We start from the raw sequence: 1003157 nt of genomic DNA, 5'->3' as shown, positions 1-1003157 counted from the left end.
TTCTGCAGCACAAATCATAATTTCTATGGCAAAATGAACCCCCTCATTTTGTTCCTTTGCAAATTAAATGTTTTAAGTGTTACCACTTTATTCCAATCAAGATGGCTTCAGGTGTGCCATACTTTTGTCATAAGTAAGACTGTTAGCGCTCTAGTTGTTCTTTAGAACACTCTGGGACAATCTGTCATTGGGCTAAACTTGGGCTACATCTGGGTGATATTTGTGCTACATTTGGGCTCTTTTGTCTCTGGTGGCCATCTTGGGAGACTTATTTGTTATGAAGTTTCCTAATTTCCTCCAGTATCCTCAGTAGGAAATACTTTCAGTTTTTTACTTTGATTCCATCAAGAAGGCATTCAGATGTGTCACACATTTGCCATAAATTCAGAATGTTAGCACTCTAGTTGCTCATTAGATCAATGTAGTAAAGCTACTGCTCACCAGGGAAGTCTGCTGCTGGTATTGAAAGTGTACGTTTCAGTCTGCATGTCAGAATTTTTTAATGAAATAGAAGAGAATTTGAGAAGTCACTCAAAATGTGCCCTCATTTTTATTCTGTAGCTCTAATCATACTTTCTATGGCAAAATGAACCCCCTCATTTTGTTCCTTTTGAAATTAAATGTTTTAAGAGTTACCACTTTATTCCAGTCAAGATGGCTTCAGGTGTGCAATACGTTTGTCATAAGTAGGACTGTTATTGCTCTAGCTGTTCTTTAGAACACTCTGGGAAGCTGCAGTAGAACACAAAGGAATCAACTGATAGTCTCTGCCCTTGTTGGATGTACATGTTTTACTGAGAATGTCAGACTTCCTTCTCACATGACTGAGAAAGATAATGTGAATTTACAGAAAATATGCTCTCAGTTTAGCTTATAGATCACCTTCCAAACCTCTGAGGGAAAAGCATGAGAAAATAGTTTTCTCTCAAACATGATTCATGATATCTCAGCAGAAGGCTTTTTCACATGGTAAAATCACCTTAGAACACACCACAATTCCTAAAATGAGTATGGTGACATCAACAAATGATTTATAATGTAACTAAAGTCTTAAAACCTTCTATTAACTGCAATGCTTTTTAATGAGGTGCTATCAAGTATATTGGTCCCAAGATGGCTGCCAACACTTCTTGGATGAAGTGCTGACAGCCAATCAGATCTCACGATGAGATGTGCGATTAGGCTCCGCCCAGATATATATATGTGATTTTACTTTTGATTTTCTCAGGAGCTACTGAACGGATTTACACCATTTAACCAAAAGGCACGACTCTGAACCAAGGCTACCTTTTTGTCAAATTTGGTGTAATTCCGTTCAGCAGTTCGGGCTGTAGCTGCGATTAAAGGTTCCTATGGAAAATTGCATGGGGAAAACATGTTTTGGGACCTTCCTTTTTTCTCGGCCCCCGCTTGAAGAATCACCCCGAGACTTTCAGGATAGGAGCGGACCGGAGCGCCCCACCAGTTTTGAAAATTTCGCGAAGATCCGGCGCCAAAGTTATTACAAACAGAATGTTGCGGATTTCCTATGGATAATAGGTCCTAACTATAACTACCTACTGGCGACCGCCAGTAGGTTATATATATATATATACATATAAATAAATATATATATATATATATATATATATATATATATATATATATGTCACTCCTATCGAGATCGTAGCCCGTTGAGGGGTGGCACGGTGCCGGTGGAGTACGCTGGTGATTCAATGATGCGGTAAGAAACGGAGTCCCAATGGTGCACTCAGAACACTTTGCAAAATTCACCAACGATCATTCAAAGGGGTTTATTAATGTCATAAACCCGACGTGACGCGTTTCACCCTCAAGGGGCTTGTTCACACACCGTTCTGCCCACCAGCCCAGGTTTAGATGCATTTCCGGTTTCTCCCCATAAGCATCAACATAGGACTGAGGGGTCCGTTTTGGGCGCCATTTTGCAATTTTACAAATTACATGGTTTAAATACAATGCATTCAGAAAAGCGTGTTTGTTGATGCAAAACAGCAAATATCCGGGCCCCATTGCCTGTGTGGCAAGTACTTTCAATTGTGACATAGTGTGCTAAGTTTTCAGTCATGGTACCTCACTAAGTGTCGCTTGCGTTGTCTGGTAGCGCATGCGGTGAATTCTGGGATTTGTGGTGCGTAGAGGCTATTCTACCCTGAATAGTGGGGATAAGTTTGCAAGTTTTTTTTATGATATATGCGTATGATCTAGTGTCATGAAGACTCATGGTAACGGAAAAGGTGCTCAGTTCCAGACCCAGTCATAATTCCTGGTGTCACCGTTGCGGTCCTTGCGTCCTTGTCTTTGAATATGGCCTGCTTTTTAGTGATGGCACTTAGCTAGGTGCCGGTCCCGTTACTTGGTAGAGCATGTGGTGTATTCTGGGATTTGGAGTGCGTGAGGGTTGTACTACCCTGATTAGTATGTCCATACGATTAGTTGTGGCACATGCGTTTGAGTGAATCATGGTGACCCGATTGCATGGGAAAGGTGTACAGTTCCAGGCCCAAACATGTTTCCCGGTGCCATAGTTGCGTTTCTTATATCCCTGCCTCTGGTTGTATCATGACAGCGCATGTAACGCCCTCCCAGGTTCTGTCAACTAATGTGGAAGGTAGAATCTATCAACTGTTGTTGATGTTAAAATGTTTGACCCTGGTTAGTGGGTTAATGCATATATGACTGTTCTGTTGTGACTGTGTTGTGTCATGTCTGCCTGGTGGCGGATGGAATACCGTAATGACTTGTTGCCCGGAATGCGTTTCATGTGTTGTAGTCAAAGATTCGGACTAGACAGTCCCTGTGTTCACCTGGTGCTAACCCGTTTGACCCCTTCCGATGGGAGGAACTAATATATTTCCTGGTCGTTATACCTTCCATCAGATATCTTGTGATGCTAGAGCGTCTATGTTCATGTTCACCTGTTTTGGTGGTGCACTCCTTTCTCCCAAACAAACAAAATATACAAAATGTGATGAATCATTCGGTATTCAAAATAGATAAAAATTGGGTGAGATCTTATCTGTTCCCTGGGATACAGCCGAAGAAAAGGGTAGGGATCCTTGTGTCACGAGCCTGAGACATAGTCCCTTCCTTTCCTCCAGTGAAGATAAAAACAAACGATTTTGTGTATAAGTACAGAACAGCTCGATGCCAGCACAGAATCTGCACTTATATGATTACAGTTGCTGAGACACATTTCAACACATAACTGTAGAATACCTTAGACACACATTACAACCATATTGCAAATAACATCTCTCATATGGGTAATTATTTCTCCACGGACTAATCGTTCTGTAAGTGTATGGCCATCTCCTCATCAAGGTTATGGCCATCTCTGTTAGTGATGGCCCTCATGTGCTCGAGGACTCTTTTCTTTGCCATATGTGTTGTGCTTTCTACATACCTTAGTTTGCAGGGGCATTCCAGTACATAGATGAAGTAGGTACTGCTACATGTGAGGAATTGTGTTATACTAACCATTTTACTGGTGCTACTGTTCCAAAATTCCTTCTGCATGCAGCTATTCCCACAGGCCTTCTAGTGGCCACACGGAAAAATCCCTGAAGATCTATGCGTCTTGTGTCAGTATTGTTGGAAAGATCACTATGCACTAATAGGTCTTTTAGATTGCGTCCCCTCCTGTAGCTTATCTTCGGTTGTGTAGGTACAGAGTTCCCTATGATTGGGTCACCTCTGAGTAAATTCCAGTTATGGGTAACCGTCTTGCGGATTTGGTCAGAGTGCCCATTGAAGGTCAAGATCATGCGGGTGTCTGAGTTATCCAAGTCGTCAGTACTGATTGTGTTGGGTGGGTTTCCTAGGACCGTGTCTCTATTGACTATTTTTACCCTCTCGCAAGCTTTTCTGAGATCCCACGTGGGGTACCCTCTTTCCTTGAATCGCTGTAACATGGTGGTTTATTCCTTTAAGTAGCCTGCCTCTGTGCTGCAATTCCTTTTGGCTCTGAGCAATTCCCCATAGGGGATGCTCCATTTCAGTGTGCTTGGGTGGCTACTCAAGGCATGCAGCAAAGTGTTGCCTGCTGTAATTTTACTACACAGAGTTGTGGTCACCTTGTTGTTCACTATCTCCACATTCGTGTCTAGGTACTCCACCTTTTGTTTACTGATGGTACATGTAAAAGTCAGATTATTGGGGTTGTGGTTGTTTGCTGCCTTTCCAGACAACAAACAGATCGTCGATGTAGCGTAGCCAGAGTTTGACCCTGGCAAACTCATTCTGCAACCTAGCCCCCTTCCTGATGTCCTCTTCCCAGGCTCCCATAAAGAGATTAGCAAAGGTTGGCGCAAAGCTAGTGCCCATCGCAGTACCGAGGGACTGCTTGAAAATCTCCCCATTGAACATAAAAAAGTTGTTAGTTAGACAGTGCCTAATAATGTCTAGTATCATTTGTGTGTGGTCTAAGTGTCTTATGTGTCTGCGTTTAAGGAACCTGGGGCATGCCTCTATACCCTGGTCGTGGTTGATCACTGTATAGAGCGAGTTCACGTCCATTGTTTCTAGAAGAAGGTCTGATTCCCATTCCAGGTCATGTATTTTGCCCAAAAAATCCTTAGTGGCTTTTACGTATGAGGGCAAGGTGACTACAAATTCCCTCAAAAAGTAATCAGCGTAGCGTGACAGGCTGTCCAACACACAACTTCTAGATGAAATAATGGGTCTACCCGGGTGATTGTCTCTATTTCTGTGTATCTTGGGGAGTAGATACATTACTGGGAGAATAGGATAATTATTTTTAAGATAGCAGTATTCCTTCCACTTGATCAGCCCCTTGTCTTTCCATTCACCCAATCTCTCCCATATGTTCGTAATGCTGTTGTTGTATTCTAGCCTGTTTGATTTTGTGTATGTGTTGGTGTCACTCAATTAGAGTACCGCCTCTGCTACATACATTTCTCTGGATAAAATGACAATGTTACTCTCTTTGCCCATGGGCCTGATTACAATACTGTCATCATTGGCTAGTTCTTGTATGGCTTTTTTCTGGGAGAAGGTTAAGTTATGTTTAAATTCTTTCATTTTCTTTGACCAGTTTTTCTGCCTGAATTCCAGAAACTCATTTCCCACCTGTTCCTGGAAAGTATCTATGTTGTCATGGCTCATAGTTGGTAAAAAGGTTGACTTGGATTTAAAACCAAAACAAGCAGCCGTGTCATATCTAATTTCCATTTTCTCTAAAATGAGATGAGTGTCTCTGCTTGTGCTCATACCGTCAGGGTCATTTTGTAGTTCATGTAGTGCCACTAACGTCTCAATGTCGCCTATGGTTAGATCATCATTGGGCCCTGGTCTCTCTCCGTGAGGAGTGCCCCTACTTCTTGCTGGTTTCAACTTATGCCACTTTCTTAGTTTCAATTTCCTACAGAATTTGAAAACATCGATTTTGTTGTCAACATAGTTCATGTGGGTCGCTGGGCAGAACGAGAGCCCTAAACAGAGGGTTCTTTTATTTTGGTTACCGATTTGTTTTGTGGATAAAGCGACAATGGTTTGGTTTACCGTGCTGTCATCCATTATTGTGTCTTCTTGGAGCGTGTTTGTTTTCTCCCCACTTGCTCTGAGCCGTTCTCTTTTCTTTCTCCTCTGTTGGACCCTCTTCCGCCTCTTCCTCTTGTTCCCTTTGCTCTTCCTCTTCCTCTCCTCGTTGAGCTATCCTCCCTCTGGCTCACATTGGGAGTTGCTTTTGATGTTTGCAGGCTCCGTCTCATGAGCCGGTATTCGTCTAAAAAAGTCTTAGGGCGGGTTATGCCATCGCCTTCCGACGTTCAGCTCTCAGATGTATGTGTCTGTTCAGATCCTTCTGTGTTAGTGTCACTGGAGTACTCTGCCTCCTCCTCCTGCACGATTTGTGCTGTTACCTTTATCGAAGAGCTGTTTTTGTCCTTCTCATAGAGGTGGTCATATTTCCTGCTATGAGTCAGGATCCTACCTGACTCGTAGTCGCCACAGTCTCGGTGGAGTTTGTGTTTCTTCCTAGCTTTTATGTCCTCTTCCACCATTCTTAGTCGTTTCTTCATTTCCTCCAAGAACTTCGTTATTAGTTCCTGTTCAGGGTGAGAATTGAGATCTTCTTTGATGCGTCCAATTTCTTTCTTGATGTTGTCCCTGTCGGACCAAGCATATTTGACTAAGATCTTTAACATATTGCTAGAGCTGTTGGCAGAATTTGCATACCACTCCTCTAACATGTGTGGATCCGGCGAGTCATAAGAGGGAGTTATGTCAATCCTTAGGCCACGGGGCACCATCTCTTTGTCTAAATAGTATTGAAGGGATGTAGCTTCCCACCACGGTGTCATCTCTTGTTTGTGCAGTTTCTCGCATTTCTTAAGTTTATCCATGATAGTAGATTTAGTACGTGTTGTGCCGGTGGGTACGGTACGTCCTACCCCCAGTGCTCTGGCAAACAACGTTTGTGCTGCTTCTCTGAGTTCACCCTCGTCATCCATGTTTATGAAGATCTGGTGATCCCAGTGACAGTCCCTTGGCTTTGGTGATGCTTGTTCCCCTTGCCTTAGTGCAGGGTTCCCCTTGCCACAATTTTTCGAGAATGCCCCTCTTGGTTGCGATCTTCCCCAATGGATTATGAAAAGGGTTTGAGTTTATGGGCGATCTCTAACAAATGTTGTTTTCAAAAGCACGCGTTTGTGCGTGTGCATTCAAATTCCGTTACAGACGTGTGAAGGGGGGGCAACGAGATGGGGGTATGCCTCCCTCCACCTGCTCTCGGTGTTCCTACCAGCGCGGTATATCCCGAGCCCAGGATAGCGTAAGGCGGGGTAATGCGGAATTCAACTTGTATTCAGTTACTGACAGGTCTGTATGCACTCCAATTGCGCGTTTGGGTAAATCAGTCTGTTAGCTTCCCTGAAGTGTGGGGGGGGGCACCCACAACAAAACGGGGTATGCGTCCCACCTTCTCCACCCTCCGCCGACCCTGTATCCATACCTCCACGGTGCATCCAAATCCTGGGATAGCATGAGGCTGGGTCCTCTGGATGGGTGCAGGACGGGTGTGGGATATTCCTTCGTTTAGGCCTCAGCTTCTCTCGATTGCGGCCGGCCGTCGATCTCCTTATTTTTTATCCAGACAAAGAACACTCCTACGGAGATCGTAGCCTGTTGAGGGGTGGCACGGTGCCGGTGGAGTATGCCGGTAATTCAATGATGCGGTAAGAACGGAGTCCCAATCGTGCACTCGGAACACTTTGAAAAATCACCAAGGATCATTCAAAGGGGTTTATTAATGTCATAAACCTGACGTGATGCGTTTCACCCTCAAGGGGCTTGTTCACACACCTTTCTGCCCACCGGCCCAAGTTTACATGCGTTTCCGGTTTCTCCCCAGAAGCATCAACATTGGGCTGAGGGGTCCGTTTTGGGCGCCATTTTGCAATTTTACAAATTACATAGTTTAAAGACAATGCATTCAGAAAAGCATGTTTGTTGATATGAAACAGCAAATATCTGGGTCCCATTGCCTGTGTGCCAAGTACTTTCAATTGTGACATAGTGTGCTAAGTTTTGAGTGATGGTACTTCACCAAGTGCCGCTTGCGTTGTCTAGTAGCGCATGCGGTGAATTCTGGGATTTGTGGTACGTAGAGGCTATGCTACCCTGAATAGTGGGGATAGTAAGTTCGCAAGTTTCGTTATGGTATATGCGTATGATCTAGAGTCATGAGGACTCATGGTAATTGAAAAGGTGCTCAGTTCCAGACCCAGTCATGATTCCAGGTGTCACCGTTTCAGTCCTTGCGTCCTTGCCTTTGAATATTGCATGCTTTTTAGTGATGGCACTTAGCTAGGTGCCGGTCCTGTTACTTGGCAGAGCATGTGGTGTATTCTGGGATTTGTAGTGCGTGGGGGTTGTACTACCCTGATTAGTGGGGATTAGTGTGTCCGTACGATTCGTTGTGGCACATGCAGTTGAGCTAGTGTCGCGGTGACCTGATTGAATGGCAAAGGTGTACAGTTCCAGGCCCAAACATGTTTCCGGGTGCCACAGTTGCTTTTCTTATGTCACTGCCTCTGGTTGTATCATGACAGCGCATGTAATGCCCTCCCAGGTTCCGTCATGTCCTCATGACACTAGATCATACGCATATACCATAGCAAAACTTGCAAACTTACTATCCCCACTATTCAGGGTAGCATAGCCTCTACGTACCACAAATTCCAGAATTCACCACATGCGCTACCAGACAACGCGAGCGAAACTTAGTGAAGTACCATCACTGAAAACTTAGCACACTATGTCACAATTGAAAGTACTTGGCGCAATGGGACCCGGATATTTGCTGTTTTGTATCAACAAACACGCTTTTCTGAATGCATTGTATTTAAACTATGTAATTTGTAAAATTGCAAATAGGCGCCCAAAACGGACCCCTCAGTCCTATGTTGATGCTTATGGGGAGAAACCGGAAATGCATGTAAACCTGAGAAGGTGGGCAGAACGGTGTGTGAACAAGCCCCTTGAGGATAAAACACGTCACGTCGGGTTGATGACATTAATAAACCCCTTTGAATGATCCTTGGCGGTTGGTGATTTTTGCAAAGTGTTCCAAGTGCACGATTGGGATTCCGATATATATATCCCATCCATGTCACCCAGAAAGATTAAAGGAGCCGGACCAGATATACGTGATCAAAAATAAACGGACCAATAAAAAATTAAAGCAAATTTTAGTTTACAGACCTCAATTCCATCAACGGAGAATATAGGGCAAGAATTGCTCTCGGCTTTTTAAAAAGTAACACAAAAAGGTGTAATCTTAAAATACTCTCTTACCGTGAGTGCTCCTTTTTGTATGACACCGCTGCCAACATTTTGCAGGAGGCATAGCCGGGGTTTGTGTTGACTTGTTGCTATTCCCGCTGGACACTTTCAAAACGCGACTACAGAGCCCACAAGGAGTTTCCCACGCAGGGGGCTTCCGTGGGATTTATGCCGGTGTCCCGTCGACCGCCATTGGATCCTTCCCTAATGCTGCAGCCTTTTTTGTTACCTATGAATATGGAAAGGTCTTGCTCAGTTCCGGTTCATCGTCTTACTTGTCCCCAGTAACGCACATGGCAGCTGCCTCTCTTGGAGAAGTGGTTGCATGTCTCATAAGGGTCCCTTCCGAAGTTATTAAGCAGAGGGCACAGGTGTGTCCGTCATCTACAACTTATCAGAAGCTTGTCGACACATTGCGCCAAGAGGGTTTTCGAGGACTCTATCGTGGTTACAAAAGCACAGTTTTAAGAGAGGACCTTGCTTTCACTCAGGCTCATCCAGAACTCTTTCCCGCAGCGGACCTTGGCGCGGACAGCACGGATTTCCACTAAACTACACGGGGCTTTTAATTGTGACTTTATTTAATTTGCGGGACTGCGAGGACCAGAGTGCTTTCTTTCCTGCTGATCACTTGCACCTGGCTCCTCTTCCCGCCTCTCACTCCGGCCAGTACTTCACGCCTCGCGGCCCCCGCTTCGCGGGAGCCGCTCGCAGGCGCAGGACCTTGCTTTCACTCAGGCTCATCCAGAACTCTTTCCCGCAGCGGACCTTGGCGCGGACAGCACGGATTTCCACTAAACTACACGGGGCTTTTAATTGTGACTTTATTTAATTTGCGGGACTGCGAGGACCAGAGTGCTTTCTTTCCTGCTGATCACTCGCACCTGGCTCCTCTTCCCGCCTCTCACTCCGGCCAGTACTTCACGCCTCGCGGCCCCCGCTTCGCGGGGGCTGCTCGCAGGCGCAGGACCTTGCTTTCACTCAGGCTCATCCAGAACTCTTTCCCGCAGCGGACCTTGGCGCGGACAGCACGGATTTCCACTAAACTACACGGGGCTTTTAATTGTGACTTTATTTAATTTGCGGGACTGCGAGGACCAGAGTGCTTTCTTTCCTGCTGATCACTCGCACCTGGCTCCTCTTCCCGCCTCTCACTCCGGCCAGTACTTCACGCCTCGCGGCCCCCGCTTCGCGGGAGCCGCTCGCAGGCGCAGGACCTTGCTTTCACTCAGGCTCATCCAGAACTCTTTCCCGCAGCGGACCTTGGCGCGGACAGCACGGATTTCCACTAAACTACACGGGGCTTTTAATTGTGACTTTATTTAATTTGCGGGACTGCGAGGACCAGAGTGCTTTCTTTCCTGCTGATCACTCGCACCTGGCTCCTCTTCCCGCCTCTCACTCCGGCCAGTACTTCACGCCTCGCGGACCCCGCTTCGCGGGTGCCGCTCGCAGGCGCAGGACCTTGCTTTCACTCAGGCTCATCCAGAACTCTTTCCCGCAGCGGACCTTGGCGCGGACAGCACGGATTTCCACTAAACTACACGGGGCTTTTAATTGTGACTTTATTTAATTTGCGGGACTGCGAGGACCAGAGTGCTTTCTTTCCTGCTGATCACTCGCACCTGGCTCCTCTTCCCGCCCCTTACTCCGGCCCATTTAACCCTCGCCTGTTCTCGCGTTAGCGGGACACGTGCGGGGCATAGTCCGGGGCGAAGCCCGGGCCAAGGGCGGGCCCGTTCTAGCCCGTTACAGACCGGGTAAGACCGGACCGGGCCATATCTCTTTCATTTGCCTGAGCGTTCCGGCTACCCATTGGTTGTCTCGTACTGCTGTAACTACTATCTCCAGTGACCATAGCTTAAAATGGCAGCAAGGGAAACACGTAGTAAATGTCTTGTAAGCAGTGGATCTGTATCAGGGACTTTAGATGCTTTTTTAATACGAGCCAATTCTCTATTAAATAATGAGATAACGGTTCTTGAAAAGCGCCTCTCTATAGGCATTGAAAATGCCAAAAGATCCTCATTGGGTCATATCGCCCAGGCAAGGACGCCTGACAATGTTTCTCTGCCCGGTAAACAGACACTATCTATTGTTATTCCTGCTACTCCTGTTTTTAACTCCCATATTGATAATGAGTGTCCTCACAGAACGATTAATGCTAGGATATCGCCCGTGAAAAGCCCCAATCCCAATCCCACTACTAAAAACAGTTTGGTTGGTAGGAAGCGTTCTAGAGCTGCTAGGGAGGGAGCCATTCCTAAGAAGAATAAAGGCCCCCCAATAAAGAGAAATAAGTTGCACAAGTCATCAGTTCTTCCCCCTCGCACTGATACAGTTCATGAGAGCACTACAAACTTTAGCGCGTCTCCCGTCGCTATAAGTAGATCTGTATCTACTATGACTACTTGTCCAGATCAGGTGGCCTCCCTTCATTCCTTAGCTACCCCTACTTCTAATACTAATATGGGCATAAATACTGAACCCTCTTACAAAGATGTAAAGGCTTTATTAAAATCTTTGCTTGATCCTCTTTGTTCTAAACTGGACCAATTGGAGGATAGAATAGCTAATTTGACAAGGGTAATTGAGTCTTACTCCAACCCCTCCATTGTTCCATCTTCTTCTGAAAGGGGGCGGGGTAATGTCGCTGCATTACAGAGTACAAGCGCTTCAATTTCACAATTACCTATACATACTCCCGCACCCTCGACACTGCCAGCCCAGGTTCCCACACTCCCCATTAGTAGCTTTATCCCTCCCTCCTCTACGGTGACAAACATAAACTCTCTAGGAAGGGTAGAGCCAGATTTGCACCAGACCATTATCACTAATGCTCCCATTGCTGGAGTATATCTTCCTCCAAATCTCCCCCCAGAGGCTGCCCCGCTTGTTGTAGTTCTAACGGGAGTCCCTAAACTTACCGAAGGAACCATCGAATCCTTCTCATCGCTCAAGAACAAAGTGGTGAGTTGGCTTACAAACCATAGACCCCTCCCCCCAAATTTTTCGGGTGAGATTTTGATGGTTCGTAGGGTCCACTGGGTGGGCAATACTAAGAAAGGTCTTACTGGAGATTGTGTGATTATAACCCTGAGGGATAAGGGTGCTGTTTCTTTCATCCTTAACTCTCCCCACGTGGGGTCTGAATCTTTAATAAAGCCCCTCCCACTAGCTTTTTTCTATCCCCCTCCCAGAAGACACCAGGAACATGATTATGATCAAGGGTGGACACGTGTGGGTCGCAATGGATTTTGTAGTGGGCATAGTACTAGATATGAACCACAGGGCTCTTCCCTATATCTGGGGGATTACAATCGATTTAGATGTCTTAGCGAGGTTGATTGACTGGTCCTAAATACATGTTCGATCAGTGGGTCGATCCACGCTGAACCATCTACCCAAGGAGAACCAGACAGGGGAGTTACTAAAATTACATCTATGGTGCCACCAAGCCTGACTTTATACTCAAATCCGGATGAGGACTTTAAAATTTTACCACAGACTGTGTCTCTCGTGAACTCCCCTACTGTCCCCTACACCGGGGATAATGTCTTTGCCTTATGTACTAATCCTCCCTCTATAGCTGATTCCCCAAACCTAAGTATAGATGCCCCTACCATAGGAGAGCCTAAAACTGATGTTAACCTTATCTCTTGGAATGTAGCGGGCCTAAAGAACAAACAGATATGCAATGAGTGGGGTAATTTTATGGACACCTTTGATATCTGTTTGTTACAAGAGACATGGGCCACGGAAAACTACCAACGAGAGGGGTTTGCCTCTTTTGGCATTCTGGCTTTATCTAGTGGCAGGGGGAGACCTTCTGGAGGTCTTAGCACATGGGTTGCAATTCACCTGGGTGCTAAAGCCAGGCAACTTCAAACAGGATCTGATGACACTTTATGTGTTCTACTGGACCTGCCTGAGAACAGGCATTTGGTTCTCCTAAATGTCTATTCTAGACCCTCCCCAGGAGGAGGCGAATCTAAGGTCATTACAGCTTTGAATGATTTTATTCTGACTTTAGATCCAGATTATTCTGTGATAGTAGGCGGCGACTTTAACTGTCAGTTTGAGCCACTTAGTCTCTCAGCTCAAAATGACCCTGTGGCGGAAGACACACATTTAAATATCCCTGACCCTATGATCCCTACGGTCAGAGCTTGGACCCCATTAGTACTCCAAATTCTTTCTCTTACCCTCTCTTTATCATTGAGGGCCTGTAATGGCCGATTTAAATCCGACCAGCCTGGACATACTACTTTTAACAGAGCTGGGCATTTGTCGATCTTGGATTATATCCTGATCGACACAAAATCATGGAATAACGTCCTAGATTTCAGAGTGGTCGTTCGTGATGATAGTGACCACAATGCCCTTACCCTGAAATTAAAATCAGACCATTGGGGATTTTCAACGTATGCCAGTGGGGTGTTCCCTCCTTTGCAATCTTTAACTCTCCATAATAATAAACGAAGAGTCAAATGGTCCAACATTCTCATGCGTCCTGAGAAACTGGCAGAAACTTATAGATTGGCACTTCCCTGCCTTAATGAAATGGCTGGCGTTGTGCTAGACTGCTCTTCCGCGGAAAGTTTATCCAGCCCCGTTATTATCCACACTCAGTTATCAATGAAAATTCTTGACGTTTTTTCTCGTTCAGAGGCTCCTAAGGCACCTGTGCCCAACAAGCAATCTTGGTTTACAGGTGAATGTAGGAAACTAAAAACTGAGTTGATTGTGGCAATAAAAGCAAAGGATAAACTTAGAACTAAATCACTCCGTGCCCTTTATAAACAACAGACCAACAGGGCAAGGAAGTCTTGGGAAGACGATATGTGGGAGGAGCTAAGAGTATCTTTACAGAATAAGGATTTTAAGACTTTCTGGGCCATTGTTAGCAATGGAAAGAAAGATTCTGACGCCATCACTGGTTCTAATATTGCCCCTGCAGTGTGGGAAGGGCACTTTGGTGGCCTATACTCTATAGCGGATCTTAATTTACTTTCCCCAGTTGACTCTTCCCCTAATACAGCTTGTCGTGCTGCAGTTATCCCACGAATTAAAATTAAGGAGGTTGAAAATGCCATCTCTATGCTCATACCTAACAAAGCGCCGGGCCTGGACAAAATCCCAGGCGATCTTTTTAGGTCTGAACCTACGGTTTGGGCTCCTTACTTATGTGTCCTTTTTAACTCCATCTTGTATGGTGCAGAGCCACCAGTAACCTGGCGTGGCGCGGAGATAGTGCCTATTCACAAAAAAGGCTGTCCTCTACAGCCCTCAAATTATCGCCCGATAAGTCTAATTGATACGACCCAAAAACTATTCGGGCGCATAATTTTGAATAGATTGCAGGCCTGGGAAGAAGAAAATAACGTTTTAAGCACTTTGCAGGCCGGCTTTAGGAAGGGTACTTCAACCCTTGACCAGATATTTCGTCTTCAGGTTATATTCTGGAAGACTGTGAGAGTAGAGGGTGGCAGCCTCAACCTCATTTTTGTTGACCTAAGGTCAGCATTTGATCTGGTTCCGAGAGAAAAGCTCTGGGCCGTTCTGCAAATGCTCAACATTCCCCCCTATCTCTTGGATGTTTTGAAGAACTTACACAAGGCCAATTTCGCCCAGGTTAGATGTGGGAAGTATGGCGAACTCTCTGACCGCTTCCCTGTTAGCCGAGGAGTTCGACAAGGATGCGTGTTAGCTCCTACGTTGTTTTGCCTATACATCAATGGACTCATAAAACACCTTTTAGCCCTCAAAGATATTGATGTTCCTAGGCTTGCCTCGGGCAAGGTTCCTGCCCTAATGTTCGCTGACGACACCCTGCTGTTGTCACGCACTCCCATGGGAATCCAGCGAATTTTAGATGGCTTTGTTGACTTCTGTGGTGACAGGGGCCTTGAGATCAACCTAGCCAAAACGAAATTTATGATTCTCAACCCTCCTAAAAGTACTCGCCCCAGCCCAGTTCTGAATGGTATCCCCCTTGAAAGGGTGAAAACGTTCACTTACTTGGGGATTACACTCCAAGAAGATCTTGGCTGGGGAGGCCAGGTGGTCAATTCTACACTCAAGTTGACCCAAACCACAGGAGGTATGGCTAGATTGTTTAGTGGCACGGTTTTTAAACCAGCGGCTCCAGTGGTAGAAATCTTTAAAACTCAAGCCCGACCTGCCTCTACCTATGGAGCAGAACAATGGGGCCATTCCAAAATAGATAGTCTAACGAGGGTCGAAAACTCCTTTATCAGGAAACTATTAAGTTTACCCCCTAGTACCCCGCTGGTCCCAATTAGACTAGATCTGGGACTGCTTCCTATTGAAGAAGTGGCGGCGGCCCGGCCTGTCCACTATTGGAAGAGACTATGGTCTAATCCAGACCTGGAAATTTTTAGAGATGAATTTCTGGATCTCTGGCCTACACTTAAACACATGAAGATTCCTTGGTTAACCCACGTTAGGGAAACTTGTTTCAAGATTGGTCGCCAGGAACTCTGGGATACCCCAGAAGGTTCCTGCCTATCTGTTTCTAAAACCAATCTTGCTGAAGAACTAAGATACTTTCATCTAACACGCCTGCACATGGATCCTAATATAGGCAGGCTGACTGAACAGTTTCTTCAGATTAAACCAAACTATGGGAGGGAGTTATTTTTGGATCTGATTTTCCCTCCTGTAGCCAGGAAATTATATGTTCAATTTAGAATGGGTACCCTACCACTCAGGTCCTTTACTTCTAGATGGGACATTAACAATAGTATTTCATGCCCTGCATGTGGCTACAAACTGGAGGATGAAATTCATATGTTCTTTGTTTGTCCAGCGTACCTTACCCATAGGAAACGTTGGGTAAAATCGATTTGTAGGAACCTTGGTTTTAGAGACTGTGTTAATGCCCTGCGAGTCTTAAAATACGACACCCATCCCCCAATTGTGTTCGCAGTTTCACGTTTTCTTAATGCTGTATGGTTTCAGCGCAGGAAACTTTCCACCAACTCTTAATAATGTGAAAATTTTAATCTGATTATTTTACTCTGTCCTGGTGGTTAAAATGTGATCTGCTTTTGCTTTTTACATATAAATTGTTGTATTGTATTCTTGCTTTTATGGCCCTTGTGGCCGAAATAAAGTTTTTTTGACTTGACTTGACTTAAAATACATGTATCCTGCTAATAGTTATATTTTAATTTGCCTGTGCAAATCGGACCACGCTGCGACTAATGACCTACTAGTGAGGGGTGCACACACTCGTGCACGGAGAACTAGGGTTACAAACTGGCATGGGCACAAATTCAGGACAATGAGTGTAAAATTCATGACAAAGGGTCAAAATTCAGGACAAAAGGTCAAAATTCAGGACAAACATTTGAGACAAAAGGTACGTTTTACAGACACCCCTAAAAGGAGGTTGTGCAATAGTTTATAAGTAAGTAACTAGGCAACCAACATAAGTAAAAGTCAAAATAAGTTTAGATTAGGTCGAGACAATCGTGCACTTCACAGTTTTTCAGTATGCGCGCAGCTTTGGGCAACTGTGCAGGTCTTTTTGTGGTATTTCATATGATCATAATCTATTTATATGGTTACTGCACTGGGTTGTCCAGTCTGATATTTTGTTTACAGTTCATGGTCCTGAGCAGGCACCTTTGGTGAGAGAAGTGGTCATGTAGACCTACTCGGATGGACTTTGTTACTAGCATCTCATATTTGAGTGTCATTGTGAGATGTCTGGGAAATGTGGATTGCGCGTCTGCCGTAAACCATTTGCTGTTTCCTGCACAAACATGCGTCTTATTCAAATTCTGTTATCGCATATTTACTAAAAATACAGCAGGCAGCAACAGTAGGCAGATGTCACACACAACTTCCCGCTGGCCAGACTAAGATGTGTGCAGTCAAGCACAAGTGTCAGCCCCCATTGAATGTGCAGGACGGAATACACAAGATTTATGCAACTCCTCCATTGAACCAGATGTTGCCATTTCCTAGTGTACAATCGTGTGTGCATTTGCTGCATGTGGGTAATGTGTGGCATGTCTAAAGAAAGGTCAGCAACCACTTACTGTATCCCCGACCAACACTTTCGAGATATCACTCTTACAAAATAAATGTATAGTGTACTCTACACATGCAGCACAAACGTGACACCCATCGGTTTCCAATTTCAAACACTTAATCTCTTTGTATTGCACCCATAATAACAACGAAACATTCACAAGCTCCTTCATTGCACAAGACGTCAGAGACAAAATGCTGAGTGACTTTGTGATGCACACTGAGGCCAGGCCTGCTCCACAGAGGTCCCTTCCAAGGAGAGATGAACTGGAGATGGGCCTCATCTGGGAGGGGTGTCAGTGGAATACATCAAATGATCATAAAAGCCCCCCCTCCTGACTCAGGAAATAGCACCGGGGCGCCATCATTAAAAGGCCATTTGCTATGTGCTGTTGCTTTGTCTTTCTTTTTAAATTTGGGAGGGAATACCTGGGGTAGGTGCAACTATTTTTCAGGTGTGCAAAATGCAGTACATTTTAGGAAGGTTGAATCTCTGATATTTCATTTTGCAATGCCGAGTGCTAAGACCGTGTTTATCACACAAGGACTGAACGAACACTCAAGCATCATAGGATGCCAATGCTGGGTCATGTTTACTAGTTATGTCTACACACCTCCATGGAATTCATTGGCGGCAGTGAAATAAGTCCCAATTCAGAGCCTCCACGCAATTTAGTGCACTCTCTGGGCTACCACCCTGCATGTCCAAGTGAGGCACAGACAAGCAGAGTGGCTTTCAGAAGTAGAGAATGAGCTCTGAAGTGGCCATACAGCAACACGTTCAGCACCACGGTAAACACATAGCAAACAGACAAACATTTCCACAGTCCATTTTGTAGAAGTATGTGATTGTGCGTTGTGAGGGAATGTAAACATTCATCTGTTTACAAGTCAGGGTTGGGCCCTCTGCCTTGTGAAGCAGATGCTGAGCCGGGCAGCTGACCTCTGGGCCGGCCGCAGGACCATTACAGTGCCACTGGCCTCGGGAGGTAAGGCCCGTCCATTTGTGGAGCTAGCAGTGCCTCAGTTTGTCCGCACAAGCTTATACTAGGCGCAAATATGTACACCCAAACATGTGCAGACACACATAATATTGGTCAGAAACGCACAAAAGCCAAGTCCATTACACCCACAATCTCTCTGTCACACACATAGTCGATCTCCACACTCATGCACACATCACACAATTACAGCCACATTAGTATTTTTATATGACAATGTTTATGTCAGAGTCACACTCTCACCATCTGTGTGTTTGTATACATGTGTGTCTTAATTTATTTGGAAGCATATATACCCGATATATGCACTCCACATGCAAGCATGTCTATAGCACGTATGAATGCAGATGAATATCCCACTGTTTCTACATATTTGTAACTACAAAAGAGAGAGACAGGGAGAGGGGGATTCGGACTAAGGGAGAAAGACAGGCAGCCAAGGAGATCGATGGATAGACAGATATACAGACAAAGACATAGAATAATGGATGTATGGATACAAGGACTGATACAGAGTAGATGTAAGGAAGAATGGATCAATATGCATTTATTCACTTAAAAAACACAAAGGTACAGGGATGTTATAGTTAGGATATAACATTAAACATTAAAATAAGTTAGAAATTCATGGATAAAAACAAAGGTTACAGGGACGTTATAGTTAGGAAATAGAATAAAGAAAACCTTAGAAATTCACTGGAAAAAAAAACAAAGGTTACAGGGACGTTATAGTTCAGCTCAGATTTCACTCACAGAAAACCATTGAACTTCAGCAGTTGTACTTACCTGAGCTTACTATAACTTATGCCTCACAAAGCACTGCTTATGACCTCGCATATTTCATCACTTATGACATGGTCAGTGGCATCACTGATGACATCACCCACAGAACCACTCACACACCCATACATTGATGTGATCAATGATTTCGCTCTGCATGTCACGAGTGATGTAATAAATGAGGTCATAAGCCTGGCATTGCGGCAGCATAAGTAAGGGTTAGCAAAGGTAACTATAACTGCTGAATTTCAATGGTTTTGTATGACTGAAATCTGAGTCAAACTATAAAGTCCCTGTAACCTTAGGTAATTTTAGTGTGTATGTATGTATATATATATATATATATATCCGCTTCCCTTGCACCAGTGTCTCTTGCACCAGTGTCTCGCACTCACGAACGGGTGCTGAAAGGCGGGGGGTGCTCCCGCCAAATATTAGCGCTCCAAGTCTCCTCGCTTCCAGAAAAGACACAGCACTCTCGGGGGGGAGTCAGTAGGTTTATTGCGACTCAAACCAGACGCGTTTCGGCTACGCCTTCCTCAATGGTTACAGGCGCGTCAGTGAACCGCCATATTTTATATCACATCACCACATTAGCTATGTAACAACATCAACAAGGGACTCGTGTGTCCCAGTAAATCACCAGCGCCATATTGTAGTGGTGAGTCCTTCGTATGCCATTATATATCATAGTTACATATTTGCACAACATTCTAGCAGATACATATTCTGACACATTGTATAGAGAAAAAGTATATCACGCCCTGAATGGGCTACCTGTTGCATGTGTACAAGAATATTTAAATGGCAATCTTAGTCTAATACTAAGAGTCGGCGCCTGTTTAAACCCCTTTGATGTACTTAGGGAGATGTACAAGGAAAATTGTGGGTTAGCATTTGCGCACCACTCCATCATGGCGCCGACTCTTGGTATTAGACTAAGATTGCCATTTAAATATTCTTGTACACATGCAACAGGTAGCCCATTCAGGGCGTGCTATACTTTTTCTCTATACAATGTGTCAGAATATGTATCTGCTAGAATGTTGTGCAAATATGTAACTATGATATATAATGGCATACGAAGGACTCACCACTGCAATATGGCGCTGGTGATTTACTGGGACACACGAGTCCCTTGTTGATGTTGTTACATAGCTAATGTGGTGATGTGATATAAAATATGGCGGTTCACTGACGCGCCTGTAACCATTGAGGAAGGCGTAGCCGAAACGCGTCTGGTTTGAGTCGCAATAAACCTACTGACTCCCCCCCGAGAGTGCTGTGTCTTTTCTGGAAGCGAGGAGACTTGGAGCGCTAATATATATATATATATATATATATATATATATATATATATATATATATATTATCTACTGGCGGTCGCCAGTAGATAGTTATAGTTACAACCTAGTTTCCATAGGAAATCTCAAAATTCTATTTAGAATAACTTTGGCGCCGGTTGACGAATCCTCACGAAATGTTCAAAACAAATGGGGCGCTCCGTTCAGCTCCTACCCTGAAAGTCTCGGGGTGATTCGTCAAGCGGGGGCCGAGAAAAAGGGGGGTCCCAAAACGCGTTTTCCCCATGCATTTTTCCATAGGACCTTTAGTCGCAGCTACAGCCCAAACGGCCGAACAGAATTACGTGAAATTTGGCAGAGAGGTAGCCATAAGGTCAAGGAAGTGCCTTTTGCAGGTCTGGTGTAAATCTGTTCAGTATTTCCTGTGAAAATAGCATTTAAAAGCATATCAATATCTATACGCGCGCACAGTGCACGCACTGTGCGCGCACCCTACCGTGCGCGAGCGCAATTCTGATTGGTTGTTAGATGTCGGTAAACATTCGAATCGGTCGAAACCAAGAAGTGTCGGATGCCATTTTGTCTCTCGCAGTCTGAGGGGGTGAAAAACAAAGGTGGAGAATGTGAAAAGGGGGCAGAGTGGACAGTTCCTGACCCCCTAGCCTTGGTCAGGGGGTCACAGAAGGACCCCCAAGGGAGAAAAAAACATATATTTTTTTTTTAAAATCGCGAAGCGCACCGTGCGCCCACAGCGCGCGCACGGTGCACGCACGGTGAAAAACCTGGAAAAAAATAAAAGAAATACATAACTTGGCATTTAAAAAAACGTACAAATTCACTGAAAAAACCATAGGTTTCACACATGTTATAGTTAGCTGGACATTTCACTCGTAAAAGACCAATGAAATTCCCCCGTTATAGTTAGTGCAGGCAACTATAACTCACGCGCCCGCAATCCTCTGCTGATGACGTCAGATATTACATCACTGTATTTAGACACTTATTTACCCATGTCTTCTTCCATTAATCTTTAGCTATACATATATTACAAATATTTATTTTTCATAAAGACACATATGTCATCAGTGATGTAATATCTGACGTCATCAGCAGAGGATTGCGGTCGCATGAGTTATAGTTGCCTGCACTAACTATAACGGGGGAATTTCATTGGTTTTTTACGAGTGAAATGTCCAGCTAACTAGAACATATGTGAAAACTATGGTTTTTTAAGTGAATATATATATATATATATGATATTTTGTCTCCATAAGCAGTCATCATCTTCTCTGCTGAAAAAAACGGAGCGCAGACCACAGGATTGGTGTCACTGCTAAGATTTATTCAGCCACAGTTACACCACCAGCATGACGCGTTTCGATCCCACAAGGACCTTGATCACATGACGCGCTCACACATTCTGAGTTACCTTTAAATAGCATTTTTTTATCTTTTTCTTAAAGTGACATGCAAGCGAGCTTTGTTGGGTCATAGACATGAAATCAATACACAATAGGATATATATAAAAACAAATAAAGTTATATACGTTCATTAGATAATAAGTCTGTTTTCCTAAAAATCAGTTATGTTTAAAAATCTCATTGTAATAAATAAGATTAAAAACAATAAATATCGCTGATTTTCTAAAATAAGAAAGGAAACGACAAAAGACAACGTCCAGGTATAAATACCTAAGGCAGGTTTGTATCTAAATAAAAAACCATAATATTAGTGCTTCAGCAAATCTGCTAAGATGTATTCGACTGTGATTGCCAACAAACACTCCGCTGATTGCATGTGAAATAGTGCAAGTGCAAACATGAATAAAGTGCTAAGTGCTTAAACCTTTACCATAATTTGATTCTAAAATGTGTGTACCTAAAACCCAATGTGTAAATAAATAGATAAAATATGTGGTGCGGCTTTGGGAAGTACAGTGTAAGAACATAATATTCTATAGTATACTGTTCTCTTCCCTTTGTTCCCTTCAGTTTGGTTGGGAAAGACATCGAATTGCCCTGTAATAGTGTTTGTGTTGATGTTTTTCAGACGTATTGTGACGAATGGGAAATGTGGCAGAAAGTTATAGACAAGTATATAAGTCTTCTGTTTGATTGAGGCCATTCGGATACTTAGTATCTAAATTCAAAATATATCTGGTCTCAAGTTGTCTAAGGGCTCTGACACGGTCACCTCCTCTCTTTTTGTATGGTATGCTGTCTATTATAAAATATTTCAAAAGAGTGGGATCTGACTTGTGTTGGTCTTCAAAATGTCTTGCAACCGGATACGTCTGATCGAGATTCTTGATCGCTCTTATGTGCTGAAGCACCCTCTTGTGTCCCTGAAGGATAGTGCTTCCTACATATCTGAGTCCACAGGGGCACTCCAGCACATAGATGGCATGATCCATTTTGCAAGTTAGGTGCTTGGTTATCGGGATTTCTTCGTTTTTGAATGGTGTTTTGAATGCAATAGTGTTAATGCCCTGTTTGCATGCTTTACAACTTTTGCATCGGTAGAATCCCTTTCGTTGACTAAGCCAAGTACCCTGGGTTACACTCTCTAAATCATTTTTGACCAAAGAATCGCGCATGGATGGAGCTCTGCTAAATGTGATAGCAGCCTTCTTAGGGAGTAAATGACCAATAATTGGATCTACCAATATTATTGGCCAGTTTCTGTTAACTAGATTCTTCAGGAATCTTCCCTGTTTGCTAAAACTGAAGATGAATCTGAATGTGTCTTCCATCTGTTTTGGTTTATCTTTGATTTTGAGAAGGGTTGCTCTGTCTAGATCATTGCTTTTTTAAATAGCAGTTTCAATACATTTTAGAGAGTATCCTCTGGCTAGATATCTGTTTTTGCTGGCTGTCTGAGCTTGTTTGAGATCTTTAGGGTTGCTACATATGCGTTTAAGGCGCAGCATCTCTCCAAAAGGTATACTCTGTATAAGATGCTTCGGGTGTGCGCTGCTGGCGTGTAGTATTGAATTGCCAGCCGTTGGCTTTCTATGTAGTGTAGTGTGAATCTGACCTTCCTTTATGTAGATCTGCACATCCAGGAAATTGACCGATAATGAACTAATGTCTGCTGTGAAGTGGAGATTTAAGTGATTCTGATTCAAGTTTTGTACGAACAGTTCTGCATCGCTAATGTTGCCTCTCTAGATTACAAACAGATCGTCAATGTATCGGACCCATTTGACAACATTGTTTGTTAGTTGTACATTGTATTCTCTTGTGAGGACCATTTCCTCCCACCAGCCCATGTGCATACATGCATAGCTGGGGGAGAAACTGGCCCCCATCGCGACACCGCGTTGCTGTTGATACAAAGAGTTTTCAAATAGGAACACATTATTAGTGAGGCAAAATTCGACCATGTTGACTAACATATTGTTATGCTGTTCGAATGCTATACCCCTATGTTCCAGATAATGTTTCAGAGCCCGCAGTCCATTTTGATGGTTAATCGAGGAATATAGAGATGTCACATCAAGTGTCATTAGTAAGTATTCTTTGTGCCAAACAATGTCTTGTATTTTTGAAAGAAAATCACTTGTATCCCGAATATATGAGGGCAGGTTTTGCACATGAGTTTGGAGAAAGAAGTCCACATATCTTGAGGTTTTTTCCAGGAGGCTGTTGCGGGCTGATATAATTGGTCTGCCTGGAGGTTTCAAGGGATCTTTGTGCACTTTTGGTATAAAGTACATTACCGAGGTCACTGGATTGTCATTCCGCATGTATTTATACTCATCTTGAGTTAATAGCCCTGCATTTTTCCAGGCTATGAGCTTCATTCCGAAGGTATTGTACATGTTTTTTTTTTTAGTGTTTGATAGTCACATCGTGTGTAACACTCTCGGTCCCTTAGTTGCGACATGGCCTCCTCAATGTAATCCTTTCTATTCCATAATATAATGTTGCCACCCTTGTCTGAATTTCGGATAATTATCTCCTTACTTTTGCTGAGTTTACTCATTTGTTGTTGGTATTGCAGTATCCTGGTGTCACCCTTTGTACTTGTTTTGTTGTTCACAGTATAGTTTAATTATATATATATAATAGCAACTCTTTCCAGCACTTCCTTTCGGCGAACATGGAAAACAACGACCACCAGGGAAACTTGCAAATGACAGGAAGATTTATTTCTCACTCCTCACATGACGTGTTTCGGGCATCAAGTGCCCTTGATCACATAGTGAGATAGCGGTACGTCATTAAAGTTATATACACTCATTTTTTTCACTCTTTTTTTGCTGTTACACCACGTGATAACAAACAGTGAAGAAACACTTGTGATATGGGGCTCTTTTTTACGCATGGTTAAAAACTGAATACATGTCTCTGTATATTTGTTCAAATACAATGCCCAGCTTGTCTTGCATATACGTTTCTCCAGCAATTTACGCATAGTTATATTGCTCTGTACACATTGAACAACATGAATTTATGAATTGCGCACTGAATGCCATTAATAAGGCGATAACGTCGAATCCCCAAATTAATTCCCAGAATGAGTCATACATGTCTTAACCCCTTCGCCGCGGCACTAATTTTGCCGCGGCGCTTGGGGGGTTTGGGGGCAGCGCGGCGCCGCCATGCTCGTGACGGAACCACTCCGTCATGAGCCACGGGCGCGCTGTGCTCATGACGGAGTGGTTCCGTCACGACTCCGCCCACTCGCGCTAATCGCCCGCACAGGCGGGGATTCAGCGCCGCGTGGGCGGAGCGCCCGCCAACGGCCGCAGCATGATGGAACCACTCCGTCATGAGCACACGGCGCCCGTGGCTCATGACGGAGTGGTTCCGTCATGAGCAGGGAAGGGGTTAATATATGCTCCATATAAGGGAAAATGTGCAAATTCCAGCATAAGTGCAAAGCATTGTGCAAAATACGCCACTAACATGTGCAAATTACGCAATGTAAACAAATAATAACCTTGAATCTCCAAGGACATCAATCGTCTAACAAACGCCTGATGTATAATGTACAAAATATGCTGATATATATGCGCGTATATATGCGCCACTTCCCGCTTAAATGCGGAATTCCTGTGCAAAACAATGCAAATTGTGTGCAATTTATTGCAAGATATAGCAAAATGTAACTGAATGGGCATGAATAAAATGTAAAATACAAATCACATGTATTAAAAGCCATTGTTTATGTAATCTATAGTAATTCAATTTGAAAATGTATGTATGAATATCCAAAGCCACCCATGACACAAGTTCTTTACATAGATAATTCTATTCTGTATTTGTCATTAACTATAAAGTGCCTAGTGCAGAAATGCATATGACCCCTCCAAAAAGTGCATCAAATTCATAATATTTATAAAGTGATTAAAACATTTTTTTTATAAAGTGATTAAAATTTGGGGCAAGCTGGACAGGTGTTGTAATATTAATTGTATTGGTTACAGCGGTCATTGTTATGGTAGAATATTGACCCTATGCCTCTGATAGGCCTATATATGGTAGTATATCTTTGTACATATCACACATAAAACATCTCCTTACTGTCTTAGTTCAATCATGTATTGTTACAGATGTAAAGGCCTTACATTCTATAAAAAGGTGAGCATGTCTTCTGTGTTGTTGAGGCCATTCGGGAATCTACTATCCAGTTCTAAAATATATTTAGTTTCCCGCTGTCTAAGTGCTCTTTCTCTATTGCCTCCTCTCCGTGGAGCTGGAACTGAGTCGATAACAAAATAGGATAGGCAGTTAATGTCTTTGTTGTGGACTTCTTTAAAATGGCGTGCAACAGGATATGCCGGATCGCTGTTAATAATAGCCCGAAGATGTTGCAAAATCCTCACGTGCACCTGGAGCTTGGTACTTCCCACATACCTAAGGCCACAGGTGCACTTGAGCACATATATTGCTCAATCAGTGCTGCAGTTGTAGTTGCCTCTGATGTCCAACTCATTCTTTCTGAATGGAGTACTGTATTTAGTGGTGTTTATTCCAAATTTACAAGCACGACAGGTTGTGCATTTGTAAAAACCTTTTCTAGGTTTCAACCATACTTCTCTATGTTCTAGCTCTGGAAAATTTCTTGAGAGTTGCCCTCCCATCGATTGAGCTTTCCTGAATGTAAGCAAAGGTTTCTCTGGCAGTCTACTACTAAGAATATTATCAGTCAGGATGATAGGCCAGTTCTTATTAATTATGGCTCTGATTTTCTTTTCTTGACGACTGTATGTTGTAATAAGTCTAGGTGGGTCTTCTGATGTGTTTTCTAACCCCTCCTCTTCTGTCTCCTGCACTAGGAGCGATGCCCTGGTTCTCTTGCTGGCTGTCAATACTGCATCTGTTAATGTCTTATTAGTGTAGCCTCTTTTCCTTAACCTGGACAGGGCCTCATCCTGGCAACTCTCAAAATCTTCTGATGTGCTGCAGATGCGTTTTAATCTTAAAATTTCCCCATAAGGGATGCTGCTAATGAGATGTTTGGGGTGTGCACTGGTTGCGTGAAGTGTTGCATTGCCTGCTGTGGGCTTTCTAAAAGCCGTAGTGGCTAACTCGTTATTATTCACATAAATGCAAACATCTAAAAATTCTATTTTAGTTTGGCTAATACATGATGTAAAATGTAAATTAAAACCATTAACATTGATAGTTTCAATAAAATCTTATGCACTTTTAGTGTCTCCATTCCAAACAATAAAAACATCATCAATAAAACGTAACCAATGCACGATTCTATTCTCAAAAATTTCTTTGTATTGGATTCTGAGGACCTGCTCCTCCCAATAGCCCACATGTAAACATGCGTAGCTAGGCGAGAAGCAGGCCCCCATCGCAACACCCTGTATTTGCCTATATATGTCCTTGCCAAATAGGAAATAGTTATTTTCCAAACACCATGTAATCAAAGATATCAACATCTTATTATGCATGAAATATTCACACGGTCTAGAGTTTAGAAAATGCTTAATTGCATTAATTCCACATGAGTGTTCAATACTGGTGTATAATGATTCTATATCCAGAGTCACAAGGATCATATTACTTGACCATACGATGTTTTTCAATTTATTCAAGAAGTCCCCAGTGTCTTTTACAAATGAAGGTAATGTTCTTACTAGATCTTGTAAATAAAAATCCACATACTGCCCCCACCTGTTCGGTCATGCTTTTGATCGCTGAAATGATGGGGCGCCCGGGAATCGGAGATGTTTTTTTGTGGATTTTTGTTAATAGATAAAGAAAGGGAAGAACTGGATGTTCATTCAACATAAAAGGATATTCATCTGTCGATATTAGCCCCTCTTGTTTCCATTTTTTTAACTCTTTCTTTAGGGCTTCCTTTGCTTTATTGTAAGCCGTCATTGTCGTTTTCTCATAACAGTCCATATTATTGAGTTGTCGCATGGCTTCCTGTACGTACTGTTCCCTAGGCCAGAGAACAATATTCCCTCCTTTGTCTGATTACTTCACAATAATCTCCATGTCGTTACTGAGTTTTTTCATAAAAGGAATTGTACCTGATTAAAGTTAAATTTACTTTTTTTGTACTTAACCTGACGGTGAATTTTTTTTATTTCTTCGACAACACATTCATGGAAAATGTCCACAGCACACAATTACAGCCACATTAGTATTTTTATATGACAATGTTTATGTCAGATTCACACTCTCACCATCTGTGTGTTTGTATACATGTGTGTCTTAATTTATTTGGAAGCATATATACCCGATATATGCACTCCACATGCAAGCATGTCTATAGCACGTATGAATGCAGATGAATATCCCGCCGTTTCTACATATTTTTAACTACAAAAGAGAGAGACAGGGAGAGGGGGATTCGGACTAAGGGAGAAAGACAGGCAGCCAAGGAGATCGATGGATAGACAGATCTACAAAGACAAAGACATAGAATAATGGATGTATGGATACAAGGACTGATACAGAGTAGATGTAAGGAAGAATGGATCAATATGCATTTATTCACTTATAGTTAGGATATAACATTAGTTAGGATATAACATTAAACATTAAAATAAGTTAGAAATTCATGGATAAAAACAAAGGTTACAGGGACGTTATAGTTAGGAAATAGAATAAAGAAAACCTTAGAAATTCACTGGAAAAAAAAACAAAGGTTACAGGGACGTTATAGTTCAGCTCAGATTTCACTCATAGAAAACCATTGAACTTCAGCAGTTGTACTTACCTGAGCTTACTATAACTTATGCCTCACAAAGCACTGCTTATGACCTCGCATATTACATCACTTATGACATGGTCAGTGGCATCACTGATAACATCACCCAAAGAACCACTCACACACCCATACATTGATGTCATCAATGATTTCGCTCAGCATTTCACGAGTGATGTAATAAATGAGGTCATAAGCCTGGCATTGCAGCAGCATAAGTAATGGTTAGCAAAGGTAACTATAACTGCTGAATTTCAATGGTTTTGTATGACTGAAATCTGAGTCAAACTATAAAGTCCCTGTAACCTTAGGTAATTTTAGTGTGTATGTATGTATATATATATCTATCTATATATATATATATATATATTAAAAAAACTCCACAAGTGGATGGGAACACCCATTGCCTCCAAACCAAAGGGCGCGTCGAAGTAATGACCTCCCAAACACGGTCATAAAATAACTCGCCAAACTTTCTCAACTTTCACTAGTGAACAAGCCTGCAGAACAGGCAAAACGCGTCTAGCATTTTCGGCTGGCATTAAATAATTTTATGCACAGACACGGCGTTGATTGCTTCCTTTGAGAAAGTTTGGCGATATATATATATATATATATACACACACACACACACACATACATATATATATACACATTTATTTCAAATTGCATCCACTCGCAGTCACAGGGATACAACAGTACACCCGAGGCCAAAATCGGCCTCAGAAGGGGGGCTTCACGGTCGCCCTCCCTTTAAAAAAGGCCCCCGCCTTTTGATTTTTAAAAAAAATTATTAAAGGCCAGGCCCCGGGGAATGCGGTCCCTGGGGCCAAATTCGGCCCAGGAGACGGGCTGTGCGGCCCCCGCCCTTTTTATTATAAAAAAACAAGGCCCAAGGTAGTCCAGGGAAGTGGGAGCCACACGGCCCCCTTCCTAAAAAATAGCAAATTATTTTTTTTTAAAAGCCGGCAACTCGCTATAGCCCCACCTTTTTTCTTCACCACTCTACAAACACGCCTCCTGGCGTGCTGCTGGGTGGAGGATGAAGTTCCCTTGGCTGCTGAGGGCTCTTAGGGGCCTACAAGACCTCCTTTTACCTCCAGTAAGCCCCACACAGTGGGATTGCTGAGAGGTGTCCTGAGGCCACACCCCCTTTCTCCACCACTCAGTAAACAAACCTTTCGGTGCACTGCTGGTGGGGGGATGATGTCCCCTTGACCCCCTTGGGCCTCAGGACTAAAGTGGACTTCAATCCTCAAGCAGCAGTGCGCCAGGAGGCGTGTTTACAGAGTGGTGGAAAAAGGGGGCGTGGCTTCTGATGACCTCTCACCAATCCAGCTGTGGGGGTCTTACTGGAGGTAACAAGAGGGCTAGTTGGCCCCCAAGGACCCTCAGGAGCAAAGGGGACTTTACCCCCAACTAGTAGGGCACCAGGAGGCGCGTTTGCAGAGTGGTGTAAAAACTGGGCGAGGCCTCCAACAACCTCACAGCAATCCCACTGTGTGGGGCTTACTGGAGATAATAGAAGGGGTAGTTGGCCCCCAAGAACCCTTAATAGACAAGGGGACTTCATCCCCTTACTAGTAGTGTGCCAAGAGGCACATTTGCACAGTGGTAGAGAAAGGGGGCATGGCCTCTGACAACTTCTCAGCAATCCTGCTGTGTGGGACTTACTGGTGGTAACAGGAGGGGTAGTTGGCCCCCAAGGACGTCCTTGGGGTACAACTACCTGTCCTGTTACCTCCAGTAAGTCTCACACAGTGGTATTGCTAAGAGGTGTTTGGAGGCCCGCCCCCTTACTCCACCACTCTGCAAGCATGACTACCAGTTTAAAAACCATGGAAATTCACTGAAAAAAACAAAGGTAACAGAGACATTATAGTTGGGCTGACATTTCAGTCATACAAAACCAGATAAATACAGCAGTTATAATTAGCTGAGCTAAGTATAACTTGCCCCCGCAATGCACTGCTTATGACCTCACATATTACATCATTCATGACATGGTCAGTGACATCACTGATGACATCTCAAATGACATCACTGATGACATCATCCACATAATTATTAGCGCACCCCCTCACACCCCCATAGAACCTTTTATACACCCACTCCCACATAACCATTCACAAACCCATTCACAGACCCATACCAGTACTTACATACCCACTCATTAATTCATAGATCTACACAATAATCCACCCACTCACTGTAACGCACAAGACTCCCACTAACCTGAAAATAGGTCTGCTTCCACGGGAACAAAGAGAATTCCCTCAAACTCCTTAAAAACAGTTCCCAATGAGAGAGTTAATTCTCATTAAAAGCACTGCTCAGGGGGAGATAAGGAGACGAGAACCACCTCCGAACGCTTCTGTCTTCTCTTAGGGGACAGTAAGTTACTCCAAGAACCAAACGTTAGAACTGCAGAAAAACCATAACTATCTCCCAAGGACCTTGTAGGATATGTCTAGAGTTACAGCACTCTAATCCAATGTGTAATAAATGGTTTCTTTTTCATCCAGTAAAGTAGGCCAGGAGGGGAGCGAGGTGGAGTAACTATTCAATAGGGCTGAGACAGCCACAAAGTAAAAAACAACAGAAAGGCAAAAGTTGGTGTCTCTTTAAATGGAAGCAATGGGCAGGAGGCGCTACTGCGGGGAGAACAGAGGATGAGAGATCTGGGCAATGATGCAGGGAGTCTGGAAGTACAGGTGGGGGTTTTGGCTGAATTAAGGCTGACAAAGTCAATAACAGCGTGAAGGGCAACAGAAGACACCGTCCTTCTTGGTTTCCACACGAGCACACAAAAGAGAAAACCGCGCATCTCTGGAAGTCATCTTGGACGTAGGAAACAATGTTGCAATGCAACCACGTCTCTGGAAAACCGTCTTGGGCGGGGAAACAATGTTGCAAGTGTAACTGCGAGGACAGGCGGCTACATTGTATCCCGTTGCCCCCGTTAGACGGAAGACCAATGCAGAGGGAGGAAACTTTAGACAGGGCTCAAGGAAGTCCAGGCAGTCAGTAGAGTCAGACTAAGCAGTCGTCATTCAGTAAGTTAAAGGGTTAGGGTGGCAACGCTGATATGTAACTAAGCGCGAAACCAGGAATGGATACAAAAAAGGGGGTGAGGACAAGTTCAAGGAACAGGAAGCCAAGAAGAGGGTTTCGCCACTGAAGCAGAGTTTAATTCAATAAGGGAGTGTATGCAAATGCCTTCCCTTCTATCCCAGAGAAACGTAAGGGCGTCTCTATAAAGAGAGCTGTTCTTTATACTTGACATGCACTATAGCCCTATAGTGTGCCATAGTATGGAACATGAGGCTTTATCCCCGACACTCACCCATACAGCCACTCATACACCCATTCACTCACTAATACAGCCACTGACATATCCACTTGTACACCCATACAGCAATTCACACACTGGGCCAGTCACCGATAGAGCAACTCACACACCTACTCACTCACTCATAGAGTCAATCACACAGCCAGTTACTAACCCATACAGTTACACACACATACCCACTTATTTACTCATACAGATACTAATGTACTCATTCACCTATACAGTCACTGACACAAGCACACACTCACCCATACAGCCACTCTCACATTCACTCACACACCCCTACAGTCAATCATATACCCCATCACTCACCTATGCTGTCTTTCACATACCCAGTTGCTCACCCATATGCCACTGACAAATCCACACAGCCACACACACACACTCACTAACCCATATAACCACTGACTCACCTACTCACATTTCTATACAGGCAGTCACACACCCCTTACCCACCCACTCAAACAGTCACACACCCATACAGGTACTGAGATAACTAATCAACCACCCATACAGCCACTCACATACCCAATTACACACCCATACAGCCACTTGGACTCCACTGACAGACTGATACAGACATTCAGACAACTTAGTCAGTGACCCATACATTCACTGAGACACCTACTCACTCACTTATACAGTAAATCATCAATACAGGCACTCATACACCCAGTGATTTATCAATCCACCTTGGTATATATATTTAACACTCAAGCATTTTAAAAACATTCACAGACACTTGATGATGTCATCAGTGATGTCGTCAGTGAAGTCATGTCATGTGTGATGTAATATATGAGGTCATAAGCAGTGCATTGCGGGGGCACAAGTTATAGTTAGCTCAGCTAAATATAACTGCTGAATTTCTCTGGTTTTGTATGAGTCAAATGTCAGACTAACTATAATGTCCTTGTAACCTTTGTTTTTTTCAGTGAATTTTTCAGTGTTTTTAAAATTATAATTCCTAACTATAACTTCCCTGTAACCTATGTTTTTTTTCAGTGAATCTATATATGTCTTACTTATTCCTACTACCCTTCCTGGAGTATAGGTCATGAACTACTACTCTCAGTCCTGGGCTTTTCTTCCAATCAGACACCAGGTGTAACCCATCCCCTTGCAGTCAGCCTCAAGGCTTTGGCGCCAGGTGTTTCTTTGTTTGCCAGCGGATTTGGTGGATATTCCTCAGACAGGTGTTGATAAAGGTCGGGACTTTGTTGGTGGTGGTCCCTGATGTGGCTGCCACTTTTTCGGTCTTCTCTTGCGTCTGCAGATGGGTATGGGAGAGTAGGGCCAAGTCGTCTGCAAAGTCCAGGTCGTCAAGCTGCATCCAAGGTGCCCACTGCATCCCATTTCTTTTCCTTCCTGTGTTAGTCTTCATGATCCAGTCTATGGCCAGCAAGAAGAGAAAAGGCAAGAGCAAACAACCCTGGGTGACTCCGGTCCTCTCTTCAAAGGCTTCCGTGAGTTGTCCCCATACAAATTCCTGATGATTTTTACAAGTTTTTCTGGCACACTGTAATGGCGGAGACATCTCCAAAGGGTCTCCCTGTCCACACTTTTGAATGCCTTCTCATAGTCAATGAAATTGTTGGGGGGTAGTCCCATTCCATCAATTGCTCAATGATGATGCGCAGTGTTGCAATCTGGTCTGTGCAGGATCCATCTATGCAGAAGCCAGCATGCTAGCCTCATAACGTAGTATCGACTTGTTCCTTCATTTTAGCTCAGGATGACTTTGTTGAACACTTTGCCTGGGGTTAATGGAAGAGTTATCCCTCTAGTTTGCACAGTTACTCAGGTCACCTTTCTTGAAGATCTTGATCAGATATCCCTCCTTTCAGTCTAATGGCACCTTTTCCTCTTCCCAGATCCTTCCGAACATGGGTAAGCATATGTAATGATGTTTCAATGCCTGCCTTCAGTGCCTCTGCAGGAATGTTGTCAGGTCCTACTGCCTTCCAATTTCTCAGGTGTTTGATGGCTTGCCGCATTTATTCTTTGGTTGGTCTGCTGCAGTTGATTGGCAAGTCCTTGTCAGCTCGCTGTATGTCTGGTGGAGACTGCTGCACGGGCTTCATGATATTTTCCACAAAAAAAGAATGTATTTCAGCTCCTTCCTGAAAGGTTTTGAGGTGATCCATCAAGCGGGGGCCAGGAAAGAAGTGGGTTCCCAAAACTGAACATCCCCATGCATTTTCCATTGACTTCCTTAGGAAGTGCTACTGCAAAAATTGTTGAATGGAATTACAGCAAATTTGGCAGGAAACTAGATCTTGGCCCACAGAATATGCGTTTTGGGATTTGGTGTAAATCCCTTAAGTAGTTTATGTGTATCTGAACGGTTGGGTTTGAGGGACTCTCAAACTCAGTTTAAAATAATAAATTCTTCTAATTGGCCATGGCTTCCTAATCCTGAGAAAAATGTGTTGGGCAGCCATTACAGGACTCGGGCACTTAGTCTCCTTTCCTGAAGTTTAAAAAAAAAAGAATATAAGATGGCATGGTAGGGATAACCTGCCCAGCTAAGACCTGTGGGAGACCCCCCCCCCTAACCAGGTAAACAGAAAACAAAGTAGTGGTTTTTGCCATGATCCAGCTGCTGCAATTTGTTTTATCTATATGGGGAAGAGGGCGAGATTAAGGCCCCCCTCCGTGAGCCCATTTTGGGCCCTGGGGACTTCATCCCCTGGGGACCAATGTATTAATTAAGGGGAGGGGTGGGCCAAAGGGGCCAAAATCCAGATGAAAAGGGAGGGTGACTGTGCGTCTCCCCACCCGAAGTCTTAAAAAAGCTTGGGGATTCCATTCCCCAGAGCCATTACTTAAATTAAAAGGGAGGGTAGCTGTGCGTTCCCCCTCTCTGAGCCTCTAATAGAGCCCTACAGTGGGCAGGGAAGCATCTGTTTGCTCCCTTCTGGTGGGAGCTTTTTCAAATCTCCCATCAAACGGAAGCAAACACTAAGTCTGTGCCCTGCCGCTGGGAGATTTAAAGATGCTCCTGCCAGCTGGGAGAAGACTTGTGTTCAGTGTCCCTGCCCGCATTGATGAAAACAGGGAAACATAACCAATATTGCTTCGCCCCGGAGGGAGCAAGCATATATAGCTACTCTGGCAGGAGCAATGCAGGCTTCCTTACCATGTGGGGAGCCGGCTGGGGTTAAGGGGGCCTGGGGCTCGCAACCTCCTGCTGCGGATAGCCAAAGGCGTGTGCGATGAGGGGTTGGGTTTATGCATGGTAATAAAATATTACTTTATGCTAAAAAAAAACCATGAAATTTACTGAAAAAACCAAAGGTTAAAGTAGCGTCATAGTTCGGTGAATATCTGTGACCACATGAATGTTTTGAACCTAAAAAAAGCCCACAGAGTAATAGTTAAGATATTGCATCACTCATGACATGTTCCATGACCTCATTTATGACATCACTCCTGACATGTCAAATGACATCATTGATGATATCACTGATGACATCATCCAAGCTTCTGTTGTACACATTGCTCTATAGACATGCATGGCATTAGAGCTGTGAATTTAAGCTTAAAATAGCTCTGAATAATATAGAATATCATTAACCCTTTCCGTGGGTCGGGCTCCCGGCCGTTCTAGCACCCACCCATATGGGAAGCGCTGGCGCTCCCCTTGTGAGCCGCCCTTCAGGCTGCCCCCCTCCACGTCATCTAATGACATCAGCGCGCACCGCACGCTGACGTCATTAGATGCAACCGGTTGCGCTGGAAGCCATTTGCTTCCAGCGCGTCCAAGGAGATGAGTGAGTTTCTCCTTGGGGAGGGTGGGGGGATTTAAAAAAGAGGCATAGGGTTTTCCTTTCTTCCGATGTCTCTTTTCAGCATTCCTGCTGCACGATCACTCATGGGGCGCGATCGTGCAGCAGGAATACCCACTAGACTCCAGGGATTTATTTTTTAATAGCTTGTGTTCCGGGGAGCGGCCCTTTGGGCATGGGTCACTTCCCTTTGGGGAGCAATTTGTTTGCTCGTTTCTGCGGCAGATCTGTCCCAAAAAAATCATTAATTTACTTGTGTACCCACTAGGCCACCAGGGATTTAAAAAAGAAAATGTTGGGGGGGGCGGCCCCTTAGGCAAGTGTCGCTCCCCTTTAGAGAGCATTTATTTTGGCAGTTTCTGCCCCACTTGGGGGCAGTTCGACCTTATACTTTTAGGCCCACCTGCCCTCAAGGGGGAGCAGAATCCATTAGACACCAGGGATTGTTTTAGTGTTGTTAGGTAACGGCCCCTTGGACAAGGGTCGCTCCTCTTTATGGGGTGATTATTGTGGCCATTTCTGCCCTCTTTGGGGGCAGATCAACCATATGTTTTTAGGGCCATCTATCCCCAAGGGGGGCAGAAGCCACTAGACAAAAGGGTTTTTTAAATGTTGGTGTTGGTGAGTGGCCCCTTGTGCAAGGGTCACTCCCCTTTTACGGGGGCGAATAGTTTGGCTGTTTCTCCCCCCCTTGGGGGCAGATCGGCCTTATGTTTTAGGCCCACCTACCCCCCAACTTGGCTGGTGGATTGTGTGTGTTCTGGTGCATATGTGATTATAATGTTTTATTTCTCCTTTTTATTCTAGTGCAAAGCTTTTGATTCTTCTTTGTGGTTTCCGCAGTGGTTGATCTGCAGTTTTGCGTAGTTTATTTGGTACAAAAAACATTTTTGTTGTGTTTACTCCAAATGAGTATTATTGTCATGCATTAATGAATTTTTTGTAAGTGGTGTCATAATAGCAGCATATTTAGTTATTGTTTTGAGCGTGAAATTCTTTGCGATGTGTATTGTGTTGTCTTATGAGTAATTTTCTTTTCCTTTTTAGTGGGATATGGTTGGTCCTTGCTGTGTCTGCGCAGAGTAGTTGGTGGTGAGTCTAGCTGCTTCTGGCAAGTGAGTGGTATAGTTTTGGAATATATAGGTCTTTGTGATAAAGCCACATTTTGCTTATTACTTATTTTACAAATTGTTTGTTGTTGTTGACCTGTTTGACAAGTTACCTTTATTAGTAAGGCTTATGGCTAGCTGCAGAATTACTGCTCAGCAGGTGGTTGGTATGCTTTTTGAATCTTCCTCTGACCATGATTATGAGACTGACAGTACGTCTGAGGGAGAAGAGGGAGTGTAAGATTCTGGAAGTGAGTTTTCTGTCCACAAGGAATCATCTGATGATGAAGCTACTCTCAGTGTGGATAAAGTTACTCTCAGTGAGGATGAAGTGCCTGTTTTAAAGGAGAACACTAATGTGTTGATGGTGCAGCAAGAGGCATCTGGATTGCAGCCAGGGGCTACAAAGCCTCCCATTGTAAGTGCTGGACTATGGGTTGATCCAAACATGGTGCAGCCGGAGTTGCCTGCCTTTAGTGGTGATGCAGGGTGTAGAGTGAATTGTGAAATTGTTTTGCGTATACAGTTTTTTCAGTTGTTTAAGGAAGATGTATTTTTGGCTGAGATTGTTGAGCAGACTTATTTGTACACTGAATAGTATTTGAGGGACAAAAGTTCCTGACCTATGCCCCGCTGTAGAGCTACCCGGTGGACTCCCACAAATCTGGATGAGATGAAGTTTATGGGTTTGACTTTTTTGATGGGCTTGATAAGGAAGCTGTCACTGGCTTCATATTGGTCTACCAGTCCATTGATGGCAAAAGCCGTATTTCCTGCAATTATGAGTTGTGATCGGTATTTACTTTTGTTAAGGATGCTGTATTTTGTTGACACTGCTTTTGCGTTGCCACAAGATCACCCTGACTGTGACCAGCTTTTTCAGATTCAGCCTGTTTTTGATCACTTTGTAGATCGATTTCCAGAGATCTATACTCCAGGGAAAGAAATATCTGTTGATGAGTTTTTGGTCCTATTCAAGGGCTGTTTTGTTTTTAGGCAGTACATTCCTAGCAAGTGGGCCCGTTGTAGAATTAAGATGTATTTGTTGTCTGAGAGTAGGACAGGATATGTCTATAATACCCGGGTATACACTGGTAGGGATTTCACTATTGACCCCCCTGGTTGTCCGTCCACTTTAGGAGTTTCAGAGAAAATTGTGTGTGAACTTGCTAGAGGACTGTTTAACAAAGGTCACCAATTGTTCAAAGTTTATACTCTTGCTTTTGGCACAATCTGCTCTAACCGTAAAGTTTACCCAAAAGAGCTTGCTTGCAATAAGCTTCAGAAGGGACAGTGCAGTGCCTTGCGTAGTGATTAACTGCAAGCTGTGACATTTGTGGACAGGAGTGATGTGTACATGTTGACTACCATCCATGATGACAGTAGTTCACCTGTGACTGTTTGGGGTCAGGCTGCTGTAGTGAGCAAACCTGTGTGCATTGTAGACTACTAGAAACTGATTGTTGGGGTCGATAGAGTAGATCAGAGGCGGGAACCTAACACTGCTGTTCATAAGGCTTACTTCTGATGGATACATCTGCCAGTGGATTCCTCACCTTGTGAATATCCCCTGCGCCAGCATTCCACGGAACTTTTCTTCCCCAGCATTCCACGTCGACGTGGGCGACGTCACAAAACATCGGCTCCGCACGCGACTCCGTACGACGTCATCGGAGCCATAAGAAGCCCACGTCGGCGTGATGACGTCAGTTCCCTTTTTTCCGCGCCGTCGACGCGCAACGGTTTTTTCCCAGTGCTCTCTAGATACTTTGTAATCTAGTGGTGTATTCTTGTTAAAATCGGAATGTCTTCGACGAGGAAGTCGGGCTTTAAGCCCTGTAGGGAGTGCGGAGGCCTGATGTCCATGACGGATCCGCATCAGAATTGTTTATGGTGTCTCTCTTCTGATCATGATGTGGATGAGTGCGGGTGCTGTAGGAGCATGAATCCTAAAGCACTGAAGGAGAGGAAGACCAAACTCTTCATGAAGAAGATCGGTGAGGAGAAGAGAGGGAGGAAAAAGGAGAAGTCCAGGCGGGAGTCTTCGACTTCGAGGTCGTCGAAGTCGAAGAAGCACCATAAGAAGAGGAAGCATTCTTCTCGGCGTCGGTCCTCGAAGTCTAAGAGGTCGAGGTCGGCTTCGCCTCGTCGACGTCAGAGCAAGATCTTGTCTCCTTCGCCTTCTCCGGATAAGTCTTCGAAGTCTCCCTCTCCGAAGCGGACTCCGGCTCGTTCCCCGACGCCGTCTCCGGCGCCGTCCAAGGCTTCGACTCCTGGTCGGGTGGAATCTGATGTGGAGCAGGAGCAGGAAGAGTCTGTCCCGGTGCCTGATGACTCCGTGGTTCCGGTGGAGGATTCGGAGGAGCCGACGCCGGTGGCTCCACAGGAGGATACAGGGGCAGTTCCTTATCCCCAATTCCCGGCTCCAGGTACGGATCCTTCGGGATTTCTGAATGCCATGTATGGCATTTTTCAGAGAGCATCCTTCCCATCCGGAGCACCAGCAGGTCCCGTGGGTCCGATGGCGTTTTCTCTAGGAGTGCCGCAGCAATACGCTCAGGCTCCTTTTCTGCCTTTTATGCCGATGGCGCCTTCTTGGCAGTTTCCGGCGCCGGTTGGGAATCCGGCTCGACCTCGGATGGATGGTCAATCTTCGGAGCCTTCTTTGACGCCGAGGCCGACTCCATCGACGCCGCATCCGGCGCCGCCGACTCCACCTGTAGCGCCTCCGACGCCGATGCCTTTGGCTCCACCGACGCCGCGTACGACGTCGACGACGCCGGCTCCCCGGAATCGATCGAGGCGGGAGGCCCAAAGGGTTTTGGAGGAGGAAAGATTTCGGGCTGAGGTGGAAGAAGGTGAAGTGGACTCTTCTTCGGATGAGTTTGGAGGTATAGAGGTAGCAAGTGGTTTGGATACCACCCCGGAGTGGGAGCATGCTTCTGCAAGGTCTTCTCCACCACAGGAATTGGCGCCCTACCATGTTGTGATCAAGAAGGCCGCGGAGTTGTTAGATCTGCAGCTGCCCTCTGTGGAATACAAGTCCAATCTGCTCACAGAGGTGTTGCACTCCCCGACGTCGGCTTCTGAGCCTTTGCTACCTTTCAATGAGGCTCTCTTGGAACCAGTATTGGAGGTGTGGAAGAAGCCTCTGTCAGCTCCAGCAGTTTGCAGGCAGGTGGCAAGGAGATACAGGGTTGCGCCAGGAGACCCGGATTTTTTTATCCACGCATCCTTCTCCGGAGAGCCTAGTGGTGCAGGCTTCATGTTCTAAACATGCCTCGGGTGCTTTCCCCCAATCTCCTGCTGATAGGGAGTCGAAGAAAGTTGATCAGGCGGCCAAAAAGTCTTTCTCCTCAGGAAGTATGGCATTGAAGTCATCAAATGCTACGTGCTTGCTGGGGCGTTATGTTCATGCCCTGATGGACTCTATAAAAACTCTGGCCCCTAAGTTACCTGAGGGGGATAAGTCGTCCTTCATGGAGGTTGTGGCGGACACTCAGGCAGCTGCCAGGCAGGTGATCCAGTCTGGGCTGGATACGGCGGACTCTGTGGCGAGAATTATGGGGTCGTCCATTGCCGCGAGGAGACAAGCATGGCTCCGTTCCTCAGGGTTTTCTGCGGATGTCCAGGCCACGCTGGTGGATCTGCCCTTTGATGGACAAAAGTTGTTTGGGGAGAAGGCAGATTCTGCTCTTCAACGTTTTAAGGACAGTAGGTTAACGGCGAAGTCCTTGGGTCTGCAGGTTCCTGTGAGAGGTTCAACTTTCCGTAAGGCTAGGGGATTCGGAAGGTCATCCTTTCGCTCCTTTCGACAGCCACAACAACAGCAGCAACAACAGCAGCAGAATCCCCTCTATCGCTCCTATAGAGGGAAGCAAAGGGGTCGGAGAGGTTCTGGTCGTAACCCCTCTTCTTCCTCCTCCTCCTCTGCTCCAAATGAGGCTTCAGGGAAGCAGCCCTAGATCCCCCATCCCGGATCATGTAAGACCTGTGGGGGGTCGGGTGTCCTACTTTCTACGGGGTTGGAAATCTGTTACAACCGACCTTTGGGTTTTGAACCTCGTAGAGACTGGGTACGCCCTTCCCTTTCGGGAGTTTCCTCCCCCTTACCCTCCTTGCCAAGGTTATTGCTCGGAGGACCACCTGCTTCTCCTGCAGAAAGAAGTTCAAGCTTTGTTTCAGAAGGGCGCAATAGAGGTGGTTCCGGAGCAGGAAAGGGGTCAGGGATGCTACTCCCGGTATTTCCTGATCCCCAAGAAGGACGGCAGATTGCGTCCGATTCTGGACCTCAGAATCTTGAATTTTTACCTGAAACAGGAGAAGTTCAAGATGCTGACCCTTGCGCAGGTTCTTCAAGCGTTGCAGCAAGGAGACTGGATGGTGTCGCTCGACTTGCAGGACGCGTACTTCCATGTCCCAATCCTGAAGTCGCACAGGAAGTATCTCCGTTTTACGGTTGGGTCGCAACATTATCAGTTTGCGGTCCTCCCGTTTGGTCTTACTACTGCACCTCGAGTCTTCACAAAGGTGATGGCAGTGGTGGCTGCTCATCTCAGGAGGTCGGGGATTCCGGTTTTCCCCTACCTGGACGACTGGCTTCTGAAGGCAGAGTCCCCAGGGATGGTGCAGCGTCATCTGCAGGTGACAACTCAGCTGTTATTCGACTTGGGTTTTTCGATCAATGTGCCCAAGTCTCACCTGGTGCCCTCTCAACGCAACCTGTTTATAGGGGCAGTACTGGACACTACTGTGTGTCGAGCATTCCCTCCTCCTCAAAGGATTCTCGACATTCAGGAGATGGTCCCTTTATTCCACAGTGGAGCGGTTGTTCCAGTTCTGAAGGTCCTTCGCCTGCTCGGTCTGTTCGCTTCCTGCATTCTGTTGGTCAACCATGCACGCTGGCACATGAGGGCGCTCCAGTGGTGCCTCCGCAAGCAGTGGTATCAGCACAACGGGGATCTCGGGGAGTCGATCAAGATCTCCGGAGAAGCTGCAGCGGATCTGTCTTGGTGGAGCGTGGAGGGCAATCTGTCCCAAGGAAAGCCTTTCCATCTACCTCCATCGGTGGCCACAGTGATAACGGATGCCTCCACCCTAGGGTGGGGTGCTCATCTGGGGGATCTGGAGATCAAGGGTCTTTGGTCTCCAGAGGAGAGGTTGTTTCATATCAACCTTCTGGAGTTGCGGGCGATTCGTTTGGCACTCAAGGCCTTTCTCCCTTCCCTTCGCGGTCAGTCAGTTCAAGTCCTGACGGACAACACGACCGCGATGTGGTATATAAGCAAACAGGGAGGAGTAGGGTCTCTTTGTCTCTGCAGAGAGGCCCTGCGTCTGTGGTCCTGGGCTCAGGACCATCAGATTTGTCTGATGGCAAATCATCTGGCCGGGGTGCTGAACGTGCGTGCGGACAGTCTCAGTCGGCAGTTCTCCGCCGACCACGAGTGGAGGCTCCATCCGGAGGTGGTTCGTCACGTCTTTCGGACATGGGGGACTCCTCGGGTGGACCTGTTTGCCACCCGAGAGAACGCGCACTGCCCGTCATTCTGCAGTCTCCAGTTTCCGATGCAGGGGGCGTTGGGGGACGCGTTTCAGTTGAGTTGGGGTTCACGACTCCTTTACGCGTTTCCTCCCATACCCTTGATTCCTCGGGTTCTGAGGAAAATTCGCCAAGACCGGGCCCAAGTCATTTTGGTCGCCCCGGACTGGCCAAGAAGGGTGTGGTACACAGATCTTCTCCACCTCTCCTCGTGCCCTCCGCTCCGTCTCCCTCTGAGGGCAGACCTCCTCTCGCAGTCGGAGGGGCAGGTTCTACACCCCCACCTCCAGAGCTTACACCTTCATGCCTGGAGATTGAACGGGGCAACCTGAGTTCCTTCTCTCTCCCACCTGATGTGGTGGACGTTATTTTATCGGCCAGGCGACACTCCACCAAGTCCATATACTCCTACAGGTGGTCTAAGTTTGTAAAGTGGTGTGGGGAGAGGTCCATTGACCCTTTAAAGGCTCATCTTTCTGATGTGCTTCAGTTTGCTCTTTCCTTGGCTCAGCAGGGCTGTGCTGTGGCCACGGTCAAGGGCTACCTTTCGGCCTTATCGGCATTTCTGTGCCTTCCAGATCAGCCTTCGTTATTTAAATCTCCGGTTGTTCTGAGGTTCATCAAGGGCCTTACAAACATGTTTCCTCCTACTCCATTTGTAATGCCTCAGTGGGACCTTAATCTTGTCTTAACCTTTTTAATGGGGTCCCCATTTGAGCCTCTTCATAATTGTCCTTTGAGGCTGTTGTCCTTTAAGGTGGTTTTTCTTGTCGCCATAACCTCGGCAAGGAGGGTAAGTGAGCTTCAAGCTCTTAGTTCCAAACCTCCTTTTCTTACCTTACATGCTGAAAGGATGGTTCTCAGGACCAGGGCTGCTTTCCTGCCAAAAGTTGTTACTCCTTTCCATTTGGGGCAGTCTATTACCCTCCCTGTTTTTTATCCACCCCCTCATCCTTCCAAAGAAGAAGAAAGACTCCATCGCCTTGACCCGAAGAGGGCTATGAGTTTTTATTTGGACAGGACCAAGGACTTTCGTGTTGATGACCAGCTTTTTATTGGCTACGTTGGTCGTTCTAAAGGTAAAGCGGTGCACAAGCGCACGTTGTCAAGATGGATAGTACTGACCATCAAGATCTGCTACGCCCTGGCTGGTAAGACTCCTCCTGAGGGTATTCGTGCTCACTCTACTAGAGCTAAGTCTTCATCATCTGCTCTGGCCCGGGGTGTTCCTGTGGCAGATATTTGTAAGGCCGCGACTTGGGCCTCCCTCCATACTTTCGCAAAGCATTATTGCTTGGACTCTGAGATGAGGAGGGAGGGCCACTTCGCGCGCTCTGTCTTGCAAGACTTTCTGGTATAGAAAGGTGGACACCCTCCTCCGGGAGTGGGGACTGCTGTGGGAATCTATTCACAAGGTGAGGAATCCACTGGCAGATGTATCCATCAGAAGAACAAGTTACTTACCTTCGGTAACGCTTTTTCTGGTGGATACAGTATCTGCCTGTGGATTCCTCACCAACCCACCCGCCTCCCCGTTGTCCACCTTTTGTATACCATGAAATAGGTCTTGTTTGAAATGCTTATATTTTCTCTTGTACATTTGTAGGTAATGCTTGTTCGATTAGCATTCCTTTGTTTTGTATGCTATGTATATGTATTGGTTTTTCTATATACTGTGTATACTTGGAATTGTCGTTGGTTCACCTGTTCGCCTCGAAGGCACGGAAAAAATGGGTGGAACTGACGTCATCACGCCGACGTGGGCTTCTTATGGCTCCGATGACGTCGTACGGAGTCGCGTGCGGAGCCGATGTTTTGTGACGTCGCCCACGTCGACGTGGAATGCTGGGGAAGAAAAGTTCCGTGGAATGCTGGCGCAGGGGATATTCACAAGGTGAGGAATCCACAGGCAGATACTGTATCCACCAGAAAAAGCGTTACCGAAGGTAAGTAACTTGTTCATTTGGTATAAGAAGTTGACCATCCATCTTTTCAATTTAGCAACTTTTAATGCTTTTGTGTGTTCAAGGAGTGTTCTCCAGCGTCAAAGATGACTTTTGTTCAGTTTCAGGAGTCTGTGATAAGCAGCCTTGTTGTAGTGCAACAGGCAAGTATTTCTAGAGTTGGCGTGGTGGAAGATGTGGTTAGATTGAAAATAGCACTAACCAGTAGATAATCTACTGGAATACAAAAAATAGGTGAGTGCAATAGGCCTCATTTTAGTCATTGTTTAGATGAAGTACACCGTTAAACAATAGTCAGGGAAACCATAAATTAGACAGTATAGCCCTGAAGATGGCCCCAGACCCGAAAGGGCTCATGGTGTGGGCCGAAATCTACACAGAGGCGTGCAGAAGTAGGGGGAGGTAGTGAACCGCCTGGGGAACGAACGGCTCACCCGCTGAGAAGCCACCCCTCCCTTCCCGCCTGAGCCAAGAAGTGGAGCCCGGAGGACTCGGTGAGAAAAGTGCAGCCCCCTCCTAGAGGAATCGCACCCGAAGAGCCTCAGCGGTGTACATGCAGAGTGGCGCTCCTGCGTTTCCCAAGGAAAGAAGCCCGGCGCTAGGAGCAGAAGCCCTGGAGAGGTCGCACAGTACACAGTAGCGGTACCATTTGAACCTACATCCAGCCAGTGGCCTCGGGAGAGCATGGTGATGTAGCCTTGCGGGCCTGGCGACTGCTGGAAGGATCCGGCAGCAGTAAGAACCGTACCTGAAACAGGCAGGCAGGGCCGGACTGGCCGTAGCGGGCACCGGGCAATCCCCCGGTGCGCCGCAAGGGTGGGGGCTGGTTTTGGGCCCCTAGGGGTCGCTTTTGTTACAAGGCCGTTTTTGCAGCATAGCTGCAAAATCGGCCCTGTAACAAAATCGGCCAAAAACCGGGCCAGGCAAAGAGCTCGGCGGCCACCCCCCCAAAGGGGGGGTGGCGGCAGAGCACTTTGCCAGGGCCGGTTTTGGTTCCCAGTCCGGCCCTGCAGGCAGGTGACAAGGAGGGGCCCCACCAGCAGGGAAGCGACAGGGACCAACAATTGGGAGTGACCCGGGGCATTGAGTAACCCATCTGGCCGAAATATACACAGCAGCGTACGCAAGTAGGCAGAGGAGCGCACCTCCAGGGGAAGAAGAACGGCAGCCCCTCCCTTCCCGATCAAGCCCAAAAGCAGAGCCTGGAGGACTATGTGAGAAAAGAGCGGTCCCATGTAGAGAGAATAGAGAGACACGGAGACGGCCTCGCACTGCTGGAGGAATCGCGCCCAAAGGGCCTCAGCGGCACACATGCGGAGCAGCGCTCCTGCGTTTCCCAAGGAAAAAAGCCAGAGCTAGGATAAGAGGCACTGGGGAGGTCGCACAGTACACGGTAGCGGTACTGTTTGAGCCTGCTTCCAGTCAGTGGACTTGGCAGAACGTGGTGGTGTGGCCTTGAGGTCTGGCGACCAGTGGGAAGGCCAGGCAGCAGAAAGAACCAAACCTGAAACAGGCAAGTGACAGGGGGGGCCCTGCCAGCAGGGAAACCACAGGGTCCAACCATCGGGAATGACTCAGGGGAGCACGCTTCACAATAAATAAAACCAAAATGCCCCTCCCCCAGCAAGAGCGCACCCTAAGACCAGACTCTCAGGTAAAGGAACCACCAGAGTGAAAGACGTCGGCGTTACGCGTGTCAGGAATCAGCATACAAGCCTTCCACTCTGCTGGAGAGAAACCTGACAGGCCGTGTGGGGAAAGCCCCATAGCCAGGCGGCAGGGACTACCCCCGAACATCAGTGGACTGCACAAAACCCACCTAATCAAGTGACATGATGGGGGAAGGGACCAAGAGGGGCGCATCAAACTAAACTTGACAAATTTACAACATATAAGAACCAGGTGGCGGAGGGGACGGCGCCATTACAACCTGCAGCTGCCGCTCAGCCCCAATCAGAGACTTGTAGCCCTTCACGTAGGGATATCATGGAGGCGATCATGGCTGTGCGCACATCCCTGAAGCACAGAAAGGACACCATCACAACGGAGGTCTCACTGCTTAGGGCAGACCTTGGTAGGTAGGTAGAAAAATAAGTTTATTTAGACAGTTGTCCATAAAACATTCTAAAAACTCAATTGACAAAATCATTAAAAGGGCCCCCTCCTAACTACCCAGAACCCCCTACCAACTACATTTCAGCATTAAAAGTTTGTTCAACAGACCATAAAAACCGAGCAATTCCAACTGCCACATCTAAATAGCACATTTCTGACAATAGCTCCTCAGCTTTCCTCCTATGGAGAACATCATATTTAAAAAACAAAGGTCTTAAAAATGTAATTTGATTTGCCACATAAAAGACTCAGTCCATAAGTATATGCAGAAGGGAGCATTTAACTTTCAGGGGACAGGGGCACAGACCACTATTATTCTGCACCCTGGTGCTGTGTGGGCGGGATGAATAGATTTGATTGCATCCCACCCTAACCCTTAATATTTCATTTCTCAATCCTGGGTCTGGTCACTGCAATAAATAAGGGAAAACAGTGTCCTGGCCCAGTGTAGAGATTGAAAAGCTGATGGATGGGTTCTTGCCTAGGTACAATAGGTCAACTGATTCAGACACCAGAGCAACAGATTCTCTCAATCCATGCTTGCCTGGCAAGGGGACCCAAGATGTAATTGTACCATTATCTGAATGGAGGTTCCTGAGGGCCATTAGTCTGGTTCTTATGGCCTTAGCCCACATTGGATCTCTTCCCAGCACAATTTGGAGACCTTAACCACCTTGTCATCCTCCACAAGTGTGTTAAAGTATCTTTGAGCCCAAGTAGAAGCCGCCAGGTTCCAGGAGACCAGATTGCACTCTCTCCTTATGGCCTGAACCATGGCGCCTTGGGGGAGTAAGAGCCTTTTAAGCACTACCGCTTCATGAAAAATAAAAATAAAAGCCCACCCGCCGGTAAGAGAGCACCCTAAGACCAGACTCTCAAGGAAAGGAACCACCAGAGTGATAGACGTCAATGTTATGCCAAGTCTGGAACGACCTGTGTGTCAGGAATCACCATGCAGGCCTTCCACTCTGCTGGAGAGAAACCTATCAGACTGCATGGGGAAAGTCCAACGGTCAGGCGGCAGGGACTACTCCCGAACATCAGTGGACGGCACAAAAACCCACCTAACCAAGTGACATGAAGGGGGAAGGCACCAAGAGGGGCGCATCAAACTAAACTTGACAAATTGACAACACATAAGAACCAGGTGGCGGAGGGGACGTCACCATCGCAGCCTGCAGCTGCCGCCCAGCAACAACCAGAGACTGGTGACCCCTCAATTAGGGATATCATGGAGGCAATCATGGCTGTGTGCACATCCCTGAAGCACAGAATGGACACTATCACAACAGAGGTCTCACTGCTTAGGGCAGACCTTGGTAGGATGAGGGACAAAGTCACCAATGTAGAGACCGCCATGACGGTGCTCCAGGGAGACTCCAAGGCCACGCAGAAACAAGTAAAAAAACTACAAACCATTTGTCACGTCCTGGAAGTGAAACTAGATGACTATGAGGGATGGTCACGGCTGAACAATGTACGAATTATACGTGTGCCGGAGCGCACAGAGGGGCCGGCAACAGACCTCTTCGTGGAAGAGCTCATAACTCAACATCTCCAACCGCGAGCCTATCACAATTCTTCTCGGTGGAGAGGGCGCACCAGGTCCCCGATGGCAAGCCCAGGCCTGTGGCCACACCAAGACCAATTCTGGCCCACCTGTCTAACATCTGTGACTGAGATGTATTCTGCAGATAGAGAGGAGTGCACCACCGGTGTGCTACGATAACAGCAACATCACTTTTTTCCTCTACTTCACCACCAAGGTGCAAAGGCAAAGAAGATCGTTCCGAGAGATAAAACAGGAACTATGTACTGGGGTAGTGAAGCACTCCATGATCTTTCCAGAAAAACTGAGAATAGAGGCCGAAGGGAAGGTGTGGTTCTTTGAAATGCCGGGGGTGGCTTGGGAATGGATAGAAGGATGGAGGGGGGGCAGCCTCAGGAGCCAGCGTGATGGGCAACAACAAAGACCGTTACCACCAGGTAATCAAAGCCACAGGGAACCAAACAGGGAAGTCCCGGAGAGGAAGACCTACATGAATGACTGGTTTAGACTCATGAACGCCATCTGAAACATCAGAAAACAGACTAGTCACTGGTGGGCCCCACAGTACGGTACGAAGAAAGGCCAGATATCACACAAAGGGACAGAATATAAAACAAACCATTACGCAAGATGTTGAGACAATCTGATTCCCCAACGGAAAAGGGGGAGGGTCAGCATATGTGGGGGAATGGCCCCGGTCCCCCCCCCATGACTCAGACTGCAATAAGGCAACAGGCACTCTGCATAGTTGGGGACTCACATAATTTCAGACCAGGATTGAAGGGCACCAGGAGGGGGGGTAATTTGTATTGTAAGTTTGATTGTTATCAGTTTCAAAACAGGGAGGGAGCTGGAGTGAAAGGGAAGAACCGGTATTCCCTACTACCCAGAAAGAGAAACCAGAGATCAACAGAGGGGTGAAAAGTGTAGATCATACCATGCCTCAGATAGTACTTGAGACAAAAAGAAATACACTACAAACAAAACCGAATGTACGCTCACACTCACAACTGAGGGGAGGGAGCTGCAGGAGAGCCACAGCAGACACGATGCATAATGATACAGGCCCAGGACTGAAGCTTCTCTCCTGAAATGTAAACAGTCTGTGAGACAGGCTAAAGAGAGGAATGATACTTCAATATGTTAAGCATCACTTCCCAGATGTTATTTTGCTTCATGAGACACACTTGATCGGCAATTCCTGCAAGGCCTTGTATCTGTGGGGGTATAATTTCATAGTGCATGCCGGCTTCACTACGGAATTTCGAGGGGTGGGGATATTACAATGGAAAACCTTTCCCTTTGCTATAAATGGTACTTGGGTGGATACACAAGGCAAATACGCAGTAGAATCTGGAACATGGAATGGGAAGACAATAGCCATGATGACAATATATGTTGCCCCCACCCTGCACTCACAAGCCTTCCAAGACATAGATGACATACTTTTAGACCTTCCTGATGGGGAACTGTTGATTGGGGGGACTTGAAAGCTATCACGACAAATGTACAGACACCCACCACGAAATTTACCACGCACAACCTCATGATTTTCCGACTTTTTGGCGGCTATGGGGTTGGTGGACATTGGGCAAACCCATAACCCAACAACACAACACTTCATGTTCCACTCTGGAGCTCACAACAGTCTCTCCAGAATAGATTATTTAATCACCTTGTCAGACCTACTGATACACTTCCGGGAGGTGCACCATCTGGCAAGGGGAGTAGCAGAACACTAGCTGCTTAGGGCAGTTCATTCAGAGGGTGTACCATGTTAAGGAGGGAGGGGGGCGATCAGCCCATGGTGGCTTAGGATCCCCCGGGTCAAAAACCAGCTGCTCCAGGCAACAAAAATGTATTTTGAAGAGAATGTGTGATCGGTTCAGTCAACACAGACCCTGTGTGAAGCATACAAACCAGTGATAAGAGGGCAACCCATATCCCTGGTTGCAGGACATAGAAAGGAAAAGAGAGCGGCTATTGAGACTCTCGAACATGAGCTTCAAAAGCTAGAAGCAGCCCTACTAAGCAGTAACCCGGAAGAAGCCAAGCATACCCTTAATCTTAAAAAAGAGTATAGGGAATTGGTAACTGACGCAGCGAAGGCCCATATATGGCAACCCAACATAAACTGTACAAAGTGGGTGACAAGGCAGGGAAACTACTCGCCTGGCTCGATAGGCGGGAGCAAGCCAATAGGATGGTAGCTTCCATAACCACGGAAGTGGGAGAAATGCTCAGGGATCCACAGCAAATAGCAGACACATTTGCGACCTATTACTGTGAAGTCTACTCACCTTCGAGAACGTTGACGAGAGACGAGGCCAGAGAACTGCTGGCAGACATTCCCCTCCCCACCCTCAGCTCAGAGGACCTAGCACAAACAGAGGACGAAATAACAGATGAAGAGGTAGCCCAAGCGATACGGGGCATACAATCGGGGAAAAGCAATGGGGCCAAACGGCCTGCCTATTGAGCTCTACAAGCTAACGGCCAAAACGGTGGCCCCTCATCTCAAGAATATGTACCTAGAAAATCGATAGGGAAAAGGGTAGGGGTACTACCGGAAGACACACAACTCGCCTCCACAGTGGTGATCCACAAGGAGGGAAAACCAAGGGACAGTTGCGCGTCCTATTTCACTGATCAATGCTGAAGCCAAAATCTTAGCTAAGCTGCTCGCCATGCGTTTAATTTGAATTTCTCCACATCTGATACACTCAGACCAATCCAGCTTTATGCTTGAGCGAAATACAGCGCTTAACCTCCAGAGGCTTCACTAGGTATTGGGGAGAGTAGACATGCTAAGAGAGGATGCAATTGTCATGTCATTGGATGCACGTATGGCCTACGACACAGTGGAGTGGCATTACATGTTCGCAGTGCTAGAAAGGATCGGATTCAGCCCCAATTTCCTGGGGTAGCTTAGACTCCTCTATACTAACCCTATGGCACAGGTAGTAGTAAACACTAGACCATACTGCAAATGCCCCCTACGACACAGACCTGTCCCCTGTCACCATTAATCTATACTTTAAAACTAGAACCACTAGCTACATGGATCTGATGGGATCCCTAAATACGAGGTTTACGGTAGACCAACAGTTGGGAGGATAGAATATCCCTATACACAGATGACGTGTTTCTCTATCTAGCGTGCCCCAAAACCTCAATCAATAGAATATTAAACATATTTACCAATTTCGGTAAATACTTGGGATATAATATCAATTGGTCAAAATCCACAATATATATATTATGCGGAGCGTGCCCCACACTACCCATGGACTGTACAGCGGCGGTGGTAACAGAAGGCTTCTGCTATCAGAGTTTGTATAACTACTGATCCTGCTCTCTTATACCAACGTAACCTTTCTCCCCCGCTGTTGCTTTTGCAAGGGGACAAACGTCACTGGAGAACCTTGCCACTCTCTGTATTAGAGAGCCGCCCTCTTTAAGATGATGGCTCTCCCTCGATTCCTATATATAATGCAAAATACACCATACACAGTCCTGTGCAAGTACTTCCAGACAATAGAAAGTGAACAAAATGCTGCTATGGGACTGGAAGCCTCCTAGAATAGCATACCAAAAGCTGGTCCACAGGTGGTACGACGCAGGAATAGCTCTGCCCCATATACGTAAATACTTTTGGGCGGCACAACTGTTAGCCATTAACCAGTGTTTACATTGACCGCCAGATGAGCCGGCCTCTAAATGGACAAATACGTATTAGGTAAAAGGGGCTATACTAAAGCGCTTTACACCTCTCCCAGACATCTCTCCCTCACGGGCCCAACAAAGACCACAAGCAAATTGTGACACGCTGTTCAGAAATGGATGGGACAACAAAATAACGAAGAACACCCCACTGAGGGTTGCCGAAAAGCTGGGCACCATGAGTAGATTCCACGGTTTTGATAAATGGGACCTAATAGGCATATCCCGCGTAAGCGACCTGTGGGTGGAGGGAGGGAGTGCGACCATTTGCAACACTCCAGCAAGAGTGTGAGCTGTCAGACGAAGAGACATTCCGTTACCTTCAAATAAAACAAACCTTATAAGCAGTAATCCCTAAGGGAACGGCACTCTCAGAGTCCTTCCCACTAAAGGACAGAATTCTGACAGACTTCATGAACTGTAAGGCGGTATTCCTGACATACCAGAAGTTGGCGTATAACTCCCCTGACCCCCTCCTCGGGCTCCGGGAACAGTGGCAAGTTGATGTAGGTGACCTGGATAACGAGGACTGGCAGGAGGCCCTGTCGTCCCCGAGAGCAGTTGCCATATCAAGTAAACTCCGATTACTACAACTGAAAATACGCCACAGAGTTTATTACTCCTGTTGCAGCTTAGCGAAAATGGGTAGGAAAGCTGATCCCACACGCTGAAGGGGGTGTGGTCAAGATTAACATATTATCATATACTATGGGCCTGCCCTCTTATACAGCAGTATTGGACAGCCATACTTCGCAGCCTGAGCAGGGTCACAGGAGTAGAGATGCCCTGCCCTGCAATGGTGCCTCCTGAATATATGGAACAACACGGACCTTGGTGTCAAAGTGCAAATCTGGGTTGCGCTGGCACTGACAATCGCTAAGCGCAATATAGTACAGAAATGGGGGATTCCTGATACACCGAGACTGCAAGATTGGATGGAGGACCTAGATTGGTGTATGGCAGTGGAAAAAACTGTATGAAAGCAGGGGTTGTCCAGAGAAGTGGGAACATGTCTGGGGCAAATGGAGCACTTACTGTGGAGACCTGTGCAGGAACTCGAGGGGGGGGGGTGGGGGGGGTTGCAGAGACGCACTGATCGAAGAGGTGGATCTCCCGGAGAGTATGATTAATATGTTGTTGAGTAAAACAAGAAAATGGTACTGTGGTGCTAGCAACTGTGATTGTATATTATGTGTTTGATAAGACGCAATGGAATTGTGTAAATTACACTATTATTATTATTACTGGCATTTGTAGAGCGCACAGCTACCTCCAACGGTGTCCCGGCGCTAGCAACAGAGCACGAAGAAAAAAACGAAAAAAAAAAACGCAGAGGTGCTAAGAGGGTCTAGGTCCGGTCAAACAGCCATGTTTTCAAGTCAAGATCAATAAACAGATTCTTTAAAAAAAAAAAAACATTGCACGAGGTTACACCTATATTACGCATCATTACATAATGTCCACATTCTTAGAGTTGACCCCTTACTGCGTCCAGCTGTCTGATAGAACAAATATTCTGCCCCAGCCTCACCCATTGATATTGCCCTTCTAACTTGCATTGCACCCCAATCCAAACTTGTGATAATGTATCTGCTCTTTTATGTGGATAAGCCACCCCTTATGCCCCCCCTCACAGCTCTTAACACCATGAGTGCCCCCCCCACTTCCCAAGGAAGAATAGCCCACCATACCCCCTACCATCCCCAGGTAATTTGGATGCCTCTTGCTGCACCCAATCACGCTCCCGGAGGAGAGAAACCTCCTTCATCCCCCGCTACTTGGATCAACTCTCAAACAGATACCCAAAATTAGAACTGAAGGAGAAAGCAAAATGCAAAAAAGATTAAGAACAACTTAATGCTGCCCTTCAACCCTGAAATCTTTTCAATAGACTCTGTGCCTCTTCTAGAGAAGAGCATAGATAGAATTGGCTTTTAAACAACCCGTTTAGTTTTGACTGCTGTACTAGCGAAGCCTGGGCCCCCACTGGCTTTGTCCCACCAGGCCTATAAAGTCTCTATGTGCGTCTGTGGCGTACATATCTGAGGACGCACTGACCTGAGCTTTATCCGCTAACATGAATGGCATCTTTTGAATCGCCGTGGTAAGAATCCGTTATTTTATAAGGTAGTTTGCAAAGTTCACAATAACAGTACGAGGAAACGTTTAATTTGTGAGCCGCTGGGCAACGATCCGATGGGCCCTTATGATGGCGAGATTGCAACATGTTATGATGACTGCCCATGCTCTCCGCCCCTTCCGGTATTCCTATGAAGCACAGGCTAGATCTCCCTGCATAATTTTCAATTTTGTCGATTCTATTTTGCAAATCACACAACTTTTTTTTACCTATTGCTCATCTGCCTGTCCCAAATAGGAGAATGATCATCTAGATCGGACACCCTTTGCTCAATCTCTTGCAAACATGCTGAAATTTGACACACAACTTCCTCTATTTTATGCAGTCTTTGATGGAGTGCAGAGCTTTCTTTCATTTGGGTGCTCCTCAGCTCAAGGATTTCAAGCAAAATTGTCTCTTAAAGGGACAAAGACTGATTCATTCCCTGGACCCTCGTGCCTCCAAGACTCGCAGCCACTCCAAAGTTGCCAACAGTGAAAGGAGGATGTTGCTTACTTACTTCTTTTACAAGCTGCACGCTCAGACCAATTTGCAGGTTTGAGAACTGCTCTCCAAGTGATTGATAGGTCATTTGATTTAGACCATCACAAGGTTGTTGGAAAATGGCCCTCTCTGAAGGGTTACCCCAAACATTTTGCCTTCCTCTTTTTCCTGAAATCATTTTGTTGGCTTTAGGACTCGGAGCACTTTACCAATGCTGATCAGTGCTAAAGAGCATGTGTTCTCTTCACTAAAGATGGTGTAGTTAGTTTACAGCTGTTTGGCATCTTTAATTTACTTTTAAGTTCCTTGTAAAGTGGTATACCATATACCCCGGGCCTGTAAATTAAATTCTACTAGTGGGCCTGCAGCCCAGACGTGGGTCCCGGGTTCACTGTGCCACGGGATTCAAGCTGGCCCGGCTGATAAGGGGTGATGCCCCGAAACCGATTCCAGGATGCTTGTTTCCGGTCCAGGGAGGACCTGGTTTGGAAGTTAGGGCTGGACTGTTCCCATGAGGAACAGGGTCAAGACTGATTTGCATAAGGCTGGGTCTAACCTGGGGTGGCATGGTGAGCAAAAGAGCGATGGATTTAACCCAAATCTCGACTTGGCTTGAATGTTTGATTTGCTCTGCATTCCATCCGTCATCTGTTTCTTTTGCTTTTTCTCCTCAAGTGCACCAGATATGCCCAGACGTGGGTCACAGGCTCACTGTGACACTGAATTTAAGCTAGCCTGGCTGATGAGGGGTGATGCCCAGAAACCAGTCCCAATATGCTTGTTTCCTGTCCAGGGAGGACCTGGCTTGGCAGATCGGGCTGGACTGTTCCTAGGAGGCACAGCGTCAAGACTGATTTGCATATGGCTGGGTCTAAACTGGGGTGGCATAGTGAGCAAAAGAACAATGGATTTAACCCAGCTCTCTTAACTGGGGGTGAATGTTTGATTGCTCTGCATTCCACCTATCATCTGTGTGTCTATTACTAGTGGGCCTCCAGCACGGATGGTGCCACCCACAAAAGTAAGCTTTCAAACCAGTCTCAAGCCTGTCATTGCAAGGCCTGGTTGTGCAGTTTACTGCCACATCAACTTGGCATTTGAAACCACTTACCAAGCCTTAAACTCTCCTTTTATTGCACATAAGTCACCACTAAGGTAGGCCCTAAGGGCAGGGTGCTGTAAAGGTACTGGTAAGTTTTGCATGAGATAGTAGTGACAAAAGGCTACGTTTGTTTTTCACTACTGCAGCCCTGCCAAGTATCACGCATCAGGCGTTAGACTAATGCATTTCAGTGTGGTGGTCCGCATTACCGCACTGAAATGCGAAGTCATGCATATTAAGTGCCTGTGACTGTCAAATGCTGCTGCCGGAGTGCTGGCTGCTAATTATTTTACTAGCATTAAGTTGACTGGTACAGGCAAGCAGCCCGCGCTGCGCGCTGTTAGACTTCTTGGGGGCTGGTTGAGCTGCTTAATGCTACAAAGTAGCACAGGATTCCATCACCGGCTCAGCAGCAAATATTTCACTGACGTGGTGACGTCAAGTACTAGTCGTGCCTGCCAATGGTTATTACCATGACATTGAGGAGTCCGTGTGAGTTTTGTTAATCACAATTTATAGGGCGAGTGGGTAGTTACTCTCCAATGGCGCGAGCGGGCGGCAGTTGCGGAATTTAGAGTAATGTCTGCTGCCTGTTCAACTCGCAGCGCCGCATTAATGAATACAGCGGCGTGACCGACCAAATCCGATCAAGCTGGGCCCACTGCGGCAGACAAGTAACACCCGGACTCACACTACGGCACAAGAGTGGTGCCGGAGCCAGGAAGCGGTGCGCCACACCCTGCACAGCACTTCGTCCCACCGGCGTTCCTTCAACTATAGAAGCCTCAGGTAGGAGTGCCAAAGTTACTCGAGGCGAGATGCAGCCTATCGGATCACCCGCAGCGCAGTACCCTCACGAGAATCAGCACTGCGCCACCTTGCATGTTCATGTTGCTTTTCACCAACTAGCACCGCTCCACAGGTGTCGTGTCACTGACACTTTTCTGTGACGGCTACTACTAGATTTTTGGCTTCAAATGTCAAGAGCCTCCTACTTGAGCCAGGTGAGTTGGCATCGTTGAAACACCAGGTATTTCTACGTCATTGGATTCCATAGGTCACTGAAGCCAAGTGAATCAATCTCCACTGTGAGCATGCTTAGTGCAACAAAGGTAACCCGATCCCCCAAATCTGATTTAGATTCTTTAATTGCAACAGACTCTCTTTCTGTTCACTTTCTCTACTTTTATTCCCATGACCATTCTTAATTTATTGAACCCTGATTCACCAAATGAATGGACGCATAGCTGCCAAGGTTTCAGATTGCTATGTGTGACGTTTTCATAATTTCAGTGTAATTATGTCAGCCACTGCAGGCGTTTGCTGCAGTTTTAAGATCTTATTTTTTGCTCGCAAGAAAGTGTCACTCATAGTCGTTGAAATGTCACTCATAATTACACTGACATTATGAAAATGTCACACATAGCAATCTGAAACCTTGGCAGCTATGCTACTGTGACTACTACTACTCTCATATGCTAACATTGAGAATTTCTTAAAACATTTTTAAGCAGTATTTCCTGATTAGACAGGAGAAGCTGTATCATGTGTCTTATCTTTGGAATGATAATGATAAATCCTCTTTACTGGTAAAGATGGATTTAACATTACTGTTTTAGAAATGCCACTTTCAGAAAGCAGACATTTCTCTACTCTGTGTGCCTTGCAGCCTGTCTCCAATACACCTTTGGGGTAGGTTACAGTTACACGTTGTGCATTCCCTCTATAAATTCACAAACACAGGAAGGGATGGTGTGACAGAATTTATTTGCATTCTGAAAGCTCTTAATGGGCAGGAAGAGAGAGGGAGAGCTTGGACTTACATCTGAACAGACAGTGCACCGTTCCGCACACAAAGGGCTCATTACCCTGTACTGCTAGTCTGGAGCCAAGGCTTGGATTAAAGAGGGAACTGTGCACTTTAGGGGCCTGCTTCAAAGTCACCCCCACTTCAAAGGCACAACTGGGTATAAGTACCGGGCTTCTGACCTTACCAGTACAGTATTGGACATGTGAAGAATTCTGCCAGGAGAAAAGACTGCTGTGCTACAAGGATTGCCACTCTGTGACTGCTGCTCTGGAAGAACTGCTTTTTTTCTTTGCTTTGCTGTGCTTCCCTGCTGATCTCTGCCCTGCTGAGGACAAGGGCTGGACCCATCTCGCTTGCCCCCTGTTCTGAAGTCTCAGTGCCATCAAAAACTTGCTTTAACCCTGCAACAGCACCTAAACTCTGCCATCTGTGAGTCCTGCCCTGCCAAGTGGTGCCAATCTAGTCTTGGCCCTTGAAATAGGATTTCTGCTATACAGAATCCTCAAAATAGACGTAGTGATGACATAGCGCCAATCGGAACCTATGCACTGCCCTTTGACGCCAATGCTGGACCTGATCGACAACAGCTTCAACAGACTTCGTGGCTTGACGATAATGGACAGCGCAGATGACGACGCAGTGCCTGCGTTGTTAAGGGTTCGTCGAAGACTTCATCGTCTGCGTGGATCGGGACCGATGCATCGAGTCTTCGACATCAACGCTTCCATCCTAGGTACTTTTTTTAGCAGGACCTTCAGCATTCCATTGCGTTTGGTCTGAACATTGGAATTATGCCGGTCCAGCACGACCTCAAGTGATCCCCAAGTGCTATTGCTTCTATCCTAAGCACTACTTTTTGATTTATTCTTTAAAATTTCATAACTCCGGTTCTACCTATTGTATATTTGTTGTTTTGGTCTTGTTTTACTCATAAAAGTATAATCTTTGTTTCTAAACCTTTGTGGAGTATTTTTTTTTTCTTTCATTGTGTTACTATGTGACTGTGTGTGCGTCGCACAAATACTTTACACATTGCCTCTTTAGATGGGCCGGACTGCTCTGTGCCAAGCTACCAGAGGGTGTGCACAGGTTATCTTTTAGTGTGTATCTAGCTTACCCCGATTAGAATTGTGGTCCCTACTTCAACAGGGTGCATACCTCTACCAACCAGAAGCCCAATGTCTAACATAGGTCCATCCCTCTTCAGTTCTCAATAGTCTCTTCCTTATGCAGGTGTTTTTAAGTGGAGGTGAAGTTTTAGTATGAAAATTTTTTATGACTTGTATAGCGCACTGTAATTTGCAATTTAGCATACTGTCGCTGTACTCGGTGCAGAGGGTTATAGCCTGGGAAAGACAATGAGTTAGATGAGGGAGAGACTTAGTGCATCGGGGCTGAGAAAGAGCCAGGTTTTGAGGTAAGTTTTTAATTTTGCTTTGGCGACGATGAACCCGAGAGATGGGGAGTAGGTTGCAGGCTTTCTACCCCAGCATCATGATGGATTTTCCCTCCCGAGATTTGAGACTGTAGGATGGAGGCCTTAGAAGGCTGGCATCGGAGGATCTCAAGGTTCTTTGTGTCTTATGGTGGCAGAACTGGGCAGAAATATATTTAGGATTAGAGTTGTTGAATGCTCTAAAGACTAGTAGTAGGATCTTAAAAAGGATCCTTTTGTGGAAGGGTAACCAATGCAAATTCTTCAGGGCAGTGGAGGCCGAGTTCTGTTTGTGGAGCTGTAGCAACGGTCTTGGTTGGACTATCTGGAGCTTGTGTAAAATGTATTTGGAGCAACCAGCATTGAGGCCGTTGCAATAATCGAGTCTGGAAGTGATAAAGGCAAATGCAACAGATTTTTTGGAGGCAAGGGGAAGAAAATGAAATACTTTTTGTAGGGATCTCACTAAATTGAAACACATGCTTGCCACTGCTACAACTTCTGGGTAGAATGATAGAGCAGTATCAAATTTTACCCCCAGATGTTTTGTTTCTTTTACGGTGGCCAGGAGCGGATGGGGGGGAACGTAGTTAGGCCACCATTGTGAGGAGGAGATTTAACTGAATTTCCTGAACAGTAGAATTTCAATTAGGTTGGTATTGCATTTGAGGTGGTTGTTTTGCATCCAGTAGATGATATCGGAGAAGCAATTTTGAAAATGCTGTTTCAAGGTTGATGATTTTTTGTCCAGGTAGAGAATTTGCTGTGTGTCATCAGCAGAGGAGATGGTCTCGGATCCATATCATGTGAGCAGTGAGATGATAGGAGCCATATAGATATTAAAAAGGGGAGAACTGAGGGAGGATCCCTGTGGCACTCCCATAGAGACTCACCTTTCAGTATTGAAGAATTGTCCCAGTGTGGCTTTTTGTCTCCTATACGTCAAATGATTTAATCCAAGATAAAATCTTATGCGAGATCCCTATATCTTCAATTCAGAGGATGTGGTGAGGATGGTGTCGAACATTGCGGAGATATAGAACAGTATCAATACTACATTGTTCCCTGCATCTAAAGTAATTTTTCTGGCTTCAGAGACCTCAAGTAGAGTTGACGCGATGAAATGCTTGGGCCTTAACCTGGACTGAAAGAGGTGAAGTGCGTTCGAATTTTCAAGGAAAGTGATAAGTTGATGATTTACTAGTTTCTCAAGCACTTTTGTTAAAACTGGAAGAAGGGAGATTGGCCTGAGGTTTATGAGGGTAATATTGTCTGCTAGGGGTACTGGGTTGACTGGGTCTATGGCTGCATGTAATATGGAAGGCAGGTCAGGGTCATGTGGGGAGCCAGATTTACAAGAAAGGATGGCCTAGCACAGTTGATTAAAGGAGATTTCCTGAAACATTGTCAACCTGACCTAAGAAGCTGCTGGGAAGGGGTTTGAATGATAGGTTGGATGTGGAGGAAGTAGTGAATCCCTGTTGTATGGCATGGATCCTGTCCTCAAAGAAGGCAGTAATCTGGTAACATAGGGCTTGAGAAGGGGGAATGTCTCGTGAGAGGGTTTTGGTTGTAAGAAGATTTTATGTTCTGGGGTCGTATCGGGCCTCCTCAATTTGTGTGTTAAAGTAGGATTTTTTTTTCTCCTTTTTTAGCTTGTAGCATGATATCTGTGCCTCTCTGAATTGGGACAGGTCATATGAATTGTAGGCCTGAGCCACTTGCGTTCTAACTGTTTGCAGTTAAGTTTTTGTTTTGCTAGGGCAGAGGACAACCAGGGCGCGGAATGTTTTGGCTGGTGCGAGTTAGAATGGAGAGGGGGTGCAAGTTTTTTGGCTGTGCATGTGGACCCTTGGCTGGTATCAGAGTGCACTACTGCTTCCTCCTTACCCAATTGTGTGTTCCCTCAGGACAGATGCAGCATGACTCAACTCGACACAGGACCTCACATTGCAGCTCCTGATTGGTGGCCTCACCAGAACCAAATCAGGGTGACACATCTCGATGCAGGACTTATCACAGCACTTTGCAGCTCCTGACCGGCGGCATCATCGGAACTGATGCAATGCAACCTGGTGCAGCACCATGCAGCTCCTGGTCTGCGCCCCCATCGGAAGCGATGCAACTAGATGTAGCAAGGCGCAGGACCTCGCATCTCAGTCCAAGTACCACCAGGTACACTGTTTAGCGAGCCGAACTTGGTCCAAATAACCCCAGTCAGTGCTTTGCACTATTTAACACTATTTTCACATAAGACTTTGAAACTGCATATTTCCAGTTCTACTAATTGGATTTTTGCCATTCTGATATTTTTTTTCATTAAAATTTGCTTTATTTTTCTACATTGGTGTGGTATTTTTCTTGTCTTGTGCTTTCGCTTTAATACTGTTTGAGAGCTGCCTAAAAACTTTACACATTGCCTCTAACATAAACCTGATTGCTATTGTGGCAAGCGACCGGAGGGTTAAGCACGGGATAATTTAGTAACAATTTAGTGACTTTTTGTGCTTCACCCTGATGAGGATTGTGGTTGTTGCTTTAGAAGGGTTTCGCTCCCTTCAACCAATAACCCAATTGCTCACACTTGGTTTCCTCATTTCAAGTTTAAGTCAACTGGACTGCAAATCGTTAGGGCTTGAGCTCATATTCTCTCCTCGAGTCAGCATCCATGCAGGTTTCATTCAACTGTGCCATTTGCCTTTTCTCTATGTCATGGCATGGCATCACATTTCCCCTCCAGGTAGTCCAGCAACTCATTCTTTAGGACATATGTTTAAATCAAGATACCGCAAGACCCTATATCATTGGACAGTGATGTGCATGCACCCTAACCAGCCACACCCAATGGAACACCATGGGTTTAGGTGAAAGAGGATTGATTTCAAGATCAAAGATGGGTGATACAGGTTCCAGGGATAATCATCGAACAACTTCAGGGCTCTCTCAGCCCAGTCATGGGTTCACATGCTTAAAATTCCCAGGGAAGATGCAAAGGGTTTGACAACTGCTGTTTCAGCTGATCCTTAATGGATGGGTTAATAGAATCAGACCAGCCCACTAATGAGTGCATGAACGTTCGAATTTCATCATTCACCAGTTGTCATAGAGAATAGATACGTTCCAACTCAATGCCTCTATAATCTGTCCACACTTGCCATATCTTGAAGTATTTCTGGGGACCCCCGTGTCTTGTACATTGTCATCACCAAGACCATACAGTGATCCATCCCTTTCTTCCATACCTCAAGGGATTGGGGAGGCCACAGCCTTCCATTCTCGTGCTACATCCCGTTTCGCAAGAGTCAGTCCCAGAAACAGTGGTGACCGCTTGTATCTATTACCAGCTAGAGTGTCAGGGATATAAGAACAAGACCCTGCCCAGTCGCCCTGCACCAGAACCGGTCCATTGCAGGGCAACCCCATGTTGTATGGAAAAACATTCTGTCCGCTGCGCCACAGTGGAGGCAGGTCAGAGGGGCAATCACCCACATCCGCCAAAGACGATGGCATATGAAATAAACCCTGTGGAGGTACTTTAGCTGGATGAGCCTAAGTTTGGCTGCAATGGCTGACTCTCGAGGTGCCCCAAGAGCCTCAGTTCAATCCTTGTATTCCAGTACCCATACATCACCCTTCCACACACCCCTGAGAGCAAAGAAGGTATCTGGGCCATTGGATTTAAGTGTCTGATAGATCTTCGCAATCTCATGGTCTCTCGGAATGAGTTTACGTTCTAAGGCTTAATTCAGAGAGATCGGACAGGGCCGAAATGTACGGGGTCAGCGCATGATGGAGTTGAAGACAGTAATGGAACTGACTACAATGGAGCTGATACTCCACCGGAAGGGTCTGAAAGGACCTAAGAACCGTTCCACTCATGACATCACCCAGGGCAGAGATCCCTCTTCCGAAAGATTGCCAGTGCAACCACCTGCACCAGCAGGTGGCCTCGCCAGAGCGGTGTCCACACAGCCAGTCACCCCCACCATCCCATCTGACGAAGAGAATGTCTCCACTAATTCAGAACCACCCTTATCGCTGGAGGAAGACAACCGACACTTCCACAGACATATTAATAGGAAACTAGAGGGGTTTCCCCATCACTCCCTTCTTGGATGCAAAGGTGGGGTAGCCCAGGAAGTCGTACCACCAGTCATTGATGATCAGCAAATGCGATGTGCAGTGATATGATTCAATATCTGCTGCAGCAATACCCCCACAGAAGGTTGATTGAAAGCATTCACTGAGGGAAGTACAGGGGTTTAACCGTGCCAAGGAAAGCCAATAGGAATGGAATTCATTTTCCGGAACCATAGCCATGGAATGTCATATGGAAAATTCTACAGCGGATATAGAAACTGCGCAACACTACCATTTTAAAAATGGCCGACCTACCTGTCTGGGACAGAGGCAAAACCAACCAGACCCTAACATCCTCTCCCAAGTGAGTCAGAACAGGATCCAAGTTACGTGACCACACCAGTGTCACATCAGGAGACACAAAGACGCCCAGGTACTTGAACCGACTGGGGCAATCCGTAGTCCCGGCTCCCAATCAGTCTTGTGAGCAGCTACCTGTCGGGAACACTGTAGATTTCGACGTATTCATATTTAAGCTCGAGGTCTCACCAAAAATATGCATGAATTGCAGGATGTGGGGCCCGAGGTCTCAGGGACAATTAGGAAGAAGAGAACATAGTCAGCATATAATTCTATTCTATCAAAGAGTCCCTCCCCCACTCAAAGCTGTGCACCAGAGCATCCATCTTCACCAACACCGCTAAAGGTTCCATAGTAAGAGCAAACAGTAGGGGAGATGGGGGAACAGCCCTGCTTCGTCCCCCATTCTATTAAAAAAGAATCCAATTTGGCACTGACCCCTTGCACCTTCACTGTCAAGTCAGTATATAGCAGCCTGAGACAGGATATAAATGTGGGGCCGAAGTTCAAGAGATGTAGATGTAGAAACAAGTATTCCCAACTCACAGAGTGAAATGCCTTGTCATTATCAGTGTCAAGAATTCCTGTCATGCGAGGGGAGGAAAACGGTAACCAGCGAAAACGGACTACATCTCCCAGGATGCTTAGCGGTTGAGAGGTTATGTAAACAGGAGAGCTGTTACATAACTCAAGGAAAACACGCCCTTATGTAAACAGCAGAGCTGTTACATAACTCAAGGAAAACACGCCCTTATGTAAACAGGAGAGCTGTTACATAACTCGAGGAAAACACGCCCTTATGTAAACAGGAGAGCTGTTACATAACTCAAGGAAAACACACCCTTATGTAAACAGGAGAGCTGTTACATAACTCAAGGAAAACACGCCCTTATGTAAACAGGAGAGCTGTTACATAACTCAAGGAAAACACGCCCTTATGTAAACAGGAGAGCTGTTACATAACTCAAGGAAAACACGCCCTATAAAGGGAGGAACCGGGAGGTACAACGCTGTCGGATATTGTGTTTACACCGAAGTACCTGCTTAGTGAAGAGCAGTGTTCCGGAGTGGTGCTCCAGTAAGGCAAGAACGGAGGTAGGTCGAGTCGTTACTCCCTGGGCCGTGTCTTGCCCCATCGTCACCTGTGAAGGACCCGGAAGCTCTACCGGATAACCATTGAGCTTCGCTTTTTGACTCGGCTGAGTCAAAGCGCAGTGGCGCTTTTGCTGGTTGGAGTCGTAACTCCCAGCCCGACCAGAGATACAGGGACTGCCAGCTGTAACGCACACCAGGAGGTGTTTGCCGCGTTACAGACTTGGAAGTCCACGGGATCGATCGAGCGGCTGCTCTCGGTTCAGTCTTCTTTGCTTGTGATTGGGGTATCGGTGACGCATCACCAGGAGGTGACTCCGCGTCCCGGTGCAGTCTGAGGAAGAGGTTGAGCGGCTGCTCCCTTCAGGTAGAGACCCCGGCTGGGTGTTTCCCTGACTCCTCGATTCTCCCCAACACTCTTCGTGCCCCTCACAGCCTACCGATTGGCATTGTCGGCCATTTCATTTCTGCCCTCTGTTGGCATACGCCGGGATCGGCGTATATGCAGAGGACGGTTAGGACCATCCGTGCTGTGGGCTGGTAACGTACTTAGCCTGGAGGATTCCAGTGACTATAACCTTTGTTTATTCCTTGTATTTTTGCCTTCATTAAAATAACTAAACCTTCACAAGTGGTTGCGTTCTCATTATCGTGTCTGTTAAACGATCCTGAGACGTTCAGGGCGTTACAAAATATCCGACCTTAATAACACTAACTGTCTCCCGGTCGATAACAGACATGGCAACACTTGATGATGTGCTGGCTGCTTTAGCGACCGTGCAAATTGAATTGGCTGCCTCCAGGCAAGAAACAGCCGATGTAAAAGCCAGACTGGATGCTATCCAATGGGACCCGCTCACGCCCAGCACCTCCCTCACGAACCAGACCCCTGCGGTAGTAGTGGAAATGCCGGTAGCCGTCCCCTTGGCAACACCAGAGAGGTACAGTGGGGATCCTAACACAGTGCAGGTATTCCTCACACAAGTGGCGCTACATTTATCGTGCAAACCAAGGGCGTTCCCCACGAGTCAGGCTCGTGTGGCTTTCCTTATATCCTATTTGGCTGGAAACGCGGCACAATGGGCCGTACCTCTGGTGAGCAGGGACGACCCCATCTTATGTGATTGGGGTGCTTTTCGCGAGGAATTCCTGAAGGTCTTCGACAGAAGGGCTGACTCGTACACGGCGGACCGTGAAATGCTTGAGTTGAGACAGGGATCCAACGACCTGGTGCAGTATCTCAACGCGTTCCGAAGGCTGGTTGCGGAAACCAAGTGGCCTGTTGCTAAACAGACGGCGCTCTTCCATCACGGGCTGTGCGATGAGCTCAAGGACGCCGTGGCTCATATTGACCCACAACCCAAGACATGTGAGGGCCTTATCAACCTGGTATTACGGCTGGAACATAGGCTAAGTGAAAGAAAGGGGGATCATGGGAGAAAAGGAAAATCCCTTCCATCCTATGTGACAGTGGGAAGTCCTGAAACTGCCACCGCATCCAAGGGAGAACCCATGGACATCGGCGCAATACGAGCGAGCCTCACAGCCACGGAGAAAGAGTCACGCCGTAAACAAGGATTGTGCCTATATTGTGGCAAAAAAGGCCACTACGTACGTGAATGCCCTGCCAAACCGAAGACGTCACGTTATCGGGCCAACCGGTCGGTAACAGCCGTGGTGGACGTACCGGCGGAAAACTAGAGGACTCCCAGACCAAAGAAGGGGCATCTCGGAGTCACTCATCCATCCCTTCACTTTCCAACTCGGTCACTAAGGGACAACGACACCTGTTTCTCACGGTGCACGTGGGAGTGCATGACCAGTGGATACCAGTTGTGGCCATGGTGGATTCAGGGGCCACTGGCATGTTTATGGACCACAACGAGGCATGCAGGCTAGGGCTAGTGCTTCTTCCCAAAGCTGTACCCGAAGACGTCTATGCTGTAGACGTAAGGCGATTGGTGACGGGGCCCATCGGGCAGCACACGGGGGTCCTTCCGATGAGATGTGGGAGGAACCATTTGGAACAAATCGATTTTAACATCATCCGAGCGCCCCAATATGGCGTCATATTGGGATTGCCGTGGCTACAGAAACACAACCCCTCTGTGGATTGGCCAACACATCGCATCGAACTGACGTCACCGTATTGCATCCTGCATTGTGGAATAAGAACGGAATCCCTTGACGCAGATGAGAACGGGAGTCAGACGGTGGCTACCGCGGCAGAAAAAGATGTGGCTCTCCCCCAGGCTTATCACAGTTTTGAGGATGTATTTGATGAGGTGAAGGCGGAAGTGCTACCACCACATAGACAGTTTGACTGCCAGATCGACCTGGTGCCAGGGGCCAGCGTTCCCAGCGGCAGGCTGTATGCCCTGACGGAGCCTGAAAACGTGCATCTCCGGGGGTACCTGGATAAACTCCTCAAGCTAGGATTCATCCGCCCGTCCAAGTCTCCGGCCGCCTCGCCACTCTTCTTCATCCCGAAGGCTAATGGGGAGCTGAGAGCCTGTGTGGACTTTAGGGCATTGAATGCGATAACCGTAAAGAATCGGTACCCCTTGCCTCTCATCAGTGTACTTCTGGAACAGGTCAAGAAAGCTCGTATCTACACCAAGTTGGATTTGAAAGGGGCATACCATCTGGTGCGCATGAGGGACGGAGACGAGTGGAAGACCGCCTTTAAGACCAGGTTCGGCCTTTTTGAGTACCTCGTCATGCCGTTCGGTCTGTGCAACGCCCCGGCAGCCTTTCAGTACTTTTTGAATGAGGTATTCAGAGAGGAGTTGGATATCTACGTGGTCGTATATATCGACGACATCCTCATCTATTCGTCCAGTGAGGAGGAGCACGTACACCACGTCAAAGCTGTGCTCCAAAAGCTGAGGGAAAACATGCTGTTTTGTAAACTCAGCAAGTGTGACTTCCACGTCACATCCGTGGAATTCCTCGGAGTGATGCTGAGTCCAGAGGGACAGGAGATGGCAGAACGAAAGATCAAGGCGGTGAAAGAATGGCCGGTGCCCCAAAGCGTGAAGGACGTCCAAAGTTTCATTGGCTTCGCCAACTTTTACAGGCGGTTTATAGATGGATTTTCAGGATTGGTGGCCCCAATCACACAGCTACTGAGGAAGTCCAAGGAGTTTGTCTGGTCCCCTGAAGCGAACACAGCCTTTGAGGCCCTGAAAAGCGCCTTTGGTAAGGCGCCGGTGTTGGCTCACCCCGATCCGGATCTCCCCTACGTGGTGGAAGCGGACGCATCGGATGTGGCGCTGGGGGCTATCTTGTCCCAACGCAACCACGACACAGGGGTGCTTCATCCCGTTGCGTACATGTCCCGCAAACTCAACGACGCCGAACGCAACTACCATATTGCGGAGAAGGAGCTTCTCGCAATCAAGGACGCCTTCACCGAATGGAGGCATTGGTTGATGGGGGCAAGACATGTGGTATCGGTGTACACGGACCATCGGAACCTACAGTTCATGACGGCCACAAGACACCTTTCTCCCAGACAGCTGCGGTGGATGATCTTCTTTGCGGGGTTCAACTTCCGCATCACATATCGGCCGGGGACGGAAAACCGGAAGGCGGACGCCCTGTCCCGTCAATCTGCAGTTAAGGAACCATTGCCTGCGACCGAGCATTCCATCATTTCCCCGAGGATGGTATTGGGGGTTATCCAACCGGATACTTTCCTGAGGGGAATAAAGAGAGGGATCAGGTCATTCGCATGGCGGAGGTGGCTCCTCAGTCACAGAGAATGGCAGCTGAAGGACGGGATACCCCTGAAGGGCAGGTGCCTATTGATACCCACGCCTAGGCTAAGGAAACAAGCATTCATCTGGTGCCATGACTCTCCATGCGCAGGTCATTTGGGCTTTGAAAAAACGGTGGCTAGCATGGGACGGCATTTCTGGTGGCCAACCATGAGAGTGGACGTCAGGAGGTGGGGACAGGAGTGTCCTACGTGTGCTACCATGAAGGCCGACCATGGCCGAACCCAAGGGCTCTTACATCCACTTCCGACCCCGGATAGACCATGGGATAGCATATCACTGGACTTCGTGGTGGGCCTACCGGTAGACCAGGGGATGACGGCAATACTGGTGGTGGTGGATTACTTGACGAAAATGGGGCACTTCATCCCCTGCAAGAGAGTCCCTACGGCCGGGGAATTGGCGTCACTACTCCTAAAGAATGTGGTACGACTGCATGGATTACCTGGGGTGATCGTGTCGGACCGGGGGTCGCAGTTTACAGCGCAATTCTGGAAGACTTGGTGCACTGCGCTGCATGTTAAGACCGCCCTGTCCACCAGCTACCACCCTCAAACGGACGGCCAAACCGAGCGCCTGAACCAAACGCTCAAACAGTATCTGCGATGTTTTGTGGACCAGGGCAGGGAAGAATGGGTCGACTTGCTATGGGTCGCAGAGATAGCCTATAACAACGCCACTCACAGCTCCACACAGTCATCTCCGTTCTATAGCAACTATGGCCAACATCCCAGGTTCTTGCCATTTCTACATCCGTTCAGAGAGGACAGGATTCCCGCCACAGCGGACAGGGTGGCACACATAAAAGACACGTTGATGCGCTCAAGGGCTGTCCTAATAGAGGCCAAGAGAAGATACAAGGCTGCGGCAGACAGGAAGAGAAGGCCCAGGCCACTGTACCGCACTGGAGACTACGTCTGGATATCCACAAGAAACATGAGGTTTCGAAAGAACAGTGTGTTCCATCCCAAGTACATGGGCCCCTATCGAATTACCAAGTGTATGGGTCCCGTGAACGTGAAGGTGTGCTTGCCCCAGTCATTGCGGATACACCCTGTCTTTCATGTATCATTGCTCAAACCAGCACCCTCCAAGCCGTCTGGGACACCTAGGCCGGTATGCGTGGAGTCGGAGGTGGAGTATGAAGTGTCGGGCATACGGGCGTCCAAATGGCGCAGGGGGAAGCTGTGGTACCTGGTTGCGTGGAAAGGCTATGGCCCGGAGGAGCAGTCATGGGAACCGGCTGAAGGGGTTCATGCTCCGCGCTTGGTCTCCTTGTTCCATCGGCGTTTTCCTGCCAGCGCTGGACCCGTGGGGAGCCGCTGAGAGGGAGGATGTACTGTCAAGAATTCCTGTCATGCGAGGGGAGGAAAACGGTAACCAGCGAAAACGGACTACATCTCCCAGGATGCTTAGCGGTTGAGAGGTTATGTAAACAGGAGAGCTGTTACATAACTCAAGGAAAACACGCCCTTATGTAAACAGGAGAGCTGTTACATAACTCAAGGAAAACACGCCCTTATGTAAACAGGAGAGCTGTTACATAACTCAAGGAAAACACACCCTTATGTAAACAGGAGAGCTGTTACATAACTCAAGGAAAACACGCCCTTATGTAAACAGGAGAGCTGTTACATAACTCAAGGAAAACACGCCCTATAAAGGGAGGAACCGGGAGGTACAACGCTGTCGGATATTGTGTTTACGCCGACGTACCTGCTTAGTGAAGAGCAGTGTTCCGGAGTGGTGCTCCAGTAAGGCAAGAACGGAGGTAGGTCGAGTCGTTACTCCCTGGGCCGTGTCTTGCCCCATCGTCACCTGTGAAGGACCCGGAAGCTCTACCGGATAACCATTGAGCTTCGCTTTTTGACTCGGCTGAGTCAAAGCGCAGTGGCGCTTTTGCTGGTTGGAGTCGTAACTCCCAGCCCGACCAGAGATACAGGGACTGCCAGCTGTAACGCACACCAGGAGGTGTTTGCCGCGTTACAGACTTGGAAGTCCACGGGATCGATCGAGCGGCTGCTCTCGGTTCAGTCTTCTTTGCTTGTGATTGGGGTATCGGTGACGCATCACCAGGAGGTGACTCCGCGTCCCGGTGCAGTCTGAGGAAGAGGTTGAGCGGCTGCTCCCTTCAGGTAGAGACCCCGGCTGGGTGTTTCCCTGACTCCTCGATTCTCCCCAACACTCTTCGTGCCCCTCACAGCCTACCGATTGGCATTGTCGGCCATTTCATTTCTGCCCTCTGTTGGCATACGCCGGGATCGGCGTATATGCAGAGGACGGTTAGGACCATCCGTGCTGTGGGCTGGTAACGTACTTAGCCTGGAGGATTCCAGTGACTATAACCTTTGTTTATTCCTTGTATTATTTTTGCCTTCATTAAAATAACTAAACCTTCACAAGTGGTTGCGTTCTCATTATCGTGTCTGTTAAACGATCCTGAGACGTTCAGGGCGTTACAATCAGCAAGGAGAACTGCTACCGGTCCCTCAAATCTATCGGTTAGCGCCAGGGAGTTGTATAAATGCTGAATGTTATGGCGGGTAGCATGAAGCCAGCCTGACCCGGATGAACCAGGTCAGGGATTAATCGGCAGAGCCTATTCGCTAAAATCTTTATCTCCAAATTTAAAAGGGAAAATGGGCAACATGAGGAGTGTTCATCCACCGGTTGGCCAGGCTTGGGGAACACCACAATCTCCACATGTCACCAACCGGGCAGAAGAACAGCACCAGTAGCCGCAGAAGAACGGCACCAGTAGCCGAACAATGAATCACCCCCAGCATGTGTTCCTGCAGTTTAGGCATGTAGGCCTTGAATAATTCAATGAGGAACCCATTAGGTCCTGGGGCTATCCCGGTTCTGCAGCCGCACAAGGGCAGACGCAAGCTATCTTGTAACTTGGGTTATCTTGTCTTATAAAGAGGAGATATGAGGGAAGAGATTGCTCCCATGGAAATGAAAACCACACCCTTGTGTGTAGATTTGCATAATTCATATGCATGAAGAATGTACAATTGACTTTTAGAAGTTATGTCTGTTCTGGTGCCCCCATCATGTATGCAAAAAGACCAGTATATGAAAACAGAGTAGTATATGTACTGCTCGAGAGAAGAAGGCAAAATAAAAAAGGCTGTCAAAAATAAACGTTACTGAAAAGGCAAAATAAAGGATCACTAGAAAGTTAAAAAAAAATATTACTCAACCTTAATTTGTTTTGGATTGTAGTTTTTAGAGGTGATTTTTTAAATTTTTTTAAAGAGATTTACTTGTAAGTATGCATTGGATTTTTCTGGAAAATAGTACAGTTCGAGAACTCTAACCAATGAAATGCATTTATATTGTTACTTTTTGAAGAAGTTTACAATTTTTGATTTTAAGCATGTAATGATGTTGACAACCCTACCTTAATAAAAATCCATCTGACTGGAGTCTTGCTGTGTTTGTTTATAGCTAGGAATCCTTTTGTTATTAGACTGGCTACATGATTTGTTTTGCCAACAGTTTATTATACTCACAAAAAAGCTACTAGTCAACTTATCAGCATTTTTTAAAACAATTAGATGATGCATGAGTTTTACGGTTTGTGATTATCTGAGGTCTTAACACGTGATTGGAAAGCAGCCAACAGAAAAAAATCTAGCTTCTAATTGAGTCACATGATCAGTAATTTGATATTTGTAGGTAGGGAAAAGTTACCTTAAGCAATCAGTGATTACTGTATGTGGGTTGTTTCGGGGTTTTTAACCTCGTTCGTGAGCATGACGTTGAATTAAATTCAATTTCCTGCTGGAGCTGTGAAGATGCCGTACCTGAGGTGTGGAACGCAGGAGATCCCTGAGACTTCTAGGCAGAATAGCATGCTGCAGAGCGTAACCTGGCGATGGATGTGGGTTGCACAGAATAAAAGATAAAGTTGTTTAGATTTTGTGGTACGAGTCAGAGAATAGAGATTCTTAAATTGGAGGATATATCCAATCATTACCATCCTACTGTAATTATTTTACAAGTTGGAGAAAATGATCCTAGTACATATTCCAGGATCATGCTTTTGTTTTGTAATAAAGGAAGATCCTGCATCTTTACATGCCATGCATTCTGTTGGAAATGACCATATTTTGTGATACTCCTCCAGATGTTTGCTTTCTTTTGCTGAATTAGTTTTGTTGGCGTTAGGACTCTGCACACTAAATATCAGCTAACCAGTAGTAAAGTGCTTGCGCTCTCCTCTTAAATCTGGAAAATCTGGCATATGCCTAATTTGCACATTTAATTTAGTTATGGGTCACTATCATATGGTACTATATGTAACTAGATACTGTAAATTAAATGCTACCCACTAACGTTGCATAGTAAAACCTGTCTCCAGGTGCGCCACTGCAGTCTGAGTTAGCACATTTAAACTGCTATTTCGACCCAGCAAAACACACCTTTAGCCCGGCCTAAAAGTTCCTCAATAATGTTTACAAGTCGCCCTAAAGTAGGTTAAATCTCAGAGACTGCAAGTTTCTTACCAATTACGTTTCTAAAAATACGGTATTGGTCTTTCAACAAAAGAATTGATAGTGGGCAAGATACTAAAATAATTTGCCATCTGCACTGCTAATACTCTTAAAATCATAAGGGTGCATGGCATTTAAAAAGTAGGGCATGTACGTTTAATGTTTTACTCAACTAATGGCCCCCAAAAATGTCATTTTGCAGAACAGGACGGCATTCAATTTCATACTGATTGCAAAGGGTGGTGTCAGTCATAGTGACTGAAAATCGTGCATATTGCTAATATTCAAAATACATTTGGGCACCGGGACATGAATAAACTGAAAAATATCCATGTATTTTTAATTGTATTGCTCTTTATTTCCTATCCCATGTCTATAAATCCACAAAAAAACTGTTTTACAGGAGGTAAGGGAACATCCCCTGTTATCCGAATAACACTTGCTGGCGAGGATAATGAAGATGATGTGCAGGATCGACAAGATGGTGAAGGACATGAAGAATTTGATCAACATTGTACACAGATGTGTTTTGGTTGGGCTGTGGATAGCATACAAGCTTTGAGGTAAAAGTAATGGCCATGTTCTCTTGATAATACTGAGCTGGATAACCAGATATTTCCTTCCCATAGCAGAGGAGAGGAACACTTGCCACGCAAGAGCATGATTATCAAAAACTGCTGTACTTGCAAAAGTATGACTATATTTTGATACTTGTGGAGGGCATTAGCTTTTTTGCTAACATGAGCCTATTCATGCATGTACCTAATTGTTAGACTATAGAAACTTATAAACATATGACTGGCTACAGAAACTCCTGAAAATGGGAATAAACAAACATGTGGGCTACCTTTTCTCGGGCAGCGAGGCTCCTTAGTTGATGCTGGAGACCCTCTGCTCCATTTTCCTGCGATTCACAGCTTTTAATAAAAGCATTAAGGCTCAACTGAACAATGAGGGTTTCTTTAACTATGTAACATTAGACTCATCTCAAACATATTAGCTTGGTCCTTTCCCATACAATTTTAATCTGAAGCACAGAATGTTCATAGAATACAGGAGCATTTATTGTATTAATGGCACTTGTGCATTACAGACAAATATCATTAAACACCTAAATTACTATATATCCTAAAGATTTACAATATCACTACAAATGCATTTCCGTGGATCAGGCCGCATAATAATGCTAGCGAGTACATTTAATATCCAGCCACAATGCCCCATAAGGTACTCTGAGATTCGAATGAAGACTCAATAGTGCAAATCCGGAGGATTCTGGGAGGCAACACCCCCCCCCCCCCCTTTCAAACAGATGTCTCTAGTTCACAATCTGCATTTTCTCTAGAACTAAGCCTGAAGTGTTTCACATGGCCCGGTTGAGCACTGACAATTTCCAGTTCTTTTTCAGGGGATCCATGAAACAGCGATAGAACAAGGTAAGAAACATATCAGATAGGATGATGACAAGGCAGGAACTGCTCAGCACAGCTTTCAAAGTTTATCATCTGAAAAGAAAACAGAAGAATTAGTTTGCTGTATTTCATATTTATTATTGACACATAATGGGGTAGATAACGTAACATTTCACTTGTGCAGTGTTGCAAAGAACTGTCTATCGACTGATCGAAGCCAAAGAGGTAAAAGCCGTTTTTTAACCTGGTTGGTTGCTGCAAACATTTTAGAGGCATTTTTAGGTCTCGCCTGACCCAGCGCATGCGCTGGTCTGTTGAGATTTTTTGTGAAGGCTCAAAAAAGTGCTACCACTGTAGCCTAGAGCTACAGTGCATGTGCGCGGGCGCCTCACTTTCGCGAACGCACGGCCGCTTTAATGTTTGATCGCGATCACTTTCACAGTTTTACTTCTATGTAGTAATGGTGGCACCCGTGCACCGCCATTACTACAGAGCAGTAATAAACAGAAACAAGCATTGGCATAGCCAATAGGTCCCGCTTTTGGGACCTTTTAAGTATTTAGTTATGCAACTGTTGCATGGCTAAACACTTATAAGGTCCCAAAAGCGAGACCTATTGGCTATGCCAATGCTTGTTATTTCTGTAACAGATACCTTCATTTTCAAAATATATAAAAAAATATATATATCGGATCAGAGGTCATGTTTACTAATATTGGACTTCCAAATTAGTGCTCCAGATAATCAAAGCTCCAGGTTTTGATTATCTGGGCCATTTTACTGTCCGATAGTCTGGCAATATCTGTACTCATCAACGACGGTCCTCCATCCTACAGGAGTTTAATCTATTTATTTGTTAGATCTGGTACATAACAATCCATTGACAGAACATATAGTAAAATCTCATTTTGACAACGATACAAGAGTAAAACACAATTGCACAATAAAATCATTATCACATTAACTAATTCATCTATTAATTAATATAAATTTCATGTAATAGATAATCGCAACACAATCTAACATTTTCATTTCAATTTTTCAAATCTCAAATATCAGGCAGTGAGCAAAAAGTTCGAGATTCTGAAAAGCATGCAAGGTCTGGAGTCGGACATATAGATTTTTAATGTGTCCTGGTATATGCCTCGCAAAAAACTAAAAAGTGTGCCACGGTCTCATCAAATTGCTTACACACCTTGCATAGCTTACTATTTGATTTAGCAGTCGACCAATAACTAATAAAAGATCCTATCGGGCAAATACCTAACCAACATTTCTAAACAAAAAGGGTTCTGGCTGAGGACGGGTACATATAGTTCATAAAGTCTTACAATTTATAATCCCATTTCATAGTTAAAAACCCACTGGCCAATCTACATGTAATGGACGATAGGTGCATTCTTTCAAGAGTACAATGGCAGAATCTCTCCTTCACCATTCCTTACGCACTTGTGGAAAGAGGGGTATATCAGCATGTTCCTTCTGTATCTCTAGCAGGGTATTTTACACATTTGAACTCTTCCAATTGTATGCTGGAGACTCTGCCTAAATACTTCCAATTCCCTAGTTGTCCAAATTCTAAGACAATTTTGCACACTCTCCTATGGATTGACTCGGTAAATTACTGAAGCATCTTGTGAATTTAGATATCAAAGCTGGTCTACGTTTTAATACTACTACTACTACTAATAATAATAATGTGCTTTGGAGTAATTGTTGTGACCATGCATACGAGTCAGAGCCCGACTCCCTTTTTAATTTTTTTTATTTTGCACAGTGCTTATAAATAAATACAAACCTTTGGATTTCACCAACATAATAATTGTGCATTTTCCCCCTTTACCTCATCCCACCCACCCCCGGGGGCTGGTGAGAGCCTCTAGCTTTACATTTCCAACAGTCCTATATAATCTCTTGACAATTCATTCCTCTTCAGTGGGTAGGGAAGAGAATGACACTTGCACCTAACACAACCGCAATCTGATAAACTATTCTTATATGCCAGGATCAATCCAGTTGTATCTTGAACCTATTCAAGATTCATATGCTTTGCATCGATTGCAAGTCTAAAGGGAGGTCATTCTACTACTGTATCTCCAGGGCGTGTATCAGTCTTCCACCAAGTTCTTTCTTTTTAAATTTGCGTGCCTGGCACTGGCACCTCAGATACTATTCCGGCACAAAAGGCTTTAGCCTTAGCGTACAGGGACTGGAGTCTGCTTGGTGAGTAATTCTGTACATTATGACCATGGATTAATACCTCATCCAATGGGAAGTCAAATTTATTAAAGCTGTCTCTGTGTTCCGGGATGCTCGAATAACAAGAGACCAACAATAATCCAGCCGTCCTCCAGTAATTTCCTGTGTGAAAGTAATACTGCTATTTTCTGACAGCTAAGGACATAGTTTGTTCAGGAGAGATGAAAATGAGTTACTTACCTTTAGCTATGGTTCTCCAGTATTCGTATCTTTCATAGATTCACATGCTTGAATCATCCCCGTCGTTGTAGTGGGAGTCCCACGGCATACATATAAAAGCAGTAGATAAAACTACTATAGGCTACCATGCAATGAAGAGTCACTGCAATAGACTATCCATTTTCTTTTGTAAAAGAGAACCAAACATAAGCAGCAGCCTCTAGAACAATCCCAAGAGAGGCTAGGCTCCTCAGATTTCCAAGCACAAGTGTGAAACAATAAATCTTGAGGAATAAGGGAAGCCTCGCCGTGGAACAGGGTGGGTCGCATGTGAATCTATGAAAGATATCAATACTGGAGAACCATAGTTACAGGTAAGTAACTCATTTTCATCTCCAGTATTGGATCTTTCATAGATTCACATGCTTGAATCAGAGTAGCTAGCAGTTTCATAAACATGCATGTATAGAAATAATGTAATATATACTTGTCAAACCTTCGAGGATGGTGGGTAATAATATACATGCGAATACAGAAGCATAAATAAGATATTACACAGTAAGATATATATACATACATATATTCAGACGCTCTATTTGTATTGCATACTCCTTCTGGCAGACAAACGGATACAAACCACATAATAGGTGCAAAAATGTAATATATATATATATATATATATATATATATATATATGAGCTTGCTTCGCTCACACGCTTCTTCCAAGAGAAACAAGAACGAACGTGGACCTCGTTGTATAATTCAAGATTTCTTTATTTCTCCTTGTCCGCCATTACGCGTTTCAGCCGTCAAAAGCGGCCTTGATCACATGACAATGTTCAGACATTTTTTCCATTATTTAAAGTGCTAGTGCTTACAAAACCAACCTATCACACATGTAGAAATTGATAAACAATGAAGAAAGACTGAACTAACATCCTATAAATGAGGATCCACTTATGTAGTTCATGTACTATAGACTTAGTTGCAAGAATGCAATTAAAAAAACAATATTGGTAAAATACCTCCTTAGTACATTTCATACATGCCCATGAAGGCTATTATAACAATTAGAAAAACTTTGATGGTATTTATATTTTCCCTCTGTTAACTGTTTGAATGCAGAACGGTAAATATCCCACATGGGACTATTCTCAATCAATATAATGTTTATCAAATCACTGTTTGAATACAGATAAATAAATAACCTTCATGAAAATATTTTCAGTCGTTATGTTACATGCGTGATTGTGAAAAAGAATAATTGAGTGAATAATTAAAATCTACTTGCCATTTATCTATATAAACTACTTCTTGAGTGCCACCTCGGTTGCAATTTAATGACTATTGTCTGTATTAAGGGCGTCTATGTTAAATACACTAGAAAATGCATTGATAAATAATCATTGCATAAAATTCCCATATTTACAAATTGTAAATTCATTAATGCAAACATGAGGCACTCAGTAATTTGAAAAAGGTGCAGAAAGTGCTAATTGGTTCACAAGAGCCAATAAAAATCTAAAACAAGAGGGATTGATATTTTTACAAACATGCCAAATAGAGATGCTAGTAGGGGAGTCAGGCTGATTGGGCTAATATTTTTGCTGAATCATTTGATGACCTTGATCTATAAACCATCAGAACAAACAATAGACATAAAATATTAAAACCATATGTCTAAAATGTAAGTCTAAAAAGTTTTAAATACAATAAATATTGGGATAAGAGCAATAAGATATCCTATAAATAGACAGGGCCAAACGTACATAGCAAATAATTCACAGATTCCTTATTTCAGACATAATTCATTTTTCTAGTGTGGTTGGCAATTACAAGTAGGTGTAGAGGTCTTCAGTTGCATTTAATCCTCTTGGGTGCTTACAGTCAAATTCTAATATATAGTGAGTTTCTAGCCGCCTAAGCTTCGCTTCTCTGTCCCCTCCCCTTTTGGTGACCGGGATAGCCTCTATGACAAAATATTTTAAATGATTCGGATCACTGTCATGAAAGGTTTGGAAGTGCCTTGCGACTGGATAGTTCTGATCTTTGTTAATGATCGCTCGTATGTGCTGCAATATTCTCTTGTGTGCAGCTAGTCTTGTGCTCCCTATATACTTCAGATGGCAACTGCATTCCAAAACATATACTGCAAATTCCGTTTTGCACGTAAGATGTTGCTTAATCTCCCGGATCTTAGGTGAGAATGCTGTAGTATATGTTTTTGCGTTGTTACCAAATTTGCAGGCCTTGCAACTAGAACATTTGAAAAAGCCTTTTCTAGCAGTGAGCCACATATCCTTGCGACTCACATCTTGACTGTTGTTCGTTAATTTGTTACCCAAACTTTTTGTTTTCCTATAAGTGATGGAGGGATTAGTAAGCATGTTACCTCCTATCACCGGGTCATCTTGTATGAAATGCCAATTCCGCCTAATAATGTTTCTGATCTGCCTTTCCTGTTTAGAGTATGACAGAATCAATCTAACCGGTTGGGCGGAAGTGTTGACCGTTTGCTCAGGACGATTGGCCCTGTAAATTAAAAGTTCCTCTCTTGCCTTGGAACGTGACCTTCTGATGGCTGCGTCAACCACTCCTACATTATATCCTCTAGCTAGGAACCTAATACGGCTCTCCTGCTGTTTGATTTTCATTTCTTCCTCACTGCTGCATATTCTCCGAATGCGTAGCATTTCCCCGTACGGAATGCTTTTAATTAGGTGGGGAGGGTGAGCACTTGATGCATGGAGGATAGTGTTCCCTGCAGTGGGCTTTCGAAATAATGTAGTGGTTAAACTGCTATTTTCGACTGTTATCTGTACATCTAAGAAGGACACTGTTTGTTTACTGATGGTATGAGTAAATTTTAAATTAATATCATTATTATTGATCTGATCAATGAATTCAACAGCTTCCCTCTCAGTTCCTCTCCAGACAATAAACAAATCATCACTAAATCTGTACCAACAGATAACATTGTTGTTATAGGTGTAGTCATATTGTCGCATGAGGACCAGCTCTTCCCACCAGCCCATGAAAATACAGGCATAGCTGGGAGAAAAACTGGCCCCCATGGCTACACCCTGCGTTTGTTGGTACATTTGTCCATTAAAAAGGAAAAGGTTGTTGTCAAGACTGAATAATAACATGTCCAAAATCATTTTCGTGTGTTGAGCATACACGATGGATCTACTACTGAGAAAATACTCTACTGCTCTCAAGCCATCCTTATTACGTATACATGTGTATAGTGAGCACACATCCAAGGTTATCAACAGGTAATCTGTGCTCCATTCTAGATTGTTAATTTTGTTTAAAAAATCACACGTATCCTGAATATATGATTTTAAGTTCCTCATATATGGCTGCAGAAAGTAGTCTATGTATTTAGATAGATTCTCCAGTGGTCCATCGCAAGCAGCAATGATAGGTCTGCCAGGGGGTTTGTTCATGTTTTTATGTACTTTAGGTATAAAGTATATACATGGGATCGTAGGGTGTTCTCTTTTGAGGAATTATTATATATATATATATATATATATATATATATATATATATATATATATATATATATATATATATATATATATATATATATATATATATATATATATATATATATATATATATATATATATATATAAAAATACCCTTTCAGGCATAGAGTGACAAAGAAATTATGCAAAAAAGAAGCAGAGAACTCTGGGTAGTTCTCATGTTTAGGTGGAAAGCTATGCCTGAAAGGGTATTTTTTTTTACTTATACTGGGTTCTCCCTTGTGTCTGGACAAAGCTATACCTCTCTGAAGACCTCTAATTAGAGCGAAACACTGTCAGGGGTTGCTTTTACTCATTTCAGGTTGGCTTAGTTGGTATTTTACCAATTCAAAGCTGTAATACTGTGCCTGGAGTGGTAAATGGCTTTTGTCATTTTACAGTTCGGCAAGAACAGCACTGTGCTAGTTCTATGCTTAAAGACTTTGCTGTAGAAATGGCAAAAGACTTTGTCCATTTCTATCTCGGCGTGGATAGCACTGTGCTAATCCTATGCTTAAAGACTTTGATAGAAAAGCAGACATTCGAGGTGAACAGATCTAGAGTGTCGCTTGTGTTGAGAGTGCTCTATACAGGAGCTGCTTTCCACCTAAACTTGAGAACAACCCAGAGTTCTCTGCTTCTTTTTTGCATAATTTATTCGTCACTCTATGCCTGAAAGTGTGTGTGTGTGTGTGTGTATATTTATTTATTTCTGACATTTGTTAAGCGCAAACGAATACCCGTAGGCGTCTCGGCGCTAGACCTTAGCAGCTGTCTTTCCCCGAGGTAAGGGAAGCACGGGAGATCATGGGCACTATCACTGGTTAAACAGCCAGGTTTTCAGTTTCTTCCGAAACTGTAGAAATGAAGGGCAGGTTCTAATATGTTGAGTGTTCCATATCTTCGGGGCCGCGACTAAGAAACGGCGGTCACCCCAGGACACTGTTTTGGAGCGCGGAACCACTAGTTGGTTAAGAGTTGTAGATCGAAGCTGTCTAGCCGGCCTGTAAGGTATAAGTCGGTCCTTGAGGGGGCGTGGTCCTTGATCATGAAGTGCCTTGTAGACTATACAAAGTGATTTGAATTTAATCCTGTTTTGGATAGTCAACCAGTGGTATGTCCTTATAGTGTCAGCTATGGGTGCAAACTTAGGTGTTCTGGACAGCAGACGTGCTGCTGCATTTTGTATTGTCTGCAATTTTTTTGTTACCCTGGCTTGGGCATTTAGAAAAAGTGAGTTGCAATAATCTAATGATGAGAGTACTAGAGAACTGACCAGTGTTTTAGCGGCAGTGTCTGGTAAAAAAGGAATAATTTTCCTTATCATTCTGAGTTTATGATGGGCTGTGGCTGCTACTTTGTTTGCGTGTGCCATGAAATTAAGGTGATCGTCAAAAATTACTCCCAGATTCCTGACCTTAGGGGTCGGGTTGGGGGGAGTACCAAAGGCTGGTGGCCACCAGGATACAGGCCAGATTGGGGAAAGAGATCCAAAGATGACCACCTCCGTTTTATCGGAGTTCAGTTTCAGACAGTTATCTGTCATCCACTCTCCGATTGCCACCATTCCATTTTTAAAGCGCTCTGCCACCTCCGGTCCGTCGCCTTTGATGGCCAACACCAGTTGCGTGTCATCAGCATATGAGGTTAGGCTCATCCCATATGCTTTGATCACACATGCAAGGTCCGACACATAGATATTAAATAGTGTCGGACTGAGGGAGGAGCCTTGAGGAACCCCACACAGAAGTGACCGCTTGGCCGATTGATATGGCCCCAGTGTAACCACTTGCGTTCTATCGGCCAAGAAGGAGGAAAGCAAGTCTCTCGCAGTGTGGTGAATGCCCATCCTTCCGACACGGTCCACCAAGATCTTATGGTCGACTGTGTCGAAAGCTGCCGAGAGGTCTAACAATACAAGTAATGCTGTCCCTCCCTGGTCACGGACCATTCTGATGTCGTCTGCTGCCTTGATGAGGGCGGTTTCCGTTCCGTGATACTTTCGGAAGCCAAACTGTGTGTCATCCAGTAGCTGATGTTTCTCTATGTACTCTGATAGCTGCTGGTTCATGGCTTTCTCCGCCACCTTAGCTAGGAAAGGGAGGCTTGCTATAGGTCTATAATTCTTTAATTCCTCCTTATCTAAGTTAGATTTCTTCAGCAGTTTTTTAAGGAATCTGGGTAAATCCCAGAACTCAAGATTGTGTTACAGACAAGAGTGATGACCGGAGCAGTTATATCCATCACCTTGGGAAGGACTGAGGAAGGACAGGGGTCCAGAGCCGATCCGGTTTTAATAGACATGATAATGGTTTTTATTTGATCAGTGATGAAAGGCTGAAAACTGGACAGGGTGTTTCCTGAGGTGGTTTGAGAGGTATAGGCTCTGGTGGTGTTAGTTATTGAGGTAAAAGCTTGGTATATGTCGTTGACTTTGGAATAAAAGAATTCAGACAACGCGTCGCAAAATGATTGTGACGGAGACGGATTTAAATCTGGTACATTGCCAGATAAGGTTTTAGTAATGTCGTATAGTTGCCTACCAGAGTTTTTAGCTTTTTCGATTTTTTTCCGAAAAGAAAGTTTTTTTGGCAGCAGTAATCATAGTTTTGTAAATGGTCAGTGATTCTTTATATTTAATCTTGCTTTCAGTGTCGTAGTTTCTACGCCAGTGCCTTTCCCTATTCCTACTCAGTTGTTTTTGAGTTCTTAATTCCTCTGTGTACCACAGGGCGGTTGGTGTACTAGAATTTAGTAGGTACTAGGTGATTCGTGGCAACACCTAATCCATTCGTGGAGTTGACGGGTAGCGGTATTGGGTTCATAAGATAGCTCTGGGCATGTTTTGTCCAGTAGTATTTTTAGTCCAAAGCACTCCTTCGCCTACGCCTTGGAAAGCGCCTGTGTGTCAACGGAAAGGAGCACGGACCACAATTCGGTGCATACGATAGTTGGTTTATTCACTCAAGGTATGCCAGCCATGACGCGTTTCGACTCCGTGGAGCCTTGATCACATGACCATACATATATATATAGCGACAGCAGGAGTAGCTCCATGAACCAGTGCTGGTGTGATCAATGCGGAACAATGAGGATGAGTTGGCATGATTCCCATATTATTTTCATCAGCACTCTGGGGATTAGGGGGCATGGGGGAAAAGTGTAAGCGAAGATTACTGACCATCTTATCGAAAACGCATTCCCCCATGACCCTATCTGTGGTTACCTGCTGGCAAAGAACCGGCATTTCTGTTTACCTTGAGACGCAAATAGGCCCAGGTTGGGTATTCCCCATTTCTGGAAGATGTGATCCAGAATCAGTTGGTTTAGTTCCCACTCATGATTTGATCGATTTAAACCACTCAAGGTGTCTGCTAGGTTGTTCTTTATTCCTGGGAGATGCTCCGCTTTAATAGTTATTTGATGTTGTATTGTCCCTTCCCATATCCTTTGAGCTTCCCAGGATAGGATTGGCGATCTTGTTCCTCCCTGCTTGTTTAGATAATGCATGCAGGTGGTATTGTCCGTGGGTTTGAGGACTGAGGATGCTCTTATCCTTGGGAGGAATGATTGGAGGGCTGGAAAAATCACCCGTAGTTCCATTGATATGCATCTTAGAGAGATAGAGAGTTTCCATTTGCCGCTTATTTGGAGGTCTTGCAGATAAGCTGTACAGCCTTCCAAAGATGCATCTATGGTCAGAATAATCTCTGGAAGAGGAGAAAGGAATGACAGTCCCAGAGAGAGATTGCCACCAAAGAAGTGCATCCTTCAGGACTGTAGTTTTCCGAATTATGGAATTACGGAAGACATCACTCCGAGAAAGGATTTGAGGAGACAAACAGAAGCAAACCTTTGTTTTTTAGAGATCGTGAGCCAGAGTTTGAATGGCGCTCCGTCTCTCTGTTGATAAGAATGCCTGGTTTTTTAGGGTGTCCAGTGTTGCTCCTAGAAAGGTTAACCAATGAGAAGGAACTAGAATGGATTTTTGAAGATTGTCAGCCGTACAGAGTGGAAGAGATGTAGGCAGAAAGCAATGTCTTGTGGAGCTTGACACAGAGAAGGAGCTTTTACCAACCAATGGTCGAGGTATGGGAAGATCTGTAGGCCTTTCAATCTTAGGTATGCTGCCATGGGAGCTAGGCACTTGGTGAAAATCCGAGGAGCTGAATGAAGGCCTAAGGGAAGTACCTTGAATTAATAATGCGAGCCTGCCACAGAGAAATGTAGAAACTTTTGATGTTTCGGGTGGATAGGGGTATGGAAGTATGTGTCTTCCAAATCTAGGCTTGCTAAAACATCTGAATGGTTCAGAAGCTGCAATATATCCTGAAGAGTAACCATGGGAAAGGATTTCTTCAGTAGGTATTTGTTGAGTTTTCTGAGGTCCAGAATGGGACACCATTCCCCCAACAACTTCTTTTTTCATCAGGAAAAAGCAAGAGTAGAAACTTTTTCCTCTCTGAGAGGTGGAACACATTCTATTGCTCCTTTTTGAAGCATTAGTAAAGCCTCCTTCCTTAGCAATTGAAGATGGGGTGGTATCGATTTCTGGTACGGATGCTGAGGTGGCGTTGTGGTAAACTCTAGGGTATGACCATACTTTATTATATCTAGGACCCATTTGTCTGATGTTATTTTCTGCCATTGATGTAGGCAATGAGAAAGGGGAATTTTCTCCAGTGAAAAGACAAGGGAAGAACAGCAGGCGGCGAGGCATTGTCACTGCTTCTGGCCAGAATCCCTGTGTTGAACTTGTTGCTTTCATCTAGGTTGTCTGGAATAGGCAGCCTGTGGTGGCGCACAGTATTGCTGTGGTTGTGAATCTTTGGCCGATGTTATCCAAGCGCCTCCCTTCTCTGTCAGGCGGAGCAGTAATGGGCGCTAGAGGGTTCCTCGATCTCCGTTGAGTGGCCTGCGAGATAATGGAGCCAGGCTTAGGATGTCCTACTAGACAAGCTGGAGCATCAACTGGAGCTTTATACTTCTAGTTGATCATCGTTAAGACAGGGATAACTGTGGCAGGTGTCCTCATTATTGTTACACCTTCTTCCCAGATGTGACCTACAATGGGTATAGATCTAAAAGATTTCCTGGATAGATCTTTGAAATCATAGAGAAAGCAGTCTGATTGCTTGACTGTAAAAGACAGTTGGAAACATGACGCTGCTCTTTCTATTAAGGCGTGTAAACCGCCGATATTCTCTGGCGGAGACTACAAATTGCAGAGAAGGATACGCAGGCGTCGATATGATGTAGTCCTTCCATTCATCTCCGGTTTGCCCATCTTTTTGAGGTTGATTTCCCCAATTTCTCCTTCATCAGAAGTATGCTGATGATATTGCAGCAAAACAATATCTCCCGTAGGGGAGAGCGCAGACAAAGGTACAGAGGTACGTGGTGGAGTATGCGGCAGGTGGTGGTAGCAGTGGAGGAACAGCCACTGACGGAAAGCGTGTGTGATAGTCATGTAATAAATCTGGATGGCCTTGTAACAAAGTAACTGGAAAGCGGACCATAGGTTCATTAACTGGTTCCTCAAACTGAATCTTTGCAGGAGGAGGGTGATATTCTTGTTGGTAGTATACCTCATATTCGTCATCTTCCTCTTGATATTTTACATGCAATTGAGAAGGACTTCCATCGTCAGACTCCTCTAAAAAGGTTGAAGGTGGTAAAGGAGAAACTAAGGCTGGATTTAGCAATAATTGCCTTGCCTACGGTGTCATCGATGAGAACGTCGTCGATGGGTACATAGGTGTAAGCTGTAAGGTGGATGGACGCTTACGACCGGGCGTGGGATAAAGCGTTGTCCGTTTTGTCGAGGGTAGCGGAGTGTGTGTCATCGACGAGGACATGACAGGAGCGGATGAAGTCGTCGTCAGCACGATATTGTCGTCGACGCGGTCCTAGATGAGGTCGTCAACAGAGCCACGGTCGTCGACAAGGACACCGACAAAAAGGTTGTAGTCATCAGAGTCACTGTCGACGGTGAAGCCATTTTTTCGACGAGGAGGTAGGAGAAACTTCTCTAGAAGGTGATTTTTGCGTCGGTGGTGATCCAGAAGTAAACGCCGTCAGTGACAAGTTTTTTAGAGACTGAAATGTTCATTAAGTGAATAGAAAAGTGTTTTTCCTTCTTGTGGCTTTTTTCCTCAGTAGGAAATAGAAGCTTTCCTTTTTGTGAGGTGCCTGCATCTTCCTGACGAGACCTTTTTGAAGTCTTTTTTCTTGGAAATCTCAGGAGATTCAAGAGGTCCATTTCTCCTTTTGGGTGTTTCCTTAGAAGCCTGTGAGGTAGAGCTCTCCTCATCCTCAGAGACGACGTCAGATTTAGAATTAAGTTTCTGAAGCCAAATCAATAATCTACCCTCTCTATCATTGAGAGTTTTTGTAGAGAAGGTTCTACAGATTTTACAGTCTTTTACCTTATGTTGAGGGCAAAGGCAGTAGATGCAGCTCTTGTGTGGATTCTCAGCATGCAGCCTCTTCTTACTGCATGATCCACACGACCTGAAGAGACCTTTCTTTGAAGATTCTGACATACTGACTAGAAATCTGGATAAACAAGAGAAAACTGAGCAGAGCTCAGGGAGACTCCCTTTCACACGATGTGCGGTAGAAAATCTGAGGAACCTAGCCTCTCTTGGGATTGTTCTAGAGGGGGTCCGTCGCCTGATTGGCTGCTGCTTAAGTTTGGTTCTTTTTTTTGGAGCGGACGGACATTTTCACTGCTGTGCCTTTTGAGCTCATTGGCAGTAGGCCAGTTTAAATGAAGTAAAGAGGAACCCAGCTTCACTTCATCCAGTTCTGTATCTCCCAAACGATACTGTCCAGATCTTAATATCACTGTTATAATCACTACTCAAGGGTAATACTATGCATATTTCCTGCATGTATATGGAAACATGACACCCACAATGACAACAGGTTAAGTAATGGCTTTCTATGTATGTTGAGAAGTATGGGGAACAGGGATAGCCATGAAGAACTCAACAACAGGACTGAGCAGCTGACAGACATCCTATCTCTCTCACCACCTGAAAAAGCCAGAAACAGGTCCGGACTGGGATCCAAAACCAGTTTTGGCAAATTTTGCAGGCCAAGCCCACATGCTGCACATAGTGAGCGAGCCTGGCAACTGAGAACGGCGGGTGGTGAGGCTGGGAGTTCTCACCCCAAGAAAGTTTGGAAAGATACTGCATAAATAATCCGTTTTGAAAACACATTTTTCATTATAAAATCTTGTATCTTGTCCAATCATTGAATAGGTAGATAGAAGAAGATTTGAGGCAGCTGTATGGCTGCCACGTTTTAAAATCATTTGTTCTGCAAAGCGCAGAAGGGCTGCAGGCAAGAAATGCGGCCGGCACAGCTCCCAGCAACAAAACTAGCAATCACACATCACACCTGCCAGTCACCAGCAAAATTCCTGGGGGCAGTATGGCCAGTCCAGGCTTGATTAGAAAGGTAAACCTCAAACCATTTGAGAGACACTGATTTAAACCTCACTACCATCTAGAGTTGGTGTAAAAACGTACTTGCGAGGTCAATGATTTTGAAAGCAGCAGAGAGGTCGGGGAGCATTCAAAGTAGAGGTGAACGATATATGATACTCCGCCGGCAGAATTGGTGGAATGTTGTCCACTCTGCGTTCCCCTTGTAATGGGGAAACTCGGCCAAATTCTGCCAATCGCCATGTGGTGGAGTTTTTTCTCACCCCCCAGTAAGTTGGTGTGCATGAGAGATTTGGCATCACCTAGTGTGTTTTTCAGTCACTTGTAGTGCACCCGGTGAGATTTTGCCAAAGTAGGCGGTCACGACCATTTGCGCTCAGAAAGATGCACTCTAGTAGAAAATCTACTTGAGCATTAACAACATCAACTAGAGAAGCTGTGCCCTCTGGTGCGCAGAGGTGCTGTGTGTGCTGTTTTTTCAGCAAGGAATGAACTCCCGGCTCTAAATAACAGAGTGAGCAGTGCAACATGCAGATTACCACCCATTCGCAGAATCTCTCAGTTTTTTTGAAACTCAGTGGAATTCCGCGGAGTGAAACTCCGCAAGTTAAGCCAGGCCTAATTAAAAGCGCAGCCCACCACACTTTGACTATTTTGTTCACTGTAAAGACTATTTCTTCCATACTTTCCTGCAGCAGAAATCCTTTCTTAAGACTTTACAGTGACACTATGAGGTGAAGTCAGGGGAGTCCTTCGCTGTGCAGGCAAAACACATCAGATAAAAAAAAAAATCTGTTTAAAATCATATAAGATTAGTTAATAAAAAAAAGGTTCAATGAAGAGCAGGTGCTGTAACAGAAAGGAAAGGAAGCTGCATATTCAACATGCATTACAGGCATGATGACAAAGTAAACAAGCACTGGCAAAGCCAATAGGTCTCACCTTTGAGAACCACTGGTGGTATCAATGATTCTAGTGACGCCGTGCAGCACAGTTAAAGAGCAAACCAAATAAACTATGCTTGCAACATACACACACTTCACTCAAAATGTGTCTGTTTTTTTCGTTTTTATATACTGATGCAAGTTGGATTGCTTAAAAAGAAAACACTATTTAAAAAAAAAAAGGAAGTGCCAAAGCGTTTTTTGTGGGTTTTAAAGTGGGTGGATGGAAGCTAGGAGAGTGGGGGTGACAGCAACATGGAGTAAGCACAACACAGCCGGGTGTGGGTAGACGCGCATGGGTAAGAGCAACATGGAAAGCAGAACTTCACAAGGGAGACAGCTGGAATACACATGCACTCTCATGCAATGCTTAACCAAAAAGTGAAAAGGAGTGTCTGAAAAGTAAATAGTGTGGGGACACAAGTAACAAGGGAGGGACAAACTCAAGAGCAAGGAAAGCCCACACAATTAGTCTTCGAAGTAGGACTGTTTGCGTTTGTAGAATGCTTTATTAAAAAGCATGCCACATAATGCGATGATCATCCGTTTTCTTATTCTCACTCCTACAGCAATTTAAATGTACAAGGCAATCAAATATGAAGTTTATACAAATGTGAATCTGCCCAGTGAGCACTCACCCTAGGGTTCACAGCAACATCCTACTCAACGTTCACATAAGCCCTTCTGGTTTTCATCTGCTGCATTTTGTTTCTCTATTTATGGGGAAAATAAAGGCGGCTGCACCTCCCATTGTGTCAGGATCTGTGATGCTCCCTGAAGACGGGCGAGTAGCCCGAAATGCATAGGAGCTACAAAGATGTAATGATAAAAATTCAGGAAGCTTCATAAATGAATTGAAATGAAGAGAATTTCAATGAAGTGAGAACGGAAGTAGAAATAAAGAAATGCGTGAAAAATCAATTTTCTGTTGTGAAACTTTCTTAAGTCCTGATATCAGGAGTGCCCATGGGGGTGCAACCAACTTTGGAAGCACAATTAAGCACTCTTTACTGAGACGTCTCAAGGACGGAAGACGCCACCCAGGGAGCACCCAAAAAATTCAAAGAGTCGTACACAAAAATACAAAAACCACAGAGGTAGTGCTCAAGCTACAATTTCATTAATTTCGTTTTTAACATTGAGAGTTCAAAATGCTATAAAATGTCGTATCAAGAGGATGGAAAGAGACAAGAAAAGGACCTTTATATAGTGCCTTAAAGTATACAGTCAAATTGACAAATGGAATCTCTCTTAGTGCATTGGTTGCAAGGTTTAGAACGGTTGGTGGTGGTTACCAGAATGTATACAGTGTCCTCTACTTCTAATTGCCGGCTGACATGATAAAAGTTTTAAGTGCCCATTCTTGAAGGCAGGAAACCTGGTAGTTGTGTTATAAGAACAACCATAAGAATAAGTCTCGTCCATGGCCATGGCCGAGCACTAATTAGTGACTTTTCTGAACAAACCCTGCTCTTGTTTATGTCTTGGAGCACTCATGAATGGAGTGTTCTGTTCGGACCTTATATATTGCTGGCGTATGTGGTACCAAAATGCAAGCTGGGTTCCGTATTGTTAGCTTGGGAAATATCAGGTCTTTAATTCATTTCTACAACTTCAGATGAAGCATTCTACAGAGACTACAGAGGAATAATAAAACCCCATAGCTGTAAACACTGTTAAGCCACCAGTACCACTGTATATGGAGTCTACCCAGAAAGGGGGGCAACCAGGAGTAACAGCGGGCCAGCCCCTGGAGGCACTGTTAATCCATCAGTAACATACTATAAGTAGTCAAACCATGAGGGATAGGGGGTATACGTTGGAGGCACTGTAAGCCACAAGTACCTATTTAGGAACATACCAAAAATACACCTGCTTATTTTCATGCACCCTGCTAGAATCAGCCTAGAGGTTGAGAACTGCACTTGGAGAATGTGTGCAGAGGGGGTGAACTGGGGAGGAGAGGGGGGTGAGATGGGGAGTGGGGTGGGTGGGAGTGAGGGATGGATGCTAACAGTGCTCTGGGTGGGGATAGAGATTTGGCCCTGTTCATCATTTCAGGGCCAGACAGGATAAGACACTCTCAACCTGGTTGCCCTTTACTTCGAACACAGACTGGCCACCTTTAAAAGGGAAGTTAAGTAACCAGAGGATAAGGAGAGCGGGGGCATAAGTAAAAAAATCAGGAGGAGGAAGAGGGGGATCCCGGACTACAATGGAGAAAGGGTGATAGCATTATACTGGATCAGGTACCAAGAACTGCTGAAAGCAAATAAAAGGACAAATAGACTCTCGTAGATTTACTAATGGAGGACGTTTATTTGCAATAAACACCTGAATGGTTGAGAGCAGCATTTCTGTAACACCAATACTGATTATATTCCTAAACTGCAAAAGAGAGGGGAGTTATGAATGTGGGAATTTGCCTATGATGACTTAAGCTTTAAATTACTTCTAAAGAATGGAATGCTCCGATCATATAACCTGGCATAATATCAAATCCAAGGTTCAATTGGGGGAGAGGCCCTGCCTGGGCTCCGACAAATTAGCCCACAAAAGGAATGATGAAACATCATAGAACGTTTAGAAAAAAGAATACCGACAATAAATCAACCTCTACAGGATACTTCTAGGATCAGGATTCGTTAATCGCCCCTTATCAAAATAGCACTGGTTGTCTACTGTGTATTTAAATGACATGAGAAATGTAGGCATAACATGATAATAATGGGATCTGCCTTTCTTGTGGTGCAGTGTTTTCTGAAAGTGGATTGTGTAAGGACGAACAGAACTTCATCCGATCTGCACAGATAACCGAGGATTGTAGCTTAATTACCACCTCTACAAGATGATACAAAGAATACTTAAGGTTAAAAAACTTTACTAGGAATAAAACAAAACAAATTATATTGGTTAACAGGAAATTTCTATTATCTGAACTTACCAACAGAGTGGTTGTCGTCTTCTAGTTGATTTTCCACTTGACAACTCTCCTCAGATGTGCTGCTCCTGTCACTAGAGCCGGTGCCTTTGTTGCCTTCATCCTCATCGGAATCTTCCTTCAGCGGAACCAACGGACAACTTTCTTTCTTTGGTGAAACTCTCAGAAGCTCGGAAAGGCCAGCTGATAGAGGAACTGCTTTATCTTGGATTTGGAGAATTGACTCGAATGCATTCGGGCTTTGTGTAGTATTTTCAATATTACTGCACAGCTTCGACTTCTGAGAAAGAGCTCCTTTGTCTTCGATTTTCTCATTAATTTGTGGCGTTTGGGTTGTAACAATAGGATGATAAGGGAACAAAATGCGTTCTCTAGTAAAGGGAGTCTGCACGGGGCCAAACATAAATGTAGACTTTGCGGTGCTAAACATAGGAGTGAAGGAAGCGCCTGGAGGCGGAGGGCTTTTAGATATATTATTAGACAGTGGGAACAAGGAATTACTTTCCAAACCAGCAGCAAGTTCTGAATGTACTGGAAGCGATTTTTCATCATTTGAGAGTGCCACGCTGTTTAAACGTTCTGTTTCTTTTCCCTCTTCTCGCGTACTTGATTGGGAAACATTTGATGAAAGTAGTAAAGTGACAGGCACGTTGACAGAATTATCCTTACTGGTGTATCCAAATGAAAAGCCTGCTGTATATTTAGGGTCCGTAGCACAACTGCTTGAGTGAAATGAAGATGTGTTCTTTCCAGGTGTCGATGGAGCCGATTTCTTTTTAACATCCGCATCCATCTCTGCAACACCTTTCAATAAAGTCGAGGCCTTAGAATTTGGAGGTTTTGATTCTGGTATATGTCCTTTAAGAGAGCTAAAGTTAAATCCTCCATCTGTATTTTCAAGTAGGCTTTTCTTCTCACATCTCATTTTAAACTTTTCACTCTCTCGAAGATGACGGAGAGGCTGGGCTACAGTGAAGGAAAATGAAGGATTTCCTGGCTTGTTAGCACTAAATGGTAAACTATCTTTAGAATCACCAAAGCTAAATAAAAAATTGGCCTTTGCAACTGCAGGTATGGTCTTTGCATTATCCAGGTCAGATAAGGCTACAGACGCTGCAGTGGGCGAGGAGGCTGAACCACTTAACAGCCTACCGCAAAGTTCTGGCACAATACTTTCATTATGATGGGTTGTACTTTTATCCCCACGTGCGTAAGGGTGAACAGATACATTCATGGGTGCTTCTTTTGTATTAGATTGGTGATCTCCATTTTCAGTCAGTGAAACATCAATTGAATTAGAAGTGAACATAAAAGGAGCATCTCTGTTTGGCATCTGAATAGATAATTTGTCAGAAGATGCTTGATCAGGTGAATCTGCAATGCATTTAGCTTCTTTTACACCAAAAATAAACCCATTTTCCAAAGGAGGGTCCTGTGAACTATCTTGATGGGAGGCAAATAGCTCATCAACTTTCTGATTTGTTTGAATAATGTTAGTACTTATTTTTGAGACACTGGTAAGGCTCGAACTTAGATGACAGCTATTATTGAAACACCGCTCCCTAGTAAGTTTTGGTCTTCCTTTCCTGCGCTCTCTTGCGATTACTAGATTAGGCATTTTATCAAAAATACCAGGATTTGACATTAGTTCTCTTTTACTCTCTGGCACAGAATCAACAGTTACATCATGTGTCACTTGACGATGGCTATCATAGTATTTGAGACGCAGCTCCTGTAATTAACAGAAAAAGAAAACATTTAAAAAACCACTGACAGTGGATGATGTGTTTTGTCAACATAAATTGTCTCATTTGCAGATGCATGCACTTCACCAGGCAACAGTCAGTGACCAGGTCTACAAACAACTTTTTTGGTACAAAAGGTTTTTTCCATGTCCTTTTTCCCCGACACACAAATGACAAATTCACCAAGGAGTATGTATTTCTTTAGCGTGAACCTCGACAAAAGGTAGTGTTGGAGTCTTCATGTGTAGTGTCTACTCACAAGCAGATAGGGTTTTGGGGCCCGAGTCTGAGTTTGACGGTGCGGGAGGGATAGGGGGGCACATCATGCGCCCCCCTGCATGAATCCCCATGGACCGGAGGCAGCAGGGGGCCCTGTAGGGCTCCCATAGTTTTCTCACCACCACAGTTTTCATGGTAGGCGCACTGCTGCCCCACCTCGGGTTTGGCAGTCCATGGACTGCCAAACTCTGAATCATCCCCTTGGTCTCATTCTTCAGGACAAAACAAGGAAGTGCGACAGCCCTTGGTGGTTGGGAATTCACAAGAATAAATCGATAAACTCCTGCAGGCCGATGAACACATCCAGAGGGGTACACAGCTAAAGGATGAACAGCTGGTTGATTGATGATCCTTGAATAAGAACTCCTTCCGGGCTCGGAGGAATTAATAGATTTATTCTTGTGAATTCCCAAACACTAAGGGCTGTCGCACTTCCTACTTTTGTCTTGAAGAAGACCCTACTTAATGTATCTACAAACACATATATATATATATATATATATATACACACACATATATATGTACATATATATACGTATATATACACACACACATATATATATACACACACACATATATATACATATACACACACATATATATACATATACACACACATATATATATATACACATATATACACACACACACACACATATATATATTATCTACTGGCGGTCGCCAGTAGATAGTTATAGTTAGGACCGTGTTTCCATAGGAAATCCGCAACATTCTATTTGGAATAACTTTGGCGCCGGTCGACGAATCCTCGCGAAATTTTCAAAACTAATGGGGCGCTACGCTCTGCTCCTACCCTGAAAGTCTCGGGGGGATTCGTCAAGCGGGGGCTGAGAAAAAAGGGGGGTCAACGAGTTTTCCCCATGCATTTTCCCATAGGACCTTTAGTCCGAGCTACAGCCCGAACTGCTGAACAGAATTACTTGAAATTTGGCAGAGAGGTAGTCCTCAGGTCAAGGATGTGCCTTTTGTAGGTCTGGTGTAAATCTGTTCAGTAGGTCCTGAGAAAATAGCATTTAAATCAATATATATATCTGTAAGCGCGCTCCGTGCGCTTACCGTAAGCTTACCGTACGCATACGGTGTCGTGCGCGAGCTCAATTCTGATTGGTGGTTACATGACTGTAAACATTCAAATCGGTCGAAATCAGGAAGTGTCGGCAGCCATTTTCTGTCTCTCGCACTGAGAAACAAAGGTGGGGAACGTGAAAAGGGGGCAACGAAGAGAGTTGCAGACCCCCTAGTGTTTGTCAGGGGGTCCAAGAAGGACCCAAAAGTACGAAAAATACATTTAATAATTTAAAAAAAAAATCGCGGAGTGCGCGTACGGTAAGCTTCCCTTACGCGCACGGGAAAAAAAAATAAAAAATAAAGAAGTAACAATCACATTTATTAAATAAATTAAAGGACCCACAAGGGAGAAAAAAACAAATGTTACTTTGTAAAAAAAAGGCGATGCGCGCACGGCATGGACTGCGCAACGTGAAATTTTTAAAACTAATGGGGTGCTCCGCTCAGCTCCTACCCTGAAAGTCTCGGGGTGATTCGTCAAGCGAGGGCTGAGAAAAAAGGAGGGTCCCAAAATGCGTTTTCCCCATGCATTTTCCCATAGGACCTTTAGTCGAAGGTACAGCCCGAACGGCTGAACAGAATTACTTGAAATTTGGCAAAGAGGTAGTCCTCAGGTCAGGCATGTGCCTTTTGCTTAAATGGTGTAAATCCATTCAGTAGTTCCTGAGAAAATCAAAAGTAAAATAACATATATCTGGGCTGAGCCTAACCACACATCTCATCGCGAGATCTGATTGGCTGTCAGCACTTCATCCAAGAAGTGTTGGCAGCCATCTTGGGGCCAATATACATGATAGCACCTCATTAAAAAGCATTACAGTTAATAGAAGGTTTTAAGACTTTAGTTACATTATAAATCATTTGTTGTTTTTTTTGTTAAACTTTTTATTAGAAACCGTTGATACACAATAAAATACAGACAAGGGCCTACAACCACCAGGGCCGGCCGCTATAGAGCCCGAGGGCCCGCAGTGCCCGCAGTGCAACGCCACACATTCAAATGATCCAGAGGCAAAGCTCCCGGCAGTTCGTGAGCACATGTAACAGGCCGTGGCCATAGGCCAGGAGCATTCGGAATAAACAGTTTCATTTTTTATTAAATATAAAACACACTCAAGGCAATGAGAGTCTGAAATAGCAGCGTGCTCTTCCCAGGAGGGGGAATAACGTACAGTGTCCAAAGCAGGTCTTGTCTGGAAGCGGTAGAGGGGGGCAACGGGAGAACAAAGCATGGAGCACATCTCACACCATCCCGCGGAATGCGTGGCTAGGGGGACAAAGCAATATCGATCTCTAATGGCAGAGGCGGGGTGCAGATACGTCCTCGATATAAATTCCATGGACCCCATACCTTAGCCCACTTCCCTGGCTTGCCTCTCGCCACATACACCGTCTTTTCCCTAAACATGCACCAGTCCATATTCTCCTTCCATACCTCGATCGTGGGCGGGCTCGGGGAGCCCCACAGCTGTGCAATGTTACGCTTAGCCACCATGTACCCCAAGGTCACCCACTGCGTCTGTGCCGCATTACAATCATTCGGTTCCCAGACATTCAACAAGCACCTCCTAGCCTCTGGCAACAGAGCAACGTGCGTGACCTCCTCCATTACGGTGTGGATACCGTTCCAAAATCGCACAACCTCCGAACATTCCCATAAGATATGGAGAAAGGTACCCGACAGGCCACATCCACGCTTACACTGTCCATCCATCGAGTAACCCATACGCAGCAAACCGGGCCCCGTGACATACACTCTATGAAGGATCTTCAGCTGTACGAATCGTAAGCGGGCCGGGATCGCCACCTTTTTCGGGGAGGCCACCGCCGATACCCAGTCCTCGTCGTCCAATTCCAAGCCATCGCCTGTCCAAGCGTCCCGCAGACGGAGCAGCAAGTCCGCGCGATCATTAATGAGTTTCTTATAAATCAGAGAAATAGTGCTGTCGGGCACGTAGCCATCCAACACTCTATCCTCCAGTGGGGAGTACTCGGGGATAGCAGCAACGTCTGGAAAAACCGAACACAGTGCATGGTAGACTTGAGCATACCAGAAGTACTCTCTATCGTTTAATTTATATTCAGTTTTAAGCATTTCAAACGTTTTGAAAGACCCCTTCGCCCAAAGATCACCCACCTTACATATACCAATCATATCCCATTTCTCAAAGCCTTTCGATCTCCACAAACAGCCCAACCGCTCAGAGGCATACAACGGCATCGCCCGAGTCAAGTGATCCCTCCACCCCATCGCAGCATTCGCCGCGTGCCACACACGTACCGCAACCTGCGTGGGTCCTGTCAACCGCGTGCCCGGAGTCACCGAGTACAGCGCCCTATTATAGTCCCCACCCGGGAGCAGAAATTTATCCATCTCGAAGGCCGGATTCAAGGCAGGACCGTATATCCCGTGGTTCACCGCCGCCAACTGAGACGCCCAATAGTTTCGTTTAATATCGGGGAGGGCGACCCCCCCATCGTACCAAGGGAGCGTCAACTTGGCGAGAGCAATCCGCGGCCGCCCGTCCCAAAACAGTTGGCGCTGAAGACCCTCCACCTCCCGGAAATAACGGGCTGGCACGACATCTAGAGTATTTTGCAAAGCGTACAAGAAGCGAGGTAGTGACATCATTTTAAACAATGCCGCCCGTCCAAGTGGCGAGAGCGGAAGCCGTCGCCACCTCGCGACGTCGGCCTTCAATCGCTGGAGGGGAGGGAGAAGGTTTCGCTCATAGCGGACCGCGGGATCCAGTGAGATAAAGATTCCCAAATATTTGAACCCCAGGGTAGCAATCTGGATAGGGCAATCCCGTGGCAGGAGGGGGGCCTCACCCGAGAGGACGTAAACACACGACTTGGCCCAGTTGATGACCAGGCCGGAGTTGCGACCAAAGGAATTCAGTACGTCCACCAATACAATCAGCAACTGTCGGGGAGAGGTGAGATACAGAAGGATGTCATCCGCGTAAAGGGAGACACGGTCTTCAAACTCCGGCGTCCATCTAATGTCTCGCAACGACGGCTCCCAACGCAACCAGGCGGCGAGAGGCTCCAAAGAAAGTGCAAAGAGAAGGGGTGATAATGGACATCCCTGCCGCGTACCTCTCCCCAGTGCGAAGGGAGCCGACACCCTACCATTCACCACCACCTGAGCCAGAGGGTCCGCATATAGTAATTTTACCCAACCAATAAATTCAGGGCCGAACCCAAATTTCGCCAACACGGCCCAAATATATGGCCACTCCAAAGTGTCGAACGCCATAGTAGCATCTAAAGATGCCAAGATGGCCGGCTCCCGTATAAATTCCGCTCTAGCCAGCACGCCGTGCAACCGCCTCAAATTTAGAGCGGTGTTCCGATGAGGTATGAAACCGGACTGATCCTGATGAATCAAGTCGCCCACGACCCGAGCCAGTCGATTAGCCAATACCTTAGCCAGAATTTTGGGTTCTGCGTTCAGTAGCGAAATGGGCCTATAAGAGGCGCAGCGATCTCGCGGCTTCCCCTCTTTGTGTATCACAACTATGTTGGCGAGGCGTTGGTCAGGGGGGAGGAAGCCCGTCGCACGTGCCGCGAAAAACATGTCCCGAAGATGCGGCGCTATCTTATCGGGACGCAACTTATATAGTTCGATGGGAAGACCATTAGGACCCACCGCCTTACCCGATGCGATCGAGCGAGTGGCCAGAGCGATCTCATCTGACGACAACTTCGCCTCCATCAATACTGCATCAGCCTCCGATAGGGTTGGCAATGCAATGTCTCTAAGCAACAGATGAGAATCCTCCTCCGAACGCACAGATACCGGAGAGTATACCCCACGGAAATGAGCCGCGAAGCAGTCAACGATCTCCACCGGGTCAGTCACACGCACTCCATCCATTCTCTCCACAACAGGCACCACCCTGCTCGCTCTCTCCTTCTTATCCAACCAAGCAATCAACTTTCCGGCCTTGTCCCCCACATCATACAGTCGTCCTTGCTGCTCTCTACTCATCCCTTTGGCGGCTTCCGTGACTAGCGCTCTATAATCTGACTGTTTGAGGCTGAGAACATGCACTTTCTCATCAGTAACTCCCCGCTCCAAGTCCTCCTCCATTTCAGCTATTTCAGTTTCCAGGCGAACCACCTCCGCTCTCTCACACCTCTTAGCATGGGAGATAAGGGACAGGGCCTGCCCCCTGATCACCACTTTATAAGCCTCCCATAGGGAGACGGCCGACGGCCGACGGCACCGACCCCACATTATCATTGAAGTAGTGATCAGTGGACTTGACCAGCTCCGCGCGGATCTTAGGGTTACGTAGATACCAGGGGCTAATGGGTGCCACTCTCCCCTCTGCCCCAGGGACAACCTTCAGTTGCAACCATATAGGGGAATGATCAGAAATACCTTGGGCTAAATGACGCACCTCCCCAATCATCCCAGCCTGGATCGCTGGCATAAGCATGTGATCAAGTCTCGAGAGACTCCCATGGGCCCCCGAGTGAAAGGTATACTGCGCCTGACCCGGGTGCATCAATCTCCAGCAATTTACAAGTCCCAAAGTGTCCAAAAAGCCACCCAACCAGGCCTGAGCCCTAGGGAGATCCCTGGGGGGGTGACGGTCCTCCAACCCGGAGACAACGGCATTAAAGTCACCCCTCAACACCAAAACCCCCCCAGGGAGTCCCAGGACCAAACGCCCCAAATCAGCAAATGTAGCCGTCTGCAACCCCGGAGGCACATACACAGCGACGAGCGAGATAGTCCTACCCTCCCATCTCCCCACCAGTGCCACATAGTGCCCCCTATCATCGTGAAGCATGTCGGGCGAAATCCGCTTCAAGAACTGCAACACCACCCCGCGCTTGATCCTGTCCCCAAGTCCATTCACATTCCACGAAAGGATTCTCAATCCCCTACCCCCATCCCGTGCATGATACCCACATCCCGGAAAGCACAACCCGGATAAGTCAGCAGAGAACTTCACATTGCCTTGCGAAACAAACAAACAATCCCCAACAACCCCCCTCCCCCACAATCCCCAAACCACAACTCCCCCCTCCCTGCACCCCTGCTTGAGCCCAAACAGCCCCCCCAACTCGCAGTGTGCCTGTCGCCCTAACACATACCACAAAAAGAACCCCAGAAGGAGGAAAGGACCCCAATAAGCTCCCCACAACCCCCGGGCATTTGGAGGGCATATTGTGCCAATTTAGGGTCCAGTTGAGCCAAGGTACAAAACGTCACCAGTTCAGTCCATCACCAGGAACCAAGTTCTAATCCTGCTCCACCAAATCCCGTCCGCTCTCCGCCATCCGACTGTCTCGATCCTGTCCCCGAGGCAGGGCATCCAACCAGTCTCCAACCGCCTCCGGCCGGTCGAAAAAGTGGGAACGACCCTTGAACTCAACCCGCAGCTTTGCCGGGAATAACATCGCATATTTCAGCTCCATGTCCCTCAAGCGCCGTTTGACACCCAAAAAACCCAGCCGTTGTTTCTGGACCGCTTGCGTGAAGTCCGGGTAAAAGCTGACATTGGAGTTCTCAAACTTCAGCGGCCCGGCAACCCTCGACGCCTGAAGGATAGCATCCCTATCCCGAAAGTTAAAGAGTCGGGCGATTATAGGCCGCGGGGGAGCACCCACCTTGGGCGCACCACCCGGAATCCTGTGGGCCCGCTCCACCGCAAAGAACTTGCTCAGTCCCTTAGGCGCGAGACGATTGGTCACCAGGTCCTCAACAAAGAGATCCGCAGCAGATTCCTCCGATCTTTCCGGCACTCCAATGATACGAACATTGTTCCGTCTAGCCCTGCTTTCAGAGTCCTCAAGTCGACGGTCCGTCAGATCACTGGCTAGCCGCAACCTACGGACCTCCGTCTGCAGGGCGGCCACGTCCACAGTTAGACTCGACGCCGCTTGACTCAAGGAGTCGACCCGCTCGTTAGTTTTGGACAGGTTTGCCCTGACCAAATTCACATCGATCAGGACCGCGTCCAGTTTATGAGCCAGGGTATCAAACTGCTAACCCACAGCGGTCTTCATCTCCTCAATGGCGCCCATGACGTCAAGCAGGGTCAACTCTGACGATGGGCCGGAGACCTCCTTAGACCTTTCAGGCGATTTATGCGAGCCACCAGGGGATCCCTTTGCCTGCGCATATCGATCCATGTTATTGACCTGGGTATAGGCACCCCTCCGGGTTGACTTGGGTTTAGACTTGTCTCCGTCTAGTCTCGCCGCCATCGTCCGGAGGCCACCAAGGCCGGCACCCGTCCGCACCAGGAAAAAAGGGGGACCAGGTAGCTAATTCAATTGAGCACAGCCGTCGCCGACAGTCAGCCCATGTAGAATCCGAGAGTCAGGCCAGACACTTCGCCGTCCGCGCCCCTTTGAAACACCAGAGTCTCTCGGCCGATATCAGAGAGCAAGCTTGAAAACGAAAGTGAAAGTGCAGGGTCCGTGGCAGGGCAAGCCCAGCCAGCCGCTGTTGTTCACTTCGTACCCGGGCACTTCACCAGCTCGAGATCGGGACCAAGGCAAGAGCAGGCCGCAAACTTCGGAGTGCAACCATTCCGGGTCCCGCGTCCGATCTGAATTCGGAAAACGGGTGACACCTCAGCGCAAGTTCATCTGCAAAAGCCCGTCAAATAAACCAGGATTAAGTCAGGATAGACGTGGGAGGTTGCGGAGGCCCTCGGGAGCCGTAAGCCTACGCGGCCATCTTGGTTGCGCGCTAGGCTCCTCCCCGATAAATCATTTGTTGATAGTACTATACTCATTTTAGGAATTGTGGTGTGTTCTAAGGTGATTTTACCATGTGAAAAAGCCTTCTGCTGTGATATCATGTGTGAGAGAAACCTATTTTCTCATGCTTTTCCCACAGAGGTTTGGAAGGTGATCTATAAGCTGAGAGCATATTTTCTGTAAATTCACATTATCTTTCTCAGTCATGTGAGAATGAAGTCTGACATTCTCAGTAAAACATGTACATCCAACAAGGGCAGAGACTGTCAGTTGATTCCTTTGTGTTCTACTGCAGCTTCCCAGAGTGTTCTAAAGAACAACTAGAGCGCTAACAGTCCTACTTATGACAAACGTATGGCACACCTGAAGCCATCTTGGCTGGAATAAAGTGGTAATTCTTAAAACATTTAATTCAAAAAGGAACACAATGAGGGGGTTCATTTTGCCATAGAAAGTATGATTAGTGCTGCAGAAAGAAAATTTAGGGCACATTTTGAGTGACTTCTCAAATCCTCTTCTATTTCATTTAAAAATTCTGACATGCAGACTGAAACATGCACTTTCAATACCAGCAGCAGACTTCCCTGGTGAGCAGTAGCTTTACTACAGTGATCTAATGAGCAACTAGAGTGCTAACATTCAGAATTTATGGCAAATGTGTGACACATCTGAATGCCTTCTTGATGGAACCAAAATAAAAAACTGAAAGTATTCCCACTGAGGAGACTGCAGTAAATGAGGAAATTAGGAAACTTCATAACAAATCAATCTCCCAAGATGGCCACCAGAGACAAAAGGGCCCAAATGTAGCCCAAATATCACCCAGCTGTAGCCCAAGTATAGCCTAGTGACAGAATGTCCCAGAGTGTTCTTAAGAACAACTAGAGCGCTTACTGTCTTACTTATGACAAAGGTATGGCACACCTGAAGCCATCTTGATTGGAATAAAGTGGTAACACTTAATACATTTAATTTAAAAAGGAACACAATGAGGGGGTTCATTTTGCCATAGAAATTATGATTAGTGCTGAAGAAAGAAAGATTAGGGCACATTTTGAGTGACTTCTCAAATCCTCTTCTATGTCATTAAAAAATTCTGATATGCAGACTGAAACATGCACTTTTAATACCAGCAGCAGACTTCCGTGGTGATCAGTAGCTTTACTACAGTGATCTAATGAGCAACTAGAGTGCTAACATTCAGAATTTATGGCAAATGTGTGACATATCTGAATACCTTCTTGATGCAATCAAAGTAAAAAACTGAAAGAATTTCCTACTGAGGAGACTGCAGTAAATGAGGAAATTAGGAAACTTCATAACAAATAAATCTCCCAAGATGGCCACCAGACACAAAAGAGCCTAAATGCTGCACAAATATCACCCAGATGTAGCCCAATGACAGAAGTGTGCAAAACACTTATTTTTTGTGTATTTACAGTTTTATATAGTGCAGACTTGTCAGGTATTGGAATGCTTTACATGAGCATTGGTTACATCACACAAGATCAAATTCATTTTGGTTGTAGACATGGGGAGATTAAGTGATTTGACCACAATCACAGAATGTTGAGCTGAAGCAGAAACTCCAACCTGGTTCCCCAGTTGCAAAGTCTGCAGCTCTGGAAGTAACACCACCTCCTCTCGCCAAGGTGCAACATTTAATCAAGTGGTCAACTGGATAAAAAAACAAAGATTACAAATAATTTAAAAGTTCTTTGTCGCTATTTGAAAACTCAGAAAATATGTCCGCATTTTAGTTTTTTAGAGCACTAACCATAATTTTGATGCAAATAAGACCCTCTCATATATGTAATTTCTAAAAGAAATACTCTAGGTATTACAGTTTTGATTACATCAAGACGACGTCAGGCGTTCCACACTTTTGTAATAAATATAGAATGTTAGCAATCTAGTTGTTCATTGGGATACTGTTGAGAGGCAGAGGCCAGGGGCACGGACTCTGAAAATTGAAGGCAGGTAGGAAAGTGCAGAGGCAACAATTTGACCACACTGGGCAGGCAGGAAGGGCAGTGGCAGCACAACAGACTATGGAGGGCAGTGGAAAGGGGGGCAGGGGCAACAAACCAACAATACAGGACTGGCAAGAGAGGCTGTGGCAATATAATAGACCATTGTGGGCAGAAGGAAGAGGCAGTGGTAGTACAACCATACATGCCAACAGACCCGTTTCAGCCAGGAAACGTCCAATGTTTTTAAGCTCAAATGGGCTTTATTTGATCTGTCTCCTGTCTACAATCTCCTCTTTTTCAATGTAACTCAAAGGGGAAAATCAATACCCCAGTTTTTTTTCAAAATCTCACTCTTACCAAGTTCAAAATGTTCGCAAGTATGGTACATTGAATCATGGTAGACAGGAGGAATTGGGGTAGGGACATGGACTTGGATAACAGAGGACAGGAGGGACATGGAGAGGTCCACCAAACTGACCCTACAGGGCAGGCATCAGGGTTTGCAGCAGCACAATACGCCACACAGTGCATGCGGGACGGGAGTGCAGCACAACAATCCATAGAAAGCAATAGGGTGGGGACAGGACCATGCACAAGGACAACAGAGAACAGATGGGAAAGAGGCAATGGTAGCTAGCTGACCATAATGGACAGACAGGAGAGAAAGCTGCAGCATAACAGACCATAAAGGGCAGGAGGGACGGATCAGGGGCATTACAATGGAACAGACAAGCCAGGAGGGAGGGAATAGGGGGTCTGCACATGGAAACAGAGGGCTGGGGGCAAGGTGGCAGGGCAGGAGCAGCAAGATGACCATGGAGGTCAGGCAGGATGGGCACTAGAAACAAGACACACCATGGAGAGCAACAATGAGACTATGGTGGCATACACACAGACCATGGAGGGAAGGTGGGAGGGGGTCAGGGGCAGCTAGCTGACCACACAGGGAAGGTGGGAGGGGCCATGGCAGCACAGAAGACCATGCATGGCAAGCGGGAGGGTTAGTGACAGCACAATGGCTATGATGGGCAAGAAGGAGGGTGCAGGGGCATGCACAAAGGACCATGGAGGATAGAAGGGAGGGTCAGGACCTGGGCACAGACAAGAGAGTTCAGGGGAAGGGGCCTCACAACAGACCACGCAGGGCAGGCAGGAGGAGCAGTTGCAGCACAACAGATCAGGGAGGGCAGAAGGGTGTGGCAGTAAAATGGACCATGGAGGACAGGAGGAAGGGGATAGGGGCATGGCATGTGGACAGGCAGGGTGGAGGTGGCACGGACAGGTTACAGTCATCTGACAATGCTAGGCAGGTGGGAGGGGAGTGGCAGCTCAACAGAACACTCAGAGTAGATAGGAGTGGCAGGTCCATGGAACATAGTGGGCAAACAGGATGGAGCAGGGGCATGCACAAAGACATCGGAGGGCAGGAGGAAGGAGAATAGGGGCAGCAAGCTAAGCACAGAGGCTAAGCAGGAGGTCAATGATGGGCCATAGAATTGGGCAATGGAGGGCAGGAGGAGTGGACTGGTACATCATGCTAAATGGAGGGCAGTGGCAGCACATCAGACCATGCATGGCAGGAGGGAGGAGGATAGTCCATGGATTCAGACAACAGAGGATAGGGAGGAGGTGGATGGGGCAGCAAGCTAACTGTTCAGAGAAGGTGGGTATTAGGAACGTTATTGTTTTTAAAATGTGTGTCTGTGTGAACTACTTAAAATATGAACAAGTATGCAGCATAATCTCACTTTTATTCAGGAAGAAGAGGACGTTTGTGACTGTGACTTCGGGCTCACTTGGCTGAAACACCCCCTGACCCTCCACCCCCATCGCAAAATGTAATGCCCGTGAAAAGGGTAGGTGGACGTAGTGTTATATAGAACATAGTCCTGAGAGCACGATTGAAAATGAAAACTAGATGTAGTATATGGTATAAATTATGCATAAAAAAGTGTGATATAAGATGAACCGGGGCGTGAAATATAATATGCAATACATTGTGCGCAATGACAGATTCATTGGAGAGTGCGAGATAGCACAGGCACTAGCGCGTGCTATGCGATATGAGCCTTGGAGTGTAATATGCACAGGGCAGTGTTGTGTAACATAACTAGTCTCTAAAGTTGTAATATAAAATATGTGCTGGGGAGTGTAACGTTGCATATGCACTGTGACAATGATATGGATCCCAGATTGTAATATGTATGGCATAGCGCTGTGCGTTATAACATACACATCGAGGAAGGCACGTTAGATGGGGCAATATAAACCGTGCGAAGGCAAGTGTGGCATGACATATTCACGGGGTGGTGTTACAGTGCACATGGGCTAGAGAGTGTCATAGCATACGCACTAGCTGGTGGAATACAACACAGAGGTGTGAGGCAATCGGCGGGCACTGGTGGGTGTAACACAGCATTGGGCTCAGCCAGGAGCACGCTGTGACTCTCAAGTGAGGTTCGTCTCCTTTCCAGAGAGTAAAATAAAAAGTATTACACATCCGGCGGTGGATGTGTTTTTTATTAACCGTGAGGGGGGTTTCTTGCATAGTTTGGTCGAATCCCCTTTGAATGGCTTGGTGTGCGTGTATATTAAATGTGCCCGTCAATAGCTACCCATGTTTGTATAAATAAACGACAAGGGTGTCTACTTGGAGAGTACCCACCGGCGGGGGCGCCGGGATTAGGCTCGGTAGGGCGTCAGACACGTCAGAGTTTCACTAGCGGTGTAAATACATTCCATGTGGATTTATTCTATGCATAGTCGCCTTTTAATGAATATCACGCAAATCGTCATGGTGATAGGTACATACGGTTAGTCCAGCATGTCCTAGGTGTTTCTATAAATATATATATTTTTAAAATAATAAAAAACAAAGGCCGGCCCCAGGAGATGGGGTCCCCGGAGCCATAAGTGGCCTGAGGAGGGGGCAACACAGCCCCCTCCTAAAGAATTTAAATTAAAAAAAGGCCATGACCCGGGGGTTGGGGTCCCCGGGGCCGATTAAGGCCTCGGGAGGGCCAAATTAATTTTTTTAAACAAAATAAATTAGGGTGCAGGCCCTGGGGGATGGGGTCCCCAGGGTCAGTAAATTAGAAAAAGAAGGGGGGCCACACAGCCCTCCTTCTTAAAAAAATAAAATAAATAAAAGACCGGCATCGCGCTGGAGGCCACACCCCCTCCTTGCAGCACTCTGCAAACGCGCCCCCTGGCCAGTTGTAAGTTGGGGAATTAATTACCCTTCAATACTGAGGGCCAACTAGCCCAACAGGTATCTCCAGTGTGCGCCAAGGAGCTGCGTTGCAGACAGGTGTTCTGAGGCCACGCCCCTTTTTACACCTCTATGCAACACAGCTCTGTGGCGCTTACTGGAGGTACCTAGTGGGATAGTTTGACCCTAGGGACCCTTAGGCTTCAAGGGGACTTAATCTCTCAACTTAGAACGGCCACAGGGCGAGTTTACACAGTGGTTAAGGGAGGGGACGGGGCCTGAGGTGACGTGTGCAAACACGCCCTGTGGCGCGTTTTAAGTTGGGTAATAATTCCCTTTCAATCCTGAGGGACCCTGGGGGCCAACTAGCTCACCAGGTGCTTCCAGTAAGTACCACTGCTCTGCGTTGCAGAGAGGTGGTGCAGGCCGTGCCCATTTTTACACCTCTCTGCAATGGCGCTTACTGGACGTACCTAGTGGGCAATTTTGCCCCTAGGGATCCTCAGGATTTAAGGGGACTTAATCTCCCAACTTAAAAAACGGCCACAGGGCATGTTTACACAGTGGGGAAGTGAGGGGACGGGGCGAGAGGTGACGTGTGCAAACAAACCCTATGGCGCGTTTTAAGTTGGAGAAATAATTACCCTTCAATCCTGAGGGCCCCTGGGGGCTAACTAGCCCACCAGGTGCTTCCAGTAAGCGCCACTGAGCTGCGTTGCAGAGAGGTGGTCCAGGCCGTGCATCTTTTTACACCTCTCTACAACGCAGCTCTGTGGCGCATATTGGAGGTACCTAGTGGGCTAGTTGACCCTAGGGACCCTCAGGATTCAAATGAACTTAATCTCCCAACTGAAAATGGCCACAGGGCGTGTTTACACAGTGGTGAAGGGAGGGGACGGGGCCTGAGTTAACTTGTGCAAACAAGCCCTGTGGCGCGTTTTAAGTTGAGGAAATAATTCCCCTTCAATCCTGAGGGACCCTGAGGGCCAACTAGCCCACCAGGTGCTTCCAGTAAGCACCACTCCGCTGCGTTGCAGAGAGGTGGTCTAGGCCGTGCCCCTTTTTACATCTCTCTGCAACGCAGCTCTGTGGAGCTTACTGGAGGTACCTAGTGGTCTAGTTGGACCCTAGGGACTCTCAGGATTCAAGGGGACTTAATCTCCCAACTTAAAACGGCCACAGGGCGGGTTTACACAGTGAGGAAGTGAGGGGACGGGGCTTGAGGTGACGTGCGCAAACACGCCCTGTGGCGCGTTTTAAGAGGTAGTTTTAATCCCCTGCCCTATTATATACTAGGGGCTTACAGAGGAGGTCATGCTGATCACAGGGGGACCCCAACGCATAGTGTTCCCTAGTGTATGTAGGTGTTTTCACTGTATTCGGAGTGTCTTTTAACATAGCACTGGCTCTAGGACTGGTTAGTCAGACTCGGTTACCACCAGTATCCGTCTGAAAAAGTTGAGGGTACAGGATGATTTTGCAACAAGGCTTCTTTCTGCTCTTCTGTTTGTTCTTTCTGCACGTTATCCTTCTTCCTGCACTTTTCTTCGTCTTTGAGGACTTCTGTTGCTTCTTTCTGCATTTCTTTTTTTTCTTTCTGTGCGTTTTTTCTTCTTTCTTCACATGTCCTATCTCTGTAGGTATAGTTAGAAATTAGCATTTAAAAAACCTTTGAAATTCACTGAAAAAACCATAGGTTTCAGGCACGTTATAGTTAGGAATTAGCATTTAAAAAACCTCAGAAATTCACTGAAAAAACCATAGGTTTCAGTGGTGTTATAGTTAGCTGGACTTTTCACTCGTACAAAACCATTGAAATTCCCCCGTTATAGTTAGTTCAGCTAACTATAACTCGCGCGCCCGCAATGCACTGCTGATGACGTCACATATTACATCAGTCATGACATGGTCAGTGACATCACTCATGACATCACTGATGACATCTCAAATGACATCACTGATGACATCATCCTTGTGATAGAGTGGCAGACCTCCTCTTCCCCTAATATAACCTTTGATACACACATTCAAAAATAGAAACTACAATGTTCAAAACAATGGACATACCAAAACTAGTTACAACAACCTATTCAGTAATTCTAAGATCCACATACACATCCACTCATTCACCAACAGTCCTATACAGTCACTCATACATGTACTCACTCATCATATGTACTCACACACCTATACATCCTGTTACACAACACCATTCATCCATAGAGTTACTCACACACATAGTCACTCATGCTAATAAAGAATCAAACATCCATTTACTTGCATATACAGTTATACACACACCACCACACTTACTTCTACAGAAACTTACACATACTTAGTCTTTTAAACAATCACTTATAGAAACACATACTTATTCATACAGGAACTCTTTCAATCTCTCACTCTCACATATACTCACTTATATACACCAATAGTCACATATACTAGTTTAAAACATATGTAGTTACTCATAAAGACACTATTGAGACAGTCTATCACTCATTAACACACCCATGCACACACTCATCCACCCATACAGTCCTGCACACATGCTGTCTTCAACACATACAAACAGTGAGTCACTCATTCATGCACCTATGCACTACGTAATACCCCCCACCGAACCATACAGACACTCATACTGATACTCAAAAAACCAACTAATAACCTATATAGACACTCATGTAGCTACTCACCAACCCATGCAGCCACTTATACACAAAGTGAGAGACTGATACAGATATTTACACATTTAAACATTACTCACTAAGCCATGTATTCAATAAGATACACTTAATCAGTCAGTTATACAATCAATTTTTCAAAAACAAATCATCCATTTAGACACTTATATACCCATTTATTCTTCAATCGACCTTGAGATATACATATATAAAACATATGTAATTTTCAGAAAAACACACATTCACTGGATGATGTCATCAGTGATGTCATGAGTGATGTTACTGACCATGTCATGAGTGATGTAATATGTGGCGTCATCAGCAGTGCATTGCGGGCGCGCGAGTTATAGTTAGCTGAACCAACTACAACGGGGTAATTTCAATGGTTTGTACGAGTGAAAAGTCCAGCTAGCTATAACGCCCCTGAAACCTATGGTTTTTTCAGTGAATTTCTAAGGTTTTTTAAATGCTAATTCCTAACTATAACGTGCCTGAAACCTATGGTTTTTTCAGTGAATATATATATATATATATATATATATATATATATATATATATATATATATATATATATACATATATATATATATATATATATACATATACACACACACATATATCTACACACACAGGGTCGAAACGTCGACGTACAAACATCTCGTGTCCTGGCTCACTACAGCAATTAATTTAAGAAATAGGACTAGCTAGAGAGAAAGACCTGAAAAGGACGGAGAATTTATATTATTGTCTTGCTTATTGTTTGAATTTGAAAGGTCACCCATTTGCACTATATGTCACCACAGTCACCCATTGAATTGTCTGTGTTTTTGTTGTGTTTTCATTGCCAGATAGCCCCCATTGTCATGATCTTTTTGAATGAAACTGTTTACACACTTGATGAGGAAAATAGAAAAAACAAAACAAATAATTTAATAAATATAACTTTTTGATAAAAACTTACTGAGGTGTGGTGCATTTATCAAAGTTCACTATTGATTGTGAATGAAATAATCAGGTTCTGAACCAGTACCCCGTAGTACTTACCCAACAGAACCACTTGTAGCTTTATAACCATTAATCCAGGTTCCAAGGGATACAGGGTGATCCCATTGATCTTAATGGCCAAATGCCTATATGGCAGGGTATGTGGTATTTAAAAAGTAGGACATGCATATTTTATGTCCTGGCAGTGAAAAAAACCTCAAAATTCATTTCATCACTGTGGCAAGGCTGGGTCTCCCACAAGAAAGCACCAAGCTGCCTTATAGCACCACATAATGCACAATTTCAGTTTGGGAGTAGCTAGAAAAATGATCCCAAGACTCATTTTAATAGGAATTTTAAATCCAACATAATGGTCAAGTCGGATTTTATATTACTGTTTTGAAAATTACACTTTTAGAAAGTTGTCATTTTTCTGCCTAAGACCAATGTGTCTTTCTGTCAGTATTCACTGTCACCCAGGAGCTGAATATATCCGTTATTTGATGTCAAGATGTCATCCAAAGGGAGAAGTGTTGACCTTCTCCTGACAGCATGGCCATCTGGGCTGTGCTCTGGAAACTTCAAATGATGCTTACCGTGTCAAAGGCAGATGAAGGTCACACCTGTGCCTGCCCCTCTATTGTTCTGATAGGCAGCCAGGCACCAATCCAAGTAGGAGAGGGGCAGTTCCCAGACCTGGTTTGGAGTGATCACAAGAGAGTGTTAGCCACACCTCTGTGTGGGCACAGGGGGATAATGTTCAGCTATCCTGATTTTAGGTAGAGGGGCACTGTTTACAGCAAAACACAAAAGGAGTGCTGCAAAAGTGGGTAATGTCATCCCTGGGAATTTTTACCTCATTGGTAAGGGGATGGCCAGGAGTTTTTCCCACCCCGCATGCTGGTACTGGGCATACATGCGGCATCCCTAGCACACACTTACCTGGAAGACGAAAGAAAGACTGCAATTGCTATTGTGACCTGTGAGGAAAACCTTAAGGGCTGGACCTGTTCCCACTTGTACCCAGAATTAAGAAGTGGACTCCAAGGGTCAGTTGGCGGACCTCCTGTTAAGCTACAGGAAAGTAAAAGCTGCAACAAGCATCCTTTCCTCAGGAGCCCAGCTGACCAGTTTTAATTTGACCTGTCCTGGACCCTGCTGGTGGCTTCAACTGGAGTGAGTTATGACCTATAAGTGGTGGCCCTAAGGGCCTGTTGCCTTTGGATAAGTGTAAGAGTGCACTCCAACTGCCTAACCCTAAAAGCTGGGACTTAGAAACTTTTCAGGGATTTTTGCCTGGAGAATGGACAGAAGATCAGGAACAACCTGCAAAGGTGATCCGCTGAGGGTGCATCGCTTTGGGCCTGACTTTGTCGCAGTTCCCGCTACATTCTTTTCTGCAACAGCAAATCTGATTGAACAGGTCCTACACTGTGTGGCATGTGATGATGTAAAACCCTCTCCAGCTACAGCCTTGCCACGCTGAAGGAATCTTACATTCCAGAAAAGAGACTAAGCCCGAAGCCAGAAATCTGCCCTAGCTCAAATGTCGACCAACCGATTGACTTAGAATGGCTTCCTGAGCACAACCTCCAGACTTTTCCTGTATGGAGTTTTTCCGGCCTTCATCAATGGCTTCACCGAAACCTTGTCTTTCACCAATCCATCGTAGACAACCTTGTCTTCAGATACTACCTGCTCCTTTGCCCTACGGAGTATCTACCTTTCTCAGAAAAATCTATGTCAGGAGGTAACGCTTTGACTAGAACCAATCCGGGTCTCGTATCTGACCTGTGTTCCATCAAGTCGGCCTTAAACCGTACCTTCATCCCCGTCTTGAGCAACCAGTTGCCCGTGGTTGGTGTTTGGCACTTTTTGGAGCAAAAATATAATTCAAACGTACAAAAAATGATATTTCTGGTTCACCTTATTGGATGTTTGTCGCTTTGCTGTCATTTTGTTAAGTTACATTTTTATAAACTTTACGGAATTTTTATTGTGTTGTGTTATCACCTTTTTAATTGTTTTGGCACATCTAAATGATTTACACATTTTCTTATGCTAAGCTTGTCTGCTCTGTGCGATAGCTACCACGGTTTGAGCTCAGGTTTCAATGACTGAAACCTTGATTGGACCGAACAAGAATAGTTGCATTATTATTTGTGGTGGACTACCTCCCACCCCAACTATAAATCCACTTTCTCACACCCAGGCAGAAGTAATGAGTGAATACTAAAACACTAATAACTTTGGAGGAGGTGGATTAATCAAGTACTGGGCATACTTCTTTATAGAAAACAGAAAAGATGTGGTGGTTCTGGGAAAGTAAAATATACAAGATGCCAAATGCAAAACGGTGAAAAGATTCAGCATTTCAAAATTCCAGGGGCTAGGTTTCAAAAAGAAAAATGATCACATATGTGTAACCTAACACTCAAATTCTCATGATATATAGAAAAATGTGTAATCAAGTTGTAAAGATATTCAACAGGTTTTAGAAACCGTTCCTGTTACAGCATGAACAAGTTAGTCATGGAAAGAAACCCATCTGGTCAACGTTTATAAGTTGCAGACTAAATAGTAGTATGCAATAGTAAAGCCAGTAAGACTGACACAGGTGCAATGCTCATATTTGCAAAAATATTTTACTATAAGCATATGCCACTAAAAGAAAAGGGAAAAAAGAAAACATGCTGCCACCTAAATATAACTGCCAGATGTTTGCATAGGCAAAAAAAAGTTTAAAAAAAGAAAAAAATACGCCTCTGCATATAATTTTAAGAGAAGAGTATGCCTTTCTTGAAGGCAGGTGCACTTATAACAGACACGCAAACCATTTGTAGGTTTAATGCACATCACAGGAAAAGGTGATCCTTATTGATGCAAACGAAACGTAATACTGGCTTTGCATTGCTGTAAATTTACCCAGAGCGACGGCTAAAATAAACATTAAAACGCTGTGTAAAGTGTAAAGAAAAATAAATTGTTGGCAACAGCACTGGCACTAGCCTGCACATTTTTAGAAGGATCAGGAAAAATGCTAGTAGTAACAATGGTAGGAGTGGGCTGACTCATTGCAGCATGCTGTATGCCATGGTGGGCGAAAGTAAAACATGAATGACTGGTGAACAGGCAAATAGATTAAGTGGGTCGCTTAAAAAAAAAATCACCAATTATTTATATGTGACTGTATTTTTATTAGCTTTTTAAATATTTTTAGAAGAGGCTGGCAATACAGTTAAAGCTGCTTTTATAACCGGGCTTGACAGAGCAGAATGCCAACAGGGAGTTCACAGGAAAAGGCCACGATTACAGAGCAATGGCATGACAGAAAACCCAGAACATGCATGCATCTATCTAAAGACAAGTGACAGAAAATATACACATAAGAAATTGACTTTATCAGTAGAGAAATAACCCGTGGTGCATGAGTGACCTTTCTCTTCCACTATCTAGTGACATCTTGCTATGCGCTCCGTATGAAGCTAGACTGACTAAGAATGTAAGTCTTAATTTTCAATGAACAGCCTTCTTGGTGGTACAGTTTACTGATGCCCGACTATACCAGGCTTTTGCCTTCACATACTTGCAGTTTTTATTTATTTAGGGCATAGAGAATCATAGCAAGGCCAACCTGTAGAGAAGTACAGGCATTGACATTATCTTGATGTTAATCAGGAGATTATTTCAAGTTGTGGATAACACCTTATCCAGCTTCTTCTCCCCCACGAAACTGTCCTCATTTCGAACACTAACATTATCAGAAACTCCGGATCCCATCACAAGAAAGCTGCCCAGCTGCATGAAATTATGCTCATGTTTGGAAATCCCACACCAAGATACCACCCAACCCTAAGGAGTCGCATTCTCCTGAGGAACCTCTGAAAGATAATGTGGTATCCCAGCAACATCTACATCTGGTTGCCATCTCCATTGGATTCTGGAGTGTGGAATCCAGGGGACAGAGAGCAGGCAGTTGATGCTGATGAAGAAGGACCTTTGGGGTTGTTGTACCATGCGATTAAACCTATTTAACCTACTCTATGTGGCTCTTGTGAACTTAAAAGTGGCTACGAGGATGGGATGTACCCCAAGAGTGCTGCTGGGACAAGAAGTGCTATTGGATTATAAAGGAGCTCAACAACCCCTTGGTCGTGTGTGCTGTTCGATGTTTTCTTTGAACTATTGCAAGCAGGATTTCTCCGCTGGCCGCAAAGTGCTCTTGCCTGTTTCAGTTTCATTTTTGGGAGGTAGGAGCGCTTTTGTGTGCCTGTGGCTTCACTATTTGCTTTCAAATCTGGTCTACGAGACTCGTGTCAGTTTCAATGCCCGCTATTGGTGCCTATCTTGTTGCGGAACAGTGGCATCCAGCATGTGGTTCTGCTCTGGAATTGCCTGTGTGGCTTGTGCCAATGATGCCGTGACTTCAGCATTCTATCGTCGGACTGCAAGTGACGAAGGAAGCCATGGTTTTTGACGCGTCCTGACGTGCTGCGTGGTGGCGGTGGGACCGCAGTGTGACATCAATGCGGCACGACATCCATTTCTGGCACGTCCAGCAGTTGCCTAGAGATGCTCTGCTGAGGAGACGCGTCAGAAGCAGAGAGGACGGGGAACGGTCTAACACATCCGAGTGTTGCCTGGAGACACGTTGAAGGAGCAGCACGTCGGCAGTGCAGGGAAGCACTGTGTAAGTGCCAGTCGGATGTTGGCAGACCCGTTGTAGTGGCTGACGAGTGCACTACAAATTCCGCATAAGTAAGAGAAGCTACTCTGTATATTGCATGAGTAAGTTGTCAAAGCTGTTGGGGGACAGTCCACAGCGAGATCTACAGTTGATAAAGCACCTGATTTGCGGTGAAGGCTGGAAAAGTTTTGCTGTCTACAGAGTCTACGGTGACTATTTTATTTATTTTAACTTATTGTGTTGACAAGCGATACATTTGTAGGAAGTGACTATTACATAGTTATCTGCATGTTAGATTTGAGTAGTCTGGGGGTATTCATCACACGCATATTTTCTGTTTAAGATATTGCAATATTCTCTTATTTAACATATCAGAAGGTAATAATGGATACCACATCAGTTTGAGCCCCGCCCAAATTTCTACAAAATTCCGGTATTCTATCCATGATACGGAAGGATTGGCGGGAATCACTTGCGACTCATCTGGAAGCGATAGGAGGAGAACATTTTGTGACGTCTCGGAAACTGGCATTATTAAAACATAATTTAGGTGTAGAAGGTTGTAAGGTTTTGAAAACTTTACCCAAACCTATGCTTACCAATTGACATGAAGGTGAGGGTGAAGAAAAGGGGTCAGGTTCAGAAAAAGCAGTAATTTATGAGTAAATCGAGGCTTTAAAAGATAGCTATGGGAAAAATACTGGCATAGTACTGGAAACACAGATTTGTTTCTAGAGCGCATATGCTGGCGGAACAGTGGAGCAATATGTGGCTGTATTAAGAACGTTAGCCGCCACGTGCAAGTTCAGAGACTTACATGAAGAGATAATTAGGGATCATTTCATAAACAGGACCAACAACTGCAAAATTCAAGAGATGTTGTTAGAGTTAAAAAGACCCATCCTTGCAGAACACCATTGATATGGCCAGAAGGGTGGAAAACACTTCTCGATATGTCAAAGAACTCAACAGTGAACAAGGAAAGGAGAAATGTGATGCCAGTATTATTAACACCATTCGCAAAACCAAGAGTGTGGGTGAAACTGCTAAGGATCAGGTTCGACCTAAACCTTCTACTGAAAAGGGATCATCCAGTAATAGCAGACGTATGTGTTTCAGGTGAGATATACCTCCGAAGCAGTAAGGTACCCAGTCTGCAAGAAGCTGGGCCATTTTTCCAGAATGTGTAGGTCTGGGAACAGTGAGGGTTGGAAACGATCCGTGAACCTAGTAAGGGCAAATGATGGAGAATCCTCCGGAGGAATATGACAATGGTGTGGAAACATTAGTAATTTGGGAAACTGAGGTAAACCATGTCTGAAGGGTATCATCCACCCAAATGCATTTTATCCATGAACCAAGGCAAAGTATCATTGTGGGCAGACTCATGTTCTCCATACACCATAATCGTCAAAAATGTGCGGGAGAGGACGGGCAGGTGCATCCTGTCGCCACAGGACATTGAACCTGTAGGGTACTGTGGTGATAAACTACCATTGTTTGGTTACTTTGTGTGCCCCATTTTGTACAATGGCAGAAGCACACAAGGGAAGGTATATGTTGTAGAAAAAGGCAGAGCTCTACTTGGCTGGAGAGAGCAAAGGAGTTTAGGCATAATACTTGATTCCAATCACCCAGACCAAGTATTATTAACACAAGACTCCGAGAGGTCTAAGTGGCACATGAAGTAACCGTAATTGTTAAGTACGAAGCTGGGATGCTTAAATAAATTCGAGCACCGAATTGTGTTGAAGGCAGAATGTAAACCTGTCGTTCACAAAGTCAAGTATGTGCCATTTGCCTTGCGAGCACAGCTCAGGAAGGAATTCGCCAGATTATTTGAAGCCAAAGTAATTGAACCTATTGAGGCGTCAGTTGTTGAGTCCAATGGTTTTGGCATGCAAGTCAAATGGCAAATTGCGCATGTTTGTGGCCTTGAGGAACTTAAACCGCAACATCTGGGTTAATCTCTACCCCTTACCACACATAAATGAAATGGTAGCCAGTGTTAAAAATGCCAAGGTTGTTTCGTCGATGGACCGTTCCAATGCGTACCACCAGGTGAGATTACATCCTGAATTCAGGCATCTGACTTCATTTATAATGCCTGTTCCTACAAATGCCCTATGGATTAGCTTCCGCGGTCTTTCAAAGGCTCATGAGCAGTGTTTTGAAGGGAGTTGATAACATGATGGTGTTCCAAGATGATATATTAGTTTGAGGTGACAATATGAACAACTATGAATGTGTGTTGAATAATGTTTTGAAGAAACTGCAGGATGCAGGATTAGGGAGTGCTGAAAAGTACAAATTTGGTGTGAGACAAATTGATTATTTGGGGCACACACTATCTGGGGACGGTGTTAAGCCCAAAAAACATTTGCTTGAGGCCATCGAGAGTGCTCCGGCACCTTCGGACAAGGAACAATTACGTTCCTTCCTAGGCCTAGCTGAATATTATTTGAAGTTTGTTCAGCATTTTGCAACCAAGGTACATGATTTGAGACTCCTAATGAAAAAGGGCACACCGTTTCTGTGGAATGAGGAATGTCAGTTGACTTTTGATAGCATAAAAGCAGACATTAAGGTGGTAGCTCTCAAACCATATGATCCTCACAACAAATCAATTGTAGTAGTGGATGCCAGTGCGTATAGTTTGGTTGCAGTACTCATGCAGAGGAAAGATGGAACGGGTAGTAGCTTTAGCTTCTCAAGGGGGAAGAAGCAACTTAGTCTTCGAAAAAGAGGGGTTAGCTTGTTGGTGGGGTGTCAACTATTTTAAGACATGCATATGGGGAAAAAAATTTGAGCCGAGAAGCGAACATAGACCTTTAACCCCTTCCACGCGCGGCAAATTCCGCCGCGATGCGAAGGGGGGGGGGGGGGGGGGGGGGCTGGGCGTGGCGCTCAGGTACCCAGGACGGCTCCCGGCCGTCATAAATGTCCTTCTGTAGTATCCGCAGGTCCTGGAGTATAATGAAGAGTTGGTGTCTGAGGTCCAGTAGTCCTACCGGATTCCTGCTTTGAAGTGGGAGAAGCTTTTAGAGGTTTCTCTTTGAAGTGCACAGTTTCCTGCCACCCCTGGTTTCAGACTAACTATAGAGAGTATGCAATCCTTTGTGTGGAAGCAGGACATAGCCTATTCAGGTGTAAGTGAGGTTGTGCCCAACTCCGCCCTCCTATTCTGCCAGTGATGGCCCATCCAGACGCATCTAAGCTCTTTATTGCATGTGACTGTCTAGTAGAAATACATGAAGTCTAAGTGTCAACCACACCCAGTCATATGACCCAGAGACCGGCTGCAAGAACTAAGTGGCTAAGGCAAGAAACTGTTTATCTTTTCCCATTTGGAAGTTCTAGATTATTACATTTATTAAGGTAATTCCGATGTTATCCTATGGGAGAAGCAGGCCTTGCACTAGTGTAAAAGGGGAAACATAAAGCTTAAAATTACATATCCTACTTCTTCAATATGTTGCACCTTGCCCTGTGGGCCTACCCTAAGAGTGTTTTATATGTTTTGAAAAGGAAGATTTGGGCCTTGCAAAATTTTATTTTGCCAGGTCGAAATGGCAGTGTAAAACTGCACACGCAGGCTACATATTTAAAGGGCTACTAAAGTGTGTAGAACAAGAAGTGCTGCAGGCTCATTAGTAGCATTTAATTTGCAGACTCTGGCTTCATGTAGTACCACTTTACTAGGGACTTATAAGTAAATTAAGCATGTCAATTGGGGATAAGCAAGGCAAACAAACTTGGCTGTCTGCACCTCATGTGAGTATCCAGAAAATCAGCATGACTCAGAGGAAACGTAGAGCACCAGAAAGAAGAGCCAGACCAAAATTTTCCAAGCAGGGGAGATGAAAAATCGAGAAGTGTTTCAGGCTGAAGACAGTGATACTAGGACCCGCAAGACACGGGTTACCACTTTCTGTTAGGTGGGAGGGTGAGGAAGGAAATGTTACTTGTACTTCCAGTTCTGCAACACAGGAATCCTCAAAGATTATTACTGTTAACACGGGGGAAACATTGAACACTTCTGTTCCATATAACTACCACTTGGTTGGGAAATATTTCTCTTTCTGAAATCTGTAAGGCTGCTACATTGAAATCAGACCTCAAATTCGCTAAACAATTCTGACTGAATGAGGACACTAAAGCTGATACCACAGTTGGTCAGGCAGTTTTAAAGACTCTCTTTGGCTAAGACTTTAAAATGTTCAGTCTGTTCTCTGTCTTACAGCTCTATCGGAAAATACAATTATTATTTGTAAAGAGACATAAGCCTGTTATTATCTATGTTTATGTCCATCAGTGACGATCTTATGATGCAGAAAGAAATATTCCTTTCTTGTAATTCCAGTTCTGCGTCGTAGGAATCCTCACTTAAGTCCTAAACAACCCAATAGCCCCCTAAAATAGTGATTTTCTTTAATAACTGAGATCGTATTTTACCATTCAAAAATAACTCCGTCTGAGGCAACGGCCAGTACTGTACACGCTGTGGTAAGGAATTTGCTGAGCCATTAAACTAGCAGTGTTCTCTTTTGGATCTAGTGCATTTTTAACTTAGAAGGCATTCTGGTTTTTCTACTGTAATACGGTGTTGCATATGTTTATACCGTTGGGAGCTAATATTGTTAATGTTAATGCTGCAATATAGCCGTTTTTGCTGTTTCCTAAATTGCCTATTGCAGTGGGAAAAAAAGAAAAGCTTTCCTGCTTACCTCTATGGAGATGACATATAAATGACATTCTTTGAAATGTCTACTTCAGATGAAGATTTTCCTACTATACAATGAAAAAGAAGTATTCTGGGGTCCCTGTACGTTGGTGGGAATATTCTATTTTTATGGCACTTATATTTGCCAGTGCTGGTCATAAAATACATTTTTGAAAATGAAAGACTGGATTTTCAAATCGGATTTGTTTTAGGTTATATGTTGTCATGTTAGGGGAAAAGACTCTTCCCTGTGTTCAAAGCAAATGTAACTCCCTAACAGACTCCGAGAACTACAAACCTTGGGGAGAGGATGTAGCCTTACGGCTAGAGTGGTCGACCTCGAAGCTGGTGAACCGGGTTAGAGTCTCGGCAACGACGCTCAAGAGCCTGTGATTATTTAATCTCCCCGTGCCTAACTAAAATCAATTGTGCCCGTCTGTAACAAAACTGGTGCTCATGTAAAGAGCTCCGATACCCGATTCGGGTGTAGTTCGCGCTATATAAAACTCTATAAAAAAAATTAAAAAAAACCTTGATTGGCCTTTTAAATTATTTTATTTTTTGCAGATGCCATCCACATTATGCAGGAACATTTAAGCCACAATTGATTACTTACACTGTTAGAGGGAATGTCTAGCCAGAGTAACATAACCACATGCTAAGAATTACCAAAAGGACATGGCAGCTTCTGCTTACTTGCATACACATGTACGGAAGAACAGCCTGGTTATTAGGATAGTTCCAAGCCAGTCAGGCTTTACACATTAGTGTATAACTTAGGGCAGTGGTTCTTAACCTTCTGACTTCTGTGAACCCCCACCTATTCATTTCTGAAACCCTGGGTCCCCACTGAATCATTATTGGACTTTAGGGACACCCACTGATTCATTATTGGAAGCATGGGGCACCAGCTTACCATTTTCGAGGATTTAAACCATAAAAACATAAAATAATACAGAAACAAGCATTTATCAAACAAATACAGAAACAAGTAAGTATTTAATTTACTTCACAAACCAATATAAACAAATTAAAATGGGAAGGTTGGAGGTTTTCTAAATTCAATTGCGGAAACTCGTTGTCCATTCTACATTCTGTTTGAAGCACTTAAGCTGCTCCCACAAATCAATCTGAGAACCCAAACTCAATTTTCTGCTTCCCATTTCAAATACCTTCACATACACACACAGAATGTTTAAAAATTCTCAATTTTACATGCCGCTTCTGTGTTTATATGCACCTTAATCTGTTAATATTTTGTAATTTTCTAAGCAGTGTCCCCGGACCACAAGTTAAGAACCCCTACCTAAGGGCAAACCACACCCATAGAACACAAATCAATTGTACTCAACAGGAGAATGTTGTCCTAGTTGTCATACTCAACGAAAGGCCCAAAACACAGGGTAAAAATATCATTATAATGTTACTCATAGCAACACTGGGAGCTGCCATAAAAGCTAGAATACCCAAAGTGAGCTTTGCATGTCAGATAGGTGCAACGGGCCACAACGCAGAAGAGTTCAGATATCCAATAAGAGTATGACCGGATATTGAGGAAACAAACGTTTCTTTAAAACCAACAGGCAATCCCACATACTACACACGCCAAACCACCAATGAACATCTCAGTATTCTAGCTAGATAGCAAAGTGCAGTCAGCAGTGGGCATGAACTTAAGCTACTCATCTGTTTGTAGAGAAGCTGAGGAAGTGTTTGAGAATAAGGAGTTCAAAACCAGATACATTCAAGTACATTTTTAAGGAGACTCCACTTCACACACTGCAGACATACATGGATTACTTCTAGCAGTACAGAGCAGTACTTTTAGTTTCCAAATCAACTGGTTCTGGCTCTGCAGTCTGTGTACAAGGATCCAATGTAGATTTGAGACATTGGAAATCCAATGATTACAAAGGCTCACAGAAGAAAACAATAAAAGCTATGCAGCTTACGGTATGGCTAGCTGACTTTAAAAGTTAGCATTTATTTACAGATGTACAGCACATACTAGCACACCAGTGAGTGAATCCAATAGCAATTATACTACTGCTCAAGCATTGAAATCTACAGTAATTAACAGCTTGATAATGGAGGGAAAGGACTGAATGTTCTGGTTATGTGTTTTTACCACGACCACATAAAGCAACCACAGTGCTTACATGGGCAAAAACTAATAAGCTCTCATATGAAAATCTCTGGACTTTAGAAACAAGTTCACTATTGTTGAAACAAGAAAAATCAGCTCATCTCTGCAGCTGATTAGTATACATCATGCAATACAAAGATCAACACGACTTACTGAACTGCTACAATAACCCTATCCACCAGAAATCACTTGGGCACTAAGCACTAGGCACTATTTCAGATGTTACTAATAAGAAAGGTATGGTAAAGCATTTACTGTCGGCACTCACGGGGTTCCTGAAAGCCTTTAACAGCACCCTAGGATCAGTGTGAAGAGCTCTTAGATGTTTTACGACCACAAATGTTTCTTGATTGACTTACAGTTTTTTGGAGGGTGGGTGATCCAGATTCTAGTGCTGTTACTTTGAAAATTACTGTCAAAGCAAATACAGCAATTTGGTGATGCCTAGTCGACAGAAGAATGAATGTATGACCCAAAATAACTATTTTATGGTTCCAATCCAGATCTAGCAATGTGTATGAACTATATTCCAGGCTAATATATCAATATGAGACAGATTAACTACATCACAGCATTGGCTATACAGATTGAGAGATTGTGAAGGCAACCATTCTCCAAAACAGTAAAAACGTGTGCGTAAAAGTTTCTATGAAGCGGTACCACCAAGAAAAAGTGACTGGTCACTATCACCGGGTAATTTTTTTCGACAAGAGTGCCTATTCACATGAACTAATATTTTTGAAACTAACTTACTGTGGCATTATGCCCATTTACTTTATTTTCCACTTACACTATACAGATTAGTCAACAATAATACATTAATTTTGTAAAGTTTAATTTAGCATACTGAGTGGAGGCAATAAATTATCAGGTGGCAATTTCACACAAGACATGGGTGCTGTGCTATTTTCTATATATTTAATATTGCAAGCATCCATTACAGGAATTACTCCATGTTCTAAGCCATGCCTGTGCACTTGATGCTACTGAATAAACTGTTGACTTAGCATAAATGTGCATGCCTGAATCTGAGGCCGGTATAAACGCAAAGTTTTCGTTTCATTCTGTGCAAACTAGAGGAGTGTGTGTGTATGTGAAATCAGATGTTCACACTGCTTAAGCTTGAAGGGGATCTTCTGTGCAATATTCATGGCGGCTGCGAGAGGCTTCTGCAGACTGACTGCACAGTTCTGTGCTGCGAAATTCAATTGTAACAAAGGACTGTTGCTTCTGCACTTCTTAACGTTTTCGATAGGAAACTGTTTTCAGCTTTGTGTTGCAAACATAGGCTCCCATCACATTAGACCCCACCTGCTCCAAGACCTGAGGGTATAAAAATCCTTTGCAACTGGGGCGGGGTACAGAGAAAGACCGCCTGCTGGAATAATGCTGTCAAACTAGAACTGATTTGAATGTCTAGTGGCTTACAGGTAGGTTAGACGCATTACATGGCTTGGGAAAGATATAGATGAAAATTAAACGACGACGCAACATTTAAAGGAATTCTTTAACAAAAAGTTTGGAATAACTTGTATCCACTCATACTATTTTTAATCACCGAGGTATTGGTCATTATGATAGTAATTCCTGCACCTAATTGTCATTGGTGGTTTAGAGATGTAGAACCGCAATGATCTCATGTCCACTCTAGGCCGTATCTTTCTGTTCAATGAAATTACGTGCATCAATAAAGACACAATGAATCAGTATAACATCATAAAATAGACACATTGCATATAAATAGGACCAAACACATCTGCAAACAATGAAAATCCAACAATTGTCGGCTACGGTATCCACTGGCAAGTTCCATGGCTTCGGCTGTAAGGAGGGCAACTCCACTTCCCAGAAAGAATATAGGGATAGGACTAAAGACTATCACCATACACTTTCTTTTTCTTAATTTCTTTATGGTACAATCTCTGCTGAATCTGTTCTAAAATACTCAATTGGGGCACCTCATATGTAAAGGTAGGAAACAAAGGAAACCATATAGCCTTGTAAACCAATTGCAAAGTTAGAAAGTGTAAAACGGCCCAGGCGAAAAACCGGAGCCATTTGCTACTACAGGGTAAAACTTTTTTTCTGTCTTGGGAAGAAAGTCTGTCATTTGAGGAAAGCTCTATGAGGTCAGAGGACACCACGACTGAAGTGTCCAACCTCAGCAGATATGTGCAAGGGTGTTAAGTTATATCTTGCTTTAACAGGAAAATCCCCAGAGATGAAAATGAAAACAACGGCCTTCCGAGACAGCTGAGATCCTAAACAAGTTGAGCCACCAACCAATTTCAGAGCATTCCCAGCTTTGAAATTTGTGAACAGTCTTAATGCATGAGGGTTTGTAGAGAAAGCCAAAATCAAACTGCGTCTTCAAGTAGATCCCAAATTAATCAAAAAGGAACGTAGGATGTTACCCTCCAGGAGACAGAATTCATTTTACATTCTCGTCATATAAACAATAATTTAACCCCATCTCCCCAAGAACTGGAAAATTGGAGTCAACATAAACTGAACAAACTAATACTCCAGGATTCCCTTCCATTACTCCGCCTCCAATTCTTGATGCAAGGGTGACTCAATCATTGATCTCATCATCCATTGTTATTGAACTTGTGTATGTCTCTCAGCAGCCTAGCTTGAGAGTGTGGCAAACCATGACGATGTATTTTTGCTTCCATAATTAAAAACGATATGGCTCCAACCTTTCTGAAACTCATACCAATCAAGTCAGAATGTTCCTGGTTCTCTAACCATCCACTCCCATCCCCAACTGGCAGTCTGAAGTAGCCTTGTTAGGAACTTCTTCAATACTTGCCGCCAGGCTAAATGCTCAGGATTCAAGCTGGATGCACAATATTCATTTCAGAACCAGAAGCCTATACTCAAACTTGGCATACAACCAGCAATAACGTAACAATGAAAAACAAGTTGGCACAGTTTCAAATATGTTTTTTCGTTACTTAAAATACTGAAACTTAGTTTTCCATTTCTTAACTTTTAACGCTAAGTTACAGAAGCCAACAAGTACCAATAAAATGACCTATGAAGTGTTTCTCTTCCTACAACCATGCTATCTAACAATCTGTTCACTGTGCGATATTCAAATTCTACAAGTAACAAAGTTCATTTTTGTTTATGCATACCCTAGATGAAGAGCAAGAAATAAAGTACCGAAGTTACCCTCATCTGACCCAGTTACTCCAAAATTGTAGGCTTTTTCCCATAATGAACCTGAAAGTATACTTGCTCCCAGGTGACTCAAACCTTGAATCCGGTTGTGTGACTTCAGACCGATGGCAGAGTTCTCAGTGGACAACAGACTAGGAGTATTAGAGACACATGGAGGCACAGCTATCCTATTCTTACATTCTGGTGTTTCCCATTCTCAACCTGTGGTTAGAGTCAAAAGAAATTGAGAATGAGTAAGGGAGGTGATAAGTAGCACTGGGCACTACAAACCTAAGCAGTGAGATTTTAAATAACTTATTCAATACATTTCACATCAAAAATCTCTAAAACACTTTGTTGGCAGGACCGAGCGAGCAAGTGAAATGCCCCTTTTGGCGAACTTGGCTGTCTAGGCAGTAGTCCTTCATGAACATTTGGAGGGATGCCAAAGTAGTTCCCTGGCAAATGTCCAAGACTAACTTTGCATGCCAATGCAGTGGTAGCACCCTTGGCTCTGGTGGAAGGAGCCCTTAACCCATCAGGATGGTGCTTCTTAGCCAGTACCTAGCAGATGTTTATGCAGAGCATGATCCAGTGAGAGATGGTCCTTTTCTGCATGGCTTTCCCTTCACTGCTCCCACAAGCCCCACAAAGAGGTGATCATCCACTCTGCTCTCTGGTAAGTTCGATGTAAAGCTAAGCTCTCTTTTACGGTCTAAGAGATGAAGTCTCTCCTTCCCCTTAGAAGGGTGAGGCAAAGCATAAAACACCAGTAAGGTGATTGCTTGACTGATATGAAACTGCATCATGACTTTGGAAAGAAAGAATGCCCTAGTCTGCAGAAACAATTTGCCAGGGAAGGTGGTATACAGCGTGTTGACACAAAGAGCTTGGAGCTCACTTAACCACCATGTTGATGTTATTGCAATGATGAAAACTGTCTTGGGGGTGAGAAGTTGCCAAGGACAGCTGTGTAAAAGCTCAAATGAACTACACATCAACCATGTGAGGATCAGGGTAAGATCCCACTGCGGCATAACAAAAGAAGAAACAAATGTTGGAGTCTTTTCAAAAAGCACATCACAACAGGGGATTTAAATAAAGAGGGCTGGTCTGGCAACCCTAAAAAGGCCTTAATAGCCAAAAGATACCCTTCGACTGTGCCCAGAGCAACACCTTGCAAGGGAAGGAACAAACAAAAAAACATCAGACAACCTGGCCTAGAGGGGGGGTCTAGCTGTTGTGTACAGCACCAGACAACAAATTTGTCCCAACAACAGGATTATACAGTTTTGTCCAGGGTCACCTGGCCACCAAGATGACATCAACCACCTTTGGAGGTAGTTCAAAGGTGTTTTGCTGTCATCACTCAATCACTAAGCATGAAGGTGGAGAATGCGAGAGAGCTGGTGAAAGCCTCTACCTGCTGATGCAACAGAAGATCTTCTCAGAGATGCAGTCTGACTGGAGGACAGACACTCATACCCAGGAGTTCTGTATACCATACTGTCTTGTGCCAAATCTAGGGTGACTAGGATGACTTGGGCCTGGGCATTCCTGATCTTCTTCAAAACTAGGGGCAGGAGCAGTATCGACAGGAAGGCATACAGGAGTCCCAATGTAGGCAGTCCGAGTTTCGAGAGAGATGCCTTGTAAACTCCAACATGCAGAACTGCAGATATTGCACGTTTTCAGCAGTGGCAAATAAAGGGAACCAAGGTTCTCTCCACAAGTGAAAAAGACATTGCACTGCTTCTGTGTGTAACTGCCACTTGTGATCTGCTAGACATCAACAACAGAGTTTTCACACTCTGACATTCAAAGATCCCGCCAGGTGGTTCACCACCAGGAAGATTCCTCGATGGTACAGCCATTTTCAGAGGCGCAGAGCCTCTCTGCTAAACCTAGGCCACCCTATCCGTTGCAATCTCACATGGTGGTGGTGTTCTGTAAGCACCTGCATCCAACGTCGCTTAATGGAAGGCAGAAAACCTTAAACACCAAGAGGATGGCCCTCAGCTCTAAAAAGCAGATGTGGGGCCGGGCATCCACCAGAGACCTCTGATCTCCACGTCTCCCATGTGGCAGCCCAAACCTAGAAGTGATTTTTCAGTCACCACCGTCAGCTCCGGGCAGGATAGAGAGCGGGGTCTTCCACTGACCCAATCGCAGTCTCCTCCAAGATCTGGACATGGTCAGAGAGATCCCCTCGATGTTTGGGTCACTGAGATTTTAGCTCCAACTGCAGTGTGTCGGGCCTCCAGCGTCATGTGCAATAGTCTGGAATAGGCTATAATAGAGTTGAGGGCCTTCTGCGATCGGGCCGATAGTTTCACTTTTCACATAGCCCAGGACTAAACTTTAGATACAGTCCCTTGAGGGAAAAGCGTTTTTGCAGATTGCAAGGAATCGGTGTTGGGGGCAGAACCCTTACGAAGCGTTTAACAGTGCTCCGTGTCTTCCAGCCAATGCTTGGCTTAAACGTACCTGATACGCGACCACGCCCTACCCGCCTGGCAGGCGGCTTCTGTTTAGGATTTCCCTCGACTGCAGCACTCATTCCCGGAACAGGAGGAGGGCTTTCCTCTGGGAGCCGCTGCTTCGTTGCATTTCCTTTCCTTTCCCTTTTTCTCTGGAGACCTGTTTTTCTGTGTATAGCGGAAACCGGCTGTAAATCCCACCTGTGCTTCACTCTTCACACAACCCGCAGTCATCCTTATGAGGGTGCTTTCGTGACACTTCAAAGACGGATGTCTTGGAAATCTTGTTTTCTTCACGGAGGAAGCATTTCCTAGCACTGGAGCGCTTTTCATTTTCAACAAAGGTCAGTGCCCTGACGAACCTGTTTTGCTTCTTGCCTTGATCACATTTTGTTTGCAGACTTCCTCAAACTTGACACTCAGATTATCAGAACGGGACTTTGTGTAGATTTATGAAAGAGTATTCGTTCTTCCTCTTTATACCCCATTGGGAGTGACTTGAATTCCTAGGTGTGCCTTCACCCTTTTATGTCTGGAGGAATTTATGGTGAGTGATACTCCCACCCCCTTCACTTCCCAATATACGATGGTATCTTAATAAAGGGAGGCGAGGGCACTTTATCATAGCAGTCTGGTCTATACTAATAGTTTGTTTCACTTATTTATTTCAGTTGGGGAATTCTGAAGAGCCTCTGCCTGGTTGTGATGGAGTGTGTTTACCATATTTCTGGGTCGGTGTGGTCCTTTATTCTTCACCCTGTCTACCGGAAGAGAGTCACCTGTGAAAGTGATAAAAGTAGCCCTCATAGGAGCCCTAAATTCGGAGAGAGTGGGGGACTACTCTTCGCTTCCCTGGATTCGGGCAATTGAGGTTAGTGGTTATTCTGTGAGTGACACACAGCCTGCATATGCCACCAGGCTTGCTTGACCAGCAGGTGGCCACCATTCCCCGCAGCCTCAGAGCCAACCTCACTGAAATCCAGGACGGAGGCTAAAAGATCAGGATCATAGCCTGAATGTCCTGGACTCTCCTTTCTTGGGAAAAGGCAAAAACACAGGCAGTATCCTGAATGGCTCTGCTAAAAATGGGTTTGAGAAGTAGTCAGGAGTGACTTCGGCACATTGACTGCGAACCCCAAGGATGTCAGGAGGGTTGTCGTAGTCTGTAGGTAGGTGATGATTGCCAGTGGAATGCCTGCCTTTAGTAGCAGATCATCGAGGTTGGGGAAGACTGGTCACTGGGTCACCTCACCTCCGAAGATGTGTTGCCACCATCGCCTTCCCTTTCATGAACACCAGAGGGGCAATAGTTAGACCAGTGGAGAGAACAGAGAAATAAAAAAGTTCCTGTACCACCATGAGAAGCAGATAGCACATTGAACCCGCAGGACAGGAATGTGAAAATAAGTTTGCAGGTCCAGCACTACCATGCAGCCTCTAGGGTCTAAGGCATAGAGTACCTGGGCTGAGTAGGCTTTCGGAATTTGTCCTTCTGAAAGATGATGTTGAGAGGGTGCAGATCTAAAAAGCGACTAAGGCCTCCATCCTACTTTAACACTAGGAAGTGTAACGTTCACAACTCACTTCCGACGAGGGCACCCTCTCAATAGGCCCTTTGACTAAAAAAGGCTGCCACTTCCTGCTGTAAGATGGACAGCTGATCCTCTGTTAGGGTGGTGGAAGGTGCGGAGAAACGACCAAGAACGGAAGGGCATACTCCTTCTGTATGATTTGCAGATCCCACCTCTCTGTTCTTATGATAAAAATCAATGAATTCTGGCTCCACCCAGGTGGCTGTGGGCCACTAAAGGCATGATGAAAGGTGTTTGGCAGGAGGGATTGCAGGGGTAGTGGTGGTAGACTGACTGACATGCTATCTATGACCACAGGATTGGTGGGTGCGACAGTCTCGGCCACAAAATAGCTGGGAAGCCTCTGAGCCTGAAATGGTTTTATTTGTAGAGTGCATAGCTACGCCCCTAGCAGAGCCACAGAAGGGTGAAAAAGGCTGGTGCAGGAGGGGGGAGACAAGCCCAGAGAGCATGCAGTGGCCCTGTTTACTTTGAAACGGTCTAGTCTTGAGTCTGCTTTGTCCCCAAAAAGGCCTGTCCCATCAAAGTGCATGTCCATAAGGGATGACTGTACATCGCCGGAGAAACCTGTGGATCTCAACCAGGCGAGGTGACAGATAAGAGAACCAAGGGAAAATGGCTTGACCAATGCAATTTGTGGTGTCCAGAACACAATGGACAGTAAACTTCACAGCATAGGCTTGTGTCAGTCCAAGACAAAGGTCTTCCTGGACCCAGGGAAGAACTTGAACTACAGAGTCCTAGAGAAATTGTGAATATCGCCCTAAAAGGCAGCTGGCATTGGCCTACCCGGAAGCGAAAACAATATCCACTTCCCAAGGGTCTCTACCCTCTTAAGGAAAGGCATTCCTTTTCCACCGGCAGTTTTCTCTTGCCGGTGGAAGCTTGTACCACTAGGCTCTCGGGAGAAGGGTGCAGAGTCAGTAAACGGGGGTCATCAGGGACAGGAATATGGTGCCATGCAATCTGATGATTCACTGAGGGACCAGAGCAAAGCTTGGTTCAGGCCCTAAAAGAGTACTTGTGTGTTCCTCATTAATGGGTAACAAGGCCTCCTTATTGGTCTGCCCAGGGTGGAGAACTTCAGTTAGCTCTTTAGTTTTGACCTCTATGGTGGGGGAGCTGGAGGTTGAGAACCTAGGTCACCCTACACATAACCACTGCAAAGGAGGTACTTTCCTTAGTGGCAGGCTATGGTGTGGAGATTAGGCCAGTATCAAGATAGGTGTCTCGGCCAATGGCATCCTGGAGGTCCTCATACCAGTTGTAGCTATGGTTGTCTCCCCTATCACTGTCCTTGTCAGAGTCTCTTCCGCATAGGGAATGCAGCAAATTAGGTTTATATTGCAAAACTGGGATGCTGGGAGCCTTAGGTAGAGCGGGCAAAGGCTATAGCGCATTGGATATCAAGCACGTTCTCAGTCTAGGTTGCTGCCAACTTAGTTGGAGAGCACAATGGGTAGTGGTTCCTCCTCCGTCATCGATGTGGTCAGCATCAGCATCGATGTTCCAGGGACTCGAATAGAATGTGGAGGCAGAGTCAGCAAAGGCACTGCAGGGGGCCCATTCGTAGGCTCAGAGGGTCCAGCTGGCACAGAAGGCGAACCCACCGGTGGTATTCCAGATGATGGGCTGTTTGACTCTGTGGAGCCCAGAGGTGAACTAGAGAGAGTTAGAAGGGAACTAAAGAGTCTGAGCATGCCCTTGCGGAACTCTTGGATCTACCTTGGTGCTGCAGATGGCCCCATAAACTTAAGTTGGTCAGGAAAAGTTGTGGGATTGGCTCAGACATTGACAGACTTCAGTAGTGAGATCAAGAGGCAAGATAATGGCCTTATGCCTTCGCAGGAGTATAAGAATCAAAGGAAGGAGCAGAGTCATACTTGGATTTCTTATGCTTTTTCTGCCACTTACTCGAAGATTTGGATCTTGAAACATCAACTTCGGGACTGACTCCTGGACCAGGAAGGAGATTGAGGCCATCCTTTGGACTTAGACTAATCCTGACGTGGGGTCTTCCAATACTTCGCGAGATAAAGTTTCACCCCATGGTCCAGAATGATCTTTTGATTCATTGATGTGCAGTCACTGCAATCCTCAGAGTCAACCCCAAGTACCACAGTCAAACCTGATGGTTATCTGTCACAGAGATTTGTTTGTGACAGTCCCTATAAGGTTTAAATCTTGTTGTCTTAGGAGGTGAAATTTTCTTACACACTGGTGTATTTAGAATCTTTGGAGTACAAGAGTCTAGAAGAGAAGAGCGTCATCTCTGGATCTGCATCTGGTGATGTTCAAAGAAAGGAACGGACGTCAGTGTTTGGGAGTGGTGCCTATATTGGCTTTGGTAATGCCAACAAGGAAAAACCCCACTGTCTAACAACTATACTCAAAAGTGCTGAATAGTCCCTGGTCTATATACACACACACTGCAAGAACACAAAACTCCACATGAGCAGGACACAGGGATAAGAAATCATTTACATTAAATTTATCATTTTAAATCCCCAAAAACATGAATGTATACAAATTGCCTAGGCGCAACTAACTAACCCTGGGCGGACAACTACGCTAGCGAAGTTTGCGTAGTTTGTGCTACGCGAATTGCACGTAGCATAGTGCAAAATCGCGTAGCGTAGCTGGCATTTTTTGCTCGCACGCGGTCCTCAACGTCAAGTTGGCAACCGCGAGCGAGCAAAAGGACATCCCGACGAGACTTTTTCCTCGTTCGCGATCAGCAACATCAAGTTAAATAAATAAACCTCCCGGCGAGATTCTCAACGCGGGGAGGTCAGGTTTCTCATTGCGAGTGGTCACGTATGCTCGTGATGAGAAACTACCAGTCCGCGTTGAGAAAGCTGCCGCTTGAGTAAAAATCTACTCGAGCGGCAGAAAACGACCGCTTGCACTGTGCAAGATGCCGTTTGCAATGATTTCACAGTGCGAACAAGCATCCAGCACTGTGCAATCATCGCGAACAGTGTACTACGCAGTTCGCATATTGCTACGCGTATTGCGAAGTGCACTTCGCGTAGCGCTCCTACGCGAACTACGCCCAGGGTTACAACTAACACAAAACTACATATTCATTCAAACAAACCAATGCATATTCTATCATGCACACGTATCCTACAAAAACATAAGAATCCAACAAACTTTCAAAAAGAACATTCAGGTAGTGGTCCCCCACAAGTATATAGTTGATAGGATAGTATTTTCAACACAGTGTCACTTCATAATACAAGATTAATACAAGATTGTTCTTTCATTAACATGAGTTAAACTCGGGGGGGGGGGGGGGGGGGAGAAGCAAAAGAAAACAAGGACTCCAGCACCGACGCGCGATTCGGTGTATGACCCTGATGATGGGTCTCACCTTCTTCAGGGCATAGTAACTTGAGAAGACCATGGAGGAGCACCTGGACTGCGCAGTGCAAGGATCCTGTCCAACTCGGAGCGACTACTGGTAGGAATCCAGACAGAGGCCTGGGGGGGCTTATCCTGACTTGGAATGAGGACAGAACCCAGATCCCAACATCATCACATAAGGGTTTGACAGGATGGAGGGCGGTAAACAGCCGGGGGTCGATGCGGTGGTGGACCAGAGTCTGGGCTGGTGCCCACCCGGGGGCTGGATAAGTAACTCAAAAACTTCTATTAAAATGTTTCACGATACGGAGAGTCAAGAGAAGTGCGCCATGCGCGTTGGTCGTGTCTTTCTAGGTCCAAGAATCCGGGACTGAAAGAAAAAGGAAGCGTTTCCTTAGGCAAATTGGCTTTGTACATCATTTACAGAGAAGAACGCGCCAGTGTGGAGCCTAACAGCGCCACCTACTGCAATGCAAAGGTACTGCACCGAATATTACCGGATCTAGTCTGACGCCTGTGGAAATATTCAAAGAGGAATCTGTGGTTAAAAGTCTCTAGCAGAAAAGCTTTTTCTGGTACAAGTGCCAGTACCTCAATTGACAGTACCTCCAAAGCAATGGCTAAGGTTGCATGACCATGTGTCACCTTTTGATTGGTACTCCACTCTCCCTGTAACATTGTCAGGAGGAGGCCTAGAAGACGGATCCGCAGAGTAATCATCAGTCTCGAAAGGGACAACAGAAGTGACAAGGATCAGTAAGTCAACCATCTGTAACTCAATCGGGTCCTCAATCCTCTGGCACTACACTGGCAGAGATGGGGACTGCATTGGGACTTGCGAAAGTGGGACTGCAGAACTTTCTCTAATCTTAATGCTCAGAGCATCCAGAAAGGAGTGTGAGCAGATTATTGAGGATAGCAAAGATGCAAATTCTGCCACCAGATCCACAGGAGAGTGACAGTGGTTAGGCATCTCATCCAGAGGCTTCTGGTATAGAGGTTCTGACTGACTTATCTATCATCAAATCCTCAACTCCCAGGGAGGGAAGAGTCCCCTGAGGATTGCGCCCTGGGAAGACAGCCCGCTGATACCATGACACGCGAGAGATACCAGGCATGACAAACAAGAGGCAAAAGTGTCACCAGTGAAGATTTGCTCCAGAAGGAAGTTGACTTGAACTCTAGAAAACAGGGTCACACAAGTCTTGGTACAGTATGCCTCTGGTATCGTGGGACCTCCCAACAGGGCAGGCTTTCAAGGGATATAGAATGGCATGGCCTTTTCCATATAATTATTCTACAGGCTCTTGTGCTATGGAAAGCCAGAGTACCAGGAGATCCCTGCTTTTGGTGCTTATTTTTTCACCTGGCTACAATTTGGTGGATGGGTGGTGGTCCAGTTTTCAATACACACCTGCATAGTTTGTGCGCCACATTCTACCATGGAAGAGCAGCTGCTACCAACCACATAATCTTTCAAGGCTTCACTACTTTGGCTTAAAGCCATGCACATTGTGAGCACTAGACCCAAATGAGACACTGGATCTCATTATTAATCACACGGGGAGTATGGTAGAGAGCAACTACAAAGGGACTTTAACTCAGCTCCACGGTGCAAGCTTCAGGAGTCACTAGGAGAGACTTAAGCACTAGAAACACTCCAAGGAAAGAAAATGGACTTAATCTCTCAGTACGAGAGACAGGCAGCACTTCGTCAGAAGGAGAGATTGGCTAGACTCTTCAATGCAACTATGACTTAGTTCCACCATACCAGCACAAGGAGCTCGCTGAACTCAATAGTGCACTGAAGTCTCCGAAGCAGGGGTTTACACCACCAAAAATTCCCTTCTTCAACCATTTGCGAAGTCCCTGGTTGCCATGACCTCAATGAAGGAGAGGTAAATTCCTGGTGGGGATACAATCTTATTGTACCAGCACTGAGGGTGCTTGGTACCATACTCAGTCGATGAGACTACCCCCACCTCCTGATTTTTCTTCCTGGTGATGAAATCCAATGTCTCACCTGGAAACACACAATAAGCATGGCTTAAAATCTAAATAACTGTCTTAGGAGGAGGTACAAACTCTACATTTTCCCAAACCTTTCATGGGATGACTCTTGTCATCGATATGAAGTGTTTTACAGCTTTGCTGCATCTCCTGAAAACTTTGAAAATTATTTCAGACCATCTATACAGCTTTCTGAAGTCAAGAGGAGGGTAGCTGGAGGAGAACACGGCAAATCATCCCACTCAGCCGGATGAAGTGTCCAGTCCAGAAGGAATCAACTATCTATTCAAAACAGGGAACGCTTATTCTTAATGAATGGAGAGGCAGTCCCTTTGCATGACACTTTCATGAGAGATTGAGAACCCTTGGTACTGGATGATGGTCTATACCTACTTGGATTATGAAGCTGTTCAATGTAGGTCTCAAATCTGTCAAGGTGGATGCACCAGTTGGAGAGATGGTTGGTTGCAGCACCAAGGACTCCCCTTCAACTTATATTTTTGTCACGTTATGACTATTTGTAGAAAGCACATCTCACCCAAGAGTATCCAGCATTGAGCTGGCTGAGTCTATCGTTCAAGTAAAGAGCCATGCCTCATGAGGCATTCAGTGACTTTGGCGAACGCTTTGATATGAAGGGGGGAGGTTGTTCTAGGGCTTTTATGGGAACTATAAGAATGTGTGACCGCAGGCTCTACAGATGTGGGAAATGAAAGCAAGTAGGAGATGGACCAATCATAGCTTTCTTGTTGCGGTGTGGAAATTGACGCTGTTGAGCTAAACGAGGCCTAGGCTGTGTATGTGTGGGTGAGGCGCTTGAAGAGACCACATGTGTGGATGGGCAGCCAGTGGAGCTGTTTGAGGTGTGGGGAAGTAGATAGAGTGAGTTTGGCCACTGTTTTCTGTATGCCCTAAAGCCTACTGGTCAGTTGGGTGCCTTGGTGTGTGTGTGTGTTGATTGGCAGCCATTTGAAGATTTTCTGAGGCTCTTTACGATGTAGATGCAGGAGGAGGCAACCACTTTCTCTTGGATGGTCTTCAAGAGTTGGTTGTTCACCGCTATGTCCAAGACCTTTGCTTGATTGGTAAGGCATGGAGTTGGTCCAAGGTCTGCTGGTCATCAGGAGTTCTATAATGCAGTGTTTCTGTCAAAGAGTACCACTTCTGTTTTGAGTTTGACAGTTGGTCTTCATCCAGGTGATGAGTTCGAACATCCATGAGTGAGTTGGTCTAGGTGATCTCGTTGTCATTGGTATAGGAAATGATGTTGATCTGTGTAGGCGTTGAACAGTGTGGGGCTAAGGATGATCTTTGAGCACACTGCAGAGGAGTTTGTCGTCGGCAGAGGTGTAGGATGCCCGACTGTGTGTGTCCGATGATGGAGCAGATCCAGCAGATGGGTCAATGCATGCCAGCCTGGCGGAGGCATGAAAGGAGGGTGGGGTGGGAGGCAGTGTCAAAGGCGGCAGATTGCTCGAGTAGGATGCGAGTTGGGGTGTCTCCTCTATCCAGGATCAGTCAGCTATAGTTTGTGGCAGCACCAAGGGTGATCTTGGTGCTGTGGTTGGGTCATCAGATTAGGTTATGTTGAGGAGGTTGCTGTTCACCTAGCTGGTCAGTCATTCGTTGATGACTTTATCCAACACTTTGGCAGGGTAGGGCAACAAGTAGATTAGTCAGTATTTGGCGGAAGGTTTCTTCAGGAGAGGGAGTATGGTGGCATGTTTCCAGGCACATGTGTAGGTAACTGTGCTGATGGAATTTATGAGTATCATGATCATGGATGCACAGCTGGAAGACCAGTCCTTTGGTGAAGATTAAGAGTGGGCAGAGATTCAGAGTGAACTGCTTGTATAGTCGCTGCAGTTTCTGCCATGGTGATGATGCACCAGGAGGGTATGACGGTGTCCAAGGAGTTTGTCTCATCAAGTAGGAGGACTGCAATGATGGATGTGTCTGGCTGGGGGTTAAAACTCTTGTAGATGTTGCTGATCTTTAGGGTAAAATTGTGGGAGAGCTAGGTGCAGATGTCCTGAGATGGGGTGATGCTGTGGAGCTGGTAGTGGATGGGGTGAAATTCTTTAAGACTGCAAGGATTTCTTTTGCGTTGCTTGTGCTGTTTTCAATGTATTTGGTCAGTGCGGATGGCATGGTTGATCAGATTTGCTGGTGGTTGAATTTGGCGGCTGACTTGTAGATGCATTTGTCTGTTTTGTCATGGGTCTGTCTCCAGTTGGAGTTGCTTGCAGTGGCATTTAAGAGTTTGAGTTCTTCCGTAATCCAGCCTGCTTGAGGCCTGGCTCTGGTGGCCGTTTTGAGTAAGATTAGGATGTCAGCATAGGAGATGTTGAAGTTGTTGATGAATTGTGCGAAGTCGTCATGGTGTAGTGGTCAGCAGACTTGGACATCTGCGTTCCCGGTTTCTTTCTTCAGGGAGTTTTGCGAGGTGCTGTTATACGCCAGTGGAAGATGAACAGGTTGAAGATAATGATTGCGTCATCGTTCCAGATGACGTAGACTGGACTTGTTTACCAAGATGTTGTTTAAGTTGGTGAAGATGACCGACACCAGGCAGTCCTAACTAACGTTCAAAAAACGCAAACCCTTCAGGGGCCCCACCTCCATGGAAAACACTCAGCAGGACACAGGATCAGCGGGGCTGCCCCACCAGAACAGGATATCAGAGACATGTTCAAAGACTTTAAACAATCTCTCACCGCCATCAACAACAAAATTGACTCCCTTGCTGATAGATTCTGGAGGTGATGCTCGTCCAGCCACCCAGCCACCACCTGCTGGGTTACGTTGGGCTCCAAGCGGTCCCCCTGGGGATGATTCCTAATTCCTTCATGATCATAAGTTACTTTGGTGGGCAGGGTGGGGTACTGGGAGAAATTATTCTGCCGGATTGGACAGATGGAGTGGTTGGGCTCCAGTTGGGGGATGTTTGCATTTGAAGGTTTCACGAGTGTTCCTCTCCTTTTCTCCATCCCCGACCAGCCTAGGACTTTCCCGCTAACTTGCATGCAGCACTCCTGACAGGGGGGAAAAAAAACAGACACTGACTTGAAATGCATTAAATGGAATGTCCGAGGTCTGAATAACAGGCACAAAGTTAGATTGGTCGCCGTGCATCTGGACCGCCATGGGGCAGAAATATGCTTTCTGCAAGAACTCCACCTCACAGAACACACGTGTGAGCGCCTCTAGGCAGGGTGGGTTGGGTTGGCGAAAAGCACGTACATGTCATTCAAATTATGCACGAGGAGTAGCCATACTCTAACCCGGAAGGGACTGCACTGGCGCACGCCAACGGTAATGTGCGATACACTGGGACAATATGTGATTATTGCGGGCCTAATAGGAGGACACCCGTTAAATCTCAATCTCAATCTATGGGCCTAACTCTGACAATCCAGAATTTTTTCACAGATATTTGGAGATTAGCGGACACCCTCAGCGCGATAATATGGGGTGGTGACTATAACGTCGTACTTGATCCTGCAAGGATAGATCGACTAACTCAGGCCGGCCTCACCCCAGAGTGGCCACCCTATTACAGTCCATCATGGCGGACTTTGGCCTGGTGGACGTCTGACGTAGCAGGAACCCTGTCGCTACGCAGGGCAACTGGGTGTCTTCTGCTGGGCCCTCCTGGTCGTGTATCGACTGTTGGCTGACCTCACGGGATGTGGCTGCCTGGATGGTGGAGGTGGTGCACCTACCCCGCACTCTATCTGATCACTCCCCAGTGCTGCTCACACTGGATTTGTCAGAGTACCCGACGAGGGCGTTCAGCTGGAGGCTTCTGTCTGTTGCCTTGCGAGACCAGGTGTTCAGGGAATCCATTAGACGTTGATTCCCCCTGGACTCTGTGGGAAGCATTTAAAACTGTCATACGGGGAGAGTGTATTGCCAAGCAGGCCGGCGTGCTGCGTTCAATGTGTTGAGACATTCAACGGCAAGAAAGCGAAATTTATGCCCTGGAACTCGAGTTTTTCACCACCAAAAGTGAGGCTTCATGGAGTCAAATCAGGGGGAAAAATTAGCAAGTTCGAACAGTTTGCCACTCGTGAAACGCATCCCCTCAGCAAAGACATTAGAGCCCAAAGGTATGGGGAGGGAGATCGAGCAGGTAGGGCACTGGCGGGCCTCCTTAGGAAGTCGTGGACGAGCGACTATATCACGGAGCAGCATACACCGAGGGATACGCTGGTGTCGAGACAGGCAGCTGCCCAGACTGAAATGTCTCCTTCTATACATCCTTATGCAGCACTCAACAGAGGACATCCCTCCTGAACTCAAGAAATTCTTTAACTCCGTACAGTTGCTGTGGTTGGAGGGCGGACACAGAGCTTATCTGGATGAGCCGTTCTCGGCGGAGGAGGTGGTAAGGACCATCCAGGCAGTGGCAGGCAACAAAACCCCAGGCCAGACCTGGATGGTCTATTAGCTGCCTTTTATAAGGAATATGCGACAATATTAGCCCCACACTTAATGAATATGTACGAGGTATCCATGGAGCACGGGGTGGTTCCCCCCCTCGCTAAGAGAGGCCCTCATCATCAAAATTCTGAAGCCTGATAAGGACCCTCAGAGATGCAACTCATACCGCCCGCTCTCCATGATCAACCTTGATAGTAAGATACTTGCTAAGCTCATCGTTGCCTCTAGTGTTGAGAGCAGATCAAAGCGGCTTTATGCCGGGCAGATCCACCGCACACAATTTGTTTACACTGTTCGTCACCATGCAGCAGGTGGACCAGATGATGCAATCCATGGCGGTTTTCCTCAATGCAACCAAAGTATTTGATTTGCTCGAATGGCCATACATATTCGCACTTTTCGCCCGAATTGGGCTAAGTGTTAGCTCATCGCAGACTGGCATTCACTCCGCAGGTGATACTTATCTCTGTACATGGACGATGTCACTCTTTATATAAAACGTCTGGAGGAGAACTGGGCCCCCCTGATCAAGAATTTTTTCAAATTTGGTGGACTCTATGGTATCCTTATAAATTGGGCCAAATCTGTGATTTTACCGCTAATGCAGGCGACAAAGCAATTCCAAGCTAAGTTTCCATTGCAGTGGGCTGATGGCCCGGTGTGCTATTTGGGTATCTGGGTGAGTCGCAATATTGACGAACTGTGGAGGTCCAACTATGGTCGAATAATGGACTGGCTCAAGAATCGGGTTGGAAGCTTGATCAGACTTCCATTGTTGTTGACGGTGCAGGTGGCCATCGTAAAACTAGTAGTCTTGCATGCCGGTTTCAGGCGCAAACTGCGCTCCAACATGGTATCATTGGCTTGGGCTGGGAGACAGCCCAGGTTTTCCTGGGAAACCAGGATGCTCCCCTTCAAGCAGGGTGGGCTGGCCGCACCAGACTTCGACCTCTATTATTACTGCACCCAGGCGCAGTACAGCTTTCAGTGGGTGTCCCCGACGCAGTTCATGGTGCACACAGCTCCCGAACAGGATCAGGCAACACCGCACCCGTTACACACAGTCCTATACAGGGCGCAGCCCCGGCTGCGTTCGGAGCTTGATACTGGGGGATGCACTCTGTGGACATGGCACGTGTTGCACCGCAGGGCGGGGCTGGGGACACAGTATGCCCCCTCGATCCCTCTGCTCAAACATCCCACATTGTTCTTTCTATTGGAGGCTGGCCCGTGCAACCGACTGCGGAGGCTTGGATCACAACAATGGGCAACGCATTCCCTGCAGGGACCTTTATAGATCACCATCAGGTGCAGGAGGGAGAGGAACTGACGGTCTTAAAGAAAATTACTTATATCCAATTGCGAGCGGCATTGCACGATTACACTGCCTGTTTCCTAGCTGTGCCACCAACGTTCCATGTGATCGAGCATTTCCTGAAAAATCCTTCACCACGAAAACGGATTACATGACTATATTGCAACATGCAGCGTACAGTGCCCATCTGCACCCAAGGTCCCATAGGAAATGGGAAGCCTCGCCTGGCATGTCAATTACGCCGAAGCAATGGACCTTCTGTTGCACGCAGGCAAGAGCCCTGTCACCCAACTACTGGCTACTCCTCATTCATTTTAAATTCTTGCATAGATTTTATAGAACACCTGAATGGCTCTGTAGAATCGACCTGGCTGATGAAGCATGCTGCAAGCACTGTCGGTCCCCTGACGCCACCTTCCTTCGCCTAGCCTAGGGCTGGCGTAATATTTACCCATATTGGGAAACTATTTTTGAGGCTATTAAAGTGATGCTTGATACACACATAGATCATTCCCCCCTTGATTGCATTACTGGGTTATGTGAGAGACCTGCTGGCGGGTTGCAGGAAACTGGCGGCCATGCTCCTGTTGCTTGCAAAGTGGCATATTGCGATGTACTGGAGCAAAAAGCTGGCTCCCGCATAGGGAGGAATAGATCAAGGATGCTGCGTTCTGCCACAAACACCTATCAGCGTATTGGAAAATTGTGCCAGCCTACACCCGGCCCAGAAATATAAAGGAACCACTGCTAGTGTACATGCACTCACACACAGCTGATTGAGACCCCTCACAACCCTTTCTTTGGTTCTGTTCTCCTCCGTTTTCCAGTTGGGCTTTGTTGAATATTGTCCTTGAAGCTCCTGAAACTGGCCATGTGGATACTGAATTGCATTATGAACTCTGTTGACCATGGGGACTACCAGTCTTAGACTGTAATCCATAGTATCTATCGTTAAATGCAATTCCTTGAAGACTATCTGGTGGCTGGCGACAATTTTTTTTTTTGCATGCATAATACGTTAACCTAACCGGATGTATTCATGAAAATGTTAATAAAAAATCTTTTTTTTTTAAAGTGGGAAGGCTGCAGGAAGGGAAAGGGTGCAAAAGCAGATCAGGAGGCAAAAGTGGAGATAAAAATGGGCAGACCAAGAGAGAGAGAGAGAGGAAAAAAAGCAGGTAAAGAGGCAGACGAGAGCTAAGAGGAAAGACACATTGCATTGTTTAACCTCCTATAGGGGGCTGCACTGGTATGGGGAAAAAATGAAATATATATATCAGTATATATGTTTTTCATTTATATTTTTTATTATTCTCCGGGGTCCCCGCACATGGGCGGGAATATTCAGTGCTTATGACTATTGATGAGGATCCCCTGGAAGAGAAGTGCTTACTTTGCTTAATCTTGAAGAATGGCTTGATATTGAATACCTTGGGAGTGAGTAAACCAAAAAGAAGGCACATGCCTCCAATTTGATGTCAATACTGATCTGAAAGTCTACATCTAATGATCTCTCAGTGTCCACCACCTCCTGACAGGGTCTATTCTGAAGGGAAAGTAGCTACAACGTTGGAAGAAATCCCTAGAGTATGGGAATGCTCTGCCAAGAATATGTGTAGAGAATCACACCATGCCTTATTTACTTTGTAGGCGGTTGTTTTCAAGATAGTTTCAGAAGCCTCCTTCCCATGGACTTGGAACACACCATAAATGATGTTTAATATGTTAGTAGCAACAAATCCCTCAAAAGAAAAACAATGTAAACTACTGTAGCTCAGAACCTTGAGATTGAAAGAAGTACACTTTCACTTTGCAAAACAGACTAATTTAAGGACCAGAATTTTCACTGATTTTCTCAGAGTGAATATTTTGGGGGACTGTCCAATTCACTTACAATTACAAATGTTTATAAAGTAAAGTTCTGAGGATCCCTTTCAACCTGTGTAATTCTAGGTGTGTGGCTTGACAGCTGAGCGATATAGCGGCTCCTTCCTGAGCTCCAGGACTCCCTCCACATTTACTGACTGAATTGAGCTGTGATATTTCTCTGCAAGTGCAGTATGGAGCGAGCGCTTCAGGACGCAGTGAAGTCCGATATACTGGAGGATCAATGCACTCGTCTCCAGTGTGGAAGCATTCAAGATGGTGACCTGCAGCTCACAGAGAACATGGGACCAGGTACCAGAACCCTTCCATCTCATCTGAGCGATACTTTACCACTGGGAAATATCCTGTCCACACGATTATTGCCAGCACTATCCCCCCTTCTTTACTACATCAGCCAGTTTTGGGTGCAGCCGCTGTGACTACGGGCCGCAGCTGAAAGGGTGCACTGCCATTCACAATAACGTGGGTTTTGCCCGATGCCGTCCTATTTTGGTACTCATTATGGTAGCACTGCCCCCCCCCCCCTCCCTTTTACCTCGGTTAGTCTGGCATTGGACGCTATCTCTATAACATCTCAGGCCACTGTCATCTATGTTACATGACCACAGACGACTTATGATTTCCACAGACGATGCCTCTCGGAAAGGTCAGGAATCATCTCAAAGCCTTGTAAGTTGTTATGGGGGTATGCTTACTATTTTACTCACTGGCTGTCAGCACTGCTCCTTCTGCACCCAATAGCCATATCCACATTTAGTGATTGTGGCGACTCAGCTATTTACCATTTCCACATAATTGCACGGTCTACGTTTGGCACTCAAGTAGCTATCCTGGATCAGCTACACCTATGGTTTCCACTAGTCCACTCCCGGATACTATTTACCCTTTTGCACAATATTCTATACAGGTGTCCATAATTTGTGCCCATAGTAACTTGGGGTGCGTTGGTATTTAGGACGATTCAATATAGGTTTATGAATCCTGTTCACCTGCTGGCGCTCTGTGCTGCACTGCTAATTACCGGTCTGTCAGGTTTTTCCCACTTTCCATATAAAGTGCTCCTTTAAGGTGGTGTAGCAATGGCTGATTCTTAACCTAGCAAAGAAAGAGAATCGAAAGCCCTAAAAATATCCAAGTCGAACCTCCGGTGTCAGATTCACCTGTAAAAGGAAAATCTGAAGATGCCTCGAATTTAGAAACTATCTTGAAAAAACGTAACTCAGTACATGACATTGCCCAAAGTACCAAAACAAACCTGGATCTTTTACAGATGGGAGCAGTTGCAATCCGAAAAGACCTTAAAGACTTAAGAATTAGATTAACTAATGCTGAGGGAAGGATCAACACATTAGAGCAAGCATGTCAAACTCGCGGCCCACAACGAATATCCTTGCGGCCCAGCCAATGTAACGGTATGTAACAAATGTTTTAATAAAAAGTTTGTAGCTTAATTTTTACAATTTCCAATTACTGTAAAATCTCGAGTATGATGTGCTAAAAAAAGGGGGTGCGCATTATACACAAGCTGAAATATCTTTTTCATTTTGTGCCGGAGGAGAAGTGGGAGGAGGAGCGGGTGATCGCTGGCCTCTGTGCCACTGAGGGGAGCGGGAGGTAGGAGGAGGACAGAGTTGATGCAATGAGGAGTGGGAGATTTCTGGTGTTGTAACTGAGGGGAGCAGGGGCGGGACTTGCCTGGCTGCCTTAGGGAGGAGGCGGGAGCATGAACTTGAATCAGAGGAGGCGGGAGAGTGGAAGATTGCCTTCTAGTGGCCAATGGGAGCCTGAACTTGAATATTAGAGGAGGCGGGAGAGCGGAAGCTTGCCTGCCAACGGCCAATGAGAGCCTGAACGTGAATATCAGAGGTGGCAGAAGAGCAGAAGCTTGCCTGTCAACGGACAGCAGGTAAGAGAAGCGGCACAATAGGAGCCGCCTATGTGGGACCTACCAGATAAAATATATTCAAGAAAGAGAAATTAAGTGGGGGGGGGAATAAAGAGGGGAGGAGAGAAGAAAGAGTGGGAGTGATTAATGCATTATACATAATAATTAATAACAACCCACAATGTTCGCCAATGACCGATTACTATAGTTGTGTTGCATCTAAGTTGTGACCTTACGTGCAGACACACAATTCCCCCCACTAAAACTATCAACAAATATTTTAGCAGACGATAATAATACCTACCACGCCATTAGTCTAGTACGGACTTGCTAGGTGCGCATTACAGGAAATATTTCGCTTTCGGAAAACAAGAATAGGTTTATTTACGTTACGCTTATTAATTTGTGCAGTTCTTGTGTCTGGTAAGTTAATGCTCAAGAAAAAAGATAGATTTTCAATAAAATGTTTTATTATTTTGTGTTAACGGTTACTCATTTATTTCAGCCCTTTGTATTCAGTATGTCTTTATAGAAACCAAGTGGTAGTAACTCTAAACAAAAAATTGCTGACAAATTTCTAAGAAAAGTGGGAATTGGAGTATTTTTGCTGTGAAGTAAAAGACAAATAATCTGCTTGAAATGTAATAATGCTATTGGTGTACAAAAGTAATACAACATGAAACGTCACTATAAACAACTTAAATCAAAATATGATAATTATGAAGGATTAATGAGACAAGAGAAGTTGAAAGAGCTCAAGTTGAGACTGAAAAAACAACAGTTCATGTTTACTAAAGTATCACAAGAAAGTGAAGCGGAGGTGCATGCAAGCTACGTCTTGTCGGAGTTGATAGCTGAACACCTTTTACCGTAGGCGATTTAATCAAGGAATATCTAATTAAAGCTGCAGAAATTGTTTGCCCTGGAAGTGTGAAGGTTTTTCAAGTAATCTCTGTCTCGAAATACAGTTGCGGAAAGAGTTACTGATCTGGCCGGCAATTTAAGTGATCAGATCAAAGCAAAATCATCTAGTTTCGAAGATTTTTCCATTGCCTGTGACAAGAGTACAGACACTGGGGGTGTAGTTCAATTAGCTCTTTTTCTTCGTGATTGCGACACGGATTTCCAACTTTTTGAGGAATTACAGGAATTGGTACAGATGCGCGGTACCACTATAGGACAAGATATATTTCATTGGGTTTATGAACTTCTGCAAAAATACAATTTACCTCTGGCAAAATTAACTTCTGTAGCTATAGGGAGAGCTCCTTCAATGACCGGAAAAAACAACAATTTTGTGGCATTACTGCGAAAAAACACAATGTGAAATTTATACGATTGCATTATACATCAAGAAGTATTATGCACGACGTTAATGAACATGGAAAATGTGTTGACATCCATCAAAAAAATTATCAATTTCATATGATCGCGAGACTTAAATCAGCGACAGTTCTCTGCTTTCTTAAGTGAATTAGAAAGCGAATATTACGGTTTGCCCTACTATACCGAGGTACATTGGCTATCCTGCTCCAAGGTCCTTAAACAATTCTGGGACTTGAAAGAAGAAATGTGTCAGTTTTTAATAACTACAAATCAAGACAACAAGTTGTTTTCTGATCCAGTATGGTTACAAGATTTATCCTTCATGGTTGATATAACAAAACACTTATACGATTTAAATTTAAAACTGCAAGAAAAAGATCAGATCATTACGAACTTGTGAGACCAAGTTAAAGCATTCAAATGTAAGCTAGTTCTTCGAGAAAAGCTGTTGAAAAATGAAGATATAATGCACTTTCCGACATGCAACATGAAAAAATCAAGTTTAGGTGAAACTGCATCGTATCAAAAATACGCAGAGAAGTTTTTAACAAACAAAGTTTGCAGATTTTAATCGTTGTAAGACAAGTTTTCTTTAATTTTCTCAATACATATAGAATCAGTACCTAATCATATGCAAATGGAGGTAATTGAGATCCAGTGCGATTCAGATTTGAATGCAAAATTCAGTGAATGCCTGAATTTTACAAATATTTGCCAGTCAGGTTTGAAAATACTCGAAAATTTTGCATATGAAATTATTTCCATGTTTGGAAGTACAGATCGGTGTGAGCAGTTATTTACACTTATGAAAGGAAATAAGTCTCCTGTCAGATCCAGAATTACTGACATTCACCTTGGATCAGTTTTGAAAATAATCACTGCGAACAAGATTTCCCCCGAAGAAGGAAGGATAGTAGCAGAGAAGAGATGCCAAGTCTCAGGAAGAAAACATTCATTTTATTGTTGTTCTTGTTAATTTTTATACTGTATTTTTCTAAATAAACGTACGTTTCAATGAAAATCAAGTTTTAGTTTTTTTGCAGCCCACAAACTTAAACCTTGTTTATTTTGTACGTGTTGGCCTTTGAGTTTGACATGCTTGCTCTAGATTCTTAACTACGCAAGAACCATACAAGCGTTATGAAAACACATGCCTCAAAACATGTAGGCTCTAAAGAAATTCCTAAACAAAAACTAAAATAAAGGAACCAGTGAGGGAAAATCGTCACAATTAGTGGTGAGTTCAGAGAACACAGTCCTGGACAAAGCAGGCGCATCGTTGAAGCCAAACATACCATTTGAATATCTTTTGACTCATCGATAGGTAGAGGAGAAAACTAAGATTTTATTACATGGCCAGTAAATTTTTTATTAACATGTTAACAGGAATCAAAATTCTGGAAAAACAGCCCAGTTGACCAAAAGTAGAATAAATAGATTACCGGTGGAAGCATACAAGTAATGCCAACTACAATCCAGTAAGCTAAGTGGAGGAGACTATGCATCCTGTTCTCAAAACCTAAAAAAAAATATGAACTAGACGCAGGGATCCAGAATTCTTTTTTGCTGTCTGTTCATTCCACCATTTGTCTGGATTATCACTGAAGGGCAGTCAAAAGACGGGCCTTGCTTGATATAGGGAATTTAAAAGGTGATGGTTTTTACCTTTCATCATAAGAAAAGTAAGCTAGTAGGGATACAGCAGCACCTCTTTAGTAAAAGTAAATATAAATGAATAGACGATTCTTACCTCATGACTCACTGCTGGATATCTGTGCATTTCTGATATAGACATATGACGAACCGAAATTGTATGGATGCAACCTTTTTCCACAGATATATCCTGTCCTGGTACAGGCTGGAAAAGTGCATTAATTAAGTAAAAAATCTGCAGTTTTTACATCGAAATACTGAAATAAGAAGCAACAAATATGGACCGCCAGAGCCAACCAAATAACCCATCCAATATATATTGAGGCTAGAAAGCCAGCCTTGTATTGCACTTAAACCAAATAGCAAGAGAAAAATGCTGAGCTCCATAATAGCTAAACAATCAAAGTAACTTACACAAAACTTCTCAGAGACATCAATGTTTTCTTTCCAGCGTTTGGTAGAGGTTTTGAATGTGAACTTTTTATTGGAATCTTGTTTCTTGGAAAATGGATCTAAAATACAAATGCAACAAAAACGAGCTATGAATCTCAAATGACTGGAATTGATCAGTATCAATGACATACACAATATTCTTGCATCTATAAACGTTTGTCTTAAATGACAAACTTCTAAAATGACCTGCTCAATATAGAATGGCAACACTGTTGAAGCGTGAGCCAGAAAACTGGCAATAAACCCAAGCTCGTAAGAACGTTTTTCTTACAGGACTTCAAAGATATTTTAGGATGGACTCTGATGCATGACACTGGAGTTTAATCCATCACGTCTTTAGGGCCCTATACTTCGGTTCATTTTAGTGGATATCAACGTCATCTTAATTGCTGATGTGGATGATTCAGAGAACCTTGTGTGGGACTAGTTGGTAGATGTGTAAGATAGCTTTGCTTTCCAGGTACTTTCTCTGAAGTTTAACAACGGCACATGATGTAAGGCACTTATTAAGAAATAGATGTTTTCCCACTTCTAGTAAGGAACACGATTAGGAAAAAATGCAATCCAAAGATATGTAGGTTCTCATAATTGGTGTATTGCAGAGTTCATGTATTAAGTAAACCAGGATGTAAACTGGTTGTGATAAGTGTTGATAATATGATTTGAAGTTCAACAATCACTTACAACAGGATGTTGATGCTGTGACCTTTGGAATGGACCTGTTGCGGAAAAAAATGTAAATGTCTAAGCAGCAATCCATGCTGTTGACGATTCCATTTGCAAATGCATTGAAGGGCTATCAATCCGGTTGATTAGGTCACTTAGGACTATAGCTCTTTTTATGGGAGTGTCAAATAAAAGTTGATATGACAGAAGAGGACTGATTAGCAGCACATTTGACTAGTAAGCCTTCACAAAAGGTACAGCCAAAGTCTTGCTTTTCTCTGCAGGAGACTAGAGTGTGATGATCAAGCATCACTTGTAGGAAGCTGACTCTGTATATACTATACCAAAGTGAGGAATAGTGTGCATAGAGTCCAGTGGAACCCCAAGGGTAGGCAGAGGCAAAGTTAAATAGAACCTTACTCTCTATTTGTGGTAGTGTGGTCGAGCAGTAAGGCAGTATCAGAGGACAGTGTTAAGCATTTGTTGTACACACTCAGTCAGCAAACGAATTCACACACCCAAAGACTGAACTTCAGACCAATTGTGTTTGTATAAAAATATTCTTTTAGTTATTTTATTCTCTAGAACCAAGCAAGCCTGGCACAGGTAAGCAATACATACTTTGCAGTAGTAATACAGTTTGTAAACAGTTTGAATTACAATAATAAATGTACTTTAATTTGATCACAGTATTGTTTCAGAGAAATGTAATGATTTGTAAATAGGACTTGAATGGGATTTTCAGTAAAATACCAGGTAAGTTACTTTTTGGATTACTTTTCTTACTCAGAATAGTATACCTGGCTACTACTCTGGGACCTTTCCTGCAAACAGGTAAGTAAAATAGTTTTTCTTAAACAGTGTAATTTTAATGAATTTCTTTAGGTTTTCAAACTCCACACTTATAAACCTTTCCACGAAAAACAGTCAATGTTATCCTATGGAGGAAAATAGTGTTTACAGGTAAGTTACTTTTGGGATTACTTTTCTTACACAGTGTAGTATACCTGGATACTAGACTAGGACATCTCCTGCAAACAGGTAAGTAAAATCCTTTTTGTTATTCGGTATAATTTTAAACTCCACACTTAGAAACTTTTCACAGAAAAACAGTCAATGTTATCCTATGGAGGAAAATATGGTTATCAGTTTTTAGGTAAGTATTTGGTAGTGGGAGTTGAGGTTCTGAGGGTAGATTCAGGGGTCCTCCAGGGTCAGTGATGCACTTTTGTTACACCCTCAGCTGCACTAGGGCGGCTGGGTGCAGTGTGTTGACGCCCAATGTTATCCAATGGTGGATAGGGGGCCTCCGGTTGGTGGCTGCTGACTAGCAGGCCACTTGGCTGTGGGTGCAAAGCTCCTGGACTTTAGCTCAGGACAAATGGGGAAAAAAGCCAGCACAAAAGGTGCACCCTCAGCGGCGCTGGGCCGGCCGGGTGCAGAGTGCTGTTTTGGCGTTGGGTACCCTGTTGTTTTCAATAGTGATTTTCGGTTTTGGTTTTCAGCTGCAGGCTCGGTCCAGGAAGACTTACGGGAGGAACCAACAGCTGGGCAGGTAAGTTGGAGGGCTCGGGGACGTAGGTGCACCTCGGGTTCTTTACTCCAGGGCGCAGGGCGGCTGGATGCAGGGGTGTCTTTTGAGGTCGGATTTCACCTTACCGGGCCACTTGCAGTTGGGTGGAGGGTTTCCGTGCAAAAGCTACAGGCGACGTCAGGGAGTCCTGGAGGGGTCAACCTATTGTGGACTCGCACTCTGGAGCGCTGGGAGACCTCGCTGGGATTGGTGGGCCACTCGAACACGGCCTGTAGGCGACGGGTTGCAGTGGTAGTTCCAGGAGTCGGTTTCAATGACCTCAGCAGGCTCAGAGTCTGTTTTCTGAGTTTCTTTTGAACAGGGCTGCTGTTCACAGGAGATCCGGTCTTTGTTGAAGGCAGTCAGTTCTCCCAGGGGTTCTGGAGGTCGCTGGCTGCAGGACAAGATGATTTTTTGCGCAGGATCTCTGGAAACTGCAGACGGGTTGGGGCCAAGTCAGTTGTTCTTCTGCTGGGCGTCTTCTTTCGTCCTTTTTCTTCTTAGGTTGCGGGAATCTGCTTTCTTGGTTCAGGGCTGCCTCCTAAATACTGTAATTAGGGAGCGTTTTTAGGGGTCTCGAGGTCAGTAGCCAGTGGGCTACCGACCTTAGGGTGACTACACACTGGGTGTGCTCACCCCACGTGGGGGAGTGAGCACAATCCCTAATCCTGATTGGGGAGTGCCCGCCATCTGCATGATGGTGAGCACTAAAGAGAGGGCTTCACCATGCCTCCCCCACCTGAGGGGTGAAGTTGGCAGAGGTGGGCACACCTTCTGGACTGGCTAGTTTTTCCCGCCTGTCTTCCCGCCAAAAAGGAGGGGAGACAGGAAGGGGGCCTGCTCGTGATAGCAGGAGAGGCTGGGGGTCGCATTACAAAGTCTGCCAGGCCTTTGAAGCTCCTCTGCCACAGATGGGTCTCCCTGGCCTGGGGGGAGGTGTGAACACCTCCGCCCAGGAAAGACTTTGTTTCTGGGCTCAGGAAGTGAAGGCTCCCACCCTAAGGGCCCAGAAACATGGCTCGAGGTGGAAGGCTGGAAACCAGTCAGGGAACCCACCAGAGGCTGGTCATTTTTCAGGGGGCAACTATAAGATGCCCTCTGTGTGCTTTTTTCATTAAATCTCACACTGGCATCAGTGTGGGTTTATTGTGCTGAGAAGTTTGATACCAAACTTCTCAGTTTTCAGTGTAGCCATTATGGTGCTGTGGAGTTCGTAATGTCAAACTCCCAGCACCATATACTCTTAATGGCAGCACTGCACTTACAATGTCTAAGAATGGACTTAGACACTGTAGGGGTACAGGGCTCATGCACCTGTACCCTCACCACTGGTATAGTGCACCCAGCTAGAGGGGTGACTGATCTATGCCAGGGCTGCGGGTTGTAGGCATGGTACACGGGGATGTCTGGCCTCTAAGGGTGGCACAATAAGTTTTGCAGCCCTTAGAGGTCTTCCCTGGTCACAGTGCCCTGGGTACCTGTGGTACTACTGACCAGGTGCTGACCTGTGGCCAGAGATGCCAATTGAGTTAGTTTTGGGGAAAGAACATAGGCCCTGGGGACCTAATTGTCAGGGGCCCAGGGCACATCAAGTAAACGTACATCAGTAGTCTGGCAAAAAAAGTGGGGGGGAGGGGGGTACTGCAACAGAAACGCACTTTCCTACATCACTATGTCTAGTCAAGGTGCAATAAATAAGTAGGAGGATTGTCCAAGATAAATGGAGAGAAGTGGTAGATTAAACATGTCTCGGTGATTGCTTAAAAGTGAGTGAAATTGTCTGCAAGGGGGTCATATTTTTTGTTGCATCCTTTAAGCAAGAACTTACAGTTAATAGTGATCCAGCAAGGGGATTGGCTAACTGGAGTAGTCTGATATAGTTGCCATTTAGTTCTGCCTGTAAGGTCAATCTGCACTCACTGAAGGTCGTCATTTTATTCAGTCACAAAGGTCTCCATGTTTGGCTGGTGCAGATGAGTTTGGACATAAATCCTTTGATGGCACTGAAATGGTAACGGTAACTTGAATAGTTGTGATAACGCGTGGATTAGGATATTGACGGATGTGTCCTCGCTCAGCTCCACCCAAGGGCTCATTAGGGTGACAAACGAAATGGGAAACTGTTCCTGGAACCTGCATAAAGGCCTTTAATACATTTTAAGCAAGTGGTGAGAGAAATGGAATTTCACAAGGGAGCTGACTGCACCGTACTCCTAACTGAGGAGTGCAGCAGTGAAGGCGGCTTCAGTACCCAGACGGAGTAGCAGTCCATCCTGGAGAGGGCACAATTTTAGCGGAGGATTGAACACACAAATATCAAACAGAACCTGCAGCACCTTTAGCAGGGTTGCTCTCAGCCTGCAGAGGCTATTTCCATCAGGCTGGAGCCTTGCCACGATATTGCTACAGGAGCACCGTGGGCGTGGGGGCAAGGAGAGACCCAGTTACGACCCAGTCTTGAAACAATTCTAAGAGGGGCCCCAACAGTGGAGCTCTGTCTTTCTCCTGTAAGCTGCTCCGTTTGGAGGTTGCTGTACCTACAAAAAAGGGTAAATTCTTTGGCATGAAGCATTTGAGTGCTGCTCATTACAAAACTTTTTACACAGATCAATTCCAAACACGTTAATGGAGGTGTGGTACTAAGTGGGGACTTCAATACCTCACTCTACCCTACGACTGGCTACTCTGAAAACACGACACACTGCCAACTGAAACCTCTACTGCTTGTAGGGTTGCAGGATATTGGTTCACAAGCATGTAGTGGACCCAAAACAGCGAGGAGATGGATTTTACATTCTACTCAAACAGCCATAAGACTTGCACTTTGGATCTGAGGAATAAAAATCTGCCTTACGTTACATTTAAGTCCACACTTAATAAAGTTGCAAAACTGCACTCGATTTTGCTGGACATAAGTATTTTGTGCCAGAGGTCACGCGCCTGGACTGTCCTTAACAACTACAAGATTCTCAAACCAGCAGCATACTATAGCCTTATAGCCCACTGTAGCAGGCTATACCGACTATTAAAGGCCCGCTGCAGCGTTAAAGGCCCAAGCCGAATGCGAGGAACTTTAACAAGGTAGCGTGAATTTAATAGCCGGTATAGCCCTGCTACAAAGGGCTATAAGGCTATTAGAACATTCTGCCACTAGAGGGCTGAATGTTCTAACAAATTAAACAAAGGCTTCAGGGAGCGAGAGGGGATTAAAATACACTCAAGCTCTCTGAAGCCTTCGTTCACAGCCACAAAGAAGCATTGGAATGTTGGAGCTCCGGGCTTATACCAGCCATTATAAGCCCAGAGCTACTCCATTATTTTCAATGGAGCTTGCAACGTTCCAATATAGCCTTAGAGCCTGCTGTAGCGGGCTATACCAGCAATTAAAGGCGCGATACATCGAAGGCGAGAGACTTTAACAAGGCAGCGGGACTCTAATAGCCGGTATAGCCCAGCTATGAAGGGCATTAAGGCTATTAGAACATTCTGCCACTAGAGGGCAGAATGTTCTAACAAATAAAAGAAAAGCTTCAGGGAGCGCGAGGGGATTGAAATCCCCTCAGGCTCCCTGAAGCCTTTGTTCACAGCCAGAGCTGTGTACAAAGAAGCATTGGAATGTTGAAGCTCCGGGCTTATACCAGCCATTATAAGCCCGGAGCACCCCATTGTTTTCAACGGAGCTTCCAACATTCCAATGTTCTAATTAGATTTAACATTTACGGTCCACCTAAAAAACACAGCTAATGGCACTGCGTTTTGGTAAATATCCTTCACTGGCAGACGCCCCAAAGTGGAAAAATAAGGAAGTAAAAAGTTGCCGTCTATATGGAAGTCATACAGAAGACCTCGTCCACTTAATATGCATTTGTAAGAAACCAGCCTGCACGAGATACCTTACTAAGAAAAGCTTTACGAACATGTCAGGAGGCTATAATTTAAGGGCTTGATCCATCTGACCCCCAGATGAACTGTAAATTCGTTAAGTTCCTGCGCATACATGATCAGGCAACAAAGTCAATAAAATGAGAGGGTCCACTCATAGAAAGCTTAATGTTAGTATTAACTGATCCTTTGTTTGACGGCGACATCACAAGAGGTCTGGCGCACCTGCCCACAGATACTACTACTTTTACTCATATTGACTTATTGCTGGTACCGAAGTAACTTCTGTCATCTGTCAATTGTCGGATCATAATAGCAAGCCATGTAGAAAAAGTAGAGTACAGGCATTATTTAATCGAATTTAAGAGTATATTTATGGTTTAACAGTGATTATAACCCGTGAGACACTTTTTGATGTAATTGACTGTTTAACGATTTTAAATCTTGTTGATTCTCAGCTGCTATAAACAGTGAGGAAAATTGTAATGGTTTTAATTAACTAAACAATAATATTTTACATAAGCCATCCTACAATACGTTCCTACCTTCTCACTAAGAGTTTCTTGCAACATAGTCTGATCTTCGTCAACAGATAAAGAGGTATTGTCAGACCGTGCTCCTGTAACGTTGAAGCTGGATAACAAAGGCCCCATATGTATGCATCAGATAATGGAAAAGTAATGCAATGACCGTCAGACATTCAATAGTCAACGGCAATGTAAAGGAAACATTTCACAGAGATTGTGACTTACTAGATCTCATGGGACGCTCAGTGACTGCGGAAGGAATACAAACCCTGAGCTGGAATCTACTTCCTTGGCAACCAGGGATGGTTTTACTGTGAATACCATCCCTCCACTCACCAATTAAAGCCACACTAGGACCCAATAAATGTATTCAAAATACATAAATATATAACAAACATATATGTAAATATTCATTTAAAAATAAACAATTGAAAAACATTTATAGTTACAAATTAAAACCGAAAACCCACTGATATTTACAAATTTTGATCAGCTCTACAGACCAAAAGTCACACAACGGCCATGCAAACAAGTTATACACCAAATGCATTGCTTATGAATTCACAATATTTATGTCTATAAATAACACCACCTAGTAGCAGGTCAATAAACACCACCAGATACTCAGACCAATAAATACTACATTCACACTGGTCTCACTGATAGTGTTAGTGTGTATGTAATAAAACCTGAAATATCATTTATGGAATCTGCACCTGCATTTGTTACATAAAGGGGGATGCACACTTAATTGTAAACGGGGTGCGTTATCCTCATCGTTCGTCTGACTATGCTGCACCTCACCTGAGGTAACATTCACAACCTTCACAATATTCTATCTGTGACAGCCACCCGCTCTGACAGCATTCCTACCACTATCGGTTCACCAAATTTGCTTTCACCCTTCCTTACCACGCTTCATTTACTAACACCTACTACATCACCTTCAGCAAACAGTTCGTTCTTGACCTTATTCCTCTCATCATAACACAGTTTTGTTGAATCTGGGTATCTAAACATTTTCTCTGACAAGTGAATCAAGAGCCAAGACAGATACATCCTGTTTAGCCCTCCTAGACACCCAGTAAAACTTGAATTCAGTGGCTGGTTTTCTGCCTCTCAATAATTCAAAATGTGACACATTGGTAGACGAGTGGGTGTGGTCCTGTAAAGGCTGAGCATAACCCACAGCATTTAAAACGAAACGGCTATGCAGTAAAGCGCAATTAATGCATTCTCCCAAAACCCTGTTCAAGCATTCGACAAGACCACTGGTCTAAGGATGATACGACTAGCTTTTTAGATGTCCTATACTAGTTGTTTTAAGAGTCTTCAACTTCAGTGGACACACGCTGAATCGTATTGTCTGAACCAAGAGTCTGCAGAATCCGTCTCTAATTAATACATCCTTTAAAAATTCGATTTCTGCCTTGGAATTTTGTTCACCACCAAATCTCATCAGGAAACTCTACCCCTTTGAGAATGTTGATAAAAACGGTTTTAAGGAGTAGGCAGTGGTCCTATAGTTTGCATAACTTTTCGTTATTTATTTATTATTTTAACATGTCCTGTATTCCTTTTGGGAAAGCGGTCTGCATTTAAAACAAGATTGCTTGATTTCAAAGCAATAATAGGCATGACGGTCTCCTGACCCCAGAAGGCAACTGTGGCTGTGACTCTAGCCAATCAGAATAGGTCGCAATTTGCGACCTGCCTCACACATATTAATGAAGTAAGCTGAATTGCGAGCTATTATGGTTCGGAGTGTTGTGAACCGATCATAAGACCTTTCCATTCGCAAAAGGTTGATGCGCAATCTACAAATACTTTTTGCAAATGGAAAAGTCACACATCAGGCCCTTTATCCCACAGTTTAATGGCCAGTTCAAAAGACATTTTTCTGCCCATTTTATTTGAATAGAACATTGATAGTGCATAGTCTGCAATGATCTAGACAATTCTCGCCTGCAGAATATATAGAAGAGACTTTGGTGTGGGCAAGTTGGATTTTAGCTGCAAGTAATTGTTATGGAGTTACACTTCCTGCGCCAACTACAAGTCGCAAGTGTTATGTCCTGTAGGTAAACTTCACAGCCATACTCAAAGCAGAGGATTGTCATCGTTGTTTCTGTGTGACTGATAGGTGAAAAGGTTAATAAGAACTCATTTTAATTTGGACATTTAAAAGTTGGACAAAGGAACAGCTATAGGTAGTTTGTACTATGCTTACTTACAGAAGGGCAATAGTAGTAATAGGAATGCAAGGGCGCATGACGTCTAGGAGCCTCTAAAATCACCATGCTCACAAATATCCATGTGAAGCAGTCAACTGTTGTTGTCATGCTTTAACTCTCTCTGGGAGAAATGTGGCAACTAGCAGAGAAGAATCAAACCGAGAATTAAATTGTTAAACTGGAGGTTTCAGCCCATTTAAACTAGATTTCTTATCATACAATCCCTGGGGTAGGGTGAACGGTAAACGATCTCTAGGTGTGGAGGGCAGCTACTGTAGAAAGCACATGAGTATACACCCTAAAATATAGGTTAGGCTGAATGAGAAGCGTCTGTATTGGAAACTGTTTATGGGAAAATGAAGGTGCTGTTAATGCAACTTATTGATGAGGATATGAAAGTAAGTACCGTGGAAGCTGACAGATGCTAGCCAGGTCTTCTGGGGGCAACACGTCCATAATCAGAGTGAAAGTTATTATGTGAAATCTGCCCAGGAGAAGAACAAATTCAGATAACAGGTCTAGGATAGGCCTATTACTCTTGGTCGTTTTGGGGCTAATAAAGTACCTGGAGCAAACCCCTGATCCTTCTCCTAATCTGCAACCAATCTGAAAGCTCCTATAAGCAGAAGCTTTTAAGTCTACATTAGTAGTCTTAGAAGGACCTCCACAATTTTCGAAGGAATCGTGCTGAACTCAAGAGGTGTCAAAGAGACTTTCCAAAAGGAGAAACATCAACCTCCCACTGTAGAAGAATGCTCCTTTGATCAATGGGAGGACAGAGGTGAATTCCTCTAAGAAACTTGTAAAGGTGTTTTTACTTTTATTTTGGACTGTGTTTTTTCATGGCATATTTGAGGTTTTAATGCTTGTACGTTAATGTCTCATGTGCAGAAAACTATAATGTAATTGTAACAAAGTTTTTCAGTGCATATTTGTGTTTTTTATGATTCGAGGCCTCATTAACCTTCTTTTGGCATTTATTTTATTGCTGCTAATTGTAGCAAGGGTTGGCTGCATGGCCTGGTTATCCGCCAACGGTAAGTCGAGCCAACACACAGCATCCCAGATCAGTACCGTGGTCTGAAGACCAACATAGTTTTCTACAAATCAGAGCTAACCACAGAAGCACATATAGAACACTAACTACAAAAGACATTGCCTGGTCGGACTTTTTTTTGAGGTACAAATAATGCACTTAAACTATTTTGAAAGCAAGCTCTTTGTCAGTAGTACACAGATCTAAGTCCCAAAGACATGAATCAGGAAATTTGCTTCCACCAAAGTGATGCCGTACCTGATCCAAAACCATGTATTTTATTTTTTCATACCCAAGTTCATCACCAACATACATACAAGGCTACTAACTCCTAGTCATGTATATGTTTTTAGGTACAACATATGGGTTCAAATACTTCCAAAGTGCATATTTGAAAAAACAATCTGGTGGAAGGAAAAAGTGACCTATGATTTCAGAAGCCGGGCAAGGTTAACCATAGTAAATTATGCCACATAATGCAAGATCAAACATAATAAATTATGCCGCAGACTATTTTCCTGTGCACTTGGAAGAAGATCTTGTCTGCATGGACATCTCCTGTAGGTTTGCTCTCATAGGTGATGCAAATCTGTGAACCACCAATGTTGCATTCTCTCCAGAACTATGACCTTCCAAGTTATAAATAACTTGAGGTTTATGATCACATTTTAGAGGCAGTAAATAAATGGAAAGGCGCGACAAAAATGTCTAACCAGCTTATAAAATTAACATTACTCTTCAATCCTTTATTCTTAGTGCTACAGCAAATTATTCTAATAGGATGAACTCAAAGAAGGAAAAATTTTGTTCAAGGACTTTGTCACAACAGATACATTCAATGGGTGATCGTTCTACACACAACTGGAACATGTATGGCTGGGAGCAAAGCCATGAGCAAATACTTTAATCTTGCGAATTTGTTCAGACAGAAAATCATTTTTTTCTTTCTGGAGCAACACTTGATTCCTTCTTTGGACTTGTTTGAAGTACTTCAGGGCAACATCTGACACATTATGTTCTAGCATGTTGATATACTGAACGGCTTCAACAATTCTCTGGCTCAAAGCTCGACTACTACATTCACTCAGACCTCCCAGATACACAGATCAACCGCCTACAGAGAATAAAAAATGCTGCAGTTAGACTCCCATCTGGTCTGTGCGAAGGGTGATCATGTTACTCTGCTGGCAGCTTGTCAAAGACTAAATCTGTTTGAAGGTAGGTTGAACAAGTTGCCCCCACAATATCTGGCCAAATGGATCTATGTAGGCAACCTGCTAAACATTAGAAGCCAGGATAAAATACTGATCTGCTCCCCTTTAGGTTTGAAGGAGGTAAAGCCTACATAGTTCAATAGCAGACTCTGGATCTGTGCACCTGAGGTATTCAGCTAATTTCATCCCATTTAAAAGGATACTCAAAACACACCTCTTCACACCTCTTGTAAAGTAATACTCTAAGACATGTGCCATAGTTCACATGTAACTCCAGGTCTCAAACTGTGGTATCTTTCATATATCCAACTGCTTGAATAGTTCCATGTCATCCGACTGGGAATCTTTAGTAACACTAAATAACAGTAAACAGTACTAAGACTGCAATAAAATTCAACAAAAGTGCCTATTAAGTAGCACATCCACCACATTTGAAATCACCCAAACTTCAGCCAATGGGGTGAAAGTGATGAGCTTTCCTACTCCCCCTAGCAGCACCATAGCTCAAATTTGAGGCGTACACATGATGGAAGAGAGTCTCTCAACAGGGAGGTAGGGATGCACGTAAGTATTCGAAAGATACCAGTGCCGCAAAACTGAAGTTTCTAATTTCTTCTCCAACACTGGATCTTTTACATATTCACATGCTTAAATCAGATTAGCAGGCAGTATATGAGAACATTAGGGATAAAGCAACAAGCGGGTTGCTCCTGCGAACCCACAAATTGGGGAAATTAGACAAAAATATGACTCTGTAACCTGCAATGTAAAAGATGAGTAATGATCACAACCATGCATGCTATTATTTTCGACTATATGAAAAAAGAGCTAAATTCTATATTTTTTGTGTTTTTAAATTGTTGCTTGTAACGTTGTTTGCATGGAAATATTGGTTTCCTTGTTAGGTTTGAGAGACTTGGAAATGTGCAAAAAATGTAGCGTTGTTTTGAAATCCTTAAACAAAAAAACAAAAAAAGGCAATAAAATGTTTACATTAAAACAAATAAATAAAGCAAGAAGCAGACTCGCCTTTACTGGAACAGGTTGTGGAGGAATATTGAAATCTAGTTGAAAAAAACCAACCATTTGTGCCAAGGTTTTCTCCTGTAACTTTTTCAAACTATGGCAGATTTTTTAAAGCAATATAGTGTTACATCCACTGGACCCTTCTGGTTGCGAGGACTTGTAGGTTCACCAACAACCCGAGGTACTCAAAGCCAATAAAGGAGCCGCACCTTGCAATAGTTTTTCATTCTGTACTAGGTATACAGCAATTAATTTGGTAAAATATAAAGAGTGAAAAATAGGTATCAAGGAAATCTATGTATTTCCAAAATTGGAACAAAATATGAAGTTTAGAAGCAGTGGTTATTTGCACATCTCTGAATTTGTGGGTACCCTTATTAGCATGTGAATTAGTGGGCATTTTTCAAAACGACTTTTTTTACACACTGTCTTACATTTGGAAGGCAGAAATGCATAGAGAGACAACTGGTAATAACACTTGTTCTACTATTCTGGGTTCCCCCAAGTCTCCGGATAGAAATGGTTCCTCCCTTATGTGGGTAGGCCAAGTGCCTGTGATAGGAAATGGCCCAAAATGCAACGTGGACACATCATATTTTTCCACTGAAAACAAACCCTTTTTTTTGCAATTTGCCTAGCTGTGGATTCTGGGTCTTAGCTCAGCGGGCACCTTGGGAAACCTAAAACCTAACAATCCTGTACATTTTTTTAAAACTAGACACCCAGGGAAATCTAGAATTGGGTGACCTGTGTGGCTCTCATCAGGTGCTGTTACCCAGAATCCCTTGCAAACCTCTAACTTTGTATTAAAAAAAACATTTTCTTCACATTTCTGTGATGGAAAATTCTGGAATCTGCAGGGAGCCACACACTTCCACCCACCCAGCATTTCCCTATGTCTGCAGATAAAAGTGGTACCTTACTTGTGTGGAGAGACCCAGTGCACGCGACAGGAAATGGCCCAAAATGTACCGTGGAGGCTTCAAAATGTTCAGTCACAAAGCGACATGGATTTTCGAGGCAGTCACCTGCGTTTTTGGGTGCGGGCTCGGCGGCCATCTATGGAAACCTACCAAACCCAGACAGTTCTGAAAACTAGACACCCAGGGAAGTCTAAGGAGGAGTGGCTTGTGTAGATCCCCCAATGTTTTCTTACCCAGAATCCCCTGCAAACCTCTAATTTGGCTTAAAAAAAACAAAAAACATTTTCCTCACATTTCTGCGTACAGCCATTCTTGGCCAGTTTCAACAAGTATGAAAGAATCATATGGGGCGCCATGAAGACAGGATGGAAGCCTTTGCCTTTACAGCATACACAGAAATTCTTCCGCTTTGTGTTGTAAATCTCTGTGGTTGCTAGTACACGTGCCTGCACCAGTATATTTTCTGCAGTCTGCTGGAATGTCCAAACGGTTGAACTCCAGGAGATCAGGTACCAGGACGTCAAGCAGAGTGATTTGATATTGTGATTGACCATATTTATGTTGTGTCTGTGCAGCACCTTCAGCAATATTGCTGGAAATGCAGACCGCCTGTGCAGGTTGCTGTACCAGTAATAGCATGACAACTCGGGGCAATGAGAATCAGTGAACAGTGATCTCCCTTCACCTTCCTCAGAGCTCTGAGGATCAATGGAAACGGAGAAAAAGCGTATACAAAGATATTTGACCATTCATTGAAAATGTATTGTTCTCAGTTCCTGGTTGTCAGAACATGGCGGTGTAGTACAGTCATTTCTAGGCAAGCATAGATGAAACAGGTCCAGTGTGGGCTAATCCCATCTGTGGAAGATGTAATCCACTTGGACTTGGTGGAGCTTCCATTTGTGGGAGCGTGAGAGAGCACAACAGAGTGCACTATCGGATAACTGGCATCCTGAAAGGTGTTCCACTGTGATGTCTACTTGGCTAGAGCCCATGTCCAGGGCGACTGTTCTTTTTCCGAAGTAAAAAATCAGTCATGTTCTCTATTTTGATGAGGACTGCTTGTCTGCTAGCCTCGGGAGGAACAATTGTAGACCTAACCTTATAGCTCGGGAGTCCAAGATGTGAAACATTATCTGTGCCCTACCAGAGGTCTCTAGTTGTTAATTCCTGAATATGGATTCCCAGCCCTTTATTGATGCAACCGTAGTCAGCACTATTCTGTCTGACAAAGCTGAATAGGAGGCCATCGTTTAGGTTTGCTGGATACCTCTTGCATTGCAGCACCTGCTTGAGCCTTCTTTTCATCTGGTCTCATCCCAGGATCATTTCTTGCGACATGGGTCTCATTCTGAGTGTACAAAAGAGCATCAATCCTCCACAGGCAGACACCCAGCCCAGTAGAGATTTGTACATTCTGACCATAACTGTTTCCCAAGAGCAAAAGTGTTTGCCATGGCTTGTAGTTTTAATGAGTTTTCTGATGAAGGAGTGGCTTTTCTTAGTTGCATGTCCGAGACTGCTGCAGAAGAACTGGATTCTTGTTTACCCCTTAGCTGCTGAGGCTCCCCATTACTCCCCCTCCCTATGGCTGAGCCACCTTTTTGGGCACTTTGTGCTTAAGTCTTCATAACGTTTTTTACCCCCACAAAAGGTATCGAGGAAAAATCTGTGTCTCTTTACCTTCATCTCAGGGAAGTCTGGATTCCACTGTCGGAAATATAGGAATCAGAATATAGCAACCGTAGCCCGAGGAAGGTGTTTTTTGCCACCCTGAGAGAGTGGCCTGAGATTTGCCAGGCCCGCTTGGTTTACAGATTTGCCCATTGGAAAGAGTCTCTGCATAACGGAGATTGGGAAATTCTGGAGCTTTCCGCACCAGGGAATAAAAGCAAGGTTTTTGGGGACACAGTCAAAAAAGCAGACTCGGGCATGCCCCGAAAGCCCTCTTCTCTAGGGCAACATCTTAGGGTCCGATTGGGTCTCGCATTTTACCGCAGTATACAACAACGAGGTGACTGCTGACTTGGGTAACTCTTTACAGAATAGAACATTGCATTCATTGCCCCGCCTTTCTCTGCCAGAAGTAGAGTTAGCAATAAGGCAGAGTTTGAGTCGGAAAGCCCCAGGCCTAGACAAAGTTCCGATCGACCTCATTAAGTGCAATACTGAACTATGGGGTCATTTGATCACCAACATTTTCAATTATTCTTTAAATACAAATATCCCCTGCTCATGGACTCAGTCCAACATTGTGCTCATATGTAAAAAGGGAGATCGCATGTCGACTAAATGTTAAAGGCCCATCTCACTTATTGATAGTACTGTTACAATGATAGAAAGAGGGATTATATAACCGCCTTGATGTAAGGGCTCAAGAACAATATTTCCCCTTCCAATTTGGACTCCGTCCTGGTCTGGGTACAGTGGAGCAATAGTTTAAATATAATGGTGCGCAGTTCCTAAGAGAGGTAGTGGTGGTCAGGTCTGTGGCATAGCCTCAAATTAGAGGAGTGAGGGTGTGTGGGCGGTGATAAGTAGTGTAGTGAAGTAGTCAAGGTGATTTTAAAATAGGTTTAGAGAAGCTCTGTCTACTAAACTTTATTGATGCGGCTCACTAACCTAAGTAAAAACAGTGTAGCTCATCTCGGAAATAACAGTCCTATAGAGCATGCGTGCTAAAAATCTTGGCCAACATGTTTCTTGCCTCTTCCAGCCCTAAGGGGTCTATCAGCAATTCGTCAGGACCGAATTAGGTGAATTTTAGGTGGGGGTTAGATTGTTAACCCAATCAACAAATTGAGAGACCCTCTCCTGGTCTCCCTTCCAGAAAATTAAAATGTCATCGATATATCAGTTCTTGCGTATCAGATGCAACTGTAGTAGCCTAAGTGACTTTGCTACCCAATCTAACATTCTAGCAGAACACCTGGCCAGACATGATTACCCAACAAGGAATATAAGGACAGCACAAAAAAATAGCGCGCAATAACAAAAAAGATCAAAAACGTTGTTAAGCACTGGAAAATCCTAGAAATGGGTGATCTGCCATTCGTCTCATTTCACAGGATTAAATGATGACATCCCATGGGTGGAGCTGAATAGGTAAAAGCACATAATAACATAAGGACACCAAGGTTCAAGAAAAGATAACCATTATGTGGGTCCTCTGAACCAATAATGACCCCTTAGCTGGGCTATCATAATACACCATTAATACCTTTAAGTATAGAAACCTTAAACCACCTCATACAATATATCAGTCATTTACCCTATACAGCCTCATATGGGCCAATAATGCCACTGATAAAACTACCTCCTCGTGCACAATGCACACTTGTGCCGGCACACTAGCCTTCCCAATTTACACCACTAATTCTAGGCGAACTCACAATAGCCACTTAGAATGCCATAAGACATAGAATATGGGGCACGCAGTATACACCGAGCAAGCAGGCATCGCCCCCGACTGGGCATCCCCCTTTGCAAGTCATTCGTTGTTGTCTATGGGACACTCCGGCACCCCGACCTACCCAAGACGACCGCCAAAGTTGCCGTTCCTGTCTTTTCTTACATTTCACACAGGAAACATGTATAACTATCCTACCTCTGGCACGTCTCAGTAAGGGAGACAGATGAAGGTGAAGGGCTACTCGCCATGCCACTTTCACGGAGTACAAGATGCTGAGAACATATTCGAGCCATATGGGTAAGCGACCGTTTTTATTACAATCTGCTCCTGTTTGTCCCCCTTCCCACGCAGGTCGTGAATGAGCGACTTGCTCTGAAATCATTCCAGTCAGCTTTAAACCTACTAAGTATTGGGTGAGTGCTCCATACGTAATCAGAAAGAAAGGAATGTTTTGACAATGCAATTATAACACTACTATTGTGAGCTGAGACCACTCAATTCAGTTTCAGATATCAGGCAAAGATAAAGGAAATGTTTGTTTATTTAGTGCAACCAGCTCAGAGCCTGCCCTAACGGTCATACATAGAGATTGCCCACACAATACGGGCTATACTCATGCAGTTGGTATCAGGCCCTGGCACACATACAGACAGTATGTACATATAAGTAGTTAATAACTTATGACAAGGTAAACAAGTATGACAAATATAGGTGGATTTAACGTTTTCTTGCTGTCGCTCCAGCCAACACGTGTTTCATCGATCAGGAACACGACCCGCGACTTCCTCAGGGCTTTATATGTTCAGGAAGATTGAGCCTTCTGGCCGGGTGTAATTCCGTCCAGGCCTTAATGGCTGGGAAATGTTTTAGAAGAGTCACAGCTTCGGAGTCCTTATCGGCTCCAACACACACGAGTACGTGTTGTATCTTGAGTCCTAGTAAAATGGCGTATTTTGCCAGCCAGTGACACACTGTGTGTAGCAGCGACGTTATAGCATCCGACCTCGGGGCCTCAGAAAGGCCTTTCTTGGGGTGGGTACACCCCCTATTATGCCACCCTCCAGTGGGAGGGGACATATGCCTCACTCTGGTTGGCTGGGTCCCTCCATCTGCAAGATGGCGGGGACTGGGAGTTGTGCTTCACCTCGCCTCCCCCACCTGAGGGGTGGGGTTGGTAAAGATGGGCACACTTCCCTTCCTCACTTGGTTTTCCAGCCTATTCTCCCACCCAAAGTGGGGGTCAGAACCTGTGGGGGCCAGCTGCTGGAAGCAGCAAAGGCCTGGGGTAGCTCACAATGGGAGAAAGCCTTTGAAGATTTCCCTTTGTGGACCCTGCCCATCCTGGGTTAGGAGGCTTGGCACCTCATCCCAGGATGTGCATTGGTTCAGACCCCCAAGAGCAGCAGGCTCTCGACCCAGGGGTCCAGAAATGTCTGGTGGTGGCAGCTGGCGGGCATCCACTCAGCCTGGACACCAGTGTAAGGCCATTTTTCAGGGGGCCCTGTGAGAGCATTTTTCATTAAATCACACACTGGCATCAGTGTGGGTTTAATGTGCTGAGAAGTTTGATACCAAACTTCCCAGTTTTCAGTAAAGCCATTATGGGGCTGTGGAGTTCGTAATAACAAACTCCCAGCACCATATACTCTTAATGGCATTACTGCACTTACAATGTTTAAGAATTGGCTAAGACACTGCAAGGGTATAGGGCTCATGCACCTGTACCCTCACCACTGGTATAGTGCACCCAGCTAGAGGGATGACTGATCTATGCTAGGGCAGTGGGTTGTAGGCATGGCACACAGGGATGTGTGCCATGTCGACTCTTCACTTTGTTCTGTACCAAACACGCAGCCTGCAATGGTAGTGTGTGTGTGTAAAGGTACAGGGCCTCTAAGGGTGGCACAATAAGTGCTGCGGCCCTTAGAGGCCTTCTTCCCTGGCCACAGTGCCCTTGGTACCTGTGGTACCATTTACAAGGGACTGACCTGTGGCCAAAGAATGCCAATTGGGTTTTGTTTCAATGCAGTTTTAGGGAAAGAACGAAGGCCCTGGGTACCTGTGTGGCAGGAACCTAGGGTACACTCAGTCAAAGTACATCAGCAGTTTAGCAAAAAGTGGGGGCAACCATTACACAAAGAGGGCACTTTTTTACACTACCGAGTTGAGGGAGTCACAAGAAAAACTACAATGACTCTTATCCTTCTTTTATTAATGAAAAAAGATAATTTACTTTTTCCCCAAAAAATTCAGCACTTTGACATTTCTCTATAATGGAGTTTCATCAGCCTGATTTCGTGAGAATGACTTTCATCACTATGAAAATTTGTCAAAATCACAGAATTCCCTCTCCGCGATAGACAGATGTCCAGAGACTGCATCAGAGCAGTGGGCGCAGATCCAGGATTGACAAACTGACTGCCCTCAACTTCACACTAGATGTGTCCAAGGAGAAGCTTCAGCTGAGGACTAAGGAAAGATCGGAGTATCCATCTAACAAGTGGCTTAGCTTGGCTTAGCTTGCTTTATGCTCAATTTCATTACCACTTTACATCGTGACCTTAGCCTCCTTACTCCCACCATCGTGGGCAATATCCCTGCTCTACTCAAGCAGACTTGAATCCAATTGGTCAAAGCTCAGTGTGCAGTTGCTTTCCTACTGTCTAGGCTCATCAGGGCATTGATACGCATTCCCCAAACACTCACAAATGATGGCTTAGATCCCTATTCCCCAGGTCAAACCCAATGTTACATGCCGGTGTGGAGGCTTCACCAGTCATTAATATACAGGAGGAGATGAAACACTAAGTCCCTAGAAAAGTTAAGTTGCTCAAGGCAGCAGAAAGGTTGCTATGCAGATATCATCACATGCACCGCCTTCACTTTGCAGTTCCCCAGTGTGTATGCATGACCTCCATCTTTAGGCAGGGTTATGTTATGTATCTGTCAACACGCTGTCCGTCTGAGTTACTATACACAAGCTAGTCCTTTGCAAAGCAGGCACTCGGATCATTAGTGTTCAGTGATTTAGGGGAGCACAGCATTCAACATTTCAATATTTTGACGTCTTCATTCTGTTTTATGGACTATTCAACGCTTTGTTGCACGTTACCTCTGAAGTGATCCTCTGTTGTTAGCTTTAATGAGGAGATAGCATCTAGAGCAGGCTTTATATCAATTTCACTAGGTTTGAATTGTTGCGCTGCAACAGGAGTAGAGGACACATGGAGCAACTCAATCTTGGTATTCATCCTAAAAAAAAAAAAAAACATACTAATGATACAATACAATCTCAATGCTAATATAAAAGAAATATTCTCAAAGTAGATTTGTTTCATGCCACATTAGCATGTTCAGTATGACTAGAATGGCTGAGGAATCAATCTGCGTAAAAGAACATACATTGGGATTAAATATTATTTTTAGAATGTCATACTGTTTACCCAGTCTGGGGGCATAATGGAAGGCAGTCGTCTTTGCCCCACTTAGCTCAGATGAGGATTATCTTGGGGTGGCATAATGAAACATACCACATTGGTCAGAGCTCTGCATATATTTTCAATTTACTTGGCTGCTTAAGTTTAGATCACAGCTTTTCTGGATGAATTTGGGCTAACCGAGGATGATCAGCTGGATTATCTTTTAAATACTCTAAGCTGCACTACCGAGGGCTCACATTTCAGACCTCAGAACAAGAGCACCAGAGATCTATACATTACCAGATATAAGATCCTCGTAGGGCACTACACAAAGGTACATCACAGAGCGCAACAGAACACCTACTGCCATACGGAGATAGAATTCCAAAACAAAACAAGGTAAAATACACCTAGTAGCAGGAGTATGTGTTCCACCCACTCTAAAAAATGTAAATGGAGTGGAGACAACTGTGCCTCAAAATGTTACAACTAATAACATCATGGTTCCATTTTAAGTGTAACACCCTGTCTGGCACGAAGGCAGACAGCTCTCTTTATGCTGCACAAAACTACGAATGCTGAAAAATAGAGATTTAGGTAATACATGAGCATACTCACACATATCGGGCAAGAATTGCAATTTGGAAAAAAACACAGTCCACTTCTTGAGCTCTGTCCTAAGACTTTGGAACTGGAACTAAAAAACATATTGATAGGTTGCTCCCGACCCGGCGGTGGCGATGCTGGGCTATTCCAAAAAACTACCGAGGACAGCGCGCAGGCTGGTGGACTTAGGCCTTCTGATGGCAAAACGCAGAGTGGCAATGTGCTGGTTGAGGGGACCCTTGCCTACAGTGACACAGTGGGCACATGATGTCGTTTATTGTTGCACACAATCAGAAAACTCCAGCGAACTACTCCCACCACGGAGCAGACCAAAGAACTTCTGGGGGCTATACACTACATACCTGAAAGGCAAAGGAGAGGGCCCAACTGTAGAGACAACTACAGGAGCAGAAGTAGGAGCTAATAACCCAGTACAATAGAGGACAGAGCTACTTTACGATCTAGGATGCACACTACACACAGGTACAACTACTGAACTCCGACTAATAGATGAGGCTGGCAAATAGGGTGGAACTTAGTGGCCATAGGCGACGACCGATGGGAAGGAAGAGAGACGGATGGGTACCCGGACAAGAGTCTCATTGTCTTGTTTATACGCAAGGAGTAGGAGTCTTGATAGCGGCAGGTTGGGCTGACACCTCGTTGTTTGTTTGATATAAAAATGTGAGATCCGTCTAGGATTACTGTAGCGCAGCAGACACACACTGTATACCATCAAGAATTGCAACTCTTAAGAACAACGCTGCCCGGCCTCCGGGATGTGGGCTATGAAGCTGTGTGATGTGCCTTATGTGTATACGCCACCGGCCACAGGGTTGTAGGCGAACTGCTGTGTATGTCAGTGGCACCTTGCACAATAAATCTTTGTTAAAAAACAAAACAAAAAAAAACATATGGATAGTGCGAAAAACATACCAACTGTAACGCTGCATTTGTCATTTACATGATCATGCCCTTGTAAGCCTAGGTAAGTAAAATTTGCACTGAAGAACATGGGCGCAACGTATGTTGAAAAAGAAAAACAACAGAGGCGGCCAATCCCTATATCACAACAGACCATACAATGGATGACTTGAAATGGGCAGTGACTGAAAGTTCGATAACATCACAAGGAATCCAGAACAAGTATTACTGGAAAGAGCAACACTGGATCTATTGACTACGTACACATTTAGAAGGTATGAACAATGATATCCCATGGATTTCCTCGAATACATACGGGAGGTGACCCTGAGACACGTTCTACCTCCTTTGGGGGAGACTACCCTTATCCTCACACATGGTACCAGAGTACTTGCTCATGTCGAAGTTCAATCGAGGACGTACTTCTAACTTCTGAAAAATAAGTTCACAGAGTACAACTCCAAAGCAAGTAACAGTATGTGAAAAAATACCTTCCTGGAGAGTTGAATTACTTAGCTTTGTATCCTTAACTGCGTGAGATACATTCTACACAGCAGGGTTGGAGTTTGTTTTTAAAACAAAATCTTGCTCTGTGAATTTCAACACAAGAGTGGCAGCTTTAAGGGGAAGCCATGTAAGGGCTAAATGTGGGCCAGTGATTGCAGGTGGGGCCCACTGGGGCTCATTTTTGGGGATCATCACTTCCTTCCTTCATCAATATTTGGCCCAGAGCAAGAGAGAGAGAAAAAAACGGAGGAGGAAGAGAAAGATGGAAAAATAGCATCAAAGGAAGAAACCAAATATGAAAAAGATCCTGCATGACTGAAATAAAGAGTCAGCGAGTGTACGGTGGTGGAAGAAATAGTCATGGGGTGAATGAAGGCTATCTAGCCGTATGTTTCGGCAACTCCGTCATTAGTCAGCGCCGGCTGAGGGCTTCCGAGAAAAACTTTAGGTACTAGCTGTAATTTTACAAATTGGTAATCAAGCCAAATCCTGCCCCCCCCCCCCAAGCAACCTTTTTTCAGATGACACTGGACAGACAAATGATATGCAGCTCGAAATAAAACAGCCTTTCAAATGCCCTCTCTGCATTAGAAACTTCTGCATAAAATATCAGAAAAAGGAGCTCCATACCCAAGAAGTTTCAAAATATTTACAGCGTGTAGACGCTCCTCTTCTGGGGAGGACTACCTTCCCCATGGCTGAACACACTCATCGCCCATGCCTGGCTGATTCCAAGTAGGATGGTCCACTTAGGCACCGATTTGTTTGCCTAGACTTCAAGTGGCACATCTATTGTTTGAAAAATGACAGCTGTGCAATGTTTCCAACATTAAAATGTGCTTTTTGAGAATCAGATTTACTGAGTCCCTGCTGTACCTCAATAACTGACAAACATACCTTCTACTCAGCAGCTGGATGGAATTTGCATTCAAAGCGGTTGTTCCAGGACTTACAAGATTTAAGGAGCGTCAGACCATGTGGTATCCCAGTTACCTGTGTCTAGGTAACAGAATGCCCCAGATTTTGGAACGCGGGGATTGGAAGAGAGTGACAGTTGATGGATATACCGATGGCAAGTAGTTACCACCAGCTTGCTCTCAAATAAAAGGCTTACCGCACCTGTCATCTGCAAAGTTACTACAAATTGGCGACTAGGGTGGGATTGTTAGATGTCATGTCCGATGTAAAGTATTTGCCAGGGGAAAGAAAAAAAGTGGCAGATTATCGGAGTCATTCTCCTTTGCCTTTCTTAGTGGACACCAAATATGTTTGGGAGGATTTCAGTGTAGCTGTAATCACGAATAGCAGAGATGCCATAATGAAGGAAGAATGGAAGGTAGAATATGCGGAGGATGAAATGCTATGTAGAGTGAAAAATGCAGTTGGTTGGGCAAACAAGAAAGATTTGCAGGAGGAATGCAGAGGTTTGAGGGAGATCAAGCATGAGCTATCTCTTAGTGAGGAGGGTGATGTTTTTAGAGGAGACAGAACAGTACCCCGAAGTGTGTTAAGACCGTCATTAGGAGACAGGAGTATCCCGAACATCCATGGGAAGATCGGAGTATAGATATTTTGGGTCCCATTCTACATGGTTGGGGGAGTGCAAGTATGTCATTGTTGCAATTAATCATTACTCCAAATGGTCAAAGATTGAAGTAGCCGGAACTGCTGACACCAAAACCATATTTGCCTTTGTGGAAAAACTGTCTTTAGGACAGGGCATTCCAAAGTCCACATTGAGTGATAATGGACCACAGTTTATCTTAGAGTAATATGAAAGTTTCTTGAGTAGGAATGGTATCCTTGGGAAGAGAACCCGACTGTACTATCCAGCTGACAATGGCGTGGTGGAGCGCTTCAATAGGGTGGTGATGGGGAGTGTTTAAGCATCTATTATGCTGGTGAGGATTGGGTGAAGGAGTTTTACAACACCATTTGGGCTTTCAGGATAACACCCTCTGGAACAGGATACAGAGAGAGGAGGGAGACCTTTTACTAAGCACATTGTGGCTTGGAGTAATATGAGAATTTGCAGTAAGTGGACCCCTGCAGTTGTGAAATCCAATTTGAATAGGACGCAAAAACTGTACAAAATGTATTACGACAAGAAACATGGCATGAAAGATGTATATCTGGCACCTGGTGAGTGGGTGAGTGAAAATGGGCTACAAGATTAAAAAAGGAAATATCAGGTTTTCGGGCCCTCTACAAGTGGAGGAAGTCTATGCAAAATCTGTCCGCTTGAGTGACAAGAAAGTGTGGCATTTTAGAAGGATGGCAGATGCAATCGTATTCTTGATTGACAAGTTGCTGCGGAAGACAACATTCCTCCATTCATTGATTGGATGTGGGAGGAGGTGACAAATGCAAAGAGGGAGGTAATAGCTTCCGCGTTGGGGTAAGAGAGCGGAAGTTGTGGAGGTGAAGCCTATGATTCTGTGTACGAGTTTGTGGTCCGGAGTAATGGTGCAAATGCGACACACGTGGGTAGCCCTGTAGAATTACCCAAGAAATGTGATCATTTCGTAATGAAAATTTGAGGAGGGGGGGGGGGGGAGGGTGGTTTGCATGCTTATGATATTCCAATGGGTCATTTGCTTGCTTATGGCATTTCAATGTGTATTTTATGGTTATAGGACTTTATCCGGTATACCTTGTTATTGAACCTTGGGGTTACGTCTTTGAGGATAGCTTAAAGGGATGTGTTTGTTCCCAATCCTCAACCAAGCAATAAGGTGCTTCCTATTTTGTTATTATTTAGTGCTAAGCTATGTAGAGCATACTTTGTGTTATGTTGTAAGCTTTGTCGGTTGTGTAAAGAAAGGAGATGTGGTATCCTGGTTACCTGTGTCTAGGTAACTGGATGACACAGATTCTGGACGTGGGGTTGTAAGGGAGCGGGGAGCGACAGTTGACAGGGATACTGGTGGCAAGTGGTTGCCACCAACTTGCTCCAATAAGTAAAAGACTTACCTCACTTATGTCGCCTGCGTGGTTCCTACAGGCCGCACCCTCCTCCAAACAAACCCCTCTGTCTCTCCAGATTCTACAGCATTTTCTTTATTCAAGGCATCACTCCAATGGTTATTAACATGATGTTGCATCAACATGTGAAGCATGCACCCATCTCAAGATATTACTGCAACCCAGTCAACCACAGTCTGCAATCGGAATTAAAAAAGTGAAATCTGCCAGTATCGCTGTCATAAACCTCCTGACTGCCTATCAAATATTATTCATGGATGGCTTCCATTATATTTGGTAAAGGGCTCACTTTTCCCCGTGATCGGCACGACTCCAAAGCACCCCTTCCAGAACTCAGAACCTGGAATGGTTTTTTCAAAGAGATGCACCGCTTCTCAAGTACTGACAATTTCGCTCCAATAATGGAATTCATATTGTTGAATTTGTATTGGTTTTCCTTTGTCACAGGCAATATAAACTATTTTTGCGGTGCCAACAATAAAGTACAGTTTTCATTAGTAGTACTCTCCTGCCACCGTGTGGTAGTAGTCCACGTGCCTCCGGTATTAGTATCATCTGAATGAGCAAATAAATGTCTGTTCGGTCAACGGACGGCTGGCTGCAAAAAGGGCTAGCAACAAGCGTACCCTATGGACACCAGAACTTACCAGCTTCGTTGGTACTACAAAGAACACTTTGTGGAACAACGCCTACTGCTTCCTTTTAACAAGAACGACTGTGTTAGAACATAGGGTTTATGGAAACTGGGGTTCGTGGCTCAAGCCCGCTACAATTCAGTTACCTCTTTAAAATGCCATTTCCTGCAATAAAACAATTACGAGAAATGAATATTTTTTTTTACAATTTTACCGCGCAAAACTGACGCGGTGTCATTAAGGGCAACGCAATCATGTAACCAGCAAAGTAGGGAAAAAAAACAGTACTTTAAATGGACAGCTACTTAGTACCATGGACATCGATTCACCAAAGTGCCAGGGGTAGCGGAAGTAACACCACGCATACGTTAACGTCAGTGAGATAACAGGAAATAATGTCACATGACCTTGACCCATAGAAGGTTCACAATTTATATACGACAGCAGTTACTCACAGAAATAACTGTCTAGTTTAGATACCACCTGCATTTTAATTAGAATACCGACATGATATGCCAAGTAAATAAACAGTGAGCATTTGTTTTCATTCGATGGATATAGAACGCCACTAATCATAGAACAACACTAGAGGCCAAAATTACTTATACCACAAACGGCCATAATGCAATGGCTCGAGTAGTGTACACCAAAAAGACAATATGTACTGATATATCACAGGAAAACGCTTTAAATGAGATAAACGTAGTTGATATGTTCACCCATACCGACCTATATGGCCCATATATTGAATGTGAACTGTGCTATAGGCTCACAGAATATCCCTTATCTGTGTTAACCGGTTTCGAGTTATGGTGATCACTTTAACTGGGCTGGCGCTGTTGATCAGCACGAAGGTGAAGGATCTGTTCAAAAAGATAATTTTTAATGTATTCATAATAATAAACAAGCGTTTGCAATGCAATAGCTCTCGCATTACTTAAAGTTTGAGCTATTGGCGTTGCTAATAATAATGCAGCGCCAATAGCTCACACTTTTAGTAATGCGAAACCTATTGCATTGCAAATGCTTGTTACTAGTCCTAAGAAGTTCAAGGTTCGATGCAAAAAGTATTACATCTCGGGCTATTAATGCATTATCTTAATAACTATCTTCGCCATTGATCAAACATACTTTTTCACTCTGCCTGCGCTGTTTATCTGCGCTCTACTCAAGTACTGAAACATCATAATCCAGGAAGGAAAGGGAGGTCCCTTCACACCTTGTCCACATTAGTTCCTGGCTATATATTTCTTTCAGAGAATCTTAATCACATTGTTTCGTGATGGCCGAATTCCCCAGCTTCTATTCTCCTTAATTTGAACTGAAACATGGTCTAGCGAAGCACTGAGTGGAAATCGCCACTGAGGCATGGCCTCCTAGAGCACATACAGCACCAGCACTGAGGCCCGGCCTACTACAACACCAGCACTGAGGCCCGGCCTCCTACAGCACCGAGGCACGCCCTGCTACAACGGCAGAACAAGGACAGTCACAACAGCGGCTCTAACACATGTCCTTCACAATACTTCATGCAGTTTTTAGTATATTTATAACATGTTATGTAACTAAATCCTACCCTGCAGAAATAGTCCCTATTGACAACAGGTCTCGCATTACAGAACGTTTGAGCTATTGGTGTTGCATTATTATTTGCAACGCCAATAGCTCACACTTTCAGTAATTCGAGACCTATTGCATTGCAAATGCTTGTTTTAGGATAATGATCGCTTTCAGTCAGTGCGTCCAAGCCTCTTCTGGTGTCCACTGTCCTCTACATTTCCTTGATTGGAGTAGTCAAATGTAGGCACGAAGCCTCGAAAACCAGTTTGCCCAATTAGTTGCGCTGCTGTTCTGTGGCCCAACGAGGAAGCACATTATAATTTTCTTGCCAACAAAAAAAAAAAAAACAGTACTAGACTATTAAGTCTTTTTCTTGAGAAGAACCACCCCCCTAACAGCCTAAGGTGGACAATCATAGAATCTAACCCACACTGTTTAGACAAGAACAGCGGTGGGTGTTTTGATTAAAGAGCAACAGAGGGGGCCTGAACGATGACATACCATGGGCAGAACTGATGTCCTAAATTATATGACTGATTATGGGACAACAGCAGTAAATAGCATTACCATAGCTGTCCTCCAATTATTGTACTCACCTCATGGCCAGTTCTGTACAATCCATTACTAGCCTTTACATTATAAGATTCCAAATTGGAAGGCTTCACTATTCTTATTATTCAGTATCACTACATTACATAGGTTGGGACCCCCACACTCATTGGCTCAAATTAACAAGTGTGATTGCGATAATATGGGCAGGATACATGATGGACACCATTACAACCCAAGCGCGATACCAACATCACTTTGTAATTATGAAATTGGTGTGTAAAACGGTGTTCTTGTCCCGCACTTTTTGAATAAACTCCTAAGCCCTCAGGACTATCTGGATGCTGGCCCACAGGTTTGCCATCAGTTTAATGGCGATCTTCCATTTCAGTAAGGAGCGCTCTAACACAAACACCACCTCGGGCTGTTTACCCACGATTGATTTATCACTATTTTAACACCACCATTTGAGCCCCCAAATGTAAGAGATGAATCCATGGCTGTAGGTATTTACAGCCTTTACGAACATATACAACCACTATAAACGAAGGGGATGCTTCACCACCATGATGGCACTTTCTTCTTACATTCTGAGGTGGTCTATGTCAATATCACCAGTAAGACCCCTCTCCAACATGGCCAACACTATCACGCTACCATGACGCCACGACGTCCTGTCACGTCATGTAACACGCCCACACCCACTCCCCAGAAGCTTACACGCTATAACTAGGCGTGCCGGCTTATCGAGTATCACTGGCGACTTCTGATGGCAGGGTAGGTTACGGGCTGCGAGTGTGAAGGCTGAATGTAGGTTTATCCTGGCTGCTCTCCATCGTGGACACAGGTACGTGAGTTAGAAGCATGCACTCAAGAGCTAACGCAATCTTTCATTTCCCCTACCGCACCTACAGAAATCCCTCTTCACGGCTACAGGGTCTGCTGGCGAGAGCCAACCGTCAACTAGAGGGGTCGGCGGATAAGACCTTTTTGACATTCGAGTCTGCAAAAATAGCGGCTTATCAGCCGGACACGTTTTTAAGGACTCACTCGATAGATACAAGAGTTTCACTGTAGTTGTTATTGCTAATGGACTGCCACGAGCACATAGGCACAAAATCCTGGGTAATTCACTTTTGACACATGCATGTAAAAACAAGTCACCCAAGATGTTGTCAGCAGTAGGTGACACTCTGCCTGTGGGAATTTTATTTGCACCGGCCGCAAATGTGTGTCGTCTTCGGTCATGCATACTATTGCTTAAGCATGACTACTAAGGCGTGCTATACTGAGCAAGCCACATAATAATATATATAGGTATGTGAAATACCATATAGGCACTCTACCTTGAGCGAGTATGCAATTGTTTGATATGTTTTTACAATTCTCTTGTCTTGTTTTTTGTGTGTCTCCTCTCTGTTTCTCCAACAGGTTGGGATTAAGGAACACTAGTAAGACGTTCCTCATAGCACCAAAAACGCATTACACCTCAGTGTAGGTATGGTGGGACCAGTGCTTAATTTGAGCCGGATCTTTCCGGTGCTGAGCACCGGCACTTAATTGGTTTCTGGCGCTCGGCACCGGCACCTAATTGCCAACACCACACTTAGGGTAGTCTGCCACAAGGTGGCGCTGCTCGTGTAATTTAGAGGGGAGCATTATAAGAGCTGTTTAGGGAACAAAATACATTAAAAAAAAATCACTAATACCTGCCTCCCCAGACATTCCTTTAGCTTTGAGGACCTGGAATAACCTGAACTGACGCATTTACATGCGAGAGAGATGGTTAGTACGTGTTTTGGCAGCGATGATCGGGGCAATGGATGGTCCAAGCTACAGTGGCCTCCTGGTCAGAGCCCTGGCACTTAATATTTTACAATGTAAGCTCTGGGTGGGACTATAGGGTGCTTTTCCCTGATTTTTCCTTCCACTTCACGGTCCTGACGAAGCGCACTACGATTCACTATGAACCCACAGAATGCGCTAAACATGTTGACCAAATCGCACTTTCTACTCACTTTCACGGATTGAGAGCAGCAGGAATATACACTGTCCCTCCTCTACATTTGCTTTAAGGAGAGCCTCCTTTCCGGTGTCCTTTAAACTTATCTTCCGGACTCTTTATTAAAAATTGTTTTTGGGTACCGTGAAGATAATTTTATTCACTTAGATAGGCCCACACACCCACATGCACAACTGAGGCACCTCCTTCAAAAGAACTCCGACAAAGAGCCCTCTCGCGGGGCCCATGGGGGACAGCAGCGCCACCCCCACGAGGAGCTAAGCCCGATGATGAAGCAAGACACTTGCAAGGGTGTGTGAGGGCACGAATTCCAAAAGGAGGAATACCTCAATCCTCATTCAGACCCAACCTAGTCTATTTCCAGAGACCACATCAACACCACTGACCAACCAGAATAGTTTGACTATCACCTTCTTATAGGAACAGCTACCTCTCAGTGAGTTGAACTTTGTCAGCAGACCCCATACCTCAAGGCCTAGATGAAAGGTTTACATCTCAGGATAAGCACAGCTCTTCTCTCTGGAAGGGTCTTTCTTCAAGTGCCTGAACAACATGCTTAGTGTGCAATATTAAAGCATACAATTTTCAGTAGTGCAGCTGTGTGTCATGTTATGTCTAGGTGTGAGGGACTAACCAGAACAGAATAACAAGGGGCATTGTTTATCGACCTTGTACATCGTGTGCAGACTAAACCTCAGAGCGCAGCAGAAAACACGAAGAGCAGACAGTTCTCATTGAAAAAGTCACAAATAAAGTCTAGCAAAATAAACACATAGTGTTGTGCGCAAAAGCAGCCTAATGGCAGCGAAGCTCATGCTAACTTAGCACTGTCGACAATCAGCCCACCATCTATGTACACCCTCCCCCTGGTAAGTCCATAGTACATAAGCATAGGACATAGGACGAAAACAGAGTTCATTAGTGCGAGCAGAGTTCAAAAAAAGTACCTTCATTCGTAAAAATTAAAAAAGGCCATAATAAAGGGAAAAAAACATTTAGGAAGAACATTTGTTTTTAGAAATACATCAGAAATGTAATAACTTGCGGTGGTGTGGTGCATGAGCGAGGTTAATCCATCAGAGTGTATGAGCAAAAGAATGCAACACCCTCCAAAAGGACGTCATTGGTAGAAGGGATGCCATCCAAATCAGTAAGCTGAATGATCAAGCGTGCTTCTCACAGTCGGGGGCCTCAATGAGCATCGTTGGATAACTTGTGTAATATTAGATGTAACTTTGAAGTAGGACATTCTGTGTAGCCTCACAGATATCCCATTGAGCCAAGACTACTAGTGCAGCTGCACCTGCCATAAGGCCCATCCCAGAACAGTCCTGCTCATGGGCCACTAAGGGACTCATTAACTGGTCGAAATCCGGGTCTGAACATGACATATTGGAGAGGCATAAATCCAACGTCCATGTGAATGGACATCGTAAGCATGAAAATACTGGTTGCACGCAAGTGAAGTTTGCAAAGCGGAAAGACAACCCATAAGAGACACAAAGTAGCCAGTGGCAATGTACCGAACCATCCATGCATACGGTCACGGAGCAATTGCAGCCGGCCCGGGCTGTGCAGCACTACAAGAGGAGCAGCCATTGCGCAGCAGACACAGTAGAAGAAGGATTCCAGCAGCTAATGCCAGTATTAAAGGGAATCCTCCAAAGTCGCTGGAAAACAAAGAAAGAATGAATGCAAGTATTACACCAAATATCGTTTGAAAAGAAGTCACAAGGCCAGAGCCGACCGCTTTAAAAAACATATGTGCATGGCCTCGAGTATTAGACGCATTAAAAATGCGGTGTATAAGCTCCCCAAAATGTAGTGGGAGGTTGGTGTTCAAAGCGTTTGCCACCTGCAGGGTGAAGGTCGCGCACGCGGAAGTAAGGGGGACTTCTTGTTGGAATAAAAGCGCTTTTAGTCGGCTCAACTTATTGAAATCTGTTTTCAAAGTTGGTATGGAAGGCCAAATTGAGCTATCGAGCCTCCCACACGGGGGAGGAAAACACACCTTTTTACAGCAAATAACAAGCTGTGAAACCGTTGCAATGTACGGTATTCCGGCAAGCAAAGCGCAGCATTCCTGGTTATTTAAAATAAGATAACTACCGTTAGTAAGCAAAGTAAATGTGGGAGTTATTGGGGGACCTGGATTACCTTTTAAAATACAAGCAATGTTCGGAGCCGACACATTACAAGCCCAGTGCAATTTTATGTTTTTACAAATAAGGGATTGAACTACTGCAGAATCACAGTCCTCCCCTGCAAGGTATACCTCCTTGTCTTCCGGTAAACAATTTATGCAGAAAAGCGCTACCCGGGGGTTCAAAGCGGCCTAGCGGGTAATGTTTCATACAAGAGCTGAATTGAAACAAAAGAAAGATATAACTCCATGAATTAGCCAAACAGCAGAGTCAGTCTCCACCACAGAGAAAGGCAGAGGGTTATTTTTAATATATGTAGGAGAGTGTAGATGGCATCTTTCATGGACATAAACTGCTGTTTGTCTGTTAAATTGAATGGCAAAAACTAAGCAGACGCATTTAAAAAATCCCATGGTACCTTTCTCATTTTCAGAGTTTGCAATGTCATGCGAATTGCATCACAGAACGCAATTGATTTTGACCATAATAACAAAGACAGATCTTCTTGTACAATATCAATAACAGAAGTAACAATATTATCCAATATGTAAATGCGGGAAGACAGTGTTGAATACTATTGTCAACAAGAGCAAGAACCTTTTCTAAGTTTGCTTGGTCAATTTCCCGCAGTCGGGACGCTGCTTAGATCTGTGTAAGTTTCCATATTTCATTGTAAGCTGCATAAATGACTCTCTTTGTTCTCGGAACCCTAGGTCCCAAGACAAAGTCTGCCAAATTTATGTTATTGCACAACAACGATAAGTGTTGTTTAAGGGACGATAGTGTAGAGTGCTGCAACCACTGTTGACATAACTTTCCAACCGAATAGGTTGTTACCGAATGTGTATTTGGGTCAGGTCTGTCTTGCATATAACCTGAAGTGGTGTTATAAAAAAGGAGTTGGCAGGCATTCAAATTCTTCTGTCAAACTAACCAACCTAAAGGATCAATTTCAGATACATTAAACATGTTATTTTGGAATAAAGCTTGTAAGGCGTCAATGGTATAATATGTGTATAAGCGCCAAGTCTTATATTCACCTAAAGAGAGAATGGCAGGGGCGTTTAACTTCTTGGCAGTGGCTAAACCAAAGCAAGTTGTTTGGTACACTGTATCATTCAAAAACACAATTTGTGCTGGGATTAGGCAGGCACAATGCAAGGCTTCCTGCCATTTCCTAGAATCCCAGATAGATTTCAATTCAATGGAGGCCTTCTAGTGATCATGACCCCTGACTGACAGATCATGTCTGAAAGAATTTGAATAAATTAATTTTATATGAGTCAACATGACTTTGGGAGTTGAAGGAACATTTAATTTAAAATAATAGGACCCAGGGCCGCAACGTCTAGACCATCAAGGTCTGGCACAAACATCTTGATGCCAAAGAGCATCTCGTATGGGGTCCGCCCACCCAGAGGTCTTCTAGGGAGATTATTAAGTGCATGTTGGACTCCATACAAATGGGCTAGTCAGTTCCTGCCAGTACCTAAGACCCTAGCTGTCAAAGATTGCTTTAAGTCACGGTTCATTCGCTCCACAACTGAATTGCCCTCAGGCCTGTATGGAGACGAAAACTGCACCAGCACCCCCAAAGACTTCATCCCACACTTGTACACCTCAGAGGCGAACGCTGGACCTTGGTCTGAATGACAGGTGCCACAGGAAAAGATCCCTATGAAGACACGCAAATCTCTGATGACATTTTGAGCGTCAGCACTGCGTTGTGGCCAAACCCAAAGGAATCTAGTGCACTAATTAACTGCAACTAAAATGTATTTATATGCAGTATCTGAAGAAAATGGACTGCAGCGATCAAGATAGACACAACCAAAAGGCCTATTAGAAATGCATAGCTGTGTTTGTGGTGGGCATGTCATCGTAGAAGGCTTAATTTGCTGACAGATGTCACAAGAAAGTACATAATTACGAGTCTGATTATATAAACCACGCCACCAGTAACGTCGCTGCAAGATAGAAACTGTCACAGACACGCCCGCATGGGCCAAGGCAAAGCCTTCGTGTGCGGCTTTTATCGAAGAGTATCTACGGTCCGCGTTTGGAATCAGCCGATCACCAACGTCCGGTATTCTTGCAAAGGGAACTTGTTCAGGAGTTAACTGATTAGAATACTTCGAAGGGAAACCCAGTGGGTTATAAGTGCCCTCCGTATAGCAGCTATTGCTGCCAAGACCTCATTATCAATCTTAGTTTTGGACCTTGTAACCGCTGCTATGGAACACGTGGCTACTACAGATTTGGCTGCTTCATCAGCCAAAGAATTCCCAAGAGCATGTGCTCCCACACGCTGATGGCCAAGAGTATGTATAACGTGTGTGAGGGGCAGACGTCGTTTAAGATCTGCCACTCGAACCCAAAGCGTTTTATGCTTAATTGCGCTGCTTTTAGAATCTCGATAATCATTTTGAGACCAAAAGAATAAGTTGTCATTGAACGACTGAACACAGTAAAAAGAATCACACACAATGAGCGTAGACACATTCAGATCTGCAAACTCGAGAGCGAGAACTAGAGCGAGCAGCTCGGCTAATTGGGCGGAACAGTCTCCAAGCGCCTGTGTATGTACTAGATTAGACTGTACTCTTCATTCACCATTGTGCCAGCCACATTGGCGCATGCCGCTGAATAAGCATGTTTAGAACCGGTGGCCGGTTGCGCCGAGCCATTTGTGTAAATAATGCATGAGTAAAGACAGAGGAGGTGGATGAACGTGTTCATACTGCAAGAACTCCTGTGTCTGAAGAGAGAGTAGCCCATTGTATCCAACGGGGATGTAATGCTTTACAGTTTGGTACACTCGCCTTTGTCACTGCTTCTAAGACATGGTAAGGAGTAACCACCAGAATGCGTTTCCCCTGCGCCAGTGCGCGTTCCTTCAGGACTGCCATCTGTACAGCTGTTAAAACTTTTTCAACAGTGGAAAACCGCATTTCGGCTGAAGTGTACAGATGTGATTTGTATGCAATAGGAACGGTGGCGCCTTCATTGTGCGTCAAGTACGTGAAACCCACTGCGCCCGGCATCATTCGAATCACCAGGTTTGTGTGGGTATCACGTGTCAACAGGTACTTAGCTTCAAGTAGATCAGACTACAAAGATTGCACAATAACAGAATGTTCCAGAAGCCAGCTGGCCTTTGAAAATGTAGTTTGTAGCAAAGCATAAAGAGGCTTGATACACTGGGCATAATCGGGAATGTAAGTATGACCGAAATTTAAAAATCCCAGCACAGACTGAAGTTTTTTCAGAGTGGTACGAGACTGCAAACTTACGCATTTCTTCAGAATGCGGGGCCCCTAAGCCCCCACCTTCATTATTGAGCTCAAAGCCCAAAAAGAGCACCGCATAACAAGCGATGTGAGATTTAGCAAAGTTGAATTTGTAACCGTACTCTGAAAACATAAGAATGATGCGGTCGACACGGCATATATGCAGCAATAGCTCGTTGTCTGTCAGATAAATATCATCAACGTACGAGTATGCATCCGGGTCAATGCTGTCCAATAGAGAGACAACACGTGCTGCGAAAACCCCGGGGCTATTCTTATACCCCATCCGTAAACGGCAACATTTTTTGTTGTTTTCCACCGGCTGTGAATGCGGTCCATTGACTGCATTCAGGGGACAGGTTATGGCTAAAAAAGCCATTTAAAATTTCAATTGTCGTTTTATATTTTTTAGGAACAAGACTGTCTACAAGAGCAGAACTATGGGTATTCTCTACCGCAAAAGTAGGACTATGAGAATTCAAATGCCGGTAATTTAACACTATGCGATAAGACCCATCAGGTTTGGATACAGTAAAATGATTATTCATCTGTGACACAAACGTCTCAATCACTCCTTGATACTCCAACTCATTTAGAACATCAGGAACAGGACCTTTAGCTTCCCGCCAGATGGGATACTGGGGTTGAGCTTGCCGCATAGACCGGAAGGGAATCTCATGAGATGGAGAATCTTTATCCCAGCCTACTTGATTTTTTTTTGTAAACATATTTTATTAATTTATAATACATCCATCAGTATTATCATTAGACAGAATCATTGCCCATACATCAATGAGTGACTTCGCATCTTTTACATGTATTATGATATAGTCTTGGGAACAACTTCTCTTTTGATGTCTCCGCCTCCCACAACGTACCTGCGACCATCCACCTGGACAGCAGTTCTAGGATAGTCATGATCTATATCGCTACCTGGAGGATCAATTCCATAAGCATCTCTGCTAGGCCGCGCTCTGATCTATCTCAGCAGTTAACGGGTTAACAAAACACCCCCTCCCCTCCCCTCTAATTTCACCCACCCCCCTCCCACCGTCAGATATGTCGCTCCATCCGTCATCTCTCAGTGTTAAGAGTGAGTCACACTTGTTGGACAACTGGTATCTCAGTGCTAGGGGGCAAAAGGGGGGAGCCACCACGTGGTGCCCGCTGCCCTTCGGCCGAGCCGCCCGCTCAAGAAGGGCAATGCTGCATTTCGTATGCTCAAGTCTCCTCACGCAGGGGATCAGTCATTGTCGTCTGTCGGGTTCTTGAGTAAGTCTACCATCGCCACCCATGCACTAGCTACGGTCAACATTTTGTCATTATTGGCTCTCTGGGCCATTTGCATTCTAAAAATCCCCTCACAGTCAGCCCACTTTATGAATTCTCGTAGCCATCGTGTAGCGTTAGGGGCTGTGGCCGCCTTCCAATGGCTGGTAATTTCTCTCTTAGCAAGGACTAGCCCCAAGTCTATGAATTTACTGGTAACTTTATTACGGGCAGTGTGGGGGAACCAGTGTATTAGACAAAATCCCGGGGTCTGATCGATGTCTCTATCCGTTATTTCACCTAGTTTAGTCGTTACCTCCCCCAAAACCCGTTCAATAATGGACACTCCCAGAACATGTGTAAAAATGTAGCATTCTCTAGTTTACAACGCAGGCAGGCAGTTCGGCACCTAAAAATGTGTTGATTTTGTGTGGGGTGAGATACGCCCTGTGGAAGACATACAACTGTATTAGCTGAAATCTCGAGTTTCTAGAGCATTTCCACGCCTGTTCCATCAGCGCCTCCCACGGCTTCTCCTCTATAGGGATCCCAAGGTCCGCTTCCAATTTAATGTGTACCCCTCTCCAAAGTGGACCTGAGCTCCTGAGTAATTCGCCTATATAGGCAGGTTACCGCTTTGATTGTCCCTGCCGCATATACTACATATTGACAGGGGAGAGAGGTCGGCGGTTCTGCAATCCCCTTCTTCCAGTGCTTACAGATGGCTGCCGTCAATGCAGCATGTAAGAGAAAGTTATGACGGGGCAGTTCATACCTCTCTAAAAGGTCCTGGAAGGGTAATCCCAGCCCACTTGATTACGGTACACTGCCAGCGCATTGGCCAAAGCCCACTCAGCTGCAAAAGCCTCTGCATGCGCCTTGGAGAAATAACGCGAAAAAAATCGGAAGTATCATGTGCTCACCTCTTGCTGCGGCTAGAACAAATGGTGGGTGCCAATCCGCCTCCGCCAACAAAATTTTGTAAGAGGAGGTCAGATTCTCCCCAAAAATACCTGTGATTACACGCTCAATATCACCTTCAATTTGAAAAACTACATTATACAGTCTATCGGGGGGGGGGGCAGCCGCCTTTAATGCAAAGAAAGTATCAGTTGCTGTTGCCTCCAGACAAGGACGCAGTGCCTCCCGCACTATGGTAGCTTCCGCTGCGCTGTCGAGCAGAGTCACCGCTGAAGTCCAATCCAGTAACCGTGTTCTCACCGTCTGAGGCCTATCACGCTGTTAAAGCGTCGACTTTTTTCTCTTGAAAAGGAGGTCGAAAACAAGGTAGATCCACTTGTTTTCCTTGAACGTCAAACTGACGAGGCTGCTCACATCCCTGTGGCGCAGGATAACTCTTGCCACGATCCGGGCGATCCCCACCACTGACTTGAGAGCCACATGTGTACTGTAAAGAACGAGGAGAACGCTGATCAGGGACTTGATATCTACCAGGAGTCTTAATTTTCGCACGGTCGCACAAGTCATAAGTACACTCAGAAGTGTCAGGTGTCGGTGAACCAGCACACAAACCTTGCTTCTGTTGTTGCTGCCCCTGTTTTTTATTTTTCCAGTTCTTTTTAGGAAAGACTGGATGCCCCTCTTTATCCGACTGAGCTTTTTGTTGTGTCTGAGATTGAGTTTGCGTTTCAGTACAAGGCTTTACTCCCAAACTTTTGCGGTCTATGGTCTTATAATCCTTTGCAATAATTGTTGGTAATTCGCGTGGTTTGTCTGCCGCAGTTTGCCACTTGAAAGCTTACCGAATAGCCCTTGACATTGGTAAGGATCCTATCAGCAACCACTTCGAACACCCCCACCAGTCTCATCACCAGCCCCACAGCTGCTTCGGCTCCGTGTTCATCTTGCACATGTTTAATCACGGAGGGGAATACAGTCATGGAGGGAGTGCCGGAGCACTTGAAATATACCGCTGTGAACACCTTACCCCAGGTGTTAAAATCAGCCAACTCAGGATGTAAGTCTTTAGGCAAACTAATAGTCAAAATTGTGGGTTTCTCCACAGGAGAGGTATTTGGAAAGACAGCCTCAATTTGTCAAAATTTTTCTGAAAGCCAATAAGGCAATTTATCCTTATTCGTGGGTCGCTTGCCCATTACCGGATTAACCATAACGGGACTGATAGTCACACCACCCGGCCCGCTGGTTGCGCTGCAGCGCCAGGTGATATCATCTGGACGCTGCGCGTCACGTACTGTATAACAGCTCTATGCATGCGTATCAAAGACGTATGCAATACGCGAAGGTCTGCAATTTGAAATAAATAACGTGGGTGTGGGATGTACCCAGCCAAAATGAACCAAGTGGCCCCCTCAATTGGTAAAGGACCTAAACGGACCAGTGATACTGGGTGAGGAAAGGCGCCATTAAACCAAATCTGGTGTTGCCAAGCTGTAAGCGGAACTTCAAGAGCCCTATAAGGCTGATAATTATGAGGAAGGGCTGAAACACACCATCCATCCCATCCACCATGGGAAAAGTGACCCAAGAATAAAAGACCTCGAAGTGGTAGGCCGGGTTCGCCTCCAGCGCGAATATGAGCTCCGCACCCTCATTAGGCACTCCATACCGTACCAGATATGTCTGGAGGGCTGCACGGCTGTGAGGCGGAATATCAACCGCCATCACGGAAAGCAAAGAATAACAACCTAAAAGCGGCAGCGCAATAAAGGGTTAAAAAGAAGGAGAAAAACCTTTTTTTAAACTTCAAGCTTGAATGAACCTAACCCACAGCTGTCTCCGGAACCAGAAGTGAGGTTATTGTGGACAAGCACTACTAAAGCGTCTCGCAGATAAGAACTAGTCCAAACATTGGGCGCCATGTTGCAGGGATTCTGCACATATACAGAACTATGCACAGGAAACCAGGATCTCGGTAGATAGTGGTGTACCAACCGATCACCACAGTACCCAAAGTCCCCAAAACCGACGAGCAATAGTGTCTCATTCGTTCTCCGACTAACAGCGAAGCTACCAATGATTAGACAACCAGAACATGCACTCCTGACTCTCTCAGGAATCGCGGGAGCAAGACAACTCTTTCGCTCACTCACTCATACTTGTCCACAATAAGAGTAATCAGAGTCACGGTATAGTTTAAAATGTTTATTTTAAGTAACGTGCTCTATGGTACAGTACACGTGCTATTACTAGCAGCAAAATGCATGAACACAATATAGTTAGCATTTTCACAAATCCATATAATACAAACGGGGATATCATTTTATAAAGACAGTGGAAAAGGGCTACCGTGCCTAACCACCCTCCCCATTATAAGAAGCCGTTTAGTATACAAAGGAAGACCTTTGGGCTTGATCAGCTGACCCCATACCTCATGGCCTAGATGAAAGGTTTACATCTCAGGACAAGCACAGCTCTTCTCTCTCGGAGGGTCTCTCTCCAAGTACCTGAACAACATACGTGCAATATTGAAGCATCTGATTTTCAGTAGTGCCCTCTGTGTCATGGTATGTCTAGCTGCGAGGGACTAACCAGAACAGAACAAGGGGCATCGTTTATTGACCTTGTACATCGTGTGCAGACTAAACCTCAGAGCGCAGCAGAGAACGCGAAGAGCAGGCAGTTCTCATGTGAAAAGAGCACAATTAAAGTCTTGCAAAATAAACACATGTAGTGTTGTGCGCAAAAGCAGCCAAATGGCGAAGCTCATGTTAACTTAGCACTGTCGACAATTAGTCCACCATCCATACTACAGTGTCCTGAAAAGAAAAATAACAGGATTGGACCAATATTCTTTGACACGCAATATTATTTGTGTATTGAATGTTACAAATGTCATAATACCTACTTCATGTGTTTAATATTTTCGTTTCCATCGATATCCCTTTGCCAAAGGGGCTTTAAATCAATGACCACGGAGTTTCAGCACCTTGTTAGCCCCTTTACTTCGGTTCATAGATTTGTATGCTTTCACTTTCAATCGCTGCATGTAATTAAAGCACGTTGTGGACAAACTCATTAAAGAAAAAAGTGCTTACCATGTATGAACCGAAATAAAGGGGCCAATAGCCATGGGAGGATACAAATGACAAATGGCTGTACTAAGGAGGGACTAACAAGCCTCATAACGAATCAGAAGACAGTATTTTCAAAGGACAAACACACTGGCCACTGAAAAATAAGGGTGGGGAGTGGGTAGAGCTTCCCTCTGTACTGAACTACCCCAGATCTATGCAGAACAGCGCTTGCGCACTGGCTCACGCTCGACCTTGAAAATATACGTTGTTTAACATGCCTTTTATTTCATTTTTTAAATTTCAAAATAACGAGGATTGCTTTGCCAAATTTATTTTATAGAAAGTGATCCCAGTCTGAGCAGAAGAAAAGAACCGGCACTCATCAAGCAGACGGTGTATCTTTCGGTTTTGGGACTGCCTGTGCAGACTTGGAGGTCAGGGGTCCCAAAGGCAGTGCCAGGGGTCAGAGGCGAAAGCACGGTGACCAGGAAGACCGTCACCCAGGCCCTCGTCACCAGCCGACTGGACTACGGCAACGCCCTCTACGCCGGGACCACCGCCAAGCTCCAGAAGAGACTCCAGCGGATCCAAAACGCCTCAGCCAGACTCATCCTCGACATCCCACGATCCAGCCACATCTCCGGACATCTGAGAGACCTTCACTGGCTCCCCATCAACAAGAGAATCACCTTCCGCCTCCTCACCCACGCACACAAAGCCCTACACGACCAAGGCCCGAGCTACCTCAACAACCGAGTCAACTTCTACGCTCCCAAACGCCACCTCCGATCAGCCAACCACGCCCTCGCCGCCGTCCCCCGCATCCGCAGAGCAACTACAGGAGGAAGGTCCTTCTCCTACCTGGCCGCCAAGACCTGGAACTCCCTCCCGTCCGACCTGCGCCTGACCCAAGACCACCTCTCCTTCAGGAAGAAGCTGAAGACCTGGCTGTTCGAGCAGTAGCGGCACCCCCCCCCCCCCCCCAGCGCCTTGAGACCCTACGGGTATGTAGCGCGCTTTACAAGTGTCACTGATTGATTGATTGATTGATTTAAGTACCTGGACTTCTTTAATCAGCATGAGAAACTACTGGCAATTCTCAACAGCGCACAGGCACTCTGAGATAGAGAGTGGTTGCAGTTCCTTATTTCAAGTACTGCCAGGAGTCCACCAAAAAAAGGTGAAAGAGCAATCTGTCCTGAACACACACTAGAGACTGTTCCCTACACAGATGCAAAAGGAAGGACCCGCCGGGTCAATTCCATGAAATCCTCTTAGCGTTGCAGCCTAGTGCTTAGCCTCAATAAGCAGCCAGTGGAATTCTATTCTTCCATGTGAAACACAGTGCCACTGATGAAGGCCATAGTCCTGTTGTATTGCTGCGTTTGGAATGCCTGTTAATTACACAATTGTGCATCATGCAAGCCACCGAATGCGGGTTTTCTGCAGTCCAGTTTAGGTTTAACTAGGACTCTAACCGCCGTTACGCTGTTGCAGTCATGAAATGTCAGCACAAAGTTCGGTGACAGGTGTTATAGTTTTATCAGGATTCCGTGATCAAGTCGTCAAAGCGTACTGATTTCTGGTAATCCTCTCAGATAAAGCCACAAGTAGTACTCTTTTGAGCAGGTGCCACACTGAGGCTGGGATTTTACGGCTGCTCACACATTCATAAACTTTTCTGAAGAGGCTGCAACATGTGTGCCTGTATAGAGCATAGCTACTCAGGATGTGGCTTGGCTGCACTAAATAACAATCTACGATTTATCGGCTACTTCTCAATATGTAGAAAGCTTGGGACTTTCAGGACCTTGACGTAGAATATCGCCTAAGCAAATTCACTCACTCATCCACTAATACATTCCCATCAGCAAGTTAAGCACCTGCTCCAAAGACCTGTCTCTAACCTGCAGGTAACTCATACCTAGACTGTACATGTTCTGGGAGCGATGAAAGCTTGTACTAGTCCACCCTGCTGATTCTGTTCTGCAGGGAATGGAAGATTGCACTTATTACCTTCTGTGAGAGAGGGAAGCTTGCTTTGCTACTACCATACTCTAACAATTCTGTGAGGAAGTCAAACATGCACTCCTGCTGCCTGATGTTTGTGTGTTCTGTGATGGGGAAAGTGTACATTGCTACTTCCCCACTTATATTTGTCCTCTGAAGGAAATACACATGCACTATTTCAGCTCAAGGTGTACCTGTTCTACGAAGAAGGGTTGTTTTCACTGTTGAACAAAGGTGTTTCCACTGCTCATGAAGAAAAAAAGATGCATAGAATGCACTTGCATAACAAGACCTATGAACAGGGACCTTCCAACAGTATTTCATGTGAGAGGCCTGTCGTCCTGAGAAAGATCCTGTCCCAATCTTTTTTGCTTCTGACCTTCTTTCCCACAGAATATCATGGGAGCTGCCTTGTAACCACTTACAAGTGTAACTTACAATTGAGAAGAGATAGAGGTTTGGGGTCCTTGAACTCACAATTTAAAAATACATCTTTTAGTGAAGTTGGTTTTTAAATTGTATGTTTGAAAATGCCACTTTTAGAAAGTGGGCATTTTCTTGCTTTACCATTCTGCGCCTCTGCCCGCCTGTGGAATCCACATTTGAGGGAAGGCGACAGTTGGGCTTTTGGTGCATTTACTCTAGACAGTCACACAAAGGGAGCGGAGGTGTGCCCTGTATATCCTGATGGCCATCACCAGGCTGATGGATCTTCCACAGCTGGAGTGGTGGGAGGAGTTGTCACTGACACCTAAATAGGGCAGTTATGAGAGACAAGGGATCCCGAAGGTAATACACTAGGGACCTTGGGCGTTAACTTATTACAAAAAACAGTGGACCCTAGTAGTTGGAGGATTAAGAGAAGGATAGACACAAACTAAATAGTATTTATGTCCTTTGTCCAGCCGGACAGGAATTTATTTGGCGATGCACAAAATCAGAAAGTAATGTCAAGGGGGCACAGCCCGTGACCTACAGTGAACAAGACAAAACAACAAATATAGGCAACAGCGAGCAAATCGGTCTGTATACTTATAATCAGTGAACAGACTGAATTATAATTTGAGTGACCATTGTACATAGCATTCACAAGCATAGTACATATGATCCTATTGTGTCGACGACGTTTCGATGCCGAAAAACAAAATAAATGGCATCATCTTCAGGACAAATATATAAATCATGTTTTTCTTGGAATTATAAACAATTTGCCTTTCATGAGTGGTGCCGGTTGCAGAATCGCAGGACGCGGCATCTCTGGCGGGTATCGCTCACCCCCAGAGATGCCGCGTCTTGCGATTCTGCAGCCGGAACCAGTCATGAAAGGCAAATTATTCATATGTACTGAATATGCCTGTTTACATTTGATTTTGACACATCCCAAGTACTTTTTGATAAAAGTGACACATCCATAGTTTCCTGTGGCATGAACTATTTTGAACCTTTTAAAATGATATCTTTGCTTATCTATGTTGGATTTGTGTAGTTTTGGTCTTGTTTTATTCAGATAAATATTGGTTGTTTTGTAGGTCTCGCTGAGCCAGCGCATGCGCTGCTCTACGCGACATTTAGTGTGTGGGTTTTCAAAGTGCTACCCACAGGCTTTTGCTGGCCTCAAGCTTGCGTTCACGAGCCACCAGCTTTCAGCGCCGGAGGCGCCATCTGGAGGGCGATCACTTCCGCCGCTTTTACTAGCCCCTCCCTCCCATTGCACACCACTCGCCAGCCTTAATCTAGTATGCGGGTAGGACCGGCATTAGAATGTGAGCCTTCTTCCCCTCGAAGCATCCACTGTCTTCCTTCACCATTTCAAGTTGGCGCTGCCGATAGTGGGGAAAGTACGTAGGATGTTTCTTGCACGGCGCTATTAAGGGCCGCATGTGCAGTCCGGAGTCTGCTCTGACAAGGGGGAGCCCTCCTGCTCCCCTGCTGGATAACTTCCGGGAATCCCCTCGGAACCGCTGGACTTGTTGGAATCATCTGCGCCGGTGGTAAGGAGTCTGGCTGTGTCCTTTTTGAGCTATTTTTTGCCCTAATTCACCTCCCGGGACCAAAACTATTTCTTGTTTTTATTGTAAGAAGGAATATGCTACTTACCAGTATGCATCTGTTCTTGGCATGTAGAGCTGCAGAGTCACACACTGAGGATAAGATCGCCATCTGGTGTTGGGCTCGGATGATTGCAGGTTGTTGTTGTCTTCGGAAGAAGCCTTTGGTCACAAGGTTGGTGACTCCTCCCATGGGCTTTTTCTGCTGGAGCGGAAAAAAGTTCATCCGAACCCAATGGCGGAAAAAACCAATCTGACGATGGAGTGGATGCCCATGCGCACTGTTGTCCAGGGGAGGAGTCACCAACCTCGTGACCAAAGGCTTCTTCCGAAGACAACAACAACCTGCAATCATCCGAGCCCAACACCAGATGGCGATCTTATCCTCAGTGTGTGATCTGCAGCTCATATGCCTCGAACAAACTGTTCCCTTTACTTTTCGTGGAAAGCCAGTCCCGCCCGGGACGGCTTATTCCAACAGCTGAAATGTTTCCGCCGAAGTGCAAGTCAGTGAGTTTCCTGGGCTGTAAAAAAAAAAAACGCGGGAGGGGCAGACAGCTAAACAAGCCTTCCTTGCATGGTACCTGCTTGCCTGAAAGAAATGTAAATGAGCACAACTAATTAATCTGCAAATGCAAAGGGTGCTTGGGAGACGGCATTGGCTTTAATTAACAATCACTTTAAGCTTCTTGATGCAACAGATTTATTATTTTTGAGTGGTACTGCAAGGGAGTTGCTATCTGAGGTGCGTGCTTTTAATTAAGAATTACAAAAAACTACACTACTTACAGTCTGAGTATTACTAACATGAATGTATTGGAAGTTTTTTTGTTAAACATCTTTGTACATTTTGTAGTGGTCTAGCTTTTATAACGTGTAATGCAAGTTTAAAATAACGACCTTCATATTCAGTGCTTTCTGTGACAGACTTACTGTGTAGCAATAAACATGCGCGAGTCTCTATTGTCCACTGCTCTAACCAGACTGTAGTTATTTAGCTGTCAGATTACACACACACAGACTACTGCAGTGCATTAACTAATAGAGGTGTCATACTGTGATTATTATATGTAGTCACTTGAAAGTAAAAACCCCAAATATTATTTTTAACACCCTGCCCCCCCCATGATCCTGCCCCATTGCGCGAAGCCTCAGTTCCTTTTTTTTTTTTTATGCACTTTGACCCCTGGGTACAAGGAGGCCCACTCAAGAGCTGCGGGGCTCACAATCTAAAGGGTAACAGATGTTACAATCCCTCAATTCAATGGCAGTCAACCTATCTTGAAATGTAAAGGCTGGGTTGACCTTGGTCGGATTTGAACCGTCGCTTGGATATCGGGTGCATGTGATTAACACACTGAGCTGCCTTGTCACCTTACAATGACCTCTTTGTGTAGTTTGTCTTTACTGAATTCCAATACATGAACTGATGTTTATAAACACATGACTGGCTCAAGGTCTCTCAACCACTTGCAGCTATGGCTGCTTCACGCTATCCAGATATATTGTTTTGGGGGTGAGGGGTATTAAGGCTTTAATTAGTTGCTAGGATTGCCTCGGGTTAAAGTGGCTGCTCCCAACCCACAATTTAGAAGTGAGAGGTGCTAGTCACAAACCACAATCTTCGTGTACCTGCACTAAAAGCAGTCCTGACACTCCCCACTAGGCTCCAGCTGTGGGTTTCAGGTAAAGCACGGCTCGGTGGCCCCCACAACGCATTCGGTCAATGTGGTCCATCTGTGCATAGTTAAAGAACTCACGCAGAGCGAAACATGCCTAGGGATAAGAAAATGAAATGAGTAGAAATTGTTATTTGTTTTCTCTCCCTGAAAGAACAGCATCTGGGGCAGGGGTTTACAAACCACCTCCCTTTATATTTAAAGTACAGTGTGGAGTAGCAGGGAGCCTTCCAGCAGTCATAGGGGCAAGTGAGAAATACTAATACTGCTTCATGCATTCAGCTTCGTTGACCACCATGTTTCAGCCATGGACCGCTCTGCAATAAATGATGCATGGTTGGTATTAGTGTTTTAACTGCTGGGATGACAATTCTGGCTTGCAACGCTTAAAGCCTGCCACTGGAACTTTGTGCCGGTTCATGTGGAGTCAAGTAAAAGTTAAAGGCACGTGTACCCACAAAGGGGATGGATGGACATCTACTATTGACTAGCAGCCTGGGTAGAACCCAAACCAGCATTGGCATAGCCAATAGGTCTCGCTTTTGGGACCTTATAAGTATTTATTTAGTTATGCAGCACAATATCCTTGGTGCAACAACATCAACTGTTGCATGGCTAAACACTTATAAGGTCCCAAAGGCGAGACCTATTGACTATGCCAATGCTTGTCTGAACTGGTGTGGTGTCCTTTTATAGTGTTTTCACTGTCTTACTGTGAGTGTGTATGCACAAATGCTTTACATATTGCTTCTGAGATCAGCCTGACTGGTCGTGCCAAGCTACCGAGGGAGTGAGCAGGGGTTATCACGGGTGTGTAACTCCCTTACCCTAACTAGAATAAGGGTACCTACTTGGACAGGGTGCAAGCCACTGCCAACTAGAAACACCCCGTTTCTACCAAGAGCCTACCCTAGTGGTGAATAAAGATTAAGGTTTAGGCATGGCAAAATGTTTATTTTTGTCAGGTCGAATTGGCTGCTTAAAAACTGCACACATAGCAGCAATGGCAAGCAGGATGCATGTTTTAAAGGGTTACTTATGTGGGCGTCCCAATATGTGCCGCAGGTGCACTAGTAACATTTAATCTACAGGACATGGGTACTTGGTGTACCACTTTACTAGGGACTTACAAGTAAATTAAATATGCCAATTGGATGCAATTCAATGTTGCCATGTGTAGAAGTGAGAGCACAAGCGGGTTAGCACTGATTAGCAGAGTGTACAGAGTCCTAAAGACAACAAAACAGATTCAGAAAACAGGAGGATGAAGGTAAATAAAATTGAGAGTGACCCTGCAGAGAGGGCAATGTCTAATGACCACAGCAAGCACTGCTCATAAAGGGGATCTTTCAGCTAGCACGTAGGTTTCAACTGGCTGAAACGGAGCCGATAAGGAGACTTCTTGAGGTGGAAGACTGAAAGAGAGCATTAATAACTGCCGTTTGACATTTATTAGTGGATTGGATTGTAAAGTTAGTGTAATATGAATGCAAATAAAAACATTACTTACCTTTTGTAATGCTCTTTCTGGTAGATACTCTTATCTAATCACAGATTAATTGCTTTGTAAATATTCCCCCGCCACCACATTAGAGTAAGAAACTCAAAAGCAGTACTCCTGCACGCTGGTAGGTGGAGTTGTGCAGCTATGTTGTTGTGGTCTGAAAGTGACAAGTGGGCCACATATAAGCTCTACCCAGGCGCATGAACCTCAGTTGCTTTTGAAAGCTGGTCCGCCCTCTCAGACACAAAGCCAATCAGCAAATTGGCTTGGCCAGTGTGCAGAACTCTAGTTTGGGACCTTTTTATGTGGAAAAGAGTCCATTGCACAAAATGTGGAGGTGGCAGGATGGTAAGGAATCTGCAAATAAATAGAGTATGCACCAGAAAGAGCATTACTGAAGGTAAGTGACTTGTTCTTCTGATCAATACCTTCTAACTGCAGATTCCTCACCTTGTGAGTAGATCCCAAACCAGAACCTCCTCAGGTGGTGTGTGTGTGTGGAATGACTCAGGCCAAAAAAGGGTAAAATGCCACCCCCACAGACCTGTGCATCGATGCCCACGTAGCAGCCAGACAGATATCCTCGGACAGGACCCCACCTGCCAACACAATAGCAGCAGCCTTAGCTCGAATGGAATAAGGCAGTAATCCTTATAGGTGTGCTTCTTTTGCTGAAAGCATTATAGATTTTAATGCAAAGTACAATCCATCTCATAATAACTGGGGGCTCTATTTGGATCCAAATGATGCAGTCTCTCCTCTCGATGGATGCGGCGGGGCAAAATGCTGGAAGGACAATAGCCATTCTGACATGAAAAGCTGTTACCACCATAGGCAGGAATGCTGTTCGTGTCCACGAAACCAGTTTGTCAGGAACAAATGAAGAATAAGGCGTAAGGAGTGCAAGAGCCTGAAGCTCACTTACATGCCGAGCCAATAATATGGCAATTAAAACAACAGTTTTTAATGTTAACAGAGGCAGAGGACAACTGTGCATTGGCTCAAAAGGGGTAAACGTTAGGAAGGTAATAACTAAATTTCCTCCCATTGCTAGAAAATGACCTGCACTACCTCCGGTTGTGAATGTTATTAATTATCTGCTGCGCAATGGTAACTGAGTTTGTTAAATAGGTTATTTAAAGATACTGTCAGCTGGGTCATGATTAGAGAAAGTCCCTAGCGAGGCAGCCACTTTCCAGAGGTGCAGTCTCTCCTGGCACAGGACACAAGACCACAACCGGCCCTGCTTGTTGCTGTCCCACATGGAGATGGTGTTATCGGCGAGAACATGCATCAGCCTCCCTTTGATGGTTAGTAGGAAGGCCTTCAATGCCAGAGGGATCTTACGCAACTAACAAATTGATGTGTAGACAGGTTTCCGCAGGAGACCAGACTATTCTGATCTCCACCTACCTCAGCTGGCCTCCCCAGCCCAGAAATGATGCATCTGTCAACACCGTCAACTCTGGGTGGGGTAAGCAGAGGAGTCTGCTACTGGCCCAATCCCGGTCTACCAGCCACTCCTGCAGATCTTTTGTAGTCTCCTAAAAATATGGATAGTTCTGACAGGTTTCCCTGGTACTGTTCTCACTGACACTTCCGATCCCACTGCAGAGCATGCATGTGCCATGTTCTGTGCTTGACGAGCAGGATGCAAGAGGCCAATAATCCCAGTCGCCTCAATCCTCAAAGCTATCCTCACTAAGATCCAGGTCAGAGAGTGAAACATCAGGATCACCAACTGAATGTTCCTGGACTCTCTACTTCGGGTGATGGCACGAAACTGCACCGTATTTAGGATGGCTCCGATTAACAGGAGCATCTGTGAAGGAGTCAGGTGTGGCTTCGGCATGTGGATATGAATCCCATCGATGTTAGGAAGTTTACCGCTGTCTGGAGGTGGCCTTCAAATGCCTGGGGTGAGCCGGCTTTCAACAGCCAGTCATCAAGATAGTAGAGGACTGCCTCACCTGACCTCCGAAAGTGCACCGCCATCACTTTTTGGGATGGAAGGTGAAACAGGGAAGAAAGTAATAGGAGGGTTTATACTCGTTGAACAATTTGGAGGACCCATGTCTCGTCACCTTTGGGGGAAATGTTGGATCCTGTCTTCTAAAGTGGGTGGGTGTCAAAAAGGACACACTAAAGGGGTTTTGCAATTGTTATTGCTAGAGTGGTGGGGGAATGAACTGCACATTATTCTGGATGACCTGAGCTTCGTCTCAGGGAACTTGGGCCTTGGCCATGAAAGGGCTCAGGTATTTGTTGTGTCCGTGGCAGGGTTTGGTGCTTGTGATATTGAAAACCTTTTGCGTATCCCAAAGTGGGCAGAAATGTTGAGGAAAGTGCCTGGTGGGGGCAGACAAACCTAAGGAACCTTCTGTGGTGCAACTTTCTTTAAATCATTTCCGAGCAGAGTTGGCTTTCTCACTAAAGAGGCGAGAGCCAAAAAATGGCAGGTCTATTAAAGACGACTAGACATCCCCTGAGAATCCCGTAGATCTCATCCAGGTGTGGTGCCAAAGCAGCACCTTGTGTCAATTGATTGACCCAAGCAATCGGTTGTAACACATTTTGATGCATCCCAGCTGTCCTCGATCAGTTGGGCTAAAGACACATCATCTGGAGCTTCCAGAAGGATTTGGCCCAACATTTCTCACAAAGCATGGGTGAAGGCAGCGGACGTTGTTAGAATATAGGGCAGGGCTGGTACAGGAGAATGTGCGCTTACCAAAGGTCTCCAATGCATTTAGATGCATGGTCAGGTGGGGCCATAGGGAAGGCCTTGGGTCTTATTCTGCTTAACAACGCCTGTACCAACAAATTCTTTGGCATTGGGTGCCGAGTCAGAAAGGCACGGTCACCCGGCTTTGGTCTATGATGACCAGCTACCTGCCTATTGAATGGGGCAGAGAGCATGATGTGCCCAAGAGGGTATCTGTAAAGGCTTCATTAAATGCCAGAAGTTCAGTAAGCCTGGCCAGGCTAGAGGACCTCTAGGAGGATGTTGATCTTCACTTCCATGACAGGGAGCTGAATTTCAAGGACCTCCACAGCCCTTCGCATGACAACAGCAAAAGAAGCACTCTCCTGTGTGACAGAACCAAGGGGAGAGATAAGTCGAGTGCCTAGGAGGTGTCTAGACCATTGGCATCCTGTGGTTCTTCATATCAATTGTCCGCATCAAACTGGGTGAAAAATTAATCTCCATCATAGTTTTCATTACTCTGTGAATCCGAACCAAAGAGCTAGTATAATGCATGAACTTTGCTGTGTGGTAGAATCGGAAAGGTTGGTTATTAGCAGTGCTGATGTTCATAAATTTGATGCCTATGCTTATAATAACGTTACAACAAACAAATGATGGACGGAATGCTGACAATGCATACATTCTCCCCCAGTCAAGAGATCTGGGTTAAATCCATCGTTCTTTTGCCCACTACACCACCCCAGTTCAGACATGGCCATATGCAAATCAGTCTTGACCCTGTGCCACCTAGATCTCTTGACTGGGGGAGAATGTCTGCATTGTCAGCATTCCGTCCATCATTTGTTTGTTGTAACGCTTTTCGCCCTAAGTGGGATGGGTATTCCCAGACGTGGGACCCGTGCTTACAACGCCACTGGAGTCAAGCTATCCTGGCTGATGACGGCTGATAGCCAGAAACCGGTCCTAGGATGCTTGATTCCGGTCCAGGGAAGACATGGCTTGGCAGTTCGGGCTGGACTGTTCCCATGAGGCACAGGGTCAAGACTGATTTGCATATGGCCATGTCTAAACTGGGGTGGTGTAGTGGGCAAAAGAACGATGGATTTAACCCAGATCTCTTGACTGGGGGAGAATGTCTGCATTGTCAGCATTCCGTCCATCATTTGTTTGTTGTAACGCTTTTCGCCCTAAGTGGGATGGGTATTCCCAGACGTGGGACCCGTGCTTACTACGCCACTGGAGTCAAGCTATCCTGGCTGATGACGGCTGATAGCCAGAAACCGGTCCTAGGATGCTTAATTCCGGTCCAGGGAAGACATGGCTTGGCAGTTCGGGCTGGACTGTTCCCATGAGGCACAGGGTCAAGACTGATTTGCATATGGCCATGTCTAAACTGGGGTGGTGTAGTGGGCAAAAGAACGATGGATTTAACCCAGATCTCTTGACTGGGGGAGAATGTCTGCATTGTCAGCATTCCGTCCATCATTTGTTTGTTGTAACGCTTTTCGCCCTAAGTGGGATGGGTATTCCCAGACGTGGGACCCGTGCTTACTACGCCACTGGAGTCAAGCTATCCTGGCTGATGACGGCTGATAGCCAGAAACCGGTCCTAGGATGCTTGATTCCGGTCCAGGGAAGACATGGCTTGGCAGTTCGGGCTGGACTGTTCCCATGAGGCACAGGGTCAAGACTGATTTGCATATGGCCATGTCTAAACTGGGGTGGTGTAGTGGGCAAAAGAACGATGGATTTAACCCAGATCTCTTGACTGGGGGAGAATGTCTGCATTGTCAGCATTCCGTCCATCATTTGTTTGTTGTATGCTTATAATAATACACTCGCAAACATGACCAAAGTCGCATCACTATTATCAAATTCATCTATCATGAACTCACCATCAACCCTGACTCAGAAATACATGATCAGGCAGGCTCTGCAAACTAGGCCTGCGGTAACTGATTGGCAGGTTACAGGTGGGGTTTCACGTAGCCGGCAGACAAATGCGCGAACAGGAAACTCAGGCCCATCCCTCAGATAAGCGCAGCGACACCACAATGGTCCAGGGAAATTAGCCCCAATAAAGTGAACATGGCAAGAGGGTTGCACGCATACCTCAACACCATAAAGTTAGATGCCACATAAAGTTAGGAACACAGCCAATCAGGACACAGCACACACAGTTCATGCAGTGAACACGCGCCCCTCAGGCTGGACATCTGGACACACAACCCACTGATCCACATTGTGTCCATGTAACGCCAAGACAGACCTACATTTGTTTTCAAGAATGCTTTTTTTTTACTTTTATTTATGACTCCACAGACAAGGCTCAAATTCTTTTACCAAACAAGGATCACCAGATCTACTTTTATTGTACCCAAGAACTGTATAAAAGCCTGCACAAATTGATTGTACTGTGAGTCAGTCCTCAGACCAGTCTCTCTGGGTTGTACTCCCGGCCAAAGTATTTAAGTAAACCAACTGTTCTTGTTTTGCCAACCTCATCTTGCCTTTCTTTTTTCATGATAAATTCATAGTTGAGAAATAGCAGTGCTCTGGGGGGGGGGGATCCGAACGCGGCCTCACTTTAGGTAGAGACAAGGCCAGTTCAAAGTCAGAAACCACTATGGGTGGTGGATCAGCACGGGCATTGATGTCAAGGGAACCAGTGCAAGGAGTGGTGCAGGAACCAAAGTCGGCAGTGAAGCTGGTGCAGAACCCAAAGGAAGTTCAAGGGACACACACAGAACCAAAGGTGAACCCGCTGATGGAACTATGACTGGAGGCTTCTGCGGATCCTTGGGGTCCGAAGTTACAGCAAAGGAGGGAGAAAGGATGAGAAATATGCACAGCATAGCATTCCTAAAGGCCTCATTCTTTTGTGATGTTGCATCAGGACCAGATTCGGTAATGGATCATTAGGATTTAGACAGCGAGACTAAGTGGTACATTGATGTCCTAGTGTCCTCACTGGTGTTGAAAAGTGGCGGGAAGGGGCAGATTGCTTCTGGGAATTCATGCACTTTTTCTTTGACATACCCAAATAATTTGAACACAATGAGTATCTGCTACAGGAAAGGGACATTCATTTTCGAGTGGTCACAGTGCTGGGTTTTCTGATGTTTGGTGATGTTGAGTTTCTCTTTGCGGTCCCATAGAGTCTTCGGGTTCATCTGGGGCAGTGGTCACAGACCCTAGAGTCAGATTTTAGCCCAGGTACCGCAGGCGTATCTCATGAAGATCAATCACAGAGATGTGTTTGCAACAGTCCCTACAAGGTTTAAAACCCCATGGTTTTGAGAGGTGACACATTTCTCTTACACACCAATAAAAAGAAAGTTTTTGGTGGGGCGCTAGGTGGCGCACTTGCGGAATGGCTGCCACTGAGTGAGGCTTCCGCAGTTCGGCTTCAAGATTTGTCATTTATCCTGTCAAATTGAGCCACATCCTTACAAAATCAGAACCATCTGCCAGCGGAACTTCTGGGGCATCGATTGCGGTGCTCGTCTTGTTGGGAGGCATTCGTTTGAGGTCACTGGACGAGCCTGCGGCGGCGGCCGCCCCTGAGCGGTTGGGCGCTGCGCGAGGACGGCGGCGGACAAGCCTACTCTGCATCGGGGCTCACCGCGTGGGGACAAGGCCGCAACAGAATAGACCCGCGTTCATCGCCCGGGCTGCTGGAGGAACGCGCCCCGGTGTTCATCAGCGGCGGGGCTGCGCTTGACGTCCGGCGGGGCATGCCCAGTTGTGCTGCGAGGTGGAGGAGAAGTCGCAGGCAAGTGGAGCTGGCCGGCCATAGAAGGAGGCGCCATTACTGCGAGCAGCTGGCGGCGCCCGTGGGCGCGGAGCGACGGGGGGACGACCGTGCCTGCATCCCTGCTGGAGGTGAGATTGGCGCTGAGATAGCGGCGGGATAGCTGCCCTAAAGTGTGCTCCCTGGACGCGGACTCTTTGATACGTGCCGCCGGCGCTGATAATCCTCGCCCTCGGGGGCTGGCACCACGCAGCGCCATAGAGTCTCCTACCTGGAGAGGAGTATACCCTTCGGGACCAGCAGGGAGGTACCGGTGCCTGCCGCGCGCTCTTCTTGGGCCGCCGGGTGGCGGCACCGGGCGGCGGAAGTGTTGGCGCTCTGTCTGCTCGGCGCTACGAATGAGCCTCCTGTCTTAGGGCGAACGCTGCACCTGTGGCTTGGGGGCGACCCGCGGGTCCATGGGTAGCAGTGGGTTCTGCCTGTAGTGCTTCTTTGAGGCCTGCTTGCCCTGCAATATCCTTGCTTTCTTGGCCTGATACCTGGAAGACGCTGAGGTTACGGTTGGCATACAGACATATGTGGAGTTGCGGACATTCATCCTGATTTTGTGGCCTGTATATGCTGTGAACAACAGCTTGGTGAACTTCCTCGTTTGGTTTTGATCCGTTGGAACCTGCCGCATACCGCTGCATGCTGCTGCCTTGCTTCTGGTTGGAGCATAGCCTTGAGTCTGGGGGGTCCGAAAGGCGGGAACGGTAGCACAGTCTCCGAGTGTGGTTGTTCACTCCCCAGTTCGTTCATACTTCCACGCTGTTACCTGGGGGGTCGCGTCAGTGGCGGCTCACGTTAGCGATGGGGAAGACCGATGCGAAGCAACCACGTATAAATTTTGAGGCCAAGAAAGCTATGCGTTCCCAGGCGACTGACATGAACACGGGTGCGGAACCAGATGTGTCAGGAGGCGATGCTGGCTGTAGTGGGGAAATGAAAGCCCTTATGTTGGAGGTTCGGCAGGGCCTGACGACACTGGCGGACACAATGGACTCAATGAACTCTCGCATAGACAGTATGGTACATAAACTCGATCAGCACGGGGAGCGCATTACAGAAGCGGAGCGTAGAATATCGGACACCGAAGACACAACAGCGCAGCTTCAAAGTAGTGTTGCTCAAATGGATAAATTACTCAAAGTAATTGCTGCAAAAAACGAGGAGTTGGAAGCGAGGAGTCGCAGAAACAACATCCGCGTGCTTGGCATTCCGGAGAGTGCCAACACGGGAAGGATGGAGTCTTACATTGAGAAATTGCTGTTGGACACTATTGGGTCTGATGTGCTCTCCCCACACTTCATTGTGGAACGCGCGCACCGGGCGCTTGGTCCCCGACCGCCTCCTGGGGCTGCGGTGCAGCCTATTATAGTCCATATTCTCAATTATAGGGACAGGGATACTGTTCTGCGGATTGCCCGCGAAAAGAAAACAATGCACTACGATGGCACTCAATTTACAATCTACCCAGATTTCACAGCACTGGTACAGGAGGACAGACGGCGATTTCTTCCGGTAAAGCAAAAACTGCGCCAAGCCAAAATAGAGTACGCCTTACTATACCCTGCGAGGCTGCGCATTACACATCAAGGAAAGCAGCTGCTGTTTACCAAACCCCAACAGGCCGAGGAGTTTCTGAAGAGCATTCGGAAATGGGGGGCTGGTGGTGGAGCTCCGGAAGGCCTTGATGCAGTGGACTAACTGGTGACTGGTTTACGGTTACTTAGGTTTGCTGCCTGTGCCAGGTTCTCATTGGGTCACGGGAGAAAATGGAGAAGTTGGTGAAGTATGCTGAGTAGTTGGGTATTGGTGACCCAGCGTAGTTTCATTCTTACTGTTTTTCAGGTTTAAGATGTCGGCTCAACGGTTCATTTATGCCGAACACCCCACTGACTCGGTAGGAGACGGGTACCCTTGTCTCGTTGCCTCGGAGTCGGTGAGGATTAGTGGAGTCACCTAAGCGGTTCCCCCACAAGGGGGATCCCCCCCGATTGTTGGTGCTACATAGCACTGGTTGTTACGTGTGGGGTACTGAGGGTGGGAGGGATATATTCCTTGGCATGATTGGGATGTCACAGTGGGTGGTGGGTGGGGGGGGGATGTTGGGGAGTTCTGTTTCTATGTGAGGTATGTTTTCACCATGTTTGCAGATTTGGAGATACACAGACGTGACGTATTCGCTGCTTTCCCGCTGACAATGAGATGTCGCGACACAGTCTTTAAGGACGGGTCCGCCACCTCCTAGCATCAGATTCATCACTTGGAATGTGCGGGGGTTGGGGGACCCACATAAGTGTAGACCTATCATCTCCTACCTCGATCGTCACCACATCCAGGTGGCCATGCTACAAGAAACCAAAACAGGAACCCTCTAAGGCCGACAGTGTTTGCTAGCAAATGGGCAGACCATAGAATATTTGCTTCTTATTCCTCCTATGCACGAGGGACCGCCATATTGATAAAAAAACACACCCCTTTCACGCTTATGGGCTCGGCCTTGGACCCTCAGGGACGCTACGTGTTGGTGTGGGGTCGGCTGGGGCTGGCGTCAGTTGTCATGGTATCCTGTTATGGTCCCAACATTGATGCACCGGAATTCTTCTCAGTACTCTGGGGCAAGATCATGACCTTGGGTCCTGCACAGGTAATTTGGGGGGGTGATTTTAACGTGGCCCTTCAGCCACCTCTTGATAGGTCGAATCCTGCCCCCCATCACTACACCAAAGCACAAGCAGCTCTGCTGGAGATCCTACAAGAGGGCGGTCTGGTTGATGCCTGGCGCCTTCATCACGCAGGGGTTCTGGAGGGGACACATAGCAATACTCACGCGGGTTCCTGGGCGCGATTGGACTATTTCTTGCTCTCCAGAGATCTTGCCCCTTCCATTATAGCAGTTACTCATCTTGCGAAAACCTTTTCTGATCACTCACCTGTCCAAATGGAGGTTAACGTGCCTGGCTACGACATGCCCAGGTGGCATTGGCGTTTACAACCCACAGCTCTTTTGGATGCTTGTTTTCATAGGGAATTTGGAGAGGAGATACATGATTTTTTTAGTAGAAATAAACATTCGGTTGACTCCATAGAGATCTTATGTCACCATTCGAGGATTTTGTCTCTCGAAAAGTTTTGGGGTCCTAAAAGATCTCCGCAATACCCTACAGAAGTTGGAACGTGAGCTTAAGATGTTAGAGAGGGAGATGGTAGGGGAGAGGGGTGCGCAAGCTCAGCTGCAGTTCAAGGAGAAGCTATCTGATTATGCATCCACAGCGGCGCGGGAGGCCAATTTTAGGGTAAAATATTGGAGGGCGAGACGATATGGAGAAGGGGAGCGTCCGGGTGGATCACTGGCAGAGTTGATTAGGAAACCTAGAGGGTCGCAAAAAGTCCTTGAAATCGTTGATTCGGAGGGGGTAACCCATGTCGACAATGCAGGAATTTTAGCATGTTTTACTACGCACTATTCGGCCTTATATGCCTCACAACGTCGGGGCGAGATAAAGCTGGATAGTTTTCTGGGGGATGTTGCGCTGGGGTGGCTTGAGGATCATCACAGGGAGTTCCTTAGCGCCACCTTTGAGCTTGACGAGATTAGAGAGGCAATTATGCAACAGAAATCCGGCAAGGCCCCTGGACTGGATGGGCTGCCAGCCGAATTTTACAAAGCGTACATTGACATCATGGCCCCAGTTTTGAAAGATGTCTACGTAGAATCTATGGAGGGAGGCAAGCTCCCTCCGTCTATGAGGACAGCTCTGATTTCTTCCCTGCTTAAACCCGGCAAGGCTCCTACCTCCTGCGACTCCTATAGACCTTTATCTCTATTGAACTGCGACAATAAAATTCTTGCTAAGGTCCTTGCAAATCGGCTCCTGCTCCTAATAGATAAACTGGTGCTGCCTGATCAATCTGGCTTTGTACCGGGAAGGGATACATCGCATAATCTCCGCACATTGTTCTCCATACTTCAAAATGTGTCTCCGGAACTGCCCTTGGCCACGGTATTCCTTGATGCCACAAAGGCATTCGATTCCATAGAATGGGATTATCTCCTTGCAATCCTCGGCCGGATGGGCTTCCCCTTGGTCTTCATTTCCTGGATCAGACTGCTATATAATTACCCCACTGCTCAGGTGCTCATAAATGGCTATACTTCAGATGACATTCCCATATCAAGAGGCACTCGGCAGGACTGCCCGCTATCGCCTCTATTATTCGCCCTTGCGATAGAGCCACTAGCCTGTAAGCTACGGCAACACCATCGAGAACGTGCTCTGCGCTGTAACCTGAGGCATGTTCTAATATCGCTGTATGCCGATGACATGACGTTATACGTCAGGGATCCGCAGACTAATCTTAATCCCCTCTTACGTGAATTTATAGTGTTTGGACACTTGTCAGGTGTCCATATTAATTGGGCAAAGTCGTTGATTTTCCCACTCACGCCTGCTGTGGATCGGTTTGTGCCGGATTTTTCTCTGGAATGGTGTGAGGAGGACCTCCGCTATCTGGGGATTCGCATTGGGAGTACTCGAGATGAGATTGTATGCCTTAACTATGGCACAGCAATGGAACGCTTAGCGTGCAATGTCACGCGTTGGATAGCACTGCCGTTGTCCATGGCTGGCCGTGCTTCGTTGATTAAAATGGTGATCCTCCCACAATTTTTGTACCTCTTTTTAAATATTCCCTACTCCCCAGGGCGCCACTTTTTTGCCTCTCTAAGGACTGAATTGCTGAGATTGTTTTGGGGGGGCAAACAGCCTCGGCTGAAATGGGCTGTGCTCACATTGTCTTACGCGCAGGGGGGTTTGACCTGCCAGATTTTGAACTCTACTATACATGTGCACAGGCAAAGCACGCACGCTATTGGATGCACAACTCCAGCTTTATGCCCCAGGTTGCGACGGAGGACTGGTTGGCGGACTCGATTCCGCTGAATGGGGCGGTCCATGCACTTCTGCCTCCCAGAAACAGTCCTCTCACCACTGTCACGGGTACGGTCACGGCCTGGTCCAACATAGGGAGGCGTCTTGGTGCTGCAATGTTATATTCTCCGCTGATGCCTCTCTCGTATCATCCAGGAATGCCATTATTGAAGGAGAAGGGGTTTCGTAGATTGTGCTTGAAACTTCAAATTAGCACATGGGGGACCTTTTCTTCCATGGTAGATTTCGTTCAGCCGATCAGTTTTTCCAGCAGGCAACCCCCACTCCCCTAGATATTTTCCTGTATTTGCGATTGCAACAGCGGCTGAAGTGTATCCTCCCGGAATTTCCCAAGGAGCCGGACCCGTTGGTCCCCTTCCAACGTCTATTGACGGCGGACGGCCCGGGGCACATGGTCTCCATGCTATATCACACGGTACGCGCTCTTCAACCAGAGCCGACACATGCGGCAATGCACCATTGGTCCACAGACTTGGGTTTTGACCTGACTCCTGAGCAGTGGAGGTACTGTTGTGGTCAGGTTGCACGAATTTTCGCCAGTTGTCGACTGCGCATTATTCATTTTCGGTACATTCACCGAATCTATTGTACTCCCGCAAAATTATACAGACTCCAGCTGAGGGATGACGACAGCTGCGACCGCTGTGGTAGTCCGGGGGCCGGTTTTTTACACTTGGCATGGGAGTGCCCCAGGGTCTCAGAATATTGGTCAGCGGTCTTTGAAGCGCTTACGCAGATGACGGCGGTTGCGGTTGAATGTAGCCCACTTCTGGCACTTTTGGGTTATACTGAGCAAATCCCACAGGCGAGCCGCCGTTATGTTCAGCTTTACAACAAACAAATGATGGACGGAATGGTGACAATGCAGACATTCTCCCCCAGTCAAGAGATCTGGGTTAAATCCATCGTTCTTTTGCCCACCACGCCACCCCAGTTTAGACATGGCCATAAGCAAATCAGTCTTGACCCTGTGCCTCATGGGAACAGTCCAGCCCGAACTGCCAAGCCATGTCTTCCCTGGACCAGAATCAAGCATCCTAGGACCGGTTTCTGGCTATCAGCCGTCATCAGCCAGGATAGCTTGACTCCAGTGGCGTAGTGAGCACGGGTCCCACGTCTGGGAATACCCATCCCACTTAGGGCGAAAAGCGTTACAACAAACAAATGGACGGAATGGTGACAATGCAGACATTCTCCCCCAGTCAAGAGATCTGGGTTAAATCCATCGTTCTTTTGCCCACTACGCCACCCCAGTTTAGACATGGCCATATGCAAATCAGTCTTGACCCTGTGCCTCATGGGAACAGTCCAGCCCGAACTGCCAAGCCATGTCTTCCCTGGACCAGAATCAAGCATCCTAGGACCGGTTTCTGGCTATCAGCCGTCATCAGCCAGGATAGCTTGACTCCAGTGGCGTAGTGAGCACGGGTCCCACGTCTGGGAATACCCATCCCACTTAGGGCGAAAAGCGTTACAACAAACAAATGATGGACAGAATGGTGACAATGCAGACATTCCTAGGTCCTAGGATGCTTGATTCCGGTCCAGGGAAGACATGGCTTGGCAGTTCGGGCTGGACAGTTCCCATGAGGCACAGGGTCAAGACTGATTTGCATATGGCCATGTCTAAACTGGGGTGGTGTAGTGGGTAAAAGAACGATGGATTTAACCCAGATCTCTTGACTGGGGGAGAATGTCTGCATTGTCAGCATTCCGTCCATCAATTGTTTGTTGTAACGTTATGTTCAGCTGGCACTGCTCCTGGCAAAGCGGAGGGTAGCGTGCAGATGGGGAAGGGGGCGGGCCCCCAAATTTAAAGAATGGCTCGAGGACCTGATCTACATTCAGGATCAACACTCCATTTATGCCGAAACGTTGCCCAGAAATTCGAGACCCAAGGATATATGGGGACCACTTAAGCAGTATCTCTTACTACATGCCCCAGGAGGCTCCTCATAGGTTCCACTAGTCGGCCTGGAGAATCAATGGCGGCACTTTTGGTATGGAACACTTTAGCCTACTCCACCATGGGGGAATATAGCTCATTGCTTAACGCAGTGGGTGCAGCCGTGAGGCACAGGAAGGTAGCATGGACTGCTGAATTACGAATTCCTGGGCTGGACGTGGCCTTTAGCAGGACACGCAGGGGGTGGTATGTATTAGACTGTGTATCTCAGCAATATATGTTGATGTAATGTGTGTCATATATGCAGATCCTGCGATGACTGCTAAACCTAAGAAGACCAAAAAGGCAAATAAATCCTACTTACAGAACTCAAAATATGACCTTTTTAAAGGATTCAAGCAATTCTGTCCATAGAACTCTACGGATGCAGTGATTTTATATAGAGTACCTTAGATGCGCAAAATATCCACAAGGAAAAACAGCAGCAGAGAAGGGAACACAGCGATGTGTCAATTCCTGAGACCTTGGGGAGTCGATGCGTCAGATTTGCGGCGCACAGTAGAAGTGTTGCATCAAATCTGGACTGTAAGAGGAAGCGATGCATCAAAATCCAAGAAGTTTCTAGTCTGCGGGGGATGCGGTGGAAAACTTGCCACACAGGTGTGATGTGTGGAAATCCAGATGCGGTGGAGGTCGATGCGGCAGAGGCAAACAGGCACTGTATCGATTTCTTTAACATCGGTCCTACGATGCATCCATTCTTTCAATCGCACAGCAGGACCTGCTTCTGAGTCAGTGTGGGGATTTTGGATTTCGGAAACATGGTGCACTGAACTGGGGCTGTGGCTGTATCTTCGGCCGTGGGTAAGTGCTGAGTTGATTTCCTTGGGCACATGGCGGCGGTGCGTGGAAATATCTCCCGCATGGAGGTGCTGTGTTAGAGAGACAGGTGCTGGAAGGGAGAATCGTCAATTTTGAAGTCTTTTACAGCTTTTTGCAGCAGGAACTACCTCCAAGGGCCCAGAACTAGAATACACACCAATTGGCAGGTCAGAATTCCAACAGTGGAGTTAAGAAATGCTGCAGGTGAAGTCTTTGATGGCTCTGAGACTTGACAGGGGGCAAGCACATACAAGCCCTTTGAGAAACTTCACAAGCAGGATACACGGCAAGGTCCAGTCTTTTTCCTCTCCAAAGCAAAAGCAGCAACTGCAGGTCAACCCAGCAACGCAACACACAGTAAAGGGGCAGTACTCCTCCTTACAGCTCTTCAGCATCCGATAAAAGATTCATTTAGTACATCCATAACTGAAGAGTCAATGAGGAATTTGATTAAACCTTTTAATGGCAAAGGTGGAAACATAATTTCACTTCTTAATTTGGCAGTTAATTTCCATTACAATAAGTGAGCATCCTAGTTTGAGTCTAAAGTACTTTAAGACTGTGAGCACAATAATAATGGAAGGGACAAACTCAAAAGGTATAAACACCTATATTTTAGAGTTGTAATGGTGAAAACCCTGACAAACTGAACAGTTTTCCAGGCAATGGCTTCGATAAAGAGAATAGAGGCAATGATTGTGTAGATCTTGGGTATGGAAGCAAATAGAAGCCATTAGCAGCTGTTCCCTCTGCTTGAGTAGGATGTCTAAGGAAATCTATTATTACCAGTTTCTCTTAAGATCAAAATTAACCATCAGCGTTTGTGAGATAGACAAATCATTGGTCAGACAATTCTTAATGTAAAAAATTCCGTAAAATACATCTTCCATGTTCTTTCCTCCACTGAAGGCCATCGCCCCGGCAGGGAACGAAATGCAGGAGCATGCAGAACAATTGAAGGCTCTCAAGGAGAAATACAGAAGTTAGTGAGAAGAGTCGAAGAAAACCTAACAGCAGTTATCGTTGAAGTGATTTGGCACAGGAGATGGAGCCTTAAGCTATAGGGATGGTGAATATCAAAACTACAGACCTAGGACACTGACATTCAGTAATGAACACCACAGCATGACACCCTTCCCATAAGTGGTGTATACATAAAAGAGCCTACACTACAACAATGCCATCCTGCTCGATCCAGGCTCTCCGATGGATTAGGTGGAAGGAGGTGCTGACCTCAGGACACTGCTATGATGTTGTGCTTGGCTTAGACATAAAATGGGGCCTGAAAGATTTCCGCACCGGGGACCTTATAGCCATATTTAGAGTGGGAGATCATATTAGATCATTCACTTAGTTAATGGAAGCTTGTAATACACACAAATCGCAGTTTTATCATTACCTGCAGCTAATACACACCGTAGAACAGCATTGAGATCCTCAGCCCGACTTCAGCCCTCGGGAATCTGAAATCACAATCTTGGTTCGGATATTAGTGGCAAACACCCCAGCACCTCTTATACACCTATGTGACAGGTGTCGGCAGGATGTGGTTCCCTTAGAGGTTGCAGATTCGGCAAAAGGAAAGATGGCCCCCAGAGTCTTGAATCATAATACTTTATTCGGTTGAATAACCCATAAAAGTGCAAAGCAAACACACAGTTCATAAGTTATAAAAAAGATCAAAGAGATCAAATCCATAAAATGCTAATGAACAACATCTACAATACATTAATAAGAGTAGGTAAAAAACATTAAAATCATAAGATAAAGAGGAAAGAAGAGCGGCCATCGGCAAGAAGACCTAATCAAAGTTAATTTACAATCCCCAACTGATCAGGAGGATGCTGCTACCCCAGCACTCTGGCTCCAACACTCGAGCTCCAGTGCAAGTATTTGGCCACAGCACAAACAATAGATTCTTTGGTGTCCACGCAAAACACCCTAAGTGTAGTTGTGCACTGCCTGACCCCCAAGAATCTAAAGATCAGGGGAAGCCAGGCCTTTCTTAATCTGGCATACACAGGGCAGAAGAAAAAGAAGTGGGATAGAGTCTCCTCCGCACAACAGCACACTATGCAAATAGTGCTTTCAACACTTTTTGGTTTCCAAAAGGTCTGGAACGGTAGAGTGCCATGGCAGAGTTTAATATACAGGAGTCTAGCAGCCTGGAGCGGGATAAAATCTTGGAAGCGTTCAAACTGCCAATGTGGTTTAAAATCGAAAAATTCTGTAGTAAGAGACAGCACAAAAGACAGCACAAAATCTTTAGTGCATCAAAAGAAGTAGCAAGAGCTCAGGTGTACTTGAGCCTACGCCAGAACAAAAGAGGGTATAGCTGTTCCCTGGAAAAATGGAATGAATACCCATGTCCCATCTTAGTGGGAGCAGGGGTGTGCTTTTCGAGAGGGACAGCAGGCATCTTAAGAAGTTGTTCTCTGCTACACTTAGCTATGCCAGACCAGATATACCCCATAGTTGAGGCCTGTAAAGGGCACTACCTGCAGGCTTGGCCCTCTAAACCTTTAAAGCTGGTGAAATAGGTCGGGTCTTTGAGATGCAAAACAACCTCAAGATGCCAGATGCATGGTGACCTAAGTTTAAACTGCTTTTCTTGACTTAGGGGAGCCATCATAGACTGGGTTAACCTTATCCCAAGGTAGTCAAATTAGGAAACCCCATCAGGATTATTTCCCTCAAGGGGAAATGGAGCCCCTAAACTACCTGTGTGGATTAATATTCATAAATTTAGTTTCTGTGTGATTATCAACCAACGGTTCTCACCAAAAGAAGTAAACCGATCAACCAGGGTCTGCCGGGTGTTTTAGAAATCGGTAAGGTATCACCTGCAAATAAAAACAGGGATATTTTTGTGCCTGCAACCCTTGGGGCATCGTTGCTGTACACATCCAGATAAACTACCACATCGTTAAGGTATAAGGTAAACAAGATAGGGGCTAATACACGTCCTTGCTGTAGGCCTTTATAGACTCCAATACTAGGGCTCGAAAAATCCACTTGCTATGGCGAGCAAAATTTAATCAGAGAGACCTATTTATAGGGTTTACTATCCCTTTCTGGCAAGCTGACAACAGGTGTTCTGCTAGCTCACAAAGTGAATGAGCAATATATCTTGTTATCTTGTCACATTTGCACAGCTTTCAGAGACAGAGGTCAAAAGTCAGTTAGTCTTCCTACGTTTACTTTTGTTTCTGTGACTGAAGTTAGAGGAGTTTGTAATGTGAACTGTGTGACAATCGCATTAAGACCAGTTTACGGGCCAAGTACATTATAGTTAGGTCAAGTAGATTATTAAAGTTACTAGACCTGCAGGTCTGGTAACATGTTTCTAATTTTTCAAGTCCTGAATATGTTCCGCCAGCTCCCCCTGAGGCACTCAGCCAACCTGGGCACAAGTGTCCTGGTAAACTCAGCAGATCACGAGAGACTTTGTCTTCAATGTTTCCCATAATTTTTTGCAGGGGACTAAGTCAAATGAAGGCTTCATGTCCACAAACACTAAATAAAGATGTAACTTCTTTAGGATGACTGCCTTGAAAATTAGATGCGTTATGTTTATTTATCAAGTGATCAAGTCAGTCTAAGACCTGCCTGCAGACGACCTTCTGGGTCACATTAATAAGGCTTATTGGCCTATAATTAAGGGGGAGGTCCTGGAGCCCATTTTAAAGACAAGGACTATTTCACCTGCCTTCCAGCTAGCGGGAATTTCAGCCCCCTCCAAAATTGCATTGGACAACTTGTTGGTATAGCTGGCCCACTTGTCTAAATCCAGCAGCTTTAGCAAGGGCAATGTAACTGATAGTATCTTTGGTTTCTGTTACATCAAATGTTAGACAGAGGAAAGAGTCATTGACCTTCTTTAATAACGGTGAGCTTACCGCCTCCTCATGTGTCAAGGAAGAACCATACAAGTCAGACAAATGCTTAAACCAGGAGTCTGAGTTAATGGTACTTGCTAAATAGGACTTCCCACATTCGCCCACTGTGGCTACAATCCCCCAGAACTATCATTCCTTGCCTAACTGCCTCAAATTAGTCTTCCTATTTGGGTTTCCCAACTCCTTCCTGCCGTTACCTGGACCTGCTTATACATTTTCTTATTTTGTCTGATTTCATTTGTGTTGCCACCTTCAATGGCAAGGCGTAGTTAATGTTAATCAGTTTTATAATGCGCAACAGCTGCCTCAGCTAAGAGGCGTCCCAGCGCTATGCAACGGCAGAGCAAAAAGAAAAAACGATCAAGGCCTACGAAGAAGGAAACAGGAAGGTCTTAATTGCTTTCCTGAACTGGAAATAGTTAGTAAGCCCCCGAATGTGAGCCGGCAGAGCGTTCCACCGAAGGGCTGCTCTGTGCCGGAAGGAGCGTCCGCCAGCGAGGGCTTTCCTTACCCGGGGCACCATTACTAAGCATTGTCCCAAAGAGCGAAGAGGTCGTCTAGGGATATAAGGTGAAAGGAGATCAGCCAAAATGTAAGGAGATGCCAACTTCAGAATTTTAAAGGCAAAACAAAGTGCCTTAACCTCAATGCGCCTGGCCACCGGCAGCCAATGAAGGCGACGAATGGCACAAGTCACTGGGCATGTTCTATGCAAGCCCAGGAGAGATCTAACAGCCGCATTCTGGACTCTCTGAAGCTTCTGTACTTCAGATTTGTTTACTCCTAAATACAACGAGCAGGCGTAATCTAGTCTTGACAAAAATCAAGGCCTGAATGATAGTCTGCCTGGTAGAGGCATCAAAAAAGGCCAGAATGGGTTTAAGCCCGTGAAGAAGACCAAAGCAAGTGCCAGCCACCTTCCTTGTCTGGACCGAAAAATTGAGTGAGCTGTCCATCCAAACCCCCAAGTTCTTTACTACCGGCTTTGGGGTAGGTGCCGCGCCCAGACTAGCAGGCCACCACAGGTCACTCAAGTGCTCATGGCTCCCCCCCACCAACAACACCTCAGACGTATCAGAGTTCAGTTGTAAACAGTTGGCGGTCATCCACTCGGCGACAGCAGAGAGGTCGCCCTGAAATTTCCTGGCGTCCTGCTCGTGGTCACTCGAGAGGGCCACCACCAGCTGAGGGTCGTCAGCATAGGAAACCATGGTCAGCCCCCTGCTCCTGGCGACTTCCGCCAGAGGTTGAACATAAAGATTAAAGAGCAGGGGGTTCAATGACTAGCCCTGTGGGACCCCCTGACCAATAGGAAAAATGCCAGAGGCAAAAGGGGGGGCGGCTACCTGAAAAGTCCTACCAGCCAAGAAGCAGGACAGCCATCTAAGAGCTGGCCCAGAGACCCCAGCCTCAGAGAGGCGTTTCAGCAAGATGACATGAGATACAGTATCGAATGCGGCACTAAGATGCAAAAGGATCAGTGCCGACGTCTGCCCTGCATCTAAGGCCGCTCAAAGGTGTTCAGTGACGGCCAAAAGTGCTGACTCTGTACTATGGCCGGGTAGTAAGTTTTCAGCCTGTCTACAACCCTTACTATACCATGACTTGCCAGTTTTACGTGAGATTGGTCCCCAATATGGCTTACCACGAAAGCATTGGGCTATAGACTAGAAAAGATTTACGTGTACGGATGAAATTGCAGAGTTCTATTTTGCTGTGACCATGGTATATCTAGACTCCGCAGGGCATATAGGAGGGCTTTATCCATAGTAGTGATGTGCTCTAGATCCAATTCCACCGTAGGCCATTTTAGTCTATGCAATGGAGACAAGCAAATTAAAAGTGAGACGAACACCATTCGAGTAGTTAAATGGTTTAGACAGTATGCAGTGCATAGCATTATGATCGCTATCTGTTCTAGGAACCACCCTCATGTCAAATGTCAATTAAGAAACGCTACAAACAATGCGCGATTAGTATATAGTCAATCCTACTGAATTTCCCTTGCTGATTAAAAGTGGCAAGTTCTTGCAAATCAGATTTTGTGCACCCTGAGGATGCCCTTAGTCTAAGCAAAAGTGTAAATGAGAGGAGTTGGTAAGCAGCCTCAATCCACTGCTTAACGGGTTCAATATCTATTGTGGGGACCCCCCATTCCTCATCCTCGACACTAGTCATTGAGTGTCCTTTGTTGTTAAGTGACTCAAAGGTTGTATTAAAGTCACCCGCAGCAAATCGAGTACCATGTTTATCAAAGCTCTCCCTATGGGCCAAAAAAGCTTTCAGTGTGGGTGATTCTGCTCCCCCCCTCATTCCACAATTGTAAACGTTATAAAAAGGTAAAAAGTATGATTATCTGTCCCTGTGCAGTTATGCTTTGGATGTCGGGAGAGGAAACATCAAGTAAACAGAGTTGACCATTGAGCATAGTACACGCCCAAAGCCAAAGCCTCTAGAGGGGTGCCCTTCCTTACTATAGCTCGCTGGAACAACACACTGACACAACCTGCTCTAAAGACAGGATCTAGGGACCAATTTTCTTGAAGCAGGCAAATTTCAAACTGGTCTTTAAACAAGCCCCTATTGGATTCATCTAGTTGGGTCTTAACACCGCCACATTCCAGGACAGAATATTTATATTATCCGAAACCCTTAGATGAGTTCCAGCTATCACAGCGAACAATGTTAAAGGTAGGTCAATATTGGTGAAGGCCACCCTAGTGTGGCACATTCAAAGGTGGTGTAACAGTACCACGGGATTCCTCTCTAATCGCCAGATGATGCGGACTGCTACTACTAAGTTCATCCACTATTGACAGACCCAGGTAATCGGGAAGGGCTGGAGGTCAGGAGGTAAGTTGGGACTTTAGGGGGCTGGAGTGATAAGTTTGTAGTTAATTTGAGAACCAGATGGAGGGTGTTTGTGCAATTCCAGCCCCACAAGCCCATCTACCATCTGGCTGCGTTTAAAACAGAGCTTGATGTAATCAAACACACCCTCATTTGCTGATGGTGCATGCAACCTTTTGGCATATAGAATGTCTGTACAGATTAAAGAATGACACTGGCGTACAGTTCTTTTACATAATGTGTACATATATTTATTAGTGTGTCCATATCTCCTCCAGCCCCCTAGCTCAATTTCGGAACTTTAGTCATAAAGATCCTGCTTGATCTCCCCGTCTGGCTCTCTGGCCCTCTCCCTCCATTAATATTAGCTCTAAGACCCGATGGGAAAAAGACTAACCACAGAGCACTGCGTATGGGACAGGTCTCCCAAGGTCCTTGCTCAGAGCCACAGTCTTGCTAGAGGAGGGGAGGGTTGTTCTGTGCTGACTTTTAGGGAGAGATGGATTTGGGGCCAAGGAGTTCACTCCTATTCTTCTGGGCACCTAAAGGTGCCCCCTTTTATCACTGCTACATTTACGTCTGTTTTGGATATCAATTAGGGTCGTATAAACTCTAGCGGCTACATTAGGCGAACTCTTATGAGGCTGGGCCCTCCCCACATCTTCCCAACCTCATCAGACAGGGCAGCAATCTGTTGTTTTAACACATATACCTCTTTCTGCAGGTGTCTAATCAACTCAGCCATGTCAAGAATATTCAGACCCTGCACCAGAAGCCATAGTGCTGCAGGATGCCTTGACAAGATCCACCATTACTTGCTCAGTGTTTCCCCATTTCCCCTGAGCAAAACACGGGTGGCGATCAGCAAGAACAGCATACTTATTAGCACATACAAGGGAAGGCTCTACAATCAAAGGCCCAGGCCCCGTACAATTACAGTCAGCGAAAATGGTGTTCATAGACTCAGACAATGTCTCAGACATTGTAATCTCTTTTTCAGCTGGGCCCTTGTTAGTAGCAACCGATTTATCCCTCCTTTTGTTTGTAAATATAGGTCTAATTCCCCCCGACAATGCCTTCAAGCGTTGTATTAGGTTGGGAGTCAGCCTCCAAGTCATTAGTGGCCTTCTTACAGCTCTTCTTTTGTTTCCTAGGGAGGGTGTCGGTGGCTTTGCGCTTGCCCATTTGTAAAGGATGCAAACACATGGAGATGATGGACGGAGCGCTGAAGCTTTTCAGACACTCACCCCTAGTCACAGATCTGGGTTGAATCCATCATCGTTCTTTAGCTCACTTTGCCACCTAAGTTCAGACCCAGATATATGCAAATAATTCTTGACCCTGAGCCTCATGGGAACAGTCCTGCCCGAACAGCCAAGTCTTCCCTGAACCGGAAACAAGCATCCTGGGACCGGTTTCAAGGTAACACCACTCATCAGCAAGGCTAGTTTGAATCCAGTGGAAAAGTGAGCAAGGGACCCACGTCTGGGCATACCCTTCCAATTTAGGGCGAACAAAGCAAACACAAGGAGATGATGGACGGAGCGCTGAAGCTTTTCAGACACTCACCAGGTCACAGATGTGGGTTGAATCCATCATGTTCTTTAGCTCACTTTGCCACCTCAGTTCAGACCCAGATATATGCAAATAATTCTTGACCCTGTGCCTCATGGGAACAGTCCAGCCCGAACTGCTAAGCCAGGTCTTCCCTGAACCGGAATCAAGCATCCTGGGACCGGTTTTGGGGTAACACCCGTTATCAGCCACGCTAGCTTAAATCCAATGGCAAAGTGAGCAAGGGACCAACGTCTGGATCCTGGCTGATGCATTTGTCACCCCGGAGTGGGACGCCTATGCCCAGAGGTGGTCCTGTGCTCTCCATGCTACTGGAGTCAAGCTATCCTGGCTAATGAGGGGTGAAACTCCGAAACCGATCCTAGGATGCTTGGTTGCAGTCCAGGGAAGACCTGGCTTGGCAGTTCGTGCTGGACTGTTCCCATGAGGCACAGGGTCAAGACTGATTTGCATATGGCTGGGTTCAAACTGGAATGGCATGGGGAGCAAAAAAACGATGGATTTGGGCCAAGATCTTTGTACTGAGGTGAATGTATGACATTGTTCTGCATTCTGTCTATCAATTGTTCTTTTTGCATTTGTAAAGGAGGAGCACAAATTAGCAGCGATTAGCCATTAAATAGGACGTTTGCACGTTCATGCTTCAATGCAGGGCAGCCAGCGAGCTGGCAAAGGACAGAATGGTAAGGGCTACCACCACCACCCCAGATAATCCAGGAGCAGTGACCAGCAAAGAAACATCAGAGCTGAACTAGGTGCCCGACGACAAATGAAATCCGGATCAGCAGCAGCAATGTGAGCAATGCGTGCCCCCAGGAGATAAATGAAGGAGGTGGAGTTGCCGAGTAGGTCATGCAGTATGCCGTGGTAAGGTGAAGCAGAACCTTCTTACAGTGCAACAACCAGGTACAACGCAGAGCCAAAGGGGCTCACCCCTGAGCAACGGCAAAGGCACCCTTCCGTGATGAACAATATTGAAGCCAAAGGTTTTTTCCACTGCAGGAGTGGCATCCTCCCGAGATGAAGAATGCTGGAGCAAAAGATATTTACCCCTAAAGCAGAGCAACAGCAATAGCAAGGAGCGATCCTCTTTAATTAAAATACCTACCCCAGAAATACCATAGTCCAACTAGCCAAAGGAGAATGCAGGTTGGAATGAGTCCCTACTGCCTATAGAGGGGCACCTTCTTTCACAGTTTGGGAGTGCCCGGTCATACAATAATGCTTGCCCCTGGTTCATGTCACACTTGCCCAGACTATAAGTAGACCATTCATACCGGACCTCAAAATGGCCCTATTGTGAATGATGGTGGAGTGAGGGCCACAGGGAGGCAGAAGGGTACTGGTGGTGATGATATTAATTACAAGGAGACATTGCTGGCTAATGGCACCGTTTAGGAGGTAATGGGCACAGAATATGGATTACTGTGCCAAGGCATCAAGGGCTACCTCCAGAAATATTACAAGGTGTGGGAAATATAGTGGGATTACCATCAGGGTTCGGATCATGTATAGTCGAACAGTGGCCATCACAGATGACATTCAAGTTAATGCTGGACACTGGCTATAACCGGTTTATCTGTACCCGCTGCACAGTGTTTTCTACTGGTACAAAAGCAATAAGAGGTTTTGGAAAAAAAGGCTTAATTCAGGAAGAAAAGAACTGAAGAGAAGCCAAATCATGATTGAGTATGCACTCTTTTAAGAACTGTAAAACCATACAGCAAAGGCAAATATCCCTGGACTTTGACCTGCATAATATCATTTACAGGGATTTTATCCAAGATGTCTGCCACCAAAGCAGAAGTCACTTGCTCTGTAAAACCGTTTCACAACTCTTTATGAGATAAAATACATGTTTGCCAGAAAATGGATGGGTACTGTTCCAGGCATGGAAAAGAGGCAAGCGCAACAAAGCAGTTCATGACCCGACCACTAGGCAGAAAACAATATGGGAGTGAGTTGCCAGTGATAATAGCTTTATAAGAACCGCAGAGTGGAATAGGTGAAAAAACCAACATTCTTTCAAAGCAATGGCATCTTTTCAATAAGGAACAGGCTTACATCAGAAAGGTTCTCAACCAGGGATTTTGAAAATGAAGAACAAAACAACAAAGTACTGTAAACAAAAAATTAAACCTCATGACTATTCTGGCAGTAAAAAATAAAACAATTGTGCAAAAACAACCATAAAAACGTGCAAGGAATGGGAACAACGTTCTGTATTTGAATTTCTTAATGAGCAGACAGTAAACATTTTACAAATGCTTCAGCAACATATTACCTATGTATACACATATCTTGAAAAGATGTTGAGAAACCTTTGAGATAAAATATCTGTACCTTTTATTCAAGTCACATGCCACCTGCAATTACAAACACAAAAAATACCATTAGTCAAAATATGGGCAAAAAAAAGGAAATTAAAACATTCACCTCTATTTCCAAACAAAATTAAGTATTGGCATGCGCATATATAAAATAAATATTTTAATCCTTAAAATGGTTCCAAACATCGGAGGGCCATTGTCATTTAGATAACAGAACAATGGTTCTTAACTAGTGGTCCATGGACCCCTGTAGGTACGCCAAACCTAGTTAAGGATCCCGTCTGCTAAGAAAGATAAATAATTAGCTGAATAAGAGAATAAGAGAGTGTGTACACACACACACACACACACACAACTTCCCACCCCCAGCAATTTGAAAATTTAAAGACGCTCTGTAAATGTGAAGGACTTTGAAATTGGAGGCTAAAAATGAAGTGGATATCTTTAACTTAATTCTAGGGAGCAGAGCAAGAAGAGCAAACAAAAGTATAAAAGACTGGTGACTCAATTGAAGCACTAGTGTACACAACAAGAGGATGCATTAAGAGGACAAACGATAAAGTGACTATGCTAGAGTCTAACATATTGCTTTATGTTTTAGAAATAAAAATCACATTTTGAAAAGCTCCAACCTTCCAATACAATTTCGATTTCTGTATATGTTTTGTCTGCAAATAAATACAAATATTTCAAAATGTAAGTATTTGTTTGATGTGCACTTGTGTCTAGTTTTGTGCATGTGTTGAGGCTCAAATTGTAGAAATTGCACAGAACGAACCTTTTAGGCATTTTATACTGAAGATGTCAAGGTCTTTGAAAAATAAAAAAGTGTCGGAGAAACCTATTTTAATTATCAGAAACAAGGCCAGGTGGACTTACGAAGGAGCTGATTACTTATGAACTGTCTGAGATGCTGTTCCTTAAACCTGGTAAGGACATCAGTTGCACTCTGAATTATTTTATTTCCTAGAGTAGTGGCTAGAGCAATTTAGACTCCACCCTTACACATCACAGAAATGCAATTATATATGTGTATTTGACATTATATTCACTGTGTGCCTTAACTTTATTAACGTGCGTGAAGAATTTAAACTCTTTACTGAAATATATTCACTGTATAACTAGAGATTTATATGTTTGCACTAACGCACAGTTAATAATGAAATTATGTATTCTTATTCACATTCTCACTTCAAGCTATACATGCATAAACATGTATTCTTTCATTCAAGTTTTGCATTTACTTCTAAAGTTGTACATGCACATGTATAACCATGTATTCTAAGTGCACATTAAACGCTTAACTAAAGTTAGTCTAACTGAAGGCCTCAGTCTAAATTTATTTTGCTTTGCCAACGTGTTCTCTCTTTTCCTTGCTGGTTCATTATCATGATTTACGTTAGCTAGAGAAAGGCTTATTGTCGGTGTTAGACTGATGATAGAGAGGCTTGAAGAGAAATTTGGCAGTGAACGTCAAGCAACACCGATCAAAAGAGGCCTTCTGTTCATCATGTACCAGGATGGAAAGATGTTCAAGGCTGAGAAATGCAGTTTCAGTTTGATACGATATGAACCTAAAGCCATGTTGCAGATGCACTCAAGTAGTGTTCCAATTGGTCTCTGGTGGTGTGCGGAAGATAAGAATATTTCTCAATCTACTGTTACTTTTATTTGATGTTCTTATAGTTAGAGTTAGGAGAGATTCCCTTTAGACTTTTGGCCAGAAGTAAGTAGCTTTTTTGAGCTTGCAAACGTTCTGATTCACAGAATCGGGCTGTTTGTGACGGCAAACAAGCCTTTTTGAATGTACAGAACCCAATTTTGAAACTTGGTAACATATTACCGAATTACAAACCGACTAAAAGTGGTATATGTGAATGGTTTGCAATCGAAATGCGGTTGAAAAACATTTGCTTTTTACAGTATACTTAAAGTAGGTGGTTTCCCATTTGCAAACGTGAAGGGTTCCCCAAGGGACACCCTCCCCTTTGTGAATGGTTGTAAAAACGTACCACTGCCTACTCTTATAAAAAATAAACAAAAGGTTTTTATTCTTTTTGAAATGCATCCTGTTTTCCTTTAAGAAAAACGGGCTGCATTTAAAAAAAAAAACAAAAAAAAAAACATGGCTTTATCGAAAAGCAATCACAGACATGGTGGTCTGCAGACCCCGGCAGGCCATGATACCTGTGATTTTAGCGATTCCCAATGGGTCGCATATTGCAACCTACCTCATGAATATTAATGAGGTAGGTCTATTTACGACCCACTGGGAATCGCAAGCAGAGAAAAACACACTGTAGTACATCGCTGTTTGCGATTACCTAAAAGCAAATCGCAAACATTCGCTATTAGGCAATTGCAAATTCAAAAGTATGTACATCTGGCCCTGTGAGAGGTACAGACCTATACGCTTGCCCTATTCTTACTTGTGTGAAGCTTGATACTATACACTAATTTCCTTTTTCTCTGGACTTCTACTGGAGTTTGATCATGCGGACATCTTTCTTTATGCCTCGGATTTATTGACCCTTGATTGATGACCCTATATTTGATCTAGGTTCAGAAGAGAGAAGGTCAGTTGCTTTATGGAAAACCGGTTTGCTTTAATTTGTGTTGATACACTTGTGGTTATCGCAATTCGATATGTCATTCTATTGCGCCTTAACCTACTGAGATATTTCAGCTTACCTATGGTCTTGCTGCATTTACTGAACTTATGCTTGGTTTGCATATATACTGGATTGAATGGTAATCCGAAATAAAACCTTTAAATATATTCAGCGATTCTTGGTCCATATTTTGAAGTTACATTGGCTTCACAAGTATAAAAGTATTTTTGATGTTTTCTCCCACTCAATGCTGCACGTCAACTATCAAAGGTCCATAAGACCAATGAGGAAAACTCTTTGACAAATTGACTAAGATTTGGGTGCAAGGTCCAGCACGCCATCAAGATGGCAGCTTGTCAGAAGGTTAGCTACTGAAGCAAAGGGAGTTAGCGTATTCAATTGCAGACGTGCCCAAACCCATCCTAGCCTTTACCAAGTCCTGATTCGGAGATCAGTGGAGTTACAGCAGTTCGGAAAAGAGTTGTACTACAGGAGGAGTGAGGATTATAGGGTTGCACGCTTTAATTGCTGTATTTTGTTGAGATTATGTGATGAGAGCAGAAGATGTTTTAGTTGTGGCATAGATGTGAATGTGCTTACTGTTGAGCAGTTGTTATCGGGCTGGAAGTAGCCAAATATCCCGGTATAGATATAAAGTGTAGAATATACTGTATTGTAATTTGTATGCTAAGTTTTGTGGTGCTAGTCGTGAGGTACCAACGGCTGCACAATTGGGATAGGGACATACACCTTTGTGTGAGTGTAAGATGTGGTTGGTGTAGTGGAACCTATTTGCGTAAAGGAGAAGCTGCACTGATCTGGGTGATTCTAGCTGGTGGAGATTTCACTTGAGTGTGTATCTGAGTAGGTCGGAAAGTGTAGCTCTGGGCCATTTTCTGTGTAATTTGATTTCTTTAGTGGAGCAGACAAAAGTTGTGTGTTGAAATCGCTTAGCGTTTTTGTTTGCCTAGGGTTGAGAAAAGAGTGCCATCATGAAAATGGTAAGGGAGGGTTTGCCGCTGCAAGAAGTGAGAAATATATCATAGTGTGCTGCACTGAGATTGGACAGTTGGCGTTTGTGCCGCGCTGTTACTAGTTGATAAGTTACTTAGTGTCACGCTGCTATTGGTTGTTGAAGCCGAAAGGGAATTAGGAGTAAAGATATTATTTCCTAGTGTGAAACTACATTTCTGCTTGAGATTGTTGATATTATTGCTGGATAATTATATTTTTCAAGGCTATACGAGATCTGATATGGGGATAGGTAAGAGTCCCAGTTAGAGAAGAAGAAGCTCTGTGGAAAGGCACATTATGTCATTATACGGCCATAATTGTGGGGCTCCACACGTACACTTGGCAGAGTCAATGGCTTAAGATCACTGAAAAAGAAGGTGCTTAGATGCTTACACACTATGGCACATTCAATTTGAGAATTATTGAAAATCTGTGAAGGGTATTGTATGAAATGAAACAACTGCTTAGACCTGCACAGTACGAGGTCTTAATGCTTAGGAGCATGTAGCCTACGTCAAGGAGAAACAGAAGTAGAAGGGTTGAGTCAGAAAGGCAGTGCGTACTTGTGCCGAAGCTAGATGAGATGCAGAACAACAAAAATGGATAACTAACATGATTGAAGGAGATAAGTTATATCCTGCAAGAAAGGAACCTCAGAAAGACAAAAAGAAGGAGGAGGATAAAGTACAGAGTGCAGAGGGAACAGGCGAAGATAGTGATTCTAGTGATGACTATCTAGATGTGTTATTGTGAACTCGTCCACTTCCTTATAATGTCACCCAGTCTGAAGGAATGAGTGGTGTTGTTACCAATGGAAGCTCAGAGGGAGCCACTACCCCAGCGAATGCAAGTCAGAGCTTTATGGGAGAGACTTCAGGGATTTGTGTTCATATTAACTCAACTGTTTCTAGTACCCCGTATGCAATAATTATTCGGTTTACTTACTATTGGTCCAGCAGTTTCTTTAAATAAACCTGAATCGTCGGGGACCACAACACATGCTTTGACTGTTCCTACTGAAGTAAATACGTCAACTACTGTTCCTGCTGCTCCCGGACATAAAGATACCTTTAAATTATGTGCTTATCTCGTCACAATTGCTCGTGCTTCAAAGACAGAGGTAAAATGTCAGGCTATGTCTTCTGAGAAAGTGCTGCTTATGTTTCTTAACATGGGATTGGTGTTTACTTTCCTTGCTCCGACTGCAAAGTGAGAGGAGTTTTTAAAGTGAATTACGTGACCATTTTATAGAGTATAGGGAGTGTGAAAGGAAAGGCTATAGGATGTCTGTTTTGCAACACAAATGTAAATAGTTGTAAATTAACTGTGTGCATTCAGTGGTCAGGAAAGCAAAAATGAGGCAAAGTACATTGTTTCCAGCACACTTTAGAATTTCAAAACAGTGGTTTTATAGGATCACAACCAATCAAGACTTTACTTGGAGATGCAAAAAGTTGAATATTCACAGAAACTCGATTTCCACACATTATCATTTGGGTGCTATATAGTTACTAGTAAAACTGTATGTCTGTGCAAATATATTGACCATTTCAATGTAAAACGTGCTGTGTGTACATGACAATGCGCTGCCACACGATGCTTTGGTTACATTAAAAAAATTGCTTGCTTAATATCCATTAAAGGTAGGTGGGTCGAAAAAGTTTATCATTCTGAAAACGTGAGTTGCGATTCTAAAATGTTTGGAAGCAAACTGTGCTAGACAAAGGGCAGGTAGAATTAAGACAAAAGAACTACTTTAAGAAAAGATTAGTAATAGTACTGACAAACAAGTGTAGGGATGTATTATAACATATAGCAATGGAATACATATCCACCGCTTGCTATTTACATTTCATTGGCCTCAGGTGTGCCCTCATAGTAGAGTTCATTTCAAACAATGCACGCTGGGACATGTAGTAAAATTCCGCGTCTTTTCCCTCCAGTGGGTTCAGTTCCTGCTTGTGAATTCGGGACAATTTTCATAGCCCTCCAGTGGGCTCCTGGCTAGAACTCTGCATATTTAATTGATCAACCTGCTGCGCCACTTCAAAGAGGATCTGTACAACTCTTGTGGTCCTTTAGTTGATTTCCAGGCGGTGCGATCCCTCCATGGCCGGAGCCGCCGTGATAACGTGTTTCCACAAAGGTGTTCAGAGATGAGGCCGCACTCTGCTCGCAGGTAAGTTAAACAAACTTTATTCTGAAACCATGCAGCTTCCCATCCCGATATTCAGTCCCTTGGACTTACGCATTTCAAAGCATTCTCGCTTCTCGTCAGAGGCCCATGCCAGGAAAACAGCAGTTTGTTGCAGCCACATCTCCCCGCTTGCTATTTAAATTTAATTGGCCTCAGGTGTGCGCTCATAGTAGAGTTCATTTCAAACAATGCACACTGGGGCATGTAGTAAAATTTCACACACACTCACACACACGCATATAGTCTCAATAAACATTGGGAGATGCTCTTAATTCAGACATTGTGAAATGTCTCCCAAACAACCCCACTATCACATATGCTGAAGCACACACTCAGAATGATTTTTAGCCCTAGTGACAACATGAGATATACAGGACGGACTGCTATGTCTTCATATTAAACTTCGCTATCTGAGGTAATAATAGGTTTGTATAAGAGTGTTAACTGTGTATGTTGTAAAAATGTGGCAAGGCAATATAGAATATGTTACTGATGGCAAGAGGAAAAAGGTACAAGATCAAATCGTTCATGAACTGCAACACTATGAATTGTGTTTATATGATTATATATGCTTCTGACAAACAGGAAACTTAAAGAACATTAGAGACAACACACAAGAGTATTGAAAAACTAAAGATTCTAAATATCTATTGCATTGCACTTTAAAAAAAAAAAACTCCACAACAAATATGGAGAAAATAAAATGTATAGGAATTGAACCTGAGTTTTCTAATAGACGAAGTGCCAATGTTGCGCGGTCAATAGGAGCCAGGGAAAGGTACTGGATCAATACATTAAAACTGTACAGTTGGGTCTAAATATAAGGGGAGATTTGAATACCCTACTATCATTATCTTCATATCATTTTATTTCGATCCACTTCCTCCACCTTCCAGAACTTTTGATTCTATGTCAGAAATGTAGTTTTAGTTATGAGGTCTAGTAAGCTTTGTATCTACTCGTTTGGTTTTCCAATGAGACTCACTCACATGAGATTTTAAACTACATAACAGAGGCACCACAGTCTCTATTTGAGTGAATTTATTATGGAGTCATATCTTAGGGAAAATAACCAGTATAGCAGGGAAAATATGCCCCTTGTTTGACTAACTACACTGATGGATAGTTAGCTCAAACACATGGCCCCTTGCATGGCACTTGACTTAGGAAAAGAATTGGTGTTTTGGTTGACCACATGAAACCTTATACGACAACTACTGAGGTCAGTATTACTCATAAACACTTATTTCTTCACATTAAGCCACAATGTTTTCTTGTCTCTACTCTTTAAAGCTCAATGAAAGCAGTATATAATATCTGTAACTATTCGAATCATTCTGCTTAGTTGCCAATTCAATATGATTATTAGGGACCACTGAGTATCATACCTTATAATGTCATGTCTCATGAATAGGTTGAAGAAGATTCGATCCCTAATGGGGAGAGATCTTTATTGCTGGGTTATATATTTATATTGTAATTCTTGTCTCTATTATTTTACGTTCCATTGATAGTAACACAAAAGATCCATAACCACTGCATCGTTTGTGATAAGAAGTCAGTTCCATAGGATTATGGCAGACTACAGAGTGGTGTAACTTAATAATGTCAGCTCACATAAATAGGTTCAAGCGGGTTCGATATCCAGTTTGGAGACATCCAGATTGTAGATTTATATATCTATATATGAATTTTTACCCTCTTTATATTTTTACTCATTTTTGATTTTACTTCCTGTCCGTCCTATTGATTTTAACTGTTTCCTTTACATACACTGCTTCACCCACCGAATTAGAACAGGTACCCCATTTCAAACACTCGATCAGTATAGTACCAGAAGCCATTTTCTTGAACTTGCTAGGTCGGACCGCGTGACGTGATTAGGCTGGATATTCAAAAACGAAATAAAGGCTAACATAATAGCGAGCCATATGATATAACTTGCTGTCACATGTGGATACTTAGTTCACTTATTTGTTGATTTTAAGAGTTGATTTTAAGAATATGTTGACATTTTAGGACTTTTAAAAAATTTCTTATAAAGATTTTTTTCTCATATATTTTATTCTTATATTTAGAAAATAGTTTGTGTCAAAGTAATGAGGTTACTCTTGCTCATTAGTTTACCAGGTACCATTAACGATTTATCTTGAACACTCATGCTAATAGTTATTTCTTTTTGGGGAAATTTGTAATATAATACTCGGTGAGAACTAGAATTTGTATTTATATCAACTCTTTAGGTCGCTATAACTTCTACACCGGAATTAAACACTTATTATCCCTTATGGTACAATTCGCTATTTTGCACTACCACCCAGGAAAGGTTTGGGTCTTAACATTATAAGACAAGATATGAAATATCAAAGATTTCATTTATTTGCTTATAATTCATAGGCATCAGACAATATTATCACTATTTTGGAATAACTCTGCTAATACATGTTGGGAAAGTGTTCAAGAATGTATTACTAGGTGAGAACCTGCTAATCGGGTTCACTTTAGGAATGTGCTGATTTATCTCCTGAATCATAAGTAGATGGGCTTGAGAAATTTTATAATTTTACTCCCACTAGACAGAAGCCTTGATTTTCTGCTACTGTGCAGGAGGACACTAGAAACCATAAAACACCTATTTTGATAAGTTTACCTGAAATGTAAGATCCCTGAGGGTGGGTCTAATATAAGATGACTGGGGCAAGGTTTCTCTACATCCTTTAGCCTTTCTAATAATGGTTCAGAGAAATGTAGAAAGAACAGATGTAGGATTAGGAGAACTGTCTTAAATTTGAGGTGTATCAATTCCAGGTTCGACTCATGCGACTATCTTAAGGAACTCTGAATCTTGAATTTGTATTTACCATTTAGCTCAATTACTAGGACTACAGCCATGAACATTGAGACTGTGGGTGCAAGACTTATATAGTTCAGTTCAACTGGTATGTCTAAATATGTACTAAATTTAAGGAAGATCAGAGTTATTCAATATTAGAGCTCAGCATATGAGGAAATACCATCAATGCTTACTATATATTGTGCATGAACATGCCCAACTCACAAATTACAGTATTTAGGACAACTCACAAATTACAGTATTAAGGACCACAATTAAGCTCTCATGTATGAATATAGAAAATCTGAATGAATATTACTTTATTTTTGAATGTATAAATTGTCACATCATTGTAAAAATTTAGATTAGTTAAGGTTTAAAAAATGTTTAGACCAGGTGTTTGTGTTTTCAACAGCCCTAAAGAAGCAATTAAATTGTGAAACATGTTGGTTGTTACAGGCTGTTTTGGGTAACCTGGATTGTGATTATATCTAACCCAATACCAACTACTGGAATTATGGAAGCGGTTATATTTGATGTAAAACAAGTTAACTGTTATGAAATGTGAGACCTTTACTTGGAACTCTGACATCCGTTCGAGAAAATTAAAATATATTTTTTTGACAAGAATGAATGAACTTTTTGTCTCTCTTTAAATTATTTTTGGATCGTTGTATGTGCACATTAAAATACACTATTGAGGTAGCCAGTGTTCTGAGAGCAATAGCACCGGATGTGATTCATGGTACCCACTATTATTAAGTTTAAATAATTATATAAACACTTTCATTTTCCAGTAGGCTTTCTTTCTGATGTTACGCCCCCCACAAACGTGGGATGCATATATGCTTGTCGATTTGTACAGTGCTTCATTGCCAACTGTGTATTTGGCTTGAATTAAAAATCACTATTAAAAGAAACTGAAAAATATGATGAACCATCTCTTGATCAGCAATCTGGTATCACTATGTGTAAATCTTATCGCCATGGCTGAATGTTTGATTAGTAGGATTAATATAATCACCACGTAAGATAAACATCCTGTGTGTTGCCCAGTTGCTGAACGTTGTCAAAACTACACCATGTTATGGTAAACATAAGGATTATTCTTTTAATGCAAGGGATATAATTCAACATAATAGGTTATTAGAACTTGCTTTGGTATTTAACTATAGCCCTATTATTTAAATTTTGTGTAACATTGATTTATTTCATAAGAACGGCGAAACCTGGATCCCTTAAGAAAAACTAGGAAGTACTGCAAGGCATTTTTAAGCAGAAAAAAACCTTTCACCTTAAGGAAGGATTGAGGATCACATTCATCAACAATCTTCTCGCACTCCAGAAGGAGGTTCGCCACAGTTTTCTTGTCTACAGTCTTCATTTCTTTCCAGAGTTGATGTTCTTTCATTTTCCTACTTCTTTGATGTGAAATATATTCCAGCAATTGCTTTCTTTTCAGATCCAGGATTTTGCTAATCTCATCAAACTTTGATGTAATGATTTCAGTCTCATTCTGCAAGACTGCCTAAAAAATAAAATGCCATGTCAATTTCAGCAAAATACCTCCTTACATAATATACATCAAGGTATGAAATCTATCAAAAAGATAAATATTATAACAGCATTAACTCGCAGTGGACAACTTCATCCCTATACCTTAAAACAAAATTGCTGCATCCAAAAAGAATTTAATTTCAATGTTGAAATTTTCTGTACTGATGCTTACAAAGTAGGGATTCTTAGAAAGAATAACTTACTCAGAATAAACACCATTGCTACGAGGTGAAGCTTTAGTCAAACTATTTTATACATTTTCATGCCCCATTAATGGTACTTTGGTAAGAGTTTACGTAACATGCCAACATGTCTTTGTCACATACGCAACCTCCCCTATGTGCCCAATCTATCATTAATTTCAATTTACGTGTTTGGCACAAGAGGTCTCCCTAACCTTGGTGGTTCGTAAATGTAATTATTTGCAAAACAATGTGGTGTGCATGGAAGTTGTGTGCTACATGCATAATATCTGCCATGAGAATTTTATAGCATGAGAAGGACAGTGCCTACACAATGATTTAGGTGTGCCCACCCTCATTCATCTACATAGCAACCACTGTAGTTTACTCATCAGACACTTTGTAGATGCCTAGCTCAGGTATGGAACTCCTACACATTACATGACCCCTTCTGCTTGCCTCAGATGAAGCTCTATCCAAAGCTGGGCAGTGTTTTGCATTAGTACATTTACTGTTGTGCATTGAAGACTACCTCCTCAGAAACCGCTGGCAGAACATCAGCCAACCTATCCCATAAAGAATGGGCTTCTATGGCAGGACACGGAGGCGAGGATTAGGCTTTACTTCTTTCGCTTTTATTACAGTAATCAAGCTCTAGCAGCCATTTCATAAGGCTAATATGTCAATAGAAACTCCATTTCCTATAAAACATAGGGAAGAAAAAACAATAACAAGTCCATCAATCAGGCTCCAGCCCACCGTATATAGTCCCTTGAAGCCTCTCTAGCCAGATCTTTCTTCGCTGCTCTAGCACCACGTTAGTGAAGTGATTTTCCCGTTTTGTAATTTGAGTTGTTTCTGGTGTTTTCAGGCACCGCAGGAGCTTGAGGCTCGTATGCAGTCATCTATTTGCTTTAATTACGGTGTGTGTTGTTAGAAGCTGTCGCGGCCCAGGTAGGTGCAGCCTGATTATTATGATGACGTGGGCACGTTACAGGGGAATCATTAATAAGGCACTACACTCTCGTTCACTGGTGTGAACCGGAAGGTCACGAGCGACCCTGGCCCCTTTATTTATGCTCTCTGGCCACTCCTGTCCAGTGAGTGATACATTGTGTGTGGGTCCTTCCGGGCCCGGGATATACTGAAATAAACTAGACCGCTACATCCCATCCCAAATCAGTTCTTTTTCCCCTTAGTTTTAGAACCACGTCACCATGCAAACTCAGCCAGCTTGTGATTCGGTCGAGGGTTCGGCCTGAGGTTAGAATGATGGTGGTTATTACTCGACACTCTGGTAGGGCTGGCTGTCTCTTCCTCACTGATCATCACATGAGGGTTGCACTCCACCTCAGGTGCAGATGGAACTTGCCCTTGAGGAGAGTCATCGGTGAGATCGGGTTCTGTGTATCCAAATGTAGTGTCAGGGCCTGATAACTGCTTGGGACCCGGTTGTTCGACACTTGGCCCGGGTACTTTCTTAAACAAGGAGATGTTTCTGGTTATCACTTCTCCGTTCCGCTAAACAGTCACAGCTGTCCCTTGGACTGCTCGCACAGTCCACAGCCCTACCTCATATGGGGTGCGGAACTTTCCTCCACTCCTACGATTCCGTATTAGGACCGTGCATCCTGGCATCAATGCTCATGCTTTTGCCCGCCTTCGGTAACTTGCTTTGTCATTGTTCGTTGTTCTCCGAGTTTGGGTGTTTGAGGGGTTGTATGGCTCGGGCTCCCAGTTATCAGCCACTGGAAAGTTCTCTCGTCTGGGCCCTGCCAGCATCAGCGACCATGGAGACCTCTGTATTGTGCAGGGAGGCGTACTGCGGTGTTCCCGTAGAAACTTCTGCAGCTCGACTTCGGGGTCAGTGTGCTCAGCTTCTGTTATGCGTTGAATCTTATTAATGGTCCGCATAAAACGCTCGACTTCTCCATTGGCTTGTGGCCACTGCGGTGTGATGCGGTGATGTCTTATCCCCAACCGGGAGAGATATTCTTTGAATTCATTGCCTTGAAAAGGAGGTTCGTTGTCGGTCTTGATCACATGCAGTAGACCAAATAATGCAAAGATTTTTGTCAATACTGGTTCCAGACGGTTGAATGCTGTGGATGGTAAGATTTCAACACATGGATATTTTGTGTAGCTGTCGACTAGCACAGCTGTGACCCTCCCGTCAGGGAAACTACCGAAGTCAAGGCTCACCCATGGCCAGGGTGCTGGGGCAGGACCCTCGCATTTGAGGCCAATTAAATTTAAATAGCAAGCGGGGAGATGTGGCTGCAACGAACTGCTGTTTTCCTGGCATGGGCCTCTGACGAGAAGCGAGAATGCTTTGAAATGCGGAGCTGGTGCTTCTGCGCTTCCCGTGAGTTGGCATGCTCTGCAGTTCCTGACAACAATATCTACGGCTTCCTCGAGTCCCGGGAACCACAGCTTCCCTCTCATCCGGGATTTCATTCTTCCTGTACCCTCATGACCTTCATGCGCTAGAATAGTTGTGCGTTCTTGTAAGCCTTGAGGGATGACGATGCGCGATCCCCTCAGCAAGATGCCGCATTCAGCGATGCTGAACTCATCCCGGATTCTCCATATCTACCCCAGTCGGGACCGGTCTGTTTCGTTCCAGCCTTGGACGTCTTGGAGGAAACCATCCCAAGATCCTTTCTGTATTGCGTCCATCACCCTTTTAATGACCATGTGGGACTTGATTTCATTTCTTGAGATTGCTTGTGGGCATGACCATTGGGAGATCATGTTGACAAACTCCTCTGTTTTCCGCTCCTGATCAGAATCCACCTCTGCCGGCTGTGCTGGATGACGCGACAAGAAGTCAGCCTGTTTCTTGGCTCTGGGTCGGTATACCAGCTCCAATTAATAGTGTTGGAGTTGTATCGCCCACCGCTCGATTCTGGGTGGGGGATGAGGCGCTGTCCCTTTGAAGAGCGGTGGTTGATGGTCCGTCACTACTCTAAACGGATGGCCGCTGACATACGAGTGAAAATGGTTACAAGCCCACTTTATGGCAAGCGCTTCCCGTTTTATCTGAGAGTAGCGAGCCTCAGTCCCGGTTAGTGCTTTGCTAGCAAATGCTAATGGCACCCAGGTCCCTGGTTCCGTCTCTTGAGTTAACACAGCTCCTAGCCCCACTGGACTGGCATCCACTATCAATTCCGTCATATCAAAATACGCCATGGTCGTGATGGCTAGCAGTGCCGACTTTACTTTCGGGAATGCCTCTTCTTCCACTCGAGTGCATCGCCAAGCAGAGTCTTTTTTCGTCAAATTACGTAGTGGTTCTGCAACCGTGGCAAGGTTCGGGATGAACCTCCCACAGTATGTCGCCATCCCCATTAAGCTTCTGACTTCTGAGGCCGTGGTGGGTGCTGGGGCGAGCTGAATCGCCTGCGATTTCTTGGGGTCCACCTTCACTCCGTCTTGACTGAAGACATAACCAAAGAATTCAATAGACCTTTTGAAAAATTGGCATTTCTCTTTGTGGAGGGTCACTCCATGCTCCGCTAGACGTTTCAAGGTTTGCTCTGAGCCGACGATGGTGATCCTCAAGGGTTGCTGAGTGAATAAAAATGTCATCACGGACATTGATGACGCCTTGCAATCCCAACAGGACTTCCTTCACTGCGTTCTGGAATATCTCAGCTGCTGAGGATATCCCGAAGTTTAGTCTTTTATACCTCCGTAGGCCCAGGTGTGTTGAAAACGTAGTGATGTACCTGCTTTCTATGTCTAATTTCAGCTGGTGGTATCCTGCGTTTAAGTCCAGCTTAGAAAACCACTGTGACCCGTTAAGGTCCGCTAGTATATTGTCGACCGTCGGCGTCAGATGCCGCTCTCTTTTAATCGCTTGATTGGGCATCCTCATGTCAATGCATATTCTGATCTTCCCTGGTTGTCGGGGCTTCTCGACGATAACCATGGGAGACACCCACGGGGTCGGACCCGTTACCTTTTCTATGACACCTTGCTGCTCGAGCTTCATCAGCTCCTGTTCTATCAATGGCCTCAGATGGAAAGGTATCCTTCGATGTCGTAGAGTGACAGGTTTCACCGCAGTGTCAATATGTAACTTTATGGGTGGTCTTTTTATGTTCCCTAGCCCTTCGAACAGCTGTGGGAATAACTCCAGGATATCTTCGGTTTGAAGGCTTTTTACTGCGTTGGCGCACGTGACTTGACATAGGTCTTCAGCAGTGACTCCCAAGTAGTATGTCCGCTTCCCTGTCAATGATATGGAATGTTGTGGTGACTTACTGGTCGTCTGATTGGACCGGTATAGACATCTTGCCTCTCAGGGGAAGTGGGGTCTGGCTTCTGTACATGAGAAATATTCACTTTGGATGGCGATAGTGCCGGCTTCGGTTTTAACGTTTGATAGTGTTGGTATCCCATAACATTCACAGATGCTCCCGTATCAATAAGGGCTGTGACAGGTGTCCCGGCTATCTTAATGGCACATGTTGGTTGCGGGCGACGTTTTCGCTTGAGGTCATTTACGAATGACACGAAGTGGCATTCTTCCTCGCCCTCTGATGACGAGTCTTCCAGGTAGTGTCGACGGTGTGTTGCTGGAATTGTTGTTTTTGTATTTGCGGGTTCATCCAGTGACAGTTGGTTCACTTGTCTGTATGGTGGTTTACGTCCTGAGGTCCCTCTGTGCCTAGCGCCTCCTTGGCACACACTCGCGAAGTGGTTGGGAATGCCGCATTTCGTGCATGTTTTTCCTTTGCCAGGCAGTTGTCTTGTGGGTGTTCTTCCTTCCCACAATATCCGCATTGTGTTTGTCGCGAATTCCGTTCTCTGCGAGTTGTCGTACGAACAGCATCTACTCGCTCAGTCTTGATGGTCACTGCTTGTTCAGTTGTTGAGTTAAGGGCGGCTTCCATCGCAGATGCCGGGACATCTGAAAGCTCGTGTGATCGAGCTAGGATTAGTATACCTTCAAGAGATATGCGAGGTTGTCGAAGGATGAGGAAAGTTTTATTCCGGCATCCTTGGATGAGTTGCGCTCTCACTTCTTTCACCTGGTCATCCTCAGTGCACGTGCTGGCTAACTCTCGGAGGCGAGCGTGAAATGTGTCCATTGATTCTCCCTCTCTCTGTCGAGCTTGTTGTAGTTTAAAACACTCGTAATCTGGGTTGAGCTGGGGGTCAAAATGAGCATTCAATGCCCTGACCGCTGCGTCGTAATCCGTCTGTGGCCCTGTATTCGGTAGATGTGCAAACAGCTTGTATATTTTGTCTCCCGCAAAAAGCAATAGGAGTGACCTCTTTACTGCCCCATCGGTTTCTCTGGTGGCTATAAAGTAGTTGTCGAGGCGTCCTATTCACACCTTCCATCTGGGTGACGCCGTTGCGGGGTCAATTAATTCACTGAATGGAGGAAGTGCACTGACTTGCGAATGCAAATGAGTTGGTGGGGCTACAGGGGCAACTGGCTGTTGAGGTGGCCCTGCTGCTGCTTGGTCAAACATGGCTGGTACTTATTCTGCTTTCGTTTCTGTTACCCCTAGTATTTCTCTTTGTGTAGTTGCAGTACAGTTCTAGAGGTTACTGCCAGTATCTGGTTAGGTTATGTTATTTTAATTTATTCAGTGCACAGCTACTCGGAAGTGTCCCAGCGCTAACAACAGAAAGGCGGCCTAAAAACACAGAAGTCCATTAAAACAGCAGAGTCTTCAGGGACTTCCTAAACAGACGAGGCTCACAGATAGCCCCCAAAGTCAGAGGAAGTGAATTCCAGGCAAGGCAGGCTCTACGGGCAAACGAGTTCCCCCCCAACCGTTGATGCTTAAATTTGGGGACCTGCATCAACAGCAAAGAGGACGACCTCAACTGTCTCCTAGGCATGTAAAAAGGAGAATCTGTCCTGCAAATACAAGGGGCCTAAACCATAAAGGGCCTGCTGCATGATAGACAGCATTTTGAATTTGAGTCGTGATTCCACGGGAAGCCAATGAAGTGACCGAAGCTGTGCCCGAGCGCTATGCCTGGGGGACAGCCCCCCTAGAAGTCTGGCAGCCGAATTTTGGACCACCTGCAATTTCTTTACAAGGTAGCCCGGGCTGCCAACCAGGAGGGCATTCGCGTAATCCAGGCGGGAGAGAACCAGTGCACGCACCACCGTCTCTCTGTCCCTGTATGGCAGCAAGGGAAAAAAACTTCTTCAGACTCCTCAGCAGCCCAAAACATGTGCCAGCTAGTTTTTTTACATGTGATGCAAAGTTCAAGTTCTCGTCGAACCAGACGCCGAGATCTTTTACGGCCCCATTAATCACTAGGGGACATGGAAAGCCCGAGGGCCAGAGTCTTGCTCTAAACTCAGAAGAGAAAGAGCCGAACAACAGGACCTCCGACTTTGCCTCATTGCATTTCAGCTGTGCATTAGCCAACCACTGAAAGACAGAGGACAAACACTGATGAGGTCTAGCCACCGAGTAGTCTTCCTTGTTGCAAGTGAACAGCAGCTGGGTATTATCAGCATAGGCCATCATTTTAGCCCCCAGAGACTCCGCCAGAAAAATCAGCGGAGTCACATAGATGTTAAATAACAGAGGGCTAAGTGACGACCCTTGTGGTACCCCCGTGGTAACCCTCAAGGGGACCGAGGCGCACTGAGGGAGCCAAACCTGCTGCATCCTTCCCTCCAAAAAGGAGCGGATCCAAAGCAGTGCTCTCCCAGATACACCAATATCCGAAAGGCGGTCAAGGAGCATGGCATGGGATACCGTGTCGAACGCCGCCAAGAGATCAAGCAGTATCAGTGCAGCTCTCCCGCCGGCATCCAGACACTCCCGAATCGACTCCGAAACCTCCCACAGAGCAGATTCGGTATTGTAGGAGGCACGGAATCCAGATTGCGCCGGATGGAGCACACCTGCTCCCTCGACGAAATTAGTCAGTTGGGACGTGACCGCCTTCTCGCAAACTTTTGCCAAACTAGGTAGAAGCGAGATGGGGCGGTAGTTTTCTGGGAGCAAAGGATCAAGGGATGGCTTTTTAAGAAGAGGCAAAATTAAAGCATGTTTCCATGCCGTGGGCACATGCGCTTCCCTTAATGAATGATTAACCAGGAAATTAACCTCTGAGTTGATGGTATCAGCCACATCCGAAAGTAGTATAGCAGCGCACGGGTCGTTAGGCGAGCCAGACTTGAGGGCTTTAAGAATTCTAAGGGAGCCAATCAAGTCAATGGGACAAAACTCAGAGAAGCTGGGAATCGGAGAGGCCCTGGGCAGGAAAGGAGCCCGCTCAGGACTACCAGACCTCCTCAAGGGCTGAAATGTCTCCTGAATGCTAATAATTTTATCCCTAAAAAAAGATGCCAGGGTATTACACCAGGCTGCCGAGACAGGGGCTACTGCCACCTGAGAACTAGGGGCTAGGAAACTCTGCACTATGGCAAAGATCTCTTTAGAGTTGTTATTAGCGCGTTCAATACGGGCTGCATAATACAGACCCTTGGCCTCCCCTATCTCTCTGTAGTAAAGTTTTTGTTTAGATCTAAGAATCTCTTTATCATGGTGCTGATATCCACCAGATCGCCAGGTCCTCTCCGCAACTTTGCAGACGTGCTTAAGACTCTGCAACGTGGGAGTGAACCATGGCTTAGAAGGTGTATCTCTTCTCAGCCTTGGCAGCCCTACTGCCGACACCGAAGCCACTGAACCAGTAATCCAATCAGCAAATTGGGTAATATTTACCTCCAAGCCTGTGCCTGGTGCTACTGTTAGCCTTCTTGGGGGTTATTGCTGACGCTCAACTGGCTTGAAATGTGTTAGTCACTGATTTGCTGCCATTTGCTGCACTGCATGCCCTTGCTCTTATGTTGAATTAGTCTGCTGCTGGCTGTTCAGCCTTCTGCCATTTGCATTGCCTAATGCTTGTTGATTCTGATGTCGTGCCTGATCACACCCACAGCACTAGGGATGCGCTCATGCCTTTCCCGTTGTGCCTTCTCACATACAGCGCTAGCAGTGCGCTCATGTTTGTCCCTTTTGTTTATCTTTTCCCTCGCCGGGTCTGCAGGGGCTAATGCGCATGCGCGCGCCTTCCTCAATGCAACGTGCTTGACCGGCCGTGTCCGGGAGCATTAAGCGCGTCTTCTCCTTACACAAACGGGCGCTGGGGTCTCCGCTTGCGCTTCGATGATAGCGCTGTTAGCAACGCGGGCGATCCAGTTACCTTTGCGCTTTTCGGCCCTTGCAGCAGCAGGGCTTCTTCCCGTGATGGCGGGCGCGTCTCCTCTTCGGGCCACAGCGTGCTCAAACTCCGTCAGCAGGGCGATTTCACCGCTTGTGGATTTCAGAGTTCCCACCCTCGTCGCCAGTGTCGCGGCCAAGGTAGGTGCTGCCTGATTATTATGATGACGTGGGCACGTTACAGGGGAATCATGAATAAGGCACTACACTCTCGTTCACTGGTGTGAGCTGGAAGGTCACGAGTGACCTCGGCCCCTTTATTTATGCTCTGTGGCCACGCCTGGCCAGAGTGATACATTGTGTGTGGGTCCTTCCGGGAAAGGGATATACTGAAATAAACTAGACCGCTACAGAAGCAACGGGAACTCCCAGCGCTACTAAACGGCTCCTTTGTTGTGGCTCTCGGCGCTGTCTTCCGACCGGCAGGGCACCCGCGCCTCTCGGGGCGTGCACAGTGCGCGCCTCAACCCCCCGGCAGCCGGAGCCGGTCAGGCACGTCAGTTTCGTTTGATCTGACAGCGCGAGTGCTCCAGATGCGGTTACTGACACGGGGGAAACTCTGGCATTGAACACTCAATGCGCGGTGCCTCTTTTTAGAAGTTTCGCGAGTCGGGTGCCACAATTAGCGGAGCCCTACTTGTGTAGAGAGTTTTGTGATGATTTACATAGTCCTGAATGCGAGCCAGCGTCTGAAGGGACAACACCCTAAAGGGTAAGATTATGTCAGTTTTTCTGGGACACCCCAGGAGCTATTAACCCCTCAGTTTACAAGGGGGCAGTACAGATATTTGATTATTAGTATAAACTGGTACTTACCTGTAAAATCCCCCTTTGTTGGTGAGCTTTATTGTTCACTGGTGGTTATGGAGTCTATGGACTACGATGAGTATGGGGATTACTTGGAGGAGGAAGAGGTTACTTACCTCCCCATCGACAACCAGTCTGTGAGGTAAAAGACGCTTCCATCCTCAAGGCTGTGTCGCAGGTGGTAGCCCCCCTGGAGAAGAGATGGCGGCACTCCAGGCGCATGCCAGCCACCCCTCAAACAGAGGGATGATGTTAATGGGCCAAACTGTTCAATAAAAACACCTTCTCTGCATATGCTTCCATTCACTATGACTCCCTTTCAGGAGGAGTGGTTGGAAATGCATTTGTGTTAGTACACCTCAAAGAAGCCTTTACCCCAAGGCATTCCAGGGTTGGATGTTGCAACAAAAGGTCTGAATCTCCAGCAGCTGGCCGATGTCGTCTTGCAAACTGCCTATTAGTTGATGGGCAAGATCCTTATTTTGCCCATATGCCCAGTAAAACATCCATTAATCTCCTCAAAGGGCAACAATGTCACCAGTTCAAAACCTCTGTCAATAATGTTGTTTTTACCTTTTGAGCAGGTAGTACAATATTTAAGACCTCTGCCGCCCTCCGTATCACTGCAGAGAAGAAGCAGTCTCTTTAATGGCCACTGTAGGGTTAGATAATGTAAATCCAATAGCAGGTGCAAGTGCCACAATGTATTTGAACCATGCTTTGAAGTCATATGTTTTTATTCTGGCTCTTCGATTACCCGACAACGAGGAAGCCAGGTCGAAAGAACCACCTCTAGTAAAAGAGCAAGTCTCTGCTCTCAACCGGGACCATCACACCGCAGCTTATGATCTAGAACGGGTCTACAACTTCCTGAACTCCTCGATCACTAACATTGTCTCACGGTCATGAATGGCTTTCTTATTCATCTTGCCACATGATGAACACAACTTGCACTGAGCCTGCACTAAGACACCAAATAAATACATTGTGTGGACTTGTAACCGAAATCTGTTGGTCACATGTCATACACAGCTTAAACCCTGAAAGTTTAGGTAATATGTTGCAAAAAAAACACACACAATTTTTATAGAAAATTGTCAACTATTGAATGACAGTTGAAGCTCTGGATTGGTTGGCTCAGAAAAAAACTTAACTGATAGCAGCACACACAGGTGGTCTATTTGCACTGGTTTTGATGTCATACCTGCAAGGACCAGCACAGCATGACACAATGCCATGGCACACAACGCCACCTGTCAGCACCTGGAGGGAACGGTTATGTAAAAGACTTCAAAAGATTCTGGATCCAATATTAGTGTTCAAAAACAACTGCATGGCCCCAAACTGCTGAGCCTTTCACTGGATTACCTTCTTACAGTATGTAGAGACGTGAATGGCAGTCTTGATGTGAGCTGTGGCTGTCCTCACACACAACTAAAGAAGATCCACAAACAGGTTTCAGTAAGAATTACCTTGGCTCACCTTTGGTAGCTTGGCATAAGGAGCAAAATAGTCACCAAAGAAAGCATGCTAGGTGGTGTGTGCAAAACCATACAGACAATACAGTTAAAGAAGTAAAGACATTAAAAACCACTAACCAACTTTATCAAGGTGTGACAGGCTGCTTTTGCTAGAGGTCATTTTAAACACTGAGGCTACCAGCTACACTTCTTCACTCTGAAGTTTTATTTAAGCTTCAAAAATGCACTACACTACTTTGTGGTATCAGCAAGTGTGGCAACTTACCTCCCTGTATGTGGTTTCCTGAGAGACATTTCCTACCACTACCAGAAACTAGAATGAAGACCCACTATGTTAGCAGTTCTCTTACATAAATAACTCTGCCCCTCCTGAAAGAATGCACTATAGGCATAGGCAAAAAGGTTGCTCAAAATGTCTGACCAAATCTTGCATTGCTCTTGGAGGCAGCCTCCAGGTAATAGTAGTTCAAAGTGAACGTGAGGTAGCCAACACGGTCTCCAAGCATGGTTCTGTGATATTAACACACGTACAGAATGCAAACAATGCTTCCAGAGCACTGGTAAAATGTGCCCCAACACTTGACTGATAGTGAGCATAATAATGGATAATACATTATGCTATTAATTTGCCAAGGTTGGCATTAGCAGCCCTTGTATTGGTATCATTGCCTCCAATAGTTATAGATAGTTGCTGTATAGAATGAAGGCCATTAGTTGTTAAGTCAAAAGTTCATGGCGAGCCTAACGTCATCGATCAGAAATGCCCGCAAGGAAGACAACTATGTTGGGAGAACTAAATCTTCATTGAGGAGAAACTCTACCAGTATTTGCATGTAGTAGTAGGAGAAGGTCATGAGGAACTTTAAAAGGCAAAAGATTATAAAGGGCTTGCACCTTAATGATGCTCTCAGCTTGCCATCAGAAAAGAAGCTTTCCAAGAAAGAAGTTCTGGACCACCAGGACAACAGCCCAAAAAGATATATGCATAAATATCGCCAAGTCCAGGTTTAGGTCCCGAAAGACAATAGGAAAACTGGCCTAAAGAACTACTGCAGCAGGCTCCACTGCATGCCTTTGTTGGTTTCAATGAGTATGCAAATGGAAACTCAGGCTGTGTTGGTTTGTTCCATTGGCTGTCAATTAGGTTTTGCAGGTACCCATCTGCACCGGTCTCAGCAAAAATTACATTGTCCACTGAAGAGATAAACAAACCAGTTTTTTTTGATTGGGGCCAGAGGCAGAAATTCAGACATTTGCTTGTGCATAAGGATATGGTAGAGGATTTCCTGCAAGTGGTTAGTACCGCCAAGATCTAAAAGGAAAGACCTACATGAACAAGCTACATACCTTTGGTAATGCCTTATCTGGTAGAGACTTTATCTAGACACAGATTTCTTACCTTAGAATATTACCCATGCGTCAGACTGGATCTGGAATATCTTGAGCAGTACCTCTGTGCACCGGTAGGTAGTGTTGATCTGCCAAGTGTTTGCATCGCCCACACTGAAAGTGACGTGCAAGGTGCATACACAGGCACCACCCCAGGGCGATGACATGAGTTTATTTTTGTGACATTTCCGCACCCGAAGTACAGGGACACATCAGAAGGCTGATTGACCAGTGTGCAGATACTAAGGGCCTACAGGAACCTTTCTTGGTAGTTGTTTTGCTCCCCATGCAATTTGAGTTTAAACCCAGAAATATTCAAATCAGTCTTGACCCTGCTCCCCATGGGCTGGACTGTTTCCATCAAGACTGATTTGCACATGGCTGGGTTTAAACTGGAATGGCATGGAGGCAAAATAAATAAATAGATTGATTTAGGCCCAGATCTCTGTACTGGGGGAGGGTTGGGGGGCGGGGGGGGGGGGATAGTTGACACTGTTCAATATTCGGTCCATCAGTTGTTCTTTTTGCATTTGTCACCCCAAGTGGGACAGGTATACCCAGACGTAGGTCCTGTGCTCTCCATGCCACTAGATTCAAGCTAGCCTGGCTGATATGGGGTGAAACCCTGAAACGGGTCCCAGGATGTGTTTCCAGTCCAGGGAGGACCTGGCCTGGCAGTTCGGGCTGGACTGTTCCCATGGGGGGCAGGCTCAAGACTGATTTGCATATGGCTGGGTTCAAACTGGAATGGCATAGGGAGCAATCAAACAATATATTTAGGCCCAGATCTCTGTACTGGGGTGAATGTTTGACATTGTTTAGCATTCTGATCATCAATTATTAATTTTTTCTAAAAGTGGCATTTTTAGATTTGCAATTTAAAATCGGACTTCTTCATAACTTTGGATTTTAAATTGTGATTCCAGAAACACCAAACTTGAATCATTATATCTTTCCATTTGGAAATTATTGTTATAAAATAGAATAAGGTAATCCCAATGGCATCCTATGGAAGATATAAGCATTGCAGTAGTGTCAAAGAGTTGTGCACACCAGTCATGTGAGAGAAAACAAAGGGAGAGATTACTCACATGGGGCCCAGACTGTCACCCATTGAGGGGAGAGCTGACAATTTCTATGGTGCCTCCAACAATTTAGATATTTATCTACATTTTGGCAGTGCAGAATTGCCCCATGCGAGTCCCTTTGTTTTTACTCATGATTGGTTTGCACAACTGTTAAAATGTAAAATCTGATTCTCTCATTTTTTGATTAAGCTATGCCTCGTCCATTTTTCACCACTGCCCTACTTCCAGCCCAACTCTTTCCTTGACACTGCATCTGTATAAACATGAGTAAAGAATCTAGTTTGGGGCACTGTAGGCTGTGTATACATGCAGAGTCAGCGCAAAAGAACAGCTGGTGTCTGCTTGAGGGTTTTCAGACAATGGTAAAGCCTCAAGTAAAGTTTACCCAGATAGCATATCTTGTTGTGCAGCTTCAGGACACGACGATTGCACAAGGCACCAAGGCTGTCGATTCTTATCGGTACCTCATTTGTGTGTTTTTCCCAAAGCTCTATTTACCTCTGGGCGTCCCTTGTGTGTGATCTCTTGCTATAAAAACCCATGTAACCATTGTTCGGGGTGCTTCCTCCTTGAGTATCTTTATGGTGCTTGTCGGACGAGGCCCCATTCATGAATGCTAATGAATGACCTATAGTTTGTACTTCACTCCAGTGTCGATTCCTCCTTACTTGTTAAGAACCCGTGGGCAAAGAGGTGACCCTGCACCAGTGGGTTATCAATAATCTGCTTCCACAAATTGGCGGCCAGACATGGGGCCCCATCAAGGGCTTGCAGACGGACTGGGGAATGAGATCATGTCGGTAAGATGAACTTCGCTGAGAGGCGCCCCACCTGAGGAGACTGGTGTTTCTCGTGGTCCAAGGTGATTTTTCAGCTCTCCGACTCTGATCTTCCTGGCGGCTGCTGGCCTTGACTGGAGCCCTCAGACGGTCATTGTTTTTTGTGATCTGAGAGGATCGACAGGTGGGAGTTGACAACTACACATAAGGTAGACCTGTATTGAACCGGTTCATTTGGTTAGAATTTGTTTGGTATTTGCTTGGAATTTATTTTGAATTTGCTTGGCATTTGTTTGGTATCCGTTCGGAATATGCTTGGAATTTGTTTTGGAATCTGTTTTGGAACTTGCTATTGGTTTTTGACGAACATTTTTCCTTACAGTTAATGTGAGAATACTTTTTATTTCTCTCTGTTTATAAGTTTTTTATATCTTATATAACATGCCTGTATTTAGTACGCTTTGGAAGTTTTGTTGCTGCTGCTGCGATATGCAGAGCATTTTGGAAGCAAGTCAGCCGGCACCACCAGAAGGTATGCCGAATTTTGAGCCGACTAGACTACGGAAACACCCTCTACGCCGGAACCACAGCCAAGCTTCAGAAAAGACTCCAACGTATCCAGAACGCCTCCGCCCGACTCATCCTGGACGTCCCCCGACGCAGCCACATCTCGAGCCACCTGAGAGACCTACACTGGCTCCCCGTCAACAAGAGGATCACGTTCAGACTCCTCACCCACGCACACAAATCCCTCCACGACCTGGGCCCAGAGTACCTCAACGACCGCCTGACCTTCTACACGCCCACCCGCCAGCTACGATCCGCGCACCTCGCCCTCGCCGCCGTACCTCGCATCCAGAGAGCCACCACTGGAGGAAGATCCTTCTCCTACCTGGCGGCCAAGACATGGAACTCCCTGCCCATCCACCTGCGGCTGACCCAGGACCACCTCGCCTTCAGGAAACAGCTCAAGACCTGGCTGTTCGAACAGTAGCAGACCCCCTCCCCCAAGCGCCTTGAGACCCTCCCGGGTGAGTAGCGCGCGATACAAATTTCATGATTGATTGATTGATTGAGACGTACATCAAATATGGTATTTGTCCCATCATGTATAATGCATTGTGGAACAAATATACAAAAGGGGATCCCCAGTTGCATGGGCCATTAGAGGGAACAATGGTCCCTTACAAACTCGAGTATTTAGAGAAACGATTATTTTTCAAGAAAGTTAGACCAGTTATGTTTGACAGTTTGCGTATGTGGAGGAAGGAAGTAAAGGAGCGGCAGCTCAAGGCAGAGAAGGTACAAAGGCACCAGGAAAGGAAAACAGAGTATCAGAAGTATAAGGAATTGAAGGATAAGGAAGTTCAGGAGAAAAAGGAATGTTTAGATCGAGAGCACAGATTGCTAATATCTAAGGAATATATAGTCAGACCGACAGTCGAAGCTCAAATCCATCAAGAAGATGTGGATTCAGATATTGATGGAATATTGCTTGAACAACCCCCACTCCCATATGTACCTTTAACACCTCTTCCCCCTGGACCACCAAATGTCGTTCCCCCTGTACCTTCGGCTCCACCTCCTTTGCCCGCGGTTGTCCAGCTCCCTATTTTCCAACCAGTACCAGTACATCCCTTAACCCCCATCCCAGGCCACTGCGCCTCCATCTCAGGCCACTGCACCCGAAATGACTGATGATCCCGTACTTTCTGTATCTGTCTTGACCCCTCAAATTCTTCATTCTACTGTATCTCTATCACGTCAGGATTCGATAAGGTTGATGGTATTAAATTGGTTGAGTGATCTAGAAATAGAGGTAGGAAAAACAATAGATCAGATAGAGAATTTTTCTGATGGCGAGCTTCTTTGTCTCATAAATAAGCTTTCTCATCAACTTATGGTCCAATGGGAGATGACTACAGGACAGAATGGTCCTGATGATGTTCGAGCTATAAAATAGACAGTGTCAGATAGGAGCCTTCCCTGTAAGTAGAATTAACACTGTCATAGCAACGATAATTGGATATCGTAATTAACTTTCTTCCTCTCCTCGAATAAGACCTATAAGGGAAGCCGCGCCTCAGTTCATTCCTGGAAGAGGGAATGCAGATAATGATGACCTAGAGCCCATTTTTTGTACAATTGGATATATACGTCCTGGAAAAGGACAGATATACTCACTTTAAAAGTCTCTTTACCAGACATACGGAAAAACCCTTGGGGATTTTAGGATGATGTACAGGCAGCCATTGATTCCTGTGTCATGACCTTAGCTGATATTGATATGTTTTTTGGTATGATCCTGCCACCGGATATGTGGCGACTTATTCGGAAGCAGGATCATGCTGTTGACTTAGGTGGAGATTGGACAGCCATCAGAGCAGCCGACCGGGATAGGAAACCTGGTCAGAAACCTAGTCAGCTTATACTGGATCTTCCTGGTAACATACTTACTTACATAAAAACGATGGATCTGGCCAGGAAAATAGATTAGGCATTTCTCACTGCTTGTAAACATAAACAGGGAGAGGCAGTCCCTGATTTCTTTTCTCGCTTTGAGGAAGTGTTCCATGATTTTAGTGGGCAAGATACATCTACACCTACGGGTGCACATTTATTTGTAGATCGATTGGTGGGAAATTTACTTCCCAAGATATCTGTTCACTTAAAGAATTCTGAGAGTACATGGGCTTCAGTAACCCCGAAAGCTATATCAGATATGGCTCAGTATTATCAGAATCAGGTGACCACTGAGCAAGAAAGGAAAGAAGGAAAACTAAAAGAATTGAAAACTAAGGTAATGATGGTCCAGGTCTATGGACCCCGAGGTCGTAGTCAAACCTATGGTCAGAATTTCAGACAAACACCTCCAGTAGGGCCACCGCGTAGACAAACTCCACTAAGACTGGATCAAAGTGCTTATTGTAAGGAGAAAGGACATTGGCTTTCCAAATGTCCTGTTTTAGCTGCTGGTGGGAGAGGAAGGGGACAGGTGAATGGTAGCCGGGGGACTTCAGCTCCCCGACAGCAGCCACAGCAGGTTCAAGCTCCAGAGTGAAATAGGTCAGGAAATTATTTTGATCAATGAAATAAATCAATATTCTATGGAGGATTGGGAATCAGAGAAAGCTGTGGGAACACATTTTGCCTAGGTCAGCGTAGAACAAGGAGGACCAGTTGAGATACCTGTAGACCAGTCAGGACCCTATATAACAGCCACCATACTTGGGCAGGATCAGAAATTTTTAGTGGATACAGGGGCAATACGTAGTGCGATATCACAGAAACTGGTCCCTGGGACACCCTTGTCTGGCCAAGTGATTACATCGAAAGGATTTGATGGAACACCAACTCCTAGCCCTGTGTCCCAAAAATTGCCTTTGCATGTTGGAAATTTTGTTGCTTCAGCCCCCTTTTTACTTCCCCCCCCCACACGCTCCAGATAATTTGATGGGACTTGATCTTTTGAAATATTTCCATGCTACTATACATTGTTTCCCATCTGGAGTACGTGTCATTTTTGGCAAAAAGACATTGCCTAAACAATATCATTTTTCATTTATGTTCGGATCTTGATTCTGTCCCTTCATGTGTTTGGGCTACTGCTGACACAGATGTGGGAAGAATGGACATTTTCCCAGTACACATACAGGTTCGGGAGGATGCTTCCTTACCAAAGGCCCCGCAATGTAAGATGAGGATGTGCTGATATCTATCATTGATGACATGATACGCACAGTAGTTGTTGAGGAAGTTTCCTCTAATGTATGCAATAGCCCCATTCTCCCCATCCTAAAACGGGGCGATGGAACCGGGGAAAAGATTTATTGATTCGCGATTGATTTAAGAGAAGTCAACAAAATAGTGATTCCTCAAGATCCTGTTGTCTCTGATATTATGACCTTGTTGACATTAATCCCACCTACAGTCACTGTATTTTCTGTTATTGACCTACCTAAAAAATGCCTTTTTCTCTATTCCTATGCATGAGAATAGTAGATATTTATTCGGATTCTCAATACAGGGTCGCTCATTTAGATTTTGTAGGGCTCCACAAGGCTACACAGAAAGTCCCAGAATTTACAGTCAGGCACTTAAACGGCAGTTGAATGAACTTCTTTTGCCACCAGGAGTTACACTTGTGCAATATGTCGATGACATTTTGCTAGCGGCAGACACAGTTGAGCATTGTAAAGAGGCCACTCTCTCCCTATTTCATCATCTTGCTGTCAAGGGACATAACGTCTCTAAGAATAAGCCGCAATATTGTCAGTTTGAGGTCACTTATTTGGGTCATCTCTTGTCTAACTAAGGCCGCACTCTGACTAAAGACAGGATTCAAACTATCCTAAAAATTCCTATTCCAAGTACTCAAAAAGAAGTCAGGGCACTTACTGGTATTACTTCCTACTGTAGACATTGGATCCCCAACTTCTCACTTACCATCAAACCTTTTTTGTCCCTTGTTACTAAAGACACTCCCTCTCCTCTACCATGGACATCTGAATATCAGGAAGCAGATCAGCAGCTTTGTGCATCCCTTTGTGCTGCTCCCGTGTTAGGCACTCCAGACTATGTTAAGCCTTTCATATTATATGTATACGAGAGAGAAGGATGTGCATTGTCAGTTTTAACACAACCGTATGGTAGTAAACATAGTCCATGTGCTTATTTTTCGGCTGTATTAGACCCAATGGCCAGAGGACTTCCAGGCTGTCTTAGAGCGGTTGCTGCCACCGCCATCTCTATACAACAATCTGAGGGGAGGAGGAGGAGCCTAGCGCGCAACCAAGATGGCCGCGTAGGTGCGAGGCTCCCGAGGACCTCCGCGACCTCCTGCATAAATCCTGACCATATCCTGTCCTAGACGAGGGGACTGTGTTCGTGAGACCGAGCTGAGGTGCCACCCGTTTTCCGTTTCCAAATCGGACCTCGGACACCGGCGGGAGCATCGATTGAGGTTTGCGGCCTTCTCCACGCCGGCCCCCCGGATTGGAGTTGTGGGGCGATCCGGAGACAAAGTGAACAACAGCGGCGGGCGAGACTGGGCGATTCGCGTACCCCGCACTTTCACTTTCGCGCCCTCCTTGCTGCCAAGCGAGGTAGGGTCGCGAGGCGGCGTGCGGTGGTGTGGCTTCATCGGGGTGCCCTGCCGGCCCGCCAGCTGTGATCCGCCCTTCGGAGCCGTGGTCGCCCTCCCCCGAAGCCCGTGAACTGGTTTGTCAGCCCCTTTCAAGGAGATTGGCACGATTTGGGGACTGGAGCCATGTCCACGAAACAAGATGGCGACCGGGCAAAGGTGAAATCGACCCGCCGTGGCGCAGCCCCCCAGTCTAACAGCATGGATCGCTACACCCTCCAGAAGGGCTCTCCAGAGGCGCCGCGTAGGTCCCCTGTTGGCCCGACTGATGCTCCTGCTCTGCCCGCGGATCTGACCCTCCGGGACGTCATGGGCGCCATCGCCGAGATGAAGGCCTCAGTTGACCAGCGCTTTGACACTCTGGCGCAAAAGATTGACTCGGTCCTCGTGGATGTGGGCCTGGTGAGGGCCGATCTGTCCAAGACGAATGACCGGGTCGACTCTTTGGCCCACACCCCCTCGGGCCTCACAACGGACGTGGCGGCCCTCCAAAAGGAGGTGCGCCGACTGGGCCAGGCGAGCGCCCTGATGGATTGTCGACTGGAAGATTCCGAGGGTCGGGCCCGGAGGAACAATGTCCGCATTGTCGGGGTGCCGGAGGGACGTGAGGAGGAGGCGGCGGATCTGTTTGTGGAGGACCTGATCCTCACCCGTCTCCAGCCCCGGGGGCTGAGTAAACTCTTCGCAGTGGAACGTGCCCACAGGGTCCCCGGAGGGAGACCTAAGATCGGAGCCCCTCCGAGGCCTCTCATTGCCCGGATCTTCAACTTTCGGGACAGAGACGCTATCCTGCAGACTTCTAGGCAACAAGGACTGGTCAGACTCGACAATATGGACGTAAACTTCTATCCTGATTTTACTCCGGCGGTCCAGAAGCAGAGACTGAGTTTTCTCGGAGTCAAACGTCGCCTACGGGACCTGAACCTCAAGTATGCAATGCTTTTTCCAGCGAAGTTGAGGGTAGAGGTGGATGGCCGCACGCACTTTTTTGATCGTCCCGAGGCGGCCGGGGACTGGTTGGACACTTTGCCCGGGGATCGGGGCTGGGGGGGTGGGGGGGGCGCGGTTGGTGGGGAGGGCTTGCCGGATCAGGACTGAGGGACTAATAGTAGGCCTTGCTCTGGACAACATTATTGTCATCATTGACTGATTGTGTAAGTTCCCCTCCCGTGGAGGTCGTACGGGGTCTCTTGGGGGCTTTCCCTCCTCCTCTGGGGGACTAGTTAGTGTTTTCATCTATGGGGCGACAGGCACACTGCACTTTGGGGGGGCTGTTCGGGCTCATGCAGGGGTGCAGGGAGGGGGGAGTTCTGTTGGGACGGGTGGGTTGGGGTGGGGTGTTGTTCGTTTTTACCGCAAGGCAAACCCTTTACTGTATTGGTGTTTTTGAGGTGCTCTCGGGGGGACGAATGATGGCTTCTGTATGTGATGGGGGGTAGGGACTTGACTTTGTTGTCTTGGAACGTTAATGGACTGGGGGATAGGATTAAGCGAGGTGTGGTCCTGCAGTATCTGAAACGAATTTTGCCAGATGTGGTCTTTCTGCAGGAGACACACCTTATTGGTAATTCCTTTTGTGCCATGAATCGGCGTGGCTATCGTTTGGTGGCCCACTCGGGCTTCACGTCTGGCTCGCGGGGGGTGGGCATCATGGTTAAGAACTCGCTCCCGCTGGAAATAGATGAGGTGCGCCATGATGAGAGGGGACGCTACACTGCCTTGGTGGGGAGAATGGAGGGCAAAGTGGTTGTCTTTGTTTCAGTGTATGTCCCACCGGGGCTACAGTCTACCACTTTTGCGGACCTGGGGCGCCTCCTCCTTGACCTTCCGGGGGGGCTTCTGGTGGTTGGGGGGGATTTCAATGCGGTGGTTTCTGGGACTATGGATCGTCACCCCCCTAGGGACCTCCCCCGGGCGCAGGCGTGGCTGTCCGGCCTCTTAGATACATTGGGATTGGTGGACTGCTGGCGCTTAAAACATCCCACGCAGCTGCAATACACCTTCCATTCGGGTGCCCATGGTAGCCTCTCGCGGCTTGATCATATCCTTGTCCCTGCGGCCTATGCTGGGAGGGTGGGAGAGGTGCGCCATCTGGCGCGGGGTATTTCAGATCACTCCCCGCTCCTGTTGCACTTGGGTGTCCTCCCGAGGGGGGAGGGCAGGGTAGCTCCAATCAATGCCTGGTACCTGCGCGACCCCACTATTCGTGCTGACCTGATTAAATCCTTGCAGCGGTATTTTGAGGAGAATGTGGGGTCTGTCCCTTCGGCCATCTCCCTTTGGGAGGCCTTCAAGACAGTTATTAGGGGGGAGGCCCTCTCCTTCATATCCCATGCCCGGAGGCGCGAGCAGGAGGAGGTGACCCGAGTGGAGGCCGAAATTACTGAACTAGAGGGTGATTTGGGGAGTGGGGTGACGGAGGCTGCACTGCATGTTCTACACCTTAAGCAAGCGGCCTATAGGGCCCTCGTCACGGAGGCAGCCAGGGGCCTCAGTAGAGAGCAACAGGGGCGACTGTATGATGTGGGTGATAAGGCTGGTAAATTGATTGCGTGGTTGGATAAAAAGGAGAGAGCTAGTCGTGTGGTTCCGCTGATTGAGAGGATGGATGGTGTACGTGTCACCGAGCCAGAAGACATTGTCTCTTGCTTCGCGGATTATTTCCGCGAGGTGTATTCCCCGGTCTCTCCCTGCTCGGAGGCGGATTCCCATGCCCTGCTTCGAGATATCGCGCTGCCCTCCCTTTCGGTGGAGGACAGGGAGTCGTTGGATGCTGCTCCTACCTCGGACGAAATTGCCCTCGCTATACGCTCGGTCGCATCCGGCAAGGCCATGGGCCCGAACGGCATCCCTATCGAGTTGTATAAGCTGCGACCGGACGTACTGGCACCCCACCTCCGCGCGATGTTCCTGGCGGCCCACTCGCGGGGCTCCCTCCCGCCGGACCAACGTCTGGCTACAATCGTGGTGATCCACAAGGAGGGGAAACCCCGAGACCGGGTTACCTCCTATCGGCCTATCTCGCTATTGAATGCGGAGCCCAAAATCCTTGCCAAGGTGCTCGCCAACCGGCTGGTCGGCGTAGTGGGCGATTTGGTCCACCAAGACCAGTCTGGCTTTATCCCCCATCGCAACACGGCCCTCAATCTGCGGCGCTTGCACGGGGTGCTCGCGCGTGTTCCGTTTGTGCGGGAGCCGGCCATCTTGGCGTCCTTAGACGCCACCATGGCGTTTGACACGCTCGAATGGCCATACATTTGGGCGATGCTGGCGAAATTTGGATTTGGACCGGGATTCATCAGCTGGGTCAAATTATTGTACTCGGGCCCGTTAGCACAGGTGGTGGTGAATGGGCGAGTCTCGGCCCCGTTCGCGCTGGGACGGGGCACGCGACAGGGTTGCCCCTTGTCGCCGCTCCTGTTTGCGTTGGCCTTGGAACCCCTGGCGGAGTGGCTGCGGTGGCACCCTTCCATCCGTGGTCTCCGTTGGACCCCCGAGTATGAGGACCGCGTGTCCCTCTACGCTGACGATATCCTTTTGTACCTAGCCTCCCCGCGCAAATCACTGATTGTCCTGGTTGATGTCCTGCGCTCCTTTGGCCGTAACTCAGGCCTTGTCATCAACTGGGCTAAATCATGTGTCTATGTGCTTTCTGGGGAGGCTCCCGTCCTCCCGCGGGGATGTCCGATCCAGATTGCCTCGCAGGGGTTTCGGTACCTGGGTGTGTATGTTACGCTGGACCCGGAGGCCCGCTACGAGCGAAACTTGCTTCCCCCCCTCCAGCGCCTGAAGGAGGACGTCGCGCGCTGGCGGCGCCTGCCGCTTTCGCCGCTCGGCCGGGCGGCATTGTTTAAGATGATGTCGTTGCAGCGCTTCCTGTACGCTCTCCAGAACACTATGGACCTAGTCCCGGCGCGCTACTTCCGTGAGGTGGAGAGTCTACAGCGCCGCCTGTTCTGGGACGGGAGGCCGCGTATAGCCCTGGCGAAGTTGACGCTCCCGTGGTATGACGGGGGGATTGCCCTCCCGGACATTAAGCGGTATTACTGGGCCTCCCAGCTAGCTGCAATTAATCACGGCCTCTATGGGCCCGCCTTGAACCCGGCATTTGAAATGGACAAGATGCTCCTGCCCGGTGGCGACTACAATCGAGCGCTCTACTCTGGCGCGCCGGATCCCCGCTTGACGGGGCCCACGCGTGTCATGGTGCGGGTGTGGCACGCAGCTATGGGGTGGAAGGACCGTTTGACCCGGGCGTCGCCGTTGTATGCGCCTCAGCGGTTGGGCTCCCTGTGGACCTCGAAGGGCTTCGAGAAGTGGGACACGATTGGCATCAGTAAAGTGGGGGACCTCTGGACGAGAGGGGGATTTAAAACATTCGAGACGCTGCAGACGGAGTATCAGCTGCAGGGCAGTGAATACTTTCGGTACTTGCAGGTCCGTCATGCGCTGGGCTCCGTCTTCCCAGACGTCGCCTCCATCCCGGAATCTTCCCACCTGGAGGATAGAGTGCTGGATGGCCACGTTCCGGATAGCACGATTTCCCTCATTTACAAAAAATTGATTAATGACCGCTCGGGCCTGCTGACCGGCCTCCGTGAGGCTTGGGTTGCCGACGGGCTGGAGTTGGACGACGAAGACTGGATTTCCGCGGTGGCCTCTCCGAAGTAGGTGGCCATACCGGCTCGCCTTCGCTTCGTCCAGCTTAAGATACTCCACCGGGTTTACATGACGGGGCCAAGGCTTCTGCGTATGGGTTATGCCGAGGATGGGTTGTGTAAGCGTGGGTGTGGTGCTTTGGCGACTTTTTTGCATATTTTGTGGGAATGCCCGGAGGTGGAGCGATTCTGGCGTGGTGTGCATGAGGTCCTGCGTCTGGTTACGCATGTCGCGCTGTTGCCTGAAGCGAGGAGATGCTTGCTGAATGTGTGGGAACCAACTGATTACTCGGTTCCGCAGACGCGATGGGTGACTCTGGGATATATGATTGCTAAGCGTGACATCGCTCAACTGTGGGGATCCCAGCGGCCCCCGGCGGTGTCGGCCTGGAAAGAACATATGGATTGGTGCATGTTCCGAGAAAAGGTGGTGTATGTGGCGAGGGGCAAGCCTGGGGCGTGGGTGAAAATATGGGGCCCCTGGAACGCCTACCGCGGGGGTATTTGCGAGCCACCACTGCTGCCTGCTGCCTCACCGGCTCCGTCCCCCTAGTTGACCCCCTCCCCCAGCCCCGGGCATAGAGTTCCCCCAGTCCTGGACTTGTTTCCCTTCCCCCTCTTTAGACTCCTGTGTATGGTCGGGGTCCCTCACTTGAGGAGCACGTGTGGTTACCTTCGATTGCGGGTTGCCTTGCGGGTGTGGTTTTTCTATGTTGTTATGTTTGTATAAAATGAAACCGTATTGTGGGCTTAGAGTCATGTGGCCCACGTTGTTGATGCCTCCTGATTTACTTCTCTGCAACGCCAAGTGTCCTTTTGTAAGTTTGTCAGGTGCTCCTGCTACTCTAGCGGCCGGCCGGAAGGTTGTAGGCCCATACTTGTATATACTTGAGATTGCAATAAACGGTTTCAAAAAAAAAAAAAAAAAAACAATCTGAGGGGATAGTGTTGAGAAACAAGCTTATGGTTATGGTACCCCATTCCGCAGATGCACTCCTGAACCAGACTAAGACACGACACTTGACTAGAGATAGACGCACAAGATACAAACTTACGCTTTTGGCATCTCATAGTACACTCAAGAGATGTTTGATAATGAACCCAGCTACATTGTTACCTTTGCCAGCTGAACAAACTCATGACTTGCACGACTGTATTTTCCTAACAGACGAACAAACTAAGGGAAGAATAGATCTTAAAGATACACCTTTGTTAGATCCTGAGGGGGAATTATGGGTGGATGGTTCTTGCTTGAAATGACCTGATGGTACCACCTCTGCATCCATAACCACATTACAAACTGTGGTAGAAAGAGCCAGTATTCCACACAACTCTTTGACAATTCTTTACCCATCTATGTTCAGATGTCATCATTGTAAGGTCCTGATGAAATCCCTTACTGGGCGTGGGGTCAAAACACCGTGGACATATTTAAACCGCCTACTTTATAGCCTTCACAAACGTGGCAGAAGACTAGGAATAATAAGTATGCATTGGAAAATAGCAGTTTTCTTAGATTTTGAAACCTCAATACAAGTTATAAATTGCCAATCTGGTGATATAGGTTCTAAGTAACACAAACATATTATTTGCACAAATAATATTGTCCTGTGTATTGCATTCTGTGTGATTGGTCTTCTTTTTCAGCATCACTATACCAATGGTAACTGCTATTGCGCGTCAATAATATTAAGTATCCTGTACATTGTCGACATGAACCGCTGTCTCTTTGGTGCAGGCCAAAAAGTAGCATTTAAATTACAAGCCCTGGGAATACGTAGTACCACTTAACTAGGGACTTATAAGTAAATCAAATATGCCATTTGGGTAAGAGTAAATATTGTCATGTTTGGAGTAAAGAGCATATGCATTGGTTAGCAGTGGCAAAGTGTTCAGAGTCCTACGGCCAACATAAATGAGGATAGTGGGTCATTTTCTAACACAACCCCCTCCAGCATAAAGACAGGGTAGACTAATCAATACCTTGAAGGACTCCCTGCTTTCGGCGATAGAAAGTGGACAATGGCCCACTACTGCAGGTGCACTTGTCAGTTCTATGCCTCTCTGAACTCGGTTGGATCCCTCTCTCTATAGTCTCTTGAGCCACTGAACTGACCCATGGGGAATTCTTCTCACCTGTGGCACCAATCTGTGGAGCACATATCCTTATCTGTGTCACAGATGCATCCCAGTAGGCAGACAGAACCACCATAACCAACAAAGAGTTGTGCCCCATTCCACCCATTGGGTTTGACTTCTGTCCCCAAATGGAGGATAACTCTGTCCATAAGGACAGTAACCAACAGAGGCCACTGACAGCTATACGTGTCAGGAGACAGGCCCCAGACCATCCACTGCTAGGTGGAAGCTCTAACTGGGAGTATTTGGTATACCTCTCTTCCTGCCTTGGGGCTGCCAAGGAGTTCCTTATGGGCTCCTGAGGTTTCTCTGATCAATGAGGTGTCTGAGTGTGGGGGTTGGGGAAGGCAGTACCCCCAGGTGCATTGCACCCTACTTACACTCTACCTCCCACCAGTTCACGGGTGGTATCCTGAAACTGGTCCATCAACACATGGTCTGTACACTGAGGCTGAACAAGGAACAGAGGGGAGTCCTCTCTCATCCGTCCCCTCCATCTGGGCTCCTGCACCTCCGATTGGGAGTGGTACCCCCATAAAACTGAACTGTCAGGGTGCCCTTGGCAGCCACCCTCTCAGTTTTCCTGACACCAGGGTCAACTTATTACCCAGAACGCAGTCTATGGGCATCTGAGAACTAACTATGATCCTCCTCTGGATCACCTCCCCACCCCATTCCAGGGATACCAGGGCCATAGAAAGGAAGAAGTCCTGCCCATGGGCCAGTGTTACTCTATACACTTGGCCGGTGTGCAGCTCTGGTGTAAGTAGCCTTTCCACTAGCATGGTCTGGCTAGCCCCATTGCCCCTCAGAGCAGTGAATATGACTCCATTTACTTTCACCTGGTGGAAGGGACGACTTTCACCCTCAGGGATCAGCAGCTCACCCTCTGAGTTTATCTCTCAACTACGGGAGATTCTGGCATGGTCTATGGGCCGCTTAACCCTAAGGTCATATTGGCCGCCCCTGTTGATGTCCCACCAGTAGGTGGTTTCTTTGGACAGGGGTCCCTTGCTTGTGTCCTAACTGGATTACTCAAAGCAGCAGGGTTGGAAATGGGGCGCCCTGGACCACCGTTGCCAGACCCACCCCCCGTTTCTCAGATGGGGCATGGGAACCCTTTCTTCCTTCTTTACTCTGGGACTTGTCTGGATTATCTTTAACTCTGACACTCTGCTTGGGGGGGAACCTGTACCACCCTTCTTGAGGTCACTCCCAGGTGACACAGCCTCCTCAGCAAGCTTCCTGTGGTCAGTCAGCTTAATATCAACTAGGTGCTGGCATAACTCTGTGAAACTAATTCTGAGGACGTGCTCTCATGATTAAATTAAACCTAACAATCATTAATTTTGCAGCCCAACCATTCAGTGCCTTGCTGGAGTAGTCCACAAAATCTACCCAGAACTGGTTGGAGAGCTTCTGGCTGTCCCCGATTCTTTGGCAATACATTTAAGGGGTCAGCCAAAATGTGGTACGTAAAATGGGGGGAGTGCTGCAGATGAAAGCCTCTGGGTTTTTCCCTGCAAATGGGATCAATGAATAGGCTGCGGTGCTAAATTCACCATCTTCCCAACTTTCAAGAAAAGCAGACTTTTGGCAGAAAACCAAACGTTTCTACACAGTTTTGGTGTTTTAGTGGGACATAGTCTATTTCTCATACTAATTGTGCTTTCACCCTCCTTCCCGTTAGCGGTAGAAATGGGTGTGAAACCAATAAGGGATCCCAGAAATCTATACGTTTCTGTAAAGTAGACATTTTCAATTAAGCAAGAGGTCATTTGTGTAGATCCTTCAAGGTTTTCCTATAGAAAGTAACAGTTGAAATATAAAAATATTGAAATTGATTTAAAAAAAAAAACAAAAAAAAAAAAAAACCAGCCAAGTCTGCCGATGTTTTCACCTGTAACTTCTAAGTATGGCATATCTTTTAAAACAATATACCGTTATGTCCGCTGGACCCTTCTGGCTGCGAGGATATATAGGACTTGTAGGTTCACCAAGAACCCAAGGTGCCTACAGCCAATAAATGAGCTGTGTCTTGCAATGGTTTTTCATTTTGCACCAGGTTTACAGAAATTCATTTGATAAAATATAAAGAATGAAAAATAGGTATCAAGGAAAGCTATTTATTTCCAAAATAAGAACAACATAGAAGCAGTGGTTATTTGCACTTTTCCGCATTTGTGGGTACTCATAATAGCATGTGAATTTGAGGGCATTTTTCAAAATTACGTCTTTTTTACACACGGTCTTACATTTGAAAGGCAGAAATGCATAGAAAGTCAATTGGTAACAACCCCTCTACTATTCTGTGTTACTCTAAGTCTCAAAATAAAAATGGTACCTCACTTGTGTGGGTAAGCCAGGTGCCTGCGACAGGAAATGGTCCAAAACATACTGTGGACACTTCAAGATTATCGACAGAAAAAGACCTGGTTTTGCGAGAGAGTCACCTGTGTTTTTGGTCTTGGGCTCAGAGGCCAGCGGTGTTTGATCAGCCAATGGATCTCTCTTAGTGACTAATTTTATACAATGAGAAAAGTGAGAGGGACTCAGAATGCACTTTTGACAGGACTGTGCTTTGAAGGGCAGGGTTGAGTTCAACTGCATGTGTGGTCTTCATTTGATGATTTAGATGGCCAAACGTGATAAAATGGAATAATTACAAGTAGTTCAAATTAAATCAAACATTGCCACCTTACATTCTAGTTTATAAATGCGTACACAAGCAGGAGACTCTCTTGCTGGTGCGTATAACTTAAAAGTTAAGTGCTCCAGGAGAAAACAAACCAAACGCCATCAAAGAATCACTTACTTCAATATCATTTGGATCTTCTGATATTTCATTTGATAGTTTCTCTCCAACTTCTCTTAGTTTTTTCAGAATACTAAAAAAACTGAGCTAGAGGGTAAAGAAAACAGGACAATCTTAAACAGATATCACAAAAAGGAGACATTTATGATTCATTAAGGGTTTGGTCTCTTCAATGTATAGAACAAATGGTAAAACGAACATATTAAACAAGAGGCATGCAATATTCAGGGGTAAAGCATCAACATACCACCAATGTGCCATTTTAGAGCATTTAGCATTAGCTGGCACATGGCAAACATTTAATGATTGGTGAAGCAATAAACAATAAAAACAAATCAAAGAGATGGTATGAGGAAGTAGTGTATCGTAGTGTTGCACTATCCTTTAAACAAGTACAAAGAAGTGTAAGAAGCTATCAAGGGGATTATGGTTTGTTTAATCAAGGTTCTGTCCTTTGAGAAATGACTTGGACTGTGCACAATGTAATGATCTAATGTAGTTCTTATTCCTTTTGACTTCTGTGTACTACTACTAGATGCTGTGGACACCAGCTTAACCAATTTTTATGATTTTAACCTCAACAAAAAAAAAGAAAAACACTACAGAAAAAGTATACGTTATAAAAGTCACAACTTAATACTTTTTTTTAATAAACAAACAAAAGAGTATACATAAAAATCAAAATATTAATGGAGGCTTGGAGCTTTCCAAAATGTGGTTTTATTTCTAAAAGACAAAGCAAAATGATAGACACTAGCATATGTCTTTTTTGCTCCTGATGTGTCTTCACTTTGTCACACTTGTGCTTTAATTGAGACCACCAATCATCCATTACTAATATTTTTTGTTCAGATACCACTACTAGGAATAAAGCTGAGGATATCAACTTAAAGTTTAGTCTCCAGTTTCAAATTCCTTCACTTATACAGATGGTTTTAAAACTTTCAATTTGACATTTTTCTTTTCTAGGTGTACATACTTTAATCTGCTAAAATCATTTAATTTTCTAAACAGTCGCGAACCATCTGAGTAGGCGTTGTGGACTTCTAGAAGTCTGTGGACCATATGTTATGAACCACTAATCTAATGCATCATTATCTGTCATACAAATTATATACTGCAGGAACTCTTTCAGACTTCAGACGTCCTAGGGCTTTCAGAGATTACTGAGATCAAGTTATAACAAGACCAGCCTTTTTACATCAGATATACTCAGAATTGTCCTACTGTTGGTTTCAAAACTGAACACCAAGTACATACCAAGTACACCCCATTAGCGCCTGATCCTTGGGTAGCAAGGTAGAGAATGCCCATGGCATACTCCAGGAGGTAGTATGAGGTACTAACTCAGAAGCCAGGTAAGCACATGGGGCCAGATATATCAAAAGGTTTTACCCATTCTGTGTCTATGGGAAAAGGTGTTTGTACATATGGCTCATGATACCAATTAATATATAATTGTTCAAGGAACTTTTTACTTACTTGCACCCGTGTCAGGCATGGAAATCTACTTGCCTTGATATTTCTCTGATCGATAGCTAAAACTAATCATCTCAACAAATTAAGTGTAAAGGTTGTACCTATCATCTTGGACAAGGGTTGACATAAAACTGTCAGAAATTAGGTTACTGTTTTAGGGGGGGTGAAACCCTACTCAAGCAACAATCACAATCCTTGTCAGAGTGAAGTCACAAGCAAACCCCAAATTAACCACCTGTGCTCAACCTTCTGGTAGTTTGGCACAGATCAGTCAGGCTTAACTTAGATGCAATGTGTAAAGAATGTATGCAGTACATCAAACAGTAATGAGGTGCTAACACAACACATAAAAGAATCCCACAGCAAACTGGAAAAAGAGTAAATATCAAGACCAAAATGTCAAAAATCCAATCAGGAGAGGCATAGATATGCTAGTTTAAAGATTTCAGTGAAAATAGCACCACATAGCGCCAGCTGTGGTTATCCAGCCCTGCTGGGCGGGATCAAAGCACAAGCTCAGCCCCACTGTGATGCAGCGCCGGCCAGCTACCGGGACCCACTTAGGCCCGCTGAACACAGTACCTTAATTGTGGTTGCAAAGAGATGCGAATTCCCGCGTGGAGGATGCTGGCCTAGAAGAGTCGATGAGAGGTCCGGGCAAGGAGAGGCGCTGCACAGTGGAGATTCTGGGAAGCTGCGTTAGGCGAGGCTCTGTCCTTGCAGGAAGAAGCGTACCGCAGTGGTCGTTCCGATGGGCTGCAAAGGTGATGTGAAGTCCTTACATCAAGAAAGTCCACGCAGCAGAGGCGCTACCTTGGTTCCGAGGACAATGCACCAGGCAGCAGAGGTGATGCGTTCGTTCTGTGGGAGATGAGCCGCACCACACAGGAAATGTGTTGGTTCTACTAAATCACAGATGGGCTGGCAGAGCACCTTCAGGCCCACTTCCAAGGGTCGAGGACTGGGGTGCCACCGCTTGGGAGGATAGGACTCACAGATGGAAGAGTGCTGGGTTCAAGGTTGATGGAAGCCCGTTTTGTCCCTGAGGCTTCTGATCAGGGGTCAAGCCAACTAGCCCTTGGAATCGCTATGGGGTCCTGAGTTTAGAGATGCAGGTCCAGTCCTGATCACCTAGGCAAGAGAGCAGCAGCAAGGAGGCAGTCCAGCAGAGTGGCAGTCCTTTCAGCAGCACAGCAGTCCTTTTTCCTGGTAAAACCCATAGGTCCAGAGGTGCACTGAAGAGCTGGGTCTAAGGATCCAATATTTTATCTGGTGCCCACTTTGAAGTGGGAGAAGCTTCTAGAGGTTTCAAGCCCCCCTGCGCCTCTCCCCCTGAGATGTCAGGCAGCCCCTTCCTCCCTGCCCTAGCCCCAGCTTGTCTGGGGTCACAAAAGACCAATGTCAAACCCTTTGTGAGAGTACCCATGCAGGGACTGTATGATGTGCAAGTGTGGTAGGTAAATCACAAATGGAGGGCCAGATGAGATTTAGAGAGCAGCAGGTTCAACTTCCCAATATGATACTATGTAACACAATAGAACACCTGGGTCTAGACAAAAAACAGAATAACCTAGCTGAGATGGAATATTACTTTTAAGGGCGATTTCCCTCACCCACAATAGGTGGCATGCTTAATCATCGGGAACCTCTGCGCACCGTGATACTTAGTCACGGTGCAGGGAACAGCCCCTTCACTGAGAGGAGCACAGTGAAGAGCATGGGTAGTTTGGTAAGCAGAGCATACAAAGAAAAAGTGTGTTATTTGAAACTGGCACCAGGGTACACAAACATCTTAGTCCATGCGTATTGACCTGACCAAATGCACTCATACCGGCCAATTGCATTGCTCAATACTGACGTAAAGATTTTTGCCTCCATCTTGGTCTCATGCCTGCACACAATACGGCCAATCCTCAGAGCCCCTTAACAGTCTGGATTTGTTAGAGATTGCCACATGAGGGAGTTTACCCTTATGGAACCAGCAGATAGAATATGCACACCACTGGTCCTTCTCTCTAGATGGATAAGGCCTTCGACAGGGTAAATTGTCCTTATATTTCTAAAGTGCTCGACAGGACCCCATTGGGGGCCTAGGATGAAGCAAATGATCGCAGTCAACTACCAACAACTGTTGACAAGGTTCAAGGTTCACGAATAATATCCCCCCCCTCCATCACAAAGGCACCCGACAGGGATGCCCACTCTCTCCGTTAATTTTCTCACTCATGATGGAGCCTTTCATCCAGTAAGTAGAACAAAATCTGGGTATAATGAGACTTACAGTGCGAGCACATCAGCATAAACTGACCTTATATGCCAACAATGTCCTCGGCTTTCTAACTGAAGCAAAAACTTCCCTCCCAGCATTGAAACAGGAACTAATCCTTTTTGCGGCGGGCTCTTGCTTCCCCCCACCTACTCCAAAATCTTCTGGCCTGGCTGTCCCATCAATATTCACAGCCTCAAGCACACTTCTTTATAACATCAGCTTTGCCAGCTCAAAGGGGTCCATAAAAAAACCTTGGCATATACCTACCCACCGCCTGGACAAATCTATTTCAATGCAATATCCTGCCTGTTCTGCAAATAAAAATAAAAACTGTATTGCCCAAGTGGGTTTGGCATGGGGCAAAAGTAACAGCTTCCTGCTTCAAAAAGTCCTCAATGGCGGACTCCCCCGTTCCAAAAAGCGTGACCCATGTATGTCACTGCTGGATCCGCCACAGCAGCGGGGCCTCTTTGCGGCCGGGCCGGCCACAACTAAATCCAACAATCAAGGTTTGCCCATGTTTTCAGAACCGGCAGCACTCACTAAAGAAAGATCGATGTTTTACGAACTGCAAGTACCAGCGGCACTTGCTTGCCGACGCCCACTGGGGCGGGACTTACTTTGTGATGCGGACATTTAAAACAACGCAGCTGCCGGGTACTGATTAAGGATGCCTGTGAACAAGAACGATTCACGTTTGAAACGCGTCAGGCTTGTATATTTGCGTATGAGGTGCATCAGAGACTTTCCTGCAATCCTCAATAAAGAAGGAGAATGTGTGTGGCCTTTTCACATGGGGAAAACTTTGCTTGTTGGATGGATATGGATATAGACATATACATACATATATGTCTCAACACGAAGAGTCACCGCCGCCGCACCACACGTCCCGGGTGCTTAACTCCAGCGGTGGTGAGCCACTATGTACAAGCCCACAATGGCTTCACTCCAAGGCGCCATTGACGAGAGCACACACACAAATTCTTGTCAAAGTGCTTTTAATGTGCAAGCCTCCTGCACTGACAGAAGCGTTTCGGCACTACGTCTTTTTCTATGACATTTCAGTGTGTGCCCAATGGCGTCTTGGAGTGAAAAAACCATAGGTTTCACACACGTTATAGTTAGGAATTAGCATTTAAAAAACCTTGCAAATTCACTGAAAAAACCATAGATTTCACACATGTTCTAGTTAGCGGAAATTTTACTGATAAAAAACCAATGAAATTCCCCCGTTATAGTTAGTGCAGGCAACTATAACTCACGCGACCGCAATCCTCTGCTGATGCTAATACTGTATTTAGACACTTATTTGCCCATGTCTTCTTCCATACATTTTTAGCTACACATATATTACAAATATTTTTTTTTCATAAAGACACATATGTCATCAGCAGAAGATTGCGGTCGCGTGAGTTATAGTTGCCTGCACTAACTATAACGGGGGAATTTCATTGGTTTTTTATCAGTAAAATTTCCGCTAACTATAACATGTGTGAAACCTATGGTTTTTTCAGTGAATTTGTACGGTTTTTTAAATGCTAAGTTACTTTACGCCATTCGTGGCGTGCGCGCCCACTTAACGCAGTTCGTTCCGTGCGCGCACGGTGCGCTTTGCGCACCGTGCACGCACAGTGAGCACGCGGTGCGCTTTGCGCACCGCGCGCCCACTTTACGCAGTTAGTGCCGTGCACGCACGGTGGGCACGCGGACGTTACGCTAGATGGGCCATGTACGCACGATGCGCTTCGCATGGAGGACATATGATGCACTTCGTTTTGAAAGGTAATATTTTAATTTTTCGTATATGTTATAAGCCATGCGCAAATGGTGCCCTTCGGGCACCATTTGCACACGGGGTGGAGAGAGTGTGGATAATTTTTTACGCGTAATAACTTTGGCGCCGGTAGACAAATCCTCGCGAAATTTTCAAAACTAATGGGGCGCTCCGCTCAGCTCCTACCCTGAAAGTTTCGGGGTGATTCGTCAAGCGGGGGCCGAGAAAAAAGGGGGGTCCCAAAACGCATTTTCCCCATGCATTTTTCCATAGGGACTTTAGTCGCAGCTACAGCCCGAACGGCTGCACAGAATTATGTGAAATTTGGCAGAGAGGTAGCCATAAGGTCCATGAAGTGCCTTTTGCAGGTTTGGTGTAAATCTGTTCAGTATTTCCTGAGAAATTAGCATTTAAATCAATATATATATCTGTACGCGCGCAGCGTGCGCGCACTGAGCAAGTCCTGTGCGCGCACCCTGCCGTGCGCGAGCGCACTTCTGATTGGTTGTTAGATGTCAGTAAACATTCGAATCGGTGGAAATCAGGAAGCGGCGGCCGCCATTTTGTCTCTCGCATAAAGAGGGGGTGATAAACAAAGGGGGAGAACGTGAAAAGGGGGCAGAGTGGGGAGATATTGACCCACTAGGCATTGTAAGGGGGTCACAGTAGGACCTTGTAGGGCAAAAAAATAGATTTATATTTTGAAAAAAAATATCGCCGCGCGCACCCAAAAAAATTTTAAAAACAAAAAAATAATAAAAATTCGCAATTAAGTGAAAAGATATAAGGTGGCTCTAAAAAGAGCCCTTGTGTTTATTGTGTGTTTTTTGGTACCTACAAGTAAGTACCGATGCAGAGTCTAAAGTTCAAGAGGAAGACTCTGTTGCCTTCATCAGTGAAGTGTACACCATCTCCTCTATAAATGTCTTGCATGTTGTAACGCAAGTTGTTGTGGTATATAGAACCCATACCATAGTCTCTGAGGAAAGCAGAAATAGATTTGTTGACGTGCTTCCTTGCTTTGTCAATCTGCGGACACAATTGGTTGGACCAGTTCCACTTTTGCCTTTGGCATATGTTAGAATATACAAAGGCAGTTTGTGGAAAAAGCGACATCAATTGCACAAAGGTGTCCTTAATAAGCATTTCCAGACCTACCCCAGTTAAAGTGCCTAGGTCATTTCCACCACAGTGCACAACTATAAGGTTAGGCTGTGGGAGATGTAGAAAGGTTTTCACCAAAGGCATTAATTGGTGCCACTTTAACCCTCTCTGACCAAGCCATTTAATGTCTACATTTGGCAAAGCAAGGTCTCTCACCATACCTCTTTTTTCTGCAAATTTTTCACTCCAGAAGACATAGCTGTGACCTACAATCCACACTGTGAACATCTTCCAAGGAGATCTGGATGCACTCAGGAGGTGTTTTTCAGTAGAAAGGCAAAAAGAAATGAAAGACAGTTGAAAAATGGAGGCACACATAGTTTTTTTTATAAAAAGAACTCATTGGCTGTTTCAAACCATTCTACACTAAAAACTAGGCTGTATGTTGCTCTGTCACGAGTAAAAACATTATCTGGTTTATTTATGATAGACTTTGATGACTCAAAAGTTAGTGCTGATACAAACTGTGTAAAGGAGTATAATAGATTAAGAAGAACCTATGCTCCTCATTCAGGACAGTATCCTGTGATTGAAAAACATGTTGTTTCTCGGAAAAGGAGATTTGAAAATATCTGTAATGTGGATGAACAGACCAAAAAAAAAAAAGGACAGTGATGTGACAGCAAGGAAAAAGAAAAAGGACAGTGTTGAAGAGGTTGTTGGTTGCCATTTTGAAAATAGCTCTGGTGTCAACTGCTATGCAAATGTAGTGCTGAATGTTGTATTTTATCTTGAAAAGTTGCTAGAACAGATAATAGTAAATCATGGAAAAAGATTGTGTTCTCTGCTGAGTCTCCTTTATGAGAAGCCGAGTACTGATAAAACTGAAATAGAAAGTGCTACTGATGTTAGAAATCTTTTAGATGTATGTTGTGGTTCTACACAGTTTAAAGAAAATGTCCAGCAAGATGCACAGGAATTCTTAATATATATTTTGAGTGTACTTGAAGATGAAGGAGTAGAAGTAGAAAACTTATTTGGTGTCTCTTACAAATGGGAACATTGCTGTGAAAACTGTATGAACACATGTAGTAGTAATGTTGATTCAGAAAGGTTCATATTTTTACCATTACCACAAAGTAAATCAGTGACTTTTAGTAAATTAGTTAAAGATGCCAATCACAACATGGAATGTTCTGAATGTAAATCTGACATGTTTTCAACGTTATTTTTACAGAAATATGGTCAGTATGTAATTTTAATGATGCAACGTTGTAGAGCTGATGGTTCAAAATTGGATACTTTAATAAAGAAGTTTACATGACAACAATTATCAATTTCTGGAAAAACTTTTGTTACAGTTGCAATAATTTTTCATGAAGGACCTACTGTAACTTCTGGACATTACACAGTTTATCTTAAAAAATAAAAAAAGAAATTATGTTTCCTTGCAAAATACAAAAAAATTATTTTTTACAAATAAGTTATTTTTTTTTAAAAATAAGTGAAAAATATTTGTATTTCTCAATTCTCCCTTTTCATGCTTCCATTCCTTCACCTCTTTTTGTACATTAAATTTTTTTTTTTTCTTAAATTTTTTTCAAAAACATCCTTGGGTGCGCGCAGGGTGCGCGCACCCCCCCAAAAAAAAAAAAAAAAAAAAAAAAAATCCCCCCCAAAATTTTGGGGGTTTAGTTTTTAAGTGGCTCTTAAAAGAGCCCTTGAGTTAATGGAGGGAAACAGGAAGAAAAAAAAGAAAAAACATCTATGGCCTACTGCACTCATGCGCATCAAATTTTCTCTGAATGAGATCAAGACTGGTCTCACCCACAGAAATAAGTCGAGCGCAAACAGTGCAGCGTGTGGACAACCTCGCAAAACAAGGTGGTCCAAAAAGAGGTGTGGAAGAAGGCAAAGGCACCACTGCAGAAGAAGTGCTCGCCTGAGCTGCTGAAGATGTGCTCGGCTGAGCTGCTGCAGATGTCGTCGGTTGAGCAGGTGGAGGGTTTGCTTCAGAAGCTCGACGAAAAGTCACTGGATGCATTTTGTCAACATGCCTCAACATAGTGTGAATGCTAAAAGAATACTTCTTGTTAGGATTCCCACGTGACAAGACTTTTTGACAAAGTACACAAGTAACTTTAGGTGCATTTACCTTTTTTTGTCCCTCTGGAAAAGTGAAAAACTGCCATATAAAGCTGTCTTTCTGCTTCCTGTTCCTCTGCCTCTCAAGAGTGTCCTGGTCACTGTCTGAAGATGGTTGCTGTTCAGCCATTGTCTCTCAACAACAGAATAGCTCCTTCTCCAAAGGAATCAGAACTAATAATGAGGGGAGTAGGTGTGGTTTGGGAAGAATCTGGAACTGAAAGTACTTCAAACCAATCAAAAGTGATGATTCATGATCACATGACTTGCCATGAGGGGATTGGGTGTGGTGTTGAAACAATCAGAAACTGAAAGTAATGATAACCAATTAGAAGTGTTGTTTTATTAAGCATATAACCCGAGGTGCGCGCACTGCGCAAGCTCCGAGCGCGCATCTTGTGATTACGCATGCGCGAACGCGTAGGACTGCATGTGCATACGTCATATGCGCGTACGTAACGCGCATACGTTGAACACGCGTATACGCGAACGTTAATGCGCGTAATTTAAGCGTATGCGGAAGTGAACCGCGTGGAGCGCGTACGACGCACGCATGCGTACGTACGTACGCATACGTATAACGTATGTATGCGTACGTAAATAACGTACGACGGTATTCCTAAAAAACGTACGAAAACGTACTAGGTGCGCGCTCAGAGCGCGCACCCCAAGAATTTATATAAAAAAAAAAAAAAGTGGAGAAAAATTAATTGCAAAAATAAAATAAACTGTTCAACTTTATCCTAATTGAAAGTTAAAAAAAAAGAGCAAAAACAAATAAAAGGATACAGATAATATATAAATGAATACATAGGAATTTTATTATAATAAAAAAAATAAAAAATTTAATTTAATAATTCAAAAATTAGCATTTAAAAAAACGTACAAATTCACTGAAAAAAACAAAGGTTTCACACACGTTATAGTTAGGAATTAGCATTTAAAAAACCTTGCAAATTCACTGAAAAAACCATAGGTTTCACACACGTTATAGTTAGCTGGACATTTCTCTCATACAAAACCAATGAAATTCCCCCATTATAGTTAGTTCAGCTAACTATAACTCGCGCGCCCGCAATGCACTGCTGATGACGTCACATATTACATCACTCATGACATGGTCAGTGACATCACTCATGACATCACTGATGACATCTCAAATGACATCACTCATGACATCACTGATGACATCATCCTTGTGATAGAGTGGCAGACCTCCTCTCACCCTAATATAACCTTTGATACACACATTCAAAAATAGAGACTAAAATTTTCAAAACAATTGACATACCAATACCAGTTACAACAACCTCTTCAGTAATTCTAAGATCCACATACACATCCACTCATTCACCAACAGTCCTATACAGTCACTCATACATGTACTCACTCATCATATGTACTCATACACCTATACATCCTGTTACACAATGCCACTCATCCATAGTTACTCACACACATAGTCACTCATGCTAATAAAGAATCAAACATACATTTACTTGCATATACAGTTATACACACACCACCACACTTACTTCTATGGAAACTTACACATACTTAGTCTTTTAAACAATCACTTATAGAAACACATACTTATTCATACAGGAACTCTTTCAATCTCTCACTCTCACATATACTCACTTATATACAACAATAGTCACATATACTATTTTAAAACATATGTAGTTACTCATAAAGACACTATTGAGACAGTCATTCACTCACTAACACACCCATACACACACTCATCCACCCATACAGTCCTGCACACATGCTGTCTTCAACACATACAAACAGTGAGTCACTCATTCATGCACCTAAGCACTACGTAATACCCCCCACCGAACCATGCAGACACTCAGACTGATACTCAAATAAACAACTAATAATGGTAATGGTAAAGGTATTTCTAAAGCGATAACATTCATCCCAAAGGATATCATGGCGCTAAGATTGAACAATATACAGCGAGCGTTTTAGTGAGTGTTAGGGAACAACATGGTTTTAAGTTTCTTTCTGAAGATGAGGTAATAACCTATATAGACACCCATGTAGCTACTCAGCAACCCATGCAGCCACTTATACACAAAGTGAGAGACTGATACAGATATTTACATATTTAAACATTACTCACTAAGCCATGTATTCACTATGATACACTTAATCTGTCAGTTACACAATCAATTTTTCAAAAACAAATCATCCATTTAGACACTTATATACCCATTTATTCTTCCATCGACCTTGAGATATACATATATAAAACATATTTAATTTTCAGAAAAACACACATTCACTGGATGATGTCATCAGTGATGTCATCAGTGATGTCATTTGAGATGTCATGAGTGATGTCATGAGTGATGTCACTGACCATGTCATGAGTGATGTAATATGTGACGTCATCAGCAGTGCATTGCGGGCGCGCGAGTTATAGTTAGCTGAACTAACTATAACGGGGGAATTTCATTGGTTTTGTATGAGAGAAATGTCCAGCTAACTATAACGTGTGTGAAACCTATGGTTTTTTCAGTGAATATATATATATATATATATATATATATATATATATATATATATATATATATATATATATATATATATATATATATATATATCGCTCCTGATGCACCGATCAGGCAAAGCACTCTGCGGGCGGGTGCCTCGTTGCGGTGGTGCCCCGCAAAAATATAAATGCTCCAAAAACCCTTTCCACTACGGTAAAGATACCAGCACTCGCGGGGTTTTTTAAGTTACAGCGGTGATTTTATTTTCGTTTCGGATGAACTCCTTCGTCAGTGTTTCACGACTGGCACTGGGAGACGCCATCTTTTTAACGTCATACTTCATTGACATGGAAACAAACGAGAGATCACAATACACCTTTCATGGGCGCCATCTTACAATGTAGTACATAATGGTTGCTACTGGAGCATTCAATGCAAATACCGATCGTTGTAATTATTCACATGAATACAGGCAATTCATTACAGAAACCAATCATAATATTAGTTTACATTACTGCCATATTACGAATTTTCGCCGTGAATCGGCAACGGTTGCGGTGGACCTTTTCTGTTTTGAAAAGGCTCATACCTTCATACATGCAACTTTCATTACTAGTGCTGCTAGCTCATATGTATTAAACGCTTGATATTTATTTACTTTATATATTCATTATAAAGAGGCGCAATAAATCATTGTTACAGAAAAAAAACATTATGTGGTATGATCTTGCCGTGGATCGGCTACAGGCAACCTTTCTCGGGTTGCCACAATTCCCTCTAACTTCCATGACACCGTATATCGACATCTATTTCAAAGGACAAATTACAGAAAAAGAATACTGGATAAAAAAATATATATATTCATTCTCATTCTCCTAAAAATCCTGCCATTGCAGGGACTGGCATTTATATCTAACCTATTGGCCTCAGGAGCTTCTGTTTCTGTGCTATCTAGTTCCCTAGATGCACTGTCAGCTCCTTCCCGCTGTTCAACCCACTCGGGGTTTTAGTCTGAAGGTCAATGATATAGCGCGATTCCAATCTTCTTAACTTTAATACTCTATCTCCCCCTCTGCTCTGAGTCGGGACACAGTCAACGCTAAAGAATTGTAAAAGGTCTCTATCACTTTTGTGTTTGATTGCAAAATGCCGTGCCACCGGATAATTAAAATCTTTTTTTGCTATGGCACGCATGTGTTCTAAGATTCTGACCTTCACGCAATGTATAGTGCTCCCTATATATCTAGGCCCACATGGGCACTTCAGGCAATATACAGCATGTGTTGTTTGGCAAGTCATGAATTTATTTATTCTTTTATCACCCTTGAGCCCTTTTATCTCATAGGTTAGCACCCTTTTGCTGAAGGCGCAGGCTTTATACCTCCCACATGGGTAAAAACCTCTCATTTCATTCAGAGTTCCTTGTCTAGGTGAAATCATCTCTAAGTGGCTATGTACTAGATTGTCCTTCAGAGATCGTGCTTTCTTTAAGGTAATCATTGGAGCTGTTGGAATATCAGCACCAATGATAGCATCTGTTTTCAGCATGTGCCAATTTTTTCTCATAATCTTTCTCAAGAGTATCAGCATCATCTGAGAAAGTAGTGACTAGTCTAAATTTTCCTTCATCCGCATCTTGTTTACTCTTTTGTTTTAGCAGTTCTTCTCTAGGTAAAAGCTCTACTTTTTTCAAAGTGTTCTCTAAGAGACCTTTACCATACCCTCTTAGTATAAAACGGTCAAAGCTCTCTTTTACTGCTTGGTCGAAATCACACTGCCTTGAACAGTTTTGTTTCAACCTGAGAAACTCCCCATAGGGTATGCTGTTTTTTAATTTTTGGGGATGGCTGCTAGACGCATGTAGCGTACTGTTGCCTGCCGTAGGCTTTCTGAACAGGGCTGTTGTTAATTTTCCATCTCGTACTTCCACTCTCAGGTCCAGATAGCTGACTGCCACTGGGCTAATCTCACCAGAAAATTGTAAACTGACTTCATTTATATTTAAGTGAGCTATGAATTCTTATGCCTTCTTTACAGGACCCTTCCAGATTATGAAAAGATCATCGATATATCGATGCCATAGTACCCCATCCGTTATCCAGTTCTCATTGGCTATGGACCAGGCCACCTGCTCCTCCCACCAGCCAACGAATAAATTCGCATAGCTGGGGGCGAAGAAGGTGCCCATCGCGGTCCCGGATATTTGCTTATAAAGATCTTCCTGGAAGAGAAAAATGTTATTAAATAAACAAAATTCGATCAACTCCAATAGCATATCATTATGTGATGCAAATCTCAATTGTCTTTTCTGTAGGAAGTATTTAACTGCACTCAGTCCCTGTGAGTGATTGATGCAAGTATAAAGACTTGTTATGTCTAGTACAATCATGCTATATGATGAATGCCACTCTATGTCATCAATAGGGTTAATAAAATCAGTTGTATCCTTGACATAAGATTTTAACTCTAACACCATTTTAAACAGAAAACAGTCAATGAATCTAGAGAGATTTTCAGTCAAACTCCCCAAGGAAGAGACTATCGGCCTTCCTGGTGGTCTCAATTTGTCTTTATGCACTTTGGGCAAGTGATAAACAGTTGGTAGGATAGGGTTTGTTATTCTCAAAAATAAATATTCATCCAAATCCTATCATGGATTTGTCATGCCATTTCTTTATTAGGGTATGCATTTGGTGAATGCTGTTCTGATATTCATTTTTGGTTGTTAATTCATAGCAGTTCTAATTGGCCAACTGTCGTAAAGCTTCCTCAACATAATAATTTCGCGACATTAGGACAATATTGCCCCCTTTGTCTGAAGGTTTAACAATTATCGATGTTTCATCTTCCAGATTCTTTATCGCCATTCTTTGTGCTTTTGTTAAGTTGTTTCTGCCTTTGGAAAATTTTGGGTTTCCTCTAAGCTTTATCAGGTCTTTAATGACCGCTTCTGAGAAAGTATCTATTGCGTCAGATGGCATTTGTGGAAGAAACTGTGAAGGTGGTTTAAACTTGCTGCTTGGTGCTTCTTGTTCTATACCCTGATGCCATCAAAGTTAAGAAGGACATCAAATCCTACTCCACTGAACGCACGTATCCTTACTTAACTAAAGATTTCTATATTAACAGATACTACAATAATCAACGTAACAACCGTCCATGGGGCAGATTCAATAGAGGGAATACTCTAGTTGGATTCTCTGATACTTCTGTAGACTCATCAGACAGTTCGGATCCGGGTGAAGGGACCAGTAGTGCCAACAGAGCACCTGGCAATTCACAACCTTCAGCCTCTTCTTTTTTAGGACGTGGCCCCCACGAGCCACCGAAAAGAGGGGGGTTGAAGCGTGCCCACTGGCAAAATCCACCAGGAGAACGACAAACCCGACGCAATTACTACCGTTGGTGGACTGTCCCCCAGACTTGTACAAAGACAACTCCTCTAGCCAGACACAACCCAACCTCCTACTTCCTATATTCAATCTCACCAAACATCAATTGAATGATTCTGAACTATCCATACTCAGTAAGGGCCTTTCATTTGTACCCACCACCAGGACCAACTTTCTCGACCCACAGACCGAAGTGCTTAGGTTCTTCCACAAGCTAAGATTACATAGCTATTTTTTGTTAAATCCTCTCTTACCCAAAACACCCAACACCCCCTTGAGACCTCCTTCTAAATTCTCTCCATCGGCCAGTATGGTACCATCAGAAATTTCCACCTTTGAAAAGCTGGTATTGAATGACCTTTCCCAACTGGCTACAGAACACCACTTCATCCCTTACAACATTTCAATGGCAGAAAAAACAGCACTTCAAACTCTCAAGTCCAATGACATGATGGTTATTAAACCTGCCGACAAAGGCGGAGGAATAGTATTACAGGAAACCACTGCCTATAGAAATGAAATACTGAGGCAACTAGGGAATACGGACCATTACTGCATACTCCCTACCAACCCCACCAATGAACTCAAACAAATTATACAGCAAACAACTAGATCAGGTCTGGAACAAGGCTTTCTATCCAAACTCGAATATGATTTTCTAAATGCAAAGGCTCCACGTATACCAGTTATCTACACTCTACCAAAGATCCACAAGGACACTCTTAATCCGCCTGGACGCCCCATCGTCTCAGGCTGTGGTTCCATTCTAGAGCCACTCGGTCTGTATGTAGACTACTTTATAAGAGATTTTGTGCCTTCTACCCCCTACTATGTTAGGGACAGTATGCAGATGATTACCCTAGTAGAAAATCACACTTTTAACCACTCAACTGACACACTTTGCACTCTTGATGTTGAATCACTTTACACAAACATCCCCCAGCGAGACGCATTACTCATCATTGAGGCAACCTTAGACACCCGCATTAGACCACACGCAGTCCCGACCGTGTTTATCCTGCAACTCCTCGAGATCTGCCTGACCAGGAATTTCTTTCTATTTGACGGTCATTACTACCAACAAACCAAGGGTACATCCATGGGAGCAGTTTTTGCACCGAATCCGGCTATTCTATACATGAATGCCCTTGAGATAAATCATATATTGGTCCCACAGAACCCTTTCCATTCTGCAATGTCACTTTGGAAGCGTTACATAGATGACATCTTTCTGATCTGGCACAATACCCAAACCATGCTCGAAAACTTCCTTCATTGGCTTAACAATAATTGTGGCGGTCTCAAATTCACACTTACACAAAACAAAATATCCATACCATTCCTTGACCTGAATATAACACATAAAGATGGACATCTGATTACTAGCCTTTTCAGGAAACCAACTGAGCGAAATACTCTGTTGAAGTATAGCAGCAATCATCCCAGGGCCTTAAGAGACTCTCTTCCCTATTCACAATACCTACGTATCAGACATAATTGCACCCTCAAGGAGGACTATTTTAGGGAAGCCAAAACACTGAGTAACAAACTGACCTCCAGAGGCTATCCTAAAAAACTGATCCGTAGTGCCCTCAAGAGAGCATGGTACTGCCCTAGGGAAGTTCTCTTGGAACCCAAATCCAAGAAACCAGAGAACCGCATAGTATGCGTTACAACTTTCTCCCTCTCCTCTAACAGATTACGCAAAAGTATTCTCAAACACTGGAATGTGGTAAATGCAGGAATACTCAACCTTGAGAGACATCTTTTTGCTTTTAAGAAAAGCAAGAATATCAAAGACCACTTAGTTAGAGCAGCACTCCCTAGTACCACGAACACTGGTACACTCCATGACCATTGGTCCTTACCTTCTGTGGTTGGTTATAACAGATGTGGCAACTGCTCTGTTTGCGGGTTCACTACTGACTGTAAAGAGTTTACTTTTGGGAACATACGTAAACTTCACAATCATTTCAGTAACTGTAATACCTGTAATGTCATTTATGCCATTTTGTGTCCCTGTGAAATGATTTACATAGGTCAGACAACGCAAAAAATCCGGATCAGAATCTGCCAACACAGAAGCAGATTGAGATGTAAAACCCCTAATGCACCCCTGGTTGAACATTTTGAAGCCGCTGGCCACACTGAGGACGATATTCGTTGGACAGTGGTTTCCGTTGTGAAAATCCTACCAAGAGGCGCAGATATATCCCACTTACTGAACAAAGAGGAATTAAAATGGATTCTAAAAACTGGAAGTATACACGGAGGGTTGAACCGCCTCGAGGATTGGACCTCCTTGCTATGAACTTTTTGTTTCCCTCTTGCGGTACTGACCAGAAATCTAGGAGTAAAATACAGAGGGCCTGTTCTCACCTGGAGGAGTGTAACTCCTAACTATGAACTTGCCGAACTCTTTAATTCCCAGTTTTATGAACTACAATGACAATGTTGCGCACAATCTATGTATATTATCTCAACACGCGTGTTTTCTTATTGTATTTCTATTTCTTTGTATTTTTTTACTTTTTCTTCTATTCTCCTATCAATCGGTTGTCTTTACCCCCGCTTCCCTCACTCACCCAATATGGCGCCCAGACATACCCTCTCTCTTCCCTTGAGCTATACTGCACTCGCCGAGATCACCTGACCGGCCATGTGACTGTCCACATGACCACTCACACTCACAATACGCCGCTAGTTCACACCCACTCTACAGCCCATCCGGCATTGACCGAGCGCGCTGTCTTCCGGATTGCCACGGAATTCGTCTCCTTCATTGTATCGAGGTAAGAATAGTCATTATATTCCCGCTATCCCCGTCACATTTCCACTTTTCGGTCCCTCCCCTCATTTTTACCATTTCCCTCGCCAGATATCCTACTACCGTGTCGCCCACTCTGGACATTCCCCTTCCAAATGTAAGCTCACAATTTTCTAGGTAGAGCTCCCGCCTTTGCCTTTTTTGCCGCTCCACTCAAAATCCTTAATTTAGGATTTCCCTCCTTAGGCATGAACCTTCAAACGCGTCCTTCTGAATTTTTGTTACGGTTATCGGACCAAAACGCGGTGCCTATTTCGTTTCACCACTTGGCCACACGAGGTAAATCTCTTTGCTCTTCCATTTATTTCACCGTAATTACATAACTTCCCGCCTTCATTACAACCATTGGCAACACGAGGATATTCTCTTCGCTCTCCTAGTAATTTCACCGTATTCACGTCGCCTCCATTCGCGGCATTGTTTTTAAGACCACACGGGATTCTTCCGTTGCACATAACTCTCCGGCACGCATTCTCTGTTAATACGTTTTACCTGGAAGGCATTATCACTTCCCCCTATCTTAGATTTCACTATGTTTTCATTATCCTTCCTAGTTTTCACCACCTCTCTCATGTCTCTCACTACTATTTCTCTGATTGCTTCATGACTGCAATATTAAACAACTAAAGAATTCATATATAGGGTTGCCCCAGATCTGACATCAATGTTTTATGCTGCAAATGCATTTCACCTTCTAAACGTAATAATTATTATGTTGTCATTTTCTTTCCCCTTTCCCATCCTTTTTTTTTTCCCTTTCCTTACATGTTTACGTTGGTTGTCGTACTCATTTATGTTATTTCAGGCATTCTAATATGGGCAATTTAACTGATTAGTCCTGATGATGATCCTAAATCCCCCAGATAAGGATCGAAACGTCGTCGACTATGTTGCCCACCTTACACATTTAACAATTTTTGTGTATAAAACATTGTGAAGGTGGCAAGATTTGTATTAAGATGTTTCACTACTCATTATTTTCTTAAAACAGAAACATCACTGTAATTGCCTGAATGTTTTTCACAAATGTTATGTCTTCTTGATATGCAAGTCTCAGGATACAGGCTTGTGTCCCACCAAGACTCTACTTACATTTTTCTGATCATTGCTAAAGTATTTTTACTTATTAAAGTTGCCATGTCCGGCTGGACATTGGCTATAATATAGTACCAATCTTGTCTAGGGAACTAGATAGCACAGAAGCTCCTGAGGCCAATAGGTTAGATATAAATGTCAGTCCCTGCAATGGCAGGATTTTTAGGAGAATGAATATATATATTTTTTATCCAGTTTTCTTTTTCTGTAATTTGTCCTTTGAAATAGATGTCGATATACGGTGTCAAGGAAGTTAGAGGGAATTGTGGCAACCCGAGAAAGGTTGCCTGTAGCCGATCCACGGCAAGATCATAGCAAATAATGTTTTTTTTGCTGTAACAATGATTTATTGCGCCTCTTTATGATGAATATATAAAGTAAATAAATATCAAGCGTTTAATACACATGAGCTAGCAGCACTAGTAATGAAAGTTGCATGTATGAAGGTATGAGCCTTTTCAAAACAGAGGTCAACCGCAACCGTTGCCGATTCACGGCGAAAATTCATAATATGGCAGTAATATAAACTAATATTATGATTGGTTTCTGTAATGAATTGCGTGTATTCATGTGAATAATTACAGCGATCGGTATTTACATTGAATGCTGCATTAGCAACCATTATATACTACATTGTAAGATGGTGCCCATGAAAGGTGTATTGTGATCCCTCGTTTGTTTCCATGTCAATGAAGTAGGACGTTAAAAAGATGGCGTCTCCCAGCGCCATAGCAATGCAAAAAAGGTACAGAGTTCCTCTAACAAAGACAAGAAAGAGAAGGGGGAGAAACAATGTATTGTCATGTGTCAAGGGAATCACGTGGGCCTGGCTGTCAGTGGAGCAGGTCGAAACAAAAGGGGGGGGGGGGGGGGGAGTCCCTTGTTGGAACTAGGGCTCTCACACACCCAGCAAGCTAGGTGTCATGCTTCATCATATGAGCCTGCCCCTCGTCAGGTCGGCGCTGCAATACCTGACGGGCACCCAATATTGGGGCTCTTTGGCAGGGATCTTTTGTTCCTGCCAATGGGTGCAGTGGGGGTAAGGGGCCCTAGCGTGTGTAGATGTGAGTGATAAGTGTGTGAATATATAATAGGTACTGTTAGTCCAAAAGCAAAATTTTATTATGATGGTAAACAGCCTAAGTAAAAATTAATTGAGGTGGGTATTGGAACTAGAGGTTACAAACCTAGTTGTACATGCCCTACTCTCAAAGAGATCTACATGTTTCGTGCCATGGTAGCCATAAAGGTCAGGGCACCTCCCAGCGCCAGTCGTGAAACACTGACGAAGGAGGTCATCCGAAACGCGTCTGATACGAAAATAAAATCACCGCTGTAACTTAAAAAACCCTGCGAGTGCTGGCATCCTTACCGTAGTGGAAAGGGTTTTTGGAGTATATTGACAAAAGTGTATGGACATTGAACTTTGGTGGGTTTCACAGGAGCACTGAATGTATTTTAAAACATGAGCCTATGTTATTTTTGAAGAAAGAAATATGACATAATGAACAATGTTTATTTTGTTTCTTTAGCAATGATGAAGTTACTTCCTTTCATAGTTTCTGATCAATATAAAATCAGTACAAAAATTAGTTTGCAAAGTATACTAACCCTTAGGGTTCAAGCACATTGTAGCAACCTTGGTCAATAAATATCTGTCCACTAGGGCTTCATTCTACAACCAAACATGTAATACAAATGACTGTCGTAACTATGATGCAAATAGTAGAATATTCTGCACAGATATTTAACTCTGGTGGGTGTATGGTTGTGCACTGAATTTAATTTAATTCAAATGTGAGCGTGTGTTATTTGTGCGGAACATTGAGTAATGAAAGATTTTCATTCTTATTTTGTTTTGGAATGAACTCTGGTTTTCCCCCTCATATATTTGTTGGTATAACAGTATGAATAGTTTGGGTTCTGTTGTCAGTTTCCATTATGACGTAGCAGGCATGTATAAAAGTACCTAAATGGCGGCGCAACATATGTGTGTTCAAGGCTGTCTGTTGTGGCAGCCGAAACACATAAGCATTCAGAATACGTTGTTTGTTGGATTGCAAAGATCACATGTAACTAGGACACATTACTGCATTTTCAAAATACTAACGTGTAAAATGATTTCATATCAAATACTAATATTGTTTCAAATGGTTTACATTAGTACATATATGAAGTTTATTGTCCAACGGTTTCAGGACATTTGCACTAAATATGGCTAAGCAGCATCAGTTTTCTTTTTGCATTTGGTGCACAGTTTCACATATGCAATTGATGAAATCCAGAATTAAACCTTTCAATATCACATGTAAAATTATCTAGATTAAGTTAGATTTCAATAATTCTTTACACACATTACTACTTCAATGAGGATGATCAGAAATTTCAGATCATGTGAGTAGATCACTAACTTTCTAATACACATTGAAATAACATGCCAAACCTGGTTAATAAAATATGAACCTATGTCATTCAAATGAATATGATTTCACCTATTCTACTATTATCTGCATATTCTTAAAATGCAGTAACTAAGTTCTCTTATATTTATTTCTCATGCTTATTGATTTCACCTATTCTACTATTATCTGCATATTCTTAAAATGCAGTAACTAAGTTCTCTTATATTTATTTCTCATGCTTATTTAACGTGTGGTTATTGCACATTTATTCATAGGTTACTCAAAACGTCTCATAATCGGTTTATCTGTCAAGCAAGGATTCCAAAAGCTTTTCAAATGCATCACAGTGATATCCTCTAATCAAAAGTGTATAATGTCTGTGACACTGGTCTTGCAGTACTCTGCAAGACAATTAAAAATGTCCTACCTATCGTAACGGAAAGTTTCAATTCTATTAAGGACTCTGAGCCGAGGATTATGCTATTCTTTCCTCACTTTATTGAAAAGCAGCCATTTGAAGTCACCAAAACAAAACTACTATTCCCATGAACCATAGGGAATAGGAAAGAACAATAGAGTGTCCCAGAACAGAGTGTCCATGGTTGCACCAATCACAGGTCCCCAATGTGTAGATAGTCCTTTGTCTCTGCTCAGCCCTCATTTTTCGTCGCTCGGTCAGCCACCGAATACCTCAAGACTCTTGTTTGCTGGAATCGCCTGGAAGGAGTAAGAGCATAGGGTCAGCGACAGAAATGGCTAAGGATTATTCCTGCGGAAGGAAGCATTTCAACATGTAACCAACTGTTCAAGGCAGTAGATACAAACTGACTTTACTTACTCCAGACGAGGGAGGGAGTATAGCAAGGAACTTGTACCCTGGGTGGGATAATCCTCGCCTCCGAGTCCTTAATAGAATTGAAACTTTCCGTTACGATAGCTAGGAAATGTTTCATTCTATGTCAGGACCGGAGGCGAGGATTATGCTTGTTTAAAGCTTACTCACCACCAAGTGAGCCATGTCAATAACCAGTTTGAAATAAAACTGTTTAAAAGTAGAGTCTGAAGACCAATCTGCAGCATTCAGAATGTCATCCAGACAAGCTCCCAGGGTAAATGCTTTAGAGGCCATTGCCCCTCTCACAGAATGCGCTCCAAACGCACGCAGGTCGATACCAGCCTCCTGCATGACCCATCGCACCCACAGCGCAATCGTGGGTGACGACACAGCCTTATGGGGTTTCTTGAAAGAAATGAGCAATTGCCTCTCTCCCGGAGGCCGGAACTCCTCAGACATCTCCTCATAAGCCTTGAGGCAAGCCACTACGCACAACTTTGGTAAGTCCGGAAATGCCGGATATGATATAGACCTGGTGCCGCACTTAGTGCGTCTACGGATGGTAAAGGTAACTCCGGTAGGGGAAAAGATTCTACTCTAGACATCCAGGGCTCTGACATCCGAGACTCGCCTGCAAGAGATCAAACACAGCAACATAGCCAACTTGGCAGACAGCTCTTTGCGAGATAGAAACCTATTCGCCTGCCAAGACAACAGCAAATTCAGTACCCTATTAACATCCCATAACTGGGAATAACGCGGTTCAGGGGGCAAAGACAGACGGATGCCACGGAGCAGATGACAGACCAAGGGGTGTTCACCCACCGGAGAGCCATCCACCATGGAATGCCCAGCCGAAATAGCGGAGCGAAAGGTATTAACTGTCCGATAGGCCAACCCCTCTTCCGCCAGGGAGGCCAAGAAATTTAGAATGGAGATCACATCCGCTGCCACGGGAGCGACACTCCGTCGCAAACACCAACGACACCACCGGCCCCAGGAGGAGCGGTATCTTTTGGTGGTGCTGTCAGCCCAGGCTCTAGCCATGAACGTCGCAGCCGGTTTCGAAAGGCCCTCGACCGACCATCGTCCCCTGTAATCCGCCAGGCCATGAAAGTCGGAGACCCCTGTTCGATCAGAGGGTGACAATTCCCTTGTGGATCGAGGAGGAGAGACGGAAACAGGCGGAGTGGGATTGGAGAATCACAAGAAAGTTCCAGAAGAACCGGAAACCAAACTTGCGATCTCCAAATCGGCGAGATAAGCACCACGTCCGCTTTCTGATGCCGCACCTGCGCCGTCTCGTGATCATGGCGAACGGGGGAAAGGCATAACCTGCTTCCTCCCCCCAATTCTGCAGGAATGCATCTGTCTTCTCCGCTAGTGGATCCGGGCGCCAGCTGCAGAAACGCGGAAGCTGGTGATCTAGGCGCGAGGCAAAAAGGTCCACCGAGAAGGGCCCCCAGAGGTTCTGGAGAGTTAGGAACACCGTCGGATGAAGCTTCCAGAGACTCCCGTCGTGGAAGTGACGCGACAGGAAATCCGCCTCTAGGTTGTCGTGGCCCGGGAGATATTCCGCTGTGACGGAGACCTGGCAATCCAGACAGAACTGCCAGAAGGTTGCCGCTAGATCTGACAGGGCTTTTGAACGTGCGCCTCCTAGGTGATTTGATGTACCGGACCGCTGACACATTGTCCATGCAGAGGACGACACAGGAGCGAATGGAGTCCTTGGTCCAGCACTGGATCGCGAACGATCCCGCCAAAAGCAAGCAGTTGATGTGTAATTTCTGTTCCGACTGAGACCACACACCTCCTGTGGCGAACTCGCCGCACCTCGCACCCCAGCCGGATCTGCCCGCGTCGGATTCTATAATCACATCTGGATCGGAACCAAAAATGGCTCGTACATTCCACGCCTCCATGTGCGAGAGCCACCATTGAAGCTCCTCTCTGGCATCTTCTGACAGAGTCAGTGTGTGAGAATAAGGAAGGCCTTTGCGCAGATGCGTCGCCTTGAGACGCTGAAGGGCCCTGTAATGTACAGGACCCGGAAAGATCACCTGAATGGAGGTAGACAGAAGCCCGATGATGCGAGCAAGTTGTCTGAGGGAGATCCGAGACGGGGATAGAGACCGTCGAATCTCGTGATGAATCTTCGTCATCTTTCGCGAAGGAAGACTCAGAGTGGCTGCCACAGAATCGATCGTGAAGCCGAGAAATAGAACGGTCTGCGACGGAACCAGGGTCGACTTGGCCTCGTTTATGACAAAGCCGAGGCTCTGCAGGAGGTCGACTGCTGTCTGCAGGTGCCGCGAGAGCGTTCGAGGGTCCGATGCCATCAACAAAATGTCGTCCAGGTAGACGATGAGCCGAATCCCTGACGTCCGCAACCGTTCGACAACAGGGCGAAGAACCTTGGTAAAGCACCAAAGAGCGGAGGATAGTCCGAAAGGCAGAGTGGTGAACTCGTACACCTCGCCCCCCCATAGGAACTGCAGGAACCGACGATGAAGCGGGAAAACCGGGATCATGAGGTAGGTGTCCTTGAGGTCGAGGCGTGCCATCCAATCGTTGGGTCGGAACACATCGCGCAACAGATGGATGCCCTCCATCTTGAAGTGGTGATAAACTAACCACTCGTTAAAGTCGCTCAAATTTATTACCGGCCGCTTTCCCCCGTCCGGTTTGTCCACCAAGAAAAGGTTGCTGACAAACCCGCGAGGATGAAGAGAAGTCCGGGCTATAGCCTCCTTGTCTAGGTGAGAACGCACCTCCTGGTCGACCAACGCCGAGTCATCGGCGGAGAAGAAAAGCGGTCGGGGAAGTACCGCCTGCGTGGGAGACCCGAGGAACTCTATACGAAAACCCTGCACTATCTGCAGGACCCACGCGTCCCCGGTGATGGAACTCCAAGTCTGGAAAAAGCGCGCCAGCCGGCCCCCCACTTTTAGAAGGGAAGAAGGGAGAACACTCACCGGAAGAACTGGAGACGCCACCTCCTCTGCCTCTTTTGCCACGGGTGGGATAGAAGTTGCCAAAGCGGGCCTGGTCTTGATACTGCCCGCTAGCGGAGCCTTGCCCCCTGCTCTGGTTGGGCCGGCCGGACGAGCGGCCCATTCCTCGTCCGGCCCCTCGGAAAACCTGAGGGCAAAACACCTTCCTAATAGAGGACTGCGCCCGGTCTAGGGAGGTAAAGGTGTTAACAAACCTCCCTAGCTCCTTAATGAAAGGTTTGCCAAAAAGGCCACCCTGCGCCACAGCTCCAGCCTCGGAATCGGCCAAGTCCCCCAACTTCGGGTCTACCTTGAGTAATAGGGACCTACGCCGTTCCGTGGATATAGCGCAATTCGCATTACCCAGGAACACAATCACCCGCTGGGCCCAGGAGGAGAGATGGTCTGGAGAAATGAGGGATCCTGAAGCCTTGGCTTCCTCTGCCATATCTAAGATTTTAGTGGCCGGGCCCACAGCATCCAGGAGTTTATCCTGGCAAGCCCGCCAGGACCTATCAATACCCTTTTTAGGGTCTTTGATAAATTTCTGGAGGAAGGTGGCCATCCGAGGGTCAATGTCAGGAGTTGCAGCCACCTTCCCCTCCAGCGAGGGACGAGGACACTCCGCCCGCAAACAATTCCGAGTCGCCGGTTCAAGCGGGCGGCGAATACGACCAGCCACGTACTGAGCGACCTTCTCCGAGGGGGCCCAATCGGAGGAGCGAGGATGAAGAACGTCGTCGGGATCCAGCATATCCGCACAGAGGTTTTGTGCACCCAAAGAAGGATCCGGGCGCGAAGGGCCCGCAGCGTCCTCGTCATCCCCCTGAGTGTCCTCATCCCCGCCGGGAGCCTGGGGTGAAGCCGGAGCAGATGGGAGAGCAGGGGAAACCAACTGAGGGGCAGTACTTGCAAGAAAAGCCTGCTTAAGGCGGTCAAACGCATCACTGTCTACGCCAGCTGGCTTGGTGCGCTTCGCCGGGGGCTGAGGATCCGCTGGAAGATCATTAGAAGAGGGGGTAGGTAATCCCTGGGAAGCTTTGGCTAGGCGGTCGCAGGCCTGATCAATTTTAAGCACCACACGCTGTTCAAGCGGAGTTATAGCCTGCTCCACCGCTTTGAGGATGGACGCGTCAACCGCGTCATAAAAGTCATTGTTCCATTGAAGGGCTGCCAGGGGTTCCTGCTCCCACTGTTCATCCTCGAAGCCATACTCATGGTACTCCATAATGCCAAGTCAGGGAGATGAGTAAGTAAGAAACTGAGGGAGTATACCTCACAACTATGGGGGGCTGGGTGACAGCCAAATGAAAAGGGCGACAGTGTAAGCGCAGAGGCGCAGCCCTAGGACCCCAACAGCCCTGGTGCCTAAGAATTAAAAGGGCAGCCTGCAGTAAACGGGTCCTTAGCAGTTTCTACTGCAATACTGACCCCATCAACGGAGCGTTATTGGCCTAATGATACAGACCCCCACTAGGGCAGAACAATTTAAACACTGCCTAATGGCAGGCACCAACCTGAAAACCAGGCGTTTTGGGGGCGTTATATAATTAGTGCACAAAAAACGTTCTGCCAAGGAAAGGGAGAAATCCCTTAAACGGGCCGACCCAGGTCAGGGGTGTCGCTGCAGGCAGGGAAGACGAGGCTGACGCGGAGGCAGGGCTCCTGGTTCCGACACGATACCAGGAATGCGCGGAATCCGGAGCACGCAAGCCGCGTCAAGCGCGCGACCCAGGCGCCCTCTAGCGAGGCATCGCCGTCACCGCGGGTCGCCGGCACAGAAATCCCAGCCACTAGGGAGCTCCGAGGCTCCCACGGCCACACGCGAAGCGCAGAGTAGCGGCGGACTCACAGCAAGGTCAAAACCAGAAACAGCTTCTGCACACCGGTGAAGTACGCGGCTATTGCGCCTAAAGCGAGCACGCGCGCCGCCCAACACAGCCGTGATGGAAACGGCTCACAGCGCCCAACAGCACAATACAAATATCAGCGCGGTCAACAAGCCCTGCAACAAAGCCAATATAAAGCACGTAAATAAGCAAATTAGCCGAAAGTTAACAAGGAAATAAGCAAACCATGAAATATTAAAGTGTTGAACCCCTTCGGTGCTCATGACGGAACGGTTCCGTCATGAGCCACGGTTGAGCTGTGCTCATGACGGAACCGTTCCGTCATGACCACGCCCGCGCAAGATTCCGTCAGCACAGCGGCGGAATCTGCGCAGCATGGAAGGGGTTAAACACAAACTACAAAGAGAAATAAATATGGGACTTATCTTGGCTGCAAGCAGCGAAGAAAGAGGAGGGCTGAGCAGAGACAAAGGACTATCTACACATTGGGGACCTGTGATTGGTGCAACTATGGACACACTGTTCTGGGACACTCTATTGTTCTTTCCTATTCCCTATGGTTCATGGGAATAGTAGTTTTGTTTTGGTGACTACAAATGGCTGCTATTCAATAAAGTGAGGAAAGAATAGCATAATCCTCGCCTCCGGTCCTGACATAGAATCATGATATCCCTGCAAGACCACAAAACCAAGACGTTTTTAACATTAAAAACACACTGAGGATACTCATATTCTGAGCCATTTACAAAGCCTAAAGCCTCAAAATTATAAAACAATTACTGTATCATATGAAGCAAAACATTTGAAATGTATACAATGGCCTCGATGTACACCTTGACACCTGAACAGGACCTACAAACATCTTTGCGTTGCAACAAACCCTTGTCATGGGCAATGGCAATATCGCAATAGTACAGCGAGAGCACAAAACCGAAGGGGAAAAACAAGTTATTACCAACAACAACAAAAAAAACACTTACAGGATCCTCAACATGTGACCTATGTTGAAAACCTCTGTCTTTAACGTTAATAAAAAAATCGTTTTTTAATAGTAAACTCAACTTTCTTTTTATTTTACAGCGATCTCCCAGTACTACAGCACGACCTGAAACAAGACATACATACACAGTACATCAGAGTTCCCACAGTAACTTGTCACTGGCTACAGTAGTTCCAAGGTAGTCCTGCAATAGTACTGCCTTACCACATAAAGTATACATATATATAAAAATTGCATGCAATAGTATTGTAAATAGGTTGAAAATATAAAATGTAAAATTAACAATATAGTTAACTTGCAACATTATGCTAAACTTCATGTTAAAAAAAACTTTGAAATGTACTGAAAATAACGAAATGTTAAAGTTGCATTATAGTTAGATAAAATATCACTCATTTTGCGTTGTTTTAAACTAAAAAAAACACTGAAATTCAGAAGCTGCATTCAACTGAGCAAATTATAACTTGCGCTCCTGCCATACACTGCATATGACTTAACATATTACATCACTCATTACATGCACAATGACATGACTGATGACATAAACCATTGAATGCATAAGTTTGCTATTGACATCTGATAGTGAAAGATATTTAGTGAGCTACATCTAGAGCATGTTATACACATACACAACGGCTAATGAGTTGAAATGGAAGTTTTTGGAACAATCTCTAGGCCGGCACGTCCTCTGAGATGTAGTAGAGATGACTTAAGTGAATATTCCTAATGCCCGACCCTGAATCCAAAGTGGAGAATTCTTCTCAGTATCAGATAACTGAGGCAATGTCTCTTCATGCCTCGGCCTGAATCAGAAGTGGCCCTCTGCCTTATTTGGCAGATTTAACGTACCTACAATCATGGCCCTCAGCAGAGTCAGAGAGACAAACCTAGCTTTCTGCACCTACACCTCGAGGATCTCCTGGGTATTTTGCGATGAGATGATGTATGTGGAAGAACAGAGAGCATATACTCTAAACCACATGAGCAGACTCTGAAGTGTTTCCAGAACCCACTACCGACAACATACACTCCTAATATTACTGGGGCAAGCGATTAGCTCTGCCATGTCGACCAGCAAAAAGTGTGAATTCCCAAGAGCATTAGGGCCAGATGTACAACCCACCAATTTGCGACTCGCAAATTGGGACGTATAAGTGTCTCAGACACTGTTAGCGATTCCTGATGGGGTCGCAAATTGAATGCCTCATGAATATTAAAGAGGCTGTCGCAATTTGCGACCCCATTAGGAATGGCTAGCACTCCCAGGGATGGGACTGCTTTTAAAAAAAGAAGCCTTATTTTATCTAATGCAGCCCGTTTTCTTTAATGGTAAACGGGATGCATTTAAAAAAGAAAAATGAAACTTTTCAGTTTCATTCATTTTTTAATGGGCAGGCAGTGGTCCCTGGGACACTGCCTGCTATTAAAAATATTTTCTCACATACAAAGGGGGGGGGGGGGGTCCCCTGGGGACCCCTTTCCGTTTGCGAGATGTTTACCACCTACTTGAAGTAGGTGGCAAACTGCGAGTGTTTTGTGGCCACAAATGCAGTCGCAAAACAATTATACATGGCATGGTGACTCACTATTAGGAAGGGACGACCCTTCCTAATAGCAGGAGTTGCAAATACTAATTTGCGAGTCAATGACTCGCAAATACTAATTTGCGAGTCAGTGACTCGCAAAATAGCATTTGTACATGCCATTACCCTTTTTTGCGGTCGCAAAATTGCGGCCTCAAAAAAGGGTTACACATCTGGCCCCATATAAGCTATTGATTACACCAAGCAGGAGGCCAAAGCTCCACATATGGTCAGTTCTGCTCACCAATAAGTGTCTCGCAGTCCTAACCATACTGTGCATGCTGCCTAGCCTCCCGACAGTCCACCAAGCCTATGTTCTTAGTGGAACTCGGACTAAAAATCGGTGTCATAGGGGACAGAAAAGAGGAGGAAGATCCCCTTAAATTGGATAGGACACTAAGCAAGCAAAGGAAGAAAATTAAATCTAGATAAATGAATTTATATAGGGGGTCTTACCTGGAAGACACAGATATACACATTCTTTATGTAAGACACGACTAAATGTAGAGACAAAAGAGGTGCAGGTTTATTTTTGAATGACAAAATAAGAATAATCATCTTTTGAAAGGTGCCAGAGTATGCATACCTGAAAGGTAAGTTTTAAACGCAAGTATAAACTTTCTCTAACCCTGCTGGGATCTTGGATTTTTTGCTCAGGAAATTTCTGTTTATCCTGCTTAGTCTAACAATGTTTTGCTCACTTAGGGGCATATCAGCAAGGCGAGACGATAGAATTATCGGCACTTTAGCATCCGTTTTCGGACAAAAAGCAGCGATAATTTTATCGCCCTATCAGCATGGACACGCTAACGCGTGAATCCATGCCTTAGCGCCTGTTTCCAGAACGCCCAGCTTTGCATCTCTAATGAGATGCAAAGTCGGCGTTCCTCCCCAAAATAACTGGAGAAATGTCAATAAGCTACATTTCTCCAATTATCAAGCTTCAGTCTAACAAGCAGAGCGATAAGAAAAGTAGCGCTAACCGTGGTTATCGCTACTTTCCTTACGCCTGCTTTTCTTCTGATTTAGCCATGTAATCCAATGGGAGGTGGATTACATGGCTAAATCCACCTTGCCCTATCAGCAAGGTATGGCCGGTCGCAGTGCGATTATCGCTGGATTTCCAGCGATAACCGCAATGTTTCCTACCCAACGCATGGATTTCTATTGCTTTGGAGATTAGCGTTGCTGATAGTACGCTATCTCCGCAATAGAATCCAGCGATAGCCGGCGATAATCATCCTAGCGCTTAGCGATAATTATCGCCTCGCCGATATGCCCCTAAAATCTTGTCCACCTTGCTTAGACCAATACCGTGAGATCTAATTTCCACAAAGCATGTGCAGACATCTTATCAAAGGTAACTGAGCACAATTTAGGCTATCAGACACATCATAACATAGTATTTATGATTGTAAAAATCATTAAACAGAATTGAAATTGCAATCTGCCATGTCGTCTACAATTGATCACAAACAGTCTCCATCTAGATGTTGTTTTAAGGACCTTTTACACTCATGGGTTATGCCACAACTTACCTTTTCCTCCTGGTAGGTGATGTCCATGAGATTGATGCTGTGGAATGGCCCTTGGTGGTGTTCAGACACACATTGGCCACATACTCCCTTGTGGCACATGCGGCAATACAGCAGCAGCTGCCTCCCTGAATGCAGCAAGCAAGGCCCAGCACCCACTACCAAGTCCTCTTTTTCCTTGCATGGGGCTGACCGCAGAAGCTTCACCACCTCTGCCAGAGTGGTATTGGCAGGTAGGCGAGCGGCACCACCTGGGACAGAGCTTACTTTGCGACAGAGTGGGCAGCAAAGTTGCTGTGGAAGTGATGGGGGTGAGTAGGTACACCCCTGAACACAACGCCTGCAGAAATTGTGTGAACACAAAGGCAGTGTCACTGGCTCATCAAAAAGTCCAAGGCACACAGCACAAGTAAGGCTTGCCTCCATCATGGGCTGCTGGCACGCATGAAAAGAAGAGGTGGAGTACAATGTAGGGTCTTGAGGCCTACAAAATTAAAAAGGCGTGCGCTCACAGTGAGGAGACAGAGGCCTACACCTCTTAAAACTACACCGACAAAGGACAGTTGGAGATCTAGGAAAACAGAGAAGAGATCAGAATAACTACACCGGATGAGAGCAAATTAAACCACCTAACGGTAAAAGAAGCAGAGGTCTACCACTAAAATGTGGAAGCCGAAGTAGCAGATTGGATTTATTTTATGGCAGTAAGGTAAGCAGCACCATGACTCAGCTAACACAGAGGAACAAAGAGGTAGATGCACCAAGATAAACTGATTCAACGATTATGCCACCAAAGGGGTATATTTCAGGCGGGATAGGGTTGGACGGCGTGGGTTATACTCCTGGAGTCCAAGTACAATACATGACCGCAGGAGTTGAGCTATACCACTAAGAGAGATGCGTATCCGCTTAGCAGGGGTACTGGTTAACAATGGGGCTGGATATCAGTGTTCCCGACCAGCAGTGTTAGGTACAAAGCTATCGCCAAAGGTGGATAATCGAACCACTAGACAAACAAGGTCTATGCCACGAACTTTTTGCTGACAGACGCAGGTTGGTGTCCGGGAGTCATGCCCGAGTTGAATGTATGTAGGGTTTTCTTGATAAAGGGTGATGGGCTACAATTCTGTTAAACTAGTTCTTTGGCAGCAGCTGCAAATCCGTAGAGAAGAGTAAAGATGCAGAGATTAAAGTAGAGATAAACACATGGTTGAGGAAGGGCCCTCGAGATCGGTGGCGTTAAATCCGTAGAGAAGAGTAAAGATGCAGGGATTAAAGTAGAGATAAACACATGGTTGAGGAAGGGCCCTCGAGATCGGTGGCGTTAAATCCGTAGAGAAGAGTAAAGATGCAGAGATTAAAGTAGAGATAAACACATGGTTGAGGAAGGGCCCTCGAGATCGGTGGCGTTCGAGCCGGGTGAAATCACTACAGGGAGTGGGGGGGTGGGGATGGAAATGCGTGCGCGTGAACTCTGCACCACCGACTTCTCGAATAGACGTTACCAACAGGCGCTAAACAAAAGCCGTTGTTTTTCTCTCTCCCTCTTGCTGTCCTGCGTGGAGAAAAAACGCGGCAATCTTCGTCATCAGCAGCTGAAGCACAGGGCAGAGAGCACCGGCCGGTGAGACGCCTCCCCCTGCGGAAGTGCCGACCTACTGCCTGCACCCGCCTCACCAAAAACAAAACTTTTCTCTGAGCAAGTTAATCCCCGAGAGACGTCACTGACAGTTTTCAGCTCATGTGCTTTCAGATTCGTTTCCTGATTCCCTCCGCAGGCAAGTGCGGGCGGGGCGGGAATCTGTGGCGTTTTATGATATGGCGGACAGGTAGAGAAGACGGTGACCTACGGAAATTAACAATATTTTTTCGAAGGCAGGAGGAAAATAGAATACAGAAAGTTCAGTCCTTCTATTGATATTTGTGGGCACACGTGACCAGGGGCGTAGCTTGGTCAGTACGATTGGGTGTGTGTGAGTTTCTAAACAATCACACTGGCATATAATGTTAAAATACAATATATGCCAAGCAGGACGCTTAGTTAGAGGGGCGTAAGTGGCAGCAGAAAGGGAGAGGCATGCTGATTGGTTTGAGTACTAAATGAGAAGAGCACAACATTTTGTAAAATAACCATTTTTGGGGTACTTTCTAAACGGAGATGAGATGCAGTTTGTGTTTTGTCAAAGTGGGCATGCAAAAACCAAAGGAAATGATGGATGGAGTGTTGAACATTGCAAGCACTCATCCCCAGTCAACTGATCTGGGTTTAATCCATCACCTCTTTAGCCCACTCTGCCACCCCAGTTCAGACATGGCCATATGCAAATCAGTCTGACCCTGTGCCTCATGGAACAGTCCAGCCCGAACTGCCAAGCCATGTCTTCCCTGGACCGGAAACAAGCTTCCTAAGACCGGTTTCTGGCATTTCAGACGTCTTCAGCCAGGCTTGCTTGAATTCAGTGGCAAAGTGAGCAAGGGACTCACGTCTGAGCATACCCTGCCAACTTATGGCGAACAAAGTAAAAACCAAAGGAAATGATGGACGGAGTGTTGAACATTGCAAGCACTCACCCCCAGGCATGCAAACATTCTAGGTGAAATCCCACAGACACTTCACAATATTGTATTGTATTGTAATTGCATTTATATATGGTTTACTACCCCTGATGAGGCGTCGAAACGCTTGCTTCGGCGAGTAGTATGCTACTCTGGAACCCATAAAGAATTATTGGTGAATTAGTATTGTGAAATATGAAAGTTATTTGAGTGGCGGATATGTTAGTCATATGTTTTGATGGATAAGGATAGTGGAGTGATAGAAGAGGGGAAAAAGGTTTGCATTTATATAGCGCTTGTTACCCTTGATGGGGTGTTGAAGCATTTTTTTGGCGAGTAGCACGCTACTTCAGAATCCATAAAGGATTAGTGGTGATTTAGTAAAGTGAAATGTGAAAGTAATTTGTGTGCCATACCCAACTGAAAGCACATGTATGGAACTGTTCATCAGAAAATACATTTATTAGTGGAGAATAACACCCCAAACCTCCTCCCCAAGCTACTCCCCTGCACGTGATGGGAGTATCTCATTTATCTGTGGGCAAGGTGAATTTATGCATAGACACTGCTGGCCGATGACAAGGCACTTAAAGTGGGTTGGGACTTGAGGAGAAACAACCGAAATTGGCCCACTTCTAAGATGCCTACTTTGACTGCTAATGTGAATTAGTGTGGCATGCTTCATTTATAAAAGAACAAAAACGGGTCTTGGCTCCAATCAGTAAGGCTGAGCCTCAAATACAACAGAACAACAAATTGCCAGTACTGATGTTATATCAAATATTCAGTTTAATGGTGCACAGAAATAAAATCTATTACACCCTTATACATGTTTAGATTATTTTAACCTTATTTAAACATTCTTTTGTTTTTTTTGAAATTCATAGAAAATATATTGAAAATACTTCAACACTTCATAAAGCAATAATAATAATAAAAAACATTCATAATCCATCCAATCAAATCAACCGTAATGCAAACTAACCACACTCACTTAAACATTCTTGAGCACTACTAGCATACCTGATTCACAACATTTACACCCACACTACATAACAACCATACAAAAAAATCTCAACCTGGCAAAAAAAAAACTGTACAATCAATTAGGAAAGCCAGGGGTAACACCCAAACAACAAAGGATTTTGGACAACAAGTCTTTCAAGTGCACTAATACGTCACATCAACAATGCTTTAAATCTACAACCAATTAACAGTGCACGAAAGCCATCACTATTTTAACCAAGTTTGTTTGGTATAACAAACGCAAGGTCGACGCGTTTCGAACCATCTCCTATAGGGGTTCTCCTCAGGACCAAAAATAGCTGCAACAATAAAAAGAAAGAAACCAAATCTTAATCGCTATGTACAAAAACTCATCCACCTTAAATCACATACAATGCACCACCAGTATCCATCTATTTACCTCTTATATCATATGACTGATTCCAATATTCAATGGGAAAGATATCTGTAAGATAATCAGAAGAAAGACAGAAAAATGAAAAAAATAGTCAAAGAATAATAAAGTGATTCAATATCCTTGTTTCTAAACTGTCCAGAAATGGTCAACCACTTACACTGTTTGAAGGTACTCAGCAATTAAATTGCATGTGGTAGGTAACAAAATGGGCTTCATGAAGGAACTGTAAAGAAAAACATGCCTCCATTACTGCTTTGCAGTATTTCATAATTTAACAAAAAACGCTGAATGGCGGACTCGAAAAAATACCTTTGGTGTAGCTTAACATCCCGTCAATATATCACGGCCCTCCATCAAGGGAAACACTATGGTGCCGATCACGATCCGGTAAAAACCGGGTACGAACCGTCGGACGGAGCATATTCTCCGTCCGACGCGTACCCGGTCGAAAATATATACAAACATGGAATTACGATTCGCACGGAAATCCCATTTCCGTACGAATCGTACAAAACCCCGACCAACGAAAATACACATACAAATGTGATACGGGAAAGCGCCGACGTGACGTCGGGACGCACGCAGCCTGCCATTCACGAACCAGGAATTACGATTCGCACCGACGTCATCCCGCACGGTGAATATTTTCCAGCAGCCAAAAACTGCCGGGAAATCAGGACGACGCGAACAAGGAGTACCTGCACACGACGGACAGACATGGACCCGAACCTACGTGTCATCCCGGCCCTCATAGCAGTCGACCTCCTCTACAGGTTACGACGCAGACGCCGCAGAAGGTCAGAACAACAAAGGGAGGGGGGAAAGGGGGGGGGTGAAGGACTGGGCTATTCTAAGGCCCAGCGGTGTCAGGGGACAACCCCTGAAACCTTCGTGGGTTACCTGTTCCGGCGTACAAAACACAGAGACACGGGACACTTCCTGCGACGTCAAAGATCAGCATTTATTTACTGCAGGGATACAGAAATCGCAAGAAGTACACAACGTGTAGGTTCTGAGAGACTGCTTCAAATTGCACAAGTGGATCGCTCCTTTTATACACATTTTCATCATTGAACAGCATGGCGAACAAAAGGTTACAACTCAGTTCCCACAGTAAACTTCAGAAAGGTCGCATTCATGTTTTCAGAAACCCGAAACATAATTACAGCAGCATTGCCGGTTCCTAAGTGTAAAAGCACATTATCCCCACATTAGGCACATCCCATTCTGACCGTAACGAATTAGAGGAAGGGACAGAAACAGATGCAAAGGAAAAAACAAGGATGCACAACAGTTTGGAAAACAGTGTAGAAAGCAATATAGGAAACTTGATTGCAGGATCAAAGGACTCGTGCCTAATGTATGCACGACTGAAACAATAAACTAGCACGGCAAGATGAGCCTCGAGCGGAGCCATCTGCCCTTGCCGTGTCATCCCCCTCATCATAAAAGACACCTTCAAAGGAACATGTGTCCTCCACGAAAGCTTGGGAATCCCAGGGTCACGAAGCGGACAGTGTCCGTTCGCTGGCTACTTGAGGGCAAGAGACAAAATGGACGCGGTATCTAAAATGGAACCCAAGGGTTCAGATGGACATGCCCAGGAATGAGACGAACCATACATAGTAGCGTAGCGAAAACGCGTACACCCACTAAACTCGTCATTTGCGGTTCGTAGATACCAACTCGTCCATATTCAAACATACCCAAAATGTCAGTCCGATTCCCACGGAACCTCAGACGCTCCTTTTGCCCTCATGTAGGCAAGCACTAGTCGAGATCAGAATCGATTTCGATATTCATCAAATCGTTCAGTTGCTGCTGGAACATCATTCTATTCATCAACGTCTCTTTGGTAACTGATGGCTGTCTTATACACGTTGTAGCACAGAGGCCACATAAGGCCGGACCACACTGCACGCAAAGACAACACGTGAACAGAAACGTTACAACAACCCCTACAATCATCAGAATCTTCCAACCCCAGGTTGATATCAGGCCCCAAAACCATCCTAGAAGCATCCAATTACCCTCGTCCACGTGTATGGACTCGGAGATCTTATGCAACTTCGAGATGGCTTGGTAAACGGTTGGAGCGTTGTCAGGAATGAAAATGCAACAGCTCGAATGAATCACTTTGCACACACCACCTCCGTCTGCAAGAACAACGTCTAGAACCATACGGTTCTGCAACGTCATAAGTCTATCCGCCTGAAGTTCCGCTGTTAAATTACCAAGAGCACTCGCAGTTATGTTAGCAGTCAATTCTACCACACGGGTCAACTGTCTCAGGTTCCTACTATTAACCATAGGTCCCCAAAACGGCAAGAAACCCTTAAAGAAATCTCCTGCTTCTTGACCCGCAGTGTCCTCTTCGCTAAAAACGCCTCTCACAACTCTAGTTTTGTGATAGTCTGAGGCAACCGTAAAAGTCGGCAAAAGATTCGCAATATAACAGGTTCCCGAGAAGTCACGGGGCAACCATGTATATGCACGCTCATAACATACGAAATAGGTACCCTTGGCAGTCAGGAAAACAGGGGAAGAGAGCATCGGTAGAACGTACGTGTCAGTACAAGCACTCTCCCCAAGCTGGGCTCTCGGATTTCGACCAAGACCTTTCAAGCAGAAATTACCGAGGTGGGGTACGATCCATATTGGAGACGAGCTCTTGAGCTGTCTATCACCCACTGACATACTATACTCAGCCTCACTCAGATCTTTATATGCTTGTACCTCTTCATCTGGAATAAGCAATGCATCAAAAATATCTCTATCTAGATCAGCAATCGCTATCGCCAAAGGCTTGTGGTACGGACCAGGACCAACATTCGCAGAACGTGGCTCTCGACTGGGGTAGGAATCTAGTGCACTACGGAACATAGTTTGGAATGCTCGAGCTGACCCCTGGGAACTGTAAGGAAGAACCAAGTATGGAATACCTCTATCCATGGTATGTGGCATTAACCCACACACCCAACAGTTGGTAGTATTCATCACCAACTGATGCTGATGTAGGAGTTGAACGAAGGAGTTATTCATGAATTCTGCACGCCTAACCTGTTCATGTTGGGGCAGAGGATGAAAGGAATGTGGAGAAACAGTAGTAATGGAACCTAGTTTAGGAGAAAAAGTAGGTGAAATGGAAGGCAATAACGACTGTATTCCAAAATACACTCCGCTCACCAATAGCATAGAAACAGTCAAAAACAGTAGAAATACCTGAAACAAAAAACATTTCGTTCGTACAATCTTATGCAATTCTGATCTTTGCGCCAACATCCTTTCTACTTCCAACAGCTTAGAGAACGCCATCCTCTAAAAACCGTCCGTGACGTCCTTGACGCACTTCATTCTGAGTAGCGATTATCAATTCCCAGGAGTTCCCAGGAATCGACAAAAGGTAACTGACCTAGTATCAGGAACCTGCTAAACAGAAGGAAGTACCCGCACGGCCCTACGGTTAACCCGGATGATAGGTTTTCTCAAACAAACATTCAACTTAATAAAAATCTCTTAGCTGTAAAAAGTACACATAAAAAGAAATTCAAAAATCAGCAAAGGATGCAATTGTTCTTAATGTTCGTGGCAACAGTAAAGGAAAATATAGAAACATTTTATTAGTCTTTGTCATGTGAACGAAGAAAATATCGACTTCTTCCAGGTCGAGTCTGCTCTTCAAATAATTGTTCAGCTTGTGAAACAGTGTTCAGTCGATCAGATGACAATTCAGACCTTGAGTTCTCCAAAACTGATGACTCATCAGATGTGTCTGACTGCAATGAATTGTCTACTACAGGTTGAGCATCGCTAAACGGCACGTAACATAGAGGGGTCTCGGTTTCCGCTGTCGCAATACCAGTTCTCACCCAATTATCTGCTGGTGAAGGGATCGGAACCTTTTTGGTATGGGTGGCATGCACCCAGTTCTTTCTGCCTTCCAACCGAACTGCAGTCCTTGTAGCTAGCAACACTTGAAAGGGACCCACAAATCTTGGCTCCAGATTGCGTTTTCTGCCAAAATTGCGGGTAACAACCCAGTCACCCGGTTGGAGCCGATGTCCAGGACCCTCTGTCTGTGCCGGTAAAGCTTCAAAGACCTGTTGATGAATTAACCTCAGTTTAGCAGTCAGATCATGAAGATAATCAATTAACATTGGATACTCAAGGCTATCAAAGGCCTTAGGCCTTGGGACTCCCCAAATGTTCACAGGGCGGCCGAACACAATCTCATATGGGCTAAGCCCTACTCGAGAGTGCACAGTCGCCCTGGTTGACAAGAGAGCCAGAGGCAAAACATCAGGCCATGACAAACCAGTCGTAGCTTGTATCTTTGCAAGTTTCAGTTTCAGAGTACCATTGTACCCTTCAACCAAACCCGCTGCCTGAGGATGATTGGCGCTATGGAATTTCTGTCGAATTCCAAGGCCCTTACACACACTCTGCATCACACTTCCCACAAACTCACTTCCGTTATCTGACCACACAATCCGTGGCATTCCATACCGAGGAAAGTATTCCTTCAGTAGGACTTTCGCTGTGGACAGGGCAGTATTATCTTTAAGAGGATAAGCCTCTATCCATCTGGAGAACGCACAAACCACAACTAAAACGTACTTCAGATTATTGCATCTCTCCATATGGATAAAGTCCAGCTGATAACCTCAAAGGGACATGTAGGAGGGGCAAAATGGCCAGGTGGAGTGGGGGTGCCCTTGCCAGGATTATACATCAAACACACCATACAATTCTTAACCACCCTCTCAGCACATTTAGTGATACCATCATTCTTCCATACAGGAGACAATAACTTACATATACCTTTCGCGCTAATATGTGACAAGCCGTGAGCCATAGTCACAACGGCTAGCACATATGCATCCGGTAACATCCACCTCTGACATTCCATGGGTGTCTAACTTTCCCGTACTTTCTTTCCACTTGGTCTTTTCAGTTTCAGTGGCCTCATTCTGAATTGCTTTCACGCTCTCAACAGTGTCTTCACACATACCAGTCTCCATAGGCCACCTCACTGAACTCGTAACATACATTCGGGACGCAAGATTCTTAGCCGTTTCCTTAGCAATCTCATCCGCAAATGCATTACCACGACCAACATCATCCGTAACCTTTTGATGCGCACTACATTTAATGATCGCCACCTGTTTAGGCAATGTAAGTGCATCCAAAAGATCATTCACAAGCTGTCCGTGTTGGATCTTCATACCATGCGATGTCATAAATCCTCTCTCTCTCCACAATCGGCCAAAGCTATGTGCAACACCACACGCGTATTGACTGTCAGTCAACACATTCACTCGCTTTCCTCTAGACAGAACACACGCTCTCGTCAACGCAATCAACTCTGCCGCTTGCGCTGAATTCTGACTCAATCTCGCAGTTTCCACAACCGTGCTCAATGTCACTACAGCATACGCAGTCGTCACATCACCATTCGGCAACTTAAAACATGAACCATCAACATACAAAGTGCCATCGGGGTCTATCAATGGAGTGTTTTTCAGGTCCACACGACCCTTCGTTTCTTCTTCAGTTCGTAAATAACAATCATGTGGTGGTACATCATTTGATTCCACATTAGTCGGCAACAATGTCGCCGGATTCAGCACATTACAACGCTTGATCTGTATATGACTTGCCAAAAGTGTTAACTCGTAACCGGACAACCTTGCACTCGTCAGATGTTGAGTTTTTGTACGATTCAGGAGAGTGTCAACTGCATGCGGAACCATCACTGTGAGCATATTATCCATAACCAGACCTGCGGATTGTCGAATAGACACCGCAGCTGCCGCTGTCGCTCTCAAGCAACTCGGCAACGCTCTAGCTACCGGGTCTAAGGTCGAGGAAAAATATGCGCATGGACGCTGCTTACCACCAAATTGTTGCGTCAAAACACTCAACGCACAACCTTCTCTCTCGTGAACGTATAGTGTAAATGGCTTACTGTAATCAGGAGTACCTAACACAGGATCCGAACACAACGCATCACGCAGTTCAGAAAAACTTTTCTGACATTCTTCCGTCCATGGCAAAGGAGTCGAAACATCCTTGCACGTGAGAGCTATCAATGGCTTCGCTAACAGTGAAAAGTTCGGGATCCACTGTCTGCAGTATGACGTGATACCTAGAAAGGCACGCACATCTCTCTTGAGTTGTTGGCACAGTCATTCGAGCGATCGCTGCAATTCTTTCTGGGGTCAACCTTCTTCCCTCCTTTGACAATAAGTGATCTAGATAGGTTACTTCTTGACAACAATATTGCAATTTAGAAGGTGACACCTTGTGATGTAAGTCACATAGATGCTGTAACAGTGATACTGTAGCAGTTTTGCAAATCTGTTCAGTGTCAGCAGCTACCAACAGATCATCAACGTACTGAATCAAGGCCGCACCAGCCGGTAACACAAACGCATCAAGTTGGCTCTTAAGCGCTTGGCTATAGATCGATGGACTCTCACAGTAGCCCTGAGGTGCGCGTTTAAACCTGAAACTGCGACCACCTAAGGAGAAACCGAATAGATCTCTGCTTTCCTCAGCAATCGGAATGCTAAAGAAAGCATTCTTCAGATCGATTACCGAGAACCACGATGCAGAAGCTGGAATCAGAGTCAGCAAAGCTGTAATGTCAGGCACCACGGGAAACTGTGGAATCACAATTTTATTCACCTCTCTTAAATCAATAACAAAACGATACACAGGAGGCTTGGATGGATCAGTTCGTTTCAAAATAGGTAACACAGGACTATTACACACGTTACCCCGAGTTTCTTCGATGACATCTTTATCGATCAAATCGTAAATGATCGCTAATAGTGCTCGTTCTCCATCAAGAGAGATACGATACTGAGGAATGCGTGGTAAGCGCACATTTGATATCAATTGAACGACATAGGGTGGTATATCCAACAGGCCCACGTCGTTGGGACCTGTCGCCCACAAAGACTTAGGAAGAGAACTCAATTCCGGTGGGAGCTTATCAGTCGACAAATACATAGGAGAGATCACTTTCTGACCCAACGTAAGCTCCACTCCCGCAGGAGAACAGTACAAAGTCGCATATAACCGTTTCAACAAATCCAGGCCCAAAAGATTCTCACCACAACCAGTAGTCAAAAGCAAAGGAGCTTCTAACTCACGAGACCCAATTGTAAGGGGCAACGGGCTAGAAACTGGATTGCTAACGGGGGCGCCAGAGAATCCAACGGAAACATTCGTTAAGCCAGACAAAGGCGCGCCAGGGAGTTTCGAATGCATGATGGAGCTTTTCGCTGCACCAGTATCCAACAGAAAAGGTTCAACTACACCCAATGTGGCAACTGCGACGTAAGGCCCTCTCTGATCAACCGGAACCGATACCACTCCCTTTCTTTGTCTATGGCTGTCCTAATAATTACCGTCAGCAGCAACATCATGCTCGACATAATAGTCGTCCACATGATACTGTGCAGATCTACCAGACGATAAATCGCGCCGATCAAAGCAATTTTGCGAGTCTGCTGAAGTGGAAAAACGCTCATTCTGATTCTGAGTAACACCACGACCTCTACCACGTGATGCTTGTTGAGGACCACTACGACCTCCTCGAGCTGAAACACCATTGTTTCGGTCACGCAAAACTGGACAATTAAACTTCAGATGGCCCTCACCCCTACAATACGCGCATTGATTATACCCCAGCATAGTTCGTGGTGTAGAGGAGTCAGTACGCGGCTGCGACCTAGAAAACTGCGACTTTAATCGATTTTGCTGTTGCGAGTCATTTTGAATCGAGCGCGGGGGATACGCTTGCTGCAATAAGACCTTGGTTTTAAGATCCTTCGTTTTCTTATCTGCACGTTCGCTTTCTTCTTTCTCTCTATTTCCGTAGTATTGGGCCGTAGCTAATATTTGAGCAGTGGTAGAAACAGCCCACGAACTTTCAGAGTTCTTCAATTTGTTGCTTAGTTCAGGCAACAGATTCGATACAAATTTATCAACAAACAGTCGCTGACCTCCCTCAGTGCTCATATCCTGACCACTGTGATCGATGAATGCCTCCTCAAATCTCGTAAAGAAATCGGAGACACTCTCGTCCTTCTTTTGTTTGCACGCGGACAGTTTGTCCCAGTTAACTCTTATTGCTGGCATAAGCGTCTTCATAAGTGTAATTATCCTCTGGGGCAGATTCTCAATGAGCTGTTCAGGTTTAGCCCCACCAACTTGCCGTGCGTCAGCCGCCGCAAGAGCAGCCCAATCACCGCCTAACTCAGCTACGTGATTCTCTTGGCGGATTTTCGCACAAATCGGTTGAGGTACTACATTACCGAACAACATGTCGATATCGGCAAGGTTCATAATAGTAGCATCCACTAATTGGGATAACTCCTTATAATAACCTGCCGGATTTTTACCGGGGTCAGGCAAAGTTTGCTTCACCTGCAAAACTTCCGATCGCTTCCAGGGGAGGTGTATCCAAACACTCTGAAAGTGTGGTAGAATAGCAGGGACAGCAGCAGGATCACCTGGCATCCACACTGGGGGAACTTCCCGCATAGGGTACTGACCAGATTGTGCCATCCGCTCCTCAGTTTCATCCTCAAACAATGCTCGAGGTGATACCGTAGATCAAAAAGATAACAGACGCTCTAAAGCACGTCGAACATGAGAAACCCACAATCATACCACTCGAAAATTGATTCTGAAGTTCAGTGATCTTGGGCGGTACATTATCTACTGCTTCATTATCCCACTCTTCTCTCAAAGATTTACACATTTCCTCGTACACAAATCTTTGTGTGGGCTCATTAAACTGAGAAAACGTCTCGAAAACTATACGCGAAGTGTACTTCGCAGGATGACTAATCCATTTACGCGCCAGTTTCACTAACGACTCACGTTCTCTACCATCAGGAATTTGACTGCGCCTCTGAGAGACATCAGAAAGATCAGACCCAAGTATCGGCCCAAAAAGTGGAGAATAGAGATTAGCGACAGCATTAAATATACGACTACGAACAGAAGGGGAAGAAGAAGGGAGTACAGGAGCAACAACATTAGGGGTAACCGTAGAAATAGTAGAAGTAGTCGAGATAGCAGGAGTAGTAGTAACAATAGGCTGAAGAGGTACAGGCGAAGGAGCAATAGGGAAAAGAGCGGGTAGCGGAGGATGAAAAATTTGCGGCACAAGGGGATTCGGAAGAACAGGAGGAACGACAGGCTGTCCAGCAGCCGCCAACACAACAGGTTGGGGAGCAGGAGGAATCACAGGACCCACAGTATCTGGTGCATAGGGAGGTGGTGATTTCAATAGATAAGACAATAAGGGATCCTCGACCGCTTCTTCTCCCGTCTTATCAGGACTAAACGGTAAAACCGGATAACATTTATCCACCGCCATATGATGCAATCTAGCAGAAACTTCCTGCTCCTTCTCATCCTTGTCTCACTGATACTGTTCTGCATTTCGCATTACCGCAATAACACCTTCTCTCTTATTTTTCTTAGACTGTTTAATTTCTTTCTGCCTGGCCTCTTTACGCCATAACCGAAAGGAATCAAACATGGCCGGCCTAGCCTTCTTTTTAAACAATTTAGTTTCAAGATTATCCAATATTGCAGTTTCGAAACTACCATGTGGTGGCCAACTAAGAACACCATAATTTTTACTATAACGAATCCAATATTCATTATATATGATAGGACCTACTCCGTGGCGACTATAGAGCTCATAAATTGGAGTTCCAACTGGAGGTATCGGACATGAATCCTCCAGTCGGGAATCCGTGCTGCAACATTTAAGGAAACCAAACAAAGTACTACGGCCAGGCATCGTGCACACTAACCGAGTTTACAAACTTCAAGGGCTATCGAATTACGATGTCCTCGCAAAAATGCAAGACCCTCGGTTTTTGGCAATTGCAATTGTCAAATAAAACCCAACAACTAAGAACCAACAACTAAGAACCACAAATGCAATGGAACCATGCAAACAACCAAGTCTACTCTGGGAGCGACCCACAAATACTTAACTGAAAGAGCAATGGCGTCACCAGGAAGGCCCGTCTATCGTCTCGCCGTACAAAGGACTACGCCAGGCGCCAAAACAGGTCGACAGTCAGGGCATCAGTCCGTCGCAGCCGTCAGGAGGCGGGAATCTTCGCGGGAAAAGTCTTCGGGCCACTTATTTCGACAACTGGATCGATGAAGCGGGGTGCACCTTCCCTCGGAGATTTCACATGAAGTTCCTCACGATCGTCGGGCTTTGGACCGGTACCGCTGATGTGGCCCGACGTTGGGCGCCAACTGAAGGACTGGGCTATTCTAAGGCCCAGCGGTGCCAGGGGACAACACCTGAAACCTTCGTGGGTTACCTGTTCCTGCGTGCAAAACACAGAGACACGGGACACTTCCTGCGACGTCAAAGATAAGCATTTATTTACTGCAGGGATACAGAAATTGCAAGAAGTACACAACGTGTAGGTTCTGAGAGACTGCTTCAAATTGCACAAGTGGATCGCTCCTTTTATACACATTTTCATCATTGAACAGCATGGCGAACAAAAGGTTACAACTCAGTTCCCACAGTAAACTTCAGAAAGGTCGCATTCATGTTTTCAGAAACCCGAAACATAATTACAGCAGCATTGCCGGTTCCCAACTGTAAAAGCACATTATCCCCACATTAGGCACATTCCATTCTGACCGTAACGAATTAGAGGAAGGGACAGAAACAGATGCAAAGGAAAAAACAAGGATGCACAACAGTTTGGAAAACAGTGTAGAAAGCAATATAGGAAACTTGATTGCAGGATCAAAGGACTCGTGCCTAATGTATGCACGACTGAAACAATAAACTAGCACGGCAAGATGAGCCTCGAGCGGAGCCATCTGCCCTTGCCGTGTCATCCCCCTCATCATAAAAGACACCTTCAAAGGAACATGTGTCTTCCACGAAAGCTTGGGAATCCCAGGGTCACGAAGCGGACAGTGTCCGTTCGCTGGCTACTTGAGGGCAAGAGACAAAATGGACGCCGTATCTAAAATGGAACCCAAGGGTTCAGATGGACATGCCCAGGAATGAGACGAACCATACATAGTAGCGTAGCGAAAACGCGTACACCCACTAAACTCGTCATTTGCGGTTCGTAGATACCAAACTCGTCCATATTCGAACATACCCAAAATGTCAGTCCGATTCCCACGGAACCTCAGGGGCAGGACCAGGGGCAGGCCACAAAACCCCCACCAAAGTCACACAGCACACATGCTCTGGACATACCTGACCCCCAGGCCCTGGTCACTATGAGGGGGTGGGGGCGTGTCCAGCAAAGCCAGCGTCCGCCACAACGGAAGTGCTTGACGACGCGAACCGGCAACACAACAATACAGGTACGTCCCGTACCCACGCCTTAAGAGCGTGGGTACGAGTCGTACCACGCCCACACCTACGTCATCCCGACAATGGCGGGACGGCTGTACCCACGTGGCAAAGGCCTGGGTACGGCCCGCACAAGCATCACATAGTGTGGGGACGGATATGTACGGACCGTACCCCCACCCCCCTATGCATGGAGCGTACCCCCAACCCCAACAGTGCAAGTACGACGCGTACCCTCACCCGCGTACGTATGGAGCGTACCCCCACCCCAACAGTGTAAGTACGACCCGTACCCACACCCGCGTACGTATGGAGTGTACCCCCACCCCAACAGTATAAGTACGACCCGTACCCTCACCCGCGTACGTATGGAGCGTACCCCCACCCCAACAGTGTAAGTACGACCCGTACCTTCACCCGCGTACGTATGGAGCGTACCCCCACCCCAACAGTGTAAGTACGACCCGTACCCTCACCCGCGTACGTATGGAGCGTACCCCCACCCCAGCAGTGTAAGTACGACCCGTACCCAAACCCGCGTACGTATGGAGCGTACCCCCACCCCAACAGTGTAAGTACGACCCGTACCCTCACCCGCGTACGTATGGAGCGTACCCCCACCCCAACAGTGTAAGTACGACCGGTACCCTCACCCGCGTACGTATGGAGCGTACCCCCACCCCAACAGTGTAAGTACGGACCGTACCCCCACCCCAACAGTGTAAGTACGACCCGTACCCTCACCCGCATACGTATGGAGCGTACCCCCACCCCAACAGTGTAAGTACGACCCGTACCCACACCCGCGTACGTATGGAGCATACCCCCACCCCAACAGTGTAAGTACGACCCGTACCCTCACCCGCGTACGTATGGAGCGTACCCCCACCCCAACAGTCTAAGTACGACCCGTACCCTCACCTGTGTACGTATGGAGCGTACCCCCACCCCAACAGTGTAAGTATGACCCGTACCCACACCCACGTACGTATGGAGCGTACCCCCACCCCAACAGTGTAAGTACGACCCGTACCCTCACCCGCGTACGTATGGAGCGTACCCCCACCCCAACAGTGTAAGTACGACCCGTACCTTCACCCGCGTACGTATGGAGTGTACCCCCACCCCAAAAGTGTAAGTACGACCCGTACCCTCACCCGCGTACATATGGAGCGTACCCCCACCCCAAAAGTGTAAGTACGACCCGTACCCTCACCCGCGTACATATGGAGCGTACCCCCAGCCCAACAGTGTATGTACGGACCGTACCCCCACCCCAACAGTGTAAGTACGACCCGTACCCTCACCGGCGTACGTATGGAGCGTACCCCCACCCCAACCGTGTATGTACGGACCGTACCCCCACCTCGTATGCATGTAGCGAACCCACACCTGTGTATGTTCTAAGCGTACATATCCTGAAATAGGAGGGGTGTGTGCAGAGTCCTCCCAGCAGTGCCCAGACGCAGGAGGGGTGGGTGCAGAGTCCTCCCAGCAGTGCCCAGACGCAGGAGGGGTGGGTGCAGAGTCCTCCCAGCAGTGCCCAGACGCAGGAGGGGTGGGTGTAGAGTCCTCCCAGCAGTGCCCAGACACAGGAGGGGTGGGTGTAGAGTCCTCCCAGCAGTGCCTAGACACAGGAGGGGTGGGTGCCTAACACTCCCAGCAGTGCCCAGAGACAGGAGGGGTGGGTGCAGAGTCCTCCCAGCAGTGCCCAGACGCAGGAGGGGTGGGTGCAGAGTCCTCCCAGCAGTGCCCAGACGCAGGAGGGGTGGGTGTAGAGTCCTCCCAGCAGTGCCCAGACGCAGGAGGGGTGGGTGTAGAGTCCTCCCAGCAGTGCCCAGACACAGGAGGGATGGTGCCTAACACTCCCAGCAGTGCCCAGAGACAGGAGGGGTGGGTGCAGAGTCCTCCCAGCAGTGCCCAGACGCAGGAGGGGTGGGTGCAGAGTCCTCCCAGCAGTGCCCAGACGCAGGAGGAGTGGGTGCAGAGTCCTCCCAGCAGTGCCCAGACGCAGGAGGGGTGGGTGTAGAGTCCTCCCAGCAGTACCCAGACGCAGGAGGGGTGGGTGTAGAGTGCTCCCAGCAGTGCCCAGACACAGGAGGGGTGGGTGCCTAACACTCCCAGCAGTGCCCAGAGACAGGAGGGGTGGGTGCAGAGTCCTCCCAGCAGTGCCCAGACGCAAGAGGGGTGGGTGCAGAGTCCTCCCAGCAGTGCCCAGATGCAGGAGGGGTGGGTGTAGAGTCCTCCCAGCAGTGCCCAGACGCAGGAGGGGTGGATGTAGAGTCCTCCCAGCAGTGCCCAGACGCAGGAGGGGTGGGTGTAAAGTCCTCCCAGCAGTGCCCAGACACAGGAGGGGTGGGTGCCTAACACTCCCAGCAGTGCCCAGAGACAGGAGGGGTGGGTGCAGAGTCCTCCCAGCAGTGCCCAGACGCAGGAGGGGTGGGTGCAGAGTCCTCCCAGCAGTGCCCATACGCAGGAGGGGTGGGTGTAGAGTCCTCCCAGCAGTGCCCAGACGCAGGAGGGGTGGGTGTAGAGTCCTCCCAGCAGTGCCCAGACACAGGAGGGGTGGGTGCCTAACACTCCCAGCAGTGCCCAGAGACAGGAGGGGTGGGTGCAGAGTCCTCCCAGCAGTGCCCAGACACAGGAGGGGTGGGTGCCTAACACTCCCAGCAGTGCCCAGAGACAGGAGGGGTGGGTGCCTAACACTCACAGCAGTGCCCCTGCAAAGAAAAGGGTGGAGTACCCACAGATCCAATGCCCACAAATGTCAGTCAGGTGCACAAAGATCCTGCAGTACATGTAGCACATGTGTGCGAGGCTGGAAGTATACATATGCATAGCGCCTAAAAGAATACATGTACACATGAAGTCATGGCAACAGTCTACATACACAAGTACAGTGACCACCAAGGACGCCAGGAATGATGCAGGTGGAGACATCGCTCAGCATGCATGGCCAAAGTCTAACGAGTCCGTCACACACCCAGCCAATGTAGACACAGCTCAGCACCACATATTGGAAAGACCCTGCAGGGAAGAAGTCAGGTTACACAGAGGAAGGAACACATCTTGGGACGATGTCACCATGCAGTAACTGCTTACATGAACAAAGTTATGTAGCCAACAGCTTGTGATGGCACACAGATACCAGGATCCACCCTATGACCAGCACAAGACGACAATTCCCACACACCCAACACATAATCACCACCCAAAATAATGGGGCAGGTCGACCAACAGCAATACCAGACAGACAGTACTGTACTAAGGAAAAATAAATTGCTTTAATCAGCATCCAAAACATATGTTTGTCCCTTGAAAGTTCTTAAAAGTACAATGCCCATAGGGCAAACCAAAGTTCGAATCCAGGTGGGGGACACAGTGGGACGCGTGTCCCCTAGCTTGCCTGCACAGTTAGACTCCTTCGTCTTCCAGAGCGGGGAGGGCATCATGTGGGGGGGAAGGACCAGGCACCGCAGGGACATGAGGGCGAAGGGTAGGCATCGTGGGTGCAGGGATGGAGGACTCCACCACAGGGGGTGGGTCAGGGCCAAAGGCGGAGGCCAGGATGGCGCTGCACACCTTTGCAAGGTCCTCCAGCGACTCCCCTGCACCCGAAGGAACCACAGGCCCCAAGGAGGGGGGGGGCGGAGGGATGGGTCGCAGCGCCACGGGGGAGGGTGTGGACAGGGGGGGGGGACTCAACCACCCTGACCGGGGCCTCCCTTGACCGCTTGCGGGGTGGTGTCACAGTGGGGCTCAGGGACAGAGCGGCCATGAAGGAGTCTTTGCCGGATATGTGGCCAGGAGAGCTGAGGGGAGGGGACTTGGAGGGAGTAGATTTGGTGGAATGCGGACTCCCACTCTGGCTGCGTGACTTACGTTTGCCCCCCGACCCAGTGGGTGTGCCTACTCCACCCTGTGTGTGCATGCCAGGAGGTGTGCGTATGACCTTCCCCGCTGGTGTGGTGCCTGTGTCTGTTGTGGTGGGTGCATGCTGACGTCTGGGTGTACGTGGGACAGGCATGGGAGTGGGAAGTGTGGATGGGTCAGGGGTAGGGGGTTGGACGTAGCGCTGCAGGAGACCCACTGCTGCAGTCAGTGTCGAGTCAATGGACCTCAGCAAGTTGCGTTGGTCAGCCTGCGATGAAAAAATGCCCTCCAAGTATGCCTCCATGTTGTTCAGCACTTGGCTGTGGCCATGGAGGACATTAAGCATCGCAGCCTGACCAACCTGCAACTGCCGCTGGATGTCCACTGACTCGGCATTGGCGGCAGCAGTGGAGACAGGGGCAGGGGGTGCGGTGCCTGGCAGGAAGGAGACATGTGGTGACCGGGCATGCTGGGAAGGGACACGAGCAAGTGGGAGGCGGCTGATGGCAATGGAGGGGGCGGGCTGAGATGTTGTGCCGCTGTCAGCTGCTGGTGCAGCCTCTGCCCACTCGGAGAGATCATCCTCGGACCCGTCAGCTTCATATTCTGTCGCGCCAGTGGACAGGTCCTCGGCCTCACTCTCCTCCGCCTCAGTTCCACTCAATGTGCCAGCCACGATGTCAACGCTGGCACTGGTGCTCGGTCCCTCCGCTCCGTCTGTGCTCATGTCTCCCTCCGTGTCCCCCGACGATGCTGTGGGCAAGGTGAAGAGACAGCAATTAATCATACACCTGTATTCATATGTCACATGAGTCCAATCTACATAGGTTACAGTGCATAGCCTGAAAAGAAAGATCAGTAACATCTACAAAACAAGGTACACATGTAGGGCATGCAACACACAGTTGGTTGACCCACCATGCCACTGAAAAACCATGGAGAGCATGACACAATAGCAAATGACATGAAATGGAGTTTGACAGAGGAGCCAGGCCCTGGGGACAATCCAGCACTGCATCTGCACCACACAGCGTTGCCGAAAATAGGGATGAGCAGGGACCATATCCATGAATTTGAGGCACATGCAGCATAGGTAATACTGAAAACATGCCCACCATGACTGGCTCACTGCACCTTGAGTGTATGTCCAGACAAACATCACACACTGGCCAGACCTAGCAAGGAGATTTCAGGTTTTGACATGTAGGCTTTGCCCGCACCAACCACCCCCTACATGAGGCAATTTGTTGAGACACAGGAAGCGCTTACATCTCTTAGTCTGGGTGAAATACACAGGGGCTGCATAAATGCAAGATTGGACGCCAAATACCCAAGGTGCGCCTGGGTACCCATAGTGGTACGGTCCGTACCACTATGGGTACACATACGCGAGAACACCCATAGTGAAAGTGAGCGTACGCACGCGTATACGGTCCGTACCACTATAAGTACGCATACGCGAGAACACCCATAGTGAAAGTGAGCGTACGCACGCGTGTACGGTCCGTATCACTATGGGAGTTATCGCGTATGTGTACTCATAGTGGTACGGACCGTACATGCGTGCGTACGCTCACTTTCACTATGGGTACGCATACGCAAGCACACCCATAGTGGTACGGACCGTACACACGCCTGTACGCTCACTATCACTATGGGTGTTCTCGCGTATGCGTACTCATAGTGGTACGGACCGTACACGCGTGCGTACGCTCACTATCACTATGGGTGTTCTCGCGTATGCGTACTCATAGTGGTACGGACCGTACACGCGTGTGTACGCTCACTTTCACTATGGGTACGCATACGCAAGCACACCCGTAGTGGTACGGACCGTACACATGCCTGTACGCTCACTATCACTATGGGTGTTCTCGCGTATGCGTACTCATAGTGGTACGGACCGTACACGCGAGCGTACGCTCACTTTCACTATGGGTACGCATACGCAAGCACACCCATAGTGGTACGGACCGTACACACGCCTGTACGCTCACTATCACTATGGGTACACATACGGCAGCACTCCCATAGTGATAGGGAACGTACACAGGCCCTCTGAGCGAAAGTACGGTGCCTTTCACACATCACAGTGGTGACAGGCAGCAAACAGGAAGGAATAGGGCTGACATACTTGTCCATGGATGGACATCAAGGCATTGTCTGGGCAGTACTACATGTGTGGGGCACAGGTGTGAAAGGCTGTGATGTGGCACATTACTCCTGAGTCGAGAAGGCACCAGATGTATGATGAGATGTGTACAGATGTTATGTGTGACGGTGCAATGTGTGCCAGGCATGCCCTTAACTCCTTTGACATGTGTGCATGTCGTACTGCACACTTGGGATAAGCGTCACTGGCATGGCACAGTCAACAACACACGCAAGTGTCCCCTGATGCCTGTTACAGGGGTTACGACACCAGACATGTGACTACCCACGGTGCACGATGTGACTATGTCATGTATGTGTGGGGGGTTCCCATTAGCTTGATGTTGGAGCTCCCTCAAAAGCATCAGCTGTTGCAGCAACCAACATGTGTCTGTGTGTAGATGGACATGCACACTGTTCCGCACACCAGGCCCCATGTGGTATCGGATGTGAGGTGCGTATGTATGCATGGGACACGGAGTAGCGTAACAAGGACATGTCTGCATCCTCTCAATGAATGTGTGGTGAGTCATTACATGTACACCTTATTGGCAAGGTGTGTGGGCTGTCCTAGTGTAATGTCATGTGACCTGTGGCTCTAGTGTTCCGCTACCAGTCTCTGCAATCGACATCCTACTTCTGCTGATGTGTTGATGTATGTCACTCCTGTGTTGCGTCTGGCTGTTCACTTACACTGGGACACAGCTAATCCCATGCCATGGCATGTGGAGGTTCACAATCTTCGTGTGTAGCTGGGTCTTGGTAGGAGTGTCACCTGGCAGCCATACGTGTCAAGGGCATGTGGCACATACCTGACTCCGTATGTCGCATATGTGTATTGACAGATTGACATGTGCTCAGCACCAAAAAATTGTTGTTGTAGTGCACTCACTCTTCCTTGTCACTTCCAAATTACTGCAGAGCGCCGCCTCTTCCCCGAGCAATTCCGGACTTGGCTGACATGCGGGAGAATGACTGTATCCAGTGCTATCGCTTCCCCCAACCGTTGATTCTGGAGTTGACGGCGAGGCTGGCACCACACCTGCAACCGCTGCACAGGTATCCTACGGCACTGACACCCAAGCTGAAGGTAATGGCAGTCCTACATTTTCTTGCCACGGGTACCTTTCAAAATACCATAGCTCATGTTGGTGGCATGTCCCAGAGCATGTTCTGCCGTGTGCTGCATGATTTCTTAGAGGCCATGTTGCTTCACCTGGATGAGTTCATCCATTTGCCAACCCCTGAAATGTTGATTGGGGTCAAGCGTGGATTCTATGCCCTGGGAGGGATGCCCCATGTCATTGGGTTCATAGATGGGACACATGTGGCTTTGGTACCACCACAGGCACAGGAGGTAGCGTACAGGAATCGCAAGCACTACCACTCCATCAATGCCCTTGTGGTGTGTCTGTCCAACATGGTGATTTCACATGTCTGTGCTCGTTTTCCAGGATCAGCACACGATGCCTACATCATGAGGCGTAGCAGGGTGCCTGAAATGATGACGCAGCTGCGCAACGAACGAGCATGTGTTGTTGGTGGGTACACTCTGTCTGACCTGTATTTTGCGTAGACTTCCAGCACGACCGCTTCTCCTGTCCTACTTATGTCCATGTGCTTTCCATGTAGGGGACGCTGGCTATCCCAACATGCCATGGCTGATCACACCTCTCCGCAACCCCATCACGCCGGCCCAGCTCCGCTACAACACCGCCCATGGCCGGACAAGGCGAGTGATAGAGAGGACATTTGGCCTCCTGAAGAGCCGATTCAGATGCCTCCACAAGACCGGCGGCGCCCTCCCATATGCCCCGGCGAAGGTCTGCAAAATCTTCATGGTGTGCTGCATGCTGCACAACATGGCAGTTGAGAAAGCTGTGCCACTCATCCTGGATCAAGATGATCAGGACCATCCACCCGTGGAGGACCAAGGTCTTGGCAATGGGGCTAGTGATGTGGAGGATGTGGTTCCGCAAGAGGACATCCGGACTTGGCTCAAACGCGACTTCTTTGCTTAGTGGTGAGTACCAGTGTCTGTGTGTGCACGCATTGGTCCCCGTGTGGCATGTGTTGCGATGTGTGTGTCCATCTGCATGTATGGCACATGAGTCAGAGGTGTGTGTGGATGTGTCACTGGAGTGATGGTGCCAGTGATGAGTGTATTTCCCCAGTCATAATTGTGACCTAGCATGTTGTCATCCTTACATGTGTCGAGTACATGCACATGCAAGTGGCTGTGCTTTTTGTGGCTGACTTCTTGTGTGTCTCTCATCCCCAGGTACTTGCGCATGCCGTCTGCTGGTTGCATTGTTGTGGCACTGCTATTCCTCATGGACACGTCATCGTGTGCTGACTCAGCGTTACACGCACGGACAAGGTTGGAAGTCTCCTTAGGGTAAGGGATGCATCAGGGGTGTATTGGGTGTGGCAGTTGTTTACGATGTGTGCACACTGCCCCTGTCGATGTTTGGTTCCTCTGCTGACATGTCGCATCACCATGGGACACATGACATGCAGCTGGGTACACCTGAATAGATGGTCAGACTTGTTGACAGTCATCAGTGATGGGATTGTGGATTGTGATGATGGCATAAATGTGTGTTACACTGCCCTCGGACACATACGGTTTGCATTGGCTTGACATGGTGTGGGACTTCCACATCAGCGGATCAATGGTGTAAGGCAGTCTCTCCGTGAGCAGCAGGGGGTGTTTGGCTGTTAGCCGACACTTGTGTGCCAGTTCCATGGTTATCACGCATTTGTGCTGCAGAAGGGGGGTTCCAGTGTTGGACCCACATGTTACTCCACATGACCCGTTCATGTGTACTCCGAGTTGCCTCTGCAATCCCGAATACATGACTAATAAAGGTGTCCCTATGCCTCAAAGGTGCTTCTTCTCAGTCAATGCTGGTGTGTTGCCACGGTGCATCCGGCATGTCTGGCATGGTTTTCCTTGATTGTGGCTATGTGTCTATGTGTAGAGTAGCAAGATGCAAGCTGTTTGTGTGGGATTAGACTGTGTATTGTGCATGATGTCCATGACTGTGTGGGTATTGTGACATGTGCCATCCCCATGCATCCAACGTTGGCCAGGCCACCATTACACAGCTGCGACCTCAAAACACTCCACTCCGAAGTTTTTTCGGAATCCTCAGCCACCTTTTAGACACTACCCTATGACGTGATCTGTGCACAGCCCCTGCCGGTATTTAAGCAGCTGTACACGATCAGATTGTTCGTTGCTCGCTTCACAGAAAGCGGCGGACCAGCAGCGGAGAAGCGTCTACATTTTCCTGCATTTTGGATTGAGACGAAGGACTGAAAGGAATAGAAAACTTCTTTCCGGTAAGCGTCTAGAAAATAGGAGGAAGGGCCAAAACCACAGTTTCCTCGTCCCCGTAATTAGTTCTGGAGCGTTAACTCAAATTGTTTTGTTTCGCTCGTCAGATACTGTGGCAGAATCCAATCCTTTTTCCTCATCAACCTTGGAACATTGAGGATAGTCACACGCTAAGCCGGAACAGCGAGATGCCTTCCCTAAACTGAAAAAGGTGATTAACTACATCTTTGAGTTTCTCGCATATCACACTGGGCTATGATCAGAAAAGACCTTGACCCCGTAATAAGTTCTGGAGCGTTAACTCAAATTGTTTTGTTTCGCTCGTCAGACACTGTGGCAGAATCCATTTCCCTTTTTCCTCACCAACCTTGGAACGTTGAGGATAGTTGCACGCTAAGCCGGAACAGCGAAGTGCCTTCCCTAAACTGAAGTAGGTGATTAATTACATCTTTGAGTTTCTCGCTTATCACACGGGGCTATGATTAGAAAAGACCTTCACTAGCCTGTTTGTTTTCGTTGGTATTTCAGACTCATTGACTTTTATTCATCGGCTCTGAAGTGCGAACAGAGAACACCTACGAACTGCTGATTTCAGGTAGATTAAGTCCCACGGACATGGCCTATGTCTCCCTTAATAAACATAATTAATCTAACAAACTATGTTTTATGACTGAAATGCTAATTTTTCTCGATCTACACTCTTCCTTAGATCTCGCATTCCTATAAGTGGACAAGTTCCACTGTATTGCTATATTTGTCCACCGCAAGGAGTACTGAGGTTGTGTCATTAAACTCAAGGAGAGATATATATTCTTATCTTCCCGACTGATCCCTTGGTGAGCGTGCTTCTCATCTCCTTTCGCTGTAACCATTAGTTTCATGCAGAAGTAGTACCCCTATCTTTTGTAACCCTTATGTTCTGTAACTGTACTCGAAACCCACCCATCCTCTGGTTATAACTATCTCCCAAACTGTTTCTTGGGATACACCACCATGGTGAATATTCGTAGTTAATCTCTTATCTATTGTTTCTACCCAAATGCTTTTTACCAGATTTTGTGCAACGGTATCTAGTTAAAGTAATACATCTAGGAATCTCTTTGATTGTCAGTGTGAGAAAACTATCCGTTGTTGTGTCTTTCTTTACAGTCTTTCTCGTATTTTGGTTATTTTGTTACATGTTTTTTCTATCATGTGTGCAACGTCCAGAATATAATTAGTGTATCCAATGCTCAACTACTCATGTATCTAGACCAGTGTTCAGTTTAGATGAATTTTGTTATTTGTAACTTTACGAAAAATCGGTATTATCAAATGTATATGTTTAGAATAAGCAGCTTTTTGGTTCACTAATTTTTATTTATCACTTGGTAGGTCCCATGGAACTTATATTTGAATAATTTCTCGCCCTGAAGAAGGTGTTGCCCCGGGGAAAGGGGGTGTTACACCAAAACGCGCGTCGGCGTATTGAACTGGACTGTTCATCACACAGATTTATTAAGACCTTACAATACCACAAGAACACATTTTCTTGTTATTCCATTCTGTTTACCATATGTTATTCTTTATTGTATCCATCTGTGTATGCCTTACACTTAAGAAGACTCGCCTACCACTTTTGGGCCTGTATTTTGTTCATCTTTTAGCTTTTAGGGTGTATGTGTCATTTGTTACATTGTATGAATGTTTCCTAGTATGAATGAGTATGTGTGAATAATTTTATATCACAGATTGGTCCATGGGTACCAATGTATTGTAGGACTAATAGGTCCTTGGTTTTGTTGAAGTGTTGGTGTAATGTATAAATTCTACGTATTCATTAAGTAAGTCTTTTTCAATTAAGGTCAAAATTAAAACATGGATTAATACCCTATTTCAATGTGTTTTGTAATCTCTACACGGTCTAGATAGAGTGGTTTTTTCTGTCTTAAAAAATGACTTAGATGCATTTATAAAATAACTATAGGTACAGCAGATATTTTTGTATTTACAGGCCACCATTCTCTGCATCCACCTGACTCAAGCTTGCAGGACATGGTTCTGCCACCTGGCCACACATACCTGGATGCCCCCCAGGACACTCCACATGATCCCTGACCTCTGCGCATGGCTGTCGCTGTACTCAAAATGTCTGTCGGAACGGTTGTGCGGCCACCCCCTCAGCTGGTTGGGCCCATCACGGGTGTGTATGGTGCTCCATGTCTGTCTTGCCTAATACAATGTGACCCATGTGTGTCCTGTGCCAGACTCAGGCCCCAGGGTGTGGATGGTTGAAGTCAAATGAGAACTCAGGCATGGTTAGACTTTACAAGACACATGTAAGGTAATAATGCAAAATGTAGGCATCTTCTCTTTATGGTGTAACTCTTTATTTTGGTTGGGGTACGGGGGGGGTATGACATGAGGGGCTTTCCGGGTGTGTGGAATCCAAAGTTCACTAGGGGAGTTGGTGTCCTTGCCATTTGAAATCCTCAGAGTCCATGCCACAGTCTTTGTCAACATTGGTCAGACAGTGACCAGCAAGTCCATGTGGCAGAGAATGTCTTTAGCTGCTGTGCTGCTGTTGGTCCAGTGGGCCAGGTGCCAGGCCAGGTGTCCTGGGAGATGGTGCTGTTGCGCTGACCCTCACGGTCTTTTCCGTGGACGACCCGCCCTCCTGCGGGGACCCTCAGAAGCAGGCCGTGACGATGTTTGGGATGCTCCGTCGGATGTCTCCTCCTCCTCCTCCTGATCCCTCCCTGTGGGTGGTGATGTTCTACGCCTGATGGCACAGGGAGGGTTGCCCATGTTGTCGGCTATCCGACGGAGTGTACTGTGAATTCCCCTGAACACCGTCACGAGCTCAGCCTGTCTGTCCTCCATCCGCCCTTGGTGTCGCAGTAGACAGGCATGTTGCTCCGCATGTTGCTGGGCCTGCTGGGTCTTGATCTCCTCGAGGATGGATACAACCTGGGCCATGCCCGTGGTGTCCTGCCGGTATGTGTCCAGGATGTTTCTGACATGGGAATATACCGGTTCCGCAGCCAACTGGTCAGGCTCGCGCCTCCGCCGTCCTCCACTCCCACCACCCCTGCCCACTTGCGCCTGGCCTGCCCTTGTGGGCACATCGGGTCTCCGGGACCCCTGAGGGGTGGCATTGGCGTTGTCGCCTGCCTCCTCCTGGGTGCCCGGTACACCGTGTCCCTCCTGGCCAGCCTGGCTGCATTGTGGTGGTGGGGCAGGGATCCTGGGTGTCTCCTGGGATGTGGCAGGAGTGGGGGTGGTGGTTGGCCCAGTTGTAACTGACGCAGGTGCTGCAGGTGGTTGGACACCAGAGGGGCCAGGTTGGTCGGGGTCGAGTTCGTCCACAGAGTGGTGAGAGTCGTCGCTGCCGGTGGGTCTGTCATCCCGCCGAGCCGGGTCCTGTGAGTCTTCCCCCCCCAGTGTTGGGGGGTGATCCACGACGTTGACCTGTGTGTGAGAGAGACAATGTTAATTTTGTTCCATGCAACATCCATGTTTCATTGGTTTCTAAGTTGGCACATTTCCTCTGGGAATTTGGATATGTCTTGCATTCCACTCACAGTGCACTTGTGCATGGGTATGTCCCTTGGCCACAGCTTTTGCGACTTTACCTATGTGTGGCACAGTCTTACTTGCTGCGTCAATTGTGACTGCAGTCAGCAGTGGAGTGAGCAGGTGTGGCGAGCCATGCATTGGCGCCTTCCGTGTTGCACTGTACGTGGGCACATGGAGTTGTTCCACACACTTAGATAATGCAGGTAGCTGGCGTTGTGCTCGTGCACAGGTTGAGACATGGCCCAGTGTTTTGCCATGGAGAAGAGGGGGGATTCAGGCACTGGCCACCCTTGTCTACATGCACGCAGTCCACCTGCTGACGAGCAGACATTCCCACACCCCACAAGGCTGAATTGGTCTCCCTGTGTGTCCCTTTCTCACTCCCTCTCTGTCCCCCTCTCCCTCCCTCTGTGTGTCAGCCTCCTCCCTCTGTCCGTCTCCCTGTGTCTCCCTCCCTCTCTCTCCCCCTCTCCTTCCCTCTGTGTGTCACCCTCAGTCACCTCAGCCCAGCTTCCTAGGCACACACTTTTTGCTGATCTTTTACTGGCCCTTGGCTTGGTCATGTGAGTTTGTTTCTGATCTGCAGGCACCCATTGGGTGTAGTGTCTGTGTCTGCGCTGCTGCTGTGGTGGTGTGTGCTGCCACTCTTTCACAGTGTTGGCTGTTCATTAGCTGCTGTCATGTGCAAAAACGTGCCGTCACCCCCATGTGTTAATGCAAGGCGTCCGCCATTTGCTGGCAAGTCTTTCCTGTGTGGGGACACACTGTTTGTCTGTCTGTGACCTAGGCCATATGGGCAGGGGGCATTGTTGTCTGCTTCTGAGTTGCACTATGTGATTTTTGTGGCCCACACTCCCGCCATCCGGCTTACCGTGTCTTGTGTTGATGTTTTCTGTGGCCTGTGACTTTGCATTGTCCAGCTGGGTGCAAGGTGCATGGTGGCGCCAGTGGCATGTGCATGTTCATGGAGTGTGGTTGAGTCATGCGATAGCTTGGGGTGGTTGCGTGCCAGTTTGTGAGTTTGGTTGTGGATGACGTTCCCCCCATGTGAGGTGAGTTGTTTGTGTACTCACCCGGGTCTCGGAATCCGTCTAATCCGTCCACTGACACCACCGGCAGTATGGCCATAACCCTCTCCTCCCAGGGATGGTAGTGTACGGTTCTGCGGGGCGGCCTTCCTCCAGTGACGTTGGCCTGGTTGTGGTCGTCGGTCATTTTGGCTCGGACCCTCCTCCGCAGATCGTACCACCTGACTTGGCATTCATGCCTGGTCCTTCTGGTGGCCGCAACAGCATTCACAGCATCAACAATCCTCTGCCACATGGCTGTTTTTTTGGTCATGCAGGTCTGTCTGACCAATGTTCCAAAGAGGTGTGGCTCAACTCTGAGGATTTTGTCGACAAGGACCTCCAACTCGCGGCTAGTGAACTTTGGATTCTTGTTAGTGGGCATGGTGAGGGGTGTGGGTGTGAATGGTGGGGGGGGGTGGGGATGGTTGTGGGTGTGTGGGTGTGGGTGTGGGTGTGGTTGTGCAGGTGTGTGTGTGAATGTGATGAGGGGGTGTTTGTGAAGGTGGTTGTGTGAAGGTGTGCAAGTGTAAGGTGTAGTAATGGTTCTAGTATGGTGCTGTAGGTTGTCTGTGGGGTCTGGCAGCAGTGAGTCTGTTGCAAAGGCTCATGGTTTGTGTGTGTGGGCCCTTTTTATTGGTCCATTGGTGGGTGTGGCTGTGTTTGAAGTTTGGGTGGATGTGTTATAAGGAGTGGTTGTGTTTTGGGCCTCTGTTAGGGATTTTGGCAGTTGCAGGTCAGTGAATGTGTTGTTTTTGTGCTTGTTGGACATGTTTTGTGGCTTTGTGCCATTCGAATGGTGTATTCTTGTGTTGTTTTGCTTTGTCCTGGTTGTGTACGTGCGTTTTTAGCGTGTGTACGGTGTGTACTTCGTGAATTTTGTTGTACAGTGCTGTCCTTGTGTCTGGCTTGGTACGACTCGTACATGCGCGATGTTGTGTGAAGGTGCTGGTGTTGGGGCCTGGGGTGCGCTCCGTACTTAGAATGTTGGGGTGGGGGTACGCTCCATGCATACGCGGGTGGGGGTACGTGTCGCACATGCACGGTTGGGGTGGGGGTACGGTCCGTACATACACGGTTGGGGTGGGGGTACGCTCCATGCATACGCGGGTGAGGGTACGGGTCGTACATACACTGTTGGGGTGGGGGTACGCTCCATACGTACGCGGGTGAGGGTACGTGTCGTACATACACGGTTGGGGTGGGGGTACGGTCCGTACATACACGGTTGGGGTGGGGGTACGCTCCATGCATACGCGGGTGGGGGTACGGGTCGTACATACACGGTTGGGGTGGGGGTACGGGTCGTACATACACTGTTGGGGTGGGGGTACGCTCCATGCATACGCGGGTGAGGGTACGGGTCGTACATACACTGTTGGGGTGGGGGTACGCTCCATACGTACGCGGGTGTGGTACGGGTCGTACATACACGGTTGGGGTGGGGGTACTGTCCGTACATACACTGTTGGGGTGGGGGTACACTCCATGCATACGCGGGTGGGGGTACGGGTCATACATACACAGTTGGGGTGGGGGTACGGTCCGTACATACACGGTTGGGGAGGGGGTACACTCCATGCATACGCGGGTGAGGGTACGAGTCGTACATACACTGTTGGGGTGGGGGTACGCTCCATGCATACGCGGGTGGGGGTATGGGTCGAACATACACTGTCCATGCATACGCGGGCGAGGGTACGGGTCGTACATACACGGTTGGGGGTGGGGGTGCGCTCCATACGTACGCGGGTGAGGGTACGGGTCGTACATACTCGGTTGGGGTGGGGGTACGCTCCATGCATACGCGGGTGAGGGTACGGGTCGTACATTCACGGTTGGGGTGGGGGTACGCTCCATACATTCACGGGTGGGGGTACGTCTCGTACATACACGGGTGTACATACACGGGTGGGGATTGGACTCGTACATAGGAGGGCTGGGGGGAGTGTTGGGCGCGTATGCGGGCACATGTCTCCATGGTTGCTATCGGAGTTCGGTGCGGACGGTGTTTTTTCCATACGGTTGTAACATCGGACGCACGGGATGGATCGTAATTCCGCGGTCGGACTTCACTTTTCACATTTGTACGGTAAATCGTCCGAGGATGTGTCGGACACATTTTCCGACCCGAGGACGTGTGGGGAATAATTCCCAATGCGATTCGTATGGACTTTTTCCCATGCAAATCGTAATTGGCAGTTTGTACGGCACATGTACGATCCGTACGGTAAAAAGACCGGATACGAGTCGTACGGGGAATTTTTTTACAGGATCGTAATCGGCACCTCTGTGTTACATTTTTCATGAGCTGTGAATCTACAAAAAAGGTCGTGTATGAGCGTATTTTTGAAAAAGCAGTCAAATTAGGATGTATAATACAGGCCACGTATTTGGAGTGTGCCCCTGTAGAAGGACAATAATCCTTCAACAACAATGGTTTTAAAAAAGCTAGAACACTGCTTACCTAATCAGCAGTAGTCTTTGCTCTCCGGTTTTGCTTCCGCGTTACGCTCGTGTCGCATGCCTAACACCGATCTCATACGCTATGTGCAGAACTCGATGGTTGAATGATAAATCCCACCACCTCATGGGAGAATTTGCAAGTCATCATGGGAATTGTAGTGTCAGCATTAGAGCGACCGTTTAGGCATCTAATATACCACAGCTAGATCGTGGACCGATCTATTGAAACCCACACCTCAGCCTTATATTAACACCTTTGTACCCCAAACAAAAAAGATTATTACAAATAATCAGATTATAGACCTTATAAACCCTGACCTTTAATGAACCCTCAAAAGGAGTGCTCACAATTTATATAATTCAGAAAATTCATTGAGCTCATTAGTTGTAGTATTAAATTTGACAATCAACATTGCCTCTCGCTGAATTAGTTTTTGATCCAGGTGGCCACCCCTTGGAGCAGAAACTACCTTAGAGATCCCAGTCCATTTGAGATCTCTTTCAGTATGTCCCTTTTCTTTCCAATGGTTGACCAGAGGTGAAGTTTCCACATTTTTTTCGAATCCTAGATTTCTGTTGAGTGATTCTCTGATGGACATCTTGGTTAGTCTTGCCCACGTAAAGTTTTGAACATGGGCAAAGTATACCATAAACGATAAATTTAGATTTACAGTTAGTAAAAGTGTCGTGTTTCCAATGGATACCATTATGGGAGAAAAGCGCTCCCTCGATTGTCTGCTCACAACAGGAGCATGAACCACATTTGTGATGTTCACTGACCGGAGCCAAACCCACATAGTCTCTAAGTGTTGGTTGAATCACTTTAGGCAACATGGCTCGAACAACATGATTAGCAATGCTTTTGTCTTTCTTAAAAGCGAAAAGAGGTCCGTTAGGGAAGGATTGATCCATATTTTTGATCAAATGCCAATTTTTATGAACTACTTTTTTAAAAATGTTTGAATTGGGGCAAAATGTGGAGACACATACCATCTTGTCAATTGGTGTTTGTTGTTTCTTTTGTAAAAGTGATTCCCGTGGTGTCCACCACGCCCTCCTCATGGCATTCTTTAACAGTTTTTCTTAGGATAGCCTCGATCGACCAGTTTGTCACACAAATTGCTGGCGTGTAGGAAATACTCATCATTAAAGTGACAATTCCGACGGATTCTTAAAAATTGCCCAAAAGGTAAATTTAGCTTCAAGCTCCTAGGATGATTGCTTGTATAATGGAGGGCCTTGTTCCTGTCTGATGGTTTTTTGAATAAGGTTGTGACAAGCTCCCCATCCGAAGGATACACTTCTACGTCCAAGAAAGTCATTCTTTGGCTTGAATGATTAAGACTAAACTTAATGTCCTCTGTTCTTGCATTAAGCCAATTGTGAAATTCGATGAGTTGTTCTTGTGTACTTGACCAAACCAAAAAGACATCGTCAATATAACGCATCCAGTTCGAAATGAACTGTTGGAAAGGATTATTGTTATAGACAAATCTTTCTTCAAACATTGCCATAAAAAGTACAGCTAGCTCTGGGGCAAAAGGACAGCCCATTGCGACTCCTTTGATTTGGTAAAAGAAGTCGTTGCCAAACATAAAAAAAATCTTTTTAAGTGCAAAACTGGCCAGCTGCACAATGAAATCTGTAGGGACCCTTACTGGTTTAGGTCTTGTTTCCAAAAAATGGGTCAATACTGCTATACCATCATCCTGTGGGATCTGTGTATACAAAGATACAACATCAAGTGTCACCATGATGTTTTTATTTATTTCAAAGTTAATGGAAGAAAACCTATTAATAAAGGCTATTTTATCTTGAAGATGAGCTGGAACATCATCCAAAAATGGTTTTAGAAAAAAGTCCACATATGTTGAAATAGGTTCAATCAGGGAGTCGCAACCTGAGACTATGGTCCTCCCAGGTGGGTTTGTCTCATTTTTATGAACCTTTGTGAGGACATAGAACACAGGTACTCGTGGATGTTTGTTTTGCAAAAATTGGTAATCTTTAGGGCCTAAAAATCCTGAATCGCACCCAGCCTTTAAGATTCAATATATTTTCTATGAATTTCAAAAAAACAAAAGAATGTTTAAATAAGGTTAAAATAATCTAAACATGTATAAGGGTGTCATAGATTTTATTTCTGTGCACCATTAAACTGAATATTTGATATAACATCAGTACTGGCAATTTGTTGTTCTGTTGTATTTGAGGCTCAGCCTTACTGATTGGAGCCAAGACCCATTTTTGTTCTTTGATATTTTTGCAGGGAACCACCTGCGAGGTCTTCTATTGGGTAATAGAAAGTTGACAGTAAGTTTGGTGAATAGGTTGTTAGACGGGATCTCTTAGGAACCGTCGTTCTTTTTGAAAAACGTTCTCTTCTTTTTTCTTCTTTCTAAGTTTTTTTATTTGATTATTTTTGCACAAGGATTTGTTGTTTTGAACAATGACTCAGAGAGATACCTTCGCTTACAGCGAAGAACACATTCAAAGGTTAATAAATGCACCTCCAGTGATTGCCTCTGCCTCTTTAAGTGCTTCGGCAAAAACTCAAAATGAATCTGATAAACTCATCCGTTTAAGGAAGAAACAAATCCGTACTGATCTTCATGGCCACTTCCTTTTAGAGCATCTTAAAGCTGGCACAATCCCAGGAGATCTTCAAATACGTAACATTCCTGTCATCTTTATTGACGACCCTGTATATAAGAAAGGCTACAGTTGTATTGAAACGAAATGCAGTAGGGACCTAATGGTCCTGACTGTAGAAACCGCCCATAGAATATCACAACAGCAATTGGAGGAAATAGCTTAACTCGAGACAGAGATAAAAAATAATCAATTAATATCTAATTCAAAAACTTTATTGGAAAAAGTTGAAAAAGAAATATTGGAATTTAAGGATTTTACTGTAAACCAAAAAGGAAACCAGTTTGAAAAGGATAAAAATATTTTTTTCATTGGACAACTTATATCCTTTTTTACAGATTGATTTCTATACACAGGCAGATTCCTGCAGGTATCTCCCTGAATTCCAGGGAAGATCTAGGAACAAATTCATCACATTTTCGGATACATCATCATCTTCAGGAGGTGAAACTGATAGCAACGAAGGTCCTCCTATTACTAATAGAAGAGGCAATAATTCTCAACAACAGCCCACACCTTTTTAGGTAGGGGCCAACAGAGACAACAACAATCTGTTCCTTTTTTAGGGAGAGGACAACAGAGGCAAAGAGGACGAAATCGGTTCACCAATGAGCCATGGGAAATGATGACGCGGAGACAGTACTACAAAAACTAAAGCCGTCTCCTATTTTTAATCTGTCAGAACATTCTCTTACCCAAGCCGAAAAAAGTATTCTGGAAAAAGGGTTGACATTTGTCCCTTCAAGACCAACTGATATTATCAAACTAAAGACAGAGGCAATTGAATTCTGCCGTAAAATCCGTTTAAGAACTTTCTTTTCTGAAGATATGAATTTCAACAACTCAGAAGTAACAGGACTTCGAAAAAAATCTTTGTTTTGTCCTCCTTCAAATAAAATACCAAAAGAAGTTTTGACTTTTGAAAGAGTGGTGTTATCTGCTATCTCTGATATGGAGAAAAAGTATGTAAAATACAATACTTCGAAAGAGCAAAAGGAAGCTATCCTATCTTTGAAAAATTATACAACAATTGTGGTCAAACAAGCAGACAAGGGTGGCTCTTTGGTAGTCTGGGGCACCACCAATTATACGCAGGAAGTGATGAGACAATTGGACGACACAGAATGTTACAAAAAGATCGCTCGCAATCCAACAGCTGAGCTTCAGGGCCAACTATTCGAAATCTTAAAGGCTGGGTGCAATTCAGGACTTTTAGGCCCAAAAGAATACCAATTTTTGCATAACAAACATCCATGAGTACCTGTGTTCTATGTCTTCCCAAAGGTTCATGAAAATGAGACAAATCCACCTGGGAGGCCCATAGTTTCAGGTTGCGACTCCCCAATTGAACCTATTTCAAAATATGTGGACTTTTTTCTAAAAGAAAAGAACCACAGTTACACCCAGGGTCTGGCCTGGGAAGGGAACTAGAGGCGTTAGGGCACTAGAGAACGGTCAGCCTCCAACCAAAGCTATGAACCACAGAAAGGACCGTCCCTAGTTGTGTCTAAGAGATGCCCAATTTAGTGGGGGCAAATCACAAAAATTGACGGACTGGCATCACACACCACCAGGTGTCATGCTTGATCATCTGCCAGTCCTCGCCCTCTAAAAACCGCATTTGATAGAGGGCGGGCATACACCTGGAGACAGGGATGCACTTCTAAACTAAGTGGGGGCCCAAACAAAAAAAGGAGTGAGTGAATTTAAAAACCATCCTAGTATACCTGAACAATTTTTATTCCATGGGGTTACTATGTGGGATTAAAATATATAAGTGCGGTGAGTGGGGACCTTGTCATCCCGTCGCCGCTGTGAATCAGTGATTGTTAATAGGGGGTCAACATGTTTCTGCCTGTATTGTCCACTTGGGTACGTGGCATTCGTCAGGACCTTAAATATTGGGCTCCAATCTTACCACTGGGGGCGTAGGCCTATAGCCAGCTGCCACCTGTTTAGAGAAACCCTATTGGAAAAACCTATTTGCCCCATGGGAGGGGTAGGGGGGAAATCCTTGTAGCCACATTAGTTCAAGGCGTACTCCCCGCTAGAAAACCTAGTGCTGCATGCGTCCAGCCTCCTCCCCGGTGACCCCACTTAGTTTAGAAGTGCATCCATGTCTCCAGGTGTATGCCCGCCCTCTATCAAATGCGGTTTTTAGAGGGCGAGGACTGGCAGATGATGAAGCATGACACCTGGTGGTGTGTGATTCCAGTCCGTCAATTTTTGTGACTTTTTTCTAAAACCATTTTTGGATGATGTTCCAGCTCATCTTCAAGACACAACAGCCTTTATTAATAGGCTTTCTTCCATTAACTTTGAAATAAATAATGACATCATGGTGACACTTGATGTTGTATCTTTGTATACACAGATCCCACAGGATAATGGTATAGCAGTATTGACCCATTTTTTGGAAACAAGACCTAAACCAGTAAGGGTCCCTACAGATTTCATTGTGCAGCTGGCCAGTTTTGCGCTTAAAAATATTTTTTTCATGTTTGGCAACGACTTCTTTTACCAAATCAAAGGAGTCGCAACGGGCTGTCCTTTTGCCCCAGAGCTAGCCGTACTTTTTATGGCAATGTTTGAAGAAAGATTTGTCTATAACAATAATCCTTGCCAACAGTTCATTTCGAACTGGATGCGTTATATTGACGATGTCTTTTTGGTTTGGTCAGGTACACAAGAACAACTCATCGAATTTCACAATTGGATTAATGCAAGAACAGAGGACATTAAGTTTAGTCTTAATCATTCAAGCCCGAGAATGACTTTCTTGGACGTAGAAGTGTATCCTTTGGATGGGGAGCTTGTCACAACCTTATTCAAAAAACCATCAGACAAGAACAAGGCCCTCCATTATACAAGCAATCATCCTCGAAGCTTGAGGCAAAATTTAACTTTTGGGCAATTTTTAAGAATCCGTCGGAATTGTCACTTTAAAGATGAGTATTTCCTACACGCCAGCAATTTGTGTGACAAACTGGTCGATCGAGGCTATCCTAAGAAACGGTTAAAACAGAATGCCACGAGGAGGGCGTGGTGGACACCACGGGAATCACTTTTACAAAAGAAACAACAAACACCAATTGACAAGATGATATGTGTCTCCACATTTTGCCCCAATTCAAACATTTTTTTAAAAGTAGTTCATCAAAATTGGCATTTGATCAAAAATTCGGATCAATCCTTTGCTAACGGACCTCTTTTCGCTTTTAAGAAAGATAAAAGCGTTGCTAATCATGTGGTTCAAGCCATGTTGCCTACAGTGATTCAACCAACACTTAGAGACTATGTGGGTTTGGCTCTGGTCAGTGGACATCACAAATGTGGTTCATGCTCCTGTTGTGAGCAGACAATCGAGGGAGCGCTTTTCTCCCATAATGGTATCCATTGGAAACACAACACTTTTACTAACTGTAAATCTAAATTTGTCGTTTATGGTATACTTTGCCCAAGTTCAAAACTTTATGTGGGCAAGACTAACCAAGAAGTCCATCAGAGCATCACTCAACATAAATCTAGGATTCGAAAAAATGTGGAAACTTCACCTCTGGTCAACCATTGGAAAGAAAAGGGACATTCCGAAAGAGATCTCAAATGGACTGTGATCTCTAAGGTAGTTTCTGATCCAAGGGGTGGCCACCTGGATCAAAAACTAATTCAGCGAGAGGCAATGTTGATTGTCAAATTTAATACTACAACTAATGAGCTCAATGAATTTTCTGAATTATATAAATTGTGAGCACTCCTTTTGAGGGTTCATTAAAGGTCAGGATTTATAAGGTCTAGAATCTGATTATTTTTAATAATATTTTTAATAATATTTTTTGTTTGGGGTACAAAGGTGTTAATATAAGGCTGAAGTGTGGGTTTCAATAGATCGGTCCACGATCTAGATTATATAAATTGTGAGCACTCCTTTTGAGGGTTCATTAAAGGTCAGGATTTATAAGGTCTAGAATCTGATTATTTTTAATAATATTTTTAATAATATTTTTTGTTTGGGGTACAAAGGTGTTAATATAAGGCTGAAGTGTGGGTTTCAATAGATCGATCCACGATCTAGCTGTGGTATATTAGATGCCTAAACGGTCGCTATAATGCTGACACTACAATTCCCATAATGACTTGCAAATTCTCCCATGAGGCGGTGGGATTTATCATTCAACCATCGAGTTCTGCCCATAGCGTATGAGATCGGTGTTAAGCGTGCGATGCGAGCGCAACGCGGAAGCAAAACCGGAGAGCAAAGACTGCTGCTGATTAGGTAAGCAGTGTTTCTAGCTTTTTTAAAACCATTGTTGTTGAAGGATTATTGTCCTTCTACAGGGGCACGCTCCAAATACGCGGCCCGTATTATACATCCTAATTTGACTGCTTTTTCAAAAATACTCTCATACACGACCTTTTTTGTAGATTCACAGCTCCTGAAAAACGTAACACAGAGTGTTTCCCTTGATGGAGGGCCGTGAGATATTGACGGGATGTTAAGCTACAACAAAGGTATTTTTTCGAGTCAGCCATTCAGCGTTTTTTGTTAAATTATGAAATACAGCAAAGCAGTAATGGAGGCATGTTTTTCTTTACAGTTCCTTCATGAAGCCCATTTTGTTACCTACCACATGCAATTTAATTGCTGAGTACCTTCAAACAGTGTAAGTGGTTGACCATTTCTGCACAGTTTAGAAACAAGGACATTGAATCACTTTATTATTCTTTGGCTATTTTTTTAATTTTTCTGTCTTTCTTCTGATTATCTTACAGATATCTTTCCCATTGAATATTGGAATCAGTCATATGATATAAGAGGTAAATAGACGGATACTGGTGGTGCATTGTATGTGATTTAAGGTGGATGAGATTTTGTACATAGCGATTAAGATTTGGTTTCTTTCTTTTTATTGTTGCAGCTATTTTTGGTCCTGAGGAGAACCCCTAAAGGAGAGGGTTCGAAACGCGTCGACCTTCCGTTTGTTATACCAAACAAACTTGGTTGAAATAGTGATGGCTTTCGTGCACTGTTAATTGGTTATAGATTTAAAGCATTGTTGATGTGACGTATTAGTGCACTTGAAAGATTTGTTGTCTAAAATCCTTTGTTGTTTGGATGTTACCCCTGGCTTTCCTAATTGATTGTACAATTATTTTTTTGCCAGGTTGAGATTTTTGTGTATGGTTGTTATGTAGTGTGGGTGTAAATGTTGTGAATCAGGTATGCTAGTAGTGCTCAAGAATGTTTAAGTGAGTGTGGTTAGTTTGCATTACGGATGATTTGATTGGATGGATTATGAAAGTTTTTTATTATTATTGCTTTATGAAGTGTTGAAGTATTTTCAATATATTTTCTATGAATTTCACACAAAAAATAATAAAATAAAGTTAAAATAATCTAAACATGTATAAGGGTGTCATAGTTTTATTTCTGTGCACAATCAATCTGAATATTTGATATAACATCAGTACTGGCAATTTGTTGTTCTTTTGTTTCATTTATAAAAGGACATTGGAAACAAACATGCCCAAGAACGTGTTATTTACAGCAACTGTACTCCTAAACGCTCATTCACCCATTTATTACTACAGTGTGTGGACACTTTACCACTAGTAAGGGCCAATGATTAGGGCTGTGTGAGTCCCAAAGGAGAGTGGGTGGGGGGGGGGGGGGGGGGGGGGTTCCAAGGTAAAAATAGAAAATGTTTGCAAGACAGTATTCTAAGTCAAAACTATGATAGTTTTTTCCAAATTTAGAAGTCGTTACAGAAAGCAAAGAGAGAGTTTAAATCTGCACTAATTATGCATAAAAATAAGCCAATTGCAAGAGGTCAAATAAAGAACAGTTCAACATAGGGAAATGCTCAGTATGGAAGCAAGCAAAAGCTCAAATAGGTGCTCTAAGTATAAATCAAATAACAGACAGTCATAGAGTATGTCTTAGTTGAAGCAAACAAAATATCTGGCAATCAGAAATATTCTGTGCACAGAATTAAGTAACAGCCCAACATGGAGACTGCTAGGTATGAAAGCAAAGGAAGGTTTAAGTGTAAAGTCTGTTATGGAGTCTGCTTACAATAGAAATGAGCAAAAGCCACTCAACTAAATACAATATCAGTAATATGATCAATGTCAAGTCTGTCTCTTAAGAAAAGGCTCTCGCAAACATCCCAGAAAGATAACTTGTTACAGGTTTTTTAGACAGTGGAAGTCACGCTCATGACATGTGAAATGAAGTAATAATGACAACAACCAATAGATTTTCATAAGCACATGATACATTAGCAGCAGCACTGTTAGAAACACCTTCAGAATGTTTACTTAATGCTAACCCTTAACCTAAAAATAAGAGGATGATACTACATATTTGTTTGTATTCAATAAAATGAGCCCTTCAGAGTCATCCACAGGAACATGAATAGTCCTTGATTTTTTTGCAATAGTGAGAACAGACAGGGCACAACTTCCTCCAAAGCTTTGAAAGAAATTACACTTCATTTAAGCACAACACCAAAAAACAGATCTTTTGTTTGTTGCTATTTTCTGTTAATGAAAAGAACACCATCAGGCATTTTAAACATGAAGAATAAAACAGCATTTATTTTCCTAATTCCAAATGTGTGTGTCAGTACATGCAGTATGAGGCCCAGTTATGCCTACTCTCAGCCTGGTTATGCTAACTTAAACATACATAAATAAGCATTAGTTTTTTACTATTACATCTGCTCTAACAAGTACAAAGGCCACAATCACGTTTTATTACAGCAGTACAGCAAGACTGGCTAGAGAAAAGCACTTTTTACTGCCTCACAGATTTGCATGTACCAATTATTTTACACAGGGAAATAACTCTCCTGATATGAAACCTCCTCAATATGATTTTGCCTTGCTGCAGAAATGTAACCCCTTGCATCCACTTTTGGTTATGTGCCTTTTATTAATATAAATACACATGAAAAAAGTGCCAATGCATAAGCTATATATGCAGAAGCACCGAGAAAGGAAGTGAAGTTTTAAAACATCTACTTGCTCAAGGGACAAAATCATTCAGTAATCTGCTTGTTCTGTAAAGATATCGATTTGCCTCGCCTACTCCTTAAATTAATTAGGTCAGCACAGAAAAAACCTGTGCGGCAATAAGTGCAACATACTGTGCACTATATTTCAAATCCAAGAAAAATTATGCAGTGGATGATGATGATGCATCCTCATATACAAATGTGGTGCTTTGTCTGCTTTGAAACGAAGTGCGCAGCTGTATCATTGTGCACTGTACCCACTCATCAGCCAATTTACTTATGATAGCTTTACATGTGTACAGAAATAATGCCCAGAGGCAGAGTGCAGACTAGTAATTGTTGTTGCATTGCTCTACATATGTCGTGAAGTGTCATTGGTTCAGGCTGTGGACTATGAACCATCATTGGGCAAGCTGGTTCTGGCTTGCTTGCAAAAATGATCACATTTGATGTTCTGGCAAGGAAGTTTGTAAATGGTGATAACTCCACTTTTCGACAGAGTTGCTGATCTGTTAACAGGACTGTAAAATATTTTGCCAGATATGCTTTTGTTTATTAGAGCAGTATACACACTTACTATTAGGGTTGCTACATCTTTACCGAGGCTGCTACATTACGTCTGAGCAGAGCAGTCCTATTTTATTTGCACAATTCCAGAATCTCCAAGTATGACTACTATACTTTCAAAGGGATAGCAATTATAATTGCTTTTAGTCTCAGAAAAGAGGCCAATGTTTGCATGGAAACCAAATCCCTCCTTTTACAGTCCCAGTTAGGTATGATATGCTTATATTATGTGTACACAAAGCAGCATCTGCACATTCTTCTCTCACCAAAGGGTCATGTACGGCACATGTAGCAGCAGTACAAGTTTCTTCCATATGCAGAACAGGTAGAAATGGCAGCTGCTTTGTAAGTGTCATTGGCATGAAGAGATACAGCACAACCGTACCTCACTCAGAATCAAAGATTGTTAGCACAGTAGCAGCTGTGAAACCTTCACTCATACACACAGGAGACAAGCACACTTTATTCAGAGAGATCAGGTATCAGTAGGATAGCAGCACACAGCAAAGGAAAGAGACTGGGATTATTGACACATAGGGCTAGAGAAACACTGCAGATCCTGTCCATTCATTGTCCGGGTCACACCCAGCATGGGCATCTCAGCTCACTAACAGCTGAGCTCCAAACCCTATCCAGGCCTTGAGTAGTCAGTAACAGCTGAGCTCCAAACCCTATCCAGGCCTTGAGTAGTCAGTAACAGCTGAGCTTCAAATCCTTTCCAGGACTTGAGTAGTCCACGCTCTCTGCCCGAATGAAGTTAGTTGAAATCTCATAATAGTTTAGCAGCTAAATAGAAACCCAAAAGTGCACCCACTTAGCTTTTATTTTGCCATTTGGGCCTCAGACATACTCCTTGCTGCATCCTCACCTGCAGTGGTATACTGAAGGGCAGGGATAAGTCTGGGGGTGAGCGGGAAATAGTTCACTATAAAATAAGTGCATTGTTATTTAGGAACAGGTTGGGGTGAGTCTTAATAGCTGCCAGGCGTGGTCTAGGAGGGAGCCATTTGCCTGAGTATTGCTCAAAACACATCAGCAACCAGGGCACATTTCTGACCAGAGGACAAGACTGGGTTAGGGGTCCCGACTTCTCCAGTAATCAAGAGGGCAGAGAGTAACCATTTCAATCAGTGAGTTCCATGTTGTGCATATATTTCTGTTCCAGAGGCGTGAAATCTCTGGGCAGCTCTGCAGATTTGAAGGGAATTTCTGAAATGACTGGTGAAATGTGACCACTTCCACCCATTTCACCTCCCCCATATGTGCCACTGTTGTGCTCTCTAATCAGGTAAGAAGAAACTCCTCCATTCTGAAAGATTCACCATTTGGTATAGAGTTTAAGCTCCTTGCGCAAAATGTAATTAAAGATATATTGTGCTATTGTGAACATGTTTTTGCGATTAAAATATATAATTTCAAGATGTTTTCACAATATTTGGAGGGCAACCTTATTTCCTTGTTCACATTGAACTTTCCAATTCGAATAGCATGTATCTGTAATCACTCTTTTGTTTTCAATTACTTCCCATATTTCGTTTTTCAGTTAATTTCCAGACGTTGCTGTCTTTTTTCATAAACTTCTTTTTATTAAGTATCCAATTCCATCACACTTATAACAGGCCCACCCAACGCGTTTCATCCCTTATAGGGACTTCATCAGGGCCTTATCAGATTTCTTTTGTTAAATACATGTAATCAATACTTTTCACTTATTTAAATACACTCTGGTTCTTATTTTTAAGTTACATTTTCTAAATTAAATTTCAGGGACGAAATGGCTTGGCAGTTCGGGCTGGACTGTTCCCATGAGGCACAAGGTCAAGACTGATTTGCATATGGCTGTGTCTGAACTGGGGTGACGAAGTGAGCTAAAGAACGATGATGGATTCAACCTAGATCTGTGACTGGCGGTGAGAGTCTGAAAAGTTTCAGCACTCCGTCCATCATCTCCTTGTGTTTGCTTCGTTCGCCCTAAGTTGGCAGGGTTTGCCCAGACGTGGGTCCTGTTAGAATTGAAACGTCTTATTGCCATATTACTCGAATTTCACCTGATATTATGTTAGCATTATATAGCTAATTCATTATATATGCATACTGTATGTATACGTATTTAGTAAATGCAGATGTTATGTTTGTTAGGTTGACATCTGTGCCACCATTTTACCTCTCGAAGACGCCATTTTCTATTATAATCGCAACTGTTACTTGATCACTTACCTTCTCCCACCTGTTTAGTGGGGAGTATAATCCAGACGACCTTGGGCAGTATATAGCTTGTGCCAGGCTGCGGAATTGAAACTTATGTTCTGTACCCTCATTGTCTTACAACAACTACCAGTGTTTTTCCATAGTAAGCGGGTCTTTGTGGGCTCCGCAACATACATAATGTTACTTCATGCTTGTTAGAGGCACTCGCTCGTCAGCCATCATAGGAGACTGGTCAGATTGGACTCCACTGCAGTGTAATTTGTGAATAAACTAGTTTGCTGGTATTCTCTGCTGTGTCATCGACTTTTCATTATTGGAAGGCTAGAGCAGGTCGAGAGTGACCCGGGTTGCCCTATTTGGGTCACTTCCTTCAGTTGGCGCCCGAACAGGGACTCCACCAGGTGGCCCATCCCACCCGTAGTCGGGCTGTGGGGTTGGGGTTGCGTCAGGTCGGATGGGAGGATCAGGGATCCCCATATGATAGAGCTTGGTACTCACGGCTGCCTGTCTAATCGGGCGGCTCCTCGTCTAGTGGTCATCTTGGCTGGGATCCTGAAAAGGCAAAACCCTGGGGTCTGACCATTGGGTCTGAAGAGACTGCAGTGGAGAATAACCTTGTTTGACCTGTGTGCACCAGGTGAGTTCATCTTGATTTTTGGTAAAAAGCGGTGTCATCTTGATTAACTTGGTGGGTCTGCGGACCCTTGTGATACAAAGTGTTTTTTAACGTTCTGCCAGGCTACTTGTTGAATTTGGTTTATTCTTGAAAAGGCCTGAGGCCAGAGCCAATCTTGTCTTGGTGCAGTCTGAGGACTGACTTGTCTTGGCTCAGTCTGAGGACTGCTTTTGAGAGCTCTTTTGTGTGTGTTTTTATTGCGTGGCTGTGAGCGTTGTTTGAGTGAATAGGTGAATGTGTCTGATGCTAGGATGCCTTGTTGGAGTAAAGTGTGGTGTTTGGGGTGCCGCTACTGTTCTGCTGAGCATCGGCTGGAGGAAAGGCGCCCTGCGCCTCCAGAAGGCACTCTGAGTTTTGAGTTGTAGGTGAAGCACGGTATTGGCCCTAATATGTTTCGTACGTTATGGCACAAGTACACAAGGGACAATACTGAGCTTCAGTGGCCATTTGATGGCACCTTTGACGAACAATATTTGCTATTTCTGCTCATGTTTCTCCTCCTTCTCTTACTCCTACCACACAGCCGTTGTTGACGCTGTCCCCTAAGTCTGTATCTCTTGTGTCTTTCCCCAGACATTTCAGCCACAGTGTTGTGTAGTGTTGGGACACCAGTGCGAGGGTCGGATGGAGGAAATTGAGCGGCAGCATGGGAGTGAATGCAACGGGTATTGATCCGATCTAATGTGGGTGAAGAGGAGAAAAGGATGGTTGCAAATCAGGCAGCACAGTGGGCTCGAAGTCTGATTTATAGTGTGGCGGATATATGGAGCGTGATGAAAGATTTTGATCCGTTTGTACAACAACACGCTCTCCAGCATATGTCGGCTACATTGATAGGTTTGTGGAAACAGTGTATTGGAGGCACAGCTCCTCAAATTATTTATGACATTCGAGCTCGTGTATATTCAGCTTGTATGACTCCTGCAGAAGTTCTTAGTAACGTCAGGACACTACTTGGTTATCGCAAAAGATTACATCACCGTACTCCAACTAGTGTATCCCAATTTCCGATGAGGGAGGTGCATCCTAAGGAGATGTGGTTCAACAATGGGTGGCAGCTCATTTTCAGGAACATTGGGTCTGTACCCCGTGGAGGAGAAGTGAGGTGCTAGCTCTTAAGAGTCAGTTACCGGATCATAGGAAAAACCCTACAGCATATTATATTGAGTTAACAGAGGCCGCCTCCTCATCAGTTATGACCCTAGCAGATATTGGGCTGTTGGTGCCGGTTGATATATGGAGGCAGGTCCATACACAGGACCACAGGGTGGAATTGGGTGGCTCATGGGATGAGATTAAGGCATGGGAAAAGGAGCAAAAGCACGGTGAAAAACCTAGGGCTGAGATTCTGGCCTTGCCAAGTCGTATCATCACTTATATGCATTCTCTTATCCCACCCAGACGAGTAGATTGGGACAAGCTAACGGCATGTCGTCAAAAGAAAGAAGAGAGTGTGTCTGATGTGTTTTACTTGGTTTGATGGGGTGTTCTTGGTTTTCAGTGGACATGATTTGTCAGTCGAAGGTGGTGTTCATTTGTATGTTAACAGGTTTGTTACAAATTTGCTTCCAGAGATTGCCTCCCGGTTGCAAGCTTCAGAGAGCACTTGGACTACGTCCTCCCCTTCAGTGATATTGAGTATGGCTCAATACTATGAGCATCGAGAAAATGAGGAAAAGGACAAGGTGGAAAAGAAGAGTAAGGATTTGAAAACGAGGGTGTTGCTACAGCAGGTTGCAAGAGGGTCCGGAAGGGAACGGGGCACTGGTCCGGCTCAGAGGTCACAGGGTTCCGGTAGAGGCGGTGCACCCCTAGGGCCGAATCAGTGTGTGTATTGCAAAAAGGAGCGACATTGGCCAAGCAATTGTCCAAATTTGTTACAGAAACTTGCAGTCCCTAGGGGGCGGGGTGTGGGTGGAAGGGGCCGTTATGAGGTTGGTCTGAATGAGGCTCAAGTAGGTACATCCTTGGGGGGTCGTTCTGATCAGAACTATTTTGATTGCCCCGGGGAAGGCAGTACGTTCATGATGATTATGATATGGATGAAGCTGCAGGGATGTCCTATGGTTAGGACAGCCGGGGACAGGGAAAGGGACCAGTCCTGTAGCGTGGTCCTTAGGTTATGGTAGATTTGCATTGTTCGGCACAGACATTTTTGGTGGATACAGGTGCAATGAATCCTCTGTTTCTCATTCACTGGTCCCTGGGGCAGCCCTGTCTGGCCGCAATACTGTTTTGGTAGGTTTTGCAGGTGCACCAGTTGTGAGCCCTATTTCCAAACTTCTTGCTTAGACTGTTGGTCCTTTCACTGTGGACTACCCCTTTTTATTTACGGCGAATTGTGGGGAAAATGTATTAGGATTGGATTTGTCGAAAAGGTTACATGCTACTATTTATTGTTCTCCGGATGGTGTTTACATGACTCTTGAACCTAATGTGGTTGGTGCAAAATAGCGTTTTGCAAAGGATGTGCCGCTTCCTGTTGGATTTGAGGATGTCCCGTCCTCATTGTGGGCCACAGGGGATATCGATGTGTGGTTGTTCCAGATACCACCAGTTTCTATAAAGGTCAAAGATAACGCTGTGCTCCCTCATATTCCCCAGTATAAAATATCCCAAGCATGGGAGAAGGCTTTGATGCAGATTATACAGGACCTGATTAAATCGGAGGTGGTTGAGGAGACAATAGCGAATGTATGCAATAGCCCCATTCTCCCTATTCTTAAAAAGGCACATTTGGATTCCCCTGATGCACATCCTGATGTTTATCACTTTGTGATTGATCTCAGGGAAATTAATAAGATAGTAGTTCCTCAGTTCCCGGTGGTACCAGATATTATTGCCCTCTTGACGATGATTCCTTCCTCTGCTAAATTCTTTTCTGTGATTGATTTGAAAAATGCTTTCTTTAGTATTCCTATCCATCCAGACAGTAGGTATCTGTTTGGATTCGCTCTGGCTGGTAGAAGCTTCCAATTCTGTTGAGCTCCTCAGGGGTATACAGAAAGTTCCAGTATAGATAGCCAAGCTTTAAAAGGTCAATTGGACTCTCTCTCTCTTCCCGCAGGTAATGTATGATTGCAGTATGTGGATGATATTCTGATAGCCTCTGATACCGAAGAGGGTTGTCGGGATGCCACAGTAAAATTGTTGAAGCATTTGATGAATAAAACACATAAAGTGTGCCTTTCCAGATTCCAATATTGTCAACAGCAGGTCACCTATTTAGGTCACCTGCTGTCGTAGGAGGGTCGGAGGCTAACACCTGAACGAGTTGATGCCATTGTTAAGATGCCTGTCCCTGTGACTCTGAGGAATGTGCGTGCTTTCATAGGCATCCCCTCGTATTGTCGACATTGGATACCCACTTATTCTTTATTAATACAGCCTTTGCTTCACCTAACAACTAAAGTCGTGCATGAACCTTTGCCCTGGACGCATGAATTTCAGCATGCATTTGAGCAATTAAAAGTTGCGCTTTGCTCTGTACCTGTGCTTGGTACGCCTGATTATAAGAAGCCTTTCGTGTTGTACGTACACGAAACGGCTGGCTGTGCGCTTTTGGTGTTAACACAAGCTTTTGGAGGTAAGCAGAGGCCGTGTGCTTATTTTTCTGCTACGCTTGACCCTGTTGCCAAAGCCCTCCTGAGTTGTTTAAGAGCTGCTGTAGCGGTCTCTATACGACAGTCGGCAGGGCTCATTCTTAATCATGATCTCACAGTAATGGTGCCCCATGCTGTGGATCTGCTTTTGAACAAGACAAAGACGCAGCACCTTACCAGTGCTTGTTTGACCGGTTACGAATTGACTCTCTTTGCACCTCCTATTACTAGCAAAAGATCTGCCATTCTTAAGCCAGCCACGTTACTACCCCTCCCTTCCGAAAATGAGGACACAGATGTCTATGATTGTCTATTCCGGATGGAAGAAGAGACGAAGGGATGGGTAGACTTGACTGATGTTCCCTTATCTGATCCACAAGGGGAACTATATGTCGATGGTTCTTGTTTCAAATTGCCAGATGGCACCACTACAGCGGCGTATGCTATTACCATGTTGCGCATTGTAGTTGAGACATTACGGATTCCCTACCAATCTGCGCAAGCTGCGAAGTTGATAGCCCTTTTGCGAGCATGTCAATTGAGTGAAGGACTGACTTTATACCGACAGCCAGTATTCCTTCGGGTGGCCCATAATTTTGGATGTCTCTAGGCAGAGAGAGGATTCTTGACCTCACATGGTACAAAGATTCAAAACGGTCCGCTAATAGAAAGGCTCTTGACAGCCTTGACCCTTCCCGAATGATTTGCAATAGTGAAGTGTGGTGCCCATAAAGCAATCACTGATGATGTGGGGAGGGGAAATGCTTTTGCAGATCAGATAGCAAAAGAGACAGCCAGGTCAAAAATGTTTGTGGCAGAACCTGCTAGATGGGTACCAGATGTTACCATGTTTGAAAATTTGTTAGAGAGCGATAGGGAGTGAGGGAACAATTGAGGAGTTGGCAGTGTGGCAGGAAAGTACAGGGCGTTTATACGATGAAGGGTGTTGGACTGATAAATCCAAGAAGCAGAGATGGAAATTGCCTGATGCATATGTATTTCCTGTAGTTACAATGGCACATGGTCCAGCTCATATTAGCGCTAAGGGAATCTGTAGGTTGATGGATCCTGTGTGGCAAAATGATAATATCCCAAAGATTGCTGCACACCTAGTGAAACACTGTATGATTTGTATGAAGCACAGTCCTGGAAAAGGTACCCCTACACCTTCTGGTAACTTTGCGCCACCTTCGCTCCCTTTCGAGGTACTCCAGATGGATTAAATCGAGATGCCACAAGTTAATAATTTGAAATATGTGCTAGTGGTTGTTTGTGCATTTAGCAAATGGATTGAGGCTTACCGAACGAAAGATAACACAGCCAAGGCGACGGCGAAGGCTCTTATTAAGGAGATCTTCCTGCTGTGGTTTGCCCCGTTTGGTTTGGAGTGACAATGGAAGTTACTATAACGCAAAAGTGATCCAGTTGGTGTGCGATGGTCTGCACATCAAGCAAAAATTCCATGCAGCAAATCATCCTCAGTCAGCAGGCTCAGTTGAGAAGTACAATGGTACTCTCAGGCTAGGATTGGCTAAGATTAAGGAAAGTACTGGGTTGCAATGGCCAGATGCATTACCCCTTGCTCTATTGTCCACCAGAATGACAGCCGATTCCAGAACTGGATTATCGCCGTATGATGGGGTCTTTGGCCGTCCCGCAAATGTGTGGAGCTTCCCTAGACTGAAAAAGTTTTCTGAAATTGATTATCCTCTGTTAGTCGATTATTTATATGATCTCACTAAAAGTTTACGTTCTATTCATCAACAGATGCATGAAGCTTTGCCTCAAGCACCAGAGGGGCCCGGGTATACCATACAGCCTGGTGACTACATCCTTGTGAGGATAGTTTGGAACCCAGATGGAAAGGAACATATCTGGTCCTTATCACAACAAGGATGGCAGTGAGTGTGGACGGCCAAATGAATTGGATCCATACCTCTCACTGCCGGCAAGTGCAGCTCCCCCTTCCCTATGATCGGTGGGTTAAAGAGGGGATAGGGGACTACGAAATGGAGAAGGTTCCACGTTTTGTTCCCTTTTCCGACGCCCAGCTGACTAGGGCGCAGACGGAAACGGAGGAAGAGAGCAAGGCAGTTCAGAAAGCGGCAGTTCCTCCAGAAATTAGGGCTGCCCAGGCTACTTCCTCATCTAATCCACAGGAGCCTAAGTCTCAGTCTCCCAACACCCCCTGAATTTCAGATTTTTCTCTGTGATGAGACAATGCCTAGAGTAGAAAGGTATAATTTGTGTCCTTGATGGAAGAATAGTGCACCAAAAGAGAAGTGAGTGTAGCAGGGATGGACTTTGTGGATAAGATTAGTGAAAATGCCCCTTGTTTCTGCTTTTTCCCATTAGACTAGGGATCAGAAGGGTGGTACACTGTCTGTGACGCAGGACAGGATAAGTTGAGGGTATGTTCCAAGAAGGGAGAGCACCCTATCCTGAGAACAGTAAACATTTGCTGAGGGGCTGCAACAGTGTGGCTCCACTGCGAAAGTGCTCAATAGCACGACCGAGGATTGAACAATAGAAGCCTGCCAGGGAGGCTTGTAACGGACCCTGATCTTCTGAACGTTTTTTAATACTTATTTTTTTTTTTTGTGTGTCCTTTCCATCGTTGGTTCCATTACATGCCGTCTCTTTCCCTGGTGATTCTGTTTATAAATCCATAGTGAACATGTATCTGTTTGGTCGTCTCATTGTAAAAGATGAACAGCCTTTTGTTGCCCTGCGACCGGGGCAGTTCAGTTTCGATTGGTTGCTCAAAAAGAAGGTGCTCTGTATTGTTTTCATATTACTGCTCTTTCTGGAGGAAGCTGGGATGTTTTGGGTCCTGGAGTGTTCTGGTGATAGCCCATCATGTGTATTATATCAGATTGTCTCTTCAGATCATAGTAAAAGAGCTATGCAAAGTACTGTTTTCCTTAATACGACAGGAAGTTTTTTTGAGATAACACAGCTTGTTATCCCACTGATTCTGTTGCAGGATTATGGACTGCTTACCCATTATCGTTGGTGAATTATACATACGTCCGTCCTCCCCATTTTGTAGTGGCAAAAGGCGAATTTGGTATGGGATATCCAGGCCCTTGTCTGTATTATAGAAAACCCAGAGGGACAGGTTACCCAGGTTCCATGCCTGAAATGTATTGTGATAATTTGTATATTGATAAAAGAAATGTCACTCTGACAGGTTGGCATTATCAAGATCTGACAGGTATTTATCCTGCGTGTTGCCCAATAATCAATAGTACTGATTCTTATTTGTATATGAATTTTTCTGGATCGATAGCGTACAAAAATATATTGCGTTTAGGAAGAAAGGATGACCCTCGTATGAAGGGCAGAAACACTAGATATGCTCCATTGGATTATCAGGGTCCACTTTATGCACACCCAGGTTTCTATTTTCAATCAAATGGTACCCATTCTAATATGTACAACGGCACAGAGGATGTAGCCATGGGAATGGTGTTACCTCTTGGGGTACCTTGCAAGTACAGTAAGCCAAATACAAGATGGGTAAAAAGAACGTTGACCAAGGAATTTTGTGAAGGGGTTACCGATTTGGAAGTCAACAATTACAGTAATGGTATTACTTTTGGATATATTCTTTCCTCTATTATCACATTTGGTGGCACTGCCATGGATAGGGGTGAACGAGCTAGAGAGAATTTTGAGTGCAAACTGCAGATTCTGTCTAATTTTACGGTGGCAGCTTTACATGATATCACCACCCAGTTAGAAAGTATGCACATATACTTTGAGCAGACGAGATATGCGGTTGATTTTATTGTAGCCAAGAGTGGTGGTGCATGCACGATAATAGGAGAGCAGTGTGGTCGGTATCACTAATATGGAAAAGAATATTACACAACATATTTTAGACATTTTGGAAAATGTTCGAGGGGTGGAGAGCGGCAATTAGAGCTGGTCTTTATTTGGTTGGTGGGTTTGGAGTCTAGAAAAGGTGATATATTTCATTAACTTTTTAATTTGTTGCTGTGTTTTGATTCAGTGTCTTTCCTTATGCTTCTCATACTGTACTACTTATCTCTCTCCCAAAAGGATTTAAGTTCATGATACAAATGCAACTATAACGCTTCAAAAGGAGCTTGATATTATCATGCAATTGGACGAAGTGTTTTTTGGTTCAACTACTTCTCTTGCAGGTTCTGTTCCTGATGTCACTTGTACTGCTAATGTTTAGTGTCATTTTCTTCTTTACGTTGGCTATGCATATATACATATTCGTACCTGACATATGATTGTCTGTATGATTGTATCTTTCTTTACTGTTAGAATTGTAAAGACCCTTAACCTGATAGCAAGAATAAAGGTGTCCGTATTAGCTTATAATGCTAAAAGGAGGGTCTGTTAGAATTGAAACATATTATTGCCATATTACTTGTATTTAACCTGATATTATGTAAGCATTATATAGCTAATTCATTATACATGCATTCTGTATGTATAAGCAATGAGTAAATGCAGATGTTACGTTTGTTAGGTTGACATCTGTGCCACCATTTTACCTCTCGAAGACACCATTTTCTATTGTAATCAAAGCTGGTACTTAATCATTTATGATAAATGCTCCTTGGTAAGTTTTGTTTCTTCTTAGCTGAATCTTGCTCATTAATGCTAATCCATTGTGCTTTGCACGCGTGGGTTCGGATCCCATCCTCGTCGCCAAAAAGATGTAGTAATGTAGTCCAGACAGGTTGAGGTATTTCAAGAGGATTTATTGTTAGATGTTAAGTATTCTGGAATAAGCCCCACCAGGAGCAGCCAGCAGGCAGCTCAGCCCCATCATAACTGTGGCTTATCTTCAACCAGCACCCAACATTCCGTAGTACATCATAGTGCAGAAGCATTCCACTAGAAGGGCATTGAGTGGGTAAAAGCAAACATATAAATATGCAATAGATAGAATACAACAATGCCTTTTCTGTTACATACAGGCTTTCTCCCACCTTTCTAGTAGGGAGGATAAGCCAGACGACCTTGAGCATTAGATAGCTTGTGCCAGGCTGCGGAATTGAAACTTAGGTTCTGTACCCCCATTGTATGACAACAGTGTGAGACGGAGCCGAGCAGCCACCTTGCGGAGCCTAGTATAACGCTGGAACCGGAGACGGATCACCAAGAGTAAATATCCTTCGGCCATTTTTCTCTGCAGGTCGAGGAACCTCCCCTCCCCCGTGACAACCAATGGAATGAAACGCTTTTGAAGAAGTGGGCGGAGTCCGTAGAAGAAAGAGAGATCCCGGAAGACGCCAAGGTGTGCGTGTTCGTGGAAGCAGAACAGAGCAGAGCACCCTTGGAGGACGAGAAGCAGACGGGCTGAAGGCAGAGCAAGGACGAGAAGCAGACAGGCTGAAGGCAGAGCAAGGACGAGAAGCAGACGGACTGAAGGCAGAGCGAGGACGAGAAGCAGACGGGCTGACGGCAGAGCGAGGATGAGAAGCAGACGAGGATCCCCTGAGATGTGTGGAGACAGCCGGCGTTGAACCGGAAGAGTGGTCGGAGGATTGGTGGTCACCCCCGAAGAACGCTGTAAGGCCGCCGTAGCTCAGGAGAGCTGCGGTCCTTCGGTGTGTAACTCGGGACAAGGGACACTAAACTAAGTGAAGGGAGTGGGTGGTGACTCCAAGGGATTCCAGGGGCACGGGTAGAAGGGGTGAAAATCACTTGTACCTTTTTCTCACTTCCCCTCACACCCTGCTCATGGCCTTCGTTAACCACTGTGTACGGCATCATAAGCAATGTAACCACGATTACAAGAGAGGCACCCCTCATTCATGTGATTCTCCTGAGAATCGGGGATATAAAGTAAACTAAAGAAAACCGGCGGATTGACAGGCCGGATTAACCCCTGAGTTTGTTCTTTCCTTTTTTTTCGTATTATTATTTTTGTTTTCACGTTCTTTTCCTATCACGGTTTGATCGAGAGTTAACGGAGGTACATAACGGAATACCCTTCTAAACCTCCCCTCTATTTTCCCAAGCCCTAGCTGCTTTATCACGGTGATGGCACGGTTCACACTTTGAATAACCGTTTGCCTAATAGGACCACAGCATTAACTGCCTCTTGTTTCTTTTTGCTTACTCGGGGAGGTGCCATCATCCCGGGGAGAAGAAGACAATCCTCAACCCACAATACTCTGAACCAAGACAACACAGTTTTTCTCTTCCATACCCTTCATCCCGTTCAGTTATCGTTTCTACTGTGATTGACTTTAATAAATGTCACCATCATTCAACAGCCAATAAGACCTCCTTGCTTTATTTTCCCTCTTACAAACAGCTACCAGTGTTTTTCCATAGTAGGCGGGTCTTTGTGGGCGCCGCAACATACATAATCAGACCCCCCAGGATATAGCGGCATGGATTAGCAAATTTAGCGGCACAAATATGGAAATTTAGCGGCACAAATATGAAAATTTAGCGGCAATTTTGCGGCATTTTAGTTTGCAGTTTTTCCTACAACAAACACAGATATCTTCGTTTTTTGAAGTATTCAACAAGCTGAAGCTATGTATATTTGGTCTATTTACAATGTAGACACTTTGTTTGGCTTCAAAGCTACATATAAGTGTTTTAAAAAAAAATTATGCCCCCAGGCCCCGCCGCGTGCCCTGTGTGCGGCGGGCCCAAAAAGAATGCCCCCCTGGGCCCGCCGCACACTGGGCACGCGGCGGGCGCACAACCATTTAAAGAAAAACAAAATGCCAGTGTGCGGCGAGCCCCCAAAACATAATGCCCCCGGGGCCACCCGCTCGCTAAACAGTCGGCAGGCCCCCCACAACACAGCTTCCTTACCTGGGCTGACGGTGAGGTGAGCAGCAGCTGCAGTCCTTATGACGGGAACAGCACAGCAGGGCCAGCAGGGCAGGTGAGGAATGTAAATATACACCACCTCGCCTGCCCTGGCGAGAGCTCTGGAGATCTGGAGGTCTGGAGATATCGCGGGGGGGGGCAAGGCAATCTCTGGGGGGGAGTGAGATATCTCCAATTGGATTGGGAGGGCACTTTTGTAAAAATTGCGCTTTTTTTTACAAAAGTGCTGATTTTGCGGACACTTTAGTAAAAATCGCGGCATTTTTGCAAAAGTGCTGATTACGCCCCTGTATGTCACCCTTGCTGCTCCACTGGTACTGTTTCCTCAGATCCCTTAAAAACAATGGCAAAATGCAATTGGGAAGGCGTCTGAGGCCAGTGTGAGCACCTTCAAAACTGCTGCTGTGCTTGCAAGCTACGCCCTCCCGCCTCTCCCTCGCACCAATGAAAGCTGAGAGTTCTCATGTTTCCGAGCGTGCCGCACATCACTACTCCAGAAGCACTGCCACGCTGAGCACACAAGAAAGCAATGGCATTATCTGTTAAATGAACTTCAATAGACCGAAACCCGAGCCAGTTAGACAGCTTATACGGTCTGTCTAAATATAAACTGGAAAGCGACAAATAAACCCATTTCGCCGGTTTCTGACACGTACTTGGCCGAGACACCTTCCACGCTTGGAAACATCAATTACTCATCTAATTGAACACCCTAACTTAGGCAATCTCGGGGGAGAGTGAGATATTGCCAATTGGATTGGGAGGGCACTTTTGTAAAAATCGCGCTTTTTTTTACAAAAGTGCCGATTTCGCGGGCACTTTTGTAAAAATCGTGGCATTTTTGCAAAAGTGCCGATTTCGCGGTTTGCCGCGAAATCGCGAAATCGCGATATCCTGGAGGGTCTGCATAATATAACTTTATGCTTGTTAGAGGCTGTCCCTCGTCAGCCATCATAGGAGGCTGGTCAGATTGGACTCCACTGCAGTGTAATTTACGAATAAGCTAGTCTGCTTTTATTCACTACTGCGTCATCGATTCTTCATTATTGGAAGGCTAGAGAAGGTCAAGAGTGACCCGGGTGGCCCTATTTGGGTCACTTCCTTCAGTCCCTTGCTCACTTTGCCACTGGATTCAGACTAGACTGGCTGATGAGGGCTGTTAGCCTGAAACCGGTCCTAGGATTCTTGTCTCTGGTCCAGGGAAGACATGGCTTGGCAGTTCAGGCTGGACTGTTCCCATGAGGCACATGGTCAAGTCTGATTTGCATATGGCTGTGTCTGAACTGCGGTGCTGAAGTGAGTTAAAGAATGATGATGGGTTCAATCCAGATCTGTGACTGGGGGTGAGTGTCTGAAAAGTTTCAGCACTCCATCCATCATCTCCATGTGTTTGCTTTGTTCACCATAGGTAGGCAGGGTATGCCCAGACATGGGTCCCTTGCTCACTTTGCCACTGGATTCAAGCTAGCCTGGCTGATGAGGGCTGTTAGCCCGAAACCAGTCCCAGGATGCTTGTTTCGGGTCCAGGGAAGACATGGCTTGGCAGTGTGGGCTGGACTGTTCCCATGAGGCACAGGGTCAAGATTGATTTGCATATGCTGTGTCTGAACTGGGGTGGCGAAGTGAGCTAAAGAATGATGATGGATTCAACCCAGGTGTGTGTCTGAAAGGTTTCAGCACTCCGTCCATCATCTCCTTGTGTTTGCTGTGAGCCTGGTACTTACACCTATGCCAGCAGCATATGCATGAACTTAAAAGAATACTGGGCCTTACAACATAACCTCATAGTCAAATTATCAAGTATTGTTCCTCATTGGTCCTTTATTAGCTGACATGAAGCATTGAAATGGAGAGGGACTCAACAATACATTTGCAAATCGTGAAGCCAATGTGGCCAGGAGTCGCTGAATATGATTAAAGAGTTTTATTTTGGAATTCCAACCAATCCAGTATACATGCAACCCAAAAGTAACTTCAGTAAATGCAGCAATACTATAGGTAGGCTGAAATATCTCAGTAGGTTAAGGTGCAGTAAAATAACATATCTAATTGCGATAATTACTGTTGCATAGACACAAATTAAAGCAAATAGGTGCTCCATAAAGAAACTTCCCTTCTCTCATCTTAGCATAGGTTGAATGTAGGGTGAGCTATCAAGGGTTTCTAATTCGGGAGCATAGAAGGTGTCGACATGATCAGACTTCAGTAGAAGTCTCAGGAAAAAAATAAAATTAAGTGTTTAGCATAAAGCTTCATACTTGCAAGAATATTTCAAGCAGAAAGGTCTGTACCTTTGGAAGTCTAAAGGGAATCTCTGGTAACTCCAACCATGTGAACACCAATTTAAAAGTAACAGAAGATACAGAAACATCCTTATCTCATTTCACACCACAAGGGACCAATCAAACCATTACTTGAATGCATCTGCAACAACCCTCTATTTTCTCAATTCATCGACCTAATTCTGTGTTTCTCATTCTTGAGTATCTTGCCATCCTGGTACATGATGAACAGAAGGCCTCTTTCGACTATTGTCTCTCCATGTTCCCTGCCTAGTTTCCCCTTCAGTTTCCCTATCAGCAGTCTAATGCAGACGATAAACCGACAAGAAAAAGAAACGGAAAACATGCTGGCAAAGCAAAATGCATTCCAACTGAGGCCAGGTTAACTTTAATTAAGCTTATAATGTGCACTTCGAGTACATGGTTATACATGTGCACGTGTAACTTTAAGAATGATCGTTAAGCGAGAGCAAACTAGAACATGTTTACATATGCAAATATAACTTGAAGTGTAAAACCTGAATAAAGAATAAAATGCTTTCATGTCTAAACTGAACATTAGAGCACACATATATAAATGTCTCGTCTCTACAGTGAATACATTTCATTAATACTTTTAAATATTTCTCACATGTTAATGAAGTTAAGACACTCAGTGAATATAATGTCAAGTGTGAGTATATAATTGATTTTCTGTGACGTGTGAGGGTGGGGACTAGATTGAGCTCCTCCAATCCCCCCTCTGATGTCAATGTTAGCCATCGCAATCAACATATAAATCTTATCAGATGAGACCAGATCAAAATACTGAGGTTTTCAGTATTTTCTGTGTAGAGTTTTCCAGGTACTTTATTTTATCATAAAATGTTCACTGACCCTCATCTAATTCCACAGCCTTTCTTTTTCTCCTTATTCCCCATCCTTCCTGCTCTTTTCCTTTCACTGTTATACTCTGGTACCCCTTAAAGATTACAAACAGACAGATTGCACAAAGTGCAGTTATCACAAGGGTTCTAAAAATGAAGCCAAATATTCCACTTCCAAGATTTCTAAACCAATTGCCTACTGCAGCAAATTTATTTCCAATTGTTTCCCAGGTGCCTGTAACTTCTAACTATTTTAAATTTCCCTTTAAGTCTGCAGGGTTTTAATATGTCTCTTCACCTCTGCACTTATATTGTGCAAATAGGTATAGCATTGCTGAACCTTTTATATTTTGCAGACTCCGCCCTCCTTCGCTAGAAGGATATCTAACGGAAGGTGATTCTGCATTATAATAGCCCTTACAGCTTTTATTTCAGTGTCCACAGCTAACAATAAACTTTAAGCCCTAGTATTTAACTTATCAACTATAGTAGACAACGTTCTAGTTTTGAGATCATACAAAACTACTCCTGCAGAAGGAATCAATGCACCAAATGTATCTCCCACGATTTCAGCACCACTACTGCTTCTTTTGACCTAACACATGGTCCCCATACAGGATCATCTAAGTGGTCTACAAGAAATCTTTTGGAAGTCTATTGCCACGTAACAAGTGCCATACCAACCTCGGGGCAAAGTTGAAATTAGCTTGATCCCTACAAACATAATAAACTCTGGTACTAAGAGAATCTTTTCCTCCCATGAATAAAGGCCAATTCCTTTTGCATCAAAAAATGTGATGACATTTACTCCTTCTCATATTTTGTAGTGTGAATTGCAGATTTGAGTCTACGTATACATAGCTTTCCCTTATGTTTAAATCTAAAGTTAGTGTAGGCCTATATCCTTTCTCTTCGTGCTTTCATTCATCCTTAGCCCTTTAACTTCTATGTCTTTGATCTGACCCGGTTTTCCAATGGGCATCCATTGCTCTCCTCCTGTCTTCTACAGAATCTCGAAATTTCTTTTGAAATCTGTTTAGGAACAAGTCAAATTGTGTCTATGAGCATAAGTAGTATCTAATGTTAGAATGAGTTTAAAGAAACTCTCAGCTGTTTCCATCTCTTTAGCCTTCAAGTAGTGATTCAAATGCTCACACAAGAGGTCTTCAGAGAGCACTAAATCATAATTCGAGACTTTAAACTGAAACTTTCCTTTTCCTTAAAAAAGACTCATTAAAAGGCTACTTGTGATATCATATGTAAGAGGAATATGGTGGTAAGTGATGCCTTCTGCAGCTGATGCAGGCAACTGCTTCTAGACGTGACAGTCCTTAGCACCCATAGTGTCAATGTATCCATAAAGCAACTTAAAAGATCAGTTTGAGAAGAAGTCTCCTCTTGAGGAATCTACATGCAATGTCTTGAATTCAAATGGATGCAAACTACTGTCAGTAAGCATCGGGGTTCTAGGGTTAGTCCTAGATCTAATCTCAACTGAATGGGGAAGTGTATGTGAAAATAATACTTAAAGCACAACCATTAGTCCTACAGTTACAGCTATCAATGCACCTGCTAATATAAGCCTATTAGTGTGACTAGTTTCCATTACTTTAATAGAATCAGACCATTGAATAAGAACTTGGCAGCAAGCGGATTTCTTTTATATGTTTCTAGTTGTGCAGATGGCAAAGCATGGTCCATAAATAATATGATGAAATTATTTATAAAGTCTTTGTGATCCTTCCCTAACGCTTCTCCATCTTTTTCTAAATGACACCCCTATGTTCCTTCTCTCTCCCCTCTCTCCCCTCTCCCCTCCCCCTCTCTCCTCTCTTCTCTCTCTCCTCTCTTCCCTCTCTCCTCTCTTCTCTCTCTCCTCTCTCTCCTCTCTCTCCTCTCTTGCCTCTCTTGCCCCTCTCCCCTCTCCCGTCTCCCCTCTCCCCCCTCTCCCTTCTCTTCTCTCTCTCCTCTCTCTCCTCTCTCGCCCCTCTCTCCTCTCTTCTGACTCTCCTCTCTCTACTCTCTCCCCTCTCTCCTCTCTTCTCTCTCTCCTCTCTCGCCCCTCTCCCCCCTCTCTCTTCTCTTCTCTCTCTTCTCTTCTCTCTCTCCTCTTCTCTCACTCCTCTCCTCTTCTCTCCTCTCTCCTCTTCTCTCCTCTTCTCTCCTCTCCTCTTCTCCTCTTCTCCTCTTCTCTCCTCTCCCCTCTCCCCTCTCTCTTCTCTCCTCTCTCCTCTTCTCTCCTCTCTCCTCTTCTCTCCTCTCTCCTCTCTCTTTCTTCTCTCTCACCTCTCCCCCCCCTTCGTCAGGGTCTGACTCTGGCTCAGTCAGCGCCACAGGCCCAGACCCTCCTATCTTAACCTCAAAACGTCCCTCAAGCCGAGGATGTGCTGATTTAGGTTCTCATTGATTTTCTGTAACATGTTCAACCTCTTCCCACCGCCTTTCAGTTGCAGTCTGTACTTCTGGGAGAGGTGTTGTCACAAGTGCGAGTATGGGCAGCAAGAATCCAGATGGGGAGAACTTCACACTTGACAGCAGTGTTCGTGACAAGGATAACTTGGAACGGTCCACGCCATTGAGGTTCCAGACACATTTTTTTCAACTTTTCTGTTCAGCAAGACACAGTCACCGGGGCTGAGGTCATGGCACACTCCTGATGTGGTGCCGTGGTAGCAGCTCCAACTTGGTGAGACACAGAATGCACTACATCAGCCAGTCCTTTGCAGTAATCAAGAATCATGCCATCTGTAATGTTCACAAGCTTATTTGCAGGCACTGTTGGCAGGCTCATTGCTCGACCTATGATGATGGCATGTGGGTACAGTCCTGTCCTCTGACCAGGAATGCTGTGAAGACTCATTAACACAAAGGGCAAAGCATCAGGCCATTTCAGAGACATTGAAGCACACACTTTGGCCAACCAGGATTTCAACATTCCATTTTCTTGCTCAACTATGCCTGATGCCTCAGACTGGTAACTGCAATGTAGTTTTTAATCTATTTGTAATGCTGCACACAACATTTTCAAGACCTTATTATTGAAATGAGTTCCTCGGTCTGACTCCACCAAAGCCAGGAAACCTATCCTAGGTATCAGTTTCCTCAACAACAATTAAGCTACTGTGAGACTATAATTTCTCCTTGTTGGATATGCCTCAACCCAATGCGAGAAGATACACACAATCACCTGAACATATCTCGGCCTCTTGCAGACAGGTATCTTGGTGAAGTCCAGCTGCATCCCGTTGAATGCCCCTCCTGATCTTCCTATCTGGCTAGATATCCCTGTGGATATTTCTCCTAAGTTCATCTGCTGGCATACAACGCATCTGTGACACAATCCTTCAGCCATCAATCTGAATTGGGGGTTAAATCAGTTTAGTCAAAACAATCTGACCATTGCATAACTCACACAAATTATAGGACCATGAAAATGTCTAGACATTGGGGACAGCAAGCTATCTGGCAGCATAGGTCCATCTGTTGAAACCCAAATATCATCTTCTCTTGTGACACAGTCTTATCAGACCCAACTCTGCTGTTCTGCCCAATGCACTTCCTCCTGTAACCTTTTCACCTCTTCCCAAGTACCAGCTGTTGTCAACAAAAGGTTGTAATTGGTCTCATCTTCAGACTCATTTACATATTCCTCTTTAAATGTTCAGGCCCCATGAACATTGCACAATCTCAATTAGCATAACGGTTGCCAACTGCCACATATGCATCTCCACTTCTTTGGGTCGAACATTTAACAAAGCAATTTTGGTATGCAATTACAATGCTTCCATCAAACTAATGACATGTGTGCCATTTCTTATTGGGGATCCTGACAACATCATGAATCACCCTCTGTGACCATGACTGTCTAATATCATGAATGACTCCAAAGTAATACTGATTATCAGTACAAATCATCACTTTCAGCTGTTCAGACACACATCAAGCTCTAGTAAAAGTGATCCATTCAGCCACTTGTGCAGAAGACATCCCTCGAAGACAGAGGGCTTCCACTACTCCAATGACTGTCCAGACTGCCTAAGCAGCTATTAGGGCTCCTCCATCGTCTCTCAGGCAGGACCCATCAACAACCAGTATGAGATCAGACTCAGACAGTGGCTCATCTTGTGTATCTGGTCTCGGCTTGGTGCATAGTTCATTAACATTGAGACTTCCCCTTCATCATTTTCATTATTAGGTAAAGGTAACAGTGTAGCAGGATTCAAAGTAACACATCTTTTGAGATTTACATTCTCAGAAGCAAGTATAATCTGTTCATATTTGGTGAATCAACTGTTGGTCAGGTGTTGAGTATGTGTACGCGTCAACAAAATCTGCACAGAGTGGGGAACAAAAATAGTAAGGGGACATGACGATACTTTCATATCATTCGATTCGGAAAATTACTGCTGCTACAGCTTTAAGGCATCCAGGCAGTCCAATGGCTACAGAATCAAGAATAGCAGTAACAAAACCACAGGTAGGTCTTCGTGCATTTCCATGCATCTGTGCAAGCACTGAGAGAGTTCAGCCCCCCCTCTCATGTCAGAAGAACGCAAAAGCCTTGTTATAATCAGGCATTGCCAGTGCCGAGCATGACAGAGGAAGCCAACCAAGCAGTCGTTATCCTATGACACTGAATCCGACACATCCTTGTGTGTCAGCCTCTGTAAAGGCTTGGCCACTACGGAAAAGTTGGGTATCCACACGCGACAGGAGCTCACCATTGCCAAAAACATCCTGACTTCTCACAGCGGTTGGCGGATTCATTTGCTAAATCTATGAGATTCTCTCTTGCGACACTTCCCTCGCTCCCTTCTCAATGTGATGTCCGAGACACAGAACATCTTTTTGGTAATGCTGCAACTTACTTAGGACACTTTATGTCCATTCTCAGCTAAGTGGTTCAACAGTGCAATAGTCTCATGTTTACATACTTCCTTGGTATTTGATGCGACCAACAGGTCGTCAATGTACTGCACTAAGACAGAATTATAGGGTATCATTTGGGACTCAAGTTTCTTTTTAAGGATCTGATTAAAGATCAATAGACTCTGTATACCCCTATGGGACTCTGCACTATGCCAAAACACGGTTCTGGAACCTGAAGGCGAAAAGGTACTGTCTGTCCTCATGCAAGGGGATAGAGACAAATGCCTGACATAAATCGATCACAGTAAACCACTCAACCTCACATGGAATCTTCAAAAGAATCACACCTGGATTTGGTACCACAGGACAACAGGGAACAACAGTGTTATTAATCTTTCTCAGAGCTTGACCTATGCAGTATTTACCATTGGGCTTCTGCAAGCCCATTATGGGTGGGTTTCATGGACTCCGCATTTTCCATTTCAAAATGCCTTGCTGGATCATTGTTCAATCACCGGTGTAATCCCAACAATTGTCTCAGGAGTCAAATTGTACTGAGGAGTTCTTGGGTAATCAGCATTAGGTTTTTCTTTTTTATTGATTTTATTTTCCATCTTATACAACAGACATAACATTACGTCAACAATTGCTGTATAATATGTTATAGATCACAGGTGTGCAGTTAAATAGATGCAAATACAGATAGATATAGCTAGGTCATAATTTCCTGAAATAACCGAACAACCCTATGACTCATTAGGGATTGATAAAAGATAGGCAGCAACCAAGCTCCAAATGTCTTTTGGCCACGAGGGCTGTGGAAGTTCTTCAGCATATAGCTCCATCTGATCTCTACAGTATGCTATAGCGTGGAGCCATTGTTTGGTCTTTGGGTTGACGTTTTGTTCCAATGTATAGCCACCCACCAGTAGTAGGGCCACCGCTACCAATTTGCGATTGACCGGCTGCAAAGGTTTGCCGAAGCCAAGGGGACACATCTGGGGGGTGCATGCCACTGGCACTATTACCACTTCTGTGAGAGTTTTCGCTACTTGCTCCCAGTACTATCGGACTGGATGACATACCCAAGCTAGATGTAAGTCCACTTTCAAAGTCCCACACCGCACAGATTTCACATATGCTCTCAGCCCATATCTAAGCAATCTGGTAGGTATATGATGCATTTGTTGCAAATATTTAAGTGTATAAAACGTAATTAGCTATAAGATGGGAGCATACCTGTCAGTGCACAACAAATGCTCCAATCTGACAGGCTCACCTGAGGATCAAATATGGAGTTACACTTACCTAAGAGTATGTTCTGGGCTGCTAATCTGATCCATCGGTGAGGCATTATATAATTTATTGATAAGGTTCCTACAGGTAGTGCTAATAAGCAAGGTCTGGGGTGACCCTAAGCAAGGATTTTCGGCAGGGAACTGAGGATGGGGTTCTCGCAGAGCAGCCCGGTGTTGGTAGTATGTGAAGGTCAAGAACTCTGCATCAGATTTAACCCTTATATGGACAGGCTAATTTCCTTTTATGAGCCCTATGTCCTTTCCTGAGAAGTCCCAGGCTTCAGGCTTCACCGTGTCCCTGAGATCCGCTGGCAAATCATCAGTTGTCATTAAAGGCTACAATTCAGTGTTTCACTGGGGCAGTGGCTCCCTGTGAGCTTTCACCGGTAACAACATAACTCATTCCTTCAAGTTGGGTCATATTATAAGGAGGTGGATGTATTCATAATAACACATCCAGAAAGTCATCACTGGAATCACTGTCACCATCTTCAACTGATCCCTGTACTCTCTCTATTTTATCCTCCCTTTTTCTGCTCTTTCTGAGGTTCTGCACTTGTTAATGCAAGATTTAACCTAGCTACCTCAATTATATCAGCTCTCCATTTTTGTTGTTCTGCATCCCATTTAGGCTCTGCATAGCTATGTTCAGCCTTTCTAATTCTACCCTGATATTTCTCTTTCACTTTGGCATGAGCTGCACACTCCCAGGCTTTAAGTCCCTTTTACGATGTGGATCTAGGGGATGGCTTAATTTCATACAATACTCTTCTCAAGTTCTCAGTGATTCTCAAAATAAATGTGTTATAGCGTGGATACTTCAAAGCCCCTTCTTTTCCAGTAATCTTATTCCACTGACTCAGTCAAATACATGTATGGAGCCCCACATTTATGGCCATATAATAACCTGCCGTTCCTTCTGGAGACGCCTCATCTTCTCTAACTGGGACTCTCACATCTACCCTAATCAGTTCTCATATGGCCTTGAAAAAATACATTTTTCAGTAATAATATCAGCAATCTCAAATAGAAATGTTGTTTCAACCAGGCGATAATTTTTCCTCCCAATATTCTCGTTCAGAGTCAACAACCAAAAGAAGTGCGACACTATGTGATGTAATTAACCAATAACAGCTTGACAATAACGCAACCCGTTAAATCTCAACACAGCAAACTATTACATATTTCTCACTCTTTGCACCAGCTCACCCTCCTTTGCAATTTATCACGAGTGCACCCTTCACAGCACTAAGCAAGCATAAAACAAAACACAAAGCGATTTCAACAAATAACTTTTGTCTCCTCCGCTAAAGAAATCAATGTATTCTATCACACAAGAAATGGTCCAGAGCAATACCTTCCAACCTACTCAGACACACACTCGAGTAAAACCTCTACCAACAGGGAATCACCCAGATCAGTGCAGCTTCTCCTTTGCACAATAAGAACCACTACACCAACCACACCTTAAACGCACACAAAAGTATATATGTCCCTATCTCAATTGTGCAGCTAATGGTACCTCACAACTAGCACCATAAAAACTTAGCAGACAAATTACAACACAGTGCATTCTACACTTCTATCTATCCCGGGATTTTAGACTATGCCCAACCCGATAACAGCTCAGCATTAAGCGCATTAACATCTATACCACAACTAAAACATCATTGCATCACACCACACAATCTCGGCAAAATACCGCAAACTGGACATATACAATTACAACCCACAAACCTATTAATACTCTCTCCTCTGCTGTTACAACTCTTCTCTGAATTGAGACATAGGCCTTAAAGGCTTGGGTTGGGTTGGGTAAGTATTGAATTTCTACAGGCGATACACTAACTCCTTTTGCTTCAGTAGCTAACCATCCGTCAAAGATTTTTCCCCATTGGTCGTATGGACCTTTGTTAGCTGACATTAAGCATTGAAAGGGAGGGTGCATCAACAATACATTTCTAACTCATGAAGCCAATGTGATTTCCACAGTAAGGACCAGGAATGGCTGCATATGATTAAAGAGTTTTAATTTGGATTTCCAATCAATCCACTATACATGTAAGCCAAAAGTACATTCAGTAAATGCAGAAATACACTAGGTAAGCTGAAATTCATCAGTAGGTTAAAGCACAATAAAATAACATATTGAATTGTGATCATTACAATCCTATAGACACAAATGAAAGCAAACGTGTGTTCCATAAAGAAACTTCCCTTCTCTCTTCTCAACATAGGTCGAATATAGGGTCATCTATCAGGGGTCTCTAATTCGGGAGCATAGAAGGTGTCAGCATGATCATCCTTCAGTAGAAGTCGTAGGAAAAGAGGATATTAAGGATTTAGCATAAAGCTTCATGCATACAACAATAAGGCAGACAGAGAAGCCTGTACCTCGTGAAGTCTAAATGGAGTCTCGGGTAATTCCAATTTAAATGTAAGATGAGATTTAGAAACCTCCTTATCTGGTTTCGCAACACCAGGGACCAATCAAACCATTATTTCAGTGCATCTGCAAAATTGCTTCATTTTCTCAATGCCACATGACCCTGAACGTCTTGCCATCCTGGTAAATGATGAACTTAAAGCCTCTTTCGACCATTGTTTCTCCACATTCTCTGCCAAGTTTTCCTCCAGGTGTTCTCATTCCATATTCCATCACGTCTCCATTGGGATAGAGACTGGGAGGTGTGTGGAATGCCAGTGCTGAGGCATTGTACGCTTGCTGCAATCCCTTTGTGTCTGGCTTTTTTTTTTTTAGAGTGGCAGGGAACAGTACAGGCACCGAGAAATCCAGGCACATGCCCGCAGAACGTCTCCCACAGGACCAGCACAGTGCTTCTTAGGGAGCCAGGGGAACAAACCAGCTCAGGGCAGTGGCACTGGGTGAGGAGAGAACTCAGGGGGATGTACAGTTTGCAATTAGGAATACACCAGAGCAAAGAAGAAAGCTCAGAGTGCAAAAGTCGGACACAAGAGGCCCTCTCCTGTATGCCAATCCTTGCCTCTTACCACAAAATATGATAGCGCACTGCACATTACATACATCGCATGCAGCTTCTCTGCCCTTGTTTTTCATGCCTTAGAGAAATGCATGGACATGCTGCTTTTTTCTTCACATTTTCATTAGCCGAGTTCTCTCTTCAAAAACCCATACCTCACCCTGGACTACTTTTAAGGAATTGGTCCTATATTGGCAGAAACTTTTTTTTAACTTGCTTGCAGCCTCAATATCTGACATAACCCTTGATATTGTTTCCAATGAAATGTGCCTGGGTATTAGCAGCAAGTGATGCCTTTGCTCCTCTATGCAAACTTAAACTGGCTAGGCGGCATAATGCAGCTAAATTGTTTTCTGGCAATTTAAAGTTAGCCAAGTTAGAATTGCGTCGCTGTGATCATAAGTGGTGAAAAGATTATTTTCCTAGTAAAAAGGAAAGCTATAGAACCCATCTCAGAAATGATAAAGGTCGCCTCCAGCAAGCAAAGTCCTCCTTCTTTACCTACAAAATTCTCCTTTTTAAACAAATTTTAGAAAATATTTAAAATTGTATCAGAATTATCAAACCCTGATAGAATTACACTACTTATCTCTCTTTCTCAGAAGGTCAGTGACTCACTCAACAGCTTTGTTATTTGATAAGATAAAGAATAGGAAATCTAGTATTCCATTGAGCGTATTCTGAAACTATACCACACAAGAAGAAAATAATCTGCCTTCCTTAGCCACCTTTCCTATCATTAGTAATGAACGCTGTAAGGAACTGTTGGTTAAAGTTAAATCTGGCTCACCCAACTGCATGTGCTCCCCTAACATTTTAAATATGGTATTTTCTATCTTGCCTGACCCTGCTATGTCCCTCCTTAATCTTACCCTTTGTCAATGTAAAGCACCAAGCACATTTAAAGAGATGGTAGTGATCCCTCTTCAGAAGACAGCGGGCGAGGATCGCCTCATATTTCAAAAATTACCACCCCATATTTTTGCTGCCTTTCTTGGCAAAAGTAATGGAGGCCCATATGGCACAATGTCTGTGTTCCTTTCCTGAAGACTTCAATTTCCCAGACCCCCATCAGACTGACTCCTGCCCTGCATACTCTATGAACTGCGTCAGGAATGCAATAAAGGTTCTACATTGGCACTGGTTCTTTTAGACCTCTCAGCAGCTTTGGACATGGTTGACCATAATCTTTTGGTCGATCATGTCGAGGCTGCAGGGTTGCAAAGCCAGGCACTCAAATGGGTCAAGTAATTTTGAAAGGATTGCTCCCAATCAGTTTGCCTTACTCCTTTCAAGGCTCCTAAAGTCTACCTGGATTGTGGAGTACCTCAGAGTTCCTCCCTCTCACCTCATCTCTTCAATGTATATATTTGTCCCCTTACCCATGCTGTCAAAAATATGAATTGCACAATTACCAAATATACTATGATATGCAAATATTGTTCTAGATAGAGGACTTTTAGCCACAATTGGATGAATAGTAACCATCTTAAACTTAACACGGATAAGAAAGAGCAAGATCAACTACTGGAACTCCTCTTTTTAGCCTTCCAACATGGGAGACCCTCCGTCCCCTAAGACATTGGTAAAAAGCCTTGGTGTCTTAATTGACGCTGAGTTGTCAATGAAACCCCAACTTGGTGCAGTGATTTCATCCTGCATTTTACAGCTCGATGGATAAGGACAATTCCCCACCCTAGATGCTCTCATCCAAGTTGTAATTGCCTTGGTTACATCACAGCTAGATACTCCAATTCCCCCTATGTTGGACTTCCTATGACCCTTTTCTACAGGCTCCAAATAGTTCAAAATCAGGCAGCCGTTTCATCTTTCTGTAGCCTAAACACTGTCCTTTTACCCCCTTGCTTAGGAATCTTCAGTGGCTTCCTGTGGAACAAAGGATTGTTTTCAAAATAGGCGCATCTTTTCGAACTCCTAAAGGTAAAAGCCCCTTCTTCATCACACCTCGATTGTTGGAATATATCCCCAAAGGATACTACATTCCTCCTCTAAGAATCTTTTATCAATTCCTTGTTTTAAAAAGAAGAGAACTGGTGGTTCTAGTTCTTCTGTTCTTTCTCTCTGCATCTGGAATTCCTTGACTTGAGTTATAATAAATTTAGACAACTTTTTAAAACCTGGCTATTCTGGTAAGTATATAATTAGAGTTCTCAGCAGTCAATTTTGGTCAGTTCTCTTCCGTTTCAGCACCATGAAACCGATTGTGTATGTGGGCTTAACAAATTGCGGTAACATAACATAGCAGTGCTCCCTGGCTGAGTTCTCCTAGAGTAAGCCATATTTTACTTGGGATGGCGGCAAGAAGACATTAAAACATCTTGCCCTAGAAGTGAATACACATGTTTCGGACATCAGGCGATAGAAATCCCACATCATTGACTGAGTAATTTGCTGTTTATTACATTTGTTGCACGGGGTGTCTCCTAACTCACTTAAGGCTTCATCTCTTATTAGTCACTGCCTCATCACCACCTCATCAATGGTAATAACATATTATGTATTTCAGTGTGCCTGTTTTTGCTTCATCTCTGAAAAAGAGCGCTGGAGGGGCTAGCCTTTCGGTACCCCAACAGTTTTCAGGGAGACTTTCTATTACATACCTTTGCTTCTATATATAGAGCAGATGGGAATCAATCTCGGCTCCTTGCATAAGACATTCGTAGCTGAATGAAAATCAACAAAAAACATCACCCTATAATTACCATGAAAAGATTCAGTCTTTGATGTTGTAAACACTGTTGTAAACACCGTAAACCACAATGAAAATTTGCAGGAAGATGTGAACACTGTCAGCAGACAGAAGCTTCTAGTGTGTATTATATTTTTCAAGACACAGGATACAAATTGAGTTCATATTCACGGTATAAAAACCTCACCAAGACATATGGCACAAATCAAATTAGTCCCCAGCGTAGACTGATCTTCTCTAACTCTGAATGGTCATTCAGATTACATGATATTATGAAATACATTCTGTTAGACTAATAGGGGCCTTAGAAGTGGCGGGGGGGGGCGGAATATTGGAAGCTCTCCCAATGTTTGTTTTTTCCAGAGGTTTGGTTAAGGATTGCAGGGTTATCGCGAGCGTATTAAGGTTAGTAAAGAAGAGTTGTTGTTTTGTTTTGAACTGTAGATATAGGTTGCTGAGATGGTACAAGTGTGAACTTCTGAAGTATTTTTTGTGCTGTTGTTCTGATGAACAGATGCTGTTAGAAATGGGGGTCCCTAGTTGGCTAGGGTTTGCACCTTTGTCCAAGTAGGGACCCTTCCTTCTAGTCAGGATAAGTGAGTTACACTCCTAAAATAACCGCTGCTCACCCCCTTGGTAGCTTGGCACGAGCAGTCAGGCTTATCCTAGAGGCAGCGTGTAAAGCATTTGCACATAACCAACAGCAACACAGAGAAAGCACTACAAAAGGACACCACACCAGTTTAGAAAAATATCCAATATTTTTATATACTCAAAACAAGACCGAAAACCATAAAGAACCACCATACAGTAATTGAAAAATAGATACTTTGCAAGATGTCTTCTAAACTGCAGAAATACCTCAAAAACACAGTTCGTACGAGTCGGTAGCTCCGCTCCGTCCGGAGCTACCGCGATCCTGAAAACAACATAGTCTAACAGTTCCAGCTGACCCCGTCGATACGGGCTAGCGAAAGCTTGAACAGACTCGGTAACAGTACCTATCTCGTTGTGGCTTACACAAAGGTGCGAGCCGGTCGTGGCAACCGTCGCGGTTGCATTGCAAAATGGAAGCAGTGCAGGGCGTGGGGTCCTCTCAATGGCGGTGAGACCAAGGCTTACGGTGCAGGGCGAGACGGTGCTCGATGTGGTGCTGGCAGGTTGCTGTGCAGGCGACAGAGCCGGTTTGCAGGAGCTGGCGTCGGTCAGCCCAGACGGCTGGGTGGGACGAGGCATTGCGTCGTGAATCTTTACGAGCGGTGCCCCCAACCACGATGAGGTCACGGATGTCGAATCAGCAGCAGCGACAGCATCGGTTAGACCAGGATGACGAAGTGAAGCAAGGCGGTGCGGACTGCAGTGCCCACAGGTCAGCAGCGGCTCGGCGGTGGCGGTCGTCATCGGTGAGACCAGGGTTGCATTGCGAGATGTGGACGGTGCTGTCTGTAGTGCCGTCAGGACACAGAGCCAGCAACAGAGTCCGTGACGGAGTCGGTCGCGGTTCCCTTCTCTGTGGCAACTGAAACAGCAGTTCCAGAAGCGGTCGCCAAAGCTGATGAAGTCTTTGCAGTCCCTGAGACTTCAGAACAGGAGGCCAGCTCGATTTCAGGCCCTTGGGGATATTCAGCACAAGTAAAGAATGTTCAGTCCAGTCCTTTCACTGCCCAAGGCAGAAGCAGCAACTGCAGGCCAACCCAACAAAGCAAAAGCACAGCAAAGGGGCAGTACTCCTCTTGGCAGCTCGTCCAGCTCTTCTTTTTGGCAAGTTTCTTGATTCCAGTGAGTTCTAAAAGTCTGGGGTCTGGGCCTCTCTTTTTATACCCAAAAATCCTTTGTTCTCTGAAGGCAGAGAGTGTCTGTACCCAGCCAAAACCAGTTCTGTGGGGCATTTTGCAAGTGCACAACAACCTCCATTGTCAGTGTGAGCCCTGGCTCCAGACACACCACAGGGGGGTGGAGCCATCATTGTGAAGGCAGGCACAGCCCTATTCAGGTGCAGGTGTTACTCCTCCCACCACTCCAAATGCAGACCAGGCCTATTCAGCCCAGCCCTGACTCATCTAGACTCTCTGGAGCCACTGCACCTCTCCAGCCCCTGTCATCCAAAACCCAGACAGTCAATACACATCCTAGCAGAGGTACACAGGATGGCTAAGCAAGAAAATACCTACTTTCTAAAAGTGGTATTTTCAAACACAGAATGTAAAAATCACCTTTACTAAAAGATGCATCTTTAGATTCTGAGTTCAGGCATACTAAACTTTATTTTCCTATCTGGTCCCTATGGGAAGATATATTTATAAGATGTTATAAATTAACTCCCATGCTTTCCTATGGGACAGATAGCCTTTCCATCGTGAAAAACAAAGTGCACCTTAATTCACTACCAGAGCATGCCACACACACCAGTACATGTTCTACCTTTAATATACACTGTATCCTCCCCACTGGGGTACCTTGGGCCTACCTTAGGGGTGACTGACATGTAAGAAAAGGGTAGGTTAGGGCTTGGCAAGTGCGTACACTTGCCAAGTCGACATGGCAGTACCAGACTGCAAACAGACTCTGTAATGGCAGGCCAGAGTTACATTTACAGACTGCTTGTGTGGGTGGTACAATCAGTGCTGCAAGCCCACACACCCCGAAACCGGTCCTAGGATGCTTGTTTCCGGTCCAGGAAGGACTTGGCTTGGCAGTTCGGGCTGGACTGTTCCAATGAGGCACAGGGTCAAGACTGATTTGCGTATGGCTAGGTCTAAACTGGGGTGGAATGGTGAGCAAAAGAATGATGGATTTAACCCAGATCTCTTGACTGGGGGTGAATGTTTTGATTTGTTCTGCATTCCGTCCATCAATTGTGTGTCTTTTGCAAGCCCACTAGCAGCATTTGATTTACAGGCCATGGCACACTCAGTGCACTTTACTAGGCGCTGACTAGTAAACCAAATATGCCAATCATGGAAACACCAATCCATAACATAATTTACACAGAGAGCATATGCACTGTAGCCCTGATCAGCAGTGATAAAGTGCCCAGAATCCTAAAACCAACAAAGACAGGTCAGGAAAAAATAGGAGGAAGAAGCAAAAAAGTTTGGGGATAACCCTACAAAAAGGGCAATTTCCAACAGATGCTGACATAAGTTGGCAGGTTTGTATGTTTTTAGGTATAGGATTCGTGCTCATAGTTGGTCTCACTACTGGTCGGGCGGTCCAGTTTGAAGAAAAGGGGTGTGGATGAAGTGGGTGGAGTTGTGATGTAATGAGGTTAAGCACAATCTGGTTGAAGGGTTTTGGCCATGGGGCCTGATTTTCGGTAGGACATTTTAAAAGGTGGTCTAGTTAAAGATTTCCAGTTAGACAACGTATTGTTTGGGTGTATACGAGTGGGATGTTTGACAGGATAGACTGAGGTATAATAAGGTTACCATATAGACTCTAAGGCATTTGCCAGGGTGGCAATTTGTGTTATGCGCTTGCCTCATTGAAGCAGCCTTTTCACACTCTAAACGGACGTGGTTTCTGTGTCTTGCCCGAAGTAGCATTTTTAGGGATATTGACACACAAGAACAAGACACCACAGATTTTCCTTCTTCTAAATAATACAGTGACAAATGGCACATGTATGACAACCCACACACGCAACATTAATCTACATAGACCATCTTGGTTCAGGTATTTATGCAGTACTATTCATATACTAAAACAAGGCTTTAAAAGCTTAGCAGAAATTTTAGCACACCAATAAACATAAGGCAAGCAAATATAAAGCATTAACAACTTTGAGCATACTGGAATGTCAGTCCTTTATGGCAGGGAAGCCACACAACGGTTCCAGAAGCAAGTTACTAGCAGTCATGCATGCTTTTCTAAATGGGCACACATAATCACACTATAGCAGGAAAAAAACAGTTTGCTCACACAGTCAACTAGCAACTACAAGGAAAGCCATTGCTGTATTTGATCAAAATAACCAGTAGCGGCTCCTCGAGGGAGTGCTGTGAGGCGGGGAAGGGGCAGGGTGGGGGGGGTAGTAAACTATGGCACACGGCCGAACAGAGGTAAGTAAAGAAATAAACAAATACAACTAATTACATTGCGCGCGCTGCATCCCCATTTGGCCCAGAAGTGGTCACACTATTCAGGCACAGAAAACACAACAGTGGCATTTACCCTTCAAAGAAACACCCAATAGTACAAACTTAAGCAGAATCAAAACCGTAAACAATGCATCACATCTTAGTCCCTGCCAGTCTAGAAAAATAAAAGCATGTATGTAGCAAAATCGCAACTCACAACTTTTGGTTCCTATAACACCTTGTCAGTGAGTTCTTATTGTCAGATTTATTTAAATTTGACAGAGCTATTGTTAGACATGTCAGCCTTAGGGTGGTCTCCCCCCAAACATTTGCCTACCTACCTTCATTGTGGTGCTGAAGTTTGTTTTTGTTGGCCTTAGGACTCTGTGCACTTTACAGCTGCTAACCAGTGCTAAAGAGCTTATGCTCACACCCCTAAACATGGTTTAGTAGCACGTTAAAACAAGTCCCAGGCCTGCTATTGCAGCATGAATGCAATTTTAAACTGCCATATCAACCTATCATTAAAACCTGCTTGCCACACCTTAATCTCCCTGTTAGAAATGGGATTTCTGGTTGGCTAGGGCTTGCCCCTAAGCCAGGGAGAAACCACCACACTAGTCAGGGCAAGGGAGCTACACGCTGATGATAACCCCTGCTCAACCCCTTGGTCGCTTGGAACTAGCAGTCAGGCATTTCCCAGAGGCAATGTGTAAAGCGTTTGCGCCACACATACACACAGCAGGAACACACTAGGCACACCACAATAGCATTAGGCATAAACACCTTGGGGCCTTGCGCCCTGTCAACACCATAAAAATGACCCCAGGCCAACTGGCCTTTCTCTGTGGCCCAAATGCCCTCTGTCCCAAATGTCAGGTCTCGTAATTATAGGGCCTCCCAATAGCCCCCTGGCTGCCAAAGCAGCAGAAAAGATGTGGGTCATGCACTGGGAGCCGGGGTGGGGTGGGCATCTCATCCCTTTCTTATCATAAAAAGAACTGTCCCCCACGTTGCAGCTGCCTGCGTTCCTGCGGTGCAGCTGCAGAAATGAATCAGCACCAACAGTGCCTCTAGCCGCCTCTACAACTACAATAACGTGCGCAATGCATTCTTTATCCAAACAAAGAGCACCCCCCGTTGCAGCTGCCTGCACTCCTGCGGTGCAGCTGAGAAGGCATACAAGCTCTGGCACTAACAGTGCCTAGGGAGACTCTTTCAAGAGGCCTCTTCCAGTATTGCTCTCGCCACCACAATGCGGCCAAAAGGAAATCAACACTGGCACCCCCAGTGCCTGAGGAGCCCCTCTCCCTGGGCTCCTCCGGAGTCTATCGCTCGCCCCAACCACCCCCCCACCCCCCGAGGGCTCATTGTGGCTGCGGTCTCAATCTCACTCTGGCACTCCCAAAACCAGCAAGGATCGCTGTCTCTTCAGCCCCACTCACCGAGGCGTCTCAGGACTCGTCTTGGATCTGCCGGACTTTGGCCAGGAGCCCACGAGGCTCCGGTGCTTCAGACACCGGTCTCCCTCTCCATCGCGGCATCCAGGGCTCTCGGCTTCCTGGGCCTTAGGCCCCACCCACGACTAGGCCTTCCGCCGCCTGTTGTCTGGCTGGCACTTCCTCTCTGACGCAAACTCTGCCCACAACCAGGCACGGTTGCCTGACTCCCGGGTCGCGCTGGCAGCGGTCTGGTGTGCGAATGCGGGGTAGGCTCCCGCTCCACCGCAATGCATAAATGTGGGGTGGGCTCCCGCTGGGCTCCTGAAGGCACACACTCTGGGGAGCACGGCAATGCGGGGTAGGCTCCCGCGTTACTCCCAGCAGCACGGGGGAGTTCCCATGCGTGATTCCACCCAGAAGATTATGCAGCACTGTGCTGCAGGGCCCACATGCCCCTCTCATCCTCTGACAAAGGTTGGAGTCCCCATCTTTGGGACTCTAGCCATAAAGGTTTAGCACTCATGAGGCGCTAGAGTCCAGAAAGCAAAGCTGGGCCCACCAGTCCAGCACACAGGGCCTTCCAGCAGAGGGGCAGTCCCTCGTGGCAGTTCCTCCAGGGGCCCAGCAGTTCAAGCACCCAAAAACAGCACAACTTTCATGGGGTCACAGCCCCAATTTTTATACTGCAATTCCCTTTGTTCTGCCCTGACACAGGGCTTGGAGAACCAGTCCTAACTGGTTGTGTACAGTGCTTCTACTCCCCTTTGTCAGGTTGGGGTCTGTCTTCAGACACACCACAGGGGGGGCGGAGCCAGCATTCACCCAGGCAGGCACAGACCTATTCAGGGTCAGGGGACTACTCCTCCCACTACTCCAAATGCAGATCTCCTATTCAGCCTAGCCCTGACTCACCCTCCCCTCCCTGGAGCCACACACCTCACCAGCCCCTATCACTCCAGAGCCAGACATGCAATACACATCAGGCAGGCAGACACATAGCACGCAGAAATGCCAACTTCTAAAAGTGTAATTTGTAAAATAGTCATAATACATCTGCGCACACCATTATGCAGCGTTTATTATTACTATTCCAAACATAGCAGACTTGTCCACCCTGCTCCTCTCATATCAGGAATTACCACTGAAACACATCAGGGAATCCCCAACGCATTCCTATGAGAGGGCAGCCTCACAGCAGTGAGAAACCAAAATGGCTGTCTGTCACAACCAGTACATGTCACACACTTAAGGTACATGTCCTACCTTTCACCTACAATGCACCCTGCCGATAGGGCTAGCTAGGGCCTACCTTAGGGGTGACTGACATGCAGAAAAAGGGGTGGTCACAGACATAGCACACACTTTAGGCGCCATGTCACAGTGGCAGTAACACTGCGCGCACAGGCCATGCAATGGCAGAGGCCTGAGACATGTTGGAAAGGCTACTTTGGGTGGTGCAATCAGCGCTGCAAACCCACCAGTATCATTTAATTTACTAGCCCCGGGTATATTAGATACCACTTTACTGGGGACTGATAGGTAAATTAAATACGCCAAACATATGTAGACCAATCTTACCATGCTTACCACAGAGAGCACACGCACTTTACACTGGACAGCAGTGCTAAAGTGCCCAGAGTCCTAAAACCACCAATACCAGGTCAGAAAAAATACTAGGAGGAAGGCAAAAAGTTCAGGGATGACCCTGCAAAAAGGGCCAAGTCCAACACTCCCCTTTTTATTAAATATAAGTCATCCCTAAGGTAGGTCCTAGGTAGCCCATAGGTCAGAGTACTATGTAATTAAAAAGTTGGACATGTACCCCACTGGTAGAATAATATTAGAGATTCCATATTACTGATGGTAAACTGTAATTTCCAATTGGGAACAGATAGCTATGTCATGTTTGGTTTCTATGAAATTGTAATGATAAAAAACCCTCTTTAATGGTAAAGTTGGATCTTTCCTTTTTATTTCCTGCCCTTAGCCCTTTGTGCCTACAGCATGTCTTGGGTCACATGCCTGGGTATAGCTGATAGTTAGACTTTGTGTATTCCTCCCAGACAGTTATATAATAAAGGGATTAGGTGTGCCTTAATGGGCCATCTGCAGGCAGGATGGGATAGCTGAGCTGAGCACAGCTCCATTTGCAACTGAATAACCTGTGCTATGTCTCCACACAAAGGGCCTAACAACCCCCCATTGTCACTGGAGCCAGGGCAGGGGAGTCAGGAAATTTGATGCACTTCAAAGAACAATTCTAGAAACTTCTCTCACCTTCCAGAGTAAGGGCACTAGGGTATATAAATAGGACCTTCTGACCCACTCTTAAGGACACTTCTGGACCTGTGAAGAAGGACTTCTTCTGCCAGGAAGAAGGACTGGTGTCCTGCTGAAAGGATTGCTACTCTGCTGGACTGCTGCTCTTGGAGACTGCTACCCTTCTGGATTGCTGCCCTATTGTCCTGCTGCTCTCCTGCCTGGGTACAAGGACTGGATCTTCATCTGTCCCAGGACCACCAGAGTGACTCACTCACTCACTCATTAGTTTGCTGGCCTCCTTTTCAGAGCCACAGGGACACAAACGGCTTCCTCCATCTTGAACCCGCACCTGGGCACCTGAGTGAGTCCTGATCCTCCAAGTAGTGCCCCTCTAGTCCTGGAAATTTGGAAGTGGTGCTAAAGGGGGCCCAGATAGCCAAAATCCAGACTTGAGGATGTAGGGAAATTTTGGCTCAAAGGTGGAGGAGACCGGAAGCAACCTATTCTATCCGCCTGAGGTGCATCGCCAATTGGACTGACTGCACAGCTTCTCCCACTACGTTCTTCTTCACAGCAGCAAACCCTTTTCAGCAGTCCTTTACCAAAGGGGTATCCAACCTCGTGGAAATGTCTCTAGCTACAGCCCTCTGTCTCATCCTGCTGGAGATTTTCGACTTCCATTTCAGAGACTAAGTTCAAATGTAGAAATCTTAACTGCAGCTTCGACCCAAGGCTATCCGATGATGATGCTTCATCCTCAGCCACCTCTTGCAACCTATCCCCACTGATCTTTAACTCTTCTGATACTTTTACTCTGAATTTGTTCTAAGTTAGTCCAAAGATAAGCACTGACCGGGTGCAATCCACTTTCTGTATCCGAACCGCACTCCATTGCGGTCAACCATATCTTTCGACTTTGGCCTGGTCTCGCATGACTATATGTCCCAGGTTGGTGCTTTTATTTTTTAGCCGCTAGTTTTCACTAAAAAATTAAAAAATTCATAAGTCCATTTCTACGGATTCGATTTTATCATTTTGGTGTCAAATAATTTATTAAAATGTACTCTATTTTTCTAAATTAGTTTGGGATTTTTCTTGAGTTGTGTTTTCACTTTATTACTGTTTGTGTGCTGCACGAATACTTTACACATTGCCTCTCAGTTAAAACTGACTTCTTTTTATGCCAAGCTACCCAGGGTGAAGCAAAGGTTAATTTAGTGACTTTTTGTGGTTCACCCTGCAAGGGATTGTGACTGTTGCTTCACCAGAGCTCACACCCCAGTCAACCAACTACCCAATACCATGCTGCCCCACAGAGGTGAAGGGAAGTGGAAAACCCTGATTGTATTTAGCTTGTCTAATCATTGGTACCAAATCAATGACTTTATAAATCTTTGTAAAACACAGCTGTATAAAAAAATAGGTGATAAATTGGGTAGGATGTGAGTCTTTCCCAATTAATAAATCAAAAATCTTGCCAGGTACAACACACAAGTTTAATAAATAAAACTGGGCTCAACACCTAATAGTTATGGCACAGATCAGATAGGCTTAATTTAAGGAGGAGCATGCAAAGTATTTAGCTATACTAAAACAATAAAAAATTGAAAACACAACACAATACAAATCCCACAACCAATCTCTCAAAAAATGATAAAATAAATGAGACCAACACGACTAAAATCAAATAAGGGGAAAAGGAGGCAAGAATTGTTAAAGTTTTAGGGCAAAAAAGCACCAAGAAGCACAGTACTAATACAGCATCACTGTTCACAGTTGACTGAGACTTAGGTGCGATTTTAGACTGATTGTGATGGAGGCGAAGTCAGATACTCCACGTAGGTCATCCCGGTGAAGCATTTTACCTTCTGACTAAGTTGATATCCTCCAGAGAGGCAAGGCTACAGTTTGTATCTGGCAAAGTTCTCTCAAAGTTACATAACAATTGGACGAGGTTCAGCTGAAGCTGTTGGTTTTGGCAGGAAAAATTGTGTGCCTGACGAATTCCTCTTGTTGGTAGGATATTTTTTGCGCCTTGGCTTGTCATGATTTCTACCTTCAAACTTAGGACCCGAATTAACTCTTGGCAGTAAGGCTACTCCTTGCAAAGTTGCCAAAGTATCCTTACCACCAAAAATGTAGTCCACCCGCCAAATGTTTGTGCAGGCAGACCTTAGGATTAATCAATGCAGAGACTACCCCGTCTCCGACGTGAATAATCAGCCTCCAACGGCCCAGCGGAGAAAGGGCCATCGGAGGCTGACCTGTTATTCCACCCACCTAATTTGGATGGGCGGAATTACGGGTCAGTTTTCACATCCCGTCGCCACCAGGAGCAGTAGAAATTGCTATGTGCTTTACTCGCCATGGGAGTGAACTCCTATGGCTAGGGGAGCATGACATTTTTTATTTTCAAAACGAAAATCCCTCTTGCAGCTTGTTTTGTCCCTGTAGCCACACAGGTTAGCCAACTGACTCTTGGAGTCAAATTCTCCGTCTTGTGTACAGAAGGGAGCAGGACAAGCCCCTTAGGTCTCAATACAGGTCACAGTCCAGTCCTCTCCTGTTCTTCCTCAGGTCCAGATCTGTTCTGAGGATGAGGTACTACTATTGTAGGATTCACTATCCAGTGTTTTGGGGTGACACCTGGAGACTCCAATGAGAAAATAGTTATTAGGGGGAACCCTTACTACTTGTGTACCACACCCTTTTTGCCTTACTGCAAATTATCCCACAGCACACTATTCTGAGTAAAATCCAACACTACCGCACCCTTTTGGCCTTTGGAGGTTTCTTGTGTCACAGCCATGGGTGTATTTAGGGAAATGAACAGTCTCCTCCTCGTCTACCCGATCAAACTGGGCCTTGGACTCACCTATGAATAGGCAGGCATCGCCCTGGTCCTTTCTTCAAGTTAATGAAGTTCCTGAACTATCCCCAGCTGCCCTTCTTGAGCTGAGAGTGGTCACATACCTCACATACCTCACACACAGTCTTCCTGCTAAAAGGGTCAAAAAGGATTTTGTGGTTTAATGTTAGAGCAAGACATTAATCTCACACATTTTGACCATACTCTAACTGGGGATTTGCTGAACGAGTTATTATTTAACTATGATTTGGGATATGTAAACGAGCTGACCATGCGCCCAACATCTTTAGTCCCGACCTTTATTGGGAGGGGTGCATCGACCGCCATTGATTTTATTATCTGTTCAAATACCTCTGGATTTAGGGCCTCCAGCTATAAGATTCATGAATTACCACTGAGTGACCATTACCCACAAGTACTCGAAATTGATAGCCCATTTTCAGCATGCCAACAAGATAGCTCGCAGATACAGGCAGCCCCAGATGTGCTGTTGGGGAGACAAAACGGGTATTCTCTCAAGTGGAGTAAGGTGGTCCCGAACAAATTCTTAGCTAAACTAGTTAACACGTGTACAGAAAGCTTTAGAGTTTGTTTAGATGAAAATTCAAAGAGTGATAATATAATTGAACATTTTAATATTACAGCAGCCACCATTAAAGAGAACTTGAAGGTGGCCTCAAGAAATAGGTCCAAAAATGGCAGAAGATGGTTCGATAATGTATGTACTAGAGCCCTGACTGAGCTTAAACATGCTATTCATCGGGAACCACGGAACCCCATCCAAATAAGAGATCTAAGGAATCGTTACAATCTTGCATTGCAAGAAAGAAAGAAAAATATAAAGAGGTGGGCTTGGGAACAACTATGCGATGCCTCACTTGCTAAAGATACATCGGCATTTTGGAGGGTGGTAAATGTGCCCCTCCTTTTTGATAACACCAAGGCCCGCATAGAAATTGCAATTAATGAGGATGACTGGGTCACACATTTTTCCACCCTTTATATGTGTTTAGAACAGTCCCCACAAAAGGTTTCTGCCACTCTACGCGAGAAAGAGATGGATGCACAAAAAGTACCGGTTACATCATTGGAGGTCCCATGGGAGAAACGGGGGGCTCCCGAAAAATTAATGGTTACGCTGCCCGAGGTTTTACTGAGCCTAAAAGCCACAAAGGGTGGAAAGGCATCAGGCCCAGATGGGATCCCAGCTGATCTGTATAAAGCTAACAATGAGTTCTGGGGTCCCATTCTGGTACAGCTTTTTAATGCAGCGATGGTGAAGGGCCTAAGCCCGTCATGGTTTAAATCCATCATTGTTCCCATTTATAAAAAGGAGACAGACAAAATTGCGCATGTTATAGGCCAATATCCTTACTCGATTCATCAATAAAAATCTTGGGTAGAGTTATTTTAGCCAAATTACAAAGCTGGGCGGAGGATAATGGGGTAATAAGTGACCTTCAGTTTGGTTTTCAAAGGGGCATAGGAACTATAGAGCAGTGTTTAAATCTATTCTTTGTTCAGCAGAAGTATATATCGATAAAAAAAGAGCGTTTATATTTCGCTTTTGTCGATCTTACTTCGGCTTTTGACTGCGTGTCCCATAATAAATTATGGAAATTGATGCAAAGGATGGGCGTGGACGATTCGATCCTCTCCTTTCTGAGGGAGCTGTATTCTGGGGCTACAGCAACTGTCCGCTATGGAAAAGGGGGGGAATGTAGTAGTTCGTTTGGGATAGGGCGTGGAGTACGCCAAGGATGTGTCCTGGCCCCTTTCCTGTTCCTGATCTACATAAATGGGCTAGAAGACTGTCTACTGCAGGAGGGCAGGGATATGCCTGTTGTTGGTAATAGGCGTATCCCTGCGCTCCTGTATGCGGACGATGCCGTTTTATTGGCGCAAACACCAAACGCCTTTCAAAATGTATTAACATCCTTCAATAAGTTCAGGCACAGTTTGGATTTAAAAATTAACTGTAGCAAAACTTTTACCATGAACTGTGGAATACGATCCAAGAAGAGGATGAAAACTATCTTAATAAATAATGTTAGTCTAGAAAACACGCCCGCCTTTTCTTATTTAGGCATCTTATTCCATGAAACTGGATCATGGACAAACGCGATCAGGGCAAGAACTCTTTTGTTCTCAAAGACAATAATGGCCTTAAAGAGTTTTATACAGAAACTGGGAAAAAAGCCCTTTAGTGAAATTTTAACTGTTTATAATGCAACGTGTATATCGGTTGCGGTCTATGGAGCAGGACTCTGGGGGTATGCTAATATAGATGCTATCCAAATAATTGAAAATAAGTTTATGCGATACATGCTATCCGTGCCCGACAGTATTGCAACCCTTAACTGTCATGAGGAATTGGGGCAGCCGTACATCTCAGACATAATAGGAATTCAGCCCATTTTATTATGGCACAGGGTCTGGACTGTAAATGAGTGTGTTGTAAATCGAGCCATAATTCAGGATGGGTTACAACTTGAAAATGTAAATGTTTTCAAATGGCTAAATTATGTGAAGACCTTCCTAACAGAAATGTACTGTCAACATTATTTTGAGGATCCACTTTCAATGATACACATTTCTAGAAAATTATTGAAAAAATCCTGTATGGAATATCTCAGGGAAAAAAGACTGTGTGAGGAAAAAAAGAAAAAGACAGTGTGTTCCCACCAGCTGATATTGAGTGGTGTTAATTTACAACCATACTTATGCCTTTTTATGGCATCCTATGACAGATTTTGTCTTACACGTTTTAGATTCAACATTGTTTTTAGATTATTAACTTTCCCAGAAATGAACTCTTGGTCAAATGAATTGTGTTTATGTCCATGTGATGAATTATCCACGCAATCTGATATCCATGTGCTGTTCTTTTGTAGATTTTACACTTTGCCCCGTAGGAAATTTATTGTCCCAATTCTTAAAAAGTTGAAGGTAAATAGATGCCGCCCAGCGTTTTTAGAATTGCAAAGAATGGACACTGTATTTATTGTTGCTTCTTTGGTAGAATTTTTTAAAAATGTTTTTAAATTGCGTAAATCAATGGATAGATAACTTTTAAACTGTCCATAAGGAAATCTTTTTGCACTTCTCCCCTGGAACAAATAACTATATATTGAATTATTTTTTTTAACTGTATTTGTATTTTTGTTGCTTTTATGGTTATTGTCTTTTAACCGAATAAAGTATTTTGACTTGACTTGACTTGCCTATGAAACTGTCCCTGCTCTCGGGAGAAGTTTTCACATTTCATTAAGGTGAAGCAATGACAGGGGGCGGGTGCTGGCAGGCTACTGCTAATTCCTCTTTAGCTGTGAATTTGATTCAGAAATATATATATATTAATAAGAGTTGATGAATAATTCCTATAGCTTATCCTCAATTCGGTGTATCAGAAATCTTTCTTTATTGTCCCAGACAATGCAAGCTAAAAAACAAAACAAAAGACACCCTCTTCAACCTCATCGATTCGCTCAACGTAGTACATTATGACACACAACCACTCCACTACAAAGGGCACTTCCTCAATCTTGTCTTCTTAATATCACAAAAAATCAAATGCAAAGCACTCATCTCTATTGATTGAACTGACCTCTCTGTCGTTCCTATCTCTCTGCTCAGCATACAACCAACAAACCAAGGTCAACAAAAAGAGAAGACCAATCTTTCAGATGCTTCAACGACTTATCCATCGACAACTTAATGCTTGGATTTTTCTCTCACCCTTCTAAACAACTTCAATACTTTTTGAGAATCTTTAAGAACATCCACACCTCAATTACAACACACAAATGCAAGCCAAAGCCTTCAGCACTCTGGTATTCTAAAGTCCTTGCTGATAACAAATGATACATTCACAGTCGGGAAAGAAACTGGAAGAGAAACTGAATTCCTGAGGACCTCTCGATACTGAACACCCTCCATGCAACATTAAGACAGCTTATCACATTAGCCAATGCAAAGTACTATACCATCATCACCAATGAGGCCACCAACAGAAGCAGAAAATATTTCAAAACAATTAAGCCCTCCCTTACTCAGTCCTCAGAAAAGTGCAATGCCATCAGCCTCTTCTTCAGTAAAAAAAACCAGAAGATCCGACAACACATCAACAATACCAAGCTTGCGCTATCCTTCATCTCTCACACTGATTCCTTCCCGTGGAATCTAGGAACTGTCAGCCTTCAATGCCCTATCTCTTCAAGATCTGGCTGTCATACTCAAGTTCCTCAAAGCCACTTCTTATGAGGATGATGGCTTACCTTTGTCCTTCATCAAAGCTCTCTCTGAGGATGCTCTCTTACACCTACTTACCACTGGTAATGCCTACCTCCCTCAAGGCATCTTAGCAGAAGCTCTCAGGACTGGCCAGATCCTCCCACTCCTAAAGAAATGTACCCTAGATGCTGATGACTTTACCTACTATTCATCAGGAAGATCATTGTGAAAAACAGTCTGTGTTCAACTCCAAGATCACATCATTGCTAACCATCTCCTGCACAATTCCCAGTCTGGCTTCAGACAATGCAGCAGCACAGAGACTGCCACCTCATACATCATAGATGATGCCTTCTTGACCACAGATGGAGATGACCCCTGCATCCTGATATTGCTGGTCCTTTCAGTTGCCTTCAACACAGTCGATTATCCCACCTTAACACACACTTTCAAGTTGCTAATGGGATTCTCCAACGTCTTTCAATGGTTCTCTTCCTACATTTCCAACCAACACCAGTTTGTTCACACCTCCAGGTCGAAAAAAAAATTCCCTATCACACATGGTCCTCCTGTGGGTTCCATACTGTCCCAGACATCTTCAACCTTCACATGGAGCCACTTGATGCTCTTCTCACAGTTAACAGCATCAAGATTCACCAATATGGCCATGATACACAACTCTGCTTGAACGTCTCCTCTGCTTCAGACGTCCAATGCCTGCTTTCATATCATCTAGATATGGATGTCCAGCTCCTATCTGAAGCTTGACCCAACTAAGAGAAAATTCCTATTATTTACCAAGAACATCAAACAAGGTACAGTACAAATCTGGGTCAATGACATGAACCTTGACGGCTTCTAAAAACTACTCTCACCGAATGCCAAATCACTTGGATTCTCCCTGGACACCAACTTATCCCGGAACACATTGTCAACAAAACAACAGCTTGGTACAATTGCTCTCTTCTGTGGAAAGTCAAATCATTTCTTCCAGTAAGAACTTTTGTTCAAGACCTTGTGCTCTCACATTTGGATGGTGTTAATGCCCTACTCCATGGCCTCCCATACTCCACACTGTCACCCTGTCGGGGGCATCCTACATGCCCAAGCATGTCTGTTCCGGGGCCTGAAGAAATATGATCAGATCACACTCACCCTGATGGAACTCCATTAGTTCCCCTTGCCAGCCCGCACCATCTTCAAAACCAGCCGCGTGATTTACAAAGCCATCACAACCAGAAACCCTGCTTATCTTATAGACAAGCTCACCATCTTGTAACAACCCCAGCCAGGACACCATCAACTGCAAACTAAGAAGTATAAAAAAAAGACAACAGGCCTTTTCCATTTGTGCACCAAGGATCGTGAACAACATACCTGGTTCCATCAAGATCAAACCAATGCTAATTCAATTTGGTAAAGCGTTGAAGACACACCTCTTTAAAGAACACTACTGCACAATGCATTAACTCAGCTTCCCCTCCTCTTACTTGTCAACTTTAAACTTGCCTTTGACCATGTACAGGGCTCCGGTTATGTTTTTCTACAGGAGTAACATATACATACATGCATACATATTCTAAAATTTAGTTATTCCTCATAGGAACTGCTACTGATCTTTAAAGTGAAAAAAAGCTTTACGGGCTAGTCACCACAGATACATGCCAACAGTAAAGTCATGCATGCATCACTTTTAAATACTAAACACCCTTTTTGTGGGCTGAAAAGCCTACCTAGGGTTCACATGTTTAATATTTAAAACTACGGTTCTTTTCTTTCAAAATGTTTTTTTTTTACATGTTTGCCTGCAGGTTTAACAGCCACAGTAGGCAGGCTACACACATGTGGGTTTAAAAGCTGCAGTAGTCCGGCTACACATGTAGGGGCTAAAGCCATATTTTCTTTGAAAGCCTTATGAATGGTACAATAAGTGCAGCAGTTGACAGGTGACGTTTAGCTGTTCAGTGCCGCTGGCTTATTTCCCTACACTATATACTATGGCCTTACTGGAAAGTTAAGGAGGCCACTTTGGAGTTAGCCAATTTTTATCATGTTTTAAGGGTCAAATCACATACAATGGGGCTTGTGTAGCAGGACCCCAGTATGCAAAGTTAAAAGAACAGCAATACTGGTCAACAGAAAATGGGGAAGATCATACAAAAAGAGGCACTTTCTCACACCAACTCCATAACATTACAATATTGAGGTAGTTGCTGACCCTCCTGTCCCATTCAGGTTAGGCTATTAACGCCTTGATCCTGGCTCACAGCAAGCAAATTAGCTGACTGGTTCTTGATGCTGTCTTTGGATGATTCTGCCAATAAATGTTCTGTATGTACCTGTAAGGTTATGGCCTTCGATAGGGAAATTACCTTTTTTAGGTCTCTTTACCCCGTTGAGCGTCTGGCTTTTTTATTTAAGCCCTTATGTTTTTTACTTAGCTTTTAAAGAGAACCCTTAATTCATTCGCCTTCATGGTTACAACTGTAGTATTTATATTTAATTTTAGTTTTCTTTAATCCTTTGTTAACCTGCCTCCTTCTGTAATTCGGTCACTTATATCTTTATATCCTTCTATCTTTCAGAGCTAGAGCTTGTCCACAAACCACACCAGGAGTCACTGGACGGGTAGTTAGTTACCAGCTACCCAAAAGTAACGTTGTAATGCACCTGGGAAAGGAATCTGTGGCCCCACAGCTCAAGCACTGTGCTGGCCATTTCCATCTGTGTTTATTGATGTCATTTAAAGTTCTTCACAACCAGTCGAAGTGTACGTCCCCTGCGTTGAACTGCCGGCTCTTTGCCAGTCGCACCTAACCTCAGCCTAGATTTGTTGCAAGTGAGGCCACGCACGCTGCTGTTGTACAGCTCTGATGCCCTTGCAAAGTGTAACGCCATCTTTGAGGCTGCCCGCGGTTCACGCAGTGAGCCACTTAAAAGAGCAGCCACCTTAGTGCACACCACCACCCCTCTAGTTGAGGGGACCCCATGGAGGAGTCCCCTAGCCCGGCGCACTGGCCGCGTCTCTTTCGGCACGCAGAGGGTAGGGGCGAAGTATTTATACAGGCCCCCACCCATCTGGCGCCCTCTTTAGGACTGTACACGCCGTCTTGTCTAGAGGTGTCGTGTTGGGTCCTGAGTCGCATTGGCATGGTTGGCGGTGAGTCTGCCCTCAACCGGGGTACTATTGTCGTGTTGGGGCAGCCTTACAATTACAAAGGGGGCGGCCATCCCTGGTGCTCGGTTGCTTGCCTTGCCCTCAATGGTAGGGTGGGCATTTGCGGACGCATCATTCTAACATGGAGGGCCTGCCTGCGGTGCCAATGGGGCCGGTGGCTTACCAGGCCTATTTGTGCACAGTGTAGTGGCACAACGGGCGGCAACGCAGGTCGCTGGGTCTATTGGTGTTGACTGCCCCTGTCCTCCAGCGGTGTCTGGTGCATCGGGCTGCCACTCGGGCTCCGAGGGTTCCCCTGCCAGACATGCGTCTGCATCTCCTGGTTGGGCGGCTCCGTGTGTGTCGGTTCTGGGTGAGTGCGGGGCATTAACAGCCCCCTCCCCCCTGCTCCCCTCCCTATTTGTCTTGTGGCTCCAACCTCCTGGTTTGGGTGCCGGGGGAGCTGGGCAGGAGTTCTTCTTGTGGGGAGTGGGTGTGTCGGTGGGCGGGGCTGGGCAGGTTCATGTGGCCTTCGCGGGTCAATTGCCAGCGGCCTGGCCATGCACAGGCACAATGGGCTGCTGGCTGCCATGGGCGCTGAACCAAAGTTGTGTTGATCCCTGCTCCTCTCCTGCTGTGTAGTCACAGGCTCTACCCTAGTGGGCCAATGCTCTCTGGTTGGGTGTCCGGATGGGGGAGAGTTGACTCGCATTCAGGTCACAAGCTTTCTTCCTGATTGTAGGGCTGGCTCACATGCATAAGGCGAGGACACAGAGACCCGCTTGCACCCACATGGCGGTTCGAGCCCCAGTCTAGGCTCAGTCAGCCTTTCACCCTTCCTACACAAGGTGAGAGACGGGCATGCCAGCGACGGTGGGGACAATTGGAACATGAAGCACTGAACTAGTTAAATATCAGTTGTTGTAAGCCCCACAGTTCACAGTTATTGCCCAAGGTGACCAAGGAGGTTTGATTTCATTTAAAAGTTTTAATGCCTGGCGTAGGTTCTCACTGTTAATCGGGTAGGGTTTAAAAACAGTGCTCATGAGTTAGAGACCGGCTCCTTATGAGTTTGATCCTCACAGGTAATTTAATGTTGGTTTTTCGTCTTTAAAAATAAAGAATTATGGCATGAGGCGCACATGAAAGACCGATGCCATTTTAACAGTTAATGGTGTAAATGTCTGTTGTCGGTTACTCTGGTGTTTGCAGTGAATGTCTCTGAGGTGCGCCAAAGATTGTTGCTAGTCTATCGTTCTAATGTCCTCTTTCAGTGGTGCCACTGTGAGATGTTAGGCTCTCACGGCGCACATTAAAGACGGGGGCGGCAGGGGTAAGTTAAGGTCATAGAGTATCATATAAGTGGGAGAGAGAGAACGAGTATATGTTGTGACTTAGGACAACACCGTGTTCAAGCTTAGTCGATTCCTCTTTATCAGAGTTCATCACTTACAGGTTTTGGGACACAATATTACAGAGTACAGCCATGTCGGACCAGCGGGTGGCATTGGCCCACAGTAACTTCTTCCTGGGCTTCGTGATTTACCTCTACTTGTGACTGTGCTGAAATGTCCGTTTATTGTTTGCTATTTCTTTAACTAGAAGCGTTCGAAGGCAGAGTTGCGTGGGGCGAGCTATGGCTGAGGAGGATTGAGGTTGAGAAGGTGGAAGAGAGAACAGCAGACGAGTAAGTATTTACACTGTGGAGGCTGTGAATACGTTATTATTAAAAATAGGTATGGAGCTTTCAATACCATAGCCAGTCTTCAGTGCAGGATTGAATGTTACCAGAAGTGATTCTAACAAACGTACTGTGATGTTTTCCCTGTTGGGCAGAGTCCGGGGTCGGCTTGGATCGCAAGGTAGGTCTCTGGGTCTGAGGCTTTTGAAGAGTTGGCGTGGGAGCAGCATATGTAGTGGGGCACCCACAAGGGAGGGATCAGTGCTGAGGGGCTACATGTTGGGTAAAATTGAGGGTCGAGGTCCATTTGCAATCTGGTTTCTCCGGAGGAAGGGGGCCCAGCATATTGGGATCACAAGTCTCCCGCGGGCCGGGGGGTTTGAAGCCCCAGTTGCTGCGGAAACGACACCCTTGTGCATTGTTGGCTGAGGCTTGTGCCGCTTCTATTGCATTAGTTGGGTAACAGCTGGGTTACACATACATTCATCCACTCTACTGGGCGGTACTATTGATTTCAGTTGATTCATAGTGCTGCTTAGTGGGATAGGTCTCATTGGCTGTAGAACTTGCCTTTTTCAATTTAATTGAGACATTTAATTCCATTTCAGAATCGAAGCATTTTCAATATGCTATGCAACAAAGCTATAATTGTGGCTTATTTATCGTATACGACTAATGAGCATTGACAAATTCAATAGTTTGGCTTGTTGTAGGTGTAGTGTTACTTTTGTAGTGGATATAGGCATGCAATAACATAGCAGCAAAAAGCAGACGGCGGCACACCAAGCTAAGCACAAATTTAGTGTGCCCCAACACCGGCTGGGCATGCCCGCTCAATATCGAACTGCGAGATAGATATATAGTTAATGAAAGGAATACCAGGCAGGGGGTGGCGTTTACGAGGTTAGTTACCCAGCTGTGGCCCACGTACAGCATGCGGGCACTTGAGTAACACTGCGGTAAAGTATTAGGGGTGGAGTTTGCGACTGTGATGTTACTTCTAAGGAACTCATCATAGAGCTTGCAGTCTCTTCATTTCTGAACTGTAGCATTTTCAATTTTCTTACAAGGAAACCATAGATGTTGCTTATTTGCCCTATGCAACCATCAATCATTGACAAAGTAAATAGTCCCGTCTGGTGACAGGCCCAATGCTTTGGGGATTAAAAGATGGATACAATGCAAAAAGAGGCGGAAGTATGCGGCACACTAGGCGAAGCATGAGATTTCATCTTAAATGTTTTAATCCAATGCCATAGACAGAGCCTCAGGGATCGGGCCAGAAGCATTAGGCCACAGGGTAGCTCGACCAAGTACTTTAAAGCGGACGCATGGCACATTTGATAAGTGACGCAGGATAATTATTCCTTTAAGGTCCGGCTTGGGGCAGTCAAATGGGGACGACTTCGACAAGAGATGAACATGTGTTTTGATCACTAGCGTGTTCAGTGAGTAGGGATGATTGGCCCAGTTCTGTAGTGCCCTTGACTATTATTCTTTGACTGGAAATTGGGTCATGTCCAGCTTGTGTAAGCTGGGTGGGGCGATTTGACTAACAGCAAATATGTAGCATGTAAATTTGGATGGCGGGGCGAGCGAGGGATGCTTGGTCTGCACACAAGGGCAGGCGATTTCTTCATGGGCTTAGCTTTGTTTGCTACCCTGTGCCCGGTTTAATGGACTAGGGTGATGCAGTGGAATTTGTGACAGGCATGCGCCAAGAGATGCGTCTTGAGATACAATCCCTAACCTGGTTTAGTATCCAGGCCAAGGAGTGACTGTGTGACACTCTGGTGCTGGAGATGGTCAGTCTATTGGCATGCCTTTCAAGATGTTAGTTGCTAGCGTGGTCCTGTCCAAGCTAGGGTTCAAGTCCCAGAAGCCTGGACTAGGGCACCTTTTTATTGATCACCAGACTGCAGCACATTCATCCAAATTCCATGCAGCAGGCTTGGGATACAACTACACATGTCTGTTGAGTTGTAGTTGGCTGTTATTTTTAGGGGCCTAGAATACAAAATTCCCCATGGGCATAGACTCTTCCAGGTCCCGGTAAAGGCGCCATATGGCTGTATGCTTTAAATCTGGATATTTTGTAGGCTAATGCCACAAGTTTATGCTTCAATTGGCTATAATCAGAGATCATAAGGCCCATTTTCTGCAGCATATGTCCCACAAAATCGGGAAAAATAATAGGTCTGGCTCTTAAAAGGCAGGTAGTAGTCCCCCCTCCCACCTCAAGATCACACAGACTCTGAATAATGGAATGAAATGTACTTCCAACGTATGTAATGCATTTAATCGCAACTTCAGATAGCTGATATCATTGAGAGTTTCAGAGGCTGAGGGGATGTACCTGCATGCAATATGTTCCTAGTTCAGGAGCAGGGGGAAGCGGATTTTGGGGCAGGTTAACATTCCTCAAAGGTGTATTTGTGGGTTTCATGTACGTGTATCTCTGGTCTTATGGCGGTGGAAAGACACACCCAGTTGCCACACTGTGTTCTTCGGCCGCCCCACCGATGGGACATTGTGCTTATTATGGTTCTCAAGACCAAAGCGGTTGTATCTTTTCAAGGGGAGGAGATATAAGGCTTGAAAAAAACATATGGTGTGGCAAGTTTGTTAAACTACGGGTACATCACACTGTGTGAATCTCGTGTTTAGGAAAGCCTAGATGGAGCAAGGGGCAATTTCAGGTGTTAGTAGGTCAGCAGCACTCTACCAGTCCAAACTACAGCACTGGTATTAATTTCAGTAATAAGACATTGAGTTTTATAATTTAGTTTCAACAAATGGGTCATCAATCTCAGGATGCCTTGCAGTTACCTGATGCCCAAGCCTGGTTGCCTTTAGAAGCCACATGGCTTCACCCTTCTAAGCAGAAACTTCCGATAGCTTCGATATGTGTTTTGAAATACAGTGCTCCGTCGATGTGAGGTGAAGTTAATACCTTCTTTTCTGGTTCGGGCAAAAGGGCTGCAGAGTTTGAGGGTAAAAGTGGAGCCAAACCTGTTTGCTGGTGTGTCAATTCAGTTAAATCCTAGGGGGTATTAGGAGTTGTGTGAAACTGGTGCTTAGGAAACCCTGACAGAGCATGGGTAGATGTTGGGACTAGGTCCACAGCACTCCACCAGTTCGCCCCCATCAGTGGTATTATATTTTCCCACTATGAGGATGAACAATATATTAGCTCAATAATCAAACACAATGGTATGATTCATACAGAGGATATCTTGACCACATGCATGCCAAGGTGCCCTTATGTCAAAAGACTGGACAATCAACTCCGGTAGGGGTCTAGTGGCTAGCAGACTATTGCACCCCGGTAGGGGGCCGGGTTTGACCCCAGGGTCGCATGCTGGTCTGGTAGGTCTACCCAGCTAAAATAAGTACCACCAGTTGGGTAACAGACACCTGTCATCCAAAGCCAAGATACCTTTCCGGTGATGGGCGCTCAAATACACATTAGGGCTGGCACGGCCAGGGTCAACCTCAATTCTTGCTGGCTTGCCACCTAGCTCCTTTGATTGGCTACCCTCGGCCTGCTGGGTAATGAAAGGGAACACACACCGCTAGTAGCATCTGCCAGTCTTGATGCTGAGATATCAATGCAAGCGCTGGAGCACTAGGTAAAACACTTTAGTGTCTAATTGTCCACGTATTACTTTTGAACGAAAACCTATCTCGTCCAAAGTCTCCACGAGTCGCGGGGATTACATTGTCAGGAAGGTTTTATGGTACTCGAAGTAACTGCAGGAAGTCTATAATAGCCTCCAGGCCATACATTGTGGTTACATACCTCTCCAGAATGTACCTCTCCAGTGAGTAGTGCTTGCCATGAATGCCGCGGAGATGTGAATTAAAGAGCAGTTCAGGGTTTTAGTCAAAGTACCCACACTGCACACGAGGTTGGAAGGGTGATCACAATGGACAGAGGATGGGTGATGGTGATGGCAACGCTAGACTGCCAGCTTGCTTAGAAAAATGGATCGTATCACCAAGTAGATGGGTACTGGGAGGCAAACCAGTGAATAGGCAGGCGAGCATGCCCCAAAGGTGTATCTGTGGGCTTAAGGTATGTGTTTCTCTGGTCTTATGGCTGTGCCGAGCCATTCTCATTTGGCACACTATCTTTGTCTTGTGTTCTTCGGCTGGTTCATTTTATCTTTTCAAGGGGAAGAGATATTTTAGGTACCTAATTACTTACAACGTGGCACATTAAGGTGGGCGCAAATCGGGAGATTTCCCCATTAATGTCGCAACTGCTCACTTTGCTAGCAGTTTAGCAGCCTGGGAAGTCTTAAGGTTAACACCACAGATGAAACAGAACATGCAAAATTCCTGTAAGAAAGGAGGGATATATGGCAAGTACATGAGGACACACCTGCTTAATGTCACATATTTCTAAGTTCATCGGATAGTTGAGCCTTTACACATCAAAATGGGATAGTCACCAAGGTGGAACAGGCTATTGGGTTTGGGGATAGTCACCAACGTGGAACAGGCTATTGGGTTTGGGGATAGTCACCAACGTGGAACAGGCTATTGGGTTTGGGGATAGTCACCAACGTGGAACAGGCTATTGGGTTTGTCTTGCCAGACACACATTTCATTCGGACTGGAGCCGCTATAAAAGGAAAAATGCTGGAAACACTGAATGGGGGTACGTCTGGCTCAAAAACCATCTTAACCAAGCAACAGTGCGTCAAGTGTTTCCAGGTTTCTTTCAGTGACAGGCAAGTGCATTATGGGAGCTGCATTAGGTAGCGAGGTTACTTGCAGTGAGGCATACGGGTCCCAGCGGACCCACAAAAGGGGGCTATGGCAAAACATGAAATTGGGAATCTTAGATTCCAACAGTATCATTGTTTAATAATATGCAAGACTCTCTGGCTATGGGGGGTATGAATGTTCCAGCTCGAATTACAAGGCGACTAGAAGGTAAGCCGAATTTGGCTTCGATTTTGTGGAGGGCAATCAATTCCGGGGACAACAAATTGAACTAGGTCTATAGCTGGATTGAGCACCAAGGGTCACAGCTGGTTAGCAGGTATGAGTGTATCTGTGATTGGGCTTTAGTTAAGCAAGCCTAGTGGGCGGCGTAAGCTGTCACTCTAAAAAGGGTGCAGTGACTGCAATTGTGTGCACAATACGAGCATTCCCTCAAACCTGATTTGACAACATTATGGTGATCGCCATGGTTTGGCAATGAAAAAGGTCTGTGCAAATGTCTGGTCAAATTCAACTAGGTATGTGCACTCTGTTCCCAGGGCATGTTACAGGTTGCTTCAGTTAAGCAAAAATGTCCCTGCCCTGATAGCCATAGTTGATAGGCTGGTTGTGAAAGCTGTCATCTACCAAGTGTGCTGCTGTCCCAAAAGATGGGGAAACAAGGTGTTTAGGCACATAAAGTGCTAGAAGGATTGGTAACTACAGGTTGCAGGAGGTTGGAGCCTGCATTAGCTTGAAGGGTAATAAATCTGTGGTTAAGAGTAGAGCTCCCTCCAGGGAGGCCATCAAATTCCTATGGAATGGAAAATAAAGCCAGGGTCAAGCCCACCAAGCGGAAGGGCATGGCTCAAATCAAATTCAAGTTAAATAAGAATGGCTGGTTAATTGGGCGTGGCCTCTTCGTGGAACACCACGTGGTAGTGATAGGGACGGGGTCCACCAATCAGAAGTAGATAAGGAAATGGTCTACCTAGAAGAGCTAACAGCAGGCCGCAGGTGGTTTAGGAGAATGCCATGGTGGGGCGGGGGGGTGTTGGCCCGGATATGACAGTGGCCACATCCTGGGCATTGGCAGAGTTACAGGGCAATCCAGAGGTGGAAGGGTACCTCTTCAGGAGCACAATAGGGGTGCCTATGCCAAACCCCAGGAGTCTTTATGGCAGGACCCTGGAGAAAGAATCGTCGGCGCCCCACTAGTCCTCCGGGCGGTTGGAAACCTGAGCAACCGGTGTCTTGCCTTGCAACGCTCCGCCCTAGAAATTGCATGAGTAAAATGGTGGACCAGTGGTTCACTGTATTCAAGGGGGGAATCCCTTCATAACTGGTAGCACCAATTGGATTGGCCACGGTGCCATTTGGCTCTTCAGGCGGGCAGGGCAGCGTAGGTCAGTCACCACTGCCTAGCCTTGGATCGCCCATAGGTTAACCCACCACATTGGCATACTTTTGTATGGAATAAACCTGCAGCAAACTTGTCCCAACAAAATTGTGTTGTGTGATTTATTTATTCCAATTGGATGCTAGGTTCTGCAAAGGTGGGGTGGGTTGTTTATATACGCACTATGAACAAGGGTGCATGATCAACTTCCTCAGTGCAGTAGCTAGAGAGGTGCTGTTTTGGTATTACTACATGCTTCACACTTTTTCTCACGATAAGTCCTGTCTGCTGTGTGTCATAGCAATCAGTGGTTGAGCTCAGGTTCAGCTTTGCTGTACCTATCAATAATAGTGATATTATTAGTGATATTATTCATGTGGCTACCATCCACCCCAACTAGTAATCTAGGTATCTAGGTGACACCTAGACGCCATAACACCGCCACTCAATGTCACCTTGTAGCATTGACAATTAAGCAATATCCAGTCCAGCACATCGGATAACAAGGCTTCTTTTTATGGATACACCACAGTCAAGTGTTAGAGCATGATCTAATAAAAGTTAAGCATGCATTGCCTGGGCAGCAAAAAGTCAGCAAAATTATCAGTACATGCAGCGAGGGAACAAGACAGAGTGCATTAAAGAGGAACATTATAGTGACAAAACAAGCAACAGAAATGCAGCAGGAGAAAGTTTCTTTGGTGTTTTGGCAGTTTGAACATATGCAGAAGAATTAATAGTGACTATATTTATTGTTTCAGCTTGTTATACTAATTTGTTATTTTGCCAAGCCAGCAGTTGTGAATATGTTTATTGTTTAAATCTATTAATTCAGTGTTTATAAAAATCAAAATATTATTAGCATAACAGTATTTAGTTAACAGAGCAAAATCATAAATCTATACCTAGACACAGAATGTCTCCTTGCACCCTCACTGTCTCAAATATCTCCTCCAGCTAGTTTTTTTTAACACGCCCAGCAGAACGAGAGACGCTTTGGGAAGAATGGATAGATTCTGCTATTCATACTACCTTCTCGTAGTCAAATATGAGCGGGCGATAGACAGCAATCTATGCTACTGCATTGTTTAGGTAAATTAGGGTTGAGGATATACCGTACATTACAATGGGAATGACAAGATGTCAGTGGTAATCTAGAACTGCCAGCTCATCTGTAAGGTCTAAGGTGAGCATGTCTTGTGCTATCAGTATGGTGTGCTCGGATGGATCAATACTATGCCTCCACAATAGTGTAGATAATATATGAAATTGAAATTTTCACATAAATACAAATCATTTAACAATCCAGAGCACCACACAAATACCATAATTTAGATCTGTCAATGTTTCAGATCTAATTCTAATTTTTTCAAACATCTAAATCAAGCACTTGAGATTACATAAATCAATGTGTCAACCACATTATGAGCCAAGTCTGTTGACACGCAGGTCAGTAGATGATGAGCACAGCCGACACGTGTTTCGTCGTATTGACAACTTTTTCAAGGCTCGTAATTCTTTCAAACCAGGAAGGTCAGCGTCCTAAACCTTCTCCAATATTTAGGTCAGAACGTACAGAAAGTCCTACCCTTGGAGCCCCAAGGACCGAATGGACTAGAGAACGTTCTCCAGTATAGAGCTCAGGTATATCTCAGATACTCACACTTGTCAGTGGTTCACCCAATGAAAGACTTTATTCTTTAAATCGCACCAGTCTTCAATTTGATTGTATCTTAACTGGGGGACATCAGACAAGACAATAACATAGAGGGTTGCATCAGGGGGATAGGGTGGAGTAGGATCTGGTTAGATGGCAGCACACCCCAGAAGCAAGGTACTAACTTCCTTCTGGATAATATGGTTATCCTTTCCCCGATCATTGGAAGGACCTTGTGTAGTAACACTAGTATGGACAAAAGTATAACATCCTGCCACAGAGTCCTTCCCAAGTCCTTACCATGTACTGCCCCACCCCTGGTCCTCATCAAAATACTTGGCTCCGCCGCCTCTTCCTTGATCTTCTGTTCAGAGATCACTTCAGTGAGTTTGGACAAAGAAATCTCTATGTTTCGTAGCTTAGAGTGGACAGACTCAAATGACTTGTTCATGATGGATTCCATCTTCAAACAGATATTCTATAAACATGAAACATCCAGAGTAATGGCTATATGATTAATATTACAAGTTTTCAAAACTGTGAGATCCATTTTTGAGGGGCACGATTAGCCGGAACAGGCTTTGGTGGTAGCTTCTTGTAGGTGTTGTATCTCTTTTTTTGCCTGTGAGGAGGACAGCCTTGGTGTAGAGCCTTTTAAAAAAGAAGTATTAATTACACAAGGATTTGTCTTAGTCTGTGCAGGGATTCAGTTAGTTGTAGCCTCAATTGGCATATTCTCAAGCGACACAGCATTGGAAATTGTCAATGTGTCAACCACTCCTCCAAGGAACTAATCTCTTTGTTTATGACTCCCATCATACTAGACAAAATCTTAGCAATTTAGGGTGCTGTGAAAGTCCTACCCTTTGAGATCATGGAGGAATTTATTTTCCCCATGATGTCAAATTCTTCAACCAAAAGAGGAAGCCCAGCTCAACCTCCTCAGGGCGTAGACTGGCACAGACTGCTGTGGATCACCTCCCCCTTACTCCTCAATTGAGTGGTATCCTGGCACCTGGAGTCCCTGTTAGTTCCAAAATCCTGGCATTAGTATAGGCCAGAATATGAAAGAGAGTCTATAGTAAAGAGCCTGGAAGTCACTTTCTCACTACAGAGGCTACCTTCAGTGAGATATGAACGTGGCGCAGTGCACAGCAAGGCAACCAGGGACCATTGGTCAGGTACTGAAACTTAGGCCTTTCGGGCAGCAGCATGCAGTAGTATCTATTAACAGTTAACAGACAAGTGGAATGAGCTGAAATACTGCCCTGTCTCTGTCACGACAACCAACGAGGGCGCCAGCACTCCCAAACATTTTGTCTCCTACTCCTTGCTCCAGTGAACCTCTGGTCGAAGATCAAAGGTAAACAGCACAGTGGTGAACTCCGCACCCAGTTCCCACCTGCAAGTGTATTCAATATTTTGTTCATTTAGAGAATGGTGTTAGGTAATGTTTCATTATTCTGTATTCTGATTGGTTGGTGCTTGGTAGATGTTACTTATTTTATAATGATCATATGGTATTTTTTACTGTGAATTGATTATAAAAGCTGCTGTTTTTGAGGTGAGCCAGTAATCGCTTGCCCCACTCTCAGAGGCTAAACCCTTGCTGGTTTATCTTGCATTGTAGACTTAGAATTATTTGAGATTTTCTCTGAGACTGATCTTATGCCAGACCTCTGCTGCATTTGATTGATAATGTCTTAATATGAACCTTTGTCTATATTGAGTCTAACTAAATTTCTCGCCTTCTCCATTGCACTCTAATATTTTAATAAACCTTCATTGTTTTCTAAATTTGCTGCAAATTCTTTGGAGTCCTGGTTTCTGGAGTCCTAATTTTTTAATAGTGTGAGTTTTTGGGGTATTTGGTGTTGGGACGGGCGTTATTTCCCCATGTTTTCTTGAGGTTTAACATTGGCCTGATCCTGCATAAAAGCCTTATCTATAAGCTCCAGTGGTTGGACATGTATAGCACTGGACTTACTTCTTTTCTGAGCTGCAGAACATTTACTACTATTTTGGGTCCTTTGTGGCTGTGGTAACTTTAGAAGTGCAGCTCGTGAATAGCAATGGGCTTATACATTTGCGGGTGTGTCATTCCTTAGGTATCCCTAATCCCTCCTTACTCCTCCCTAAAAGCCTTCCATTTAGTAGTAAGTATTCCCCTATTTCCAGACTCTCCCCCGGTCCCTTTCACCTTTACTGCTAAGTAGTAAATTTGCATGTGTGAGATTTCCCTGTGGAAAAGAAAGAAGAGGGAGAAGTAGAGATTTACAATTGTAGATTTGTGAATTGCAATCTGTAGTAAATAGGACGACTGTAGTACTACTGTATGTACTTCAAAATCAGTTTGTGAATCAGACCCACAGTCTTTTTTAAATATGGTTTTAAGTTTTCTATGAAGAATAAATAAATTCTGCATTCTCATGGCATTAGCAGCAAGAATGCTTTAGTGAGACCATGTTTGTCACTGATAAATGCGTCACAAGTTCTAATCCCAGCAAATCAAACTCAGCTTTTCGTCTTTCTGAGGTCAGTAGATTAAGTACCATAAATTAGTTAATTGTAACTGTTACAGCCCTTAGAAACGTCAGAATTGTGAAATGACTTGCTATGTATAAACAAGTTATTATTTTTAGTCTCAGTGTCTCTAGACATTCTCTTAGAATGCATGTGTCTTGAAAGGAGAATATTATATAGATATGTTTGTCTATCATTTGCATATTAGGGAATAGCAGCTCATACCTCCTTCATTAGGATTAGCAGTGGCTCCATAAAGAGATGAAATAGCATAGATGCTGCCATAAATCCTTGTGGCTCTTCACAGGTGACTGGATCAGGATTAGAGGAGTAATGTGCATGTTTTATAATGTAATGATATATCCTGTAGTTAAAATGAGTTAGCCATGTTTTCATTTTAAGAGTACAATGTATAGAGATATGGCCTTGAAAGCATCATATTTATCTTTTCTCAGCACAGCTTGCAGATGAGTGACCTGATGAGCAGTTAGTTCCCTGCTTGTGACTGAAACAGTTCTTGTTGTACGGGGTTTTATTTGAAGTCCTGCTGGATACATTCATGAAAAGTTTAAAGTTTCTGACCAATTGTGTTCCAAGTTTCCTCTGCGGTCTTATCGAATGCATGTATGCATTCTTTCTAACCTATAATGTTCCAAATTTCCTCTGCAATTTCATTGGCCACATCAACGCCAACCTTTTAACCAACAGTGTCCCAAGTTTCTTCCGCACGTCTGCTGGACACATTCATTCAAACATTTGAGCTAAGCAATGAGTTCCAGAGATATAACAATAGCAGAGCCCTTATGTAAGTACCTTGCATTTCTGTTGGGGCACGATATTCTGGAAGATGGAGAGCAGTGAACCAATACAAGTACTACACCTAATAGGCTGGGTTCCTGAACAAGAAAGACACCTAGTGCTCTCTCGTTTTGCTATGTTGGTATTAAGCACACATTTAAAAAAAAATGCTGTTAATGCCATTGGTAGAATGTTTATCTGATAGTTTTGCTAAAATGTATAGTAAGTGAGGATGAGATAGAGAATTACATTTATTCTTTGCATAGTGCTTAGTATTGCCCCCCATTTTAGCTGCAGCTTTTCCACTATAGCTATTATCTGTCATTCTGCATATATTCATTAATTGTAAAACGAACAGCTATATTTTAGAAAGTGTAACACATTCTACAGTGTATTCTTTTTTGTCCAGAGCCTATACTTATCCCAGAAACTAAACCCTATAATTGGGAATGGTGTCCAGAGATCTATTTTGTGTCATAGATACCTAGTGACAGAGTAGACACCCACATTTTCCCACTTGCCCAGAGGTATCAGGTAAGAGGCATAACAATGCTGCAAGGGAACACCTCTCCTGCAACAGATCTGAAAGGAAGTGAGATAGTTGGTAAACATCATTTGAATCACACCTTAATGTCTAGAATATGACATTGGCAACTGGTTATCAGCACGCGCTTTAAATGTCTGACTGTAATTAAGGCATGCTTTGATTTTCTTTACAAAAGTGCTACTAGCTTCTTCCACCGGTGATATTTGTTTATCCATTATACAGGTAGCTATTATGAACATTAACGGAATCATTGTTGAAGGACACATTGAGTGCACCCCACACATTCTTTATATGACAATCAGCATTTTATCTCTTGGAGTTCATCCCAAACACATGGTCCTTTGAATAAAAGGTGAGGTTTGCATGTGTGCACCAGAGGTAAAATGGGAGTACAAACAGAGTCTTGGGGTGACGGAAACAGTGCAGATATAAATGCTCGTGTTTGGAATCCTTTAATGGTACAGATTTCTGCATGATTGAAACAATTCAAGTAGCACACAGTCATGTTATTTATAAATACCATACAATTTACTGTTAAGCCATGAAAGGTTTTCTAAAAGTAAGGAAACATTCTAAACAACTGAACGTTCGTGAATGTGGGTTTGCTCTCGGATCGCCTTTCCTCAGTAGTCTTCTGTGTCACCCGCACAAATGGCGAGCAAAGCTTGCTTGTAGTGTCCCGAAGTAAAGTGCTGCAAGAGAATAAGGATACTTTAATGTTCGATTGTTGTATTTTTTCATACACTCAGACATTGGTGTCCCTCGGAGGAAACCAATAATGACACAGACACAAGAAGGCATTCTTTTGTGTGTATTTCAATGTGATTAGGTATGGACAGAGTTTTGTTCATATTTTGAAGTAAAATCAAAGACAGTATCATATTAAATAGTATTGTGGTTGTAACACAGAAACACGTGCAATATTTTTAAATAGCAATGTATTTTCTAATATATGTCCACAATCAACTAGATGTGCAAATTGAACAAATTAATTGATGTATTTTTCAAATGTAATCTGTTAAGGTCGAGGTACTATATTGTGTAAGAATACGGGCTATTTCAGTTTTGTACAGAGATATTGGTACTAATCTGTGTAAGAATATGGGCTATTTCTGTTTTGTACAGAGATATTGGTACTATTCTGTGTACGAATACAGGATATTTCTGTTTTGTACAGAGATATTGGTACTATTCTGTGTATAACGACCAGTGAATAACCTGACACATGGAGGAGGTGTGTTAACCTTGACTGTAAACATACACCGTTTAAAGTCTGCTGCTCATCATACTTGCTTCAATATTTAATGTAATCGTTTTCAGTCTTTCTTCCAACTAGTTTATAGAGGTAGAGGAACCACTTCATAATTTCTTCTGACTTGTCCCTAACAGCAGGGCAGACCTGGGTAGGCAAAGTCACTGATGACTGTTCTGTCTAAATGGGGTTGGGTGACTTCCTCTGCAAACTGGTAGTGTAGTGGTGGACAGATGGCAGAGTCAAAGGCCAAATGAAACTGTACTGTCAGAAACCCCGCATTTCCCCTGACTTTAAATGATTCTGGGGAATCAAGATCACGGTAGGGCAGAGCACTGACAGTTTAAGCCTGTGCTTCTGCTCCCACAAACTCTAAATGAGGTCCTAATTTTTTATTGTTTCCCTTCGCCACCCCTGAGGGTTAGTCGAAAAAAAGGTTCTTGACATGTCAGTAAGCTACATGTTTTAAGTACATGGTCTCTGTAATCCAGATATTACATGCAGCGCTTACCACAAGGATTGAGCTGTGCTTTTGAACCACCAAATCCTGAAAACCTGTCCTGCTATGTTGAACATTTCTCTACCGATAGATCTCATTCATATCAGGAAGAACATCTAATCTTATGTTTCTTGGATGAATAGGAATTCGGCCCTGCATCATCTTAAAGAGGAAAATCCCATGGCAACGGGAGCTCTACCTCCTCCCGTTGCCAGGAACCTTTCTTCCTCTACATTCCTTCCCGGCATTTCTCCGAGCGCTTACACGATCACGCTCATCACCATGGTTATGGCCAGCTGCTGATCACTCAAGCACTTCTATGTCAGTTGCTCAGCTCCCATTAGTGATCAGCTGCTACCCTCAACGTGATACAAAGCGCAAGTACTATTTTAACAACCAAATACTACATAACAAACAAAAAAAAGGGGGTCAAACCTTCATTTGATAATCTTGTACCATCTACTGGTATTATTATCATTATAAAAAAAAGAAGGTGACAAGAGATATATCATTTAATGTATTCATAAATCATAAACAAGTACACCCTCCCCTTTTTTGACTTGATCCTTTTTAAAGCTCCTTTACTAAATCAAATGTATTCCTAATCCACCTATCTGCGCCATGTTTGAAACTGATTGAGATGACGCTTCTGCCCCTACTCCCAATATTGATAATGAAGCACTTAAAAAAATGCTACATGAGGAGATGAGGTCCTGCATGATTGAGACCTTGACTCAGGTCATGTCCTCAAAAAGGTCACTCCCCATTGAGCAGGAGGATATCACAGGAATTTTGAACACACACTACCCTGGTGATACCACCGATTTAAGGGGCAAAAGATTGAAGAAAAGTAAAAATGTTGATCAAGTGACCCCTAAGAGCACTAGGGGAGGTCTTAGCACCTCATCTATTAATGGAGGCTCCCGCACCTCGAAATCCCTGGGTGTCCCTCGTGGCACGACTTACTCAGGTGTCTTTGGCGGCACAAAATATCTGGGTGTCCCTAGCGGCACAAAATATCACAGTGCTCACTACAACATGGGAGACAATGAGTATAATGATGATGAGTCCTCAGACATACCCGATGAGTATGTCCTAGATCTTGATGAGGACGATCAAGAATTTTACAGTCCAGATGAGGAACTACCGTCATCCTCAAAGGACAATATCCTTGATCCCTTAGGGAAAGAAATGTTTTCCCATTAAAATGCAAACATCCCAGAAGTTCTGAGTGGTCCCACGTTGCAAAGTTTATCAAAAAATGGGTAAGAAACCTCTTACAGAGCGACACTCAGAACATTCTTGGAGCCGAATGCTCTAGACCCTCTATCGAAGACAAGACCTGCCAAACCCCCAACTTGGACCCCGAGCTGCTTAAGTTCCTCTTCAAGTTCGGACGAGATCCAAGTAAAGGGATGGAAAGATCCCTGAAAGTGTGCCAAGACCGTCTTCTCGACGTACTGGGTCCTTTAGCCAGAATCATAGATTCCGCGGAAGAAAGCCATATCAATGGCACACCTCTTAAGACCGATCTGATTAGAGGTTGGAGCCAGAGGGCACTTATACTCCTGGGTAATGCAAATGCAAGCCTCAACGCAGAAAGACGAAGAGTCGTTCTAACCAAAATAAATCCCAAACTCAGTGACATGGCGACAAAGAACCCTCATAAAACCCAAAAGGATTACTCTTTGGGGAAGATCTCATTAAATCTTTGGGCAAGTGCGTTTCTACTTTCACAGACTTGGACAATGCCCAACAAAATGTGCGCAGAGTGTTTAATCCTAACCTTTTTGGCAGGGCCGGAAGAAGGGGCCTCTCTTCCGGCCGCTTTAATCAAAAGCCATATTCGAGATCCCATGGTTACGGAAGAGGCTACCAGCAGTACAACCTACCTCAATTCTTCCCCCAGAAAGGAAGATGACAACGTGGCAGAGGATTTAGATCCCGCTGAACTTTCAATTCCAACATCCCTACAAGTGAGTACTCTTCCCCCCTCTCCCTTCCCCTTCTTTCCCCCAAAATGTGTGTGGCAGACTCAAATACTTTCTTCACAATTGGAGTTTGATCACTCAAGACACTTGGGTTTTAAACACCATCAAGGGATTTATGATAGATTTTACTCATACACCTACACAAACCTCTTTCCCGAGAGACATGCCTCTCTCTCTAGATCAACAAAAAATAGTAGAGGAGGAGATCTCCTCCATGCTTCAGAAAGGAGCGATAAGAGAGGTCCCCTTAGAACCGTTAAGATTTATAAACACACTCTTTCTTGTGCAAAAAAAGGAAAAGGGTTGGAGACCTGCCATAAACTTAAGAGAACTAAACAAATATTTGGTCTACAGGCACTTAATGATGGAGGGCAACCACCTCCTTGTGGAAATGTGGATTTTCCTGATCAGTTATGTCCCCTATCTTGGACCCCAACGGTTCTATATGCATGTTACAAGTACATGTATGTTCCCTCCAGTTCCAGTTTCTAAGACGCAAACATATGTGTGTCTACCGTCGACATGTTCTCTGTCAGATCCGCCATCAATGGGCTGGATATTCGATTCCTAGGTATGAAAGGCCACCGACTTTATATGGCTAAGTTACTACATTTTTACAGTTCAGGCAAGTAGGCCCGATTCTGTCCTCAAAGCCTTTCCCTGCTCTCTGTCTCTGACAGCTTCAGCTTGAGCTCGCATCTGTATCCATGAACTTTGTCCTACTCCCTGTGCAGCTAACGGTGCCTGCCTCGGCCAGTTTTCGCCTGCCTGCCAAGAAGCTGTATTTCACCTTCGAATTATCTATTTTGCTCTTCAGCCGATGCATTCCTGTCTAGTGATTTAGGTAAACATTTCCTTTAGCTCACAAGCAAAGGACTCAGCCTTTCCGTCCTCCTGCAAGTGATTCATAGCCCTGCTGCCATGGAAAGTTTTCTGCCCCTCGCATCTCATATAGACACTTAGACGCTTGTACACGCACACACAGTTAGTATAGAATAGATTCTGTCCGAGAGTCCTTCCTTGTGGATAACATAGTTCTCTAAACATAGGATGGTAGATATGATTTGGGATTAGGTTGACTTGACCCCTCAGACTTCCCGTCTCCACATGTAGAGCTAAATGTCAAGTCCCCTTCACCCCCTAGTTGCACGTCAATTACACGTCATGCTGCTGCGCGCGCATCTATGCCAAGTATTATCTTATAGATCCACCTATGTCTGATAATCCTAACCAATCATGTTTCTTCAATTCCTTATTACGCCTAGTTTCGATTACGTACCTGTCATGTCACTTTTCTTATCAAATGTTACGCCTTCTACATTCGTTTCATTGTAATGTACTTATTATAAAAATGCATGTCTGTCAATAAAGTACTGTACTTCACTTCCTGAACCCTCGTGGTGACGGAACCTGAAGGCCGTGACTCGAGTCGGCCATTTTGAATGGAATAAAGCCCATTTAGAAAACCTCTTATACCACGGATTCTGCCTCTTGTTATTTTGAGCTATTTTACTTTATTTTAAGATTCCGTATGAAATTCAGTCCGGTATTTTATTTACCACATAATGGCGCCCGAACAGGGACACTTTCTCATCTCACGCGCCGGCGGTGCGTTGCAGGCCCGGTCTCCTGCCACAGCTGGACGGACCATAAACGCGTACCAGCAGGATTTCCTGTAAGCTCCCTCCGGTCAAGCGGGGGCGACTGAGGCTGCGATCAACCCAGACGAGGCGGTGAGAAGTGCGAAGTATCCCGACCAGAGCCTAGCTGAGAGAGCAAGATCCGAGGTATACCGAGGCCCACCAGGTTTTCCGAAATCCCGATGTCCAGAGGGTCCGCTGTCCGCAGTCATCGAGTCCTGTCCATTCTCTGAGGCCTTCCGTTTCAAGGAGCTACTCGGTGAGTACCATCGCCGGGGAGGCGTGTTGACGCGCACATAGGTTGTGCCGGTCAAGACGGATTTGGGTACACAAATCCGGTCTGCACTGTTTAGCAGTGTATATGTACTGTTTAGCAGTATATCAAGTATTCCGAAGTATTCAGTTATTGTCAAGAATTCAGCGTGGTGATTAGTTAGGCAGACTGTCATCATTGTCGGCCATTGTTAAATGTTTAATGTTTAATATTTAAAGTATTCAGAAATGTCTTGCATATTGTGGTATGAATGATTGTTCATTGTTCACTGTTCATTATTGTGGTTTTTTCGTATTAAGTGAGTTCAAGAGTAAGTATCAGATCAGTTGTCAATATGCCGCTCTTCTCGAAGTTAAGACAGATTACTACCAGAAAAGGGGTGCTTGAAGAAGCAGTTCCTATCCCTCCTAGGGACACTCCAGGGCATTTTATGTACCATAAGCATGGCTTAGATGCCATATTGTTTCTTGACCTATGGGTAGATTATACCAAGGGATTGCCGGAAAGTCAAAGGTGGCCCGTAGCGGGAACCTGGGATGCAGAGTGCATCATGAAAGTGGAGGAAGAGTTATGGAAAAGAAAGGTCAGACAATCACAGAAAGACGCTGTTGAGTTATGGCGTAAAGAATCTCATAGACGAACAGAAAAAGCACGTAGACAAGAAGAGAGGAGTAAAGAAAGTTCAAATAAAGTTCAGGAAAATCTATTAATTGAGGAAGGTATCCGAGTGAAATCAGAACAAGTAAATAGACAAAGAAATGCTCTTATGAATGGTATGTATCCCCTTCTAGCCGAAGGACTACCTAAGGCTGCTCCAGAGATACCAAAAGACTTGCCACCCCCATTATTTCCAATTAAGGTACATCCAAAAGGGCATCCCAGAACCGCAGAAGATGTCTTTCTTTCCTCATATCTAGACGACGCAGCTCCCGAGTATGCTAACGCCGCACCACATAGACCGTCTGGCGGAGGGGTTCAACGTCAGGATCAGGTATCTGTCCCAGTGCAACAGCAAGTCCCGACACAAGCTTCGGCAAGCACATCTGTTTCCGCATCTGTCTCCGCAGTCGACTCTACAGAGGTATCGACACCCATAGTTGCTGTGTCACGTTCAACGAACCCATTCACACCCGACGCCCCAGATGGGGCCACGGGAGGTGCTAGCAGTACCTTTACACCACCTAGAATAAATAAACTTGTCTTTCAAGAGTCAGCGCATTCACGTACACCAAAATTCGTAAGTGAACGTACACTTAAGGAACTCCTTGTTAATTGTAGATATGACCCGGTGGTTGGTAAAGAGGACGAAATGGTCCTGGCATCATTACGTATCAGGCGAGCCGCAGAGTATTTAGCAAGGTTACCAGGAATGACTACGCATCTAGATAACATATATCATTTTGTTCAAACAGGACGAGATCCAGGATGTATTAACAAAGCTATGGAATTCCAGAAAGTAGAAATACAGGGGGAACTGTTACGTTTCCTCATAAACTGTGTGATCAGAAATCAAGACCGCCCGGGGGTAGACCCGAATGCAATGCTTATTCTTACAAGATGGAGTCAGAATATATCAGAAGGGAGACACGATAAACAAAATTGTATAATAGCCATGTGCCGAAAAATCCGTAAAGAAATAGAACGTATTCATGAAGAAAGATTGGGAACAGACGAGTTTGAGCAAGATGAAGTGTCCGAATCAGGGAATTCCGCAAGACAGTCAGAGACCATAGCCTATGTAGGCAGAGGAAGATCCTGTGATAATGCTAGATGTTTTTCTGATCCCATACACTCTGTATGCCCAAATAATAGCAGAACGTATCCGACGCCTGTAATAAATCTGAAGTCTCCTGAACATTCGTTTCAAGCCGCAGATAAAATACTACGAGAACGAAGGGGTTACCACCTCCTCGATTCCATGGATGAGCAAGAATTAGCCAGATCAGCCGTTCACTGGATTGACAGTCCTGAAAAATACGGTGATGAGACCGTAGCACACACGTTTTTTAATCTCAGTACAGATGAACAACGTTTAGCTGGAATCTATATGATTCAGCAACTCCTCATATTATATAAGAGCCAACATACTGACCCTGGTCCTTTACCTGATATATTAACGGAACTACTCACAAACAGATGGAGAGGTTCTAGTAACAAGCTAATTAAAGAGATATTAGTGTCACGTAAGCAGTATGTCCTTTTTGTAAGTCCGGATTCTCTCTCGCTGCCCCGCAGAGAAAGAGCGCCGTACTATATGGATAGACAAAATCCCTTACGAGAAGTGCACCCAATAAAAGGCGAAGACAATGAGTTTCACCGTGTATTTGTTTACACACCCATATCAAAAATGGAATTATTAGAAATGAAGAAAGTAGTACCTAGTCATGACAAAGACCCAGCGGGTTTCCACCGAGAAATTAAAGACATGTTACTGATGGGAGAGTACACCTTTCCTGATATTATGACGATATTAAAGGTGCTTTTGCCTGCTGGCATTTATGAAAAACTGAAAGAAAAAGAGTGGGAAGTGGGAGACCAAAAGATAGACTGGACAGCATTAGCAGAGGAAGAAAGGGGCCGAACTGCAGGTTCAGGGCTCGGGGATAAAGTTAAACTGTTACCAGGTTTACTAGTACAGGTACTGCCACGTTTATTAACTACAAAAAAGGAAGATTGGGGTGCAATCACAGCCTGCAAACAAAAGCAAGATGAAGACACAAGCGATTATTATGCTCGATTTGAAAAATGTTTTGGTATAAATAGTGGTATAAAAGCAAGTAGTGACTCATATCCACATTTATTTGTGACAAAATTAGTGGAAAATGCATTGCCTCCAGTAAAGAATAGAATATTGAAATTCGAGAGTACCTGGCAAAGTAACACTCCGTCGCAAATGCTACAAATGTTACAGTATCATCACAATAGAATTAGGGATGAACAAGAACACGAGCATAGACGCATGAAGGATACAAAAATGAAAATGCTAGTTTCTCAGACAGTACCAGCAGATGGTCACAAAAAGGGTGTGACACATTCTGGTGATTCCGCAGTTCCTGTAAAAGGAACCTGCAATTACTGTAAACAACTAGGCCATTATGTACACGATTGTCCAGTCCTGAAACGTAATATAGCTACAGGTATTGCAAAGGAGAGACCACGATTAGTTAGACAAGATCAGAATGAACAAGGAGCTATGCAGCATGGACAGTCCATGCCAGTTCAGCAACAGTCCATGCCAGCCTCACAGCAACCCATACAGTTTGTGCCAGCTGCACCACCGTTGCCTGCTACTGCCACACAAACCACAACACGACAAATGTATCAGACTGCACAGTATGAATACCCTGAATATCAGCGCTACGCATGAACCAGCCTAGAGAGGGAAGTTGACTTACCGCTTATCGAGATTCCTGTAGATCAAGAAGGACCTTATGTACATAGTGAATTATTAGGTCAAGATAGAAAATTCTTACTCGATACAGGGGCAAGTCGAACAACTATAAAACGTAGTGAAGTTCCAGGGGCACCCCTCTCAGGCTCTCAAAATGTTTCCCTTGGTTTTTCGGGAAAACCTATTGTTAATGAAGTATCACAGCCTCTACCACTTACGATAGGACCTTTGACACAAACTACAGATTTATTGCTTACTAAATCATGCCCAGAAAATCTGTTAGGAATTAAAACTCTGAAAGCACTAGGAGCCATAATATGTTGTTCTCCGGAAGGAGTAAGGTTGTTTTTGCGTGATTTTAAAGGTCACTATGTGTCTAGAGACATGGATCCCCGACTACAGACTTTACCAGTACATCTATGGGCACAAGGCCCTACGGATGTTGGCTGCATGAACATTACACCCTATCGAGTCACATTGAAAGCAGGAGTGGTACTACCACGAATGCGACAATACAAGTTACCGCATGATGTTGTAGTGGCTTTGCTGAAAATCATTGATGAGCTGATTGCCCAGGGAGTAGTTGTAGAAACTGACTCCAATGTATGTAATTCACCGATAATTCCGATTCTTAAACGAACTGATCCTACTGCCCCACCAGTGTACAGATTGGTTATTGATTTGCGTGAACTAAACAAGTGTATTGTACCACAATTCCCTGTGGTCCCTGATATATCATCATTGTTGACAGCAATTGATTCCGAAGCAACATTCTTTACTGTAATCGATCTCAAGAATGCCTTTTTCAGCGTCCCAATAGATCCGGAAAGCCAATATTTGTTCGGATTCAGTTTAAATGGGCGCAGCTTTAAATTCTCACGCGCTCCCCAAGGATTCACAGAAAGCCCCAGCATCTACAGCCAAGCACTGAAACGAGAACTTGACAGTATCCACATGCCAGTCAATACTGCACTGCTTCAATATGTCGATGATCTGCTGATCACAGCGAGAAGCGAGCCAGAATGTGAAAAAGCTTCTCTGACAGTTTTACATTTCCTGGCCGACAAGGGGCACAAGGTGTCCCCTTCTAAGCTGCAATTCTGTGTCCAGCGAGTTATTTATCTTGGTCACTCGCTGTCCAAGGAGGGAAGGCAGCTTACACCAGATCGCATCCAGTTAATTGCTAACATGTCAATACCCCAGACACAAAAGGAGGTGCGGGCTTTCATAGGCCTCACTTCATATTGTAGGCAATGGATCCCTCAGTACGCATATCTAGCAAAACCACTCATTCAGTTAACCACACAGGAGGCAGCCACATCGACTGTTCTCCCTTGGACTCAGGAACATACACAAGCTTTTGAAAGCCTAAAGGAAGCTTTATGTCAAGCACCTGTCTTAGCAACACCATGTTATAGCAAACATTTTACACTCTTTGTTACAGAACGCGAAGGTACTGCCTTGTCAGTACTCACTCAGGATCAAGCAGGATCACGCAAGCCATGTGCTTATTTTTCCAGTACATTAGATCCCGTAGCTCAGGCTTTGCCCGCATGCCTGAAATCAGTGGCAGCGACAGCTTTAGCAATCAGACAAAGCGATGCCATAGTATTAGGACACCCATTGACAGTACAAGTACCACATGCAGTAGAGGTTCTTGTGAACCGAACACAAACACAACACTTGACCATAGCAAGACTTACCGGTTATGAACTGACATTGTTTCAACCACACATAGAGATCCGACGGTGTAATACATTGAATCCTGCTACACTATTACCTGTAATTGGAACAGACCCACTAGCTCATGATTGTGTTGAAATCATTGAAATAAAGACGAAACCTAGACAAGACTTGACAGACGTTCCATTGTTAGATCCAGACCTGACGTTGTATGTAGACGGATCGTGCATGAGAACAAGTACAGGAGATTTAGTGGCCGCGTATGCAGTCACAACAGACAGTAAAGTTATTGAGACAAATTGTATAGATACTTTGTCAGCCCAAGCAGCAGAACTTATTGCTCTAACACAAGCCTGTATTCAAGCCACAAATAAGAAAGTTAATGTATACACTGACTCACGTTATGCATTCGGAGTTGTACACGACTTCGGCGTGCTGTGGCGAGAGAGAGGTTATTTAACTTCCCATGGTGCCCACATTCAGCACGGACCCCTCATTCATGCTTTGTTAGACGCAATACATCTACCCACTGCTATATCGATTATGAAATGTAAAGCACACACGAAGGTTACTGATACCATTTCTCAAGGCAATGATTTAGCTGACAGAACAGCTAAACAGACTGCTCAGAATCGCACATTAGACATGACAAAGCCAATAGTTCAGACACCAACACAGTGTATGACAATTAAGGATCCCACACTTGACGTAATTGACATACAGACACATGCCACAGCAGAAGAAATAAAGAAGTGGACTGAACTAGGAGGGATCCAGACAGATCAAGGATGGATGACGAAGGAGAAATCTGTATGGTTTCTCCCTGATTCCATGGTTCAAGCCATTATAGCTACAGTTCACAGTCCAGCACATTTAGGAGAGAAGGCTATGCTAGACAGCATTCAGCACATTTGGTTCAACAAACATTTACGAGCAGCAGCTAAACAAAAAGTTCGTACCTGTATGATATGTTGTCAGTTTAATCCAGGAAAGAGTGTTCCCGTAGAGCTGGGTGGATTTCAGCCTCCTGACCATCCTTTTGAAGTCCTCCAGATGGATTATATTCAGATGGAACGTTGTCGAGGATTCAAATATGTTCTCGTAGTTGTCTGCGCTCTCTCCCGTTGGACAGAGGCGTATCCCGTATCAGATTACACTGCCCCGACTACTGCCAAGCAGCTAGTTCGAGAATTCTTCCCACGGTACGGTTTACCACGTGTTGTATATTCAGATAACGGCCAGCCTTTCTCATCCGAATTAATGAAACATGTCTCACTTTTGTTGGGATATCAGTGGAAATTCCACTGTGTCCGACACCCCGAGGCAGCAGGTCTCGTGGAACGACATAATCAACTTTTAAAAATCAGATTGTCTAAAATATGTCAGGAAAAAGGTGTTGACTGGATAGTAGCCTTACCAGTTGCGCTATTTTACATGAGAATGGTAGCACACTCTCGAACAGGGCTATCCCCTTATGAAGTGATCTTTGGTAGACCACCGAATATGTGGGGGACGCCTATACCTCGTAAAATAACTGATGTTGACTGTAATATGCTGACAGATTACCTGGCTTCCTTGATGTCTGCACTACAATCTTGTCGTTCACAGGTAGTCGCAGCTTTTCCCGACAACACCGAGGTGAAACCTCATGATGTAATTCCCGGCGATTATGTTCTCGTCAGGAATTTTGATCGGAAAACCCAACTGGAGCCAAGGTGGAGGCTTCCTAAGTTGGTCCTGCTGACGACCAGAACAGCTGTGAAGATCGAAGGGAGAAAAGGCTGGGTGCATTCCAGCCATATCAAGAAATTTCATGGACTTCCTCCTGACACAAACAGTACTCCCCGTGTGTCTTCCCCCATTGACTCAAAGCTACCCTTGGCTGAGGCCAGTAGCACCGAACTCTATAAGCAGAAACTCAGGTCCAGACCCAAACTGTCGGACGATTTGATTGTTTAAGTCCTCTCCAAGGTGAAGCGGTTGAATCTGTCCCGACATGTATCCCTTAGGTCTGAATGATGTAGAGTCCAGAATCATAATGAAACGACATGCTTATTGTAAATTACTGCGTAGCCACTGTATTGTGACTTTATTAATTTTGTTTTCCTTGAGTTTTTTAATAGTTACTGCAAGTATATTGTTGCATATGTATTATCCTGTTTCTAAACGTGCTTTCAATATAGCTGATGAGCATTCTTTTAGTGACCTACCCCCACATGAGTTGTCCTATAGACTTGCGCTGCGCAATAACACATTCATTAGTATGTTACATCATTCCCATCAGACTAGTAATGCCACCAATTGTTGGGTGTGTGGCCGACTCCCTCCCTATCAGAATACCAAAGGAGTTCTGCCTTTCTTTCCACATCCGTTCACACACAATGGCTCTTGTGGAGCATGGTTTAGTTTATTAAATTCCATAGACCCAGACACAGCAGTTTATCAACAACATTGGATATGGGGAAATCTGAATCTAGTTTTATTCAAAGTCTGTCACCCCAATAAGGAGGGTCACCCCAGTAGAACAGGAACTGATTTAGAAAATGAAGTGTATAAATTAGGTAATTTTACGCCTAATCTTATGATTTTGAATGTCAAATCCGAAGTTGAACTAATTCTGCCCACTATGTCAGTATTTCCAGTTAAGGGTGAATTATGTGTAAGAAAAGTTGGTTCCATACATATGGGCCATAGCCAATGCGTTACTACAGTAGAATATAGCGATCAAGGTAAATCTTCATTTAGAGCTTCTCGCCATTCTTACTTTATATGTGGTCAGACGGCATATATGCGTCTGCCTCTAGATTGGGATGGTACCTGTTACATAGCATTCCTTTTGCCACCTGTTTTCCTAGCTCCCCCTGATTATTATCGAAATGTTCATTTAGTACACAAAAGAGAGCGTAGAGATCTCCCAGTTGTCGATTATACTGAGACGGCATGGGACAAGTATGTAGATTTCAATAAAGGTATCTTTCCCTATATAGGTACAATATCAAATAGTAAGCTGATACGCAGACTCACCAAGACTCTTGAAGCTGTAGTAAACGAGACTATAGCCGCCCTAGGCAATCTGACAGAGGAACAATCAGTGATGAGAATTGTTGTTCTCCAGAATCGTCTTGTCCTTGACGTCATCCTGGCCGATAGGGGCGGAGCTTGCAGGGTCATCGGATCCAGCTGCTGCATATTCATACCAGAAAATTCGCCATCTGTATATAAAGCTATAACACGCCTTCATAAGATTGTAAGCCAGATACACGAGAATCCAGGCACTTGGACGTGGTCCGGGTGGTTTTGGAGTGTGATATCAGCCTGGGGATGGAGAGTTCTATCCTTCCTAGGTATTGGCCTTCTTATGCTCTTCAGTTGTTGTTTATGCCTGCAATGTGGACCAGCGATTTGTGGTCTGTGTGCCACATCATGCATTCCATATCACAGTTCTCGTTCAAAATGCCGGAAGAAGAAGGAAGAAGAAATGATGCTCCATGAGCAAATCGATGGAATGATGAAGATTGATATCTCTTGAAGGGCAAGTAGGGGACAAGGAGGGAATGTGGAAATGTGGATTTTCCTGATCAGTTATGTCCCCTATCTTGGACCCCAACGGTTCTATATGCATGTTACAAGTACATGTATGTTCCCTCCAGTTCCAGTTTCTAAGACGCAAACATATGTGTGTCTACCGTCGACATGTTCTCTGTCAGATCCGCCATCAATGGGCTGGATATTCGATTCCTAGGTATGAAAGGCCACCGACTTTATATGGCTAAGTTACTAAATTTTTACAGTTCAGGCAAGTAGGCCCGATTCTGTCCTCAAAGCCTTTCCCTGCTCTCTGTCTCTGACAGCTTCAGCTTGAGCTCGCATCTGTATCCATGAACTTTGTCCTACTCCCTGTGCAGCTAACGGTGCCTGCCTCGGCCAGTTTTCGCCTGCCTGCCAAGAAGCTGTATTTCACCTTCGAATTATCTATTTTGCTCTTCAGCCGATGCATTCCTGTCTAGTGATTTAGGTAAACATTTCCTTTAGCTCACAAGCAAAGGACTCAGCCTTTCCGTCCTCCTGCAAGTGATTCATAGCCCTGCTGCCATGGAAAGTTTTCTGCCCCTCGCATCTCATATAGACACTTAGACGCTTGTACACGCACACACAGTTAGTATAGAATAGATTCTGTCCGAGAGTCCTTCCTTGTGGATAACATAGTTCTCTAAACATAGGATGGTAGATATGATTTGGGATTAGGTTGACTTGACCCCTCAGACTTCCCGTCTCCACATGTAGAGCTAAATGTCAAGTCCCCTTCACCCCCTAGTTGCACGTCAATTACACGTCATGCTGCTGCGCGCGCATCTATGCCAAGTATTATCTTATAGATCCACCTATGTCTGATAATCCTAACCAATCATGTTTCTTCAATTCCTTATTACGCCTAGTTTCGATTACGTACCTGTCATGTCACTTTTCTTATCAAATGTTACGCCTTCTACATTCGTTTCATTGTAATGTACTTATTATAAAAATGCATGTCTGTCAATAAAGTACTGTACTTCACTTCCTGAACCCTCGTGGTGACGGAACCTGAAGGCCGTGACTCGAGTCGGCCATTTTGAATGGAATAAAGCCCATTTAGAAAACCTCTTATACCACGGATTCTGCCTCTTGTTATTTTGAGCTATTTTACTTTATTTTAAGATTCCGTATGAAATTCAGTCCGGTATTTTATTTACCACATCCTGAGAGATCTACTATTCGAGGGAGACTGGCTAGTCAAACCGGACCTAAAGGATGCTTGCTTCACCATCCTTATGGCCGAAACCCACCAACCCTTTCTTCAATTTGTGTGGAAAAACCATCTATAAGAATTTCAGGCACTCCCCTCCCAACTCTCTTCTGACATCCTTGTTGTTTCACCAAGGTCATTAGAACTGTTGCCTCATCCCTAAGAGTAAGGGGCATTCATCTAATCATATACCTAGACGACATTCTTATAATGTCGCAAGACCTTTCACAAATACTCCAAGATCTGAAGACTGTGATGGATCTCCTAGAAAGCTTAGGCTTCATCATAAACAAAGAAAAATCAATCTTGATCCCTTCCAGAACTCTGGAATTTCTAGGTTATCCAGTATTGGGGTATCTTTCATAGATTCACATGCCTGAATCATTCCCCGTTGTCAGAGTGGGAGTCCCACGCTACATCAAAAAAAGCAATAATTATGCACATAATAACCATAACATACGTAACATAGAACCAGGAAGTAAAGCAGCCAGAAACTAAAAGGAAAAAACTTCCACATTTATGACTTGTCCAAGTCATTATAAGCAGTCCAAACTGCAGCCAATCAGTCGACAGCACCCTCCAGAATGTTCTCCTCAGAGACTCAGGCTCTCAGATTTTCTACCGCACGTCGTGTGAAGGGAGTCTCCCTGAGCTCTGCTCAGTACTTTTCAATTTTCTTCAGGAATTCTTCATTTCATGATGTCTTCATCTAAGAAATCTCTCTTTCGACCTTGTGAGTCTTGTGGGAAGCTCCGGCTGTTTTCTGAGGACCCCCACAAGAAGTGCATTTACTGCTTATATCCTGATCACCAGGTGAGAGACTGTAAGATCTGCAGAACCTTCTCTCAAAAAACCCTCAGAGACAGAGAAGGACGTCTACTTCTGTGTCTACAGAAGATTAAAGATCAAGACAGCCCCTTATCTAAGGTGGGGAGTGTTGCCTCTGGCGCAACTATGTCCTCTAGGAAGAGGATTGCTGAGGAGGATTTCTCTTCTCCTGGGGCTAAGGTGTCGAAAAAACTACACACCTCTAAGGGTGCTTAATTACCTTCCACCTCAACAAAGGCTCTTCCACCTTCTAGAAGTAAGCCTCTGCCTACTTCGCCCCCGAGAACAACTACGAAGTCTCTGGCTTCAAAACGAGTTTCTGAGAAGGATTTACCTCAGAAAAAGGTTCCATTCTCAACGACATCGACGATGACATCTTCGTCGACGAAGCCTACCGTCGACGCTACCACGACGTCGACTGCCACCTTCTCGTCGCCGAGACCTCAGATGATCATGTCGTCGGCATCATCGCCGTCGACGCTGGTATCCGTCTCCGTGAAGCCAATCTTGTCGACGAAAGAAGTGAAATCTACCGTCGACGTCCCTTCGACGAAGATTAGTAGGGTCTCATCGATGATTGCCTCGTCGACGGCCGCGTCGTCGTCGAAGACTGCCTTGTCGTCGAAAGCCGCCTCGTCGGCGGCGACTGCCTCGTCATCGACGACCGCCTCGTCGACGATTACTTCGTTGACACCAGCTTCATCAACGGCTCCCTCGTCGACGCTACAATTACCCTCATGCACAGCGTTGCAGGTTTGGTCAGCGCCTAAGGCACCTTCTGCACCGTCTACGACGTCTGCACACTTGCCTCCATTGACAACAGCATCTTCCTTGCTGCACAGGCGTGGATCTTCATTGGAGGCCCTCTCTCCACTTCATATTTCCCCTACTAAGGGGTACCTCTGAAGTTACCTGAACAATTGCTGGATTATGGAGATGATGATGATGATGAGGAATCCAAAGAGGATTACAGATTTCGCACTGCCAGGAGCCCTTCAGAATTATTCATTAAATATCACGAGGAGGATCAGGATGAAAATCCTTCCCCAGAGACTGTTGATCCAGCTCCAGATGCGATCCCTACTGCACAAATGCCTTTGGCTCTGTTAAATAATTTACAGTTCATGTTGGATGATTATTATCGCCGTTTCTCTCCATCTGAATTGGCTTCGTCTGTTCCACCAACACCTGTTCCTCAAACTTCTTCTTCTGCATTGAGGTCACCCAGACCACCTTCTCCGGTGCCTTCTCATCATTCTCATGATGTCACACCTCGGACGATGATAGTGAGGAAGGAGAATTGGACGACAGATCGCTTCTTACGGAATGGGACGATTACCAGATATAAACTCCGTCTCCTTCAGCTCCGGCTCCCATTGATTCTCCTCCAGTTGACATCGGAGGTTTTCATCTTCTTGTGGAAAGAGCCACACAAAGGTTCCTCCAGCCTATGGAAACAAAGAAGGATGATTGTTTCTTATACGACTTTAAAGATCAGCCGAGGAAACCGATACGGACTATTCCAATCATTGATTTCATTTGGCACGAGGGATTGAAGGTAATGAAAGCTGGATTGAAGGTAATGAAAGCTCCTGCTTCTGTTCCTGCGCTCCTGCCCCGCCTCAACAAAAAATATAAGGCACCAGACAATTCGCCTGCATGCCTCAGAGGTCAACCAAAAGCTGACTCTGTTATTGCCCAAGCAGCGCAATGACGAGCGAGAAACCCCTCCTCCCCGGTTACAGCTCCTCCGGATTGGGATGGCAGACGATTGGACGCTATTGGGAGAAAGGTTTCCACCATGGCCGCGACGACCGTCTGTGCTGCTAATTCTCTGGCCATTTTAGGCCGTTACGACAGACAGGTGTGGTCAGACATTTCTCCCTACATCGATATGTTGCCTGAGCCATCTAAATCGGAAGCACTAAAGAACCTGCAGGAAGAAGAACGTATCTCTGCTGAAATCATAGATTCAGCCGTGGATGTTGCATCTACAGGTTTTAGGCAACTTGCAGGTGCCGCAGTACTACGGCGGCAAGGCTGGCTGAAATCTTCATCTTTTCACCAGGAGGTCCAGGCAAAAATAATTGATATGCCATTTGATGGCGAGTCACTTTTTGGACAGCATGTGGATGAGGCCCTGCAGGCCATCAAGAAGGATACCGAGACAGCAAGATCTCTCGGTAATCTACTGTTTCGGAAGCCACCCTTTCGTGGCGCGAAGGGCCGTGGATCCTTTTCTGGTCGAGGAGGTTATAACCAACAAAGATCATACCAATCTTATCAAAGTAACCAACGTTACTTATCTCAACGCCAACAGTCCTACAGACATCCAAATACCTCCTATTCACAGACTAAGAGAAAGCCCTCCTACCGTGGACGGGATACGTCTAAAAACAGTGGCAAGTGCCACCTGCCACCTATTCTACCGCCTACCCCTTTAAAAGTTGGAGGAAGAATCTCCCAATTTTACTCGAATTGGTCTGCTATACCATCAGACAAATGGGTCCTGGACATTGTGGCCAGAGACCATGTCCTAGAGTTTATAAAGATTCCTACAAACTTTCCTCCCAAAGGCCCACCTCCAGCTCATCTCAAGGAGCTTTTTTCCCAAGTAAGTTTGATGCTACGAAAAGGAGCGATCGAAATGGTCCCTCACTTACAAAGAGGAACCGGGTTCTATTCAAGATTTTTCCTCATAAAGAAAAAATCGGGAGAATGGCGCCACATTCTAGATCTTCGCTCCCTAAACTAATACTTTAAAAAGTTATCCTTCCGGATGTTGACGCTTCAAGAAATCCTTCAACTCCTCTCTGCGGGGGATCACATGGCCACCCTCGACCTACAAGACGCGTATTTTCATGTACCAATTCTACCCAGACACAGAAAGTTCTTGCGCTTCAGAGTGGCTGGCAGGGACTTCCAGTTCAAAGTCCTTCCTTTCGGACTACGTTCAGCACCCTGTGTATTTACCAAGGTTCTAGCACCGGTGGCCGCACACCATCGTCTGGAGGGGATCCAAATGTTTCCGTATTTAGACGATTGCCTTATCAAGGCGAATTCTTTCACTGTTGCGAAATCCCACATTCAGAGATTTCTGATGGATACATCTGCCAGTGGATTCCTCACCTTGTGAATATCCCCTGCGCCAGCAACATTCGGAAACTTTTGTAGCAGTCCACGCCGATGAGGTCGAAGACGACGTCACAGAGACACGGCTCCGCTCGCGACTCCGCTGACGTCACCGGCTCCATAAGAAGACCTCGTCGACGTGATGACGTCAGTTCCCTTTTTTCCGCGCCGTCGACGCCAACGGATTTCAGGAATCTCTATCTGTAGCTTCACTGTTACATTGTGTTTCTTCTGGATTTTTCTGTCCTTTTTCGTGAGAATGTCGAAAAAGAAACGGGGGGGTTCAAGCCCTGTCGTGAATGTGGAAAACATATGTCGATCACGGATCCACATGACGACTGTGTATGGTGTTTATCTTCAGACCATGATGTGGATGGATGCTCTTGCTGTCGCAAGATGAGCTCCAAAGCTCTCAAGGAAAGAGAGGCAAAACTCTTCATCGCAAGGATGAAAAAAGAGAAGAGAGGAAGGAGGAAGTCGAGAACCAGGTCACGATCGAGGTCAAGGTCGGCGTCGAAGTCGACTTCGGGGCATGCTTCAAGATCCAAGAAGCACAAAAAGAAGAGGAGACATTCTTCTCGACGTCACTCTGACAAGGGTACGGCTCCAAAGTCGAAGTCACCTACTCGACGCCGTAAGGACTCTGTGTCTCCCTCACCCGTTCCGGATTCACCTTCTGGTCCTTCTTTAGTAAATTCACCGGTCCATTCTCCGGCTCCAGCTACATCTCCGGCGCCGGCTCCATCTCCGACACCGGTTCCATCCCCGGCTCCGGCTCCGGCTTCGTCTCCGGTTCCGTCCCCGGCTCCGGTTGAGGAGCTTCCAGTACTGGGTGAGCATTTGATGCCGCAAATTCCACCGTCGGCGCCGGTTGGCCTGAGTCCGGTGATGCCTGATCAGTACCCTGCGTTCCCTGGACCAGGTCAGGACCCCACGCATTATTTAAATGCAATGTACAGGGTATTTTCAAGAGCCATGTACTCCACTGGTGCACCTTCGGGTCCCATGGGTCCTATGGCGTTCAGTCTGGGAGTGCCTCAGGCATATCCACAGGCCCCTTTCATGCCTTTTTTCCCGGCAGCGCCGTCTTGGCATCTACCGGCGCCGAGGACAATGACGCCGCTTCCTTCTTCACCGGCGCCGACTCGACCTCGCTCGACGCCGGCTGTTCCTGTGGATCCACGTTCGTCGCCGGCACCGGCGCCGTCGGATTCGATGACGGCACCACCGACGCCGGTTGTACGAATCCGGTCTAGGAGGGAAGCTCAAAGGGTGCTTGATGAGCAAAGGTACCTTTTGGAAGAGGCAGAAGAAGGAGAGGAGCTTGTAGAGTCGGATGAAGTTTTTGAAGAACTTAAGGAGGCCAGTGGCTTGGATTTATCTCCTGAGTGGGAAATTACTCCACCTTCTGATGAACCGTCAAAGGATGTGGCTCCATATCATGCAGTCATAAGGAAGGCAGCTGAGCTGTTGGATCTGCAGTTGCCTACAACTGAATTCTAACAGGTACTGCATTCTCCTACTACGGTTTCAGAACCATTGTTGCCTTTTAATGAGGCTATTATAGATCCTGTGATGGAGGTGTGGTGTAAGCCTTTTTCTGCTCCCGCAGTTTCCAAGACAGTTGCCAGAAGGTATAGGGCGGCTCCAGGGGACCCAGAGTTTTTAACTTCACATCCTTCACCTGAGAGCCTGGTGATTCAGGCTGCTTGTTCAGGGAAATCTAAGGGTGCGTTTCCTTAGGTCCCGATTGACAGGAAGGCTAAACAACTAGATCAGTCGGCCAAGAAGGTCTTTTCATCGGCCAGTATGGCCCTTAAATCTACAAATGCCACTTGCCTTTTGGGACGCTATATTCATGCGCTCATGGATTCTGCAAAGAAACTGGCTTCAAAGCTATCTGAGGAGGATAGACTTGGCTTTAATGAGATTTTGACGGATGCCCAGGCAGCTGCACGCCAGGTGATACAGAGTGGTCTGGACACGGCGGATTCAGTGGCTAGAGTCATGGGGTCTTCTGTTGCCACTGGGAGGGGTGCGTGGCTTAAGTCTTCAGAGTTTTCCACTGATGTGCAATCAACGTTGTTGGACTTGCCATTTGATGGCTCTGGACTATTTGGTAAAAAGGCAGATGCTGCTCTTGAACGTTTTAAAGAAAGCAAGGCTACGGCTAAGTCTTTGGGCCTTCAATCCCAGTCAAGGGGATCGTTAAAAAGATATAGGGGTTTCGGAAGGGCAACCTTTCGTTCCTACAGGCAGACCCAGCAGCAACAGCAGCAATAACAGCAGGGCTCTCTGTATAAGGGATACAGAGGCAGAATCAGAGGTCGCACACGTGGCCGTCAGCTCTCCTCCTCCTCCTCTTCCTCTTCCTCAGCCCCTCCCACCACCGCAAAGCAGCCCTAGATCCGCCATTCTGGATCATGCTGATCCTGTGGGGGGCCAGCTTACCCATTTTCTACAAGATTGGGAATCTGTTACTGCAGATCTTTGGGTTCTAGATCTTGTAGAAAATGGTTACGCCCTTCCCTTTCGGGAATTCCCTCCAAATGACCCTCCTTGTCAAGGATCTTGCTCAGAGAACCACCGTCTTCTCCTACAGGAGCAAGTCCTGAAGTTACTACAGAAAGGTGCGATAGAGGTGGTTCCAGAGCAGGAGAGGGGTTAGGGATGCTACTCCCGGTATTTCCTGATTCCGAAAAAGGACGGCAGATTGCGTCTGATATTGGACCTCAGGATCTTGAATCTTTATCTGAAGCAAGAGAAGTTCAAGATGCTCACCCTTGCGCAGGTTCTTCAGGCGCTGAATCGGGAGGACTGGATGGTGTCGATCGACTTGCAGGATGCGTATTTCCACATCCCCATCCTGAAGTCGCACAGGAAGAATCTCCGGATTACGGTAGGATCGCAACATTATCAGTTTGCGGTCCATCCGTTTGGTCTTACTACTGCACCCCGAGTCTTCACGAAGGTGATGGCAGTGGTGGCAGCCCATCTCAGAAGGTCGGGGATTTCAGTTTTCCCCTATGTGGACGACTGGCTGATCAAAGCGGAGTCGCCAGAGAAGGTGCTACATTATCTGCAGGATACAACTCAGCTGTTATTCAAATTGGGTTTCTCGATAAACGTGCCCAAATCTCACCTGGTGCCCTCTCAGCGCAACCTGTTCATAGGTGCGGTACTGGACACTACTGTGTGTCGAGCATTCCCTCCTCCTCAAAGGATTCTCGACATACAGGAAATGATTCCTTTATTTTGCAATGGAGCGGTCGTTCCAGTCCTGAAGGTCCTTCGCCTGCTCGGTCTGTTTGCTTCTTGCATTCTGTTGGTCAACCATGCACGCTGGCACATGAGGGCGCTCCAGTGGTGCTTCCGCAGGCAGTGGTATCAGCACAAAGGAGATCTCAGGGAGTCTGTGAGAATCTCCAGAGAAGCTGCGGCGGATCTGTCTTGGTGAAGCGTAGGAGGGCAATCTGTCCCAAGGAAAGCCCTTCCATCTACCTCCATCGGTGGCCATAGTGATAACGGATGCATCCACTTTAGGGTGGGGTGCGCATCTGGGGGATCTGGAGATCAAAGGTCTTTGGTCTCCAGAGGAAAGGTTGCTTCACATCAACCTTCTGGAATTGCGGGCGATTCGTTTGGCACTCAAGGCCTTCCTCCCTTCCCTTCGCGGTCAGTCTTTTCAAGTCCTGACGGACATCACTACCACGATGTGGTATGTCAACAAACAGGGAGGAGTAGGGTCTCTCTGTCTCTGCAGAGAGGCTCTGCGTCTATGGTCCTGGGCTCAGGACCATCAGATTTGTCTGATGGCAAATCATCTGGCCGGGGTGCTGAACATACGTGCGGACAGTCTCAGTCGGCAGTTCTCCGCTGACCACGAGTGGAGGCTCTATCCGGAGGTGGTTAGTTACGTCTTTCGGATGTGGGGAACTCCTCGGGTGGACCTGTTTGCCACTCACGAGAACGCTCACTGCCCGTCATTCTGCAGTCTCCAGTATCCGATGCAGGGAGCGTTGGGGGACGCGTTTCAGTTGAGTTGGGGCTCACGACTGCTTTACGCGTTTCCTCCCATACCCTCGATTCCTCGGGTTCTGAGGAAGATTCGCCAAGACCGGACCCAAGTTATATTGATCGCCCCGGATTGGCCAAGAAGGGTGTGGTACACAGATCTTCTCCACCTCTCCTCGTGCCCTCCGCTCCATCTCCCTCTGAGGGCAGACCTCCTCTCGCAATCGGAAGGGAAGGTTCTACACCCCCACCTCCAGAGCTTACACCTTCATGCCTGCAGATTGAACGGGGCAACCTGAATTCTTTTTCTCTCCCGCCTGATGTGGTAGATGTAATTTTGTCATTCTACCAAATCTATCTATTCCTATAGGTGGTCTAAATTTGTAATCTGGTGTGGAGAGAAGTCAGTTGATCCTTTGAGGGCTCGTTTATCTGACATTCTGCAGTTTGCCCTTTCTCTTGCTCAGCAAGGATTTGCTGTGGCTACTGTTAAGGGATATTTATCGGATTTGTTGGCTTTCCTTTGCTTGCCAGATCAGCCGTCATTGTTCAAATCACCTATTGTTCTACGATTTCTGAAGGGCCTTACAAACAGGTTTCCCCCTACTCCCTTTATTGTGCCTCAATGGGACTTAAACCTTGTCTTGACTTATGGGTTCTCCCTTCGAGCCCTTACACAAGTGTCCTTTGAGGCTGTTGTCTTTTAAGACGGTTTTTCTCATTGCAATCACCTCGGCAAGGAGGGTAAGTGAGCTTCAAGCTCGAAGTTCAAAACCCCCATTTTTGACCATTCATGCTGAAAGAATGGTACTCAGGACCAGGGCTGCATTTCTGCCTAAGGTGGTAACTCCCTTCCATCTGGGGCAGTCCATTACCCTTCCTACCTTCTATCCTCCCCCTCACCCTTCCAAGGAGGAGGAGAGACTTCACCGCTTGGACCCTAAGAGGGCGGTGAGCTTCTACCTGGACAGGACAAAAGACTTCAGAGTTGATGACCAGCTCTTCGTGGGCTTTGTTGGCTGCAGGAAAGGCAGAGCGGTGCACAAGCGCACCCTTTCCAGATAGATTGTCTTGTGCATCAAGATATGCTACTCTTTGGCTGGTAAGGAACCTCCAGAGGGTTTAAGGGCCCATTCTACCAGAGCTAAGTCTTCCACTTCTGCTTTGTCTAGGGGTGTTCCTGTGGAGGACATTTGTAGGGCGGCAACTTGGGCCTCCCTCCACACTTTCGCAAAACATTATTGCTTAGACACTGAGGTGAGGAGGGACGGACACTTTGCTCGTTCCGTCCTTCAGGACTTTCTGGTATAGAAGGGTGGACACCCTCCTCCTGGAGTGGGACTGCTGTGGGAATCTATTCACAAGGTGAGGAATCCACTGGCCGATGTATCCATCAGAAGAACAAGTTACTTACCTTCGGTAACGCTTTTTCTGGTGGATACAGTATCTGCCTGTGGATTCCTCACTGACCCACCCGCCTCCCCGTTGTCCACCCTTTTATACCTTAAGTATATGATGGTGTTTCAAAATTTATTTGTTATTATCAATGGCAGTGTGTTATTTCTTTTGCCTTTCTATTTATTCTCCACACTGTGTGTGTTGCTCGTATATTATGTACTGTGTATACTGTGTATATATTGCTGTCAGTCCGTCTGTGTGCCTCGAAGGCACGGAAAAAAGGGCGGAGTCGCGAGCGGAGCCGTGTCTCTGTGACGTCGTCTTCGACCTCATCGGCGTGGACTGCTACAAAAGTTTAGCACAGGGGATATTCACAAGGTGAGGAATCCACAGGCAGATACTGTACCCACCAGAAAAAGCGTTACCGAAGGTAAGTAACTTGTTTGTTTTTCCCTCTTCCAATCTCTGGGCCTCTCCATCAATTTCGACAAGTCTCATCTCGTCCCATCGCAAAGAAAGAGGTTCTTGGGAGCCACTTTAGGCACTCACCTGACAAAAGCATTTGTCTCAACCGAAAGGCAACAAAGGATTTGCAAATTTGCCCACCTATTGCGATCAAAAAAGTGTGTTTCAGTCCGGCAGTTCAGATCATTTCTGGGGATGCTTTCTTCCTGCATTCCTTTAGTCCCCAACTGCCGTCTCAGAATGAGACCCCTGCAAGAGGAGCTCAACGACCAATGGTTACAGGTTTTGGGGTCCTTCGACGATCTCATTTGCATCACTCCCCGGATGCAAAAAACCTTACACTGGTGGACTTGCAAAAAGAACATGGCAGCAGGCTGCGCATTCCTAGTGGATGCTCCAAGTTTTGTAATCACCACGGACGCATCTCTCGAGGGGTGGAGAGCACACCTTCAAGGGCTGACGGTCAGTGGCAAGTGGAACGCCCAGCAGCTGACGTGGCATATCAATCTCCTGGAATTGCTGGCCATCTTCCTGGCCCTAAAATCTTTTCGCACCATCATTCTGGGGGCATCAGTATTAATTAGGACAGACAACACAACAAGTATGCACTACTTGAACAAACAAGGAGGAACAAGGTCCGCCCTGCTCTCTCAACAAACCCAACAAATTTGGGATTGGGCGATATGACACCGGATCAACCTGTCAGCGGTCCATGTCCCGGGAGTTTCCAATGTCCTGTCGGACTCCCTCAGCAGGTCAACAGTATCCAATCACAAGTGGGAGCTCCATCAACCAACTTTGGATCGAATTTTTCAGGAGTGGGGTCGTCCCGATCTAGACCTGTTTGCGACCAGTCAGAACCGCAAATGCCCATTCTTCGCAAGTTGGCTTCCCCACAAGGGGTCACGCGGGAATGCGTTTTCGATTAGATGGTAACAGATCTATGCTTACGCCTTTCCTCTAATACCGTTGGTTCCCAGGGTTCTGCGGAAAATAAAGAGAGAACCTTGTCGCCTAATACTCATTGCTCCCAGGTGGCCTCGCCAGTTCTGCTTTACCGAACTCCTCCTTCTCTCCGAATGTGATCCCATTCTTTTTTCACCAATACCAAACCTTCTGTCCATCCAGAACGGACAGATCTGCCACCCGGATCCTACATCTCTGAGATTAGCGGCCTGGTGCCCGAACACCTTGAATTCGCTCATTTAAACATTCCTGCGGACTGTAAAGAAGTCCTAGCCAATGCTCGAGCACCTTCCACTATTAAGACGTACAGATTTAAATGGAAAAGATTTTGCATGTGGTGTCAAACTGACAATATTCATCCAATCCATGCAAAACCGGAGCAGATTTTACCATTCTTTTTGCACTTGACAAGATCTGGCCTTTCCCATTCTACAATTAAAGTATTTTAGTGGCTATTTCAAGATTTTGGCAAGATGGTTCCAACTCTCTTTATTCAGCTAGGATCATTCAAAAGTTCTTCAAGGGATTGTTTCGAATGTTTCCTCCCATCTGCCGCCCACCTCCATCCTGGCATTTTAACGTGGTGCTTGCACAACTTATGCGACACCCCTTCGAACCTATTCATAGAGTGGATTTGAAATTTTTATCTTGTAAAGTGTCTCTGTTATTAGCTTTAACATCAGCCAGGAGGGTCAGTGACATTCAAGCCTTCACTATTAATCCACCTTTCCTTCAATTTACTTTGAACTCGGTAGTGCTACGCACTAACCCCAGTTTTATGCCTAAAGTACCTTTGGACTTCCATCTAAACGAACTAATAATTTTAAAGACTTTCTTTCCTAATCCTCAGTCACCTGCGGAAAGGAATTTGCATACCCTTGACATCAAGAGATGTCTGAAATTTTATTTGCAACGGACTTCTTCATTTCGTAAATCTGACCAGCTGTTTGTGGCCTATGGAAGGATACGCCAGGGACACCCAATATCCAGGCAGACCATAGCTATTTGGATTTCTGCTGCAATTTGTTTCTGTCATCAGCCAGCAGGAAGACCATTACAAACAACTCCAAGAGCACATTCTACTAGAGCAATCTCCTCCTCTACTGCTCTTTTTGCTGGTGTGCCGCTTCATCAAATCTGCAGAGCTGCAACATGGTCCAGCAGGCACACCTTTATCAAGCACTCCTGTTTGGAAGCTGCCAGTGATGCAGATACGTCTGTGGGACAAGCAGTTCTCCGTAATCTGTTTAAATAAGGTGAGCCTCTGTTCTTCCCTCCGCCTCTTCACTGTTTTCTCAGACACATACCAGCTATGCTTATTTATTTTCATAAACATTGCCTTATATATATTTTATAGATCTGTTATGTATCTTATTGCATAATGCCCCTTGTACATATGCTTATGTTACAATTAGGATCTTGAGAGCATTATTATGAATGTACTGCTTTCTACTCTGATTCAGGCATGTGAATCTATGAAAGATACCCCAATACTGGAGAAGAACAAAAGTTACTTACCTGTAATCTGTGGTTCTCCAGTATTGGTATCTTTTATAGATTCACATGCAGCCCACCCACCTCCCCTCAGGGGCTTGTTTATACTCTTTTCACTTGGATCACTCTTGTGCGAGAAAATCTGAGAGCCTGAGCCTCTGAGGAGAACATTCTGGAGGATGCTGTCGCCTGCTTGGCTGCAGTTTGGACTGTTTATAATGACTTGGACAAGTCATAAATGTGGAAGTTTTTTCCTTTTAATTTGTGGCTGCTTTACTTCCTGGTTCTATGTTACCTATGTTATGGTTATTATGTGCATAATTATTGCTTCTTTTATGTACCGTGGGACTGCCACTCCGACGACGGGGAATGATTCAGGCATGTGAATCTATGAAAGATACCAATACTGGAAAACCACAGATTACAGGTAAGTAACATTTTTTTTTTTAAACTCTTTTTATTTGTAAAAATAAACTTTTGGGTCATTTACATTTGCACTTATATATATCAGTGTCGCCTCCATAGACTCTCATACAAATATATTACTTCAGATGTAAAAGTACTCAAGCTGGTATCAGTACATGGTCATTAAGGTAAGTAACATTTGTTCTTTCACAGTAGATACATCAAAATGTCTAATTTTACTCCCTTCCCCAAAAATTGCCAAAATCAGGAAGGAAATAAGACATATCCTGAAACAACAAGATTTATCTCTGAGGGAGCTAGCCAGATTACTGGGTCTCCTCTCCTCCTCCATCCGAGCTATTTTTCCTGGTCCCCTAAACTATCGGGCCCTCCAAAGGGTTAAAGCGAGAGCCCTAAGATCTGGCCTCTGGTACGGAGATCAGGTTACTCTGGATCAGGAAGCCCAATCGGAACTAACCTGGTGGCTCGAGAACCTAGACGCGTGGAATGGCAAATCGATCTTTGGGCCAAAACCAGAGTTGAGGTTCCGTGGGAATCTGACTGACATTTTGGGTATGTTCGAATATGGACGAGTTTGGTATCTACGAACCGCAAATGACGAGTTTAGTGGGTGTACGCGTTTTCGCTACGCTACTATGTACGGGTCGTCTCATTCCTGGGCATGCCCATCTGAACCCTTGGGTTCCATTTTAGATACGGCGTCCATTTTGTCTCTTGCCCTCAAGTAGCCAGCGAACGGACACTGTCCGCTTCGTGACCCTGGGATTCCCAAGCTTTCGTGGAGGACACATGTTCCTTTGAAGGTGTCTTTATGATGAGGGGGATGACACAGCAAGGGCAGATGGCTCCGCTCGAGGCTCATCTTGCCGTGCTAGTTTATTGTTTCAGTCATGCATACATTAGGCACGGGTTCTTTGATCCTGCAATCAAGTTTCCGATTTTGCTCTCTACACTGTTTTCTAAACTGTCGTGCATCCTTGTTTTCCTTTTCCCTTTTCATCTGTTCCTTCCTCTAATTCGTTACGGTCAGAATGGAATGTGCTTAATGTAGGGATAATGTGCTTTTACAGTTGGGAACCGGCAATGTTGCTGTAATTATGTTTCGGGTTTCTGAAAACATGAATGCGACCTTTTTGGAGTTTATTGTGGGAACTGAGTTGTAACCTTTTGTTCGCCATGCTGTTCAATGACGAAAATGTGTATAAAAGGAGCGATCCACTTTTGCAATTTGAAGCAGTCTCTCAGAACCTACACGTTGTGTACTTCTTGCGATTTCTGTATCCCTGCAGTAAATAAATGCTGATCTTTGACGCCCCAGGAAGTGTCCCGTGTCTCTGTGTTTTGTACGCTGGAACAGGTAACCCACGAAGGTTTCAGGTGTTGTCCCCTGGCACCGCTGGGCCTTAGAATAGCCCAGTCCTTCAGTTGGCGCCCAACGTCGGGCGACATCAGCGGTACCGGTCCAAAGCCCGACGATCGTGAGGAACTTCGTGTGAAATCTCCGAGGGAAGGTGCACCCCGCTTCATCGATCCAGTTGTCGAAATAAGTGGCCCGAAGACTTTTCCCGTGAAGATTCCCGCCTCCTGACGGCTGCGACGGACTGATGCCCTGACTGTCGACCTGTTTTGGCGCCTGGCGTAGTCCTTTGTACGGCGAGACGATAGACGGGCCTTCCTGGTGATGCCATTGCTCTTTCAGTTAAGTATTTGTGGGTCGCTCCTAGAGTAGACCTGGTTGTTTGCATGGTTCCATTGCATTTGTGGTTCTTAGTTGTTGGTTCTTAGTTGTTGGGTTTTATTTGACAATTGCAATTGCCAAAAACCGAGGGTCTCGCATTTTTTTGCGAGGACATCGTAATTCGATAGCCCTTGAAGTTTGTCAACTCGGTTAGTGTGCACGATGCCTGGCCGTAGTACTTTGTTTGGTTTCTTTAAATGTTGCAGCACGGATTCCCGACTGGAGGATTCATGTCCGATACCAACAGTTGGAACTCCAATTTATGAGCTCTATAGTCGCCACGGAGTAGGTCCTATCGTATATAATGAATATTGGATTCATTATACTAAAAAGGATGGTGTTCTTAGTTGGCCACCACATGGTAGTTTCGAAACTGCAATATTGGATAATCTTGAAACTAAATTGTTTAAAAAGAAGGCTAGGACGGCCATGTTTGATTCCTTTCGGTTATGGCGTAAAGAGGCCAAGCAGAAGGAAATCAAACAGTCTAAGAAAAATAAGAGAGAAGGTGTTATTGCGGTAATGCGAAATGCAGAACAGTATCAGCGAGACAAGGATGAGAAGGAGCAGGAAGTTTCTGCTAGACTGCATCATATGGCGGTGGATAAATGTTACCCGGTTTTACCATCTAGTCCTGATAAGACGGGAGAAGAAGTGGTCGAGGATCCATTATTGTCTTATCTATTGAAATCACCACCTCCCTATGCACCAGACACTGTGGGTCCTGTGATCCCTCCTGTTCTTCAACCTGTTGTCTTGGCGGCTGCTGGACAGCCTGTCGTTCCTCCTGTTCTTCCGAATCCCCTTGTGCCGCAAGTTGTTCATCCTCCGCCACCAGCTCTTTTCCCTATCGCTCCTTCGCTTGTATCTCTTCAGCCTGTTGTTCCTACTACTCCTGCTATCTCGACTACTTCTACTATTTCTACGGTTACCCCTAATGTTGTTGCTCCTGTACTCCCTTCTTCTTCCCCTTCTGTTCGTAGTCGTCTATTTAATGCTGTCGCTAATCTCTATTCTCCACTTTTTGGGCCGATACTTGGGTCCGATCTTTCTGATGTCTCTCAGAGGCGCATTCAAATTCCTGACGGTAGAGAACGCGAGTCGTTAGTGAAACTGGCGCGTAAATGGATTAGTCATCCTGCGAAGTACACTTCACGTATAGTTTTCGAGACGTTTTCTCAGTTTAATGAGCCCACACAAAGATTTGTGTACGAGGAAATGTGTAAATCTTTAAAAGAAGAGTGGGATAATGATGCGGTGGACAATGTACCGCCCGAGATCACTGAACTTCAGAATCAATTTTCGAGTGGTATGATTGTGGGTAATAATGTTCGACGTGCTTTAGAGCGTCTGTTATCTTTTCGATCTACGGTATCACCTCGAGCATTGTTTGTGGGTGAAGCTGAGGAGCGGACGGCACAATCTGGTCAGTACCCTATGCGGGAAGTCCCCCCAGTGTGGATGCCAGGTGATCCTGCTGCTAACCCTGCTATTCTACCACACTTTCAGAGAGTTTGGATACACCTCCCCTGGAAGCGATCGGAAGTTTTGCAGGTGAAGCAAACTTTGCCTGACCCCCGCAAAAATCCGTCAGGTTATTATAAGGAGTTATCCCAATTAGTGGATGCTACTATTATGAACCTTGCCGATATCGACATGTTGTTCGGTAATGTAGTACCTCAACCGATTTGGGCGAAAATCCGCCAAGAGAATCACGCAGCTGAGTTAGGCGGTGATTGGGCTGCTCTTGCGGCGGCTGACGCACGGCAAGTTGGTGGGGCTAAACCTGAACAGCTCATTGAGAATCTGCCCCAGAGGATAATTACACTTATGAAGACGCTTAAAACTAAGGTCTTATTGCAGCAAGCGTATCCCCCGCACGCGATTCCAAATGACTCGCAACAGCAAAATCGATTACAGTCCCAGTTTCCTCAGTCACAGCCGCGTACTGACTCCTCTACACCACGAACTATGCTGGGGTATAATCAATGCGCGTATTGTAGGGGTGAGGGCCATCTGAAGTTTAATTGTCCAGTCTTGCGTGACCGCAGCAATGGTGTTTCGGCTCGAGGAGGTCGTAGTGGTCCTCAACAAGCCTCGCGTGGTAGAGGTCGCGGTGTTACTCAGAATCAGAATGAGCGTTTTTCCACTTCAGCAGACTCGCAAAATTGTTTTGATCGGCGCGATTTTTCGGCTGGTAGATCTGCACAGTATCATGTGGACGACTATTATGTCGAGCATGATGTTGCTGCTGACGGTAATTATTAGGACAGCCATAGACAAAGGAAGGGAGTGGTATCGGTCCCGGTTGATCAGAGAGGGCCTTATGTCGCAGTTGCCACATTGGGCGTAGTTGAACCTTTTCTGTTGGATACTGGTGCAGCGAAAAGCTCCATCATGCATTCGAAACTCCCTGGCGCGCCTTTGTCTGGCTTAATGAATGTTTCTGTTGGATTCTCTGGCGCCCCCGTTAGCAATCCAGTTTCTTGCCCGTTGCCCCTTTCAATTGGATCTTGTGAGTTAGAAGCTCCTTTGCTTTTGACTACTGGTTGTGGTGAGAATCTTTTGGGCCTGGATTTGTTGAAACGGTTATATGCGACTTTGTACTGTTCTCCTGCGGGAGTGGAGCTTACGTTGGGTCGGAAAGTGATCTCTCCTATGTATTTGTCGACTGATAAGCTCCCACCGGAATTGAGTTCTCTTCCTAAGTCTTTGTGGGCGACAGGTCCCAACGATGTGGGCCTGTTGGATATACCACCTTATGTTGTTCAACTGAAATCAAATGTGCGCTTACCACGCATTCCCCAGTATCGTATCTCTCTTGATGGAGAACGAGCACTATTAGCGATCATTTACGATTTGATCGATAAAGATGTCATCGAAGAAACTCGGGGTAACGTGTGTAATAGTCCCGCGTTACCTATTTTGAAACGAACTGATCCATCCAAGCCTCCTGTGTATCGTTTTGTTATTGATTTGAGGGAGGTAAACAAAATTGTAATTCCACAGTTTCCCGTGGTGCCTGACATTACAGCTTTGCTGACTTTGATTCCAGCTTCTGCATCATGGTTCTCGGTAATCGATCTGAAGAATGCTTTCTTTAGCGTTCCGATTGCTGAGGAAAGCAGAGATCTATTCGGTTTCTCATTAGGTGGTCATAGTTTCAGGTTTAAACGCGCACCTCAGGGCTACTGTGAGAGTCCATCGATCTATAGCCAAGCACTTAAGAGCCAACTTGATGCGTTTGTGTTACCGGCTGGTGCGGCCTTGATTCAGTACGTTGATGATCTGTTGGTAGCTGCTGACACTGAACAGATTTGCAAAACTGCTACAGTATCACTGTTACAGCATCTATCTGACTTACATCACAAGGTGTCACCTTCTAAATTGCAATATTGTTGTCAAGAAGTAACCTATCTAGGTCACTTATTGTCAAAGGAGGGAAGAAGGTTGACCCCAGAAAGAATTGCAGCGATCGCTCGAATGACTGTGCCAACAACTCAGAGAGATGTGCGTGCCTTTCTAGGTATCACGTCATACTGCAGACAGTGGATCCCGAACTTTTCACTGTTAGCGAAGCCATTGATAGCTCTCACGTGCAAGGATGTTTCGACTCCTTTGCCATGGACGGAAGAATGTCAGAAAAGTTTTTCTGAACTGCGTGACGCGTTGTGTTCGGCTCCTGTGTTAGGTACTCCTGATTACAGTAAGCCATTTACACTATACGTTCACGAGAGAGAAGGTTGTGCGTTGAGTGTTTTGACACAACAATTTGGTGGTAAGCAGCGTCCATGTGCATATTTTTCCTCGACCTTAGACCCGGTAGCTAGAGCGTTGCCGAGTTGTTTGAGAGCGACAGCGGCAGCTGCGGTGTCTATTCAACAATCCGCAGGTCTGGTTATGGATAATATGCTCACAGTGATGGTTCCGCATGCAGTTGACACTCTCCTGAATCGTACAAAAACTCAACATCTGACGAGTGCAAGGTTGTCCGGTTACGAGTTGACACTTTTGGCAAGCCATATACAGATCAAGCATTGTAATGTGCTGAATCTGGCGACATTGTTGCCAACTAATGTGGAATCAAATGATGTACCACCACATGATTGTTATTTACGAACTGAGGAAGAAACGAAGGGTCGTGTGGACCTGAAAAACACTCCATTGATAGACCCTGATGGCACTTTGTATGTTGATGGTTCATGTTTTAAGTTGCCGAATGGTAATGTGACGACTGCGTATGCTGTAGTGACGTTGAGTACGGTTGTGGAAACTGCGAGATGAAGTCAGAATTCAGCGCAAGCGGCAGAGTTGATTGCGTTGACGAGAGCGTGTGTTTTGTCTGGAGGAAAGCGAGTGAATGTGTTTACTGACAGTCAATACGCGTTTGGTGTTGCACATAGCTTTGGCCGATTGTGGAGAGAGAGAGGATTTATGACATCGCATGGTACGAAGATCCAACACGGACAGCTCGTGAATGATCTTTTGGATGCACTTACATTGCCTAAACAGGTGGCAATCATTAAATGTAGTGCGCATCGAAAGGTTACGGATGACGTTGGTCGTGGTAATGCATTTGTGGATGAGATTGCTAAGGAAATGGCTAAGAATCTTGCGTCCCGAATGTATGTTACGAGTCCAGTGAGGTGGCCTATGGAGACTGGTATGTGTGAAGACACTGTTGAGAGCGTGAAAGCAATTCAGAATGAGGCCACTGAAACTGAAAAGGCCAAGTGGAAAGAAAGCACGGGAAAGTTAGACACGCATGGATGTTGGGTTGACTTGTCGGAATGTCAGAGGTGGATGTTACCGGATGCATATGTGCTAGCCGTTGTGACTATGGCTCACGGCTTGTCACATATTAGCGCGAAAGGTATATGTAAGTTATTGTCTCCTGTATGGAAGAATGATGGTATCACTAAATGTGCTGAGAGGGTGGTTAAGAATTGTATGGTGTGTTTGATGTATAATCCTGGCAAGGGCACCCCCACTCCACCCGGCCATTTTGCTCCTCCTACATGTCCCTTTGAGGTTATCCAACTGGACTTCATCCATATGGAGAGATGCAATAACTTGAAGTATGTTTTAGTTGTGGTTTGTGCGTACTCCAGATGGATCGAGGCCTATCCTCTTAAGGATAATACTGCCCTGTCCACAGCGAAAATCCTACTGAAGGAATACTTTCCTCGGTATGGAATGCCACGGATTGTGTGGTCAGATAACGGAAGTGAGTTTGTGGGAAGTGTGATGCAGAGTGTGTGTAAGGGCCTTGGAATTCGACAGAAATTCCATAGCGCCAATCATCCTCAGGCAGTGGGTTTGGTTGAAGGGTACAATGGTACTCTGAAACTGAAACTTGCAAAGATACAAGCTACGCCTGGTTTGTCATGGCCTGATGCTTTGCCTCTGGCTCTCTTATCAACCCGGGCGACCGTGCACTCTCGAGTAGGGATTAGCCCATATGAGATTGTGTTCGGCCGCCCTGCGAACATTTGGGGAGTCCCGAGGCCTAAGGCCTTTGATAGTCTTGAGTATCCAATGTTAATTGATTATCTTCATGATCTGACTGCTAAACTGAGGTTAATTCATCAACAGGTTTTTGAAGCTTTACCGGCACAGACAGAGGGTCCTGGACATCGGCTCCAACCGGGTGACTGGGTTGTTACCCGCAATTTTGGCAGAAAACGCAATCTGGAGCCAAGATTTGTGGGACCCTTTCAAGTATTACTGGCCACAAGGACTGCAGTTCAGTTGGAAGGCAGAAAGAACTGGGTGCATGCCACCCATACTAAAAGGGTTCCGATCCCTTCACCAGCAGATAATTGGGTGAGAACTGGTATTGCGACAGCAGAAACCGAGACCCCTCTATGTTACGTGCCGTTTAGCGATGCTCAACCTGTAGTAGACAATTCATTGCAGCCAGACACATCTGTTGAGTCGTCAGTCCTGGAGAACTCAAGGTCTGAATTGTCATCTGATAGACTGAACATTGTTTCACCAGCTGAACAATTATTTGAAGAGCAGACTCGACCTGGAAGAAGTCGATATTTTCTTCGTTCACATTACAAAGACTGATACATTTTTTTCCCTTTACTGTTGCCACGAACATTAAGAACAATTGCATCCTTTGTTGATTTTTGAGTTTCTTTTTACGTGTACTTTTTACAGCTAAGAGATTTTTATTAAGTTGGATGTTTGTCTAGGAAAACCTATCATCCGGGTTAACCGTAGGGCCGTGCGGGTACTTCCTTCTGTTTAGCAGGTTCCTGATACTAGGTCAGTTACCTTTTGTCGATTTCTGGTAACTCCTGGGAATTGATAATCGCTGCTCAGAACGAAGTGCGCCAAGGAAGTCACGGACGGTTTTTAGAGGATGGCGTTCTCTAAGCTGTTGGAAGTAGAAAGGATGTCGGCGCAAAGATCACAATTGCATAAAATTGTACGAACTAAATGTTTTTTGTTTCAGGTATTTCTACTGTTTCTATGCTATTGGTGAGTGGAGTATATTTTGGAATACAGTCGTTATTACCTTCCATTTCACCTACTTTTTCTCCTAAACTAGGTTCCCTTACTACTGTTTCTCCACATTCCTTTCATCCTCTGCCCCAACATGAACAGGTTAGGCGTGCAAAATTCATGAATAACTCCTTCGTTCAACTCCTACATCAGCATCAGTTGGTGATGAATACTACCAACTGTTGGGTGTGTGGGTTAATGCCACATACCATGGATAGGGGTATTCCGTATTTGGTTCTTCCTTACAGTTCCCAGGGGTCAGCTCGAGCATTCCAAACTATGTTCCGTAGTGCACTGGATTCCTACCCCAGTCGAGAGCCACGTTCTGCAAACTTTGGTTCTGGTCCGTACCACAAGCCTTTGGTGATAGCGATTGCTGATCTAGATAGAGATATTTTTGATGCATCGCTTATTCCAGATGAAGAGGTACAGGCATATAAAGATTTGAGTGAGGTTGAGTATAGTACGTCAGTGGGTGATAGACAGCTCAAGAGCTCATCTCCAATATGGATCGTACCCCACCTCGGTAATTTCTGCTTGAAAGGTCTTGGTCGAAATCCGAGAGCCCAGCTTGGTGAGAGTGCTTGTACTGACACGTACGTTCTACCGATGCTCTCTTCCCCTGTTTTCCTGACTGCCAAGGGTACCTATTTCATATGTTATGAGCGTGCATATACATGGTTGCCCCGTGACTTCTCGGGAACCTGTTATATTGCGAATCTTTTGCCACCGACTTTTACGGTTGCCTCAGACTATCACAAAACTAGAGTTGTGAGAGGCGTTATTAGCGAAGAGGACACCGCTGGTCAAGAAGCAGGAGATTTCTTTAAGGGTTTCTTGCCGTTTTGGGGACCTATGGTTAATAGTAGGAACCTGAGACAGTTGACCCGTGTGGTAGAATTGACTGCTAACATAACTGCGAGTGCTCTTGGTAATTTAACAGCGGAACTTCAGGCGGATAGACTTATGACGTTGCAGAACCGTATGGTTCTAGACGTTGTTCTTGCAGAAAGAGGTGGTGTGTGCAAAGTGATTCATTCGAGCTGTTGCATTTTCATTGCTGACAACGCTCCAACCGTTTACCAAGCCATCTCGAAGTTGCATAAGATCTCCGAGTCCATACACGTGGACGAAGGTAATTGGACGCTTCTAGGATGGTTTTGGGACCTGATATCAACCTGGGGTTGGAAGATTCTGATGATCGTAGGGGTTGTTGTAACGTTTCTGTTCACGTGTTGTCTTTGCGTGCAGTGTGGTCCGGCCTTATGTGGCCTCTGTGCTACAACGTGTATAAGACGGCCATCAGTTACCAAAGAGACGTTGATGAATAGAATGATGTTCCAGCAGCAACTGAACGATTTGATGAATATCGAAATCGACTCTGATATCGACTAGTGCTTGCCTACATGAGGGCAAAAGGAGCGTCTGAGGTTCCGTGGGAATCTGACTGACATTTTGGGTATGTTCGAATATGGACGAGTTTGGTATCTACGAACCGCAAATGACGAGTTTAGTGGGTGTACGCGTTTTCGCTACGCTACTATGTACGGGTCGTCTCATTCCTGGGCATGCCCATCTGAACCCTTGGGTTCCATTTTAGATACGGCGTCCATTTTGTCTCTTGCCCTCAAGTAGCCAGCGAACGGACACTGTCCGCTTCGTGACCCTGGGATTTCCAAGCTTTCGTGGAGGACACATGTTCCTTTGAAGGTGTCTTTATGATGAGGGGGATGACACGGCAAGGGCAGATGGCTCCGCTCGAGGCTCATCTTGCCGTGCTAGTTTATTGTTTCAGTCGTGCATACATTAGGCACGGGTTCTTTGATCCTGCAATCAAGTTTCCGATATTGCTCTCTACACTGTTTTCTAAACTGTCGTGCATCCTTGTTTTCCTTTTCCCTTTTCATCTGTTCCTTCCTCTAATTCGTTACGGTCAGAATGGAATGTGCTTAATGTAGGGATAATGTGCTTTTACAGTTGGGAACCGGCAATGTTGCTGTAATTATGTTTCGGGTTTCTGAAAACATGAATGCGACCTTTTTGAAGTTTATTGTGGGAACTGAGTTGTAACCTTTTGTTCGCCATGCTGTTCAATGACGAAAATGTGTATAAAAGGAGCGATCCACTTTTGCAATTTGAAGCAGTCTCTCAGAACCTACACGTTGTGTACTTCTTGCGATTTCTCTATCCCCGCAGTAAATAAATGCTGATCTTTGACGCCCCAGGAAGTGTCCCGTGTTTTGTACGCCGGAACAGGTAACCCACGAAGGTTTCAGGTGTTGTCCCCTGGCACCGCTGGGCCTTAGAATAGCCCAGTCCTTCAGAGTTTGTTTTAGAGTCCGATGCGAGCCTTCATGGCTGGGGAGCTTGCCGTCTCAATCAGAACACTGGTGGTTCTGGTCGCAAGAGGAATCCTCTCACCACATAAATTATTTGGAACTAACAGCTGGCCTTTACGCCTTGATGAGCTTCAAACACTCTCTCCAGGGCAGGTCATTCATTCTAAAGATGGACAACATGTCCGCTGTAGCCTATATAAATTGTCTGGGAGGCACCAAATCAACGGACCTCTCGAACTTAACCAAGAAACTATGGATGTTCTGTCTGGAAAACAAGATCGCTCTCAAAGCGGAATACCTTCCGGGAAAATTGAACATCTCTGCAGACTGGACCTCCAGATTCCTGTTAGATCACAGCGATTGGAAACTCAATATTTCCGTGTTCAGTACCCTGAACAGCATTTGGGGTCCCCTCGAAATAGTCTTATTTGTGAGCAGACTAACTTTTCAATTGGAGATTTACTTCAGCTGGATGCCCGACCCGGGTGCTCTGGCAGTCAACGACTTCCTACAGTCTTGGAAAGGAGTCAAAGGGTACGCCTTCCCTCCCTTTGCCATGATTCAGAGAGTTCTTCAGAAAGTGAGACAGGATCAGTGCTTCATTGTCCTAATGCCTCCCTTTTGGCCATCTCAGACCTGGTTCCCCACCACTCTAGAATCTTCTAACAGACGTAGATGGAGAAGTTCACCCCCTAATTCAGAGCGGGAGTTTAACCCTTCATGCCTGCAGAGTGTCAGGAGATCCAATGATATCTCAGGCCTTTCAGCAACAGCTGCAACTCTCCTTGGAGAGTCTTGGGCCCCAGGCACTCACTACAGATATAACATATGGAGAAAGTTGGTACATTGGTGCCTGGAAAGGAACCTGGATTCCTTGGAGGCACCTATTGTTGACATAGTTAGCTTCCTTGTTGAACTATTTGAAAGAGGTCTTAGCTATAGAACCATCAACTGCTATAGATCGGGTATCTCTGCTGGCCATGTCCTTGTCAACGGTAAAACAGTAGGTAAAAATGTCATTGTTTGCAGAGTGATGAAAAGCATTCGTTTAAGAAGGCCTCCTTAACCTAAATATGAAAGTCTCTGGGACGTCAAGCTAATCCTTGATCTTTTCAATAACTGGCCTGATAATACTCTCCTGAATAGGAAAAACCTTTCCATTAAGCTTGCTACTCTGCTGTGCCTAATTTCATGCAGAAGGGTCTCTGATGTCAAAGCCCTGGAAATTACGAATAGATCCTATAACATGTTCGGTGTCAAATTGGAGATTAATAGAACTAAAACTATGTCTGATTCTATCTTTTACCCACGTTTTGATTTATGCCCAAAACTTTGCGGTGTGGACTGCATGAGAGAATATGATCGCAGAATGTTTGCTCTTCGTCCCCAGGGTGTGAACCAATTACTCCTATCGTTTGTTAAACCCCATAAAGGTATATTGCTAGATGGGTTAAAACTGTTATGAGTTAATCAGGCATTGACTTAAAGAAATTTCAAGCTCACTCCCGTAGAGGTACTATGGCCAGTAAATCTCTCTGGTCTGGAGGTAAGTTGGATGACATTCTCAAAGTGGCTGACTGGTCAAATGCTAGCACTTTTGCACAACACTATTGCAAGCCTATCGAAAATATGTCTGATGTCGTTTTACAAAGCTACCAACATGCATAATGTAGCCTCCGTTCTTGTAATTAATTGCGATTCTCCTATTACCATGACTAGAGAATCTGGATTTCATTAAAGGCACGGAGGCTGACATTATCCCCTCCCTTGGGTGGTCGTCTTATAGTGAATAAATGTTATTTTTATTAACAGTTCTAGTATTATCTCTTACCTCTTCTATTAGCTTGTTAAGTTTTATACAATTTGTTACAATCAAGAGGTATTTACTTCTCTCTCTTTTCAGGTAACCCTTCTTAACTGCGAGACGTCTGGTCTTTGGATTTATCCTCGTTCTTCCTTTTCCTTCATATTCCTCGCCTGAAGATCGTTTAGAAGTTTTTGGAAGTTTCATGGACTTATTCTTTTTTCCACATTTAAAAGAGGCAGATTGTTGATGGTTCATGCCTTTTATGTGTTGCTAATGTTCTGTTCTTGAACCTTTTAATATTGTGATGTATGCGGCTGCTTGGACTGCATTAAAAGAATAATGCATAATGTCAGCCTCCGTGTCTTTAATGAAATCCAGATTCTCTAGTCATGGTTATAGGAGAATCGCAATTCTGCATAAGAAAGTGGTTTCATCTTTTAATGAGGGAGTATATTGTCCTTCGAGTTCTACTGTTCCCCTATTCTTTCAGAGGTTCTACCTCAGCAAGAACAATACATTTATCACAAGCTTCGAACAGGTGCTCATGTTGGGTAAGTGGCCATATGTTGCTAGTTCCAGCTCAAGGTCTGTACCAAACCTACTGCTGGTAATACAGCTTCTTGTTAATTGATTATGAACTTTGCTATTGCCTTGTAATAGTAAGTGGTTCAAATTAGCTTGCTAGGACTTAAAATATGTATTTTTGGATCCGCTACTTCTGCTGGAACATTTGCAAAAGGGTTCATTTGTTTCCTTCCTCTATTAGTGACAGTATTATTTTTTTCAACAAATAATGGTTTCAAGATTAAACACATTTCTCAATAACCACTGACTGCACTAATGGTCTCACTTGAAAAGCATATTTCATGATAATTCAGTGTAGTTTCCAATACCTTTAGAATCCTTTTTGTTTTTACATTCAATTAAAGAGCATGATCATTATATTTCTTTCTTTACAGTTGAATGTCGGCTAGACTTGTTCAGGCATAGGCATGATGTGAGATGTTTTTACCTTAGAACACACAATTACTCTAGATAGGTTTGAATGAAAAACAGACTGTAGTACATTGAAGATACAGAATTAACAATTAAAATTCTTGTTTTGGACAAAATATGTAAAAGGGTAGTTAATTCAAAACCTGATCTTGTCTAAAAGTAGACTTGTTAGACTTGGCCCTCTCTTTGCCTCTGTTTTTTTAATTTAGTTTTTGTTGGCATTATCACTGCTAACTAGTGGTAAAGCGCTTGTGCTCTCTCTTGATTTGCACGTTTAATTTGCAAAAAAAATCCCTAGTATATGGTACTGCATGTACCTTGGATCCGTAAATTAAGTGCTACTAGTGGGCCTGTAGCACTCACTGTGTCCTCCATTTAAGTAGCACTTTAAAACATGTCTCAGGCCGGCCATTGCATCCTGTGTTTCAGTTTCACAACTGCTAATTTGACCTACAAAATGTACCTTTTGCCTTCCCTTTTAATACATATATGCCATACCAAAGGTAGTTCCCTAAAAAGCTCAAAAGGCAGGGTGCACTGTATTTAAAAAGCAGGACACCTGCTCAAAAATGTTACATGTCCTGGTAGTGAAAAACACCTCAATTCATTTTTCACTACTGTACGGCCTATCTCGCAGATTGGATAATATCAGGTTACCTTATTACATTTAATAAGTGCTAACTTTTGATTGAGAGCAGGTAGGAATGTCATGTTTAGACTTAAATGAATTGTAATGTAAAATCCTTTGTAGTGGAAAAGTTGGATTTTAAGTCACAATTCTGAAAATGCCACTTTTAGAAACTTAGCATTTTCGTGTATTTCTGCCTTCTGCTAGTGCTGTGGGTCACATAACTGTGAATGGCTTTGCTGTTGAAGGTTGTGTATTCCTAACAGACAGGAAGACAAAGGGACTAGGTGTTTGCAGGATGGGCTATTCTGCCAGGGTGGTTGTGGGCGGAGCTGTTCCCTTGCTTCAGTTCACTTCACTTCAAAAGTGTTGCCTCCAGCACAAACAAAAGATCCTGACTCTAGGGTTTTGTCACCCCAGACATCTTAGAGCATTGACGGGGGAAGGGAAGACCTTTTCAGAACCAGATGTGGGGGGTAATAAAGGGAATCCCTACACATCAAAGCCTGGCACAGGTATAAATATTGGACCTCCTGAGCCCCTCTGTAGTACACCTCTGGACCTGTGGACACCCCAGAAGGACTGCCTTATTCTCCAGAGGAATTTCTATCTGCTCGAGGCCTGCCTTGTTCCTCAGCGGACTACCCTGTTTTTACTACAGGATTGCTCGGATGCTTGAGGCCCTCCTTGTTCCCTAGAGGACTGCCCTGCGGCTTAAGGCTTGTCCTGCTCTTTGAGAAGGAAGACTGGACCTACTCTCTTTATCCCAGGCTACCATGAGTGGCTCCAAGCGTCAGTTGCCTAACTTCCAGTTCTGAGCTGCAAGGACACAACTCCCTGCAACTGTCCAGGCCGACTTCTTTCAACTCAACCTGCCTGGACCGCCTTAGTCATGCTTGCTGTTGTTAGAGCAAGTCCCTGATTCCCAAGCGGTGCCTCCCCAGTTCCTGAACCCTTGGCTGGCATCAGAGTGCACTCCTGTTCAGGAAACGGAGAAATCCTGAAGTTATGGGCTCTTCGTGACTGCGAACGGTCCTGTTCATGTTGAGACTTTGCCGCCCGCGATGACTACCAGTGTGAATCTCCAGTGACCCAGACTCTTTGAGCTACATCACCAGCCATTGACGACCTGCTACGCAAGACCTTCGCCCTACAGCAACAACCGTTTGTGATGCCGACCTGCTCTTTGCACTACTGCAGTGCCCATCCATGACCCTCTCTCTGCTCCTCACAACCTCTTCCACCGCAAATGGAACTCTTCACAGCTGACTATGAGAAGGTAACTTTTTCAGTGGGACTAACCTGGTGCCTGTAGCCGGCTTGTGCACCATTGCAGTCAGCCTGAACTTGTGTCTTTCCCTCGGTCTGGTACAACCAGATGACTGCGAGTAGCACTTTGTACTTTTAGTTGCTAGGTCTATTTAAAACTTTAAAAATTAATATCTCCGGTTGGATTGATTCGATTTATGTAATTATTGTATCATTTTAGTTATAAAAAATTGCTCTATTTTTCTAAATTGGTTTGGGATTTTTCCTTATGTGGCGTTTTCACTTTATTTATGTTTGTGTGGTGCATAAATATTTACGCAGTGCCTCTAAGTTAAACCTGACTGGTTCGTACCAAGCTACCATAGGGTTAAGCACAGGTCAATTTAGTGACTTGTGGTTCACATTGACCGGGATTATATACATCTCTTGCCTAGTTGTGGTCGCCACTGGATAGTTATAGTTAGATCCACATTTCCTTAGGAATAGGATTTTTTACTTTGACTATAAATTTGGTGTTTGACAAAGCATCAAAAAAATATTCCACAAAAAAAGTTCATCCACTTCAGTCCCTTCCTTGAAAGCTTCACGGTGATCTATCAAGTGGGGATCAAGAAAAAGGGGGTGTTTCAAAATGTGTTTCCCCATGCAAATTTCCATATGAAAATTTGACACATCTACAGCCAAAACGGCTGAACAGAATTACTCCAAATTTTGTAGAAAGCTAGATCTTGGGCCAAAATGCATGCTTTTTAGGTCGAGCCTGGCAGTGCATGCACTAACTGCAAAACATGTTCTATTTACTAAAAGGACTGTCATCCCGTCTGCTGCTTACCATAGGTTGACTCAAACGTCGTTCTTCTTTGCTGCCTCCTAATTGGTTCGGTCACCCGATCCCTCATTTCCGTTTCTAGCTGAAGACCACCGCTCAAGTACAGATTAATTCGACTTGATTAGTGCCCCTCTGCTGATGCAGGTACTATATTCCACTGCCCGTTGCATTTTATCAGTTTGTCCCTTCCACCCCATTGCTCGTTTTCTCCATCAGTTTCAGTAATAGCTTTTTCCTTTACTCTTTTATGCACACTCTGTTGTATTTTACCCATTGGTCCCTTACGCCCTGTCACTCGTTTTCTCTGTCTCTTTCATACTTTTTCTTCTAATCTATTATGCACACTACATTGCTTGTTTTACCTTTTTTTTGTTAACTTCCAGTTCCCCAGCATCATAGTCAGCCACTCCAGCCGTTAGACCATATCCTCTTCATTCCCATTTCTGCCTGCTCCCTCCTTCCCTCACCAATCACAGGCGCTTTTTGAAAAAGCGGTAATGTACCAGAGGTTACCTTTCAAAACTGGCTCCCATGTCCTTCACAAACAGGGAGTCAGAATGTCCTAAATAGCGACAAACAAAATCAAAACTATCAGGACAAGCCAGACAAGAGTTCCCTTGATATTTATTGTCTGCCTTCCATGTACCGAATTCTAGTATACGAACCCCAATTTAATGGGCGTGTCCTGGAAAATAAAATGGCAGGTATTTTTTCAGTTTTTTATGAGAACCAGAAAATCCTCAGAATATATTCTTCAGTCTTTCACATGACATGGCACTTATAAATAAACCACTATTTTGCTCGCTGGTGTCCAGGAGTGGAGCAGTGCTACTGAAAGTACAGATGGATCATTTCTGCTCTCTGCTACGAGTGAGATGAGCTATGTGCCCTTCTCGGGTTATGCACTGCAGTTTTGGGATGTGCTCCTCCACTGGCGGGGGCTTCTATGGTGCCACCTGCAAATGTCGTGCTGGGACAGTCGCCTTTTTCTTGAGTCTCAAAACAGTGACGTAAGAGAGAGGGGTTATTTCAGTTTTTTACCTCTGATGCATAAATCTGTAAGGAGAGTTGAACTGTGCTCAGACAACATATTGCAAATTAGGAGAAAAAAACTACCTGGCCTCACTTAACTCCCTCACAGTATTATCTATGAATGAATAATTTTGCATGAGTTCGCTATTTTGGACATTTCGTACATTAGTAAGATGTTACAACTGTTATAAACTCTAATTAAACAGTTCCTCTTCACATGGTGTGACAGTGATATTATTAAGTTTTACTATAGTGCATGCCCACCGTCCTCAATCTCCTTTGAGTTGTCAGGTATGAATTTTTTGGTGATGGGCTAGGTTGCTACTTTGAGGAAATGTTTTGTGACCCTCTGCCTGCATCTCTGTCTGCCCTTAATTATCTTGGGCATCTAATTCACAAGAGCTTATGTTTTGTGTGGTGTTTGTTCTGCATCTGTTGCTGAAGTTATATTCACCACTGTGTTTCCTTACTTTCCATCTTTGTGAGCCTTCGGCTTCTCTAAGTGCAAACCTTAGGGTTGCAGCGTATAACGTATTGGGAAGTCTGATAATGTGCTACATGGCTAAACACTTACATGTAGCTTGTTTCCGGTCCAGGGAAGGCATGGCTTGGCAGTTCGGGCTGGACTGTTCCCATGAGGCACAGGGTCAGACTGATTTGCATATGGCCATGTCTGAACTGGGGTGGCAGAGTGGGCTAAAGAATGGTGATGGATCAAACCCAGATCTGTTGACTGGGTGTGAGTATTTGATTGGTTCTGATGCTCCGTCCATCACCACCCCCTTTTGTACCGCTTTGTTCGCCATAAGTTGGCAGGGTATGCTCAGACGTGAGTCCCTTGCTCACTTTGCCACTGGATTCAAGCAAGCCTGGCTGAAGACGGCTGAAATGCCAGAAACCGGTCCTAGGAAGCTTGTTTCCGGTCCAGGGAAGGCATGGCTTGGCAGTTCGGGCTGGACTGTTCCCATGAGGCACAGGGTCAGACTGATTTGCATATGGCCATGTCTGAACTGGGGTGGCAGAGTGGGCTAAAGAATGGTGATGGATCAAACCCAGATCTGTTGACTGGGTGTGAGTATTTGATTGGTTCTGATGCTCCGTCCATCACCACCCCCTTTTGTACCGCTTTGTTCGCCATAAGTTGGCAGGGTATGCTCAGACGTGAGTCCCTTGCTCACTTTGCCACTGGATTCAAGCAAGCCTGGCTGAAGACGGCTGAAATGCCAGAAACCGGTCCTAGGAAGCTTGTTTCCGGTCCAGGGAAGGCATGGCTTGGCAGTTCGGGCTGGACTGTTCCCATGAGGCACAGGGTCAGACTGATTTGCATATGGCCATGTCTGAACTGGGGTGGCAGAGTGGGCTAAAGAATGGTGATGGATCAAACCCAGATCTGTTGACTGGGTGTGAGTATTTGATTGGTTCTGATGCTCCGTCCATCACCACCCCCTTTTGTACCGCTTTGTTCGCCATAAGTTGGCAGGGTATGCTCAGACGTGAGTCCCTTGCTCACTTTGCCACTGGATTCAAGCAAGCCTGGCTGAAGACGGCTGAAATGCCAGAAACCGGTCCTAGGAAGCTTGTTTCCGGTCCAGGGAAGGCATGGCTTGGCAGTTCGGGCTGGACTGTTCCCATGAGGCACAGGGTCAGACTGATTTGCATATGGCCATGTCTGAACTGGGGTGGCAGAGTGGGCTAAAGAATGGTGATGGATCAAACCCAGATCTGTTGACTGGGTGTGAGTATTTGATTGGTTCTGATGCTCCGTCCATCACCACCCCCTTTTGTACCGCTTTGTTCGCCATAAGTTGGCAGGGTATGCTCAGACGTGAGTCCCTTGCTCACTTTGCCACTGGATTCAAGCAAGCCTGGCTGAAGACGGCTGAAATGCCAGAAACCGGTCCTAGGAAGCTTGTTTCCGGTCCAGGGAAGGCATGGCTTGGCAGTTCGGGCTGGACTGTTCCCATGAGGCACAGGGTCAGACTGATTTGCATATGGCCATGTCTGAACTGGGGTGGCAGAGTGGGCTAAAGAATGGTGATGGATCAAACCCAGATCTGTTGACTGGGTGTGAGTATTTGATTGGTTCTGATGCTCCGTCCATCACCACCCCCTTTTGTACCGCTTTGTTCGCCATAAGTTGGCAGGGTATGCTCAGACGTGAGTCCCTTGCTCACTTTGCCACTGGATTCAAGCAAGCCTGGCTGAAGACGGCTGAAATGCCAGAAACCGGTCCTAGGAAGCTTGTTTCCGGTCCAGGGAAGGCATGGCTTGGCAGTTCGGGCTGGACTGTTCCCATGAGGCACAGGGTCAGACTGATTTGCATATGGCCATGTCTGAACTGGGGTGGCAGAGTGGGCTAAAGAATGGTGATGGATCAAACCCAGATCTGTTGACTGGGTGTGAGTATTTGATTGGTTCTGATGCTCCGTCCATCACCACCCCCTTTTGTACCGCTTTGTTCGCCATAAGTTGGCAGGGTATGCTCAGACGTGAGTCCCTTGCTCACTTTGCCACTGGATTCAAGCAAGCCTGGCTGAAGACGGCTGAAATGCCAGAAACCGGTCCTAGGAAGCTTGTTTCCGGTCCAGGGAAGGCATGGCTTGGCAGTTCGGGCTGGACTGTTCCCATGAGGCACAGGGTCAGACTGATTTGCATATGGCCATGTCTGAACTGGGGTGGCAGAGTGGGCTAAAGAATGGTGATGGATCAAACCCAGATCTGTTGACTGGGTGTGAGTATTTGATTGGTTCTGATGCTCCGTCCATCACCACCCCCTTTTGTACCGCTTTGTTCGCCATAAGTTGGCAGGGTATGCTCAGACGTGAGTCCCTTGCTCACTTTGCCACTGGATTCAAGCAAGCCTGGCTGAAGACGGCTGAAATGCCAGAAACCGGTCCTAGGAAGCTTGTTTCCGGTCCAGGGAAGGCATGGCTTGGCAGTTCGGGCTGGACTGTTCCCATGAGGCACAGGGTCAGACTGATTTGCATATGGCCATGTCTGAACTGGGGTGGCAGAGTGGGCTAAAGAATGGTGATGGATCAAACCCAGATCTGTTGACTGGGTGTGAGTATTTGATTGGTTCTGATGCTCCGTCCATCACCACCCCCTTTTGTACCGCTTTGTTCGCCATAAGTTGGCAGGGTATGCTCAGACGTGAGTCCCTTGCTCACTTTGCCACTGGATTCAAGCAAGCCTGGCTGAAGACGGCTGAAATGCCAGAAACCGGTCCTAGGAAGCTTGTTTCCGGTCCAGGGAAGGCATGGCTTGGCAGTTCGGGCTGGACTGTTCCCATGAGGCACAGGGTCAGACTGATTTGCATATGGCCATGTCTGAACTGGGGTGGCAGAGTGGGCTAAAGAATGGTGATGGATCAAACCCAGATCTGTTGACTGGGTGTGAGTATTTGATTGGTTCTGATGCTCCGTCCATCACCACCCCCTTTTGTACCGCTTTGTTCGCCATAAGTTGGCAGGGTATGCTCAGACGTGAGTCCCTTGCTCACTTTGCCACTGGATTCAAGCAAGCCTGGCTGAAGACGGCTGAAATGCCAGAAACCGGTCCTAGGAAGCTTGTTTCCGGTCCAGGGAAGGCATGGCTTGGCAGTTCGGGCTGGACTGTTCCCATGAGGCACAGGGTCAGACTGATTTGCATATGGCCATGTCTGAACTGGGGTGGCAGAGTGGGCTAAAGAATGGTGATGGATCAAACCCAGATCTGTTGACTGGGTGTGAGTATTTGATTGGTTCTGATGCTCCGTCCATCACCACCCCCTTTTGTACCGCTTTGTTCGCCATAAGTTGGCAGGGTATGCTCAGACGTGAGTCCCTTGCTCACTTTGCCACTGGATTCAAGCAAGCCTGGCTGAAGACGGCTGAAATGCCAGAAACCGGTCCTAGGAAGCTTGTTTCCGGTCCAGGGAAGGCATGGCTTGGCAGTTCGGGCTGGACTGTTCCCATGAGGCACAGGGTCAGACTGATTTGCATATGGCCATGTCTGAACTGGGGTGGCAGAGTGGGCTAAAGAATGGTGATGGATCAAACCCAGGTCTGTTGACTGGGTGTGAGTATTTGATTGGTTCTGATGCTCCGTCCATCACCACCCCCTTTTGTACCGCTTTGTTCGCCATAAGTTGGCAGGGTATGCTCAGACGTGAGTCCCTTGCTCACTTTGCCACTGGATTCAAGCAAGCCTGGCTGAAGACGGCTGAAATGCCAGAAACCGGTCCTAGGAAGCTTGTTTCCGGTCCAGGGAAGGCATGGCTTGGCAGTTCGGGCTGGACTGTTCCCATGAGGCACAGGGTCAGACTGATTTGCATATGGCCATGTCTGAACTGGGGTGGCAGAGTGGGCTAAAGAATGGTGATGGATCAAACCCAGATCTGTTGACTGGGTGTGAGTATTTGATTGGTTCTGATGCTCCGTCCATCACCACCCCCTTTTGTACCGCTTTGTTCGCCATAAGTTGGCAGGGTATGCTCAGACGTGAGTCCCTTGCTCACTTTGCCACTGGATTCAAGCAAGCCTGGCTGAAGACGGCTGAAATGCCAGAAACCGGTCCTAGGAAGCTTGTTTCCGGTCCAGGGAAGGCATGGCTTGGCAGTTCGGGCTGGACTGTTCCCATGAGGCACAGGGTCAGACTGATTTGCATATGGCCATGTCTGAACTGGGGTGGCAGAGTGGGCTAAAGAATGGTGATGGATCAAACCCAGATCTGTTGACTGGGTGTGAGTATTTGATTGGTTCTGATGCTCCGTCCATCACCACCCCCTTTTGTACCGCTTCGTTCGCCATAAGTTGGCAGGGTATGCTCAGACGTGAGTCCCTTGCTCACTTTGCCACTGGATTCAAGCAAGCCTGGCTGAAGACGGCTGAAATGCCAGAAACCGGTCCTAGGAAGCTTGTTTCCGGTCCAGGGAAGGCATGGCTTGGCAGTTCGGGCTGGACTGTTCCCATGAGGCACAGGGTCAGACTGATTTGCATATGGCCATGTCTGAACTGGGGTGGCAGAGTGGGCTAAAGAATGGTGATGGATCAAACCCAGATCTGTTGACTGGGTGTGAGTATTTGATTGGTTCTGATGCTCCGTCCATCACCACCCCCTTTTGTACCGCTTTGTTCGCCATAAGTTGGCAGGGTATGCTCAGACGTGAGTCCCTTGCTCACTTTGCCACTGGATTCAAGCAAGCCTGGCTGAAGACGGCTGAAATGCCAGAAACCGGTCCTAGGAAGCTTGTTTCCGGTCCAGGGAAGGCATGGCTTGGCAGTTCGGGCTGGACTGTTCCCATGAGGCACAGGGTCAGACTGATTTGCATATGGCCATGTCTGAACTGGGGTGGCAGAGTGGGCTAAAGAATGGTGATGGATCAAACCCAGATCTGTTGACTGGGTGTGAGTATTTGATTGGTTCTGATGCTCCGTCCATCACCACCCCCTTTTGTACCGCTTTGTTCGCCATAAGTTGGCAGGGTATGCTCAGACGTGAGTCCCTTGCTCACTTTGCCACTGGATTCAAGCAAGCCTGGCTGAAGACGGCTGAAATGCCAGAAACCGGTCCTAGGAAGCTTGTTTCCGGTCCAGGGAAGGCATGGCTTGGCAGTTCGGGCTGGACTGTTCCCATGAGGCACAGGGTCAGACTGATTTGCATATGGCCATGTCTGAACTGGGGTGGCAGAGTGGGCTAAAGAATGGTGATGGATCAAACCCAGATCTGTTGACTGGGTGTGAGTATTTGATTGGTTCTGATGCTCCGTCCATCACCACCCCCTTTTGTACCGCTTTGTTCGCCATAAGTTGGCAGGGTATGCTCAGACGTGAGTCCCTTGCTCACTTTGCCACTGGATTCAAGCAAGCCTGGCTGAAGACGGCTGAAATGCCAGAAACCGGTCCTAGGAAGCTTGTTTCCGGTCCAGGGAAGGCATGGCTTGGCAGTTCGGGCTGGACTGTTCCCATGAGGCACAGGGTCAGACTGATTTGCATATGGCCATGTCTGAACTGGGGTGGCAGAGTGGGCTAAAGAATGGTGATGGATCAAACCCAGATCTGTTGACTGGGTGTGAGTATTTGATTGGTTCTGATGCTCCGTCCATCACCACCCCCTTTTGTACCGCTTTGTTCGCCATAAGTTGGCAGGGTATGCTCAGACGTGAGTCCCTTGCTCACTTTGCCACTGGATTCAAGCAAGCCTGGCTGAAGACGGCTGAAATGCCAGAAACCGGTCCTAGGAAGCTTGTTTCCGGTCCAGGGAAGGCATGGCTTGGCAGTTCGGGCTGGACTGTTCCCATGAGGCACAGGGTCAGACTGATTTGCATATGGCCATGTCTGAACTGGGGTGGCAGAGTGGGCTAAAGAATGGTGATGGATCAAACCCAGATCTGTTGACTGGGTGTGAGTATTTGATTGGTTCTGATGCTCCGTCCATCACCACCCCCTTTTGTACCGCTTTGTTCGCCATAAGTTGGCAGGGTATGCTCAGACGTGAGTCCCTTGCTCACTTTGCCACTGGATTCAAGCAAGCCTGGCTGAAGACGGCTGAAATGCCAGAAACCGGTCCTAGGAAGCTTGTTTCCGGTCCAGGGAAGGCATGGCTTGGCAGTTCGGGCTGGACTGTTCCCATGAGGCACAGGGTCAGACTGATTTGCATATGGCCATGTCTGAACTGGGGTGGCAGAGTGGGCTAAAGAATGGTGATGGATCAAACCCAGATCTGTTGACTGGGTGTGAGTATTTGATTGGTTCTGATGCTCCGTCCATCACCACCCCCTTTTGTACCGCTTTGTTCGCCATAAGTTGGCAGGGTATGCTCAGACGTGAGTCCCTTGCTCACTTTGCCACTGGATTCAAGCAAGCCTGGCTGAAGACGGCTGAAATGCCAGAAACCGGTCCTAGGAAGCTTGTTTCCGGTCCAGGGAAGGCATGGCTTGGCAGTTCGGGCTGGACTGTTCCCATGAGGCACAGGGTCAGACTGATTTGCATATGGCCATGTCTGAACTGGGGTGGCAGAGTGGGCTAAAGAATGGTGATGGATCAAACCCAGATCTGTTGACTGGGTGTGAGTATTTGATTGGTTCTGATGCTCCGTCCATCACCACCCCCTTTTGTACCGCTTTGTTCGCCATAAGTTGGCAGGGTATGCTCAGACGTGAGTCCCTTGCTCACTTTGCCACTGGATTCAAGCAAGCCTGGCTGAAGACGGCTGAAATGCCAGAAACCGGTCCTAGGAAGCTTGTTTCCGGTCCAGGGAAGGCATGGCTTGGCAGTTCGGGCTGGACTGTTCCCATGAGGCACAGGGTCAGACTGATTTGCATATGGCCATGTCTGAACTGGGGTGGCAGAGTGGGCTAAAGAATGGTGATGGATCAAACCCAGATCTGTTGACTGGGTGTGAGTATTTGATTGGTTCTGATGCTCCGTCCATCACCACCCCCTTTTGTACCGCTTTGTTCGCCATAAGTTGGCAGGGTATGCTCAGACGTGAGTCTCTTGCTCACTTTGCCACTGGATTCAAGCAAGCCTGGCTGAAGACGGCTGAAATGCCAGAAACCGGTCCTAGGAAGCTTGTTTCCGGTCCAGGGAAGGCATGGCTTGGCAGTTCGGGCTGGACTGTTCCCATGAGGCACAGGGTCAGACTGATTTGCATATGGCCATGTCTGAACTGGGGTGGCAGAGTGGGCTAAAGAATGGTGATGGATCAAACCCAGATCTGTTGACTGGGTGTGAGTATTTGATTGGTTCTGATGCTCCGTCCATCACCACCCCCTTTTGTACCGCTTTGTTCGCCATAAGTTGGCAGGGTATGCTCAGACGTGAGTCCCTTGCTCACTTTGCCACTGGATTCAAGCAAGCCTGGCTGAAGACGGCTGAAATGCCAGAAACCGGTCCTAGGAAGCTTGTTTCCGGTCCAGGGAAGGCATGGCTTGGCAGTTCGGGCTGGACTGTTCCCATGAGGCACAGGGTCAGACTGATTTGCATATGGCCATGTCTGAACTGGGGTGGCAGAGTGGGCTAAAGAATGGTGATGGATCAAACCCAGATCTGTTGACTGGGTGTGAGTATTTGATTGGTTCTGATGCTCCGTCCATCACCACCCCCTTTTGTACCGCTTTGTTCGCCATAAGTTGGCAGGGTATGCTCAGACGTGAGTCCCTTGCTCACTTTGCCACTGGATTCAAGCAAGCCTGGCTGAAGACGGCTGAAATGCCAGAAACCGGTCCTAGGAAGCTTGTTTCCGGTCCAGGGAAGGCATGGCTTGGCAGTTCGGGCTGGACTGTTCCCATGAGGCACAGGGTCAGACTGATTTGCATATGGCCATGTCTGAACTGGGGTGGCAGAGTGGGCTAAAGAATGGTGATGGATCAAACCCAGATCTGTTGACTGGGTGTGAGTATTTGATTGGTTCTGATGCTCCGTCCATCACCACCCCCTTTTGTACCGCTTTGTTCGCCATAAGTTGGCAGGGTATGCTCAGACGTGAGTCCCTTGCTCACTTTGCCACTGGATTCAAGCAAGCCTGGCTGAAGACGGCTGAAATGCCAGAAACCGGTCCTAGGAAGCTTGTTTCCGGTCCAGGGAAGGCATGGCTTGGCAGTTCGGGCTGGACTGTTCCCATGAGGCACAGGGTCAGACTGATTTGCATATGGCCATGTCTGAACTGGGGTGGCAGAGTGGGCTAAAGAATGGTGATGGATCAAACCCAGATCTGTTGACTGGGTGTGAGTATTTGATTGGTTCTGATGCTCCGTCCATCACCACCCCCTTTTGTACCGCTTTAAACACTTACAAGGTCCTAAAGGCGAGACCAATTGGCTATGCCAATGCTATTCTTCTGTCACAACAACCATGTTTTCTTTTAGTTATAAATGCTGGGCAAATGCAGAGAATGTGAGCAAATGCCTTTCTGCGGTAGGAACAAAAGTTACAGGCTGTTTCCACGCTCTCACATTTCCATGTTCCCTCTCTCGTACTTTAGGCTCCAATGAAAGTGGAAGGTCAAGGAAACGTTGTTGTGCTAATTTGTATTTAAAGTTCTTGCTATTGGTGAGCAGTGCTTTGTGTTGTCGGTTTCTCTGTATTTAGTGATTACTGTGCACCGGCGTAGCTAGAGCTTGTGGCGCCCGGGACTATCCCTCAGATTGCCACCCCAGGGGGAAGAGGGTGCTGGGGAAAAAGGACGGCAAGCACTTGAAAGAGGACTGAGAGACACGTAGTATCGCCGCTAATAGATACCTCGATCATGCAAGTTACATGCACATACATGACATGGTCCAAGGCTACACAGTTGAATACACCAGTGACTGGCAGTACAAAAGAGAACACACAGACTGCATGATCTATCTGGGGACTCAGAAAAACCGCATGTGACATCCATCAGAGAGCTGTGTGAACAATTACCTGTTAATCCCCTCAGCACAATGCAAACATGCACATACATAACACTTTTCAGGGATCCACCATCTACAGCTGACATTAAATGACCATTCATCATGGTCCCCCCATTAAAGCAGTGCACTTTGTGATCTGCATAGTACATGTTCTTTGCAGCAGGCATATTAACCCTCTGTGCTACCTTTCCAGGAGTCAACCCTTCAACTAGACAAAACTCAGATCTCTCTCTAGGAAGAACATTAATCACCGAAGTTATCATGACATTTTTATTGTTTCTGAAAATTGCTGGAGGCCAGGAAGGTGGCAGCAAGTTTTTTTTAAACCATAATATTACTTGCAAACACTACGCACCCACTGAAATAGGTACCCAGTGCGGTCACACCGTTTGCACCGCCCTAACCTGCTCAAGGTTCAAGTGACCTCAGTGACAGAGTCACAGTGACTGGATCACTGTTGCTCTAGGGTGTGCTGCTTCGTAGGCCTGCCTGCAAGATTGGAGATGAACTTCAGTATGGATTGTGGTGGACAGGCCTTCAAGGTTAACTCACAATTGACACCACTAGGGTACACCTGCTTGTGCTAAGACATCAAGCCTTCTAAGGTCTAGTGGGGCCTTGTAAGGTCTAGCATGGGAATATGCTCCCTCAGTAGAGTGGTCTGGTGGACTGGTCATGAAGGCTGAACCCAGTTCCCCAGTTCCAAATTCGACAGCTCTGGCCATAGTGCCACATCCTCTCCCCCACTGAACACCATACTGCCCCACTGAGAGAAACTCGCACTGCCTTCAGCTACAACCCAACTGTGGCCCGCAATAAACACTTGGATGTGGCTCAATTCAAATTATGCACTTGATAAGAGTAATATGTTGCCTAAAAAAAAAAAGTGAAAGCAAACACTCATTGGGAATGCAAGATTAAGTAAAGCATGTGAAATGTAAGCAGAAACAACATGGTTACCTTAACGATCTCTCACTCACTATTCAGAAATCAGCGAGTGGTTTTACCTGAAAAGTTAAGGACATGACTACAGGGCCCTGAAGGGAACCGTTTCAATGTCCATTGCTTCTATCCTTACAAAACGTAAGCAGTATGGTATAAAAAGACCACATCCATAAACAGAGCCATGGTACACATTTTGTTTTCCAATCCATCCATCAACCAGGTATTGCAGTACCTCCAGGAATGGTGCACTTCCCCACCTGGGGACAACAATGCTGTTCAAAGAAAGACGAGAAAACAAGAGTAGCGCTTCACTGGCAAACTCTGTAAAGTGAGGCTGATGTATTTGGATGTGAATAAAACCAATCTGGCCACTTTGCAACCACTCTGTCTTGCTTTATTTAGTTATGTATTTATTTTTCATATTTAAAACCTTTTATTTCTCTCCATCCCGCTGCACTTTGGAATAGAAAAATGTCAGAAAAAGGGCATTTCCCGCAAGAGTGTTTTTCTTTTTTGGATCAATTTCACAGGGAAGCAAATAAATGAAAGAAGGAAAGAGGTTATGAACCGTTTCTTCAAGTCACGGTTTTCAGTAAGTGAGGAGCAAGTCTGAAAGCGAGGGAATAATAGGAAGAGAGGGGGGGGACAGCTGCCAGCACAAAAAAGAAGAGGACATTGCTCGAGTCCTATTCCTTCTCTGCCCGTCCCGAACGTCCACGAAAGCAAGCCGAGCCTTATCTGAATGCCTTTGTCCGCCCCCAAAATAGTGCCGCCTGGGGCGGACCGCCCCCACCGCCCCCCCCCCTAGCTACGCCAGTGTTACTGGGGTATTCAGAGTCTGTTTGAAGGTTCCACAGGATAGAGCAAAATTTGATTACAGTTAGCTGTATGAGATCGACCCAGCTATTTTGGCTTGGGGACCTTGCACACTACATGTTTTGCAAATACATAACTGCTGTTCCATTTTTTAGACGTTTTCTTGGTATTACATAAAGTGCTGAACCGCATGGAGCTACTAAATATTCTGCCTAAAATTTTCTTTTGAATACAGTCTACAAAACATATTTAAGTGTATGTTCCAGCGGTGTAAAATCGCACATTTGATTCGTAGTTGTTTTCAAAGTATCTTATGATGTTTGAACATATGGATGATGAGTGTCCTACACGGGTCCAAAAGGTCTGGATTCACCCCAGAAATCCTGAACAACCACTATGTAAATAATTTTACTTTACATTTATTGTATATAAATGCATATTGAACACACAGTGCTTGTAAACCTGAGCTAGAAACAATATAAATGTGTCAGTATGATGCTTTTTGGATCGTAAAATTGTTTATGGCACTTTTCATCACTGAAATGTGGGCATCACAGGCCCTATTTGACAGGGTGAAAGAGGTTTTCAGTGAGTGCATGCACTAAGGATGATTATTGAAGGGGCTGCTGCTGTTTATGTGTTAAAGTAACTACCTCTAAAATCTTTATGAAAATAATGATTCTGTTTCTTTTCTCACTCCATCCCTCATTCGTACCAACCAAGTTATTTGTTTCTCTAAATATAAACTCTGCACATGGCCATCCTGACCATCTCCCTGTGTTGCAATAATTGTTACTTTCAAGGCCGCTCTTTGTGGACATGTGCAGTGGATGTCACATGATCACTCGTATAGCAGAATAGAAGGCGTCTACTTTATGAGCACCACTTCAGCATCACTCACTACCAGTGCAGCTCCACCTGAGCACCACCTCAACATCACTAAGCACCATCTCAGCATTACTCTGCACCACCTGAACAAGACTCAGCATCACCTCACCATTACTCGGCACCGCACCACCTTAGCATCTCTCAGTATCAGCACAACACCACTTTAGCACCAATGCAGCACCACCTCAGCATTAGTGCAGCACCACCTGAGCATCAGCTCAGCACCACTTCAGTAGCATCACCACAGCACACACCTGAGCATCACTGAGCAGCACCTGAGCACCGCGACAGCACCACCTCATCCCCAGCACAGAACCACCTAAGCGTCACTCAGCAACATCGCTGCACCATCACAGCACCAGTGCAGCACCAGTGTAGCACCACCTTACTGTAAGTGCAACACCAACTCGGCATCAGCCCATCAGCACAGCATCACTCGGTGCCACCACAACATCACTCAGCACCAGTGCATCATCTTCTCAGCATCACTCATCTTCACCACAGCATCCCCACAGCTGAACGCTAGCATCAGAATAGCACCATCTCAATACAGCACCACCTCCACACCAGTGCACCACCAGTGCATTACCAACTCGGCACCAACACAGCCACAACACAGCATCAGCACAGCCCCACCTTAGGACCAGCGCAGCACCACCTTAGCACCATTGCAGCACCACCTCAGTAGCAACTTAGCACCAACACATCACCACTTCAGCATTAGCGCAGCAGCATCTCAGCACCAATGCAGCATCACCTCAGCACCAGTGCAGCACCAACTTAGCATCACTCTGCACCACCTCATCACATCACCACCTAAGCACCACCCAAAGCATCCCTCAGTACTACTCCAGCATTGCTCAGCACCACATCTGCACTACCACACCACTACCTCAGTATCACTCCGCACCACCTCAGTACCACTGCAGCACCACCTCAGTACCACTGCACTAGAAAATTCCGTTACACCTAATACTTTTTAATTACTAGCCACATAGTTCTACAACACACCATTCCACATATTTCCACTACACAACTCCAAGCCACACAAGTACACTCCACACCATTCCACAACAAACAATTCCTATACAACCCATCTCCCCCACCAACTCTGTCATCTCTCCACAACACACCCACTGCCCCGCTCATCTCTTCCTCACACTCCCACTACCTCCTCTCATCTCGTAGTCCCACTGCCCCCTCTCATCCATCCCTCACACTCCCTATCCTCTTTCTATAATACCTGCTCACACATGCTACCTTCCTGTACTGCCTCACGCTATGCACTAGTCCACCTCTCGCCTTCCCCCCAGGTGCCCCTCCCACTTCTCCCTGTCTCTCTCTCTCTCTCTTGTACCATCTCTCACTCTCTCGCTCTGCCACGCACTCTTCCTGCCTCTCTCGTGGTTAACTTCAGGTCTTCGAGCACAATATCTTCCTGTACCTTTTCAAGGTTTCAGTCCCCTAACCCACACTCTCCTCCTCTTCTTCGGATGTCTTCTGTGTACACAGCCTTTATACGTCTGTGGCTTTATTCTCTCTTTCTCACACACTCTTCCTGCTTCTCTTCCAGGGGATCCTCATCAATAGTCATAATCACTGAATATTCCCGCCCATGTGCGGGGACCACGGAAATAATATAAAAATTATATATGGAAATCATATATATACAGCTCTATATAAACATATATCATTTTTTCTCATGCCAATGCAGCTCCCAGTAGGGGGCTAAACAATGTAATTACACACATAAAGACTGTATTTGCCAATATAGAAAAACACAAGAGGGCAAGTAGCACGTGAACTCTGTAAAGCACTCATAAAGAGCAAACTGCAAATAAAGTAGACATTGTTAGCCTACAGGCTGCATTGTAAACCAATAGCATAGAAAATGAAAGCATTTTCAACAAAAACTGGCCCCATGCGTTTAAGGCAGCCATGACCCCTAGCTTCCCATTATGCCTCACGGGTGACAGTTAGGTCAGTTGTTCTTTCCGGCTCCTTCTGTCAGGACCCTGGATTCACAGCTCTCTACTTTTTTTACTTTTCTGTCAAAATGATCTTGTTTTATTGTGGTTTTCTTGACTTCACTCGGCGTCTTTTTTTTTTTTTTTAAACCTTTATTTACACATCAAATATTCACAGTCATGGGCCTACAACCGCATGGGCCGGCCGCTAATGTAAGACAATGATACAGTAGTCACAAGAATCGGAGCAAGCTGCACGCATAACGGCTACAGCCGCCCACAACTGAACGTAGTACTACAGAATGGTTTCTTATTAACTATTTTATAAAGAAAACAACAAAAAGAAACTTATACCAGGCAAAAGAACTCCATGAATAGGGACTTGCTCTCTCATGGGCGGGGGACAACAGCGACAGCTCAGCCAATTACACAGATGTTCGTGTGATAAAGGGGGCAGGGGGGGGCCAGGAGAGGAGCGGGCATCAATCCCGCAAAGCGACCAGGAACCTCAAAGTCAAGGGGACATCGTCACGTCTGGTGCGCCCACCAAGGGGGGGGCGCAAATATTCCCCCGATAGGAATTCCAGGGACCCCACACCGTGCTCCACGCCCTAGGCTTGCCCCTGGCCACGTACACCGTCTTCTCACGGAACATGCACCAATCCATGTTTTCTTTCCATTTCGCAACTGTGGGGGGCCGGCCGGACCCCCAGAGCTGCGCAATGTCCCTTTTAGCGATCATGTTGCCCAAAGTCACCCAACGGTCTTGTGCCACATCGCAGTCAGTCGGTTCCCATACATTCAACACACATCGCCGAGCCTCAGGGAGCAGCACCACACCCGTAACCTCCTCCATCACTGCATGTACACCAGTCCAGAAGCGCATCACCTTCGGGCACTCCCACAGAATATGAAGAAAAGTACCAAGCAAGCCACAACCACGCCGACATAGACCATCATCTGTGTAACCCATGTGAAGCAAGCGGGGACCGGTGACATAGACCCTATGTAGTATCTTCAACTGCACAAATCGAAGGCGAGCAGGTATAGCCACCTCCCTCGGTGAGGCTATGGCCGCGACCCAATCCTCATCGTCCAGCTCTAGGCCATCAGCGACCCAGACCTCTCGCAAATGCGTGAGGAGGTCCGCTCGAGTGTTAATCAGTTTTTTATAGATCAGGGAGATAGTACTATCTGGCAAGTAACCATCAAGCAAACGATCTTCCAACGGGGAGTCTTCGGGGACAGCTGCAGGATCCGGGAAAGCGGAAAGTAGCGCATGGCGCATAACGAAAGAATTCCGTATCGCTCAGCTTATATTCCGTCTGAAGAGCTTCAAACGATTTAAAAGTGCCCTTCGACCAAAGATCCCCCACACGACTAATTCCGATCAAATCCCACCTCTCAAAGCCTTTCGAACGCCATAGACCTCCCAACGCATCCGACGCATACAGTGGAGTCGCACGAGACAGACGGCCCGTCCATCCCGTAGCAGCGGTGGCGCAATGCCAGGCGCGCACCGCGATTTTCGTAGGACCGGTCAATTTAGCACTTCCCTTCGTAGAGTAAAGCGCCCTATTGAAGTCTCTGCCCGGCAACAGTAGCTTATCCATCTCGTACGCAGGGTTCACCGCCGGGCCGTATGTCCCATGATTCACCGCCACCAACTGGGACGCCCAATAATATCGTCTAATATCAGGGAGGGCTATGCCACCATCATACCACGGTAGGGTCAGTTTAGCGAGAGCAATGCGCGGCCTCCCATCCCAAATTAGCTGCCTCTGTAACTTCTCTACCTCACTAAAGTATCGGGCGGGCACCACGTCCAGCGTATTCTGCAATGCATATAAAAAGCGTGGAAGAGACATCATTTTGAATAAGGCTGCCCGGCCAAGCGGCGATAGCGGGAGCCTACGCCAGCGAGCTACATCGGCCCGCAGTCTCTGGAGCGGGGGCAACAGATTCAGAGCATAACGGACCGCCGGATCGAGGGACACGTGGATACCCAGATATTTAAATCCAGAGTGTGAAATCCGAATCGGACAGCCACGCGGGAGAAGAGGGGGGTCGCCAACCAGCACATAAACACAGGATTTCACCCAATTAATGACAAGCCCCGAATTGCGACCGAAGGAGTTCAGTACATCAAATAGCACTATCAACGATTTCCGCCGGGATGTGAGATAGAGCAAAATATCATCTGCGTAGAGTGATACGCGATCCTCAAACGTCGGTGTCCACCGAATACCCGTGATGGAGGGCTCCCACCGGAGCCACGCCGCCAGGGGCTCCAACGCAAGAGCAAAGAGAAGCGGGGACAGGGGGCAACCCTGCCGCGTGCCCTTGCCAAGCAAAAAGGGGGCAGAGACTCTGCCATTCACCACCACCTGCGCCAGTGGTTCCACGTATAACAACTTCACCCATCCAATGAACCCAGGTCCAAAACCAAACCTAGCCAGTGCCGCCCAGAGATACGGCCATTCCAGCGTGTCAAACGCCATTGTGCCGTCCAGTGACGCCAAAATGGCAGGCTCCCGAATAGAGTCAACTCTCGCGAGGACTCCATGGAGGCGCCGCAGGTTCAGCGCGGTGTTGCGATGCGGAATAAAACCAGACTGGTCTGGATGTACCAGGTCACCGATGACTTTAATCAGACGATTAGCGAGCACTTTAGCGAGAATCTTAGGTTCAGCGTTTAGGAGTGAGATGGGCCTATAAGATGCACAGCAATCACGTGGTTTGCCCTCTTTATGGAGCACCACAATGGTCGCTAGACGCTGATCACGCGGCAGGGCGCCGGCCTCTCGGGATGCATTAAACATCTCGCGGAGATGGGGCGCCAACTTATCTGGACGAAGCTTGTAAAGCTCGATCGGAAGGCCGTTAGGGCCGAGAGCCTTTCCTGAACGGACCGAGCGAATCGCCGACGCTATCTCATCGTTTGTAAGCGCCGCGTCTAGTAGTTTTTTATCATTGACCGAAAGGCACGGCAAAGCAATATCTCGCAACAATTGGCAAGAGTCCTCTTCTGGCCTCTCCGAGACCGGAGAGTAGACGTCCCGCAAATGGTCCGCAAAGCAGCCCACAATCTCCCTAGGGTCCGTAACACTCACACCATCAGCACGCACAATCACTGGGACCACACAACTCGCTCGTTCTTTCCTCTCCAACCATGCAATCAACCTTCCAGCCTTATCACCAACATCATACAAGCGCCCCTGTTGCTCCCTACTTGCGAGCTTAGCGGCATCCGTAACCAACGCCTTGTAATCCGCTTGCTTCAGGCCAAGGGCATGGAGTTTGTCTCGTGTGACCCCCCGCCCGAGATCTTCTTCCAAGTCAGTTATGTCCGATTCCAGGCGTACCACCTCCTCAGTGTTATGCCTCTTAGCATGGGAGATCAAAGATAGGGCCTGCCCACGGATGACCACCTTGAAAGCCTCCCACAACGTTACGGCCGAGGAGACCGAACCCTGATTTTCCTCGAAATAGCGGTCCAGAGACTTAACCAAAAGGGCACAAGTCGTGGGGTCATGCAAATACCAGGGATTAATCGGGGCCACCCTCCCCTCTGCCCCCATGGCCACGTCTAAGTGGAGCAGGACCGGGGAATGGTCAGAGATGCCCCGGGCCAGATGTCTGACCTCCCCGATCATTTGGGCTTGGGCGGCCGGCATCAGCACATAGTCCAATCTAGATAAGGAGCCGTGGACGCCAGAGTGAAATGTAAATTGGGCGAGCCCCGGATGCATTGATCTCCAACAGTCCACAAGCCCCATAGTGTCGATAAAGCCACCCAGCCAAGAGTGCACCCCGGGGAGGTCTCTGGGAGGGTGCCGATCCTCTCTACCCGACACCACAGAATTGAAGTCACCACCCACCAGCAAGAGGCCCTCCGGGAGCCCAAGCAGCAACCCTCCCAAGTCCGCAAAGGTAGAGGTTTGCAACCCCGGGGGAACATAAACTGAAACCAAACACCAAGTCTGTCCCTCCCACCGGCCCACCAACACCACGTAGTGCCCCAGGTCATCATGTATTACCTCATCAATTTCCAGCGGGAGAGAGGATCGAACCAGAATGCCCACCCCACTGGAGCCGGTTGTAAAACCAGAGTGGGCCACCAAACGGTAGCCCTTTCTATTCATAGCATGGCATGAGTGTCCCACCAAATGCGTCTCCTGCAACAGAACCACATCAGGAGAGTGACGCTTCAAATATTGTAGCACCACCCCTCGCTTCAATCGGTCCCCCAAACCATTTACATTCCATGTTAAAATGCGCAATCCCCTACCCCCCATCCCCACAGCAACGGACACCCCACCCACGATGAGAGCTGAAATCAGCACACTGATTGCCCGGTACAAAACGAACACCACACAAAAACAACACCCCTACCACCACCCCCCCAACTCCCGCTACAAACCCCCCCACCCTGCACCCCTGCACAAGACCATTAAGCCACCCCAACTCGCAGTGTGCCTGTTGCCCCCCCATGAACCTACTCTACAGAAAGAAAGAAGAAAACCCCTCCCGAGGAGGAAGAGTCTCACCAGATACCCTGCAGCCTCCCAATGATGAAGGAAGGGTAATGCAGTCCTAGAAAAGAAAAACCAGTACATCAAACCCAAGTCGGGGGTGAGCCCAAAATTGTCAAGGAACCACAAGTCATTCGTTCACCCTTGGTCTGCTGATCCACCATCCACATCCGCAGCTCGTTCCTCCCCGCCGTGCCGACGGTGCAAGGTGTCAAGCCAGTCCTCAACCGCCTCGGGCCGGTCGAAAAAATGAGTCCGTTCTTCCAATTCAATGCGTAACTTGGCCGGGAAAAGCACAGAGTACTTCAAGCCCATGTCCCTCAGCCGCCGCTTGACAGTCATGAAGCCCATTCGCTGTTTTTGCACCGATTGTGTAAAGTCAGGATAGAAACTGATATCCGCATTGTCATATTTTGTCGGGCCATGCACACGGGAGGCCTGCAGGATTGCGTCACGGTCCCTGAAGTTGAATATCCTGGGAATGATAGGTCGCGGTGGGGCCCCAGGCCTCGGCCGGCCCCCCGGGACTCTGTGTGCCCGCTCCACCGTGAAGAATTTGCTGAGGCCTTTTGGCGCTAATTTGGTCAGGATCAGATCTTCCACAAAGACATCGACCGGCCCATCTTCCGACCGCTCCGGCACACCGATAATGCGTACGTTATTCCACCGGGCCCTGCTTTCAAAATCCTCCAGTCTCTTGGCAGAGAGGTCGCTGAGGGCCCGCAAACTACAGATCTCCGTCTGCAGATCCGAGACATCCGTCTTGAGGCCGGATGACGTAAGATCGAGTGACTTGACCTTCTCACTAGTTTTCGACAGATCAGCCTTAAGTAAGTTGATGTTGATCAACACGGTGTCCAGCTTGTGGGCCAGCGAGTCGAATTGCTGGCCGACCGAGGCCTTCATGGCGTCGATGGCACCCATGACGTCTTGTAGTGTCAATTCCGTCGAGGGTGACGGGCCCTCCTTGGCTGTATCTGAAGGTCCACTCGATCCGGGGGATCCCTTCTGCTGGGCATAGCGGTCCATGTTGTTCGCTTGCACGTAGCTACCCCTCCGGGGAGCTCTAGACTTGTGCTTGTCGCCGTCCAGCCGGGTCGTCATCACTCAGTAGGGAGGGCAGATCCAGTACACTTGGTAGACGCAGCACTCACCCTGGGGAGTCCACCTGACTGGTGGGCAGCCCCCGTGTCAATGCCACTCGACCGCTACAGTTCGGTCCAAACTCCGGGCGACTGTGAGCGCCTGCCACCGGACTCGTAGAGGAAAATCGAAAACGAAAGTGAAACCAGGGGAGGGATGCCAGCCCAAGACCCTAGTGCCGTTGTTGTTCAATTGGAGCTCGGGGACAGTGCCAACCCAAGTCCGGGGTGGCACCACGGAGTAGGCCTCTTTCTGGAGCAGAGGATAAGTCGAGTTCCCAAGGTCCGATTTTAGTCCCGCAAACGAGAATCACCTCCGCTTCGGTTCACCAGTAATATTCCTTCAGAATAACAGGATTATAGCCAGGATAGACGTGGGAGGCCGCGAGGGTCCCGGGAGCCCTGTGCCTACGCGTCCATCTTGGTTGCGCGCTAGGCTCCTCCTCCCACTCGACGTCTTTTGATAATTGAGTGAGATTTGAACCATTTTGTTTGTGACAGAAAGACCTTTTTTTCCCCGTCAAAAATGCCTTCTTTGTTCGATCCTTGCCCTGCCTGTGGCAAAAAGAAGGCCAAGACAGACGCACATACTGTGTGCATTCTCTGCCTCCCTGAATCTCACACTCCTGCCGCCTGTCAACACTGCAGGAAGTTATCTAAAAGGACCTTCAAGGACATCGATAGAATCAGTCTTTATGGCCTCTCAGAAAGAGGTAGGTCTCCTGTAAAGACAAAGAGCAATGTCCCGATATGTTCCCCTTTGGCGTCGGGCTCGACGTCAAAGGTACCGGCGGCTGGATCATCATCGAGGGATTTGGTGAAGGAGTGCCGCTCTTCAACTTCTAAAGCCAAGTCTCTATCGGCGTTGGAACAGCGTCCGGCGTCAAGAGAAGATCCTCCGCCGTCTAATCTACAGCAACAATCGACGTCAAGACACAGATCATCGACGCCGAGACGTAAGTCATCATCTTCGACGTTGAGACCGAAATCGACGTCTCAGCGCAGGTCACCGTCGAAGCAGAGATCGTCGGATGTCCCATCGTCAACGTCGAGGCAGGGGCCTCCGTCGGTGTCAGCATGACACTCGACGTCGAGACAGCAGTCTCCGTTGGTTCGAGAGCCGACGTCGAGACACAGCCCTCCGTCGAAGGAAAGGTGCTTGACGTCGAGGCACAGCCCTCTGTCGCAGCGAAGACGATCGACGTGGAGGCACAGTCCTCCGTCGATAAGATGACGATCAACGTCAAGACAGGGATCTCTGTCGAAGCGCCATTCAACGTCGAGGCACAGCCCTCCGTCGAAGTGAGCACGATTGACGTCGAGACAGGAATCACCATCGAGGCGGCACTCGGCGTCGAGGCACAGCCCTCCGTCGAAAAGCAGAAGATCCAGATCGCCGCCCAGACAAAGATCTCCATCGCAAGCGACGTCGAGGCAGAGGTCTCCGTCGGTGTCAGCTTCTCTCCGTCCCCTTCATCAACGTCGAGAGCAGGCTCCCACCGTTCCGTCACCAGGGCCGGTTCCCCGGAGGTGGTTATTTCAACTTCAAGTAGCCAGGGCTTTCCCTCTGGTGATCATCATGCAGTAGAAAAGGCTTATCAGGAAGGACAAAAATCTCCACGTCGTTTTCCTGTGAGAACGGAGGGCTCTCCATCCATTCACCTCTCTCCCAGATGGATGAAGCCGTTACATCTATGGGCTGATTGTACACAAGCAGCAGTCGTTAGAAGGGAGCCCAGTCAGGCTCACAGGTCCCACTGGCTCGCCTAGAACAAGATGCAGAGCTTTCACCTCCAAGGGGAAGAGCGCGTACTCGCTCTCCTGCACCAGCATCTAAGCGGAGATCAAGATCATGCAGCAGAAGGAGAAGACACAGGTCACCAACGCCGTCCACCTCCTCAACATATTCCTCAAAAAGGCACTACTCGCCCACCCTTACTGATAGTCCACCGTCGAAGATCTCTCCGGTGGACGATGTAAGCACATTCCAGGACGTGCTGGCCAGGGGGGCTTCCAAGCTGAACATTCCCATGCCTGTTCAGCAGACTATTTCTTCGGTCATTTTTGAGACTTTGAATCAGAAGACGTCGTCGCGCCCATTACTGCCTCTGGTACCGGGGCTGCTCAAGCCAGTTGTGGACATTTTTCTTACGCCGGCCACTCTCAAGACCGCACCGGCGAGAATTCTAAAAAAGTATCATCCGTCGGACGAGGATCCCTCCTTTTTGAAGTCGGATCCAAAACCGTACTCTGTAATTGTAGCAGCCGCCAAAAATACCCACACAGTGGCCTCCTCGTCTACAGTACCACCAAACAAGCAAAGCAAAACACAAGACTCGTGGGGGAGAAAAGTATGTGGCACTTCCGCATCCATGCTTAAAGTCTCCAGTGCTTCAGCTCTATTGGGGCGTTACAATAGAGCATTATGGGACTCGCTACAGCGTTTTTCAGATAAGCTACCCAAGGAAGACCGTAAGGACTTCGAAGAAGTTTTACAGGAGGGCAGCTTAGTGGTGAACCAAGTCATTAGTGCTGCGGCGGATGGAGCTATACTCTCAGCACATTCCTACGCCGACGGAATCTGTGCCAGAAGATCTTCATGGCTTCGCCTTACAGTTCTGAAGCCAGAGGCGCAGTCCCGGATTCTCAACCTGCCATTTTCCGGTACATCGTTGTTTGGCTCCCACATCGATGAAGAGATAGCACGGATGAAGACCGAGCTAGATACCCTGAAGGCGGTAGGGCTGGAGAAGAGAAAAGAGTTTTGTCACCGTTACCGCAATACTGATCGCCGATCTTTCCAACAGAGGGTTCAAACCCCTCATTGGCAAAAGAACCAAAACCAGCAGGGCCAGCAGAAATCGCAGTACCAAAACCGGCGATCCAACAGGTGAAGAGGAGGCAGGGAACCGTCAGTCCTCTACTTCGACGAAGCCTCCAACCAAACAATGAGTTTCTGCTTCCTCCAGTACTGTGAACCGCTCCAGTAGGAGGAAGTGTTGCAAATCATCTGCAAGAGTGGCGAGCCATCACAAAAAAAATCAGTGGGTGCTAGCTACACTGCAAAATGGGTACTCTCTACGTTTCCGACGTCGTCCTGCCTCCATCCCTCCGATAACATCATCAAGCTACCAGATCAACATGCTACAGAGGGAAGTGGGCATCCTTCTCCAAAGGTCAGCCATATAGAAGGTCCCGTGGTTGCAAAGAGGTCGGGGAGTGTATTCCAGATACTTTTTGGTGAAGAAAAAAGGTCAGAAGTCGGAATACAGACCCATTTTGGATCTGCGAGCACTCAACAAGTCCATCAAACGAGAAAAATTTTGCATGCTGGCTCTTCACCAAATATATCCTCACCTCCGCAAAGGGGATTGGATGTGTTCGCTGGATCAGGAAGATGCCTATTTTATATGCCGATAACTGAGCATCACCGGCAATATCTATGATTCATGGTAGGAACATCCCACTATCAATTCAAAGTGCTACCCTTCGGACTGAAATCAGCTCCTCGGGTATTCACGAAGTGCATGGCAGTGGTGGCAGCTGCTCTGCGGCGCAGAGGCTTCTTCGTCTACCCTTATCTGGACGATTGGTTGCTGAAGGGCTCCTCTCCCCAGACTGTGAGGAACCATTTCCAGCACTGTCTAGGGCTCTGTCAAAAACTGGGCCTACACATGAACTACCAGAAGTCGACGCAGCAACCCACTCAAACAATCTACTACCTGGGGGCGCTGATAGACTCCGAGCGAGGAAAAGTGTTTCCTTCGGAGGAGAGTCAATTATCCCTCATTCACAAAGGCAGACAGATTTTGAAAAGCAACCTGTCGTCGGTACATCAGATCGCCTCCTTGCTAGGATCGATGGCATCCTGCATTTTTCTGGTGCCCAATGCCAGATTGAAAATGCATCCTCTGCAGCAGGATCTGGAGGACAAATGGGATCAACGATCTTCTCGCTGGGAAGACAAGATCTGTCTATCACACGCAGCCGAAGCATCTATTCCGTGGTGGATGAAGAGGGACAATCTGGAAGTAGGAGTGCCGTTCCATCAAACTGCTCCCTCTCAGACTCTGATCACAGACGCTTCACTACACAGATGGGGAGCCCACATGGGTTCTCTCCAGACGCAAGGCCTATGGTCCTGAAAAGAACAATTGTACCATATAAACATGCTGGAGCTCAGGGCTGTTCATCTTGCTCTCAAGGCTTTCCTCCCTTCGATTCAGACGAGTTCCATCCTAGTACAGACGGACAATACCACCACAATGTACTACCTGAGCAAGCAGGGGGGAACTCGCTCGAGGACCATGTCGTTGGAGGCGCAGTCCCTTTGCCACTGGCTACTAGCGAGGAAGCAATCCATCACAGCAGTTCACCTGCCGGTGAGAGCAGAATTCTCAAGCAGATGCCCTCAGTCGCCACTTCGAGGAACAGCAGGACTGGGTTCTCAACGACGAAGTGGTCGATGACGTCTTCCAGGCTTGGGGCTATCCAAGCATAGACATGTTCACGGACGAAGAAAACACAAAATGCCGAGACTTCGCCTCAAGGTACTACCGACCAGGATCGAAGGGGAATGCCCTTTTGATCAGCTGGTCAGGGGCATTTGTGTACGCCTTTCCACCCCTGCCTCTCATACCGAAGGTGGTGACCAAGCTATCACACTCAGACACCACGGTGATACTGATTGCTCCAGACTGGCCGAGGCAGTGGTGGTACCCGGACCTTCTACATATGTTACTGAAGCCACACAAGAGGCTGCCATGCAGACCGGACCTGCTGTCCAAGATGAACGGGAGGATTCATCACCCCAACCTTCCATCACTGAACTTGGCAGCATGGCTCCTGAGGTCCTCCATTATGGGCATCTAGGACTACCTCAAGGCTGCATGTCCATATTGAAAGAGGTAAGGAGACCTTCGACAAGGCACTCTTATGCTTGTAAATGGAAGCGTTTTTACATATGGTGTGTGCAAAATAATTGTAAGCCCACCAAGGGGCAGGAGGAAGTAGTCTTGCCCTATTTGCTTCACCTTGCCAGAGCAGGTTTAAAATTCTCATCCATTAAGGTGCACCTGGCTGCCATTACTGCATACAGGCATTCTCCTTCTCAGCCCTCGTTCTTTCAGTTGCAGGTGGTGAAGGATTTCCTGCAGGGTCTTAAGAAGGTCTACCCTCTGGTTCGACCTCCTTCACCTCCTTGGGAGCTGAACCAGGTACTGTCAAAATTGATGGGTCCACCCTTTGAGCCTATCCACAAAGCAACCTTGCAACAGCTTACGTGGAAGGTAGCTTTCTTGGTGGCTATCACATCAGCTCGTAGGGTGAGTGAGATACTGGCCCTCTGTTCAAAAGATCCCTACTTGGTCTTCCATCTCAATAGGGTAGTCCTCAGAACACATCCTTCCTTCCTTCTGAAGGTGGTGTCCGATTTTCATGTAAATCAAACCATTTCTCTTCCGACCTTTTTTCCCAATCCCTCCACTCCAGCTGAGAGAGCTCTACATTCTTTGGACCATAAAAGGGTCTTGAAGTTTTATCTGGACAGGTCAAAGCCATTGAGAAAGTCTGACCGACTATCAATTATGGTTCGGTCAGGACAGGTTTTCCAGCATCAAAGCGGTCCATCTCCAGATGGATAGTCTCATGCATCAAATTGGCTTACCAGTTAGCACAGAAGCCTCTTTTGTCCGCTCCCAAAGCTCATTCCACGAGAGGAAAAGCGGCTACGACTGCTTTTCTCAATAATGTACCGCTCTCTGAGATCTGTAAAGCAGCCACTTGGGGATCAGTGCATACATTTACAAGACACTACTGTCTTGACTCAGATACTAGAGCGGACACTCAAGTAGGTCAGGCCTCCATGACGAATCTGTTCAACAGCTGATTTTTCGGTTTTTGTTAATTGGGTCACCTTGTTTCTCATTTGCCTGCAGGTGGTTGATGGTCTTACTATTCTGTTCAGTGCTTATGACTATTGATGAGGATCCCCTGGAAGAGAAGGATAAGTTACTTACCTGTAATCCTAGTTCTCTTACAGGGGTATCCTCATCAAAGTCATAAGCAACCCACCCACCTCCCCAGGCAAATGAGATTCTTTTCTGAAGTGTTAAAGGATATCTTTGTGCCCTGACCTTCAGGGTTATGCAAAGAACAACTGACCTAACTGTCACCCCTAAGGCATGATGGGAAGCTAGGGGTCATGGCTGCCTTGCCGGTGCCAGTTTTTGTTGAAAATGCTTTCATTTTCTATGCTATTGGTTTACAATGCAGCTTGTAGGCTAACAATATCTACTTTATTTGCAGTTTGCTCTTTATGAGTGCTTCTCTCATTAAAAAACAGAGTTCAAGTGCTACTTGCCCTCTTGTGTTTTTATATATTGGCAAATACAGTCTTTATGTGTGTAATTACATTGTTTAGCCTCCTATTGGGAGCTGCATTGGTATGAGAAATAATTATATATGTTTATATATATATATATAGAGCTGTATATATATGATTTCCATATATAATTTTTTATATTATTTCTGGGGTCCCTGCACATGGGCGGGAATATTCAGTGCTTATGACTTTGATGAGGATACCCCTGGAAGAGAATTAGGATTACAGGTAAGTAACTTATCCTTCTCTGGAGTTTATTCACCACTTTGTGCATAAACTTCCTATCCCTCTCTATCTTCATTTCTATCTATTCTCTGCAGCTCTCACTCCTATCTATCCACCATGCTGCATAATTCCACCACACAAATACACTACACACCACGCAATTCCACAACTAACAATTCCAATCCAACCCACATATTTCCACTCCTTACCACATACATCCACAACACTCCAAACAAAAATCCATGGATAATAGACATTACGATTTACAACGCCAATAGCTCTAACTCTCACAAATACAAGACCTATTGCATTGCAAATGCTTGTTCTGATTTGGTGTGAATGCGTTCAGTGATGTGTGAGAAATTACGCTTCAAAATGTATGTATGTATATATCAAGCCACAAAGGATTTGCGCAATCAGCAGATCAAAATATATGATCTAATTGGCTACAAAATGTGGTGGCTTCCATTTTAGGACTCGAGGACTCAGAACCCTTTCCTGCAAAGTTTTGAAAAAAACATATAGGGGTACAGAGTAGGTGTTAGAAACTGGGTTTCTGTTGGCAGAGGTATGCACCCTGTCCAAGCAGGAACCACAACCCCCGTCTGGGTAAGTTAGATGCACACCATCAATTAACCTGTGCTCACCCTCTGGTAGCTTGGCACAGGGCAGTCAGACTTCACTTAAGACGCAATGTGTAAAGTCTTTGTGTAACACTTCAAAACAGTAAAACTGTGAAAACACCTCACAAAAAGATACTACACTTGGGTAGAAAAATAGAGCTTAATAATGAACAAAACAAGACCAAAACAACACAAATCCAATAAGTATGACCGGAGTTATGAATTTTTAGAGAATATTTTGAAATATAGAGCTTAAAAGCATAAATACCCAACCGAGGCTATCAGATTCATCGGGAACTGGAGGCGATGCACTTCGATGCAATATTTTTGGACCTTGCAGCAGTGGCCATGCATCGGCGTCAAGGATGATGCTCTGGTTCTGTGCCACGCGACAACGGCGATGCGTGGATTTTTGGTAGTTGCAGCACTTTATGCCCACTTCCAAAAGCATAGGACTGAATTGCACCACTTGGAACGGCAAGACTGGCATAGTCCAGGTGCTGTTGATAAGTGGACTGAAGTATTGATGTCCCTGAGACTATAAACAGGAGGTAAGTCAGCAGGCCCATGGAGTAACTTTGGTTCTGGGTTGTAGAGATGCAGGTCCAGTCCTTCTCACTCCCAAGCAAGGAGAGGAGTAGGCATCAGGTCAGCAGAGCAGGAGTCCAGCAGAGTGACAGTCCTTTCAGCAGCACGACAGTCCTTCCTGGCAGAGTATTCACAGGTCAAGAAGTATACTGAATTGGTGGTGTCTTATTACCAGTAGCGCCTTTGAAGTGGGAGGGACATCAAAGAGAGGCATTTGAAGTGCTCAAGAGTGCCTGCCCTTCCTAACCTGACTCCAGTCTCACTACAGGGGGTATGCAGCCCTTTATGTGTGGGCAGGCCACAGCCTATTCAGGTGTAAGTGAGCAGTGCTCAGTTCGCAAATTCAGAGACTTTGTGCCCCCAAAATATGTGTTGGGTATGGAAAACTCCTATTGTGATTAATTGCAAAGCAGGCTCACATCTACATACTGAACAGCAAATTGAAAAGGGTGTGTGTAGGGCGTCCCTTACAATTTCTGATTTTGTTATGCTATGGACCAATGGTTTGTGACCGCAATTGAGTTCACAAATCATTGATAGATTATCAACACCTAAAAAGTAGGTGGTAATCAACTTGTAAATAGGATGGGGTTCGTAGGGGAACCCGCCCCTTTGCCAGTGTTGTAAAAAACATGTTTTAGGAGAAGGAGGTGGACCACTGCGTACGAGAAAAAAAAACAGGTTTTTGAAGCTTTTCTTTTTTAAACGCATCCTGTTTTCTTTAATGAAAACTGACTGTGTTTAAAAGAAGATTGCTTTACTTAAAAGCAATCACAGAAATAGTGGTCTGTGTAGGAAGGTGAATATCTGACTATGGTTACCCCCAACTTTTTGCCTAGTGTCTAGCTGGTTTTTCAACTTAGTTGGCCTGAGATCCTGCCATTCAGGGTCTCAGGCTGTCTGCTCTCTCTTTAAAATGGACCCCATGTACCCTAGGTACATACCCAATTGGTAAGGGTCACCTTATTGGACCCAGTACAGTGTACCCTAGGCACCCAGGGCATAGGTGTACCCTAGGCCTCCTAGGGGCTGCAGCATGTATTATGCCACCCCTGGCCTGGCCTTCCAATCAGACACAACTGGCTGATCACTCAGCTGGGGCAAGGTCGTGTAATCACCCCTTGCTTAGATATAGTATACATATATCTACCCTTAAAATAGACACATGTGTACCTGTGAGCCACTCCTATGGCAGGCCTTAACAATCCTGAAGGCAAAGTGCTTGGTAACATGTGAGATTTTGCTCTAGCATGAGCTGAGCCTGTCTGCAGCTTTCGGAACCATGTCCTTATAGCTGTTCTATGATATAGCCTACCATATACTCTTAAAGTGCCTTATAATCTTAAACGGTTATGGTAACTATGGTTTGGCTTTATCAAAACATGTTGTGTAAGGTGTCTAACACTTTGGAATAATACCACCATACCATTTCTGGTGATGAGGATATTATTCCTCCCTTCTAGAGGGAGAGACATGTTAAAGTCCTACTTTGCTGTTTAACTCTGACCAAAGCCTCAGCATCACAAAATGGATGCTGCTGCCACAGACATGACTCTGACCTCCTGCAGCTGGGAGCCCTCCCAGCCAGGGAGGCCTGGACAATAGGCTTCCTGCTTGGGGAGGTGCTAGCACCTCCCCAGACAGACTTTAGTGTATTGTGGCAGGGAGGGCTGAAAGGAATGAGACATGCCTGGGGCACACAAGGTGCTCCATGCATAGTCCAGTTCAAACCGGCGCTGGGGCACTCCAGCCCCAGCTCTGGCGCGAAACTGGACAAAGGAAAGGGGGTGTAACCACTCCCCTTCCTGGTCCCACCCATAGGAGGGACCTTGCAGGTAGCCCAGCCCACTAGCCCAGTATATCAGTAGGTAGCTGAGCCCAGCAGAAATTAGATTATCCTGAATCTGCAACTTGAACAGAAACTCTGGACCTTCGACATTCGACCTCAGGAAGAAGACTGAAGAATCTCCCTTGTGGCCAAGGAGTGACCACCCTGGGCAGCCAGGCACCATCCAGTGACCGCTGCTTGCTTTGCGACTGATCCTACGAGGGACGACTGCAGAGACTGACCAGCGCCGAGACTTCCAGACACCTCTGAACCAGATCCACCTCTACAGCAAAGCTGAGACCCGTGGAGGCGACGAGGGACGTGGAAACGGCAACGTGGGAAAAGTGGCTAGTACCTGACTAGCGCGACTTCTGAGGCTTCCTCGAGGCTGTGCTTGGGGAATTGAGAAGCCCCCATCCCGAGCACCATCTGCAAAGAAGATCAGCTCCCCACACTTCACGTGTTCTGCGTGGGGCCCTTCTGCACCTGAGTTGCTCGACGTGTTGTCCAGTTTCTGGCCCGTTGGCTAGTAACCTCTGCGACGATGAACCTCTGTGAAAGAGAAGCACCCCAGACCTTCCTGGTCTGCACCAGAAGCAAGTCCTCCATTCTGCGTGGGTTCCGCTTGCCAGGGCTTGTTGGGTCCTAACTCGACATCGACGTCACCGACAGCAAGAACCTTCGTGGGACAGCTCGCCTCCTGGTCCTGGTCATCCTCGACGCCTCCTGGTACCCGTGGCTGCTGCGACAAGCTTTACCTCTTCACCTGCATCTGCACGACATCGCCTGGTTCCTTCCTGGTTCCTTCCCGGCTCCTGGCTGGTGACCTAGACTCTGTCCCTTCTGCTTGCAGGTATCCTTCCTTCTTGATTCCATCCTTGGGATCCACCGGACACTCTTCACTGACTGCCTGTCAGCAACTTTCCTTCAGGCATCCATAGGAGTCAACAACGAAACCCGACGCAAGTTCACACCTATGCACCCGCAGCCCGTGGGCTAGGTAACTTGAGTACTCCGGTGCTCACAAGGCTATTGACTATCCTAGGGTCTAGTTTCCAAGTCTCGAACTCCTAGCTATTCCAGAAGTGTCCTAGAACTGTTCATTTCTAATAACTACTATTTCTATCGACTTTTATGCATTACGCGTGAGTGTTTCCACTCTGCACCTGAATCCCGTGGGCCTCCCACTTCCTAACCTTTGGTAGTTTAGTGTAGCCCTAGCGATTCCCTAGACCTAGGCCTATCCTGTGTTTGTGACAGTGGTTCTTATACCACTTTCTTAGTATATGGTTTGCGTGGCCCCTAGGGCCTAACTGTATTACTTACCTGTGTGACTTAATGTATGCTTAAATAAGACTGTGTTGTACTTACCTCGAATCTCATAAAGAGTGCTGAGGGTTTGACTAGAATAAATACATTCTATTTTTATATATATCTGTTGTGGTGTCCTTTCATTTGGTATTCAAGGGATTACATATGGTATAACAGCTGGCTTCACATGCCATACAGAGTTTAGCCTAAGACTGCTCTTGTCCACGCTACCACTAGGATAGCTGGTCTATAAGGTTGACTTTACAACCAATCACCATAAGGGTTGTTTGGACTGATACAAGGTGTACACTAGAATTAGTGACATCATATATCAGGCCAACTTCTCACATTGGTGAGCAGCGTTTGGGATCTGAGCTTGCTGTTGTTAATACCATTGTAATCTTGAGATACTAAATTGAAAGATCACATAGATATTGTTAGGTACATATAACATAGATTATAAATACTTAAGTCCTACTGGACTTAGTTGTTGTAGGTTGAAGGGCCTAGCACACCCTGACTAAAACTACTAGAGAGGTTTAGTAGATACAACTAGTGTAGGTAGGTGCACACACCACACCCTCACTAGATCATGTCTCTGAGAGGAGATCAAGTTGATTCTCTCTCAGGAGGGGTAGATCCTAGAAAGATCCCCTCTAGATATGATACCCTAACTTTTCAGGAGATGAGACAATTGTGTACCTCCAGAAAGTTAAAACAGGGTTCAAACCCTACCCTCATTCAACTAGTGGAGATCTTAGAGGAGTATGATGCTCAGAGAGCCTCCCAGGTTAGTACCCTAGGTACAGGTGAGGGTCTACCCACTACAGATGAGTCAGAAGGGACTTCAGAAGATGAGGAAGACAGCCAGGTCCAAGTTGGGAGACTTAGCCAGGCTAACTTAAGCCTACATGGGAGTGTGACTGGGGTCCCCCCATTCAGACCCTCAAGTAGACTTAACCAGAGAAGCAGGAGAGGAAGATCCCCTTCAAGGGAATCTATCCACTCCCATGTCTCTAATAGCTCCAATGCCTCTTCTCACAGGGGAATGACTTCTCCAGAGAGAAAAGAGCATCAGGCCAGAATGAGGGAAGCCAATCTGAGGATTGAAAGGGAAGAACTTGCCCTTGCCAAGGAGAAGCTTGCTCTGGCCAGAGAGCAAAAGTTAAGTGGGCTAGGACCCACTGGTGGCAGCAACATTCCTAAAGATAGGGATAGGTCGTATGACCATAGAAACCTAAGCAAGATAGTCCCCCCATATCAGAATGGGGATGACATCCCCAAGTGGATGACTGCTTTGGAGAGGGCCTGCAAAGTACAGCAGGTACCCCAGAGTCAGTGGGCAGCTATCTTGTGGCTCTCCTTTTCTGACAAAGGTAGAGACAAGCTCCACACAGTTAGAGATGAGGATGCTGACAATTACAAAGTCCCGAAGAGTGCTCTGATAGATGGGTTTGGCTTAACCACTGAGCAATATAGGTTGTTGTTCAGAGACACCCAGAAGACACAGACACAGGACTGATCTGATTTTGTGGATTGTGCCACTAAGGCTTTGGAAGGTTGGTTAACTAGCAGCAAGGTGCAGGACTATACAGGATTGTACAACTTGATTATGAGGGAGCAGATCCTTAGTAATTGTCAAAACCAGCTTCTCCATCAACACCTGGTAGACTCAGATTTGACCTCTCCCCAAGAATTGGGAAAGAGGGCAGATAAATGGGTCAGGACCAGGATTAGGCCTAAAAATCAGGGTGGTGACCAAAAGAAAGATACCACCAAGCCTCAAGAGAATGGTGGGGATAAAACAAAAGAGAAATCTTCCTCAGGGCCCCAAAACTCCACACAGGGTGGTGGGTCCCAAGCTCCCTCCTCTACCACAGTTAAAAAGCCTTACTGTCATGAATGTAAAGTTCCTGGTCATTGGAAAACTGACAGCAGTTTCCCAAAGGCTAAAACCAAAACTGTTCCTCCAATTACTCCTGTAACACCACCTATTACTGACAGCAGTAATCCCCCAGGTAGTGGGAGTGCCTCCAAAAATTTGGTTGGGTTTTCTTGGGAACACAGGTGGACCCTGGCTTAGCCAAGTCCCCTGCAGCAGCTACTCTTGTCTGTGATGGTGGCATGGGGTTTGCCAACTTCACTGCCTGTCCCAACACTTTGGGTAGGTACAGACAGGAACCCTACATCAATGGTAGAAAAGCTGAGGCCTACAGAGACACTGGAGCTAGCATCACTATGGTGACTCAGACTAGTTCCCTCTGAGCAGCTTTTGCCTGGTTTCTCATACAAGGTAACTAACATTGATGGCAAACAGAACAGTCATCCCATGGCAGAGGTATGTCTCAGCTGGGTAGGTGTCCCTGGCCCTAAGAGGGTGGCAGTGTCCCAAACCTTGCCTGTAGACTGCTTACTGGGGAATGACTTGGAACTCTCAGCTTGGGCTGGAGTTGAACAAGACACCCATTGTAAAATGGTAGGCCTTTCACAAAAGGGTAGTGGGGTTGTGCCAGCCACCACCCCTGTCCAAGTAGATTTCCTCCCTGAAAAGGTTGGAATGGCAGTGGTAGCCACAGCCCAGGCAAAGACAGACTTCCCTGTAGAGATTGGCAGAGCTGTGACAGTCACAGCGCAAACCCAAACTGAGTGCCTCCCTGGAAAGGTTGGCAAGGCTGTAATGGTCTCAGCCCATACTCAGACTGACATAGGTGTAGTGAAGCATGAAACTATGGATCACTCCACACAAACAGAGAGTAGTGGAGAGGAAGAAAAGTCTCCCTCTCCCCAGACATTAGGAAAAGGTCAGCCTCCTCGGGGATCTGACCTCACCCCTTGTGAAGGAACTGCCCCAGAGGTAGCCAGGCCTGGCCTGGCAGAGCCTCTGATGTCAGTGGACCCTTCCAAGGTGGGACCCAGTCTGGTGCAGGTAGCCTGCCTCTCTCTACCCTGCCTCAGTCAGCCCAGGGCTGTAGAGGTCAGGGAGGCCAGTGGACACCAAGAGGGCCCCTGTCCACAAGAACCCCCCCCATCAAAAGAATGAGGATTGCCTGGCTAGTAGCCCTAGCCAGGTGATGGTTAAAAACATTCCTGAGGGATCTCCTTTACAGGTAGTAAGGGACCTCCACAGAGGGATTCTGTTGGGCACAGGCAAACATGAGACCTTAGGGCCCCAAACCTGACCTGTCCCTCCAGTAAGCCCACAAAAGGGACTCAGCCTCCAGCTTTAGGTAGCCAGAGGCTGACCCTGAGAGCTCAGTGCGACTCAGTTAAAGAAAGAAAGGCATCCATGGTGGAGGATGATTGGAGGAAGCTGAGGCCTCACTTTGAGGACACTCACTTCAGTACTCCATCTCAACATCAGCCTTTTACTTTGCAAAGACACACCAAAGGTAGAGATTCCCTATGGTGGAGACCCTATGATACCTTTAGGATGAGGGATTGCTTTGTGGACCATGAGACAGGGGGTAACCATGCCAGTGCTGGTCCTTCCTTATATGGCCACTTAGGCAATATAGGCTTACCTGGTCAAGGACAGCCTGATCTCCTTTCGTTTGGGGGGGGGGGGGGGGTGTGTGTAGGAAGGTGAATATCTGACTATGGTTACCCCCAACTTTTTGCCTAGTGTCTAGCTGGTTTTTCGACTTAGTTGGCCTGAGATCCTGCCATTCAGGGTCTCAGGCTGTCTGCTCGCTCTTTAAAATGGACCCCATGTACCCTAGGTACATACCCAATTGGTAAGGGTCACCTTATTGGACCCTGTACAGTGTACCCTAGGTACCCAGGGCATAAGTGTACCCTAGCCCTTCCAGGGGCTGCAGCATGTATTATGCCACCCCTGGCCTGGCCTTCCAATCAGACACAACTGGCTGATCACTCAGCTGGGGCAAGGTCGTGTAATCACCCCTTGCTTAGATATAGTATACCTATATCTACCCTTAAAATAGACACATGTGTACCTGTGAGCCACTCCTATGGCAGGCCTTAACAATCCTGGAGGCAAAGTGCTTGGTAACATGTGAGATGGTGCTCTAGCATGAGCTGAGCCTGTATGCAGCTTTCGGAACCATGTCCTTATAGCTGTTCTATGATATAGCCTACCATATACTCTTAAAGGGCCTTATAATCTTAAACGGTTATGGTAACTATGGTTTGGCTTTATCAAAACATGTTGTGTAAGGTGTCTAACACTTTGGAATAATACCCCCATACCATTTCTGGTGATGAGGATATTATTCCTCCCTTCTAGAGGGAGAGACATGTTAAAATCCTACTTTGCTGTTTAACTCTGACCAAAGCCTCAGCATCACATAATGGATGCTGCTGCCACAGACACGAGTCTGACCTCCTGCAGCTGGGAGCCCTCCCAGCCAGGGAGGCCTGGACAATAGGCTTCCTGCTTGGGGAGGTGCTAGCACCTCCCCAGACAGACTTTAGTGTATTGGGGCAGGGAGGGCTGAAAGGAATGAGACATGCCTGGGGCACACAAGGTGCTCCATGCATAGTCCAGTTCAAACCGGCGCCGGGGCACTCCAGCCCCAGCTCTGGCGTGAAACTGGACAAAGGAAAGGGGGTGTAACCACTCCCCTTCTTGGTCCCACCCATAGGAGGGACCTTGCAGGCAGCCCAGCCCACTAGCCCAGTATATCAGTAGGTAGCTGAGCCCTGCAGAAATTAGATTATCCTGAATCTGCAACTTGAACAGAGACTCTGGACCTTCGACATTCGACCTCAGGAAGAAGACTGAAGAATCTCCCTTGTGGCCAAGGAGTGACCACTCTGGGCAACCAGGCACCATCCAGTGACCGCTGCTTGCTTTGCGACTGATCCTACGAGGGACGACTGCAGAGACTGACCAGCGCCGAGACTTCCAGACACCTCTGAACTAGATCCACCTCTACAGCAAAGCTGAGACCCGTGGAGGCGACGAGGGACGTGGGACCGGCGACCTGGGAAAAGTGGCTAGTACCTGACTAGCGTGACTTCTGAGGCTTCCTCGAGGCTGTGCTTGGGGAATTGAGAAGCCCCCATCCCGAGCACCATCTGCAAAGAAGATCAGCTCCCCACACTTCACATGTTCTGCGTGGGGCCCTTCTGCACCTGAGTTGCTCGACGTGTTGTCCGGTTGCTGGCCCGTTGGCTAGTAACCTCTGCGACGACGAACCTTTGATTTCATCTTGCTGGTCCGGCTCCTCCAGATTGGCACTTGCTCCTCTGTGAAAGATAAGCACCCCAGACCTTCCTGGTCTGCACCAGAAGCAAGTCCTCCATTCTGCGTGGGTTCCGCTTGCCAAGGCTTGTTGGGTCCTAACTCGACATCGACGCCGCCGACAGCAAGAGCCTTCGTGGGACAGCTCGCCTCCTGGTCCTGGTCGTCCTCGACGCCTCCTGGTACCCGTGGCTGCTGCGACAAGCTTCACCTCTTCACCTGCATCTGCACGACATCGCCTGGTTCCTTCCTGGTTCCTTCCCGGCTCCTGGCTGGTGACCTAGACTCTGTCCCTTCTGCTTGCAGGTATCCTTCCTTCTTGATTCCATCCTTGGGATCCACCGGACACTCTTCACTGACTGCCTGTCAGCAACTTTCCTTCAGGCATCCATAGGAGTCAACGACGAAACCCGACGCAAGTCACACCTATGCACCCGCAGCCCGTGGGCTAGGTAGCTTGAGTACTCCGGTGCTCACAAGGGTATTGACTATCCTAGGGTCTAGTTTCCAAGTCTCGAACTCCTGGCTATTCCAGAAGTGTCCTAAAACTGTTAATTTCTAATAACTACTATTTCTATCGACTTTTACGCATTACGCGTGAGTGTTTCCACTCTGCACCTGAATCCCATGGGCCTCCCACTTCCTAACCTTTGGTAGTTTAGTGTAGCCCCAGTGATTCCCTAGGCCTAGGCCTATCCTGTGTTTGTGACAGTGGTTCTTATACCACTTACTTAGTATATGGGTTGCGTGGCCCCTAGGGCCTAACTGTATTACTTACCTGTGTGACCTAATGTATGCTTAAATAAGACTGTGTTGTACTTACCTCGAATCTCATAAAGAGTGCTGGGGGTTTGACTAGAATAAATACATTCTATTTTTATATATATCTGTTGTGGTGTCCTTTCATTTGGTATTCAAGGGATTACATATGGTATAATAGCTGGCTTCACATGCCATATATCAGGCCAACTTCTCACAGTCTGCTGACCCAAGCAGACCACCATCCTGTGATGGCAGCGATTTGTATTGGGTCGCAAGTTACAACCTACCTCATGCATATTATTGAAGCAGATCAAATTGTAACCCCCTACGAATTGGAATTTTGCAAAGCAACATGTTTTAACATGTCAGCTTGCAAAAAGCCAATGCATTCTGTAAAAGTCGGTGCGTAAATTGCGACCACTTTTACCTAATACATTATACCAACATAAGGTCCATAGAGCCACATGTATCAACAATAGGAATAGTGATTACCTAATTGTGAATTTATGTGAATCGCAATTAGGTAATCTCTGTTCCTAATGTATGAAACTCCAAGAGTTTCATTTAGCGATACCTAAGGGGTATCAAATCGACCTACCTCATGAATAATAATGAGGTAGGTCGCAACCTGCGACCCCCTAGGAATCGCTAAAATCACAGAGATGGTGGCCTTCTAGGGTAAGTAGACCACCATGTCCGTGATTGCTTTTCAATAATGCAATTTTTTTTTTAAATGCAGCCTATTTTCCTTAAAGAAAAACGGGTCATGTTTAAAAGAAAGAAATGAAAAGTTTTCTTTTCATTTTTTAAGAGCAGGCAGTGGTCCAGCGTGGTCCGTTGGACCACTGCCTGCTCTTTAAAAACGATTTTCCCTCCATTCCCAAATTGGAAGTGGTCCCTTGGGGACCCTTCCCATTTGAGAATGGGTTATCACCAACTTGAAGTTGGTGGTAAAATGTGAATGGTTTGCGATTGCATTCATGGTCACAAAACATTCATACATACCGCTGCATTCGGTATTTGGAAGGGACGCTCCTTCAAATACCGAATCGCAAACCCATTTTGAGATTCAGTAACAGCTTTCCATATCGCAAAATAGAGTTTGATACATTAGAAAAGCGACCGTGCGGGAAGTAGGCATCTTGTTTTTAGTATTCCAGTTCTGAGAAACTTCCAAGATAGCAAGTAGCACAGTGGAGAGATTTGTGAACTGCACAAAATTGAGCCACGGGGACTGCATAATGTTTTGGATTTTTATATGGTGTCTGTTCCTTCCACGAGCATATCTCTGCTAGGTTGATGTTGTGGGTGGCACATGAAATCTTGGATGTGTGAGGTCTTCTGGAGTGTGATGGTGAATAGTTGGAGAGATCAGTTGGAAGAAGAAAGGTAAAGAGGACCTTCGTATTCGCCATATTGTGCGCCCTTATCTCACCTGGAGTAAATCCCATTGAAACTACCAAGAGAAGTCTTGTAGATGCCATTTTAGATACACTCCAAAGTCTAAGTGTTTTGTGAAAGATATTGCAAAGAAGGCAGAACGTTTTAAACCTCTGCCTAAGTAAAATATTTTTTTGGGGGGGAACTAGGGATAACGTAATGCTTTCTTTTGTCTCTAAAATAATATTATTAATGCCTCCTTTCTAAAGGCATATTTTTGGGGGGAAGATTGCATTTTATCAGTTGACATGTGAATCATCAACAAAAACTATATCACTGACATGGAATGGATGTATGTCGTTACAACGCACACTTTTACAACGCATGCACTTACAACATATTTTTTACAACGCAAAATCCATTACAACGCATTGCATTACAACGCATGACACTACAACGCATTTTTAAAAACTACCTTTACAACGCATTCCATTACAACGCATACTACCTTTACAACGCATACCATTACAACGCATAATATTAAATTGCATTTAAGGTAAGTATTAGATAGTATAGGGGTAAAAATTACTTTTCTAACTCCAGGGGGTGCAACAGTAGGGTAAGTGTTGGATAGTATAGGGGTAAAAATTACTATTCTAACTCCAGGGGGTGCAACAGTAGGGTAAGTGTTGGATAGTATAGGGGTAAAAATTACTATTCTAACTCCAGGGGGTGCAACAGTAGGGTAAGTGTTGGATAGTATAGGGGTAAAAATTACTATTCTAACTCCAGGGGGTGCAACAGTAGGGTAAGTGTTGGATAGTATAGGGGTAAAAATTACTATTCTAACTCCAGGGGGTGCAACAGTAGGGTAAGTGTTGGATAGTATAGGGGTACAAATTACTATTCTAACTCCAGGGGGTGCAACAGTAGGGAAAGTGTTGGATAGTATAGGGGTAAAAATTACTATTCTAACTCCAGGGGGTGCAACAGTAGGGTAAGTGTTGGATAGTATAGGGGTAAAAATTACTATTCTAACTCCAGGGGGTGCAACAGTAGGGTAAGTGTTGGATAGTATAGGGGTAAAAAATACTATTCTAACTCCAGGGGGTGCAACAGTAGGGTAAGTGTTGGATAGTATAAGGGTAAAAATTACTATTCTAACTCCAGGGGGTGCAACAGTAGGGTAAGTGTTGGATAGTATAGGGGTAAAAATTACTATTCTAACTCCAGGGGGTGCAACAGTAGGGTAAGTGTTGGATAGTATAGGGGTAAAAATTACTATTCTAACTCCAGGGGGTGCAACAGTAGGGTAAGTGTTGGATAGTATAGGGGTAAAAATTACTATTCTAACTCCAGGGGGTGCAACAGTAGGGTAAGTGTTGGATAGTGTAGTGTAATATTATGCGTTGTAATGGTATGCGTTGTAAAGGTAGTATGCGTTGTAATGGAATGCGTTGTAAAGGTAGTTTTTAAAAATGCGTTGTAGTGTCATGCGTTGTAATGGAATGCGTTGTAATGGATTTTGCGTTGTAAAAAATGCGTTGTAAGTGTAGTGCGTTGTAAAAGTTGCGTTGTAAAGGTTGTTCCCCACATGGAATACCCTAATGTTTTATACATTCATTGTTTAGAAATCAGTAATTTCCCAGTTGTAAATGGGTGAATTGGTGGATGCATGCATGCAGGTATGTATGTATGGATGGATGGGTAATTGGTGATGTGGATGGATGGGTGGGGGAGTGAATAAATGTGTTTGAGGAGGATGAATGGGCAAATATGTTGATGGGTGAATTAATGGATGTGTAAGCTATGGGTCGATGGATGAGGTTGTGGGGCGAATAGAGGTATGCAGTAAGGAAAGGGTGGATGAATTGGCTAGAGGAAGAAAGAACCCCACTGCCATAATTATGCAGCACACACTGCAGGATGTCACAATTCGTGGTCCTGTTCATAGCACACAAAATAAAGTCAGATGCAAACCGAGAATAAGACTGTTAGCACAAAAGCAGCGGTGCACCCAACAATCTGCACCTGAATTCATATCACCCAGAGTGAAAAATCCTTATGTAGGGATTTAAAAAGAGACAAACTGATACAATCAGCACAAAGTATTCCATGTCAAATTAAAACATATTACACATGTTCCGGTAGTAAGGAATGCAAATATACTGTGTCGTCTTTTCATTACCGCCGAAATATTGACACTAATTATTTTTGAGTTATGCTAAGCCTTTGTCGAACCAGTTTATGAGACTTGTTCGGTCAGATCTCTCATTAGCATGTGCTGCTCATCCATATTTTGTTTTTATAACAGAACATCTTTTACCATGTGAATTGGGCAAACATTTTACGTGGCATATACATGTTCAGCCTGCAACAGCGATAGAGAACACCACCTTTTTCGATTGAACTATAGCCTTCAAGTCTCCCCCATTTAAAAACACACCCTTTGGACTGTGGACACATGTCACACATCTGCTCACCAACACAAAGTGTTGGGCATAGAACGTCACTGCTGCTTAAAGCAATGAAAGCATAGTGACTTTCTGTAACACGCTATGTTAAGGCACAAGGCCTACGACAACCAGAATATCCCATTGGGCTCACAGCTGACTGCCTGTGGCCTCTGTATATGGATGTCTCTTGCATGCACAATAAACAATAATTATACTGTAAAACCCCCTTCTTCGTTCAAGCGAGCTGTGTGGTTTACATCACGTAGGTTTGTGTGCCCCCGTCTAACTGTCATTAATATTCATGAGGTGGACAGATCGCAACCTTTTCTGAAATATCAGAACCCTTTAGGGATCAATAGCTCTGAGGATCTCTCGCACTTCAGAGGGAGAAGGAACGCAGCACAATGCAAACATTGAGTAACTCGTCTCCTCTCTGCATCAGGACCACGGTTTATATAATATGTTTTGTAGCGCTTTGAAGCAGATATTGCGGCCCTGAAGTGCTGTTCCTTCGCACCTGTAGGGTGTGTGCATGCATGTGTGGCCGGGAAGGGTGCTCGTTGGTGTGACGTGTGTGTCAAGTGGAGGGCACTGTCGGAGGACGGTGATGATTAGCATTGATGGGCTTTGTATGGCAGGACCAAGTCTAGCGCCATGAAACCCTTAGGGATGTACGAGCACTTAACCAATAACAGCATAAAAACGGATACACCACACCCTGTCCATGGCTTCAAAAGAGCATTAAGTAAAAAGAAATGACATGTTGGATGGGGTGGCGCAGATCCTTTAGCCCACAGTGTGCCCCCAAAGTGCCTCTCCCCCCGCCACACCATTGTTCATGTAGTGCATAGTCTGAATTCACCCTGGCTTCACGGTGCTGTGACTTGGCTGGTCCTCATTCATGTTATTCCCATTCTTCCGTTACAGGCTGGAGACTGAACCTTCCTGGGGTTGTCTGTTTAGGGTGTGCTGGTTCGTCTACAATACATGCATGTCAACGTGCTGATGTGTTTAGAGCGCGCCGCACGAGTGCAGACCGGACTGGGACTGTAATGACTGATATTTTATAGTCCATGTGAGGTGTCAACCCTTACCACAGTGTGGTTTCCCTCAGGCTGGATTCTCCTACATTCAACAAAGAAAAGAACTCTAAAAACAATCAGTGCACCGAAAGTCAGGAGCCCAATTCCACCAGATACCAGGCAGTCACGGCCTTCCAAAAAACTCAAAACAGAACGGAAAAGCTTACTATTCCAATGACCCTTCCTCCGATAATGGCATCAGCTGATAAATGGGTCTAGTTTTTCTTGACACACCAACCTGTTATCACAATCACCTTACATGCACATCTGGTTAAATCAGGTTATAGGCATCTTAACCAGAACTCCCTATGACTGTAAATAAATGTACTTTTCTTTTTTTTATTCTTGCACAGAGAAACATAACCATCTGTAAAGTGGTCTGTGAGCTCCTCCGAGCACCTAGGGGCTTACTCTGTGCTATATAAAACTGCAGATAAATTAACAATTGAAATGAAACCGTGTGAAGAAATATGTATTTGTTTCCTCTTTTGTATGGTCCGACTCTGGGTGGCTGTAGGGTCTTTTCATAAATATATACGGAATTGTTAGAAATGGGATTTCTGGTTGGCTAAGGCCACTCAAGTCAGGTCGAGGGAGTTACACGCCAAAGATAACCCTTGCTCACCCCCTTGGCAGCTTGGCACGAGCAGTCAGGCTTATCCCGGAGGCAATGTGTAAAGCGTTTGCGCAACACACACTCACAGCAGCAACACACTAGGTACACCACGCAAGGTTATATAAAAAATAGCCTTTGTGTTGTCAGAAACACATTAGAAACATAATCACTCATTTACACTGAACCAACTGGCACGGGCAATATTCACAGGGGATTATATACAGGACCAGGCCAATCGGGCCACGGTCAGAACCATCAGAACAGGTAAGTAAATGCAAATCTAAAACACAACCAGTAACTACTGGTACGATAATGACCTAAGCATTATCACATTAGCATTAGACATAAACCCACATTAGGCCCAAACCTCATCAGCATAAACACATTACGCAATGGGCCTCACCAGCATAAACCCTATGCACCAACCCCATAAGCATAAACACATTACGCAATAACCTCATAGGCATAAACCACAGTAGAGGCATCAATCATGGTGCATAAAACTCAGGGCATGCATCACATTTCCTAGCACCTACATAAATCACATTAGGGCCTGGCGCCCTACCAACCTCATAGTCCCCCTAGCCAGCTGGCCTTCTCAAAAGGGGCTCAAATGCCCTGTGTCCACAAAGTCAGGGCGCTAATCTGCCACTCGCAGCTGAAGCAAAAAGTGCGCAATGCACTGGCACCACTGTGCCTCCTGGCTCCCTTCCTTAGACTCCTCAATGCGACCTGGGCTAAACGCAGCAGCTGCCCACTAAGTGCTGGGCAGCGGGGATCACCAAATGGAACCACTGTGCCCTCCTGTCCCATTCAGGGACTCTCATCATCAATTGTGACCAAATGGGCACGGGCCCCGCAGGGCCCTCGGGACGCCCCACTGGGACCTAAAACAACTTGGAGCCACGTGGGCTCTGGAATTAGAACATGCCCCACGTTGCAGCTGCCCACTGTCCGGCGGGGCAGCTGTGACCAACTGACACACTGGCACCACAGTGCCCCAAGTCCCCCACTGGGACTCTATAGAACAGATGGGCCCAGCAATGCTGCTGCCCGCAACTGCGGTGCAGCTGGGTTCCAAGATCAGGCACCGGCACCACTTCTTCGCGGGAAGCCCCACCAGGCCCAAGGGAGGGAGTAGGCACCGACAATGTGCTTCGGACCACCCCCGCCCGCTCACACCTTAGCCCCACTCACCGGGGCTGGGTTCAGGCTCCGTCTCCTCTCGTCGACTCAGGAGGCTTCAGCTGCTCTCTCTGCCACTAACACCACGGGGCTCCCCCTTGCACACGGGAGCCTCGCCGCACCGGTCCTCCACCCCTGATCTCCTTTTCACCCGGTCCCTCTCCTGGGACCGGGACTTCTTCTGCCACAGTCCAGCGCGGGGTGGGCTCCCGTCTGGAGTTTCTTTCCCCACTTTCTTAACCGGCCGGCAACTTCCTCCTACCGGCCCCGCCCACAACCAGGCAATGTTACCTGTCTTCCGGGTTGCACTCAGCAGCAGCCCGGAAAGTTCTCTCAGCGGCTTCGGTTTCATCGGCCGTGATGCGGGGTAGGCACCCGCTGTCACACATAGCCTGAGAGCGGGATGGGCACCCGCTCTCCAACGTGAAATTCCTCCAGAGCGGGGTGGGCACCCGCCACCACTCTAATCATAACCCTGGGTTGGGCACCCGCAAAAGGAGCCGCAGTGCCGGGTGGGCACCCGCCGTTTGTCAGCACAGTTGCGGGGTGGGCACCCGCCAGATGAGGCAAAATAGCGGCTGGGCGGGGTGGGCTCCCGCTCTGTCGCTTGAAGTCCCCACAAGGTGGGAAGTTCACCGCTGCACAAGCCGGCACGGGGTAATCCCTACATCGAGGATTCCCTCTGAAGTCCACAGCGCGCTATTCACGCCAGCTCCTTTTCTGGCGATTTGCATGCAGAGCGCTCCTCTCCTCCTGAGCAAATTTAAAATAAAAAGCGCTCAGAAGGCGCTAGGTGCAACCAAAAGAAAGTCTTTAGGAATCAGGGGGCAATGCTGGGCCCAGAGAGGCAGCTCTCCTGGCAGGTCCTCCTGGGCCCCAGCAGCAGCACGCCCCCTTAGCGTCAGGAACAGCACCCAGGACTGAACAACCACATGGGGTCACAGCCCCTTCTTTTATACACCCTTTCTCTTTTGTCTGCGCCAGCACAGGGCTTGTGGAACCAGCAGAAACTGGTTCAGGGGGGAATTGGAGCACTCTGACAGGGCTCCTCTTCCCCATTGATAGGTGGGGGCTTGTCATCAGACACACCACAGGGGGCGTAGCCAGCATTCACCAGGGAAGACACCAGCCTATTCAGAGTCGGGGATAACCCCTCCCACCAGTCTTCCTCCAGGTGTCCCATTCAGCTCAGCGCTGACTCACCCTGCCCCTTCTGGAGCACCCACACCTCTCAGCTCCTGTCACTCACAAGCCAGACATGCAATTCACATCAGGCAGGCAGACACATAGCACACAGAAATGCCAACTTCTAAAAGTGGCATTTCTCCACCAGTCCCAGGACAGGTCAGCGCAACTGGCATTCACCACTGAGGGGGAATATGTCTCCACAGGGAAAGGGAAGGAGCACACCAAGGGCATATTGGTATTCCACAGTGGCTAGTCCCGTCGCCCTCTGTAGTGCTTTATCCTTTGACCTCTGAGCTTGGCCGTTCCTGCATCAGGCTCTGAGGGGGTTCTTTGGCAACAACGCTCTAACAAAACTCCAGAATACCTACATAAATAGACGCCGCATGGGTTTTCAGGGCTAGGGATATGACAGGCAGGGAGAGGCTGAATCCGCGACCATCGGGATGTTATGGGGGGGCTCGGATGAAAGGGTGAGTGGTGGCGAGAAAAGGGGTGTTGCGCGGGGAGGGGGGTTAAATAATAAAAAATAATAATTAAATAAAACTTAACTTACCTTTCCCGGCTCGCGCGTTTTCTGTTCTCCAGCTCCGGCTCCTGCTTTCCTGCCTCTGCAGGAACAGGAAGCAGGCAGTCTCCCTCCCCTTCCCTAAGCCAATCACAACGCTGCAATGGCAGCGTAGTGATTGGTAAGGTGCAGCAGAGAGCGCCCCAGCCAGGCAATTTTCTCTATGTAGGCTGCATGCAGCAGCCTACATAGAGAAAAAGGGAGAGTGCGCATGACTGGGTTGGTCGGCCCTGGGGCCAACCAAACAGTCAGTACCCACAACAGTGGGCAAGCCACTCCCCCCTGCCCTCGAGTAGGACCGCGCACCCGCCCGCCCCCAACCAGGCACTCCAGGCACTTCTGCTTTCTCGCAGTGCAAGAAGCAGAAACATAAAATGGTAGTTTTACCATTTTATGTTTCTGCTTCTCGCATTGCGAGAAAACAGTGGTGCGACGCCCCCATACACCTATGGAGGAGCCACCACTGCATAATTGCGAAGAGTTTTCTAGAAGTATGAAGTCTACTTTAAGCATACCTGCTTGTTACAGTGGAATTTCCCTCTGCTTCATGATATAAATTGGCAATTGATATTATGGGCCCATTTTCCTCTCTGACGTGTTGAAATATATGCCTTAGTGTTTATTGATTATTTCTCAGAGTTGTATTTCAGACACAATAAATTCAAAATAGTTTTTCGTGAAGGCTGTGCAAAATACTTTGTTGGGATATAGAATCACTTCACATTTAATCACTGGGAAGACACCTTTTGAACTACTGGGGGGGGAGAAAGCAGCTGCGGGATTGTGTCCTTGTTGGTTATCTGCTAGTTTTTGTTCCACAAAATGTCTAGACCAATTTGACATTTATCATAATGTGGGGACAATACAGAGCAGATTGGTGGCATACATTAATCTTAGGCATATCGCGGACATGAGGTGATGTAAAGTCACACTTCAAGTTGGTCAGTGGGTTCGTGTGAAATAAAACTTGTGGTGGTGAAGAGAGTCTGGCTGGATGGTCTAAGCCCATGAAGATATTTGAGGTGTTAGGGAATGCAGTGAAATTGGAGGATGGTATGGTATGCAACCTGGAATGGATTTCTTAGCCTAAATGTGTGACCAAATATTAGCTCATGCCTGAATTAAAGACTGGTACCAGGGTAAGCAATGAGAGTGCACATTTTCATGAATGGAGTGCTGTTGAGTTAAGGTCACTGTTCGAGTTTTGTGAGTGGTTTGATAAGAAGTCAGTTCAATGAGCCATTGTCGCAGGTTATTGTGAGTCATAATACTTGTGTCAGCTGGATGAAGGGGTGTGTGGAAGACAATGTGAGACTTGATGTCAGAGATTCTGTTTTTTGACAAGTAAGTACAAGGATTTTGGCATGAAATAGTAGTATCTATGTTGTATTGCTCTATGGGGCATCGTTTTCTACGGTTTTCAGCTCTGCGGTGCTTTGTTGTGAGTTTTTGTGGGTTGTGGTGCTTGTGTCTTTGTATGGTAGGATGTGTGGTCCTTTTATGTTTTGGTGTTGGGTGTTTTGCATAGTGGTGTTGATGTTTTTGTCGGTTGGGTTAGTTTTATTTTTAAGGGGAGATGGTGTGTCATAGCCTGCATGCTTGTACCTGGACCATGGACGTGGAATCTCACATGTGTGAAGTTATCTGGATGTGGTATGTGATAGCTGGGGAGACCAGTTGGAAGGAGAAAGAATTTCTCTCTGGTTGTATTTGTGATATGTTATACCTGCAGTTTACCTGGAATAAACCCTGTTGAACCCACAATGTCTCTTTGTAACACTGTAACATAGCTTATTTTTGTAAAGTATGTTTACCAGAGGTGTTTGTCGATCAAAGATTTAAAAACAAATGACAGTGTAAACAACACTTTAAATAAGATGTAGTAAAATTCCTGGTGGTTTTAATAGGCTGATCCCGATGAGCACAGCTATTTGCCAGCCCTACTGCTTCATCTAGAATTCCAATTCCCACTCGCAATTTTACTGCAGAAGTGAGAATGTAAGAGCCATAAGTTATAAAAGGAGGACATACATATAAATGTTGTAAAAACAAGAAACTGTCAATCAGTTAACATTCCTACATTTACGTCAGTTAAATTGCAAAAATGTTATCATGTAGAAGATAAACAAATCACAGGGCAGTACTTACAGAAAGTGAAAAAATGAAATATATGTGTGCAGATCTGAACTTGTGCCCTATGAGCTCCTGACCAGCGCCCCTCTCCTTAACATCAAGAGTATCTGTGCATGTCACTTTTCATCCTGTGTTGAACCTTGAAGAAAGCAAGCTAGCCTCTGCTTTGAGACGTGCTGTCCCTAAACATCGCTTGCCATATATCACTGTACAATGCGAACTGTTAACAAGTTTGTGTTGCTCAAACTGTTTGTAATAGTAGGAACTCATGCTTAAATTATTCTGCTCACCTTTGAGGGCATAAAACACTATCTTTGTACATCTTATGGGGAACCATATGACATCTGACAGTGGAGATTTATATAAACACTGGCTGTGTTTTCAGTCTCAGGAGGAGTCTGGTGACTAATGCTCTTCATCTGTCAGCACACTACCTCGGCGCCTTCAAAATAAATATGTATTCTAGTGTTACCTAAAAATAAAGTTTTTAGTTTCTACCATAACGTTCTGAAAACAAACAATAAAATCCGTCTTAATCTCCTAGATGGCAATCTATCTACATATGGAAAGTTTTCAGGACTTCCCAACGATTCCAGGGTTTAAAAAATCAAACACTTATTATCTTAGTAAATAAAAATGATCTGTTTTTAGAGATGCAATACTTGCAGAGTTCCTAAGAACAGTGAGAATGGGATAAGAGACCCATAAGTGATTGGCCCATATTTATTGTGAAGGTGTTTTATTGAGTGAATCCTATTAACAATAGCACACACCCAGCATAATTCTCTATTGTTGAGATCATGCGAACAGAGAAGAGATCTCTTCTCCAGTGAGGTAGTTCTAAGTGTTAGAAATACTTCCCTGCACCGATACCTGATGTTTGTGCCCAGCTGGTGCTATTCAATTTGTGTGCACACCTTGGATCATGGACCCTGATGAGACATTGAAAAGTTGTTTCAGGTAACAGCGTTTCAGTTCACCTCACCCGGCTCTCTCATCCAGGATGATTAATTCAGCTGTAAAATACTATCGACACTTTTCCCCAGAAAAAGCTTTAAGAAGAGGAGTCATAGATTTACCACCATATATATGCTCAAACCTCTCTACATTACAGCAATTTAGAACAGAAGTTAAATCTTAAGAGATAGAAAACTTTGTTTCCAGCTAAAGTTAAACATAAATATGAAACCCAAATGTTTACATGCCAGAACGCATTCCGAAATAGAACCATTCAGTTGTCAAATGATAGCTTTGTTTAGATTCTAACTCCTAAAGGAGTAGTATTTTTGTTTTCTCTAAATTAGCAATATGATAGTTTTGGACAGGGCTGTAGCTACAATTGATGCAGCAGGTACAGTGGGATGGGGGCACACTGCTTCCTGATAATTAATTGCTGTATTTTGCTACCCCAGCAGAAGTAAAAGGGGCAATTTTCCTTGTTTGTACCAGGGTCCATAGAATCCTAGGGTATTCAACTTATGCTGTAGCCCAGTGGGATCCCGATTGAGCAAAACTAAGTCAACAGCATTGAGTAAGCTGGGTGTATTGCAATCATGGTGAGAAGGAAGGAGATATTCACAGGGCATTGGGAAGGTTGAATAGGAAGAGCCCAGACAATAGCAAGGCAACATGAATCCCTTGATGTGCGAAGTGGAGCTTGACCAAAGGGCCTGGCATTTTATTAGGCCAGTGCTCAACACTCTGTAAGTACCAGCTGTACAAAGGCTTTGCTCATACATAGTGGTGGGGGGTGCTATTGGCTATGCTCTGCAGTCAACATCTCCTATGTATACCTGAAGGCTGAGGCCATTTCTGGTTGGTCATAGGGCTTGTCACTGAGCCAGACACAGATCCACTCTCATCAGGAGAGGGAATATCACCAAGATTGCTTGCTGCAGGAATAAGAACTGTGCACCATAGTCTGCCAGTCTCCCATCTAGGTGAGTGGCCATCACCCAAGATCCAAGTAAACTATCTGGAGAACCGGCCGATATGGAGGAGGAGAGAGCCTGGAGGGAGCAAAGACCAACGGGAATCCTGGTGAATGGATACCAGTGATCAGCGTGTGAGGTGCCTAGTCCAGTCGAGACAAGTGTCGCAAGAGAGCTGTCAGCCCTCTTTTAGAAGGCAACAGCCATATTCTGGACTGCATGAAGTAGCGGTCTGTCGCCTGGTAGCACTGTTCACGTTAGGCTTTTGCCAGTGCCTGGGACCCTATATGCCAAAAGTGTGAGCCACTGGTACTGCTGCAGACTTTCCCCATGCAACTGAGACTCATGGCTGTCACCCGTCCAACTGTCTAACTCAAACTGTCTGTGACCCCTGTGTGCCAGAAGGGGGGATACTGAGACTGTTGAGGCCATTGCCAGGAGTATCTGAGCTGATTAAGGCAGCCACCACGAGACCCACCTGTGTCCCCCCCCCCAAATGCAAAGAGAGGGCCACTATAACCATTGTGGCCATAGCCATCTCTGTGTCCAGCAGAGCGAAACCGAAGCAAGTCCAAAAGCTGCCTGCAGGAACACCGCTCCTTCAGTGACTTGCCAGCAAGAACCATGAAGAAGACAGTCGCTGTACCTGGAAGTGGTCACCGTCTGTGACCTTCTTACTGCGCTGATCCAAACAACCACAGGAAGAGCATGGCATGAGCTGTGTGGAGTGGGAATGGGCTGGGGAAGGGGTCAGGGAGAAGCACCCCAGCTCTTGGACTCTTTTGAAGGCTGTAGGCCCATGTGAGACTTTTTTGGAGCTCGGTGGATTTGCCACCCAAAGAACTGGAAGACTTTCAAGGCCAAAGCCAGACTTGCATGTGTCTCACTAGCAATGTTCCCTCTAATTTTTTTCCTCTGTGTGCGGCAGTGTAAGGGCTCTGTGCACTGCAACCAAGGCTATGTGCGCCAGGCACCAGACCGCGCATGTGGATGCAGCGCCAAATATCACTCCAAAGTTTTGCTTAAAAAAGTGAAAAGATGGTGCATTTCCACACATGCAGTGCCACATGAAGATTCTTAACGCAGATTTTCAATTTAGATACACACGCCATGACATGAATTGGTTACAAACAAGCAAGTACACTTTGGGTTTATAAAAGCACAGGACTCCAATGGTGGTACCATAGTAAGATTTTACTAACGATCCTCAACTCGAGCACTTGGTCACATAGGGCCCGATTCACACACCTAACTTACGACAAAATCCTAAACTTACTACTTTTGGTATTCACAGAAGGCATTTAGTAGTAGTAAAGTTAGGATTTTGTCCTAAGTCTGTCTTAAGTCTGTCTGAAGTCTGTCTGAAGTCTGTCTGAAGTCTGTGTGAAGTCTGTGTGAAGTCTGTCGGAATCTGTGTGAAGTCTGCCGGAATCTGTGTGAAGTCTGTGTGAAGTCTGTGTGAAGTCTGTGTGAAGTCTGTCCTAAGTCTGTCCTAAGTCTGTCTTAACTCTGTCCTTCTACTTTTGGTATTCACAGAAGGCATTTAGTAGTAGTAAAGTTAGGATTGTGTCTTAAGTTTGACTTAAGACAGACTTAAGACAGACTTAGGACAGACTTAAGACAGACTTAAGACAAAAACCTAACTTTACTACTACTAAATGTCTTCTGTGAATACCAAAAGTAGTAAGTTTAGGATTTTGTCTTAAGTTAGTTCTGTGAATCGGGCCCAGTGTGTCTAAGTAGGGCAGATTATTATGTCCACAGAGGTGTATTTTAGAGCTGCTAAAAGTTCCCGGAATTATTGTTGACATGTTTTCAGTAAAACAATTTTTGCTGAGTGATGGTTAGTTTATATTTTTTTGTAGTAACCGGTAGATCACCTTCTTGGCACTCTGTGTTGTTCCTGCGGTTAGTATTGGCTCTCCATTTAGGTTCAAACATATAGGCTTAATCATGTATCAAGGTGCAATATGAGACTGCCTTCTGGAAGGCCTCTAGGATGCCAGGCTAGTTGTAGATTGAGAAATATGCTACTGAACATGATAGATGTTTGGTGAGAAGTGTGAAGGCCAGAAAGGTGGTCTTGTATGTTGTCAGTTGTGCAGGGCATGTTAGCTCTTTTACCATGGACTCGTTGATATTGACTGCCGAGTTTGTGCGTTCTTTCCTGGAAGTTGACTAGAGTGACTATTGAGATACTCACTGCAAAAATGTAGAAGCTCGACAAATTGGTCAAGAAAATGCCTTATGTCAGGAATTTTGTGTAGCTGTGCCTGGAACCTCCTTCAAGGGCGCTACATATCCGTTCCAGTATGAAGTCAAGTGACAGTGTTCCAAAAGAAGAGGTCTTGAAATTATTTGCACAATTTTCATAAATTTGTGTGGGGACATACTAATATGGTAGAGGTGGCATGTGCTATAGTCAAAACTTCACTACATCATAATCCTGATATTCACAAACAGATGCTAGCCAAAGCCTCTCTAGGGCAACAATGTCTGTTTTCAAGTTAACCACTGACAATGTGAAGGATTTCGATTAACACTCACTCTCTAACAATTATCTGTAAATCTAGCAGGACCTGCATGGACAAGTACTTCACTAAGGTATTATTTTTATTCAGTTTAGATGGGAAACCTTGTATCTCACACATGCCAATCTGAAACCTCGGCAGCTATAAAGCACACGTCGTGCTTCAGATATGCTGCATTCCTGCGCGGCTGCGGGCTGAATGTGGCCCTTTGAGATAGTATTTATGTTAATTGCAGAGCACACGGGCGCTGCAATTTAGATGAATACTATCTCAAAGGCCCACGATCAGCCCCTCAGCCGCGCATTATTAATAAAAGAAATGCAGAGTCTCAAACACGACGTCTGCTTTCACGCATAGGCGGTTCATTAATTTGGGCTTTGGGGCTCAGTCCCCCGCACTCCTTCCTGCCTCCTGTTTTTTGACTTCGTTATCACTCTGATTTTAGTTTCAGGACCCTCATCCTGCCTGAAGGTTAGGCAGTCAGGGCACTTTTGACGGGCACATGCACTGGTGCCCATGTGCCATGTTGCAGGCTATCCAGGGCACACCTACTTCCAGCCCTGGTTTCTGTGGCCACACCCTCCTGTGACGCAGAACACCCTAGCTTTAAGCTTAAGCCCTGTGCTGCCAGAGGCTGATGTCAATCAGAGAGGGTGCTCTTGTGTGACATCATCAATAATCATTCTGGGTCAGAAACATGCGTAAAAAAGCAGGTCAGAGTTTTTAATTTTTTTTTTTTTTCTAGAGTTTTATATAGTGCAAACTATACCCAAAGATATCAGGTATCGGAGCCCTTTACATCAGCACCAGTTTCGTTACAGATGAACACATTCATTTTTGTTAGGCACTGGGGAGAGTAAGTGATTTGCCCAGAATCACAGGATTGATTTTTGTTTGCACCAGCTTTTTCTTCCGTTCTTCAATGTTGATAATATGGATACTACTTTTTAGAATATTTGGAGCACTGGTTTTGTACAAAAGTTCAAAATGGAATAACCTGAAGCACTCGCTTGAAAAGTAGGAAATGGTTTTGAATAAAATTCCTTATATGGGTAGCTGTCAGCTGAGAGAACATAATTCACGATCGTCAAGGACACAACACTTAACTGTTACCTCACCACTTTACAAGCAAGAGTAGCGAACAGCGTGCCTCCATTTCACCCCCTAGTAAACAAACCCAAGATTCAGAATAGTCTCTGCATCTACTCTTTTTTTGTAAAAATGTGCTTTCAGGCTGCCCCATAGCTCAATGCAAGTGGTATCCATGTAACCCTATTTTTATCCATTGTGAGTGTACATCATATTAAACATGTTTTCAAGGCGATAGTGAACAGTAAACTTGTCAAAAATTATGTTGCCACTCTCTACACCCTGAAATACACATTGCAAAGCAAGAGTTATTTTGAAGAAAGCTCACAATAAAAATTACATCCTGTTTTCTTCTCCATATTTGAAGTGAAACTCTGGAGTGCCCACTGTCCTGCAATCAATATATTGTGTGTTGAGCTCGATGTGTCAGACAAATATAAGGTCTTGTCTTACAATCTACAACTTGTAAAGTTACACCAGCTGCCACTAATTTTCAGAATCTTCCGTGTACAAAACATGACATACAAACATTTAGTAGTTTCAGAGAAAGTTAGTTGACATACTCATATTAGAGCTAAATTGTGCCCCATGGTCTTGAGGGGCTGAGGTGGCACATAATCAAACTCTGAAAAGAAAGGACAGTGCGAAATTATTGGTCTCTCTATTTCAGAAAAAAGCGCCGAAAATGTTCAGGGAAAAAGCAGGGACTGCCGTGAAGGGTTCCGCAGTCTACCCGGTTTTGGCTCGTCACCTGAAAAGGAAAGGACTTACTTGTTATGCTCTCCTCAATGGCACACTACCTAGTTGGTTTCCCTCGAGAACGCATCTTAGCGCGTCTCCCATCGGGTGCCAGTAAATGTACCTGGTGTTTCCGCTTCGTCATAGCAAAGACTAGAGCGGGAACCTTCCCAAGATGGCCGCCGGCCAGTGGCAAGAGGAGTCCGTCCTATTGGGGGTAGACCAAAATGCTGAAACCAAAGAATCGAAATTAAAAATACTAAAAACAGAGTGGTGAGCTAAGTAATTCCTAAGAAGAAGAAAACAAAATGTTATGCGCAAAGGTTTATTCTTAATGTTGATGATTGCAAAATAAAATTTTTTGGGTCCTTAGTTCAAAGATGTCTGCCTTCTGTTGGTTAATTGGAAGGTAACGTGTTAGGCAGAATTTTTGTTTTTTAATGGCAAAACTTTATGTGAACAAATTAGGCGTAAAAAATTAAGCGTGAACATTTTCGGCCGCCCTCCCGTGGGAGTAGAGGAAATGAGGAACCCTCTAGTAATGCCAAAAATATGTTGCTGTCCACCCTCTGGCGTCCTCCCGTGGGAGTGGAGGAAGTGAAGGAACCCTCTAGTAATGCCAGAATATGTTGCTGTAGACAGTGGTTTTAGGCGTTGTGTCTAGCACGACAAACAGTAACTCGGTAGCTAGTACCATTGTATTCATTTTGTAAACTGGCCCCAAGGGATGTTATCATTTAAGCCCTGGCTGTCAGAGCGTAATTTAAAAACCCAGCGTTGTTCTTTCTCGAGGAGTCTGTGTTCTAGATTGTCTTGGGTCTTGATGTGTTCCCGGACCACCCAACTCATGTCATTGGGGGTATGTTGTCTCTCTATGAAGTGAGATGTCATTTTTGTGGTGGCCCACTTGCACCTGATGTTACTTCGGTGCTCCACTATTCTAGTGCTGACTTTCCTGGTGGTCATCCCTACGTAGTGAAGGTTGCAGGCGCAGGTAATCAGATATACGACACCTGCAGTGTTGCAATTGGTGAATTTTCGTAGATCCCAGGTCATTTGGTTATTAAACTCCACTTTCCTGGTGGCAGAAGTAAGGTGGTATACGCTACAATTACTGCACGGGTAGTGCCCTCCAGGTAGTGCGCTTAATGTACGTTGTGGTCCATCATTTTCAGTAGTGTTCTTTGGGCGTGTATGTACAAAGTAGTTTCTTAAGTTTTTTCCTTTCCTATGGCTAATCATGGGCCTAGGTATGTCAAGATTACCACTATTGAGGGTCTGCCAGTGTTTCTTAATTATCTTTGTGACCCTGTTTGATGCAACATTGAAAGTGGTTATGCAAATTGGTCTTTTGTCTTGTGCAGTCACTACTTTTTGTTGTGGTTCTAGGAGTGCTTCTCTGTGATTGTTAGAAGCTCTTTTCCTAGCTTTTGAGTCTAGATGTTTGGGATATTGTCTTGCTATCAATTTTTCAGATAGATCTTTTGCTTGAATGTTATAATCTTCCCTATCAGTGCAATTCCGTCTGATTCGTAAAAATTGTCCAAATGGGAGGTGGTCTTTGAGTTGTCTGGGATGGAAGCTGTCATAGATTAAAAGGCAGTTCCTTGCTGTTGGTTTGAAATGGGTGGTCGTTGCCAAGGTTCCATTCCTTGTGGTGATGTTCAGATCCATGAAGACCAATTGGGACCTACTCATTGTGAAAGTGAACTTGAGGAAAGGGTTTTGTAAGTTCAACCAGTTTATGAGATCCGTGGCTTCTGATTCATTCCCTTCCCAAATCAGTAGCACATCGTCGATGTAACGTTTCCACAATCGGAGATGTTTAATGTGCGGGTTGAGGTTGTTTAGTATTTTCTGTTTTTCTAGGTGGTGGACGTAGAGCCCTGCTACACTCGGCGCAAAAGTGCTCCCCATGCTGGTGCCTTGCTGCTGGCGGAAGAGGGTTTCTTCAAACCTAAAGAAATTCTCTGTCGGGGCCAGCCTGCAGCATTCAAGAACCACATGTCTTGGTATGTGATAACACCATAGTTCCTCGAAGAGTATTTCCTCCAGAATCTCCAGTGTTTCTTTGTGCGGCAGACTGATGTACAGGCTTTCCACGTCTAAGCCTATCGTGATGTTGGTAAAGGGATCGAATTGTAGATCTTGGGGGAGGCAAAGGACGGCTTTGGTATCCTGTAAGTACGTACTCGTGCTTTGTATGAGGGTACGCAGGAATGCATCCGCGAATTTGGAAAGCGGTTCAAGGATAGAACCAATCCCGGATACAATAGGTCTCTCTGGTGGGATTTCCAGTGATTTATGTATCTTAGGGATGGTATAGAAGTAGGGGATCGTTGGGTTGGTATTTTCCAAAAAGTCAGCTTCTTTCTTCGTTATCCAGTTGTTGGCTGTGGATCCTTCCACTAATTGGCAATTTCCATGCGTAGGCGTTCAGTAGGGTCTTCTCTGATTTTTAAGTAGTTTCTTTCGCCAGATAGTAGTCGTAGGCATTCAGTCCGATATGCTGTTTTGTTTTGCAGTACTATGGAACCGCCTTTGTCAGCCGGTTTTATGGTTATTCTTTTCTCATTTGCCAATGTTTGTATGGCCTCCTGTTCCTTTTTGCTGGTGTTGTGGAAGACTTTTATTTTTCTGGGATCTATTTCTGCCACTTCTTTCAGGACCTCTTTGTCAAATGCTAGCAATTCTACAGGCAGGCTTGCTGCTGGTGCTGTGAAGGTGGATTTCTTATGTAAACCAGTATCACTTTCGTGGGTTGTAACAGGTGGTTTGTCTTTGAAGAAAACCTGCAGCTTTTTTTTCCGGCTAAACTCATTTAGTTCACAGCAGAGTCTGAATTTGTCCATATTTGGTGTCGGTACAAAGCCAAGTCCTTTTTCTAGGACTGAATTCTGTGTCGGTGTCAGAATGGTGTCTGATAGGTTCACTACTAAGCTGGTTGGTTGCTGGTTGATGGGACACTCGTTGGGCCCATGCTCCGTGTGTGGCTCCTCGAAGACTCCAGGGGTTGTGCCCATTGTACTTGTTGGCCTCTTCTGGTTTTTCCTCTTTGAGGTCCCTTGCCCTGTCCAAAAAAAGACTGGCTTTGCTGCTCATGTGGTTGCGCCTGATCCCTGTATGGGTATGGCTGCTGTTGGTACGCCTGTTGATGTGTGGTGGGCCGTAGAAAAAAGATGGATGTGCCCCATAAGATGGTGATCCTTGGTAGGGGGGCCAGCAGAAATGTTGTCCTCTTCGGTTCCTAAAGCGTCCTCCGTGGGGCGTCTGTTCCTGTTCATGCTATTAGTGTTGTAACCTGAGTCTGAGTGGTCAGAGCCTGTGTCGGATCCATCGCTGTTGGTATTGTATCCCGGGTTCCTTCCTGATGGGATTTAGTCTTCTCTGGTGTATGGGTAAACTTTCTCATGTGAGAAAGTTTTCTGATCTTTTTCAAGTTTTAAATACTTGCTGTCCTTCAGACTTATTTCAAAATCAGTTATTGATTTGTTAAGTTCTTTGAGTCTTTTCTTCAGTTCACTTATACTCTGATAAGTTTTTTAACGTATTTCCAGTGTATGTATCTCTCCCTTCATTTTCCTCTGACAGTCGGGCAGCGGTTTTTATCATCAGCACAAGCAGTCCCTGGTGCAGTTCCAGGAAATGAGTGACCAGTCCTTCTTGAAGGTTTTGTCCTGCTGAAATATGAATGTCTCATTGCGCACAATCAACACTCGTGGGGCCGTGTTAGATCTAAGCTATTTGGTCATCATGATGCCATGGACCATGGTTTTGATTTGGTTCCTTTTTAGTTCTGTTAGCTCATCCCAACACTGGCTTGCTTCATTAGTGTCTCTGTGTGGTGTCCCTGCTAGTGGTAGCATGGACGAGATTATTCTCTCTACCTTCTCTTCTGAGAAGGTGAGGCCGGTTACTTTGGTCATGTCTGTTTTGTCACGGGTGTCATGTACAGGGGTAAGGAAGAAACTCCCACAGCTGTGTGCTGTATATAACAAGATCCAAATACTGGGGGAGGTAGATGGGTATGCTAGGTCCACCCTCCTGATGCATCGCTTGTATTACTACATTGGTGGCAGGTTCAGAAGAGTGGTCAACAAACGTTACATTTGGGCATTAGTGAGGGAATAGTCAGGGGCAATCGTAAAATCTGTCCTGAGTGTGTCAAAGGGTGAGAATTTGCCAGCTGAAATCATAAATAGTAATAATGCCTTGTTCAGCCCAAGCTTCCAGATGGGTTGAAGGGTATGATGTTGTCAAAGGCTACCATTCCCGCAAGGGGTATTGAAGGTGCATAGAGGGGTCTGTGTTTGTGGAGTGCTCCTGACTGTTTTAGGCACTATAACACAGTGGTGGGACTCTAGGAAGGTGAGCCCATAAAGATAATATTACAGAGTGTAACTGACCACAGGTTCGCTCCCTGGGGGAGAGGAAAGTCGCAGAGAAGGCGTGACCCACCAGCCATGGAGCCGGCCACTAAAGTTGTGCTGCTAAGCAATACTTTTTGAAATCCAGGAGTCCCAAACCTCCTACTACAGTTGGAAGCTTGAGGATTGATAAAGCCACACATCTGAGGCCCTTATGCCAGATGAACTCACTAAGCAATGTGTTCAAGTCACGAAAGAAAGAGCCAGGGAATTACAACGTAACATTGACCAAAAGATATAATAGATGTGTGAACGCCATCATTTTAATCAAAGTTATTCTTCCCATGATGGACAGAGGCAGTGTGGCTCAAGAAGTGAACTTTGTTTTCAGTGTTCGAAGTGCCCTAGCTAGGGTACCTTCCTTACATCTTCCGGTGAGTGATATATATTAATGCCAAGGTATCAGAATGTGATCAGCTCTCGATGTAGACGAGAGTCCAATTGAAGAGGGAGAAGAAGTGTACAAATTGATAATATACTAAATGTTATGGGCCCGATTCACAGAATTAACTTAAGACAAAATCCTAAACTTACTACTTTTGGTATTCACAGAATGCACTTACTACTTTTGATATTCACAGAATGCACTTACTACTTTTGGTATTCACATAATGGATTTACGACTACTAACTTTACGTCCGCACTCGGGCCGGAGCTTCCGGCCCGGAGGCGGGGCTTCCGGGCCGGAGGCGGGGCTTCCGGGCCGGAGGCGGAGCTTCCGGCCCGGAGGTGGGGATTCCGGCCAGTGGCAGAGATTTAGCCATTGCCAAAATCTCCACCTCCGGGCCGGAAGCTCCGCCTCCGGCCCAGAAGCCCCGCCTCTGGCCCGGAAGCCCTGCCTCCGGGCCGGAAGCTCTGCCTCCGGGCTGGAAGCTCCGCCTCCGGGCCAGAATTTCCGGCCCTAGTGTGGTCGTAAAGTTAGTAGTCGTAAATCCATTCTGTGAATACCAAAAGTAGTAAGTGCATTCTGTGAATACCAAAAGTAGTAAGTGCATTCTGTGAATACCAAAAGTAGTAAGTTTAGGATTTTGTCTTAAGTTAATTCTGTGAATCGGGCCCAATGTGTTTGGATCAGGAAAAACATTAAACAAGCTAGAGCCAATGTTCTACAACCCAATTTCAAAGTGAATTCCTGGGGGAAAGGAAATCAATCTATTGCAAGGTGATACTCCTGAAGGTGAACTAGTGCTTATGAATAGGGTGACACTGGATGGGAAAGTGTCCGTAAAGAAACCTAGTTAAATAGTAGGTTTGAAGAAACCTTGTGTAATAGTAGGCTGGCCTGGGAAGCAGAAGGCGAGTGAGTCCATAATAAAAGAAGCACAAGCGAATCCAATAAACAGCAGTTTTATGCAGTGAATGAACTTGCAGTTAGGTCAGAGTATCCACCGGAAAGAGCCCTATTAAAGGCAAGTAACTTTTTCTTCATATGAGAAGAAGTGTACAAATTGATAATATACTAAATGTAATGTGGTTGGATCAGGAAAAACATTAAACAAGCTAGAGCCAATGTTCTACAACCCAATTTCAAAGTGAATTCCTGGGTGAAAGGAAATCAATCTATTGCAAGGTGATACTCCTGAAGGTGAACTAGTGCTTATGAATAGGGTGACACTGGATGGGAAAGTGTTCGTAAAGAAACCTAGTTAAATAGTAGGTTTGAAGAAACCTTGTGTAATAGTAGGCTGGCCTGGGAAGCAGAAGGCGAGTGAGTCCATAATAAAAGAAGCACAAGCGAATACAATAAACAGCAGTTTTATACAGTGAATGAACTTGCAGTTAGGTCAGAGTATCCACCGGAAAGAGCCCTATTAAAGGCAAGTAACTTTTTCGTCATATGGATCTTTGTAAGCACATATTCCTTCAACTAGGAATAGATACCAAAGTAGTTCTTCCCAAAGGTGCAGGGTATGTGGAGTGGCATCAACCAAAAAGTCCTCCAGAATTGAGCTGATGAAGTGTTCTTCATGCCAAACATGGCTGTCAAGGAAGTAATGCTTTGTGAAAGTATGCACCAATGCTCACGTTGAAGCCTGGCAGCAAATTTCAAGGACAGCCACCCTTCATGCCAACGCGTTAGTAAAAGCCTTGACCCTGGTGTAATGGGGCCTAAGACTATCCAAGGGTTGCTTCTTAGTCAGCACATTGCAGATCTTGTTGCAGAGGACTACCCACATTGACAGGGTCCTGTTCTGCACAGCTTTCCCTTTCTGGAAAGAAGGTGGTGCGGGGCAGTTACACTGAAAGTGCATGCAGTTTACTCATGTGATGATCTGAAGTAATCACAATGAGGAAGACGTTTTCATAGTCAGGAAATGCAGAAAATATGCTTAGGCTGAAAGGATGTACACATTGAAATGTAAACACAAAGTTAAGGTCCCATTGAAGCATCACAAATAGTTTGAGAGAAAACATATGTGTCAAACCTCATCATAACAGGTGATTTAAATAAGGAAGGTTGGTCAGGCAAATATACATGAACTGAACGATAACCTCTCACTGTGACCAGTGCAAGGCCTTGATAAGGTAAAAACAAATCAAAAGGCTGAGTGACAGTTCCAGTTATAAGGGTCCTGTGCTCCACATCAGGTTACAAATTTGTCCCAGTGACCAGGGTAAATGAATTTCATGGAGGGGCATCTGGCGATGAGGATGACATCCACCAATTTACATGGTAAATCAATTGCAGTCATTTGCCACCGTGCAGTCTTTACGCATGAAGGTTGTACTTTTAGAGATTTGATTGGAGGACCCTGTCCTATTGCTGGGACAGGACGCCCTCACAAAGTGTTAGCCTGATCAGAGGGCAGATGCTCACGGTCAGGAGTTTCATGGACCACTTTCCTGACCCAATCCACGGCAATTAGGATGACTTGGGCCCGGTCACTCTTGATCTTCTTCAGAATTTTTGGCAGGAAAGGTAGTGGAGGGAAGGTGTACAGGCATCTGCTCAGCAATCAGTAACCCTTCCAGGTGGTTCATAGGTAGGAAGATGTTATCTTGTCACAGGCACTTCCAGAAATGTAAACTTGTGGCACAAGGCCCAGGACCATACTTTGCCCTGCTGGTTGCAATACCACATGGTAGAAGTGTTTTTTTAAGCACCTGCACTAGCTTTCCCTTCACTGACTGCAGGAATGCATTCAATGCTGCGTGGCCCATAGCTCTAGCAGATTGATGTGGCGATGCCTGCCCACTGGAGACCAGAGGACTCTGATCTCTACCTACCCCAGATGACTCACCCAACCCAGTAGCCACACAACCATCACCACTGTCACCTCTGGGCATGGGAGAGAGTGACCTGTCACAGGGCAAATTGTGATTGGTCAGCAACTACTTCAGATATTGGGCCATCTTTGAGGGAGTCCTGGGTGATGTTGGAAAGGCGGACTTGATGCTGGGCCCAAAGGGATTTTGGGTTCCGCTGCAATGCTTGGATGTTCCACCTGGCGTAATTGACAAGGAGGATGCACAAGTCTTAAAGGGCAAGAAGCCTCAGAGCCACCTTCACTGGGATCCAGGATCAAGCCTGCAACATCAGGATCGTAACCTGAATGTCCTGGACTCTTTGCGGTGGAGGAAAAGCCTAAAACCCACTGTGTACAGGATTGCTCCATTGAATAGAAGCCTCTGTGATATGATCAAGTGTAACTTCAGCTCATTTATGGTAGAACCCTGGTAGACCTGTCAGCCTTAGGGTGGTGTTCCCCCAAACCTTTTGCCTCATTCCTCCATATTTTTCTGATACCATTTTTGTTGGTATTGGGACTCTGTGAACTTTACCAGTGCTAAAGTATGTGTGCTCACTCCTTAAAACCTGGTAAAACTGGCATGTTTCCAGTTGGCATATTTAATTGACTTATAAGTCCCTAGTAAAGTGGTACTACATGTACCCAGGGCCTGTAAATTAAATGCTACAAGTGGGTCTGCAACACTTATTGTGACACCCACTTAAGTAGCCAATGCAGCCTGTGTGTGCAGTTTTGAACTTCCATTTCAACCTGGCAAAATAAAACTTTTGCCAGGCCCAACCCTTCTTTTTTAATACATATAAGTCGCCCCAAGGTTAGGGTTTAAGCCCATGGGTCAGTGTGCAATGTATTAAAAAAAGTGGGACATGTACTTTTAAGTTTTACATGTCCTGATCGTGAAGCACTCTTAAATGTGTTTTTCACTATTGCAAGGCCTACCTGTCCCATAGCGTAAAATTGGAGTTACATTATTAAATTTAATAAGCTCTAACTTCCAAATGGGTACAGGAAACTGTTTATGTTTGGTGACTTTGGAATTGTAATGAAAAATCCTCTTTTATGGGGAAGTTGGATTCTTGGTTGCAATTTAGAAAATGTCACTTTTAAAAATTTAGCAGTTTTCTGCCTTAGCCATTCAGTGCCTGCAGCCTGTCTCTGGGTCGCATGATCCGGTGTGGTTGGCAGTTGGTCCTTGTGTATTGCTCCCACACAACCATACACAATAGAGAGTTTAGGTGTGCCTGGATTGGCCATCACTGGTACCGTGGGACAGCGGAGTTAGGCACAGCTCAGTTACACCTGAATAGACTGTGCCCAGCCTTCACACAAAGGATTGCATACCCTCTGTAATAAGTAGGGAGCCAGGAGAGGGGAGGAGGTAAACCTGTGCACTTCAAAAGGAAACCTCTAGAAGGTTCTTCACTTCAAAGGAGGCACCAGGTACAAATATTGTACCTTGGACACCAAGTCTTCAGTACACTTCTGTGGGAGTCTCTGCCAGGAAGAAGGACTGCTGGCTGCTGAAAGGACTGCCTCTCTGCTGGACTGCTGCCCTAAAAGCCTGCTGCCTGCTGTGCTGACCTGCTGCCTGATGATCTCTTGCCTGGATGAGAAGGACCTGCAACCTGTACCCAGGACACTTCCAGAGTGATCCAAGTGCTAGTCTCCTACCTGGACTCTGCAGCTGTGAACCCTACCCTGCCAAGTGTTTCCATCCCAGTCTTGGACCCTTGAAAGTGGACCTGAAGGTGATTTGCCAGCCCATCTGTGAATCCAGTAGAACTGACACATCTCATCTGCTGTGTATTGCAACCCTGAGCAGAACAGACACATCGCCTCTACTGCATTGACTTTCATGATGCAAGGACTTTGCATCGCAGCCCCATTGGAACCGCCACTGCTTGGGAAATACCAAATGCAGGCCCTCACACCACAGGCCTCTTATCAATGGGGTCCCGAACGACGACGACGCAGAACCTTGCATTGCATCCTCTCAGCTCCTTGGACTCGACGCGTCGCCTCGGCTGCCCGACACACCCTCGAATATGGAATTCGCATCACAAGCCCTCCTCAATTTATGGTCGACAATTACGCTGGACCTCATACCGCAGCCTTGCAGCTTCTTGGAACCGATGCATCACCTCGCCTGTGCAATGCATCCTCAATGCGGGACCCTGCAACTTTTCGTAATCAGGATTTGAAGTACTGTTGTTCAGCAGGCCTACCTGGATCCCTGTAGTCGCCCGCTCTCTATCGTGGTTGGCCTGAACTTGTGACTTGTCCTGGTGTAGCGCGACCAGATATCCACAGTTAGCACTTTGTGGTATTTGGTGCTATTTTCACTTGAATCCTTAAAACTGCAAATCTCCGGTTCTACTAATTGGATTTTTTATTTATTAAGAATTACTCTATTTTCCTACTCTGGTGTGGGATCCTTTTTGAGATGTGTTTTCACTTTGTTACTGTTTGAAGTTTTGCACAAATACTTCACACATTGCCTCTGAGTTAAGCCTGACTGCCCTGTGCTAAGTTACCTGAGGCAACAAGCACAAGTTTATTAAGGGTTTCTTGTGACTTCACCCTGACAAGTATTGTGGTTTCTGCTTGAGTAGGGTTTCAACCCCCTTAACCAGTAACCCAATTTCTTACAATCTCTATGATATTCGAAGTTCCACTGGTGTCTTAAGGTAGTTTGTGACTAATTGTGGTGAGCCCACCTTCAAAAGACCGTTGAAGGGACACAACATTACAGGAAACTGTGACCTCCGAAGATGGGCAGTGACCACAACCATCACTTTCGTGAATATCTGAGGGACACTGGTGAGGTCAAAGGGGACTATGGCAAACCGAGAATGCTCCTGGCCCATGTGAACACCTATCACACTGGACGATGGGTATGCCAAAATAAGTGTCCTGCAAGTTCAAGAACACCATTCATTGTCATGGGTCTAGGGTAGAGATGATCTGAGTCAATGTGAGCATTTAAAATTTGTTCTTCCACAGGAAGGCATTCAGATGTGGAAGTTCCAAGATAAGCCTGAGGTCCCTGTCTGAGGAAATAGTAGTAACATTAGCCCCTGCCTTTCTCCAAATCCCATACCCATTCTAGGGCATGGTAGAGAGCAATATGCATACCTTCTTCAGTAGGATGAACAGATGTTGGTGTTGGAAGGAGAGAAAAGGTAGGGTGTCACCCTATTGAACAATCTTCAATACCTGTCTGTCAGAAGCAATGGATTGCCACCCCACGAGAAAGTGTAGAATCCTGCTTCCATGGTTGGGAATGAGCTCTGAGGACAAGCTAAAGTGGTTTGTTGGCTGCCGTAGCAGAAGAAGAGGATTTGGAGAACTAGTGCCTCTGCTGTACTTTGCACTGTCTGCCGATTCTCCGTCCGCTGCACTGAAAAGAATGGACTGTCTGCCGAATCACTGGCTGGGAAAGCTGTCGCTGCCTATATGCCAGCCCCCTGGAATGTCTAAATTTGCAGAACTGGTTAAGAAGCTGCAACGCCAAGGAATGCTCAGCAATTCTACTATCTTAAAATCATTCCAGAGCAGAGTCTGCCTTCTCTCTGAAGAGGGCACATCCATTTAGCAAGGCCTGTATTACGCCAAAAATCTGGTTGATCTCATCCAGCTGTCTCTGTGAAGAACAACATTGCTACCGACTGTATTGCCATCTCAGTCTGTGTTATCCAAGTCCACGCGGATGACGTACTGTGCCGTGTTCTGTCTTTCATGGATCGTCTGAGTCAAAGAGGCCCTAAGGTCCTTCAAGACCATTGGCAAGATCTTGCTGGCCATGTCCCAGAAAAAAATGCATTTATGGATCTTTGTGCTAGGCTGGCAGAAGGAAGCATTTTCTTGTCAAAGCCATCAATCCTTTTGGATTCTCTATCTGGGAGATTGGTCAGAAATGAATTAGGATTCACCTTACCAATAGAAGCCTGTACAATGAGCTTTCCAGAGTTTGCTTTTTGGTGAGAAAATCTTTGTCGTCTGTCTACCTGAAGACTAACAGGCAGGCAGGAACATGGTTTCAACCAGCTGGCCTTCAAAGTATTCATAGGGGTGTCATTAAATGTATGTTGGCACCACCTGAGGAATCAGTTCTGTGGCTGGTGAACTTAAGGAAGTGCAACTTAAATACTGATGCCCTCGCACCTTCTTTTTGGAGTCAGAGTGGCAGGATGGAATTGAGTTCCTCTTCACTTTCTTATGTTTGGACTTGGACTTACCTGGGGATTTTGAGCAAGAAGTAGAGCGTTTGTGGGAACAGACCCTTGTTTGGAACCAATCTTTGACTTGGAGTAGGCCTGCGTAATGACTTCTTCTTGTGTGCAACGGTGTACAACTGCCTTCTGGTCTCAAATGACTTTTGGGTGTATTATGCTACATTTTCACAAAACTTCAAGGCACACCTCTTGAGAGTCTATGACCGATCCCTGCTTCCTGCAGACACAGCACTACTTAAATCCACTCATTTTCAGTTAGGACATCATTTCATGGAACACAGTTCCAGTTTGGAGTCATCAGAAGGCCGACAAAGGTAGGAGTATAGCTCTGGATCCACATCGGAAGGCATGCAAAAAAGGAACTGGTGTCAGCTAGCGAGGTTGCTCTTACATGCAACCCACTCCATCACTTCCATGGTGGTATGAAGTCAAGAAGGAGCTACATGATGCCACCTATCGGGGGTAGTGCTGCAAAATATTTCAGATCCAGTCTGGCACCTGGGGCTATTCTAAGGTGAGGAATCTGCAGTTAAAAATGTACATCAGAAATATGTTTACAAACATTGAAGCAAAGATCACCAGGGATACGTGGGTGACCCAGTTTGACACCATTTTTTGTAACTGGGGCAAGCATTCCCCAGTTATATGATGGGAGAGAATAACAATCAGACACAGAAGACAATCAAAGTATGACAATAATGATAACAACCAAGAGTCAGATATGACCAAGCTGCTCTTGGAGAATACAATGAAACCAGTGAAAGAGGATACAAAATGGGTAAGTCTGTGGAATCTAACCTCATTACAAAAAGGCGTTTAAGATGTCCCCAGACTGTTGTCCCTATGCGTATTCACAGAGCGCACATACCAACAAATAGTGGTCAAAGTCGAAAGGACTGTCTCAGCTGCACAATAAAGTGATCTTATTCATCAAGGAGCAAATTGTTATTATCTGCTGGATAGAGATCGTTCAGTTGGAAGCTCCAGCTTCGGTAAAGAATGACTTAAAAAACTAGTCAGGAACGTAGCTTACTAAATATCTAGAATGTAATGAAAGCATGCTGAACACCCCAGAACAAAACAGAGCCCTAAGCAATTTAAAAAAACATTCCCTGAGAAGACAAATTTCATAGTGATGTGCCAATCGGCAATACATGGTCAACATAGAAAACAGTGCAATAATAATAGCGAGAATGCAGAAATAAATGTTTAAAGAAAATTAGACTTTTTTCTATTAGGCTGGTCCTTACTACAGTCTTGTAGAATCCCGCTCCATGTATTGACCATGACCTCAGATCTGCTATACAGAAGATTGGTTACGAACTTGAACCCTTCCCTTCTGGTGCTCTAGTGTTGCCACTACTTTTCATTTGACAAACTTCTGCGATATATGATGTCTTCAGGGTGGCCTTTTTGTCTTCTGGAAGGGGTTGTCCTTACTTTTAAACCTCTTGTAAATAAGAGAAGAACTGACCCCTATATTCAGCACGTAACAAGTGAATCTGGATGAATAGGGTGATCCATGTTATCAAGTACCCCTGACAGTTTCAAACAGTACATTTAGAGAGATCCAGGAAAGCTGGGGAACTGAAAGTCAAGAATGAGGACAGATGTTTGTGCATTCCTTGAAACAAAGCAAATAACTGGAAGTAGGAGTGGAAGGCAGATGGCTACATTTGGGCATCAGAAGTTAAATGCCCTGCCATCAAATCGAATTAGATTATAGGGCAGTGAGAAATTATCAGCATATGGGGAGTTATGAGCAATGGAATAGTAAAATAAAGAGGAAAAAGGAGTGAAGAGTGAGATTCGAAAAGATTTATGGTTGTGATAATAGAATAAGCAATTACTAAGTGAGATGATTGAGCATGACCTGGCCATTGAGGCCTGCCAAGCTCCACATAGAAAAATCCCTTCCCCATGATTTTTTAAAGCACATCACACATGTGCAGTGTCAGAGCATGGTCTACCAATGCAAAAGAAAGGGCATTGAAAGGTGGCTTCCTTACATAGGTATAATTGCACTGTGGCCATCTTGGAATGTTTTTTCTTTTACATTAAAAAGAAGCATTCTAAGCCAGCCGTGGTTCATGGCAAACACAGGGGCCATCTGCACATTTTCAAAAAGTATTTCCAAACCCATTAGGCTTGTGCTCTGGTGTCACAAGCAAGACATGTAACATGTTAACATGTAATATTCTTTATTGCTTGATTATTTAAAATCATTGCAATTACAACACTTCACATCTCAATCTTAAAAACTAAATTAATCATTAAAAAAAAAATTCATTACAAGCAAAACATCTTCCCAAAACATAAAATAAGAAACTGTCCCATATATACAATTTAAAACTTATCAATAAGATCAAATCCAATCACATAACATCAATAATTACAGACTAATATTGCACATCTTATATTTTAAGATGACGGAGTGCACAACATACTATTTCCTTATACATAATGGGAAGATATTCTAACAAATAACAATTACTTTCAGCTAAAAAAACTGTACACATGTTGTAAATCAAAGTATTAATACTAATGTGCAAAATTAACTAATACGAGATAGTTGCTAATGTACGTATTCCTGCACAATTTACATTTCAAGGTACTAATGTGCAATTATTGCAACAGCCATCATTTCAAAGCAATAAAGTGCATCAGTTTACTGTAAAGTGCTAAAGTGCAATTATTACGGCAACCATTGTATTAAAACAATAATAAAGTGCATCAATTTATGGTAATAGTGGCACATTTGTTTGTACATTTCAAATTGTCACCCTCACAACATGATCACTAAGTATTGAAGATAATAAGCCAGATAAAACTACTAGTCAAAGGAGCCGTAAAAATACTGAAGATCTACCTTATGGTATCAAACATTGTTCAACTGCCAATAAAATTTTTACCAAATGACATAATAATGGAATCGATTCGCCGGATAGTGACATAATTAAGGCCTGACGAGCAGATCTCACCCAGCTCTTCAAGAAATGTGGTCTCAAAACTGAACCTCGAAGCTTAGTAAACATGGGGCACACACACACTATATGAGCTAGAGTTTCCTGAGGCCAACTACAAAGTCTACAGTTAGAGTCTGGCCACTGCTTGATCCACGATTGTGTGCCCTACATCGTTGGGTTTAATCCCATACGTAACCTTAAAAACTTATTTGTAAGCTTTGCTGAAAAAAAATATTCAAATACGGCTGAGGTTTGGTATGAGTTAATCACATACCATGCATAATTTTTCTCTGCTAATTCAATTTTATCCAATTTAAGTGATTCAGTTTTGATAAGCTTTTTTAAAATTAACTTATAATTGAGCATTTTCAGATCTTGCAGTGCAATTTGCAGGCCAATATCTATTAAGTAAGTTTAAAATATAAGCTCTCCAGCTAGCCACAAAGACAGACTTGTCTATTTCTTGCCAACAAATGTTCCCTAGAGATGCTGGGGCTGATGTTGACAATGCGACCATACATTTAAAAAAAACTCCTTTTGAAACCAGGCTCTGTCTCTGGAGACCAAACTCTAGTATTATTCCTGCTTGACACACTGATTTGGTAATCCCAAAAGTTGCTTTGAAAACCTTGACAACCAATAGGTCAAGCACCTTCGCATCTTTCCCTCTGATATGGGAGAGCCATATATGAGGGTTGGATGTAATTTGGCTTTAATTACTTTAAGAATAAAATCATATGATTGGCAGTTCAATGATTTTTTAAAACATTTAAAAGCATGGATCAAGGACACAGCCTTAGCCCTTAGGTCCTTAAAATGAAATTTAAAAGACATACGGTTGTCAAACACCACCCCTAGGTATCTATACGTCTTAACAATGTCAATTGTACCTGCTCTGGCCTTCCAGGAAATAAGTTTCTGTTTAGCTACACCGATTTTCATCACTTTGGTTTTTTTAACATTCAATTCAAGGCCATTCTGTTGGGAATAGTCGTCAAAGGCGGTAATAAGTCTTTGTAGACCGATAGGGGTATGACTCACGAGGATGGTGTCATCAGCATACGGGAGGTAACACATTTTCACCCTCCCATCCTAGGAACATCCCCACAGGCAAGACAGATTGGCTTTGCCAATGCGTGTGTTAGATTTTTCTTGTCATATCTTCTGTGCCAATCCCCCCTCCAAATGATAGCTACATGGAAAAAATGATTCAAAGATGGCCACTGTGCATCCTTGTGCCTGCACAATTGGCATCTTGCAGTTCTTTCCGTATTAAGAAAAGGAATTTCAAGATGTCTGATATGCGTTCACTAACGTTTGACGGCGATCTTGATTGATTTTTCTTAATAAACTAATTTTCTAAAGAAATAGAAAAATTTAACCGAGATGTATTCCATGTGCACTCAGGCACAGCAGAGAGCTTGAAATGACTTTTATTTTGCCTTCAGAAAATCATTCCCAGAAAGCCACTGCACATGATTAGCACCCATTTTGGAATTATTTTTCTTGAAGCATAAAGAAAACATTCCAAGATGGCCGGTGTGCATATATGCACATAGTCACGCAGATGTGCATGCAATGGTGGCCATCATGGAATGGTTTGAACATTTCGCTGTTGGAGTGGGATGTGCTGGGGACGCTACGTTTTTAATAGAGAGCAGCTCAAGAGAGGGTGATATAGGGATAGACAGAGAGAGGATGAGAAAATACCACCTGATGCTAAGCAATGCAAAAAAGGCAGTGAAGACTACAATTCATTTACTGAAAACATGGTGAGACTGAAATGCTCCTCGTATGGTATAAATATAAGAATAGGGAGGAAAGTGATTTAATCAGGAGCAGGGAACTGACATTGAAAATAAAGCAATTAAATCATGATGAGCTAGGAGCAGACACAAAATCTATACTAATGCCCTCGTTACAAGTGGCCCAACATCATCCATGTTAGTTTCCCTTTTCGTACCCCAGGATTTAACACTACTAGCAGTTCCAGCAGGTGTGTGACGTCAAATGGTGCCCCCCCCACGAGTGTGATGAAGTCTCCCATATTTCACATGCAATCATTGGCCTTGGGATGAATGAGGTCCCCTTGAAGGGTTGGAGGCCTCTGGAGGGTTGGAGGCCCCTCGAGGATCGGGGGCTCCCCTGTGCCTCAGAAGCTGCAGGGAGGGGCCTGTGTTACACCCCTGAGTTCCATTTAATCCTGGGGCGGGGAAAGAACTGGGATTATGTGGTTTTGGAGACTAACATGCAGGATACCATGTTTCTGTGCTGATTCCTTCCTACTGTTTTGCACAGATAATTCAGCAGTATGAAACATTACAATTTATAATTTCGATGGTATTTGTAAGTGCCATTATTGGGCACTTTGGAATTAATGGGCCACTCTTAATGAAGGCCTACTACATCGATATTGGATATTATGTTTTGCCAACAGACCTAAGGCTGTAGTCCTAACCTAAAAATGGGGCTTGGGAACTGGAATCACTTCCATTCCACCAGGCATGCCTTCGTAGAGGATTTTCACTCCAGACTCACGCTATGCAAAGTATACAGAGACTAAAACACAAATATTAGATGCAGCCACTCATATTGGTAACTCAAAGTAGTCTCATGATCTAAAGGCAGTTTCTAATTAATCCCAACTTTGTCATACAAAGGAAGATATATCATATCCCAAGTAAAATGTCGGACGAAGACCGAGTTACCTTAATGTCGTGGAAAAGAGACTTCCCGTATCTCTCCTTGTAGCGTTTTCTTATATTCATCAGGTCTATTTCACTTCGGGATATAAGGATCCTTATGACTGTCTTGTTGTGAAAACCGAAGTCCTGCACCAGCAGAACATTGACATGTCAGTTGAAAGTCTGAGACAGCAAACAAACAGCCACTGACACAATGAAAGCGCATAGTCACCTAAAGCCGATACAGACCTTTCATTATAGTACTACGCATCACATTTTATTGGTTATTTGAAAGCAGTGAAAATACGCGATAAAACATTGTAAAATATTTTGACATCATCAAATAAACTATACACTTAAAATTAAATAGCAATTACCGATCAATTCATTCAAAGTAAAACGAGTTCTTTAAAAAAAATCAGTTTAGAGACTAATTCACCACTGCTAAAACCATCATTAATTAACAGAATGGATATCAACTCCCTGAATTTTTAATTTAGTATCACGTTACCATCAGTAGCGGCTGGCATTGCTCGCGGGTAGGGGGCAGGTAGGTGCGAGGGGTCGCCTGGATTCGCGAGGGGTGTCGCCGGTGAGGGGATGGGGAAGATCGCGGGGAATAAAAAAAATAAAATAATAAACTTACCTTTCCGCCGGGTCCTGCGTCATCTCACCTCCTGCTCTCCTGCCTCAGACAGGACCAGGAAGCAGGCATCCAGGCTCCCTCCCCTAAGCCAATCAAAAAACTGCAAGCAGAGTTGTGATTGGTCAGGACGCCGCCCAGCCAGTGACTAATGGGGTGGCCAGGGCAAAGTGCGTATGACTCATTTGGGCGGCCCGAGAGGACTGACTAACAGTCTTTGCGCACTCAAGTGTGGGCAAACCACTCCTCCCCTGCCCTGCTCAAAGCGCAGAGCAGAATCCTGCCCGTCAGCAATGCGCAAAGCAAATATAAAATGATAATAACTTTAAGTTATTACCATTTTATGTTTTGGCTTTCTCACACTGCGAGAAAGCAGTGTGGCGACGCTCCTCCCCCTAGTGGAAGAGACGCCCCTGGTTACCATGGTGGTTCTTAGTGCAACATTAAATGCTTTACCTTTCATGCAGCTCTCTGCCTCTGCTTTCTCAGGCGTCACTGTCACCCTTGAACGTTTGTGTGTAAATTCCAGAACATCAGCCTTCCATGGGACTTTTTCCCTGCATTTCCTTAGCTCCGACTTTTATGGCACTTTTCATCAGGCCCAATACACGGTTGTATGTCATTAGAAGGCATTCCTTTGCAATGCATACCTTTACCATGCATGTATTACAACGCAAATGCCTTCACCACACATAACCTTTACCACGAATATGCCTTTACCACGCATATCTTTACAACCAATTTAGTTGTAAAAGCATGCATGTAAAGGGCATGTCCGTGGTAAAGGTTTTCCCTGCCCCAAGTCCTAAAACTGGTCCCTTGCGCTCCCCCATTCCATCTTTAAAAAAAAATACCCCTGCACAAACCCCCCACCCCTCCGGCCCCAAACCCTTCTATCAAGTACCCCTCTCCTGAACCCAAGAAACGGTTCCCTGCGCGACTTCCCCCTCCCCGGCCCCCAGCTCTTTTTCAAACTATCCCTCCCCTGAGCCCTAGAAGCAGACCCTACCCCCCGCACCCAGCCCTTCTAAAAACTACCCCTCTCCTGCCCTACGTCCTATAAGAAGACCCCTGTGCAACTCCAGCCTCTTGAAAATAAGCTTAATACTTAAAACCATTATATATATATATATATATATATATATATATATATATATATATATATATATATATATATATATATATATATTAAAATACATACATTTAAACAAATTAATTTAAAATCCTCCTTACCACTTCATGACATCAGCTCTTTTGAGACGCGATGCATGTCATAAAGAGGAAGCAGAAGGGTCAGTTTCCTTTAACGACGCTGCTAGACCTCCCTTGCCACACACAGACCTTGTCCACACATAGCTTTACAACGTAATACGTTGTAAAATTGTAAAAGCATGCGTGGTAAAGGTTGTGCGTGGTAATGGTGCATGCATTCTAACACATGCATGGTTAATTATGTGCAGGGAAACAGCAGTATTGATGAATACAGGCCCCAGCTAGGCCCGCAGGACACAAGGGTTCGCTCTCCTGTAATGGAATCTATAAGGAAGTTGGCACGGAAACTGCAAAGTACAAAGACAGCATTTATTAACCCTTAAGGGTGGTCCTACAATCCACACAACACTCTTCAGTATTGCATAGAGTAGCACAAAGAACTTGCGTACATGGTCCCCTTTTATACACAATAGAGGGGCTCATAAGTGGGTGGATACAACATGAGGCAAGGAATGTTACCTTTTATGGACATTTTTGATACAAGATCAATATGTGGGCGGAGCTGACACACTCCTTGAGCCCGCGAAAACATGGTCAAGCAAGGCTAACTGATAACAGATGTGGTCAAGTCTGGGCATGTGCCAGATGGACAAAGGAGCTATTTATAGACTGTTACTAGGCAGATTACAAGAGCAACTAACACAGAGGTTGGACTCTTCTCGTGGGGAACACGTGGAAGCATGACAATACAAAATGGAGTCCGGACTTCGGTCAACATAACGGAGAAAACATGATCTAGAGAAGGGAATTAATGTCTTTAGTAAATGCTTAATCACGTCATTGTTTCAATTTACAACAGACGACCCTTTCAGCATTTACTGAAGACATCCGGTTTGTTAGGATAATCATCATATATGTCAATTGTCATCATTTCTTCAACTTCTTTAGCTAAACGTTTCTGATGAGCAACATCGGCAATAGCTTTCTTATCAGGGATACAGAATGATACACATAATGAGCAGAGTAAGGGACCACATTGAACGCAGATACAGCACGAAAACAGAACCGCTACAATAATGCAGAGACCAGTTAGAACCTTCCATCCCCAGGCAGTAATTAACGCCCAAAACCATCCAGAAAAGGACCAAGTGCCGTTTTCTGTATGGATCTCAGCTGCAATTTTATGCAGTTTATTGATGGCATTATAAACTGATGGCGTATGATCAGGGATAAACACACAACAGCTACTTCCAATAATTTTACATGCTCCTCCTCTGTCAGCTAGCATAACGTCTAATACCATACGATTCTGCAATGCAACAATTCTAGTAATTTGCAATTCCTCCGTAAGATTCCCAAGTGCAGCAGCAGTCTGATTTGTCACAGCTTCTACCACTCTTGTTAATCTTCGGATCTTCCTACTGTTCAGGGCAGCTCCAACAAAGAAAAACAATCCTAAGTTAAAATCAATATACTGCTGCAGACTGGTATCAGTCTGATCTACATCGTCAAGTGATAAAGTACGTTTATACCTATTTACAGTCACATTATTCAATAATTTCAGATCCTTATGATAAGATGCGGGAGCTAGGAATACAGGAGGTAATAGAAATGATACATAGCATACCCCAGACCACCCAGCCGGCAGACGGTAATAACCTTTATTTCCACACACAAAGTACGTATTATGGGAGGCTAAAAAGGTACTATTGTTCAACCCATCAATGTTTAGAACAGTAATACAATCACTAACACCAACAGGGATAAAACCCACACTCTGGACACATAGGTCCGCTTGAGCTTGTGCTACTTGAATCACAAATTTGTCCTTTCCCACAGTGTCTCTTGTGTTCGTGAAGATGTAGGGAATGGATTCATTGTCTGGTCGGTACTCTTCCCACTCCCAAATTGTCCCATTCGCTTGTGGATACCCATTTTTGTCTTGATGGCATTCTTTATTGAGCCTGAAGAGCAATCGTCCCACTGTCGGTTTCCGAGTAGCAAAAAGCAAAGTATACCATGCTCTACAAGAGCCATTATGAGAGAAAGGAAGTGGTATAAATGGCGTTCCTCCTTTCTTCTGATGAGCTGGCATCATCCCACATATCCAACAGTTCGTAGCATTCGTAGCAACGTGGGTATGATGCAGCATCTGGATGAAAGTGTTGTTCAAGTAAGACTGTCGATGCTTCAACTCTTGATACGGTAATGTATAAAAGTAGTGCTCCTCAGGCACCGGAGTTGTCAACACAAGAATCTTCCGAGCGGGTGTTACATCCTCCACGAACCATGTGGTTATCCCAACAATGGCTACTGTCAACATGAACCCTAATGCACAAAGGATTTTCTTTTTCTCCATGTCAAAATAAAAAATAAAACCCAATATCTTCCTGAAACTAAAAGTCTGTCAGAACTCTTCCCCTTGGGCAGCGGTTGATTTCTTCACCAGCCGGCCAAGACGGGTGTTGCTACACTAATGCAGGGCTGATCCCCCCCCCTTGCCTCATCGGCTCTCCGTTTCACTAACCCAAGGGCCGTTCTGACAGTATGTCCCGGTACTGGAAAACTCACTTCCTTGGTCGAAGATGATATCGCCTTCCTCCAGGAGTCGCGTGGTCCGGAAAGAGCTCCTCAGTGGCGTTTGGCTCCGCAGCACGGCCTGTCTCTGCAGCCAAGATTTCTCGTTGATCGGTCAGCATGGCAGGTTCCACCAATCCGGGCGGCACCTTCCTACAGTGCAGGGAATGGATCCAATTCTTTCTGTTGGAGACTCGCACAGCCGTCCTCGTTGCGAGGAGGACCTGCTCAGGACCCACCCATCTCGGTTCCAAGCTGTTCGTTCTGTCAAATATTTTCACCATCACGTGGTCACCAGGTTGGAGACCATGTCCTTCACCGGTAGACCGATCAGGGAGCGCCTCTCGGACCTGTTGATGAATAGAAACCAAGTTATCCGTTAACTGTGCCAGATAATCGTTCATCATTACACAAGGTACATCATACACAGCCTTAGGTTTTGGTGGACCCCAAATATTCATTGGGCGTCCGAAGACAATTTCATACGGTGTAAGGCCAGTTCGAGAGTGCGGTACCGATCTAATTGACAATAACGCCAGTGGCAGAGCGTCTGGCCAAGTCAAGGACGTCGAAGCTTGAATCTTAGCGATCTTGAGCTTCAGTGTACCATTATACTTCTCGACTAGTCCTGCAGACTGAGGGTGGAATACCGCGTGAAACTTCTGGGTGATGCCCAGGCCCTTCAAGACGTACTTTATAACATCCGCTACAAAGTGAGGCCCATTATCACTCCACAGGAGTCTACAGACGCCATATCGAGGGAAGAACTCTTTCAGCAGCAACTTCGCAGTAGTCATTGCAGTATTGCCTTTCGTAGGGTACGCTTCAACCCATTTGCTGAAAGCGCAGACCACTACTAGAACATACTTCAGATTGTTACAGCGCTCAAGCTGAATGTAATCCATCTGCAAAACCTCGAAGGGTGCAGTAGGTGTCACAAATCCTCCTGCCGGAGTTCGAGTACCCTTTCCTGGGTTATACCTCAGGCAGATCATACAGGTCTGCACCACCCTCTTCGCTGTGCTAGCAATCTCTGGATGCTCCCAGACTTGGGTAAGCAATTTCACAATTGCGGAAGCTCCAACATGTGCTAGCCCATGTGCCATCTGAACCATAGGTTGTACAAAAGCCGTGGGTAATTTCCATCTATCCATCTGCTTATTTCTCCAGCAGCCCTCGTCATCCAGTTCTCCCTCACTAGCCCATTGTTCCCGCTCTTTGTCAGAAGCGGTCCTTTGCATTTCTCGCACTTCCTCCTTCGCATCATGCCATCTTTCCACCTGTGACTTTACTACATACACGGCAGTAGCACCGGGCTGCATCGCAGTCTCCCGTGCTACTCGATCTGCCAACGCATTCCCTTCTCCAACTTTATCAACTACTTTCCTATGGGCGCTACACTTAACGATGGCAATTTTCTTTGGGTATGTCAATGCGGTTAAAAGATTGTGAACTAACTCTCCATGCATTATCTGTACTCCATGTGACGTTAAAAACCCTCTCTCCTTCCAGAGTAGGCCGAAGTCATGCGCTACTCCGAAGGCATAGCGGCTATCTGTATAAACATTCACACATAGTCCTGTACTGAGCTCACATGCTCGTGTTAATGCTATCAGTTCCGCTGCTTGAGCTGATTTCTGTGGTATGCGTGCTGTCTCCACTATCGTTTGCAATGTGGTAATCGCATACGCTGCTGAAGTCGTACCATCTGGTAGCTTCAGACATGATCCGTCCACCCACAGTTCTCCATCTACATCTGGAAAGGGCGTATCCTGGAGATCAATACGACCCTTTGTTTGTTCCTCAGTCACGAGAATACAATCATGCGCTTTCCGCGCCTCAGGCTGGGTTTCGGGGTATGGCAACAATGTTGCCGGGTTTAACGTTACGCACCTTTTTAACGTAATATGAGGAGCCAAAAGCGTCAACTCATATCCCGTTAAACGGGCGCTGGTCAAATGCTGCGTCTTCGTTTGATTGAGCAGGGCATCGACAGCATGGGGGACTAATACCAACAACTTATGAGATAACACAATTCCCTCACTTTGGCGTATTGACACAGCTGTCGCCGCAACCGAGCGAAAACACCCTGGTAATGCTCGGGCGACAGGATCAAGTACAGCCGAAAAATATGCACAAGGGCGCTGCTTATCGCCGTGCATCTGCACTAAAACTGGCAATGCACATCCATCTTTCTCATGCACATACAACGAAAAGGGTTTTGCATAATCAGGGGTCCCTAACACTGGTGCTGAACAAATGGCCTGTCGTAGTTGCTGAAAAGCAGTATCACACTCATCTGACCAAGGGATTGGGATAGGCGTGTCCTTTGTCAAGAGGGCTAATAATGGCTTAGCTATGTGCGAAAACCCCAATATCCACTGTCTACAAAAAGAAACAAGGCCCAGAAATGCACGCACATCCTTCTGTGTGGACGGTCTCGGTGTATCCAGAATTACTTGGATACGATCCGGTGTGAGTGCACGTCCCTCCTTAGACAAAAGGTGACCCAAATAAGTCACCTTTGGTCTACAGAATTGTAATTTCTTCCTAGATACCTTATGATTGTGGGATGCTAAAAAGGAAAGTAAGGATAACGTACTCTTTTCACACAACTCCAGGGTGTCAGCCGCCAGCAAGATGTCATCGACATATTGAATGAGGGCGACACCCTCGAGCAGAGCAAAGGAATCCAATTGTCGTTTCAAAGCCTGACTGTAAATGCTAGGGCTTTCTGTGTAGCCCTGGGGGATCCTACAAAAATGATAAGATCTATTATTTAATGTAAACCCAAAAAGATATCGGCTATCAGGGTGAATGGGAATGGAAAAGAAGGCATTCTTCAAATCGATCACGGAGAACATAGTCGCCGTAGGTGGTACCAAAGTAAGCAACGTCGTGATATCGGAAACCACTGGGTACTGAGGTATCACGATCTTGTTCACTTCTCTCAAATCAATTATAAACCGATAAACTCTGGCATCCGTATCCTTTTTCAGTATGGGAAGAATCGGACTGTTACAAATGTTGTAGGGGACTTCCTCCACTACCCCTACCGCCATCAAATCCTGCACTATCTGTATGAGAGCCTCCTCACCCTCCTGGGAAATACGGTACTGAGGGAGGCGTGGTAACACCGCCCCCTCCTGGACGCTAATGTGGACCGGTGGAATCACCATTTGTCCCACATCAGTATCCGAAGTTGCCCACAAAGCACGAGGGAGGGTAGCTAACAGCGCATCCTCTGACATCGTACACATCCGTTCTGATCGGGGGTAATTGTCATTCAATATTACCCGTACACCAGCAGGGGAGCAGCGGATCGTAGCCCTAAAATGCTTTAACATATCAAGACCCATAATGTTGTCCGGTGTGTACGGGGCAAGCAGAAACGGACAGGGTGCAGAAAAAGAGTCAACTTTAAATATGAGGGGCTGCGAAAGAGGACTTCGGGAGAGTGTTCCGTCAAACCCTACCGATGTGACCATTAAGCCGGATGGGGGAGCCTCCGGAACCAATGGCTTAGACAGTGCACTACGTGTCGCTCCTGTATCCACTAGGAACTGATCAGTAGAGGCCAAAACCTCAGCCGATACATAAGGACCCTTCTGATCGACCGGCACCTCAACTGATTCTAACCCCCATCCAACGCATCCCTATGCATGCTGAGAGTCATGGTACCCCGACCGGTCAATCCCCGACACTTGATACTGATGCTGACGATCGAAAACATTTGATCTGTCTCGGTGCTGCCCAGCAGAGTCAAAACGAGCCTGTTCGTTAGAATTCCCTCGAAAGTTCGAGAAACCCCCTCTACCTCGCGGGCCACCGTGGGTATGCCCCTGACGCGATGCATGCAACACCGGGCAGTCCCTAGCCCAATGACCCGATTGCTTACAATACGCACATTGGTTCCTATTTAAATCAGATCGGCCCGAGGGAGGACCATAAGATCCTCCCCTACCTCTATTACTACCCCGTCGGGGCGGGCCATAGACTTGTGCCAACATCACCTTTGTTTTCAAATCTTTCGATTTCTTTTCCTCCTGGCCCTTTGCTTCTTGCTCCTGACGCTCATAATACTGGGCGATAGTCAGGAGGGCTGTCGGTGTAGCGGAAGACCAAGAACTTTCACTCGCTTTTAAACGGGCCGCAACTGCCGGCAGCAGATTAGCCACATATTTATCCGCAAAAAGGTGGCGGCCCGTATCGTCAGTAAGCGACTGGCCACTAAAATCATGAAACGTCTCCTCAAAGCGCGTAAAGAAGTCCGCAACTGACTCGTCAACTTTCTGTTTACATGCCGCTAACATATTCCAGTCAATTTTTTTAGTGGGGATAATTGTCTTCAACTTAGCCACAATAGCAGCAGGGAGATCTAAAATACTCTGGGGCGGTTTCTGCGCGGGCTTCCGCTCCCTATCCTCATCCTCAAGGTCAGACCACCGAGCCTTAAAGGCAACTGTATCATCTACCTTTCGGACAGATCGCCACATATCCGGTGGTAGAATAAGGCCAAAGAACAGGTCTATATCTGCTAAAGTCCTAACGCAAGAATTCAAGGACCCCTCGACTTCTTTGTAGAAGGCCGCTGGATTCTTGCGGGGGTCAGGCAGCGCATTCTTTAATGCCATCACATCAGCTCTATGCCACGGAGTATAAACCCAATTATACACAAAATATCCCTTAGCATCGGCGGAGGTAATGTCCGAGCTAGTCCCCGCTCCTTTAGGAGGAACATACAAAGGCGCCGCCTCGCGCATTGGCTTAGCATGCACTAGATCGCTCTTATCTGATTGAGAGGTGGATGAGTGGCCTTCTGTAGTACACAAATCCGACTGCGTCTCCTCCCCTGCTCGTTGGCGCGCTTTTTCTTTATGGGCCAGCACTGCGTCCCGCAAGGCGAATAGCCGCCGAGCCGTATCAGGAGCCTTAGAGGGAGAAAAAACACCATCATGCAATGCTTTAGCATCCGATGTCACTTCTTCAGGCTCAAAGACACTAGAATATTTCCGGAAAGCAGCAATCACTTCCTCCGCGAAATGACTCAAAAAATACAATCTCTCTCTATCCTGCCACGACCCCAAGTATGGAACAATTCATCCACGGACACCTTGCCCTTAAGTGCACGGAAAGAAATTTGTCGAAGCTCAGCCATATGTTCAGCCGATAACATGGACCGCGTATCTACCTTACCCGTACCCGGGACAGAATCTTGTGGCCTCGGAGCAGATGCGCCAACATAAGGGGGCGGAGAGCGATCTAGTAAATAAAAATCATCATCAAGATTATTAAGGACAGGATAGAGTGGCTGCCGAACAGCATATTGACCCGAGACTTGCAGCCTACGCTCTTTCTCTTGTTTCTCCGTTTGTTCCTTGTCCTCCCGACGCCTCGCTTCCTGTGCTCGCACATGATCATTCTTCCGTTGTTCTTTATCAAACAGCGCTTTCTCACGCTTCTCTCGCTCACGCACCTCTTTCACCCACAGCCGCACACACTCAAACATATCCTGACGAGCACGCCGCTTGCACATACACTGTTCCACATACTCAATCTTACGTATATCAAACGATCCATACAAAGGCCATCGTAACTCAGGATCTTTTTTAGTATATTTCCTCCATACTGTGCTGTACATTCTGGAAGAAAGACCATGCTTCACATACATATCCCTATTAGGAGTCCCCTCTGGGGGAGCTGGAGCAGATTCCTCGAGGTTCAACCGGTTTCCAAAACAGCAACACCACTTACGGAGTGCGCTAAAAGCAGGCATGCTCAGGAATAATGCAAAATATGCAATATTATAGAGAAAATGGCACTTAATCGTTGCGCCGTTCAAAGTTACACAGCTCCGGAGAAATCTCTCCACATTACCTGCCTATATGTGTTGCAACGCATATATTTTCACAAAGACAAATACAAAATATGACTAGTCATCACAAATCAAACTCAAATAGCCGGACCAGGCTTCAAAAACTTGGAGCAAGTACCGTACACCGGTTCTTACCAATCAAGAGTCCAGATTCCAACTGCCAAGCTCCACAATCGCCCAAACGGCTTTCACGGCAGGACCGACAGAAGAGGTCTCAGTCGAGGACCGGCGCCACCCAGACGGTCAGCTCGGAAGGGAAGGAAGAAAAACCTCGGGATGCCAGGGCTAAGACGCCGCTGGCAGTGATCACGTCCCCGGCCAAGTTCCTCACCTTCGTCGCGACCAGTCCTTCGAGCATCCGAGTCGCCGATGAGCCCCACGTGACGGGCGCCAATTGATGAATACAGGCCCCAGCTAGGCCCGCAGGACACAAGGGTTCGCTCTCCTGTAATGGAATCTATAAGGAAGTTGGCACGGAAACTGCAAAGTACAAAGACAGCATTTATTAACCCTTAAGGGTGGTCCTACAATCCACACAACACTCGTCAGTATTGCATAGAGTAGCACAAAGAACTTGCGTACATGGTCCCCTTTTATACACAATAGAGGGGCTCATAAGTGGGTGGATACAACATGAGGCAAGGAATGTTACCTTTTATGGACATTTTTGATACAAGATCAATATGTGGGCGGAGCTGACACACTCCTTGAGCCCGCGAAAACATGGTCAAGCAAGGCTAACTGATAACAGATGTGGTCAAGTCTGGGCATGTGCCAGATGGACAAAGGAGCTATTTATAGACTGTTACTAGGCAGATTACAAGAGCAACTAACACAGAGGTTGGACTCTTCTCGTGGGGAACACGTGGAAGCATGACAATACAAAATGGAGTCCGGACTTCGGTCAACATAACGGAGAAAACATGATCTAGAGAAGGGAATTAATGTCTTTAGTAAATGCTTAATCACGTCATTGTTTCAATTTACAACAGCATTGTAATAGCTGTTTCCCCAATACACAAAGGTAATGTACATATGTTATTTACTCACATGTATATTTACAACTACACCTAGATGTAATTCATTTGTTTTGGTATTCACCATTTCCAATTGGAGGTTAACATCTAGGTATCTTCATCCTTTCAATGAGGAGGAAGAGACTCCTATGATGGTAATTATTAACTTAACAACTATATTTGATGTTCCGCCTGTGTGGTGGACATGTCTGCTGTAGGGGTGGAAATAGAGGTGAAGACCTCTGCCACAAAAGTGGAGTCCTCCGTCACCTAGGTGGAGACCTCCGATTGAAAGGGAATAGACATGTACTAAAACCATGACCCAAACCACATAACTTTAAACCTGTTCCTGTAGGTGCACCTGGATCTCTTCTCTGTCTTAACCTCTTTGAGGAGTCTGTCCTTCCCACAATGCACACTCGCCTGCAATATGGCTGCCTGCTGGAGACCACCCTAATGTAATGTCAAGTAACCAAATCCCCTTATCTGCCCTAAAAGTTATGTTACAACCAATCTTGTAACTCCGTCCTTACCCCAACCCTACACTGTTATGCAGTCATCAGATACATTTCCTTCAAACGTAGCCTCTAAAACACAGATCCTTCAAATAAGATATAGTTTATGTTAAATCCTTTTTCTTCCTCCTTCCTCTGATATAGTGATGATTAGTAAATTAGTTGGTAATACTGGGACATGACTACTTCCTAGTGTGGCAGGGCAATTACACATTAAACACAACATTACAATACACACATGTATGTCATTAAGCTATCAATATCATTATCACACTTTAGGAGATTTCTATACCTTTAGTTGTTGCATCCTAACACTTTTGTTTCTTGGTGTTATATTTTGATTAATCATGTTGTTCAGCTATAACTGACATTGTTTTATTCATCTATATATAATTCTGGTTTCAAATACAGTGAGACATTGACCTTCGGGTCAATTGTGACCTATTCCACAGATTCATTCTCCTGCCAGGCCCTGCGCCTAGCCCTACTGTGGGCAGCCAATTACCTCGCGGTGTAAGGCCTTTGGGAGTAAGTAGGTGCAGCTGACATTCTCCGAGATCCATTAATTGAACATAACCTTGTGACCTTCTTGTTTGCAGGCATAATGTCTTGCATGCCTCCACAAACAACCCACCTATTGTAGTGACGTCTCCCAGTGTGTCTTTCAATCCCTGTGTATCGGCCACGGCCAGGGAACAAACATCTGCATCAGGGAAAGATATGAATGTTGTGGTGATTAAGGCTGAACCTGGGGATAACCAGTAACCTTAGCTTAGAAAAATGCTTCTGAGACCCCCTTCTTGCTTAGGGGAGTGACTTAGGGGCTGATTTAGAGTTTGCTTGACAGGGTACTCTGTTGCAATTGCAGTCACGCCCTCCTGATTTACAGATGGGTGGACCTTAAGCATGTCAGCTACGGGGGCTATTCCATCTACTTCGCTGTCTTACTCCTCCAACAGATAACCAGCTACTCTAGAAGAGGACTGGGAATGTAGAAAATAAAGACAGTAGAGGGGGAGTGGATTGCTTCATCAGAGGGCCGCTAACACACCCTGGTGCAAACCAACACTCAGGGTGGAGCGCATGACTCCATGTGAGGCTGGAATCCTGGCTTTTTGTTGGCCCAGTTGACATGCTAATCTAGTGTGCGCTCTGAAGCCTAGGCCTATACATGGTAATTCAAAGGTCCAGAACCTGTTCTGTGACTGGTGCACCAATTGTGCCCTCTTCATTGACAAGGGACTGCTCTCCGTGTCCTGGGATGGTGACATGAAGTGCTGGTAAAGCATACTAATATTTTTATGGATTGGTAATACCGAGCAGATGTTTTCTATTTCAGGAGGAAAGAGGCCTATCCACCCACTCATCCAAAGTACCGCTTAGGTTTGACACTGAGACCATTCCACTGACATCTCATGTGCATGTTGAGTGTGTATGTGTAAGGCATGGGTGGTAGCAAGGCTCCTTTTTGTGGTTGTAGTCTAATTGCTGGCACCAATGGGATCCATTTCGGATTGCCTTTGATTTGACATGGCACACAATGGAGGACAGAAGACATCTTACACAGCCATTAGAGGAGTATTGGCTGCATTTCTGGAGTTGAAGCGAGCAGACCAAAACACTGGTGTGGGAAGATGGAGACTGGCTTACCCTTAAAAACTGCATTATTCAACAGGGGCTTGCTGATTAGTCCTTCCTCACACTGTCATGGGGTGGGAGAGAATGAAGGGCCCCATTTGGTCTCACGTTGCACACCCCGCAAGGGATGTCAGACCACTGCGTGCTGGGGTATCTGCGTGCAGGGACTCTTGTGTCAGCATGAAAGCTTCTCCTCTGGTTTGCCCAGCAAAGATGTGGTATTTATATACCCAAAAGGTACCCTCAGGGGTTCTACCTAGATGTGTCATGGTACTGTGGGCCTGTCATCCAAGGATGACGATAGCGGTGACTTTTGTACAGAGTTATTATACAGGAGATGGTAATCCTGCTGTGATACTAAGAATCCTCATGCATAATAAATGATGCTAGTTTTCGAAGAAAAACACACAACATTTATTCAGCATCCAACTAGGTAAAAGGTCATTTCCAGACCCGGTATGTCGACAAATGCAGGTAAAAGGTCGTGCAACTACCTAGGCCTATCTTGGGGTACATTGGGGCTCAAAACACCATAAACAGTTCCTGATTTTTTTTTTTGATAATCAAGATTATTGGTTTTTAAAGAACAAATCACAAAATACATTGGCAGTGAAATCAAGCACATTGGTTGGATAGATACATTTGAAATAGAGACGACAGAGACTTGTAAGGCACTTTTAAGAATGAATAAAAACACTTGCCTATGATCATACTTGTACAAGAAGCACATGCGCACCCTAGGGCCGTAGGTTGAACCACTTGCCCCATATCCTGCCAAAAAGCTCGGGGCAACCCCGGGCCTCAAAGAGGGCCTCCTCCTGAGTTCCACACCAATCCACTCCCCGTCTCCATTTCCGCATAGTTGGTGGCTTGGCTTGAGACCAGAGTGCCGCTATATTACGCTTCGCCACCGACAACGCTGTTCCTAGGAAGCGCTTATCGGCCCGGGAGCCATCAAGGCCGTCAAACACACCCAGGACGAAGCGCAATGGGTCATGAGGAACCTCCCACCCCAGGGTCTGTGTAAGTTCTAGTTCCACCCCCACCCAAAATGGCGCGAGGACGTGACATTGCCAAATCATGTGGTAGAAGTCTGCAGGGACGTGACTGCATCGCGTGCAGGACGGGGAAGGCCGCATATGGGCAGTATAAAGGCGCGCTTGAGTGAGGTAGGCCGTATGGAGGTAATAGAGTTGGACTAGACACAGCTTGGAGGAGGTCGTCAAGGTCTTGGGAGCCAAGAGGGCGTCTATCCAGTCCTCCTCCTCCAGGGGACCCAACCACCCCCCCCTCCCCCCCCCAGGGGGCACGTAGCAAGTCTAGGGAGGCAGGGCCATTGTTCAGTAGGGAGCGGTAAATCCACGATACTCCCCCGCTGCCCAGGTTCCCCATCATCACCTGGGCCTCAAGGGGACTGAACTCTGGGAATGAGGTGGGGGATGGAATGTGTACTTGGAGGGCATGCCTTAGTTGTAAATATCTATAAAATTGGGGGGAATGGAGTTAATAGCATTGCTGCAGGTCTGCAAACGATCTGATGTGGTCCCCTACCCAGACATCTCCTATTAGCGAGATCCTGATGTGGTCCCAAGGACTGAAGTCTCGGAGAGACGAGGTTTCTTTCAGCCAGACACCACTCCACAAGGGCGTCTGCCTGGTGAGTGTCCCATCCCATCCCATTTCGTGTGGCGTAGGGCTGCGTGCCAGGCCATGAGCACCGTTCAGGTGACGGGGAAGGGCCTGTGGTATGGGGGCCCCATACAGGTAAGCTTGGAGCTGTGGGAAGTCCAATGACCGGAGTTCCACCTGGTATGCTGGGTCGGACCAGTCGCCTGCGAACCAGTCATGGATCATGATGAGCCTCGTGGCTAGGTAGTAGAGGTGGAGATTGGTTACCCCCATGCCCCCATCATAGGGAGGTATGCAGCAGTGTGCCAGGGACATTCGCGACCGTCCGCCCCTCCCACAAAAACCAGGTAAAGGTACTGTCTAGTTCCTGAAACCAGCTCCCTGGGAGATGAAGGGTAATGTTTTGCAAAATGTATAAAAAACGAGGGAGGACCATCATTTTAAAAAGGGCACTTCTGCCAAGGGACTTGAGAGGGAGGGATTTCCTGAGGTCCGCTTTGGCCTTGGTAACCAGGAGTGTAATGTTCAGGGCCCATTCGAGTTCTGGAAGGAGGGCGACCCACACCCCCAAATACTTGAACGACTGCCTGCGCAGGGGAATGGCCATTTGCCAGTCGAAACAATCCCGGGACGGGTGTAGGGGAACCAGTGTGGATTTTGCCGGGTTGAGCCGGAGGCCAGAGACTCGTTCGAAGGCAGAGAGGGCGTCCAAGCATCCTGGGCCTGAGCTCTCGGGGTACGCCAGGAAAAGGAGGACGTCGTCGGCGCATAGGACGATCTTATCGATCAGGCCCAGGTCCCAAGCCCAACCTCGGATGTGGGGGTCCTGACGGAAGAGGGAGGTCAATGGCTCCATTGCTAACGCAAATAAGAGCGGCGAGAGCGGGCAGCCCTGGCGAGTGCCACTTTGAATGGGAAACGTCTCCGAAAGCACGCCATTAATGAGGACCTTTGCCTTAGGACTGGAGTACAGAACCCGGATAAGGCGCCGAAACGAGGGCCCGAAACCCATCACCTCCAACACGTCCCCCAGATAGCTCCAATCTACCGTGTCAAATGCTTTTTCAAAACTGATGAAAAGCAGGGCCAGATACGGGGTGAGGTGGTGGCGGTGTGCAAGGGCAAGGTGAAGGCAGCCTATGCAGTGTCGGGTACCCCGGGCAGGCATAAAGCCGCATTGATCTGGGTGAACCAAATCTTGCAAATGGGGGCGGTGTATTTGGGCCACTGCAGTGGCGAAATTTTTTACCTCGGTGTTTATGAGGTAGATGGGGTGTTAATCCGCGCATGCAAGGGAGGGTGGCTGTGAAGTTTGGGAGAACCACAATAGTGGCCACATCTGTCTCTGGGGGAAGGACCCCATGTCCTCTACAAGTTTGAACAAGTCCACTAAGTGTGGGACCAGAGAGTCACGTTAGGTTGCATAATATTCTTGGGGGTAGCCGTCAGGCCGATGTGTCTCCTCCGGGGTAAAGGGAAGATCCAGAGTCTCTGAGACCGTCTGGGGGAGGCGGGGCATCTGAGTCCCGGTCCCGGAAAACAAGTCAGCCAGAGAGGTTCTGGGAGGTCGGGGCGCGTAAAGGGCAGCATAGTAGCCTGCAAAGGTTTGGGCGATAGCTCGAGAGGTGACGTGATGACTGCCGATCTGATGACACTAAATTGTGAAGCAATTTGCCATTTTTATCTTCCCAACTGTATACGCACGCTACGGAGGAGCGCCATAGCATTTTAGCTGACTCCAGTGAGATCTGACCGATCTCTTCGCGGATCAGTGTAAGCTGTCGAACGGAGTCGTCGCTATCAGTGTAAGCCTGGGGCCCCTCCAGCTGTGCTGCGTGGGTCTCCATCTGCACAAGTCGGGCGGTCTGTTCCGTGCGTTTCGCCTGGATCAAGCCTCTAGCCACCCCCCCCCCCTTATAGTGGCCTTGCCAGCCTCCCATAATGTTCCCGGCGAGGAGACCGAACCCGTGTTAGTCAAGAATAGAGCCCCAGTTCCTGCCTGAGGGCTTCAACGAATTTGGCATCCTGTAGGAACCAGGCATTCATCCGCCACGCCGTACAAGTACCATTAGGGGAGTTCCCGAGACAGAGGGAGATGGGGAGTGATCTGAGATACCTCGGGCCAGAATAGTAGCCCCGAACAGCAATTGAAAGTCTGGGGCTGGTAGCAGGAGCAAGTTGATACGAGAGTGGTGGGCCGTCGAAGTGTGAGTGTATTATTTTTGGTGGGCATTCCACACCCTCCAAACATCGCAGAGACCCAAGGCAGAGGACCAGTCAGACAAGCGCTTAGCAGAGGCAAGGCAGGATGCTGAGGGAACACTAGTTCCTGAATTTTAGACAGCAGATCAACCTCCCCTGCCTGCAATATGAGTATAAACCTGGGGCTCAAACCATCCCGCTTTGCTCCATATACATGTTCTTCTTGACCAAGGAAGGGAGAGTGCCGCAGAGTACTCAAAGAGCTGCTGTGATCCAGGGATGGTGTCTGTATGACAGCCATGCTTCCAGTGGGGAAGGAACTTCACCTGAAGTTTGCACACTTGCTGGAGAGCTGAGGGTCTGCCTAATGCCTACAAGACTGCCTGTCTGCTCATAAAAGGATGGACAGTGCCTGGCTCTGCTGGAGGAGAGATTATAAGAGAAGAGAAGCTCAGCCGTATTCCTTGTGTGTCCAATGCCCAGAAGAAACACACTTTCTGTGACCAGCAATGACCCGAGCTATGAGGAGTCACTCAGCCTCCCTGTATAATTCATGATGTGAACTACTTGAATTTACAACATCCACCTGAGTGCTACCTTGCCAGCGAGCATACCTACATTGACCCGGGTGACCTGTTCTGCAGTTGCCCAAACATACTGTGACAAGGGCATCATCACGTCCATATGCCACAGTCATCTTTGAGGAGAGTCCTCATTGTTTTTGTCCAGCCCCCCATACATGACAATTGGTTTTAATAACTTACTCTTTTTAACTGGGGAATTGCTTTGGAGGGGAACTTTCTTTTCTTTTTACTTCCGCTGCTTTGTGGCATAGCGTAGCCGGTCCCCGGTCCACCACGGTCTCCTAGTGACGGATTGTTGTGGAGGGACGCGGCTCCTCCTCCTGCCTCCATCATTTCCGCTGACGGCACGGCATTTAAACAGGGTGGAGGTCTGGCTGCGCAAAGACAGATATTTTATTGCTAGGCGGCTCTAGCGCACGCCCACACCTATTTACTGGTAGCCCTTGACAATTGGTTTTAATAACTTACTCTTTTTAACTGGGGAATTGCTTTGGGGGAACTTTCTTTTCTTTTTACTTCCACTGCTTTGTGGCATAGTGCAGGCGGTCCCCGGTCCATCACGGTCTCCTAGTGACCGATTGTTGCCTCTGTCATTTCCGCTGACGGCACCTCATTTAATCAAGATGGACACCTGGCTGCGCAGCGGATGCGCGCAGCGGGCGCGCTGACGGCGCGCCAAAGGCAAGCAAGTTCTGTCTGCCAGCCCCAGCGCTGGCTCAAGGAGGTGTCTAGCGCGTGGTGAAGTGCTTCAGATTTTCCAGTTGCAGAGAGCCGCAGCCGAGGCTCTCAGCAGGACTCGGCTAGTTGCCGGGTTAACAGGAAGCCCAACAGAGGCAGTGCCGAGTAGAGAGGAGGCGCAGTGACCTCGTCAGCGAGGGCGGGACATCGTGCCCTCCCGGAAGGAAGCAGTGCTCCCCATCTCCCGGCCCATACAGAAGAGGAGGAAGTCAGGCATTGAAGGACTGGTTGAGGGCGGGGCCTAAGAGCCGGAAGTTAGGCGTGAGGGAAGCCCCACGTGCCACACGAAGAAGAGAGCGGAGAACGGGGGCAGCAGCCTGTGACCACCCGATCCCGAAGGGCCAGCCGGGCGAGTGTCATTCCCCCCTGCACCGGTAGGAAGATGCGTACCTAGAAGCAGCCCGAACGCGGATCCCTGCTAATTTCTGGTTGGTCTCCCGTGGTGGAGGGACCTGCGGGTTGCGCTGCCTGGTTTTAAGGAAACTCTGCAGGGATTACCGCGATCCGGGAAACACAAGACCAGGAGAAGTCTTAAGCATATTTGGTGCCTGCCTTCCGGGAATCACGGCAAGTGCCAGTTGGGTGCCGGTGAGGGGCTTCTTCTTGGAAGGGGCATTGCGGGGACGCCCAGGACGGGCCCCAGAGAATAAGGTTAGATGACCTGGGGTAAGCCCCTATGTGTAAGGTGGAATATACAAACCAGGAGGTGCAGTATGTACCCCACCAGTGACTACGGTGCCCCAAGGGTGTGATTTATGCCTAATGCTTTTTCCTTAGGCGTGCCCTGACATTAGGTTGTGCTACTGAGCCACAAAACGCCCATTTGTCAGGAAGGAGCACCTGGGTGTGTTTATTCTGCTGTTACAAGGTGTGCCCTCCGGAAGTGGGTGACTGTTCCTAATGCCGTGTATGTGCAACTGTACCACCCCCAGTGTTGTTATTGGGGTTATGCATAACGTGTTTATGCTGGTGATACCTAAGGTGTAATGTATTTATGCGTAGGAGGTTAGGCGTAATGTGTTTATACTGGTGAGGCCTATTGCGTAACGTGTTTATGCTAATGAGGTTTGGGACCTAATGTGTTTTTTTGCCTACTGCTTATACCTAATGTCATGGTATATGTTAGGATGGTATCTAACGCTAATGTGATAATGCTTAGGTCATTATGGTACCAGTAGTTACTGGTTGTGTCTTGCTTTTACTTACCTGCATTTTGATGGTTCTGACCGTGGCCCGATTGGCTTGGTCCTGTATATAATCCCCTGTGAATATTGCCCGTGCCAGTTTGCACAGTGTAAATGTGTGATTAGGTTTCTAATGTGTTTGTGCTAATACAAAGGCTATTTTTTATATAAACTTGTGTGGAGTTCCTTTTGTAGTGTGCGTAATGTGTTGCTGCTGTGTGTGTGTGTGTTGTGCAAATGCTTTACACATTGCCTCTGAGATAAGCCTGACTGCTCCTGCCAAGCTACCAAGAGGGTGAGCAGGGGTTATCTTCAGTGTGTAACTCCCTTGCCCTGACTAGAGTGGTGGTTTCTGCCTGGCTTTGGCGCAAGCCTTAGCCAACCCGAAATCACATTTCTAACAGGTGTACTCTGTGGACATCTTCCTGTCATCTTCCAGTCTCCTTTAAATGCCTCATCACTGCTTCTGTGTGTTATGTAGGGCTTTTGGGATTAATTGATAGGCAATCAATCAATCAATCACTGCATTTATAAAGCGCGCTACATACCCGAGAGGGTCTCAAGGCGCTGGGGAGGGGGGGTGCTACTGGTCGAAGAGCCAGGTCTTGAGGAGTCTTCTGAAGGCCAGCAGGTCCTGGGTCTGTCGTAGGATGGTGGGGAGAGTGTTCCAGGTCTTGGCGGCGAGGTAGGAGAAAGATCTGCAGCCGGCGGTGGTTTTTCGGATGCGAGGGACTGTGGCGAGGGCGAGGTTGGCTGAGCGGAGGCTTCGGGTGGGGGTGTGGAAGCTGAGTCAGTTGTTGAGGTAGGTGGGTCCGGTGTTGTGCAGTGCTTTGTGTGCGTGGATCAGGAGCTTGAAGGTGATCCTTTTGTTGACGGGGAGCCAGTGCAGGCCTCTCAGGTGGAGTGTGATGTGGCTGCAGCAGGGGATGTCTAGGATGAGTCGGGCCGAGGCGTTCTGGATGCGTTGGAGTCGTCTCAGGAGCTTGTTTGTAGTTCCTGAGTAGAGGGCGTTCCCGTAGTCAAGTCTGTTGGTGTTGAGGGCCTGGGTAACGGTTTTTCTCGTGTCGAGGAGGATCCATTTGAAGATCCTGCGGAGCATACGGAGGGTGTTGAAGCAGGACGCGGAGACGGCGTTGACTTGCCTGGTCATGGAGAGAGTGGAGTCGAGGATGACCCCCAGGTTGCGTGCGTGGTCCGTGGGTTCCGGGGCTGTGCCTAGTGACGTAGGCCACCAAGAGTCGCCCCAGGCTGATGGGGTGGGTCCGAGAATGAGGACCTCTGTCTTGTCTGAGTTCAGCTTCAGTCTGCTGTCCTTCATCCAGTCCGCTACGGCCTTCATTCCTCTGTGGAGGTTAGCTGTGGCAGTGTGGGGATCTTCGGTGAGGGATATGATCAGCTGGGTGTCGTCGGCGTAGGAGATAATATTGAGGTTGTGTTGTCGTGCGACGTGGGCGAGGGAGGCCATGTAGATATTGAACAGCATCGGGCTGAGGGAGGATCCCTGTGGGACGCCGCAGATGATCTCGGTGGTTTTGGAGCGGAAAGGTGGGAGGCGGACGCTCTGGGTTCTGCCGGAGAGGAAGGATGTGGTCCAGGCCAGGGCCTTCTCTTGGATACCGGCGTCATGGAGGCATGCTGATAGGGTGCGGTGGCAGACCGTGTCAAAGGCTACTGATAGGTCCAGGAGGATGAGGGCGGCTGTTTCTCCTTAGTCCATCAGGGTCCGGATGTCGTCAGTGGCGGCGATGAGGGCGGTCTCGGTGCTGTGGTTGCTGCGAAAACCGGATTGGGAAGGGTCCAGGATGTTGTTAACTTCGAGGTAGCGGGTCAGCTGTTTGTTGACAATCTTCTTGGTCACTTTTGCCGGGAAAGGGAGCAGGGAGATGGGCCGGAAGTTCTTGAGGTCCTTGGGGTCCGCCTTGGGCTTCTTCAGAAGGGCGTTGATCTCGGCGTGCTTCCAGCTTTCTGGGAAGGTTGCTGTCTCGAAGGAACAGTTGATTGTTTTCCGGAGGTGGGGCGCGATGGTTGCGCTGGCTTTGTTGAAGACGTGGTGAGAGCAGGGGTCCGATGGGGATCCGGAGTGGATGAGGTTCATGGTTTTGATGGTGTCTTCATCGCTGGACCAGACGGTCAGGCGACTGGTGCGAGTGGTAGTCGCAGGGGTGGTGGACTCGGTGGTGGGTGCGGGGGGTCGGAGTTGAAGCTGTCGTGGATGTCGGTGATCTTGCGGTGGAAGAAGGTGGCCAGGGAGTCGCACAGGTCTTGAGATGGCGGGATGTCGTTGGTGTTGGAGCTGGGGTTGGAGAGTTCTTTCATGATGCTGAAGAGCTCTTTGGTGTTGTGTGCGTTGTTGCCTAGGCGGTCCTTGAAGGCGGTCTTCTTGGTAGTCCTGATGAGTTGGTGGTGTCTGCGGGTGGCGCTCTTGAGGGCTGTGTGGTTGTCTGGTGTTCGGTCGTGGAGCCATTTCTTTTCCAGCTTCCGACAGGTGTGCTTCGAGATCCGGAGGTCCTCGGTGAACCAGGCGGCTTTCTTGTTGGTGTGGTTGGTTGTAGAGGTCTTGAGAGGGGCGAGGGTGTTGGCGCAGTCATTGATCCACTGTGTGAGGTTGGTCGCGGCGGTGTCTGGGTCGGTGGGGTCGGTGGGTGGTCTCAGGGCGAGGGCGGTAGTCAGTTGGTCCTCGGTGACCTTACTCCAGCAGCGGCATGGTAGCTGTTGGGTGCGGTGGTGTGTGGTGGGTTTTCTGAAGGTGAAGTGGACGCATCTGTGGTCGGTCCAGTGTGGTTCGGTGGTGTGGTTGAAGGAGACGTGGGGGCTTGCAGAGAAGATGGTGTCGAGCGTGTGTCCAGCGGCGTGAGTAGGTGTCGTTATGAGCTGTTTGAGTCCGAGGTTGACGATGTTGTCGATCAGGGCGGTGGAGTTGGCGTCGTTGTTGTTCTCGAGGTGGAAGTTCAGGTCCCCGAGGAGGATGTAGTCCGTGGAAGCGAGGGCGTGGGTGCTGATGAGGTCGGCGATGGTGTCACTGAACTGTGGGCGGGGTCTGGGAGGTCTGAAGATGAGAGTTCCTCTGAGGGTGGTGTTGGGGTCGGTGTGGATCTGGAAATGCATGTGCTCGGCGGTGGTGAGGGTGTCATCGGTCTTTGTTGAGATTTTGATGGAGTCTTTGTGGATGATGACGATTCCTCCTCCCACTCCGTTGGTGCGGTCTCTGCGGGAGATCTTGTAGCCCTGTGGGATGGCTATGGCGATGTCTGGTGCTGAGGTGCGTTCAGCCAGGTCTCCGTCAGGAAGGCGACGTCGGGGGCGGTGGAGTCGAGGAGGTCCCAGAGTTTGATGGCGTGCTTGCGAGCGGAGCGGGTGTTGAGGAGGATGCAGCGGAGGTGGTTGGGTTCTCTGGCTGGTGGTGTGGAGGGTTGGATGCTGGTGAATCTGCAGTTCCGGCAGGTGAAAGGCCCCTGTGTGCGTTTCGGGGTGGCCCGGTAGCAGAGGTGGTCTCGTCTGGTGTTGAGTGCGTGGAGGGTGCTTGCGTCGTAGTGCAGTCTGGCGTTGCCGGGGTGCGGGGTCCAGGGGTTCTGGCGCTGGGTGCGGTCCAGGCGTGGACGGGCGCAGACGGGCTTGCCTTCGCGGCCTCCATATGAGGGCAGAGGGAGGGAGGAGCAGCTGGGAGGTGGGAGCGGGGCGGCCAATGGGAGTGAAGGGGGCGGGGCCGCAGGGGCTCAGCGGCGGGGGAAAACCCGGGGAAAAAACGTCGGGAAAAGACGGCGGGAGAGGGACAACAGAGCACAGGGGTACAGAAAACAAAACACAGGGGCATAGAATGAAAAAACAACGTGGCACAGAAAGCCAAGCGCAGGGGTACAGAATAAACAAGCATTTGCAATGCAATAGGTCTCGCATTTTTTTAGAGTTAGAGTTATTGGTGTTGTAATGGAAATGTATTTTACTTATGTGAGAGCAAGTGCGAAAATGATAGAAAGGGAGAGCGAGTTGCTACATAGAGATAGTTCGAGTTATCTGCGTATACAAGTGTGAGGTAGAGTGAAGAGAGAGAGAAAGAGAATGAGATAGAGATTGAAAAGAGAGTTAGAGAAAGGTAGAGTTACATGCTGGAGGCCGGGGATACTTGTAAAAAGCATAGTCAGGGTGAAGCTGCTCCCAAAGCTACTGATATATATTTTGGTGTCACGTTGTGTTGTCATACTTTATATATTTATTATTGCAATGCAAAAACAATCTATGGACGCATCATGGTGGTCCATGTAGGTTATGTATTTGTTGTTCAGGTTTAGAAGACTCATGTAGGCTTCATGTTATTAAATGCGTTAATGCACTTAACTTTCACAGATCAGTATGCATAATGGTGTTGCTCATTAAAAATTCTGACGGGGACCAGGTATTGCTTGGATATGCAGGTTCCCAAGTCCATTTGAGTTGCTGCGGTATATGTGTGCGTCCCTGCGGCATCAGACTTTTGTGATGTGGATATAAGAGCGGCAGAAACAGCGGGACAATGTAAGAGGCGCGGGGGTCAAAGAGGACAGATGGATGTAAAAGGGACAGACCAGCAAAAATAAGTGGCGGCCCAGTGTGATGACGTATGCACGTGGTATGCCTTGCCTTTTTTTTTTATTATTTACGATTTCAAGATGTCTAATGTCACCTTTAGCAGTCAATTTATTTTTGAAAAAGACAGGTAATTTCTGATGTATATGTTTCCCTCGTCTTCATTTTGCTTGCAACAAAGTGTCACCCATAATCGCTGAATGCCACTCAGAATTAAAGTGAAGTTATGAAAATGTCATACACAAGCAATATGAAACCTTGGCATCTATGCGTCTCCGCTGATGCGGTCTGAAGGTGGCGTGGGGGGGGGGGGGCTGTTGCGGCCTCTCTGCTGATGCTGTCTAAAGGCGGGGTGGGGGGCAGAACACAGCTGGGCTGCGAGGCCTCTCTGCTGATGCTGTCCGAAGGTGGTGGTTGAGGGGGCAGAAGAGGGCTGTGCTGCGTGGCCTCTCTGCTGATACTGTCCGAAGGCAGCATGGGAGGGGGGCAGGGGGAAGCAGAAGGCTGAGCAACAGAGTCCTCTCAGCCGATGCCATCTGGGAGGGGGAGGCTGACTCGGGACTGTTGTGGCCTTTCTGCTCACGCTGTTCAAGGGGAGGTTGGAAACAACAGCGGGCTGTGTGACAGGCGAAAGTGAAAGACGAGTGCTTTCAGGCTGCCAAATGGTGCGTGCGCCCGGCACACATGCACAGTAGTTGGCGGCCTGAAAGCACTCGTTTGCACTTCCAAAAGTGCTTACTATAAGTCTCGCCAGAACAGCGCTAAAGCGCTGTCTCAGGCGAGACCTAAAAAGGGAGCGAGCAGTCAGGCGGCAAAAGCGGCAACGGAGGTTCAACCCACAGGGGGCTGCGTGGGGGATGGGGGGAGCGACCTGCTTGGTGACAGGGTCAAAGGTCACTCTCTACCACCACTTCGCGGCCTCCATATGAGGGCAGAGGGAGGGAGGAGCAGCTGGGAGGTGGGAGCGGAGCGGCCAATGGGAGTGAAGGGGGCGGGGCCGCAGGGGCTCTGCGGCGGGGGAAAACCCGGGGAAAAAACGGCGGGAAAAGACGGCGGGAGAGGGACAACAGAGCACAGGGGTACAGAAAGCAAAACACAGGGGCACAGAATGAAAAAACAAAGTGGCACAGAAAGCCAAGCGCAGGGGTACAGAATAAAAAAGGGAGCGAGCAGTCAGGCGGCAAAAGCGGCAACGGAGGTTCAACCCACAGGGGGCTGCGTGGGGGATGGGGGGAGTGACCTGCTTGGTGACAGGGTCAAAGGTCACTCTCTACCACCGCTTCGCGGCCTCCATATGAGGGCAGAGGGAGGGAGGAGCAGCTGGGAGGTGGGAGCGGGGCGGCCAATGGGAGTGAAGGGGGCGGGGCCGCAGGGGCTCAGCGGCGGGGGAAAACCCGGGGAAAAAATGGCGGGAAAAGACGGCGGGAGAGGGACAACAGAGCACAGGGGTACAGAAAGCAAAACACAGGGGCACAGAATGAAAAAACTAAGTGGCACAGAAAGCCAAGCGCAGGAGTACAGAATAAAAAAGGGAGCGAGCAGTCAGGCGGCAAAAGCGGCAACGGAGGTTCAACCCACAGGGGGCTGCGTGGCGGATGGGGGGAGCGACCTGCCTGGTGACAGGGTCAAAGGTCACCCTACAGTAACAGTGTTGGCTTGATCAATCTCCTACTGACTTTGCCTTCTGGTGTCAGCTCCCAACATGAGGAGTGGAAATATTGGTTTGTGCCCCAGGGCTTGTAGCTAAAAGATAGTACGATGACAGCCTGGGTTGTACGGATGTGATGACCATGGGCATCAGACAGAGCTACAGACAACCCAAAATATTTTAATCAGTGAAGATATTCGTATCTTCTCGACCTTATCTTTTGCTTCACACTTTAAAAGTTCACTCTCTCACCTCTTGTGTTTAATCTTGTTCTCCTATTACATTGATCTTTAAAGTCCCATGCCTGTATGTGTGGCCACAGAGTTGGGAACGTTCTTTCACTAGATTCCCGCCCTCCAACAATAATACGTCAGAGGATGGAAAGAGAATTTGGATAGTTGCCTATTTATGGCTGGAAGAAAACCTAGGTGGGTTCCAGTGAGATGCATTTCATTCTATTTCATGCTTATTCTGAATCCAACTCTTGCTGGCCTGAAATGCATTATAAAGACAGATTTCCCGTGCAAGAATCTGAACTAACCAGTCAGGTCTTTGTGATGGACCTGGCTTTCAGATACATCCCAGAAGACTGTTAAGCAGAGCTCAGATTTCGCGTGCTGCCGGGTCTGGTGGCTTAGTGGATTAATTCATCCACTGCCGGGGCCTGTGTTCGATCTCATGGTCACAGGTTCAAATCCCGGTGGGTCCACTCAGCCTTTCATCCATCTGAGGTTGATAAAATGAGTACCATTGAGTTGGATTGCAATAAACATCTATTATTCAGCGTCAAGAGACCCCGTTGGGGTGAACGTGCACTTTACAAATACACATGTTATGTTATGTTACTGTGGCCTATATGATCCTACCCCTGCTTTCGGATTATTACTGGTTCTCTTTTACTTTTTCTGTTCCAATTCCATTTTTTGTTGTTGATTTTCTTCGTTTGAATTGCCCAATCACTGTCCCTTCTGGAGCTTTAAGGTGCCCCCTTCTAAACTCTCAATACTATCCTCCATTCTTTTAAGTTAATATTTAACGATGAATCTCTTTGAAACTTCCATGTACCGACTTTGCTCCTTACTTGCACATTTTAATTTTTTGCAACCAAATCCCATCCCATTTTGCCACTATTGGGCTAAAAGTGTTTTTATCTGTCAGAAATCTGCATTTTCCTGCATGGAAGTCTATTGTTTTAGGTTGTTTGACATTGGTACAGTGAAAATTCCCGGAGGGCTCAGCCTTTTTAACAGGTTTATTGTATTATTTATTAATTATTGTATTATTTTTTTTATACTTTTGCACAATGTTTCTGTTTTTCAGCTTGACATAATTCCTAGTTATCTGGCATCTCTGTCATTTTGTAAGCTATGTTTTGGTGACAATCCATACTACAATTAATTTTAAACCTTGAAGAGATACATTTAGAATGTATTTTAATGTATAGGCAACCATAGGAGTGAAAAAGCTATTCACATCCATAACACTGAGTGCTTCTCAGAACAGCAAATTATAAATTCTCTTCCTAGGTTGGAAAATCTCCTGCATTATTGATAGACTGTAGACTAACCGATGCACCAAACTGACAAGAATATTGCACTTTGATCACATAGCATGCAACGCGGAGTAATTGGAAGGAATTGTTATAGAAAGAATTACTATTTTTTCCAGACAGGCATACTTTGTAACTAACACATTGGCTGGTGTTACATAAAACTCCTTTTTAGGAAAGCCAAGAAACAAGTCATATTCACCGTACGAGTAAGCCTTCTAAGCTTGGCAACAATACAATTACTATTCCTTTTCGGCTATGACTTGTCTTATAGCTTTCTTGAGTGGGCAGGGACGCAGGATTTAACTAAATTCATGCAGAGAAAATATTTTCCAGACGAGTTCTTTAAAGCATTTTCAAAACAACTAGTTTCACTGCTTCAACCTTTTTTAATCATCTTTTAATGGGCGGCAGCATCTCTCTGATTTAAATTGGGTGGGTGAAGGAACCCGCTGCAGACGAGTACCTATAGGTTTACCACACTCTAGAATAACAGGTATAAAATCTTTGCTAAATTAATAACCGATAGACTGATGCCCTACATTTCTGAAGTGGTCCCTGTAGATAAAAATGGGTTCATTCGTAAGCGAAATATTTCAACTAACCCACATTATTTAATTGAAGCTATGGATATATTCACTTTCTGCTGTACACATTTGTTTTAATTTTTGGATGCAGAGAAGGTTTTTGTCCTCACTGGATGGGATTGTCTCTTCTGAATAGGATTGGAGCTGCTTCCCACCTCCTAAGGCTAACAGGGTCACTCTTTTCGGGGTCGCTAGCTTCTGTTAAAATTAATCCATGGGTTATTCAGTTAATAGGGATACATGAAATGGGTGCCCGCTCTCCCCCATTCCTTTCGATATGTTTAAAAAGTCATTGGCAATAGCAATTTGAATATTACAGGCTTTGGCGACACCAATTACTGGGATTCCTAAATTAAAATTGTATGTTGACTATAGGCCTGAATTAAAGTTTGACGGACAGGGTACTCCGTCACATTTGTCCATCAAACCGTTGGTCAGCTTGCCTTGTTTCAAAATGGTCAGATCATATGTATTCCATTGATAAAACCCTCATTGGCTCTGTCAATGTAATGCTTCCAATGAAAGCCCGAACGAATAGGGTCGACCGAAGAAAGGCATTTTACCGTCCACCCTATTAAGGTGAAGGGTGTGATGCCTTTTTTTCTCGTCTGTCACGGCCAGGAAAAATCTGGTGGTGACGGACAGGAAAAAAACAAAAATGACCACCACACCATGAGAGAAACCTCCCAGGGTGTGGGAGTATTTTTTATTTTTTTTAAAAACATACTCCAAGTCTTGGAGTTTATTTTTGAAAAATATTAAAGATTTGAAAAGTTTGACGGTTGGTTGTCATGGCTGACAGTTCCATTCATCAAAGGTTTCCTACATCCCGACACAGTCAATTCCATTCCCAAACTCCAAATCAGCTATCTAAATAGTTATGTTCCTATGAGCGAAGGGGAATAGTATAAAACAGGCTTTGGACTTAATCGCCTATACTGATTTGTGGGTTTTATCGAATAAATTCAAGTAAGACAGAGACTCCACTTTTTAATACCACAGTTACTGTTCTTCCAGAAACTTTTAAGGTAGGCTATGCCAGTTGCCTTTAAAAGTATGTACGCATCTTAAGAACAGAAGGTCATTTATAATTATTTGGGCATAATTTTCTACAGTTCTTTAGCAAAGCAACTACGTTAATTGATAGTTGGAAGCATCTCCCTTTCCCTGTCATGCGGAAAATATCCCGTTAAAATTTCCATTCTTGATTTTTTTTCCTATTTTCTACTTACCTCGTTATTTACGGGGTAAATATTTTACCAACATAGAAAGTCAAATCAATAGTTTTGTTTGGTTCAATAAGAAATCACACTGCAGCCGTAAACATGTATGTACATATACATTAAAGTGTGGGCTTGCAGTCCCAAACAATAAGGCCCTGATTACGATGTCGGTCGGAGACACAGTTTAGGTGAAGGAACTGCCCGATCATAGGTCAGCGGTTACGAACACCTGATTACGATGCGACACAATGGTGCGGTTGCAATCTCCCATTTCTCTATGAGAGCTTTTGCAGCAGGTGGAAACTGCTTGCAGCACAAGCTCCCATTCAGAAATGGGAGTTTGTGGAAATCTCTACACCATGTGGCAGACACCTAACGGTCTCTGCCTTAGGCAATTTAACAGAAGAGCAGTCTGCTATGCGGATTGTTGTGCTTCAGAATCGTCTTGTCCTTGACGTCATCCTGGCCGATAGGGGCGGAGCTTGTAGGGTCATCGGATCAAGTTGTTGCATTTTCATACCAGAAAATTCACCGTCAGTATATAAAGCCATAACCCGCCTTCATAAGATTGTAAGCCAGATACACCAGAGTCCAGGCACCTGGACTTGGTCCGGTTGGTTCTGGGGCGTGTTGTCAGCCTGGGGATGGAGAATGCTCTCCTTCCTAGGTATTGGCTTTCTCATACTATTCAGTTGCTGCTTATGTCTACAATGTGGGCCAGCGATTTGAGGTCTATGTGCCACCTCATGTATCCCACATCCAAGTTTTCGTTCGAGATCCCGGAAGAAGAAAGAAGAACAAATGATGTTATATGAACAGATCGATGGATTGATGAAGATTGATATCTCCTAAGGGCAAGTAGGGGACAAGGAGGGAATGTGGAAATATGGATTTTTATGGTCGGTTATGTCCCCTATCTTGGACCCCAACGGTTTCATGTATAAGTCACAAGTACATGTATGTTCCCTCCAGTTCCAGTTATGAAGACGCAAATACATGTGCGTCCACCGTCAACATGTCCTCTTTCAGATCCGCCATGAATGGGCCGGATATTCTATTCCTAAGTATGAAAGGCCACCGGCTTTATATGGTTCATTTATCCCATTTTACAGTCCAGGCGAGTAGGCCCTGATTCTGCCACCAAGCCTTTTCCTGCCTTCTGCCTCTGAAAGCTCCAGTCTGAGCCCGCATCTGTGACCATGAACTTTGTCTTACTCCTTGCGCGGCTAACGGTGCCTGATCCAGCCCGTCGCCTGCCAGAAAACTGTATTTCACCTTCAAGATTATCTCCTCCGCCCCTCATCCGATGCATTCCTGTCTAGTAGTTTAGGTAAACATTCCTCCAACTACCGTGCAAAGGGGCCAGGCCTCGCTGCCCTCATGCAAGTAATTCATAAACCCTGTTACCATGGAATATTCCTACCCCCTCGCATCTAGTGTAGACACTTAGACGCTTGTACACGCACTAACAGTCAGTATAGTCAGTATAGAATAAGATTCTATCCTAAGAGACCTCTCTTTTTGGATAACACAGTTCTTTAAACATAGGATGTTAGATATGATTTGGGATTAGGTTGACATAACCCCAGACTTTTGTCTCCACATGTAGAGCTAAATGTCAAGTCCCATTCTCCCCCTAGTTGCACGTCAAATCACACGTCATGCTGCTGCGCGCGCATCTCTGCCAAGTATTTTTGCTGACATTGCGAAATTCTTTCATGGAACCACCCATTTGTGACATCATACCTAATGACGTTCTTTAGTTACGCCTAGTTACACCCATTTTAGTTACGCATGTATGTCTTTATCTCTGTTATCAACTGTTACGCCTCCTGCATCTGTTTCACTGTAATGCCTCTTCTATAAAAATGATTACCTGTCAATAATGTATTGTCCCTTCCTTCCTGAACTTTCGTGGTGATGGAATAGAAGGCCCATAATTCGAATTATGTTCCTTTGTATAGGAATAAAGCCCGTTCCGAATCTCTAATACCACGGATTCTGCCTCTTATTTTACTGAGCTATTCTTATTAATTTTCCGCATCAAATTAAGTACCGGTAATTAAATTATTTACCACATATATGGCGCCCGAACAGGGACACTTTCTCATCTCACGCGCCGGAGGTGCGTTGCAGGCCCGGTCTCCTGCCACAGCTGGACGGACAACAACGCGTACCCACAGGATTTCCTGTATCTCCCTCCTGCCGAGCGGGGGTAACTGAGGCTGCGATCAACACCCAGACGAGGCGGTGAGAAGTGCGAAGTATCCCGACCAGAGCCTAGCTGAGAGAGCAAGATCCGAGGTATACAGAGGCCCACCAGGTTCCGAAGTTCCGAAGTTTCGAGTCGAGTCCAGTCCGGTCCGAGTCCAGTTCAGTTCAGTTCCGAGGCCTTCCGTTCCGAGCTACCCGGTGAGTACCATTGCCGGGGAGGCGTTCTGACGTGCACATAGGTTGTGCCGGTCAAGACGGGTTTGGGTACACAAATCCGGTCTGCACTGTTTCAGCAGTGTATCTGTACTGTTTAGCAGTATATCTAGTATGTCTAGTATATAATTCAGAATTACCTAGTTAGTGCCGAGTATTATGCTTAGTGACTAGTTTCCTAAATGGCCATCATTGTTGTTCATTAAATGTCAAATGTTAAATGTTTTAAATACGTTCTGCATATTGTGGTGTGAATGACTGTTCATTATTGTGTTTTGTTGTATTAAAACGTGTTCAAAATTAGGTATCAGATCAGTTCTCAATATGCCGCTCTTTTCAAAATTAAGACAGATCAAAACTAGAAAAGGGGTACTCGAAGAAGCTGTTCCCATTCCTCCTAGGGACACTCCAGGGTACTTCATGTATCATAAACATGGCCTAGACGCCATATTATTTCTTGATTTATGGGTAGACTACACCAAGGAATTACCAGAAAGTCAGAGGTGGCCCGCAGCTGGGACCTGGGATGCAGATTGCATCATGAAAATAGAGGAAGAATTATGGAAAAAGAAAGCTAGACAATCACAGAAAGATGCCATTGAATTATGGCGTAAAGAATTAGAATAGTCGTACAGAAAAAGCGCGCAGACAGGAAGAGAAGAGTAAGGAGAATTCAAATAAAGTCCGAGAAAATCTATTAATTGAAGAAGGTACCCGAGCAAAAGCAGAACAAGTAGACAGACAAAGAAATGCCCTTATGAATGGTATGTATCCTCTCCTGGCCGAAGGGTTACCTAAGGCTACTCCGGACATACCAAAAGACTTGCCACCTCCGTTGTTTCCGATAAAATCACATCCCAAAGGGCATCCCAGAACCGCAGAAGATGTTTTCCTTTCCTCTTATTTAGACGACGCAGCTCCCGAGTATGCTAATACTGCACCACATAGACCGCCTGCCGAGGGGGTTCAACGCCAAGACCCTCCGTCTGTACCTCCGCAACAACAAACTCCGACACGAGTTCCGGCAAGCACATCTGTTTCTACAGCTGTACCCACACCTATGGTTGCTATATCACGTTCAACGAATCCTTTCACATCCAGCACCCCAGGCGGTGCTACAGGAGGTACAACAAACATTTTTTCCACGCCACCCAGAGTAAATAAACTTTCCTTTCAAGAATTAGCCCACCAACGTACGCCCAAACTAGTAACTCCCGACATGCTTAAGGAACTTCTAGTAGATTGTAGATATGACCCTGTGCCCGGCAAAGAGGATGAAATGCTGCTGGCATCATTACGTATCCGACGAGCTGCAATATATTTAGGGAGGCTACCAGGAATGACTACACATTTAGAAAATATATATCACTTTGTCCAGTCAGGGCGAGATTCTGAAAGTATTAATAGAGCCATGGAGTACCAGAAAGTGGAGATACAGGGGGAACTGTTACGTTTCCTCATAAATTGTGTGATCAGAAATCAAGACAGACCAGGGGTAAATCCGGAAGAAATGCGAATTCTTACCACATGGAGTCGGAATATATCAGAGGGGAGACATGATAAACTACTAAGTATAGTAGCTATGTGCCGAAAGATCCGCAAAGAAGTAGAACGAATACACGAAGAAAGATTGGCGGTAGACCAGCCTGAACAAAACGAGGAGGAGGAAGAATTAGAACTGCCCACAGGACAGTTAGAAACCATGGCCTATGTAGGTAGAGGAAGATCTTGTAATAATACTAGATGCTTTACTGATCCGATACGTCCGATACGTCCAGAAAATAACAGAAATTTCCAAACCCCTATAATAAATATAAGGTCCCCCGAACATTCGTTCCAAGCCGCTGACAAATTACTCCGAGAACGAAGGGGTTATCATATACTCGATTCTATGGACGAACAAGAATTAGCCAGGTCAGCCGTTCACTGGGTTGACAGTCCCGGAAAATATAGTGATGATACACTAGCACACACGTTTTTGAACCTCACCCCAGATGAACAGCGTTTAGCTGGTATCTACATGATTCAACAACTACTTATATTATATAAAAGCCAACACTCCGATCCTGGTCCCTTACCTGATATATTAACTAAATTACTCACGAATAAATGGAGAGGTTCAGGTACTGAGTTAATTAAAGAAATACTAGAATCTAGAAAGCAGTACATTCTTTTTGTATGCCCCGAACATGTCTCACTGCCCATCAAGGAAAGAACGACGTATTATATGGATAGACAGAATCCCTTACGCGAAGTCCACCCGATAAAAGGTGATGACAATCAGTTTAAACGTGTGTTTGTATACACACCCATATCTAAAATGGAACTATTAGAAATGAAGAAAGTGGTACCCAGTCATGACAAAGACCCAGCGGGTTTCCACCGTGAAATTAAAGACATGTTGCTCATGGGAGAGTATACCTATCCCGACATTATGAAAATATTAAAGGTATTAATGCCTGCGGGCATTTACGAAAAACTCAAAGAAAAGGATTGGGAGGTGGGAGACCAAAAGATAGATTGGACAGCATTAGAAAACGAAGAAACAGCTCGAGGTCCAGGTTTAGGGCTTGGGGAAAAGACCAAAATACTACCAGGTTTATTAGTACAGGTACTGCCACGTTTATTAACTACGAAAAAGGAAGACTGGGGTGCAATCTCAGCCTGTAAACAAAAGCAAGATGAAGACACTAGTGATTTTTATGCCCGATTCGAAAAATGTTTTGGTATAAATAGTGGAATAAAAGCAAGTAGCGAATCGTATCCACATCTGTTTGTGACAAAATTAGTTGAAAATGCCCTGCCCCAAGTTAAGAATAGAGTATTGAAATTCGAGAGTACCTGGCAAGGTAACACTCCGTCACAAATGTTACAAATGCTACAGTACCATCACAATAGAATTAGAGAGGAACAAGAACATGAACAAAGACGCATGAAAGACACGAAAATGAAAATGCTAGTTTCCCAGACAGTTCCAGCTGACGGTCATAAAAAGGGTATGACACAGTCCAGTGTTTCAGCAGGTTCTGTAAAAGGGACATGCAACTATTGTAAACAGCCAGGTCATTATGTACACGATTGTCCAGTTTTAAAACATAATATCGCCATAGGTAATACAAAAGAAAGACCACGGCCACTTAGACAGGATCAGAACCAACAAGGAGCCCCGCAGCATGCACAGGCCATGCCAGCTCCGCAACAGTCTATGCCAGCTCCACCACCGCAGCCTATTGCTGCCACACCAACAACGACACGACAGATGTACCAGACCGCACAGTATGACTACCCTGATTATCAACGATACTCATGAAACAGCCTAGAGAGGGAAGTTGGCTTACCCCTTATCGAGGTCCCTGTAGATCAAGAAGGACCTTATGTACATAGTGAACTATTAGGCCAGGATAGAAAATTTTTACTTGATACAGGGGCAAGCCGAACAACCATAAAACGTAGTGAAGTTCCAGGGGCACCCCTCTCAGGCTCACAGAATATTTCCCTTGGTTTTTCAGGAAAACCTATCATTAACGAAGTATCACAGCCTCTTCCACTTACGATTGGTCCCTTGACACGAACTACAGATTTATTGCTTACTAAATCATGTCCAGAAAACCTGTTAGGTATAAAAACATTGAAAGCTCTAGGAGCTATAATATGTTGTTCTCCGGAAGGAGTAAGATTGTTTTTACGTGATTTCAAAGGGCACTATGTGTCCCGAGACATGGATCACCGACTGCAGACTTTACCCACACATTTATGGGCGCAAGGCCCTACAGATGTTGGTTGCATGAACATTACACCATATCGAGTCACACTAAAGACAGGAGTGGTACTACCACGAATGCGACAATACAAGTTACCCCCAAATGCTGTAGTGGCTTTACTGCAAATCATTGACGAGCTTATTACCCAAGGAGTGGTTGTGGAAACCGACTCCAATGTATGTAATTCCCCGATAATTCCGATCCTTAAACGAACTGATCCAAAAGCCCCGCCAGTATATCGATTGGTTATTGATCTGCGCGAATTAAATAAATGTATTGTACCACAATACCCCGTAGTCCCAGACATTTCTTCATTACTGACAGCCATTGATTCCGAAGCAACATTCTTTACTGTAATTGATCTCAAGAATGCCTTTTTCAGCGTCCCAATAGATCCGGAAAGCCAATACTTGTTCGGATTTAGTTTAAATGGACGAAGCTTTAAATTCACACGCGCACCTCAAGGATTCACAGAAAGCCCCAGCATCTATAGCCAAGCACTGAAAAGAGAACTTGACAGTATCCACATGCCAGTCAACACTGCCTTGCTTCAATATGTCGATGATCTGCTGATCACCGCTAGAAGCGAAACTGAATGTGAAAAAGCTTCACTGACGGTTTTACAATTTTTGGCCGAAAAGGGGCACAAGGTGTCCCCTTCTAAGCTGCAATTCTGTGTCCAGCGAGTTGTTTACCTTGGGCACTCGCTGTCCAAGGAGGGAAGGCAGCTTACGTCAGATCGCATCCAGTTAATTGCTAACATGCCAATACCCAAGACACAAAAGGAGGTACGGGCTTTTATAGGCCTCACTTCATATTGTAGGCAGTGGATCCCTCAGTATGCATTTCTAGCAAAACCACTTATTCAGTTGACGACACAGGAGGCGGCCACATCGACTGTCCTCCCTTGGACTCAGGAACATACACAAGCTTTTGAAAGCCTAAAGAAAGCTTTATGTCAAGCACCTGTCCTAGCAACACCATGTTACAATAAACAGTTTACACTCTTTGTTACAGAACGCGAAGGTACTGCTTTGTCAGTACTCACACAGGAACAAGCAGGATCACACAAACCATGTGCTTATTTTTCTAGTACATTAGATCCCGTAGCTCAGGCTCTGCCTGCGTGCCTGAAATCAGTGGCAGCGACAGCTTTAGCAATCAGACAAAGCGATGCCATAGTGTTAGGACATCAATTGACAGTACAAGTACCCCACGCAGTAGAGGTTCTCTTGAACCGCACACAAACACAACACTTGACTATAGCGAGACTCACCGGTTACGAATTAACATTGTTTCAGCCACATATAGAAATCAGACGTTGTAATACGTTAAATCCTGCCACACTTTTGCCAGTAAACGGAACAGACCCACTAGCACATGATTGTATTGAAGTTATTACTATCACGACGAAACCCAGACAAGACTTGACAGACGTCCCATTGTCAGATCCAGACCTGACGTTGTATGTAGATGGTTCATGTATGAGAACAAGTACAGGAGAGTTAGTGGCCGCTTACGCAGTCACAACAGACACTGAAGTCATTGAAACAAATTGTATTAACACTTTGTCAGCTCAAGCAGCAGAGCTCATCGCTCTGACACAAGCCTGTATTCAAGCCACAAATAAGAAAGTCAACATATACACTGATTCACGTTATGCATTCGGAGTTGTACATGACTTCGGCGTACTGTGGCGAGAGAGAGGTTATTTAACTTCTCACGGTGCCCACATTCAGCACGGACCCCTCATTCATGCCTTATTAGATGCAATACATCTACCCACTGCAATATCAATTATGAAATGTAAAGCTCATACGAAAGTTACTAATATCATTTCCCAAGGCAATGACCTAGCTGACAGAACAGCTAAACATACTGCTCAGAATCAAACTCACACATCTGACATGACAAAGACAATAGTTCTGACACCAACACATTGCATGACGGTTAAGGATCCCGCTCTTGACGTAATTGACATACAGACACACGCTACACCAGAAGAAATAAAGAAATGGACTGAATTAGGAGGGATCCAAACGAATCAAGGATGGATGACGAAGGAGAAGTCTGTATGGTTTCTTCCCGACTCAATGGTCCAAGTCATCATTAATACAATACATAGTCCAGCCCACCTAGGAGAAAAAGCTATGCTAGACAGCATTCAACACATTTGGTTCAACAAACATTTACGAGCAGCAGCTAAACAAAAAGTTCGTACCTGTATGATCTGTTGTCAGTTTAACCCAGGTAAAAGCATTCCCGTAGAACAGGGTGGATTTCAGCCTCCTGATCACCCTTTTGAAGTCCTCCAGATGGATTATATCCAGATGGAACGATGTCGAGGATTCAAATATGTTCTTGTAGTTGTTTGTGCTCTTTCCCGTTGGACAGAAGCCTACCCGGTCTCAGATTACACTGCCCCGACTACTGCCAAACAGTTGGTTCGAGAATTCTTCCCACGATACGGTTTACCGCGTGTTGTCTACTCAGATATCGGCCAGCCGTTCTCATCCGAACTAATGAAACACGTTTCACTTCTGTTAGGCTATCAATGGAGATTTCACTGTGTCCGACACCCCGAGGCAGCAGGTCTCGTGGAACGACATAATCAAACTCTGAAAATTAGATTGTCCAAAATATGTAGACAGAAAGGTGTCGATTGGGTAGTAGCCTTACCAGTTGCACTCTTTTACATGAGAATGGTAGCACATTCTCGAACAGGGCTATCCCCGTATGAGGTGATCTTCGGTAGACCACCAAATATGTGGGGGACGCCTATACCACGCAAAATAACTGATGTTGACTGTAATATGCTGACAGATTACCTGGCGTCCTTGATGTCTGCACTACAATCTTGTCGTTCACAGGTAGCTGCAGCCTTTCCCGACAACACCGAGGTGAAACCCCATGACGTAGTTCCTGGGGACCTGGTGTTAGTGCGGAATTTTGACCGGAAGACTCAGCTGGATCCTAGGTGGAAATCGCCTCAACTTGTACTACTCACCACAAGGACAGCCGTGAAAATCGAGGGAAGAAAAGGATGGTTGCACTCGAGTCATATCAAGAAATTTTATGGACTACCATCCGATATAGAGACTAAACCCTGTATTTCCTCAAAGACAGACTCAAAGCTCCCCTTGGCTGAGCAATCGAACTCAGAAATCTATAAACTAAAATTGAGGTCCAATAAGTCAGACAATTTGATTGTTTAAGTCCTCTCCAAGGTGAATCGGTTGAATTTGTCTCTGACATGTATCCCCTAGACCTGAATAGAGAAAGAAACCGAAAGATGCAGTTGAAAAAACATGCGTACTGTAAATCACTGCGTAGTCATTGCACAGTGACGTTATTAATTTTGTTTTTCTTATGTCTTTTAATAATCGCTGCAAGTATATTGTTGCACATATATTATCCTATTTCTAAACATGTTTACAATGTTACTGCTGAACATTCTTTTAGTGAATTTCCGCCGCATGAGTTGTCATATAGATTTGCGCTGCGCAACAACACTTTTATTAGTATGTTACATCATTCCCATCAGACTAGCAATGCTACAAATTGTTGAATATGTGGCCGACTCCCTCCCTATCAGAACTATAAGGGAGTTTTGCCCCTCTTTCCCTATCCGTTCACACACAATGGCTCCTGTGGAGCATGGTTTAGTTTAATTAATTCCTTAGATTCGAATTCCGCAGTTTATCAAGACAACTGGGTATGGGGAAACCTGAACTTAGTTTTGCTTAAAGTCTGCTACCCTAACAAGGAGGGACTTCCCAAAAGAACAGGAACTGATCTAGAAAATGAAGTATATGGATTAGGTAATTTTACACTTAACCTCATGATCCTGAACGTTGAATCTGAAGCTACACCAATATTGTCCGCCATGTCGGTATTCCCAGTAAAAGGGGAACTATGTATAAGAAAGAATGGCTCCATACACATGGGCCATAGTAAATGCACCACTGTGATCAAATTCAGTGATCAAGGCAAGTCTACATTTAGAGCTTCTCGTCATTCCTACTTTATATGTGGCCAGACCGCATATATACGCCTACCTCTAGATTGGGATGGTACCTGTTACATAGCATTCCTTCTACCACCTGTTTTCCTAGCTCCTCCTGATTATCATAGAAATACTCATTTAGTACACAATAGACAGCAGAGAGATCTCCCAATCGTTGATTACACTGAAACAGCATGGGAAAAATACACAGATTTCAATAAAGGTTTCTTCCCCTATATAGGTACAGTCACTAATAGTAAGTTGATACGTAGATTAACTAGAACCCTTGAAGCAGTAGTGAACGAAACTATTTCCGCCTTAGGCAATTTAACAGAAGAGCAGTCTGCTATGCGGATTGTTGTGCTTCAGAATCGTCTTGTCCTTGACGTCATCCTGGCCGATAGGGGCGGAGCTTGTAGGGTCATCGGATCAAGTTGTTGCATTTTCATACCAGAAAATTCACCGTCAGTATATAAAGCCATAACCCGCCTTCATAAGATTGTAAGCCAGATACACCAGAGTCCAGGCACCTGGACTTGGTCCGGTTGGTTCTGGGGCGTGTTGTCAGCCTGGGGATGGAGAATGCTCTCCTTCCTAGGTATTGGCTTTCTCATACTATTCAGTTGCTGCTTATGTCTACAATGTGGGCCAGCGATTTGTGGTCTATGTGCCACCTCATGTATCCCACATCCAAGTTTTCGTTCGAGATCCCGGAAGAAGAAAGAAGAACAAATGATGTTATATGAACAGATCGATGGATTGATGAAGATTGATATCTCCTAAGGGCAAGTAGGGGACAAGGAGGGAATGTGGAAATATGGATTTTTATGGTCGGTTATGTCCCCTATCTTGGACCCCAACGGTTTCATGTATAAGTCACAAGTACATGTATGTTCCCTCCAGTTCCAGTTATGAAGACGCAAATACATGTGCGTCCACCGTCAACATGTCCTCTTTCAGATCCGCCATGAATGGGCCGGATATTCTATTCCTAAGTATGAAAGGCCACCGGCTTTATATGGTTCATTTATCCCATTTTACAGTCCAGGCGAGTAGGCCCTGATTCTGCCACCAAGCCTTTTCCTGCCTTCTGCCTCTGAAAGCTCCAGTCTGAGCCCGCATCTGTGACCATGAACTTTGTCTTACTCCTTGCGCGGCTAACGGTGCCTGATCCAGCCCGTCGCCTGCCAGAAAACTGTATTTCACCTTCAAGATTATCTCCTCCGCCCCTCATCCGATGCATTCCTGTCTAGTAGTTTAGGTAAACATTCCTCCAACTACCGTGCAAAGGGGCCAGGCCTCGCTGCCCTCATGCAAGTAATTCATAAACCCTGTTACCATGGAATATTCCTACCCCCTCGCATCTAGTGTAGACACTTAGACGCTTGTACACGCACTAACAGTCAGTATAGTCAGTATAGAATAAGATTCTATCCTAAGAGACCTCTCTTTTTGGATAACACAGTTCTTTAAACATAGGATATTAGATATGATTTGGGATTAGGTTGACATAACCCCAGACTTTTGTCTCCACATGTAGAGCTAAATGTCAAGTCCCATTCTCCCCCTAGTTGCACGTCAAATCACACGTCATGCTGCTGCGCGCTCATCTCTGCCAAGTATTTTTGCTGACATTGCGAAATTCTTTCATGGAACCACCCATTTGTGACATCATACCTAATGACGTTCTTTAGTTACGCCTAGTTACACCCATTTTAGTTACGCATGTATGTCTTTATCTCTGTTATCAACTGTTACGCCTCCTGCATCTGTTTCACTGTAATGCCTCTTCTATAAAAATGATTACCTGTCAATAATGTATTGTCCCTTCCTTCCTGAACTTTCGTGGTGATGGAATAGAAGGCCCATAATTCGAATTATGTTCCTTTGTATAGGAATAAAGCCCGTTCCGAATCTCTAATACCACGGATTCTGCCTCTTATTTTACTGAGCTATTCTTATTAATTTTCCGCATCAAATTAAGTACCGGTAATTAAATTATTTACCACATGTCTGTCACGGCCAGGAAAAATCTGGTGGTGACGGACAGGAAAAAAACAAAAATGACCACCACACCATGAGAGAAACCTCCCAGGGTGTGGGAGTATTTTTTATTTTTTTTAAAAACATACTCCAAGTCTTGGAGTTTATTTTTGAAAAATATTAAAGATTTGAAAAGTTTGACGGTTGGTTGTCATGGCTGACAGTTCCATTCATCAAAGGTTTCCTACATCCCGACACAGTCAATTCCATTCCCAAACTCCAAATCAGCTATCTAAATAGTTATGTTCCTATGAGCGAAGGGGAATAGTATAAAACAGGCTTTGGACTTAATCGCCTATACTGATTTGTGGGTTTTATCGAATAAATTCAAGTAAGACAGAGACTCCACTTTTTAATACCACAGTTACTGTTCTTCCAGAAACTTTTAAGGTAGGCTATGCCAGTTGCCTTTAAAAGTATGTACGCATCTTAAGAACAGAAGGTCATTTATAATTATTTGGGCATAATTTTCTACAGTTCTTTAGCAAAGCAACTACGTTAATTGATAGTTGGAAGCATCTCCCTTTCCCTGTCATGCGGAAAATATCCCGTTAAAATTTCCATTCTTGATTTTTTTTCCTATTTTCTACTTACCTCGTTATTTACGGGGTAAATATTTTACCAACATAGAAAGTCAAATCAATAGTTTTGTTTGGTTCAATAAGAAATCACACTGCAGCCGTAAACATGTATGTACATATACATTAAAGTGTGGGCTTGCAGTCCCAAACAATAAGGCCCTGATTACGATGTCGGTCGGAGACACCGTTTAGGTGAAGGAACTGCCCGATCATAGGTCAGCGGTTACGAACACCTGATTACGATGCGACACAATGGTGCGGTTGCAATCTCCCATTTCTCTATGAGAGCTTTTGCAGCAGGTGGAAACTGCTTGCAGCACAAGCTCCCATTGAGAAATGGGAGTTTGTGGAAATCTCTACACCATGTGGCAGACACCTAACGGTCTCTGCCCCATGGTGCAGGGATTTTCAGGGAGTCACAATAGATGCCCCCCAGGTCCAGGGGGGATGCAGGGCCCCCAATGTTGCTTTCCGAAAGCCTTTCAATGTCGGAAAGGCTGACATAGAAAGGCTGTCTAAAACCAACATCATCGACTGACTGACGGGCTGCATAAGCCCATCAGTAGGCTTCGGTCGGTCCCTCCGACTGTTGCCTCTGACCGCACGCATGCTAATGCGTTGGTTGAACCGCAGCAGTAGATGCAGTTCGGACTGCAAATGACAAGCTGTTGATTGTGGTCCAAACTGCATCGTAATGAGGCCCTATATGTTTTTAAGAAGCTGATTCAGCAGAATGTTTCTCCCGGTTTTCATTGGGAACCAATTTGCAACATTTAAAGAATGCATTGCTGCTTTTAATACAGGAAGACTTAAATATTTAACTTCATTGCTTTCACAAACTCCGCCATAATCAGAAAAATGTCAAACATAAGATTTTAATGGATGAATTGAAAGGAAAACAGCATTTGTGACCTCATACATCATTCCTTTAACACATGCATAGATATGTTTAGGAGAATGCCACAATCTAAGTCTCCTGGTAGATGAACGGTCCATACCAATGTTTGAAATAGATGATAGGGGATCGATTAAACAATTTCTACGATTAGATAAAATTATAGACTTGGGTAAACGTACTCAGTGATATTCAAATCTAATATTCCATTCACCAATGCAAATTTAATAACTTTCAGGGAAGGATATATCAGATCCTGACAAACCTACACCAAAAACATTTGAAAGGAGAGAAACTCTTCTAGTAATTGACAATGGTATAGAGTTTCCAAATTTGCTTAACATTTCGTCCAAAATATATACCTGAAAACGGATTGGTCATCTCACAACTACATGATCGAGAATCTGCAAGTTCACTTTTAAATGTCTTAGTGGTGCCAATTTAAGATGCATACACTTGTACTCAAATTGAATGCTGTAGTACATCTGCATGTTTGCATAGATTCAATAGTACAATCTCACCTCATTGTCGCAGGTGTTGTAACAATAACATGATACTGGATGCCTATGATAGGGCCTGACCTAGCTAGATAAGCACGAAGAGTGTAGCTTTAGATTTATGTCCAATGTCATATCAGTCTCCATTGAATACTGCCCATAGGCTAGCAAGCCGGGCTAGGCTCACGTAAGTGAGTGGACTTAAAAACAGTGATAGAAAAGGACTATTTATTGCATTGTTAATAGCCGGCTTTTTAATAACACAAAGTTGGAAAGAGGATCAACTCCCAATTGTATTCATTGGATTAAAAAAATGATTCACATATGAACATTTGAATATTAATTTGCCTTGCGAAATTGTGTGCGGAAAATGTTTTGCAAAATGGGACATTCATTTGATTTAAAGGCTGATGAAGCACTTTAATTGTTGATAAGAGACAAAGTGGCAATGAGGTTGAAATACCTGGGGGCGGGGGGGGAATCTTATTTTCTGAACCATCAGAACTTTGCTACCCATGCTGATGCTTTACATTAATTTAATTTTTAATTTATGTTATACTCATATTTAATTAAGAATGATTGTATAGAATTTATCACATATACACGTACGATTATTTGATATATTTTTGTATAAATACTACCTGTAATCAGTAAAAAATACATTAAGGTAAGGTGCCCTAACTGCCCACTTTATAATTCCCTTGTCTCATTTAGTGCAGGGGGAACCACCAGGTGATCGGACGACTCGTCCGACTCTGCATTTTAACCCCTTTGCCAGTGTTCCGCCTTCTATAGCAATGTTGAAATAACAGTTACATGAGACCCACCCTGTCTAATGCGGGGTATCCAACACTGCTTTCCTGCTTGTGAACACAATGAAAGGGATGGTTATTGCAAACAGAAAAAAGCAAAATGATTTCCACATGCTGGATAGCAGCTGATAACATTGCTGGGACATAAGGCAACATTTTTGTGAGAACTCAGTAGTAGAGATATTGCTTTTTTGTTGTGCATAAACAAATCTAGGCATTAGTGCTTTTTCGGTAAACCCATACAAACGGGGGACTCTAACTATGATCGGCTGGTTTCCATTTGGCATTGGGCAATGGGTCTTTACTCAGCAGTTTCGTGGCCTGCCAGTCAAACTTTTAAATTAGGCTCTCATGTAAAATTACTGTCAACACCGGGCACAGTGGCTGGGTAGCCAGGAAGCGAGCCATGCAACATGTTATAAAGAAACTCTTTGTAATTAAGGAGAACAGAAAGATACACAGGCTTAAACCACTGGCAAAGCCTTGTCAGTTTGATACAACACGGGATACACCACCTCAGAATTATGGGTCAGAAACAGGGCTCTATTGGGAGCTATCATCCTTTAAGAACTTGGTTAAAGCAATCTTGGTAATTGAATAGCCCTAGACATATGTCTGTTTATACTATTGTAAAACAATCTCCATCAGACTAGTTAGTTTTCTAAAATCTACTTCAGCATTTGCATGGAATTACATTTTTCATAAATGTTCAGTAGCTCAAAATTCCACTCCGTTACACTCTAATCCTTTCTTTCTACTAATTGTTTTCTGATATTATTTATCTTATTTTTTTTGTGTAAAGGTATAATAAAAAGCTGGTTATGATAGCTCATGAAAAATAAAGAATAATCAGGAAATATACTTGTGAAGCTGTTCTCCCATAGGGTTTCTCATAAATCAGAATACATGTACATAAAAGGTGACTAATTTGTTTGGGTTATGCTCTCTTCCTATCTACGTACCAAGGTCTTTATACGATGTAGTGTGCTAAGACAGGCACATATTATTTGCACAACTGTATTAAAAAATACATATCTTCCACTCTAAAAGGAAATTGATGATGCTGGTGGTGGCTGAGATTTGTCGTGGGAGGGTATCATCTGATGCAACCAAAGAAAAGGAGGAAGAGCTTTGTTGCATATGCCAAGGGAATGAAAGTGATACTGGAAGTGGACCTCCAGCCATCAAGATGTTAGCTTTAGTACCATTCAGACACATATGATTGTGCGTAATCCACTTTGGATATGTCTGATTTGTTCCCCAGTAATGGGTTGATTTATATATCATCAAAAAACATTCACAAATATATTTGATGATAACCTTTGCCAAGGGTGACATGCAAATATCAAAAAGTTGCAGCGACAGTACAGGATCTTGTGGTGACATGATGCTAGTGAGATGGCACTACTTGTAAACTGTTATCTACACTCTGCAAGAAGAACCTGCATACTTGTAAGGTCTATCGAAAGATGCCAGCCCATTTCTCCATTGGGTCTAGTAGAGTGGCATGTTCCATTGCGCCATATTCTAACAACAGGTCTAACAAGATCTGAGCTTATCTAATGACAAGAAGAGGTTCTCTCTGATGTCTGACAATATGGATTCTTTACCTCTGAGAGGCCTGAATTGTTTGCTTCCAAGTAGTGTTAGAGCTGGTGTGAGACAGCACTATCAAAATGTTTGGAAAGGAAGTGGTGATTGGATTCAGGAGGATGGTTCACTAGATCACTTGGAGGTCATCAGATGTGGCGGGGGCCACACATAAATGCTTTCCTACTATTGTCCGGGAGCTGCCAGGGCCTTACTGGGCACAGGGAGGCGCAAAACTGGACTGCCACAAGCAGAGAGGCAGGAATAGAGTCATAGTGTCAGAAGCAGATACCTGCCCCAAAAGCCTTGGTGCATTGAGAGTTGGGAGAACTGTGTTGAGCGTGCAATCTAATGGCGGCCTGCAAGCAATGCACCCATCAATAACACTCAATTGTACACAACTGACTGATAGAGATACAGTGCATCCCTTAGCCTGCATCTCTGTCTGGACTTTGGCATTACATGGAGGGGAGTGCAGACAACTCTATGAGGCAGTCCATATAGAGGGCATGGTACATCAGAAGCACCACACAGTCAGGAAGGCCTGCAATCAATTGTTTTTTCTTTCATCACAGTCATAATTAATATGGACAAACAAAAAATTGCAACTGCAAAAATAAACAGTTGCCACAGTTTGCCTAACAGGGTGGACAGTGACACTAAAGTGGTGCATCAAGTGCTAACAATGATCAGAGCTTCTTTGGAGACCCCTGGAGAGTTGGAAGGTAGCTGGCACATACCCATGGTTGAGATATTGCCCACTGTGAGCAGACATGGCAGGCGATACCCATAATGCTCAAAAGGCGTCAGAAGGTGCACCATCTGCCAGCACCTGCTAGCCACCCAATGGGGCACACTAACATGTATGCATCAATAACGGTGCTCCCACCATTGAACAAGCTGGTTGATCTAGCCGCTGAAGACCCTAGGTGGAAGACCTAGGTAGGTTAGCTGTAAAGCTACTTCCGAACCACCCATGAAACAGATGGAACCTTTAAAAGGTCACTACTGCTTCACTCTGTTGGAGGACAAATCTACAAACTGTTTGAATACGAATACCACCCCAAGTAGGTGCAGAGATCTGGGCCTAAATCCATTTTTTTTTTTGCTCACCATGCCATTCCAGTTTGGAGCCAGCCATATACAAATCAGTCTTGACCCTGCGCCCAATGGGACCAGTCCAGCCCGAACTGCAAGGCCAGGTCCTCCCTGGACTGGAAACAAGCATCCTAGGACCGGTTTTAGGGTTTCACCCCATATCAGCCAGGATAGCTTGAGTCCAAGTGCATGGAGAGCACAGGACCCACGTCTGGGCATACCCGTCCCATTCGGGGTGACAAATGCAAAAAGAAGAATTGATGGACATAATGCATAACAATGTCATACATTCACCCCAGTATAAAGATCTGGGCCTAAATCTATCTGCTTTTTTGCTCACCATGCCATTCCAGTTTGGACCCAGCCATATGCAAACCAGTCTTGAGCCTGCATCCAATTGGAACAGTCCAACCCGAACTGCCAGGGCAGGTCCTCCCTGGACTCAAACAAGCATCCTAGGACCGGTTTGGGGGTTTCACCCCTCATCAGCAAGGATAGCTGGAGTCCAGTGGCATGGATAGCATGGGAACAACATCTGGGCTTTCCCGTCCCACTAGTGCCCAGACATGGGTCCCTTGCTCACTTTGCCACTAGATTTAAGCTAACCTGGCTGATGAGGGGTGTTACCTCGAAACCGGTCCCAGGATGCTTGTTTCCGGTTCAGGAAAGACCTGGCTTGGCAGTTCGGGCTGGACTGTTCCCATGGGGCATAGTGGCAAGACTGATTTGCATATAGCTGGGTCTGAACTGAGGTGGCAAAGTGAGCTGAAGAACGATGATGGATTCAACCCAGATCTGTGACTGGGGGTGAGTGTCTGAAAAGTTTCAGCGCTCCGTCCATCATCTCCTTGTGTTTGCTTTGTTCACCCTAAGTTGGCAGGGTATGCCCAGACGTGGGTCCCTTGCTCACTTTGTCACTGGATTCAAGCTAGCCTGGCTGATGACCGGTGTTACCCCGATACCGGTCCCAGGATGCTTGTTTACGGTTCAGGAAAGACCTGGCTTGGCAGTTCAGGCTGGACTGTTCCCATGAGGCACAGGGTCAAGACTGAATTGCCTATAGCTTGGTCTGAACTGAGGTGGCAAAGTGAGCTAAAGAACGATGATGGACTCAACCCAGATCTGTGACTGGGGGTGAGTGTCTGAAAAGCTTCAGCGCTCCGTCCATCATCTCCTTGTGTTTGCTTTGTTCATCCCAGCACTTAAGGCACACTTTGAGCTGCAACTAAATTCAGGTTTCAAAAGTTTTAAACTTAGGCACACTCAAAAGAAGAATGGGTAGTCAATCGGCAATGTCTATGCCCGTCTGCAAGAATCAGCAAGCAAGTGCACCAACAATGATTAGGCCAAGGAAGTCAGAGCTCAGCTCGTACAAGGGTGTCAGTTAACAACACTGCCGCACCTTATCCTCACACAGCCGGGAATCAAGTGTGAAGATATCCCAATTCTGCGAAGATCATACGACTTGTCGAGCACCTGAGCTGAGGAAATGGAAATGGCGCTAACCAAGGAGACCGGGTTGGAGCATGCAGAAGGACACCACCCATAAAGATAGAATCAGTTGTGCAAGGTGAGAGTGATTGGCATGACAGGCAAGGCTTTAAGTGATAGTGGTGCATCAGTGAATGTTATCAGTTTTGACCAGTAAAATCGACTTGAACTCTGCAGCTGGCAGGCTTGATCGGCATGATTGTACAACACAGAAAAAGAGATGACCCGACCAAATTCTACATCACAACAGAGGGTGGTGGGTCTCTGTTATGATATTATACCATAAAAGACCTAGTGCTAGTGTTCTTCGCGTGCACCATACACCACCTACAAGTGGAAAACATTCTAAAGCAGTTTCCCTACCTATTTCAAGGCCTTGGATGTTTCAAGGGGGACCCAATAAAGTGACTTGTTGACAAAATAGTCAACCCTACAATCCTCTGGCAATGGAGGGTGCCTTTTCACCAATGGTCCCTTGTTTATCAAGAGTTGAAAGAGCCGGAATGTATGGATGTAATTGAGAGGCTGTCTGGCCCTACTCCATAGGTGTCACCCATGGTCATTATGGGAATCCCAAGCAGCCTGGAACTATCAGACTCTGCATTGACATGCGCCTCACTAACAAGGCGATCAAAAGAGAACGGCAAATAACCCCAACCTTAGACAACTTCATAGACAACCTAAATGGGGCCCAGTGTTTCTCAAAATTAGATCTGAAAGCGGGGCACCAACAAGTATTGTTAGATCCAGAGAGTCGGTACATACAAGCTTCCCAACTCCTCTCTTAGTAGATATGAAAGGCTGAACTTCAGAATATCATCAGCAGCCGAAGTGTTCAAAAACACCATATGTGAAGACCCTTCCAGGCCCCTGAACAATAGCAACAAAATTCTGATTTATTCATCCACACTAGAGGAAAATCAGCAATGCCTGCTGGCCACCTTACACTAAACAGAGAAAAATGTTTGTTCCTCAAACAACAAATAAAATATTTCCGGTATGTGTTCTCAGAGGAAGGACTGAAAGTAGACCTGAAGCCATCTAACAGGCCCCCACTTCGCAAAGGGCCTCAGAGTTGTGGAGTTTCTCCAGCATGGTAATATACTGTAGCTGGTTCATCCCAAACCTGGAAACCCTCTCAGGGCTAAAAAGGTATTTTAATGAAAAATCACTGCCAAATGGGATTGGGGCTCAAAAGAAAATGCTGCTTTTGAGAGTATCAAGCAAGCTTTGCTGGACAACACTGCTATGGTCTACTTTTATCCCTTACAGGTGACAAAGCTGATTGTTGATGCCAGCCCGCTGGGGCTGCTTGCAGTTTTTACACAAGCGAGGGAACAGGGCTGTGACTACCAATCGCCTTTGCAAGCTGAGTCTTGATGGGTACAGAAACGCATTACACCGAGATTGAGAGGGAAGCCCTTACAAACAGTAGGGGTTCTAACCACTTTCACTTATATCTCTAAGGCTGCAAGTTCAAAGAGATAATGGACCACAAACTGCTGGTTAGCCTGTTTGGAGGCTCAGCCCCCACCTGCCGCTGAAGACTGAAAGGTGGGTCATACAACTGCAACAGTACTGGCTCACAGTGGTTTATCGACAAGGGATAGGGAACCCGGCCAAACTTCTGTAATGACATCTCTATGGGCAAGGGGCTGAGCAGACCATCGGGGATGAAGACACCAAGGAGTATGTATGCATGATGGCCTGAGGCACGTGCCCGAAGGCGATGACCCTGGAGGAGATCAAAGTAGCAACCCAAAGAGTGTTAGTGCGCATCGAAGCGGAGTACACTGACAGCTAGTAACGTAGCTGCAGTGTGAGGAAAGACTCGTTTTCCCGTCACTCCTCAGGTTTCTGACGCGGCACGCACAGATGAGTGTGCCATCGGGAAGAACAGAATAAAGTTGGAGGACGCCTTTGTGAAGACCCCGATTATTTTGTGGATGTTGGCGTTTGTCTGAAAAGACGACGCATTACGGTAAGGGTGCTTCACGCACCAATCTTGATTCTTTGGGGAAGCCACTTGCCTTGGGTGTATTGCCGAAAGAGACCATTAGAATTGACTAATGTACATTGTTCTTTCTATAGCATAGTAAACCTGTTGGTATCCTGAATTCACCCTCTCATCTCTCCTGGTGTAGGGCAATGTATTTTTCTTTACAGGTATTTAATGTATACATTACCATATCAAATGTTTATTGGAATAAAATATTAAGTACTGTTCCTTGTCATTCTCAGGTCTCATTCCTCGCAGTTCCTACCCTTTCTTTCCCCCGCTTGACCATCCCAACAGTCTGAGTTGATATAGCTATCCGGACTTGGGGCTGTCAAGAGGTGGAACCCTCTGAGCATCGGCACGACCCTGAGGATATCACAGTGATCGTGACAAAGAGATGGTTCCTCCAGAAGACTCTTAAGACGTTAATCCTGGGAGAGTGGAAGACGTTCCTGCACATCGCAAACCAGTGGGTGCAGGCAGACGGTAACAGCCTGTCAGAGCAGGGAGATAGTGTCAAGAAACATGTCATGATTCAAACAAATTACAGCCCAATCTGAGCTGGACAGTGAGTAGGGAGAAGAAGACTTTTAGGCTAGCTTCGAGTCCCAAGGGGGCCAGACTCCGGAAGCCCAAGAAGATGCAGCAGTAAGCTCTGAGAAAGTGAACCACCACCACCTGCCAAACTCTGGGCCTTCGGGACAATTCCCCACCATCCGAGGAAGCCGCTTCAACACAAGGTTCCCAACTGAGGAAGGTCCAAAGATTGACAAAGAGCTAATGATACAATATGCGACTGAACCCTGCTCCTAGTCAGAAGCTCAGAGACATTTTGTGTTCCTTGAGATCCAATCTTGGCCAGCAATGATCTAATGTGGGAAGGGATGTAATGAGCCATACCGACTTTAAGAAATAAGCATGACTGAAGCATTCACCCCTATGGCACGGTCTGACTGAGGGAATAAATAAAGGGGACATTGGCTGCTTGAAGTCAATCCTAGTTATCCTGAAAGTATGTCCAGTCTGGTGTGTTCCTTCACTGCTCTGGCTCGTTGCCGGACAGATATTCCATCATCACAAATAATAGATCTGCTTTAGCCAAGATCTAATTACCTTCTATTTGCAAAAAGAGGTTGCAAATATGCACACCGACTTTTAGCGAATAGAATTTTGCCAACCGGCCTAAGTACTAATAGGTCGGTTTGAAAAATTTGCATTCGGATTGGGTCGCAATCCTACATACCTAATTACTATTCATGAGGCTAGTCACAAATTGTGACTCGCTCTGATTGCTGGACCTTCAGAATAGAAAAGCTGGGGTTCAGGAGAGTGACGGTGGCCCATAGACTGCGGCAACCAGGGGCGCGAAGATCCGCCTAAAGAGGTGCCCCGAGATCCAGGCTCGCCGTTTTCTAAGTGCGCCCCGTTTCCTTTAGGTTCATGTGCAGAGGTGCAGGGCGGCCGTGTTGACCTCCAGGTGAGGAGCTGGGGATCGCTGAGCAAAGAAGCGGAGCTCGGGGGACGCCGCTCGCAGAATGCTGTTTCTGGACACCCGGGGGGGCCCTGGGCCTGCAGGGTGTACCGCTGAGCCCCCGGCCTGCAATGCCTGACCTCAAAATGGCGCCATCCAGGCAACTCCTTACCCAACTGTAAGCCCATGTGTGGCCCTCTAGCCAGGAGCTCCGAAAACTTTAACAGAGTCCAGCCCAGGCATGCATAATTACTTTTGTTCCCATGTCCAGTGTTTCCTAACCTTTGCGGCGACCATCAATTAAAGTGGCCTGGCCCTTAGATGGCGGCTGAAGTGTACAGGAAGCGCTCTATCTTTCCCTGTGGAGCTGTGCTGTAAAGATTAGCAACGCAAACCAATATTTCAAGTAAGACTGTGTCGGCTTGCTGTTAGGAATGCTTTTTTGCCCAAATCTGATTCCACCAGCACGACAATCTTCTCCAGAGCGGAGCCTGGCCCTAGGATGGTGCCCATGATGTAGCTATCGGCAAATCAATCAGCAATATTGCTGTCTGTGGTTACTGCGACTCGGATGATTGATTGATTGATTGATTGATGAAATACTTGTAGAGCGCAGCTATCACCCTACGGGCATCTTGGCGCTTTAGACTGAGGAGACCATACCGGAAAGGCAGAAGACGAGACTGGAAAGAGTGGATCGGCTAAACTTTGGGATAGAGCCAGGTTTTAAGTCCCTTGCGGAATTCGAGTAGAGAATTGCATTGTCTCAGGTTCAAAGGAAGCTTATTCCACAACCCAGGGGCTACTATGCTGAAGGCCCTGCCGCCTACCCGAGAGCGTTTGAATCTCGGGACTACCAATAGGCCAGCTGTAGAGGAGCGCAGCTGCCTAATTGGTATGTGGCGAGCAAATTTACCCTGCAAAGGGGCTGGGCCCAGACCATGAACTGCTCTGAATGTCATACAAAGAGACTTGAAGGAGACCCTTTCCCTGACTGGGAGCCAATGCAGGTCCCTCAGTGCACCGGTGGACGAGGAGCTGCGTCGTCGATCAAGCACTAGTTTAGCTGCTGCTGATTGTATCCTCTGCAGGCCCTGGAAAATATACTGCGGGGCCCCTAGATAAAGGGAGTTGCAGTAGTCGAGCCTGCTTAATACTGTGCAGCGCACTACCATGGCACGTAATTCACTAGGAAGTAAAGGTAGAATACTTCGAAGTAATCGTAGCAGGGCAAAGCAGACCGAAGCGGTCTTGCTGGCCTGGGAGATCATCTGGAGATCGTCGTCGAAAATCACCCCAAGGTTACGCACCTTACTGACCGGAATCAGGGGATCCTCTTCCGGAAGAAGTCTAAATTCTGGAGGTAGATGTTTTGGGATCCTAGTAAGAGAGCAAAAGACCACCTCGGTTTTACCGCTATTGAACTGGAGGGAGTTTCTTCTAAGCCAGTCCGTGGTCTGCCTCATGCATTACTGAAACCGGTCCAGAGATATCGCGTCTTCTCCCTCTAGAGAGAAAGCCAGCTGCGTGTCGTCAGTGTAGTTCACTAGGCTGACTCCAAAAGATTTAATTAGAGGAAACAGGGGCCGCAGGTAGATGTTAAAAAGGATGGGACTAATTGCCGATCCCTGCGGCACCCCGTACGCAACTGGTGATCTGCTAGAGGAGAAAGGGGTCATGGTGACTAATTGCTGTCTGCCCTCCAGATAGGATTGAAACCATTGCAATGCACTGCCCTTGACACCTATCTGCTCCAATCTTTTCAGCAGAACCGGATGGCTCACCGTGTCGAAAGCTGCCGACATATCGAGAAGCACTAAAAACGTGGCATTCCTGTTGTCGGCACGCATTCGAAGATTGTCCAGCATGGTGGCCAGAGCCGTTTCAGTCCCATGGCCGGGGCGAAAGCCGAACTGATCCCTGTCGAGCAGACGGTTCTCCTCCAGAAAGCAAGACAGCGTCATGCTAACTGATTTTTCGAGGATTTTTACCGGGTAAGGCAGAAGTGAAATGGGCCTGAAATTGGCAGGAATCAGAGGATCCAGATTAGGTTTCTTGATTAATGGAGTCACTACTGCTAATTTCCAGCATTCCGGGACGGATCCTGCCATCAGAGACTGATTGCAGATCCGCCTCAAACCGGGAAAGGTGTTACGCCCGTACAGTTTCCAGATTTTATGTGGGAGGGGGTCAAGAGGAGAGCCAGAGGACACGTTTTCTGTTAGACTGTCAAAAGCTGCCTGAGAGAATGGTTGAAAACTGTCCAAAGCCGCGGTCATTGGAGGAACTCCATCGGCCAGGCTAGTTGTTACCTCAGAACCCTCCTGAGTCTTGTCGTAGAGTGTGTTAACAATATTAGCGATTTTCTCCTGAAAGAAGGTGGCAATTTCATTGCACAAGGTTTGTGAAGGAGCTACTTTGTTGTTCATGCAGTCCGGGTTGGAGAGATCGCGGACAATCTTAAAGAGGATTTTAGTCCCATTAGAGGCATGGGCAATGGAGCTCGCATAGAAATCAGCCTTGGACCTCAGGATCAGAGCTTTGTATTTTAGTTGGATTAGTCTCAGATCTCGCTTGTCGTCCTCGGCATAGTTTCTTCTCCATGTCCTCTCGGCTTGCCTACGAGATAGTCTAAGCTGACGCAGCTCTTCGTTGTACCAGGGCGCAGATCTTTTCCGCGCCTTCTTTAAGGGTTTTATGGGAATGGTGCGATCAAGAGTCTTAATTATCTGATCGGTGAATGATTTATAGTTTTCATCCACGGACTTATCGGGGAAAAAGTGGCTGGCGTCCAAAGACATGGTTAACGGGCCGGCTTTGGCCAATTTGGCCCACTCTCTGTCCTTCCTATAAAGGCTCTGCTGGCTGGACTTGTTCTTTTGACAGGGCAGCATCGTGCTCAAGAGTATAAGATAGTGGTCTGTCCAGTTTAAAGGCAGGATACTTGATATCCCAGTATTGTCTGGGCAGGCAAATACCAGGTCTAAAGTATTAGTGTCTCCCAGGACTCAGTTTTTAGCACATTCAATCAGGGATATGGCCCTGAAATGTTGATCGGAGTCTGTTTACCCTTCGCACTGTGTGAGCTTCAACCAGCTTAGGAGAGACTAATATCGGAGAGATGGAGGTTAAGGTGGTCGGCGCCTCCCAGTAACACCAAAACTGGTACAGCTGATGGAACTATGACGATGCCCCCAGGGCGGAATCCTTATATTTTATACTGACTGCGGTGACCGTGCAACATGGCCAATGCCCGGTGGAGCTGTTTAGGAATTTATAGGGGAGATTGGCTTTGGTTTCATACCCTTGGCTGCCACCTACCCAGCCGGATATTGGACATTGTTTTTTCTCGTCTCTCCGCTGTGTTTCCTTTCCCTTCTCCACCTCCTCCCTCCGTGACCCTGTAGCAGCCACCCCTTACAGCCCTGCCTGACTTTATTTGTTTTTTTTCTCTACATCCTTCTCTCAACCCCTCTTACCCCTCTTACCCCACCTACCCCCATGCTCCAAGTGTCTAGTATCCTATTATTTTATGCTATGGTAACTGATGTAACTTTGTACAGCTGTTCTCATGTAAAGCGCTCTGATACCTCTGGGTCTAGCCAGCGCTATATAAAACTCTTCAAATAAATAAATAAATTCCTTGAAGAAAATGGTGGTGTGTTCAAAAAAAATATTTAAAAAAAGTTTTTGGGGTGGTTGGCAGCACTGACACACCCATATAACCTAAAGTAAGCAAGGGCTCACAAATGAATACTTCATCCAAACATTCAAGGACTGGAGCTGGAATAGAAAATCATCCCCTCTGTGAATATTTAGTGCAATGTTTATGCCTCTCCTCTAAGTTTTAGGGAAAGCATAGAAATATATGCCCTTTCGGGCGATATGAATAGACAGGTCAGCTTGTATGGTTAGAACACTGGCCATTTAATTGTACCTTTAATGGTGAAACATAATCCTAAATACCTTATTTTAGCAGGTTGCCACCCGAAATTGACAAAGTCAAAGAGTTGTTTGTTAAACAATATAATCACAAAATGGAATCCGTTATTACGTTCCTGGTGGGTAGATTGGATTCTGTCAAGCTTATGTTGACTTCCATTATATTATACACCATCTCAATGCTCCCAATTCATATCCCAAATTTATATTTAAAGAATAGATTTCTTACTCTCCAAATTCCTACGGAAGGGTAAACAATCCCAAACAGATATATCAACCCTAAAGAAGAATAAATCTATAGGTGGTCTCAACTTCCCTAATTTTAAACAACATCACCATGCTTTCTTCTTAGACCAGTCAGCTCATTGGTTTAACTCTACTCACACTGTCCATGTTCCTTTATGGCTTTCTCTAGAAAAATTCCTAGTGGCACCTTTTGATTTTCCAGAAGTGTTGTCATCACAACACGTATTTCCCAACTATGCATACCTGTTATTGCACACTCACATCGCATTTTGTCATCTCTTCTTTCCTCTACTCATATTTCTCTCCCTAATTTTCTATAAAAAATCTATTGGCATAAGGGCACTATCCAAATCAACAATCGTTCTGTATACTGGAAAACTTGGAGAGATAGCGGTATCCACTGGATATGTCAACTCTTTAATAACGGTCAGATCTTATCTCTTTTGGGACTTCAGAACACAATTTTTCTACCCTCATCATCCCGGAAGTAATACAAACTCTTCACACATCTCTAATGACTCTCATACCAAATATGCCCCAAAACTAAACTCCCTCCCCTGACTCGGCTGAATAGTTTAAACTATTAAACACTAATTCTGAAGCCTCTATTGTCTACAAAACATTAAGCTTTCCTAACTATGGATCGAAATCTAAAACTGAATTGAGATATGAGGCAGACTTATTAGAATGTTGGCCCATCAGTTTGTCAGGCAAAATTTGGACTAATACACACAAATCCACCAGAGCTGCCAATACCTTACAATCCTTTTTTATCACACATTAATATTTACTTTTGAACCATTTTTCTTCTGACTCAAACCCATCTTTTTGGTCCTGTGATTATTTATATGTTGATTTAAAACATATGCTCTTCGAATGTCCTTCTATTTATAGTTTCTGGAAACGAGTATGGCACCAGATTAAGATGATTTGTGCCCCGATCTGGTCCAAGCTTGTTCAAGGCCATAAATTGGTGGATTTGCTATTGACTGTTGCTTGCATCTAATTGGAAAAATACTTAGGATGTCACTTTTAAATCCTGGTGGTATGCCATATGTTTTAATCATAGACTTGATACTAAATATGATTCTCCCATTTCCTTGGCTATAAAAAGAGAATTACTATGGCCTTCAATTACTACATTTCTATCTAAATCTAGTTCACTTGCCAGTAGGAATATCTTGACTCCTGACGAGGTCCAGAAGCCTCCTTAAATTGACATACACAATTCCTTTCTGCCTTTATTTTTATATTTTGTTTTTAAAATATATAATTATGAATTGTCCAAGGTTTATCTTTAGTCTTTGTACAAATTTACCAGATAACATATTTTGCATTGATTTCACTCTCCTTCTCCTAACCTCCCCTCCCCTTGTATCACCCTTTTACTGTTATATTTTATTCAGAATTTCCTACAACAGACCTACATATCTCATTGTATTCTCACATTTATAAATAGTGGTTTCTTCAGCATCATTGCTCCTCCACCTTTTTGTTATTTGCTGTTACGTGTTTTAAATAAACTCAAAGTTAGAAATAAAAAAAAGAACACTGGCCATCTTACAATCAGCATCCTTTATAAATACCTACAATAGCAACAGTCACATCAGACAGCTCAGAGGTATGATAATTAATTCTTCTCCTATTCCATCTAAAATGTGTTTCAATTCTTTTAAACAGGCTGGTGCAGTTTTTGCAGCACAGGAATCATGTGAAAAAAAAAAAACTCAATAATCACTTGGTCTGTGTTGAACAATGCGGGCTACCCAAAAACATTGTTCAAATGTAGAAACATTAGAAATATCAAGTCAAAAACTGCCTGTTGCGAGGCAACTACTTACATGGAATGCACTGTGAAGCCTGTATGCAAAATAGGCAGCTTTTTCGCGAATGCACATAACTGTTGGAAACACAAACAATAAAGGAGATAATGGTAGTACATATGAAGCAAATATTATTTCCACTTTTTATGATTATATGAGGCATTTCTTTTTTCTTTTCTTTTATTGAAACAACAACTTGCCACTCATGATTAGATATTTAACATCATAATAATAGAACTAGCCATCAGTATAATGGTGGATAATGCACATTTATCATACAGTAGTTACTTTGCCTCAGTCCGTCCCTCCCCACTCTCTCCTCTCAATCATCTGGCTATACTGCTTCTTGATCTTGTTTAAATCTCTCAACCGGTCTGCACAACATCCCTCGATATTCGTTTCAGTTCCCCCGAATCTCAGTCCATTTTGTGGGCAGCCTCTACTCTCATAGGCCGCTCTCTCTGCAAGCATACACAAGTCCATATCAGCCTTTCACTCACTCCAAGTCGGGCCGACGCTGCCCTCCACCGTCGCGCGATGTTACGCTTTGCAACCATAAATCCTAGTGTTACTCATGAACAGTCGCTGTTGGTGTGGTCTGAGTCCCCCCATATATTCAGCAGACACTATCTCGGTGAGTTGGTCTCCTCCACCCTATAGACGTCTCTCATGTTCACCAGTATTGCCACCCAGTACTCCTAAAGAGGTTGGAAATCCCATATCTTGTGGAAGAAAGTACCATCCCGTCCATATCCCCTAGGGCAGAGTGGGGAGTCCATTATTCCCATCCTCATCCAGGGGGGCCTCTTGGGCCGGCCAAACAGCCATGCGCACTTTGCATCTTCCCCACCAGACTTACTTTACACAGGCAGGTGAGGAACATGCAAAGCCTCCCAGTCCTCATCTGAGCGTGGTGATTGGCTATAGGGAACCTGGGAGCTTTCTGCTGCTGGCAGAGGCAGGAAGAGGAGGACAAAGGAGAGGCGGCAAGCGGCCGGCCCAGGTAAGTGTTTTTTTTATTTTCATTTCCTTCCCGCCGCCCACCCCGCCCACCACTCCCGTTTGGTAGCAGGCGCTACTGGATTCATGCAGTTATAAGTTTGTTTTTATTACCGCATTGTTGTTGGAGTTGGTGTGGCAGGCTGGCAGCCTGTTGCTGCCTTCCATAGTATGTTCACGCAGTGTAACCATGACGGCAGCAGAATTGCTGTTTTTCTTCATGTGTGGCAAGCAGCATAATTCATTAATTGACTGTGTGCTTACTCTCTTGTTTCAAATTGAGCTTTGTCCTCCAATATCATTCTGTATACTAATTGGTTCTAATAAGTGCCTCTCTGTTGTTTGCTTTGAGCACATACCAAATGCGGACTGCGAATATATTGAATTATTAATAGCAAGCTTCATGTTGCTACAAAGCACTCCTCCTTGATGTTTGATGCACTATGCGAGTGCTCGCCTTGCCTCATTGAGGCGCTATGTGGACAGACTTCGGTTGGGTCTTAAAGATTTCATTTCCATAATAAGACAACAAACTATTGCTGCTCTGAGTTATCACTTTGACCAGGTTGGACTCAGCTCTCAGTGGCTTGTTACAAGGATGTCAGCTTGAGCTAGCAATGAATTGTCATTTGCACTTCTTTGATGAAACTGATAGGTGTAATTGGGCGAAATTATTTATTGGGTGACGTAGGTATAAATTTGTTTTAGTGCACTGTTGTTGGAGTCGGTGTGGCAGCCTGCAGTGGTTTCTAAAGAGGCTATACATTTGTTTTACCACACTGTTGTTGGAGTGGGAGATAAAAAGAACTGAATGAACGATGGTGGAGTGGGTTGGGTGGGTGGACATGCGAAGGGCAAGAGGCTAAATGAGTGGGTCATGATGACCCCCTCGCAGCTGTACCTGCAGCTAATGAAAGCCAGAGCGCCTGAAAGCTGCCACTCTCTCGGCCAGGGAGGAGGAAAGACTGGAAAGTGAAAGGAAGTGCAGCTCTCCCTTGTAGTAGCCCTACAGGCGCAAGGAGAAAGGCTGGTGTTTTTAAGGGTGCGTTGCTGGGTAATATTTCATGTTGACCTCCACGGGACAGAGCGTTCACAGCCAGACTCGGGGCAGTGAAACACAATGACATAATGTACCCAGGACACTTGCAAGAGCACACACACGACTCTAGTGCTCTGTACTCCGGACCAGAGACAAGCACGTTCCCATCTGACAAGAATGATTGTGCACTCGTCCAGCCCTCGGGAACCAGGCACGCGCTAGCGCCTAGGCGCCAAGTGTTCATGCACGTCTCGTGACATTATTGGTGACTTCAAGCATTTTGTAAGTGGTAAAATCATACAGTCATACAATAAAAGTCTCACAGTCAGACAAAGAACTTTGAGTCATGGTAAAATGACCCCAGTGATCATAAGGGTTTAAATGGCCGCCCCTTTATATGAAACATTGTATTGCACCTACTATAGTTACAAAAGTTTAATGAACATGTAACCCGGTGAGAGGCGGGCCTATTGTCACACTCTGTTGAGAGAAACTAACACAAGTAAAAGCAAAACATCAGGGTCAGAGCTACGGCCAGGGCGGTATCAAAAGAAAGGTTTTGAATACACAGAGGAGCATCCCTCCCACCAGGTGTCCACTTACTTCTCCAAGGCCTTCCGCCTGCTTGGTTACCTGCTGCGGCCCTGAACGGGATCCTGAAGATGTTGTGGTCCTGGCTGCTGATGGTTAAGTAGTGGTGTGGCATTGCCGTGGCCCCACGCACCTGCACGTGGTGGTGTCAATGCGTTTGATTGCCTAATCTGATTAGTGAGTAGTGACGGGCCTGCAGAAATATTTAACCCTTTCTGGTTCTGTGATTTATAGTGGATATTTTGCAGTCCCAGTGGCGTGGACCAGAGACAATGCTTAGATTCTCAACTGAATGCTTTGTGGACCAACCACTGGACAAATGTGGTTGCAATAGCACAGCTAGAACATTTTGCTTCTTTCGTGGTTCACCCGTACTATATTTCACACTCCCCACTTACTTTTGGGTGTGCCAGAAACTGCTCAAACCGTAAATGATGATACTACCTGACCGGAAGCTTAAGAAGTAACATGGGGATTAATGAGCCCACTGTAGTGATTAGTCTTTCAGGTGGCCTGACATTAAGGCAAGGACGGGTGATAGCTGATTAAACGCAGAGGAGTCTGGTGGAGAATCGAAGGGAGGATCTCCGATAAGTAGTGAGAGTAAAGAGAAGCTCCGAGCCTTGGTGCCATCCATCCCTCCACACCATGGGCATGCATCCTTGGATTTCTGTGATGAAGAATTGTCAGCACCAAAAGAAGGGTCCGTTTTTTGCAATCAATTCATTTTAGCGAGTACCTGATCCACTTGACAGTGACATGTTGGTTGAGATCTTCTCTTCTGGTTCTCTTAGTACCTGATCTTCCCGCTCAAGTGATCACACTGTTGAACTGCCACACATCTGGCAGGCAGTGATGCTTCAATATGAGATATCTAACTTTAGCTTTTTCTGCCACATCGTAATTCAGCAGGTGACTTTGCAGTGGTGCTGTAAGGAGTATCTCTTAAATTCTGCAGTGTGTGGGAGAGTAAATAGCATATGGTATTTTATTTGGCAATTTGCACTGACTTTTTTTTACAATTTTCATAACATGTTCGTTCAATTATGCTATTGGCCTGACATCAAATAAGTGTGAACGTTCTATAGTAGAAATCCAGGTACTTGATAACACACTTGAAGTCCTTCCCCTGGCATCTAAAGAACTGGCCTCGGTCAATAAGAACCCCTTTTGGGTCAAACCACACTCAACCTAGCTCGTTTTAAAGAGTGCGATAGAAGTTTTTTAGGGTATCCTCTATCTCTAAATTTACGTTTAAGATCCTCAGAATGTTTATAAAATCATTTAAATCTGAACAATTCCTCCTTAACCGGAGAAATTGGCTGAGAGGAATGCTCTCTTTTTGTGATTTAGGGTGAAAGCTTGAAAAATGAAGAAGAGTATTTTCAGCCATAGGCTTCGTGAAGAGCTCTACTTCTAACATTCAATTCGCATCCTTGATTGATCTGTCCAGAAAGTCCACTTTCCGACTAAGCTTTCCGAATTCATTCTAGCATTAGGATTTCAATAGTGTGATAAGGTTTCTACCTTTTCAAGATTTTTATTTTATGTTATATGTAGTTCAGATAGGGACTGCATATTTTTTTTTTTTTTTTTTTTAATAGCTTTATTCGATTGTAATCCTTACAATCATAAAAGCACAATTCATAAACATACAATCATAAACACGTTTCTTAAACATACAGTTAAAAACAAACCATCCAATTCATTTATGGGACAAATAATTTACATACACATTATAAAGCAAGAGTAACAGGCAGGATAGACAAGTTAAAAATATAAATAATTATACCAAGTTAAAAAGATTAAAAAGTACAACGATGATAGCAGCATAATTATCCCTCCATACTTTTCTTGAAGGTAATAGCTAATTTCAAAAAACTGCATACAAATAGGGTGCCGTCACAATTCAGGAGTTGAAGGTAGTAAAGTGCTGGTTTGATCTGTGTAAATTTTAGATCTTTTAGGCAAGGCTTTAAATATAGTCTCCGAGGTACTGTATAATAAGGACAGATTAATAAAAAGTGCGCCAAATCTTGCGGAGACTTCCCGTCGCAGCCGCAAGCAGGCAACACTTGGCCTCGATGGGCTCCTCTTGGTACCGCCGGTAAGAGGTGAAACAGATCAAAACGGAACCTTGTCAATAAATAACGATCGTAGCCAGACATAGGCCATGATAGATACGGTTCCATTTGTAGACATGTTCTAAGTAGGACGTGTTTCCTAACGCTGTCTTTCAAAAGCTCACCCTCCTCCCTGGCGAAATACTTAGTTGTCATGAATGTTTTTTTCACGAAAGTAACATCTGCTTTAGTTATGGTATTTGGGGTTGAGAACAGGTCCGGCCGTCCCATTTCAGTTAGGCGGTCGTTAATATACTTCAACCACGGGACCTTGAGCCTACCGTCCCAGGTTAAAGCTTCTTTTAATATATCATGGGTGAGAGGTATATCGTTGTTTAGCCAAGAGTTCAACCAACATAATAGGGGATTTGCTGCTATTTTGTCGCTAAGAAAGGGTACACCTAACTCCTCGTGTACCGAGAAGTTTCCGGTTCCCCTTGGCAGCTTCAATACCTTCTTTAAAAAGTTGTTTTCTACAACCTCCAGATCTGGCTCTAGCCCCAGAGCTCGCTGCCATAGCAAGCAACTGCAATGCTCTTGGCTTGGTATAATTTAAGCAGGGCAGCCACCGGGCTATTTCCCATTTTTCTCGCAAAGCCAAGTATGGCTGCGTTAACGCGTGTTACCTCGCCCTTCTTTTTAAGATCCACAGGGCCCCAAGATAATTGATCATCAAGAAGGACCCCGAGGTATGAGAAGGTTTTGGAGGTTGGAATTTTTTCCCCGTTTATAACGAAAGAGTTTGGTTTTCGCGACCCCTGGCCTATTTTCATAACATAGGACTTAGAGTTGTTAATACTTAGGCCTCGAGACTCCATGAAGTCGTAAAATGAATTTAAAAGTGTCTGGAGACCAATTGCTGTCCTTGAAATAAGGACAGCGTCGTCCGCGTAGAGCAGGACTGGGACACCTTTTCGGCCTACGTAGGGGTAATCCACACCTGTTCTTAACAAATAATCCTCCAGCTCGTTGATATACAGGTTAAAAAGAAAGGGAGCCAGGATACATCCTTGACGAACACCCCGATTGATTCTAATATCCCCCGTCACTTTCAAGTCTTGGGTGTAACGGACATTGGCTCTTGTATCGGAGTGTAAATCAGCCAATAGGTGAATTAAATTCTGCTCAACGCCCATCTTTGACATAGTGTCCCATAATTTACCTCTGTCCACACAATCAAAAGCGGACGATAGGTCCATAAAAGCCATGTGAATGGTTCCCTGCCGGGCCAGGGTGTATTTACCTACAATCAAATATAGGTTCAGACACTGGGTTACTGTTGAATGGCCGGGTCTGAAGCCATATTGTATTGGGGAAATAACATTATTCTCGTTTGCCCATGTTATTAACCTGTTCAAAATTACACCCCCTACCACTTTTGCTACGGCGTTGATTAAAGATATTGGCCTGTAGCATAATGGGCTACTACGGTCACCCTTTTTAAACACGGGAACTATAGTCGATTGCCCCCACGACTTTGGGCACTTAAAAGTCGCGGCTGCATTTACTACGTTCGTGAGAACAGGGGCCCATAATGAGGTACAGGATTTAAAAAGATCCGGAGGCAAAGCATCCGGGCATGGTGCCTTATTGCCAGTTAACCCTTGAATGGCCTTTTCTACTTCGTTGACTGAAAAAGACAAAGAGTTCTCCTTAGGAGTTAAAAAGTCATAATCTGCCTGTTGTTCATTGCTTTTAAAAATTACACTAAAGTGAGTGACCCAGTCTTCCTCCGGGATATTAGTACCTAGTGCAGTATCACTGGGATTATCAAACAAGGGTTTATTAATAATTTCCCAGAATTTACTGCTGTTACCCAGGACTGAAGGATCAAGCAGGGACTCCCAGGTACGGGCCTTAATTTCCTTTTTCCGTTTATCAAGTGATTTTTTATAAATCAAACGGAGATTTTTAATTTGACCTGAATCTCTGGGTTTAATTTTTAGCGCCTTTCTTAAATCTCTGCTTGCCTTGGAGCATGTATGGTCAAACCATTTAGGATTATTTCTAACTTGTCCCTTCACTGGAACTAATAACATAGAACCTACTGTTGACACCACACCCTCAAAAATAGCTAAGATTTGTTCTGGGGACATAGGTGTTGATACACAGGCCACAAGTTCCTCACCACATGATTTGTTGATTTCATTATAAAAATTTTCATGATTTACCAGATGCCATTTCAAACGACGTTTGCCATTTATACATTTTAAGGTTCCCCGGTCTTCACAGTGCTTTCGCCGTTCAAATATACCACCACCCAGTCTAATGGTTAGGGGGTTATGGTCACTGTAAATATTTGTTTGTATGGTAAAACTGGAAGCCTGATTGGCAAGATCGGCAGATAGTAATATGTGATCTATAAAAGACCCATAACCTGAACCTTTAAATGTTGGGACGTCGTAAACCTTAGACTCTGGCACCAAAGACATAGCTGTAAACAAATTATTTTCATTTAACAGATCATTAAGGTGAAGACCACGCCTGGTATGATCAAAGTGAAAACCATTCACGCTATTACACCCCAGGAATCCCATGGGGGTATCTCGTGGGTTACCACATGGGTGTACATTAAAATCTCCTACGATCACTAAGCTACGTGGCAATATACCTGTTCTTTCTCTCAACATTTCTTTCAAGAGCAGTATATTACATTCCCCATGACTGGATATAGCGTTATAAAAGTTAACCAGGGTCAGAGCATGTTTGCCTCTCTTCAGTTCAAGCACTTGAATATTTCTATTTGCGTAATGTTGATTATTAATATGACAAGAAAGAGCCAAGTTAATAAAAATAGCCAGGCCCCCCTTTGCTCTACCACTAGCTGAGGGGGCTGCTGGCCTAAGGAAGCTTTGATATCCTTCAATGAAGGCATTATTAGGATGTATGTCGTTACAACGCACACTTTTACAACGCATGCACTTACAACGCATTTTTTACAACGCACAATCCATTACAACGCATGACATTACAACGCATGACACTACAACACATTTTTAAAAACTACCTTTACAACGCATTCCATTACAACGCATACTACCATTACAACGCATACCAATACAACGCCTAATATTAAATTGCATTTAAGGTAAGTATTAGATAGTATAAGGGTAAAAATTACTTTTCTAACTCCAGGGGGTGCAACAGTAGGGTAAGTGTTGGATAGTATAGGGGTAAAAATTACTATTCTAACTCCAGGGGGTGCAACAGTAGGGTAAGTGTTGGATAGTATAGGGGTAAAAATTACTATTCTAACTCCAGGGGGTGCAACAGTAGGGTAAGTGTTGGATAGTATAGGGGTAAAAATTACTATTCTAACTCCAGGGGGTGCAACAGTAGGGTAAGTGTTGGATAGTATAGGGGTAAAAATTACTATTCTAACTCCAGGGGGTGCAACAGTAGGGAAAGTGTTGGATAGTATAGGGGTAAAAATTACTATTCTAACTCCAGGGGGTGCAACAGTAGGGAAAGTGTTGGATAGTATAGGGGTAAAAATTACTATTCTAACTCCAGGGGGTGCAACAGTAGGGAAAGTGTTGGATAGTATAGGGGTTAAAATTACTATTCTAACTCCAGGGGGTGCAATAGTAGGGTAAGTGTTGGATAGTATAGGGGTAAAAATTACTATTCTAACTCCAGGGGGTGCAACAGTAGGGTAAGTGTTGGATAGTATAGGGGTAAAAATTACTATTCTAACTCCAGGGGGTGCAACAGTAGGGTAAGTGTTGGATAGTGTAGTGTAATATTATGCGTTGTAATGTTATGCGTTGTAATGGTAGTATACGTTGTAATGGAATGCATTGTAAAGGTAGTTTTTAAAAATGCGTTGTAGTGTCATGCGTTGTAATGTCATGCGTTGTAATGGATTGTGCGTTGTAAAAAATGCGTTGTAAGTGTAGTGCGTTGTAAAAGTTGCGTTGTAAAGGTAGTTCCCCGCATTATTATTTTCCATCCATGTCTCTTGGAGGCATATAAGTGCATGTTTATTAACAAGTGCCAACCAGACAGGGTCACATATTTTATCAGCCAAATCTGCTATATTCCATGAAACTAAACTCGCATTACAAACATCACCAGTCTCTGTTTCGATGGCAACTTTAGTAAAAATAGGTTCTAATGACCGGCTTAGTTGTTCAGCGTGTGTAACTCCCGTGGTTTCTATTTTAGAAGAATTTTGTTCTACATGGACTGGAAGTGAGTTAAAAGCTTCAAACAAATAATGCGGTGTCCTAATGTGCTCGTGTTCGGTTAATAAGGGGCTGTCTGAAAAAAAATCTGCATCTGGCTCTACATAAATATTACTATCCGGTTCAGTGATTAAGAGGGGAACGATTGCTGCTTGTGGGGTCCTAATTTCACCATGAACAGAATTGCTTAACATTTGATCAGTGTACATAGGTGTGGCTGATACAACATGCAGTCAATCAACCCCCTCTAGGCTGTTCTGCTCATAGAGGACATCGAACCTATTTGAGGTAGGTACATTGTAGTTGGTATTAGGATGTTTTGGTTGAAAGTGGTTACGATGATGATGTAACCCGTGTGGGGCCTCCCATCTCTCATTGTAAATTACTGGGTAATTGACCTGTCTAATCTCCCCTAGTATATCTCTCCTATACTGTCTTTGATCTCCTATAGTGTAGGGGCCATGGTTCCTAGGTGTTACTTCATTGTAGTATAAATTATAATTAACATGGTTTTCCTCCTGCTCTATAATAGGATAAGAAGACCTTTTGTTAAAACTATAATCACTTGAGGGGTAGAAATAACTTAGATCCATAGTTCGGATCAAGCTATTGATCAGGCCATCCTTCCAGCTGGTGATATGCCTTGCTACACGTTTATCCTTAAATGTAACAACAATGCAGTCACCCTCAGTAGATTTAAATCTATGGCCCACCCAGTCGACCCTCCTAACATTTGTTATTTTACCGCTAATGTGGCGAGGGATCGGTCTATGGGCGGTTAACCAGTGGCTTACTTTGTTTTTCAGGTCCCCATATCTCTCTACCTTGCCCTTTTCTAGTTGCGGTACACCTATCATTACTATAGTGTATAAGTGGGATTCGGGAGGGAGATTAATGTGAGTGGGTTTGTTATTTTGTTGTAGCAGCGTAGATATTTGCGCTGGTCGTATATTGGTAGCTGTATTTACTGTTAATATAGGCCTTTCAGGCTCAGCCTGATCATCATATGAAACAGGAGATACACCTTCCGTGGCCCATTCACTCTCTTCACAACCAGCTAAAAAACCATCTGAGGTAGTGGGCACAGTCGGTGCTACTGCTATTTCGTTATGTACACTTATAAGCGGTTTAGGATCATTGTGATCTATAACACCCAAAAGGGGGGTAGATGCTGAATTAGAACCAACAGTTTCTGTATTGTCAATCTGTATAGGTGCAGTGGAGAATTTGGACATACTAATAAAATCCTTGTTTTGGGGCTTTTCAAACTTCGCTAGGAATTGCTCTATACTGGTAATTTTTTCGCTTATAGGCTGTAGGAGAGATCAAGCTAACTGTTCCAGTTCTGTCAGATATGGTTTATCTAATGAACTCACCCTTTCGGTCTGACTTGTCTGGTCTATGAGAATTTTATTATTCTCTAGTTGTTTATCTTCAGACGGTAGTACATCTTGCTTAGGGGATGTTATGGATGTTCTAGTAATTGGTTTAGCCAGTCTGAAGTTTAACCAGACATCTTTTGCAGAGAGCTTGTGGTTACCCAGAGGTCTATAAGTTTTCCTCACAATAGATTTTGTTTTTTTCCCATAGCGCCGTTTCTTCATTTTTTTTGAGGGAGGCGATTTATCTGCTACTATTTTACTAACTAGAGGGGAACTTTCTGCAAGTACTACCCCTGGGGAATTAAGTGACATGTTTCCTGGTTGTAATAGGCACAGATTATCCCCACAATTAGAGACAGACAAAGGGCTTCCTTCAACACTATTTGGTGGAATAAATGAGGCTGATGATATATCATTACTACAATTTTTACCGCTAGGTAGCCTTGAAAAGGATTGCAACAGAAGTGAGTCCTCTGCGTTAGTGAAGGATTCCACAGTGTTGTTATGAGCAGTAGTATGCATTACAAGATTTGGGAAACACATGTTTGGGGTCATTGAGAGGCGCCTCTCCGTGTTTTGAATAGCATCTGCAACTACACCTATAGTTTTTTGTAGCATTAGGTCTATAGCTGTAAGAGACGGTAGTGGTGTGGATGGTACAGTTTTCTTTCTGGTGGTTGATCTTGTTGCCACGGGGGTCTTTCTTACTTTAGTCATTCTATACAGGATAACTGAATGAATAGCTACGAGACTGGGCACTTATAAAAAGCTACACTTAGCTATTATACAAGACCACACGGCCAATCGTATGTCCTAGGGACACAATACTAATGTCACCTCAATGTTTTGTCCCAGGCTACGGATGAATCCAAGGGGGGTGGCCCATCCCGTCTCCTTCTGTCCCCTGAGGGCCACAGAGGGCCCACCCTTTGCCCGGGCTTAGCCCGGCGCCGCCCGCGCGCGTCCCGCGGCGCGGAGGCTGCAACGTTCTTTTAAGCGCCTCCCGGCGCGACCACGGCGCCAGCGGCTCCGCTGGCGCTGGCGCACAGAGTGCTGGGCGATGTAGTCTAATCCCGTCCCCGCTCTGCGACCGCTGATGTGGATGGCGGCGGCGGGGGACGGCAGCAAAGCACAGCGAATCCCAGGATACCTGGTGTGAGCAACGGGTAGTAGGTGAGCTCCTCTGGCTGTGGGCAGTTTAGTTTTTCCGAGAACCTGCTCCGTCGAGACTGCAACGTTCTTTTAAGCGCCTCCCGGCGCGACCACGGCGTCAGCGGCTCCGCTGGCGCTGGCGCACAGAGTGCTGGGCGATGTAGTCCAATCCCGTCCCCGCTCTGCGACCGCTGATGTGGATGGCGGCGGCGGGGGACGGCAGCAAAGCACAGCGAATCCCAGGATACCTGGTGTGAGCAACGGGTAGTAGGTGAGCTCCTCTGGCTGTGGGCAGTTTAGTTTTTCCGAGTCCCTCTTTAGTGTCAGCTGCTCCCTCGGTTCACTGCAGTGGTAAGATGGCTGCCTGTCGGTTCTCGCAGAGCAGTCCCTCATTAGTGTCAACTGCTCCCTCGGTTCTCTGTGACCTCTTTCCTAGTGTCCGGTGCTCACGGAGCAGTCCATCTTTAGTGTCAGCTTCTGAGTGAAGACTGCATATTTTTAAATTTTAAATAAATGTATACTGTTAATTATAGATACTTGCAGATGTACTATTTAAGAAATTGGTATCTTGTATATTAGAGTCAATTCTTGACTGTACTGTCTCTTTGTCCACTGTCATCATACTGGTGATTTGAGGTTCCATGTGTAAGTGAGGTATGTTGAGTGTGGTTTGACCCAAAGGGGGTTCTTTTTGACCGAGGTCTTTTCTGGTACCCTTCCCGTTTGGTTGTTGGGTGCCACTCTCCTCTTTTTGAGATCTAGAGAACTGGACCTGATCTCTTTCTTGTACCCTGAACAAAGGAGTGGATCTCAAGGGTCATAAGTCTGACTTCCTATACAAGCTACAGCGACAAGACAAGCTACCAGAGGCCTTTCCTACAGCTGGCCAGTTCCAACTGAACCTCCCTTGGACCCTGCTAGTGGCTTCTGCTGGAGTGAGTCATGAGACCCAAGTGCTGTTCCTGAGGTTCTGGAAACCTGGGATGTATCAAAGGGTACCCATCCTAGCATCCTGACAAACCTGGGACTTAGGAACTTTCTGGCTCTAAAGAACTCTGGAGGACCAATACAAACCTGCTATCTGATCCGAGGAAGTTGCCTTGCTGCTAGGCTGGAGATTCAGGTTTCCCCTGCTTGGAGCTTTTCTGCAGTAGCAAATGCGATTCAGTGGTAGATCGTGAAGAAAGGATCTTGCATCATGGAGCCCTCTTCAGCTACAGCCTGAAGCCTCGCCCTGCTCGAGGGATTCGAGCTACAAAAAGTGACTACGTCCAAACCAGAAATCTTCACAGAGAAAAAAAGCCAAAAGTAAGTGGCTGGTGAGGTAACTTCCTTGCGTGCAAAATTGGACTTTCTCCTACTCCATTTTCCTCCACCTCCAAAACTTCATTCTTCACTGGACTTCATTTGCTGGCTATCCGACCTCATGGAGCACTTCTCGTCCAATGCCAACTGCCTTGCCATGCTGAGGATTTACTTCCATTGCAGAGACTAAATCCAAAGGTTAAATCTCTGACCTGGCCAAACCTAGTTTCTGTAGGTGGCCCGGGCCCCATCGCTGTCAGCTTTAAAATAGTGCCTTGGTCCCAGTCTAATGCAGGAGTGGCTGGTAACATATAAAAGCAGTGGGGCGAGCAAAGTCCTCACCGTATCCCACAACACATATACATTAACAAAAGAATACATTTAAAAACATTTGCTTGCATTAAAATGAACTTAAAAATAAATCCACTTACCTGTGCTGTGTCCTCTGTGTCTTCGCATTCCATGGCCCTGACGGACTCCGGTGGAACCAATCTAAACGCTACTCTCATGCTGCATGACAGCAGCTCCTGGATTGGATGGAGTGTCCTGGCTGGATGCTCCTTTTGGCCCTGTAGGCCTGTGCTTCGTCTCCGCCAAGCAGTCTAGGACAGCTTGGTGGAGACCTGCAAAGTGTGCATATCACTTTAGCTGGCTCAAGACAGCCAGCCAAACTGACTTGCGCACTTTGCAGTGTCAGGTCAGCACGTTACTAGTCCTCCGAACAGCAAAGGACACTCCCCTCCTTCATCCCGGTTGCTCCTGGGCAGGCTGATGGCTGTGGGCGCTATGTAAATAATAAAATGCCAATGAAATCATGTCATTGCCATTTTATTATTCACATTTGATTAGCGTGGCTGGCAGCAAGCAGGGGGGTAACTATAACTCATGCCCTCGCCTTGCACTGCTAATTACCTCACATATTACAACACTCATGACATGTTCAATAACTGCAATGATAACATCACTGCAACATCTGAAATGACATCATTTATGACAACACGGTGCATGGTGGAGGGGGCGAGTTATAGTTAATTAAGTGCACTAACTACTGGTACTTAAGATAACTATGACGGTGATTTCACTGGTTTTTGTTCATGTAAAACGGTATGCTTTAACTGATGTTTTCACCTAGCTATAATGTCCCTTTAACATTTTGTTTTTTTGCAGTAAACATATGTATAAATATATACACACACTATAGAAAGCTGACTCTTTATGTAATACGTCAAAAATCTGATATACCATGTAAAGAGTCTGGGCTTTCCCTTATGAGTTGACAGGGCCTTCCATGGCAATCCCAGAGTGCTCTGTTAGGGGGTAGTGTGGTCGAGCAGTCTTAGGCTTAACATAGAGGAGTAATACACTGATTAATAAATGACACACATGACTCAAGAAGGAGATACATGCCAATTTATACAAATAGCAAGTATCTTTAAGCCAGAGAAAAATCGTTCAAGGAAGTACGTTTTCAAACATAATTTCTTTTCACTTTAAAAAATGAACACAGTGCTATTTATGAGTTCTGGAATGTTATTCTTTGGAAAGAAGAACAGATCCTGCAAATAGGTATAGTAAAGCGACTTACGAGACCAATCTCCAGGAGTTAAAGTGAGTGGTGCGCAAGGTCCAAGGCAGCACCAGCAGTACACCACCAGCGGCACAAGGGCGGCCGAGTGCATGGTGCATGGGGCAAAACAGTGTTGAGAGCCCAATAGGTTTCTATGGAGTTGAGTCACTGCAAAAAGAGGCTGCAGGCTATGGGCTGGAAGGCCAGTTGGGATGAACTAATGGGGGGGGGGGGTTCAAGGCTTGCGATGGTCGGGGACATAGGGACACCTGGGGTCCTCTTCTCCATGACCTGGGTTCGATAGATGCAGAGGTGTCCTTAGGCGGCGGGTTTTCTTACTGGGAGCAGTCGAAGGGGTCTTCATGAAGAGGCTGCAGGTGACGTTGGGTAGTCCATGAGGGATGAAACCATGATGGACTCGACCTCTGGAGGGCGGGGGGACCTAGCTGACACCGGTGGCCCACTTGATCCCGGGCCAAAGGCAATGGGTGCAGTGGTGGCTTCAGGTGTCACGTTTTGGCAGTTCCGGAGGCCTCATAGTCTTTGCTTTGGAGGTCCCGCAGGATGTAGGGAACAGTTCCGCTGTTCTTCGGGAGGCCTTGGCTTTTATTGAAGGTAAACAGTCTTTCCAGGTTTTTGGAGGCACACAGCTGCAGGATGAGTCATCTTTGGTGCAGGTTCGACAGAGAACGGCAGACAGGACAGCAGGGCTGGGGCCAAGTCAGAAGCTCTCTTCAGTTTTTTGTGGCTCTTCGTGTCCTTCTTCTTGGTAGGTCATCAGGGGCTCCCATAAATACTGAATTTAGGGGAGTTAGGGGAGTGTAGGGTAGTAGCCAATGGGCTACTGACCATTGGGGTCACTACGCCCCCATATGACCACATCCTATGGGAAGTGGGCATTACCCTGTCCCAGAATTCCTAAGTATGCCATCATAAAGATGGCTACTTCTGAAAAATCATGTCCACCTCACAATAGCTCACCTTAGGGGTGAGACTAGCCTGAAGGTGGCATGCCCACCTGACTAGCAAACTTTTTTGCCTTTCCAGATGCCAAGGGGGCCCTGGACAAATCAGTCATCTTCCTGTGAGGGAAGCCAGATTCACATTTTAAAGGTGGCAGCCCTTTGAGGCTTGCCCCCCAAGAAAGGCTAATCAGCAGGTCATCCTCTGCGACAGGGTACTTTTATTCTGGGTCTGCTGAGAGCAGTGACTCTCACCCTAAACTGGCATCAGTGTGGGTTTATCAATACAAGATATTTGATAGCAAACATCCCTATTTTCAGTGAAATCATCAGGTAGGTGGGGAACTCATGTTCACCAGTGCTGAGCACATGTTTTAAAATGGCTTCCCTGGTTAGTTGTACTGACAGTAATAGGACTGACCAGCACAGGGGACCTTAGATACCCTCTTTAGTACCTCAGTCCCTAGGTACCATTTACTAGGGACTTACAGAGGCTTCTAAAGGTTTTGCCCATTGGGGGAACAACAATACAGATTTGGGAAAGAGCTCTGTCACTGGGTACCTGGTTAGCAGGAACCCAGTGCACTTTCAGTCGAAATCGCATCATTTACCAGGTATAAAGTGAGGGTGACCATGTCAAAAAGAGGCACTTTTCTAAATAACGTCCCCCAAATGAAAGAGGATGAAATTAACTTTCCCAAGAGAGTCTTCATCTTCTAAGTGGAAGAACCTGGAAAGGCCATCTGCACTGGCATGGTCAGTCCCAGGTCTGTGTTCCACTGCAAAGTCCATTCCCTACAGGGATATGGACCACCTCAACAGTTTGGGGTTTTCACCTTTCATTTGCATTAGCCATCTGAGAGGCCTGTGGTCAGTTTGAACAAGGAAGTGAGAGCCAAACAAGTATGGCCTCAGTTTCTTCTGGGATCAAACCACAGCAAAGGCTTCCCTCTTGTTAGACCTGGCACCTTGGCGTGAGTCTCCCTTCCACTTTTTGTCGCTGTGCCTCATGTGTTTTTCTGGTGTTGGCTGCTCAGAGCACTGTGCCACTGCCAACCAGTGCCACAGTGCAAGTGCTCCCTATTTAAAATGTATATGTTGGTTGGATTCCATGATTGGCTTATTTGGTTTACTGTCAGACCCCAGTAAAGTGCACCAGGAGTGCCCAGGGCTTGTAAATACAAATGCTGCTGGTGGGCTTGCAGCACTGGTTGTGCCACCCACAGAAGCGGCCTAGTAAAATGTGTCTAAGGTCTGCCATTGCAGAACCTGCGTGCAGTCTGGTACTGTCATGCTGACTGGGCAAGTGCACCCACTTGCCAGTCCCTAAACCTTCCCTTGACTTCATATTAGTCACCCCTATGGTAGGCCTAAGGGCAGGGTGCATTGTAAGCATAAGGTAGGACAAGCCCTGATGTGTGTGGCATGTCCTAATAGTGAATTACAGCCATTTTCGTTTTTCACTATTGCAAGGCTACCTGTTCCCATAGGCCAGAATGGGCTGTTAGAATTGTTACATCCTATGATCCTAACAGGCCCAGGGAACATGGTAGAAATTCGAGTTTAGTATACCTGAACTCAGAATAATAAAATACATCTTTTAGTAAAGTTTATTTTTATATTCTGGGTTTGCAAATACCGCTTTTAGAAAGTTGGCATTTGCTTGCCTAATCATTTCAGCCCGCCTCTGCTATGATGTGTATCTGCCTGTCTGGTTTGTGTGAGTGACAGGGCTGGGGAAACCCAGAGGGGCAGGGCTAGGTAGCCTGGTGGTGAATAGAGAGATTGACATCCAGATGGGTGGGAGGAGTGCACCTGGACTCTGAATAGGGCTGTGCTCTGCCACCACAATGCTGGTTCCACTTCCTGTGGAGCGGCTGATGTCTCTGCCCTGCACCCTGAATAGAAAGTCAGAGTCATGTGAACAAAGTGCTCAGGAACTGGTTTAGACTGGGCAAAGGCCCCTCTACCCCAGAGGAATAAAGGAATTAGGGGTATAAGTATTGGGACCCTGCTTCCAAGACATGAGATCCTGCTTGACAAGAAGAACCTCTGCCTGAGGAGAAGGAACCGGGAAAGCTGTAAGGAGGAGTACTGTCCCTGACCTGGGGGATTGGCCTGCAGTGGTTACCTTGCTGCTGAAAGGAGAGGAGAAAGACTACAAAGACTTTATTTCAACTTGTGCTTCAAAAGATCTCCAAGGGCTTGGAATAGAGCTTGCCTCCTGCTGAAGTCTCAGGAACAACAGACTTCACCCCCCAGCTCCCCAAAGTTCTTTGGAAGTGCCTGCTGGTGTTGTTAGGCCTTCTGAGGGTCTGCGTGTCGCAAGGACCTGGAAGCGCGACTCAAGAAGGAGAAGCGTGCTGTTGTCGGAGCTGCTGTCGTCGCATCTCGTAAAGTGTGTCGCCGCTGCAGCATTGCATCGCATCGAGCGGAAGCGTCTCACATCATCCAAGAAGTGTCTCGCAACGCTGAAGAAGCATGTCGCCATCGCAGCCATCGTAGCTGACGCATCGCACCGCATCAAGAGAAGAGTCTCGCATCGAGAAAGAAGCGTGTCGCCATCGCTGCCATCGTAGCTGTCGCATTGCACCGCATCAAGAAAAGCGCCTCGCATCCACGGAGAAGCGTGCCGCCGTCGGAGCTGCTGTCGTCGCATCATGTAAAGGGGTGTCGCCGCTGCAACATCGCATCGAGCGGAAGCGTCTCGCAAATGTCGGAGAAGAGTGCCGCTGCCAAGGCCGCTGTCGTCGCATCGCGTAATGGGTGACGCCGCTGCAGCTGACGCATCGAGTCGAGTCTTCTCGCAACATCAGAGAAGCGTAACGCATCTGGAAGATCTTCGCGTCTTTATTTCTTTGCACCAAAAACTTCATCGCATCAGCATCGTTGCAACACTTTCGTTGCCCTGCGTGTCGCATTTAAAAGGTACATTGACTTAAAGTGTCGCATTTAAGAACTTAAGAGAACTAAGCAAACTTCTACCATCTCAAGTAACAGTATTGTGTATTTTTGTCGTTTAATGGTCTTGTGGTAACTCTATATAAAGAATCCTTATTTTTAATATAACAACCTGTGTGGTGTCCATTTGTAGTGTTGTCACTTGGTTACTGTATGTGTTCACAAATGCTTAACCTATAACGCTCTGAGATAAGCCTTGTCTGCTCGCGCCATGCTACCTAGAGGGTGAGCAGGGGTTATTTTAGGAGTGTAACCCCTTACCCTGACTAGAGGAAAGTTTCCCTGCTTGTCACAAGTACCTACCTGTGCCAACCAGAAAACCCGGATTCTAACATTGGTGGTCAGCGGTGAGGATTCTGGACTTGCATTTGTGACTCATGTACAGTAATTGGTGAACACTACTTAGTGAGTGCAGACCTTAACGCAACCAATCCTTGTTGGTAGATTCTTTTTGGGACTTTCTATTTTTCAGTACTGCCTAGCTTAATCATGGTGGAGAAAGCAGCATCCCTAGTCTCTGTGAATACTGAATTTGAATGAGATGAAGAGAAATTGGATAGCTACACTGCCAAGCAGCTGAAATTCTTCTGCAAGAAATGTAATGTTTCTACAACTGGATGCAAACACAAGGCAGAGTTCTACAAGGCGCTGTGGGCCTGGGTAGAAGCAAGGAATGCCACTGATAATGATAATGCAGAGGAGCAGCTGGATGGGCCGGTGAGTCCAAGAGGAAGGAGAACCCCTTCCCCTGCCGGTAGCAGTGTTTCCAGTAAAAATCTATCTCCAGAGGAGCTGGCAGATAGAAAAGAGTGTAGGATGCATGAATTGGAGCTGACCAAGCTCAAGTTAAGCGGGCAGTTAGAATTTGAAATGCAAAGTAGAAAGTTAACCCTAGAAGAAAAGAAGCTACAGTATGAACATGAAAAGGTTTTGAGGGAGTTGGAGCTGAAGGCCCAGAGTTTAGAAATTGCTCCCTCTGGTGGCAGCACACCGTCAGTGCAAGTAGAATCAAGGGTGTACATACCCAAAGATGTGGTAAAATAATTTTTTTTAAATGATGACATAGGGCAGTGGTTCAAAGCCTATGAAGTAGCCATGTCTTCCCACCGGGTCCCTGAGAAGGATTGGGGAACGGGGTTGTGGGGACGGTTCCTTAGTGAGGGGCGGGACACACTGCTAGACTTGCCTTCAGATGATTACAATTCTTAACCCCATATGAAGGCAGCTTTGATGGCTAGGTATGGGTTGACCCCTGAGTTGTATAGGCAAAGGTTCAGGGGGTGCACCAAGATTCCAAACAGTACGTATGTTGAGTATGTGACATTTTTTTGCAGAGCACTGGATGGTTGGGTGAAGGGTAGTAAGGTTAATGATTTTCAAGGGCTTCTTGATTTAATGGCATAGGAGCACTTGTCCAGTAATTGTTTTCCTGAGCTACGCCAGCACCTGATTGATAGTAGGCTGACTAACCCTAGGAAGCTTGCTGAGGAGGCGGACCGCTGGGTCAGTACCAGGGTCCACAAGGGTTCAGTGGGAGACTCCGCTAAAGGTGGGCAGGGTCCCCAGCAGAAGAGTGGGGGGGACAAGGGTAAAGAGAGGGAGTTCCCAAGAAGGCCCCAAAGTAATCCCCAAGGGAACCAAGGGAAAGGTTCTCAGCCTCCCCCACCCCAAAAACCGACCGGGGCCCGACAGGTCCACCTGTTCAAAAGGGGCCCATAAAATGTTACAAGTGTGGTAACATGGGGCATTTTGCCTCTGATTTAAAGTGTTCTTTGTATGGGAAACCAGCACCCACTGGTGCTCCGCCCCGGCACGTGGCTAGTGTAGCCTTGGGGGAGGAGATGACAGTCCAAGGTGGGTGGGATCCCTCAGAGATGTCCCTTGTCTCATTAGGAGACTGTGAGATGGTCCCCCAAACCCAGCTGCCTGATAACGCTAAGAAATACAGGCAGTGGGTGACCATCAATGGCCGTAGGGTGGAAGCTCTCAGAGATACAGGAGCCAGTGTGACAGCTGTCAAGTGTCACCTGGTGTCTCAAGAGCAGGTTGTCCCAGGAGCATTCTATCCAGTTGTTGCCGCTGACAACACAGAGAGTCACTGCAAGGTGGCTCAGGTTCCCTTTGAGTGGGGGGGGGTCTCTGGTACTCTTCAGGTAGCTGTGAGGCCCGCCATGCCTGTAGACTGTCTGTTAGGGAACGACTTGGAGAGCTCACCTTGGGCTAAGGTGGAGCGGAGTGCTCACCTGGAGATGTTGGGTATGCCGGATTGGGCGTGTGTCACCACACGATCCATGGCAGCAAGTATAGGTGCTCAAGAGGTCCTGGAGCCTAAGAGGGAGGCCCAGGGACCGGCCTTAGAGAGAAGACGTAGGGGGCACAGGAAACCGGCCCCTGTAGTTCCCACGGCCCAGGAGGAAGCAGACCTTGAGGGGGATGCCCTGGAGCCTACTGGAGAACAGATAGCTGAACTGGGGGACCTGCCTGAGCTGACCCATTGGCAGCAGGAAGGAGGCCCCTCCAGGGAGGACTTTTGTAAGGCACAGAAAGAATGCCCTTCTCTCGTGGGTATGCGGCAGCAGGCTACAGACCAGGCCGCAGGTGATCAGTCTGGGTCACATTTCATTTACTGGGAGGATGACCTCCTATATACAGAGCCTAAGGTTGCTGAGCCTGGGTCAGCCCGTGCGCTGGTGGTACCCCAGGACTTCAGAGCCTTCCTACTGGGGCTGGCTCATGATGTGCCATTGGCAGGACATTTGGGGCAGGACAAGACCTTTGAAAGGCTTGTCACCCACTTTTATTGGCCTCAAATGCGCAGGAGTTCAGACACTCACTGCAGGACCTGTCAGACTTGCCAGGCAAGTGGAAAGAGTGGAAGGAAGCAGAAGGCTCCACTCCAGCCATTCCCTGTGGTCGGCACCCCATTCCAGCGAGTGGGGATTGACATTGTGGGGCCACTGGTCCCCAGGACAGCCATGGGCAACAGGTTTATCCAGGTCCTGGTGGACCATGCCACCCGATACCCGGAACCCATCCCTCTGAGGATGGTGGTGGGACATGCACTGATGGGAATTTTCTCCAGAGTGGGATTCCCTCTAGAGGTGGTGTCTGACCGGGGTACCAATTTCATATCCAAGTATATGAAATCCCTTTGACAAGAGTATGGTGTAACCTACAAGTTCACCACACCTTACCATCCCCAAGGAAACGGGTTGGTTGAGAGATTCAACCGTACCCTCAAGGGCATGATAATGGGTCTGGAAGAACCCATGAGGCGTAAGTGGGATGTCCTCTTGCCATGCCTTCTCTTTGCGTACCGTGAGGTGCCACAGAAGTCTCTAGGGTTCAGCCCCTTTGAGCTCCTGTATGGCCACCCAGTGAGAGGACCTCTAAGTCTGGTCAAGGAAGGCTGGGAGCAATCTCCCAGGAAACCTCCCCAGAGTGTGTATAGCTACATGCTGGCCTTCAGAAATCAGACAAGGCGATTCAGGCAACTTGCTGAGGCAAATCTGGAAGCCAGCCAGGAGGAGATTAAGCGGTGGTACGACCAGAATGCCACTCTGCTAGAGCTTCAGCCTGGACAACAGGTGTGGGTCTTGGCCCCCGTGGAGCCTTGTGCGCTCCAGGATATGTGGACCGGTCCCTTTGAGGTTGTGGAGCGCAAGAGTCCTGTTACCTATTTGGTGGACTTGCAGTCTCCAAGGAACCCCTTGAGGGTCCTTCATGTCAACCGCCTCAAGCCCCACTTGGAGAGGTCCCAAGTGGGCATGCTCTTGGCAACAGATGCTGGGATAGAAGAGGAGACCGAGCCTCTTCCTGACCTCCTGTCAGCCCAGGAGCAAGATGGGTCAGTGGATGGTGTCATCCTCTCTTCCGCCCTGACCCCTGAGCAACAGAATGATTGTCGCCAGCTGCTGGGACAATTTTCTGATCTGATTTCCCTGGTTCCCGGTGTCACTGATTGGTGCGTCCATGATGTGGACACTGGGGATAGTACACCTGTGAGGCACAAGGCCTACAGGGTGACTGACAGGGTGAGGGCATGCATCAAGGAGGAGGTCTCCAAGATGTTTGCACTCGGGGTAATTGAGTCCTCCAGCAGTCCTTGGGCCAGCCCAGTGGTCTTGGTCCCAAAGGCTGCAGCACCGGGAGCCACACCCGAACTCCAGTTCTGTGTGGACTACAGAGGACTCAATTCAGTCACCAGGACTGACGCACACCCCATCCCCAGAGCTGATGAGCTCATAGATCGGCTAGGGGCTGCCAACTACCTCAGCACGTTCGATTTAAAGTCTGGGTACTGGCAGATTGCCTTGACCGAGGGGGCCAAAGAGAGGTCAGCATTTTCCACCCCAGATGGGCACTACCAGTTCTGGGTTATGCCCTTTGGGATGAAGAATGCCCCTGCACCCTTCCAGAGGTTGGTCAACCAGGTGTTGGTTGGACTGGACTTGTTCAGTGCAGCCTACCTGGATGACATCGCAGTGTTCAGCTCCACTTGGGAAGAACACCTGAGCCACCTCTGGGAAGTGTTGATGGTACTGCGGAGGGCAGGCCTCACGATCAAGGCGAGTAAGTGCCAGATCGGGCAGGGTTCCGTGGTGTACTTGGGGCACCAGGTTGGGAGCAGCCAGGTGGCGCCTCTTCAACCCAAGATAGAAACCATCCTGAACTGGGAGTCGCCCAAAACCCAGACAGAGGTGAGAGCCTTCCTAGGTCTCACTGGGTACTACAGGAGGTTTGTCAATGGGTATGGCAACATTGTTGCCCCCTTGACAGCGCTGACTTCTAGGAAGCAGCCCAGGAAAGTGATTTGGACTGACACCTGTCAGAAAGCTTTTGAGGCCCTGAAAGCTGCTATGTGCACAGCGCCCGTGCTCTTGGCTCCCAACTTTTCCAAAGAGTTTATCGTTCAGACAGACGCTTCAGAGCATGGTGTAGGGGCTGTTCTTTCACAGATTAATGAAGAGGGCCTAGGTCAACCGGTAGCATTCCTTAGCAGGAGGTTACTTCCACGGGAACAGAGATGGAGTGCTATTGAGCGTGAGGCATTTGCTGTGGTCTGGGCGCTGAAGAAGCTAAGACCCTACCTGTTTGGGTCTCACTTCCGGGTTCAGACAGACCACAGGCCCCTCAGATGGTTGATGCATATGAGGGGTGAGAATCCAAAGCCGTTGAGGTGGTCCATTTCCCTACAGGGTATGGATTTCACGGTGGAACATCGCCCTGGTACAGATCACGCCAATGCTGACGGTCTGTCCAGATTTTTCCGCCTTACTGATGAGGAACTCCCTGGGGTAGGGTAATTCTCCCCACATTTCAGCTGGAGGAGACACGTGTTAGACCGGGCACCTTGGCGTAAGTCTCCCTTCCACTTTTTGTCGCTGTGCCTCATGTGTTTTTCTGATGTTGGCTGCTCAGAGCACTGTGCCACTGCCAACCAGTGCCACAGTGCAAGTGCTCCCTATTTAAAATGTATATGTTGGTTGGATTCCATGATTGGCTTATTTGGTTTACTGTCAGACCCCAGTAAAGTGCACCAGGAGTGCCCAGGGCTTGTAAATACAAATGCTGCTTGCAGCACTGGTTGTGCCACCCACAGAAACGGCCTAGTAAAATGTGTCTAAGGTCTGCCATTGCAGAACCTGCGTGCAGTCTGGTACTGTCATGCTGACTGGGCAAGTGCACCCACTTGCCAGTCCCTAAACCTTCCCTTAACTTCATATTAGTCACCCCTATGGTAGGCCTAAGGGCAGGGTGCATTGTAAGCATAAGGTAGGACAAGCCCTGATGTGTGTGGCATGTCCTAATAGTGAATTACAGCCATTTTCGTTTTTCACTATTGCAAGGCTACCTGTTCCCATAGGCCAGAATGGGCTGTTAGAATTGTTACATCCTATGATCCTAACAGGCCCAGGGAACATGGTAGAAATTCGAGTTTAGTATGCCTGAACTCAGAATAATAAAATACATATTTTAGTAAAGTTTATTTTAATATTCTGGGTTTGCAAATACCGCTTTTAGAAAGTTGGCATTTGCTTGCCTAACCATTTCAGACCGCCTCTGCTATAATGTGTATCTGCCTGTCTGGTTTGTGTGAGTGACAGGGCTGGGAAAACCCAGAGGGGCAGGGCTAGGTAGCCTAGTGGTGAATAGAGAGATTGACATCCAGATGGGTGGGAGGAGTGCACCTGGACTCTGAATAGGACTGTGCTCTGCCACTACAATGCTGGCTCCACATCCTGTGGAGCGGCTGATGTCTCTGCCCTGCACCCTGAATAGAAAGTCAGAGTCATGTCAACAAAGTGTTCAGGAACTGGTTTGGACTGGGCAAAGGCCCCTCTACCCCAGAGGAACAAAGCAATTAGGGGTATAAGTATTGGGACCCTGCTCCCAAGAAATTAGATCCTGCTTGACAAGAAGAACCTCTGCCTGAGGAGAAGGAACCGGGAAAGCTGTAAGGAGGAGTACTGTCCCTGACCTGGGGGATTGGCCTGCAGTGGTTACCTTGCTGCTGAAAGGAGAGGAGAAAGACTACAAAGACTTTATTTCAACTTGTGCTTCAAAAGATCTCCAAGGGCTTGGAATAGAGCTTGGCTCCTGCTGAAGTCTCAGGAACAACAGACTTCACCCCCCAGCTCCCCAAAGTTCTTTGGAAGTGCCTGCTGCTGTTGTTAGGCCTTCTGAGGGACTGCGTGTTGCAAGGAGCTGGAAGCGCGACTCAAGAAGGAGAAGCGTGCCGCCGTCGGAGCTGCTGTCGTCGCATCTCATAAAGTCTGTCGCCGCTGCAGCATCGCATTGAGCGGAAGCGTCTCGCATCACCCAAGAAGTGTCTCGCAACGCCGAAGAAGCGTGTCGCCATCGCAGCCATTGTAGCTGACGCATCGCACCGCATCAAGAGAAGAGTCTCGCATCGAGAAAGAAGCGTGTCGCTATCGCCGCCATCATAGCTGTCGCATTGCACCGCATCAAGAAAAGCGCCTCGCATCCACGGAGAAGCGTGCCGCCGTCGGAGCTGCTGTCGTCGCATCGCGTAAAGGGTGACGCCGCTGCAGCTGACGCATCGAGTCGAGTCTTCTTGCAACATCACAGAAGGGTAACGCATCTAGAAGATCTTCACGTCTTTATTTCTTAGCACCAAAAACTTCATCGCATCAGCATCGTTGCAACACTTTTGTTGCCCTGCATGTCGCATTTAAAAGGTACATTGACTTAAAGTGTCGCATTTAAGAACTTAAGAGAACTAAGCAAACTTCTACCATCTAAAGTGACAGTATTGTGTATTTTTGTCGTTTAATGGTCTTGTGGTAGCTCTATATAAAGAATCCTTATTTTTAATATAAAAACCTGTGTGGTGTCCATTTGTAGTGTTGTTACTGTTACTGTATGTGTTCACAAATGCTTAACCTATAACGCTCTGAGATAAGCCTTGTCTGCTCGTGCCAAGCTACCTAGAGGGTGAGCAGGGGTTATTTTAGGAGTGGAACCCCTTACCCTGACTAGAGGAAAGGTTCCCTGCTTGTCACAAGTACCTACCTGTGCCAACCAGAGAACCCGGATTCTAACACCTCTCAATGGCACTCCAAAGCTACTCTCTGGGGAGTAACCTCCTGCTAATGAAAGCAACAGGTTGGCCAAGGCCATCATCATTGGTTTGGGATAGGAATGCACCTATCCTATGTTCAGAGGCATCTGTCTGCACAATGCAATGCTTTGTATAACCCAAGCTTTGAGAATGGGTGCTTAGCACATTGCTTCCTTCAGAATGTCAAAAGCCTTTTGACAGCTCACTGGCCAGTTAACTTTCTTTAGTATCTTTTTCATGGTCAGTTCTGTGAGAGGGGCCAAAATGGGCCCATATCCTTCACAAACCTCTTGTAATACCCAGCCAAGTCACGGAATGCCCTGACTTGAGACTTGAGGATTTTGGGTTGTAGGGACTGACCTTGGTCTCACCTACAAGGTGGCCCAAGTATACAACTGAGGCCTGCCCTATCTGGCACTTGATTTCCTGGATAGTGAGGCCTACATTTCTCAGGGCCTCAAGGACCTTGCCAAGGTACATCAAGTGATCCTCACAGTTGGAGCTAAAGACAGCGATGTCGTCAAGATAAGCTACCCTAAAGTATTCCAACCCAGCAAGGACTTGAATCACCAACCTTTGGAAGGTGGCAGGGGCATCTTTATCCAAAGGGCATAACAGTGAAGTGATAACGCCCATCTGGGGTCAAGAAGACTAATTTCTCTTTTGCTCCAGGGGTCAGACCTCTCTGCCAGTACCCTGATGTCAGATGAAAAGTACTGAGATATTTGGATGCCCATGATCTGTCAATTATTTAATCGCCCTAGGAATTGGGTGCACATCAGTCTTGGTTACAGCTTCAAGGCCTGTATAGTCCAAACAAAACCTCAACTCTTTCATTCCACCCTGGGTGTGAGGTTTGATGACTAAGACAACTGGGCTGGCCCAGGGCCTTTCAGAGAGTTCAATGACTCCCAATTCCAGCATCTTGCTTACTTCAGCTTTAATGCCCTCCTTAACATGACCAGACTGCCTGTAAATATTGTTTTGCCAGGTATGCTGTCCTCAGTGCCCATGTCATGTGTACACCACTTGGTCTGACCAGGGGTCAAGGAGAAGAGCTCAGAATACTGATGTAGGCCTTGCCTGCAATCAGTCTGCTGTTGGGCAGTGAGGATGTCTGAGAAGACCACTCCTTCAACTGACCCATATCTAGGTTTGTTTGAGATGAGGTCAGGATGAGGTTTACTCTTTGCTTCCTGATCCTCATCTGTGACCATCAGCATGATCATTTCAGCCCTGTCATGATAGGGTTTAAGGCGGTTGACATGGATGACCCTCTTGGGTTCCTACAACTGCCAAGGTCTACCAGATAGTTGACCTCCCTTTTTCTCTCTAGGATAGGTAGGGTCCATTCCATTTGTCCTGGAGGGCCCTAAGAGCCACAGGATCCAAAACAGACACCTTCTGCCCTGGTAGGAGCTACATCAGTGCAGCCTTTTGGTTGTACCAGAGCTTCTGGTGCTCTTTACAGGCCTCAAGGTTTTTAGTTGCCTTTTTCATGTACTCAGCCATTCTGGAATGAAGGCCAAGCACATAACCCACAATGCCCTGTTTAGTCTCCTTGAGAGGCCTCTCCCAGCCTTTCTTTACAAGGCATAATGATCCCCTTACAGGATGACCAAACAGACGTTCAAAGGAGGAAAACCCTACTCTCTTCTATGGCACTTCCCTGTAGGTGAAAAGTAGGCATGGCAGCAAGACATCCCATCTTCTTCTGAACTTTTCAGTGAGTCCACCATTCATACCTTTCATGGTCTTGTTGAATCTCTCAACAAGGCCATTTGTTTGTAGGGGCTGTGGGGTAGTGAACTTGTAAGCCACTCCACATTCTGCCAACATGTGTTTCAGGTAACCAGATATGAAGTTTGTACCTCTGTTGTATACTCCCTCCTTTGGAAAACCCACTTTGATAAAGATACCAATAAGAGCCCTCCTAGCTACTGCAGGAGCAGTAGTAGTACTTAGGGAAACTGCTTCAATATACCTGTTAGCATGATCCACTACTACCAGTATAAATCTGTTTTCCTGATGCTGTTGGAGGGTCAAGGGGATGACAATATAAATCCCTACCCTTTCAAAGGGAACCCCAACCACTGGAAGTGGAATTAAGGGGGCCTTTGGGTGGCTACCTGTCTTTCCACTCGCTTGACAGGTAAAAGACACACAATTGATGGACGGAATGCAGAACAAATCAAAACATTCACCCCCAGTCAAGAGATCTGGGTTAAATCCATCATTCTTTTGCTCACCATGCCACCCCAGTTTAGACCTGGCCATATGCAAATCAGTCTTGACCCAGTGCCTCATGGGAACAGTCCAGCCCGAACTGCCAAGCCAGGTCCTCCCTGGACCGGAAACAAGCATCCTAGGACCGGTTTTGGGGTTTCACCCCTCTTCAGCCAGGATAGCTTGATTCCAGGGCAGAGTGAGCCCAGGACCCACGTCTCGGCATACCTGGCGCACTTAGGGTGAGAAGGCAAAAGACACACAATTGATGGACGGAATGCAGAACAAATCAAAACATTCACCCCCGGTCAACAAATCTGGGTTAAATCCATCATTCTTTTGCTCACCATACCACCCCAGTTTAGACCTAGCCATATGCAAATCAGTCTTGACCCTGTGCCTCATGGGAACAGTCCAGCCTGAACTGCCAAGCCAGGTCCTCCCTGGACCGGAAACAAGCATCCTAGGACTGGTTTCGGGGTTTCACCCCTCTTCAGCCAGGATAGCTTGATTCAGGCTGGACTGTTCCCATTGGGCGCAGGGTCAAGACTGATTTGCATATGGCTGGGTCCAAACTGGAATGGCATGATGAGCAAAAAAACGATGGATATAGGCCCAGATATCTGGACTGGGGTGAATGTATGACATTGTTCTACATTCTGTCCATCAATTGTTCTTTTTGCAACTGGCTTGACAGGTGACATAGGAGTTACAAAGCTCCTTCACCTTATGGGACATACATGGCCAGTTGAAGGGGTTCACCAACCTACTCCAAGGCATGTCATTTGAGATGTCATCAGTGATGTCATGAGTGATGTCACTGACCATGTCATGAGTGATGTAATATGTGACGTCCTCAGCAGTGCATTGCGGGCGCGCGAGTTATAGTTAGCTGAACTATCTATAACGGGGGAATTTCAATGGTTTTGTACGAGTGAAAAGTCCAGCTAACTATAAAGCCCCTGAAACCTATGGTTTTTTCAGTGAATTTCTAAGGTTTTTTAAATGCTAATTCCTAACTATAACGTGCCTGAAATCTATGGTTTTTTCAGTGAATTTCAAAGGTTTTTTAAATGCTGATTTCTAACTATGCCTACAGATCAGGACTTGTGAAGAAAGAAGAAAAAACGCACAGAAAGAAAAAAAAGCAACAGAAGTCCTCAAAGACGAAGAAAAGTGCAGCAAGAAGGATTACGTGCAGAAAGAACAAACAGAAGAGCAGAAAGAAGCCTTGTTGCAAAATCATCCTGTACCCTCAACTTTTTCAGACGGATACTGGTGGTAACTGAGTCTGACTAACCAGTCCTAGAGCCAGTGCTATGTTAAAAGACACTCAGAATACAGTGAAAACACCTACATACACTAGGAAACACTATGCGTTGGGGTCCCCCTGTGATTAGCATGACCTCCTCTGTAAGCCCCTAGTATATAATAGGGCAGGGGATTAAAACTACCTCTTAAAACGCGCCATAGGGCGTGTTTGCACACGTCACCTCAGGTCCCGTCCCCTCCCTTCCCCACTGTGTAAACACGCCCTGTGGCCGTTTTAAATTGATAGATTAAGTCCCCTTGAATCCTGAGGGTCCCTAGGGTCCAACTAGACCACTAGGTACCTCCAGTAAGCGCCACAGAGCTGCGTTGCAGAGAGGTGTAAAAAGTGTCACGGCCTGGACCACCTCTCTGCAACGCAGCTCAGTGGCGCTTACTGGAAGCACCTGGTGGGCTAGTTAGCCCCCAGGGGCCCTCAGGATTGAAGGGGAATTATTTCCCCAACTTAAAACGCGCCATAGGGTGTGTTTGCACACGTCACCTCAGGCTCCGTCCCCTCCCTTCCCCACTGTGTAAACGCGCCCTGTGGCCGTTCTAAGTTGAGAGATTAAGTCCCCTTGAATCCTAAGGGTCCCTAGGGGCAAAATAGCCCACTAGGTACGTCCAGCAAGCGCCATTGCAGAGAGGTGTAAAAAGGGGCACGGCCTGCACCACCTCTCTGCAACACATAGCAGTGGCGCTTACTGGAAGCACCTGGTGGGCTAGTTGGCCCCCAGGGTACCTCAGTATTGAAGGGGAATTAATTCCCCAACTTACAACTGGCCGGGGGGCGCGTTTGCAGAGTGCTGCAAGGAGGGGGCGTGGCCTCCGGCGCGATGCCGGTCTTTTATTTATTTTATTTTTTAAAGAAGGAGGGCTGTGTGGCCCCCCTTCTTTTTCTAATTTATTGGCCCTGGGGACCCCATCCCCAGGGCCTGCACCCTAATTTTTTGTTGTTGAAAAAAATACATTTGGAAGGGGGCAGCGTGGCCCCCCTCCCAAGGCCTTATTCGGCCCCGGGGACACCAACCCCTGGGTCATGGCCTTTTAAAAAAAAAAATCTTTAGGAGGGGGGCTGCGTTGCCCTCCTCCTCAGGCCACTTATGGCCCCGGGGACCTCATCCCCCGGGGCCGGCCTTTGTTTTTTATTATTTAAAAAAAAATATATTTATAGAAACACCTAGGACATGCTGGACAAACCGTATGTACCTATCACCATGACGAATTGCGTGATATTCATGAAAAGGCGACTATGCATACAATGAATCCACGTGGAATGTATTTACACCGCTAGTGAAGCTCTGACGTGTCTGACGCCCTACCGTGCCTAATCCTGGCACCCCCGCCGGTGGATACTCTCCAAGTAGACACCCTTGTTGTTTATTTATACAAACATGGGTAGCTATTGACGGGCACATTTAATACACACGCACACCAAGCCATTCAAAGGGGATTCGACAAAAATTCGACCAAACTATGCAAGAAACCCCCCTCATGGTTAATAAAACATATATCCACCGCCGCATGTGTAATACTTTTTATTTTACTCTCTGGAAAGGAGACGAATCTCACTTGAGAGTCACAGCGTGCTCCTGGCTGAGCCCAATGCTGTGTTACACCCCCCAGTGCCCGCCGAGTGCCACACACCTCTGTGTTGCATTCCACCAGCTAGTGCGTATGCTATGACACTCTCTAGCCCATGTGCACTGTAACACCACCCCATGAATATGTCATGCCACACTTGCCTTCGCACGGGTTATATTGTCCCATCTAAAGTGCCTTCCTCGATGCCTATGTTATAACGCACAGCGCTATGCCATACATATTACAATTTAGGATCCATATCTTTGTCACAGTGCATATGCAACGTTACACTCCCCAGCACATATTTTATATTACAACTTTAGAGACTAGTTAGGTTACACAACACTGCCCTGTGCATATTACATTCCAAGACGCATATCACATAGCATGCGCTAGTGCCTGTGCTATCTCGCGCTCTCCAATGAATCTGTCATTGCGCACAATGTATTGCATATTATATTTCACTCCCGGTTCATCTTATATCACACTTTTTGGTGCATAGTTTATACCATATACTTTATCTAGTTTTCATTTTCAATCATGCTCTAAGGACTATGTTCTATATAACACTGCGTCCACCTACCCTTTTCACGGGCATTACATTTTGCGATGGGGGGTGGGGGTTCAGGGGGTGTTTCTGCCAAGTGAGCCCGGAGTCACAGTCACAAACGTCCTCTTCTTCCTGAATAAAAGTGAGATTATGCTGCATACTTGTTCATATTTTAAGTAGTTCGCACAGACACACATTTTAAAAACAATAAAGTTCCTAATACCCACCTTCTCTGAACAGTTAGCTTGCTGCCCCATACACCTCCTCCCTATCCTCTGTTGTCTGAATCCATGGACTAGCCTCCTCCCTCCTGCCATGCATGGTCTGATGTGCTGCCACTGCCCTCCATTTAGCATGATGTACCAGTCCACTCCTCCTGCCCTCCATTGCCCAATTCTATGGCCCATCATTGACCTCCTGCTTAGCCTCTGTGCTTAGCTTGCTGCCACTATTCTCCTTCCCCCTGCCCTCCAATGTCTTTGTGCATGCCCCTGCTCCATCCTTTGTGCCCACCATGATCCATGGACCTGCCACTCCTATCTACTCTGAGTGTTCTGTTGAGCTGCCACTCCCCTCCCACCTGCCTAGCATTGTCAGATGACTGTAACCTGTCCCTGCCACCTCCACCCTGCCTGTCCACATGCCATGCCCCTATCCCCTTCCTCCTGTCCTCCATGGTCCATTTTACTGCCACACCCTTCTGCCCTCCCTGGTCTGTTGTGCTGCTCCTCCTGCCTGCCCCGCCCAGTCTGTTGTGAGGCCCCTTCCCCTGAACTCTGTTGTCTGTGCCCAGGTCCTGAACCTCCCTTCTATCCTCCATGGTCCTTTGTGCATGCCCCTGCACCCTCCTTCTTGCCCATCATAGCCATTGTGCTGCCACTAACCCTCCCGCTTGCCATGCATGGTCTTCTGTGCTGCCATGGCACCTCCCACCTTCCCTGTGTGGTCAGCTAGCTGCCTCTGACCCCCTCCCACCTTCCCTCCATGGTCTGTGTGTATGCCATCATAGTCTCACTGTTGCTCTCCAAGGTGTGTCTTGTTTCTAGTGCCCATCCTGCCTGACCTCCATGGTCATCTTGCTGCTCCTGCCCTGCCCCCCTTGCCTCCAGCCCTCTGTTTCCATGTGCAGACCCCTATTCCCTCCCTCCTGGCTTGTCTGTTCCATTGTAATGCCCCTGATCCGTCCCTCCTGCCGTTTATGGTCTGTTATGCTGCAGCTTTCTCTCCTGTCTGTCCATTATGGTCAGCTAGCTACCATTGCCTCTTCCCCTCTGTTCTCTGTTGTCCATGTGCATGGTCCTGTCCCCTCCCTATTGCTTTCTATGGATTGCTGTGCTGCACTCCCGTCCCCCATGCCCCGTGTGGTGTATTGTGCTGCTGCAAACCCTGATGCCTGCCCTGTAGGGTCAGTTTGGTGCACCTCTCCATGGCCCTCCTGTCCTCTGTTATCCAAGTCCATGTCCCTACCCCAATTCCTCCTGCCTACCATGATCCAATGTACCATACTTGAGAACATTTTGAACTTGGTAAGGGGGAGATTTTGAAAACAAACTGGGGTATTGATTTTCCCCTTTGAGTTACATTGAAAAAGAGGAGATTGTAGACAGGAGACAGATCAAATAAAGCCCATTTGAGCTTAAAAACATTGGACGTTTCCTGGCTGAAATGGGTCTGTTGGCATGTATGGTTGTACTACCACTGCCTCTTCCTTCTGCTCACAATGGTCTATTATATTGCCACAGCCTCTCTTGCCAGTCCTGTATTGTTGGTTTGTTGCCCCTGCCCCCCTTTCCACTGCCCTCCACAGTCTGTTGTGCTGCCACTGCCCTTCCTGCCTGCCCAGTGTGGTCAAATTGTTTCCTCTGCACTCTCCTACCTGCCTTCAATTTTCAGAGTCCGTGCCTCTGGCCTCTGCCTCTCAACAGTATCCCAATGAACAACTAGATTGCTATCATTCTATATTTATTACAAAAGTGTGGAACGCCTGACGTCATCTTGATGTAATCAAAACTGTAATACTTAGAGCAATTCCTTTAGAAATTACATATATGAGAGGGTCTTATTTGCATTAAAAGTATGGTTAGTGCTCTAAAAACCTAAAATGAGGACATATTTTCTGAGTTTTCAAATAGCGACAAAGAACTTTTTAATTATTTGTAATCTTTATGTTTTTTTATCCAGTTGACCATTTGATTAAATGTTGCACTTAGGGGAGAGGATGTGGTGTTACTTCCAGAGCTGCAGACTTTGCAACTGGGGAACCAGGTTGGAGTTTCTGCTTCAGCTCAACATTCTGTGATTCTGGTCAAATCACTTAATCTCCCATTGTCTACAACCAAAATGAATTTGATCTTGTGTGATGTAACCAATGCTCATGTAAAGCACTTCAATACCTGACAAGTCTGCACTATATAAAACTGCAAAGTGTTTTGCACACTTCTGTCATTGGGCTACATGTGGGCTACATCTGGGTGATATTTGTGATGCATTTGGGCTCTTTTGTCTCTGGTGGCCATCTTGGGAGATTTATTTGTTATGAAGTTTCTTAATTTCCTCGTTTACTGCAGTCTCCTCAGTAGAAAATGCTTTCAGTTTTTTACTTTGATTCCATCAAGAAGGTATTCAGATATGTCACAAATTTGCCATAAATTCTGAATGTTAGCACTCTAGTTGCTCATTAGATCACTGTAGTAAAGCTACTGCTCACCAGGAAGTCTGCTGCTGGTATTAAAAGTGCATGTTTCAGTCTGCATATCAGAATTTTTTAATGAAATAGAAGAGGATTTGAGAAGTCACTCAAAATGTGCCCTAATTTTTCTTTCTTCAGCACTAATCATAATTTCCATGGCAAAATGAAATCCCTCATTGTGTTCCTTTTTAAATTAAATGTTTTAAGTGTTACCAGTTTATTCCACTCAAGAAGGCTTCAGGTGTGCCATACTTTTGTCATAAGTAAGACAGTAAGCGCTCTAGTTGTTCCTAAGAACACTCTGGGACATTCTGTCATTGGGCTATACTTGGGCTACATCTGGGTGATATTTGGGCTACATTTGGGCTCTTTTGTCTCTGGTGGCCATCTTGGGAGATTTATTTGTTATGAAGTTTCCTAATTTCCTCTCTGGCGGCCATCTTGGGAGATTTATTTGTTATGAAGTTTCCTAATTTCCTCATTTACTGCAGTCTCCTCAGTAGGAAATACTTTCAGTTTTTTACTTTGGTTCCATCAAGAAGGCATTCAGATGTGTCACACATTTGCCATAAATTCTGAATGTTACCACTCTAGTTGCTCATTAGATTACTGTAGTAAAGCTACTGTTCACCAGGGAAGTCTGCTGTTGGTATTGAAAGTGCATGTTTCAGTCTGCATGTCAGAATTTTTTAATGAAATAGAAGAGGATTTGAGAAGTCACTCAAAATGTGTCCTAATTTTTCTTTCTGCAGCACTAATCATACTTTCTATGGCAAAATGAACCCCCTCATTTTGTTCCTTTTTAAATTAGATGTTTTAAGAGTTACCACTTTATTCCAATCAAGATGGCTTCAAGTGTGCAATACGTTTGTCATAAGTAGGACTGTTAGCGCTCTAGTTGTTCTTTAGAACACTCTGGGAAGCTGCAGTAGAACACAAAGGAATCAACTGACAGTCTCTGCCCTTGTTGGATGTACATGTTTTACTGAGAATTTCAGACTTCATTCTCACATGACTTAGAAAGATAATGTGAATTTACAGAAAATATGCTCTCAGTTTAGCTTATAGATCACCTTCCAAACCTCTGTGGGAAAAGCATGAGAAAATAGTTTTCTCCCAAACATGATTCATGATATCACAGCAGAAGGCTTTTTCACATGGTAAAATTACCTTAGAACACACCACAATTCCTAAAATGAGTATGGTACCATCAACAAATGATGTATAATGTAACTAAAGTCTTAAAACCTTCTATTAACTGCAATGCTTTTTAATGAGGTGCTATCATATATATTGGTCCCAAGATGGCTGCCAAGACTTCTTGGATGAAGTACTGACAGCCAATCAGATCTCACGATGAGATGTGTGGTTAGGCTCTGCCCAGATATATCTATCTTTTTAACTCTAATTTTCTCAGGAACTACCGAACGGATTTACACCATTTAAGCAAAAGGCATGAGTCTGAACGGAGGACTACCTCTTTGCCAAATTTGGTGTAATTCCGTTCAGCAGTTCGGGCTGTAGCTGCGTCAACAGGTCCTATGAGAAACTGCATGGGGAAAACACGTTTTGGGACCCCCCTTTTTTCTCAGCCCCCGCCTGACGAATCACCGTGAAATTTTCAGGATAGGAGTGGACCGGAGCTGGACAAAAGTTTTGAAAATTTCGCGAAGATTCGTCAATCGGCGCCAACCTTATTCCAAATAGAATGTTGCGGATTTCCTATGGAAAATAGGTCCTAAATATAACTACCTACTAGCAACTGCCTGTAGGTAATATATATATAAATATATAAATATATATATATATATATATATATCTCTCTCTCTCTCTCTCTATATATATATATATATATATATATATATCACCTCCACTCGCCTTCACTCTTCCCTTGGTTGGAAAACAAACGAGCGCAGACCCAGTCTTTTTCGTGCAGTTATTTATTAGCCATTCTCCGCCATTACGCGTTTCGGGCGATCCCGCCCTTGATCACATGACAACACTTTGGCTGATGACCGCTCTTTTTAAAGTGCAAGTGCTAGTGCATCAATTAATGGACATAGAAAAAATACATTTCCTTCAACGTTACAGGTATATACCCCGCCAAACATAATAGCCACATAATGTCAATGCGTTATTCTGATAATATTTTTCACATCATATGAAATAACTCATAGGTATTACCATAACTCGATATTCGCATAAATGCATGAAATTTGCTTCACAATATGTCCAAGACAAATTATTATAAAAAAATAAAAGTGCCCTCACCCCAACAATTTACAGTGCAATTTAACCAATTAATTAAAGACTAAATTCATTCAAAGAAAACTAGTTGATGACCTGGGAAGATTGCAAATTTCCATTCGGATCCGATTTTGGCATAATGTTAATCCACAACCCAGATCCGAACAGAAAGCAAAGTCGCATCAATAAATAAAAAGTGCATTAAAGGATCTGGATGATAGGTACTAATGTTTATATTGAACTGTTCATAGGAGATCCAACAGAAACCGTAAATCACTTAGTAGAAGCATATAATGTGCTTTCTATTACCAATTTCTAAAAACATTCCTAAAAACAAATTTTATATTCAATAAATAGAAATATATATCATCCTAAAATATTACCTAAAATATTCATATCCAAAAACAAACTATGGTGAAGAAGACTCACACAAAACCATCCAAGGAGGACCAAAATAAAACAAAGAGGTAAAACCACATATATATAAATTAGTCCCTGTGGACTGTCATTCACAGCGTGAGACTTAAATAAACATTTCCCCTCCATCACATTTTCTATATATCCAACTTACATCATATCATAAGCATATTTCAGAATTCACAGAAACGTGTAAAGGTCTTCACTGTTGTTAAGCCCCATGGGGTGTTTAGAATCCAGCCGTAAGATGTATGTTGTTTCTAATTTTCTTAGCTTGGATTCCCTATCCCCTCCTCTTTTTTGTGGGGTGACTGTATCAATGACATAATACTGCAAGAATCCTGGATCACTATTGGGAGTGCTTTTAAAGTGTCTGGCGACCGGGTAACTTTCATCATTATTATTGATCGCTCTCAAATGTTGCAGAATTCTTTTATGCACCGGTAATTACGTGCTCCCTACATATCTCAAGTTACATCTACAGGTGAGCACATAGACAGCAAATTCGGTCTTACATGTGAGATAATGTTGAATATCACACGATTTAGAACCAAATGCTGGAACATAATTCTTAGTATTAGTTGCATATTTACATGCTTTACAGGATGCACATTTAAAGAATCCTTTTCTCATTGTTAACCAGGAGCCTTTGTTACCTGTTTCCAAGTTGCTTCTGACTAGAGCCATGCCCATACTATTAGTCTTTCTGAAGGCAACTGAGGGACTACTTGATAATAATTCTCCAATTATAGGGTCATCTTTCACAATAGGCCAGCTTTTTCTTACAATGTTCCTGATCTGTTTCTCCTGCCGTGAAAATCCTAGGATCAAACGAATAGGTTCCTGCTCTCTTTTCGAGTCTAATAAAGTCTCTTTCTTTTTTAACAGGTCCTGTCTTGCCAATGATCTAGATTTAATGATGGCAGACTCAATGATCTCTGTATTATAACCTCTATTTAGGAATCTCGCCTGGCTTTCGCCTTGTTTGATGGTACATTCTTTATCCTCACTACATATACGTCTGATCCGGAGCATCTCCCCGTAGGGGATGCTCTTAATCAGATGTGGAGGATGGGCACTCGAGGCGTGCAATAATGTATTGCCCGCTGTGGGTTTCCTATAGAGGGTAGTGGAGATCTTATTGTTGATTATCTTGATTTCCACGTCAAGAAATGTGACCTTTTCCTTGCTAATGTGTGAAGTGAATTTTAAGTTGAGTGCATTATCATTCAACAATGTAATGAAGTCAGTGGCGCTTTCAACATCACCCTCCCACACTATAAAAAGGTCATCAATATAGCGGAGCCAGGAGCTTACCTTCTCATTAAATATCCGTTCATGTTGTTGCATGAGGACCAGCTCCTCCCACCAGCCCATAAATAAACAGGCATAGCTGGGAGAGAAGCTGGCCCCCATAGCAACTCCCTGTATCTGTTGGTACATAATACCATTAAATAGGAACAGATTATTTTCAAGGCAAAATAGAAGCATTTTTACCAACATCTTGTTATGCAGAAAGAATTCAATTGGTCTGTTCATCAAGAAAAATTCTATAGCTTTGATACCATCATTGTTTCTGATGCAGGTATAAAGTGAAGCCACATCTAGTGCAATCATTAAATAAGAAGGTTTCCACCTAATATGTTGCATTTTCCTTAGAAAGTCACTTGTGTCCTGTACAAATGATTTCAAACTTTTCACAAAGTCCTGCAGGAAGAAATCAATGTATCTAGACAAGTTTTCCAAAAGGCCATCACACGCAGAAATTATAGGACGTCCCGGGGGTTTCTTCATATCTTTATGCAATTTTGGTATAAAATAGATAACAGGGATGGTGGCATTTTCCTTTTTAAGATATTTGAATTCATCCCAACTGAGTAAACCCGTACTTCTCCATGCCACAAGCTGGGAAAAGAGCGTCTCTTGTGTGGTTTTGAATTTGGTCGGTGCTACTTTTTTATAGCATTCTATATTGTTTAATTGGCTGTGTGCCTCTTCAAGATACTCCTTCAGTGGCCACAGCACCAAATTGCCTCCTTTGTCTGAATTGCGTATGATGATCTCCTGATTTTCTTTTAATTTCTTGATGAGTTGCCAATATTTTCTCTCATGGTTGGTAAACTTCTTTTTACTTATTTCATTGGTTGCAATGTTGAGCCTTTTGATTTGCGCCACTATCTGTTCGTTGAAAACGTCTATAGAATCTCTCGCCATGACAGGTACAAATTTAGACTTGGGGCGGAACGGAGTCCAAGGTTTTATATCCGTCCCAGGGATCTGTGACGCTTGCATATTAGTTGACACATTTTCACCTTGAGCTTGTCCATTCACAATGTTATCACCTCTTTCCAAACTCCGCGTAGTCTCAAAAAGCTCATAGTCGGAGCCTCTCAGCCCATGCATTTCTGATACCATGTCCGGGCCCCCCGAGTGTTCTGGTCTTTCTTTATTTCCTCGCTGATGATGGTATTTCTGTAATTTCAGCTTACGAATGAACTTGTAAATGTCTGCGCGGGTTTGGGTATAATTAAAATTAGATTCGGGGCAATAGGAAAGTCCCAATGATAGAAGTTGTCTTTCTGCAGCCGAGAGATCAATACCTGCCAGATTTACAATGGTATTAGAATGCTCAGAGGTTGAGGGATCAGTGCATAGATTTGCCGGCAGTTGGTCCCCTACCGTCGTGCCCTGCCCCTCCCACGCCTTCTGACGTTTTCGCTTTGCTTGCCTACGCTCCCTTCTTCGTTTGGTTGCCCTGCTTTTTCGGTTGCCTGGGTGCGTGGCCGCAATGTTTCCCTCCTGCTTCGTTTTAAAATATCTAATTCTTCCCCCAAGGTTAATTTGATATTCCTTGCCTCGGATCTCGCTGCCGCATTGTCGGACTCGGATCCGCTCTCCATGGCCGAGCTGAGCTCCGATGCTGAGGGGGAAGCGTTGGTTGCTTCTTGGTAATTTCTTCTATCCTCCTTGTTACCCATACGTTTTTTAGCTGTGTCAACACGCATGGAGTCATATCTCCTTGCAAACGTAAATATTTGCCCATTAGCATAATCGTCACGATCACGCCTGAATTTGTAGGTTTTCCGACTCTTTATCTTTTCCTCCTCCTTTTTAAGTCGTGCGTTCATCTCCTCCACCAATTTTTGCTTAACCTGCGGGTCACCTAGTGGTTCTATTTCTTTTTCCAAGAGCTCGATCTTTTCTTGCAGCGCTCCCCTATCAATATCAGCGTACTTAACCAGGATTGTGACCAGTCGCCTCGATGATTCAAGATTACACTCTCCCCATTCGGCCATCATGAGGGGATTCGGGGATTCGTAGCTGGGGGCGATCATTATACGAAGGCCTCTCGGAATTCTCCCAACATCGAGATACCTTTGTAGTGACCGTGCCTCCCACCACTTAGCCTGCTCCTGCCGTTTCAGTTTTTCAAGCGCTCGGAAATTGTCTCTAAGTCCCATACCTTTACTAGGTTCTTCCGTGGTCACTTTTCTAGTTCCTTGACCGTCTTCGGGGGAGTCCGAAAACATCCCCTCAGCTGCTAGCTCGCGGTCCCTAAGTGTGTCTGCGGACATTTTCTGGCTTTCTTATAATTCAATCGCGAGATGAAACCCCTCGTACGCAATGCTTGCAGGGGTTCGGACTCGCGTTGCACACCTTTCCACCTGTCTTTTGCCGATATGCGCCGTACCTTATTGAAAGTGCCCTCCAACTCTGCCGCAGGTGCCTCTTCGCCGCCGATCCTCCACACAGGAAACACCGGAAACGGAAAAGCCCCACAGCTGCTCGGCTGGCAAATCCACGTACTTGCGTTGAACTACAGGCTGACAGGGAGCTTCACTTTCTCCCGACTGGAAAAACCTTGAGTGCCCCGGGGGTCCCCGCCAACACGCACCACGAGCCCGCGGTGCTGACTGCAGTCGGATACTCCAGGACAAGACTTGCCGTAAGTGAAGCCACAATCGGAGAGGGGGTCCGCGAACCAGAGACAGTCAGTCCGGTAAAATATCACCTCCACTCGCCTTCACTCTTCCCTTGGTTGGAAAACAAACGAGCGCAGACCCAGTCTTTTTCGTGCAGTTATTTATTAGCCATTCTCCGCCATTACGCGTTTCGGGCTGTTGGTATTGAAAGTGCATGTTTCAGTCCGCATGTCAGAATTTTTTAATGAAATAGAAGAGGATTTAAGAAGTCACTCAAAATGTGTCCTAATTTTTCTTTCTGCAGCACTAATCATACTTTCTATGGCAAAATGAACCCCCTCATTTTGTTCCTTTTTAAATTAGATGTTTTAAGAGTTACCACTTTATTCCAATCAAGATGGCTTCAAGTGTGCAATACGTTTGTCATAAGTAGGACTGTTAGCGCTCTAGTTGTTCTTTAGAACACTCTGGGAAGCTGCAGTAGAACACAAAAGAATCAACTGACAGTCTCTGCCCTTGTTGGATGTACATGTTTTACTGAGAATTTCAGACTTCATTCTCACATGACTTAGAAAGATAATGTGAATTTACAGAAAATATGCTCTCAGTTTAGCTTATAGATCACCTTCCAAACCTCTGTGGGAAAAGCATGAGAAAATAGTTTTCTCTCAAACATGATTCATGATATCACAGCAGAAGGCTTTTTCACATGGTAAAATTACCTTAGAACACACCACAATTCCTAAAATGAGTATGGTACCATCAACAAATGATTTATAATGTAACTAAAGTCTTAAAACCTTCTATTAACTGCAATGCTTTTTAATGAGGTGCTATCATATATATTGGTCCCAAGATGGCTACCAACACTACTTGGATGAAGTACTGACAGCCAATCAGATCTCACGATGAGATGTGTGGTTAGGCTCTGCCCAGATATATCTATCTTTTTAACTCTAATTTTCTCAGGAACTACCGAACGGATTTACACCATTTAAGCAAAAGGCACGAGTCTGAACGGAGGACTACCTCTTTGCCAAATTTGGTGTAATTCCGTTCAGCAGTTCGGGCTGTAGCTGCGTCAACAGGTCCTATGAGAAACTGCATGGGGAAAACACGTTTTGGGACCCCCCTTTTTTCTCAGCCCCCGCCTGACGAATCACCGTGAAATTTTCAGGATAGGAGTGGACCGGAGCTGGACAAAAGTTTGGAAAATTTCGCGAAGATTTGTCAATCGGCGCCAACGTTATTCCAAATAGAATGTTGCAGATTTCCTATGGAAAATAGGTCCTAAATATAACTACCTACTAGCAACTGCCTGTAGGTAATATATATATAAATATATAAATATATATATATATATCTCTCTCTCTCTCTCTCTCTCTCTCTCTCTCTCTATATATATATATATATATATATATATATATATATATATATATATATATATATATATATATCACTGAAAAAACCATAGGTTTCACACACGTTATAGTTAGGAATTAGCATTTAAAAAACCTTGCAAATTCACTTAAAAACCCATAGGTTTCACACATGTTATAGTTAGCTGTACATTTCACTCGTAAAAAACCAATGAAATTCCACGTTATAGTTAGATCAGGTAACTATAACTTGTGCGCCCACAATAAACTGCTGATGACATGACATATTACATCACTCATGACATGGTCAGTGACATCACTCTTCACATCAATGATGACATCTGAAATGACACATTGTGGATTGCGGTCGCGCAAGTTATAGTTACCTGATCTAACTATAACGTGGAATTTCATTGGTTTTTTACGAGTGAAATGTACAGCTAACTATAACATGTGTGAAACCTATGGTTTTTTAAGTGAATTTGCAAGGTTTTTTAAATACTAATTCCTAACTATAACGTGTGTGAAACCTATGGTTTTTTCAGTGAATTTGTACGGTTTTTTAAATGCTAAGTTATGTATTTATTTTTTATTTTTTTTTCTGGTTTTTCTCCGTGCGCACGGTGCGCTTCGCGCACCGTGCGCGCGCTGTGGGCACTCGGTGGGCTTCGCGCACCGAGCGCCCACGTTGCGCAGTTCATACCGTGTGCGACTCGCCTTTTTTTACACAGTAACAATTTTTTTTTCTCCCTTGCGGGTCCCTCAATTTATTTAATAAATGTGATTCTTATTTCTTTTTTTTTTTTTTTTTTTTTTTTTTGCCGTGCGCGTACGGTAAGCTTACCGTACGCGCACTCCGCGATTTTTTTTCAAAATTATTAAATGTATTTTTCGTACTTTTTGGTCCTTCGTGGACCCCCTGACAAACGCTAGGGGGTCTGCAACTCTCTTCGTTGCCCCCTTTTCACGTTATCCACCTTTGTTTTTCAGTGTGAGAGACAGAAAATGGCGGCCGACACTTTCTGATTTCGACCGATTCGAATGTTTACAGTCATGTAACCACCAATCAGAATTGAGCTCGCGCACGGCACCGTACGCGTACGGTAAGCTTACCGTAAGTGCACGGAGCGCGCTTACAGATATATATATTGCTTTAAATGCCTTTTTCTCAGGAACTACTGAACAAATTTACACCAGACCTACAAAAGGCACTTCCTTGACCTTATGGCTACCTCTCTGCCAAATTTCAAGTAATTCTATTCAGCCGTTCGGGCTGTAGCTGTGTCTAAAGGTCCTATGGAAAAATGCATGGGGAAAACGCGTTTTGGGACCCCCCCTTTTTCTCAGCCCCCGCTTGACGAATCACCCCGAGACTTTCAGGGTAGGAGCTGAGCGGAGCGCCCCATTAGTTTTGAAAATTTCGCGAGGATTCGTCAACCGGCGCCAAAGTTATTCAAAATAGAATTTTGAGATTTCCTATGGAAACACGGTCCTAACTATAACTATCTACTGGCGACCGCTGCCTTCGGGACTCAAACATTGGGTAGTCACTGATGACAGGGGTGTCATTTAGAAGTTACATGATAGCTCCTACGTTCGACCTTTACAATGTTTTAAAGGTCACTTTCTTGTATCACATGCGTGGTAATAGCAATGTGTTGTAATGTCTTATATTTACCACAGAAAGAGAAGCCTTATAAAAACAATAGAATAAGTGTATAATTACTGTGTAACATCAAAGTTTCACCAAGGAATATGAAAGACGCACAGAAGAGTCTCAAGGACGAACATAGGAGCTACTGTGTCACTTCTAATTGACACCCCTTCCGTCATTTGCTGCGCAACAGAATGCCCAAAGCTGGATTTCAGAATGAGGCAGGGGGAGTATCAAAGGGACCTTATGTTAGTCCAGTTGATGCTACAGGAGATGGCTCATTTGCAGGGACATTTTAAGGATTTTCGGTGCCCAGAGCAGATCATATTTTGGGGCCCCTGTTTGGAAGATCTTTGAATTTATAATCCAATTACATCTCTTTCATGCCCTCTTTGGTCAATTCATTGACAGTGCACAGAGGAACTTGTCCAAATTCTGAAGTTATTACATTTAATATTCAGGGATAGGGATGTGTGTTTTCAATATTGTAATACAATAGCAGCCCACTGATATTATTACAAATAATCCCTGTGACACCCTCCCATTTCTTTTCTGTGAGGTACTGTTTGCAACATTTCTCTGCAAAATGTCTGTAGTAGGCTCTCACACATCACCCACATTAATAATAAATTAAAAGGAAACTGTATTTGAAACAATTTGTTAAAGAATTACCCAAGGTCATCAGGGTAGGCCTCTCTGCAGAACAGAGCAGGCTCTATTGGGGGCCCCCTGAAACGTCTGGGGCCTTGGGCCAGAGCCCACTTTGCCCATGCCTTAAAACGTCTCTGCTATTTGAAAGCTGTAGGCAGGGCCACTAGAGTTATGTGACTTTCCTGCCGCTGCGTTTTCTGCATTTGTCACATTATCCATGATCTGTTGCAGTATCTGCACAGTTCAAGCAAAAAAGAAATAGTTTCTAGCTCCAGCGGATCAAAATTTACAAAAAAAGTGCAAAACGTGCTGCCACACAGTGGAACGCCTTTTGAAAAGTTTACTGGCCACCTTCCTGTTGCTTATTGTTTCATTTGGGTGTTCTACTGGTACTAAAGAGGTGAACCCTTTCCCCTGATAGTGATAAGAAGCGTACAAAATAGAGAAATAATACTATCACAAAATGTGGTGCTTTACACCGCACAATTCGTCTTTTTTTGCAGAATCATTTATTCAACCCTGCCGTATAAATGTGGTCCTCCCTTGCCGCATGATTTCTGTGGCCCTGGTCTTAGGTGCGGGAGCAATGTGGCGTTAAGGAAGCCCAATTCTGCAACCAATTGTGATCCCTGATTTAACTTTCTGTGCATTCATGTTAACGCACTTAATAAATGAGTACTTGTGTTTGGAAAAAGCTACAATATTTGCCAGATTTACATACAAATTACACACGTTACAGAGAGAATAGAAGAGAGCAATGGTATAACAATAATTGCGTACTTAAGCAACTTTAGATTTGTCATAATAATGTAATACATTCATAAAATATACACACTGATCACAAGCATTCATTTACCTATTGCAACCATGAGCTGTTGAAAGTATCCGTCGTAGCATTCACTCATGGCGTTCACTAGGTCCTGCCCGGAGATGTTCTGAAATTCCTGAAACACTTCAAAGACGCAGAATGTGTGATTAGTGCACATTAGTACTGCCAGGGGTAATGGCTCTCTTTTGGCCGCAAGCTCGTGCTTTGAAGCGGTATATATTCCCAGAGCGAAGCTTTCATCTCCCAACAACTTCAACCACCATTATACCTCTGCATTATTTACGTCCTCCTGTTTGAAGAACCTTACATTACAACATTGATTCTACTGTCTGGCGGTTGCTAAAACCTTCAAGGAGACAGCACCTCTGTGGAATTAAAATCATGAGTGGTGAAATCTTTGCTTGTTATCAAACATATTTTTTTTTCATTTCGAGCTTCTGTTTTTATGCATAATTGTACTACGATAGGCTGTCTTTGTAGTTTTTAAGCAGGACTCACCCATCCACAGCTGCTGGGAGCTCTTGTTGCACAGGATCATCTGCAGCATATTTTTGTGCTCCCCTGTTCTTCTCTGGCAGGCATCCCACAGCACCTGAGGCATCGCAAGAGCAGAAGTTATCAAAGATGCCTTCTGTTAAAGACAGGCCTTAAAAACAAATATCGACCCATGCTTTGATAATGAGTGACGCTTGGGAGACTTACTGCTGCATCCTGAGCCGCCATGCCAGGGTCACTGTAGCCCTCCTCCCTGACTCCCTGCACAAGAAACACACAAAAACATCATCGATTTTCATTACTGATGTAGAAACAAAATGAACCTCCTTCCATATCTCATTTTGAATTTAAAGTCCACCACTTCTCTCCATCACTCATATTTAAATCATGGTTGACCTTTCGACCAATCATGGCTTGTATCCGAAAGAACGGCGGCTGTGCAAGAATTGTTGGACGCAGTCAGTTATCCACCTTACCATGAATGTGTGCAATGCCATTTATAGTCCGTGGTACTCCTTGAGCGCTGCAGCAGTCATTTCCTGGTAAGGAGTCAGGCAGGAGTATCTTCAGGGTGAGGGAAGTCAACAACAATTTAGATTAAATTTAATGGGCTACCACCCCTTTCCCTGTTTCTCAGGATAGATTTGTCAGACTGTAGTTCTGAAGACTCGGATACAGGGCGACAAGAATTTCCAGTACAAAGAGGAACACTTCTAACGTTTCTAAATATTGATACTAAAAGCAATTTTTTCCCCTCATATATGCTATGACATACTACCCCATTGTAATCCTCAACCAATACAAACAGCTCTGTAGTTACCATAAGAGGTCATAATCTAGTCAGTCAGTCAAATCCACTTTATTCGGTTAATAAAAACCATAAAAGTACACAACATATGCCACATACAACACCAGAAGACAAAAAACATGTTAAAATAATCTTAGGCACCATGAAATTAAATTTGATTGATATAAAACTGGGCAAAGGTATCTTTTTGGATTCTCTAAAACAAGAGGAGCAATCACACACAAACGGTAATTCTTGTTCAATCAAGTCATAGAAGGATACACCTCAGTTAAAGGGGCAATCATATACAACATCTTTCATCATGATTCAAAGACAGCAGCAACATTACTAGGTGTATTATGCCTTCTTTTCCTTTCCCTGATGGCAGCAACTAAAAAACTAGCAATATTAAAAATCTCCCGAGTGTCATTCAACATCTGAAGGTAGACTAATGCCGGCTGTACCCGAGTAAAACCTTTCCCCTTTAAAATTGGCAATAAAAACTTCCTATGAATTTCAAGGAAATGATCACAAAACATAATAAAATGCAGAGTATCTTGGGTGGAAAAATTATCACATGTGCAGGGACCTAAATCTTGCACCTTGTTCCAGCCCTGCGGTTCGTCCAATATGCAATGCAGAAGATTAAAACAAATCTAATTAAAAGAAAGCGATGGTATGGCTTTGCTGCTACTTTCAGGTATGGTTCTGTCGATGGAGATGTTTTTAACAAAAGGTAGGCTCGTACCATGGGCTTCATTATCTCTTTGGCTTCTCTCTCAATATACATCAGGTTTATAAAATGTTTTTTAACCCACGATAGGTCCTCTTTCTTGCTATTGTCTGGAGAGTTAAAGAGATTGGGGCGTCCTAATTTGTTTGTTAGAGACTTTACATACTGTAGCCACAGAATGCAGCTGGTTCTGTCTAAGGATAAACAATCCCGGGCTATCTCTCTATTCATCAACATTTCAGGATCTGTCCAAATCGTGAGCTAAAATAGGAGGGGAGCCAGACCTATCAGACCGGATACAAAGTCAAAGCCTAATTCTTGGTGAATGATGTACGAGGGAGTGGATTGCGGAACTGAAAGCAGATTCCTAAAAAATTGGTTTTACACTATTTGTAAATCCACAACTGGCTTATAGCCCCAGATTGCAAAACCATACTTGGAGATGGCAATACATTTCGATCTATAGATGCTGAGCATAGCTTACATTGTCTTAGCCCCGAGTCTCTGTGCAAAACCAAGGAGAGCTGTTGTAGATCTTGCCAGACTATGCTTTTTTGCTTTCCGTTGCGGGACCCACAAGCCCTTCTCATCAAACAGAAACCGTAAGTATGTAAACGAGGTTACCCGGGTTAATTCAGACCCTTGGCAGTAGAATGTTTTGTGCTTTTACGGTCTCTAATCCAGGACCATAGTGTGCGATTTAGAGATGTTAACGTTTAAATCCAGAGAACGCATGAAGACCGCAAAAGAATCCAGGAGTCTCTGGAGCCCCACTGCTATGCGGGCTAGAAGAACCGCATCATCTGCGTATAACAGAGTGGGGATTGCCCGCTCCCCCACTCGAGGCATATCTTGAGAGGCTATGGACAGGGAGGTTTCAAGATTGTTTATAGAGTGAAAAGAAGGGGACCTAAAATACAGCCCTGTCTGACGCCTCTTTCTATACGAAATGGTTTGGTGTGGTTCCCCCTCTGGTCAAACCTCACCCTCGCAAAAAGGTCCTTATGCAGTTCCTATATACAAAAAGAAAACTGTGAGTCAGAGAAAAATTTTATGACTGTAACATAACCACTCCGCATGTATTGATCAAGATGTAACTGCTGTCAACAAGGTACAAAATGTGTCAAAAGGTGTGTGTATGCGTGAGAAAGATTCCCATCACCCACAACAAGTGGCTCGCTTCATCATTTGGGAACCTGGGAGCTTCACCAAATAACCATCCTCTACCAGATGGACGTAGATATTGGTTCAAAGTGTGTCCCAAATGTATCTGTTGGTATATTCTCTGAGAAGAGGGAACCACAATGGTAATGATAAGGAGTGATGTATGCAGTGCACGTGGTAAGAAAGTGGTGGTTAAAATTGGTTGCCAAGGTACAAATATGTATTTATTGTAGTGCTACCTTGATACCAAAATAACACTAAACAGTGCTATAACAGTTTGCTGGGGGTCGCGTAACTAGTTAGCATGGAGGAGTCTCGTTCGTTATCGGTATTAACCAGACAAATCGCTCCACCAACTAAGAACGGCCATGCACCTTATGCAGTTCCGCCAAAAAGTTAACTATACAGCGGTCCATGCCCATGTCCATTAGTAATACCCATAGTTTTGCCCTGTTCACTCGATCGAATACCGAGGACAGGTCCATAAAGGCCAGATGTAATGTCCTAAGGGTCATCGGAAATGGTGTTGAAACGGTTAAGCACTCAAATTAACTGGCATAGTTCATGCTCAACAAAAGTTCACAAATTAATTTTCTGCCTATACTAATCTAGAGTGCAAAATGTTAACAATAGGATTTTCTGTAATCCCAATGGGTTATAGAAAGTATACTATATCAATGAACGTTAAAACGATTTTACTTCCTTCTTAGATAATTTGTTTTATAGTGCAATTTATTGCAAAAATGTCGGTCTAGTCTACAAGACTTTGCCACAGTAGAAAGCTAAAGTCATGGGGCTATTTAGTTTCTCCAATTCCGTTTGTAAGTTGATACAAAAAACGTCTGTCAATGAGCCTTACTCTAGACAAGGTGTGCCTCTGTGGTGTGCGCCTCACTTCATCCCCATGGTGGACATGTTTTGATGTTTTGCACTGTGTACTGCTACAGGGCTTTCTCCAAAGCTGCCGCTCTTCTATCCCAGTGGGCGATGGTACTTGTGGGTGTGGTCTATGCTGAGTTTTGCTGGTATATCTAGGGTGTGAGTATGATGCACGTAGGGGTATGCACCAGTTCGCCAAACGCATATTATAGTGATCTTGCCTGGAGGCTGTAAGAGCTGTGGTCAGGTTCACAGTACTGCACATGTGCTCTACAGGTGAAGGACAATTTGCTACACTTACCTAGAGTGACCACCTCACTCCAGGTTATTAATGCTGCTGTCTCAATTCCTGAACTTTTCTCCTGCAAGTTACGGGTTTTAATGTCCCATACAATATTGGGGCAATGCAATGCTCAATTTGAGCCGGTGGTTTCCGGTGCTCAGCACCAGCACTTGATTGTCAACACCAGAACTTATGTCAATCTGCCACATGGTGGCGCTGTCTGTCTAGTTTAGAAATGAGCCATACAACAGTTTATCAATGCACTATACATTACAAAGGACTAATACCTGCCACTGAGCTATCCTTATGGTGTCAGGTGCCCGGAATAGTCTGAATGGTCACACTTGTAGGAGTGTGATGGTTATTAGTTGTGTTGGTACTGTCCCTGGCAAGGGCCCTGGCACCTATTCGTTTACAAATTAAGCAGTGGGGCTTTGTCACTAGAGAAAGTAGACGATCATGGCTCACGCATAGTTGAAAAGAATTCTGCTTAGGAATTATTGCTGCTGCGTAGTTGAAAGACTCACCCATCGTTAAACAAGTACACAGCATGCTTTTAGCTATGGCCTCAATGAAAATATGAAGGAAACCTTTAAAGCTCTTATGATTGAAAAGCAAAACACCCTTAATACCGACAGCTTTTTCACATCTATCGAGGATCATCAGCCATACAAAAACAGAAGCATTCTCACACTACTCACATATTAGCAGTCTCATTCAACTAACAGCACTCCCGAACCCATCAGAGTAACAGTAATACACACTAAGGGACGCATCATTACACCCCCCAGAGACACCAACGCTTTCACATCCATCCATAAAAGAGTACCAGAATGGGATTACTGACAGCACTCTGGCAACCACGACCCACACTACTGTCAGCACTTTAAAGCACCTTGCAAATAAGTAGTCACACACTACTAACAGCAGTCTCACATCTCTCACTGAGTAGTCGTCTCACTCCCTGATATCGTCTCACACCCCTCACAGTCTAGGAGTTATACACTACCACAAACACTCTCGCAATCCTCATAGAGTACCAGACAAACTGTACTGGCAGCACGCTCAATCAATCAATCAATCAATTAGTCAGGGTATTGTAGAGCGCACTACTCACCTGTGAGGGTCTCAAGGCGCTGGGGGTGGGGTGTGTGCAGCTCCATAGGGATCATTCAAAGAGCCAGGTTTTGAAGTCCTTTCTGAGTTGCTGCAGTGTCCGTTGGAGGGGAAGGGGGAGTCCGTTCCAGGTCTTGGCTGTGAGGTAGGAGAAGGATCTTCCACCTGCTCTGGTCCTGTAAAAACGTGGGACGGTGGCTAGGGCGAGGTTGACTGAGCAGAGGTATCTCTTGGGGATGTGGAAGGAGAGTCGGTCGTTGAGGTACTGGGGTCCGGTGTTGTGGAGGGCGTTGTATTTTATTTATTTTATTTTATTTTGAAAGTTTTATATAGCGCGGACAAGACTCTTGCGAGTAACAGAGCGCTTAATAGGTTAAAGGTGCAGTTCTGAAAGTCATAAAGCTTAAGCTATACATAGTGACAACTGAAGAGTAACAAACAAACAAACACCAAACATAATATACAGAAAACCGCAACAAAGTTCATGTGAATTTGGCCATGAGGATCGCTTTCCCTTCTTTTTTGAATGCGGCAGAAGAAGGGTTCATTCTTGTTTCACTGGGTAAGGCATTCCAGATCCTAGGAGCCATTCCAGAGAAGGATCGGTTATAGGTTTTTTTTTTGGAAAATCTTTGTAGGCATGTGTGAGCAGCTTGACGGTTATTTTTTTTCCGATGGGGAGCCAGTGGAGGTCGGGGAAGTGTTGGGTGATGTGGTTATGGTGTGGGATGTTGAGGATGAGTCTGGCTGCGGCGTTCTGGATGGTCTGGAGTTTGCAAAGGAAATTTTTGTTTATTCCGGCGTAGAGGGTGTTTCCGTTGTCCAGTCTGCTGGTAATGAGTGTGTGAGTGACGGTTTTCCTGGAGTCAGAGGGGATTCACTTGAACATCTTGCGAAGTGTGCAGAGGGTGTTGAAGCATGCGGAGGATACGGCGTTGATCTGGCAATTCATGGTGAGGGAAGAGTGAGTCGAGTATGATGCTGAGGTTGCGTGCCTGGTCCATTGGGGTGGATAGGTTTCCGAGGGAGGAGGGCCACCAGGTGTCGTCCCATGCAGAGGGGGTGGAGCCGAGGATGAGGACTGTTTTCTCCGAGTTGAGCTTCAGGACGTAGTTCTTCATCCAGGTCGCGACTGCTTTCAACCCTTCTTGGAAGGGTTGAAAGCAGTCTCGCATGGAATTTTCGCATCTCCTCATAATAATTCAAAATCATCTGAACAATCTCATGTGTGTCTGGCCAGCATGAGCCTTTAAGACATGAGGTCAGTTGGTCATCTATTGCTCTTCAATGAGAGCACAGGCCATTCCAATATGGCCGCGGTAGTTTCGCATATTATCTGGCGTTTTTTTTCCCTACGTGGCCGTTTTCCCGCCACCTGACACACTATTTAAATACTTCAGGCTACAGAGCCAGGTTACTCACTTGTATATCGGTTCTCGTCCTGCCCGTTGGAGTTTGTTCGGTGCTCTACCTCTCTGCAAATATCATATTGCGGTAAGATTCGGAAACGTGATGATGCTCTGCTTGCTTTTACTTCGTTTGATATTTCAATCAGTTTTGCTTGTTTTTTCTGGTGCTTCGTACATACTATAATTTCAACTCACTGACTGTATGTGTGTATGTTGAGTTGGAGCTTTCATGAATTAAGGTTTATTGGTCATTTCAGGCTCTCTATTTGAGAGCATCAACGAGCTTAATAGACCTATTTAATATGGCCGCCGTAGTTCACGTATGTTTCAAGCTCTTCTATGAGAGCATAGACCAGTTCAATAGACCAATTTAAGATGGCCGCTGGTGTATACGCCTATTATATGGCGTCCTTTTGTTACCATGACCACCACCTACGGGTTTCGCTTTCCCGCACCTTGATACACTCTTAAAAAACTACGGGATATTGGGCCAGGCTACCTCTTTGTATACTGGTTCTCTCCTTGTTTGTTGGAGACTGCTCGGTGCTTTATTAGTCTGCAATTACTATATTGCGGTGAGATTTGGAAACTCTAACACGCTTTGCCCGCTTGAACTTGTTGTTGTACCTTAATCAGTTTCGTTTGTTTTTCTGGTGCTCTTGCACACACGCATTGTCTCTTATCTCATTAATCCCTAGATCCATACTGTACAAGACACGCGTGGATTAGCCTATGAAAAGCGCATATCGTTCCCCTTTGATTGTTTTATCTTAGTACCTTGCATATTGCTTATAATTGTATTTCCTTTCATTTTCCTTTCAGACTTCTGGGACGATGTTACATACCAACATCCCCGTCGTCTAGAGCCCATATGGTTATATTGTTTGTGGACTACAAGTTATTGAAGTCTGGCGGTTATATTATTGACGCTGCCCTTGCGCCCAATTGTAAGTCATCTTGTACTGTGCTTGAGAATACACTTACCACTGTATTAGCTTTCTCCATGAATGTTATAAAAGTTCATGTTTTACCTTAGGTGCCCTATTTCTCTGTTTCTCTTTCACTTAGCGCCAACTGAATGCTACATTGCCTTTTAATATTTTCCACTTAAGGATTGAAAAATCAACGAGGATTTGACCTACTTTTTTGGCGTTTTCTTGTGAGTTATATTTGGTTTTTCCGGTATATACCATTTACTGAGCTAATTGCTGTTTTGTTTCTTTCTACTTTTCTAAGCATCATGATTGACCCTAGGTGTTCCACTTTCTTTCTTGGCTCCTCTCCCCCTCCCCTTTTTTTATATCTTAGATTTTGTTAAATGACATTTTGTTCCCAAACGTCTCCCAACGTTACTCAACTTAAGAACTAGAAGAAATTCATGAGGACTAGTCCCTCTATATCTGACGATACGATTCTAGTGGTAGGTTAGCTTTCCCTCATCTTGTTCCTTCTGTTTGGTTTTTGTCTATTGGTATCTTTGTTACCTATTTGTGTTTGTCTTTATTTGTCTTAAGTTTTTTAGTTCAAAAATAAAGGCATATCTCTTTGATCTGGTCCTGCAAATGTGGTAGTACTTTGATTAGACTGTAATGTGATACATTATTTGAAATGCCTTAAGTTAAGTCTGTAGGTGTAAACAAAATGATTATTAGGTTTAAATGTACCTTGTAATTGAAATTAGTGTTTCTAACTATTAGGAAATAATGTCGTTCTGTCTTGTCATTGCTTTTATGGAGCTTATATTTATGGTGTTTATATTTGTGTATAAGTTTTTTTATAATATGTATATGTTTTTTATGTGTATGTTATTTACATGTATATTTTTTTCTGTTTATTGTTCGACAGCCCTGAAGAAGTCCTGTTTCAGGACGAAACGCGTCGGCTGGTCTGTTTTGTAAAGTCATACGAACTGTCTGCTCATGTTTTTTGAAATTATTATTTAAATTGAAAAATAAAATGTTTATAAGGTATGACTGTTGAAGAAAATTAATTAACGACAAAGGACTTTCATGTCTACCAATTATCTGTGGTGCACCTCTTGTTTTATGTAAATACATATGGATTCCTAAGGGAATAGGCATTTCAACAGTGGGTGCCACTGAGTGTGCACACGTTTCTCCCTCACACACAGGGTCATTACAGACAGAGTGATAGTAGGTTAGGTGCTGGTTAAGTGAAGGTTCCACTGTTAGTCCTTTTTTCTTAAATCTATTTTCCCTTCCATAGCACTAATGAACTCTTATAACTTGACTATCATTTAGTTCTTTGACTGATATCTCGGTTAAAGTTGAGCAATGCCTGGCTTTAAAGACAGACGACAGGAATTGGCCCAGGACCTCTTTGCAACAAGTTCAAGACCAAGAGGTTCAGAAGCCAATGCCCCAAAAGCAGAGGGCTTGAAACTAAAGTTTCAAAGATTAGAAAAGTTGAAAAAACACGAAATGTCCAGGTGGTGGGATGGAACCACCCTGGAAAAATATATTGAGAATGATAAAATACCACGGGGCCTGCGAATTTTAATTTTTCCAACGTTCGAGGACTTAGACAAGGAACAACTGGAGGACTGGGAGGGAAACCTCCATAATGCCTCTATTAATATGATGCGCATTTTAATCAAAAATGCAGAGAAAAAGGGACTCAAATTACAAAAGGAAATTGAAGAACTAGAGAAGGAAATAGCAGAGTCTGACCTAAAGGAAACAGTAAAGAAAAACTATGCGATCCTAGATGGAATTTTGGAGGGATACCAAACGTACCTGAGGGATAAGAAGGTGAAGAAGATTAGAAGAGATGACAAGGATTACAGGGATGGGAGAGTATACACTTTCTCCCCCAGATATGACAATGTTAAAATCTCAGGAGAGGGCAAAAGACCAAGGGAGAATACTTCAGAATTGACTTCTTCCAGTAGTATAAACTCACTATCATCAGTGGCCAGTTCCGTGGCAACTGAGGACCTAGTGGAAGTAACAGAAATTGAAAACAGGCCCAATAATAATTTTTTATTGGAAATGGAGAGACTGAGACTAGGTGCAAGAACTGGAACAAAAGATCAAAAGTCAGAAGGGGTGGGAGGAGATGGCAGGAATGTAAACAGAAACACCAGCAAAAAGATGAGATCAGAAACAGTGAGCAGAGTGACCAGATCCAGGAAACCAGAGAATTAATGAATCCAGAAAACAAGACGGGTAGTGTAGATAAGGAACTCATGATTGTCAATCTGTCAACTAGGACCTTATCCAATGATGAAATCTCTGTACTAAGTAAGGGACTTGGTTTTTGTCCCAATCAAGTGAGTGGGGAGGTTGATATATTTGTTGACTTATTCAAATTCATTCGTTCGTTAAAACTTAAGGATCATTTTGCACGAAATATGTCTACCTGTGATATTCCTAATGTAGAAACTGTACATCCCATACACACTGTTCATGAAATAAATACTATTCAAAGTATGATGTCTGTCGAATTTGAAACGTCTGTAAATATCGAACTTGTTAGAAATGAACTAGAAATTGTAGAGGATATGTCTGTGGACAGCGGCCTAAAACCAAAGTCCAAATTTATCCCCGTTGGCACTCACTCTAACATAGATATTTTTAGACAAAGAGTCACGCAAGGTTTTTACAATCTTATGGAGCATCCCATACCATCTCATCAGAGAATTTTCAATCTCACCTCCATGGAAAATGCGGCGTTAAAAAACCTTAAATCAGACCCAAGCATTGTTATTCGTGAGGCTGATAAGGGGGGAAACGTAGTTATCATGGAAAAACAAGACTACATGAAAGAAATAGATAGACAATTGTCCGACACCTCCTGTTACACCAAACTACTGACAAGCCCTATTAACACTCTCAACTGATATATAAATATGAGACTCAATGAGTGGGGTGAAGTTGGTCTGTTGAGTGAAGAAGAACTTAGATACTTAATAGTCTCAGAACCTACTTTCCCCTGCATTTACATCCTCCCGAAAATACACAAGGGCGGCCAGTTTCCACCAGGCCGCCCTATCATCTCTGGAGTCAACTCACCCACGGAGAAACTTTCCGAATATGTGGACCTCTTCATTCAGCCACTAGTACAGAATTTACCCGCGTACATTAAAGACTCAAAAGACATTCTGGGCAAATTTGAAGGTTTTAGGTGGTCGGAGTCCCTTTTCTTTGTGACAATGGACGTCGCCAGCCTATATACCTGTATTAAAAAAGAGTTTGGGATAAAAGCACTTCAATCCTTTCTGGGACAAAGAACAGCTGATCACTATGCCCATAATGAAGTTTTGTTGGAAATGACTGACATCATCCTTTCAAAAAACTTCTTTCTGCATGACTCCACATGGTTCCATCAAATCCAGGGCACGGCCATGGGATCAAGGTTTGCTCCCGCTTATGCCGGGCTCTTTATGGGCTGGTATGAGCGGGAGCATGCCTGGGGCAGACATGCGGCCAAATGGATGGAGCATGTAATTTTCTGGGGTAGGTACATCGACGATGTAATCATGTTGTGGGATGGACCTACCACCTCTCTCATGGAATATCATAACTATCTGAATGACAATCCCTTTAATGTGGCACTTACCATCAGCTATAGTCAGCGGGAAATAGATTTCCTGGATATTACGTTCTTCATCCAGGATGATTTTATACACAGCCGCACCCACAGGAAGAGCACGGCGTGCAACAGTACACTGCACTATCAAAGCTCACATCCCCGACATGTCATCTCAAACATTCCCTATGGGGAAATGATCCGCATGCGTCGTAATTGTAGTACAGAAGAAACTTTCTCCCAGAACCTAGATGAAACTATGCAACGATTCCGGGATCGAGGCTACCCGGAAACAGTATTAAAGAAAGCCCAAACAAAAGTTCTGAAGATCCCGAGACGAGACACTTTAACACCTAAACCTATGAGGAAACTTCAAAAAGCCCCCATTGCATTTACGACTCAATTTGATGACCGTAGCAATAAGATATATAATATCTTAAGAAAACACTGGCACTTGTTGACTGAGATACCAGGTCTCAAAGATATTATACCATCAAAACCGAAGGTCACATATAGAAGAGGGCAAAATCTACGTAACATACTGTGCCCCAGCTATGTCACCACCCTGAAACCACAAACCTGGCTCCAGTCCAAGACGCGCGGTTTTTATACGTGTAACCAATGCAACATGTGTAAACTGGGGAAAAACAAAACTAAAAGTTTTAGTTTCAACTCCAAACGTAATTACACAATAAATCACCTAATCAACTGCAATTCGAAATATGTAACGTATGTGTTAGGCTGCCCCTGTAACAAGATCTATGTGGGCAGCACTAAAAGGGCTTTGAAAATAAGAATGCAGGAACATGCCAGGGCCCGCCGAAACAATGACTTGAGATACCCACTCACATATCACATGCAGGAAAACCACACAAATGAAGATGAACTGTGGTTCATGGGAATAGATCATATACCCTACAATGTGAGGGGAGGTAATCGGGAATTGTCACTGAGAAGAAATGAGGCAGGATGGATCTGTAAACTAAGAAGTGTGGAATTTGGATTTAATACCGATGATGAAATGCATTATTTTCTTTGATAAAGCTCTGTGGTCATTATTGCAGGTGGAAAACAGGAAGTTACATTATATAACCCAAGTTAAACATTCTACTTGGCTTATCTCTGAAATCTGTATAAACCAACTGTATGCCTGTCATTAGAATATATGTGTCTCCCTGTTAGTCTCCCTGCTGTCTGTTCAATTATATCTATGACGCACTCGGCTGACCCTGATCTTAACTTCTAAAAAGTGTTCTCTCCATTCACTAATCCCACCCTGTCACTATTGATCTTGTTAGGGCTCTTTAGAGGGGCCTTATTCTGTTGGAATCAAGATAGACCCCAAGAGTGGTAAATTCCCTGTGACAGGGATCATCATACAACCTCTATGGAAATAGCTTTTGAGATAAATAGTCCGTTCAGAGTTGATTGATGCAACTAGCTTAGCAATTATTACACTATACAGATGGAAGTTGAACCTGACACTTTGTACTATTTAAGTTTACATATTTTTACTCATTTGTTGTTTCAACCATATTATATATTTCATTACTTAAGGGGAATTTCACCCCTCGATTCTTAGTAGTCTCATCACAATTATTGTGAGGTATGTCAGGCCTCATCTTTAGTTATAGATATGATAACCAACTTTCTTTCTATATAGGCATCATTAGATCGTGGAAAATGGGGCTGTTATATACTCTGATCGCCCTGCCCCCCACTCTTCTAAGTAATTCAATAGCTATATTACGTTAATAGGATACCCTTTTCCCCCTCTATACTCAATTGGGTTAAATTTAAATACATGTTGGATGCTCCTTATCTGGATTACGTACTGCGCTAATATTACTGCCGCAACGTATTAAATTATATTCTTCTTTGGAATCGATAGAACAACCGTTGTCGACAAGTAATATGATACTTGCCTCTCCCTCGGTCCTTCATAGGGTCTAACTTAAGGAATGATGGACATTCTTCAATTGGATCACGCATTGCGCCAACATGGCCGCCGTTTAATTACCAAATCAGATTCCCCACATGGGCTCGTTAGAATAACCATTCTTCGCGAATTCTCGCATCTCCTCATAATAATTCAAAATCATCTGAACAATCTCATGTGTGTCTGGCCAGCATGAGCCTTTAAGACATGAGGTCAGTTGGTCATCTATTGCTCTTCAATGAGAGCACAGGCCATTCCAATATGGCCGCGGTAGTTTCGCATATTTTCCGGCGTTTTTTTTTCCTACGTGGCCGTTTTCCCGCCACCTGACACACTATTTAAATACTTCAGGCTACAGAGCCAGGTTACTCACTTGTATATCGGTTCTCGTCCTGCCCGTTGGAGTTTGTTCGGTGCTCTACCTCTCTGCAAATATCATATTGCGGTAAGATTCGGAAACGTGATGATGCTCTGCTTGCTTTTACTTCGTTTGATATTTCAATCAGTTTTGCTTGTTTTTTCTGGTGCTTCGTACATACTATAATTTCAACTCACTGACTGTATGTGTGTATGTTGAGTTGGAGCTTTCATGAATTAAGGTTTATTGGTCATTTCAGGCTCTCTATTTGAGAGCATCAACGAGCTTAATAGACCTATTTAATATGGCCGCCGTAGTTCACGTATGTTTCAAGCTCTTCTATGAGAGCATAGACCAGTTCAATAGACCAATTTAAGATGGCCGCTGGTGTATACGCCTATTATATGGCGTCCTTTTGTTACCATGACCACCACCTACGGGTTTCGCTTTCCCGCACCTTGATACACTCTTAAAAAACTACGGGATATTGGGCCAGGCTACCTCTTTGTATACTGGTTCTCTCCTTGTTTGTTGGAGACTGCTCGGTGCTCTATTAGTCTGCAATTACTATATTGTGGTGAGATTTGGAAACTCTAACACGCTTTGCCCGCTTGAACTTGTTGTTGTACCTTAATCAGTTTCGTTTGTTTTTCTGGTACTCTTGCACACACGCATTGTCTCTTATCTCATTAATCCCTAGATCCATACTGTACAAGACACGCGTGGATTAGCCTATGAAAAGCGCATATCATTCCCCTTTGATTGTTTTATCTTAGTACCTTGCATATTGCTTATAATTGTATTTCCTTTCATTTTCCTTTCAGACTTCTGGGACGATGTTACATACCAACATCCCCGTCGTCTAGAGCCCATATGGTTATATTGTTTGTGGACTACAAGTTATTGAAGTCTGGCGGTTATATTATTGACGCTGCCCTTGCGCCCAATTGTAAGTCATCTTGTACTGTGCTTGAGAATACACTTACCACTGTATTAGCTTTCTCCATGAATGTTATAAAAGTTCATGTTTTACCTTAGGTGCCCTATTTCTCTGTTTCTCTTTCACTTAGCGCCAACTGAATGCTACATTGCCTTTTAATATTTTCCACTTAAGGATTGAAAAATCAACGAGGATTTGACCTACTTTTTTGGCGTTTTCTTGTGAGTTATATTTGGTTTTTCCGGTATATACCATTTACTGAGCTAATTGCTGTTTTGTTTCTTTCTACTTTTCTAAGCATCATGATTGACCCTAGGTGTTCCACTTTCTTTCTTTGCTCCTCTCCCCCTCCCCTTTTTTTCTATCTTAGATTTTGTTAAATGACATTTTGTTCCCAAACGTCTCCCAACGTTACTCAACTTAAGAACTAGAAGAAATTCATGAGGACTCGTCCCTCTATATCTGACGATACGATTCTAGTGGTAGGTTAGCTTTCCCTCATCTTGTTCCTTCTGTTTGGTTTTTGTCTATTGGTATCTTTGTTACCTATTTGTGTTTGTCTTTATTTGTCTTAAGTTTTTTAGTTAAAAAATAAAGGCATATCTCTTTGATCTGGTCCTGCAAATGTGGTAGTACTTTGATTAGACTGTAATGTGATACATTATTTGAAATGCATTAAGTTAAGTCTGTAGGTGTAAACAAAATGATTATTAGGTTTAAATGTACCTTGTAATTGAAATTAGTGTTTCTAACTATTAGGAAATAATGTCGTTCTGTCTTGTCATTGCTTTTATGGAGCTTATATTTATGGTGTTTATATTTGTGTATAAGTTTTTTTATAATATGTATATGTTTTTTATGTGTATGTTATTTACATGTATATTTTTTTTTCTGTTTATTGTTCGACAGCCCTGAAGAAGTCCTGTTTCAGGACGAAACGCGTCGGCTGGTCTGTTTTGTAAAGTCATACGAACTGTCTGCTCATGTTTTTTGAAATTATTATTTAAATTGAAAAATAAAATGTTTATAAGGTATGACTGTTGAAGAAAATTAATTAACGACAAAGGACTTTCATGTCTACCAATTATCTGTGGTGCACCTCTTGTTTTATGTAAATACATTTGGATTCCTAAGGGAATAGGCATTTCAACAGTGGGTGCCACTGAGTGTGCACACGTTTCTCCCTCACACACAGGGTCATTACAGACAGAGTGATAGTAGGTTAGGTGCTGGTTAAGTGAAGGTTCCACTGTTAGTCCTTTTTTCCTTCTTGGAAGTTGTGCCTGGTGATGTCGGGTTCCTTGGTAAGGGAGAGGATGAGGTGGGTGTCATCGGCGTAGGATACAATGTTGAGCCCATGGTTTCTGACGATGGTTGCGAGGGGGGCCATGTAGACATTGAAGAGTGGCGGGCTGAGGGAGGAGTCTTGGGGTACTCCACATTTGATCTCTGTTGGCTCTGAGAGGAAGAGCAGGAGTCTTATTCTCTGTGTTTTGCCTGAGAGGAAAAATCTATCCAGTCTAAGGGCTTTCCTTGGATGCCGGCGTCGTGGAGCCTGGTTGCCAGTGTTCGTTGGGAGACGATGTCAAAGGCTGCTGATAGGTCCAGGAGGATGAGGGCTGCCGTATGGCCTTGGTCGAGGAGGGCGCGGATGTCACCGGTGGCTTCGAGGAGGGTGTTTCTCGGTTCTGTGATTGGTCAAGAATCCGGATTGAGAAGTGTCTAGGATGTTGTTGGTTTCCATGAAGTGTGCTAGCTGGTTGTTGACAGCCTTTTCGATGATGTTGGCAGCAAAAGGAAGCAGCGAGATGGGCCTGACATCACACCCTTCACAGGCTAGCAAATCCACAGTACTGGATGGACTCACACTCCCTTCACAAAGTAGGAACAAAGGAAACCGATCTAGCTGATTTATGAAAATCCCTTTTTATTGTGTGTGTGATATCAAGGACAGTGTCTCTGTTGTGCGTGTGGTATTGTGGATAGGAGAGTGTACAAATGCTAGAATGATGCAATGGGCGAATGGATAGATGCCCGACTGCAAGGGTGATTGAGTAAGTGCATGGATGATAAGTGATTGAGGGCCTAGGCTGATGGAGAGGTGATTGAATGGATGGAAGCATCCGAACCGATATCTTTGCCAATATTTGTTAAATTTGATGCTGCTGACTTTTGAAATTTTCACTACCATGATTTTAGAGTTAGTAAAGAAACGGCTCAGTTTTATAAACATATGATGTGTTGACTGTACCTGCACAAGGTTCATGAGCGCGTCTCTGAAATGACCGGATGTCTCAGAAGAAATGTCACCCTGTAGGTCACTGTTGTATTCTGTTGGAAAAAAATGTGACATTTTCTATAGAGATTTTCACAAGTTCTGAAGAGAAAAGCAACACAAATTCTAGCTAAACTGTAAGTTAATTACAATGGACCCCCAGTGGTAAAACAGGATACATTTTCATGCCGCTGTGTTACATACGCACAACGTGACACAATACAGCATACAAAAAGAGAAGAGGGGTTTGGAGGGTGGCTGACGGCAGGGAGGTCTCCCCCCCCGGGCTGTTTGGGAGGGGCAGGGGGCGGGCAACTGTTCTCCATTTTGTCATATTGTGCTTTTTAGTTTTATAGCCCAATTATAGCCCAACTATAAGGGCTTTGGGCTCCTGCTCACAGCCACCATTTTAGGTTTGATGACCTGCTGGCTGGGAGCGTTTTGGTAGTTAGTTTTTCTTGTCAGGCTAGTTTTAGGTAGGAGTAGGGGGTCGTTTTACGGGTGAGGTATTTATCTGATTTAGATTATCATCATACCTGTAAATGGTAGACCATCGTGTTCTCGAGGCATTGCAACTTCTGAGTGAGGCCAGTCGAATGGACATCATCATTGCTGAGGCGGCAGGGTCGTGCGGCCTGCGCGGTGCGCGTCAGCGGGGGTAGCTGCGGCTGTGGCTGTCTGCACTTAGCCTAAACGGCAACAATCATCACCGGTGAGTGAACGGGGCTGCTCACGTGGCAAAAGAGCGGCCCGAGGGCGTCTGTAAGGCCCAAGGGTGGGGAAGGTTTTGCGGCGGTGGCGGTTTGGGGCGGGGCCTCGACTCCTTTAGGCGGGTTGTTGGTGTCGGGCGGTAAGCCCAGAAAAGAGAGAGCCGCTGCATCAGCGGAACCCGGAGGCCTCCTTTGGCCTCTGGGACAGCAAGGAATGCTGGCTCTGTGCCCACTGTGCGTCCGAGGGGTGGTGGGGGCGGGGTTTGAAAGGTGAAGCGGCGAAGAAGGCCCACGTTGTTGAGGGAGTATGTGGCCAGAAGCAGTCCCCGCTCCCGCAGATAGATTGAATGGGAGCGGGGGTGTGGTCAATTGTCAGAGGGTGATTTGCGGGATCTTAATCCCTGGAGCAGGCGTTAGAAGGCCTGTGGGCTAGGAGGGGCACTTGGGAGTTCTCTCCGGCTTCTAGGGGCTCAAACTGGGAGCATACTTCTGGAGGCGGTGTGGGCCTGGGGGCTTTGGGGTCGGGAGCAGGGAATGGAGGGTGTGCGGGCCTGGCAGCAGCCCAGGGCTGTGGGGGCTCTTTCTTTTGGGGAGGGGTTGGTGAGGGATAGGGAGTGGGCACAGTTGGAAGGGAGGGAGGGGACCCCTGGTGTTTCTTTACATGTGGGGGAATTGGATGGGGCAGTATGCCCCGGACAGTCTGTCAGAAATGCGGGGCAGGGGGGCTATTCTGTGGGGGATTGGGACTTGGGGGACTGGGTGGGGTTGGAGGGCCCAGGGATGGGGGAAGGTGGGGCAGGGTCAGAAGATGAATTGCCGGGCGAATTGGAGCCGGCTGGGGGGGGGGGTAAAGCCTGGGAGGGACTGGACATCTTCTCGGCATGGAACGAGCAGGTGAGGGGTCTTGACAGGGTGGTCCAATTGGATGCTTACTTGGCACAGGGAGGGTCTTTGGCGATGGGAGCGCCAGCCTGGGGTCAGGCTGAAGGGGTTTATAGGGGTGTGCCTGTTGAGGGGCCCCAGGGTGGGGGGTTCATAAAAGGAGTGGGTCGTGGTTTGGGACCGGCTTGAAAAACTGTGGCAGCCATGTTGGAGTGGAGTAGGGATGAGGACGGGGGGATTCTCCCCACAGTGGGTTGGTAGAGGGGACAGGGCAGGAGGAGCAGGATAGGGTGAGCTATAGGGGGGTGAAGGTCAGCGGGGTAGGCGAAGGGGGTAGAGGCAAGGGACCCAGCACATCAGACCAAACGTTTTTGTTGCAGGGCAAGAAGCGGTGTGGCACAGCTGACTTGGCAGGGCTGGGAGCGGCCCACTGGCACTGAGGTGAAGTGAGGGTGGACCCTAGCGCAGCACACCTGGTACCGGCGAGGGAACCTGGCACGGCCAGCAGATGAAGGCCCAGAACGACCTCTTTGGCCCCAACAAAAGGCGGGTCACAGTGGACCCCCGTGCCATCACGGAATGATATTGAAGAGACAGGGGCCCTGGGGGAGTGCCGATGTGTACAGTCGGCTCCACCACCAGGAGGGCACAGCGGGTCCGGTAGGGTCTGCAGGGAAGAATTGGCTAATGACTGGCTCCAGGTAGGAGAGTCGATAGAGTTAGACTACGAGGAAGAGAGTCTTGAGAAAGGGGAACTGCAAGATGAGGAGGTTCAGGGAAAGGGGCGACACTCTCACGTCTTGGTTTGTGTTTTACAGGCACCGGCGGATAACCTGTAAGGGCCCCGTGGATAGCGGAATGGAAAGAGCCACTGGCAAGGCGGACTGCATCTGTACGGGCACCCTCCTTGGAGCTAGGTAAGGCTGTTGGGGTGCGGGGCAGACCTTTGATGGTGTCAGTAGGGACAGGGGGGGAGGTGGGCCGGGGGTAGGTTGAGGGGCACTTACAGAAAGGTAAATACGTGATGGACATTGGGGTAGGACCTCAGGACAGGGGACACTAAAAGTACTAAGGTTGAAAGCGGGACGAATATGGACACAGTTGAAAGGGATGGAGTTAAAATGGGGGACAAAAAAGAGGGCCCTGAGAGCAAAGAGTTAAAAATGAAAGAACTCCCTTACATGGGAGAGACAAAACCCCTGGGGCGCACTTAATGCTGTCAACCAAAGAGCGCATGTGGAAAGGGGAATATGTTGAGATGCTAAAGCTCTTACATAGAGAAGTAAGATCAATGACGCTGAACATCCTGTGATTCTGGGCAAATCACTTAATCTCCCCGTGCCTAACAAAGAATGAATGTGTGTCCTAATGTAACATAACTGGTGCTATGTAAAGCGCTCTGATACCTGATTGGATTCGGGTCTAGTTCGCGCTATATAAAAAACTCTGGAAAAAAAGGAAGAAGAGTACGAGTTGGCCAAGAGGCCATCGGTACCATTGACGATAGAAAATTGGACGGCTGCGTTTTTGATTTACGCGAGAAGTTACCGGAGTACTGCGTAGCTTTATTTATACATGGATGTGATTAGAAAGGCCCAGATCACTGGGGGTGGATACGCTTGGGCACAATATGATGAAGAGTTTAGAGCGTGAATGGCTTGGAAACCAGAAGCTAAATGGGAGGAACTCGACACAGATTTGTGGAAGCATACCATGGGTGCAGCGAAAGGGGGAAAAACCATATTAACAGCCAGCGGCTTACCAACAGTGTTCCGGACCTTTCAGGAAAAGCCCACCCTGGGAGGAGTGGGGGGCATGGGAAAGACACAGTCTGGGTCAGGAGGGGCGAGCTGGGACTTTAATAAAGGTCTGTGCACGCAGGAGTATTGCAGGTTTCGGCACGAGTGTTCGAAATGCGGCGGCAGCCATGCATTGTTCAATTGCTGGGGTGGACAACAACAGGGAGGCCAGCGGAGGCATCAGTCGGGCAATAGCACAGCAGGTCACCCACAGCAATTCACAAACAATAGAAGGGGTACCTGGGCCCAAAACCTTGTACGCCAGTTAAACTCGAGAAATTAGAAGGGGGCTGCGGTGATATGAGGACTTGAGAGCTGCATGAGTACTACGGAAGGGGTTCAGATGAGGGTTTTGTTTGGGTTACAGAGGACCAAGACAGAGACGGTGGGCTGACAATCTCAAATCAGTGGCAGAACACAGACAAGTGGTGCAGGACAAACTGTATAAGGAGTTGCATGAAGGGAGAATGGCAGGCCCCTTCATGATTGGCCTAGAGAAAACTTGATTGTCTCGGCAATAGGGGTAGTGCCCAAAAAAGAAGAGGGGCAATACAGATTGATTCAGCATCTGTCATGGCCAGAGGGGACTTCGGTCAATGATTTTAATGACAAGGAGGCAGCCTTCGTCTCTTACTCCTCAGTTGACGTGGCCATGTCACTGGTAGTGACCGTGGACGCAACTGCAGCAATGGAAAAATCTGACATAAAGTCGGCATTTTGGTTGCTTCCAGTCCATCCGGATGATTGGGATCTTCTGGTTATCCATTTCGATGGGAAATGGTACGTGGACAAAGCACTAACCGAGGAACTTGGGGTGCCTTTGGCACCGAAGAAGACAATGGAACCCAGCACTGCCCTGTCTTCCTTGGGCATAGAAATCAACTCAGTGGCAATGCGGGCTCGCTTGCCAACAGAAAAAAAGGAGAAAATGGTGGAGATGTTTAGTAGAATAATGTCAAAAGATAAAGTCACAATTAAGGACATTCAAGTATTGTTAAGACATCTCAATTTTGCATGCAGGCTGGTCCGGGCTGGGAGGACTTTTTGTAGGAGACTGCGGCGTGCACTAGCAGGACACCACTTACCTCATCACCATGTGCGCCTTTCGGCGGGAGTGAAAGAGGATTTGAGGATGTGGACTGTTTTTCTGCAGTCATTTAATGGAGTGCCATTGGCAAGGGAGGATAACGTCACTTGGGACATGACATTTTTTTCTGATGCGGCAGGCAGCGAAGGCTTTGGCCTGCATTGGCAGGGAAGATGGTATGAAGAGCAGTGGCCGCCACCGTGGAGAAGTGGAGGCAGAAGCATAGCCTTTTTGGAATTTTTCCCTTTAGTGGTTGCAATAACACTTTGGGGGGCGGAGTTGGCTCACAAGACCATTTTGTTTAGAATAGACAACATGACAGTGGTCGAGATTGTGAATAGGCAGTCAGCGAGGGACGAGCAAATTCTGAAGTTGTTAAGAGTTTTTGTGTTGGGGTGCCTGAGACATGACATTCCTTTCAGGGCTTTACACGTACCTGGTGTAGACAATGACACAGCTGATGCTTTGTCTCGTTCACAGTGGGGGAGATTCCGTGGGGTGGCCAAGGAGGCAGAAAGGATGTTAACACCAATGTCCGCTCATTTGTGGTATGTAGGATGCTACAGTTGGTTTTAGGCTTGTTGTCAGCCGCTACGTGGTCATCATACAGATTGGCCTGGAGGGACTTCTTAGCATCAGGTGCCCAGCGGCACGTGAAGGTCTGGTGGCGGTCAGAAGATGTAATTCAGTTCTTTCTCGGTCTCATTGAGCAGGATTTATCCTGGGTGACAATCGCCGGGAAACTGGCGGGCATAGCTTTCATGGGTAAATTATTATGGGGTTACCCTCCATCTGCAGGTGAACTGGGGAGAAGGATATTTGAGGGGTGGGCCAAGGAGCATGCTGGGGGACGTCATCTGCGGAGATAGCTTTCTTGGCAGACTTTGGCACGGGTGATTGAAGTTTTACCGGTGGTCTGCAGGGATTAGTTCGAGACTTGCTTGTTCTCTACACTAATGCTTTGGATGTTTTTGGGGGCATTTAGGGTGTCTGAACTTCTGGGCAACAAGGACGGTGGGGGGGTAGTGTGGCAAGACGTGTCTCCACAAGAGTCTGGTTTAAGAGTCTGGTTTACAGATTTGGCTGGCTAGATCCAAAACAGGATATGAATGGATGGGCCTGCACTCCATGTAAGGGTTCTTTTGTACTGTTAGTGCTGTTAGTGCAATATCACTAAATCGTGTGACTACTTGTTTGCGTGCTATCGCGTTATGGGGTTTTAGCCCTAACCCCTATTTGGTAATGAAAAAAGCTCAAGGTTTGGGATTGCATCCTCATAGGTTGATGATGTAATGCCATACGAAACTCAATGCCTCAATGATACAAGAGAATGAAATATACATTTCAACATAAATCCCATTTCAAAATAAGTCCCAATGCATTTCGGGTTATTATAAACCCTTCTTTAGGGGTTATTTAACATCGTCGAAAGAAAGCTGATTCTGAGGGAATCCTCCGTTCAGAACTACAACAAAAATAAGAATAACTCATGAGAATTCCTATATGGTACAATTCAAAATGTCTAAAATAGGATTTGCACTCAAAGTAAAGGGATACTCCCACTTAACCCCGTGCACCAACAAAAGCATGTTAAATGTGCTCAGTGCCACTGGAACTTAGTCATGCATAAACTAAACAACCAACGAGCAAAACAAAAAGACTCAGCTCATGAAAAATGAAGCGGTGCTAAGATTACAGAGTCTTTGGTGCATTTATATGGGATCTAAATTAGCTTATTAAAGAATCTAGGCACGAGGTGCCGAGACAAAGTTAGTGTAAGTGCAGGTCCGCATTGCATCCGGTGTATCGAAAACAGAAAGAAATCCTGCGTGAGAAAACCAATCAGTGAAAGTATGAACAAACTAAATTTAAACAAATCATCATGTGTCTCTTGTGCTTACCCGACTCAAACAAATTACTGGTAGCCGGGTTACTCTGAAAGAACAGAGCGATAAATGCCGGTGAGATTTCACCTGGGTTATCTAACACAATCTACACAATGCGCCGAGCCCGACTCAAAAGAGGAAGAGACCGGACTCGCGTAGTTACGATGTCAAGGCTTACCAATAACTATAGGGTTGAAACGTCTGTTCCGATGAATGGAGGAGCTAGAAAGTAAATAAGGTTGTCACTACATCTACCTAGGATTCATAATGTTAAGCATAAACTGATAACAGAATAATATCTGCGAGCTCACCTCTTGTGTTAAAATGGTATGCTTCCTTTCTTGTTCTTAGTTGCCGCCATCTGCGTGCGTGTAAACATATGCGCGCATAGTACGTTTTAAAGGGGCGGAGGTAAATGTGAAGTTTGAATGAGAACACTCATGAAACTTTATTGAAAACCTAACTATGGAACAATAGGATGAAATGCGCCGATAAAAAATGATACGTGTCTGCTGATGAAATCACTATGTTAGTGGTGATGTAGATCTACATATTCGCGTAATAGTGACTCGTGAGATTCAATCTATGATAATACAAATGATAATCGTGCTATAACATTGTGAACATACTGATGTGTGCTGAGTCTAATCCTAAATGAGATTCAATCAATGAACCCCTCTGTGAAAAGAGTGATAGTAAGTGCCTGTTCGTTTCGTAAGGGTGAGCTAATTTAGCAAGGAAAACGGAAAAGGAGAAAAAAAGAAAGAAGTGAGTGCAAATCCTGTACACGTGAATGTTCTCTGAGAAATATTAGCACAGTGCTAATATGAACATACAGTGGGGTTAATAAACATGTTCATCACATGAATTCAAAGAATTATATTATAGAAAACATAAAAGTTCGTAATGATCATTAAGCCCCCCGGGGATCACCGTACCTAAATATTTGATCCAGAAGGTCTCTCTGCGCGCTAGGGCTGTATGTTGATCTATGCCTGGAGTTGCGTCAATTTTTTCTAAAATAGTGAAACTCAACTGAGGTATTGTGTGTGATGTGTTCACCCACTGTGCTGCTAGACATGAATCTGGATTCCTGTTCCGAATCATGCTTTTATGTTCCACAATTCGTGTTTTTATTTTCCTTGAGGTCCTGCCTACATAAACAAGCCCGCAAGGGCATTGAATGGCGTAAACTACACTCTCAGCACATTCACTTGTACAGGATTTGCACTCACTTCTTTCTTTTTTTCTCCTTTTCTGTTTTCCTTGCTAAATTAGCTCACCCTTACGAAACGAACAGGTACTTACTATCACTCTTTTTACAGAGGGGTTCATCGATTGAATCTCATTTAGGATTAGACTCAGCACACATCAGTATGTTCACAATGTAATAGCACGATTATCATTATTATCATAGATTGAATCTCACGAGTCACTATTACTCGAATATGTAGATCTACATCACCACTAACATAGTGATTTCATCAGCAGACACGTATCTTTTTTTATCGGCGCATTTCATCCTATTGTTCCATAGTTAGGTTTTCAATAAAGTTTCGTGAGTGTTCCCATTCGAACTTCACATTTACCTCCGCCCCTTTAAAACGTGCTATACGCGCATATGTTTACACTCACGCAGATGGCGGCAACTAAGAACAAAAAAGGAAGCATACCATTTTAACACGAGAGGTGAGCTCGCAGATATTAGTCTGTTATCAGTTTATGCTTAACATTATGAATTCTAGGTAGATGTAGTGACAACCTTATTTACTTTCTAGCTCCTCCATTCGTCGGCACAGACGTTTCAACCTTATAGTTATCGGTAAGCCTTGACATCGTAACTACGCGAGTCTGGTCTCTTCCTCTTTTGAGTCGGGCTCGGCGCATTGTGTAGATTGTGTTAGATAACCCAGGGGAAATCTTAGCGGCATTTATCGCTCTGTTCTTTCAGAGTAACCCGGCTACCAGTAATTTGTTTGAGTCGGGTAAGCACAAGAGACACATGATTTGTTTGAATTTAGTTTGTTCAATCTTTCACTGATTAGTTTTCTCACCCAGGATTTCTTTCTGTTTTTGGTACACCGGACGCATGGGGGACCTGCACTTACACTAACTTTGTCTCGGCACTTCGTGCCTAGATTCTTTGATATCCTAATTCAGATCCCATATACACCGATTTCTGGCATTTTTTCCGTCGGGTAAGCAGGAAAGATGCACCAAAGACTCTGTAACCTTAGCACTGCTTCATTTTTCACGAGCTGAGTCTTTTTGTTTTGCTCGTTTGTTGTTTAGTTTATGCATGACTAAGTTCCAGTGGCACTGCGCACATTTAACATGCTTTTGTTGGTGCACGGGGTTAAGTGGGAGTATCCCTTTACTTTGAGTGCAAATCCTATTTCAGACATTTTGAATTGTACCATATAGGAATTCTCATGAGTTATTCTCATTTTTGTTGTAGTTCTGAATGGAGGATTCCCTCAGAATCAGCTTTCTTTCGACGATGTTAAATAACCCCTGAAGAAGGGTTCATAATAACCCGAAATGCATTGGGACTTATTTTGAAATGGGATTTATGTTGAAATGTATATTTCATTCTCTTGTATCATTGAGGCATTGAGTTTCGTATGGCATTACATCATCAACCTATGAGGATGCAATTATGTTTGAGTAATGTCATTTGTATTAATGAAAAATACAAGTCTTTTGCCTTTAATTTTCATTGAAATTGTGGTTTAGTTTGTTTGTAAGCATCTTGATATTGAGTTTTTAAAAAAAAACATTGTGAAGTCCATTGAGACCTTAGCGTCTTCAGCTGTGCATTACGTAGGTTTGAGTCATCCCAAACCTTGAGCTTTTTAGATCCAAAACAGATCAGCAGGGAAAAGGCAGATGGGTCAAGTTAGAGGCAGCAGTTCCTCTGGTGACATGCCCGCTTCGTTGGGCCCGACGCTGGTTTGCTTTGTCAGGCGGGTCCAGGGAGGGGGCGGTGTTTAAACATGAACATGGGCACAAAAAGACGGACTATCAGCTATGAGTGGTGTTGCGGAAGGCTTTACAACACATTGGGTTGGATGGGACGCTTTATGGGCCTCATTCTTTTTGGATTGGAGTGGCAACAGAAGCGTGCAACAGGGGTTGTGCCCGAGAGGATATCATGCAATTGGGGCGCTGGTTCTCTGATTCTTTTCGGCGCTATGTTAGACGGGATACGGGGTAGGCGCATGCGTCATCCCCCCATTTGTGAGTCTCATTATATTTTTTCTCGTTTCAGGTTCTGTGCCTGGCCCGCACGTGGAGGAATTGACCATTTGGATAGTGGGGCATTCTTTTGTCAAATTTGCGCACGTACAGGGCGTGCAAGAGTTATTTTGGGGCCCACATGGGTTTCAATGACCATTTGTTTTAGGGTGTCTGGAGGGGAAAAGGGGGTATGCTGTGGAAGAAGTTGATTCCTTGTCTGAACAGATGGATGGTAGGGGGTCGGTGCCCAGATGTTCTGTTGGTTCATCTTGGGGAAAATGACTTGTGCAGAGAAAAAGGGGTTGTTTTGATGAGGGCAATGAAGAGCGATTTGACCTTATTAAAAGAACAGTGGGCAGGGTGCCATGTGTTGTGGACAGAATTTGTGCCACACAGGGTGTGGAGGGGTGCCTTGCACCCGAGTGCCATCGACAAAGCTAGGTGGAAGGTGAATACTGAAATCTCCTGTTTTTGTAGAAGCTTGGGTTTTGGGGGAGTTAGCCATAAGGACATTCATTTTGAGTCAGTGGAGTTTTTTATTGAGATGACGGGGTGCATTTGTCAAGGCTAGGTATGGATCTATATTTATTGGAGATTAGGGAGGTCTTGGCTAGGTGCCTGAACATACAGAAGCATTTCACAAAGGACATAGGTTGGCTAGCCTGTTTCGGGGGGCAGAAAGTTGGGGTAGATTCTCTCCGCCCACTTTCTGGGTGGTGGGGGTTATTAAAAGATTGCCAGGGTTGGCAGAAGATTTTGATCATTGTTGAAGTTGGGTTTATTGACAGGGAAAGAGTAGGCAGGTTATTTTAAGTTCAGTTATACAAGTTAGCGGATTTACTGTTGTAGAGAGGCAGGCAGAGGGTGTTGGTTAAGTGTAGGGTAGAATTAAAGGGGATCATTTTAATGCAATGCTTTGTATTGTCGTGTAAATTGTAATGTCAGGGTGGGGGTGGGTTCAGGGGATCTTAGGGGTGGGGGCGGGGTCACGGGTCAGGTATATGGATGTATTAGTGAGGCTTTAAGTTTTGTAAGGCAGTTGCCAGGGATGTTTAATGTTATGTGCACCTGTTTCAATAAAGCAGCCTTTTACACACAACAAAATGGTTTGTGGTCTTCTCCCCCCCTCCCTCCCAATAGGGGTTTGGGGGGGTAGCCGACCGCAGGGAGGTCTCCTATCTGGGCTGTTTGGGAGGGGCAGGGGGCGTGAAACGATTCTCCATTTGGTCATATCGGGCTATTTGGTTTTATAGCCCAATTATAGCCCAACTATAAGAGCTTTGGGCTCCTGCTCCAAACCACTATTTTAGGTTTGGTGATCTGGTGGCTGGGAGCGTTTTGGTAGTGAGTTTTCCCCTCCCTCAACCTTTTTTCTTTTTGTGATATAGTTTTTTCATTTATCTCTTTGGCTTTGGCTGGCTTTCATTGGGACAGGTGAGCAAGGGGTAGCATGTATTGTCGCTTGGAACAGGCGCAGTGCAGGGGTTATGGAAATTTTCCAGGGTTGGCAGAAGTTTTTGGTCATTGTTGAAGTTGGGGTTATCGACAGGGAAAGGGTAGGCAGGTTATTTTAAGTTCAGTTAGACAAGTTTGTGGATTTATTGTTGTAGAGAGGCAGGCAGAGGATGTTGGTTAAGTGTAGGGTAGAATTAAAGGGGATCATTTTAATGCAATGCTTTGTATTGTCGTGTAAATTGTAATGTCAGGGTGGGGGCGGGTTCAGGGGATCTTAGGGGTGGGGGCGGGGTCACGGGTCAGGTATATGGATGTATTAGTGAGGCTTTAAGTTTTGTAAGGCAGTTGCCAGGGATGTTTAATGTTATGTGCACCTGTTTCAATAAAGTAGCCTTTTACACACAACAAAATGGTTTGTGGTCTTCTTCCCCACCCCCTCCCAAAGGGTGTTTGGGGGGGTAGCCGACCGCAGGGAGGTCTCGCATCTGGGCTGTTTGGGAGGGGCGGGGGTGTGCAACGATTCACAATTTTGTCATATTGGGCTATTTGTTTTTATAGCCCAATTATAGCCCAAATATAAGGGCTTTGGGCTCCTGCTCCAAGCCACCATTTTAGGTTTGGTGATCTGGTGGCTGGGAGCATTTTGGTAGTTAGTTTTTCCCTTCTACCCCTCCCTCCACCTTTTTTCTTTTTGTGATATAGTTTTTTCATTTAACTCTTTGGCTGGCTTTCATTGGGACAGGTGAGCAAGGGGTAGCATGTATTGTCACTTGGAACAGGTGCAGTGCAGGGGTTATTGAAACTTTCCCGGGTTGGCAGAAGTTTTTGGTCATTGTTGAAGTTGGGGTTGTCGACAGGGAAAGAGTAGGCAGGTTATTTTAAGTTCAGTTAGACAAGTTTGCGGATTTACTGTTATAGAGAGACAGGCAGAGGATGTTGGTTAAGTAAAGGGTAGAATTAAAGGGGATAATTTTAATGCAATGCTTTGTATTGTCGTGTAAATTGTAATGTCAGGGTGGGGGCGGGTTCAGGGGATCTTCGGGGCAGGGGTAAGGTATATGGATGTATTAGTGAGGCTTTAAGTTTTGTAACGCAGTTGCCAGGGATGTTTAATGTTATGTGCACCTGTTTCAATAAAGCAGCCTGTTACAAACAACAAAATGGTTTGTGGTCTTCTTCCCCACCCCCTCCCAAAGGGTGTTTGGGGGGGTAGCCGACCGCAGGGAGGTCTCGCATCTGGGCTGTTTGGGAGGGGCGGGGGTGTGCAACGATTCACAATTTTGTCATATTGGGCTATTTGTTTTTATAGCCCAATTATAGCCCAAATATAAGGGCTTTGGGCTCCTGCTCCAAGCCACCATTTTAGGTTTGGTGATCTGGTGGCTGGGAGCATTTTGGTAGTTAGTTTTTCCCTTCTACCCCTCCCTCCACCTTTTTTCTTTTTGTGATATAGTTTTTTCATTTAACTCTTTGGCTGGCTTTCATTGGGACAGGTGAGCAAGGGGTAGCATGTATTGTCACTTGGAACAGGTGCAGTGCAGGGGTTATTGAAACTTTCCCGGGTTGGCAGAAGTTTTTGGTCATTGTTGAAGTTGGGGTTGTCGACAGGGAAAGAGTAGGCAGGTTATTTTAAGTTCAGTTAGACAAGTTTGCGGATTTACTGTTATAGAGAGACAGGCAGAGGATGTTGGTTAAGTAAAGGGTAGAATTAAAGGGGATAATTTTAATGCAATGCTTTGTATTGTCGTGTAAATTGTAATGTCAGGGTGGGGGCGGGTTCAGGGGATCTTCGGGGCAGGGGTAAGGTATATGGATGTATTAGTGAGGCTTTAAGTTTTGTAAGGCAGTTGCCAGGGATGTTTAATGTTATGTGCACCTGTTTCAATAAAGCAGCCTGTTACAAACAACAAAATGGTTTGTGGTCTTCTCCCCCCCTCCCTCCCAAGGGGGATTTGGGGGTGTAGCTGACCGCAGGGACGTCTCCCACCTGGGCTGTTTGGGAGGGGCGGGGGGGCGTGCAACGATTCTCCATTTTGTCATATTGGTCTATTTGGTTTTATAGCCCAATTATAGCCCAACTATAAGGGCTTTGGGCTCCTGCTCCAAGCCACCATTTTAGGTTTGGTGATCTGGTGGCTGGGAGCATTTTGGTAGTTAGTTTTTCCCTTCCCTCCCTCCCTCCATCTTTTTTCTTTTTGTAATATAATTTTTTCATTTATCTCTTTGGCTTTGGCTGCCTTTCATTGGGACAGGGGAGCAAGGGGTAGCATGTATTGTCCCTTGGAACAGGTGCAGTACAGGGTTTATTGACATTTTCCAGGGTTGGCAGAAGTTTTTGGTCATTGTTGAAGTTGGGGTTATCAACAGGGAAAGGGTAGGCAGGTTATTTTAAGTTCAGTTAGACAAGTTTGCGGATTTACTGTTGTAGAGAGGCAGGCAGAGGATGTTGGTTAAGTGAAGGGTAGAATTAAAGGTGATCATTTTAATGCAATGCTTTGTATTGTCGTGTAAATTGTAATGTCAGGGTGGGGGCGGGTTCAGGGGATCTTAGGGGCGGGGGTAAGGAATATGGATGTATTAGTGAGGCTTTAAGTTTTGTAAGGCAGTTGCCAGGGATGTTTAATGTTATGTGCACCTGTTTCAATAAATCGGCCTTTTACACACAACAAAATGGTTTGTGTTCTGCTCCCCCACTCCCTCCCAACGCCAAAGTGTGACACATTGAATGAAAGTTATCTGGGCGGCAGTGAATCAAAAGGCACCCATTGATAGTCAGGACAAAGGATGCAGGGAGGGTAAAGGGAGCAGTCGCGTGACAGTGTAAAGCGGAAGTGTAAACAGATGCACAAATTCCCGTAGACTTCGTGAAGAAGCGGGTTTGGGATGTCTATCTTCTGATGATGTATCACATAAACTGGTAGTTACGCAGTGAGTAGAATTCTTTGATTTGAAAGATCTCCCCGTTTGTTCTTGAGGCAAGGATATCAATCAGGCAGTTTTCCTCGGTTCCCAGCCCCTAGAAACATGAAAAACAACAAAAAGATGGCTTTAGGATTCACCTGTAGAGTTAGAAGAACATACAACGTGTCTAAATATGTTCTGTAGGAAGAAGTCATTGCATGACATCTTTATGAAACTCTTTCACTCAACACTTCTCACTTTATCAAGGCTTTGCAGCATTGTAACGGGTCTTTACGTAATAAAACTTTCGTAGTTTATTGGCAGGGCTTTATTTGAGTAGGTGTGTGACTCGAATCTGCTCTGAACTAATTTCCGAGGTCTGGGATTAAAATGGGTGATTTTTATTAAGATTGCACAACTGAAGGTCCCAGATAGATAGTCATTGTACATAACAGCTGCTGTGGCTAATAATGATGAGTCACACGGGAATATCTTTATTTCAACAACAACATTTCGACCATGACAGTGGCTTAGTGACACACAAGATCCAGTGTAACAGTCTACACAGAAGAGTAATCTGAGATTTTATGGTTTTTAGGAATCAAAGGGCGGGAAAGAATGCAACAGATCCAACCAAATCAGTGATAAAACATCTACCAATTCACAACTCCTTAGCTTATGAAGTTTGAAATAATTAATTGAGATGAGATCGAATGCAACTTTCTCAGCATGAGTTTGTTAAACTAGTCAACAAAGCTTTTCATTTGTGGCAGTTCTGTTCCATGGCCAGACACCATTTAATTTAATTTTGCCACTCAAAAAAGTTAGAAGATGCTTCATTTCTCCATTCCCTCGTGATCAATAAGCAAGCTATCAAAGAAACGAAAACTAGCAAGTGCTTTATTCAATTTTCCAAAGGTTGGCCTTCAGGGAAGCCATTCCATTGCAACTCTAGCTGCTAGGGTTGGAGCCAAAGCGGTTCACTGACAGAATATCAACACCTAAAATATCTCCATACCACATTATAGAGTTCTAACTATCGATGTCAAAAATATCAACATCCTATATTTATAATGGTAAGTACAAAAATATTGAAAAAAATATCGATGTCAAATATATAGTTGTACAAAATATTGTTTTTTATAAATATATGAAATGAAAGAATACATATGAAATATATTAAACAATAAAATTAATTTAATTTTTTATTAGATTTAATATACATTTTATTAAATATAACAAATAAACTTAATTTAAAAAGTTCAAACACATATATAATATCTAATACATATACATTTACTTTAAAACAATAAAATATTAATTTTAATTTATTTTATAATTTTAAAATGATATGAAAATTTAACAAATAAATATATATATATATATATATCTAGATATAATGGCGCCAATTAGATTGACAAAGTCTTCGAGCAAGCCGAAACGCGTCTCTCTTTTAATTTTTCAGGATTGAGGCTGATATGATTAAATAAAACAGATGCCGTATCTTACCTGCCTGGACTCCGTGTCTCCTTCCATGGTTCACTCTGTGGGAGTTGGTTGTTTGTGCTCATCCATTTCGGCGTGGTTGGTCATCACGACTCACAGGGAACACCAGTCATTTGGAGGAGTACGGGAGTACTAGCGGGGAGCCCCCAGTATGGCAACTGGAAACAGGAACGAGGATGACTGCAGAGGTAGCCCAGCGCCTGTAGCTGGGCGGTTTTTGTGACTGCCAGCACGGGATCTGTGTCTCCCAAGCAAGAAATGCCTTTCCCAGAATACCGGTGCCTCCTGATAACTGGGCACTGCGGATGGCCTTTGCCGATGCGGTGGGGGTATGTTTGGCGAATTCAACTTTTATTCACCAGTCTCCCTCAATCCCAAATCTGTGCCCAGTTTGAACTGAATCTTTTGTGCTGTTTTTTCAATTTGGACATTGAGACTTTATTTATCCTTCCATTCAATCACAAATTGACATTATTTTAAACCTCAAAACCTGGTCTAATGCATACGTTTTTATTACTTTGACTTTAATATTGGTTTCCAGCTCGTGCTTCTCCGCTATTTCAGCATGTGGACATGATGCATTATGGGATGGGTAGTTCTGTTGAGGTTCAAGCATGCGCTGGAAAGCTGACTTATCAAGTAATGTTCACACAATATGTGTTTAGTTGCATTCCCGGGGAAGCGGCTGCCTCATCTCCTATCCAGATGCCTTTCATTTAAATCTGTTATTTTCGGAGATCACAGAGACTGGTTTGGCAGTGAACTTCGCTCTCAAAATGCAGGTCAGAGGCTAATTGCTGACGGAGCGGTTCCCAGCGTCCACACATGATTCACATCAGAGGTTTTACCAAGTGACTATGGAGGAAATATTTATCGGCACTATTCTTTTAAATATATGCATATTTTGCAGTTCATGTTTTTAGGCATCATGAAATGGGAGTTTTGGCGGCGCAACACATATAATATTAATGCACTACTAGGGCAGAGGGCTTGTTTAATTTATTTTGTGAAACAGATAGGCAATTCAAACAGTGATTATTGTGCACTATGCTGTGAATCTAGGTGTCACACGGTTGACACTATGCACAGGAATTTGGCATATGTTTTACATGTTTTTTTCACTGGGACTTTGTGCCTCTGATAGTATGTTCTTTATGTTTATGTCTTGGGTGGGATGGGCTATTTGGGCTATATAGATTGCTGGTGCAATGGCGCCAATTAGATTGACAAAGGCTTCGAGCAAGCCGAAAAGCGTCTCTCTTTTAATTTTTTTCGGGATTGAGGCTGATCTGATTAAATAAAACAGATGCCGTATCTTACCTGCCTGGAGTCCGTGTCTCCTTCCATAGTTCACTCTGTGGGAGTTGGTTGTTTGTGCATATATATATATATATATATATATATATATATATATATATATATATATATATATATATATATAATCTACTGGCGGTCGCCAGTAGATAGTTATAGTTAGGACCGAGTTTCCATAGGAAATCTCAAAATTCTATTTTGAATAACTTTGGCGCCGATTGACGAATCTTCGCGAAATTTTCAAAACTAATGGGGCGCTCCGCTCCGCTCCTACCCTGAAAGTCTCGGGGTGATTCGTCAAGCGGGGGCCGAGAAAAAAGGGGGGTCCCAAAACACGTTTTCCCCATGGATTTTTCCATAGGGACTTTAGTCGCAGCTACAGCCCGAACGGCTGAACAGAATTACGTGAAATTTGGCAGAGAGGTAGCCATAAGGTCCGTTTGGTGCCTTTTGCAAGTTTGGTGTAAATCTGTTCAGTATTTTCTGAGAAAATAGCATTTAAATCAATATATATATCTGTACGCGCGCAGCGTGCGCGCAGAGTGCGCGCACTCTGCCGTCCGCGAGCGCACTTCTGATTGGTTGTTACATCTTAGTAAACATTCGAATCGGTCGAAACCAGGAAGTGTCGGCCGCCATTTTGTCTCTCGCACTGAGAGGGTGTTGAAACATAAAGGAGAAAAACATGTAAAGGGGGCAAGCTGAACAGTTCCTGACCCCCTAGCAGGGGTCAAGGGGTCCCAGGAGGTCCCCCTAGGGCAATTAAAAAAAATTAACATTTTTCGGAAAATCGCTGAGTGCGCGAAGCGTGCGCGCACTATCGAAATGAAAAAAATTCCGTGAGGTTCGCGCAGTGTGCGCGCACGGTATAAATGTTTTAAAATAAAATTGCACTATCAACCCCCCCCGTGTGCACTGGCTGTGCGTAGCACAACATGTGAGCATGGCTCATCACTTCTCAAACAAAGTATCCGACAACCCTTAACAACAAAGCGCATCATGTGTCCTCCTTGTGCGGACGGAGTGCGAAGTGCATCGTGCGTACATGGCCCATTAAGCGTAACGTGGGTGCGCGGTGCGCGTAGCGCACTGCGTGCCCACCGTGCGTGCACGGTGCGCAAAGTGCACCGTGCGTGCACGGCACTAACTGCGTAAAGTGGGCGCGAGGTGCGCAAAGCGCACCGCGTGCTCACCGTGCGCGCACGGAACAAACTGCGTGAAGTGGGCGCACCGTGCGCGAAGCGCACCGTGCGCGCACCGCACGAACGGCGTAAAGTAACTTAGCATTTAAAAAACCGTACAAATTCACTGAAAAAACAATAGGTTTCACACACGTTATAGTTAGGAATTAGCATTTAAAAAACCTTGCAAATTCACTTAAAAAACCATAGGTTTCACACATGTTATAGTTAGCCGGGCATTTTCCTCATGAAAAACCAATGAAATTCCCCCGTTATAGTTAGTGCAGGCAACTATAACTCACGCGACCGTAATCCGCTGCTGATGACGTCAGATATTACATCACTGATGACATATGTGTCTTTCTGAAAAAAAAAAAAAAATATATGTATAGCTAAAAAAAAAAGGAAGAAGACATGGGTATATAAATGTGTAAATACAGTGATGTAATATCTGACGTCATCAGCAGCGGATTACGGTCGCGTGAGTTATAGTTACCTGCACTAACTATAACGGGGGAATTTCATTGGTTTTTCATGAGGAAAATGCCCAGCTAACTATAACATGTGTGAAACCTATGGTTTTTTAAGTGAATTTGCAAGGTTTTTTAAATGCTAATTCCTAACTATAACGTGTGTGAAACCTATGGTTTTTTCAGTGAATATATATATATATATATACCAATAACATAAAATCTATTAAAAAACATTCTGTTATAAATTAAATCATTAAAATATTTAAAAATCTTCAAACTTAAATGTATCACTCCAGTCAGCGCAACAGTAGGGAAAGTGTTGGTTAGCGGAGGGGTAAAAATTACAATTCCCACTCCAGTGCGTGCAACAGTACAGAAAGTGTTGTATAGTAGAGGGGTAAAAAGTAGTATTCCCACTCCAGTCAGTTCTAAATTAATAGCAAACAAAATATCAACAACAACAAAAACATTTTTTTTAAACAAAATAAAAAAAATATATATTAAAAATGCATTAAATATATTTGCATTAATATGCAAATATATTTAATATTAAAAATAAAACTAAAAAAACATAATTTAATGTTAAATACATATGACAAATACCTACAAATATTATATTAAATAAAATAAAAAAATAAGTTTCAAACAAAGATTTTTAATTAGAAATTATTTAGAAACAAAAACATGAATTATTATTTTTTAATTCCTACCCTATAACACCACACAATTCACAACCCACAGCTAAATTAAAAAAACGTACTTCTATAATTAACATAATTGATTATCAATTAAAGAAATATTATTAATTAAAAAAAAAATTAAAACACATACAAATGTATTAACTTCCCCCCTTTACCCCTATAATTCCCACAATTCCTACTGTTGCAATGACTGGAGTGGGAATAGTAAATTTTATCCCTGCACTATCCAACACTTTTCGTACTGTTGCACACACTGGAGTGGGAATAATAATTTTTACCCCTTTGCTATCCTGTTACACTCATTGGAGTGGGGAAAGTGTTGGATAGCGGAGGGGTAAAGTTACTACTCCCACTCCAATGAGTACAACAGTAGGGAAAGTGTTGGATAGCGGAGGGGTAAAAATTAGAATTCACACTCAAATGAGTGCAACGGTATGGAAAGTGTTGGATAGCGAAGGGGTAAAGATTACTATCCCCACTCCAGTGAGTGCAACAGTAGGGAAAGTGTTGGAAAGCAGAAGGTTACAATTTACTTTTCTCACTCCAGTCAGTGCAACAGTAGGAAAAGTATTGGATAGCGGATGGGTAAAAATTACTATTCACACTCCAATGATTGCAACAGTTGGAAAAGTGTTGCATAGCGCAGGGATAAGATATTCTATTTCCACTACAGTCAGTTCAACAATAGGGAAAGTGTTGGACAGCGGAGGGGTACAAATGACTATTCCCACTCCAATGAGTGTAACAGTAGGACAAGTGTTGGAAAGCGGACGGGTAAAAATAACTATTCCCACTCCAATGAGTGCAACAGTAGGGAAAGTGAGACATTTGCTTTATTTAAAGTTCTCCTATATAGTGAATCTAGTGGTGTATCTGTATTTTTTTAAGGAGAATTCCAATCTGTAGGATGAGAGATTCACAAATAAAATCAGTTAAAGATGTTATACCTGCAAGGGCTCCTAACCCATCCATAGAACACATCAGCTTTTCCCTATGGGTACAATTCCCTATTCTTAACGTCATGCTGGGATTCCCCATGAATGCACAATGAATGACATTACCGGTAGGTATTTTACCGAATCAGTTCAGTTCTGTTGCCACATTTTACATGGTTCTAAATTTGGTCGGGTCACTCACTCACTCATTTTTGTAATGGATTGACCAAAAGCCATATACAAATAAGGAACCTATAATTTCCTTGATGCAAAGAGAGTATTGAAGGACTGTTATTTTTGAAAGGCGAGAACCCTGCTAACTTTGATCAATGTAACTCTGCTTGGTTTGCCATTCTGAATAAAAACAACAATGTGTTTCTCACATGCTTATAAAACCATAGTCAAGAATAATGTTCAACCGAATGGAAACGAAAGAGGCACTGGTGCAATATGGTAATCTTAATCAGATTTACAATGCGGGAAGATATAATGTAAACCATATATTATTTAGCTCTGCTCTCAAACATAGAAACACCTCATTAGTGTAGAGAGTTCTTGTTGTATCCCTCAGGGCACATCCAGCAATAACAGACTATTCCCAGTGATCCAATGTGGGGGGGGTCTACAAACAATCTAAGCGCATGGGAAACAGTGTGGATCCTGCTGCAGTTTGGCCTGTATATCTGCATCAAAGACTGACTAGGTGCAATGGGTTGGCAAACTCATTACACTAAAATATCTCCAAAGAGATATCCATTTCACCAGGTCTAGTGTTTTTTTTCTGCCTACGACAGAGGTACCAATGACAGGAGCTGCTTTCCCGGCACACATTTTTGAGTGTAAAAATATATATTGAAACCCAAAAATATATATTGAAACCCAAATGTCAGATCTTAGGGGCTCATTATGATGGCAGAAGGACCACCACCACCAGGCCGGTGGTGGCGGTCCTTCCGCCATCACATGGTGATTTACTCACCACCAAATTAGGATGGCGGTGGGTACCGCGGCGGATGCAATGTCCATCTGCCGCTTTTCCGTCGGAGGCAATCGCACCGATTGCCTGACGGATGGAGCAGGGCCACTAATATGGTGGCAGTGCCTAGCAAGCACCTTACGCCATGTTAGGATGTGGTTTTAGGAGGCCTTTCCATGGTGGCGATGCCGCCATGGAAAGGGTGACAGGGATCGGGGTTGGGGGCCCGTCGCCAGCCCCCCTTGAGGGGGGGTGTCGCTGCACTGGGGGGTACCCCCCTTCATTTCCATGCACCAAGTGGCAGGCCCCGCGTGATGCCTGCCACGTGGTGCAGGGAAATGCGGTGCAAGCACCTTTATCATTGAGGACGGTGCTGCAGCCAGCAGCACCGCTCGCAATGTTAAAGGCCCAGAATGCGCCCGCAAGTATGGCGGGCGCATCCTAATAGCAGTGGTGGAAACGCCACATGTCTGGCGGGCGGTCCCAAACACTGCTATGGTGGTCTGCCCGCCATCATAATGAGCCCCTAATTTCTGTTACCACACAGAGGAACACATAAATTACCTAATAGATGTAAACATTTTTTTAAAAACATCATTACTATCCTCTCTACATAGTGCAAAACGACGCCACCATCAATAGGCTAACAAAACTCTACCAGAATTTTTTTTTATAAAATGTGCAAATATGCTATACAGTACATTCGCAGTCAAGCAGCATTCTGCCTTAGCTTCAAGCTCCTTCTATTACAAATACTAACAGAAGGATATATACAGGCAAACATGGACGCATACATAGAAAGTGCATCATCTATCAATAGACATGTAGCAGATCCATCTTAAAAACTCCCTGTTGTAAAATACATTAATAAACCTTCGAGATTACATTGCAGATCCTAGCTTTAGATGCTATTATTGTATACCCATTTTCCTTCAACTTATTTTTAACATAGCATTCGTTGCTAACTAGACGTGCTTTGTTCCATGACAGGAAACACAAGTGGAGATGGTCAGGGCAAAGATACCTTTTCTCCTTTAGAATTAGATAGAGTTAAGTGCAGCCACCACCAAGCTCCAATCTTTGGAGTTAAACTCCCCCTTGTGTAGGACATGAGTTACCGTAGATATCTTACACCGTGCAGATGATGTGGTATTCACAGCCTTTCAAAGCTAAAGCAGGTTGAGGCATTGTATGATCTGTACAGCAAGCAATGAAAAGATCGAACTATCTAGTATGTAGGTAATTGGAACTCAATTAGGAGTCCACGGTTGGTCTTTCTGTCCTATCCACAATGCATAATACACACCAACAATAAAATACCTCTTTATCCTGTTTAGGTTTTAGTGTTTTCATTACTTTTAGCATGCACAAATTGTCAAATACCATACCCCCCTTTGCCCAAAACACCAATCCCCCATAACAGTCAACCTAGATCGAACACCATATGACTGTGACATGGCACATAGCACCAAGGGTCAATCCCTCACTTTCAATAAAAGCTCACTTTCCTCCTCCTAACCTATTAACCGACCCTTTTCTCAGACTCACATTGTTACATATGACTATTTTATACAGATCCTTTTGTAATTTGGGCGGGTTCTTTCACTACAAATCCAACAAGAGCTCCACATTATTTCTAAACTGTACCCTCACATCCTAGCCTTTCAGTTTGTTGTTTGCCAACCACTGCCAAACAAGGCATGAGCATGCCTAAGATGTTGGCCCTATATCCTTCCTCCAGTATGAAGCATGCATTGTTTGTCCATTAGAAGTAGTTGTGTTTAAAAGCTTATGGTGGAAGCGTGCCCCATACTAAGGCAGCATCCCCAGGTTAGCAGTGCCATAAACAACTTGCACATTTTCTACCACAAAAAATTCCCAACTTTGGGCATGGAGCAAGGTTCCTTCTCCACCAGTGCAATTCCAACATCTGAAAGATTTTCAGTTTCATGTATCTAACAGGTTTGTCAACGTTTAAACAAAGATTCCTTTCCAGCCATTTATGTCTTTTAAATAGTCTAGGCCATTTGTAAGTAAGAAGTCAGGAATAGATATAAAGCCTAATGTACTAAAGGGTTTTATCCATGCTGTGTCTATGGGGAATCCATTAATATATTTCAGGCCGATACTGTTGATCAATCTCAGTGCACTTTTAGGAGCCCCACAAATACACATATTAGTATCACTTATCTAACAATCTGTTAGGGAATCAGAGAAACTCTTTTGAAAAGCAGTCTCTTCAACAAGAAGGTCTATCAGAGAAATTGTTACCTACTGTATTAGAATTAATGGATAGCACAAGCTCGAGTATGTATCTCTCAGAAACTACATAGGCCATTCAAAATACATTTTTGTGGCACCGAGTAGACCTGGTTCAGACGTTTATTTTCTTTGTGTGTGACATACAAAAGCAGCAACTCTGACAAGTGAGCAGGCTAGCAGGCTAGCAAGGCTCACTGAGACTTTTCTCTCTAAGGTTGTTTCCTCAGCTTCATTCACGCGTGTAAGAATTAGAAGGCGTAGGACAGAACACTCCGTTCGATCTACCACAGTCTCTCTTCATTGGAGGGGGTGGCTTGGGCCACAAGCCCTGCTAAAAGTGAATCCTGGTACTAGCTCTGTTTTGGGCTAACAAGGAGCGCAGCAGAGTATTATCGGGAGGAAATATCGGAGTGTGTCTGCACATTCTTGAGACTAGGCCTCTGAGGGACTCCCGGCAGTATTCGGGGCAGAGCTGTGAGAGAATCTGTACTACCCACACAAGACCTCTGAAAAAAGTCAGTGAGTTATCAGAAACTGGGGTTTTAGTTATTCTGGGAATTATTTGTGGCATAACCTTGAGTAGGTTTAAGCATTATCATAACTCATCTGGTCACTTTATGGATACCTCAAAGCAACCCTGCCATTTCTTTACTGATACCTGCTCATAGATCTGTCATCCCATCTCAACTTTGACCTCTGGCATGCTTTGATTAAAATACACCGGAATCCTGGAATTGAGTCAAAATGTAAATTGTGAATAAAATGCTTTATGCACTACGTCTGCCCTTCTCAATCTTACTTGCTCATTTTCTCACCTTTCACACCACCTCTGGGGCCACTGAGAAAAGGGAAAGTGGGGTCCTTGAATATTCTGCTTCAAGAGCATGGGTACATGTCACAGGATCTTCGTGTTTTTATCAAATCAGAAGAGAAAGTAACCCATTAAAATGTAATGATCTAGCACATAAGACTCCCTACCAGGCCTGGCTGCAGCCAGCAAAACAACTGGTCACCACTTCCCACTTAAAACCTAAATAGCAAAGTGACAGGATGTTTTATGTCTTTCTATAATTGCCCTTTCAAGGGTTGCTGCTGAAATGTTGTGAGCTTAAGAGTGGAAGAGTGGATCCATGTAAGGCAGAGAGCCTGGAGAAATTAGACCCGGCTGACGCTCTCTTGGGACAGTCCTCAGTCTGCTATCTTCCAAAACCTAGCTTTGCCTCACTTTTTAGGTCTCGACTAGCGTTGCAGCGCATGCGCTGCTCGCTTTGCGAGGCATGCAGTATACACTATAGCTGGGGGAAGCTCCGCCCACTTTCAGTCTATAATTTTCATTGGCTTGAATCATAAATTCAGCATTGTGATTGGTTTTTGGCTTCTTAGTCCCGCCTCCCGGCGGCCATGTCGTCATTTTTGTTCTTCCGAGGCTATCAGCCCCTTTACTTTAAATACCGTTTTGTTCCCCTGCCTCTCCCTGTTCCCTCCCACAGTCCATAATTTTTTTTACCACAACCAGCCCCCCATCCCCTCCCATTCGTGCCTTCTTTAATTCCTGCACTTCCGTTTAAAATGCAATAGGGCTCTCGTAAACACGAGCCCTATTGCATTTTCAGTGCTTGTTTGTTTTTTGATTGGTGGCAGACTTTGCACTCTTTGTCTCGCATGCGCGCGATGTCTTACATCGTACGCATGCGTGACAAAACAGTGGCGTTTTTCCAAATCACTGTGGGAGGCAGAGACAGCACAAGCAGGGAAGCGGCGGACAGCCTGCCCAGTCACCAGTCGGCGCTCTCAGCGCACCTGCACCCTTCGCAACGATCCCTGCCTGCAGTGAATTACAACCGCGTGAGCACAGTAGATTATAGTAATAAGATTGTCGGAATAACACAATGTTGTGGTGTAAAATGGCTCTGGCACCCCTGACGTTTGCTGTGGGTCATTTAATCTTACGGTCTTTAATAGGTGCGCCTGTGTCACTGTGCTGATTAATGGCCCTCGGAGGAGAGCGCCGCAGTGTTGGCCCAGCATGTCATGGTTTAATAAATGACCGTTTTTTTTCTTAATTGATGGCATTTATTACCACTATGTCAATGTAGTGCAGAATGAGAATTAGACCGCAAATAAAAACACAACATCGTTTTTGGTAAGGCCACTTGAATCTATCCTGAAGAGGCAGGGGTGGCACTGGCAGCTCTGCCCGACATGAAATTTCCGCGTAAAACTCTGCGGTGCCAGCTGCAAGTGACACGCTATGTCATTGTGCCTTGTTTACCTACTTACTGCCCTACTAAAACACACATTCTAGCGGGATGCGCCTCGACGCTGCCCGCGGCCCTGTCTTTCGGAGTGGGCCCCCTTTTTTTTCTTCTCTGTGTGTTTTGAAAGTGTGTAGAAGACTGCAGGGCCGAATGCAGCACTAGACCTGATCTACAAGGCAGGAAGTAGCGTGGTGCAGTACAGGTGAAAAAAAGGGTAGACTACGTGAACTAACAAACAGGACCTCTTCATGCCATTCACCTTGAGCTGTCGGTAGTCATACATAAGCATTGTGTGTAGTGTATTATTAGCAGACACGCGTACATATAACACTTGTCAGTAGCTGTATGCAGACAAGCACAGTTACGCACACGTGTATTTTACTAATAGGCTACTGTGAAGAGTGCCGCAACATGTGGTGTGATCCGTGGTACCTTGATTCATGCACGATCACTCTACACTTTAAAGTGTCCCACTGTGTAGTAGGTTACTGCAGTTAGATAATGGACTGGAGACAGACAGAGGGACGGAGCTGGAAGGGCATACTCATACTTTTCCCAGTCTTTTTTGTTAGTAACGGGCTTCGATAGTGTTCGGCACACCCCTGTTTTAGAAGTTAAGGGACGGGGTGTACAGCATTCGTCAGGTGTGTGTGGGGCAGTCTTGGGCACGTTTTTCAGCATACACACAATCGGAGATTGTGCACGAGCACCTTGTTTGAGTAAGCCCTGGCAGAGAGTGCACAGACCTATGCTAGCCTCTTTCACCCACTTACTGCCCTATTAAACAAAGAGTTTAGCAAGATGCGCATGGACGCTGCTTGCGGCCCTGTCTCTTCTCCTCTCTCGCTCCCTCCATCAGGACGGCGTGCCTGCTTCAGAGACACCGCGCTTTCTAAGCGCCATTAATCATACAGTAAACCATGTTGGAGTGCATAACAACTAATGGTTAAAATGTCCATTAATTACAGCACAGTAAGTAATAAATACAGAGGGGAAGAGAAAGGTGAAGGCAAAAGCCTACAAAGTTCATATCTGCTAAGCCTGGCTTAGTATTTATAAGATATGTTAAGATGGCATCATAAGTACGGCCGGAAAACAAAAGAAAATATAAATAGCTGTAAGTTTAAAAACAGAGCTTTGGTGACTGATGGAACTGAGTGACAAACGGAAACGCTGCTAGTCTGGCGCAGGAGCTTGCATTCCGGCTGGAAGAGGTGCGCCCTGAGGGCCCCGTTGATGTCCTGGTGTATAAGTGTTGTCTGGTATTGCGTTAATTGTAATAAAAATAAAAAACACTTTTGTGTTGTATTACTTGTACCTAATAGATATGTGTGATATTTGCGTAAAACAAGCGTGTAGTTGTACAATATACGACATTCTATTTGACTAGTATATGTTCTGCAGGTTGCAGTATTAATATAGGTGGTGTGTGCGGGACTGGTTTTCAGTGGCAAGTAGATATTTAATAGTCTATGTGAGAAATATTTAATTGCTGCTGTCCAGGTGTATGGGAGTTGTGAAGTGCTGTAACTGTGTGAAGGGAGCTTCTATTAGTAACGTAATGAATAGAGAGGGCACATTTTACATTGTGGACGCTTCTTATGTATTTATTTTGAGGTAAGCTTGCATTTTCCTATAACAGCTTTGTGTTAAGGCCTCTAATACACAGATATAGGACCTGGAGAACTTCAGATTTTGTAACAAAACACTTGTTAACTTTTCACCACCTCCCTCCCACCCAGAGAAGCATATCTGAGATCAGAGATAAAAAAAACAAATAGTCTAGAATATAAAGTGTATACCCCTAATTAGATTACTGCCCTTCAAAAACCAGAGCAGCTGGTGGGAACTCGACCCCTGGCCGCGTTTCACGTTGTCCTCCCTATAATGAACGCCTCACCTCCTAATCGCTAAAGGCAGGTTCAGAGGCACCCTGAGTCCAGCTTAAAGCGCAAAGAAGAAAAGAGAAAATTTGCTGCGTAAACAAAGTCCAAACAGCTCATATGAATGGCAAATGCCTGCACGTCTGGGTGTGTGTATGCATGTGCTGAGCCCCTGGAACAGAAATGCAATGCAGGGGTTGCAGCTAATGGCACACAGTAATTTAGTAGTGGTTTGTGGGAGATATCAGTGTTTTGGGATCAGATTATTGAAATTTGTAAATCATGTTATTCGAATTGCTGCTGTGAATTGGTTTATGAGTGATGTGAAATATTTTTATATTTTCTGCAACTTTTATGGTCTTTGACCGAAATAAAGTTTTCAAATGAAATTAAATGAATTAGGTTGTGTCTCAACGATTAAATACCCAGCCTCTGATCAGAGAGGGTGCTATGCTTAAAGTTTAACGGGACAATTAAGGTGTAGTGATGTATGTAGAGGCACTGAAAGGCAATGCCAACTAGCGAGGACACAATCACACAGAAAATAACTGTTTCAGCACCCAGGCTAATGGGCTGCATAGCTAAATACATATACGGTCCCAAAGGCGAGACCGATTGCATTGCAAATGCTTGTTATTATACTATGAAGCCTAAAGCTCTTGGTGACTGAATGCTGGGTAACATCAAGAAAAAACTCAGCACGACTCTTCGTGGTAGAAGATCTTTAAGAGATTTTAGACAATTTTAAGTAGATAGCTTTCTGTAAGTCTCTGCATTATCAAGTATACAGGCATTGTTGACTTGGCATGTTATCAACAATAAAGCAAGTTTACGGCTTATAGTAAAATGGAACAAAATGAAACAAAAGCACAAAATAAACTCACACTCATTGTGTTGAATTTACTGTTAACTGTTACTTTAGCTGTGTCTCCACTGTTCAATTGAAAAAACAAAAAACATTGTTGAAATTATGTAAACTAGATGAAATAATGAAGTCCCCACCAGATCTCCCACAATTTATAACAGATTCTCCTAAGTTATGAAAAGCAGTTAAGATCTAACTCTTCACCAACTACTTTGGTCTAACATTGTGCAACGGCAGGGCATAAATCCACGATAATCACCAAACACGTTCAACAAAGGAACCTCCGATCTAAAATGACACCTCGCCTCAAAATCCCAAGATACAAGAAAAAAAAACATGGGTGGCACATCCTTCGTTGTTCAAGCAGCCAAACTATGGAACTCCTTACCCCCCAACATAAGATTCACGGACAGCCACCTTATCTTCGGAAAACTGCTAACTAATTGGTTCTTCCCCACATAAGCACCACATGCAAACATATATTTACAGCATATCTTTCTGTATATAATCATTTATTTTTACTATAGATTTATATCTATCTTTGTGTATTGCTTTGTTTAAACATGTAGAATAGTTATGTTAAAAAAAAAAAATTAAAGTACAATAACACTTGAAAACCGGAGTTTATCTGGTGCATCTTTGGTCTACATGTACTTCTTCTATTGTACATCTATGTGCCTTCCATGTACTTGGATCTGTGTGTTTGTTACTTTCCTCCTGAAAAGCATATCAAATTCAGTACGCTATTTCTCATCCTGTACCTCTATCAGTATCTTTAATCTGCATATACCTACCTCCTTTATGCATCTATATACTTTCAAAGTACTTATGAATCTATATATTTATCACTTTCTTCTAATTCAGCATATCCAATGCACTACCCTATTTCTCACCTTATACGTCTCTCAATATATCTTCTAACCCAACTTTCTGACTCATCTCAAACTTCTTTCTACTATTTCTCACCCTATACGTCTATCAATATATCCTCTACAACCACTCTCTCAATTATCCCAAACTCCATACCACTACTACGACCCCCAAAAATAAACCTTTCTAGACTCTCCCTTACTCTACCCCTCCTTCCATCATCTGACACCTCTTTTACTATATTGATCCCCAAAACAAACCTTTCTAAACTCTTCCCTCTGACTCTTCCCCATCACAATCCCTTTTTACTCATCCAAAAGCCTCCTCCTACTGATATGATCTCCAAAAAAATTCAAATTCAAAATCCTTCACTCTCCTATACCTCCACTATCCTTTTCAATGAAAATAACAGACTAACATGTTCACTTCTCAAATTTCATATTACACTCTACTAATTCACCACTAATCCTTTATGGATAGCGTGCAACTCGCCAAAAAAGCCCTGCAACACCTCATCAGAGGTAGGCAAGCATTAAATAAATGCAAACCTTTTTCCTTCTTCTATCCCTCCGCTACCTTTCTCTATCCAACTGAATAACACATCCACCACTCAAACTACTTTCATATTTCACTATACTAATTTTCAGCACTAATCCTCTATGGGCTCCGGAGTAGCGTGCTACTCGCCAATAAAGCGCTTCAACAACCCATCAGGGTTACAAGCGCTATACAAATGCAAACCTTTTTTCCTTTTCTACCCCTCCTCAATCCTTCTCAATCCAAATAACTGACTAACATATCCACCCCTCAAATTACTTTCATATTTCACTATACTAATTCAACACTAATCCTTATAGGTTCCAGAGTAGCATGCTACTCATCAAAAAAAGTGCTTCAAACCCCATCAGGGGTAGCTGGCGCTATATAAATACAAACCTCTTTCCCTCTACCATACTGCCACTACCCTCCTCTATCCAAATAACTGAATAACATATCCACCACTCAAATTACTTCATATTTCACTATACTGATTTTCAACACTAATCCTTTTATGGGTTCCGGAGTAGTGTGCTTGTAGTGAATAAATCCTGCAGCTTGACACCATTAGTTTGATTAGTTTAGCTTGACACCATTAACGACACAGACTCTAAGAAGTCCTACCACCTGATGTTCCCCTTTAGATGACCACTGGATATTTTGACCTAAGCAGGACAGGTTGTGGGCAGGAAGCGCAAAGAACACAGCACAGTGGCCCAAATCCATACACAGTGGTGGAGAGACACAGTCCAAGTTGTGATGGGACACCGCAAGAAAACTCAAATGGCGGTTGCAGCAGACAGGCAAAAGATCAAAAGAGACACTGCAGCTCTAGTACACTTGAAACAGATACAGCAAGAACTGGCACACTTGGGTTGGGGGTGACCGATGTCGAGGTCACTGGTGGGGCTCAGGGTTGCCAAGTTGCAGTTCAAGGAATGCTCCCTCAAGTTCTTCTTCTTTAATTTCCACTTACTCAAATCTTGATGCTCAAAGTCCATTCAGGCACAGGTTCTTGCCAATAAAATCGTCGCCAAAATGTAGTGAATTAAAGCAGGTCTGGTCCAAGTCGTTTCCATGTAAGTTTATACAGGATAAGATGTTACAGTGTAGAGCCCCACAAAGAAGAAAGTATGCAGTTCCTCGAGTGATCAAACAAGTGGGAAGAGAGACAAAGTCACTAGTATTGTGCTCTTTTAAGACAAAGGAGAAGGGAAGAGAGGGATTCCTCCTGTCGGAATTAGGGCCCTCACACACCCAGCCAGCTAGGTGTCATGCTTCATCATATGGACATGCTCCTCATCGGGTCGTCGCTGCAATACCCGACGGGCACCCATAAAGGGGCTCTTTAGCGGATCTTCTGTTCCTGCCATTTGGTGTAGTGGGTGTAAGGGGCTATGCTAAGGTCAACATGTTTCATGCCTATTGGTCAGGTAGATGCATGGCAATTCATCAGGACCTAGTGGGTGAACTATCTACACTTAGTGGTGGGTGTGGATTCTACCTACCACGTACCATCACTGCGAGTGAAAGTACCCCTGCAGTCTCACGGAACGACCTAACAGTATTAAAAGTCTCGCTCCATTCAATGTCTGAAAGGGAATTGGGACAACTAAAATATGATGTCCATTCTGTATGAGGAAATGGGCCGAATCACCTACCACTCTTTGCCGGCTACGGGTGGGGGGTAGGTGATTCGGCCCATTTCCTCATTCATAATGGACATCATATTTTGGTACGTGGTAGGTAGAATCCACACCCACCACTAAGTGTAGATACTTCACCCACTAGGTCCCGATGAATTGCCATGGATCTCCCGGACCAATAAGCATGAAACATGTTGACCTGTAGAGTTGAGGTGGAACCAGTTATGCAATATATGCTGGGACACAAGGTTTGGTATGACATCACATTTATTAACAGCTGAAGCTAAAGACAGCTAGAGATTTATTCTCCTGCTCACACTGCAGTCCAGCCACCAGCCCAAGTATTCATGGGCTTCTTCATTAGCTGTGGTCCCCGTGGCCTTGAATGGTTCTCTACCCTGCTCACTGGAATCCGACCTCACGCTCGAACAATCACGGGTTCGGCCCCCCGTGGCCTTGGAAATCTCTTCCGCTCGCAATTCTTTGGCACAGCGTGTACCTCCGGAATTCCGGTGTATATCATTCTGCATAAATTCTACCTGCTCACACTTGTCTCGTCCTGAGCATCTCACATTCATGAGATCGAAACGCCGTCGACCTTTAAAACCAGAACTCCATTACTGCAACTAATTAATTTGGAGTTTTGTATAAAGTTGTTGTCAATGCGGTGTAAATTTTACATTTTTCACAAACACCCAACACTGCACGCACTTTCACTGTATCTGTGAGCACCAGAACTATTACCAAAAATTACACTATTATACTCCGTTTATGGTGTTAATAAATGTGATGTCATACCAAACCTTGTGTCCCAGCATATATTGCATAACTGGTCCCACCTGGACTACATTACCTTGTTCTACCTGACTAAACGCTGTTTAAAATACTTTAGTAGCCTAGGCTACATGAGGACCCAAGTGGCCTCCCCCTAACCGTTGCTTTCCTACATACGTATCCACCCCTGGTCACACTACTGGGGTTCCCTTATTCTTCAAAACATAGACCTGTAGAGTTGAGCACAGCTAAACTGAACCATCACGTCAGATAGCTGCCACTCTTTTTTTGTTTTTAATCAGGAGGATAGCCAGTCTGAATAAATAGTCTCTTTGGACTATCCGACCTGTTTTAAATCACATTCTTACCACATCTACACCACCTAGGCCCCTTACACCCACTGCACCAAACGGCAGGAACAGAAGATCTCCGCTAAAGAGCCCCTTTATGGGTGCCTGTCGGGTATTGCAGCGCCGACCTGACGAGGAGCAGGTCCATATGATGAAGCATGACACCTAGCTGGCTGGGTGTGTGAGGGCCCTAGTTCCGACAGGAGGAATCCCTCTCCTCCCTTCTCCTTTGTCTTGACAAAGCCCAATACTAGTGATTTCAGTCTCTCTTCCCACTTGTTTGCTGAAAAGAGAAAAAAATAAGGTACATCTTAATGCTGGCAAATCTATCTCCAGTGCCTTTTTCATTCTCTGTAAATCTGAGGTCCACAAAGAATAGTATGATGCGCTCTTTAGAACTGGTCGCCAGCATTACATTGTGTTCGGCAGTGGTCCTAATTTTAGTACTGTATTGTGTTTACATATGCTCCAACTGCTGTCCAGATTGCCATTTTCTTTCTGAGATGCCCGGCTCATTATAGTAATACTGTTAGTGAGTATTGTGTTCTGTATTGTGTTTTGTGTGCCTTCAATTTGATCTAGTTAGGCTCAGCCTGCAAATATATTTAATATGTGTGACTATACCTCGACACCCCACACACTCTCTGAGGTAAACTGTGAACTGCTCGTCCACATCAACCCTGAGAGCTCCACCAGTTTTCTTTGCTGACTGAGTACCCTAAGCACTAACTCCAAGGGACCCTGCACCGTCTCTTATTTAGAGAGCCACATGCACCCAGTATTTATCTGCTACAGGTCATGACAAGTTGAAATGCCAGGGGTTGTTGAATGCATGGTCAAGAGTGGGGCCAGAATTGCGTACACTTCCATTGTTTAAATGGGACTAAGTAGATTTATTTGAACAAGCCTTTTTAGTGAATGGTCAAGCACGAGGGTGTCTGAAGAGTTATTTTGTGGTGGTAGGTCAGAGCTCCAAGGAGGGGATAGAATAAAAGACAAATGCCAGGGGTTTCAAAATGAGGATTAAGGTACTGAGGGAAGAGGATAGTAATAAAACTGGAGTGCTGTAAGAACAAAACATCACTTTCATTCTCATTAAGGTATTAGGATTGGGAGATGTGAAGTTAACTGGGGTTGCTGATGAAGTGTTATTGCCAGGGAACCATGTTGCAACATAGTGTACAAGCAGAACTGCAGCAGTGTTTGCAGCAATCTTTGTGTGGAATATTAAAATATCCCAAAAATAAGCACTGCAGGAGACGGAATACTTCAGCTGCCAGTGGTAGGAATTTGTAAGTATTGCACATTGAGAGAGTGTGCTGTTCTGTATTGCTCAATTTTATCTGCTACTTAGATTATTTTTCATTACCATTTGCCACAAATTTGACATCTTGTAAAAAACACCAAAGATGTCTATGTTAAATTGATTAAGCTACAATGTAACTATTAGACCTGGCACCTTGGCGTGGGTCTCCCTTCCATTTTTTGCTGTTGCCTCATGTGTTTTTGCTGGTATTAGATGCTTTGGGCACTGTGCCACTGCTGTCCAGTGCCACAGTGCAAGTGCTCCCTATTGTAAATTGATGTATGAATTAGTGATTCCATGATTGGTTGGTTTGGTTTACCTGCCAGACCCTAGTGCAGTGCACCAGGAGTGCCCAGGGCTTGTAAATCCAAATACTGCTGGTGTGCTTGCAGCACTGGTTGTGCCACCCACAGAAGCAGCCTGTAAAAGTGTGTCTAAGGCCTGCCATTGCAGAGCCTGCGTGCAGTCTGGTACCGTCATGCTGACTGGGCAAGTGCACCCACTTGCCAGTCCCTAAACCTTCCCTTTTCTTCATATCAGACACCCCTATGGTAGGCCCAAGGGCTGGGTGCATTGTAAGTATAAGGAAGAACATGCCCTGGTGTACATGGCATGTTCTTATAGTGAATTACAGACATTTTCGTTTTTCACTATTGCAAGGCTACCTGTTCTCCATAGGCCAGAATGGGCAGTTTGGTTATTACATCTTATAATCCTAACTGACTCAGGGAACATGGTAGAAATTGGAATTTAGCATGCCTGAACTCAGAATGATAAAATGCATCTTTTAGTAAAGTTGGTTTTAACTTTCTGTGTTTGAAAATACCACTTTTAGAAAGTAGGTATTTTCTTGTCTAACCATTCAAACCTGCCTCTGCTAGGCTGTGTATTCCTTGTCTGGAGTTTGAGTGACAGGGCTGGGGGATTCCAGGAGACAAGGTGAGTCAGCCCAGTGGTGAATAGAGAGATCTGCATCTAGATGGGAGTTAGGAGTTGCACCTGGGACCTGAATAGGGCTGTGCCTTTCCTCCACAATGCTGGCTCCATCTCCTGTGGTACGTCTAATGTCTCTGCCCTGCACTCTGAAAGGAAAGAAGGAGTCATGTAACCAAAGTGCTCCAGGACTGACCAGAACTGGTTTGGACTAGGCAAAGGCCTCTCTGCCTTCAGAGAACAAAGGGAATGTTGGTATAAATATTGCGACCCAAACCCAAGAACTTTAGATCACTTTGGGAAACAAGAAGAAACCTTTGCTGAGGAGTGGAACCAGAAGAAACTGAGGAGAGACTATCCCTAAGCTGAAGTGCTGCTTGGGGGATTGGCCTGCAGTGGTTGCCTGACTGCCAAAGAAAGGAGAAATGACTTGTGTGCATTTTCATTCAACTTGTGAAGGCTCTCCAAGGGCTTGGAAAAGAGCTTGCTTCCTGCTGAAGTCTCAGGGACAACTGACTTCAACCACCAGCTCCCCAGAGTTCTTTAGAAGTGCCTGCTGCTGTTTTGGGCCTTCTGAGGGACTGCGTGTCGCAAGGAGCTGGAAGCCCAACTCACGGAGAAGAAGCGTGTCGCCGTCGCAGCCGCTGCCGTCGCATCACTGAACAAGGGTGTCACCGGTGTAGCTGTCGCATTGCACCGCACCGCGAGAAGCGTCCCGCAACACCGAAGAATTGTGTCGCCGTCGCAGCCACTGCCGTCGCATCACTGAACAAGGGTGTCGCCGCTGTAGCTGTCGCATTGCACTGCATCACGAGAAAAGTCTCACATCGAGGAAGAAGCATGTCGCCGTTGCAGCCACTGCCGTCACATTGTGGATGTCGCCGCTGTAGCTCTCGCATTGCACAGCATCAAGAAAAGCACCTTGCATCCACGGAGAAGCGCGCCGCCGTCGGAGCTGCTGCAGTCGCATCACTGAACAAGGGTGTCGCCGCTGCAGCTGTCGCATCGAGCAGAAGCGTTTCACATCGTCAGAGAAGAGTGCCACCGCCAAAGCCGCTGTCGTCGCATCACTGGACAAGGGTGTCGCCACTGCAGCTGACGCATCGAGTCGAGTCTTCTCGCGACATCGGAGAAGCGTGCTGCATCAGGAAGATCTTCACGTCTTTATTCCTTTTCACCGAACTTTCATCGCATCACCATCGTTGCAACACTTTCGTTGCCCTGCGTGTCGCATCTAAAGGTACATTGACTCAAAGTGTCGCATTTAAGATCTAAAAGAGAACTAAGCTAAACTCTACCATTTTTAAGTAACAGTATTGTGGATTTTTGTCGTTTATGGTTTTGTGTTAAATCTATATAAAGAATACTTATTTTTGATATAAAACCTGTGTGGTTCCCATCTGTAGTGTTGTCACTTGATTACTGTATGTGTTCACAAATGCTTTACACACTGCCTCTGAGATAAGCCTGTCTGCTCGTGCCAAAATACCAAGGGTTGAGCAGGGGTTATTTTAGGAGTGTACCCCCTTACCCTGACTAGAGGCAAGGGTCCCTATTTGTCACAAGTGCATACCTGTGACAACTAGAGACCCCCAAATCTAACAGTTACAAAGACGTATAGCTGAATAACTTTGATTTATACTTGTATCAAACACCGTGAGCACCTAAAGGTGGTTTCTTATTTTATTGCAAAGGATCAGATAGCCTTCATGTGCAGGCATTAATAATTCATTACGCACAATTCCGTTGCGCACAAGTGTATGCCAACTTGATAATGAGCTGATGGGAATAAGATTTTTTATAGCTTTCAGACAAGCCTATAAATATGGCACATATAGTACCAGATCCATAAATATGGCACATACAGTACCAGATCCTAGAGGAAATATTTGTAATAATGAAATGAGATCATGAATTTCTTACAAAACATGACAGGCTGAATGACCTATAGAGCAATATTAATATGACAAAGGAGATCTGTATTGCAAAGATCAAAGAATATGGTGACATCGAGACTTGATATCAATAACCTGAGAAAGACGCCGATAATTTTAAATTTGCGGGCCTCTTTTTTTCCAATCTGTTTTTTTAAAAACGTATTGTTTTCGTAGAGAACGATTGAGATTACTGAACGGAGATGCAACGTAGAAAGGAAAGTCATGAAAGATGAATTCTCGGCGAGAATCTATCACAGGGGTCTTGTAGTAGCATTTTGGAAGAAGTGTAGAAATAAAGTTCTATGGCCAAAACAGTGATTTTTATTTCAGGAACATATCAGACAAAGTTGTTTAATTAAGTGGGCAAAATAGGTATTGAAGGTTTATTCACTAATATCTATTCTACATATTCCACCTATTTATCACGTATTTAACCCTTGCTATATTCATCCTTTCTTGGCCTTGTAAAAAGTGTTATGAGGAGAACTCAGTTCCTCAGCTGGAAGAATAAATTTCAGGTATTCACAACCAGTGATGTTCACTTCTTGCAGTGGACAAAAACATAAACATTCAAGATGTGTCAAATAAACATATTTTTGCTGGCTTGCATGCAAATGGATTATCTGATTGACATTCATCATAAATTGTGTCTGCTGATGAGTGACAATCACTTTATTTTTTTCCAATGAAACCGTAAAAAAGACGTAATTTTTTTCAACAAAATACCCGTTCATCACATTTTCTTTGCTAAATGCATTGTATTTCTCGTTAATATCGATTATAAATTGCTATAATTCCTAATACTGGTTTCCATTTTTAGGAATTTGGCCCAATACACAAAAATATTCAAGTACCAAATGTCCTTACAATACGTTTTAGTGCTTGTTAAATACACTCTTAATAGCGTACATGTCTTAATTCAATTTGCTGGATAAAAAGCAATGAAACCGCAGGTTCTGGTTTAGAATTGTTAGGTTTGAAATTCCCATTTCTGCAATGCACGTGTTTCATGCCATATTAGGTTAGCAGTGCGTGGCTAAATAGACGCCATTTACATTCACGTTATTCAACCCACTGAGTTATCCCCGTAATGTGCAGGCTTCAGTTAGCAAGTGTGATGCCATTTTGCATTTTGCAATTCCTATTAGGCTGCTTAGACTGGGCCTGAGTTAGGCCTCGTTGCTCATGTTGCTTGCCTCAGCAGAACACTGCATTTCGTTATTATTTTTCTCTGCTGCTCAAGGCTGTTTTCTAACCTGCTAATGAATAAGCCATTTTGCCCCAGTATCTGAATGTGTAGTTTCTGCTCCCACATTAGGAGATGCTGAGACCTAGCGCAGTGGTCTTGAGGTCTTGATAACATGTACCCAACTGGCAGGTGTTAGCTCATCCTACTGTGCCTCTTTGTTTATGTTCGGTTCAGGCCAAGAGTTTTCCTTTATGGGCGTGGCTGAGGGCTTCACGAGAGGAATGATTATCCACTGTAGACTGTTGGGGGGTCAGTCCCTCGGCAGAGATCTTAGGGTGCAGGTCTGATTGGACTCCTCTGCAGAGTATTGACAATAAACATGTAAGTTTGTATTCTCTACTGTCTGACCGACTCTTCATATTTTGGAAGGCATAGCAGGTGGTTGTAAGTAGCCTGCAGTTGGTGCAGAGACTCGCTCGTAAATCGTGTTGTAGGGTCGGGGGTGCGTTTGGTAGGTTGGGCGGATCGGGGATCCCCACATGATTGAGCCTGGTTCTCGCAGCTGCCCTGCCCTGCTGATCAGGCGCCCCTTCGTCTAGTGGTCACCGCCTGGGGTCCTGAGAAGGCAAAACCTTGGAGCTGACCATTTGGTCCAAAGAGTCAGCAGTGGAGAATAACTTGACTCGACCTGTGTGCATCAGGTGAGTGATTTGACTCTTGGAAATTGGCGCCATTCTTGGATGGCACAAGCCTACAGGCTGTGTCTTGATACAATCTTCAGACTGTCTTGTCTTGAACTTGGTGGGTTTGCGGACCCTTGAAAAGGCACAGAGTGTTTGCGAGCAGTCTTCCAGACAAACTGGAAATTCGGCCTGTTCTTGACAAGGATCGGGATTGTTCGCACACATTCTGTCGGACCAACTGGTAATTTGGCAAATGTTTGAAAAGGTCTGGGCCTGTCTTCCTGAATTTAGTACAGTCCCCGGACTGTAGGGAGTGATCGCTGGACCGTTTGGTTTGGTTCGCGAATAATATTTGTTATTTTGTTTCTTTCCTTTATTTACCATTGCTGGTGTTATGCTTGTTCGCTAGGGACAGTGCATGTGTCTTATATTAAGATGCCTTGTTTAAGCAAATTGGGGTGTTTTGGGTGTTGATATTGTTCTACTAATGCTCGATTGGAAGAGAGCCAGCCTGCGCCTCCGGAGGGTTCTCCAAATGTTGACGTATACGTTAAACATGGTATTGACCCTATTATCTTTAGCACACTGTGGCATAAATATACGAGGGACAATGCTGAGTTACAGTGGCTACTTACAGGTTAGTTTGATGAACAAATATGTAATTATTTACAGGATAAATTGTTAAAAAGAGCAGGCTATCGATGTTTGATTCGCTGAGAGTATGGCAGAAAGAAGCAAAGCATGAGGGCGGAGAAAGAGGCTCGGAAGAGACAGACACAAACTATAACACAGAAAGCAGTAGCCTACAAAAGAGGGAAGATAGAGAAGGGCATAGAGTGCGCAGATAGAAAGTTTAGGTTACAGACAGACAAATGTTATGTTACTAGAGAGGTAGGTGACAATTTTATTGAGGAACTTTTGGATACTCGTCCTCCTCCTCCTTATGCCCCTGAATGGATATACCCGACAGTCCCGACATCCCAGACCCCGGCCTCTGGTGCTGCCCCTTCTAGTGTTCCTGTTTATAGCGCCACCGCCTCAGCTCCGGCCCCACTTGCTTCTCCCCCACTCGTACCAGTCACCATGCCCAATCTGTTAGCTCCGTATCGACTGCTACTCCCCCTTTCACTCCTACCACCCTATCTCCCTACATGATGGTACCTGTCTCTGCATCTGCTCTTTCCCGTGAGTGTGACACCCCAATCATTGTTGAATGCCGAAACTCCCGTGCATGGGACCCATGAAGCGAACTGGGCAGCAGCGCAAGACCGAATGGATAAAGTATTAGTGCGATCTGCAGTGGGTGATGAGGAAGGCAAATTGTGGCGAATCAGGCCGCTCATTGGGCTCGGAACAAGATCTATAATGTGGAAGATGTGTGGAGTGTGATGAAAGATTATGAGCCGTTTATACAGCAGCATGCCCTTAAACACATCAGCCATGCTGATAGGGTTATGGGAACAGTGTTTTCAAGGTGTTGCACCACAGATAATCTATGATATACGGGACAGGGTATATGCTGAAGGGATGGCTCCCAATGAGGTTTTCAGCAATGTAACTACAGTAGTGGGTTACCGAGGCAGATTACTCCAGAGGGTTCCAACGCTAGGGACACAGCATCCCATGAGGGAAGTGCATCCCATTTACCACCCTGAGATACCAGAATTGCGCAACTCCACAAATACTGCAATCAGGCCACAAGTCGACGCTAGGATCCAGGAGCAGTGGATCTATACTACTTGGAAGAGGAGTGAGGTCCTATCTCTGAAGAGCCAGCTGCCGGACCCTTGGAAGAACCTCACTTCGTATTACAAAGAATTGACGGCCGCGGCTTCCTCCACAGTGATGACGCTAGCTGATATAGAGTTGTTTTTCGGCCTGTTGGTACCGGTGGACATATGGAGGCAGGTTCATACGCAGGATCATGTACTATAGTTGGGGGGCACTTGGGATGAGATCAGAGCTTGGGATAAGGAGCGTAGGCCCGGCGATAAGCTGAAAGCGGAGCTCCTAGCTCTGCCGGGCCGTATTATCACTTACATGCACTCTCTTACTCTGCCAAAGCGAGTGGACTGGGAGAAACTGACTGCGTCTTGTCAGAAGAAGGATGAAAGTGTGTCAGATTTCTTTACCAGATTTGAAGGAGTGTTTTCAGACTTTAGTGGTCAGGACTTGTCACAAGAGGGTGGTGTTCGATTGTTTGTTTACAGATTTGTCACTAACTTGCTCGCCGAGATTGCAGCACGGTTGCAGGCCTCAGAAAGTACTTGGACAACTTCATCCCTGTCTGTAATATTGAGTATGAGACAGTATTATGAACATAGAGAGAATGAGGACAAGGAAATGGTCGAGAAAAAGTCAAAGGATTTGAAGACGAGGGTATTGATGCAGCAGGTTGCGAGGGAAGGTGGACGAGGAAGAGGTTCGGGATAAGCCCAGCAGCTGGCCCGGTCTGGTAGGGGCGGTGCTTCGAGTGCACCCCTCGGGCTCAATCAATGTGTATACTGTAAGCGGGAGGGACATTGGCAGAACGAGTGTCCGGCGTTGTTGCAGAAAAGCGAGGCCTCGAGAGGGTGGGGTTTTCGGGAACGCAAACGAGGCACAGGAGGGGGGATGCAGTTAGAGGACACATCACACAATAGGCAGAGCGGGAATTATTTTGATGACCCCCGAGGAAGACAGTACTACCATGATGACTATGACATGGACGAAGTGACAGGGTTGTCTCACAGCTAGGACAACCAAGGACAGGGCGAGGGACCAGTTCTGGTGCCTATAGATCAGTGCGGACCTTACGTCACTGCTGATTTACAGGGTACAACCAGAAACAAAATTGTTGACACAGGGGCTATGAATAGCTCATGTCCCGATCACTGGCCCCGGGGGCAGCTCTGTCTGGCCAGAACAATGTTTGCTCTTGCTTTGACTCTTGGCCCCTTTACGGTTAACTCGCCATTTTTACTGATGTCAAACTGTGGGGAGAATTTGTTAGGACTGGATTTGTTGAAAAGGTTGTATGCGACAATTTATTGTTCCCCAGACGGTGTTCACATGACTGTCGGACCGCAGGTAGCCCGTGCCAAGCAGTATTTCTCAAAAGATGTCCCCCTCCCGCTGAGTACAAAGATGTGCCGCCCACGTTAAGGGCACCAGGAGACACGGATGTGGAATTGCTCCAGATCCCGCCAGTATCTATACAGACCAAAGACAATGCTAGATTGCCACGCATTTCCCAGTATAAGATATCCCAAGCAGGTGAAAAGGCACTATTACAGATAATACAGGAATTGATTAAGTCTGGTGTGGTTGAAGAGACAGTGGTGAATGTGTGTAATAGCCCTATTCCTCCTATTCTTAAAAAAAGACACCCTTGTTCTCTTCTGGTGCCCACACTGACGTTTATCGCTTTGTGATTGACCTCAGAGAGGTAAATAAAATAGTGGTTCCTCAGTACCCCATGGTCCCAGACATTACCACGATCTTGACAATGATTCCTCCATCAGCAACATGATTTTCTGTAATTGATCTAAAGAATGCTTTCTTCAGCATACCAATACATACGGATAGCAGATATCTGTTTGGATTTGCAATAGCTGGATGAAGTTTTAGATTCTGCCATGCTCCACAAGGCTATACTGAAAGTCCAAGTATCTATAGAAAAGCCTTGAAGGCTCAATTGGATTTTTTGGAGCTTCCCCCCGGTAATGTGCTGTTACAGTATGTTGATGACCTCCTTCTGGCTTCAGACTCTGAGGTTGGTTGAAAAGAAGCCACAGTTAAATCATTGTTGCATTTGGCACATCACGGGCACAAGGTATCACTTTCCCAATTTAAATATTGTCGACAGGAGGTCACCTATTTAGGTTACCTACAGTCGAAGGAGGGTCGTAGACTAAAACCTGAGCGCATAGCTGCTATTACTAATATGCCTGTTCCTAAGGCACAACGCAAGGTACGCGCATTTATTGCGATGATATTGTATTGTCGGCATTGGATCCTAACTACTCCCTACTAACAAAACCCCTTCTTTACCTGACCACTAAAGATGTGCATGAACCCTTGCCTTGGACACCTGCATGCCAGCTAGCTTTTGAGCAATTAAAGGTTGCGCTTTGCTCTGCTCCTGTGCTTGGTACCCCTCATTACCAGAAGCCTTTTGTGTACACCTGGGCATAGTTTGCAGAGTTTTGCTACACGGAACTTTGCGAAGTTACGAAAAAACTTTGCGAAGTTCCGCAAGTGGTGGCATGTTGTGCCAACTGCTGTTTGCGATCGTCTTTCTGCAGCTCGGGTAGAAATTCTACCCGAGCTGCTGCTTGCGCTCGTGAAATTACAGTTCGCGATCGCGAGTGGGGAAAAAAAACTCCGCTGCACTACACAAAGTGGGGTTTTCTTTTTTTTTTATAATCTTTTTATTAAACATTTTGCAAAGCATGACATCAATTATTACTTCCGTATGACATATGAACTTAATTATTCCGGTATCAACATTATCATTACTGTACATCACATAGCGCCCTCCTTCTCGTTCCAGCTCTGGCAGCCTTGCGGTCCCACCACATATGCTCCTTGTACGTGTGTCCCTTCTAATCTGCTGAGCTACTGGCATCTGATTCCGATTCGTCCAGTGGGGGGGCTCACATATATTCCCACGATAGTTGTTCCAGTCTCCCCAAACCTTTTCCCATTTGTTTGGACACCTCCGGTGTATATATACTGACTTTTCCGCCACCATTGCCGTATCCATGTCTTTGCACCATTGCTCAAGTGTGGGGCAGTTTCTGGATCCCCAGCGCTGGGCAATGTTACGCTTGGCTATCTTCATGCCCAAAGTTACCCAATCTTGAGCCACCGCATTTAAATCTGTAGGTTCCCAAATATTGAGCAGGCAACATCTCGGGCTTGGGAGTGTGCCGATCTGTGTGACCTGGGACAGCGTCCGCATTACCGCCGTCCAGTACTGTATTATTTTGGGGCATAACCAGATAGTGTGGTAAAACGTGCCCTCCTCCCCGCACTGCCGGAGACAGAGCGGTGTATCCACTCGATGTATTTTATGTAGGAGTGTCCTAGCATAGTATGTGTGGTGCAGGATTTTTAATTGGACAAGTCGCAGTCTTGATGGGATTGCAGCTTCTCTGGGGGAGGCTAACGCCTCCCGCCAGTCCGCCTCATCAATCTCTCCAAGTTCGTGTTCCCACTTGACCTTCAGTGCTACCATAGGGTCTTTCCGGTTATTAACTATTTTCCTGTATGTCAATGAGGTTGCCCTTTTGCGGAGGTGGTCTATTAGGAGCCGATCCTCTAGTGGAGAGGCCTCTTCAGGCCTCGTACCTGGTGGTATTAGGGACTGCAGTGCATGTCTGACCTGCATGTATCGGAAGAATTCTGTCTGGGCCATGTCATAAGTGGCCTGAAGATGAGCAAAGGTAACTACCTCACCTCGCTGCCACAAGTCCCCAACTTTGGAAATGCCTATTAGATCCCAGCTATTCAATCCTTTTGTCCTTCCCAGCATTCCAAGTCTCTTTGCATCCCATAATGGCATCGCCAGTGTGACTGATCAATGTGGAAAGACCACGCACTCCAATTCCTGAATTGAGTTTACTCCAGTTAGGGCGTGCTTTAGAGGAAAACGCCTCCTAAACCAGGGCGCAATTATAAACCAAAAAATGCACTAATCCAAATGGGTAGTGTCCCTCTACGCACAGCCAAAGGGCAACAAAGTTGCAAAGTTTCAAGGAAAGTTCCAATATACTGTTTTATTGTCAAAAGCTTAATCAATGTTCAATTCCACGTTGTATTCACGGGTTTGTAACATAAGCATTATAATTCAACGCAGGACTTTTTAATGCGCTCAATGCATTTCGGGTCACGCACGACCCTTCATCAGGAGAAGTCCTAAAAGAATTCAAAAGGAGAGTTTTAACGACCTACTCAAATCTAAAGATATCGATAAAGTAAGCAAAAATCCGCCGGTTTAGAGAAAAGCTCCGAAATGCAGTGATATCAAACGTAAAGAAAACGTGGTTGGTCATAGGAAGAGGGGAGACCCGGTTTGGAAAAAATATCCGAAATGCAGTGATATTAAACGTGAAGAAAACGTGGTTGGTCGTAGGGAGAGGGGAGACCCTTCGAAGAATCCCAAAGAGTAAAGGGTTTTCGAAAAACAAGCTTAAAGTGATTAGTTAATTTTGTGACAAGAGCCGATATTTGACAACGATAGAAAACCCCAAGTCAACCCGTTATCAAAACCGCTTGTGCAAAAAGAAGAATTTAGGTGAAGCATTATAAGAGGCCCAATAACTTACATTTTAGAAAAAAGCATACCTGAAAGATAAGAAATCAAAGGTTTCAAACGTCCGATGGACGAACGGCATATACGCGTGTAGTTCTAACACCAACACCTGTAGTGGATAGTAGAGAGTGAGAAAGGAAGACGCTAATGTACGTGACGTGAAGGATAGAAAGAGAAGAAGGGTTAAAAGATAAATAATCCTGAAGGCAGCCATATTGAAATGGAGTCACAGCATAGCAATATTAATGCAAAATTATTACAATGGGTAACGAAAGAAGGAAAAGGTTAAAGGGGTCCTGAAAACATAAAAAGTAAGGCATGAAAAGTGAGAATGCAAGAATTCAAGAAATGTAAAGACGGAAAAAAGGGGAGAGCAAAAACGAGAGTTTACTGATGATGGAAATGAATGAAAAAGGCAAGTGAATAAAGTTATACAAAATAAGGCCGAAAAAACACAAATCAAAGACAAATTGATGATCAGTGAAGATTGCAGAAATTCAAGAAATGTAAAGACAGAAAAAAAGGGAGAGCAAAAACGAGAGTTTGCTGATAATGTAAATGAATAAAAAAAGCAAGTGAATAAAGTTATCCAAATTGAGGTAGAAAAAACACAACTTAAAGACCAATTGATGATCAGGAGTGTAAGGATAAGAGAAGAAACATGAACAGGATCAAAACAAGTGAATGGTACCTAAAGAGTACAAGAAAAACAATAAAATTGACAGATACTATACTCAATACGGATAATATTGTGTTAACATAAAATACATGAAAACATAACCAATACATGTCATTCCGTGGGATTGGGTTGTACAGAGCAAAGTCTATAGAAAGCAACTGAGTTCGACGCGATCATTAAGTCCATGTGGGACCAGGGCATTCATTCTGTAGATCCAAACCGTTTCTCTCTGGAGAAGATGCTTGTGATTGTCTCTGTGATCTTTAATCGGTACCACCTCGCATACCAAAAACCTTAATTGGCTAATGTTGTGACTCTTAGCTAGAAAGTGCATCGCTATTGCAGATTTGGTATTCTTGTTGCGGATGTTACTTTTGTGTTCCGTTAATCGTACCTTGATTTTTCTCTCTGTCTTGCCAATATATACTAAGCCGCATGGGCACTTGAGCATGTAGACAAGGTTTTTAGAATCGCATGTTGCCGTAACATGTAGCTTGATGTTGTAACCCTGTGTAGGGTGCTGGGTTGAATTGCCTTGGATGATGTTGTTACAGTGGCCACAGTTATAACAAGGGATTGTACCCTTATGAGAACCAACAGACAGATTAGACGATTGGAATTGCAAAAGTTCCATCAGGTTCTTGCCCCTTTCATATGCGAAAATTGGTCTTTCCAAGAATATATCATTGAAGTCAGGTTCGATTTGTAACATTGGCCAATGTTTTAAAATGGTTTTTTTGATGTTGAAGCTCATGGTCGAAAATTTAGTGACCATAACTGATCTTGTCGTGGATTTTTTTGTGTTGCTGATTTTTAGCAGTTGTTCTCTGGATTTGTATTTCGCCCTTTCCAGAGAGCCCTTTGGCTGTGCGTAGAGGGACACTACCCATTTGGATTAGTGCATTTTTTGGTTGATCGCCAGTGTGACAACATCGTCCCATCCTAGTGTATGTTGTGCCGCATACCATATTTGCAGTGTGTGTCGTGTAGGTCCTGTAATGTTACGTTGCTTCCTTTTATTGTATAGAGCACCAATTATCCCTGATGACTCTAGGAGGTGTCTATCTAATCTGAATGCGGGGTCGTCATGGGGACGTGGAGCCACTGGTTGATTACGACTAACTGGGAAGCCCAGTAATAGACCTTTAGATCCGGAAGGGCAATTCCGCCATCGTACCAGCTTCTGGTGAGTTTCTGTAGAGCTATTCGGGGCGTTTTCCTATCCCAGAGTAGCGTCGTCACTTCCGCATTAACTGCTGTGAAGTACGCATCTGGGACATGGAATGGTGTATTCTGTAGTGCGTACAAAAACCGGGGGAGCGCCATCATTTTAAATAGGGCTGCTCGCCCTAGGAGCGTTAAGGGTAGTGTACGCCAATGCTTAACATCTCTTTTAAATCGCGCCAGGGGTTGGGTCAGGTTTTTTTCCGTGAATAGCACATGGTCATGTGTAACAAATATCCCTAAATATTTAAATCCGTCCGTGACTATTTGCAGTGGGCATCCTCTTGGGAGCCGCGGCGGGGGGCCGTGTAGGATATATAGCAGTGACTTTTCCCAGTTTATAGTGTATCCTGACATCCGCCCGTACGCGGCACAGATATCTAGAAGACAGTTGATGGACCATGCAGGGGACGTTAAGTACATTAAAATATCATCCGCATATAGCGAAATGCGATTTTCCCACCCGTTGGCCCATCGCAGCCCTTGTATTGTGGTAAATATTTCTCCTTTACCGGGACTGAATTTGATACAGAAACATTATAAAATAGCTCAGTAAAATGAGAGGCAGAATCCGTGATATTAGAGTTTCGGAATGGACTTTATTCCGGTGGTCGATTATAATCGGATGCTTCAAGTTCCATCACCACGGGGGTTCAGGAAGTGAAGTACATACTTTATTGACAAGAAGTGACTTTTATAGTCCATACATTATAATGAAGTGAATATAGTAGGCGTAACAATTGATAAGGACATTGACGTTTGGTTTGCGTAACCGAAAATGGGTGTAATAATGAGTAAAAAGGAACATGATTGGTTGTGATGTCATGTATAGGTGGATCTATAAGATAATACTTGGCATGGATGCGCGCGCAGCAGTATGACGTGTAATTGACGTGTAACTAGGGGGTGACGGGGACTTGACATTTAGCTCTATATGTGGAGACAAGAAGTCTGGGAGGTCAAGTCAACCTAATCCCAAATCATATCTAACATCCTATGTTTAAAGAACTATGTTATCCATAAAAGAAGGACTCTCGGACAGAATCTATTCTATACTGACTGTGCGTGTACAAGCGTCTAAGTGTCTACACTGAATGCGAGGGGGTAGGAATATTCCATGGTAACAGGGCTATGAATTACTTGCATGAGGACAGAGAAGATGGGCCTTTTTGCTTGGTAACTGGAGGAATGTTTACTTAAACTACTAGGCAGGAATGCATCGGCTGAGGGGGAAGCAGATAATTCGAAGGTGAAATACAGTTCTTGGCAGAGAGTAAGCTGATGTCAGGCTTCGTGAGCCGCGCAGAGAATGAGACAAAGTTCATGGTCACAGATGCAGGCTCGGGCTGGAGTTTTTAGAGGCAGAAGGCAAGAAGAGTTTGATGACAGAATCAGGGCCTACTTGCCTGGACTGAAAAATGGCATAAGTGAACCATATAAAGCCGGTGGCCTTTCATATTTAAGAATGGAATATCCGGCCTATTCATGGCGGATCTGGCAGAGGACATGTTGACGGTGGGCATACATGTATTTGCGTCTTCATAACTGGAACTGGGGGGGACATATATGTACTTGTGATATACACATGGAACCGTTGGGGTCCAAGATAGGGGACATAACTGACCAGGAAAATCCATATTTCCACATTCCCTCCTTGTCCCCTACTTGCCCTTCAAGAGATATCAATCTTCATCAATCCATTGATCTGTTCATATAGCATCATTTGTTCTTCTTTCTTCTTCCGGGATCTTGAATGAAAATCTTGATGTGGGATACACGATGTGGCACACAGACCACAAATCGCTGGTCCACATTGTAGACATAGACAGCAACTGAATAGTATGAGAAGGCCAATACCTAGGAAGGATAGAACTCTCCATCCCCAGGCTGATACCGCATTCCAAAACCAACTGGACCAAGTCCAAGTGCCTGGGTTCTGGTGTATCTGGCTTACAATCTTATGAAGGCGAGTGATGGCTTTATATACAGATGGCGAATTTTCTGGTATGAATACGCAACAGCTTGATCCGATGACCCTACAAGCTCCGCCCCTATCAGCCAGGATGACGTCAAGGACAAGACGATTTTGAAGCACAACAATCCGCATAGCAGACTGCTCTTCCGTTAAATTGCCTAAGGCGGAAATAGTCTCATTCACTACTGCTTCAAGGGTTCTAGTTAATCTACGTATCAGCTTACTATTAGTAACAGTACCTATATAGGGAAAGATGCCTTTATTAAAATCTACATACTTGTCCCATGCCGTCTCAGTGTAATCGACAATGGGGAGATCTCTCCGTTCTCTGTTGTGTACTAAATGAATATTTCTGTAATAATCAGGAGGAGCTAGGAAAACAGGTGGCAAAAGGAATGCAATGTAGCAGGTACCATCCCTATCTAGGGGTAGACGCATATATGCAGTCTGACCACATATAAAGTAGGAGTGGCGAGAAGCTCCGAATGAAGATTTTCCTTGATCACTGAATTCTACCATAGTAGTGCATTTACTATGGCCCATATGTATGGAACCAACCTTTCTTACACACAATTCACCTTTTGCTGGGAATACTGACATGGTGGGTAAGACTAGCTCAACTTCGGATACGACATTTAGAATCATGAGATTAGGTGTAAAATTACCTAATCCATACACTTCATTTTCTAGATCAGTTCCTGTTCTTTTGGGGCGACCCTCCTTGTCAGGGTAGCAGACTTTGAGTAAAACTAGGTTCAGGTTTCCCCATATCCAATGGTCTTGGTAAACTGCTGTGTCTGAGTCTATGGAATTAATTAAACTAAACCATGCTCCACAGGAGCCATTATGTGTGAATGAATGTGGAAAGAAAGGCAGGACTCCTTCATAATTCTGATAGGGAGGGAGTCGGCCACACACCCAACAATTGGTGGCATTACTAGTCTGATGGGAATGATGTAACATACTAATGAAAGTGTTATTGCGCAGCGCAAGTCTATAAGACAATTCATGCGGAGGTAAGTCACTAAAAGAATGTTCAGCAGCAACATTATAAACATGTCTAGAAATAGGGTAATATATGTGCAACAACATACTTGTAATAATTATTAAAAGACTCAATAAAAACAAAATTAATAATGTCACTATGCAGTGGCTACGCAGTGATTTACAATACGCCTGTCGTTTCAACATTTTTCGGGTATTTTCTCTACTCAGGTCCAAGGGATACATGTCAGAGACAATTCAACCGCTTCACCTTGGAGAGGACTTAAACAATCAAATTGCTCGACTGGTTGGGCCTAAGCTTTAGTTTATAATTTTCAGATTTGGTAGGTTCAACAAAAGGGAGTTTTGTATCAGTCTGTGAGGGAGTGCAGGGCACAGTGTCTATATCCGAAGATAGTCCATGAAATTTCTTGATGTGGCTTGAATGAATCCAGCCCTTGCGGCCCTCGATCTTCACGGCTGTTCTTGTGGTCAACAGGACCAACTTGGGTGCTTTCCACCTGGGCTCCAGCTGAGTCTTTCGGTCGAAATTCCTCACAAAGACAAGATTACCCGGAACAACGTCATGGGGTTTCACCTCAGTGTTGTCGGGAAAGGCTGCAGCTACCTGTGAACGAGAAGATTGTAGTGCAGACATCAAGGAAGCCAAGTAATCTGTCAGCATATTACAGTCAATATCAGTTATTTTGCGTGGTATAGGCGTCCCCCACATATTCGGTGGTCTACCGAAGATCACCTCATACGGGGATAGCCCTGTTCTAGAGTGTGCTACCATTCTCATGTAAAAAAGTGCAACTGGTAATGCTACTATCCAGTCGACCCCTTTCTCTCTGCATATTTTGGACAGTCTGATTTTCAGTGTCTGATTATGTCTTTCTACGAGACCTGCTGCCTCGGGATGTCGGACACAGTGGAATTTCCACTGATATCCTAGCAGAAGTGAAACGTGTTTCATTAATTCGGATGAGAACGGCTGGCCGTTATCTGAGTAGACAACACGTGGTAAACCGTATCGTGGGAAGAATTCTCGAACCAACTGTTTGGCAGTAGTCGGGGCAGTGTAATCTGAAACCGGGTACGCCTCTGTCCAACGGGACAGAGCGCAGACAACTACGAGAACATATTTGAATCCTCGACATCGTTCCATCTGGATATAATCCATCTGTAGGACTTCAAAAGGGTGATCAGGAGGATGAAATCCACCCTGTTCTACGGGAACACTTTTTCCTGGGTTGAACTGGCAACAGATCATACAGGTACGGACCTTTTGTTTTGCTGCTGCTCGTAAATGTTTATTGAACCAAATGTGTTGAATGCTGTCTAGCATAGCTTTTTCTCCTAGATGTGCCGGACTATGTATAGTGTTAATTACGACTTGGACCATTGAATCAGGAAGGAACCATACAGACCTTTCCTTCATCATCCATCCTTGGTCCGTTTGGATCCCTCCTAACTCGGTCCATTTCTTTATTTCGTCTGGTGTAGCATGTGTCTGTATGTCAATTACGTCAAGAGTAGGATCTTTAACGGTCATACAATGTGTCGGTGTCGGGACTATTGTCTTTGTCATGTCGGGGGTCTGAGTTTGAGCAGTCAGTTTAGCTGTTCTGTCGGCTAGATCATTGCCTTGGGAAATGATATCAGTAACCTTCGTATGGGCCTTACATTTCATAATTGATATTTCAGTGGGTAGATGTATTGCATCTAATAATGCGTGAATGAGGGGTCCGTGCTGAATGTGGGCACCGTGGGAAGTTAAATAACCTCTCTCTCGCCACAGCACGCCGAAGTCATGTACAACTCCGAATGCATAACGTGAATCAGTGTATATGTTGACTTTTTTATTCGTGGCTTGAATACAGGCTTGTGTCAGAGCGATGAGCTCTGCGGCTTGAGCTGACAAAGTATTTATACGATTAGTTTCAATGACTTCAGTATCTGTTGTGACTGCATAAGCGGCTACTAACTCTCCTGTACTTGTTCTCATGCATGAACCATCAACATAAAATGTCAAGTCTGGATCTGACAATGGAACATCGGTCAAGTCTTGTCTGGGTTTTGTCGTTACAGTAATAACTTCAATACAGTCATGGGCTAGTGGGTCTGTTCCGGTTACTGGCAAAAGTGTGGCAGGATTCAATGTGTTACAGCGTCTTATTTCTATATGTGGCTGAAACAATGTAAGTTCATATCCTGTAAGTCGCGCTATAGTCAAGTGTTGTGTTTGCGTTCTATTTACAAGAACCTCTACTGCGTGGGGTACTTGAACTGTCAATGGATGTCCTAACACTATGGCATCGCTTTGTCTGATTGCTAAAGCTGTCGCTGCTACTGATTTCAGGCACGCAGGAAGAGCCTGAGCTACGGGATCCAATGTACTAGAAAAATAAGCACATGGTTTGTATGATCCTGCTTGATCCTGTGTGAGTACTGACAAAGCAGTACCTTCGCGTTCTGTAACAAAGAGTGTAAACTGTTTTTTGTAACATGGCGTTGCTAAAACGGGTGCTTGACATAAAGCTTTCTTTAGGCTTTCAAAAGCTTGTGTGTGTTCCTGAGTCCAAGGGAGAACAGTCGATGTGGCTGCCTCCTGTGTTGTCAATTGAATGAGTGGTTTTGCTAGAAATGCATACTGCGGGATCCACTGTCTACAGTATGAAGTGAGGCCTATGAAAGCCCGCACCTCCTTTTGTGTCTTGGGTATTGGCATGTTAGTTATTAACTGAATGCGGTCGGGTGTAAGCTGCCTTCCCTCCTTGTCCAGCGAGTGTCCAAGATAAACAACTTGCTGGACACAGAATTGCAGCTTAGAAGGGGACACCTTGTGCCCTTTTTCGGCTAGAAATTGTAAAACTGTCAGTGATGCTTTCTCACATTCAGGTTCGCTTCTTGCGGTGATCAACAGATCATCGACATATTGAAGCAAGGCAGTGTTAACTGGCATGTGGATACTGTCGAGTTCTCGTTTCAGTGCTTGGCTATAGATGCTGGGGCTTTCTGTAAATCCTTGAGGTGCGTGTGTGAATTTAAAGCTACGTCCATTTAAACTAAATCCGAACAAATATTGGCTTTCCGGATCTATTGGGACGCTGAAAAAGGCGTTTTTGAGATCAATTACAGTAAAGAATGTTGCTTCGGAATCAATAGCCGTCAATAATGACGAGATATCTGGGACCACAGGGAATTGTGGCACAATGCATTTGTTTAACTCGCGCAGATCAATAACCAATCGATATACTGGCGGCGCTGTAGGATCTGTTCGTTTAAGAATCGGTATTATCGGTGAATTACATATATTGGAGTCTGTTTCCACAACTACTCCTTGGGCAATGAGTTCGTCAATGATTTGTAGTAAAGCCACTACAGCATCTGGTGGTAACTTGTATTGTCGCATTCGTGGTAGCACCACTCCTGCCTTTAGTGTGACTCGATATGGTGTAATATTCATGCAACCAACATCAGTAGGGCCTTGTGCCCATAGACGTGTAGGTAAGGCCTGCAGTCGGGGATCCATGTCTCTAGATACATAGTGACCTTTAAAATCACGTAAAAACAATCTTACTCCTTCCGGAGAACAACATATTATAGCTCCTAGAGCTTTTAACGTTTTTATTCCTAATAGATTTTCTGGACATGATTTAGTAAGCAATAAATCTGTAGTTCGGGTCAAAGGTCCTATCGTAAGTGGCAGAGGTTGTGACACTTCATTAACAATAGGTTTTCCTGAAAAACCAAGGGAAATATTCTGTGAGCCTGAGAGGGGTGCCCCTGGAACTTCACTACGTTTTATAGTTGTTCGACTTGCCCCTGTATCGAGTAAAAATTTTCTATCTTGACCTAATAATTTACTATGTACATAAGGTCCTTCTTGATCTACAGGAATCTCGATAAGGGGTAAGTCAACTTCCCTCTCTAGGCTTGTTCATGCGTAACGCTGATACTCGGGATATTCATACTGTGCGGTCTGATACATTTGTCGTGTTGTTGTCTGTGTGGCAGCAGCAGGCAACGGTGGTGCAGCTGGCACAAACTGTATTGGCTGTTGTGCGGCTGGCATGGCCTGGGCATGCTGCATAGCTCCTTGTTCATTCTGATCTTGTCTTAGTGGCCGTGATCTTTCTTGTGTTTTACCTATGGCGATATTATGTTTTAAAACTGGACAATCGTGTACGTAATGGCCTGGCTTTTTACAATAATTGCATGTCCCCTTTACAGGTCCTGCTGAATCGGAATGTGTCATACCCTTTTTATGTCCTTCAGCTGGAACTGTCTGGGAAACTAGCATTTTCATTTTCGTGTCTTTCATGCGTCTGTGTTCATGTTCTTGTTCCTCTTTAATTCTATTGTGGTGGTACTGTAACATTTGTAACATTTGTGTTGGAGTGTTACCTTGCCAGGTACTCTCGAATTTTAATACTCTATTCTTTACTGGGGGCAGAGCATTTTCTACTAATTTTGTTACAAACAGATGTGGGTATGATTCGCTACTTGCTTTTATGCCACTATTTATACCAAAACATTTTTCAAATCGGGCATAGTAATCACTAGTGTCTTCATCTTGCTTCTGCTTACAGGCTGAAATTGTACCCCAATCTTCCTTTTTCGTAGTTAATAAACGTGGCAGTACCTGTACTAGTAGACCTGGTAGTGCTTTAGTTTTGTCCCCAAGCCCCGAACCTGGACCTCGGGCCCTTTCCTCTGCTTCTAATGCTGACCATTCTATCTTTTGATCACCTATCTCCCACTCTTTTTCCTTGAGTTTCTCATAAATGCCAGCAGGCATCAACACCTTTAATATTGTCATAATGTCGGGGTAGGTATACTCTCCCATGAGTAACATGTCTTTAATTTCTCGGTGAAAACCCGCTGGGTCTTTGTCATGACTGGGTACCACTTTCTTCATTTCTAACAATTCTATTTTCGATATGGGCGTATATACAAATACGCGTTTAAACTGATTGTCCTCACCCTTTATTGGGTGCACTTCTCGTAAGGGATTCTGTCTATCTATGTGATACGTAGTTCTTTCCTTGACGGACAATGGAACATGTTCTGAACATACAAAAAGAATATACTGCTTTCTTGATTCTAGAATTTCTTTAATTAATTCAGTACCTGGACCTCTCCATTTATTCATAAGTAATTCAGTCAGTATGTCAGGCAAGGGACCAGGGTCCGAATGCTGACTCCGATATAGTATAATGAGTTGTTGAATCATATAAATCCCAGCTAACCTTTGTTCATCTGGGGTAAGATTCAAAAATGTGCGTACTACTGTATCATCACTATATTTTCCGGGACTGTCCACCCAATGGACAGCTGCCCTGGCTAAATCTTGTTCATCCATAGAATCGAGGAAATGATAACCCCTTCGTTCTCGGAGTAGTTTGTCGGCGGTTTGGAACGAATGCTCGTTAGACCTTATGTTAATTATAGGTATTTGAAAATTCCTGTTATTATCTGGACATATCGGACGTATTGGGTCAGTATGACATCTAGTCTGATTCCTATTACAAGATCTTCCTCTACCTACATAGGCTATGGTGTCTGACTGTCCTGTGGGCAGTCCGGACCCTTCTTCCTCGTTTTGTTCAAACTCGTCTACCTCTAATCGCTCTTCGTGTAGGCGTTCTATTTCTTTACGGATCTTTCGGCACATGGCTATTATACAGTTTTGTTTATCATGTCTCCCTTCCGATATATTCTGGCTCCATCTTGTAAGAATTTTCATTGCTTCCGGGTCTACCCCCGGTCGGTCTTGATTTCTGATCACACAGTTTATGAGGAAACGTAACAGTTCCCCCTGTATCTCTACTTTCTGGTATTCCATAGCTCTGTAAATACATTCTGGATCTCGCCCCGTTTGGACAAAATGATATATATTATCTAGATGCGCAGTCATTCCTGGTAACTTCGCTAAATACACTGCGGCTCGTCTGATACGCAATGATGCTAGGGTCATTTCGTCCTCCTTTCCAGGCACCGGGTCATATCTACAATCTATAAGAAGTTCCTTAAGCGCACGAGCACTAAGGAGTTTGGGTGTACGTGAATGCGCTGACTCTTGAAAAGTAAGTTTATTTATTCTGGGTGGTGTAGAAAAAACATTGGCAGCTCCTCCCGCGGCCCCATCTGGGGCGTCGGGTGTAAAAGGATTCGTCGAACGTGACACAGCAACTGCAGGTGTGGACACAGCCATAGAAGTAGCTGTAGGAGCGGATACAGAAACAGATGTGCTTGCCGGAACTTGTGACTCGATTTGTTGCTGCAGGGATACGGGTACTGGATATTGGCGTTGAACCTCCCTGGTATGCGGTCTATGTGGGGCGGAATTAGCATACTCGGGAGCTGCGTCATCTAAATATGAGGAAAGAAAAACATCTTCTGCGGTTCTAGGATGCCCCTTAGGATGTACCTTTATTGGGAACAATGGGGTTGGCAAGTCTTTTGGTGTCTCTGGAGTAGCCTTAGGTAATCCTTCGGCCAGGAGGGGATACATACCATTCATAAGGGCATTTCTTTGTCTGTCTACTTGTTCTGATTTTACTCGGATACCTTCCTCAATTAATAGATTCTCTCGAACTTTATTGGAATTCTCTTTACTCTTCTCCTCCTGTCTACGTGCTTTTTCTGTTCGTCTATGTGATTCTTTACGCCATAATTCAACGGCGTCTTTCTGTGACTGTCTGACTTTTCTTTTCCATAACTCTTCCTCGACTTTCATGATGCACTCTGCATCCCAGGTCCCCGCTGTGGGCCACCTCTGACTTTCTGGTAATCCCTTGGTATAGTCTACCCATAAATCAAGAAATAATATAGCGTCTAAGCCATGTTTGTGATACATAAAGTGCCCTGGAGTGTCCCTAGGAGGAATAGGGACTGCTTCTTCGAGAACCCCTTTTCTGGTAGTGATCTGTCTTAATTTCGAAAAGAGCGGCATATTGAGAACTGACCTTATACTTGATTTTGACCTGATACTTGATTTTGAACAGACTTAATACAATAAACACGATAATGAACAGTCATTCATACCACGATATTCAGAACATACTTAAACACTTTAAACATTTAACATTAGACCATTAACTGAAACAACAATGATGATCGTCTGCATAACTAATCACCAAGCTTAATTCTCGACAATAACTAGACAATAACTAGACACTTCGGAATACTTCGGAATACTTGATATACTGCTAAACAGTACAGATACACTGCTAAAACAGTGCAGACCGGATTTGTGTACCCAAACCCGTCTTGACCGGCACAACCTATGTGCACGTCAGAAATGCCTCCCCAGCAATGGTACTCACCGGGTAGCTTCGGAAACGGAAGGCCTCAGTAACTTGAACTTGAACCGGACCGGACTCGACTCGACTCGACTCGTCGGACACTGGGCTTGACTTCGGACTGGTGGGTCTCTATATACCTCGGATCTTGCTCTCTCAGCTAGGCTCTGGTCGGGATACTTCGCACTTCTCACCGCCTCGTCTGGGTGTTGATCGCAGTCTCAGTCGCCCCCGCTTGACCGGAGGGAGATACAGGAAATCCTGCTGGTACGCGTTATTGTCCGTCCAGCTGTGGCAGGAGACCGGGCCTGCAACGCACCGCCGGCGCGTGAGATGAGAAAGTGTCCCTGTTCGGGCGCCATCATGTGGTAAATATTTCTCCTTTACCGGGACTGAATTTGATACAGAAACATTATAAAATAGCTCAGTAAAATGAGAGGCAGAATCCGTGATATTAGAGTTTCGGAATGGACTTTATTCCGGTGGTCGATTATAATCGGATGCTTCAAGTTCCATCACCACGGGGGTTCAGGAAGTGAAGTACATACTTTATTGACAAGAAGTGACTTTTATAGTCCATACATTATAATGAAGTGAATATAGTAGGCGTAACAATTGATAAGGACATTGACGTTTGGTTTGCGTAACCGAAAATGGGTGTAATAATGAGTAAAAAGGAACATGATTGGTTGTGATGTCATGTATAGGTGGATCTATAAGATAATACTTGGCATGGATGCGCGCGCAGCAGTATGACGTGTAATTGACGTGTAACTAGGGGGTGACGGGGACTTGACATTTAGCTCTATATGTGGAGACAAGAAGTCTGGGAGGTCAAGTCAACCTAATCCCAAATCATATCTAACATCCTATGTTTAAAGAACTATGTTATCCATAAAAGAAGGACTCTCGGACAGAATCTATTCTATACTGACTGTGCGTGTACAAGCGTCTAAGTGTCTACACTGAATGCGAGGGGGTAGGAATATTCCATGGTAACAGGGCTATGAATTACTTGCATGAGGACAGAGAAGATGGGCCTTTTTGCTTGGTAACTGGAGGAATGTTTACTTAAACTACTAGGCAGGAATGCATCGGCTGAGGGGGAAGCAGATAATTCGAAGGTGAAATACAGTTCTTGGCAGAGAGTAAGCTGATGTCAGGCTTCGTGAGCCGCGCAGAGAATGAGACAAAGTTCATGGTCACAGATGCAGGCTCGGGCTGGAGTTTTTAGAGGCAGAAGGCAAGAAGAGTTTGATGACAGAATCAGGGCCTACTTGCCTGGACTGAAAAATGGCATAAGTGAACCATATAAAGCCGGTGGCCTTTCATATTTAAGAATGGAATATCCGGCCTATTCATGGCGGATCTGGCAGAGGACATGTTGACGGTGGGCATACATGTATTTGCGTCTTCATAACTGGAACTGGGGGGGACATATATGTACTTGTGATATACACATGGAACCGTTGGGGTCCAAGATAGGGGACATAACTGACCAGGAAAATCCATATTTCCACAGTATCATAAGATCCTGCCTAATCCAAGTCGCCTGGGGCTCTAAGACCACTGCGAATAGGAGTGGTGACAGTGGGCAACCCTGTCTAGTCCCTCTGCCTAATGGGAACTCATCCTATAAGTGGCCATTGACTACAACCTGTGCCACTGGCTGCGTATACAACAGACCCATGCGCAGAATTTTGGCCCAAATCCCATATGCTTAAGGACTGCGAATAGAAAGGGCCACTCCACTAGGTCAAAAGCCATTCTTGCGTCTAACGAGAGTATGGCTGCGTCTTCATCTATAATTGATTTACGCTCTATTACTCCGTGCAGCCTTCTAATATTTAGTGCTGTGTTGCGGTGGAGCATGAATCCAGATTGGTCTGGATCGATTATAGCTGAGAGATGTGGCTGTAGCCTTGCTGCCAGTGTCTTCGCAAGTATTTTTGCCTCTGCATTGAGGAGGGAAATCGGTCTATAAGATCCGCACTCGTGCGCCGGTTTTCCGGACTTATGTATAGCCACTATAGTGGCCAGTCGCTGATCTTTGGGCAGTATCCCTTTGTCTAAGCTTTCAGTGTACATGGCCAGGAGGTGGGACACCAGCTGTGGGCCCGCTAATTTAAAAAATTCTACTGGAATTCCATTGGGCCCCAACGCCTTTCCTGTGTGAAGTGCCCTAATGGCTTGCATAAGTTCCTCTGGCGTAATATCCACCTCGAGGGCAGTTATGGCATCTCCGTCAAGCGAGGGCATGCGTATATCTCGCAGGAACGCTAAGTGCTCTTCCTCTGTCGCTGTAGCCATCGGTGTATAGATTGCCTTGTAGTGTTGCACCAGCGCTGCAGTGATTTGCTGCGGTGCCGTAACTAATGCCGCACCTCCCGCCCTTATCTGGGCTATCCAGTTACCCGCTCTTTCTCGCTTTCCCAACCAGGCCAGGAGTCGTCCCGCCTTATCCCCCTGCTCGTAAATTACATGTTGCGTCTTTGTCAGTCTATCTATAGCCTCTTCTCGCGTGTATGTCCTATATTCCTGCTGCGCCAAATGTAAATTGTGTGTTGTGTCATCGGTGGTGTCTGCCGCCAGGGCCGCCTCTGCCCGTGAGAGTTCTGCCTCTAGGCCATCAATGTGTTTCTCTTTTGTCCCACTATCAAGAAAATGGCCTGCCCGCGGAGCACTGTCATATATGCCTCCCACAGCAAAATCGATGAGCATACTGAGCCTGCGTTTTCCTCAAAATAGCATTTCGTCGTCTTAAGGAGGCCCTTCCTTATTGTATGGTTCTTGAGGTGCCCTGGTCTGATGGGGAACAGTCTGCGGGGCAAATGGGGCATATGTGATGAGAATCGGGGAGTGGTCTGAGATACCTCTAGGCAAGTGCCTAATGTCCGCCATGCCCAGCATCCCTGTCGCTAATGTGAAGATGTACTCTAATCTGGAGAGACTATGGTGTACTCCCGAGTGGAAGGTGTATTGCTTTTCGCTTGGGTGTCTAGTCCTCCACGTATCGAGCAGCCTGAGCGCTTCTACAAATTCCTGTAATCTATAGGTTGGGCCACTGGGATCTCTGGGAGGGTGCCGGTCTATAGCCGTATCCATGACGGCATTGAAATCGCCACCGAGTATAAGCTCCCCGCCCGGAAGGGCAAGCAGGAATTATCTGTGAAGGCAGTCTGGTGTAGCGTTGGGGGTATGTATACTGATACTATATTGTATATTCTACCATCTCATTGGCCCGTGATGGCTGCGAATCTACCCTGATCATCCCTATTTGCTGCCGTTATAGTCAGAGGGAAGCGTTTATTGAGAAGGACCCCTACCCCTCGAGACCCAAAGGTGAATTCGGAGTGCACTGCCATTCTGAAGCCCCAGCGATCTAGTGCTTTAACTGTCGTGCCCTGCAGATGCGACTCCTGAAGGAGCGCCACCGCCGGGATTTTCCGCCGAAGGAATTAACACCAGCCCTCGTTTGATTTTGTCTCCCAACCCGCTTACGTTCCATGACATCACAGTAAATGGGGGCCCTCTCGTTTGATCGTCTTGTGCTCTTGGGGCGCTGCTGCCGTCATCTTGGCTTTTGCCTGCCATCCCGATTTGGAATGAGAACTGTGTCCCTTGCTATTTCCGGCTTGTCTGTCATGCTACAGTCTATAACATTCTTCGTCGCATCTTTGCAAAAAAGTGTCACTACTAAAACTGAAAACTCTCCCAACATGAACTGATCCCGTCCGCCTAGCCCCCACCCTGCCTCCCTGCCTAGCGGATGTGGAACTACCCGCCTCCCCAACACAGCAGAGCGCATAAATCCCCTACCCATGTACCTACGTGTAGGGGGGGAAGAGTCCCCCTCGGCTCACCGAGCACCCCTTGCATAGAGTCTGTGGCGAACTAACTGTGTCCAGTGTCATTCACCCCTAGGGCCCTATAATTATACCTCACCACTGATAGGGGCCTGCAGCTCCGGCCCCGGGACCTGCAGGTGCAGTTCACAGTCCGCCGCTCGGCATCATCTCTGTGGACCGACTCCTTGGCCTCCGCGCAGAACAGCCACCAGGCTCCACAAGTCCATAGTACTCCGTCCCTGCCTCTGGGTCTGGAGGTTGCACTTCAGATTCTCACTACACGTCGCTTCCTGTCCTCTCCCCGGCGGTCGGTCCTTCCGCTTCATCCCTCTCTGCGTGTTGGGCCAGCAGCCCGGGCTGCCGTTGTCCTCCTGTCTCCCGCGTGCCTTTGCCTCTAGCCGGGCGCTAGCCCTCCAGCCAGTCCTGCGCCTTCCCTGGGGTTGCAAAGAACCAACTTTTACCTTCCGCTTCCACTCGCAACTTCACTGGGTAGAGCATGGATTATTTTAGTTCTCTGCTGCGAAGTACTCATTTGACTTCTGTGAAATTGCGCCGCTTCTTTGTGACTGCGTCAGTATAGTCCGGGTAGAGGGTTACCACACTGTTGTCCACCCGAATCGGTGGTCCCACTCAGGCTGCTTGTAAAATCGCATCTCTATCTCTGAAGTTGAATATTCGTGCCAGGATAGGTCTCGGAGGAGCACCCGGCCTAGGCCGACCTCCCGGCACACGGTGGGCTCTCTCCACCGAAAAGAATTTGGAGAGTCTGCGGGGCTGCAGCTGGTCCTGGATCAGCTCGTCTACAAACAGATCCAGCGCCGGTCCTGTAATACTCTCCGGCACACCCACCAAGCGCACGTTGTTTCGTCTAGCGCGCCCTTCTTGGTCGTCGAGCTTCTCCACCATCTGTTTGTTGGCTAATTCAAGCTGGTGTACCTGCCGCTGGAGAGTCTGCGTGTCAGCTGAGAGGCCTGCCGTTGTGGCCTCGACTTCCGCCATCCTCGTACCCATTTTAGAAATGTCGGCCCTTAGCAGCGTCACATCGCAAGAAATGGTGCTGATGGAGGCCTGCATTTGTTGCAAAGTGGCCATAACATCATGGAGTGTGATTTCATTTTGTGCTTCAACAGGTGGGCTAGGCAGGGCTCCCTGCGCCACTTCTGACACGTCATGTCGATCTTTGGTGGTGGCGTACTTGTTGATGCGGTTGCTCTGCACCGATCTTGGGCCCCTGCCGCTCATGGTGCTCTAAGGACAAACGTGGGCGACCTCTGCACAATCGGCGCAGGGCAGGCAGTGCCAACAGTCCACCACCAACAAACTACATGCCAGCTCCGTCTTCTGCTACTCCGGTCCCGGCCCCAGGAAGGATGAGAGTGCACAAACCGGCAACGGCTGTGCAGCGCGTAGTTCGCTATGCGGGGGCAGGGTATGAGCCTTGGTCATGGTGAAATCTCCGCACCTGCTTCCTCCGCGGCCTCCGGAACCGACAAATTTCACGTTCCGCCAACTATTTGTTGCAATGGCCTCTGGGGATCTCCCCTCTACTGCACCTGCTGTCTGGCAAGCCGCTGGGTTGCTGGCGCCTCGTGCCCCTCTTCTCTCACTCTTTTCTAGTGCTCCTGCTCCTCTTTAAGCCCCAGCCACACTGGGACAGCCTCCCCCCCTGCATGGGGCCCTTCTCACACTTGGCAGGGGTTGCGTTGGGCCGTCCCGATCTTCTCAAGTCGCGCTGTGCGCAAAGGGTCCAGCTCCGTCTTTTCCACGGGCCCTCTCGCTATTTCCTCACGGGGCCTTCCTTCAATGGGCCAGCGCCTCTTCTTTATGCCAGGGGCGAGCTAATAGGCCTTCTCTGCTTCTGTCCTGCCTTCCATTGCCTGTGAGCTGCAGCGTCCCCGCTCGGCGCGTCACCCGCCGCAGCTCACTTCTTCACTCCCGGCTGCGGCCGCCACTGTGTCTCCCGGCTTCGCCGCCGGGTTTAGGCCGCTGCTTCTTCTTTCGGCTTCCAGCGGGTCCGCAGGCACGTCTCAATTTTCTGGTCACGGCAGTGGTCGCCGCTGGTGGTGCGGCGTCTCCGTCACCGTTTCCTGCCCACAGACTTCAGGATTACTGCCCGGATTGTCGGGGCTAGCTCAGCGTCCTCGGGAGCCTTCTTATGCTGCAGCCATTGTCTCCGGCCGCAGACCACGCCCCCCGAAGTGGGGTTTTCTTGCACTTCGCGAGCTCCGCGGAGTGCAGATTGCAGAACACTCCGCAAACTCCGCAAACGGAGCGGAGTGCAACGCCCAGGGCTACTTTTGTGCTCTACGTGCATGAAGCGGACGGTTGCTTGCTTTCTGTCCTAACACAGGGGTTCGGTGGTAAGCAGAGACACTGCACCTACTTTCCTGCCATGCTTGATAATGTTGCCACAGCGCTCCCGAGCTGTCTGAGAGCTGCCGCAGCAGTGGCGGTTTCTATCAGACCATTGGCAGGGCTCATCCTTGATACTGATGTCACAGTAATGGTACCTCATGCTGTGGATACGTTATTGAATAAGATAAAGACGCAGCACCTTAATAGTGCGCGTCTGACTGGCTATGAATTGAACTTGTTTGCTCCGCACATTTCCATCAAAAGATGCGCTACTCTGAACCCAGCCACGTTACGACCCCTCCCTTCGGAAGAAAAAGACAATGATGTCCATGATTGTTTGTTTTGGACTGAGGAAGAAACAAAAGGACGGGTAGACCTGACTGATGTTCCCTTATCTGACCCCCAAGGGGAACTATATGTCAATGGCTCTTGTTTCAAATTACCAGTTGGCACTACCAATGATGCTTATGCAATCATAACGTTACACACTGTAGTTGAGACATCCCTTAACCTACACCAAACGGCCCAAGCTGCAGAGTTGGTTGCCCTCCTTAGGGCTTGCAAATTGACTTAGGGACTGGCTGTTAATATCTACACTGACAGCCAGTACGCCTTTGGGGTGGCCCATAATTTTGGGCGACTCTGGGCGCAGAGAGGGTTCTTGACTTCGCACGGACAGCGAATACAGAACGGCCCACTGATACATAGCTTGCTGTCCACATGGACACTTCCCACTAAGTTAACAATAGTGAAATGCAGCGCTCATAAAGCCATTACAGATGATGTTGGGAGGGGAAATGCTTTCGCAGACAAGACAGCTAAGGAGACAGCTCGATCGACGATGAAAAAGATGTTGGTAGCAGGTCCCGCTAGGTGGGTCCCAAGCAATGGAATGTTCGAAGATACATTGGAAAATGTCAGGAAAATTCAGGCTGGGGCGACAGTGGATGAATTGGCTATGTGGGAGGAGAGAACAGGTCGTTTGGACGAGGATTGGTGTTGGACTGACTTGTCTGGGAAACAGCGATGGTTGCTCCCCAATGCATTTGTACTCCCTGTTGTCACTATGGCTCATGGCCCAGCGAATATTAGAGCCAAAGGAATATGCAAGCTACTGGACCCAGTATGGCAGAATGATAATATCATTAAGGTAGCCACACACCTGGTCAAACAGTGCATCATTTGTTTGAAGCACAACCCTGGGAAAGATACTCCAACACCCGCTGGTAACGTTGCCCTGCCTTCCCTCCCTTTCGAGATTTTCCAAATGGATTTCATCGAAATGGAACGTGTAAACAACCTAAAATATGTGCTAGTAGTGATTTGCACATTCAGTAAATGGATTGAAGCTTACCCTACAAAAGAGAATACAGCCATGGTGACGGCGAAGGCACTTCTAAAAGAGTACTTCCCACGCTATGGATAGCCACACATGATTTGGAGGGACAACGGAAGTCACTTCAATGCACGAGTCATTGAATTGGTGTGCACAGGTTTACATATTAAGCAGAAGTTTCATGCAGCGAATCACCCCCAGTCAGAAGGTCTGGTTGAGAGTACAATGGTACTCTCAAACTGAAATTGGCAAAGTTTCAAGAGAGCACAGGATTGCGATTGCCAGATGCGTTACCCTTGGCTTTACTATCTACCAGAGTGACAGCGCATTCTAGAACAGGGTTTTCACCGTATGAAGTGGTCATCGGACGCCCTGCTAATGTCTGGGGCGTCCCAAGACCCAAGCGCTTTTCTGAGATAGATTATCTCCTGCTTGTAGACTATTTGTACGAGTTATCTAAAGATCTCCGTTCTCTTCACCAACAGATACATGCCACGTTGCAGCCAGTACCAGTGGGGCCCGGGCATTGCATCCAGCCTGGTGATTATGTCCTGATTAAAAACTTCCAACGAAAAAGCAGCTTGTAGCCGAGGTGGAAGGGCCTGTCATTGTTCTTCTCGTCACTAGAACGGCTGTAAATGTGGATGGCAGAAAGCACTGGATCCATACATCTCACGTGAAGCGAGTGTCTCTTCCGCTCCCGTATAATCGCTGGGTCACGATTGAGGTGGGCACAGATGGAAGAGGAGAGTGACGCTGCCCTGTCAGAGGCGATTCCCCAGGAGATAAGGGCTGCCTCTGATCACTCTGTGTCAAATACACCCGACTCTGAGTTGTGATGCCCACCTGATTCTGAGTTTCTGCCCCTTTTGGCTGATGAAACAGTGCCTGGTGTGGCGAGATATAACTTGAAGCCCCGAAAGAAGGACGGTGCACCAGCCGAACAGTCTAGGAGATAGGGAAGGACTTGAGCTTAGGGCGCAGGCGCTGTGCCTAAAGTTACTGTATTAGACTAGAGTGAACTACACTGGTGCACTGCCCTGGACACTGGACAGGATAGTTGAGGGTACTTGCCAAGGAGGGAGGGTCCCCTATCCTGAACGAAGAGGATTTGTTTTTCCAGCAAGGGCTGCGATCACGCAGCTCCCTCGTGGAAGTACTTCATAGCACCATCGTTGATGAACAATAGGAGCCTGCCAGTGAGGCTCTAGAAGGACACTGGGAGACATTTGCCCCTTTGGTACTGTTGTTGCAATAGTGGCTCTAGCCTGTGAATTTCTCTCTCCCTTGTGCCACCTATAAGTTGCCATTGAAGTTTTCTAAAATGTATCCCTTTGGTCGTCCTATTCCTGATGAGGAGCAGCCCTTTGTGGCTCCGCATCCCATTTCAAATGGCCCTGTTTGGTCTTCTTGGTCCCCCAAGACTAAAATAGTGTTTGTGGTGATAATTTTGCTTTCTTTGATATTTGTAGTTGGGGTGCTGTTCTTCCTGGAAGAAAAATATCCTGTGCATGCTTGGATAAGTACTACGCCAGCCCCTCCTGAGCATACTTTTGGTACCTTAGCGCCCCACAAAGAAGAACACTGGAAGTCCGATAAGGATAATGTTTTTATTCAGACATTGCATCAAACACATGCTGTTTATAACACAAATGTTGGGTGTGTGGTTTGTTACCTTCTGTCATGCATCAAAGTGAGAATGTATTGTCTATGCCTTTATCCTATGTTAATAGCTGTGAGGGATGGTTTACCCTACTTAGTTTGGTACGTTCATTCTCCCAACCTGACTCCTTGGAACACAGAGGCACACGTTCCCGTTCTCTGACAATGAATGTATATTCTCAACATAGGTCCCCACCTGGTGTTTCCCCTGTGGATGGGCGGTTCAATCGAGTATTCTTGACCTCTTGCCTCAGGGCGGCAGATCGAGGTAGAAAGACCAACAGAACAGGGATGGATAGAGATAGATTTTCACAGTTTAATGTATCCGAATACTACCAAGCCCGCAATGTCACTGAAGATAAGCCCATACCCCTGGCAGTGGTAGACGTACCAGCTCCTTTTTGTGTTCAAGGGGCAGGAGATATAGAGGTGGGGGACAGTAGATGCAACACCACTTCCATATTGAGAATGGCCAAAAGTCCGCCATTGATCCCACCACCGAATGTTTATTTTGTGTGTGGTACTCGTGGTTATGTATGGCTCTCTGAGGGATGGTCCAGGCGATGCTACCTCTCTACCTTCTTCCCCCTGTTTATATAGCTTCTCCCAACTACCACAAAACTCATTGCTTGCAGCATAGGGGTGCCCCAGCCCTCCGAGTTAAGAGAGTTGTCAATCCAGACAATATTGATCAGACAGATACCTCCTTAGAGCAATTTACTGACATAATGAAGGGCATTGTGCCATTCTGGGGTCCCGTGTTCAATAGCCGTAATATTCGACGCCTAGCCAGAGTAGTCGAGGGAGTTATTAATACTACTGCAGGTATATTGACCAATAAAACAGTCGAGCTTCAGGCTACGAGGCTCGTTGCTCTTCAACATCGGATAGTTTTAGACATCATCCTGGCTGATAGGGGTGGAGCCTGTCGCGTCATCGGCAGCAGCTGCTGCATTTACATCCCCGATAGCACCCCCATTGTCTACACCGCAATACAGAAATTACACAGACTTGCCTCAGAAATCCACCAGGATAATGGTTCAAGGCCCCTCACAGGATCGCTCTGGGGTCTATTGACATCATGGAGTTGGAAGATACTACTCGCCTTAATAGCTATTGCAGGTGTCATCTTTGCTTGTTGTTTATGTATTCATTGACTTTCGGTGTGCTGCACTTACTGTATGACTAAGCTTGTCACTACACGTAGACTCTCAGGACATGATAATAAAGTCTCCACTATGATGTTGCAGCGTATACAGGATCTAATGCTCATAGATGAGGGCATCTTTGAGTATTAATGATTCTACACAATTAAATGTGTTGCTTCCTTCCCTTGTTACATGTTTGTAATATGAGTACCTATGCATTTCCTCCTCCCTTAGAATTGTAAAGACCCTACCAGATAGCCGAATAAAGAATTTAGCCACTTCTGCTAAAAGGAGGGTCTGTTAGGTTTGAAATTCCCATTTCTGCAATGCACTTGTTTCATGCCATATTAGGTTAGCAGTGCGTGGCTAGATAGACGCCATTTGCATTCATGTTATACAACCCGCTGAGTTATCCCCGTAATGTACAGGCTTCAGTTAGCAAGTGTGACTCAATTTTGCATTTCGCAATTCCTATTAGGCTGCTTAGACTGGGCCCGAGTTAGGCCTCGTTGCTCATGTTGCTTGCCTCAGCAAAACACTGCATTTCGTTATTATTTTTCTCTGCTGCTCAAGCCTGTTTTTTAACCTGCTAATAAATAGGCCATTTTGCCCCGACAATGCTTATCTGAATGTGTAGTTTCTACTCCCACGTTAGGAAATGCTGTGACCCAGCGCGGTGGCCTTGAGGCCTTGATAACGTGTACCCGCTGAGTTATCCCCGTAATGTACAGGCTTCAGTTAGCAAGTGTGACTCAATTTTGCATTTCGCAATTCCTATTAGGCTGCTTAGACTGGGCCCGAGTTAGGCCTCGTTGCTCATGTTGCTTGCCTCAGCAAAACACTGCATTTCGTTATTATTTTTCTCTGCTGCTCAAGCCTGTTTTTTAACCTGCTAATAAATAGGCCATTTTGCCCCGACAATGCTTATCTGAATGTGTAGTTTCTGCTCCCACGTTAGGAAATGCTGTGACCCAGCGCGGTGGCCTTGAGGCCTTGATAACGTGTACCCAACTGGCAGGTGTTAGCTCATCCTACTATGCCTCTTTGTTCATGTTCGGCTCAGGCCGGTAGTTTCCCATTATGGGCATGGCTGAGTGCTTCACGAGAGGAATTATTATCCACTGTAGACTGTTGGGGGTTCAGTCCCTCGGCAGACATCTTAAGGTGCAGGTCTGATTGGACTCCTCTGCAGAGTATTGACAATAAACATGTAAGTTTGTATTCTCTACTGTCTGACCGACTCTTCATTTTTGAGAAGGCATAGCAGGTGGTTGTAAGTAGCCTGTGTGGCTCCTAAGGGCCACGTCCTTCAGGACAATGGGTGCAGGCGTACAAAGCAACACTCTTACTTGCTTCTTATGCCGCCCAAATGGCACAGTCAGGGACCACCCATTTCTGTCTCACAGCCTCTGTAAACAGAGTGGTGATCTAAGCAGCGGTGCACAGTGGTTCCTGAGTGGGATTCACACAGAGACAGAGGCCGCAGCTTCGAGCAGTGTCTGAGGACCATTACTCTTGTGGTCCATAGCGTGGCCACAGGGTGCCAGAACAGGCCTCTCATGAAGGGCGTTTGGGATGTTGCAGTCAATAAGATAGACTGTAGTGAAGGTAGATACTATGAAGGAACCACTGCAGATTGGCCACACTCTAGGCTGCAACACAAAGGAGATAAACAAGCATAGAGGAGCTTAAAGAGGGCCTCTCAGTAATGCCAATGGCCATCTAACACACCTGGGAACACCCTGGTTCCCACTACTAATCCTAAACTTACAATGGCAATACATCTACCATAAAAGCACATATAAAGCATTAAGAAAAACAGACGCTTATATGACCTCATCAGTTCTTGTTGTCATATTTGGCCCATATTAGATTTGTGTCTTTTGAGGAGTAGCAAGAACCAGGAAGCCCTGGTTGGCGGCAGGACACTTTTCAAAATAAATGAATAAAAACTTATTTTCACATTTTGATGATACTGAGGTCAACACTCAAGATAAGTTAATTGTGTGTTGGGGCCTTGGCCTTGGCCTGGCAATATGGCTAATAGGATGTGAGCTTCCGGCCAGCCAGACCATTTTAATTTCTTAATTCTGCATAATCCTGCCCAATCCTGTGCATCCGCAGTCATCACGAATGCTGCAACATGCCGTCTCGCTGTACCTCACTGCCATTTGAAAATGTTGGCGAGGATGAAGCCTTTCATGTGTGCTGCCTAGCTGGGACTGTGATTTTATGCAGGGGGGTGAACCGCAGCTTCTGACCGAGGTGGATGAGGTTGATAATACCTATAGCCACCCAGGGCGAAAGTTGAGTGAAGGAGTCTGCGGTCTCCATGGTCCCCCTCCTCCCCCGGTGTATCTTTGCCAAGCAGGGGGCTCGTGCCACAGCTGAAGGAGGAGCACTTCTGCGACATGCAGCGATTCAGACACCTGGCTTCCGGCCCCAGGCGGGGTATGCACTCACCAGCTGGTACCTGCAGAGACTGAAGCAGCTTCCCGGGGGGCTACCGGAGGCCCTCCGGGACCCAAGGCCCCAAAGCAGAAATGTGGGAGCATGTCTGCTCCTGTGTTGGCGGAGGTGCTCCGGCCCAGCTGGGGGCCTATGCGTCTGGGCCTGGTGGAAAGTTGGGAGGCTGCAGACAACCAGGGGAGACACAAAGAGTGACGGTGCAGCAGGACTGATGAGTGTGTCTGCCCTGTGGAGGCTCCTTGAGACACCTCACGGCCCCCTAAAAGTTTTCTCCCCGCACCTGGCATTTTGGGGAGAGCGGCGTGGCCGACCTCTGTGGCCTACATTGTAGTATGCTGCACTCCTGATGGCATGCCCATATCTCCTGCTCCACAGGGCCCGAATACTTGGGTTCTCTCCTTGCCTGGGATGCTCAAGACTGCATTCCCTGAGGGGCCTTCCCTCTGTGCTTGACCTGGGATTGGTTGCTCATTACAGCTCCCTGCACCCATAATCCACTACAGTAAAATACAACCTTTGGAGGCCCAGGGACTTGTTAAGAGCCGAGGCCTGTCCCCGAAATGGTGCCCTGTCTGTTCTCCAGCTGCAGCGACTGCAGCATACCCCTTGAATGTGTAGTAGGCCTAATGACAATGAGACTTATCAAGTGATCTCTGCCCACCTTATGTAGCAATGGCGTCATCGGTACTGCCTGCAGGGATCCTACATCCTAGTTCACATGGGGTCCTGCTGTGGCTCCTCCCTGCCTGCTCACTACTAGGGGACTATTGAGCCTACTATCTCCTCCCAGGGAATGACCATATACGGCTGTGTTGGAGGTGTTTAATTGTGAAATACTCCTGGAGGGAGCCTCTCCACTGTTGTACGACATAGGGAAGATGCAGTTGGGTGCCACTGAAACAGGAGACTCGCGGGAGGGGGATTGGAGCCATCAAGGGCGGACCTTCTGGCGGCCAAAAAGGTCTCTCGCACTGTACTGGAACACCAAATACAGACTGTTTCAATTGATGTCAATTTATTAGGAGCAGATCTTCGTAAATTACCTGATGAAGTCACTACTGCAGAAGCTAACATTGCAGCCCTACAGTGGAAGGTAGCAACCCTTAAACGCCAGGTGACTACCACCTCAGTGGATCTGGGCATGAGGGTGGATGACGCAGAAGACTGCTCCTGTAGCAGTAATATATGGGTCCTGGGTTTTCCTGAGAGCTTGGAGAGCTTCTCCATGGAATCATTCTTGGGGGACTGGTTCCGGTCTGTCCTGAAGCCACAGGGCCTCCCTGATCTGTTTGTAATTCAAAGAGCGCATAGTGCCTTAGCACCACCGCCGTGCCCCGGGACCCCCCAGGGTCCTCATTGCTAAAGTATTCAGTATTTGGGACAGTGACTGCATACTGAAAGCGACATGAGAGTAGGAGGTTCTGAGCTTTGAGAATAGTAAATGAGCTATCTTTCTGGACTATACGAAACACTTGCAGGACCAATGTAAATTCTTCATAGCCATCAAACAGAACTTGAGATCACTGGACATGCGATAAATGCTGCTGTATCCAGCAAAGTTAAAAGTCTTACTTGATGGTAAGGCCCACTTTTTTGACAGCCTGGAAGGAGTCTGTGAGTGGCTGAAGATCAGATATGACCCATCAGCCTCTTGCACTGGGGCAGCAGGCATGAGGTACACAACCTTGCAAGCTCTTGGCTGGTCCCTCCCTGGGGTCGGCAAACCGAACTTTTCACTACTGGGATCCGGCAGGGTAAGAATTAAGGAGGATGGCACTATGCACTTGGCTTAAACAGCACCTTCGGAGAAAGAGGGAGTCTCCCCTACACAGATGTCTTCGGAGGGTGCAGCCTCGGGCGTTCTGAGTCCTGCCTTGGACTTGATCCCAGACACAGTTATACCTGAGGGAGAGACCGGGGAGGGATGAGAGGTGTTGCACCTGCACTACTCTCGGTTGAAGCCTGGTTGGGTATTATAAGAGATATATGTGTGGTGAGAGGTATGTTTTAGAAACATTTGGTCAGGTTTGATTGAAACTGTGATTATTGCTACAGAGGGCAGGAATGAATGAAATGAGTATGGTTGTGCGTCACTTGTGCTGGAGCTTTCTGGCACCTATAGATTCCTCACTTCAGGTTTTAACTATGGGGATGATTGTGCATGTGCCTGGCTGGTGGTGCAACTGTCTGTTCACACTAGTTAGTGGATCCCTGTTGGACCAGCTGGGGTGTTGTGCTTGTCCTGGCATGACAGTGGGTGGGTTTCATTAGTCACATGTTGGAACTATGGTTGCCCATGGGTGAGTGGGGAGGGAGAAGTTTTTTGTTTAGTTTATGCACAGTTATAGTTTTTAGGTTGAAACAGCAGCCTGTGGGTCTGGATATGGTGGGATGGGACGGGAGGCATCCTGAAATATACCTCCAGAAAGATGCAGGGTGACTATAGAATGCTCACCTGGAATATCAAAGGCCTGGGCACATAGATAAAATGTTAGAGTACTCTCTTTCCTGAAGCACCACAAAATTGACATTGCTTGCCTCCAAGAAATACACCAGAATTAAACTGGTGCCTTACAACTGGCTAAAAAGTGGAGGGCACGAGTATACCACTTCTTCTATTCCACTTCTGCCCATGGTACACTAACCTGGGTAGTTCCTGGGGTTCTGTTTTCCCTTGCATATACTGAGGCTGATGTGTGTGGAAGGTAGGTCCTTGTACAGGGCACCCCACATGATCGAGGCCTTTGCGAGGTAATTGGAAATATGGGGCTCTTCGATCACTGGGGACTGGCTTACCCTGCAACACAGACTTTCACATGTCATTCCTTGACACACACCTAAAGCAAACTAGATAGGGTGCTTACCAGGGTACGGCTGTGACTAGAGGACACCGCGGTCACGCGCTTGGAAAGTTTTCTATCTGATTACTCTCTCGTCATTTGTAGGCTGAAGTGGGGGTGTTGCCACTGGACTGGGGTGCTTTTACAGACTGGCAACAGATATTCTCGAAGACACAGTGGGGCGTGGAATCCTGGATCATACCCTAACAAAGTACATGGACGTCAACTGGGGCTCCACTACACACAAATCTACCAAGTAGAAAGCCCTAAGGCGGGGCTTGGGGGGCTTGTCTGGGTCTCATTTGTCGAGTGTGTCACCAACTCCTGGCGGACTTTCGCCGGGAAGGGGTTGCATTATTGGATGTATAGACAACTCCCCCAACATCCCCTGAACTGCACCAAGGAGAACACATGAGCTGTAAGCGGCTGGGAGAACTTTGGGACTGGCTGGATAGGTATACCCAGAACCAGTAACGACAGAAACCACATAGGGAGGGAGATAATTCTGGCAGGCTTTTAGCATGGATATTGCGTAGAGAACAGGACCCCCTGATTGTGACACGACTAAACTCCCTAGATGCCACTAGTGTAATTTCCGCCGGTGGTCCAGCACCGACATTCCAACATCATCTGCAGCGAGTTTACCCAATGCACCTGGGAGTTCGTGCTAAATGCTTTTCTCCCTTTCTGGCCACAGTGGGGCTTTTCAGTCTGTACCCTGGAATTATGGAGACTCTGGATGCTCCTCTGGACCTGGAAGAACTTAGATCGGCTTTGCAAGAACTACCGCAATCGAAAACCCCTGGTATGGACGATTTCCCACTTGAACTATACCAAACATTTTCTGCAACCCTTATGCAGAGCTTCTGGAAGGTTTTCTGGAGGCCTGAGATTTGACTATGTTGCCACACTCTCTGAGAGAGGGTAAATATGTATGCTCCTTAAACCAGGTGGGGATGAAACTGACCTGGCAGCTTATAGGCCCCTCACAATTACCAATTCTGACATAAAGATACTATGTAAGGCTCTTGCCACACATTTATCTGGAGAAAGCATTTGACACTGTGGATTGAGGCTATTTATTAGAAGTCCTAACAGTAATGGGTTTTGGCCCCCAGTTCTGCGGGTGGGTGTGCTTGTTTTACACTGAACCCTGAGCCAGAGTTGGGTTGGGACTTGCCCGCTCAGAGCCGTGGACACTGGGCCTAGGATCATGTCAGGGCGGCTCGCTCTTGCCACTTCTGTTTGCCCGTGCAATAGAGCCATTAGTGATTTGATTGCATCAGGAATTAATCGAGTGGGACATACGGTCAGGTTATGTCTGCCATGTGATATCCCTATACGTGGATGATGCTCTGTTCTTCCTATCCTCTCCTCTCCTCGTGTAACTGTACTGTTGTTGCTTCAGTTCTTGGAAGAGTTTGGGAATATGTCCGGACTACGCCTGAACAGAACCAAATCCCTAGTATTCTCCCTCACCATGTTAGTCAGACTTCCCCTCAACCAATGGCATAGCAGAGTCACTATGTCTATATTGGTGAGACAATATGAGGAGGGATGATTGGAAGCTCTGCGGCTCGACTTATATTACTTTGTGGCCCAACTACGACATGTGGCGTGGTGGTTTGACTCAGTGGATAACTGGATACTAAAGTCGGTTTGACTCATGGCAGACATCATGTCATTCCAAGCTTGGTGTGATGGGGGTATGAACTTCTCGAGGATTTATACCCTCACAAGATCTTCCTTATATTCGAGGATGCTCAACTTGCCTTCTCTCTTGGACCCGGGCATTTTCTTCATCATGGAGGACTGACTGAAATAGCGAGGGTAACATGGCCAACCTACCCAGCCACTCCAGCACCCACACACCTACTTGGGGTCGTCCAATTTTTTTATTTTTTTATTTAATGCGATTGTATATAGCGCGAACATTACCCGAAGGTGTCAGAGCGCTTTACAAAAGAACCAGTTGCGTTACATAAGGACTTTAGATTACATGAGTTACATAAGAGATACAAACAGAAAAAATTGCAAATGTACAAGTTGCAAAGTCACTCAAGGAGAAGATATAAACAGAAAAAAATTGCAAATGTACAAGTTGTAAAGTCACTCAAGGAAGAGATACAAACGGATAACTCTAAAATCACACGGGAATGGTAGTAAGTACAAAGGTCTACTACATATACTAGTGGTTAGAGTTCTATATATACAAATAGTAAATTCACTCAGGGATTACATTTAACAGTGATTAGGCTTGGACAATTATATATGACATATTTACATATATATGTATTTATGAGTTACAGAAGCATGGCTCAGGCATAGGGAAAAAGCAGGCAAGGGGAGAGAAAGTCAGGGGAGAGCGGAAAGGAATAGGGGAGGTAGAAAGACAATGAGGGAGGGAAGAGGTTGGGGAGGGGGTGATGAGTGATGGTATCAGGGTGCATTATCCACAAGCGATGAGTAGATCCATGGAGAAGGTCATGTGGTGCGGGTCGCCACCTAATCTCGTCATTATACAAAGCCATGCATTCCGATGGAACGGGTCCTCCTCCCTTGTCGTGATTGGCATGGGATATAGACCTGGAAGCCCCGCTCACCGAGTCAATCCTCTCATGCACACGGTTTCCTGTAATGCACGCTGTAAGCTAGTGCATTATAATTTATTTACATACGACCTATCTCTCTCCCATACGCAGCTGCGGCTGCTGCAGGTAAGAGCAGTGGGTCCAGGTGAGGGGGGATTTCGAGAGATGACCACGAGGAAAAATTAAATAAATAATTAATTTCCCCTCGTCGTCTCTCGAAATCCCCCTCACCTGGACCCCCGCCCACCGCTCTTACCTGCAGCGGCGGCATACGCCTACACCGAATGTCGACACAGCACCCGAATGCTTGTCCCAGGTGTCCTCATGATGGCGCGGACTTCCTACACTTACTATGCCACTGTGGGGGAGGTGCAGACATTCTTGACCTGGGTAGTAGGGGTAATTCGGAGAACAGTCAGTATAGTTTTTCCGCTTACACCTCAGTGCTGTCTCCTGGGTAAATATTAGGCGTCCCAAGGGCAGGGAGAAGGCCTACAGGTTCCTGCACTTGCCTCTGGTTCTGCCAGGCGCCGCCCAGCTGTAACCTGGATGGGCCAGAGAGCACCTGATTCACTCGTTGGTGTAGTGACGTGTTCGAATGGACCGGGGCAGAGGAAGCTCACATGAGACATTTGCTAGACGTGATGATAAAGTGATCGAAGATCTGGCTATTTGGAGGAATCTATGTGAAGTGTTTCTGGACCCGGAGGCGACTGTGGCCTCCTCTGATAGTGAGGATGCTGCGAATGGAGAATCAGATGGGGAGGACACCGATGGAAGAGGTGTTACATAACCGGGTAATGCTGGATTATGACGCAAGTTTCTGTTTGTTCCAGAGGTCAGGTGACTGGCGACTCAAAGAAAATGATATGGGGCCAGATGCGAGTATTATAGACTTCCCTTTACTATATGCGTGTATCTGTATACCCACTTTGTCATTGAACGCTGCTGTATTTGTGTTCAAACTTAAAAATAAAGCTTAAAAATAAAAGTGAATCCTGATCACATATGGAATGTACGAATGCAAATGTATTTTCGGTCACATAAAAGACAAAGACATAGCCGAGCAAAACCATTTTTTAAATTGGACCATTATGTTCATAGTGAAGAACATTTTTGTCTTCATTTTTTTCTCAGAAGATGGCGCTATTGTATAATTGAAAAATAGCACATTTCAACTTTGAAAGTTAAGAGGCGAAAATATTCACAACGCTATCACGACATGAATGAAGTTTGGTTCTGAAATTAGATACGTCTCATTGTCACCATAACACAATATTGTATGAGCATAATATTTGAACTTTAACAGTTGCATGGTAATATGCAAGTGACTAAATACAGACATAGGTTGTTGTCACTTATTAGTGGTTTTTCAATACTGTTGACATGGACTTTGTAATCGTGGGTGACGTGCACATGGTAATCTTCTGAATCCACGAGGAATGACTTAATGTCTATTTAAGTGTTGATTCGAGCCACCTTATACCAGTGTACAAGAGCAGTGGCAGGACCATGTGAACAATTAAAATTCAGCAGAATATAAACTGATGCGGTTGTTATTTTATTGTTTTTAGGCTAACTATACAGCAAATGATTGCTATATGTGAATTTAGACATCATCTTGCTACCAACTGCTATAAAAGATACATCGCAAAATTAAATGTGATTTTGCCAAAGATAGTACGGGGCAGTGATGAAACTGTGGTTAATGAATAAAAATGATGCGTGTAAGGACAATACCTTCATTGCGTGCCAAAGCTCGTGAGCGTCATAGGATGCAGGCTGAAGCATGAGGCCCACCATAACATCTTTAAAATGGTCCGAAAGATTCTCCTTCAGATCGGCAATCAAATCCTAAGGGGAGAAAAAATGTAAATGTAAATCCGTATTTGTAAAGCACAAACTACTCACCCTTACGGGTCTCAAGGCACTGGGGGCCGTTGTGGAAATTAAATGAGCTATTGCCCAGAGTCACATGGTGCTGAGCTAAGCTGCCGCTGGAGCCGAGGATCAAACCATGAGCCTTGTGCTCCAAGTCAGCTGCCCTGGCCGCTGCACCACACCTCTCCACCGAGAGTAGAATGATTATGAACAGAAATCTATCCAGCCTTTCTTCTGTGCTGTGCTCAACAGCATCCGTGTTAATATTCGCTTTACATTGGAACCTGCAATCCTCTTTTAACAGCTCATCTCTAATTTCCTTATCAGAGGCGACTTCTGACGTCTCTAGTCACCTGTGATAGAGGAATGAACTAAGGGCCTGATTCCGATGTTGGGCGGAAAGCCTCCCACGGTCTGTTGGAAGCTTTCCTGCCCGACATCAAGGGTTCACCTCCTACTGCTGTATTGCTTGCGATGACGGTTGGAGGGAAACCCATGGGGGAATTCTGCTCCTCTTCCGACAGGCTCACATAGCCCATCTGAACAGGAGCAGAATTGTAATCCCATGAATGACAGCAGAGCCGGCCTCGGTTCCACCATTGGGATCGCAATGTTGGTTTCTGACAGCTTTTCCATGTTGGCCTTCACGACATGGAAAGGCTGTTGGAAAGTGACTTTGGAGGCCCCTAGCAGGGCCCCCTTCCCCCTTGCCCTCTGCTATGGGGCCTGGGGGGCACCTATGTGGCAGGCACACACAGTGCAGGTATGTTTCCAAACATCCATTTTACCCTGGCAGGTTGTGCTGCGGGCCTTTTCCACCCGCCGCACAAGCTGCCATAGTAGAATGGATGTTTCCGATTGCCCTATGGGTGGTCACATTCTAATTGTGTGGTTGGAACTGGCGACCTATGGTCGGGCGATTCCAGACCACTATAGTGTGTTGGGCGGACGCAAGTCTGCCCCACATCATAATGAGGCCCAAACTCCTTGACTTTAATAAATTATGACAGGTCAGTTCTTTTTTAAAATACATTTTAATTAGCTCAGTTTCCTATTTCAAAGCAGCAGTCCACCCACAAAGTAAAATAATTTCAATTATCACCAACATAGGCTTGTGCACAGTACATCCTTTGTATCATAAATATTTAAGCATAATCATTCTATAAACTTTTCATATCCATTCCTCAAATGAGCTTTTTACAGAGAGGTGTACCTCATAATACTTCCATATCTGATTCAACTTTTTGGTACTGGCGATTCGTTTTGCATATCTTTTCCCTATTATAAACCTTCCATATTTTATTTTCCAACACAGTGAAGGAGGGTGCATCTTATCTCTCAGGGAGCTGTGATAGCTAGGTAGAAGGCGTGCTGCCTGATAATAATTCCTCAGGTCTGGCAGGGAGAGACCCTTTCTTTATTTAGTCTCAATTTCTATAGACTAACTCGCTGTATATGGTTTTGCCATAGGAAGCTAGATATCATCCCATCTATGTCGGAAAACAAAATCTCATATATTACACACTGTATAGTAAAGAATAAAAATACCAATTTCTGTAGGATATTCCTTTCAATGATGATGATTCTGCCAATGTTTGTAAATAGGAGTTTATTCCATGGGGGGCGTGGCTTGACGCCCACGGAATATGGCGGCGCCCGAGTGAGGCTCCCGGGCTCGCCTCGTCGAAACCACGCTTTCCGCCGTCCCTGCTGAAGCTGCAATGGAAGAATGAACGTTTGAAGGTATGCTGGCTGCGGCGCGAGTGCTTTCACTTGTGTACGCACGCTGAGGAGCAGCTTTCCATCTCTTCGTCTGCCGCTAGAAGAATAACGCTCCGTAGCGGCCGCCATTTTGTCTTTTGCCGCGAACGGAGCCCTCAGGCAATGCGGCTCGCTCCTTAATGTCTACAGCCTCAAGTGGTTACAGGATGGCGATGTGGGCTCTGATATAGGTACTTTTTTGCATGTACTTCATCCTCCTCAGTTGTTTGTACTTTTATTTACACAATTTCCTCCAGGATGAGCTGAATTATTTTTGGGCAGCCATTTTACGGTGCTTCTGAGGAGATTCTGTTCTTATGCCCACTGTCATGTAACTTGGCTCTCATGGGTAAACTACCCCTTCTTTTTCATCACTTTCCTTCTTCAGCACGATTGATTTCTGGACACCGCCGTCTTTGGCTTAAAGGTGTTCACAAGAGGATGTGATTTCCCTTATGAGAGGAAATTGCTAGCAGCCATTTTGTGGAGGTTATAGTCGGACTGGTCATTCTTTGGATCATTTTGCTTTTTATGGATTTTTCAACATTCTCATTAAATTGATGGGCAGGTCCAGAGGTTCCTCGGGAGTGAAGCAATCTTTTGCTAAAAACTCTAGAATTTTCACAGAATTTTCTAAACTAGAGGATACTTTGTCGTCTGTGTCGCAAACTCCTGAGCCTAAAATGGATCCTCCCTCTGCAATGCCAGGGAAGTCTATTACGAAGCGATTGAAAAAGGACCCTCTTTCTTCGCCCAAATCAGCCTCACCAGTCTCCATGGAGCTCTTGTTGGAGGAAATAAGAGCTCTCCGCCCTTTTATGGAGGAGACTAATGTTAAACTGCAAATCCTCAAGGTTAATTGGTCTCAGTTGGACGCTAGAGTCTCGGCAGTCGAGCAAAGTGTTTCTTCACTCAGGGTCTCGAGCGCAAGTTATTCTCAACTCCATTCCCAAGTTTCTGAGCTCCAGCGCCAGGTGGAGGATCTTGAAAACCGGAATAGACGGAACAACCTGCGAATTTACGGTTTGGTTGAAGGTCTTGAAGGGTCGGACGCTGTTTCTTTTTTCAGATGTTTTCTTCCGCAGTTGCTTCGCCTCCCGGAGGGTACCGTGCTTAATGTCCAACGTGCACACAGATTGGGTTGAGTTGCTTCTACTACTGCGCAATCCCAACGGCCAAGAGGCGTAATCCTGTATTTCTTGGAATACACTGATTTGATCAAAGTGTTATCAGTGGCTAAAGCCATCTCTAAAATCACATGGTCCGGTTCTACATTATTTTTTGCTCAGGATTATGCTAAATCTACCGCCACTAGACGTAAAGCATTCCTCAATATGAGACCTGATCTTCGCTCTTTGGGAGCTCGATATGGACTTTTCCATCCCTGCCTCATCAAGGTCACCTACAATAACAAGACTACTACTTATGAGGATCCGGTGAAATTACAGAGCTTCATTAACTCTTGTAGACCAGTCAGCATGGATTCCTCCGCTTCTACATCGTCCTTCAAGACTTAATGTTTTGCTATTACTATTGTCTTGCCACCATCTTTTAAAGTTTTATATAAGTTTTATTTTTTATTGTTATGGCTTATTTTTCTTAACATGGTTGTCTGAAGGTTATGGCCAGCTAGGGGTTTGACTTAGTTCAAGCCGCGTATCTTGTTGTGTTATTTATTTGTTTAACTGATTGTTCTTTACTTCCACAGATCCTTTCTTCTTTTGGCGTGGTTCCTCCCTGGTTTCCTGTGTGTCCCTGCTCGGATGCCCCGTATGTCCTTGTGGTCTCACCTCCCCCTCCTCCGTAATCTCCCTCCTTAGGTATGTTCTTTGTTGTGTTCTTTGTTGCTTTTTGTGTCACACCTGTTGTATTTGCTCAATGTAATCCACAATTTATTTCTGTTTGCCTTCTTATTGTTCCTATTACCCTTTCTGATTGCTCTTTGCTTTATTTCCTTTCGTTTTTTATTCTTATCTATTTGTTTCACATCATTTTGCTACATCCTTTTTCTCATTCAATTGTGCTACTTAACTTTTTGGCCGTCACTATATTACCTTTTCTCTCTGACTTCCTATCTTTTTCTCGGCTATTACTCTGTGGCTTTCACCCTTTTCTCTTTTTTGAAAATGGTTTAATTATCGCTTTTTTCTCTCTTTATGTTGTGTGCCTTGCTTTGTCAGAGTTGGGTTTTTCTCTTATGTTGTTGGTTCACCATCTCTCTATTAGACCATGTCTTTAAATTTGATAACTTGGAACGTACAGGGGTTGAATTCTCCCATTAAAAGACAGCGGGTTTTGACTCACTTAGCCAAATTTAATGCGGATATTGTCTTCTTGCAGGAAACTCATCTCACGGATGTTGAATCCTTAAAGTTAAGGAAGGGTTGGGTGGGAGAGGTTTTCTTGTCTCCTGGGGATGGTAAGCGTAATGGAGTGATGATACTTTGTCGTAAAACACTTTCATTCTCCCTCTCATCTCAAGAGTCGGACACTCATGGTAGATGGTTGAATGTTAGATTATCTTTAAAGGGTGTTCCAGTCTCTCTTCTAAATGTCTATGCCCCCACATGTGGAGAACCTTCCTTCTGGTCCTCATTTGCCAAGCAAATTTCTTACTGCATTAGTGATAACTTTATCTTAGCTGGGGATTGCAATCAGGTTTTTTAACCCATTTATCGATAGGCATTCAAAGGTCTCTTTTATACCAAATAAACTCCATAAATCCTTTGTACATGCCATAACCCAACATAAACTCCTTGATGCGTGGCGATTGTGTAATCCGACCAGCAAGGAATTCACTTTCTATTCCCCATCTCATCACTCCCAATCACGAATCGATTATATTTTTGTTTCCCACACCGTCTCGCAAACTCTTACCCACGCAGAAATTGGCCCTATTTTGTTATCAGATCATGCTGCGGTTTCAATTGGCATCGACATTTTGCCCAAATCCGAAGGTCCGAGAAGGTGGCGCTTTAATAATTCCCTTCTATTAGACCCAAAATGTACTGCCTCCAGGAATTTTACATGATTAATCAAACTGATTCCATGCCCCTCTCTACTTTGTGGGATGCCTTTAAGGCTTCAGCTAGGGATTTCATACTAACCTTTGTTGCAAGGAAACGTAAGAATGCGCGTATACAGGTTACAAACCTTCTTCAGGACATCAAGAGACTGGAGCACTCTTACTATACCTCACACTCAAAAGACTGTTTAGATGCTCTTATTAAGGCCAAAATGCAATTTAACAAGAAGTCCACGGATGATGCATCCCTTTAATTGTTAAAATCCAGTGCTACATTTTATGGGGGGAAAAACAAGGCTGGGAAAATTTTGGCTAATTACTTGAAAGTTAAGCAAAATAAATTGAACATTGAATCTATTTATGACGCAAATTTAAATCCAAAGTTTAAAGATGGAAATATTTTGCACAAATTTTCTCTTTTTTATAAAACCCTATACGCCTCTGAAACGCAGCCCACGGATCATGCCCTGTCACATTTTTTCTCTACCATCCACAAATCCCAGGATGCTCTACCAGATTTATCTTCATTAGAATCAGACTTATCGCAGCAAGAGTTGACGACTGCCCTTCTATCTCTTAAGCGCGACAAGGCACCTGGTCCTGATGGTTTTTCTGTCGAATTTTACCCTCACCTTTCCAATCTCTTACTACCTAAATTACATTTGTTAATATGTTCTTTCAGCACATCAGGGCACTCCTTAGGTTCCTTCTCAGATGCACATATTTGCTTAATTCCCAAAGAAGGTAAAGACCCTAAACATTGTAAGAATTACTGACCTATATCTTTGGTAAACATTGACTATAAGATCTTTTCTAAGGCTTTAGCCTTGAGGTTGGACTCATTTTTACCGGATCTATTAGGGATAGAGCAATCTGGATTCGTCAAGGGCCGTTATATAACGGATAATACGCGTCTTCTGTTTAATGTGTTGTCGAAATCTTCGCATGTTAAGGATTCTTTGGCTGCAATAGCGTTAGATGCCGAGAAGGCGTTCGACAGGGTTGAATGGAGATACTTGTTTTACACTCTTAAATGGTTTGGTTTTGGTCCCAATTTTATTTCCTTGATTTCTCGTTTGTACTCCAATCCTAGAGCGGCTGTTTGTGTTAATAGATTGATATCCCCGTTTTTCGACCTAGGGAGAGGGGTGCGACAAGGTTGTCCTTTTTCACCCTTCCTTTTTAATTTGGCTTTGGAACCATTTCTTTCAAAGCTGCGTCAAAATCCAGGAGTGCATGGTTTTCAAACACCCCAATCGCATATTAAGCTAGCAGCTTATGCGGATGATATTCTGCTCTTTATATCTCGACCAAGTGACTCAATTCCTGCCTTTATGGCAGAGGTACAAGCACATTCCGACATTTCGGGTTACAAATTAAACAATGATAAGTGTGAGATCCTGCCGCTTACAAAATATACCTTCAAATCCGATTTTACAGCCTCCCACTTTACTTGGAGCCCTAATCACATTCGCTATTTAGGTTTACATATCAGATCTTCACTCTCAGACACGGTATCATTGTGAATGGATAAGTGTATACAAAAGATCTCAGACCTCACTGCTAAATGGCATCCTCTCTATTTATCTTGGTGGGGTCGCCTTGATACTATTAAAATGATGTTATCACCTATAATTATATACACCATTTCTAATATCCCAATTCTTATCCCAACAAAATTTTTCCAGAAGATTAACTCTATTCTTTCCTCTTTTCTTTGGAACAAGAAGAAACCTAGAATGTCTCTACTTAGATTAACTCGCCCCAAAACTGAAGGTGGAGTCAATTTTCCCGACTTCCCAACATATCAAAAAGCATTCCTTCTACGCCAAGCCTCTTTATGGTTGCGTGATCATGGGGAGAATTGCCCCCTATGGACTGCAACCGAGCGCCTTTTCCTATCTCCCTTCTCCTTTAATGAATACTTGTCCTTCTCTCGCAAACCCCAAGCCCTATCTACACCCATTATCAAAATTACTTCTAAGCTTTTATCGCCTTTATTCCCATTACTATTGACTCCTTTCTTAGTTCCACGATATGGCATAATAGAGGCTTGACTATTCAAGGTAGCCATTCTACTGGAAGTCCTGGCATCGGAGAGGTCTTACTCGGATCTCTCAACTTTTTTTAAATTCAGGTTTTATACCCTTTCCTTCACTCCGGCATCGATTTAACTTACCTGCCTCATTCACGCATAAGTATCTCATTCTTAAGAAAGCTGTGTTGGATGCTCTTTCTCTTTTGACAGCGGCACCCAACACTTCAATCACTCCAGATTCCTCTTCACAACTACAAAGCATGTTACTCACAACACCCAAAGCTTCTACATTATATCATTTTCTACATGGCGCTGGTAAAGCTCGACAGAAATCTAAAATGGAAGAGGCCTGGGAACGAGACTTTGCAGTCTCTTGGTCAGTGTCCTTATGGGACAAATTGTGGACCAAGCTTCGTAAATCTTCCAGAGCCGCAAATACGATGCAAACATTGTTTTTTGTATATAACAGGCTCTTGTTGTTACCTAATGTCTTGAGCACAATTTTTGTTACAGTACCCGATACTTGTTTGACTTGTTCTTCTGCAAAAGCTGATTTATTTCACATGCTATTTTCCTGTCCTATTGTATTTAATTTTTGGAAACGAATTTGGGCTCAAATTAATTTGATTTTTGGCACTGCATTTCCTTTTTCTTATATTCATGTTTTTCTAGGTAGTCTGTCATCTTGCTGGGAGGGCAATTTGTCTAATGTTAAAATTGTTGATTTATTGCTAGCAATTGCATTTCAGCAAATCACAGCAAACTGGAAGGACTTTTCTAAGATTTCTTACAGGGCATGGTGGTATGCTGTCTGCCATAATCACAGATTGGATACCTCCTTTGTATACCCTCTGCATTTGGCATCGAAAAGGTTGGATTTATGGTCGCCTATTACAATGTATTTGGATGCTAGTGTCACCCGTTCTTTTCAACTCTGTCCAGCCCAACAAGAAGTTTCTAAACCTCCTTGAATACCCCGACTTGTTCCCATATTATTGGATATTTAAGCGCTTATATCATTGTTTGTGTAATTTTTCCTTATTTTTAATTTTTAAACCTAACTCATTCACTGTACTGTAACTTTTCTTTGATGTGATATGTATTTAACTTGTCGTATTATGGTGTGACGCCTTTTATTCATTGTTAATAAAATCTTTTTGAACTCAAAAAAGGAGTTTATTCCATCTTTTCAGTGGCTTTTGTATCTTTTGCTTGGCAGACTTAAAGTTTATTTGAAATAGCTCTTCCAGATTTTCAATTACATGAATTCCCGGATATTTCTTGGGTGATGTGTTATAGTTTGATAGAGTCCATATATAGGCCCATATTGTCAGCATATAATTCGAATTTAGGGGCATACAGGGTTAGGGGTCTTATGGAGCTGATTTCATTGGTATTGCTAGGGGCTTGATATAGATAGCAAAAAGTCAGAGGGATAGTGGGTACCCTTGTCTCGTCCCTTGAGTGATATTAATTTATTGTGTTACTTTCTCATTCACTATCACTGTAGCTCAGGCTCCCTCATATAAGTCCATTAGGACTTTAATCAGTTGCATAGAGAACTTCATTTTTAATAGCATGTTTTAGGGCTTTCATAAAACTAAACCTAATGCCTTTTCAGTATTGATAAAATGATAGTGGCTTCTGATATGGATGAAGCATAGAAGTCTAAAGCTTCAACTAAATAAAAGGGGTTTGGTGTAAAGCTCACGTCCCAGTATACATTAATTTTGATCAGGATGTATGAATTGCCAAGTTTGTAACTATTGCTTTGGCAAATATTTTATAATATGAGTTAAAATTGTGATAAAACGATAGGAATTAAGTAGATGTGGCTCCTTCTCTTTTTTTAGAAGCTAATTAGTACTCCTTTCAAAAAGGATTCTGTTACCTTCCCTCTGGATAGAATTTAGTTAGATAATTTTGGGAGTGTGTGTGGGGGGATTAACCTCTTCTACTAATACTTGACACAATTTACATGGGTAGCCATAGTTCTTGGGGACCTTTACCTTTCTCATGTTTTGAATCATTTTTATGATCTCTTCTTGCGCAAAGTAGATAGTTAACTGAGCAGCCTATATTGGGTCCAAAACAGGGATTTTTAATCTGTTTAAAAAAAGATGATATCTCATTCTGAAGTGTCAGAGTGTTCCTTATCTATTGTTTGGAAATGGTTTACAAAGAGGCTGTTAATGTCTGGTTCAGTGATTATCTGATTACTATTGTCCGCTATATGTTTTACCATATTGGGAACTGCTCAAGCCCTAGTCCTCCAAACAAATAGTTTCCCACTATTTTCCCTTTCTTCATTTAGCTGCTGTCCTACTGCTTGGGTGCTACTATATCTCTCTCTAAAAAGAAAGTTTTTATATTCTCTTTAGCCGCTCCCCATCTGTGAAAATTATCACTATTAGGGGCATATTCACAAGGATTTATCTCCGATTTATCTCCACCGTAACGCAACAAAAGTGGAGATAGATTTAACACCCCATTCACAAGGAGGTGCAAGCTGCAGACATCGCCAGTATTCCCGCGATAACTGCCCCAAAATCTAACACCACGGCGGACACCACCAACTAACTCTAATGAGATGCAGAGTAGGCGTTCCAGTGCAAAAACACACGAAAAAACAACACCACTTTCACAACGGACTGACAGAACTGCGAAGCGAACCAAAAACAGGCGATAAACCAAGGTGGCCGCAGGTATTTAACACCTGCCTCAAGCAGGTGTAAAGACGGACGCCTACCTGCAGTAGGCAACAGAGCCCTGCACACAGCCATACTCGAAGAACAAACGATGCCATGGAGCTACTCATCATGCAGCTCGGAGCCCCAACAGGACCACAACACCCACCGCCATCACCCCCAGAACCGCCACCACCCCCAGGACCCGGACCACCACAGAGGCAGCGCAGAGTAAGACAGCGGACCTACCGAAAAAGCACTACTCTCACAGACCTAACGCCCGTGGAAGTCATTGTCCACTACAGGCTCAAACGGACAGCCATTCTCGGCATCATGACCCACATCGCCCACAGGCTGACGGTCCCAACACAGCGGAGAACCAACATCTCACCTCAGCCAAAGCTGCTGGCTGTGCTGCACCTGTTGGCCTCTGGGACATTCCAACCAACAACTGCCAGAGTCGGAGGAGTCTCACAGCCAGCCCTATCAAAGTTCATCACACCTGTCCTGGATGCCATCCTCAGCTTCATACCTCAGTATCTTCACTTCCCCAACACTGCGCAGGAACATCTGGAGACAAAGCAAGGCTTCTACGCCATAGCCAGATTCCTGGCCGTGTTGGGGGCAATTGACTGCACACATGTTCCACTTCTGCCCCCTGCAGATACTGCACACCACTACAGCAACAGAAAGCACATGCATTCCATCAATGTGCAGGCAATAGTGGACCACCGGGGACTCTTCACCAATGTCGTCGCCAACTACACAGGCAGTGTGCACGATTCCTTCATCTTCAGACAGTCCATCATCAACCAGCGCTTCCAGGATGGCACATATGGAACGGGACTGCTCATTGGTAAGTACCAAATCAACACACCACACATCCCACAGCCACCAATGCACAAAGCACATCTGTGGGGATGCACACGTGACCAAGCCACAATCGAACTGTCAGACTACATGACCACCTACCAGACATGACTATATCATTCCATGGTCATCCTGGGCTACCCCTGCACCCAATACAGACATTACATGGCACCACAGCCACACAACGGCTTGATGTGTGGAGATGCAGAATGCAGCCATGACACATGTGAGGCACTGCTATGCCCTAATGACACAGCCCCATTCTCCTGCAGGTCAGCCTCCCGTGGCAGTGGGCCCGTGTCGGCCGATGTGCATCCGGTGCCACTGGCCTTGTGCTACTCGAGTCATCTTCCCCTGTGGTTCTGACATTGCATGTCTGAGTGCCTGATGACTATTGGAGTTGTTGCCAGCACCAGCTATTCCCTGAGGGCTTGCTTACACTCACCCCACACACAGCCAGCACAGGCGTCACTGAATTGGTGGGCCTGCCATCACATCCTGCGAACCAAGTATTGACTCTTTTCTCCCTGCACTGTCACAGGTGATCAAGGATATGCACTCTGCCCTTGGATGATGACACCCCTCTGTGACCCGAACACACCCGCCCAGAGGCAGTACAATGCGGCTCACATACGCACAAGGGGCATCGTTGAATGCACATTTGGCATGTTGAAGTCACGTTTCAGGTGCCTGGACTGCACAGGTGGGAAGCTCCTGTACAGCCCGGACATTGTGTGCAAAATGATCGTTGCATGTTGTGTGTTACGCACCAGGGCCCCATGGATCCCAGTTCCAGAGGTACCGGACGATGATGATGGTGATGGGGCTGGTTGCCCACATCCCACTGCAGCTGCGGCAGGAATAGCCCATAGGAACTACATCATTGACACCTACTTCTCATGAGCACGTCACATTGTGTCCGTCCGTGGCAATCCTGGGACAGTAGTAGATGTCCAATTGCACTGCATGTGTGAATAAAACATATTCGCAGGTTACAGGTTGGAATTGTGCATTGTCATGTTATGTATCCCTGGGGTTACAGATGTGATTTGCCTGTTTGTGCACATTTGCTGATCCAGTTGTGTCCTGTGTTCAGTTGTGGAGGGGTTGCTGTTTGTACAGGGATGTTGCCAATGTTGAGGTGCACTTCTACTTATGTGCGTGTTCTTCACGGTGGGTGTGTCGCTCCTGCGGCTCTGATTTGTCTGCCACTGGTCTCTTACATGCGGTGTGCCTGTCGGTTCTGTTCTTCCACGGTGCTTGGATGTAGTGGTGTGCATGTTGTCCTCTGCAGTTGGCCAGGGTGCATTCCTGGTACTCCGCTGTTGCTGTATTTTGTTCAGTGGCATTTTCCGTATGCTGTTCTTGTACTTGTTCCCGCATTGCGCTTGAGTTTGCTGCCCTTGCGCTGCTTATCCCTGCTTTCCTCATCTCGCAAGGGCTCATCGCAGGTTTTCTGGTGTTGTGGTTTGTGTTTTTATCTCTGTCGGGGTGGTTGTATCGCGGACATTCTCCCTGTTTTTGGCAGCCTATCGCATGGTACTGCCGTGTTGTGAATTCCACGTTGACACGGGGTTATTTTCCTGCAATGGGCTGCGATATTGAAAGTTGCGTTACGCTACTCTTGCGGTAGTTATCACACGTTCTTGTGAATATACCCCCAAGTGTCCAGATTCAGTCCTTGCTCTGTAGATTGTAATATATTCTGCAGTGTTAGTAATTCCAGCTCTCTTAGGGCCTTCCGATGAAAGAGCTAAGAGTTCCCTCCTAAATTGTTCTCGTTTTATGCTCTGAATAATCCAGAGAATAATGTAATGGGTTGCAGTTTGTTGAACTCTAGGCTTAGTGATATGGGAGGTGCTACTCCTTCATATCCAATTAGGCCACAAATCAAGAAGATTATTTTGGGCGCCAAGTTACAGGGGCAAGAGGTCCAGGCCAGTTGCCTATGAGAGCAAATAAATTAGAAGCTGATTTATGGGCTATGTATTTGGGTGCTTTGTTTCAATTCTGCTGCATATCTGGGGAGATTCCCGACTCCTGGTCTGGAGGGGCAGTATCATTCTTTCACTTCATAAAAAAGGCCCTAGTAGCATCTCTAGTAATTATAGACAAATCACATTCTGGATGCAAGTGGAACAATCTTTGCGAAGAGTGTTATTAAATCAGCTACAGGACTGCGTAGAAGAAAAGCATGTTGTCCCCCTGGAACAGGCTGGCTTTCGACCAAACTTTTCCACCTGGGACAACATAACTGCATTGTACCTTATCATGGAAATGTATGTCCAGAAAGGGGGTATGCCTGTTTAGGTGACATTTATTGACTTTTCTATTACCTTCGACTGTGTGGACAAGCATACTTTGTGGAGGAAATTTAGGGATTTGGCCATTCTGGAAGGCCTACTAAAATTGATAATAGCCCTGCATACAACCGCGTGGTAATCATGGCCTCACACCAAAAACGTAAACATAAAATAGCCTAAAACAAGCTGCTTATTGGCGCTGCATTTCTTTTTTATACATCACTGATCTGCTGGTGTTGATGAACCTCGTTGGGGGGAGGATCCCCCAACCGTATGGTCTCATCCGATGGGGACACTTCTTCATGCAAATGATATTGTGTTATTTGACTTGACTCCTATGGGTTTGCAGAAATGCCTTAACTTTTTAGCAAATTACACTGATAACCATTATTTAAAAGTTAATATAAATAAAAGTCAAATCAGGAGTTTTCACAGGAAGGGCTGTTATCTAAAGATGAACTATACATGGCGTTTGGGTACAGTATACATATAAACTATTAAATCATACCCCTCTTTAGGAACAACATTTCGGCTGACTTAACTGAGAAAGAACATATTGCACATTTGAGGAAAAAGCCACTAGCCCATGCATACACACTTATAGCACCTTATGGCGCTACAGCCCATTTATCCTTTTACTGACTGTATTATTTCGCAAGAAATGCACATGCGCGGGCGTCCGCGCATGCGCATTTGTCACAAGAAGTTGAAAACGAGGAAGAGGGAGCCCCGGATACGCCGCGCTTCAGGTAAGTCTCTTTACTTTTAATTATTTAATATGCAAGATATGATTTAAAAGGAGGGCGGGCGGGAGGCGGATGGCGGGCGGCAGGCAGCTACGCTTCGCCCTGGCGTGTGCGTAGCGCTTGCCTGCTTCGCCTACTTCGAAAACTGCGAAGCAGGCAGCGCTACGTACACTACGTGGGCGAAGCGTAGTGTAACGCCCAGGGTTACTTTTATGCACCTAAGCACTTTTATCTAAAGTGGTAGATCTGCAAGATATGAGTTATTGCACTCTCAGAGGCTTTTTAAAATCCTTGATGAAACATAGCTCCACGGAGCACGATATTCAGCTCTGTGGAAGATCAAAAAGGCTGGGGTAACTAATACAGACAGGTCGAGTTTCGGCCCGCAGCTCTATTTAAGATGGAATTTAGAGCATGGTTTTCGCCGCTCTATACTAATGTTTAGCCTGAATTGCCTCCCTCCCTGTAAGTTGTGTTACAGATGCTTGGCTGTGAATACATTGAGCCAATGGAAGGGGTAATCTTTGCAAAGGTGCTGTACAGATGGTTGATCATGTTCTATTTATTTGCCCTGTTTAAAAAATTTCCCAGATGTTTTTTTAAAACCCCTTTTTATGAAACATGGTATTAACTCAGCTGAAGCTGCTCAATTGTTATACAGCCCGGTTAATGAAATGATGTGCTATAGAATATATATATATTTTTTTAAGTTTAAAAAAATGTATTAAGTCTTATTTATGCAGATTATTTCCCCAAAATACTGTTATAATTGTATTTAATTTTAATGTGTCATATATATTTTTTATATATACATCTTACTTTTGATCTCCTAGAAGATCCAAAACTTTAATAAAAATCTCTTGAAAAACCTCTTGAATCTCCCTGGTTTTCCTCCTATGTATTCTCTTTAGAGGCTGTGCTTGTATTCTCCTGGAAAAAAACATTTTTGTCCAAGACTTGATTATCCTAATAGATTCTCAATTAGCACCCAGTTAAATCTCCAATGAGGAGTGTTAGAACCGGGGTCTCCAGTTGGCCAGAGCCTACACCCTAGTCCAAGTAGGGACCACCGATTCCGACAAGGTAGCTTGGCGCGAGGCAGGTAGGCACGCACGCACAAGGCTATGTGTGAAGTAGTTGCGCAGCACACCCCTGATAGAGCGTCATGTTATTCTGAAATTTGTAGGGGTGCATCATATTCACCGTTAGTTAGCACCCGCATATTAATCGATGTAGGCTAAAAAGTGCTATAGAAATATATTGCTGTAATCGTTTAACATAGATGTGATTAGAAATGTAATAATGCTTTTCGTGAAGAGTAACGTTGCAGATTATCGTGAATGTATTTAGTAAATGCATAATGAATAGTTTATGTAATGCAATGTGTTAGGTTAAACGTGTGCTATGCTAAAGTTAAATGTGCAGGTTGTTTATTCATGTAGATGAGAATAATGAACTAATGCTTAGAGTGTGATTTAGTAATGTTTAACAGTGTAAAGGCCTGATCGCATATACGTTTAAAAGAGAAAGGCCTGTTCCTTTCTTATGCTAGCTAACGTCGTAGGCCGAAAATAATAAGTGAAATGTTTTTCGTTCCCATGTTTCTGTTGCAGGTGCAAGGACATTTAGCTCGTTAGTGAGACTAGGTCTTTGTTTTAGGAGTTAGGATGCTGCGAGAAGCCAACAGGGGAGTACGTCGGAATGTGAGGATGACACTTTCAGCGGAGAAGGTGCCTGGGACCCAAGGTCAAGCTAACCATCGTTCGATGACTTACAAGTTTTGTTGGAAAAGTACTGGAAGAAGACCTGGCTGAAGAGGTGTGCCGAAGGGCGTGTTCTATGTTTTTGGGTTTTTGTATTAGGGACAGTGCCCCGTGGGTTGAGCAGTTGAGGTGTAGACGGGAAGCTAGAAGGAGCATCTTAGAACGAGCTCTGACTAAGTGAATGTGCTTCTTAGGAAGTCTTCACTTCTGACACCTTTAATTCTCTTGCCTGGGAAGTGAATTGTTAAGTAGGGATGTCACCTTAGAGTTAGAGTAAGAATAGACTAACGTTTTTGTTTTCCTTTAAAACTAATGATTCCTAATGTAGACATTGGCTTAACCATTGCTTTCTTGATGCTTTTAGAGTCAGTGATTCTTTTTGTTTTGAGTCGGATGAGAATCTTACGTAGGCTTGCATTTGTATCAGTGGCCATTTACCTTCTACACCTTGTACTAAGGTGTTTGTATGTTCAGTTGTTCTTGGTTGTAATAAAATCCTATACATTTTAGATTCGGAGTCAGTGGTCCTTTCCAAATGAAATCTAATTTTGGCGATTATGTGTTGATAATTGTATTTCCTCCCCTCTACACTCTTTAGCAGATAAAAAGATCTTGGCGACCTGAGAGGATTCTTAGAAATAATCAGGTAGTCAAGAATCCGGCCCCATCACCCCCACACTGACACAGTAAAGCACACACAATGAGGAGACACCACTCCAGTTTCATTTAGGAGAACAAGTATCTTTATCTACCTCTTGTCGGGGTTGAAAATGCAAGGTTCTCACAGTATATAGGGTAAACGTTTTTTTGTACCCTCAGGTCAATACAGCCAACAATTTTTCTACAGATATATATTCAATTCAGGCAACAATTTTTAGGCAGTAATATATTCAATTCAGGCAACAATTCTGATGGGGATATATACTCAATTCAGGCAACAATTCTTATGCAGTTATTCACTGCAGTTCCAAAGAAGACATTTCAGCAGGGGGGCATTTCCCAGACAGTTTTGCTCGCATCTGGCTACCTTCCCCATGTATTCAGGCCCCAGGAGCCCCTGGGGCTATCTCGGCTGTAAATAGGACGGGTCCTCCGTGTTGGCGTAGGCCCCAGGTCTCCCCGACTCACCAGTTCAGTCCCTGCGGGGGAATTTGGCCTCAACACAGCGCCGGCTCCGGCCTGTGCAGGACGCTCCCCCCTCCCCAGTCAGCCCGCTCATCACGTCACTCGGGGCTTTGACTGGGGAAGGCGGGTTGACTCACGGCCATGCTCGGGGCTATCTCCGCTGCTCAGAAGCTGGCATCTGGAATTCAGGGGCTCCCGCACTCCTCGGAGCCCCTCTCGCGTGGGTTTACAGTGAGCCCTGGACCTCCTGGACGGTTCCTTGTCTGGGAACCAATCAGAGCGCGGCTTCCCGGGGGCGCACGCGATGACGCGGCTGGCGTCCCGGTTGCCAGGCGATGCTCTTCTCTTCGCGCCCAAACTCAACGTGGCCTCGGCAGTGAACGCGGCGGCCCTTACTTTGACTCAAGGGCCGCGGCGGCGATCTTGGCCACAGCATTTCTTCTCCCAGCAGCGCTGGGGCCGCTTCGGTGATCTTGGGCACAGCGTTTCTTCTCCCAGCAGCGCAGGTACTGGGTTTCAGATGACAGGCACACAGGTGTCGTTTGTAGGGGAAGGGAATATGGCAGTCCTTGGGAAGGCACCATGGAGATGGTCTTCCTGGTTCCCCTCTCGCAGGGCAAGGTCAGCAGGCAGGCAGGGTAACTCATCTAACTTGGGGCAGCAGCTTCTAGGATCAGTCAGCCTCAGTAGTGTAGCAATCCCCCAAGCTCAGCAGGCTCACTCCAGCATAGGGTCCCCAGGTCAGTAGTGTAACTAACTTATCAGGTTCCCTCCTTTTCTTTTATACCCCTAAGTCAGGTGACCTGCCAAAAAGGCGGCAAGTACTGGCGGCAACCTAGGGGGGTTAGAAGGTTCTAGAAGAGTCTGGGGACTATGTGGTGTCTGTCTATGGTGACAAGAGGCGGGACGGTCAAGGTTACAGTAGCATTACGTCCCAGCCTTATCCAAACTATTAGTGCGTAGATAGGACAGTGGCCTCACCGCAGTAGCAGGGGCCTGTGGCAACCATGTTGTTAGGAGAGAGCACCTGCACCTCAGCACTGTTTAGCAGCGGTAAGGCGCCAGAGATCTATGTCCAGCAAAAAAATGGCGGTCAATAACGAGGCAAAAAGGGAGGAAAATGTAGGAGAAGACCACCCTAGGGCTGACAGGTCTAACAAGGAGTATCCTGGGACAGGGTTGTAAGATTATATTACGTTGAACTGCAGAGCTTGGTATACTATAAGAAGAATATTTCCCCAGATTTTCTGATCCCCAGAAGAAGTCTATGTGTGGTACTCTATGGTGTCTGCCTGAAAAGTAGGTGTAAGTCTTTCTAGTAATGTGAATTGTTCATGAATCGATTAATCCTAAATCCTTTTTTAAATTCAATATTGCTTTGAAAAACCTTGGCTTTCTCTGTTTAATGTATATTCTAGAGGAGTACAAACACTTGGACTGCAGAAAATCAAACTCTCCTCCAATTATTAAAAAGAAGATGGATATTCGGCTACTACTACTGCTAGGTCGTCAATGTAATCAGTTGGACTACTGCCACAGTTGGTTCGTTAGTTTTGATGGCCACTACAGCCCATTACCCATCTTATCCTGTGCCGTTTTCCGTACAGCCCCATTAAACCAGTGTGCTTTTAATATGACCACACCCCTTTGCCAAGGAGTTGCACTTGAACTTGCTAAACGAGTAAATGATAGCTGAAAACGGTTTGTTGAGGAAGATCTGGAAATGTAGGTTTCTTACACTATAATAAGAGTTGGGATTTCGATTCTTGATCTAATTGAACATCACATACTTTTTCCTCTTGTTATTCAGGTCATTGACATTAACTTATATTATTTTTATCTGGGTCATAACTTGTTAAGATGTTATTTTATATTACTATTGTTCTGGTCCTTTACAACTATCTTAGTGAACGGGATTATTTTAATCCTTCTCTTTCTGATATTGCAAGCTAATATCAAATTATAGGAACCTAAGACTTGTTTGCCCTCCTGATTCCCCGATTTCCCATCACCTCTGATCTCTGCCATCCACCATTTTCCCTCTTTTCCACTCCCCTTAGTCAGTTCCCATCCTACCCTTACCAGGGCTCCCTCCCATCCTTTGTGTGCTGCATTGATATGCATTTTGAGATTAGGCATGTGTGGGGTGTCACACCGCTGTCCCCCCCCATATATTTCGTAAGGGCTAATGACCAGCATGTACACTTATTTCGTAACCAAACCTCTTTTTTACTCTTTCAAGCATTTTCTATAGCAGGTGCTGAAATTACTCTGTCTGTCTCATTTTGGAGCATTCATCAAGTACATTCAATTACTTATTTTAAATCCCCTTGTTATATTCCTTTCCCTTGCTGCCTTTTTGTAATTAATTAAGAAAAACTTATGCTGAGTCAATATATGTAAACTTTCTAAATGTCCATTTTGCTTGCATTTTTTATTTAGCAGGTTAGAGCACTATTACATGGGGCCCACCAATTGAAAAGATGGTATCAACTATTTTAAGTTCTCCTTCTTCTGGCGGACTTGTGCAACAAGGCCAAAAAAAATTGGAAGCTGTATCCACTGGAAGTTGTATATATATATATATATGAGTCCAACGCCTCCTCCAACTCAGGAAAAAGCACAGCACACTCCGGAATTCGAGGCAAGGACTTTATTGAAATAAAATGCGCGTAGTGCAGCAGTCCCAACAAACGCTAAGGCAGACGCGTTTCAAGCCTCCAATGGCTCTCATCAGTGCCTGTTCCTGGGTCTTCGCGCTCTCTGTGGTGTTCAACGAGGTGCAGGTGAGTTGAAAACCGCTCCCCTTTGTGATGTCATTAACTTCTCCTCCAATGGGTGAGTCGCGCTTTCAGCCTGCCTGACTGAAGCATGCTGGTACATGCAGTCCTGAGGGGTGTTTGTTCAGTAACAGAAACACTCCACCACCAAGTGATGTCCCAAAATACTGGATCAGGGCCACACTCCAGATCAAGAGCCCTGCAGGATGACCAAAAGCCTTACACCCGACTCCTTATTCAGGCGAAAATATCACCTCCTCTCTCCCCAAATGCAGTGTATCACACCATGTAGGCAGTCAAAACTGGTCGGGGGGGCTCCGTGTTTTTGCAGTTCGTGCAATAATTCCAAGAGAGTTGCTAGTCTTAACACGGTGCACCAGACCGAGAGGGTGTGCTGTTAGTCAGCGACCTGCTGCTGACAAAACATGAGTCCAACGCCTCCTCCAACTCAGGAAAAAGCACAGCACACTCCGGAATTCGAGGCAAGGACTTTATTGAAATAAAATGCGCGTAGTGCAGCAGTCCCAACAAACGCTAAGGCAGACGCGTTTCAAGCCTCCAATGGCTCTCATCAGTGCCTGTTCCTGGGTCTTCGCGCTCTCTGTGGTGTTCAACGAGGTGCAGGTGAGTTGAAAACCGCTCCCCTTTGTGATGTCATTAACTTCTCCTCCAATGGGTGAGTCGCGCTTTCAGCCTGCCTGACTGAAGCATGCTGGTACATGCAGTCCTGAGGGGTGTTTGTTCAGTAACAGAAACACTCCACCACCAAGTGATGTCCCAAAATACTGGATCAGGGCCACACTCCAGATCAAGAGCCCTGCAGGATGACCAAAAGCCTTACACCCGACTCCTTATTCAGGCGAAAATATCACCTCCTCTCTCCCCAAATGCAGTGTATCACACCATGTAGGCAGTCAAAACTGGTCGGGGGGGCTCCGTGTTTTTGCAGTTCGTGCAATAATTCCAAGAGAGTTGCTAGTCTTAACACGGTGCACCAGACCGAGAGGGTGTGCTGTTAGTCAGCGACCTGCTGCTGACAAAACATGAGTCCAACGCCTCCTCCAACTCAGGAAAAAGCACAGCACACTCCGGAATTCGAGGCAAGGACTTTATTGAAATAAAATGCGCGTAGTGCAGCAGTCCCAACAAACGCTAAGGCAGACGCGTTTCAAGCCTCCAATGGCTCTCATCAGTGCCTGTTCCTGGGTCTTCGCGCTCTCTGTGGTGTTCAACGAGGTGCAGGTGAGTTGAAAACCGCTCCCCTTTGTGATGTCATTAACTTCTCCTCCAATGGGTGAGTCGCGCTTTCAGCCTGCCTGACTGAAGCATGCTGGTACATGCAGTCCTGAGGGGTGTTTGTTCAGTAACAGAAACACTCCACCACCAAGTGATGTCCCAAAATACTGGATCAGGGCCACACTCCAGATCAAGAGCCCTGCAGGATGACCAAAAGCCTTACACCCGACTCCTTATTCAGGCGAAAATATCACCTCCTCTCTCCCCAAATGCAGTGTATCACACCATGTAGGCAGTCAAAACTGGTCGGGGGGGCTCCGTGTTTTTGCAGTTCGTGCAATAATTCCAAGAGAGTTGCTAGTCTTAACACGGTGCACCAGACCGAGAGGGTGTGCTGTTAGTCAGCGACCTGCTGCTGACAAAACATGAGTCCAACGCCTCCTCCAACTCAGGAAAAAGCACAGCACACTCCGGAATTCGAGGCAAGGACTTTATTGAAATAAAATGCGCGTAGTGCAGCAGTCCCAACAAACGCTAAGGCAGACGCGTTTCAAGCCTCCAATGGCTCTCATCAGTGCCTGTTCCTGGGTCTTCGCGCTCTCTGTGGTGTTCAACGAGGTGCAGGTGAGTTGAAAACCGCTCCCCTTTGTGATGTCATTGACTTCTCCTCCAATGGGTGAGTCGCGCTTTCAGCCTGCCTGACTGAAGCATGCTGGTACATGCAGTCCTGAGGGGTGTTTGTTCAGTAACAGAAACACTCCACCACCAAGTGATGTCCCAAAATACTGGATCAGGGCCACACTCCAGATCAAGAGCCCTGCAGGATGACCAAAAGCCTTACACCCGACTCCTTATTCAGGCGAAAATATCACCTCCTCTCTCCCCAAATGCAGTGTATCACACCATGTAGGCAGTCAAAACTGGTCGGGGGGGCTCCGTGTTTTTGCAGTTCGTGCAATAATTCCAAGAGAGTTGCTAGTCTTAACACGGTGCACCAGACCGAGAGGGTGTGCTGTTAGTCAGCGACCTGCTGCTGACAAAACATGAGTCCAACGCCTCCTCCAACTCAGGAAAAAGCACAGCACACTCCGGAATTCGAGGCAAGGACTTTATTGAAATAAAATGCGCGTAGTGCAGCAGTCCCAACAAACGCTAAGGCAGACGCGTTTCAAGCCTCCAATGGCTCTCATCAGTGCCTGTTCCTGGGTCTTCGCGCTCTCTGTGGTGTTCAACGAGGTGCAGGTGAGTTGAAAACCGCTCCCCTTTGTGATGTCATTAACTTCTCCTCCAATGGGTGAGTCGCGCTTTCAGCCTGCCTGACTGAAGCATGCTGGTACATGCAGTCCTGAGGGGTGTTTGTTCAGTAACAGAAACACTCCACCACCAAGTGATGTCCCAAAATACTGGATCAGGGCCACACTCCAGATCAAGAGCCCTGCAGGATGACCAAAAGCCTTACACCCGACTCCTTATTCAGGCGAAAATATCACCTCCTCTCTCCCCAAATGCAGTGTATCACACCATGTAGGCAGTCAAAACTGGTCGGGGGGGCTCCGTGTTTTTGCAGTTCGTGCAATAATTCCAAGAGAGTTGCTAGTCTTAACACGGTGCACCAGACCGAGAGGGTGTGCTGTTAGTCAGCGACCTGCTGCTGACAAAACATGAGTCCAACGCCTCCTCCAACTCAGGAAAAAGCACAGCACACTCCGGAATTCGAGGCAAGGACTTTATTGAAATAAAATGCGCGTAGTGCAGCAGTCCCAACAAACGCTAAGGCAGACGCGTTTCAAGCCTCCAATGGCTCTCATCAGTGCCTGTTCCTGGGTCTTCGCGCTCTCTGTGGTGTTCAACGAGGTGCAGGTGAGTTGAAAACCGCTCCCCTTTGTGATGTCATTAACTTCTCCTCCAATGGGTGAGTCGCGCTTTCAGCCTGCCTGACTGAAGCATGCTGGTACATGCAGTCCTGAGGGGTGTTTGTTCAGTAACAGAAACACTCCACCACCAAGTGATGTCCCAAAATACTGGATCAGGGCCACACTCCAGATCAAGAGCCCTGCAGGATGACCAAAAGCCTTACACCCGACTCCTTATTCAGGCGAAAATATCACCTCCTCTCTCCCCAAATGCAGTGTATCACACCATGTAGGCAGTCAAAACTGGTCGGGGGGGCTCCGTGTTTTTGCAGTTCGTGCAATAATTCCAAGAGAGTTGCTAGTCTTAACACGGTGCACCAGACCGAGAGGGTGTGCTGTTAGTCAGCGACCTGCTGCTGACAAAACATGAGTCCAACGCCTCCTCCAACTCAGGAAAAAGCACAGCACACTCCGGAATTCGAGGCAAGGACTTTATTGAAATAAAATGCGCGTAGTGCAGCAGTCCCAACAAACGCTAAGGCAGACGCGTTTCAAGCCTCCAATGGCTCTCATCAGTGCCTGTTCCTGGGTCTTCGCGCTCTCTGTGGTGTTCAACGAGGTGCAGGTGAGTTGAAAACCGCTCCCCTTTGTGATGTCATTAACTTCTCCTCCAATGGGTGAGTCGCGCTTTCAGCCTGCCTGACTGAAGCATGCTGGTACATGCAGTCCTGAGGGGTGTTTGTTCAGTAACAGAAACACTCCACCACCAAGTGATGTCCCAAAATACTGGATCAGGGCCACACTCCAGATCAAGAGCCCTGCAGGATGACCAAAAGCCTTACACCCGACTCCTTATTCAGGCGAAAATATCACCTCCTCTCTCCCCAAATGCAGTGTATCACACCATGTAGGCAGTCAAAACTGGTCGGGGGGGCTCCGTGTTTTTGCAGTTCGTGCAATAATTCCAAGAGAGTTGCTAGTCTTAACACGGTGCACCAGACCGAGAGGGTGTGCTGTTAGTCAGCGACCTGCTGCTGACAAAACATGAGTCCAACGCCTCCTCCAACTCAGGAAAAAGCATATATACATATTTTTTTTTATTTTCCACAAAATCATATGCACACACAGCTTATCGCCCACAACCCGGAGGCCGGCAGCTTATATCCAACAGCAGCATGTCTTCAAAACACAGCTTGTGCGCCTACAACCCAAAGGGCCGGCATCAGTGCAGCAGTCTAATAATACAGCTCCACAATGTTCATACATACTCCCATTATTGCTGCGAGCATAGATTTGTACATATTTAGTCAAAACTTGAGACAACAACTCCCCCCTCCCCCCACCCCTATCTGCCGTTTCCTAGTGTACTGCGACGTTACCCAGCCTGTCGTGTTGTCTACTTGGCTATCGTGATCAGGCTGACCCCCGAGTTCCTACTATGCCTGTGATCTCATATATACCCTCCCTTTGCATCACCTACTATATAACGCAGACTACTTACATTGGTCCAGTCCCCCTGGCTCCGACGACCCCATCAATACCTCTCTGCCTATCCCTTTTCAAGGTCAGATCCCCCCGCCGCCAACCAAGCCACTAATGGTGCCCAAATGTCAACCGGTCTGGATCTACTGGGCATTAACTCCCAATAGTGTGACAGCTGGTCTTTACAATAAATCACCGTAGTTAACCATGCCGCAATTGTAGGGGGCTGTTGCTTTTTCCAGTGGATTGCCACTTGTCTCTTCGCCAGCAGCAACAGCATGTCTGTTAACTTACGGGAGCTCTTTGGGACCTCAAAGACAAAACCCAGAAGAGCCGTCAGAGGAGTGACCGGCACCTGGTGTCCTGTGATTTGCCGGATATGCCCAAATACTGCCTCCCAGTACCTCCCTATTGGACCGCAATCCCATGCTAAGTGTGAAAATGTGGCACTAGGTGCCCCGCATCTCCAACAATTCGTGTCTGGATGTATGCCCATACGGTGCAGTTGGGATGGCGTTGTATATAGTCTATGCAAGAAGTTGAAGTGGATTAGTCTCAACCTATAGTTTGGTGAGAGATGTTCTAACTGCGAACAGCAGTATTGCCACGGTTTGTCCGTGATGACAATACCTGAGTCGGTCTCCCACTCCGCCTTGACCGTGCATACAAGTATCGGTGCTTCTTTTTGCGTCATATTTTAAATACGCGTTATCAATTTGCAAGGAGACGGATTTACCAACACGTTTTCTAACGCAGGAAGTGCAGGCGGCGCTCGCGGAAATGACAAGTATCGAGCACTGCATGCAACTCGAAGCTGGTAATACAGGAGTGTATCCGATGCCGTGGGTGTTTGATCCTTGCACATCTGCTGCATTGTAAGGAATGTATTGTCTGGGAAGAGATCCCCTCCCTTCACCAAGGCATACACCGTGACTCTAAGTGTAATTGCTTTGTCTATCAATGGAGTTAGTAGCGGGTTATCCCCCCAGTGGCATGGATGGTGCGTATAATTCCTCAATATTGGCCCTCTTAGCTATCCCCCTCCATGCCCAGCTTGTTGTTTCCACCGTATCTATTTCTAGATGGGGCCTTTTATAAGGCTGGTAGATCGCCGTTTTCAGCAGAGTGGGAGCTACTCTATCAATTTCTATCGCCACATGGGGCTGGAAGGGCGTAGGATGATGCCAATAGTGCAAATACTGCGCCTGGGCACTATACACATAAAGTTCAAAATCAGGGGCACCTAGGCCCCCCTGAGCAAAGGTAATGTTAACAGCTTCCAGGATGCTCTCGGCTGCTTTCCCGCCCACACCAGTTGGAAGTTTTATATTTCTTGTTCTGTAAGGCTGCAGTTAATATTCTTTCCATCACTCTGCAATCACTGAACTTCACACGATTGTTCTTGGTGTTTGCTGTTTGTTGTAACAGTGAAATGAACATGTGTGCTCTTGTTATTGTTAGGTCCTCTTTTCATCTTGGCAGCACTAGAGTCCAAGAAACGCGCTCCGTGACCATGACCTTTGCAGAAGCACTGTGTTCCGTAATTTGTGGAATGCCAACAAACTCCAGATTACAGGATCTTGTTCTGTTTTCTTGTTACTCTAATTAGTACTTAAGCAATGAAATCTCCTTTAATAACAGGGATGTCTGCTTTGCAGTGGTGTCCTGCATGTCCTTTAGATCTGCAACTTTTTTCTAGAAGTGAGAAATCTAGTTCACCAGGCCATCTATTTTTTCTCTCAGCCTTGCATCTGTGTGGCGGGTGGAGTTGCAAATGCTATCTAGCTTAGTTTTAATTCTGCTTTTTTAAAGATCAGTTGAAGCATATATGCAGTTCCCCTTGTAGATTCCTGTGATGCAGCGTAGAGTATCTCTTCGTGTCATGGTCTTTTTCAGGGCTATTGGTGCTGTTTACAGGTTCTACAGTTATCAGTTGGGTTTGTTTCTGTTGCCTTATACTGAATGCTCCAGATAAATCATCCTTGGTGGGGCAGTTACTGGTTTCAAATTGACTTTGAATGACTATCATTTCCTGGTTTGTTTCCTCTGTGCCTACGTCTGCATAATTCCCCTTCAGTCTTGCACTCGGGGTGGGGTGCTTAATTGTAATCATAGGGTAACACACGTATTAGTCTCCTAAAATGCTAATAAGGACTTATAGGATAACTCTTGGTACCTATACCATGGGGCTCTGTTGTATTATCACTTATATGAGCCTCCCCCTTGGTGTTCAGCTGTGCCTGGACTTACTTCAGTCTCTATTTCTTGTCCTGTTTGCACAGTCCAATACTTGCGGTTCTAGTGCGCCAGAGTCTCCCTTCATCAAGTTGGCTGAACTGACCCGTGTCCCTAAATCGTTAGGTGGGATAGTGCTTGCTTTTTTGTCTGATTTTCTGCTGTACACTGCTCCCAGCTGTCTGCATTTGTGTGCTATTTGTGGTGCCTCTAGGCTTCAGGCAGTCTTGCACCTTTAATTTAGTTCCAAGCCCAACTATTATTACAGAGACAGCTGCATTCTTGAGTGGTACTGCTGCTTTGGCCATTTTGCTCCTTTTAAGGGGTAGCCAGGGCATTTCCTGCCTATAATTGGGCTGGCTTTGGCTTTCGGCATTGGATGAAGTTAGAGCAGTTACCGCTAGATTAATTGCTCAGGAGCACAGCATGTCCAGACACCTCTCTCTGCTTCCTTAAGAATTAGACTGGAGACTCTCTCTAAATACAGCAATTGTGTCCCTGTGCTCAGCTACTCACGCCTCTGCCTGCCACCTCCCACTTCATCCTACATCGGATATCCAGGACAACTTCCAGCTTCCTGAGCAGCTCATTCTGGTGCGCCCGGGCTAAATGGTTGAGGGTTGGCAGCAGTTCCTCATGCCACAGGTCTAGTTCAGGTCCTCTTCCTTCCCTGCTCTCTTACCTCTCTCTCCTCATCTACCAGCAAGTTTTTCTTTTGGCATGGCTGTTGTCCTTACTCTCAGATCTGTTGCACAGGTCCACCATGTTATCCTACCCTACAGCCCCTTGGCCCCAGCAAAGCTCCTGTACCTCTCCAAAGAGACCATAGCTGCCTGCTGCTATGTTGACTGTGGTGAGGGGAGTGCATGGTCTCACCCAGGAAAAGCATCAAGCGGGTGCGTCCCTCATCACCACCTTCCATTACAGGTTGCTCGGACATTACAATGACTGCTGTTAGTACTCAGGCTGAAATTCAGATCACATAGAATATTTACAGCTCTGGTTTAAACAAGGAAAACAAGAACTGTCTTCTCTTTCAAGTGTGTTTTTCTAAAATGAAAAGAGTTCAGCAAAAAGAAGATATGTATGGCTACATGTTTATTTTCCCCACACTATAAGTCATTACAGGAAAAAAAAATTCAAATCAGCCTTCGGCATCATTTCTCTATATGGTTATGGAACTACTTGGTGACTTACAATGTCCTGATAATTGATGCAGAACTTTTACCATTGTTTACAAACTGAAGCACTTCTCATGAACTGGAAGGGTAGTTAGTCCCCTAATGATTTTGTTGCTCTGCAAATGGATTGGTCATCATGTAATTTCAATGTCAAAAAACATTTCAGAATTATATGTAAAGCACATTAGGCTTTACAATAAAGCCTGACAAGTATTTTATCTAATAAATAAATGGCAAAGGGTCAGGCGGTTAGGCATTTTGTGATATAAAAACATAATTTTCAGAGTAATATTCAAACAATAAAATAACAGAACATACTATAATGTTGTGCAGTAAATAGGTCATACATCTGAGATCAGACTGAAAGAGTATCATCAGCCAAAGATCAGGCGAGAGCAAACTGAACACCCTCTGGGCAAAGCTCATTTTATGGGGTAAAATACATTATGGTCTATACATTTTAGTGTGCATGTGCAAAGGCCCAAAAATCCCACCTAATCATATTACAGGAAGAACAGACTGTTACAATACAATTCCAATCCCTGGTGCTCCTGTGACACCTTATAGTTAGTACAGATTCTGATACAAGTCAAGCGTAGGTTCTCATGAGAATCACACTGTGGTCCGAATAGGTGTGACATTGAGAAAACATTCACTTCTCTAACACAGCATAAGAATGAAGCTTGAGAACGAATTATCATGTTGTACATGAGAGAATGGCATTGTGTTTCAAACATTGTTTCTATTGTGTGCTGAGTGCATAGTGTAAAAGGACAGAAGTATGACTGAGTTTAGGAATATTATGTGACAGGCAGCAACAGCCATTTTGAAATTAAGGCATACATTATTCATGTTATAGTAAACACAGCTTCTCAGCAAAATATTTCATATTCATTACTTGTTAATCACGTTGTGTTAACATAATGATGCATTTTTGTTAAAAGCGCTACACCATAATATATGACAGGGGGTACTTTATCCCATATAAAATGCTGTAATCTTATGATTCCCCTCAAAATAGTGCCTTAAATCTTACAAATATACAAAATAATGGGGTGACCCTGTGTCCCTCAGAACCTGGGTATATATATTATATAGATACAATGGTTCTGTCGGGGAAATTTCAATTGCTTTGTAGTGTTCACAGTATAAATACATTACATGTAACATGTATCCATAATTTAGGAAAGGGAGAAGGAAAAATCCATAAAACACACCCAAGCTAAAATTTCAATCGATATTTTTAAAGGGATAACGAATAAGGTAGGCTACAGTGATACAATTGAAAGAATTGTGAAGAAGAAGTGACATGTAAAGGTGAATACAAATGATGCACTTAATATAACAGATAGAGAAATGGTTAGGAGGATACAATTTTTGATTAAGTCCATATGATTGTTCACATACGCTTCATGATCATGTATGAGTTAATTTTTGAACTGAAACGTTGTGTAGACTCATAGTGTGTGTCGACGTTTCGACCCTATGTAAGGCGCAATATTTATTAAGCGTCACGGCGTGTCTTCCTCGGGACGGTGGGGTAGGTATGTAGCCCTGCACAAAGGTCAAGATTCACTGCGCGTGCGTTAGGCTTCTAAGTCCAGCAGAGGTCGATATGATTTGACCTCAAGAGATACAAGAATCGTGGAGGTCTGGGATTGTGTACTGCATCGGACTGAGAGCTGGAGAGACGTGCATTCACCAGATCGTGTAAATCACCCGACTGGCACAAAAGGATTAACCTTTGGAAACAATCCCAGGTATTGGTTGTGTGGATCCCCCAACAGTTTCCTACCCAGAATCACCTGCAAACCTCAAATTTAGCTGAAAAATCACTTTTCCCACACATTTTTGTGTGGAATCACTGTGCCGACACAAATGTCCTACCACCCAGTGTTCTCCTTGGTCTCCCGAGTAAAATGATACCCCACTTGTGTGGCTGTCCTATGCAAAATCAGCTAAAAATGTATTGTTTTAAAAATGTATCGCTTAGAATTCACTGTGCTATATCCTTAATCCCTATATTTTGGCCCTTCCCAGTCATATGCCATTGGCCCACCCACACAAGTGAGGTGTCCTTGATACCTATTTTTCTTTCTTTATATTCTACCAAATGAATTGCTATATACCCGTTACACAATGAAAAACCATTGCAATGGAGGGACGGCCAAATGCCCCCCTCCTTCAATAGTCAACCCCAAAAGTACTTTTTTATTTTTAGCCGTATGTATGAATCATAACAGACTTTATGGAATGGGACAAGGGAGATTTCTTTAATATAATAAACAGGCTAAACAAGCTAACCTGTGACTCTGCTCCCGTATGCCTTCCTCAGCCTCCTTATGCTGACAGAGGCAGCTGCCCGCCTCCATCCATCCGTCCGTCCACCTGGCCTGCCATAGTCAGATTAGTGGAGGCAGCCTAAACTGCCTCCCTTAATCGCTCCAATGAGCTCTCCTCTGGGCGAGTCCCTCTGCGAACGTTCCAGCCTCAGTTGCTGCCGCCCGAGCCGGCTAGAAGTTTTCCGCTCAAGCCGCCATCCATCTGGAGCAAACCACATCAGCAGCTGCTTCTCTGCGCTGCAGCTAGCCGCTTAGCCTGTCCCACCTTCAGCCACGGAGCATGATGGGAGCTCAGGTGACCATCCGCCAGGAGGTTGGGTGTGGAAGCAGGCTAACTAGGTTCAGGTGCGGCTTGCGTCCTCCTCACAAGCCTCTTTTTACGTGCCACGAAAAAAAGGTAAGATGCGTAATCTTTTTACACAATGGAAGGACCTTCCCTTACCAATTATGGGACGAGTTGCACTTATTAAAATGAATATTCTCCCTCTGTTTTTATTTTTATTCTCCAATTTAATGGCTTAGGTCCCTCATTCTTTTTTTGACCGGTTTAACTCTGAAATAAGACATTTTATATGGCAGGCAAAAAATTCACCAGACTGAAATTACAAACGTTACAATGAGATGTGGAAGATGGAGCTCTTGCTCTACCTAATTTTTCAATTATATTATCAAGCTTCACTTATTAGCTTGCTGAATTACAATAATTCAGAAGAGATGTCTTCTGCCAATTTTTTCCTGACTTTAATGCTTAAGGAATTTGAGATCAGTCTTGCTACTTTCTTGCAAATTTCCAAACTTCCGAAAAAATTGAGTTATAAATTCCCCAGGGTTATATCATCTCACTTTCAAAAAGTCTGGTAGGCCTATAGAATCCCCTGGTTACACCCTCAACTGATGTTAGTAGAACGCATCCCTTTGGGGTTCTAGGTGTCTAGTTGGATTTGTGGACAGTGGTCTAAGCTTGGCTTCCATAAGTTACAATACTTTTTCAAAAGTGAGAATGTTTTATCCTGGCAGGAAAATAGAGCGCAGAACATTAATACAAACTTTCAGCTACATCCAGATTAAGAAATTCTGTTCTGGTTTAATAAACTGAGAAAACTCCGACGGGTCTCAACTGGGGAAAGCCCATTCAATACTTAGAACTTAAGGGCTGGGGAATTGGTACAGGCTGTTTAAGTCCCTGGAGAATATGCATATAGTTTCAAATCATTTACAAAGAATATTTGAGTCTATTGACTGCCGCCTTAATTTACAACAATGGCAAGGATTCAACGAAATGAGCTGCAAGGCAGTAAGAGCTGCTAATCTAAGGAAGATGGCATTTTTTTAGTAAATGGATGATTTACTATACTCCCGCCAGACTCCATAAAATTTATACTGCCGTAGACCATGGGTATTTTAGATGCAAACATGCAATTGGGGACTGGATGAATGTGGTGTTCACATGGACCCACCTAATGATTTTTTGGAAGAGTGTCTTTACGGAAATTGAAAGAAGTCCATCAGTTGATCTCTCTTCCAATGCTTCTGCTGCCCTTTTAGGGAGAGTGGAGGCTTGGGATTAACTTTCGGTCAGCGGCAATTCATCTTTATTGCCACCTTGGTAGCAAGATCGTTAATTCTTGCCAATTGGAAATCGGAGACCATATCAAGAAATTCCCAATGGTTAATTAAAATGAAAAGAGTTTTTAGGCGGGAAACTACATATGCAACAAGCATTAGAAATGCAATAGGTCTCGCATTTGCTTGTGTTAGAGCTATTGTCGTTGTTATTGGCAATAGTTTTTACCCATTAAAACTTGACTATCTTTTATCTTGACATTCAGAGAGAATTGCGTTGGCTGTGGTCTAATTTTAATGCCATTTTCAAATGATTTAAGGAATTTTATTTCAACGAATTCTGGTGAATGTAGTTTATATTGTTTTAAATTGGAAACATTTATATGGGCAAAAGTCTAACAAATGACAATGACAAAAGGCAATGGTTAAGATGAGAATGAGGGGAGGGCGTATTGGTTTGAGTAGAGGCAGCGAGGACGGGTTAAATGTAGGATAATGAGAAGGAAAGAAAAAGGGAGGTCCGGACGAATTGGTGTAGCAGAAAGTAAGGCTGAGGGAGGAAGACAAGGGGAAATGCTTAGGAGGGTTGTACTGCAGACACAAGATGAATTGTTGTGCAATAGCGGAGAGGCAGGGTTAAATACTAGCTGAGCGCTGACAGCCTTACAGACTTTTGTCCTGGAGAATGGGGGAAGGACTAGGAAGAAGAAAAGTTGGAGAGGAGGGGCGGGTCGAGTAGAGGGCTAGAATTACGAAGAAAATGGTGACAAGAGAACGAGGTTGTGTGGTGGAGGGAACTGTAGAAAATGGTTGAGTAGCGGAGAGTACAGGAGATGGCCGAGGAGAGAAAGAGGAGGGGAGGAAAAATAAAGTATGTGGTTCAGGAAGAGGCGGAAAAAAGTGATGTTATATGAGGAAAGAAAGAACAATTTGTGGCAAAGAAGATGAGGGGAGAGAGTTCTTAATAGTGGAGAAAGAGTGCTGATGGGGGTTGATGAAAAATGTTAAGTAAATTCTTAAGGTTTGAGTGAGAATGTACTCTTGTATAGCACAGCACAGACAATAAACCACTGATACACTTTCAGCCATAATCTCTTACAGTGAGATTTAAATCACCGTTACCTAGATTTGATTGTTATTGTTGATTATATTAGTACACAAACATTAAAAACTCACAGAGTTATTTTGTCCTTTGACTTTAAAAAGAAAATGTAAGTATTAAGACACTGAATAAGCAGAGACATTTTGTTACATCCACTCATTTTCCAGACAAGGAATGTGGACTCACTGAGGAGCTGTCAGAACTGATTTGTGGTGATTTTCTTTTAAATATAATTTTCTGGCTGTAGTTCAGGCACAGCCTTTATGGAAGGTGGTGGCTCTCACACAAGTAGCAACACTGCTGGATCCAAGAAAGAGTATCCAAAACAAGGGCACAAGAAGTGTGAAATTTCAGCATTTGCCCATCTTCAACCTTCCTGAGCGGTCATTAGGCACACACAAAAGTACAGCCCTGCTTAGAAACTTTATCATCTTTAAGAAGATCTGCCCCTCACTCCTAACACCTATCCTTTGTCATCACTCAGGAAGAACTAATCAGCAGTGCTTTGCTAACAAGGACATCCCAGGATTTCTGTGGGTAGCCTTTTATCCATCCTCCTTCAATGTATGGATCTCCACCCTCCAGCCACGGGGATGCAGTCAATACACTTTCACTGTCTAAGGAAGCTGTATCTACTTTACATTACGTCATGGAAAATGCACGTATACTTTCATGGTCCATGCACTGGACACAGCTTGGTCGGTACAATTAGGGGGTGGGGGTGAGCTTCAAATTTCCCAACAATCACGCTAGCATATTCTGGTAAAATTCATTGAGTTTGAGTTTGAGTTTTAAAATACTTGTAAAGCGCTCGTACACCTGCGGTTTCTTGGCGCTACTGCTAACCAGATCCAGGGCTAAAAAACGGGGGAGACTGCTGGGGATTTAATCAAAGGATTTTGTGAACAAATGGGCTTTGAGAAGTTTGCAAAATAGCGGGTACAGGGTGATGGATCGCAGATCCAGGGGAAGGGAGTTCCGGAGGATCGGGGCAAGGGTAGCAAATTTCGAACCTCCCCACTTCTTTGTCCGGTAGCGTGGGATAGTGAGGAGGGACTGGGAGGATGAGCGGAGTTCCCTAGTGGGTACATAGGGGGTGATCTCTGAGGAGATAAATGCTGGAGCCAGGTCCAGTCGGGCCAAGAAGGTGATGGAGGCGAGCTTGAATTGGATTCGGGCTCGCACAGGGAGCCAGTGCAGGGATTTCAAGAGGGGGGAGGAACGGTGAAATTTGGGAAGATTGAAGACCAGGCGGGCCGCCTGGTTTTGTATCTGCTGCAAACGTCGTAAACTATATGCAGGGATACCTGCATATAGGGCGTTGCCGTAGTCCAGGCGGGACACCACCATGGCTAAGGTGATGAGTTTGAGAGCTGAGAAGGTGAAGAAACGGGACACCCTGCGTATAGTGCGCAGTGAAAGGAAAGAGGAAGAAACCACAGAGCTAACCTGGGAGTGAAGGGTGAGTTGAGAGTTGAGTTTTATGCCGAGGGTTTTAAAAGAGGTAGAGGGTTCCGGAGAGGGGCCAAGAGAAGGGGGCCAGAAGAGAGGGGACCAGGGGCTGGATGAACCACCCGTCAACACCAGCTCGGTCTTGTCGGGGTTGAGTTTAAGGTGATTGTGGTTCATCCAGTCCCGGATGTGGAGCATGACAGATTGAAAATTAAGGACAGAAGAGGGGGAAGAGGAGAGGTTAAAGACCAGCTGGAGGTCATCCGCATAATTAAATACGGCGACCTCCATTTGTTGAAGAGAAAAGATAAGAGGGGCAATATAGAGATTGAACAAGAGGGGGGAAAGGGAGGAGCCTTGAGGAACCCCGCACTGGACTTTTCGGACGTCCGCTGTAAAATCACCCAGGCGAACGGCCTGGGTGCGGTCGCTCAGGAAGGATGATAGCCAGACCAAGGCGGTCCCTCCGATCCCGGCCGCCCTGACACGGGAAAGCAGGATGGTATGATCCACCGTGTCAAAGGCGGCTGAGAGATCGAGGAGCACAAGGGCCTGGCGCCGGTTAGTATCCATACCCTCCCTGAGGTTGTCCAAGACCGAAATAACAACGGACTCCGTGGAGTGTGCGGGGCGGAAGCCGGCCTGGCGGGGAGCGAGAGCTCCATGAGTCTCTACAAAGGAGCTCAAAGCGCCGGTGACATGGCGCTCGAGCACCTTTGCCAGAAAAGGTAAGAGGGAGATGGGGCGGAAATTGGCAGGGACAGAGGGGTCTGCCCCAGGTTTTTTTAGAATCGGCACAATAACCGCAGACTTCAAGGGGGAAGGAACCACACCTTTAGCCAGAGAACTGTTGAGGAGGTGAAGGGGAGGATCCGGGCAGGAAACAAAGATGTGACGGAGAATGTGAGCAGGACAGGGGTCGAGTGAAGAGCCCGATTTCACCAAAGGTACCAAGGAAGACAGGGCTTCCTTAGATATGGGGGGGAGGGCAGTGAGTTGTCCCTTGGGAGGGGGGCATTGGGGGTCAACAAAAGAGGGAGAAGGGGGCGGGATGTTAGCTTTAATAGTAGAAATTTTATGGATGAAGTAGTTGTTGAGGGAGTGGCAGAGTTCCTCAGAGGGGGCGGGCTTCAAAGTTGTTCTGTCAGAGAACGCCAGGTTATGGACAATCGTGAAAATCTCCTTAGGCTGGTTTTCTGCAGCAAGGATTTTGGAGGAGAAGTAGGCGGTTTTGGCCACCAAGATGTCTTTTTTGTACTGGGTAAGGATGTTGGTATACTCCAGTCTTAAAGTGGGGCAATAACTTCTCCTCCAAGCCCGCTCCGCGCGGCGTACAGTAAGTTTGGTGGCCTTAAGCTCTGCGTTGAACCACCGGTTGGCATCCTTGTCACGCTTGGAAGTAATACGTTTGAGCGGGGCAACAGAGTCACTGCCAGCGGAGAGCCACTGATCTATGGCCTCAACCTGGGAGAGGGTAGAGAGGCCCTGCAGGGAAGGGAGGGAAGTGATAAGAAGGGAGGAGAGGTCTTCCGGGTTGACACGGCCCCATGCTCGAACCCAGATGTTTTTGGGGCGAGGGAGTTTGGCTGGGGGGTGAATGGGTAGGGTAAAAGAGATAAGGTGGTGGTCGGACCAAGTGCAAGGCGAAATAGAGAGGGATTCCACGGGACAGTTTAGGGACCAGATCTGGTCAAGCGTGTGACCCTTGATGTGGGTGGGGGAGTGGACATGGGGGGTGAAGTTTGACAACAAGAGCATGAGGGGACTTAAGGGGCAGTGGGAAGGGATGGCAGTGCGGATTGTTAGTGTTCCTTAAAGGAATATATATTATAAAATGCCCAGCAATTTTAGGAACCTTCAAAATAGAGAGGGGAGAGAGAGAGTGTGTGTGTATGTGTTGCATGTGTATGCATGTAAAACTCCCAGGTGAAATCCGACAGCCACATCACCATACTCGACTGAAAGCACCTGTACCCAACTATTTAGTAGAAAATACATTTATCAGGGGGTGTAACACCTCAAATGCCCCCCTGAACCTACGGCCCTGAATGCACTTATACTTTTGCCACACATAGAGTCTTACTAGTATACACTTTCCACATATTATTCATACATACATGCAAATGGGATGTTAACTCAAAGGTCTGGGAGTTACACAGACTATTCTATTGATCTTGACACTCATTGTCTCTTTGCTGACCTTCCAAACACTTCTGCTACAAATGTATATCCACCACCCTTCATCTAGCCTTCTGAGTTTCACAGACCATGAGTCTGGTACTGAAGCTATCACTGCTGCCCTTGGTTCCCAGTGCTATCAAAGCTGGCAATCAGAGCCCTTTGTTACTCAGAATCCCTCTTCAGGCCATCTGAGATGATCTAGCTCGAGTCTCCCTCACTCCCATCTTCTGCTCATCTGAGGCTTCTTATGAGCTCTCTTTTGCTGATTTCCAGCCCTTGGACCCCCTTTTTTAGCCATTCATAATTTTGTATGACTTCAACCATCTGAGTTTCTTAAACCCTTTCTTCCATTTTTAAGAGATCATACTCATTTTCACCCATCTACCTTTAGACTCCTCTGCCAAGTTTCAGTTCTCTTCCACAAGATTTACCCTCAGACTACTGTGCCAGCATCAGACAGTGGGCCAGATGTACAACCATTTTTGCATGCACAGACGGGTTTGCGAACCCGTTTTCGCATACAAAAACAGCATGGGGAATGTACAAACTCTATTTTGCGACTCAAAGTTTTTCCGACTCGCAAAATAGGGTTTTGCGACTCGCTATTAGGAAGGGGCGTTCCCTTCTTAATAGCGAGCACAACCCTATGTAAGAATGTTTTGCGTCCACAACTGCGGGCGCAAAACACTTGCAAATTACCACCCTCTTCAAGAAGGTGGTAATGCACTCGCAAAAGAGAAGGGGTCCCCAGATGACCCCTTCTTCTTTGCAAATGCAGGGGAAATATTTTTTAAGGGCAGGAAGTGGTCCTAGGGCCCACTACCTGCCCTTAAAAAATTAAATGAAAATGTTACATTTTTTTCTTTTTTAAATGCATTCCGTTTTCCTTTAAGGGAAACGGGCTGCATTTTTAAAAAAAACTTGTTTATTTAAAAGCAGTCCCAGACATGGTGGTCTGCTGAGCCCAGCAGGTCACCATACCTGGGAGGGCCTGCCATTCCCGAAGGGGTCGCAAATTGCGAGAGGCTCATTAATATTCATGAGCCTCTCTATTTGCGACCCCATTGGGAATCTCTAGCAGTGTGAAAAACACTTTTGTACATTGGAAATAGCGCCTCACAAATTGCAAGTCGCAAAAAACTCGCAATTTGCGAGGCGCTATATCCACGGTCGTACATCTGGCCCAGTGTCTGCTATCACTCAGATGTCAGCATGTAACAGTCCTGGCTTTTTATTACCTATGCATTCTCTGATTATTCAGCAAATACTTAGCAGTTCTACATGCAGGCTAAAAAGGGTGTAGGTGTCTGTTCGTTGACAGCGTAAGAAGCATGAATAGGAGCAGTTTACTTAAGGATATCCCTATGATTGTTGCATAGAATCACATAGGGTCCGCCTCCTCTCTGTCTTCTTCCTTCTCCTACAGGCCCTTCTGGTGTTGGTCCTCCTCCAGTTCTTGTTCCAGGTCCTCCTTTAGTGCATTGTTTTGGTTCTCCTGATCCTGAACTGGTCCTGCCCAATTAGTTCTGGTCACCCTGATACGTGTTTCCTGAATCTGCCACTCATGGTTCTAGTCGTTCCTGACCCTGATTTTCTTCGACATACTCCTGGCCCTTCCTTGTATTAGCTCTTCTTGGGCCTCCTCATCTTGGTACTACTGATCCTCACCCTGACACTGCTGGTCTGCTTGGTCCTTCTCTACCTATCCCTGTTGTCCTGGTTCTCCTCCATCTGACAATCCTAGTTTGGTCATCCTGATTCTCCTTGGCCCTGGCTTTGTTGTCCATCTGATACTGCGTCCATTGGGGCTGGTCCTCGTTTTAGGTCCTCTTGGGCTGGGCCTGTTCATGTTGGTCCTGGTCGGCTCCCATTGGTCCTTGTGCCTCTGGTTGGCGTGGTCCCATTGATCCTCATAAGCCTGGTCCTGATCTTCCAGTTCCTGCTTCACTTGGTACCCTTGGTTGTGACCCCTTTGGTCCTCATAGCCCTGTTCCTGGTACTGCATATTGTGATCTTAAAATCAATACTTGTAACGGGGAGCATTGCCCCGGTTTTCTATTCTGGTTATGCTCTCGTTCACGTATGTTTATTTTTGTTTAGTTTCGGAGTAGCGAGAAGTTGATCCTCACGAACATCCCCATTTTAATGCCCATCAGTTGACTTTGATGTTGGAAGGTGAGACGCACCGTTTTTGGTCACTCTGGTGATAAGGAATAAGGGTGATATGGACTTTCATTGTGGAATTACTGAGAGTCTCTCACATTTTTTGACAGGATAATTTTGGGCGTTTTTACACTGAACAAGGACTTGTCTTGGTGTCTGCTTTAAGTATCATCAGGTGAGACCAGTAATCATCTTTTATCACATCCATAGCTGGAGGACTTAGACATTGACTTTTATAATTTGCAGATATTTCAATCGTTAATCAGAGCCTAGGATCACTGGCATTACAGTAACGGTTGGATAAGTGAGAGAAGGTACTTTTACTAGGATTGGTCATGGGCACATTCAACATAGATATAGCACAGTGCACATTTACTCTAGCTGTATTGATTGTCACTTCGCTCACTGGAATGGGCAGAATGGGTACTTTCTCATTTACTCTCAGTGTGTTCTTTTCATTCCACATTTTCTTGCACCTTTCTGGATCTTTCGACTTTAGGTTTTTTCTACCAGGCACGTTTGCTAAGGCACATCTATTCATTTCAATACAACGTAGTTTATCAAGATGTTTTTGGTAGTCTACTTAATATCTTCAGTTTTTTATCATACCTTTAAATCTCTTGTTTTTTTCCTGGTAAATTAGAGGCCAGTAATCATACAATTTGATTAAGCAGATTGATTTGTTAATTCATTGTATATGTACTTGTTGCAGATTTTCCCTGACGAAGGGTGTATGTCACACCCGAAATGCATTGGGATTAATAATCTTCAAGCCTGTATCATGATGCAATTTAACAGGAAGTTCATGGCTCATCAATGAAACATGCTTTTGAATTAAAGAAGCATTGCATAATGGCGGATTGAAACCACGGTATTATGTTTATGTACATGTATACCAGTTAACTGCAGAATGTTTCTATTGTTTACTTGATGTAATAATTTTATAACCGCTCTCAACAGAACACAGTATAACATTGTATACACTCTAGGTAGAGTTTTTTCGGTAGTGCAGTCTCTGTCTATGACTAGTTGTCTTAGATAAACTCAATTTTAGAAAGTGAACATTTCTCTGTGCTATTAACTCTATGTGTTTTGCAGTCTGACTCCAATCAAAGTCTAGGGCAGAGTGACAGCTACACTTTGTGTATACTTTCCAGACAGCCACAACACAGGGAGGGCTGGGTGTGACAGGAGAGGCATCTGCATCAATCTGCATACTGATAGTCTTTGTGGGCTGGGAGCCAGAGAGGCTGGGCGCACTAACATTTGTATAGGCTGTGACCTGCCCTCACATAAAGGGCATGTTTACCCCTTACTGTACGTTTGTAGCCTGGGATAGGGTTGAAAGAGGGTGTTGTTCCCTTCTAAGGTTTCTTTTGAAGTCATCTCTACATCAAAGACATTTGAGTATACGTACAGGGGCTCTGACCCCACATTTTTAGATCACTTCTGGATCTTGTGGAACCTCTGCTGGGGGAATGGCTGATTCGCTGAAAGGATTGCTCCATTGCTATGACTGACTGTTCCCAGGAACTGCTGACCTGCTTTGCTGCTCTGTCCGGATGCCTGCTGACCTTTGCCCTGCCAAGAAGGGCTACAGATTGCGACCTGAGTGACTCCAAGGGTATGCTGGCTTGCCTCCTGTTTCCTGAGATCTCAGGGATACTAAAGACTTCGCTTCCAACCAAGAGCTACAGTTTTGCTTTTAAACTGCTTTTGAGTTGCTGCTTCCACTCTCAGTGCTGTCCAATTACCACGGGGCTTGACGCGCGGTGGAGGCATGTGATCCGACATGCCTTTATTTCTCATTTGCGTTCCAGTCGAGCGCCCACTCAGTGGTCCCCCCTGTGGCACAAGCAGGCATCCACTTTGGTGCGCCTTCATGGTTTGGAATTCCACATGTGCGGAGGGGTTTCCCAGGGACTGGCGCATCTCTTGTAGGACTTGCGCGGCATAGACAGGGCAAGCTGCCTCCTGCTCCCAATCAGATGGTATTTGCCACCTATGAGTGAGCTGAGAGAGAATGCAGCGCTCCTCTCAGCTGTTTACCAGCATTACATGTTTGGATCTCTGTCAAGGCCCGAGTTGCGATGCTGCGCACATCGCAGCTGTTGCTCACAGTGCTTTCTCTCATGCCCACATGTGCCTTATTTCTGAGTCCAGCGAGGAGGGCTTCCCACATTGGAAAACCTCAGGGTACTTCTGTACATTACTGTAACTCCAGTGAAGTTAGCCGGCACATGTTTGTTGTAAGAGACTGTGATAATTGGGGCACATTGCTTTATCTTTAGATAACGTGTTCCCAAAATTACCGTAAAGGACCAAGTAACTGCTCTCATGTGCGAAACAAACCATAACTTGTGAATTACCCAGGTGATTTATGTCGTTCCGGTCTTGTTTTGCGGGCACTAAATAGTCAGATCTACATAACTTGAGATGTAGATGACATTTAACTCTGTTTTAAACTTGTTGTTGCTCAGAATCACAAGTGCTTTCTTGAGACTGGGGTAAGTTGACCATTGCATGTTTTTGCTCGGCTTTTAATAGTATTCTTGATAACTGTGATATTTGGCAAAGTATACCTGATATTCATGTTGTTTTGGTTCTAACGTGTTTATAATGCAAAACCAATTTTGATTTGATCATGTGTAGAGTCTCTTTTGTGGTGTATTTACTGTGTTACCGGTGTGAGTGTGTTGCACAAACGCTTTACACATTGCCTCTGATGATAAGCCTGACTGCTCTGTGCCAAGCTATCAGGGAGTGAGCACAGGTTATCGCTGGTGTGTAGCTTACCTGCTTTGACTAGAGTGGTGGGTTCTGGCTGGCATAGGTGCATAACTTAGGGGTCATGGTGTACGGACAGGTTATGTTTCCATGGTGGGACCTGAGAATGAAGTGGCTCAAAGAACGTAGATTAGAAAAAGTAGAATATGGAAGAACTGGAGAAGTAAGGAAAGAGAGAAGAGAAAAAGAGAGTCAGGGGTAGATATAGTCCTGGGCCAGACAAACTAGACAATCAAAGCGAAGCAGCAGGGGATAGTTTTGAGGGAACCGTAGGGCTGAAGAAGATAAAATTACTGTTATTGTTGATAATTAGGGTCTGGGAGCTGTATAGATGGGAAGCTGTTTAGAAAGTGTGTAAGGATTAGTAATAATTGTTAGTGTGTTGTTTAGAGCATGCTATTATGTACGACTCAACCGAAGGATGTAAAAGATGTGAGCCCAACTTGCTCCTAATAAAAGCAGCCTTTTACACAGCAGAGCAGGTGTGGCAAATGTTATTTGGCTCCCAAAGAGGACTTTGGGGGGAGGGGAAGGAAGGACTCTCTATGTGGCATGGACACTTTGGGAGGTGTGACAAGGTGGTGTGAGGTGATGGCACAGGAGCCGCCAGGCCACCATATGTTCTCACCAACCACAAGGATGCAGCAAGATCATCATCCCATCGCACAAAATAGCCCACCTCCTGCCCTGATATATGGCAGAGAAGTATTGAGGGAGAGTTGGGATGGGGTGTATCTCTGTATGGTTTCACTGGGAGCAAGTGGTAGGAGGGCTCAAAGAATGGAGATTTGGAGAGTCAGTACAAGGAATGGTGGTAGAAATAGGGAAAGAGAGAAGATGAAAGGAGAGCCAAGAGGTAGGCCGGGTCCGAGGGTGGTCAGGCTACACAAGCAAAGTAAAGTGGCAACACATAAGAGTGAGGGTACAAGAGGGCTTTAGGACACAGAGCTGGTTAAAAGTTTATTGTTGCTAAGAAAATGAGGTGGAAGGTGTACGTGTGGGAAGTTATATAGAGAGTGGGGGAAGGGCTAGTAGCAATTGTTAGTGTGTTGTTAGGACAAGCTAGATTTCGCTGCTCGTTAACCTTGCAGAATTTACATAGGATAAATGCATCATACCCTGCCGTACATGCTCCTGTAAGCCTCAGCAATCATGAGTCTTTGTGCATTGCTGCGCTGCGTCAGAATGTCAATCAACATGTCTTTGTCACAGCCTGCAACAAAATAAAGAGAACCACCAATTAACAATGTGCATACAATTCTCTGTTCAGTACAATAGCAGGGATCAATGTCTATAACATATTAATATTTTCACACTCTTTTGAGCACTATAGGGGTCATTATGATGGCGGAAGGACCATCACCGCCTGGCCAGCGGTGGCGGTCCTTCCACTATTACTGAGCATTTTACCCACCGCCAAATTCGGATGACGTGGGTATCGCGGCGGACGCAAAGTCCGTCCACCACTTTTCCGCCGGAGGCTATCACACCGATTGCCTGGCGGACGGAAAAGAGCCACTAATATGGTGGCACTGCCTAGCAGGCACCGTCCGCCATATTAGGATGTGTCTTGGAACAGGCCTTTCCATGGCAGCAATGCCGCCATGGAAATGCTGGCGGGGATTGGGTTTGGGGGCCTGTTGCGGGCCCCCTCTGTGTGGGGGAGGGTGTATGTGCACTGGGGGGTACCCATGGTACCCCCCTACATTTTCATCCACAGGGTGGTAGGCACCGCGTGGTGCCTGCCACTTTGTGCATGGAAATGCACATCATGGCATTTTGGCATTGCAAACGGTGGTGCAGCCAGCAGCACCGTCTGCAATGATCAGGGCCCTGGATGCATCCGCCATAGTGGCTGGCACATCCTAATACACTGAGCGGGACCGCCGCCTTACCGGCGGCCAGACCGAGAACCACAACGATGATGGGTTGACTGGTGTCCGCCCGCCATCCTAATGAGCCCCTATGTTCTGCAAAACTGACCATTATGGTATTACAGCATTCCACTTCTTTCAATGCATTGAACTTTCCCTTACAGATGTTGTGCCCATAACTCAATACAGCATTGAGCAGTTCATGGAGAACCCAATGGAAAAAACAAACAATGGCATTGAGGGCCTGCCAACGCACGGCAATGAAAAGCAGGTGACATGATGCATGACTACTTTAAGCCATGCATTCTCTTCCAGAAATTGTTAGTGCAATTGTAAGCCTCCTGTGCTAAAACACTTCCACCGGGTCTTTTTCGGGCGATTCTTGGGTTCCAACTGGTGCAGTGGTGATGAATGGTCGGTTTTGTAGAAAACAGCTGCAGAACCAACTTCTGAGGCCCGAAACATGGATAGGGTCCCTCAGGCAAGAGTAGGTCTTGCAAAAGGCACAGTCCAGCAGCACCAGCAGAGTGTAGGAAGTCTTTTGTGTCCCTGAGACTTCAGAAACCCGGAGACAAGCCAGCAAACCCTTGGAGATCACTTGGAGGGAAGGCAGAGTCCAACTCTCCTTCAGCAGAGTCAGGGGGAAACAGGCAGCAGGGCAACAAGCAGAAAAACAGTCCTTCCAGAAAAGCAGTCCAGTTGAGTCCTTTAAGCAGTACAGCAGTCCTTTTGACAGAGGCTCAGTTCAAGATCCAGAAGTGTCTGATTTTAAGGGGTCAGAGACCTAGTACTTCTCTGCAGAAATGCCCTTAGTGTAGGGGGTCACTTCAAAGCAGCTCTCTGAAGTGTGCAAGGCTCCCTTTCAACCCAGTCATGACTGCCAGGTTATCTATGGGGGTAGTTCAGTGTTTTGTGTGTGGAAAAGACACTATTGAAGTGTAGGTGTCAGCCCTCCCCATTCCTCCCTGCCCAGAAAGACCCATCAGAATGCAGATCAACTCATATGAGAGCTCAGAATGCAGATGAGCCTCATCTTCCCCTGTTTGTGGCTGTCTAGGGTGGATGCACAAATTGTAGCTGTCACCCAACCCAGGTGCGTATTCGAGGCAGGCTGAAAAGCACACAGAGTTGTAAGCACAGAGAAGTGTTCACTTTCTCCAATTGGCATTCCTTATTGCAGTCCAACTCCACCTCTAAAGAGGATTTGTCATTACCATTCCAAACATATGAAGCATGACAAATCTACTCTTCTCTGTTCAGGAATTATAGCTTAAAAGTGCATTAAAGAAGTCCCACGGCTAGCCTATGAGAAGAGTATACCTCACAGTAGTGAAAAACAAAATTGGCAGTTTGTCACTACGCGGACATGCAAAATGAAAATGTGCATGTCCTACCTTTTACTTACATAGCATCCCTTAGGGTTACTTAGGACCCACCATTGGGTTGATTTACATGTAATAAAAGGAGAGTTTAATCTTGGCAAGTCTAAGTGGCAGTAAACTGCACACATAGGACCTGCAGTGACAAGCCTGAGTCAGGTTTGAAAGGCTACTTCTGTGGGTGGCACAATCAGTGCTGTAGGTCCACTAGTAGCGTTTAAATTACAGGCCCTGGGTATATTGTATACCACTCTACAAGGGACTTACAAGTAAATCAAATATGCCCAACAGGTCTAAACCAATTATACCATGTGAGGTGAGAGTGCATGCACTTCAGCACTGGTCCGCACTGGTAAAGAGTCCTAAAGCCAACAAAAATAAGGTCAGAAAAAGAGGAGGAGGAAGGCAAAACTTTTGGAGTGACTCTTCAGAGAGGGCCATTTTCCAACATACCTGATAAACCTTCAAAATGGGTAAAATCACTTATCGATGGGTCTAAGTGATCTTGCAGGTTTCTAACATACAAAGTGACATAGTTTGCATAAATATACACCAAAATGTGGCGGAACGTAAAGGCTAGCCTCCTTTGGGGCTGGTATTGTAGAAGCTGCGCCGCAAGGGGTTCCATAGCAATGACGAACAATATAGGGGATAGTGGACACTCCTGTTGGGTGTCCCTTGATTCCGGGAAGGGAGGGGCTATAGTACCATTAACATGTACGCAGGCAACAGATTGGACATACAAGCAGGGCAACTTGGTTAATAAATCTGGGGTTCATTTCGAGGAGCAACAGTAGCGTGAACAAATAAGGCCATTTTAAGGAATCGAATGGCTTAGTGGCAACCAAAACATAGTAGCCATGCGAGCGCAGGATCAATAGTGTGTATCAGATCAAGAAAGGTATGCAAGTTATGCCCTGTCGATCTTCCAGGCACAAACCCAACTGGTGTGGGCATGTGATGTGTAGTACAAGCGAAAGTAGGCGCTTAGCGATCAGTTTCGCAAGAATTTTACTATCCACATTAATCAGGGATACAGATCGATATGACTTGTATGGCTGGAATATTGTAACAATCAGAGCTTCATGCCAGTAGGGGTGGAAGATGCCTGCTGCAAGGGATTTCACATAGAGCGCTAGGAGATGTGGAGCAAGGAGTCCAGTGTATTCCTTATGAAAGGCAGCAGTGATGCCGTCTACCCAGCAGCGAGTTGATGACCTGCGCAATCTCTTCAGCAGTAAACGGTTCATCCAAGTATCTTCAGTGTCCTTCGTCAAACCACAGCAACTGCACTGAGACAAAATAAGGGAGGAGGTCCAGTGGTGCTGCATCCCACACAGTTGTATAACGTTTGGAGAAAAAGGCAGTCATTGCCCTCTGTACTGCCTCTGTCCCCTCGCATCAGCGCTGCTGGTCATTATCTAGCTCAACAATATAATCACTGGCCCAATGTAAAAGTTAAATCGTGGTCTTACCAGCTCTGTCCACTTACCCATATCATCGAGCGGATGCCTCCTTGCCCAGGTAGTGAGCTTCCCTCTGGGCTACCTCCTGGTAGTCCCCCAGCTTGCCTCTGATCTCTGCCAGAAGGGATACTGACCTGCAGTTGAAGTGGCAAAGCTCCAAAGCGCAAATCTCACTTTCAAGATGCACCAGCTTACTGTGCAGCACCCTCAATATCCTCACCTGCAACACAATGCAGACCCCCCGTTTGACTGCCTTAAAGGCCTCCCACAGTGTGGCGTTTGATGATGCTGACAATTCATTTTGCTTAAAATAGTCCACTATAGCTGATTAGACATCTTCTTGAAACACCTGATGTCGTAGATCATCAGATGGAAGACACCAAGCAAAAGTGTGTGTAACACAATATGGCGGGTGCTACTCAAGAAGCTCCGGAGCATGACCCAACAATGCCAGCGGGTGGTACTAACCTTCCAGGACCATGCTTTGAGCCTACGCATTGCAAGCCAATTATCTATGCACGACCATGTATTATGTGAAGCCCTCCACAAGTCAGTATAGTGTTTGTCCTTTACCAACAAGCGCAACTGCTCTGCTGCATTTGGGTGAGGATGCCGAGATTCACTAGAGCAGCCCGCCTTGGGATCCAGGACCACATTGAAATCCCCTCTGCATAATAGTGCTCCTGGTCCTATTACGCTTGCTAAGCACCACACGTCTGCAAAGAAGCAGGGCTCGTCTATATTTGGGCCATACAAAGAAATTAGTAGGCCTGGGCTAAAATTCCGTTCCGCTCGCGGAAATTGTGATAATTTGACATTTTCGCGTTCCGCGGAGAGTGCGAAAATGTCAAAATTTCTACAATCCGCATTTTACCGGAATTTTTTTGCTTGCTCGCGCTGTAAAATAATACATTCTCGCGTGCGCGCGATCGCCTTACCTGAATCCCCGCGTTCGCCAACAAGTTTTCCCGATCCGGTCGCGTTCTCCACGAGATGTTGGATTGTTCGCGCCCGCAGTAACGTCATTCGTCGCGCGATCACGTCTTTCTTCTCGCGATCATGCACCGCGAGAAAAGTGAAAACAAGATGGCCGCGCCTGCGAGCAACCGCATGGGTAAGTTGGCGAGCCACAACCACGCAGAAAATACCGCGAACAGGCGGGAAAAATGTCCGCATCTTCGCGATATTTCCGAGTGCTTGCAGAGATTTTTAACATTTTCGCAATAATTTGCGAAAGTGAATTTCGCAAATTCCGCCCACCCCTAGAAATTAGTCTAATTGGATGGCCATGTAAAGTCCCCGAGAGTAGGACATACCTACCCTGTTTGTCACAAAAGACTCAGCTTGCACGCCAAGGAAGCCCTTTGCAATTGATGACAGCTACTCCCCGGGCATAGTTGGAGTAACATGCTATGTGGCATTCTCTAATCCAGCCCGCTAGCAGGTGCATTCTATTATCCTCAGAGAGATATAACTCTTGCAGTATGCAAATGTCTATCTGATGGTGTTGCAGTCAGGCTAGCACGTGGCACACCTTACGCCTGTCATTTAGGCCACGAATATTCCATGTCACACATTTAGCCTGCTTAATCACATTCGAGAAGTGGGAATATGTACTCCTGCAGTGCTTGTAGGAGACATCCAGGTAAGGAAAAACATGTGTGACTCCGAATAGTCGGGAAAGGAAAGGACAGACAAACATTTAAGCAATTAAGGTCGGTGAACTATCCCAACATTAAAATGGACCTACCATTTACGACTTTGACGTCCCAGTCAGGCCAAATACCACTATCCCACCCATGAAATAGTCCGAAGGTGAACATCAAATTAAGCAACAACCAGGGAATCTTCATGCAGGGGAAGACCAGAGGCCAAGCTCACTCCCAGCTTGCAACAGATGGGTATCCACAGATGCTGCTGCGGAGTGTCCAGGAACCTCCCGGGTGACCCTCAGCATCGCCTGCAAGAGGATGGCCACTAGTGTCATCCCAACGGAGTCACACAAATGTTTATTCGAAGCATATGGGGTCTTTCCTACCTGCCATACTTCAGCATTATCATGACTGGCTAGAAAGGATCATACAGACACTCAGTCATTGCCACTGAGGTGATCCATTGCTGTGTTCAGGCCTGCAGCAGATGAGTTTGACGACGTCTTGTTCATGTTCTCGACAAACTTAGCGTCAGTCTTTGGGTCAGTTAAATAATGTGTTTTCCCTTGGTACTGACTCCTGAGCTTGGGAGGATAGATGAGGGAATATTTAGCTTCCGTTTTTTGCAGAGAACGTTTGACAGGCAAGAAGTCTATCCTGGTAGCAGCCTGCACTGTGATAGTGAAATCCGGAAATATTAATATTTTGTTATCCTCATGGCGGAGGGTCTTCTAATCCCTCATGAGGTGCCAGACCCTGTCCTGGACCCTATAGTGTAACAGTCTATCTATGATCAGCTGGGCTGGTTTTCCAGGGGTGGGCCCTAGTCCAAGCGACCTGTGCGCTTGCTCTATAATGAACATGGCCAAGAGTGCATTGCCAAATAGTGTGTGAAGCATTTCCTCAGCGTAGTCCTCCATGCAGCCCATCTCTGTTGTTAACAGCACGTGAATAATATGCAGTTTATTTCGCCTGGAGAGTGCCTCCAAGTCACTGCTCTAGCTAAGGATTAACTGCAAACGCTTTCCATCTGAAGCATTTTCACACCGGCTGAGTGGTGGCCATCACCATCCTCCAAGGTATGTGCTCCAGTTGACCAAGTCGTTCATCGTGTTTATCAACCTTGTCTCTCAGACTATCGAATCTGTCAGCCAGCATATCAATTTTGGTGTCAATCGTCGTGTAGTTATATTTAAGCTCCAAGAACATTGTGCACATTTCTGGTTCTGGAGAGGAGCCAGTGCTGTCATCTGGACTTGCCTGTAGAACCTTGGGAAGCTAATCTTCTGCTTTCTTGTGTTTGTGTTGTTCAAAAGTGAGTTTTGATTTCATGGCATCGGCCTTCCCCATGTTGGTGCCAGAAGAAAGTGCCACTATTCAGGAGAGCCCCAGGGAGTGCTCGACGGGTCACTCTGAGGATGTCAGTACCTCCAGGACCTCGCCTCCCCCCCCCGGCCTGGGACAGTAGGGGGCACAATCAGGCCGGCTACGATGCAGTTCCACACAGCAACAGGATGACAAGCAAATTGAGTGGCTGGACTACTGCGCTCATTGGTAGGGATAAACAGGTAAGTTAGGGCTGTAGATGAGCGTCCCAGAGGTGACAGGTGTAGGCCCTCCTAACCCTGGGGGGGACAGCTGCGGGGGACATGTGCAGGCTGATGCTCCCCTCGGTATGTTGGACGGCGAGGGACAAGCAGCATTGCAATCCGCAGGCAGTACACGGCAGGCACCAAGGGCCAGTAACGCACCCCTCACCCCCACTGTTATGCAGGCCTCACTCCTAAGGCACGTCAGCACGCGTCCAACAATGCAGGTCCCTCTCTTTAGAGTGTTCGTGCAGAAGGTAACAAACAGGTCCCAGTGGCCAGGGATCGCCGCAGGCAAGTATACGGGGGAAACAGGGGGAAATGATCTCTTTTCACCTTAGTTCATATCAGGCAGCTTGCACGGGTAACATTGACCTGGCAGGGCCTAAGGGTCTCGCAGCCGCTCCTTCAGGCTGTCAATTTGTCAGAGGTCGGTCAAGGTCCTAGGCGGCGCAGGGTGTGTTCTAATCCCTTAAGAGGTTTCCACATCAGCCGGTGTTGCACCGCCCGAAGACCCTCACAGTGAAACGGCGTAGCTGTCTGGGCAGTAAATCTCTCATCTGGCCTGACCCGTCTCTCAAGGCTGGCTGGGGCCAGCGCTAACAGAAAAGGCTTGTCGTGCCTTAAGGGGCTACTCTGCAGTGTTATTGCCACCCTACTCTACGCGTGGGTGTTCATTGACACCTGCCCACTTACGGCCACAGCCACAAATCTCAGCCTCTGAGGTTTCACCGCCAGTGACAGCATGGCTGGTGGGCCCAAAAGCCTTGCAGCCGCACCCACAGGTGACCCGTGACCGTATTATTGGCGGTCTGTCAAGGTCCAAGTGAGGGCACAGGAAGCCACTCAATTCCTTTAAGGGTCTCCACAGCGGCCGGATTCGCCCTGACCTGAAGGCCCTCATATCGATGTGATGCAGCTATCAGGGCAATAAATCTCCCATCCGAAGGAGCCCATCTCTCTTGGCTAACCACCGAACTTTTAAGCAGTTCTGGGTTTCTCCCCCGGGTCCGTTGCTAACAGCAAATGTGTTTCCCACCCGAAAGGGTCATGCAGCAGCGTTGTCACCCTACCTCACTCGTGGGCATTCGTTTGTCTCTGCATACTCACCGCCGCTGCTCTGGGTTTCAGGCCCTCAGGTTTCCCTGCATGGCGGCCCTGTGGCCAGCGGGGCGTGCTCCTTGTCTCTGTCCTTATCAGTGAGGAGAGTGGCAAGGCGCCCGCGGCCTTCAGCTATCCCAGAGCGGGAGCACCACCGCCAATACACCGCACAGCCACAACACTCCCCAGGCGGATCACCGGCTGTAGGCCCTGCGCGTCTCTTTCGTCGCTGAGGCCCGCGCTGTGGTCTCACCCATGAGGTGGGCCCGCACCAGCTCCTAGGCCCATTCCGTGGCAATCGCTACCAGGTTCAAAATGTAGGATACCCTTCACCCGCACGATCAGCAGCATTCAGGCCCCCCCAGGCAGCCCTCGATGCACCAGCCAAAGTCAGATAAATTAGGGGTTAATGTCTCCGACCGACAGAGCCTCACTCAATGGCAGCCATCTTGCAGTTAGGCTCTCTAGCGACACCCAAAGAGGTACAAAGTATGGGCACAACCTCTTTGCAAATGTGTGACTACAGAGGGTGTCTGCTCCATCATGACCAGGAGGAATATTTATCCCATAGTTAAGGTCATTTTGGATTCATCATAGTAATATATGGAAACATCACTACGTGGCTTGTATGGATGTGTATGGGTAGTAGGGATATATAATAACCCTGATGAAAGTCTCTCACCAGCATCTGCTTCAAATTGGGCTGAAACATGTTGGCTTCTCTGTGGATGAGTGAGTCATAATCACTCAAAACACATCGTTTTTCACTTTTTAACCTTACCTATGGTACCCTCAATAAATATAAATTCTTTGGGGTTTACCTAGAGGTCATTTGAATCACCTGGATCCCTCTCCAGATCCCCTAGGTTCTTATAAAGAACTTCTCCAAAAGAGGTTAAGTCCATCCTGGTAGTATTATTGCACCAGCACGGGGTAAGGTTACCAATGGTGGAGTATGCCACGGTAAGTGGATGAACGTTCCTTAGCCAGAAAAACTGGTCTCCAGTGGTAATCTTTCTAAGGGTTACCAGCAGTAATTATCACACTCTTCATGTTACAATAAGGGAGGCTGTGCAACAATCTTCTCTTCTCTCACTCTCTAGTTTTGATATGAAGTGACCCGCTACTCCCAAGCTGGCCGCTGACATGGTTGACAAAGGGGAGTGTGCCACAATGGGACCCCTTGGCCTTTTCAGATAATTTACCCCCCAACTTTTGGGTAAGTATCTCTTCAACGGTGTGCACCGCTGTTCAAACCACAATTCATTGATACAGTCCTTTCCCAATTAGAAATAGGAGAGGGATGCCCTTTCATACCCCAATCCTATTTGCAATTCTGTAAGGATTGTAAAAGCTCTGGGCTGCTTACCTTCCAGAGAGGAGGAATCTGTGATCAGATCCAGTCGTGTTGGGGATAAATACCAGCTGGAACACAGGCCTGGGAGCACTTACCACTGAGCCCTACACACGTGCCTTGATTGGCAACTTTATCCCTACAAGAGGAAGGGTGGCTCTTTGCTATCCTTAATAGAGAGCCTTTAAACCTAATGACTTAGTCCTGATGAGACTGTTATACAGAAGTCCTGGTCGAAACATTCAAACGCGTCTCTGGCTGTAAAGCGGCTGAATTCAGACTGGGACTTCTATCAACAATAGATGGTGGTCTCACCTTCTTATTCGACATACATCACGCGATTCTTATGTGTTTTATGGCAATGTAGAAATATTCGCACAGCATTGAGCACTGCACTGTCTGCACTTCGTTTCTTTATTTATTGTTGAATGCATTGCATATGTGTTGAGTAGGGTGGCCTTATGTGTTTTCTACTTAAACATTGATTGTGTTTGATGACAGAAAGAGTATGGTAATAATTGTAATTGCATTTTTATAGCGCTTACTATCCCTAAAGAGGCATTGAAGTGCGTTACGGCGAGTAGCACGATACTCCAGATACCAAAGCTAGATGTTAATACAGTGGTACCCCCGGATATTGGAATTAGTTGTGCCCTCAAAAGATCCATGCTTTTATTTCACTTTCTTTGTACTATGTTAAAAGTAATACCAATTAGTGGAGGTTTTGTGGATTCAGCCGCATGGTGAGTGAGGTAAGTGGGCTGGCGGAGGTTAGGCATTGTTAGATTGCAGGGAGAGTTTTAAAAATGGAGAGGCTGTGATCCATGAAATGAGATGAGAGCCATTTGCAGAATTACAATAAGAGAAAATAAGACATACAGGAATGAGAGGAGGATAAACTCAGAAACAGAAGGCATGCAGAGGAGGAAAGGTAAGCGGAGGATAACTCTGAAGAAAGAAAAGAGAGGACTTCATCAGAGGTAAGTTGAGGTCAGTTTTTCATGCAGAATTAGTATTGTTGTGGGAGAAGGCTTTCTGAGATAGCAAACAATTTGAGGAAGTAAGGTGTAGAAAGAAACATTATATATAGCGTTCCAGGTCCAGGGCAGGAAGCTGAACATGCGAGTCAGAGTGTATAGCTCATTTAAACATTAAGAGCTCGAGTCTGCTGTGTGCCTACCCTAGGACAGCCTTTCAAACATGGCCGGCATCCCAACCTGGCTCTGGGGAGGATACGTTTAAGATCTTTAACTGAGAAGCCATAATGTGGGTAGTCAGTGAAAGCCATGATGACCTCTAATGGGATGCTACATTGCAATAATCGGTTGCCTCATACCCAGCAGAGTCCAGTGCAGCACTGATAACTTGATTGGTGACCACAGTGCCTTCCTTCAGCGTGCTCTCAGAGTCGTGCTGTCTGTGTGGAGGGAGGTCATCCACAGACTACCTCCAGGGCCGGACTGGGAACTCAAACTGGCCCTGGCAATTGAGTCGGAGTGGCCGCGGGTGCGCTTGGAAAACACAATAGCTGCTTCTGTTACAGGGGGCTGACATTGCAGCTGTGCTGCAAAACCGGCCCCTGTAACAAAAACATGGCTGGAACAGCATGGGGCTAGTGAGCAAAAGGCAGAGACTGCCTGGCCCCGGTCCCAGAGCCGGGCTCTTGCCTACAACCTTACTATAAATATAGGGCAGAAACCTCAGCCAGTGGGCCGAGGTTTTGCTGCCAAAATCCGGAGGTCCACATCAGTGGTGGTCAAGCAGCTCTGCTGTGACCCAGGTTTGTGAGACTGCCCGCCAACTCCGCTTTGCCAGGTTCAGGACCAGACATCTGGAAGTTCTACATGAAGCCAGGAGAAGTTACCCTGGGGTCTACTTGAAGGCAGGAGATACCTGGCTGCTCAAGAGAGGCATTGAAGGTACCTTTGTTCAAGACGCTGCCTAGAGCAGGGTTGTAGTAATAAGCCAAAGAGCATCACGCCTGCTGACTGCACGAGTAGCTCAATGCATTTTGCATTTAGTGTGTGATTTTTTCAGCGCTGTGAACTTGATTTGCGCACTGGTGGGGCTCTGCAGCCAATATTTGTAACCAGGGTTGCGTGAGAGCAGAACCCTTCCAAAATGCCTGAAATCTCCCAGATGGGATAGTCTCAAGTTTCTTTCTCTTCAAATCTCCCCTCCCTTCTATCTGAACAATCTCAGCCCCTGAAAGGGCAAACCTTTGTGTTTAATGCGAGTCTAGCGACAGGTTTCAATTAAAAGATGGAGTCTTACAGAGCCTGCCAACCGTGCAACCAAAGGAGGAGAGCTCATGGAACTCAATGTACTACATTCATACAAGGAGCAGTGACACTAAGGGTTAAAACAAGACAGTCTGTAATGATAGTATTGGAATGGCGGACAGAACAACGGAAGTGTAAACTCTTTGAAGCAGGACACCTACAGAAGGAAAAGGAAGGAGAAAGGTAGCAGGAAAAGTGGGACATATTAGGAAATATATCAATGTCCAGACACACATCAAACAACAAACTATGTAATACCAGGCTATCCATAACAAGAACGCGTGGGGGAGACTGCGCTTTCATGCTGTTTTGTACTTTGCGCTGTTAAGGGTCGCAGAATCATCACAAAGGCCAAGAGCCTCTTCACTGCAGGTGTTCACATTCCATCTAATTAGCATCACGAAAGGTAAGGACGCATTTCCAAAGCTGTGTTTAAGGAAGTTCAAGGGACTTAAACAAAAGCAATAACGCCCAGCCACTGCTGTGGGCAAGTTATGTGTTGGCAGCTGGGGTTGATAAAGGCATGCAGAAAGACTGTAGTAAATCACACCACCATTTTTCTAGAATTTCCTGGGCAATCAACTAAAAATATAATGTGGACCTTTCATTCTGTAATATCCTTAGGTAAACCTCTCCGTGCATTCTGTGGTAATCAAAAGAGGAAAAAGGAAATTCTAAACAGTGCACAGCTAGTGTCTTTTATATCCATGTCATATTACCTGGTTGCTGGGCATTTTGCAATTCCTATGGTGGTGGACAAATCCACTGTGGGCGTCCTCAATTTTTTAAATACCATCGAAGTACTTGAGGATTCATCCCACCACTCGCTTCACAGGTCCGCAAAGTTTGTTGTCCATCCCTGGCAGAAGATCCTCTAAGAGCTGTATCTAGTGTCAGATAGCCCAATTCCAAATCAAATGTGCCAACACTGACAGCTGGCATGAGTGGATTGGTGTTTTATTGATCTAATGCATGCCAGTCATGTTGGAAGAGCAGGCTAGGCATTCTTGCTTTAAATGAGCATATAGAAACTCAGTGCAAAATTGATCTCTGTCAGCTCTGCAAAGTTTATGTGATGCCTTCGTTTTTCCGGCTTCCAGGTACCCTGAACAGACATGTCATTCAGTTGTGTTTCCCACCCTGCAAGTGGGGCATCTGCTGAAGTGGTCACCAGTGGTACAAAAGGGGGTGGTGATAGACGGAGCATCAGAACTAATCAAACACTCACACCCAGTCAACAGATCTGGGTTTGATCCATCACCGTTCTTTAGCCCACTCTGCCACCCCAGTTCAGACATGGCCATATGCAAATCAGTCTGACCCTGTGCCTCATGGGAACAGTCCAGCCCGAACTGCCAAGCCATGCTTTCCCTGGACCGGAAACAAGCTTCCTAGGACCGGTTTCTGGCATTTCAGCCGTCTTCAGCCAGGCTTGCTTGAATCCAGTGGCAAAGTGAGCAAGGGACTCACGTCTGAGCATACCCTGCCAACTTATGGCGAACAAAGCGGTATAAAAGGGGGTGGTGATGGACAGAGCATCAGAACTCATCAAATACTCACACCCAGTCAACAGATCTGGTTTTGATCCATCACCGTTCTTTAGCCCACTCTGCCACCCCAGTTCAGACATGGCCATATGCAAATCAGTCTGACCCTGTGCCTCATGGGAACAGTCCAGCCTGAACTGCCTAGCCATGCTTTCCCTGGACCGGAAACAAGCTTCCTAGGACCGGTTTCTGGCATTTCAGCCGTCTTCAGCCAGGCTTGCTTGAATCCAGTGGCAAAATGAGCAAGGGACTCACGTCTGAGCATACCCTGCCAACTTATGGCGAACAAAGCGGTACAAAAGGGGGTGGTGATAGACGGAGCATCAGAACTAATCAAACACTCACACCCAGTCAACAGATCTGGGTTTGATCCATCACCGTTCTTTAGCCCACTCTGTCACCCCAGTTCAGACATGGCCATATGCAAATCAGTCTGACCCTGTGCCTCATGGGAACAGTCCAGCCAGAACTGCCAAGCCATGCTTTCCCTGGACCGGAAACAAGCTTCCTAGGACCGGTTTCTGGCATTTCAGCCGTCTTCAGCCAGGCTTGCTTGAATCCAGTGGCAAAGTGAGCAAGGGACTCACGTCTGAGCATACCCTGCCAACTTATGGCGAACAAAGCGGTACAAAAGGGGGTGGTGATAGACGGAGCATCAGAACTAATCAAACACTCACACCCAGTCCACAGATCTGGGTTTGATCCATCACCGTTCTTTAACCCACTCTGCCACCCCAGTTCAGACATGGCCATATGCAAATCAGTCTGACCCTGTGCCTCATGGGAACAGTCCAGCCCGAACTGCCAAGCCATGCTTTCCCTGGACCGGAAACAAGCTTCCTAGGACCGGTTTCTGGCATTTCAGCCGTCTTCAGCCAGGCTTGCTTGAATCCAGTGGCAAAGTGAGCAAGGGACTCACGTCTGAACATACCCTGCCAACTTATGGCGAACAAAGCGGTACAAAAGGGGGTGGTGATAGACGGAGCATCAGAACTAATCAAACACTCACACCCAGTCAACAGATCTGGGTTTGATCCATCACCGTTCTTTATCCCACTCTGCCACCCCAGTTCAGACATGGCCATATGCAAATCAGTCTGACCCTGTGCCTCATGGGAACAGTCCAGCCCGAACTGCCAAGCCATGCTTTCCCTGGACCGGAAACAAGCTTCCTAGGACCGGTTTCTGGCATTTCAGCCGTCTTCAGCCAGGCTTGCTTGAATCCAGTGGCAAAGTGAGCAAGGGACTCACGTCTGAGCATACCCTGCCAATTTATGGCGAACAAAGCGGTACAAAAGGGGGTGGTGATAGACGGAGCATCAGAACTAATCAAACACTCACACCCAGTCAACAGATCTGGGTTTGATCCATCACCGTTCTTTAGCCCACTCTGCCACCCCAGTTCAGACATGGCCATATGCAAATCAGTCTGACCCTGTGCCTCATGGGAACAGTCCCGCCCGAACTGCCAAGCCATGCTTTCCCTGGACCGGAAACAAGCTTCCTAGGACCGGTTTCTGGCATTTCATCCGTCTTCAGCCAGGCTTGCTTGAATCCAGTGGCACAGTGAGCAGTGACAGAAGGTCCAGAAATGAGCTGCCTAGTAACAGGTTCTTGTTCCACCATTTCAAATTCTGCTTAACTCTTGATTCAACCAACACTAGATCTTACCATTGACCCGTTACTTGTGACCATTGACTAGACTGATACTCCTGTAGTGAAAGCTTGTTCAGCTGCATTTGTGGCATTACGGTTATGTAGGAGGCCATCATTTTCAACAGTTTCATGTTCATGCTCACTGTTGGAGGACGTAATGTCTGGAAAACAAGAAGCAGCCTTTAAAGTGCCAGCACCCTCTCTAGGTGGGGATAGGCTTTGCGTGCCTCAGAGTTTAGAACTGCCACTAAAAAGGTCTGCATTTTCTGAGGGTAGAGATGGGAATTTTAGTCGTTAATCCCAGTCTGTGCAGACGCGACATGGATGCCTGAGTGTTTGCCAGGTATTTCTGATGGCTGATGCTCTTTATGAGGGGAACATCCAGATACAGAAATACATGAATGGTGCTCCAGCACAGATGCGCTGTGACCACTGCTAGGCACTTGGTAAAGACTACTAGGCTGTTGTGACTCCAGAGGGTAGAGCTTTGAACTGTTATTGTTGTCCACTCACCAAAATCCTGGGGTAGAGATGGTGTGCCAAATGAATGGGAATGTGAAAGCAGATGTCCTTGAGATTTAGGGCTGCCATGTGATCTTCTGTGCAGAGCAGTGTAATGATGTCCTGCAGAGTTCTCATCTTTAAATGCTTGGATTGGATGCATTGATTTAGTGCTATGAGGTCAAAGATAGGCTGCACTATGCCATTGTTCTTGCACGTGAGGAGGAACAGAAAGTAGTCCCCTTGATCCAACTGCTGAAGGGACACCGGTTTGATGGCATCATTGTTGAAAGTGCTTGTATTTCCTCCTGCAGCAGTCGCTGATGGTCCTGCATCAGGAGAATGACCACCGGCGGCAGATCATTCTCCTACCTCGCCGCCAAGTCGTGGAACACCCTACCCATCCTCCTACGGCAGACCGAAGAACTACTAACCTACAGGAGGCTACTCAAGGCCTGGCTCTTCGAGCAGTAGCAGCACCCCCCAGTGCCTTGAGACCCTCACGGGTGAGTAGCGCACTTTACAAATGTCTTGATTGATTGATTGAATTACATAACAGCAAAGTGGGATATTTGGTAGTGTGAAACTCCAAGCAATATGCTTGCAGTACAAAGACAGGATCCACTTGTAATAATACATTTAGGCATAATTGAATGATATGTAACTTTGAATTAATCCCATTTGACAAATCTGTTTAGTATAGTTCAGTTTCGATAGTCTGGTTTGGGTTTATACGGGTGCCCATGTTCACACATTCTGTTTGGAAGATAGCCTGCCTGAGAGGGACACATTAATAGAGAAATGACCTAAACCAGTTCTGAATGTGAAGACAGAGAACACACAATTCTTATATAGAAGTAGGAGTTGTTGAGCCATGTATTGTTCTAGTTCCAAGTTCTCTCTAAACAAGGAGGAAGTGATCCACAGAGTACGAAGAGGGCTGCTGTGCAACTAGGTGTCTGACATTCAGACTCCCAGAGGTGAGAAGACATCACTTGCAATCTTATTTGTAGGAAGAGCTGTCTTCATGTCCCTGAAGTGCCTGGTAGTACCCTGCCTCAGAAAAGAGAAAAGGAGTGAGCCAACACTGTAAGAGGAGATGACTGCCAGTATGGACAAGAAGTGTTTGATCCGATAGCTGAGGGTCTGCCCATCAGATGCTCTAGTCTAGACAGTTTGACCGATGACTAGCCTGGAGTGTGCGTGAATGGACTCCATAGGGGCTCGCCCACAGTACATGCCCACCGTGTGCCTGAGCAGACTGTGCTGATAAACCTGATTTCTCCCAAGACCATGGCACTTGCACAAAGTGTGCCAAGTTGACTATGTTCCCTTATCTGCGAATGAGGCTGCTAGAGGAGCTGACACATTGCCCACTCACTCAGACTGTGATGCAGCTGCTGAACCTGTAAGGCACCTTATGGTGACCGAGTTGCTTCCAGCCGGCCCCAAGAACTGAAGCAAAATGCATCTTCACCTTGGCACTAGGACCTGCCGGTGGAGCAACCAACTCACCTGACAGCACCTATGGATAAAGGACCCTGCGGAGACCCTTGAACTTAAGCTCTCCATTGTCTCTCCATGTGTCCGGAAGGGGATGACACTCGGAGGACAGCCTGTATTCCTGACTGCAATTGCCTCCTGACTTTGCCCCCTCCACCATTTGCTTTTGATATGCGAGCTGTAGGCCAGTACACCTGCTGCCGGTGCCACTTTCGTGAGTAGAGGGAGGACACAGACTAACAAGTGCTAAGGCCTAGTTGAGGCCTGCCAAGAGTCACCTGCCATGGTGACTAAGACGGAGAGTGCATACTTTGGCCGAGCAGGCTGAGCATTGTACCTGTGCTTAAGACCTGCACCAGAGTTGTCCTATCCTATAGAAGAGGGGTGGGTGAATAGTAAGCATCGGGGGATAATTGCTACGGTAGAATGGCCGTGCAGAATTCCTTGCACTTGTAGTTTGGAGTGTTGCCTTTTAAAGATAATAAAGTATTTTCTTTTGTATAAAAACAAGTGCAGGCTGGCCAAGCAGTTAGTTAAAAAGCTACATGGTATTTGTTGAATGCTGAGCACACACTAACGTCAAACTTGTAACCAACATAGCAGACAAAAACAACTTGCCTAACTACCTACTGAATAAAGAAGATCTTAACTTTCTAGGTCTTTGAGTTGTTGTGATGTCCAAACAAGTATGTATTGCAGGAAGTCAGTTGAGAATATGTCACTCCATACATGGTCGTTATGGATATGCCAAATCCAAAGATGGGCCAACCGAAATGTCCAAAATGCCACTTCAGAAAAATATAAATGCGGACAAATATGTTCAAAAACTGAAACCACCTAAACGCTGCCCATCCAAAGACTCCAGCCATCATATTTTCTGCAAATACACCCTATCCATTTGTATGGTCCATATTGGGTGTTTAAATACACAAGATGAGTTATTGCCTCACTCCACCTTCACCCTCTGTCGCCACACATGCCTCTTAACTTCTCAAACTTTTCTTTTCTCTTTTCGTCTTCTTAACCTTTCCTCCTTCTCCAAGTCTATTTTGGATTTTCTTCCTAAAAGTTTAACTCCGGCTGACACTCCTCCAGTCATACATAAGTCATTTGGTTCCCGCTGCCTCTTCTCACCTTACTATAAAACTAAACAAGCATATATTTCATCTTACTCTACAGTGGTATGTGTTGTATACCATGTAAATTACATGTGCTAACCATTCATATCATAAACAAATAGGATTGTCATGAAACAAGCAATGACAAAATTAAGTATAAAAAGAAACACTTTTGTGGTGATATTAAGAAATGAATCATTTTGTTATGGCTGCTTGACTGTTACTGGACGCTTTCTTCAATTGATGTGCTCAGTAAAATGTTTTGAGAAAATAGCCACCTACGCTCAGTGAACATAGCATTTTGTCACTGTTCACTGTAGCATGTCCACTTTCATACATTAAGCTCCCGGTCCTGCGGACTATAGGATACAGTTCGAGGTGACTTATCAGGCTCAGGGGCAGCTCCTCCATTCGGGCGGACGAGCGTCGCCCCACGGCTTTCTCGCAGCGCGAGAAGCAGAAAATAAAATGGTATGCTAAATACCATTTTATTTTCTGCTTTTCGCGCTGCGAGAAAGCAGAAGGCAGGGGTATGCCTGGGTGGTGGTGGGCGGGAGGATATGCCTGGTTGGGGGCGGGCAGGTGGCTAGGCCGGGGAGGAGTGGATTGCACCACTCTGAGTACCTTGACTGCTTTGGTCGGCCCTGCGGGGCCGACCAAAGCAGTCATGCGCACTCTACATTTTCTCTATGTAGGCTGCATGCAGCCTACATAGAGAAAATGGTCTCCCTACAGGTGTCCAGCTGGGCGCTGTCTGGGACTCCGCACCAATCACAACACTGCCATTGTAGCGTTGTGATTGGCTTACAGGAGTGGAGGAAGCATGCCTATTCCTGTTTAGGAGCAGAGGCGGCGCGGGACCCAGCCCAGGAGCAGAGGCGGTGCGGGACTGGTTAGGTAAGTTTTATTTTACCCACCCCACCCTCGCGGTAACCTCCGCATGACAGCCCCTCAATTCCCCCACCTGTGAGAATTGCAAGCTGCGACTGATCAGGCTTAAAATTAGGTTTCTCTATCTGACAAAGTACTTTACTCTGACATGTGCTGCTGCAGGGATTTAAGAGCTGCAGCCAGCCTGGTGACAATGGGTGAACCTGGAGCCATACTTTCTCAGCCATTTTTATGGGTGGTGTAAATGTACACCACAGCCCACATGCAACGTTTAACTTCCACACAACTGGTGCATATCCTGCACCAACCAACCATGGACTTTTGAAAATTTAAATACACCAATTTGGTGCAGGCAATTTTTCGCTCAAATTCTCCATGACATATGCACTGCGGCACTAAATTGCAGTGTCACAATGCACAGGTTCAAAATGCCAGCAAAAAACAAGCTGAGAAATTGGAGAACCCTCAAAAAGGTGTCCTTTCTCACACAATCTTGGGGTTTGTCGGACCTGAGAATATGGAAGCATAATGTTTTACCAAAATGAGGATATACTATAATTCACACTGATGTGCATAAGCAGAGACGATACTGTTAAACTTTAGTGTGAGTTCCTCGAGCTATAGGGCAAAATGCCAAAATGGTTTAGGCTAGCTTCTGAAAGTGTTAGCAGGGGCACAGTACAACTTGCATGAGCTGGAGATCTCACAAATGGACTGTTGTTAGGGGAGTGGAAGCCCCACTCAGCCAACAACCACAATCCCTGCCAGGTTGAATCACAAAAGGCATTAAATGAACCTGTGCTTCTCCCTCTGGTAGCTTGGCAGAGAGCTGTCAGGCTTAACATAGATTCAATGTGTAAAGTATGTATGCAGAACACAAGATAAAACCCAAACCAATTCGAAAAATAAAGTAGATTTTAATAACTAAAATGATACCAGAACAACAAAACCAAAATCAGTAAATCCGGATATATGCAGTTTCAAAGTATTAGGTAGATATAGCACTTAAAAGCACAAAACGCCACTTGCGGCCATCTTGTCATGCTAGACTGGGGGAAAGGCACAAGTTCCGGCCAACAACAATGGAGTGCAGGTTAGATACAGGGACCAGGTTAGTCCCTCTGAAAAAGCTGCTTTCTCAAAGTCGGGTGCAAAGAGTTCTCTTTATGGTGGAGGAGGCCGCGAGGAGCAGGAAAACCATCTCGGATGGTCATCGTTGTAGAGCAAAGAGCAGGATGGGTGGCTCAGGCTGTTGTTGCTATAGCACAAAGAGCTGGCCGGCATCACAGACGGTCATTGCTGAAGCTTTGTGTTGGAGGTAATCGCGGGCTGTCACTGCTGTAGAGTCATCGTTGTAGAGCAAAGAGCAGGATGGGTGGCTCAGGCTGTTGTTGCTATAGCACAAAGAGCTGGCCGGCATCACAGACGGTCATTGCTGAAGCTTTGTGTTGGAGGTAATCGCGGGCTGTCACTGCTGTAGAGCGAAGTGTAGATCCCACGTTGCCGGTTGTTGCTGAAGGTCACTGTAGTGCGAAGAGTCAGGCTCACTGAAATTTCGTATTGGCTGCTGCCACAGGTGGCAGAGTCTTGGTGAGAACGGGCCCATTTGTGGTCCCAAAGAACCCAAAATTTCAGGATTTCATTGTTCTTCTCAGAAGTAGCTCAATTGATGCCAGCCAAGGGTCCAGGACCTGGTGAGGCATCTCCCAGGGATCAGGAACTCTCTCTAGCAGAGTCCAGCAGGGCTCAGGCAGGTCCAGTTGCAGGTCCAGGCAGGTTCAGTGCATTAGGTCTGCTGGGCAGTTGCAAGGAAGCCTCTGGAGTTTGTTGTGTCTCTGTAGCTCAGACAGGAGGTCATCCAACTGACGCTAGGAGTCACTTAGGTAGCCTGAGTTGAAGGGGCCAGCTCCAGACTTCCTTCTCAGACAGTAGGGCAGTCCTCAAGCAGTAGGGCGGCCCTATTGGGGTCAAGGCAGTCCTCAACCACCAGAACAGTTCTCTGGTAGCAGCAGGCAGTCTTCTGGGTAGCAAGACAGGCCTCAAACAGGACAGCAGTCCTCTGGGTAATGGGAGCAGAAATTGTATTCTGCTTGGGACAAGTGTTAGGAGTGCAACATAACCACTTGCATTATGCGCTCTCATGTTATTTAGTGTTATTGCTGAACTTGGATGGTAGAGGAAATGTGAACTAATTAACATATCTTTGTGATAGTAGCATGATTCAATGTGAGTTTAACAAATGATTGATAGAATTGTAGTAATTACGTATAAATGATGTAACTTATTTACATTGAGTTTATTAGTGATGGGGCAAACAGACACATTAAATGCATTTTGAATGTTTATTATGCTAATGATGTAGTTGGAATAATTGAATTAATGCAGTTTAGTAAAGGTGCCAATTGCATATGGTAATGAATTTATGAAAATGTTAACCATGAATCATAACTCACATGCTGCATTTATTATTTTAGCTAAATTCATAGGCTTGATTTCATAACACATATATTGGATGTTCAGGTTTCTGACTTTATGCTTAGATTCCCATGCGAGTTTCGCCGAAATGTTACATGTTTTCGTGCTTTACACTGCATGTGGACAAACGCTTTATTAGTGAAGAGTAAGGTCATTGTTTCATTAGATAGTTGAGGTACGAAGAAGCTACATTTGGAAGTCTGGCGAAGACAAGGTGGACGGAGTTGCGTTCTCATGGGAGAAGGAGATGAGACAAAGGACAAATTGTTGCAAAGGAGTTCATATGGAGAAGGTTGTGGAAGGAACCAACGTCATGGAAAAAACCCATGGCTGAGCCTATCGTGGAAAACATTAGAGATCAGCATTATGGGACATCTGTTGAAAGAGATTTGGTATATGATGCGTTGTAGTGAGGGATAAGCAGCCCATTCATTTTTGCCTTTCAGATAGAAAACACCTGAGTGCTAAATAGTTTTTTCCCTTTTAGTGGCTTTATGCTGCTCGACCCATCTGATGGTGGAGTGGCTTCTTAGGAAGGCTCTAACCACTGACACCTTTTTTTAAAGTTTTGATCTGCATTCTAAATAGGGATGCCACTTTAGGATGAGAGTAGGGTTAGATAGGACTAAATACGTTTCTCCAGTGAACTACTGATGCAGGGAAATCTTCACTCTTGTTTCCTGATTATCTATGTAGAAATTATAGACCATGTTGTTCTTTTCTTGCTCTATAGAGTGTTTTTTTTTCAAACAACTGGATTTCTTCTGTTTCCTCTGTATTTTCATATCCTTATGTTGAGATTTGTGTATGTCCACCTATTTTTTAATTTGTAATACATTTTGACAAATTTTCATTTGGTTCTCAACCTAGTTTATTGTGTAGGCACACTAGTTACACTGTACGTTAAATTTGATTTGTGGAATTTTCTTGTTCCCCTTTACACTTTCATGGTGCAAAAAAGGACCATCGAGAGTTTGTCATCAGAGAATTTCTGAGTAAATGGGCCTAGGCCCTTTCAGTTGATAGCAGAGATGGATGGCTGGCACATGAAGTAAGGGGATAATCTAGAACATATTCTAGAATAGTCTAGAGCTCTGACCCAAAATTCCCTAGGTAGAGCCCCAAAAATAAAAAACTGGAGAAGATGGAGTTTGGTGGTGTGCTATGAAAAATCAGCAAATGAGGAGTGAGTATTTATAGAGTATGTGTGTGTATTATGTTAGATTGCGGAGTTGTTGTGAGAGTCACGTAAATGTGATATTCGGGCTATTCATGGTCTAAGGATTTGTGAAGCTGTTATTGGTTCTGTTGTGGCTTAAGATCCCGGGATGATGTATTAAGGTGCAGAAGACACTGTGTTGTATTTGTACCTTGTGATTTGTGGGGTTTGTCCTGAGATGTCATTGGCAGCCCAATTGAGACAGGGAGTTTTGTGTGAATGGACAACTGTGAATCGTATAGAAGACCGTTTTGTGCAGAATGTAAACTGTACTGATTCAGGTAAATCCCCATAAGTTGAGGTTTCGTAGTAAGTGTGTATTCTTGTATGGGTGTGTCTTGGTTCCATTCAGAAAAGCAAACAATTGTTGATAATTAATCTGAATGTGTGAGCGACTGTGTACGGTGAAATTGTGAAGGAGAGTGAGCTGCTGTGAGGTGTTAGATTGATGTCAGATCGTGCCATGCTCGGTTAGGCTGGTTGGTGTAACGCAGCGCTGAACTTGGTTGAAGGTTGTCTATTGCATTCCGATGTTGCTGGAAGTCGCCTCGCCATACTGTTAAAATATTAATTGTATTTGGATTGTCGGAATTTTGAAATAGGAGAGATAATGCGATGTTTTAACGTTCTTCAATTCATGCCTCGAGGGGATGAGGGTGTTCCTACTAGGGTGGGCACAGAGGCGCCTCCAGAGGATACACCAGCTCATTATATGGCGACAAATGTATGGCTCCATACAATTGTTCGAATTCCAAACTGGCACAAGATCACTCAGAAAGAGGGTGCATTGTAATTTCCACACTACAGCACTGGAAGTTGGAAATACTTAACCAGTAGAGGGGAGTCTTATTTGCAATGAGACCTTTACCTAGACCCACACAGGAGGCACAATGGTATGCCAACCTAAATAAATGGAGGGTAGACATGATTGAGGGAGCAAGACTGTACTGATAAGAGAGGAGGATGTGCAAGACAGGGACAGGGAAAAGGAAGCAAATGGAATTGGTAACAGTGACATTGACAACAGCTTGTTGGATGGATTGTTGGCTGACTGTCCACCCCCTTATAGTCAATCACATGGTGGAAGCGGGAGAAGTTCCAATGATACTGTTAACACTGAGGGTGCTTCAGCACCAGTAGTCCCAGATTCTGGTGTTGTGAGAGTGATATTGACGGAGTGAGGCCTGTAGAAAGGAGGGAAGAAGTAGGAGCATGCATGACAGGTGGTTTAGATCACTGTAATCCTAATGCTCCTTCGAGGATACAGGAATCTCTTACAGTACCAGTCATGATTTGGCTTATTGTTCCTATATATGAACCAAATTTGGCAGGGGATGGAAATCAGCGACAAACACATGGTTGCTGTGGGACATTACAAAGCAGGTCAAGGAACATTAATGGGGATTTATTTTGTTACACTGCCTCCTGTGAATACAAGTACTCCTTGTGTAGCCACAGCAGACCCTTCTATAATCCAGAATGGCTCTGACAATGCGCAATACCTACCTGCAAGAAGCACCAATTTGGACCTAATATTGTGGAAGACTCTTCACAGGTTACAAAGTAGCACACCTCGGGAGATAGGGGCGACACAGGGAACACCCGAAAATCAGCACATTTTTGATGTGTCAATGTACCATAAAACCTGAAGTGAAGGTGAAATTGATGGATGTGGTGAAACTGAGAGCTGAGCTGGATGAGATAATCAGTGGAAACATAGCTATTTATTAAATAGAGGCGTACAATTCTGATTAGTTGCTGTTTATGGCTAGAGATGCTACCAGGAGAGCAAGAAAGGCACACGAAAAGTTGATAGAACTGTCTCAAAAGTACAATGTAGAACTGACCTGGACGAAGAAGTTGCAAGGGAATCACAGACTTGACTACAGTGACCAGGAAATAGAGGACAAGATGGTACCTGGACTAAAAACACACATTTTAGAATTGTTAATAGGTATGAGAGAATGGGGTATGCTAGACAAATGGGAAGAAAGGTAGTCAAAGAAGAAGAGTGCAAAAAAGGTGGTGTGAGAGCAACCTCCTCTGGGAGAGGAAAGTGCAGAAATACAAGCATATCCATTATGGGAAATGCCTAGTGGGGGGTTATGAGCATGCCTTGGAGTCGAGGTGATCTTGCTGCATTCGTAAATGATTTTCTGAATTTGAGGGAAAAACCTCCTGTTAGAAATGGAAGTCTCTAGTTAGCTGAGGTAGGTACATTTGTCCAAATAGGGACTTTTGCTGCTAGTCAGGGAAAGGGGATACACACTTTAGATAACCCCTGCTCACCCCTTGGTAGCTTGGCACGAGCAGACAGGCTTATCCCAAAGGCATTGTGTAAAGTATTTGTACCAACACTCACAGTAACACAGTGAAAACACCACAAAAGGACACCACACCAGTTTAGAAAAATAAACTATCTTTATATAAACTAAACAAGACCAAAACGGCAAAAATCCAACATACACAGATCAAAATTTGACTTTAAAAAGGTTTCACGAACGTGTACCATTAAAACCTATAGATGCATGACTTTTACACAAAGTACCTGAAGATGCGTCAAAATTCACAAGGCCAAACAGCCACAGAGAAAGGAAGCGTTTGAAAACAAAGTGATGCGTCAGTTCTTGAGTCCTTGGGGAGGCGACGTGACAGTTCTGCTGCTCACAGGAGAAGTGATGTGTCGAATCCGGACTGTAGGGGTAAGTGAGGCGTTGAAATCCAAGACGGTTCTGGTCTGCGGGTGATGCGTGGAAAACGTGGTACACAGGTACGATGCGTGAGACAACGGAGGTGATACGTTGCTTTCTGTAGTTCTTTAAGTTTCTTCTTTCTTCCAGCTCCCAAACAGCAGCAACAACCTCCAGAGGCCCAGAACTGGCACAGGCACATCTTGGCAGGTCAGAACTCACAGCAGCAGAGTTCAGGGGAGCTGGTGGTGAAGTCTTTGTTTCCCTGAGACTTCAGAACAGGAGGCCAGCTCACTTCAGGGCCTTGGAGATCTCCTTCAAGCAGGGGACAGAGCACACAGCAAAGTCCTTCTCCTTTCCTTGGCTGAAACAGCAACTGCAGGCCAACCCCAGACACACAGCAAGGGCAATATTTGTCCTCAGTCTCTCCAGCTCCTCTTCTTGCCAAAGGTTCTTATTGAATTCCAGGAATGATCTAAAGTTCAGGGGTTTTAGGTCTGATACTTATACCCCAAAATGTCTTTGTTCTCTTTATGCAAGGGGCTCTGAGCCCAGTTCAAACCAGTTCTGGGGGGCACTCTGCCAGTGCACAACAGCCTCCTTTGTCAGTGTGAGCCTTGGCTCCAGACACACTGCAGGGGGTGGAGCCAGCATTGTGGAAGGCAGGCACAGCCCTATTCAGGTACAGGTGCTACTCCTCCTACCACTCCAAATGTATATCCGGCCTATTCAGCCTAGTGCTGACTCACCCAGACTCCTGGAGCCACCCCAGCACCCATCCCTCCAAAGCCAGACATTCAATCCACAAACAGGCAGATGCACACAGGAAGGTTGAACAAGAACACTTTCTAAAAGTGGTACTTTCAAACACACAATTTAAAAACCATCTTTACTAAAAGATGTGTTATTTAATTCTGAGTTCAGGGGTACCAAACTCCATTTTTCTATCTTATCCCTATGGGAAGATATGTTTGTAAAATGTCACAAAGCATTTCCTGTTCTGTTCTATGTGTAAGATAGCCTTTCAGTAGTGAAAAAAACGGACTTTGCAGTATTTCACTATCAGGACATGTTACACACACCATTACATGTCCTACCTTTCACATCAACTGCACCCTGCCCAGGGGGGTACCTAGTGCCTACCATAGGGGTGTCCTATGTGTAAGAAAAGGTAAGGGTAAGGCCTGGCAAGTGGGTGCACTGGCCAGGTCGACATGGCAGTTAACAAACTGCGCACAGTCACTGCAGTGGCAGGCCTGAGACATCTTTTCAGGGCTACTCGTGTGGGTGGCACAATCAGTGCAGCAAGCCCACTAGTAGCATTTGATTTACCCGCCCTGGCACACTTAGTGCAATTTATAAGGGACCTACTGGTAAAACAAATATGCCAATCAGGGCGAACCAATCACAATATCAATTTACACAGGGAGCACTTGCACTTTGACACTGCTCAGCAGTGGAAAGTGCCCAAAGCATTTAAGCTAGCAAAAATGAAATCCAACACAGCATCAAAAACACAAGAGGTAGAGGTAAAAAGTGAGGGAAAACCATGAAAAGGATGCCAGGTCTAACACCTCCTCAATGGTACAAACAGGTTGATTGATTTTTGAAAAGTTTGAAGGTTTCGTGTATTGATTTGAACACTTGTTTGAAATTGTGGTTCCTAGTGATTTGTGGTCTGCATGTAAGCCAAGAGCTTAAAGAAACAATTCATGCCTACTATGAAACACTGTTGCAGGCTTTTAAACAGTACAGTGGATCTTACACCTTCAGTCCCAAAGACATGGCACAGTTTGCGTCCAAATTTGTAACAGGATAAGCAATGGTATCATGATACAACAGCACTTGATTTGTTGGCAGAACAAGTCTATTGACAAAATTATGCATTATGCAAAGTACTGTAGTGACGAACTTGAAGCGAGACACAAGAGAATGGAAGCCTGCTCAGAGGGGAGGACAGGTACAGGTACCTGTTGGAAATGTTGCTCTTACACAAGGAACTCATCCTGCGGGAGTTCAAATACAGCAGAATGGAGGATTACAAAGACAAGGTAGGGGTAGAGGTACCCCTGTATATCTACAGACAGAGATAAATGTTGCTAAGCTAAAGAAATCTACCCTGTGCCATTTCTGTGATAGGTTAGGATATGGGAAGCGTAATGTCAGTTCAACCCTGTGATCCAAGAACAAGGTGGAGGACGTAGTCAGATTCACAATAATGTGGTGCACATGCAAACTGGGTATAGACCGAGATCACAGAATACGGGGGGCCTTCAAGGTCATGTGATGCAAACACCACAACCCCCAGTGCTACCACATACTGGTTTAAACCTAGCTCAGGGAAATCATGTGTATCAGCAAATTCCTGTGATGGAATCTTTTACTGACCTTGCCATAGACTCATCCTTATGATGGTGCCTGAGAGGAGAGAAAGACTGTACACTACAATCCAAGCTGTAGGAGTTGCGAACAATAGAATTTCAAACCCCCTAACTGAGGAGATACCTGTGAGGATTGGTTCCTTTGAAGACCACCCTCAGTTTGGGGTGTGCGACTCAAGTCCTGTGGGTCTGTTGGGACATGACTTGTGTAAATTGAATTGCACCCAATATTGCACACGATGGGAATCTGTTAGAAATGGGATTTCTGGTTGGCTGAGGCTTGCGCCAAAGCCAGGCAGAAACCACCACTCTAGTCAGGGCAAGGAAGTTACACGCCAAAGATAACCCCTGCTCACCCCCTTGGTAGCTTGGTACGAGCAGTCAGGCTTATCCCGGAGGCAATGTGCAAAGCGTTTGCGCGCACACAGCAACAACACCCCAGGCACACCACAAAAGGAACTCCACACAAGGTTATATATAAAAATAGCCTTTGTATTATAATAAACACATTAGATCATAATCACATAATATACACTGTGCCAACTGGCACTGGGCAGTATCTACAGGGGATTATATACACCTGACAGGGCCAATTGGGCCTCTGTCAGAATAATCACAAAACACCAATTGTAATGTAGCACAAATAATAAATGTAGAGCACAACCAGTAACTACTGGTAAACGTTAGGAACACACTATGCAATGATAATCACACTAGGCATAAAACATATTAGGCCTAAACCCTTAGAATAACCATATTACGCACAAACCTCATAACCATACACATCATTAGAGGCATAGATCAGGGCATAAAGGCATTGCGCAGTAGATGTCACATTTAGGCATAACCACAGTGTGCCCCAATCGGGGGCACAACACATGAAAACTGTCCCCAGGCCAACTGGCCTCTCACAGGGCACCAACGCCCTATGTCCAACAATGTCAGGGCGGGCTACAAAAGTAGCCAAGCAAAGGTGCGCAAAACACTCAAGCCTAAACGAGGCAGCTGCCCACCACTTGCTGGGAAGCTGTAGAAATGATCATGGGCACCAGCGTGCCTCCTGAACCCCTCTTTGGGACTCAAAACGAAAGGCCCCCCAAGTTCCACTCATGGCCCCCTCGTTGCAGCTGCCTACGCTCTCGCAGGGTAGCTGGGAATGATGGCCAGCAAAAACTAGCACTGGCACTAAACGTGTGCGTCAAGTCCCACGGTATGCAAGTCCCACTCCGGGCCTTCCAAATATCAGCGTGCCCCCATGGTGCACTTCACTGTGCAGGGAACGGACTGCGGAGAGAATAGCTGGCGTCACAAAGGGGTTGGGGAGCCTCTCCTTCTTGGGGATCCCCTTTTAAGACAAATGCCCCCAACAATGCCAGATCGGAGCCCCACTCACCGGGCTCTTCTGTGCTCTCTCCGGGGTCCTCCGGGCACCGACAACGTGCCCCAACAGGTCCCGCTCTGGGGAACCTCTCCTTAGAGTTCACCGGGCTCTTCTGGGCACAATACGGCTCTCGTACATGCGGCGGGGGCAGGCACCGACAATGTGCCTCGGGTCCCCTCCGCTGCGAGACTCTTCCTTGCCCCTACTGAGGCCGGCTGCCTCTCTCACACCATGGGATTCTTTCTATGCAGCAGAGTCCCCGCTGGCCACGCCGCACTTCTCCTCACACGCGGGACTTCCTGGTTGCTTGCGGTGAGGCCCCGCCCACTTTTCTTGACATCCCCGCTGACCAGGCAGCCGTGTCGCGCTGCCTCTCTCTCCACACCGGCGGCTTTTTGCGGGGTGTCAGCCAGAGCGGGGTAGGCTCCCGCCTGGCTTCTCTGTGGCTGCGGCCTCCTGCGGGGGGTAAATGGGTAAATACGAGGGGTAGGCTCCGTCTCAAAATTCAAAATATAAAGCGGGGTGGGCACCCGTAATCAAGGCATTACGGGGGAATCCCTATCCTGGGGATTCCCTCGAAGACAATCGCAGCCCAGCGCTGCCAGGGCAATGCACAGAGGCCCCTCCTCGCAATAAAGGGGCAAATTAGGACACAGCGCTTCCCAGGCGCTAGGGGAAAATGACAGCCCAAGCTCTCCTAGGCTCCTGAAGTCACAGTCCAGGCGCTTTAGTCCCAAGGAAGCCCTTCTAGGATGAAAAGGGGGGGCAAAGGGCTGGGCCCAGGCAGGCCAGCTCACAGGGCCCTCCAGCAGGGAGGCAGTCCCTAGTGGTGGTTCCTCCTGGAGCCCAGCAGCAGCAGCAGGCCCCCCCCCTTAAGTCAGGAGCAACAGAGAGAACACTCATGGGGTCACAGCCCATTTGTCACCAACTGTAGGGCAAGGGGAGAACCAGTTATAACTGGTTCTGGAGCACTTTGTTTTGCTTAGCCCCTCTCCCTATTCACAGGACAGGCTAGGGACATCAGACGCACCACAGGAGGTGGAGCCAGCATTGTGCAGGGAAGGCACAGCCCTATTCAGGTCCCAGGTGCAACTCCTCCCTCCCATCTACATGCAGATCTCTCCATTCACCACCGGACTGACTCACCCTGGCTCCTGGAATTCCCCACACCATCCAGCACCTGTCAATCACAAGCCAGACATGCACTCCACATCAGGCAGGCAGACACACAGCACACAGAAATGCCTACTTCTAAAAATGGCACTTCTCCACCAGTCACAATAAATCTGTGCACACCATTGCGCAGCATTTATTCTCACGAGTTCACACATATGAACTTGACCCTGCACTCCTCTCACACCAGGAATTACCATGGGCACATATATCCCCCATGCATTCCTATGGGAGGGCAGGACAGTCTCACTAAATGTAACACAGAGCGCACGCACTTTACACTGGGACACAGTGCTATAGTGCCTAGGGGTCTAAAACCACTAACACTACATAGGTAAAAAAGGCTAGGATAAATGCAAAAAGTTTAGGGGTGAATCTGCCAAAAGGGCCAGGTCCAACAGAATCGAACTGCAAACAAAGGATGAGGACATTGCTTTCAAATTGGCGAATCAGAATCTGTGTCTCAATGTTTCCTTTGCTGACAGTGGAAGATTTGCCATTAGATCTCAGCGACACGGTCTCAACAATGGTGTGGGATGTCACTGCGAAAGATATCAGACCTATAAATTGAGTTGAGCCTGTCCACATACAGTTTAGGCCAAATGCTGAGTTCCTGAGAAAACCACAGTATAATTTGACACCCTAATCTGTGGCAGGTATCACACCTGTGATTGATTCCATGACCGAACAAGGAATTTTGAAGGCGATCTGGGGGAGTCATGCGATTCTCCTATTATTGGTTTGCAAAAGCCTAGCGGTAAGTACCGCATTGTGCAGGATCTCCGAAAGATAAACAGTATAGTGGTTCCTTGTTGTCCTGTGGTACCGAACCTATCAGTAATACTGTTCCAAATTCCATGCAAGGCTGAGTGGTTCACTTGTCTGTCAAGCTTTCTTTTCGATTCCCCTCCATGAGGAGAGCCAATTTTTCTTTGCTATCCAGTTGGAAAATTGTGTTTTAACATTGTTTCGTATCCCACAGGGATATACTGAAAGTCCCTTAATTTTCAATCAGATTTAGAAAAGGAATCTCAAACACCTGGTCCTGCCCTGTAACTCAGTTCTGGTTCAGTATATCGATGATCTCTTGGTTGCATCAAATATGAGGGAAGTTTGCAAAGCCGATACCACTGCTTTGTTAAATCATCTGGCTGAAAATGGACATAAAGTATCTCCAAGCAAGCTTCAATATTGCATGAATAAAGTACAGCATTTGGGACATCGAATTGAGAAAGACAAAAGAAAGGCATCACAGGAAAGAATCTCAGCGATCATGCAAATAAATCTGCCACACACTCAGAAAGAGGTCAGGATGTTTTTGGGAATGGTTTGCAGTGAATTTCCAACTTTTCCCTGATGGCTTAACCTTTGCAGATGTTGACACATAAGGATGTGACAGATCTGGTGCCATGGGATAATGATTGCTTGCTCACCTTCCTGGAGCTGTGAGAGACCCTGTGTCGTGCTCTAGCTTTTAAAATGTCTGATTATAACAAAGCATTTTCGCTGTTCTGCCATGAACAAGAAGGTTGTGTGCTCTCAGTACTCACACAGACACATCGAGGTGCCTATTTTCCTGCTATATTAGATGCTGTAGCATCAGCGTTGCCCAGATGTCTCAAATCCATTAATGCAACTGGTGTCAGTAATGACCAATATAATAGCATAGTGATGGGTCATCCACTGACAGTCTACGTTCCACACTCAGTGGAAATTCTGTTAACAAGAACACAGCACTGGACTAATAACAGATTGTCAAGGTATGAACAGGTGATTTTGGCAGCTAACACTCTAACTCAGAAGCGCTGCTCTGTGTTGAACCCTGCTACTTTGTTACCTACTCCAGATTCTGAAGGGGAGGAAAATGAAGACCATGACTTTCTCAATGTCACTGAACTGTGTACCAAACACATTCTGACATTGTCGATGAGCCACTGTCTGAATCTTATCATATTCTGTTTGTTGATTGATCATGCTTAAGAGACTATGAAGGAAACCTGAGAGCATCTTTTGATGTCTGTACTGTTTCTGGACTGGTGGAAGCCACTTGTTTACAAGGAGTATACTCCATGCAGGTGGATGAATTGGTTGCCTTGACTCATGCATGCTGTGTTTCTGAACAACTCTGAGTGATGATTAACATCGATAGCCAGTATGGTTTTGGTGTGGTTCATGACTTCGGACAGCTATGGTTTCAACAGGAATTTATGATATCATCGAGGTCTCTGTAAGGGAACAGATTATGTCACTGTGGGAAATCGTTATGCGGATTAGGTTGCACGTTATTGTGCTTTGAATGCATGAGCCTTCAATGGAGAATACAGAAATGAGGAGTCAGATGTGACCGATTTCAACATGAGGATGGCTGCTGCTGATACTTGGAATGAGATAAAACATAAGCAGGAGGAGGTTTCTGAAGAGGAACAGTCAGACTGGATTAAAGCGGGATGTGTCAAGGATGATATCTGGGTGTCTGTTGATGGGAGAGCAGTTATACCAACTTTTTGTTACACCCTAAAGCAAGACAGAATCATGGTTCAACACATGTAGGAAGGGACACAATGGTGAGGATGTTTAGGATGTTTAGGCAGACATTGTTTAATCCAAAGTTCCGCGTTGTTGCACAAGCATTGTACCACAAATGTGTAACATGTCAACAGATACATGTGGGGAAAAGGACTGATGTTCCTCTGAGTCATAAAGGGAGAACAGTAGGACCTTTCAATAGGATGCAGTTGAATTTTGTTGAGATGCCCATGTAAAATTGGTTGAAGTACATTCTGGTTGTGGTGTACATATTCTCCTGTGGGGTCAAAGCCTATCCAACTAGGAGGTGTGACAGTCTCACTGTAGCTATGCTGTTGTTGAGGGAGCTAATTCTGATGTTTGGATTTCTAGCTACATTTGAGTCAAATCGAGGAACTCCTTTTAATAATGAAGTCCTGAAATTGCTGTGTGCAGCTTTATGGGTGGAACAGAGACTGAATTGCAGTTATCGGCCAGAAGTCTCAAGAATTGTTGAACAACATCTTTGAAATGGCCTGACGCATTACCTCTTGTGCTGATAAATCTACCCATTATTCCTGGTAGAAGAACTGGCTTGTCGCCTCATGAAATTCTTATGGGACGAGCAATGAGGTTGCCTGTTGTGCATGTCACCATGCTTGTGAATATCTCAGATGATTTGGTTCTCGACTACTGTAAAGGATTGGCTGATGTGGCTCGTTCTGTGTCTCATCAGGTTGAAGCAGTGACTGCACCAACGTCACCTTATCTCTGTCAAAACCTTAACCCTGGTGACTGGGTGCTAATAATAAGGCATGTAAGGAAGAATTGCCTTGAGCCTCTTTGGCGTGAACCATACTAAGTAATACTGGTGACAACGACAGCTGTGAAATGTGGTTGAGTACCAAACTGGATCCATGCCTGTCCCATTTGTAGAGTTCTGTGACCCTCTAAAGAAACAGCTCCCCTCCCAGAAGAATTTTCAGAAGTGATCAAAGAGACATGGGAGAGGACAAGCCAAGTTATAGATGGATCGGTAACAAAGCATTCACGCCGACTCTAAAGAAGACAGAGCAGTGGCGTATGAACAAGAGTCTGATCCCGACAAAGTAACTGAAGAAACAAATGCAAACAAGACAGAGAGTAAACCTGTATGAGATCTGGCCAGAAAAAGAACAGAGGAGAAATCTGAAGGTTTAATCTGAAAGAGAGCTCGCCCCAAAAAGGGAAACGTCTGAATCTGAGCAAAATGAAGCCAAAGGTGAAAGACTGGGCTTGACAAGGTCCAAGAGTTCCTGGACATCTGTGCTGATAATCGACATTCTGCTGAAGATTCCGATGACTGATTTGAATGCTCTCCTGTCATTGGCTATTCCCTACCCACCAAAATTGAATGAACTACATAACCTGGTATTGAATGAAGTTATCTTTCCCCATTTGTGTGCAGAGCAATCATCGGCAGAGGTTGCAGAATTGAGAGCTAATTTATAACAACTAATCGTAAATGAGCTTGGTTCAGAACTTATTAGGGATGTTGAACGATTTTTCATGAACTTTGTGAAAGGTGTTCGAAGATTTTCTAGGGCTGAGTGGACGAAGAATACATTTAGGGATTACATTTAGAAGAAGGTGAAGTAGGGCTAAGGAAGTCTTACGAAGATTGTGTAAATAACTGTAAAGAAAAAAAAAGAAGAGAGAGAGTTGCTGGAAGCTCTGCACAGAGACTTTTACATTTTGCTGCCTTGTACAAGTGTAGACCAACAGAGGAGAGAGAATCTTTGGCTGCTATTTCTCTACTCAAAACTTGGTTTGAGTCTAATGTAGAATGGAGTCTGGAAATCCTAACCGTGGATGTAGATGTAATATAGGTACACTTATAACAATTGCAGTAAAAGTGATAGTGGTATTAATGTAGAGTCAGTTTTGAATTCCTCAGAGGAGGATACACAGAAGACTAGTGTACCTGAAGTGCCCACACTTACACCAGTTGTTCCAAAAAAGGAAACTTTCGGATCAGAGAGGTGTTTAACTGCTTCAGGAGAACGACACCTACATGTAGATTTGTCCAAAGGGGATTATACATGAAATGCTTATGCTAGGCTTTTATATGAGTAACAGACACCATGGAGCTAGAGATTGTTATGTTGGCAGGCAGTTACCTGCGTTAGTTGAAAAAGGTACAATACATCATCACTTACCAGTGGCATATTGGATTCGTTGTAGTTTGCTTCTTAGTATGTTTTATAGGAAGGACCATAATGATATTATTTCTCTAACTATGATGTAGTACTTTCAGAAGTACCAGTGTACAAACACCTGAATAGGTATGATACACAGAAGACAGTTGTAATGATGGGGAATTATTTAATATCCACTACAACGTTAGACATGGCTCATGCTTACAGACATAATTTAACTTGTATATTAACTGACATTGAGAAGAAATTCATAGATCAGGTAGAAGATAGATTTAGAGTTACAGTCAGTGAGGGAAATAAACCATACAAATCTCCCCAATGGACAAAGGAAGACTTAGATCATCATGTTAAAGGGAGTTCAGGACCATTACCTTTTGATTGGCAACACAGAGGGAGACTATGTATCCACCAAGCTGAGAGTGGATACAGCACTGCATTTGTGCGGAAGAATCAATGTGATCATATGTTTTTCGTTCATGGTCCTTGAAAAATGTTTTTAGACTCCACTTAACATGCTATACCAAGAGTTTATTTTGTGTGTGGGAAGAAGGCATATTTGAGATTGCCTAGCAAATGGTTTGGGACATGTTATTTAGCAATAGTGTTTCCTAAAATCTATCACATGGAAAGTATGGAAGACTCAGGAGAAGAGCTGGAGACTAGACAGAAATGTGGATTAGGTGCTGGAGAAATTCTGGGAGATATTTTTGGAGCTACGATACCAAGTTTAGGGGTGCTGTTGAATGACATTATGATTAGAAAATTGCTTGTAGATTGTGAAATGGGTTCGATTAGGGCTATGCAGAACCAACTTGCTTTAGATGTTTTGTTTGCAAAAGAAGGTGCAGTCTATCGGGTGTTGAAGGTCCAACAATGTTGCACTTATATTCCTGATAGGAGTAAGGATCTACAGAAGTATATCAACAACATTACTAAGTTACATCAGTATTTGAGTGACTTGGCTTCTGAAGGTGTTTGGGTCAAAGTAGGAAATGGGTTTAGTACAGTTGGAAGGTGGTTTGCAAATCTTGAAAGTGAATTGTTTGGCTATATTGTGTGACCAACTATCATCTGTATCATTGTTCAATTGTTATGATTGAAATGGTGAGAGGATATAAACGGTACAAGGCGAGGGAAAAGGGAAGAGTTCAAAGGGAAAACGTCAGGAAGATAGAGAAGTTATAAGACAATTATTCCAATAATCTAAAGCATATGAAGAAGTTTAGGCAAAAGAAAATGACAACAACATCTATTTAGATAGATCCATCTGATTAAAAATGACCTAAATAGTCAATTGATAGGCTTATCTGATGAGATAGGGTAATTATTATGACGACTTAACGTCATCAGAGGGAGGCCTGAGAGAGCAGAAATTCTATTCTGCTTGGGACATGTGTTAGGCGTAAAACATAACCACTTGTAGTATGCGCTCTCATATTATTTAGTGTTATTAAAGAAATTAGATGGTTGAAGAAATGTACCTTTGTGATATTAACATGATTCAATGTGAGTTTAACAAATGATTTATAGAATAGTAGTAATTATGTATAAATGATGTAACATATTTACATTGAGTTTATTAGTGATGTGGCAAATTGACACACTAAATGCATTTTGAATGTTTATTATGCTATTGATGCAACCCCTGAAGAAACAACAACTGCCAGCTGACGACGCTGAAAACCACCCATGGCCTGTTCTCCTGCTGACACTGCTGCTGCACCTTCAACCACCTCCGGACCCCTACAGCTACTGCCCACCAACCGGGAACCATTGCACACAAAGCCCTGAGCTGCATCCTCCTCAACGTATGATCCCTGCACAGACACACAGTAAAAATCTGGGACCCCACAGGAAGGATTGCCTCAACCACCCCGGAGGTGGACTTGCCATTGTACAAAAAAAGCTCCCTTCCACTCACTGCAGCCAGCACAAACGACTCCTTGTCCCCCATTGGAACACCTCCACTTCCAGCTCCTGACCAGCCCCAGATCCACCCTACCCGGCACTCTTACCTACAGTCATCCCGGACCATGCATCATGTTCGCTGCACCCATCACGAGCCTCATCGTCCCCCATGCCATCACCTCCATGGACTAGGTACTGCACGTAGACCTGAATTTCCACCTCGACAACCTCAGCGACCCCCACTCCACTGCCCTCCTGGACAACCTCCCGAACATCAGACGGAAACAGCTCGTCACCACCCCCACCCACAAGGCAGGACACACCCTCAACCCCATCTTCGCTGGAAAAAACAACATCTGCTTCATCCACACCATGCAACCCCTCTGGACAGACCACCACTGCTTACATTTCTCCTTCTCACAACCCACCGCACACAAGCCGACACCACACGCCCCACGCAGGAACTGGAGCAACGTCACCGAAGAGCACCTAAACTCTACCCTCCACCACGTCCCCCCTCCCACTTCGACCGACGTCAACTCTGCAGCCAAGGAACTCCAGATGGATCACTGACTGCGCAGATAAGCTCACCCCCCTCTGGAACTCTGACGGACAACGCTCCACGAAAGCCACCTGGTTTACCACAGGCCTTATAGAATCCAGACGCACTTGCAAGCGTCTCAAGAAAGTATGGAGAAACAGCAAAACCCCGGAAACACGCTCCAGCTACAAAACCACCATGACTGAACACCACCAATGCATCAGATCCACAAAAAGGAACTTCATTCAGGATAGAATCCTCACCAACTCCCACAACTCGCAGGAACTTTACAGCATCATACAAGAATTCACCAAACCCCCCCTGCGAAGCCTCAGACACCCTCCTCCCAGGACCTCTGCAACAAACTCAGCTCCTACTTCCATCTCAAGATCAAGTCCCTCTATGACAACTTCAACAAACAGAAACAAGGCACCGACACCACACCCATCTACAGCAACGCCAGCCAGCCCACCATCTCCGCCTGGACCCCTGTCACTACAGAAGACACCGCCACAACCATGAAGAGCATACACTCGGGAGCCCCCACGGACCCCTGCTGCACATCTTCCACAGAGCCACTGCCACCATAGCACCTGAACTACGATGCACCATCAAGTCCACCTTCGAAACCGGCACATTCCACGATGACTGGAAATGCCCAGAAGTCAAGCCTCACCTCAGGAAGCCCTCTGCAGACCCGACGGACCTCAAAAACTACAGACCCATGTCTCTCCTCCCCTTCGCAGCCAAGGTAACTGAGAAGATCGTCAACATCCAGCTCACGAACTTCATAGAAGCCTACTCAATCCTCAACTCCTCACAATCAAGATTCTGCAGCAACCACAACACCAAAACCACCCTCCTAGCCACCACAGATGACATCCGCACCCTTTTGGACCAGGTCCACATGGCGGCCCTCATCCTCCTTAACTTATCGGCAGCCTTCAACACCGTCTCCCACTGCACACTCACCGCCAGACTCCACAACGCCAGCATACAAGGAACTGCCCTAGACTGGATCCACTCATTCCTCACTGGCTGAACCCAAAGAATCAGACTCCTGCCCTTCCTCTCTGAACCCACAGACATCATCTACAGAGTACCCCAAGGATCATCGCTCAGCCCCACCCTCTTCAACATCCACATGGCCCCCCTCGGCACCATCGCTAGTCAGCATAGTATCCTACTCTGACAACACCCAGTTCATCCTCTCCCTCATCAAGGAACCGGACACCACCAGACTCAGCTTCCAGGAAGGGATGAAAGACTCCACATCCTGGATGAGCAGCAGCTGCCTAAAGCTCAACTCGGAGAAGACAGTAGTCCTCATCCTCGGATCTACCCCCTCTGCATGGGACAACATCTGGTGGCCCACTGCCCTCTGCAACCCCCCGACACCCACGGACCACGCCTGCAACCTCGGCATCATACTCAACTCCTCCCTCACCATGACCCGATATACGCTCCCCCGATCCCAGAAAGGCAGTCACCCACACACTTATAACCAGCAGATTGGACTACAGAAACACCCTCCACCCAGGAATCAACAAATCCATACTCTGCAAACTCCAGACCATCCAGAAATCGGCTGCCAGACTCGTCCTTGGAATCCCACGAAAAGACCACATAACCCAGCACCTGTGAGACCTTCATTGGCTCCCCGTCGAGAAGAGAGTGACCTTCAAGCTGCTCACTCATGTCTACAAATCCCTCCACAACACAGGACCCCAATACCTCAATGAAAGAATCTCATTCTACGCACCCAAGAAAACCCTCCGCTCTGCCGACCTCACCCTGGCTGAAACCCCTCACATCCGCAGAGCCAGAATGGGAGGAAGAGCCTACTCCTACATCATGGCAAAGTCCTGGAACAAACTCCCGCACAGCATCAGATGATCCCGCACTCTGCAAGCATTGAGGAAGAGCCTCTAAGACCTGGCTCTTTGGATGAGACGAAGCTGCACGATAACCCCACTCCCCCCAGCCTCTTGAGACCCTCACAGGTGAGTAGCGCGCTTCACAAATCTTTGATTGATTGATTGAATGATGTAGTTGGAATAATTGAATTAATGCAGTTTAGTAAAGGTGCCTATTGAAAATGCTAATGAATTCATGAAAATGTTAACCACGAATCATAACTAACATGGTGCATTTTTTATTTTAGCTTAAGTCATAGGCTTGATTTCAGATCACATTTATTGAATGTTCACATTTCTGAATTGATGTTTAGATTCACATGCGGGTTTCGTACAAACGTTACACTTTTTCGTGCTTTACACTGCAGGTGGCCAAACGCTTTGTTAGTGAAGAGTATGGTCATGGTTTCATGAGATAGTTGAGGTATGAAGAAGCAACAGTTGGCATAGTCTGGCGAAGATAGGGTGGAAGGAGGTCTGTTTGCAAGGGAGAAAGAGAGGAGACCAAGGACAAATTGTTGCAAAGAAGTATACACGGAGAAAACCGTGGAAGGAACCGAAGTCATGGAAAAAACCCGTGGTTGAGACCATTGCGGAAAACATTTTAGAAAAGCATTATGGGACATCTGTTGAATAAGATTTGGTGAATGATGCATTGTAGCAAGGGCATAATCTTTTGATCTAAATTCTAAATAGGGATGCCACTTTAGGGTAAGAGTAAGGTTAGATAGTACTAAATGCTTTTCTCTAATGAACTACTGGTGCAGGGAAATCTTCATTTTTGTTTTCTGATTACCTATATAGTAAATATAGAACTTGTTGTCCTTTCCTTGCTCTATAGAGTAAATTTTTCCCCAAAGGTTTGGATTCCTTCTGTTTCCTATGTATTTTATACCCTTATGTTGAGATTTGTGTATGTCCACTTACTTTTGAATTAGTCCTACATTTTGACTAACCTTTATTTGGTTGTCAACATGGGTTATTATATAGCCACAGTGGTTACACTGTACGTTACATTTTATTTGTGGAATTTTCTTTTTCCCCTTTACACTTTCATGCTGCAAAAAAGGACCATCAAGAGTTTGTCATCAGAGAGTTCCTGAGTAAATGGGCCCAGGCCCTTTCAGGAACAAAACAATCCTTCTTCTGGAACATGCACATTGCAGTAGTGTACTGATGAGTGGCTCAGGAGGCCCAATATTTAAACCTAGAGCCAGCCTTTGGAGCTGGGGATTCCCTGTACTTCTCCCACAGCTGGTTCTGGAAATGCCTTCCTTTTCCCTGTCAAAACTTCAAGAGGTGTGAGAAAACAAAAAACCGTGTCAGGTTCCTTTGTGTGGGCAGGAGGCAAAGCTCCTTGAAATGTAAGTAGGGCTGAGTACAGCTCGGCCGCAAGATATCCTGTTCACACCAAATCCCCTATTGTGTTACTGTCTGGAAGGAATACACAACCCTCAACAGAAGAACCTTTCAAAGTCATTAGACCCCGATAACTGACAAAAGGCTCAAATGGTTAGGACAAGGAAATGTCAACTTTCTAAAATGAATTTGAAGGATTGGATGAAAGAACAGTCAGTGCTTTGTAGGAAAAGGGTATAGTTGAGCTGAGAACCAAAACAAGCCATGGTAAAAAAGTTCAAACCCATGCCAATCCCTTTCCCTTTCCCCATTCCTATCTTTCTCTCTCAGTTTAGGCATTCTCTAGCTCCTTTTCTTCTCTTAATCTTCTTCCTTCTCTGATCTCTTTAGCCTCTCTCTCATTCCTAGCAGTCTCTTTCCCACACCTATATCTTTCTTTCCTGCCTCTCCTTTTACTTACTGCCCACTACACCTGCTGCAATAATCCCCTGGGAGTGGGTGAGAGTGACAGATGTGCCAAAACCAGCCTCCAATGGCTCTAAACTCTCCTCCAATAAATGGCCAGTCTGTTCGAGGCATAGGGTATATTGTTGCTACTGATGAAAGGAGATAGAGTGGGTGTAAAGATGTCTTCTTTTACTGATAGCAGTAGATTAACAAGTAATTTTAATGTTGTATTTTAATGTCCTACTAAGGCAATTTAGCTGAAACAATTAAGAATGTATATGCCTATAGCAGTAGACATAGGATTGCATCTGGTGGTGAGGTAAACAGAGTTTAGTTAGGTGTCAGAAATAGGATTGTTGGTTGAGGAGGGTTAAACCCTATTAAAGCAACAGTTACAATCTTTGTCAAGGCGAACCACAAAAAGTCACTAAATTAATCTGTATTTAACCCTCTGGTTGCTTGGCACAAAAGTAGTCGGGCTTAACTTCGAGACAACGTGTAAAGTATTTATGCAGAACTTAACCAGTAATAAAGTGAATACACAACACAAGAAAAATCCCACAATAATTTAGGACATTAGAATAAATCTTAATAAATGATGTGATGCCAAAACAACAAAAATCCAATCAGTAGAACTGGAGTTATTAATTTTTATAGTTTTAAGTGAAAAATAGCACCTAAAAGGTCAAAGTGCCAACTGCGACATCTAGTCTGTTAACAGGGCAAAGTGTAAAGTTATGGCTAACAGTGATGGAGCACAGTTCGGGCACACAAAGTTCAGAGGGGCAACTCAAACAATAGAGTCTGAAGAGGAGGCAGCTTCGTCAGGAAGCCGCTGGATGAAGTTGCAATGAAGATTTTTGCATTCAGACTTAGTCTCCTTTATGGAAGTCAAAAATCTACATCAGGATGAAGCTGCAGGCTGTAGTCAAAGAGGGGTCCACAAATCTGGATAACCCTTCTGCGAGGAGCTGCTGAACAGGATTTGTACTGAGAAGAATGCTGCGGGAGCGGACTCAAAGTCAGATTGCCGGCGATGCACCATGGGTAGGAATCGGTGGGCAGGTATTCTCTCTGTTCTCAGAACACTTTTTGGCAGAACATTTTCTAAGTCCCTGGATTTGGATTTGGGCTATCCGGGCCCCTTTAGCACCACCTCTAAGGGTCCAGGGCTGTAGAGACACTATTTTGAAGGTCAGGACTCACTCTGGCTGGGTGCTGGTGTGGATTAAAGATGGTTGGAGCCTTTTCTGTCTCTGAGGCTCTGATCAGGACGAGCCCTTGGAGTCACTCTGGAAGCCTTGGGATCAAGCAGGAATGTAGGTCTTAAGCAGCAGGGCAGTCCTCTGAGGGCAAAGGGCAGGCTTCAAGAAGCAGGGCAGTACTCTTAGTTCAGCAGGCAGAAGACCAGTCCTCCAAGAGTCCCTCTGCAGGTCCAGAATTTAACTGAAGAGTTGTTCTGAGGGTCCTATTGTAATACCTGATGTCAGTTTTGAAGTGAAAGAAACTTCTTGAGTTTTCTCGACATTGAAATGTCTGGAAATTCCTGTCTCCCTGTTTTGGCCCCAGTCTGACTGCAGTCACAATAGTATGTAAGCTGAGGCAGTGTCTTTGAAGTCCAAGTAGGGATGTGCACAGTCCCCCTGCACCATCCTGCCTTGCATGGCCCAGCCTGCCAACACCCAGTCCCTTTATTGTGTGGCTGTCTGGGAGGAATACACAAAGGGCAATTGCCTGATATACCTAGTCATGTGATCCAAGAAACAGGCTGCAGGCACCAAATGGTTAGGACAAGAAAATCCCCTTTCTAAAAGTGTTATTTTCAGAATTGGAATTTATAATCCAATTTTAGCAAGACGCCAGAAATTACATTTCCAATAGCTCTCAAACAAAAGTTATCATATATTAAGTGTAATAAGGTTACTTAGTATTATCCAAAGGAAGAGGTAGGCCTTACAGTATTGACAAATGAATTTGTGTGTTTATTTGTTTATTACTACTGGGACATATAAATATTGAAAATAAATGTTCAACTTTTTGAATTACAATGCACCCTGCCCTATGGGCTGTTTGAGGCTTACATTAGGTGGTACATATATGTAATAAAAAGGGAGCTTTACGCTTGGCAAGGGGATTACTTTGACAAGTCGAATTGGCAGTTTAAAACTAGTAGCATTTAAGCCGTGGAGATATGACATGCCACTTTACTGGGGACTTATAAGTAAGATAAATATGCCAATCAGGTGTAAGCCAGCATTTCCATGTTTTAGGGAGAGAGCACAAGCACTTTAGCACTGGTTAGCAGTAGTAAAGTGCACAGAGTCCTAAAGCCAACAAAAAAGAATTCAGCAAAAATTCAGAGAGGTGTAGGCAAATGTTTGAGAGAAACCTCCCTGAGGCAGACAGGTCTAACATGAGGTGAAACCAATTTTAATGCTGTTGGAGCTGGTGGTCTATCTTATTCTCAAATTAATGTTTGTTCGCCTGTGTATATGAAAGTTTATGTAACTAGAAAAGATTGCTTCTTCCCCTCCCACATTCTATGCTTCCTTGTAGTAACGTGATTGTATTAGCTATATGTTGTTTTCTTGTATTGAATAGAAGGTTAGTGCACAGGGAAGCTTCTTTGAATGTCGAGAGTTAAGGTGACCTGGAATACATGTGATGACAGTCGAGGGTGCCCTCTCTTCCTGCCAAATGCATCATTAGCCAGCGGGCTGGTGCTGAATTAATGTACAATTTGCGATTTTTATTTTCTCATAGGCTAATAAGTAACAAGGATGTTTCCCTCATACAGATCAGTGGGCAACTAATATTGTGTCCATAGAAACATTAACAACATTTACAGGTTTGGGGAGAGAACAAAAAAACCTATGTACACACTACTTAAAAAGCCTGCTTCGGAGCGCTAAAATTGAAGTGAAATGCCTTTCTCTGGCAGTTCATGAGGACTGCTGTCTCTTTCACGGGAACTGCCAAGTTTCATTAGTACAAAGTACTGTAGCCACACATCCCACAATCAATGCTGAAAATGGAACAAGGATGATATATAGAGGGCCTGTCCACAGAAACATGCATCTCACAGAGCGTTTGATACCAGATGTATGTACACACATTTTCCCCCAAAAAAAGACAAGGCAATGAAGGAATTTAAGTACAAGGTTGCCTTGAAAATAATAAAATTGTGCAAACAACTGTCTGAATTTAAATGTCAGCACCAGGAGATACTGATCTGTCTAGGAAAACACGTTTTTAGTACAAACTTTGAAACTTTGAAAGAGATTAAGGTAGCTCCAGAATGAGCATTCTAGAAAATTGGGTGGCACCCAAGACACAGTGACCTCCATTTTTATCAATTCAAAGTTAAAATAAAGCTTTATTAGATGAGAACAAGGCTCTGCGGCTCTTAGTGACATACCCCGGAAGGACTATATGCCGAGGGGCAAATCCCTGCACGAGGCGAAGCTGGCCTTTTTACAAGACCACTCTTTAGATTCCTGTTGTTGGGAACATTTACAGCTGTTCGGCGCAGCTGTCCCTGAAAATCGCTCTAACAATATCATGATGAGTTTATTCAAAGGGCAGTGGAGAGAGTATTATCTGTGTGTGAAAAAAATAATTCCTCGCACGTGTAGCATGAAACATTAAAACTATGTATATACTCATCTGCCTAAGAAAATGGAATCAGTTCGGATCGGAAACCTGATTGCGGTTATTGTGAGTATGCTAATATCGTTGTTTCGGGTCAGGAAGGGGACGGAAGCTGCTTGTTAAGTTGCCAGCGGTCATTTCTCTCCTCGCCTGCATTGCAAGCTGCATACATAGACAGCAACTGTATTTTGGAAGAATCTCGCAGTTGATCACAAACACAGTACCAAGGCTTAGGTGTTCTGGTATCAGGGCTGGCTCTTGGGCGGTGCCACTGGTGCCACCCCACCGGGTACTGACTTTGGGTGGCTATATTATGTTTTTAAAAGTACCTCCTACTATGTTATTTGCCTCCAGCAATTTTTAGGCAACAATAAAAATGTCAAGATAACTCTGGTGATTAATGTTCTTCCTGGAGAGAGAGAGAGAGAGAGAGAGAGATTGGAGTTTTGTCCAGCGGAAGGTTTTTGACTCACCCTTAGGTAGTGCAGAGGGTTAATATGCCTGCTGCAAAGAACATGTCCCATGCAAGTCACAAAGTGAATATTATGAAAATAGGCCATAGCTTACTGCTTTTGTCAGGAAGATCCTATTGTTACTTGCAGTTTATAAGTTAAAATCCTAATGCAGAACAGTGAGCAATTAGCTGTCATCAAAGAGCTGCATGAAAATTGCAAGGAATAGGTTAGAGCGTTATGATTTTTTCCCTGTCTTTCAATATCCTAATGTTGCAAAATTGGTTCATTGGGGTAGAAATCGATTCTCATTAAAGAGAACCACCAACCATGGTGTTACATTTTAAATTCAACGTTTGTGCTTCTAAAGAAAAGCACTCAAACTATACTGCATACCAGTACGGATGACATGTGACTCCTACACCTTGTAGTCCTCTGTCTTATGTAACATTTCCTATACACTGATTTACACGTGTGATTGGTTGTCTTTGTGGGATGGGAAAGGTGTGGCGCAGTGGCCAGATCGGCTGACTCTGGAGTGCGGGAGTCAAGGTTTGGTTGCCGGTGGCAGCTCAGCTCAGCATCTTGTGACTCTGGGAAATGGCTCACTTAAATTTCCCGATGGCCCCCAGCACCTTGAAACCTTAAGGGGTGATATGTTTGCGCTTTACAAGTATGGAAAATGTATTGTAAGTGCTTTGACACCCAACACTGGTATGAGTGGTGCTATAAAAGTAATTAAATGCATCTGAGAGGGAGTGGTCCTGGAGACTTGAGGGGCACTGTTAAAGGGTGCTAATTAGGGAATCCGCAGCTGAGGTGGTCATTGGGGGGGCGCCAACAAACATTGTCGCACCGGGAGCCACCAGTGCTAAAGCCGGCCCTGTCTAGAATATTTTCTTTCTATGATTTTGTATTGCAGTTCATAGGCAGTCCAAATTACCCTAGCCCCATTGAACCGTGAGGCGTTCGTTTTTCCAGAAGCCTGTGTTCCTAGGGAAATCAAGAGGGGGTGCCTAGAAGCTCCTCAGCCACCCCTCTCTTCCTATCAGCTGTACCGAAGGTAAATCTGATAGGCTGCATGAAAGACTTTCTTGTAGCTATTGTGAGGGGTTTGAGCAGATAGTCAATAGAGCACGCTGGACAGCTTTCTTGAGAGTACTCATGAAATGTTCAACAAGGCTGCTGGCCTGTGGCCAAAGACGTGCACTCTTCTGATACTTCACATTAAGATGACCGAGAAAGTCTCTGAATTCTCGACTGTTGAAAGGTGGGCTGTTGTCAGATTTCCAGATCGCAGGATGGCAAAGATGCTGTCTAACCTCTTGATGACTCTTTCTTGAGTTATGGATGAGTGATCTTCTATCAATGGAAAACAGGCATATAATGCAGTCTTGCCAGCCGAACATCACCCGGATTGTTAGATTTAATGGCGAGGACCAGGCTATCTTTTTTCAATCTGCAATTCCTATTAAACCACTTCTGTGCTGACTTGACACTCGTCTGACGCTTTTTGTTGTGATCAAGAAATAAGGTGCCGATCGAATCAATAGTTTCCACATAAACTTTTACTGCAGCAGCAGGGCCAACCCTATCCCTGCAAACTGCAGAAAGCTTAAGAGTCTGATCAGCAAGAATTTCTTCGAGGGTGGTTAGTTTTGGGTCACTCAAAATAAATTTAGGCCATTTAAGGAACCTGTTACAGTTAGATGGTAAAACGTTGTGATCGCCATTTATTGTTGGTATAATCCATATCTACAACAAATTTCCATGCCCTCCTGTCAACCATTATATAATCAATTCTGCTTTGGCAGGGGACCCTATTGAAGCTATTAGCTCCCATTACGTCAGAAATCGTGCGCCCATTGACAGCTCTTAACCCAAATTCTAGCGATAGAGCATTTATTTGGATGACAACCGGTGACCATCTCTTCACTGGCTTAAGTGATAATGAAGGAATGCCCCATCTAGCATCCTCATCATAGATTCCTAGGATGTCGTCAGTTGCAAGGGGCTCAAATGAGCAATTAAGGTCACCAGCAACCAAAAGAAGGGAGTCAGAGGGGCAGCAATGGAGCAAATCTGAAAGAGCTGAGATAGTAGGAGATTTTGCACCCCCTTGGGTTCCTCGTACATATACATTAAAGAGTTCCCAGGTATAGTTGCTCTTGGTGCACTTGATGGAGAGTCTCATTACATCTAATGTGGGGCAAGTGTGATGGGTGATCTTAAGATTAATTTCTACCCTGACCCATACCATGAGTCCACCAGATGGACGGCCTTGGCCTACCGAGGTGGCCGGAACAAAAAAACAGCAAAAGCCCGGCTTGTACAGCGGCTCAAGGCTCCAGGTTTCTTGGAACAAACACAGGTCATACCCGTCAATAAAAGCATTCCAGTCCGGGAGAGAAAGCTTGCTGCGCAAACCTGCCACATTCCACGAAGCAAGCTTAAGGTGGCTGGGAGAACCAACACAGGGAATTGGAACACTTGGGAAATGATCCAAATATAGATCAGTGTTATTAATAACCCTCTGTATTGATATGACGGGGGTGGATAGTTCTAGACCCGAAGGTTTTAATGATGTTGTAGAACCAGAGGTACAGCAACCTAGGGGGGCAAAGGACTAGTTGATGCTCCCCCTCTACCCTGGAGTCAGTCGACAGCCTCCAAACTACTAAATCGATTTTGGGTGGAGATAGAATCTAGAGGTGGTATGGGTCTGAGCCAACCCCCTTGCGGTAATCCCCTCCCATTCCGTTGTACCAATGCCCACCCATCCATTAATGGAGTAAAGTGACCAGGGGGATAAAAATAGGTCAGAGGAAGAGAGCGAATAGATGTTCCTGAACTAGAGTGTCTCCAGTTGCAGATATACTCAACTATTTTGGGGTCATTAAAGTTGATTAAAACGCAATCCCCCCTTATAATTTTAGCCAAGTGACCTACCCATGGGATCCTCCTAACCATGAGTATCTTGCACACTGTGTGCATTGGCAATGGTCTATTTTTATTTAGCCAATGCACAACCCTATTCTTTAGAGTTGTAGGAGATTCGACTTCATGCTTGCCCAATTCGGGGACCCCTGTTAAGATTACCACAAAAGGAGAAACCTCCGGAGGCAAATTTGGGATATTTTCCCCCCTGGGAATCTGGGGGGAAGTGATCCTCCCGTCCTCCTTAGGCTGTGATATATTATGCTGAGAAGGTTTAATGGCAGGAGGCGCAACTGTACCCTTATTAACTTCGGTTGGGGCCTGATGATCTATGGGCAATACTGGGGGATCTTTTAAAAAAGCCGGGGCATTTTCTACTCTGGCAGTATCCAGTAATTTAGAAGCCATAGGGTGGGGAACGTCCTTTTGAAAATCAGCAATTCCCCCGAGACCTTGCTCAATCCTTAATAAATGTTGCTCAATCTTAGATATTCTATCCTCCACAGGACGAAGGAGAAGCCTAATTGTGTCATAGATATTGAGCATCTCAGGGGCCATTCCCTCAACCTTATCATCTTCTCTGGTCCCCCCGCTTGCAACCTGATGTGCCATTCTGGTGGATGATAAATGGTCTGAAGGTGCAACTTTGTTTGCTCTGACAACCATAGCCGGCTGCTCCTGTAAAGGAGGGGGCATTCCAGAATTTCTATTATGGCTCACAGCTTTCTGTTTCTTTCTGCCAGTCTTACTTTTCCCACCATTGTTAGTAGGGGGCCCTTGCTTGTTTTTAGAAATAGCGCCAGGGTTCCTCTCTCGCAATTGCCTGGTTCTAGGCTCTGGCACTAAGCTGGAAGCAAACGGCAGCAAACAAGGAGATATCAACAATGAGTCTGAAACCATGGACTGTTCCCCCATAGAAACAGCAGTTGTTCCACTGGGTGTTAAATCTGTGGTCGGAAAATCTAGACGTAAGCATGCAGCAGCATCACCATTTGGGGCTTGATAGACAGGGGACTGCGCATTAGCAATATGACCCATTGAGGACCTCCTTGCCACCGCAAGGTCCTGTGAAACTCTGCGTTCCAACAACGTAATCTCTTGGTCAATGACACAGTTTACCTTAGTAATAAACTGGTCCATAGTTCCTGTGAGATGAGTGTTGGCCCCTCTACCTCTAACGTCTTTGAGGGGCATGGTAAAGCCAGCAAATCAATAAGATAAGTTTAGATACAGTGTGCTTGCAAATCAGACAGGCTCCAATTTAAGCAGAGAAGTTCCGGCCTTTACCGGTCTAAGATGGCCCGCCCTTGGCCTTGGCGGGTGAGCCGGTGCGCTTGTATCGTCACCCCGGCGCTGGCTGATGGCGCTATTGCCAGACGCCCTGGCCTTAAGGTGTTGGGAAAACAAATGATTGAGGGGCCGTTCCCCTCGCAGCAGGCAAATACTACACCAAATGCTCCCGATGAGTGTCAGCACGCGGGAAGTAGGCTGCACAGAACCTAATAAATTAGCAAGAAGAGACCCTAACGCCTAAACAGCACAGGAAATGCACACCTAGCGCTATCCCGCAAGCAATGAGCACGTCAGTACCTTGTGTTCTTAGGCAGCAATGCGTCTTTGGGGGGGTGGCCCACCCCAGCCAGTTCCTGTCAGTGACGGGCAAGGACGGGCCCGCCCTTGGCCCGGGCTTCGCCCGGGCGCTGCGGGGCGCGAGGAGCCGCTTTAACTGATGCTGGCGCTGCCGTGCGCCGTCACCGGCGTGCGTCTGGGGCTTAGGATGCCGGGAGATGTAGTTCGAGAAGCCGTTCCCCTCACGGCGGAAAAGGTCCTGCACACACTAGACCCCTAGCAGGGTCTGATTTCCACACGACAAGTAGGTAGTTGATTTTTCAAAATTCACGCTCTCTGGAGGCGCGTCCCCTTTTAACAGATATTGTCCTCATCTTATACTGTGGAGTTGCCTTTTAAGCAATTTGTTCAAGCTCTACCCAATTATCTTTCCATTTTGAATCATCAAAATGTAATTGATCATTTTAAAAGATTGTACTTTTTTGTGCAGTTTCTCTTTCAAATCGTCATGTTGGAAGATTTGGACTCGTGTATTTGAGATAAAGGTATGAAATAGAACTATTTCCTTGGAAGTAGTTGCCAATGAGATCGCACTTCCCAAATCACTGCTAATGCCCAACAGCAACAAGCAGCATTTCTAACCGAGGTGTTAACACCAGTACTACTCCTTACAACTGAATTACTGAAACAAATATACTTTTCACGATCATATCATGAAGGGGAAGTAATACATGCAGGTACAAACACTTGCTTTTCACTGCTTAGAACTAGTAAATAATCTACCCCCCTTTTCTTTATTCTTTACAATATAAGCACCCAAAGGTCTAATTTCAAAACCGCTTGTATTTTGCTGTTGGGGTGTTGCTGTTATGGTTTTTGAAACCGTAGACAAAGTGGTATGTTGCTTCTCCTCTCCAGGCAATTGGTCCACAGTTGAACCTTTTACAGGGCCGGGCTGGTTGTAGCGAGCCCGGAAGGCTGAAAAAGTGGGGGCCGGTTTTGGAGAGGTGGGGACCTGCTTTGTTACTGGGGGCCTGTTTTGCAGCAATATTGGCCTCCAGTAACAAAAGCAGCAGTGATGGGCAGGGCCAGACTGGGAACCAAAACTGGCCCTGGCAAATTGCTCGGCCGGCCCGGCCAAGCTGTTTGCTAGGGCCGGTTTCGGCCGATTTTGTTACAGGGGGCCGATATTGCTGACCCCCGGTATCAAAACCTGCCCCCCAGGGGCCAAAAACCGCCCCCCACCCTGGTGGCCCACCGGGTAAATGCCTGGTGCCCGCTACGGCCAGTCCGTCCCTGGTGCTGGGCAGTGGCATAACAAAGCCCCCCGCAGCCCCGGAGCTCCAAGTGGCTCCCCCAGCACAGTACCCTGGACTGAGAGCTCCTAAGTGAGTCTCCATGTGCTTTACAGGCCCCCCCCCTCAAGTTTCGTTATGCCACTGGTGCTGGAGGTGAGATTTTGTTACGCTGCAGTGCTTCACGCTTGCCTCCCCACAGCGAGGCGGGGTGGAGGGTGGAGGGGGAGCAGTCAAATAAATTGCCAGGGTTGCTTTTGGTTCCCAGGCCTTTTATGGTATTTGAGGTGGCACCTCCTGTTGGAGTCAGCTTCGCAAGTTGCCTTTCCTTAGATCCCGCCCTAAATTGTGTACCCAGCATGAGTCGTTTCTCAAAGTTTGAATGCTAATCAAATGTATAATTTATCCAAAAAGTAGATGCAGAGGGTGACACAGGGGCGAGTGCTTTAAGCCATAAACAAAAAACACAACAACAAACCTTGACGAACCTTCCTAAACATTAAAGCTTGTTAAATTGTTAAGAGCATTTTTGCAACCATTACTGCAATTTAGTAACTCATGTTGTATATTACTGAGAGATTTGTAAAGAAGCTAATGCTCTCTTAAGGATGTTGTTGAATATGTTCATAGAATAGTGCATTAGTCTCCTGGGTTTTCCACTTCATTGCTCTTTTCATTCGGATTAATTTAGAAATAATAATTGACAAAATTGCGTATTGAAAAGGTCACGAAATGTACATACCAAATCCCTGCAGTGCACCCGCCAGCAATTGTGCATCCATGGGAGGATTGCAGTTTGAGTTTGGAAAAATTGTTCCTTGTACCTAAAGAGAACAAATACACATATTCTGTTTAAATGTTTATAAAAAAAGGTTTAAAATAAAACGTGTTGTATGCAAACACTTTCTGATAATTTAATAGAAACAATATTCTGTGACATACCAAAATATAATCTAAATGTAAAAATCTCTAACAAAGGAAAAACAACTAGGTAAAACCTCTTGTATTATTAGAGGAGGCCAACCCTGAAACCGAAAAACACTGCTGCCGGGGGAATGGAAATGTCCTTACGACCATGCACACTAGATAGGGTTAAATCAGAAATATATTTTATTACAAGCCAGGCATGGCCATATGGTAAGTTTCTCCTTGGGGATTGTGTGGGTATCTGACTTTAAGGGAATTCACAGAAATCTCCAGCAGCGCTATGTGAAGTCTGTGTAACTTGTAGATTTCCACCCAGCACAATCTGCAGGAGAAAGAATAGTGGATATCTGTATATCCAGCTCATTTTTTTTTCCTTTTTATTTCCACTTCGAAAATATTTTCTGTTTGAGAAAAATACACTCTTCCAAACACCCACATGAAAAATGTGGTATTTCTGTATCTGTACCCGTCCGTGCAAACCTCTGACTACCATATGGGCATATTATCAAGAAACTGCATTAATGGGCTTGATAATATGCCCATGAGAATTCCCATAGAAGTCCATGTTCTGGCGTCAACATGGGCTTCTATGGGAATTCTTTGCGGCATATTATCAAACCCATTATCGCCGCTTTAGCGGCATAATTTTAACGCTGTGCTTGATAATATGCCCCATAGTTTTTTAATAGTTTATCTACGCATGTTCCAAGGTGGAAGTGCTTGTGTAACAGTTGTGATTTACCTATTCAATCCTTTCCCTTTCTTCTTCCCTCCACCCCTGCATGACCTTATTCTTAGAACATTCCGAATGGAGTCTGTTTAGAGTGTTGAGACCTCTGTCAGGCTGCCCTGCGTGGTGAGACTGAAGACACTGTTATGAAGTACTCTGATCTGCGTTTATAACATATAAAGTATTTTACTTTATACTTGGATTTATCTTCTCTTCAGCAACCACAAAGGTTTTTCTCTTTTGGAAGCAATTTGTTTGTACTCTCTCCTTGATACTGCTTTAAATTATACTTTCCCATGCGCTCCTGCTCCCCATTGATAACTGCAAACACTACCATTGTTTCAGATTTTTCCCAGTTGTAGGTTTTAAGTGATGTTAGGATGTCTAGTCTGCTCTCCTACTTTGACCTCTACACACTTTATTTTAGTGGGTGAATGTCTTGTACTTACTCCAAAGACAACCATCAGATAGAGGGTATTTTGTGAGCAGCAAGGCTGATGCCACAATGGGGTGTCAGTTATAAAGGTTATCTTTTTGTTTCTTTTACAGACCATTTCAACATCAACAGCTAGGTGTGTTCACTTTTTACGCTAGTGGGTGTGCTTCGAATTCCTTTCTTGCCAATGTTTTTCTGGATGAACAGTAATCAGCAGTAAATAGATATTTATGTATATACATGCTTTAGGTAATTATAGGAAAAATAAAATCTCTCTGCATGTGCCTACATTTTCTGAGCCACAGTGTTTTTTGATCTGACTAGTTCTAATATTTTTTTACAACAATAATCTAGGTGCTTTTTGGTGTCTTTAATTTGCAGTACAGATTCTACTTTTATTCTTCATGTCAGCAAACATCCTATCTCTTTCACCAAGGATTTAAACGATTTGTTGGAACGGTGATGGTGTGACCATCTATTATAAGCAATAAAGGGCCAGATGTACTAAGCGACTGGCAAATGCTTTTTTGTATATAATAATCCCTTTTTTGGAGTCTGAAAAGTTTCTCCAACTCCTAAAATGTGAATGCAAATAGATGCCGATTCGGTCCCAAAACTGCTCCCATGTGACTAGCAATATCCTAATACTGTACAGCGGGGGCTACTTTATCCCATAGTTAAGAGCCGAGCATTGACAATGGTAATAGATCATCTGCATTAGTGATTGCCTGTATTTGTTCACATTGGTACATTAAAGCCAGTCTTGTTGGATTTGCCATTGCTTGTTTTCAGTTCAGTTTAAAACTTTATTTCGGTTAGATTTACCATAAAAGCACATAAAAATATACAAGACAACAAATCAATCAATCCATTTCAAACCTGTAATCACCGATTATTTCATGGTTGTTAGACAATTGTTACTTTAAAATTTATAAATAATTTCAGAATTCTAAAATTGGTATAACAAAGTTATTCTTAAAAGGTTAAAATATAGCTATTCTCTCGGAGTTCATTATACTGGATCATGAATCAAAACATCATTGTTAATCAAGTTCCTTCGTAAAAACCACATTGAATGTAAGTATTTAGTCACTGCAAAGACAATCACAGGATCAGTATCTGATTTTAATATTCTAAAAAAAAAAAAGTATTGTCTTATGCCCATATTTTTACACAACTGAATAATCCACTTCTTCCTAATATCGGCGTAAGCAGGACAAAATAGGATAACATGGATAGTGGTCTCATCCTCTAGACGACAGCCTGGGCAGGGGCGTGCTGTTCCACCTTTCCACCTACCAATATTGTGAAAAAAAGGCAGAGTGCCATATCTGAATTGCAGGTAAAGCTTCTTTGCTAGTGTTGGTTGGATTAAATCAATCGCAGGCTCAAAGCTATATATGGACTTAATATCCAAGAAAATGTCGGATAAGCTTGAGGTTTTTTACTGAGCGAAAAAGATTCCTTAGGTTAGTTTCCTTTATAGCATTCGTCATAATTTTCTTAGAAATAGCTGGACAGGAAACTTCGGGATTTAACCAGAGTTCCTCAAAGTCCATCAGCGCAAGTGACTGTTTGATGAATGCTAACCAAGGGATCCTACCAGAACCAATTGAAGCCATGACAACTTTAAGCTCCTCCCTATAGGACGCCAGCTCGGGAGTGCTCCAGAGACGCTTCCAAAATAGTAGTGGACGGACAAAAATAGCGTCTGCAATTGGGCATAGATTTAAGTCGAGTCTTAGCGGGACTAGAGGGGTGCTTTTTGGCAAGTTCAAAAGTTGTCTTAAAAAATTGTTTTCAGTTATTGATAGTTTGCTCACTGTTGTGTGACCCCAGAGTTCTGCCCCATACAGGGAAGAAGCCCTAGCTTGCACTTTAAAAATTTCAAGAGGAGCACTGATTGTTTTAAGGGTGCAACTTTTCTGAACCTTAAGGATTCCCCCTACCGCTTGGGTTAGTCTTAGGTTAGCCTTATCGACTTGCGGACCCCAACCCATTTTATCATTCAGAGTCAAGCCCAGATATTCGAAAGTTGGGACCCTTTCCAGGGGTCTGCCATCCATCATTGGGTGGGGGCAGTTGACAGTATTTGCATTAAAAACCATATACTTAGTCTTATTGATGTTAACTACCAGGTTCCTTTTGGTGCAAAATCTGGAGAACTGGTCCAACACGCGCTGCATCCCCATTGGGGATTTTGAAAGCAGAAGCGTGTCGTCTGCAAACATTAGGGCGGGAAATCTTCGGGCACCCAGTTTGGGGGAGTCTATATCATTTTTGGCTAAAAGATCTTCAATCAACCCGTTGAGGAAGAGAGAAAATAAAGTCGGGGCAAGGACACACCCCTGCCTGACACCTTTCTCAATCGGGAAGGCCCCAGTTAACTGGCCTAGTTTGCCAAAACGTACTCTTGCAAAAGTGCCTTCGTGGAGGATTCTAAGCTGTTGGCATAAATACGGTGGAACCCCCATTGTTAGTAGAATGGACCATAGTTGTTTCCTGTCCACCATGTCGAAAGCAGATTCTAAATCGACGAAAGTGAGATAGAGACTACCCCCTTCCAGGAACACGTGCTTCCAGTACAGTACTTGTAACCGGAATAATTGGTCGATTGCTTGTTTTATTAAAGGGAGTACAGAGTGCTGAGAAAATTGTCTTGTGTGGGGAATATTATTAGTTACATAAGGAGATTAAAATGGCAGGAATTACATATTCACATACCCACACACAAGTGGTCTTTTGAAGTATGCCTGAATGATTCTGCTGATAGTTCTCAAATGTTGTCTCCCCTACTAGAACTTTATACAGATGTAACAGATTTATTGATCAATCTGGTGAGGGAGATTATTAAACAGCAATGTGATCGAATTAACGTTTAATGCATTGCATAAAAATATGAAAAAAACTATCTTAGAATATTAAATGTCTGAAGAATATAGCAGGGAAAGATTGTTGAGCAAGTCCGAGCTGAGGGAAAAAAAACAATGTAGATCGTGAGATTGTTTCCACAAGCTGCATCCCCAGTTACTCCTTTGAGGTTTGTGAGTTTAATTACCATGGTATCGATCATGATAGGTGAGACACAGAGGTTTTATTTACTATCTTTATTCAAGCACAGTAGAAAGCATCCTCGTAACATGCCAAACTACTAAGTGGATTTTAAGCACAGTCTGTGACATATACATCCCTGATTTATGAGTTTCTTATGCTATGGGTTCTAGTAGATGAGAGTTAGAAATCACGCTTAATGACTGATTCTCATCCCTCTTAGAGGTCCTCTTGCTATTGGTCCAGTCGCTGAGAAGAAGAGAGAAATGTAATGAAAAAATCAACTTGGACCACTCCATATTCCCATCCCTACTTTGATTTTCTCCAAAAAGCCCTCACCATTCATAGTCCTCAATCAGAGGAGAACCAACCTGAACTCCTATATTTAACAATAAGGGGCCGATTCCGATTTCGGACGGGAGGGCTCCGAACGATGGTCGGAGCCCTTCCGACCGAATCAGAATGTGTCGGCCGGATTCCTTTCCGACCGAGCCATTCTGATGGGCTCGGTCGGAAAGGAATCTGACTCGGATTTCCGGATGGCGGACGACAGGCTCAGAGAGCCCGTCCGCCATCTGGAAATCCCTCAGTACTCTCCCGGCCGCCTCTTTACGACCGAGTGAGTACTATGGCAGTTTTTCACTGCCTTTTCGTGCCGGTCTTTTCGGCCCGAAAAGGCAGTCTGAAACTGTCTTTGGGGGCCCCCAGTAGGGCCCCCATGGGTGCGACGCTGCCGAATGGTGGCCTGGGGGCACCTATGGTGCCCCTCTGTGGATCCCTGCACCCGGTGGCAGGCACCTTGGGGTGCTGGCCACAGGGTGCAGGGATAAACTGCAGCCCTGCTTTTCACAATGCAAGCATGCATTCCGCTCAGAATGCATGCTTGCATTGTGAAGTATACGAGTTCAACCAAACCCTGTTCGGTCTCATCGTACTTGCAGGGCCGTAACCGACGACAGCACATCGGTCAGTTACGGCTCCTGACCGATGTCGGACGGACCTGAGTCCGTCCGACATCGGAATCGGCCCCTAAGTGCTGTTTACTCTAATTCATAGAAGGTGTATTGGTAGGTAGCCCTCCTCAGCTGTCCTTAAGTTCCAATCAGGTAAGATATTTTCTGAGTAGCTGGTTCCCTCTTTGATCGTTATCTTTTCCTATCGGTGATATGGGAGTGTGATTCCTCACTGGCTATAACTCTATGAAAAGGAGCTATACCCTTCTCCTCTCATGATGGGTCTCTGCGTACAAGTCTGTCTTTTAATTGTGAGTCCCCTGCCGGCTTTCACAATCCGACTCCTGCTGTATCCAGAGGACATATCTCAGCTCCCAACCCAAACTAAACATAGAAATGCGGGATCCTAAAGTGTTAGAGCTGGCACAACTGCACCTGAGACATGCCTTCAAACAGCAAACCTGGGCAATGACATTTTAGGAAAGTCCCTCTGTTTGCAGGAGGCTGACATCAGCACCCAGTTAAGTGTAATTGGATGCCATCTTACAGTTATGCACAACAAAAAATGTTAACAGTCTCAATAAGGGGTTTTTTCTGTGGACAAATGTATGGGCCGATATAAACCAAACTGTCAATGATATTCCATATTTTAATAATTATTTATCTAAGTGGCAGCATTTCAGTGCCTTTGCCAAAACTGTTATTTTCACCCTCCCAGTGGTGCAGACAGCCGTAGGCCCCCCACCCTCCCAAAATAAATGCCCTGCTCCGAATGGGGCACCTTTGGAGTTATTAAACACAATGAAGTATTATGGGTTCCACTATTAACTAACATATTAATTGTAATATGAAGTGAAACCTCTCTACTCTAACCTTGCTCCAATGAGCATCCAAAAGATTTGGATAGGGAGCAGACAATAGTGTTGTAGTGATATGGGAGAAGAGGAGAAACAACATTTTGTAGTGAAAAGGCTATAGAGGCTGACCAGAATTTTAATTTGAGAATACTGTTTTGTTTCAATATAGTTCCACATGCCGCAGCTGTGAATATGAATATGAATATGAATATGAATACGGATTTATAAAGCGCGTAGATACCCTGGGGCGTCCCAGCGCTGTCAGTCGACCTATTGTTCCGGAGGGGGGGGGAAGAGGAGGTGAAGAATTATGGGAAGAGCCATGTTTTTAGTTGCCTACGGAAGGCAAGTAGGTTGTGTTCTCTTCGGATGGAAAGTGGAAGGGAGTTCCACAGTTTTGGAGCATTGTAGGAGAACAATCGCCCCCCAGAGCGGGCCTTTTTTATTCTGGGGACGCTGGCCAGGGAGAGGGAGTCTTATCTGAGTTGTCTGTTAGACTGATGGGGTTTGACGAGGGATCTCAGGATCGGCGGGCCTCTGCCTTGCATTATTTTGTGTGAAATGCAAAGGGTCTTAAAGGTGATCCTTTCCTTAATCGGGAGCCAGTGTAGGCTTTTGAGGGCCGGTTTGGCGGAGCATCTGGATGTGGTCCCGGTTAGGAGTCTGGCAGCCGCGTTTTGGGCGTATTGCAGTCTGTTAATGACCGATGCAGGGGCCCCTAGATAAAGGGCATTTCCGTAATCTAGTCTGGAGTTCACCAGCCCCTGCATGAGCAATTTCCTGACTGGAAGGGGATCAAGTGGAGGATCTTCCACGCTGTTTGAATGAGACCGAAGCAGATGCCTGTGGTTTTTCTGGCCTGGGCTTTAAAGTTGAGCTCTTGGTCCAACCAGATACCAAGGCTCTTGACTTCTGATTTGGGGGTGGGAGGTGATCCCATGCAGAGTGGCCAAGAGAGGGAAGGAGGGAGTTTGCATGGGTTTCCCAGGAGTAGGATCTCGGATTTCTCTCCGTTTAATTTCAGGCGTGATTCGCACATCCAGTGGAAGATGTTCTCAAGACAAGCTGCCAGGTTGTCCAGGCTTTTACTCGACTGGTTTAAGGACACCACCTATTGGGTGTCATCGGCATACATGACTGTTTTTATGCCGAATGGGGCTATAATGTCCTCTAGGGGGGACATGTAGACGTTAAAAAGTGTGGGGCTCAGGGAGGAGCCCTGGGGGACCCCACACTGGAGAGGAAGAGCTCTGGACATAACTGTGCCATCGGACACCTGATAGGTTCTGCCTTCAAGGAAGGATTTGATCCAGGACAGGGCGGTGCCTGAAACTCCTACCAAGCTGAGCCGGTGGATGAGGATGGCATGATCCACCGTGTCGAAGGCGGCACTCAGATCGAGGAGGATCACTGCCACTGATCCTCCTGCGTCTATGATGGTTCTTGCCTCCTCAACCACGGCTAGTAGTGCGGTGTCTGTTCCTTGTCCAGGTCTAAACCCTGTCTGGGATTGGCGCAGGAGATTGTTGGTTTCCAAGAAGAGGGATAGTTGGTGGTTGACAATTCGCTCGGCCACTTTGCTGATGGCCGGGAGGAGAGAAATGGGTCTAAAGTTGGATAGGTCCGTTGGATCGAGGTGGGGTTTTTTAAGAGGTGCCCTGACTGTAGCTTTCTTCCAGTTGGCTGGAACAATGCCTAGTGCTAGGGAAGCGTTAATCAGGTGGGTGAGTGGAGGGGCGACAGTGGCGGCGACCAGTTTTAATTTGTTCATAGGAGCTGGATGTGATGGAGCCCCGCTCTTCACGGATTGTAAAGTGGTCAGGAAAAGTTCTGTGGTGACCTGGGAGAATGTTTGGAGGCGTGGAGCCTCTGCATAAGGGGGGGGGGGTAGCGGGGAGTTGGGAGGTAATGGGAGATGGGAGGGATTTGAGGATATTATTAATTTTTGTTGCAAAGAACTCAGCTAGCTGGTTGCATCTGGTGCCCGATTGGTCTGGTGTGGGCAAAGGGTCTGGGGTTTTAGTGAGAAGGCGAACGATGCGATAGGTTTCTTTGGCAGAGTTAGCTGCAGCTAATATTTTTTTCTCGAAGAAGGTTGCCTGGGTGTTTTTTATACAGGTTTTGTAGTGCTTCATGGCGGACCTGTATTCGTTTTTGCTTTCAGTCGCCCAGTCCTTTCTCCAAAGGCGCTCGAGCTTTTTGCACTTTTTCCTGAGTTGGCGTAGTTCTTGGGTCAACCACGGAGATTTGGGAGTTTTCTTCTTACTGGGGAGGGGTTTGATGGGAAGGATAGCATCAAGGGATTGATCGATCCAGCCGCGTAGTTGAACGTCTGCTCTGGAGGGGTCTGGGTCCAGCACTGGTGAGGTAGAGGCAAGTGCTTGGGCCCAAGAGGCCGTATCCAGTTTTTGCCATGGGCGGGATGGTGCTTGGGGAGGAGGTCTCTCCGGTGCTTCAGCCGAACGTTGAAGCTTAAAGGGGATTAAGAAATGGTCTGACCAGGGGACAGGTATGGGGGTATTCACGACTAGTCTCGTGAGGTTAGTGAATATAGGGTCCAACAGGTGGCCCTTAGAATGGGTAGGCTGGTTGCTTTTCAAGTGGAGATTAAGGGAGGCTAGGTCTTCTTTAAGGTCGACGGCTGTTTTGTTTGTTAGTTCGTCGAAATGGAGATTTAGGTCTCCTAAGACCGTAAAGTTAGGGGTCAGGCAGGCAAGAGAGGAGATGGATTCCACAAGGGAGTTGCAGAAAAGTCGTTGATGTCCTGGGGGACGGTAGACTAATATCCCCGAGAGGGTTGTGGATGGTTGCAAGTGGATAGAGAACTGGGCATTTTCACAGTCCTGAATTGGGCTGTCCTTAAAATAGCAAGCCAGGTGATCACGGTAGATGATTGCTATCCCACCTCCAGTCCTGGAGGGTCTGTCCTGGTGTTTGATAAGGTAGCCCGGGGGGAGTGTTTGGATTATGTCTGGGTCAGAGTTGGGGTTGATCCAAGTTTCGGTGAGAAAGAGGATCTCGATCTCAGAATCCTGCAGGAGCATGTTGATTTCTGCTTGGTGTTTCGGGAGGGATCTGCAATTGAGTAGAGCCATATTGAGCCAGCGTGGTTTCAGGGGGAGTCGTGGAGTGAGCCTATATGGACAGTTTGCGCAGCAGGAATGTCCATCCTTTAGGGAGATAATGCTGCGACAGGGAGTGGAGGGAGAGCCCCTGAGTTTGAGGAGGGTTTCCTGGGTATATCTCAGGGGAGAAGATGTGGCCGAAGCAGGGGTCCTGGGCTCAGGGCTCGGTCTGGCGCGGACAGGCGCAGACGGGCTTGCCTTAGGCGCGCCTTTGGCGCACAGACGGCGCTCCCGCTGCGCTCATCCGCTGCGCTTCCGGCAGATGCACATGGTTTATGCGGAAGGAAGGGGGTGGAGGGGAGGGGGCGTGGCCTGAAAAAGGGGCGGGGCCTCTGTCCTCGCCGGTAATGGCGTCAGGAGCAGTGTTCAGGTCAGGCTTCGCGGCAGCGCTAGAGTCCGCTGCGCGGGCCGGTCAGGGGCGAGCAAGTGCACGGAAATGCTTTGCAAGCGTGGTGAGTTTAAAAACACAAAGTTAAGTGACAATAGATTTTGTTTTTAAAAATAGCGCAAATTCGCACTCCCGGCTTCTGCCTCAGGAGATAGGTTGCTTGTGGTTATGGCGCTTGTAATCAGCGTCTTTTGTACCAGCGGCAGTGGGCGTGCCCTGAAAAAGGGGCGTGGCCTCTGTCCTCGCCGGTAATGGCGTCAGGAGGAGTGTTCAGGTCAGGCTTCGCGGCAGCGCTAGAGTCCGCTGCGCGGGCCGATCAGGGGCGGGCAAGTGCACGGAAATGCTTTGCAAGCGTGGTGAGTTTAAAAACACAAAGTTAAGTGACAATAGATTTTGTTTTTAAAAATAGCGCAAATTCGCACTCCCGGCTTCCGCCTCAGGAGATAGGTTGCTTGTGCTGTGCCATTACTAGGTGCTATAAATATAATATGTTACTGTTATCCAGCTTAATGGTACACAATTGACTGCCCTTGGAAGACGTGAATTGTAATTCACCAAGTTTTAGGGGTGAGTGATCAGCCCTCTGGGATATCTTGCCAGCATGTGCCAATGTGTGTTACTATAAGTGGTGGGTAATTGGGACTATAAAGAAGCCCATGCATTATCAAGAGTGGTTTGGCAGTCCTGAGACTACATTAACTAAGGTGGCTTCTCGTTTGAGTTTGTTAGTGCGCATGGATATAGATACAGAGAAAAGAGACCTTATTAAGGAAAACAGAAGCATCGTTCCACCATACTTTGCTAAAAGGTGAGCATGTCGCAGCTGATTCCTGTCAATGAAGAGGGACCAAGGTCGGTGTGAAATTACAAGAATTTATTACAAGAGTATGGGCTTTCTGGAATATGGTGAGTGAAGAGATGGGCTTTCTGGAATATTGTGAGTGAAGGGATCCACAGGGCTTAGTTGTGAACTATTTTCTCATCCCTAAAGCATAGCATGAGAAGTGGGTGAGGATTTTCATCTTATGAAACTTTGTGTCCTATATGTAGGTCCGGCTTTCTAGTTATTCTAAAAGAGTTTCCTAAGAACATAGATATTAGGGTAGGTATTAGTATGTGCTACGGTGGACAGCATTGTAAATTGAACAGGCCATTTTGAAAATACAGCAAGAATTGATGAGGAGCTAGTGAGAGATGAGCAGAGAAAACAGATCTTGGTCAACATTCTAGATTCCTAGAATCATTCTGGAATGAAAGGTTTGGTTTGCCATCATCGAGATTACTCTTGTTTTTGAAAGGCCAGAGAGAGCACATTTTTGTAATGTAGCCTGACTATATGCATGCAGCCTATAGCAACAATTCTTCAGAAAATTCAATTTCCATTCATCAATATCCTGATGACACCCAGCTACGCCACTGAGTGTCTGAGCTATCAAACATGCTAACTCAGAATTCCTTCCTCTGGAATCTAGCAAACTGGATGCAATCACTCATTAAATTCAACCCTTAAAAGACCACATTCCTTCTCCTATTCTCATCTGAGATTCCTCTCCCATCCAGAAATGGCTGACAACTCCCCACCGACCTACGACAGACCCAGGACCTGTTTGCCTTCAGAAGACTTCTCAAGACCTGGCTCTTCGATCAGTAGCAGCCCCCCCACCCCCCCCCCCCCAGCGCCTATACTCAACCCTGGCTCAACATACAAAATAATTTGTTTACTTCTTAGACGAGTACAACTCCCTAAATGACCACATTGCCAAGCTTGCCAAATCAGCATCCTATCAACTCCACCAGCAAAGAAAAATAAAACCAGCCAGTCTCCTATATACTTCAGAGCTACAAGAACACTCGTTTGAGCCATACTACATCCGGTGGCTCAGCTAGTTGCAAAAGCAAAGAAATCTGATCACATCTCCCCTATGTAAAAACGCCTTCACTGGTTCCCTCTAGTAGCTAGAGTTGATTTCTAGGTTGTGTGCATTATACATAGAGCAATCCAAACCAGTCTACCTGCCTATCTGATCAATATATAAATTCAAGCCGATGGAGAGTTAATGAATAACTGAAGGCAGACATTGTCTAACTTATGAAATCCCCAAAAATGAAAAAAATAAAATTTCAAGACCTCTGTGAATTTCTCTTCCAGATCACATAAGATTAAATCCTAACCATGTTGCTTTTGAGGGATCACGTAATTAATGACTTAATAAATGACATAGGGCCTTACAATGAGTTTGGCGATTCCACAGCGGACTGTGCAATGCGCCGTCCACTATGGGACCGCCAAACCCGTGGTGCGACCACCTGCCAGATGAGGAGTTTTGTCCTGGTCTGAAAGGAATTCCTGCGGCGGTCTTGGAGTGGTGGTCTATAAGGCTCATAAATGTGACTAAGAGGCAGACCGCTGCTCTCTGACCACCGCCTGCACCTTCCTGCAAAGTATGGCATACATGCCACACTGTGCAGGAACAGAGGGAGCATATTTACAGGGTTGAATGACGTGCCCCCCACATGCACCCCAGGCCCAGAGGCACAAAGGGGCGCTGTTGGTCCCTCTTTGTTGTCTCACCCCCCACCCTTTTCACTGCAGTCGCACCTCCATCAAAAGGGTGGCGGTGAGGCAACTCAAAATATGTTCAGCTGTGCTGCTACAGCACGGCCAGCATATTTGGCCTGGGACCACTGCAAGACCGCTGCGGGATCCTTCGTCCACAGAAGTCGCAGCGGTCCTGTGGCCGTCAGACCGCCACACACTTAATACTGTAGACAGGCCTGCAGTGTGGCCGTGGTCTGACCGCCAGCACAGGTTCTGTGGTTCCATGGACCGCCAAACTTATAATAAGTCCCTTAATACTTTGAATCATTAACCACCACAGGGGCAGCCCAACCCACCTGAACCAGGGGCATTCAATAATTATTCCAAAAAAGAGGTTCAAAGTGTATAATTCAACAACAAATATCAAAAAGCAATAAAAGACATAAATTTATATAAACAAAGAGAGAAAAAAGAAAAGAGAAGAGACCCTAATAGAAAAACATACAAAATGTATTTAATAAAACGGCTCAGTGTTGTAAGCTGGTACATAAAACATAACAACCTATACATAACCAGACAAGTGGCAGACAAGGGGATGGTTGCATAACAAAGGAGTGCACACAATTTACAGAAAACTCCAGTAAGCAAAAAAATTGTGTCCTCCAATAATTGCGGCCACAATGGCGTCGACGGCGTTTTGACCTTTGGTGTTAATCCATGGTCATCTTCAGGACATAAAATATACTGAGCATCCCAATTGAGCAATTTATATCCTAAATAGCTTAGATATCGAATTGAGTTCAATTCAGCCACATCAACTTCAAGGGCTGAAAATTAGCGATATCCAAGGTTACTTCGACAACAACAGCTTGAAGTAATGTTAACTTCAAGGGAACAAAAGAACGATCAAATCATCCTCGACTTTTCTTTGCATCAAATCCAAGCAGGACTCAAACACCGCACAAGAACTCAAGTAACCAGCAGTAGAGGATGATTTGATCGTTCTTTTGTTCCCTTGAAGTTAACATTACTTCAAGCTGTTGTTGTCGAAGTAACCTTGGATATCGCCAATTTTCAGCCCTTGAAGTTGCTGTGGCTGAATTGAACTCAATTCGATATCTAAGCTATTTAGGATATAAATTGCTCAATTGGGATGCTCAGTATATTTTATGTCCTGTAGATTACCATGGATTAACACCAAAGGTCGAAACGCCGTCGACGCCATTGTGGCCGCAATTATTGGAGGACACAATTTTTTTGCTTACTGGAGTTTTATGTAAATTGTGTGCACTCCTTTGTTATGCAACCATCCCCTTGTCTGCCACTTGTCTGGTTATGTATAGGTTGTTATGTTTTATGTACCAGCTTACAACACTGAGCCGTTTTATTAAATACATTTTGTATGTTTTTCTATTAGGGTCTCTTCTCTTTTCTTTTTTCTCTCTTTGTTTATATAAATTTATGTCTTTTATTGCTTTTTGATATTTGTTGTTGAATTATACACTTTGAACCTCTTGTTTGGAATAATTATCCTTAATACTTTGAAGCATCTGATCCTTGATACTACAAAGTCCAGGATCTTGTGCTTTAGGAGGGGAGGGGAACTGCGTTCTCTGCACTACAAAAGTGCCAAAGCAACACAGCAGTGCAGGATACTTTAAAGCTGCTGGTACATGGGACTACATAGTCCATGATACCTTGCTCCAGGAGGGAAGCGGGACTGCTTACTCTGCACTAAAAGGGCTCCAAACATGACCCTGCAGCATGGGATGCACCTGGGCACTGACCGGGCGAAGACCAGGCCAAGAGCGGGCCAGTCTGCACCCGTCAGAGGCCAGAAGAGCCTGGGCCACCTCTCTGACCTTTCACTTGACGTCTGGCGGTAAAGATTACCTGTCATGTGCAAAAGGACAGCAGTATCTATTTCCACTGAGGCCAGCTGTAGTTAAACTCTATTGAATATTTTCTTGCTCGAGCAGTTGGGGTACTTGAGGCTCTATTTGAAGAGACTGAAAATTGTCTAAATGATCATCCAGAAAATGCATGACAAATTATAGAGGTACTTCTTACTGGTAGTTATGGAAAGATATCTGAGCTGCCCTGTTTCGCCAGTAAGAAGAGCATAATGGAAAGTTCTGTGTTTCTAATGATCAACTAGCAATTGACTCAGGTGAATCAGATAAAGGCAGGACTCATGGGAGCGGCTTGGTAAGTGAGGCCTGTAAAATGATCACTAATGAACATAATCTGGATATGAATACACACAGGAACCTCACTCACCTTCTATCCCCCAACACAGGGATTTAATTCCAAAGATTATTGCTGTTCTAAAACCAATCTTTGAGCGGTTATGTCATTGTTTAGACTCTATTGAAGCCAAAATTAAAGTTCTGAATAAACCTAGTCTTATGAGAGTAATTGTGAACCCCTGTCAGGGTCTGCTGCACTGTGTATGTCTATAAGTTATCATAGAAATCACAATGGTACATCTAGTGCAGATCATGTAGTTAACAAAGATAATTGTTGCTCATAAGCGGTAAAACTTTCACATATTCCCACATCAACCAGTAGTACTCCACTCCAACCAAGCAGGGAAATAATAGATCATTGGTCACCATGAATCTCCCCACAGAAGCAACCCCTTGTTTATGGTTTTAATTCATGTCCTTAGTTTAGATACCACAAAACTGAATCACATGAGCAGTTGAGAAATTAGACAGTTCATTGGCTTCAGAGAAAAATGGGGTGTTAGACCTGTGATCCTTAAGGTGGTCTTCCCCCAACTGTTTGCCTGCTTACTCACACTTTTTCTGTTGGCCTTAGTACATGTGCTTTTCCCTTAAACATGGTGACATTGATATATACCTGATTGGCATATCTTGTTTACTTGTAAGTCCCTTGTAAAGTGGCATGTCATATACCCAGGACCTGTAATGTAAATGCAGCACTGGTTGTGCAACCCACACAAGTAACCTTTCAAACCTTTCTCCGGCCTTCCATTGCAGGGCCTGTGTATGCAGCTTTCTCCCTCTTCGACTTGGCATTTAAATCCACTTGCCAAGTCTTAAACTCCCCTTTTATTGCACATAGGTCACACCTAAAGTAGGCCCTAGGTAGCCCTGTGGCCAGGGTGCTGTTTACTTAAAAGGTAGGACATGTACTTTTACGTTTTATATGTCCTGGTAGTGACAAACAGCTAAAAACATGTTTCACTACTGTGAGGCTTACTCCTGTCATAGGCTACCATTGGCAATTTCTTCATACACCTTTAAGCTGTAATTTCTGATTAGAAAGGAGTAGGTAAATCATGTTTTATATCTTTGGAATGGTAATGATACATTCTCTTTAGAGGTAAAGTTGGATTTGACACTACTATTTTAGAAATGCCACTTTTAGAATGTGGACATTTCTCTGCTCTTAACTTTGCTCTGTGTGCCTGCAGCCTGTCCCCAATACACATCTGGGCTTGGTGACAGCTACACTTTTTTGCATTCTCTCTAGACAGCCACAAACACAGGAAGGATGGGTGTGACAAAGGATTCATCTGCATTCTGATAACCTTCCTGAGCAAGAAGGGGGAGAGAGAGCTCACACTTACATCTGAATAGGCTGTGTCCTGTCCCCACACAAAGGACTGATTACTCCCCACAGATAACGTGGCAGACAGGGCACATTTGGGTATAAGTATTGGGGCTCTGACTCTACCAAATCATTAAGCTACCGGACATGGGAAGAACTCTGATGGAGTAAAGACTGCTGTGCTGTAATGATTGCCACTTTGCTCTGACTGACTGTTCAGAGGAACTGCTTCTCTGCTTTGCTGAGCTGCCCTACTGCCTGCTGATCTCTGCTCTGCTGAGGACAAGGACTCGAACATCTCACTTGAAAACAGAATGACTCCAAGGGCTTGCTGGCTTGCCTTAGGTTTTCTGAAGAAGTAACGACAAGGTGCTAATACTGCAAAGAACTTGTTTTCTCTCAATCAATTGTGAGGAAGGAATTTAGAACTGAACAAAAAACGTTAGATGAAAAACTTTATCGATTGAATCAATCAATTCTTTAATATGTTTTTTTATAGTTGACCTTCTAATTTATAGATCAATTATACGTTTGGAAAAGGAACTCAGTGAACAAAACTGTGCTATCTTCACGAACCATCACATTCAGTCATTCAATTCGTTTCAACTCATTTATTCTCATTCGTACAAACATCCATTCAAAAACATACAGAAAATACATTCATCAAATATATAAAACATTTTTTGAAAAAACCACAGAAGAGAAAAGACTAGACACTTTTATCTGACAATTTTTTCTGTCAATTTAGATAAAGTCAGAATTCTTGTGGCGAAAAAAAGGTCTACGCGTATGGAGTCCCCGTAATTATTAGGGCTCTCATCAGGACCTGTTGTGCTCTAATGTGTAGAGAGTATCTCGGACGATTTAAAACAGGGATGATTATGGTGTTGTCTTTAGTCTTGTTTTAAGTAGACGCGGCTATGTGGTCGGGGCTGAGGGCAGTGAAGCAAGCAAGTCTCTTTTTACTTCAAATCTCTGTTAGCGGAAATAAATCTGGTGGACTCGTTGGAGTGAGTTAGTTTTCTTTTTTTCTTTTGCCAAAGTTCTTGGGGGCGGAGTCACGGAGATGGATCGAAAGGGCTCGCTGTATATTGTCGTTTGTGGAACTCTTGGAAATCCAATTTGCTTAGTCCTCTCAGTTCGTTCACCCACGAACCGCGAGACTGAGAGGACGAAGCAAATTGGTTTTCCAAGAGTTCCGAAAAAGACACAACAAAATATAGCGAGCCTTTTTGATCAACTTCCGTTACTCCGCCTCCAAGGTAATCAACGAACCGCGACACTGAGAGGACTAAGCAAATTGGATTTCCAAGAGTTCCACAAACGACAATATACAGCGAGCCCTTTCGATCCATCTCCGTGACTCCGCCCCCAAGAACTTTGGCAAAAGAAAAAAAGAAAACTAACTCACTCCAACGAATCCACCAGATTTATTTCCGCTAACAGAGATTTGAAGTAAAAAGAGACTTGCTTGCTTCACTGCCCTCAGCCCCGACCACATAGCCGCGTCTACTTAAAACAAGACTAAAGACAACACCATAATCATCCCTGTTTTAAATCGTCCGAGATACTCTCTACACATTAGAGCACAACAGGTCCTGATGAGAGCCCTAATAATTACGGGGACTCGAAACGCGTAGACCTTTTTTTCGCCACAAGAATTCTGACTTTATCTAAATTGACAGAAAAAATTGTCAGATAAAAGTGTCTAGTCTTTTCTCTTCTGTGGTTTTTTCAAAAAATGTTTTATATATTTGATGAATGTATTTTCTGTATGTTTTTGAATGGATGTTTGTACGAATGAGAATAAATGAGTTGAAACGAATTGAATGACTGAATGTGATGGTTCGTGAAGATAGCACAGTTTTGTTCACTGAGTTCCTTTTCCAAACGTATAATTGATCTATAAATTAGAAGGTCAACTATAAAAAAACATATTAAAGAATTGATTGATTCAATCGATAAAGTTTTTCATCTAAGGTTTTTTGTTCAGTTCTAAATTCCTTCCTCACAATTGATTGAGAGAAAACAAGTTCTTTGCAGTATTAGCACCTTGTCGTTACTTCTATAGTCTGGCTCAGCTTTACTGCGATCAGCCAAAACCCAATCTTGTTATTGGTTAGGTTTTCTGAAGTCTCAGGAGCACAAAAGACTCCCTACAATCCTGCTGGTGCTGGTGGACTCTGCCATATGTGAGTCCTATCATTTAAAAAACAAAAACAAAAAAAAATATTTATTTGCATTTAGAGATTCATATACATAAGTCCTCAAAGAAGTGTCAGAGCATAGTATCCCCATTTACCAGTATTACAACTCAAAAAAAAAGAAAATATATCAACAAGTTACAAACAGGTAGGAAAGCAGTACCACATTTCATTATAGAGAAAATACAAAAAATACCAGACACATCTTATTTATACTCGTAGATCCGTACTAAACTTCACAAGTCACAGATACATAATACATTACACATCTTCAATGAGATGATATCATAGCCATATAAATGCAGAAATGGTGAGTGCTAGGTGATATGTACAGACACGGGATGGTAAGGGGACTCAGTTTATCACCCATCTGCTACTAAAGGAGCTCGAATAAACGGGGACCATCTAAATGATAAACACGCATCCAGGTCAGGAAGGGGCCCCATATATCCATGGGTCTAGAAGCTGTAGGCATAATTTTCCAGAAGGTGAACAACTGTTCCTGACAATAAGTGATGTCAAGTATCCAAGCTTTGACCGAGGGCTTGCCAGGGCCCCCAAGGAAATGGCCACCCTCCGCTTCACTAACAGCAGCAGCATAGCAAGCAACCTTCGAGTTCCCGCAGGCGTCTCCTTAATGTATCCCAGCAGCCCTAGCAAGGGTGTAGGTTCTAACTGTATCTCCAGGATTTCGCTGATTTCATGGAATACGTCTGCCCAGTAGGTTGCTATAGTGGGACAGTTCCAGGCCAAGAGCAAGAAGGATGTGTGTGTAGCCTGGCATCTCCAACAGATAGTGTCTGAGCGAATACCCATGCTGTGTAGCTGTATAGGTGTTCGATAGTAGCGATTGAGGAACTTAAAGTGGATTAACCTCAGTTTTAATTGGGGGATAACATTTCTAATTGTTCGCAACAATAGGGGCCACTGCTCATTTGTGATAGGCGATTGCAGCTTTGAGTTCCATCCCTTCTGCGCCTTAGCCTCAGATACAAGTTGCGGTATATAATCGTGTGATTAGCTTGCGCGATGATGGTGTGGTTAATATATGTTTGAGAGCTGATAGGGTGGAGCTGGAGAGAGTGTCAGGCATTTGACGACACGTGGCGTGAATACGATGATATAGTAGTAAGTTCGAGAACCCTATTGGGGGTACCCCGCCTAATGATGGAGGAGCAATAAAGGTATCATCTGGATACAGATTAGCATATGTGTTCATACCCAGTCTTCTAGCCCTAACTAAGCAAATTGCCATGGTCAACTTGTGGAGGCATTTGTGGATTATTAGCCAGAGGAATGGAGGGGGCGATGTGAGTCCTATTCTTGCCAGAGCTGCCTACTCCAGTCCTGACCCTCAGAAGTGGGTTCTGTGGCTGATTTTCCACAAAACCAATGCATCGTTACCACGTCACTAATTGGAACTGACGCAGTGCTAATCAGATGGCATCCCTGTGTGGCTCGACAAAGTAGTGCCAATCTGAGGTCCCGATGGCAAGGTTCGACTCTGAGGTGGCTCTACTCTGAGGTCCTGATTTAGAGACTCAACTTCTATGCAGCGACCAGACTTTGTGAATTGGAACCAACGCAGCAGACTCTCGATGACGACGCTTTGGCCATCCAAGGTACTTTTTCAGCAGACCTTGCGTTGGTCCTGTACCCAGCCTGCACTACATTACTGTCAGCCTCAACCTTGGATTTACCCCGGTTCCTCACGACCTTAAGTAACCTTTTAGTGCTATTGACTTCAAAGCACTGTTTTTGCATTTATTCTTTACACATTCATATCTTGACTTCTACTGATTGGATTTTTATCATTTTGGTCTTGTTTTGATAAATATTCTCTATTTTCTTAACATTGTATGAGTCTTCTGTGGTGTATTCATTGTGTTGCTGTAAGTGTGTGTTGCACAAATACTTTACACATTGACTATTAAGTTGAGCCTGCCTGCTCCATGCCAAGTGAACACAGGTAATTTTAAAATGTGTATCTAGCTTACACTTACTAGGATTGTGGTTCCTACTTGGACAGGGTGCAAACCTCTACCAACTAGAGACCCAATTTCTAACATTATGATCTAGCAAATGAAATTGTGATTGTAAGAAGAGAAGGGTTGTCTGTATATGGGGATCCACCAAAACAAGTCTGGGGGACTGCATTGTAATTTATTTCCATTCTCCTTCATTGATGGAGCATGCTGACTATACAGGAAGTGCCATTCTGGTGGTTCCCTGTGATTTCGTTTACCAGCCCTTGCATTTTAGTAGACCTAATCCAAATCATGGGTCTGTTTCTGGAAATATGCGGTCATTAGTTTCAACCTTTAACCGCTTTTCTTCTTTAGAAGGTATAGACCCATTAGACTGACTATTGCTGCTGCAGACCATATGTGTACCAACACCTTTACAGATAAAGAATATAAAGCACCATTGTTAACAGAGTTGGATAATGATTCAATTTCTTTTGATAAGTTTAGAACTGATGGGGAAATCTATGACAAGGACCCTTACCTTCCATGTGTTGAAACATTTCAGTTATCTGGCAGTCCATTTCCTAGTAATCTTCATATTCTGTCATGGAATATTGCTAGGCTATTAAGTGGAGTTATCTGAATCTGGTTATGAGGATTTTATAAATAATTTTAATCCTATCCTAATGCAAGAAACTTGGTCTAGAGTCCCTCTTCTTGTAGACAATTATATGACGTGTTTTACCCCAGCTGTATCTTCAAGGTCATGTAGAGTGAAGTGAGGGTTTAATTAGCTAGGTAGACACAATGCTGATATATAATGACAGGCGTCTTGATATCGACTCCCCTATTATGCCGGGTGTGCATTTAATGAAAGGACATAGTCTCAATGTTTTTATTTACAATAATAATTTTAATAAAAAGAACACTGAGAACTTATCTGCCCTGTTTGAACAGGTAGACACTTACATAAACAATGAGCCTAATTAATCTCTTGCATGACAGTGATCAGGTAAAACTTGAAGGAGACTTTAATGTTAAAATGAACATGGAGCAGTGTAGTGATGATTGCTATCCCAAAACGAAGTTCCTGATGAGCTTTCCAATTACATCTGGTTGTTTTTCGAGCAGGGGGATACTCTAACTATGTTACTGAGAGGAATCTTGTGGATGTTCAAGGAAACATGCCTCTAAGACAATCCCTATATTTATTAGGTGAGGTTGCCGATCTATGACTGATTCAATTTCTATGTCAAGTAATCTTTTAGATGAATATGTCTGCTCTTATGTGAAATCTATGCCTTTTAGTGACTATAACCCACTTCTGTTGTCATTGCAACTACCCGCTGGCCCTGCTCAGTTATCTAATCTAGTACCTTTGGATTGGATATTCCAGATTGTGGTCACACACTAAAATTGGACAAGATTAAGCCTAATGAAATATTAAATAATGTAATTATGTCTAGTAAGAATGTTTTGTTTATAACTGTTTGGATTTTATTTAAATCACTGACGACCTAGTGCTTGACTCTTAAAACAGGATTACAAGTTCAATCAACTCGAAGCCAACCTGGAATCATGGGCCATCCACTGAGTCAAAGAGTAATAGATGGTTTGATGGTGTGTGCTCAAAGGCAAGCAGAAGTCTAAGATAAGCTCTACTCAATGTTCCAAAAGATAAAGTTAATGTGGCAACCTGCAGGAAACTATACTAAGAAGTAATTCAGGCCAGGAAAAAAGAGATAAAAGACAGCAAATTGGAAAAGATACTCCAGGCTAGTAGATTACAGAACATGAGCACTTTCTGGAAACTTCTTAATTCATCTTTTTTTAACCCAAATAAGTTTGAGCAAAGGGTTATGACAGTAATACTGGAGGATTGAATAAAGCATGTTTTGAAGATTTATGAGGAGAAAGTACCTAGTGCCACTGGATAGTGCAGTGCTCCCTTCACTCGAGCATTGAAATGAGATTTAGTTATTTAGAATTTAGAGATGCCATTATTAACAGCCCTCCATGGAGGCTCATGCCCAGATGGTGTCCTGTTGGATTTATTTAAACACAGTGTTAAAATCTGGGCACCACTCGTAACTTGGGTGCTGAATGCTGCATGTGCTTCAGGGATTCCGGATTCCTGGGCACAATCAATTAGCAGTTTTTAAAAAGGGCAACAGAGGAGATCCTCATTGCTATCGCAAAACTTTGCTGATTGACTCTGTTACAAAGATAGCGGGTAGGGTTATAACAGAACATATCACTAATTGAGCAGAGGAAAGGGTAATACTATCTGAAGCTCAGTATGACTTTAGATCTTGTTTGGGCACTGTTGAGCAGTGCTTTAACAGTCATCTTTTACTCAAGAAGTATATTGTTGTTCATAATACCTCAGGACATTTGGCATAAAGTCCTCCCCTAAGTGGCAGCCAATTTAGCTAGCTTTCTCCCCAAATTTACTTTATTAGTGGATTTTAACCTCCATTTTGATGATCCTTCCCACCCAGCCACGGGTGAGCTGGTCGATGGCCTAGGGGAATTTCAACTTAATCAAAAAGTTATCGGTCCCACCCATTCAAAAGGCCATCTACTCGACCCCATTTTTTCTAATATGGAGAGTCTCCTGGTTGGGGTCCCTATTCCAGTGCCCTGGACAGATCATTTTTTGATCCCATTCACCTGGGGCCCGCAGATGGTTATTACCCCGCCATCGAAAACCATAAGACAGGTTCGTCCGTGATCTAAACTCTCTACAGAGGACTGGGTGTCTATTCTGAAGAATGCTAGACCTAGATTCCTATTAGCGCTAATGACAAGCTTAATGAATGGCTTGAATCATCTCTAAATACAGTTCTTCCTAAAAAAAGGATTAAAAGCAAGGCTGGTACTAACCGAACCGCCTGGTACTCCCCTAAGCTTTGGGAGCTCAAGCAAGTTTGTAAAAAACTAGAGAGAAACTGGAGAAAGGATTTCTCCTCTGCTAGCAAAACTAAATATAGGTAAGCAATCAAAACCTATAAAGAAAACATCAAATCGGCTCAGGCTCTCTATTATGAAGAGAGAATCACTTCTGCATCTAATTCCCACGCAAAATATTTTGCATCGTAAATTCCGTTCTTAAACTACCTAATACTCCTGCTGTGTCTGATGATGCGTCAGCCCGCTGTAACCAACTTGCAGAGTTCTTTTTTAATAAGATACAAGACATTTATACATCTTTTCATCCTGTGGGGGTTCAGCGGAATATACCTTTAATGGACAATGATTCGCCTACCCCAGAACATTTTCTAGAGGAAATCCCTCTATTGAACCTGATGTCACTGCAAAATGTATTTGACCAACTTAAATCTGGCTCTCCCAGAGACTCAGCTCATCCTGCCATTTTAAGACAAGTCTTTGATAAAGTGTCCCCAGTTATTTTGGAACTGGTTAATGCCTCATTTCTGACCAGACTAGTCCCCCTCATGGAAATGTGTAATGGAAAAGCACTCTTAAAGAAGCCGAATCTGAACCCTGAGGTGTTGGGGAATTACCAACCTATATCATTATTACCAGCATTCAGTAAGATCGCTGAGAAGCTTGTCAATTCTGTTCTCTCTGAATTTCCATCGAGCCACAATTATTTACATCCCTCACAGACCGGATTCAGACCCCAACAAGGCACTGAGACTGCCCTTTTGGCGGTGGCAGAGGGGTCCAGAAAAATCTTGGATGGCGGAGACTATGCTGCGATCTTTCTGTTAGATGTCAGCGCAGCCTTTGACACTGTTAACCATCAGCTTTTGATCCAGAGACTCTGGGAGGTGGGAGTGAGAGGGGGATTTTTGAATTGGTTGCAATCTTTTTCAGAGGACAGGTCTTTTCAGGTTTTTGAAGACGAAGCTTTTTCTGATTATATGCCCCTGAGATGTGGTGTCCCACAGGGGTCCTCTTTAAGCCACACTTTATTTAATGTATAGATGAGCCCCTAAGCAGAGATTTTGAAACCTTTTGGAGTCATGATTGTTACCTATGCTGGCAACACACAGTTGGTCATCTCTTTTAACCATCTTGATAACACAATTACAGGCCTGGCTTTGTGTGTAGAGAAGATAGTAATGTGGATGGAATGCTCATATTTAAAATTGAATGGGCCAAGACAAAATTGGTGTGCCTGGGCATACCCCCTATTCTGACCGTAAGATCATTCTGGCCAGCCTGCCTCGGCCCTGTCCCCACCCCTAAGGACCGGATTAAGAGCCTAGGCAAGGTTGCTGCTAGTTGTTTTGCCATACTTAGGATGCTGCGGAAAGTCATTCCTCTCCTCCCTTTTCAAGCCAGAAGACTTTTGGTACAGGCACTGATCCTTTCTCTGCTGGATTATGCCAATGCCCTTTATCTAGGAGCTCCAAGCTTTACCACCACGAAACTCCAGATCAATCAAAACTGTGCTGCGCGCATGCTCCTGAGAATCCCTCACTGCCAATCGGCGAAGTCCACCTTGGCCACCCTTCATTGGCTCCCTATTCAGGAAAGAATTAAGTTTAAGGCTCTGTGCCTAACAGGCAGGGGGCGTCCTTAATATTCGCACCATCCTGCTGCCCTACCGTGCTAATAGGCCCTAGGGTCGGATAATCAACATCTGGCGGTAGTCCCTAAAATAGGGAAATCCAAAAGTGGAGGACAGCTTTTTTCATATAATGCTGCCAAGCTGTGGAACTCCCTTCCCCTTCAGGTTCGTCGGGAGGCTAACCATCTGACCTTCCGGAAACTCTTTAACACATTACTGTTTCCCTAGGCTGCTCGGTGTTCTTGAATGTCCTGCTTCTAGCGCTGGGATGCCCTCAGGCAGACATGCGCTTAAGAAATTTCGATTCATTCATTCATTGTGTCAATAGGCCGAAGAGGTGGTCCATACTTGCTAGTATGGGGATTGGCTTGGGTCTAATATACCTTTTGCAACATTTACACTGTGACTTGAAGGCAAAAGTCAGATGCCACACCAAAGGAAACTATACAGATTCATTTAAATTAGGGTGGGGAGTCAGACAAAGGTGTGTTTTAGCTCCAATTTTATTTATTTTATATAAAAATGACTTAGAATGTCATCTAGCATCTGCCTATAAAGTTTTACCCCAAATCAGTTGTCTCCTCTTGCCAATCTTATTATATGCAGATGATGCCGTTTTATTGGGTAGGACAGCCAATGATTTTAAAAAGCTTCTTGATGGTCCTTTATATGGTCCTTTATATGGACAAAAGGAATCTCAGCACAGACCTTAGAAATACATTTATCATGGTGTGAGAAAATAAATTGGTAAAGTCTAGAGATTTTGTGATAAAGGGTGATCAACTTAAAAAGATTAAGGCCTTTCAAAATTCTAATCTAAAATGCGACTTTCCATTAAAGTGGATTTTCTATTACAATTCCTTCGAGTGTGAACATAATTTCTGTATCTGCTCCCAACCCGAAGTTAGCACTTATCAAATATGCTAAGGTAACCCTGTGTTAGCCTATGAGAGATAGGTCTTACAACAGTGGAAAATGACTTTAGGGTTTTCGCTGTCAGTCGTGTAAAACTTACCTACACATGTCCTTTTTTAAATACCATGCTCCCTGCCCTATGATCCTATGGGGTCTATATTAGGGGTGGATTATAGTTATTAAAAAGTATGGTTTAGGCCTGGAAAAGGATTTATATGGCCAGGTTAAAATTGCAGTTTAGAAACTGCACTACAGGCTGCAGTGGCAGGCCTGAGACATGATCCAAAAGGCTACTTTGGTGGGTGGAACAATGAGTGCTGCTTCCCACCAGTAGTCAGTAAAGGTGCCTTCAAGGTATTTCATTAGCTACTCTTAGTCACATTTTATACAAGATAATCACTTTTACGTTAAGCTCCTATTGGTAGCTAACCATTGAAAAATCAAAAACATCAATGAGGTTATTCAAAACATAGGTATTCAACAGCAGAACATTAACAAACACTGGTATATCTTTTTTTCTTCTTTTCAAAGGTACACAGTTTTAATGTAAATCAAATGTAAAAAGGGTACATTAGAATACAACAAAACACCATGATAGAGGCTATGCAAAAAAACTACAAATCATAGGTGTAAAAATCCATTCCAAATGAAAATGGAAAGGAAATGAATCTGAAACAACAGAAAACAACTCCTGAAGAGCAACAGAGGCTAAGAAAATAGATGTAACAGTCGACGTTTCGGTCTGTTGTGGGTCCCTATTTGGTCAAAGGTACCTACCTCTGCCAACTAGAGACCCCCAGTTCTAACACTGGTGGTCAGCGATGAGGATTTTGAACCTGCCTTTGTGACCCATTTACAGTGATTGGTGTACACTACTAGTGAGTGCAGATCAAATGCGACCACATACTTTTCTGGTAGAATTTTCTTTCCTTGGAATGTTATTTTTTTCCTGAGAACTGCCAATTCTTACTGCCATGAGTAGACCAGCATCTGTTGCATCTACGGATCTAGATTTTGAGGAAGATAGATTGGAAACCTACACTTTGAAACAGCTCAAGCATCTCTGCAAGAAATTGAAAGTTGCTACACCAGGCATTTCTAAAAAGGATGACTACCAAAAGGCGCTGAGGGCCTGGGTAGAAGCAAGAAATGCCCTTGAGTCAGTGGTGGAGCCAGCTGGGGATGCAGATGGGCAACTGGATAGGCCAGAGTTTCCAGCCAGGGGAGGGGTGCCATCCCCACCTGGCAGTAGTGTCTCCTCCAAAGACCTGTCTCCCAGAGAGTTGGAAGACAGGGAGAGAAATAGGACACACAAGCTGGAGATGTCTAAGCTTAAGATGGAAGGTCAGAGGGAAATGGAAAATAACAAGTTGTCCTTGGAGAGAGAGAGAATGAGAAATGAGCATGAGAGGATGTTGAGGGAGTTAGAGATCAAGGCAAAGGGCTTAGAGATCAATCCCTCTGGTGGCAGCGCACCATCTGTGCCTTCAGAAAGCAGAGTGTATATTCCCAAGGATATCATCAAAGATTTTCACAAGCATGAGGATATTGGGCAGTGGTTTGCAGCCTGTGAGATAGCAATGTTGGCCCCCGGGTCCCTGAGAAGGATTGGGGAGCTGGGTTGTGGGGCCGCTTTGTGAGTGAGGGGAGGGATACTTTGTTAGATCTGCCCAGTGAGAATAGGATGTCTTATGCCCACATGAAGGAAGCCCTGATGACAAGGTATCGTTTGACCCCAGAACTCTATAGACAGGGATTCAGGAATTGTAAGAAACTGAAGGGAACCACTTGGGTAGAATATGTGTCTTTCTTTTGCAGAGCTATGGATGGTTGTGTGAAGGGTAGCAAAGTGGATACATTTGAAGCGCTCTATGATTTGTTTGCCAGGGAGCACTTGTCTGCTAATTGTTTTCCAGAGCTACGCCAGCACTTTATTGATAGCAAGTTAACTAACCCTAGGAAGCTTGCTGAGGAGGCGGACCGCTGGGTCAGTACCAGGGTCCACAAGGATCATGTGGGAGATTCCGCCAAAGGTGGGCAGGGTCCCCAGCAGAAGAGTGGGGGGGACAAGGGTAAACAGAGGGAGTTCCAGAAAGGGCCCCAAAGTAATTCCCAAGGGAACCAAGGGAAGGGTTCCCAGCCTCCCCCTGAGAAGAATCAAGAGGCCCCAACAGGTAAACCTGTTCAGATGGGCCCCTACAAGTGCTTTACGTGTGGTCAAATGTGCCACCGTTGGTTTGATCCACAGTGTCCCACGAAGGATTCCAGAGTGCCACCACATGCACCACCCCGTCAGATGGCGAGTGTAGACCTGGGAGGGGAGGAGAAGGGTGCTCAAGGTAGGTGGGGTCCCGCAGAAATGTCCCTTGTCTCATTAGGAGACTTTGAGATGGTCCCTCAAGCTCAGCTGTCTGATAACACTAAGAAATACAGGCAGTGGGTGACCATCAATGGCCATAGAGTGGCACCTCGTATAGACACAAGAACCAGTGTGACAGCTGTCAAGTGTCACCTGGTGTCTCAAGAGGAGGTTGTCCCCAATGCCTTTTACCCAGTTGATGCTGCTGACAACACAGAGAGCCACTGCAAGGTGGCTCAGGTTCCCTTTGAGTGGGGTGGGGTCTCTGGTACTCTTCAGGTAGCTGTGAGGCCAGCCATGCCTGTGGATTGTCTGTTGGGCAATGATTTGGAGAGCTCCCCTTGGGCTAAGGTGGAGAAGAAGGCTCATTTGGAGATGTTGGGTCTGCCTGAGTGTGCGTGTGTTACCACTCGGTCTATGGCAGCCCGTAAGGGTGTTGAAGAGGTCCTGGAGCCTGAAAGTATGGCCCAGGGATCTGCCTTAAAGAGAAGAGGTAGGGGGTGTGGGAAACCAGCCCCCATTGTTCCCACTGTCCAGGAGGAGGCAGACCTTGAGGGGGATGCCCTAGAACCTACAGGGGAACCGGTTGCTGAACTGGGGGGCCTGCCTGAGCTGACCCACTGACAGCAAGAAGGGGGACCCTCCAAGGAGGAATTTTGTGCAGAACAGAAGAAGTGCCCTTCTATTGTGGGTTTGCGACAACAGGCCACAGACCAGGCAGCAGGTGATCAGTCTAGGTCACATTGGATCTACTGGGAGAACGACCTCCTGTATACAGAGCCTAAGGTTGCTGAGCCTGGGTCAGCCCGTGTGCTAGTGGTACCCCAGCGCTCCAGAGCCTTCCTACTGGGGTTGGCTCATGATGTACCTTTAGCTGGACATCTGGGGCAGGACAAGACATTTGAAAGGCTTGTCACCCACTTTTATTGGCCCCAGATGCGGAAGAGTTCAGATACTCATTGTAGGACCTGTCAAACGTGCCAGGCAAGTGGGAAAAGTGGAAGGAAGCAAAAGGCTCCTCTCCAACCTTTCCCAGTAGTCAGTACCCTCTTTGAACGGGTGGGCATTGACATTGTGGGGCCACTGGACCACAAGACAGCCATGGGCAACAGGTTTATCCTGGTCTTGGTGGACCATGCCACCCGGTACCTGGAAGCCATCCCGCTCAGGACAGCGACGGCCCCTGTGGTGGGACGTGCACTGATGGGGATTTTCTCCCATGTGGGGTTCCCCAGAGAGGCGGTGTCAGACCGTGATACCAATTTCATATCCAGTTCTATGAAGTCCCTGTGGAAGGAGTGTGGTGTTACCTACAAGTTCACCACTCCTTACCATCCCCAAGCTAATGGGCTGGTTGAAAGATTCAACCGGAGCCTTAAAGGCATGATCATGGGTCTTGAAGAACCAATGAGGCGTAAGTGGGACGTCCTCTTGCCATGCCTTCTATTTGCTTACCGTGAGGTGCCACAAAAGTCCCTAGGGTTCAGTCCCTTTGAACTGTTGTATGGACACCCGGTAAGAGGACCTTTGAGTCTGGTCAAGGAAGGCTGGGAGCAATCTCCCAGGAAACCTCCCCAGGATTTATACAGTTACATGCTGGCCTTCAGGAACCAGACTCGGTGATTCAGAGAGCTCGCTCAGGTGAATCTGGAAAACAGTCAGGAAGAGATGAAGCGGTGGTACGATCAGAACGCCACTCTGATTGAGCTTCAACCTGGACAGAAAGTTTGGGTCATGGCCCCTGTAGAGCCTTGTGCGCTCCAGGACAGGTGGACCGGTCCATTTGAGGTGGTGGAGCGCAAAAGTGATGTCACCTACTTGGTGAATTTGCGGTCTCCAAAGGAACCCTTTGCTGGTCCTACATGTTAACCGCATGAAGCCCCACTTAGAAAGGTCCGAAGTGGGCATGCTCCTAGCGACAGATGATGAAATGGAGGAGGAGACAGAGCCTCTTCCTGACCTCCTGTCCGCAACAGAGCAAGATGGGTCAGTGGATGGTGTCAGCCTCTCTGCCACACTGACCCCTGATGAGCAGCAAGATTGTCGCCAACTCTTGGGACAATTCTCTGATTTAGTTTCCTTGGTTCCTGGTGTCACTGAGTGGTGCGTCCATGATGTGGACACTGGCGACATTCCTCCTGTGAAACACAAGGCTTCCAGAGTGACTGACAAGGTCAGGACTTACATCAAGGAGGAGGTCTCCAAGATGTTTGCCTTAGGGGTGATTTAGTCCTCCAACAGTCCTTGGGCCAGCCCAGTGGTCTTGGTCCCAAAGGCTGCCTCGCCTGGTGCCACACCTGAACTCAGGTTCTGTGTGGACTACCGAGGGCTCAATTCAGTCACCAGGACTGACGCGCACCCCATCCCCAGAGCTGATGAGCTCATTGATCGGTTAGGGGCTGCACGGTACCTCAGCACGTTTGATTTGACGTCTGGGTACTGGCAGATCGCCTTAACTGATGGGGCCAAAGAGAGGTCAGCATTCTCCACACCAGATGGGCACTACCAATTCTGGGTTTTGCCCTTTGGGATGAAGAATGCCCCTGCTACCTTTCAGAGGTTGGTCAACCAGGTGTTGGCTGGACTGGAAGATTTCAGTGCAGCCTACCTGGATGACATTGCAGTGTTCAGTGCCAGTTGGGAAGAACATCTGGGCCACCTCTGGAAAGTGTTGATGGCACATCGCAAGGCAGGCCTCATGATCAAGGCAAGTAAGTGCCAGATCGGGCAGGGTTCCGTGGTGTACTTGGGGCACCAGGTAGGGAGCGGCCAGGTGGTGCCCCTGCAACCCAAGATTTATACCATCCTGGCATGGGAGCCCCCAAAGACTCAGACACAGGTGAGAGCCTTTTTAGGACTCACGGGGTACTACAGGAGGTTTGTCAAGGGGTATGCAACATTGTTGCACCCTTGACTGAGCTGACTTCCAGGAAGCAGCCCAAGAAAGTGAACTGGACTGACACCTGTCAGAAGGCTTTTGACACCCTGAAGACTGCCGTGTGCACAGTACCCGTGCTTCAGGCACCCAACTTCTCAAAAGAATTAATTGTTCAAACGGACGCTTCAGAGCATGGTGTGGGGGATGTTCTATCACAGATAAATGAATAGGGCCTGGATCAACCTGTAGTGTTCATGAGTAGGAGGTTACTTCCACGGGAACAGAGGTGGAGTGCAATTGAGCGTGAGGCATTTGCTGTGGTCTGGGCACTGAAGAAGTTGAGACCATACCTGTTTGGGACTCACTTCCGGGTTCAGACAGACCACAGGCCCCCTCAGATGGTTAATGCAGATGAGGGGTGAGAACCCAAAGTTGTTGAGGTGGTCCATTTCCCTACAGGGGATGGACTTTACGGTGGAACACTGCCCTGGTACAGAACACATCATCGCTGATGGTCTGTCCAGATTTTTCCGCCTTAGTGAAGAGAACTCCCAAGGGGAAGGATAGTTCTCCCCACAATTCAGCTGGAGGGGACACGTGTTAGACCTGGCACCATTGGCGTGAGTCTCCCTTCCATTTTTTCTGATTGCCTCTTCTGTTTTTGATATGTTTTGCTGGTTTAGATGCTTTGGGCACTGTGCCACTGCTATTCAGTGCCACCGTGCAAGTGCTCCCTATGTTAAATTGATGTACTGATTAGTGACTCCATAATTGGGTTCTTTGATTTACTTGTCAGACCCTAGTACAGTGCACCATGTGTGCCCAGGGCTTGTAAATCAAATGCTGCTGGTGGGCTTGCAGCACTGGTTGTGCCACCCACAGAAGCAGCTTGAAAAGTGTGTCTCAGGTCTGCCATTGCAGACCCTATGTGCAGTCTGGTACTGCCCTGCTGACTGACCAAGTGCACCCACTTGCCAGTCCCTAAACCTTCCCTTATCTTCATATCAGACACCCCTATGGTAGGCCCAAGGGCAGGGTGCATTGTAAGTATAAGGTAGGACATGCCCTGGTGTGTGTGGCATGTCCTAATAGTGAACTACCGCCATTTTCATTTTTCACTATTGCAAGGCTACCTGTTCCCCATAGGTCAGAATGGGCACTTTGATTATTACATCTTATAATCCTAACTGACTCAGGGAACATGGTAGAAATTCGAATTTAGTATGCCACAACTCAGAATGATAAAATACATCTTTAAGTGGAGTTGGTTTTAGCATTCTGTGTTTGAAAATACCACTTTTAGAAAGTATTTTCTTGCTTAACTGTCCAAGCCTGCCTCTGCTAGGTTGTGTATTGTGTGCCTGGTTCTGTGAGTGACAGGGGCTGGGGAATCCAGGGGAGAGGGTTGTGAGAAAGCGGCCTGATATATGCAGTCCACTAGTTATAGTGGGCACCTTGTATCAGTCCAAACAACCCCTTATGGTGAATTGGTTAAAGACAACCTATATTGAAAGCTATCCTAGTGGTAGCTATGGAGAGCAGCCTTCAGGCTAAGTCTTGAAGGAATGTAAAGCAGCTTATTTTACCAGTCTATAATCTCTTGAATGATCAAATGAAAGGACAACCACACCAGGTATATATTTGAAATATATGTATTTAAGATGACACACACCCCTCTAGTCTCTTTATTAGCAATCAACAGTAATAGTACAAATACACGTTTGGGCCCTAGGAGCGTACCAAACCATATACCAAAAAAGTGGTATAAGAACCACGACTGAACTAGACACAAGGCCTAGAGCCTGTAGAATCGCTGGGACCCCAAGGAACCACCCAAGGTAGTGACACAGGGGAACCACGGGGACTGTGTGCAGTGTGTAAACACAACCGCGGGTTCCCTTTAGCTTCTATGGGCAATGTCGCTGTTGGAAATTTAAAGATTAGGGACACTTAGAATCGAGTCAGGACCAAACACTTTTGGACTTAAGAAGTTCTAGGGCTAGCCCCCATGGGAGCACCAGAGTACTCGAGTTACCTCACCCAGGGAAGCCAGGTGCATAGGTGTCTTTTGGTGTCGGGTTGCGTCGTCGATTACAATGGAAGCTGGCGAAGAACTGCTGCTGCCGTGAAGAGGAGAAGTGTCCGAAGAGATCCAAGCCTGGGTCTAGGATGGAAGGAACCTGAAAGCAGAGGGGACAGAGTCTGAGTCACTAGCCAGTGACCGAGGGCAGGATGGACTAATGCCCACAGATGTCGGGTGCTTTAGGTGATTTGATGGGTGTCTTGACTCTTCAGCCATGAGGTCCAGGAGGCGCCTATGATGACCAGGAGCTGGATTCGAGCTGTCCCACAAAGTCTGTTGAGTGCTGTAGTGTCGGCGACCAGATTGGACCCAACACGCCTTGCCAATGGCAAGTCACTGGAAATCAGAGAAAGGACTGCGGTGCAGACCAGGAAGGTCTGAGGGACTCACCCAGCTAGGGTAAGTCAGGCACATCTAGAGCACCCAGGAAAGCCCAACTAGAAGAGGAGTTGCCTTCCTGGGGACCTACTAGCCAACGGGCTAGCGATCGCAAAAGAGCCTCGAGCGGTCGCCTGTAAACTGGCCCACGGGTCACTCGTGGAGTGGAGGCCAGCAATCTTCGGTGCAGGAGGTGCTCAAGGCTGGGGCTACTCGGAGCCCAAAGCTCAACTTTGAGGAAGTCCCAAAAGATAGTGTTGCTGCAAAAGTTCACGGTGTACAGGGGTCACGGTTCCACATCACCCACGATAGCCACGGGCCTCAGCTTTGCTGTGGACTCAGGGTAGCCTCGGGGAAGTCTGGAAATCCACCTCTGGTGATGCAAAGTCTTCGGCGTCCGGTGGGAGCTTCAGCGATGCAGACCGGTCAGTTGCTTCTTTGGTGCCTGCCAAGCAGGGGAGTCGCTCCTTGACCCCAAGGGAGATTTCTTCAGTCTTCTAGTCAGGATAGAACATCGAAGGTCCAGGATATATGTTGCAGAGTTTCGTCCAGGGTAATCGAAAGTCGCAAGGACTGGGTTCCCATACTTATACTAAGTTTGGGGGTTGGACATACTCTAGGGACCCATCTAAGGGAGGGTTTGGAAAGAGGGGTGGTTACACCCATTTCCTTTGTCCAGTTTCACGCCAGAGCAGGGGCAGGAAGCCCCTGCAACCGGTTTGAACTGAACTATGCACAGGGACACCAAGTGTGCCCCCAGTGCAGGACTTCAAAGCACCAGAGAGTGCTCCCGCCCAGCCCCAATGCCTGTCTGGGGAGGTGGTTACACCTCCCTGGGACAGGAAACCTATTATCCAGGCCTCCCCTGCCGGAGTTTCAGTCAGCAGCAGGAGGCCAGACCCGTGTCTGTGGCAGAGGCATCCATTTTGTGATGCCAGGGCTGTAGAAAGTCCTACCGGGTTAGACCAGGGTGAAGATGTCTCTCCCTCTAGAAGAGTGGAATGCTACCTCCGCCGCCAGAACTGGCGGGGGGGGGGGGTAGTATTCCAAAGCGTTTGACACCAAACACAACATGTTTCCGTGCAGCCATCCCAAAGTTAGCATTTACTGCAAGGTATAATGCACTTAAGAGTATATGGTCAGGCTGTACCACAAACAGCATCAGAGGAGGTACTCCGAATGCTGCAGAGGGGCTCTGCTCATGCAGGGGCACCCTCTCACATAAAAACCAAGCACTCTGCCTTCAGTATTGATAAGGCCTGCCATAGGAGTGACTTATACGTTTTATATGTGTGTGCAATGGTAGAGATATAGGTAGCCTATACCACTGTAAGGGGTGCAATCACCACCTTACCCAGGCTGACGTAGCAGACCTGTGGTGTCATTTTGGAGTGCTTTCCAGGGGTGGCATAATACATGCGTCAGCCCCTGGTAGGCCTCTGAGGTACCTATGCCCTAGGTACATAGTATACCATATACTAGGGGCTTATGAGGCACTCCAGAATCCAATTAGAAATGTACCTAATGTACATGGAAACCATTTTACAGAGAAAGCAGATACACTGGGGCCCTGAATAGCAGGATCCCAGTCCAACTAAGTCATAAACCAGCAAAACACCAGGCAAAAAGTGCGGGCAACCATATAGTCAGATTACACCTTCCTACATAACCCCCCAAACAAAAGGAGATAAGGCTAACCTTGGCCAGTTGAGCCTTTATTGACTAAGTGGCCATATAAGGAAGCACCTGCACTAGCATGGTTGCCCCCTGTCTTATGGCCCACTAAGCTATTCCTCACCCTAAGGGCATTAGAGGATCTCCACTATGGGGAATTACTACCTGTGGTGTGTTTTGGCAAAGTATAAGGCTGGTGAGGTGTCTGACTAGAGAAGTGAGGCCCTAATAAAGTTGGCCTCAGCTTCCTCAGATCACTTGTCACCATGGGTGCCTTACTTTCCATGACTGAGTTGTACTTTGCTCTAAGTGTCGACCTCTGGCTGCCTACAGCTGGGGTTGGGTCTCTTTGGATGGAACACTGGAGGGGCTGGGCAGGTTTGGAACCTTTGGGTCCCATGTTTGCCCTTGCTCAACAGAGTCCTGCTGGGGGAGGTCCCTACACTATGGTAATGGGGATCCCTCAGTGGGGTGAGGAATTTTTCCCTGGCTAGGGCTACTAGCCTGGGGCCCCTAATCTGCTGATGGGAGGGCTCATCTGGACAGGGGCCCCCTTGGGGTCCACTGATCTCCCTGACCTCCACAGCCCTGGGCTGACTAGGGCAGGGTAGAGAGGGGCATATTACCTGCTCCAGACTGGGTACCATCTTGGAAGGGTCCACTGCTATCAGGGGTTTTGCCAGGCCAGGCCTGACTACCTCTGGGGCAGTTCCTTCACAAGGGGTAGGATCAGTACCCTGAGGAGGCTGATCCTTACCTATTGTCTGGGGGGGAAGAAGACTTTTCTTCAACCCTTGTGCTCTCTTGTGGAGGAGAGTGGGCCATTATTTCAGGCTCTATTACTCCAAAATGTTTCTGGGGTTGGGCTGTGGCCATCACAGCCCCACTACCCTTCTCAGCTATGCCCAGCATTCTCAGATGGGCTTGGTGTTCAACTTCAGCCCAGGCTGAAATTTCCAGATCATTGCCCATTAGGCAATCTACAGACAAGTTTGGGGACACTGACACTCTCTTTGGGCCTGTGACCCCTCCCCAGCTGAGATTGACTATGGCCATGGGCTGATCTGTGCAGACACCATCTATGTTGGTCACCTGATAACTAAAGTCAGGTAAAAGCTGCTGAGGGGGGACTAGTTCTCTGTCACCATGGTGACACTAGCCCCAGTGTCCCTATAGGCCACAGCTTTCAGACCATTGATTATTGGCTCCAGTCTGTATCTGCCCAAAGTATTGGGACATATGGTAAAAGTGGCAAATCCCACACCACCATCACAGACTGAGGGGGGCCTGTCTAAACTAGGTCCCACCTCTGTTCCCCATGAGAATGCATTTACCTTTTTGGGTACATTACTACCACATGGGGGATTACTACTAGTAGTACCAGGGGGAATGGTAGTATTTGTTGGAGGAACATTTTCTTTATTGCCAATCCTGGGGCAACTGGGATCAGTTTTCCAGTGCCCAGGCTTTTTACAGACATGGCAATAGGGTTTCTTTTCAGGAGAGGAATGAGTTTGGAACCCAACCCCAGAAGAGGACGTTTGGGGCCCTGTAGTGGACTTATCCTTAGATTTTTCCCCACCTTTCTCTTGGGACACTTAGAATTGAGTCAGGACCAAACCCTTTTGGACTTAAGAAGTTCTAGGGCTAGCGCCCACGGGAGCACCGAAGTACTCGAGTTACCTCACCCAGGGAAGCTGGGTGCATAGGTGTCTTTTGGTGTCGGTCGCATCGTTGATTACAATGGAAGCTGGCAAAGAACTGCTGCTGCCGTGAAGAGGAGAAGTGTCCGAAGAGATCCAAGCCTGGATCGAGGATGGAAGGAACCTGAAAGCAGAGGGGACAGAGTTTGGGTCACTAGCCAGTGGCCGAGGGCAGGATAGAATGATGCCCACAGATGTCGGGTGCTTCAGGTGATTTGATGGGTGTCTTGACTCCTCAGCCACGAGGTCCAGGAGGAGCCAATGACAACCAGAAGCTGGTTTCGAGCTGTCTCACAAAGTCTGTCAAGTGCTGTGGTGTCGGCGACCAGATTGGACCCAACAAGCAAGTCACTGGAAATCAGAGAAAGGACTGCTGTGCAGACCAGCAAGGTCTGAGGGACTCACCCAGCAAGGGTAAGTTAGGGCACATCTGGAGCAACCAGGAAAGCCCAACTAGAAGAGGAGTTGCCTTCGTGGGGACCTACTAGCCAATGAGCTAGCGATCGCAAAGGAGCCTCAAGCGGTTGCACTTGAAACTGGCCCATGGGTCACTCGTGGAGTGGAGGTCAGCAATCTTCGGTGCAGGAGGTGCTCAAGGATGGGGCTACTCGAAGCCCAAAGCACAACTTCGAGGAAGTCCCAGAAGATAGTGTTGCTGCAAAAGTTCACGGTGTCCAGGAGTCGCGGTTCCACGTCACCCACGATAGCCACGGGCCTCAGCTTTGCTGTGGACTCAGGGTAGCCTCAAGGAAGTCTGGAAATCTACCTCTGGTGATGCAAAGACTTCGGTGTCCGGCGGGAACTTCAGCGATGCAGACCAGTCAGTTGCTTCTTTGGTGCCTGCCAAGCAGGGGAGTCACTCCTTGAGCCCAAGGGAGATTTCTTCAGTCTTCTAGTCAGGATAGAACGTCGAAGGTCCAGGATATATGTTGCAGAGTTTTGTCCAGGGTGATCTAAAGTCGCAAGGTCTGGGTTCCCATACTTATTCTACGTTTGGGGGTTGGACATACTCTAGGGACCCACCTATGGGAGGGTTTGGAAAGAGGGGTGGTTACCCCCATTTCCTTTGTCCAGTTTCGCACCAGAGCAGGGGCAGGTAGCCCCTGCAACCGGTTTGAACTGGACTATGCACAGGGACACCAAGTGTACCCCCAGTGCAGGACTTCAAAGCACCAGAGAGTGCTCCCGCCAAGCCCCAATACACATCTGCCTGTCTGGGATAAACCTATTGTCCAGGCCTCCCCTGCCGGAGTTTCGGTCAGCAGCGGGAGGCCAGACCCGTGTCTGTCGCAGAGGTATCCATTTTGTGATGTCAGGGCTGTAGAAAGTTCTACCGGGTTAGACCAGTGTGAACATGTCTCTCCCTCTAGAAGAGTGGAATGCTACCCCCGCCGCCAGAACTGGTGGGGGGGGGGTAGTATTCCAAAGCGTTTGACTCCAAACACGACATGTTTCCGTGCAGCCATCCTAAAGTTAGCATTTACTGCGAGGTTATAATGCACTTAAGAGTATATGCTTAGGCTGCACCACAAACAGCATCAGAGGAGGCACTCTGAACGCTGCAGAGGGGCTCTGCTCATGGCTGGGCACCCTTTCACATAAAAACCAAGCACTCTGCCTTCAGGATTGTTAAGGCCTGCCATAGGAGTGACTTATAGGTTTTATATGTGTGTGCAATGCTAGTGACATAGGTAGCCTATACCACAGTAAGGCTGCACAGTTACCCAGGCTGCAGTAGCAGACCTGTGGTGTCATTTTGGAGTGCTTCCCAGGGGTGGCAAAATACATGCTTCAGCCCCTGGTAGGCCTCTGAGGTACCTATGTCCTAGGTACATAGTATACCATATACTAGGGGCTTATAAGTCACTCCAGAATCCAATTAGAAATGTAACTAATGTACATGGAAACCATTTTACAGAGAAAGCAAATAGACTGGGGCTTTGAATAGCAGGATCCCAGTCCAACTAAGTCATAAACCAGCAAAACACCAGGCAAAAAGTGGGGGCAACAATATAGTCAGATTCCACCTTCCTACAAGGGTGAGTCAGCACAGGGCTGAATAGGAAGATCTGCATGTAGATGGGTGGGAGGAGTTGCACCTGGGACCTGAATAGGGCTGTGCCTTCCCTCAACAATGTTGGCTCCACCTCCTTTGGTTTGTCTGATGTCTCTGCCCTGCACTCTGAAAGGAAAGAAGGAGTCAGGTAAACAAAGTGCTCCAGGACTGACCAGAATTGGTTTGGACTAGGCAAAGGCCTCTCTGCCTTTAGAGAACAAAGAGAAAAGTAGTATAAATTTGGGGACCCAAACCCCAAGACTTAAGATCATTTCTGGAACAACAAGAAGAAACCTCTGCTAAGGAGAAGAACCAAAGGAAGCTGTAGGAGTGGACTGCCCCCCCGCCAGTGTGCTGTGTTGGCCTACAGTGGTGTCTTTAGTGCCAAGGAGAGGAGAAGGAACGTTGTGTGTACTTCATCATCTTGCAGAATATTTCTCCAAGGGCTTGAACTTGTGCTTGTCTCCTGCTGAAGTCTCAGGGAAAACAGACTTCACCACCAGCTCCCCTCTGAATTTCCTTGCTGGGAATTCTATCTGACGAAGCCTGCGTGTCACTGGGAGCTGGAAGCGCGACGCAACGCAAAGAAGCGTGTTGCTGCCGCAGTTGTAAATGCAAAAACAACAGTTGATGGACAGAATGCAGAACAATGTCATACATTCACCCCAGTACAGAGATAATTCCGGTAATTCCGGCAATTTATGGATTACCAAAAATCCACAAAAACGTTTCTGATCCACCAATGCGGCCAATAGTAAGTAGCATAGGCTCAGTCCTGGAACCTTTAAGCAAATATGTAGATGTTTTTTTAAGACCAATAGTACAAAAACAGAGGTCTTATTTGAAGGACACAGCCCATGCAATTTCCGTCTTTGAGGGCCAGGGCTTCAATAGGGTGACCCAAATGTTGGTCACCCTGGATATTGAAGCCCTATATACTAATATACCCCAAGACGATACTATAGAGGTTGTATCTACAATCCTGGACAATGAAGACCTAAAAGGAGGCAACAAAAGCTTTATAATGGCCTGTGTTAGAATGGTCTTAAAAAACAATATGTTTTTATTTAAGGACGAGCTGTATTTACAAACAAAAGGTACCAGTATGGGAGCCACATGCGCTCCAAGTCTGGCCTGTCTTTATGTTGGAGAGTTTGAACGTCGAAATATCTTCAATGAAGTGGCTCCTTTCTTCGAAAATATCACGTGCTGGCACCGTTTTATAGATGACATTATCTTCATTTGGAACGGTGCCAGCTCGGATCTGATGGAATTCCTGGAATGGTTGAACTTAGGAGACCCTAATTTAAAATTCACAGCCCACCACAGTAATGTCAGTGTAGACTTCTTGGACATTAAAATCAAAGTAGTAAATAGCGAGCTGCAGGTAGAACTGTACACAAAACCGACTGACAAGAATACACTGTTACAGTACACCAGCAATCACCCTCACTCCCAGAAGGATAATATTCCTTTTGGGGAGTTTTTAAGACTGCGGAGAAATTGCACCAGTATCGCAGACTTCTACCACCATGCAGACAAAATGAAAATAAAACTACAGGCCAGAGGTTACCCAAAAAAATTGATTAAAAATTCTTTGAAAAGAGCGAGGTTTTACGACAGAGAAAGTTTACTAGATTCAAAAAAAGAGAAAAAGGAAAATGCATCCACAGAGAGAGTGGTTTTTGTAACTCAATTCTCAAGTAAAAGTAATCAAATCAAAAATATAATTAATAGAAACTGGAAGATTTTAAATTATGGCACAGAGGTCAAGCTAAACAAACCGCTTTTCTCATACAGATGCAATAAGACAATTAGAAATGCATTAGTAAGAACATATCCAACAGAATTAGAAAAACAGAGTACATTAGGAGGTGAGAGAGCCAAGGGTAACCACAAATGTGGATCCTGTGCAGTATGTACACAATGCCTAGAAGGGAAAAACATTACATTTGCCGGCAAAAACCTTAACAGTACTACATTAAACAATTGCCGTAGCAAAAATGTAGTATACCTCCTAACCTGCCCATGTGGGCTTGGTTATGTTGGGGAAACGAGTAGAGAACTCCGCACACGCCTAGCAGAACACACGTCGGCAATAAGAACGCAAAAGGAAAATGCCCCATTAGTTGACCACTTTATTAAGATGAATCACAAATGTGATGATTTTCAGTGGTTCATATTGGAAAAAATTATGATCAACAGAAGAGGAGGAAACCTAGACTGTAGGAGAAAAAAGAGAGAACAATGGTTTATGTGTTACCTCAATACCATTGATAGAGGTTTAAATTCTAGAGAGGACTGGATGAGGTTCATGCTTCCTAAATAGTGGAGCATATCCTCATCGTATCTGTATGGGTTACGAGGTATAGGTTTCCGTTCGGATCAGACAAGAAACCCGGAACAAATAAAATTAGGACAGCTAGGTGTGGAGAGCCATGTTGGAGGAAATAGATATTACAGGTTGGTTTTGTTTTGTTTTTTTCCCCGTAAAAAGGTATTCCAAATCTGGGGGAATACTTATCCAAAAAGATATCTGGCTCAAGGAGGATACATATACGCAGAGATGATGCCACTTAAAATCTCACTACAACCTTAGGGGAAATGAAAAAACGAAAAAGAACGACATCACGAGGGAGAACTGCGGTTTATATAGTACCCACAAGGAGGAATATATTAAAATGTACTTGCACCCAGAAGATATATAAAGATATCAAAAAAATAGACATCCGACATAAATTGCAACCATCCTAAATTGATCTGTATCAAATTATGATAGCCACCAGTGAGGACATATAGGCAGCACCAATAAAGTTTTTTCCTTTGTTTTAAAAAAATCGACAACACTAAGGAGCGAACAATCCCGACCCCGTGACTCTGCCAACCAATCCGGTTGCGGATTACAGTGCAAAGACCGGTACACTCACCACGTGAGTGGGGTTAAGCCAATAAGAAAGAGGGATACAATAGATAAATAGGAAGCTGGATAGGGAAAGATTGATTTGGCTCCGATCCGGAAACTGACAGGACGGTTTTAACACAGCGAGAAATCAGGTGAGACATTAAGAATCCAGAGAGATGACAGTTAGAAAAAAAAAAATTATTAGGGATTAGAAGTATGGACTAATTTAGACAACATCTCTTCTCCTATGTCTATTAGACTCGCTGATGTAAGAAGAGGCTTTTAAAAATATTCGGCAGCGCAGGAATCCTGAAAACTATCATGGACCTGGCTCCGATCCGAAAACAAACAGGACGGTTATAAGACAGCGAGCAATCAGGTGAGACAGTAAGGGCACGTAGAGACGATAGTTAAAACAAACGATTAGGGGTTAGAAGCACGGACCAACTTAGACAAATATCCCTTCTCCCATGTCTTTTAGACTCGCTGATGCAGGAAGAAAATTTTTAAAACACCTCGCAGTGCAGAAAGTCGGAAAACAGAACCATAGAAAGAGGCTCTTTGAAATCAGCAAGCCCGCATTTACCACGACAAGGTAATTTTGAGAGTTAAACAGTAGGGAACGACTTATGATTGCAATTGAGCGAACAATCAGGAGGAAGATTAGGGCTGTACAAATATTCTTATTTTCCCCCCTCCCTTTTTCTTTTTGAACTTAGAAAAGATAAAATATGTCACTCTAAATCACGAAGAGGGTGAAAGAAGAGGAATGTGGGTTTTCTGAAACACAAAAGGAATAAGGAGCACAGAAAGATACCCCATCACAAAGGTGAGAAGAGGCCAGTAATTGAAACTCGCCGATAAACGCATTAGTTGATGATGCAGAAAACTCGATTGTACTAACGCCAGGAATGACAATTATAAAAAGGGAATCCGGTTGCCCATACTAATAACATGAAGGGATAGGCATCGGACGCTCTAAACAAAAGGTGGGGTAACAAAACAACATTTAGGAAATTTATGTACATATACCTAATATAGATATAGAAAGAAAAGCTTAATAAAAGAAGGAGGCAAATGCCGCTATACATAGAATGGAAATACAAGGCATGTCAAGACAATGGTGCTATAAATAAGACCCCGGATGTGAGGAGCAAAGCCCATTAAATTAAATTGGATTAACCCTATAACATAGGAGACAAAATGGGATAATGTTTATTTTTGGGTAATAAATATATCTAATGTACATAACAAATGATAGAATCCATGAATCTCAGAGAATATGATCGTCAATGTATGAATAATACAAGTGAGAGTAGTAACTATATTTATCTGTTCTAGGAAAATTACTGAAGTGTGAGACAAAAGTATGTGGTCTTGATAAAGATGGCATTATCAGTCTGAAACCATCGAAACGCGTCGACGCTGTGGATAGCGCAATCAGAGAACAAATACAGATCACGTATATACAGATTTGTAAATGTATAATGTACTGTATTTCTAAAAATTGAATCTGATGTGCACTCGTAAAGAGGAGTACCTGAATCTTACAATTTGTGTTTTGTCTCCACGTTATGCTGGTCATAATGGTGTTACATATTTTTTTATGTGATTGTAATTAAACTGTATTGTATTTTAGGCGGTTTTTAATAATTTTGATGTTTATGAAATGTTTAATGAATTTGTATGATCTACAAGGATGAATATATTTTTATAAAATAAAGAAAAAATTTATTTCCCAAAGAAAACTTTCTTTCTGACATAATACTTTATGCTCTGCTAATTGGTGGATCAAGGGAACATTTTCTTTTATCTGGGTTAAGTACCCTATCTCCCTTGGTTTTTAAGTGGTCCCTCTCAATCTTTCAAACATACATTCACCCCAGTACACAGATCTGGGACTAAATCCATTGTTTTTTTGCTCACCATGCCATCCCAGTTTGCACCCAGCCATATGCAAATGAGTCTTGACCCTGTGCCTCATTGGAACAGTCCAGCCCGAACTGCCAAGCCAGGTCCTCCCTGGACTGGAAAGAAGCATCCTAGGACCAGTTTCGGGGTTTCACCCCTCTTCAGCCAGGATAGCTTCATTCCAGTGGCATGGAGAGCACGGGACTCACGTCTGAGCATATCCGTCCCACTCGGGGTGACAAATGCAAAAACAACAGTTGATGGACAGAATGCAGAACAATGTCATACATTCACCCCAGTACAGAGATCTGGGCCTAAATCCATCATTTTTTTGCTCACCATGCCATTCCAGTTTGAACCCAGCCATATGCAAATCAGTCTTGACCCTGTGCCTCATGGGAACAGTCCAGCCCGAACTGCCAAACCAGGTCCTCCTTGGACTGGAAACAAGCATCCTAGGACCGGTTTCGGGGTTTCACCCCTCTTCAGCCAGGATAGCTTCATTCCAGTGGCATGGAGAGCACGGGACTCACGTCTGAGCATACCCGTCCCACTCGGGGTGACAAATGCAAAAACAACACTTGATGTACAGAATGCAGAACAATGTCATACATTCACTCCAGTACAGAGATCTGGGCCTAAATCCATTGTTTTTTTGCTCGCCATTCCAGTTTGAACCCAGCCATATGCAAATCAGTCTTGACCCTGTGCCTCATGGGAACAGTCCAGCCCGAGCTGCCAAGCCAGGTCCTCCCTGGACTGGAAACAAGCCTCCTAGGACCAGTTTCGGGGTTTCACCCCTCTTCAGCCAGGATATCTTGATTCCAGTGGCATGGAGAGCACGGGACTCACGTCTGAGCATACCCGTCCCACTCGGGGTGACAAATGCAAAAACAACAGTTGATGAACAGAATGCATAACAATGTCATTCATTCACCCCAGTACAGAGATCTGGGCCTATATCCATCGTTTTTTGCTCACCATGCCATTCCAGTTTGAACCCAGCCATGTGCAAATCAGTCTTGACCCTGTGCCTCATGGGAACAGTCCAGCCCGAACTGCAAAGCCAGGTTCTCCCTGGACTGGAAACAAGCATCCTAGGACCGGTTTCGGGGTTTCACCCCTCTTCAGCCCGGATAGCTTGATTCCAGTGGCATGGAGAGCACGGGACTCACGTCTGAGCATACCCGTCCCACTCGGGGTGACTAATGCAAAAACAACAGTTGATGGACAGAATGCAGAACAATGTCATACATTCACCCCAGTACAGAGATCATGGCCTAAATCTATCGTTTTTTTGCTCACCATGCCATTCCAGTTTGAACCCAGCCATGTGCAAATCAGTCTTGACCCTGTGCCTCATGGGAACAGTCCAGCCCGAACTGCCAAGCCAGGTCCTCACTGGACTGGAACCAAGCATCCTAGGACCTGTTTCGGGGTTTCACTCCTCTTCAGCCAGGATATCTTGATTCCAGTGGCATGGAGAGCACGGGACTCACGTCTGAGCATACCCGTCCCACTAGGGGTGACAAATGCAAAAACAACAGTTGATGGACAGAATGCATAACAATGTCATTCATTCACCCCAGTACAGAGATCTGGGCCTATATCCATCGTTTTTTGCTCACCATGCCATTCCAGTTTGAACCCAGCCATGTGCAAATCAGTCTTGACCCTGTGCCTCATGGGAACAGTCCAGCCCGAACTGCTAAGCCAGGTTCTCCCTGGACTGGAAACAAGCATCCTAGGACCGGTTTCGGGGTTTCACCCCTCTTCAGCCCGGATAGCTTGATTCCAGCGGCATGGAGAGCACGGGACTCATGTCTGAGCATACCCGTCCCACTCGGGGTGACTAATGCAAAAACAACAGTTGATGGACAGAATGCAGAACAATGTCATACATTCACCCCAGTACAGAGATCATGGCCTAAATCTATCGTTTTTTTGCTCACCATGCCATTCCAGTTTGAACCCAGCCATGTGCAAATCAGTCTAGACCCTGTGCCTCATGGGAACAGTCCAGCCCGAACTGCCAAGCCAGGTCCTCACTGGACTGGAACCAAGCATCCTAGGACCTATTTCGGGGTTTCACTCCTCTTCAGCCAGGATATCTTGATTCCAGTGGCATGGAGAGCACGGGACTCACGTCTGAGCATACCCGTCCCACTAGGGGTGACAAATGCAAAAACAACAGTTGATGGACAGAATGCATAACAATGTCATACATTCACCCCAGTACAGAGATCTGGGCCTAAATCCATCGTTTTTTTGCACACCATGCCATTCCAGTTTGAACCCCGCCGCAGTTGCAGTCATCGCCTCGCCGGAGAAGCGTGCCACCGCCGCCTCTCCCAGAAGCATGCCTTTGTCGCAGCTGTCTGCTGTCGCATCACCAGATAAGTGTGTCGCAACCATGAGGGTCGCCATCGCATCATCGGAGAAGCGTGTCGCAGGGCCTGTCGCGGCGCCAAAGTACAGAGTCGCCGCAAAGCTGCCAGGGTGTGTCACATCGTCTCAATGTTGTCGCATCAAGGGCGCCATTTTATCACATCGCACCGGATTGTCGCGTCGCATCGAGGCGCCATCTTGCCGCATCGCAACCGGGCTGCAGCACGAGAACCTACGCATCACCTCCTCTCCGGTAAGGATCAAGACGCATCCCCTACTCTGTGCAAGCACTGAGGCGCGACGCATCGTCTCCCCCGAAGCAAGGAACGGACGCATCTCCAACGCTGCGAGCCTTTTGTGAGAACTGTGTCGCATTTACCAACAACTTGAACTAAGCTAATTCTACCATCTTTAAGTGTATTTTGAGTACAGTACTGTGGATTTTTGTCGTTTGTGGTCTTGTGTTAAGTCAATATAAAGAATTCTTATTTTTATAAAACCTGTGTGGTGTCCATCTGTAGTGTTTTCACAGTATTACTTTATGTGTTCACAAATGCTTAACACACTGCCTCTGAGATAAGCCTGTCTGCTCGTTTCAAGCTACCAAGGGAGTGAGCAGGGGCATATCCAGTAGTGTAATCCCCTTTCCCTGACTTCGAAGCAAGGGTCCCTATTTGGTCAAAGGTACCTACCTCTGCCAACTAGAGACCCCCAGTTCTAACACCTACCAACTACTCAGGTGTTCCCCAATAGAGGGCCGGATATACTTAATAAGTAGGAAAAGTACAGTCAGAGGTATACTCCTCTGAAAGCACTTTTCCAATTTTTTCTATTTACAATACATTACCAGCAGCATGTCTGGACGCTGTCCTAAGTCATTTTCACCTAGGCTCCTATTCCTACTTTATTAATCTATCAATAGCAGAGAAAGCCACACAATCAGAATAGGATCCCCTGTGCATAAACACTTTTTTTTTAAACCTCTCTAGGGCAAATATTTTTCCCCGTTGTCAAAGCTCTTCCCCATCATTGGCAACAAATCTGGGGGTGCTCTTCTCCCCTTCCTTATGTAAAAGGTTTGCTGCACCATCCCCGTACCGGAGTACATTTACGGCCCTTAATTGTGTGGAAAGGGGATGGGATCTTGCTTGGGTCTGCCCACAAATGCACATTTGTGGTCGATCTCACACTTTCAAGGCAAACCATACCTTGGAAAGCCGTCTCTTTAACTCGAAAGTGGGATATTACTCATGGTAAAGATCTCTACCCTGGTAAATGGGTGTATGTCTATCTGGAAACCATTTAAGAATCCTGGCAGGTGTAAAATAGGTACATTCTGTCGTATTGTAAACCTGTTACCGATTTTACCTTTGTGAATAAGCCTCGTGATGTCCATCAGGGCTGTGAACCCCCCATTCACTCGAAACCCCACGTTCTGCTTGTTTCCACATGCTTTGCAGGGGAAAAGTGCAGTTTGCAGGAGGTATGCACTTTCTAACAAGTAAGCTTTATATTTAACTTTAGAAGAAAGTCTTTTTAAACCTCTTAACCAAGCCAATCATGGCTTGGTTTCTGCACGACTGCTCGATTCGTATGCACATGAAACAGAAGAGAACTAACGTGTTCATTAATCAAAGTCTAGGGAGATAATGGCTTTTCAATGTATTGTGTGCGTTTAATTAGCACAGGGAAGGTACTAAAGAACCAGGGCCTGACCCCTTTTTCTAAATGAATTATCATTTTACTCTCAATCGTTAAACAGTTATGTAGAACATTAGTTTAAATAAAATCTGCAGAGCTCATTAAAAATGAAAACTTCCTACTTAAACATACGTAAAGTGTTCTAATTTGACTTCCTTGTGAGATTCGCAGCAGTGATCAGAGCTGTTTCAAAGGATGAATGCAGCCATTGCTCCAGGGCCTCGGTTGCCGAGGGGCTGTGGAGGGTGGGGTCATTATCGCACCTTTTGAAATTGGATACAACGGAGATCGGAATTTAACAGATGCAATAATAACCTTCTTTTACAAGTTTTGGGCAATAATGTGGACTTTTCTGCTGTGCACACCAAAATGCCATGTTACCGGTATTAGCTGTTAACATCCCCCGGTAAATTGGGGCAGCTCTCACTATGGAAATTTACTTCGATACAATTGCAGGGGGGTACGGTAATTACAACAATATTGGTAATTCTAAGCCCTGTGCAAATAGGAGATTCCACAAGGGTTGGATAACCACACGTCGCTCATAATAGGGACTTAAGTGTGCATTTACAATTCGTATCTGTGCTGTGGTGTATTAGAGAAGGGAACTGAGAGTTCCCTAAACCTGAGTTCACATGCATCAGAGAGGTCCAATATGGGACCACAAGATCCAAAGCCGGGCCAGAGTTTGAGGTGAACCCCTATGAAAATGATGCCACTGCAACTGATTGCCTCGAGGCTCATGAAACACGGATATTTTAACAATCTGGCATTACAGTTTCATTCATAGACTAACAATGGGCATCCCTAGCTAGGGCAGGCCCTAGAGGTCTTGCTGCTTAGTTAAAGAAAATGCCCACTCGTGCCTCCTTGGACCAATCCATGTGTGCATGCCACTGACACACACACACACACACACACACACACACCCACACACACGCACACACACACACACACATACATTTGTGCACAACCCCCCCACACACACAGACACACACACAGACACACACACACACACAAACAAGCATGCATTTGTGCACAACCCCCCCCCCACACAGACACACACACACCTGAAGTCACTCATTTAAACCTTCCCTCTTCTGTATGACCATTTGCAATAACAAATTACTTTTAAACTGCATTGCTAAGTTCAAATGCGTACCTATGTGGACTAAAAATGCACCAGCTCTCCAAAACTGTAGCAGTGCTGTTTTCGTATGCGTGTCACTTTCAAATGCATGTATTTGATTGTCTTGTCACTGCAAAGCAGTTACTGTGTGAAGTAAGATATGAGCGTATATTTAAAATATTATGTGGGCGTTTAGAAACAAATATTTACCTAGGATAATGTAAAGAGCACACACTGAGCATGTGTATACCCAGAAAGCAATAATGTAACACAAATTAAATGATGAGGGATTATTGAACTCATCAGCTAACAATGTAGGGATGTTCCAAGCATATATTTCCAGTGGTTGAGCAGCACAGGCTCAGTCATTTCAATTGAGTCATTAGAAATTAGACTGATGTACGTCACAAGATCAAATCACAATAAGTTTGAAAAAAACATGTAGGAAGTTGGGTTGCTGGTTGAGGGTGGTGAAACCCTACTCAAGCAGCAACTACAATTCTTGACTGTGTGATACACAAGGAACCCACAAATTAACCTGTTGATAGAGCTGTCAGCCTTAGGGTGTGCTTCCTCAAAACATTTTGCCTGTGCCCTCCATTTTTGCTGATCTTGTTTTTCCTGACTTTAGGACTCTGTGCACTTTATCACTACTAACCACTTCTGTGCACTTTACCACTGGTAGCCAGTTCTAAAATGCATGGACTCCCTCCTTTAAACATAGTAACCTTGGCTCCCCCCCAATTGGCATATTTAATTTACTTTAATTTACCTATAAGTCCCTAGTAAAGTGGTACCATGTGTGCACAAGGCCTGGTACTAGTGGGCCTAGTTTAAAACTGCACACACAATGACAGGCCTAAGACATGTTTGAAGGGCTACTCATGTGGGTGGCACAATAAGTGCTGCAGGCAGTACCACTTTACAAGGGACTTGCAAGTAAATTAAAAGTTCCAATTGGGTTTAAGCCAATTTGACCATGTTTAAGAGAGATAGCACAAGCACTTTAGGACTGGTTTGCAGTGATAAAGAGTGGAGAGTCCTAAGGCCAGCAAAAATGAAGTATAGAAAAGCAGGAGGCTTGAAGAGTTGGGGAAAAACCACGCCAAAGACATCAGGTCCAACACTTACTTATTATTATAATTAAGGCTCCCTGTTATGGATTTTTACAGATAAATAGAGACAGAAAACCATTTATTTTCTTGTCTGTATTTATTTTAAAACTTGGATAAAGACGGAAATTGGGTGCTTTTTGAGTGATTCTCAATATACTTTGCCATGACTGCCAGGCCAATAACTGTGTGGGATGATAGGTAAGGGATTTAAAAAAACAAAAGGAATTTAGGCTTAAACAGCAGTAGCTATGTGCAAGGCTAATACTGAAATGTGCATATTTTCATATAAGTGCATTAATTTATCTTCTGTGGGTGTTCATATCACTGAGACCTTACAGGCATTCAAGCATGACTGCATATTTATTGGTTAAATAAAGGTGGAAATATACCAGTTTCATCTTTACTTTTTACACAAAATCCATAGTAAATATGGATAAATACAGATAAAGTTGACAAAAAATAAATATAGATAAACACAGTCGGAAATGACAAAAAAATAAATACCATAAAACCGGGAGCTCTAATTATAACTAATGATGAGAAAAGTTCAGCATATTCCTTAAATTTCCCACTTTGTCTCATATTTAATTCAATAAGTCTACTGAGGTAAATGGCTGCCTTTGAGAGTAATAAATGTTATCAGCGATTTCTTCTTGCAAAATGATTTTACACGTGCAGTTTTGTAAGAGGGTGAAGAAGCATGAAACCTGCACTCAGTGGAAACAGCCACTATGCTGCAAACTGCCCCACTACTTTTGAGTGATCTGGAGATAAGGCTCACGCGAGCATCTCTAGAACTGAAATAATTGGTCATAGTGTAGCGGTCTAGTTGTTCACGTCACGTTGACGTGACGTAGGCGGCCCCGTTGGCGCCGGGGTGCGCGCGCAGATGAGCGCGCCGGGAGAGGAGGAGAGAGTGCCGGCCGACGCTCCTCGGTACATGCTCATGAGAATGCTAAATAAATATAGCGGTAACCCAACAACGTGCCTCGTGTGATTACTGAGCAACTTTACAGTGGCGACGAGGTCGGGACAGAGACCTGACCGACGCGGGAGCACAGGAGAGGGCAACACTCCACGTGGCCCCCACGAGGCGAAGGAAGACACGCAAGCAGGTCACCAGGCCAAAACGGAACACCAGACAGGCCTGCCTGGAGCGGGGGGAGTCACGGAAAACGTCCTAGTCAACCACGTCGGACGATCCGAGGTACGGAGCAACCGAGGAGCGTGGCAGTGCCACAGTACAGCACACGAGCTGCATATAGGCCACAGGGACGACGCTACCCACAAACGGCCAAGAGCACACACGCCACCTTCACACAAATCCACGCACAGGGAGCGCTGCGCTGGCTACCAAAGAGGAGGAGGTGGGGTCTAGTAACAAAAGCCCCCAGAGAATCAAGCACACAGGGAACAACAACAACACCCCAGGCAGCCCCCCGAGCAAAGCCACCGACGGAACGAGCGCCAAGGAAGTGAAGATGAGTACCCCGGCAGGGTACGCGATTGCACCAGTGCAATTCCTAACGAAACCCGGAGACCCACTGATGAAATGGGAGGACTGGAAGGAATATATAGACAATTTCATAGGGGTCCTGGAGGACGAAAATGAAGAGCAGTTCACTCCTCAGAGAAAAAAAACGCATCCTGCTACTAAATCTGGGCCCAGAAGGTCTGAGAATATACAAGAGTCTAGTACCAACGAAGAGAGAAGACACAGACGACGATGTGTATGCGCATGCAGTGGAGGCCCTAGATGAACGATACCGCCCCACCATCTGTGTTTCAGTGGATAGATATAACTTCCAGCAAAGGAAACAAAAGGCGGGGGAATCCATCGAAGAGTATGTAGCAGCGTTGAGAAAGCTAGCAGCCCCGTGTAAGTACGCACTGTGGGAAGATGAATTCATAAAAGACCAGGTGATCATGCACACCACCAGCGCAAACGTGCAAGACAAGCTGTGGGCGAGTGGGGACACCACACTCAAGGAAGTAATGGTCATAGTGAAGAGGGCAGAACTCTCGAAGAGGTGCGCCGATGCTACCAAAAAAGAGGCGGTCACCCCAACCATGGTGAACAGGATACAGGAGGGAGATCACCGCAAGGACCAGAAACACAAACAACCCATGGCCAAAGGGACTAGCAGATGGCAAGGGAAACAAGCGGACAGTGAGTACAAGAAAACGTGCTACAGGTGTGGAAGTTGGTCCCACGAAGCCCACGACAGACGTTGCCCGGCATTCCGAGCCAAATGCCTGCACTGCGGTATCATGGGTCACTACGAGAAGGTGTGTCGGAAGAAACAACAGAAAGGAGTGGTGAAATATGTTGACCAAAGCGCAGAAGACCTGGAGGAAGCCACAGAGGAAGAAGTGGTCACCGTCTTATGTATATACGATCAGGTATTGAGCGTAGACGCCGAGAGATCAACCAAACCAGTCCTAGAGATGTCCATGGGCGGCATCACCATTTCAGTAGTGGCAGACACCGGATCCCCATTTACCATTATACAGAGAGCAGTGTGGGAAGAACAGTTCCAATCCAAGTTGGGCCCTGAACTGGAGAAACTAGACATACGACCGGTTACCTATAATGGGGATCGCATTCCCATGCTGGGCTTCCGACGTCTACTGTTCGAGTTCAGAGGCCGATCAGCGCGGTGCAAACTGTATGTGGCCGAGAAAGGACCCTCCGTCCTAGGATGGTTAGACCAAGGCGACCTAGGCATAAAACTCGACCCAGGAGGGAAGGAACAAATTCTACTCACAGAACAGGAGGAATGGCCGGACATGAACAGATGGAAGAAGAACTACCCTAAAGTGTTTGGGGGCACTGTAGGAAAAATGGAGAAATTTCAACATAAAATAGTGCTCAAGGACGGAGCCACACCAGTGGCACATAAAGTGAGGAATGTGCCCATTGCAGTAAGGGAAGCCGTCCAGACAGAACTCCAAGATCTGGAGAAGAAGGGCATCATAGAACCCATTACCTGCGCCGAATGGCTGGCGCCCTTGGTGGTCGTGATGAAACCCAACAGGAAGGTCAGGCTCTGTGTGGACCTGAGAGAACTCAACAAAAACATAGTGGTGGAGAAATTTCCCCTTCCCAAGATAGAGGAGATGTTGGCAAGAACCAGAGGAGTTCAGTGGTACTCCACCATTGACCTTACATCAGCTTACCACCAGGTAGCTCTACACCCGGACAGCAAAAGCCTGACATCGTTCATCACCCCGTTTGGGTGCTACAGATTTTGTCGCATGCCGTTCGGGCTAGCCTCGGCGGCAGCCGTCTTTCAGAAGATGATGCACCAATTGTTCAGAGACTGCAAAGACGTACAGTACTTCCAGGACGATATCCTAGTGATGGGGAGAGATAGGAGAGATCATGACCGGAAACTAGAAAAAGTACTACAAACACTGGAAGCCAAAGGCCTCACGGCAGAATGGTCGAAATGTCGGTTGGGACTGCAATCGGTAACCTATTTAGGCCATGAAATTGGGCGACAGGGGATCACACCCAAGACGGGGAACGTGAAAGCCATCGCGGAAGCACCGCCCCCCAAGAACAAGGAGGAAGTCAGATCGTTCCTGGGGATGGCGGAGTACTATAGCAAATTCGTGGTACATTTCGCATCCAAGACCTACAACATGAGGAGGCTGACAAGAGAGAGCACGGTGTTCCAGTGGACACCGGAAGCCCAAGCGGAATTTGAAGTCATCAAAAAGGGAATCCTAGAAGCCATACCGCTCAAGGGGTACGACCCACAAGGCGCCACCATACTCATCACCGACGCCAGCGACAAGGGGTTAGGCGCTGTACTCATGCAAGACCGAGGAAGAGGGGACATGGAGACAATAAGCTTCGCCTCCAGAGCACTGACGGATACGGAAGGCAAGTACAGCGTCATCGAGAAGGAGATGTTGGCGGTTGTGTGGGCCATGACGAGGTTCCGGCAGTTCCTATGGGGTACCCGATTCCTGCTCAAGACGGACCACAAGCCGTTAGTGAAGGTACTAACTTCGAGCGGGCACGCCAGCGCCACACCCCGGATATCGAAGATGTCCTTAAAATTGTTGGAATTCAGATATGATGTGGAGTACATCCCGGGAAACAAGAACCGAGTGGCGGACTACTTGAGTCGAGCGGCGGCCATGGAGCCGGGAGAAGAAGACCCAGCGGACAAAGGAGAGATGGTAGCTCTCATAGAGGACCAAGAGAAGATAATCAGCATACAAGAGTGGACGGAAGCCTATGAAGAAGACTCTGACCTTATGGAAGTAAAAGCGCACATCACACAAGGGTGGCCTGATAAGAAAAAGGTGAAAACCAACCTCAAACCATTTTATGAAGTGAAAGAAGAACTGACAGTAGGAGACAAGGGCATATTCATCTACCGGGGAGACAGAGTAATTCCCCCCACGAATCTTATCAACAAGCTGCTGGACTTATTACACGAAGGCCACCTGGGCATAGGGAAACTCAAAGCCAGATCGAAACAGAACTACTGGTGGCCAGGTATGGACGTAAGAGCAGAGAGGTATGTCAGAGAGTGTCCCCAATGTCAAGGGGCCGACAAAACATTGAGACCACTACGTCCAGCCCTTGGGAAATTCGACACTCCCTCAAACCCGTGGGAAGAGTTGTCAATAGACATTCTGGGACCGGTGCTGGATGACCAGAGCATACAGAAGTACGTGTGTGTCCTCATCGACCGTTATTCCAAATGGCCAGAAATAAAGGTGAGCGAATCCATGGACACGGAGAACATCCTGGAGTTTCTATCGGAAACATTCACCCGAGAAGGTATTCCCAAGTCCATCTTAAGTGACAATGGACCACAGTTCACGTCGGAAAGATGGAAACAATTCATGGGAAGAAATGGCATCTCCGTAAAGCACATGGCCATATACCATCCGGCAGGCAACGGTCTGGTGGAACGATTTAACAGAGTGGTGATGGGGACCATCCAAGCGGCCATCACCTGTAATAAAGACTGGAAGAAAGCGTTGGAGAACATGGTATGGGCCTACAGAATAACGCCCACAAGCACGGGGTATAGCCCGTTTCAAATATTGAGAGGACGTGAACCCTTCACGCACGACAACAGAATCTGGAAGGAGAAGGTGGTGACCAGCGAATGGTCTCCGGCGGTAGTAAGAGCAAATCTGGAGAGAGCACAAGCCACCTACACCGACAACTACAACAAGAGGAGGAATGTGAAGGACACTCCCTTAGAGAGAGGAGAATGGGTGAGAGTAAAGCTGGCGACCCTACAAAGAAAGGGAGACAGCAAGTACAGCAAGCCGATGCAGGTTAAGGAAGTTTATGATCGAGCGGCCCTGCTCAGTGATGGGAACGTGTGGTCGCAGGACCGCATGGCCCGGTGCAACAAGATATTGAGATGGGAACAGTGGGATCCGGAAGGTGAAGCCACGGAAGACGGGGAGGAAGAGAACAAGGAAGGCGGAAGTGAACTAATGGAAGAAGCAGGTGCAGGAGAGGAGCAAGAAGGTGTGTTAAGGGGTGAGGCCCCAGTGGCAGAGATGGACAGGCCGAGAGGCAATATGAACAGCGAAGGAGCGATGAGTGGAGGAACAGAAATCGAGGAAACGCAGAGCCAAGGGGCTCGAGGGAACATTGGTAAGGTGACCAGGAGTGGAAGACAAGTTGTAAGGCCTTCCAGGTTCCAAGACTTCGAACTAACCTGCGAACTGTAAGTGACTGATTTTTGGTTTGGTAAAAGGGGGAGATATGTAGCGGTCTAGTTGTTCACGTCACGTTGACGTGACGTAGGCGGCCCCGTTGGCGCCGGGGTGCGCGCGCAGATGAGCGCGCCGGGAGAGGAGGAGAGAGTGCCGGCCGACGCTCCTCGGTACATGCTCATGAGAATGCTAAATAAATATAGCGGTAACCCAACAACGTGCCTCGTGTGATTACTGAGCAACTATACACATAGCAATCTTAGAAACTCGAATAAAGACCTTGCTGGGACTCTTCTCTGAGAATAGTGCAGACTCCGTTAAAGTTCCCAAATCACCGACTGAGGCATGAGTAAGTGAGGAAACTTGGCTTGAAATTAGATAAGGAGGGGGCTTATCTTAACTGCCCATTCAGTAGAACAATATACCGTGTGTACGATTTGGGAATGACGTATGTATTGTGTTAAATGAAGCAAATCTGACCCTCGATCGCTCGAAAAAGAAACTTGCAGCTGTAATTCAGCGTGGTGGTATTTATGACGTGAAAACGTCTACGCATGGTGATTGATTTGAGTAGATCAAATCTTAAATCGAGTGCATCAGTGCTTGATTCGTAACACTTTGATAACATCAGTTTTGGTCCTCATCATTCCTCTATGTGTACCTATGCGTTGCATATCTTCGTTTATAGTGATTTTGCTGTAGCTTTGCTCATGCTTGTGCCCCAAAGCCCATATACAATGCTGCATAAATAGTTGTGGTGTTTGATGATGCATTCTTATAGGTGTGCCATTGTGATGTAATTTCCAATGTTTTTTGTGCTTTAGCACTCTTCACAACTTCTTTGCAGAGACATGCATCTTTGCTTGATTGTACCATCTTCTTTACTTAGGTTTTATTTGGTGAACATATTCTTCCAGATTACACGACGGTTTTAGACAATTTTAAGCAGAATCAATTTCTTCATTAATACGGTGTTAAAGATTATGAACATGGAACTGAACTGAGCCGAAGGCTATTGGTGAGTTTCAGTCCTATATTGCGTGCTGCCAAATGGATGTTCTTAGTTATGAAAACTGAATGTGTCTGTCATTACGTTAATGGAGCTTTAGGCTAAAAGGTTGGGGAGTAAAGGGAACACATCAAAGGTTTAGGCGACATGATCCTTTTGATGTGCACCTAGGCTTAGTAACCCCTAGAAATATCAGGATGAGCAAGCTCCATTTATTAAGGGGAAACCTAATTGTTGCTCCTTCGCTAAGAAAGGGAATTTTGACATTGTAAATGCCTTTATTTGTGTAGTTAATATCCCAGTATGTTTGTGAATCAGACCTTATAAGAGCTGATCGACTCCTCACCGTTATGAAGGATGTGTAAAGATATTGTACTGCCGTCTTTTATATCAGAACTAATTCTGTATGCTACATTCCCTGCAATAGTAAAGTATCCATACTTTTGAAATACTTGTTTTAATATAGAATCACATTCTAGAGAAAACAAAACAGAATAACTCTGACTAGTTGTTTGGATGCTGAATGGACTTATTTCTGTAAACTGTTCAAAAACTACAAATATCCTAACACATTTCACTGGAAATGTGAGCTTAAACATACGTTTATGTTGCTATGCCCTTCATTGCATCTTTTATCAAAAAATACATTTATCTATCACAAAACAGACATTCTCAGCTTTTGAAAGAGCTTTACTTTGACACTTGTGGAGAAATAGAAACATAGGAACAGTTTGTCTACTCCCACTCCTTTCCACTTCCCTCTCAATAACGTTTTCAAACATGTTGCATACCTTAACTTGCTCTTATTTTCCACGAACATATTTTGTGACACATAAATAAGTGTACTTACTTCTTTAAAAATGCTGATTGACCTCCCAAATAAAACATTTTTGTCAGAATCTACATTTATATTTAGATGTTTTGTTTGACATCTATATGAAAACAAATACATCCTATATTCATTAATGTGTGGTGGTTTAGTGGATTGTTGCACCTGCTGTAGTGTGTAAGAAATAACAGATCTAAATGGCAGCAGAATCAATCAAGCTTCATTTATTGAATCCGTACAATGCATACAAATACACGACCTATAAATTGATCAATAGGTAAATGTGTTATGCAGTCAAAAAGACAATTAAATCAGTTATGGTTCTTTTGATTGCTCAGTCCATTATTTGGATAACTCTAATAATTTTAGAGCTAATACATGATGATCAATGCTAACCTCCCTACCAGCCCTTGCGGTGACTTTAAATAACCTTTGGCTAATCATGTGATGGTAGTAACTCTGGGTAACTGGGTATTAAGTGTTAATTTCTGAGAATCTGAGAAATTCCTACCACAGTGTTTCCCAAACTGTGGGTCGCGAACCACTGGGGTGGTCTGAGATTATTTTTGCTGGGTCCAAACAATAAATAAAGATGCTTTTGATTTATGCATTTATCGTGTCACATTTGCTTAGCTTCAAAGACAGGTCAAATGTCAGGCTGTGTGTTCTGAAAAATTACTGCTTTATTTTGTACATGGGGACTGGTGTTTACAAACTCCTCCCACTTTGCAGTCTGAAAAAGAAAAGTAAAGTGAATTATGTGACAATAGTTCTGAGGTACCCAGAGTATGAAACAAACAACAAATTGTGAATACCTGTAAATTAATTGTACACATTCAGCAGGTAGGAAAATAAACATAAAGCCCAGTTTTTCAAATTATGAAGTGCGATGGAAACAAAGATTTTAATAGGATCAGAACAAATCAAGACACTTTACCTGGTGATACACAAATAAGTAATATTCACTCAAACCCGATTTCCACACATTTGTGTGCAATATAGTTTGATCAGTAAAACTGTATAGCTGTGCAAATTAAGTGGACCTTTCAATGCAAAATGTGCTGCTTGTAAATGGCAGTGGGTACCACATCATGCTTTAGTTAAATTTAAAAAATGCCCATCTCATGCCTTTTAAAGCTACGTGGGTACCAAATGTTTGTCATTCTAAAAAGTGGGTCGCAGGTCTAAAAGGTTTAGGAAGCAATGGCCTACCACATCCAATGAAAGCGGCAAACACACAAACTCTGAGAGAAAGTGATAAAATATAACAGCTCAGAACTTTTATTTGGGCAGGTAAATGGAATGAGTACACCTTACCTGCTTTAACAAGGAGTCATTTGAGGGTAAGCCTGGTGCCAGCAGATGTAGAAATTCCATCTTCAATACACTAGACTAAACTTGATATAGTTAAATGTCTTATAGTTGGATATTGGGCTCATATTGGCAGTCTGATGTTAGGCAAGCCCTTGTACCCCTTCCTAGTAGTACTTGTCCGGTCTCAGTGAAGTCTTCTGAGAAGCCAAAATGTTTACTTCAAAGACAATTACTTTCAAAGAAGGTTATTTGAATACTGCAGCTTGGAATAATAGAAAAGTATTCTGGCTATTCTGTGGGATGCCTAGCATATTCTTATCTTACTGCTGGAGCGGTACAAAAAAACAAAGACTGAAAACATTTGCTATCAATGTTTTCATTGATCAAGAATGAAGATCAGATTCCATTGTCATACCAACAACAAGCAATATTGACTAGAGGCCCAGCAGTGCTGTTCACATGACCCACTTGGCAGCTTTGGGAAACCTAAGTCTTCATGCTTAGGGGTGGTGGCATGATTGCAAAACAGATTCTTAAAGGAATTGAGAAAAAGGCTCCATCTGATGTAAAGCCTGTGGTTCAATGAAACTCATTATAGGAAAGCTAAACGAGTCCAGACACAGAATGAATGGAAGGATTGTTGGCTGTTTCTCATTCTACAGGCCCTGGTGCCTGGCCTACTTTACCTGATGTAGTAATTGGTCTGATTAATTTCTCCAAGCTAACTAGTTATGTGACCTTAGAGGTTGATGTTCAGCTTCTTAAAGCGACAAGGGGAGTTAAACACCACAAAACAGATAAAGCAAAAACAAATCTGTGATACCCTTAGATATTCAAGGTCGAATGCATGTTACACTGACAGGGCCAATAAGGGTCTACCCTTTGTTAACAGATGCAGTTAACCTGCTGAAACATCTTCATGATATGGCCTGTGGATTGCACTTATTTCCCATGAACAACGATTTCTCAATAAATATGCTAGCTTTGATTAAGTCATTTGTACACACCACTGGCTAGCAGTAGCAATTTGAGAGTCTAATTAAGTCTTCTGATTAGCCCTGTTAGGATTCTACAATGGACCTGGCAGAGCACCAAGACGACTTGACAATCTGGAGGGAGTAACATTCATTTAATGGTTTCCATAGATAAACTGGCATAAGAATTATTAATGGCAACAATGTCTGCGTTATGACAAGTACCTTAAATTGGCTGTTTCTTAGATGGAACAAGGCAGAGTGCCTGGCCCTACCTTATGGACCATAGCAGTCCATGTCATGCATGTTTGGTCATGGACTAGGTGTTTAGTGGGTCCTGCCATGGAGGGCTCAGCTAAAAAGCACTGAAATCACTGAATGAGGCTGCACGACAATTGCTCTAATCGGAAAACTGCGGAGAAACTTAGAAGTTTTCTGACAAACGTCATTTGACAGGGACCCTAGTTTCAGAGTGTGGTAGATGCATGGGAACAGCATGAGCCAAAAAAGAGCTATCTTGACCGATGCTCACCTAGCATAGTCTGGAGGACCTATTTTCAGTGCCTCCCTTTGCTGGGTCTGAGTTGCCCTTTTGTTGCACCAACCATACTTGTCCTGTTCCCCAACCCCAGACAAGGATTCTAATACATGGAGCACGCCTTAAGCCTCAAACAGCCTGAATGGGGAGGAGTTAGAACATATATATAGCCGCAGCCTCTCAATATGTAGATGCTATGCAGCTCATACCTCTGAGCCGGAATCCCAGTGTTTGTGCATGAAATAAATTGCGGGCTAAGAAGGTAGCTGACCTGGTCAATTGGGGTTCCATGGACGCACCCCAGTAGTCATCTTGTCAGTCACTTTAATGGTATCAGGACCTTCACTAGGAGAATGGCCTCACTCACTGGCACAGCAGAGGCCACAGCTAAGACAGATACCTCTCAGACTGAAGTGGAGCCCTGTCTCTTAAAGGCTAAAAGCAGATTGCTGACAGCCAATGTACAGTTGGAGCAACCCTTCCTGATTTCCAAGTACCTCCTGTCCAATTCCATGTATCTTGGCTGAAGATTCTTGTGGTCCCACCCAGGCCACTGGGTGGCAGTGAGCTGCCTTTCTTTGCTACTGTCTAAGCAGCTACCCACCTGATGCCACAGAGGGTGTTCAGAGCTTCTGATAGGAACACCTGGAAACTCTTTTTGAATTGGGGAGGCCGGATCTCAGTAGGGAAGCCCAAAGGGTTACCCCGACTTCTAGACATGTGGATGGTGGATGGACAGAGCTACTACGATGCCACCTGCACAGTTGGAAGACATTATACAATTTTCCTGTAAATCCTAATGATATATCAGTTAGCTTGCACATTGAAGAACTCAGCTGTGAAAATTAGTTTGAAAATGCAGCACATGTTGATTGTCAACACTTTGAACTCACCTTGCTTCTATGCCTGTCTGAGGGCTAATTGATTGACAAATCACCCTGGGCCTTACAGGGCATTGATAGGGCTGTCCCTAAGCCCAAGGTCAGACCTCACTCACCTGTTGTAGGACTCCAGTTGTGGCACTCAGGTATGCTTCTGATACACCTGGCCTCCATCATCTGTGAAATAGGAGGTGTCTGGCTCACCCCGGCGTGTTAAACCTGGGAGTACCTGGCATCGCATTATGTGAGGCTTTCTGTGGTATCCAATAGCAGCTCTCACCAGGTTTCCCTCCTAATGCCATCTGCAACCTTCTCTCATGGAGTGGATACTAACTACCTGTGAGGGCTTCCTGCCTGTCCAGTAAAGGGCATGCTGATGCACCTTAGCAAAAGAGCCAACCTCCCATTTCCCCTGTTTTTACATCTAACTTTGACCACAGATATGATGTGGATCATGTAAGACATTGCACTATCAGTTGAGTGGGGAGGGAACTCACTTAAAATAATATTCCTTGTCAAAGTGAACCACTAAAGTCTGTAAATAAACTTATGCTCAACCCTCTGGTAGCTTGGCACATAGCAGCCAGGCTTTACTTAAAGGCAATGTGCAAAGTATTTATGCAGTACTCAAACAGTAATAAAGAGAAAACACAACCCAAGAAATATTTTAAATCAATTTAGACAAATAGAGGATATTTTAATAATTAAATTGACAACAAAATGACAAAAATCCAATAAGTAAGTTTTTAATTGAAAAATAGTGCGAAAAAGCACATAGCGCAAATTAAGGGCAACTGGTCTTGATGGATTGAGTCAGAGTCAAAAGTTAAGGTCAACCGTGATGGACCACCAGACAGATAAAGAGACCAAGTTCCTTTCAGTGGAAAGTTTACCTTCTGACCACAAACATTTATGGTCGTTGATGAGTTGTCTGCAGAACAAGCTGCAAGCTGGATCTGAAGCAGGGCACAACGATGGCAGGTTGTTGAAGAGCAGGGACATAGTGCGGTTGTCAAAAGTGGAGCATCTCTGAGCAGCTGACGTCTTTGCCAGGGAAGACCTCAAAGTTGATGGAATACTGAAGTCCTGATGAAGCCCTCTACATTCAGACTTAGACACTTTTCTACAATTCAAAACTCCTCCAGCGAAGCAAATCGGCAAGGGGAAGCCTATCAATGATTTGAAGATGATGGCTGTGGCTTCAGTGGCAATCCCAGTCTTTGCGGTTCTCCAGTCAGAAAGTTGGAAAAACATTTCTAAGTCCCACTTATTGCAGTTTGGGCACGGGAGTACACTCTAACACCAGCTAAGGGTTCAGGACCAGAGGGGTGCACCACTTGGGGGCTAGGACTTCAACTGCCAGTGACAGGGTAGCCATCCCTTGAGGATGTATGACCTTACCACACATGCCTTTACAATGCAACCATAACCATACATGATATATATATATAAATATACATAAATGCATTCGATGCAAAGCCTGCAGTATAGGTAAAAACACAACATCATACTGTTCTCCCTTCAGGAAAGAGGGTTTGTTGGTTAAAGGATCTTACAACTGCAAAACAGATTTTGCTGTTTATGTATTAACTTGCTCCTGCAACCTCGATATGTGGGGAGCACCACCCTGTAGGTGCATAAATGAAATTTACAGCACGTGAGAGCAATAACCAATGGAGATCGTTCATACCCAGTAGCACGTGACTGTGAGTTGGTGCATCAGATAAATCCTGTACATATTAATTACTTTGTTATTGATTCAGTTCCACCAAATAGATGGGGGGGGGATCGCACAAAATTATTACAAGAATTGGAGATTATATATATAATATTGTTAGACAGCAAGGTTCACAATGGGCTCAATTCGGACGAAGAACTGCGTTTGTGTTTGTACATTTTGAATAGGATTGATAGTTAGAAAAATGAGCAGCAGAATGTTTGTGAATTTAGTTTCTGTGTATTCTTTGTGTACAATATGTAATATTACCCTTTGTATTATTATTTTTGATTGGGAATAGTTTTTTCTTTAGAAATCGGAAGGTGAGAGTTAAGTTAACTGGCACTGGCAAAGTATGACATTGCACATAGCACTATAACACCTTTAATAGAACCAACTTTTAAAGTTTAACTCATCAGAATAGTTTCATAGAAGTAAAATGGATTGAATTTTGTGTAGTGAACCATGCACTTGCGTTTTAATATTTTTCATGACTGTCAGTTAAATCAGTACGTATATATTTAAGCAACTATCAGGCACTGGCCTGATAATGAAATGAACTGCACTTACCCATTTTTTTTTATTTCAAACCTTAACTGTATTAATGAGTATGAAGAGTTGTGTTAAAAAAACATTATTTATTTGCAATCATGAAACATCACAATGAATGTGCAATTGTCATGTATAGTTAACATTGTGAGGTACTGTCTTTTATCTATGTCTTCCGAAATAACAGAAGTAAATATCACGCAACGAGGCATACCTGTCATGTGAACAAGGCTGTCACAACCGCCGAAACGTGTTATGGCTGAAAGTTGTTTAAAAAAAATAAAGTATAACCACATGGAGTTGGCCCCGTTTGTTCTTTATCATTAAGGCGCACAAAGTGAATTTGATATATATATATTTTCAGGCAGTGATGGCGCACTTTAAGGCTGGTGGTGCGTCGCTCACGGCAGGACCAAGCCGTAAAACATGAAACAAAACCCCTCTCAACGAGAAGGAATGAGCCGCACACATCGCGATGAAACCGGCAGGTTTTATTGCATATTCACTTGCACTGGCATGTCTTAGTCCCCGATGCATTTCGGTCTACACAGACCTTTTTCGAAGGGGGAGCCAGGAGCATCCAAGAGGCTGAAACCGAACGGAACCAAATTGCTGCATTTAAAGTGTTTGCCCCCTGGTGGGCGTCACTGTAGACTTCCCTCCTAGCGTTATGGTTCCTGTAGTTCAATCACAGTCCCAACAATCATTGCCCTCCAGTGGGTGATGCTTGAAATTCATTCCGATTATTTTGAAAGAAGTTCCTTGTGATCCCCATGCATACTAACTTTAGAGTTTGCTGGGGCCTAGAACCAAGGTCCAGTCCTTGGTAGCGCTGCTGTCTTTGTTGCTTTCGCAGGTACTCAAAGGGGGTCCGTTTTCAGGCAGTGATGGCGCACTTTGAGGCTTGTGGTGCATCGCTCATGGCAGGACCAAGCCGTAAAACATGAAACAAAACCCCTCTTAACGAGAAGGAATGAGCCGCACACATCGCGATGAAACCGGAAGGTTTTATTGCATATTCAAAAGCACTGGCATGTCTTAGTCCCTGATGCATTTTGGTCTACACAGACCTTTTTCGAAGGGGGAGCCAGGAGCATCCTAGAGGCTGAAACCGAACGGAACCAAATTGCTGCATTTAAAGTGTTTGCACCCTGGTGGGCGTCACTGTAGACGTCCCTCCTAGCGTTATGGTTCCTGTAGTTCAATCACAGTCCCAACAATCATTGCCCTCCAGTGGGTGATGCTTGAAATTCATTCCGCTTATTTTGAAAGAAGTTCCTTGTGATCCCCATGCATACTAACCTTAGAGTTTGCTGGGGCCTAGAACCAAGGTCCAGTCCTTGTTAGCGCTGCTGTCTTTGTTGCTTTCGCAGGTACTCAAAGGGGGTCCGTTTTCAGGCAGTGATGGCGCACTTTGAGGCTGGTGGTGCGTCGCTCATGGCAGGACCAAGCCGTAAAACATGAAACAAAACCCTTCTCAACGAGAAGGAATGAGCCGCACACATCACAATGAAACCGGAAGGTTTTATTGCATATTCAAAAGCACTGGCATGTCTTAGTCCCTGATGCATTTTGGTCTACACAGACCTTTTTGGAAGGGGGAGCCAGGAGCATCCAAGAGGCTTAAACCGAACGAAACCAAATTGCTGCATTTAAAGTGTTTGCCCCCTGGTGGGCGTCATGGTAGACTTCTCTCCTAGCATTAGGGTTCCTGTAGTTCGATCAAAGTCCCAACAATCATTGCCCTCCTGTGGGTGATGCTTGAAATTCATTCCGCTCATTTTGAAAGAAGTTCCTCGTGATCCCCATGCATACTAACTTTAGAGTTTGCTGGGGCCTAGAACCAAGGTCCAGTCCTCGGTAGCGCCGCTGTCTTTGTTGCTTTCGCAGGTACTCAAAGGGGGTCAGTTTTCAGGCAGTGATAGCGCACTTTGAGGCTGGTGGTGCGTCGCTCACCGCAGAACCAAGCCGTAAAACATGAAACAAAACCCCTCTCAACGAGAAGGAATGAGCCGCACACATCGCGATGAAACCGGCAGGTTTGATTGCATATTCAAAAGCACTGGCATGTCTTAGTCCCTGATGCATTTCGGTCTACACAGACCTTTTTCGAAGGGGTAGCCAGGAGCATCCAAGAGGCTGAAACCGAACGAAACCAAATTGCTGCATTTAAAGTGTTTGCCCCCTGGTGGGTGTCACGGTAGGCTTCCCTCCTAGCATTATGGTTCCTGAAGTTCGATCACAGTCCCAATAATCATTGCCCTCCAGTGGGTGATGCTTGAAATTCATTTAGCTTATTTTGAAAGAAGTTCCTCGTGATCCCCATGCATATTAACTTTAGAGTTTGCTGGTGTCTAGAACCAAGGTCCAGTCCTTGGTAGCGCCGCTGTCTTTGTTGCTTTCGCAGGTACTCAAAGGGGGTCCATTTTCATACAGTGATGGCGCACTTTGAGGCTGGTGGTGCATCGCTCACGGCAGGACCAAGCCGTAAAACATGAAACAAAACCCCTCTCAACGAGCAGGAATGAGCCGCACACATCTATATATATATTACCTCCCATGCTCGAGTTATCCACAAAAGGACACAGACTACAGCATCAAAGTTTATTTACAGTGCTTTATCCACCGTTACATATTTTGGTTACCATGTGACCTTGCTCACATACGAGCAGCACCCTTACTACTTCATTTAAATACAGATCACGTGGCAGTTACACCAACAAATGACTATGTCTCTTAGTCTTTCCATTCTTACACTTGCAAATTTCATCTCACAACCGACATTTCAACAAAAATTCATACGTTTCTGAATCAATCAAATTATTTAATTGATGTCAAATTAACATTGCAGATGGGTGGATTATTTGGAAAGAAATTGTTGTTCACAGTTTATAAAAATGCAAAAATCTGAAATAAACTTTTCAATACAAATCATGAACAAGTCTTTCTGTTTGTCACTGCCAAAATGAGGCAGTGTTCATACATTCAATCAAATTTCTAGAGGCTCTAGTCACCCATTACTAAAAAATGGTACCCAGTGCGTTCAGACCCATACACCTTAGTTTCCCAAAGATTTTACAATTCATTCCTCTCACGTTGTTTGTTCATGCGTGGACATACTTTCACCTCCCTTCTTTCTGCCCAATTTGACATGCTTTTGCCTAATTGCTCAAGCCTCAGTTGGCCCTTGACCCTTGACACACATACTGACTCTTAGTGAGCCTAGTGCTTGCTTTCTTGATGAACCTGTCCCCCAGGATGCTAAATGTGCCATGCCAGTGTTATGGAAATCACATTTATGGGCCATAATCCCTGGTTAAATCAAATGGTGTTTTAATTCCCTGGAACACTGGGTGCATCATATACTTAAACTCATCGGGTACTGAACACAATCTACACGCTACCTGCAGCTTTTACAAGAAGGCTTTTACATTTGTTTACAAGAATGAATATAATTCCTTCTTGGCTTTAAGCCCATTTGAGTTTTTAGTCTTTAGATTGACAGTGTATTTGCATTCCAATTGTCTTAGCTGTCTCTCACAGTTCCCACCTCTCACAGATCTTGGCACGGCATCATTCCCGAAATGTATTATAGGTACGCAGCTCATTGTGGAGTTGGCCATGTATATGTCTGGCCACCAGGTATGTCCAGTCCTTGTTCCTCATTGCTCTCAAATGTTGTAAGATCCTGCAGTAAACCTGCAGGATAGTACTGCTAATGTATAGCAGACCACATTTGCAAGACAGCACATAAACTGGCCCACATCCCATTTAAAAAAAACATAACGCCCTGTAGGTGGTTTGCTGCAGAACCTGGTCGTATGGTAATAAATTATTACTTTATGTTAACAAAAACTAGAAATTCATCACAAAAACCACGTTGTGGTTAGGTGTGATTAAAAGATCAGTTTAAAAAAAAAACGTTAGAAATTCACTGCAAACAACAAAATGTTATAGTTAGGTGAATAAGACAGTGACAACATTAACGGTTTGAACTAAAAAACACAGAAATTCACCTGTTATAGTTAGTGCATCTAACTATAACTTGTGCCCCCGCAATGCACTGCGTATGTCCTCACATATTACATCAATCATGACATGTTCTATGACATAATGTATGACATCACAGATAACATATCAAATGACATCATTGCTGACATCACTGAGGACATCACTGATGCCATCATCCAAGCTTCTCTTCTACTCATTGCTCTATAAAGGGGTATAGCATTGGAGCTATGAATGTAAATGCAAAATATCTCTGAATCATATGCAGCACCATTTCTGCTATCATACATACAACCCCTATAGGTAAAGCAAGGTTGTGTCATGTGCAACATTGACCCTATACCATACACTTCATGGGTTGCCGAGTTCATGTTGACTATGGACCACAGATGAAAAGGGTAACCTATCCTTCTCACAGTGTTCAATCTGTATGCAAATGTTCAGGGAAAACCAAGTTCACTTAGATACTCAAGCCTGTTACATGATTAATGTCCTACTACGGACAGTCTTGACCTGTATCAAACCCCTGACAGCCACTGAACCTCTATTGAGAAATTAAAGAAATTACCTAGATATGAGTTGAAAAGGGGGTCCTGTTTGCACTGTTTACTCTATGGAGAAAGTTTACTCTGTTCCACACTGTTTGCAGACAGTGAAACTCTCATGAGAAATACACTACAAAGTACTACAAAGTATCTACTAAGAACAATGTACTCTCAATGCAAAAACTTGTCCAAAGATCAACTATTCACTTAAAATAACCAAGGCCTGAAGGTGCTAAAGATCATACTACCCATTTTCTGAAGCAAAACAAGCCCATGTACATAGGTTAGTACCTGGTGCGCACATTCTTCTGTGTTATGTAGAAATTGTCATGCTGAGATGATTCTGTCTAATAACTCAAAGCTGCTTACAGTACTTAATATGTTTTACATACAATCTTTGCCCTGTTGAAAACTTTTTCTGCAGAGCCAAAAAACTTGTGTGGAACATGCTGAACACAAGTCGCCAACTGTCACCTACACACAGTTAGTCTCAATGGAAATATTTATAATATGTTCAAAACCTCTACACATCTAATATGCATTTTGAGCATGTGCATTTTGTAAAAATGTACACCTATTAGCTGGACACAGGCTGTACAAAATTAGGTAGAAAAGTAGTATGTAATTTACTTGCCCCTACATAGACTATTAAAACAAGTAGCACACTTGTTGAATGATGTCATGAGTGATATAATCAAGATGTCATTTGAGATGTCATCAGTGATGTCATAAATTATGTCATAGAACATGTCATGATTGATGTAATATGTACGGTCATAAGCAGTGCATGGTGGGTGGCGCAGGTTTTAGTTAGCTCTACTATTACTGGTGAATTTCTGTGTTTTTTTGTTGCTTAAAACGTTAATGTTGTCTCTGACATATTCACCTAACTATAATGTTAATTTAACCATTGTTTTTATGAGTATGGCCGCCAGTAGGTAGTTATAATTAGGACCGTGTTTCCATAGGAAAAGCATTTTTTGACTTGCCTTTATCTCTGATGCCAATTGACGAATCTTCATGAAAAAAAAGTGCGCCACTGATTCTTGTTGTGCATGGAAAGTTTAGGGTGATACTTCAAGCACAGGCCGAGAAAAAGGGGAACTCAAAAAAGTGTTTTTCCCATGGTAATTCCCGTAGAGATTTTAGACACGACTACAGCTCGAACCGCCAGACAGAATTACACCAAATTTGGCAGAAAGGCAGCTCCTAGTCCAGAAAGAACATGTTCTACCTTTTGGTGTAAACCTGTTCAGCAGTTGTCAAGAAATTAAAGGAAATCAAAATTTGCTTATCCAAGGACGCGGATCCTCCGAAGATCCGACAGTCCCCGTTCTATAATTTGATTGGCTGCCAACACTTCAACCAGGAAGTGTTGGCAGCCATCTTGGAACTCGGCTTCAGCGATTCCCACAAAAAACATTTTAAAATAAGAAAAGGAGACAGGGTATGGATTCCCTGACCCCTAAGTTCTGTTCATGGAGTCCCAGAGGGATCCCCGCCAGGGTAAAAAATAAAACTTTTTAAGGTGATGTGACTCAGAGCGTGACGGAGCTGTGATTCCACGGTACAAAGTTTTTTTTAAAGCACTGGATCCTGTACTTGATTTGAATAGAGACCAGGGGTGGACAAGGTCCTTTGGGCATTTTTTTCTAAAGGAGGGGGATCACGGGGACCCCTCCTAAGGCTCATTGAGCCCCTTGGACCACCACCTCCCCGGGGCTTTGTTTTAAAGAATGGAGGGGGGCCATGTGGACTCCCCTCCTTGGCTTCTAAAAATCCCCGGGGACCATCACCTTCCCGGGGCCTAAATAATAAACATTAATAGGAGGGGAGCTGCACGACCCCCCTCACGGGCCATATGCAGCCTGAGGAACATGACCTCCTCCGGGCCGACCCATACTCAGAGAAGGAGGAGGGACTCACGACCCCCTTCCTGGAGCCAAATATGGCCCAATTATGGTGCCCACCCCAGGGCATAGCTGTTTGCTTTTGCTTGGGGGAACTGACAGCTCCCACCAAGAAAAACCAAAAACACTCAGGTTCCAAAGGGGGAGAGCTGTCAAAATGCTCCTTCCCACTGGAAGTGGAGGTTTAATCTCTTTTCATATGAAACTATTGCTCCTGCACACAGGAAACTGCATTTCCAGCAGCGACAATGCCGGCTCCTGCAGGAGGCAGGGAGCCATTTGGGACTGCGGGGGTCTTAAGGATCTCCCCGCAATCCCCATTGTGCACACTGGGTGCTCTGGCTGGGACCAGGGCACCAAAAGACACATGGCCGGATGCCGGAGGATGGCGTCCCTGGGGTCAAAATAAGAACAGGGCCCCCTCCCAATCACATTTTGGCCCAGCCCCGAGGGATGGGGTCCCTGGGGCTGAAATCAGCCCAGGGAGGGGGACTGCATGGCCTCCCTCCACTATTTAAATAATGCCAGGCTCCAGGGGCCTGAATCAGCCTGGGGATGGGTTCCCCGGGACCAAAATTGACCCAGGTAGGAGGCTGCTTGGCCCCCTTCCCTATTCAATCAATGCCAGGCCACGTGGTCCCCAGGGCCAAAATAGGCTAAGGAGGGGGGCCACGCGACTCCCTCCCCATTGCAAATATATATATTTTTAAGGCTGGGCATCGGGGATGCGGTCCCTGGGGACAAAATTGGCCCAGGGAGTGGCCCACACTGCCCTCTCCCACTTTAATGTATGCAACTGGCTCCCGGGAGGTGGTGGTCCCCAGGGCCCGGAGGGCCTGTGTGGCCCCTGCATAATATTAAGTTAGCCCTGGAGAGGTCATGGTACCCGGGGCATATGATGGACATGCAGCCCTCATCCTTTGGTAAAAATAAAGCCCTGGGAAGTTAGTGGTCCCCAGGGCTCTTGGAACAAAATTGAGGGGGCTCCCCACAGCCCTACTTAATATCAGTAAAGCCCCAGGGAGGTGGTGGTCCCCGGGGCTTTCACGTGGAAAAACAGAGTGCAGAATAATTAGCAGGAAAGGCAGAACAGGGAGCAGAAAATGGCAAAACAGAGAGCACTTAGACACTCACACACCCATTCACAGACTCAATGAGACTCTCATATACCCAGTCACAAACCCACTCAGAGACTCATGCACTCACTCACAGACCTACTCAGGCTCACACACCTACTCCCAGACCCACTCAGAGACTCACACACGCACTCACAGACCTACTCAGAAACTCATGCACTCACTCAAAAGACCCACTCAGATACTCACACACACAGGCCCACTTAAACACTTGTGCACCTACTCACAGGCCCACTCAGAGACTCACACACCGACTCATAGACCCACTCAGGCATTCGGGCACATACTCACACACCCCCTCAGAGACTCACCCATCCACTCACAGAGCCACTCAAACACTGATTCACCCACCTCCAGACACACTAAGGGATATGCACCTACTCACAGACCTATGCAGCCACTCATGTATCCACTCAGGCACTCACTCCAAGGTCCACTCAGAAAATCAGGCACCTACTCACATACCCACTCACAGACCCACTCAGACACTCAAGCACCCAATCACAGACACATTCAGAGACACCCACACCCACTGAGAGACCTGCTCAGACACTCACACACCCACTCACAGACCTACTCAGAGACTCATGCACTCACTCACAGAACCACTCAGAGACTCATGTATTCACTCACAGATGCTCGGAAATAGTCACACACCCACTCACAGACCCACTTAGTCACTAAAGCACCCACTCACAGGCCCACTCAGAGACTTACGCACCTATTTTTTATTTATTTTATTTTAAAGGTTTTATATAGCGCTGACTAGACCCGGAGGTATCAGAGTGCTTTACATGAGTATCAGAGCATAGTTGCAGGTTACATCGTTACAAAGGTTACACAGTTATTAGAGCTTGGCAAACATAGTTACTTGTAAGGTTGAGACAAAACATAAGGACATATACGTAAGGGAAAAAGCAGGCAAGGGGAGAGATTCAGGGGAGGGGGGTAGGAGCAGGGGAAGAAGACAGAGAATGGAGGAGAGAAAGAGGAGGGGAGGGTGAGAGACACAGCATGGAAAGAGGAGGGGGAGGGTGACGGGGACACAAACCGGTAGACGAGTCAAAGCTGCGTCCAAAGTCCAGTAAGCTGTGATCCCTGGGGAAGTGGTATAATTTCCCCATCCCTGTTGCAAGGGGCTCCCTATACGCAGTGGACTCTCTCAGAGGGGTCTCTGAGACTCCGAGGCCTACATATTGGATCCTTCCCCAAAAAGGGGAGAGGGAGTGCTTTGGCAAGGGGTGCCATACCATACCTCTACTGTGAGTGGCTCCCTTGGCATAGTGGACTTTCTCAGCAGGTTCGCTGAGACTCCAGAGTATAAATATTGGATCTTTCCCCAACAAGGGGAGAAGGAGTGCTTAGTCAAAGGGCACAAAAGGACAGGGGGCTAAGCGGTGTAGCAGGTAAGGGGAGAGATTCAGGTGAGAGGGGATAGGAGCAAAGGAAGCAGACAAAGAAAGAAAGAGTACTACATGGGAACAGACAGCATCAGTTAGAGGGCTCTTGCACTATTTACATACTTAAAAGTTCTTGTTTCTGGGGATTTTATCAACCTCTGCGGTATAAGCCTGGGATGGCGCTTATTGAGGAAATAAGTACAAACATTAAGATTGCACCAAGTATCTGTAGCATGAGCTCAACCCACTGACCTATCTTACTAATGCTTGCTGATCATTGTAGGCTCCCGCCCAATGTAGCTTGTGCCGGGCACCCCCAAGTGTCAGAGTCTGCAAATATGAACCGGGGGCGGCCGATGCCTCCCCCCTCCAATCCCCACTGTATCAGATGCTATGTGCACCGATTGCTTCTGGGTGGGGGAAGACTGCCAGTGCGTAGGTCCAGCGCGGGTTGCCATTTTAAGGCCAGGCATAGTCCAGAGTTGATGCAGTGTCTGGGTGCATGTAAAGATGTGGCGGCCCCTCTCTGGGGGCAGTGGATGTCTCTGGGTACAGCAGTCTACCTCCTCATGGTTATCTGAGTGCATCCGGTGGAGGGCTGCAACGTTCCACTCTCTTAGAATCAGCCGCGAAGTCCAGCAGGTGCCATTTTGGAGTCAGGCGTCTGTGAGCGATCAATGGTGCCAGAATCCAGGTTCAGCGGTATCACCAGTGCCCCTTGCCCGCTGATCTCAGATGGGAAGGTGGCTCCTCACTGCCACGCCGTCAGCCAGTTCGAGTCTGAATCCTTGGGCTATAGAGGCCATTCGCGGATGCCAGTACGGCTCCGCTCTTTCCCGTAGGCTTTGCGACTTGCTCCGTAGGAGCCAACGGTTGGTCCGCTACCCCACCGCTCAGCAGGGGAGAGTCTTTCTCCCCCTAAATTGTGCTGTGGGAGCCTTGCGATTCATCGCGGGCTCCGCGGATCGGGACCAGGCTCTGGTGGTGGACAGCCGCCATCTTGTATCTAGGGCCGGCATCCGATGGAGACACTTTTGACTACATGTGGGCCGTAAGATCCCAAAAGCTGCAGACTTCCAACCAAATTCAGGCTGGTAAACAAGATGGACAACAGACCTTATCAGACCTTATCAGATACTCACACACCCACTGACAGACATACTTAGACACTCTCACACCCACTCACAGACCTACTGGGACACTCATACACTCACTTACACACTCACTGTCAAAGGTTAGTGGTTACAGTTACGAAACAAAATAAAAAACTTAGAAATTCACTAAAAAACCAAAGGTTACATGGATGTTATAGTTAGGAAATAGAAACAAAACGTAGAAAGTCACTGAAAAAAACCCAATGTTTACAGGGACATTATAGTTAGGCTTAGATTTCACTTGCACACAAAACCAGTAACATTTAGCAGTTATAGTTAGCTGAGCCAACTATAACTTATGCCCCCGCAATGCACTGCTTATGACCTCCATATTACATCTCCTAGGATATGGTCAGTGACATCACTGATGACATTGCAAATGACATCACTGATAATATCACTGAGGACATCAACCACAGAAGCACTCACACCCCTATGCAATCTCTAATATACCCACTTATACACCCACACATCCACTCACAGACCCATACAAGTACTCACACGACCACACACTCATCCATAGAGACACTCACACACCCACTCACTAACTCATATAGCCACTCACACAACCACTTACTCACTCATACAGCTACTCATACAACCAATCACTTATATATACATCCCCTCACACAGCCACATACTCACCCATGCAGCTACTCACACATCCACGTATTCACTTATACAGCCATTCACACACCCACACACTCACCCATACAGCCTTATAACACAGCCACCCACTAACCCATACAAACACTCACACACTCACACACCCACACAACCATTTACATACCCATTAATAAATCCATACAAGCATTCATACATTCGCTCACTCACCCAAAGACCCATTCACACAGACACTTACTTTACAATACAGCCACTCACACACCAACTCACTTAACCAAAATAGGAAACTGGCTTTCTACATAGTGTACTAAAATGAAGTACACTGTGCAGACAGTCAAGTGAGTCCCTTATTGGTTAACGGAGGCAAAAGATGATAATATTAACACTCTATTTGTGTTGATGTGGGGGAGCAGTTAGGCTTATCAGAGGGTATTGCTAAGCATTTGTTGAGGAGCATTCGTAACCTTCCACAGAGCGCTCCTCACCTCTCCCAACTGCTGGACTTGGGAATTGTTCCTATAAATCAACTTCTCTTGTGTCGCACTATCTTTTCCTCGCATGGACTGTGGTACATAGATGAACTAAAATCCCACAGAATTACAATTAGGGCTCTTTTTAAATTGCAAGGTTGTTAGAGGAACGCTTGGTTCTCATATATAGAAACCACATTGTACGAGATAGGCTTGCCTTTGCTCTAGGAAACCCCTGCCAAGGAGTCTCTCGCTCCCTGGTCAAAGAACGACTGAAAGAGTTTTTGTGGTTGAGGGATCTGAAAGGTGTCAAAGTGGGGAATCTCAATGACCATATTTTAGTCATCAAGCTCTCTTCCCCATATGAATCTTTTTGGGATATTCTCCCAGGTTCCATTCCCCTGCAACTCCTCTTGAAATGGAGGCTTCTGTATAAAAGAAACCCTGGGTGGGTAACCTAATCCGAACAAAACAATTTTATTTTCATGTTTTGAACTGTTATGCATAAAACTCGAGCGTTGTGAATCGGATTAGGTTACCCACCCAGCTTTTCTTCGCATTGGTTATTTCATTTTCTGAAGTAGTTTCATATATTACTGAATTTATGTAAAAAGAACATGAACACTCCACGCCACCCCCAAAACACCCGGACGGATCAACAGATCTTATTTCTTGCTATGTTTTTTTGCTTTAGTGAGCCGTCATCTGTATAACATATACATGATATATGTGCAAACTACATCTCCCATTTTTCAGTGCCACGAATCCGATCCACGAAGTAGTACCCTTCCCTGTTGAACAGTTTGTTTCTGTTTAAAGTAAATACTTCAACAATCTATAAATCACATAAGAGGTTAAATATGTATTGCTACTTATTAGAATTATGATTCATGAAGATGTTAGTTGAGTAATAACATACACAAGCGATTTCCAAACTACATTTCCCATTATGCACTGCGACTAACCGGCAATACGATTAAGGAAGTCACTTCCTGTGTAACATCCACTTACGAACATCGGCCCCAGGATTGAGGAATAGGTTGGCTTTACACCAGCAGGACTTGATATTTTTAGCCCCTGGTATCTTTTCGAACGGGGTGGGCTTTTATTTCTTCGACTGCAGAAAAACCACTTGTCATGTAAGTTTATTGATAAGAGCAAGATGTTAGGTTTACTTCTCAGTGATTCCCTGACCCTGAAACTTGTTCTATCTTCTTTTTTCAATAGTGAAAAGTATATTTGGAATTGCACAAATAATTGTTCTGCTTTGTGTGATCTATGTGAGATTTTTCAACAGATGTTTACAGTAAGTGTCACTTTGAATTAACATCGATGCATGACTTTGTTCACTTTCATTTAAAATCCTTTTAATACAGAACCACCAAGCCAAACTAATTAGGGAGAGGGTTAACCTTATAACTTGGCATGCGCATGCATCCACAATCCCTTCCTTTTTAAAAAGAAAAACGCATGCAAATTTTCACTATCACTCTGGTTAATAACGAACAGTGGACTTTTTAAACTGAATGGGAGTGAAGGAGCACCAATACAACAGGCGCTGCCCCCTTAGATGGATAGAATATGTCATGCTCACTATAGATTAAGCTAAGACCAGCAATTACAAAGGGACTTTTTATCCATTGCTTTGTTTTCTTGTTTAGATTGAATGTAGCACTCTGAGGATGACCTCGAAATATTAGTTCATGTATACCCCACAAAGATAGAGGTCAAAACGCATTTGCATTTCTTCTGGGGACAAAGATTGGGAACCTTCTCTACATTTAGATTAAGTGTATCATGTATTGATACTCGAGAGCTGTTCCTGTGATCTAAACATAAATAATTGGTTAGGTCAAATAGAGAAGGAACCACAGGAGTACATGTCTATCCCCAGAGGGGTAACACGTTGATTGTAGAGTTTCAAAAATATTGCTTGGACGCTGTACAACCACACGAACCTTAAGCATTTTTGGATTTTGTGTAAGAAGCTATTTGAATTGTTATGACATTACTTTTTCAACTATCGTTTATGTTTATGCAGTGTTGTCATTTGTGATGAATTGTCCGTATATTGTACTATATGTTGTTTTTATTTGTAATGTATTTTGGACTGCAGACAAAGAGACTGGTATAGAAGGAATATACCTTTTTTAAAAAGTATATCAAATAAAACACAAGATAAGTACTCGAACACACTGGATTCAAGTGGATGTTGTATTTTGAAAATTGCTGGAAATTGGTGGCCTTATGGGGTTTATAAATATTGTGCTTTAATATTGATCCGTCCCCATAGAGTTGGCCTTATTAGATCACACCCCTTCATGTTGAGAATTTCACTGGTTGTTCACAAGTAAGATCTGAGCCTAACTATAAAGTTTCTGTAGCTTTGGGTTTTTTTTCAGTGAATTTCAAAGTTAAAAAAAATCTATTTCCTAACTATAACGTCACTGTGACCTTTGTTTCCTTTGTTTTTTCAGTGAATTGCTAAGGTTTTTTAAATTCTATTTCCTAGCTATAATGCCCCTATAACAGTTGTTTTTTAAGTGTATTTCTAAGTTTTTTTTAATTTTATTTCCTAAGTGTAACCTGTAACCTTTGAGAGTGAGTATGTGAGTGAGTGCATGAGTGTCTGAATTGGCCTGGGAGTGGCTGCATAAGTGTCTCACTGGATATGTGAGTAGGTACATGAGTATCTGGGTATGTTAGTGGGTACGTGAGTGTCTGAATGGGTATCTGAGTGGGTGCATGAGTGTCTGAGTGAGTATCTGAATGGGTCTGTGAATTGGTATGAGCCTGTCTGAGTAGGTTTGCAAGTGCCTCCATGTGTGTGTGAGTCAGCATACGAGTAAGTACATTAGTGTCTGAGTGTGTCTGTGAGTGGGTGCATGAGTATCTGAGTGAGTGTCTGAGTGGGTCTGGGAGTAGGTATGAGAGTATCTAAGTGGGTTTGTGAGTGCCTCCATGAGTGTGTTAGTCAGCATGTGAGTGAGTGTCTAAATGTCTGAGTGGGTCTTTGAGTGGGTGTGTGAGTCTCAGAGTAGATCTCTGAGTGAGTATGTAAGTGTCTGAGTGGCTGCATGAGTGTCTAAGTGGGACTGTGAACGGGTCTCAGAGTATCTGAATGGGTTTGTGACTGCCCCCATAAGTGTGTGAACCAGTCTTTGAGTGAGTACATGTAGGAAAGGGGCTCTGTATTTACTTTACCCAAATAGGTACAGTGTGTACAGAGTCCACAGTCCCTAGAGGTTTGGCAGAGGCTAAAGTTAGATATAACCTTACTCTCTAAAGTGGTAGCTTGGTAGAGCAGTAAGGCAGTATCAGAGGACAGTGTAAAGCATTTGTTGTACACACTTAGTCAGCAAATGGTCTCACTCACTCAATAACTGAACTCTAGGCCAATGGTTTGTATATAAAGATATATGGTTGTTTTATTTTTGAACCAACAGTAGGTATCAAAATATACTTTCTCAGAATGAGATGCTTTAGTTAAATACTTTTCAATAGGCAATAGTCTATTGAATGAAATAGTTACAGTTTGTTGCAATTGGCAACACAATTCAGACACAATTATACATTGAGCTCAATGGGAAATTCGAAATAAATGCAATTGATTACTTTTAGGATTACTTTTCTAACTCCAGGACTGAATCCTAGATTCAGTCCTGGGACAGTTCCTCGAAACAGGGGAATAAATACGTTTTAGTTACTGTTGTGATTTTTAAGCAATATTTTGGTATTTTGAAAGTTGACACTTAAAAACTTTTTCTAATAAAATCACCAATGTTATCCTATGGGAGGAAATTCACTTAGCAGGTAAGTGGGGTTATTGTTACTTTTTCTAGCTCAGAGTTGGATCCTGGATCCAGCACTAGTGTACCACCTGTAAGCAGCTGAGAGAATGCGTTTAGGTTATACAGGCGATTTTTAACGAATATTTGTAAGTTTGCAAAATCGACACTTTTTAGAAACTTTTTCAGCAAAAAACAGGCAATGTTATCCTATGGGAGGAAATTCAAGTTGCAGGTAAAGTATGTTCTCATTACTTTTGTAATCCAGTGCTGGGCTCCTAGGCTCAGTACTGGGACATCTATCTAAAACAGGTAAGTAATTAAGTTTTCTCAGTTGGTATGATTTTTAAAGAATATTTGTAGTTTGCAAAAAATCGATACTTAAGAAGAAATTTCACAGAAAAACAGTCAATGGTTTCCTATTGAAGAAAATTGAGTTAGCGGTAAGTTTGGTTGTAATTACTTTTCAGGGTCAGTGCTGGGCACCAAGATCCAGCACTGGGATCTCTCCTAATAGCAGGTGAGTATTTTCTTTTTCGTTACTCGGTTGATTTTAGGTAAAAAATTTAAAGTTTAGAAACTCCACACTTAGAAAAATTTTCAGGTGAAACCAGTCAATGTTACCCTATGGAAGAAAAGTGAGTTATTGGCTTTTGGGTAAGTACTCGACTGGCAGAGTTAAGGTTCTGGGCATAGACTCAGGGGTCTCCCAGGGTCAGGTAAGTACAGTTGTTACACCCTCAGCGGCACAGGGGCAGCTGGGTGCAGAGTGAGTTAGGCCCAATTTTATCCAATGGAAGGCAGGGGGCCCTTCGTTGATGGCTGCTGGCAAGCAGGCCACGTGGCTGTGGGAGCTGGGCTCTTGGTCACTTGCTCAGGGCAAGTGGGGAAGTAGATTGGAGTAGAGCTTGCACTGCCAGGGGCACTCGGGCGGCTGGGTGCAGGGTGCTTTTGAGCCCTCCAGTGCTCAATGGATTGCATTGGAGAAGCTCAAGAACGAACAAAGGTTGCAAGCTCGGGGAAGAAGATTCTTCAGGTGCCACCACCACTTCGAGAGGTAAGTTGGGTAGTTGGAGGATAGGTAAGTACCCAGGAGTTGGGCACAGGGGGCCGCAGGGCGTCGGGTGCAGGGGTGCCTTTTGGTGTCGGGAAATATTACAATCTGTTGATCGCGGTTGGGGGAGGTCACTGGTTCTGAGGCTGCAGGCATCGTCAGGAGCATCAAGGTGGGTCCTTGGGTGCTGGATTCAGAATCACAGTCGCCGGGGGGACGTCCTCGTGGTCTTTGTCCACTCCAGCATCAGTGATGTCATTTGAGATGTCATCAGTGATGTCACTGACCATGTCATGAATGATGTAATATGTGATGTCATCAGCAGTGCATTGCGGGGGCGCGAGTTATAGTTAGCTGACCTAACTATAACGGGTGAATTTCTATGGTTTTATACGAGTGAAATGTCTAACTATAACTTTCCCTAAAACCTATGGTTTTTTTCAATAAATTTCTAAGGTTTTTTAAATGCTAATTCCTAACTATAACGTGTCTGAAACCTATGGTTTTTTCAGTGAATTTCAAAGGTTTTTTGTATGCTGATTTTTAATTATAAAAGTAGATATACCTATGTTTTTTGTACAGAATTTGAAGATTTTTTTAAACTGTTAATTTGTAAATATATTATTTATTAAACAATATTATATACTTTTCTGAAAATTGTTTAAATGTTCTTTTTTTTTACCTTAAAACAGAAATATACTGTATTTTTTTAAATATATTTATATTATTTTCCTTTTTTTAAAAAAAAGAAATTCTGGAGTCGCGCACCCTAAGCGTACTTAACGCGACAGGTGTGCGTATTGCAGCCCCCATATTGGAAAAGTTGTGAAGGATCCACGTATGGTGTGCGACGGGTGCGTGTTTTCCAGTTACGTGATATACGTATAATATTACGTGTTGTGCACGATAGGTATGTGACCGATGCGCGACTCCTGCTCTTGATAATTCGCGACACATGCGCATTACAGTACGCAATGCTTGCGCGGTGGCGGGCCCCGCATGATGTCATATGTGGGGCACGCTGGGTGCGCGACTGTCTGAATTTTTTTATGTTCTAAAATGATATGTATGTGTTTTTAATATACATATTAGGGCTAGAGATTATCTAAGGTATTCATAAAAATAATATATTTCTACTTGTAATAAAGTAATATCACTTTTAAATATATTTTCGCAAAGTCGCGTCGGGTGCGTGCTACGTAAGCGCAGGGTGCACGGATCCCATGTGACCTCCAAAAAAAGATTTGATTGGTTTATAAAATTTCCCACTGTATCTATTGAAGGACCCCACCCATTTCCATCTTCAGAGAATCATCTCCTCACCAACTTCAACCTCTTTGTTTTTTTTGGGTGTTTTTCTTTCAACTCTGAAGAAAAATGGCATCTGGAGAACACCAGGAAGTGGAAGAATCTTCGGATGTAGAATTCTTGCAGGAGGCACCCAGAAAACAGAGACCAGAATCTGTAGTGTGGAAGTTGTTTACCTTTCCACCTGGATAGAAAAAAGTAAATGCCACAAAGGTGACATGCAAAATTTGCGAAAGAGTGCTGTCAAGAGGCAGTGAAAAAAGGTACTCATGCGGGACTGCCAGCATGTACAAGCGCCTCCGGACAATCCATCCTCTGAATCTTGCTCGGGAGGAGATGAGGAGAGCCACATTAAATCCACCAGCAGCTGGAGCAAGTACTTCAGGAGCATCAACATCTCAAGCTCCAATGGATATAAGGTCTGAATTTGCCTTTTTAGAACAGCGCTGCATCAAGTGCAAAAAACTAGTTTGCTACGGAGAGCAGTCGGTGGATGCTATTTGTGCTGCTCAACGCAACCACCAATGTTAATTTTTTTGTTTTTTTTTTGTTTTTGGAATAATCTTTAATTCCAAAAGTTACCTGTTTGTTTTATAGTTTAGTTTTGAGAAAAACACCAAAAAAATACAAAATCGTTGAAAAAATACAAAACAAATATAAAACAAAAGAAGAAGAAAAAAAAAGTTCTTATCAAAACTACCTTATCTGGTTAAAAAAAGAACTATTATTGCATGGAAATGTCTGAAAGTTTGATTGAAAATATGTGTAGAGCATGATTGACTGAAAGAATGCATTAGTGGTGTATGGTTAATTTATAGGGGCAGATCGATGAGGAAGTGCTGCAGCGTGGCACCGCAAGCCCTTTGGCTGCACCGTGCTGTGGCACTTCCGAAGGGACACCTTCCTGTACAAAAACAATCACTAAAGGCATTTTCATCCTTCAATGCATGCTGTGGAATGCAGTAAGCATTGAAGGAGGAAAAAATTAGGAGAAATTAAAACATTTCTCCTCGTTGCGCCTTGCTACGCCACGTCTAGGGTGGTGCAGCATTCACACACATCTCCAGACTTACGATTTCTTGTAAATCTTGAGATGTGTCTTGTTCCATTGGTGTTGTGTGGGAACATACACAGCAACATCCATGGAACGCCCCTTCAACACAAAGTGCTGCGTGTGAAGGGGCCGTATTTACAAGGAGAGGAAAAGCTATAAGTGTTTGTGTTTTGGCACAGAGATTAGATAAGATCATGGTTTTGTCAGGATGATTGCAGGAGTGGACAGACAGTGACACTGTGATTGCTGATCTGCATGGGTACTACCTGGATTTTTGCAAGAGTGAATAAGTAGTCTGCATGGGGTTAGGGGACTGCATATATTTTGTACATTTAACTGTAGCGCTACGTGTCTTAATGCCTGAGGCATTATACAGGTGTATGGACTGTGACTGGATAGTGAGAGTGCTGGTAATTGACAGGAGGGTGAGTTTATAAGTGCTTGTGTTTTGGCACAAAGATTAGATAAGGTGCAAGGATGTCTGTGTCGTGGGGAGATTGTTTTTGTGCAGGAAGGGACACCTTCCTGCATTTGTGCAGGAAGGGACACCTTCCTGCACAAAAATAATCAATAAAGGCATTTTTGTCCTTCAATGTGTGCTGTGGAATGCAGCATGCATTGAAAGACGAAAAAACGAGGGGTACTTGTATTAGTAGCTAAGCCACTCTATACATACATTACTAGTAATTGGAATGATTACAGTGCTGCAAGTAGAATACATGGTCAATTTATGAGTACTGAGGTATTGTCGGAGTGATAGGATAAGAAGATACTGCTGGTATTGGCAGAGTAAAAGGATATGTATAGTGGTTGATAAGTGATGGAGAAGTATATGGAATAGACATGAGGATACCTAGAGTGTATAGTTAGAGTGCTGTTAGTTAACAGTAGGGTAAGTTTATAAGTGCTTGTGTGTTGGCACAGAGATTAGAGAAAGATATGGTTCTGTTAGGATGATTGCAGAAGTGGACAGAGAGTGATAGTTTGATTGTGGCACTGCATGAATACTACCTGGCTTATTGCAAGGATGAATTAGTACTGTGCTGGAGGTTACAGGCCTCTATACATTGTGCACATTAGACTGTAGCACTGCTTGTCTTAATGCTTGAATCACTGTACAAGTGCATGGCTAGTGACTGGATACTTACACTGCTGGTACTTCACTGTAGAGAGACTTTATAAGTGCTTGTGTGTTGGCACAGAGATTAGATAAGGACATCCTTCTGACAGTATGATTGCAGGAGTGGACAGAGACTGACAGTCTGATTGGGGCACCTAATGAATACTACCTGCCTTATAGCAAGGGTGAATCAGTACTCTGCTGGGGGTTAGAGGCCTGTATAGATTGCACACATTTGATTGTACACTGTGTGTCTTAATACCTAAGTCATTCTACAAGTGCATGTATAGTGACTGCATACTTACACTGCTGGTAGTTGACTGCAGAGAAAGTTTATAAGTGCTCGTATGTTGGCACAGAGATTAGATAAGGACATGGTTCTGTCAGCATGATTGCAGGAGTGGATAGAGACTGACAGTCTGATTGGGGCACTACTTGAATACTACCTGGCTTAATGCAAAGGTGAATCAGTACTCTGCTGGGGGTTAGGGGCCTGCATACATTGCGCACATTTCACTGTAGCACTATGTGTCTTAATGTGTGATGCATTCTACAGGTATATGGACACTGACTAGATAGTGAGAGAGTTGGTAGTTGACAGGAGGGTGAGTTTTTACGTGCTTTGTGTTGGCACGGTGATTAGATAAGGACATGCTTCTGTCAGGATAAATGCAGGAGTGGAGAGAGACTGACAGGCTTATTGGGGCACTACATGAATACTACCTGGCTTATTGTAAGCGTGAATCAGGAGTCTGCAAGGGGTTAGGAGCCTGCATTCATTGCGCACATTTCACTGTAGCACTATGTGTCTTAATGCCTGAAGCATTCTATAGGTGTATGCACAGTGACTAGATAGTAAGAGTGGTGGTAGTTGACAGGAGGGTGAGTTTTTTTTTTTTTTTTTTTTTTCCAAAAATTTTTATTAAAACAATAAAGCAGTTACAAGCATGGGCCTACAACCACCAGGGCCGGCCGCTAGACTCAGAAAGGATCGTACATTAGTTAAAGCAGTAGGCGACACCTGGGGCCCAGCCCCGTAAATGGCTCAGGATAGCTCGAGAGAAGCAGGAGACATACATTTTAACATAAATAACAACAAAAAACAAAAGGCGAAGCATACGGGCAAAAAGCGTGGGTCAGGCTACATCCGGGGGACTTTTACTCCAAACCTTCAATTAGCTATCAACAGGAGGGAGTACTGAAAGATCGGGGGGGGGTAACGGGAAAGGAACATCTATATTCGATTATTACAATCAGTTGCAAGGAACCATCAAGGGTCAGGGGGACAAGGCAATATCGGTGTCCACTAGGGGGGGCGTACAGATACCCCCACGATACACGTTCCATTGTCCCCAAATTCTACCCCATGCCCCGGGTTTACCGCGGGCCACATATACCGTCTTCTCCCTGAACATACACCAGTCCATGTTTTCCTTCCATACTGACACGGTGGGTGGCCGCTGGGAGCCCCAAAGCTGCGCTATATCCCTCTTAGCAATCATGTAGCCCAGGGCCGCCCACCGAGTCTGCGCCGCGTTATAATCATTGGGCTCCCACACATTCAAGACACAGCGACGCACCTCCGGCAGCAGCGCCACCCCGGTGACTTGTCCCATGACCCCATGAACCCGACGCCAGTATTCCGCCACCTCCCGGCACTCCCAAAGGATATGGAGAAAGGTGGCACTGAGCCCACACCCCCGCTTGCAGAGCCCATCTTCCTAGAATCCCATCGAGACCAGACGGGGGCCCGTCACATACACCCGGTGGAGAATCTTTAACTGGACCAGGCGGAGACGGGCTGGAATGGCGACTTCCTTGGGGGACGATAGTGCGGACTGCCAGTCCTCGTCGTCTAATTCCACCCCGTCCCCCGTCCACGTCTCCCGAAGGCGCACCAATAGGTCAGCCCGATTATTAATGAGTTTTTTATAGATTAAGGAGATAGTACTGTCGGGAACATGACCATCAAGTATGCGGTCCTCGAGGGGCGAAGAGGCCGGGATCTTGGTCCCCTCCTCAAAGACAGAGAGCAGGGCATGCCGAACCTGGGCGTATCGGAAGAACTCCTTTTCCGTGAGTTCGTATTCGCTCTGGAGCGCCGCGAAGGTCTTAACCGCGCCCTTCATCCATAAGTCTCCCACTCTACTGATGCCAATCGTGTCCCAACGGTCAAACCCCTTCGTTGTCCAGAGGCTTCCCAGTCGGTCGGAGGCAAATAAAGGAGTAGCGCATGTCAGTCACTCACTCCAGCCCATGGCTACATTGGCCGCCTTCCAAATCCGTACCGCGATCTTAGTGGAGCCCGTCAGGGTCCGTCCAGCCGAGCGGGAGTAAAGCGCCCTGTTATAGTTACCGCCGGGAAGCAGGAATTTATCCATCTCATACGCCGGGTTCAAGCCAGGCGCATACGTGGCATGGTTAATGGCTGATAGCTGTGAGGCCCAGTAATACCTGCGAATGTCGGGAAGCGCGATGCCCCCGTCGTACCAGGGGAGAGTGAGTTTGGCCAGGGCGATACGCGCCCGTCCGTCCCACACCAGTCTCCTCTGCAGGCTCTCTACTTCCCGAAAGTAGGCCACTGGAATGATGTCGAAGGAGTTCTGAAGTGCATAGAGGAACCTGGGAAGGGACATCATTTTAAACAATGCGGCCCGACCCAGTGGGGACAGGGGCAGCCTGCACCACCGAGCCGTGTCTTCCCTCAAACGCCGAAGTGGAAGCAGGAGATTGTGCTCATAGCGAGCTACCGGGTCCAGCGAGATGTGTATCCCCAGGTATTTAAAGCCGGACAGAGATATTTGGATCGGAAGCCGAGGCGGCAGGAGAGGGGGGCCACCGGAGATAGGATAGACACAGGATTTAGACCAGTTAATCGTGAGACCCGAATTTCTCCCGTAGGAAGTCAGAACATCGAAGAGAACGTTAAGCGACTGCCGCGGCGAGGTAAGATACAGGAGGATATCGTCAGCATATAATGAGACCCGATCCTCAAAGCCCGGGGCCCACCGGATCCCCCTGATCGAGGGCTCCCAGCGGAGCCAAGCGGCGAGTGGCTCCAGGGCGAGAGCAAAGAGCAGAGGGGACAACGGGCACCCCTGCCTCGTACCCCTACCGAGAGCGAAGGGCCGAGAGACCCGCCCATTAACCACCACCTGAGCCATGGGTCCCGTGTAGAGAAGCTTCACCCAGCCAAGAAATCCCTCCCCAAAGCCGAATTTGGTCAAGACAGCCCAGAGGAATGGCCACTCGATGGTGTCAAAGGCCATCGTGGCATCTAAAGAAACCAGCACGGCCGGTTCGGAGAGGTACTCTGCCCTGGCGAGGGCGCCATGGAGACGCCGCAAGTTGAGGGCGGTGTTGCGATGTGGGATGAAGCCGCATTGATCAGGATGGATCAGATCGCAGATAACGCTCAACAAACGATTGGCAAGGACTTTAGCCAGGATTTTAGGCTCTGCATTTAGCAGTGAGATAGGCCTGTAAGAGGCACAGCGGTCCCGTGGCTTACCTTCCTTGGGGATCACGACTATCGTGGCCAGTCGTTGGTCGACCGGAAGGGAACCGGCCTCAAGGGACTCCTGAAACATACGACTGAGGAAGGGAGCTAGTTTATCCGAGGAGGGTGAGTTTTTAAGTGCTTGTGTGTTGGCACAGAAATTAGATAAGGACATGCTTCTGTCAAGATGATTGCAGGAGTGGGCAGAGAGTGACAGTCTGATTTGGGCACAGCATGAATACTACCTGGCTTATTCCAAGGCTGAATCAGTAGTCTGCTGGGGGTTAGAGGCCGGCATAGATTGCGCACATTTGACTATAGCACTTTTTGTCTTAATGCCTGAGTCGCTCTACAAGTGCATGGATAGTGACTGAAAGGTTACACTGCTTGTCATTGACTGCAGGGAGAGTTTATAAGTGCTTGTATGTTGGCACAGACATTAGACAAGGATATGGTTCTGTCAGCATGAATGCAGGAGTGGGCAAAGAGTGACAACCTGATTGGGGCACTACATAAATACTACCTGGCTTATTGCAAGGGTGAATCTGTAGTCTGCAGGGGGTTAAGAGCCTGCATACATTGCACACATTTCACTGTAGCACTATGTGACTTAATGCCTGAGGCATTGTACATGTATATGGACAGTGACTAGATAGTGAGAGAGCTGGTAGTTGACAGGAGAGTGAGTTTTTAAGTGCTTGTGTATTGGCACAGAAATTAGATAAGGACATGCTTCTATCAAGATAATTGCAGGAGTGGGCAGAGAGTGACAGTCTGAATGGGGCAATGCATGAATACTACCTGGCTTATTCCAAGGGTCAATCAGTAGTCTGCTGGGGGTTAGAGGCCTGCATTGATTGTGCACATTTCACTGTACCACTGCTTGTCTTAATGCCTGAGTCGTTCTACAAGTGCATGAATACAGAGAGGATAGTTAAAGTGGTGGTAGTTGACAGCAGGGAGAGTTTATAAATGCCTGTGTGTTGGTCAGGATAATTGCAGGAGTAGACAGAGTCTGACAGACTGATTGGGGCACTGCATGAATACTACCTGGCTTATTGCAAGGGTGAATCAGTAGTCTCCTGGGGGTTACAGGCCTGCATACATTGCGCATATTTCACTGTAGACTATGTGTCTTAATGCCTGAAGCATTCTATAGGTGTGTGCACAGTGACTAGATAGTAAGACTGGTGGTAATTGACAGGAGTTTTTAAGTGATTGTGTGTTGGCACAGAAATTAGATAAGGACATGTTACTGTCAGCATTATTGTAGGAGTGGACAGAGAGTGACTGTCTGATTGGGGCACTGCATGAATACTGCCTGGCATATACCAAGGGTGAATCCGTAGTCTGCTGATGGTTAGAGGCCTGCATAGATTGTGCACATTTGACTGTATCACTGCTTGTCGTAATGCCTTAATGAGTCACTCTGCAAGAGCATGGATAGTGACTGTAAAGTTACACTGCTTGTCATTCACTACAGGGAGAGTTTATAAGTGCTTGTATGCTGGCACAGACATTAGATAAGAATATGATTCTGTCAGCATGATTACAGGAGTGGACAAAGAGTGACAGCCTGATTGGGGCACTACATAAATGCTACTTGGCTTATTGCAAGGGTGAATAAGTAGTCTGCAGGGGATTAGGAGCCTGCATACATTGCACACTGTAGCACTATGTGTCTTAATGCCTGAGGCATTCTACAGGTATATGGACAGTGACTAGATAGGGCCAGCCGCCTGAAGCTGAACTCGGACAAGAGGGAGGTCCTCATCCTCGGCTCCAACCCTTCAGCCTGGGACGACTCCTGGCCGACAGCACTGGGGACAGTCCCGGCACCCACAGACCACGCACGCAACCTGGGAATCATCCTAGACTCAACGCTCTGAATGACCAAGCAAGTCAACTCTGTCTCCTCCTCCTGATTCAACACCCTCAGCATGCTCCGCAAGATCTACAAATGGATCCCAGCAGATACAAGAAAGACAGTCACCCAGGCCCTCGTCAGCAGCAGACTCGACTACCGAAACGCCCTCTACACGGGAGCCCCGACCAAGCTCATCAAACGACTGCAACGCATCCAAAATGCCTCAGCACGACTGATCCTCAACGTACCACGCCACAGCCACATCACCCACCACCTGAGAAACCTGCACTGGCTCCCCATCAACAAGAGGATACCCTTCAAGCTCCTCATCCACACACACAAGGCACTCCACAAGACCGGCCCTGTCTACCTCAACAGTCGTCTCTCCTTCTACATTCCCAACCGCCAGCTATGCTCCGCCGACCTCTCACTAGCCACCGTTCCGCGCATCCGAAGAACTACCACCGGCGGGAGATCCTTCTCCCACCTCGCCGCCAAAACATGGAACACCCTCCCACTGAGCGTACGACAGACCCAAGACCGGCAGACCTTCAGGAGAACACTCAAGACCTGGATGTTCGATCAGTAGCAGCCCCCCCCAGCGCCTTGAGACCCTTGCGGGTATGTAGTGCGCTTTACAAATGTTTGATTGATTGATTGATTGATAGTGAGAGTGCTGGTAGTTGACAGGAGGGTGAGTTTTTAAGTGTTTGTGTATTGGCACAGCAATTAGATAAGGACATGCTTCTGTCAGGATAATTGCAGGAGTGGACAGAGACTGATAGGCTGATTGGGGCACAGCATGAATACTACATGGCTTATTCCAAGGGTGAATCAGTAGTCTACTGGGGGTTAGAGACCTGCATATATTGTGCACATTTCACTGTACCGCTGCTTGTCTTAATACCTGAGTCGTTCTACAAGTGCATGAATACGGAGAGGATAGCTAAAGTGGTGGTAGTTGACTGCAAGGAGAGTTTATATATGCTTGTGTGTTGGCACAGCGATTAGATAAGGACATGCTTCTGTCAGGATAATTGCAGGAGTGGACAGAGTCTGATAGGCTGATTGGGTCACTGCACAAATATTATCTGGCTTACTGCAAGGATGAATCAGTAGCCTGCTGGTGGTTACAGGCCTGCATACATTGCGCATATTTCACTGTACACTACACTGTACACTATGTGTATTAATGTCTGAAGCATTCTACATGTGTATGCACAGTGACTAGATAGTAAGAGTGGTGGTAGTTGACAGGAGAGTGAGTTTTTTAGTGCTTGTGTATTGGCACAGAAATTAAATAAGGCCATGTTACTGTCAGCATTATTGCAGGAGGGGACAGAGACTGACAGTCTGATTGGGGCACTGCATGAATACTTCCTGGCTTATACCAAGGGTGAATCAGTAATCTGCTGGTGGTTAGAGGCCTGCATACATTGCACATATTTCACTGTAGCACAATGTGTCTTAATGCTTGAGGCATTCTACAGGTATATGGACAGTGACTAGATAGTGAGAGTGCTGGTAGATGACAGGAGGGTGAGTTTTTAAGTGTTTGTGTATTGGCACAACAATTAGATAAGGACATGCTTCTGTCAGGATAATTGCAGGAGTGGACATAGACTGATAGGCTGATTGGGGCACTACATGAATACTACCTGGCTTATTGCAAGGGTGAATTAGTAGTCTGCTGGTAGTTAGAAGCCTGCATACTATGCGCATATTTCAATGTAAACTATGTGTCTAATGCCTGAAGCATTCTATAGGTGTATGCACAGTAACTAGATAGTAAGAGTGGTGGTAGTTGACAGAATGGTGAGTTTTTAAGTGCTTGTGTTTCAGCACAGAGAGTAGATACAGACATGGTGCTGTCAGGGTGATAGGAGGATTGGACAGGGAATGACAGTGTGATTGCTTATTTGCATGGCTACTGTATGGATTTTTGCAGGAGTAAATCAGTAGTGTACAGGGGGTTAAAGCACCGCATAGATTGTGCACATTTACTTATATACTAACTACGAAATTACACATTATAGAACCACAAAATCACTTCTCATACACTTATAAAATGACATTTTCATCACCTTTGCAGTCCTCTAATATATTAGATACCTATCATTAATTTATACAAATATAAATATAATGTAAAGAAAAACCTGACTCATGACATTCTAACTACTACATGCCAGAAAGAATAAAATGTAATGAGTTTCTTTGCAGCTAATATTGTCCTTTAAATCTACAAAAATGCAGCTTCATCAAAATGTACCTCTCAACAGACTTAATGAAGAACAGTAATAAAGAACACTTTTTTATAAGGATTTTTAAAACTGCAGAAACTGTACCAACTGATAACAGACTCATAATTATTAACACCTTATATGAACATCTTGCAAACAGCACAATTGTACCTCATTTTACCACACTATCTATAATAATGCAATATTTTTAACTATACCTTTTTACACAGAAGAAATAATCATGCCTAATAAACTACACCTTATACGAATATTTTAGAAAATACACCTTCTTAGTACATATTTAACCAATTAATAATAAATAAAAGCCTTCATTCAACTATATCTTCCAACACACATAAATAAATATATTACTGTACATACTGCTTTTTAAGCAAACTTCAAATAAAATAAAAATAATCCCAATATACATCTGTGCATTTTATAATATTTTTCAAACAACACAGTTTCATAAAAATGTCAAATCTTTTTTCAATTAACCTAATTTTTTAAAACTCACCTTTGAATAAATCTGTTGAATGAAAAATCTCACACACTCACTCAGGATTTTCTTTTTCACACAGAGAATGTAGATCAACACACTCTGCAAGAGTGAACCAGTAGTGGCAAATGTTCCCTCTATTTTTCCATACATATAGACAAAAACAACAAATGGCATTGCTTCCCAGTGTTTTTCAAATTGAAAAATGAATTTCCATTGGTCATAGTGAATAATGCTTTTCAACTGACATCTTCAACCCTTGCCCATAATGTCAGTTTCTGTAGCAACAGGTCATGCAACATTCAACTTAGCTGCCAGGTCACAAGTTCACCACACAATGTTACAAATGACAACAGCAGGTGTGGTTGGCTTTGCAATGCTTGCCCTTATCCTCTCTGCTGTACCTTTACAACATTTGTTAATAACCAAAAAGAAACATGCTTTCTAAACCAAATGAAATGCACCTTTTTTTGAATGTAGAGTGTTGTTAAACAGCCAATCAAATCTCTACTTTCTTAAAAACATCATCTTGTCCACCATTTTAGATAGATTTTATTCTTCCACCTGCCTACCTCAGCTGCAGACATTTTCTGATTATCTACAGAAATCCCTTCAAGATGCTTTCTGTGTGGATTATTGGACACAGCTATATCTTCTGGTGCAAAAAGTATGCTGAAAGCAGAGGTATTGACAAAGACCTAGCTTTGCAAAATGTAGACATTAAATGGATTGGACAGAGAGGATTAAAGTGGCACCAATTGATGCCATTAGTTGAATCCTTTTTGCATCTCCAACTACCTGACCTCATGATTGTGCACTGTGGTGCACATTGACTGGGTTAGCTCTGGATATGCTAATGAAGGACACCTTTGCAGAATTGATGTTGCTTTTTCCCCAAACTGCCTTTGTGTACTCTAACATATGCCAAAGACAGAAATGGAACAGGTCCAATCAATTTTTTCCACAGATTGAGAAAGCTAGAAAAATGTCAACAACGCTGTTTCTGCTTATCTCAGAGACCATAGTATGGGGTCCATATACAACAACAATCTGCGTTTTAATATGGATGGCATCAACAGGACTGATGGTGTACATTTCACAGATAAGGGAAACAGAGTCCTTCTCAACAACTTATGACTCTGCATTGGCACTTACATGTAGCTACAAAAATCTCCCAATAAACACAAGGGCTCTTTTTAGAGCCACCCAATATCCTAACATATAACCTAGGATTTTAATACATTTTGTAAAAATATTTTTGCTTGAGTTGCGCACCCAGCGTGAATTCGAGTCGCGTACCCCTCGCGTGCACACTAGGGGGCCTCGCTGAGCACCCTGCTAGGTATGCGACTGCTTATATTTCCGTAAAAAAAACCCCGGCTCCTACCATTAATTACTATTTGCCCCGGGGACCCCATCCCCCGGGGGCCTATCTGATACATTGGGGACCGTAGGGGGAGACCCAATGCCCCCGCCGGCTCCCTGTGTCCTTCGGGAGCCGGCATAGCTTTTCGCGCTAGGACTCGCGTACACCTCGCGTGCACACTAGGGGCCGCGTGGAGCGCTGCGCTAGGTGCGCGACTCCTTATTTTTCCGTAAAAAAAAACGGCTCCTACCATTAATTACTATTTGCTCCGGGGATCCCATCCCCCGGGGCCTATCTAATGCATTGCGGACCGTGGGGGGAGCCCCAATGCCCCCACGGTCCTGCCGACTCCCCGCGACTTTCGGGAGCCGACATAGCTTTGCGCACTAGGAGTCGCGTACCCCTCGTGTGCACACTAGGGGCCGCGCTGAGTGCCGCGCTAGGTACGCGACTCCTTATTTTTCAGTAAAAAAAAGAAAGGCTCCTACCATTAATTACTATTCGCCCCAGGGACCCCATCCCCCGGGGCCTATCTGATTTGTTGGGGACCGAGGGGGGAGCCCCAATGCCCCCACGGTCCCTGCCGGCTCCCCGCGTCCTCCCCATGAGGAAAAGCAATCTGCTTTGTTTCAGGGAAACCTGCTCTCGCTTCAATGAAGCAATACAGTTTGCAATGACAGGGCGGGAGCCGCGAGGTTCACGCCCTGTCATTGCAAACAGCAGTGTCCCGGGATGGACACTCTGGGACACTGCAGGAGCCGTCCCTGGGGGGTGGCGGTCCAAGGGCCATGAAAGGCTCCAGGAGGGGGGCCGCGCGGCACCACTCTCAACAAGTGCAATGCCCCGGGGAGGTGGTCGTCCATTACGGACCCCCGCATTTAAATCTTAGTGCCCCAGGGAGGTGGAGGTCCCCGGGGCATGTGGGGGGGCTTGACCCCCCCACACAGGTCTATTATTTTTTTTTAAAAGCCCCAGGGGTGGCGGTCCCCGGGGCTGCGGGGAGGGCTGTGTCCCCCCGCAAACATTTATTCAAAGCCCCAGGGGGTGGTGGTCTCCGGGGCTGCTGGGGTCCCCCTGGGCCCCCGCAATTTTTTTTTGCAGTACCCCCGGGACTTGGTCCACCCGGGGGCAAATTAATAATGAAGCGCGGGAGCCCGCGCTTCATTTATTAACATTTTTCATCTGGATCCGCAGATCCTCTGTGCATCCCACAAGCAGGCCTAGGGGGTCAGGGTGTTTCTACCCTGCCCCCTTTTCCTGTTTTGCGCATTTATTTTTCTGTTTTCTTGTGCCTCGGTTCTACCGAGGCACAAGATGGCTGCCAACACTTCCTGGTTTGGAGTGTTGACAGCCAATTAGCATGAAGCTCGTGATCGGGAGGGTGCGCGGATCTTCTGCGGCCATAGATATCACTATCTTTATTTCTTAATTTCTCAACAACTACTGAACAGATTTACACCAGTTTTTAAAAGGTCGCTTTCTGAGCCAAGCAGTACCTTTTTGCCAAATTTGGTGTAATTCCGTTCAGCAGTTCAGGCTGTAGCCTGTTCCAAAATTTCCTATGGGAATTAACATGGAGAAAACGCGTTTTGGGCCCCCCTTTTTTCTTGGCCCCTGCTTGATGAATCACCCCCATACTTTCAGGATAGGAGCTGACCGGAGAGTCCCACCTGTTTTGAAAATTTAGCAAAGATTCGTCATCCGGCGCCAAAGTTATTGGGAAAAGAATGTTACGAAATTCCTATGGATAATAGGTCCTAACTATAACTACCTACTTGCGACTGCCAGTAGGTAATATATATGTGTCCCTCCGGTTCTTTCCCTGGTGGAGTGAATCTTCTCTGGATATTTTCGCGCCATACTCTGGGCGTGATTGGGGGACCCGTCTCGTTTTGTGGACTGAGCTCAAGGGTATCTGCTCTGCAGCTTCTGTTGTGTCCAAGGTATTGGAATCAGCTCAGACCCCAGCAACCAAAGAACATTGTAAGGCTTCTGCGAATGCAGTCCATGACTGTACGGAGGGACCAGCGTCACTGTAGCTGAGTCTCCAACTTCTATGGACTTTGAATCTTGCGGTGAGACGTCAAGGGGGCCTGGGGGAGAATTTGGTGCAGCAAGGGCACTGTGTTATTAATTTACTGCACCTATGTAAGCTTAGTCACGATCGCCAGCACTCAGTTATGAGCTTTTATGAGCCGTCAATGAAACGCTTACCTGGTAGCAAAGATGATGCATGCTGGGAAACGAAGTCTTCGATGAGGCAGCATGTTGGCGTTCAGTCATTTAAACGACTCAGCTGGGCTTTCACCAATGGCAGCGAGATGGATCACTGATAAGCTACAGGTGGCAGGAGCCGGTGTTTGACATTTGATAAAGGGACTCCATCTGAAACGCGTCATGCCTCCTATGCTGCAATAAAGGTTCTCCTCTTGTCTCCCCGTCTGTGTCCCTCCGGATCTTTCCCTGGTGGAGTGAATCTTCTCTGGATATATATATATATATATATATATATATATATATATATATATATATATATATATATATATATATATATATATATATATATATATATATATATATATATATATATATATATATATATATATATATAAAGCTCCAAAGTTGCCCAGCTGGCAGGGCGCACTCTGTGACCAACAAATGCTCCGTAGGCTAGTCTGTGCATGAAAGCGGCCTAACGCGTTTCAATAACTCTTCTTAAGAGGCCGTGACTCTTAGCACCGGGTTCCTTATTGCCACACCCTTTATTTAAATCAATCCTCTGCCTTCAGATAGGTTTGCGCTATTTAAAAAAAAAATATATATATATATGTATGTGTGTATATATATATATATTTATATATATATTTATAACCTAATGGCAATCGCCAATGGGAAGTTATAAAGTTATAGATAGGCCTATGCTTCCACAGGAAAGGCTTTTTTTAACTTGCCTGTATCTTTGGTGTCGTTTGACGTATCTTTGCAAAAGTTTCAAAATGAGTTCAATACTTACATCAGCTGCTGTATTGAAAGTTTCGGGTGATCCATCAAACGGGGGCTGAAGAAAAAGGGGTCCAAAAACACAATTTTCCCCATGGTAATTTCCATATGAATTTTAGACAACGCCACAGCCTGAACTGTTAAACAGAATTACACCAAATATGGCAGAAAGGCAGCTATTGGTCCAGAAAGCGACCTTTTTGTGAATTGGTGTAAATCCATTCAGTAGTTGCAAAGAAATATAAAGAAATCTCCAGTTGTATATTTATAGGGATGCGGAGGATCCGCAACCCTTTCTGATCTCGTGCTGACATCTATATTGGCTGCCAATACTTTCAACTAGAAAGCGTTGGCAGCCATCTTGTGACTCGGTTAAACCGAGTTACAGTAAAAAATGTTAAAAAAAGAAAAGGGGGCTGGGTAGAAACACCCTGACTCCTTAGACTTCTTGGATGTTCCCCACAAGGACCCCACATTGCCCAAAAATGCAGTTTTTAATAAATATTTTCAATGAGATCCACGGATCCAGCCCAAAAGTAAAAAAAAAAAAATGAAGCATGGGCTTCTGCGCTTTATTAGTCAATGGCCCCCTGGTGGGCCAGGTCCCGGGGGCATTGCGATAATATGTGACTGGGCGCGTGGGGCCCTCCTCCTGGGGCTGCTTATTGCCCTGGAACGCACCACCTCCCCTAGGCTTATTTCTTAATGAATGGGGGGCCTCTCGGACCCCCAGGCTCCAGTGACCACCACCTCCCCAGGGCTTGAATTGAAAAAAAATACATGGGCCTCCTGCAAATCTGCAATTAATGTGGGTGGCCTGAGCAGCTCCTCCCCATAGCCCTGGGCACCACCACCTCCCTGGGGCCAATATGAAATTAATGCAGGGGTCCGTGGGACATCCCTGCTGCCCAGCGACCGCCACCTACCCAAGGCAACTCTTTACAATTAAAGTGGGGGGTGTGGCCTGCCGCAACCCCAGGGACCACCACCTCCCTTGAGCTGTGTAGTGCAAAAGAAGGGGTCACGTGCCCCCATCCTGGACCCATACATGGCCCTGGGAACTGCCACACCCCCAGGGGCGGCTCCTGCTATGTCCCAGGGTGCCCACCCCTTGGACACACCCGTTTTCTATGGCTTGGTTGGGGTTTGCTGCTTCTGCCAAGCCATAGCAACCTAAGCTCTGCTTTGAGAAAGCAAAAGCCAAAAAAAAGGCTCTTGCTTGCTTAAAGCGGAACACAATTGCTTTTAAACACAGGGAGCTGCATGTTAGCAGCTCCCTGTTTGTAAAAGCAATGCCGGCTCCACAGGAGGTGGGGAGCTGTCAGAGACTGCAGGGGGCTGCAGGCTCCCCCCACTGTCCCCATCAGTGGCAGTGGCAGTGGGTGTTCTGTGTGGGACCTGGGCACCAACAATTGAGGCTGGTCACCAGGGATTGGGCTCCCCAGGGCAAAAATTGGCCTGGGAGTGGGGCCGCCCTGGCTATCCCCCCTTATTTGTGTTTTTTTTTTAATAAAAAAAGAAAAAGTCTTGGCCTACCTCCCTTTCATGTTAAAAAATAGAAATAAAGTCTGGGACCTGGTGGATACCTCTCGCACAAAACCACTCCCAGACAACCACTCACATACCCATACACAGACCCATATCAGTACTCACACACCCATTCACTTCTCCATAGAGGCACTCACAAACCCACTCACTCCCTTATACAGCCACTCACACAACCCTTCTCTCACCCATACAGCTATCCATAAAACCAGTCACTCAGCCATATAGCTATTCACACACCAAATTATTTACCTACACAGTCCCTCATATACCCACTCACTCACCCACACAGCCTCTCAACACAGCAACACACTCACCCATACAAGCATTCACTCACTTACACAGCCACTTACATATCCATTCAAACATCCATGGAAGCACTCACACATCCGCTCACTCACCCATACAGTCATTCACATAGACACATACTCTCCAATGCAGCCACTCAAACACCAACTCACTTAACTGAACACCCACTGAAACAGCCCCTCACTCACCCATTCAACCACTTACACACAGTTACCCACTCATACAGCTATTCAAACTCCCACTCACTCACCCATACTGTCACTACACACCCACTTACCCACCCCTAGAGCCACTTACACTGCCACGCACCCATACAGCCACTAACACACCCACTCACTCACCAATAACGCTACTCACACAGCATCTCCCTCACTCACACAGCTACTCACACACCGACATATACACCCATACATTCACTTACACCCATACACACAAGGATGCATACAGCCACATGGCTACTCACTTAATATACTCACTTAATATATGTTAGAAGTAGTACCAGACAGTGGTAGTGCACCTAGTATACTAATTTACCTTTTGTGGTAGGTTAATATATATGTTTAACACTCATAAACTCTTAAAAACACTCACACACACTTGAGGATGTCATAAGTGATGTCATCAGTGATGTAATTTGAGATGTCATCGGTGATGTCACTGACCATGTCATGAGTGATGTAATATGATAGGTCATAAGCAGTGCATTGCGGGGGCGTAAGTTATATTTAGCTCAGGTAACTATAACTGCTGAATTTCACTGGTTGTCTACGAGTGAAATCTGAGCCTAACTATACGTCCCAGTAACCTTTGTTTTTTCAGTGAATATATATATATGTCTGTGTCTATATATATATATATATTCACTGAAAAAACCATAGGTTTCACACACGTTATAGTTAGGAATTAGCATTTAAAAAACCTTGCAAATTCACTGAAAAAACCATAGGTTTCACACATGTTATAGTTAGCGGAAATTTTACTGATAAAAAACCAGTGAAATTCCCCCGTTATAGTTAGTGCAGGCAACTATAACTCACGCGACCGCAATCCTCTGCTGATGCTAATACTGTATTTAGACACTTATTTGCCCATGTCTTCTTCCATACATTTTTAGCTATACATATATTACAAATATTTTTTTTTCATAAAGACACATATGTCATCAGCAGAAGATTGCGGAAACTACTTGTACCAGCATCCTCCTGTGCACTTAGCAACACCCACTCAGGGCGGGACTCTACAAAATGGTGTGCTGGTCGTTCCGAAATTGACTTTATAATGCAGTCGCCCATGAAGAAGAGGTGACATCCTCGAAACGCGTCGGCGAAAAGACTGTAATCCCGAATTTGCTGGTTGCTGTATTTCAATTCAACCGTTGGTGTGTTTCAGCGCTTGACAGCAGCGGTGTGTGCCTCCAGACATGCTTGGGCACTTTGAGTTATACTATAAACCGCGGCAGCCCTGCCGCGCTGGAGAGCACCGTCTCAAACGAGAGAGGCCGTGGTGGGAACTGATCCTTGCCTAATCGGCGCCACTGTTGTAGCAGAATAAGACCAGCGCCTTCATTCGGAACCCTACTTAGGGTAAACTTTGAAAAGAAGTCATCGGAACCCCACTTAGGGTATAAACTACTTGTACCAGCATCCTCCTGTGCACTTAGCAACACCCACTCAGGGCGGGACTCTACAAAATGGTGTGCTGGTCGTTCCGAAATTGACTTTATAATGCAGTCGCCCATGAAGAAGAGGTGACATCCTCGAAACGCGTCGGCGAAAAGACTGTAATCCCGAATTTGCTGGTTGCTGTATTTCAATTCAACCGTTGGTGTGTTTCAGCGCTTGACAGCAGCGGTGTGTGCCTCCAGACATGCTTGGGCACTTTGAGTTATACTATAAACCGCGGCAGCCCTGCCGCGCTGGAGAGCACCGTCTCAAACGAGAGAGGCCGTGGTGGGAACTGATCCTTGCCTAATCGGCGCCACTGTTGTAGCAGAATAAGACCAGCGCCTTCATTCGGAACCCTACTTAGGGTAAACTTTGAAAAGAAGTCATCGGAACCCCACTTAGGGTATAAACTACTTGTACCAGCATCCTCCTGTGCACTTAGCAACACCCACTCAGGGCGGTACTCTACAAAATGGTGTGCTGGTCGTTCCGAAATTGACTTTATAATGCAGTCGCCCATGAAGAAGAGGTGACATCCTCGAAACGCGTCGGCGAAAAGACTGTAATCCCGAATTTGCTGGTTGCTGTATTTCAATTCAACCGTTGGTGTGTTTCAGCGCTTGACAGCAGCGGTGTGTGCCTCCAGACATGCTTGGGCACTTTGAGTTATACTATAAACCGCGGCAGCCCTGCCGCGCTGGAGAGCACCGTCTCAAACGAGAGAGGCCGCGGTGGGAACTGATCCTTGCCTAATCGGCGCCACTGTTGTAGCAGAATAAGACCAGCGCCTTCATTCGGAACCCTACTTAGGGTAAACTTTGAAAAGAAGTCATCGGAACCCCACTTAGGGTATAAACTACTTGTACCAGCATCCTCCTGTGCACTTAGCAACACCCACTCAGGGCGGGACTCTACAAAATGGTGTGCTGGTCGTTCCGAAATTGACTTTATAATGCAGTCGCCCATGAAGAAGAGGTGACATCCTCGAAACGCGTCGGCGAAAAGACTGTAATCCCGAATTTGCTGGTTGCTGTATTTCAATTCAACCGTTGGTGTGTTTCAGCGCTTGACAGCAGCGGTGTGTGCCTCCAGACATGCTTGGGCACTTTGAGTTATACTATAAACCGCGGCAGCCCTGCCGCGCTGGAGAGCACCGTCTCAAACGAGAGAGGCCGTGGTGGGAACTGATCCTTGCCTAATCGGCGCCACTGTTGTAGCAGAATAAGACCAGCGCCTTCATTCGGAACCCTACTTAGGGTAAACTTTGAAAAGAAGTCATCGGAACCCCACTTAGGGTATAAACTACTTGTACCAGCATCCTCCTGTGCACTTAGCAACACCCACTCAGGGCGGGACTCTACAAAATGGTGTGCTGGTCGTTCCGAAATTGACTTTATAATGCAGTCGCCCATGAAGAAGAGGTGACATCCTCGAAACGCGTCGGCGAAAAGACTGTAATCCCGAATTTGCTGGTTGCTGTATTTCAATTCAACCGTTGGTGTGTTTCAGCGCTTGACAGCAGCGGTGTGTGCCTCCAGACATGCTTGGGCACTTTGAGTTATACTATAAACCGCGGCAGCCCTGCCGCGCTGGAGAGCACCGTCTCAAACGAGAGAGGCCGCGGTGGGAACTGATCCTTGCCTAATCGGCGCCACTGTTGTAGCAGAATAAGACCAGCGCCTTCATTCGGAACCCTACTTAGGGTAAACTTTGAAAAGAAGTCATCGGAACCCCACTTAGGGTATAAACTACTTGTACCAGCATCCTCCTGTGCACTTAGCAACACCCACTCAGGGCGGGACTCTACAAAATGGTGTGCTGGTCGTTCCGAAATTGACTTTATAATGCAGTCGCCCATGAAGAAGAGGTGACATCCTCGAAACGCGTCGGCGAAAAGACTGTAATCCCGAATTTGCTGGTTGCTGTATTTCAATTCAACCGTTGGTGTGTTTCAGCGCTTGACAGCAGCGGTGTGTGCCTCCAGACATGCTTGGGCACTTTGAGTTATACTATAAACCGCGGCAGCCCTGCCGCGCTGGAGAGCACCGTCTCAAACGAGAGAGGCCGTGGTGGGAACTGATCCTTGCCTAATCGGCGCCACTGTTGTAGCAGAATAAGACCAGCGCCTTCATTCGGAACCCTACTTAGGGTAAACTTTGAAAAGAAGTCATCGGAACCCCACTTAGGGTATAAACTACTTGTACCAGCATCCTCCTGTGCACTTAGCAACACCCACTCAGGGCGGGACTCTACAAAATGGTGTGCTGGTCGTTCCGAAATTGACTTTATAATGCAGTCGCCCATGAAGAACAGGTGACATCCTCGAAACGCGTCGGCGAAAAGACTGTAATCCCGAATTTGCTGGTTGCTGTATTTCAATTCAACCGTTGGTGTGTTTCAGCGCTTGACAGCAGCGGTGTGTGCCTCCAGACATGCTTGGGCACTTTGAGTTATACTATAAACCGCGGCAGCCCTGCCGCGCTGGAGAGCACCGTCTCAAACGAGAGAGGCCGTGGTGGGAACTGATCCTTGCCTAATCGGCGCCACTGTTGTAGCAGAATAAGACCAGCGCCTTCATTCGGAACCCTACTTAGGGTAAACTTTGAAAAGAAGTCATCGGAACCCCACTTAGGGTATAAACTACTTGTACCAGCATCCTCCTGTGCACTTAGCAACACCCACTCAGGGCGGGACTCTACAAAATGGTGTGCTGGTCGTTCCGAAATTGACTTTATAATGCAGTCGCCCATGAAGAAGAGGTGACATCCTCGAAACGCGTCGGCGAAAAGACTGTAATCCCGAATTTGCTGGTTGCTGTATTTCAATTCAACCGTTGGTGTGTTTCAGCGCTTGACAGCAGCGGTGTGTGCCTCCAGACATGCTTGGGCACTTTGAGTTATACTATAAACCGCGGCAGCCCTGCCGCGCTGGAGAGCACCGTCTCAAACGAGAGAGGCCGTGGTGGGAACTGATCCTTGCCTAATCGGCGCCACTGTTGTAGCAGAATAAGACCAGCGCCTTCATTCGGAACCCTACTTAGGGTAAACTTTGAAAAGAAGTCATCGGAACCCCACTTAGGGTATAAACTACTTGTACCAGCATCCTCCTGTGCACTTAGCAACACCCACTCAGGGCGGGACTCTACAAAATGGTGTGCTGGTCGTTCCGAAATTGACTTTATAATGCAGTCGCCCATGAAGAAGAGGTGACATCCTCGAAACGCGTCGGCGAAAAGACTGTAATCCCGAATTTGCTGGTTGCTGTATTTCAATTCAACCGTTGGTGTGTTTCAGCGCTTGACAGCAGCGGTGTGTGCCTCCAGACATGCTTGGGCACTTTGAGTTATACTATAAACCGCGGCAGCCCTGCCGCGCTGGAGAGCACCGTCTCAAACGAGAGAGGCCGTGGTGGGAACTGATCCTTGCCTAATCGGCGCCACTGTTGTAGCAGAATAAGACCAGCGCCTTCATTCGGAACCCTACTTAGGGTAAACTTTGAAAAGAAGTCATCGGAACCCCACTTAGGGTATAAACTACTTGTACCAGCATCCTCCTGTGCACTTAGCAACACCCACTCAGGGCGGGACTCTACAAAATGGTGTGCTGGTCGTTCCGAAATTGACTTTATAATGCAGTCGCCCATGAAGAAGAGGTGACATCCTCGAAACGCGCCGGCGAAAAGACTGTAATCCCGAATTTGCTGGTTGCTGTATTTCAATTCAACCGTTGGTGTGTTTCAGCGCTTGACAGCAGCGGTGTGTGCCTCCAGACATGCTTGGGCACTTTGAGTTATACTATAAACCGCGGCAGCCCTGCCGCGCTGGAGAGCACCGTCTCAAACGAGAGAGGCCGTGGTGGGAACTGATCCTTGCCTAATCGGCGCCACTGTTGTAGCAGAATAAGACCAGCGCCTTCATTCGGAACCCTACTTAGGGTAAACTTTGAAAAGAAGTCATTGGAACCCCACTTAGGGTATAAACTACTTGTACCAGCATCCTCCTGTGCACTTAGCAACACCCACTCAGGGCGGGACTCTACAAAATGGTGTGCTGGTCGTTCCGAAATTGACTTTATAATGCAGTCGCCCATGAAGAAGAGGTGACATCCTCGAAACGCGTCGGCGAAAAGACTGTAATCCCGAATTTGCTGGTTGCTGTATTTCAATTCAACCGTTGGTGTGTTTCAGCGCTTGACAGCAGCGGTGTGTGCCTCCAGACATGCTTGGGCACTTTGAGTTATACTATAAACCGCGGCAGCCCTGCCGCGCTGGAGAGCACCGTCTCAAACGAGAGAGGCCGTGGTGGGAACTGATCCTTGCCTAATCGGCGCCACTGTTGTAGCAGAATAAGACCAGCGCCTTCATTCGGAACCCTACTTAGGGTAAACTTTGAAAAGAAGTCATCGGAACCCCACTTAGGGTATAAACTACTTGTACCAGCATCCTCCTGTGCACTTAGCAACACCCACTCAGGGCGGGACTCTACAAAATGGTGTGCTGGTCGTTCCGAAATTGACTTTATAATGCAGTCGCCCATGAAGAAGAGGTGACATCCTCGAAACGCGTCGGCGAAAAGACTGTAATCCCGAATTTGCTGGTTGCTGTATTTCAATTCAACCGTTGGTGTGTTTCAGCGCTTGACAGCAGCGGTGTGTGCCTCCAGACATGCTTGGGCACTTTGAGTTATACTATAAACTGCGGCAGCCCTGCCGCGCTGGAGAGCACCGTCTCAAACGAGAGAGGCCGTGGTGGGAACTGATCCTTGCCTAATCGGCGCCACTGTTGTAGCAGAATAAGACCAGCGCCTTCATTCGGAACCCTACTTAGGGTAAACTTTGAAAAGAAGTCATCGGAACCCCACTTAGGGTATAAACTACTTGTACCAGCATCCTCCTGTGCACTTAGCAACACCCACTCAGGGCGGGACTCTACAAAATGGTGTGCTGGTCGTTCCGAAATTGACTTTATAATGCAGTCGCCCATGAAGAAGAGGTGACATCCTCGAAACGCGTCGGCGAAAAGACTGTAATCCCGAATTTGCTGGTTGCTGTATTTCAATTCAACCGTTGGTGTGTTTCAGCGCTTGACAGCAGCGGTGTGTGCCTCCAGACATGCTTGGGCACTTTGAGTTATATAATACATAAATATATATATATGTATAGAGATAGATAGATAGATAGATAGATAGATAGATAGATAGATAGATAGATAGATAGATAGATAGATAGATAGATAGATAGATAGATAGATAGATAGATAGATAGATAGATAGATAGATAGATAGATAGATAGATAGATATTGTCACTGAAAAAACAAAGGTTACAGGTTATAGTTAGGCTCAGATTTCACTCATTCAAAACTATAGAAATTTAGCAGTTATAGTTACCTCACCTAACTATAACTTACGCCCCCGCAATTCACTGCTTATGACCTGCTATGTATGCATTGCTCTTACATGCAATGTATTTCTGTGTAATGCAGTAGTGTTCAATTTACGACTTTTGAAGGTAAAATGAAAACATCTGTATTTACAGTTAAACTTTTTTTGTTTATTGTGGTGGTTGTGAGTGTTATGCTTGTGGTGCCTGTGGGTGTACATTCAATAGTGTGTGTATGTTGTATGCATGGTATGCTATACGTTAAAAAAAGGGGCTTTGCACATTACCGATATTAATTTTTGAAGCACACACAACATATATGTGTAGTGCAGTGGCGGCTCCTCCATAGGGGCGTTTGGGCGCCGCCCCCCTGCTTTCCCGCACTGCGAGAAGGCAGAAACATAAATGGTAATAACTACCATTTATGTTTCTGCCTTCTCGCACTGCGAGAAAGCATAAGTGCCTGGTTGGGGGTGGGCGGTTCTGGTTGAGGGCAGGGGGGAGTGGCTTGCCCACTGTTGTGCATAGGGACTGTTTGGCCGGCCCTGGGGCTGATCAAACAGTCCGTATGCACAACACTGGGCAAGCCACTCCCCCCCTACCCTTGAGCAGGACCGCCCACTCTCCCTTCTCTCTATGTAGGCTGCTGCATGGAGAAAATGGCCCAGGTGGGGCGCGCTGAGATTCGCCTGGAGAGTTCTGATTGGAGGAGGGGAGGGAGGGAGGCTGCGTGTCCGATGACGCGAGGAGAGCTGCAGCCAGCCGGAATTGAAGAACGCAGGGCGGGAGTCCTGTGACGCTGCTGCTCCTGTTCACAAACTGAAGAGCGCCAACGCTGGACTCCGGCCCAGGAGCAGAGGCCGGTCAGGTAAGTTTTTATTTTATTTTAATTTAAAACTCCCCCTGTCCCCACCCGAGTCCACCCCCACATCGAGTATTGTAAGCCGCGACTGAAGGAGGCGGCTTTCACCACTTGCACCAATGGCACTTTAAGCGTTCACACTGATGGCGATCTGTAAAGGCTCTGTAGTGTGTGATGTTCACAAACAAACCTTGGGAGACGACGCACACGAAAGATAGTCAATGCACGTGGGTGTGGGGTTTCAGCTCAGCTCTTCTTTTTACATTTAGAACTTTTTTTGCAACTGGCACAGCAACTGCTACCTGTTTGTCTTGGACGCAGCTGTGGTGGGTGGGAGGACGGAGCACAGAGATGAAGAGACAGCAGGTGATTAAATCCATTAATCGGATTTATGGTGGTTATTTGTGCGGCACTGGAATGTGTTTATGGCAGCACCGGTATGCATGGGATGACGAAGACGGCGGGATCGTGACATTTCACAAGACTGGCCTCAGTGTGTCAGGAGTGTGTTTGAAGGGACAGGTGTGTTTATGATTTCACACGCGCTGCTTGTGATGGGGCAATCAGGCTCAATCTGGGGCTTTATCTCACGGGGTGGGTTGTGATAGGGGACCTATGCACTGGTACGTTTATGTGTGTGTGTATTCATTCCGTTGTATAAACTGGTGTCGTAGCACAAGCGATGTAGTGTGATTGCACAAGTGCATTTACATATGTCTGAATTCACTGTATATTTATAGTGCCAGAAGTGTTTACAGGATAGCGCCTACCATCACTACAGTGCTTAGAAAGGGACATATGTTTGTGCATGACATCACTTATAGATTACCCCCACCCCCCTGTTTTGCCAGCCACGACTGCATAAGCCCTCCGATGCCCCTTGACCAAGTTTGCGCTGTATAAAAACTACAAAAAAGGCCGTTGACCTGCCTTTCAGGTTAGCACATTATGTTGTCTTGCTCAAAAAGATCATTATATGCAAAGGGCTGCAAAGCGTTTGAAAATGATACCAATTTGTCACCCTTGAGTTTAATTTCACTTTTCATAGATCTTCACTCGTTTATTTATTTTGCATGTTTGTTGTCAGTTTTTGTCTCAGTCAAGGTTTGCTAACTAACATACATCGACACAAAAGTTGCCTGGATTTCCGCCCTACCACTTTCAAATGTCACCAGCCGCCACTGGTGTAGTGTCACATTAAGAAGTAGTACTTACCAGTCTCTACTCCACCAGGGACTCACTCCATAAGGAATCTGCCTCTAGGACAATGCCAGCATAATGGGGAAATCTAAATAGGCTTGGTGCAAACCTGCCAGCCTGATGGCAACGGAGCACTGTTAGCTAGCAGAGGAGTTTGGCATGTCAACGTAGGTGTGCAGCTTACACAAAGGTAGACAGTCTGTTGATTTGGACAGAGGTTCAGCCAGCCCACATCTCAATACGGCAGCAGCTAACTACGTCAGCTCGACGGAGTACTTGTAACCACCGCCACACCACAAAGAGATAACGGGAGTCCCGCCAAGATCTAAATCAGGCCCTTTGTCAGTTCAATACATCTGATCCTACCGCACAGTGAATATAATGTTGTCAGGCAAGCCACCACCATGTGTATTCGCTTAAGGTAGTAAGCCCTCTGTTAAAGCAATGGATGCAACAGGTATTAAATGTCTTGAAAGCTGGAATGGAGACAACTCCTATGGCCGATATACCTGGGTTTCTAAAGTAAGCAAGAGGAGATGCACAGAGGATAGAGCCATTTTAGAGCTAGAACTCTGGCACTTCTCTGCCCATGGTGAGGGAGATAGAGATGGGTTTGGGACAAACCAGCAATAATTTTAAAAGACTACAGACCCAATTCACAAAGGTTTTTCTGTAAGAAGGTATGGCTTACTCTTGCAGTACTCTTGGCTTACTTTTGAAGTACTACATGAGTAATTCACAGAAAAGTCTTTTTGAATCAGATCCTGCTTGGTTTGAAGCGGTAATGCTCGGCACGGATGATCTGCACTTTATAATAAACAGTTATGAGGAAAATCATCTTTTCTAAAGAGTTATATGTGAAACAATGTGACAATCAACTAAAATAAAATAAACTCAATGAAATAAAATAGATTATACAGAGAACTGAAGAAATGGCAGAGCCTGCAGAGTCATACTCTGCTGTATTAAGCCCTCACCTGACTCCAACACACAGGACTCAAGAATGTATATCTCATGCGCCCAAACATCAAGGTAATCATCGACGCATCTGCATGCTCAGTAACAATATAGCTATCCTTTAGAATGTATAGACATTTTGCTACAAAGAATCTGTCTTACTCATAATTGACCTATCAGAACTAAGTACAACGTATTACCCGTGTAATCCAAAACCACATATGCAGTATGGAACAAGATGCACTTGGTAAACATCAACATGCATTCGTTTGTAAAAAAAAAAAAATACGTAACTACATCTTCAATCAAAGCATGCTGTTATACAACTTACATAGTCGCCGCAGTACATTTTGCCGCGAGGCCTGTAGTCTTGCTGAGCTCACGAGTGTAGGCCAAGGTGAAGAATGAATGAATCCGTCCCCTGGTCTCCAGTAACCTGTATCGTGACAGGAGCATTACGAATACCAGGCAGAAGTTGGCTCCAATCAGATTGTGCGGTTCATACCTTCAACTGCGTAACAAAACCATTTCGTACCATCTGTCACCAGGGCATGTATCCAGCCATTAACCATGAAGGGCAAAAGTATAATTATTTTTTAAATACGAATATATTGACACGTCATATCACAATGCTGAGTGCGTTGTTTGTTTAAGATAGTTAACACAGCTACCAGTTGAATGATACAGCACCTGAAGGAGAAACGTGTTAATGATTAACTGCTGCAACATTGCTCCTTTCTTTCCTTCTTTTGCGACAGAACTGAGGGCTGCGGGTATGTTGCTGTTACACTAGATTTAACTTCATCCTTTAGGGTTTTCAAGGCAGCAATTTTTATCTCCAAGTAGCAGATTGCAACACTTTTGGACTACCTAGCAGCTCCTATGATTAAACAAATAAGATGATATATCTTTCAGAAATGTATAGGACAATAGCTTTTGATAGTTTGAGCTGGCTATTTCGAGGTGGAATCCATCAGTGTTAACAAGCTGCGTTGCCAGTCAATTCTTGGAAAAATGTAAACAGTTATTATAAATATTGGATATAAGGGGGCAGATTTACAAGCCCCTTGCGCCTTCCTGCGCCGCCATTGCGTCACTTTTTTTGATGCAACGGCGGAGCAAAAAATGCGGCCTGTTTACAACGTGACGCATCTAGGGAGATGCGTCACGTTGTAAAGCCCTGCGTCACATTATACCTGCGTCAGGTATAATGTATGCAGGGTGGGCGTTCCCATGAAGGAAGGCCTCGTAAAAGTGATGCAGTGAAATCTACAAGATTTCACTGCGCAACTTTTAGGACCCACTGTGTCAATACCTTACGCCTGCTTGAAGCAGGAGTAAGCAGTGATGCAGTGTAGTGGAAATAGGCCTCAACACACATCGCTGGAGTTGCGTCGTGCTTGCGACACAACTCCAGCAATGCGTGATGTTTCCGACAACAGATGCGTCAGAATTTCTGACGCATCTGTCAATCCTTGCGCAATAGTGTGCCGTATTGTAAATACGGCGCATCTATGGTGACGCAAGGGTTTCTAAGGGTGGCGCAGGGAAAGTGACGCATCTGTACAGATGTGTCACTTTCTTGTAAATCTGCCCCTATGTGCTTTCTGACAAGCCTGTTGGTGCAAAAATGGAGGACTGAAGATTCCCCTGAAAATGTCTAGCTTTGGTTCCTCCCACTTAACACACAAAAACAAGGTAACAGACGGATGGTAAAAGTAAAAAAGTCAATATTTTAGGTGTATATCACAAATCACAATTGGAAAATGCTATATTCTTCATAATTAATTTTCGCTATAAGGGTGTGGGTGAGGTATTTAATAGGGTTCAGTAAATACCTCTTCTTACGAATTTTAACTCTGCAACGCCAACAAGTCTCACCATACTCGAAAATGGGGCATAACGTAGAATTCGGTGCTGACCTACCGATAATGACCTGGAGAACATTGCAAGGTGTGTCCAATGTTTATCACACTTGGTAATTACCCCATGTAGAAAACTCCACCGGAGTACGAGGTATGGTTCTTGTGCAAACAGGAGTTTGTGCAGGAAACTAAATCCAATTCCACACTTGAAATCAGGGCTATGCATACTTTCAAAACAAACTGAAAGTTATAGTCGCATGGCAATAGTCGCAAGTGTCCTACTTTGAGGCTCCCTCTGGAGGCGATAAACGAGAACAGCATGCAGCCCAGAAACTGATGAAATGGCCATTGACAATCAATGCCGGAGAGCTGCTAACGCTGCACAATTGAAAGCTTCCTCAATAACAAACAAAAAATCATGCCCCCTGCATCTCTTTCAAAATGAATATGATCGGAAAAAAAATTGGCTCACTTTGGTAGTGAAAATTAAATATAAGTAACTACAGAAATTAATGATTTCAAGTTTATAAGACTTTAACTGCTTACACAATTCAAACACGGAACACTCGATTTCCTTTGTTAAGTACATTTTGAATATATAAATAGTATACTTTAACATTCATATTGATACTTTACATATCAAAATACAGAAAAGTTGGGAGCAAGGATGAGATGAAAACTAAAAGTAAGGGTGTAGCTACATCATAGCAGTTGACTGACCACTTATGGAGGACAGAAAAACGACACCCCCATTATAAACGAAACTGATGAAAAAGAGGCATCTTTTCAGCTCTGATAACAGTATGCTTAGTCTTAAAGTCATACGCTCACCTGGCAGATGTGTCTGCTGTGTTGCTGGAGAACCAAGAAAATATAGGATCTCCTATCACGAGTCTGTGCCTTCAACGTGAAAACTAAGACATGGAGAAACAAAAACTGGCATTTCTGAGCAAAGTCGCAGGGCGATGGAAGTACAGCATTGATTAAACGTGGGATGTTATCCATTCAACTATGACGATAAATCTCCTTTTTGTGTTTTTACGTGTTTAGCCACAAAGATCTTCGCACCAGTGAGTGTGAAATACTTTAGACATTCCACTGCATTCTTCGATTGTGTGTGATTTGTAGCAGGCATCTAAGTCTAATGTCACTCATTTGATTAAAAAAGGAAGCAGCATTTGAAAGCAAATGGGCACGATGTGTTACTTCTCATGTGAAAGAAACAAAAGCGTTTGCAGAATTAATACAGTATGGGGCTTAATTACAAGCCCATTCCGCTGCAGGTGCATCACTTTTTTTGACGTACCGGTGGCGCTCAATGCAGACCACTATCTACGAGGCCACGCAAAGTCACATTGCGAAGCTTTTCATATCCTCGTAGATATGGAGTAAGACAAAGCAGCGCAAGATGCTGCGTTGCCTTACTATGCATCAAAGAGGCATTCTATGGGTTTGCCGTAGGTGTTCCCAAGCAACACCCATGGATTTTGACACATTGCCAGACTTACAAGGACTTGTAAACATGGGAATGTGTCAAACACCTACACTTCCCCAGGGGAGGTATAACTAGCTGCAATAACTTTATTTCTCCTAATTTATTCCTCTTTCTATGTGTGCTGTATTCAGCAGCACACACAGAAGGAGGAAAACACCTCCATTTGTTTTGGTGCGGGAAGGTGTCCCTTCCTGCACAAAAACAATCATTCCTACAACCCAGACACCAGACAAATAACTTTAGTTCGTCTAGTTTTTTCCTCTTTCTGTGTGTGCTGTATACACATAGAAGGAGGAAAACACCTCCATTGTTTGTTTTTGTGCAGGAAGGTGTCCCTTCCTGCACAAAAACAATCATTCCTACAATGCAGACACCGGACAGCCAAAATGGCGTCAGTGCAGTGGGAATGGACTGGAAAGCACCATATATCATAAATACAACACATTTCTGCCCTTTACTTTTGACAGTACAGCAAAGTGACTTACTGTACTGCCTTGCATCAAAATCTTGTAAACGAGGCCCTCTTTCAGGAGGCATGGTTAACTGCTTATGGCTCGGGGCACAATACTCCAAACCTGCACTCACCACCTCCAATTGAGAGAAGCTGACACTTGCATTGTGCACAGAAGGGCATATTTATGAACCCTTGCGCCGCTGGACCATCACTTTTCATGACACTGTGGCTGCGCAAACCTTGAAATCATATCTATGAGGTCACGCAAAGCCACTTTGCTTTGGTTCAAATGGCCTCACAGATATGAAGTAAGGCAAGGCAGCACAAATAGTTGCCTTGCCTTACTCTGTGCTCGGAGGCATTCCATGGGCATTGTGCAACACCCATTGAATTTGACACTTCCCCATATTTACAAAACCATGAAAACCTGCCGATACGGCAAAACCTTACGCATCCTGAGGTGTGGCATAACAAGGAGAAATAACTTTATTTCTCCTAGTTTATTCCTCCTTCCACATGTGCTGCATTCTGCAGCACACATAGAAAGAGGAAAACGCCTCACAGGATTGTTTAATGCACAGAGATGCCCCTTCCTGCAAAATAACAATCCTGCCAACAACACAGGCACCCTTGCACCATGGTGCAAGGGTGCCTGCATTGGCGCTAGGCTGCCAAAATGATACCAGTGCAGGGGGATAGGACAGGAATGCATTGTATTGGATAAATACAGTGCATTCCTGCCCTTCCACTTTGGCTTAGGGCAGCACAGCAAGTTGACTTGCTGCGCTGCCCTTTTCCAAATCCCCTTCAATGAGGCCAGATTGTTTGCACACCTTGGATTATAGCTTAACTTGTATCGAGCACACACTAAGCGATGGCACCAAAAGGCTGAATTACATATCTCAGCAGTTCACGTTGTTTGAAGACAGCAGAGTCTACCTTGATATATTGAGTGACATTTGGATTCTGTTTCTCACTTTTCATGGTGTCCTTCCATGCAATAATGTTTCCGCAGCCAGCACCTTAATACTTAGATTCTTGATTTCTATCTACAAAGATCATTTGCATCCTAGAGACTTTGATGCAGGACATTTTTGAGTACAGAAACAGTGTTTAGAAAAAAAGCAATTGCACTGTTTTGAACATATGTCTTTCAGCATTGCTAAACATGTGCAAGGTCCTGACAGGTCTTAGCAAGTGATGTGTGGTTTACCAGTGTTGGGAACCACAGAAAATAAATGCTTGTTTGTTACAAATGGGTGTCTCTAGTTGGCAGTGGTATACACCCTGTCCAAGTAAGGACCCTTCCTTCTGGTCAGGGTAAGGGAGTTACACATCCAAGATAGCCCCTGCTCACCCCCTTGGCAGCTTGGCACGAGCAGTCAGGCCAATCTCAGAGGCAATGTGTAAAGTATTTGTACATATCACCCACAGTAACACAGTGAAAACTACACAAATAGACAGCAAACAAGTTTAGAATAATAAACAATGTTTATCTAAACCAAACAAGACCAAAACAGCAACAACATACAGAACTCAAAATATCACTTTTAAATGGTTTAAGCAATTCTGTTTATATAGAACTCTGCAGGTGCATTGCTTTTAACAAACAAGTACATTTGATGTGCCACAATCCATGTTGAAAAACAGTTGCAACAGAGGAAAGCATCAGAAAACACAGTGATGTGTCGGTTCTTGAGTCCCAGAGGAATGGAGGCATCAGTTCTGCTGCACACAGGAGAAGTGCTGCATTGATTCCTTAATGCAAGGAGAAGCAATGTGTTGAATTCCGGAGGTGACTCCTTTCAGTGGGGCAATGTGTTGGAAGTTTGACAATCTAATCACAAGAATACTCCACTGAATGTGTGGAGGAGGGAACAAGAGGCGTGGGGTTCTAGGAGCTAGCAGCCTCCAGTACTAAATGTTTACCACAAAAGAGCTGCTCCTAGTGTGATAACCCAAACGAGTTACAAGAACGTCGTAAGTGTGGGCATCTCACAAAAAGTTACGGACTGGTCTCACACACCACCTGGTGTCATGCTTCATCATTGACCAGTCCTCGCCCTCCAAAACCTTCGTTTGATGGAGGGCGGGCATACACTTGACGACAAGGATGCACTTCTAAGTGACTAAGTGGGGGCCCGTGTATATGTGAGTGAGGTTAAAAATCATTATAGTAGTCAGCGGCGTTTTTAATGTGAAAAGAAAACTATATGATATTAAAATGAAAAAGTGACGGTAATTGGGGTGGTTAGTGTCCCCTACCGTCTAGTGAATGGTCGACATGTTTCTGCCTAAGCGGCCCGATTGGGTCCATGGCATTCATCAGGACCTAGAAATGAGAAAGGGGGCTCCGTTCTTACAAAATATTTGTGAGTTGACCCAGTGAACGAAAGCTGTTGCATCCTCCTCTGTTCCATTCCATACAATAAGTACATCGTCTATGTACCATTTCCAAATTCTGAGGTGATTCAGAAACGGGTTCACCGGATTGTTAATGAAGTCATCCTCAAATTGTTGGACGTACAAACAGGCCATACTGGGGGCAAAGGTGCTCCCCATCGAATTTCCTGTTATCTGGTGGTATGCCATGGACCCAATCGGGCCGCTTAGGCAGAAACATGTCGACCATTCATTAGAGGGTAGGGGACACTAACCACCCCAATTACCGTCACTTTTTCATTTTAATATCATATAGTTTTCATTTCACATTAAAAATGCAGCTGACTACTATAATGATTTTTAACCTCACTCACATATACACGGGCCCCCACTTAGTCACTTAGAAGTGCATCCTTGTCGTCAAGTGTATGCCCGCCCTCCATCAAACGAAGGTTTTGGAGGGCGAGGACTGGTCAATGATGAAGCATGACACCAGGTGGTGTGTGAGACCAGTCCGTAACTTTTTGTGAGATGCCCACACTTACGACGTTCTTGTAACTCGTTTCGGTTATCACACTAGGAGCAGCTCTTTTGTGGTAAACACTTGGAAGTTTGACACACATGTACGATGCGTGAGGAAATCCAGGCGGTGCGGGTCAATGTGGTGATGAAATAGGCACTGCATAAATTTCCACAGCAGCAGACAGGTGGTGCGTTGATTCCTTCAGCAGCACAGCAGGGCCTGCGTCGAAGTGGAAGCAGGGGTCGTGGACATCGGTTCTCTGGACTTGGACTGCGGCAGTTCTTCAGGCTGTGAACATGGCTGCATTGATTTTTCAGCCGCAGCGATGCGTTGGGTTTTCAACCGCACAGCAACCTTGCAGCGGACAAAACAGCACTGGAAGGGTGATGCATGGATTTGCGAGTCTTGAAGCAGCAGAACCACCTCCAAAGGCCCAGAACAGGAACTAGCACCATTTGGCAGGTGAGGACACCCAGCAGTTCAGAGATGCTGCAAATGAAGTTTTTGTTGGCCCGGAGACTTCCAACAGGAGACAAGCACTCACAAGCCCTTGGAGAAGTCCAGTTCTTTCACTGCCCACATACAGAAGCAGCAACTGCAGGCCATCCCAGCAAAGCAACTCGGCTCTTCTTCTTGGCAGATTCCTCAGTCCAGAAGTGTTCTCCAAATTTGGGGTTTCAGGCCCAATTCTTATACCCCTTTTTGCCTTTGAAGTGGGCATACTTCAAAGGAAAGTCTTTGTTGTCCACAAGATCCTCATGAGAATAGTCCAGCCTGAACTGCCAAGGGAGGACCTGGCTTGGCAGTTCGGACTGGACTGTTCCCATGAGGATCAGGGTCAAGACTGATTTGCATATGGCTGGGTTCAAACTGGGGTAGCATAGTGAGTAAAAAAAAATGGATGTAACCCAGATCTTTTGACTGGGAGTGAATGTTTGATCCATTCAGCATTCCTTCCATAATTTGTTGCTGCAGCACTTTCTAAAAGTGGCACTTTCCGAGACACAATTTAAAAAACAACTTCATTAAAGTTTGTATTTTCAAATCCTGAGTTCAGGGAGTCCAAACTCCAAATCTCTATTTTTCCCCAATTGAAAGTTACACTTGTAAGATGCTACCAGGCAGCTCCAATGATAACCTAAGGGAGAGATAGTCCTTACCATAGTGAAAAATGAAATTGGTAGTATCTCACTATCAGGACATGTAAAACTCACCAGTACGCATCCTACCTTTCACATACACTGCACCATGCCCATGGGGCTACCTTGGGCCTTCCTTAGGGGTGCCTTACATGTAGAAAAGGGGAAGGTTTGGGCATGGCTAGTGGGTGCACTTGCCAGGTTGACATGGCAGTCTAAAACTGCACTCACCGACACTGCAGTGGCAGGCCTGAGACATGTTTGCACAGCTACTCATGTGGGTGGCACAAGCAGTGCTGCCGGCCCACTCTCAGTTCACTTTACTAGGGAATCAAATATGCCAATCATGGATAACCAATCATAATCACAATCCAAACGGGGAGCACTTGCACTTTAACAGTGATCAGCAGTGGTATAGTGCCTAGAATACACTAGCCAGCAAAAACAAAGTCGCGCACAAATACAGTCAAAAAGACAGATGGGAGGGGCAAAAAGACAGGGGAAGCCACACAAAGTATTCCAGGTCTAACATTATTCATTGCTTTTGTAGTGGCCCAAAGAGTCAAGTGGAAACTAAGCTTATCTTCAACAGAGAGCACATAGTTACAAAGCTAAAGGTAGTTATTTTGCTAATTAGAAGTGTTGCTGCACATATAAAAAGATGCTCAATAAGATGTTATGCTTTAGTTTCAGAAATAGGTAGTTTCACATCTTAATACCAAGACATACAGCTAAAGTATATCCTTTCTCTGCTACTCTTATATGTAGGACTTTATGGCATGTTACCCAGTGCATAATTTGTAAAATATTAAATCCAGGTGCTCAAATGTTATTAGGAGGATACACCAATTTCCCCCGACTTCACCCACTTCCTCCACTGGCTCCACTCACTTACTCTATTGACTCCACCCACATCCTCAACTGGCACTTCTGAAAGCCAGATGTGCTACTCGATCTGAATTTCAGCAAGGAAGACTTCCTCAAGTAAGGTTTTGATAGGAAGTTTCCCCCGCCCCTTAGAAAAGTTTGAAAAAAATAAAAGCAAAAGTTCATTTAAAGCACAATTTTGGAATAAATTTGCTAAAGTGACTAATGCAAGAAATGCATCTTCTGCAGCAAAACACAGTGGTTAGGGTTGACTTTACTAATACAAATTAATTTCTACCTAAACAAACACTTTCGAGTAAAATTAGGATAGTCAAAGACTGGGAAAAATACATAACTTTCTAACCTGTGCCATGCTGTTTGCATCTAGCGCTTTGGTGGCAGTTCATAGCTCACTGTGCTAGATGACGATTGTAATTTAGGAACTGCACAGTAACAAAAGGGTCTCTGTGAAAAAAGCAGCATCCCACATTGCACATGAAATACTGTTCTGTAATCTGCATACTACATGTTCTTTGCAGCAGGCATATTAACCAACTGTGCTACCTTAGACGAGTCAAAACTGCCATTAGACAAAACTCTGATCTCTCTCCAGCAGGTACATTAATCACCAGAGTTATCTTGGCACATTTATTGTTGCCTGACAACTGTAGGATATGTAAGAAGCTGCAGTGCTTTTTAAAACTGATGCACTGCTACTAAAGCAGTCCCCACCCTTCCAGCCTCCTGGTCCGACCTGTCTGGCCTTGAAATAGATCACGCATTAATTAAGGACAGATGGAAGTCTGTACTAAAGGCAGGTGGCACAGTCCTTGTATTAAGGACAAGTATCTCATTCTGTGTAGCAAAGACTAGTCTGTCACCAGTCGATGTTAAGGAAAAGCAGCAAAATGTGTGCAGTAAGGACAGCTGACACCGTCTCTACATTTGAGAAAGGTGGGTGGCCTCTGCGTTAAGGGCAGGTGGCACATGCCCCTTTCCTATGGCTCCTCTTATAACCCTCACTGTCATAAGGTGTCTCACACGCCATCGCCCTCTGTAACCACAAGGTCCTCGGACCCCTTGCTTGGCCACAGGCCCGGACTTCTCTAATAACCTGCACCCCTCCCCAACCATGCAGCCCCAGAGACCCTATTACTTGGATTTGCCTCTTTACAACGTGCTTCTGTGTCCTCCATACAGACTCTAGCCCTGGCCCATTAAGCTTTTGATGTTTTCAGGCACTTTGGAAACGTGATATAAGTGGTGCATAGTCAAATCAATTGATACTGTTATTCAGATGTTGTTAACACATACCATGTGTCTCACAAACATCTGCGGCTGCACTTTTTCTGGGCACGTACCTAAACCATTAAACGAGACATACTTGCTTCAGTAGCATATGTTACAAAACGAAAATGAAAAAATTACTTACTTACTGCCTTTTTTTCGTTTTAATTATATGCCTGCTTCTTGCTTCATCGAATGACTAGCACTGTAGCTGCGCAGTATGCAGGGGCAGGTGAAAAGTTGGGACCCTGATCTGCATTGGTGTTAGAAATGGGGTTTCTGGTTGGCTAGGGTATACACCTAAGCCAAGCAGAACCCACCACTCTAGTCAGGCTAAGGGAATTACACACAGAAGATAACAACAACTCACCCCCTTGCTAGCTTGGCAGAGCAGTCAGGCTTATCCCAGCGGCAATGTGTACAGTGTTTGCACAACACACACACCAGTGACACACTAGACACACCACAAAAAGAGACTCCACACAAGGTTATATAAAAATATCCTGTGTATTGTACATAAAACAGTTTAGACCATAATCACATAAATCACTGTGCCACTAGGCACTTGTCATAAGAATGCATATAATACACAAAATCACTTTGCCAATTGGCCAATTGTCATAACAGTATAGGTAGTGCAATCAAGTAATCACTTATAAGTTGCACATGTCCTAAACACGCCAGGAAAGACACCATTTCTGAACATATCTCTGAGAACATTAATCACCACTAGCACCACTACTGCAGAGGCCTGAGCATCTAAACCACTAAAACAATATGCATCATCACATCGGGAAATAACAGGCAGTACTTACACAATGCATGCCAAATACCCTAAATTCCTAGAGCACAGTGCTTCTGTGCTCCTATTCGAATACATTTTGACACTGACATTAAAACACTTCTGATACTTTGAGTATTACATGTTAGGAAAGCAGATAGACAACACAATAGCAAAAGTTGAGATGAGATGAGAGCATGCAGGACTTTGAAGTATTGTGGCAGTTAGGGAGGTGTAAGTTACCAGACTCCACTCCCCCAGGTACACCTGTCAAGTTCTCAGAATGCAGAATAGCCAAGACGTTCTCCTCCTAGGGTAAGAGTTGTAATGGGGCACTGGGAAGACCACCACCAGGGCTCTGGGCCTCCAGGTGTTGCTTGGAGGCCAGGGAACGTATCTTCCCTCTCAGGTCATTCCACCTCTTCCTTATCTCCTGCTTTGTGTGCAGGTTGGTACCTACGGCATTCACTCTGTTGACTATCCTGTGCCACATTTCTCTTTTCCTACTGAGAGCTGTATGTTGGGCTTGTGTTCCAAACAATTGAGGCTCTAATCTTATGATTTTATCCACCATGACTGCCAACTCAGCCTCTGAAAAACGTGGATTTTTTGGGTGTAACATAACTAGAAAGTAAAGTGAGTGACAATGAAAAAACCCACCAAGGGATATTCGAAAAAAATGCAACAAAAGTGCTGAACATAAAACGTGTGGTGTCTGTCTTACTGTGCTGCAATGGAGAGGCAAAGGACCATGGTCTGGGTTGTGGTGTGTTTTATAGTGTAATTTGCAGGTGTGTACACTTGGCCAATGGATATCAGTTGTGCTGTTTTTGTATCCATCCAATGGGCACTGTTCTGGTGCTTTGATAAGAGTGTACAGCGAAAGCCTACCACCGTCAAAGAACCACCACCAGGAGACCATTACAACTGTGTTTCAGTAATTGGCTCAGCGGGAAGCAGCAGTCCCCATGGTGACAGACCACGCATCGCTAACATTGCAGTCTACCATGGCACAGGCGGGAACACACCGTCAATGGCTGTCGGCAATTCAGGCTTAGTGCATCGTAATACAGCTGGTGGCAGACTGGCGATGCAGGCGTCTTCTTGGTCCGTAGCAGCGATGGTACGGCGGTGAGACCTCCAAACTTGTAACTGGGCCCTTAATCAGCTTTACCAGTATCTCCTATGGGAACAGCTAGATCTAATACAGTGAAAATAGTTTTGGGTGATTTATTCACTTTAGGTACGTTCTTGCATAAAGTTAAGTATGTACCACTTCTAGCACTATACACTCTAGAGTATTGGCAATAATTACATTTTAGGAGTGAAGGTTTGGTGCTTAGATGCAGATTTAGAGCCCTGTAAAAGAGTTTACTTTTACAGGTGTGTCTACAAACATGAGAGCTTGCAGGCCGCAGCGGGCCAGGCCTCAGTAGAGGCCTGCGTCATATTTTCAGGGTCACAAAGTGGATGGCACAATATAGTGCTTCAGTTCACATGTGACATTTAATTAAACATGCCTTATGAGTCTTTTTTATATCATATGCAATGATCTTACAGTAAAATGAAATATGCCAAATGGGGTTTTAAGCCAATTTCAATGTTGTTTTAGGGCTAAGAGCACATACACTGGACACTGGACAGCAGTGCCCTGGTGTTAGAGGTCCAAATTATCGGCAATTGAGTCCCCCACCCCCAAAAAAAGAAAAACTGGGGATCACTACCCAAGAAAGGGTCACTTTACATCATGAGCTTCACATGGCCATTCAGAAGACAGGTAGCTATGCATGTACCATCTCCCTTTTCCCATGGTGTTCACCTATGCTTATAGACTCTAATTGATAATCCTTGTTATCTTCCTTCTGAGAAGCCATACAAACTCTTCTGATATAAAGTTGCATATTCATAGCATGAAAATCTCTGTGCTCAGCATTGATGAACTCAAACCAGTACGGTTTTATCCCTAACCGGGACACAACATTGCATGTCCATACGGCAATTACGGCCTTGGTCCAGTCTGTATTATCTGTCTGGGTGCTGAGAAGATCTTTGATCGCTTCTCCTGGCCCTTCCTTTGGAGGGTCATTGAGTCTGCTGTCTTAGGCTCAGACTTTATCTCAAGAGTCAGGCACCTCTACTCTGAACTTGAGGGAAGGATTTACAGCACAAGTTTATTATCAGATCCTATTTCTATTCTCAGCGGTACCCGGCAGGGGTGCCCTCTGTTATTTGCTCTTTATATTGAACCATTTATTCAATCTCTTAAACGGATGAAAGAGATACAATCTCTGAGACTGCACCACCATGAAGTAAAAATCCTTGCGCATGCGGATGACATCGCTGTCCTGACCCCTGCTCCCATCAGTGGTCTATGCACATTAGTGGCAGCAGCCCAATCATTTGACGTTGCCAATTACAATTTAAAATCAGATAAGTCCCACAACTTATCTAATCTGGCTTCTACTGGCCAGAATGAGAGATGGATGCAGTCCTTGGTGTATCTTGGGGTCACCTTAACGATTAATATCACTGAGATTCTGGAGAATAACTATGGGAGGTTGTATCAACATTCAGCAGATGTTTTTTTTAAATGGAACCATTTGCACCTGGGGCTTATTGGTTGCTGCAATCTTATTAAGATGATTATTCTCCCTCGGTATTTCATATTTTCAGTTGTATCCCACTTTTTCTACCTGTGGCTTTTTAAAAAACTAAAGTTAAGGCATTATGGCTCAAGTTAATCTTGTCCTATCGGAAGCCTAGTTGTAAGATCCTGTTACTACAATAGTCTAAGAAAGACAGTGGGGTCTCCCACCCGATTCTTAGGTCTTATTTTCTGGTGTCATTCTTCTCACAACTCCGGTTGGTATTGGGGTGGGGGCTGTGGCCATCGGGCCATATGTTTACAGAGTTTCTTCCATTGGGTGAATCAGTAGTCCCCGGAGTGATTATCGTGGACACAATATACTTTAAACGAACCTGTTTTAAGCTGCTAAAAGTTTTCCACCTTATTTGAGGTTCCTTTAAGAGAATATTTTCCGGCATCACAACATTTAATCAGCTTACGTTTCTGGGTTATAATCCCAACTTTCCTCAAGGTATTCATGTAGGTTTCATGGAGGCGGGTTAATCTCCTGACTTTATGCCAACTATTTGATGGTGATGTTTTTTCTTCATTTGGAAATATACAGCAATAGGTTCCTCTTCCGTCTACAGTTTTCTTTAGATGTTTGCAGCATTTCATTTTAAATATTAAGGAAGAGGATTTGAGCTCTACTGGTAACCTCTGCCTGGACCTTATAAGGAAGGCTCCATACTAGAGAAACATTGGGCTGGTCTACAAGTGAATCTATTTGTCATCTCACAATCATGTGGATGATTTGTTCCAACGGAGGAAGAATAAGTGGAGTACTCTGCTCAAAACAGAAGTACAGCAATTTGTTGTTTCATTCAGCTTTGAACGTATCCTGTATTAAGGTACATCATCTCAAATCTATAAAGGGTTGGCATTACACCCCCATCGTCTCTTCAGTATGAAGCTACAGCCGGATGATCACTGTTTCTGCTGTGGACTTGCAGAAGCTGAGGCGGTGCATGTCTTTGCATCTTGCTCCGCTTTGCACTTTTTTTAAAACAAATTTTTGTTGAGCGTTTTCACTTATCATTGTGCAATCATCAATGCAGAGATTGTTATATACAGGCATATTAAACGTTCCCCCTTGACATCTTACAATTATCCATACAGGAATTAGTACATTCAGGTTATATGAATGGTCACTCATTTCCACTGGCCCTCTCTGTTGTCAGATCAACTGCCTCGGTGCCACCACAGCTGCAGTTCCTGTTCTCTGTAGTACCCTTCACCTTACTGTTATTCGCCCACCACTCTTTTCGGCCCTTTGTGAGGGATAGGTTAGAGCCTGGAGCGTCTTTTGTCCATCTCTTGCAAGCGATAAATACAAAACTCTAAACTACCCTCCCCCTTCCCTCCCTCCCCCTGCCAGGTGTGTCATACGCAGCAATATTTGATCCATATTCGAGGGGCACTATGTGCACTGAAGCTCTCAGTTTGATATGCCACTCCATAGCCTTTCCAAATGTATCTGTACGGGGGACTCCCTCTCTCTCCCTTTCATCCAATTCCCACCCCTTTTTAGGTCTCGCCTGACCCAGCGCATGCGCTGGTCTGGCGAGACTTATTGAGAGGGCTCCAAAAAGTGCTACCAGGCCAGCCTAGAGCTACAGTGCATGTGCCGCAATTACTTTCAGTTTCGCGGCCGCACGGCCGCTTTTATGTTTGATCGCGATCACTTTCACTTTTGCGGCCGCTTGGCATAGCCAATAGGTCTCGCTTTTGGGACCTTATAAGTATTTAGTTCTGCAACTGTTGCATGGCTAAATACTTATAAGGTCCCAAAGGCGAGACCTATTGGCTATGCCAATGCTTGTAATTAAATAGTTTTTATTTTGGCAGTCTAACACACTAAAGACAAACCATTTCAACGGCGTGTTTTAATTTCCGCACAGTGGCAGTTGCTGAAAAAGCTCTTTGTTGCCTTATACATCGGAGTGAAAAACAACTGCCGAAGAACCGACAGGGTGGGCAGTCGGTCACAACACCGGGCTGGTATTTTTATTCAAGGGCGCTGTTCTTTTAAAGCGCTGATGCAGTTGTTAGTTTCTCTGCCTGATTGTGGGGCACATGTTACCAGCTCCCTGGGGGGTTTGCTTGTGCTGATCAAATGTAGCATCAACTGGGCTCTCATGGCAAAAGGACATTAAAAATCAGCTTCAAAGGTGAAACACCGGAACAATAAGCTGCGATTCAGGTTTGGGTGGAGCGCGCGTTCTCAAAAGGAATGAACAGAAGGCTCATTTTAGCAGCGCACAATTCAAAGCCCTGTCAGCATGCGGCCACTGCTTTCATTTTCAGGCCAAATGCATTTCAACCCTCAATGCTTAACTGGTGCCTGCAAATAACAACCCTACTCCCAGAGCTTCGCCAGCAACCTAGATTTTATGGGACTCACATTCGAGTGCACTGCTCAGCATTGTAAATGTAGCAAGTGAAATAGGCGTGACTTTGTTACAGACACAAGAAGGAGATGCCACACTCTTGTAATAAGTCCTACATTCCGCCCCTATGCTCAGTGCTGTAACATCATATAGGAACACTGCAGCCGCTATGACAATGTCCCAACCACCAACAACAATCTAGAATGTTTTTTCGTTTGAAAATGTCAGCTTGGAACTTAAGATGCATTGTGACAGAAGTCACGGGACGGTCCCTTTAAAGTGAACATTCATACAGAAACACAAATCACTTCAAGGAATGCCTCAAATTTGAAATGCATTGTTGGATTATTTAAAGTGAACTTGCGAATTCACATTGACCCAAATCATTTCTGAAGCTCAAAATAAAAGAGTGTGCAACCTTCATGGAGATCGGCTTCATCATACCTCACCTTAACTGGCGCAAACTTCAGCAGCATTCAACAGAAATAAGCATTGGCATGTCGTACTTTGGTATTCGGGACCACGTAGGGGACAGGGCCCTACCCCTGTCTATCTTGGTATTGGCGAACCGCAAATGGTAAATGCGGCATGTACGAGTGCTTTATAGATCGTTCTAGCTATAAATGCACTGTGTACACGTATTCTGCTCAACTACGCGGGTTCCATTTTGGAAGCAGTGGCCATCTTGTCATTGCCCTCACATAGGCTATGATGGAGTTAATACGGGCCTCACAGTACACGGGCTTTCCCTCTGACTTCTCTGTGACCTGGGCAGCTGGCTCTGCTGCCCCGGGTCAAACCGGTCTCACGAGCTCCCCTTCCTCCTTCCACCTGTGATTCGTATCAGGGCTTGACCCGTCATAAAACCCTTTCATTCTACACAATCCCCCGGCTAATCTCTTCCACACCTGCTTGTTCTTGCTTTATGACTCGTTTCCCAAAACAGGAGATGCTCATATTTATTGGGGGGTCTATTTACTTCAAACATGGGATCTGAACCTTCCTGTGTAAATCATTGTGGGCTGGCCGAACTGGAATGTGGGATGGTCATCATGACTCTGCTTTTTCGTTTGGAATGTATACCTTTATATGACCATATCGTAAACCAAGGAATGTATGCCTGGAGCATGATATTTTGTACTTAAGGAGAAGTCCGTTCCTATGATTTTCAGCAGTCTCCTGAGAACATACACGCTGTTGTACTTCTAGGATACCTGTCATTGGTCTGCAGCCAATAAACGATTCTTTGACTTCACCCAGAAGACTCTGTGTTTCTGTAGGTCCGGAACAGGGTGAAACCCCGAAGTCATAGGGTGTGTGTCCCTGCACCGCTGGGTCTAAAATACCCAGTACTTCAGTTTGGCGCCCAACTCGGGCCGATTTCAGCGGTACCAGTCCAAGCCAGAGGTTCGTGAGGAGCTTCGTGTGGAAATTCCGGAGGAAGGCCGCCACTTCATCGACCCCTGCATGTCGACGTGGTCCGAAAGTCTTTTCTGCGAGGTTCTCCGCGTCCCGACGGCTACGAAGGACTGCTGCCCTGATTAATCGACCTGTTTTGGACCCTTGACGAGTTTGAGAGAGCGAAACAATCGAGAGAGTCTTCTGGTGACGTCATCGATCAGCAATATTCAGTTAAGTATAAGTGGAGCGTCTCCCATTTGTTTTGGTATCCCTCGGGATCGTTTGATTTGATTTGGTAATTGGTGATTTGGTGTTTGCAAACCCCAAAGCCAGAGGACTCGTGTATTCACGAGAATATCGTAATCGATAATCCTTTGACGTTTGGATCTAGACTAGTGAGCGAAGATGCCTGGTTCTGGACTATTTGGTAGATTATTCTGTTTGGGTTGTGGAAAAGATTTGCAGCTGGAAGAATCATGTCCGGTTCCTCCGGTTGGAACTCCAACTTATGAGCTCTATGTGAAACATGGCGTAGGCCCCATTGCATATAACGAAGTGTGGATCCACTACACCAGGAAAGACGGTGTTTTAAAATGGCCCCAAAATGGTAGTTTTGATACCGATATTTTAGATAACCTGGAAATTAAATTGTTTAAGAAGAAAGCCCGGCCGGCGATGTTTGACTCTTTCCGCTTATGGCGAAAGGAAGCCAAACAGAAGGAAATTAAGCTAGCGAAAAAGAATAAGAGAGAGAGAGGTATGTCAGTAATGCAAGCAGCTGTACAATTTAAAGATAATGAAGAGGAGCAAATGAATGAGCAATTGCACAGGCAGCGTAAGTTAGGGATTGACAAATGTTACCCAGCTTTGCCACATTCTAAGCAGGATGAGTCAGAAGAAAAGGAGAAAGATCCCTTAATGTCGCATTTGTTGAGTTCGCCACCCCCGTATGCTCAAACTGCCACGGCGCCTCCCCAGCTTGTAAATATGCCACCTCCAGTGCATATACTGCAAGCCTTGCCGCAACCGCCAGTTGCTTTGCAACCAGTTCCTATTCCTGTAGCGCAGTCTTCTCAAGCGCCTCCGGTAGTGCTTCCAACTACCCCCGCACTTCCTGCGACTTTGCTTAATCCAGTAACTGCCTCCCCTAACGCTCTTCCTTCTACCACTCCAGTACCTGTCTCTACATCCTCTTTTCTTCCCTCTGTTTTTCCCCCTGTTCTCGCCTCAGCTTCTCCTTCAGCGCGACAGCGTTTAGCCAATGTGGTTACTACATTAATGTCGCCTCTCTTTGGGTCATCTGGTGCAACTCCTGGTGTACAGCGTAAGCAGTTGCGCAGCCAATTGCCTAACCCCGATGAGAAAAAGGTAATAGATCACATGGCGCGTAGATGGATCGTTTTTCCTTCACTGTATGATGTGGAATCGGTTGTTAACACTTTCCATCAATGGGATGCCCCGAAACAGAGATATGTATTCGAGAAAATGTGCGAAATTCTCTGTGAAGAATTGGAGGATAGTGGTAGAAATCCGAACCCGCAGGAATTGTGTAGAGTGAGGTTCGATTTTGGAACTGGTATAATTGTGGACCGCGAAGTAGATAAAGCAGTTGCGGTTGTATTGTCCTTAAGGAATGACGATTGCCAACAGTCATTGTTTGAACACGAGGTCCTTGTGGGGAAAAAGGCAAAAGCGCGACAATACCCTATGAGAGAAGTTCCCCCGGTATGGAAAGAAGCAGTTGCAGCTGTCGGCAATAACCCCGCTGTGCCAGCGCATTTCCAACGTGTTTGGGTGCATGTTCCATGGAAGCGCTCTGAGGTGTTAGCACTTAAGCAGACATTGCCTGATCCCCGTAAAAACCCAGCAGGTTATTATAAAGAGTTGTCACAGACGGCAGGGTCATGCATTATGAATCTGGCCGACATAGACATGTTGTTTGGTAATGTTGTTCCACAGCCTCTATGGGGATCAATTCGTAATGTAGATCACAATGCAGAACTAGGGGATACCTGGGCTAACATTGTTGCTGCTGATGCTAGACAAACGGGTGGTGCGAAACCGGAACCTTTAGTAGCTGAATTGCCTGGTAGAATCATCACGTATATGAAGACAATAATGCCTGCGATGCGCGTAAATTGGGACAAGTTATCTGCATGTAAGCAAAAGAAAGATGAGACAGTGTCAGACTTCTTTACTAGGTTTGAGGAAACGTTTATTGACCACAGTGGGCAAGATATGAGTACTGAGGGTGGCCAACGGTTGTTTGTGGATAAGTTTGTGCAGAATTTACTCCCTGACCTGTGTAAAAAGTTGAAAGATTCAGAGAGTTCTTGGGCTGTTTCTTCTTCAGCGCAAATACTGGCTACTGCACAGTATTATGAGAACAGAGATAAAGACGAGAAAGATAGAACGGAGAAGAAAACGAAGGAACTAAAGACAAAGGTCCTTTTACAGCAGGCCTATCCACCACGTGGCGGCGGTAATAATTATAGACAACCCCAAGGTGTCTATCACCAACCCCAACAATTTCAGACTAATCAGCAAATGAATGGGTATTATCAACCACGTGTCCCTGTAGGTCCCAACCAATGTTCATACTGCAAAGAGGAAGGTCATTTTAAATATAGTTGTCCTAAATTAATGCAACGGAACGGTAATACGTATGGCGCAAGAGGTAGAGGTGGTCAGCAAGCTCCTAGAGGCAGAGGGCGTGGAAGTGTTCCCCAAAACGCGCGTCCTCTTCCGCCCCAAAGCGCCATTAATAGCTTTGATCAGCAAGCTAACGCGACTAGTAATACGGCCCAGTATTACAATAATGATTATTATGTGGAGGATGGCGATGCAGAAAATAATGATTACTAGGATAGCCATAGACAGAGAGAGGGAGTTGTTTCAGTGCCAGTGGATCAGAGTGGACCGTATGTTGAGGTGACTACAGAAAATGTAACGGAGCCTTTTCTGCTAGACACTGGTGCTGCAAAGAGTTCAATCATGCATTCAAAACTCCCTGGCGCACCTTTGTCTGGCGATATAAATGTTTCAGTAGGTTTTTCTGGCGCCCCAGTTAGGAACCCGATTTCCAGTCCCATGTCACTTTCCGTTGGACCTTGCGAGCTGAAAGCGCCCCTGATCCTGACAACAGGTTGTGGTGAGAATTTGCTGGGATTAGATTTGTTGAAAAGATTGCACGCTACACTGTATTGTTCTCCTTCAGGAGTACAACTTACATTAGGCAAGCAAGTGGTTTCTCCAATGTATTTGTCTAAAAACACGATGCCACCTGAATTGTCATCCCTTCCGGATGCCCTTTGGGCTACTGGTCCCAATGATGTGGGCCTCTTGGAAATACCACCATATGTGGTGACTCTAAAGGCTAATGTCAGACTGCCACGTATTCCCCAGTACAAGATCTCTAATGAAGGCCAGAAAGCATTGTTAGACATTGTCAGCGACTTGATTAATAAGGGTGTGATTGAAGAAACAAGAGGCAATGTTTGCAATAGTCCGATTTTACCTGTCTTAAAACGAACGGACCCTTCACAGCCACCTGTTTACAGATTTGTGATTGATCTTAGAGAGGTTAATAAGATTGTTGTGCCTCAGTTTCCGGTTGTCCCTGATATAACTGCCTTGTTAACGATGATTCCAGCCTCTGCTGCATGGTTTTCAGTGATCGATTTAAAGAATGCTTTCTTTAGTATCCCAATTGCAGAAGAGAGCAGAGACATTTTTGGTTTTAGTCTGGGAGGCCGAAGCTTCCGCTTCAAACGCACTCCCCAAGGCTACTGCGAGAGTCCATCCATATACAGTCAAGCTTTGAAAGCGCAGCTTGATGCACTTGTTTTACCTAGTGGCGCTATCCTGATCCAGTACGTGGACGATTTACTGATCGCTGCGGATACTGCAAAGATCTGTAAAGAAGCCACATTGTCACTGTTGCGCCATTTATCCGCTTACCATCACAAAGTGTCTCTCTCTAAGCTGCAATATTGTCGACAAGAAGTGACCTACTTAGGTCATCTCTTATCGAAGGAGGGAAGGAGACTGACCCCAGAAAGAATTCAAGCCATTGCACAGTTGAGTGTGCCAAAGACACAGAGAGAAGTGCGTGCTTTCTTGGGCATTACCTCATACTGTAGGCATTGGATCCCTAGTTTTTCTTTGTTGGCAAAACCTTTATTAGCATTAACATGCAAAGACACACCGAATCCTATCCCATGGTCTGAAGAGTGTCAGAAAAGTTTTGTGGAATTACGCAATGCATTATGTTCAGCTCCTGTGTTGGGCACTCCTGACTATAGCAAGCCTTTTACATTGTATGTTCACGAGAAAGATGGATGTGCGTTGTCAGTGTTAACACAGCCTTTTGGCGACAGACCGCGCCCATGCGCGTATTTTTCATCCACCTTGGACCCTGTAGCGAGGGCATTGCCAAGCTGTCTGAGAGCGACAGCTGCTGCAGCGATGTCTATCCGACAATCTGCTGGTCTGGTAATGGACAACACATTGATTGTCATGGTTCCACACGCTGTAGACACATTATTAAATAGAACCAAGACACAACACTTGACTAGTGCGCGATTATCAGGGTATGAACTCACACTGTTAGCGAATCACATACACATAAAAAGATGCAATACGCTGAATCCAGCCACATTATTGCCGATTCCAGCAGACTCAGATGAGATTGAGCAACATGACTGTCTGTTCAGGACAGAAGAAGAGACGAAAGGGAGAGTAGATCTCAAAGATACTCCCCTGACTGAATGTGATGGCACTTTATGGGTAGATGGGTCATGTTTCAAGCTCCCTAATGGTGACACGACTGCTGCATATGCTATCACGACTTTACATACGGTCGTGGAAACTGCACGAGTGCCACATAATTCGGCCCAAGCAGCAGAATTGATCGCCCTCACGAGAGCATGTGTGTTGTCTGAAGGAATGAGAGTGAACATATACACAGATAGCCAGTACGCCTTTGGCGTGGCTCATAATTTTGGGCGTTTGTGGAAAGAGCGTGGGTTCCTGACGTCGCATGGAGCTAAAATTCAGAATGGCAAGTTGGTGAATGATCTCCTTGAGTCACTGACCCTACCTTTGCAAGTTGCGATCATGAAATGCAGTGCGCATAGGAAAGTCACAGATGATGTTGGACGTGGGAATGCGTTTGCTGATGAGACCGCGAGAGAAACAGCACAGAATGTGAAGACTAGAATGTATGTTGCAGGCCCCGCAAGATGGGTTAATGATGTGGGAATGTGTGAGAACACAATAGAGAGTGTGAAGTCGCTTCAGGCTGAAGCTACAGAAGAAGAGTTAAGCAAGTGGAGAGAGAGTATGGGTAAGTTGGATGAGAATGGTTGTTGGATTGACCTGACAGAACATAGGCGATGGTTGTTGCCTGATGCATATGTGCTTCCAGTGGTTACTATGGCACATGGAATGGCGCATATCAGTACGAAAGGTATCTGTAAGTTGTTGGCTCCAGTATGGCAGAATGTTGGGATTCCCAAGTGTGCAGAGAATGTGGTCAAGAATTGCATAGTATGCTTGAAGTACAACCCTGGTAGGGGAACCCCAACTCCGGCTGGTCACTTTGCACCCCCATCATGTCCATTCGAAGTTTTGCAGCTGGACTTTATTCACATGGAAAGATGCAACAACCTGAAATATGTATTGGTGGTTGTTTGTGCTTTTTCCAAATGGGTAGAGGCTTATCCTCTGAAAGATAACACTGCCCTATCCACAGCCAAAGCCCTTGTGAAGGAGTTTTTCCCCAGGTTTGGGATGCCGAGAATGGTGTGGTGTGATAATGGAAGTGAGTTTGTGGGTAAAGTGATGAAGAATGTATGTGAAGGTTTAGGCATAAGGCAGAAATTCCACGCTGCAAATCACCCCCAATCAGCTGGACTAGTTGAACGCTACAATGGAGCCTTAAAGCTCAAGTTAGCCAAAATCCAGGCGAGCACTGGTCTTAAATGGCCTGACGCTCTGCCTCTAGCACTCTTGTCCACCAGAATGATGATACACTCACGAGTGGGACTTAGTCCTTATGAAGTAGTCTTTGGCCGCCCGGCCAACGTATGGGGTGTGCCAAGGCCTACGAAGTTCAGTGAAATAGAGCATCCAGTACTGCTCGATTACCTGTATGATTTGACTGTTAAACTGCGTGTTTTGCACCAACAGGTACATGATACTCTTCCCCAAGCCTCTGAACCTCCTGGACACCCCATCAACCCTGGCTCGTGGGTCCTGGTCCGGAATTTCCAGCGTAAGGGCAACGACGAACCTCGCTGGATCGGCCCCCATCTTGTTCTTCTTTCGACAAGATCGGCAGTGCGAGTGAAAGGGAAGAAGCACTGGATTCATGGTACTCACTGCAAGGTAGTTCCCTTGCCTCTGCCATATGACCAGTGGGTCAACGAGGGTATCGCCGACTCAGAGACAGACATTGTACCTCGCTTTGTACCATTCAGTGACGCCCGCTTAAGAGACACAGCTTCAGCCCAAGAGAGTGACAATATTCTGCAGGAAGCTGTGCCGCCATCAAATCGACTGGACACCACTGAGCCTGAACTTTTGTTTCAAGACCAAACAGCACCTGGCCGTCTCCGCTATAACTTGAGACCTAGGCCCATGGACAAATAAAGATTTCCTCATTATTTCCCTTTTGACATTTTTTGCTCTCCCATCTGAAGGACTTTCTTGATTTTTGTTTTTCGAACCACCATCCGGGTTCTGCCGCAGGGTCGCGGTGCCAAGACTTTGGGGTACAGGCCGAAGACGCTAGGTCAACGGTTCTGGTTGGTCTAGGGCGTTTCCCTGGACTGACAGGCGTACTCCTTAGCAGAAGAAACTCATCCACCGCGAGCGGCCCGAGTAGAGGATGGAGTTTTGTAGGATGGAGAGACCGATTGAGGAAATGAACTCTCAAACAAGGATGTGTAGAATTGTAAAAAGTAAATGTTTTGTCTTTTTGTGCTTTGTTACACTGTGTAGTATCATGATGTTTATTGTAGGATGTGTGTTTTTCTCTGCTCCAAAACCCATTGCACCCACTCAACAGCCTATATCTCTTTCTACTGCCTCCTCTCACTCTTTTCACCCTTTGCCTGAGCACGAACAGACCCGACGATCAGAGTTCGTAAATAACTCGTTTATCCAACTCTTGCACCAGCACCAACTGGTAATGAATACGACCAATTGCTGGGTCTGTGGGTTAATGCCCCATACCACTAACAAGGGTATTCCCTACCTGGTGCTACCGTACAGTTACAATGGATCGTCATGGGCATTCCAAACCATGTTTCTCTACGCCCTAGATACATACTCCCCTCGCCCACCGCGTTCCATCAGACCCATCACCAATAATAAGGCTTTGATGAAAGGGGTTGCCGATATGAGTAGGGATATTAATGCATACTCGTCCATTCCCAAAGAAGAGCTGAGACCTTATGTAGGATGGAACGCGACGGGGTATAGTATTAGTCTGGGTGAAAGACAGCGAAAAATCTCATCTCCAATCTGGGTCGTACCCCACATGGGTCGGTTCTGCTTACAGGGTAATGGTCAGAACCCTAGGGCTCAACTGGGAAGAAGTGACTGTACTGAAACGTACACTTTCCCGTCACAGTTTTCCCCTGCGTTTTTGGCTGCTAAGGGCACATATTTCATCTGTCATGACCGAGCATATACGTGGTTGCCCCCTGATTTCTCGGGCACATGTTATATTGCGAACTTGCTACCGCCGACATTTACTGCCGCCTCTGACTATCACAAGACCAGAATTGTGAGAGGTGTGATTAGTAAGGAGGACACTGCCGGTCAGGAAGCAGGAGACTTTTTCCTGGGTTTCCTGCCGTTTTGGGGACCTATGGTCAATAGTAGGAACCTGAGACAGCTGACTCGTGTGGTTGAATCCACCGTCAATGTAACGGCTGGTGCCCTTAGTAATTTGACAGCTGAGCTCCAAGCGGATCGCCTTATGACTTTGCAGAACCGCATGGTCCTAGACGTTATTCTTGCAGACCGCGGTGGGGTATGCAAGGTCATCCAATCCAGTTGCTGCATTTTCATACCAGATAATGCTCCAACAGTGTATCAAGCCATCTCCAAACTCCATAAAATATCTGAAGCCATACACGTGGATAAGGGAGATTGGTCACTGATGGGATGGTTCTGGGAATTGATATCTGCCTGGGGTTGGAAAGTTCTGATGGTCATTGGAATGATCTTAGCCATTCTTTTCCTGTTCTGTCTATGCATACAGTGTGCTCCTGTGATATGTGGCCTCTGTGCTACCTTATGTGTAAGGAAACCTGTATCGAGGGACGAGCTAAGTAATAGGATGATGCTAGAGCAACATCTCCATGACTTCGTGAACATTGACCTAGACTCGGATTAAGATGAGTATAGTGATTGCCTATGTAAGGGCAAAAGGAGGGTCTGTCGTACTTTGGTATTCGGGACCGCGTAGGGGACAGGGCCCTACCCCTGTCTATCTTGGTATTGGCGAACCGCAAATGGTAAATGCGGCATGTACGAGTGCTTTATAGATCGTTCTAGCTATAAATGCACTGTGTACACGTATTCTGCTCAACTACGCGGGTTCCATTTTGGAAGCAGTGGCCATCTTGTCATTGCCCTCACATAGGCTATGATGGAGTTAATACGGGCCTCACAGTACACGGGCTTTCCTTCTGACTTCTCTGTGACCTGGGCAGCTGGCTCTGCTGCCCCGGGTCAAACCGGTCTCACGAGCTCCCCTTCCTCCTTCCACCTGTGATTCGTATCAGGGCTTGACCCGTCATAAAACCCTTTCATTCTACACAATCCCCCGGCTAATCTCTTCCACACCTGCTTGTTCTTGCTTTATGACTTGTTTCCCAAAACAGGAGATGCTCATATTTATTGGGGGGTCTATTTACTTCAAACATGGGATCTGAACCTTCCTGTGTAAATCATTGTGGGCTGGCCGAACTGGAATGTGGGATGGTCATCATGACTCTGCTTTTTCGTTTGTAATGTATACCTTTATATGACCATATCGTAAACCAAGGAATGTATGCCTGGAGCATGATATTTTGTACTTAAGGAGAAGTCCGTTCCTATGATTTTCAGCAGTCTCCTGAGAACATACACGCTGTTGTACTTCTAGGATACCTGTCATTGGTCTGCAGCCAATAAACGATTCTTTGACTTCACCCAGAAGACTCTGTGTTTCTGTAGGTCCGGAACAGGGTGAAACCCCGAAGTCATAGGGTGTGTGTCCCTGCACCGCTGGGTCTAAAATACCCAGTACTTCAGGCATAGCCAATAGGTCTCGCCTTTGGAACCTTATAAGTGTTTAGCCATGCAACAGTTGTTGTTGCACCAAGGATATTGTGCTGCATAACTAAATACTTATAAGGTCCCAAAAGCGAGACCTATTGGCTTTGCCAATGCTTGTTATTCATAGGGTGTGATCTCCTGCTTCTCTTCCTGGGCTATTCCCTGCAGCGCATCTTCTGCATCAACCTCTGGATTCTTTAATAGTTCCACCAGTGCTGTCCATGCACAAGCTGCTTCCAAAGACTTCTCACTACCAGCCTTCTTGGATGCCTGTAGTCTCACTGCTCCCTCGCACTCTGCCCATTTTATAAACTCCCTCTTCCATCTGCGGGGACTAAGACCATCCCGTGCCTTCAAGTGGCTTGTGATGTCTCTTTTTGCCAAGATAAGACCCAAATCCTGGAACTTGCTTGTCACCTTATTTTTAGCAGTGTGAGGGAACCAATGCAAAAGGCAGTACCCCGGGGTTGCGGTCACCTCCCTTTCTGTCTCTTCTGCTAGTACCGTGGTCACTATATCCCAGAAGTTCCCCACACCCGGGCAAGACCAAAACATGTGGAGGAATTCCAGTCCCTCTTTGTTACATCGTGGGCATGCTGCCATCTTCATATCAAGGTATATCAAAGTATCTAATAATACGACCTGGTGTGAGGTAAGCCCTGTGGAGGACATACAATTGAATTAGTGTTTCTGGTGCCCTTGCCTGCTTGTTCTGTTCATGTTTTGTCGGCAATTGGTTCTCCCAGATCTCCCTCCCATTTCTGGCGTAAGGTACAGAGGGCAGGGAGTGTCGCATGACTAAGCCGTCTATAGAGACATGTGACCGCTTTGAATGTTCCCGCCGTAGTTACTACATATTGGCACCCTTCTGAAGTGGCCAGCTCTGACAGTCCACCCCCCCACATTTTTGTGAGTAGCTGCTGTGACGGCAGTATGTAATAGGAAGTCTCCCCCAGGTATGTCGTACCTCTCTCTCAAGTCATTGAATGGCAGCAGGGTTCCTTCTTTTACAGCATCCCTACCGTGGATACCCCCAATTCCCTCCAGCCCTCCAGAACTCGCCAGTCCCCCCATGTGGCAGGGTTTCACAGATAGTAAATGGGATCTCTGGGGCATAAAGGCGCTTGGTCTTGGACCTCTGCAGACTCCTGTCGCAGTATTTACTGATTACTCCCAGCTCGGTAGGCATCTCTTTCTCCAGTATGGGGAGCCGCAGCACCACCCGTGAGAGGAGGCGCAGAATGGGTGTCGCGTCACCCTGTTGCGCTGTCCCTCTCATCCGGATCGCCACCCATTTCATGAGCCATTGTAGCTGGGCCCCCTAAAAATCAAAACTGACTTTCACCCCTCTCAGCGCCCTCCTCACATTGCCCTCTAGCAGGTCCGCCCAGTCATGGTATATTTGGACTCCTCGATACGGCAGGCATCGGTTCTCCCATAAAACTCCCTCCACCTCCTGCGGTCTTTCTCTACTTGCCTTGGCGGGGAAGAGACACAACTTCACCCAGTTCACCCTAAGACCTGCTACTCTTTCTAGTGCTGCTATTAGTTCCCTCGCACCTTGAAGCTCCTCCCTCACGTTTTGTAGAAATAGCAGCAAGTCATCAGCATATAATGCTATGTGGTGTATTTGCCCTTCTACCTCCAGTCCACAGAAGAAGCATTCCCTCCTAGCCTTGGCTGCCAGAGGCTCCATGGCCAAAGCAAACAACAGGGGGATTAAGGGCATCCCTGCTGTGTTCCCTGCCCCACTCTGTGGCAGACCGATATAAGCCTACCCGTCCTGAGTCCGCATACAGCAGGGCAGTCCATGCCATCAATTTAGACTCCAGCCCAAACTTTCTCATCACCTGAAACAGATAAGGCCATTCAAGGCTATCAAAGGCCTTCTCTATGTCCACTGCAAAAACGATCGCCTCTTTTTTACAGTAGGATTCAGCCTCAAGTAGATGCAGCAGCCTCCGAGCATTCATCACTGTATTCCTAGAGGGTATAAATCCCGCCTGGTCTCTATGTATGAGACTCATAATGTAAGGCAGCAGTCGGGTGGCTAGGATCTTACTCAAAATGTTATAATCCAAATTACGCATGGAGAGTGTTCTGTATACCGCCTTGTCAGATGGCGGCTTCCCTGGCTTAAACAGTGGGATAATCACTGCCTCTTTTGTGGACTCAGGGAGCCTTCCGAGCTGCTTAGCTTGGTTATAGAGTTTTACTAGCCGAGGACCCAAAAGTTCTACGTAGGTTGAGTAAAACTCAACTGGAAGCTCATCTGTTCCAGGTGTTTAGTTCCTGGCCATGGCCTTGATAGCTCACCTCACCTCTCACAGCTCTATCTCCCTCCCCAATGACTCCGCCTCATCCTCCAATATTACTGGCAGCTCTGGTCTCGAATATAGTCTACTATCTCATCATTTCTGGGGGATACCCTACTCTTATGTAGGTCCATGTAATACCTCAGAAATGTCATTGATGCCTTGTTGTCGGTGCCGGACCTCCCCTTGCTCTCTCTTCATTTCAAGAATCATCGAACCCCTCTGGGCTGGGCTAGCCAGCCAGGCCAGCAGCACCCAAGGTTTGTCCCTTTCTGTGTGGACATGCACCATGTAATTTTTGTTGTCAAAACAGTGTAGCCACTCTACATGCTCAACCACTGCTTCTTTAGCTGCTAAGAGGTCCTCTTGCTTGTCTCTCCTTTCTGGTCTCTCCCTCTCTAGCTCCAGGAGGCGTTGCTCTGCAGCTATGGTGTCCCGCAATAGCACCTTTCTCACCCCTACTGGCTCAGCTATACACCTACCCCTTATTACCACCTTAAAGGCTTCCCATTCCACCAAGGGGTTCACGGCTGTCCCAGCGTTCTCCCCAAAGTTTTGCCCAATTGCAGTACGCATGGAAGACTTGATCCTCTAACGACTCTGGTCTAAGACGGCAGGTTGGAATTTTTTGGCCCGCTTCTAGTCCAGATCAATCCCACCAATATGGGGTTGTTGTCTGAGATTGTCCTCACTAAGTACTCACTCGTCTGTATGCACTCATGTACATCTGGGGAGCATAATATGGAATCTAGCCTAACATACAACTCGTGTAGGGATGAGAAAAATGAGTAATCTCTGTTTCCCGGGTGATGCGCCCTCCAGGTGTCTATCAGCCCCCATTGTTGCTGCCAATTTCTGCGTGCTTCTGCTGTTCTATGTATGGGTGAATCTGGCAGGGGCGGGTGGGAAAGATCCAATGCTACATCCTCAATGCAGTTAAAGTCCCCCCTAGTAATACCGAACCCGTGAGTGCTGCAGCTAGCGCCCTAGAGTGATGAGCCAGGAACAGAATTTACTTGGTGTTGGACCCATTGATGCTGTACAAAAGGGGGTGGTGATGGACGGAGCATCAGAACCAATCAAACACTCACACCCAGTCAACAGATCTGGGTTTGATCCATCACCGTTCTTTAGCCCACTCTGCCACCCCAGTTCAGACATGGTCATATGCAAATCAGTCTGACCCTGTGCCTCATGGGAACAGTCCAGCCCGAACTGCCAAGACATGTCTTCCCTGGACCAGAAACAAGCTTCCTAGGACCGGTTTCTGGCATTTCAGCCGTCTTCAGCCAGGCTTGCTTGAATCCAGTGGCAAAGTGAGCAAGGGACTCAACGTCTGAGCATACCCTGCCAACTTATGGCGAACAAAGTGGTACAAAAGGGGGTGGTGATGGACGGAGCATCAGAACCAATCAAACACTCACACCCTGTCAACAGATCTGGGTTTGATCCATCACCGTTCTTTAGCCCACTCTGCCACCCCAGTTCAGACATGGCCATATGCAAATCAGTCTGACCCTGTACCTCATGGGAACAGTCCAGCCCGAACTGCCAAGCCATGTCTTCCCTGGACCGGAAACAAGCTTCCTAGTACCGGTTTCTGGCATTTCAGCCGTCTCCAGCCAGGCTTGCTTGAATCCAGTGGCAAAGTGAGCAAGGGACTCAACGTCTGAGCATTCCCTGCCAACTTATGGCGAACAAAGCGGTACAAAAGGGGGTGGTGATGGACGGAGCATCAGAACCAATAAAACATTCAGACCCAGTCAACAGATCTGGGTTTGATCCATCACCGTTCCTTAGCCCACTCTGCCACCCCAGTTCAGACATAGCCATATGCAAATCAGTCTGACCCTGTGCCTCATGGGAACAGTCCAGCCCGAATTGCCAATCCATGTCTTCCCTGGACCGGAAACAAGCTTCCTAGGACCGGTTTCTGGCATTTCACCCTTCTTCAGCCAGGCTTGCTTGAATCCAGTGGCAAAGTGAGCAAGGGACTCAACGTCTGAGCATACGCTGCCAGCTTATGGCGAACAAAGCGGTACAAAAGGGGGTGGGTATGGACGGAGCATCAGAACCAATCAAACACTCACACCCAGTCAACAGATCTGGGTTTGATCAATCACCGTTCTTTAACCCACTCTGCCACCCCAGTTCAGTCATGGCCATATGCAAATCAGTCTGACCGTGTGCCTCATGGGAACAGTCCAGCCCGAACTGCCAAGCCATGTCTTCCCTGGACCGGATCAAGCTTCCTAGGACCGGTTTCTGACATTTCAGCCGTCTTCAGCCAGGCTTGCTTGAATCCAGTGGCAAAGTGAGCAAGGGACTCAACGTCTGAGCATACCCTGCCAACCTATGGCGAACAAAGCGGTACAAAAGGGGGTGGTGATGGACGGAGCATCAGAACCAATCAAACACAAGACCCATCGATGCTGCCTATCGTGACATCCTTCCCATCTAATTTGCCAACAGTACCTCCCCTCGGGGTCTATTATTATTTGCCAAGTGCATTGGATTGGCACTCCTGATGTTATCCACACCAGGACTCCCCTAGCGAATGCCGAATAGTTTGTGTAATATACTTGTCCCCTCCAACTACGTTGTAGTGCTGCCCCTTCTTTTGCAGTGATATGTGTCTCCTGCAGCATTGCAATTTAAGCCCCCCTCCTCACTAAGTATGCATGTATCTTGGGGCGCTTCACCATTGTGTGCATACCTCGCACATTCCATGATCTGAACTTAAGGTCTATAGAGGCTGCCATTGAATTGGGCTTCTCTGCTCCTGATTTGCTGCCCCATCCCCGACACGCCTGGCCCCTAAACATAACTTCACCACCCAACAAACCCCCCAAATACAGATACAGTTCCTTGCAACTTTGGGGTTGTACCGCTTACCAACCGGAATTGGGAGCTCTGCTCACCAGATGTCCCGCTCTTGGATATCTGGATCTTCAGCCCCAGTCTGCTCACCGACCATCATCTGTCCTCCTGAGTGACCCTCTCATTCCCCTCGTCAATCTTTGCCTTCAAAGTGCTATGCTCCGATAGGATCCTTGGTTTCCTGCATCTTTCTTCTTCTTTTATATGATTTCATCCACCAATTTGGGCGTTATCTTCGGGAGGTCTGTTTTCAGCTGCACTGGTTGCCTGCAAGGCATCCGAGCGGTCTGTTTCGTGTCCACTGCCATTAGATCTAGGGCTAGACCCCGCCTGGCTGCGGTCTGCCTCCGTCTGGAGGGCCTTATGCCATTCTGCCCTTCCTTCTGTCGAGGATGGCGCTCCCGCTGCACCTGGCCCCTTATCCAAATTCTTCTGTGCAGCTCTCGGGGAGGTTCCCCCCTTTTCACATTCCGTGCCAGCGTCCAGCCATTCCCAGGTTTCCTGTGATGTATGAAAAAATGCACTCCATGCTTTGCCACCACTCTCAAACGCGTCGGGAACAGCATTGAATATGGAATTTGTAGTTGTCTCAGCTTCTTTTTAACTGCTAAGAATGAGGCCCTTTGTTTTTGCACTTCTCTGGTGAAATCAGGGAACACCATCACTTTACTGTTGCCCACTTGTAGGTCGCTTTTCTGATGAGCTTGTCTAAGGATAGGGTCCCGATCTCTGAAGTGTAGCAAACATGCAACTATGGGTTGTGGGGGAGCACCCAGTTTGGGATAGTGGCTGGAAATCTGTGTGCCCTTTCCAGCGCGTAGAAAGGTGACACCCCTTCTGGTGCTATTGTTGTCTTGATCCAGTCCTCTAGGAACTGCACCATGTCTGATCCCTCTTCCCTCTCTATTCCTACTATACGTAGGTTGTTCCTACGAGACCTCCCTTCACTTTCTTTTGCTCTCATTTCCAGTATCCGTACTTTGGTTTCTATGTCTCTGAGGGATTTCTGCAGGTCCGACACCTCCGCAGGAATTTCAGAGAGTGCCCTCTCAGTGGACATGACTCTCTCTTTTCATCGACAATGGTCAACTTTCAGCAGATTTAAGTCTGTACCGATAACATCTATCTAAGTTTCCAGGGCCTCTCGAGAGGCCGTGATGGCCTGCATGATGTCTGTTAGGGTAGGTCACGTGGTAGAAGTATCTTTCCCCTTGGTCCAGCCCGTCATCATCAGCCTGGTTGCTGCTCCCTCCCATGGCGGAGGTGCCATGGCACCTTCCCCATGTGTCCAGCCGGCTTCTCACCTCTTGGAGCTGTGCCTCCACCTGGGGATCTAAAGCTCCTCACCGTTCCCTGCATGTTTCCCCACACCAGAGGTCGATTCCCAGGGCACCTCTCTGGCTGTACGTGCCTGCCAACTGTTGTTCGCTCAGCGCAGGCTCCGTTTGTCTCCTGCCTAGTTTTCTGGGCCTCAGTGCCTTCTTTCGGCTTTGGGGTTCCCCCAGATTGCTCCACCATGCTCCCCCTCCAACCATGGAGCTTACTTGGTTTTGGGTTTGAGCGTGAATCTACTTGTCCCCAGTGGGGTCACCAGAGCCAGCTTGTCTTGTCCCGGCTCTCTGGCTTATTTCTAGGGCTGTGCTGGCATTGTAGGCCCCAGGTCCCTCCAGGCCCCACTCTCCAGCACTGTCTTTTTACAGTATTGCCTCCTCTAGCCTCACAGGTCCTCCCCGCTCTCCTCATCCACCGGGGAGGGTCCCAGGTCACTTTTGGGTCTCCCCCATGGTAATTTAGTTCCACCAAGCGCCTCTCTTGGCCTAACTTCCTTCGCAGTAATGAACCTCCATCTTAGTTGTTCGGTGGCCGGCCGGACTTAGCCCACCTCTCCTCTGCTTCTGATCAGGTCTTACAATTCCGTCAGCTCTCAGGCCGGTCAGGCCCTTCTCCCTGTGCTAAGGCCATGACCAGTGTTTTGCCAATTCCTGCAGCCATGGTGTCTCCTCTCATGCACCGTTCTCGTGTGGCACCTCCCCTGTCAGGGTCCACAGTCTCATCAGGGTGCCTCTGGGGCCAAGGACTCCTAGAGCTTCCCTCCGGAGGTATTCTTCGGGGGTTTTGTCACTCCAGAGGCACTAGTGGCTCACACGCTCAGTCCCACTGTGCCCTCATACACCGGCTTTGTGTGGTAGCGCCGGCCCACTTCCACCATTCAGGGCCACCCGATCCGCCACTCCTCACCTATCTTCTGGCTCCCCTGGATACAGCCTTCCCCTGGGCTGGTTGGTGTTTGCTCACCGCAGAGCCGCCAGCGGTCTTCCTTCAGCGGGCCCGCTTTACTGGCTTCGCTCCTCACTTCAGTGCCATTTGGTTTCTGCCTCTCAGGGTCCATGTTTACTCACCGTAGGCCGCTCTTGGCTCCAGGTGCATCAAGAGTGTCAGAGAACTGTTCCGTAACAGTTCCCCACCACTCCAGACAATTTTTCTGCAGGCTGGGGCTCAGGATCATGTTGGCTGGGGGATTCTCTGGACAGAGCTTAGCAGCCCGCTTCCTTCTCCATCGGCAGTTGGCCACGCCCCTCTTGCTCCACTTTGCACTTCTACTGGTAATTTGTTTTTGGCAATTATGTGGCATTTCTAACCTGGTGGTGGTGGTGGCCGATCCGAAGTTGATTATGTTAGGTTATTCACCAGTTATTCCCTCCTTCTTATCTGGTATATGTTTCTTTCTATCACAGTAGCTAGACTGGTTCTGGCACGATTCTGGCTCTCTCGTGAGTCTCCCAAGCCATGGATCTGGTGGCAGGAATTTTGTGTACAAGTAGGTTGGAGATGGTGCTAATTGAGATGATCACCGGAGGTCAAAGCTTGATCAGATCTGGGACCCCTTTCACCGCTGGCTGCTGAGTTGTCTGCTTCACTGGACTGGCCCACCTAGTCTCTTAGTTTTCTTTGTTTTCCATTGTGCTCTCCTCCACCTATGTGTTGTGAGGCATTATATGGTTTTGTTTTATTTGTTTTCTCTTCGTTCTCTATTCTTGGGTTGCATTTATTATTAGTATAGCTGTTATGTTGTCTATGTACCAATAGGGTCGTAGGTTTCATGTTGCTGCTAATTTTGCTCTTTTTCTAATTTGCTGGATAAGTTATGTATGTTGCCCATTTGCTTCTGGTACTTGTTGCTTTCTCATAATCAAAATTAAGGTCAGCGTTCACTGGGTCTCAAGAATACACAAACTAGTCCTACTGTAGTTTTACTTTTATTTCAACCTTCCACGACAGGCCCACTGTTTGCTGATCCATATGGCGCTTCTCGCTCAGTGAGGTGCCTCTGGCTGAGCCTCGTCAGTAATTAATTTTCCAAAATGTTGTAAAAGAAGGAAAGAGGTCGCACTCTTGGGTTGGGTGAAATCAATCCTTCTTATTCAGATTGCTTTATCAGGTTCTCAAAAAGCCATACAGACGCGTTTCGACTGAGAACTTGATTATGGCTCTCAGTTGAACCGTGATCAAGTTCTCAGTTGAGAATGAATCGCGTTGGCATGGCTTTTTGAGAACCTGATAAAGCAATCTGAATAAAAAGGATTGATTTCACCCAACCCGAGAGTGCGATCTCTTTCCTTCTTTTAGAAGGTTTTGGAACATTTTATTTCAACCTGTCAATCTTTTGAGAAAATATAGGTATTTTAAAACATAACATATTTCAAGGAAAGATTTCACCATGTGCTAAGTTTATCACCGCTCAATATCCATCCCCACAATCACACCAAAAGATCATACAAACATACAAAATTGCATCCTCACACGATATAGACACAAATGTATTCACATCTCACTAAACTCAACACATCCTCAAACTATTGATCAAACTCCAAATCATGTCCATTAATGCACATGCTGTAGTAATACATGTTCTGTACATCACAGGCCTCATCACTTGTCACTCGTTTCAATGCATTCCTCATTATGAAAACATGGCTCATCCCACTTCCTCGCAGGTTCTGCGTGTCCTTGTTCACACAGGCGACAGCATGCAGAGGTGCTTATAAAAAGGGACGAGCCTCCATGACTTCCATAAATCGTCCTGTACCTGCATTATATTCAAGTGACACACAACACCATAAAGATTGTCGCACAGCACTTCCTACTCATTTCAACCCATTCTGCCACAATATAGGTTAGATACAGACCTCACTGACAGAATAGTGACTTCTTGTTCCTCCTCACCACCTCATATTTCCAACGTGCTCACACCACTATGCTTTGTCGTAAACCTCATTGACAACCTTAACATGGAACAGCATATCAACTAACCAACACAATTCAAAGGCCAATGCTGGAATCTCATTCACTGAGCATCACCAGCCATCCCATTCAAATGTCCTCTGGATGAGACTGACCACCTCACCATTCCCATCACCCAACCAATAGACAGAGATCGGCCCAAACGAGAACAACAGGCCTTCAGATCTTTCAAAGACTTTTCCATCTCCAACCAGCCAAAATATTGAACTCCCCTCTCAGCCTGCTATGTCAATCTCCAACTTCAATATCCATCTAAATGACCTAACGCATTTCTAAAAAAACGTACTTCAATTAAGAAACACAAGTGCAAACTAAACCTTACAACACCCCACTCCTCAAAAGACCTCACCAACAACACATATTCTATTTGCAGACACAACAGAAAATGGAGAAAATAAAAACAGAGACCTCATCCTACTGAAGTTGTACTGCGAACACACATAAAACATTTAAAGCCAGGTACTATACCAACACCATTAATGAAGCTGTCAACACAACCAGAATGGTCTTCAGGAGAATCAAGCACTGCATAAATTCCTTGCTAGACACTCTAATTCTATACTTCACTGAAAAATGCCACACTATGGCACTCCTTTTAGTATGGAGAACAGCAATTTTGTAACATTTTTTCTGCATTTTAGACATGGATGCATATTTGCGTGCAGGAAAACAGATTACAATTCTGCTTTCTGCAAGTCAGAGCAGTTTAACAGAAAGCAGAGTTATGTTTGCTTTTGCTTGGTGGGAGCTGTCAGCGGCAGTACCCGGGGCTGCGGGGGGTAGTGCAGACCCCAGCATTCATTTGGGATAGCAATCCCAGGGGCGCCGAACAGCCCAGTGTGCCCACCCGCATATATGTTTTTATAGTGCCCCAGGGAGGTAGCAGTCCCCGTGGCTGCATGGGGGCTGCGCGAGCCCCCAAGCATTTATATATACAAATATATAATATATAATATATAAAGAAGTACTCCATAAACCCAGTGTCAGGTGTTACAAGGCACTTTGCCGAGGCAATGAGGGGTTGAGCATTATGCCGTACGAGCCCACCACCAAATATATAAAGCAAAAATCCCACACAATGAAGGAAAAACGCTCACTCAGACTAGAGTTGATGCATAGAGTTTACTTCTGAACATGACATGTTTCGGCCACAGCCGTGGCCATGATCACATGTACATAGCTGACAAATCACAGTGCTTAAATACAAAGTGACACATTAAAAAAAAGACTCTAAAAGAAAATCCAATTCATACATGTTCCATGCTAAAACCTACTATTCTTGTTTCTATTACATGAGTGGTCAAGGGTGTACACGCAGCACAAAGAATATAGTTCATCATATACAAATCCTATCCATTATTGAGAAATGAAAACATGCAGTTAGCGGTTTAGTCCTGCGATGTTACATAATTGTTATCCTGCTCATACGTAATGTGCAAATAAATATGTCATCTAGCTCGATGCAGGAACATTAAGATCCATATGACATGAAAAGTGATCCATAATATCAATATATATCTAATGTTACAAATTCATAAAGATTGACCGGACCATCTGTAGCAGAAAGAAAACATAATGTTGCATATTGGGTAACGTAGTCCTACAAGCATTTCTCACGAAAAGAGCAACCCATCTGAAATTGTTTGGAATTTTTTATATTTTTCTGTGCAAAGATACAGCTTATTGAACATGCACATCATGATTTTTCATAAGGATACAGTCAATAACAAAAGGTCAAGCATATCGGAACACAAAGGAATGTTCCATCCCAAAACGAACACAAATAACAATATAGTGTGAAAACCACTGGCACCAGCGCAGAATAATAATAAGATGTTTAGCATAGCAATGGGGACAAATGTATATATAGATGAATATGTCCAAGTAGGAATAGGCCAGCACATACTGTCGATGATAGCCCAGAACATGTAGACAAATAATATTTTGAAAATTACAATGACTCCTAAATTTTACTTACGTATTCACCTAATCCAAAGCCGCCATTGGAATCTCTACACAAATCCTCTTTTCACCAGGCCAGATAAAAGATAAATAAAGTGCATACCAAGGGAAAAGGTAGTGTAGGAAAGGGGAACCAACAATCACCATGAGTACATCTTACCAAATCGTGTCTGAGGTATCCAACTGCATCGTGCAGATAGTTGAAGAAAAGGGTAGGGGTCTCGTGCACAAAGATAAAGTACCTGTCTCCTGGAATACCCCTTCCTTTCCTCCTGTAAAAACACACACATAATGTTGCACAATAAGTACAGAAGTTCACACTTGTCACAGTTAAAAAACAGTTATCTACACATTGTACATAATGAGATTCATATTAAAATTGAAACAAAAGGATAGAGAAAAAACATTCTGTTGTTACTCAGGATGGAGGTGAATATTAATTTCTTCATTCTGCTTCAACCCATTTGGTTGTAAGGTGTTTATTTCAATAATCATTTGTGATTCCGTCTTTCTCATTTTTAGGACCTGATCTCCACCTCTATGGGATACCTGAACCTGTTCAATGATGTAGTATGATAGAAGACTTCTATCACCATGATGTTTGTTGAGAAAGTGTCTGGCCACTGGGTAATTGGGATCTCTCTGTTCGATGGCTCTCAAATGTTCTAGTATTCTTTTCTTAGCTGCAAAGATGGTACTTCCAATATATCTAAAGCCACAAGGTCGGAAAGCCTCTTAACGCAGGTTGGAGGCTTTCCGACCAACATCAACGGTTTCAATTCCGACTGCAATAATTTTAATCTAGGTATTCGTAATTGAAAATGGCCAGTCATTCCAGTTGTCCTCCCAACGGGCTTAAGGAGCCCATCGGCCAGTCAGAACCGGCATGTGATCCTTATTTGATGACGTTTCGCAGTTAGGATTAAAATGTCAGTTTCTGACAGGCTTTCCATGTCTCGCTTTCCGGCATGGAAAGCATGTCAGAAAGAGACTTTGGGGGGCCCTAGCAGGGCCCCCTCCTCCCTGCGGCCTACGTTGGCCAGCTGTTCATCCCTGCACCACGTGGCAGAGTTTAACAGAATCCCCCATTTCCCTATGGGAGCTTGTGCTACGGCTAGTTTACAGCCACAGCACAAGCTCCCATAGAGATTGGGAGTATGCGACCACACCATGTCCTGTCGCATTGCAATACTGCGTCGGGACCGCTGACTGAAGGTCGGTTGGTCCGGAATCTGCGATTTTGTCGGTCGGAGGCAACTCCGATGGACATCACGATCAGGGCCTAAGTGTAGAATATGATGCACTAGCCTATGTCCCTGTCACTGAGGCAGCTAGCCACTACAATTTAGTAATAGAAAGCCCTTTTTACCAACAAAATTAACACAAGCTAAGCCCCCTAATGGATTATTTTGAAGATACTTGGGTTGGCAGACTACGTCACTCTGGACACAGATGCCAATCCATATTCCAAATTCGATGGTGGAATGTCTATGATAGCACTTTGGCACAGGAAGACAAGACAAACAATGCAGTGGAAGGATGGCACAATGCCTGCTAATCTACATTGGGAAGAACCCAAACAGCACTCTATAAATGTATAGAAGCACTACAAATGAAGCAAAGCTTCCAGGAAGAATCAATAGAGCAATCTGTAACCCAAATTGCACCTAAACTTAGTGAAGAAATCAAAAGAATGTACAACATGCTACAATTTAAAGTGAAATAAAAAAATTACTAAAATAGTTCAATTAAATAATCACACTCTAACGTAAACCATTTAGAAGAGAGTGTTGGACACCATAGGGGCAACATTTACTTTTCCCACTCCAATCTAAACCAATGTTTGGAGAATGTTGGACACTAAGGTGCCGATTCCGATCCGTTAAAAATATTTTGCGTACGACCCGTATCCGTATTTTTTTACGTTCGAGTCGTACAAGTACCGTACAAACGGCCAAGTACGATTCGTACGTGAGAAATAACTACGAATAGCGTCGGGAAAAGTGTACGAGAGGGTGTCGGAAAGTTTTTACGTCCGAATATCGTCGGGAAAAGTGTACGAAAGTGAGCCGGACATTTTTACGTGTAAATCGTAAAACACAAGTCCGAGCGCGCAAGTACGATCCCGACTGTCCGTCCGAATACACATTCGCACGGAAAATGGCCCGTACGGAGCCAACGCAGTAGCACACATGTACACGGGTAAACTGATGCCCGTGTACGAGCCGTACAGCCCCCCCAGCCCCCAATATGTCAGCACCGTACACCACCCTGTCTGCACTGTACCCCAGCCCCGCAACCGTACGTGCCGTACCCCCCATGTATGTGCCGTACCCCCCCGTACGCGCCTTACCCCCCTGTCCGCACTGTACCCCAGCCCTGCACCTGTACGCGCCGTACCCCCATGTACGTGCCATACCCCCATGTACGCGCCGTACCCCCGCATGTACGCGCCGTACCTCCGCATGTAAGCGCCGCACCCCAGGCCCGCACCTGTACGCGCCGTACCCCCCATCATGTAAGCGCCTTACCCCCATATGAACGCGCCGTACCTCTGCATGTACGCGCCGTACCCCAGGCTCGCACATGTACGTGCCGTACCCCGCCATGTACGCGCCTTACCCCCGCATGTACGCGCCGTACCTCCGCATGTACGCGCCGAACCCCAGGCCCGCCCCTGTATGCACCGTACCCCCCCTATGGACGCGCCTTACCCCCCCACATGTACGCGCCGTACCTCTGCATGTATGCGCCGAACCCCAGGCCCGCACGTGTACGCGCCGTACCCCTCCCTATGTACGCGCCTTACCCCCGCATGTACGCGCTGTACCTCCGCATGTACGCGCCGTACCCCATTCCCGCACGTGTACGCACCGTACCCCCACCGCATGTACGCGCCGCACTCCAACACCATACCCCAGCACCCTCACCCAGCATCGCGTATGTACGGACCGTACCTACGCGAAAAAGACTCTTACAGAACCAGGACACTGTAAAACAGCACAAGGAGGGTCAATTCGACTCGCACAACACCACAAAACACGTCTACATGACAAAATACATCTCAATGACTGACCTGGCACATCCAAACAGGCAAACAGAGGCCCTAAATCACAATCACCTCTTATAACACACCCACCAAAATTCAAACACAGCCACACCCAAAAATGGACCAATAAAAAGGGCCCACACACACAACCCATGAGCCTTTGCAACAGACCCACTGCTGACAGACCTCACAGAGAAACAACTCTACATTACTGATACCTTCACTACACCTTCACTCACACACCTTCACACAACCTCCTTCACAAACATCCCCCTCTTCACATTCACACACACACCATCACATTCACACCCACACACCCACAACCATCCACACCCACACCCACACCCACACCCCACATCATGCCCACAGACAAGAATCCAAAGTTCACAATGGCGGAGCTGGACCTCCTTGTCAACGAAGTCATCAGAGTCGAGCCACAGCTGTTTGGAACATTGGTCAGACAGACCAGCATAGCTGAGAAATCTGCCATGTGGCAGAGGATTGTCGATAAGCTGAATGCTGTTGCGCCCATCCGAAGGACCAGGCATGAATGCCAAGCCAGGTGGTACGATCTGCGCAGGGCGGTCAAGAGGAAAATGAACGAAGAATATGCCCAGAGTAACATCACTGGAGGTGGGCCGCCCCGCAGACCCGTACACTACCATCCCTGCGAGGAGAAGGTGATGGCCCTGCTACCGCCGGTGGGAGTACACGGAGTCGAAGGAGTCGCAGAGCCTGGTGAGTACACAAACAACTTACGTAACATGGGGGCAATGGGGTCCACACAACATATACACCAAATGCACGCAACTTCCCCCAAGCACTCACCGCACACAACCACACTCAAGAACTACGCTCATGCCACTAACGTCTCCATGCACCCTTCACAAATCAAGGCAAGGCCATGTCCAAGGCTACAACAACCACAAACACCAGACTGGATGTCCGGGAGGCTGGTAGGGTGGGCCCCACACAACACAATGTGAAAATGAGACGCAGACACCAATGCCCTCAGCCCATATGGCATAGGTACATACCCATGCACAATGCACAGGGACTGGCAAAGTACTGACAAGGTAGCTGACACTTTGCCCTGCTGTATGCAGTACAAGGCCCTCCTGGGACCACTGTACACTCAAACACCAACTCCACAAGCACAGGTATCTAGCACAGGAACTCACACTCACTGTCATGTCAGCATGCACCATGAGGGGACAGACACATCACCTGGGAGACCCAATGACAACTCACACTACACACAACAGCAGGCCCGGTCACCCCCCCCCCTAACACAAGCACACACCCCCGGGGCAGGCAAGGGATTTACACACTCCCACAATGGACATGTGACACAACAAGACCAATCCATAGCCAAATAAGCATCATAGCCAACAATATACAGGTCAAACACTCAGGAGAACATCCCAATCTGTCCCCCGCAACATACCCATCCCCAAGTGGACATTGAGAGGAATGCAAGGCACATCCAACTACCTGGAGGAACTGTGTCAACTTGAATATGTATGAAACATAGATGTCGCATGAAACACCATTAACATTGTCTCTCTCTCACACACAGGGCAACGTCGTCGATCTCCCCCCAACACTGGGGGGAAGAATCACAGTCCCAGGCTCCGCGTGAAGATGATCCCACCGGCAGCGAAGACTCTCACCACTCCATGGATGACCCTGACCAACCTGGACCCTCTGGTGCCCAAGCCTCTGCAGCACCTGCGTCAGGTACATCTGTGCCAACCACCCCTCCCCATTCCTGCCACATCCCAGGACACACCCAGGAGCCCTGCTCGCACTGAACAACAGAGCCAGTCTGACCAGGAGGGACAAGGTTCTCCGGGCACCCAGGAGGAGGCAGGCAACCCTGCAAATGCCATTCCTCAGGGGTCCCGTAGACCCGATGCGCCCACAAGGGCAGGCCAGGCTCAAGTGGGCAGGGGTGGTGGGAGTGGAGGCAGGCGGAGGCGCGAACCTGACCAGCCAGCTCAGGACACCGGTATGTCACACATACGCAAAATCCTGGACACATACCGGCGTGACACCAGAGGCATCAACCAGGTCGTGTTGAGACTCTCAGAGATGCAGGGGACCCTCGATGAGATAAAGAACCTGCAGGTCGAGCATCATGCCAGTCATCAACAACACCAAGGACGGATGGAGGCAAGACTGGCTGAGCTCCTGGTGGTGCACAGGGACATGAGCCAATCACTCCGTCAGATTGCCCAAAGCATGGGCAACCCTCCCTGTGCCACCAGGCGTAGACCAGCACCAGACACAGGGAGGGAGGAGGAGGAGGAGGATTCGTCTGACGGAGCGTCCCAAACATCGTCAAGGCCTGCATCTGAGGGTCCCCGGAGGAAGGTGGGTCGTTCACGGAAAAGACCGTGAGAGTCAGCGGACCATCCACATCTCCCAGGTCACCTGGCCTGGCACCTGGCCCTCTGGCGCAACAGCAGCACCTCATCCAATGACATTCTTTGCCACATGGACTTGCTGGTCACAGTCTGACCAATGATGACCAACACTGTGCCCTGGACTCTGATGACTTCCAATGCCAAGGATACCATCTCCCCCTGTGAACTTTGGATTTTATTCCCCCAGTAGAGCACCTAATTTAATCTACCAAAACACGTACCCCACCGCAAATAAATATATTACTTTGGTCATGAGACATTCCTGTCATTTTGCATTATTCAACAACATATGTGTGTGGAAATGTCAAACTATGCCTGAGTGTTGAACTAACTCCAGCCATCCATACCCTGGGATCAGAGTCTGGTACAGGACACACATGCGTCACAAGGTATCATTCAATGTAGGCATGGAGCACAACACTCACCTGTGATGGCCTCTGGCTGCTGAGGGCGGGCTTGCTAAACTGTGCGGACAGACCTATTTGGGAGATTATCATCAAGGCGTAAAGGTCATGGATCATGTGGAGGTTCCCGGGGAGGGGGTCCCAGGTATGTGTGGCCAGGTGGGAGAACAATGTCCTGTATGCTGGAGTACGGTGGATGTGAAGAACGGTGGCCAGGGCAAGGTTGGATGCACGGAGATGGCCCAACGGGATCTAGGATGACAGACGTACAAGGTTGGTTTGGGGTCGGGGTTGTGGACTGCCTCCTGAGTGTGGGTGGGGAGTGTGGAGGTCATCCTGCAGCAGACAGTGATTCATTGCAGCAATCTATGGTGGACGGTGAGGTGGCTGGGGCACAGGGTGTTGAAGCTGAGGTGTGCAGATGCACCCTGGATGTGGACAATTTTCCTGGGAGTTTGGATGTACTTGCTCCGAAGAGTGCAGGGCAGTATTTGACACGGATGTTGTCATGGACCTGGGGGATGGTCTGTCTTTTCTTGGAGTGGATCTATCTGTGGATCATGTGCATAATGCAGAGGGCGTTGCAGCATGAGGTACAGATGCTGTGGACTAGCATGACAAATGTGAGCGAGCCAAACATGATGCACACCATCTTGTGTGTGTGGCCACTGGGTGCTTGTGCAGGGCTCTTGTGGGTGGGACACAAGCACTTGACCCAGCTGGAAGGGGACAATCCTCAGATGATCACCTCAGTCCTGTACAAGTCCAGCCCCAGGTGGCTCGTGTTCAGCCATTCATCAATGGATCTCATGCATACTTGAATGATGGAACTGCCAATGTCTGTGTCTTTGTTGAGGGTGAGGAGCACCTGGCTGTCAATGGCATACGAGCTGATGATGAGGTGCTGTGCGCAGTGATGGTGGAGAGGGGGGTCCTGGACACTCTGTAGATTGACATACTGAGAGATGATACCTGTGCCATGTCCCAGACAATGACACCATACTACATGCTGAAGCCTTGAGTCCCACTCCCATGCCCTTGCTGGGCTACAGAGTCGGTGGGGAGTATTAGGGACGTGACCTGGTTGGTGTGACAGGGCCTGGAAGGCGGGGAAGCGCAGTGTAGGCAGTTGGAGTTGCACACTCAGCATGCAAAAGTGTTGTGTGTGTGCCCAGGGTATGTCTGACAGCAGGCGTTAGATGTGCGGATGGACATAGCTAGGAGTGTGGCTGCTACATCAGACTGTAGTGGGATGTGGGTTAGGCAAGGACAGGATGGTGGTGCAATGTGCACCTTGCATGTGCTGATGGTCCAGCCTTTGGCACCGCGTGGCGGCAACAGTGGCATAGACAAGCTGAGGACAGCCAAATGAATAGGTGGAGGGAGGAAGTGAGGAGCATCTTGGAGGCGTGTGTGTTGCCAAATCTGGATACTCTGTGGGCCCTTGCTGCAGGGGCCGCAGCAGCAGGCGGCATCTCCTTGCAAAATGCCAGAATTTGCACACAAAGACTAGGATGTCAGAAGGACAACTGCAACAGGCGCGTGTGTAAAGTAAGGAGTGTCCAGTGTCACATGGCACACCCAGAGACAATGCATGCACAATCACCAAAGAAGCATGACACCGGATCAGGAAACTGAAGGCCGACCTGCGCACAGGAGACACACCCTCAGCAGGTGTTGATGGCCCATTGTGTGGACCAACATGCCAAAAAACATACAAGACCATGTATTTCATGCCCAATAGGGAGCCTAATCCATGAGCAACTGCATGCATGGTGCTAAACTACACATGGACTCCTATGCATAATCTTCCACAACTATGCCAGATATGCAGAATGCAAAGTGGCAAGAGACCTGCATTGACAGAGATGAGGCACCTTGGAGTGTGACGAACACCTTTATTACTCAGCCTCACACTAAGGGAAATGCATCAATTGGAACAGACTCACAGGTCATTTGGCTGACCATGTGTGACCTACACTGGACACCCCCTTCAACACACAGATGTGGTAAATCCTACTGAACTGGCACACAAGTGAAGGGGTTGAGCCTAACACCCCTTGCTGCACACGGAGAGTCTGCAATTCCCCATTGAGCCTCATATGTGGATGTCCCACACTATGTCCACCATTAGCATCCCGTATGTTCCTGAGGGACGTTATACACACATTGATGCCTTCATCAGAATCCACAAACCATTACAGATGACTGTCAGGAAGGGTGGCTATCAATTCATGGGAGCCATGCAACACGTCATGTGCCCCATGGTGAGTCGACATGTATGCATGGTAACACAACATGCACAGGAGCAGTCCCCACATATCACAAACACGTACCACCCACCAAATGCCTTGCTGCACTCCTTACCCAAAATGACTTTTCACCATGTCTGTGCATGTAACTCTGATCCAGCACACGTTGCAATACTCATGAGGAATAGCAGGAGGGCAATGATGACATGAGCAGACGACAGCCGCAAGAACCTGGGGAGGACAGACACACAACAAGTCAGCGAAGAGCTAGTAATTCGTAGACATGTACATGTACTCTACAGGAATTATATTGTCACCATGCTCTTAAAAAATGTAGTGTCCCAGCTAAAATGTGTGGAATGACATCATCACTTGAATGACACATCAGAACACACCTCCAAGTCACTTAGCACACAGTCAGCTGGACACACACATTGCAACACATGCCACACAAGGCTCAAAGCGTGCACACTCAGACACAGGGACTCACCATTATGAGAAGAAGTTGCGGATAAGCTGACTCCAGATGTCCTCATCCTCATCCTCATCCTCACTTGCCCCGTGCCCAAGCCCTTCATCCTCCATGGGTGGATGATCCTGCTCATCCGGATCAAGGATGAGTGGCACAGCCTTCTCTACTGCCATGTTGTGCAGCATGCAGCACACAATGAAGATTTTGCAGACCTTCGCCGGGGCATATGGGAGGGCGCCACCGGTCATGTGGAGACACCGGAATCTGCTCTTCAGGAGTCCAAACGTCCTCTCAATCACGTGCCTCGTCTGCCCATGGGTGTCGTTGTACCGGTGTTCTGCGGCTGTTCTGGGGTTGCGGAGAGGCGTCATCAGCCATGGCATGTTGGGATAGCCAGAGTCCCCTACATGGAAACATCATGTGAAGAAGTGGGTCAGGAGATGCCGTAAGATACAAAGATAGCGCTAAACACAGGACTAACAGAGTATACCCACCAACAAGACATGCTCGTTCCACGTGCAGCTGCAGCATCATTTCTGGCACCCTGCTACGCCTCATGATATAGGCATCGTGTGCGGACCCTGGAAAACGGGCACAGACATGGGAAATCAGCATGTTAGCAAGACACACCACAAGGGCATTGATAGAGTGATAATGTTTGCGGTTCCGAAAGGCTACCTCCTGTGCCTGTAGTGGTACCAAAGCCACATGTGTCCCATCAATGGCCCCAATTACGTGAGGCATCCCTCCCAGGGCATAGAACTCACCCTTGATACCTGTCAACTGCTCACGAGTGGGAAAATTGATGAATTCATCCAGGTGCACCAACATGGCTTCTAAAACATCATGCAGGACACGGCTGAACATTGTCTGGGACATGCCACCAACATCAGCTATGGTCAATTGAAACGTGCCGGTGGCAAAAAAATGTAGGGCTGCCATCACCTTCATCTTGGGGGTCAGAGCTGTAGGATACCTGTGTTGTGGTTGGAGGTGTGGTTCAAGCCGGCGGGTCAAGTTCTCTATCAACTCTTGTGAGAAGCGGTATCTGCGTATGCAGTCATGTTCACGCATGGCATCCAGGTCTGGCATTCGTCTGGGGAGAGGCGGTGCCCTGCAGAAATTTGGAAGGAATAACGAAGAGTGAGTACATTACCACACCAATGTCACTGAGGTGAGCACATGTTCAACAGCTAATACACATCTGCTTAATACAGAGTCTGGTCTGTGCACTACATCCAGGACACGTAGGCCAGCCAGGTGATACTCCTACGAAGAGCCAGCCACAATAGTTGCATGGCAATGTTGACGTGACATGCCATTAAAATAGCTGTGGGCCAGTGTAAGTGACCAGCCAGACACATTACATGAGTGACAGACATCCACATATCAACATTTGAAGGATGTTATCTCATACAGACAGCTGGCGGGAGTCTAGACGCACAGGTCACATGTCATCTGAAAAAGGACAGATAACACACATTTCCATGAAGGGTACATGTCAAAAACTGATGACACAGACATTGAGACAACGCAGATATTGCCTCATGTCAGGAAGTCATCTTCGAACCATCATCACACATGTAACATGTGAGTCCACATGTGGCATGGTGTGCGTATATGTGTGTCATGCACATATGCACACAGACACATGTTGGATGTTGCAGCAGCAGATGGAGTTGACGGAACACCAACGGCAAGCTCATGGGAATACATGACACACACATGACATAGTCACATCGTGGCACGCTGGTATTCACATGTCAGGTGTAATTATCCGTGTACCTGGCATCAGGGGACAGTTGCGGGTGTTGGTGACTGTGCCATACCAGTGATGCAGTGCTTGACATGTGTGTCCTACATGCACACATGTGGAAAGTGTGAAGGGGAAGTGTGCCACGTAGTGCCCTATCACACATGACATGTGTAAACAGCTCATCACACATCTATTGTGCCACAACATGAGGAGACATGTGCCACATCAATGCCTGACACACCTAGACCCTGCACATGAAGGACTGCACTGACAATGACTTGATTTCCAGCCTTGTTCGAGTCTGACACCTCCATTCCATTCGTGTGCGCCTCCTATCACCAGTGTAAGCTGTGAAACGCAGTACACACGCTCTGAGGGCGTGTGTACGGGCCGTACTCACGCGTGAGTACGTGCCGTACACGCGTGAGTATGTGCCTATCACTATAGTTGTGTTACTGTAGGTCCGAGTGATACGGCACGTACTCACGCGTGTACGGCCCGTACACGCATGAGTACGTGCCTATCACTATAGTTGGGGTACCGTAGGCCCTAGTGATACGGCACGTACTCACGCGTGTATGGCCCGTACACGCGTGAGTACGGCCCGTATCACTGTAGTGATGGTGCCCTAGGGGTACATGTGAAACGCGCCATACCTGTGTGGGGATATAAGAATTATAATGGGGACACATGAGGGACAAGTATTAGGGCCTAAATGCATGCTGGTTGTCATGGATACCGAGTTTCAAGTTCAAAATTTACCATCATGTGGTCTGGAAAAAGCAGTTGGCCACATTATACATTGTTGCAAAGTGGTTGTTGACTTGACATGATGCTGCAAATTCGAAAGATGCTAAGGCTGTCACTGGTGTATGTTTAAAGGGATTGGAGGAAACGTAGGATGCAAATGAGTCTGACCAATCACTCTGTACTCCTGTAAATGAAATAGGCCAGCAAGGCAGATATAAGGCAGGCAGAACCCATGGGAGGGCACTTGCCTGCACAACATGTCAGTCGATACCACTGCTGCTGTATTGTCTCCCTCTGGCACCATGTCAAGGACTGTGGAGAGGGCCCAGCCTTTCACCCAGGAGGAGAATGAGGCCCTGCTGGATGTGATCCTCCCACGGTACCCCATGCTGTATGGTCGACCAGGGGAGCAGGTGAGTGCTGACTCCACTACCTTTGCCTGTGCATCTTTTTTGTGTCTGTCACTTCTGGCATTGTGTCCAGGTGTGACAGACATGCAATGTTGGTTGGAGTGGGTCCCGGGGGGGGTGGATGGCTTATGTCTCTCATGCAGGGCTTGATGTAGTTCATGTGTGCACTCCTCAATTGCATTGTGCTTACTGTGACATTCACTGCATAGTGTATGGCAAATTCAGCCAGCCTAATACTCTTGGGCATTCTTGTTCTATTGTCCTGCGGTGATTCAGTGGTCACCCCGGTGTGACAGGTGACTGCACCCACAGATGTGTGTGAGAGTTGAGTGGAGCTGTGGTGAGAGTGGTGAGAGTGTCCAAATGATGTGTACGCCCCCCGGACATTGATGTGTGTGAATGTTCCTTGTCATAAGGGTGAGTGTCTATGTGGAGTGTTGCACCACAGCTGCATGGAGGAGGCAACTGCTCAATCCATCTGATGTGAGAAGTAAGCCGTGCTGTGTGTCTGACTTGCTGAGCTAGCCCCACACCTGTGACCCCCCCCTGGCAAGTGACACATGTGCAGAGTGAGGTTTGCATCCACGGTTGCCAATGGCAGGTGATTGATGTGTGCCTGTGTGTGTCTGTGTACTCTGCTGAGGTTTCGTCAGTGGCCTGGGGCATGTGACTGCTTTGTGGTGCTGTCCATCAGCCTTGTGTTGCTTGGGATGCACAGTGTGTGCCATGATCGGGGATTGTTTCGCACCCCTTATGCCACCTGTGTACTTACTATGCCATGTAGTGCATTGGTGCGTCCACAGTGGAAAAAGTCCCCATGACTAAGGTGCTATTACTTGCCAGCATACTATGCCCTGTTCAACAAATCAAAGATGTTCAAATGTGTGTCTCTGTGACATGGTGCAGGTGTAGTGATGTTGTCCCACTTTATCATCCACACAGGTAACCGCCTACCACAAGGGGAAGATCTGGAAGGATGCCGTCAAGGCCGTGCAATCGGTGGAGGGTCGCAGTCGGCGCCTGCCACAAGTGAGGAAGAGATGGCAAGACATCCGGTGCTGGACCCGGAGGATCGCCCGGGTTATGCTGAAGGAGGAGGCTCCTCGCAAGCATGGCGGGCACCGGCACCTGACCCCCCAGATGAAGCGTGTCCTGGCGGTGGTCTTCCCTGACCTGGATAGGCGGATACAGGAGTTACAGCAGCAGGAAGGGGGTAGGTACATGTGTGTTTGTTGTGTGTCGCCAGCTTTTGTACCTGCTCAGTCGCCTGGATACACTGCCAGGGTATATATGTGCAGTGCATATCCTGTTCCCCCAAGTCAACCTGTGCTGTTCTTCCTCCCTTCCCCTCCTTGACATGTGTTACCTGGTCTGTGTGTTCTCACTATTGCACATGGTCATCTAGGCTGCCAGTTAATCAAGGTGCACACTGCTTTCAGCATCATGTGTGGGGGTGGTCTGCCAGTGCCCTGTCCTGTTCAGTCATTTGGGGGTGCATAATTGTTGGCACTGGTGCTGAGTCTCAACATAGGTGTGTGAGGTTTCAAATAAACAGACTTGCAGCATGCATTACCAATGTTGTGGCCTCAGACATGATGTGCATGAGTGGGATATATGCATAGTGCCGGGACGGTTGCTCCTGTTACAGTCAGCTCATTCCAGGACCATGGAGCAGTGTGCCCACTACAGTCCCCTGACACAGCCTGCCCTCATACTCATGCATGTCATCCAACACTGTGCACATTCACTATGGGTTCAGCATGGCTCTGCCTCTGTGGCATTGTTCCCTGGCCTAGGTAGTATTTTTCACATGTGTGATACATTTGTCCACTGTACAGGGATACACCAGTTTGCTTGTGCATACTCACACTGGGCAGTGCCTGTGTGGCTATTCACAACAATCTGTTGATGTTTGTTTGTGACCAATATGTTTTGGCAGCCCTACAAGGTGATGTTGTGTTAATGAAGCTAGTTTTCAAGCACAGTTATTGTAACCCTGAATAAGAGGTGTCACTTCTTGATCGGTATCAGTCACATTGACTTAGGTATGGGTGGGTGTGTGCGGGAGGGGCGTACATGTTCAACCCTGATGTTTCATTGCCAGTTCTGACTTGTGTGTGATGATTCGCAGTACAGAAAGTCATCGTGCAGTGCCCCCGTGATGTTGGACAGTGCTTAATGTTCGTGCTTCGTAGCCTGTGTCAGTTTTTGACAATCATGTATCCTGCTTGTACATTTTTGGCACCTGTGTGTGGTTCAGATGCTACACAGTTGTGACTTTGTGTGCTGACATCTGTGGGTACATTCTGGCTTGCCATGAGGGGGAACCCACAGTACAGCTAGGCTTTTTTGCTAAACAATTGCAGGCCCATTAGCTTATGCATTGTCCTGGGTGTGGACATGTGTGCCACTCCAGATGACAGTCAGTAGGTCATATGTGTAGCCAACTGTGTGATCAGGTGATGGATAGCCATGTGACAAATGACATTATTCAAGTTGTTACTCAGAGAAAATGTCCATTGGCACTCACTACACCTGTCAACATGTCTCAATGTTTAATGTGCTTGACCTTGTTGTTTTGTTGTGAAGGACAATGCTGTGCCTGCATGACAGATATCTCTCAAGGAAGTGCACAAGACACCACCTTTACACTTTCCAGGGACACGCTGGCACATTTTAAAGTAAGGCACAGTTTGAACAAACCTTGTTTGGAGTTCATACATATACATGTTCCCACAGTGTGGTAGCATTTGGGTTAGTCCTTGGTTGTTGCTGATACCAACTTACGAGTGTCAAGTCATCCAGACCACCGTGGTGCCATGTATATATACTTACTGATACGCCATTTCTGACTAACAGTGGCTGATTTGAATGAGTCTGGCAGCTCAGACAATGACTGTGTACATGTAGTTTGGTGTGCACCTCCTTGTGTGACTTCTGCTATACAGACACATGTGTGTTGTGTTCACAGAGTACCACATTCACACATTCTAGACATGTCCATTGTGTAAAGGGCTGTGATTCTCCAGGAGTCACCATGTATTTCTTTTGGGGGTTGGCATGTGGTATTTGGCCTTGGGTGCGACAATACTGTTTGGTTCACAGTGAACAAGAGGTGGCATGCCTTCATAGCAGGGCCGGACTGGGAACTGAAATCAGCCCTGGCAAAATTTGGCAGACCAGCCCCCGTCAAATTTGGCAGACCAGCCCCCGTCCAGCGCGTAGCGAGCGAGCGCAGCAAGCGACCCCCACCGCTATTAGGAGTTTTTTGGGGGGGTTCTCCCCCCAAAAAAGTTTTGGAAAACAACCGACCAAAATTGTGAATTTTACAGCACATTTTTCATTACATATTCAATTGTATCACCTTTCAAACCACAGTAAATAGTAGATGATGACCTTCAAGAGCACCAGGTTACCCACCCAGTCATATGTACCCATAGACATTCTTTCAGAGAGCACCAAAAATAGGCACAAGTAGTAAATCAGAGAGAAGTAAAAGTGAGACCAGCCCCCACATGGTGTGTATCGAGCAAGCGCAGTGAGCAACCACTACTAGGGGGTACTATGGTGTACATGGACCTGCTCCTAAAGGGCAAAATGGATCCTTTATCAAGCTTATGAGTGAACAGGACGTCTTTCTCGTTATCTCCTCCAAGTTTCTCCCCTCAAATTTCCGTTATTCCCCCCTTTCCTTTCCCTCCTCTCCAGCATTTCCTGGCTTTAATTGCGTCACTGGGGGATTTCAACATATGACACTGGCCTTGTAACCATAACATACAATTATCTCCTTTATCAGTACAATTTAGTGATCTTGTGCCATGGAGGGGGGGGGGGGTCACAGTGGTGGACATTTAGTGTGGTATGGTAAATCTGGAAGCGGCGTGTCATAGAGCAGCGCCATGTGCTGACACACCCCCACGAGGGTCAGGCAACAAACAGGCAACGTGCAGTCCTTTCTGCATGCTTCGCTCAGGACACAGGAAATGCATCATCATCACTGTGCGCCACACTCACCTGAAACCCATATCGCATGCCACGATCCCACCCAACAGTATAAAAGCTTGCTGCGCACTACACTTAATGTCACCGGGGAGGAGGCTGGACGCATGCAGCACTAGGTTTTCTAGCGGGGAGTACGCCTTGAACTGTAAGTCGCTGTTCTGATTTCTTCTTCCAACAGGTTGAAACTATAATAGACCAAGCACGCCGTGACAGTTTTTTCTGCTAACTAATTCAGTATCTTTGATATACCTTCCTAACCAGTCTGGTTTTTAACCCTTTTGTCTTCATCCTTTATCGTCTCCCACCAGAATGTGGCCACAAGGATTTCCCCCCTACCCCTCCCATGGGGCAAATAGGTTTTTCCAATAGGGTAAGACTTCTATTTTATTCACATGAATGTCAGAGTGAACACAGATGCCTGACACTCATATACATTTTTCACCTTTTTCACTTTAGGAGAGAGCAGTAAGTATGGAGCGTGACTGTGACACATCAAGGTCTACCGAATGACAACCATTTTGAGTATTATATGTTTGTCTCACCCCCTCTTTCTTACAGGTTTCTCTAAACAGGTGGCAGCTGGCTATAGGCCTACGCCCCCAGTGGTAAGATTGGAGCCCAATATTTAAGGTCCTGACGAATGCCACGTACAATACAGGCAGAAACATGTTGACCCCCTATTAACAATCACTGATTCACAGCGGCGACGGGATGATAAGGTCCCCACTCACCGCACTTATATATTTTAATCCCACATAGTAACCCCATAGAATAAAAATTGTTCAGGTATACTATGATGGTTTTTAAATTCACTCACTCCTTTTTTTGTTTGGGCCCCCACTTAGTTTAGAAGTGCATCCCTGTCTTCAGGTGTATGCCCGCCCTCTATCAAACGCGGTTTTTAGAGGGCGAGGACTGGCAGATGATGAAGCATGACACCTGGTGGTGTGTGATGCCAGTCCGTCAATTTTTGTGATTTGACCCCACTAAATTGGGCATCTCTTAGACACAACTAGGGACGGTCCTTTCTGTGGTTCATGGTAAATCTGGTCCCATTCTCAACAGATCAGTATTACAATTATTCAGAGATAGCAACGAGATTGTTGAGCAGGCAATGCAATTCAAACTGTAATGGGAATGTTTTGAAAAGTTAGGTAGAAACTTCAATGCGGAAGGCCGGTGTTGTTTCTACGAGACTGCGTGATTTCTGCTACTGTACGGTACCTGTGCCAATCAATGCCTCTTAAGTGATGAATGTGATCTGGCCTCAGGCTCTCCTCCTTACTGCAGCATGATGTTCTATTTATATCATTTTGTAGTGGCAGGCCACATGAAGTGAGTCAGTGTAAAATTGCTATAGATTTCGCATATTTGTGTGATTACATATTTGATTGCCGGCCTCAGCGAGGTAGCAGTACTTGCAAGATAAAGAACACAGCGCGGAAATAGAAGCCACTGTTTTGGGGGAGGTCGCAGATTATCTTGTTGAATCAATGCGCTGCTTCAGAATGTAGAACCGCATAAAAAGCTGCACCGTATAGAAGTGCGCGATCCCGGCTACTTGGAGAAGTGTCCAATAGCAATCGGTTTCATCATGACAAAGAAGTAATACCTTTCCTGGAAAGGTATTACTTCTTTCCTCCCCTTCAACACTGAAGCGACCAATTTCGTCTTTAACTTGCTGGTATAGTCATGCCCTGCCCCCCCCCCCCAAACCTCCCTCACTGCACCCACCAGCACATCACCGCCTCCCTGAGTGTGTGTCTGTTTATGTGCGCCAGGGTCAGGAGGGAGAGTGTTGTTTGGCACATGGCTGCCAAGTGCTAACTCGCTAGCCAAGCGGAACTGATTGGGGCCATTTCGGTTTCCTCACACAGCAAAAGAGCAGGCCCTAGCAGCAGGAGGCGACTTTCAAAAGAGACACTAGCACTGAACACGCAAGTGCGCATTTTACCAGCGCAAACTCCTTTCTTGTGAAATCCGACCTGAAATCCGGAAAATTAAACAAAATATAGGTCATGATTCATGAAGCAACTGAGCCAGCGCATAGGGAACGCACCGAGGGCGACCTTCAACAGATGGCACTGTTACAAGGGTACAAAGACCCATTAGAGGTCAAAAGTTACATTGAAGAAGATGGTAGCAGCGCTAAGCCCTTTACTCTATAACCTGCACCATAAGATGTTAAATTACAATCCTATATCAGAATCGCGAATGATCCTGGAGCCCATAAGACATTTCTTGTAGGCTAGCTTCAAATTCTGTTCGCATTAGTTGGTGAAAACTTTATTAATAAGAACGTGCACGAGGGGCACACTTAGGAGTGCTTTAATAAAATGCTGCTCTCCCGAGAGATGTGATTTGTCTAGTACTGTTTTTATTTAATGTATCCCCATAATGGTAGCGAGAGGAGAATGTTGCTGCAAGGGTGTGGCCCTAAAATAAACACCATCTTTAAAGAAAAGCAGCTGCCACCTTTGACTTGCCTATGTCTGTGTTTCAATGCAATGCCCTCTTCTATGTTGAGGTCACTCGCCGATATTGTTGATGCGATGCTGAAATTACTGAGATAAGTAAAGGCATGTAAATATTGTGCGCAGCTCATCATCTTGTCGCTGTGTGCCTTGAATACGAACCACACTTCCTACAGCGAATACAAAATCAGGCACCTTGTTAGCAGCCGGTTAAGATGCGCTGTCTCTCAGCACACTACATCGGTTATTTAGCGTGAATGCTGACTGCACAATCACAATGACATCTAGATACAAGAAAAATCCATGTGCACCACACAATAACTTGACACCGAATTGAAACATCTAACCTAATTCAGGAAACAATGCGGACTACACTACAACAACCACCCTGATGTAAGGATTGAACGCGGCGCCGACCAGGCTGACTGCCACGTGTTGGCAGTATGTTCTGTTAAACTCGGTAATCCACATGGCTCGGACTCCTTCCCAAAAAACAGACTTATCTTTCATGTTCAGGACAAAGCCTTTGTCCTGAACATGAGCTAAAAAAGGCCCCCCACGTTAGCCTAAGCGGCGCAAGTGCCAGAGCCCAGTGGCAACACCAGGCAGTGGCCAGTGGAAAACAAAACAAAAGGACTCAGTCGTGTTAAATTTTTTTTTTACATAAATAAACTCTAGAAAGCCCTGTTGTCTGCTTCAAATATATTTTTCAGCACAAGCCCCAAGTTGGGGCTTGTGCTGAAAAATATATTTTAAGCAGACCCCAACCTTCGACCCAGTTACAGCCCCCCAAGAATCAAGCAGCACAACAGCGCCACCAATGGGAGCACAGTCACACATACCACAGTGCTGCACTAGCATAGCCAGACTCTCGCAGGCACAGGCAGGCACATGCAGGCAGCCACCCACCCACCACCACCTCGCTCCGGCAGCAGTGGACTCCGCCGGTGGAAGGAGGAACCAAAGGGTTGCCTGCAAAAGGGGGGTGTAGGTAGCAGGCCCGGCTCCAGGAATTTTTGTTTGGGTGGGCCAAACGTACATTCGGGTGGGCCACTGCTGGCCCGATTTATCGCTTATATATCGAGCCAGGCCTGCCTCTGGGCCCTACTTTTATCTCTCCTTAGTCTTACAAGGTACAGTAAAACACACTCTTTCTAAATGTTATCACTCTAAAAAAGTGCTTTTCTTCCATGTAATGTCCATTTGATGGGAAGAGGAGGTTTCTAAGGTGGGAGCATCTAGCAAGTGACTCTACTCGGGCTCCCTCTGTGCGAGCCTTCAGGGAGAAACCCTCTTCATTACTACCTCCACCTGACCCAGGACTGTGCAGCGCACTCCCTTACAGGCTTGATTATCCACTTTTCTACCACCCCTCTCCATTACACCTTATCTCACAGCTGACCTTGGGACCCAGCCCCATATCAGCCACCATTCAGTTCCACTTTCATTATTCCCAGTAAAAACAAAAGTAAAATCACCTTCAAACTTGAAACATTGAATATAGCAGTAAATGTAATCAGCATGCATGTTAAAGTATGCTCTACAGTTGTCCTAATCACATGACTGTTAATTAAATAAACAAAAACAGAAAGGCCCTGACAGGGCCGGCTTTAGTGCTGGTACAAAAGTCTTTTTGACCTCTTTCTCTGTAGATAACTTACCAACCACCCTCCAACAGTGCTCTTCATCTCTCCGTAGCCACTCCCCCTCATGGCCTCCTCCTCAGACTCCCTAACTACCACCCTCCACCAGTACCCCTCATCTCTCCGTAGCTCCCACACCCCATGACCTCCTCCTCAGATTCCCTCACTGCCCCCCTCCACCAGCGCCCCTCATCGCTCCGTAGTTCCCCCACCCCATGACCCCTTCATCAGATTCCCTCACTGCCACCCTCCACTAGTGCCCCTCATTTCTCTGTAGCCCCCCCACCCCATGACCTCCTCCTCAGATTCCCTCACTGCCATCTTCCACTAGAGCCCCTCATTTCTCTGTAGCCCCTCCACCCTGTGACCTCCTCCTCGGATTCCCTTACTGCTCCCTCCACCAGCACCCCTCATCTGTCTGTAGTTTCCACTCCACCCCGTGACCTCCTCATCGGATTCCCTCACTGCCACCCTCCACCAGTACCCCTCATCTCTCTGTAGTTCCCCCCCTACCCCGTGACCTCCTCCTCGGATTCCCTCACTGCTCCCCCCACCAGTGCCCCTCATCTCTCTGTAGTTCCCTTCCAGCCTGTGACCCACCTCCTCCTCAGATTCCCTCACTGCCACCCTCCACTAGTGCCCCTCATCTCTGTAGTTCCCCTTGCCCGACATCCTCCTTGGCTTCCCTCATTGCCACCCTCATTAGTGCCCCTCATCTCTCCTGTAGTTCCCCCACCTCATGACCTCCTCCTCGGCTTCCCTCACTGCCACTCTCCACTAGTGCCCTTCAGCTCTCTATAGTTCCCCCCCACCCCGTGACCTCCTCCTCTGACTCCCTCACTGCCACCCACACCCTTCATCTCTCCGTAGCTCCCAGCACCCCATGACCTCTTCCTGGTATTCCCTCATTGCCACCCTCCACTAGTGCCCCTCATCTCTCCGTTGCCCGTCTCTCATAACCATTCCATTTGTTGTATAGCACTACTCATATCAGTGTAAGGTGTCACAGTACTTTACATAACAGCACACATTATACAGAGACAATAAATCAGTTTACACGAAATGTCACTTAAGCTAATGAGGATTACAAAGTGTAGAAATCACTTCATCCATGGTGGGCAGGATATTTTACGGGGGTTTGGTCGGGAGAAGCACAAAGTCAGGATTTAAAGAGTACTCCAGTGGGCAGGGTTGGCTTTACTGATAAAATTGTATAACTGCCCAAACAAACTCTTTTTAGTAACATTAGAATAATGAAAGAATGGAGAAGTTCTAACTACATCACAACACAAAAAAGCGAAGTTTGTATGCAGTTTTTTGATGACAGTTCATTGGTCACTGTCTTATGTTAAGATAATATCTTCTGAACTGTAAGTAACACAAGGATATCTGTGACAGAGGTAGTAACCCACTGAGCTATTCCCATAAAATTCAGTTTATCTGCATTTACGAACTACCAACAGACAAATGGTTGCTCTGCAGCAGGATCGTAAATCACAAGTTAACAGTTTTTATTGTTGTTGTACATCGGTGGCAGATTCACTACGAGGGCCAAGGAGGCTCATGTTTGGGAGGGCCTGGCCCACCCTCTAGAACCGGGCCTGGTAGGTAGTGGTGCTGCTGCTAGCATAGCCGGAGTCTTGCTCGCAGGCACAGGCAGGCCTGGCAGCCTGAGCCAGCCACCACCACCACCACCTCGCTCCGGCACCAGTCGGCATCGCCGCTGTGTTGTCTGCCCCCCTGGCCCCTGCTCACGAAGAGCAAGGAGGCCTGCTCAGTGATCTAAATGACTGACTCTAAATCAGGGCCGGCTTTAGTGCTGGTGCCCTGTGCGACATTGTTAGTTGGCGCCCCCCCCATGAGTCATGACCACCTCCACCACGGATTCTCTCACTTTAACAGTGACCAAGTCGCCATAACCACACTCTCTCAGCTGCATTGAATTAGTTATATAGTGCCACTCATACCAGTGTAGGGTGTCTGAGCACTTTGCATCACACGCACATTACACAGAGATAATCAATCATACTTGTATAAATCAGTGTATAGGAAATGTTACGTAAGCCAAAGGACTAAAAGTGTAGGAGTCACATGTCATCCATACTGGTAGGCAGTATAGTTTAAGAGTGCTTGGTGTGGAGAAGCACAGACTCAGAGTCGAAAAAGAAACCGCATAGTTGGGAGTTCTCTTTAATAATAAGAATCAATTTCTAGCCAAATTAATCCTTTTTGCAACATTAATACATGTTCTAATAATGTATACTTTGCAGTGTGTATGCAGTTCTAGGATGAAAGTTAATAGCTCACTATTCTATATTAGGACTTTAAGTTATAAATTGCAAGTAACAAAAGGATGCCTCTTTTGAAAGCAGTAACCGGCTGATCTTTTTACATCATAAGCACTCTGTAATCTACTTGGTACACGTTCTTTGCAGCAGGCATATTAACCCTCTGCACTAACTTCACCCAAGTCAAAACCTCAACTATACAAAATGCTGATCTCGCTCCAGGAAGATAATTAATCACACCAGTTATCTTGACATTTATGTGAGGCCTGGTAATTGCGGGGGAAAGAAACGCTGCAGCAGGTGCTTCAAAAGCAAAAATAAACTTTCAAACACGGTGCCCCCAGGAAGCCAGCACCCGGTGCGGTGGCACCGGTCGCACCGCCCTAAAGCCGGCCCTGCTCTAAATCCACAATCCAGACTCAGGGGCCGCCCAGGGCGCTAGTGCGCTGCGCAGAACCGGCCGGGCCGGGGATCAACAAAAAGGTATAAGGCTGGGATAGGCCAAGGCCCTGGGCCGGGGTAAAGGCCTATACCCTTTGTTTAATCCCGGCCCCGCGGCCCGGCCCACAGTAGTGCCAAACAAATGCCATAATCATTGCCAACCAATGTGCCATGCCATGTTGAATTTATCATGTTTCCTGATAATTAATAAATTATTTGCTAAAGACAGTGACACACTGACTCACCTCTGCGGGCGGTGGGCGACGACGGACGGACAGTCGGTAGTACTAGTGAGGGAGGGACAGGCAGCAGGCAGAGGCTAGAATTAGAAATAAATTATGGGGTGCCCGTGCCTCGTTCCCTCAGTCTCTCTGTCTTCTTAGTGGCTGGCTGTGTTGTTATTCTGGAATCGAATGCTCCTCGGTCGGGGTCACGCGCACTTTTTATTGTTGTAACCCCAATGCGCATGTCACCACACGGCCGCCCCACCCTAAGGTGGATGAACTCACTGAGACCGCGGTCCGCGCACACACGCGGGCCGGCCTGGCGGAGATTTCTGCGACTGCGCGCGAGCGCGACCCGAGTGACAACCCATCCCCCTATTTGCAGGTGATACTGATAAATAATAAATTATTGCAGCAGGCGAAGGCGGCGGCGCAGCCCAGGCACAGGCAGTGTGTAGAATCATCAGTCCAGAGCCTGGGAGTGATCAGTGAACTGAATGAATCTGATTTTTGATTGTATTGTGCTTTTTCTGTCCCGCACCCACGCGCAGTCTAGAGGAGAGAGACACACACAGAGAGAGTAGTGGTGCTTGCCCGATTTCTTACTAACGCCGTCGTCGCGCGACTCGCGTCGGACCAAAAAATCGGCCCCAGCAATGAAACCGGCCCCCTGCCAAAAAAACAGCCCCCACCCCTGGCAGCCTACCGGGGGATTGCCCGGTGCCCGGCATTGCCAGTCCGGGCCTGCTTCATAGTCTTGCTGTGCTCAACTGATCCCAGACACTAGCTTCTCATGATCTTGTGATTTCAAGTTATTTGCTGTTGTGTCCTAATTTGCATTGTTTTAAAGTGGCCTGGTGGGTCAACCAACTGGGGAGTGAAGGGCTTACATATGTGGGGAGTATTCTAGATGTTACTCATGATGCCTTTCCTGATATGCACTGTTGCCTATTTTGTTTGGACTCATGTGTCAGATGTATACAGGTGACTGATTTTTTCCTGTCTCTTCACCTTGCCCACAGCATCATCGGAGGACACCGAGGGAGACACCGGCACGGACGTGGAGGAGGGATCGAGCAGTGGTGCCACCACTGCTGAGGAGTCGGTGGACTCAAGTGGCACCGAGGGCGAGGGGAGTGAGGCGGAGGACCTGCCCAGTACCAACACTGACTACGAGGCTGACGGGTCCGAGGCTGAACTCCCTGAGAGGGTGGAGGCTGCTCCAACAGCTGGCAGCAGCACTCCATCCATACTCACCCCCTCCATTCCCATCACCACCCTCCCATTTGCTCAGGTCCCTTCTGTCCGTGCTAGGCCACACCATGTCTCCTTTGTGCCAGGCACCGCACCCCATGCCCCTGTCCCCCCTGCTGCCCTCACTGCCGAGTCTGTGGACATTCAGCGGCAGTTGCAAGTTGGGCCGACATCGATCCAGACTGTCCTCCATGGCCACACCAGACTGCTGACCCAGATGGTGTCGTACATGGAGGGCATGTCATCAGCGATGTCTGACCAACGGATGTTGCTGAGGTCCCTGGACTCGTCACTGACGGCAGTAGTGAGTCACCTGCAGCGCTACGTCCCCCCTACCCCTGCCCCATCCACAAGTCCCACACCCATGCCTGTCCCAAGCACACCAAGACATCCACACACACGCACCCCACCAGACACAAGCAGCACACCACCACGTAAGGGCAACCGCACACCTCCTGACACGCACACTCAGGGGGAAGCAGGCACACCCACTGGGTCTGGGGCACACAGGCAGGCACGCAGCCACAGTCCTCGTCCACATGACTCACTCCCCAGTCCCTCCGATGTCACTCCCCTTGGCTCCCCTGCCCCAGATTCGGAGAAGGAGGCCTACTTTGCTGGGCTGGGCCTCAGCCCCACTAGTTCACCTGACCCGAAACGGTCAAGGCATTCCACGGGTAGGGGAGTTAAGTCCCCCAGCCTGTCCACCACCTCCCCCAGTAGCACTGCAACCCATCCCTCCGACCCCCCCCCCTCCTTGGGGCCTGTTCTCCGGGTGCAGGGGAGACGCTTGAAGAACTGACAAGAGTGTGCAGTGCCGAGCTCACCTCCACCTTCGGCGCTGCCCCAACCCCTGTGGTGGAGTCGTCCGTCCCTGCACCCACCACACCTACCCTTCCCCCTCCTGTCCCTGCGGTGCCTGGTCCTTCCCCACATGATGCCCCCCCCCCAGTCAACGACACAGAGTCTTCTGATGTGCAGACAAGCTAGGGGAGACGCATGGCCATGTGTCCCCCCCCAAGGACTGATGATATGGACTGGCCATTGGCCTTTGTGAATAGTCTCGTTTACACATTATTATTTTCATGCTGAATAAAGCATTTTCTATTTTCGTTAGAAAAGTCTTTCATTTCAGGTATTGATGTTGATGCTGATGCTACAGAAGTTGGGGTTGTGGGCATGTGTTATGTTTCAGGGAAATGTTGTAGTCTGCTGCTCATGGGGTGGAACCTGGTATCTGCGTGCCATCACAAGGTCTCTGCAAAGATTCTTTGTCGTGTATGCTCTTTGTGTTTGGAGACATTGTCCCAAGGAGTGTTCCTTCCTCTGTGGCTCCTGACATCTTCCCTGCAGAGAGTTGCACAATTGTTGTGTTGACCTGTGTCTACATTTCCTTTGTTGGTGATGGATCCCTTCAACTCTGGCCATGCCTGCTCAGCAATGTCTCCGGCTGCATCGTCTGTGCCATCCTTGGTACTCACTGTACTTGTGTATAGAGTATTTTGCCATGCCTTCATGGAGAAATTGTCCCTTTTCCGCACAATGCATGTGTGTAATCCCAGCCTAGCACACATATGGTACTTGTTCTGCTGGGTATTTGAACACCTGACTCACAATTGTGGGCATTGTATCTGTGGGAACTCCACCCTATTCCTTCCTTGACAGACAACATCTTGGTGGCTGGCCCAGCACCTGAACATTCCTATCAGTCCTGGGATGTGCGTGACAGTGTGTGTTCTCTTTGGCTCTCTTAGTTTAGTAGGCAGTGACATGACTATACAGTCTTGTGGCATGATCTCAGTGTGTGTATGGTGCTGCATCTGCCAGGGGTGGGTATGCATGTGTTATTTGTCCTCACACCCACATGTGGTGTGTCATGCAGTGGGGGAAAGACATTCATCCTCCTGGGAGTGGGACACTGCTGTCAGTGATGTGTTGTTATGGCACTATCATCATTGTCCAATGTTAGGGATGCGTACATACACCCATGAAGTTGTGGTCATCTGATAATGATGTATACCCCCATGTCTCTGTCCACTGCTGTGAGTCCTCTACACCCACCCCCATGTCTCTGTCCACTGCTGGTGTTGATATGCACCCACCCCCATGTCTCTGTCCACTGCTGGTGTTGATATGCACCCACCCCCATGTCTCTGTCCACTGCTGGGAGTCCTCTGTACCCACCCCCATGTCTCTGTCCACTGCTGGAGTTGATATGCACCCACCCCCATGTCTCTGTCCACTGCTGGGAGTCCTCTGCACCCACCCCCATGTCTGTGTCCACTGCTGGTATTCCTCTGCACCCACCCCCATGTCTCTGTCCACTGCTGGGAGTGATGGGAACCCACCCCTCACAAGTCCCTGTTCACTGCTGGTATTCCTCTGCACCCACCCCCATGTCTGTGTCCACTGCTGGTATTCCTCTGCACCCACCCCCATGTCTCTGTCCACTGCTGGTATTCCTCTGCACCCATCCCCATGTCTCTGTCCACTGCTGGTGTTGATATGCACCCACCCCCATGTCTCTGTCCACTGCTGGTATTCCTCTGCACCCACCCCCATGTCCCTGTCCACGGCTGGTATTCCTCTGCACCCACCCAACCACCCACTTGCGCCCTTGCTGTGGTACACTGCTGTCCTGGGCATACACCACCCCCAATTTACAGCTGATGTGCTGCACCAAGCCGTACACCCACATCCGTGGCGTGTGTATGCCTTATATCCATCATGTAATGGGGCTGTAGGGGTACGGGTGGTACGGCCCGTACCCATGCTCTGGGGGCGTGGGTACGGGCCGTACCACCATTGTGGCGGTGCTGTAGGGGTACGCGTGGTACGGCCTGGAACCCATGCTCTGGGGGCGTGGATACGGGCCATACCACCATAGTGGCGGTGACGTAGGGGTATGCGTGGTACGTCCTGTACCTATGCCCCCCAGAGCATGGGTACGGGCCGTACCACCATTGTAGCGGTGACGTAGGGGTACGCGCTGTACGGCCCGTACCCGCGCCCCCCAGAGTGTGGGTACGGGCCGTACCACCATTGTGGCGGTGACGTAGGGGTACGTGTGGTATGGCCCGTACCCATGCTCTGGGGGCGTGGGTACGGGCCGTACCACCATTGTGGTGGTGACGTAGGGGTACGCGTGGTACAGCCCGTACCCATGCTCTGGGGGCGTGGGTACGGGCTGTGCCACCATTGTAGTGGCGACGGGTACAAGTCGACGTCCACTTCTGTTGTGGAGGTAGGTAGGGATTGGTGGACACGCCCCCCCCAGTGACCAGAGCCTGGAGGTCATTTCTGTGCAGGACATATTTATATTTGTAATTGGGTGGGGGTAATGTTTCCTGCCCCAGCTCCCCCCACCCCCCTTTGGCCCTGGGTATTGTTCTGACCTTCTGCGGTGTCTGCGTCGGTTTCTGAACACGAGGTCGTAGGCTATGAGGGCCGGGATGACGCGTAGGTTGGGGTCCATCGCTGTCCGTCGCGTACCGGTGCTCCTTCTTCGCGTCGTTCTCAATATCCCAGCAGTTTTTGCCTCCTGTAAAAAATGCTACGTGCGGAGTGACGTAGGCACGAATCGTACTTGCTGGTTCGTAAAACGCTGCCTGACTCCGTCCGGACGTCGCGTACGCGCTGTCCAGATTCAGATTTGTATGTATTTTTTTGCCGGTCGGTCTTTTGTACGACTCGTACGGAAATGGTATTTCTGTGCAAATCGTACTTGCGAGTTTGTAAGGTGTTTTTCCCGGGTACGAGTCGGACGGAGAAAACGCTCCTTACGACCATTTGTACCCGGGTTTTACAGGATCGGAATCGGCACCTAAGTGGGTGACATTTACTGTTCCTACTCCAATCTAAACCAATTTAGGTAAGGTGTTGGAAGAAAAAGGGGTGACATTTACTATCCCACTCAAATCTAAACCAATTTGGGGAAGGTGCTCGACACTAAAGTGGTGACATTTACTATTTTCACTGCAATCAAATACAATTTATACAAGGTGCTGGACACTAAAAATGTATATACACAATTAATACTCCATACTCATACATAATGTTTGATCTACAAAATAAAGCAAAAATTACTAAAAGATACAATAACCCATACTAAAAACCTATATATTTATAATTAATCATTAACATATAAAATAATATGCTTATCACTATTAACGATTAATATAGTTTTATTATGTACTAATATTGTAAAGCTTTGAAACATAACAAAATAAATGCATGCAAAAAAAATGACAATCATAAAAGAAGAAAATTACGTATAAACCTAATTTTCAAATGAAAAATTACAAATATTTTTTACATTAATATTAATACATTTTGGAAAACATAGTTCAAACAACAGAATTTATTCTAATAATAAACATATTAAAAATGTCATTATTACATTTAGGTTAATACATTTTTTATAAATAAAACTGCAAAATATAAATATTCCACAAAATATACATTTGTGCATCATAAATAATATACATTCATTCTATTTTCATTTGATTACATAATTCTCAACATTTAAAAAATTCTTTAAATATTTTTTTATGAAAGAATTAAATGGATAGATTATTAAATGTTATCTTTTATAACACAATTACAAATATTTTCAGTATTACATGTATGTTTGCTATAGTTTCAATGTTACCAAATTCTCTATAATTATAATAATTTCAATATTTGCAATAACATATTTTTGTTCACAGATAATATATTTTTATATACATTTAAAATAGATATGAACTATTATTTAGAAAAATTGCTATTGTAACAAAATATGTTTATAAATGTTACAATATTAATGTGCATACCATTAAAAGAATTAACATAACTGTAAACTAAAATGTACACTTTTCAAAAGTTTTGCCACCGTAGCCCCTAAAACCCAGCATCCCACTAGTAAAATAAATTATATTGTATTGCATTGTAATTGCATTTATATACTCATACTACCTGTGACGAGGTGCTGAAGTGCTTTTTTGGTGAGTAGCATGCCACTTCAGAATCCATAAAGGATTAGTGGTGAATTAGAATAGCGAAATATGAAAGTACTTTGAGTGGTGGATATGTTAGTCAATTATTTGGATTGAGAAGGATAGCGAAGGGAGAAAAAAGGGAATATGGTTTGCATTTATATAACGCTTGCTACCCCTGATGAGGTGTTGAAGTGCTATTTCGGTGAGTAGCATGCTACACTGGAACCCATAGAGGATTAGTGTTGAATTAGTATAGTGAAATATGACATTAGTTTGAGTGGTGGACGTTAGTATGTTATTTGGATTGAAAAGGATAGTGGAGGGATAGAAGAGAGAAGGATTTAGAAAGACATATATATTTTATTTGTATTTGTTTTTTTTGGAGCTCATAGCAATAGGAGGAGGCTTGGGATGAGTAAAAGGGAGGTGGAGGGGGAAGAGTCAAAGCTAAGGGGTTAGAAAGGCTTGTTTTGGGTGATAGGAATAGTAAAAGAGGTATGGAATGATGCAAGAAGGGGTAGAGTGGGGAAGAGTCTAGAAAGGGTAATTTGGGGGATCATAGTAGTGGTATGGAGTTTGGGATGAATGAGGTAGAGGATATATTGATAAAGGTATAGGGTGAGAATTAGGGTAGTGCATTGGATATGCTGAATTAGAAGAAAAGTAATAAATATATAGATCCATAAGTACATGGAAGGTATATAGATGCATAAAGGAAGGTAGTGTATGTAGATTATAGGTGCATTAATTAAACTCTGGCTTTCAAGTGTTGTTGTACTTTAAATTTTCTTATTTATGTATCTATATATATTTTTGTAAATCAATACGGAAGCACTTGTAGATAAATACTTATTTATGCAGTCACATATACATGTTGAAAATGTAGAATAATGTAACTATCAGTAATATGTACATTTGTTAAGCAGAACTAATAAATATCACTCTCTCTATTTTTTTTTAAAACAATTATTCTACATGTTTATACAAAGCAATACACATATATAGGTACACATCTATAGTACAAATAAATGCTTATATACAGAGAGATATGCTGCATATTTCTGTTTGTGTATGGTGGTTATGTGGGTAAGAGCCAATTCTTGAGTAGTTTTCTGAAGATAAGGTGTTTATCCATGGATCTTATGTTGGGGGGTAAAGAGTACCATAGTTTGACTGCTTGAACAGAGAATGATGTGCCACCCATGTGTTTTTTCTTGTATCTTGGGATTTTGAGGCGAGGTACCACTCTAGAGTGGAGGCTCCTTTGCTGAATGTGTTTTGTGATTTTATTCATTTTTAAGAGTGGTCCCGTTCCATGAATTGCTTTGTGGGTGATACAAAGCAGCTTGAACATGGATCTTTTGGCAACCGGTAACCGATGCAGAGCTTTGAAGGCAGGGTAGATGTGGTCTTATGGTTGTATGTGTAAGAGTAATCTCGCAGCCAAGCTCTGAATCCGTTGTAGTCTTTTCATGGTCGTTAAAGGTGATCTGTGGTAGAGGTCATTGGCTAATCGAGTTTGGACAGAACAAGAGAGATGGTAGCCTGAAACTTGTGTAGAAATCACAAATGGGGGAATATTCGTTGTAGAGAGTTTTTATACTAACAAAGCTTGATCTTGCTAGTTTGTCCACTTGGGCATTCATCGTTAGCTTGGAGTCCATGGACATTTCGGAGTTTCTTACTTACTTGAATCCTTTAGGAGGTGTTCCCCGATCATCAGGCCACATGGCGAGTGGGTCATGATGTTTCCAATCGCCACACTTGAGTATTTTAATTTTGGAAGCATTCAATTTGAGATGGCTCCACTTCATCCATTGATCCATGGCTCTGAGAGAACTGAAAATTGCTTAGTTTCCAATGTATTCGGGGCATTCCAGTTGAAGTTATAGCATGTGAGGTGAAATCGATTGAAGAGTGCCAGTAATGACTTCATTTAGATGTTGAAATGCATGTGTAAGATAACAGAGCCTTCTGGAACCCCTGCTCTCATGAAATACGGTTTTGACGAGAAAAGTGGGGTATGGATGACATTAGTTCTGTTGCGAAGGAAGGATGCGATCCAGTCTAGTGCGGTCCCCTCTATGCCGGCTTCGTAGAGTCTTTGTATCAGAGTGTCATGGTCAACCATATCAAAGGCAGCCAAGGGGCACCAGAGAAGTAGTGCAGTAACCCCGTTGTGGTCAACTGTGTTCTTTAGGTCATCCCAGATGGCAAGGAGGGCAGATTCTGTGCCTCGTACTGGACGGAATCCCGTTTGGAACTCTGAAAGTATGGCATTCTCTTCAATGAATTGTGACATCTGGACGAATGCTGCTCTTTCTATCAGTTTGCCCAGTAAAGGTCTCTTTGTAATCGGTCTGTAGTTGTCAGGGTTCAGCAGGTCCAAGTTTGATTTCTTCAGTAATGGCCGTATTGTGACTTTTTGAGTTCTTCTGGAAGTATTTTGGTTGTAAAGGAGTTGTTGAGGATTTTCCTTACTGGAGTGGCAGCAGAGGTTGTTAGAAAAATTGTCTTGAAGGTTTGCGTGGACGTGGGTCAGAAGGCCTGCTGGCAGGCCTGCTTGCTTTGACCAGATCCATAAATTAATCATGTGAAATGTTTTGGTAGGAATGGAGAGGCTGAGTTAGTGTTCTTGGATTGTTGTTTTGTATAAGGATTAGTGCTGATGCTTTGTCTCTGTTTTAAGTATGAGTCCAACGTGTCTGCTTTGTCCATGTAATGATTTGCCAGTGTCTGTGAAATCTTGAGTAACGGGATGAGCTCCTTCTAGGCAATTTGGTTTATGAAATTCATGGAGGATTTTATAGAATTTTAGATTTGCACATTTAGCATTTTGAATTCTGTCTGAATAGTATCTTTTCTTTGCTTATTTGATGGCTGACTTGTATAATCTGTTAATTTTCTGTAGGTGAAGTTTGTCTTGATTGGCATTTGTTTTGACCCAGGCATGTTGCAGCTTTCTAATTTGTTGTTTTATATATTTTATCTCTGCATTTCTCCAAGGTGCTTGTTTTAGTTTGTTCTGTTATATGGTGTTTAGTGGTATCAGGATATCAAAAGCTTCCTGTAGCCACTCATATAGTTTTTGAACAGAATGTATTGTTTATAGATCTATATTGGATGTTAGTTGTGTTTCTAAGTGTTCTAAATTGAGTTTGTTCCACGGCCGATAGGTGGATGCACCTAAGGTGGTTTTAGGTGCGTTGTTTAGTCTTGTTTTATGTTGGAAGGCAATCAAATGGTGGTTTGACCATGTGACTGGAGTCATCGTTTGGAATGTAACAATTTCTGTATTAGCAAAAATGACATCTAGGATATGTCCAGTGATGTGTGTGGGTTCGTGGGCGATCTGATGCAGGTTCAGTGCGTCTAGGCCACTGGTGATTGTTTTGGGATGGAGCATATTGGGTTTGTCAAACCAAATGTTGAGGTCACCCAGAATGCATAGGTTGGAGTGTCGTGTTATCAGGTTTGAGACTGTGTCTAGAAGTGTGTCTGGGAATGTTGCAATGCTAGGTGGAGGCCTGTAAAGGAGCAAGAAGTTACAGGAGGAAGACGGTGTAGGATTGCATCTGGTGAATAGGGCCTCGCATTTTTTTATGGAGACAGTATCAACTTTAGTGATATGTAATGTTTTCCTGAACACAACAGCTAGGCCACCTCATTTTTTGCCTATATGAAATTGGGTGATAATTTGATAGCTTAGAGGAATGGCTTCATGTAGAAATGGAACCAATTTATCTCCCAGCCCTGATTCAGTTATGAATAGTACGTCTGGTTTTGCGTCAGTGAGAGGGTCATAGATGTCTTGTTTATTTTTAGAGAGTGATCTAGCATTTATTAGTAGACAATTTAGAGAATGTGCTTTGAGATAGTGTGAGTTTGTTTTGTAGAGGAGTGAGCAGTATTTTGTAGACTTGCAGCAGGTGTGTCCTTAGTGTTGGTATTAGGTATATAAGGATAGCAATCGTGTAGCTTTTCTGTATTATATTCTTCGTCCAGCAGGCTAAGAAGGCATTTTGATGGGTCTGCATGTGTAGATGGTGGAGACGGTGTTTGAGAGTGAGTTGGTATGCTGTGTTGTTTTGGTAGTGTAATCTTGTTGCACAGTAGATATGGAGAAGCGAAGTTGTGAGGTGTGGCACATTGCTTATTTTGTTTGTGACTGTTTAGGATGGAAGGTGTATGAGTTAGGGGTGGTGGTGCAGCATGTGGGCCATGCAGTAAGGTTCTAAATTGACCAATGGATGAGAGGCAGTTAAAAGAGAGTCGATGTGTTGCTGTATATGTGTTAGGTGTGGTGGAAGAGAGAAAGCTTGGCATTGGAGTTTGTTCATTTGTGTAGTTTGAAAGATGGGTGTATGTTTGTAGTTTGTGATGGTAAGTATTATATGGTATTGCGCCTAAGAGATTTTACTGTGCTGGTGTGCATGATATGTTTTGATTTTGAAAAGTAGTGTATTTGTTTTATAAGATGTATTTGTTAGTATAGTATTGTTTGTGAGTGGAAGCTGTGAGGTAAAAGGGAAGTGATGTGTTTGTGAGCACAGTGTATGTTGTTTGTAAGAGGGGGTCAAGAGTATCTGTGTTAGACTTGTTTGCTGCAAGAGGTAATATGTGTGGTGCAGTGGAGTGTAAGTGTTGTGTGATTGTGTTATTGTGGTAGAAAGAAGAGTAGGGTATTGGTTGGAGAAATGATGGAAGGCTGAGTATAGGTTTGCAAGTGACAAAAAGGGATCTTTTTGGTGCAGGGAGTGTGTGTCTGGTTGGAATATGCTTACGTTTGGTGTAGAATTGGGTTGTGTTAGTCATGAGTGGATCTGGTAGTGGTATTGGATGGAGTTGCATATTGTTTGTAAGTGATGTGCAAATATGTGGTAGCTGGGATGGAAGGGTGTATAGGTGTGGTTTGTGGGGTTTTGTAGTGGGTGCTGAGATACAGAATTTTGTACAGGGTTAGTTTGTAGTAAAGTCGTGAGTAGAGTACATGTGCTGGGAGTGTGTTACTCTGGTTGTGGAAGTGGATGGTGTAGGGTGGGTGCAGGTGTATGTAAATTTGGACAGCATTTTTTGCCCCTGTCCTGACCAGTCTCAAACAGGCACTTGCCCCATTTGTGAATCTGACCTTCTAATTCCCAGATACTGCTGGATATTATATTAATGATAAAACCATAAAGTAATCTGCCTTAACAAACATATATGATCAATTAGTTCATTCCTGCACAATTTCAAGAAAACAAAAACATGGTTGCACAGGGTTAAACACAGTGAGTCCTTATTGCAATAAAAATAGCTCATTATGGTCTGTATCACAAATTGGGGCCAATTACAAGTCTGGTGGTCTATGGGCAGCCATGGACAGCCAGACTCATGGGGGTGGCAGTGACTGTCTACTGACCACCCTATTAAATTATGGATGTCTGACCGCCATTGACCCGCCGGCAGTGTTGCAGTGGTCAGGAGGCAGTAATATGATTCGTGGACCGCTGCAGTCCCCGCAAGCATAAGCATATTACAGGTATCCATGGTTCCACTGTTGCGTGATGCCTCACACCCTGTGGATGCATGCAGAGGGGGGGCACAACATGTGCCCCCCTGTGTGCATGCATGCCGTTTGCTGCATGGCATCGACTTTACAGTCCATGCCATGCAGGAACTGTTTTTGATGTTCCCATTGCGGTGCCCATTTTTAAAGGCACCGCCATGGGAATGCCAAAAAATAGGCCACCAGACAGGAGGAATCTCCTAATCTGGTGGACGGCCTGACCACAGCTTTGGCAGTGTGGCAGAAGGGTGGACCCGGCACCGCACCACACCGCCAAAAGTCGTAATCTTAATACAAGAGCTTGATCAGTGCTATTTTGCCAACTTAGACAGTAGCAAATGGCTACTTGTCACAGGAACTTTCCAGTCGTGCTGCTTTTGGTGGTATATATTGCAGCATTCATTGCCATTTCTAAAAGTAAACAACAGATCATCAAAGAATGCCATACACAAAGCAACAAGACAACACAATTAAAACATAACATGGCATATCACAGCAAGATTTTCAAACAGAACGCTACACAACATTCGCAGTATAACACAATATAATCACATTTCATATTACAAAAAGTACATAAAAACAACAGAATACACCACCACCAGAACAACATTCCATATAGCAAATCTACACAAACGATCTTCTCACACATTTCCACATCCAAACCCCTGTTTTCATAATAGCTCGGTAAAGTGTGTAGAGAAAACACTGCATTAACCTACCACCAAGGACATAAAGTAGCGACAGTCAAACTGTTCCGTGATCTGGTTCTATGACTTTACATCTGCCAAAAACAATGAATTCGGTATTCAGCATGTTAAGAAGTCATCATACTGCTTGCATACGAAAGAAACATCCGAAAATAATGAACTGAAATGCAGGTAGTTTTCTGTGATTCTGCAGAGCGACAAGGCTTTTGCTTTTCACTGCTAAAGTCTGTGTTTCAGTGATGGCCTGTACAGTTGGATCAGTAAAATATGGATGAACTTTGAGATCTAGTCTAAAAATGAGCCGCAGCGACTGGAAAGAAAAGTAAAACAGATCAATTTGTTCAGAAATTACCCCCTTGCCACAGACAGTTAAATGTGAAACGGCATGCATGTACTGCACAAAACCTCCATTAGAAATGTGACCTACCCAGAGTAGTCTCAAACTATATGTTTGTTGTTAACTGAAATGCCTTGTGGTAAATCAAGCCAAAGCCCTATACAAATGTAGCCCTCGAGGCAATTTCAGTAGTCGATTTATATTCATTGAAACGTTATTCAGTAATAAGCTGGCACATTTCCTTACTTGTTTTATTCTTCGAGTGTTTCCTGTCATTCCATTTTCCATGATGCGTTGTTCTTGCTCACAGAATGCATTTACTAATGTCTTTTAAATGTATCGAGCAAGCTCTGTTGTGCTGGCTCACTGATGGTGTTGTCTGTCGACAACACCACACGTTCTATTGAAGTGACAGCTGGCGGAAGATGCAAAGTGCGGTCATCAGAGTTTCTCATTTATCAGTCATGAGAACTTGGAAATTAGACCCATATGTGTGGACCCACCAGCCCATTTGGTCCCTTTGGGATAACAATAGAGTATTTCATGTTATCGACTAAGGGTCTGGCAACCAAACCAATGATATCTGAACTGACACCACAGCAACTCTGGGTGGTGTAGTCCAAAGTTATGGCGTTAGGCAGCCATCCCAACCCAGAAATCACCACAGCCCAAATTTCCAATACCTGGGAAGTGATTAGAGGAAAACTCAACTAATATTAGAATATTGTAATGTTGGGAGGTCCATTAAAGACAGTTAATATAATGGCTGGCGAAAGCCCAGAGCTCCAACATTCCCATCTTTGTCCTTCACAGCTGTGAACAGAAGTCCCAGGGAGCCCAAGGGGATTTAAATCCACAACTTTCTTAGGGCCAGTTACCCCTCCCCGGCTGAAATTAACAACTGCCAAGGAATGATCTGTCCTGACATTGTTAGTATTGGGCACTTGGTACATTTCTCCAAGCATGATTTAGTCAGGGCCCACAAGATTCTCTGTCACCATAGTGACACTTGCACCTGTGTCCCTGTATGCCATGGCCGCCTTACCATTAATCAAAGACTGTTGTCTGTATTTGTCCAGGTTACTGGGACTGACAAATAGGGTGGCAAGATCCATGCCACCATCACAGACTAGCACAGCCTGAGCTGGAGTTCTGACTAGGCCAGAACCCATCTCAGACCTCAAGGTTAACCCTACTAATCCCTTGTTCCCTGTATCACCACCTGTACTTGTGCTAGGGGGCGCAGTTGCCTTAGGGGCAGTGGTGGTAAAAGTATTTTCCTTGGCTTTTGGGCAATCAGCAGCTCTGGTCCAATGTGTCTTCTGTTTACAGAGATAACACCAAGGTTTCTTTTTGCATTTATCTTTGTTGGATTGTGACTCACCCTCAGATGCAGGTTTGTGGGACACTGATAAAGACTTTTGATCTTTACTCTTGTCCCCACCCTTATGTGGAGTTTTAGCATCTTGCTTCTTCTGGTCACCACCATTGTTCTGGTTTTTCTGCTTCACCCTGGTTCTGACCCACTTATCTGCCTTCTATCCCAATTCTTGGGCAGAAGTCAGATCAGAGTCAACGAGGTACGGATGCAACAACTGATTTTGGCAATTATTAAGGATCTGATCCCTCATAATCAAATTGTACAATCCTTTAAAATCATTCACTTTGCTGGCAAGCAACTAGCCTTCCAGAGCCTTAATGGCACTATCCAAAAAGTCTAACCAATCCTGATTCTGTGTCTTCTGGGTATCTCTAAACTTAATCATATAATGTTCAATGGTTAAGCCAAACCCATCAACGAGAGCACTCTTCAAGATTGAATAGTTGTCATCATCCTGTTCTCTAACAGTGAGGAGCTTATCTCTACCTTTGTCAGCAAAGGAGAGTCACAAGATAGCTGCCCACTGCTCTTGAGGGACCCTCTGAACATTACAGGCCATCTCTAAAGCAGTTATCCATTTACGGATGTCATCCCCAACATGGTAGGGAGGGACAATCTTGCTCATGTTACTATTATCAAAGGAATGTTCCTTCATTCTAGGGACACTGTTGCTGCCACCATGGGACTCAAGTCCCAACTTTTTTCTAGCTTTCTGGACTTCTAGGGACTCTTTATCAAGGGCCAATTGCTCTTGCCTGAGCCTAAGCCTAGCTTTCTTAAGTTCAAACAATTGTTACTCTCTATCATAAGAGTGGTCCCTCTTGCTAGATACAGAGGTCCCTACACACTGAGTGATCTGACTCTGCAGAAGGAGAGCTAAATCTCCTTGGTAAACTCTGCATTCTTCCAGGAGGGATGAAGAGGGGGCCATCCTGGCCTTCTCCGCGGACTCCTGGGAGATCTGAGCTGTCCAGGTAGGACCCATCTTGGTCCTCCTGGCCAGGGTTTGAGTATAGGTCATAAAAAGTGTCACCTCCTGACCTGTCTTCATTCCCTGTCCCACCCACTCTGTCCTGTTTATCTGACCCAAGGGTCTTCCTAAGATCATCTAACAGTAACATCTCAATTAGACGTTGAGTGTTGGCACTTCTCCCTGTCTTCAGCTTTCTAGAGGCACACAGCGCTTCCAATTCTTAGAATGAAAGCTCACTGCATCTAGAGGGCAGAGAGCCACTGGCATCTCCTCTAGTAGACATACTAAGTGTGGTGAGGTGTTAACCTAGTGGGAATTAAACTCTCTGAGGTTGGAGAAAGGGTGTGCAAAACCCTTGACTTACCCAACCCTAAGTTCAGTAGAACTTACTTATTCTAAGCTAGTATTATATGTACCTAGTACTTAGTGGTTTTCAGTTAATCAATACAAAGATTTATCTGGTAAAATAATGCAGCCTTGAATCCCAACCGCTGTGTGGTACTGAAAATTCTGGATCCGTGTTATAAACATCGTCGTATCATGACGATTTTGGTATCAGCAGACCGAGAATGATCAGAATACTATGCACAAGCATTTTCGTCATATTCGGGTGACGAAATCACCCTGAAATCAGAGTTTCCGTCCTGTAACCCTCGGTTTCCATTGAACGGCAGCCATTTTGTGATTGCCCTCACATAGGCCAATGACTAAGGCCAAAAACAAGTCTGAAGGACACATGCACCCTTGCTGACTCCTCTGTGACCTGGGCAAGCTGACTCCACTGCCTGAAGTCAAACCTGTTCGGCCAGTTCCTTTCCCAGTGGCCGAATGTGATTAGTATCAAGGCCCAACATATCATAAAACCTTTTCATCTCACACAAACCATGCCTAATCTTACACACACCTGTCCCTGTTTCTTACTTTATGACTTGCTTTACGAGGAGGAGGTGCCCGTTTTTATTGGGGGTCCGTCGATATCTGATCAAAGTACCGGGCCTTGCCGGGTAATTGATTGAGGGCTGGACAAACTGAAATATGGGCTTGTCATCATGACTCTGCTTTTTCTTTGTAGTGAAAATATGTGAATGGTCAACTGTAAAACAAGGAATGTTAGCCTAAAGCATAATATTTTGTATAAAAGGAGAAGGCTGGCTTTGTAAGGTTGAGCAGTCTCCTGAGAATACACACCGTGTTGTACTTCTAGGATACCTGTTACTGGCTGCAGCCAATAAATACGATCTTTGACTTCACCAAGAAGACTCTGTGTTTCTGTAGTCTGGAACAGGAAGAACTCAAAGTCTTAGGGTGTGTTCCCTGGCACCGCTGGGTTCTGAAAAACCCAGTACTTCAGTTGGCGCCCAACGTGGGACGATTTCAGCGGTACCGGTCCAAGCCAGAGGTTCGTGAGGAGCTTCGTGTGAAAATTCTGGAGGAAGGCCGCCACTTCATCGACCCCTGTATGTCGACGTGGTCCGAAAGTCTTTGCTGCGAGGTTCCCCGCTTCCCGACGGCTACGAAGGACTGCTGCCCTGACTATCGCCCTGTTTTGGGCCCTTGATCATTGGTAGAGTGAAACGATAGACGAGTCTTCTGGTGACGTCATCGATACCTCAGTTAAGTATAAGTGGAACGTCTCCCAGTCCTTAGTTTGGTTCTTAGTTTGGTATCCCCTTGGGATCTTTGATTTGGAACTTGCAAGTACCAAAGCCGAGGGACTCGTGTATTCACCAGACTATCGTATTCGATAATCCTTTAAAGTTTGAAGCTAGACTAGAGAGTGAAGATGCCTGGTCTTAGCAGACTTGGAAATTTGTTTTGTCTTAGTTGTAATAGGGATTCCCGATTGGAGGACACGTGTCTGGTTCCTCTGATTGGAACTCCAACCTATGAACTATATGTGAAACATGGCGTAGGCCCCATCACATATAATGAAGTATGGATCCGATACACCAGGAAAGATGGTGTTTTAAAATGGCCCCAATATGGTAGTTTTGACACGAAGATTCTGGATAATCTGGAGGTTAAACTTTTTAAGAAGAAAGCCCGGCCGGCGATGTTTGACTCTTTCCGCCTATGGCGTAAGGAAGCCAAACAGAAGGAAATTAAATTAGCAAAGAGAAATAAGAGAGAAAAGGGTATCTCGATAATGCAAGCTGCCATGCAGTTTAAAGATAATGAAGAAGAACAGATGAGTGAGCAGTTGCACAGGCAACGTAAAATGGTGATCGATAAATGTTATCCAGTTTTGCCGCTTCTTCAGCAAGATTCAGCACAAGAAATTGAGAAAGATCCTTTAATGTCACACTTGTTGAGTTCGCCACCCCCTTATGCGCAGAGTGCTACAGCACCACCGCAACATTTAGTTGTGCAACCCCCAAATATTGTGCCTCAGGTTCTTCCACAGCCGCCAGCTCCTCTTCAGTTGGCTCCTACTCCTATGGCGCAGCCCCCTCAAGGGCCGCCGACTTCGCTACCTGCTCCATCTGTACTTCCTACGATTTTGTCTGCTACATCGACTGCCTCTTCTGGTGTTCTTCCTGATACTGCCTCTGCGTCTGCATCTGCGTCTGCCTTGTCCCCCTCTGTTTTTCCCCCTGTTCATTTGTCAACTTCTCCTTCTGTCCGACAGAGAATGACTAGCACTGTTGCTAGCATTATATTTCCTCTCTTTGGGTCATCTGGTAAGACCCCTGATTCGGAGCGTAAGCAGTTGCGTAGTCAACTGCCTGATTCGAGAGAGAGAGAGAAGTGTTTGATCATATGGCGCGTAAATGGGTTACTTTCCCTTTTAAATATGATGTGGAGTCTGTTATGGATGTTTTCCGTCAATGGGAAGCACCGAAACAAAGATACGTTTTTGAGAAAATGTGTGCTTTCCTTTGTGAGGAATTGGAGGATAATGAGTTAGAAACAAATCCGCCTGATTTGTGCCGTGTACGGTTTGAGTTTTCAAAGGGAACGATTGTGGGTTCCGATGTTGAGAAAGCAGTTGCAACATTGTTGTCCTTTAGGAATAAGGATCCTTCCCAGTCACTGTTTGAACAGGACTCCTCAGTTAGGAAAAAAGTGCGACAGTACCCAATGAGAGAAGTCCCTCCGGTATGGAAGGACGCTGTTGCGGCTGATGCCGTTAATAACATTGTTGCTGCTCCAGCTCATTTTCAGCGTGTTTGGGTACATGTTCCTTGGAAGCGAGCTGAAGTTTTAGCACTTAAGCAGACTTTGCCTGACCCCCGTAAAAACCCTGCAGGGTATTATAAGGAATTATCACAGACTGCAGACTCATGCATTATGAATTTAGCCGACATAGACATGTTATTTGGGAATGTTGTTCCACAGCCTTTGTGGGGATTGATTTGCCATACAGATCATGCGCAAGAGTTAGGTGACTCATGGGCTAATATTAGTACTGCAAATGATAGACAAGTTGGTGGGGCCAAGCCTGAGCCTTTGGTAGCAGAACTTCCTGCTAGGATCATTACTTACATGAAGACTTTAATGCCTGTGATGCGTGTGAATTGGGATAAATTGTCTGCGTGTAAGCAGAAGAAAGATGAAACAGTGTCTGATTTCTTCACTAGGTTTGAGGAAACGTTTATCGACCACAGCGGTCAAGATATGAGTACAGAAGGTGGTCAACGGTTGTTCGTTGACAAGTTTGTGCACAATTTGCTTCCCGAGCTGTGTAAGAAATTGAAAGATTCAGAGAGTTCTTGGGCTGTTTCCTCTCCAGCACAAATATTGGCTACTGCACAGTACTACGAAAATAGGGATAAAGATGAGAAGGATAGAGCAGACAAGAAAACTAAAGAATTGAAGACGAAGGTTCTTTTACAACAGGCGTATCCGCCACGTGGTGGTCAGAGTAACTATCAGCAACCTCAACAGTTTCAGAGAAACTCGCAAAGGTTCGAGTATTCTCAACCACGTGTTCCTGTAGGTCCCAATCAGTGTTCATATTGTAAAGAAGAGGGTCATTTCAAGTATAGTTGTCCTATTTTGTTACAGCGTACGAATGGTGCTTCTGGCGCAAGAGGTCGAGGTGTTCAACAAGCTCCTAGAGGTAGAGGACGTGAAAGTTTACCCCAGAACGTGCGTTCCCTTCCGCCTCAGAATTCAATGAATAGTTTTGACCAGCAAAATAACGCGTCTGGTAGGACGGCTAAGTACTATGCTGACGACTACTATGCAGAAGATGAGAATATCGAAGGTAACGATTGCTAGGACAGCCATAGACAAAGAGAGGGAGTTGTTTCAGTTCCAGTAGATCAGAGTGGGCCATATGTTAAGGTGATTACATCAGGTGTGTCAGAGCCTTTTCTGTTGGATACTGGTGCTACAAAGAGTTCTATTATGCACTCAAAACTCCCTGGAGCACCTTTGTCTGGTGAGATGAACGTTTCAGTAGGTTTTTCTGGCGCCCCGGTTAGGAACCCGATTTATAGTCCTATGTCCCTTTCTGTTGGACCTTGTGAATTGGAAGCACCCCTTATTCTGACGACAGGTTGTGGTGAAAACTTGTTAGGATTGGATTTGTTGAAAAGGTTATATGCGACATTTTATTGTTCTCCTTCAGGAGTACAACTTACACTGGGTAGGGAAGTGATCTCTCCAATGTATTTGTCGAAGGATAAACTTCCGACAGAATTGTCGTTTCTTCCTGATATTCTTTGGGCTACTGGTCCTAATGATGTGGGTCTTTTGGAAATACCGCCATATGTTGTGACATTGAAAGCCAATGTTAAATTGCCACGCATTCCCCAATACAAGATCTCTAGTGAAGGTGAAAAGGCGTTGCTAGCGATCATTTATGATTTGATTGAAAAAGATGTAATTGAAGAGACAAGAGGCAACGTTTGTAATAGTCCTGTTATGCCTGTTTTGAAACGTACTGACCCTTCTCAGCCACCTGTTTACAGGTTCGTGAATGATCTTAGAGAGGTCAATAAAATAGTTGTGCCACAGTTTCCAGTTGTTCCTGATATCACTGCCCTATTGACTATGATTCCAGCTTCCGCCACCTGGTTCTCGGTGATTGACTTGAAGAATGCTTTCTTCAGCATCCCGATTGCCGAGGAGAGCAGGGATATTTTTGGCTTCAGTTTAGGAGGACGAAGCTTCCGCTTCAAACGCGCTCCTCATAGGCTACTGTGAAAGTCCATCAATATATAGTCAGGCTTTAAAAACACAGCTTGATGCAGTTGTTTTACCTGATGGCGCTACCCTTATTCAGTACGTCGACGATTTGCTAATCGCTGCAGATACTGAGGAAATTTGTAAAGAAGCCACCTTGTCGTTGTTGCGTCATTTGTCTGATTTACATCACAAAGTGTCACTTTCAAAACTGCAATATTGTCGACAAGAAGTGACCTACTTAGGTCATCTCTTATCGAAGGAGGGAAGGAAACTGACCCCAGAAAGAATTCAGGCAATTGCAAAATTGAGTGTGCCAAGGACACAGAGAGAAGTACGTGCTTTCTTGGGCATTACATCATACTGCAGACAGTGGATACCGAATTTTTCTTTGCTGGCCAAACCTTTGGTAGCATTGACCTGTAAAGATACACCGAATCCCGTTCTGTGGTCTGAAGATTGTCAGAAAAGTTTTTCCGAATTGCGTAATTCATTGTGTTCGGCTCCTGTGTTGGGTACCCCTGACTACAGTAAGCCCTTTACACTGTATGTCCATGAGAAAGAGGGTTGTGCATTGTCAGTGCTGACACAGTCTTTTGGAGACAAGCAGCGTCCATGCGCGTATTTTTCGTCGACTTTAGACCCGGTAGCTAAAGCATTGCCGAGTTGCTTGAGATCCACAGCGGCAGCAGCTGTTTCTATTCGACAGTCTGCTGGGTTAGTGAGGAATAATATGTTGATTGTGATGGTTCCACATGCAGTGGACACGTTGTTGAACAGGACCAAGACACAGCACTTAACTAGTGCTCGATTGTCAGGTTACGAGTTGACACTGTTAGCGAGTCATGTGCACATAAAAAGGTGCAATACGTTGAATCCAGCCACGTTATTGCCAATTTCAGTAGAGACAGATGATGTTGAACAGCATGATGTTATCGAAAGGAATTAAAGTGACCATATATACCGACAGCCAGTATGCGTTTGGTGTAGCTCATAGTTTTGGACGATTGTGGAAAGAACGTGGGTTCCTGACTTCGCATGGAGCTAAGATTCAGCATGGTCAGTTGGTGAATGAGCTTCTTGAGTCACTGACCTTGCCGTTACAAGTTTCGATTGTGAAATGCAGTGCACACAAGAAGGTTACTGATGATGTTGGTCGTGGTAATGCATTTGCTGACGAAATCGCAAAAGAAACAGCTTAAGATGTGATGAATCGAATGTATGTTGCAGGCCCTGCAAGATGGGTTGGTGAAGTTGGAATGTGTGAAGATACGATAGAGAGTGTGAAGTCCCTTCAAGCTGATGCTTCAGAGAAAGAGTTGAGTGTGTGGAGAGAAAGTACGGGTAAATTGGATGAAAATGGTTGTTGGGTTGACTTGTCAGAACATCAGCGATGGTTGTTACCCGATGCGTATGTGCTTGCAGTGGTGACAATGGCTCATGGAATGGCCCATATCAGTGTGAAAGGGATTTGTAAGTTGTTGGCCCCAGTATGGCAAAATGCTGGAATTCCTAAATGTGCAGAGAATGTGGTCAAGAATTGCATGGTGTGCCTGAAATACAATCCTGGTAGAGGAACCCCAACTCCAGCTGGTCATTTTGCGCCTCCAACGTATCCGTTTGAGGTTTTGCAGCTAGATTTCATCCACATGGAAAGGTGCAACAATTTGAAATACGTACTCGTTGTTGTTTGTGCCTTTTCAAGATGGGTAGAAGCATATTCCTTAAAAGACAACACTGCCTTATCCACAGCTAAAGCCCTTGCCAAAGGATTCTTCCCTAGGTTTGGAATGCCGAGAATGGTCTGGAGTGATAATGGGAGTGAATTTGTGGGTCGAGTGGTGAAGAAAGTATGTGAGGGGCTAGGTATCCAGCAAAAATTTCACGCTGCAAATCACCCCCAATCAGCTGGACTAGTAGAGTGCTATAATGGCACGTTAAAATTGAAGTTGGCAAAGATACAAGCGAGCTCTGGTCTTAAATGGCCTGATGCTCTGCCCTTAGCACTTCTATCAACAAGAATGACTGTGCATTCACGAGTGGGACTTAGTCCCTATGAAATTGTGTTCGGCCGCCCGGCCAACATATGGGGAGTGCCAAGGCCGACAAAATTCAGTGAGATCGAACACCCTGTACTGCTTGATTATTTGTATGAATTGACGGCTAAATTGCGTGTTTTACACCAACAGGTTCACAATACTCTGCCTCAGTTGGACCAGCCCCGTTGGACCAGCCCCCACCTCGTCCTTCTCTCAACAAGATCAGCTGTTCGAGTGGAGGGGAAAAAGAACTGGATCCACGGCGTACACTGCAAGAGGGTCCCTTTGCCTCTACCGTATGACCGGTGGGTCCAGGAGGGGATCGCTGACTCTGAGACTGAGACCGTGCCTCGTTTTCTGCCTTTTAGCGATGCACGTGTAAAAGGAACACTTTCTGAACAGGAAAGTGACAATATTTTGCAAGAAGCTGCGCCACCGTCAATTCGATTGAACACTACAGAGCCTGAACTCTTGTTCCAGAACCAGACAGTACCTGGAAAAGGCCGTTACAACTTGAGGCCGAGAACTATGGACAAATAAAAATTCTTTTTCTTTGATATTTTTGAAAGTGCAGCTCTCTCATCTGAGAAACTTTCTTATTTTTGTTTTTCGAACCGCCATCCGGGTTCAGCTGTAGGGTCGTGGTTGCCCAAGTCTTTGGAGTGCAGCTGAAGGCGTTAGGTCGACAGTTCTGGTCGGTCTAAGGAAGTTGCCCTGGACTGACAGAAGCATTCCTTAGCATAGAACACCCTACCACCACGAGCAGCAATTAGAGAGGATGGAGTTTTTCGAGAATGAGAGACCTGCCAAACAGATGGACCTTAAATCCAGAATGTGTACAATGATGACAAAGAAACGATTTTTGATATTATGTATTTTCATGTTGCTTAGTGTAATGACGTTTTTAATAGGATATGTTTTATTCTCTTTTCAAGTGACATTTGCGCCCACTACACAGCTCATACCTCCTTCTACTGTTTCCTCGCATTCTTTTCACCCTCTGCCTGAACACGAGTCCGGTAGAAGATTGGAATTTGTCAATAATTCATTAGTTCTGCTTCTACACCAACACCAATTAGTAGTGAATACAAATAACTGTTGGGTTTGTGGTCTTATGCCGCATACTACTGATAAAGGTATCCCTTATCTGGTCCTGCCTTTCAGCCATAAAGGTTCTGTGTGGGCATATAGAACGATATTCATATACGCTAATGAAGCAAACCCCCTACGTTCTGTGAAAGATAATGCTAAGAATAGTGCTCTAGTTAAGGGTATAGTAGATATGATTAGGGAAGATATTTCATATGAAACTATCCCGAGAGATGAGACACTAGCATATATTGGATGGAACACAACAGGATATGGAGTTACTCTGAGTGAGAACCAGCGAGCAAAGAGATCCTCCCCGATTTGGATTGTACCCCATCAGGGTCACCTATGTCTGCAAGGTAATGGCAAGAATCCCAGAGCTCAGTTAGGGAAAAGTATCTGCACTGAAACATATGTTTTTGCGTCTCAGACTTCCCCTTCGTTCTTAGCAGCTAAGGGTACCTATTTCATCTGCCATAATAGAGCCTATACATGGTTGCCCCCTGACTTCTCAGGCACATGTTTTGTTTCGTTCCTGTTGCCTCCCACCTACACGGCCGCGGCAGATTACCATAAGACAAGGATAGTTAGAGGTGTCATCAGTAAAGAAGACACTACAGGACAAGAACTTGGAGATTTCGTAAAGGGTTTTCTGCCGTTTTGGGGGCCTATGGTTAACAGCAGGAACATAAGGCAATTGACAAGGGTGGTTGAATCTACGGTAGATGAAACCGCCGGTGCCCTTAGTAATTTGACTGCTGAGCTCCAGTCGGATCGCCTTATGACTCTTCAGAACAGGGTCGCATTAGACGTCATACTTGCAGACCGAGGTGGGGTATGTACAGTGATCCAATCAAGTTGCTGTGTTTTCATTCCAGATAACGCTCCAACAGTTTACCAGGCCATTTCCAAACTGCATAAGATCTCCGAATCTATTCACGTGGATAAAGGAGATTGGTCATTGATGGGGTGGTTCTGGGAACTGATATCCACCTGGGGATGGAAGATTCTGATAGTCATTGGGATGATCTTAGCCATACTTTTTCTGTTCTGTCTATGTGTACAGTGTGCTCCTGCAATATGTGGCCTCTGTGCTACATCGTGTGTAAGGAAACCTGTATCAAGAGATGAGCTAAGTAATAGGATGATGCTACAGCAACATCTCAACGACTTTATGAATATAGACATGGACTCAGACCTAGACTCAGATTAACGTGAGTATAGGTTACTGCCTATGTAAGGGCAAAAGGAGGGTCTGTGGTACTGAAAATTCTGGACCCGTGTTATAAACATCGTCGTATCATGACGATTTTGGTATCAGCAGACCGAGAATGATCAGAATACTATGCACAAGCATTTTCGTCATATTCGGGTGACGAAATCACCCTGAAATCAGAGTTTCCGTCCTGTAACCCTCGGTTTCCATTGAACGGCAGCCATTTTGTGATTGCCCTCACATAGCCAATGACTAAGGCCAAAAACGAGTCTGAAGGACACATGCACCTTTGCTGACTCCTCTGTGACCTGGGCAAGCTGACTCCACTGCCTGAAGCCAAACCTGTTCGGCGAGTTCCTTTCCCAGTGGCCGAATGTGATTAGTATCAAGGCACAACATATCATAAAACCTTTTCATCTCACACAAACCATGCCTAATCTTACACACACCTGTCCCTGTTTCTTACTTTATGACTTGCTTTACGAGGAGGAGGTGCCCGTTTTTATTGGGGGTCCGTCGATATCTGATGAAAGTACCGGGCCTTGCCGGGTAATTGATTGAGGGCTGGACAAACTGAAATATGGGCTTGTCATCATGACTCTGCTTTTTCTTTGTAGTGAAAATATGTGAATGGTCAACTGTAAAACAAGGAATGTTAGCCTAAAGCATAATATTTTGTATAAAAGGAGAAGGCTGGCTTTGTAAGGTTGAGCAGTCTCCTGAGAATATACACCGTGTTGTACTTCTAGGATACCTGTTACTGGCTGCAGCCAATAAATACGATCTTTGACTTCACCAAGAAGACTCTGTGTTTCTGTAGTCTGGAACAGGAAGAACTCGAAGTCTTAGGGTGTGTTCCCTGGCACCGCTGGGTTCTGAAAAACCCAGTACTTCAGCTGCACACCTCTGTGAGAATTTGGCCTGGTATATGCTGTCTACTAATTAAAGTGGGCACCTTGTACCAGTCCAAACAACCCTTATGGTGATTTAAGAGGTCAAAGATAACCTTAGAAAGATATCCAAGTGGTAGCTATGGAGAGCAGTCTTGAAGGAATGTTAAGCAGCGTGTTTTGCCAGAATGCAATCTTATTGTATTGGTTAAATGAAATGAGAACCACACAGTAGTTACAAAAATATGTATATATTATATAACGCACTGCTATGGTGTGGAAACATGATCGCAGGCGCCGTACAATTCTATGGCAGAGTCGCGGTTGAAGTTTTAGAGTTTAAGGCCCCTTCCCAGTGGATTACGAGGAAGCAATTTGGATTATATCAGGTTGAAGAGCCACCCCACCCGTGGATACCGTAGTACCAGAGTTACCTATCCCAGGGAAGCCGGGTGCATAGGGCTGAATTGGTGTTGAAAACCGCCGTCGATCTCAATGGAGGACTTCAAGGAAACGCCACTGTGGGAAAGAAGAAATGGTTCCGATGGAATCCAAAAGTGTATTCTTGATGAAGAGTACCTGACATCAGAGGGGACAGCGTCTGGGTCACTCAGGAGTGACCAGGGGCTCGGTAGACGTATGTCCACTGACGTCGGGTGCTTCAGGTGCGTTGAGGGGGTGCTTGACTCTGCAGCCACCAGAATCAGGAGATGTTGAGAACAACCAGGAGCTGGATATGAGCTGTCCCACAAAGGATGTTGAGTGCTGAGGGGTCAGTGTCTGGCTGGAGCACCAACAAGCCTTGGTAGGCAACCCACAAAGATGGTCAAAAAAGGTTACGGTTCAAACTAGCAAGGTCCAGGAGACTCACCAAACACAGGGGAGTCAGGGCAAGCCGGGAGAAACCAAGGGAGCCCAATAAAAGCAGTGTTGACCCTCAAGAGGACCCACAGGCCGGAGGCACAGGAGTCACAAGGGCATCTCAAGCAGAATTACAAAGCAACAGCCCACGGAGCACTCAGTGTGAGGAGGCCAAAGTTCTTTGGTGAAAATGGCACCAGGGGTTGGGCTACTTGGAGCCCACTGCACTTGTTTCGGGAATGCCAACAAGCATATGCACTTGCAAAAGTATATGAAGCACAGGGGTACAGGTATTGCAGCCCCCACAAGGGATTCTGACTTCAAACATGGTGAGAGGGCAGCTCAAACCTTGGGGGACTTTGAAACCCACCTCTTGTGTTGCTGGAGCCTTCAGAGTCCATAGGAGCTCAGGAGAAGCAGACCAGTCAATCGTGATGTGGTGCCTGCAGTTGCAGGGGAGTGACTCCTTCACTCCAAGGGAGATATCTTTGGTTGTCCTTGATGCTCCACAGGTCCTGCATGTGGCCTGTATGGTGCATGGGCACAGACAATGCTTAGGACGGAGAGGGGGACGAAGTCGGGCCCAAATGAAGTCCAGCGAAGTCCAGAGTGTCCAGGCGGTTGAAGGTCAGTGGTTTCTTTATCAGAATCTTGTCCACATCAAATCTAGGGTCCTACAGCCAGGTAAGCCCTTTTGTACCCACAGGAGAGGGTTGGACAGATTCGGGGTACCCTCCCAGGGGAGGGTCTGGACAGTGGGGAGTTTACCTGTGTCCAGTTTCGCACCAGAACAGGAGCCAACGGCTTCCAGGACTGGTTTGAACTTGTTTAATCACACCAAATGTGCCCCTTATGCGGACTTTCTGTTGCTGGCAAGGGCACCCACCCAGGCCAAATACCCTAAATCCTGTCTAGGAGGTGTCCACACCTCCCTGTGACAGGGTCCCTATTGTCCTGCCTTCCCCTGCTCGAGCTTGGCTCAGCAGCAGGAGGGTGGAAATGTGTCTCTGGTCGGCAGCAACCCTTTTGGGCTGCCCGGTACTAGAAGGCTGGTACTGGGAACACCAGCAACGTCACAAAGCTTGTTTCTGAGGGGTGGAATCATGCCCCCACATCGGTTAATGGTGTGGGGTATGATTCCACAATGTTTGATACCAAACACGATAGGGTTACTTTCAGCCATTTTAGAGTTGGTGTTGGACTTGGCCCTTTTTGCAGGGTCATCCCTGAACTTTTAACCTTCCTCCTGTATTTTTTCTGACCTGTTGTTGGCTGTTTTATGACTCTGGGCACTTTACCACTGCTGATCAGTGCTAAAGTGCATATGCTCTCTATGTTAAATTGATGTATTGATTAGTGACTCCATTATTGGGTTATTTCATTTACTTGTCAGACCCTAGTACAGTGCACCATGTGTGCCCAGGGCTTGTAAATCAAATGCTGCTGATGGGCTTACAGCACTGGTTGTGCCGCCCACAGAAGCAGCTTGTAAAGTGTGTCTCAGGCCTGCCACTGCAGAGCCTGTGTGCAGTCTCTGACTGCCATGTTGACTGGCCAAGTGCACCCACTTGCCAGTCCCTAAACCTTCCCTTTTCTTCATATCAGACACCCCGATGGTAGGCCCATGGGCAGGGTGCATTGTAAGTATAAGGTGGGACATGCCCTGGTTTGTGTGGCATGTCCTAATAGTGAATTACAGCCATTTTCGTTTTTCACTATTGCAAGGCTAACTGTTCCCCATAGGCAAGAATGGGCCGTTTGATTATTACATCTTATAATCCTAACTGACTCAGGGAACATGGTGGAAATTCGAGTTTAGTATGCCTGAACTCAGAATAATAACATACATCTTTTAGTGAAGTTGGTTTTAATATTCTGTGTTTGAAAATACACCTTTTAGAAAGTAGGTATTTTCTTGCTTAACTGTTCAAGCCTGCCTCCGCTAGGTAGTGTATTGTGTGTCTGGTTCTGTGAGTGACGGGGCTGGGGGATTCCATGAGAGAGGGTGAATCAGCACAGGGCTGAATAGAGAGATCTGCATGTAGATGGGTGGGAGGAGTTGCAACTGGGACCTGAATAGGGCTGTGCCTTCCCTCCACAATGCTGGCTCCACCTCCTGTGGTGCGTCTGATGTCTCTGCCCTGCACTGTGAAAGGAAAGAAGGAGTCTTGTCAACAAAGTGCTCCAGGACTGACCAGAACTGGTTTGGACTAGGCAAAGGCCTCTCTGCCTTCAGAGAACAAAGAGAAAAGTAGTGTAAATATGGGGACCCAGACCCCAAGACTTTAGATCACTTCCGGAACAACAAGAAGATACCTCTGCCAAGGAGAAGAACCAAAGGAAACTGTAGGAGTTGGACTGCCCCCCTGCCAGTGTGCTGTGTTGTTGGGTTGGCCTGCAGTGGTGTCTTCATTGACAAGGAGAGGAGAAGGAACCTTTACAGAACTTTCATCATCTTGTAGAGTATTACTCCAAGGGCTTGCACTTGTGCTTGCCTCCTGCTGAAGTCTCAGGGACAACAGACTTCACTACCAGCTCCCCTCTGAATTCCCTTGCTGGGAATTCTATCTGCAGAAGCCTGCGTGTCGCTGGGAGCTGGAAGCACGACACAACAAGAAGAAGCGTGCCGCCACCGCAGCTGTAGTCATCGCATTGCAGGAGAAGCGTGCTGCCGCCGCTTCTCCCAGAAGCGTGTCTTCGTCGCAGCTGTCTGCTGTCACATCACCGGAGAAGCGCGTCGCAACTGTGAGGGTTGCCGTCGCATCATCGGAGAAGCGTGTCGCAGGGCCTGTCGCGGCTCCAAAGTACAGAGTCGCCGCAAGGATGGCAGGGCGTGCCCGCATCGTTTCAACATCGTCACATCAAGGGCGCCATCTTATCGCATCGCACAGGATTGTCGCATCACATCGAGGCACCATCTTGCTGAATTGCAACCGGGGTGCAGCACGAGAATCTACGCATCAACTTCTCTCCGGTAAGGATCAAGACGCATCCTCTACTCTGCAAAAGCATTGAGGCGCGATGCATCGTCTCCCCCGAAGCAAGGAACCGACGCATCTCCCACGCTGCCATCCTTTTGTTTATTTTGCGTTACGCATCCAGGTACTTTTGTGAGAACTGTGTCGCATTTATCATCAACTTGAACTAAGTTAATCCTACTATGTTTAAGTCAATTTTGAGTACAGTATTGTGGATTTTTGTCGTTTGTGGTCTTGTGTTAAGTCTATATAAAGAATACTTATTTTTATTAAAACCTGTGTGGTGTCCATCTGTAGTGTATTCACTGTATTACTGTATGTGTTCACAAATGCTTAACACACTACCTCTGAGATAAGCCTGTCTGCTCGTGCCAAGCTACCAAGGGGGTGACCAGGGGTTATCTAGTACTGTAATCCCCTTTCCCTGACTTAGAAGCAAGGGTCCCTATTTGGTCAAAGGTACCTACCTCTGCCAACTAGAGACCCCCAGTTCTAACAATTGGTCATTACGCGGTTGCAGAATGCCACTCTATATGTCATAAGTGGCTGAAGAACTAACAACCCGGGAGAATGGACTCTGTAGGCTGCCGGGGTGTTCTGCTCATGCAGTGACACCCTCTCACTTAAACCCAAGCACCCTGCCAGGTTTGTCAAGGCCTGCTATAGGAGTGACTTATAGGTTTTAAGTGTAGTGCCCCTTAGATATAGTAAACCTATATCTTAAGTAAGTGGTGCATGCACCAACTTACACAGGCTGCAATGGCAGGCCTGTAGTTCCATTTTGCATGGCTTCTCATGGGTGGCATAATACATGCTTCAGCCCATGGGAGGCCCCTCGGGTACCTATGTCCTGGGTACATGGGTATCATATACTAGGGACTGACAAGAGTACCCCAGTATCCAATCTGGAGTGTACCTAAGTACATGACATAACATTTTAGGTAGAAAACAGATAGACTGGGGTCCTGATTAGCAGGATCCCAGTCAGACTTGTCAAAAACAGTGTAACATGAAGCAAAAAGTGGGGGTAACCATAAGAAGCAGATCCTTCTTTCCTACAGGCTATATTTCAACTACTGGTTCATATGACTGTTTGTGTGGGTTCCTGCGCCTCAAAAGACCCATTCAACCTAGCACATAGGTGATGTCATGGTGGGTTGGTGGGGATACGATTAAGGTTTTTGGATAGAAGGCAAGCAAAGTGATGGTGTTTGTAGGTAGAAGCCATTATCCAAAAAGTCATGGAATGATGATAAAGCTTTTATAACCTCATTACACTTACCAAAGGCCAAGGTCCCATTACGGAAACCAGAGGGATGCTTAGGAATGGAAGGGGCGAGATTCACCCGGAAGATTGTCTTTGAGAAGTGGAGCCATGTGCTACCCTGATAAGTCCTACGTGGAGCTGCCTCCCTGTTTCGTTTAATAAAGTAAGCAAAAATAAACCTAACAACTAATATTTTTGCTGCTTCTTTAGGTACTGTGTGGAAAATGTTAGTAATAATCTATGAACATCGTGACCACCGAGTTAGTGGATGGTGCAAAGGGGACCAGTATTTAAAAGGCTTAGCCACTTTGCCCAAAACAACTAGGCCCTGAGCCGAAAGGAAATTGGGAATTATATGGGAAACTAAAACGTCTTTGTCCCATACCTCACTATAGAGTGGCAAGAAAAGAAGCCCTTCAAGCATACTAGAGTCAGTGCAGCTACCCAGGGCTCCTCTGGGAAAACGTCCTGGCAGTGGCTAGTGGTAGAGATGCTGCACTTGTGGCTTTAATTACCTGAGGCATCCCTCTTACCCTTGCAAGTGTTTTATTACCCAAATGGAGGCTTCAACACTTTCATTAGTAAACAACCTATTCTCCATTACTAAATTAAGGCTTTCCTGTGTTTACGCGAGCAAATGTTGCTTATTTGAAAGTGCATCTCTATTAAGTGGTTGCACACAGACGTGCCTAAATTATTTGAAAATCGAAATTGCGGTATATTGAAGGCCATAAGTAAAGAGGCAGAAGCTATTGACAATGGGTGTTCTATTGGATTTCTTGCCCTGGATGTCTTCGGGCATTTGTTTCTAGAAGTTGCTGGGTGACACTTGCATCTAGTTTGTCTGGACCAATGTACCCTCTACTCTTCACTCCTTCTTGTTCACTAGCTTTATCAATTCACCACAACTATACAGCTTTGTCACTTAAATCGCTTTTGGGGGTGCCTCTTTGGTTTGCTGGAGACGGGGTCTGATATGGCGTGATATCCTGGTTTGTGGACTTTAAATTGTTCACCTAAAGTGTCTTTCTTCAGCTTTCATGTACTACTTCCATCTTACGGATCACCCTCTTGGCCTGCTTGTTCACGTTTTCTATCTCTTATTCGATTTTCTATTCTATGAGGTACCGTTGATGGTCTCACTTTTTTTCTTTGCTCTTACAGTTCCTCCATTTCTCGCTGAAAGTGAAGCCAGATGCTGGATCTAGCCGACTTATCATTGTGCCTCACTAGAAAGTACACAGACTGTTGTCAGGGCCAGTCCCAGGCAGTCACATAACATACAAACAGTAGGGGCATCCAGCTTTACATTTTTCCCATCTTGCTCTATGTTTGGGGATGACTTCACGGTGTGCATTTTGAACCAGTCATGAACGCTGTGGCTGGCGTCTTCATTTTATATTTGTGCCTGCCTCTTCTCCACCGTGAAACTGCAAAATACGTCATGCTGTTTTATATTTAGTGAGATCCAACAGATGGACAGCTCGTTTTGCAAAAAGCTGTTACATGTTTATGGACCCATGATAAACACATTATTAGACAAGACTTCAAAAAATAAAAATATGTGCTCGTTTTCTATGAAACTGCAATCCCATATTTTGGATGTGTGCCATAGCATTCTCTCCTTCAGCCTCCACTTCCATAGAGGGTATATTGAAACCTTAATAAAGGAAATGTTTTAGGAGACCCTCTCAACGTTTCCCATCAAGATTTCTTCAGGCACACAATCTAATGGCATAGAAGGGGTTAATTTCAGATCTCAAGAGCAGTGAAAGCTTTCGAACAGCAGATGGGACCTTGATTGGCTTTAGATGGAACACTGCTTATATTTTAAATGCCTATCAGGGACATTAAGGGGCATATTTAAAAGGGCATAGCGCCGCAGGAACGTCACTTTTAACAACGTTCCTGTGGCGCAATGCCCTTCTCTATATTTACAAAGTTGCGTTAAGCCACTTTTTGTGACTTAACTCCGCTTTGTAAATATGGTACCCTTTCACGCAGATATCGTGCAATGGGTGTTGCTGTGGGCGTTCCACTGCAACACCCATTGTGTTTGACGCTGCCCCAGATTTACAAGGATGAATAAATCTGAAGCAGCGTCGAAAACTAACGCCATGCAAGAGCAGGCATTAGAATGGTGAAACAAGGAGAAATACTTTTATTTCTCCTCGTTTATTCTTTTTCTATTTGTGCTGATTTCTACAGCACACTTAAAAAGATCAAAATGATATTAATGATTGTTAATGTGCAGGAAGGTGTCCCATTCTGCAGCACACATAGAAGTAACAAATCGCCATTACTGATTGTTTATGGGATTTGTTACCTCTATGTGTGCTGCTGAATGGGACACATTCCTGCACATAAACAAACATTCGCTACTATGGTGCAAGGGTGCCTGCATTGGCGTTAGGCAGCTAATTTTAGCGCAAGTGTGAGGGAAAACACAGGGGTGTGCCGTATTGTTGTGAATAAGGTGCAGCCCTGCATTTTGGAAATGCTGGAGGTCGGCGATGACAAATTTGGCGCAGCTCTGATCTCCAACATTTCCGCGTGCATATGCCCCTACGATTGTTGCGTATGGTTGCCAGGTCAGCAGAGATAATGTCCTCCGATCTACTGGCAGAGGACCGCCCTTCATATTTAGAGATTCCTGCCTTCCTTGTGAAGATGTTTACACCTACACAGCTTAAACCTTTGCCTAGTTGCGAGAAAATTGTTTTTTGATTAAGGAGAGTGAAGACTCTTCTCAAGCAACAGTCACAATCCTTGCTCGGGTGAACCACAAAAGTCACTAAATTAACCTGTTCTTAACGATCTGGTAGCTAGGCTCAAAACTCAAAACAAGATAAGTCCCATGCCAATTTAGAAAAATATTTGACACCAAAACTACAAGATATGCAATTTTAAATATTTTTGACAAGTATAGTGCCTAGAAGCACAAAGAGTCACTCTTGGCTATCTGGTCCTGCGAGACCGGTTGAATGTTACAAGTTTAGGTCATAGGGATGGAGCGCATGACAGATACAGGGACCAGGTTAGTCCCGATAAAATAGTAACCTTCTCAAAGTCAGACACAAAGTGTCCAGTACACGGTAGAGGAGGCCATGAGGAGTAGGGAGAGCATCGCAGATGGTTGTCCCTGTAGGGTGAAAAGCAGTCCGGGAGTTGCGGACGGTCATCACTTAAGTGCGAAGATTCTGCCCGACATCACGGACAGTCGTTGCTGGAGCTTTGCATTGACGGTCACCTTGGGCTGTTGACTTTGCTTATGAACATATTGGGCAGTCATATTACCCATTAGATCTCGCATGAGTATCTCATCAGTCTTACGATCCCTTGCAACTGTATTCCATCAATGTCAGGGCAGCTACATATTTACACTGAGTGTCCTACATGAGAAAAGTAAATAATGTTGTTAAGTTTGTTGGTTGCTTTATTTAGAGATTCACAGATTTTGGATTTCTGTATATTAGCAGGCTTGTGCCTTGTTTTACTTGAACATAGAGGATGAAGTGAAAATATTATACCATTTTGGTGAGATAAGTACAGCAACATCAGCATGGGTGTTTATGCATTTTCTTGGAGTGTATTTTGCAAGTGTGGCTCAATGGTTAGAGCGGCAGACCCTGATGCAGAAGTCTGGCCCGGGACCAGGGTTCAATTCCCGCCTCGGTGGGTCTTGGGCTCAATCTCCTCAGACCTGTTAATTCTCGCCTCGGTGCCTATCCTAATCATGGGTCCCACTCTGCAACTCTGGGCAATAGCTTGCTTAATCTCCACAATGGCCCCAACAATGCTAGGATGCCTGGCCTCACCTTGGGGGTGCACAGGAGTGAACACTTCACAGGGAAAGGCCAGGAAGGGTTCCTCAGCGGTATTCGTACAAGCGCCGAGATGCCTCCGGGTAGTCGTGCGCTATACAAGTACCTCTACATTTACAAGTGTGTATCCACCTTACCACTGTGCATACCACTGAAGTCACACTCACCAGTTTATTATTGTTGTGCTTTCTGATGTTGTCAGTTTACTGTTTCTTGTTACAGGCCTACAGTTCAGATCACTGAGGTAGATACCTGACATCTTAAATAATATTACAGATGCGGGTAGTATTCATATTTTGTTCTTTGAGCTTATTTTGTTCAAGCAGAAAGGGTGTGGGTTTCCCTAAACCTTTTTCTCCTCTCTCTTCCTGCTTTACGAAATCTGGCAAAGTGCTTGCTCTCCCACTGAAAACATCTTAAAATTGCATACACATAATTGGCATAGTTAAGTTACATATCAGTCCATCGTATGTGGTATTGCATGTACTGAGGTCCTGTAAATTAAATGCTACAAGAGGGCTGCTGCACTCAGTTTGCCACACAATAAAATAGCACTGTAAAACCTGTCTCCTGGCCTGCCCTTGCAGTATCTGTATGTGGATTTAAACTGCCATTTCGACCTGACAATCTAAACCTTTTGGAAGGCGTAAACCATGCTTTTTAGTACTTAATTGTAACCCCAAGGTACGCCCTAAATACCCATAGGCAGAGTGCTTGGTATTTAAAATGTAGAACGTGTATATTTAAAGTTTTACATGTTTTGTCAGTGAAAATGCCCCAAATTATTTTTTTACTGCCAGAACGCTCTATCTCCCATAGGTGAAGACTGGTTTAGGTTGAAGCAGCGTATAATGCTTAATATCAGTCTGTGAGCAGCTAGAAATATGATTCAAGGTCTCATTTCAATAGTAATTTCAAAACACAACTTAATGGTCAAGTCAGATTTTGCATTGCTATTTTAAAAATGGCAGTTTTAGAAAGTTGCAATACCTGTGTGCATCAACATACACACTTTTGCAAAGTTTAGTTTTAGAAAGTTGCCATTTTCCTGCCTGAGCCAAATGTACCTTTCTGCCACTGTACAGTTTCACATCACTGTTGAATGGATCCCCTGTGGTGAGATGATGATTTCTCCCACTTTAGGGCCGATTCCGATCCTGGAAAAATATTCCCCGTATGAATCGTATCTGGATTTTTTACCGTACGAATCGTACAAGTCCCGTACAAACTGGCAAGTACGATTCGTATGTGAAAAAGTCCATACGAATCGCATTGGGTAAATTCCCCGACACGTCCTCGGGTCAGAAAAGGTGTCCGACACGTCCCCGGACATTTTTACGTCCCAATCTGAAAACTGAAGTCCGAGCGCGCAAGTACGATTCGTACCGTCCGTCCGATTGTACAACCGTGTGGTAAAAAGACCGTCTGGAGCGAACTCCTATAGCAACCATGGCGACGTCCAAACAGGTGCCGGGTACGCACCGAACACCCCCCAGCCCCCCGTATGTACGCGCCGTCCCCCCAGCCCCCCGTATGTACGCGCCATCCACCCCAGCCCCCCATATGTACGCGCCTCCCCAGCCCCCCGTATGTATGCGCCGTCCCCCCTCAGCCCCCCGTATGTACGCGCCGTCCCCCCCAGCCCCCTGTATATACGTGCCGTACCCCCAGCCCCCCGTGGATGGACGCGCCGTACCCCCACCCATGTATGTACGGCACGTACCCCCACCCGTGTATGTACGGCACGTACCCCCACCCATGTATGTACGGCACGTACCCCCACCCGTGTATGTATGGCACGTACCCCCACCCGTGTATGTATGGCACGTACCCCCACCCGTGTATGTACGGCACGTATCCCCACCCCCGTAGGTACGGCACGTACCCCCACCCGTGTATGTACGGCATGTACCCCCACCCGTGTATGTACGGCACGTACCCCCACCCGTGTATGTACGGCACGTACCCCCACCCCAGTAGGTACGGCACGTACCCCCACCTGTGTATGTACGGCATGTACCCCTACCCATGTATGTACGGCACGTACCCCCACCCGTGTATGTACGGCAAGTACCCCCACCCCAGTAGGTATGGTGCGGACCCCCACCGTTACGCGCTGGGGGTCCACACCGTACCTACGGGGGTGGGGGTACGTGCCGTACATACATGGGTGGGGGTACGCGCCGTACATACACGGGTGGGGGTACGTGCTGTACATACACGGGTGGGGGTACGTGCCGTACATACACGGGTAGGGGTAAGTGCCGTACATACACGGGTGGGGGTACATGCCGTACATACACGGGTGGGGGTACGGCGCGTCCATCCGCGGGGGGGCTGGGGGTACGGCGCATCCATCCGTGGGGCTGGGCGGGGCGGAGCGTACATACGGGGGGCTGGGGGGGGGACGGCGCGTACATACGTGGGGCTGGGGGGACGGCGCGTACATACGGGGGGCTGGGGGGGGACGGCGCATACATACGGGGGGCTGGGGGGGACGGCATGTACCGGGCCCCTTATTCCGCTCGCATCGCGGCTTCCTTCGCTTTTCCGGCACTTTTTGGGTGCCGTAAAAATATTGCCATCCGGACTGCTGTCGGTGCGAATCGTACTTGCTGGGATGTAAAAACATGCCTAACTCCGTCCGGACGTCACGTCCGCGGTGTCCCGGATCACATTCGTATGGATTTTGCTGTCGGTCGGTGTTTTTTCCGACTCGTACGGAAATGGTGTTTCCGTGCGAATCGTACTTGCAAGTTTGTATGGTGTTTTTACCGGGTACGAGTCGGACGGAGAAAACGCTCCGACCGAGGGTTCGTACCCGGTTTTTCCAGGATCGGAATCGGCCCCACAGTGGACAAAAGGGTTGGCTGTAGGGAAGTGTTTTTCTCTCTGAGCAGGATGGCCTT

At 45.6% G+C, this 1003157-nt stretch overlaps 2 protein-coding genes across 6 annotated transcripts; both read right to left on the bottom strand.

Annotated features, from left to right (window-relative positions):
• Positions 1 to 73131: 73131 nt before the first annotated feature.
• On the bottom strand, positions 73132 to 290597 carry LOC146862589 (uncharacterized). Of its 2 annotated transcripts, XM_085641794.1 has the most exons (9): positions 288883 to 290483; positions 258087 to 258173; positions 229127 to 229360; positions 219190 to 219212; positions 166236 to 166375; positions 146592 to 146689; positions 146275 to 146382; positions 90797 to 92525; positions 73132 to 73590 (listed from the first exon to the last, which is right to left on the bottom strand). In XM_085641794.1, the coding sequence occupies exons 1-9, from the start codon at positions 289306 to 289308 to the stop codon at positions 73577 to 73579; spliced, it is 2859 nt and encodes a 952-aa protein (XP_085497920.1). In that variant the 5' UTR covers positions 289309 to 290483; the 3' UTR covers positions 73132 to 73576. The 2 variants fall into 2 exon arrangements, with proteins under 2 accessions (XP_085497920.1, XP_085497921.1); XM_085641795.1 differs by lacking the exon at positions 146275 to 146382 and having other exon boundaries at positions 288883 to 290597.
• A 100486-nt stretch (positions 290598 to 391083) lies between these two features.
• Positions 391084 to 905687, bottom strand: ANXA10 (annexin A10). Of its 4 annotated transcripts, XM_085643276.1 has the most exons (12): positions 905505 to 905636; positions 797956 to 798037; positions 746322 to 746416; positions 704388 to 704501; positions 641374 to 641464; positions 627366 to 627445; positions 611163 to 611216; positions 610959 to 611052; positions 610488 to 610583; positions 565169 to 565227; positions 507113 to 507235; positions 391084 to 391339 (listed from the first exon to the last, which is right to left on the bottom strand). In XM_085643276.1, the coding sequence occupies exons 1-12, from the start codon at positions 905520 to 905522 to the stop codon at positions 391271 to 391273; spliced, it is 975 nt and encodes a 324-aa protein (XP_085499402.1). In that variant the 5' UTR covers positions 905523 to 905636; the 3' UTR covers positions 391084 to 391270. The 4 variants fall into 4 exon arrangements, with proteins under 4 accessions (XP_085499402.1, XP_085499401.1, XP_085499404.1 ...); XM_085643275.1 differs by lacking the exon at positions 746322 to 746416 and having other exon boundaries at positions 905505 to 905680; XM_085643278.1 differs by lacking the exons at positions 627366 to 627445; positions 641374 to 641464.
• Positions 905688 to 1003157: the final 97470 nt, after the last annotated feature.

The sequence above is a fragment of the Triturus cristatus genome, chromosome 2_2, assembly GCF_964204655.1.
Source record: "Triturus cristatus chromosome 2_2, aTriCri1.1, whole genome shotgun sequence".
NCBI lineage: Eukaryota > Metazoa > Chordata > Amphibia > Caudata > Salamandridae > Triturus > Triturus cristatus.
The sequence above is the reverse complement of the archived record's forward strand: the minus strand, read 5'-3'. Positions and strand labels throughout refer to the sequence as shown.

Excerpts from the sequence above, each read along its gene's own strand:
- ANXA10 (XM_085643275.1), bottom strand. The coding sequence starts at position 905,629 with ATGCTCCTGTCACGATACAGGTTACTGGAGACCAGGGGACGGATTCAT. Across the intron at positions 627,446-641,373 it reads CAAAGAATTCTACTCACTGC|AATACAACAGTGACCTACAG; the intron begins GTAACTACCAGT and ends TTTTTCCAACAG. Across the intron at positions 565,228-610,487 it reads ACAGCTCATGGTTGCAATAG|TTATGTGCATTCGCGAAAAA; the intron begins GTAAATGAATGC and ends TGTTTCCAACAG.
- LOC146862589 (XM_085641794.1), bottom strand. The coding sequence starts at position 289,308 with ATGATGGAGGCAAGCCTTACTTGTGCTGTGTGCCTTGGACTTTTTGAT. Across the intron at positions 219,213-229,126 it reads ATCCTCAATCCTTCCTTAAG|GTGGCATGTGACTTGAATAA; the intron begins GTGAAAGGTTTT and ends TTGTAATTGCAG. Across the intron at positions 146,690-166,235 it reads AACAGAGGATCACTTCAGAG|ATCCATTTTCCAAGAAACAA; the intron begins GTAACGTGCAAC and ends TTTGTATTTTAG.